The sequence below is a fragment of the Hemiscyllium ocellatum genome, chromosome 17 (genome assembly GCF_020745735.1).
Source record: "Hemiscyllium ocellatum isolate sHemOce1 chromosome 17, sHemOce1.pat.X.cur, whole genome shotgun sequence".
NCBI classification, from domain to species: domain Eukaryota; kingdom Metazoa; phylum Chordata; class Chondrichthyes; order Orectolobiformes; family Hemiscylliidae; genus Hemiscyllium; species Hemiscyllium ocellatum.
The window spans coordinates 78,584,436-79,737,868 of record NC_083417.1 but is presented as its reverse complement, the minus strand read 5'-3'; positions in this window follow the sequence as shown (position 1 = coordinate 79,737,868).

Below are 1,153,433 nucleotides of genomic sequence, written 5' to 3'. Positions count from 1 at the left end.
TTCTCATAATTTGATTGCTTTCCAGCTGTCCAAACAATAGTATTCTAATTCAGTTGGCTTCTGGTATCCTGAGCATTATTTGAACTACTAATACGTCATCCCCACCTGCTTCACTCTATGCTGTGTCCTCTTCAGGTGCTGTTTAGTTCACTCACCTACTCGGTCTAATCTCTCCCTCACCTCACATACATAATCCAAGTGTGAGATCTCCGTCTTCGTTCCAGTCAATTTAGATTTAATTAAATTCAAAGGATTTCACTTCATGTACGAAGATTAACTCAAAGGAAGTAAACGGAGTAGATTTATTTGGGGCATCTTCAATGATAAGCAATTTACTGGGACACCTTTATCCCAATCATTTGGCCAATCCTGACAGTACGCTGTTAACATAGTCTTCAGGGTCTGATGCTAACTTTTCAATGCTCCCTGGGATTCAGGATGGGTCGCCCTTGATTTGATGTGCTATGTGCCTCAGCTATCCATGACTTCATTAAACAGCGGAGTGGTAAAATGAGACCCTTGGTCTGACTAAATCTCTCTGCGGAGCCCACAGTGAGTAAAAAAAAAAGCTTCCAACTCTTCTACCTCCCTTTTTGCCTTAACACTCCATAATGGAAATGCCTGTGGAAATCTGGGAGAAACATCATTATTGTCAGCAAATAATTGTTTCCACTTTTATTTTAGAAAGGGGAGCTCCAAAATTAATCATAACCCAAGTGAAATGTTCTTCGAATGCAGGAATTGGCAACAAAGGTGCTGGTTTTTATTGCCTGTGACTTACCTACCATTTGGCATGTATGACATGTAAAACAAAAATTAACCATGTCCTTGTGCATTCCAGGCCACTAGAAATGCTTCTGCACCTTAGCCTGAGCCTTCCGTACACCTAGGTGACCACCTGCAATTAGTTTGTGTGCTACCCATAACACGGTATGCTACCAGTCAAACGATCTGGTGCATTTTGGCCCATTTCCCTCTGCACTAACCTACTGTTGTTCTCCACGTTCAGGGTTTCCCTGCACCGTGACATCAAACAGGGTGTCAGTTACCTGAACATCAACTCCTTTGTCTTTTTCTTCCGTTTTTCCTTCCTGCTGTAACTTATGACAGTGGGATGTTGTTACTACACAGTCAGGAAAATACCTGTGTATACTTCTTTTAACTCCTTGGTTCCCTAGTTTTCATTTGACTTCTCCACCATAAGTGGTGTCTCTCCCACCTTGGATCCTATTAAATCGTTCACAAGAACAAACTGTATTCCTGGAGCTGACACTGTCACTCACTCTCACTGTTACTTCCCCAATCCTGATTTGGCATTACAACTTGATGTTTCTGTCCCCCAACCTGAATTTCTGTTCCCATTCCACAAATTATCACGCTATTGAGTAACACGTCAGAAAGAGTGAAAATCCTTCCATGAGTTGTTATTCGGGGCTGAGAGAAAGTGAGGACTGTAAACGATGGAGATCAGAGTTGAAACGTGTGGGGCTGGAAAAGCACAGCAGATCAGGCATTATCTGGGAGGCAGGAGAATTGACGTTTCAGGCAGAAGTCCTTCATCAGATAAGTGGGGTGTAAGAGAGGGGAAGGGGGCTGAGAAATAAATAGGAGGGTGAGGTGGAGCTGGGTGGAAGGTAGCTTGCCAGGCGATAAGTAGATGCAGGTGGAGTGTGATGGTGATAGGTCGGAGAGGAAAGTGAAGTGGATAGGTGGTAGGACAGCTGGACCCCTCAAACTATACAGCATCAACATCAACTTCACCAATTTCCAAATCTTCCCTCCCACAACCTCGCCGCAGATCCAACCATTCAAATTAGCACCACCCTCTTGAACTGTCTTAATTGTCCATCATCCTTCCCACCTATCCACTCGACCCTTTCCTCCGACATATCACTATCACTCCCACCTACATCTTCCTATCGCCCTTCCAGTGACCCTCCCGCGAGTCCAGCTCCTACCCTCCTATTTATCTTTCAGCCCCCTTGTTCCCCCGCCACATTCCTGACGATGGGTTTATACCTGATATGTAGATTGTCCTGCTCTTCAGACGCTGCCTGATCTATTGTGCTTTTCTGGCACCTCACTTCTCAACTATTAACGACTGAGCAGATCCAGTATCTCACAAAATTATAATTTATTGTTCTCCCACCCCCCCCCCCCCACACACACACACCCACCTTCTTAGTAATCTTTATCCACAGAGGCGAATTCTTTATAGAGCCCAGGCACTGACTCTGTACCTAGGCTGTTCACTCTCCTACAGCTCCTGGGAGACTTGGGGTCTTCTTTACCAGTTTCACTGATGCCACTGGCTTAGCCTCTTTTACCACATCTTTTCCCAAAGTGTCTTCATTCAACCCCCAGCACGGTGTGTCCCAGCTTACTGCAGTGAAAGCTCCTTTTCCCAGTGCCTTTCTTAAACCATCGGCGCTGTAATGGTATGTGTTTCACTCCCTTATAGTGAGAACACAATAGGACTTTCACCTCCTGTCAACCCCCTTGGGCTTCTTTTTTCACCAATAGTAAACTATTGTGCGCTACTGCTCGCTTTGTAGTGTGTGATCTCCCCTTCTCCCAGTTTCTATCCTTCACAGGATGAAACTCCTCCCAGAAGCAAAATTTCATCTTATGCACCAATACATATTTGCCTGTCATTTCTGCCGCACTTCCCACTTCTTGAACTTGCTATTCATTCACATGAATTTTTACCATCTCTGGAATGAGTCTTCAAACTCCTCCAGCACAATAATCTCTCGTCGAGCCTCACAGGTCTTATCCATTTTAAGGCCAGCACCCATCTATCAAAATGACTGTGTTTAATTCTTTCAAACTCAACATACGCCTGACCTGTTTTCGTCTCTATATTTCTGAAACTCTGCATGACCCACAAGTTCACTGGACACGCCATCTGCCGAGACATTTTGTTTTTCAAATGAAATAAAAACAGATATTGACTTTTTTCTCACTGAAATATGACAATGTATTATCATAGCTGTTTACATCCCTTCATCTCTATCCTGTTAATTTACATTTCTTGTCTAATTCCCAACTACTGAATTTCGAATTCTCTCTCTCTTTTTCCTCTCTTTCCCTTTCTCTTCGTTCTCTCTCTGTTTCCGTCCCTTTTTTACCTTCTAACTCCAGTTGCCGTATTTGCAATTTAAGTTTTTTCTAACTCTACTGCAGTTGCCTGTTTCTCTGACACACCAAAGTGCTTGACCAACTCCATTACAATTTCAGCTTTCCTTTTGTTCCTGGTTAAACCCAATTCCAATCTATTTTCTAATTCTAAAAATATTCCTTCTTCTGACTTTGTAAACTTCCTTGGCAAATTTGGGAACTTCTTTAGTAATGTTAAAAAAAAATCAATTCTTTCACCTTTACTTTAACCAACCACAAGTTAACAAAATTAAATGAATTTTCCCAACGGTTTTATTTGAAGATCCAGGTCACTAATTGCAATGTGTTGGAATTTGCTGGGACCTTTTGTACCTCAAATCTGTTCAAGTCTGTCCAAGTCCCCAGCAAGGCCCCAAACTGTTATGACATCAATGTCGAACCTCTCTGTTAATTAAAACAACACATCCAGAAAAGCTCACTTCGCATCGTAATCTGTTATAACGTGGGTGACAGAGAACTCCTAAGTTCCACTAATTAACGAAAAATAACAATTTCTGTGTATGCACGTTAGCTCGCTGAGCATGAATATTTGTTAGCAGACGTTTCCTCACCATGATTAGGTGACATCATCAGTGAGAGTCTCCGCTGAAGCGCTGGTGGCATGTCCCGTCTCTCTATTTATAGGTTTGTCTTTCTTAAGGTGGGTGATGTCATTCCCGGCTTTTTTTATTACAAGAGAAGGTGGATAGGATCCAAATTGATGCATTTATTGATGGACATCTGGTTGGAATGCCATTCCTCTGAGAACGTCCTTGCCTGTCTTAGTATGTGTGTGTGTTGTTCCAGTCAAAGTGATGCCCTTCTCTGTTTGTATTATGGAACATAGTGATGGTGGGTCATGTCTTTTGGTAGCCACTTGGTGTTCATGTATCCTGGTAACACGACAACAGGATCATTTCAATGGCAGAAAAATGAATTTGTGTACATTGTTTAATCAATGTGTGTATGCGCAGATATTTTGCATATGTGCACAACACATTCTAACTGATCAACGGAGACAGTTAACGAAAAATGATGCACATGATGTATAAAATGTATAAAACATTATTTGATGCTCATCTAAAGTGATATGTTCCACTTCTCTCAATGTTCCCTCCTTTTCTGGAATTCTCGACTTTAATTTCTCATTCTTATCAGGCTGTGTGTTATACATTCTTTCTTCTGGTGTCCCAACTTATTTCCGTTAATCCCTCTTCTACTGGGACGTCAATATATTGGCCTGCTGGGATCATTCTAAAGCTTGTGTCTATCATATCATTGGATATAAAAATTCTGGCATCAGACCCAGCAGTTGAACACATTACTCTGTTGTAAATGCACTGTACAAAGGACCACAGCACACAGGAATTGCCAAAACATTGAGGGATGTGCATCTATTTCTTTCAATAATCTAGTTTACTCATTTTTCACATGTCCCTATCTATATCCTCTCTCTCGTTCGCTCTTTGCATCTTGTTAAGAAATTTGCCAATTATTCTTTATGTCCCATTTCTCAAAACACCTCATTTGAATTTATATCTATTGCTCTCTTCTTGATGTAATGTGATTATAATTGAGCAATGTCACTACAAAAATTTGAGGGAGGAGCTGGCTAAAGTTAATTGGAAGGGGAGCCGAGCAGGGAAGACCATGGAGCTAAAATGGCAGGAATTAATGTTGGATAATTCGGAGGATTTCAGAAATTCTCCCAAAAATGATGAAACATATTCATGGGAGGACAAGGCAGCCATGAGTGATAAGGCATTGTACCAAAAGAGAAAACATACAATGTGGTGAAGATGATTAGGAATCCAGAGGATTAATTGGCTCTGAAACTACATAAGGCTGGCATCTCTGACACTGCAGAGCTCTTAATCATTATCAGGGAGAGAAACAGAGGGAAACACATTCAATTTAAACACAGAAGATGGCATTACTCAAGGAAAAAGATTCAGGTGAATTAAACAACTAAATTAAAATCAGGTTTTTTTTTTCCGGAATGTGTCAGTTTGGAAGCATGACCTCAGCAGAATGAGAATATGAAAATGCAAGTATTTCCACATCAGAAACCAGGTTAGGTCACTGAGTACAGGGTTACTGGGTGAAAGAGTCTCGATGTGAACTAGGGGAAAGACAGCAGAATTGCATTTCAGATATTGCATCTCAAAACTGTGTATTTATGTAGTGCTATAGAACACAGCAGCACGAGATGCAGAACACTATTCAACCACCACCTGTAATATTTCACTCAGCAATAATCTCCCCAGTCTGCCATTACAATCAACACGATCTATGTTTCAGTAATGACTGTGGGTGATCATGTCAGGGTCAGAACCACGTGAACCTAAACCTGATGCTAACCCATTAATGTTACCGCACTTGAGCAACAGATCTGATCAAAGCTCCACAGCCCTGCCACATTCAGTAATAAATTGAAATGGATGATTAAATAAATGACTGGAGGAAAGGGATCCACAAACATCCCCATCCTCGATAATGGAACAGACCTACATATCAGTGTAAAAGGCAAGGATGTAGTATCTGCGCTGCCCTCAGCCAGAAGCGTTGAGTCGATGATCCACCCCACTCTCGCCATGATGCCCACAGAATCACAGATGCCAGTCTTTAATCAATCTGATTCACTGCCCGTGAAACAGCTGAACACAGTAGATACGACAAAGACAATGGGCCCTGACACCATTCCTGGAATTGGACTGAAGACTTGTGCACAACAAGCCGTGTCCCTGGAGAAGCTGTTTCATTCCAGCTCCAACTCTGACAACTTCCTGGTAATGTGGAAAATTACTCAGCTAAGTCCGGTCCCCTAAGAGGGGAATAATTACAATCTGACCAATTATCACTCCCTCGGGACAGTCACAATAGTTAAGTTGGTCGGAGCTCTTTTTAACAGAGCTGTCAAGCAGCAAAGAAATAACCAGCTTAGTGTTGTCTCTGATAGATCCCCATGTAGAGATGGGGCTGTTGTGGAAATGTCATTGGATTACTAATCCAGACCAGGCTAATGGTCTGGCAGCGGGTGGAATTTTAAAATCATTAATAATTAATTAATTAATAACTAATAAAATATTAAGATGCAAAATCTGGTGTCAGTAATACGACCTTGAAGCCAATATCGATTGTAAACACGAATTTGCTTCCCCAATGGACTTTCAGGAAGTAATTCTCCTGTGCTTTCCTGGTCTGTCCTAAACGTGACTCCAGACACACAGATATATGATAAACGTTTCAATGGTCTCTGAGTCGGCCAAGCAAGATAATCTATTGTTTCAAACTGCTCCGAGGTCTTAAAGGATAAAACCAGACAGAACACCCGGCACCAGCCTTGGCATCGGAAAAGGGAACGGTAAATACAATCCTGTCAATCCTGCAGATGGGGTGGTAGTTGGCCGGTTTGGATTTTATGTATACGAGATACTTGGCTAATTTTCCACTTAATCGGGTAAATGTCATTGTCGTAACGGTATTGGAACAGCTTTGCTAGGGCAGTTACAAGTTCTGGAACACACGTTTTCAGTACTATTGCCAGAATGTTGTCAGCATGTGTACCCTGTGGAGTATCCAGTGTCTCCAACTGAATCTGGACATCACGTAGACTGAATCGAATTGGCTGATGACTGGTAACTGAATTACTGAGGACCAATGGTGGGGGCTGAGATGGATCATCCACTCAGCATTTCTGACTGAAGATTGTGCGAATGCATCAGCCTTATCTTATACACTAAAGTGTTGGGCTCTTCCATCATGGAGGAAGGGGTTATTTGTGGAATCTCTTCCTCCGGTGAATTGTTTAATTGTCCCCAGCTTTTCTCGACTAGAAGTGGAAGGACTGCAGAACCCAGATCTGATCCGTTGCTTGTGGGATCACTAAACTCTGTCTATCACTTACTGCTTATGCTGTTTGGTGCACACGTTGTCCAGTTTGGTGGCGTCACCAGGCTGACACCTCATTGTCAAGTATCCAAGTGCTGCTCCTGCCCTCCTGCACACTCCATTGAAACAAGGTTGATCCTCTGGATTGATGATAATTGTTGTGAGGGGGATATGCCATAAGTGTGTGCAGGAGTACAATTCTGCTGCTATTGCTGACCCACAATACCTTAAGGAAACCCAGTCTTGAGCTGCTTGATCTGTCCGAAGTCTATCTTATTTAGCACATTGGTAGTGCCACTCAAAATGATGGAGGTTATTCTCAATGTGAAAGTGTGACTTTGTCTCCACAATGACTATGCAGTAGTCACTCTTACCAATGTTGTCACGGACAGATACTTCTGCAATTGGCAGAATAGTAACTATGTGGGTCAAGTATGTATTTTCTTCTAGTTGCCTCCTTCACCGCCTGCCACAGACGCAGTCTAGCTGTGATATCCTTTAGGATCCGACCAGCTCGATCAGTATTGCTGCTGCAGAGTTTGGATTGGGACTCTTTGTGGTGAACATTGAAATCCCACATCCAGAATTCATTTTGCGTCCTTACCACCGTCAGTGTTTCCTCCAAGTGTTGATCAGCATGGAGGAGTACTGATTCATCAGTTCAGAGAGGCTGGTACATCGTAATCAGCAGGTGGTTTCCTTTCTCATGCGTAAACTAAAGCCATGAGACTTCATGGGATACAGAGTCACTATTGAGGATTTCCAGAGCAAGTCCCTTCCGCCATTTCTGCTGTGTCTGCCCTGCTGGTGAGACAAGAGATATCCGGGGAAGGTGATGGTGTGTCTGGGACATAGTCATACTCACAGAATCATACCTGCAGACAATGTCAGGCTGTTGCTTGACGAATCTGTTTATTTCTATTCACCGTTTCCTGCCAGCTGTCCCATTCTAGAAACATGTCCATATATTAGACCCAATCCACTATGGTTTAATTTTGCAAACTAGGCTTGGGACTTAACCAAAGTTTTCTGAAAATCCAAATGTATTACCTCCATTGCTGCTCTTTCATTTGTCTCCCAGTCTGTTTCACAATCATAATTCCCATTTCATAAATCTATGTTAATATTGTCTATGACCATTATTTTCAGTCCTATTATTTTCTCCTAAACCATTTACTTACTATGTTCTATGTTCCATGTACTATATCCTTTTTCCATATCAGACTTGGTTTTCCTAGTATTGTTAGAATGTTCTGTGAAGACAGAACTGAAGTAGTGGTTTAATAGTTTCGCCATTTCCCTGCTCCCCCTGCTCTGGTTTCAGATTGTAAGGAAGGTGCACTTATTTTATCATACTTCTCACACTGACATGATTTAATAAGCTGTTAAAGTTCACTCTTATAACTCTTGTGAATATACTCTTCAGAAACCGATCAACTTCAGCTGCTCAATAATTGACCTTCCACACCATACACTCACAGGACTATAGACTCTGTGCCAACAGAAATACAGCACGACCTATATTGGTTCCAGTTTCCAACACCAGGCCCATAGTCTGGAATGCTATGACACTTCCAAGTGTCCTTCCAAGCACGTTTTAACGGTTATGGGGCTACCCATGATAACTCCCCTCTCAGCAAGTGCATTCCAGACGCCAACACCCTCTGGGTGAAAAAAAATAAATCTTCTCTGTATCTCAAACTCTTCACTTTAAATGTGTGCTCCCTTGTTCTTGACACCGTAACTACAATTACCTGATGAAACTCAAGATCACAGGCTGAGTTTCCCCATCAGACAATCTTGCCATTGCAGGGATTAAACTGGATAATACCGTTTGCAGTTCATCTGTCGTCATTATATTCCATTTTGGATTGGGACTCCAAATGGTACACAATACTTTAAGTTTAGTCTCACCAACACTCTATGCAACAGGTGCACAACATCTACATTGCAATTACATTCACATGAATGTAAACCTATTTTCAAGTGTCCCATTTGCATATATTCTTCCCAATACCTTGTGTTTTAATTTTTCTTGTGAGCTTACTGTGTGAATTCTTTAAAGATTTGCTCCTTAAAATCCAACTGTACGTTATCCATTGGTTCTTCATTGTTTCTGTCTACAAGAATCATCTTCAGAACATTCCAAAAAGTGTTTGCTACTTATAGCTTTCATTTAATCGATGCGTTATCATACTTCCCAGTTTTGCCATTATCTTCTACATAGTAGTATTACAGCGGTGGAAAGAACGATGGAGGAAGACTTGCCATCTGAGCTAGTTTGGGCTGAGGTTAGAAATAGGAAAGGTGAGGTCACCCTGTTAGGAGTTTTCTACAGGCCTCCTAATGGTCCGAGAGACGTAGAGGAAAGTATTGCAAGGATGATTCAGGAGAAGAGTGAAAGTAGTAGGGTGGTTGTTATGGGGGACTTTAACTTCCCAGATATTGACTGGGAAAGCTATAGCTCGAGTTCCTTAGATGGGTCGGTGTTTGTTCAATGTGTGCAGGAGGGTTTCCTGACACAACATGTAGTCAGGCCAACAAGAGGTGAGGCCATACTGGATTTGGTTCTAGGTAATGAACCAGGCCAGGTGTTCGACTTGGAGGTAGGTGAGCACTTCGGGGACAGTGACCACAACTCGGTGACTTTTAATCTAGTGATGGAGAGGGATAAGTGTGCACTGCAGGGCAGGAGTTATAGCTGGGGGCAGGGAAATTATGATGCGGTGAGGCATGACTTAGGATGTGTGGCTTGGAAAAATAGGCTTCAAGGGAAGGACACAAATGATATGTGGAGCTTGTTCAAGGAGCAGCTATTGGGTGTCCTTGGTAAGTATGTACCAGTCAGGCAGGGAGTAAATGGCCTTGTGAGGGAGCCGTGGTTTAATAAGGAATTGGAATCCCTTGTAAAAGGGAAGAGGGCGGCCAATGTAAAGATGAGGCGTGAAGGTTCAATTGGGGCGATTGAGAGTTATAAGGTAGCCAGGAAGGATCTAAAGAGAGAGCTAAGAGCAGCGAGAAGGGGACATGTAAAGTCCTTGGTTGGTAGGATTAGCGAAAACCCAAAGGCTTTCTATAAATATGTCAGGAATAAAAGGAAGACTAGGGTAGGTATCGGTCCAGTCAAGGATAGTAGTGGGAAGTTGTGCGTGGAGGCGGAGGAGATTGGAGAGACACTAAATCAATACTTTTCGTCCGTATTCACTCAGGAACAGGACATTGTTGCTGTTGTGAATATTGAGTCACAAGTGATTAGAATGGGTGGCTTTGAGGTATGTAGGGAAGACGTCCGGGGAATACTGGAAAGGGTGAAAATAGATAAGCCCCCTGGGCCTGATGGCATTTATCCTAGGATTCTCTGGGAAGCTAGGGAGGAGATAGCGGAGCCATTGGCCTTGATTTTTTATGTCATCGTTGTCTACAGGAATAGTGCCAGAAGACTGGAGGATAGCGAATGTGGCTCCCTTGTTCAAGAAGGGTTGTAGGGATAGCCCTAGTAACTATAGGCCAGTAAGTCTCACTTCTGTTGTGGGCAAAGTCTTATAGAGAATTGTAAGGGATAGGATTTATGAACATCTGGATAGGAATAATGTGATCAAGGATAGTCAGCATGGTTTTGTGAGGGCAGGTCGTGCCTCACAAACCTTATTGAGTTCTTTGAGAATGTGACCAAGGAAATGGACGAGGGTAAAGCAGTAGATGTGGTGTATATGGATTTTAGCAAGGCGTTCGATAAGGTACCCCATGGTAGGCGCCAGCAAAAATTACGGAGGTATGGCATTGAGGGTGCATTAGAGGTTTGGATTAGGAATTGGCTGGCTGGAAGGAGACAGAGGGTAGTAGTTGATGGTAAAGTTTCATCTTGGAGTGCAGGTACTACGGTGTTCGCAAGGTTCTGTTTTGGGACCATTGCTGTTTGTCATTTTTATAAATGACCTAGAGGAGGGGCTTAAAGGCTGGTGAGCAAGTTTGCAGATGATACGAAAGTCGGTGGAGTTGTGGACAGCGAAGAAGAATGTGGCAGGTTACAGCGGGATGTAGATAAGTTGCAGAGCTGGGCAGAAAGGTGGCAAATGGAGTTTAATGTAGCTAAGTGTGAAGTCATTCACTTTGGTAGGAGTAACAAGAAGATGGATTACTCGACTAATGGTAGGCTACTTGGTAGTGTGGATGGGCAGAGGGATCTTGGTGTCCATGTACACAGATCTCTGAAAGTTGCCACCCAGGAAATTAGTGCTGTGAAGAAGGCATATGGCGTACTAGGCTTTATTGGTAGAGGAATTGAGTTCCGGAGTTCTGAGGTCATGTTGCAGTTGTATAAGACTCTGGTGCGGCCTCATCTGGGGTATTGTGTGCAGTTTTGATCGCCATGCTATAGGAAGGATGTGGAGGCACTGGAACGGGTGCAGAGGAGGTTTACCAGGATGTTGCCTGGCATGGTAGGAAGATCATGTGAGGAAAGGCTGAGGCAATTGGGGCTGTTCTCATTGGAGAAAAGAAGGTTTAGGGGAGATTTGACAGAGGTGTACAAGATGATTAGGGGTTTAGATAGGGTTGACAGTGAGAATCATTTTCCGCGTATGGAGTCAGCTGTTACTAGGGACACAGCTTTAAATTAAGGGGAGGTTGGTATAGGACAGATGATAGGGGTAGATTCTTTACTCAGCGAGTTGTGAGTTCATGGAATACCCTGCCAGTATCAGTGGTGGACTCTACCTCTTTATGGTCATTCAAGCGGGCATTGGAAAAGCATATGGAGGTTATTGGGCTAGTGTAGGTTAGGTAGGCTTCGGTCGGCGCAACATTGAGGGCCGAAGGGCCTGTACTGCGCTGTATTTTTCAATGTTCTATGTTTTTTTCTATATCTTGCAGCACGTTCTTTGTAATTGAGTCCAACAGACACCCGACTGCGGATGACAAGTTACCGGTCTGCAGTTCACTGCTCTCCATCTTCATCCTTTCTTAAACTGTTGGATAATATTTATAACCTTCACCTTATTCAGATTGGCTAAATGCAGTTCAGTAATGTGTAGGAAAATAACATGAAAATCCGTAATGCAATCATTATGTCTATTGCTGCTTCATCGGAAATTCATGTATGAACTACATCTGGTCTGTGAGATTTATCAATACTCAATCCAGCTGTCTTTTCAAAGACGACCTCATCACTGATAAGAATGATCTTAGACTTTACTTACACAAGTCCCATGGTCTCTTGGTATTTCTGGGAGAATTTCTGGATAGTCTTCCTTGAAGATGGACACAAAAATAACTGTTTCTTTTCCCTGTGATTTATCAGTTCTCTACAATAAATGATCCTGTCTGCACACTCACTGTCCCATATTTGACCTTGTTTTTGTTTTTGTTTCATACATTGATAGAAGCGTTTTAGCAGTCTTGATGTTTTTCTTTTGTTTGCATGCTTTACATTTTTGATTTTCTTCTCAGTTTCTGGGCCATCCTTTACTGGGCCTTGCATTTCTCTGAATCCACTGGCTTACTACAACACTTGGCATTTTTCTAATCTGCCTCCTTTGATCTAATAAGTAGATGAATTTGGGGCTGATGGGACGGAAGGTGGACACATAGGAATGTTCAAAAGGGCGGTCCTGAGTTGGATGTTTGGACTGGGATAAGGTGGGGTTTGGGGAAGTCGGGAAAATGGTGAAATCCACATTGACCCCTGTGGTTGGAGGATCCCAAGTCAGAAGATGAGGCCTTCTTCCTCTATGCTACTGCTGGTTAGGGCATGGAAATGGAGCAGGCCCAGAACCTTCATGTTCTTGGCAGAGTGGAAAGGGGGTTTAAAGTGTTCAGCCTCAAGACGGTGGAGTTGGTCAATGTGGCTGTCCCAGCGATGTTCTCTGAAAGGATGCACAAGTTGGCGTCCTGTCTCGCCAATGTAGAGAAGACCACATTGGGTGTAATGGATGCAGTAGATGAGGCATTCTGTCTCCGTTCATCACCTTTCACTTTCAACCCCACTTTCACCTACCTATCACATTCCCAACTACCTCCCCCCGCCACACCCTTTCTCATTTAACTCTCAGCCCTCTTGGACCACAAGCCTCATTCCTGATTACGGGCTTATGCCCAAAATATCGATTCTCCTGCTCCTAGTGTGCTGCCTGACTGTGCTTTTCCAGCACCACACACTTCGACTCTGGTCTCCCGCATCTGCAGGCTCCACTTCCTCCACACACCTTCAGGGCTTGCATGACTCAGAATTATAATGGTAATTTCAAATAAAACAAAAATTGTTGTGTACTCAAACATCATAAATGAAAACAAATGCATTGTGTTCATTGGTCCCAAAAGGTCCTTTACAGCAAAGTTTCAATTAGTTCTTCTGATCATCCAAAACCAATTCCTAAATAACCTGATCTCGAGCTCGGTGCTCGACATAATGTTAATACAAGCCATCTCAGACATGATCTTGAAATCCATTTTCCCCGGTTGGGTTAACACAGCTTAGATATAATTTAAACAGCCGATTATTACTGCAGTAGCCACAGACGTGTATATCTCACTTTCCTGTTTTATTACATACCCAGCATTTCTATTGCAGCTTTCACTTTGATATATAACTCCCATCAATGTTTGCTCCTCCTTGCTGTTTCTGAGCTCCACCTTATTAGATTCTATAGAATCTGAGCGACGTGGGCTCTGGGTAAATTAATGTTTGTGATCATCTCGCCACATCATTTATGCTCTCCTTCAGATCTTCTGTTATGCTGTGTAGTAGAGAAGGACAATGATCTTTGAACAACGCTGTGTATTTCCCCTGAGACTGCTGTAACCTCGTTGGGAACCATACAGCAAGCTGATAAAGTGTTGCTGCTGCTGTACAGGGTCTTAGTAAGATCACGTCTGGAGTAGTTTGTACATATTTAATCTCCTCACTGAGGAAAGGATATTGTTACATTGAAATAGATGGTTCCCTCAACTGATCCCTGTAATGAAGGGGTTAACCTATAAGGAAAGGATCATGAGGTTGAGTTTGGATCATATTTTCACATTGAACACCGGACGGCGTCAGTAATAGAAGCCAATTACACAACAAACGGAGGAATCCATTCCACTTCTCCAGCTTGATACACAGGAACAGCAGAAGGGTATTCACATCTTCGACCCTTTTACAACAGGACAGGACAAGGTTATACAGCCCTGGAGCATGATATAAGGTTACAGGAGGAGGCCAATCAGCCCCTCAATTCAAAACACTGTACCCAGAGGCCATGCTGCACCATTATCCTGTTACACAGCAACAGGATCAGTCCATTTAGCCTCCTCAAGTCTGTAACACAGGAACTGGAAGAGGCCACACAGTGACTGGAGATTTGGAAAACAGGAAGTCATTCAGTCCCTCCGATCCTTTGTAGGGGAATTGGACAAGGATACAACGTATCTGAGACATTGTTTTAATGAGAAAGTTGGACGTAATTCAGAAACTTGTCTGTTACGTAAGAACAGGAGACCAATCATCCCTCAGTCCCATCTCAGGGACGCATGAGGAGGCCGTTCAGTATTTCCAGCCTATGATAGAAGAATATGAGAAGATCCATCATCCTCTCAAAATGTTACACAGCAACAGAAAGATTCTGTAATCCCTCAATGCCCTAACACATCAACAGGAGGAGGTCATTCTGGCCTTAGAGATGAGAATATTGGAAAACCAGAAAGATGTCAGCTTATGAACAGCTTATTGATTATGAACACCAGCAGGATGATGATTCCATTCAGCCACACGTGTCTCTTACACAGCAATTGGAGCATATCCCTTAAAATCGTGTGCTGGTTAAACAGGAATTCAAAGAAAACGGAAATGTTTTCAAAAGGGAAGAACTTATAATAATTGTATACATTAGGGAGTAAAACATAACGATACAACTATTGCAATTTAAGGCAAATTGTTAGAATCCGTTGTGCGGACATTTGCAAAGTTAAACCACAATCCATCACGGTTTTACGAAGGATAAACCGAGTATGACTTGTTTGCTTGAGTTACGTAAGGATGTGACAAACAAGGTGGATAGTAGGATTCCTGGAGATAGAATTTTTCTGGTCTTCCTGAAGGCATTGGATATGTCGCTTCTCCAAATAGAAAGTGGTAAGATCAGACAACATGGGTTTAGGAATAATTTATTAGCTTGAATGGAGGATTGGTTAACCAACAAAATGCAGTCAGATGGAATAAATGTGTCATTTTATTTTGGCAAATGCAACTTGTGGGGTGCCATAGATTTCGGTACTCATGCCTCAACTATTTCAGTTTGATATTATTACTCAGTTGACGGGATGGAAAATACTATTGGTTCGAAATTACTTCAGAATGAAGATGGAAGAGATATAAAAATAAAAATGGATAGGTTGGTTGAAAGGGCCAAAATTTGGCAATGGAAACTTTATTGGATACATATGGGTTATTCAAGTTGGCTAGCATAATAGAGAGGCAAATTATTATCTAAATGGAGAGAAACTTTAAAGTGCTTTGGAGAAGAGGGATACGGGTGTCCGATTAGATATCACAGAAAACCTGCTTGCGGGTAATGCAACTAATAAGAAATGCAAGCATAATTACAGTGTTTATTTGGAAAATGACAGAGTAGAAAGGTAGAGTGTGTTACTGTACTTATGCAAGACATTCACGAGACTGCAACTGCAGTATAGTTTGGGTGTGCTGATTTGTGGAAGGATGCATTTGCATTGGAGGCAATTCAGAAGACGTTCATTAGATTGATTCCAGAGATGAAACATTTGTCGAATAAAGAGAAATTTAGCAGTTCAGGCCTATATTCTCAGGTTTATAAGAATGAAAGGAGATCTCATTGACGTTTGTAAAATGTTAAGGGAAATTGAAAGTGCAGATGTGGAATGGATTTTCTTTTCAAGTGGGACAATCTACAGCAATAGAGCAGAGTTTTAGGATGGAGAGATGGCAGGAAAGTGGAACAGAGGCCGCAATGACATCAGCCAAGTTTGTATTCAATGGTGGAGCAGAGATGACATCAGCCATGTTTGTATTCAATGATGGAGCAGAGATTACATCAGCCATGATTGCATTCAATAGTGGAGCAGAGATCACGTCAGCCATGTTTGTATTCAATGGCGGAGCAGAGATGACATCAGCCATGTTAGTATTCAATGGCGGAGCAGAGATGATATCTGCCATGTTTGTATTCATTGGCGGAGCAGACATGACATCAGCCATGATTGTTTTCAATGGTGGAGCAGAGATGACATCAGACATGTTTGTTTACAATGGTGGAGCAGAGGTGACATCAGCCATGATTGTATTCAATGGCGTAGCAGAGATGTCATCAGCCATGATTGTTTTCAATGGTGGAGCAGAGATGACATCAGCCATGTTTGTATTCAATGGCGGAGCAGAGATGACATCACCTATGATTGTATTCAATGGCGGAGCAGAGATGACATTAGCCATGTTTGTATTCAATGGCAGAGCAGAGATGACATCAGCCATGTTTGTGTTCAGTGGTGGAGCAGAGATGACACCAGCCATGATTGTATTCAATGGTGGAGCAGAGATGAATCAGCCATGATTGTATTCAATGGTGGAGCCTGACATCAGCAATGTTTGTATTCAATGGTGGAGCAGAAATGACTTCAGCCAAAATTGTATTCAATGGTGGAGCAGGGATAATTTCAGCCATGTTTGTATTCAATGGTGAAGCAGAGATGACATCAGCCATGTTTGTAATCAATGGTGGAGCAGAGATGACATCAGTCATAATTGTAATCAATGGCGGAGCAGGCTTGAGGGATTGAATCGCCGACTGATGCTCCTCATTCTTATTCATCCCTTCGAATGTGTTATACAGGAATGGAGGAGGACTGGTTATCAAACAGGAAGCAGGCATTCTGGATAAATCAGTTTTAATCAGTGGACAAGTTGTAAACTATTGAGTCATATAGCGACCACCGATGGGTCATCAACTAGTTACAGTCTATATCAATGATCAGTGGGATGGAACAGATGTACTGATATTGAGTTTGGTGATGTCGCTGTGATATGGAAGAGGTTACATTATCAAGAGAGGGTTGAGAGTCTGCAAATAGATATAGAGTGGTAAAAGCAATGGATAATCATTTGGCAGGTGGAATATAACATGATATAACCTGTCATTTCACTGACAGGAATAATGGAAGGCAGTATGTTACCGAAATGTAGAGGGATGACAGGACTTAATGATACTGTGTACTGGGGGGTTCATACCGGTTCAGACAGGGGATGTTTTGTTCCATCCCCGATCGTCTGCTCTTTGGCGCTCCAAGTGACCCCATTGCTCTCCGCACACATGGAATATTTTGTTGTGTTTGGTTGGTGGTGGGATGATGTTTTCAAATGTGTATCAAGGGGAGGGCCTTTATCCAAGATATAAACATTCCTTTCTACAAGGAGACCCGAAGATGATAACAATGGCTTCCTGCTTCTGAATGAAGGAACTGTGATGCTGGCAGGACCGGCGTATTCACCAACATGATGTACTGTGCATGTTCACACTGTAACATTAATAGAGAGAGAGCTCCTTCAGTTCTTCTATCTCTCCCCATTGGTATGAGTACTCCGAAGATGACATGTACACCAACCGGAACCCCACTATACTGGGAAAATAAGGATACACCCGATAGCTCCCTGCTGTGGGAGAAACAATTTACCTAATCCACCATTTACATCCTCCATCACCGAATGGTGACATTGATCTTGTGATACTGGGAGATGATTGATATGTCACCCACTCCTGCCTGGAAAGTTCCGGATCATAGAAGCTGAATGGAACTATGGCCCTAACCGCCACTGGCAGTACTGTCCTCCCCCTGGTATGAAGCTTCAGGTTGTGTTGAAGGAGGTGACACCATTCTATGAGCAGCTCCTTGTTCAATCAGGATCCCCTCAAACTTAAATGGAGCTTCTGAAGCTGTTGCTGGAAAACCTGGGGTGGATACAGCAGATCCCTTTCCCGAGACACACTCACTCCGTGGTTTCAGAGCTTCCCCTCTCTGCAGCCTCTGCTTCATTTGTTGTTCATGTTGCAGGCTCAGATGCTGTAGCAACAGTCCCAATGCTCCATCCAGAGTTGGTCACCAAATCCTCAGGTCTCCCTGAATGTCTGATGCAGCTCACAGTACATCCTTCAGCAAACCATCCCCAGCCCCTCCACTAAATTTTCAATTACAGGAGTCAGTCAGAAACCCCTCGGCTACAAGTGTAGTGGACCAGACCAGATCCCCACAAAATATTTTAAGAAGGCTGTTTAGACCCAAACCTTTCTTTATTTTGAATATAGTTGTGAAGTGTGCGTTCCAGATATGTTGTTACTGGTCAAACCACTTGATATTAAGCAAAATATAATCTATTCATCTTCTTTAGTTAAAATACAATCAAAGAAAATACTATTATTGGATAGCTTATATTTTGGAAAACTTACACAAACAATAGATACCATACCTTCTTGGCTTACACCGCTTGGCAAAAAGATATATTCAAATACTGATCCTTAAAGCAGTATTCCAATCCAGGAGGAAACAACATCAACAGAGATCTCAGAGAGAAAAGCAGCTGGGGATCATGTATTGAAACTTCAAACCCTTTTGGGATCCCCAGCAGCTTCTCAATGCTGCAGCTAAAAACAAAATGTGGAAACCTAATCCGGGAGAACTGGCCACTGTCCTTCCATTGTTATCACTGTTTTAATGAAACCTAAAGTCTTTCTCAGTTATTTACTTAAACAGTTTTCAGACAGCAGTTCTGCACCTCTGTCTTTAAAACCTCTCTTAAAGAAACAGAGAAAATAACCTGTTTACAGTGATTGTATTGTCACGACTCCACCTTTAATAAAATGATCCATCAATATACAATGGTGGGTTCATTTTAGACTTCCTCATCTTCCTCTATTAGTAGACTGCCATGCATACATATTACATTGACTCTGAGCATACAAATGTTCACAACGAGTTCTGATTTCATTCATTTTACTCCTGCCACAAAATGCCTTTGTCTTTCTTCATCGAAGTCTCCACAACGTGTCAAAACTTAGATTTTCTCACCCTGTCACCTGTATTATATAAAATTGAATGGCAGCTATAATAAGCTCAATCGAAACAGACTCGTATTTTTCTCCCAAAACTTCTCCAAAAACTTTATGTTGATGTTTCCACTGGACACTCCAACCACACGTTACATAATGGAGCATTCCTCATCTCTCCAATAGTCCTTCTGAATGACATAGCTCCTCATTCTCAGCATAAATGAATTACATACTTCTGTACCTCTTAATGCTATAACCTCTTTACCTGCTAATCCTGGCCTATGCCAGTAAACCTTGCTTTCACAGATGTATGTTTTAAGAAAATCTCGCACATTCTTCTCAATCTATCACAGAAACCAAACTTTGATTTCTGAACTCAATCATCATCAGCAGACATTTCTGCTTCTAATCTTGCCATTGTTTCTCTCTGCTCTTCCACACGAGATCTCACGACTGCATCAAGTGAATTGTTGAACTGCTCCAAAATAAGAATCTCTCTAAGAGTGTCATAGGTTTGCTCAGTTTTTAATACCCTTACCCACCTTTCAAAATTTCTTTGTTTGATTCTTTCAAACTCAATGTGCCTTTAAACCGGGACACTTTTTTAGATTCCTGTAATGCCGTCTGTCGGCTTCTGGAACAAGTTCATATGCACTTCACATGGCGTTCTTCACCTCCTCATACTGGCCTGATACCTCCTGACAGTGATGCAAATACCGAACAGCTTTGTTTGGATCAACTAACTCCACATGGTCACTGGCCACTGCTTTGCTTTAGCTACTTTCTCAAATGAAATTCAAAAGGCTTCCCCTGATGGGATTCCCATCAGGCTTATGGCTACTATAAGGTTGATCAACCTCACTAACCTCCTCATCCAGCTTATGGTCTACCTTCATCTCTGCCTTCTATGTCAACTTTCCTGTTTAATTGATAACTTTTTAAGTTGAAACTCTCTGCTCTTCTTCTCTCATTTTCTCTCTTTCTTCTTCACTTCCTTTCCTTTTATTTCTACTTTTCATCATAATTCAAACTGTTTCAATTCCTTGTCATGTTCAAAGTGCCTCATTTGAAATTGAATTCTAGCCATTTCCAAAGAGTTTCATGGCGGTTCCACCAAATGTAATTGCCGAGCTATAGCTGTAATTATCTCTCATTTTCTCACAGACAAACACAACCCCAATTCCAACTTGTCTGTCAATTCCTACAGCTGTCTTCATCACCTTTTGTAAAGCCCCCAACTTCATTTCTTCCACATCCAGAGAATTTTTGTGACTGAAAGAATCTTTATTCACATAACACTGTTTCAACCAACCGAATTCAACATCCGCAACAAAAGACTGACAACTACTATTCTCGACGTTTGAAACCAATAGTCTCCTGGCGCATACTCTCCAGTGTCTGCATGAGCCTATTCTGGATTCTCTGGTTTCCTCCCAAAATCCAAAGATGCGCATGTCAGGTGAATTGGCCATACTAAATTGTTTGTAGTTTTCAGGGATGTGTGGGTTAGGAGCCTTTGTCTGGGTAAATACGCAATAATAGGGGAGAGAGATGGGTCTGGGTAGGTTACTCCTCGGAGGGTCGGTGTGGACTAGTTGGGTCCAATGGCCTGTTTGCACATTGTACAATGTACTAGACAAGAGACCCCAGTTTCCTATAGACCAACTAAATGCCTCAAACTATTTTAAGGAGGTAGCTTGGATGCCAACCTTTCCTTATATTAAAGGTAGATGTGAGTTGGGTGTTTCAGATGTGATGCTGCTCGTCAAACCACTCACCATTAAGTAAAACACAATATATTTAAACACTCTAATGAAAATCTATACAAAATGAAGAGGAATTTAGAACAATTTAACTGTTGGAAACACTAACCGAATAATGGATACATTACCTTCTGCAACTGAACTGTTACAATATACTAACATCACATAAACAAACGCCTTGGCAAAAAGGAACATTGAGACATACATTCTCACACACAGTTCTCCAACCCAGGAAGAAACAGCATCGAGTCAGGTTTCAGAGAGAGTAGCAGCTATGGATCAGTTACTAGACCGGTGTTACTACTATTTATTAAAAACCCCAAAAGAGTCGTAAGTTATTTACTTGAGGTCGTTTCAGAAGGCAATTTGGTCCTTAACATCTCTTATTTAAAAAAACAGAGAAAATATTTTTTTTTAAAGTGACAGCATTGTCACACCATTGAGATACCTGGTCCTTTACTTAAGGGGCTTCCTCGTGCTACTGATCGCAAGGTCACCTGAGATGGACAAGTACAGGTAGAGACCAAGTTACAAGGATGTGTCTCATAACTTCTGAAACACGCCTGTCCATGGACCATCACATGGGACATACCGGGAAGTGAATAACAGCCTGACACACACCATTTCACTGTTTCTGAGCTTCACAATGCCAGCACTCGATACACTAGGGAGCTAAAACCCAAGGCCAGGGAAAGCTACAGAGGGACAGAAAGATTCATATTAAAGACAGAGACAGACAGTTGATTAACTGAAACGATATTGTGAAAATATGGGAGAAATGACAGGGCAGTGGGACTAAGTGGAGAAGTGAGATCTTCGAGGGTAAAATTAGAAGAATAAGAACATTGAATAAAGACATAGTTAGATCAGCTGAAATGGTTTGTTACATCAAATTCTGCATCTGCTTGACAGAAAACCACCAACAATACACGAGCTGTACAGACCATGCTCGTGTACTGCTCAGTAAACTGCACTAACTGCCAAGCATAGAGAGTATTGCAAACTTTACTATCATATACTAACTGTACTCGCGTCAGGTTATTGCCTGCAATGGGAAGATTTGGTGTGTGTGTGTGTGTTTTCATCAGAGACTGATGTAGAGTGCATAGGTGTGCACAATTGGCATGGTTGAATGCGAAACTCATTGTTTGAGAAGCAACGCGCATGGAGGAAACTATTTTAATTACAAACAACTGAAAGGCTTTTTGTTAATTGACACACAGAGAATGAGAGCAGTTTCATGGACATATGAGATGAAGTGTTTGAGAATGTTAAAAGAAAGGCATTGCCAGACACAGTAGCGATATACATCCACGTGCACATGAATGACAGATGGATGGGAGTTCGAATCAGAATTGCTTGGGCAGGTTTGAAGTCGGGAGCGTCAGCTGGAGATTATTGGCTTCATGAAGACTGTATTTCATAGCTCAAGGTTCAAACAGCAGATGGAATAAGCCAGTGAGATATATTCTGGAGTGGTGAATATTTCAAGTTAGAAATGGTCAGCTATGGTGTCAGGAATCAGCTCATGATCAAAGGGATCTCCCACAGTTGTGGCTTGTCTGTTTCAGTCACAGACATTGGCCAGGGATGGGATGGAAGTGGAGTTTGTAACCAGAACAATAGAGAGTGACCTCCATGCTCTTAATATTTAAATAACAAAGGCAATGATACAATAAATTGTAGTTCTCCGCTGAAACTGAGTAGGTCAACATAGAGACCCATGAGTAACACTGCCAGAGCAGAGAGAGAGAGAGAGGCAGTAATTGAACACCTTCATTGATGTAGTTAGTAGTGGTCTGTAGAGTGAATACCTGGATTGAGATTTACAACAGGAAAATAATAGTGACAAGAAGTGTAGACTATATGAAGGAACAGTAATGCTGTCATAACGGGTTTATAGAAAAATAAATCTGGACCGTGACACTTACCAGGAACACCAACGATAGCCAGGAAAAGATCATAAAAATATTGAATAATGAAAAGAGCATAATAGATCCGCCATGATAATGACCACCAATAAAATGCAAAAGATACCAAACATAATTGGATAAACTCCTTTCTATTGTTGGAACATGCCAGCCTAATGTTCCCAGATTCGGATACATTTTTGGAACATTCCAGTCTAATGTTCTCACATTCTGAACCATTGTTAGAACATTCTAGTCTAAAGTTCTCAGATTCTGATCTCTCCTCCCCCTCTCTCTGGCTGATCCCTGTCAGTGCTATGGGTGATGCTCCGTTCATTTTATGGGATAACACATTGAACGGCGCCCATTTATCATTAAAAGATGGAAACCCTCCACTGTGATAATTAGAATCCATCGAGATTGGCATTGATCACAGTTACTGAACAAGCACTGGGAAACCGAGCAAAGGCTATGTCAACGGATGAATGGGCAGTGCACAACAATCAACAGACGAGAGTGTTCCCTCCCAGTTGGGGAACACTTCAGTGGTCTAGGACATTCAATCTCGGACGTTTCGGTGACCATCCTCCAAGGTGGACTTCAGGACACGCAGCCGTGAAAAGTAGCTGAGCAGAGGCTGATAGCTAATTTCGGTACCAATAAGGAGGGCCTCAACCGGGATCTTGGGTTCATGTCACATTACAGGTGACCACCATTGCACATAAGCACGGACACACATATGCACAGACACACATACAGATATTCACACAGACACTTACAGACATACACACTACCACACTCACACAGGCATCCTCTCAGAGACTAAAGACACTCTATATCGCTTCACACATTTATACATTTTCTCTCACACTCACCACCTCCCAACCCAGACAGACAGACACACGCAGACATACACACATATATTTTGTGGGGTGAATTTGCACTTGCAGAGTTACATTGTACTTTGCTCAAAAACTGCATGAATTCATGTAAAATTCTGTTAACTCACTTTTCAGGTTAGAATCAATCTAAACATCATGTCATAAACAGGAAAGCATGGGGCTAACACCTTCACCACATTGTCTACCCAGCACTTATTGTTAAAGCTAACCTGAGATCCATTTTTTTAAAAAAAAGGTTTTGTGATTTACACATGAAAGAAGTGAAATTATTATGGTATTCAAACAGATGAAAGACTCAACAGACAATCAAGGTATTTTACAACGTATAATTTCAGGTCCATCACACTGTAAATTTTTGCGATAAATTCTGTGCCTTAAAAGTGTGACCTCCACTATCACCTGATGAAGGAACGGCGCTCCGAAAGCTAGTGTGCTTCCAATTAAACCTATTGGGCTATAACCTGGTGCTGTGTGATTTTTATTAACTTTGTACACCCCAGTACAACACCGGCATCTCCAACTTATGACTTAACAAATAGGCTCAGTTGACCAGTTACACACATCATTTTTTACATCAATATAAAAGGGTACAATTACTGTGTTTGGATGGAATGGATGAGGGTTGCTGAGGGATGGACTATAAATCTTTAAATCTTTTAAATATTGTTTAACTTGTGAATGAGAGTATTAACAGAACCCTGCACAGGTCTATATGTGTTCCACTCTGTTTATGAAAGGAGGCAGTTATAAAATAACAGATTGGCTGCATTAAAAAAAGAGTCAAATGGGCAAGTTTCTAGATACCTTAACCCAAAGTATGATACTTATTGACCAGTGTGAGGCTACTCCTTGTTTTAATTGCCTTGTTATCAAATCCTTTCATAATCTTGACACAGAGCATTGAGACTGTTGCGCAGCAAAGGACCGAAGCAATTATGTCCCTATGCGGCTCTTATAGAGGCATAAGTGACGGCCATTCAGCTCATATTAGCCTGTTGCTAATTGAAAAGTTGGAAATCTAGAATATTGGCACATTTTGCCAATAGAATAATTCAAAACAAAGAGCTGTGTCGCTGCAGCTGTATGAAGTGTTACTGAGAGGGCACCTGGAGTACATTGTGTTGATTGTGTCTCTGTAACAGAGAAGGGATGGACCTACATCAGAAACAGTTTAACGGCTGCTCGTAATCCACGGGGTTGCTGTGCCATTTCATGTCTCGAGTCTGTTACACAAGGACAGGAGGAGGCCTTTCAGCCTTTCCAGTCTATTACAGAGGGCCACGAGGAGCCCATTCAGCCTCTCGAGCCTGTTACGGAGGTGCAAGGAGTGTTTACTTAACTTTCAAGTCTGTCACACATAAATATTAGTTTAAAATTAGTTTTGGAATAGGAAAGACCCGATGTAAACATTAAAGTTCTAACTTTGAACAAGGCCAATTTTGAAAGTGTTAGGCGAGCCCTGTGAAAGGTTGGTTGGGATACCCTATTCACAGGTAAAGGGATGTTTGGAAAATGCAAAGCCATCAAAACCTGGTTTCAGAGAGTCCAGAGCCAACGTGCTCCTATTAGTGAGAGGGGCAAGGCTGGTTGGTGCAGGGAGTGCTGTATGGCTGGATATATTGATGCCATGGTCCAGGTAAGGTAGGAGGCATTGGTCAGGTAAACAGAGCTGAGATCAAGTGAATCCTGAGAGGGATATAAGGGCAGTAAGTGTATAGTCAACGGGGAAATCGGGCCAAAACATATGACCATGAGATGGCTTTAGAAATAGTGTTAACGAGGCATTGAAGCTACTCTACACATCCTTTAATAGCAAAATATTAACTAGGGAGAGAATAGGACACGTTCAAGATCAGTAAGGCTTCGTATGTGTGGAACGATAGGAGATGGAAGGGATACTAAACAAATATTTCTCCTCAGTTTTTAACGTATAGGAGGTTACAAGAGAGAGAGAATGAAGAAAAATATGGTGATATCTTGAAAAGTGTCTATATGAAAAGGAGATGCAGGACATTTTAAAACATATAAAGGTAAACAAATCCCTGGGACCTGATCAGTTGTATCCCAGAAGTTTGTGGGATGCTAGGAAAGAAATTGCTCAGCCTTTTGCTGATATATGTGTAACATTGAGTTCCACAGGTGACGTGTCAAAAGACTGGAGGGCTGCTAACGTGGTATGATTATTTAAAAAAATAAGGAAAAACCAGGTAACTATAGACCGGTGAGCATGACGTCAATGGTGACTAAATTGTTGGAGGGGATTTGAGGGAAAGGATGTACATGCATTTGGAAAGACAAGGACTGAAGAGGGCTTTAAACATTGGAGATCACGTCTCACTGACTAGGTGGAAGTTTTTGAGGAAGTGATGAAGATGATTGATGAAGGCAGGAGTGTGGATGTTGTCTCTATGGAATTCAGTAAGAAAACCAAACTGTTCTACATGGTAGACTGGTTAGCAAGGTCAGACTGCCTGGGCTCCAGGGAGAGCTCGCCATTTAGATCCAACATTTTCTTGAATATTGGAGACAGGGTGAGACAGTGGACATCTGTTCAATGACCTTGGAGACCTGTGACCAGTGGTGTGCCGCGAAGATCAACAGTGAGTCCACTGCCTCTTGTCACTTACACAAATCATTTTCACTTGAGTATATGAAGTGAGGTCAGTAAGTTTGTAGATAATTCCACATTTGGTGGTATATTCGACAGGGAAGAATGGTATCTCAGAATATAATGGATTAGGTGAGCCAAAGAGTGGCAGATGGAGTTTATTTTAGATAAATGTGAGGTGTTGCATTTTAGCAAGAAAAATCAGGGCAATACATATAGGTAGGGTCCTGTCGAAAGTTGCCAATCAAGGATAACTCCATAGAAATTATAGAATCCCTACAGTGAGGAAACAGGCTATTCGGCCCATCGAGGCCAAACCGACCCTCTAAACAGTATCCCACTGAACAAACCCCTACCCTATCCCTCTGAGCCTGCATTTCCCATGGCTAATCCACCTCGTCTACACATTTCAAGATACTACGCGAAATTTAACATGGCAAATCCACCCTTATCTGTATATCTTTATACTGTTGGAGGAAAACATAGCACCCGGAGGAAACTCACACAGACACGTGGAGAATGTACGAACTCCACACAGCCAGTAATTAAAGGATGGAATTCAACTCAGATCGCTGTCCTGTGAGGCACCTTGTGGTGCAGGTTCTCAGTTCCTTGAAAGTGCCATCACAGGTAGATAGCATCGTGAAGAAGGCACTTGGTGATCTTCCCTTTATTGGTGCGTGCCTTGAGTCTCAGCGTTTGCATAACATGTTGCATCTGTACAGGACATTGGTTTGTCCACTTTTGTAATACCGCTTTTAATTCTGGTCTCCCTGCTGTCGAGAAGATGATGTCAACCTTAAAAGGGTGCATAAGAGATTTGAAAGACTGTTGCAGGTGTTGGAGGGTGAGAGTTAGAGGGAGAGTTTGAATAGGCTGGGACTATTTTCAAGTGTTGAGGCTGAGGGGGGACCTTAAAGAGGTTTATAAAATCATGAGGGGCATAGATAAGGTACACATTCAATGTCTTTTTCCAGGATAGTTGTGTCCAAATATAGAAGGCAAAGGTTTAAGGTGAGAGGAGAAAGATTTAAAAAGGGACATGAGGGACAACATTTCACACAGAGACTGCTGTATGTAAGGATTGAACAGCCAACAGAGGTGGTAGAGACAGGTACAGTTACAACATTTAAAAGGCATTTTGATGGATACATGCATGGAAAGTGTTTAGAGGGAGATGGGGCAACTGCTGGCAAGGGGGACGAGATTAATTTAGGATACTTGGTCGGTATAGATGACCAGACCGAAGGATCGTTTTCCGTGCTGTACATCTCTGAGAGTCTATTGACACTTGAATATTTAACATGCGAACAGGAGGAGGCTATTCAGCGTCTGAATTCTGTCAGTCAGCTTGTTTTCTCAATTACTAACAGTCAAATACAAAAATAAATCATTCAGATTTTGATGGTGTTTTACAGAAACAGGCTTTTTAGTCAAGAGAAGCTGTAAAGAATGTGAAGAGGCCATTCAGTCCCTCAACTCCATTCGCCAGGAGCAGCAGGTGAGCACAGAACTATTGGAGCCTGTTACTCTGGAGCAGGAGGAGGACATCTACTTTCACAAAACTTGGATTAGGAGGCAGTCGCCCAGCTGCTGAAGCCTGGGACACAGGAACAGGAGGGATTCACTCAACTGCTCAAGACTGGGACACAGGAACAGGAGGGAGTCACTCAACTGCTCGGGACTGGGACACGGAAAGAGGATGCAGTCACTCAACTGCTCGAGACTGGGACACAGGAACAGGAGGGAGTCACTCAACTGCTCGACACTGGGACAGAGGAATAGGAGGCAGTCATTCAACTGCTCGAGTCTGGGACATAGGAACAGGAGGCAGTCACTCAACTGTTCGAGACTGGGACACAGGAATAGGAAGCAGTCATTCAACTGCTCGAGTCTGGGACATAGGAACAGGAGGCAGTCACTTAACTGCTCTAGACTGGGAAACAGGAACAGGAGGCTGTCATCCAACTGCTCGAGACTGGAACACAGGAACTGGAGGGAGTAACTCATCTGCTCGAGACTGGGACACAGGAATAGGAGGCATTCACTCAACTGCTCGAGGCTGCGACACAGGAACAGGAGGGAGTCATCAACTGCTCGAGACTGGGACACAACAATAGGAGGGAGTCACTCAACTGCTCGAGGCTGAGACACAGGAACAGGAGGGAGTCACTCAACTGTTGAGACTGGGACACAGGGACAGAAGGGAGTCACTCAACTGTCGAGACTGGGACACAGGAACAGGAGGGAGTCACTCAACTGCTCGAGACTGGGACACAGGAACAGGAGGGAGTCACTCAACTACTCGAGGCTGAGACACAGGAACAGGAGGGAGTCACTCAACTGTTGAGACTGGGACACAGGGACAGGAGGGAGTCACTCAACTGCTCGAGACTGGGACACAGGAACAGGAGGGAGTCACTCAACTGCTCGAGACTGGGACACAGGAACAGGAGGGAGTCACTCAACTGCTCGAGATTGGGACACAGGAACTGGAGGCAGTCACTCAACTGCTCGAGACTGGGACACCAGAACAGGAAGAAGTCATTCAACTGTTTGTGACTGGGACACAGGAACAGGAGGGAGTCATTCAACTGCTCGAGACTGGGACACAGGAACAGGAGGGAGTCACTCAACTGCTCGAGACTGGGACACAGGAACAGGAGGGAGTCACTCAACTGCTCGAGACTGGGACACAGGAACAGGAGGGAGTCACTCAACTGCTCGAGATTGGGACACAGGAACTGGAGGCAGTCACTCAACTGCTCGAGACTGGGACACCAGAACAGGAAGAAGTCATTCAACTGTTTGTGACTGGGACACAGGAACAGGAGGGAGTCATTCAACTGCTCGAGACTGGGACACAGAAACAGGAGGCAGTCATTCAACTGCCCGAGACTGGGACACCGGAACAGGAAGAAGTCATTCAACTATTTGTGACTGGGACACAGGAACAGGAGGGAGTCATTCAACTGCTCGAGACTGGGACACAGGGACACGAGGCAATCCCTCAACTATTCGAGACTGGGACACAGGAACAGAAGGGAGTCAGTCAACTGCTCGACACTGGGACACAGGAACAGGAGGGAGTCACTCAACTGCTCGAGACTGAGACACAGGGAAATCTGGAGGCTAGTGAGGCCCGAGGATCCTGTAACGCAGGAACAGGAGAAGGTGCCTTACTCCCCACAAATATGAGACACTGGGAGTGAAGGGGAATTTGCTTGGAACAAACAGAAATATATGAGTAAGGTGCATTTGTGGTCCATTGACTCCTGCCTCACCATTCACGAAGACCACGACTGATCTAATTATGATCCCCTCATTCCATTTTATCGAGACTCCCCTCTCCACAGCTTCTGCTCCACTTGTTGGCCATGTTGCAGACTCAGATGTTGTAACAACAGTCACCAGGACTTAACCAGAAGGATGGGTCTAACCGGATAAGTCAGGATTTGAAGGGTTAAATCACAAGATTGAAAACAAAAAAAAAGGTATTGCCAAATGTTTAGTTCTCTCACATTTGCAATCCAACTCACATAACCAGCCCATCCATGATACTTTCAGGATGAAGCACTGTATAGATCCAGCTGGCGCACTGCTGAATGCAACCCAGCAATACCCAGAATGGAACTCTGTGCAGCCCACACCAATGCTTGATCTATAATCCTGGGCTAAATGTCCAGCTTGGGAAGTTGTGCCGACCGCACTGGTTCATTCATATATAAACCCAGGTTGTTTCATTGTTCGGTTACACTGTGTTAGATTGCTGCCCAGTACGGAAAACTTGCATCCAATGCTGGAAATGACAGGATGTGCAGCTCCCATCCATTTACAGCTCAATAACTCCACTGGAGCTTGACAAGCGCTGCCATGGATGTGAAAATCACTGCGATGGAGAGATGTAAATGGAAACAGTTTAAATACCAAACGGTCTGATTAAGGCGAGTATCACACCAGCATTTAAAATTCAAATGCTGAGATAATATCTAATGATGTTTCGTGAATGGTGCAAAGTAGTTAGAGGGGGATGGTAATGTTATAGTGGTTGCACTATAAGCCTCCAAATCAACAATGGGAATTAGAGGATGAAATTTGCAGGGAGACTGGGGAGACTTTCAGGAACAATAGGGTTGTTATAATAGGTGATTTCAATTTTCATAACATAGACTGTGATTTCCTGATGCTTCAGGACTTAGATGGAACGTAATTTGTTAAGTGTGTTCCAGAACGTTTCCACAATCATTATATAGAGTATCCTACTCGGGAAGGGACAAACTCGACCTACTGTTGGGAAATAGGGCAGGATAGGTGACGGAGATAAAGTGGGAGAGCATTTTGGGAAAAGTGATTAGAGTTGTATTAATTTTAAAATAGTTATGGGAGGTACAAAATTGGTCCACAGTTTCAAGTTCTAAATTGGGGCAAGGTGCATGTTGTTGCAATTAGACAGGAGATTGCAGGGGATGGTTGGAGTTGTTTGTTTCGAGGTAAAAGGATCTCGGGCAAGTGGGAGGGCTTGAAAAGTGAGATATCTCGAGTTCAAGGTTTCCATTTTCCTGTGAGGAAAAGTGAGACTGGAAGAGAGAACCCTGGATGTCAAGAGATATTGAGGCTCTGACCAGAAAACAAGGAGGCGTGGCTCAGGTTCAGGCAGCTCGTAGCAAGGGAATCCCTGGAGGTATACAGGGGATAGAGGAGTTTACTGAAGAAGGTATCACCAAGGCGAAAAGGGGGTATGGGATAGTCTTTGCTGAGAACTTTATCCAAATTCAGTATAGTAAAGCAAAAGAACAACTACAGAGAGAATAGGATGCTTTAAAATCCAAAATAGGCATGCATGTGTAAAACTTGAAGAGATGGCTGAAGTCATCAATTTCCCCTCTGTGTTTACCATGAAGAAAGACATGAAGACCTATGACCACTAGGAGGTTAGTTGTCAAATCTTGATACTGTCCATATCACAGTAGAGTTGCTGTTGGACATATTAGAATTCCCAAAGTCAGACAAATATCTTGATCCTGACTAGATATATCCAAGAGCACTGCAAGAGGCAAGAGAAAAAGCTTAGTGGCCTAGGTCCGGGAAGACTGGGCAGTAGCAAATGTTGTGCCCTTATTCAAGAATGGCTGCAAAGAAAAGCCTAAGAAATATAGACCAGTAAGCTTCACACCTGTTTTCGTTAAACAAATTGGAAAGACAGAGTTTGACTTGGAGCAGTCAGCATGGCTGTGTGCGTGGCAGATCATGCCTTACACATTTTGTTCGAGATTTTTGAGGAAGCGACCATGAAGGTTGACGAGGGCAGGGTGCTAGACGTATTCTATATGGATTCCAGTAAGGCCTTTGATAAGGTTCCACATAGTAGGTCACTCTAGAAGATTAGATCACATGGAATCCAAGGTGAACTGACAAATTGGCGACACAATTGTCATGTCTTAATGAAGCAAATGGCTATGGTGGAGGTATGCTTGTCGGACTGGAAGCCTGTGCCAATTGGAGTGGCTCAGGAGTCGGTGCAACTCATTGCTGTTTGTTATCTATATTAATGATTTGGATCAGAGTGCACAACGCAAGGTTAGTAAGTTTGCAGATGACACTAAAATTAGAGGCATCGTTTAGAGAGAGGAACATTATCAGAAATTGCAGCAATACCTTGACCAGCTGAGGAAATGGGCTGAGAATTAACAAATGGAGTTTAATATAGATAAGTGTAACGTCTTGCATTTTGGAAAGTCAAATCCAGGTAGTTTAATGATGAATGATAGGGCCTTAAGGTATGTAGTGGAACAAAATGACGTTGGGGATCAGGTGCACGGTTATCTGAAATTTGAGTCACAGTTAAACAGGCCATTGAAGAAGGCTGTTGGCACACTGGCCTTCATCAGGGCATTGAGAATAGAAGTTGGGACGTTATGTTGCAGTTGTACAGGATGGTAGTAAGGCTGCAGTTAGAGTATTGTGTTCAGTTTTGTTCACCTTGCTCTAGGAAGGATATTATTGAACAAAAAAGAATGTAGATGGAATTTACATAGACGTCTACTGGGCTAATGGGTTGAGTTATAGGGAGAAGGTGTACAGGTTAGAACTTATTTCTTTACAGAGTAGGAAACTGAGGAGGTTCTTATGGAAGAAGAGATTTTTATCAAATCATGAGGGGCGTACATAGGTGTGAATACTTCAACTTATTTTTTGCAAGGTTGGGAAATCGCAGACTAGAGAACATCCGTTAAAGTATGGAGAGGAAAAAAATAAAAAGTAACATGAGGGTCAACTTTTTTACACAGCGTGTGGTAGGCATGTGGACTGAGCTGTCAGTGAAAGTGATTGAAGTGTGTACAATAACAACATTGACAAGGCATTTGGACAAATACACAGATAGGAAAGGATAAGAGGGATACAGAGCAAAGGCAGGGAAATGGCAGATTGGCAGATAAGGGGCAATTACACCATGGTTCTTTGACGGAGCACGGCGGGCGTATTAGGCTAGTACAGAGGGAGAACATTCTCTTCCCAAGGGAGCCACACCACTAGACCCACCGAGCATGGTCTGTTTTCACCGCCCAGCTCAGTGTAGTATCTGAGGTCTGAAGAAATGACCAGCAATACGGGACAAGTATCAATAACCTTCCCTGCTCTGTCAGGATAAGTGTCAACGTATTCTCTCTGCTCCCTCACAGTCACTGTATATCTGTGATCACACCTATCCCGGAACAATTCTCATGGTCCCCCACTCTCACTACTGCATGCAACACTTACTTTCTCTCTCTCTCTCTCTCTCTCTCTCTCTCTACCTCTCGCCTTTGCAAAACATCCCACACAGTTATAGAATATTCTGGAGAATGCCGATTATGGGGTGTTCCAGATAATGTTCCAAATAATTCCCAGTTTCAGGAAAATGGCAGTGTCCCAGTGTGTAACACATAAGAGGAAGGAGTAGAGATGCACCTTTTTCAAATCACACACAATTCACACCATGCTGAAGCCATTCAGCCCTTCAAATGTGCTCTCCACTTTAATAAGGTCCCAGATGATCTGATGATTTTCTCAGCTCCATGTTACAGGAACATGAAGTCATTCAACCCCTGGGTTCCTTTCACTGACCAGACAGCACTCAAGCACTTTTACCCCAGTTTTTTTCAAGCACCTGTTGAGGGAATTTCCCACAGGGACAGACACTCCTAACAATATATTCCATCTGCATGCTTTACCCAGACCAAACAAAAATATACACGTATTTTATGGTTATAGGTATCCAATCACACTTAGTAATTCTCGTTATTTCACTTGACTCACTTTAATGATATTCTAAACACGTCTTGTTATAAAATACAATTTCGAGCTGAGAACGTTTTTACCCTCAGCCGTTATCTTGACCGTTATCTGAATTTTACCACTTTCCTTGTTATGAATGTTTCTCTTACCCTTTTTCTGTGACTGTTTCTGTCTGTAACAGTTACACAGGCTCCCAATCAGTTTGACAGACGGCTGGTTTGTGTTGCAGAGGGAGGCCAACAGCGCAGGTTCAGTTTCTCACACTAATAGAGATTACCATGAAGGAGACGCTCTCTCATCCTCACCTCAACACCCGAGGTGTGGTGATCCTCAGGATAAACCACCATGAGTTATCTCTCTAATGAGAGTTATTTGGGACTCTATTCTATCAATGTTAGCATTTTAATTTTAAAGAGTATTTTTATTGAAAAAGAGATTTTTAATAGTATAATAAACCAATAACAACCCAACTCAAATAACTGAAAAAAATACATCCAATTGCACGTACATACAAAACAAGTTTAAACATTACACAGACAGAAGAAAAACAAAATTAAACAATAAATAATGAATAAATAATACAGCTCAGCATAACAAAACGATAGCACGTGTTCATCAAGAGCATTAACTGATACATATATTTATGTTAATAGCCCTTCATCGCCGGATATTAGATTCATTAGACAATAGCGTCGTGGCTCTATAAAAGCCCTTCTTAGAGTGGCAGATAAGCCTGTATCGCGGGTATCCAAAAAGGGATGCCAAGTCTCATCTTAGTCTGTGTTTTTTGGTGCACCATACCAGTGAGAAAGTCCAAAGGGATATTCTCTATGAAGTGCTTACGATGACCCTACACGCCCGGGAGTAGGCGTTCAGACATCCAACACAACTGAATATTTTTCCTAGCATAGAATGTATGGAAAGTAAGAATTTTGTTTCCCATGTTCATCTGTGGAAAGTACCCTGGGCAGGCCCAGGAATGGAGAAACCAGGTTCATCCCCAATTCAGTCCCCTAGATCCACTCTATCACACTTGACACAGTGCTCCTCATAGATAAAGGCTGCAATAGGACCATAAGCAATGAGTAAGACTGCCTGTAGTCATTCTGCATTTAGGGGATGCTGAAGGTAATCCCGCTTTGTATTTTGAGAGACAATCTGGGGTCAGATAGACCCTATGAAGAATTTTCGGCTGCATGGAGTGGGTCCTATTACAGATCAAAATCCTTTGAGCATTTTCACAAATATCGTCCCATGTCTCCGAAGTGTTCTGAACCCCCAACTCTCTCTCGCAGATATCACAAAGCTGCACAGTCTCTTCTGAGAGAGCACTCTCCAACTGATGATAAAGGGTACTGACAGAGAGTGTATTCTAAGCAATAGGCACCCTCTTCCCTCTACCGGATCTGTAAGAGTCTGTTAAAAGTGTGTGTTTTTAAAAAAAAATCAAATCTCTGATATGGAACAAAATACAGAAGAGGTCTCTACTAGGTAGTCCATACGTACGAGTTACTTGATCAAATGATGTCATTCTTTCTCCCTCAAATAAAATGTGGTGTCTCAGTAGTTAGCACTGCGGCCTCACAGCACCAGGATCCACAGATGTGCAGGTTAGATTAATTGGCTATTGATAAATCACCCATAGTGTTCAGGGTGTGTAGGTTGGGGCATTAGTCAGGGTAAATATCGGATGATAGGGGAATGGGTCTGGGTGGGCTACTCTTCAGAGGGTTGAAGTGGACTTGCTGGGCCCAAGGGCTTGTATCCACACTGTAAGGATTCTACTAATTCTAAATCACTCAAGCAAGGCCCGCCCCTGACTGCCCACAGTTTATACATGAAATCCATTATCCCCGGATGTCAACTCGGTATACCAACCATAGGGGTAAGAAACATGGTGTTAGCTGTATTGTCCTCGAACTGATGCATTGTTATTCAAGCTTTAACTTTATTGGTAATTATTGGGTTATGACAGTACTGCATAAATGTTGTCATTTTGTCTAAGAACAACAGACTTATAAGTGTTCACTTTGTCTGAGAGAGTTCAATATCTAACCGTATTGACGCTGCGTCCTCAGCGGCCCAGACACTAATATAGGATAATAAGAAGCTTCATTGATAGCTTTTAATCTGGGACTTCGACTCCCCACAATCTTTGGGGGAGTTGCAATTTGGTAAGCTTGATAAAGAATCGCTTAAGGTGCCAAATAAAAGAGCTAAACCAGCCATTATGTTTCGTAAATATCTGGCTGGGAAACATCAAAGGAAGCATTCACATGAGGTATAACAAATAAGGAAGGACATTCATTTTAAGAACAGCTATCCGACCTAGCCAGGATGTTGGAAGTGCCTCCCATCTTTGAAGGTCTTATATAATTTTGTCGAACAAATAGACATAGTTCACGTTAAATAAATGATCAAAGACAGATGTAATGAATATACCGAAATATAGAAACCCCCCCGCCCCCGACTCCAGTGACCATTTAAAAGCAAACCAGGATTTTCCTTCATTATCCAGTATTTCCCTAAGACCTCCCATAGGCATGGCCACAGCTTTGTAAAATTAATCTTATAGCCCGAAAAGGCGATCAGCCGATTAATGCATTAAATCACGTGAGCTGCCGAAATTGTGGGATTTGACAAAAACCTAAGACCCTCATCTGCATACAAAAAAATCTTATGTGACTTCTATCCCACTTCTTGGACAGGTATGTTGGGTTAATATTCCCAATTGTACCGGTTCCCACCGTGTCTACTATTGTTGCAGGGATGTGGAAGATATAAACCCTCGTGTGGCATTTGTGCGGGCAAAAGAAGAAAATAAAATCCCTACTTGTGAGGTAGATCTGCCTCCAGCTGTCCACCAGCTCTAGTTCTGCACACAAATCCACGAATTGCTTACATTATAACGAGGATATTGGGAGAACTTTGGACGTTCTGTCCACCGTGGGGCCAGAAGACAGTTAAAATCTCCTTCTACAATAATCTGCCACGATGCAAGATAACTTACTTTAGAAAATGCATCTAACGGGATTTTAAGAGGGTGCGCCCGGGTTTGGGGGCGGGGGTGTGTGAGGTGGGGGTGCAAGAAACACTCAAAATACTGTATCATTTCCCATATTTCCCAAAGACTTTGGGGATGATGATCCTTCCGTGAGTGTCTAATATAATCTAATAATTTGAGTGGATGATTCTTCCTAACTAATATGGCTTCTCCCCTATTCCTAGTATTAAAAGACGAGAAATAAACCAGATCAAACCGCCCTGCTGTAACGGCAAATGTTCCTTGTCATCAAGGTGCATCTCCTGAAATAGGACAACATCCACCCTCTCTGCTTTAAGACGAGAAAGTACATTTTTCCTCTTAACTGGCAGATGGCTCCCCTTAATGTTCCGGGTACACTATTTAAGCACATCGTTATCCACAACACACTGTAGCAACATTTCAACTCTAGAGTTTCACATGGAATTAGACATTTCTGATCGTTAATGAAAAAACACATAGACCCTAAAAACTTTACAAACTAAAACTATTACAACTAACAAGCTCTCAAAACTTTCCAAACTAAACACACACAAAAAAAGAACGAAATAATATCCAAAGCTCCAATGATACTCGAAAGGGGAATTTACCTCACCACACCAACCCCCCCCCCCCCCCCACACCCCCACTCCCGCCAACTGGAGACGCTTACATACCTTAAAACTTTATCTTTTGGCCGCTATCAATATGGAATCCAAGGCAATTAACTACAAAAATCAGCCTTGAACTGCCCTTCGGTCGGCACTTATTCATCACAACTACATTTGTAACTCCCTCCAGCTTGAGCTGCACCCCAGATACAAGCAAAGACAGCGAAAAGGAGTAATAATACTAATGAAGAAGTTAAAAATGAGTACTCTATTCATCCCCGGCTATAATTTAACACTAGTTAATACCAGAAAAATCCAACAAAATTTCTTGAAGGATAAACATAATTATCTAAATATCCAGCTTACGTTAAAATGTCCACAAAGTTTTCGCTTTCTCTGGAAAGTCAGACGAGTTCGTGGATTCATTAAAAGCAATGCGGAACAGACCTGCTTGAGTTTCTCCAGAAATGAACAGGCACAGAACACATTTTCACAAAACAAATAACTATGGATACCAGTAATAAAAATACCAAAATTGCTTGAGAAACTGAGAGCTTTGTAGAGGGTCACTGGACCTGAAAGTTTAACCCTGCATTCATTCCAGAAGATGCTGCAACATCTTCAGCAATCTCTTCAGCAATTTCTGTTTTGGACAATTTCCAAAGAAGTATGTCAAAGATGCTCAAGCATCCTGTCCAACATGGAGAGCCGTACACTGGGAACTGAACAATAACGCATGGTGCACAAGTTCCTTGACTCTGAAACTACATAAATCTGGCATCACTGACACGACAGAGCTCTTAATCATGGTCAGGGAGAAAAACAGAGGGAAACACATTCACTTCAAATACGGAAGTTGACATTGTGGAAGAGAAACGATTTAGATCACTAAATTAAATGGATTGAGTTAAAGTAACCAATTAGAGGCATGACACCAGGGAGAGGCCCTCAGCAGGATGAGAATATGAAAATGCAAGTGTTGCTGCATCAGAAACCAAGTTAGGTAGAGAATACAGGGCTGATGGATGAATGGGTCTCGGTGTGAACTGGGTGACAGTCAGTAGAATTGAATTGTAGACATTGCAACTCAAACTGGGTTATCATGTGATGCTTTAGACCTCAGCAGAAGCAGAAATAGAATTGTATTCAACGACAATCTGTAACATTTTCCCGACGATAATTCATCAGTCTACCATTACCATCAAGCCGATCCATGGTTCAGTGATGAGTGTGGGTGAACATGCCAGGGTCGGAATCACGTGGACCTAAACCTGTTGACAACCCATTAAAGCTACTGCAATTAACTGGTTAAATTCCGACCAGCAGAACTAATATCTGATGGAGAGAGGAAATGATCCCAAGACTAACAGATCAGATCAGTTCTATAAAACACAAGATGGCCTCCTTCTTTAGAGACCACAATTTCCCTTCCCACGTGGTTAAAGATGCCCTCCAACGCATCTCGTCCACATCCCGCACCTCCGCCCTCAGACCGCACCCCTCCAACTGTAACAAGGACAGAACGCCCCTAGTGCTCACCTTCCTCCCTACAAACTTTCCCATAAACCAAATAATCGGCCGACATTTCCGGCACCTCCAAAAAGACCCCACCACCAGGGATATATTTCCCTCCCCATCCCTTTCCGCCTTCCACAAAGACCGTTCCCTCCGTGACTACCTGGTCAGGTCCACGCCCCCCTACGACTCACCCTCCCATCATGGCACTTTCCCCTGCCAACACAGGAACTGTAAAAGCTGTGCCCACACCTCCTCCCTCACCTCTATCCAAGGCCCTAAAGCAGCCTTCCACATCCATCAAAGGTTTACCTGCACATCCACTAATATCATTTATTGTATCCGTTGCTCCCGATGCGGTCTCCTCTACATTGGGGAGACTGGACGCTTCCTAGCAGAACGCTTTAGGGAACATCTCCAGCACCAATCAACCACACCGCCCTGTGGCCAAACATTTCAACTCCCCCTCCCACTCTGCCGAGGACATGGAGGTCCTGGGCCTCCTTCACCGCCGCTCCCTCACCACCAGACGCCTGGAGGAAGAATGCCTCATCTTCCGACTCGGAACACGTCAACCCCAGGGCACCAATGTGGACCCCTTCCCCCACCTCATCCTAGTTTCAAACTTCCAGCTCAGCACTGTCACCATGACTTGTCCGGACTTGTCCGACCTGCCTAGCTCCTTTTCCACCTATCCACTCCACCCTTTCCTCCCTGACCTATCACCTTCATCTCCTCCCCCACTCACCCATTGTACTCTATGCTACTCTCTCCCCACCCCAACCTCCCCAAGCTTATCTCTCCACGCTTCAGTCTCTCTGCCTTTATTCCTGATGAAGGGCTTTTGCCCGAAACGTCGATTTCGCTGCTCGTTGGATGCTGCCTGAACTGCTGTGTTCTTCCAGCACCACTGATCCATGAAAAACAGCTGAACACAATAGATATGATAAAGACAATAGGACGTGACACCATTCCTGCAATAGGACTGAAGACTTGTGCTGCACAGGAAGCCATGTCCCTGGGGAAGCCGTTTCATTCCAGCTCCCACTCTGACATCTCCCTGGCAAAGTGGAAAATTACTCAGCTATGTCCCATACCTGAATAGGAGAATAATTATAATTTCACCAATTACCACACCCTCAGTCCCATCATGACAGTCAAATTGGTGGGAATTCGTTTTGACAGAGTTGTCAAGTAGAACCGATGTAATCAGGTCAGTGTGGTTTCCTATAGGTCCCCATGTGGAGATGGTGCTGTAGTGGACATATCATTAGATTACGAATCCCGACCCAGCCAATGCTCTGGCAGCTGATGGAAGTTAAAAATAATTCATAAGATATCGAGATTTAAAATCTGATGTCAGTAATAGTGATCTTGTGTCCAATGTTGATTGTAAACATCGATCTCCTTCACCAATGTATTTTCAGGAAGTGAATCTCCCGTGCTTTCTTGGTCTGGCCTAAAAGTGGCTCCAGACGCACAGACGTGGTCTCTGAATCGGCCAAGTGAAACACTCAGTTGTATCAAACTACTCTGAGGTGTTAAATTAAAAAACCTGACAGAACATCCGGCATCAATCTCGTTATCAGAAACGGGAATGGGAAACACAGTCCTGTTGACCCTGAATAGACATCCTTCCTAACATCTGAGAGCTCGTGACGACATTTACAGAGCTTTCCCACAGACTGCACAGAAACATCGGGAGAGGAGGAGGTCATTCAGCACATTGAGCTTTCCCCCTGCTATTTCGTGGCCGAACACCTCCTCAATGCAGTTTTCCCCACACAATCTTCATATCTCAAAATATGTTTAAACATTATAATATATAGTGCCTTCGGCCCATCAATATATAGAGAGTTCTCTGATGATGCTTGTTTATTACGTACGATGTGACTGCAATGCGATTCGTGAACCGTTTTTGACAAAATAAACTATCATTCCTGCTTCCAATCTGTCACACCTTGTCAGAGTTTTATATATCTCACTGAGATCTCCACTCATTTTCCTAAAGCCTATGGAATATAGGCCCAGTCACCCCAAACACTGCTCCCACAACTATCCTGTCATCCCAGAGATCAGTCTGGTCATCCTTCACTGCACTCCCTCAATGTCAGGTTTGTCCTTTATTAGGAAGGACACCAAAACTGCACAATGTTCGAGATGGGGTCCCACCAAGGCCTTGTACAGTTGCAGTAAATGACCCTTACTCCTGTATTCTAAATCCCCCTGAAATGAAGGTGAACAAACCATTTATCTTCCTACCTGCTTTCAGTTCCTGCAATATTGCTTTCAGTGACTGGTGTACAGGGAGATCCAGATTCTGTTCTATGTTACAGCTCCCACTTGCTAGGTCTATGTAGACTGTATACACCGTGCTAATGCCATTCCCAATATTGACTTCCGTATTCAGAACTCACTGCCCTACGTGGACCTGGAGGGCTGCGCAGAAATAAACAAAAGTGCAGGTTAAGTTAACTTATAGATCAATGCTTTCAACCAATCTCTTTTCAAATGATAGGCTGAAATTCAATTGATCCCATCAAAGTACACAACCTCTCATCTCTGCCAATGCTCTCCATCTGCCAGGTATTTGCCCAGTCACTCCACTTGTCTCAATCACTTTGGAGCCTTTTTTTACATCCTCCTCATCCACTCACAAGTTGACATCGTTTAGTGCTGTCAGCAGACTTGGGAATATTGCAAGTGAGCCTCTCAACCAAAGGTATGTTGTGTATGGCAATAGCTGGATGAGAAATCTCGATCCTTGTTATATCCTCCAAGCCTTCCATTCGTCAACCATGATTTTATTCCTACTCAAAGTTTCCTGCCAGCTCTCCCATTCTAAAACCATGAACATATATTCTCCCCAGTCCCATAGGATTCGAATTTGCACAAAATACTTGGGGCTTTATCAAAACTCTTTCTGAGATTTCAATCGTATTGCGTTGATACCTTCTCCATAATTTTGCTAAAAGCCACTTTCGCAAATATGATTCATATTTCATAAACCTTTGTTGGCTTTGTCTATGCCCAATAATTTCAGTCCAATATTTTCTCTAAAATCGTTTAGTTGTTAATTTCATTTTTCTCACCAGACTAAAGTTCCCTAGCATTGCGAGGAAATTTTATTTTTGTTTTTTTTTCATCTGTGTAGGCATAACTGAAGTACTTGCTCCATTTATCTGCTATTTCCCTGTCCTCAATTATCTGGTATCAGACTGTAAGGAAGCTGCACCTTTTCCTCTTAATTTTGCCATTGACGTTTTTAAGAAGATATGACAATTCACTCATATGTACTTTGATAAGATATTCTTCAGATATCCATCAATTCCGAGATTAAGTTACTGAATGATTGACCTTGCACAGCCATACAATCACAGAATCACAGACCTCTGTACTATCAGAAATACAGCACGGTCTGCATTCGCCCCACTTTCCAACACAAAACCCGTCGCTCTCAATCTTATGGCGTTTCAAGTGCACAGCCATGTATTTTCTAATGGTTTTGAGATTAACCTGACAATTCCCCTCTCACGACGTGCATCCAAGACCCCAACACACTTTGAGTGAAAAGCAGTCCTCAAATCCTCACTAAGCCTCAAACCCTTCACTTTAAAAGTGTGTCCCTTTGATTAAAAGGACCAGCTGCTGTCTATGCACCCCGTCCATGTCCATCGTAATCTTATCCTGCTGGTTCACGTCCCCCTCAGCCTTCTCTGCTCCAAACTAAAGAACCCGAGCTTATCCAGCCTCCCTTCAGAGCTGATTTGCTCCATCCAAGGGAACATCCTGGTGAATATCCTCCGTCCAGTGCAATCACATCCTTACTGTAATGTAGCTCCCAGAACTACACACAGCATTCCATCTTGGCTAACAAAAGTTCTGCATAGCTCTTATTATCTATGCTTCGATATGTGAAGGCTATGTTTACGCTCCCATATGCTTTCTCAAATTGTATGTTACCCTGTCCAGCCACATTCAGGGATATGTGGAGAAGCACCCTCTGAGCTTCCCAGTGTGCTGCCATTCATTGAGTCCTCCCCTGCCAGGTTCCTTCTTCCAAAGTGCATGACCTCGTATTTATCAGGGTTACATTCCACCTGCCATTGATGTGACCATCTGACCATTCCATCTGTATCTTGCTGTATCATAAGGCCTTCCTCCTCACTGCCAATTACCCGGCCAATCTTTGTATCAAACACAAACCTACTTATGAGACCCCCCACCCCTCATCGATATTCACATCTGCATCCTTTATGCAAAGGTTTAAAATCAGGAAACATCAGCTTATATTCCAACAGGTTTATTTGGAGGCACGATCTTTCGAAGCACTGCATCTTCATAAGGTAGTTGCACACTTTGATAAAGCACTTCGAAATCTAGTGCCACCGAATAAACCTTTTGAAATATAACCTGGTGTTATGCAATTTTAGCTTTGCCCACCCCAGCCCAATACCAACACCTCAGGATCACAACTATTAAGAGACACAGATCCTCGAGGTACACCATTGGACACTAGCCTCCAATCGCTCAAACAGCCTTCTTCCACCACCGTCTGTCTCCTACCACTAAGATGATTTGGATGCAACTTGGCAAGTCACTAATGGATCCTACCTGTTCCCTGGTTATTCTGTTCCGCTGGACACACTTGGAGAATATCTGGAGATTCTCACTTACCTTGCCTGCCAGTAGGTTTCCATGCCCCTGTGTTAGTTAGTCCCTTCCAAGTGAGGAATTTCCACCTTATTACAGTCTTAACTGGCCTCTCCCAAATCCTGCAATTATTTCCCTTGAATGTAGAATAGACAGCGAGGGAAGCGTTCTGTTAATTACCAACTTGTCATATGTTTTGTGAATTGTCTAAATTTCACTGTGACCCACCTTCCATTATTTAAATCTCGAGAGAACACAGGCCGAGTTTCCACATGAGGCAATCTCACCATCTGAGGGATTAATCTGGAGAATGTCCATTGCACTTCCTCTGTGGTCAGTATATTCTTTCTGAGATTCGGTCACCAAAACTGTACACAATACTCCAGGTACAGTCCTATCAACACGCAGTGAAACTGGTTCAACATGTCTTTACATCAATGTTCTGACTCTCTTAAATGATGGCGAACCAAACTTTAACTTTCTACTTACATATATTCCTCCAAATACCCTTCACATTCATTGCATTTACGAACTCACTGAGATCTTATAGACACCTTTCCGTAAATCCAATATATGCCACTTCTACTGATTCCCCATTATCGATGCTGTAAGAAACAACTTCAAACAATTCCGAAGTTTATCAAGTATGTTTTCTCTCTTAGAAAAGCATGCTAATTCTCCCCGTTATCGCTGTTAATTTCTAAATAGCAAAAATGTCATCCTGTGTAATAGCTTCCAACTTTTTCCCTACAAATGTCAAGTGAACTGCTTTGCAGTTTTCCACACTATGCCTTTTTCCCTTTGTAGCTGTTTGGATCCCAGCCATTTATTTATAGTGCTTGATTCACGTTTATACACAATAGTTTCCGGTCTCTGCAGAATGTCCAGGAAAATAAAACACAGTCATCGACAGCGCAATTAATGCTACTATTGGTGATTTATTTCTGACATTTTGATAGGATGTACATCTGTTTCGTCAGACTTAGCAATGCTCAATCCAGCTCCATGTTCAAGTACTACCTTGCTACTGATATGAATTAACTTTATGTCTTTAGCTCCAGGAGTCCGATATGATCACTTGGTATTACTGGATGATTTCCTGGATCTTCCTCCATGAAGACAGATGCAATGTAACTGGTTGTTTTCTTGGCCATTTCCCTGTTCTCCACAATGACCTCTCTCCTCTCCCGATTACAAATTTCCACGTTTGACCTTGCTTTTACTTTGTTTCCTTTGTAATATAGATCGCAGATTGATGCAGTCTTTGTGTTCCTGTTTGTTAGCATGTATGTTCTCTTGTTGATTTCCTTTTCAGTTTCATGGCCTTCCTTTTTGGGATGATTAATTTCTGAGAATTCTCAGGTTTCCACAATAGCTGGAATTCTTCTGAAGTCACTTACTATGATTAACATATTTTCCAATTTGTTATGTTAACCATCATTGAGTCACTTTCGCACTCTTTGGTGTTTGTACCTGAAATAAACAGATGGATGTTTCAGACTTTTCAGTATTTCTAAAAACTCCTTGTCCTGACCAGTTATATTCAGGAACACCGCAGGAGGATAGGAGGATAGAGAAGAAATTGCGGGAGCACTGCTTGCCTTTTTTCTATCATCGTTGGCCAACGAGTGAGGTCCTGGACAATTCGAATGTCGCGAATGCTGAGCCCGTATTCAAGAAATGCCACAACTATAATTCTGTGGACTAAAGACCAGTAATCCTAAAAGCTAGTGGCAAGGTTACTTTAGAAAATTCGGAGAGATTGGATATACATGCATTTGGAAAGACAGGGTGTGGTGCGGCGTAAGATTAGAATGGTGCTGGAAAAGCAGAGCAGGTCAGGCAGCATCCGAGGAACAGGACACTCGATGTTTCGGGCAAAAGCCCTACATCAAATTCAGCACGGGAGTTTATGCAAGGGAGATCATGGCTCACAATTATTTTGGAGTTCTTTGCTAATGTGACCAGCAACGTTGAGGAGGTCCGGGTGGAATACGTTGTCTAGATGGATTCCAGAAAGGCGTTCTAAGGTTGCACAAGGTACACCGCTCTGGAAGGTTAGATCACATGGAATTGAGGGGGAGCTGGCAAAATAGGTACAAAATTGCCTTGATGGCAGGAAGCAGAGATTAATACTGGAAACATGCTGGTCAGACTGGAGGCATGTGAATAGTGGAATGACTCTGGGATTGATGCTGGGACCACTACATTTCGCATATATCTATGATTTACATGAGAATTTACAGGCATGATTTGTAAGTTTGAAGATAGCAATTAAACAAGCAGCATCATGGAGAGTGAGGAAGGTTTTCAGAAATTTCAGAAATTATAGCAGTATCTTGATCAGCTGGAGAAGTGGCTGAGAAATGGCAAATGGATTTCAATATAGACCAGTGCAAGTTCTTGAATTTTAGAAAGTCAAATCAAGTTTGGAGTTTCATGGTGAATAGTTGGGTCCTAAAGAGTGTAGTGGGACAGAGGGACTTTGGAATTCAGGTGCATGGTTCTCTGAAAGTTGATTCAGAGGTAGACAGTGAAGAGAGCTTTTGGCACACTGGCCTTAATCGGTTTATATCACTGAGTAGCGAAATTAGGGAATTACGTTGCAGTTATCCAGGATGCTGGTGAGGCCATATTGATAGCGTTATGTTCAGTTTTGTTCACTTTGCAATAGGAAGGATGTTATTAAACTGGAAAGAGTGCTGAAAAATAAAACAAGGATATTGCCATGGTCTCAATGGTCTGAGTTATAGAAAGAGATTGTACAAGCTCGGACCTTTTACTTTTGTGCGCATGAGACTGAGGGAGGATCATATTGAAGTTTATAAGTTCATGTCAGGAATGAATAGAGTGAATGCACCCAGTCTTTTTTCCCCCAGGGTTGGGCAATCACAGACGAGAGAGCATCAGTTTAAGATCAGAGGGGAGGAACAACCTTTTAACTGGCTGTTACGAATATGGAATGAGAAGTGATTGAGGCAGATGCATTAACAACATTTAAAAGGCATTTGAACAAATACATGGATAGTAAAGGATTAGAAAGATACGGGACAATGGCAGGTAAGTGGGTTTAGCGAGGATGGGCATTTTGGTTGGAATGGACCAGTTTGGGCTGATGGGCCTGTCTCCGTGCTGTCAGACTCTATGACTCTAACAACCATTGCTTGCCTCCCACTGAATGTTATATTGTACTTTCCAAATTCCCTGAAGATATCTTGACACTCTAGCCTCCAGTCTTCCATGATGTTTGACTAGAATATTCAAGCATTCTATATTGTCGACAGACACCTTGTAAAATGCACATTATACATGCCATTATTCCTTAAAAGCTGCTTCAGACTAAGGTTAATAATTCGTCCTTCTGACCACACAACATTAAATCCGAAATAACCTGCTCTCTAGTTTGCTTCACAACATACTCTTCAATCCACCTCACGTACACTTATGGAAATTATTATTCACCGCATCAGCTGTCATTTAGTTAACACAGTTTAGATACAACTTGAGATCATCTAATAAGACTGCAGTATCCACAATACTTGCCTATCTTATTTCCAGAGCATATGATGATCAGATTTTCGGCTACCGTTTTGGCTTTGATATATAACACACCAATATTTGCTTCTCCTTGCTATCTTTAAACTCTACCTAAACTGATTCTGTGGAATCTGAGGGACAGTTCTGTGTCATCATTAGTGATAGATCTGGACAAGACATACAGGGAGGCTCACCTCGACGCTGAGATGATCTGAAAAAAAAGTCCCACAAAACTGGACAGGCAACAACATCCTCCTCACTCTGTTAGGATAAGAGTTACCATATACTCTCTGCTCCCTCACACGCACTGTATATCTGTTATAGCACCGACACCGGACAAGGTTCACGCTCTGTATCCAAATAAGGCTCAGGCACTACCACTTTCACTAATGAATTCAGCAACTAATAATACTATATGGATTCAAAACTGTCGACTGGCTCCTTCCATACACCTCACAAATCCCCCCATCTACGCCAGGAGAAACAGCAGGGTTACCCATTCCTACTCTCCCTCCATCCCTTTCTCCTATTCCAGGAGAAACAGCCTGGAATAGGATAGAAAGGGCCAAGCCGGGTAGTGGAGTGCCCGATATCCGTTCCCTCACTCCCATGTAGGGAGGAGTCTTAAAGAGCCGAAGAGGACCAGGACGCCTCGTGTGGAGAATTTGAAACATCCACTGACCAGTTAAGGAGCAATGTTCATTGATAAGACAATTCTCAGTTTAAACCCACTGGTAGTTCCAACAACAGTCCTTATACTTCCAAAAAACCACACAGATACCTCACAGCGCAGAGACGCAGATACAGAAATTCATAGATGAACACACACAATACTTACCAGGAGATAGGTATACATACACGTATAACCACACAAATGCATATACAGTCACATACAAATCCACATAAATGCAGATCGAAACACAGGCTGAAGCACAGACAGACTGATGTAGCCACGCAAACACACAGATAACAAACACACACACACACACACACACAGACACACACACACAGACACACACAAACAGAGGCACAGACACACACACACACAGACACACGCACAAACACTTACATATAGATACACAGAGGCACAGACGCTAGTGTCATTAAGACACAAATCGATATGTTTTTAATTTGTAAGGGGATCAAGGATTTTAGGGAGACGGCAGAAGATTGAGGTCGAGGTTGATATAAGAAGTGATTGAGTGGGATTTCCGACTCGATAGGCTGAATGGCCTCAATCTGCTCATTTCTTTAATGCTCCTGCGGTATTATGCTATCAGGCATTCTCTTCCTGAGACAGCAGCAGAGGCTGGGTGCGATACATAATTGATTGGAAAGGGTCAGTGTGAATGTGGGATAGGTTTGGAGTCCGGAATGGATTATATTCATAAGCATACCTAATTCTTCTGTCCTTATGTCTGAAAAGATGTGGTGATTTGATGTTCAGTTAACACGTTTTAAAATAACAGACCCACAATGAAATGAGGACGTCCCTTTCCCGTTAGTGTTGTTCTACCTGTGGTGTCCTCATCCTCAGGGAACAGTGAAGACTCGGGTATTGAAGGTATTCAAGGCTGAGCTCGACTGATCTTTACCGGACAGAAGGGTTAGTGTTTAGTGGGAACAGACAGGAAATGGATGGTCAGACACACTCGGATCAGCCATGAACATTCTGAATGGTGCAGCCGAATGGGCAACCTTTGCCCCTACCCGATGTGTTGTTCACTCAATCCACCCTTCGATGCTTTTACAGGGTTGGGGACCACTCTATTCTGTCAGACTGGATCGTTACAATGGCATAGGAGGAGACCATTCCGTCCCTCTAAGGAATTACACGGGAATATGGAATGAAGTTATTCAGCTCGTTCTGTGCACTGCACAGTCCAGGAGGAGCCGATTCAACCCACCTGAGTTGCTACACAGGAACAGCGAAGCTTTCGCTAACAAGAAAAAGAGAGTAGAGATAAATGTTTATTTTCAGGTTGCAAAGCTGTTACTGATGGAATGCCTCAGAGTTCACTGTGGGGTCATCAATGATCAATGATCTGTATCAAAGATCTGGAGGAAGGGGAGAGAATGGCTTGGAGCTCAATTAGCTCATACACCAAGATGGTCATTCAATGTGTCATCAAATGGAGGTAGTGAGTCTGCAATGTGATACAGGCAGGCAAGGTTAGTGAGCAAACCTTCAGCAGAAATAACATAAGGTAAGTTGTCTATTTTGGCATGAAAGATGAAACAATGGTAAACAATTTAAATGGAGCCAGATTGCAGAACTCTGTGATACACGAGGTTTCCATGTTCTTGAGACATTAATCATATGAAGTCAGATGCAGCAAGTGATTTGGAAGGTAAGTGGAATGATGCTGTTTTTGGCAAAAGGTATCAGATTTAGTTACAGAAATGTTTTACTGCATCTGTACAGGGCATTGCTGAGACCACACCTGATGCACTTTGTGCAGGATTGATCCCCTAAACTAAAATAAAAAGATATAATTATTTTTGAAGATTTTCGAAGAGGTTTCCTTTTACTCATTCCTGGAATGCAAGCCTTTTGTTATTGGGGATCATCAGTTTTGATCTTAGCTGAGAAATATTATTGAACTATCCATGACTTTCTGAAAAGTGTATCAGCTGGATGCATATTATCTCCTGTCAGGGAGACTGAAGCTAGAGAATAAACTTTAAGAAAAAAGATGCATTGATATTAACACACATACTATGAAGATACCTACCAATATTTACAAATTACACAGACACATGTAAGCATGTCTTCAAATTATAAAGTGGGGACATTTTTTTTTGCGATTGGAAGGAATTGTGTACAAGAGCAATGACGCACCTTCATATGATTCACAATCAGATTTTCCAGAGAAAGTTCCAGAAGATCGCACATGGTCCAGTTTGATATTCAGTTGACAAAATTGTATGTTCCAACACAGAAAGGGAGAAAAATGTTCCCTGTCTGAGCAGCAGCAGCCGATTGACCCCTCTCTCTTACTTTGTTCCGCTCGATAGCCAAGTGTGAGATCATAAAATCCCTGAGTCATCTTTACTACTCGTGAAGGATTTGTGGTGAGGACTCATTGGAATCTCTTCATTGCCTGAAACGAAGGGAATTCAGCCAAATCCCACTGTTCCAGAAAGAAATCTCACTACCAGTAACTTGTGTGAGCAAAATAACTTTAAATGCAGAATAACATTTGGGGCACTCTATCATTTTACCATTTGTTATGAGTCCAACTTTCTGTGTCTCACATTTTTCTCGAAAATGACCTACTCTGAGACCTAAATCATTGGCCACATCACTAAACTGGCTGCATTTAAGATGGGTGTAACCAATGGAGGAGTGTGACTGGAAACGGACATAGTGACCCCACAACATTTTTTGAAACACAAATGAGAAATTCTCAAAAGGCTGTTCAAGTGGAAGTTCCCTTCCCCAGAGGATTGTGGTGCCTAGATGTTTGCATTTATTCAAAGTTGTTTTTGTATGTAGTAAAATGGTATACAGACAGAAACGTGCTGCTGAGACCAAAAGCACATGGAGTAGTGATAAAGTATTTAATGGCCCACTCCTGCTGCTCAGTCCTGTGTTGCTATGTTCTATACAACCCCTCACAGCTCACGCAAGGAACAGATCGAGGCCACTTGCTCCAAATACCTGGTCAACAGTAACACAGAATCTCATTCAGTCCCTCAAGACTGTCGCACATGGTTTGGTGTCCGTTGGAAAGTGTTATTTGGTTCGAAAGACATCTCTAGTCTCTTTACACAGTCGTTCCTCTCTGCAACTTGTGGTTCATTTGTTGGTAATATTATAGGCCCAGATTCACGGTGAATACAGTCCCCATACCTCAACTAGAGTTGACTCACAAAATACTTTACTATCTGTGATTGCAACGTTTAGGAAAATTAAAGCCATTAACTTTGCAATTACTGAATATGAGGACAAAAGGAACAGGATCAGGTAATTCGGATGATCAAGCCATTGCATAACATCATGGCTGATCTAATGTTGACAGTAACTCCTCTTTAATGCCCAATTCTTCACCCCTTAGCTCTCTGACAGGTCAAAAATCCATCTACCTCCTCCTTAAATGCTTTCAGTAATATAGCTCCCCTAGCTCCCTAGCCCAGGTCATTCCTGACAGTGATTACCTTCTGTGAGAGGAAAGCACTCCGCACACATACACCAACACCTATTGATATGAAAAAGAGGCGAACACAGAGGCTCAGGAAAGAGCGAATGGCTTTGATACCAAGGCAGTGTTTGTCTGAGGATGGCATCGGGACCACCTACTTGTTTGATCTGAATGTGGATCAGGTGTAACCTTCCCACTGGACGGGTTCTTTCAGAACACAAATAAAGAGGTTTGGGGTCAGTTGCCAACAATCCTCTCAGTCCCAAGACATCTCTGCAGGAGATCCACAGGTTAGCCCCCTCAGCACAAACATCTTCAGCTGCTCCATCAATTTATGTTCCCATCATAAGATCTGAAGTAGGTATGATGACTGAAGATCACAGAATGTTCAGAACATTTTGTCCCCCATCAGCTCCTGAACCATTCTGTGTCCATGTGCAGCAAGACGCGGACAGCATTCCGGTTTGTGCTGTTAAAGTGTCGGTAACATTTATGTAACAGCACGGCCAGGCACTGCACATTTCTACAGTTAAAAGAGGAGCTCATTCAGCATCTCCAGCTGGTTGCACATGGGTATGAGTTAGCATTCAGGAACAGGAAGAGTGACAGCAGATTCAATACTCCTGCCTGTTAGACAGGAAGGAAAGTGGTCTGTTCAGTGCATCGAGCTGTTAACCAGGAACAGGCAGAGCCCAGTCAGACATTTAAACCTGTTCCATGGGACCAGGAGGTGTCTATTCATCCCTACGAGACAGTTATACGGAACATGACGGGGTCATTGATATTCCAACATGACAAACCAATGAAACCGAGACTGCACTAATAGAGGACTCCATGATGTTAATCATGGTTCCATTGTTTGTAGAACGTGTGTTGCATTAACATAGTTTGCTGGCAGTGAGGAGGGAATTTAAATGATTTCAAGGAGGCATTTTCCATCGCCGAGAAGACACACCCATCGTCTCCATGGAAGTCAGAATCTGGTGGGAATAGTTAACTGTTTTAGCATGAAGGTATTGTGGCTGCTGTACGGATTGTGGATAACGAGACTTTCAATGCAGGACCATACACCAAATGCACTGTAATAATGTGGGGAGAGTTTATTCAAAGACTGGCCCTCTGTCTCTCACATGCGACATGGGGATTGGGTGTGGAGTGAGGGGAATATTCTCAGAGACTCTTAAACTATCGACAATCATGTAACCCGAGTAAAAAAGAAGCCATGGAATATTTCACTGTATCAGTGTCTATTTAGAATATCGTGAGTGACTGTCCCTCCCCCTCAAGTTTCAATATAATCGCCTCTCATTCTCTCACAACGCCAGAGATTAATCTTCACTGTCTCCTCATTGTACCATAATCCCAGGAATTAGTCTGGTGAAGCTCCATTGCACTCTCTCTGTGGCAAGGCGATCATTCCTTATAAAGGAGAGAAAATCTGTCCACAGTGTCCCAAATGCTGCCTCAACAACATTTCCAGCGATGATCACAATAACTTTTTTCCTCTTAGACATCTCCGTTTCTTTCCTGTGGCATAAAAAAAAGACTTTCCTTCTCTCTATAATGCTGAAAAGAGTTAACACTTTTATAACGAAGGTACTGTTGCTGCTGTCGGGATTATGGATAACATGACTTTCATGGCAGAATCACGCACCAATTGAACTGTATTAACGTTGGGAGAGTTTATTCAAAAGCCTGAACCCCGCCCCCCTCCTTTCTCTCTTTGTCTCAGTTGAAATAGGGAGTGGGGGTGGTTGGGTCGAACGTTCTCAGAGGCTCTTAAACTATGGAGAATCATGTAATCTGAGTGAAAAAAACCATGGAACTTATCACCGTAACAGTATCTGTTTAGAACATCATGGGTAATTGTCCATTCCCCTTAAGGTTCAATGCAAACACCTCTTATTCTCTCACTGAGCTTCACTCACTGTTCATGGTGCCATCATCCCAGGGATTAGTCTGGTGAAACTTGAGATAAAGACTATCCACAGTACCCCAAATACTGTCTCAACAACACTCTCAGGGATTGTCAAAAACATCTTTTCTCTCATTTAGACATTGCCATTTATTTCATGTGCCACAAAAAGCCATTCCTTCTCCATGCACAATGACTGACATGGAATTTATAAGTGCCTTATATCTGTACGTCAGCATCAATAAAGCCAGCACCAGAGATTCCTATGGAGATGTGCATCACTCTCGGGGAGAATTTCAATGAGATTGAATACACCTAAAATAGGGGATGATCACGTACCTGAATGGAAATGAGATGTAGCAATACAGAAAACAGGCAGAAAAAGGGAGCTATTTTTACCTTTATTCTTCTCTCACAGGATGTATGAAGTTCTGGCCAGTGCAGCATGTTATGCAGATCTTGAACTGAGTGGCTGATTCAACTGTTCCACAGTACCATAAAGAGTAAAACGCATAGCTTTGGGCTTGTAGTGTTACAACACAGGATAAATCTTCCTGTTTAATTAAAACCAGCAACAGAGAAAAGATTTATCCCATGCTGTAATCTGTGATAATTCTAGAGTCCAAATCTATTTAAAGTAAAATATAACAACTTTATTTCTTAAAGTATAACAGAGAATAATAAACTAACGACTATTTACAACTTCTTCCTTTAACCTGTCTTTAACCTTCCCCCTCCACAATACTAGGTCGACAAGACTCCTAATTAAGATATACAAAACAAAACTGCTTATCTCAAAACCAGGAAGCTTTTGGTTCTTCTCCATTTTCCTGTCTTCTTTCCTTCTTGGGGACTCTGCTTCACCAGTTAAAGGTACTTATAGGAAAGCTATGTTTCAGGCAGCCTTTGCATGCTGGTAGCTTGGCCGTTCTTCTCCCAATTTTTCAATTTTCCACGGCCTTGTACCACCAAACTATTGGATGGTATCATTGGTTGTTAAGATTGTCAATATAATAAATTAAAACTTGATTGGAGGTGGGTATTTTGGAGTATAATTTAAAATGTTTTGCTGAATTTGTTTCGAGACAATGACCTAATTGGGTTGTTCGACCAAATGTTACATTATATCTATTTTTCAGAACTCTTGGTGCTGTCAGGTCGTTAGTGTTGGCTTTTAATTATCTAAAAGGTACAGTACACCCACGTGTTCATCACAGAAATCACACGGAAACCTGAGGAGGGAATCATGACACATTGACTTCCCTAAAGGTCTTGAGGCAAGCAGATTGGTCTTAATAACAAATGATAATGGTTGCTTTTAAACTCCCCAATTTCCTTCATGAGATATCAACAGACCATTATTCTGTGGCTCTAGATTATGAGTCAATGGCTTGACCACTATAAACTGTCTTCCCTTATGTGCAGAGAGCAAGTTAAACATTCTCAATAGCAATTATTTAGTGACGGACATGGTTACTAGGAACGTGAAACTGTTGCATCCGGATTGAACAAAGGCACAAATGGTCTGGGACGAGACTGGGATATCATGACGGTGGTATTGGACAGGATTGGTGAGTGGGGAGGACATGGAGATATAAACCTGTGAAGGACAAAATGGATTATGGAGTTTGAGAAGAGTCTGGTTCCTTCTCGCATATCAGTGAGTAATTTATAAATAGTAGTTTGATTGTTATAATATATAAGGAAATGATTTTTTGTTTGGAACTGAAGATATTGACTTGCATTTTCCAAAATGTACATATCATGAGCCGAAATTCAGTTCAACCCAGTTTAGTAAACAAATAAAATGACTTACCAGGAATACCAACTATCGCGAGAATGGGATAGTAAACACCTTGAATAATCCAAAGGATATCCTGGATCCGATATGCTAATGATATCCAAGGCTGAGAAAGCCAGTAAAGACCCTCGGATAAACTCCTGTCCATTGTTTGTACATTCCAGTCTAATGTTCTCAGATTCGGATCCATTGTTGGAACATGCTAATCCATTGTCCTCAGATTATGAACTATTATTGTAACGTTCCTGTCGAATGTTCTCAGATTCTGATTTCTCCTCTCCCTCTCTCTCGAGCTGCTGATCCCTGTTAGTGCTGTAAGTGATGCTCCTACTCACACGATGGAATACCACATTAAACAGAGCCCATTTATCTTTCAACGATGGAAACTCTCCACTGGAATAATTAGGATCCACGGAGATTTATATTAGTCACAGTCACTGAACAAATAACTCAATTTAACCTCTTTGAGTTCAATATAGATTTTATTAAAATTCAAAAGAACGTTTAAAATTTACTCATTTAGCTTGGGATATGTGGGAGTGGCGGAGAGAAGGAATATTGGAGATGGTAGATTGATTGCGTGTAATCATTCAATCTGCCTTGGATATGGGAGTAATGTTAAAGGATTGTCAGAACATAACCAAGTTTCTCCGTTTATAAATGGAATCATACAGTCTGTAACTACTGATCAGTGATTATAATGTCAGTAAAATATGGAGAGAACTTTTCTAGTCCATAATCTGACAGGCAAATGTGCCTTCGTCAACATGAAGTATAACAGACAAATGGCATCGATGTGTTAGCAGAGAATATGATATGACACACAATTCAGATGGTTAGTCGAGGATCAGAGAGGGCATGTGAGTCTCATGCTGTTAATGTTGTCGACGTCAATCAACTGATTAAGTACCATGCACTGGTTTTCAATTTCAGTGTGATTATGTTATTGGGGACATGGCTGCAGAGACTGAGGGAGGGAACATGATATTTCCCAGTCATCAGTATTGGGATGTTACTCTTTATAAATCATAAGAAAATCAAATTCCAGGATACACCTCCAATGAGGGGTGAGGAGATCCAATATTAACCATACGACCAGAATACATTGGAGCAGAAATTTGGCCATTCAGCCCATTGAGCCTGCACCGCCATTCAATGATGGCTGTTAAGCTTATCAACACCATTCTTCCACTTTCTATCTGTAACCCTTCATCCCCTTTACAATCAAGAACCTATCTGTCTTACTCTTAAATATACTCAATGACCTGGCATCAACAGCCTTCTGTAGTAGTGCATTCCCTAGATTCACCAATCTCTGGCTGAAGAGGTTCATCTTTATCTGTGTTTGAAAAGGTCTTCTCTTTACTCTGTCCCCTCGGGTCCTAGTCTCCCCTCCATTGCAAATATCTTCCCAAAATCCACCCTGTTCAAGTCATTCAAGTTTCAATTAGACCTCCTAACATTCTTCTGAACTCTCTCAAATATAGACTCTGAGCCCTCAGATGTTCTTCATATGCTCAGCTTTTCATGCCTGGGACCACTTTCGTGAATCTTATCGGAAAATGCTCCAGGGCTAGTACATCCTTCCTGAGATATGGGACCCAAAACTGTGCTCAATAATCCAACTGTAGCCTGACGAAAACCTGATAAAGCCTCAGAAGTACATCCCTGCATTTATATTCAAGCCTTCTTGAAATAAATGGAATCATTTTATTTGCCTTCCCAATTGCTGATAACCTGCAGGTTTACCTTTCAAGATCCTTGGACTAGCACCCCACCCCACCCCCACCCCCGAGTCTTCTGAACGAGCTCGCTATTTAGAAAATAGTCCATGCCATTATTTTTCCTGGCTAACTGCATGACCTCACACTTGCCCACGTTATACTCCACCTGCCACTTCTTTGCTCACTCCCCTAAACTGTGCAAATCCTTCAGCAGGAGAAAGTGAGGACCGCAGATGCTGGAGATCAGAGTCAAAAAGTGTGGGGCTAGAAAAGCACAGCCTGTTAGACGGACTCTGAGGAACACGATATTCGACGTTTCAGACATAAAACCTTTATCGGGAATGAAGTGGGTGGGCGGAAAGGGATTGAGAGATGAATTGGAGGGACTGGGAGGAAGGTAGCTTGGAAGACGATATCGAAATCGAGGTGAGTGGTGAGAGTGGAAGGTGGAGTGGATAGATGGGAAGGAAGTTAGACAGGTAGGACTGTTCAACAGGCGGTGCTCAGTGGGAGGGTTAGATATGGCATAAGGTGGAGGGAGAGGAGATGAGGAAACTGGTGACATTGCGCTGGATACCATGTGGTTGAAGGGTTCCAAGGTGGAAGACGATGTTTTCTTCCTCCAGACGTCTGGTGGCTAGAATGAAGTGGAGGAAGCCAAGAACTTGCCTATCCTTGGAGGTGTGGTGGGAGAGGCGAAGTATTCAGCCACAAAGAAGTGGGGTTGTTGGGTATGTGACGGAGAGTGTACCCTGAACCGTTCTGCAAGTTGACGTCCTGTCTCCCCAGTGTAGAGGAGACCAGGAGCAATGGACAGAGTAGATGAGGTGTTTGGATGCACAGGATCTTCTCTGCCTGATGTGGAAGAATCCTTTTGGGCCTTGGCTTGAGGTGAGGAGGAAGTTGTTGGCACAGGTTTCATACCTCTTGCAATGGCAAGGGAAGGTGCTGGAAGTGGAAGGTGGCTTGTTGGGGTGTGGGAGGGGGGACGCGTGAACTAACGAGGGAGTCGTGAAGGGAATGGTCTCAGTAGAATGCTGATAGGGTTGGGGAGGGAAGGATATCTCTGGTGGTGTTGTCTTACTGTTGGTGGCAGAAATGGCAGAGGATGATGCGTTGTATCCTGAGGTTGGTGGTCTGGAAGCCGAGCATGAGAAGGGTTGCTAGAGGGTGCTACTGCACCCTCCTGCAGCCAAACAACCTCTTCGATGCTACCTATCCCTCTATTCCATCGTTGCACTGTTTGAAAACTTAGTCAGACTGCACTCAGTTCCTTCATGTAGACCATTAATGCACAAAGCGAATTTTGTGGTCCCAACACTGAGTCTTGAGGAATACCACTTGTCACTGGATGCCATCCTGAGAAGGACACTTTTATCCCCACTCTCTGCTTTCTATCAGACAGCCATGCATCTATCCAAGCTAGCACTTTGCTTGTAACACCAGGGGCACTAATCTTTTTCAATAGCCTCCTGCGTGCCACCTTATCAAAGGATTTTATAGAAGCAGGTGGATAACATCTACTGGTTCTCTTTGGTCAAATCTGCTCGTTACTCCCTCAAAGTATACCAGTTGAGCATGACCTCCCATTGATGAAACAATGCTGACTTTGGACTATTTTGCTAAATCCAAGTATTCAGAAATCCCATCCTTCATTATGGATTCCAGGATGTTACCCACAAACAAGGCTAATCAGTCTGTAATTTTCCATCTTCTGGCTAACTCCCTTATTAAATGGAGTGTCACGTTAGCAATTTTCCAGCCATTCCTGATTTTTGTCATTCCTGAAAGATTACCACTTTCGCTTTCACTACCTCTTCAGCTATCTCCCTTACAATGCTGGGTGTAGTCCATATGGTTCAGGTGATTTATCCAAATTCAGGCCGTTCTGTTTTCTAGCATGTTCTCCTTGGTGATGACCACCATACCAGCTCTGCCCTCTCACTCTCTTCAATTTTTGGGAAATTACTTGTGTCTTCCACCATGAACATTGATGCAAAGTTCCTCATTCGTTTCTTTGTTTTCCACTACTGTCTCTCCAGCATCATTTTCCAGTGGTCCATATTCACTTTGCCTCTCTTTTGCACTTTATATATCTAAAGATCCTCTTACAGTCTGCTTTGTATTACTGGTTAGCTTATCTCCATATCTAATCTTCTCTGTCCTTTTTTTGCCCTCTGTTAGTCTTTGTAAGTTTCCCAATTCTCTAGTTTCCCACTGCCCCACACCACATTATATGCTTGCTCTTTTACTTGTATGCAATCCCTGACTTCCGTCGTCAGCCCTGGCTCCCTCATCTTCCCTGTACCATGCCTCTATTCCTCGGCAACAATCGCTGCTGTGACTCCTGAATTAATCTTGGAATCTGCTGCCATTGCTGTTCCACTGTTTTTGATGCTTGACCACTCCCCCAGTCAATTCTACCCAGCTTCTCCTTTATGCCTCTGCAGTTGCCTTTAGCCAGCTGAAATACTGTTACCTCTGATTCTATCTTCTCTCTCCCAATTGCAGAATAAATTCAACCATGTTCTGATCATTGCTTCCGAAATTTACCTTCACCCTAATCACCATCACGAATCCTGCGTCATTAAATGCAGTATCATCTGTTCCCGAGTGGGCTCCACCAGAAGTTGCTCCAAAAAGCCATCTCATAAACATTCCTAAAATTCCTTTTCTTGCGAACCACTACCAATCTAATGTTCCCAGTTCCCCTGCATATTGAAATCACCCATGATTACTGTACTTTGCCTTTCCTATACATATTTTCTGTCTCCTGGTGTATCTCGTGCCCCAGCTCCTGACTACTCTTTGGAGCCGTGTACAAGACTTCAACTGTGGTTGTCTTACGTTTGTGGTTCCTCAATTCTACCCACGCAGATTATACACCATCTGCCCTTACTTCCTTTCTTACTATTAATTTAATTTCATTTCTTACTAACAATGCAAATCCACTCCCTCTGCCCACCTGCCTATCTTTTCGATAGGATAAATATCCTTAAATATTCAGATCCCCTTGCAGCCACATCTCAGTGATGCCCCTCGCTTCTTACCAGCTGATTTAATTCTGCGCCACAAGCCGATTTACCTTATTCCTTACACAGCATGCATTCAGTTGTAACCTCTTCAGTCCTGCATTGACCGTCCCTCTTCTCATTGTCATTCATTTGTGCAGTGCGCCTGAAGATTGATATAATAAATATTTCCAGATGCTCTATACACACACACACACACACACACACACACACACACACACACACACACACACACACACACACACACACACACACACACACACACACACACACACACACACACACACACACACACTCCTAATCAGTTTATAGCTCTGTCCGCAGCCCCAGTTAGGATTCACTCGGACTTGGTCCCAGCACGGTTCAGATGACCACTGTGCCATCGGAGCAGGTCCTTTCTTCCTCAATAATAAAATATGTTTATTCAACACAAAATACAAAGATAAAAAAGCATTTCTGTACATCCCAAAATATGAAAACTACAAAAAGACAATATTGTTAAAATATACTTGCTATGTAAAGCTATATCAATTATAATGTGAATTACGAAACCATGGAAGTGGTGTGCAAACTTTATCAATCATTATTTGACCCAGAGCTGAGATCCTGATTTCCCCTCTGCCAGTGATTCCCTTCACTGAGATTCCACCCTGCCTCTCACGCAGTGTCTACAGGGGCTATATGTTCCTGTTGGCCCAGAATATATAAATTAATCCAACTTCTCCCTGGAACCAATCTATTGGTCTATTGGATTTTGTTTAGCTGTCAGCACCTCAGCTCTGGGATGTTATTGGCGATAAATGATCTGGGATGACAGCCAGTATCAGCATTTTGCTCACAGGGTATGGCACCAGACAGTCTGTGAGAGTTTCTAAGAAAGGTTTCTGTGTATTTCTCCTCATGCTGTCTCCTGATCTAACTTCACATTCGTCTGACACCCCTTGCTCTCACTCACTCTGTCGCTCATTTTTTCACTCTGTTTATCTCACTTCACTGTCTTTCTCTCTGTTTATTTCTCTCCCTCTCAGTCTAGCTCTGATCATTCCCTCTATTTTCAAGTTGTCAAGTTGGAGAGCTCATGGACGCTTGGTGGGCTGAATGGCCTCCTTCTGTGTTGTATTAATTCTGAAGTTGTCTGACCCACAGTAACAAGTTTTGGTGCCTGGAGAGACAAGCTGGTCCAGTGAAGGACACAGTGGACAATTAATCATTATCTCTTCCTATTTTCTGACATGCAGCGACATCGATATATCTGTTCAAACAAACAGATTCCTCATATTACAATCAGTACACTTCAGACCACCAGGCCATTGTGTTCAGTACACTGTTTTGTTTTGTTGGTCTTAGCTGGACTGGGATTAGTCTCCAACTCCTCCTCAGTCACTGTACCTGTGGACCTACTGCTGTGGTTCCACACATCCCTCCCCCACCGCCGCCACACATAAGTTTAAACCCTCGTAAAGGACGATAGCAAACCTGCCTGCCAGGAGGTTGCTGCCAGTTCAAGTCCATCCCGTCCATCTTGTTTATATCCTATCAACTGGGAATCCCAATGACCAGATATCGGAGAGTGTTATCAGTTCAAGTGCATCCCGTCCTTCTTCCACGTTCCATAAATTGCTTCCAGTTCAGGATCATACCGTCCTTTTTGTGTATATCCTCCCGACTCGGGAATCCCAATGATCCACATATCGGAAGTGCTGCCTCCTCTGCCAGCTCTTTGATCGTGTATTTAACTGTGTTACCTTACGATTCCTTACCTCATTCGCGCGTGACATATTCTACTGTCTCCAGAATTCAAATATCATTTCAGCACAACTCCAGCAAGGCCTTTATAAAAAACAGGTTAGACTTGATAATAAAAACTTAAGTGTGACGTCAGGAAAGTGAGACCAATGAATCAGTCCAATGACCACCGGATCTGATATCTATCCCCGCCACCAAACCTGTTTGACACGGCGTACATATGGACCATCTATTTGCAGATGGACGAGGATAAACAGAAGATTAGAAAATGTCAGAGCAGATGGATATGATTCCTCCTGTTACTCAGCTTTGCTACTCAATTGGATTCTAGTTATTCTGTTCCTTTCAATGGCAGGGTCTTTACCCAGAATCCTCAGGGGGTCAGAAAGTTCCCAGTGTCGTTGTGTGCACAGTCCTGCGAAGGGAATATCTAGTGCCAGGCAATGGGATGTGGGGAGTCCCAGGGATGGCACAAGGAATGGCTGCATGTAGTGACGATGGACTGCGGGAACTGAGACAGATGGAATGGGCATCCAAGAACACTTCACTCAGACAAGTGGCCGGGCAAGATTCCTAAAGACCCAGAGGAACCCGCGAACCACAGCTGCTTTTACAAAAACCTGTCACATTTGCTGCATTTCTCCATCGAACAAAAGCAAAAATACTGTAGATGGTACAAAATCTGAAGCAAACACAGAGACGTACTGTGGAGAGAAAAAAGAGTTAATGCTCCCAATGCAGATACGGGTGAATCTACAAAGTCCACACAGACAGGGTCGAGAGATTAGAAATGACCCCAAGTCCCTAGCACTGGGAGGCAGCATTGCTGTGTCACCATGCTGGCCAATGCTGGATAATTGGGGATAGTATAGTTAAAAGCATAGATACTGTTCTCCGTGGTCGGGATTAAGAGTCCTGAAGGTTGTGTTGCCTACATGGTGCTCGGGTTTGGGATATATCATCTGGTTTGCAGAACTTGGAGCGGGAGGGGAATGATCCAGTGGTCAGGGTCCGTGTAGGTACCAACGGCTGGACAAACAAATGACAATGAGAAGAGCGACGGGTAATACAGGACTGAACTATTATATCAGAAAGCATGCAGTATAAGGAATAAGGTAACTCATCCATAAATTGGCAGGTACGACAGAGTGGGCATTACAGTGACATCGCTGCAAGAGGATCAGGATTGGGACCTGAATATTCAAGGATATTCACCCTGCTGAAAAGATAGGCAGGTGAGCAGAGAGATAGAGTTGTCTCAGTATTAAGATAGGAATCGAATCAATAATCAATAGTAAGAAATGTAATAAGGTTAGATGGTGTAGAATCTGTGTCGGTAGAATTGAGGAATCAAAAAAGTGAAAAAATGCAGTTGGAGTTATATACAGGGAGCTGGGGTGTTAGATACACCAGGAGCTGGAAAGATCTGTAGGAAAGGCAAAGTTACAGTGATCATGTGGGATTTTATTTTACAGATGGACTGGGAATTCAGATTGATAGTGTTTGGCAGGAAAAGGAATTTGTGGAATGTCTACGTGATGGCTTTTTGGAGCAGCTTTTGCAGGCAGACTAGATGAGGGGATCTTAAGGTGACAGTGATCATAATATGATTGAATTTACTCTGCAGTTTCAGATGGAGAAGATAGACTCAGAAGTAACGGTATTACACCTGAATAAAGGCAATTGCACAGGCATGAGTGAGGAGCTGGGTAGAATTGACTGGGAGAAGGGCACAGCAGGAAAGACAGTGCAACAGCAACGGCAGGAGAGTTTTGGACTAATTCAGGATACAGCAGAGATTTATCCTGAGGAAAAAGAGACTTGTATAGGGAGGATGGGACAACCATAACTGACGAGGGAAGTCAGGTATAGCATAAAAGCAAAAGAGAAATGATATAATGTGGCAAAGTGCAGTGGGAAACCTGAGGATTGGAAAACTTACAAAAGCAAAACAGAGGGCAAACGAAATAAAATAAGGAGGGAGATTTGGGGGTAAGCTATTCAGTAAGATAAAGGAAGATTGTAAGTTTCTTTCGATATATAAAGTACAAAAGAGCGGCAAAAGCGAACATTGGACTGCTGGAAAATGATACTGGAGAGATGGTAGTGGGGAACGAGAAAATGGAAAAGGCACTGAATAATTACTTTGTATCAGTTTTCATGGTGGAAGGCACGAGTAACACCTTAAACATTTAAGATATTGAGGAGCCAGAGCTGAGTATGATGGCCCCCACCATGGAGAACATGCTAGATAAAAAATGTAATGGCCCGAAGGTGGTTAAATAACCCTGACCAGATGCACTACATCCCAGTATTATAAGGAAGATACCGAAGGTGGAGTGGAGGCAATCGTGGAGATCTTTCAGCAATCACTAGAGTAAGGAACGATCCCCGACCATCGGAAACCCACTAACTTGACACCCCTTTTTAAAAAGGGAGTAAGGAAAAAGACAAAAAAAGCCCATCATGAATAGTTTAACCTCTGTCGTGGGTAAGATCCTGGAATCCATTGTGAAGGATGAGGTTTCTGAATACTTGAAAGTGTTTGGTAAAATAGGGCAAAGTCGGCATGATTTCATCAAGCGAAGTTAATGCCTGACAAATCTATTGGAATTCTTTGAAGGTCAAATGAGCAGGCTCTACCAAGCACAGCCAATGGATGGTATCCAACTGGAATTCAAGAAGGCCTTTGACAAGGTGTCACGCAGGAGATTACTGAGTATGATAAGGGTCCGTGGTGTTAGAGGCAAGGTGGTGGCATTGATAGAAGCTTGTCTGTCTGGCAGAAAGCAGAGAGTGGGGATAAAAGTGTACTTCTCAGGATGGCAGCCGGTGACAAGTGGTGATCCAGAATGCTCAGTGTTGGAATCATAACTTTTTACTTGTTACATTAACAATCTAGATGAGGGAATTGAGGCACTCTGGCTAGGTTTGCAGACGATACAAAGATAGGCACATGGACAGGTCATATTGACGAAGTGGAGAGGCTGAACAAGGATTTGGTCAGGTAAAGAGATCGTCAGATGTATTCCAACGTTGGAAAGTGTAAGGTCATGCACTTTAGCACGAAGAATAGAGGCATTGTCTATTTTCCAAATGGAGAGAAAATTCAGAAATCTGAAGTGCAAAGGGACTTGGGAGTTCTAGTGCAGGGTTCTCTCAAGGTCAGCTTGCACGTTGAGGCAGCATTTAGGAGAGTATTTGCAATTATGATTGGGAGCATTTACTACGAGAAAAATTGAATATAAGAACTGAATGTATCCTGCTCTGGTCAGACCACATTTGGAGTATTGTGCTCATTTTTGAGCAGGCTCTACCAAGCACAGCCAATGGAAGGATGTACTGGTCCTGGAGCGTGTTCAGAAGATTTTCACGAGATTGGTCATAGGAATGAAAAGCTTATTGAATGAGGAATGTTTGTGTACTCTGGGTCCATTCTTGATAAAGTTTGAAAGGATGAGAGGGAATGTGAAATAGACAGGATACTGAATGACCTGGAGAGAGTGGGTGTTGATAAGATGTTTCCATTGGATTAGAATCAGAGGGCACAGCCTTAGATGAAAGGGAACACCTTTTAGAACAGTGATAAGGAGAAAGTTATTTAACAATAGAATGGAGAATCTTTGAAATTTATTGCCACAGAAGGCTGTGGGGGCAGGTCATTGAGTATATTTGAGACGGAGTTCGATAGTTTTTGATTATCCACGAGATCAAAGATTATGGAGAAAAGGTCGGAGAATGTGTTTCAGAAACCTATCAGCGATGATTGAATGACGGAGCAGACTCGATGGGCTAACTGTCCTAATTTATGCTCCAATGTCTTATAGTCCTCTGGTCTAAACCTTAAGGAACCACCTTGCATCTCTGAGAAGATAGATTCATGTTCTTCATGAAGGTCAGAAACTGTTGGAAATAGTCAACTGTTTTAGAATGAAGGTAATGTGGCTGCTGTCAGGGTGGTGGATAATATAACATTCAGTGCAGGATCACACACCAACTGCGCTGTATTAATGTGGGGAGAGTTTATTCAAAACTTGGACCTCTCCATCTCACTCAGTGGGGAGTAGGAGTTGGGGTGGGTGGGCGTAACATCCGCCCAGACACTTAAAATATTCCGAATCATGCATCCTGAATGAAATAGCAGGCATGGAATTTATCACCTTCTTATTGACTGTTTAGAATATAAGGAGTGATTGTCCATCCCTCTCAGGGTTCAATGCAATCACCTCTTATTCTCTCACAGCGCTACAGATCAACCTTCAGTCACTCCTCATGGTGCCATCATCCCAGGGATTCATCTGGTAGAACTCCTCTTCACTCTCTCTGTGAAAAAGAGATCACTCCATATAAAGGAAAGAAAATCTGTCCAGAATACCCCAAATACTGCCTCAGCAACACTCTCAGGTTTGATCACAATAATTCCTTTCCCTCACTTAGTTGGCTCCAATTCTTTTGTGTGACACAGGAAACAATTCATTTACAATGCACTGCCACTGATGTAGAATTTAAAAACATCCTTACATCTGGAGGTCAGCATTAATAAAGAAACAGCACCAGAGGTGACCATGGAGATGGACATCACTCTTGGAAGAGACTCAATCACAAAGGATACATCTAAAATAGTGAATGGCTACCTACATTAATGGAAATGAGCCGTTGGAATATGGGATGCAGGCAGAGGAAGGGAGCTACTATTCCTTTTGTTCTGCCCTCACGGGATGTGTGTAGCCATGGTCAGGCCAGAATGTTATGCCGATCTTGAACTGAGTGGCTGTTTCAGCGGTTCCACAGGATAATAAATAGTAAAGCAAATTGCCGTGGGTTTGCAGTTAAACAGAAACTTGACCAGAGAAGGATGACTCACTGCCTTCTCTAATGGGCATAAGGCAAGTCGACATCCACAGATTATTATTCTGTGGCTCAAGAATACGAGCCAATGACGTGACCCACCATACACTGTCTGCCCATCTTTCAGATTTTGTGCAGAGAACAAGTTAAACATCACAAGTGCAATTATTTTGCAATGGACACGTGGTTAGAAGGGACTTGAAACAGATGCATCTGGAAATAAAAAAAGGAACAAACGATTGTTTATTCAGGAATTGAACTGAGGCTGAGGAGGAGACTGGGACGTCTTAACGGTGGTAATGGACATGACTGGTATGTGGGGAGGAGATGGAGATGTACACTTTGCAGGAGGAAATGAATCAAAGATGCTGAGAACAGTGTGTTTTCCAGTCGCGTATTGGTGAGTAATTTGTAAATAATAATTTGCTAGTTTTAATTTCTAAGGAATGGAAATTTGATTGGAGCTGAAAACGCCGGCTTGCACCTTTACAAAATCTGCATATCATCAGCATCGATTCAGTTCAGACCATTTCAATAAACAGACAGAGTGACTTACCAGGAACACAAACTATTGCAAGGTTAGGATAGTAAAATGCTTAAATAACCATCAGTACATCTTCAATCCGATATGCTAATGATATTCAAGGCTGTGAAAGCCAGTAAAGACCTTCGGATAAACCCATGTCCATTGTTGGAGCATTCCAGTCTAATGATCCCCGAGTTTGATCCATTGTTGGAACATTCCAGTCTAATGTTCCCAGATTTTCAGCTCTCCTGCCCTTCTCTCTGACGCTGCTAATCTCTCTTCTTGCTGTTAGACATGCTCCCGCTCACACCATGATATAAAACACTGAAAGCATTCCCTTATTGATAGAAGAGAGAAACTCTCTAGGGACGCATACGATCCATGGAGACTGACATCATTACAATGGCTGAACAAATAGCTCCAGTTCACCCCTTTGAATTCAATGCTACTTTATTAAAATTCAAAATAACGTTGAACATTTATGCATTCTGGGTATGATATGTGAGTGTGACTGAAGGACGGAATGTTGAAGATGGCAGATTGATTGTGTGTAATCATTCAGTCAGTCTTGGATATGGAAGTAAGGCCAGAAGTTTAACGGAACATAAACATGCTTCTCTGTTCATAAATACAGAAATAAATCCCGTAACTACTGATCAGTCATTGCAATATCTGTAAAACATTGAGAAAACAACTATCATCTATGATCTGATAGCAAAATGTGCCAAAAACATCGTGGGTTACAACAAACAAACAGCATGGATACGTTTACAGAGAATTGCACATGACAAACACAGTTCAGATTGTTATTCCAGGATTAGAGAGGGCAGGTGTGGGTCATGCTGTTGATGTTATCGATGTTAAGGAACTGTCATGAAGTGTCATTTAATGGACTTCAATTACATTGTGATTATGATACCGGGGAAAAGACAGAAGATGGAGAGGGCTGGGGGACATGGCTTTTTAGATTGGGCGGAGGGACAGTGATGTTCCCCAGTTACCAGAATTGCAATGTAACTCTTTATAACTCATATGAAGAACAGATTCAAGAGTACACCTCCAATGAGGAATGAGCAGAGATAATATTAATGAAATGCGTTTATGCAATATAAAATAGAGAAACAAAATGATTTTCTGCACACACCAAAGTACAAAGAGATAAGGTTGTTAAAATACACTCTTGACATTAAGCTATATAAAGTGAAATGTAAATTACATAACTAGGAAACTTTATCAATCATTATTTGACCCACAACTAAGATCGTGATTTCACCTCCGTCAGTGAGTACCCTCACTAAGATTCTCTGGCCTAGTGTCTCATACAGTATCAGTGTGGGCGGGGGTGGGGAGTGGGGGAGTCGTGGAGGCGGGGTGGTGGTTATCATTTCCTGCTGCTCTTGGCACAGTCTATATAAAAACTATGCTTTCTCTATGGAACCAATCTATTGGCCAAATGGGTTCTGTTTAGCTGTCAGTAACCCAGCTCTGTGATATTGTTGGAAATAAATTATTTAGGATGACAGCCAGTATCAGCACAGTGCTCACAATGTACGGCACCCAGACAAAGGGCTTGCCGTCCAGAGGAATTTCTAAATAAAGCTTCTAACTTCTGTCTGTCCATATTTATCTACCGTAATGCAGTCTTCTGATCTATCTAACTTCACCCTCATCTAACACCTCTTCCTCTCGCACTCAGTCAGTCGCTCCCCTTTCAATCCTCTCTCAGTTTATCTCCCTTCACTTGCTTTCCCTCTGTTTATTTCTCTCACACACGATCTCTCTTCACACACTCTCTCGATCTCCAATTGTGCAGTTGGAGAGCTTGTGGCTCCAAAATGGGCTGATTAGCCTCCATCCACTCCATAATAATTGAAGTTCTCTGACCCACAATAAATACTTCCTGAACAGGCATGCTGGTCCGGTGACAGGTACAGTGCACTATCACCTATTATCTTTTCCTGCTCTTCTCTGGTGTACAGCTGCTTTGAAATGTCTGTTCAAACAAAACAGACTGAATGAAATTCGAGCAGTCGAGAAGGTGTTCATGACTGTGTATTTCAATCAGGATTTAATGAAGGATGAGATTCCAGAATAACATAAGAAATGAATGAAAAACAGGGTAGCACAAGAAATGGCAGCTGAGTAAAACATGTGGTTCCAAGTAGATCTCATGGTATTACCGATAGATTATCAATCCGCAAACATCAGCTCCTGTTCTGTGGATCCAGGTTGAATCCCGCCACTGCAGATGGTGGAAATTCAATTCAATAATGTAAAAATATCCCTGGAATTAAGAATCTACTGATGAGAATGAAATCATTGCCAATTGTCAGAAGAATCCATCTGGTTCACTAATATCCTGCAATGAAGGAATCTGACATGCCACTCCAGACCCAAAGCAATGTCATTGACTCTCAATCGCCCCCTGTAAAGGTCTAATGAGTCATTTAGTTGTACCAATCGCTACAAAGTTTCGAACAAATGAAACCGAATGGACCACCTGGCATCGAAATGGGCAATGGAAAAGTCAACATTAGAAACATCACTGTAGAACCTGAAAAGTCTTCCTTACTGACGTCTGAAGTCAAGTGCCAACATTGGAACAACTGCCTTACAGACTGGTTAAGCAACGGCCTGACATAGCCATACTCACGGAATCATACCTTACAGACACAACAGAAATTAAACATGGACAAAGGAGACTCTCACTGATTACCACGTAACGTCGTTCCTCAGCTGAATCAGTCCTCCTCCATGTTAAACAACATTTGGCGAAAACATTGACTGTGGCAAGGGTACAAAATGTATTCTGGCTGGGGGATTTCAAATTCGACTGTCAAGAGTGGTTTTACAGCAGTACGACTGATCATGCTGGTCGGCTCCTAAGGACATAGCTACTAGATTGGGTCTGCAGAAGGTGTTGAGGCAATGAACGAGAGGGTAAAAAACATACCTGACCTCGTCCTCACCATTCTACCAACTGCAGATGTATCTGTCCATGACAGTATCGGTAAACCTGACCACCACACTGTCCTTGTGGAGACAAAGTCTATTGTCTCCATAAACTCTATTGTGTTGCGTGGTACTATCACCATGCTAAATGACACAGACTTTCAGCAGATCTAGCAACTCAAGACTAACCGTCCATAAGACACTGTGGAGCATCAATAGCAGCAGAACTATACTCCAGCACATTCTGTAACATCACGGCCCAGCATGTCCCCCACTCAATCATTACCATCAATCCAGAGGATTAAACCTGGTTCAATGGAGAATGCAGGAGGGCATGCCAGGAGCAGAACCAGGAATATATAAAGATAAAATGTTCATCAGCTGAAGCTTCCATACAGTAAGACTTGCGTGCCAGATAGCATAAACAGCAAGGGACAGATAGAGATTAGCGATCACAGAACCAATGCATCAGAATTAATCTCTGCAGTCCTGCTAATCTGATCCTGTAGGGTGGCTGATGATTAAACAACTCACCAGAGTAGGAGTCTCCACAAATATCCCCAACCTCAATGATGGAAGAGCCCCGCACAACAGTGCAAAATATAAGGCTGAAGCTTTCGTTGCAATCTTCAGTCAGACGTTTTGAGTGGATGATTCATTTCGGCCTACTCCGGTCATCCCCATCATTACAGAGAGCAGTCTTCAGCAAATTCGATTAACTGATATCAAGAAACGGTTGAAGACACTGGATACTGCAAAGACTATAGGCCCTGATAACATGCCAGCAATAGTCCTGAAGACTTGTGATCCAGACCATCCCGCTCTCCTAGCCAAGCTGTTCCAGTATGTTGACAAACCGACAATGGGGAAAAACTGCTCAAGTATGTTCTGTACATAAAACGCAGGACAAATTCGACCCGTCCAAATACAGCCTTATCAGTCTACTCTCTATCATCAGTAAAATGATGGAAGGTGCCATCAACAGTGCTATCAAACCGCACTTCCTCAAAACTAACCTGCTCAGTGACGCCCAGTATGGGTTTTGCCAGGGCCTCGCAGCTCCCGACCTCGTCACAGCCTTGGTTCAAACGTAGAAAAAAGAACTGAATTCCAGCCCTTGACATCAAGGCTGCATTCTGCCAAACGTGACATCAAGGAGCCCAAGCAAAAACGGTACCACGGACCAACACTCCATTATTGGAGTCATACCTGACAGATAGGAAGATGGTCATTGTTGTTGGAGGTCAGTCATCTCAGCTCCAGAACATCTCTGCTGTAGTCCCTTAGGATAATGTCCTCGATCCAAACATCTTCAACCGCTTGAACAATGACCTTCCTTCCATCATAAGGTAGAATTGGGGATATTCTATGATGACTGCACAATGTTTATCTCCATTCGCAAATGTTCAGATATGGAAGCAGTCCATTCCCAAAGCAATATCCACGCTTGGGCTGGCAAGTGGCAAGTAACATTTGCGCCACATAAATTCAGACAATGACTGTCATCAATAAGAAACAATATAACCACTTTGTATTCAGCAGCATTATCATCACTAAACTGCCCCACTATCAATATTCTGGTGGTAGTGGTGGTGGTTGGGGGGGGGCTGGGGGCTGGGGGGGTGTTCATTGACCAGAATATCAACTGAATTCGCCACGTGAATCTAAGAGCAGATCAGAGGGTAGGAATACTGCACGAGTGACTCACCTCCTGACGACCCAAAGCCTGTCCATCATCTACAAGGCACAACTCAGGAATGAGATTGAACGTCCTCACTTGCCTGAATGAGTACATCCCCAACAACACTAAAGAAGCTTGACACAATCCAGGACAAAACAGCCCATTTGATTTGCACCACATCCACAAGCATACACTCGCTTCACCAGGGTCACTCAGGAGCAGCAGTGTGCACTATCTACAAGACACAATGGAGAAATTCCCCAAAGATCCTCAGACAGCTCCTTCCAATCTCACGAACATTTCCATCTGGAATGACAAGGGTAGTAGACTTTTGGGAACACCACCACCTTCAAATTCCCTTCCAAACGAGTCAACATCCTGATTTGGATATGTATTGCCGTTCCTTCACTATTGCTGCGTGAAAACCCTGGAATTCCCTCTTTAGTCACTAGTGGGTCACCGCACAGCAGGTAGGTTGCAGCAGTTCGAGAAAGCAATTCACCACCACCGTCTCAATAGCAACTGCGGAAGGGCAAGAAATACTGGGCACATCCAGCGATGCCCACATCCAAAAAAAATCTTTTTCAAAAATAGTTCCAAGTTGAGCATCTCGATGGGACAGGTTATCTGATTTGAACACGAACAAGAAAGCAATGTTTCTAATATTGAACATTTTAGACTTTTCTGTTATTAAAGGATGTTCAGTATTCGATGACATATTGTTGCTGAATGCTGTGATAAATTGCACCTGTTTTGTTTAAATCAACAATACTGGCGTAACAGGATCAATCCTTTGAAAGTACCAGACAGAAGCAATGGCTTGACTTGAATTACACCTATAAAGTCTTCACTCCCTGCAACACTGACTCTCAGTAGAAGCACACCCTACCCGCTTTTGTTGTGAGTTTATTTCATTATGGGGCACAAGCCCAGTCTATTGATGTCACTCCGTCTCAATACTAACTCATTGGTGCTCACACCAACCATGTCACTGTGTATTGATGACGATGGTGGTCAGTCGGCGAGTGGATGTCTATGATGAATAATTGTGTGACTGCCAGGCTGAAACCTGCCCCGACAGCCTCGGATGTACCTGTGCCCGCTGTCACCGCTGCAGGTATGATCAGTCTTCCTGCAGGTCAAATCAAGGAAAGTGACGGGCCTGGATAGTGTCCCCGGCTGAGCACTTAGATCCTGTGAGGACCAACTGACAGAGGTATTCACATACAATTTCAGCCTTTCCCTCCCATAAGCCGAAATCCCAACCTGATTCAAAAAGACCAACATCAACCTTCATCATTGTGCTTCCAATTAAACCTGTTGGACTAGAACCTGGTGTTGTGTGATTTTTAACTTTGTACACCCCAGTCCAACACCGGCATCTCCAAATCATAACATCAACCTTGTAAGTGAGAAAGCTCATGCTTTAATGACTTAATGATTACCGCCCAATGGCTCTAATCTCAATAAACATGGAGTGATTTGAAAGGCTGGTTATGGCCCACATCACCTCCAATCTCACAGCCTGACTTGGTCCCCTATAATATGCCGACTGATGTAATGGATTCACAACAGATGCCGTATCCCGAGCCATGCACTCATCCCTAGGACATCTGGACAACAAAGACACCTACACCGGACTCCTGCTCATTGAGTACAGCTCCAACTTAAACATCATTATCCCCTCCAGACTGATCTCAAAATTCTGTGACCTTAGTCGCGGCTCCACCCTCTGCAACTGGATCCCCCAGTTTCTGACCCACAGACTACAATTAGTGAAGATGGGTATCTGCAACGCCGCCACAATAACACTCAAAACTGGAGCTCCTGGAGGATGTGTCCTCAGCCCGATACTGTACTCCCTGTGCACACACGGCTGTGGCCCTCAGCTACCTACTGTACTCCCTGTACACACACGGCTGTGTCCCTCAGCCCCCTACTGTACTCCCTGTGCACACACGGCTGTGTCCTCAGCCCCCTACTGTACTCCCTATACACACATGGCTGTGTCCTCAGTCCCCTACTGAACTCCCTGTACTCTGACAGCTGTGGCCTCAGCTCCCTACCGTATTCCTTGTACACATACGGCTGTGACATCACCCCCGAATGTACTCCCTATGCAACAAAAGATGTGACCTCAGCAACCTACTGACTCCCTGTACACACACGGCTTGTCCCTCAGCCCACTACCATACTCCTGTACACACACGGCTTTGTCATCAGCCCCCTACTGTACTCCCTGTACACACAAGGCTGTGTCCCTCAGCCCACTACTGTACTCCCGGTACACACACGGCTGTGTCCCTCAGCTCGCTACTGTACTCCCTGTACACACACGGCTGTGTCCCTCAGCTCATTATGGTACTCCCTGTACACACACGGCTGTGTCCCTCAGCCCCTACTGTACTCCCTGTACACACATGGCTGTGCTCTCAACCCCCTACTGTACTCCCTGTACACACACAGCTGTGTCCCTCAGCTCATTACGGTACTCCCTGTACACACATGGCTGTGTCCTCAGCCCCTACTGTACTTCCTGCACACACACAGCTATGTCCTCACCCCCCTACTGTACTCCCTGGACACACACAGCTGCGTCCTCCGCTCCCTACGGTATCCCTGTACACACACGGCGGTGCTCTCAGCCCCCTAGTGTACTCCTGTACACACACAGCTGTGTCCCTCAGCTCGCTACTGTACTCCCTGTACACACACGGCTGTCTCCCTCAGCTCATTACGGTACTCCCTGTACACACACGGCTGTGCTCTCAGCCCCCTAGTGTACTCCTGTACACACACAGCTGTGTCCCTCAGCTCGCTACTGTACTCCCTGTACACACACGGCTGTGTCCCTCAGCTCACTACTGTAATCCCTGGACACACACGGCTGTGTCCTCAGCCCCCTACTGTACTTCCTGTATACACACAGCTATGTCCTCAGCCCCCTACTGTACTCCCTGGGCACACACGGCTGCGTCTTCCGCTCCCTACGGTATCCCTGTACACACACGGCTGTGCTCTCAGCCCCCTACTGTACTCCTGTACACACGCAGCTGTGTCCCTCAGCTCGCTACTGTACTCCCTGTACACACACGGATGTGACCCTCAGCCCCCTACTGTACTCCTTGTACACACACGGCTGTGTCCCTCAGCCGCCCACTGTACTCCTTCTACACCCACTTCTGTGTCCTCAGCACCCTACTGTACTCCATGTACACACTCGGCTGTGTCCCTCAGCTCGCTGTGGTACTCCCTGTACACACACGGCTGTGTCTTCAGCCCCCTACTGTACTCCCTGTATACACAGGGCTGTGTCCCTCAGCCAACTACTGTTCTCCCTGTACACACACGGCTGTGTCCCTCAGCTCGCTACTGTACTTCCTGTACACACACGACTGTGCTCTCAGCCCCCTACTGTTACTCCTGTACACACACGGCTGTGCTCTCAGCCCGCGACTGTACTCCTGTACACACACGGCTGTGTCCCTCAGCACCCTACTGTACTCCCTGTACACACACGGCTGTGCTTTCGGGCCCCTACTGTACTCCCTGTACACACACGGCTGTGTCTTCAGCCCACTACTGTACTCCCTGTACACACACAGCTGTTTCCTCAGCCCCCTACTGTTCTCCCTGTACACACACGGTTGCGTCCTCCGCTCCCTACTGTACTCCCTGTACACACACGGCTGTGTCCCTCAGCACACTACTGTACTCCCTGTACACACACGGCTGTGTCCCTCAGCTCGCTACGGTACTCCCTGTACACACAGGGCTGTGTTCTCAGCCCCCTACTGTACTCCCTGTACACACATGGTTATGTCCTCTGCTCCCTACTGTACTGCCTACATACACGGCTGTGTCCTCAGCCCCCTACTGTAATCCCTGGACACACACGGCTGTGTCCTCAGCCCACTACTGTACTCCCTGCACACACACGACTGTGCTCTCAGCCCCCTACAGTACTCCCTGTACACACACGGCTGTGTTCTTAGTCCCCTACTGTCCTCCCTGTACACCGACAGCTGTGCCCTCGGTCCTACTGTACTCCCTGAACACACACGGCTGTGTCCTCAGCCCACTACTGTACTTCTGTACACACACGGCTGTGCTCTCAGCCCGCGATTGTACTCCTGTACACACATGGCTGTGTCCTCAGCCCCCTACTGTACTCCCTGTACACACACGGCTGTGTCCCTCAGCCCCGTACTGTACTCCCCGTACGCCCACGGCTGTGTCCCTCAGCCCCTACTGTACTCCCTGTACACACATGGCTGTGACCCTCAGCCCCCTACTGTACTCCCTGTACACACACGGCTGTGTCCTCAGCTCATTACTGTACTCCCTGTACACACACGGCTCTGTCCTCAGAGCCCTACTGTACTCTGGTACACACACGGCTGTGCCCTCAGCACCCTACTGTACTCTGGTACACACGTGGCAGTGTTGCCAAATTCCAAGCAATGCCAACTGTAAGTTTGCTGATGACATCACCAAAGCAGGAGAGATATCAAACAACGATGAGTCTGAACACAGAAAGAAGATAGTGGGTTTGGTGGCATGGTGGAATGATAATAACCTCCCTCTCAAATTCAGCAAACGTAAAGAACTGATCATTGACTTTAGAACGAAAGGAGGGGAACAAGCCACTATCTACATCAACGGTCGAGACAGTGCAGAGCGTCAAGTCCCTCGGAGTGATGATAACTGGCATCCGACCCGGGACTTCTCACATAGGCATGACAGAAAAGATGTTTCAAAAACGTCTCTCCTTCCTCACTTGGCTCAGGATATTTAGCATGCACTACTACAGATGCACTATTATGAACGTACTGTCCGGGTGCATAATGGCGTGGTACGGCAACACTCTGGCCAAGTCCGTCAGAAATTACAGAAGATTGTGTTCACAGCACAGACTATGACGGACTCCACTCTCTCAACCATTGACTCGATTTACACGGCTCGTTGCCGTAGAAAGGCTGCCAACTTCTGTCCAAGATGACGAGGGAAGGGAGAGAGGAAATAGCTGGGGCCTTAACAGATATCTTTGTAACATCCTTGAACACAACTGAGGTCCCGGAGGACTGGAAAGTTTCTAATCCCCTTGTGTAAGAAGGGTAGCATGAATAATCCAGTTAATTATACACCGGTGAGCCTGACGACTGGGGTAGGGGAGCTGCAAGAGAAGATACTGAGGGATAGGATCTATTCTCATTTGGATGAAAATGGTCTTATCAGTGAGAGGCAACATGGTTTAGTGCAGGGAAGGTAATTTCTTAACAACTTAATAGAATTATTTGAGGAAGTGACAAAGTTGATTGATGAGTGAGGGGCTGTAGATGTCATGTACATGGACGTCAGAAAGACGTTTGATAAGATTTCCCATGATCGGGTTATGGAGAAAGTGAAGTCACATGGTGTCCAGGGTGTGCTAGCTACATGAATACAGAACTTAATTGGCAACAGGGGACAGAGCGTAATTGGGGAATGGAGTTTCTCAAAATGGAGAACTGTGACCAGTGGTGCTCCATTTAAGATGTTTCAGGAAATACATATGAAATACAGGGAGCATAGGGATACAGACCTTTAGGTTGAGATGGAGGATTTGGATCGTCGCAGGCTTGGACCGCCGAATAGCCTGTTCCTGTATTGGAACGTTCTTTGTTCTGACATTACCAAAGACCCATCATATGCCAGTAAAGATCTCCCACAACCTCTTCCATCAGGATAAAAGATACAGACGCTTGAACACACAGAGCAGCAAGTTCAGGAACAGCTTCTTCCTGGCTGTTATTAGCCTGATGAATGGGCTCTCTAATCTCAGATAATGCTGATTTTGTTCATATTGATCTCGCCTAGCGCACACCCTGTGCAGCGTAACCTATATGCGTCTCAGACATGTTTTACAGTCTTCGTTCAGTACATGCAGTCTTAACATGATCTTCCTGGATATCTTGGTACAGGGCAAAATAAATCCTCATCTCCCTACCCCCAGCTCCCTCCAGTGCTCACGCCCAGGTCTCTCTGGTCATCACCCCCAGCTCCTCCCATTCCCCCCAGCTCCCCTTGACCCTATCCCCAGCTCCCTGTGAACTTTGTCTCTCACTGTTTCTCTCACACCGCCTATTTCCCTGTGTTTCCGTTTTCCCGTCTTCTGTTTCTTTCCCTGAACCTATTATCTTCCCTTCTCCCTGCACATGCAACTGTTTGTTTCCTTGTTTTGTTTCCTTTCTCTCTTTGACTGACTGTCCATCTGTTTCGCTCGCTGTGTTCTCCCTCCTTCCCTTTGTTTCTGTTTCTTTGTCCTTCGTTGTGATGGTAATGGCTTCTCTATTCGTTTGAAGCAGGTGAATGGCTCATTGGTTCGATGTTGGCAATACAATGCATTCAACAAGGTTTTGGTATGGAGGACATAATTTAAAATTATCAGTTAAATTTCAATTGTTGTCAAAACAGCAACCAGAACGTGGGTATCCATTTAACAGCCAATTATTACATCTAACTATTTTGAAACCGCCCGTCTCCCAGTGCTCTGCATACTGGCAACTAAAAGCATTCTATTCAGGTGCATAATGAACTGACATGGTAACTGCTCTGCCTAGGACCATAAGAAACTCCAGACGGTTTTGTGCACAGTCCAAACCATCATGGAAGACAACCTTTCGCCCATTTGTACTTGTCATTGTCGCAGAAAACAGCCATCTGGACTACACCTCCTCCCACCCTGCCCGCTGTAAAAACTCCATCCCATATTCCCAATTCCTTCGTCTCCGCCGCATCTGCTCCCAGGAGGACCAGTTCCAAGGACCGCAGATTCCCCCCAAACGTGATCGACGATGCCCTCCACCGCATCTCTTCCACTTCCCCCTCCTCCGCCCTTGAGCCCCGCTCCTGTTACCGCCACCAAGACAGAACCCCACTGGTTCTCACCTACCACCCCAGCAACCTCCGTATACAGCGTATCATCCACCGTCATTTCCGCCACCTCCAAACGGACCCCACCACCAGGGATATATTTCCCTCCCCTCCCCTGTCAGCGTTCCGGAAAGACCACTCCCTTCGTGACTCCCTCGTCAGGTCCACATCCCCCACCAACACAACCTCCACTCCCGGCACCTTCCCCTGCAACCGCAGGAAATGTAAAACTTGCGCCCACACCTCCTCCCTCACTTCCCTCCAAGGCCCCAAGGGATCCTTCCATATCCGCCACAAGTTCACCTGTACCTCCACACACATCATCTATTGCATCCGCTGCACCCGATGTGGCCTCCTCTACATTGGGGAGACGGGCCGCTTACTTGCGGAACGCTTCAGAGAACACCTCAGGGACGCCCGAACCAACCAACCCAACCACCCCGTGGCTCAACACTTGAATTCTCCCTCCCATTCCACCGAGGACATGCAGGTCCTTGGACTCCTCCACCGGCAAAACATAACAACACGACGGTTGGAGGAAGAACGCCTCATCTTCCGCCTGGGAACCCTCCAACCACAAGGGATGAACTCAGATTTCTCCAGTTTCCTCATTTCCCCTCCCCCCACCTTGTCTCAGTCGGTTCCCTCAACTCAGCACCGCCCTCCTAAACTGCAATCTTCTTCCTAACCTCTCCGGCCCCACCCCACTCCGGCCTATCACCCTGACCTTGACCTCCTTCCACCTATCACATCTCCATCGCCCCTCCCCCAAGTCCCTCCTCCCTACCTTTTATCTTAGCCTGCCTGCCACCCTCTCCTCATTCCTGATGAAGAGCTTATGCCCGAAACGTCGAATTTCCTATTCCTTGGATGCTGCCTAACCTGCTGTGCTTTAACCAGCAACACATTTTCAACAGGAACACTTCCTTCCCTACCATTATTAGACTGACAAATTGACATCTCTCACTTTTTAAACAATATTAATCTTGCTAATGTCGATCTTACTTTGCACGCCTCCTGTGAAGCTGTAACCATTGTATGCCCCACTCTGTCCAAGGACCCTGTGATCTCTGTTTTCTTGTTTAGAGTCATGTGCCTGCATTACAATAAAAACAAACCTTTCCATTGTACATTTGACGAAAATAAACGAAACCAAATCTGATCAAACACGTGGACTGCAGGGGCTCAAGGTCTTCTCAAGGGCAACTGGAAAAAATGAACTCATGCTGCCCCAGTCAGAGAAACCCTATCTAATTAATGAATATACGAAGATGACCACACTTAGGGAGGACAGACAGAGGGAATCAAATCACTTTAAACATGATCTTAGATATATACAGGTTTCCCTCAGTATTTGTAAGTTGAGTGTTCCTACGAAACCGTTTTCAAGCTGATATGGTGTAAAATGCAATAGCACTAATTTAACTGGGAAACATTTCGGCTTTCTTCGTAAAAGTGAAAATCCTGTTGGGATTTATTTTAGTTAGCGAAACAATGTCATAATGTAAGTCAGTCGGAAAGGGACGTGGCGAAAAGCGAACTTTTGAAAAGCGGGGAATACCTGTATTTACAAGGGCATGATATTCAGGAAGATGGGAAAAGCGAAAAATAAATGAGGTGAATCTCACATTTTATTTCCAGCCCAGCTGATCATCACTCTCTTTGTTTGCTGTTTTTCTTCTATATCTCTCTTTCTCTATTGATCCCTCCTTCCCTTCAAAGCAGACTTCCCTGTCAACGGTATTAATCACACTCCTTTCCAGCTGCTTTCAGTTCACTAAAGTTTCCCAACAATTTCTTTTCGTTTCTTTGCATTTCTTTGTATAATTTCAGATTTTCAGATAATTCCTTTATTTGATCTCACCTTCAATTTTATTAATTCATGGGATGTTGTCATCTCTGCCAAGGGCAGCATTTGGTCCCATCACTGGTTGCCCTCACTCTGAGGCCATTCCACAAGCCAATATAAAGTTAAGCACATTGCCATGGGTCTCAAGTCACAATTAACCCAGGCCGGGTAATAACATTAGATTTCTTTACCAAAGATGATCAGTGAAGATGAAGGTTTTCAGACAAAATGTTGCTTTTATGTTTGTTTTTCGTGAAATTCACTTTTATTCCAATTCTTATCATTTTTATTTCAGTTCTGTCATCAGCTGTAGTGGACTTGAAACAAATCATTTGAAACATTATCTTTCGTTTAATAAGTTTTGCTTCTGAATTACGTCCAGCGACATTCCTCTCTCCCTCACGGTCACTCTCACTTTCCTGCCTTCTCTGTCTCCCTCCCGCAATTCAGTCTCTATACCATTTTCCCCCTCCTCTCCTCCTACATTTCTTTGCCCTCTCACACCCACACCCACCCCGACACACATACTCACCACCAACCGCCCCAGGCTGTGGGTTAGAGGAAGAGAGAAGGATCAGGGAAACAGATTCTGACAGAGAGGAAGGGAGGGAGGGAAAGTAGGGAGAGAGATTCAGTCAAAGCGAAACAGATCGAGAGATACCGAGGGAGGGGGATCGAGTGTCAGAGAAAATGGAGAGATAGTGAAGGATCAGGGTGAGATAGAGGGGCAAGGGAGAGATAGGGTGAGGGAGAGAGAGAGAGAGAGTACGGGAGTGGATAATGAGAAAGAGAGTGTCGTGGGAGGGGTTGAGAGAGGGAGCGATGCAGCGAGAGAGAGAAATAGAGGGAGTGAAACAGCGAGAAAGAGTGGCAGACAGAGACAGACAGAGCGAGAGTGAGGAAGTGGGCAAGACCTATAGAAAGGAGCGAAGAGAGAGAGAAAGTGGGCAATAGATATTGTGGAGGAGAGTGAGAGAGAGGCAGAGAGAGAATGAGAGTGCGAGAGAGTCAGGAGGTGAGAGATATAGGAGGCAAGAAAGAGTGGGATGGCAAGAGAGAGATAAAGGAGGCGAGAGAGACGGTCGAGAGAGAGGGGGGGCAGGAGACATATTGAGACATATGAGGCAAGATAGAGAGAGAGAGAGGAATGAGACGGAGAGGACGAGAGAGAGAGGGAGAGGGCGGGAGAGACGAGAGGCGAGAGAGAGAGAAAGAGAGAGGGGCGAGAGTGAGGGAGGTGGTGAGCGAGAGAGTCGGGGCGAGAGAGAAGTGGGGCAAGAAAGAGGCAAATGAGAGAGAAAGAAAGTATTTGAGAGAGAAGCAAGGCAAGAGAGAGAAGAGGTGTGAGAGAGGGGGCAAGAGAGAGAAAACCGAAAGAGAGCAAGAGACAGCGAGGGCGAGAGAGAGAGAGAGAGGTCGAGGGAGAGAACCAGAGAGAGAGAGAGAGAGAGATGATGTGAGAGAGGAGTGAGAGAGGAATGGCAAGGAGGAGAGAGGGGTGCGCGAGTGGGGGTTAGAGAGAAAGGGAGCGAGAGAGTCAGAGAGGGTGAGAGTGAGTGCGAGCACGAGGGGGCAAGAGAGGGCGAGAGAGAGGGAGAGACAGAGCGAGAGTGAGAGGGGGAGAAAAGGTGAGAAGGAGAGTATGAGGGCCAGAGCGAATGGGCAAGAGCAAGCGAGAGAAGAGGGGAGAGATATAGGTCGAGAAGGAGTGTGAAGGGGGCGAGAGAGGGAGGTGAGAGAGCGGGCAGAATGCGAGAGGGTGGGCAAGAGAGGACGTGAGAGAGAGGATCGGGAGAGTTTGTGAGAGAGAGGGGTGAGAGAGGGAGGCGAGCAAGTGGGCGATAGGTGGCCAGAGGACGGGGAGAGAGGTGGGTGAACGCGGAGGTGGGGCAGGCGTTCGAGGCGGGTGAGAGAAGGAGCGAGAGAGGGGGCGAGAGAGGGGTGCGAGACAATCGAGAGAGGGGGCGAGAGAGACGGAGCGGGAGAGGGAGGTGAGATTGGGAGTCGAGAGAGGGCGTCAAGAGAAGAGGCGAGAGAGGGGTGCAAGAGAATTGGGGATGGGGTGAGAGAGAGGGGTAAGAGCGGGGGATGCGAGAGGGGGCAAGACGGGGGGGCGAGAGAGGGGGTCAGAGAGGAGGGCCAGAGACGGGGCGACGTGAGTGTGAAATGGTGTTGGGGAGTTTGGGTGAGACGGGGCGAGAGGTAGGGCGTGCAGACAGGGAGAGAGATAGGCTGTGGGCGAGAAAGGGGGCGAAAGAGGGGGCGAGTGTGTTTGCGGGAGAGGCAGAGGGAGAGCATGTCGGAAGAGTGGGCTAAGAGAGTGTTGTGAGAGAGAGGGGCGAGAGAGCGAAACAAGAGAGACAGACAAGAGAGAGTTGCGAGAAAGTGGGGCAAGCGACTGGGGAGAGAGAAGGATGGTGAGAGAGAGGTGCCCAGAGAGGGTATGAGGGGGATTCGGGAGGGGGGTGAACGATGATACGAGAGACGTGGGAGAACGATAGGACGTGGGTGAGAGAAAGGAGGGTGAGAAAGGCTGCGAGGGAGATAAAAATGGTGAGAGAGGGGGGCAAGAGAGGGTGACAAGAGACAGGGCAAGAGAGAGGGCAAGAGAGAGAGGTGGGAAAAGAGAGGTTCGAGGGAATGGGCGAGAGAGTGGGCGAGACAGGGGGACGAAAGAGGGGCTAGAGATGCAGTGTGAGACGTGTGTGAGAAAGCACGCAGAGAAAGACGCGGGAGAGTGGGAGAGAGGGTTCGAGATGTCGTGTGATGGGGAGAGAAATGGGTAGAGAGATAGGAGGTGGACAAGAGAGAGGGGGCGAGAGAGAGGGGAGAGAGAGAGGGATGAGAGAGGACAGAGAGAAGAGGCGCAAGAGCGTGGACAGAGAGCAGGGCCAGAGAGGCGGGCCAGAGAGGGGCTCAAGAGAGGGTGGCTATAGAGGTGAATTAGCACGCAGGTCTTGAGTGGGGGGCGCGAGAGGGTGCGAGAGAGGGGGGCAAGAGAGGGGGGCCAGAGAGTGGGTCGAGCGAGTGAGCGAGAGGGGCGAGAGGGTGCATGAGATGGGGAGAGAGATAGGATCCGGGTGAGAGTGATGGTGCGAAAGAGGGGGAAGAGAGGTGGAGATGGGTGGGAGAGAGAATGGCGAGACAGGATCGAGAGGGGGAAAAAAAGAAGATCAAGAGGGGGCAAGAGAGGGGGCGAGAGAGTAGATTGGGGCTAGAGAGGGCTTCGAGAGAGGGGCAAAAGAGAGGATGAGAGAGGGGCGAGAGAGAGAGGGGCAAGAGTGGATCAAGAGACCGGGTGAGAGAGGAGGACGAGAAACCTGGGTGAGTGAGGGGGATGAGAGAGGAAGCGAGAGAGGGGCGAGAGAATGTGCGCGAGTGAATGGGCGTGAGAGAGGAACGCGAGAAAGGTACGTGGAAGATTGGGCGAGAGAAGGGGAGCGAGAGAGGTGCGAGAGTGTGGAGGGAGAGCGGGCGGGAGAGGGGGTGAGCGAGGGGCTTGTTGGAGGGGGCAAGGGAGAGGTCGAGAGGGGGGTGAAAGAGAGAGGGCGAGAGGGGAGTGTGAGAAGAGTGTTGAGAAGGTGTCACCCCTCAGTCATCTACACCCAATGGAAATATGATGGACAATGACACAAATATCGCTGCTAACGTTCCTGCCACTACTTTGCCACAATGTTTTTGGATACACTTGTTCAGGACCTCAAGCTTTCTCTCCCTTTGTTTTCTCAGACCTCCAGCATCATCTCTTCTGTAATTGGGTCTATTTTCAAGCCATTGCAGCCTCTTTCCCTTTGTTTCCCAGTCTTTGTCCACAGGACATTCTGACACGAAATATTCAATGAGGATCTCGTCCATCTCCTGTGATTCCACACATGAATGGGCTTACTGAACTTTGAGGGGCTCTATTGTCTTCCCACTTACTAATTTATACATTATTCTTTACAATTTGTTCGGATTGTGCTTATATTTCTCTGTCAAAGCTATCTTATTCCTCCCATTTCTTCTTTCAGCTTATCCAGTCTCTCCTTCTAAGTCAGACCCTCCATTATCAGTGACATCTTTATCAATCTTTGTTCTATTTGCAGTGGAGGATCAGAATTCTACTCAGAACTCCAACTGAAGAACCAGCAATGTCTTGTACATCCGTATCATGATGTCCTAACTGATGTATTCAGTGCTCTGGCCCATGAGGGCTAGTAGTGCGAAATGCTGCTTTTGCCACCCTGCCCACCGACTTCCAAGGAACATTGCAATTGCACCCCTTGGTCTCTCTCTGTTTGATAACACTTCACAGGGCCCTACCATTAACTGTGTCTTAACAAAATCTAACACCAGAATTAAACTCCACCTTTCATCCCTTGGCCCAATGGCTCAGTTTTTCAAGATAACCTTGAATAACTGTATTCCATTCCAGTTTTAACACTAATTTTGGTATCCACGAGATCACTGACAATGACGTCTATACTCTGAACCATGTAACTGATGCATAAAAGTGGGACTACTGTTGGTCATAGGCTTCCAGGCTGAAGAACAACCCTGTCTCACCACCCTCTGTCTCCTACACTCAAGGCTATTTTCTGTCCGTTTGACTCGCTCTCCCCGATCCCATGTGATCTAACCTTATTAACTCATCTACCACACTCAATCCCGTCAGAGGCTTTTCTTCAGTATTTACGAACGAGAGGGACCGTATTGTTGAAGAGGAGAGTGTGAAACGGACTGGTAAGCTAGAAGAGATACTTGTTAGGAAGGAAGATGCGTTGGACATTTTGAACAACTTGAGGATAGACAAGTCCCCAGGGCCTGACGGGATATATCCTTGGATTATGTGGGAAGCAAGAGAGGAAATTGTAGTACCGTTGGCAATGATCTTTTCGTCTTCATTGTCAACGGGGGTGGTACCAGGGGACTGGAGAGTAGCGAATGTTGTGCCCCTGTTCAAAAAAGGGAATAGGGATAACCCCGGGAATTACAGGCCAGTTAGTCTAACTACTGTGGCAGGCAAAGTAATGGAAAGGGTACTGAGGGTTGGATTTATGAGTATCTGGAAAGACACCGCCTGATTAGGGACAGCCAGCACGGATTTGTGACGGGTAGGTCTTGCCTTACAAGTCTTATTGAATTCTTTGAGGAGGTGACCAAGCATGTAGATGAGGGTAGAGCAGTGGATGTAGTGTACATGGATTTTAGTAAGGCATTTGATAAGGTTCCCCATGGTAGGCTTATGCGGAAAGTCAGGAGGCATGGGATAGAGGGAAATTTGGCCAATTGGATAGAAAACTGGCTAACTGGTCGAAGTCAGAGAGTGGTGGTAGATGGTAAATATTCAGCCTGGAGCACGGTTACAAGCGGAGTTCCGCAGGGATCAGTTCTGGGTCCTCTGCTGTTTGTAATTTTTATTAATGACTTGGATGAGGGAGTCGAAGGGTGGGTCAGTAAAATTGCAGATGATATGAAGATTGGTGGAGTTGTCGACAGTGAGGAGGGCTGTTGTCGGCTGCAAAGGGACTTAGATATGATGCAGAGCTGGGTTGAGGAATGGCAGATGGAGTTCAATCCTGCCGAGTGTGAGGTTGTCTATTTTGGAAGAACAAATAAGAATGCGGAATACAGGGTTAACGGTAGGGTTCTTAGTCAGGTGGAGGAACAGAGGGATCTTGGGGTCTATGTACCTCGATCCTTGAAAGTTGCCACTCAGGTGGATAGAGCTTGTAAGAAGGCCTATGGTGTATTAGCGTTCATTAGCAGAGGGATTGAATTCAAGAGTCGTGAAGTGATGTTGCAGCTGTACAGGACTTTGGTTAGGCCACATTTGGAGTACTGTGTGCAGTTCTGGTCGCCTCACTTTAGGAAAGATGTGGAAGCTTTGGAGAGGGTGCAGAGAAGATTTACCAGGATGTTGCCTGGAATGGAGAATAGGTCGTACGAGGATAGGTTGAGAGTTCTCCGTCTTTTCTCGTTGGAACGGCGAAGGATGAAGGGTGACTTAATAGAGGTTTATAAGATGATCAGAGGAATTGATAGAGTAGACAGTCAGAAACTTTTTCCCCGGGTACAACAGAGTGTTACAAGGGGACATAAATTTAAGGTGAAGGGTGGAAGGTATCGGGGAGATGTCAGGGGTGGGTTCTTTACCCAGAGAGTGGTGGGGGCTTGGAATGCGCTGCCCGTGGGAGTGGTAGAGTCAGAATCATTGGCGACCTATAAGCGGCAATTGGATAGGTACATGGATGGGTGCTTAACCTAGGATAGATGTTCGGCACAACATCGTGGGCCGAAGGGCCTGTTCTGTGCTGTATTGTTCTATGTTCTATGTTCTAGGCCATGCTGACGTCAGGTTACTCGATGTCTACTGCTCTGCCTTCATTTATCTTCTCGGTCACCTCTTCAACAAATTCAATTAAGACTGAGAGACGGTAATTTGTATGCACAAAGCTGTGCTGACTATCCCTAATCAATCCTTGCCTTTCCAAATGCTTGTAACACCTGTCCCACGGAATCTCTTCAAATGACATTCGCAACACGGCCATTAAGCTAATTAGTAATTAGACCAATGGATTTTCCCTCGCCACCACGCTCCATGCTTCCAGCTCATCACCTAAGGCTGTCCGTGATAGAACTATCTCTTTAAGGGACCCCGCAATTTCTTCCCAGGCTTCCCACAATGTCCTGGATATTCTTGATTAGCTCACAGGGACTTTTTTTTTAATCGACACCTTTCATGAACTCCAGCACCTCATGTTCTGTAATGTGGATTCTGTTGAAGACATCACTGTTTATTTCACTGACTACCACAGTCTTTCTCCACAGTAAGTTCAAACGTGAAATGTTCATTTAGGATCTCACCCACCTCCTGTGGTTCCACAAACGATGGCCATATTCTGTCCCGAATTAATCTTTGGCGGTTAATGTTCAAGTACAATCTCTTTGGATTTTCCTCAGCCAGATCTGCCAAGCTTTCTGTCGTCCACTTTGGAATCTCCTGATTTCCCTCTTAAGTGTATCACTTCACCCACCATGTTCTTCATGAAATTCACTTAATCCAGATGGCTATATATGACACGTGCATCATTTTCCTTGACCAGAACGTCAGTATCCCCAGTCATCCAGTCTTTCCTAATTTTGTCAGCATTATCCTGCGCACTAACAGGAATATGCTGGCCCTGAACTCTCATTTTATCTCTTTCTTGAAAGCTTACCATCTGCCTGACATCCCTTTACATGCAAATAGCCTCCACCATCAATTGTTAAAAGCTCTAGACTCATACCTTCTGCATTGAGGCAAGTCCAGTTTTGATCTTTAACTTGTGCATCAGGTCTGTCCTTTTCCATTGCAATTTTCAAACTAATAGAATTGTGTTCACTTTGCCAAAGTGTTGCCCCACTAACATATCAGTTCCTTTCCCTATCTTGTTTCCCAAGGAGAGGTTACATTTTACCCCTTTCTGCAGTCCTTCCATTGACATTCTGACTGAGAGGTTTTTCTTGAACACGCCTAACAGTCCCTCCCCTCTAAGCTCTGAACACTCTGGCAGTCCCAGTCTAAGTTTGCAAAGTCGAAATCCCGGACCATTACAACCCTATCATTCTACAGATATCACATATCTCCAGATATATGTGGTGTTCAATTTCCTGATGACTGCTGGGGTTCTGTAATAGAGTCATATCAAACTTATGACCCATTCTGAGTTCTCAGTTGCACTATTATAGCTTCACTGGTGTGAATATCCTCTCTAAGTGCTGCCGTGATGTTTCACTGTTCAAAAGCTCCACTCTCCCACCTCTCTCACCTCCTGTTCTTTCCTTCCTGTATAACCTGCACCCTGCACCATTGAGCTGCCAATCCTGTCCCTCCCTCAGTTGTGTTTCTGTGATCCCTGTGGTATCTCAGTCCCATGTTCCCATCCATGCGCCAAGTACATCTACCTTACCTGTTAGGCCTGTTATGTTGGGAAAAAAAAAAGTTTAATTGATGAGTTTTCCTTAATTTCCTGCCCAGTCAATTTAAATGACTCACTTGAAATTCAGTCCTCAAACTTCAGACTGTAGCCAGAGATCATCCCCCTCAATGTGGACAATATCTGCCTTTTTAATGTCATCTTCAAACCTAATAATGATAACTTCTGCTCTAACATCTGACTCAATAATGTACATAATAAGCAGAAATTGTTCCTGCACAGATCCCTTTGGCACACCCGCTAGACCAAAGCTTCCAAACACAAAAACAACCCTCCATCAATTTCGGATACAATTTACCAACTTACCTTTGATCCAATGGATTCTAACCTTTTCGACCAGCCTTCGAGATGGGACCTTGTCAAAGGCCTTATTAAAGTCCATGTAATCCACTTCATCTGCACTGTCCTCCTCAATCTTTTGAGACATCATTTCAAAAACTCAACTAAATTCTTCAGACAGGATCTTCCTCTATCAACTCCGTACTGATTATCCCCAATCTATCTCCGGCATTCCAACTATTGATTTATTATATCCCTCAGAATTGTTTCCAATCATTTCCCTCCCACTGCTGTCAGAATATCTGCTCTGCAATTACCTGGCCTATCCCTGTTGCCCTCTTTGAAAACGAAAACCATATTAGCTATCTTCCAATCATTCGGCATTTCACCCGTGGCCAGCAAAGTATTAAATATAGCCGCCAGGGCCCCAGCAATTTCCTCCCTTTCCTCCCATAGCAGAATGGGATACATTTCATTGGGAACTTGGGTTTCCTCCACCTTTATACCTATGAAACCTTTTTAATACCTCCTCCTCATTGATCTTAACATGCTCCAGAATCTCACCATCCCGACAGACATCCCCGGCTACCATATCTTTCTCCTGTGTGAATACAGACAAGAAGTATTCATTGAAGACCTCGCTTACATCGTCTGGCTCCCTGCACTGATTGCCCCTTTGGTTTCCAACAGGCCTCACACGTTCACCAGTATTCCTCTGACTCCAACTATCCTGGTAAAATACCTTGTGGCTTTACCTTAAAACTATCTGCCAAGGATATTTCAGGATAATTGTTTGAACCTCATTTTTAAGGACCTCCTTGCACTCTCAATACTTGTGAAGGGCTTCACCTGTTTTTATTGCACTGTATATTCTTTATCAAACTCACGATATCAATTGATCAGTATTCGCTGGGCTTTCTGCCTTTGCCATTCACTCTTCAAGGAACACACCGGCCATGGATCTTCACTGCGTCACTTTAAAATACTCCCACTTTGCAAATATAGCCCCAACTGCAGGCAGTTCATCCCAGTCTCTGTCAGATCCTGTCTAATGAAAGCAAGAATGACAGGATACTCCGTTGTGAAGGGAACAGGCAGGAGATTGTGTGGCTGCCGAACCAGGATGGTGTGCTGCCAGGGTGAATGATGTCTCTGAGCGGTTACAGAACATTCTGAATTTGGAGAGTGAACAGCCAGAGGTCATTGTGCACATCGGTCCACATGACAGAGATAGACAAAGGGATGGGGTCCTGTGAAATGAAATGCGGGAATTAGGTAAGAAGTTAAAAACAGGACACCAAGGGTAGTGATTTTCAGATTACCCTCAATGCCACTCACTGTGAATAAAGAAATAGAAAGATAGGCTGGATGGATGTATGGTTGAGGAGCTGGTTAGAGGCAAGGGTTTTCAGTTCTTACGTCATTGGGATATCTTCTGAGATAGAGGTGACCTCGTCAAGGGCATGGGATGAACTTGAACCAGAGGGGCACCAGTATGACTGCGGGGAGATTTGGTAATGTTACTTCGGAATGTATAAATTAGTTAGGCAGGAGGTTGCAACTCTTCATAACAGAGGGACCATTGAAAAGTCAGGGGAAAATACGTTAGCCATCAAGAGCAAGTTTCCTATTCAGGATATCCAACGGAACAGTCAAGGGGGGGAAATGACTTTTGGTTTAAAGGACATTTCTTTCAACGCACGAGGCCTGACTGGTAAGGCAGACGACCTCAGAGCATGGATTAGCTCTGGGGGCTGGGATATTATCGTCATAACAGGAACATGGCTGAGAGAAGGGCAGGACTGGCAGTTCACTGTTCCACGACACACAAGGAACTGGCATGACTGAAAGACAAGTACGTGTGGACATAGCAACAGTTCTTAGAGATGATAATCTTTATGGGTGATAAAATTAGGTCTTTGGATGAGAAGTTAGAAACAAAAAGGGGAAGGTCAGTCTGCTGAATGGTGTTCTGGATTCCCCAAAAAAAACAATGGATGCGAGAGGAGCAGATGTGAAGAGAGATTACAGGTAGCTATAGAAATAATAGTGTCGTATTGGTTGGAGACTTTACCTTCCCCTGTATTGACTGGGCCACCCAGAGTGTAAAAGGCCCGTTTGGATGGAATTTGTCAAATGTGTCCAAGAAAGTTTCCGAGATCATGATGTAGAGAGCCCCACTCTACTCAGGCGGGTTCAACACTGGACCTCCCCTCAGAAAACGAGATCGGGTAAGTGACCGAAATGTCAGTCGGAAAGCACTTTGGGTCAAGTGACCACAACTGTCTTTGTGTTAGTAATTGTTATGGAAATTGAACAGGCAGGTCCACAAGTTTATCTCACAGCACCAGTTTTCAAAGCTCAGGTGATGATCCTAAAAGATGAAAACTTAAACTAAATTTGTTTGGTATTACATTCCATGACACTGCAATCATGTTGCTATAAATTCTGTGCCTTATGCTCCACAACCACCTGATAAAGCAGCAAACTGAAACCAATTGTTCCCAAATAAACCTGCTGGACTGTAAGCTGGTGTTGTGTGATTTTTAACTTTGTCCATCCCAGTCACCACCCACTCCTTCACATCATGCACCCATCCATTGGGTGAGTCTGTTTGAAGGAAAAGGAATGACTGGCAAATGGGAGGCTTTTAAAAGTCTGATCTCAAGAATCCAATATGTACCTGTTAGAGTGAAGGGAAAAGCTGGCAGGTTTAGGGATCCCTGACTGATGAGGGATAATGAGGCTCTGTCCAAGAAAAAGAAGGCAGCACAAATTGCCTTCAATGTTTCCATATTTACGAAACCTCTTCCAGTCCTTAAGACACTATCACTTGGTGGAGACTGGACAATCCTCAGGTCCCTGTAGCACTCCCGATTCTCTCGATCCAGTTCCAACAATACTCACTATCTGTGTAACATCCTCCCGACGCCAGCACTCAGCCTATCAATGTAAGCTCCTCCTGTATCTCCATTCATTTACTCATCTCCATAACCGTCCCCACGTCTTACACTCCTACCTGTGTAAACGGCATCCTCCCCTACAACTTTTCCCACTTTGACCATTCTGGAGGCGGTTACTAATGCTTCCTTAGCTGTGAAATTGTCCAACCAAAATTACTGCCCTTCTGGAAAATCTGTCAGACTCAAACACCTCCATACCTAAATAATCTGCAGAAGTAAACCTTCCTATATCTGTAAACATTTTCATTCACGACTAACCTCCATATCTCTGTTTGTTCCTCCAGTCTATACAACCCACTTTTTCTCAGAAATCTGCTCCATTCACTGAAAATCCTCCCTGACTGTGTAAAGCGCTCTATTCTATTAACACCCTTCTCCCTGTAAATTGCTCCATCCCTCCCAACATCTTCATCTTTATGAACACGTGTCGACCCAACAGCCCTCTACATTTCTGTAACGTCTTGTTATTGTCCTCCCTCCGGTGGAACTACTTCCAGTCGTCACAACCCTCCCTGTCTGGGTCGTCTACTCTAGGTCAGATCATTACTGCCTCTGTTCTCTCTGACAATCCTAGCAAATTTTCCGAATGTATCTATTCATTCAGGTCCCATTCTCTCGAGCTTTCATAAACGTCTTCCTGCCATTGTAACACTCCCTATTTAGAAAACAGCACAGTACAGGACCTTCAGCCCTTAATGTTGTGTGCCAATCTTTTATCCTACTATAAGATCAATCTAACCTGCAGACCATTCAAAGAACAAAGTAAATCACAGCACGGGAACAGGCTCTTCAGCCTTTAGCCTGGGCTGATCCCGATCCTCTGTCTAAACCCCTCGCGCATTTTCTGATGATATGTATCCCTTTGCTCCCTGCCCATTCATGCAGCAGTGTGGATACATCTTCAGTGACGCTATACTTCCCTCCTATACGTTCTCCGCTGACAACATGTTTCAGGCCACCACCACCCTTTGCATCAAGAACGTTCCATGTATATCTGCACTAAACCTTCCCCTCTCACTTTGACCCCGTGACCCCTAGTAATTGAGTTCCACACTCTGGGGAGAAAAGGTTCTTGCTATCACCTCGTCTTTGCATCCCATGATTTTGCAGACCTCAATCAGGTTCCCAATAAACTTTCATATTTCTAATGAAAATAATCTGAATATTCAATCTCTCCTCAATGCTAGCGCCCTCTATACCAGGCAAGATCCTGGTGAAACTCCTCTGCACCCTCTCTAAAGCATGTACAACGTTTTGCTAATGTGGGGACAGAACTGTACTTAAAGATCTAAATGTGGCCGAACCAAAGTCCTCTCCAACTGTAACATGACCTCCCAACTCTTGTACGTAATATCTCGTCCAATCAAGGGAATCATGTCGAATGCCGTCTTGACCACATCAGTGACCTGCGCTGCCACCTTCAGGGAAAAATGAGCCTGAATACCCAGATCTTGCTGGACATCAATTTTCCCCAGGATTTTTCCATTTACTGTATAGTTCACCTTTGAATTGGATCTTGCGAAATGGATCACCTCGCATTTTCTCGGATTGATCTCCATCTGCCATCTCTCTGCCCGCCTCTCCAATTTATCTATATTCTACTGTATTATCTGGCAGTCCCCTTCACTGTCAGCTACTCCACCAAATATAATGTTATCTGCAAACTTGCTAATCAAGGAACAGATACCTTCCTCCAAATCATTGGTATGTATCACAAGTAACAATGGTCCCAGCATGGATCCCTGTGGAACACCACTGTTCACAGCTCTCCATTTTTTTAGAAATTCATTTTGCTATCATTCATGCACCGATACAAAAGTTACTTAAATTTCCCTAATGTATCTGACTCTAACACCAACAGTGGCAATGCATTGCACTCACCCACCATACTGTCTAAAGAAGCTACCTCTGACATACCCGCTCAACCTTCCTCCAATTACCTTACAAATTGCCTCCTAGCTAAAGCCATTTTCATAACGGTAATATTCGTGGGCTATCCACTGTACGTATGCGTCTATCTCTTACACCTCTATCAAGTCACTTCTCAGCCTTTTTCATTCCAAAGTGAAAAACCTTGGCTCCTTCAACCTTTCTTCATTAAACCTCCCCTCCAGTCCAGGCACCATCGTGATAAATCTCCTCTGCACGCTCTCTAAAGCTTCCAATCATTCTTGTAACGAGGCAACCAGAACTAAACACAATATTCCAATTGTGTTCTAACCACAGGCTATATCGAGCAGCAGCATAATCTGACGGCTCTTAAACTCAATCCCCCTGCAAACAAAAGCTGACACATTATTGGCTTTCTTAAAAACTGGCAAATTTGGCAAAAATGTCTGTACAGTAACCGTCACGATCCGACATACCTCCCATTGTACAGTAACCGTCACGGTCCGATATACTTCCCACTGTACAGTAACTAATATTGTCCAACATACCTTTCACTCTACAGTAACTGGATCATTGATGAGTGACCAAGGACATGCTGGGAGCAGCACCAGCCCGACCTAGAGACGAGGGACAACCTGGCGAAAATCTTACCGCCTTCAGCTGCAAAACGGACGACTTGTATTCCGACACCACAAGCAGCAAGTGATGGACAGAGCTCAGTGATCCCACTATCAGTGGTTCAGATCTATCCCTGCAGTCCTGCCGCATGTAGTTATAAAAGATAGTGGACAATGAAAGAGACCACTGGAGGAGGAGGTTGCTGCTCTCCAACAATAAACGCCCCAATTTTTGTGGAGCCCAGCAAATCAGGAATAAAATAAAGCTGCTGCATTTTTAACAACGTTTAGCCAGGCGATCTGTGCAAATGATGTATTTCATCCTCCTTCAGTAGGCCCCAGCATCACTGACCCCAATATTCAGAAAATTCGATTCACTCCACACAATGTCAAGAAATGGCTGGAGACACTGTTTACTTCAGAGACTGCCACATCTCTAGCCAATGTGTTCCATTCCAGCAAGAACACTGACACCTACCAATAATGTGGTAAACTGCCCGAGTGTGTTCAGTGAACAAAACTCAGGGGGAGGGGGATTTGAAATGTTTGGCAACAGGGCGGTTGGGTTGATTTTCGGGTGTTCTGGAGATATTTTGTGCAGCGCACTGTGGGAATGCACTCGGTCTCCTCATCTCCTGTACATTGGATACCTTCTCGCAGAGCACTTTAAAGTACAACTCCGGACACCTGCACTAATCAACACCACCATTCTGTTGTGTCGAACTCGAACCTGTGGGCAAGCCACAATGGATTTCTAAACTATCGCTGAAACCACTCGACTACAACTACATGCTTACAAAGGTTACAGAGCTAAGGAGGATTGTCGGGACTGGAAGAGGTTTCACAGTTAGAGTGTAGTGGGGACTGGAGTAAAATATCAAAACGGGAGTGTTTAAGATTAAAGGATTCTGCAGAAAACCTTTACAGGGTTAAGGACAGGATTCTTGACAGTGTGGAGGAACATCAAAATCTTGGGGTTAACGCCAACGATGTTTTGCTGGACATTTTTCCTACAGTAAGCACCTATCCATTTACCTATCCAGTTACCACTTAAAGGTCACCAATGACTCTGCTACTCCCACTGGCAGCGCATTCCATTCCCCCACCACTCTCTGGGTAAAGAACCTACCCCTGACATCCGTGCACTATACCTTCCACCCTACACCGTAAATTTATGTCCCCTTGCAACACTCTGTTGTACCCGGGGAAAATGTCTCTGACTATCTACTCTATCTATTCCCCTGATCATCTTATAAACCTCTATCAAGTCACCCCACATCCTTCGCGGTTCCAATGGGAAAAGGCCTAGCACACTCAACCTATCCTCATACGACCTATTCTCCATTCCAGGCAACATCCTGGTAAATCTCCTCTGCACCCTCTCCAAAGCTTCCACATCTTTCCTAAAGTGAGGGGATCGGAACTGCACACAGTACTCCAAATGTGGCGTGACAAAGGTCCTGCTCAGCTGCAACATCACCTCACGACCCTTGGATTCAATCCTCATGCTAATGAACGCTAATACACCATAGGCCTTCTTACAAGGTCTGTTCACCTGAGTGGCAACTTTCGAAAAGACTGGACGATGCCTATGCTCCTCCACCTTACTAAGAACACTACCGTTAACCCTGTATTCAGCATTCTTATTTGTCTTCCAAAATGAATAATCTCACAGTTGACAGGGTTGAAATCCATCTGCTACTCCTCAGCCCAGGTCTGCATCATATCTAAGACCCTTTGCAGGAAACAACAGCCGTCCTCACTATCCACAACTCCACTAATCTTCGTATCGTCTGCAAATTTACTGACCCACCCTTCGACGCCCTCTTCCAAGTCATTAATAAAAATTACAAACAGCAGAGCACCTCGAACTAATCCCTGCCGAACTCAATTTGTAACTGGGCTACAGGATGAATATTTATCATCTACCACCACTCTCTGACTTCGACCGGTTAGCCAGTTCTCTATCCAACTGGCCAAATTTCCCACTACCCCATGCCTCCTAACTTTCTGCATAATCCTATCATGGGGTTCCATATCAAATGCCTTACTAAAATCCATGTACACTACATCCACTGCTCAACCCTCATCCACATGCTTGGTCATCTCCTCAAAGAAGTCAGTAAGACTAGCGAGGAAAGACCTACCCTTCACAAATCTGTGCTGGCTGTCTTTCCAGATACTCATACATCCTATCCCATAGTACCCTTTCCAATACTTTGCCTACAACCCAAGGAAGACTAACTGGCCTGTAATTCCCTGGGTTATCCCTATTCCCTTTTGTGAACAGGGGCACAACATTCGCTACTCTCCAGTCCCCTGGTACCACCCCCGTTGAGAGTGAAGACGAAAAAATCATTGCCAATGGCTCTACAATTTCGTCTTTTGCTTCCCAAATAGTCCTAGCACATATCCCGTCAGGCCCGGGGGTCTTGTCTATCTTCAAACTTTTCAAAATGTTCAACACATCTTCCTTCCAATAAGTATCTTCTATAGTTTACCAGTCAGTGTCATACTGTCCTCTTCAACAATAAGGTCCCACTGTGGGATGTATATCGCGCCGTGATGGTTACTGTACAGTGGGAAGAATGTCGGGCCGTGGTGGCTACTGTACAGTGGGAGGTATGTCGGACTGTGACAGTTACTGAACAGTGGCAGGTATGTCGGGCCGTGATGGTTCCTGTACAGTGGGAGGCATGTCGGGCCGCAATGGTGACTATACAGTGGGAGGTATGTCAGGCCGTGACGGATACTGTACAGTGGGAAGTTTGTCGGGCCGTGATGGTTAATGTACAGTGGGAGGTATGTCGAGTTGTGATGGTTAATGTACAGTGGGAGGTATGTCGGGGTATGAAGGTTACTGTACAGTGGGAGGTATGTAGGTCCCTGATGGTTACGGTACAGTGGGAGGTATGACGGGCCGTGAGGGTTACGGTACAGTGGGAGGTATGACGGGCCGTGACGGTTAGTGTACAGTGGGAGGTGTGTTGGGCCGTGACCATTACTGTACAGTGGGAGGTACGTCGGGCCGTGATGGTTACTGTACAGTGGGAGGTATGCCGGGCCGTAATGGTTACTGTATAGTGGGACGTATTTTGGGCCGTGATGGTTACTGTACAGTGGGAAATATGTTGGGCCGTGATGGTTACTAAACAGTGGGAGGTATATTGGTCCATGATGGTTACTGTATAGTGGGAGGTATGTCAGGCCGCAATGATGAATATACAGTGGGAAGTTTGTCGGGCCGTGATGGTTAATGTACAGTGGGAGGTATGTCAGGCCGTGACGGTTACTGTATAGTGGGAAGTTTGTCGGGCCGTGATGGTTAATGTACAGTGGGAGGTATGGCGGGCCGTTACGGTTACTGTACAGTGGGAAGTTTGTCGGGCTGTGATGGTTACTGTACAGTGGGAAGTTTGTCGGACCGTGATGGTTCCTGTACAGTGGGACGTATGTAGGTCCCTGATGGTTACGGTAGAGTGGGAGGTATGTCGGGGTGTGATGGTTAATGTAAAGGGGGAGGTACGTCGGGCTGTGATGGTTACTGTACAGTGGGACGTATTTTGGGCCGTGATGGTTACTGTACAGTGGGAAATATGTTGGGCCATGATGGTTACCATAGTGTGGGAGCTGTATTGGTCCGTGATGGTTACTGTATAGTGGGATGTAGGTCGGGGTGTGATGGTTACTGTACAGTGGGAAGTATGTCGGGCTGTGATGGTTACTGTACAGTGGGAGGTATACTGGTCCGTGATGGTTACTGTACAGTGGGAGGTTACGTCGGGCCGTGATGGTTACTGTACAGTGGGAGTTGTGTTGGGCTGTGACCGTTACTGTACAGTGGGAGGTATGTCGGGCCGTGATGGTTATTGTACAGTGGGAGGTATGTGGAGCCTTCACGGTTAATGTGCAGTGGAAGGTATGCAGGGCCGTGACGGTTACTGTACAGTGGGAGGTATGTTGGGCCGTGATGGTTACTGTGCAGTGGGAGGTATGTCGGGAATGATGGTTACTGTAGTGTGGGAGGTATGGCGGGCCGTGACGGTTACTGTACAGTGGGAGGTATGTTGGGCCGTTATAGTTACTGTACATTGGGAGGTATGTCGGGCCATTATGGTTACTGTACAGTGGGAAGTATGTCAGGACGTGACGGTTACTGTACAGTGGGAGGCATGTCGGGACGTTATGATTACTGTACAGTTTGAGGTATTTAGGGCCATGATAGTTACTGTACATTGGGAGGGATGTCAGGCTGTGATGGTTACTGTACAGTGGGGGGGTATGTCAGGCTGTGATGGTTACTGTACAGTGGGGGGGTATGTCGGGTCGTGATGGTTACTGTACAGTGGAAGGTATGATCGGCCGTGATGGTAACTGTGCTGTGGGAGGTATGCCGGGCTGTGATTGTTCCTGTACAGTGGGAGGTATGTAAGGGTGTGATGGTTACTGTACAGTGGGAGATATGTCGGGGTGTGAAGGTTACTATACACTGGGAAGTATGTCGAGCCGTGATGGCTACTGTACAGTGGGAGGTATGTCGGACTGAGCTGGTTACTGAACAGTGAGAGATATGTCGGGCTGTGATGGTTCCTGTACAGTGGGAGGTATGTCGGGCCGTGGTAGTTACTGTACAGTGGGAGGTATGTCGAGACATGATAGTTACTGTACAGTGGGAGGTTTGTCAGGCCGTGATGTTTACTGTACAGTGGGAATTATGTCGGGCCGTGATGGTTACAGGGTAGTGGGATGTATTTAGGGCCATGGTGCTTACTGTACAGTGGGAAGTATGTCGGGCCGTGATGGTTACTGTACGGTGGGAGGTGTGTTGGGCTGTGACCATTACTGTACAGTGGGAGGTTACGTCGGGCCGTGATGGTTACTGTACTGCTGGAGGTATGCCGGACCGTTATGGTTACTGTACAGTGGGACATATTTTGGGCCATGATGGTTACTGTACAGTGGGAAGCATTTTGGGCCGTGACGGTTACTGTGCAGTGGGAGAACTGTGGGGCCTTCACGGTTAATGTGCAGTGGGAGGTATGCGGTGCCGTGATGGTTACTGTACAACTGAGCGTATGTTGGGCCGTGATGGGTAATGTACAGTGGGAAGTATGACGGGCCGTCACAGTTACTGTACAGTGGGGGCTATGCCGGGCCGTGACGGTTACTGTACAGTGGGAGGTATGTCTGCATTGATGGTTACTGTAAAGTGGGAGGTATGTCGGGCCTTGACAGTTACTGTCCAGTGGGAGGTATGTGGGGCCTTCACGGTTAATGTGCAGTGGGAGGAATGCGGGGCCTTGACGGTTGCAGTACAGTGGGAGGTATATTGGGCCATGACGGTTACTGTGCAGTGGGAGGTATGTCGGGAATGCTGGTTACTGTAGAGTGGGAGGTATGGCGGGCCGTTATAGTTACTGTACATTGGGAGGTATGTCGGGCCATTATGGTTACTGTGCAGTGGGAAGTATGTCGGGCCGTGATGGTTACTGTTCAGTGGGAGGTATGTCAGGACGTGACGGTTACTGTACAGTGGGAAGCATGTCGGGACGTTATGGTTACTGTACAGTTTGAGGTATTTAGGGCCATGATAGTTATTGTACATTGGGAGGTATGTCAGGCTGTGATGGTTACTGTACAGTGGGGGGGTATGTCGGGCCGTGATGGTTACTGTACAGTGGAAGGTTTGTCGGGGTGTGATGGCTACGGCACAGTAGGAGGTATGATCGGCCGTGATGGTAACTGTGATGTGGGAGGTAAGCCGGGCTGTGATTGTTTCTGTACAGTAGGAGGTATGTAAGGGTGTGATGGTTACTGTACAGTGGGACGTATGTCGGGGTGTGAAGGTTACTATACACTGGGAAGTATGTCGGGCCGTGATGGCTACTGTACAAAGGGAGGTATGTCGGACTGAGCTGGTTACTGTACAGTGAGAGGTATGTCGGGCCGTGATGGTTCCTGTACAGTGGGAGGTATGTCGGGCCATGGTAGTTACTGTACAGTGGGAGGCATGTCGGGACATGATAGTTACTGTACAGTGGGAGGTTTGTCGGGCCGTGATGGCTACTGTACAAAGGGAGGTATGTCGGACTGAGCTGGTTACTGTACAGTGAGAGGTATGTCGGGCCGTGATGGTTCCTGTACAGTGGGAGGTATGTCGGGCCATGGTAGTTGCTGTACAGTGGGAGGCATGTCGGGACATGATAGTTACTGTACAGTGGGAGGTTTGTCGGGCCGTGATGGTTACTGTACAGTGGGAGGTATGTCGGGATTGATGGATACTGTAGAGTGAGAGGAATGTTGGACTGTGATGGTTACTGTACAGTGGGAGAGGTATGTCGGGGCGTGGTGGTTACTGTACAGTGGGAGGTATGTGGGGGTGCAATGGTCACTGTACAGTGGGAGGTATGTTGGGCCAAGACGGTTCCTGTACAGTGGGAGGTATGTTGGGCCGTTATGGTGATTGTACAGTGGGAGGTATGTCGGGCCATGATGTTTAATGTACAGTGGGAGGTATGTTGGGCCGTGATGGTTACTGTACAGTGGGAAGTATGTCGTGCCGTGATGGTTACTGTGCAGTGGGAGGTATGCGAGGCCGTGATGGATACTGTACAGTGGAGGTATGTCATGCCGTGACGGTTACTGTGTGGTGGGAGGTATGCTAGGCCGTGATGGTTACTGTACAGTGGGAGGTATGTCCTGCCGTGATGGTTACTGTACAGTGGGAGGTATGTCGGGCCGTGACATTTACTGTGCAGTGGGAGGTATGCGGGGCTGTGACGTTTATGTACAGTGGGAGGTATGTCAGGCCGTGACGGTTACTGTGCGGTGGGAGGTATGCTAGGCCGTGATGTTTCCTGTACAGTGGGAGGTATGTCCTGCCGTGATGGTTATAGTACAGTGGGAGGAATGTCGGGCCGTGACGGGTACTGTACAATGGGAGGTATGTCCAGCCGTTATGGTTCCTGAACAGTGGGCGGTATGTCGGGCCTTGACCATTACTGTATAGTGGGAGGTAGGTCGAGCCGTGGTAGTTATTGTACAGTGGGAAATATGTGGGGCCTTCGCGGTTAATGTGCAGTGGGAGGTATGCAGGGCCGTGACGCTTACTGTACAGTGGGAGGTATGTCAGGCCGTTATGTTTACTATAAAGTGGGACCTATGTTGGGACGTGAAGGTTAATGTACAGTGGGAAGTATGACGGGCTGTGACAGTTACTGTACCGTGGGGGGTATGACGGGCAGTGACGGTTACTGTACAGTGGGAGTTATGTCGGGTCATTATGGTTACTGTACAGTGGGACGTATTTTGGGCCGTGATGGTTACTGTACAGTGGGAGGTACGTCGGGCCGTGACAGTTACTGTACAGAGGGAGGTACGTCGGGAATGATGGTTACTGTACAGTGGGACGTATTTTGGGCCGTGATGGTTACTGTACAGTGGGAGGTATGCGGGGCTGTGATCGTTACTGTACCGTGGGAGGTATGTTGTGCCGTGATGGTTACTGTACAGTGGGAGGTATGTCGGGCCGTGATGGTTACTGTACAGTGGGAGGTATGTGGGGCCTTCACGTTTAATGTGCAGTGGGAGGTATGCAGGGCCATGACGGTTACTGTACAGTGGGAGGTATTTCAGGCTGTTATGGTTACTGTACAGTGGGAGTTATGCCGTGCCATAATGGTTACTGTACGTTGAGGTATGTTGGGCCGTTATGGTTACTATACAGTGGGAGGTATGTCGGGCCGTGATGGTTGCTGTACAGTGGGAGGAATGTCGGTGTGTGATGGTTATTGTACAGTGGGAGGTTTGTCGGTGTATGAAGGTTACTGTACAGAGGGAGGTATGTCGGGCCGAGCTGGTTTACTGTACAGTGAGAGGTTTGTCGGGCCGTGATGGTTACTGTACAGTGGGAGGTATGCCAGGTTGTTATGGTTACTGTACTTGGGAGGTATGTCGGGTCGTTATGGTTACTGTAAAGTGTGACGTATGTTGGGACAAGATGGTTTACGTACAGTGGGAAGTATGATGGGCTGTGACAGTTACTGTACAGTGGGGGGTATGACGGGCCGTGACGGGTACTGTACAGTGGGAGGTATGTCGGTCCGTGATGGTTACTGTACAGTGGGACGTATTTTGGGCCGTGATGGTTACTGTACAGTGGGAAATACGTCGGGCCGTGATGGTTACTGTACAGTGGGCGGTGTGCTGGGTCGTGACCATTACTGTACAGTGGAAGGTACGTCGTGCCATAATGGTTACTGTACAGTGGGAGGTATGCCAGGTTGTTATGGTTACTGTACAGTGGGAGGTATGTCGGGTTGTGATGGCTAATGTACAGTCAGAGGTATGTCGGGACATGATGGTGACTCTACATTGGGAGGTATGTCGGGATTGATGGTTACTGTAGAGTGGAGGGTATGTCGGACCGTGATGGTTACTGTACAGTGGGAGGTATGTCGGGCCTTCACGGTTAATGTGCAGTGGGAGGTATGTCGGGCCGTGACGGTTACTGTACAGAGGGATGTATTTCGGGATTGATGGTTACTGTAGAGTGGGAGGTATGTCGGGCCGTAAAGGTTACTGTACAGTGGGAGTTCTGTGGGGCCTTAACGGTTAATGTGCAGTGGGAGGTATGCGGGGCCATGACGGTTACAGTACAGTGGGAGGTACATCGAGAATGATGGTTACTGTAGAGTGGGAGGTATGGGGGGGCGTGACGGTTACTGTACAGTGGGAGGTATGTCGGGCCGTGACGGTTACTGTACAGTGGCAGTTATGCCGGACCGTGATGGTTACTGTAAAGTGGGACGTATGTTGGGACGTGATGGTTACTGTACAGTGGGAGGTATGCGGGGCTGTAATCGTTACTGTTCCGTGGGAGGTATGTTGGGCCGTGATAGTTACTGTACAGTGGGAGGTATGTCGGGCCGTGATGGTTACTGTACAGTGGGAGGTATGCCGAGCCGTTATGTTTACTGTACAGTGGGACATATTTGGGCCGTGATGGTTTCTGTACAGTGGGAGGAATGTCGGTGTGTGATGGTTATTGTACAGTGGGAGGTATGTTTGGCCGTTATGGTTACTGTACAGTGGGAGGCATTTTGGACCGTGATGATTACTTAACAATGGGAGGTATGCCAGGCCGTGGTGGTGACTGTCCAGTGGGAGGTATGTCAGGCCGTGATGTTTATTGTACAGTGGGAGGTATATGGGGGTGTGATGGTTACTGTACAGTGGAAGTATGTTGGGCCGTGACGGTAACTGTACAGTGGGAGGTATGTCGGGCCGGTATGGTGATTGTACAGTGGGAGGTATGGCGGGGCGTGATGGTTACTGTACAGTGGGAGGTATGCGGAGCCGTGACGGTTACTGTACTGTGGGAGGTATGTCGGTGTTTATGGTTGCTGTACAGTGGGAGGTATCTCGGCCAATGACGGTTACTGTACAGTGGGAGGTAATTCGGGCCATGATGGTTACTGTACAGTGGGATGTATGTGGGGCCGTGATGGTTACTGTACAGTGGGAGTTATGCGAGTCTGTGACGGTTAATGTACAGTGGGAGGTATGTGGGGCTGTAATGGTTACTGTACAGTGGAAGATATGTCGGGCCATAATAGTTACTGTACAGTGGGAGGTATGTCGGGCCGTGATAGTGACTGTGCAGTTTTAGGTATTTCGGGCCGTGATGGTTACTGTGCAGTGGGAGGTATGCGGGGCCGTGACGGTTACTGTATAGAGGGAGGTATGTCAGGCCGTTATGGTTACTGTACAGTGCGAGGCATGCTGGGCCGTGATGGTTACTGTACATTGGGAGGTACGTGGGGCCATGACAGTTACTGTACAGTGGGAGGTATGTCGGGCCGTTATGGTTACTGTACAGTGGGAGGTATGTCGGACCGTGATGGTTACTGTACAGTGGGAGGTATGTCGGACCGTGATGGTTACTGTATTTACGGAGGTATGTCGCTGTGTGATGGTTACTGTATAGTGGGAGGTATGTCTGATCGAGATGGTTACTGTACAGTGGGACGTATGTCTTGCCGAGATGGTTACTGTGCAGTGCGAGGTATGCCGGGTCGTGTTGTTAACTGTGTAGTGGGAGGTATTTTTGGGCCGTGATGGTTACTGTACAATGGGAGGTATGTCGGTCTGTGACGGATACTGAACAGTGGGAGGTATGTTGGGCCGTTATGTTTCCTGTACAGTGGGAGGTATGTCGGACCATGATGGTTACTGTATTTACAGAGGTATGTCGCTGTGTGATGGTTACTGTATATTGGGAGGTATGTCTCACCGAGGTGGTTACTGTACAGTGGGACGTATGTCGGGCCATGATGGTTAATGTACACTGGGAGGTATGTCGCGGTGTGATTGTTACTGTACAGTGGGAGGTATGTCAGGCCGTGATGGTTACTGTACAGTGTGAGGTATGTCGTGCCGTGATGGTTACTGTGCAGTGGGAAGTTGTCGAGCCTTGATAGTTACTGTACAGTGGGAGGTTTGTCAGACTGTGACGGTTACTGTGCAATGGGGGGTATGACGGTCCGTGATGGTTACTGTACAGTGGGGGATATCTAGGGGTGTGATGGTTACTGTCCAGTGGGAGGTATGTCGGGCCGTGATGGTGACTGTACAGTGGGAGGCATGTTGCGCCGTGATGGATATTCTGCAGAGGGAGGTATGTCGGGCCGTGATGGTTACTGTGCAGTTGGAGGGATGTCGGACCGTGATTGTTACTGTACAGTAGGAGGTATTTTTGGCTATGAGGTTACAGGCTGTATGAGCTGCACAGAGTATGATTCTGCTGTGGCCGATGGCCCTCCGCACTTCATGGCTGCATCATCATTGGTTATTCCATCGTTTGAAGTCTGTCCCATTCAGTGCACAACGGGCTCCGTAAGTTGGTGAGGAGGGTCTTCAGCATGTGATGATAGCCATTGCTCCCCATCGTGCAGTGATCATTCTTACTGATGTATGAAATGTAGTGGTGTATCTGCAGCAGGCAGATCGGTGATGATGTGGTCAATTATATGTTTCCCTTTTATTGGTTCCACTATAACCTGCCACAGAGCAGTCTAGCAGCCACAGGATCCAGCATCAATGCAGAGCACTATCATTCGATTGGATTCCCTTCAGGATGGGAACAGACCCTTCAGCTCAACCAGTTCACACCGACCCTCCAAAGAGCAACATATACCAATCGGACTGATGCACTGAACACTATGCCCAGTTTACCATGGCCAATTCACCTGAGCTGCACATCTTTGGACTGTGGGACGAAACCCACGCAGACACACAGAGAGTGTGCAGACTCCACACAGGCAGTTGCCCGAGGCTGGAATCTTACCTGGGACCCTGATGCTATGAGGCAGCAGTGCTAAACACTGAGCCACCGTGCCACCCTATATTGACTTCTTACCAAACCTGGTTGTGTCCTGTCAATGGGACAAAATCTACCAGAGTGGGTGGTGATGTTGTCTGGGACATAGTCCCGTTCACGGAATCCTGCTTTACAGACAATATCTGACTGTTGCTTGACTAGTCCATGGGAAATATATACTTGGTCACTTTCACATTTTCTGTAATGAAGAGTTAATATCACTTTATTTCTTACATATTTTAAAATAAACCAAACATCATTGTTTTTCAGTTGAAAACAATTGAAGTGAAGAATAATTGAAACACCAGAGCACACAGCTAACTATTGCACAATTCAGTGACTGTAGTAAACAGTCGATCCACGTTCAGATCAGTGAACACACCATCTTGCAGGCAGCAATGCTGTTGAAAATGACTTTGAGGAAAAGCTTGAATTCAAGCACAGTGTTATTGGGCCTCACCATAACCTCCAAAATACTGGCCATCTCCAAAATCTGTCCAGAGAGCTTCCAAACTGGAGCTAGGCAGTTACTCACACAATCCCTCACAATAGACTGTTTAGAGACATACCTGAACAACAGGGAGATGTGTGTGGGGTAGTGTGGTCAATGGACTAGCACATGGCGCTGGCCCAGATGCATTTCAATATTTATAACAACGACCTTTAAACAGTCATGTCTTGCAAGTATATCTCTTCTTGTGTGCCACCTAAACACTGTAATTCTGAGCCTTGGACCCGATCCTGAATGAAGGTGTTAATAAGGTGATGGACTCCTGCAGCACATGGCATCTTACATTGAATCCCTCATATGCCATATCCAGTGTATGTTAGCCCCACAATGTTAGTATCCAAAAAGAATTGTACAGCTCTATTGATGGCCAGTATGATCTCAGCCCAAAGACCTTGTATCTGACTTGAGCTGAAAATCTCTGTGTAAATGTTTGCAGCATTGTTCTAACCATTAACAGCCATTAAGTAAAGTCTCTTTACTGAAGGTCCAATATCCTTTCATAATACCAACTTTTAGATTGTCCAATAAGCACAAAATAACAGTACGCTGTTATAACAACAATATGATGAAAACTCACATTAAGCAACATTGAAATGATGAGTGTCATTGCTTCACCCAAGACCAAACTATTAATAAGTATGAGGACTTTGAAAATATACAATTATTTTCCCTTGTATTAATATTGTTAACTAATAGTCGATTCTCCTGCTCCTCAGATGCTGCCTGAACGTCTGAGTTTTTTTCAGTACCACACTTTTTGACTCTGATCTCCAGCATCTGCAGTCCTCATTTTCTCCCTGCTAATATTCACTCATAATCATTTTCATGGCAACAATATCACTGTGTGTTTAAACATGTCCCAGTCAGACATGAGTACGTTTTCAGTTGCTTCTGTCTATCTCAGAGCTTAGTAATGTGGGCTGAGAATGCCAGTGTCTGTGATGCTCGGTATATAGGCCATGCCTCTGAGACTGACAGATTGTTTCAAACAGCATATCCCTTCAGCTGTTCACAACAAGCAAGGTATTGCCTGGACCAACCAGTCTGAGCTCACAAAACCCAAAAAACAATGTCTAGCATTGCACAGGACTAGACATTTTTTTTCATGTTCATTTAGTCATGAAATGTGATTGGGACGGCATTTACTGATAGATAGGGAACTTGAAACAGTGACACTGGCAATATACTTCCCAGTAAGGCTGGTGGATGGCTTGGAAAGAACGCGAACATAGTGGGGGTCCTGTGTATCTGCTTATCTTGTCCTTCTTGATGGTCTGGGGTTCAGAGGTGCGTTGTAAGGAGTCTTGGTAAATTTCTGCAGAGCGCCATGTAGATGTCAGGTATTGCTGCTACTGAGCATCTGTGGATGAGGGGTGAAGCTGCACTCACACAGACAAATGGAAGTATGTAGTCACACACACACACACATTTATTATGTGTCTTAGCAATAAGGGACAGGCTTTCGGAAATTTTGAGGTGAGTTATTCCAGCAGAATTTCGAGCCCCTGACATATTAGAACATAGAACATAGAAGGATACAGCGCAGTACAGGCCCTTCGGCCCTCGATGTTGCGCCGACCGAATCCTACCTAACCTATACTAGCCCAATAACTTCCAAATGCCTATCCAATGCCCGCTTAAATGACCATAAAGAAGTAGAGTTCACCACTGATACGGGCAGGGCATTCCATGAACTCACAACCCGCTGTGTGAAGAATCTACCCCTAACATCTGTCCTATACCTACCACCCCTTAATTTAAAGCTATGTCCCCTAGTAACACCTGACTCCATTAGCGGTAAAAGGTTCTTAGTATCTACCCTATCTAAACCCCTAATCATCTTATACACTTCTATCAGATCTCCCCTAAACCTTCTCTTCTCCAATGAGAACAGCCCCAAGTGCCTCAGCCTTTCCTCATAAGATTTTCCTACCATTCCAGGCAACATCCTGGAAGCATATTCTTGAAGCTAAAGCATTTATATGCGTCTAAAAGTGGCGCTGGAAAAGTGAAACAGGTCAGGCAGCATCTGAGGTACAGGAGAAGGCAATGTTTTAGCATAAGCCCTTCACAGGAATGGGTAATGAAATCATATGGTCAGTCCAGTTCAGGTTAACGATAATCCCCGCGATATTGCTTCGTGTGTGTTCAGTTATGGTGGTGGAATTGAACGTTAGAGGATGTGTTTCAATTTTCCATTGTTAGAAGTAATCGTTGTCTGGCAAATGTGAAATGGAAATGGTATTGTCACTGTTAAGCACGCACCTGCATAGTTCCAGGTCCTGGTACATTTCGACAAGGACTGCTTCAGTATCTGAGTAAATCACGAATGGTGTTGTACACTGCCCAATCATTGGCAAACATCCTCACTTGTGATTTTACAGTCATTTATGAAGCAGCTGAAAATTATAGGGCCTAGGGCAGAGAGCACTCTTGTAGCTCACTGATGCTGTCCCTCTCTCTGAGCTAGGAAGCGTGCTTCTAGTTCCACCTGCTCAAGAGGTGTTTACCAACATATCTGAATGGAATAATACTTTAATATCTACCACACAGAGCTGCGTGAGGGTTTGGTTAGCTCAATCAGTTGCATGGCTGGTTTGTAATGCAGATTAATGCCAACAGTGTGGGTTCAATCCCTGGGGTGATTAAAGCACTGTCCTACTCAATCTCTCCCTTACTTGAGGTATGATAACTGTCCAGTTCAACTACCGCCAGTTGTCTCTACCATCCTGTAGTATTATGGTGCCCTACCTTTACATTTCTGAACTCTAGGCTTACCCAGAAACCCCGCCCCTGGGGAACTGCGGCGGAGCTGAGATGGCTGCTCTCCACCTTCCTTTGTACCAGGTGTAACTTCTGCCAGTGCAGACGATTACTATTTGCTCCAGCTTTGCCGTTAATCCTGGATACGACATTTGGCCAAATGCAGTTATGGTCATATAAAAAGTACAGTAACTGTCATCTCACCTCTAGAATTCAGCTGTGTTCTCTTGTTGTACATCATTTAACCAAGGCTTCAATGAGCCCGAGGGACGAGAGCCCAAAATGAGCTTTAGCGAGCAGGTTAGTACTGAGGAAGTGCTGCTTGATCCTACTGTAGATGACAACTGCTATCCCTTTATTAATGACAGGGATTAGAGCAATAGGATAGTCACTGATTGCCCGATGTTTTGTCTGTGTGTGTACAGAACACACCCGGATAGTTTCCCACATTGTCAGGTAGATCCCAGTGCTGTATCCCAGCAGGAACAGCCTAAATGAAATGGTATCATGGCCCACAGCCTTTGCATTCTTCAATCCCTCCAGCTGTTTGTAAATACCACACACAGTGAATCGGATTAGCTGAAGACTGGCATCTGGAGGAGACTAAAATAGATCATCCCATCGATATTTCTGTCTGAACATTGCTGTGAATGTTTCACCCTTAGATTTCTATTGTTGTGCTAAGCCCTTCCATCATTCAGGAACGTGATATTGGTGGATTCTTCTCCTCCAGTGAGTTGTGTGATTGTCCACCACCACTCACCCGGATTGTAGAGATTAGGTCTGATTCATTGGTTAGATCTGTGACTCATTTGCTGTTTATACCATGTGGTGAGTAAGTGGTCCAATTTAGTAACTTTATCTCATTCTGTGGTGTATGTGGAGCTACTACAGTCAGGCCTTCCTGTTTTCTCCATTTAACAAGGCTGTATCCCTGGCTTGATGGTTAGGATAAAGTGGAGCATGCGCCAGGCAGTGATAGTGAAAATTATACTGGAGTACAATTCTGCTGCTGTTGGTAATGACACAAACCACCTCACACAGGCCAGTGCAAAGCTCAAAAATCTATTGGAAATTTGCCCTGTTGAGCACCGTGATGGTGTCACAAAAACACAGGGGTCTTCACAATGTAAAAGTGGAAAATGTCTCCATAAATACTGTGTGCGGTAGTCACCGTTCCCAATACGGTCATTGAACAATGTGTCTGCAACCAGTAGGTTGGTGATGGTGAGGTCAAGGATGTTTCTCCCTATCAGTCGTTTCCCCTGACCCGGTGCACACGCAGTGAAGCAGTTGTGTCCTTTTGAACCCGACCACCTCGATCAGCAACGCTGCTCTTGGTGGTGGTTATGAAAGGGCCCACCCAGTATACATCTGCCAGCTCTGTCAGTCTCTCAGTGCTTTCTCCAAGTGTTGCTCAATGTAGACGGACACTGATTCACCAGCTCAGGCAGGAGAGTCAGCAGGAGGTTTCCATGTCAGTGTTTTATCTGACCCCTGAGGCTGAGGGAGGGGAGTCAGCAGGAGGCTTCCGTGTCAGTGTTTAATCTGACACCGTGAGGCTGAGCGAGGGGAGTCAACAGGAGGTTTCTGTGTCAGTGTTTAATCTGACACCGTGAGGCAGAGGGAGGGGGGTCAGCAGGTGGTTTCCATGTCAATGTTAGATCTGACACCGTGAGGCTGAGGGAGGGGGGTCAGCAGGACGTTTCTGTGTCAGTGTTTGATCTGACACCGTGTGGCTGAGGGAGGGGAGTCAGCAGGAGGTTTCTGTGTCAGTGTTTGATCTGACACCGTGTGGCTGAGGGAGGGGAGTCAGCAGGAGGTTTCTGTGTCAGTGTTTGATCTGACACCGTGAGACTGAGGAAGGGGGGCAGCAGGAGGTTTCCGTGTTAGTGTTTGATCTGACACCGTGAGGCTGAGGGAGGGGAGTCAGCAGGAGGTTTCTGTGTCAGTGTTTCATCTGACACAGTGAGGCTGAGGGAGGGGGGTCAGCAGGAGGTTTCTGCAACAGTATTTCATCTGACACCGTGAGGCTGAGGGTGGGAGGGCAGCAGGAGGTTTCTGTGTCAGTGTTTGATCTGACACAGTGAGGCTGAGGGGTGGGGGGTCAGCAGGAGGTTTCTGCAACAGTATTTCATCTGACACCGTGAGGCTGAGGGAGGGGAGTCAGCAGGAGGTTTCTGTGTCAGTGTTTCATCTGACACCGTGAGGCTGAGGGAGGGGAGTCAGCAGGAGGTTTCTGTGTCAGTGTTTGATCTGACCGCAAGAGGTATTGTTATGTCTCTTTGTTGCTTTAGCAGTCTGGTGGACATCTCTCTCAATTCTGGCATAAGCTCCAATGCATTCGGACAGAGGAGTTTGCAGGGTTTACAGTGCCTTTTATTTTTATTACTGTCAACAGAAGGGCTTCTCCTGTGTGACACTGACTCTTTGACTCTCCTGATTGGACACTCCAAGGTCTCACTCCTTCAATTACTTTCTGTCCCTTGTCTGTCCATTCATCAACCAATCTATCACTGTAAATATCTGCTGATTCTTCCTCCTCCCTATCTCTTTAAACTCCTCCAAACTCTATACCCCTCCCTATATTTGTAACGTCTTCCAAACCCTACAACCCTCACTAGCTCACTAAATACCTCCAAACCTTAAACCCATCCCAGTCTCTCTAGCCTATTCCATCTAGCCTATTTGTGGGCGGCACGGTGGCACAGTGGTTAGCACTGCTGCCTCACAGCGCCTGAAGACCCGGGTTCAATTCCCGACTCAGGCGACTGACTGTGTGGAGTTTGCACGTTCTCCCCGTGTCTGCGTGGGTTTCCTCCGGGTGCTCCGGTTTCCTCCCACAGTCCAAAGATGTGCGGGTCAGGTGAATTGGCCATGCTAAATTGCCCATAGTGTTAGGTAAGGGGTAATGTGGGGGTGTGGGTGGGTTTCGCTTCGGCGGGTCGGTGTGGACTTGTTGGGCCGAAGGGCCTGTTTCCACACTGTAAGTCTAATCTAATCTAATCCCCATAACCCTCCTATTTCTGTAACCTCCTCCAAACCTTACTCTATCCCCACATCTAAACTCCTCCAAATGCCACACCTCCCTACTTCTGTAACTTCCTCCAAACCCAACACTCCTCCCTATCTCTCTCACCTACTCCAGCCCCCATAACAATCCCTATCTCTGCAATCTCCTCCAAACCCAGATCCTTCCTTTTCTCTCTAAACTCGTCCAAACCCTATTCCACTCCCTGGCTCTCTTACCTCCTCAAAACAGAGGTCCCTCCCAACACGCTAACATCCTCCAAACCCTGCACCCCTGCCTATCTCTCTGATATCCTCGAAATCTTACACCCAATCCTGTCTCTCTAACCTTCTCCAAAGCCGACTCCCCTCCTTACCTCTCTCAACTTGTCCAAACCCTATACCCTCCCTATCTCTCTGACCTACTCCAAACACGATACACCTCCCTATCTCTCCAATACTCTCCACCTCCTTCGCCCCTCCCTATTGCTGCAACATACTCTAAATCCAGCTCCCTCCCTATCTCTCTCTAATCACCTCCAAAGCGTACACACCTCCCTATCTCTCTAACCTCCTTCAAATCCAACACCAATCTCCATCTCTCTAATACTTTCCAACTCCTTCACGCCCCACTCCCGGCCTTTTTAAACCTCATCCAACCACTAGGCTCTCATGATCTCTGTAACCTCCTCCAACATTTCCATACCATCCCATAATTCTGGCATTATCTCGTACCTCTACCTTTTATTATGTATATAACCTCCATAAACACATTTAGTTTATTGATGGAATGCGGTAGGTGCATGCCACAGGCCAAGTGTTATCAATGGGGGAAGGGCATAGAATGGGGTAGCAAAATACAGGTAATGGGGATAATCGAAATGTAAAGCTGGTTTAAATAACAGACATTGTGTGTCCTTGAATAGCATGCCCCTATCAGGCAGGGAGGAAGTGATAATGTAAGGGAACCGTGGCTGACTACAGAAATTACATCTGTTGTTAAGAAGAACAAGGATTCTTATGAGACGATGAGACGATGGAGAATTTCAGATTAGCTAGGAAGGATTTAAAGAAAGAGTTAAGAAGAGCAAAGAGAGGACATGAATATTCCTTAGCAAGTCGAATAAAGGAGAATCCTAAAGCTTTGTATAGGTACGTTAGGAAGAAAATAATGACTAGGGTAGGAATAGAGCCAGTCAAAGACAGATATGGGAAGTTGAGTATGGATTCTGTGGAGATCGGAAAGGTGTTAAACGAACATTTCTCATTCTTTTTCGCTGAGGGTAAGGAGAATATTATAGAGAAGAATGAGGTGCGAGATATTTGATGAGCAATTGTCGAGGTTGGTAAGGAAGACGTGTTATCAAATCGAGAAACAGTGAAAATAAAAACGTCTCCTGAAACTGATGACATTTATTCGAGCATTCTCTGGGGCATTAGGGAAGATTTTTTCGAACCTTTGGCTTTGATTTTGAGTCTTCATTGTCTTCAGGTTTAGTACCAGAGGACTGGAGGATTGCAAATGTTTGCCATTGGTCAAGAAGGGCACTACAGATGACCCAGGCCATTACAGACCAGTGAGCCTTATGTGTATGTAGGAAGTATATGGAAAGGATTATAAGAGATAGGATTTATGATCATCGAGCAAGCAACAATTTGATTGCAAATAGTCAACATGGTCATGTCTCTCAAACCACATTGAGGTTTTTGAGAAGGTGACCAAGCATGTGTAAGAGGGTAAGGCCGTTAACGTGGTGTACATGGACTTCAGTAAATCCTTTGATAATATTCCACATGGTAGGCTGTTGTAGAAAATACAGAGGCATGGGATTGAGGGTGATTTAGCAGTTTGGATTGAAACTGGATTTCTGTAAATGGCAGCAATTGGTGGTTGATGGAAAATATTCAGCACAGAGTCCGGTTATTATGGTGCGCCACAAGGATCTATTTTGGGACCACGACTGTTTGTCATTTTGATAAATGACTTAGATGCAGGCATCGATGGATGGGTTAATATGTCTACAGATGACACTAACGTTGGAGGAGTAGTGAACAGTGTGGAAATATTTTGCGGATTGAAGGGGCACTTGGACAAACAGCAGAATCAGGCTGACAGGTGGCAAATGGAGTTTCAATGCAGCTAAACATGTGGTGATTCATTTTCGGAAGAATACCAGGAAGGCAGAATACTTGGTCAATGGAAAGATTCTTGGTAATGTGGATGTGCAGATGGATCTTGGTTTCCATGTACATAGATCCTTGAAAGTTGCTACCAAGGTTGATAGTGCTGTTAGGAAGTCATACAGTGTGTTAGGTTTTATTGGTAGAGGTATTGACTTCTGGAGCCGTAATGTCATGCTGCAACTATGCAAAATGCTAGTGTGGTCACTTGGAATATTTTGTGCAGTTCTGGTCGCCCCATGACAGAAAGGTTGTGAAAGCATTAGGAAAGGTGCAGTGGGGATTTACCAGGATGTTGCCTGGTGTGGAGGGAAGGTCTTATGAGGAAAGGCTGAGAAACGTGGGTCTGTTCCCATTGGAGAGAAGAAGGCTAAGAGGGGATTTGAAAGAGACATACACGATGATCAGAAGATTAGATAGAGTAGACAGTTAAAGCCCTTTTCCTCAGATGATGACATCAGCTTGTACGAAGGGGCATAGCTACAAATTGTGGGGTGACAGGTTTAAGACTGATGTCAGAGGCTAGGCTGGTTCTTTACTCAGAGAGTGGTAAGAGCATAGAATGCCTTGCCTGCCAATGCACTTAACTCAGCCACGTTAGCGGGATTTATACAATCCTTGGATAAGCACATGGATGATGATGGGGTAGTGTCGGGGGATTGGCTTAGATTAGTTCACAGGTCAGTGCAACATCGAGGGCAAAAGGGCATGTTCTGCGCTTTATTGTTCTATGTTCTATAAACAATTACATCTTCCCCATTTCAGTAACAACACCCAGTCACTACAGCCCTCTTCATCTCTGTACCTCCTCCACCCTCTTCATCCTCCTCTACCTATGTAAACTCTCCCAACCGCACTACCCGTCCTCACCTCTGTGAATTTCATTCATCATCGATGGACTTCCTCACCTCTGTCACCTCCTCCAGCCTCTCCACACATCCCAATATCACTGACATCCTCCAACATCTAAACCTATTCTTAATTGCATAACATCTACCAACACATACATCTTTCAGCCCTCCACCCCTACTGATCTCTGTAATCTCTTTCAGCAATTACTCAAGCAATTACATACTACCCTCTCGCTATACACTTCACAAGCTCCTCCATTCCTCCCTGCCTTTGGAAACACTTACAGCCCCTACAACCTTCTCTAATTTTGTAAAGTCTTCCAGCACATACACCCGTCCCTATCTCGGTAATCTCTCTGTTCTATTGCAGCTTCCGCACATCTATAACACCCTCCTGAACCCACCTCAAACAAATCACTTCTCAGTTTCCTGGGACTCTAGAATATCGATTAAATCTATTCACAAATGCAGCAAGGGACACTCAGATGCTAAACAGTGAAACATTTGTGTATTATTTATGAATATGTATCAGACATTGCTGGGTGGGCCATCATTTATTGCACATACACTGTTGTTCTAGACAAGGTGGTTGTGTGCTGTCCATGCAGCAGGGTCACCCACAATAATGTTAGGAAATGAAAGGCAGGATATTCATCAAGTGACACCCGCGAGACTGAGATATATTTCCCAGTCAGGATGGTCATTGAATTTATGTGCAACTTGCAGTGATATTATGAAATATAATGCCTATTATATTAGTGTTAGTGTTTCCATAGATCTGTTGCTCTTACTACTTCAGATGATCAAGGCTTGAAAGGTGCTGTCGAATGGACTTTGATAAATGTCTGCAATGTACCTTGTATCTGTAACACACTGCTTCCATTGAGAGTTGATAGTGGAGATAGTGAATGTTGTGGATGTTGTAGCAATCGATTACTTCAATTTGTTAAAATCAGTGACTCCATGAAATTTAATTGAACATTTATCTGCTGAAATGAGTTTGTAATTGAATGCATGATCACCATGCCATTGCAATGTGGAGCACAATACGATCAGGGCAGGGTGAGGTTGTTGAGCGCCTTGCGCCTGTTCCATAATTTAAGGAGAATATAACTGATTTGATACATAACTCCTATTACCTGCCTTTGGCCCAAATCTGTCATGACCCTTCCTTTGCAAAAGGGTTTCTATCTCAGGTGTTCAGGTGTAAACAAAGAACGAAACAATACCAACGAAAACAGGTAGCAAGATGGGTGTTGAGTGGATAACCTGAATCGTGTCAACTCAGTGTTGACTGCAGAAATCTGTTGAGGGACAATTGAATGATGGGTAATGCCCTTCACTCATTGCCTTTGCTTCCGTTGTGAATAGTTTCTTCAACAAAGACAGGTCTTCAGCTTTTCAAAGTAAGAAATAAAAGATATAGATTGTGTTTGGCATGTGTCAAGGAAGTTGAATAGTAAAAGTGGGAAATTGTGTGGAGGTAATAATGCACATTTGAAGTGCCAGTGAGAACACTATGGGCCTCCTTCACTCGAACGAAACTATAATTATGAATGTACTCGGATGGATTAACTATTCTTGAAAAGACAGGAAACAGAGTGAAGCATTTACAGTTAATTTTTGTGTGGGAATGTGTGCTGTGAGGAAGATACAAATATTTATTAAAACTGAACGAGCCTCCACATGGGCAATGTCATTGCACATGACATATGGTGCAGAAACGTGGTTATCCACTTTATTGGAAAAATTAATAGACATTGTACTTCATAAATTGTAAAACGTTGAAAAGTACAGATATAAATAAAACACAAAGTGTCCTTGTCTATGTACTGATGACGTCTAACTTACAGGTGCAGCAGGCTATTTGGAAAGACAGTGGAATGAGAACATTTGTTGTCAGAGAATGTCAGCACAAGAGAAGAGATGTCTTGCTTCAGTTGAATTGGAGCTTGGCCAGACTGCACATGGAGGACTCTGTGCAGTTTTGGTTCTTTCTCTCAGTGAATATTTTATTGCTATAGAGAGAGGAAAGGGAAGGTTCAATCGGCTTCTATCAAAGAGGTCCTGAGAAACTTGGCCTGTGTTCCCTGGTGTTTCAAGAATGAAAATTATTTTCATTGGAAGTTATAGAACACTGATTAGATTCCGTTGTTTACTTGCATTGTTTATTTCTAGCTCACTTTGTTGAACTAACATTAGATGCCGACCTCTCCATCGCACCTCCACTCTGTTCAAAAGCACAATAAATAAGTAAAACTCAGAGCCTGTTATTTTCTCCCTCTTCTTTCATATCACCTTAAGATACAGATCTGGGAATTTGTCCACTCTTTACTCTGTCAAAACTTCCAGTTCTTCCTTCCGGTCACTATCAATCTGTTAAAGGCTCACACGGTCACTCTCTCTGAATCCAGGAACTCCTTCGCCCAAGTGAAGACGGATATGAAATACGTGTTTCACGTATTTTCTGGCTGTGTGCACAGGCTGCCTCCTTGATCCCTTATATTCCCCGTTCTTTCCCTTGTTATTCTCTACCCCCGATATGTGGATAGAATATCTTGGGTTTCTTGCTAATCTTACCCGCCGTTTTATCACACCTCCTTTATTCTCTTCTACTGACTTACTTAACTTCAGCGTTGCACTTTCTACATTCTTATAGGGATTCCATTGATCTGCTCACATTATAGCTGCTTTAAACTACTCTTTACTTTGTTATTCAGCTCTGATTATTTGTAGACGTCGGAGTGTCTCTTGGCTTGTTTTCCTAAGCTTGATCTTAGATTGTAACATATTGGGCCCATACTCCCATCAATTCCATTTTGAGCATGGACACTCCTCCTTGCTCCATGCTATTCGATGACAGCGTTACCAGAAGTAAATGTCCCCAGACTACTTTGGCCAGATCCTGTTTTCTAATAAACTCTGTCTCCCCCAATCCAAAAATCTTGTATTTAGAATACTTTTTTTTTCCCTTTTTTCTTAAAAAGCTTAAAATAAATGATGTTATGGTCGTTGGTGTTCACCTTCTCTTCCAATTCTTCTCTAGGATATGATTGGCTTCGTTCTCCATAATAAGGCCCAGCAATGCATTATCCCTGGTTGTATTTTCCGCACGTTGATATGAGAAGCGCTCAGCAATAAAGATCAACATATTTGTCCCCTCTTAAAAGCCCATGACTACCCCAATAAATGTTGGATATTGAAAAGCATAAATAGAATTACCCTCTTACTGTTTTATACACGACAGTGATTGGTTATACAATAGCTCCTGTATTTTCTTCTAACTGGGCGTCTTAATATGACCCTAGCAATGTATCTGTCATCTTTTTATTCCAGTCTCTATCCACGAAGGCCCTTCCACAATATCGTCCCTCTTTACTGCCGTAATTGACTCCTTAATTAATAAAACCAAATCATGTCCGGTCTATAGTTCCGGTACCAAAGAATATTAAGTTGTCAATTCTGATTTCCATCAACCACATCCCTGAAGGCAAAAATGTTACTCCATCCAAAATACACCTGCCTCTCTCTGTACTCTCCTACCAACCCTACGGATCTTCCTGTACTCTCCTACCAACCCTACGATGCAGGTGGGTGTGATGGTGGTAGGTCGGAGAGGAGGGTGACAGGGCACCTGTCGGTGGTAGGACAGCTGGAATCCTCAAACTGTACAGCATCAACGTTGACTTCACCAAATTCCAAATCTCCCCTCCACCAACCCACCCAGATCCAACCGGTCAACCTAGCACAGCCCTTTTGAACTGCCCTAACTGACCATCTTCCTTTCCACCTATCGACTCCACCCTCCCCTCCGAAATATCACTATCACTCCTACCTACATCTTCTTATTGCCTTCCCAGTGACCCTCCCACCAGCCCAGCTACTACTCTCGTATTTATCTTCCAGCCCCCTTGTCCCCCCACCAGGTTCCGGACGACAGGTTTCTGCCTGATATGCGATTGTCCTGCTGTTCGGAAACTGCCTGATCTGTTGTGCTTTTCCGGAGCCTCACTTCTCAACTATTAGAGACTGAGCAGAGCCCGTATCTCACAAAATTATAATTTCTTCTCCTTCTCCCCCTGTTCTTTCTGAGTAAACTTTATCTACAGAGGCGAATACTTTACAGAGATCAGGCACTGCCTCCATACCCAGCCCTTGCCTCGGCTGTGCAATCTCCAGCAGCTCCTCGGCTGCACTTGGGGTCTCCTTTACCAGTTTCACTAATGCCACTGGGCTTAGCTTCTTCTACCGCATCTTTCACCAAAGTGTCTTCTTTAACGCCCAGCACGGTGTGTCCCAGCTTACTGCAGTGATAACAAGATTTTCCCTGTGCCCTTCTTAAACCATCGGCACTGTAATATTATGTGTTCCACTCCCTTACAGTGAGAGCACCTGAGGCCTTTCACCACCTTTCAATCCCCTTGGGCTTCTTTCTTCACCTGTGGTAAACTATTATGAGCTTTGTAATGTGTGATCTTCCCTTCTCCCAATTTCTATCCCCCACAGGATGAAATTCCTGCCAGAAGCTAAATTTCATCACATGCCACAATGCATATTTACCTGCCATTTCTGCCGCACTTTAACTTCTTGAACTTTCTATTCATTCACATGAATTCTTACTATCTCTGCAAGTGAGTCTTTTAACTTCTCCAGCAGATTAATCTTCCTTCACGCCTCACAGGTCTTATCCATTTTTAAGGCCATAACCCACCTATCAAAATGACTGTGGTTAATTCTTTCAAACTCAATATAAGTCTGACCTGGTTCCGTCTCTATTTTCCCGAATTTCTGTCTATATGCTTCTAGTACCAATTCATAACGAATCAAAATAGCCAATTTGACATCTTGATAATGTCTTGATCCCTCGTCTGACAGCGCTGCACATACCTCACTAGCTGTGCCCACCAGCTTAGTCTGAACTAGCATTACCCACAAGTTCACTGGACATGTCATCTGACGAGTCATTTTTTTCAAATGAAATAAAAAAAACGTTTTGACATTTTTCTCACCGAAATATGACAAGTTACTAACCTGGTTGTATATATCCCTACGTTCTCCCTTCATCTCCATCCTGTTAATTTAACTTTGTTACCTAATTCCCAACTTCTGAATTTCAAATCCTCTCTCTCTTTCTTTCTCTTCTCTTTCTCTTTCGTCTCTCTCTGTTTCCGTCCCTTTATTTATCTTCTAACTCCAGTTGCCACATTTGCAATTTAAGTTTTTATAACTCTACTGCAGTTGCTTGTTTCTCTGACACACCAAAGCGCTTGACCAACTCCATTACAATTTCAGCTTCCCTTTTCTCCCTGGTTAAACCCAATTCCAACCTATTGGCTAATTCTAAAAATGTCCTCCTTCTGTCTTTCTAAATTTCCTTGGAAAATTTGGGAACTTCTTTAGTAATATTAAAAGCCATTTCCCTCACTTTTCAGTTAACGAACCACAAGTAACAAAACTAAACGAATTTCCCAATGGTTTTATTTGAAGATCAAAGTCACGAATTGCAATGAGTTGGAATTTGCTGGGACCTGTTGTACCTCAAATCTGTTCAAGTCACGGCAAGGCCCCAAACTGTTATGACATCAATGTCAAACCCCTCTGTTAATTAAAACCACACACCCAGAAAAGCTCACCTCACATCATAATCTGTTAAAACATGAGCGACAGAGAACTCCTAAATTCCTGTAATAAATAAAAAGTAACAATTTATATGACTAGGTGACATCATCAGTGAGAGTATCTGCTGAAGTGCTGGTGGTATGACCCGCCTCTCTATTTATAGGCCTTTGTTTCTTAATGTGGGTGATGTCATTTCCGGTTACTTTAACAAGAGAATGTAGACAGAATCTAAATTGATGAGTTTATTGATGGACTTCTGGTTAGAATACCATTCCTCTAAGAAGGTCCTTGAGTGTCTTAGTATGTGTGTGTGCTTTGTCCCAGTCAAAGTGGTGCCCTTCTTTGTCTGTATGTATGGAACATAGTGATAGTGCGTCATGTCTTTTGGTGACTACTTGGTGTTCATGTATCCTTGTAACACAACAACAGGACAGTTTCAATGGTGGAAAAAAGATTTTATATACACTGTATAATCAATGTGTGTGTGCAGATTAGTCGCATATGATGTATAAAATTGATATAATATTAAAACATGATTTGATCCTCTCAACGTTCCCTCCTTTTCTGGGATTCCCAACTCTAATTTCATTCTTACCAGGATGTGTGCTCCAAATTCTTGATTCTGGTGTCCCAACTTATTTCAGTTAATCCTCTTTCTACCGGGATTTCAATATGTTGGCCTGCTGGGTTCTTTCCAAGGCTAGTATCTGTCATATTACTAAAGATAAATATTCTGGCATCAGACTCAGCATTTTAACATATTACTCTGTTGTACATGCACTGTACAAAGGACCACAGCACACAGACATTGCCAAAACATTGGGGGATGTTCATCTATTCCTTTCGATAATGTAGTTTTCTCATTTTCCACATCTCCATATCTATATCCTCTCTCTCGTTCTCCCTTTGTATCTGGTTAAGAATTCCAACAATTATTCTTCGTGTCCCATCTCTCAAAACTCCTTCTTTCAGTTTACATCTCTTCAAGATGTAATGTAATTTTAATTAAGCAATGTAACTACAAAGACATGCGGGCGTAGCTGGCCAGAGGTAATTGGAAGGGGAGCTGAGCAGGGAAGACCATGGAGCAGCAATAGGAGGAGGTTCTGGTGATACTTCGGAAGATAATACCAGAAATGCAACCCCAAGAACTTGAAACATACTCATGGGAGGACAAGGCAGCCATGAGTGATAAGGCATCAAACCAAAAGAGAAAATATACAATGTGGTGAAGGTGATTGGGAATCCAGAGCATTCATTGGCTCTGAAACTACATAACTCTGGTATCACTGACACTACGGAGCACTTATTCATGGTCAGGGAAAGAAACAGAGGGAAGCACATTCACTTTAAACACAGAAGATGGTATTTCTCAAGGAAAAAGATTCAGGTGAATTACACATTTGAATTAAGATAAGTGAAGTACTTTTGCAGAATGTGTCAGATTGAGACAGACCCTCAGCAGAATGAGAGTTTGAAATTGAAGTATTTCCGCATCAGAAACCAGGTTAGTTTACTGAGTACAGGGCTGATGGGTGAAAGGGTCTCAGTGAGAATTGGGGAACAGACAGCAGAATTGCATTGCAGATATTGCAGCTCCAAACTGCGTATTCATGTAGTGCTTTAGACCACAGCAGCAAGAGAAGCAGAACAGCATCCAACCACAACCTGTAACTTTTTTCCAGGATAACACCCCAGTCTGTCATTACCATCAACACCATCTATGGCCCTGAAACGAGTGTGGGTGAACATGTCAGAGTCAGAATCACATGAACCTTAAACTGATGCTAACTCATTAAAGCTACCGGACTTGACCAACAGATCTGAACGAAGCCCTGCAGTCCTGCCACATTCAGTTATAAATGGTGATGGACGATTAAACAAATAGCTGGAGGAGAGGGCTCCACAAACATCCCCATCCTAAATAATGGAACAGACCTGCACATCAGTGTAAAAGAGAAGGATGTTTTATCTGCACCATCTTCTGCCAGAAGTGTTGAGTCGATGATAATCCTCACCCTCGCCATGATGCCCACAAAATCACAGATGCTAGTCTTCAACTAATTTCATTTGCTGCATGTGAGATGAAGAAACAGCTGAACACAGTAGATATGGCAATGGGTCCTGACTCCATTCCTGCAATCGCACTAAAGACAAGCCGTGTCTCTGGGGGAGCTTTATCATTCCAGCTCCAACTCTGACATTGTTGGAGAGTCAATATGGAAAATTACTCAGCTCAGTCCCGTTCCCTAAAACGGGAATAATTACAATCTGATCATTTACCAACCCCTCCATCCCATCACGACAGTCAAATTGCTGGGAGTTCTTTTTGACAGAGCTGTCAAACAACACAGAAATAACCTGCTCAGTGTGATTTCTGACAGGTCCCCATGTGGAGATGGTGCTGTTGTGGAAATGTCACTGGATTACTAATCCAGACCAGGATAATGCTCTGGCAGTGGGTGGAAGTTAAAGACAATTAATAAAATATCGAGATCTAAAAACTGGTGTCAGTAACAGTGACCTTGAAGCCAATATGGATTGTAAACAGAATTTCCTTCTCCAATGTACTTTTAGGAAGTGAACCTCCCGTGATTTCCTGGGCTGGCCTAAAACTGACTCCAAAGACCCTGACATGTGATAAACATTTCAAGGGTCTCTGAAACGGCCAAGCAAGGCACTCATTTATGTCAAACTACTCCGAGGTCTGAAAGGATGAAACCGGACAGAACATCCGGCCTCAGCATCAGGGTCGGAAAAGGGAATGGGAACACAGTCCTGTCGACCCTTCAGAGACCTCCTTCCTAACATCTGAGAGCTTGTGACAACATTTACAGAGCTTTCCCACTGACTGCACAGAAACAGTGGGAAAGGAGTAGGTCACACAACACATTGAGCCTCCCCCATTCTAGTTTATGGAAAAAGAATCTCCTCAATGCACTTACCCCACACGATATACATATCCGTTAATGTGAGTAACCTTGGGAAACTATAAAATAGGTGGTGCAGTAGTACACTTGGTCCATTGAGTTTGGAACCAATTCTATGTAATGATGGTTGGCCCTTCATTTCCACACCGTACTCCTGCTCTCCCATCATCCCTTTACTGTCTCTGAATCCTTACTTATAATCAGTGTCTTTGTTTTTCGCATGCGAGCTAATTCCACAGGGTCACCAGTCTGTGAGTGCAGCCAGTTATTCTCATCTCAATGCAGTGTAACCTGCCTGTACCTAATACTGTGTCCCCTTGTTTTAGTCATCCCAGCCAGGGGAATATCATCCCTGCTTTCAATCTGTCTAACCCTGGCAGAGTTTTGTATATTTCACTGAGAACTCCACTCATTTTCCTAAACCCCATGGAATACAGGCTCAGTTGCCCCAAACACTGCTCCCACAACAAGCCTGTCATCCCAGAGATCAGTCTGGTCATCCTTCTCTGCTCTCCCTCAATGTCAGGTTGGTCCTTTATTAGGTAAGGAGACCAAGCCTGCACACAATACTGCACAATGCTCAAGATGGGATGTCTCTAAAGGCCTGTACAGCTGCAGTAAGACACCCTTTCTCCTGGACTCACATCCCCCTGAAATGAAGGTCAACACACCATTTATCTTCTTTACTGCTTTCTGTTTCTGCAATATTGCTTTCAGCGACATATGTACAAGGATATGCGGATCCTTTTCCGTGTTATTGCTCCCCACTTGGCGGGTCTGTGTACACTGGTCAGCGTGTCAATGCCATGCCCAGTATTGACTTCTGGTTACAGAACTCACTGCGCTGCAGGGACCTCAGAGGTTGATGCAGAAGGAAACAACAAAAAGGAGCATATGTCCCTTTGTAAATCAACGTGTTTCAACCAATCCTTTTCAAATTGTAGGATTCCAGTTTATCATTTCCACCAAAGGGCACACGGTCACCTCTATCCACATTGTTCTTCAACTGTCACGTATTTACCCATTCACTCCATTTGTCTTAGTCTTCTTGGTGCTTTTTTACATCCTCCGCATCCACTCACAATCCCACATTCATTAGTGCTGTCAGCAGGCTGGGATGTATTGCATCTGATTCCAGCAACCAAATATTTAAAGGACATTGTGAACAGCTGGGCCCCAAACACCGATATCTGTGATATCTCAGCAACCGTCCTCTGATAATTTCTATTTCTGTATTTCGTCAATCTGGGTGTCACTGGCTGGGCCAGCATTTATTGCCTGTCCCTAGTTGCTCTTGAGAAGGTGGTGGTGAGCTGCCTTGTTGAACACTGCAGTCCACCTGCTGTGGTTGACCTCCAATTCCATTAGGGAGAGAATCCCAGGATTCTGACCCAGCGACTGTGAAGGAGCTGTGATATATTTCCAAGTCAGGATGGTGAATGGCTTGGTGGGGAACCTAAAGATGATGGTATTTCCATACATCTGGAGCCCTTGTCCTTCTAGATAGAAGTGGTCGTGAGTTGGGAAGATGGTTTCTGAAGATCTTTCGTGAATCATTTCATTGCAGCATGTGGATAGTAAAACACTGCTGCTGCTGCGCGTTGATGGTGGAGCATTGTGAATGAAGGGACAGTCAAACTGGCTGCTTTGTCCTGGATGGTATAAAGCTTCTGGAGTGTTGTTGGGGCTGCACTCATCCAGGCAAACTGGGAGTCTTCTGTCACACTTCTGACCTATATTGTATTGACATGCATTGTAGATGATGGACAGAATTTTGGAAGTCAGTATGCGAGTTACTCGTCGCAGCATTCCTAGCTTCTGACTTGCTCTTATACTTACAGTGTTCATGTGGCGAGACCAGTGAGTGTCTGAGCAACGATTACCCACCAGGACTTTGATACTGGGGGATTCAGTGATAGTACCACAATTGAACGCCAAGGGGCAGATTAGATTGTGTTTTATTGGTGATGGTCATGATCTGGCATTTGTGTGGCCTGAATATTACTTGCCACTTGTCAGCCTGGATACTGTTCAGATCGTGTCGTGTTTGAACATGGACTGCTTCAGATTCTGAGGAGCCACAAATGTTGCAGAACATTGTACAATCATTGGCGAACGTCCCCACTTCTGACCTTAACATGGAGGGAAGGTTATTGATGAAGCAGCCCTAAAGAAGTTTCTGTTCACTGCTCGAGGGACTCCTACAGACATGGAGCTGAGTTGACTGTCCTTCATCAACCATGACCATCTTCCTACGTGTCAGGTATGATTCTAACTAGCGGGGAGTTTGCCTCTGATACCCGTTGATTCCAGTGTTGCTAAAGCACCTTGAAACCACACAAGGTCGAATGCAGCCTTGTTTTAAAGGGATATCACTCTCACCCTACCTCTGGAATTCAGCTCTTTTGTCCATGTTTGAATCAAGGTAATGAGGTCGGGTAGTGAGTGGCCCTGGTGGAGCCCAAACTTGGCGTCATGGACAGGGTATTGATGAGCAGGTTGCTGCTTAAAAGCACTGAGACCTTCCACCACTTTACTGATGATCGAGAGTAGACTGATGGAGTAGTAATTGGCCGGATTGGATTTGTTCTGCTTTTTACATACAGGAGATACTTGGGGTAATTTTCCACATAATCAGAAAAAGCCATTGTTGTAACTGTATTGAAACAGTTTGGCTAGATGAGTGGCAAGTTATTGAGCACAAGTTTCCAGTACTATTGCCAGAATGTTGTCACAGTATGGACCCCATACAGTATCCCATATCTCCAACCGTTTCTGGATATCGCGTGGACTGAATCGAATTGGTTGATGACTGGTAACTGAATTGCTGAGGACCACTGGAGGAGGCTGAAATGGATCATCCACTCAGCATTTCTGACTGAAAGTTGTTACGAGTGCATCAGCCTTATCTTATACACTGAAGTGCTGGGCTCTTCCATCATGGAGGAAGGCGTTATTTGTGAAACCCCTTCCTCCAATGAATTGTTTAATTGTCTCCAACGTTTCTCGACTAGATGTGGAAGGACTGCAGGGCTTAGATCTGGACCGTTGCTTGTGGGATCAATTAGCTCTGTCTATCACTTACTACTTATGCTGTTTGGCCCACGAGTAGTCCTGTTTGGTGGCTTCACCAGGCTGACACTTCATTTTCAGGTTTGCCTGGTGCTGCTCCTGCCATCCTGCACATCCATTGAACCAATGTTGCTCCTCTGGATTGATGGTAATTGTTGCGAGGGGGATATGCCAGGTCATGGGGTTGTGTGGCTGTACAATTCTGCTACTGTTGATGAACCACAGCACCTCATGGATACCCAGACTTGAACTGTTAGATCTATTCGAAGTCTGCCCTATTTCGCACTGTGATAGTACCACCCAAAATGGTGAATGTTATTCTCAATGTGCAGGTGTGACTTTGTCTCCACAATGACTATGCGGTGGTCAGTCTTAACGATACTGCCATGGACAGATACTTCTGCAATTGGCAGATTAGTAAGGCTGTGGTCAAGTGTATATTTTCCTCTTGTTGGTTCCCTCACTGCCTGCTGCAGGACCACTCTAGCAGTTATATCCTTTAGGACCCAGCCTTCTCGATCAATAATGCTGTAGCTGATATACTGTTGGTGGTGAACATTGAAATACCCCACACAGAATGCTACCCTCAGTGCTTCCTCCAAGTGTTGGTCAGCATGGAGGAGTACTGATACATCAGTTGAGAGATGCTGGTACCTGGTAATCAGCAGGAGGTTTCCTTTCCCAAATGAAAACTAATGTCATGGGATACGGAGTCACGGTTGAGGACTCTAAGAGCAATTCCCTTCTAACTGCATCCCACTGTGCCGCCACCTCTGCTGTGTCCATCCTGCTGATGAGACAGGACATATCCGTGGAAGGTGATGGGGTGTCTGGGACATAGCCATACTCACAGAATCATACCTTACAGACAGTGTCAGGCTGTTGCTTGATGAGTCTGTTTATTTCTTTCCCTGTTTACTGCCAGCTGTCCCATTCTCGAAACATGTCCATATATTAGCCCCAATCCACTCAGATTTGATATTTCAAATTGGGCTTGGAGCTTTACCAACATTTTCCTAAAAATCAAAATGTTTTACATCCATTACTGCTCTTTCATTTGTCAGCCAGTCTGCTTCTCAAACATAATTCCCATTTCATAAATCTATGTTAGTGTTGTCTATGACCATTACTTTCAGCCACAATAATTTCTGCTAAACCATTTACTTACTATGTTCTATGTTCCACGTACTCTATCATTTTCCCCCATCAGACTTGGTTTTCCTTATATTGTTAGAAAGTTTTGTGAAGACAGAACTGAAGTAGTGGCTTCATAGTTCTGCCATTTCCCTGTTCCCCATTCTCCATTCTCTGGTTCCAAACTGTAAGGAAACTACACTTGTTTTGTCATATTTCTCACATAATTTAACAAGCTATTACAGTTCACACTTATAACCCTTATGAATATAACTCTTCAGAAACCCATCAATTTCTGCCTTAAAATGCTCCAATAATTGACCTTCCACATGGTACACTCACAGGAGCAAAGACTCTGTGCCAACAGAAGTACAGCACGATCAATATTAGTCCCACTTTCTACAGCAGTCCCATAGCCTGGAATGTTATGACACTTCCAAGTGCTTGTCCAAGTACTTTTTAACGATTTTGAGGTTACTCGTGATAATTCCCCTCTCAGGAAGTAATCCCAGAAGCCCACACCTCGAGGTGAAAAAATGTTTAAATCATCTCTGAATCTCAAACTTTTCACTTTAAAAGTGTGCTCCTTTGTTCTTGACCCTCTAACTAAAAGGAACAGCTGCTGTCTATCCACCTTGTCCGTGTCGCTTATAATCTTATCCTTCTAAATCACTGACTCCTCAGCTTTCTCTGCTCCAAAGTAAACAACCCGAGCTTTTCCAGCCTCTCTCCATAGCTGATATGCTCCATCCCAGGGAACATCCTGGTGAATCACCTCTGCACTCTCTCCAGTACAATCACATCCTTCCTGGAATGTGGCTCCCAGAGCTACAAACAGTATTCCATTTTGGCCGAACCAAAGCCCTGTATAGGTCTTATATCTACACCCTGATTAGGAAACACAATACTCAAGGTCCAATTCTTAACTAGTCCATTAACCTGCCCAGCAGAAAGTGAGGACTGCAGATGCTGGAGATCAGTGCTTAAAAAATGTGTTGCTGGAAAAGCGCAGCAGGTCAAGCAGCATCAAAGGAGCAGGAGAATCGCCTTCCTTCTTCAGGAATCTGCCCGAAACGTCAATTTTCCTGCTCCTTTGATGCTGCCTGACCTGTTGCGCTTTTCCAGCAAGACATTTTTAAGCATTACCCTGTCCAGTCACATTCAGGGATGTGTGGAGAAGCACAATCTGAGCTTCCCAGTGTGCTGCCATTCATTGAGTCCTCCCCTGCCTGGTTCCTTCTCCCAATGTGCATCACCTCATATTTATCAAGGTTACATTCTATCTGTTATTGATCTGCCCATCTGACCATTTTATCTGCATCTTCCTGTAACTTAAGGCCTTCCTGCTCACTGCGAACCAACCGATCAATCTTTATGTCAAACGTATACTTACTTATAACACCTCCCTGCCTCACCATCTAACCCCCTCCACATTCACATTTGTTTTTGTTATGAATAACACAAACAATAAGGGACACATCACTGATCCCTGTGGTACACCAAGGGACACTGGTCTCCAGTCACACAAACAGCCTTCTATCACTACCCTCTGCCTCCTGCCACTAAGACAATTTTCATTGTAACTTGTCAAGTTATCATTTATATTGTTTGATTTTACATTATTTTTCAGTTTCCCAGCTGGAAATTTGTCAAAGGCTTTCCTACAAAGCTAATGAATCGACCTCCTCAAACTCATTCAATCAAATCCATTAGATGTCACTTCCTTCTGATAAAGTCATGATGATTATCCCTGATCAGATCTTTCGACTCTGATTGGAGTTCAATTTTCTCCTTCCCTATTTTCTACAGTAGTTTCCTTAACAGTGACCTAATACTCGCTCGTCTATAGTTCCCCGGTCTATCTCTCCCAGCCGAACTGTGAAGTGGAATCATGTTAGCAGTTCTCCAGTTCTCTGGCACCTCCCCTATGGTCAGATCCTAATTAAAATATTCAGTCAGGGTCTTTCCTCCATTCACCCCAACAGCCGCCTGTGATACAACTCATTCAGACATGGAGATAGGTCCAAATTTATACAGAACAAAGCCTCAAATCCTTTATCGTATTTTACATCAATCTGTTCAAGAGTTTCCCCGTCCATCTCCTTGAATTCTGTACTTGTCTTCTCCGTCTCTAAAGTAAAACAGATGTGCAGGTCTCATGCAACAATCCATCAATGTTCTCCAGCTTGACACACAGAATGCCCCTTTGGTTTCTAATGGACACTAACTGTTTGCTCATTATTCTGCTCTACTTGTCCGTGTAGAATATCGTGGGATTCGCCTAGATCTCGCCTACTTGTACTTCTCCATGTCCCTGTTATTCAATCCCCTCTGTGTTTTTAAGTTTCACTGCAACCACCTCTCATGTTTCGAAACTCCAGATCACAGGGTGAGTTTCCACATCAGAAAATCTTGCCGTTTTAGGGATGAATCTGAATAATACCTTTTGCAGTTCCTCTGTAGTCAATATCTTATTTCTTAGATTGGGACTCCGAACAATACAAAATACTTTCATGAACACTCGATACAACTGGTGCATGACGTCTTCTATATTCCAATTACAATCACCTGAATGTAAAACTAATTTTTTCTTTGCTATTTTCATATGTTCTTCGTAATACCTCTCAGCTTTAACTTTTCTTATGAGCTTACTGTGTGAGTTTTTAAAAAAATCTCATGAATATTCAACTCTACGTTATTCATTGGTTCTTCATTGCCTATGTCCACAAGAATCATCTTCAAACCATTCCAAAAAAAAGGTTTCCACTTCTGGTTTTCCTTTCATCGGTATATTCTCACACTCCCAAGTTATGTTATTACCTTCTACATGTGTAGTCGTATGTTCTTTGTAATCGAGTCCAACAGACACCCGACTGCGGATGACAAGATAACTGCTCTGTAGTTCACCCCTCTCCATCTTCATCCTTTCTTAAACTGTTGGATAATATTTGTAACCTTTGCCTTATCCAGATTGGCTAAATGACTGTCGAGAATGTGTCGGAAGATAAAGTAAAAATCCGCGATGCAATCAACATGTCTATTGCTGCTTCCTCATAAATCCTTGTATGAAGTACATCTGGTATGTCAGATTTATAAATATTCTATCCAGCTTTCTTTTCAAAGGTGACCTCAACATTGATAAGAATAATCTTAGACTTTACTTACACCAGTCCCATTGTCACTTGGTATTTCTGGAAGAATTTCTGGACATGCTTCCAATGAAGATAGACGCAAATAAACTGTTTCTTTTCCCTGAGATTTCTCTGTTCTCTGCAATAAACTATCCTGAACGCACACCAACTGTTCCACATTTGACCTTGTTTTTATTTTTTTTTCATACCTTGATAGACGCTTTTTAGCAGTTTTTATGTTTTTCTTTCGTTTGCATGTTTTTTCTCTTTTCGATTTTCTTCTCAGTTTCTTGGTCATCCTTTGCTAGGTCCTACATTTCTCTGAATCCACTGGATTACTACAACTTGGCATTTTTCTAAGCTGCTTCCTTTCATCAAATAGATAAGTGAAGGTGGGGTTGAAAGTGATACTCGGAGAGGAGGGTGGACCAGATTGATAGCAAGGAAGGTGGACGCATAGGAATGAACAAAAGGGCGGTGCTGACTTGGAGGGTTGGAGTGGGATAGGGTGGGATTAGGGGAAATGGGAAAATCCACTATGATCCCCTGTGTTTGGAGGGTCCCAAGGCAGAAGAGGAGGCTCTCTTCCTGCAGGCTTCTGGTGCCTCGGGTTTGGCGATGGAGCAGGTCCAGGACCCTCATGTCCTTAGCAGAGTGGGAAGGGGAGTTAAAGTGCTCAGCCACAAGGCGATGGAATTGTTCAATGAGGCTGTCCCGGAGGTGTTCTCTGAAATGTTCCACAAGTTGACCTTCTGCCTCGCCAATGTAGAGAAGAACACATTGGGTTCAATGGATACAGTAGATGAGGCGGTCTGTCTCCCTTCATCACCTATCACTTTCAACCCTACCTTCATCTACCGACCGCAATCCCTGCTAACCTCCCCCCTGCCTCACCCCCTTTTCATTTATCTCTCAGCCCCCTTGGCCCATAAGCCTCATTCCTGATGAAGGGCTTATGCCCGAAACATCGATTTATCTGCTCTTAGTATGCTGCCTGACTGTGCTTTTCCATCACCACGCTCTTCGCCTCTGATCTCCAGCATCTGTAGTCCCGACTTTCTCCTCACACCTTGATGGCTTGCATGACTCATATTTATAGCAGTTACTTCAAATAAAACAAACACTGTCGTGTACTCAAACAGCATAAAAGAAAACCAGTACATTGTGGTCACTGTTCCCAAAATGTCCTTTCCAGCAAATTTTTCAAATAGCTCTTCTGATCACTCAACACCAATTCCTAAATAACCTGATATCGAGCTCAGTGCTTAACATAATGGTCATGTAAACCATCTCACACGTGGTCTTGAAATCCATTTTTCCCAGCATTAGCATTCAATTGGGTTAACAGAGTTTAGATATGACTTAAACAGTACATTATCGCTGCAGTACCCACAAATGTGTATATCTCATTTCCTGTTTTATAACATACCCAACATTTGTATTGCAGCTTTCACTTTGATATATAACTCCCATCAATGTTTGCTCTTCCTTGCTGTTTTTTTAATCTCCACCTTACTAGATTCTGTGGAATCTGAGCGATGTGGGCTCTGGGGAGATTGATGGTAGAGATCATCTCGCCACATCATTTATGATCTTCTCAATCTTTAATTACTCCAGATCTCCCGTTACGCTGATGGAGTAGAGAAGGACAATGATCTTCCAACAATGCTCTGTATCCCCCCAGAGAGCTGAGACTGCTCTAACCTGGGTGGGAACCTTCCAGCAGGCCGGTAAAGTGTTGCTGCTGCTGTACAGGCTCTTAGTGAGATCACATCTGGAGTAGTGTGTACAGATTTAATCTCTTCAATTAAGAAAGGATGTTGTTATATTGGAAGCAGCTCTGAGATGGTTCCCTCAACTGATTCCTGCAATGAAGTTGCTAGCTTATAATGAAATGATGATCAGGTTGACCAAGTAGCCATTGGAGTTTACAAAGATTAAAGATGAACTTATTTGAACATAAATGGCAGAAGGAGTGAACGAGTGAAGTGAATTACACAGATAATGGAGGAATACATTCCGTTCTCCAGCCTGTTACACAGGAACAACAGGAGGATATTCAGGCCTTCGACCCTGTTACACCAAAACAGGACGAGGCTATTCAGCCCCTGGATCCTGATATACATTTAGAGAAGGAGGCCAATCAGCCAGTCGAGCCTATAACAGTAGGCCATGCTGCACCAGTATCTTGTTAAACAGCAACAGGATCAGTCCATTCAGCCTCCTGAAGTCTGTAACATAGGAACTGGAAGAGGTCACACAGTGACTGGAGATTGTTACACTGGGATAACAGGAGGCCATTCAGAACCACCGAGCCTATTGCAAGGGAATTGGATAAGGATTAAAAACTATCTGACAGTTCTTTCATGAGAAAGGAAGAGGCAATTTAGACACGTGTCTGTTGTGTGGGAACAAGAGAAGACCAATCAATCTCTCGGTCCCATCTCCGGGATACATGAGGAGACCGTTCAGTATTTCCACCTGTTATAGGGAAGTATGAGAAGACCCATCAGCCCCTCAAAATTTTACACAGCAACAGTAAGATTCCATAATCTCCCAATCCTCTAAATCATCAACAGGAGGATGTCATTCTGGCCTCCAAGAGGCCTGGCACTCCAACCACAACGACATAAACAAGCACATAGATCTAGATGCCATCTATCAACTCCTCAGAAAACGAACCGGAAATGACATCACCACAAACCCCAGGAACCCTATCCAGGAGAAAGATATAAATCGAAAGCAGGAGACAACAGCTTCGCTTCACTTGGAGGTCGCCACCATTGATGTTTCCTAGCCAGGTAACGAAATGTCTGAATATCAAACCTACAGCTCAGCGAGCAAACCAACATCCTAAATCTCAACCTGAGCTACAAACCATCACAAACCTTGCAAAAGCCATGAGCGCAACACACTACAACTTGCCCGTAGATGGGAAAGGAATGCCATCCGAGAGAGTTCCACCTGCGAGCAACTGTATTTCCTGCACGAATGTTTAAGAAAACAACTACTGCCAAAATGTCTGCAATATAAACGCCGATAAAAACACCTCAAGCCAAAAGTTTAACAGAACAAAATGGCCGCAGAATGCTCCGAGAATTAATCAATGACGCCCACCACAGACTCTGAAAATACAAACGGGAAATTGCGCGCAAAAAGCCGTTATTCAAACAAGCAACAAACCAAGTATGGTCAGACGTGATAGAACAAGCCATCAACACCAAACAACGACAAAGACAGATAAAGAAAAATAGGGACGTGAAGAAAAAACTGGACAAACTCACAAAAAAAACCCACAAAACCGATAACACAGGGGCATGGATAAAGAACTTATCAGACCGGACCCTATCAGACACAGAAAAAGCGGTACTAATCAAAGGATGAAATTTCAATTACCGAGACGCTGACAAGAAGGAATTACTAGCGGCATTAGAAACCACATTGAAGGACAACAATCTCATGGAAGAAACACAACAAACGATCAGACAGACAGTTGCACCTATTCTCAACCGAAAGAGGGAAGGAAACAAACCGACCACACAAGAAAAGAAAGCCCTAGAAAACCTCAAAAATGAAAAAGACATCAATATATTACCTGAAGACAAAGGTCGCTCACAGTCATCCTGAACAGAAGGGACTACATAGAAAAATCTAATGCACTACTCGCAGGCACCAACACCTACCAATAGGTGGCGCTTGACCCGACCACACAACTAGGAAACAAAATTACTTATCTCCTAAGAAAATTACACAATTCCGGACAATTAAACAAGACAGAATTCCAGAAAATGAAACCCGATGGGACCAATATCCCACACTTCTACGGACTACCAAGAATCCATAAACCAGGAGCCCCCCTCAGACCTATAGTCGCACTACCCGGAACACCAATTTACAGACTAGCCAAAGAACTACACGCAAGACTAAAATACCTAGTAGAAGATTCACAACACTCCGTCCACTCCACCCAGGAAGTCCTAAAAATCATCAAAAACGCCAACATAGAGGAAGACGAAGCAATGATCTCATTCGACATAACAGCACTGTTCACCTCCTTTAACATCGACCTGGCAACGGAAACACTTACCACACTTTTAGAAGAGACCATCACACACACGACAACCACCATCAATCACTTTACCAACGAAAATATCATGAAGCTAATGGACCTGTGCCTCACCACCCACTTCACCTTCAAAAACATAGTCTACAAGCAAACCAACGACACACCCATGGGATCTCGACTTTATCAGGATTCATATTAGAAGCGGTAATGCAAGGACTAGAACAAACAGCCCTACCAACCATCGAACCAAACATCTGGGTTCGCTACGTAGATGACACTTTTGGCAACACAAAATGAAACAAGATAGAAGAGACATTTAACATCATCAACAACACTCTCACAGGCATAAAGTTCACCAAGGAGGAAGACACCGACAACAAACTCGCATTCCTGGACGTCACAGTCGAACGAAAGGACAATGGAGAACTACAAACCTATATATAGAGAAAACCGACAAACACTGACCAAATACTTACCTACACCAGCAATCATCCCAACACACACAAACGAAGCTGTATCAGGACACTATTCCAACGAGCCACCACACACTGTAGCTCAGACGAGATACGCAAAACAGCGGAGAACCACCTATACGACGTATTCAAGACGAACGGATACTCAAGAAATACAGTGCGCAGATTCCTCAAGGACAAACCACGACAATCAGACCAAACACAGCCAGAAACCCTAACCACCTTACCATACATCAAAGAAGTTTCAGAAATGACAGCCAGACTACTGAGACTCCTCGGAATCCTAGTAGCACACAAACCCACTAACACTCTCAAACAAAAACTAACAAACTTAAAAGACACAGTACAACCCATGGACAAAACCAATGACATCTACAAAATTCCGTGCAAGGACTGCCACAAACACTATGTAGGACAAACAGGAAGAAAGTTAACCACCAGGATACACGAACACCAGCTAGCCACATAACGATACGACCCTCTCTGCCTCATAGCCCTACACACGGATGAAAAAATCCACCATTTTGACTGGGATAACACATCTATCCTGGGACAGGCTGAGCAAAGGCATACCAGAGAATTCCTAAAGGCCTGGCACTCCAACCACAACGCCATAAACAACACATAGATCTAGATGCCATCAATCATTTCCTCAGAAAACGAACCGGAAATGATATCACCACAAACCCCAGAAAGCACATCCAGGAGAAAGATACAAATAGAAAGCAGGAGACAACAGCTTCGCTTCACTTGGAGGTCGCCACTGATGATGTTACCTAGCCAGGTAACGAAACGTCTGGATATCAAAACTACAGCTCAAGGAGCAAACATACACCCCAAATCTCAACTTGAGCTACAAACCTTCACAAACCTTGAGAAAAAAAATGGTGCTATTCAAGTTGGCCAGTATTAATGGAGAGACAAATTATTATCTAAATGGCGAGAAAGTACAAAGTGCTTAGGTGCAGAGGGATCTGGATGTCTGCTTGCATATCACAGAAAACCTGCATGCGGGTACTGCAAGTAATGAGAAATGCAAACATAATTTCAGTGTTTACTTATAAAAGGATAGAGTAGGGAGTGTTGGTGTAGCTATGCAAGGCATTTGTGAGGATGCAACTGGAGTACAGGTTGGGTGTTCTGCAGAATGAGGTATTTCCCTTGAAGGCAATTCAGAAGAGCTTCATTAGATTGATTCCATATTTGAAGTGTTTGTCTTATGACGAGAAATTGAGCACTTTAGGCCTACATGCTCGAGTTTATAAGAATGAAAGGAGATCTCATTGAGTTCTGTAAAATTCGAAAAGTAATTGAAAGTGTAGATGTGGGTGGATTTTTTTTCATGTAGCCCAATCTACAACAAGAGACTAGAGTGTTAGGATGGAGAGATGGCACGAAAATGGAATAGAGGCCGAGTTGACATCAGCCTCATCGAACGGTTGGATTCCTCACAGATGTGCATTGTTCTAATTTAACTCTTCAACTGTGTTGTATAGGAATGAGGGAGGATTGGGTATCATACAGGAAGCAGGCGCTCAGGATAAATCAGTTAGAGAGAACGTAACCAGTCACGCCACACAGTGACCAGCGCTGGGTTCTCAAATATTTACATTCTATATTAATGATCAGGAAGATGGAACAGATATACAGATGCTGCGTTTGGTGATGTCGCTGTGATAAGCAAGAGATTAAATTATCAAGAGAGGGTGGAGAGTCTGCAAATAGATTCAGAGAGGTAAAGACAATAGATAATAGTTTGTCAGGTGGAATCTAACATTATATAACCTGTAATTTCATTTACAGAAATATTGGAAGGCAGTATGTTACTGAAATGGAGAGGGATTACAGGACTTAGTAATACTGTGTACTGGGAGGTTCACTCAGACCCGTTCAGAAATGGCAGGTTTTGCTCCATCCCTGTTTGTCAGCTCCCAGACACTCCAAGTGACCTCATTGCTCTCCGTACACATGGAATACTTTGACGTGGTTGATTGATGGTGGGGATGGTGTTTTGAAACCTGCATCAAGAGGATGTCCTTTATCCAAGATATATTCATTTCTTTCCATGTGGAGACCCGATGACGATGGAAATGGCTGACTGCTTCTGAATGAAGAGGCCATGACTGCTACCAGGACAGTGGGTATTCACCAACATGATGTACTGTGCATGCGTTACATTAATAGAGAGAGAAATCCTTCAGTTCCTCTACCTCTCCCCATTGACATGGGTACTCTGCAGATGCACTGTACACCATCGGAAATCCCACTATACTGGATATACCCGGATTGAATGGTATCACCTCCACCTCCTTCAACACGACATTGATGTTGAGATATTGGGAAATGATGGATGTGTCAGCTTGTCCAGCCTGGAATGTTCTGGATCATAGAAGCTGTATGAGAAACAGTAACCCTAACAGCCACTGCCAGCACCATCCTCCCCCTGGTGTGAAACTGCAGGTCGTGTTGATGGAGGTGGAGGTGATACCATTCTATGACCAGCTCCTTGTTCAATCAGTGTCCCCTCACACTCTGCTCCTGGGTTAAGTGAAGCTTGGGAAGCTGTTCCTGGAAAACCCAATGTGGATACAGCAGATCCCTTTCCCCACACACACTCACTGCGTGGTTTCAGAGTTCCCCTCTCTGCAGCCTCTGCTCCATTCGTTGTTCATGTAACAGACGCAGATGCTGCATACAGAGTTGGGTCACCAAATCCTCCGGTCTCCTTGCATGTCTGAGGCAGCTCACATCACATCCTCCAGCAAACCATCCCCAGCCCCTCCACTTAATTTTCAATTACAGGATTCATCACAAATCCCTTGGGTACAAGTGTTGTGGACCAGTCCAGATCTCCCCAAAATATTTTAAGAAGGCCGCTTAGACCCAAACCTTTCCTTATTTTAAATATAGATGGGAGGTGTGCGTTCCAGATATGTTGTGACTGGTCAAACCACTCAACATTAAGCAAAATATAATCTATTCAAATGCTTTATTTAAAATAAAATCAAAGAAAAGAATATTTTGGGAGAGCTTATATGTTGGAACACTTACATAAACACTAGATACCGTACCTTCTTGGTTTACACTGCTTTGATTTGTATACTCAAATGCAGATCCTTACAGCAGTTTCCCAATCCTGGAGGTTACAACAACAACAGAGGTCTCAGAGAGAAAAGCAGCTGCGGATCATGTATTGAAACTTCCAACCCTTCTGGGATCCCAAGCATCTTCTGAATGCTGCAGCTAAAAACAAAATTAGGAAACCTGGTCTGGGAGAGCTGGCCACTGCCCTTCCATTTTAACCACCGTTTTAATGAAACCTAAAGGCTTTCTCAGTTAGTTACTTAAACTGTTTTCAGACAGCAGTTCTGCACCTCTGCCTTTAAAACTTCTCTTAAAAAAAAAATAGAAAATAAACGTTTTACAATGATATAATCTTCACAACTCATTCTTTAATAAAATAATCCATCAATGCACAAATATGGATTCATTTTAGACCTCCTGATCTTCCTCTATTAGTAGACTGAAATGCATATATATTACATTGACTCTGAGCATACAGATGTTCACAACTACTTCGATTTCAGTCATTTTACTCCTGCCACAGAATGCCTTTGTCTTTCTTCATCCAAGTCTCCACAAGGTGTCAAAACTTAGGTTTTCTCGCCCTGTCGCCTGTATAATTTCAAATTTAATGGCAGCAATAATAAGCTCAATCGAAACAGACTGGTATTCTTCTCCCTAAATTTCTCCAAAAACTTTAAGGGGTCACGATCAGTGAAAAAGATTTGTCTCATGTATGTTATTGGCAATTTAAATGTGGAAATGTTGGAACGTCAACATCAAGCACAAGGCCTCCCTCCCCATTGTGAAATAAATCTGTTAATGTTTCTACTGGACCCTCCAATCACACGTTACATAACGGAGGACTTCTCATCTTTTCAATAGTCCTTCTGAATGACATAGCTCCCCATGTCTCCGCGTAAAAAAATTACATGTTTCCGTCCCTCTTAATGCTCTAACCTCTTTACCTGCTACTACTGGCCTAAGCCCAGTAAATCGTACTCTCACAGGCAAATGTTTTAAGAAGATCTCACACATTCTTCAATCCCTCACAGAAAACAAACTTTGATTTCTGAACTCAATCAGCATCATCAGTCATTTCAGCTTCTCACCTTGCCATTTTAACTCTCAGCTCTTCCACACGAGTTCTCATGACTGCAGGAAGTGAATTGTTGAACTTCTCCAAAATAAGAATCTCTCTAAGAGTGTCATAGGTTTGCTCTGTTTTTAATACCCTTACCCACTTTTCAAAATTACTTTGTTTGATCATTTCAAACTCAATGTGCGTTTAACCAGAGACCCTTTTTTAGATTCCTGTAATGCTGTCTGTCAGCTTTTGTCCCAAGTTCATATGCTCTTTCAGCTGGCATACTGGCCACTCCATACTGGCCAGATACCTCATCCGATAGGGATGCAAATACCTATCAGCCTTGTTTGGATCAACTAAATCCACATGGTCACTGGTGTCTGCATTTGCTTAGCCACTTTTCAAACGAAATTCAAAAGGCTTCCCCATCCTTCTCATCAAATTTAGAGAATGCCTGGATGCATTTAAACAGAACTCCATTAGGTCATTGTTTACAATAGGGTTGCTCAACTTCCTCATCCAGCCGACCGTCTATCTTCATCTCTGGCCTCTATGTCAACTTTTCTCTCTAATTGCTAACTTCTTAAGTTGAAACTCTTTGCTTTTCTTCTGCCCTTTTCTCTCTTTCTTCTTCATTTCCCTTTCTTTTATTTCTACTTTTCATCATAATTCCAACTGTTTCAATTCCTTGTCATGTTCAAAGTGCCTCATTTGAATTTGAATTCTCGCCATTTCCAAAGAGTCTGATGGCGTTTCCACCAAATGTAATTGCCGAGCTATCGCTGTAATTATCTCTCATTTTCTCACAGACAATCGCAACCCCAACTCCAGCTTGTCTGTCAATTCCTACAGTTTTGCCTTCATTACCTTTTGTAAAACCCCCAACTTCACTTTTCCACATCCAGAGAACTCTTGGTGACTGAATCTTTATACAAAAAATACCAACCGAATTCAACATCGAGAAAAAAAAGACACTAACAACTACCATACGCGACCTTTGAACCCAATAGTCTCCTGGTGCATTCTCTCCAGTGTCTGCATGAGCTTATTCGGGATGATTTGGTTTCCTCCCACAATCCAAAGATGTGCATGTCAGGTGTATTGGCCATGATAAATTGTTCATAGTTTTCAGGGATGTGTGGGTTAGGTGCCTTAGTCAGGGTAGATGTGTAACAATAGGGTAAAGGAATGGGTCTGGGTAGGTTACTCCTCATAGGCTCAGTGTGGACATGTTGGGTCGAATGGCCTGTTTGCATACTGTATGGATTGTATTTCTAAATCCAATTTGGTATTATCGACTTAGAACCAGACAAGAGACTCCAGTTTGCTATAGAACAACCAGACCGCCTCACGCTATTTTAAGAAGGTAGCTTGGATTCCAATCTTTCCTTATTTTAATGGTAGATGTGAAGTGGGAGTTCCAGGTGTGATGCTGCTAGTCAAACCACTCACCATTAAGTAACAGCATTATATTTAAACACTCTAATAAAAATCCAGACAAAATGAAGAGGAATTTAGAATAACGTAAATATTGGAAATCTTAACCGAATAATGGATGCAGTACCTTCTACAAATGAACTGTTCCAATATACTAACATCACCTAAACACACCCCTTGGTAAAAAGGAACATTCAGACATGTGTTCTTGCATACGGTTCTCCAATCCAGGAGGAAACAGCATCAAGTGAGGTTCCAGAGAGAATAGCAGCTCGGGATAATTTACTAAAACTTCCAACCTTCTGGGACCCCAAGCACCTGGTGATTGTTATAGCTACAATAAAAAGAAACCTAGAAAGCCTGGTCTGTGCCAGCTGGCCATTGTTACTACAATTTATGTTTTAAAACCCTAAAAGCCCCGTAATTTATTTACTTCAGCCGTTTTCAGTAGGCAGTTTGGCCTTTAAGATCTCTTACTTAAAAAAAAGGATAAAATAACCTTTTATTTTAAAAAAAGTGACAGCATTATCAGGCAATTTAGATGCCTGGTCCTTTACTCAGTGGGCTTCCTCGTGTTACTGATCGCAAGATCACCAGAGAGGGACAGCCACAGGTACTGGCCAAGTTACAAGGATGTTTCTCATAACTTCTGAAACACGCCTATCCATGGACCATCATATGAGACATACCAGGAAGTGAACAAACGCTTATCACACCCCATTTCATTATTTCTGAGCTAAACAATGCCAGCACTCGATACACTAGGGAGCCAAAACCCAAGGCCAGGGAAAGATGCAAAGGGACAGAGAGATTCACATTAAAGACTGAAATAGACAGTTAATTAACTAAAAAGATGTTGTGGACATATGCGGAAAAAGTCAGGGCAGTGGGACTAACTGGAAAACTGAGATCTTCGTGAATAAAATTACAAGAATGAGAACATTCAATAAAGGCATTGCCAGATAAGCTGAAATGGTTTGTTACATTAAATTCTGAATCTGCTTCACAGAACACCACAAACAACATTAACTGGGACAAGATGACAGCCCCGTATGGAGAGCTGTGCAGATCATGCTCGCGTGTTGCTCAGTAAATTGCACTATCTGCCCAGTATGAGAGTATTGCAAACGTTACTATCATATGCTAACTATATTCACATCATTTTACTGCCTACAGTGGGAAGGTTTGCTCTCTCTGCTTGTGTGTGCGTGTTCATCAGAAAGAGAGAAAGAGAGAGAGAGAGAGAGAGAGAGAGAGAGCATGTGTGCACGTGATTGACGTGGTTAAATGAGAAACTCATTGTCTGAGAAAGAACGCACATGAAGAAAACAATTTTAAATACGAACAACTGGCAGGCTTTTTGTTAATCAACAGAGAGAATGGAATGCCCTGCCAGTAGCAGTGGTGAACTCTCCCTATTTATGGTCATTTAAGCGGGCATTGGATAAGCATATGGAGGGTATTGGGCTAGTGTAGGTTAGGTAGACTTTGGACGGCGCAACATCGAGGGCCGAAGGGCCTGTACTGCGCTGTATTTTTCTATGTTCTATGTTCTAGAACGAGAGAAGTTTCATGGACAGATGATGTAAAGTGTTTGACAATGTCAAATTAAAGGCATTGCCAGACACAACAGAAACTAGCCCACACGACTTCTTTTTATGCAGCCGATCTGTTTTTTTTTGTAACTGCCTCCTTTCATAAACAGAGTGGGACATATATATACTGCTGCAGTGTTCTGTTACGTCAGTGCACATGAATGACAGATGGATGGGAGTTTGGTGTGAGTTTGAGTCAGATTTGTTTGGGCAGGTTTGAAGCCGGGAGCATCAGCAGCAGATTCTTGGCTTCATTAAGACTGTATTTCATATCTCAAGATTCAAACAGCAGATGGAATAAACCAGTGGGACATATTCTGGAGTGGTGAGTATTTCAAGTTAGAAATGGCCAACGAATGATGTCAAGAATCAGCTCAGTGTCAAAAGGATCTCCCACATTTGTGACGTGTCTGCTTCTGCTGCAGATATTGTCCAGGGATGGGATGGAATCAGTAGAGGAAGTGGAGTTTGTAACCAGAACAGTAGACAATGACCTCCATGCTCTTAACAGCAAAGGCAATGATATAATGAATTGTGGTTCTCCCCTGAAACAGAATAGGTCAACATAGAGACCCGGAATAACACTGCCAGAGCAGACAGCGAGACAGTAATTGAACACCTTCATTGATGTCAGTTAGTAGTGGTCTGTAAAGTGAATATCTGGATTGAGAGATTCCACAGGAACAATAATTTTGGTAAGAAGTGTAGACTATATGAAATAACAATAATACAGTCATAACTGGTTTATAGAAAACAAAATCTGGACAGTGATACTCACCAGGAACACCAACGATAACCAGGAAGGGATAATAGAAGTATTGAAAAATGAGAAGAGCGTAATAGATCTGCGATGATAATGACAACCAATTAAATGCAGAAAGATATCAAACATAATTTGATAAGCTCCTGTCTATTGTTGAAATATTCCTGTCTAATGTTCTCAGATTCTGATCCATTGTTGGAACATTCCCGTCTAATGTTCTCAGAGTCTTATCTCTCCTCCCCCACTCTTTGGATCTGCTGATCCCTGTCAGTGCTGTCGGTGATGGTCCCGCTCATGTTATGGGTTGACACATTGTACGGAGGCCATTTATTATTAAAAGATGGAAACTCTCCACTGGGATAATTCGAATCCATGGAGGTTGGCATTAATCACAGTCACTGAACAAACAGACTCAGTTAACCAGTTCCATACATCACTTTTCATTTACTGGTTTTGGATGGAATAGTTGAGGGTTGCTGAGGGATGGACCATAAATCTTTCAATCTTTTTAATTTTTTTCCTTGTATATGAGAATATTAACAGAACACTGCAGCAGTATATATATATGTCCCACTCTGTTTATGAAAGGAGGCAGTTACAAAAAAAAACAGATCGGCTGCATAAAAAGAAGTCGTGTGGGCAAGTTTCTAGATACCTGAACACAAAGTACGGTACTTATTGACCAGTGTGAGGCTACTCATGGTTTTAATGCCCTGTTATCAAATACTTTCATAACCTTGAGACAGAGCATTGAGACTGCTGCTCAGGAACTGGCCAAAACAATTCTGTCCCTATGGGCCTCTTACAGAGGGAGAAGAGAAGGCCATTCAGCCAATATTAGTCTGTTGCTACTTGAAAAGGTGGAAATCTGGAATATTGGCACATTTTGCCAACAGAATCATTCAAAACAAAGAGATGTGTCACTGCAGCTGTATGAGGTGTTACTGAGAGGGCACCTGGTGTACATTGTGTTCTCTGTGTTTCTGTAACTGAGAATGGTTGGACCGCCATTAGATACAGTTTACCGGCAGCGCGTAATCCATGGGTTGCTGTGTCATTTGATGTCTGGGGTCTGTTACACAGGGACAGGAGGATGCCATGAAGTCTCTTGAGTCTATTTCAGAGGGACAGGAGGAGGTCATTCAGCCTCTCGAACCTGTTCCAGAGGGGCAGGAAGTGTTTATTTAACTTTCAAATCTGTTACACATAAATATTAGTTTCAAACTAGTTTTGGAATAGGAACGACCTAATGTAAACATTAAAGTTCTTACTTTGAATAAGGCCAATTTTGAAAGTGTTAGGTGAGCCCTGTGAAAGGCTGATTAGGATACCCTATTCGCAGGTAAAGGGGTGGTTGGAAAATGCAAGACGATTAAAACTTGGTGTCAGAGAGTCCACAGCTATCGTGTTCCTAATAGTGAGATGGGCAAGGCTGGTGGCTGCAGGGAGTGCTGGATGGCTAGATATATTGATGCTCTGGTCAAGGTAAGGAAGGAGGTAATGTCAGGTAAACAGAGCTGAGATCAAGTGAGTCCCGACAGCAGAATAAGGGAAGTAAGTGTATAGTCAATGGGGAACTCCAGCCAGAAAAATATGGACATGAAATGGCTTTAGAAATAGGGTTAACGAGGCATTGAAGCAACTCTACACGTCCTTTAATGGCAAAATATCAATTAGGGAGAGAATAGGGCACCTTACAGGTCAGTAAGGCTACCTATGTGCGTACCCATAGGAGTTGGAAGGGTTACTAAACAAGTATTTCTCCTCAGTATTTAATGTAGAGGAGCTTGCAAGAATGAGAGAATGAAGAAATATATAGTGATATCTTGAATAGTATCTATATTACAAGGAGATGTTGGACATTTTAAAACATATAAAGGTGAACAAATCCCTGGGACCTGATCAGTTGTATCCCAGAAGTTTGTGGGAAGCTCGGAAAGAGATTGCTCAAGTCTTTTGCTGATATATGTGTATTATTGATTTACACTGGTGAGGCCTCAAAAGACTGGAGGGCTGCTAACATAGTGTCATTATTGAAGAAAGTAAGGAAAATACAGCTAACTATAGATCGGTGACCCTGACGTCAATGGTGACTAAATTGTTGGCGGGGGTGGGGGGTGTGGGGGGCGTGTGGGGTTGATGGAAAGGATGTATATGCATTTGGAAAGACAAGGACTGAAGAGGGCTTTGTACATTGGAGATCACATCTCACTGACTGGGTGGAATTTTTTGAGGAAGTGAAGAAGATGATTGATGATGGCAGGACAGTGGATGTTGTCTTTATGCAATTCAGTAAGAAAACCAAAATGTTCTACATGGTAGACTAGTTATCAAGGTTAGACTGCCTGGAATCCTGGAGAGCTCGTCATTTAGGTCCAATTTTTTCTTGAATATTGGAGATAGGGCGTGACAGTGGGCATTTGTTCATTGAACTTGGAGACCTGTGACTAGTGGCGTGCCACAAAGATCAATAGTGAGTCTTTTGTTACTTATGCAAATCATTTGTACTTGAGTAAGTGAAGTATGGTCAGTAAGTTTGTAGATAAATCCAAATTTGGTGGTAACGTCGACAGTGAAGAATAATGTCTCAGAATATAATGAGGCGTTGATTAGGTGAGCCGAGGAGTGGCAGATGGAGTTTATTTTAGATAAATGTGAGGTGTTGCATTTTGGCAGAAATATCAGAGTAAGAAATATAAGTAGGGTCCTGTTGAAAGTTGCCAATCAAGGATAACTCCATAGAAATTATTGAATCCCTACAGTGAGGAAACAGGCTATTCGACCCATCGAGGCCACACCGATCCTCTCAACAGTATCCCACTGGACAAACCCCTATCCTGTCCCTCTGAGCCAGCATTTCCCATGGCTAATCCACATCGACCACACATTCCAGGGTACCATGCACAATTTAGGATGGTCAACCTACCCTTACCTGTATATCTTTATACTGTCAGAGGAAAACATAGTACCCGGAGGAAACTCACACAGACACGGGGAAAATGTACAAACACCACACAGCCAGTCATTCACGGATGGAATTAAACCCAGATCGCTGTCCTGTGAGGCACCTTATGTTGCAGGTTTTCAGTTCCTTGAAAGTGCCGTCACAGGTAGACAGCATCGTGAAGAAGGCACTTGGTGATCTTCCCTTTATTAGTGTGTGCTTTGACTCTAAGCATTTGCATGACGTGTTGCATCTGTACAGGACATTCGGCCACTTTTGTAATATTGCCTTTAATTCTGGTCTCCCTGCTGTCGGGAAGATGTTGTCAACCTTGAAAGGGTGCAGAAGAGTTTTAAAAGAATGTTACAGGTGTTGGAGGGTTACAGTTACAGGGAGAGTTTGAATAGGCTTCTATTTTCAAGTATTGAAGCTGAGGGGTGACGTTAAAGTGGTTTATAAAATCATGAGGGTCATAGATAATGTCTTTTCCCAGGATAAACGAGTCCAAATATAGATGACAAATGTTTAAGGTGAGAGGAGAAAGATTTAAAAAGGGACGTTAAAACAACATTTTCACACAGACACTTCTGTGTGTATGGATTGAACATGCAAAAGAGGTAGTGGAGGCAGGTACAGTTACACCTTTTAAAAAGCATTTGGATGGATACATGCATTGTATCAGGAGGAGGAGCAGGAGGAGGACATCTACTTTCACACAACATCGATTAGGCGACAGTCGCTCAGCTGCTCGAGACTGGGACACAGGAACAGGAGGCAGTCACTCAACTGCTCGAGACTGGGACACAGGAACAGGAGGCAGTCACTCAACTACTCGAGACTGGGACACAGGAACAGGAGGCAGTCATTCAACTGCTCGTGACTGGGACACAGGAACAGGAGGGAGTCACTCAACTGCTCAACACTGGGATACAGGAACAGAAGGCAGTCACTCAACTCTGCGAGACTGGGTCACAGGAACAGGACGGGGACACAGGAACAGGAGACAGTCATTCAACTACTCGAGACTGAGACACACACAACAGGAGGCAGTCATTCAACTGCTCGAGACTGGGACACAGACTGGAAAACAAAAAATAAAGGTATTGCCAGATGTTTAGTTCTCTCACATTCACAATCCAACTCACATAACCACTCCATCCATTATACTTTCAGGATGGAGCACTGAGCAGTTCCGACTAGCGTACTGCTGAATGCAACCCAGCAATACCCAGAATGGAACTCTGTGCAGCCCACACCAATGCTTGATCTATTATCATGGGCTAAATGTCCAGCGTGGGGAGCTGTGCAGACGGCACTGGTTCGTTCTTATCTCAACCCAGGCTGTTGCATTGTTCGGTAACACTGTATTAGGTCGCTGCCCAGTGTGGGGAAACTTGCAGCCAAATATTGGAAGTTACAGGATGTGCAGCTCCAATCCATTTACAGCTCCATATCTCCACTGTGCCTGCGATGGAGAAACGTCAATGGAAACAGTTTAAATACTAATAGTACTGATTCAGGCGAGTATCACACCAGTATTTAAAGTTGAAATAACTGAGATAATATCCAATGATGTTTCGTGAATGGTACGAAGTCGTTAGAGGGGGATGGTAATGTTATAGCGGGTGCAATATAAGCCTCCAAATTAACAATGGGAATTAGAGGAAGAAATATACAGGGAAACTGGGGAGACTTGCAGTAGCAACAGGATTGTTATAATAGGTGATTTCAATTTTCTGAACATAGACTGGGACTTCCAGATGGTTAAGAACTTAGATGGAACGTAATTTGTTAAGTGTGTTCAGGAAGGTTTCCACAATCAATATATAGAATAACCTACTCGGGAAGGGACAAATTCGATCTACTGTTGGGAAATAGGGCAGGATAGGTGAAGGAGATAAAGTGGGGCAACATTTTGGGAAAAGTGGTTAGAGTTGTATTAATTTTAAAATAGTTATGGGAGGGACAAAATTGGTCCACAGATTCAACTTTTAAATTGTGGCAAGACGTATGTTGTTGGAATTAGACAGCGGATTGCAGGGGATGATTGGAGTTGTTTGTTTCGAAGTAAAAGGATTTTGGGCAAGTGGGAGGGCTTTAAAAGTGAGATAGCTCGAGTTCAAGGTTTCCATTTTCCTGTGAGGGTGAAGGCAAAGTGAGACTGGAAGACAGAACCCTGGATGTCAAGAGATATTGAGGCTCTGACCAGAAAAAGAGGAGGCGTGGCTCAGGTTCAGGCAGCTCGGATCAAGGGAATCCCTGGAGGTATACAGGGGATAGAGGAGTTTACTGAAGAAGGAAATCATCAAGGCGAAAGGGGGTATGGGATAGCCTTGGCTGAGAAATTTAGAGTAAATCCAAATTCAGTACAGTAAAGATAAAGATAAAGAACAACTAGGGAAAGAATAGGATGCTTTAAAATACTAAATAGGCATGCATGTGTAAAACCTCAAGAGATTGGTGAATTCCTCAATTTCCCCACTGTGTTTACCATGAAGAAAGACATGAAGACCTGTGACCTTTAGGAGGTTAGTTGTCAAATCTTGGTACTGTCCATATCGCAGTAGAGTTCCTGTTGGACTTATTAGAATGCACAAAGTCAGACAAATCTCTTGGCCCTGACCAGATATATCCAAGAGCACTGCAAGAGGCGAGAGATAAAGCTTACGAGCCAAGATATCGGAAGTCTGGGCGGTAGCAAACGTTGTGACTTATTCAAGAATGGCTGCAAAGAAAAGCACAGGAAATATAGACCAGTAAACTTCACACCTGTTTTCACTAAACCACTTGAGAAGCTTCTGAAAGATAAAATGTGCATGCATTTGGAAATACAGAGTTTGACTTGGAGCAGTCAGCATGGTTTTGTGCGTGGCAGATCCTGCCTTACAAATTTTGTAAGAGGTTTTTGAGGAAGTGACCAGGGGCGTTGACGAGCGCAGGGTGGTAGACATCTTCTATTTGGATTTCAGTAAGACCTTTGATAAGGATCCACATAGTAGGCCGCTCAAGAAGGTTAGATCGCATGAAATCCAAGGTGAACTTGCAAATTAGCGACACTATTGGCTTGATGTTATGAAGCAAACGGCTATGGTGAAGGTATGCTTGTCGGACTGGAAGCCTGTTACAATTGGAATACCTCAGGGGTCGGTCTTGGGCCCATTGATGTTTGTTATCTATATCAATAATTTGGACCAGAGTGCACAATGCAAGGTTTTTATGTGTGCAGATGACACTAAAATTAGAGACATCGTTTATAGCGAAGAACGTTTTCAGAAATTGCAGCAGTACGTTGACCAGCTGGGAAAGTGGGACAGAATTAGCAAATGGAGTTTAATATAGATAAGTGTGACGTCTTGCATTTTGGAAAGTCAAATCCGGGTAGGAGTTTAATGATGAATGAGAGGGACTTAAGGAGTGTAGTGGAACAAAAGGACATTGGAGATCAGGTGCACGGTTATCTGAATTTTGAGTCACAGATACACAGGACAGTGAAGAAGGCTGTTGGCACACTGGCCTTCATCAGGGCATTGAGTATAGAAGTTGGAACGTTATGTTGCAGTTGTACAGAATGTTGGTAAGGCTGCAGTTGGAGTATTGTGTTCAGTTTTGTTCACCTTGCTCTAGAAAGGATATTATTGAACAAAAAAGAATGTAGAAGAATTTACAAGGATGTTTCCTAGGCTAAAGGGTGGAGTTATAGGGAGAATTGTGGACAGGTTAGAACTTATTTCTTTACAGCGTAGGAAACTGAGAGGGTTCTTATAGAAGCATAGATTTTATCAAATCATGAGAGGCATGCAGAGGGGTGAATACTTCAATTTTTTGCAAGGTTGGGGAATCGAAGACGAGAGGACATCTGTTCATGTTTGGAGAGGAAAAAAATAAACAGGAACCTGAGGGTCATCTTTTTTACGCAGAGTGTGGTATGCACATGGACTGAGCTGCCAGTGGAAGTGATTAAAGTGGGTACAATAACAACATTGAAAAGGCATTTGGACAAATACACAGATAGGAAAGGATTAGATGGATACAGAGCAAGGGCAGGGAAATGGCAGATTGGCCGATAAAGGGCAATTACACTATGGTTTGTTGACGGAGCATGGCGGGTGTATTAGATGGGCGAGTACAGAGGGAGAACATTCTCTTCCCAGAAGGAGCCACAGCACTAGACCCACCAAGCATGGTCTGAGTTCAGCGCCCAGCTCAGTGCAGTATTTGAGGTCTGAAGAAATGTCCAGTAATACAGGACAAGTATCAATAACCTTCCCTGCTCTGTCAGGATGAGTGTCACCGTATTCTCTCTGCTCCCTCACATCACTGTATATCTGTGATCACACCTACCCCTGAAAAAGACTCATGGTCCCCCACTCTAATAACTGCATGCAACACTTACTCTCTCTCTCTATCTCTCTCCTTTGCAAAACATCCCACACAGTTATAGAATATTCTGGAGAATGCCGATTATGGAATGTTCCAGATAATTTTCCAAATGATTCCCAGTTTCAGGAAAATGGCAGTGTCCCAGTGCGTAACACATAAGAGGAAGGAGTAGAAAAGTACGTTTTTCAAATCACACACAATTCAAACCATGCTGAGGCTATTCAGCCCTTCAAACGTGGTCTAGCATTTAATAAGGTCCCCGCTGAACTGATGGTCTTCTCAGCTCCATGTTACAGGAACTTTCAACCATTCAACCCCCTGGGTCCTGTCCATGGCCAGACAACACTCAGGCACTTTTATCCCGGGTTTTTTCAAGCGCCTGTTTGAGGGCATTTCCCATGGTTACGGATAACTAACAATATATTCCATCATTTTATACTTTCATGCAACGGTCAGCATGCTGTACACAGACCAAACAAAAATATACACATATTTTATTGTTATAGATATCAATCACACTTAGTAAATCTGGTTATGTCACTTGACTCACCTGAATGATATTAAACCAAAAAGAGCTTCTAAACACATCTTGTTATAAAACACAATTTCGAGCAGAGAACGTTTTTACCCTCAGCCTTTATCTTGACTGATATCTGAATTGTACCACCTTCCTTGTTATGAATGTTTCTCTTACCCTTTGTCTGTGACTTTTTCTGTCTGTAACAGCTACATAATTCTCCAACTCAGTTGGCTGGACGGCTGGTTTGTGATGCAGAGGGAGAGCACCACCGTAGGTTCAGTTCCTCACACTAACAGAGGTTACCATGAACAGGACGCTCTCTCACCCTCACCCCATCACCCGAGGTGTGGTGACCCTCAGGATAAACCACCATGAGTGGTCTCTCTAATGAGCTTCTTTTGGGAGACTATTCTATCAATGTTAGCATTTTAAATTAAAAATATTTTTATTGATAAAGAAATTTTTAATATTATAATGAGCCAATAACAACACAACTCAAATAACTGAAAAAAACTTCCAATTGCATGTGGACTTCTCTGAATGTTCCTCTCACTGCTCTAATAAGGCAACTTTGGAACTTCCATAGAGAATATGCTTCTGTAATTAATTTATACAAATTGACAAACTTCTAAATGCAGTTTTATTTGCTGTAAAACAGTACTTTTTTTTTACACATTTTGTCCTCACTCCAAAACCAAAGTGTTAATTGCGATGAACGTACTCATTAAGACTTATGAATTAATGAGTCAGATTCGAATGGACATGACATTGGCTGCGAGATGTGGCGGAATGGGGGCAGTGGCTGCGGAGACTGAATGGGGAATTACGATGATATTCCCCAGTCATCATCACTCCTTCTGACAGATAGAATTAAATCTAATGCACAACAGGGAAACAGCCAACATTTGGGAGATGTAATGCTGAATGACAATGTGATCTGAACAGGATAATTTTAAATATGATAAAATGAGCAATATTTATATACACACCATTTAATATTTGGGTATACAGATTGAGTAGAGTCACTGGACCTGAAACATTAATTTTGATTTCTCTTCTCAGATACTGCCAGACCTGCTGAGCTTGCCCTCTCAGTTCTGTTTTATTTGTTGAATTTGGATCATATTGTTCATATCAGACAGGATACTTACAATTAAAAGTAGACACTAATAACAAAATGTGAAGAGCCATGGGGACAATACAGGAGAGGAACAGTAGAAATATAGTCATTCCAAGCTGGAAGAGACAATGGGCTGAGTTTCCCCCACTTTTGCTGTAAATAATTCTGCGATATGTAATCAAAGCCTTTGGAGAGGGGGTAGACAAGTTTGTTCAACATGGTCACAGAGTGCTCCACCATAAATAATCTATTCCTATTATCTCATGAAATTTCAGCTGCCTCTAAAATGTCTTTTTAAACAAAGTGGAGTTCCTGAGATTTACAGGATATTCAGAAAAAAAATTCTTTCTTTCCTTTGAATCATAAAGAAGAAACACATTTCGGTCGTAAAACAGGTGTCCCAGACACACCAACTATAATAGGAACCGAAAAGGATTTGGTTATATATTGTCCATATATAACCAAACTCAGCATGTAAACCAGACAAGAACCATGAAATATAGTGATACAGAAACATGAAATGCAAACAGAAAATGGTGGAGAAATGCAACAGATGATGAAGTAACTGCAGAGAGAAACAGAGTTAACATATTGAATATGAGGTGACACTGTTCTGAAAAAGTCATATTGAAATCAAAGGTTAATTCTGTGTATCGCTGCTCAGAGGGTGACAGACCAGTTGAGTTTCCCTCTATCGATTACTGTTTCTTTCTGAACTGTAACAAATTGACTGATCTGAACGATATAAGCAAAGCTGCTATCTCAGTTGAATCTCGAGTAATTTATTATGGACATTAAATGAGAAATTACAAAGTTCCTATATTTCAGAGGGCTCTAAATATCGATGACGTATTGCATTGTGAGACAAAACAATTGTGAGACACTGTCTTTTGCATAGGTACATCTTGGATATTCTGTCCAGTGGACACCCAGTCTACCTTTAGTTTCCTCAATGTAGAGCAGACCACAATGTGAGCAGCGAACGTAGTAGACCGGATGGTGGGAAATGTTTGTATGATGCTGCTTCACCTGGGAGGTATGTTTGACCCTTGGATAGTGAAGAGGGAGGAGGTAAATGGGAAACGTAACAACTTCGGCAGGGGAAAGGGAAGTGGACCTGTGATGGAGGGGTGGGGGGAACGTGTTGGGTGAGAATAACGAGCGGAACAGGGTGTCCTGGAGGAATTGTCCTTTAGAAGGTGGAAAAGGGAGAGGAGGCAAATATGTGTCTGGTGGTGGCATCGCGCTGGAGGTGGGGGAAATGCAGACTGATGATCCTCTGCATGTGAATGCTGATGGGATGATAGGTAAGGACAAGGGGAACTCTAACGCTGTTGCAGGAGGTAAGAAAGAGGCTGAGGGTAGAAGTGCAGGAGGTGGGTCGGAACTGGTCGGAACTGTCCTGTCGATGACAGTGCTGGGGAATTCTTGGCTGAGGAAGAAGTGGACATTTCAGAGGCCACATTTTTGAAGCTGACATCATCAGAACCAATGCAGAGGAGACGAAGGAACTGGGGGAATGGAATGGAGCCTTTGCAGGAAACAGGGTGTGAGGATGTATACTCCAGGTAGCTGTGGGAGTCGGTGGGTTAATACTGGATATCAGTGACCGGTCTATCCCCAGACATAGAAGCAGAGATATCGAGGAAAGGAAGGGAGGCGTCAGAGGTAGACCAGGTGAATGTGAGGGAGGGGTGCAAATTGGAAATGGTGAGCTTTTCCAATTGTGGACAAGAGAGCGGAGCAGCAACGATGATATCATCTATGTATCGGATAAAGAGTTGTGTATGGGGGCTGGAGTAGAACTGGAACAAGGAATGGTCTACGTACCCCATGAAGGAACAGGTATAAATTGGGCCCACGTGTGTATCCATGCACCCCCTCTGTATGGCAATGGGTCTGCATGGGCAGTTCTGCTTGTGGATTATCAGGAGGAGATAAAAGTGAACTCTGCTATCAGAGGACCATCAGCTTCTGGACTGTTAGGTGGGGATGAGTGTGGCGGCGACAGTGGAGGGGCGAGTGGGGGGGGGGGGAGTCTCCAGATGAAATGTGGTCATATTTAGTTAATAAAATAACCTGATGTGCCATGGTAGGGTTATGGACCAGCAGGTGATATGTGGAGGTAGCTGAGAGCTGGCACTCAGCCTCTGAATTGTAGAGGTGAGTCCACCAGACTACAGCAGCACCTCCTTATCGGCACAGGCTGAGTAACATCGTCAGGGTTGGATCAAAGCGTACAGCGTACAGTCTGTTCAGAGGGTGATAGGTTGGATAGAGTGAGGGGGATACAGAGAATTTAAGACAACCAAACTCATATGGAGCGTTCTCAATGAACAGATTGAGTTCATGTAAATGCCAGAGGAATGAGTCCAGGTGTAGGGAGAGTGTTGGAGCTGGGCGAATGGTATATGGGATGGGGAGGGTACTCTTGCACAAAGAAATGGACACCGAGAGAAGACGGTGGAAGAGGAGTTCAACATTATGCCGTGCCTGAAATTAATTGAAGTGGGGGCACAGAGGGATAAAACTGAGACCTTTGCCGAGTACAGAACATTCAGCATTAGAGCGTGGACGGTTAGGAGGGATGGTGAATACACGACAGGAGGTGGGCTTGGGGGAGGGGATGGACTCAGATTGAAGGACATGGGTGGGGTGGCATCTTCCAAAGGCTTATAGGCATCTCTAAGTTATTCCATCTTGTGGGCCTTGTATATGTGGCAAGCATGGCGAATGAACTGGAGAATTAAGTAGAACTGGGGAATGGTGCAGCCTTTAGCCAATGTGATATGATGCTGTTGAACAGAAAAAAAATGTTGATCTCAGTGGCAACGAAACCGCACGACCAGTCCTCAGAAAGTAAATGATTGAAAATAATCGGAATCATTATCTTATTGTAATGGTCTGATTTCATTGGGGTGACACTCAACCAGCAAGGTCTTACTTTTCTGAGATTTTAGACCAAACTGTGAAAACTGAATGTATCTTGATGCTATTAATAAGACAAATCCATCCATGGTTTTGGAAGGCACTAGCAAGGGCGGAGTTTATTTGTCATTCCCAATAGGCTCTTGGGAAGGTGTCATTATTCAATGAGGAAATTATCAGCACAGAATTTCCTCCAATTCCAATTGACCACAGTTTCCTGAGAGTCAATGATGCTACATGAGTCAAATACTACTTTGATGGCACCTCAACTGACATTGGAAAATCAGTTAAAATACTCAAGAGAAAAAGGGGTAGAAGACGGCATACTTGAACAATGTAGTGACTGTCCTCGCAACGTTTAAGGACAAACAAATGCATGGACTTCTGATTCTGAGGAGAGGTCTTTCCTACTGGGATTAGGCTGTTTATTGAAGCGGTGTGACAGAGAGACAGAAAAAAGTTCCACTCTATATGGGGAAAAAAAACACCCTATTACCGGTACATTACACAGTGACAGACATACACTATTGTCTGTTCCTATTGGGCATTCAACATCTCAATCTCATCATTCACTGATGATCAATAGCAGCACAGAATCTAGCAGCTCCCATCACTCCAGTGGAAAGCTAAAATGGGTAAGGGATGGCCAGTGGAAGTGGGAGTAACTAAGGAATTGGTGTAACTTACAGTGGGAGTGGCAGAAGAAGGGTGTGAAGAGATATCATCAGTGGAAGAGTATGTGGCAGCAGAAGGTGTAGTGCAAGGGAAGTAGGAGTGTAAAGAAAGAGTAGGACGGGGAGGAAGAATGGCTAATGAAGTTTGAGTGACTGGGAAAAGATTGTTTTCGGAAAAGTGAGGTTGGGTGAAAACCACCAATGTTCAGGAAATTTGGGATCTGATTCCATTGAAAAATAATATTTGATGTAATTCTTTTTCTATCACTTGATTCTTTGACAGATTGTACATACACTCTGTAGTTTTGTATCTCCATCAAATGCAGGTGACTTTTTTTTCTCCCCTGCTGTTGTGTCTCAACATTTTTGAATGTTTTTAACAGTATGTATTTGCTTCCAATTCAAGGTAGACATGAGAATATGATTTGATCTCCTGCACTTTGTCCATAACATGGAATTTAATTGAATATTTATCCTCATCACATTAACTGATTCAAGCAATGAATCAGTGTCCATCCTGCAGATGAAAAATTTCTTCAGTTTTCACTATTGTTACAAAGGACAGTGCCACACAACAGGCTAATGTTCCAGTGCAAGGTGCCAAACTGAAGTTCACCCTAAATTAGGTACACATTTTATGAATAAGACATGCTGAGGGACCAATGTAAAAGGTGAATTTAACTTTGTATCGAAAATGGAATTTGCAGCACCCTCATAATAGGTGTTAACTACATCACTCTGTAAATTCCCCAAAATAAGAACAACAAGAGACTAGAATTCTTAATTATTCCTTTGTAAATAACATGTGGAGAACAGGAAGGAAATCAAGGTTTGTTTGTGATATTCATAAATGATGATGGTGAGAATGTGGAAGATGGATGGAAGTGGAATGATAACTAATGTTGGGGATGACACAAAGATTAGCTGGGTGCTTCACAGTGAGGAGGACAGGGTTAGGCTACAGGACGATATAAACAGATGATTTCAATATCCAGATTTATGGCCGATGAAGTTTAACACTGATAAATGTGAGAGGATGCACATCAGAATTAACAAGACAAGTGAGAACTCAAACTTTGAAGGGTGTGGGCTAAACTTGCTCCTTTTTTCTTTGCAGCAGGGAAGATTGAGGAGGGAACCTGGTACAGGTGTACAAGAGAATGAAGGGAAGGGAAAGGATGAACCGACAGCAGCTGTTTCCCTTACTCTAACGGTCAAAAACAAAAGGAAACAAACTTAAAGTGAAAGGCAGGGGATTGAGAGCGGATTTCCGGAGTCTGTATTGAACTGAGAGGGTGGCACAGACGTAGAATATAAAGTTCCTATGTGTGGAAACAGACCCTTCAGCCCAAAAAGTCCACACTGATCCTCCAAAGAGTAATCCACCCAAACGCATTCCTCCTATATTTACCGCTGACTAATGTACCTAACCTACATGTCCCTGAACACTTTGGGCAATTTAGCATGGCCAATTCACTTATCCTGCACATCTTTGGATTGTGGGAGGAAATCGGAGTACCTACAGGAAACCCACGCGGATATGGGAGGAATGTGCAAAATCCATACAGGCAGTCATCCAAAGCTGGAATCAAACCTGTGTCCCCAGCACTCTAAGACAGGCGTGCTAACCACTGAGCCGCATTTCGGCCCCTAATACCATGTGTCTAGAATGCATTTCCTAGGCGGGTGATTGATCAGGTAATCTCACAAACTTTTAAAAAAGCCTTTGGATATGCACTTGGTGATGCAGGCTCGCATTTTCATTCAATGATTCTATGTGGTGGCAGCCACGAACACTCAGATATATTCTGAAGCAATAGCTAAAGGCAGTTCCTAGTTTGTTCCATTGACTGTACTCAGTAAGTGAGCCTCCAGTGAAGTGCTGGTATTATCTCCCACTTACTATTTAAATATTTCGGTTTCCTTGAGTTGGTAATGTAATTTCCCGTGTCGATGATGTCATTTCCTGCCCTTTTTCTCAGAGGATGGTAGATGGAGTCAAAATTGATGTGTTTGTTGATGGAGTTCCAGTTGGATGGCCATGTTTCCAGGAATTCTTGTGCTTGCTTCTGTTTGGCCTGTCCTAGGATGGATATGCAGACCTAGTCAAAGTGGCGTACTTCCTCATCAGTAAGTAAGACATTCGTATTGGAATCAAATTTTTGTAGCTAGTTGATTTTCATATATCCTGGAGACTAGTTTTCTGCTTGTTTTTCCGTTGTAGTGTTTGTTAAAGTTCTTGCAAGGCATATTGTTCCTGGAGCAGAACTGACAAAGATGTGAATTTATTGCGGTGCTCAGAAGTATGAAAAAAGTTGCAGGGTAGAAAAAGAATACTCTGTTAGCTGGCATTATAGCATCAAGGAATTCTAATCTCAAAGTTGTCAGTAAAAGAGCTAGAAGTGAAGTAAGGAAAAAACGTCTTTATTTAGAGAGTTGTTACGAATTGGAATTGACCGGCTGGGAAAGTTGTGGATGAAGATTCAAAAGAGAACCGGATATATATTTGGAAATTATCAATTTAACGGGCAACAGAGAGAGGGCTGGCAAATGGGAGGTGCTTGGGAAATATTTTTGGAACTGATGCATACATAATGGCCAATGGCTTCCTCCTGTACTTTAAAGTTTTGTACTCTATCATGTGTCAGCTGTAAATAAAAGTCAGTATCCAATTATTTCACTATGTAAATGCTCGCAAATATCTGATTATTTGGTGCAGCATAAGCATTTAAAATGCAAGTATTGCAAGGTCAGCTTCATTATGAAGTCTAATTATTACTCCAAACATGAATATTTTACATGTTGTATTCCCATTACTAAAACAAATATATCATTGCTTTGTCACAAAACTCTTTGGAAAGCTTTGACTTTTCACTGACACAATATTATGTTCGTTTTTTTTTCACTCTCCACGTTTCATATTAAACATCATTCATTCTAAAAATTGGAAGTTTTCAAATTATTATTCACTAAAATTTGATAACAAAAATAATTTATTTAGTTTAATATTCACAGTCCATAGTGAATGATTGCAAGTTTTAAATTGCTGGCAAATAGCTGAAGATCATACATTTCAGTGAGAAATTAAACTGATTGTTTATATATAAATGTAAAAGAACGCTAATTCTATTTGTATGTTCAATCGTTTTCTCACTCTGAACATCAAATCATTCAGAAGCCAACCACTTTAAAAATATGGGAGTAGCAAAACATTGCTTTGAATCCTGACATTAAATATCTAATTCTGATCAGCACAAGAGTTATGGTCTTTCTCCGATAAAATAAAATGTACATGCTTTATTTCTGTGTTAGAAAATCTTGACAGGAGTTTATATTTTAATTCCATAAATATAGAATCAACACAATTGATTGAAGTGATTATAGTTCAGTTGAATGATTATCGTTCACATCTTATTTTTGCCCAATTCATGAAATATAGGAAACATCCGACTATTGTTCGGCTCAGTAAACTCACCACCTTGCAATGAGCTCTGCTGAAAATTGCTTCCAATAGATCTGAAGTCATTTACACTGTTATTCGACCTCACAGCTGCCTGAGATACACAGAGACTCAGTTGCCTTTTCCAAAATCTGTACATTGAGTTTCTAACCTGGTTCGGGGCAGTCAGCCAAACATTAATTCAAAACAAATAATTTGGAATCCACCTTGGGCAGAGGGAGAACCCGTCAACAGACTATCACTGGTCTCAGTGTAGGTACAAATGTTGTCCAGGTTAAATACTAATGGCTGACCAGCAATCAAGTTTTAAAACTCATCTTCAGTCAGAGCCTGATTCTACAGCATCAAAATAAATTTGTACATCTCTATGAATTGTCAGAGATTACTACATGGATCATACAGTAGAATGTATGTGAAGTGACCAGCAGCAAACGGCAATCCAAAATCAATTAATGACTGAACTTGGCGGATCCTGTCTGGTCTACGTAACCACACATATTATACTGGCTTTCAGGTGACTGTAACAATACACACCATAACTGGAGGTATTGGCCTTACACCCCTCCAAAGCTTCCTGATCTCACGCACATCACTCCCTCACACATTCAGCAATTGATGACAATCCACAAGCTAGGTGAAACTGGAAACACAGAACAGTGCAGAACAGTGCAGCACTGTACAGACCCTTCGGTCTTTGACTTTCTGTCGACCTTTGATCCTACTCTAAGATCAAACTAACCTACATACCTTTCATTATACTGTCATTCATGTGCCTATCCAATTATATATACCGAATATAGTTGACATTACTCCAACTGCTGGCTGTTCATTGTACACACCCATCCCTCTGTGAAAGAGCCTACCTCTGACATCACCCCTAAACCTTCCTCTAGTTACCTGAAAATCATACCCCGTCGAGAGTAATTTCCACCCTGGCAGAAAGTAAATGGCTATCCACTCTATCTGTGTGTCTCATCATCTTGAACACCCCTGTCAAGTCACTTTCCATTCTTCTTCGTTCCAATGAGGAAAACACCCTAGCTCCCTCAAATTTTCTTTGTAGACATGCCCTCCAGTAGAGGCAGCATCTTGATAAATCTTCTCAGCAATCTCACCAAAGCTTCCACGTCTTTCCTATAATGAGGCAACCAGAGCTGATCACAATATTCTAAGTGTGGTCTGACCAGGGCTCCATGGAATAGCAGCGTAACCTCGCAGCTGTTAAACTCAATCCCTCGGATAATGAACACATCAAACACATCCTTAACAACCTTATAAACCTGGGTAGCAACTTTGTGGGGGCTATGTCATGAACCATATGACCCCCCTGTTCCTCCACAATGTAAGAATCCTGCCTTTAACCCTGTATTCTGCATTCAACTTAATCCTTCCAAAATGAATCGTATCCCACTTTCCATATTGAACACCATCTGCCACTTCGCTGCTGGGTACTGCATCTGTCAATGTTCCTGTTGCAAACTACAACAGCCCTCCACACTATCCATAGTTCCACCAATCTGTGTTACATCATCAAACTTACGAACCTACCCTTTCACTTCGTCATCCAAGTCATTTATCAAAATCACAAACAGCAGAGGTCCCAGAACCGATCCTTACGGAACACCACTGCTCACCTAGTCCACACTGAATACTTCCAATTTACCACCACCCTCTGTATTCTATGTGTTAGCCAATTCTGCATCCAGACAGGTAGGTCTCCCTGTATACCATGCCTCCTTACATTCTGAATGAAACTACCATGGGGAGGTTTATCAAACACCTTGTTAAAATCCATGCACTCCGCATTCACTGCTCTATCTTCTTCAGTGTGTTTAATCCCATCGTCAAATAATCCAATAAGAGCTGTGAGGTATGACCTGCCCCTCATAAATCCATGCTGACTATTTCTAATCAAACCTTGTTTTTCCAGAATCCTCTCCAATAGTTTTCCCAATACTGATGTAAGACTGACTGGTCTGTCATTCTCAGGAAAATCCCTGTTTCTTTGCCTGAACAAAGGATTACATTTACCACCCTCCAATCAACCGACGCTACTCCAATGGAGAGTGAAGGCGCAAAGACCATTGACAAAGGCACAGAAATCTCTTTCCTCGCTTCTTTTAGTAACCTAGAGTGTTTCCTGTCTGGCCGAGGGATTTATCTATCCTTATGTTTGTACTTCAAACAGTCTGTATTTCACCACAACGTTTTACTCCCTGTCCAACCAACTGATTGACTGCTTTCCATTTCAGGGCTCTGTACAGTGCTGCCTTCCTGAGCAAGTATGGTTCCCAATATCCTGTGTATTATGGAATGGAAAACATGGGAAGCTTTGACTCTGCTGCTGCTCAGATGCAGCCTGACTGCTGTGCTTTTCCAGCGCCACAATTTTCAACTCTAATCACCAGTCCTCACTTTCTCCATTACTGAGGGCTGTCCCTTCTGCACACTGAGCAGAAACTAATCAGCTGAAACTCGTGGTATTTGGAGCTGACTGTTCAGTTCTGGAAAGTTGCAATTGATGAACACATTTACTAAAAAGGAATTTCAAATTCAACAAATATTCATTCAGTGCCAGAGTTACAGTTTTGGTTCATGAATTGGACAGGTTGATAACGAACAGTGAATGACTGAAGACCTCCGAGGTGCAGAGTATTCCAGGCGATATATTCCAGGTGGGATGTGCTTTACCTTGTTGCTGGTATTATTATCAGACAGACAGATATGACAAGGAAACGAGGTGACATGTGGAAGTGTGACATTTTTCCCATTACACAGATGTGTTTACGGGAGTTCGGGGCTAACAACTCAATATTCTGTGGTACCAGAACAAGAGTCAGGACAGAAGAGAAGGGTAAAAGAGGAGGTGATGTTGCCTTATTAATTATGGAGTCAGTTACTGGCGTAAGAAGGGACAATATCTTGAAAGGATCTTCTAAAGAGGCTTGGTGGTTAGAGCTCAGGAGCAAAACCATGACAGAAACACTGCTAGGGATATATTATAGACCCCCAGATAAAAGAAAGTACGGGTGCAAGTATATGACCAAGTTATTGAGGTGTGTAAAACAATAATAGGATAACTACATTCAAGCATTTCAATTCCAAACATTCATTGGATCAGTGATAAATTTTTAAGAGGGGCAGGTGTTTTGAAATGTATTCCAGAGAGCTTCTTATATCAATACAGTTCAGATTCAACAATGGGCAGTGCAATGCTGGGCCTCACTGTTGGCAACGAAGTCAGTCAGCTGTTCCAAGTAGAAGTGCGAGAGCATTATAGGACCAGTGACCGTGATATCACACATTTTGACTTTGCGAAGGAAAAGACCCCAAAAATGTAAATAAGACCTTTTTGCATTGTGGAGACAGATTTTATGGAAAACAATGACAGGATCTGGCCAAAGTGCAGTTGCTTCTGGGTGAAACTGTAGCAGAACAAGGTGGGGCGGGGGTTGGGGGAATCATTTGATTAAAATTGGATTGATGACAGTGTCGGCCCAGCATGTTACACCGACGATAAAATTTAGGGAAACAAACCCAGTGAACCTCAGATGTCGACACAAATTCCGAACAGGATGAAAAGGGAAAGAGAAGCTTAAATCTGGTACCAAGTGAGCAGGTCAATCAAGGTCCTAAAAGAATATAGCAAGTGGAGGGCTAAACTTAAACAATCAGTGGAAGAGCAGAAGGAGGGGTGATAAAACTTTAGCGGGTTAGATTAGCAAGAATCCACAATCATTTTGTTTTGGTTTATTAAGGGGAAGAGGATAACGCGGGAAAGAGACTAAGGGGACAGCCTGTTCACAGTGCCAGAGAATAAACACACCGTACGAATCGCTCTTCAGTTTGGAGAAGCAGTTCCTGGATTCAGGGAGAATGACCGTTTGACCCTTGAGCAAATTGACACAGGAGCTGAGGAAGAATTGGGAATTTTATGCAAGATGGAGTGGGCAAATCACCAGATTAAAGACCACCAAGTCTCACATCAGTGAGAGGGAAACAATTGTAGAAAATTCAGAGGACTGTTGAGGCTGGATCATTAAATATCTTCATGGCTGAGACAGACAGATTTTTATACAAGCGTAACGGGGAAATCACAGGAAAGTGGAATGGGGTATTCACAAAATAAATATAACCTAATCGAAGGAAAAGCAGACTCACTGAGCGGACAGACATATTGTTGTCCCTACGTCTAATGGTGTTCTTTTCCAATAACCTTGTATTCACAAGAACATCAAACTCTCTAACTATGGAGAGAGAGACACAGTTTGGAATGCAAGGAATTCATAAACGCAATACAAATGGACAGGAAGTTCGAGAGGACTTCAATAACACGGATTGCCTGTCAGGGTAAGGATTTGCATCTACACAATCATCACTACCAGAAGAAAGACCTCAGCAAGACACCCTCCAAGGCCAAGAGCAGACCTGCACTGGGGAGCAGGTAGTCTGGGGCCAGATGTCAAGGAGTGCTGAAAGCCTAAACACTACATCACTTTCGTGTCTCCTTCCTTCCCTGACGAAAATTAAATTTGGAGGGGTAGAGAGACATGCCGTTGGTAGCAGAGTAAGCAGGAACGCTTTGACATGAGAGGCTTCGGACAGCTTAGCTCAGCAAAATGTACAGGTAAACTCAAATAAAGTCCTTTTAACTTTATTGTTACAGCAGTCGAGATGGCATTTAGGGCAGTTGCACGCTCCATCTTGTGAGATGTGGTAGCTCAGGGAGAATTCAACTGTCCCTGTGGGCACTGCACCCAGCTTCAGCTCCTGGGAGACCGTGTTAGGGAGCGACGCTGGGCGGCAAGGTGGTAAGTTTAGCCCTCAGAGCACCAGGGACCAGGGTTCAAATCCTGCCACGGGCAACTGTCTGTGTGGAGTTTGCACATTCTCCCCGTGTCTGCATTGGTTTCCTCTGGGTGCTGCGGTTTCCTTCCACAGCCCAAAGATGTGCAGGGTAGGTGAATTGGTCATGCTTAATTACCCGTAGTGTTGTGTGTAGGGGAGTGGGTCTGGGTGGGCTGCTCTTCTATGGGTCGGTGTGAACTTGTTTGGCCAAAGGGCCTGTTAACACACTGTAGGTAATCTAATCTAGGATGCACTCAATGTCATCCGAGATACTGACAAATTCACAGACACGCCCTAGCTATGTTTCTTTAATGACTGTAATATTCCAGTCCAACGTTTAGTCCTGAGTTCATTAGCCTTACCTGTCAGTCCTGTTGTATTTAAATGAACACAATTTAATCGAACAGGCGTTCCTTGCTTCCTGTCATGTTCCAGGCAGAGAGTAGATCGGCGACCACCAGGAATGGCAAAGGGAGTAGGCAGGGATTGCATGAATCCCCTGTGGCTATTACCCTCGAAAACAAGTAGACCATTTTGGATTGTTGGGGGCGATGTCCGTTCAGGGGAAAGCAACAGTTGCCAGGTTGGTGGTACTCCCACTGGCTCTTGGGCACAGCGGGAAAGGGCGTTAAAGTTAAGAGGGTCGATTGTTAATGGGACAGATCAAAAATTCTGTGGTCGCAAACGGGAATCCAAGATGGTGCGTTACCTCCCAGGTGCTAGGGTCCAGGATGTCTCCAAGTGGCTGCAGAACATTCTCAAGGGAGAGGGTGAGCAGAAGAAATCATTATGCACGTTGGCACAAATGATATCCGTAGAAAAAGGGATGAGGTCCTGCAGCGTAATTACAGAGAGCTAGGAGAATCATTTTTAAAAATATCTTGACAGTGATAATCTCCTGAGAGGGAGATTAACGTCAGAGACTTGCACTGAAGGGGATTCCAATATCTCTTGCGTCCAGTTTTGCTCGTGTTACAAGGGAGGTTTAAATTAGATTGGCAAATGGTCATATCCTCAAGAGCAGGAGGCAAGTGGAAGGAAATACAGTAATCAGAAATAGTAAGATTAGGCTGGAAAACGACAGAGAGAAAGTAATGCATTTTGGATTAAATTGCATCTGTTTCAATGCACGAGGGCTGACAGGTAAGGCCAATGAACTCAGAGTGTGGATATGTAGGTGTGACTGGGATATTATAGCCATAACAGAAATACGGTTAAGTGATGGAAAGGACTGACAGCTTAATGAACTAGAGAACAGGTGCTTTAGGTGAAACAGAGATGGTGGAAAGAGGGGAGGGGGAGTTGCACTTCTGATTAAGGGGAGTACCACATCAGTAATCAGAGATAAAATAACTGATGGATCACCCAATGAGGCTTTGTGGGTGGAGTTAAGAAATAGGAATGGAGTGGTGAGGTGTTGGGGTTGTAATAGAGGCCCCCAAAGAGTCAACAGGAATGGGAGTAACAAATATGCAGGGAGAGAGGGAAGACCTGCAGGAGCAATAGGGTTATCATACTAGGGGATTTTAATTTTTCCAATACAGACTGGAACGGACAGAGCATTAAAGGATCTGATGAGATAGAATCAGTCAAATGCGTCAGGAACGTTTCCTCAAGCGGTATATAGAGTGTCCTACTCGGGAAGGGGCAAAACTCGAACTTTTCTTAGGAAATAGGGCTGGACAGGTGAATGAATTAATAGTGGAGGAGCACTTTGGGACCAGTAACCATAGTTCTATTAGTTTTCATGTAGTTATGGAGAGGGACAAAACTGGTCAACAGGTTCATGTTCGAACTTCGGGCTTGGCTCAGTTCTAGGCCGCTGGGATCAAGGGAATCCCTGGACATATATAAGAGATACAGGAGTTCACTGAAGAAAGAAATCAGTCGGGTGAAAAATGGGCAAGAAAGAGCCTTGGCTGAGAAGATTAGGATGAATCCAAAAAGGTACTTAAATTTATTTTAAAAAAGCAATAACTGTAGAGAAAATAGGACCCATTGAAGACCAATGTGGACAAGTATGTGTGGAACTATAAGAGATGGGTGAAATCCTCAACGAATATTTCTACTCTATATTTACCGTGGAAAAAGACCTGATGACTTGAGAACTTGAGGAAGTTAGTGGTGATATCTTAGGGACAATCCATATCATAGTAGAGAAAATTTCGACGTACTAGAATGTTTGAAAGTGGATAAATCTCATGGTCCTGACCCGATATATCGACGAACACCTCAAGTGGCTTCAGAAGAATTTTCAGCGACCCTGGACCATCATGTTGATCATCACTGACCACAATGGATGTCCCGGAAGACTGGAGGGTAGCAAATGTCATGCCCTTATTCAAGGAGAACTGCACAAAAAAAGCCTTGGAACTACAGATCAGTAGGTTTAACATCCGTGGTAGGTAAGTTACTTGAGAAGGTTCTGAGGGATAAAATGTACATGCATTCAGAAAGACAGGCTTTGATTAGGAATAGTAAGTATGGCTTTGTGCGAGGAAGTTTGTGCTTGACAATTTTCTTAATGTAAGTGGATGAAGTGACCAGGAAGATTGACTTGGGTCAGTAGACGTCGAAACATGTGTTGTTGGAAAAGCACAGCAGGTCAGGCAGCATTCGAGGAGCAAGAGAATCTATGTTTCGGACGTAAGCCCTTTATCAGGAACGTCCAATATGTCGATTCTCCTGTTCTTCTGATGCTGCCTGACCTGCCGTGTTTTTCCAGTGCCACACGTTTCGACACTAATCTCCAGCATTTGCAGAGCTCACTTTCTCCAAGATTTAGTCAATATGGATTTCAATTACACCAGAACAGAATGAGGCCTTTCAACCCCTGGAGCCTGATATACAGGAGGAGGCCAATAAACCCCTCGGGCCTATGAAACTGTAACCAGATCATGTAGCACCAGTATCCAGTTGCACAGTAACAGGATCAATCTATTCAATTACTTGAAGTCAGTAACACAGGAAATGGAAGAGGCCGCAAAGTGACTGGACTATGGGGTATACTGGAATAAAACCAGGCTACATAACCCCTCAGACCTGCCCTTCCATTCAGTAAGTCAGGGCTGATCTGCACTCGGCCGCAATTTCTCTTTTATGCCCAATTCTTTGTAGCCCTGATCTATCCAGGTTCACTTTCTTCTACCACCCATTTCTTCCACTCAGTCAGTCACTCCACTTCCGATCCACTCTGTTGGCTTCCCTTCACATATTTTCTTTCTATTTATCTCTCTCTCTCTCTCTATCTCTCTCTCTCTCTCTCTTTCTCTCTCTCTCTCTCTCTCTCTCTCTCTATATATATATATATATATATATATATATCTGTGTCTCAGTAAAGCAGAAAGGATTGTAGACAGACAATTCCAGTTTCCTCCTTTGTCACTTCAATTTGTACCTTGCATTACGCATGGTCCGATTTCAATAGAGTGCTGAATAATTATTTCACTTTAAACGACTGTCTCCAGCCACTCACTGCATATTCAGCAAGTATTTATGGACCCACTGGATTGATTGCTCTCTTGTCCCTCTCTCACGAATTCTTGGTCATATTTACATTGTAGTTATATGTACTCATACAATCTCCAAGTACTTACCTGCCAGATTCCTCACATGAAATTAATAACACTTCAGGTTGCCAGTCCCATTGTGTTCAGTGCCCTCCCCTTCTTTGTTGTTGGATTTAGATGCACTGGTTTTAGTCTCCAATTCCTCATCAGTCACTGTACTGTGTACCGACTGCTCTGGTACCCACTCCACAGTGCCACACTAGTTTAAACCCTCCGGAGTGACAATAGCAAACCTGCCTGCCAGGAGATTGCCGCCAGTACAGGTCCATTCCGTCCTTCCTGTGCAAATCCTACCGACCCGGGAATCCCAATGATCCACATATCGGAGATTACTGCCTGTTCAGGTCCATCCCGTCCTTCTTGTGTATATCCTACCCACCCGGGAATCCCAATGATCCACATATCGGAGATTGCCGCCTGTTCAGGTCCATCCCGTCCTTCTTGTGTATATCCTACTGACCCGGGAAACCCAAAGATCTACACATCAAAGCTAGCTGCTACTTCAGGTCCATCCCGTCCTCCTTGGCTATATACTACCGAGTCGGCAATCCCAATCATCCACATATCAGAAGTGCTACCAGCTTTTTGGCGGTGTATATAACTATACTACCTTCCTATTCCTAATCTCACTCGTATGTGACATATTCTAGCGTCTCCAAAATTCAAATATCCTTTCAGCACAACTCGAGCAAGGCCTTTCCTTTAAAGTGGATAGACGTGATTATAAAAACGTAAGTGTGACCTCATTTACCAGGAAGGTGGAGCCTACTGACTCAGTCCAATGGCCAGAGGATCTGATATCTATCACCTCCACCAAACCTGTTTGACAAGGTAGACATATGGACCATTTATTTGCAGATTGACGAGGATAAACAGAAGACTACAAAATGAGAGAGCAGATGGATGTCATTCAGCATGTTTACTCTGATTTGCTATTAAATTGGATTTTAATTATTCTGTTCCTTTCAATCTTTACCCCAGCATCCCCAGCCGGTGAGCGAGTGCCCAGTGTCGTTGTATGCACAGTCCTGCGAAGGGAATATCCAGAGCCAGGCGATGGGGTGTGGGGAGTCCCAGGTTTGGCAAAAGAAAGGCTGCATGCAGTATGGATGGGCTGAGGAACTGAAAGAGATGGAATGCGTAACCAGGGACACTGCATTCAGCAAGATTCCTAAACACCCAGGGAACACGAGAATCATGGCTGCTTTTACAAAAGCTGCCACATTTACTGCATTTCTCCATGAAATATAAGGAAATATACTGTAGATTGTAGAAATCTGAAGCAAATACAGAGAAATCCTGTGGAGAGAGAAAGGAGTTAATGCTCCCAATGCAGACACGGAAAGAATGTACAACGTACACACAGGCAGATTCTAGAGATTGGAATTGAACCCGAATCCTTATCACTGTGAGGCAGCATTGCTGTGCACACAACCGTCATCTCTGGGTTGTTGCTGGTGCCACATGACAGTGAGGTAATTAATAGGGAGAGAGTGAAGTTGAACACGTGGATGCAAGGATGGTGTAGCAGGGAGGGATTCAGTTGTTTGGACAATTGGACTGCATTCTGGGGAAGGTGGGAACTGTACAAGCAGGACGAGATGCACCTGAACCAGAAAAGCACCAATGTCCTGGGAGGTAGGTTTGCTAGCACGCTTCTGGAGGTGGGGGGGAGTTAAATTTATTTGGCAGAGGGATGGGATCCGGACGTGTCGTCCATAAATTAGGTTAGCTGTTTTTCAGGAGGTCCAAGAATGTAGGGAGGCTGTGGAGAAGGTAGCACTGACAGGCAATACTTGCAGACACAGAGATGGGTTCAAGTGCGCATACTTCAACGCAAGGAGTATCAGAAATAAGGTGGGTGAACTTAAGGCATGGATTGGTATTTGGGAGTACAGTGTTGTGGCCATCACGGAAACGTGGATAGAAGAGGGACAGGAATGTTTGTTGGATGTTCCTGGTTACAGATGTTTCAGTAAGATTAAGGAGGGTGGTAAAAAAGGAGGAGGTGTGGCGTTGCTATTTAGAAATGGTATAATGGCTGCAGAAAGGCAGTTCGAGGGGGATCTGCGTTTGGAAGTAATATGGGCTGAAGTCAGAAATAGGAAAGGAGCAGTCACCTTGTTGGGTGTTTACTATTGACCCCCCAATAGCAGCGGAGATGTGGAGAAACAGATTGGGAAACAGATTAGGAAGCAGATTTTGGAAAGGTGCAGAAGCCACAGGAAAGTAGTCATGTGCGATTTCAACTTCCCAAATATTGATTGGAAGTTCTGTAGATCAAGTTGATTGGATGGAGCGGTATTTGTGCAGTGTCTCCAGGAAGCTTTTCCAATTCAGTGTGTAGATTGTCCGACCTAACGGGAGGCCATATTGAATTTGGTACTTGGTAACAAACAAGTCATGGTCTTGCTAGTGGGTGAGCATTTTGGTGATGGTGACCACAATTCTGTGACTTTCACCTTGGTTTTGGAGAGAGGTAGGTGCGTGCAACAGGGTTGGTTTTACAATTGGGGGAAGGGTAAATACGATGCTGCAAGACAGGATCTGAGGAGCATAAGTTGGGAGCATAGGCTGTCAGGGAAGAATGTCATTGAAATGTGAAACTTTTTCAAGGAACAAATACGACATGTGCTTGATATGTTTGTACCTGTCAGGCAGGAAAGAGGTGGCCGTGTGAGGAAACCTTGGTTGATGAGAGAGGTTGAATGTCTAGTAAATAGGAAGAAGGTGGCTTATAGAAGGATGAGGAAACAAGGTTCAGACAGAGCTTTGGAGGGATATCAGATAGCCAGGAGGGAGCTGAAGAAAGGGATTAGGAGAGCTAAGAGAGGGCATGAAAAATCTTTGGCGGGTAGGATCAAGGATAACCCCAAGGCCTTTTATGCGAATGTGAAAAACACGCAAATGACCAGAACGAGAGTAGGTCCGATCGAGGACGGTTGTGGGAGACTGTGTATTGAGTTGGAAGAGATAGGAGAGGTCTTGAATGAGTACTTTCCTTCAGTATTTACAAATGAGAGGGACCGCATTGTTGAAGAGGAACATATGAAACGGACTGGTAAGCTAGAGGAGATACTTGTTAGGAAGGAAGGTGTGTTGGGCATTTTGAAAAATTTGAGGATAGACAAGTCCCCCGGGCCTGACAAGATATATCCTAAGATTATGTGGGAAGTAAGAGAGGAAATTGCAGACCCGTTGGCAATGATCTTATCGTCTTCACTGTCAACGGGAGGTACCAGGGTAATGGAGGGTGGCGAAAGTTGTGCCCCTGTTCAAAAAAGGGAATAGGGATAACCCCGGGAATTACAGGCCAGTTCGTCTTACCTCAGTGGTAGGCAAAACAATGGAAAATGTACTGAAGCATAGGATTTATGAGTAGCTGGAAAGACACTGCTTGATTAGGGGCAGCCAGCACGGATTTGTGAGGGGTAGATCTTGCCTTACAAGTCTTATTGAATACTTTGAGAAGGTAACAAAGCATGTGTTTGAGGGTAGAGCAGTGAATGTAGTGTACATGGATTTTAGTAAGGCATTTGATAAGGTTCCTCTTGGTAGGCTTATGCGGAAAGTCAGGAGGCATGGGATAATGTGAAATTTGGCTAGTTGGATAGAGAACTGGGTCACTGGTTGAAGTCAGTGAGTGGTGGTAGATTGTAAATATTCAGCCTGGAGCCCAGTTACAAGTAGAGTTCCACATGGATCAGTTCCGGGGCCTCTGCTGTTTGTAATTTTTATTTATGACTTGGAAGAGGGAGTCGATGGGTGGGTCAGTAAATTTGAAGACGATATGACGATTGGTGGAGTTGTGGATAGTGAGGAGAGCTGTTGTCAGCTGCAAAGGGACTTAGATATGATGCAGAGCTGGGCTGAGGAGTGGCAGATGGAGTTCAACTCTGTCAAATGTGAGGTTGTCCATTTTGGAATGACAAATAGGAATGCAGAATACAGGGTTAACGGTAGGGTTCTTAGTAAGGCGGAGGAGCAGAGGGATCTTGGAGTCTATGTTTATAGCTCTTTGAAAGTTACCACTCAGGTGGATAGAGCTTGTAAAAAGGCCTTTGGTGTATTAGCGTTCATTCGCAGAGGGATTGAATTCAAGAGTCATGAGGTTATGTTTCAGCTGAACAGGACCTTGGTAAGGCCACATTTGGAGTACTGTGTGCAGTTCTGGTCGCCTCACTTTAGGAAAGATGTGGAAGCTTTGGACAGGGTGCATAGGAGATTAACAAGGACGTTGCCTGGAATGGAGAATAGGTCGTATGAGGATCGGTGGAGCGTGCTAGGCCTTTTCTTATTGGAACTGCGAAGGATGAGGGGTGACTTGATAGAGGTTTATAAGATGATCAGGGGAATATATAGAGTAGACACTCAGAGACTTTTTCCACGGGTACAACAGAGTGTTACAAGGGGACATAAATTTAAAGTGAAAGGTGGAAGTATAGGTAGAATGTCAGGGGTAGGTTCTTTATCCAGAGAGTGGTGGAGGCATGGAATGCGCTGCCTGTGGCAGTTGCAGAGTCAGGATCATTGGTGAGCTTTAAGCGGCAATTGAATAGGTACATGGATAGGTGCTTAAGCTAGGACAAATGTTTGGCACAACATAGTGGGCTGAAGGGCCTGTTCTGTGCTGTGTTGTTCTATGTTCTATGTTCTATGTTGGCCAATTATGGATAATTGCGGATAGTACAGTTAGAGGCATAGATAGTATTCTGTGTGTCCAAGATTGAGAGTCCTGAAGGTTGTGTTGCCGACCTGGTGCTTGAGCTTGGGATATGTCATCTGGGGTGCAGATGAACTTGGAGTGGGAGGGGAATGATTCAGTGGCCAGGGTTTGTGTAGGTACCAACGGGATGGACAAACAAATGACAATGAGGAGAGGGACGGTAAATACAGAACTGAACTGTTATATCGGAACGCAAGCAGTGGAACGAATAATGTAAATAAGCTTGTGACGCATACACAAATTGGCAGGTATGACGTGGTGAGCATCACAGTGACGTCACTGCAAGAGGATCAGGATTGGGAGCTGAACATTCAAGGATATCAATCCTGTCGAAATGATAGGCAGGTGGGCAGAAAGAAAGATGGTTCTCATTAATATGAAATGGAATTGAATCAATTAGAAGAAATGAAGTAACATCAGATGGTGTAGAATCTGTGTCGGTAGAATTGGGGAATCAAAAAGGTGAAAAAAATGCAATTGAAGTTATGTACAGGCCTCCAAACAGTAGTCAAGACCTGGGGTGCACGATACACCTGGAGATAGAAACATCTGTAGGAAAGGCAACTTTACAGTAATCATGTGGGATTTCATTATGCAGGTGGACTGGGAATTCAGTTTGATACTGCTTTGCAGGAAAAAGATTTTGTAGAATGTCTATGAGATGGCTTTTTGTTGCAGCTTGTGCAGGCAGATTAGATGAGGGGAGCTTTAGCTGAAGGAAATAATAGGAGGCAGTGATCATAATATGATTGAACTTACTCTGCAATTTCAGATGGAGAAGTTAGAATCAGAGGTAATGGTATTACAGCTGAATAAAGGCAGTTACAGAGGCATGAGAGAGGAGCTGGATAGAATTAACTGGGAGACGGGCCCAGAAGGAAAGACAGTGGAACAGCAATGAGAGGAGATTTTTGGGGTAATTCAGGATGCAGCAGAGAATTATCCTGAGGAAAAAGAGGTATGGTGCAGGGAGGATGAGGCAACCATCGCTGACTAGGGAAGTCAAGGACTGCATAGAATTAAATGAAAATGCATATAATGTGGCGAGGGTCAGTGGGAAACCAGAGGATTGAGAAGCTTACAAAGACAAAACAGAGGGCAACCAAAATAAAATAAGGATGGAGATTAGTAAATATGGGGGTAACCGACCCACTAATATAAAGGAAGTCTGTCAGAGCTTCTTTCAATATTTAAATTACAAAAGAGAGGCAAAAGTGGGCATTGGACTGCTGGCAAATGATACTGGAGAGGTAGTAGTGGTAAATAAGAAAAGGCTGAGGAACTGAAAAATTAGGTAACTGTGGAAGATATGAGTAAAATCTTAACATTCAAGATAGTGAGGGGCCAGAGCTGAGTATGCTGGCCACCAGTATGGATAGCATGCGTGAAAAATCTGAATGGCCTGTAGGTGGTTAAATATCCTGGACCGGATGGACTTCATCCCAGATATATAAGGATGTGGAGAGATAGTGGTGATCTTTCAAGAATCACTAGAGTAAGGAACGATCCCAGAACACTGGAAACCCATTAATGTGACACCCCATTGTAACAAGGGAGTGAGGAAAAAGACAAAAAGAAATCCAAATTAATAGCTTAACTTCGGTCGTGGGTGAGATCCTGGAATCCATTGTGAAGGATGAGGTTTCTGAATACTTCAAAGTGTTTGGTACAATAGGGCAAAATCACTTTGGTTTCATCAAGGGAAGATTATGCCTGAAAATCTGTTGGAATTATTTGAAGAGGAAATGAGCAGGCTTGATCAAGCACAGGCAATGGATGTTATCTACCTGGATTTCAAGAAGGCCTTTGACAAGGTGTCACACAGGAGATGACTGAGTACGTTTCGGGTCCGTGGTGTTCGAGGCAAGGTAGTAGCATGAATGGAAGCTTGTCTGTCTGCAAGAAAACAGAGAGTGGGGATAGAATAGTCCTTTTCAGGATGGCAGTAGGTGACAAGTGGTGATTTACAAGGCTCAGTGTTGGAATCGTAACTTTTTACTTGTTACGTTAATAATCTAGATGTTAGAACTGAGTGTACTCTGGCTAAGATTGTAGACGATTCATAGATAGGCAGATGGATTGTGCCGTATTGAGGAGGCGGAGAGACTGAAGAAGGAGATTGGCAAATGCATTCCAACGTTGGAAAGTGTGTTGTCATTCACTTTGGCATGAAGAATAGAGGCATGGTCCATTTTTTTAATTGGGGAGAAAATTCAAAAATCTGAAGTGCAAAGGGAATTGGGAGTTCTAGTACAGGGTTCTCTCAAGGTAAGCTTGCAGGTTGAGACAGTAGTCAGGAGGACAATTGGATTTATTATTGATGGCATTTATTATGAGAGAAATTGAATGTAAAACAGGTTGTTTACGTCTCTGGTCAGACCATATTTGGAGTATTGTGCGAAATGTTGAGCCCCATATCTCATGAAGGATGTAGTGGCTATGGAGCTTGTGCAGAATATTTTCACGAGAATGGTCATAGGAATAAAAAGTTTATCGTATGAGGAATGTTTTTGGGCTCTGGATCTATCCTCGGTAAAGTTTAGAAGGATGAGAAGGAAAGTAATGGAAGCGCAGGATGCTGAATTTTTGGGACAGAGTTGATGTTGGCAAGATGTTTCTATTGGACAAGAGGTCGAGGACAGACATTGATGAAAGGGAACATCTTTTAGAACAGTGATAAGGAGAATTGTCTTTAACCAGCGAATGGCGAATCTTTGAAATGTATTGCCACAGATGGCAGTGGGGGCTAGGTCATTAAGTATATTTGAGACGGAGATAGATAGGTTCGTGATTATCCAGGGGATGAAGAATTACGAGGAGAAGGCTGGATAATAGATTTGAGAAACCTATCAGCGATTATTGAATAATGGGCAGACTCAACACGCTAACTGGCCTAATTTCTGCTCCTGTATCTTATAGACTTATATTCTAAACCTGAAGGAGTCACCTAGCATCTCTGAGAAGATGGATTCATGTTCTTCATGAATGTCAGATCCTGGTGGCAATAGTTATCTGTTTTAGAATGAACGTATTGTGGCTGCTGTCAAGGTGGTGGTTAATATGACATTCAGTGCAGGATCACACACCAATTGGACTGTATTAATGTGGTGAGAGTTTATTCAAAACCTGGACTTCTCTGTCTCTCTCAATCACCATGGGGAGTGGAGGTTGAGGTGGGTGGGCGTAACGTCCAAAGAGGCACTTAAACTATCCAGAAACATGCATCCTGACTGAAACAGCAGACATGGAATTTATCACCTTCTCATTATCTGTTTAAATGCAATTAGTGTTTGCCCATCCCACTCAGTGTTCCATGTAATCATCTCTTATTCTCTGAAAGCACTACAGATCCTCATGGTGCCATTGTTCCAGGGATTAATCTGGTGGAACTCCTATTCGCTCTTTCTGCAGTAAGGAGATCACTCCTTATAAAGGAGAGAAAATCTGTCCACAACACCCCAAATACTGCCTCAAAAAGAAACTCTCAAGTTTGATCACAATAATTCATTTCCCTCACAGAGCAGGCTCCCTTTCCTTCATGTGACAAAGGTAACTATTCATTTACAATGCATTACCACTGATGTGGAAAGTCAAATATCCTTACATCTGTAGGTCAGCATCAATAAAGCCAGCACCAGAGGTGCCTATCGAGATGGACATCACTCCCAAGGAGAGATGCAATCACAAAGAATACGTCTAAAACAGTGAATGGCCAGCTACTTGAATGGCAATCAGGTGTCGGATTATGGGAAACATGCAGAGAAAGGGAGCTGCCTTCACTTTTGTTTTTCCCTCATGGGATGTGTGCATCCCTGGTCAGGCCAGCATGTTGTACAGACCTTGAATTGAGTGGCTGGTTCAGCTGTTCTACAGGACAGTAAAGAGTAAAACAAACTGCTGTAAATTTGCAGTTAAACAGAGACCTGACCAGGGAAGTATGAAACCATTGCCTTCTCAAATGGGCATCAGGCAAGCCGGTATCAACTGATTGCTATTCTGTGCATCTATATTACGAGCCAATGAAGTGACCACCATACACTATCTTCCCATCTTTCAGATTCTGTACAGTGAAAAAGATAAACATCTCAAGTTCAATTATTGTGCAACGCACACGTGTTCAGAAAGGGCTTGAAACGTATATCCAGAATTAACAAAGGCGCAAACAATGGTTTATTCAGAAGTTGCACTGAGGCTGAGGAGGAGACTGGGACGTCTTAATGTTTGTACTGGACAGGATTGGTATGTGGGGATGATATGGAGATGTAAACTTTGCAGGAGAAAATGAATCAAGAAGGTTGAGAACAGTGTGTTTCATCCTAGCATATTGGGAGTAATTTGTCAATAATAATTTGCTAGTTATTTTTTCCAAGGAATGGAATCTTTGATTGGAACTGAAAAAGTTGACTTGCACCTTTTCAAAATTTACATATTATCAGCATCAATTCAGTTCAGTCGACAGACAGAGTGACTTACCGGGAGCACCAACTATAGCAAGAATAGGATAGTAACCAGCTTGAATAACCAGCAGTGCATCTTCAATCTGATATGCTCATGATATCCAAGGCTGGGAAAGCCGGTAAAGACTATAGGATAAACTCCTGTCCATTGTTGGAACAGGGCAGTCTAATGTTCTCACAAACTGATCTCTCCTCCACCTCTGTGGAGCTGCTGAACCCTGTTACTAGTGTGGATTATGCTCCCGCTCATACTATGGGATAAAACACTGATTGATAGAAGAGAGAAGCTCTCTCGGAATGGTTAGGATCCACGGAGACTGACATAATAACAATCGCTGAACAAATAGCTCCAGTTAACCGAATGGAATTCAATACTGTTTTATTAAAGTTCAAAATAACTTTGAACGTTTATGCTTTCTAGGTATGATATGTGAGTGTGACTGAAGGAAGGAATGTTGAAGATAGCAGATTGATTGTGTGTAGTCATTCAGTCTACCTTGGACATGGAAGTAATGCCAGAGGTTTGACGGAACATAAACATGATTCTCTGCTCATAAATAGAGAAATAAATCCTGTAACTACAGATCAGTCATTGCAATATCTGTAAAACACGAGAGACCATCTTACGTCCATGATCTGATGGCAAAGTGTGCCTAAGAAAACGTAGGTTATAACAAACGACTGGCATGGATATGTTAACAGAGAATTATACGTGACGAACACAATTCAGATTGTTATTCCAGAACCAGAGATGGCAGGTATGGGTCATGTTGTTGATGTTATCCATGTTAACGAACTGTAGTGAAGTGTCATTTAATGGACTTCAATTACATTGTGATTATGACATTGGGGAAAGACAGAAGATGGAGAAGACTGGGGGACATGGTTGTTTAGAGTTGGTAGATTGACAGTGATGTTCTCCAGTCACCAGTATTGGAACGTTAATCTTTATAACTCATATGAAGTACAGATTCAAGGATAAATTTACAACGATGAAATAGCAAAGACAATATTAATGAAATGCATTCATGCAATATAAAATACAGGAACAACATGATTTTCTGCATATGCCAATATATGCAAAGTACAAAGAGACAAGGTTGATAGAATTCACTCCTGATAGTGTGCTATATAAATTGAAATGAGGATTACAAAACTAGGCAAGTGGTGTGCAAACTTTATCGAGTATTATTTGACCCACAGCTGAGTTGCTTACTTCCCCTCTGTTAGTCAGTCCCCTCACTGGGATTCTCTGGCCTAGTCTCTCATACAGTACGGGGTGGGGTTGGTAATTTCCAGCTGCTCTTGGCACAGTCTATTTAAAAACTCTGCTTTCCGCATGGAACCAATTTATTGGCCGAATGGGTTCTATTTAGTTGTCATTAGATTATGTGATATTATTGGAAATAAATACTCTGGGATGACAGTCAATATCAACATAGTGCTGACAGGGTATGGCGCCCAGACAAAGGGCTTACAGTCCAGAGGAATTTCTAAATAAAACTTCTAATTTCTACCAGCCCATATTTATATACTCTAATGCAGTCTCCTGATCTGTCTAACTTCAAACTCATCTAACACCTCTCTCACTTAGTTAGTCACTCCCCTTTCTATCCTCTCTCAGTTTATCTCCCTTCAAATTCTTTCTCTCTGTTTATTTCTATCACACACCATCTATCTCCAGACACTCTCTCTATCTGTTTGTGCTGTTGGAGAGCTTGAGACACCTCGATGGGCTGAATGGCCTCCATCTGTGCTCTAATAATTCTGAGGTTCTCTGACCCACAACAAATACTTCAGGTGCCTGGACAGACATGCTGGTCTGGTGATACGTACTGTGCACAGTCAGGCATTCTTCCTTCGTGTTCTTTTCTGATGGGCAGCTGCCTTGAAATGCCTGTTCAAACGAAACGGATTGAATGAAATCCAAGCAGTCGAGAGGATGTTCATGACTGTGTATTTGAATCAGGATTTAATGATAGATGAGATTACAGAATAACATAGTGAATTAAAAACAGGACAACACAAGAATTGGCAGTTGCGTACAACATGTGGTTTCAAGTAGGACTCATGGTATTACCGATAGAATATCAATCCAGAAAATCAGCTCCAGTTCTTTGCACCCTGGTTCGAATCCCGCCACTGTAGATGGTGGAAATTCAAATCAAACATTTTTAAGATTAAGAATCTACCTATGAGAAGGAAAGGGTTGCCGATTTTCAGAAAATCTGGATCTCTAATATCCATCCATTCTCACCCGGTCTGGCTGACATGCAACTCCAGACCCACAGCAATGTCATTGACTCTCAATCGCCCCCTGAAATGGTCTAGTGAGTCATTCAGTTGTGCCAGTCATTACAAAGTTTCAAAGAAATGAAAATGGCTGGACCAACTGGCATCAAACTCTGCATCGGAAAAGTCAACATCAGAAATATCACTGTAGAACCTCCAAAATCTTTCTTACTATCATCTAAGGGGTAGTTCCAAAATTGGGACAACTGTCTGACAGACTAATCGAGCAATAGCCTGACATAGTCATACTCAAGGTATCATACCTTACAGAAATAACCCAGACACCAGCATCACCATTCCTGTATATATCCTGCCCCAAAGAAAGGACTGGTCCAGCAGTTGGGCAGCTCAGTGAGATACAGTCGGGAGGTAGTTGCTCTGGGAGGCCCCAAAATTGACTCCAGACCCAATGAAGTCCCATGGCTTCAGATTAAACATGGACAAAGATGTCTCTGATTGATTACCATGTAACGTCGTTACTCATCTGAATCGGTGCTCCTCCATGTTAAACAACACTTGGAGAAAGCGCTGACTGTGGAAAGGGCACAAAGTTGTATTCTGGCTAGGAGATTTCAAAGTTGACCACCAAGAATGGTTTCCAGCAGTACTACTGATCACGCTTGTCGGTTCCGAAAGGGCATAGATTCTAGATTCGGTCGGCAGCAGTTGTGAGGGAAGGAACAAGAGGGAAAAAGATCATACATGACCTCATCCTTACCAATCTACCAACTGCAGATGTATCTGGCCATGACAGTATCGGTAAAAGTCTCAAGGTCACATTCAGAATAAACTCTATTGCGTTCTGTGGTACTATTGCCATGCTAAATGGCACAGACTTTGAAGAGATCTAGCAACTCAAGACTGAGCGTCCATAATACACTGTGGATCATCAATAGCAGCGGAACTGTACTCAAGCACTAACTGTAATGTCATGGCCTATCATATCCCCCACTCAACCATTACCATCAAGCCAGACAATCAACTCTGGTTCAATGGAGAATGCAGGAGGGCATGCCAGTAGCAGAACCAGGAATATACAAAGCTGAAATGTTAATCTGCTGAAGCTTCCAAACAGAAATACTTGCGTGCCAAATAACATAAACAGCAAGGGACAGACTGAACTGAGCTACCCCTCGGAGTGACGATAACTCACCACCTGTCCTGAACTTCCCACATAGGTCCGACGGTCGGGAATATTCAACAATACCTCTCCTTCCTGAGGTGATACAGAAAAGTCAACATGCGCTACTTCTACAGATGCACCATTGAGAGCTTATTGTCCCGATGCATAACAGACTGTTACGGCAACTGCTCTACTCAGGATCGTGAGAAACTACAGAAGGTTGGGTGCACAGCTATGACCAACACGGACTCTAACATCCCAACCATTGATTCCATTTATATGGCTCGTTGCTGCAGAAAGACTATCAACATCTACCCCAGATGACTGAGGGAAGGGAGACAGGAAATAGCTGGGGCATTATCACATATCTTTGTAGCATCCTTGAACATGGCTGAGGTCCCGGACGACTGGAAAATTGTTAATCCCTTGTTTAAGAAAGGCAGTAGGGATAATCCAGTCAATTATAGACCAGTGAGACTAATGTCAGATGTAGGGAATCTGTTAGAGTATATATTGAGCGTTACGATCTACTCTCATTTGGATGAAAATAGTCTTAACAGTGATGGGCAACATGGTTTTGTGCAGGGAAGGTCATGTTATAACAACTCAATAGAATTCTTTGAGGAAGTGACATAGTTGATTGATGAGGAAGATACTGTAGATGTCATGTACATGGACTTCAGGAAGGCGTTTGGTGTATTTCCCCACGGTTGGGTTATGGAGAAAGTGAAAGTCACATGGTACGCTAACTACGTGGAGAAAGAACTGGCTGGGCAACAGGAGGCAGAGAATAGTAGGGGGAGGGAGTTTCTCAAAATGGAGAACTGTGACCAGTGGTTCCATTTAAAATGTTTCTGAAAAGATACATGAACGTGTAGGGAGCAAAGGGATACAGATCCTGAGAAAATAGGCGACAGGTTTAGATAGAGGATTTGGATCGGCGCAGGCTTGGACCACCGAATGGCCTGTTTCTGCGCTGGAATGTTTTGTTCTCACATTATCAAAGACCCATCACACCCCAGTAATGGTCTCCCATAACCTCTTCCATCAGGCTAAAAGATATGGAGGCTTGAAAACACAGAGCAGCTTGTTCATTAAAAGTTTCTTCCTGACTGTTATTAGACTGATGAATGTACTCTCTAATCTCAGATAATACTGATCTTGTTCATGTTGATCTCGCCTCGTGCACGCTCTATGCAGCATAACCTGCATGCCTCTCAGACATGTTTTACAACCATTGTTCTGCACATCCTTGCTTACTATGATCAGCCTGTACACCTTGGTGTAAATCCTCATCTCCCTCCCCCCCCCCCCAGCTCACCCCGAGCTCTCTCTGGTCCTCACCTCCAGCACCTCCCATTCCCCATCGCCAGCTCACTGTGTGTTTTGTATCTCACTATTTCTCTCACACTGTCTGTTTCCTTGTATTTTCCTTTTCTCTGTCTTCTGTTTCTTTCCTTGAACTTACTATCTCCCCTTCTCCCTGTCCATGTGACTGTTTCATGTTTTGTTTCCTTTCTCTGTTTTACTGACTGTCATTCTGTTTCCTGCGCTGTGTTCGCTCTCTCCTTATTCGTGTCTGTCTAGTTCTCCCTCGTTGTGATGGTGATGGCTTCCCTATTGTTTTGACGCATGTGATGGCTCTTTGGTTGGATGTTGGCAATATTGGTTAAATTTCAATTACTGTCAAAACAGCAACCAGAACTTGGATATCCATTTAATAGCCAATTGCTACATCTAAATATTTTGGAACTGCCTTCTCTCAGTGCTCTGCGTACTGGCAACTGAAAGCATTCTATTCATGTGCATAATAGTGTGACGGTAACAGCTCTTCCCAGGACCATAAGAAACTACAGACAGTTGTGTGCACAGCCCAGACTATCATGAAAGATAACCTTCCATCCATTTATATTTCTAATTGTCAGCGAAAGGCTGGGAACATCAAATATCTCTCCAAAACCTGTAATGATCTCCTATAACCTCTTCCAAAAGGGAGAAGATACAGAGGGTTTGAAAACATGGACCAGCATGCTCAGGTACACTTCTTCCTTATCTTAATTACACTGACGAATTGAAATCTCTAACTTTTCAAATAATGTTAATCTTGTGAAAGTCGATCTTGCTTTGCACACCTCCTGTGCAGCTGTGACCTTGAGTGCCTCACTCTGTGTAAGTGCCATTGATGCTCAATGTCTTCTCGAGGGCAAGCAAATGAGTGAACTAATGCTGGCCCAGCCAGCGATACCTATTTCACATTAATAAATTTAAGAAGATGACGACACTCAGCGAAGAGAGACAAGTGCGATCAAATCGCTTTAAACATGATCTTAGATATATACGGGTTTCCCGCGGTATCTGAAAGTAGAGTGTTCCGACAAAACCTTTCATAAGCTGATATGGTGTAAAGCGAAGTAGCATTAATTTATGTGGGAAAAAAATCATCTTTCTTGGTAAAAGTGAAAATCCTACTCGGCGTTCTTTTGTTTCGCGAAAACAGGACGTAGTGGAGGTTTTTCGGAAACTAAAGTGGCAAAAAGCGAATTTTTGAAAAGCGGGGTATACATGTACCAGCATGGGCACGATATTCAGGAAGATGGGAAAAGTTAAAAATGAATGAGGTGCATCTCACATTTTATTTCCATCCCAGCTGATTATCATTTCATTTGTTTGTTCTTTTTCTTCTATCTCTTTCTTTCTCTTTCGATTTAACTCACTCCCCCTCCCCTTCAAAGCAGACTTCCCTGTAACCAGCATTATTCACACTATTTTCCAACTGTTTTCATTTCAGAAAAGCTCCCCAGCACTTTCTGTTCTTTTCTTTGCATTTATTGTGCAATTTCAGATCTCCAGCATCTTCTTTTATTTGGTTTAATCATCAAAGTCGCTTTAAACAATGTCTTTCGTTTAATAAGCTTTGCTCCTGAATTACATCCAGCGACATTCCTACTCTGATACATTGTCCTAATCATGAAGTAACGTCCGAGACAAGAGCAATTTTGTGACTGAAATACTTGTAACTGGAAAAGTGGCCAGAAGAGAGCTTGAAACATAAAGTCTGAATTTTACCAACGTGCAGCCAATGGCTTGTTCAGCCACAGCACTGACGCAGAGATGGTCATTGGGGATATTATGAGCTGGTAGTGGACAGGGTTGGTGACATAGGGAACATGAGACATACATCAGTTCAGGGCAAAAGGGGATCTCGAGGTTGTTCACAGTTTTGTTCTCAGATGTTTGTAAGTGGTCTGCAATTCAGATGAATGGAGACAGCAATTTGAATAGAAGATAATAGTTTCTTTCTTTGACAAATATAGATAACAGAAATTGCAATGAAGTTCAAATTTGTTTATGGGATTAATGAATGGGCAGAGGTAGAGAACACCAACAGTAGCGAGAATAGGTTTGTATCACACCCTCCACCCCGCCCAAAATGATATTCAGCACCGCTAATATCCGATATGGTAGACATTCCCAATAGAGGGAAATGTTGAAAAGACCCAAGGAAAACCTCCTATCCATTGGTGTAATTATCCAGTCCATTATTCTCAGATTCAGACCTGTCCTCTCTATGTCTGTGCAGCTGCTGATCTCTGTTACTGTTGGAGCTGGTGCATCTGCTCCTGCACTGGGATAGCGCACTATCACCAATAGGAGAGGGAAAACTTCCAGCGACACAGTTGCATTGCATGGAGACTGCCATCAATCACAGTCACTGAGCAAACAGTTCTAGCTTTCAATACAGCACATTCAATTCACAATATAACTGGACTGGACTGGATGTTGACATTACTGGCTTTTGGTCACATCTCACATTACCAATTGCTCCAGTGAAGTCAGTTGTGCAGGAGAATGATGAATGTTTTCTTATTGCAGGCTACATGACTCTGCTCTGTTGTACGTTTGCAATGCTGTAACCATCTTACCCAGAATTTAAGCCGCTCCACTGAAAAAAGAAACACAGTCAGGATGTTGTTACTGTGCTGATCTCTCCTCCACGGGAACAAACCAGCCAACACACTGTCACTGGGAAAAGTTGCTATGCACATAGACAGCAAGTGTAGACTTCTCTGAATGTTGCTCTCACTGCTCTAATAAAGAAACGTTGGATCTTCCATTCATAATGTGCTTCAGTAATTAATTTATACAAATTGACAAACATCTTAATGCAGTTTTACTTGCTGTAAAACAGTCCAAAACCAAAAGTGGACTTATTCATTAAGACTTATCAGGTCAGGTTTAGCTAGGAATTAGGGCGGAATGGGGGCAGTGGCTGTGGAGACTGCATGGGAAGTACAATGATATTCCCCAGTTATCATGACTCCTTACGTCAGATAGAATTGAATATACTTCACAACAAGGAACGAGCCAACGTTTGGGAGATGCAATGCTGAATGACAATATGAACTGAACAGGGTCATTTGAAATGCGATAAACTGAACTATATTTTATATACACACCATTTAATCATTGGGAATACAGATTGAGTAGGGTCACCGCACCTGAAACATTAACTTTGATGTCTCTTCACAGATACAGTCAGACCTGCTGAGCTTTCCCTCCAAAGCCTGTTTTTGTTTGAAATTGATCATATTGTTCATATCTGGCAGGATGCTTACAATTAAAAGCAGATGCTAATAACAAAATGTACAGGGCTACAGGGACAATACAGGACAATAATAGTAGAAATATCGCTCATTCCAAACGGGAAGAGACAATGGCTGAGTTTTCACCACCTTTCTGTAATAATTCTATGTTATGCATTGAAAGCTTTCAGAGATTGGGGAGAAAAACTAGTTCAACGAAGGACACAATGTTCCATCATCAAAAATTATCCCTATTATTTCATGAAGTTCAGTTGCCTCTAAAATGCATTTTCAAACAAAATAGATTTCCAGAGATTTCCAGAAATTTACAAGATGTTCAGAATGTTTTTGTACTTTCTATCTTAAAGAAGAAACAGATTTCGGCTGTAATTCAGGTGTCACAGACACACCAACTGTAATAGATACAAGAAAGTGCCACATTGTCCAAATATTACCAAGGTCAACATGTAGACCTGTCAAGAAACATGAAATATAGAGATAATGGAAACATGAAAAACAAACAGAAAATGCTGGGGAAACGAAAAAGGTGAAAAAGTATCTGCAGATATCAACATAATTAACATATGTCATACGATGTGACACTGTTCTGAAAAGTCATGTTGGAATCAAAGGTAAATTTTTTGCATCTCTGCTCAGACGTTGCCAGATCTACTGAGTTTCACTCCAGCTCTTTTGATTTCTTTCTTCTTTCTGAATTGTGACTAAGTGTCTGATCTGAATGATAGCAGCAAAGCTGTTATCTCAGTTGAATCTCGAACAATTTGTTATGGACATTAAATGAGAAATTAGAAAGTTCCTATTTTTGACAGGGCTCTAAATATCGATGACGTATTGCATTGTGAGAACTTGCGATGAAAACGTTGAAACAAAACAGGAGTTGCTGTCGATGCTCAGCAGGTCTGGCAGCAGCTGTGCAAAGAAATCAGAGTTAACGTTTCAGATCCAGTGCACCTTCCTCAGAACTGATGGTAACACGGAAAATGTTGGTTTATATGTAGAAGAGACTGGATAGCTCTTAATGGAGACTGTTAGTAGCTAACAATAGAGTGTGAGTAATGGAAAGCTATATGACAACTCGAGGAGAAAGTGAGGTCTGCAGATGCTGGAGATCAGAGCTGAAAATGTGTTGCTGGAAAAGCGCAGCAGGTCAGGCAGCTTTAAAGGAACAGGACATTCGACGTTTCGGGCAAAGTAGGGCTTATGCCCGAGATGTCGAATTTCCTGTTCCTTGGATGCTGCCTGTATGACAACTCGGCCTGGTGTATGGATAGGGGGCTAGGACATAGGGGAGTTCAGGCTCGAAAATTATTGAACTTGATTATGAGTCTAAAGGGCTGCAGGGTCCGCACATGGAAAATGAGGTATTCTTCCAGCTTGCGCTGAAGATTTCTGGAACACTGCAGCAAGCCAGACACAGAGATATTGGCCAGGGAACAGGATGGGCTGTTAAACTGTCAGGCAATTTAAAGCGCATAGTCATTTGCAGCGGTGCAACTTGGATGTTCTGTGAAGCGGTCACCCAGTCTACTCTTCATTTCCCCGATGTAGAGGAGACCACATTGTGAGCAGCGCATGTAGTAGACTGGGAAATGTTGGTAAGGTGCTGCTTCACCTGGAGGGCACAGTTGGGCCCTTCGATACTTATGAGGAGGGAGGTAAATGGGAAAGTGTTACACCTCCGGCAGGGGAAGTGAAGTGGACCTGTGTTGAGAATGAATAAAGAGTCGACCAGTGTGTCCTGGGGGGAATGATCCCTCTAGAAGGTGGACAATGGGGGAGAGGTGAATATGTGCAGGTAAGGGCATCTCGCTGGTGGTGGGGGAAATGCGGGCTGATGATCCTCTGCATGTGAATGTTGCTGGGATAGTAGGTAAGGACAAGGGAAACGCCATTGCTAGAGGGAAGGGGAGGGAAAAACTTGAAGTGCAGGAGCTGGGTCAGACTCAGTTGAGGACCCTGTTGACAACAACGATGGGGAATCCCTTGATTGAGGAACAAGGTGGACATTTCAAAGTCCTCCTTGTTGAATTTAGTATCATCAGAAGCAATGTGGTGGAGACGGAGGAACTGGGGGAATAGAATTGAGTCTACGCAGGAAACTTGATGTGAGGACATATACTCCAGGAAGCTGTGGGAGTCGGTGGGTTAATACTGGACACCAGTGGCTTGTCTATCCCCAGAAATGGAAGCAGAGATGTTGAGGAAAGGAAGGAAGGAGTCAGACATAGTCCAGATGAAAGTGATGGAGGGGTTCAAATTCCAAGCGAAATCGGTGAACTTTTCCAATTCCGGACACGGTAGAGACGCAGCAGCGATGATATCATCGATATACCGGACAAAGAGTTGTGGATGGATGCTGAAATAGAACTGGAACAGGGAATGGTCGACGTACCCAAGAAGAAACAGGCATACGTGTGTATCCATGCACTTCCTCTGTGTGGCAGGAGAAGGCTGAAGCAATGGTTCTGCCCAGGCAGTTCTGTTTGTGAATTTTTGCGGGGAGATAGAAGCGCGCACTGCTATCAGAGGACCATCAAATTTGGGGCAGTTAGGGGGAGGAGTGTGTGGGGCAGGAATCTCCATATGAAATATGGTCAGTTATCATAGTTGATAAAATGCCATGATGTGCCGTGGTAGGGTCATCGTGCAGGGGGAGATTAGAGGAGGTATCTGAGAGAGGGCATTCAACCTCTGCAATTTCGAAATCAGTCCAGCAGACTTATAGGGACAGGCTGAGTAACACAGTTAGGATTGGATCTAAGCACATGGAGTGTAGACTGTTCGGACAGTGACAGGTTGGATTTGGCGAGGGGAGTGCAGAGAAATTAAGACAACCAATGTCATGTGGAGATTTCTCAATGCACCGATTTAGTTCAGGTAAAGGCCAGAGGGAGGGGTCCAGGTGGCCGGAGAGTGTTGCAGCTGGGTAACGGGGTATATGGGACAGGGAGAGGAATCTGGCCAAAAGAAATGGGCTCTGAGGTGAAGACAGCGGAAGATCTCAACTTAATGTCATACCTAAAATTCTTTAAAGTGGGGGCACAGAGAGGTAAAGTTTAGATATTTGCTAAGTACAGAACCTTCAGCATCAGAGAGTAGAAGTTCAGGAGGTATGGTGAATAAACGACCGTAGGTGGAGTTGGGAGAGGGCATGGAGTCGGAGGACAGGGTATGGGAGTAGAGGAAGTTTCCAGAGGGTCAATGGCATCTCCACGTTGTTGCAAATTGTGTGCCCAGTACATCTGGTTAGCACAACGAATAAGCCGGTGAATAAATTAGAATTGTAGAGTGGTGCAGCCTTGAGACAATATGATGCGTTGCTGCTGGACAGAGAAAATGTTGATCTCAGTAGTACTGATGTCGCACGATCAGTCCTCAGAAAGTAACTGATTGAAAATAATTGGGAAGGTAATCTTATTGTAACATCCTGATTTCACTGGAGTGACACTCAACAGCAAGGTCTTACTTTTGGAGACTTTAGACCAATCTGAAAACATAATATACCTTGATGTTATTAACAGGACAAATTTATCCATGGTTTATGAATGCACTGGCAAGAGCAGAGTTTATTTCTCATTCCCAATAACTCTGGGGAAAGTGTCGTTGTTCAGTGAGGAAATTACCAGTGCAGAATTTCCTGTGATTCCCATTGACCACAATTTACTCAGGATCCCTGATGTCACATGAGTCAAATACTACTTTGATGTAACGCAAGTTACTCTGACCTCAAATTAACTGACATTGGAAAATCAGTGAAATGAATAAAAAAAAAAGCATAGTGCACGGCCTATTTGAACAATGTGCTCACTCTACTCACATTTTTTAAGGGAAAACTGATGCATGGATTTCTGATTCTGAGGAGAGGTTTGTCCTATTTGTGATAAGGATGTTTGGTTAAATGCTGTGACAGAGAGACAGAAAGAAACTCCACTCTGTACCATGAGGATCAAAACCAGCCTGTTCACGGTGCATCAGACAATGACAGAAACGCACTATTGTCTGTTCCTATTGGACATTGATCATCTCAATCTCATCATTGACTGATGACAAATAGCAGCACCAGATGTCAGCGGCTCCCATTATCACAGTTGGAAAGCAAAAAGGGGAAGGGATGGCCAGAGAAAGTGGGAGTAATCGGGGAATTGGTGTAACTTACAGTGGGAGTGGCAGAAGAAGTGTGTGAAGGGATATCATCAGTGGAAGAGTATGTAGCAGCAGAAGGGGTAGTGCAAGGGGAGTAGGAGTGTAAGAAAGGAGTAGGACGGAGGAGGAAGAATGGCAGATGAAGTTTTAGTGACAGGAAAAAGCCTGTTTTTGAGGAAGCGAGATTGGATGAGAAAACATCACTGTACAAGAAAATCGGGATCTGGTTTCCATTCAAAATGTAGAAAGGATTCCTTGTACTTTCTCTTCTATCACTTGATTCTTGTCCACTTGATTCAGGCTATTGGAGGATAGAAACAGATTATTCAGATAACCAGATCAATGGCCTGATGAAATTTAACACCGATAAATTGGGAAGATGCAAGTCAGAAGTAACAAGAAAGTGAGTACTCAAAAGTGTGTATGAAAGAGGAGGGCTAAATTTGCTCGTTTTTTCTTTGCAGCAGAGAAGGTTGAGTAGGGAACCTGGTTCAGGTGCACAAGAGCATAAAGGGTATGGAGAGGATGAACAGACAACAGATTTTTTCCTTAGTCAAAGAATCAAAAACAAAGGGATACACTTTTAAAGCGAAAGGCAGGGGATTGAGAGAGGATATGTGTAATGTCTTTCGAACTGAGAGGGTAGTATGAATCTGGAATGCGTTGTCTAGGAGGGTGATTGAGGCAGGTAACCACACAAACGTTTAAAATGTCTTTGGATATGCACTTGTTGGCACTGACATGATAGGCCTGTTTTTCATTGCAGGATTCTTTGCGGTGGCAGCCATGAGCACTCTGATATATTCTGAAACAAAAAGCAATGGTAGTTGCTGTTTTGTTCCATTGACTGTACTCAATAAGTGGCTATAATACAATCCAGCATCATCTCATGCAGCTTCAGCACTTACTCAACCAAAGTCAGCCCAGCCATCTCTGGGAACATCCAGGGTAATTCACATGGTCTTTGCAAGCATTGTCCAACAACAGCACTGTTATTGTTCTGGCTGTTTGCTACCATTATTATAGTCACAGCCATAACGTGAACACAGCTTTTCCTCCATTATAATGCAGACCTCTAGCAAGAAGGCTGTTATTTCTCTGAAGCATAATAAATTATTTCCCAGGTATTCACTTTGACAAACATCAAGTTTTCCTGTGCTTGTTGTCAGTTGTTTCTCACAGAATTCACCCCCCCCAAACTTTTTCCACTTTAACATTTTCTTGTGCACTGTCTCCCTGATTTCACACACCTCACTCCCTCACATCCCCCACACTCTCCATCCTTACTGACGAATCTCTGAAAAACCTGCGCCTCATCTCGATAATTTATTCCAACTCAAAACTCACATTTTGGACTGATTTGATTCCTTCTCTCGGCATGGTCATTAGACTTGCCGTGTCTGATGTCCTATTCACCTCGACCTTCTACTCAGTTCCTGATCTGCTGCTTTGGTTCTCACTCTCCTGGTTTATTCAAATCCATATGACTCGCAATAGCAAACCTCCACACAAGGATGTTGGTGCTCGTCCACTTAAGATACAAACTGTCTTTTTTGTCCAGGTCCCCACCTGTGTTGGAAGAGATTCCAATGATCCAACAATCTGAAACACTCACCACTGAAGTAGCATGTTAACAACATATTAAGCTATACTGTCTTCCCCATCCTTCCCTCTTTTCCACATGGCACGTGGAGTAATCCAGACATTACAGAGGATTGGTCTGTCTGTCTGTCTCTCTCTCTTTCTCTCTCTCTCTCACCACCCCCCCCCCCCCGCCCACACACACACACGCACATTCAGAAGACAGACAGATAGACACCACATTACTCGGAGGATGAGAGAAATTGTGTTTCTTCTGGATGTCAGTTTGCTCGATGAGCTGGAGAGTTCATTTACAGATAGTTCATTACTATAGTAGGGAGCATTATCAGTGAGCCTCTGGTGAAGTGCTGGTGTTATGTCCCACTTGCTAGTTATGTATTTAGGTTTCCTTTAGTCAGTGATGTAATTTCCAGTATTGGTGATTTTATGTCCGGTTCTTTTTCTCACAGTGTTAGATGGAATCAAAATTGATGTGTTCGTTGTTAGAGTTCAGATTGGAATGCTATGCTTCTAGGAATTCTCTTGCGTGTCTCTGTTTGGCTTGTTCCAGATCGATGTGCAGATGCAGTCGAAATGGTATACTTTCTCATCTGTATGTAAGGATACGAGTGATAGTAGGTTATGTCTTTTTTTTCTGGCTAGTTGTTGTTCACGTATCCGGATGTCTATTTTTCTGCCTGTTTTTCCGATGTAGTGCTTGTTGCAGTTCATGCAAGGCTTATTCTTCCTGGAGCAGAAAAGACAAATATGTGAACTTATTGCGGTGCTCAAAAGTATGAAAAGATGTAAAACAGGAGTACTCCGTTTCCGTTAGTTGGCATTACAGCATCAAGGAGTTCTAATTTCAAGATTATCAGCAAGCGAGCCAGGAGTGAGATAAGGAAAAGCTTCTTTACTGAAAGTGTCGTTAGGATTTGTAATGGACTGCCTGGGAGAGTTGTGGATGAGCCAGACCTCTGTGCTGGGCAAGTTGTTGGAGGGAATCCTGAGGGACAGGATGTGCATGTATTTGGAAAGTCAAGGACTGATGCAGGATAGGAGGAGAAAGTGAGGACTGCAGATGCTGGAGATCAGAGCTGAAAATGCGTTGCTGGAAAAGCGCAGCAGGCTACGCAGCATCCAAGGAACAGGAGATTCGACGTTTCGGGCATAAGCCCTTCTTCAGGGCTTATGCCTGAAGAAGGGTTTATACCCGAAACGTCGAATCTCCTGTTGCTTGGATGCTGCCTGACCTGCTGCGCTTTTCCAGCAACACATTTTCAGCACTGATGCGGGATAGTCAACATGGCTTTGTGCGTGAGAAATCATGTCTCACGGACTTGATTGAGTTTTTTGAAGAATTAACAACGAAGACTGATGAGGGCAGAATAGTAGATGTGATCTATATGGACTTCAGTAAGACGTTAAACAAGGTTCCCCGTGGTAGTCTGATTAGCAAGGTTATATTTCATGGAATACAGGGAGAGTAGTATTTGGATGCAGAACTGGCTCAAAGGTAGAAGACAGAGGTTGGTGGTGGAGGGTTGTTTATCAGACTGAAAGCCTGTGACCAGTGGAGTGCCACAAGGATCGGCGCTGGCCCATCTACTTTTTGTCATTTACATAAATGATTTGGATGCGAGCATACGAGGTACAGTTAGTAAGTTGCAGATGACACCAAAATTGGAGGTGTTTTGGACAGCGAAGAGGGTTACCTCAGATTACAGCAGGATCTGGACCAGATGGGCAATGGGCTGTGAGATGGCAGATGGAGTTTAATTCTGATAAATGCAAGGTGCTGCATTTTGGGAAAGCAAATCTTAGCAGGAATTATATACACTTAGTGGTAAGGTCCTAGGGAGTGTTGCTGAACAAAGAGACCTTGGAGTGCAGGTTCATAGCTCCTTGAAAGTGGAGTCGCAGGTAAATAGGATAGTGAAGAAGGCATTTTGTATGCTTTCCTTTATTGATCAGAGTATTGAGTACAGGAGTTGGGAGATCATGTTGCGGCTGTACAGGATATTGGTGACGCCACTCTTGGAATATTGCGTGCAATTTTGATCTCCTTCCTATCGGAAAGATGCTGTGAAACGTAAAAGGGTTTAGAAAATATTTGCAAGGATGTGGCCATGGTTGGAGTATCTGAGCTAGAGGAGAGGCTGAACAGGCTGGGCCTGTTTTCTCTGGACCGTCGGAGGCTGAGGGGTAACCTTATGGAGATTTACAAAATTATGAAGGGCATGGATAGGACAAATGGACAAAGTGTTTTCCCTGGGGTCAGGGAGTCCAGAACTAGGAGATATAGGATTAAGGTGAGTGGGGCAAGATATAAAAGATACCTAAGGGACTTTTTTCACACAGAGGGTGGTTCGTGAATGGAATGAGCTGCCAGAAGATGTGGTGGAGGCTGGTATAATTGCAACATGTAAGAGGCTTTTGGATGGGTATATGAATCGGACAGGTTTGGATGGATATGGACTGGTTGCTGGCAGATGGGACTAGATTGGGTTGGGATAACTTGTCGGCATGGACAGGTTGGACCGAAGGGTCTGTTTCATGCTGTACATCTCTATAACTCTAGCTGGGTATGTATTTGGCAATGTGAATTTAGCAGGCTGCAGAAATATGGCTGGCAAATGAGAGGGGCTTGGGAGACACTCCTGGAACTGATGCACACACAGTGGCCAATGGCCTCCTCCTGTACTTTAAAGTTTTGCACTCTATCATGTGTCTGATGTGAATGAAAGTCAGTATCCGATTATTTCCCATTGTAAATGCTCGCGAATATCTGATTATTTAGTGCAATATAAGCATTTAAAATGCAAGTATTGCAAGGCCAGCATCATTATGTAGTCTAATTATTGCTCAGAACATAAATATTTTAAATTTTCAAAGTTTGTGAGACGATTTGTAGCTCGGCTTCTCGTTGTTGTGGTTCTGTTCACCGAGCTGGGAATTTGTGTTTCAGACGTTTCGTCCCCTGTCTCAGTGCTTGGGAGTCTCCTGTGAAGCTCTTCTGTGATTTTTCCTCCGGCATTTACAGTGATTTGTATCGACCGCTTCCGGTTGTCAGTTCCAGCTGTCCGTTGCAGTGGTCGGTATGTTGGGTCCAGGTCGATGTGCTTATTAATAGAATCTGTGGATGAGTGCCATGCCTCTAGGAATTCCCTGGCTGTTCTCTGTTTGGCTTGTCCTATAATAGTAGTGTTGTCCCAGTCGAAGTCATGTTGCTTGTCATCTGTGTGTGTGGCTACTAAGGATAGCTGGTCGTGTCGTTTCGTGACTAGTTGGTGTTCATGGATGCGGATCATTAGCTGTCTTCCTGTTCGTATTGTCTCCCTCTAAAACAAAATGTGGAGTGGTCCATTGACGTGCTGTTAGTTGCAGAGGAGGTAATAATACTTTGGTTCCAGAGGCTTCAGTGAGCAGCAACTCAGCAAAGTTGCAGGTAAGCTCAAGTAAAGTCTTTTTAACGCTAGTCTCACAGCAGTTGAAATGGCAGTTAGGGCAGTTGCATGCTCCTCCTGCGGGATGTGGGAGCTCAGGGAGATTTCCACCGTCCCTGATGACTACACGTATGGGCAGTGCAACCAGCTGTAGCTCCTGGGAGACCGTGTTCAGGAGCTGTACCTGGCTGCTCTCCGGATCATCCAAAATACTGTGAACTTCATAGATAAGAGCTTTAGTGAGGTGGTACCGCCCATGTACCAAGAGGGGATGGGGTTGCATTGCTGATTAAGGGGCGTACCACAGCAGTGATCAGAGATAAAATAACTGGTGAAACATCCAATTAGGCTTTGTGGGTGGAACTAAGAAAAAGAAGGTGATGGTGACATTAATGGGTTTGTACTATAGGCCCCCAAATAATCAACAGGAATTACAGGAACAAAAATATCTAGAGAGATTGGAAGACGTGCAGGGCCATTCGGGTTGTCATAATAGGAGTTTTAATTTTTATAATACAGACTAGAACTGACAGAGCATTGAGCCATTCGATGGGATGGAATCAAGTAAGTGCGTCAGGAAACTTTCCTCAAGCAGTAAATATATGGTCTTAATCGGGCAGGGGCAAAATTTGACCTACTCTTAAAAAATAGGTCAGGACAGGTGAGTGAGGTGACAGTAGATGTGCACTTTGTGACCAGTGACCATAGTTCTATTAATTTTAAAATAGTTATGGAGAGAGAAATAAATTGGTCCAAAGATTCAAGTTCTAAATTGGGACAAGGTTAATTTTGATGAACTCAGACAGGAGTTTGTAGGGGTTGATTAGAGTAGTCTGTTTGCAAGCAAAGGGAGCTCTAGCAAGTGGGAGTTTAAGATCTATATGTTCCTGTGGGGGTGAAAGGAAAGTTGACAGGAATGAGGAACCCTGTATAGCAAGAGATGTTTAGGCTTTGACCAAACAAAATGTGGAGGCATGGCTCAGGTAGAGGCAGCTGGAATCAAGGAAATCCCTGGAGGTGTACAGGGGATATCGGAGTTTACTGAAGAAGGAAATCAGGAGGACGAATAGGGTGTATGAGATAACTTTGCCAGAGAAGATCAGGGTGAATCCAAAGAGGTGCTTTAAGTATATTAAAGGAAAAGCATTAACTAGAGAGAGAATAGGACCCCTCAAAGACCAAAGTGGACATGTATGTGTAGTACCATAAGGGATAGGCGATGTCCTCAACAAATATTTCTCCTCTATATTTACAGTGGATAAATACATGAATAAATGAGAATTTGGGGAAATTAGTGGTGATTACTTGTGGGCAGTCCATATCACAGTAGAGGAGATATTGGATGTACTAGAATGTTTGAAGTTGGAGAAATCTCATGGGCCTCACCAGATACATCCAAGAACACTGCAAGGGGCTAGAGAAGAATTTGCGGGGGCCCTAGCTGATAACTTTGATCATCGGTTATCACAGGTGAGATCCCAGAAGACTGAAGGATAGCAAATGTTGTGCCTTTATTAAAGAAGGACTGAAAAATAAAGCCTGGGCAAGACAGGCCATTCATCTTAACATCTGTGGTAGGTTTATTATTTGAGAAGATTCTGAGGGATAAGATGTGCATGCATTCGGAAGACAGGGTTTGATTAGGAATAGTAGGCAAGGCGTTTTGAATGGAAGTTCATGCCTGACGAATTTCCTAAAACTTTTTGCTGATGTGACCAGGAAGGTCGAGTAGGGCAGGCCGGTAGACGTCCAAACTTGTGGTGATGGAAAAGCACAGCAGGTAAGGCAGCATTCGACGGAGCAGGAGAATCGACATTTCTGGCATAATTCCATCATAAGGAATGTACAAAACATCGATACTCCTGCTTCTCGGATGCTGCCTGACCTGCTGGGCATTTCCACTGCCACACTTTTCGGCTCTGATCTCCAGCATCTGCAGTGATCACTTTCTCGAAGGTTGGTAGACCCTTGGAGAAAGTGTATTTCAGTTACACCAGAACAGGATGAAGCTTCTCAGCCCCTGACGCATGTTATACAGTTACAGGAGGAGACCAATCAGCCCCTTGAGTCAATTGAACTAGACCCAGTTTAGATCTGACTATTCAGCTACTTGTAGTCAGTAATACAGAAAATGGAAGAGACAACAAAGTGACTGGACTATGGGGTATACTGGAATAACACCAGGCTACATAGCCCCTCAAGCCTGCCCTTCCCTCCAGTAAGGTCAGGGCTGATCTCTCTCGACCGCAATTTCTCTTTCATGTCCAAATCTTTGTAGCCCTCAACTCCGTGATGTGTCAAAATCCATTAACATCTCCCTGTTCCCCAAATCATTTCAGAGGTGTGGCTGTCTGGGATAGAGAAGCCCCAACAGTCGCTACCCTCTGAGAGAATGAAACAGTACCCACACATATACCTTGGCCTATTGATATGAGCAAAAGTTATGGACATAGCATCCAGCTGTCAACTGGATTCATTCCTACCATTGAGCATCTAGGTGGTATCCTTTACCTGAGTTCCCCACCTCACCATGCCGCCTCCTCCGAATCCCCCACCTCTCCTCTTTATCTGTACAAGTACCCCCAGTCCTGAATAAAGGTTATACCCAAGGTGAGGACTTCTTCTCCTGATGCTGCCTGGTTTGTTGTGTTCTTTTAACCTCCTGCATTCCAACATTTGCATTTTAAAACCAAAATCTCATCTTGTTTAAAAGTTCAGAGAGAGTGAACGATCTGTGCCTCTTCTTATCCAATAGCTGCGATGAGCTGAATGTCTTTCTCGTATTTTCGTGAAACCAGCTTTAGATGCTGAATGAGTTCCTCGTCTTTAGTCCTGTGGAAATGTTCAGGTTCCAGTAGTACTGTTACATGTTAAGAGCACGAGCTTGAATGTTGTCCAGATTTTGATGCTTTATGCGATCTTTTCTGAGCATCCTGACTTATGATCGAACTATGGAGGATCAGACATTGCTGAAGCAGCGGAAGGTGTTCGTGCCGAGGAAGCTACCCGGAAGATCGCCTACAGAGATATCCTGGGACTGGGAGTATTGATCTTCACCAGCCACATTGTGTTCAGAATGGCCCAACCAGTGGGGAGTTTACAACTGATTCCCAATAGGTTCAAGTTTATTCAATCTCCTTCACAACTTGTGCATTCATGGGGTAAAAACAAAATCTGCTGATGCTGGAAAGCAGGGTCTAGATTATAGTGGCGCTGGAAAAGCACGGCAGCTCAGGCAGCATCCAAGGAGCAGGAAAATCGACGTTCCAGGCAAAAGCCCTTCATCAGGAAGAGAGAGGTCCCTGCAGAGTGCAGAGATAAATGGGAGGGGGCTGGAGGTGGGGAGAAGGTAGCATACAGTGCAATAGTTAAATGGGGGTGGGGATGGAGGTGATAGGTCAGGAAAGAGTGTGGGAGAAGATAGCGAAGAGTCCAATGGGGGAATGCGGGTGGGAATGAAGGTTCAAGGTCAGAGAAGAGAGTGGAGTGGTTAGGTGGAATGGAGGATAGGCAGGTAGGCCAGGTCTTGGGGACGGTACTGAGCTGGAAAGTTGGCACTGGGGTGCGGTAGGGGAAGGGGAAATCAGGAAACTAGTGAAGACCAAATTGAAGCCCTGGGGTTGAAGTATTCTGAGGCAGAAGATGAGGTGTTCTTCCTCCAGGCGTCTGGTGGTGAGGGAGCGGCACCCAGGACCTGCATGCCCTCGGCAGAGTGGGAGGGGGAGTTAAAATTTTGGGCCAAGGGGCGGTGTGGTTGATTGATGCGGGTGTCCCGGAATGTTCCCTAAAGCGCTCTGCTAGGAGGCTTCCAGTCTCCCCAATGTAGAGGAGATCGCCTCGGGAGCAACGGATGCAATAAATGATATATGTGGATGTGCAGATAAAACTTTGATGGATATGCAAGGTTCCTTTAGGGCCTTGGATGGAGATGAGATAGAAAGTGTGGGCGCAGGTGGCAGGGGAGTGTGCCAGAAGGGAGGGTGGGTTGTTGGGGATGTAGACCTGACCAGGTAGCCACGGAGGGAACAGTCTTTGCGGAAAGTGGAAATGGCTGAGGAGGGAAATATATCCCCAGTGGTGGGGTCCGTTTGCTGGTGGCAGAAATGTCATCGGATGATTTGGTGTATGTGTAGGTTGGTAGGGTGGTAGGTGAGCACCGGACGGTTCTGTCCTTGTTACGGTCACAGGGATGGAGTTTGAGGGTGGAGGTGTGGGATGCGGAGGACATGCGTATGAGGGCATCTTTAGCCAAGTGGGAAGGAAAATTGCGGTCTTTAAAGAAGGAGGTCATCTGGTGTGTTCTGTGGTGGAACTGGTCCTCCTGGGAGCAGATACGGCGGAGGCAGAGGAATTGGGAATGCGGGGTAGATTTCTTGCAGCAGGTAGGGCTATGGGACTAGGTTGGTTTGGGAAAGGGGGTCCAGTGGAAATGTTCAGGTAGCTATGGCACTTGGTAAAAATGTCATTGTCAAGTCAGTCGTCATTTATGGAGATGGAGAGGTCCAGGACCGGGAGGGAGGTGTCAGAGATGGTCCAGTCAAATTTAAGGTCGGAGTGGAATGTTTTGGTTAAGTTGATGAATTGCTCAACCTCCTCGCGAGAGCATGAGGTGGCGCCAATGCAGTCATCAATGTAGAGGAGGGAGAGGTGGGGAGTGGTGCCGGTGTAATTACGGAAGATGGATTGTTCTACGTAGCCAACAAAGAGACAGGCATAGCTGGGTCCTATACGGGTGCCCATTGCTACCCCTTTGGTCTGGAGGAAGTGGGAGGATTCGAAGGAAAAATTGTTAAGGGTGAGGACCAGTTCAGCCAAACGAATGAGAGTGCCGGTGGAAGGGTACTGTTGGGGATTTCGGGAGAGGAAAAAACGGAGGGCTTGGAGGCCCGGGTCATGGCGGATAGAGGTGTACAGTGACTTGATATCCATGATGAAGATGAGGCGTTGGGGGCTGGGGAAACGGAAGTCTTGGAGAAGGTGGAGGGCGTGGGTGGTGTCTCGAACGTATGTGGGGAGTTTCTGGACTAGGGCGGATAGGACAGTGTCGAGGTAGGTAGAGATGAGTTCAGTGGGGCAGGAGCATGCTGAGACAATGGGTCGGCCAGGGTGATCAGGCTTGTGGATCTTGGGAAGGAGGTAGAATAGGGCGGTGTGGGGTTCACGGACTATGAGGTTGGAAGCTGTGGGTGGGAGATCTCCTCCTGAGGTGTTGAGGTTCTGTGTGGTCTGGGAGATGATGGTTTGTTTTGGGGGCGTGCAGACATGGTCGAGTGAGCAGTAGGAGGAGGTGTCTTCGAGTTTGCGTCTGGCTTCAGCAGTGTAAATGTCAATGCGCCTAACTACCTTTATGTGCTGACTTGATGGTGAGGTTTGGATTGGAGCAGGGGGTGTGGAGGGCTGTGCGTTGTGAGGATGAGAGGTTGGAGTGGAGGAAGGGGTAGACAGGTTGAGATGGTTAATGTCTTGGCGGCAGTTGGATATGAGGACATCGAGGGCTGGTAATAGGCCAGCACGCGGTGTCCAGGTGGATGGAGTGTGAAATAGGAGGATGTCATTGATGCTACAAAACGACAAACCAACGAAGTAGAGACTGCAAAGACAGACTGCTCCATGTTGTTACTCCTAGCTCCCTTGATAATGGTTCACGTGCGTTACATTAACGTGGTTTCCTGATGGTAAGGAGACACACTGGATGGTTTGTGCGATGTCTCAAGAAAGCATCTTCCATCTCTGAGAAGACAGACTAATCTTCTGCACGGATGTCAGAGGTTTTTGAGAATGGCCAACTCTATCAGTGTGTGGCTGCTGACAGGTTTGTGACCAACATGATGCTCAATGCAGGGTCTCACTCCAACCGTACATTCAGACGGTGAGAGTTTGTTCAGAGCATGGACAACCAACCAACATGGGGGCTCCACACAGATATGTAAACTATCATAGAGTAATAGAGTTCAACAGGCCCTTTAGCCCAAACTGGCCCATTCCGACTAAAATGTTCATCCATGCTAACTCCATTCCCTGCATTTGACCCCTATGGTTCTTAACGTTTCCGATCATAAATTGTCCAAATGTGAAAATATGTATTGCGGAAAACACGTTATATTTCACGATTTCAATGTTTGGTTTTGGAAATAATGAATGTTGGTTAATAACACTCAAGTTTTATTGCAATCACATTTTATTCTTTTGTCGCATTACAAGTTAAACACTCATTTCCTTCACAATCTCCCCATGGTACCGTCACCGCATGGATTAGTCTTGTGCAACACCGTTACATTGTCTCATTGTGGCAAGGAGATCATTCCTTAAAAAGGAGAGAAAATTTGTTCACAGTGCCCCAAATACTGTCTCAATATCACTCTACAAATTCAATAAAGTGTCTTCACTCTTATACTTCCATCATTTTTCAAAAAAGGACAGCTCACATTTACTGTGTTGATTGCGTACTGCTCCGTATGACTTCTGTCAATGGCTCATGACCAAGGACATCCAGCTCCTTTTCACTAAGAGCACTTCCCATCATATCGCCTTCTCATAAGTACAAAATGTTTTGCCAAATCATTTAATTGCCTTGCAAAGCGCTATGCTTTAAGCACAGCCACGCCGACAGCACAGAACTATTGCCATGGAGATGGTTGAAGATGCTGAGGAGGTGATGGCCTAGCTGTGTTATCTCTGGAATATTAACCCAGGGACACAGATGATGACCCAGACCCCGGATTTGAATCTCTGCACGGCAAATGTTGGAATTTGAATTCAATAATGGATCAGGAATTGAAAATCAAATGAAACAATTAAACCACTGTATTTGTACGACCTGGCACACTCATGCCCTTCAGGGACGAACATCTACCATCTTCACCTTGTTGGTCTTACATGTGACTCCAGATCCACAATAATTGCAATTTGAAATGGCCAAGCCAGCCACTCTGTTACATCAAAGTCTACCATGAAATGAAACCGGGCGGATCTCAGCACTGACTACTTACAGCCCATGGACTGCAGTGCATCAGGAAGGCAGCTGACAAATACCTTCTGAGGACATTGAGGGAAGGAAATCAATTACTGTCCCAGCATCCTATTTATGAACAAAGGAAGATGATCACATTCACAGAAGAGAGACAAAGGGACATAACTCAATTCAAACCGGGACTTTGATGTATTCTTTACAAGGGCATGAATTTCAATAATACGGGAACAGGAGAAAAATAAATAAGATTAATATGGATTTTTATTTCCATTCCAGCTGATCATCAACAATCCCTTTGTTTGTTTCTTCCTCTCTAATTCTCTCTTTCTTTATCTATTCAACTCCCTCCTTCTCCCTTTCACAACAGACATTCCTGTCACCAACACCAGTCACACTATTTCCTAGTTGCGTTCAGTTTTGATGTAATGTCGTTGAACTCGAAATGTCACTTCTATTTTTCTGTCAACATGAGGTTGTCAAATCTCTTCAGTTTCTCTGGCACTTTCTCGTTCTTTTTGTTTCTGATCTCTAGCAACAGTCTTTGTCTTTTTTATCAACCTTTCATGTTGTTTTTACATGGGATGTCTGCATCACTGGCAAGGGCAGCGCTTGTTGACCTCACTAAATGCCTTTTACTGTGAGGCCATTCCTAAAGGCAGTTGGTCTGATTCAGTCCTAATCCAGACCAGATAATAATGCTGGATAACTTTAACAAAGGACTACAGTGAAAGATAAACTTATTGAGAAATTAGTGATGGGATTATATTAGTAAAATTCACTTTTATTTCCTGTTCCTGTCATTTGAATTTATGTTATGTCATTCTGTGAAATAGGATTTGAAACAGTGTCTTGAATGTAGTACCCTGGGCCACTGAATTACGTGCCCAGCGACATTACTACTCTGACTCAGTGTCCCTGTCATGAATTTACTTTACAGACAAGAACAAGATTGTGATGGAAACATTTGTAACGGAAAGAGTGATTAGAAAAGAACTGGAACCATAAAGTCTGAATTTAACCAAGGTATAGATAATGTTTTATTTATCACCGGCACTGACGTCAAGATGGGGTCCGGGAATATAATGGAGCTGGTCCTGGGTAGCTTTGGTGATGGAAAGAATACCAAGACATAAATCAATTCAGGCAAAATAGGTACTTAGGGATTGTGAACAGTCTTGTTCTCAGATGTTTGTGAGGGCGGGGGTGTGGGCAGCTCCGAAATTTGTGGAGAATGAATGAATTTGCATTTGATACTGAAGACAAAAGTTTCGATGTTTACTAAATCTTGATAACAGAAATATCATTGAAGTTCGCCATGGTTTGTGGGATTAATAAATTGATAAAGATGGGGAGACTTACCAGGAACGCCAACAATAGCAAGCATGGGATAGTAACCAGCCTGAATAATCAGCAGTACACCTAATATCCGATATGGTAATCTGTGCCAATACCAGGAAACAAGATAAAGACCAGAAGATAAACTCCTGTCCATTGTTCCAGAATTCCATTCTATTTCTCTGAGATTCTGAACCGCTGGTGCGATATTCCAGTCTACTGTTCTAAGATTCTGATCCATTGTTGGAACATTCCAGTCTGTTGTTCTCAGATTATTATCCATTGTTGGAACATTCCAGTCTATGGTTCTCGGATTCGGATCTCTCCTCTCCCTGTCTCTGCTACAGCTGATCCCTGTTAGTGTTGGAGGTGATGGATCCGCAGCTATAATGGGATAATCATTGCAAGAAGCCCTTTACATATAGAAGAGGAAAGCCATCCAGTGACATAATTAGGATCCATGGAGACTGACATTCATCACATTCACTGAACAAACAGATCCAGTTAACTCCTTTCAGTATGCTACCTTCAGTTCACAATAACAATTGGATTGAATTGAATGCTGACATTGCTGGCTAATGGTCACATCTTCCATCAGCAATTACTGTCGTGAAGTTAGTTGTGAGGGAAAATGATGGATGCTTTCTTGTCGCAGGCTCGATGCTTCTGCTGTGTTGTCCATTTGCAGCACTATAACTGCCTGAACACTCCACCATGACCACCCAAAATAAACACAATCTAGATATTGTTAACATGCTGATTTCGCCTCGACTTGAACAGGTGCCTAGCAACAGATTTTAGTGGGCATTTTTGCCCTGAACATGCACAGGAAGCCCAGATCTGTCTGGACATTCATCTCATTGCTCTAATAAGATAATGTTGAATCTTCAACACACAATACGATTAAGCATTGTTTTCTATAAACTCTGAACAACATAATACACTTTATTGACTTCAAAGAAGTAAGACTTACATATTTGGAATTCAGTCCAAAGCCAAATGTGGAATGTTGTCGCAAAATCAGTCCTTGATTGTCCTTGATTTCTTAAAAGAGTCTCTAAGCAACCCAAGATTGTAATATGTCAGCATTTTGATGGCTCGTTGTTGTCCTTTTGTTTATACCTAACAGATAATGCCTCATCTTGAAGCCTTTAATGTCTTTAAAAAGAAACCTGCATAATCAAGAGGACCTGGCCAACTCCCTAGCTGGACAGGTTCAATCAGTTCTGGGGTTAGTTGAGTCAGGGTCACTGGACGCTCTCTGCCTCCTTCTGCGCTTCTGACCTTGTAGCCTGTCAGCGGTTGTGTCAGTTTTACCCTTGGTGCTAAGGGGTTTGTTTATTGGGATTGTTGCAAGTATTCTGGAACAGCATCCTTAAGTCGGAATAGCCTGCTGGTTTCAGATACGATACGTTATTCAGGTATTATATTTTCAGTTCCTTGTGTTTCATTTGGTAAATTGGTAAATAAATGTTATGTATTTAAAACTCGGCAGTCTCACCAACTAATTCAGTCTGGGAATATCAGCTACACACTAACCTTCAACAAGCAGCAAAGTTATGGTCTAGGCTATCTGCTTAAAATGTTTTGAGGGGTCGTTTTATCCCATAACAGACTGGGGGCCCGTTGCAGTATTTAGATAGCGAGTGGCAGGTGCTAGTGCCTCTTATTTGTCGAGTAAACAGAGCTTCAGATAGCAATGGTTCTTGCAATAACCAAGCTTGTTTTGGAGGTGGAAAAAGTGAGCTGGGGCGTTTTACAAAATGCACATATGTCAAAGCAGCGAGAATTAGTAGACGAAGGGAATTGTAACTACCTCCGAATGTGAGGAAAGATGAGATGATTGTAGCAGTAACTCAGCATTCCAATTTGCTGGAAACTCCATCAGGATCTGTCGAGATGACTAAATTTCAATTGCAAATGAAGCAGCTTGAGTTAGAAGCGGAAATAAATCAGTTTGAGCTACGACTAACATTAGAAGAGGAAGAAACATAACGATTAGGTTTAGCAGAGGAAAGAGTAAATAACAAATAGCTTTAGCAGGTAATAAAGGAAAATGGAGAGCATTTGAGCTTCAGAGATGGACACTTAGAGAAAGTGGCTAAACATTTTCAGTGGCCAGTGACTATGTGGGTTTTGTTGACCGAAACAAAACTTGTAGGTAGAGCTGATGACGTATTCACAACACCATCAGAGGAGGGATCTGGGGTGAATGAGGAGGGGACATTTGCATATGATCTTGTGCCAGAAGCATACAGACAAAGAACATATATAAATTATTAACGATAATGTCTTTGTGATAAAGCAATTCAAATCTACTGCGTACCATCCAAACTTACAGGGAACATGACAAAGATAACATTAAACATTATAGATCATGTTGAGGGCTTATGATCAAAATTATCCAGATGATTCGGTTAAGGACGCTCCATTTGCGCTTTTTATGATCAGGGATGCACCAAATTAATAGAGCAAATTCAATCTATTTTACTTAGTGTTTGAGCCATTAAAATTGATTAAGGAGAAAGTAGTAAAATATGTGGTGCACTCAATTTTGTTTGTTTATTGCTGACTAGTGAACCAGGAATGGAATTTTATTCCCCATCTCCTGGGGATCATTTACATATTGATGAAGAAAATTTTCGTGAGCACGTTTGACAAATTTTTCACCATCCAACCCTATAATGCTGTGGTAGTCCTAATCAATTTTTACAAAATTAAAATCCCCCTGTATTACAACTTTATTAAGCTTACATATATCCGAGATCTAACTACATGTTTGTTTTTCAATTTCTTTCTTACTGTTGGAGAGCATTCGGTACAATACCATTGATGTGCTCTTTCCTTTCTTATTTTTAAGTTCTACCAATATATTTTCACTGGACGATTTATCACAAATGAGCATTTAGTGCAATCTCTTCAAACAGATCGTTGCTGTCTTATTTTTAATGCTACCCATATGTTTTAACTGGATGATTTTTCAGAAATATCTTTCTCAGTTGCAGCATTAATTTATTCCTTAATCAAAATGCGCAGACCTCCCCTCAAAGCCAAAGGAATGATTTTTCTATCCTTTCTGTGACACTTAACACCTCGAGCGTTAAGTGTCTCTCAGGTGAAAGTGAGGACTGCAAATGCTGGAGATTGGAGTCGAGAATGTGGGGCTGGAAAATTATGCAGGTCAGGCAGCATCTGAGGAGCAGAAAAATCGCCGTTGCAGCCAAAAGTCCTTCATCAGCTCATTCCTGATGTGGAGCTTTTGCCAAAACGTTGGTTTTCCTGCTTCTCACGTGCTGCCTGTACTGCTATGCTTTCCCAGCACTACACTCTCGAATTGTCCATCTCTCAACCAACTTTCTGTAATAAATATGATGTCCCAGTCCTATGTTCTTAAACATGCTCTGAGTTCATCAGCCTTCCCTGTAAGACCCCTTACATTTAAATAAATGCAATTGAGTGCTTCAGAATTACTGTATCCTCTTGACACTCTCGTCTTTCTTTTCTAATTGACATGCTATCCTCATATTCATAAACTTCTCCATTCATCCTACAATTTGTTATGCTACTTGGAATATCCCCCTTGCTGTCTCTATCCATATAGTCTCCATACATAGAATGAGCAAATCTCTCTGCTAAGATATTGGTTGCTTCCCAGTTTACATTAGGCCATTCCTTTCTGAACAGGTCTTTTCTATTCTAAAATAGATTCCTATTTTCCAAAAATCGAAATCCCGCAACAACATAATAGTTCTTCAGCCGTTGATGTTTCTCCTTTAACCTTGTGTTCCTTGCTGTTTGGGGTTGGCATTGGGAGTAAATCAGGAATAACTCCTTTTCAGGTTTTATTTTTAATCTGCGACTTCCCCTCTTAAATTAATTCTGTACTGCTTTAACCTTTCCCTAAAATATCACTCCTACCACTATGTACAGTAAGTTCTGGCTATTGAATTTCACCTTTAACAATGCGCTTGAAAAGTTTAGAGACGTTCTTAATCCTAGCACAAGGAAAGCAACAAATCATCCAAAATCTATGGTCACTGCTATAGATTCTCCTGTTGATGCCCCTGACAGAAGAGTTCACTGTAGCAATAATTCTACTAAACCTTGTCAAACGCTGGTGAACATAAGAATCATTCCAAGTGTCCAATAACTGATGGCTCTTCCATTTTCCTCAGATCCTCAGAGACAAAATTCCCCTCAGCAGTTCTAAAAACTGAAAATCATTTTGATAGAGGTATAGCCACAAGAGAATTTTGAACTATATTCCTATCTTTTCTGACTGACAACCATCTATCTGACTGAATTGCTGGAGTTTTTTTCCTAAATCTATCAGCCATTCTCTCTGTCCCTTAAATGTGACCTTAAAAGCAGGATTTCCTTTTACTACACATTATGTTACCTTTAATTACCTACAGATAATGGAAAAATATATACTTATAAGTTTCAAACATACAAAAATTAAATAAAATCAACCATTCAACTAATTAAGTCACTAAAAGTATTCCTCTTCAACAAATTCTGAGAAGAAATGTCTTCTCCGGACCTGAGCATGTGTAATACTCTCTGGAAGGAAGGGACATCTCCTTTGTTTAAAAAAAATATTAACTTTTCAAAACTAAAACATCTATTGCTGTGTAATAAAAAAGCATTTTAAAATATAAATAGACAATTCTTTTTTCGTAAACAACCTTAAAAATATATTTTAAAAATATTCGTTTGAAAGAAAGTCATGAGTTGTTTTGCTTTTTTTGTTTGCTTTGGAATGTTACCTTAATGAACTATGGTAACTATATCAACTACAAATAAAAACTACATGAAACATTTGACTGCCTGAAATCCCAAACGCAGCTGTAAGATCCATGCTGCTCTAAGAACATTTTTTGGACCTGTTTTTACAATATGAAGAAAAGTGGGCATATGTTTTAATAATTTGTTTTCAATTCAAGGCAACTTACGATATAATTTGATCTCCTGCCGTGAGGCTATATATATAGAATTTAATTGAATCTTTATCATCATCATTCTAGCTCTTTCAAACAAAATCATAAATCTGTGTCCATTGTACAGATGGAACGTTCATTCAGCTCTGAATGTTGCAGGGAAGGATAGAAAGAACATTATCCAGGTCCACATAAAACACAAATGTTGCAGTGAAAATCACCTAAACCTAATCCAATATTAATTAAATGCAAGCCTTACGAGTGAACATACAGAGGCGTTTATTATAAAACAGGAATTGAGCTCCGTGTCCGAAATAAAATTTGTCCAAAATAAGAAAAAAAACCTCAACTGCTTCACGCAGTAAATTCATCGAAATAGGAAAAACACAAGAGAATGGAATTCTCAATTCTTTTCCTGTGAACTACATCTGAAGAGCACGAAGAAAATCAAGGGTATATAGTGAAGCTCATAAAAGATGATGGTAAGAATTGGAGGGATGGAGTTTGGGGGAAATGATAAATAATGTTGTTGATGACACAAGGATGAGATGGTGACTCACAGTCAGAAATAACGTGTGAGGGTGCAGGAGTGTATAAACCTACTGTTCAGATGGCCAGATCAATCGCTGATGAAATTTTACACTGATAAACGTGATACATTTCAGAAGTAAGAATACAAAAGAGTACTCAAACTGAAGGGAGGGTCGATTTATTTGATTTTAATTTTAACCAAAGGAGGATCAGGTGTGCTCCCTATGGAAGTGTTTAACAACATGGGTGGGGATATGGACAGGGTGAAGAGAGAACAGCTTTTCCCCTTACTCCGAGGCTCAATAATAAGGAGACACACCGTAACTATAAAGTGAAACTGGTCTCATCATTAATGTGTAAACTGTAGAGAAAACTTTCTATTTCTATACGGGTTTGGTTTTAAAATATTTCAAGATTTATATTGCCTCCCGAAAAATACTGTTTTTCCATTCAACTCGCTAATGTTCATAAAAACAGGCACATTTTCCCATCTATGATCCAAAGTCCAATATTTACCCGTTCCCTTAACATGCTCAGAACTCTTTAAATTACTTATATCCTCTTCACATTTTCTTTTTCTAACCATTTCAATGCTTGTAGTCTCCCAAAAACATTCAAAATATTGTTCATAAGACGTAGACAATTGACATTTTCCAACAATGTTGATAATGTAATATTTTTTACTCTATATCTAAACTATAAAGTTGCAACAATGCTAAAGTGTTTTGTTGTCCCGTCACCCACTTCTCAGACTGCAGTTTCAAATAGCCGTTAAATCTAAAAGGACTTGCCAAATCTTTACTTGCGATCTAAATGGCCATTTGTCCCTTTATTATGAAAGGGGTATATTAATTATGGATTGTCTGTCTGACTGTAACAGTGTGATTTGGTTTATTAAGAATGAGGATAGGCCATCTGGTTGCCAGGCCTGCTGTGGTAATCAACAAGGCCTGACTGCGATATTTTCTCCACATTAATGTAATGTTCCCCACACACAGAGCAACCTGCATCTCCCTCAACCAAACCCCACGATTCCTGTAAACTTATCCACCAACGATGAATAAAATCCAAAGAACTGTAGATGGAGCAACACAAGAACAGAGACATTAATTCTGGAGGTAGGAAATTCAACTAAACACTTATCCACACTAAACACCATCGGACAGATATATCAATCTGACTCATGTTACAAAACTATCAATATTCTTCTGTAAACTCTTTAGCTCCTCATTACAGCCTGATTTACTGCCTCGTTTTATACCATCTGTGAATTTAGTTACTGCACTCAGTCTCTCCTTCCAGGTCATTTGGGCAGATTGCAAACAATTGAAGTCTGAAAACTGAACACTGCAGCACCTCAGTAGTTTCACTTCGCCAGAAAAGGCGATTTACCCCAATGCTTTGCTTTCTATTAGTCAGCCAATTCTCTACCCAATTCAAAACTCTACTCTTAAGCCCTGGAATCTAACCTTCTAGATCAGTCATTTATGCACCATCTTGTCAAATGCCGCCTGAAGTTTAGATGTACAGCAGTTACTGCATCCCAATTATACACATTATTGGTTACATTCTTAAAGAACTTCAACAGATTTGTCAAGCACAACCTTGCTGACACTGGTAAATTGATTTTTTGTGTTTCCAAGTGTTCAGTTATTTCCTACTTTATGGTTGTCGAAGAAACTTCCCCACGAAAGAGGTTAAACTAATTTGTCTATAGTTTGTGATTTGTTTGCCTATCTTCTGTTTTGAATGCGAGTGCCACATTATTAATTTTCCAATACCTTGGCACTGTTCTAGAATCCAGGAATGTTTTGAAAATCATAACTAATGCACCCAGTACCTCTGCTTTTGTTTCCTTGAAATGATAGACAGCAGGCCGAGGGCCTGACCTGACCTTAATCCCATCAATATATTTAATATCTTCTTCCTCATCATTGTACTTCCATCAAAATCCTTAGCCATTGTTGTACATTTTGGGAAGAAATTATCTTCTACAGTGAAAATAGGAAATGTTGGTGTTGCCTCTGCCACTTCTGAGTTTCCCATTTTACCTTGCCGTTTTCATCCTCCAAAATACCAAGATTTCGGTACAGCATTCTTTTCCCTTTTGTCTACTCGCAGAAGTGTTCTTTATCAATTCTTATGATTTCTGCTCGTTTTCCTTCGTAGCCATTTTGATTTTGTTTTTAGTAACCATTTGCTGACAATGTAAGCGTTATTCTTTAAGTCATTCACAGGATGATGGTGTCGCTGGGTTACACAGCACTCATTGTCCGTCCCTAATTGCCCAGAGAGCAGTTAAGCGTCATCCAAATTTGTGTGGCTTTGACGTCACATGTAGGTCAGACCAGGTAAGGATTGTGGTTTCTGTCCCGAAATGAGAGTCATGAAACAGATGGGTGTATCTAACAATGAGCAGTGGATTCATTATCATTGATAGACTCTTAATTCCAGGTTTATGTTGAATGTATCTTCCACCATCTACCATGGTGGCATTTGAAGCTGTGTCCCCAGAACATTATCTGGATTAGTAGTCGGCGATAATACAACCAGGCTATCACCTTCATGTTATTATTAATTTCCTTGTTAAGACATGGATCACATTTCACCTGTTTTACAATTCCTGTTCCACTCAGGATTACACTTCAATTGAGAGGTTTTGATTATCTCCCTAAGTAGTTGCCACTGTTCTTCAAATGTCCTGCCCTTTAATGTTTTGCCAAGTCCACTCGAGCCAACCCCTTCCTCAGGCCAGTAAAATTATCATTGTCCAACACGAAACCTCTCGCATGTGACTCTGTCTTTCCTGTTTCAATTTGAATGTGAAACCCAAGCATACTGTGTTGACTACTTCTAAAATAGTTCAGTACAACGATATAATTTATCACGCCTTCCTCATTACGTAATACCAATGCCAGTTCTCTGTTTGATTAGATGACATTTTATTTGAAGAAATTATCCTTCATACATTTGATGAACCATTTTTTGAGACTCCCCTGGCCAAATTGATTGGTCCATTAAATATGAATATTCACATTACCCTTGAATATTCTTGTGCCCTTGTCTCAAGCCATCAATTTTCCTTGCTTCAAGCTATTCACTACTTTGAAAGTCGTTTGCCGGGGTGGGAGCTTGTGGGCTGGAATTGCTTCTACCAATGGGTTTCTTTCCATGTGTATTAATTCGAACCAGATTGATTAATCATTATCGTCTCACGTGCTAATATCAGTTCGTAATCCAGCCTTGACATTATCTTTAACCAATATAGACAATCTACCAGCTGTTCCTCTTGTCTGAATATTGAGTCCCCTTGGACATTTAACACTCCAGTCCTGACCTTCCTGCAACCACATTTCTGTAATCCTCACAAGGCCATACTTATTTATCTCTGTTTGAGCTGTTAGCTCATTAATTTTACTCCAAATACTGCACACAGTTAATTTTCCACATATTCGGCTATATTCCTCTTCCTTGTCTCACTTCCAGGTGGCACAGTGAAAAATCCCAAAATTATGATCCTGTAAATCTTGCTTTTAAACTCACTCCGAGCTACCTGAATATTCTTTGCAGGACCTTTAACTCTTCTTACTTCTGTCATTGGTACCAATGTGTTCCCCGATCACTGGCTGTTCACCCTTCCCCTTCAGGGTGCCCTGAACATGCTCTGAGACATCTGGATCGGGGCACCAACCACCGTTGATTTGTTTTTCTCTTTTAATATTTTTCTGCACAGGCTCTCCATCTTTATTTGTTGATCCCCAACAATAGTGAGCCTATCATTTACTCCAGCTTTCGATTCACATTTTTAAATTGTCATGGTTCCTTCCTTCAGCATGATCATTAAACTGGCTTTGCCTGTTTACTCGACGATACTCTACTTTCTGCTCAATTTCTGACCCGCTGCTTTGGTTTCCATCCTCCTATATTATTAGCTTAAGTCTACTCGAGTTACAGGATGTTGGGGCCCCTCCAGTTAAGGTGAACCCTGTACTTTTCGTACAGTTCTCACCTGTCCCAGAAGGTATCTGAATCATCAAAAAATCAGAAAGCCTCCTCCCAGACGAGGTCTTCAGCCACATACTTAACTCGACTATTTTCCTCTTCCTTGTCTCACTTCCAGTTGGCACTGGGAGCAATCTCAAGATTACAGTCCTGGAGATCCTGCTTTTAAACTCACTCAGAGCTCCCCGATCTTTTTTTTACAGGACCTTTCACTCTTCTTACCTATGTCATTGGTACCAATGTGTACCATGACCACTGGTTGTTCACTATGCCTGAACATGCTCTGAGACATTCTTGATCCTGGCACTAACTACCCTTTGTATGAAAAATTCATAGAATCAAAGAATCCCTACGGTGGGGAAGCAGGCCGTTTCACACAGCATGTCCACGCTGACCCTCCAAAGAGTAACGTACCCCGACCCATTCCCCCTACTCTGGTACTCTGCATTTACCCCTGACTAATGCATCTAACCGGCACATTAGTGAACACTATTGGCGAAAAGTAAACATCCCAGGCCTATTTCACTGCACAATGTTGAATCTGCTTTCTCACAACAGATACTGCCAGAACTACTGAGCATTTCCAGCAACTTTTGATTTTGTCACTGATGACGATTGCATATTGATAAGAACATGTGCAACCCAGACTTGAAAAATGCTGAATTTAATCTTTCTGGAGAAAACTAAATATCTGTTTTTTTCAATAATTCCAGTAAATGTTCATTAAATTACTCTGCTCTGTACATGAACGTCATGTGCTCACTTTTCAATCCTGAATAAATGAGATTTTTAATATCAGAAAGCTCGGAAACGTTGCACATTTACTTCTTCTTATGGGAATGTGATTCCATCTCATTCTTTCATGTCAGTTTAATTATAGCAGATTAATCACAAACCACACACACACACACACACACACACACACACACACACACACACACACACACACACACACACACAATGTATTAATTTGTTGAAGAATACCAGTAACATTGTTAGTAACTGGAATCATAAATGGAAAAGATTTAGATAAAGAAGGATGACAGTAAAGGGGTCTTTTTATGGAACAGATTATGCTATTATGTGAACTTACTAAGATCATCAAATTTACGGAAAACAAAAGATATTGTTATGAAGGTGCAGAGGTGCACATTGTTCTGAAAGGAGTTAAATATAAAATTTGACGGTGAAATCGACAGTGAGGATGAGTTGTCATGGAATAAAATCAAATTCAAATTGGGCCAGTCAGTTTAAATTATACCCAAATACACTGAAGTCCAATCGAATTTGAAATATAATGTATTTTATGACTTCAAAATCAATTAAATGATTCAATCTTTTGAGGTATAAAATCACTCATTTTGAATATTTAAGGGGAGAACTGCCAAAGATAGACTGCTAGCTGAAGAGCTCTCTAAATGGTACCTGTCTATAAGAGGTTTCTACAACAGAACATCATCAAAGCCGACCTAGAGAAAAAAATCTACATAGCAAAATCGACAAAGGAGAATTGAAAAGGCCGACTGTTTTTTTTTGTAAATCTTAATCGTGGTGTTTTGTTTCATCAGACCAGTATTGTAGTGTGGTAGGTATAAGATAGTTTTAACTGAAGGAGTTCTAAATAGTTGTTCATTTTAATATTCTCTGTTCGACTTAACTAAAAAAAAAGTTTTACTTTAAATAGTGACCTCTGTAAATAGATGTTTGCCTCTCGAAATGTAACAGATTCCAACACGAGGTGAACTTTTTCTCTGTGTCTGGTTTAAATTAGGAGAAAGGTTTACCCTGTGTTGTAACGGTTTGCGGGTTTTCATTTGCGATTTGAACAGGTTTCGACAGAACCAGTCAGAGATTTGGGCAGATTTAAATAGGTTTGGGCTGTGAAAAACACACAGTAGATTTAATTATTCGCACATGATTGTTCGAGAAATTTAAGTAAAACGTCGGTGAGACAGTTTGTTTAATTTCAGTGACTTGTATTTGGCAAAATTAAAAGTGAGAGAGATGGCTCTTAAAAATGTTGAAGAGGTTCTGGGGTTTGAAGATGATTCTCACATTTGCCGAGGGTGTTTAGAAGGAAAGATAATGGTCAAACTTTTAGAATTAGCAAAGAACTTAGATTTGGGTTTAACCAAGAATAAGAATAAAGCAGAAATTGTCAGGAATTTACTGAGACACCAAGGTGCATCAGGAAACAGACAAGTGCAGGAGATTTAGAAAACAAAAACTTAAATTACAATTGAAGAAAATGCAGTTTAAAGATAAACAAAGGGAGAGAGTAAGAGAGAGAAGAAAGAGAGGAGAAGGTTCTTAGTGGATCAAACAGAAAAGACAGAGGGAGAAAACGAGAAGGAAATTTCTAAACTGAGCAAAGAGAGAGAATTCGAACTTGAGAAATTGCAATTTCGTCAGCAAAGTCAAGTTAATAGGTTGGAGATTAAAAGGGGCGTAAGTGATATATACAACTGTGTCAAAACTCTGCCACGTGTTGATGAGAAAGGTGTTGAACCCTTCTTTATTTCGTTTGAAAATTTGGCTCGGCAAGGATGTATGGGTAATACTAGTTAGGACTAAGCTGGTAGGCAGGGCTAGTGAGGTATGTGCTGCGCTGACAGATGAGGGTTCAGGAGATTATGAAGACGTCAAACAAGCTATTTTAAGTGCAGGCGTTAAAGATAGCTAAGACCTATGAGGCTCTAAGGGAGATTTTTCCGCTGGAGGAGATAAAAAAATCACTTCCAGAAATGATAAGAATTCACGTAGAGGAACAGAAAGTTCAGTAATTGAGAAAGGCAGGAGAATTAGCAGATGAATACATGTTGCTGCATAAGACATGCTTCCAGCCAGAATTTCGTCCTGTGAAGGTTAGAATTTGGGAGAAGGGGAGATGCTACACTATAAAAGAAAGAGTAGAGAATTAGAGATTACCACAGGTTAAAGAAGATGCCCAAGAGAGTGGAAAGCAGGTGAAAGGCCTCAGGTGTTTTCACTGTAATGGAGTGGGACACAGAAAATTACAGTGCCGATAGTTTCAGAAGGGCACTAGGAAAATGATGTTTTCACTGCTATAAGGAGGGATACGTGTGGTCACAGTGCCGATCGTTATGAAAGGCGCTGTGGAAAAAGATTTGGTACAAGAAGCTAAGCCAGTGGCATTAGTGAAAGTTTTAAAGGAGACCCCAACACGAGCTGAGGAGCTGCAGGAAAGTGCACAGTCTAGGCAGGGGCTGGATGTGGATTTATTACCTGATAGATATAAAGAATTCAATTCTGTGAGTAACGGTTACTCAGAAATAACAGGGGGAGAAGGGCAAGAAGTTATAATTTTGAGAGATACAGGATCAAACCAGTCTCTAATAGTAAGGGATGAGAAAATTTGATTGATTAATATGCAATTCGCAGAATTTATTTCAAGTCAGTCCTGGAAATACCTTCAAGTAAATGAAGTAACACTTGCGGTCAGACAATGTATTCTAAGCGTGAGACCTTGTTTGGACGCTATCTGCGTCTTCATCTGGAGTCAGACTGGTTTTATTTACAAAGTGTGGGAGGGAGAGTGTGCATGCGTGCGTGTGACAGAATGGAGCGCGCGTGTGTGCATGTGAGAGAGGGAGAGGGAGAATGTGTGAGGAGCAGATATGGAGAGTGTGCATCAGCGTATGTAACGGGGAGAGTGAGAGTATGTGCTTGTCCAGGCAACAACACGGACAGATACAGAACATCCCTTTCCACACACACACACACACTCACTGCGTGGTTTCAGAGCTTTACTTCTCTGCAGCCTCTGCTCCATTTGTTATTCATGTTACAGACCCAGTAACTACAGTCCCCATGACCCAGGGTTGGGTCAGCAAATCCTAAGATCTCCCTGAATGTCTGAGGCAGCTCACAGCACAACCTGAAGCAAACCATCCCCAGCACCTCCACTAACCTTTCAATAACAGGAGTCAGTCAGAAGCCCCTCAGCTCCAAGTTAGGTGCCTGTTCCTTTACAATTAGAATTCAGGATTTTCCTTGTGTTACTGACTGCACGATCAACTGAGGGACAAACAGAGGTGTTCCGTGAGCAGGCGCATACCAAGATTTCAAACACGAGTCAAAGCGGCTGGAACACCGATGTCCATGGAGAACCACATGGGAAACATTGGGAATTGAACAACAGCCTGACACACACCATTTCACTGTTTCTGAGCTTCACAATCACAGCAATCGATACAGGAGGGAGTCAAAAACTAAGGCCAGGGAAAGGTACAGAAAAAAAAAATAACTTATTAACTGATAACTTGCTGAAAATATGAATAAGGAGATGGGAGATTGGAATAACTGGATAAATGAGACAACAGTGGGCCAATTCACAAGAATGCAAACAAAGAATAAAAACATTGCCAGATCTGCTGGAATGGTCCATTGCCTCAAAATCTGAATCTGCTTCACAGAACTAGCCCAGGCACCATAAACTGGGGTAAGGTAATAGCTAAGATGGAGAGCTGTGCAGGCCGTGCTAGAGGATTACTCCAAAAACTGGACTTTCTGCACAACATGGGGAACATTGCAAACCTTTTCCAGGACATTTCAACTCTCTACCACCACTCTCTGCCTCCTACCTTTGAGCTAATTTTGCATCCAAATGACTTTCATATGAACCAACCTTGTTAAACAGATGACCAGGCAGAAAGTTATTCAACGCCTTACTGAAGTCCATACCGACAATGTACAAAACTCTATCTTAATTAATCTTTTTAATCGCTTCTTCAAAATAATCTCAGTCAAGTCAGTGAGAAACAATATTGCTTGCACAAAGTTATGTTGACTATCCCTAATCATTCGGTACCTTTCAAAATACATGAAAATCCGATGATTCATAATCCCTTCCAACAACTTACCCACCACCGACGTCAGGGTCACTAGCTTTTCCTTATTACCCTTCTCAATTCTTTAAGTAGTGGCATCAAGATACCCAACCTCCAGTCTTCCAGAACTTTACCTGTGGCCATTGATGTTAGCAAGAGGCCCAGCAATCACTCCCATAGCTTCCCACAGAGTTCTAGCGTACATCCAATAAAAGCCAGGACATTTTCCTCCCTTTGCATGTTTTAAGACCTCCAGCAGCTCTTCTGGAATGCACACTTCCCTAGATATCACTACTTATTTCCCAAGTTCTCTAGCTTCCATATCCTCCTGCACGATAAGTACTGATGCAAAATATTCGCCCAGTATCTCCCCTATTTCCTATGGTCCTGAACATGGGCAGTCTTGCTGATCTTTAAGAATGTCCTATTCTCTCCACAGTTACTCTTTTGTCCTTGACATAATTGTAGAAATTCTTTGGATTCTCCTTAACTCTATTTGCCAAAGTTATCACATGTCCCATTTTTATGCTCCCAATTTCCCTCTTACCGATACTCTTGTTGCCTTCAGAATCTTCTAGTGATTCACTTTAAATCAGGAATTAAGAGGCTGATGAAGACCATTCCGATTGTTGGAAAAATCCATCTAGTTCACTGATATGCTTTAAGGAAACAAACTGCCATTCTTATCTGGCCTGGCCTACAAGTGACTCCAGACTCGCAGCAATGTGGTTGACTGCTAACTGCCCTCTGGGAAATTAGGGATTAGTAATAGATGCTTGCCTAGCCAGGGACGCCCTCATCGTATGAATGAATTAAGAAAAAAAACTCAATTCCTGCTGTCAATACCTGACGTATGCTTCCCTTTTTCCGTGACCAGAACCTCAATTTCTCCAATCCTCCAGCATTCCTTACACGTACCAACCTTACCCTTCACCCTAACAGGGAACCAATGTCTCTGTAGTCCTGACATCTCATTTTTGAAGGCTTCTCACTTCTCAACTAACCCCCCTTCTCTTCGGATATCTGTCCCAATCGACTTTGGAAAATTCTTAGTTAATATCATCAAAATTGGTTTTCAACAATTTAGAACTTTAAATTTTAGACCTGCTTCATCCCTTTCCATTTCTATTTTAAAACTGATAGAATTATGATGACTTGCCATAAAGTGCTCCCCCACTGATATTTCAACCACCCCCCACACCACTGCTTTATTTCCCAAGGATAAGGTGACGTTTAGCTCCTTCTCTGTGATGGAGTGCATTGGTCAAGCAGCTGCAGGGTTGTCACTGGGATTGGGGTCAGCAGAGTGTTCGACTCATTGGGTTGAACCAAACAATAATTTGTTTCAGTTGCATTTTCATTGAGTGTGACAGAGGGATTGTCTGCACGAGGCTGAGCTAGTTTCCTGTTGCTATCTTATTGGACTCACCTCATTATTTACCCACCCCATCCATGGTGTCCCTCTTCTTCAATACCAGCCCGATTCTCCCACCCATCAAGGTTGGAGATACTCACCATCACCCGCATGCCCTTTGGTATTTCGTGATCTTTGGCACTGGTGCCATCTTTAAAAGTCCAATAGGCACATGGCTGAGCTTTCCCGGGTTAGAGCTGCCTTACACAATTTACTCTGAGCATGGCAGATAAGAGGCAATTACACCACGGTTTGTCGACAGGGGCACGGAGGTCCTGGTGGATTGTCTGGTACAGAGGGGGACCATTCTCTTCCCAGAGGAGACCCCACCGCCAGACCCAGCGAGCATGGTCTGGCTGACCACACAGCATGCAGCACCTTCCCCTCTCTTTCTCTCTCACTCTCTTTCTCCTCTACTATAGCTCCTTCACTATTAGAACCGTATGGATACAACAATGTTGACTGACTTCCTCTGGACACGTCACCAACTCCCCACCACCACCCACCCCCACCTACACCGTCTCCTATTCCAGGAGAAACAGCTCGGAATAGGATTGAAAGAGCGAAGAGGTGGAGTGGCCGAAATCCATCCAACCCCACACCCCCTCCCACGCCGAATTTACCTGTGTATCTGCATTTGACTCTGTGAGTATCTATACATGGGTGCAGGTCTGACACTGTCTGCGGTGTTTAAAATGACACAATCTCTCCCTCAACAGGCCTCCGCACCCTACTGCATTAACAGCGGCAGAGTGTGATAACCTTCGAAGATTCAGTCTGGGTGGGAGAGAGGGCAGCATCTCACATCACCATCCAAACTGACAGCAACATCAATACATACACCTCCCCCCAAAACCACCCCACCCCACCCCAACACACACACATAATGCTGGTAGCTGGTGGGTTGCAAATATACTTGGGCCTGTCAGAATGGAAATGCTCACCCCTGAGTGAACCATTTTGTCAGAGGTTGAGGTGAATTTATTTCTCATTCTGTGACTTTCAATGCTTAAAAATTACGTGAGAAAGTATTGAAAAGTCCAGAAAAAGGCCCAGTGGTGTTGGTAATGACGCAGGAACAACATCGCTTAGTATCAGACAAAACTGTTCTGTGCTTCCAAAGATATTATTTGAAAAATCAAACGGCCATGCAATTTGAAAGATTCACAGCAAAGGAATTATTATCTTCTCAGAGTTAAAAACTGTGCCACTGATGCAGTGATGCGGGGAGGCCAGCAGTGGGAGTTATTGTAAGAATCTAATCATAAAATTCAGTGGTTTGCACTGGTGCCTCATGGTGCCAGGCACCCAGGCTCGATTCCACCCTCGGACGACAGTCTGTGTGAAGTTTCACATTCTCACCATGTTTGCCTGGGTTTCCACCGGGTGCTCTGGTTTCCACCCATAGCCCAACGTGAGGAGAGTTTATTGGGGCGTAGCTAATGGATGAGAGAATAAAACTAAGGATTCAGTTTTAGAAAACAACATACTCATTTTAATACAGGTACTATGAAGACATAAATTTATTGTACAAAAATTATGCAAACACATATAAACATGCCTTCAAATTAGAAACTACAAATGATTTCAAAATGGAGCAGATAGCAGGGATGGAATCATGCAATCAGGGGAATGCTTAACCAGACCTGATATAAACCAGGTTGGTGTTTGGGTCACATTAATGCATGTTTCCGATCAGAGAGGGAGAAAATATAACCTGTTGGAGAAGCAAACAGCCATAGCTCCATCTCTACGTGGTACTTCTCTTCAGCGACATATGAGAGCTGAAAACCAATCAGCCATCTTTAGCACTCTTTGAGGGTTCCTGCTGAGGCTTCATTGGGATCTCTCCACTGACTACAGCAAAGGGATTTCAGCCAAATCAAATTGTTCCAGGAGAAATTCGAGCGTTAGCAGCTTCTGTGAGCTAGAATAACTTCAGGGGCAGAATACCAATTGAAACATTTTCAGTTTTGCTTTTCTCATGAAATTAACTGTTATTTGGACAAAGCTCTTCGGAACGTTTTGCTCCTTCGACCTGGTGCACAGAAACCGAGGTGACCATTCAGCCTCTGAATGCAGTCAGACATGATTTGGTGTGTATTGGAAAACGTTCTGTTGAGTTTCAGTTTTTTCCTGTTCTGCCTTCAGACGTGTGTGTGTGTGTGTGTGTGTGTGCGTGTGTGCGTGTGTGTGTGTGTGTGTGTGTGTGTGTGTGTGTGTGTCTTTGTTTATTTTTTTTCTACGTCCCTATTTCTGCACATATTCAACGCAATCCTCCAACACACATTACAGTATTTCCCAGCTGCTTCCACATCTGATGCATGGTGAGTGGACCCAAAATGATAACTGTGATTTTCTCTCGACAAAGGCTACCAAACATGCTTCGTTTCCTCAGCACTCTTTTTTTTGTTGTTGTTGTTTCAGCATCTCAGTATTTTACTTTGTTTGATTTAATCTTTATCTTTTGTTATTTTATGGGACATTGGCCCATCGAGTCCACTCTGACCCTCTGCAGAGCATAGCACCCAGAACCACCTCATACACCATTCCTGCATTTCCCATGGCTAACCCGCCCCCTACCCTGTCCCTGAGTCTCCAATTCCTATCACACCCAGCAGCACATGGCGGATAATTTAGCATGGCTAATCTACTGAACCTGTGTGCATTGTGGGAGGACACTGAACCTGTTAGAGGTGCACTAGAGCATGAGAGGAACGAGCAGAGTGAATAGTCAGCAACTGTTCCCCTTCGCCAAAGGGTTAAAAATAAAGGAGAACACGTTTAAATTGAGAGGCAAGACACTAATAAAGGATTTGCTGAATCTGTTTTGAATCTGGACGATGGTTTGTGTCTAGAATGCATTGCCTGAGAGGGTGGATAAGGAAGGAAAGCTCACAAACTTTACATAGCACTTGTATCAGCATTGGATGGTGCTGACTCGATGGGCCTTGTCTTTATTACATGATTTCTTGTGGTGGCAGCCATGAAAGCTCTGATGTATTCTGAAGCAGCAACCAAAGAGACTTGTTGGTTTGTTCCATCGAACTGTGCTCAGTAAACGGCGAGATTACAAACAAGCAACATCCCATGTGGTATCAGTACTTACTCCAACTAGGACAGTCCAGACGTCTCTGAAAACATCCATGTTAATTCACATGCTCAGTGCAAGAATTGCCCAATGATGGCATCAGCATTATTTCAGCTATTTGACCCCATTATTTTAAGGACACCCATAACATAGAAACAGGCTTCGCTTCATTATTATATAGACTTCGCGTGTAAGATTGCTATGTCTCTGAAGAATACTAAATTCCTTATGACATATTGACAAAGAGTTCGTTTTCCAGCGAGCTTCTCATCACAGTATGGCGGCTTGTGTAACACTCCATCCACCAGCAGTAATATTTACTCACTGTTAAAACAACACATGAGATGCGCACCTGGCACTCCGTCTCAATAGCCACGTGGATGGACCAACCCCAACTGGACTGAAACGTCTCAAGGGTAATTAATTATGGTCTAGCTCCATTGAAATCCCAAAATTAACTAAAAAGACAATTCGATTTTACAACAATTATTAAACAATGAGGACATCTTATTAATCCAATGAGTTCATCGCTGTCGTTGAAGTTATGTGATCTATTTCTATGGAACCATATCGTGCATGTACTGAAAGAACAAAAGCTCAGGTCACAGACACTGACCTGAAACTAGAAATACTTTAGTTTGGTGTTTTCTGGCTGTCATAGATGTATTGGGCTGATAGGCCTGTTTCTATGCTATATGGGTGTATTACTTTAATTGTTGGAAACAGAGAATGAAGTATGACTACTTCCATAGGTTGTGGGCATCAAATAGTGAGGAATACAATCTCCAAGGGCACACAGGATTTGAAGCTATATCATTCTCCCTTCACTATCAAATTGTTAAGAACCCCGTTTCTTTCTTTGTCACATTCCTGTTAGTGTTCCTGCAACACTAGAACCCCTGGGGTTTATCACCATATTCTGAATAGAAATTAAACACAGGCAACAGAATGCTGACCTTGGTAATGAAACACACCTCGCAAGAACAACTGAAAGGAATCTACTGTATTAAAGTCATTCATTCGACATAATCTGATTCCAAAGCAGTTTCAAGCGTGGCTTTCCCTTTGTACTATGCTCTTGACCTCTCGACAACATTATGAATCTTTCCTGAGTGCTTTTGAGTTCAGTTTAAAAGTCACATATGGAAAGCTCTGCCCAATAATCTGAAAGGAAACGTCTTCATGTTCATGACAATCGTGTTATAATTTTTTTTCAGTATCTAAAAACAACAGAAAGGTAGAAACTAGCATCGAATCAGGAATAAAAACAGCTCCGACATGCGATAAGGTCGTGGATGATATGAATGTGACCTTAATCACACATTCCTTCTTTGTCCTTACAATGTTAGTGCGTCATTCTTAGTCAAGAATCTGCCTGCCTCTGCCTTAGCAATATTCAATAACTTATTCTCCATTGCTATCTGGGAAGAGAATTCCACAAAGACACAACACAATGAGATGATTACATCAAATCACCATCTTCTTGTCAGAGATATTCTTCCGTTTTATAATCCCTCCACTCATAGGAATCTCTCACACAAGCTGAAATATTGTTTCGAATTCATCTTTAAAGACAACTTGGAATATTCTGGGGTCAAACAAGATCACATGTTGTTCGCCTAAAGCCCAGAAGATCCAGGTCCAGTCAATTCAAGATTTCCTCCATAAATAATCCCAGGAGCCAGCTGAGTGAATCTTCTACGGATTGCATTTAATATCATTGTGGCCATCGCTCTCTAGATGTGGTTACACCACTACCTTGTAGATCTGTAGAAAATCGCCTGTACTTTTAAATGCATCCTGTTTCAGAAAGTTTCAACATTTATCTTACCTCCCTAAAAAATTGATGAACACGTAAAGTTTTTATTTTGTAACCCTGGTGCCCGGTTCTTCAGTGCCTAAAGCCAATTCCTCCACTGAAATAATACATTACGTTTCTGTTCAACCCAGCAATATCTTTGAGCGCAGACACATTTTTCCTACTAGGTTCCATACACCATTACTTGCCTGTTAACTTGTTCCAACCTATATCTCTTTATCAAGTCGTGTCCTCTTCATATCTTCCTTCTCTAACAGTTTAAACAGTTTGTATTCTTCCCTAACACAGACAGACTATTTGGTCAAAGAAACGTACTGTGGCGACATTTCAACGTAATTTAAAATGAAATATTTTTACTCCATGTCTAAACTATAAATTTGAGACAAAGCTAAAGTGTTTTTAAGTCACATCACTCAGTTCCCATTACTCAAAGTAGGGTCAGATGGCGTGGAATGTGTGTGGGTAGAATTGAGGAACGACAGAGGTGTAAAACCATTGTTGGAGTCATGTACTGGCCTTTGAATTGTAGTCAGGGGATGGGGCACATGATAGACCAGAAGATAGAAAATATATATAAGAAAGGCAAAGTTCGAGTGAGTGGGAGGATTTCAATATGCTGGTGGATTGGGAAAATCAGACTGGTGGTGGTTTGCAAAGAAAGGAATTTGTGGAATGTCTTCGAGATGGTTTTTTGGAGCAGCTTATGGTGAAGGCAACAAGGGAATGGACAATACCGGATTTAGAGTTGAGCAATGTGGCAGAATTGAGAAGGAAGCTGAAGGTGAAGGAACCCTTTGGAGGCAGTGATCCTAATATAATTGAACATAAATTTCAATTTGAGAGGTAGAAAGTAGAATCGGAGTTAATATTACAGCTGTACAAAGGCACTGGCAAAGACATGGAAAGACAGTGGAACAAGAATGGCTGGAGTTTCTCGAAGCAATTTAGGAGTCACAGCATAGATTCATCCCGAGGTCGTAGATGCATTGTACAGGGAGGATGTGGCATCCACAGATAACTGGGGAATGCATGGCTCGGGTAAAAGAAAAAGAGAAAGCAGATAACATGGTAAATGACAGTGGGAAACCAGAGGATTGGGAAGCTTACAATGAGAAGAGAGGGCACCAAAATAAGAAATAAGGAGGGGGATGATTAAGTATGAAGTTAAGCTATCCAGTGATATAAAGGATGACTGAACGAGTCTCTTTTGATATATTAAGGACAAACAAGGGAAGCAGAAGTGGATATTGGGACACTGGAAAATGACGCTGGAATGATAGTAGTGTAAAACAAGTAATAGATGATAAACTGAACAATTATTTCACGTCAGATTTCACGGTGGAAAACATGAATAATATCTGAAAAATTCAAGAAAATGAGGAGGCAGAGCTGATTAGGAGAAGTTGCTCGAAAAACTAAATGGGTAAATAAGCTGGTGGAGATTTTAATGGCGATATTCCACAAATCATTGGAATCAGGGAGGGTGCCAAAATACGGGAACATTGCGAACGTGACACCCTGTTTGTTTTTAATGAAAAGAACATTTTTGAATTTTATTACAAAATTACAAAAATAGTACAAACTAGTGTATTCTGCTTTACAATATAATAACAACCCCAATGTAGAATTTAAAAACAAACTACTAATCTATTCTCGAAATTAGCAAACCATAAAATATGATATCCTACATTACTAAAAGGAAACAAAAGGAGAAAATAAAATAAATAAGTAAATGAATAACTAGATGCATATGTTTTAAAAATTATATTAAGTCATAACAGAACCCGGATTGACACAGGATTCCTCCTCCCAGGAGCCCCTGATCCAGCCAGAACCATCCCCTCGGCTAAGCAAAGGCCCTGAATAATATGGCTGATATATCTGTGTCAATGTAGTTCAAAAAGGTGTGCAATGTTCCATAAAATAATTCCGTCTTTTGGTTCAAAATATTGGTAAGGAAGTCAAGGGGAATATATTTCATGACTAGCATCTGCCAATTTGAATGTCCACGGGGATCTTATGATATCCAATTCACTAAAATGTTTTTGCCCGGACAAAAGAAAAGGCTAATCAATAATTTCCTCCCGTATACATCCGAAGAAGGGAAATTTGGGGAGCCCAAAAGTAGAGGGGTTGTGTCCCACCCAATCTCAGTACTCAAAACCTTTGCCAAGGCATTCGCTACTCTGTCCGAATACATACGGATCTTACGGCATGTCCACAGACAATGCATGAGAGCACTAACTTCTATTTTGCATGTAGGACACATTGGAGATACTCCTGCCTTGAACTTTGCAACTCACTCAGGTGCCATGTGAGCCCAATGAAGTATCTTGAAATGGATAGCCTGAGTTCAGTTACAGATAGGCGTCTTCCTGGCGTTGTCCCAGACGTCCTCCCACATCCCTCAGGAGATTTCCATCCCAAATTCTTGACTCTATGTTTTATATAACGTTCCATGTCCTTTGGTATCTTATTAAATAGTTTGTGGTCGAGAGTACTGATCACGGGCAGATCTATCGGCTGAAGCACTTTCCTTTCCCTATCCGATTTATAAGGATCAATTATCAACATGGTCTTCTTTTGTATAAAGTCTCCTATTTGAAAATTTCATAAAAGGTCTTTGCTATGCAGCCCAATCTTCTGACGCAGCTGTTTGAAGGACATCATGATCTCCCCTTTCAACAGTTCTCCCAAACATGAGATTCCTCTAGTCTCCTAGGTTCTGAATATAGCATCAGTCAGCCCTGGCTGGAATCCCAACAGTCCAACTATAGGGGTATTGGGGGGGGAGGGGGATTTTTGTAGTTTACCTTCATCCTGTCGCATTAACGTCCAGGCTTTGATTGTGTTTAATACAGTAGAATTTTTACAATGATCCGTAATAACTCTCACCTTATCCATAAGTAGTAAATTGATGAGGGGATATTTTGCTTGGGAGGCCTCAGTATCAAACCAGATTGATTGTGGGTCACAAGAGACTCAATCAGCTATGTAGGATAGTAGAGAGCTCAATTGGTACCTCCTGAAATCTGGGAAATCCAACCCATTGCTTAATTATGGAGGCTGTAACTTTTCTAATTTAATAAGGGGCCGTCCATGACTGTAAATGAAGAAGCTGAACTAACCATAAAGCATACGCAGCGCCTGTCTCGGCAGCATCAAGAGGAGCATTCTCATAGCGTATAAAAGGCGAGGTAGGATAATCATGTTGACCAAAGCTATTCTATCGAGCCAGGATATCGGGAGATCTTGCTAGCGTTGAAGGTCCTATCATAATTTCTCCAATAAATGTGTATAATTGACTTAATATAGCTGACGAAATGCTGGAGTATTAAAGATACCTCAGTAAAGAAAAACTTCCAGTGACTACTGAAAAGCAAAACGGGATTCATCCAGAAAATTGGATATACCGGAAAGAACTCCCAGCAGCATGTCCTCTGATTTCACAAATTGATTTTGTAACCTGAGAACATACCAAATAATTTAATCACTTGAATTAAGCGCAGCACAGATGCCAATGGATCATTTAAGAAAAGGTGGACATCAACTGCATAGAGAGTAATTTTGTGCTTACCGGATCCAACCTTTGGAGCCTTTATATTATGGTCAGCTTGTACAAATTCCGCCAAAGTCTCAATCACTAGCGTAAATAATAATGGTGAGAGAGGGCATTCCTGACGACAACCTCTGCCAACGCGAAAACTTTCTGAACTTAAACTGTTGGTGATCACCGCTGCTTTGGGATCATTATATAATACTGTAAACCATTTAGTAAAGACCTCTCCAACACCAAACCGTTTCAGCGTATAAACGAGATATAGCCATTCTACCTGAGCGAATGCCTTCTCTGCCTCGCCGAAGGTAGCTAATCCCAGGATCGCTCCCTGCTGGCAGGTTTGTACCATATTTAAGACTCTTCTAATGATTTTAGTTGATCTGCGACCCTTTATAAACCCCATCTGGCCTTCTTTAATAGAAAATAGCAAAACCCTCTCCAGTCTTAATGACGAAACTTTTGAGAGAATTTTAAAATCCACATTCAACAAGGATATAGGTCTATATGAAGAGCAGTCATCTGGGGCCTTTTCCTTGTTAAGAATGAGACAAATATTTGCGTCTCTCAGAGTAGGCGAGAGGCAGCCCTGACTATGTGAATAATTATAAGTGACCCGACTAATTCCCCAATCAATTCTTTATAGAACTCAGCCTGGAATACATCTGGTCCGGGCGCTTTGCCACTCTGGAACTGCCGCACTGCCCTCTGCGTTTCCTGAGTTGCTAGGGTGTCATTCAAGAACGACACCCACTTTGAGATTAGGCCCAGGAGGGCAATTTTTTTTTTTAAATAAAGGCTCTATCTTCCTTGTTCTACCCTCACAGCCCTGTGACCTATATAATTCGAAATAGAACTTTCTAAAGGCTGCAGTGATCTTCGTACGATCACAAGTGAGGTTACCAGCATTCTTTCTAAAGACGTAATGCCTTGGGGAGCCTTTTTCTTTCTGGCAAGGTATGCTAGATACCTGCCAGGCTTGTCACCGTATTCAAATAATCTCTGCCTCGCAAGTAGTAGCTCCCTTTTTGCTTTTTGTGTAAGTGTGGTATTCAAAGTTACGGTAAGGGCTGTGATCAGCTGTAATCCAGTAATGGAGGGTCTACCCACATACGCTGTCTCAGCCGTCTTCAGGCGAGCCTCGAGCAGACGCTGTTTTTCTCCCTTTTTGTCTTTTCTGGGTCACAGAATATGAGATAACCAGGCCTTGCACATAGTCCTTACCAGTCTCTCACATTACCGAAGGGTTACTGGCCTTGTTGGAGTTGGTATCCCAAAAGGTTTTAAATTCCTCTGAGAAATATTTTATGAACATACTATCCGTCAATAGGAATAGGTCCATACACCAATGTCGGGAACCTATCTCATCATTACTGGTTTTAACCTCCATATATACTGTGGCATGGTCAGAAATAGTTATATTACCTACTTTACAATGCAATATTGAGTTCAAAAGTGTCGAGGGGACAGATGCATATCGATTCTGGTATGGAACTTGTGTGGGTTAGATTAAAAAGTAAAGTCTCTACCCTGAGGGCGAAGACGCCTCCATACATCTACCAGCCCCAACTCCCTACTCAGATCCGCCAATTGCCTAGATCTCACGGATATGCCCGCAGAGATCTGAGGTATTCTGTCCCGCCCTAGGTTGATGATATAATTACAATCTCGCCCTAAAATTGTGTTGTGCACCCCGAGAGCTATCAGCTTGGAGAACTCTTCCATCACAAATTCAAAAGTGAGCGCCGGGGGGCAATAGAGATTCAAAATCCCAAATTCTTCTTCATATATTAGGGTGTTAATAATTATATACCGTCCAGACCCATCTTTTATTGGCTCAGCATTTGGAAGGGAAAATTCGTCTGAATAAGAATGGCTACTCCCCTACTTTTTGAGCTCAAAGATGAAAAGAACACCTGGCCAAATCCAACCTATTTCATCCTCGAATGCTTCTTATCAAGTAAATGCGTCTCCTGCAGAAAGGCTGCATCCACTCTTCCTTTTTTAAGACTTGATGATATCTTTTTCCTTTTGATTAGTGAGTGGGTCTCCTTGACATTCCCGGTGAACCACCTAAACGAATCGCGAGCCATGATTATCCAAGCAAACCCGAGACCCCCCAGGAGGAATAACCACACCCAAAAGACATTGACTAAAAGCCAAAACGATTCACACGTAAAAACACTCTTTAAGCAGTGAAATTAAAACAACTGAGAACTACTCCTAAAAACAAATGACAGAAAACATATTTAAAAGGAAACGTTCCCCCTTGTTCACAAGGGGCACGACTAGCTTCCAATAATCCCGCCATAACGTTTCTCAGCCAGAACCTTGCCTTCGGTCCAGGCATTACAAAGTAGAGCAAATAAATTCCAATACCTTATGAGACAGAGGTTAAAAGGGTGGGAGCTAACCCACCTCACCCCCCCACCACCACCCCACCACCACACCATCTTCGCCTTATCAAATGCCTTCCTCTTTCAGACCACATTATCCGGGAGCCCTTGTATATCATTCCCCAACACTCTGGAGGACTCGAGCAGCATCTGCTTTTCCCTGTAATGTTGAAGTTGAACTAGGACTGGGCGGGGGCGCTGGTCCGACCCGGGCCAGCGCACAGCAACCCGGTGGTCCCGTTCAACCCGCACTCGCCCCCAGCTCCGACTCCAGTTTCAGCAGCTATGGGAGCCATTGCTTCAGGAAAGCAAAACGCTGGGCTTCCTCCTCCCGTTCGGAAAGGCCCAGTAATCGAATATTTTTCCGATGACCTCGACTTTCGAGGTCTTCAATATGTTCCTCTTCGGTCGGGACTCGATGTTCTAGAGCCCAGAGCTGACCCATGGATAAGTCAGCAGTGTTCTCGGAGGCTGTGATCCATTGCTCTGCATCTCAGACACGCTGCCCGAGTTTCTCGATCTCTCCGTCATGTTTCTGCAGCATGACCGAGATTGACTCCCACCTTGACTGAGTCTCTTCAACGGAAGCATCAATCATTTCTTGCAGTGTAACAAGCTCCGCAATCCGGCTCGCCTCTGCAGATGAGTCCCCCGCGGCGGCCGCAGACGTCTGCCTTGCTGCGAGGTGGGGGGAGGTGAGGTGGGCAGGTGTCCCTGCCTGTTGTGAACAGCGACAGCCTTTACCTTTGGTCATTTTAAAAAGCGTCAAATTATAAAGTTTGATGTAGAATGGCCAAGGCTGCTGGGCAAAAACTATTTTAAACAATTTAAAAGGTGAGTTGAGAGTGGGTACCCCACTTTGTCTGAGTCTTGGGCAGAGCTCTGCAGACTCATACCTACTTGGTCGCCGCCATCTTGGATCTCGCTGACACCCTGTTTCAAAGGGGAATAAGGCCAAAGGCTGAAAATTATAAACTGATTAGCTGAACCCCAGTCGTGGGTAAGTTCCTCGAATCCATTGTGAAGGATGAGATTTCTGAATAATTGCCGGTGCATGGTAAAGTAGGGCAAAGTCAGTATGGTTTCGTCAAGGGGAGGTCATGCTCATGAATCTGTTAGAATGGTTTGTGGATGTAACAAGCAGGTTAGACCAAGGAGAGCTAATGGATGTTATCTATCTGCACTTCAAGAAGGACGTTGACAAGGTGCTTCACAGGAGGATGCTGAGTAAGATAATGCACCATGGTGTCAGAGACAAGGTACTAGTGTGTACAGAAACTTGACTGTCTGTCAGAAGGTAGAGAGTGGGAATAAAAAGGTCCTTCTCTGGATAGCAGCCGATGACAGCTGGTGTTCTGCAAGGGAACCAAAACGTTTTACTTTGTACATGAACAATCTAGATGAAGGAACTGAGAGCACTCCGGCGAGACTTTTAGATGATGCAAAGGTAGATAATGGGACAGGTATTATTGAGGAGGCAGGGAGGCTGCAGAAAGATTTAAAGAGGGTAGGAGAGTGGCCAAACAAGTGGCAGATGAGATACAACCTGGGAAAGTGCGCGGTGATGCACTTTAGTAGGAAGAAGAGCGGCATGGACTATTTTATACTTGGGGAGAAAATTCATACGGCTGAAGTACAAAGAGTGTTGCGAGTTCCAGTCCAGGATTGTCTCAAGGTAATCGTGCAAGTTGAGTCAGTAGTTAGGAAGGTGGTGTGTCTGCTGCACAATGTGTTTGAAATCTTATATTCATCAAAAGAATTGAGTCAACTCTTATGAACAATAATTTTGTTAATTGAACACAATTAATATTAGAACAATAAAACGTATTATAACGTAATGCAAAACACTACAAATTATCTTATGGTTTAACTTCGGATGATCACATACACCTCACTAGACGTTGACCGGATTCCACGTGGTGAAGTCGTCTTATTCTTCTGATGGTCTTGGAGGCGTCTTCTCTTCCAGTGGTTATTCTCGAGTTACCACTCTCTGAGGGGTTTTACGGTGATTCTTATCCTTCCGAGTCTTCACACCTTTTGGTAGGGTGTGGAGGATCTGCCAATGAAATGATCAGGTTCATTTACTCTGATCAATCAGACTCAACCAGGTGCTGTCACATTGATGGCCCAAGGGCGACATTCCATTGTCCCATTCAGGTCCAACTTCAGGTGTGTATTACAGGGTCCGTTTTTTCAGGTTTCTTTGCAACCATTTGTGGGTAGCTGCAGCCTGTCTGGATTCTGCAGCATGTGGATGAGCACAGAGACTTTGGTCAAGGCTGGGTTCAACTTCCCAGCATGCTTTAATCATTGTTCATTTTTGTAACTCCATGGTAAATTTATTATTGTCCATCGTAAGATTATTTCAGGTGGCCCGCCCAGTCATAAAGGTAAATACAGTGATGGCATTTATTTTGAGAACACTTGAATATTACAGCAGCGATGGATTTCTGAGGCTCTGTAAGACTCTTGTCAGACCACATTTGTTGTATTGTGTACTGTTTTCGGCCCCATAACTCAGGAAGGATGTACTGCGCTGGAGCATGTTCAGAGGGGCTTCATAAGAATGGTCCTTGGAATGAAAAAAATAATATGTGAGATCTCTGGGTCTGTACTCGCTTGAGTTTATAAGGATGAAGGGGGATCTAATTGAAGCATACAGAATACTGGTTGCATGGTCAGAGTAGATGTTGGGAAGATGCTTCCACTGTTAGGGAGAGAAATGACCCAAGGACATATCCTGAGAGTCAAGAGAACATCTTTAGAACGGAGATAAGGAAAAACCTCTTCAGCCTGAGAGTGGTGAATCTATGATAGAATGCCCGTTTCCTTCCCTAAAGGACATTAGTGAACCAGGTGAGTTTTTCTTGGCAATTGATTCATAACCACCATCAGTTTCTTAATTCCAGATTTGAATTTAAGCTCCGCCACTTGCTGTGGCAGGACTTGGACCCAGGTCACTTGAATATTATCTGGGTTTATCACATCAGAATTCAGTGTTAACAACACGAGGCCACTGATTTGCCCAGTCCTCCACAGTGTGACTGACATGTGCAGTATGATATGCACTGGAATTTGCCTTCATGTTATCCTTGATTTCCTTATCAAGATCTGGATGTTTTTTCTCCGTAATGAAATTCTTCTTCGGTCTTTATTACCTCCCTAATTGTTTGCCAAAATTCTTCAGCTGTCCTGCCTTTGACTGTTCTTTTCTCCCCCCAGTCCACCACAGCCAAGTCCTTCCTTCGGCCAGTATAATTATCATTGCCCAAAACTGAAATGCTCATGTATGACTCAGTCTTCATCTTTCCATCTGAATGTGAAACTCCAGCATATTGTGGGTACTTCTTCCAAGGCAAAGCTCACCCACCAATCCTTCCTTGTTACATAAAATCAAATATAAATTAGATTAGATGCCCTACAAGTCCACACCGACCCTCCGAAGAGTAACCCACCCAGTCTCATTTCCCTCTGAGTGATGTACCTAACTCTATGAGCAATTTAGCATGGCCAATTCACCTGACCTGCACATCTTTGGACTGTGGGAGGAAACCCACGCAGACAGAGGGAGAATGTACAAATTACACGCAGACAGTCCCCCGAGGCTGGAATCGAACCAGGGACCCTAGTACTGCGCTAACCATTGTGCCACCGCGCCGTCCCATTCTCTGGTTGTTTCCATGACGTCTTGATCTCTGAAATAATCTCTCATACACTCTATGAATCATTATTCAAGAATATCACTGTCAAGTTGATTACTTGAGCCAATTTGCATGTTCAAACCACCCATAGTTACTGTTGTGCCCTTGTTACAAACCCTCACTCATTTCATCAGTGGTAGGGATGCTGCTGGAGAAGATACTGCGGGACTTGAGGAAGGCGTTTTATTAGGTTCCCCATTGTCGGCTGATGGAGAAGGTGAAGTCGCATGGGGTCCAGGGTGTTCTATCTAGATGGATAGAGAACTGGCTGGGTAAAAGGAGACAGAGAGTAATACTGGAAGGGCATTTCTCAAACTGGAGACCTATGACCAGTGGTGTGCAACAGCGATCCGTGCTGGGAACATTGTTAAAAATCACACAACACCAGGTTATGGTCCAACAGGTTTAATTGGAAGCGCACTAGCTTTCAGAGCGATGCTCCTTCGTCAGGTGATTGTGGAGGGCGCAATTCTAACACAGCATTTATAGCAAAAATTTACAGTGTGATGTAACTGAAATTATACATTGAAAAATTGATTGTCTTTTAAGCATTTCATTTGTTAGAATATAGTGATAGTTTCACTTCTTTCATGTGTAAATCACAAATCCTTTTTTTAAAGTTGCATTCCTGGCTTAGTTGTTAACAATGGTGATAGCTAGTCAATATGTTGAAGGTGTTAGCCCCCTGTGTTCTCTGTCTATGCCACGATGTTTAGATTGATTCTAATCTAAAAAGTGAGATAACAGAGTTTTATATAAATTCATGCACTTCTTGAGCTCAGAGTTCTACATGAATATATGCAGTTTTTGAGCACATTACAATGTAACTCTGCAAGTACAATTTCACCCCCCAAAATATATGTGGACATAAGGGTCTTCGCGTGTGTGTCTGTCTGGAGTGGAGGTTGTGAGTGTGAGAAAATGTGTGTGTGTGTGTGTGTGTGTGTGTGTGGAGTCAGTGCAGAGTGTCTTAAGACTGTGAGGGTATGCTTGTGTGAGTGTGGATGTGTGTGTGTCTATAAGGGAGTGTGTGGGTGTCTGTGTGCGCATCTGTGTGTACCTGTGTCCATGCGTGTGTGTGAGAGAGAGAGAGAAGGAATATCTGCGTGCGTGTTTGAGCGTGTGTGTGCATGTGTGCGTGTGTACGCATGTGTGTGCGTGTGTGTGTAGTGCAATGGTGATCGCCTGTAATGTGACATGAACCCAAGGTCCTGGTTGAGGCCCTCCCTATGGCTACCAAACTTAGCTATCAGCCTCTGCTCGACCACTTATCTCTACTGCCTGTCCCGAAGTCCACCATGGAGGATGGTCACCCGAAGTTCCGAGGCTGAATGTCCTGGAGCACTGAAGTTTTCCCCAACTGGGAGGGAACCATCCTGTCTGTTGACTGTTGTGTGGTGCCCATTCATCCGTTGTCGTAGTCTTTGCTCGGTTTCCCCAATGTACCATGCCTCCTGATGTTGTGTGAGTTTTAACTTGGTACACCCCAGTCCAACACCAGCATCTCCAAATCGGTACCACTGTTGTTTGTGACATATATCAATGATTTGGAAGAAGTTATCGGTTGCCTGATTAGCAAGTTTGAAAATGACACCAAGATTGTTGGAGTATCAAATAGTGAAGGGGTCTGTCAGAGAATACAGCTGAGCATAGATAGATTGGAGAGATGGGCGCAGAAATGGCAGACGGAGTTCAATCTGTGCAAATGCGAGGTGATGTATTTTGAAAGAACCAGTTCAAGAGTGAACAACACAGTAAACGGAAAAGTCCAGGGGAAAATTGACTTCCAGCGAGATCTGGGTGTTCGGCCCATTGCGGACTGAAGATGCCAACACAGGTCAGTAAAGTGGTCAAGGCGGCATATGGCATACTTTCCTTCATTGGATCAGGTGTGGAGTACAAGCGCTGGCAGGTCATGTTACATAGGACTTTGGTTTGGCCGCATTTGGAATACTGCGTATAGTTCAGGTCACCACATGAACAAAAGGATGTGGATGCTTTGAATAGGGTACAGAGTAGGTTCACCAGGATGCTGCCTGGGTTGGACGGTGCAGGTTATGAAGAAAGATTGAGTAGATTAGGACAATATTCATTACAAAGTCGAAGGTTGAGGTCTACAAATTCAAGACAGATGTACACAGAGTGGACAGCAAGAAACTTTTTCCCCAGATTGTGGAACTCAATACTCGGGGTCATGAGTTCAAAGTAGGAGGAGAAAGGTTTAGGGCAGATATATGTGGGAAGTTCTTTACACATAGGGTGGTGACAGCCTGGAATGTGTGGCCAGAGGGCGTAGGGGCAGGAACGATAGCGTTATCTAAGATGTATCTAAGAAACATGAATGTGTAGGAAGCATAGGGATACAGACCATTAGAAAATAGGTGGCAGGTTTAGAAAATAGGAGGATCTGGATCAGCACAGGCTAGGAGGGCCGAAGGGTCTGTTCCTGTGTTGGAATGTTCTTTGTTCTTTATCTTTCATTCTGAAAATAGCATGTTTTCAACTTATTGTATGCTACAATTTAATAATATAAACTATTTATATATTTGATACTGCATGTTAAATTATTGGCATTTCTAAATTACAGTCACAGGGCCAAAAAGATGTACAGCATGGAAACAAACCCTTCAGTCCAACCTGCCCATGCTGAGCAAGTATCCTAACCCAATCTAGTCCTATCTGCCAGCACTCAGCCCATATTCCTCTAAACACTTTCTATTCATATACCCATCCAGACGCCATTTAAATATTGCAATTGTACTAACCACCACCACTTCCTCTGGTAGTTCATTCCACGCACGTACAACCCTCTGAGTGAAAAAAATGCCCTTTACATGTCTTTTACATTTTTCGCTTCCTAACCAAAACCTATGCCCTCTAGTTCGGGACTCCACCACACCAGGGAAAATACCTTGTCTATTTACCCTATCCATGCTCCTCATGATTATTAAACCTCTATAAGGTCACCCCTCAATCTCCAACGTTCCAGGGAAAACAGCCCCAGCCTGTTCAAACTCCACTGTAGCTCCAACCCTCCAACCTTGGCAACCTGCATATAAATCTTTGCTGAACCCTTTCAAGTTTCACCTGATCGATCAGGTCCTGGGGATTCTTCCACCTTCATGCGTTTCAAGACATTCAGCATTTCCTCCTCTGTAATATGGACATTTTTCATGATATCACCATCTATTTCTCCATATATCTACATTTCCCATGTCCTTCTCCTGAGTAAACTCTGATACAAAATACTCATCTAGGAGCTCTCCCATCTCCTGTGGCTCCACACAAAGGCCGCCTTGCTGATCTTTGGGCTCTTTTCTCTCCCTGTTTACCCTTTGTTCTCAATGTATTTGTAAAATCCTTTTGGATTCTCCTTAACTCTATTTGCCAAAGCTATCTCATGTCCCCTTTTTGCCTTCCTGATTTCCCTCTTGAGAATACTCGTCCTGCCTTTATACTCTTCTAAGGATTCACTCGATCTATCCTGCCTGTACCTGTCATATCCTTCCTTCTTATTCTTAACCAGCCCCTCAATGTCTTTCGTCATTTCGCACAATGTATACCTACCAGCCTTTCCTTTCTCCCTAACAAGAATATACTGTCTCTAGACTCCGGCTATCTAATTTCTGAAGGCTTCCTATTTTCTAGCCGTCCGCTTACCTGCGAACATTTGATGTCATCAGCTTTTGAAAGATCTTGCCTTATACCGCCAAAATTGGCCATTCCCCAATTTAGAACTTCAACTTTTAGGTCTAGTCTATCCTTTTCCATCATTGCTTTAAAACTAATAGAATTGTTGGCAAATAACTGAAGCTCACACATTTCAGGTGAGAAATTAAATTGATTGATTATATTTAAATGCTATAATTCTATTTGATTGTTCAATCAAATGCTCACTCTGAATATTCAATCTGTCAGATGTCAACTATTTTGAAAATGAGAGAGCGACAATATAGGTATTTGAATACTGAGATTTAATATGTAATTGTGTTCACCAGCACAGTCAGACAACATGTTCTTTTTCAATACAAAACAAAACGTGCATTCTTTACATTTGTATAATAAAAGTTTGTTCGGTGTTTATATTTTAACTCCATCAACATCGAATCAATTCTATTGTCTTCAGAGATGATGCAGTTATTGTTCAGTTGAATAGTTGTCGCTCATACCTTATTATTGCACAATACACAAACATGATAAACTCCTGATTATTGTGCAGGTCAGTAAACACATCATTTTGCATCATGACCGACATTAAAAGTGGATTCCAAAAGGGTGAATTCGGGTACAGTGCTACTGGACCTCACAGCTGCATGTAGCACTCAGAGAGACACTGGCCTTGTCCTGAATCTGTGAAGAGAGTTTCAAAACTGGGTCAGGGCATTCATTCAAACATTCCCTCACAGAGAATCATTTGAAATCCACCTTGAGCTTGAGGAAACTCGCCAACAGGCTATCGCTGAACTCAGTGTACGTATAAATGCTGTCTAAAATTATTTACCAATGACTGACCAGGAACCATGCCTTACAAATTCACACTCAGTCAGAGCCTGGCCCAGGGAGCAGATGTATGGACATGGAGTATTAGAATCACACCACACAAGTTACTTACGGTGATGACATCTGGCATGTCCCTCATACTCCATACATCTGCCCATGGACCAGACACTGGGTGAAAACGTTCACAATTGACAGTCTTCTGCAGCATCTTCTGTCTCACAGTGAACCCTCTGAAACTATATCCAATAAATGTATCTTCATATTCAACAGTATCAAAATAAAATAACACATGCATGTGGATGCTCAGGTACTAATTCATAGGTCACCCAGCAGAATGTATCTGAAGTAACCAGGAGCAAACGGCAAGCCAAAAATCGTTTTCATCACTGAACTTGGTGGATTTTGTCTGGTCTAGATAACCACACATATTGTACTGACACTCGGGTGAATGTAACAATCACATCAAAACTGGAAGTCTTGGTCTAACGTCCCTCCCCACCTTCCTGACCTCACTTCCTCGCACACTCCATTCTCTCACTCCCTCACATACCTCACTCCCTGACAAGTTCACCAACTGATGAGAATCCACAAGCTGAGTGAAACCTGGAACACTGGACGGTATAGCACAGTGCAGGCACTGTAGCCCTCAATGTTTTGCCAGCCTTTTATCCTACTCTAAGATCAGACTAACCTACATAACTTTCAATGCACAACTTTCGTGTGCCTATCCAAGAATCTTCTTAAATATCCCAAATGTATCTGACTCTACTACCACCGCTGGAGGAAAGCCCGAGCCGCTCAACCTTCCATTGTAAGACATGCCCTCCAGTCCAGGCAGCATCCTGTTAAGTTTCCTCTGCATACTCTCTGAGGCTTCCAAGTGTTTCCTATAATGAGGCAGCCATAACTAAACAGAGTATTCCAAGTGTGGTTGAACCACTGCTTTATAGAGCGAAGAAATAACCTCGCTGCTCTTAAACGCAATCCCCCTGGTAATGAAAGACAACACACCGTATTCCTTCTGAACAACCCTATCAACTTGGGTGGAAACTTTGGGAGATCGATGGACAATGACCCCAAGATCCTTCTGTCACTCCACACTGCCAAGGATTCTGCCTTTAACCCTGTATTCTTTATACAAATGCAATCTTCCAAAATAAATTGCTTCACACTTTTTAAGGTTGAAATCTATCTGTCACTTATCAGTCCAGTTCTGAATCCTATCAATATCCTGTTGCAAGCTACAATGCCCGCCACACTATCCATAACCCCACCAACTTCCGTGTCATCAGCAAACTTACTAACCTACTTGTCCACTTCCTCATCAAAGTCATTGACAAAAATCACAAACAGCACAGGTCCCAGAGCCGATCCCTGTGGAACATCATTGGTCACTGAGCTCCAGACTGAATACATTACATCTGCTACCATCTTTTGTCTTCTATGGGCCAGCCACGCCCGTATCCAGACATCCAAATGTCCCTGCACCTCATGCTTCCGTACCTTCTGAATGAGCCTACAATGGGGTACGCCTTGCCAAAATTCTTCTTCACCACATCCACTGGTCTACCTTCATCAACGTGATTTTTACATCTTCAAAGAACTCATTAAGGTTTCTGAGGGATGACCTGCTCCTCACAAAGCTCTGCTGACTATCTCTAATCAAACTATTGTTTTCTATGTCATTGTAAATATGGTCTCTCAGAAACGGCTGCAATACTTTGCCCACCACTGATGTAAGACTGACTGTTCAGTCATTCCCAGAGTTATCCTATAGCCTTTCCCGAACAAGGGAATAACATTTGTCACCCTACAGTCATCTGGCTGGCACTGCTCCAGTGGACAGTGAGGACGCAAAGATCATCACCAAAGGCACGCCAATCTCTCCCGTCACTTCCTGGAGTAACCTAGGGTATACCCCATCTGACCCTGGGGATTTACCTATCCTTATGTTTGTAATTCATTCAATCAGTGTATACTTCCCTTCAACTTTTCTACACCCTGTCCAACCAACTGATCGACTGATTTCCATGTCAGTGCAATATACAGTGCTGCCTTCCTGAGTAAGTACAGTTCACAACATTCTGCGAATCATGGAATCAAAAAAATAAAGGAATGCACCAATGCCTTCCTGATGAAGAGATTATGACCAAAACATCGACTCTCCTACCCCTCGGATGCTGCCTGACCTGTTGTGTTTTTTCCAGCACCACACTTTTTGACTCTGATCTCCATCAACTGCAGTCCTCACTTTCTCCATTACTGAGGGCTGTCACCTCTGCACACTGAGGGGGGAATTAACCATCAGAAATACATCGTACATGGAACTGACTGCTCAGTTCTGGAAAATTGCACTTGATGAATACATTTTTTAAAAAAAAGAAATTACAATTCCACAGATATTCATTCAGTGCCAGAGTTAGAGTTGTGGTTCATGGTTTGAGCAGCTTGATAACAAACAGGAAATGAGTGAAGAACTCCGAGGTACAGAGTATTCCAGGTATTAAATTCCAGCTTACATTAATGCTGGGAATATAATCAGATAAGCTGACAGATGCGCTAAGGGATTGAGTTGACATGTGGAGGTGTGACATTTTTTCCCATCACAGAGTCGCATTTGAGGGAGCTCAGGGCTAGCAACTCAATACTCTGTTGTATTGGAACTACAGGCAGGACAGGGCAGGGTGTTAAAGAGCAAGTGGTGTTGCATTATTAATTAACAAGCAAGTTATTGCTGAAAGGATGGACAATACCTTGGAAGGGCCTTCAAATGAGGCTTTGTGGGTCAGGTTTCGAAGCAAAATGATGACAGACACAGAGCTTTTTGCTTACAGTGTGGAAACAGGCCCTTCGGCGCAACAAGTCCACACCGACCCTCCGAAGAGCAATCCACACAGACCCATTCCTCTACGCTTAACACTACGGGCAACTAAGCATGGCCAATTCACCTAACCTTTGTATTGTGGGTGGAAATCGGAGTACCCAGAGGAAACCCACGCAGACATAGGAAAAATGTGCAAACGCCACACAGACAGTTGCTTGAGGCGGGAATTCAACCCGGGCCTCTGGCACTATGAGGCAGCAGTGCTAACCACTGTGCAACCATGCTGCCCACAGAACGACAACAGAACAGGAGCAGATATATAACCAATTCACTGAGATGTGTAGGAAAGCAACGCTGGTGATTTTACAGAGATAGGAAAGCAAAGCTGGACATGATACAGAGACAGGAAAGCAAAGGCTGGAGATGTTACAGAGAGAGAGGAAAGCAAGGCTTGAAATGTTACAGAGATAGAAAAGCAAGACTGGAGATGTTACAGAGATTGGAAAGCAAGGTTGGAAATGTTCCAGAGATAGGAAAGCAAGGCTGGAGATATTACAGGGATAGGGAAGCAATGCTGGAGATGTTACAGAGATAGGAAAGCAAGGCTGGTGATGTTGCAGAGATAGGAAGGCAAGGCTGGAGATGTTACAGATATGGGAAAGCAAGGCTGGAGTTAGTCAAGAGATAGCATGGCTTGTGCATGCTAGAAGATATTAGTGAGATATTTTTAAAATCATTCACAGGATATAGGGAGAGGTGTAGCTGCTGGCGATTAGAGACACAGGGAGGGGTGTAGGGGCTGGCGGAATTTATAGTGATGGATGAGGCTGGAGTATGCGATAAAGATTGTGGAGATACGGAGGATTACTGAGATACAGATGGATGCAGCGGCTGGTGGAGATGACAGGGAAAGATCCAGAGATACACATAGATTCTTAAAAACAGTATTGTGCAATGACGTAACAGAGAAAATATTGTAGAAATCTGTGAAATAAACAAGGCACTGGGAGGAACTGAAGGAGGGAGACCTTGGAGTGTCCAATGACAAGAGTCATAGTGTCGTACAGACAGAAGAGGCCCTTCAATTGACAGTGACAAAAACAAAAGTGCTGCAGACCCTGGAAACCCCTCCTTCCTAATATCTGGGGGCTAGGGCAAGATTTGGGAGGGGTGTCTTACAAATTGCTCAAGTAACAATGTGACACAACAAAACCAAACGGTGTCAGATCAAACACTGACACGGAAACCTCCTGCTGACTCCCCTCCCTCAGCCTCACGGTGTCAGATCAAACACTGACAGGGAAAACTCCTGCTGACTCCCCTTCCTCAGCCTCACGGTGTCAGATCAAACACTGACACGGAAACCTCCTGCTGACTCCCCTCCCTCAGCCTCACGGTGTCAGATCAAACACTGTCACGAAAACCTCCTGCTGACTCACCTCGTTCAGCTGATGGATCAGTGTCGCTCCACATTAAACAACACTTGCAGGAAGCTCAGAGAGTGACAGAGCTGGAGAATGTATACTGGGTGGGCCATTTCATAACCACCACGAAGATGGGTTCAGCAGCAGCATTGCTGATAAAGATGGTCAGTTCAAAAAGTACATAGCTGCGAGACTGGGTCTGCACTTGGTCAGGGGAGGGGGGGGAGCAACTGAGAGTGAGAAACCTACTGGCGGCATTCACATTGATCGATGACCATACTGGGAATGGTGACACCACACACAGTATTTGTGGAGACAAAGTCCCACTTTTACATTTGTGTGTGCGTGTGCGCGTGTGTGTGCACGTGTGCGTGTACATGAGTGCCAATGTGAGAGATACTATCACCATGTTAAATGGGACAGATTTTGAAGAGATCGTGTACTCAGCACTGGCCTGTGAGAGGTGGTTTGGGTCATTACCAATAGCAGCAGAATAGTACTCCAGCACAATTTTCACTGTCATTGCCGGGCATCTGCTCCACTTTACCCTGACCATCAGACCAGGAGATATACCCTTGTTCAATGGAGAATACAGGAGACCCTGCCAAGGGCAGCACCAGGTACACCTCTCAATGAGGTGACATTACCAAACAGGACCACTTACTCACCAAATAGCCTAACCAGCTCGTGACAGACAGATCTAGCCAACAAATCAGACCTAATCTCTGCAATCCTGTCATATGCTGTCAGCATGAATTGTGTGGTCAATCAAACAACTCTCTAGAGGAGGAGGATCCACAAATACTACGTTCTTGAATGATGGATGGGCTCAGCACAATAGAAAAGCTAAGGCTGAAACATTCACAGCAATGTTCAGGCAGATATATCAATGGCATGATCTATTTTAGTCTCCTCCTGATGGCAGTCTTCAGCTAATTCAGTTCATTTTGTGTGGTATCTCCAAGTGGCTGGATGGATGGGATAATGCAAAGACTGTGGGGCCTGAGAACATTCCATTCAAGCTGTTCCTGCTGGGATACATCACTGGCATATACCTGACAATCTGGGGAACTCTCCAGATGTGACCTGTATACACACAGACCAAACATCAGGCAATCAATGACTGCCCCATTGATCTAATCCCGATCACTAAAAAAAATTGGAATGTTATTGGAATCTGCAGTGGGATCAAGTAGCATTTCCTCAGCACCAACCTGTTCAATAAAGTTCAGTTTGGCCTCTATCCCTTGGGCTCATTGAAGCCTTGGTTTAACGATGTACAACAAGAAAATACACAGCTGAATTCTAGAGATAAGGCGGCAGTGACTGCACTTTTAACATCGTCACAACTGCACTTGACCAAATGCCGTATCCAGGATTAACGCCCAAAACTGGAGCAAATAGGAATCGTCTGTACTGGTTGAAGTTATACCTGATACAAAGGAAGGTGGCTGGGATTGGTGGAGACCAGCCATCTCCGCAGCATTTCCCCTGTGTTGGTGTTTGAGTAAGTCTGTACATCAAAAATAGAAAGGTAAAACACTCCTACAGAATGACAGGGCTGCTCTCTTGTTAGACAGAGACCACTAGTGGTAGTTTAACAGGACAGTCATCATGCCTCAAGTAAGGGAGAGGATGAGCAGGACAGTCATTTAGTCACACCAGTCAGTGAAGGAAATGAACCCACACTGTAGTATTAATAACTAGCTGTCCAACAGATTGAGCGAACCGAGTCCTCACTCAGCTCCTTGGGGAAGATCCTGTAACATTATTCTGCTCCGATATGTTGTTAGACACCTCTGGAGCAGGTGAAAGTAAAGGCCAGCTTCCTAACCAAGAGAGAGGGACAGTATCAGTGAGCTCACTGCCCTACGCCCAATCATCAATGGCCCTCCCTATACATTAAAGTCACAAGTTGGGATACTTGCCAATGATTGGACAATGTTCAACACCATTCGTAATTTACTCAGACACTGAAGCAATCCTTATCCAAATGCAACAAGGACCTGGAACTATGCAGGTATGTGCTTAAGAGTGACAAGGACCACTTCCATTACACACGTGCCAGACAATAATTACCTCTAAAATTAAAGAACTGAACCATATCCTCTAACGGTCAATGCCACCACTATCACCGAATATCCACCTAGCAATATCCCAGGGATTACTGTAAACCAGAACTGGACTGATCATATAATTTCATTACCCATTCCTGTGAAGGGCGTATGCTAAAACTTCAATTCTCCTGTACCTCAGATGCTGCCGACCTCTTGTGCTTTTCCAGCGGCACACATTTCGATATATGTAATTGAATTGGCTACAAGAGTGTTTCAGGAGCTAGGAATCCTGCATAAATACGATGGCACAGTGCTAAGCACTGCTGAATCACAGCGCCAGAGACCCGGCTTCAATTCCTGTCTCGGCAAATGTCCGAGTGGAGTTTGCACATTCCCTCCGTGTCTGCGTGGGTTTGCTCCGGTTTCCTCCCACAGTCCAAAGATGTGCAGGTTAGGTGAATTGGCCATGCGTATTTGCCCATATTGTTAGGTGAAGGGGTAAACGTAGAGGAGCATGTCTGGATAGGTTTCCCTTCGGAGGGTTGGTGTGGACTTATTGGGCCAAAGGGCCTGTTTCCATACTGTAAGTAATCTAATCTAATAATTTACCTCATGATTTCTGAAAGCCTGTCTCCCTCTCTAAGATACATGATGAATGCGTCTGCGATGAAATACCCGCTCCTCCCCATTTGCCTGTGTGAGTGCAGCTTCATGCCTCATCCACTGACACTCAGTAGTAGCAATTCCTGCCATCTACAAGGTGCCCTGCAGAAATTTACCAAGACTCCTTATAACGTACCTCCGAATCCACAACCATCAAGAAGTATAAGGGAAGCAGATATATGGGTGCCCGACGATGTTCACATTCCGATCCAAGCTACCCACCACCCTGATTGGGAAATATATTGCTGTTCCTTCAGTGTCATTGTTTCACTGTCCTCCAGAATGGTATTGCAAGTCTAACGACAGCACATCGACTGCAGTGGTTTAGTGCGGCAGCTCACCACCACCTTCTCAAGGGCAACAAGGGGCTGACAATAAATACTGACCCAATCATATTATGTGAATAAATTAAAATGAAAAATACTGTCCAGACCTGCCCAATGCTAGACCCTGTGCTTTGGGTTTTGTGAGCTCAGGCTAATTGGGTTCAGTCCGTAACTTGCTTGTTGTGAACAGCTGAAGGGATAATCTGTCATTCCCTTAGAGGCTTGGCCTAAATACCGAGCATCACATAGATATTGACATTCACACCCAACATTACTGAGCTCTGAGATAGACGTAAGCAATTCAAAATGTACTCATATCTGACTAACATGTTTAAACACACAGTGATTTTTTTTACCACAAGAATGATTATGAGTGAGTATTAGCAGGGAGAAAGTGAGGACTGCAGATGCTGTAGATCAGAGTCAAAAAGTGTGGTTCTGAAAAAGCACATCCGTTCAGGCAGCATCTGAGGAGCAGGAAAGTCGACTATTACTTCACAACATTAATAAAAGGAAAAATAATTACATATTTTCAAAGTCCTTGCACTTAATAATAATTGGTCTTGGGTGTGGAAATGAGACTCATCATTCCAATTCTCCTTACTGAGAATTCTGCACTGTTTTCATCATATTGTTACAAAAATGAACTGAATAAAGGGGGGATTTTGTGTTTATTGGACATTCTAAAAGTTGGTATTACGAAAGGATGTTAGACCTTCAGTAAAGAGACTTTGCTGTTAGTGGTTAGAACAGTGCTGCAAACATTTACACAGAGATTTCCAGTTCAAGTCACACACAAGGACATTGGGCTGGGATCATACTGACCATCAATGGAGCTGCACAATTCTGTTTGGATACTGACATTGGGGGGCTAACATACACTGGATATGGTTTATGAGGGATTCAATGTAAGATGCCATGTGCAGCAGGGGTCCATCACCTTTATAACATCTTCATTCAGGATCGGGTCCAAGGCTCAGAATTACGGAGTTTAGGTAGCACACAAGAAGAGATATACTTGCAATACATGGCTGTTTATAGGTCATTGTTACAAATGTTGAACTGTGTCTGGATCAATGCCATGTGCTAGTCCATTGACCAGTCTGCCCCACACACTTCTCCCCATTGTTCAGATATGTCTCTAACCAGACTATTGTGAGGGATTGTATCAGTAACTGCCCAGCTCCAGTTTGGATGCTCTCTGGACAGATTTTGGAGATGGCCAGTGTTTTGGAGGTCATGGTAAGGGCCAGTAAAAGCGTGTCTGAATGTAGGTTTTTTTCTCAATGTCATTCCGAACAGCTTTGCTGCCTGCAAGATGGTGTGTTCACTGAACTGAACATGTATCAGTTGTTTACTACAGTCACTGAACTGTAATAGTTAGGTGTGCATTCTGCTAAATCAATTATTGTTCACTTCAATTGCTTTCAACTTAAAAACAATGATTATTCGTTTATTTTAAATATGTCAGAAATAAAGTGATATTAACTCTTCATAGTACAGAATATAAAGGTGACCTGTTGTATATTTCCCACAGACTAATCAAACAACAATCAGATATTATCTGGAAAGCAAGATTCTGTGAACAGGACTATATCCCAGGCAACATCACCATCCTCTCTGGTAGTTCCTGTCCCAATGACAGGGCACAGCCAGACAGAGGGGGACAGCTCCTTGACATATAGTCAATATAGGGCAGCATGGTGGCTCAGTGGTTAGCACTGCTGCCTCACAGCACCAGGGACCCAGGTTTGATTCCAGCCTTGGGCAACTGCCTGTGTGGAGTTTGCACATTCTCTCCGTGTCTGCAGGGGTTTCCTCTCACAGTCTAAAGAAATGCAGCTCAGGTGAATTGGCCATGGTAGTGGGTTGCTCTTTGGAGGGTTGGTGTGAACTGGTTGGGCCGAAGGGTCTGTTCCCACACTGTAGGGAATCTAATATAATCATTGTGCTCAGCATTGATGCTGGATCCAGTGGCGGCTAGACTGCTATGTTGCAGGTTATGGGGAACCAATAAAAGGGAAACCTATAATTGACCACATCATCACCAATCTGCCCGCTGCAGATACACCTCTCCATTTCATACATTGGTAACAATGTTCACTGCACAGTCCTTATGGGGAACAAGGGCTAACTTCACCTTTTGCAGACCCTCCTCACCATGACATGTACTGAATGGTACAGACTTTACAATGGTACCAATGACGATGCATCCATGAGGTACAATGACCCATTGGAAGCAGCAGAATCATGTTCTGTAAAACTCATACAGTCTGCAACTTTCTGGATCAACATACCTCCCTCTGTACAGTAACCATCACGGACCAACATACCTCCCATTGTACAGTAACCATCATGGCCAGATATACCTCTCACTGTACAGTAGCCATCACGGACAGACATACCTCCCACTGTACAGCAACCATCACGGCCAGATATACCTCCCACTGTACAGTAACCATTACAGCCCAACATATCTCCCACTGTACAGTATCCATCAAAGCCCGACATACCTCCCACTGTACATTAACCATCACAGCCCGACATACCTCCCACTGCACAGTAACCATCACGGTCCGACATACCTCCCACTGCACAGTAACCATCACGGTCCGACATACCTCCCACTGTACAGTAACCATCACGGCCCAACATACCTCCCACTGTACACTCACCATCTCGGCCCAATATATCTCCCACTCTATAGTAACTGGGTCAGTGATGAGAACAGAAGAACATGCTGGGAGCAGCACCAGCCAGACCTGGAGACGAGGGACTACCTGGAGAAACTCTTACTGCCTTCAACTGCATAACGGGACGAGTTGTATTCCGACAGCACAAGCAGCAGGTGATGGACAGAACTCAGTGATCCCACTACCAATGGTTCAGATCTATACCTGCAGTCCTGCCACATGTAGTTATAAAAGATAGTGGACAATGAAAGAGACCACTGGTAGAGGAGTCTGCTGCTCTCCAACAATGAAATCCCCAATCATTGGGGAGCCCAGCACAGCAGGAATAAAATAAAGCTGCTGCATTTGGAACAATCTTCACCCAGGCGGGATGAGCAGATGATCAATTTCAGGCCCCTTCAGTCGGCCCCAGCATCACTGATTCCAATCTTTAGAAAATTCGATTCACTCCACACAATATCAAGAAATGGCTGGAGAGTCTGGAAACTGTGGTTTAACTCCAGAGATTGGCACATCTCTAGCCAAGCTGTTCCATTCCAACAAGAACACTGACACCTACCAACAATGTGATAAACTGCCCGAGTGTGTCCTGTGAACAAAAAGCAAAGCCCTTGCATTGCAGCCCGTCACTGACCCATCGGTGTATGGTCCACCATGGAAATGTGATGGACGGTGTCAGCAATAATGGGATCAATCAGCAATAATCTGTCCAGTGTCATTCAGTTCGTGACCCATCAGGCTTACTCAGATCCTGAACCCACTGCAAACTCAGTTTAAAAGAGTGGAACTCCAAAGGGTCAGTGAGAGTAATTGCTCTTCACATCGAGTCACCATTTAACAGGGTGTGACAATAGGAGCCCGAGTAAAACTGTAGTTAATCAGAATCTCGGGCAAGTACTCTCCTGTTGCGAATTATCCCCAGCAACAATAATGCCTGCTGTCAGTGTGGGTAATTATCCCCAGCAACAATAATGCCTGTTGTCAGTGTGAGTAATTATCCCCAGCAACAATAATGCATGTTGCCAGTGTGAGTAATTATCCCCAGCAACAATAATGCCTGTTGCCAGTGTGAGTAATTATCCCCAGCAACAATAATGCCTGTTGTCAGTGTGAGTAATTATCCCCAGCAACAATAATGCCTGCTGTCAGAGTGAGTAATTATCCCCAGCAACAATAATGACAGTTGTCAGTGTGAGTAATTATCCCCAGCGACGATAATGCCTGTTATCTGTGTAATTACCCCCAGCAACAATAATGCCTGTTCGCAGTGTGTGTAATTATCCCCAGCAACTATAATACCTGTTGTCAGTGTGAGTAATTACCCCCAGCAACAATAATGCCTGTTTGCAGTGTGAGTAATTATCCCCAGCAACAATAATGCCTGTTGTCAGTGTGAGTAACTGGAACTCCAGGAAAGCTCTGCAGCCATTCCTCAGGAAACAGAGTGTCTGAGGCTCAACCATTTCCAGCTGCTCCAATGACCCTCTCTCTATCATATAGTCAGACAAGTGAATGGTCACTGATGATACCATTCCTGACAAAGGCCATGCTGAAATGCAGCAAGTAATGTTTACGACACTCAAACATTAGACAAATATATCAATAAAGAATCAAACCATCATTCCTTGATTTTCAGTAGCATTCTCATCACTGAGTTCCCAACACAGTGTCTATCAGCATCCCGGGTGCCATCATAGACTAGGAATTGCCCTGGACTAGCCATATTAATAACACTGCCTTTAAGAGTCAGAGGTTAGGAATTCACCTACTAATTCCACCAAAACCTGTGATGGTTATGCTTGCAATGTAATATAAGGTGAAATTCCAGCCAATTAAATAATTATCACTTCCAAGACCATTCATCCATATTCCACTGATGCGCAGCAATAGCAGTGTATACCATCTACAAGACTCACTGCTCCAAGGCTTTTTGGACAGTACCTTCTAGATTCACGGCCATCTAGAAGAACCAAGGCAGCAGGGACTTTGAAAACCAGCTATCTGCAAGCTCACTCCTTCATACGATCAGATGTGATGAGGTTAGCTCATGAGATTATAAATCCCAACTCCTCAGATCACAAAAATCAGTCCAAATGCAGCTAGACGTGGACAGCAGCCAGGCTTCTGGGCTGACAAGTGACAAGTAACATTTGTGTCACACAAATGTCAGACAATGACCATCATAAACCATCTCATCATCGGCATTTAACATTCAAAGGCAGTTCCATTGCTGAATCCATTGGCATTAACATTCTCAGGCTAATCCAAGACCATTTCCCTTCTACGGTGAGAACATCAGATCAGAAGTTAGGAATCCTGCAGCAAGTAACTTTTCTTCTGCCTTGCCAAAGTATGGCCAAATTCTCCAAGGTTCAAGTCAGGAATATGATGAAATAATCTCCACTTGTTTGATGAGTGCAACTCCAGAAGTACTCAGACAGTTTGACATGATTAAAGACTGAGCAGGCGAAATAAATGGTCCCCACCCACAACGAATCCCTCCCTCCACCACCGACATTCAGCAGCAGGTATGAGTACATTGACATTTCCTCAGTTAGCGCCATCCGCAGTCTTTACCATTGCCACCTGGAAAGAAAACGACAATATTTAGGGAATAGTGATCATAATTCATTTGATTTTCACATAAGTATTGTAAAGGACAAAGCTAGATGAAGAAGGCACTGTCTAACTTTATTTCTTCAAGTAAACAGAAACAAGCAACTAGAAGATAAATCAGAATCAGAGCAGTGGCCGTAGTCTGAGAGGAGATTAAAGTGGTTCAAAAAAATGTGTTCCCATAAACTGAAAAGGGTCAGGCAGCTAAATCCAGAGCCCCTTGAAATGTAGGAAAATAAAGACAGAACAGGAAATCTTACATCACACAACGGGAAAGTAATACTATAGAATGCCGAGAGGAGTGCGGAATGTGGAGGAGGGAGATCTAAAATGAAATTAGAAAGCAACCAGTGTTTGTGAGATGATGCTGTCAAGAAATATCGAATCATCTTTAGCAGATTTCTTTTCAGATCAGGGAAGGAAAAGTAAAATAAGGAATATAAAAGGCAAGCAATAGAAACCGTCGAAGGTTTGTATATGGTTCTGAGTTTCAATTAAAGCTTAAAGGACATCAACAATGTGGGCTATTGTGATGAATCTGGGAGAATTGTCTGAGAAGCCCAGCAGACCCTTCTCGATGTTATTCTATTCAGGGTTGTGAGATCTGGTCATGGATCAGGGTGGTAAGGATGGCAAGTTTTGAGAAAGTTTACTGACAAGAGAAATTGTCAGTTCAGTCAAATAGAAAAAGGAAGCACATCCAAGAGTTTGGGAAGTGAAGTCACGCAGAGCCTCGAAAAACATGATAAAAGACAGGAAAAATGTAAAGAAAAAGAGTTGCGAGGATGGAAAAGCACGATGAAATGTCTTTATAAACAAGATTAAGGAAAATACCAAAGCAGTTTATCAGGAGGAACAGAGTAGCCATGGAAAGAGTAGGCCTGATCAAGGACAAAGGAGGGAATTAATGCGTTGAGCTGGAGGAAGGGGGTGAAGTCCTTAACAAATACTTTGAATTGGTATTCACAAAGGACGAGGACATGGTGGCTGGTGAGTCAAGAGACGGATATGCTGATATCCGGCGTCATTTTGGTATTTAATATGGAGGCTGCGTTGGGTGTTTAGAAACATACTAAGGTCGACAAGTCTCCAGGATATGATGGGATTAATCCCGGAATGCCGAGGTAGTAAATGGCTGGGACTTTCTGCACACACTTTGTGCTTCAGTGACAGCAGAGGTTCTAGAGAACTGGAAAAAAAGCCAATGTTGCTCCTAGGTTGAAGAAGGGCAACACGGATAATTCCAGAAATGTCAGCTCGGTGAGCCTTACATCAGTGGTACGGAAAATATTGGAGATTCTTAGTGATAGGACTGACCCACATTTGGAAAAAAATATTGACTTATTCACGATGGCCAACATGACTTCGTGTGGGGAAAATTGTGTCTCACAAACGTGATTGAATATTTTCAGAAAGTGGTAAAAGTGATTGACGAGGACATGGAGTTGGATGTTGGCCGTCTGGACCACTGCAAGGCCTTTCAGTTGGTTCCTCACATCAGGCTCATACAGAAGGTGGTGTGAAATAGGATCAGCAGTCAGTCAGTAACGTCGACAGAGAACTGCTTGGTCATAGCAGTCAGTAGTGGTGGAAGGGTGTTTTTTTCTGACCGGATATGCGTGAATAGATTGAGGGAGTTGCGGACTGTCAGGATGATTGGCACATGATGCAGCAGGATATACGTGGGCTGGAGACTTGGATGTAGAAAAAGCAGATGTAATTTAAAATGGGAAATTGCGAGTTGATACGTTTGAGAAAGTCTGGTGCAGGAGAGAAATATACGATAAATGAAAGACCTCTAAGTAGCTTCAACATTGAAGGTATCTTGGCATATCAACCCATAGTTCCCTGAAAGTAGCAACACAGGGAAACATTGTCAAATGTTGCGGCTGGATAGAACTATATTTCAGCATCGTTTATAATATTGTGTACAGGACTGATTAACAGATCAGCAAAAAGATGTCGAGGTATTGGACAGGGTTTGAAAAACATTGACTAGGATGTTGTCTGGTTTGGAGGATATGAGACCTAAGTGGAAACTGTTACACGTTTATAAAATTATGAGAAGTATGGATAGAATAGACTCTAACTGTCTTTTTTTCCCCCAGAGCAGAAATATTAATTGCTAGGGGGGATAAGTTTTTGGTAAATTGGGGAAAGTTTAAAGGATATATGAGAAGCACGTTTTTATTTGCTCTATTCCAGACAGAATGCGAAAATGCCCAGAATGCACTGATGTAGGAGGCTGTAAAAGATGATGCAACAGCAATGATGGTATCTTGACATGTACATGAGTTAGCAGGGAATAAAATGATATACAACATTTTATAACTTCTAAAGGCATCAAGTATCAGTGCAACTTAGTGGGCTGACAGGCCTGTTCCTGTGCTGTACAGTTCAAGACAAGATTTCAGCAAGATAGTGGCCAATTGATGATTGAATAAATCCTGATGATGAGCAGACACATTCATGTAAGTCTCTCCTCATTAATTTTCAGGTTCATGTCCTTCCTCCAACTGTGGGGGAGCTCAATAAGAACAATTTGACATGAATGTTAGAGCTGGTATCTGGTGAAGCCATCATGACTCTTGCTCCTGTGGCCTTCTGTCTTGGACACCAGCGTCTCGGGGGACACTGCACAGACTGAAGCTGCATGTACTACATATCCTCCAATGCTGGCATCTGACATATGTCAGCCTCACAATGCCATCTCAGCAGATCTCCGACCTACTGACATACGCTTCTGTACTTCAATGCTGCAGCTCAGGGTGCACTGACAGCTCTCATTGCAATGCTGCTGCAAGGACACTGTGCTCAGGGACACCCCCAGGTCATGGCCTGTCCCTCTGGACTGCTCACTCAGTGTTTGTACACACTCAATGCTGCTGCGAGGACACTGTTCTCAGGGATACACACCCAACTCATGGACTGTCCCTCTGGGCTGCTCACTCCGTGTTTGTACACACTCAATGCTGCTGCAAGGACGCTGTGCTCAGGGATACACACAGCTCATGGACTGTCCCTCTTGGCTGCTCAATCCGTGTCTGTACAGATTCACTTTGAGCTGAATTGAATGCCCACATAATTATTGCGTTACCTCACCCTGCCTTTAGCAGTGTTACCCCTCAGCTAGAGCTACCAGGCTCACCTGCCTGGTGCATTGTCTTGGTGTTTAGTGCAAAGACAAACCCAGGAAGCTTGGTATCATTGTCCACAGTCAGTCACGGTGCCTCGCACAGTGAGTAAAGGGGAGTCTCAGATCCCAGTCCGGGAGCTTGGACACGGTCAGTCAGTCTCTCGTGGTTGTTAGGGTCAGGATCCTTCCCCTGTAATGGGGGTGGTGGTGGTGACGAGTTGAATGTTGGTAGACTTGGAGGAATGTATCGGTTCCTTAATTAGCAAGTTTGCAGATGACACTAAGATTGGTGGAGTAGCAGACAGTGAAGGGGAATGTCAGATAATACAACAGAATATAGATAGATTGGAGAGGCGGGCAGAGAAATGGCAGATGGAATTCAATCCGGGCAAATGCGAGGTGATGCATTTCGGAAGATCCAATTCAAAAGTGAATTGTACAGTAAATGGGAAGGTCCTGGGGAAAATTAAAATCAGAGTATTCAGGTCCGTTGTTCCTTGAATGTGGTAACGCAGGTCAGTAAAGTGGTCAAGACAGCACATGGCATGCTTTCCTTCATTGGACGTGTTATTGAGTACAAGAGTTGGTAGGTCATGTTACAGTTGTGTAGGACTTTGGTATAGAATATTACGTACGGTTCTGGTCTCCACATTACCGAAAGGATGTGCATGCTTTGGAGAGGGTGCAGAGGAGGTTCATCAGGATGTTGCCTGGTATAGAGGGCGTTAGCAATAAGGAGAGATTGAATAGTTTTGGATTATTTTCATTAGAAAGATGAAGGTTGACTGGGGATCTGATTGAGGTCTGCAAAATCATGGGATGTGTAGAAAAGGTGGACAGCAAGAAGCATTTTTTCACCCAGAGTGCGGAACTCAATTACATGGGGTCACGAGTTCACAGTGAGAGGGTAAAGGTTTAGGGCAGATACGCTGGAAAGATCTTTATGCAGATGGTGATGGGGGCCTGGAACACTTTGCCAGTGGAGGTGCTACAGGCGGGAATTATAACGTCAGTTAAGATGTATCCAGACAGATGCATGAATGGACAGGGAGCAAAGGGATACAGATCGTCAGCAAATAGGCTACGGGTTTAGACAGAGAATCTGTACCAGCGGAGACTTAGCGGGCTGAACAGCCTGTTCCTGTGCTGTGATTTTCTTTGTTCTTTCAATAGTCTGATCTTATAGAAGGATAAAAGATTGACACAACATTGAGGGCTGAAGGGCCTGTATTGTGTTATACTGTTCTGTGTTCTAAATAAGGAGGGTTACAATGGCAGGAAGGGGTTTCAGGAGGCTGGAGAGGATGGGATCTGAATGAATAGATGCATTTGGGAGGTTTACTAGGATTGTTGGAGTTAACAGAGACAGCAATGATCTGACCTGGAGAAGACGACACACAGTGGGAGGGTTTTGGGGACTGGAGGTGGTTTCACAGGAGCACATAGAACAACTGGGAGTTACAGAAATGTGTTCATGAAGATGGAGAGGTTGGGAGGGATGGAGCAGTTTACAGGGAGAAGGGTGTTAGTAGGATGGAGCGGTTTACACAGACAGGGAGGATTTTCGGTGAATGGAGCAGATGACAGAGATAAAGTGGGTTGTATAGATTGGACGACTAAACAGATATGGAGGGTAGTCGTGACTGAAGATGTTTATAGATATAGAACGTTTTACATCTGCAGATTATTTCGATATGAAGGGTGTGGAGCTTGACAGATTTTCCAGAAGGGTAGTATTTTGGTTGGAGACAGTTTCACAGATAAGGGAGCATTAGTAACCTCCTCCAGTTTGGTCAAAGTGGAAAGGGTTTTAGCGGAGGGTGAGTTTACACAGGTAGGGGCGTAAGAGTTGGAGAAGCTTATGGAGATGCGGAAATGTATAGAGATACAGAAGGGGCTTACATTGAAAGTGTGGGTGTTAGCGATGGGTTGATGTTACACAGAGAGTGAGTCTTGTCAGAACTGGATCGGGAGAATCACAGGCTTTCAGTGGGTTATACAGATCGGGAGTGCTGCAGGGACCTGAGAGAATTGTTTTATCTCCACCGAGTGATAGTGTCTTTAGGAATGGAAGAAGTTACGTAGATATGGAAACATTGAAGACACTGTGTGGCGCCTTCTTTTTCTTGAATAGAGACTCGATATCCCCCATCAGCCAGGGATCCCTGAGCCTGCCAACTTTTCCCTTCACTCAACAGGGACATATTGGATTCTTGAGATCACACTTTTAAAAGCCTCCCATTCGCCGGTCATTCCAATTCCTTCAAACAGACCACCCAGTGGATGGGTGAGTGATGTGGAGGAGCTGGTGTTGGACTGAGATGGACAACGTTAAAAATCACACAATACCAGCTTACAGTCCAGCGGGTTTATTTGGAGGCACTGGGTTTCAGTGCGTTGCTCCTTCATCAGGTGGTTGTGGAGCACAATAAACAGGCCCAGAATTTATAGCAACAGGATTTCAGTGTGATGAAATGTAATGCCAAACAAATTTAGTTTAAGTTTACCTCTTTCAGAATGATCACCTGGACTTCGAAAGCTGGTGTTTGAATTAAATCTGTTGGACTATACCCTGGTGTTGTGTGATTTTTAATTAATCCAATCGACCTCTGCTCGATCCTGCCAAATAGCCCCAAAATTGGCCCTTCTCCAGATTAAGACCTTAATCTGTGGACCTGCCTGATCTTTTTCCATAACTGTGTTAAAAAGAGGACAGTTGTGGTCAATGAACACAAAGTGCTCACTGACTGACACTTCAGTCACTTGCCTGACCTCGTTTTCTAAGGGGAGGTCTTGTGTGCACAGTGGGGCCCTCTCCATATTGATCTATGAAACTTTCTTGGACACACTTGACAAATTCCCCCCCATACAGGACTTTTACACTCTGGATGGTCCAGTCAATACAGGGGAAGTTAAAATCTCCAACCAATACTATTATATTATTTCTATCGGTACCCGCAATCTCTCTTCACATCTGCTCCTCTAATATGCACTGGCTATTTGGGGGTCCAGAACACCATCCCAGCAGACGGACCATCCCCTTTTTGTTTCTGACTTCTAGCCATATGACCTCATTTGATCACCCCAAAAGAGTATTGTCTCTAAGCACGGTTGTTATGTCCTCCCTTATCAATAAGGCAGCTGCCCCTCCTCACTTACTTGCCCTTCTGTCACGCCTGTACCTTCTGTGTCCTGGAACACTTAGCTGCTAGTCCTGCCCTTCTTTCTGCCATGTTACTCTTATGCCTATAATATCCCAGTCCCTAGAGCCAATCCATGCTCTGAGCTCGTCTGCCTTACCAGTCAGGCCTCGTGTGTTGAAATAAATGTCCTTTAAACCAGAAGTCTTTTCCCTCCCTATACTGCGCCCCGGATATCCTGGATAGGAAACTTGGTGTCGATGGCTGATGTATTTTCCCCTGGCTGGTTGATGGTAGCTGTCTTACTCAGAGTCCAAACCCCTGCCAAACTAGTTTAAACCCTCCAGGGTAAGACAAGCAAATCTCCACCCTGGGATACTGGTGTCCTTCTGGTTCAAGTAATCCTGTCCCCCCTTGTTCAGGTTACCTCTACCCCAGAAGAGATCCCAATGATCCAAGAACTGAAAACTCTACCCCTCCACTAGCTCCTAAGCCACATCTCCATCTGGCCTATCTTTCCATTTCTATCCTCACTGGCACATGGCCCTGGGAGTAATCTGGTGATCACAAACCTTGAGTTCCTGCTGTTTAACTTCTTTCCTCACTCCCTGTACATATTTCACAGGATCCCAAGCCCTTGACTAACTATGTGCACAATGATCTCTGGGTATTTACCCTGTCACTTTAGAATGATCAGTAACCGCTCAAAGACACCCTTGACCCTGGTACCCGGGAGGCAGAACACCATCCTGGGGTCTCTGGTCTGTCCCTCTCACAACTGAGTCTCCTATCAGTATCACTATCATGAGAGAGGATCTGGCAAACAGAGACTGGGAGGACAATCTGCAGTTGATTCTATATTTGGAAAATGAGAGTTTGTTAAAATGATACAGTGAGAATTCATGGCCAGTGTGGTCCTGACAAGGGAATAGTAAAGGCAGCAAGTCCAGCGAGTACTGGTTAAGTGATACCGTGAGTTTAATAAAGAAAATACAGTGCAATAAACTCAGGTGAAGCCATTCTAAAGTATAGAGTGTGCAAGGGGGCTCCTTAAAAATGAAGGACAAACAATGGCCTTTAAACTTCCTTGGTAGATAGTGTTAAGGAAAAGCCACAAGGTTTTATTAGCAGTATAGTTAGACTAAGAGAGTTACAGGGGAAAATGTGGAGCCTTTTAGAAACCAAAGGGACAATCAGTACATGGAGCCAGAGGAAGTAGGTGAGGTCGTCAATGAATGCTTCCCATCTGTATTCACACAGGAGCAAGGCATCGTAGCCGGGGACTTCAGTTGGGATGGTGATTTTCTCAAACATATTACGAGCAATAAGGAAGAGGTATTTTATGTTTTCACAGGCTTAAAGGTGGAGAAATCCCCAGTGCCCAATGGAATGTATCCCACGCTTCTATGGGAGGTAAGGGACGAGATTGCTCGGGCCCTGGTGGATATATTTAATACTTTGCTGGCCACTGATAAAGTGTGGAATGACTGGAGGATAGCTAATGTGGTTCCTTTGTTCAAGAAGGGCAGCAGGGATAGGCCAGGTAATTACAGAGCAGAGAGTCTGACAGCAGGGGTAGGGAAATTATAGGGAACAATTCTGAGGAACAGAATGAATCAAAATTTGGAAAGGCAGAGATTGATTTCGGATACTCATCATACATTTGGTAGAGTAAGATCCTTTCCCAAATTCAGCTGAGATTTTTATTTGAAATTTCAATTGAGGATTTTGATGAGAGCTGTGCAAATGATATGGGTTACTTGGAGTCCATTACATCGTTTGGCGAGGTCCCACATAGAAGGCTGGTCCAACAGACAAATGGGATCCAAAGCAATTTGGCAAACAGGATCCACAACTGGTGGAGGGCTGATTTTATGATTGAAATTTTTGCACCAATGAGTGTACCCCCGGGATCTGTGCGGGAGCCATTGCAGTTTATTATATACATTAATAACTCTGATGTGAAAGCAGAAGGTATCATTCGTAGGTTTGCAAATGACATGAAAGGTGAGGGTGTTGTCCATAGTGAGGTAGATGGTGCCTGGCTGCAATCTGAAGGTAGAGGCTGGGGAAGAATTTCAAGACAGGAACTTAAGTAGAAACATCAGGAAAGAGCACAGCAGACATTGAGGCAAAACTGATTGATTAAAGTGCATTTATTTCAAAAGAAAAGGCCTAACAATTGAAGCAAAAGAAGTGAGCGCATGGATGAGAATATGGGACTGGAATGCCATAGATATGGCAGAAACACACCTGAGAGTGGGACAGGACTGGGACCTCAATGTTCCAGGGTACGAAGGGAGGATAGAATAGTAGGTGAGAGAGGAAGGGGTGGAGTTATTGATCAGTGAAATATCTCTGCAGCACTTAGAGAGGATATTCCTGTGGAACGCCAATTGAAGCTATAATGGTGCAATTGAGATATGGGAATGGGTGATCAGTTTGATATGACTGTACTACAGGCCAGCAACAGTCATCGAGAGTTTGAGCAGCAAATATGTTGGGAGATCTCAGATATCTGTAAGAATGATAGAGTTGGAATGCTCAGGGATTTTAACTTTCCAAACCTAGTCTGGGACTGCCAGAGTGCTCAGAGCTGGAATGGGTGAAATTTGTTAGGCATGTACAAGAAAAACGTCTCAGTTAGAATGTAATTGGTCGGACTGCAGGAAGGGGTAAAACCTGCCCTCCCCTTGGGGAAGAAGGTAGGGAAAGGGACTGATGCATTCGTGGGGAAACACTTTGGCAAAGTGAGCACAATTGTATTAGTTTGAATATAGCGATGGAAATGCACAAGCCTGGTCCACAAGTTAAAGATCAAAATTTGTCTTGCTGCAATCCAGAAGGTATTAGTGAAGAGCTTTTGACAATTGATTGTGGAGGATATTTTCAGGTAAAGGGATATCAGGCAGGTGGGAAGCTTTGAAAAAGAGCGATAAAATGAGAGTTCAGGGACACCATATTTCTGTTAGTGTGAAGGACAATACTGACACAAGCTTGGATACTCTGGATGACTGGGGGTACTGAGGGTCTGGTCAGCAAAAAGGGGGCAGGTGTCACATTTCGGCAGCTGGATTCAGGGAATCTATTGAAGAACATAGCGGGTGGAGTAATTCACTTAAGAGGGAAATCAGGAGGGCAAAAATGGGACCACAAAAAGCATTGGCAGATCAGGCTGAGGAAAATCCAAAGAGATCCTTCAAGTATATTCTTCAGGAGATTAACGAGTGGAAGAATATCGCTCCTTGACGACAAATGGGGCCATTCATGTTTGGAAACACAGAAGATTGGTGAGATCTTGAGCAAAAATTTCATGTTTGAACTTAGCTTGGAGAAATACTGGGCTATTCAGGGAATAAGGAACAGTAACATATTCAAAAGACTCCACTTAACAGAACAGGCAGTACTGAAGGTTCTAAAATGCGTATAAGATGGACAAATCCTTGGGAAATAATCATGTATATCCCAGGATATTGCGGGAAGCTCAGGAAGAAATTGTCGGGTCCCATAAAGAGATATTTCTATCATTCATAGCCATGGGAGAATGGAATAGGGAAGGTGACTTGGGCTTCAGATTGGCTCCACAGGTTAGCGCACATTGAGGGCCGAATGGCCTGTACTGCACTGTCATGTTTTGATGTTCTGTTTTCTGGACAGCATAAGTAGGAGATGGGAGAGGAAAAAAAACTTCAAAGAATTTGGAGTAGAAGATTTTCCACACAGAGTACAGTGCAGGTAGGAAATGGGTTTCGAAGGGAAGTGATAGAGAAAAGTACAACAACAACATGGAAAAGACATTTGTGCAGGTTCATGGAGAGGAGAAGGTTTGACGGGATATGACTCAAGTGCAGGAAAACGCGACTCGTTCATAGATTCTGTTCAGCATGGACTAGTTTGATCGAAGGAACCTGTTCCGTGCTGCATTGGAGGAGACTACTGAGATAAGGCACGTTATAGACACTGAAGCAAGTTACAGCGATAGGGCTGGTAGGTCTGGAATGTAGTACAATCCAAATATGTGGATGGAGTATAGGGAAGGGAGCATTCCAATATGTGGAGGGAGTATAGGGAAGGGAGGAGGTTACCGGGACAGGAACTGTTATAGGAGTTACAATTATTGAAGACATTTAATCACCAAGACATTCCATAGAAAGATTGTTGCAGAGTAATGAGACTTAGCACAACAGAACTTACTATAGAGGTGTTGATTGAGCCGGGGGTGTGTCTGTACTGTGCACACCCTTCAGCACTGTATCTATGCCATGTTTAGTTATCTGATGTTGGGAGCTCTGCCTTTGCTCTCTGCTCTTTTCACTGTGAGTGATCTTACCTCACTGCAGGCATTATTGAAGACTTCAAATCTCCCTTCCCTTTATCTCCCTGGCTGATCAACCATCTTCAATGTGGCAATGGACGAGACATCCAGCAGCTGGGAAGTCTATTGAGTCAGGCCCTTCATAATACCTTCAGGAGTCAGAGGAATCGACAATTCGGGAAATTAGACTGATCCCGTGAGAGATACCAATGAAGAATGGCACTAAGTCCAACAGAGATCTGAGAAACCCTGTCTCCATCCCTGGCCTGTGCTGCTGCGTCTCTCTGGAGTGAAGACTTCAATTGGTTCAGGATCCGGAGTAGCTGAAAGAGTGAGAGACGCTGACAGAGGCAGCAATTAGACCCTCACAGTGAGGGATACCACATGAAGAGAGTCTGAGTGATATCACCAGAGGGCAGGAAAATTTCATAACGAAACAATCATGTAGGAAGACAGGTTTAGATTCCTGATGCCATGGTGTCAGTGCTCAGGAATGACCAACCTTTGAGCAGGTGAATTGATGGTCTCGTGACATTACTGCAGGAGCATGTATCCAAAAGCTCACCCAATGTTCAGTTGAGTCAGGTTTAAATCTCACCATCAGAAATGGTGGAATTTACAATCATCATTTTTTAAAAAAATTGGAATTAACAATCCATGAATAAGTACGAAATCATTGCTGATGTCCAAAACAAAGTTTGTTCATCAAAAATACACTTGGGGACATCTGCCCTCCTCACTTGGTCTGTACGATATCCCCACAGCAAAGTGTTTGCCTCTGAAATGGTCGAGCAAGTTACTCAGCTCAACGGCAGCTAGGGCTGGGCATGAAAGGCTGGTCAGCCAGAGACACAACATCCCATACCTGAGTTTAAAAATAAACCATTCGGATGGTCCCACTGGAAGTGTGCTGGGACCAGTCTCCTGGCCAATCAGGTTTAGGGACAGGGCTTTAAACTGACAGAGAGGATGCAGGGACAGGGTTCAGGTGAAAGGAGCTTTCCAAATCCAAATGGAAAAGGCGAAGCATTGGAACAGCGTGGGGAATGTGACTGAAGACAAGCAGAAAGCAACAGGATGGGACTAAGTTTAACTGAAACTGTACGTCAGCGAATCAATTTGATGCAGGTGATTTTAGGAAACAGTAAATTATTTTTTTTGTGGAATGGACAGTCTCTGCCATAAGGTAGATGGATTTGTGACACAGAGATAAAAGAGAATTAGACACCAGGGTGACGTGGTTACGGAGTGAAAAAAGTTGGACATAAATATTCAATGGTTCACAACCTTGTGCAAACGCAGGCAAAATGGACAACGCTAACAATAATGGGTAACAAAGGCATTACAGAGAAAGCATTTGGCGTCAGATCATGAAGTAGAGTCAGTCTGAGTGTAAATTCTGGCTATTACTTGCCAGGGGCACAAGCAGCAGAACAGTTTTAGCCACCGAACAGCATTTCATTGCTCATCACTGCATTACACAGGAACTCGCTGGAATTTTTAATAAAGGCATAATGACAATTCAGTGAAAATTTAAAATTCGTATACTCTTGACAATCACACTGACAACAGTGATATTGGAAGGGAAGTACGGAGAATTTATTCAGTGTTCATTTAAATAACACATTGTGCAATTGGCTAGGGATGTAACTATGTCAGATCGACCATTGCGTGATGAAACTTATAGAATGAGTAATGTCATCTGGATAGATCCTCTGGGAAATTGTGATGAAGTGCATTTTATAGAAATGTAAAATTTTAAAGTGAATCACAGAAAGAACAAGCTACAAGTAAAAACAAAAATTGCCAATTACAAGAGTTTGAGAGGAAAACTGACCAAGCTAAACAAGCTAAACAGACTAAACATGTGTGTGTGTGTAAATGAACAGTGGTAATCATTTGAAGGAGCAGTGTAAATCACTCAACAAAAGGATATTCCATTGAAATAGACATAGCCTCATCAAGAAACTCACACCTGTCCCTCACTCAGGACAAAATGGATCATATTAGATTATGAGACTGAGAAGATCACCAAAAAGTACTTAAAATCATGAAATGCGAGTGTGCTTTAGGAGTAAGATTTAAAGGGGTTGCAAAGGGTCTGTTAGCAGGAGGAGGGCAGTTGGAAGAGGAATCCCTGTGAGGGTATAATGTCACAATAGGAACAGGGAGAGGTGAAGGTGCTGGAGGTGGTGAGAGTGTTACAGAGAGTGGTCAGGGCCTGAAGTGTGTTTCAAACTAAGTACGGATTGTTGCAGCTGGAGAGGTTTGCAGAGGGACATATGTATTTTTATTTATTCATTTATGGGATGTGGGTGTCACTGCCTGGAATAGGATTCTTTTACCCCACTGCTAATTACCCAGAGGGCAGCTCAGAGTCAGCCCTCGTGCTGTGGTTCTGGAGTCAAATGTTGGCCAGACCAGGTGAGAATATTGGTTGTCCTTGCCTATAGCTGGGAAGTGAACCTGATGAGTTCTTCCTACTGATCAGCAATGCATTTATGGTGGCCTCGCCAATGTCTTGTACAGATACAACATGACATCCCAACTCCTACTCTCAATGCCCTGCCCCAAGGAAGTAACCATCCCAAACGCCTGCTTCCCCAGCCTGCCTGCCTGTGATGCAACTTTCAAAGAATTGTATACCTGTATCCCTGAGTCTATGACTGACAACACCACCCAGGGCCCAAACATTAGCTGTACAATCCCACCCTGGTTTGTTTCACCAAAATGGAACACTTCACGTTTATCTAATTTAACCCCATCTGCTATTCTTCAGCCCACACTCCCAGCAGTACTGTTAATCTTGTTGCATCACACATAACCTTCTTCACTGTCCACTTTACCACCAATTCCAGTGTCAGCCAAAAACCTTACTTACCAGGATACCAATATTCCCTTCCAAACCATTTACCCAAATGACAAACAACAGGAGACCCACGACACCGCTGGTCACATGCCTTCAGTCAGAAATACAACGTGTCTCCCATCACCCTCTGTCTTCAACCATCAAGCCAATTTTGTATCCAGTTGACTAGCTCCTCCTGAATGCCATATCTTTTACACTGATTTGAGCTTATTACCCATTTACCATACGGAACGTAGAACACAGAACAGCACAGAACAAGACACTTCGGCCATGATGCCAAGCCAACCTTTTATCCGACTCTAAGACCAAACTATCTTCCATACCCTTCATTTTACTATCATCCGTATGTCTATCCAAGAGTCTATTAACTGTCCAGAAAATACCGAATTTTACTACCTCCATTGTCAGTACATTCCAACGACTTACCATTCTCTATCCTTTTATCTATCCTCCATTCACCTTAAAATTATTCCGCCTTGTAATAGCCAGTTATGCCATAGGAGAAAATGTCTCTTACTATTCACTCTCTCTGTGCCTCTCATCATCTTGTTCACCTCCACCACGTTGTCCCAACCCTTTCTGCACTCCAATGATAAAAGGCTTAGCCCCCTCAAACTTTCTTAATAAGAAATGCCCTCCATTCCAGGCAGCATCCTGGTAAATCTCATGTGTACGCGCTCTAAAACTTGCACATCCTTCCTGTAAAGACGGGACCAAAAATGAACATATTATTCCAAGTGTGTTCTCACCACGATGCTATAAAGATGCAGTAAAACCTCACTGTTCTTAAAATCAATCCCCTTGCTAAGGAAAACCAACACAACATATGTCTTTTTAACAACCCTATCAACGTGCATGGAAACTTTGAGGGATCTATGGACATGGACACCTTAATCTCTCTGATCCTCCACACTGCCAAGCATTCTGCCTTTCACCCTGCATTCTGTATTCAAATTCAACCTTCCAGAATGAATCATTTTACACTTTTTCAGCTTGAACTCCATTTGCCATTTCCAGCCCAGCTCTGCATCCTGGTCAATGGGCGGCACGGTGGCACAGTAGTTAACGTTGCTGCCTCACAGCACCAGAGAACCGGGTTCTATTCCGACTCCGGCGACTGACTGTGTGGAGTTTGCACGTTCTCCCCGTGTCTGCGTGGGTTTCTTCCGTGTGCTCCGGTTTCCTTCCACAGTCTAAAGATGTGCGGATCAGGTGAATTGGCCATGCTAAATTGCCCGTAGTGTTAAATAGGGGTAGTGTGTGGGTTGCGCTTCGGCAGGTGGGTGTGGACTTGTTGGGCCGAAGGGCCTGTTTTCACACTGTAAGTAATCTAATGTCCCATTGCAACCAACAACAGCCCACCACATTACCCACCACTCCACCAGATTGGCAAACTTACTAACATCCACATCCAAGTCATTTATCAAAGTCACAAAGAGCAGAGTCCCAGAGCCGATTGTTACAGAACATCACTGGTCACTGAGCTCCACGCTCAATACTGTTAATCTACTGCCATACTCTGTGTTCTCTGGGCCATCCAATCATGTGTCCAGACAGACGGATTTCCCTGTATCCCATGCCACCTCATTTTCTGAATGAGCTTCAACATATTCTGCCAGATCTTCAAAGAATTCAATAAGGTTTGTGAGGCATGACATGCACCGCACAAACCCATGCTGACTGTCTAATGTTTAACTATGATTTTCCAAGTAGTCATAAATTCTGCCCGTCAGAGTCCTCTCCAATAATCTGCACGCCACAGACATTAGACCAAAACTGTAATTCCCAGGATTTTACCTCCATAACATGGCCCGGACTCTAAAAATCTTCCCTCCTCTGCCACGTTTCCCAAAAGGGCACTGGAGTGTGATGGGGGTTACAGAGATACGGATGGATATCAGGACAGGAGGGCTTTGCAGACATTCGGAGGATTGCAGTGCCAAAAGGAGATTTCAGTAATTGTGAAGTTTCAAGGTAATGAACACATTTGAAGAGGGAGGGAGGATTGTAGTGAAATGAAAGGTTTCACAGTTTAGGAGTTTTGTTAGGACTGCAAGAGATTACTGAGTTGGGGAGGGTTTAAGCACTGTTGGATATTACATAAACATGACTTTGATTGCAATGGCAGGAAGAGGATTCAGGAAGCTGGAGAGTACGGGGTCGGAAAGAGGTTACACAAATGGGAAGAGTTGTCAGAGGTGGAGGTGTTTACAGAGACAGCAATGGTCTGATCTGGAGCAGAGAACCCAGATTGGTCAGGTTGTTGGGACTGGAGGTGCTTTCACAGGGAGAATGGACCAAAGAGTTTCAAAAGGTTACTGAAATATGGAGATTTGTAGGCCCTGCAGGAGTTCTTGGAGATGGGGAGGTTGGGAGGGGTGGAGCAGTTTACAGGGATAAGGATAGTGGTAGGACCGTGCTGGTTTATACTGACAGGGACTATTTAGGGAATGTAGCAGATTACAGAGATGATGTAGGTTGTATAGACTGGAAGAAAAAACATACATATGGAGGGTAATCTGGACTGAACACCTTTAGAGATATCGAAATTCTTAGGTTCTGGTGTTATTTAGACATGGAGGGTATGGAATCGGACAGATTTTCCTGGAGATGAGTGCAGCAATTTTGATTGGAGACAGTTACACAGCTAAAGGAGCATTAGTAACCTCCTCCAGTTTGGTCTAAGTGGAGTTTGTCGTTAACACAGATAGGGGTGTAAGAGCTGGAGAGTTTTATGCAGATGAGTAGATGGGTGGAAATACTGGAAGAGATTACCTGGACAGGGTGGGTGATAGTGATGATAGCATGTTCCACAGATTGCAGGTCACTTAGGAACTGGATTGGAACAGTCACAGGGACTGGAGTTGGTTCGACAGATCGGAGTGTGGCAGAGACCTGAGAAGATTATAGGGTCTCTACAGATTGATCGTGTCTTTAGGGCTGGAAGAGGTTCGGTAGATACGGAAACCTTAAACCCAATGTATACCATCTTCATTTGCCAGCCCAGAGCCTCAATATCCCTCATCAGCCAGGGGTCCCTAAACCTGCCATTTTCCCTTCACCCTAACAGGTACATACTGCCCCTGGATTTTCAGTATCACTCTTAAAAACCTCCCATTTTCCATTCGTTTCTTTTCCTTCAAACACATTCACCCACTCAACCTCTGCTAGGTCCTGCTTCATGGCCCCAAAACTGGCTGTGTTCCGGCATAGCTCCGTAACCTGTGGACCTCTCCTATCATTTTCTTTAGTTATGTTAAAACTAAGACAGTTGCGGACACTGGACTCGAAGTGTCTCCGACTGACACTTCAGCCACTTTCTGATCTCATTTCATCAGGGGAGATTCAATGTTGCGCCCACCTGAGTAGAGTACGACTATCTACATATTGGTCAAGGAAATTTTCTTGGACCCATTTGACAAATTGTTACCCATATGGGCCTTTTATTCTCTGAATGCATAAGTCAATCCAGGGGAAATTAAAACCTCCAATCAATACTACTCTCTTATTCCTACAGTTATACAATCTCTCCACATCTGCTCTTCTCATACCCGCTGGCTATTTAAGAGTCTGTAATACAGTCCCAACAAAGTGATCGCCCGCTTCTTCTTTCTAACTTCTAACCATATGGCCTCATTTGATAACTCTTTAGGAATATCCTCTCTGACCACTGTTGTTATGTTCTCCCTTATCAAAAGCTCAACTCACCCTCCTCACTTACTTGTATTTCTGTCACACTTGTAACTTCTGTATCCTGGAACACTGAGCTGCCAGTCCTGCCCTTCTCTCAATCATGTTTCTGTTATGGCTATAAAATCCCAGTCCCCAGAGCCAATCCATGCTCTGAGCTCACCTGCCTTACCAGTCAGGCCTCATGAAATAAATGCCCTTTAAACCAGAAGTCGTTTCCCTCCCTTGACTGTGCCGCTGGATATCCTGAATAGGAATTTGCTCTCGGTGGCTGGTGTAGTTTCCTCTGACTGGTCGATGGTCTCCCTCATTTTAAGAATCCCAAACCACTGGCAAACCCGATTAAAACCTCCCAGAATACACTAGCAAATCGCCCTCCAGGTTGCTAGTACCCCTCTGGTTCAAGTCTAAACCGCCCCCCTTGTCCAGGTCACCTCTACTGCAGAAAAGATTCCAATGATCCAAGATGTAAAACCCTTCCCCCTCCACCAGCTCCTAAGGCACTCATTCATCGGCTTATCTTTCTATTTCTGACTTCGCAGGCGAATGGCACTGGGAGTGATCTGGGGCTCACTGCCCTTGTAGTCCTGCTTTTTAACTTCTTACCTAACTCCCAATACTCACTTGACCAGAACCCAACTAATGTCATGTGCACCGATGTGCACAATTACCACTGGTTGTTTGCCCTCCCCCTGGAGAAATGGGCAAAATCTGACCTCCTCTACGGAAACAAGGTAGGGAAAGGGACTGAGGTGTTAGTTGGGGAGCACTTTGACAAAGTGAGCGCAACTATATTAGTTTGAAAACAGTTATGGAAAAGGACAGGCCTGGTCCATAAGTGAAACATCAACATTGGCCTGCCCCAATCCAGAAGGTATTGGTCAAGAGCTTTTAACAGTTGATTGTGGAGACTATTTGCAGGTAAATGCACCTCAGGCAGGTGGGAAGCTTTCAAAAGAAAGATAAAATGAGAGTTCAGGGTGAGGATATTTCGGTTAGTGCGAAGGACAATGCTGATTACAAGTAGAAAATTCTGGATGACTGGGGTTATTGAGGTTCTGGTCAAGAAAAATGCGGTCCATGTCATATATGGCCAGCTGGATTCATCAAAGAACGTTGTGGGTACAGTAATACTCTGAAGAGGGAGAGCAGGAGGGCAACCAGGAGACCTGAGAAAACATTGGCTGGTAATGCTGAGGAAAATCCAAAGGGATTCTTCATGATCACTAACGACAGAAGATTAACTAGAGACAGAATGTGTCCCCTTGAAGATCAATGGGATAATCCATGTGTGGAACCACAAGAAATGGGTGAGATCCTTAACGAAAATTTCACATCAGAACTTAAATACTGGGGAAGTCAGGGAAATAAAGTCTTCAAAAGACTCTGCATATCAGAACAAGAGTTGCTGGAGATTTTAAAATGCATAAAAAAATAGACAAATCCCTGGAGCTAATCATGTATATCTGAGGACTCTGGGGGGTAACTCAGGAAGAAGTGCCCCTTAAAGAGGTGTTCATATCAGTGACAGCCACGGGGGATGAGCTGGAAGCCTGCACAAGTAGTTTCTCACAACCTTGACTGAGTTTATTGAAGAGCTGAAAATGTGTTGCTGGAAAAGTGCAGCATGTCAGGCAGCATCCAAGGAACAGGAGATTCGAGCTTATGCCCGAAACGTCGAATCTCCTGTTCCTTGGGTGCTGCCTGACCTACTGCGCTTTTCCAGCAACACATTATCAGCTCTGATCTCCAGCATCTGCAGACCTCACTTTCTCCTCGATGAGTTTGTTGAAGAGGTGAGTAAGAAATGATGACAGAACAGGAGTCTTTGTCTATACTGACCACAGCAAGGCCTTGGACAGGGTTGAGCGTGGAACACTGGTTAGTAAGGTTAGATCACATGGGAGCAGGGAGAGCTATCCAATTGGATACAAAATTGGCTTGACAGTAGGAGAGAGAGGGTGGTGGGAGAGGCTAGTTGTGCAGACAAAGGGCCTATCGCTAGCGGTGCGCAATAAGGAACATTACTAGATCCACTGTTATGCATCATTTACAGAAATTATTTCGGTAAGAGCATGGGAGTCATTCTTAGTAAATTTGTTGATGAAAGTCCGGATAGAACACGGGTTATAGTGCGCAGGGAATAGAGTTATCGAGGGGGATCTCGAACAACAGCCAGTGGGCCAAGAACTGAAAGATGGAGTTGAAATCAGGTGCTGGATTTTGTTAAAACAAACTAAGGAGGACTAACACATTTAATGGTCGGACCCTGGGCAGTTTTGGCGAACAGAGAGAGAGACCAAGGAGTACAGTTACATTGTTCCTTGGATGTGGCATCACACGTGGACAAGGTCGGGAAAGGGCATTTAGCAGACTTCCTCTCATAGGTCACAGCAAAGACTACATGAGTTGGTACATCATAATATGTCTGTCTAAGACATTGCTGGGTCCTCAGTTGGAGTACTGCATAGAATTCTGATCCCCCTGCTTTAGGAAGCATTTCCTGAAACTGTAAATGGAGCAAAGATTGACGAAGATGTTACAGATACTGGAGCGTTTGACAGAAATTGAGAGGTTGGATAAGTTGGAAAGCAACTTCAGGGGATGAGATAGAATTGACATTTTAGGTTAAGGAGAATGCAATGAAATTCTACAGAAATACACAAGTGCAAAAAAACAACTAGACAGACACTAGGGCCGCGCAAATATCAATAAGGCCATCCATGAGTGGAATCACAGAAGATGGGCGAGACCCTAAATGACCACTTTATGTCAGAAATTACTGCGGACAAGTCAGTTAAAGACACAGTGATGACTTGAAAAGAGTTCCCTTTACAGAAGAGGTGGTGCTGGAGGTCTTAGGACACAAAGGTAGAGAAAGCACTAGGTCCTGAAATGTGTATCCCAGTACATTGTGGCAAAGTAGTGGCAGGGACCCGAGCAGAAATATTTGTATCATTGTCCACGAGGAATACAGGTAAGGCGATGAGCCAACGTATTTACCCCAGGATAGTGGAGTCCATAACTAGATTGGATCGAAATGCTGAAGTAGGAGGTGTTAGCAATTCCGCAAAATCTAAAAATAGATAAGGCCCCAGGGTTGGATGTGATTTATCCTCGGATTCTCTGGGAATCCAGGAAGGAGATTGCCATGCCTTTGGCTTTGATGTTTCTGTCCTCATTGTTTACAGGAATAGTGCCAGAAGGCTGGAGGAGAGCAAATGTTGTCCCCCTAGAATAGATTACTTACAGTGTGGAAACAGGCCCTTCGGCCCAACAAGTCCACACCGACTCTCTGATGAGCAACCCACCCAGACCCATCCCCTTACATTTGTCCCTTCACCTATCACTATGGGCTATTTAGCATGGCCAATTCACCTAACCTGCACATTTTGGACTGTGGGAGGAAACCGGAACACCTGGAGGAAACCCACACAGACACGGGGAGAATGGGCAAACTCCACACAGACAGTTGGCTGAGGCAGGAATTGAAGCCGGGTCTCTGGTGCTGTGAGGCAGCAGTGCTAACTGCTGCGCCACCGCGCCACCGTGCCACCGTGCCACCCCAAGCAGGAGAGTGGAGATCATCCTGGTAGTTATAGACGTGGGAGCCTTAATTTGATTTTGGGTAATGTGTTGGAAACGCTTGTAAGGGACAGGATTTATATTCATCTGGAGATGAGTAAGTTGATTAGGGATAGTCAACACGGTTTTGTGAAGGGTAGGTCGTGCCTCACAAACCTTATTGAGGTCTTTAAGAAGGAGAACAAAGACAGAGATGGATGAGAGTAAAGCAGTTGATGTGGTGTATATGTATTTCAGTAAGGCGTTTGGTAAGGTTCACCATGGTAGGCTATTACCGATAATACGGAGGCATGGCATTGTGGGTGATTAAGCAGTTTGGATCAGAAATTGGCTCACTGAAAGAAGACAGAGGGTAGTGGTTGATGAGAAAGTTTGATCCTGGAGTTCAGTTACCAGTGGATACTGCCAGGATGTGTTTTGGGTCCATAATTGCTGTCATTTATATAAATGACCTGAATGAGGGCACTGAAGGATGGGTTAGTAAATTTGCAGAAGACACGAAGGTTGGCAGAGAGGAGGATAGTGACAAAGGATGTTGTAGGTGACAGAAAGGTATAAATAAGCTGCACAGCTGGACTGAAAGTTCGCAAATGGAGTTTAATGTGGAAAGGTGTGAAGCGATTCATTCTGGAGGGAGTAACAGGAGCACAGATTACTGGGATAATGGTAAGATTGTGGGTAGGGTAGATGAACAGAGATCTCTATGTCCATGTACATAGGTCCTTGAAAGTTGCCACCCAGGTTTCAGAAGGCATTCAGTGTGTGAGCTTGTATTGGGAGAGGGATTGAGTTTCGGAACCATTAGATCATACTGCAGCGATACAAAACTCTGGTGTGGCCACATTTGTTCAGGTCACTGCATTACAGGATGGATGTGTAAGGTTTGGAAATGATTCAGAGGAGATTTACGAGGAACTTACTTGGTATGGAGGGAAGGTCTTATGAGGAAAGGCTGAGGGGCTTTGACCTGTTTTGTTCAAGAGAATGTGTTTGAGGTCAACTAATTGAGATATATAAGATAATCAGCAGGAGAGATGGGTAGGACAGTGAGAGCCTTTTCTTTTGGATAGCGATGCCTAGCACGAGGGGAGATAGCTTTAAATTGAGGCAGGTATTAATACTAATAAATAGATATGCGATAGATGCCAGCGGTAGGTTCTTTACTCAGAATAGTCACGGCCAACTTTAAAGGCATTTAAACGGTCTTTGGGTAGGCATATGGACAGGAATTGGAATGGTGTTGGCTCGATTTGCTTCAGATTGGGTCTACAATCTTGTGCAAACTAAGGCAAAATGGGTAACACTAACAATAATGGAAACAAAGGCGAAAGCATTTCACCACAGATCATGAAGTAGAGTCAGTCTGAATATAAATACTGGCTACTATTTGACAAGAACACAAGCAAGAGAACAGTTTTAGCCAACGAACAGTATTCCATTGCTCATCACTGCATTAAACAGGAACTATTGGAATTGTTAACAAAGGCTTGGGGATAATTCAATGAAACATCAATTTTCGTATAATCTTGTCAATCACACTGACAACAGTGATATTGGAAGAGGGGTTGGGAGATTTTTTTTCAGTGATTCTTTGAATAACACACTGTGCAATTGGCCATGATGTAACCATGTCAGATCGACGGTTGTGTGATGGAACTTAGTGACTGAGTGATGTCACCTGGCGAGATCCTCTGGGAAATTGTGATAAAGTGCAGTTTAAAGGAATTTCAACTTTTAAAGTGAATCACAGAAAGGACAAATTAAAACTAGAAACAAAAATAGCCAGTTACATAAGATTGAGAGGAGAACTGACCAAGATAAACAAGCTAAACAAACTGAAATATGTGTCTGTAAATGAACAATGGAAAACATTTGAGGGACAGTGAAAAATACTCAACAAAAGAACGTTCCAATGAAGCATAAAACATCAGCAAGAAATTCCCATCGATCCCTCACGCAGGACAAAATGGATCATATTAGATTCTGAGGCTAAGACGATCACCAAAAAGTACTTAAAATTCGGAAGTAAGGGAATATTTGAGGAGTAAGTGTTAAAGGGATTGCAAAGTGTCAGCTAGCAGGAGGAGGACAGTTTGAATGGGAATCATGATCAGGATTAATGATACGACAGGAACAGGGAGAAGTGAAGGAGCTCGAGGTGGTGAGAGTGTTAAAGAGGGTGGTCCGGGCCTGAACGGTGTTATAGAGCCAGTACAGATTGCTGAAGATGGAGGGGTTTGCAGAGGTAGGGAGGGACCCATATATTTTAATTTATTCCTTAATGGGATGTGGGTGACACTGATTGGACCAGCATTCTTTGTCCCACTGCAAATTGCCCAGAGGTAGCACAGAGGCAGCCATATTGCTGTATTTCTGGAGTCACATGTTCGCCAGACCAGGTTAGAATGTCAAATGTCCTTCACTAAATGAGGTAAGTGAACCTGATGAATCCTTCCTGCATATCAGCAATGGTTTTACGGTGACATCACCAGTGTCTTGTACAGACATAACATGGTAAAAACAAGGGCAGCACATGCTGGAAACCAGAGTCTAGATTATCGTGGTACTGGAAACACACAGCAGGTCAGGCAGCATCTTGACATCCCAACTCTTACTCTAAATGCTCTGCCAGATGAAGGTAACCATCCCAAATGCCTGTTTCACCAGCCTGTCTACCTGTGACACCACTTTCAAAGAACTGCGTACCTGCATCCATGGGTCTCTGACTGACAACATTACCCAGGACCCGAACATTAACTTTACAAGTCCCACTCTGGGTTATTTTACCAAAATAGAACATTTAGCATTGATCTGATTAAACTCCATCTGCTATTCTTCAGCCTACTATCCCAGCAGTACTGTTCATCCTGTCGAACCACAGACAGCCTTCTTCACTGTCCATTTTACCACCAATTTCAGTATCACCCAAAACACGTACTTACCAGGAAACCAATATTCCCATCCAAACCATGTATCCAAATGTCAAACAATATTGGACCCACTACACCGAAGGTCACATGCCTCCAGTCAGAAAAACGGCACGTCTCCTATCACCCTCTGTCTCCTACCATCAAGCCAATTTTGTATCCAGTTGACTAGCTCCTCTTGTATGCCAAATCCTTTTACACTGATCTGAGCTTATTAGGAGAAAGTGAGGACTGCAGATGCTGGAGATCAGAGCTGGAAATGTGTTGCTGGAAAAGCGCAGCAGGTCAGGAAGCATCCAAGGAGCAGGAGAGTCGACGTTTCGGGCATTAGCCCTTCTTCAGGAATTTATTACACAGCTTATTACCCAGTTTACCAGACTGAACATTGAACACAGAACAGTACAGCACAAGACCCTTCGGCCATGATGCCATGCCAACCTTTAACCCGGCTGTAAGATCAAACTAACCTACATACCCTTCATTTTACTATCATCCATGTGCCTAACCAAGATTCTATTAAATGTACCATTACACCCATCGACCACTCTCTGTGTAAAGAACCTCGATCTGAAATCTCCCCATACCCATCCTCTAATCACCTTAAAATTATGCCCCCTTATACCATGCATGCCATGGGATAAAGAGGTCTCTGACTATTCACTCTCTCTTTGCCTTCACAACCTATTATTCACTTCTACCAATTCGCCCCTCAACCCTTCTTCACTCCAATGGGAACAGCCTAAGCTCACTCAACCTTTCTTCATAAGATATGCTCTCCAGTCCAGGCAACATCCTGGTAAATCTCCTCTTCGCCTTCTCTAAAACTTCCACATCCTTCCTGTAATGAGGGGATCTGAACTGAGCATAATATTCTAAGTGGCGTCTAAACAGGGCTCTCCAGAACTGCAGCATAACCTCATGGCTTTAAAACTCAGTCCCCCAGCTAATGAAAGCCAATAAAACATATTCCTTCTTAACAACATTATCAGCTTGGGTGGCAAATTCGACAGATCACTGGTCATGAAATCCAAGATCCATCTGTTCCTCCACACAATCCAGTATTCTGTCTTTTTCCCTGTATTCTGCAAAATGAATCACTTCACGCTTTTCCAAATTTGACTTCATCTGCCACTTCTCAGCCCAACTCTACATCCTGTCAATGTCCCGTTGCAACCTCCAACAGACCTCCACACAATTCACCACTCCACCAACCTTCGTCTCATTGGCAAAGTTTCTATCCCACTCTTCCACTCACACATACAAGTCATTCGTAAAGTCACAAAGAGCAGAGGTCCCGTAACCTCTCCCTGCAAAAAACCACTGGTCAACGAGCTCCAGGCTGAATGCTTTCCATGTTTCATCACCCTCTGTCTTCTATTGGCCAGGAAGTCTGTATCCAGACAGAACGGTTTCCCTGCATCCCACGCTCTGTACTTTTTCAATGAGCCATAAATGCATTTTGTCACATTCCCAAAGGATTCAACAAGATTTGTGGGGCATGACCTGTCCCTTACAAAACCATGCTGACTCTCTGTAATCAAGCTATGGTCAAGGAATCATGAATCCTGTCTCTCAGAGTCCTCTCCAATAATCTGCACATCACAGACTGAAGACTTCCAGGTCTGTAGTTCCCAGGATTATCTCTATTCCCTTTCCTGAAAAACGTATGGTTGATTCACCTAACCTGCTCATCTTTAGACGGTGCATGGAAACCGAAGCACCTGTCGGAAACCCAAGCAGACATGGAGAGAATGTGCAACCTCCACACAAACAGTCGCCTGGGGCTGGAATCTAAATCGCGTCCCTGGTGCGGTGAGGCAGCAGTGCTACCCACTGAGCCACCGTCCTGGCCCATATAACTGGCTAGAGCCCTGCTTCTGATCCTTGGTTCATCTATGTTAATTTAGCATCCTCCCTCCTCTTGACTAGATGTTCTACATCCCTTGGAACCTTGTCAAATGCTTTGCTGAAGTCCATGTAGACAACGTTGACTGCTCTGACTTCATCTATCTCTTCGTCAACTCCTCAAAGAGTCAATCCAGTTTGTGAAACATGGCTTCCCACTCACAAAGCCATGCTGACTATCTCTAATCAGCGCTTGCCTTTCCAAATATATGTAGCTCCTTTCCCTCAGAATCTCCACCAACAACTTACCCAGTCCTGGGCTCATGGGGGTTGTAATTTCCTGGTGTTTTCCTGCAACCCTTAAGTGATGAAATAGCATTAGCTTCCCTGCAGTCTTCCGGTAACTCATTGTGTCTGTTGATAATATAAATATTTTTGTTAGAGACAATGCAATCTCTTCCCTAGCTTCCAACAATATTCTAGGATAGAGCTAAACCGCTCCTGAGGATTAATCTACCTTTAATTATTTTAAGATTCTTGCACTTTTTCTTCTCTGTCGAAGATTAGTGGGCGGCATGGTGGCACAGCAGTTAGCACTGCTGCCTCACAGCCCCAGAGACCCGGGTTCCATTCCCGCCTCAGGCGACTGACTCTGTGGAGTTTGCACGGTGTCTGCGTGGGTTTCCTCTGGGTGCTCCGGTTTCCTCCCACAGTCCTAAGATGAGCGGGCCAGGTGCATTGGTCATGCTAAATTGCCCGTAGAGTTAGGTGAAGGGGTCAGTGTAGGGGCATGTATGGGTTGCGCTTCGGTGGGTTGATGTGGATTTGTTGGGCCGAAGGGCCTGTTTCCACACTGCAAGTAATCCATGTATGGGTTGCGCTTCGGTGGGTTGATGTGGATTTGTTGGGCCGAAGGGCCTGTTTCCACATTGCAAGTAATCTAATCTAATCTCTTTACGATTCTTTCCAAGACATCGCTATCTAGTTCCCGAGCTCCCATGTCTTTCTACACAGTAAATCATGACAACATTACTTTGTCTAATTTCTCACCAACCTCCTGATAGTTAAGGTGCCCTATTCTCTATCAAGTTACTCCTTAGCTCTTATTGAAACTTGTGTAAAGGTTTCTGAAAATTTAAGTAAACCATATCCGCGGCACAGCCACTCCTACACCTGTATCTATTCTTCCATTTATACTCACACCAATGAAAATACAATCCAACAGGCTCAAAACCACATTCTCTTTTTATTAAATGCGTTTCTAAGGTTCCAGTTATTGTATATTGACATATCCTTTCTAACACATTCCAGCTCCCGACTTACTGTCAGGCTAACACGGTTTGGTTTCAGACTGACAGCAGAAAGGGTTGTGGGAGTTCTTGTTTCTCAATCTGAAAAAGGTAGCTTACAGGGTCAAAAGGTCATAGAGGCTTTGGAAATCGGGAGTTTCGTGGTGACTGAAGGACATTATAGAGATAGGGAGTAATGTGCGGACTGTATGAGATTATGGACATAGAGAGTGCAGTGGTGACTGAAGGACATTATGGATATAGGGAGTGATGTGGGGCCTGAAGGAGGTTGCACAGATCAGCAGGATCATGGGGACTGAAGGAGTTTACTCTGAATGCGAGGGTCGTCGGGTCTGGATGAGATTATGGAGATAGGGAGGGTCGTGGGGCATATTGGAGGTGATGGAGTGAGGGAGGTTTGTGGAGAATGATTCAGGTTACATAAATAGGAAGAGTCGTGGGGACTGAAGGAATTTATGGAGATAGGAAGAGCTGTGGGGACCGAAGGAGGTTGTATAGATAGTGCGTTTATAGAGAAGTACAGGAAAAAAGAGCAGGTATCGACCATTTGACCACAGAGTCGGTCCCACCATTCAATATGATCAGGACTGATCATCTAACCTAGAACAGTATTCCTGCTTTCACACTTACTCATATTATATTGACTACTGGCATTTAGTGATACAGCGGGCTGTAGTAACTGGGACAGGTGATGTTGGGGGTGGGGGTTGTCTTACAGAGATAGGGAGGGTTGTGGAAGCTGGAACAGGTGACATATACGGGGAGGGTTTTAGGAATGGGAGGACTTTACACGGATTTGGAGGAATGCACGGATGGGACGTGGTAACAATCACAGGGAGGATTTTGGGATCTCGATCTGTAACAGGTATAGCTGAGAACAGATGTGAGCCAAACAGTCAGGACAGGCATGGACAATGTAGGACTAATGAATTAAGCTGCATTTATTTTAATGCAAGGGGCCTAACAGGGAAGGCAGATGAACTCAGGGCATGGTTAGGAACATGGGACTGGGATCTCATAGCAATTGCAGAAACATGGCTCAGGGATGGGCAGGACAGGCAGCTTAATGTTCCAGGATACAAATGCTACAGGAAGGATAGAAAGGGAGGCAAGAGAGGAATAGGGGTGGCATTTGTGATAGGGGATAGCATTACAGCTGTGCAGAGGGAGGATATTCCCAGAAATGCATCCAGGGAAGTTATTTGTGTGGAACTGAGAAATAAGAAAGGGATGATCACCTTATTAGGATTGTATTAAAGACACCCCAATGGTCAAAGGGAATTTGCCAAACAAACTTGTAAGGAGAACTCAGCTATGTGTAAGAATAATAGAGTAGTTATGGTAGGGGATTTTAACTTTCTAAACATTGACTGGGACTGCCATAGTGTTAAAGGTTTAGATGGAGAGGAATTTCTTAAGTGTGTACAAGACAATTTTCTGATTCACTATGTGGATATATCTACTAGAGAAGGTGCTAAACTTGACTTACTCTTAGGAAATCAGGCAGGGCAGGTGAATGAGGTGTCAATGGGGGAGCACTTTCGGGCCAGCGACCATAATTCTATTTGTTTTAAAACAGTGATGGAAAGGGATAGACCAGATCTAACAGTTGATGTTCTAAGTTGGATAAAGGCCAATTTTGACGGCATTAGGCAAGAACTTTTGAAAATTGATTGGAGGAAGATGTTCGCGGGTAAAGGGACTGCTGGAAAATGGGAAGCCTTCAGAAATGAGATAAAAGAGTCCAGAGAAAGTGTGTTCCCGTCAGAGTGAAAGGGAAGGCTGGTAAGTATAGGGAAATCTGGATGACGAAAGAAATTAAGTGTTTGGTTCAGAAAAAAGAAGGAAGCATATGTCAGGTATAGACGGGATAGATCGAGTGAATACTTAGAAGAGTATAAAGGAACTATAAGTATACTTAAGGGGAATTCAGGAGAGCAAAACGCGGACATGAGATAGGTGTGACAAATAGAATTAAGGAGAATGCAAAGGATTTTTACAAATATATTATGGAAAAAAGGGTAACTAGGGAGAGAATAGGGCCCCACAAAGATTAGCAAGGCGGCCTTTGTGTGGACCGCAGAAAATGGGGGAGACACTAAATGAATATTTTGCATCTGTATTTACTGTGGAAAAGAATATGGAAGATATAGACTGCGGGGAAATAAATGGTGACATCTTGCAAAAAGTCCAGATTACAAGGGAGGAAGTGCTGGATGTCTTGAAACGGTTAGAGGCGAATAAATCCCCAGGAAACGATCAGGTGTACCCGAGAACTCTGTGGGAAGCTAGTGAGGTGATTGCTGGGCCTCTTGCTGAGACATTTGTATCATCAATAGTCACAGATGAGGTGCCAGAAAACTGGAGGTTAGCAAAAGTGGCGCCACGGTTTAAGAAGGGTGGTAAAGGCAAGCCAGGGAACTATGGACCGGTGAGCCTGAACTCAGTGGTGGGCACGTTGTTGGAGGGAATCCTGAGGGACAAGATGCACATGTATTTGGAAAGGCAAGGACTGATTAGAAATAGTAGACATGGCTTTGAGCGTGGGAAATCATGTCTCACAAACTTGATTGAGTTTTTTGAAGAAGTAACAAAAAAGATTGAGGAGGGCAGAGTGACAGATGTGATCTATATAGACTTTATTGAGGCATTCGACCAAGTTCCCCATGGGAGCTTGATAAGCAAGATGGCATACAGGGAGAACTAGACATTTGGATACAGAGCTGGCTCAAAGGTAAAAGACAGAGCGTGGTGGTGGAGGGTTGTTTTTCAGACTGGAGGCCTGTGACCAGTGCAGAGCCACAAGGATCACTGCTGGGCCCTCTGCTTTTTGTCATTTACATAAATGATTTGGATGCGAGCATAAGAGATACAGTTAGTAAGTTTACAGATGACACCAAAATTGGAGCTGTAGTGAATAGCGAAGAAGGTTACAACAGGATCTGGACCAGATGGGCCAATGGACTAAGTGGAAGATGGAGTTTAATTAAAATACATGCCAGGTGCTGCATTTGGGAAAGCAAATCTTAGTAGGACTTATACTCGTAATGCTAAGGTTCTAGGGGGTGTTGCTGACCAAAGAGACCATAGAGTGCAAGTTCATAGCTCATTTAAAGAAGAGTCGAAGGTAGATAGGATAGTGAAGACGGCATTTGGTATGCTTTCCTTTATTGCTCAGAGTACTGAGTACAGGAGTTGGATCAGCCACAGTTGGAATATTTTGTGCCCTTCCGGTCTCCTTCCTATCAGAAAGATTTTGTGAAACTTGAAAGGGTTCAGAAAAGATTTGCAAGGATGTTGCCAGAGTTGGAGGATTTAAGCTATAGGGAGAAGCTGAACAGGCTGGAGCAGTTTTCCCTGGAGCTTCGGAGGCTGAGGGGTAACCTGACAGATGTTTATCAAATTATGAGGGGCATGGATAGGATAAATAGACAAACGTATTTTCCCTGGGGTCAGGGAGTCCAGAACTAGAGGGCATAGATTTAGTTTGAGAGGGGAAAATATAAAACAGACCTAAGGGGCAACTGTTTCACGTAGAGGATGGTACGTGTATGGAAAGAGCTGCCAGAGGAAGTGGTGGAGAATGGTACAATTGCAACATTTAAGAGGCATTTGGATGGGTATATGAATGGGAAGGGTTTGGAGGGATATGGACTGGCTGCTTGCAGATGGGATTAGATTGGGTTGGAATATCTGGTCGGCATGGACGGGTTGGACCAAAGGGTCTATTTCCGTGCTGTACATCTCTATGACTCTATCACTTATGGAGGTTATAGAAATAAACTGTATGGTCGTGTCTGGAGGAGATTAAAGGCATAAAGGTTTGTAGTTACTGAAGGAAATTACATAATTCGGGACCAACAGAGTTTACAGAGGCTCAGTGCGTTTTAGAGACAGTAAGAGTTCGTAGTCATCATTAGAAATTTATGAGAGAATCCGGGTCACTCTGCTTTGTGCCCAGAGACAAGGAGGAGTCTAACAGCTGGAGGTGGTTACTAAGGTAGAGAGCTTTTTTGTTGTCATGACGGGAAGGTTACAGAGGTCATGAAGGTAGTAGGAGTTCAAAAAAGTCACAAAGACAGGGAGATTTTTTAGGTCTGGAAAGGACGACACTGACCGGGATGGCTTCAGGAACTGAAGAGTTGTTTTTCTTCCGTTAAGGAGAGATGTGGCAGAACCCAGGATTAAACGCAACGGCAGAAACTTGGAGAGTTGTACTGGTAGGAGGAGCTGACAGGGATAAACAGGGTTGTACGGACTGATAGTGATAGGGGAAGGTGGTATCTATGAAACAGACAATGGACAAACTGACCGACATGGGGAGGGTTCTGTGGAACAGATGAATTTACAGACAGGATGGTGATAATGAAGCCTGAGATTTTTGTCATATTCCTTGCCCAGCATTGCTCCTACATCGTGCCCTCAGGTTCTGAATTAAAGCCCATGAACTCCTCCCTGTGCTGTTTACTGTGAGTGATCTTACCGGCTGCAGGATAGACTGAAGGCTCCCGAGCTCACTCTCCATCTGTCTCTGGTGGACGAACCGTCTTCAATGTGGTGATGGATGAGAAGTAATTGAGAATTCAGGGACATCAAGAATACCTACAGGAGACAGAGAAACAGACAGAATAGGAAATTAGACTAATGCAATGTAGGTTACACATGGAGAATGGCACTGAATCCCACAGAGATCTGGAAAATCCCAGTCTCCATCCATGGCCTGTGCTGTTGCTTCCATCTGCAGTAGAGAATGCTGTTGGCTCAGGATCTGGAGTACCTGCAAGAGCGAGAGACACTGACAGAGGCAGCAATTAGACCCACACAGTTAGAGATATCACATGGAGAGAAACTGAGTGATGTCAGCAGAGTGCAGGAATGTATCAGGATCACACAATAGTATCATCAGAAGTGGTTCTGACCAGTGAGCACTTCTACCAGTACTCAGGGAAGACTGTGCTATTTTATTGGGATAGGCTCCTCTAGTACCAAAATTTAGCAGTGTGCTATAAACGGACACAGATGAGGAGGGAGACAGGTCTGAGGTGAATGGAAATTCGTAAATCCAAAGAGAAAGGTTGAAATATTGGAACACCATGGAGATGTGGATGAAGACCAAAAGAAAGAAACAGTAAGGGACACCACACTCACTCCAGTTACAGGCTCGGTCTCTTTCCCCGAGCTCCACAACACGTCAGATCCCAGCTCCCAGTCTTGGCGAGTTTTCACCATTCTCACTGACCTCAACCTGAAGGAGGACGAATGATCAGTCCTCAGCAAAGGCCTCAACTTTATCCCCCTCTGTCCAGGCATCAATGAATTTTATACACGCCATGACGTCGAACACCTCTTCTGCCACCTCCGAGCTTACTTTCAAAATGAAGACTCCCACCAACCTCCGAGGACCCCTTTGTCCACCTCCAATTAACTCCATCCGTCTGTCCTACTACCTGCCTTCGATCTCTTCATTTCCAAATGCCGCTGACACATTAACCACCTCAAACTGGATATCCATGGATTCTTTCTGGTCCCGAACGACGCAGTTGCTTTGATGTCAGCAACAGCGGAACTCAATTGTACGGTTTGCTCAATGACTCATGTATTGATGCAATCTTCGTTGGACAGCACATTATCACGCCTTCCTGTAGCGTTTGTCAGCGACAGATCAGCTGCTTAGATGACTGCTTCAGACAGCATGCTACATCCTACATTTGAAAATGGAAAAGGTGCAAACGTTTACAGGCTGAACACTCTCTCACTATTTTGCCTGGCGCGTCAGAGCCTGGGAGCGGATCTTATGGAGATTTTTCAATCATGAGGGGCATGAATCAGGTAAGTAGATAAGTTTCTTTCGTTCAGGTGGGGCAGTGCAAAACGGGAGGGTATAAATCTGGTGTGGGAGGGTGAGAATTCGGAAGGCAGTGTGGAGCAATGGCTTCACGCAGAGGATTGTGCGTGAAAGCAATAAGTTGCCAGACGAGCTGGTGATGGCTGGTACAATTCCAATACTTTTAAGGAATTTGGATGTGTATTTGAATAAGAAGGATTTAGAGAGACATGGGTAAAGTGCATGCAATCGCGGTTGGATCAGTTGAGGATATCTGTTTGGAATGGACGAGTTCGACAGATGACTGTGTTTTCAGTACTGTCCATATCTAATGGCTCTATGACATTGCAGGTGAAATTATAAAAATGATGAAGAAAATAATGAAGTAAAATTGTCTGAAGTTGTTAAATTCAAACAACTTCGGAAAATTTTATGTCAATCATTTTAATTAGCTTTTTTATTTGTGTTTTTTTTCACTGTTTTCACCTCTTATTTCTTGATTATCTCTCTTTCTGTCTCTTACCACTTTGTTAATATATTTTTCCTCTCCTCTTCGCGCTTTGCTACGCTTCTCCCGTGTTTTCCATTTTGTCTCTGTTTTACCAATCCCTCACATATTTTGTCAAATAGCACTGGTTTCAGCCTTGGTCATTCGCTGCTCTTAATCTCCCTTTAATCTCTCCGTGCACAGTCATTATCACATTTGCATCTGGAGCCTTGACTCACCTTCTCTCAGCCTGGTGTTAATAGCTCTGTAAATCTCCCCTTTTTTACAAAATCTTTAACAAAGGGTCAGTTAGACTCGAAAAGTCAACTCTTTTCTTCCTTGCAGATGGTGCTAGACCTGCTGAGATTTTCTAGCATTTTCTCTTTTGGTTTCGAATCCAGCATCTGCAGTAAGTTGCTTTTATTAATGACTCTGTGATATTGCTGGGGATATGATGACTCCAGTGTCGATGCATGAGAGGTGAGGAAGCGAATGAATTCCTTCTGGAAGTCGCGTGAAAAGTAGTAACAGAGATCCAGGAAAATAAGTTGAACGAATCTTTGATTTGAATTGAAGCCTGAACTCTGGTTCTCCTCCTAGACTGTGCCAGGTTGACTAAATACTGCATCTATTTTATGTTTTGCCTTTCTTTGTAAAAACAATTGAGACTGATTGATTTGCTTCAGACAACATCCACCAGTCATCATAGGTAAGGCGATCGTGTCGTGCGTCTCTCCCTGTCAAATGTTTTATTGCGCCGGTGAGGCTTTCTGTTTGGTTATTTTGTGGTTTCGTGGGACACATTGTTTGGAAATACAGCAACGCAGCTGAGATCCGGCATGGGACAAACGAGTTGATATTCTGTGACAGCGATGGTCGTCTTTCGAATGAATACACATCTAAATCGAACATGTGACAAGTTCTTGCGGACAGTTAAAGTAAAAGCCACGAAACTTGATGCAATATAGGTAACGAGACGATCAGTCTGGAGAATTGAACCAACAACCTCGGTGTTATTTTAACCACGCTCTAACCAGCTGAGCTAAACGTCAAACGCTGCTGGCAGATGAAAGCAAATGCCTATATTGCCGGTGCTCACAAACACGGCGGCTATTCATATTCTGATTTGTTATCGATCGTACGAAAGTCTGAAGTATTTCCTTTCGTTGCAAAGCTTTTCAACAAAAAAACCATTGACATTTCCGAGCGCGCACACTCGAGCTAACCATTTGCTCTGAAATCCAAAATTCAGCACAATGTCTGGACGCATGCAATTTCAATCGCAATGCCACCAGCTCAGCTGCAGCTTGTCATGTTGACAAATATCGTCTGGATAAACGTACCTTCAACGTTCGCTCACTGTGCTTCTGAAAACTCACACACCTTTGGAGTCAGGGTTATGTGCTGCTGAGAAACTGCTGCGAACCTTATGCCAAATGCATTGGAATTGTAATTTAACAGTGGGATTCTTTCTGCTCCCGAAGGATGCAGCTGCTTTAGAGTCAGCAACAGCGCAGAACTCAACTGCACATTTTGCTCAATGACTCATGTTGCTTATGCAATCTTCGTTTGACAGCATATTTAGCAGGTTATCACGCCTTCCTGTAGCGTTTGTCAGCGACAGATCAGCTGCTAAGATGACAGCATCAGACAGCGTGCTACATCCTACATTTGAAAATGGAAAAGGTGCAAACGCTTACAGGCTGAACACTCGCTCACTATTTTGCCTGGCCCGTCAGAGGCTGGGAGCTGGCCTTATGGAGGTTTTTCAATCTTGAGGGGCATGAATCGGGTATGTAGATAAGTTCCTTTCGGTCAGGTGGGGCAGTGCAGAACGAGAGGATATAAATCTGGTGTGGGAGGGTGAGAATTCGAAAGGCAGTGAGGAGCAACGGCTTCACGCAGAGGATGGTGCGTGTCTGCAATAATTTGCCAGACGAGCTGTTGATGGCTGGTACAATTTCAATACCTTTAAGGGATTTGGATGTGTATTTGAATAGGAAGGGTTTAGAGAGACATGGGTCAAGTGCATGCAATCGCGGCTGAATCAGTTGAGGTTATATGTTCGGAATGGACGAGTTCGACCGAGGACTGTGTTTTCAGTGCTGTCCTTATTTAATGGCTCTATGATATTGCATGTGAAATGATAAAAAAAATCAATAAAATATTGAAGTAAAATTGTCTGAAGTTGTGCAATTCAACAACTTCGGATAATTTTATTTCAATTATTTTAATTACCTTTTTATTTATGTTTTTTCCCTGTTCTGTACCGTACCTCTAATTTCTTGACAGTCTTTCATTCTGTCGCTTCCCACACTGTCAATCCAGCTTTCCTCTCTTCTTCCCGCTTTGGTACGCTTCTCCCCTGTTTTCAATTTTGCAACTGCTTCTCCCATCCCCCACATATTTTGTCACATAGCACTAGCTTCAGCCCTGGTCATTCACGGCTCCTAATCTCCCTTTTATCTTTCCGTGCAATGTCATTATCACCTTTGCATCAGAAGCCTTGACTCACCTTCTCTCAGCCTGGTGTAAATAGCTCCCTAATTCTCCCCTTTTTTGTCTTTAACAAAGGGTCAGTTAGACTCGAAACGTCAGCTCTTTTCTCTCCTTGCAGATGGTGGCAGACCTGCTGAGATTTTCCAGCATTTTCTCTTTTGGTTTCAGATTCCAGCATCTGGATGCCTTTCCATCTTGGAGTGGAATTCCTTCTTTTGAGCTTCTTGCTTCAATTGTTCGCAGGTATGGCGTGCGACTGGTTTATTCAGCAGACCATGAGGCGGTGGCCACTGAAGTGAAACCTTCGCCAGGCGGATCTCATAGGGGAGCTGTTGGTCTCGGAGGGCAGTCAAAAAAGTCAGAATATGAAACTTAATTATGACACTGTACAACGTCGTTAGGTTGTGTTGCGCTCGCGTCTGCATGTGTGCTGGTGTTTGTACGTGTACTTGATCTATCACCTACTCGAGATTTCCTTTCGCTGATATCAGCCTCATGTTATAAGCGTTCCAATTCAAATGTTCTATCTTTCCCGTCCTTTTCTCCACTCTCTCCTCCATCATCGACCTTAATATTTCCACTTGTCATTTACTAAAACTTCCTCCCCCTGGTAAACCACATTCCTTGATCCACAACTCTGACTGCTTTACACACGCGAGGACATAATTATTTCGCATATATTGCATTTTTGGTTGGCCCTTTCAAGTACTGTGTGGACTGTCCTTTTGTTTGCTCTTTTCGGAGCGCATTTCTAGAGTAACTGGAAAGGTATTCAGCGCTCTCTCTCTCTCTCTCTCTCTCTCTCACGCGGTACCGTTATTTTTTCACTTTGACTTGCTTTCTTACCTCCGGGGTCCCCTCTCGCATTGGACAGTCCGACTCAATGCCTTGGTTTTCGTCAACCAAGCAACCACGCATCCAGTACGCCTTTGGTGAGTCCAACTCAGCCAGTGGTGGCTCCAAGTCTAAAACCACCCTTAAATTTGCTGTCTCTGAAACACTCCAGAGACGGTTGTTCCCTTCCCTTGGGCTTTGCTCTAATGCCACGCAAGAGTTCACTGAACCCTGTCCCTGCTTTATTTATTCTCTTAGAATGAGTGTCTATGTAGGATTACTTAAGTCACGACTGTTACCGCGATCCTATTCAATCCGAATGCCAGCGCTTGTGTGATCGACAGATTCGGTGTCCTCTCACACAAAAGGGCCAATTGAGCGCTCGAAATGAAGAGAAACAACTTAATGGCGCTGGCGGCTTCGCCTCCTAGGAATCTTCAGAATCCCACTCAGTCACCTGGTACCGGGACGGGCCCCATAAGTTTACTGTTGTGGAAATTAAATTGACTTGACTCAACTCTTAGCAAGGGCAAAGAAAGGAGCTCTATTTAAATTCAGCAGAATTGACCCCAGTACTTTCATCTCAATGCCTCAATATCGGGGTTATCTGAGCATTGTTCAGATACTTGCCTTATACTGTTTCTCATCTAACACTCAAGGGAAACGACTGGGAAAACTCAAGTTGTTGTTCTCTCATCCCCTGGTCTTGGACATAACAGATTTTTTCTTCTTTCATGGTGTCCGACTCTCGCAAGATCGAGTTGAATGTTTGCAAAATTGAAACAGCGACAAGCTGGCCGCAAACCTCACCAAAGTATTGTTTACAAAGCTCAGCACAGCATTAAATGTTCCAAAATCTTCTCCTTCAAATTCCACACTAAATGGATAATTTTCCATAACAGTAACTAATAGGATTCATGATGGCACAGCGATAGATGTCATCTAAATGGACTTCACTCAGGCGTTCGGCAAGTTTTCCCATGGGCGACTGATTAGCATGGTTAGATCTCAGCGAATATAGGGAGAAGTAGGCATTTGAATATTGAACTAGCTGAACGGTAGAAGGAAGAGTGTGGTGGCCGAGGGTTGCTTTTCAGACTGGATGCCTGTGACCAGTGGAGTGCCAAAAGGATCGGTGCTGGGTCCTCGACTTTTCGCCGTTTTAATAAATGATATGGATGTGATCATATGAGGCATTATCAGTAAACATGCAGATGACATCATCATTGGATGTGTCATGGACAGCAAAGGAATGTTACCACAGATTACAACAAGATCTTTGTCAGATGGACCAATCGGCTGAGAAGGGGCAGGTGATTAATTAAGGTAAATGCGAGGTGCTGCATTTTGGGAAAGCAAAACTCAGCAGGACTTTTCCACTTAACGGTCAGGACATAGGGAGTGTTGATGAAGAAAGAGACCATGGAGTGCACATTCATAGCTCCTTGAAAGTGTAGTCGCTGGTAGATAGGATAGTGAACAATGCGTTTGGTATCCTTTGCTTTATTGCTCAGAAAATTGCGACCATTTTGCGGCTGTCCTGGACATTGTTTCGTCCCTTTTCGGAATATTGCGTACAATTCTGGTTTCCTTCCTACCTAATTCATGCGGTGAACTTGAAAGGGTCCAGAAAGGATTTACAAGGATGTTGCCAGGATTGGAGGCTTTGAGCTACAGGGAGATGCTGAACTGGCTGGAGCTATTTTGCCTCGAACGTTGGAGGCTGAGGGGTGACCTTATGGAGGTTTCCAAAGTTAGGAGGGTCATGGATAGGAAAAATAGCCAAAGTATTTTCCATGATGTGTAAGAGTCCAGAATTAGAGGCCATAAATTTAGGGTGAGAGTTGAATGAAATAAGAGAAATCTCAGTGGCAACTTTTTCACGCAGAGGATTGTACGTGTATAGAATCAGCTGCCAGAGGAATTGGTGGGGGTTGGTACAATTGCAGCATGTGAAATGCATTTTGAGAAGTATATGAATAGGAAGGGTTAGGAGGGTTATGGGCTGGCTGCTGGCAGGTGAACTAGATTACTTTGGGATATCTGGACGGCATGGGCGGCTTGGACCGAAGGCCTAGTTTCCTTGCTGGATATCTCTATGATTCTACGACTGTATGACTAGTTCATCACAGATCACACCAGATGGCTGCCTTTCCAAAGTCCGCAATTTCCCCTCCTACCTGGTTGATGAAGCCCTCCCAAACATCTCGTCCATTTCCTGTACCTTCACATTCGAAACACACCCCTCCAACCACAAAAAAGGGCAGGGATTCCCTGGTTATCACCTGTGCCCAGACATCCCGCCAACCAGGGTCCAAAGCCACAAAGCTGCCTTCCACATCATCAGATTGTTACCGCCATTTCCATACATGTCAGTTACTGTATCCATTGCTCCAGATGCAGACTCCTCTGCATTTCGAAGACGGGATGCTGACTCGAAGAGCGCTTCAGGACTCCTACACCAAACACCTCATGGCCAAATTCTTCAACTACCCTGCCACTCCACCAAAGACATGCCAGTCCTGGGCCTCCTCCATTACCACTCCCTTACCACCTGACATTTGAGAAAATAAACCTAATTTTCAGCCTCGGGAGCCACCAGGCCCATGGCATCAATATAGATTTCACCAGTTTCCCCATATCCCCTCCCCTCACCTAATCCCAGTTCCAAACTTCCATCTGAGCACCACGTTCATGGCTTGTCCTACCTGTCATTCTGCTTCCCTCTGACTTATCACCATTTCCCCCACTTCCATCTACCTTTTGCACTCTCAGCTGCCTTTCCCCCAGCCCCACGCCCCTGCCATTTAATCTCTCCACCCGCCAGTCTCAAACCCTCAACACTAATGAAGGGCTTTTGCTGAAACTTCGATTTTCCTGCTTGTCAGAAGATGCCTGAACTGCTGTCCTTTTTCTGGAATACGCTTCTGACTAATCTCCAGCATCTGCAGTTCTCCCTGTCAACTACGTCATTGAAGGTGTATTTTGAGTGTCAGCTTCACTTTATTTGTGTATTTCAGGCTTTGTCCGACCACAAATCTCAGGCACGACATCTGACCTTGTTCTTGATTGCAGATGCTGCTTTTTATATGCTGTTTTAATTATGACATTTTTAACATGTAACTGTTATCTCGATTCTGTGTCTTCACTCACAGGCTTATAACCGATCAACTGTGCATTAGTAGGAGTTAGCTGCAGTTTCCCACATATAAAAAAAACTCCACATTAATATTGATGCCTACAAGAATTCACTGTGCAAGAAAGAGAAAAGAACACCTTTAGTAACTTAAGATCAGTTGATGTCAAAAATCCCCATCTTCAACTGCTGCGGTCAGATCGACTCGACACGTCCTTCTCCTGAGGAGTGCCGTGAGCTTATAAAATACTCAGACACAGATGCATGAGTTTCAAACAACAGATTAAACATTGGTGTAAAATTTGCCATCCCTTTTATTCAGTTGTGTTCGAAATGTAAACAGTTCTTAATCATAACAATCTAATTGTGTAGACTCTTCCTGATTATCCTCGCTGCATTCCTGCCCATTCCCAGTGAGAATTAACTGGCTTCTGATTGGTTAAAGATAGTTCCTTATGGGAGAATATGTCACTGTATCGATGATGTCAAAATGCAGCGCGATTGTCCGGGACACATAAATCGTTTCATGTCCGGCTTTTCCTCAAAGAGTAACATGTATCTAGGACCCATTCCAGTGCAGGTTCACGGGAATTCACACGTTCTTTATTTCATATATAACACATCATATCAGAACAGTTACTGAAAGCTAAACATCGTGGTATGTCAGAAATTCCAGGTGCATTTATTAAAATGACTGTCAGTCACAACAGCTGTCTCCGTCGTTTTGCTCTGATTGGTCGTGACGAGATTATCAAATCTAGTTTCCTAAAACATAATTTATTGGCAAACAATCGAAATATCTCCAAGGAGGTATACCACCTTGTTCAAATCATCTCACCTTTCTTGACTTTAATTGCAACCTGGGTAGATACTACATTCAAAGGTTCTCCTAATGTACATAAGAAAGAAGTTCTGTCATTTTGATTGTCACTTCGAACAACTATTTCATAACTTTATTTATAAAACTGGAAGCTCCTTGGTCGGTCTAAACTTGCAGGGTTATTGGGATAGACCAACGCCTGACACTTGCTCTAAAGAGAGCCAATATGACCCAAGATTCCTCTGCTCTTTCACTCTGCCAGGAATCCTTTAACCGTGTGTTCTGCATTGACAATCGCACTTCCAAAGTGAACGACTACACACTTTTTCGGGTTTATCTCCATCTGCCACATATCAGACCAGTTCTGCAAAATCGCAATGTTTCATTGCAATCCACAACAGCCGAATACACTACCGACAACTCCACCAACCTCCATGTCATCGGCAAAATTACAACCTCACCGTTCCTCTTCCTCATCCAACGTTTTTATAAACATCACAAAGAGCAGAGCTCCCCTAACCAATCCCTAATGAAGTTCACTGGACACCGACCTCCACGATGCCCTATCCAATAATCTTCAGTGTACACTTGATGGTCACTGTTTGTGAGGAAATGTTTTTATCTAATTTATTAAGCCTGCAAAAATACACGTTGACAGATGAAAATTAACTGAGTATGTCCTGCAATATTTTACCGGTTTGGAAAGTTAAGGAAATACTTCTGTCCGTAATTTATCCTCCTACATTAAAAAAAAAGTAATCCTGGTGAAGGAAGAAACGGAAATCAATCTGCACATGGTACAGATTTAGTGAAGGATTGAAGCATTTCATATCTGTCCCTCCTGTCTCTTTATGTATTCTCCACTCACCAATACGTTTACTTACCATTGAATAAAATTAACAGCTATAGTCAGTGTTATAAAGCATTTATCATTTGCATGGCTGCCAAAATGTCACAGCAGATCGTATGATTATTTGAGTCATTTCCAACACAAGGAATGAATGAATGGCTTCTCACCGGTGTGAACCCACAGGTGTCTCAGTAGCGTGGACGCCTGAGAATATCCTTTTCCACACACACAGCATTTTTCCTTCAGAGTGGTGCAAGAGTGGAATGAGCTGCCAGAGGGAGGGGTAGAGGCTCGTTGAAGTACAAAGTTTATAATGCATCGGGATTGGTAAATAGGTAGGAAGAGATATATGCCAAATGCTGAAATATGAGATGAGAGTTATTAATGATATACTATCAGCGTGGACAAGTTGGACTGAAGGATCTGATTCTGTGCATTCAATTTCTATATCTCACTCTCTCCCCCTCTGCCTCTCTCTCGGTCATGTCCCGCTGCGGTCTTAACCCAGTTCAGGCAGGGAAGTGAGATTGGGGCTGAGTCAGTGGAATTTGGATTCCTCCAACTTCTAACCATTTATACACAATCGTATTCCTGGGAGTGGGAAAACTGAAGTCTACTCCAGTACTGGCAGACTTCGAGTTTGTCCCATGCTGTGAAGGTGTGTGTGACAAAGACATGGAGGGTGTGTAAGATGTAGAGTGGGAGAATGTATGAAAAACATGGGGAGGTTGTGTGAGACAATAACAGTGATGATGTATGTGACCAGACAGGCAGCGGATGTGTGACAAAAACAGGCAGGATGTCCTCAAATATGAGAGAGGTTTTAGATAATTTATTTATGTTTGCACTTGCCATTGAATGTTTTGATGGACAGTTTGCATATTCAGCTGCCATTTTATTTGTTTCTGGAAATATTAGCATGAAATAAATTAAATATGATCCCTCAGCACTGACCCTCCGAGAGCACCCACTCTCCCAACACTGAACGGACGATGATGGCACTTACTCAGCACTGAACCTGTGACAGTAACCTCTCGCTCAGTCCTGACCCTCGAACAGTGTCTGCTCCCTCAACACTAACCCTCTGAATGTGCCCACTCCCTTAGAATTTGCCCTATTACAGTAACCGATCCTTCAGCACTAACCATCTGAGAGTTTCTGCATTCTCAGTACTGATGCTCTGACAGCGTCATCTCTCACAGCACTGAATCTCCAAGAGCGCCTGCCCTTTCAGCACTGACCTTTTGCACTGGAAAGAGAAAGCGCCGTTCCATCAGTTCTGGCCCTCTGACAATGCATGCTTTCTTGGCTCCCTGACGGGAGCCTGGTCCTCGTGTACTATTTTACTCACTTGCACAGTGTTCAGAAGTTTCGAAGCAACCAAAGATATCATCTGTGAATTGCACCAGATCATAATAGCAGTCTCCTGCGAGTGTGGGAAACAGAGGGAGGTGAGCAGAAAAACTATTTGTCCCTATCAACTTTGATGAATCCTGCCTCATCCTCAACACAGGTCCGTAACCTGTGGCCAGACTACCTTTTATTAACAGTCACAGGCCACACTGGATTTGTTACTGGGTAATTGGCCTGGTGTTGGATGTGAAGTTAGGTGAGAAATTGAGTGATCGTGAACACAGTTCGGTATTTTTACTTAAGCAATAGAAAGGGATAGTTAGTACTGCAGGGAAAGAGTTATATCCGGGGAAAGGCAATTAGGATGACATTTGGCAAGATTTAGTTTGCACGAGATGTGGAAGGAAACGGATGGTATGACCACAATTGAAATGTGGAGCTTGTTAAAGGAACAGATATCGCGTGTACTTGATGAGTATGTACCTGTCAGTTATGAAGGAAGTTGTCGAGCGAAGCAGCCGTGGTTTACTAAAGAACTGAAAGCTCATGTCAAGAGAAAGTAGGAGGCTATGTTAGGATTTGACTTGAAGGCTCAGTTAGGGCGATTGAGAGTTACAAGTTAGTTAGGAACAACCTGTACAGAGAGTCCAGAAGAGACAGGAGATGACATGAGAAGTCGCTTGCGGATAGAATCTTTGAAAACCCTAAGGAATTCTACGTGTATATCAGGAACCTAAGAACGACGAGAGTAAGATGAGGACGAGTCAAAAATAGGAGTGATGAATTGTGTGTGGAGTCAGAGGAGGTAGGAAGGCGCTAACGAATATTTTTCGTTAGTATTCATATTGGTTTAAGACAACGGTGTCGAGGAGAATCTGAGATACAGGCTACTAGACTGGATGGTTTACAATGCGATTTACAAGGAGGACTTGTTAACAATTCTGGAAGGGGCGAAAATAAGTAAGTCCCCTGGGTCAGCTGGGATCTATCCAAGGATTTCCTGGGAAGCCAGGGGGGAGATTGCAGAGCCTTTGCCTTTGATCTTTATTTTCGATATTGTCTACAGGAATACCACTCGAAGATTGGAGGATAGCAAAAGTTGTTGCCTTGTTGAAGAAGGGTAATACAGATGACCAAAGTAATCTTGGAACAGTGAGCCTTACCTTTTTTGTAGGAAAGAATATGGAACTGAGTATGAGAGACAGGATGTATAATCATTCAGCCAGCAACAACTTGATTTCAGAGGGTCCACATGGGTTCGTGAGTTTTTCGATAAGGTGACCAAGCATGTGGATGAGGGTAGGGCACTTGACGTGGTGTACATGACGTCTGTAAAACCTTTGATAAGATTCCACATGTTAGGCTGTTGGAAAAAATGCAGAGGCATGGTATTGACGATGATTTCACTGTTTGGATTAGAAGCAAGTGGTGGCTAATGAAAATATTCACCCTGGAATCCGGTAAGGAGTGGTGTGGCACAACGATCTGCTTTGGGATCACTGTTGTTTGTCATTTTCGTAAATGACTAGGACGCAGGCATAGGTGGGTGGGTTACTAAGCTTGCAGATAACACTAAAGGTGCTGGAGTAGTGGGCAGGGTGGAAAAATGTTGCAGTTGCAGGGGAGCTGGAATAATTTGCAAAATTGGTCTTAGAGGTGGCACATGAAGTTCAATGCAGCTAAATGTGAAGATATTCACTTTGGAAACAATAACAGGAAGGCAGAATACTGAGTTAATGGAAAGATTTCTGGTAATGTGGGTGAGCAGAGTGACCTTGGAGTCCATGTACATAATTTCAAGCCATTATTTTTTTGGATGACGTACCGTGTGGAAACAGATCTTGCGGCCCAACAAGTATAAACCGACCCTCCGAGGCGCGACCCAGACAGACCCATTTTCCTACACTTACCCCTTTACCGAACCTGCACATTTTTTGGATTGTGAGGGGAAAACAGAGTAACTGGGGAAAATCCACACAGATAGCCGCTTGAAGGAGGAATTGAACCCGCGTCGCTGGTGTTGCGATGCAGCAGTACTAACCAGTGTGCTCCTGCGAAAGAGTACGACGTCGTCGGTTTTATTGATGGAGGATTGAGTTCCTGAGCATAATGTCATGCTGCAACGAAACAAAACACTTGTGTGGCTCCACTTGGAATATTTTGTACTGCCTGGTCGCCCATTCAAGGAAGAATGTGGAAACATTGGAAAAGTTGCAGACGAGATTGAACAAGATATTGCCTGTCCTGAAGGAATAGTCTTATCAGGAAAATCTGAGAGACTTGGGTCTGTTCTCATCGGAAAGAAGTCTGAGAGCAGATTTGATACAGAGTTACAAGATTTTTGCAATGTTTGTGAAGATGTGCAGCTCAGGTTGAGGTTGAGGGTGCAGCTCTGTTCGCTGAGCTGTTGGTTTGAATCAAATCTACAGCTCTGCGATCAAAACTACTCCAGGGAGTTACAAGATGATAAGAGGATTAGATAAGGTAGACGGTGGAACTATTTTTCTTAGGAAGATGATGTCAGCTTGTACGAGTGGTCATAACTACAAATTGAGGGTTTATAGGTTTAAGCCAGATGTCAGAGGCAGGTTCGTTGCTCAGAGAGAAGTAAGGGTGTGGAATGCCCTGCCTGTCAATGTCGTTAACTCAGCTAAATTACGGATTAGATTACTTACAGTGTGGAAACAGGCCCTTCGGCCCAACACGTCCACACCGACACGCAACCCACCCATACCTTTACCCCTTACCTAACACTACGGGCAATTTAGCATGGCCAATTCACCGGACCCGCACATCTTTGCGACTGTTGGAGGAAACCCACGCATACACGGGGAGAACGTGCAAACTCCACACAGTCAGTCGCCTGGGTCTCAAACGCTGTGAGACAGCAGTGCTAACCACTGTGCCACCGTGCCACCCACATGGCGATGTAAACAATCCTTGGATAAACACATGGATGATGATGGGATAATATAGGGGTATGAGTTTAGATTAGTTCACAGATCGGCGCAACATCGAAAGCCGAAGGGCTTGTGCTGTGCTGTATTGTTTCATTGTTCTACGTTCTAAAGCTAAATCTCCACATCGGAGACCTCCAACACAATGGCATCAATTAAGATTTCACCAGTTTCCACATTTCCCCTCCCTCCACCTTACCTCACTTCAAAACTTCCAGCCCAGCACCGTCCTTATGACCTGTCCCATCTGTCCCATTTCCTTCCCACCCATGTGCATCACCCTCCCCTCCAAACTATCAACTCTGCAACTTCCTCCGTGCACCTGTTGCATTCCCACCCAACCCAACCTGTCACTAACCATTTCCAGATTCCACTGTCCTCATCGCAAAATGTCCTCCCACCTGTCGTGTATCGTCTGTAAAACTGCGGACATTTCACTCTGCCAATTCCATCAAGTCATTAAGGCCGATATAAATCATGGAAGTCGCATGACTCACCATTCCAGCACTTTACTAATGACTTTTTTACAACTTGAAAAATACGCAATAATCCAGATTCTGTATCTTCAATTAAACAACGGACAATCCTGGACTTTTTTTTAACTTTTCATCGTGAACTCCGATCTTGAGCAATGGCTTTTGACACAGTCTCTTATGGAATGCCTACAAACATTTGATCAACTCTGCTTGCAATATGATCAAAGGACTCTGACAAAGTTGTCAAGTATGTTTTTCCATTCAACAAATGATGTTGACTCAGTTTGACTCTAATCATCTTTTCTCAACGTCCTGCAATTTCTTTCTTCACGATTGTCTCTCGCAGTTTCCAAAGACAGATAAGATATTGGAACAGATGGAAGCCATTCGTCCCATTAGGTCAGCTCCAAGTTGTAATGAGGTCACGTCTGATTTGGTTAATTCTTAATGGCACTTTTCCGCCTTATCCCCATTCTTCTTGATTCCCAAAGTTACTAATTGTGCGGCCGTCTCAACCTTGATTATACTCAGCCTTGACAGCCCTTCAGTGTAAAGAATTCTGCAGATTTGCTCCTCTCTCAAAGACAGAATGTCCTCCTCATCCGTGTCTTAAATGATTAACGGTTACCCTGAGATTAGGCTCTATATATTCTTCGCAAATTTCGTTTTTCATTAAATATCTTTAGTCCCAGTCTTCTGGAAACTGACACTGATCGCTGGCAACATTTCCTCCACAACATCAACCCACCCATCCGCACTGCGCCCTCCCCTATCATTATAAACAGACTATAAAAATCTCCAGTTAACCTTCTTTGTTCCAAAGAGAAGAATCCCAACCTCAGTAATTTCTCGACAAAAGGGCTTTGCTCATCGCTGGACATCATGCAAGGCGGAGAATTGCGAAGCAGTTTGGGGAAAATATCGCCACTGGGTAGGTTAAAACAAAACAAGAGAAAATAACAGTGAACGCATGTCTCCAGCTTTGGAAAACTTTAGAATCTCTTTGGGAAGCGAAACCACAGGTGAATGAAGGGTGGATTGTCCCACTTAACACAAACAGTCTTTCAGAGGCCACGACTGTTGATTCTGCTGTTCTCTAGACATGAACCAATCTGAGACATTGAAAGGATTTTCATTCCTGCGCGTCAGGAATTCAAACCTCGCCATGGCGACAAGAGCACGCGAAGACTCGGGTACAAACAAGTTACGAAAAAGCCTCGAAGAGAGCAGGACTCCTTTGTAGAAAACTTGGTTGCTGTGACGTGGATGCGTTTCCAGCGGGTACAGGATTGTTGCCACTTCACTGCAGTGAATGTCCCAGGATTTATTTTGCAAAAGAAAACTGATACAGGACATCAATCACTTCGTGAAGGGCAGGCTGAAGTTTGAATTCGTGAAAAGCCTGTTTTTGGATCGTACAATGAGTCAGTTCACCCCGTCTCTGTTGCATAATTGGTCAACACGTTCATCCATTAACCGAACGGTTGGTGGTTTGGGACGTTCCAGGGTCGGATCTCTCACTGGTCATACTTCATTGGCTTTCTTTCCTGCACAGCACCGGGTTTTTAATGAGGTCACGAAAATGTGCCCCAAACAGGAATCTTATCCAGAATCGCAAAGGAATTTCTGTATCGTTTCAATGGCTAATGCAAAGGACTGTGGATGTTGGGAATCTGAAAAAAAAAATAGAACATTCTGGGGAATGTCAACAGGTTTGTCAGTACTACTGGGAGAAAACAGAGTTCTGATAAGGTTCTGAAGAAGTTTTGAAACGTTGAATCGCCTTTTCCAAGCCCAGTTCCTGCTCGACCCGCTGAGTATTTTTCTTCATTTTCCGCCGTTGTTTAAGCTGAATATAGATCCCACCTATCGGGGTGAAACCCCCAGACCCACTTTGTCCCGACATTTCATCGATTTGAAAGCTGTGGGTTTTGAATTCAAATAAATCAAACAATGATTCACTACTGCTAACCTCCCCAGGGACAGAGTCCTGGAAATGAGAACGTCGTGCATCCATTCGTAGTTGTGGCCGAATGGTTAAGGCGGTAAACAGGAAACCCATTGTGGCATTCCCACGCAGATTCGAATCCTGTTAACTACGGAGAATTTGGGTAACCTTTCGCTTTTGGAGATTCAGATCACGGCGGGGAGAATCACTTCATCCTGTTCATGAATGGTGCAAATCTCCAGTTCACTCAATGAACTGCACAGATGCACACTTGTTTTTCCAAATTTGTTTAGACTCGTTACGACACAGCGTAAACACTCCAGCTTACGATAAAACCAGTAACACAGAAACGATTTATGCTGTACAGGAATCTGCAACAATTCGATTGGCCAAGAACAACACGAAGTAAAAATTCAGCACTTCATTTCTAAAGTAAGAGAGAGATTAATTAACAAACCAATGTATTTCTATTACCCATTTTGATGTTCCATTCGATAATGCTATTCAGATAAAACTCCCAGCTAAGGTTTACAAAACAGCACTTCTTTATCAAAACCAGGCAGCTGTAGGTTCTTGTCTTCTGATCTTCCTGTCTCTTCTTTGTCCCTGTTGGGAGATTCTGTGTCAAAGATCACGGATCGAAAAGTTATTTTCCACATATATATATTTTCAAGAAGATTGTTACATGCAAGGTCTTGGCAGTCCTCCTCTCAACTGTTCAATGACCCCCATCTCATACCCCAGAGCATCTGATTGGGTCCTTGTTTATTTTTAAAGACTTTCAAGAGATGCAATTAAAATTTGAATAGAAATTTATATATTTTACTGATTAAAATTTAAATGGCCACGCTCGAACTATTTATGTCTCCAGGCAATGAACGAATTGAATTGTTCGACCCAGGATTACGTCGTTGTCTTATTTAGAACACTTGTTTCTGTTTCTGGTTGTTCTGCTGCTTTTGAATCTCTTAAATGTGCACTAATATGTTTAAAACACATCGCCTCTACAGGAAATAATGAACCATCATAATGAAGATATGTTTTCATTTTAATTTTTAAATACTTTACCCTAACATATCGATAAATTTCATACAATTTCGACTTAGTTTTTTTCCTATATAAACATATAAAACACGAAATAAAGACAATCTCATCTGAACACCATCAGTTGAATCTGCGATAACGTATCTGTGATTTCATTCTACTGACCCACAACATGCATGATTTTTAAAGTGAACGTCTCTTCCATAAGAATCCAACGAAATAGTTTCATATTATTACATATATACAACGTTTTAGCGGATTGTGGTCTGTGTACATAACTTCTCCGATCCATTATTCGTGGCACATACATTAAATTTGTAACGCCAGTACCAAACTCAATAGTTTTTTTTTTCGATTGTGGAGCATTTCTTCTGATAGATGTTGATTTTCTATGAAAAGTTATCAACTGGCAGTTCTTCCCCATACTCATTTTTCCCGTTAGAGTACACCTCCAACTCTAACGACCATCGATGGATACTTTAAAAGTTTTTTAGATGTTTGGTGCAGGTAATACTGGTTTGGTGGTTAATATCGACTTCAAATGGTCAATTGCCACGTGGCATGTTGCTGTACACCGAAAAGTCGTGTTTTTCTTCAGCAAATCGGTTAACGATGCCACTATACTAGTACAGTTTGGAACAGACTTCTGATAGAGTCCGCTGACTGTGAAGAATTAAAGAAAATCTTTCTTCGAGGTTGATCATGGGAATTCCTCAGAAGCCTTCGTCCTCACGTTCCAGAGGGTACTCAACCTGCCATGACCGATGTTACACCCCAAGAACATCACCTCTGCTTCCGTGAATTCTGTTTTTTTATATGTTTGTCATCAGTGTCGCTTCTCGTGGTCGTTCAAAGAGCTCTGCCAACAGACCCTTGTGATCATTCCTTGAATTGCTAAGGATCAGTACATCGTCCAAATAGATTACACAATTTGTCAACCCGGCCACAACTCTGTACAAGTGTCTTTGGGTGTGCCGGGCTTGTTCTTCATTCAAAAGTGCATCACTTTAAACTGATATAGCCTATATGGAGTTACAAGCGCAGAGATTTGTTCACGAACTTTGACAATGGTACCTTCCAGTAGCCACGCATTATGCCAGACTTGGTGATGTAACTGGTTTGTCCGACTTTCTGGATGCAGTCCTCCAATCTAGAAATTGGATGTGAGTTCGATTTTGTAACGGCGTTGGCCGTTCCATAATCCACACGAAATTCAACACAAATCATCTGGTTTGGTAACTAAGACAATCAGCGAACTCCACGCGCTCTGGCTTGGTTCAATGATGTTCTCGTCGAGCATGGTGTTCACCTGCATCTAGTCCTGTTAGCCGTTGAGACGATTAAGTCGAGCGGGATACTGCTTTATCGCAGCAGAATTTCCCACATCTACTTCGTGTTCAATTGCTTTCGTCCTCTCCATGGAATTCTTGCATGTACCCTGACTCTGTCAGAACAAAAAAATCTTTCAACACTTTGCTATGCTCCTGAGACAGACAGCTTTCTAATCCATCCCACTCCTCAAGGACTTCATCATTTTAGAATCTGTTTTGAGGTACATCAAAATTCAAAGCAACTGAATTCGATTCCTCACTCTGCTGGGCAGTAACGAACAACTCGTCCTCCAGTTCTTCCTTTGTTGTGTAATACGTTTTCAACATGTTCACATGATGTACCCAATACAGTTTTATTTTATATCTGTCATCTTTGCTAAATAGTTCAACTGACTCAACTTTTTCACAGGGACCACTTAACCTAACTTTAAAGGGATCACCTATGATTGGTAACAGTACTGACAGTTATCCCCGTGGGAAAACTTCTGAGTCCCAGATTTTTATCTGCCACCTGCGTAATTCTACGCTGTGCCATCTTTGGGTGATGTTTTGCTGAATCACCGACCAAATTTAGTCTCTCCCTCAATTCCGACACATGATTTAATTGTGTGATCTTCGACTTTGACTCTGTCATTTGTTTCTTTAATTAATTCCAAAGGGCAATCACTTCATGTGCGAATATGAACTTAAAAGGAATTGACTGAGTGGATTCGTTTGGAACATTCTTAATGGCAAACAATACGAATGGGATATCTTTTTCCCAATCATTCGGGTAATCTTGACAGTATGCTCTCTTCATGGTCTTCAAGGTCTTAAGCCATCTTTCTAAAGCTCCCAACGATTCAGGAAGATATGCACTAGATTTAAATTGTTGTATCTCAGCTATCAATAACCTCCTTAAGCAGTTGAGCAGTAAAATTTGACCCTAAGTCCAACTGAATCTGACTAGTTAGGTCATAGCGTGTGAAGAAAGCTACTAACTCCTCTACCAGAATTATGGCCTTGATACTCCGGGAAGGAATTGCCATTGGAAATATGGATAGCACACCCATTGTAGTCAACAAGCACTGGTTCTGATATTTAGTTCTCGGAAGGGGATGCACGCAATCAATTATAATCCACCTGAAAGATTCTCCAACTGTGGTCATTGGCAACAAAGGCGTGTTTTTATTGCGGCCTGAGACTTACCTGCCTTTTGACATGTACGAAATTGTCAGAAAAAGCAACCACTTCCCGTGTGCATTCCAGGCCAATAGAAATGTTTAGTATTTAGCTTGCGTGTTTCGTAACCCTCGGGGACCCCCTATAGGTAGTTCATGTGCTACCCATAACACTTCCTCTCTATGTGGTAGCTCCAACACAGTCTTGTGTACTTCGGCCCACTGCACGAATCACATCAAGTAGTGTATCAGCTGACCTAAACTCAACTCCTTCATCTTTCTTTTTACTTGTCACTTGGTGCTGTGCCTATTGAGAGTGGGATCTGTTTAACACACAGTCTGGGAAAATAGAAAGATATTTCTGTTTTAACTCCTCAGTTTCTTCGTCTTTCTTGGGCTTCTCCACAATAAGGGGAGTCACTTCCAATTTGGATCTTGCCAAATCATTTCCAAGCACAAGCTGAATTCGTGGAACTGACACTCTGTCTATCACGCCCAGCGTAAATTTCCCCGGCTTAAATTGGGGCTCCAACGTGATCTTACATAAGGGAACGCTAAATTTCTACTCATATATACCACAAATTACAACACTCATGGGAAATGGATATGTAAGGGTACATATTCGCCCATCCCTTACTACCAGCAACTGGTTAGATCGTGTCACTCTCGTGCCACCAGTTTAGCTTCTTTAAACACTTCTATTTTCCACAACGCCTTTAATTAACGACAAGTACTGTCCGTATTCACATACTTTCCGTATTCACCTTTGCCAGAATGGAAACAGCTGAGTCCTTTCACCTCCTTTCGACTCTCTTGGAATTCTTTTTTTCCTGCTCTAATATCTTCCAATGCAGGGTGGTTCTTGGTTTAATAATGCAGAATCTCCCCTCCTGCCAATTTTGACCCTTCGCAGGACGAATATCTGTTCAAAAGCTTTGTCTTATGCACCAGCATGTACTCATCTAATAATTCTGCTGTCCTTCTGACTTTCCGAAATCTTTTTTCCTCCATGTGAATTCTTGCACCCTAAAAGTGTGTTTTTGAACTCCTCCAGCAGAATTATCTTTCTAATAGCCTGAAATATCCTCTCATTATCCAAATAAGAATCCATCCATCAAAGTATTGTGTTTTTTTCATTTTAACTCAACATAAGTCTGACCTGTGTTTCAGAAACGCTCTCGATATACATCTGGTACCGGTTCAGAAGCACTGAAAGGAGCCTGTTTTACTCATTCATATTCTTTACACACCTCACGTAATATCATACCAAATCCCTTACTCGCTCTGACTTTGAGTTTAGTCTGAATTCACATTACCCATCAATCCTCGGACCATTCCATCTGCCTAGCCATGTTTTTGATTGAAATGAAGAAGGCTTCAACATCATCCTCATCAAAATGTTACGGAGCTGTGACACATTTACATATATCACTAATTTCTCTTTTAATTCCCATCCTGCTAACTTGACTTTGCTGACAAAGTCGCAACTTCTCAAGTTCAAATTTTCTCTCTCCTTCTCTCTCTTCTCTGTTCCTTTCTTATCTCCCTTTGCTCATCCAAGGAGCTTCTCTCTCTTTTTCCTCCCTCTCTATCTCCCTTCTCTCTGTTTCTCTGTCTCTCTCTCCTTCTCTTCTCTAACTTTGTCTCATTTTTCTCCCCCTTTCTTTCTCTCTCCCTCTCGCTTTCCTCTCTCTCGCTTTGTTTATCTTCTCACTCCATTTTCCTCGAGACTAATTTAGGTAACCTCATCAGTGGCGACCTCGCGGTGAAGCATAGCTGTTGTCTCCTGCTTTCTATTTATAGGTTTCTCCTGGATGGGGTTCCTGGGGTTTGTAGTGATGTCATTTCCTGTTCGTTTTCCGAATTGTTTGAAAAAGCTTTCTACGGATAAAGCAAAAACTGATCAGAGAGTTAAATATGTACCAAGTGGCAGTGAAAGATCATGATTACTGCAACCAATATTCTGAGGATTCTAATGTTGATCTTCAGGTTCTAGGATTATGTTAATTCCCCACTACTACTTCTGTTCACTAATGACCAATTCATCGATCTGCTCATTTTCACTAAGACATTGCTTCTCTTCTATTATTGAGAAGTGGAGTGATTGTTCCTCTCTGAAGATAGACCCAAAATATCATCCTTATTTCTCTGTTATTCACACTGTCCCAATAGCAGGTTTTCCCGCCTCTGCCATTTGTCGTTGCATATAAGTCTTTTCTGATTACCTTTTACTTTATCTTGAGAAAGTTCTGAAAGTACTTGTTTTTGTCTCTCATTAGTTTATTTTCACGCTGTTTGTCTCCCCATAATGCAGTATTTTGATTAAACTTGCTTCACTGGATTCGAAAGTGATCCGAATCCCCAGAAGCAGGGTTTAACGTCAGTTTTTGTACAGATTTTGAGAAAAACTTACCTTTTTTTAGAATCAACCTCTTCGAAGTTGTAAATACACACCCCTGGAGCGTGGTAGGTACACTGCCACTGTACCACAAGACGCCCTTCTCAATCAACATCAGCTTTATACCCGTCTTCCTTTAATTAACAACAATTTTTACCTTCCCCTGATGCCAATATCAGATCGTGTTGAGCTTTGGCTCATGACTGGAAATTAAATTTGTTACAAATGATGCAACAGTTAAAGACTTTGCTTTAAATGCAAGCGAATCTGACTACAGAGTATACAGACTGTCACATTATCAGGAGCAGTGGGCAGGAAATGCTTCACTGTCAGGTTGTCCACTTGCAAGATCTCAGCTGGTTTTTGTCTTTGAGTAAAGTTCACATTATCGCTGATATTGTGAGGGAAGGTTATGCTTCCAGTGGAGTGATCAGCATGAAAGTAATTCTTCAGATGAAGTAAATGTTTCTGACAGCAGCATTGCACACAAAACCCTATTTCTGTCATTTAAAAAAAAAGTAGAGTTTATTTAATGAAACACTCACATTGAATTGTTGGATGCTGCATAAATGTCTCACCTCACGAAGAATCTGGAACCAGCCACGAGAACGTCGTCATCAAATGGTTCCGAAGCAAAGCAACATGCAAATAGAATCTAATTGCTTTTACACGTTGCATACCTATTGACTTAAGAGATGGGTGAACGTGCTGTGGTCCGTTTGGCCAAGAGCTTGTTTTGCAAGTTGTACTAAGTTGGAGGAAGGCAAATTTTGATGATATTTGGCAGGAATATTCAATAGTTGATTTTCATCAGATACTCGCAGGTGAAGGAACAGTCAAAAATGGGAAGCTTCCCAAAATGGGATAATCAGAATACAGAACCAAGATGAAATACAGGGCTGGTAGGTGTTAGGTGGGGTAAAAATCCCCATTTGACACGTTGGATTAAAACCCTCTGAACGTGGAAATGGGTTTGTGGAATTTACATTTAAACTAAGAGTGACTGAGTTCTCTGGCTAAGACAGAGTAGGCAATAAGCAATCCTAGGGGCAGCTGACTCGAACAGGGGTAAGATAAAGGAAAGCCCCGCAAATGTCCCAGCTAAAAGACAGTGAAGGAGAAAGTGAGGGCTGCAGATGCTGGCGATCAGAGTCAAAACGTTTGGCGCAGGAAAAGCACAGTATTTCAGGCAATGTCCGAGATGCAGGAGAGTCGACGTTTCGGCCATATGCCCATCATCAGGAATGTGGGACGGGGGGAAGTGTGCTGAAAAATAAACAGGGGGTGTTGGTGGCGAGGCTGGGGGATGGTATCTGGGAAGGTAATAGGTAGATGCTGGTGGGGGAGAGGGTGTTAGGTCGGAGCGAAGGGTCCAGCGTGTAGTTGGGAAGGAAGATGGACAGATAGGAACCACAAGAGGGCGGTTCCGAGTTATAGGGTTAGTTCGGGGATGAGGTTGGATGGAGGGGAGATGAGGAGACTGGTGAAGTCGATGTTGATGCCATGTGGTCGGAGGGTCCTAAGTTGTAAGATGAGGGTTCTTCTTCAAGACATTGAGGCACTTGGATTAAGTCGTGGAGGAGGCTCAATACCTGCATGTCCAGAGCGGAGTGGCAGGGCGAGCGGTGAGTTGAAGTGTTCAGCCACAGGGCATTGGGTTTGTTTCGTACGTGTGTCCCAGGGATGTTCCCTGAAATGATCTGCGTGTTAGTGTCCTATCTCACAATGTCGAGGAGACCACATCAGGTGCAACGGACCCAGTAGATGAGTTGTTCGGCTGCGTACGAAAATCTAGGCCAGATATGGAAGAATCATTTCGGACCTTGATCGGAGGTGATGGGTGGGACGGGTGGGCGCAGGTTTTACATCTCTTGTGGTTAGAATGTAAGGTGCCGGGATTAGAGTGTGAATTGGTAGGGAGTGTGGACTTAACCAGGAAATCACAGAGGGAACAATATCTGCGGACTGCTTCCAAATTCGCTCGGTGACTCCCTGGTGAGATCCACTCCCCCGACACCACTATCACTTCTATCACCTCCATCACCCTGCACCATCACCTGCCACCGCACGAAGTGTAGTACCTGCACCCACACCTCCCTGCTCACCTCTGGCCAAGGCCCCAAAGCAACCTACCACACCTGGCAGAGATTTTCCTGCTCATCAAACCACCTCGTCTACTGTGTATGTTGCTCTTGATGGCATCTCTTTTCCATTGAGGAGACAGGACACAAACGTGAGGAAAGTTTCAGGGAAAATCTCTCGGACACACGCACCAAACAATCCCACTGCCCTGTGGCCACGTTCTGGGCCTCCTCCAACGCCAAATCCAAGACCCCGACGTCTGGAAGCAGAAAACTTCATCTTATACCTTGAGACACTCCAACCGCATGGCATTAACATCAACTTCACCAGTTTCCTCATTTGCCCTCCACCCACCTCATCCCAGATCCAACCCTCCAACTCAGCACCAACCTCTTTAACTGTCCTACATGTTCATCTTCATTCCCACCTATTCACTACACCCTCTGCTCCGATCTATCACCATCATCACCCCGCAATTATCTACCTATCACCTTTCCAACTATATTCTCACAGCCCAACTCCCACCTTGCTATTCAACTCTCAGCACTCTTCCCAAAGCCCCATATTCCTGATGAAGGAATTATGCCTGAAGCATCGACTCTCCTGCACTTCGGATGCTGCCTGACCTGCTGTGCTTTTCCAGCACCATACGCTAAAAGACAATGAACACCAGCCTGAAGAGCAAATAACTGAGACATTCTGCAACTTGCAAAATTACACAACCATTCAATTTGTTATCATTTTTCTTGGATGCAGAGATACTGATAATTCCACGCCTTTGTACGACACGCAAACCGGTTTGTCTTAAATGGGATGGCCTTCAAACTATCAGAAACAACTTAAACTACACACAATGATGAGAAATAATAGATATTTAAAACTATGGTCCACCCATTGACTTTAATTGGAGAACCATTCGCACACATCGAATACACAGGCAGCTCATTCAGCCAGGAGAGAGGAGGAACAACAGCTCAATGATACAATCCAGATTTGACGGGAGATTCGGGAAACCTCCAGCCAGTATAACTGGGGAACCCTGATCTCTGGGGTTTGTTCAGTAAGTTGTCTGGTCAGCATCAAGAAAATAAGCTGCAGGCAGTCACAGTCTCAGGAAAAGAAGGACAGCGATCAATCTTCAGATCCACAACACTCCATGTACTGGTGAGATGTGACGGAGAGCCAAGAGACCTCCCAGCTCAGTAAGAGAGGGGAAGAAGGGTGGGCTTGAGGGCTGGCGGTGTAGGGAAGGCCCCAAGGAAGTTAAACCCTAGAGGATCTCGGGATTCGTGTTTACTCTCTCTCTCTTTTTCCTTTCCCCTGTCATCCAGTAATTAACAGCTCTTTGTCAGTCAAAATCCACTGTACCAAGTTAGAGCCTTAAAGTTTAACTGGGGAGTTAACAGCTGTGAGACAAATCTCAATTCACTTGAGGCCTCGCACTGGTTGTTCTGAATATTCATTTTTTTTGTCAATGTTTTAATACAATCGCAGTTTCCCTCTACCTATGAAGCATCTTCCTCCAGTGTATTTCACCACACCACCTCTCACCACATAAGCCCAGTGTCACAACCAGGGAGCTGTTGGATAATAAACTGACCCTCACTCGCTGCATAGTGCAGGAAGTGCTGGGGGACTGGAGAAGATAAGGTTTTAGTCATGAAAAAGAAGGCAACATCGCCAGGAATAGACAGCAGGGATTGAGTGTATCCCATGAAGAGTACAAAGGCAGTACAAGTACATTTAAGATGGAATTCGGGAGGGCCAAAAATTGGACATGGGATAACTTTTGCAATAGGGTTTAAGAGAATGCAAATGGATTTTACAAATACATTGAGAAGAAAGAAGCAATGGGAGTGAGAATAGGACCCCTGTTAGCCCAGCCTATGTGTGGAATTGCAGGAGATGAGCGAGATACAAAATGAATATTTTGCCTCAGTGTTCACTTTGGAAAAGGATATGAAAAACTAAAGATTTTGAAAAATAAATGACGACATCTTAAATAACGTGCACATCACAGATGGAGGTGTTGCTGGATGTTTTAAATCACGGAAACGATGGTGAACACCCGGGACGTGATCAGGTTTATCCTAGAACTCTGTGGGAAGCTGTGAATTAATTTCTGGGTTACTTGCTGAGATATTTGTATTGTCGATAGCCATAGGTGAGTTGGCAGAAGTCTGGAGGTTGGCTAACGTGGATTGTAAAGATTGGAAGGAAAACCAAGGGGAACTATAGGCTGCTGAGTCTGACATCAGTAGTGCAAAGTTTGTTGGAGTGAATCCTGATGGACAGCACTTACATGTAATAGGAAATGCAAGGACTGGTTCGGGATAGGCAATATAGCACTGTGCATGGGAATTCGTGTCGCACTGACTTGATCTTTTTATTAATTTTTTTGAAGAGGATTGATGAAAGCAGATTGGTGGTCATGAATTATATGGACTTCAATAAGGCACTTGACAAGGTTGCTCATGGTAGACTGTTTTACACGGTTGGATCACGTGGAATACAGTGTGAACTAGCCATTTCGATGTAGAATTCGCTGAAAGAGAAGAGACAGAGGGTATTAATGTGTAGGTCCGGAGGCCTATAAACAGCGGTGTCCAACAAGGATCGGTGCTGGGTCCACTGTGTTTTCTCAGTTATATAAATCATTTGGATGTGAACATAGGAGGCACAGTTACTAAGTTGCAGATTTCACTAAAATTGGAGATGCAGTGGACAACGAAGAAGCTTACCTCAGAGTATAACAAGATCTTGATCAGATGGACCAATAGACTGAGGAGTCCTGCACTTTGGGAATGCAAATCAAAGCAGGACTTCAACATTGAAGGTTAAGGTTTTGGGAAGTGTTCGTGAGCAAAGAGACCTTGGAGTGCAGGATCATAGTTCCGTGATAGTGGCGTTTCAGGTAGTCAAGATAGTGAAGAAGCCATTTGCTATGCCTTCCTTTGTTGGCCAGAACATTGAGTATGGGAGGTGGGCGTTGTGCTGCGGCTGTATCAGGCATAGATTAGTCTATGTTTGGATTCCTGTGATAATTTCTGGTCTTCCTGCTCTAGGAAGGATGTCAGAGCTGAAAATGTGTTTCTGGTTAATGCGCAGCAGATCAGGCAACATCCAAGGAACAGGAAATTTGACGCTTCTGGCATAAACCCTTCATCAGGCTTATTCCGTGATGAAGGGATTATGCCCGAAACGGCTAATTTCCTGTTCCTTGGATGCTGCCTGACCTGCTGCGCTTTAACCAGCAACACGTTTTCAGCTCTGATCTCCAGCATCTGCAGACCTCACTTTTTACTCTAGGAAGGATGTCATGCAACTTGAAAGCATTCAGAAAAGATTACCAAGGACGTTTCCTGGGTTGGAGTGTTTGAGCTATTGGGAGAGGCAGAATAGTCTGGGGCTGTGTTCCCTGGAGTATCGAAGGGTGAGGGATGACCTTACAGAAGTTTATAAAATTATATGGGGCATGTTTAGGGTGAAGAGCTAAAGACTTTTCCCCTGTGTTGGGGGAATTCCAGAACTGGAATGCATAGGATCAAGGAGAGGAGAAAGATTTAGAAAGTATCGGAGTAACAACTTTTTCATGCAGACTGTAGTGTGTGTTTGGAATGAGCTGCCAGAGGGAGATGGGGATGCTTACACAGTTACATTTAAAAGGCAGATGGGTGGGTATGTGAATAGGAAATGCTGGGAGGGATATGGGTGAAATGCAAGCAAATGGGACTGTATTAATTGAGGACACTTAGTCTAAATGGATGAGGTGGAATGAAGGGTACTGAACAGATCCCTGACGCTGTGACACTATGTGGAGCATCACATGGCAACGAGGCCAGCCCCATCCTTCCCATCACCGGGGACAGACAGAACCTCAGTACATAGTGACACTTGGTGTTTGTGTGCATACAGCTTGATGCAGCCGCACACAAAGGGGGCCATCAGGGTGACGGCAGTGTTGGGTATGTTCATGCCCCCCGCCCCCTTACCTAAGGCTTTGTACTTCTACTCCCTGCAGACACCTTCTACCTTAAACTGCCAGACGAAGTGGAAGATGCCTCGGGTGACTGAAACAGTGCAGTTTTGGTGGATGGACCAGATCAGTGCCATGTCCAACAACAGAGAGTGCGCCACACCTGGTAACCAGGCTTTTACTCACAACTGGGAGGGAGTGGTGCTCCTAAAAGATCAGTGTCTTCTTCAGTTTGGCCGTGCACTCCTCTCTAGATTTTATGCACACCCCAGCCCCACTGAACTATATTCCCAGCAACTTCAGGTTATAAGTTCTGACAGTGAATGGAATGAAGAATCAGTCAGCCTAGTTGCCACAGAACATGGCCTCGCTCTTGCCACAAATACCCTTGGTTCCCAAAGCCAGTTGGATCTGTGACCAGATGGTCACGTGTTTGTGCTCTGACAGCGGGTCCCAGTAGAAAACAGTGACAACATCCTTGTATGAGGAGGCGTTGACCTGTTGGCCACCTCTCCCTGGAATATTCACCCTTCTTGGGGTCACATCCATCCTGAAGGACTGAGGAAAGGGCTCTTTACAACACACAAACAAGGCCGGAGAGGAAGGTAAGCCCTGACTGACTCTGGATCTGATCGGGAAGCTTCTGGATTCCCACCCGTTGATTGAGACTGCGCTAACGATGTTGATGTAGAGCAGTCGGATCCAATTGCAGACTCCATCCCCAAAGCCAGTTTTGGAGAGTGGGTCGCAGATGTAGGTGTGTGTGATATTCTGTCAAACGCCTTCTCATGGTCCAGACAGATGAGGCAGGTGTGCACCTCCCTGAATTGTATTGAGGTGATCATATCCCTGAAGAGCATAAGGATCTCCGAGAGATTGTCTTGCCCAGTACAACATCGGTTTGGTTGAAATGGATCACAGATCCCATAGCAGACCTGACCCAGTTCGTGATGACCTTAAGACATGATTTTGTAGTCTATATGCAGCAATGGCATTAGCTCCAATTTCTAATTTCCTCCTTCCACAACCTTCTGCTTGTAGGCAAGCGTGATGATACCTTTCCTAATGGATTTGCTCATGGTTACTGCCAGAAACAAACTGTCATACACCTTCTGCAGGAGCTGGCCAGTCAAATCCCACTGAGCCGAATACACCTCGATAGAAAACATTGTTTTTCGTAGGAGAGGCCATGCCTCAGTTAATGAATTCAGTTTATTGACGACATGACGAAGATGATTGTTGAGAAAAAAGGCGAAGATATTGACTTCCGTCTCCCTCATGACAGACTGGTACAAAAGCCTGGCACCAGGAGTGATATGGTAAGTTGTATACAGAACTGCGGTCGTAGGCAGACAGAGGGGGCAGTGAAAGGATGCTTTAAGTAATGGAGAGTTGTGACTATTGGTGTTCTGCAGGGATGAGTGCTGGGAGCTCTGTTTATGGTCGACATAAATGATTTGGAGGAAAAAGGGTGTGTTATTTAACAGGTTTGCATATCATACAAATATTGGTGGAATTTTAGATAGTGAGGAAGATTGTCAGAGGATACCACAGAATGTAGATTATTTCGAGACATGGGCCGAACAAAATGCCAGTCAGAGTTTAATCCGGATAAATGAGAGGTGATCCACTTTCAAGGGTCAAGTGTAGATTAAATAGTGAATGGCAAAACCCTAATGAGTATTAGCTTGCAGAGCGATGTGGGTGTGCAGGTGTACAGATCATTGAAGGTGGCAGATCAGCCTTTTAAAGTAGGGAAAAAGGTCTATGGCATGCTTGCCTTCACTGGAAGGGGCATTGTGGGTATGAATAGATGAGTTACGCTGCAGCTTTATAGAACTTTAGTGAGGCCACACTTGGGAAACTGTGTGCAGTTCTGGTCACCAGAAGGATGTGGATGCTTTGGAGAGGGTACAGAAAAGGTTTATCCGGATGTTGCCTGGTATGGGGAAAGTTTAGCTGTGAAGAAAGGTTGGATAGACAGGCTGTTCTCAATAGAATGCAGGAGGTTGAGGGAGAAAATCGAGGTTTATAAGATTGTTCATGGCGTGGACAGAGTGGACAGTATGAGGTTTTGTTTTCGCAGGGTTGAAGGGGTACAGGCTCCACAGGTTCAAGATGCGAGTGAGGAGTTTAAAGGAAATGTGTTATATAACTTTATCACACAAAGGCTGGTGAGTGCCTGCAATGTGCTGCCAGAGGAAATGGCGGAAACAGACACGACAACAGCTTTCAAGAAACACCTGGAAGAATCCATGAATAGCAAGGGAAGAGAGGGATAGGAATCCTGTAAGTGAAGACAGTTTAGGAAAGTAAGGACAAAATGACTTGTCGTAGGCTTGGATGGCCGAAGGGTATGTCACTGATCTGCGGGTTCTTAGTTCTCTTCTTCTCTGTGTTCTACGATCCAAGAACTGAGCAGACTGAAGCACCACGAGTTTATTCCACAGAACAAGTGTCAATACCCCTTCCACAGGAGGAACGAGTGGGAGAGGTATTTAAAATTGTGAAACAGCGGTAATTTTATTTACTGGCATTACAGAAAATAATCAACACTTGACCAGCATTGCAGAGAAGAGAGGAATCAGATGATTTAGCTGCTGCTACATTGCTCTATATGGGATGTTGCTGTGCATCAATTGCCACCATGCCATCTTTGCACACAGAGAGTCTTCTCATCAGCTTACTGCTCATTTTAGAAAGGTTTCAAAGAGATCTGGTCTGACAATCAACTGCTGGCTGATATGTTTAATGTTTAGATGTTGCTGAGAGAGACATACCCTGGGATCTTGCAGTGCTATCTCTAGTTTTTTTCTCTCTCTGTCTTTTAATTGATCCCGTCTCTTTTATCCCAAGGGAATTATTATTCACTTGGAAAATCCAAAGAGAGAGAGAGATTTTGGGCAAGGTGAACTTTGAAAAGAGCATTACTCAAGAGGAGCACACAGTCCTGAGGCCTATTCCACAGGCCGCACTCCATGGGGCCCCACTTCAGCTGTGTCCCTTTATTTTCCCAAAGAGTGGTTTCCTCTGTTGGAACCTAGTTTTTTTTTAAACAAACCTTTGGTTAACTGGGCCCTGTCAGATTATGGGCCTGCCATTTTAAAACAGGTTTGAAGCCTGGGATTAAAGTAACCAAGGTCTTCAGATTTGACACAAAGTTATTGCCCTCCACGTTCCCACCCACAGTGAGTGTTGAGCCGCAGAACTTCCCAGAGAGGAAAGTAAAACCCTAAATGTCAAATTGCCTCTTAAAGACTTGTTATAATGTCAGAGTAATAATGTGTGAATGTTCACATTGAGGGTGAGAGAGAGACTTGTAAATGGGAGAGAGGCAGGAGAAAGACAGAGAGGGTGGGTGGGAGGGAGAGACATTTGAGATTGTGAAATAGCAGTTATGTCAGTGCCTGTAGTTGCAAGAAGTATTGAACATTTAAGCAGCCCCCATCAGAAATATCGAGCTGATCTTGCTGCTGACATGTTGCTGTCTGTGAGATCATGCTGTGCTCTGACAGCCTGCGGCAATGCGATCGAAGCAACGAGCGTTTCAATAAACCAATAGCTTTAATGCTGCCCGGTGGGTCTGTAATTAAAATCCTTGGAGTTTTTTTTCTCAATTTGATCGTAATTGGGTTTGCTGAGGAATGTTTTGTGTGAGGGAATGACCTCTTGCTGTGTAAGTTGTTTGAAAACCAAGCCCCCTATCCAGTTCTCTCCCACACTCTCCACCCACCCCTTGCAGGAATTGCTATTTTGAAACTACAACAGGACAAGAAATCCTTCCCTTGGATAGATCTTTTCTCCAGAGTGGAGTGGCGGACATCAGCCTGAGGCCTATTCGACAGGCCACACCCCATGGGGCCCGTGTGTGTTGTGTCTATTTGTTAGCTCGAGGTTTGATTTCCTCAGGGACATCTTCGATGTTTAAAGGTCTCTGGTTAACTGAGATCGATTGTGACTCTGTCATTTTAATGCAAGTTTGAAGCCTGTGGTTAAAATAACCAGAGCCTTGGAAATAAGACAAGCATGTTAAGTGTCCGACATCAGGAATCCAAAAAGAGGAAATTAAAACCCTGAATGTGGAACTTAACTTAAAAACTTGGTTTAATGTCAGAGTAATTTGTGGTGTGTGGGCCAGGGTGGATGTGATTGGATAAAGACAGAGAGTGTGAGAGACAGAGAGAGAGAGAGAGAGAGAGAGAGAGAGTGAGAGAGAGAGAGACTGAAAGAGAGAGAGTTATAGATGGCAGTCACACTGGCATCAGGAAAATCCGAAGAGGGAACCTACGCAAATATGCCCGCTGTCCGGCCAGTTCTTCGAGGCTACTATGGGGTCGTTGTTCAATGTTTTCAAACTGCGCAGCTAACCATTAGAAAGCATAAAAATGCTTAAAATGTTTAAAAGTAAAGAAGGAATGATCAAGCGTTCCTGTGCTAGAATTAACATGACAATGTTCACGGAGATCCAAGTTCAAGTCCTGACATGAACATCTCAACAGGACAGGCAGCTCTCTGGGAGAGGATTGAGAGACACTGCAATGTATCTGTCACTCTGGGGTGGAGACAGTAAACCCCTCAGGGATAATAAATCTACAGAAGAATATGTCAAAATAATTCTCATGCTAAGAGCAGCTCCCTCTGTCTGGTAGAGATTATCTGTGTGTGGGGGCATATGTGCCGGAGAGAGGGGGTGGGGTGGTGGAGAGGGAGAGAGAGAGCGATAGACTGTGTGATGTACGTGTGTGTGTAGGGAGATGGATGTTCAGAGAGAGATGTTTGAGATTAGTTGATATCCGCAGCAACAGTTGACACAGAAACAGCTTCACACTGGATGAAGGAATTAGATTCTCGGGCCGGCTGCTGCTGTAGTGCTGGGCTGGGAACAATGCCAGCTGGGTTGTGTCCTTGATAAACTGCACATTATCGCTGATCTTATGAGGGAAGGATATGCTTCCAGTGGAGAGATCAACATCAACGTATTTCTTCAGGTGAAGTACTCGCTTCTGACAGTAGCATTGGACACAAAACCCTGTTTACCTCATTAAAAAAAGCAGAGTTTATTTAATTAGTCATGCATACATTGAATTGTTGGATGCTGAATACATGTGTCGCCACGAAGAGAGTCTGGAACTAGCCACGAGAATGCAGTCATCAAATGGGTCCGAAGCAAAGGGACATGCAAATGGGATCAAATTGTATTTGCACTTTGCATTTACCTCGTTTGATCGAAGAGATGGGTGAATATGCTGTGGTGCGTTTGGCCATGAGATTGTTTTGCAAGTTGTACTAAATAGGAGGAATGCAAATTTTGATGGCATTTGCCAAGAACAGTAGCTGATTGGCAGCAGATACTCGCAAGTAAAGGAACGGCTAACAGAAGCCATCAAAATGAGATAATTAGAGTAGAGAACCAAGGTGGAATACAGGGTGGGTAGGTGTAAGGTGGAGTAAACATTCCCAATAGACACCCTGGACTAAAACTCTCTGAACTTGGGACATGAGTTTGTGGAATTCACAGTTTAACTAAGAGTAACTGAGCTCTACGACTGAGACAGATGAGGCAATATGCAAGCTCAGTGGCAGCAGTCTGGAACAGGGGTAAAGAAAGATAAAGAAAGGTCCCCACAAATGCCTCAGCTAAAAGCCAGTGAAGGAGCAAGTGAGGGCTGTCGACCCTGGAAATCAGAGTGGAAATGTGCGGCGCTGGAAAAGCACAGCAGGTCAGGCAACATCCGAGAAGCAGGAGAGTCATCGTTTCGGCCATAAGCACATCATCAGGAATGTGGGACGGGGGGGAAGGGAGCTGAAAGATAAACTGTGGGGGGTGGGGGCGGGTTGATGTTGGGGCTGGGGGTAACGTAGCTGGGAAGGTGATAGGTAAATGCAGGTGGGGGAGAGGGTGATAGGTCAGAGGAGAGTGCGGAGCGGGTTTTTGGGAAGGGAGATGATTAGATAGGACGCATCAAGTGGGTGTGGATGAGTTATCGGTTTGGTTCTGGGATGAGGTGGGGGAGGGAGGTGAAGAAACTGGTCAAGTCGATGTTAATGTCGCGTGGTCGGATGGTCCCAAGGTGGAAGATGAGGTGTTCCTCCTCCAGGCATTGGGAGGCTTGGATTTGGCAGTGGAGGAGTCCCAGTACCTGCATGTCCTTGGGCGTGTCAGAGTGGGAGTTGAAGTGTTCAGCCACAGGGCAGTGGGGTTTGATTGGTGCCCTGTGTCCCAGAGATGTTCCCTGAAACAATCCACAAGTCGGTGTCCTGTCTTCGGATGTGGAAGAAACCACATGGGGAGCAACGGACACAATAAATGAGGTGTTTGGGTGCACAGAAACATCTCTGCCAGATGTTCAAGGATCCTTTGGGACCTTTGTCCGAGGTAAGGGTGGTGGAGGTGTGGGTGCACGGTTTACACATCTTGCAGCGGTAAGGGAAGGTGTCGAAGTGGAGGATGTGTTGGTGAGGAGTGTGGAACTAACAAAGCAATTACGTTTGGAATACTCTCTGTGGACTGCTTCCACATTCACGCCGTGACTCCCTGGTGAGGCCAATCCCCCATCAACTGACCCTACACTCCCTGAACCTTGCAATGCCACCTCATGAAGTATCAAACCTAAACCCACAAATCCCTGCTCACCCCTGTCCCAAGCCCCAAAGGATCCTTCCACATCTGGCAACGATTGTTTTGTGCATCCAAACGCATCATTTACTGTGTCTTTTGCTCTTGGTGGTGACTCCTCCACATTGGGGAGACAGGACGACAACCGATTCGGGATAGGCAATATGGTTTTGTGCATGGGAATTCGTGTCTCACTGACTTGATGTTTTGAAGAGATTTGATGAGAAAGCGTTTGGTATACTTTCCTTCATTGGCCAGAGTATTAAGTATTGGAGTTGGGAGATCATATTGCATCTGTACAGGACATTGGTTCGGCCGCGTTTGGAATGTTTTGTGCAATTCTGGTCTCCCTTCTATTGGAAGGATGTTCAGAAACTTGAAAGGGTTCAGAAAAGATTTACAAGGATATGCCAGGGTTGGAGGATTTGAGCGACAGGGAGAGGCTGAATAGTCTGGGGCTGTTTTCGCTGGAATGTCAGAGGCTGAGGGGTGACCATGGAGAACTTCATAAAATCATGAGGAGAATGGATAGGATAAATAGACAAAGTCTTTTTTCCCTGGGGTGGGAGAGCACAAAACTAGAGGGGATATGTTTAGGGTGAGAGGAGAAAGATCTAAAAGTAACTGAATGGGCAACTTTTTTCTCGCAGAAGGTGGTGTGTGTATGGAATGAGCGGCCAGAGTAAGTGGTGGATACTGTTACAATTACAGCATTTAAAACGCATCTGTATGGGTACATGAATAGGAGTGGTTTGGAGAGATATGGGCCGGGTGCTTGCAGGTGAGACTAGATTGGGTTGGGATATCTAGTCGGCATGACACTATGAAAGCGGAGCGGTGGACGTGATCTATATGGACTTCAGTGAGGCACTTGACAAGGTTCCTCATGGTAAATTGTTTAGCAAATTAGGATCATATGGAATATCGGGAGAACTAGCCATTTCACTGTAGAAATGACTCAAAGGGAGGAGCCAGAGGGTGTTGCTGGATGGTTATTTTTCAGACTGGATTCCTATGACCAGCGGTGTCGCCCAAGGATCGGTGTTGGGTCCATTGTGTTCTGTCAGTTACATAAATGGCTTGAATGTGAATATAAGAGGCATAGTTCCTAATTGGAAGATGGTAATAAAGTTGGAGGTGCAGTCGACAGTGAAGATGCTATCCTCAGAGTACAGCAGGACCTTTATCAGATGGGCCACTGGGCAGAGGAGTGGCCGATGGATTTTAATTTAAATATATCTGAGGTGCTGCAGTTTGGGAAGGCAAATAAGGGCAGGACGTGTACATTTTATGGAGTGGTCCTGTGGAGTGTTGCTGAACAAAGAGACTTTGGAGTGCAGGTTCATAGTCCTTGATCGTAGAATTGCAAGTATAAAGGATAGTGAAGAAGGCATTTGGTATTCTTTCCTGTATGGGTCAGAAGATCATGTTTTGGCTGCACGGGACTTTGGTTAGGCCACGTTTAGAGTGCTGTTTTTATTTCTGGTCTTCCTGCAATAGGAATGATGCTGTGAGATTTGGAAGGGTTCTGAAAAGATTTATAAAGATGTTGCCAGTGTTGGAGTGTTAGAGCTGTAGGGCGAGGCTGAATCGACTGGGGCTATTTCCACTGGAGCATCGGAGGCTGAGGGGTGACCTTACAGAAATTTATAAAATTATGAGGGGCATGGATAGGGTGAAGAACTAAAGACTTTTCCCTGGTGTGGGGGATTCCAGAACTGGAGGGTATAGGTTTAAGGACAGGGGAAAGATTGGGAAGAGATCTGAGGGGCAAATTGCTCACGCAGATGGCGGTGCGTCTGTGAAATGAGCTGACAGAGAAAGTGGTGAATGCGTGTACAGTTACATTTAAAAGGCACCTGGATGGGTAGTTCAATAGGAAGAGTTTGTAAGGAAATGGACGAAATGCGAGCAAATGGAATTGGATTAATTGAGGATATTTGGTCTTAATGGACTAGTGGGACCAAAGGGTCTGTTTCAGTACTGAACGACTCCATGACTCTGTGACTCTATTTGGTGCATTTATCCCCCTCTCTCTCTAGACACGCATAATTCTATTTACATCTATGTTTGTATCACTCTCTCTCTCTCTCTCCATCTGTTTCTCTTTCTGTCTCTGTCTCCTCCCACACAGACCATCTCAACCGGAGGGAGCTGTTGTCTCTCACGACAGAGAGAGAAATAAGATGTGTTGAGAATTGATTTGACATATTCTTACTGCAGATTTATTCTCCGTGATGGGTTCACTGTCTGCACCCCAGTGTGTAGGATACAATGCAATATCTCTGCCAGATGTTCAAGGATCCTTTGGGACCTTTGTCCGAGGTAAGGGTGGTGGAGGTGTGGGTGCACGGTTTACACATCTTGCAGCGGTAAGGGAAGGTGTCGAAGTGGAGGACGTGTTGGTGAGGAGTGTGGAACTAACAAAGCAATTACGTTTGGAATACTCTCTGTGGACTGCTTCCACATTCACGCCGTGACTCCCTGGTGAGGCCAATCCCCCATCAACTGACCCTACACTCCCTGAACCTTGCAATGCCACCTCATGAAATATCAAACCTAAACCCACAAATCCCTGCTCAACCCTGTCCCAAGCCCCAAAGGATCCTTCCACATCTGGCAACGATTGTTTTGTGCATCCAAACGCATCATTTACTGTGTCTTTTGCTCTTGGTGGTTATTCCTCCAAATTGGGGAGACAGGACGACAACCGATTCGGGATAGGCAATATGGTTTTGTGCATGGGAATTCGTGTCTCACTGACTTGATGTTTTGAAGAGATTTGATGAGAAAGCGTTTGGTATACTTTCCTTCATTGGCCAGAGTATTAAGTATTGGAGTTGGGAGATCATATTGCATCTGTACAGGACATTGGTTCGGCCGCGTTTGGAATGTTTTGTGCAATTCTGGTCTCCCTTCTATTGGAAGGATGTTCAGAAACTTGAAAGGGTTCAGAAAAGATTTACAAGGATATGCCAGGGTTGGAGGATTTGAGCGACAGGGAGAGGCTGAATAGTCTGGGGCTGTTTTCGCTGGAATGTCAGAGGCTGAGGGGTGACCATGGAGAACTTCATAAAATCATGAGGAGAATGGATAGGATAAATAGACAAAGTCTTTTTTCCCTGGGGTGGGAGAGCACAAAACTAGAAGGGATATGTTTAGGGTGAGAGGAGAAAGATCTAAAAGTAACTGAATGGGCAACTTTTTTCTCGCAGAAGGTGGTGTGTGTATGGAATGAGCGGCCAGAGTAAGTGGTGGATACTGTTACAATTACAGCATTTAAAACGCATCTGTATGGGTACATGAATAGGAGTGGTTTGGAGAGATATGGGCCGGGTGCTTGCAGGTGAGACTAGATTGGGTTGGGATATCTAGTCGGCATGACACTATGAAAGCGGAGCGGTGGACGTGATCTATATGGACTTCAGTGAGGCACTTGACAAGGTTCCTCATGGTAAATTGTTTAGCAAATTAGGATCATATGGAATGTCGGGAGAACTAGCCACTTCACTGTAGAATTGACTCAAAGGGAGGAGCCAGAGGGTGTTGCTGGATGGTTATTTTTCAGACTGGATTCCTATGACCAGCGGTGTCGCCCAAGGATCAGTGTTGGGTCCATTGTGTTCTGTCAGTTACATAAATGGCTTGAATGTGAATATAAGAGGCATAGTTCCTAATTGGAAGATGGTAATAAAGTTGGAGGTGCAGTCGACAGCGAAGAAGCTATCCTCAGAGTACAGCAGGACCTTTATCAGATGGGCCACTGGGCAGAGGAGTGGCCGATGGATTTTAATTTAAATATATCTGAGGTGCTGCAGTTTAGGAAGGCAAATAAGGGCAGGACGTGTACATTTTATGGAGTGGTCCTGTGGAGTGTTGCTGAACAAAGAGACTTTGGAGTGCAGGTTCATAGTCCTTGATCGTAGAATTGCAAGTATAAAGGATAGTGAAGAAGGCATTTGGTATTCTTTCCTGTATGGGTCAGAAGATCATGTTTTGGCTGCACGGGACATTGGTTAGGCCACGTTTAGAGTGCTGATTTTATTTCTGGTCTCCCTGCAATAGGAATGATGCTGTGAGATTTGGAAGGGTTCTGAAAAGATTTATAAAGATGTTGCCAGTGTTGGAGTGTTAGAGCTGTAGGGCGAGGCTGAATCGACTGGGGTTATTTCCACTGGAGCATCGGAGGCTGAGGGGTGACCTTACAGAAATTTATAAAATTATGAGGGGCATGGATAGGGTGAAGAACTGAAGACTTTTCCCTGGTGTGGGGGATTCCAGAACTGGAGGGTATAGGTTTAAGGACAGGGGAAAGATTGGGAAGAGATCTGAGGGGCAAATTGCTCACGCAGATGGCGGTGCGTCTGTGAAATGAGCTGACAGAGAAAGTGGTGAATGCGTGTACAGTTACATTTAAAAGGCACCTGGATGGGTAGTTCAATAGGAAGAGTTTGTAAGGAAATGGACGAAATGCGAGCAAATGGAATTGGATTAATTGAGGATATTTGGTCTTAATAGACTAGTGGGACCAAAGGGTCTGTTTCGGTACTGAACGGCTCCATGACTCTGTGACTCTATTTGGTGCATTTATCCCCCTCTCTCTCTAGACACGCATAATTCTATTTACATCTCTGTTTGTATCACTCTCTCTCTCTCTCTCCATCTGTTTCTCTTTCTCTCTCTGTCTCCTCCCACACAGACCATCTCAACCGGAGGGAGCTGTTGTCTCTCACGACAGAGAGAGAAATAAGATGTGTTGAGAATTAATTTGACATATTCTTACTGCAGATTTATTCTCCGTGATGAGTTCACTGTCTGCACCCCAGTGTGTAGGAAACATTGCAATATCTCTCAGTACGCTCCCATAGAACTGTCTGTCCCATTGAGATGTTAGTGTCACGACTTGAACTTCGTTTGGTCTCCCTCAACATTGCCATGTTAATTCTAGCACAGGAAAGCTTGAACATTCCCTGTTTCCTTTTAAGGTTTTTTAAAGCTTTGTAATGTATATCAGTGCAGAATGGAAATATTAAACATTGACCCCTCAGGAGCCTCGACGATTCTCTGTCCCTAAATCTACCACCAAACACAACACTGGCCGGACCGTGGGGATATTTGCTGAGATTCCCTCTTGGGATTTTCTTGGGGTCAGTGTGACTTTCAGATATAAATCTCTCTCTCTCTCTCTATCCCTCTCTCTCTCTCTCTTTGTCCGTATCTCGTCCATGCCGGCCACACATCACACATTCCTCTGACATTTCACCAAGCCTTTGAGGAGAGTTTCTCATTCAGGGTTTTAAATTCCTCTTTGGGGTGTCCTGTGTGTCAGATGCTTAACATGGTTGTGTCAAATCCCAAGGCCCTGGTTATTTTAACGTCAGGCTTAAACCGTCTTTAAAATGTCAGAGTCGCAATAAATCTCAGTTAACCAGAGACCCTTTAAAATCTAAGGTGTCCCAGAGGAAATCAAACCTCCGGGTAACAATTAAACACAACTCTCAAGGCCCCATCGAGTTCAGCCTGTCCAGTAGGCCTCAGGCTGATGTCCGCCACTCCCTCTGGAGGAAGCTTCTGTCTAAGGGAAGGATTTCTTGTCCTGTCGTACTCTCAAAATAGCAAATCCTCTAAGGGGTGCGTGGAGAGAGTGCGAGAGAAAAAGATTATAGGAACTGGAAAAGGGTGTGTTGATTTTCAAACAACTTACAGAGCAAGATGTCATTCCTTCACACAAAGCACCCCTCAGCCAACCCAAGTATGATCAAATTGGGAGAACAGTTTGAGGATTTCAATCCAAGAACCATCGGGCAGCCTTAAAACGTTTAGTTTATCGAAACGCTATCAGAACACCACAGGATCTCACAGACAGCAACGTGTCAGCAGCAATGTCAGCTCGATACCTCTGATCGGGGCTGCTTAAAAGTTCAATGTTTGTTGCAACTACACACACTGACATAACTGTTATTTCACAATTTAAAATGCCTCTCCCTCCTTCCCTCTCTCTCTCTTTCTCCTTCCTCTCTCTCATTCAGAAATCTCTTTCTCACTTCCACTGTCTATTTGAACATTCACACATTATTACTTTATAAAAAGTCTTTAAGAGACAGTTTGACATTTAAGGGTTTTAATTTCCTCTTTGGGAAGTTCTGTCTCTGAGACGCCCGCTGCGGGTGGGGACATGGGGATTAATAAGTTTGTGTCAAATCCGAAGGCCTACGTTATTTCAACCCCAGGCTTCAAACCTCTTTTAAAATGACAGGGCTTCAATCTGACAGAACTCAGTTAACCAGAGGCCTGTTAAAAAAACAGGGTCCAGCAGATGAAACCAGTCTTTGGGGACCAAAGACACACAACTGAGGAGGGTCCCCACGGACAGCAGCCTGTGGAATAGGCCTCAGGACTGTGTGCCCATCTTGGAGGATGGTCTTGTTCAAAGTTCACCTTGTCCCAAACTCTCTCTCTCTCTCTTTGGATGTCCCAAGCGATTAATAATTCCCTGGGATAAAAGAAAGAGGATCAATTAAAAGACGGAGCAAGAAAACGCTTAGAGAGGTGGCACAGCAAGATTGCAGGAATTTCCTCTCCTAGTAACATCCAAACATTAAACATGTCAGCTCAAAGTTGAATTTTCAGGCCAGACACTTTTGAAACCTTTACACTATGAGTTTTAGCTGATGAGAAGACTCACTGCCTGTAAAGATAGCCTGGTGTCAGTTGATGCATAGCAAGATCCCATATGGAAGAATGTAGCAGCAGCCACATCATCTGATTCTTTTCTCCTCTGCAATGCTGATCAAGTATTAACTATTTGCTCTAATACCAGAATCTAACATTACTGCCGTTTCACAATCTCAAATAGCTCTCCTTCTCTCTCCTCCTTTAGAAGGTTTATTGACATTCACTCTGTGGACAAGGTATGGAGCAAACTTATTAAGCTGCAGCTTGGAGTCGAGAACACAGAACAACACAGCACAGCAACAGGCACTTCCACCCTCCAAGCCTGCGCCAAATCTTTTTGTCCTTATTTTTTAGAAGTGTCTTCTGAAAATGTTTTCTTTTGTCCAGATGTCGGGTGGCTTGAATTTGGTCGTGGAGGAGGCCCAGTACTTGCTTGTCCTTGGCAGAGCATTTGGGGGAATTGATGTTTTCAGCAACAGGGCGGTGGTGTTGTTTGGTGCGTGTGCCCAAGAGATGTTCACCAAAACATTGCTCAAGCGTCCTGCGTCCACAATGTAGAGGAGACACCATCAAGAGCAATAGACAGGAGATGAGGAGGTTGGATGTGCAGGAAAATCTCTGCTGGATGTGAAAGAATCCTTTGGGGCCTTGAAAAGGGATGTGTGGGTGCAGGTTTTACACTTTGTTCGGTGGCAGGGCAAGGTGCCAAGAGTGAAGGAGGGGTTAGTGGGGTCGTGGACCTCCACAGGGATAGAATGTGGAGAAAGTCCGCAGAGACTGTTCCCTCCGTAACTCACTAGTTTTATGTCCACGCTCCCCTCCAACACATACTCCACTACTAGTACCTTCCAATGCCAACACAAGAGGTTAAAACCTGCGCCCACACCTCCCCACTCACGTCCAACCAAGACCCCAAAGGATCGTTCCATATCCGGCAGAGATTTTTCTGCGCATCCAAACACCTCATCTATTGTGTCCGTTCCACCAGATGTGGTTAATTCTACATTCGGTGACAGGACACCATCTTGCAGATTGTTTCAGGGAACATCTCTGGGACACACACACCAAACAAACCCCACGGCCCTGTGGCTGAACACTTCAACTCCCCCTCCCACTCTCCCAAGGACATGCAGGTGCTGGGACTCCTCCACTGCCAATCCAAGCCACGCCTGGAGGAGAAACACTTCATTTTTCACCATGGGGCCCCCCGACCACGCGACATTAACATCGACTTCACCAATTTCCTCATCTCACCTGCCCCCATCTCTTGCCAGGATCAACCCTCCAACTCAGCACCACCCGCTTGTGTGTCCTATCTGTCCATCTTCCTTCCCACCAATTCAGTCCACACTCCCGTAAAATCTATCACCCTTCACCCCACCTGCATCTCCCTATCACCGTCCCAAATACTTTGCCCCCAGCCCCACCACCAACCCCCATGATTATCGTTCAGTTCCCTTCCCCCCGCCCCACATTCCTGATGATGTGCATTTGGCTGAAATATCGAGTCTACTGCTCTTTGGATGTTGCCTGACCTGCTGTGCTTTTCCAGTCCCACACGTTTTGACTCTGATCGCCACCATCTGCAGCCCTCACTGTTTCCTTCACTGTCTTTTAGCTGAGGCGTTTGTGCAGTCCTTTCTTTATCTTATCCCTGTTCCAGACTGCTGCCCCTGGGTTTGCATATTGTCTCATCTGTCTGAGCCAGAGAGCTCAGTGACTCTTAGCTTAAATTTGAATTCCACAAACTCATGTCCCAAGTTCAGAGGGTTTTTGTCCAGTGTGTCTAAGGCCCTGTATTTCACAGTGTTTTTGCACTCTGATTACCTCTTTACTCGGAGGTAAAGGAACCGATTCCCATTTTTAGCTGTTCAGTTGCATGCGAGTATCTGCTGCCAATCAACTATTGAAAGCTCTTGCCAAATACCGTCATAGTTTGCCTTCCTCCAATTTAGTACAATTTGCAAAACAGTCTCTTGCCCAAAAGAACCACAGCACATTCACCCATCTCTTAGATCAACAGGGGTAAATGCAAACTGCATATACAATTTGGTTCCATTTCCATGTCCCTTTGCTTCGGACCCAATTGGTGACGACATTGTCGTGGCTGGTTCCAGACTCTCCTCGAGGTGAGATAGTTATTCAGCATCCAACAATTCAGTGTGTGTATGTTTAATTCAATGTTGTTTTTTTAATGAGAAAATCGGGTTTTGTGTGCAATTTTACTGTCGGAAGCCAGTACTTCGTCTGAAGAAATGATTTTATGTTTATCTCTCCACTGGCAATGCACAATTCCCTCATAAGATCAGCGATAATGTTCACTTTACTCAAGGACACAACCCAGTTGACATTGATCCCAGCCTAGCACTACAGCAGCAGCCGGCCCGACAATCTGATTCCTTTCCCGTCTGTGATGCTGTTTCAGCGTTAACTGTTGCTCCAGGTACCAACTAATCTCAAATGTATCTCTCTGTCTGTCACTCTCTCTACACACACACATCACTCTGTCTATCCCTTTCTCTCTCTCTATCTCTCCCCGCCCCACCACACAGACAATATCTACCAGACGGAGAGAGCTGCTCTCTCTTATGACAGAGAGACAAATAATATGAGAATTAATTTGACATATTCTTCTGCAGATTTATTCTCCGTGAAGGGTTCACTCTCTCCACCTCAGTGTGTCGGACACATTACAGTGTCTCTCAGTCCCCCGCCCTCAGAGCTGTCTATCCCATTGAGATGCTAATGTCAGGTCTTGAACTTTGTTAGAACTCCCTGAATATTGTCATGTTAATTCTTGCACAGGAAAGCTTGATAATTTCATGTTTCCTTTTAAGCTTTTTAAGACATTTTTATGTTTTCTAATGTATCACTGTGCAGTTTGAAAACATTAAACATTGACCCCTCAGTAGCCTCGAAGATCGTCAGCCCTTAGATCTACCACTAAACATAGAAGGCGCTGGACCTTGGGGATATTTGCTGAGATTCTTTCTTGGGATTTTCCTGCTGTCAGTGTGACCCTCAGATATAACTCTGTGTGTGTGTGTGTGTGTGTGTGTGTGTGTGTGTGTGTGTGTGTGTGTGTGTGTGTGTGTGTGTGTGTGTGTGTGTGTGTGTGTTTGTGTGTGTCTTTATCCGTGTCGCTTCCATCCTTCCCCACACATCGCACATTACTCTGACATTATACCAAGGCCTTGGAGTTTCACATTCAGGGTTTTAATTTGCTCTGTGGCGTGTCCTGTGTGTCAGACTCTTAACATGTTTGTGACAAAGCCCAAGGCTCTGGTTATTTTAACCACAGGCTACAAATTTGCTTTAAAATGCAGAGCTACAATCCGTTGGGACTCAGTTAAATAGCAACCCCTAAAAACCCAGGGTGTCCCAGAGGAAATCAAACCTCGGAGTAAAAAATACACACAACTCACACGGGCCAGATGGGGTGCGGCCTGTCGAATAGGCCTCGGGGTCGATTCCGCCCATCTCCTCTGGAGGAAAGGTTTGTCCAAGGGAAAGATTTCTTATCCCATCATAGCTTCAAAGCAGCAATTCCGGCAAGTGGTGGGTGGAGAGAGTGGGAGAGGAAGAGATGATTGGAGTTTATCAGAACAGTTGTTGCTACGATCGCATTGCCACAGGCTGTCAGAGCACAGCAGCATCTCGCAGGCAGCAACGTGTCAGCAGCAAGATCAGCTCGATATTTCTGATGGCAGCTGCTTAAAAGTTCAATATTTGATGCACCCACAGGCACTGACATAACTGCTATTTCACAATCTCAAATGCCTCTCCCTCCCTTTCTCCTGTCTCTCTCATGTTTACAAGTCTCTCTCTCTCACACTCCCAATGTCAATTTGAACATTCACACATTATTACTCTGACAATATAAAAAATTCTTTCAGAGACAGGTTGACATTTAGGCTTTCGATTTCCTCTTTGGGAGATGTCCTGTCTCTCAGACACTTGCTGGGGGTGGTAACTTGGGGTGTTACCAAGTTTGTGTCAAATTCAAAGCACTTTTGCCTTTAACCCGAGGCTTCAAACCTGTATTAAAATGACAGGGTCACAATCTTACAGGACCCAGTTAACCAGAGGCCTCTTAAAAAAAAGGTCCAACAGAGGCACCCACTCTTTGGGGAAATAAAGAGACACAACTGAGGTGAGGCCCCACAGTGTGGCCTGTGGAATAGGCCGCAGGACTGTGTGCCGTCTTGGAGGATGCTCTTGTTCAAGTTTCACCTTGCCCCAAACTGTCTCTATTTTTGGATTTTCCAAGTGAATAATAATTCCCTGGGATAACAGAGATGGGATCAATTAAAAGACAGGGCAAGACATTTTTATGGATGGCACAGCAAGGTCCCAGAGATTGTTTCTCTCAGCAACAACATTAAACATGTCAGCTGGAAGTCGATTTTCAGGATCGATCTTTTTGAAACCTTTCCAAAATGAGGGGTTATCTGATGAGAAGACTCACTGCCTGCAAAGGTGGCACGATGGCAATTTATGCACAGCAAGATCCCACATAGAACAACGTAGCAGCAGCTAAAACATCTGGTTCCTTTCTCCCCTGCAATGCTGGTCAAGTGCTGATTAGTTAATGTAATGCCAGAAATTAACATTAATGCTGTTTCACATTCTCAAATAGCTCTCCACCTCTCTCCTCCTGTGGAAGGTTTATTGACACTCACTGGGGAATGGGTATGGAACAAACTCATGAAGCTGCAGCTCGCTCAGATCTTAGATCGTAGAACACAAAGAAGAGAACAAAGAACAAAACAGCATAGGTACATGCCCTTCGGCCCTCCAAGCCTACGCCAAATCATTTTGTCCTTACTTCCAAAAATTTTCTTCACTTACAGGATTCATATCACCCTCTTCCCTTCCTATTCATGTATTCGTCCAGGTGTTTCCTGAAAGCTGCTGTCGTGTCTGTTTCCACCACTTCCTCTGGCAGAACATTACAAGCACTCACCAGCCTTTGTGTGAAAATCTTGTCTCTCACATTTCTTTGAAACTGTTCCCTTCCTCTGTCACTCGCACCTTGAACCTGTGGCCCCTGTACCCCTTCAACCCTGGGAAAAAGCATCATACTTTCCACTCTGTCCACGCCATTTACAATCTTATAAACCTCGATCAGCTCCCTCAACCTCCAGCATTCTATTGAAAACAAACCCAGTCTATCCAACCTTTCTTCACAGCTAAACTTTCCCCATACCAGCCAACATCCGGGAAAACTTCTTCTGTCCCCTTTCTGAAGCATCCGCATACTTCGGGTGATCAGAGCTGCACACAGTGTTGGAAACAAAGCTCACGCACTGCAATCATTTCAGTCCGAGACAAGATCTGAATCAGTATTGCTCTTTATTTCACACTTGCAAGTGGGTGTGATGTCCACAAGGCAGGGACAAAACACACTGAATTCAACAAATACTCGATATTTATGTAATTTGGTTCCTATTTGTTTTTTCTTATTTCATTGTTTCCCCCCCGTTTACATCCTCCACTTCCCTAAGACCGGTACCCATTACCCCTGCTTATCTCGTGTCTTATTCAGTCTTGTCTGTGAAACAAATGCTCATTCCTGTTCTCAAGGCCATTTGTCCTTATCCTGCTGTGGGCGCATCCTTGCCTAACCATTATTTACTCCTTCCATTTGTGCCGCCCCTCTCAGCACCTTATCATTAAGACTTGTTTAATTGGGGTTTGTTCCTGTGTTTCTGTAAATGTGGGAAACAGATGTTTATACCTATGCTTATACAGGCATATTGAGTTTAAATGTCTGTCTTCACAGCACCTTATCACAAAGTCCTTTTAATTGGGGTTACCATTGTTGTGTAGTCCCGTTGCTTTCTTGCATACATTTTTAACTAATACAAACAAAACAATTATGCATTTCCTCCACAAAATTCCTATTCTTGTTGACTTGCAGAAGCAACATAAATTTCCGCTATCCCACAACAGTATCCCAACTGTGGCCTCATTAAAGTTCTATAAAGCTGCAGCATGTCTCATCTATCCTTATCCTCAATGCAGGCATGCCATCGGCCTGAGCTGCCACCTTCACTGATCTGTACACCTGCACACCGACATTGCTCTGCAAGCTAATATTCATAAGAGTTCTGCCATTCGCTATTAAATCTACACTTGAGCTTTGAAAATGGATCTCCTCCCATTTGTCTGGATTAAACTCCAACTAGTATTTTTTCAGACCATGTCCCAAGTAATCTACATCCTGTGGTAACCTCTGACAATCTTCCTCACTATCTACAATTCCACCAAAATTTGGATAACATGCCAACCTATTAAATAACCAACCACAGTTTCGTCCAAATCATTTATGTCGACTATAAACAGAGCTGCCAGCACTGCTCCCAGCAGAACACCAATAGTCACGACTCTCCATTCCTGAAAGCATCCTATCACTGCCCCCTCTGTCTTCCTACTACCCCGGTTCTGTATACATCTTTCCACATCACCCCTGGTGCCAAGCTTTTGTACCAGTCTGTCATGAGGAAGACTGAATCAATATCGTCGTCTTTTTTCGAAACAATCATCTTCGTCATGTCCAGAATAAACTGAATTCATTAACTGAGGCATTGCCTCTCCTACAAAAAACAATGTTTTCTATCGAGCTGTATTCGGCTCGGTGGGATTTGACTGGCCAGGACCTGCCGAAGGTGTATGACAGTTTGTTTCTAGCAGTAACCATGAGCAAATCCATTAGGAAAGGTATCATCACACTCATCTACAAGCGGAAGGGGGAGGAGGGAGGAAATTAGAAATTGGAGCCAATACCATTGCTGCATGTAGACTACAAAATCACGTCTTAAGGTCATCACCAACTGGGTCAGGTCTGCTATGGGATCTGTGATCCATTTCAAGCATACCCGTGTTGTATTGGGCAGGACAATCTCTCAGACAACCTTATGCTCTTCAGGGATACGATCACCTAAATACAATTCAGGGGGGTGGACACCTGCCTCATCAGCCAGGACCAGGAGAAGTCTTTTGACAAAATATCACGCACACCTACATCTGCGACCCACTCTCCAAAAGTGGCTTTGAGGAGGGAGTCTGCAATTGGATCAGACTGATCTCCACCAACATCGTTAGCGCAGTCTCAATCAACGGGTGGGAATCTCGAAGTTTCCCGATCAGATCCGGAGTCAGTCACGGTTTCCATTCTCGTCAGCCTTGTTTGTGTGTTGTATAGAGCCCTTTGCTCTGTCTATCAGGATAGATGTGACCCCAACAAGGGTAAATATGCCAAGGAAAGGTGGCCAGCAGGTCAATGCCTCCACGTCCAAGGATGGTGTCACTGTTTTCTACTGGGACCCGCTGTCAGTGCACAAACACCTGACCATCTGGTACCAATTCCAACTGGCTTTGGTAACCAAGGGGATTTGAGGCAAGAGTGAGGCCATGTTCTGTGGCAACTAGGCTGACTGATCCTTCATTCCCTTCACTGTCAGAATGGTTTACCTGAAGGTGTTGGGAAGATATTTCAGAGGGGCTGGCGGGTGCATAAAATCTAGAGTGGAGTGCACGGCCAGAGTGAAGCAGACACTGGTCTTTTTGGAGCACCACTCCCTCCCCATTTGTGAGTAAAAATCTGGTTACCAGGTGTGGCGCACTCTCTGTTGTTGGACATGGTGCCGATCTGGCCCATCCCCCAAAACTGCCCTGTTTCAGTCATCCGAGGCATCTTCCACTTCGTCTGGCATTTTAAGGTAGACGGTGTCTGCAGGAAGTAGAAGTACAAAGCCTTAGGTCGCGGGGGCGATGAACATACTCAACATGGCCCTTACCCCGATGGCCCCCTTTGTGTGCGGCTGCATCAAGCTGTATGTACACAAACACCAAGTGTCACTACGTACTGAGTTTCTATCTGTCCCGCGTGATGGGAAGGATGGGACTGGCCTCGTTGCCATGCAATACTCCACGTAGAGTCACAGTGTCATGGAGCTGTTCAGTACGGAAACAGACCCTTCATTCCACCCCATCCATTTCGACCAATTATCCTCAATTAATACAGTCCCATTTGCTTGCATTTCACCCATATCCCTCCTAACACTTCCTATTGACATACCCATCCAGGTGCCTTTTGAATGTAACTGTAGAAGCATCCCCCACTTCCTTTGGCAGCTCATTCCATGCACACACTACAATCTGCATGAAAAAGTTTCTCCTCCGGTCCCTTGCAAATATTTCCCCTCTCCTTGATCCTATGCCCTCCAATTCTGGAATTCCCATAACACTGGGGGAAATTCTTTAGCTCTTCACCCTAAACATGACCCTCACAATTTTATTAACTTCTGTAAGATCATCCCTCAGCCTCCGATACTCCAGGGAAAACAGTCCCAGGGTATTCTGCCTCTCCCAATAGCTCAAACTCTGCAACCTGAGAAATGTCCTTGGAAATCTTTTCTGAATGCTTTCAACTTGCATGACATCCTTCCTAGAGCAGGAAGACCAGAAATGAACACAGTATTCCAAACATAGCTTAACCTATGTTCGATACAGCCGCAGCACAACGCCCACCTCCCTTACTCAATGTTCTGGCCAACAAAGGAAGGCATATCAAATGGCTTCTTCACTATCCTGACTACCTGCAACGCCACTATCACGGAACTAATAACCTGCACTCCAAGGTCTCTATGCTCACTCATACTTCCCAGGACCTTAGCCTTCAGTGTTGAAGTCCTGCTTTGATTTGCCTTCCCAAAGTGCAGAACCTTACATTTTCCTAAATTAAACTGCATCTGCCACTTCTCAGTCTATTGGTCCATCTGTTCACGGTCCTGTTGTACGCTGAGGTAAGCTTCTTCGCTATCCACTGCACCTCCAATGTAAGTGAAATCTGCAACTTAGTAACTGTACCTCCTATGTTCACATCCAAGTCATTTATATAACTGAGAAAACCCAGTGGACCTAGCACCGATCCTTGTGGGACACTGCTGTTTATAGGTCTCCAGCCCGATCCACTAACATCCTCTGTCTCTTCTCTTTCAGCCAATTCTACATCGAAATGGTAGTTCACCCTGTATTCGACGTGATCCAACCTTGTTAAACAGTCTACCATGAGGAACCTTGTCAAGTGCCTTATTGAAGTCCATATAGTTAATGACCACCACTCTGCTTTCATCAATCCTCTTCAAAAATTCTTCAAACGAACAAGTCAGTGCGACACGAATTCCCATGCACAATACCATATTGCCTGTCCCGAATCAGTTCTTGCGTTTCCCATTGCATGTAAGTGTTGTCCATCAGGATTCATTCCAACAAACTTCACACTACTAATGTCAGACTCAGTTCCGCTTGGTTTTTCTTCAAATCTTTCCCATCCACGTTAGCCCAACCTCCAGTCTTCCGCTACCTCACCTATGGATATCGATAATATAAAATATCTCAGCAATTGGCCCAGAAATTTCTTCACAGCTTTCCCACAGAGTTCGAGTGTACACCCCGGGTGATCACGTCCCGGGTGTTCATCACAGTTTCCGTGATTTCAAACATCCAGCACCGCCTCCATCTGTAATATGGACCTTATTTAAGATGTCGCCATTTATTTTTCAAAATCTTTAGTTTTTCATATCCTTTTCCAAAGTGAACGCTGAGGCAAAATATTTATTTCGTATCTCGCTCATCTCCTGCAATTCCACACATAGGCTGATCTTAGAGGGGCCTTATTCTCACTCCCATTACTTCTTTCTTCTCAATGTATTTGTAAAATCCATTTGCATTCTCTTAAACCCTATTGCAAATGTTATCCCATGTCCCCTTTTTTGCCCTCCTTAATTACCTCTAAAATATGCTTGCACTGCCTTTATACTCTTCAAGGGATACACTCAATCCCTGCTGTCTAGTCCTGGCGGATGTTGCCTTCTTTTTCATGACTAAAACTTTACCTTCTCCAGGCCCCCAGCACATCTGGCAACTATGCAACGAGTGAGGGTCAGTTTATTATCCAACAGCTCCCTGGTTGTGACACTGGGCTTATGTGGTGAGATGTGGTGTGGTGAAATACACTGAAGGGAGATGCCTCAGAAGCAGAGGGAAACTCCGACTGTATTACAACATTGCCAAAAAAATGAATATTCAGAACAACCAGTGCGAGGCATCAAGTGAATTGAGATTTGTCTCACAGCTGTTAACTACCCAGTTAACCCTTAAGGCTCGAACTTGGAATAGTGGATTTTGACTGACAAAGCGCTGTTTATTACTGGATGACAGGGGTGAGGAGAAAGAGAGAAAGAGTAAACACGAATCCCGAGATCCTCTAGGGTTTCCCTTCCTTGGAGCCATCCCTACACCGTCAGCCCTTAAGCCCACCCTTCTTCCCCTCTCTTACTGAGCTGGGACAGAGGATCGCCATCACCTTCTGCCCATCCTCGGAGTGGCTTCTGTTGGTTTGGAGAGTGGTGGATGTCGCTGGCACTACCCCCAGTTCGTCTCTCGGCTCTACCGTCACATCTCACCAGTACATGGAGGGTTGTGGATGTGAAGATTGCTCGCTCCCCTTCTTTTCCTGAGTCTGTGACTGGCTGTAGCTGATTTTCTTGATGCTGACGAGATAACTTACTGAACAAACCCCAGAGACCAGGGTTCCCCAGTTATACTGGCTGGAGATTTCCAGAATCTCCCGCCAAATCTGAACTGGATCATTGAGCTATTGTTCCTCCTCTCGGGGCTGAATGAGTTTCCTGTGTATTCGATGTGTGTGAATGGTTCTCCAATTAAAGTCAGTGGGTGGACCGCAGTTTAAAATGTCCATTATTTCTCTTCAATGTGTGTAGGATAAGTTGTTGCTGATAGTTTGATGGCGTTCCCATTTAAGACAAACAGGTTTGCGTGTCGTACAAAGGCGTGGAATACTCAGTTTCTCTGCATCCAAAAAAAATGATAACAAATTGAATGTTTGTGTAATTTTGCAAGCTGCAGAATTTCTCAGTTATTTGCTCTCTCATGCTGGTTCTCATTGTCTTTTAGAGTATGGTGCTGGAAAAGCACAGCGGGTCAGGCAGCATCCGAAGAGCAGGAGAGTCGATGTTTGAGGCATAATCCCTTCATCAGGAATATGGAGTTGGGGGAAGGGTGCTGAGAGAAGAATAGAAGGGTGGGAGTGGGGCTGTGTGAAGATAGCTGGAAAGATGATAGGTAAATAATGGCGGGGTGATAATTTTGATAGTTTAGAGCAGAGGGTGGAGTGAATAGGTGGGAAGGAAGATGAACATGTAGGACAGTACAAGGGGGTGGTGCTGAGTTGAAGGGTTGGATCTTGGAAGAGATGGGTTGGAGGGCAAATGAGGAAAGTGGTGAAGTTGATGTTGGTGCCATGTGGTTGGAGTGTCTCACGGTAGAAGATGAATGTTCTGCATCCAGACGTCAGGGTCTTGGATTTGGCGGTGGAGGAGGCCCAGAGCTTGGCCACAGGGCAGTGGGGTTGTTTGGTGCGTGTGTCCCAGAGATTTTCCCTGAAACTTTCTTCACGTTTGTGTCCTGTCTCCTCAATGGAAAAGAGATACCATCAAGAGCAACAGACACAGTAGATGAGTTGGTTTGACGTGCAGGAAAATCTCTGCCAGGTGTGGTAGGTTGCTTTGGGGCCTTTGCCAGGGGTGGGCAGGGAGGTGTGGGTGCAGGTTTTACATTTCGTGCGGTGGAAGGGGAAGTTGCAGGGTGATGGAGGTGATGCTGGGGTGGTGGGGTGGGGTGGAGTGGATCTCACCACGGAGTCACGGAACGAATTTGGAAGCAGTCTGCAGATATTGTTCCCTCTGTGACGTCCTGGTTAAGCCCACACTCCCCACCAATTCATACTCTTCTCCCGGCACCTTCCCTTCTCATCGCAAGAGGTGTAAAACCTGCGCCCACACCCCCACCCCCTCCCCCTCCCCCAATCACCTCCAACCAAGGTCCGAAAGGATCCTTCCATATTGATTAGATTACTTACAGTGTGGAAACAGGCCCTTCGGCCCAACAAGTCCACACCGACCCGCCGAAGTGTAACCCACCCATACCCCAACATTTACCCCTTTACCTAACACTACGGGCAATTTAGCATGGCCAATTCACCTGACCCGCACATCTTTGGAGTGTGGGAGGAAACCGGAGCACCCGGAGGAAACCCACGCAGACACGGGGAGAATGTGCAAACTCCACACAGTCAGTCGCCTGAGTCGGGAATTGAACCCAGGTCTCTGGCGCTGTGAGGCAGCAGTGCTAACCACTGTGCCACCGTGCCTGGCCGAGATTTCCCTGCGCAGCCGTCCAACTCATCTACTGTGTCCGTTGCACCTGATGTGGTCTCCTCAACATTGTGAGATAGGACACGAACATGCAGATCATTTCAGGGAACATCCCTGGGACACACGCACGAAACAAACCCAATGCCCTGTGGCTGAACACTTCAACTCCCCCTCCCACTCCGCTATGGACATGCAGGTCTTGAGCCTCCTCCACTACGAAATCCAAGTGTCTCAAAGTCTTGAAGAAGAACCCTCATCTTCCAACTTAGGACCCACCAATCATATGGCATCAACATCGACTTCACCAGTCTCCTCATCACCCCTCCACCCAACCTCACCCCCAAACTAACCCTAAAACTCGGAACCGCCCTCTTGATGTGTCCTATCTGTCCATCTTCCTTTCCAAATATCCACTAGACCCTCCGCTCCGACCTAACACCCTCTCCCCCACCTGCATCTACCTATCACCTTCCCAGATACCATCCACCAGCCTCGCCACCAACCCCCCTATTTATTGTTCAGCTCCCTTCCCCCGTCCCACATTCCTGATGATGAACATATGACCGAAACGCCGACACTCCTGTATCTCGGACATTGCCTGACCTACTGTGCTTTTACAGCGCCAAACGTTTTGACTCTGATCGCCAGCATCTGCAGCCCTCACTTTCGCTGCCACTCGGTACATATTGATCTCTCAGATCAGTTTTTGCTTTATCTGTAGAAAGCTTTTTCAAACAATTACATCTCTCTCACTGGTTTAATTTCATGTTGTTTTCTCCCGTATTGCATTTTTTTTGTCCTACTGTACTGAATTTTAAAATGCGTTCTGAATCCCCAGGCCTGGGGTTTAACACCAACTTGTTCATTCCCACTGCACCACAATACACCCCTCCCACCCACCATCAGCTTTATACACTACTTCCATTAATTAACAACAATCTTTCCCTTCCCCTGGATTTCATGATTAAATTTTGTTGAGCTTTTGCTCATGTTTGGAACTAAACTTTGTTTAAAATGATGAAATAGTTACAATTTTTGATTTAATTGCTAACAAAGCAGACAAGAGATTCCCCCAACTTACCCCCGTTCCACCTTCCAGCTCAGCAGTGTCCTCATGACCTATCCCACCTGCCAATCTCCCTTCCCTCCTATCCGCTCCACACTGCACTCTGACCTATCGCCTCCATTCCCATCCCAATTCACCTATTGCGCTCTTTGCTAAATTACGCCACCCTCCACTCTGACCTATCCTTTCATCCCAACACCCATTCATCTATTGTACTCTTTTCTACCTTCTCTCCAGCCTCTCCCCATCGCCCCCTAACACCCCCCCCACACCTTTATGGCTCCACCTTGGAGGCTTTCTACTTCTGTACCTGATGAAGTGCTTTTACCCGAAACTTCGATTTTCATGCCCCTTGGATGCTGCCTGACCTGCTGTGCATTTCCAGCACCACTCTGATCTAAAGAGTACAGAGTATGCAGACTCTCACTCTATCAGCAGTAGTGGGGAGACAATGCTTCACTGTCAGGTTGTCCACTTGTCATATGTCAGCTGGGTTGTGTCTTTGAGTAAAGTGCTCATTATCGCTGAGCTTATGAGGGAAGGGTATGCTGCCAGTGAAGAGATCAACATTAAAGTATTTTCTCAGTTGAAGTGCTGCTTGTGACAGTAAGTATTGCATGAAAAACTAGTTACCTCGTTTAAAAAAAAAACAAGTGTAAGTTATTTAATTAAACACACATTGAATTGTTGGTTGCTGAATAAATGTCTCACCGTGAGCAGAGTTTGCAACAAGACACCGGTGCATTGGCATTAAAATAATTTCAAGTAAAGCAGCATGCAAATGGAATCAAATTTTCTTTACACTTTGCATTCTCTCCGTGATGACCTAAGAAATGGATGGATATGTTGCGTTTCATTTTGCCACGATGATTGTTTTGTAATATGTAAATGTCTGGCTGTATCAAAAGGAGAGGCCCAACAGGGACAGTGACATAAGTTGAGGGCTCAAGGGCAGAGTCGTTAATTGGTTCAGAGGCGAGGTGGTTCAGGTTGGTGACACTTTTTTATGCTTCTCTCTGTCTGTTTCGCTTCGTTTGGTTCGATTGCACCTTCTCTCTCTCTTTTCCTTTCTGACTGTCTCCCACTCTCCCTCTCTCTCGCTATCATTGTCCCTCTCTCTCGTTCGCTCTTTCTGTCTCAGTGTCTCTCTCCGTTTGTCTCTTTCTCTGTCACTGATTCTCTTTCTCTCTCGCACTCTGTAATTCTCTCTGTCTCTGACACTGTCTCTCTCTCTCTCTTCCTCTCCCAATGTATCTCTCTCTCCCACTGTCTCAGTCTCTCTCTCAATGTCTCTTTCTCGCTGTCTCTTGTCATTCTTCTTTTCACTCTCACTGTTTTGCTGTCTCCCTCAATGAATCTCTCTGACTCTCTTTCTGATCCTTTTTCTTGCTCGTTCCCCCGCTCTATCTCTCATCTCGTTGTGTCTCTCTCTGTGTCTCTCCGTTTCTGAATGTGTCTCTCGTTGTGTCTCTCTCTGTCCTTCACAGTATCTCTATCTCTTGTCTCTCTCTCTATCTCTTTTGAACAGTCTCTCTCGTAACGTGTCTCTCTTTCTCACTATCCATCTCATTCTGTCCCTCTTTCTCCTTCTTTTCCTGTGTCACTCTCATTTTCTCTCTCTTTTTCATGCTTTCTGTCTCTTTCTCTCCGTCACTGTCTCTCCCTCTCGCTCTTTCTGTCGTAGTAACTCTCCATCTTTCTCTGTCTAACTGACTCTCATTCCCTCATTCTCTCTCTCTCTCTCTCCCTCACTGAATCTCTCCCACTCCCTCTCTCTGTCACACACACTGTGCATCTTTCTCTGTCACTGTCTCCCTCTCTCTCTTTCTGTGTCTCTCATTGTCCCTGTCACTTCCATTCTCTCACACTATCTTTGCTTTCTGCCTCACAGTATCTCTCTTTGACATACATGCTCTCTCAGTGACTTTTTCTGTTCCTCTTTCTTGCTTTTTCCCATTCATATCTCTCTTTATGTTTCTCTTTCTAGGTTCACCACCGGTCTCCCACCTCCCCCCCCCCCCCCCACCCCCGTCACGTTTCTCTATCTTTCTTTCCTTCTGTATTTCTCTGCTTCTACTCCGTCTCTGGTTCGCTGTATCTCTCCACTCTCTCTGTCCTTCACCTTACCTCTTTCTCACACTGCCTCTCTCTCACACTCACCCACACACTTTTGATATCTTGTTGTCGCTCTCTCTGTCCTTCTTTCTTGTTCTTCCCCATCTATGTCTCTCGCTTTTTCTTTTTTATGCCTCTCTCTCTTCCTCTAGCACTCTCTCTCACTGTGTCTCTCTCACTGCCCCTTCGTCGCTCACTAACTCCCTCTCTCTCCCACACACATTCTCCGTCTCTGTCTGTCTCTCACACCCTGTGTGCCTCACTCTCGCTATCTCGTTCTCACTCTCTCCCTCTCTGCTTCTCACACTCTCTCTGTGTCTCTTTCTCTCTGTAGCTGTCTCTGTCTCACTGCTTCTCTTTCTGTCCTTCTATCGCACTCTTTCCCACTCTGCATGTCTGATTGTCTCTCCCTCTCTCTTACTGTGTTTCTCCATCTCTCTCTCTCTCTGTCGTTCTCACAAACTGTGTCTCTCATTCTCTCTGTCTCCTTCGCTCACTGTTTTTGTATGAGTCTGTCTGTTTTTCTCTCTCACTCACTGTCCTTCAGCCTGTCTCTCTCTTTCTCTCTGGAGGGTAGTGCGGTTGTCGGGCCTCCAAGGAAGCCTAGGAAAACCACAACCTTTGCACTTTGATATATTTGCTGGGTAATCAACCACCATTATCCATTCCTAACTGTCTGTGAAATGAATACGGTGAACCGCGAATCACTGGCAGCATCTGTGGGAAGAAAGGAGAGTTAATACTTCGAGTCTGTTGACCCTTCAACAGGGAATCAGTGGCATTTATTGTGAAGACTGGGTTGGGTGTGTGTTGGGGAAAGGGGGGATCTGAGTGGATAGGTGGAGATGGAGCCCAGAAAAATAGATATATAGAGAGATGTGTGTGATAACATTCACCTTTAAGATGTTCTGTATCTCGTCAAGAAATGTCGTATATTCGTTAAGATGTACAGCTCGGAATCTCGACCATACCGACCAGATATCCCAACACAATCTAATCCTCCCTGCCAGCACCCTGCACATATTCGTCCAAACCCTTCCGATTCATATACCCATCCAGATGCCTTTTCAATGTTGCAATTGTACTTGCCTCTATCTCTTCTTCTGACAGCTCATTGCATTCATATACCACCCTCTACGTGATAAAGTTGCCGCCTGAGTCTCTTTTACCCGCTCACCTGAAACATATGCCCTCCAGTTCTAGACTTCGCCACTTTTACACTTTGTCTATTTATCCTATTCATGCCCCTCATTATTTTGTAAATCTCTGGAAGGTCACCCCTCAGCCTCCAACTCTCCAGGAAAAACAGCCCCAGCCTATTTAACCTCTCCCTATAGCTTAAATCCTTCAACCTTGGCAACATATTGTAAACTTTTTCTGAACCCATTCAAGTTTCACAACATCTTCCCGACAGGAAGGAGACCAGAACTGCACGCAATATTCCAACAGAGGCCTAACCGATGTCATGTAAGCTGCAACATGACTTCCCAACTCCAGTACTCAACACTCTGACCAATAAAGGAAAGCATACCAAATGCCTTCTTCACTGTCCCATATACCTGCGACTCCACTTTCAAGTAGCTATGAACTTGCATTGCAAGGTCTCTTTATTCAGCGACACTCCATGGGACCTTACCATTAAGTATATAAGTCCTGCTAAGATTTGCTTTCCCAAAATGCAGCACCTCACATTTATCTGAATGAAACTCCATCTGCCACTTCCCAGCCCATTGGCCCATCTGACCAAGATCCTGTTGCAATCTGAGGTCACCTTCTTCGCTGTCCACTCGACCTCCAATTTTTGTGTCATCTGCAAACTTACTCTCCATCCCTCTTATGCTCACTCGAGAATGTACGTAAGCCTCCAGTTGTGGGTAAACCAAACGTGGACAAGGAAGGCCAACATGCCGTTTGTCTTTTTAACATGTTGTTATCCTGCTGCACCTTTCCTTTGGCTTTCAGTGACATCTGGACAAGGACATCCAAAGAGTCATAGCTTCATACAGCACGAAAACAGACCCCTCGGTGCAACCCGTCCATACCCAGCAGGTCCTAATTCCCTGCATTTGGCCCATATCCCTCTGAAACTTTCCGAGTCATTTTTCAATCCAAATGTCTTTTAAACGTTGTAAATGTACCTGCATCTCCCTCTTCCTCTGGCAGTTCAATCCACACATGAACCAACCTCCGTACGACAACGTTGCCCTCAGGCCCCTTATAAATCTCTCTCCTCTCACCTCAAGACTGTGCCTTCTAGTTTTGTACTCCCCTCCTCTCACGAAATGACCTTTGCTATTCACCCCATCTATGTCCCTCATGGTCTTTCAACACTGTCAGGTCACCACTCAACCTCCTCAGCTTCACTGAATAAATGTCCCAGCCTATCCCTCCTCTCCTTATGTATGCCAATATTGCCCCATTCGATCACTTTTTGAATAATACTCTGCAATTCTGTCTCTTATTTCCTACTGACGTGGATAATTTCCCGTTTGCACCTTCTATGTATTTCCCAATTTAATGAACGTGTTAATCTCATTCCAAAGCCGCCATACCTTCTCTACATCGGTCCCAAAGATGCACAGCTTTGAACAATCATCAAACCTGAATATTTTATGCTTGATTCATCCATCCAAATTACTGAACTATGTTGTGAATAACTGGACCTACACCAGGGTCAGTTTATGATCAGTGCATAATATTGGGAACCTGTGTAATATCCTGTGGGACATAACAATCCTTTATAGGTTCTATTAAAGCACACATTATTGTGGACATTTTCAATGTCCTGTTGTACTTGGAGTCTGCTGCGCTTTTCCAGCAACACATTTTTCAGCTCTGATCTCCAGCAACTGCAGTCCTCACTTTCTGCTAAACATCTCCCCCACCTAACACACAAGAGAGCAGTGGGACCACTGCAACTATTCTGAAAGTTTGGCTAGGCCTTATAACTCCTGGCAGAAACGCCAATCTTCACCTGTAAATCGTGCCCCTCGGAGATTACCACAACTTCTGCTTAATTAATGGGCAAGTACCACCCAGGACGAGAGAGACACATTTTCTGTTTGCCGACGTGTGTGTCCCGAGACGTCTTTCACTCTTTTGCCAATGTAGTATGAATTGAACAAGTTGTTTTTTTCTGCACTTTTCAGTTTTTTCTGTGTTTTCCCGAAAGTACAGTTAAATGGTGCTGGCAAAACTCAAAATGCAGCAGCTGTGCCTGTTCTTGTTAGTGCTGCTCACAATCCCCATGTCAGATGGGGCTGCACTGGATAGCCATCCCTTCATTGGCATTATTCACCAGGAAATGTCAGTGAAATAGACCTTACCTGACCAGGTCAGTAAGCCGGGGGCTGTGCTCAATCTTAGGTCAAATCGGAGCCTGGTTTTTTGGAACAGGTTGGTAATAAATGGAGAGAACACAGCAGGTGTAGGGAGTGCCCTGCAGCTGTGGAAATAAGGCTCAATCAAATACCCATGATCTTTATAATAATGTGTGGAACGGACGTTAAGGAAAACTATTACCAGATTTCTCGGGGTCACATCACTGAGAGTGAAATCGATTGCATCCGCTGACCCTGAAATAAAGGACAGAGTCAAATAAATCGGAGTGATGTTTGGAGAAAATGCCCAAATGCCAAACACAGGCAACATTTTACTGTTTACTGAATGATCTCACTCACCTCTCAGTTTCTGACATTGTGTATACTTCAATGCCAGAAGTAAATGAAATAAGGTAGGTGAACTTGCAGCTTGGGTTGGTACCTGGGATTTCGATGTTGTGGGCATTACAGAGACGTGTGTAGAACAGGGACAGGAATGGCTATTGCAGGTTCCAGGCTTTAAATGTTTTAGTAGGGTCAGAGGTGGGGGTAAAAGACGGGGAGGAGTGGCATTGCTTGTCAAGGATAGTATTACAGCGGTGGAAAGGACGATGGAGGAAGACTTGCCATCTGAGATAGTTTGGGCTGAGGTTAGAAATAGGAAAGGTGAGGTCACCCTGTTAGGAGTTTTCTACAGGCCTCCTAATGGTCCGAGAGACGTAGAGGAAAGTATTGCAAGGATGATTCAGGAGAAGAGTGAAAGTAGTAGAGTGGTTGTTATGGGGGACATTAACTTCCCAGATATTGACTGGGAAAGCTATAGCTCGAGTTCGTTAGATGGGTCGGTGTTTGTCCAATGTGTGCAGGAGGGTTTCCTGACACAATATGTTGACAGGACAACAAGTGGTGAGGCCATACTGGATTTGGTTCTAGGTAATGAACCAGGACAGGTGTTAGACTTGGAGGGAGGTGAGCACTTCGGTGACAGTGACCACAACTCGGTGACTTTTACTCTAGTGATGTAGAGGGATAAGTGCGCACTACAGTGCAGGAGATATAGCTGGGGGCAGGGAAATTATGATGCGGTGAGGTATGACTTAGGATGCGTGGATTGGAAAAATATGCTTCAAGGGAAGAACACAAATGATGTGTGGAGATTGTTCAAGGAACAGCTAATGGGTGTCCTTGATAAGTATGTACCAGTCAGGCAGGGAGTAAAGGGTATTGTGAGGGAGCCGTGGTTTAATAAGGAATTGGAATCTCTTGTGAAAGGAAGAGGGCGGCCTATGTAAAGATGAGGCGTGAAGGTTCAGTTGGGGCGATTGAGAGTTATAAGGTAGCCAGGAAGGATCTAAAGAGAGAGCTAAGAGCAGCGAGAAGGGGACATGAAAAATCCTTGGTTGGTAGGATTAGGGAAAACCCTAAGGCTTTCTATAGGTATCTCAGGAATAAAATGATGTTTAGGGTAGGTATCGGTCCAGTCAAGGATAGTAGTGGGAGGTTGTGCGTGGAGGCGGAGGAGATTGGAGAAACACTAAATCAATACTTTTCGTCAGTATTCACTCAGGAACAGGACATTGTTGCTGTTGTGAATATTGAGTCACAAGTGATTAGAATTATCTTTGAGTTATGTAGGGAAGAGGTCTGGGGAATACTGGAAAGGGTGAAAATAGATACGTCCCCTGGGCCTGATGGCATTTATCCTAGGATCCTCTGGGAAGCTAGGGAGGAGATAGCGGAGCCAGGGCCTTGATTTTTATGTCGTCGTTGTCTACAGGAATAGTGCCAGAAGACTGGAGGATAGCGAATGTGGTCCCCTTGTTCAAGAAGGGGGATAGGGACAGCCCTAGTAACTATAGGCCAGTGAAACTCACTTCTGTTGTGGGCAACGTCTTAGAGAGAATTGTAAGGGATAGGATTTATGAACATCTGGATAAGAATAATGTGATCAAGGATAGTCAGCATGGTTTTGTGAAGGGCAGGTCGTGCCTCACAAACCTTATTGAGTTCTTTGAAAAGGTGACCAAGGAAGTGGACCAGGGTTAAGCAGTAGATGTGTTGTATATGGATTTTAGCAAGGCGTTCGATAATGTACCCCATGGTAGGCTACTGCAAAAACTACGGAGGTATTGCATTGAGGGAGTATTAGAAGTTTGGATTAGGAATTGGCTGGCTGGAAGGAGACAGAGGGTAGTAGTTGATGGCAAAGGTTCATCTTGGAGTGCAGTTACTAGCGGTGTTCCACAAGGACCTGTTTTGGGACTTTTGCTGTTTGTCATTTTTATAAATGACCTGGAGGAGGAGCTTGAAGGCTGGGTGAGCAAGTTTGCGGATGATACGAAAGTCGGTGGAGTGGTGGACAGCGAAGAAGGATGTGGCAGGTTACAGCGGGATATAGATAGGTTGCAGAGCTGAGCAGAAAGGTGGCAAATGGAGTTCAATGTAGCTAAGTGTGAAGTACTTCACTTTGGTAGGAGTAACAAGAAGATGGATTACTGGGCTAATGGTAGGCTACTTGGTAGTGGGGATGAGCATAGGGATCTTGGTGTCCATGTACACAGATCTCTGAAAGTTGCCACCCAGGTAAATAGTGCTGTGAAGAAGGCATATAGCGTACTGGGCTTTATTGGTAGAGGAATTGAGTTCGGGAGTCCCAAGGTCATGTTGCAGTTGTATAAGACTCTGGTGCGGCCTTATCTGGAGTATTGTGTGCAGTTTTGGTCGCCATACTATAGGAAGGATGTGGAGGCACTGGAACGGGTGCAGAGGAGGTTTACCAGGATGTTGCCTGGTATGGTAGGAAGAGTGACTGAGGAAAGGCTAAGGCACTTGGGGCTGTTCTCATTGGAGAATTGAAGGTTTGGGGAGATTTGATAGAGGTGTACAAGATGATTAGGGGTTTAGATAGGGTTCACAGTGAGAACCGTTTTCCACGTATGGAGTCAGCTGTTACTAGGGGACACAGTTTTAAATTAAGGGGAGGTTTGTATAGGACAGATGCTAGGGGTAGATTCTTTACTCAGCGGGTTGTGAGTTCATGGAATGCCCGGCCAGTATCAGTGGTGGACTCTCCCTCTTTATGGTCATTCAAGCGGGCACTGGATAAGCATATGGAGGTTATTGGGCTGATGTAGGTTAGGTAAGCTTCGGTCGGCGCAACATCGAGGGCCGAAGGGCCTGTACTGCGCTGTATTTTTCTATGTTCTATGTTCCCTTTGGTTCCTTCTGCCGCATTATTCCTATTTCTTGTTGGTCTGCAAGACTTTTTTTTTCTCTTTGTCTCTTTCTTCTGTTCCCTTGCTTTTCAGTTGATCTACACCTAACTTTTTCTGGTTTATAATTCTTTCAGTATATTCCTGTTAGGCTGAAAGGAAAGGTTATTAGGTGTAGGGAATGCTGGATGTCTGAAGAAATTTGAGGTTTTGTTTAAGAAAAAGAAGGAAGCATATGTCAGGTATATACAGGACCGATCGAGTCAATCCTTAGAAGAGTATAACGACAGTCGGAGAATACTTAAGATGGAAGTCAGGAGGGCAGAAGGCGACATGAGACAGCTTTTGCACATAGAATTAAAGAGAATCCAAAGGGTTGTTACAAATACATTAAGAACAAAAGAATAACTCAGGAGAGAATAGTGCCGCTCAAATATCATCAACGTGGCCTTTGTGTGGAACTGCAGAAAATGGGGGAGATAATAAACGAGTACTTTGCTTCAGTATTTACTGTGGAAAGGGATATGGAAAATATAGACTATCAGGAAATAGATGATAACATCTTGAAGAATGTCCATATTACAGAGGAGGAAGTGCTGGATGTCTTCAAACATATAAAAGTGAATAGATCCCCAAGACGTGATCAAGGTGTACCCTACACTTCTGTGGGAAGCTAGGGAAATGATTGCTGAGATATTTGTATCATTGATAGTCACAGGTGAGATGTCGGAAGACTAGAGGTTGGCTAACGTGGTGCCACTGTTTCAGAAATTTTGGAAAGGACAAGCAAAGGAACTGCAGACCAGTGAGCCTGAAGTCGGTGGAGGGCAAGTTGTTGGAGCGAATCCTGAGGGACAGGATGCACATGTATTTGGAAAGGCAAGGACTGCTAAGGACTGGCTTTGTGCGTGGGAAATAATGACTCATAAATTTGCTTGAGTTTTTGAGGAAGTCACAAACAGGATTGTTGAGGGCAGAGTGTTTGATAGAGTCATAGATATGTACAGCATGGAAACAGAACGTTCTGTCCAACCATTCCGTGCCGAACACATATCCCAACCCATTCTAGTCCCACCTGCCAGTACCTGGCCCATGTCCCTCCGAACCCTTCTTATTCACAAACCTATCCAAACACCTCTTAAATGTTGCAATTGTACCAGCCTCCACCACTTCCTTTGTCAGCTCATTCAAGACACGTATCATCCTCTCACCCAATCCCTATGCCCTCCAGTTCTGGACTCATCGAACCCAGGAAGAACACTTGGCCTCTTTGCCCTATTCATTCCCGTCATAACCTTGTACAACTCTATAAGATCACCCCTCAGCCTCCAACACTTCAGGGAAAACAGCCCCAGTCTGTTCAGGCTCTCTCTGTAGCTCAATCCTTCCAACCCTGGCAAATCGTTGTAAATCTTTTTTGAATTCTTTCAAGTTTCAGAACATCTTTCCGATAGGAAGAAAACCTGAATTGCAACGCAATATTCCAGCAGTGGCCTAACCAATGGCATGACATCACAAGTCCCGGACTCAATACGTTTTCCATTACAAAAAGCATACCAAATGCCTTCTTCACTATCCTATCTACCTGCAACTCCACTTTCAAGCAGATATGAATCTGCACTCCAAGGTCTCTTTTTTCAGCAACACTCCCGAGATTACTATTAAGTGTGTGTGTCCTGCTAAGATTTGCTTTCGCAAAATGCAGCACCTCGCATTTATCTGAAGTAAACACCATCTGCCACTTTTCAGCTCATTGGACCATCTGGTCAAGATCCTGTTATAATTTAAGCTAACCCTCTTCGCATTCCACTACACCTCCAATTTTCGTTTCATCTGCAAACTTACTAACTGTATATGGACTTCAGTAAGGCGGTCGACAAGGTTCTCCATGGGAGACTGGTTAGCTAGATTAGATCTGATGAAATACACTGAGAAGTAGCCATTTGGACATATGACTGGCTCAATGGTAGAAGACAGAAGGTGGTGGTGGAGGGTCGTTTTTCAAATTGTGACCTGTGACCAGTGGGGTTCCACAAGGATCAGTGATGTGTCCACTACTTTTTGTAATTTATATAAATGATTTGGATGTGAGTGTTAGAGGTATCGATAGTAAATATGCAGATGAAACCAAAATTGGAAGTGTAGTGGACAGCAAAGAAGGTTACCTCAGATTACAACAGGATCTTCATCAGATGGTCCAATTGGCTGAGAAGTGGCAGATGTAGTTTAATTCAGATCAGTGCGTGGTGCTACAGTCTGGGAAAGCAAATCTTAGCAGAACTTACACACCTAATGGTAAGGTTCCAGCGCTATTGCTGAACAAAGAGATATTGGAGTGCGGCTTCATTACTTCTTGGAAATGCAGTTGTAGGTAGATAAAATAGTGAAGAAGGTGTTTGGTATGCTTTCCTTTATTGGTCAGAATATTGAGCACAGAGATGGATGGTAACGTTGCGGCTGTAGATTACATTGGTTCGGCAACTTCTGGAATATTGCGTGCAATTCTGGTCTCCTTCCTATCGGAAAAATATTGTGTAACTTGAAAGGATTCAAAAAAGATTTACAAAGCTGTTCCCAGAGGGTGGAATGAGCTGCCAAAGGAGGTGGTGGAGGCTAGTATAACTGCAACATTTAAAATGTGTCTGGGTGGGTATAAGAAGAGGAAGGGTTTGGAGGGATATGCGCTGGGTGCTGGCAGGTGGAACTAGATTGCGTGGGATATCTGGTCAGCATGTACTGATAAGACGGAATATTCAGTTTCCGTGCTGTACATCTCTATGACTCTCTGACGTCCCCTTCCAGCTGACTGTTCCTGAAGCTCTCATTCTGTCTCTCTTTCTCTCTTCCCGTCTCTATCAATTTCCACCCGTCATGTGTGGAATGAGGCATTGAGTAGGGCATCAGTCAAAGGACATTAACATGAAGCTACAGTGAGTTATCAAGAAAGCTAGTGGCATTCTGTGATTCATTGCACGAGGATTTGCACGAAAATAAGAAACAATGTTCTGCTCTGTGTCACATTAACCTGGTTCTCTCTTTATACCTCTCACTAATCGTAGAGTTTACTATAACTCTGGGACAGGACAGGGAATTAAAGTAAATCAACATTGACCTTCCTATGCAAACTTTCGAAATGTGAATTGATGACTTTTACGATGTGTCCAATATAATGGGCATTGTTCTGAGTAACTCATCTCAAACTTGGCCCACTGACACTGCACAGAGAATGTTTTACCCAAGGTCCATCCCTTAATTCACACCCTGACTTTACCCCTTTCAGTTGCCTCAGAGAAGGTAAGCACTGGGTGTTTGATTCTGGGAGAGGACGTTTTGCCTTCCAATCTTCAGCTGCAAATCGTACCCATGGGAGATAAACAGGACTTCTGCTTAATTACTGCGCAAGCACCACCTACGACGATAGAAAGGCATTTTCTGTTTGCCGACATGTGTGTCCCTTCATATCTTTCATGCTCTTGCCAATGTCGTATGAATTGAACAAGTTGTTTTTTTCATCCTTTTCAAATTTTTTCTGTGTTTTCCCTGCAGTACGGTTAAAGGGTGCAGACAAATCTCAAAATGCGGACACTCTGCCTGTTCCTGTTGGTGCTGCTCACAATCCCCATGTCAGATGCAGCTGCACTGGATAACCGTGCCTTGTCTCTCATTGTCCTTCGGTAAGTGTCAGTGACACTGATCTGACTTGACCATCTCTGGAAGCTGGGGGCTTTGCACAATCTGAGGTCAAGTCAGAGCCTGGTTGGCTGGAGAAGGCTGGTAATAAATGGCGAGGACACGGCAGGTATAGGGAGTTCTCTGTACCTGTGGGAAATATGTCTAAACCTATTAGCCAGAACTCTCATTACTCCCAGAGGCAGGGATTTCCAGGGAAACTATTACCAGATTTCCTGGGGTCATATCTCTAACAGTGAAATCGATCGCACTCGCTGACCCCGAAATAAAGGAGAGAGTGAAGTACATCGGAGTGAGGTTTGAAGAGAAAGTCCAAATCCCCCACACAGGCAACATTTTACTGTTTACTGAATCATCTCACTCACCTGTCAGTTTCCCTTAGTATCCCTCTGCCTGCTTTGCTATTATTCCTATTTCCTGTCAGTCTGGAAGTCTTTTGTTCTGTTTTTTCTGTGTATGCCCCAAACATTTTTCCGGTTAATAATTCTTCCAGGATTCTCCCGACATCCAGCTCCCACTGATTGCACCTGAAGCTCTAATTCTCTCTCTCTCTCTCTCTCTCTCTCTCACTTTCTCTCTCCCCGTCTCTATTTATTTCAAAACCATCACGTGTATCATGCGGCATCAAGTAGTGCATCAGTTAAAGTAACTTATAATGAAGTTACAGAGACATAAAGAAGGCTTGTGGCATTCTCTGATTCATTGCAGGAGGATTTGTCCAATAATAAGTAACATAGTCCTGCTCTCTGTCAATTACCCTGATCCTCTCTTTAACCCTTTCACTGATCCCAGAATTTACTACAACACTCGGATAGAGATACAAAGTAAATCAACATTGACCTTCCCATGCAATAACTTGAAACGTGAATTTCAGGGTTTCACGTTTTCTTTAATATGATAGGCGTTGTTCCAAGTAACTCATCTCAAACTGTGCCTACTGACACTGCAAAGAGAATGTTTTGCACAAAGTCTGTTCCTTGACTCACACCCTTACTTTATCTCTTTCAGTTTCGACAAAGCAGCTGGGCGCCAGCCGACCGATTATGGGAGAAAACCCTTCGCCTTATTGTTGGCTTTACCTGCTTCCCAGAGCAGAGAGATCGACAGACGTGTAGAAAAGAACGACAGGATATTATTGCATTCTTTCATTACCGACGACGTGAACATTTTCCTTGACTACCCAGGTGGAAATTACCTCGCTGTCTTCCCGAACAGCGGCAGTCGTTGCCCAGAAAGTAAATTGCTGAACCCTACCTCGATCAACGGGAACCACACCGCGGCTCAGCTTTTCCAAACTCTGCTGACTAACAGAACCCAGCACAATAACCAGCCAGTGGGCTGTATCATTCTCTACACCACCTACAGCCCATGTCTAGATGACTGTTACAGTAACACGGGGAATTGTGAGATCATATCTGCCTTGCAAAGTTCCCCATTTCGGGACATATGGACTGAACCAGACATTCACAAGTATTTTGTCTTCAGTAAAATATTTGCCCATGATGCAGATCTGAGCCGACACCAGGAAATCCGGGAAAAGCTGGCTGCAGTGGAGAATACCGGGTTTCATGTCAGAAGGTGTGATGGAATAGGCCTATTCATGTGTAGAGAATGCTCCGCACCAGAATACTGCATCGAATAGGCTCCAAGAATTGATTTAACAGAATAAGGATCTGGGAGTTTCTGTAAATGGGTGCCGTGCCTGTTCAAATACATCTATCAAATTTCAAATCAGTTTAATAATCTGAATTTACTAACTTACACTGATATCCTTTCTGCTTGTCATTCGATAAATCATACCAGATGTGATCAGAGATAAAATGTTAATTATCCACTGAACAAATTCAAGAAACCCTCAGTCAAAATAAATTGCATTCACAACGTCTTTTTCCTGTCCAGCAACACATCTGCCAATGCAACCCAATAGTGGTCCCACATTCTCAGTGTCAGTCCTATTCTAACCAGTCTTATTCCTGGTGAAGGGCTCCTGCCCGAAACGTCCATTTTCCGGCTGCTTGGATGCTGCCTGACCTGCTGTGCTTTTCCAGCACCACTCTAATCTTGACTCGAATCTCCAGCATCTGCAGTCCTCATTTTCGCCTTATTGAAACCCTGCTGATCACTGCAGTCAGAGATGTTTCACAATACTTGATAGGGTTCAGAAACCATTTCCAATGATGTTGCCAGAGTTACGGGGTTTGATCAATAGGGAGAGGTTGAATAGACTGTACTCCATGTAATCTAACCTTGCGAGACAGTCTACCATGAGGAACCCTGTCGAACCCCTCACTGAAATGCATCTGGTTCCCATCCATCCTTCCATCCATTAAAAGACATTTGTTTGTGTATAAGAATAGGAAGGGTTTTTACCGAATATTGGCCAAATGCTGGAAATGGGGATAGATTTATTTAGGATACCTGGTAGGCTGTTTCATTGCTGAATATCTCTCTAACTCTCTGACTGACTCTAATACGAAAGTTATTCAGTAACATTCAAACCCAGTGCTGAAATTGGATGTGATGTACTTGCACTGAGGCTGGTGTCCTTCTTAAAGTCCCCCTTTATTTACACATGAGCAGCCCTTCCCTTTATCAATGTCTCATTCAGAGACCAAATCTCTGACACTGACCTTTCTTAGCTGTTAGCCACATTAACAACCCCAATCAGGGAACTCATATTCTATGAGATCCAGCTAGCTGTATGGTCTCAACGACTCCTGCATGTCCCCTGGAAATAAAGCAGACACTAAACAGAAACAGTTACATAACCACGGTAAACGAAGGGATAAGGCCACGCTGGGGAAGAAAAGGGAGCTACACATTTGGGGTGACTCAGAGAGTGGAAAAAATCGAATGGGAAGGAGACCAGTAAAGAATGAGTAAAACAGATTTAATCGCCTGAATGAAGCAGTCCATTTAACAAATCGTTTAAGAGTTTGGGTGCAGCATGTCTTCACTTTCCCCTTAATCGCTCTGCAGTCTCTGCATCATTACCAAATGTGCTCTCTCCAATATTGTAGTGATAGAATCGTTTGAACAGCAAAGATATCATTTCTTTGCACAGCTGTATTCACTGAAATGATTCGCATGTATAACCACACGTGATTATTCTGCTTTTGATTTATGCATATAAAATAAAGTTAATTCCACTATTGATCAGCAATATGCTTGCAGATGTATGATTTCTGTTTTGTGAAGAAATATGAACGAGCTGGAGAAGTAATGGCTGTGCCCATTGAGGGGATTCTCCAACATTGCAGTTGGAAGTTGGGGTCAGGGAAGGGGTTGGGGTTCACAAGAACTATTCAGGAGGGAAAGTGAGAGACACGTGGTTTACATTGTAGCACCAAGGCAGTGAGAAGAACGACATGCGGCCTGGAGGGAAATCTGGCTCCATTGTCAAAGGCAGGGGCTAAGTAGCAAATGCCACAAAGTATTGACTCACAGGAAGTAAGGGTCAGGCTAGGCTGACAGGGAAAGAGGCAACATACACTAGTTGGAGGGTGAACAATACAGGGTTACTGTGAACCTGTTGCCAGTCACCATATAGTTACTGGGACAAACATTGACTCAGCCCGGAGGCCCGTCACCTCAATGAACGATGATCGTTGGTCTGCCTGAAACCTGTTGGTCTTCCGTAGCGAGGAGTTGACTCTGACTGAGTGTTGCAGACTGACACATCTCAAGGTCCAGGACTACGTGCTGTGGGATAGACGAGAGCTTGGGGCAGCTGCTGCCATGGTGCAGTGGGGAGGACCACTATCTCAGGTCTTCCTGCTGAAGGGAAATGGGGGTTCGCTCAGTTATCGGACCCTCCCAGTGATTCCCGTAGGTTTAATTATGTGCGTATAAGAGAGCGTTTTTGATTTTTGGTTCAAGTCATTTCCAATATTTTGTTTGTTTACTTGAATGGAATATTCTTTATTGTGATATTCTTTATTGTCACATGACATGCAACTGTAAGGGCCAAACTGCATTTGTAACTATATGTATACGGAAAAAATATTTCTGATGAATAAAATGTAATTTTGAAATTTAAAGAAAAGCCATGCTCAGTGTTAGACTGTTCACAATCAGCATGTATTTACTGGGTGGTGTGCAGATGAGGCCAGCCTCTGAATGAGACGGTTTACAGTCACCATTGTATAGTGACAGAGACGTGTCAAATGAGGACATACTCAGTGTGAGATTGTTTACAGACACTGTGCAGATACTGGGAGGTGTGTAGATCAGGTTAGAATCGCCGTGAGATTCTTTAAAGTCAGCGTATAGATACTGGGACGCGTGTAGACCAGGCCAGATTCACTGTGAGACTCTTTACAGTGAGTGTACAGTTACTGGGGGGTGTCCACATCAGGCCAGACTCTTTACAGTCAGGGTATTGTTACTGGGAGCTTGCAGGTCAGAGCAGAATTACTGTGAGACTCTTTACAATCAGTGTATAGTTACTGGGAGGTGTGTAGATCACGCGAGCCTCAGTGTGAGACAAAAACAAAAATTGCTGGAAAACCTCAGCATGTCTGGCAGCATCTGTGAAGAATAATCTGAGTTAACATTTCAAGTCCGCTGACCCTTCAACACTACACCTCACCGTGGGAACCGTGTGCTGATATTTATTGGGGTCTTTGTCCATGAGGCCAGTTTGCAGCGACAGCATGGATAATGGGAGGCTTGTAGATGAGGACAGGCTTTCTGTCAGACGGTTTGCAGTGACCGTTTGGTTACTGGGAGGTATATAGTTGAGGACAAAAGGATAACCACAGAGAGAATAGGGTCCCTAAAAGATCAGTAAAGCGGCCTTTGTGTGGAGCCACAGAAAATGTAGGAGATACTACATGAATATTATGCCTCAGTACTTATTGTGGAAAATGATATGGAAGATCGTGACTGTAGGGAAATAAATGGAGACATCTTGCAGAATGTCCGTATTCAACAGGAGGATGTGCTGGATGTCTTTAAATGGGTAAACGTGGATAAATCTCCAGGACTTGATGAGGTGTACCTTAGAACTCTGTGGGAAGTAAGGAAAGTGATTGCTTGGCCTCTTGCTGAGATATTTGTATCATTGATAGTCACAGGTGAGGTGCTGGCAGACTGCAGGTTGGCTAACGTGGTGCCACTGTTTAAGAAGAGTTACAAGGACATGCCAGGGAACTATAGACCAGTAAGCGAGACGTTGGTGTTGGGCAAGCTGTTGGAGAGAATCCTGAGGGAAAGGATATACATATATGTGGAAAGGCAAGGACTGCTTAGGGATAGTCAATATGGCTTTGTGTGTGGGAAATCATGTTTCACAAATTTGATTGAGTTTTTAGAGGAACTAGCAAAGAGGATTGATGAGGGCAGAGCGATAGATGTTACCTATGTAGTCTTCAGTTAGGCATTCGACAAGGTTCCCCATGGGAGATTGATTAGCAAGGTTCGATCTCATGGAATACAGGGAGAACGAGCCATTTGGTTACAGAACTATCTCAAAAGTAGAGGAGAGAGGGTGGTGGTCGAGGCTTGTTTTTCAGACTGGAGCCCTGCGACCAGTGGAGTGCCACAAGGATCAGTGCTGGGTCCTCCACTTTTTTGTCATTTACATACATGATTTGGACGCGAGCATCAGAGGTACAGTTAGTAAGTTTGCAGGTTACACCAACATTGGAGGTGTAGTGGACAGCGAAGAGGGTTACCTCAATTTACAACAGGATCTTGATCAGATTTAGACAATGAGATGAGACGTGGCAAATGGAGTTTAATTCCGATAAATGTGCAGTGCTGCATTTTGGGAAAGGAAACCTTAGCACAACTTATACATTTAATGGTAACGTCCTATGGAGTGTTGCTGAGCCAAGAGACCTTGGAGTGCAAGTTCATAGCTCCTTGAAAGTGGAGTCGCAGGTAGATAGGATAGTGAAGAACGCGTTTGGAATGCTTTCCCTTATTGGTCAGAGTGTTGAGAACAGGGGTTGGGAGGTCATGTTGCGGCTGTACAGGACATTGGTTGGACCACTGTTGGAATATTGCATGCAATTATGGTCACCTTCCTATTGGGTAGATGTCGTGTAACTTGAAAGGGTTCAAACAAGATTTACAAGGATGTTGCCAGGGTTGGAGGATTTGAGCTATAGGGAGTGGCTGAATAGGCTGGGGTTGGTTTCCTTGGAGCGTCGGAGGCTGAGGGATGACCTTATAGATGTTTACAAAATTATGAGGGGCATGGATAGGTTAAATAGGCAAAGTCTTTTCCCTGGGGTCGGGTAGTGCTGAACGGGAGGGCATAGGTTTAGGGTGAGAGGGGAAAGATATAAAAGAGACCTAAGCGGCAACCTTTTCACACAGAGGGTGGTACGTGTCTGGAAGTGACAAAGGCTGATACAATTGCAACATTTAAAAGGAATTTGGATGTTTATATGAATAAGAAAGGTTTGGAGGCAGGTGGGCCGGGTGCTGGCAGGTGGGACGAGAATTGGTTGGAATATCTGGTGGGCATGGGCGGGTTGTACATCACTATGCCTTATGGCAGGCTCTATATGAGACTGTTTGCAGTGACTGTATGGTCACTGGGAGGTGTGTAGATACGGATAGGCTCTCTATGAGACTGTTTGCTGTGACAGCATGGTTACTGGGAGTTGAGAGCAGAGTCAGTAGGCGATTGTTTGCTGTCATCACGTAGTTGCTGGATGGTCTGTAGATCAGGTCAGAGTCACTGTGAGACTGTTTACAATCACGATATATTAACTGGCGGGTGTGTCGATGAGGCCACGGTCACTGACAGACCGTTTACATTAACCGTACAGTAACTGAGAATGTGTAGTTGAGGCCAGACTCACTGTGAGACTGCTTACAGTGATATCATACTTTCTGGGAAGTGTGTCAATGATGTCACGCTCAGTGTCAGACTATTGGGGGTTCCCTTGTGGGTATGGATCCAGTACATTCAGACTGTGCTTTCACTGGAGAGTTGCAGAAGAGCAGGTGCCCTGATTGAACATCCTAGGATTCTGTTAGGATGAGAAAGGGGTGATGCTGCGAGGTTGTGTCCCCGATTTGAGAATCCAGAACAAGGGGGCACACCTTCAGAGTAAGGAGTCTCCCATCAAAGACAGGGAAGAGCGAAAATTCATAGAATATTCTCGCGCAGTTCAGGCCCGATATCCCTCGATGTTGCACTGGCCTGTGAAACCGGTCCGGAGCCTATCTATCCAACACTATGGTATTATCATCCACACGTTTAACCAATGACCAGATAAACGCCCTTAAAATTGGCAAGTCTACTACTGTTGCAGGCAGTTCACTCCACTCCCATGCTACTCCCTGAGTAAAGAAACTACCTCTGACATCTGATCTATGTCTATCATCCCTCATTTTAGAGCTATATCCACTCGTGCTGTCAATTACCTTCTGAGGAGAAAGGCTCTCCCTGTCCATCCTACCTCACCTTCTGATTAATGTATACGCCTCAATTAAGTCACCTCTCAATATTTTTCCCTCTAACAAAAACATCCTCAATTTCATCAGCCTTTCCTCAAAAGGCCTGCCCTCCATACCTGGCAACATGCCAGTAAATCTCTGCAAAATTTCCAAAGCTTCCACATCCTTTCTATAATGCAGTGACCAGATGTGTCCACAATCCTCCCAAATGCGGCCACACCAGAGTTTCGTACAGGTGCAGCATAAAATTCCGGCTCTGAAACTCGATCCCTCTACCAATAAAAGCAAACACACAGTTTGTCATCTTAACAACCCTATCAATCTGTGTGGCAACTTTCAGGGGTCTATGTTCATGGAGACCGAGATCTCCCTGCTCTTCTACGCTACCAAGAATCTTACCTTTAGCCCAGTACTCTTTATTTCTGTTACTCCTTCCAAAGTGAATCACTTCACACTTTTCCACATTAAACCCAATTTCCCAATTCTCAGCCCAGTTCTGCAGCTTATCTATGCCTCTCTGTATTCTGCAAGTTTCTTCAGGAGTGTCCACAACTCCAATAACCTTAGTCTCACCGACAAATGTACTCACCCAATCTACGCGTTCATCAAGGGAATTTATATAAATGACAAACAACAGTGGCCCTAAAACGTATCCTTGCAGAACCCCACTAGAAACTGAACTCCAGGATGAAGATTTCCCTTCATCCACCATCTTCTTTCAGCTCGCCCATTTTTGATCCTATCCATTAAGCCACGCTCAATCCCATGCCTCTGTATTTTGTGCAATAGCCTACCGTAGGAACCTTATCAAACGCCTTACTGAAATCCATATACAGCACATCAACCGCTTTATCCTCATCCACCTGACTTATCATCATCTCAGAGAACGCAATAAGATTCGTGAGGCATGACCTACCCATCCCAATATGGTGTTGACTATCCTCAAGCAAAGTATTTCTCTGTCAATTATTATAAATCCTATCTCTTCTCCAAAATTTTATCCACAAACGAATTAAGGCTCACTGGTCATCAATTACCAGGGTTGTCTCGACTCCCCATCTTGAACAAGGGAGCAACATTTGCCATTCTGCAGTCTTCTGACACTATTCCTGTAGACGATGACCACATAAAGATCAAAGCCAAGGATCCGGCAGTCTCCTCCCCGGCTTCCCAGAGAATCCTCGGATAAATCACAGCTGGCCCAGACTTATCCATTTTCACACACTCGAGAATTGCAAATGCATCCTCCTTGTGAACCTCAATCCTGTCTAGTCTAGCCTCAGTATTCACCTCGACACCATTGTCTTTTTCCAGTGTGATTACTGACAAAAAAAAAATTCACTTAGCGCTTCCCTTATCTCCTCGGACTTTATGTACAACTTCCCATTACCATCTTTGATTGCCCCGAATCTTTCTGTAGTCATTCTTTTATTCCTGATATACCTATAGAAAGCCTTAAGGTTTTCTTTGATGGTAGCTACCAACGACTTCTCTTGTTCCTTCCTGGCACTTCTTATCTCTCTCTTCAGTTCATTCCTGGCTAATTTGTCACTCTGAAGTGCACCAACTGAGCTATCACGTCTCATCCTAACATAAGCCTTCTCCTTCCTCTTGAAAAGAGATTCAACTTCCTCTCTGTCTGACAGGTGCATACTTAACAAGGACACGCAGTATCTGGTCCTTGAATAAGCTACACATTTTAATTGTTACCATCCTCTACAGTTTAATTTCCCATTCAATACATCCTAAATCTTGTCTAATTGCATCATACTTGTCTGTTAACCAGCAATTACTCTTGCCTTGCTTAAATACCTATCCCTTTCCATTGCTAAACCAAACACAGCTAAGTTGTCACTATCAACAAAGTGCTCACCTACCACCAAATCTAACACCTGGTTTCGTTCATTACTCAGTACCAAAGCCAATATGGCCTCGCCCCTTGTTGGTTTTTCTATATACTGTGTCAGGAAACTCTCCTGCATGCATTGGACAAAAACTGACCCATCGAAAGTGCTCGAACTGTTGTATTTCCTGTCAATATTTGGAACGTTAAAGTAACCCATAACAACTATCCTTTTTCTCTTGCTCCTTCCAGAAACATCTTTACTGTTCTTTCCTCTACATTTCTGGATCTATTTGGAGGGCTATTGAAAACTCCGAACAGGGTGACCTCTCATTTTCTGTTTCGTAACCCAGCCCATACTTCCTCAATTCCTTCCCTTGCAGGGTTGTGGGACTGTGAAATTCTCTTCCCAAGAGAGCAGGAGAGAATGGGTCACTGAAGGTATTCCCAGCTAAGTGGTTTAGGGGCCATCGGGAAGGTGAAGTTAATGCTGCAATGAAGTGCCCAAAATTATCTTTTAAAAAATTATAGATAGTAAAAATCTGACCTGTATTGGGATGGACATTGCCCTGAAGGAGCATGTGTCTAACTAGGGACAACGACAGGGCTGGACTCTTGCCTGGAGTGAAACCATGTGACATGTTCCCAATCTCGGTCTCCTACAGCAAGAAGAGAGGGGTTTTCTGGAAACTTCCAACCCAGGGAAGGACAGATGGGTTATTTTGCTCAGCCTTTAGTATGAGGCAACACAGGAAGATTCAGTCCGTATGTTTCCAGTGAGTGTGACCTCTCTACCTCCGAGGAGAAACTCTCAGCAGCTCACATACAGCACGCAGGCTGGGATTCAGGGAAGTTAGCGGTTCAGTAGAAAAGCAGATTGATCAGTTCTGCTCATTTTCGAAGTGGAAGTTGAATCATTTATCTTTTATGTTTAAGAAATGTGTTTTATCTAGACTTCTCTTCATGCTCCTGAACAATCTCCCAGGCTGGATTATCTTAGGCACTTTACTTTTGCTGAACCTCCACGGCTGGTTTACAAAAAGGAGGTATTTTCCAGAACCTCCCTCTTGCCTCTCCCCTGTGCATAGACAGATTGATATTACAAGGCAGGAGCTGGTGTGGAATGCACTTCCTCACAGTCTGTGGTGGGATAACCAGCTGCAGGTTCACAGAGTGCTGGGGAATAATTGTTTCCCATTGTGTCTCTTTGAACAGACACTGTAGCAGATCCAAAGTCAGCTGCTTCATCAGCAAAGTCACCGAGGTCTCCATCTAAGTTCCTGCACATCGACAAAACCGTTTTTGAAATGTGCAACATTCTCCAATCGAGAGGCTTCCACATTGCATCTGAGGCTTGGAGGATGGACAGGTGAGCCAGAGTCACAGATTTCCTGAGAAACCCCTTGGGAATTTCAGAGCAATGTCTGAGCTACTCAGTTATTGACTGGACCTAAGCAGTGTCCAGCAGTTTAACTTCTCCAATCATTGGAGCTGCATGAAGGGTGGTTTTCAGTCAATTCATCACATTCAAATGATAACCGTGACTGTTGGAATAACCTTGCCCTCTCTGATATGAATACCCTGTGACACAGCCCGTCGTGAGCATTTACAAATTACATGCTCCTCAAATTACAATTTTTTCTTTGTCATTTGGGTAGTCATTGCTCGAAAGGGGATTTATTGACAACCTGTTTATTTGGATGCAGAGGAATTGTGAGCTTGCTGCATTATTTTTCCTCCCAGTGTTATTTTATGGTCCTATTTTCTGCTCCACCCTCCTTCATCCACTCACCTTCCTTTTACTTGTCGAACGCCTGTTGGATTTTGAACATTTCTGCAATCTGGTGGAATCACGCAGGCCTGAAATATCTCTCCCAGCAGTTGGCAGCACTTTCAGATACAACTACGAAGATGAGACAGTGAGGTCAGATCAGTGTGTGTAGCAAACAGTGAACTGACACAGATCAAGAAAAACTGTGCTCAGATTAGGTCACAATTTCCTGAGCCATTTCTTCAATGTTTATTTTCAAAGAATCTCTATGGTGTGAAGCAGGTCATTTGGCCCATCCCAGTTCACACTGATCCTTCAAAAAAGATCACTCCCAGACCAATTCCCCGGTAATCCTGAATTCAGATGGTACATGCAGGTCGCCTCCACATCCCTGGACACTATGGGCAATTTAGCATGGCTAACTCCACACAGTCACCTGAGGCTGGAATCGAACCCCGGTTCCTGACACAGTGAGGCAGCAGGTGCTGACCACTGAGACACTGTGCCACCCTGAAGAGGAGCAGAAGCTAGTTTCCAACTCCAGGGAACTGAGTGTTGTTAATTGAGCCCGAGTTGAGAGGTTAATGTGTCTCAGAGTGCTTGGCATATTGTATGCTTCTTTAATCAGGCTATTTGATAACTGAGTAGGAGAAAGTGAGGACTGCAGATGTTGGAGCTCAGAGTCAAGAGTGTGTTGTTGGAAACGTACAGCAGGTCAGGGAGCATCCGAGGAACAGGAGAAACGATGTTTCAGACCTCATGAAGGTCTTAGACCTGAAAAGTCGATTCTCCTGTTCCTCGGATCATGCCTGACCTGTTGTACTTTTCCTGCACTACACTCTCGAGTTTGATAAGTGAACTGAAATTAAATGACACAACAACAAAGTGCATGCAGCATTCGGGAGATTTCACAGGATTAGTACACCTCTCAGAGAATGTTAGGCCGCGTTGCAAATGTTTGCTATGAACCAGATGAAACCCCCTCAAAACAGTTCAAGGAGTCAGTCTGGACTCTAGTTATTATTTTATTCCAAAGCAAGTGTCAGGTACTGTGTCCCAGATGTGATTTGATTGGTTAAACTACTGGGCCGTAAGGTTATACTCATACTGCAGTTCACATGCAAACAAAGGAGAATTCGCAAAATAACGTATGATTTAACTGATATTCAGAACTGTTCCAGCGTAACAGCATCCCAGAAATACACCCTTTGCAAAGGCCAATTCAGCAAAACTCATTTCCTTCACTTGTTCGAACAAAACATGAAACAGGTAGGACAGGTCAAATATATACAATTAACTGTATAATTGCATAAAATTCTGATTACAGCCCATTCATTGGAATGTTAATTCTTTCCCCGTTGTGAGTAAAGACATCACGATCCATGAGAAGGTTAGAGAAGATAATGATGAGAACGATTTCAGGGATTTGGGAATTCAGGGAGTGTCAGGGTGCTCTGTTTAGAATAGAGAATGTTTAACTGCCAGAATTCAAACTCCTAAAGAAGAGCAATATTTTACCCAGTGAGCTCTTGTCACTCAGAAAGCACTGCAAGGAAGGGAAGTGGAAACAGGTCCAATAGCAACTTACTAAAAACAATTGGATTTAGGAACAAAATCATGAAATAAGAGAATTGGAAAACCCCTCCAAAGCCCAGCCCAGTCACGATAAAGTGAAATGCCTCCTCTTCTGTATGGATCATTCTATGATTGTGAGATGGACTGAGTTATCTGCAATCCCCCGTAAAGTTGCATGATTCCAACAATGATGGCAATGCAGCAGCTCAGCTTCTCCTCCAGGAGCTCCTCATTCTGGATCAAAGAGCAATCTCCACTGAGCAACACCTCGTCATCTCACCCTTACAGATCTGGAAACAGTACCCTTGATTAATACCGAAATGATACAGCTCAGGAAATAAAGAACAAATGTCGAGCTGTAAGATGGACTTTGAATAAACTCTGAATATGCTGTCCCAATGATCCTTCTCTCTCCTTCTCACTGAGTCTTCCTTTGAGCTGAGATACGTATCCTGATCTTGGTAAGGCACTTATGGCAGTGGGAGAAAGGGAGGACTGCAAATGCTGGAGAGTCAGAGTCGAAATATATGGCGGTGGAAAAGCACAGCAGTTCAGGCAAGAGCCGAGGAGAAGGCGAGTCGCTGTTTCGGACATAGGCCTATCATTAGGCATCTGGACGGGAAGGGATCTGAGAGATAAATAGAGGGGTCTGGGAGTGGGGTGGGGGAAGTTGCTTGGAAAGGTGGATGCAAGTTGGGGGGGTTAAGGTGATGAGTCGGTGTGGAGGATGGAGCAGGTAGGTGAGAAGGAAGATAAACAGGACAAGGGGGCGGTTTCGAGTTGGAGAGTTTCATCTGGGATGAGCTGGGTAGGGGTGTGTAATTGGAAACTAGTGCAGTCGATGTTGATGCTGGGTGGGTGAAGGGTCCCAAGGCAGAAGATGAGGTATTCTTACTCCAGTTCTCGGGTGGCTTTGATTTGGTTGGGGAAGTGGCCCAGGACTTGCATGTCCTTGGGGGTGTGGGAGGGGGTGTTGAAGTGGTTGCGTACATGGCGGTGGGGTTGTTTGGTGCGTTTGTCCCTGGAATGTCCCCTGAAATGTTCTGCGAGTTAGCGTCCTTCTCCTCGATATAGAGGACACCACATCGAGAGCATTGGACATAATGGACGAGGTGGGTGGATGGAGTTCAAGGGTTGAGACGCAGGATGTGAAGGCGATGTGCTGGAGGGCATTGTTGATCACACGATAGAGGACGCAATTTCCCATCTCTCTTGAAACTCATCCTTCCAACTGCAGCAAGATAGAACCGCACTGATCCTCAGCTTCCATCCCACTAATCTCCGCTTACAGAAGAATATCGTCCAGCATTTCCACCACCTATAATCAGACTCTATCACCAAACATATATTTCCTTCCCTATCCCTATCTGCGTTCCACAGAGATTGTGCCTTCCGTGACTCCGTCGGTAGGTCCATGCAACCCACCAACCCACCCTCTGCTGCTGGCATCTTCACATGTCGTCGCAAGTGGTGTAAAACCTGCGCCCACATCTCCCCTCTCACATCACATCCAAGACACCAAAACATCTTTACACATTGGTAGAGAGTTTCCTGCACATCCAAACACCTCGTCTACTGTGTACGTTGATCACAATGTGGTCACCTCTATATCTGAGAGACAGGATTCCAACTCGCGGAACGTTTCATGGAACATCTTTTGGACACATACACCACACAACCCCACCACCATGTGGCCGAACATTTCAACTCCCCCTCCCACTCTGGCAAGGACATGCAAGTTCTGGGCCTCCTCTACCACCAAATCAAAGCCACCCAAGAACTGGAGGAAGAACATCTCATTTTTGCGCCTTGGGATCTTCCAACCACACAGCATGAACCGTGACTTCAGTCCTTTACAAATCTCTCCTCGCCCACACCTAATCCTAGATCAAACATTCCAACTCGGCACCACCCACTTGACATGGTCATATCTGTTCATCTTCCTCCCCACCTATCCGCTGAACCATCGCCACTCACTGATCAGAATTACCTCCAACCTACACACATCTATCACCTTCATCCCAGATCCAACCTCTCTTTACCTCTCAGGTCCCTTCGCTCTCCGCATTCCTTTTGCTAGAAATGTCGACTCTCCTTTTCCCCGGACGTTTCCTGACCTGCTGTGCTTTTCCAGTGTTGCACGACATATGCAAGTCGTCCGAGAAATATTGTATGTATTTGTGGTCATCTTTCAAGACTGTAGACTCTCAAAAAGTTCCCATGGATTGGCGGGCAGCTACAGCATCCTACTGCTTTAGAAACTGAAGCAAGGAGTGAACAGAATGACAGACCGGTTAGTCTGAAATCAGAAGTGGGAAAAATTATGGAATCGATCAGAAAAGATATAACAGCAGAACAACTGGAACACAGTGAGAGAACTGGACACTGTCAGCGTGGATTTACAAAAGGGAAATCATGCTTGACAAGGCGACTGCAATACCCTGGGATTTCTCACATTGAACTGGTCGGGGGAGAGAGTGGGTGTGTTTTACTTGGATTTTAAGAAGGCTAATGAGGACCAATGTCAGACGTTAGAAAGGAAAACTAAAGCAGATGAAATTGGGCTGGTGGACTGACACGGAGAGAGAACTGGTTGTCAGCCACGAAACAGAGTGTAGGAATGAACTGGTCTTTTCCTGAATGGCAGATAGTGGGTATCAGTGCTTGGGCCCCAGCTATTCATAATATATGTTCACGATTTAAGAGCAAGGAATTAGATGTAAAAACCTCCAAATTGGCAGATGCCACAACGCGGAGTGGGAGGGTGAGCTATGAGCAACGGACAGAGATGCTTCAGTCTGACTGGGGCAAGTTGTGTGAGCGGGTAAATACATGGCAGGTGATGTAGAGAGGAGGAAAATATCAGTTTGTCCACTTTGGGAGCAAGAACAGGAAAGTGGATTATTCACGGAATGGTGAGAGATTGGGAAATGGTGAGGCACATTGGATGTTCTCGTGCACCAGTCAGGGAAAGTAAGCATGCAGGAGCAGCTGGGAGTGAAGACGTGGTTAAATGTGTGCCCCCTTTGGGAAGGCAGTTAATTGACTGAATGATGTTCTACTGGGGACACGAGGGTGTTTCACTCGGAGCTGACTGTCCTTGTACACCATTCGGTGAATGTCACAGGCAGGGGCAGCGAGCGGTGAAGAAGGCAAACGGTATGTTAGCCTGCATAGCGAGAGGATTCAGGTACAGGAGCAGGGAGGGTTTGCTATTGTTGCACTGGGCATTGCTGAGACCACCCCTGTGGAGTATTATGTGCAGTGTTGGTTTCGTTTATCTGGGACAGGATGCTCTGGCTATTGAGGGAGCACAACGGTTTACCAGATTAATGCCTGGGATGGCAAGGATAGTTATGAAGAGAGATTATATTGGTTAGGATGATATTCACTGCTGTTGAGAAGAATGCAGTTGGATCTGATAACCTGCAAAATTCCAACTTGACCAGACAGTGTAAACACAGGAAGGATGTTCCTGATGGCCAGGCAGCCTAGAAGCAGAGTTCACAGGCTCAGGGTACAGGCTGGATCAATAAGGATTGAGATGAGGAGAAAACTCTTCTCCCAGTGAGCACTGAGCGTGTGATATTCACTGACGCTGAAAATAGATGACGCCATAGCACTGAAAGCTTTCAGAACAGAGACAGATACAGTTCTTGGGGTTAAACGGATATTGTAAAAGTGTAACAGGGGACTGAGTTGTATGATCAGTCATGATCACATGAAATGGCTGAGCAGGCATTGTTGGGCTGAATGGCCAACTCCTGCTTCTGTTTTCTTTATTCCTCGTGGGCTGCCACATATGTTCAATGAACCACAATGATTTAATGTTACATTTCTCATGATCTGAGTTTGAAATAAATCTAGGAAAATCACAGACTGACTGTTGGATCCACTCTGCAAATCTGGCTGCATCTGTGCAGATAAAACCACTGAATATTTCATTTGTTGGAAACTCTTCAAGGCTGGTGTTGTGTGTGGTATTTTAAACAATATTCATGCTGTAAAACCCTTTGGGAATCAAGGCACTTTTGTCATACTTGTTCTTACTCACGGCAGCACAGGTACGGAGGATGATGCACATGAAAATGGTTGTGTATATTGCATGTCCGTAATCTTAGCTCCAGAACAATTTTGCAGGAACAGCTTCATGATCAGTATTTTTAATCAACAAATCCAGAGATATTATAATGCAACCCTGTAGCATGTGGGATTTGAACACAAATCTTCTAGACCAGGGATAGAAACACTATCACTATACCACAAGAGCCCAAGTTTCCAAATGTACTGTCCTAGGCATAACCATTTCCTGCTAATTCAGCGATGACCTTCCTTTCACGATGAGGCCAGAAGTGTGGATGTTCAACGATGATGACACAATATTCAGTACAATTCACAACTTTTCAGATTCTGAAACAGCATGTTAAATTTAGCAAGATCTGGACAATATCCAAACTCATACTGAATAGTAGCAAGTAACATTCGTACCACACAGAAGCCAGGCTATACCCATTTCCAGTAAGATACAATCTAACCACTTTTTTTTTATTTATTTGCCATGTTTTTATCTCTCCACCCTGAAGTCTTCATGCCTGCATTCCTGATGAAGGGCTTATTCCCGAAACGTCGAATTTCCTTTTCTTTGGATGTTGCCTGACATGCTGCGCTTTTCCAGCAACACATTTTCAGCTCTGATCTCCAGCATCTGCAGACCTCACTTTCTCCTCGAAGTTCTTTTTGAGTACGCTGTATATGTGTTCTTCTTCATAGTTCCTCTGTGCTACAGTCTGTGGCGGCTCGTTGAGGTCATGTTCCAATGCAGATTCGTTTGTGGAAGAAGAGGAAAACGAGGGTGCAAACCACAGCAATGTGCCATTCCTAGATGTCCCAGTAGAATGAACAGTCAATGGGCATCTTCAAACCAGCGTCTACGGGAAAGCAACACACATGGACCTAACACTGAACTGGAGAAGCAATCATCCCAACACACACGCAAAGCTGCATGAGAACATTTTCTGAGAAAAAAAGAACAGGAAATGGCGTCACCAGCCCAAGGAAACCTAAGCATATAAATATAAAGCTTCATCGGAGGCTCATTGATGATGTTGTTGAGTATGGTGATGAAATGTATGAAACCGAACGTTCCATCACAGTGAGCAAACTTACATCCAGTAATCTCATGGGGATTGTGGCGATGTTCGTGAAGGCAATAGTTGACCAGTTCACGCTGCAAAAATAACAAAATAATTCTCTGACTGCCAATGGGCTCAGCAACCAAATATTTACTACAGTAGTTTGAGACTATAATACGTATATACTGAGGCCATAAGACTGCAGGAAATATGAACAAGAATAGACGATACTTCTTCTGCAGCCGACTCTGACATACAACAGGAACATGATCGACCCAATATTGTTCAATTCCATTCCTGCCTTCTCACATAGTGAATGATTCCCTTCGTGATCCGAATATATCTATCTCAGCCTTAAATAGAAGCATGGGCTCTGACTCATAGCTCTCTGTGGCAAGGGGTCCCGAGACACAATCCTTTGAGAGAAGAAATTCAATCGTATCTGAGTCTTGAATTGAATTGCCTTTATTCTGATCCAGTACCATTTGATTCTAGACTCGCTGATGAGGGAAAACGTATTCGCAACATTTCCTTCATCAAGTCCCTTCAGAATTCTACACATTTCAATGACATCACCTCTAATAATTCTAAATTTCTAGGAGTCGATTCCCCACCAGTTTAACTTCTGCACATACACCAAATTGTCACACCGGGGGTTGAGTGTCTGAAATTCGGAAACTGCCTCGAAAGAAATAATACATTTTCTTAAACAAGGAAACGGAAACTGTTCACAGTACTCCGGGTGTGGTTTCAAAGACACTTTGCAGCAACTATTCCACATTCTTCTAACCTGAGCCCCTTGAAATTTGGGCTAAAATTTAATTAGTTTTCCTGATTAACCCTTGCACCCCCCCCCGTGCGTTTCTACGTTTTATGCAGAACTATTCTCAAACATTTATATGCTGCAGCCTTTTCCCATCATTTTCTTTAAAGAAGGCTGTGTTGTCTTGCTCTCCCTTTCAACATTGACAACTTCTTAATTTTTCACTTTTTATTCCGTTGGGCTTTTATTTTGCCCACTCACTTAATCCGTCAGTACCGCTCCGTAAATTGGTAGAACCCCTCTTAGTATTTGCCTTGTCACCTGTTGTTGTGTTGTCTGAAAGTTTGGCAAAAGTGCATTCCCCTTCCTTCCTGCAAATCAATAATAAAGATTCCAAAACACGTGTAGTACCAGGACTGCCCCCTGCTGTACCCGGATCAATACATATCTCCATTTCTACAGATAACTCCTGAGCAGAAATTACTATTTCCTACCAAATATAGATACTATCTCTAATACCATGGGCCCTTGTGTCTTAGCCTTTTGCATGGTTCGTTCTGAAACGCCTTCTGATAGTTTGAACACTATGCTTTGACTGTTTCTAAATTCTTTCGATCATGGTTCAGACTTCCTCGAAAGGTTCGAAGGAATTTCGCAGGAATTATTTTCCTTTTCTGGAGCCAAGTGCATTTTGCTGGATGAATCTGCGATTTTCAAAGTGGACTGCTATTATTTATGGAACAGTTGAATCTGCTGCATTTTCTTCAACAAGAGATTTTCAGCAGTTTGTCTCACGGTTAACAAACATTGCTCATGTTCCGTTTGTTTTTCAAAACGTACGACACGTTGGCAATTTTAGAATCCTTTAGTACTCTTTCCGAATTCAGTTTCTTTTTGAAAAATCGAAACCAATGTATCTACTACAATTCTAGTTACACCTTTTCGGATTCCAGGATGCAATTTATCAGGGCCAGGAGCATCTATTGCCGAATTAATTTCTCTGGTTCTACTTCCCTCGTGATGTGTTGATACTTAATTCCTCCTCTATATTCTTAAACAGGAGTAATTTCCTGGAAAATGGTGCAAACTGCTTTGTGTTTTCCGAAATAAACACTCAGATTCATTCAGTGCTCTGCGTTCATACCAAAGTTATGACATGAGCTACAGTAGATTTCTAGCTTGAATAGAATATGTTACTGCCTGGGAGGATGGCATTCTTAAAGGCAAGAGAAAAGTTCCTGGTTTTATTGAATAGAATGTGTAAAACAGCGAATCTCCAAGGGAGCAATCAATTGGTTTGAATTCCCTTGCCCATTAATCACGGCCGAGGATTCAGTTTCAGAAACTGGACAATGGTTAGACTGTGATGAGCCGCCATATGCATTACAGATGTAACAGTTGGAAATTGGCCAGAAAAGAGTAGAGTCGATAACGGGATTAATGACGAAAGGACTGCGATACAATTCACGAGGCAATATTATTTCACGCAAAGGAAGTCCGTCTAAATTCAGAAATTAGGTAAAGTGCATGACATTAGAATCCAATGAACACAGAAGGTAACCAAAGTGAAGTCAACGATGCCAGGTTCAGATCATATATTATTTAGGATATTATGCAAAAGTAAAGTTTGTTTTCTTTGCACAGGTGAATGTGAGTAGTATCAGTGATGATTTGTGATAATTGCATCTCTAGAGGTCTGATGCATGTATAAATGAACATTACCTTTCCATACCTTGGCAACACACCAGTCACAAACCTTCAGCCTCTGCTGAAGACATTCATAATCAGAAATGGCAAAACCACCGATTTTGCTGTTGAAGGAGTTTTACTATCCATTTCTCGCAGCTGTTAGTCTTCCAGGTAAGCCATTCAATCAGCTTGTGTTTAATTGAGTTTAATTTTTCCTTGTTAATGCCACATACTGTATGTCTCAGTGTTTCAAGATCAACATCGAGAATCGTGTCAGTACCCTTTTACAATTTCCCTTTTTTTCTGGAAGCTTTAGTGGTTTAATAATAATAATTCAAATGAATGTCCTCTGAAAGTATGTTTGTTGATCTTCAGATAGTCCGAGAATCCCATGTAGAATGAAACTGGAACAGCATGTTAAATTCTTGCGTAAATTTCGTATTTTGTAAATCACTCAGAATGTGTTCAAATGTTCTTAATAAATATTGTCACCTCTGCTTCAATCATGCATTGCAATATTAACGATCATTTCTGTTTCTCTGACAGTGAACGTGATGACTATTTTAATTCTAAACCGAGGAAACTGTGGTCTTTCCAAATGCATCTCACCTTACATGGTGGCCATGGCAACATCGGATCTATTGGTTATTATCAATAGTATTATAGCGTATCGTATTTTGAGTTATCACTTTCCATTTTCCTTCTTGTCCCACACATCTGTGTGCAAGCTCATTTCATACCTGACTGCCATTGGTCTGGAGCTAACTGTTTGGTTCACCGTTTCCTTCACATTTGACAGATTTGTGGCGATCTGCTGTCAGAAGTTTAAGAGAAGACATTGCAACGAAAGGACTGCAATCACAATATTAATAATCATCTCAGTTCTGATCTTGTTTAAGAACATTCCAGTCTTGTTTGCATTTGAACCAGTGCAAATCATTAATAAAATTGAATTGGGCTGCCGGTCAAGTGTGACTTTCTTTGCTTCATCTCCAGGAATAGCTTATGTCTGGTTCCATAGTACCTGGGTTGCTTGGCTTCCATTTCTCCTCATTTTGTTGTTTAATTCCTTAACCATCCACCGTGTTGTAGCAGCGAATAGAACGCGCATTGGGCTCCAAGGTAACAGAACTGTGAAGCAAAGCAATTCAGGGATGGAAAACCGGAGGAAGTCCATAATTTTATTGTTCTCGGTATCAGGCAGTTTCATATTGCTTTGGCTGACACATTCTTTGAGTTTGGTCATGACCAGACTGAAACACGGTAATTACTATCGCGGTGTTTATAGCAACCCTAAATACATCGCGACTGAAACAGGAGATATGCTGAAGTTGTTGAGTTGTTTCCTGAACCCATGCATTTATGCAGCAACCCAGAACAAATTCAGAGAAGAGCTAAAGAACGTGGGGAAATCTTTATGGAAGAAAACTAGACATATTGTTTGAAAAGAAGTACAGTGGACAAGGCAAATGTATATTCGCCGACTCTCTTCGTAGCTGACCCTGAATGTCACAATGTTACCATCAGAGAATTAGTTTGTCCCTCGGTCTGCGCAAAAACATGCTTTCAGCAGATATTTCTTCGATGTTTGATTGGACATTTGACCTCGATTTTTAATATTATTATTGGATGAACGTTTTGCATTGCATGGGTACACTATCCGTATTTTCAAAGGTCAACGTTAATTTACAAACAGCATTAGAGGTGACCCGTTACGATTAGTTAAATATATCCATTAGTTAAATATATCCATATATCTCAGATCCAATGCTCCAGTTTAAAATCCCGGTCACGTTTATTTATGTCTGGGAAAAATACTCAATGATATTGCTTCCGCAAACTCGTGAACTGCCCCGGACTATCTGACAAAGTAACTCATTAAAACGTTATGTATGGCTAAAGAAACACAAAGAAAATGTCCTTCCTTGGTATCCTCGTGATTGTAAAATACTGAGCATTGTTTTTTTTAAAAAAATGAACACACGTAACCCACAATTTCAATAAATGTATCTCATAGTACACACAGGCATGATGACTAAAATATTCAGTGATGAGTGCACTTAGGAACTGTAGATTCATGGAAATATCAAAAATATGAGTGATCATCAACCTCAAAGCTCTTTATTCTGCATTATTACTGTTCCCATTCATCCTTATAGACGTTACAAATATGCATGTGTACTTCTTGAGCGCATTGATTGATTTGACATCAATGATGTATTGTGCCAGAGAACCGCACAGATAAACAAACAGTAAAGGTGGAAGAACACAGCATGGCAGGCAATGTCAGGTGGTGGAGAATTTAACGTTTCGGTGTACTACACAGTCTCTGTTTGATAACTCTCCCATCACCTCAGTGCTGACCGTTCTACCCTGTGTTCTTAGAATGTGACCCATGGTTCCAGCCCGCAGTGACATTGTGCGAAATCTGAGCAACTTGTATTTTTTTCTCAATCAAATCCTAATACTTCCATTAGATTCAACGAGGGGAAAGTTGAGACACTGTCTAAGCCAGTGTTAAATGCCCACTCGTTGTTGTGTGACTGAAACTATACAATGCTTTCATCTATATGTTACCAGAGGAAGGGTATTTAGGTTTGTTCACCTACCTTTCCGCATACAGGTACAATTTCAGTGCACCTATGCTCTCAGTTAATTAGATGACATCAACATGTAATAGACTCACAGAGTCACACAGCACAGAAGCAGAATGTTCGGTCCAATGAGTTTTTGCAGATCATCAGGCAAATGGAAGTCAATCATCGGAAGTGATGGAAGACACAGGGAAGAGTTGTCTACCAGACAACCGTTAGACTCCAAGAAATAGAAACAAAATGAGGAAATTCGGCTCATCCACCATTCGCTCATGGCTGATATGCTTCTGCACGCCATTAGCAGACATTCTCCCAGTCAGTATTTGTTCTATGGGAATTATCGAAGCAGCCTTGGATTTGACAGTTTATTTATGAAATCTCACAGAGAATCAAATACTGAAACAATTATTTCGGCTTTGTAGCACATAGCATACAAAATAACACCTCTCAAGTCTGCAAGTGCATTCTGAGAAAGAAATTTCACTCTCAAAACGTTAGTGGAGGAATTGAGCTCCGACCTTAAATAATACAGCCTGTCTTTGCATGTGCCTACTGTTTGATTGTTAAACGGTATTGTTCTGTGAATGCCTGAGACAGAGGCATCCCGAGATTGAATTCTTATGCACGTTTCTGTCCATCAAGTTTATAGTGTGAATCTGTGGATGGTCATTTCGACACGTTCATTTACTTTATTGATCACTGTGATGTAGCCACCAAGCTTGCAGCTTGCTTTCATATCAGGAGTAGCTCCAAAGCTTACCTTCAGCATTGATTATCTCTTTGAAGCACAGCCTTTGCTGCAGTTAATCCCTTTTCCCCAGTACATTCTTTTTTCCAGACGATCTTATTTAACCCACATGCATGTTCCAGCAGCTAATCATGTCATTTTATGTCCTCACTCACAGAAAACCGCGAACTTATGTTCCATCCCAGAAACAGCAAATTACTTTGAATTCCTGTATGACCTTTTGTCATGGTCCCTGAACAGGTTACTTCGGAGAAAGGTCCATTCGAGTAAATTACCCCAATCTACATTTAATCTGGCTACTTGTTAAGAAGCCTCACAGGAGAACAAATGCTGAGACAATTTCTTCCACTTTACTGCATATTTAAATTTAGCTGAGAATCCTGAAGTGAGCAAGTTAAGCCTCAGAACCTACCTCAGATATAACCCGATTAATGGTGAATTCAGGCTATGATTTTAACCAACATTATCTGTGTTTTGGTGTCAATTAATAGACCCATGTGCAGTGTTGTTCTCCAGAGTTCAGCTATTGAGAAATTCTACAGAAATCCATACTTCAGCTCTATAGAGACATATCATTGATGATCAGTTCGATTCTTTCGATCAATTAATTATTTTTTCAGTGCCCTCCAGTTTGCCGTTTGCTTCTTCACGATAAAAAATAAGGCCCCTGCTCCTTAATGTATATTTTTATTCATTTGTGGGTTACCGGTATTTCTGTCTGGCCAGCATTGACTGGGTAAAAACAATGACTGCAGATGCTGGAAACCAGATTCTGGATTAGTGGTGCTGGAAAAGCACAGCACTTCAGGCAGCATCCGGCGAGAATTAAAATCGACATACAGGACATATGTCCTTCATCAGGAAAAGAGACAGAGAGCCTGAAGGGTGGAGAGATAAGTGAGAGGACGGTGGGGGTGGGGACAAAGTAGCATAGATTATAATAGTTGAGTGGGGGAGGGAATGGAGGTGATAGGTCGGGGGGAGGAGGGTAGATTGGATAGGTGGAAAGGAAGATAGGCAGGTAGGACAGGCCATGGGGACAGTGCTGAGCTGGAAGTTTGGAACTGGGGTGAGGAGGTGGAAGTGGAAATGAGGATACTGTTGAAGTCCACATTGATGCCTTGGGGTTGAAGTGATCCTAGACGGAAGATGAGGCATTCTTACTCCATGCGTCTGGTGGTGAGGGAGCGGTGGTGAAGGACGCCCAGGAGCTCCACGTCCTCGGCAGAGTTGGAGGGAGAGTTTTTATGTTGGGCCACAGAGCAGTGTGGTTGCTTGGTGCAGGTGTCCAGGAGATGTTTTCTAAAGCGATCTAGTAGGAGGCGTCCAGTCTCCCCAATGTAGAGGAGACCGCAACGGGAACAATGGATACAATGAATGATTTTGGTGGACGTGCAGGTAAAACTTTGATGGATGTGGAAGGCTCCTTTAGAGCCTTGGATGGGGGTGAGGGAGGAAGTGTGGGCGCAGGTTTTGCAATTCCTGCGGTGGCAGGGGAAGGTGCTGGGAGAGTTTATTGAACACTCCAGTTGCTCTTGAGAAGGGAATGGTTTGCTGCTGTTTTAAACATTTCCATCTCATCTACAATGAGTATTCACAATGTTAATAAGGAAGGAATTCCAGGACTTTCGCACAGCGAACGTGAAGGAATGGTGATATATTTCCAAGACAGGATTGAGAGTAGCGGGGAGGGGAAGTTGAAGAAGTTGGCTGTGGATTTTTGGGGAATTTCTGCAGTGCTTGTTGTAGATCGTACGTACTGCTGCAACTGTGAGTTGGTCGGGGAGGGAGAGGGTACTTGTGCATGTAATACCAAATGCGTGGGTTGCTTTGTCCTCGAGAATGGCCAACTTCTTGATTGTCTTTGAACCTTCACGTCATCAGAGAATTGGAGAGTTTTTATACAGTCTCCCGGCTTTGTCCTTGCAAAGATGTGTTCCAAGAACCACACCTGCTGTCTTTGTGTTCTACAGAGAAGAATGACCACCCCTCTTAGAACAAAAACTGCATCACCCAAAGGGGAGTGCCATGCCCTGTAATGTGTTAAAAGGACTAGGAAAAGAGGTGCCATCCTGTTTTTCAGCAACTTCCAGTTGTTAAGTGAAATAAATCCCTGACACTCATTTTACAATGCACAAATCATAACTTATTTATCTGACTCGAATAGTGACCAAATTAACTAAACTATTATCATACCAAACCATTCCCCTCTAACTACTATTCACGAGAAAAACACAAGACGTAAGTAGCGTGCTGTTCCAAGAAAGACAACTCCTAGTCATGGAAGAAAATAATACAATTTATTCTCTCCAAATTGCAGCCGGGGTAAGTGTCTATTTACAGATTTTCTAAAATTTGACAACTGTCCAAGTATGTGGTCCCTGAATTCTGAGTCAGCATTTTCTCCTTCATTATTTTCAGTGATCCTCTCACATCATGCTTGAAAGGGAATTGAAATGGACTGGATTTGCTGGATTCGTTTGTTGCATCCCGAATGGAAAATAAGGTGCACAGGGAATTTCTGTATCCTGATCATCTGGATTGTCTTGACCATAAACCCTCAACATGTCTTAAAAGCCTGGGGCCAGCTTTCTCCCGCTCCTTTGCGATTCCGGATGCTCTAAAATGGATTGAATTGTTGTTTCTTAACTATTCTATATGTTGCTGGAATAACGTGGATGTAAAATTTGCCCCTGGATCTGATTGTTTCTCTGTGGTTGTCTGCACTTCGTGAAAAGATTGTGTATCACTTCTGTCGTCGTTTCAACTGTGATATGTGTGCAGAAAGGTCAACCCCATCCATATATAGTGCAGGCCAAGAGAAATGGTTTTGTATGTTCGCTTGATATTTTCTTAAAAACTGAATGCCCTTGCATTGGTAATTCATATACTACATGATAACACGGCTTGATGAAGCTCTGCCTATTTCTCAGCCGCCTGATATATCATGGTCTCTGTTTCCTGATCAATATATCATTTTTAAGATCGTAATATTCGGGACTATACTCAGATTTTTGACTCTGTTCACTCATTGATATAATTGCTTCTGTTTTTCAACTTCCTGTTGTAACTGAGTTAATTGTTTTGCATGACAAATATCCGCCTTATCCTTCACTGATTCTTTTTCTGCTTGAATCACTCGATCAAACATGGCCTCCGATAATTCTACTTCAACTTCCTCATCTGTGTTCTCTGATTTCTGCTCCTGATTCAACGGGTAGGTTTGTGACCTTGTGATCACACAGACTGGAGAAATCCGCGTATACACTTCCTGTAATTCTTCAGTTGCGTTATTCTGCACTGGAGTTTCGGCCACTGTAGGCAATATCATTGGCAAGGTCAAGTTGTATTCCTGGAGCTGAGAGTTTCTCCAGTACTCCTTCCACCACTGCTTCACCTTACAGTGGGCACTCCTACCTTATTCTACATAAAGGAGCACCTCTCGACTTACCTTGAATTCCACGCACTGGCACGTTAATCTGGCAGTAGTCCTTCTTAGTTTCATATCACATTAACAAAGATTGGCATGATCCCATGTCTCATAATACTGTAATTTCTCGACCTGCTCCTCCTGCTAGATGCAAGTAAACCTCACCTTCACAAGTAAATGGTTTAAGATTCGCCACTTTCTTCTAAATGTATCTCAGACCAGGTAGTACATTGTGTTACAGCTTTTCTGGATCCAATATGCTACAAACTGTAGCTTCCACCTTACACAAGGTAAGGACGCCATCCCCGAGGACAAGTTCTGCAGATACAGAGGATTAGTGAGGGCGAGAAGGAGGGCGACAGACACTTGATGGTACCGAAATATGCCTTCATAAGAACGGGCTACGATGTTCAAATCATCAAAACCCAGTTACGATATGCCACGGTGAAACACTACAATGATCCCCTCAGAAAACAGATTGCGGTCACGATGGACAGAGTACCCTGCATCATCCCGTAGGTCCCCAGAAAGGAGAAACTATACCACGCTATTTGCAGTCTTTAACATGACATTGGTAGTAGTGCATACCTCACCCAGGTCAACCTGATGTCATATTGAATTCAAACAACCTCCAAACTTTAAACAGACCACCGTTCACAGCTAACCGCCCAGCCTTCAGGACAACAGCGACCACAACATGGCACAACGCTGCCAGATCATCGACATGGATGCTATTATCATATGTGGGATCAGCACTCACCATGTAAAAGGAAGATACTGATTTGATTGGGCCAAGATTGCCTGCCTCATGCTCTGCACGCGAGGACGATCTGAGGAATTCTACACTGGCAAGACCACGCAGACACTGCAACAATGTAGAAATGGGCTCCACACAACCAATGTCCGGAAAGAAATGTTCACTCCAACTTGGGAAATACTTCAGTGATCAAGGACATTCAGTCTGCACTTTGAAGTCAATGCTCTCCAAGGGAGCCATTGAGATACACAACAACGCAGAATTGTCAGGCAGAAACTGATAGCCAAGGGGTGTACCAATGAAGATGACCTCAACCGTGACGTTGGGCCCATATCTCGTGACATACAACCCCATCATTCCGTTCTGTATTTGTAAGCATAAAACGGTCTTTGCTTCCCGTTGTGTTTTGAAACCATCTCCTTGACAACGTGGTATCATCTCTCATTCATAAGTAGATTGCACAGTTTTGGATAACTTGTTCCTTTAGTCAGAAGTTCTTATCCGCATGTTCCTCAGCCATGTTTGGTTTGTCTCCAGCGCCATTTGTTTTACATTTTGCAATAATCTCGCTGCCTCAGTTAATTTCCTATTCAGTTGTTGGCAATTTACTAACACCCTCTGAACGTTCACTTCATTATCCTCCATTTCCTATTACCATTGATTTCACTGAAAACATTTGTCAAACTCCCTTTTCTTTAAAACATTCGTTTTCCTCATCTGTATGTAAGGAAAGTAGTGATAGCTGGTCATGTCTTTAGTGTCTATTTGATGCTCATGTATCTGGTGACTAGTTTTCTGCGTATTTGTCGAACATAGTATTTTGTACATGATATTCATTTTGCTTGTTGTCTGTGCATGGTTTTTATAAAAGCGCATGAGCCGCTATTTTAGTCTGTTCGTGTGTTTGTGGGTGACAATCAGTCCAAAGTGGTCAGAGCAGTCATTTCTGAGATGGGTCTGATGTAGCGGAGAATGGCCAGGGATTCTGGACGGGTCTGTTTGCTTGTTCTGGATTGCTACTTAGAAATCAGTTGTTAGTACCTGTTCTTTTGAATACGGCTTTCTTCACCTCTTTGTAGTTCCCCTCTGCTGCCGTGTGCGGTGCCTTGTGAAATAATGTTCCAATGCAGCTTCGTTTGTGGAAGAAGACTCAAAAGATGGCAAAAATCACAACAATGTGCAATTCCTAGATGTCACAGGAGAATGAACAGTTATGAGGCAACTTCAAACCAGCGTCTACAGGAAAGCAATGCATACGGACTTAATACTGAACTGCAGAAGCATTCATTCCAAAGCCAACACGAAGCTGCATTAAAATATTTTCTGAGAAAAAGAACAGCAAATGGCATCAAAACAGATAATGACATCACCAGCCCAAGGAATCCGAAGAACATGAACAGAAAGTGAGCAATAACACCAGTGCTTCTCCTGAGGCTCACTGATGATGTTATCTCATACAGTGACAAAATGTCCGAGAATGATCATTCCACCTCAGTGAGCAAACTTCCATCCAATAATCTCGTGGTGATTGCTGAGATGTTAAGAAGGCAACCGTTGATCAGTTCACGCTGCAAAAACACAAACTAATTTTCTACTTGGCAATGAACGTAGCAACCAAATACGGGTTGAGGTGATAAGTCGTACATATGAATTCCATAAGGTCGCGGGAAGTATGAATAAGAATCGACCACATAGCTTCTAGAGCCGACTCTGACCTGCAGCAGCAGCATGATCGACCCAATATTGTTCACCTCCCATTCTTGACTTTTCCACTAATTATTGATTCCTCTCTTGATCAGAATCTATCGATCTCAGCCTGAAATAGAAGCTTGGACTCTGACCCACAGCTCTCTGGGGCAAGGGGCCCCGAGACATAATCATAACTGTCAGTCCTGCGTGAGGAAAAGTTTCTGGCTATTGCATCTATCTATTCCACTCATTATCTTGTCTATCTCGATCAGGTCTCCTCTCTTTAATCCTTCTCTCCAGAGAGAAAAGTCCAAGCTTATTCATCTTTTCTTTATAAGGCAAGCCCTCCAGTCCAGGCAGCATCCTGGTAAACCTTCTTTGCACCCTCTCCAAAGCCTGTTTTTCTTTTCTATAGTGGTGTGACCAGAACTGGACACAATATTCCAAGTGCGGTCTCAGTAGGAACTTGTAGAGCTGTAGCGAGGGGCTCCCAGCCTTAATCCTTTGAGAGAAGAAATTCCATGTTATCTGAGTGTTAAATTGAATTGCCTTTATTCTGATCCAATATAATTTGACTCTGGACTCTCCGATAAAGAAAAACGTGTTCTCAGCACTTACTTCGTCAAGTCCCTTCAGAATTCTACACATTTAATGACATCATCTCTCATAATTCTAAGCTTCCTACAGCAGATTTCCATTAAGCTTTTGCACGTTTGCCAAAACCTCCACACCGGGGATTGTGTCTCTGAAATTTCGTGAACTGCCTCTAAAGAAATAATACATTTTCTTAAATAAGGAGATGGAAATTGTTCACAGTATTCCGATTGTGGTCTCACCAGCACTTTACAGTAACTATTACGTATTCTTCTAATCCAATCCTTATGAAATTTGGGCCAAAGTTCAATTAGTTTTCCTAAATACCTTTTGCACCTCCCTGCGCGTTCCTATGTTTCAAGCATTTATGTTCTACAGCTTTTTTCCATCATTTTGATTGAAATAATGCTGCCTTTTCTTGTTCTTCCTTTCAACATGATCGACCTCTCAAGTTTTCACTTTTTATTGCAATTGGGCATAATATTACCCACTTACTAAACCCATCTGTACCTCTCCGCAGATTGGTTGCACCCGTCTTAGAATTTGCCTTGTCACCTGTTATTGTGTTGTCTGAAAATTTGGCAAAAGTGCATTCTATTTCTTCCTGCAAATCATTAACGTCGATTACAAAACATTTGTAGAACCAGGACTGTCCTTTGTTGAAGCCTTGATAAAACCTCCCGATACCGATCACCATTTCTAAAAATTACTCCTGAAGACCATTTGTTATTTCCTGCCAAGTATCAAGTTTTCAAACGAGGCTGATATACTATCCCCAATACCAAGATTTTTGTGTGTTATCCTTGTGCGTGGTTCATTGCGAAACGCCTTCTGTTAGCTTGAACACTCTGTTTCTCTTCCTTGTGATTAATGTCAGACTTACTCGAAAAGCTCGACCAGATTTGTCAGAAATTATTTTCCTTTTCTGGAACAATGTCGCTTTTGTTTGATTAATCTGTGATTTTCCACGTGGACTGCTATTTTTAACTGAACAGTTGAATCTGCTGCATTTCTTTCAACAAGAGATGTTCAGCAGTTTGTCTTACGGTTAAAAAAGATTGGTCACGTTCCTTATTATTTCAAAACGTATGACACGTTGGCAGTTACATCTTATCGATTCCAAAGTGCAGTTTATCAGGACCAGGCGATTATATGGCCCAATTAATTTCTCTGATACTACTTCACTCCTGATGTGTTGATATTCAATTCCTCCCCTATATTCTTAAAAATTAGTAGCTTCATTGTGTTTTCTGAAAGAAACACTTTGATTCATTCAATGCCTGGTGTTCATACCCAGGGTATCACATGATTTCTGTAATTCCCACCTGACTAGAATGTGTTACTGCCTACGAGGATGGAATTGTTAAAGGCAAGAAAGAAAATTACTGGTTTTCATGAATAGGATGTGGAGAGCAGTGAATCTCTAGGATGGTAATCAACGTTTAATATTCCCTTGTCCATTAATCGTGACAGAGGATTCAATTTCAGAAACTGGACAATGGTTAGATGTGATGAGCTGCCATATGCATTACTGATGGAACAATTGGCAATTGGCCGGAGAAGACTACAGTCGATAACGCGATCAATGACAAATAAACCTAGATGCCAATTCACGAGGCAAGATTATTTCATGCAAAACAAAACCGTCTAAATTCTGAAATGAGGTAAACGACATAACAAAGAAATCCTTGAACAGAGAAGGCAATGGAAATGAAGTCAACGATGCCAGGTGCAGATCATTTTTTATTTTGGGTATTATGAAAAAGTAAATTTTGTTTTCTTTGCACAGGTGATTAGGAGTAGGATCAGTGATCATTTGAGATAATTGCATCTCTAGAGGTCTGATGCATGTATAAATGCACATTACCTTTCCATACCTTGGCCACACACCAGTCACAGACCTTCAGCGTCTGCTGAAGACATTCATTCTCAGAAATGACAAAACCACCGATGTTGCTGTTGAAAGAGATTTACTATCCACTTCTCGCAGCTGTTAGTCTTCCAGGTAAGCCATTCAAGCAGGTTGTGTTTAATTGAGTTTCGTTTTTTCAATGTTAATGCGACATATTCTATATCTCAGTGTTACAAGAACAATATCGAGAATCATGTCAAGACAACTTTCTCTATTCCCTTTTTCTCGAAGCATTAGTAGTTTAGCAATCATAATTCAACATAAGAGCCGTCGGAAAATATATCTGTTGATCTTTAGACAGTCCGACAAAATCACATAGAATAATGATTGGAACAGCATATTAAATGGTTGGGTAAATTTTCTATTTTGTAAATCACTCAGAATGTGTTCAAAAGTATCTTTTCCTCTGTTTCAATCATGCATTGCAATATTAACGATCATTTCTGTTTCTCTGACAGCGAACATGATGACTATTTTAATTCTTTTCCGAGGAAACTGTGGTCTTTCCAACTGCATCGCAGCGTACATGTTGGCTATGGCAACATCAGATATATTGGTTATTATCAATAATATTATAGTGTATCTAATTTTGAGTTATCATTTCCCATTTTCCTTCTTGTGCCACACACTTGTGTTCAAGCTCATTGCACATATGGTTACCATCAGTCTTGATCTAACCGTTTGGTTCACCGTTTCCTTCATATTTGACAGATTTGTGGTGATCTGCTGTCAGAAGTTTAAGACAAAACACTGCACCGAAAAAAAACTGCAATCGCAATTTTAATAATCATCTCAGTTCTGATCATGTTAAGGAACATCCCGGTTTTGTTTGCATATGAACCAGAGCAAATCATTAATAATATTTAATGGGGCTGCCGGTCAAGTGTAACTTTCTTTGCTTCATCTCCCGGAATGGCATTTGTCTGGTTCTTCAGCACCTGGGTTGCTTGGCTTCCATTCCTCCTAATTTTCTTCTTTAATTCTTTAACAATCCACCGTATTATAGTGGCGAATAGGACTCGCGTTGGACTCCAGAGCCATAGAACTGAGAAGCCAAATCAATCAGGGATGGAAAACCGAAGGAAGTCCATTATTTTATTGTTCTCGATATCAGGCAGTTTCATATTGCTTTGGTTGACACATTCTGTGAGTATGATCATGACCAAATTGTCACACCCTAACTATTACCGAGGTGACTTCAGCAACCCTGAATACATCGCGACTGAAACAGGAGATATGTTGAAATTGTTGAGTTGTTTCCTGAACCCATGTATTTATGCAGCAAACCAGAACAAATTCAGGGAAGAGCTAAAGAACGTGGGGAAATCTCTATGGAAGAAAAGAAATCATATCATATGGAAAACCCGTAGACAGGACAATATATTTTAGCCGAATCTCTTTGTAGCTGAAACTGAATATCACGTCGTTTTTCACCAGCGAATTATCTTTGTAGCTCGGGATGGAGCAGACCTTCTCGAGTTAGTCTTGAACCGCTTTGTTGTGTGTAAATTATCGAAGCTGCCTTCGATTCAAAACTATTTTTGTGCAAAAAACATACTTTACGCAGATATTCCTTCGATGTTTGTTTGGACATTTAATGTCGATTTTACATACTGCTTTTCAAAAAACAAAGAAAAAAGAAAATTTACAGCCCAGGAACAGGCCCTTCGGCCCACCAAGCCTTAGCCAATCCAAATGTACTTTCTCTACCTGTCGGTCAATTCCTTAGCATCTGTATCCCTCTGCTCCCCACCTACTCATGCATCTGTCCAGACGCGTCTTAAATGAATCTACTGTGCCTGCCTCTATCACCTTTGCTGGCAACGCATTCCAAACGCCCACCACCCTGTGTGTGAAGTACTGGCCGCGTGTATCCCCTTAAAATTTCCACCTCTCATCTTGAAAGCGTGACCTCTCGTTATTGAATCCCTCACCCTGTGGAAAAAAAACTTGTCTCTATCCATCCTGTCTATACTCTTCATGATTTTGTAAACCTCAATCAGGTCTCCTCTCAATCTCCCTTTTTCTACTGAAAATAAACCTAAACTACTCAAACTCTCTTCACAACTAGCATCTTCCATACCAGGCAACATCCTCATAAAACTTATCTGCACCTCTCCAAAGCGTCCACATCCTTTTGGTAATGTGGCGATCAGAACTGTATACTGTATTTTAAATGCAGCAGAACCAAAGTCTTGTACAATTTTAACATGACTTGCCAGCTCTTACACTCAATACCCGTCCGATGAAGGCAAGCATACCATATGCCTTCTTGACCACTCTACCCACCTGTGCACCAATCTTCAGGGTACAATGGACCTGCACTCCCAGATCTCTCTGCTCATCAACTTTTCCCAAGGCTCTTCCATTCATTGAATAATTATCATTTTTTTAAGTTTAAAGTTTTGCATTCGCATGCATATACTGTCTGTAATCTCAAAGATCAATGTTTTTTTTAAAAAAGGCATTAGAGGCGACATTTGATGTGTTAATAAATTAATCCATTGCAGATACTCAGGTCCAATACTCCAGTTTAAAATACCAGTCAAGTTTATTTCCGTCTTGAACATAATTAATGCTATTACTGCCACAAACTTGTGTGCTGCACATTTTACATGAATACTACATGAAAGGCACTTGACTATTTGACAAAATAAATTATTGAAACGGTGTATAGGGCCAACGAAAAATACAACAAATAAAATGCCCTTCCTTGGTATCCGAGTGATTGCATAATAATGAGATTAAAAATATTAAATAGACGTAGCCGACAATTTCTAAAAGTTATCTCCCAGTACACATGGCATATGATTAAAGCATTCAGTGATGAGTGTACTTAGGAACCGGAGATTCATGGAAATATCGAAAAATACGAATGGTCTTTCACCTCAGTGCATTATTCCCGCATTCTTCCTATGCCGTTCCATCCCTATGTCCCTCAGAAATACCCATGACTACTTCTTGAACGCATTGAGTCTCGTGATATAATACTTAATGCCCACTCCTTGATGGCTGACTGAAATTGTACAGTGCTGTTTTTTGCTTGTATGTGACCAGAGGAAGGGTATTTAGGTTTTCTTCTTGCAGATATAATTTTCAATACACTTATGGTTTCAGTTAATTGGATGACATAAATACGTAAGAGAGTAACAGAGTCACACAGTGCGGAAGCAGAATCTTCTGTCCAACCAGTTTTTGCTGATTATTATCGGGCAAATGGAAGTCAATGATCAGAAGCGATGGGAGACGCAGGGAAGAATTCTCTGCCAGACAACCATGATACCACAAGACAGAATTAAGAAATTAGGCACATCCACCATACATTCATGGCTGAAATGTTTCTGCACGCCATTAGCAGACCTTCGCCCAGTTAGTCTTGAATCCCTTTGTTCTATGCAAATTATCGAAGCTACCTTTGATTCGACAGTTTCTTTCAGAAATTTCACAGACAACCAAATACTGAAACAAATATTTCAACTTTATAGCCCGTAGGAAACAAAATAAAACCTCCAAAGTATGTAAGTCCAGCCTGAGAGTGGAATGTCACTCTTAGAACATAGAACATAGAAAAGTACATCGCAGAACAGGGCCTTTGCCCAAGATGTTGTGCCGAGGTTAATCCTAATGTAAAATATAGTAACATAACGTATGCACCCCTCAACTCACTGCTATGCAAGTGCATGTCCAGCAGTCGCTTAAATGTCTCCAATGACTCTGCTTCAACAGCTACAGCTGGCAACACATTCCATACATTTACAACTCTCTACATAAATAACCGACCTCTGACCTCTGCATTATACCTTCCTTCGAAGATCTTCAAACTATGACTACTCATAACAGTCAGCCCTACCCTGGGGAAAAGTTTCTGGCTATTGACTCTATCTATTCCACTCATTATCTTGTATACCTCGATCGGGTCTCCTGTCTTCCATCCTTCTCTCCAGAGAGAAAGGTCCGAGCTTATTCAACTTTTCCTTATAAGGCAAGCCCTCCAGTCCATGCAGCATCACCCTCTCCAAAGCCTGTTTTTGTTTCCTATAGTGGGGTGACCAGAACTGGACACAATATTCCAAGTGCAGTCTCACCAGGAACTTGTCGAGCTGTAGCAAAACCTCGATGCTCTTAATTTAGATACCTCTATTAATGAAAGTTAAAACACCATATGCTTTCTTAACAACCCAACCCACTTGGGTGGCAACGTTGAGGGGTCTATGTCCTGGCACTCCCAGATCCGTCTGTTCCTCCACAGCCAGCATATATTGAACAGCTCTAGTCGCCCTTGAGAAGGTGTTGGTTTGCTGCTCCTTTGAACATTTGCATCTCATCTACAGTGACTTGGTCACAATGCTATTGAGGAGCGAATTCCATGATTTTCAAACAGAGAACGTAAAGGAATGGGTTGTGAGGGTTTTGCGTGTCTCGGGGGTGGGGGGGGGGAGAAATTGAAGATGTTAGCACTCCCATACATGTGCTGCCCTTGTCGTTTTACATGAAATTGTTCATGGAACGTGATGACGGAGGATTTTGGGTGAATATCTGCAGTGTGTCTTGTAGAAGGCATGCACTGCTGCGATTACGAGTTGATGGAGGAGGGAGTGGATGCATGTACATGTCAGACCAAATAAGTGGGCTGCTTTTTCCTGGAAAGTGGTGAACTTCTTGACTGACTTTGGAGCTTCACACATCCAGGCAATTGGAAAGTTTAACTTCTGACTGCTGAGTTTGTTCATTGCAGAAAAGGTGTTCCCAGATCCACATCTGCCGTCTTTGTTGTATGTAAAGGAGAATGACCGTCCTTCTTGGAACAAAAACTCAATCACTCTAAGGGGTGTGTCATGCCCTATAATGTTTTTTAAAAACTATGAAAAGTGGTGTCATCCTGTTTTTTTAGCAACTTCTAATAGTTAAGTGAAATAAATCGCTGACACACATTTTGTAATGCAAAATAACAACTTATTTACCTGACACGAATAGTGAGCAAACTAACTAAACTATTATCATAACAAATCATTCCCCTATACCTGCCATTCACGAGAAAAACGCAAGACTGAAATGGTATGCTGGTTTTATTACTGCCTTAGTTTTTCCAACTACCCAAAATGTATGACAAGTACAGAAAAAGGTCAACCACAGCCTTATGTAGTCCAGGCCAGGAGAAATGCTTTTTTTTCTTTATCTTGAGCTTTTCTTAAATACTGAATTAACTTGTATTGTTAATTCATGTGCTACATGCAACACCGCCTGTCTATAACCCCATGGTAATACAACTTGATGAACTTCTGCCTATTTCTGATCCACCTGATATTTGTTAGTTTGCATTTCCTGATCAGGATATCATTTTTAAGATCGTAACATTCGGGAATATACTCAGATGTTTGTCTGTCTACGCTATTTGATATAATTGCTTCAATTTTTTCAACTTCTTGTTGTGACAGAGTTAATTGCTTTGCACGAAAAATATCCGCTTTTTCCTCCACTTTTTATTTTTCTGATTGAGTCACTGGATCAAGCATGGCCTCTTATAATTCTACTTCAACTTCCTTATCTGTACTCTGTGATTTTTGCTCCTATTTCCTGTGGTGATACCATTTCCTGTGTTGGCGATGTCCTTTCCTGTTCTGTTTCTCAGTGGATAATTACTGGGGTAGCAATCGTTGTTTTTATTGATAGAGTTCCTGTTCGAATGCCAGGCTTCTAGGAATCTCATGAGTGTCTCTGTTTGGCTTGTCCGAGAATGGATATATTGTCCCAGTGGAAGTGATGACTTTCCTTATCTGTATGCATATACACTAGTGATAGTTGGGTATGTCTTTCATGGAAAATTGTTGTTCATGTATCCTGGAGGCTAGTTTTCCGCGTGTTTGTCCAAAACAGTATTTCGCAAATGACCTTCGTTTTGCATGTTCTCTGTATCGAGCCTTTCAATGTCATGAGCTGCTAATTTAATGTGTTGGTGGGTTTTTGGGCTACCATGATGCCAAACGAAGAATCTGGCTGTCATTTCTAAGATGTGTTTAATGAAGGGAGTGTGCCTATGATTTCTGGGAGTGTTTTGTCTGCTTCTTTGGTTTTATTTGCTGTGACATTGACGGACAGTGATCATTGGGTAAACATTCTTTTTGAATCCGGTGGAAGTGTGGTTTTCTTCTGCTGTTCGTAGTTCCTCTGTGCTGCAGTGTGTGGTGGCTGGTTGAAATAATGTACTCATGCAGCTTCATTTGTGGAAGAAGAGGAAAACGTTTGCGAAAACCACAATAATGTGCAATTCCTACGTGTCACAGAAGAATGAACAGTCAGAGGGGAACTTCAAACCAACATCTACAGGAAAACAACATATACGGACCAAATACAGAACTGAAGGAGCAATCATCCCAACATTAACAGGAAGCTGCATTCGAACATTTTCCGAGAAAAAGCACAGGAAATGGCATCACCATAAGAAATGACATCACCAGCCCAAGGAAAACTAAGCACATAAATTCAATGCGGTCCACAACTTCAGTGTTTCACCGGAGGCTTACTGATGATGTTACCTCGTAGGGACATTTCGTCACAGGAAGTATAAACAGCAATGGACCACACTGCTTCTCGAGTCGACTCTGACATACATCAGGAGCATGAACGACCCAGTACTGTTCACGTTCCATTCCTTGCCTTTCCCCATAAAGAATGATTCCCTTCGTGATCAAAATCTATCTGTTTTAGCCTTAAATAGAAACATGGACACTGTCCTGCAGCTTTCTGTGGCAAGGGGTGCCCCGACACAATCGTTTTTGAGAAGAATTTCCATCTATCTGAGTCTTAAAATGAATTGCCTTTATTTTGATTCAAAATCATTTGATGCTAGATTCTCCGATGACAGAAAACGCATTCTCAGCATTTACCTCATCAAGTCCCTTCAGAATTCGACACATTTCAATGCCTTCACCTCTCACAATTATAAACTTCTAGGAGTAGGTTCCCAACCGATGTAGCTTTTGCACATTCACCAAATTCTTCCACCAGGGTTGAGTATCTGAAATTTTGCGAACTGTCTCTAAGAACTAACATATTTTTTTGAATATAAGTAGTCGGAAATTGTTCACAGTAATCGGATGTGGTCCCACCAGCACTTTGCAGTAAACATTACATATTCTTCGAACAAAACCCTTTTGAAATTTAGGCCAAAATTCAAAAAGTTTTTCTGACTATCTCTTGCACCTCTCTGTGCATTTCTCTGTTTCATCCAAGATTCCAAAACACATGTTGTACCGGTGCTGACCCCTGTTGAAACCGTATCAATAAAGATCACCATTTCTCAAAATAACTCCTGAACACCATTTGCTATTTTCCTGCCAAATATCAAATTCTCAAACTATGCCGATATACCTATCTCTGATACTATGGACACCTGTGTCTTCGCCTTTTTAGCATGGTTCCTTGTGAAACACATTCTGGTAGTTTGAACACTCTGCTTTGACAGTTTCTCTTTCTTTTGACTATGATTTAGGCTTCATCGAAAAGGTCGAAGGAATTTTTCAGAAATTGATTTATTTTTCTGGAGACACATCAGTTTTGCTTTGTTAATCTGTGATTTTCCAAGTGGACTGCTATTATTTATGGAACGGTTGAATCTGCTGCATTATCTTCAACAGGAGATGTTTAGCAGTTTGTCTCACCGTTAACAAAGATTGGACACGTTCCTTTTGTTTTCAAAATGTACGACACGTTGGCAGTTTTAGAATCCTTTAGTACTCTTTTCGAATTCAGTTTCTTTTTGAAAAATTGAAACCAATGTATCGACTACAATTCTAGTTACATCCTTTCGGATTCCAGAGTGCAATTTGTCAGGACCAGGAGATTATATGGCCGAATTAATTTCTCTGGTATTACTTCTCTCATGATGTGTTGATACTTAATTCCTCCTCTATATTCTTAAACAGGGATAGTTTCCTGGAAAATAGCGCAAAATGCTTTGCGTTTTTGGAAATAAACACTCAGATTAATTCAGCACTCAGTGTTCATACCAAAGTGATCACATGAACTACAGTAGATTTCCAGCTTGAATAGAATATGTTACTGCCTAAGGGGATGGCATTTTTAAATGCAATAGAAAAATTATTGGATTTATTGAAGAGGATGTGTAAAACAGCGAATCTCCAAGAGAGCATTCAATTGATTAGAATTCCCTTGCCCATTAATCACGATAGAGGATTCAGTTTCAGAAACTGGACAATGGGTAGACTGTGATGAGCCACCATATGCATTACTGATGGAACAATTGGCAATTGGCCAGAAAAGAGTACAGTCGATAACGGCATTAATGACGAAAGAACTGAGATACCATTCCATGAGGCAAGATTATTTCACACAAAGGAAAACCGTCTAAATTCAGAAATTAGGTAAAGTGCATGACATTTGAATCCAATGAACAGAGAAGGTAACCAAAGTGAAGTCAACAATGCCTGTTTCAGATCATATATTATTTAGGATATTATGCAAAAGTAAAGTTTGTTTTCGTTGCACAGGTGAATGTGAGTAGTATCAGTGATGATTTGAGGTAATTGCATCTCTAGAGGTCTGATGCATATATAGATGCACATTATCTTTCCATACCTTGGTCACACACCGTCACAGACCTTTAGCCTCTGCTGAAGACATTCATTCTCAGAAATGGCAAAACCACCGATTTTGCTGTTGAAGGAATTTTACTATCCACTTCTCGCAGCTGTTAGTCTTCCAGGTAAGCCATTCAAACCGTTTGTATTTAATTGATTTTAGTTTTTCCTTGTTAATGCCACATACCGTATGTCTCAGTGGTTATATGTTGGTTCATAAAACAAAGTTCGGCTTCTAACATCGATTTCAATCTGTGAAGGATGGAAACTGTGGAAAGAGAAATCCTGGTGATAGTGGGAAAGTAGGTCTCATTGAGGATAATAAGGATTATTTAACATCGCATAAAATGGAAAAGCATTAAAGGGAAGAAGTTAAAAGGCTCAGCTGTCTGCACTGCTACATTAAGGCCACATGAAATTAAAGTGTTAGTGGTTTTCGAAAAAGCAATAGGAAGACGGACATAGGAAAGCAGAATAAGCCAGTCAATTTTGTTAAAGAGGTAAAGAAAAACATATTTAAGGTGTAGGTTTGCTTGCTGAGCTGTAGGTTTGATATCCAGATGATTCATTACCTGGCTGTGTAACATCATCAGTGGCGATCTCCAAGTGAAGCGAAGGTGTTGTCTCCTGCTTTCTCCTGGATGGGGTTCCTGGGGTTTGTGGTGCTGTCATTTCTTTTTCGTTTTCTGAGGGGTTGATAGATGGCATCTAGATCTATGTGTTTGATTGTGGCGTTGTGGTTGAAGTGCAAGGCCTCTTGGAATTCTCTGACATGTCTTTGCTTAGCCTGTCCCAGGATAGATGTGTTGTCCCAATAGAAATGGAGGAAAGCATATTGGATACGAAAAAGCTTCAACAGAATGTCCGACCTGGTCTGAGAGTCGTTGAGAACAAAGTGGCGAATCTTAAACCATTTACTTGTGAATGTCAGGTTTTCCCTTATCTCTCGACAGCAACAGGTAGAGAAATCACAGTATTATGGGATACTGATTCATGTCAATCTTTGTTGGTGAGATATATGTAACTAAGAAGGACTATTGCTGGACTAACGTGGTAGTACATGGAATTCATAGTGAGATGAGAGCTGCTCCTTTATGTAGAGGAAGGTTGCAGTGTCCAGTGTAAAGTGAAGAAATGGTGGTTAGAGTACTAGAGAAACTCTCAGCTCCAGGAATACACTTTGCCTTTGCCAATGATATCGCTGGATCAAAGGTCGGTGAAACACCAGTGCAGAATAACGCAACTGAAGAATTACAGGAAGTTTATACGCGGATTTCTCCAGTCTGTGTGATCACAAGGTCACAAACCTACCAGTTGAATCAGGAGAAGAAATTAGAGAACATAGATGAGGAAGTTGAAGTCGAATTATCAGAGGCCATGTTTGATCGAGTGATTCAAGCAGAAAAAGAATCAGTGGAGGACAAGGCGGATGTTTGTCATGCAAAGCAATTAACTCAGTTACAACACGAAGTTGAGAAACAGAGGCAATTACATCAATTAGTGAACAGAGACAAAAATCTGAGTATAGTCCCGAATGTTACGAACTTAAAAATGATATCTTGATCAGGCAATAGAGACCATGATATATCAGCCGGATGAGAAATAGGCAGAGCTTCATCAAACCGTGTAATCATGGGGCTACATAAAGGCGGTGTTGCATGTAGTATATGAATTACCAATGCAAGGGCATTCAGTTTTTAAGAAAAAAATCAAGCAAAAATACAAAACAATTTCTCTTGGCCTGAACCATATAAGGATGGGGTTGACCTTTTTGCACACATCATACATTTCAGGTATCTGGGAAATCTCAGGCAGAAATAAAACCAACACCTTTAGTACTCATTCGTGCATTTGAGAAAACATGGCTTCTGTAGGATACCTACTGATGATTTTTAAAAAAGGAATCGCCATTCATTGACAAAAATACACGTGTCCAATACATTTCCAGAGACCTTTCGATTCTGCCATATTACAGCTGAAAGGACTGCAGAAGTGGCACACAAACTTTTCATTAGATACAGACAACCACAGAGAAACAATCAGATCAAATTTTACGTCAAAATTATTCAGGCAAGTTATAGAATAGTTACCGACACAACAATTCAATCTATTGCAGAGCACCCGGAAGCACAACGGAGTGGGAGAAAGCTGGCACCAGGCTTTTAAGACACGTTGAGGGTTTATGGTCAAGACTATCCAGATGATCAGGAGACAGAAATTCCATGTGCACCTTATTTTCCATTCAAGATGAAACAAATGAATCCAGCAAATTCAGTCCATTTCAATTCCATTTCAAGCATGATGTGAGAGGATCACTGAAAATAATTAAAGGGAAAATACTGACTCAGAATTCAGGGACCACATACTTGGACGTTTGTCAAATTTTTAAAAATCTGTAAATAGACACTTACCCTGGCTGCAATTTGGTGAGACTAAATGTTATTCTTTTATTGCATGAGTGGGAATTGTATTTCTTGGAACAGCACACGATTTCAGTCTTGTGTTTCTCTCGTGCATTTTAGTTATAAGGGAATGGTTTGGTTTGATAATAGTTTAGTTAATTTGTTCACTGTTCGAGTCAGATAAATAAGTTATGTTTTGTGCATTGTAAAATGAGTGCCTTGGCACTTGGTAGTGTGGATGAGCAGAGGGATCTTGGTGTCCATGTACACAGATCTCTGAAAGTTGCCATCCAGGTAAATAGTTCTGTAAAGAAGGCATATGGCGTACTGGCTTTTATTGGTAGAGGAATTGAGATCCGGAGTCCTGAGGTCATATAGAAGTTGTATAAGACTCTGGTGCGGCCGCATCTGGGAGTATTATGTGCTGTTTTTGTCACCATACTATAGGAAGGATGTGGAGGCACTGGAACGGGTGCAGAGGAGGTTTATCATGATGTTGCCTGTTATGGTAGGAAGATCGTATGAGGAAAGGCTGAGGCACTTGGGGCTGTTTTCATTGGAGAAAAGAAGTTTTAGGGGTGACTTGATAGAGGTGTACAAGATGATTAGGGGTTTAGATAGTGTTGACCATGAGAACCTTTTTCCACGTATGCAGGCAGATATTACGAGGGGGCATAGCTTTAAATTAAGGGGTGGAAGGTATAGGACTGATGTTAGGGGTAGATTCTTTACTCAGCAAGTCGTGAATTCATGGAATGCCCTGCCAGTAACAGTGGTGGACTCTCCCTCTTTATGGGCATTTAAACGGGCATTGGATAGGCATATGGAGGATAGTGGGCTAGTGTAGGTTAGGTGGGCTTGGATCAGCGCAACATCGATGTCCGAAGGGCCTGTACTGTGCTGTAATTTTCAATGTTCTATGTTCAATGTGTGTCAGGAATTTATTTCACTTAACAACTGGGTGTTGCTGAAAAACAGGATGGCACCTCTTTTCCTAGTCCTTTGAACAGATTATATGGCATGGCACTTCCCTTTGGGTGATGCAGTTTTTTATTCTAAGAGGGGTGGTCATTCTCCTCTGTATAACACAAAGACAGCAGGTGTGGTTCTTGGAACATATCTTCTGCAAGGACAAAGCCGGGAGTCTGAATGATCACTCTTCAATTCTCTGCAGAAGTGAAGGTCCAAAGAAAATAAATAAGTTGGCCATTCTCGAGGACAAAAGAGCCCACACATTTGGTGTTACATGCACAAGCACCCACTCCCTCTCCCACCAACTCACATTAGCAGCAATACGTACTATCTACAAGAAGCACTGCAGAAATTCGCCAAAAATCCTCAGCCAATATCTTCAACTTCCCCTCCAAGCTACTCTCAATCCTGTCTTGGAAATATATCACCATTCCTTCATGTTCGCTGTGTGAAAATCCTGGAATTCCCTCTTTATTAATATTGTGATTACTCCACTGTAGATTAGATGCAAATGTTTAAAATAGCAGCAAACCATTCCCTTCTCAAGAGCAACTAGAGATGTTCAATAAACCCTCCCATCCTGGTACCTTCCCCTGCCACCGTGGGAATTGCAAAACCTGCGCCCACACTTACTTCCTCACCTCCATCCAAGGCCTAAAGGAGCCTTCCACATCCATCAATGTTTTACCTGCACATCCACCAATATCATTTATTGTATTCGTTGCTCCCGATGCGGACTCCTCTACATTGGGGAGACTGGATGCCTCCTCGCAGAGCACTTTAAGTAACATCTCCTGGACACCCGCACCAATCAACCACACTGCCCTGTGGCCCAACATTAAAACTCTCCCTAAACCTCTGCCGAGGACATGGAGGTCCTGGGCCTCCTTCACCGTCAATCCCTCACCACCAGACGCCTGGAAGAAGAACGCCTTATCTTCCACCTCAGAACACTTCAACCTCAGGGCATCAATGTGGACTTCGATAGTTTCCTCATTTCCCCCACCTCACCACAGTTCCAAACTTCCAGCTCAGCACTGTCCCCGTGACTTGTTCCAGCTGCCTATCTTCCCTTCCACCTATCCACTCCACACTCCTCCTCCCGACCTAACACCTCCATCCCCTCCCCTACTCACCCATTGTACTCTATGCTACTTTCTCCCCACCCGCACCTTCCTCTCACTTATCTCTCCACGCTTCAGTCTCTCTGCCTGTATTCCTGATGAAGGGCTTTTGCCCGAAATGTCGATTTTTCTGCTCCTCGGATGCTGCCTGAACTGCCGTGCTTTTCCAGCCCCACTAATCCAGAATCTGGTTTCCAGCATCTGCAGTCATTGTTTTTACCCAATCAATGCTGACCAGACAGAAATGCCGATATCCCACCAATGAATAAAAATATACATTAAGGAGCAGGTGCCTTTTTTTAATGTGGAAGCAAACTTCAAACTGGAGGGCACTGAACAAATAATTGATCGTTTGAACGAAAGAATCGAAATGATCATTAATGATATATCTCTATAGTCCTGAAGTATGGATTTCTGTAGAATTCCTCAATTACTGAACTCTGGAGAACAAAACTGGACATGGGTCTATTAATTGACACCAAATCATAGCCTGAATGCAGCATTCATCGGGTTATATCTGTGGTAGGTTCTGAGTCTTAACGTGCTCACTTCAGGATTCTCAGCTTAGTTTAAATATGCAATAAAGTGGAAGTAATTGTCTCAGCATTTGTTCTCCTGTGAGGCCTCTTAACAAGTAGCCAGATTAAATGTAGATTGTGGTAGTTTACTCGATTTGACTTTTTTCCAAAGTAACCTGTTCAAGGACCATGGCAAATGTCATACACGAGTTGAAAGCATTTTTCTGTTTTTGGGAGGCAACGTATGTTCTTAGTTATCTGCGGGACAGGAGATAAAATTACTTGATCACCTGTTGGAACATGCATGTTGGTTAAATAAGATCGTCTAGATAAAAGAATGTCCTGGGGATAAGGGATTAACTGCAGCAAAGCCTGTGCTTCAAAGAGATATTCAACGCTGAAGGTAAAATGTAACAGGGGAGCTACTCCTGATAAGAAAGCAAGCTGCAAACTAATTGGCTCCATCGCTGTGATCCATAAAGTGAATGAATGTGTCTGAAAGACCATCCACGGTTTCAGACTATAACCTTGGTGGGAGAAACTTCTGTAAGAATTCAATTTCAGAATGCCTCAGTCTCAGACATTCGCAGAACAATACCATTTAACATTCAAACATTAGGCACATCCAAAGGCAGACAGTATTACTTGAAATCGGAGCAAAATTCCTCTACTAATTTGGTAAGAGGGAAATTCCATTCTCAGGCTGAACATGCGGACTTGGGAGGTTATAATTTGTTTGCTACGGGCTATAAAATTGAAATACTTGTTTTAGTATTTGATTGTGAGATTTCTTAAAGAAACTATCGAATTGAAGGTAACTTCGCTAATTTGCATATAACAACGGGATTCAAGACTGACTCCCATGCAAATGCAAACTTTTGAACTAAATAAATGAAAAGCGGGATGTAAAATCGAGATCAAATGTTCACTCAAACATTGAAGGAATATCTGCAGAAAGCATTTATTTTGCTCACCCCGAGGGACAAAGATAATTCTTTGGCGAACATCGACATGAAATTCATTTTCAGCTGCAAAGAGATTCGGCTAAAATATATTGTCTTGTCCACAGGTTTTTCAAATAGTGTGATTTCTTTTCGTCCATAGAGATTTCCCCACGTTCGTTAGCTCTTCTCTGAATTTGTTCTGGGTTGCTGCATAAATACATGGGTTCAGGAAACAACTCAACAACTTCAACATATCTCCTGTTTCAGTCGCGATGTATTCAGGGTTGCTGAAGTCACCTCGGTAATAGTTAGGGTGTGACAGTCTGGTCATGACCAAACTCACAGAATGTGTCAACTAAAGCAATATGAAACTGCCTGATACCGAGAACAATAAAATTATGGACTTCCTCCGGTTTTCCATCCCTGATTGGTTTTGCTTCTTAGATCTGTGACCCTGGAGTCCAATGCGAGTCCTATTCGCCACTACAACGCGGTGGATGGTTATAGAATTAAACAAGAAAATTAGGAGAAATGGAAGCCAAGCAACCCAGATGCTGTAGAACCAGACAAACACCATTCCGGGAGATGAAGTAAAGGAAGTTACACTTGACCGGCAGCCCCATTCAATATTATTAATGATTTGCTCTGGTTCATATACAAACAAAACCGGGATGTTCTTTAACAAGGACAGACCTGAGACGATTATTGATATTGTAATTGCAGTGTTTTCAGTGCAATGTTTTGTCTTTAACTTCTGACAGCAGATCACCACAGATCTGTCAAATGTGAAGGAAACGGTGAACCAAACAGTTAGATCGAGACTGTTCACAATCATGTATATAATGAGCTTGCACACAGGTGTGTGGGACAAGAAGGAAAATGGGAAGTGATAACTCAAAATACAATACATTATAATACTATTGATAATAACCAATAGATCCGATGTTGCCATGGCCACCATGTAAGCCGAGATGATTTGGAAAGACCACAGTTACCTTGAAAAAGAATTAAAATAGTCATCATGTTTGCTGTCATAGAAACAGAAATGATCGTTAATATTGCAATGCATGATTGAAACAGAGGAAAATATACTTTTGAACACATACTGAGTGATTTATAGAATAGAATATTTACCCAAGAATTTAACATGCTGTTCCAGTCATCAATCTCTCTGGTGTTTCTGACTGCCTAAAGATCAGCAAATATATTTTCAGACGACTCGTATGTTGAATTGTTATTGTTAAACGAGTACTGCTTCCTGAAAAGGGGAATCGGAAAAAGTGTCCTAATATGATTCTCGATATTGTTCTGGTAACGCTGAGACATTCAGTAAGTAGCATTAACAAGGAAAAACTAAAATCAATTAAATACAAACGGGTTGAATGGCTTACCTGGAAGACTAACAGCTGCGAGAAGTGGATAGTAAATCTCTTTCAACACCAAAATCGGTGGTTTCGTCATTTCTGACAATGAATGACTTCTGCAGAGGCTGAAGATCAGTGACTGGTGTGTGGCCAAGGTATGGAATGGATATGTGTATTTATATATACATCAGACCTCTAGAGAGTCAATTACCTCAAATCATCACTGATATTACCCACAATCAGGATAGATGTGTTGTCCCAGTCGAAATGTTTTTTTTTCATCCGTCTATAGGGCTATGAGGGAGAGGAGGTCGTTCTTAGCCTGCGACAGGCTAAGCAAACATATGCCAGAGAATTCCTAGAGGCCTGGCACTCCAACCACAACGCCATAAACAAGCACATAGATCTAGATGCCATCTATCAAACCCTCAGAAAACGAACAAGAAATGAGATCACCACAAACACCAGGAACTCCATCCAGGAGAAAGATATAAATAGAAAGCTGGAGACAACAGCTTCGCTTCACTTGGTGGTCGCCACTGATGATGTTACTGAGGCAGGTAATGAAATGTCTGGATATCAAACCTACAGCTCAGCGAGCAAACCTACACCCTAAAACTAAACCTGAGCTACAAACCTTCACAAACCTTGCGAAAACCATTTGTTAAAAAAGAGAACATGGTCATTTTTTTAAACTATGAACGAATCAGCTGAAAATCTCTGGTTGAAACTTAAAAAGTAGCAACTGTTTAGTAACGAACAGCAGTCCATTCTGAAACTCACAGATTAATCAAGCAGAATCGGCATGGCTCCAAAACAGGGAAATAGTTTCTGAGAAATGTCTTCGACCTATTCGAGGAAGTCTGAGCCATGATCGAAAGAATGAGAAACAGTCAAAGCAGAGTGTTCAAACTACAAGAAGGCGTTTCACGTGGAACCGTGCAAAAGGGTAAGACACAAGAGTCCATGGTATTAGAGATTGCACATCAGCATAGTTTCAGAATTTAGTATTTGGCAGGAAATAGCAAATAGAGTTCAGGAGTTATTTTTACAAATGACGATCTGAATCGTTGGGGGTCCAACAAGGGAAAGTCCTGGTGCCACAAATGTTTTATAACCTTTATTAATGATTTGCAGGAAGGAAGGAAATGCACCTTTTTGCCAAATTTTCAGACAACACAGCAACAGATGACAAGGCAAATTCGAAAAGATGTGCAACCAATCGACGCAGAGGTACTGATCGATTAAGTAAGTGGGCAAAGAAAATGCCCAATGAAATAAGACGCGAAAACAATGAGAAGTTGTCCATGTTGAAAGGGAAAGCAAAAGAACGCAGCATTATTTATATGAAAATAACGGAAAAAGCCTGCAGCACATAAATGCTTGAGAATACTTCTGCATGAAACAGAGAAACACATAGGGAGGTGCAAGGGGTAATCAGGAAAACTAATTGAATTTTAGCCCAAATTTCAAAGGGTTTCGATTCAAAGAATGCATAATAGTTATTGCAAAGTGCTGGTGAGACCACATCCGGAGTACTCTGAACAGTTTCCATCTCCTTATTTAAGAAAATATATCACTTCTTTCAAGCCAGTTCACGAAATTTCAAATACTCAGATCCAGAGCGTGAATTTGGCGTAAATGTAAAAGCTAAACTAGTTCTGAACCTACTCCTAGATATTTAGAATTATGAGAGGTGAAGTCACCGGGGTATGTAGAATTCTGAAGGGACTTGACCAACTAAATGCTGAGGGCAAGTTTTCCTTCATCAGAGAATCTAGAATCAAATGATACTGGACCAGAAGGAAGGCAATTCAATTTGAGACTCAGAGAAGATGCATGTTCATCTAAGATTAGATAACTTACAGTGTGGAAACAGGCCCGTCGGCCCAGCTAGTCCACACTGACCCACCTAACATTACGGGCAATTTAGCATCACCAATTCACCTGGCTGTGGGAGGAAACCCACTCAGACACGGGGAGAATGTGCAAGCTCCACACAGTCAGTCGCCTGAGACGGGAATTGAACCTGGGCTTCTGGCGCTGTGAGGCAGCAGTGATAACCACTGTGCCACCATGCCGCCTAGAAGGTTGCGGCTCAGGACCCCTTGCCACAGAGCGCTGTGGGTCAGAACCCATTATTCTACTTCAGGCTGAGATCGATATATTCTGATCACGAAGGGAATCATTCATTATGGGAAAACGCCGGGATGGAACAACATGTCAGAGATGCATGTCAGAGTCGGCTTCACAAACAGCATCGTCTATTCTAGTTTATATTTCCTGCAAACCTATGGACTTAGTATGTACGAATTATCAGCTCAAACCATTATAGTAAATATTTGGTTGCTGTGAATTATTTTGTTGTTTTTGCAGCATGAACTGGTCAACTATTGCCTTCATGATCATATCCACATTCACTATGAGATTACTGGATGTAACTTTGCTCGCTTTGTTCGTTTTGAAACGTTTCATGACCATACGAGGTAACATCATCAGTGAGCCTCCAGTGAAGCACTGGCATTATGGCCAGCATTCTACTTATCTGTTTGGGTTTCCATGAGCAGGTGATGTTATTTCCTGTGGTGATGCCATTTCCTATGCTTTTTTCTCAGAAAATGTGCGAATGCAGCTTCGCGTGGATGTTGGGATGATTGCTCCTGCAGTTCTGCATTTGTTCCGTATGTTTTGTTTTCCTGTAGACCTAGATTTGAAGCTCTCCATTGACTGTTCATTCTCCTGTGACATCAAGGAATGTCATATTATTGTGGTTTTCCTCCACTATCTCTTCTTCTCCCACAAATGAAGCTGCATTGGAACATTGTTTTAATGAACCACCACACACTGCAGCACAGAAGGTCTACGAAGATCAAAAGAAAACCACATATACAGCGCATACAAAAAAGCGGTTAGCCAATGAAGATTGTCTGTCAATTTCTCAGTAAAACAAACAAAGCAGCAGATAAAACCCTCCCAGAAACCTTAGGCACTCTCCCTTTCATCATAAACATCTCAGGAACGACTGCCAGACTACTCAATCCTCTTGGTATTACTGTAGCCCACAAACCCCAACCCCCCCCCCCCCCCATACCCAAACAAAGCAGCAGACAACAAGCAAAATGTACGTCATTTACAAAATACTACTTCGGACAAACAGGCAGAAAACTAGCCTCCAGGATACATGATCATCAACTTGCCACGAAAAGACATGACAAGCTATCACTCGTATCCTTGCATACAGGTGAGGAATGTCACCACATCGACTCTGACAACACATCCCTCCTTGGACAAGCCAAACATAGACACTCACGAGATTCCTAGAAGCATGTAATTCCAACTGGAATGCTGTCAACAAAAGCATCGATTTCTATCCAAATATCATCCTCTGAGAAAAAGAACAGGAAATGATATCCACAACACAAGAAATGGAACAAATCAACTTCTCTTATTTTCCGTCGATAATCATTTTATCCTCAGTCAGATCTTTGGCCAAACGGAGTCCGTATAGTGGTTTCCTGCTCTACAGGTTGAGTAGTCTACACTTTAAGGGGTCCAATATTCACTTTCAAACATCGATGCATAGACACCGTTTCGAAGTCAGATAGCCTGAAACTGGAATAATCGACCTGTGATTTTTCATTCCTTTATTTGAAAATTCGCAGATCTGGGATGGCCACATCTCTGTCTGCTCCAGTGAAAAAGGACGTGCTGTTCCATGGATCGGCGACATTGCAGGTGAGCAATGGACATGGTCCTGATCACCGAGTACACCAAAGCTACACTGTGCAGACTGAAAATGCCAGGTCCTGCAAAACAATAACGTTCCAATATTTCAGGAATGTAAGGCGGACCTTGATCAAAAATAAATTGAGCTTGAAAGGAGCAAACAAACAAACTTTGATCGGTGGATAAGGACAAAAAGACTGGATCAAAAAAATGGACCTCTCAGAGAAACGATCATTTTGGGGAGTCCAAACATTCAGTTTCTGAAGTAGTTAAGAGGTCATGTGAAAGAGCAGACGGTAAAAATCGAAAGAATCGCAGCTGAAATGGCCGATAATTGTGAATTCTCTCATAATGCAAAGTTCGGCCTCCAGCATCAATTTCTTTTGTCTGTGGGATAACAAGGTCACAAACCCACCAGGTGAAACAGGAGCAGAAATTTCAGAACACAGATAAGGAAGTTGAAGTAGAATTATCAGACGCCATGTTTGATCGAGTGATTCAATCAGAAAAAGAATCAGTGGAGGATAAAGCAGATTTTTTTTTCGTGCAAATCAATTAACTTAGTCACAACAGGAAGTTGGAAAACTGAAGCAAATGTATCAGATCGTGTACACAGTTATACAAATCTGAGTATATTCCCGAATGTTGCAACCGTAAAAATTATATCTTGATAAGGAAGCAGAGGCCATCATACATCGGGTAGATGAGAAATAGGCAGAGGTTCATCAAGTTGTATTAGCATGGGGTTATGGAAAGGCGGTGTTGCATGGAGCACGTGAATTTCTAATGCAAGGTCATTCAGCTTTAAGGAAACTTCAAGCCTAAAACGTATAGAGCATTCTTCATGGTATGGACTACATATGATGGGGTTGGCCTTTTTCTAGACATGCCATACATCTCAGGCAGTAATAAAACAAGCAACTTTAATACACATTCGTACATTTGAGAAAAAGTCGATTGTGTAAACGTCGATGATAAAAAATAAGAATCAGCTTCTGTTGACAACAATGCACGTGTCCCCTAGATTTCCAACGGTCTTTCCATTCCATCATATCACAGCTAAAATGACTGCAGAAGTGGTACACATTCTTTTCACTAGACACAAACTACCCACAAAGAAATAATCAGATCAAGACTGAAATATACATCCAAATTTTTCAGGCAAGTTATGGAAAATTACAAACCATTCAAATCTAGTGCAGACCATCTGTAATCACAAAGTTGCGGTAGAAAGATGGCATCAGGCTTTTAAGGCATGTTGAGTGTTTGTGGTCAAGACTATCCAGACGATCAGGATACAGGAATTCCATGTGTACCTTTTTTGCATTCGGGATGCAACAAAAGAACCCAGCAAATTCAGTCCATTTGAATTCACTTTGGAACATGATGTGAGAGGACCACTGAAAATAATTAAGTAAAAGTTAGTGACTCAGAATTCAGACACCACATCCTTGGACTTTTGTCAAACTTTACGAATTCAGTAAAGAGACACGTACCCTGGCTGCAATTTGGAGAGAATGAACTGTATTCTTTTGTTGCATGATTGGGAATTGCATTTCTTAGAACAGCAAACCCTTTCAGTCTTGTGTTTCTCTCGTGAATAGTAGCTATGCAGGAATGGTTTAGTAAGATAATAGTTTAGTTAATTTGTTCATATTTCGAGTCAGATATATAAATGATTATTTGTGTATTTCAAAATGAGTGTCAGGGATTTCTTTCACTTCAATACTTGAAGTTGCTGAAAAACAGGATGACACCACTTTTCATGGTCCTTTTAACAGATCGTAGGGCCTAGCGCTGTCCATTGGGTGATTCAGGTTTTGTTCTAAGAAGGATGATCCTTCTCCTCTATATAACACAAAGACACTAGATGTGTATCTTGGAACACATTTCCTGCAAGGAAATAAAAAGCAGGAGTCCAATGAAAACCCTTCAATTGCCAGGTTATGTAAAGCTCCAAAGACAGTTTAGACGTTGGCGACTCTCCAGGACAAAGCAGCCCACGCATTTTGTATTTGATGCACAAGCACGCACTTCCTCCCCCAACAACTCGCAGTCACAGCAGTACATACTACCGACAAGACGAACTGCAGAAATTCACCAAAACTCCTCAGCCACCACGTTCCATGATCATTTTCATGTAGAAAGACAAGAGCAGCATATGTATGGGATTACCACCATCTTCAGCTTCCCATCCAAGCTACTCACAGCGCTTACTTGGAAGTTATATCACCATTCCTTCACGTTCGCTGTGTGAAAATCCTGGAATTCGCTCCTTAATAGCATCGTGGTCAACCCACTGTAGAAGAGATGCAAATGTTCAAAACAGCAGCAAGCCACCACCTTCTCAAGGTCAACTACGGCTGTTCAATAAGTTCTGGCCAAACAGAAATACTGACATCCCGCAAATGATAAAAACATGCATTTAGAGCAGGGCTCTTACTTCTTATGAGGTAACAAAGAGTAGACGTGTTGACGTTGAAAAAGTAACTAATCATTTTAATGAAAGCATCTAAATGATTATCAATGATATGTCTCGACAGACCTTAAGTTCGAATTTCTGTACAATAGGGCCACAACAGAATTCTTTGATAGCTGAACTCTGGAGAACAATAATGCACATGGGTGTGTCAATGGACACAAAAAGACAGACAGTCATGGTTGGAATCATAGCCTGAATCCACCATTCATTGGGTAATAGCAAAGGGAGCTTCTGAGGCTTAACTTGCTCTCATCAGGACTCTCAGCTTAGTGTAAATATCCAATGAGGTTGAAGTAATTGTCTCAGCATTTGTTAGACTGTAAGGCTTCTTAATTAGTAACCAAATGAAATGTAGATTTGGGTCATTTAGTCGAAGGGACTTTTTCCAAAGGAACATGTTAAGGGATATTGACAAACTGATTTACCGGGAATTGAAAGCAATTGTCTATTTCTGGGATGCCACCTTTGTTTGCTGTTTTCTGCGACACAGGAGGTGACATAGCTTGATAACCCGTTGGTTCATGACTATCAATTCAATAAGATCGTCGGGAGGAAGAATGTCCTGAGGAAAAGGGATTAACAGAAGGATCAGCAGCGCATCAAAGAGATATTCAATCCCAAAGGTAAAATGTAACAGAGGAGCTACTTCTGATATGAAAGCAAGCTGGAAACGTTGTGGCTCCATCACAGTGATCAATGAAGTGAAGGAACGTGTCGAAACGACCATCCACACATTCACACCACAAACTTGATGGACAGAAACGTGCATAAGAATTCAATCTCAGTATGCCTCAGTCTCAGACATTTGCAGAACAATACAATTTAACAATCAAACAGTAGGCACATCCAAAGGCAGACAGTATTACTTAAGATCGGAGCTAAATTCCTCCACTAACTTGGTGAGAGTGAAATTTTATACTCAGACTGAACTTGCAGACATGAAAGGTGTTATTTTGTTTGCTATGTGCTATACAGTTGAAATAGTTGTTTCAGTATTTGATTGTGAGAATTCTTACAGGAACTGTCAAATCGAAGGCAGCTTCGATAATTTGCATTGAACAAGTACTGACTGGGAGAAGGTCTGCTAATGGCGTGCAGAAGCATATCAGCCATGAGCGAATGGTGGATGAGCCGAATTTCCTAATTCTGTTTCTATTTCTTGTAGTCTCGCGGTTGTCTGGTAGACAACTCTTCCCTGGATCTTCCATCACTTCTGATGATTGACTTCCATTTGCCGGATGAAGATCGGCAAAAACTCATTGGACCCGAATATTCTGCTTCCGGGCTGTGTGACTCTGTGAGTCTGTTACATGGTTATGTCATCTAATTAACTGAGAACATAAGTGTACTGAATTTGTACCTGTATGAGGAAAGGTAGGTGAACAAACCTAAATACCCTTACTCTGTTAACATATATGAAGATTGCACTGGACAGTTTCAGTCAGCCAACAACGAGTGACCATTAAATACTGGCTTAGACAGTGTCTCAACTTTCCCTTCGTTGAATATAATCGAAATATTAGGATTTGATTGAGAAAAAAAACACAATTTGCTCAGATTTCACACAATGTCACTGCGAGCTGGAGCCATGGGTCACAGTCTAAGAACACAGGGTAGAACGGTCAGCACTGAGATGATGAGAGAGTTTTCGAATAGAGACTTTGTCGTACGCCGAAACGTTAAATTCTCGACCACCTGACGCTGCCTGCCACGCTGTGTTCTTCCACCTTTACTGTTTTTTTTTATCTGTGCAGTTCTCTGGCATAATACATCATTGATGTCAAATCAATCAATGCACTCAAGAAGTAGACATGTGTGTTTCTAAGGGCTATAAGGATGAAGGGTACAGGAATAATGCAGAAAATAAAACATTGAGTTGGAAGATCAGTCATATTTTTGATATTTCCACGAATCTATGCTTCCTAAGTGCATTCATCACTGAATACTTTAGTCATCATACCTGTGTGTACTGTGAGATACATTTATTCAAATTGTGGGTTACGTGTGTTCATTTTTTAAAAAAAAAAACAAAGTTCAGTATTTTACAATCACTACGATACCAAGAAAGGACATTTTCTTCATGTTTCTTTAGCCATACATAGCGTTTTAATGAGTTACTTTGTCAGATAGTCCGGTGCAGTTCATGAATTTGCGGCAGCAATATCATTGAGTATATTTTCCAGACATAAATAAACGTGACCAAGAGTTTAAACTGGAGCATTGGATCTGAGAATCCGCAATGGATATATTTATATAAACGCAAAAATGTCACCTCTAATGGTATTTTTAAATGAACAATGACCTTTGAAAATACGGATAGTGTGCCCATGCAATGCAAAACGTTCATCCAATAATATTATTAAAAATATGCAAAATCGAAATCAAATGTCCATTCAAACATCGAAGCAATATCTGCTGAAAGCATGTTTTTGCACAGCCCGAGAGACCAAAAATAATTCTCTGATGGTAACATTGTGAAATTTAGGGTCAGCTGCCAAGAGAGTCGGCTAAAATACGTTTGTCTTTTCCTCTGTTCTTTCTTTTCAAATAATATGTTTTGTTTTCTTCCATAGAGATTTCCCCACGTTATTTAGCTCTTCTCTGAATTTGTTCTGGGTTGCTGCATAAATGCATGGGTTCAGGAAACAACTCAACAACTTCAGCATATCTCCTGTTTCAGTCGCGATGTATTTAGGGTTGCTAAAGTCACCTCGATAGTAATTACCGTGTGATAATCAGGTCATGACCAAACTGACCGACTGCGTCAACCAAAGCAATATGAAACTGCCTGATACCGAGAACAATAAAATAATGGACTTCCTCCGGTTTTCCATCCCTGAATTGCTTTGCTTCACAGTTCTGTGACCTTGGAGCCCAATGGGCGTTCTATTTGCCACTACAACACGGTGGATTGTTAAAGAATTAAACAAGAAAATGAGGAGAAATGGAAGCCAAGCAACCCAGGCCCTATGGAACCAGACAAACGCTATTCCTGGGGATGAAGCAAAGAAAGTTACACTTGAATGGCAGCCCCGTTTAATTTGATTAATGATTTGCTCTGGTTCATATGCAAACAAAACCGGGATGTTCTTTAAAAAGATCAGAGCTGAGATGATTATTAATATTGTGACTGCAGTTTTTCAGTGAAATGTTTTGTTTTAAACTTCTGACAGCAGATCAGCACAAATCTGTCAAATGTAAAGGAAACGGTAAACCAACCAGTCAGATCAAGACCAATGGTAATCACATATGCAATGAGCTTGCACACAGATGTGTGGGACAAGAAGGAAAATGGAAAGTGATAACTCAAAATATGATACACTACAATACTATTCATAATAACCAATATATCCGTTGTTGCCATGGCCACCATGTAAGCTGCGATGCATTTTGAAAGACCACAGTTTCCTCGAAAGTGAATTATAATAGTCACCATGTTCACTGTCAGAGAAACAGAAATGATCGTTAATATTGCAATGCACGATTGAAGAAGTGGTGAAAATACTTATGAAGAGCATTTGAACACATTCTCAGTGATGCACAAAATACAAAATTTACACAAGCATTTAACATGCTGTTCCAGTTTCATTCAATATGAAACTCTCAGAAGGTCTGAAGATCAACAAACATATTTTCAGAGGACATTCATTTGAAGTATTATTTTTAAACCACTAAAGCGTCCAGAAAAAAGGAAAAGGTAAAAGTGTACTGACATGATTCTCGATGTTGATATGGAAACACTGAGAAATACGGTATGTGGGATTAACAAGGAAAAATTAAAATCAATTAAATACAAACGGGTTGAATGCCTTACCTGGAAGACTAACAGCTGCGAGAAGCGGATAGTAAAACTCCTTCAACAGCAAAATCGGTGGTTTTGCCATTTCCGAGAATGAAAGTCTTCAGCAGAGGCTAAAGGTCTGTGACAGTGTGTGGCCAAGGTATGGAAAGGTAATGTGCATCTATATATGCATCAGACCTCTGGAGATGCAATTACCTCAAATCATCACTAATACTACTCACATTCACCTGTGCAACGAAAACAAACTTTACTTTTGCATAATATCCTAAATAATATATGATCTGAAACAGGCATTGTTGACTTCACTTTGGTTACCTTCTCTGTTCATTGGATTCTAATGTCATGCACTTTAACTCATTTCTGAAGATAGACGGTTTTCCTTTGCGTGAAATAATCTTGCATCATGGATTGGTATCTCAGTCCTTTCGTCATTAATCCCGTCATCGGCTGCACTCTTTTCTGGCCAATTGCCAATTGTTCCATCAGTAATGCATATGGTGGCTCATCACAGTCTACCCGTTGTTCAGTTTCTGAAACTGAATCCTCTATCATGATTAATGGGCAAGGGAATTCTAATCAATTGTTTGCTCTCTTGGAGATTCGCTGTTTTACACATCCAATTCAATAAAACCAATAATTTTTCTCTTGCATTTAAGAATGCCGTCCTCTTAGGCAGTAACATATTCTATTCAAGCTGGAAATCTACTGTAGTTCATGTGATCACTTTGGTATGAACACTGAGTGCTGAATTAATCTGAGTGTTTATTTCCAAAAACGCAAAGCATTTTGCGCTATTTTCCAGGAAACTATCCCTGTTTAAGAATATAGAGGAGGAATTAAGTCAACACATCACGAGAGAAGTAATACCAGAGAAATTAATTCGGCCATATAATCTCTTGGTCCTGACAAATTGCACCCTGGAATCCGAAAAGATGTAACTAGAATTGTAGTCGATACTTTGGTTTCAATTTTTCAAGAAGAAACTGAATTCGGAAAGAGTACTAAAGGATTCTAAAACTGCCAACGTGTCGTACATTTTGAAAAACAAAAGGAACGTGTCCAATCTTTGTTAACGGTGAGACAAATTGCTAAACATCTCCTGTTGAAGATAATGCAGCAGATTCAACTGTTCCATAAATAATAGCAGTCCAGTTGGAAAATCACAGATTAACAAAGCAAAACTGATGTGTCTCCAGAAAAATAAATAAATTTCTGAAAAATTCCTTCGATCTTTTCAGTGAAGCCTAAATCATACTCAAAAGAAAGAGAAACAGTCAAAGCAGAGTGTTCAAAATACCAGAATGTGTTTCACAAGGAACCATGCTAAAAAGGCGAAGACACAGGTGTCCATAGTATCAGAGATAGGTATATCGGCATAGTTTGAGAATTTGATATTTGGCAGGAAAATAGCAAATGGTGTTCAGGAGTTATTTTGAGAAATGGCGATCTTTATTGATACGGTTTCAACAGGGGTCAGTCCTGGTACTACACGTGTTTTGGAATCTTGGATGAAACAGCGAAATGCACAGAGAGGTGCAAGAGATAATCAGAAAAAACTTTTTGAATTTTGGCCTAAATTTCCAAAGGGTTTTGTTCGAAGAATATGTAATATTGACTGCAAAGTACTCGTGGGACCACATCCGATTACTGTGAACAATTTCCGTCTCCTTATATTTAGAAAATATGTTAGTTATTTAGAGACAGTTCACAAAATTTCAGATACACAACCCCGGTGTAAGAATTTGGTGAACGTGCAAAAGCTAAACCGGTTGGGAACCTACTCCTAGAAGTTTATAATTGTGAGAGGTGAAGTCATTGAAATGTGTCAAATTCTGAAGGGACTTGATGAGGTAAATGCTGAGAATGCGTTTTCTGTCATCGGAGAATCTAGCATCAAATGATTTTGAATCAAAATAAAGGAATTCATTTTAAGACTCAGATAGATTGAAATTCTTCTCACAAACGATTGTGTCTCGGCACCCCTTGCCACAGAAAGCTGCAGGACAGTGTCCATGTTTCTATTTAAGGGTGAAACAGATAGATTCTGATCACGAAGGGAATCATTCTTTATGGGGAAAGGCAAGGAATGGAACGTGAACAGTACTTGGTCGTTCATGCTCCTGATGTATGTCAGAGTCGACTCGAGAAGCAGTATGGTCCATTGCTGTTTATACTTCCTGCGACCAAATGTCCTTACGCGGTAACATCATCAGTAAGCCTCCGGTGAAGCACTGAAGTTGTGGACCGCATTGAATTTATGTGCTTAGGTTTCCTTGGGCTGGTGATGTCATTTCTTATGGTGATGCTATTTCCTGTGCTTTTTCTCGGAAAATGTTCGAATGCAGCTTCCTGTTAATGTTGGGATGATTGCTCCTTCAGTTCTGTATTTGGTACGTATATGTTGTTTCCCTGTAAATGTTGGTTTGAAGTTCCCCTTTGACTGTTCATTCTACTGTGACATGTCGGAATGGCACATTATTGTGGTTTTCGCAAACGTTTTCCTCTTCTTCCACAAATGAAGCTGCATTAGTACATTATTTCTACCAGCCACCACACACTGCAGCACAGAGGAACTACGAACAGCAGAAGAAAACCGCACTTCCACCGGATTCAAAAAGAATGTGTACCCAATGATCACAGTCCGTCGATGTCACAGCAACAAAATCAAAGAAGCAGACAAAACATTGCCAGAAATCTTAGGCACACTCTCCTTCATTAAACACATCTTAGGAATGACTGCCAGATTCTTCGTTTGGCATCATGGTAGACCAAAAACCCACCAACACATTAAATTAGCAGCTAATGACATTGAAAGGCTCGATACAGAGAACAAGCACAACGAACGTCATTTGCGAAATACTGTTTTGGACAAACACGTGGAACACTAGACTCCAGGAAACATGAACATCAACTTGCCACGCAAAACATACCCAACTATCACGAATGTCTATGCATACAGATATGGAAATACAGCACTTCGACTGGGACAATATATCCATTCTCGGACAAGCCAAACAGAGACACTCACGAGATTCCTAGAAACGTGGCATTCCAACAGGAACTCTATCAATTATAACAATGATTGCTACCCCACTTATTATCCTCTGAGAAACAGAACAGGAAAGGACACCACGAACACAGGAAATGGAATCACCACAGGAAATAGGAGCAAAATTCACAGAATACAGTTCAGGAAGGCGCAGTAGAACTATAAGAGGGCATGCTTGATCCAGTGACTCAATCAAAAAAAGAAAAAGTGGAGGAAAAAGCGGATATTTTTCGTGCAAAGCAATTAACTCTGTCACAACAAGAAGTTGAAAAAAATTGAAGCAATTATATCAAAAAGCGTAGACAGACAAACATCTGAGTATATTCCCGAATGTTACGACCTTAAAAATGATATCCTGATCAGGAAATTCAAACTAACAAATATCAGGTGGATCAGAAATAGGCAGAGGTTCATCAAGTTGTATTACCATGGGGTTATAGATAGGCGGTGTTGCATGTAGCACATGAATTAACAATACAAGTTAATTCAGTATTTACGAAAAACTCAAGCTACAGTAAAAAAAACATTTCTCCTGTCCTGGACTACATAAGGCTGTGGTTGACCTTTTTCTGTACTTGTTGTACATTTCAGGTAGTTGGAAAAACTCAGGCAGTAATAAAACCAGAATACGATTTCAATCTTGCGTTTTTCTCGTGAATGGCAGGTATAGGGGAATGATTTGTTATGATAATAGTTTAGTTAGTTTGCTTACTATTCGTGTCAGGTAAATAAGTTGTTATTTTGTATTACAAAATGTGTGTCAGCGATTTGTTTTACTTAACTATTAGAAGTTGCTAAAAAATACAGGATGACACCACTTCTCATAGTTTTTTAAAAACATTATAGGGCATGACACACCCCTTAGAGTGATTCAGTTTTTGTTCCAAGAAGGACGGTCATTCTCCTTTACACACCACAAAGACCGCAGATGTGGATCTGGGAACACCTTTTCTGCAATGAACAAACTCAGCAGTCAGAAATTAAACTTTCCAATTGCCTGGATGTGTGAAGCTCCAAAGTCAGTCAAGAAGTTCACCACTTTCCAGGAAAAAGCAGCCCACTTAATTGGTCTGACATGCACATGCATACACTCCCTCCTTCATCAACTTGTAATCGCAGCAGTACATACAATCTACAAGACACACTGCAGACATTCACCCAAAATCCTCCGTCATCACGTTCCATGAACAATTTCATGTAAAACGACAAGGGCAGCACATGTATGGGAGTGCTAACATCTTCAATTTCGCCCCCACCCGCCCCCGAGACACGCACTAACCTCACAACCCATTCGTTTACGTTCTCTGTGTGAAAATCATGGAATTCCCTCCTCAGTAGCATTGTGATCAACTCACTGTAGATGAGATGCAAATGTTCAAAAGAGCAGCATGCCAACACCTTCTCAAGGGGCGACTAGAGCTGTTCAATATATGCTGGCTGTGGAGGAACAGAGGGATCTGGTAATGCCAGGACATAGATCGCTCAACGATGCCACCCAAGTGGGTTGGGTTGTTAAGAAAGAATATGGTGATTAAGCTTTCATTAACAGAGGTATCGAAATTAAGATCATCGAGGTTTTGCTACAGCCCGACAAGTTCCTGGTGAGACTGCACTTGGAATATTGTGTCCAGTTCTGGTCACCCCACTGTAGGAAACAAAAACAGGCTTTGGAGAGGGTGATGCTGCATTGACTGGAGGGCTTGCCTTATAAAGAAAAGTTGAATAAGCTCGGACCTTTCTCTCTGGAGAGAAGGATGGAGGACAGGAGACCTGATCGAGGTCTCCAAGATAATGAGTGGAATAGATAGAGTCAATAGCCAGAAACTTTTCCCCAGGGCAGGACTGACTGTTATGAGTAGTCATAGTTTGAAGATTTTCGAAGGAAGGTAGAAAGGAGAGGTCAGAGGTAGGTTATTTATGCAGAGAGTTGTGAATGTATGGAATGTGTTGCCAGCTGTGGCTGTTGAAGCAGAGTCATTGGAGACATTTAAGCGACTGCTGGACATGCACATGCATAGCAGTGAGTTGAGGGGTGCATAGGTTATGTTACTATATTTTACATTAGGATTAACCTCGGCACAACATCTTGGGCAAAGGCCCTGTTCTGCGCTGTACTTTTCTATGTTCTATGTTCTAAGAGTGACATTCCACTCTCAGGCTGAACTTGCATACTTAGGAGGTTTTATTTTGTTTGATACGGGCTGTAAAGTTGAAATACTTGTTTCAGTATTTGGTTGTCTGTGAAATTTCTTAAAGAAACTGTCGAATCAAAGGTAGCTTCGATAATTTGCACAGAACAAAGGGATTCAAGACTAACTGGGAGAAGGTCTGCTAATGGCGTGCAGAAACATATCAGCCATGATTTTATGGTGGATGTGCCGAATTTCTTAATTCTGTCTTGTGGTACAATGGTTGTCTGGCAGACAATTCTTCCCTTCGTCTCCCATCGCTTCTGATCATTGACTTCCATTTGGCCAATAATAATCAGGAAAAACTGGTTGGACAGAAGATTCTGCTTCCGCACTGTGTGACTCTGTTACTCTGTTACGTATTTATGTCATCCAATTGATTGAAACCATAAGTGTATTGAAAATTATATCTGCAAGAAGAAAACCTAAATACCCTTCCTCTGGTCACAAACAAAAAAAAAGCACTGTACAATTTCAGTCAGTCATCAAGGCGTGGGCATTAAGTATTATATCACGAAACTCAATGCGTTCAAGAAGTAGTCATGGGTATTTCTGAGGGACATAGGGATGGAACGGCATAGGAAGAATGCGGGAATAATGCACAGAGGTGAAAGACCACTCGTATCTTTCGATATTTCCATGAATCTCCGGTTCCTAAATGCACTCATCACTGAATGCTTTAATCATATGACATGTGTACTGGGAGATAACTTGTGGCAATTGTCGGCTACGTCTATTTAATATCTTTAATCTCATTATTATGCAATCACTCGGATGCCTAGGAAGGACATTTTGTTTGTTGTTTTTTTCTTTAGCCCTATGCACGGTTACAATAAGTTATTTTGTCAAATAGTCAAGTGCCTTTCATGTAGTATTCATGTAAAATGTGCAATACACAAGTTGTGGCAGTAATAGCATTAATTATGTTCAAGACAGAAATAATATTGACTGGGATTTTAAACTGGAGTGTTGGATCTGAGTATCTGCAATGGATTAATTTATTAAAACATCAAATGTCGCCTCTAACGCCTTTTTAAAAGAAAATGATCTTTGAGATTACAGACAGTATATGCATGCGAATGCACAACTTTAAACTTAAAAAAATTGATAATTATACAATGAATGGAAGAGCCTTGGGAAAGGTTCATGAGCAGAGAGATCTGGGGGTGCAGGTCCATTGCACCCTGAAGATTGGTGCACAGGTGGGTAGAGTGGTCAAAAGGCATATGGTATGGTTGCCTTCATCGGACGGGTATTGAGTATAAGAGCTGGCAAGTCATGTTAAAATTGTACAAGACTTTGGTTCTGCTGCATTTAGAATACAGTGCACAGTTCTGGTCGCCACATTACCAAAAGGATGTGGACGCTTTGGAGAGGTGCAGATAAGTTTTATGAGGATGTTGCCTGGTATGGAAGGTGCTAGCTGTGAAGAGAGGTTGAGTAGGTTCGGTTTATTTTCACTAGAAAAAGGGAGATTGAGAGGAGACCTGATTGAGGTTTGCAAAATCATGAAGAGTACAGACAGGATGGATAGAGACAAGTTTTTTTTTCCCCAGAGTGAGGGATTCAATAATGAGAGGTCACGCTTTCAAGATGAGAGGTGGAAATTTTAAGTGGATACACGCGGCAAGGACTTCACACAGAGGGTGGTGGGCGTTTGCAACGCATTGCCAGCAGAGGCGGCAGAGGCAGGCACAGTAGATTCATTTAAGACGCGTCTGGACAGATGCATGAGTAGATGGGGAGCAGAGGTATACAGATGCTAAGGAATTGACCGACAGGTTTAGACAGTACATTTGGATTGGCTAAGGCCTGGTGGGCCGAAGGGCCTGTTCCTGGGATGTAAACTTTCTTTTTTATTTGTTTTTTGAAAAGCAGTATGTAAAATCGACATTAAATGTCCAATCAAACATCGAAGGAATATCTGCGTAAAGTATGTTTTTTTTGCACAAAAAATGTTTTGAATCGAAGGCAGCTTCACACAACAAAGCAGTTCAAGACTAACTCGAGAAGGTCTTCTCCAACCCGAGGGCCAAAGATAATTCGCTGGTGAAAAACGACGTGATGTTCAGTTTCAGCTACAAAGAGATTCGGCTAAAATATATTGTTTTGTCTACAGGTTTTCCAGATGATATGATTTCTTTTCTTTCATAGAGATTTCCCCACGTTTTTTTTAGCTCTTCCCTGAATTTGTTCTGGGTTGCTGCATAAATACATGGGTTCAGGAAACAACTCAACAATTTCAACATATCTCCTGTTTCAGTCGCGATGTATTCAGGGTTGCTGAAGTCACCTCGGTAATAGTTAGGGTGTGACAATTTGGTCATGACCAAACACACAGAATGTGTCAACCAAAGCAATATGAAAATGCCTGATACCGAGAACAATAAAATAATGGACTTCCTTCGGTTTTCCATCCCTGATTGCTTTGGCTTCTCAGTCCTATGGCTCTGGAGTCCAATGCGAGTCCTATTCGCCACTATAATACGGTGGATGGTTAAAGAATTAAACAAGAAAATTAGGAGAAATGGAAGCCAAGCAACCCAGGTGCTGGAGAACCAGACAAATGCCATTCCTGGAGATGAAGCAAAGAAAGTTACACTTGACCAGCAGCCCCATTAAATATTATTAATGATTTGCTCAGGTTCATATGCAAACAAAACTGGGATGTTCTTTAACAAGATCAGAACTGAGATGATTATTAATTAGATTAGATTAGATTACTTACAGTGTGCAAACAGGCCCTTCGGCCCAACAAGTCCACACCGACCCGCAACCCACCCATACCCCTTACCTAACACTACGGGCAAGTTAGCATGGCCAATTCACCTGATCCGCACATCTTTGGACTGTGGGAGGAAACCGGAGCACCCGGAGGAAACCCACGCAGACACAGGGAGAACGTGCAAACTCCACACAGTCAGTCGCCTGAGGCGGGAATTGAACCCAGGTCCCTGGCGCTGTGAGGCAGCAGTGCTAACCACTGTGCCACCGTGCCGCCCACTGTTGTGGGTCGGTGTGGACTTGTTGGGCCGAAGGGCCTGTTTCCACATTGTAAGTAATCTAATCTAATATTGCGATTGCAGTTGTTCCGGTGCAGTGTCTTGTCTTAAACTTCTGACAGCAGATCACCACAAATCTGTCAAATGTGAAGGAAACGGTGAACCAAACGGTTAGATCAAGACTGATGGTAACCATATATACAATGAGCATGCACACAGATGTGTGGGACAAGAAGGAAAATGGGAAGTGATAACTCAAAATACAATACACTATAATATTATTTATAATAACCAATATATCCGATGTTGCCATAGCCAACATGTAAGCCAAGATGCATCTGGAAAGACCACAGTTTCCTCGGAAAAGAACTAAAATAGTCATCATGTTCGCTGTCAGAGAAACAGAAATGATCGTTAATATTACAATGCATGATTGAAACAGAGGAAAAGATACTTTTGAACACATTCTGAGTGATTTACAAAATAGAAAATTTACCGAAGCATTTAATATGCTGTTCCAGTCATCATTCTATGTAGTATTGTCGGGCAGTCTAAAGATCAACAGATATAGTTTCAGACGACTCTTATGTTGAATTATTAATGCTAAACTACTAATGCTTCGAGAAAAAGGGAATAGGAAAAATTGTCTTGACATGATTCTCGCTATTGTTCTTGTAACACTGAGACATAGAATATGTAGCATTAATATTGAAAAAACGAAACTCAATTAAACACAAACTGATTGAATGACTTACCTGGAAGACTAACAGCTGCGAGAAGTGGATAGTAAATCTCTTTCAACAGCAACATCGGTGGTTTTGCCATTTCTGAGAATGAATATCTTCAGCAGAGACTGAAGGTTTGTGACTGGTGTGTGGCCAAGGTATGGAAAGGTAATGTGCATTTATACATGCATCAGACCTCTAGAGATGCAATTATCTCAAATGATGACTGATCCAACTCCCATTCACCTATGCAAAGAAAACAAACTTTACTTTTTCATATTACCCGAAATAAAATATGGTCTGCACCTGGCATCGTTGACTTCATTTCCATTGCCTTCTCTGTTCAAGGATTTCTTTGTTATGTAGTTTACCTCATTTCAGAATTTAGACGGTTTTGCTTTGCATGAAATAATTTTGCCACGTGAATTGGCATCTAGGTTTTTTTGTCATTAATCGCGTTATCGACTGTAGTCTTCTCCGGCCAATTACGAACTGTTACCTCAGTAATGCATATGGCAGCTCATCACATCTAACCATTGTCCAGTTTCTGAAATTGAATCCGCAGTCACGATTAATGGACAAGGGAATATTAAACGATTGATTACCATCCTAGAGATTCACTGCTCTCCACATCCTATTCATGAAAACCAGTAATTTTCTTTCTTGCCTTTAACAATTCCATCCTCCCAGGCAGTAACACATTCTAGTCAGAAAGCATGTGATACCCTGGGCATGAACACCAGGCACTGAATGAATCAAAGTGTTTCTTTCAAAAAATACAATGAAGCTACTAATGTTTAAGAATATAGAGGAGGAATTGAATATCAACACATCAGGAGTGAAGTAGTATCAGAGAAATTAATTGGGTCATATAATCTCCTGGTCCTGATAAACTGCACTTTGGAATCGATAAGATGTAACTCGAATTGTGGTCGATACATTGGATTCATTTTTTTCAAACAAGAAACTGAATTCGGAAAGAGTAATAGAGGATTCTAAAACTGTCAACGTGTCGTACGTTTTGAAAATAAAGGAACGTGACCAAACCTTTTTAACTGTGAGACAAACTGCTGAACATCGCTTGTTGACGAAAATGCAACAGATTCAACTGTTCAGTTAAAAATCGCAGTCCACGTGGAAAATCACAGATTAATCAAGCAAAAGCGACATGGTTCCAGAAAAGGGAAATAATTTCTCAGAAATTCATTCGAACTTTTTGAGAAAGTCTGACATTTTTCGCAAGGAAGAGAAACAGTCAGAGTGATCAAACTAACAGAACGTATTTCGCAATTAACCATGCAACAGGATAATACACAAATGTCCATGGTGTTGGGGATAGTATATCTGCATACTTTGAAAATTTGATATTTGGCAGGAAATAGCAAATGGTCTTGAGGAGTGATTTTTCGAAATAGTGATCTGTATCGGTAGGTTTTACCAAGTCTTCAACAAAGGTCTGTCCTGGTCCTACAAATGTTTTGGAATCGACGTAAATTTTTGCAGGAAGGAAGGGAATGTATTTTTGGCAAATTTTCAGACAACACAACAACAGGTGACATGGCAAAGTCTAAGAGAGGTACAACCAACCTACGGCAAGGTACTGATGGGTTAAGTAATTGGGCAAAATTATTCCCACCGGAAGAAAAAGTGAAAACTTGAGAGGTTGATCGTGTTGGAAGGAAGAGCAAGAAAACGCAGCATTATTTAAATGAAAATGACAGAAAAAAAACAGCTGCAGAACATAAATGCTTGAAACTTCGGAACGCACAGGAAGGTGCAAAAGGTATTAAGGAAAACTAATTGAATTTTAGCCCAAATTTCATAGGGTTTGGATTAGAAGAACATGTAATAGTTACTGAAAAGTACTGGTGAGACCATCCTATTCAATAAAACCAGTAATTTTCTGTCTTGTCTTTAGCAATTCCATCCTCCCAGGGAATAACACATTCTAGTCAAGGTGGGAATTACATAAATCATGTGATCGCCTGGGGTATGAACACCGAGCACTGAATGAATCAAAGTGTGTCTTTCAGAAAACACAATGAAGCTACTAATGTTTAAGAATATCGAGGAGGAATTGAATATCAACACATCAGGAGTGAAGTAGTATCAGAAATTAATTGGGCCATATAATCTTCTGGTCCTGATAAACTGCACTTTGGAATCGAAAAGATGTAACTCGAATAGTAGTAGATACATTGATTTTAATTTTTCAAAGAGAAACTGAATTCGGAATGAGTACTAGAAGATTCTAAAACTGCCAACGTGTCGTATGTTTTGAAACAGAAGCAACGTGACTTATCTTTTTTAACCGTGAGACAAACTGCTGAACATCTCTTGTTGAAAAAAATGCAGCAGATTCAACTGTTCAGTTAGAAATAGCAGTCCACGGCGGTGCTCGGACCCGACGTAGTGCACCAGTTGGAGGACGCTCAGGTGTGCGGTGGGATCCCGTCCGCGCTCACCCCAGCCCGGACGGAATTTCACATTGGTCCCTAGGTCCCGTACTTCCCGTGGGAGCCTGTGCCCCACAACCTGAGCCGCCTCTGGAGTTTTAATTTTCTTTCTTTTCAGGGGGTGAAAAGGCGGGCCTTCTATCGACTGCTGCTGCACACCGTCCACCTCTTCTCCCTCATCCACCGTCCGAACACGCCCTGGCGTGCCCATTTGCCACCGGGCGGTGGGGATCCCCAGTGGAGGGCTCTCTATGCAGGAGTCCTCCCCGTTTCTCTTGCGGATATGGGGTGGAGGGTGCTGCATGCAGCAGTCCACTGCAACCGCAGATTGCGATGGTTTACGGACTCCCAGCCCAACTGCTTGTTCTGTGGCACTGTGGATTCCGTGGACCATGTGTATGTTGGGTGTTGGCGTTTGCACTCCCTCTTTGATTTTCTGAAAAACCTCCTCCTCTTCTTTTGGTTGCACTTCAGTCCCACGCTCCTGATCTTCGGGCACCCGGTGCGGAGGAGGGACGGCAGGTCTGAAGACCTCCTCGTGGATTTGCTCCTGGGCCTGACCAAACTGGCCATAAACAGATCCAGGCAGCGGGCTGTGGAGGGGGTCGTTAGAACCGACTGCCTGCCCCTCCTCTGCGGTTATGTAAGGACCCGGGTGTCTTTGGAGAAGGAGCAGGTGGTGTCCACCAACACCCTGGTGTTGTTCAGGGAGAGGTGGGCACCGCAAGGGAGTGGAGTGCATCATTTCCCCCTCCAACTCCATTTTGATTTAGTCCCTGCCCTCCCCTTCACTGTTTGATCACATAGCATTGCCCTTTGATGTGAAGGGCATTGCTTGTCACAGGCCACTCGGGTGTTTTCCTATCTTCCTGGTGGTGGAAATCGAATAAAGATTTGTGCACCTTGTGTTTCTCACTGTTTTTCACACCTGCACACACACTCCATCGGTTCTGAGAAAAAAAATAAGCACTACCATAGTTAGGCAGTAGTGTGGGGGTGAATAAAAAAGGAAAAAAAAACAAAATGAGCTTCTACCCCAGGGGGCTAAAAGTTCAACAAGCTCTGATTGAAATAACTGCATCTCAACTCAGTTCTAAGTGACATGTCCTTAATTTTACATTGGGCCCCCAACCAGAAGTAACATCTTACCTGCATCCATCCTGTCAATCCGTTAATGTTTGCCCAATGTCTCTTCATAGGACAGTTCAAGAAAAAAAATAGCAGTGCACGTGGAAAATCAGAGATTAATCAAGCAAAAGCGACATGGTTCCACAAAAGGAAAATAATTTCAGTCAAATTTGCTCGAACATTTTGAAAAAAGTCTGACATTAATCGCAAGGAAGAGAAACAGTCAGAGTCTTCAAACTAACAGAAGGCCTTTCGCAATGATCCATGCAAAAGGATAATACACAAATGTCCATGGTTTTGGGGATAGTATATCAGCCTCGTTTGAACATTTGATATTTGGCAGGAAATAACAAATGGTCCTCAGGAGTGATTTTTAGACATGGTGATCTGTATCGGTAGGTTTTACCAAGACTTCAACAAAGGTCATTCCTGGTCCTACAAATGTTTTGGAATCGACGTTAATGATTTGCAGGAAGGAAGGGAATGTACTTTTGCCAAATTTTCAGGCAACACAACAACAGGTGACATGGCAAATTATAAGCGAGGTCCAACCAATCTACAGAGAGGTACTGATGGAATAAGTAAGTGGGCAGAATTATGTCCACCGGAATAAAAAGTGAAAACTTGAGAGGTTGATCATGTTGAAAGGAAGAACAAGAAAAGGCAGCATTATTTAAATGAAAATGACGGGAAAAAGCTGCAGAACATAAATGCTTGAAACAGAGGAACGTACAGAGAGGCGCAAGTGGTGTTGAGAAAACTAACTGAATTTTGGCCCAAATTTCATAGGGGTTAGATTAGACGAATGTGTAATATTTACTGCAAAGTGCTGGTGAGACCACAATCGGAATACTGTGAACAATTTCCATCTCCTTATTTAAGAAGTAGTATTATTTCTTTAGAGGCAGTTCACGAAATTTCAGAAACACAATCCCTGATGTGGAAGTATTGGCAAATGTGCAAAAGCTTAATGGAAATCTGCTGTGGCAAGTTTAGAATTATGAGAGATGATGTCATTAAATGTGTAGAATTCTGAATGGACTTGATGAAGTAAATGCTGAGAACACGTTTTTCTTTATCGGAGAGTCCAGAATCAAATGATATTGGATCAGAATAAAGGCAATTCGCCTTAACACTCAGATAGGATGGAATTTCTTCTCTCAAAGGATTATTTCTCGGGGCCCCTCTATGTCAGAGTCCAAGCTTCTATTTTAGGCTGGGATCGATAGATTCTGATCATGAAAGGAATCAATAATTAGTGGAGGATTCAAGAATGTGAGGTGAACAATATTGGGTCGAACACGCTGCTGTTGCATGTCAGAGTCGGCTCTAGAAGCTATGTGGTCTATTCTTGTTCATACTTCCAGGGAACTTATGGAAGTCATATGTACGACTTATCACCTCAAACCGTATTTGGTTGCTATGTTGATTGCCAAGTAGAGAATTATTTTATGTTTTTGCAGCGTGAACTGATCAACTGTTGCCTTCTTAACATCTCAGCAACCACGACATTACTGGGTGTAAGTTTGCTCACTCAGATGGAATGATCATTCTCGGCCATTTTTTCACCATATGAGATAACATCATCAGTGAACCTCAGGAGAAGCACTCATGTTATAGCTCACTTTCTGCCCACGTTCTTCGGTTTCCTTGGGCTGGTGATGTCATTATCTGTGTTGGTGCCATTTGCTGTTCTTTGTCTCTCAGAAAATGTTCTAATGCAGCTTCGTGGTGGCTTTGGGATGATCGCTTCTGCAGTTAAGCATTTGTTCCGTATGTTTTGCTTTCCTGTCGAGGCTGGTTTGAAGTTCCCTATTTACTGTTCATTCTCCTGTGACATCTAGGAATTGCACATTGTTGTGGTTTTCGCCCTCTTTTTCCTCTTCTTCCACAAACGAATCTGCAGTAGAACATTATTTCACAAGGCACAGCACACGACAGCAGAGGGGAACTACAAAGAGGTGAAGAAAGCCGTATTCAAAAGAGCAGGTACCAAATCAACACAGCCCGCCGATTTCTAAGTAGCAATCCAGAACAAGCAAACAAACCCGTCCAGAATCCCTGGCCATTCTCCGCTACATCAAACCCATCTCAGAAATGACTGATCTGACCACTTTGGCATGATTGTCACCCATAAACACACGAATAGACTAAAACAGCAGCTCATGCACTTTAAATAAACCCTGCACAGACAACAAGCAAAATGAATATCGTGTACAAAGTACTATATTCGACAATTCGATAATTCTGCGTTGTTGTGTATCTCAATGGCTCCCTTGGAGAGTGCTGACTTCAAGGTGCAGACTGAATGTCCTTGATCACTGAAGGTTTTCCCAAGTTGGAGTGAGCATTTCTTTCTGGCGATTGGTTGTGTGGAGCCCATTTCTCCATTGTTGCAATGTCTGCATGGTCTTGCCAGTGTAGAATTCCTTAGATCATCCTTGCGTGCAGAGCATGAGGTAGGCAATCTTGGCCCAATCAAACCAGCACCTTCCTTTTACATGGTGAGTGCTGATCCCACATATGATAATAGCATCCAAGTCGATGATCTGGCAGCGTTGTGCCATATTGTGGTCGCTGTTTTCCTGAAAGCTGGGCAGTTTGCTGTGAACGGTGGAGGCTGTTTGAATCCAATATGACATCAGGCTGACCTTGGTGAGGTATTCGCCAACACCGATGACACGTTAAAGGCTTCAAATAGCGTGGTATAATTTTTCCTTTCTGGGTACCTACTGGATGATGCAGGGTTCTCTGTCCACCGTGTCCGGAATCTGTTTTCTGAGGAGATAATTGTGGTGTTTCACCGTTTACATCGCAACTGGGTTTTGATGATTTGTCCATCATATCCCGTTCTTATGTTGGCTTATTTCGGTACCATCAAGTGTCTGTCGCCCTCCTTCTCGTCCCCACCAATCCTCTGTAAATGCAGAACCTGTCCTCGGGGATGGCGTCCTTACCCTGTTTAAGGTGGAAGCTACAGGTTTGTAGCATATTGGATGCGGAAAAGCTGTAACAGACTGTACTACCTTATCTGAGATTCATTTAGAAGAAAGTGGCGAATCTTAAACCATTTACTTGTGAATATGAGGTTTACTCGCATCTACCAGTAGGAGCTGGTAGAGAAATTACAGTATTATGAGACATGGAATCATGCCATTCTTTGTTGATGAGATATGCAACTAAGAAGGACTGTTGCCAGACTAACGTGCCAGTGCGTGGAATTCAAGGTGAGACGAGAGGTGCTCCTTTAAGTAGAGTAATGTAGGAGTGCCCAGTGTAAGGTGAAGCAGTGGTGGAAGGAGTACTGGAGAAACTCTCAGCTCCAGTAATACAACTTGTCCTTGCCAATGATATTGCCTACAGAGGTCGAAACTCCGGTGCAGAATAATGCAACTGAAGAACGACAGGACGTTTCAACTGGGATTTCTCCTGTCTGTGTGATTACAAGTTCACGAACCCACAAGTTGAATCAGAAGCAGAAATGACAGAATACAGATGAGGAAGTTGAAGAAGAATTATCAGAGGCCATGTTTGATCAAGTGACTCAGTCAGAAAAAGAATAAGTGGATGATAAGGCGGATATTTGTCATGCAAAACAATTAAATCAGTTACAACAGGAAGTTGAAAAACAGAAGCAATTATTTCAATTAGTGAACAGAGACAAAAATCTGAGTATATTACAGAATGTTACGAAATCAAAAATGATACATTGATCAGGAAGCAGAGACCATCATATATCAGGCAGATGAGAAATAGTCATGATTTGGACATGCCGGTGTTGGAAGGGGTGTACAAAGCTAAAAAAAAACACACAACACCAGGTTATAGTCCAACAGGTTTAATTGGAAGCACACGAGCTTTCGGAGCGATGCTCCCTCATCAGAGAACTAGGCAGAGCTTCATCAAGCCGTGTTATCATGGGGTTATATAAACGCGATGTTGCATGTAGTATATGAATTACCAATGCAAGGGCATTGAGTTTTTAAGAAAAAAAATCGAGCGAAATTACAAAACCATTTCCCTTGGACTGGACCATATAAGGAATGGGGTTGACTTTTCTGCACACATATCACAGCTGAAAGGACTGCAGAAGTGGAACACAAGCTTTTCACTAGATACAGACAACCACAGAAAAACAATCAGATCAAAGTTTACGTCTAGATTATTCAGGCAAGTTATAGAATAGTAACAAATACAACAATTCAATCTGTTGCAGACCACCCGGAATCGCAAAGGAGCGGTAGAAAGCTGGCACCAGGCCTTTAAGACATGTTGAGGGTTTATGGTCAGTACTATCCAGATGATCAGGATACATAAATTCCGTGTGCACCTTATTTTCCATTCGAGATGCAACAAACGAATCCAGCAAATTCTGTCCATTTCAATTCCCTTTCAAGCATGATGTGAGAGGATCACTAAAAATAATTAAGGGGAAAATGATGACTCAGAATTCAGGGACCACATACTTGGACGTATGTCAAATTTTAGAAAATCTGTAAGTAGACACTTACCCTGGCTGCAATTTGAAGAGTCTAAATTGTATTTTTTATTGCAAGAGTGGGAGTTGTATTTCTTGGAACATCATACCATTTAAGTTTTGTGTTTTTCTCGTGAATATTAGTTATCGGGGAATGGTTTAGTATTATAACAGTTTTGTTAATTTGTTCAATGTTCGAGTGAGATAAATAAGTTATGATTTGTGCCTTGTAGCATGAGTGTCAGGGATTGATTTCACTTCACAACTGGAAGTTGCTGAAAAACAGGATGACACCTCTTTTCCTCCTCCTTTAAACAGAATATATGGCATGGCACTCCCCTTTGGGTGATGCAGTTTTTGTTCTAAGGGGGGTGGTCATTCTCCTCTGTATAACACAAAGATAGCAGGTGTGGTTCTTAGAACACATCTTCTACAAGGACAAAGTCAGGAGACCGAATGGAAACTCTCCAATTCTCCGCAGAAGTGAAGGGCCAATGGCAATCAAGAAGTTGGCTATTCCCGAGGACAAAGCAGCCCACGCATTTGGTGTTACATGCACAAGTACCCACTCCCTCGCCCACCAACTCACAGTCGCAGCAGTACGTACTATCTACAACAAGCACGGCAGAAATTCACCAAAACTCCTCAGCCAACATCTTCAACTTCCCCTCCAAGCTACTCTCAGTCCTGTCTTGGAAATATATCACCATTCCTTCACGTTCGCTGTGTGAAAATCCTGGAATTCTCTCCTTATTGACATTGTGAATACTCCACTCAAGATGAGATGCAAATATACAAAATAGCTGCAAACTACTACCTTCTCAAGAGCAACTAGACCTGTTCAATCAATGCTGGCCAGACAGAAATGCCGATATCCCACAAATGAATAAAACTATATATTAAGAAGCAGGGGACTTTTTTTTATATGTGGAAGCAAACTGCAAACTTGAGGACGCTGAACAAATACTTAATCAATTGAACGAAAGAATCGAAATGATCATCAATGAGATGTTTCTATAGACCTGAAGTATGGATTTCTGCAAAATGTTTCAATAGCTGAACTCGGGAGAACAACACTGCACATGGGTCCATTAATTGACACCAAAACACAGATAGTGTTGGTGAAAATCATAGCCAGAATCCACCATTAATCGGGTTTTATCTGAGGTAGGTTCTGAGGCTTAACTTGCTCACTTCAGGATTCTCAGCTGAGTTTAAATATGCAATAAAGTGGAAGTAATTGTCTCAGCATTTGTTCTCCTGTGAGGCTTCTTAACAAGTAGCCAGATTAAATGTAGATTGGGGTCATTTACTTGAATGGACTTTTCTGAAGGAACCTGTTCAGGGACCATGACAAAAGGTCATACAGGGATTGAAAGCATTTTGCTGTTTCTGGAATGCAATATATGTTCTTAGTTATCTGCTGGACAGGAGATAAAATTACTTGCTTACCTGTTGGAACATGCATGTGGGTTAAATAAGTTCGTCTGGAAAGAAGTATGTCCTGGGGAAAAGGGATTAACTGCAGCAAAGGCTGTGCTTCAAAGTGATATTCAATGCTGAAGGTAAAATGTAACAGGGGAACTACTCCTGGTATGAAGCGAGCTGCAAGCTTGGTGGCTCCATCGCAGTGATCAATAAAGTGAATGAATGTGTCTAAAAGAACATCGACAGATTCACACTATAAACTTGGTGGACAGAAACTTGTGTAAGAATTCAATCTCAGGATGCCTCCGTCTCAGACATTTGCAGAACAATACAACTTAACATTCAAACATTAGGCACACCCAAAGGCAGATAGTATTATTTGAAATCGGAGCGAAATTCCTCTACTAATTTGGTAAGAGGGAAATTCCATTCTCAGACTGAACATGCGGACTTGGGAGGTAATAATCTGTTTGCTACGGGCTAAAAATTTGAAATACTTGTTTCAGTATTTGATTGTCTGTCAGATTTCTGAAAGAAACTATCGAACTGAAGGTAACTTCGCTAATTTGCATAAAACAACGGGATTCAAGATTGACTGGGAGAAGGTCTACTGATAACGTGCAAAATCAGATCAGCCATGAGTGACAGATGGGCCGAATCTCCTAATTCAGTTTCTATGACATCGGGTCTAATGGTTGTCTGCTACATGGCTTTTACTTGGGTCTTCCCTCACTTCTAATGACTGACTTCCATTTGCCTGAAACTGGTTGGAGGGAAGACTCTTCTTCGGTGCTGCGTGACTCTGTGAGTCTATTCCATGTTTATGCCATCTAATTAAATGAGAGCATACGTGTATTAAAAATTGTACCCGTATGAAGAAACGTCGGTGAGCAACGTAAATAGCCTTCATCTGATACTAATAAAGAAGACAGCACTGCACCATTTCAGTCAGACAACAACGAATGGTCATTAAGTATTGGCTTAGACAGTGGCTTAACCTTCCCTTCGTTGAATATAATACAAATACTAGGATTTGATTAAGAAAATCTTATTTTCTGAGTTAGGAAAAAAGCATGCTGTTCTGATTTCCCACAATGTCACTGCGAGCTGAACCATGGGACACAGTCTCAGAACAGGGCGGAGAAAGTTCAGTATTAAGATGATCAGAGAGTTTCCATATGGGCACTGTGGGGTACACCCGAAACGTTGATTTCTCGACGTCCTCATACTCACTGCGATGCTGTGCTGTTTCACCTGACTGTTGTTTACCTGTGGATCTCTCTGGCTCAGAACGTAATTGAGGTCAAGACGGTCAATACGTTCATAAAGGAGACTCGTGTCCTTCTGAGGGCAATCGGGATGAACTGATACAGGAAGAATGCGGAAAAAAAGCATTGTGGTGAAAGGTCGCTCGTACTTTCCACACTTCCACGAATCTACGGTGCATATGTGCACCCATCAATGAATGGAATAATCAGATGCCTATGTGTACTGTGAGATAACTTACAGAAATTGTCGGCTACATTTATTCAAATATTATTTTCTATTCACTTTTATGCAATCACTAGGACACCAAGGAAGGACATTTTGTCTATTTACCCGAATATAACGTTTCAATGTGCTATTTTGTTAGAAGATCGAGTGCCTTTCCTGCAGTATTCACATGCAATATGCAGTTCACAAGTTTGAGGCAGCAATATCTTTAATTATTTTTTCCAGGCATGAATAATCTTGACCGGGATTTCATGACAGCACAGTCACTTTGAAATATTCAGCACATTCCTACACCGCAGTTTCTTCTCCAGGAAGCAAACCCATTTTCTTTTGCTTTGAACATCAATATAGCAGGGATCAAAGCAGCATTTTAACAAGTTGTTGGAGTTGATCAGCATAAATGGCAGTGGCGGGATTCAAACCAACAGATGCAAAGTCACATGAAAAGGGTTCCATGGTCCCTCGCCGACTTGGACAGCTGCTGCCATGTGCTTGGCTACAATATCAATTTCGCAGCAGATAATGATAGCCCATCAATCCAGACAAAAATCAATGGTAAGTTGAGTCTATTTTCTCAGACTCTTTCAGCTACAAATGTGTCAGTGACTGCGTGATAATATATGTTCGGTTATGATTTGGTCAAATAACCATGAGCTGCTTGACATTACTTCAATTTCGATTCTTGCTTTGCTAAATGATTTCACCCATTGCTCGAAACAGGACAACTTTCACGTTTAAAAGGAACATGAAACACACCATACTACAGGAAAAATGCACAAAGGTAAGCAGGCCGTGTTCCACATCATACCGTGCAGCATAGTTTCAGTCACGGTGCCTGTTTTGCAGAATAAGAGTCCCAAAGAATGTTCTCCACCCTAAAACCGGAGGTAGCATTACAATACGAGAACGAAATATCACATTGTGAGGATGTACTGAACTCGGGGCCAGTTCATGATGCCACTTTCCTTGACTTTTTACCTTAACCATGCAATTTGCTGCAGAGATGTTCACACCTGTACACGAGCCACATGGATATCAACTGAGTTGGAAACCTGTGTGGGAAGAGACTCAATACATTTTGATAAACTCCATGGTGCTAATTAGAAATGCAGTTTTTGTTCACATCAATCTAAAAGGCAGTTTCTGATCATAGTAACAGAGTCAAAAGTTTCTTTTAGCACCACACCCCACTCCGGAAGACGTGTTAACTGCCCTTGAGTGCATTTTAGACAATAGACAATAGACAATAGGTGCAGGACCAGGCCATTCAGCCCTTCGAGCCTGCTCCGCCATTCAATATGATCATGGCTGATCTTTCATAATCAGTATCCTTTCTGTCTTATCTCCATAACCCTTGATTCCACTATCTTTGAGAGCTCTCTCCAATTCTTTCTTAAATAAATCCAGAGACTGGGCCGCCACTGCCCTCTAGGGCAGAGCATTCCACACAGCCACCACTCTCTGGGTGAAGATGTTTCTCCTCATCTCTGTCCTAAATGGTCTACCGTATATTTTTAGCTGTGTCCTCTGGTTCGGCACTCACCCATCAGCAGAAACATGTTTCCTGCTGCCAGAGTGTCCAATCCTTTCATAATTTTATATGTCTCAATCAGATTCCCTCTCAGTCTTCTAAACTCCAGGGTATACAAGCCCAGTCGCTTCAGTCTTTCAGTGTCAGGTAATCCCTCCATTCCAGTAATTGACCTCGTGAATCTACGCTGAGCTCGCTCAATAGCCAGAATGTCTTCCCTCAAATTTGGAGACCAGAACTGCACACAGTACTCCAGGTGTGGTCTCACCAGGGCTCTGTCCACCTGCAGGAGCACCTCTTTGCTTCTATACTCAATTCCTCTTGTTATGAAGACCATCATGCTATTAGCCTTCTTCACTACCTGCTGTACCTGCATAATTGCCTTCATTGACTGGTGTACAAGAACACCCAGATCTCTCTGTACTGCCCCTTTACCTAAATTAATTCCATTGAGGTAGTAATCTGCCTTCCTGTTCTTGCCACCAAAGTGGATAACCATACATTTGTCCACATTAAACTGCATCTGCCATGCATCTGCCCACTCACCTAAATTGTCCAGGTCACCATGTAATCTCCTAACATCCTCGTCACATTTCACCCTGCCACCCAGCTTTGTATCATCAAAAAATTTGTTAATGTTATTGCTGATACCATCTTCTATATCATCAACATATATTGCAAAAAGCTGCGGTCCCAGCACGGATCCCTGCGGTACCCCACTGTTCACTGCCTGCCTTTCCGAAATGGAGCCGTTTATCACTACCAGTTGTTTCCTATCAGCCAACCAATTTTCAATCCAATCTAGTACATTGCCCCCAATACCATGTTTTTTGTTCGGGATGTGAAGAGTAACACGCCTGAATCACCTTCACGTCTCTGGTTGATGAGCGAATCGCAAAGAAGGAGTTTCACCAGAGCTGCAACTGCCTCACTTTCCCACTCGGCCTCCCCGTTTACTTTTTCCTGCTTGTCAGTGATTTAAAGAAAACCAAATGGAAGCGATGTCATTCTGTCGTCTCTCTGTCAATTCCTCCGTTTCAGTTCCAACATGGCTTAGATCTCGGGGCGCACTTTAATACTAGCGACGTTATGAAAGCACAAATTCAGAGTTTCCTCTGAGAGTGTAATTTATTTCATTGCTCTAGCTGATTGAATGAGCCACTAACGTGCGAACTGCGCCAAAACATGATTCAGGACCACTGGTGCCAATTCTCGCACGTTGAATAACGACACACAGGTTCCAAATGAGATCTTTCAGAGACGACTTTGGGGTGCATTTGACAGACAGACTAGTTCAGGAATCCGTGGTGCACTGTGACACCAGCGCATCAGCTTCTTCCCTGTCTTTGAACCAGACCGTCTGCGCAAGGAATGCAAATGTGGTCCTGTTTTTCGTGGAAAGGATGAGAACGCGGTAACTACACTCTCAAACGAAATGGCATATGATCAGAACCAGGTTGGCGAAAACCTTTACAATGCTTTGCACACTAATTAAATGGAATTACATTACATTGCACAAAGAGAGCAGATTTGTTCGAGCAATTTCAATGGCAGGTTTGCAGATGGGAAATCAAGCTTGAAAGCTCCGTTCTTTACAAGTAAAAGGCTGCAGTTTCGAACTGGGGATGTTTCGCGTGTGAGGCGAATTTAATGACCACTACACTGCAGAAGCAAGCCACAGACGCTCATCCAGCGACTCAGTGGTGTCCATCACTGAAAGCTGAAGCCATTCTACGTTTCATCTTTCAGTTTCCAACAGCTCGTTGTTGTTCACTCTAATTGACATCTTGAAGTCTTGAAAAAAAAGACACGTGGAATTGATGACAAAATTTAGACAAGGATGTCGTTAATGCTTGGACCATAGGGCGAGGTGGAATAGGCTGGGACAACTTTCCCTGCAGAGTCAAGGCTGCGGCATGATTTTATGGAAGGGTTGTAAACTGAGCACTTTCGTGTTTTACCCAAACTGGGGCAAGTTGACAACTCGAGAGCATAGGTTTAAGGTGAGTGGGCGGAAATTGGCAAAGGACCTGAGGCACATTTCTCACACAGAAGGTTGTGTGTGTATGGAATGAGCTACCACAGGAAGTGGACGAGGCTATTCCGCTCTGAAAATTGCAAAGGTAACCCGATGAGTTTCCTGATAGAATGGGTTTAGAGAGATTGAGGCCAAATGCTGAGAAATGGGACGTGTTTAATTTTGGCTATGTGGTGAGCATGGATGAGATACACCAAAGTATCTGTTCCCATGTGGTGTAACCCAATGACGTTGTGTTGCTTATTACACCGGCTTTGAAGGATTACTTTTTAGCATCGCAGTCTATGGTACAATCATTGAGTCTCTTCGATTGCTCACCGGAAAGGTAGTATTATGAAACACTGCAGAAACGAACGACTTCCTTACTTTTGCTCTGACTGACCATACTCTGTGAAATTTTCCCAGGTCCTCAGTTGAGGATTTTTGCAGCTGGAAGTTACTTCAGAAAGCCTGTTAATTCGTAATGAACTGAGCGAGTCTCAAAACACAAAATATTTAACACGGAACACAAACAAAACTGGCATAGCTCATGCATTTTCAGACACAGCGAAGCATGAATGCTAAATGTGAGACAGTCCGAGGGCATGAGCCACAAAGTAATCTCATGATCAGCAGCAGGACAATTCCAAACTACTCTTTCAAACATACTGCAGCCTGAGTGCACCACCACTTCCCAGACAATGCTGAAAAGTGAGAAACAAAGAATAAGTGTGGGCCATAAATAAGTGAATTTCACCAATCACAGCCTCGATTAGATTAATTTTCCCTTCCAATGTCTCCAGGACGGAAATGAAGGAAATGGGAGAGATGATATAACTTATGACATCGAAAATCATTTCCCATTGGCCGGAAAACCAAATAACGACGAGTCGAGTCACCACAGGACTTTGTTTAACAATAGCGATGAAATAACAGTCTCAATTGGGTTCCAGTAAAAACTCAACTTGCCTGGAAAACAAAGCAACAGTCGAGCTGCTTGCGATTTTCCATGTGGGAGGTGAACATGATCATGATAACACAGACACTTTGAAATATTCAGCACATTCCCACACCTCAGTTTTTTTTCCCGGGAAGCAAACCCATTTTCTTTTGTTTTGAACATCAATATAGCAGGGATCAAAGCAGCATTTTAACAAGCTGTTGGAGTTGATGAGCATAAATGGCAGTGGCGGGATTCAAACCAACAGAGGCAAAGTCTCATGAAAAGGGTTCCATGATCCCTCTCCGACTCGCACAGCTGCTGGGATGTGTCCGGCTACAATATCAATTTCGCAGCAGATAATGATAGCCCATCAATCCAGACAAAAATCAATGGTAAGTTAGGTCTATCTTCACAGACTCTTTCAGCTACAAATGTATCTGTGACTGCGTGAGAATATATGTTCAGTTATGATTTGGTCAAATAACCATGAGCTGCTTGACATTACTTCAATTTCGATTCTTGCTTTGCTGAGAGATTTCAACCATTGCTCGAATCAGAACAACTTTCACGTTTACTCGGAACATGAAACACACCGGATTACAGGAAAAATGCACAAAGCTGAGCAGGCCGTCTTCCACATCATACCGTGCAGCATAGTTTCAGTCACTGTGTCTGTTTTGCAGAATAAGAGTCCCAAAGAATGTTCTCCACCCTAAAACCGGAGGTAGCATTACAATACGAGAACGAAAAATCACATTGTGAGCATCTCTGACCTCGGGACCAGTTCGTGATGCCACTTCTTTTTCCCTTTTACCATAACCATGCAATTTGCTGCAGAGATGTTCACACCTGTACATGAGCCACATGGATACCAACTGAGTTGGAAACCTGTGTGGGAAGCGACTCAATACATTTTGATAAACTCCATGGTGCTAATTAGAAATGCAGTTTTTGTTCACATCAATCTAAAAGGCAGTTTCTGAACACAGTAACAGAAGTCAAAAGGTTCTTTTAGCACCTCACCCCACTCCGGAAGAGGTGTTAACTGCCCTTGAGTGCTTTTTAGACAATAGACAATAGGTGCAGGAGTAGGCCATTCAGCGCTTCGAGCCTGCACCGATATTCAATATGATCATGGCTGATCATTCCTAATCAGTATCCGCTTCCTGTCTTATCTCCATAACCCTTGATTCCACTATCTTTGAAAGCTCTCTTCAACTCTTTCTTAAATAAATCCAGAGACTGGGCCTCCACTGCCCTCTAGGGCAGAGCATTCCACACAGCCACCACTCTCTGGGTGAAGAAGTTTCTCCTCATCTCTGTCCTAAATGGTCTACCCCGTATTTTTAAGCTGTGTCCTCTGGTTCGGCACTCACCCATCAGCAGAAACATGTTTCCTGCTGCCAGAGTGTCCAATCCTTTCATAATTTTATATGTCTCAATCAGATTCCCTCCTCAGTCTTCTAAACTCCAGGGTATACAAGCCCAGTCGCTTCAGTCTTTCAGTGTCAGGTAATCCCTCCATTCCAGGAATTGACCTCGTGAATCTACGCTGAGCTCGCTCAATAGCCAGAATGTCTTTCCTCAAATTTGGAGACCAGAACTGCACACAGTACTCCAGGTGTGGTCTCACCAGGGCCCTGCACAGCTGCAGGAGCACCTCGTTGCTTCTATACTCAATTCCTCTTGATATGAAGGCCAACATGATATTAGCCTTCTTCACTACCTGCTGTACCTGCATAATTGCCTTCATTGACTGGTGTACAAGAACATCCAGATCTCTCTGTACTGCCCCTTTACCTAAATTAATTCCATTGAGGTACTAATCTGCCTTCCTGTTCTTGCCACCAAAGTGGATAACCATACATTTATCCACATTAAACTGCATCTGCCATGCATCTGCCCACTCAACTAACTTGTCTAGGTCACCATGTAATCTCCTAACATCCTCATCACATTTCACACTGCCACCCAGCTTTGTATAATCAGCAAATTTGCTCATGTTATTGCTGATACCATCTTATATATCATTAACATATATTGTCAAAAGCTGCGGTCCCAGCACGGATCCCTTTGGTACCCCACTGTTCACTGCCTGCTTTTCCGAAATGGAGCCGTTTATCACTACCAGTTATTTCCTATCAACCAACCAATTTTCAATCCAATGTAGTACTTTGCCCCCAAACCACGCGCCCTGCGTTTACACACTAACCTCCTATGTTCAGGAATCCGTGGTGCGCTGTGATACCAGCGCATAAGCTTCTTCCCTGTCTTTGAACCGGGTCGCCTGTGCAAGGAATGCAAATGTGATACTGCTTTTCGTGGAATGATCAGAACACGGTAACTACACTCTCAAACTGAATGACATATGATCAGAACCAGGTTGGAGAAAACCTTTACAATGCTTTGCACAGTAATTAAATAGAATTACTTTAAATTTCACAAAGAGAGCAGATTTGTTCGAGCAATTTCGAGGGCAGGTTTGCAGATGGGAAAGCAAGCAAGAAAGCTCCGTTCTTTCCGTGTAAAAGGCTGCAGTTGAAGAACAAAGCAGTCTCTGCCCATTTTCGAACTGGCGACCTATCGCGAGTGAGGCGAACTTGACGACCACTGCACTACCGAAACAAGCCACAGATGCCCATGCGACTCCGTGGTGTACAGCACTGAAAGTTGAAGCCATTCTACGTTTCACCTTTATGTTTCCAATAGCTCATTGTTGTCCAGCGTAATTGACATCTTGAAAACGTAAAAAACAAGACAAGTGAAATTGATGCCAAGATTTAGACAAGGATGTAGTCAATGCTTGGACGGTAGGGCGAGGGGGAATAGGCTGGGACAACTTTCCCTGCAGCGAAACGGCTGCGACATGATCTTATGGAAGGGTTGTAAACTGAGTACATACGTGTTTTACCCAAGCTTGGGCGAGCTGAAAACTCGAGAGCATAGGTTTAAGGTGAGTGGGCTGAATTTGACAAAGGACCTGAGGCACATTTCCCACACAGAAGGTTGTGCGTGTATGGAATGAGCTACCAGAGGAAGTGGAGGAGGCTATTACGCTCAGAAAATTGCAAAGGTAATCGGATGAGTTTCAGGATCGAATGTGGTTAGAGGGATTGGGGCCAAATGCTGGGGAACGGGACTTGTTTAATTTTGGCTATGTGGTGAGCATGGATGAGATACACCGAAGTATCTGTTTCCACGTGGTGTACCCCAATAACGTGTGTTGCCCACACCGATTTTAAAGGATTACTTTTTAGCGGAGCTTGCCTTCGCAGTCTGTGGCACAATCATTTAGTCTGTTCGACTGCTCACGGGAAATGAGGTATTGTGAAACACTGCAGAAACGAACGACTTCCGTACGTTTGCTCCGACCATACTTCGTGAAATTTTCCCAGATCCTCAGTTGAGGATTTTTGCAGCTGCAAGTTACCTCAGAAACCCTGTTAACACGTAATGTATTGAGAGAATCGCAAAGCACAAAGCAATTAACACGAAACACAAACAAAACTGGCATACCGAATGCATCTTCAGACACAGCGAAGCATGAATGCTAAATGTGAGCCATAAAGTAATCTCACCACTAACAACAGGGCAATTCCAAACTACTCTTTCAAACATACTGCTCTGGAACGACGCAGTTGCTTTGGAGTCAGCAACAGCGCAGAACTCAATTGCACATTTTGATCAATGACTCATGTTGCTTATGCAATATTCGTTTGACAGCATATTTAGCAAGTTATCACGCCTTCATGCAGCGTTTGTCAGCAACAGATCAGCTGCTAAGATGACTGCTTCAGACAGCATGCTACATCCTACATGTCAAAATGGAAATGGTGCAAACGTTTACCAGCTGAACACTCTCTCACTGTTTTGCTTGGCGCGTCAGAGGCTGGGAGCTGATCTTATGGAGGTTTATCAATCATGAGGGGCATGAATCGGTTAAATAGATAAATTCCTTTCGCTCAGGTGGGGCAGTGCAGAACGAGAGGGTATACATCTGGTGTGGGAGGGTGAGAATTCGAAAGGCAATGAGGAGCAACGGCTTCATGCAGAGAATGGTGCGTGTCTGGAATAAGTTGCCAGATGAGCTGGTGATGGCTGGTACAATTCCAATACCTTTAAGGAATTTGGACGTGTATTTGAACAGGAAGGGTTTAGAGAGACATAGGTCAAGTGCATGCAATCACGGCTGGATCAGTTGAGGATATCTGTTCGGAATGGACGAGTTCGACCGAAGACTGTGTTTTCAGTGCTGTCCATATCTAATGGGTCTATGATATTGCAGGTGAAATGATGAAAAAGATAAATAAAATAATGAAGTGAATTTGTCTGAAGTTGTTAAAATCAAACAACTTCAGATAATTTTATTTCAATTATTTTATTCATCTTATTTATTTGTGATTTTTTTCACTGTTCTGTACCTCTTATTTCTTGATTGTCTCTCTTTCAGTCGCTTCCCACAGTGTCAATACATTTTCCCTCTCCTCTTCCCGCTTTGCTACGCTTCTCCCCTGTTTTCCATTTTGTCTCTGCTTCACCCATCCCCCACATATTTTATCACAAGGAAACACATCTGGAGTGGGCATTGCCGATAAGATTCAAAAAACAGAATTAGAGATGATATAAACATTGTGTCTACGATCTTTTTATTTTTCACTCCATAAACTAATCAATCCATTGGGCAAAGTTTCTTCTTTTATATCAGAAATACACCCGAGTCTGATTTTGTGTGTGTGCACGCATGTGTCTCTTTCTCCCTCTATTTGTGTGTGTGTGTGTGTGTGTGTGTGTGTGTGTGTGTGTGTGTGTGTGTGTGTGTGTGTGTGTGTGTGTGTGTGAGACAGACAGAGAGACAGAGAGACAGAGTATGCGATAGAGTGTGTGCCTCTGCCTGAGACCCAATAATCAGATGAGTATTTATGGTTTTATATTATTATTGGTTATGTTATTCAAGTATTGCATCTTCACGATATAAGCTGTGTTCTGTTTACAAATCACTAATGTGTTTTAAAAGACGCCTGGCTGTTAAAACTCTTTATTTCAACCTGACACGGATCAGATTTTTAATTCACTTAATATACTCTCTCAACTTTGCACCTTCCCTCTATCGTCCTGTCTATTTGTCTTCCCCTGAGCAGCTTCACTTCACTTAACTGTGCACTCTAAAGTTCCTCCCTTGGACACCTACCCAATATAAAGTTCACTTTGTCACTCCAATCATGTTCAATACCTTCGCGCTCGGAATGTCTGAGTGGACCAGCAGCGGAAAAATAAAACAAAGTAAACTGCACAGAATGCAACGAGACGTGAATTGAGAACCTGCAGGAGATCCCACAGGATGCAGTGAGCATTGATTGTCGAAAGAGTGCATGTTTATCAATATGGTGCCAATCATGTGGGTTACTTTGAACTGGATAGTGTCAAATCTGTTGAATGTTGTTGGAAGTCACTCAGCCAGTCAAATGGAGATCTGGTGGTCTGGAGGTGCGTTGGTCTCTGCAAAATTTCTCGCATCTGAATTGCTCTTGGAGACACAGTATTTACATCAAAGCCCCTGTTCAGTTTCTAGTCAATGGTAACTGCCAAGATGCTGGTCATAAGAAATTTAGTATCAATAATGTCTAAGAAGAACAAGGATGAACAATTAAGATGTCTGTTTCTAGAGATAATCATTGAATATGACTTGACATTTTTCTGCACAAGTCAGGATATTTTCCAGGCTTTGCACCGTGTGGGCATGGATTGCTTCAATAATTGACGAGTCCCAAATGGAAATGAACATTTTACAATGGTTAGTCAGTCTTGTACTTCCAAACATATGTTGGAAAGTGGTTAAGCAACTGAAAGTGGTTGGACCACGGACATGACCCTGAGGAAGAGTAGGGCTTCGGGACGCTGTAACCAATTGAATGTGACCTTTATGTGCAGTTACTCACATTTCACCTATGGAGTTTCCCGTTTTTTAGCTATGTGTGTAAAGATATTTTAATGAGGTCATGAAACAACTGGCCCTGTCTAAAACAATCCAGACCACATTGAACATATTAGAGCTTTGCCAGTGCTGCTGTATAGTGATCCTTTCTGTCACTTTGGTCATCACGGAAAGTAGACAAGTCAGGTGGCAAATGGCTGTTTTGCGGTTTTCGCTCTGATGATACATTTGGACATACTTGGAAAATTTACTTCATTGTCAGATTAATCCCAATGTTTTCGCTCACCTGTAACACCTTGGCTGGGTGGAGGATTATGGAATAGATTTGGAAAGACTTTGCTATTCAATAATTAACATTGGCACCTGCCCCAAAACATTTTATTGCATCAGGTCAAACATGGGCCAGGACACCTCGTATTGAATCTCGATGATTTCAACCTTCACCACACCTTGTTAATGGCACATCTCTTTCCCACGTTCAGAAACATTCAGAGGAGAACTGAGGGATAAGTGTCATAGACTATGAATTTGGAGTATCCCTCTTTATATTGCTCTAACTTATGCACTTTTTCTCTCTCGCACACTCAATGTCCATCTCTCAGATGTATAGTTATGACTGTTGTACTGAGTGTAAAAGAAAACATCAGGAACCCTGTGGAGCACTTTCATCCTCAATACAAGTTGGAACATCTTCTGTCTCTGTCAACCTGAAGTGTCCTACGATTCTTTTCCTTGTTCACTTCATTGCCAATTCGCGTGACATCTGCAAAATTGCAAGTTATCTCCTGAGAACCTAAGTGCAGTGACTGTAAAGTTGACAACCAGGTGGACCTCATGGAATTATTTCCCTGAAAACAACTGTTAACCTTTTCCAATCAGGGAGCCCTGGCTGACTGATTTAAAAAAGGTGTGTCACCAACACTCTGGAGTTGTTCAGGGAGAGGTAGATGCCGTAGGGAGTGAAGTGCATTATTTCCCCCTCCAACTCAATTTTTATTTAATCCCTACCCTCACCTTCACTGTTTGATCACACAGCATTGTCCCTTTGTGAAGGGCAGTGATTGTCACTGGTCACTCGGGTGTTTTCTTATCTTCCTGGGGTTGGAAATTGAATAAAGATTCGTGCGCCTTGTGTCTCTCACTGTGTCTCATACCTGTACACACACGACATGGGTGCTGCAGAAAAAAAATAAACAAAAAGAAGTGTCGCAAACACCCTGGAGTTGTTCAGGGAGAGGTGGCAGCCGCAAGCTGTGGGGTGGTTTATCTCCCCCTCTAACTCTATTTTGATTTCATCCCTTCCATGCCCTCCCCTTCACTGTTTGATTATGCAGCATTGCCATTTGATGTCAAAGTCACTGTTTGTCACTGGCCATTCTGGTCTTTCCTTTCTTCCTGGTAGTGGAAACTGAATACAGATTACTGTACCGTATGTCTTTCACTGTGTCTCACACCTGCACACCCACAACATGGGTGCTGCGGAAGAAAATAAGCACTACCACAGTTAGGCAGTAGTGTGCGGTTTAAAAAAAGACAAAAAAGAAAAGAAAAAATAGAAAAAATAAATTAAAAAGTAGTGTCGCCAACACCATGGAGGTGTTCAGGGACAGGCGGGCATCGCATGCATAGGAGTCCATTCTTTCACCCTCTAACTCAATTTCGATTTAATCCCTTCCCTTCCCTCCCCTTCACTGTTGGATCATGCAGCATTGCCATTTGATGTCAAAGGCACTGCTTGGCACTGGCCACTTTGGTGTTTCCTTTCTTCCTGGTGGTGGAAATTTGAATAAAGATTTATACACCTTGTGTCTTACACTGTGTCTCACGCCTGAACACACACAACATGGGTGCTGGGGGGAAAATGAGAAAAAAGTATCAGATGTCTTGACAATGTGAGAGCTGGCTTTGCCGGCATTGAAGCAGTGCAAAGGACCTTACACACGTAATTAAAGGATGCCTTAGAGGTGGGATACTAGCCTGTGTGGCGTTATTTCAACAAGTCCTTTCATGTTCTGAATACGAGCTGTTGTCAGTGAGTATCATCTCCCGGAAACACACATTGGGACGTTGTGTCCGTAATGATTGCCATTGTTATTGTATTATTTTTACTGAATTCGACAGTGTAGTGTAATAGATCACATCCCTAAGAAAAAAAATCGTTTATGGAATATCAACGACCTTTCAAATGTAGAACAATTATAAAATGAACGGGCGGAACTAGTCTTAGATCATATCCACAACTACATCCTCATGAACGAGCGGAAGCACTGTTTTTCTGTCCCAGTTCAGATCCGACAATTTTTGCCCATCTCGATTTTGCACTTATTAAGATCTGAACCATTTCCTGTGCTGTTGTCTTTTTTTGTCATTTCTTGTAGTATTCCTGAATCTCAGTCGTAATCAAATCAAGTGACACATGATCTGGTCAACATTTTGAGGATTTTGAGAGGGAAATGTCGAACGAATTGCCCTAATTCCAGAGAGGTGTTCACACATCGAGCTTGAATGAGACAACAGATGGTGAGTTTAACCTAAGGATCATCACGACTCTCGACATCTCACTCCAGTCGTCCAGCCAAATGCGCTAACTAACTCTGACTTATGATGTTTTGATTGAGGGAGTGGCGGTTAAACTGTTATGCAAGATTGTTCAGCCCAGAACACGATCTTGAGGAATTCCTGAAATGTCGTCATAGAGCGTAGATGGCAGATATCCCACAACCACGCAAATGTCTGTGAGTCTGTAGTCAAGTGTAGCCCAGCCGCTGTAAGTACATGCGTTTTCTTTCCCGAATGAGCATTAGTGGACCAGATGGATTTTTACGAGAAATCACAATAGTTTGATGGTCATCGTGAGAGTCACAATTCCATATAAATATTAAATTGAAGTTCGAGCATGATATTATTTGAAACATGTCCATAATAATACTTTGGAAGCATCTGAATATGAGACAATTCGATGGCTGAAATTTGCAAGCATAGACATTGACTATGAGAGCATTAAGGTATAGATGGTGTGAAATGTGTTAAGTGCATTCTGAGAAGTTTCATCATGCAGTCGATGAGCGTCCTATACGGGGAGGGATAAAGCTACACCTACTCTTGGGACATTGGCCAAAACAGGTGTCAGAGGTGACAGTGGTGGATCAGTTTGGGACCAGTGAACAAGGTTATATTAATTTTAATATCGTTATGGAGAGGTACAAAATTGGTCCATATGTTCAAGCTCTAAATTGGGTAAAGGTGAATTTTGATGGAATTGCATAGGAGCTTGCAGGGGTTCATTGGAATAGCTTGTTCGCAAGCAACGGAACCAAGAGCAAGTGGGAGTTGTATAGAAGTGAGATACCGAGAGTTCAAGGTATATAAGCAAATGTGAGGTGGGGGACATGTTTGACAGGAACAGGGAACGCGGGATGACCAGAGATATTGACGGTAAAGCCAGAAAAAAAGGGGAGATGCCACAGTACAGGCAGATGGTATCAAGCCAACCACAGGAGGGATATGGGATTACAGGTGTTTATGCTGAAGAAGGAAATCGGGGGTCACGAGATACCTTTGCCTGAGAAGATTAGAGTAAACACTATTGAAGTGTTTTAAATAAAAAAGTAATAACTAAAGAAATGAAAGGAACACCGAAGGGCCAAAGTGGATCTGTATGTTTCAAACTGCAGGACAGGGGCGAGATCGTCAATGCTTGACTCTGTATATCCTGTGGCGAAATGCATGAAGACTTCGAAATTTGGTGGCAGTCATTACCACAGAAGAGGAGGTGTTGGAGTTATTAAAATGTACTGAGGTGGATAAAACTCCTGGTCGTGACCAAATACATCCAAAAACACTGTAAGTGGCGAGAGAAGAAATTTTGAGGGCCGTGGCCGATGTTTTGGCGTCATTGTAAGGGTGAGGTTCAGGAATACTGAAGGTTCGCTAATGTTGGTACGCTCATTCAAGAGCAGCTGAACAGGATATCCTGGAAATGATGGACCAGTAAGCTTACCCTCTATGGTGGGTAAGTTAATTGAAAACATACTGTGAAAAAAGAAACACATGCATTTGTAAAGGTAGTTTTTTTATGAGTAGTCAGCGAGACTTTGTGCATGGGCGATCATGCCCCAAAAAGTTGTTGCAGTGTTTTGATGATGTGACCAGAAAGGTTGGCCAGGGCAGGGCGATAGACAGAGTCCATATCGATTTCAGTAAAACATTTGATAATGTTGCGTGTGGTCGATGGCTCTGAATGGTTAGATCACGTAGAATCCAGGGGTGCAAGCAAATTGCATACAAAATTGGCTTGATGGATGGCAGGAAGTAGACAGTATGACTGCAAAGATGCTTGAGAGATTGGAGGCCTGTTATTTTTGGTATTCCCTTTCGGTCGGTGTTGGTCCCGTTGCTGTCTGTTACCCATTTCAATGATTTCGATAAGAATGTCCAAGGCATGTTTAATAAGTGTGCAGATGACACTAAAATGAGGCGAGATTGTGGACAGTCAGGAAGGTTGTCAGAAATTACAGCAGCAACTTGAGCACTTTCCTGCAGAAGTGATCCAAGAAATGGCAATTGGAGTTTAATATACATCAGCGTGAGGTCTTGTATTTTGGAAAGTCAAAGCCAGGTCAGAGTTTCACAAGGAATGGGAGGGCCTTATGGACAGTAATGGAACAGAATGTTCTTTGGAGTTCAGGTACACTCTTTTCTGGAAGTGGATTCACAGGTAGAAAAGGCATTGAAGTAGTTTTTTGTCACATTGGCCTTCAACATTTAGGGCTGTTGGCTGTAATGCTTGCGAAGTAATTTTGCAGTTGTACACGACATTAGTGATCTGCACTTCTAATACTGTGCTCATTTCTGACAACCTTATGATAGGAAGGATGTTATTAAACTGGAAAGAAGGCAGAAAAATGTACAAGTATGTTGGCAGGACTCAACGGTCTGAGTTGTTCCTGGTGAAGGACTTTTCCCCGAAAAGTCAACTTCCCTGACCCTCAGATGCTGCCTGATCTGCTGCACTTTTCCAGCACTCCTCGAATCTTGACTCTAAACCTCAGCATCTGCAGTAACCACGTTCGCTGTGTTATGGAGAGAGTTCGGACAAGCTCGAACATTTTTCTTTCGAGTGTTCGAGACTGAGGGCTACCTCATAGAGGTCTACAAGATCACGAGAAACATGGATGTGGTCAAAGGACTCAGGCTGTTTCCAAAGGTGTTGGGATCACAGACTAGAGAGAATCAGTTTAAAGGGAAAGCTTAAAAGAGAACCTGAGGGGAAACTTTTTTGACAAAAAGTGTGGTACATACTGAGTTGCCAATGGAAATGGTTGAAGCTGGTACATTAAAAACACTGAAACGGTTTTTGGATAAGTACATGGGCAGGAAAGATTTAGAAGGTTATGGGTCAAGTGGAGGGAAATGAGACTATCGCGAATGGACATGTTGGTCGGCGTGAACCAGTGTGGACCAAAGTGACTGTCTCCATGCCGTAGGGCACTATGACTATATGACTCCAAATACTTAAGCATTAGTGAGGAGTAGGGTATTGGAAGATCAGAACCTATCAATAAATCTTAAAAACAAAGGAAACTTTACAATGATTATGAAATGGACCAGGCTAGACTTCCGCAAAATACTCAAAATATTAACAGAGACCTTAATTGCATTCGTTTCATTAGGCAGGTATATTTTGACACTGCCGGAGAGATGCAGCTGGCCAACTAACTTTATTTAAATGATTGCCGAATGAAACACAAACTGAAGAGAACAGAATACCGAATAAATTAACTTATCCTCAAACATAACAGACTATACCAAGTTAACGAAGCTGTTCCAAATATTGCAACAATCCCTGAAACACCCCATTGCACAAACGACAAAATCAAACCCAGGTTCTTCAAGGACAGCAGTCAGAGAGAGAGAGAGAGAGAAGGATGGTCAGCCTGTTTCTTTGTGGTCGAGCAGTTTTTAGAACAGTATTTCTAAAAATAAAACCAAAGTAGAGTAAATGCTGAGCTGGAAGAACTGACCACTCCCCTTTCATTGGACAAGTGTTTGTTTTTCAAAACTTCAAAGACTTTGCCTGAGGTCGTACCTATACTCAAATGAGTCTTGAAATTCTTCAACTTAGTCTATTTTGGATCTGTGACTTTTGCAATCTCTCCGAAAAAGAAACAACGATAACCTAGCCTTGTTTAAGGAGTAGCTTCATCGCACCACCCGCCCCCCCCCCGCCCCCCCACACCCCCACCACTTAAAAAAGTGGACCATCAATGTCAAAAGATAGCTTCACGGTAAAACCCCGTAATCTTAAATAGTTAGTGCACGACGCACACACATGTATATAATACACTGCCGAGAAACATGCAAACATGTACCACGAAATTTTGTTTCATTCTGTTTTCGTACTGCCAACGAATTACTTCGTTTCTCATTAAGGCCTCCACAATCACATTGCTTCATCTTTTTCAGCTCGAATCCCTCACTCCACTGGTATAAGAATTGGGAGTGTGATGGAGCATGTCCAATTTGCCTGGATTGGTGCAGCTTCTAGAACACTCAAGAAACCTAACACCATTCAGGACAAAACAGCCCGCTCCATTGGCACCACATCCACAAATATCCCCATCTTCCAGCATTAATGCTCAGCTGGAGTAGTGTGTAGCATCTGCAAGACTCACAACTGAAATTCAGCAAAATTCCTTAGAAAGCACCTTCCAAACATCCGACCACTTCGAATAGATGGTCAAAGGCAACATTTTTATGAGAGCACCACCTGCTACCAGTTCCCCTCCAAGTCATTCGCCATCATGTCTTGGAAATGCACCGCCATTAAAAATCATGGAATGCCCACACGACCTAATTTGCTGGCCTACCTCAAGCAGTTGGACACCAACAGTTCAAGAACGTATTTCATTGCCATCTTCTCCGGGTGAACTGGGGCAGCTAATAAACACTGACACAGCCAGTGATGCCCACATCTCTAGAGTGAATAAAAAGAATTCATTCCATTGTCTGGAAATCACGGACGCCTCCTGTGGATTTCATGCAGGAGTTTTGTTTTTCCTGGTATGCCAGAAATTCGTGTAACCAGGTATTTTACCGCGTTGTTGATCTTAGCTCTGAACCTTGACAATGTTGCAGCAGAACTAAATGCATTTGGGCAACAACTTCGGTTTCACAGCATGAATCAAACTGCACTGGAATGATGTAGAAAAATGAGGGAATGATCAATATTGAACACTTGAATGACATAACAAATATACAACGTTGATTAGTCACAGGAGTAAAATGTTCCTAGATATGGTGAAGAGCTAAAGCACAGATTTCCTTCTGCTGTCCATCTACGATTCTTTTTTATTCTCTCCTTTGCTTTCACCCTCCAGCCTCTTCTGAACTCAACTGGTCGCTGCAATGTGGTTCAGAGGGGTTAGCAACAAAATTAAAGTGAATACCAGCTAAGGGTTTCAAAACGATACCAGCCAATCTAAAGCCACCCACCAAGTCTCAGTAAAGTTGCTTGAAATTATTTGACACTAGAAAGTCATATTGTTAAGTATTACAAAAGCTGCATATTGAAAATAGAAGGGGATGTTAATCAAGCAGAGCAGGGGGCAGGCTGATGCAAGAAACACAGTTGGCGTTTTCTCAGTGCAATATTTTGTACTCAGCTTCTGATAACAAATGGTCCCAAATCAGTGAAAGGATAAAGTGACAGTGAAACAAACACATCAATCTCTGGCTGGAGGACACAGAATCCCAGCAATGATGCACACAGGAAAGATTGTAAGTAATAATAAGGAAATATGCACAATCTAACCTTAGTAATAACGATCATCAGGTTGGCACCTTCAATAACCAACAAGTAGCGTATCGTGCAAAGGGAAGTACCACATTTTCCGTGGGGAATAACTGCAAATGGCAGCAAAATAACTGTGGATATCAAATGGGAAAAGATGCAATGGATTGCTGATCAGATTCTTACTCTGCCTGTTCCAGAGAACACAGTAAAGTTTTACCACAAATCCAAGCGCAATGTGTGAGGAGAAGTGGCTGTGGTTGAATGAGTTTGAATGTTAACATTTTCCACCATCTCGGATTGTCGTCCAGCCCATTGACGCTAGGGGTCATGGGGTTGGAGAGAGTATTAGGTCATTGACCCTCCTTGGAGAGCAAAAGGAAGCATGTGAGTTGTTTGATAACTATTTCAATGACTGTAATAGATTCCCGACTCAGGCGACTGACTGTGTGGAGTTTGCACGTTCTCCCCGTGTCTGCGTGGGTTTCCTCCGGGTGCTCCGGTTTCCTCCCACAGTCCAAAGATGTGCGGGTCAGGTGAATTGGCCAAGCTAAATTGCCCGTAGTGTTAGTTAAGGGGTAAATGTAGGGGTATGGGTGGGTTGCGCTTCGGCGGGTCGGTGTGGACTTGTTCGGCCGAAGGGCCTGTTTCCACACTGTAAGTCTAATCTAAAAAAAAGCTCTCAGCTTCAACTTTGACATGCGCAGAATCGCATTAGAAACTTTGTTTCGAATTCAGGCATTCGTCTGTTGAGAAACCATATTCTCCCCTTCCACTTGGCTTACTTCATCCCATGCTTTTAGAATTGGATCAAATCCTTATCAGATGCACAAGTTGCCCAGAACAACGGTAATCTCAAAATGTGTAAGACTTCACACAAGCCTACTCAAATGTCTTTCACAAGTGCAGCATCTAAACTGCGTGACATTGTCAGAATGTTTGGACTGCTGTGACATTTCCGCCGTAGATGACACGTCTGTACATGATAAAGGTCTCAACGTGCAGGATTCAGGAAGTCAATCTGTCACGATGTGAATCTCCTGACCGGAGAAGTTGAGGAGAGACAGAATTACAGGTCGTTGGTAGTTTGATGAAGGTTTACAACTCAAAACGGGGTGCATATCACCCAATTCCTTTGCTTAGCAAAAGGAAAGCTGTTGCAGATTTAAATGTTAGAATTCATACAACATCTCCTGCCGCTTCTGGAAGTGTCCAAAAGCTATCCCACCCTTTCTGTGCAGGAACGATTTATAACTTCTCTCCTGAACACTCCAGCACTTATTCTAAAACTCTGCTCCCTCATCCTAGAAACACCAACAAATAGAAATATTCAACATTTCCTGTCTTTCACTGCTAATATCTTGTCCGAATTCAATCAGATCACCGCTTAATCTTAAAAATTCGATAGAAAATATGCCTCATCTGCATAACAATTTCAAAACGTTCTCTGTACATCTGGCGTAATCGGTGGAAGGGAAACAAGAGTTAAAATTTCGGGTCTAGTGACCCTTCATCAGATCTAACTTGCATGATCTCTCCTCATAGCTTAAAATCATAATAAACCGAAAAATATGAGAGAATACTGAGATCAGAAAATGCTGCAAAAGTAGTGAAGTTGGAAGTCTCTGTCAGTGATGAATTGTACCGAGAATGCTGCTCAGTGTATTACTGTAACTGTGCCGATCTCTGGATAATGCTGACCACTCAGTGAGCTGGGGACATTATTGGTCAAAAGCTGAAGCCAGAGAACAGGTCAGCAGTAGAGTAAAACGAGTTCAATCATCATAATATCATACCAGTGATTCCAATAAAAGCAAAGACGTTTTAGAACAATCCACGAGATCAATTAGTTGATTCATTTTCCAGTGCGAGGTGATCTGTCTCATCATGTAGCTGACAAACTCCTTGTTTGAAATTCTGAACTGATGCATTTCCAGAGACGCTGCCTTGTCCTTAATGGAAGCTCCTTGGGGAGATAGAGTTTGCAGAGGTGTTCAGCGGTATTGCTGTCTTTCAGGTTTTTTTAAAAAATTGAACTAACTCATTACAGTAATGAGTGTAAGTCCAGTTATGGAGCATAGCGTCTCAGTACATCGTCCGCAAACAGTGAAAACCGTTTTTGGAATATGCCAGCAATAACGCTGACCATTCAAACACCACGAGTCCCATCCCGAGATCACTAATTATTGCAGCTGATTCTCCATCAAGCCACTTAATTCTAAGTGTGGAAATGTGTCTCAGAGATGTCCTTCTGTTCTTTAGGTTTGGAGCTGACCGTTTTAGCAAAGAGCATTTGACTCAAATGTTCTTACATACTGAATGTGAACATTGCTGTCGGGTTCAGAACGTGTTCTCCATCCACCATTTCCCAGGATATGGTGTCACATGAAGGACTAAGTGAGGAGAACACGCTGCCTTCACTGAGGGAAGGGGACTCAGTGAAAAAAATGGGCGTCCAACAATGGAAACATCACTGATCTGTCTCTAAGTGTTACTGCCCATCCAGAGACATCACTGACATCCCTCTTATTGTGGTAAAAACAATGACTGCAGATGCTGGAAATCAGATTCTGGATCAGTGGTGCTGGAAGCGAACAGCAGTTTAGGCAGCATCCAACGAGCAGCGAAATCGATATTTCGGACAAAAGCCCTTCATCAGGAATAAAGGCAGTGAGCTGGAAGCATAAAGAGATAAGCTCGAGGAAGGTGGGGGTGGGGAGAGAGTAGCATAGAGTACAATGGGTGAGTGGGGGAGGAGATAAAGGTGATAGGTCAGGGAGGAGAAGGTAGAGTGGAGAGGTGGAAAAGGAGCTAGGCAGGTCGGACAAGTCTGGACAAGTCATGGTGACAGTTCTGAGCTGGAAATTTGAAACTAGGATGAGGTGGGGGAAGGGGAAATGAGGAAACTGGTGAAGTCCACATTGATACCCTGGGGTTGAAGTGTTCCGAGGAAGAAGATGAGGCGTTCTTCCTCCAGGCGTCTGGTGGTGAGGGAGCAGCGGTGAAGGAGGCCCAGGACCTCCATGTCCTCGGCAGAGTAGGAGGGGGAGTTGAAATGTTGGGACTCGGGGCGGTGTGGTTGATTGGTGCGTGTGTCACAGAGATGTTCCCTATAGCGCTCTGTTAGGAGGCGCCCAGTCTCCCCAATGCAGAGGAGACCGCATCGGGAGCAACGGATACAATAAATGATATTAGTGGATGTGGAAGGCTCCTTTAGGGCCTTGGGTAGAGGTGAGGGAGGAGTTGTGTGCACAGGTTTTACAGTTCCTGCGGGGGCAGCAGAAAGTGCCAGGATGGGAGGCTGGGTCGTAGGTGGGCGTGGACCTGACCAGGTAGTCACGGAGGGAACGGTCACTGCGGAAGACGGAAAGGGGTGGGGAGGGAAACATATCCCTGGTGGTGGGGTCTTTCTGGAGGCGACAGAAATGTCAGCGGATGATTTGGTTTATGCGAAGGTTCGTAGGGTGGAAGGTTCTGTGCAGGGGCGTTCTGTCCTTGTTACGGTTGGAGGGGTGTGGTCTGTGGGCGGAGGTGCGGGATGTGGACGAGATGCATTGGAGGGCATCTTTAACCACGTGGGAAGGAAAATTGCTGTCTTTAAAGAAGGAGGCCAACTGGTGTGCTCTATGTTGGAACTGGCCCTCCTGGGAACAGATACGGAGGAGGCGGAGGAATTGGGAATACGGGATGGCATTTTTTGCAAGAGATAGGGTGAGAAGAGGTGTAATCCAGGGAGCTGTGGGAGTCGGTGTGTTTTTAAAAAATGTCAGTGTCAAGTCGGTCATCATTAATGGAGATAGAGAGGTCCAGGAAGGTGAGGGAGGTGTCAGAGATGGTCCAGGTAAATTTCAAGCCAGGTTGGAATGTGTTGGCGAAGTTGATGAATTGATCAACCTCCTCGCGGGAGCACGAGATGGCACCAATGCAGTCATCAGTCTAGTGGAGGAAGAGGTGGGGATTGGTGCCGTGGAATTACGGAAGATCAACTGTTCTATGCAGTCAACAAAGAGACAGGCATAGCTGGGGCCCATACGTGTGCCCATGGCTACCTCTTTGGCCTGGACGAAGTGGGAGGATTCAAAGGAGAAATTGTTTAGGGTGAGGACAGTTCGGCCAAACGAATGAGAGTGTCGGTGGAAGGGTACTGTTGGGGACATCTGGAGAGGAAGAACGGACGGCTTGGAGGCCCTGGTCATGGCGGATGGAAGTGTAGAGGGATTGGATATCCATGGTGATGATGAGGCGTTGGGGACGGGGAAAAGGAAGTCTTGGAGGAGGTGGAGGGCGTGGATGGTGTCTCGAACGTATGTGCGGAGTTCCTGGACTAGCGTGGATAGGACTGTTTCAAGGCAGGTAGAGATGAGTTCAGTGGGGCAGGAGCATGCTGAGAAAATGGGGCAGCCAGGGTAGTCAGGCTTATGGATCTTGGGAAGGAGGTAGAACCGGGCAGTGCGGGGTTCCCGGACTATGAGGCTGGAAGCTGTGGGTGGGAGATCTCCTAATGTGATGAAGTTCTGTATGATCTGGGAGATGATGGTTTGGTGATGGGGGGTGGGGGTATGGTCAAGGAGGCAGTACGAAGAGGTGTCCTCGAGTTGGTGTTTAGCTTCAGCGGTGTAGAGGTCAGTGCGCCAGACTTCCACTGCACTCCCTATATTGGCTGGCTTAATGGTGAGGTTGGAATTGGAGCATGGGGATTGGTGGGCTGCACGTTGTGAGGGTGAGAGGTTAGAGTTGGGGAGGGGGGTAGAGAAGTTGAGGTGGTTAATGTCCCGGCGGCAATTGGAAATGAAGAGGTCGAGGGCAGCTAAGACGCCAGCGCAGGGTATCCAGGTGGATGCAGTGTGTTGGAGATGAGCGAAGTGGTCCTTGGGAGGTGGGCGGGAGTCATGACTGTGAAAGTCAGCTCGGAGGCGGAAGCGATGGAAGAATTGTTCGACGTCACGGCGTGTATTAAAATCATTGATGCATGGACGGAGGGGGATGAAGGTAAGTCCTTTGCTGAGGACTGATCGTTCGTCCTCAGTGAGGGGAAAGTCTGGAGGGATGGTAAAAACTCGGCAGGGAGCTGGGATCTAGTGTGGCGGTGGAGCTGGGAGTGGGTTCGGAGTGAGTATCTGGAGTGGGTGTGATGGTGCGGGGAATGGGGGTGAAGTCATGAGTAGGGGTAATGTGCCCCTCAGGGTTCGGGGGGGGGGTGGGGATAGTGACAGTGGGGTCTGTGGGGTGCGTGTCAGCAGAATGCAGGTGAGTGGCTCTGGTGGGGGCGGAAGTAGTGGCAGACACGGCAGAAGGGGTGGAGGAAGTCACTGAGCGTGTGGCATCAGCAATGATGTAAGGGCAGGAAGTGGCTTTGGGAGTGGCCGTGATGGGGGTGGAAGTGACACCATCAATCAGCGTCGGTGTTAGCTGCATCAGCCGCATGGCTAATGGCGTTTCTGGGGCCAGGGCAATCTTCTGGAATGTTTGAGGAGCGGTGGTTATGGAGGTGGTTGGATAAAAGTTTGTTGTACTTGCAGATTTTGATGATTGAAATGGAATTGAAATACTGTTTGTTGGATCCAGAATCCCTCTGATTCTCCCTGGTCACCTTGATAAATCACTGAGCATGCGTGTGCTTCTGTGTTTGGAATGTGTGTTAGAGACAGTGCAGACTGAGTTGAACATTTTCATCTCTATTCGGATTGTGCCTTTCCTTTAAATATTTGTCTGCAACATTACCAATCAGGTTTCCTGTGCTATTCTTCTCCCGGAAATGTTTGATGCAGACAGTGTGGAGAGAGCTTTAATCTGTCTCTAACGCCATTCTCTACCTGTTGTTTTGAGTTATAGATGAGGACATGTTCGGGAAGATGAATGTTGAATCCTTTATTTGCTCTGGTGTTTTTAGCTGGGAACGCTGATTATCTGGACAAACACAACTGAGCCCGGTTTCCCAGTCAAACAGCCTTCTGTCACTCCCCTTTATGTCCTATTACTCAGCCAGTTTCTGATCCATCTTGACAATATTCCCTCAAACCCATGTGCTTTCACTTTCTTAATCAGTCTCTCATGCAAGACCTTGTCAAACGTCTTGCTGAATTGACATATTTGATGTATAGAAACTGCATCAAACGAACTTCCTTCATCCACACACATCTCCATATTTACAAAAGAAGTTCTAACTATTTGTTACGTATGACCTCTATCTAAAAAAAAACTTGCTGTTAATCCCTAATCAACTTATACCGTTCCAATGGGTATTAATTCTCCTCTTCTGAAAGTATATTTGAATAGTTTAACTCCGAGATACATGATTCCCTGGTTCATCTCTGAGGCCATTCTCAAAATAGTGGAACCGTATTTTTCGTCCTCCAGTCATCTGGCACTTGCACAGTTGCCATACATAAATTGAAAACTCCAGATGTGGGCATGTCCTTTCAGGGAAATGTCGTATCCCGAATCCTCTGAAAATAAAAAAAATCATTTTAGGTATCACTAATGAACAACCTTTAAGCTCAGAATGAATCTCCCTTTAGGCAACTGGATGATACAGAAATAGCTAGGCATCAATGGAGCTGGATGGGCATGCAGAAATAAGGAAGGGAGGTGGCTGATCCTCATTCTCAGCGACATCACTGATCATTCGCCCAGTCCTGGGGATCACGACTGAGTAGGAAATACTAACAAATGGTCAGTAGCTATTACTAAGTGAAGACACAAAGAACTGTCACAGACAATTTATTGGTTAATATTCATCCACTCCACTGTCTATGTCTGGAAATGCTATGTGCATTCTGCAATGTAAACATGCTGTAATCTGAGAAAAGTGAGGGTTTGATTAGCTCACTGCTTGATCACGGTGACACCCCTTGAACTAAGTGGGTCAAAGTGTGATCTCACAGAAGAACTGTGACCTCACGGTGTACATCACAGAGAGAGATGGAATATCACAATCGGTTGATAAACTGGCTTTGACTTGAGGCACGAGGCTGCACGAGTAAATACAGGGAAGACAAAGTCACTGTGCCAACTGGGTCTGTGGCTGATCTCTCAGTAGTGAATGGGATCACAAAGAAGACCAAAAGCAGCCTCACTTCACCAATAAAGCACAACGCTATGAAGAGACTGTCATCAAGATGATCAGGCAGAAGATGGCGAGATTTAAAAGAGTAGCCAAAAATTCCTCACCTTGAACTAACTGAGACTTTGTGGGAAAATGAGGAGCTGGTGTTCAATGATTTATTCTCAGGATGATGAGCCTTTACTTAGACTGATAAAATATGGAGAATTGACTTTTAACATGGTTCAGCACCTTTAATCCGAAATGTTACTTGTCTCGTCCGTCTGAGCCAATCCCAGCATCGCTGAAGGATGATACAGAAGTTGAGAAAGTTTCAGGCATTAGAAGTTTTGATAGAGATAGGGAGGGGCTTAGGCGCTGGAGGATAATCCAGAGATCGGGAGACTACAGAGAAAGGAAGTAGTTACCGAGATGAGGATGTGAATTGTACTTGCAGAAGTTTCGAGAAATAGGTTTCTTCATGATGGAGCTAGTTTGCACGTGGAGCTGCAAGCTTGGTTTTCAAACGTTTCCTCACCACAATAGTTACCATAATCAGCGCGTCTCCATTGAAACTTCAATTGAGACTCACTCATGTTGTGGTGTCAAAACGTCTCAAAAAGAGCCTTCCAGCTCGCCGAGCAAACTTACGTTCAGAACCTCAATCTGAGCTACAAATCTTCTTGAAACTCGCAAAGAAATAAGGTGTTGATGTGGTTTTTGGCACATGCTGCAGAGATAAGGAGTGTTTCAATTCTGAGATGGGAGAGTGCGCAAGATGCAAACATAGGTGGTGCAGTTTGTAAGTTTGCAGATATCACCAAAATTGGAGGTGCAGTGGACAGCGAATATGGTTAACTCGCAGTACAATGAAACCTTCATCAGGTGGGTCAATGGACTGAAGAGAGGCAGATGATGTTTAATTAAGGTAAATGTGAGGCAGGACTTATGCTTTTAATGGTAAGTGGAGTATCGCTGAGCAAAGGGACTTTGGAATGCAGGCTGATATTTTCTTGAAAGTAGAGTCGAAGGTAGCTAGGATAGTGAATAAGGCATTTGGTATGCGTTCCTTTATTGTTCAGAGCATTGAGGACAGGAGTTGGGAGCTCATGTTGCAGCTGTACATGACATTGATTCGACCACGCTTTTTTTGGAATATTATGCATATTTCTGGCCTGCCTCATACAGGAAGGATATTATTAAATTTGATAGAGTTCAGAAAATATTTCCAAGAATGTTGCCAGAGCTGGAAGATTCGACCTGTGAGGAGAGGCTGAATAGACTGGGGCTGTTTTCACCTGGAGCGTCAAAAGCTAAGGGTTGATCAGAAAAAAGTTTTACAAATCATGAGGGGCTTGGATACAGCAAATAGACAAGGTATTTTTTCCTGGGGTGGTGGAGTCCAGAACCGGAGGGCAGAAGGGCAGGATTAGAGGGAAAGATTTTAAAGGGATGTAAGGTGCAAAGTTTTCACGCAGATTTTGGTGCATGTATTGGATGAGCTTCCAGAAGAAGTGATGGAGACTGCTACAATAACAACATTTCAAAGTCATCTGGAGAGGTCCATGAATAGGAATGGTTCAAAGGAATTCTGGCAGATTGATGGCAAAAGGAACCCGAATAGTTTGGGTTGTCTGGTTGGTATGAATGAATTGGACTGAAAGGCCGTTTTCCATGCTGTACGTCTCTCTGATGTTACGAATCTAGGATGGGAAGTTTCAAGACGAGTGGGTACATTTTTAAGGTAAGAAGACAGATTTAAAGAAAGCATGACAAGTAAACGTTTTGCACAGAGCATCGTTTGCGTGTAGAATAACAGTTGTGCGGAAGTAGTGGATGCGGGTACAGTTACAACATTGAAAAGACATCACGATACACACATGAATAGGTAATATATAAAGGTTCACGAAACAGGACCAGGCAGGTAGGACTACATTACTTTGGGATTCTGTTGAGAATGGACTTATTGGACCAAATAGTCAGGTTCCATGCTCTATGACTCTGTGATTCTATGATCATTGCACAAATTATTTTGTACTGATTACTGCATTGCAGCTTTAACTGTACATTTAATTGTAAGTGGTCACTTCCAAAGATGGCGATCCTGCAGATTCACAACGATCATACACAGTTATAAATCACTCTTTTTACCAGATCGTGTCATATTGAAATGTCTGAAGTTTTGTCACGAACAGACAATTGAAAAGTTTTTATTTAAGTTTGATGTTTCATAATCATCAAAGTAATGTGGACGTGTATCGAGTGAAAATGTGATCTGAACAGAGTGTGCAGAAACCAGCTTGATGGTGATGACAATGAAATGTGAGAGTTTCCTTCCCTATTCTTTCTAACAGGCTTGAACAGGAAATTATGCTGTGCACCTGAAACAGTATCATGTGACGACCAGATAACTGTATCACATAGAGAAGGAAAATACATGCTACACGTCAGTAATTGTCCGGAAAATTGCAATCAATGTTCAGTATTGTAGAGAGATAATGCATCATTGGTAGATTTTCACGCAATCTTTAGTATAGGATAAAATTTACTGTCCCGGAAGGCTCATTTTTTACATGCTCTGTCCAAGTAAAATAGCCGTCAGACACAAAGCAAGATCTCTACACATTCCCCAGTAAAGCAATCCGATGTCAGGTTACAGAGTAAAGCTCTACCTGCACTATTGGTCTCACGCATTCCCAGAAAAGGTACAACACATGTTGGATAAAGAAAGAGGCTCTTTTTGTTTGAAGTACCAATTATTCCCAAGGTAGGCGCTTATTCTGAACTTTCCAAATGGCAAGGAGAGTGTCTTTATAATGAAAATGAGCTCTGTGCTGTGTGATCAAAGCAGCTGTAGTACAGGAACAAGAAGAAATTGACAGATCTCAAAGCGGTGACGTTGCAGAGAGTATATTTGATGAATGTGAGATTGAGTGAAAGAGGGAATACTTTACAATTTTTTTTCGTTGCGTGGGCAATACTCAATACTTGGTTACTAACATGATGCAGCGGATGGAGATTTTTGGAGACGAAATGGTAAAGAGTTCAACACGTTATAACTGGTCAGAAACTTTCGATTATGCTCAGACATCTCCACCGATAAAAAGTGGTCCCCCAGCGAAATGTCGGATTCTGGGACGCTCAATGTCCAGGAGAGCAACATATCTCCAGGAAATGTCATAGTCTGCATAAACTTTTCTCTACTTCCTGTAACAAGAGTGGCTGTGCCCCATGCAGGATAGGAGGATTAGAGAAATAACACATTTGTGTAGGTGGTCCCACCATAGTTTCGGGGTGTGCGTGCAAATTGGGAATGCATGAAAATCCAGAAGTCTACTGAGAGGATCCAAATCCTACACCAGTTTCCTACTTTTGGCACTTGTGATGGACAGGATTCATCGGTGGAATGCAGACACAGACATATCAGTGACAGCAGGAAACGCCTTATCTGAACAGAAATAGAGGGAGAAGAGTGGGCATGCAGTATTGGGATTGTGTTCTTTCGTCAGAGGAACATGCTTCAGATTCTACATTTATAAACATGCCTTCAGCGTGCTCTGATAACCGCTCTGTTGCAAGGGGAAAGGATATTACAGAACAGGTGCAGGAAATTCAGCTGGAGCAGGATCAAACGGCAGAGGTATTGCTCCATGTTGGTGGCAATGAATACGATAGGATGGTGGGGATGTTATAATAAACGGAAATTTGAGACAGCTCGCAGCAAGGTTGAAAGGCAGAAACTGTAACACAGTAATCTCACACTGAGTGACAGTCCAACGTGCTCGTGATGATCGAAACAAGCATTGACTTATTGAAATGTGTCTAGAAATCGGACTTGGGAGTCCGGTCGCATTGTTCAGAGGCAATGGGACCAGCTCTGGAGCAGGTTCGAAATCAACACGATGGACAATTTACATCTTGACATGGCTGCAATGAACATTGCCTGATGTAAGGTTGGGGAGTGAACAAATGAGATGCCAAATGGGCTGGGAATGTTAGAATGATCTTGGCTTCGAGAGAAGGCTGCATTCATATTCCGTCCTTCCCCTAATCAGTTTTTAGGTGTTTCTTTATTGGTTCCTGATTGTTCCCAATTCTCAGTCTTGTCTTTTCCTCTGGCATTATTATCTGCCATTTCATTTTATGTATTGCAATGCAATATGTAACTTTTTAACCATCACATCAGCTGTTAACATCTACAGCAGCTAATAACATTTACAGCAGCTCATAATATTTCTATCATAATACAAGAAGAAACACTATCATAGAGCATTTATAAAACAACATTTATGTCAGCCCGAATAAAGGCATGAAATCAGTGGACAACATGAAATGTTAAAATATGTGAGTAACAAATGAAAATCGAAAATTTGGAGTTTAATATGACGAATGTTACGACGGTCATTGGATGATCAAGACATTGAATTTGCTGAGAAAACAAATCAGGAGGGTGGAAGGAACTTAAACAATGTAAATGTATGGAGCTTCTAATCAGGCGTCAGGCCGATGTGGCACTTGAATACCCGGCTGCAGAGGTAACAGTGGAATGAATGACTATCTCACCAATTATAAGCTCAGGCATGGATGGGTTTAGGTGTTGTGTTGCAGATGGAAACAAACATTGTTGGTGATAATGCAGTATCTTTTTGAATTGAGCTCAAGTTGAAATATGCAGTTAGAAACAAACAGGATTCATTCAGAGTCAATTCCTGCTGAGCTTGAGGGAGGTAGTGAGAGACACAAAACATTTTTGTGCAAAAACTGAAGATTTGAGCTCATCTATCACATCCAACCCCATGCCAGCCTTCGGGGACCGTCTGTTCGTGACCCCTTTGATTGGACCTCGGATTCCCTGATCAACACAGCAGCTGTTTCTTGCAAAGAAACGTGTATATGAAACGAATGGCACCGTTAGGCCGGGGGAGCTAAATAGGAACAAACTGATCAAAGTATTGCAGAAAAAGGATTTCAAATCAAAAGACAAACATTTATTTAATGCATGCTGTTTAATTTATTTAATCTATAACTTTTTTTGAAAATTTCTGTCCAGATATGTGAATCAGTGAGTTCAGTGCGGAAGAGTAGACAGGAGACTGTCATTGTGTTTCCCAGTCTGGCGCGCTGTGATCAATGTTACTTGCCTCTAGGTCATTTATTTTTGGATCTGATTCACTCACTGAGAATGGATTGCTTGGAATAAAATTGATATTTTGCCATGCCTAGTACCTCTTGTAGTTATGCGTTTGTTGTTCAGATATCTACGAAGTGTTGCTCACTGCTCACAATATCTTGCACTGACTTTGCTCCATCAATCTCTTTCGTTTTGCTCCTCAAATGGAATCATTCGTCGCCTGTTAGAAAAGGAATGTTATCATGTTGATACTCCTCATTCTCATTTCGGTGCATTCCGCACGTGGCCTTCTCATTCTATTGTCTATTGTTTGTAATGTTGGCTCTCAGTTGGATTTATTCATCCACTGAATTAGTTTGCTGCCGGGATATTTCACGACATACTTTAACTGGGCTCTGCACTTTTTCTGTGTCACCACATAAATAAATGCATTTGTGCAGCAACTGAGGTTCTGCAGCATAAATGCGACTTGTTCAAACAGATAAAAAGCAGCAGAAGGTAAGGAATTACCGGCTTGAAATACACATAGAATATACACCAACCAGAGAAGTATGAAGCTGGCGGATATGGCGAAGAGTAAAGCCACGGAATTCCGTCGGCTCTCTACCACCAAGTCATTCTCTGTCTTTCTCTGCCTCCACAGTCCCTTACGAACCTCAACAGCCTCAAAGATATATCTCACTGTCAGAACATTGATGAAAAGAACGAACGTGAATGGGAGAAATGGTGTTAGAAATTGTGCAAAATATTTAAAGCTTGTCCACCGACGGTCTGTCAAATAACTGGACTTGATATAACAGTATCATGGAATATTGTTGCTGATAATTCCAGGTTTAAATCGAAAGTAGAATGGAATGTTCTTTAAAGAAAAGAAAATGCAGATCGTTGCTAGAAGCGTCATTGCTGTTTTCTCTGTGCAATACTTAATTTTCATCTGATGAAAACAAATGGCGACCAATTGATCAAAAGTAAAAGCAGCAGTGAACCAGACAGAACAGTCAATGGTCAAATGGCTCAGGACATAGACGAAACTACAAACAGGGGTGATGCCCAGGAAAGACTTTGGATAATAATACCGACGAAATCGGAAAAGTACTATATCAAAAATAATGAAGAGAAGATCAGACGTTGCCATGACCACCAGATAGCGATTGGTGCATTTAGAAAGACCACAGTTGCCCCAAGCCAGCAATGCGATCACCAACAGACTAACTGTAAGAGAGAGAAAGGGAAAAAAACAACGAAAGTTCAAGTTACGGCTAGATATTTGTCCGCGCCTGAGCTCAGTCTGAAAGAGATTTTTGCACAAGGTAATTGTCGTTCCATATCACATGAATTTAAATGAGTCGGGACTCCTGAAATAATTGAGATTTCTCTGGAGATTTGTAGCTCATCTTGTGGTGCCCGTTCTACGTTTCCTCTTTTGAGATGGGCAATGTTTTCGCAGACGTTTTGTCACTGTGCTTAGTAACAACAGCAGTGAGCCTCCGATGAAGAGCAAGTGTTCTGTCCCGCTTTTTGCTTATGTATGAAATGCACTGCAGGGACTGCAACAAACACTACATTGAACCGACTGGCAGGTGACGTACCGCAAGGAATCACGAGGATCAACTACATACAAATATTCTTATGGTATTCTGATATAGAGACGATGAAAGTCGCAATTTCGACAGGGACAGTGTATACATCCTCCTTCAGGCTAACCTCGGCATTCATGGGAATTCCTAGAGGCGTGGCATCCATATCAAAACTCCATTAAGAAACAAATCGATTGGGCCCCATTTCCCAAACTGTGTGACATTAAGCCTGAATTGGTATCACCCATCGCAACAGACCAAGAAATAGTAAACGGGACAGAGAACCAGTGCTTCAACAGAGGCTCACGTTTGATATTAACTGGCATGGTGCGACGAAACGTCTGAGAACAAACATATCAGCTCAGCGAACAAATTTACTTTCTGGAATGATTCCTTGCCACATTGCACAGGCATAGAGAAAGATATGATCGTGTATTCTATGATTTATTGACGTAGGCAATATTGGATTTCTTCTGCTTTATTGAGTAGTCTGATTGGGCATTCACATAAAACCATAACATGCACAAAAACACATCTGCAATCATTGAAAACATGAATAGAAGGAACTTAATTCTAACATAGTTTGCAAAATTATTGCATTGCTTTTGGAGCCTTCATAGTTGAGGTTACGTCTAAAATTGTGCATCCACACGAGATAATGTAGAGTACCCAGCTCACTGAAGCACTTTCCACGGTCCAGGAATGGATGGCTTCCATGATATGAACAAAAACGTGACAAGACATTTAACATTCCAACAATCTGAACAATGATGATTTTCAACATTATACCAAATGGTGTGCTGACAATCCAATCAGACATCACAGGTTGGATAGGCAATACAATCAGATGAACTTGGCTAATTGGCAGGGACTCATGCGACGCGTCCAATTCGGTACACCAAAGCCCCCACTCAAAAAAAAACCTGAGTCCGTACAATGGTCATTGGAATGTTCTGGTTTGGAAAACAGACACTCTACCTTGTCTTCAGCAAAGCGTCCTGCGTCATTTAAGTGCCCTGCACCTGTGCTCGTATTCAGGGAACTCTCCTTGCAAACAGAGATCCTTATCCCATATTTAGAGCGCAGTTTGGTTCAAAGATGCTCCATTGTTTATTCTGTTTTTCCATAGAGATCAGCAGAATTATTTTACTGCCTGTTTTAGGAGACGTAAACATTTTACACACTGATTGGCATCATAGACTGACTCTCTGGATTATGGCCAATGCTAAAGATTGGGGAGAAGATGGTCTAATGGCCTTATTGACTATTAACTATTAACACAGTGTTATGGTCCTGGCCAGATCACACAATGCATTGGAGGAAGGGAGCCCTGAACCTAACTATCCAGTTGTTTTCAACAGATGTCAGGTGAATATTCCAGGAGCGAAGTAGTTGGTCAAACCACCGGGTTTATTCAAAACAGAATTTATTTACTCACAGACAAAAAAAAGAACAGGACTATTTTAAAGCACAACTGATACTAAAACGTAACACAACGAAGAGCTGTTACTATTTCCTGCAACATTCCACAACCAACTGTCACCTTAAAGTCTCCTTTTCCACTGTCGAATACTTCTGCTGTTGAATATTCAATATCCTGGAGAAATACCCAGTGTTACGTGCTCCTGTCTTCCAGAATTAACACAGCACCGACACCTCAATCAATTGGATAGATAAATATCTGGAAAAACTTTGTGTATTTAGGTGTGGCTAATACTGAGGCAGGGGTGTCAGAGCTTTCAGGATCTCAAATGTATTCTGGCAGTCCGCTGCCCACTGAATCTTCATGCATTGTTTCAGCAACTTACTGAGTTCAGCAGACATACAACTAAAATTTGTAACGACCTTCTGAATAAATCCATTCAATCCCAGGAAATGTGGTAGGCTTCGTTTTGTCGATGAATTACTCCGTTCTAAACTGTCCATAACTTCTTTGAATAATTCTGGTGCAAAGTCTGACCATTAATCTGACTATTTCTCACTATGTATTCCATATCTAGTGAAACGTTTGAGTAAATCCACCACAATCCTTTTACCTATGACATTGCGTATGGAATGGATTCTGGAAATCTCGTGGGCATACATTACTGTTAGCAAGAATAGAATTGCACTTTTTTGTTTAAGTACGGTTCCTCTGAAATCAATTGAGGCACTTCGAAAAGGTTTCTCAAAAGCAGGAATAGTTAAAATGCTGGTTTGATTACTGCCTGTGTTGTTCCAATTAGCTGACATGTATGTCATATCTAGCAAAATTCAATTATTTCCTTGTGCAGTCCAGGCCAAAAAAAAAAATGATTTTGCATTTTAGCTTGAGTTTCTGATCTCGAAATGAACGCCTACTGGCAGTTCATGTGCTACCCCAATATCTCATCGGAACGTCGCTGGCAACACGATTTGATAAACTTCTGCGTATTTCTCATCTGCCTGAATATATGATGGTCTACATTTCCTCAAAAAGCATATATTTAACATAATCACAGTACAATAAATTCGCAATATGTCCCTGTGTATGGTTTATGATTTTTTTTTTGTATTTTCTTGCTGCAACTCTGTTAATTGCTGTGAGATAAAAATGTCTACTTTGTTATCAATGTTCTCCTGTCAAACAGGGTCACTGATAATTCCACTTCAACTTCCTTATTTGTCCTCACCTTTTAACAACAGTATGTACAACTCTTACCTGTGAAGCAGATACATCATTAGCAAGGACAAATTACACTCCTCGAGTTCTGCAAATGTCCAGCGCTCCTGCAATAGATACTCCACTTTTTTTTCAGTGGACTCCCAAACCTCACTCTACATGGTTGAATACTTCTTGTCTCACCGTGCAATCCTGTTAAGTGCACTTTATCCCTCAATGGCCCTTTAGAGGTCCATCTGTCCTCAAATTTCAAGATCAAAGGTTGATAGGATCTTGTGCTTCTTCATGTTGTAACCTCTTTACCTGCTTCTCCTGGCTTCTGCAAGTCAACTTTACTTTCGCAGGTATATGTATTAAGAAGATCTGCCATTTTCGCCTGAACCAACCTACGACCAGGTTGTACATTCTGGGGCAAATTTTTCGCCTCCATTGTACTTGCTGTTTGCATTCCAACAAAATTCACTGACGTATCCTATTTTCCTACATCAGTCTTCATCATGTTTTTTCTAAACAACAAAGCTGCGATTTCTCGTGGCCTGCTTTATTGCAGCGAAGACACCGGAGCTTTATAATTTCTCTTTCTGCTTCAAAGGTTTCCTTTGTGCCCTGTGATAAGTTATCCTGGCGATCTTCACCGAGATCTGTCTTTTTTTTCCTTTACCACACGAGGATTTCGATTTACTCCCATTACTGTCCTTCATTCACTGAAGTCGATGTTGGAAGCCAAACTTCGATTCATGAACGAACTCATAAACACCAGCCAGTTTAGCCGCAAATCTTGACGTTTTAATGCACTGCTCTTCCATGTGATTTCTGACGACCTTAGGAAGTGAATTTTTGAACTCTTACAAACTAATCGTCTCACTTATATTTCTTGCATTTTAATGCCCTTATCCATCTCGCAAAATTATTTTGGTTGATCTTATCAAACGTAATGCCAGTGTGACCAGGGACGCTCATGAGACTTCTGGAACGTTGTCTGTAGGCTTCTAGTCCAAATTCACCTGCAATTAAATTGGCTTTCTTCACCCTCTCATACATCCCGGATACCTCGTCTGATAGTGGTGCAAATACTTCATTACCTCTATTTATCAGTTATGTTTGGATGAACAAAATCCACATGATCAATGGCAACTTCGTCCCTTCAGCCACCTTCTCAAATAAGACAACAATGTCTTCCACATCCTTCTCACCAAGTTTAGACAAGGCGTGAATATATTCAAACAGATGCTCACCAGGAATTTGGCTACCATGTGTTTCCTCATCTTCACTCTCTTTCACACTAAGCTTACCTTCAACCTTCATCTCAATCCTTTTAAGCTGACTTTCATTCCAAGTGATAATTGATGATGTTCAAACACCCACCAACCAATTGCTCCCTTTGCTCCGTCTCATTTACTCTTTCTTATCTCTCATTTTCTTTTAGTACTGATAAAGTAATTCTATCTTTCAGTGATTGCCTACTAGGTTTTGGACTTTTTCTTACCTCTGTTTCTAATCATAATTGAAGCCGTTGCATTTATTTTCCCCTTCATTTTTCTTTTGTCTTTAACTCAAGCTGGGGCATTTTCAATTGCATTTTAGCCATCTCCAAATACTCCGATGCCATTTACAGCAAATATAAAGTTGAGCTATTGCCGTAATTATCTCTCCTTTTCTTATGGTGATGGTAAGAAGGCAATTCTAACTCCATCCTAACCAGAAATTCCAACAGTTTTGCTTCATTTACTTTCTGTAAAACACCGAAAAAAACAATGCCTTCCACACTCTGAAAGCTCTGATTAAATAGAAGAGGCATTACTACAACAAGAACTGCTTGGAACAACCAAATTTACCACGAGGGAATAAAAAAGATACGAACATCTGCAACTCGCTGCCTTCTCGTCCAACAATACTAATCCCACATCGGGACTATAGAACAAATGTCGGAAGGGAAGAAATGGAAGGGATGGTAAGAGCAGGGATCCCCTGTGGCCGCTCCCCTCAGCAGGAACTATATCCCTTTGCTTACTGCTGGTCGGTACGGCCTATCAGCAGAAAAAAATAATAGTCAGGTCTCTGGAACTGAGAAGGGGAAGAATAAAAGCACTAATGGTAGGGAACCCAACAGTTCGACTGATTGACAGTAGTGTTTTTTTGTCAGGAACGGGACTCCGGGAAGGTAATTTTCCTTCACAGTTCAAGGGTCTGTGATGTCGAAGATCGGCTTTACAGGATTCTGAAGGGGGAGAGTGAGCAACCAGAAATGGGTAACGTATTGGCTACAATGCCAGAGCCAGGAACGGGATTGTGGATCTGAAATGTGACTACAGAGATCTAGATTGAAAGTTGAAAAGCAGGATGATTCGAGTCGTGATCACGGGTTTGCTATTGTTGCCATTAGATAGAGAGGTGAGGAACAGTTGGGGAATGCACTTAACACGTGGCTGCGAGATTGGTGCAGGGGACAGGACTTCTGATATTTAGATCATGGGGATATCTTCGGAGGAAGATGGAATCAGTACATGAATTAAGGTTTCCACCTAAACTGGAGGGACACGAATGTCCTGGGAGGGTGATTTGGTTATTTGTTTCTGGAGCATTTAAACTAGTTTGGCGGTAGGTGGGAATCAGAGCTACATATCTGAGAGGGGACAGTTCCAGGTGGGACACGGACAGGATGTCGTGAATTTATTGGGATTTTTTTCCCATGCGATGAAACAAAGGGCTCAGTTAAAGTGTATCTGTTTTAACGCAAGGGGTGTCAGAAATAACTGTGACGAACTAAGAGCATGGATCAGTACCTGGGGCAATGGTGCTGTGGCCATAACACAGACGTAGGTTTCACAGGGACACGAATGGTTGCTTGGTGTTCCAGAGTTTAGAACGTTGAGAAAGAACAGGGAGGATGGAAAAAGAGGATGTAATATTGCAAATCCGATTGTGGAAAAATGCAGATGTAGCAGGGTAGATGTTATGGGTGATTTCAACTTTCCAAATATCGACTGGACCTTTCTTAGAGCAGATGGTTTGGATGGTTTGGCAAGACTTAGGATGCATAGAAAAGAGGAAGCAAAATGTAAGGGATGGGGACAATCGAAATATGGAGCTGATTTAAGGAAATGATATTGGGTGTCCATGATAGGTATCTCTCTCTCAGGCAGGGAGGAAGAGATAAGGTCAAGGAACGTGTTTTCCTGCATAAATTGTATCTCGTGTTAAGCAGAATACGGACGCTTATGTGGCGATGAAACGAGATAGTTCATTTGAGGCATTGGCGAATTACAGATTAACTACGAAGGACTGCAAGAGAGAATTAAGAAGAGAACAGAGATGACATAAGCGGTCTTTAGCAGGTAAAATAAAGGAGAACTCTACATCTTTCTCTTGACCTGTGAGGGACCAAAGGATGACCAGGTAGGAATAAGGCCAGTCAAAGTAGAATTCGGAAGCTGTGTGCGGACCCTGTCGAAGTCGGAGAGGTGCGAAACAAATATTTATCATTGGTTTTCACTATAGAAAAAGAGACTATTGTAGAACAGAAGAAAGAGATATGAGATATTTGACGAGAAAGGATAGACCTTAGCAAGGAAGCGATATATCAATTCTGAAAGCACACAAGTCCCCTGTTCTCGAAGGGATTTATCTGAGAGTTTTCTGCGAAGCTAGCGAGGAGATGACAGAGTCTTTCGCTTTGATCGTAGTGTCGTCATTGTCTACAGGTTCAGAACCAGAAGACAACAAGTTTGCAAATGTTGTGCGCTTGTCCAAGAACAACAGTCGAGCTGACCCGGGTAATTACAGACCAGTAAGCCTTACGTCTGTTGTAGGAAAACGTTTGGAAATGGTTATTAGAGATATGACTTAGAAGCATCTCACAAGCCACAATTTGATTTATGTAGTCAATATGGTTTCATCAATGGCAGGTCATATCTCACAAAATTCGTTGAGTTTTTTGAGAAGGTGACTAAACATGTTCATGAGGGTGGGAAAGTTGATGTGATGTGCATAAGGACTTCAGTAAAGCCTTTGATAAGGCTCACCGTGGTAAGCCATTGCAGAAAATGCGGAGGCATGAGATTGCGTGTGATATAGCAATTTGGATTCGGAAATGGCTTTTATTAAAAGGCCGCAAGTGGGGTTTGATGGAATGTGTTTATCCTGGAGTCTTGTTACAAGTGATGTGCCACAAAGATCTGTATTGGGACCACTGCCATTTGTGAATTTATACATGACTTATACGGGGGCACAGGTGGATGCGTTAGTAAGTTTGTAGATGATACTAAAATCGGTTGAGTAGTGGACTTTGAGGAAGAATGTTGTAGGTTGCAGGGGGACTGGAATAAACTGCATAATTGGGCTGAGAGGTTGGAAATGAAGTTCAAGGCACATAAATGTGATGTGATTCACTTTGGGAAGAATAACAGGAATGCAGAATACTGGGTCAATAGAAAGATTCTTGGTTGTGCGAATGTGCGCTGGGATCTTGGATTCCATGTACATACATCCCTGAATGTTGCCACTCATGGTCGACAGTGCATTTAAAAAGGCATACGGTGTTATGCGTTTTATTGGTAGATGGATGACGTTCTGGAGTTATAATGTAATGATGCAACTATGCACAATGCTAGTGCGGCCACACTTGTAATATTGTGTACAGTTCTGTTCGCCCCATTACAAGAAGGACGTGGGAGCATTGGAAATTGTGCACAGGATATCTAAGAGGATGTTTCCTGATCTGGAGGGAAGGTCTCATGAGGAAAGGCTGAAAAACTTGCGTTTGTTCTCTTGAGAAAGAAGAAGGCGAACTTCGGACTTAATAGCGATGTACAAGATAATCAGAAGAATAGATAGGATAGCCAATGAATGTCTATGTCCCAGGATAAATACATTAGCGTGTACGAAGGGCATAACTACAAATTGAGGGATGATAGATTTACGACAGATGTCAGTGGCAGGTTCTTTATCAGAGAGTGGTAAGAGCGTGGAATGACGTGCCTGTCAATTCGTTGACTCAGCCCCATTAGGGAGATTTGAACAATCATTGAATAAGCTCATGGATGATGGTGGGACAGTGTTGGGAGATGGGTTTAGATTAGTTCACAGGTCGGCGCAACATCAAGGGCCGAAGGGCCGGTTCTGTGCTGTGTTTTTTTCTGTTCTATGTTCTTTGAAAGGAACATTGGAATGCTGGAAATGCAATTATCGGTGTGCAAAAAGGTTAGGAAATCCCTTCACGAAGGAAGAGAGACGGATGAAGTAATTACATGCCGGCGTTTTCATCCCAACACTTGGTTTTTCTGCATCCATATAAGCTGAATGCAAATAAACCGATTCTGCTTGACGTGGAGTGTATGGAGCTTGTTTGCGTTTTTTTAGCAAATGGAGACACTGAAGATTGGAACCCATTTGCGGATATTCACGTTGCAAAATAATGATGGATGAACAACCATCAACACATCAAGCCATTTATTAATAACTCATCTCAATGCTGGCGAAGAAGTGTGAAATTATTAATTTTCGTGAGTGCCAGGAATTTCGAAACTAATGAGGCTTAGTTATAAAAGTATGCTTAGATTCACGTGAGACATTATTCTGAATCACTTAAGTGTAACAGGTACCTGATAATTTAAAGGCATTCTTGGAAGACGATAAAGTGCATGCACACAGTCTCAATGATTACAGTGATCTCAAAAATGGAAGTTAATTTGATGGAGACTACACAATATTGAATTTGGACAAATTTACAATGAGATATTTCACATTTCTAGAGCGAGATGCGTAGCAATTTTTTAAAAACGTGTGTCATCTTAGAGAAAATACAAATAAAGTATATTCTATCTGAATTAAACAGAAATCTTTTACTTCTGCTCAAAGATTTTGTCAGGTTATGTTCCATCCACTGCAAATCTCGACAGCTCTCTGGGTTTTGAGATGGTGGTAAAAGTTTAGCCGCAAAATTGTTTCAAATGAAGTAATTAGGGGTGTAGATTAGTAGCATAGAATATAGAACATAGAACAGTACAGCACAGAACAGGCCATTCAGCCAACGATGTTGTGCTGACCACTGATCCACATGTATTGACCCTCAAATCTCTGTGACCATATGCATATTCAGTAGTCCCTTAAATGTCCCAATGACCTTGCTTCCACAACTGCTGATGGCAAAGCATTCCATGTTCTCACAACCTTGTGTAAAGAACCCGCGTCTGACATCGCCTCTATACTTTCCACAAACCAGCTAAAAAAATATGACCCCTCGTGTTAGTCATTTCTGCCCTGCGAAAGTCTCTAGCTATCGACTCTACCTATGCCTCTCATTATCTTGTACACCTCAATTAGGTCCCCTCTCCTCCTACTTTTCTCAAATCAAAAAAGTCTGAGCTAAGTCAACCCTCTCTTTATAAGATAAGCCCTCCAGTCAATGCAGCATCCTACTCTGAACCCTCTCCAAAGATCCGCATCTTTCCTATAACAAAGCGACCAGAACGGGACACAGTATTCAAGTGCAGTCTAACCAACGTTTTATAGAGCTGCAACAAGATCTCACGACTCATAAACTTCATCTCCCTGTTCATGAAAGACAAAACACCATATGCTTTCTTCACCACCTTGTCCACTTGGGTGGCCATTTTAAGAGATCTATGTGCCTGCACATCAAGATGCCTCTGTTCCTCCACACTGCCAAGAATCCATTCCTTGATCCTGTAACCAGCTTTCAAATTCGACCTTCCAAAATGCATCACCTCGCATTTATCCAGGATGAACTCTATCTGTCACCTCTCAACCGATTTCTGCATCCTGTCAATGTCTCGCTCTAGCCTACAACAGCCCTCTATACTGTCAAGGACACCTCCTACCTTTGTGTCGCCATCCAACTTGCTGACCACTCTTCAATCCCCTCATCCAAGTCATTAATAAAAATTACAAACTAAATTACAAATTACTACCTCTGACATCAATCCTATTTCAATCAGCCCTCAATTTAATGCTATGTCTCTTCATAATAGCCATAACCATCCGAGGAAGAAGACTCTCACTGTCCACCCGACCTAACCATCTGATTATCTTCCATGACTAGGTTAAGTCAAATCTCAAACTTATTCCCTCGAACGAAAACAGCCTCAAGCCCCTCAACCTGTCCTCGTAAGACCTTCCTCCCATACCAGGCAACATTTCAGTAAATCTCCACCGAACCCTTTCAAACGATTCCACATCTTTCGTCTAATGCACTAACTTGTACTGCAAGCAACATGTCAAGTGAGTTCGACAAGGTTTCCAGTGGGAAACCGGATGGAAAGTTGGATCTCATGGAATACTAGCCATTGGATACAGAACAGGCTCGATTTTAGAATACAGAGTGTGTGGTAGAGGTTGCTTTTCAGATAGGAGGCCTGTGACCAGTACTTTACCAACAGGATCGGTGCTTGATCCAATGTCTTTCGTCATTACTACAAAATGTTTGAATGTGAGTATAGGAGGCACCTTCGAAGATTGCAGACGACAACAAAAACATGGAAGAATGTCACCTCGGAGACAATGGGACCTTGATAAGATGGGACAATGGGCGAGGAGCTGCAGATTCAGATTAATTTTGATTACGTGAGCTGCTGCATTTTGGAAAGTTAAATCTGAGCAAGACTTATACACTTAATAGTAATGTGCTGGGGAGTGATGTTCAACAAAGAGACCTTGGAGTGCAGGTTCATTGTTCCTTGAAAGTGGAGTAACGAAAATATAAGAGTGAGAAGAAGGAATTTATTATGCATACCTTTATCGGCCAAAGCTTTGAGTCTCGTATTTGAGACGGCATGTTGCAGATGTACTGGACATTGGTTGGGCCAATTTTGGAATGTTGCATGCAGTTATGTTCTCCCTCCTAACAGAAGGTTTTCAGGTACCTTGAAAGGCTTCAGAAAAGAATTCCTAGGATGATGCAAGAATTGGAGCGTTTCAGCCATGGGAGAGGCTGAATATCTGTGGCGTTTTTTCGCTGGGAGTTGTTGGGAGAGCGGTGACCTTATAACATTTATAATATATTGAGGGACCTAGTTTGGGTAAACAGGCAAAGTCGTTTGCCTGGGACGGGGGAATCCAAAACTAGAGGCCGAAGGTTTGAGTTGAAAGGGCGAAAAATGAAAAGGTATGTATAGGGCAAGTTCTCACACAGAGGGTGGTGTCTGTATTGAATGAGCTGCCAGAGCTCGTACAATTACAAGTACAATTAAAAGGCATTTCGATGTGTACGTGTGCTGACGGTGATATAGGCCAAGTGAAAGCAAATGGAGAGAGATCAGATTAGGATGTCTATTCGGCATGGTCCCATTGGACCGAAGGGTTTGTTTCCATTCTATCAATCTCTACGATACGCTGTGCATTTTGTTAACCTGTGGTTGTTTATGCACTGGCTAGCAATTTAGTTTCTGTAACAGTACTATGAGGCAGTTTTTATCATACGTATCTGGTTGTTACACTCGATCACAGACACGGAATCTCATCCCAAAAACCGGACTTCAGCACGGACAGAAATGGCGAACGATGTCAGGAACAACCTCAGCATCCAGACTACTCATCGATTCAGGGATCCCTGACGTGCAGGAAGTCAAAAGGCTCGTTGTTTTCTCTTCCTTTCTATCTTCATGAGCGCTTGTTCATCGGTCAGTCTCTTAATGTCCCTTTCTTCGCTTCACTATAAGTAAAACTCAATACATCCTCGTCTTTACGCAAAATGCTATCTTTGAGTCTTCTCTTAACTACGTTTGACTGCATCTTAAAAGAACCGTTTGGGTACGCATCGCGACCAAAGACACCCCTTCATGAATAAAAGTATATGGTGATTAGTACGTCAACTAGTCGGCGATTTGACTTCCACAATACGGAGTTTTGTGAATGTTGTACGTGGTGTTGAATTTGAACTGCTCTCAGCCAGATACATAGCTCGCACCCTGAGCTATGCTTCCGGAATGAGGAAGGTGGTTGGAGGTACAGGTAGGACGCTCAATGCGACAGTAAGCCGACCGTCCCATATACCTCTGTGACCAAGCGACAGATTGTCTGGATCAGGTCATTTGCTTATGACTGGTTGGCCCTGGTGGTTGCTCGTCAAGCATTCAGTAACTTTCGTGTCATAGTAAACCAATTGGTAATTTCTCACATTTTTTGGATTGTTGTTGCTTGGTGCCTATGGGATGTAAAAGTTACTTGCCAACTGTCAACTAAGCTTGATCGTATCTCACTGTGCATGGACGGAGACTTGTTCTTTGTTCAGGAGCTGTAAATGGTGCTGCAACTTTTGCATGCATGAGCAAATATCTCTAATTTCAAAATAATGATGAAGGTAAGGGCAATGATGAGGCTGCTGCAGGTTTTGTGGTCGACGATAAGACATTGAAAAACTGCTGCAGAGATGTGCGATGACCAAACTGATTGACCACCAACAACCATGGGAGAAAGTGAGGTCTGAGGATGCTGTAAATCAGAGCCAAAGAGTGTGGTGCTGGAAAAGCACAACAAGTCAGGCAGAATACGATGTTCAGGACAATAGATGCTTCGAGTTTGACCCTTCGTCAGGAATAAGGAATGTGGGCCGGGAGAGGGAGTGATACATGGTACAGGCGTCGTGCTGTCGACGGTATCTGGGAACGAGAAAGTTAGATGAAGGTGGGGTGAACGTGATAGGTCTGATTAGAGGGTGGAGCAGATATGTGGCAAGGAAGATGTGCAGGTAGGACATTTAAGGGGGAAGAGCCGAATTGGAAGTTTGGCTCTGGGATAAGATACGGGGAGTGGAAATGAGGAAATTGATGAAATCCACATTGATCTCGTGTGGTTGCAGGGTCGAAGGTGGAAGGTAAGGCATTCACCCCCAGGTGTCGAGTTGTTATGTTTTGGGAATAAAGAAGGCCAACTACGTGCACGTCCTTGGTGAATTGGTACGCAGGATGAAAATGATCAACCAAGGGCCAGTAGAGTTCTTTAGTGCGTGTGTCCCAAGGAGATTGACTGAAAAGTTTCGCAAGTTGGTGTCCTGTCTTCCCAACGTTGAGGAGACCACATCGAGAGAATCAGGCACAGTACATGATGTATGCGGAAGTCCAGGTAAGTCTCGGATGGTTGTGGAAGGATCCTTTGGGGCGTTGGATGGAGGAGAGGGGTGAGATTCGCGGGCAGATTGTGGACTTCGTGCGGTGGTCGTGGAAGGAGATGGGTGCGGGGTGTGGCCTGGTGGTGGGCGTGGATTTTATAACGTGGTTGCAGATGGATTGGTCTCAGGGACACTGATAGCCATGGGGAGGAATATATTACCCCAGTGGTCGTTTCTGTTTGTAAGGAGCAAGTGCCAGAGAATGATGCCATGCATCCAAAGGTTGATGTAGTGGATAGTAAGGAATGGATGGTTATGTCCTTGCTGCAGTCGGAGGTGTAGAGTTCAAGGGCAGAGAGGCAAGAATTGCTGGAAATGCATTGGAGGCCATAAGATAGTGGAAATTGCGTGTTTAAGAAGGAGATAACCAAACTGTGTTGGACTTGCTTTTCCTGGGAGCAGACGCGCAAGATTTAGAGGAATTGCGAATAAGGGATGGTCTTTTAACAGGAGGGGTGCGTGAGAGGAGCAGCAGCCGAGGTAGCTGTTGGAGTCTGAGGAGTTATATTAATGCCCATTTGAGTCGGTGGCCAGAAATGGAGATGCAGAAGGAAAGGGAGATGTCTGAGATCATCTAGGTGATTGTAAGGTCAGGATGGGACGTATTAGTGAAGTTGAGGAACTGTTTAACCACCTCGTGGGAGCACGAGTTGCCGCCTCCACAGACATTGATGTGGCAGAGGAAAAGGTGGGGAATAGTGCCGATAGAGTTGTGGAAAACGGTCTGCTCCACTTAACCGCAGAAGACGCAGGGACATTTGGGTCCATGTTGGTGCCAACGGCTACCCCTTTCGTCTGGAGGAAGTGGGAGGTATCGAAGGAGAAATCATTGAGGGTGAAAACCATTTCAGTTCATCGAATGAGTGTGTCAGTTAAAGGTTACAGGTTGGCTCTCCGGGAGAGGAAGAAATAAAATGCTTGGAGGCCTCGATAATGTTGGAATGATGTGTACAGGGACTGGATATCCATGGTGATGATAAGGCGTTGGGGACCGAAGGGAAAAATGTTTTGGATGATCGGGTGTGGATGGCATCCCGAATACATGTGCAAAGTTTCTTCAGCAGTGGTGATTGCACAGTGTCAAGGTATGTAGACATGAGTTCATTGGGGCTGGAAAAGGTCGAGACAATGTGTTAATCGGGGCAGTCAAGTTTGTGAATCTTCGGGAGGAGGTGAAAATGGGTGGTGCGGGATTCACGGATTATGAGGTTTGAGGTTGTTAATGGGAGATACCCTGAGGTGATGAGGTTGTGGATCGTCTGGGAGATGATAATTTGGTGGTGGAAGGTGATGTTGTGGTCAACGGGGCCGTAGGTTGACTTGTTCGTGAGTGGGCACCTGGTTTCAGCTGTGTTTCAGTTCCTGCACCACCCTTGTCTGCTGGTTTGATGATAATATTGGAGTGGAAGTCATGGAGGGCTGTGCATTACGAAGATGAGCGGGTGGACAGATTGAGGCAGTAAATGTGATGGTGGCAGTTGGAAATGAAGAGATCAAGGGCAGATGACAGGCCATCACGCGGTACTCAAGTAGACCACGTGTTTTGGAGGAGAGAGAAGACGTCATCGAAGGATGAGCGGGAGTCCTGATGGGAACACTAAACCACAGCGGAAGACTGTGGAAGAAAAGATCAACATCACAATGCGTGTCAAAGTCATTGATCCGGGAATGTTGGCGGATGAACATGAGCCCTTTCTGAGGAGTGATCCCTTATTCACAGAGAGTGGAAGGTCTGGGGTTTGCAGTAACCTCGGCAGGCCTTCTGCTGCCGTCGGAGGAAGTGCAAAATCTGAGCCCACACCTCCCCCTCCACTCCGGCAAAGGTCTCAAATGATCCTTACACATCCGACAGAGATTTATCTGCACGACCACACACGCCACCTACTGTGTCCGTTGCTCTTGATGTGGCTTCATCTGCATTGGGGAGACGGATTTCCAAACCTGGGGAACGTATCAGAGAACATTTCCGGGATGCACTCACTAAACAAACCCAATTCCTTATGGCTGAACATGTTAACTCCCCCTTCCACTTCACCAAGGGCATATAAGTACTGCGCCTCCTCAACGCCAAACTCTACCCACACGAAGCATGGAGGAAGAACGCCTCATCTTCCAACTAGGGAACCTACAACCACACGGGATCAATGCAGACTTCACCTGTTTCTCGTTTTCCCTCCTCCACCGTATCCCTAATCCAACCTTGCAACTCAGCACTGCCTTTTGAACTTTCCTACCTGTCCGTCTTCCTTCCAACATTCTGCTCCAACCTCCTCTCTAATCTACCGTCCTCCCCCCAAAGGTCATCGACCTGTTGCATTCTCAGGTACCTTCCTCACAGCTCCACCCCCTCCCATTTACCTATCAACCATCTTGGACAACACTTCATGCCTAATGAAGGTCTTGTGCCCAAAACGTCAACTCTCCTGCGCCTCAGATGCTGCCTGCCTGGCTGTACTTTCCAGTACAATACTCTTCGACTCCAACATCCTCACCTGTAGTTGTTATGAACCTAGAAAGAGATGTAATCTCACTTCTTTTGTCGAGGGGTCCTCATTCTGATTGTGTGTTCACAACGTCTAAATTTAGGAACCGAAGTTTTTTTTTCAGGAGTTAAAATGTAACTGTATAAATACGCACAACGAATTTATTAACACCGAATGAATACTTCTGTAAATGAAAGTTCGAATAATCCTGAGATTCAAGCAGTGCATGGTTAACGTAATTGTGTTGACAGCTCAGATACGACTGACGAAAGAACAAGCAACTCGTGACAGGATCAGAGCTCCCACCAGAGTCGCACATTTTGTTAGTATCTCACGAGAAGAAGAGTGGTGTTCACAAACAGCGAAATTGGATTCGTGAGCTGCGTTAGTGAGATAGACTGACACATCAAGTTATAAAGGAAATAAAGGACGTTCAGGAACAAATATGGCCATGATACTTTCACTAATGTGACAGATCACAGAGTTTAGCGTTAGAAGGCCTGATAATGGGAGTGACTTTCATGATACATTAAAAACACCTTGCTACATTTTCTGCAGTTGGCATGTTTATTTAATGCAATGTTCTCCAACTCAATTATAAAACATAGTCAAAAACTAAAAGTTCTAAATTTCATTATTTGTTGAAAGGTGTTCCTTCATATGACTATTAGTACTTATTTTTAAATTTTGCCTTAAGTCTGTTTGATGCACCATCCTCATGTAAACGTCTTCCTCTCAAGGAGGAAACACATCACAAAGCGAGGAACAGCTATCTGCAAAATTATCTCTGTATAAATTATGATATGCAGGTTAGAAAAATGTTCATCCAAACTGAAACAGCTGTAATTGTGATATTGTATCAATATTTCAACACAATATCCATTATTATTACTGTACGGAGTATAAATTAGTGTCACCATGTCCCAAGGATTGTCCTAAAGTTGGTGGAAGATGAATCAGTTACAAAATATTAATTCCGTCAAGAGATTATGTCTATTTTATTGAACTATTGTTGTTGCTCTGCCGTTTTCAGTTTAGGAAATATTTCACATCTGTTTATGTTCCAGGAGATATTTTATTTTGTATGTACGATCAGTTGCGACGATATTCCCACTTGCAATCCATTGCATATTTAAAAATTCCATTGACAGGTCCAACAGTGGACAGAACAGAAATCAGTAAAGTACGATGAATGATTCATATCATCTTTCCCTCGATTCCATTGCAGTCAGATATACAATTTAACACAGTTCCTATAAACTGTTAAATCCCGTAATTAGAGATACTCTTTCTTAGACAAGCCCACCAAAGTACTTTTTCCCCTCCAGTCAGAATCCTCACTTAGCTTAATTTGACTTTGAGAGATGCTCCCAGTAAAACTTGGACGCTGTTTTTTTTCGCTTTTACTGGAAAACCACATTTGGTAAACTTCGAATAGAAAGATGATCACTGAATCACATTACCACTAAAATTGTGTGTAGAACAAGACATTTCTAATTTGAAAAATATTCCAAATTTTATTTGCAATTGAGAGAGGTCTCCTGTTATTGCTCCACACTTACTACAACACTACACTTACAAATACTTGCAGCAAGGCAAGAATACCGGGTCAGAGATTCGAATTTGAGAGTTACCCCCAGTTAGTACAATTCTACAGTGACAAATCCTCCCAGTTGAATTAGGACTCAGCAACCAGAGGGTCCAGCCTGAGGTTTGTGATCCCCATTCAGTACAATTCCACGGTCATTAATGCCTTAACTCAGAATAATTTCGGATATCTGGATCATCAGAATGCAATATTCCAATGGATCACTGGGTAATGCAGAGTGTCTGTGAGCTGCAGACAAGACATATTTTTTCTCTCAGTTGAGGAGTCACACCACGTTGTTAATTTCGAAATATTAACTGCGGAGAATAATATTGAATTTGTACAGGCACACTCCAGTGCCTTGTCAAGACTATGCATGGATACGTCATTCATAGCAATTGATCAGCATTCAGACGCACACCACAAAAAATGATTGGTATGTTCTGGAATAGTAAAGACTCAACTTCAATATAAGAATAAAATATTTCAAGACAGCTTATTACAGAATGCTATTGCTTGAGAAAAGCCAATCTTCTCCATTACATTAACCTCTGGCATTCTGACAGAAACACCTGCCCTTACACAATCATATTAAACTCAACACTATCGTATTGTGCAGTTTTTGACAAACAACACAACTTTCACGTTAATTTGAAAATCAAATGCTTCAATAGTGCACATCGTAATTGGAACCCATTTTTCAACACCCTTTCCAGTGACCTGTCCTCAAATAAATCATGTCCTCATGCACCCACCGGTAGACAAAAAAGCACACAGGATAGTCCAAGCCATCCCAGCTGAGCCTCGCTTGTCACTCCAGACTGATCTGCACAACCCACCTACTGGCCACATTGTGTCTGTGCTCACTATTTAGAACAAGCTGCTTGAGGAATATCCACCAACAACATCGGTTTACATCGGGGAATGGGTAACACCAAGTGTCACTAAGGGACGGGTTGTTACAAAACACATCAGTCTGAAAGCAGGTTTTATACTACCACAAGGAGAGTGTGGTCTTGCTAACCACTTTCATGGTCATCTATGGCTTATGGTCAGCTTAACACCTTAAATGTCGTCTCGGTGCAAACCCATTCGGACAGTATAGAGAATCACACAATGCTGCACATTACTAAGGAGCCACCTAACTGACAACCTATTCACTTGAAACTCAGCAAGTCAGGACACGATCGTCTGGCTTCGGGACCCCTTGGTAAATAGAAATAAGATAATTTCGTTGAAGCAGTAGACATAAGTATGATTTAACGAAGAAAGTTGTTCAACGTAAGTTCTTCCAATAATGGTAAGGATAGTGTAGTACACTTTAGAGACCATTTGTCTTGGAAGGTGCATTTTGCTGGTTGTCAAACAAGTTCTCCCTTCCTGCTTCTGGCAATCTTTTCAGAATTAAAGAATTCTCTTGGAGCTCACACAGTTCCAGGCATATCATTTTATATTGTGTGGTATCCCCACTGGGAAACTTTGATTGCATCTTCATTTTTAAACTTCATTTTGAACAAACAGATTACAACAACGGCTTTATTTTAATGAAATGATATCATTGAGATTCAAGTCCGTACACGAATACACCAAAGACCGAATTAATCTCATCCGAGTAGGTCTGAAATGTTAATTGCAATTAACCTTAAAATAACAAGATGTGCATTATTCGCCACACTGCCAATCCTACTATAATCAATACATCTTTTCATAATCTTATCAGTGATGGTTTTCATTTTGCTGAGGCGATTCTGTCATTCAGTACCTCATTGTACAGAGCTCCTTGAGAGCTGTTCTACTACACGACTTCTTTCCTTTGTAGTTCAGTTTTGCAACGCATTTGGGAAATTCTACCTGTGAATGTGAATGTGAACAGAATCTGAAGCCAGCACTGATGAGAACAATACTTCGAACTTCCACGAAGTAATATTTTCTCAAAATAAGTGCAAAGTAAACATAAACTATTTCAGAACTTGATCTTCAGAATTCCATAACGACAGAACCATTTAGAAAAAAAAGGTCCTTTCACCTTTCGTGTTTGTTAAACTAATTTGATTTTCAATCTACAGCTGTCCCACTTTCCAAAACGTAGCCGATAGATGTGAATGTCATGACATTTCGAGTGCTCATCCAAAACATTTGTTTAAAATTTGTGAGGTGTCCCACATTAACTAAACTTCAACGCATTGCTTTGCAGGCTGCAAACATCCTCCAGGTGACAAGGTGTTTCCTCATATCTCATCTAATCCTCCTGCTTTTCACCTAAAAATGATGCCACCTCTTTATTGGCCCTTCAACTAAAGGCGACAACAAATTTGTATTCACTATGTCCACGGTACTCTTAGTCTGGAGGTGGAGAGGGGTCTGGAAGTGTGCACAGGGAATCGGTGAGGAAACCCACAGACTACGGACTATGGGATCTTTCTTGTCAACAGCCAACCTGTGGGTAGCCCCTTCGACATCACATAAGCCTGTCAACAGGGCCTGGGCTCCGTTTGCGGGTGGATGAAATGTGGATAGGATGTACCATCCTTCCTTTCCCCAGCCCAAAAAAATCTCCACACCACGTCTCATTACTTTACCCCAAAATGCGATATCGACGTGACACATGTCTCCGGGACAGGACGGGGACATTGGAACATAGTTTAAACGGGAATGAGGGAGGGGAGGGCATTTATGTATTAAAATAGAGGGCATGGAGAGAGAGAGAGACAGTGAAACACAAACGTTTCCCGAGAATTGGAGAAACTCGGAATAGAATAGTCATACAAAATTAAAACACAGTGAAAGCCCTTCGGCCCTCGATGTTGCACTGACCTGTGGAAACAATCTGAAGGACATCTAACTTATGCTATTCAATTTTCGTCGAAGTGTCTATCGAATGAGCGTATAATTCCCGTTATATTTGGAGCGTCTACGAATGTGGCTGGCTTTGCATTCCACATCCCTACTAATTTTTCACTGAAGAAATTCCATGTAATACCTGTCATATATCTATCACACCTCAGATTAAACTCTGTGCCCTCGTGCTAACCATCACCTTCTGATGAAAAAAGATTCTCACTGTCCACTCGAGCTACCCCGTGATGATCTGATATGACTCAATTATGTCACCTCTCAACCTCCTACTCGCAAAACAAAACAGCTTTATGTCACTCACCTTTTCTTCATAATAACCTCCTTCTGTACCTGGCAACATCCTCATAAACCTCCTCTTATCCCTTTTCAAAGATTCTGCGTCCTTCCTATAATTCAGTGACCAGAACTGTTCACAATAGCCAAGTGTGGCTGCACCAGAGTTTTGTACAGCTGTGGCATGACCTCATTGTTCCGAAACTCAATCCCTCTACTAATGAAAGCTAACACACCGTATGACTTGTTAACAAACCTCTCAAATTGGGTGGGAACTTTCGGGGATCTATGTGCGTGGAAACAGAGATATCTCTGCTCATTCACACTATCAAGGTTCTCACATTTAGACCGGTACTCTGCATTCAATTTACTTCGTCCCAAGTAAACAACCACAAACTTTCTGTATTAAGCTCCATGTGCGACCTCTCCACCGAACTCCACAGCTTATCCTTGTCACCCATTAACGTAAAGCATATGTCAGTACAATCCACAACTTGTCCGACGTTCGTGTCATTCGCAAATGGATTAACTCATCCTTCTGCACCCTCAGCCAGGACATTTATAAATGAGAAAATGCGGTGGACCAAAACCGATCCTTGCTGTCCACCACTAGTAACATGAACTCCAGCATGCACATTTCCAATCAACCACCACAATCTGTCTTCTTTCCGCCAGTCAATTTCTGATCCAAGCCAGTATATCACTCTCAATCAGATGCCTCCGTATGTTTTGCAAAAGCCTACAATGGCGAAACATATCAAACGGCTTATTGAAATCCATATACATCACATCAATCGCTTTACCCTCATCCACCTGTCGGCAACCTTCTCAAAGAACACCATAAGATTCGTGAGGCATGCCTTACCCTTCACAAAAACGTGTTGAACATCTCGAATTAAATTATTCCTGTCAGCATGATTATAAATCCTATCTCTTCTAATCTTTTCCAAAAGTTTACCCACAACCGAAGTCAGTTGCACGGGTGGTTAATTGTCAGTGTTGCCTCTACTCCCCTTCTTGAACAAGAGAACAACGTCTGCTATCCTCCAGTCTTCTGGTACTATTCCTGTAGACAATGATAACATAACGTGAAACGCCATACACTCTGCAATCTCCTCCCTGGCTCCCCAGGGAATCCTCAAATAAAGCCCATTCGGACATATCTGTTTTGATACTTTCCAGAATTGCTAACATATCCTCCTTGTGAGCCTCAATCCCAACTGGTCAAGCAGCCTATCTCTCAGTACTCTCCTCGCCAATATTGTCTTCTTCCAGTGTGAATGCATGCGGAAAATGCTAACTTACCGCTTCCCCTATCTGCTCTGACTCCGCGTACAAGTTCACACGGCAACCATTGATCGGCCCTAATCTTTCTCTAGACCTTATTTTATTCCTGATATACCAATATAAAGCCTGAGCTTTTTCCTTGATCCTGTCTGCCAACGACGTCTCATGTTCCCTCCTGGCTCTTCTTAGCTCTCCATTTACGTCTTGACTGGCTAACGTGTAACTCTCAAACACCTCAATTCTGCCTTCACACCTCATCCTAACATAAGACGTCTTCTTGATCTTGACAAGTGATTCATCTTCCTTCGTAAACTACCGTTCCCGCGCTCGACATCTTCCTCCCTGCATGACAGATACATACTTATCATGGACAGGCAATACTTGTTATTGATTGAGCTCCACATTTCTAATATGTACATCTCCTGCTGGTTGCTCCCCCATCCTATACATCCTAAATACTCCCACATCGCGTCGAATTGCACTTCCCTCAGTTGTAACTCTTGCTTTGCTTTCGATGCTTATTCCATTCCATCACGAAAATAAACATAACCGAATTGTGGTCACTATCACCAAACTGCCCACCAACCTCTAAATCTAACACTTTGATGGTGTCAGTATTCATTACAAAATCTAATGTGTCCCCGCCCCTTGTTGGTCTATCTGTATGCTGTGTCAGGAAGCCCTCCTACACACATTGGACAAAAAAAACGACAAACCTAAAGACCTTGAACGACAGCACTCCTAGTCATTATTTGGAAGGTTACAGTCCCCCACATCAAAGCCTGTGCAATTTGCGCTCCTTTCACGAATCATCTTTGCTCTGCTTTCCCCTATATCTCTGGAACTATTCAGAGGCCTATAGAAAATTCCAAACAGAGTGACGTCTCATTACCTATTTCTAATCTCAGCCCATGCTACCTCAGTGGACGAGTCCCAAAGCATCCGTTCTGGTGCTGTAATGCTATCATTGACAAACAATGCCACACCTTTTTTAAAAGATCTTCCCTGTTCTTCCTGAAAAAAAATCCTGGAGCCTGCAACAACCTGCCCTGTCTGTGCTCTACCCATGACTCTGAAATGACCAAATCATCGAAATCCCAGGAACCAACACATGATGCACGTTCTGTCAGCTTATTCCAAATGCTCCTGGTGTAGAAGTAGACACACTTCAAACCAACGTCTTGCTTGTGGGTGCTCCACTGTGAACTTGAAATGTTGTTTCTGACTTAACTACTCTCAACTTCTTGTTGACATATCCTTAACGATCACGATTGAGGGATACCCCAAAGCCTTTTATGCATATGAAGAGAGCAAAATGGTATCTAGGGAAAGGGTTGGCCCATTCAACGTCAAAGGATGAAAGATATGTGTGGAGCCAGAGAAAATGGGTGACATTCTTCTGAGAAGTTTGAATCGGTATTCCACGAGAAGAGATTCCTGCTGAAGTTTAGGTGAGGGATGGACCTTTGATTAATCTCAGTCAAGTCGGCGCAAGGAGTGCAGAAGTCTTGGGTATACTAAAAAGGCATTAAGGTGGACAAGTCCCCAAACCTGGATGGGAACTATCCCTGGTTGCTGAGCGAAGCGGGTGAGGAAATAGTTGGGGCTTTAACAGACATCTTTGCAGCATCCTTGAACACGGGGGAGCTTCCAGAATAATCGAAAGTTGCTAACGTTGTCCCCTTATTTGCGAAGTTTTGCAGGGATAATCCCGGTAATTACAGACCTGCGAACCTGACGTCAGCGGTTGGAAAGCAGCTGAAGAAGATCGTCAGGGATAGAATATAAACACATTTGAACGGAAATTAGCTTATCAGTGTTAGGCACTATGGTTTTGTTCCGAGGAATGCCAGGTCTTACAGTCGAAATAGAACTCTTCGAAGAGATGACAAATTCGAATGTTGAGGGAAGGGATGGGGATGGCAGAAACGAGGATTTTCATAAAGGGTTTGGTAAAATTTCACATGGTAAGCTGATGGAAAAGGTGAAGTCGCATGGGGTCCCGGTTGTTCCAGCTAGATAGGCTGAGAACGAGTTGGGGAACAAGTGACAAGAGGAGCAGGGAAGGGAGTTTCTCAAAACAGAGAATTGTGACCGGTGGTGTTTCACAGGGACCAGTGCTGACAGCACTGTTATTTCAGATGAGATTACTTACAGTGTGGAAACAGCCCCTTCGGCCCAACAAGTCCACACCGACCCGCAACCCACCCATACCCCTACATTTACCCCTTAGCTAACACTACGGGCAATTTAGCATAGCCAATTCGCCTGACCCGCACATCTTTGGACTGTGGGAGGAAACCGGAGCACCCGGAGGAAACCCACGCAGACACAGGGAGAACGTGCAAACTCCAGATAGTCAGTCGCCTGAGTCGGGAATTGAACCCGGGTCTCAGGCGCTGTGAGGTAGCAGTGCTAACCACTGTGCCACCGTGCCACCCACTAGTGTATGTGATGCACATAAATGCTTTGAAGGATGGTGTAGAATACCTCACAGCAAGTGTTTAGATGAGAATAAGATGGATGGATTAGCAAATAGTGAAGGGAACAATCAGAGAATGCAGCAGAATTAAAATAGATTGGAGAGTTGAGTGGAGAAATGTCAGAATGAGTTCAATCTGGAAAATTGAACGTGAGGAATGATCGTACATTTCGAAATCAGGATGGTGACACTCTTAGAAGGAACTTCCAGTATGTGGCAAACTCATGTATCTGCGCTCTTGTCCTTCGGGGTGATTGTGGGTTTGGAATATTACGTCGCAGGAGTGTTGATTGATTTCCGCAGTGCATCTCATGGATAGTACATGTTGCTGCTACTGAGAGACAGTGACGACAATAAATTTGATGTGGTAATAATCAAGTGGACTGCTGTATCCTGGATGGTGTCTGGTTTTTTAGAGTTTCACTTATCTTAGGTAAATGGCAAGTAATCCACCCTACTCCTGACTGGTGCCTTGGGAATGTTGGAATGTCAGTGTGTGAGATATTCACTACAATATTCCAGACCTTGACATGGCCTATTACCCCTGCGTGTTTACAGTTTCTGGTCAATGACATTCCCAAAGTGTTGGCAGTTGAGGATTCAGCAACAGTAATCCCACTGAATATCAGAAGGACAATGGTTGAAAACATTATTGTTGGAGATGACCATTGTCAAGCATGAATATTATTTAATTCTTTTCATCCCAAGGCTGGATGTTGTCCAGGTGTAACTGCAATTAGAAATGGATTGTTTGAGTATCTGAGTAGTCAGAAATGCTACGAAACGTTGTGTAACCACTAGATAACATGGAGAGAAGTCCATGGAGGATGAAACTACTGAAGATGGCCAGGCCTTAGACACTCCCTGATAAATTCCTGCAATGATGTCCTGTAGCTATGACGACTGACCGTAAATATCTACAACATTCTTTTTTTTGACCCCAAAGAGCGGAGAGCTTCCCCTGATTTCCATTAATTGCATTATTCCTCAGGGACCTTGTTGCTACTCGAGGCCAAGAGCAGCCTTGATGTTTAGACCAGTGAGACTCACCCCAATCGGGAATTCAGCTCTGACCATCCAAGTTTGGACGAAGGCTGTATGAGGTCATGACCTGATTGGCCTTGGCAATACGTAACTGGAACGTCACTGAGCTGGTTGTTATCAAGCAGGTGCTGCTTCATACCACTGTTGCTGAAACTTTCATTCACATTTTCATGACCAAGAATATTTTGATGGGGCTGTAATTCACTGGGTTGGCTTTACACTGTTTTTCTTCCGCACAGCACGCAACTGCGAAAATTTGCACTCTCTCAGTTTGATGCCAGTGCTGTAGCTCAGCAAGAACGGCTTGATTCGGGTTGCAGCACATTCAGTCCCATTGCTGCAATGTTGTCAAGGCACAAGCCTTTACACACCAGACGAGGCCAAGATGGATCAACCACCAGCCTTTCTGAAGAGTTTTGTGTGTAGGACTTGCCTTATGTGTGCGTTGATTAAATGTGCACATACAATTTTGATTATCAACGCTGCTGTGGAGTCTCCTGTCAGAAAGGAGCTGCTTATTTGTTCACCGTTATCCACGACGTGATGCAGCAGGATTGTGGGACCTTCCATAATCCCTCATTTTCCACAGAGACAAAAGCCTTTTTGACATTAAAGAAGATGATGTACATAGGTTGGTGTTGCTCCCTGCACAATGCTTGGATTTACCAAACACAGAAAATCCTGACCATTCTGCCTCTTCAAATGTGAAAGCTGCACTGAGAAACGCCAGACATATTCAGTCACTGGCAGGAGGACTGAGAACCCCTCCGTCCGGTCGAACCTGTGTCATATCCTGAAAAAGCTCGTGATTACGGCATCTCTGAGATCTCCCAGAATGCTCCCTTAATTCCAAATATGGATGGCGATGTTGTGGATTCCTGTCGAGGGTGACTCTCAACCATATTCTAGACATTCACTGGGGATTCTACCTGTGCCAGTGGCCTTGTTGTTGATCAGCTGTTGGGAGTTATTGTTGCCCTCATGTTGGGTTGGAGGTTTGCTGAAATGGCCGTGACGAGTGTATTGTGAAATGGTACGAGGAGCACTTGTACTGAAGGCTGAGAATTGGTGGAGGTGGTCCTCGAAGTGGTCTCTCCATGGAGAGCTAACTGCCTTTCTATCTTTCATGATGGACTATCTGAATTTGGCTCTGAGTGAGGTCGCTTCTTGAGTATTCAGACTGTCAATGGCTTCGATTGCGCTGACGAGGTCACGCTCACTGTGGCTGTCAGTGAATCTCCTGCTAACTCTCTCCATCTGTTCTTTAGGTCACGGGTTCTTTGTTACACCTTCAGTTTTGTGACAGCTTGTTTCCTTTAGGGATTTGGTGGAGCTTCCCATTCAGGAATAAATCATGTCTGCGATCTCGGAGGTTCTGGATTTCCTGCTTATTCTCACTGTCTTGAAGGTTCCTGATCCACAGGCCGAGGTTTCCTACTCAGGTGCTGACTGGGGAGAGATTTCGGGTTGACCAGAGTCGTGGGCACTCTGTGACTCGGGAATCTTGGTTATATCAGGTTGACTGTGAGGCACTGCTTGAGAAAGACTGACTTCAGCAGGAAAGCAATTGTTCGAGGTTGGTGTGGAATGACGTTTTGTCTCGTACATGGTGCGAGAATCAGTGGATAGGCAGTGCGGCTGTGATGTCCTGCATGGCTTTTGCATGAAACGTCGGTTTTACTGCTCGTCGGGTGCTGCCTGAACTACTGTGCACTTCCAGCACCACCATCCCAGAACCATGCCCTGTATCGGGCCCAGAGTGTGTCAGTTTGTCACGAGACACTCATTTACCTCACTGGGGAATTTTTGAGTTGTCTTAGTAGTTTGCTTATTATAGTGAAGGTGGTCCGATAGAAGCGGTCTTCAACGTTTGCTTTTCCAGAAGAAGGTGCAACCACCATCTTGTCCTTTAAGATGGCTTCCTCCTCGCAGCTTTATCTCTCTCATGGCAGTGATGTCAATATCGTCATGCTGGGCGATAGCAGCAGTGTGCCGTTCAGGTCTATTGTTTTTGTCGTTGTCCATCAGATTCCTAATGAAACAGAAACAACAATTCATAAAGGGTGGGGGAGCGTTGGACTGAACAGTCTGTTTGTGGATTCCATTGATATTGTATCGTAAATGCACACCAATCACTACACAGTCCTTATGGAGGGAGGTTTGAACTCAATGACATGGAAAATCCAAGAGAACTGTCGACCAGGTTTTTATTTAGGATACAGTTGGGCTTACATCAGCAGCATTTAGATCAGAGTGGTGCTGGAAAAGCACAACAGGTCAGGCAACATCCGAGGATTAGGAAAATCGACGTTTCGTGCAAAAGCCCTTCAATCAGGACTACTGATGAGTGCTTTTGCCCGAAACATCGATTTTCCTGCTGCTCGGATGCTGCCTGACCTGCTGTGATTTTCCAGCATCACACTAATTTAAACTCTGGTTTCCAGCATCTGTCGTCCTCACTTTTGCTTATTTCAGCAGGGGCGAGTGTTTCTATTATCTGAGATTTTTTCGGGAGTACGAAAACGCTGTGACGAAACGGACTCACTGATATTTCTTGTTCCCGAAATACCCTCTTCAGTCCTTCTGAAGGACTGTCTGAAAGAACTTATCAATACTTAAATTTTTGAGTATTCTGTGTTCTGCCAAGACCACACAAGGAAGCACATTTGTCGTGGGCATTGCCGATAACATTCAAAACACAGAATTAGAGATGATATCAGCATTGTGTCTCCGATCTTTGTATTTTTCGCTCCATAAACTAATCAATCCATTGGGTAAAGTTTCTTCTTTTGTATCAGAAATACACCTGAGTCTGATTTTGTGTTTGTGCACGCATGTGTATGTTTCTCTCTCTCTCTCTTTGTGTGTGAGTGTGTGTGTGTGTCTGTGTGAGAGAGAGAGAGAGAGAGAGAGAGAGAGAGTGCGATAGAGTGTCTGCCTCTGCCTGAGATCGCATAATCAGATGAGTATTTATGCTTTTATGTTATTGTTGGTTATATTATTCAAGTATTGCATCTTCATGATATAAGCTGTGTTCTGTTTCCAAATCACTAATGTGTTTTACAAGACGCCTGGTTGATAAAACTCTTTATTTCAACCTGACACGGATCAGATATTTGATTCACTTAATGTACAGTCTCTCAACTTTGCACCTTCCCTCTATCGTCCTGTCTATTTGTATTCCCCTGAGAAGCTTCATTACACTTAACTGTGCCGGCTGAAATTCCGCCCTTGCACACCTGCGTGATATAAAGTTCACTTTGTAACTCCATACTTGTTCAATATCTTCACACTTGGAATGTCTGAGTGGACCAGCAGCGGAAAAATAAAACAAAGTAAACTTCACAGAATACTACGATACGTGAATTGAGGACCTTCAGGAGATCCCACGCGATGCAGTGAGTATTGATTGTCGAAAAAGTGCATATTTATCAATATGGTGGCAATCATGTGGGCTGCTTTGAACTGGATAGTGTGAAATCTATTGAATGTTGTTGGAAATCACTCATGCAGGCAAATGGAGATCTGGTGGTCTGAAGGTGGGTTGGTCTCTGCAAAACTTCAAGCATCTGAATTGCTCTTGGACAAACAGTATTTACATCAATGCCCCTGTTCAGTTTCAAATCAATGGTAAATGCCAAAATGCTGGTAATAAGAATTTTATTAGCAATAATGTCTAAGAAGAATATGGATGAACAATGAGCATGTGTGTTGCGAGAGACAGTCATTGAATATTACTTGACATTTTTCTGCACAAGTCAAGATATGTTCCAGGCTTTGCACCATGTGGGCATGGATTGCTTCAAGAATTGATGAGTCGCAAATGGAGATAAACATTTTGCAATGGTTAGTCAGAATTGTACTTCCAAACATATGTTGAAATAAGTGTCATTCATGAGGCAACTGCAAGTGTTGGACCACGGACATGACCCTGAGAAAGAGTAGGGCTTCTGGACACAATAACTAGTTGAATGTGACCTTTGTGTGCAGTTACTCACACTTCACCTATGGAGTTTCCCTTTTTTAGCTATGTGTGTAAAGATAATTTAATGAGGTCACGAAAAACTGGCCCTTTCTAAAAGAATCCAGACCACATTGAACATTTTAGACCTTTGCCAGTGCTGCTGAATAGTGATCCTTTCTGTCACTTTGGTAATCACGGAAAGCAGACAGGTAAGGTGACAAATGGCTAGTTTGCGGTTTTCGCTCTGATGATACATTTGGACATACTTGGAAAATGTATTAACGTCAGCAGAACAGATCTGTTGGACATGATTCAATCTGGGATACGTTCAGGAGCATAATCAGAAAATAGTAAGAATTGGCGCAGGTTTGGTGTGATGTTGAGCCTACTCCTGTGCAATAATGAAGTGTACCACTGCTATCAGTGCTCCAGAGTCTCAGACTATTTTTCTGGATATGTGTTTTGTTAGTTTTGTGGTCATTTTGATTAAAGTTACTCAATATGTGTAGTCGTTGATGTGTGATGTGTAACAATTCTTCAAATAATTTATTGAATTTAAGAATGAACCATTTATCTAATTAACGAATAAATAATATCTAAATAATGTATACCACTGGGACAATTGGAAATTGTTCACCAATATAGAGGAAAAACTGCTGAGTCCGTTTGACTGGTCATTCTTGTGGAAGTTCCTGCTCTTCAATCTATTTCTATAGCCTATTCTAATACAACCTATTCACATCCAGGCCTGAACCATGAAACACTCTGTTTCTCAGATCGTTTATTTTCTGTGTCAATGCTTTATCTGGACCCTTTTGGGCAATGGGTATTTGACAATGATTTTTGGAAAGTTAACTGCTGATGCAAAAGTTGACATAAATGCATGTTGCAAAGTAAATTGCAATAATTCATTTCATTACAAAACAGCTATAGAGACTGGAAGCGTATCAGTTGGTTGCTCATAAATCTCCCGCTGCTGATGAAAATGGACGCCACTGACTATCAAGGGAAGTCCTTTTATAGGGAAACTTCCCTTTGTGGCAGCCCTCTGGTGCTCACTCTCACCGCTCCCGGTGCTGCTGAAAGTGGAATGAGGAGTCACAATCAGATCAGCCATGATCTTGTTAAGTGATATATCAGAATTGAATGGACAGGTCAGGCAACTTATTCGCACATTATTGTTTGTATCCACCTCCTGATTGAGTCACCACCTCTTCCTGCATAACAGGATCCTCGGGACACACTAGCCTCCAGACTTTCAATGTGTTCAACCTAGAGCAGTCTCAGGTTTGTAAATTAGATTTCCTCACCTTGCTTCTGAGTAACAGGCTCGAACAGCTTTATGCTCTCCTGCTTCTCCTATGGAATGGAAGTGAGGGATTGAGTGGTCTTTTCTCATGGCTTATAACTTCAATTAACCGAATGTCTGTCTCCTGTGTTCATAAAGTATTCACGAATTCTACATGATATATTTGTGTATTTTACCGGTATTAATTGAGCAAGCACGCTAACTTGGTGTGCTTTTGCACGACTGAATTCAGAAGCAGAAAGGATCCCCCCTTTCCGATGTCATAAATTAAAGCAGCAATAGAGACTAAGAGACACACAGCATGAAAATAGACCCTTCTGTCCAAGTCGTCATGACAACGAGAAATCGCAAACTAATCTATTCCCATTTGCCAGCACTTGGTCCATATTCATCGAAACACTTTGTATTCATATACCCATCTCATTGTCTTTTAAATGTAAGAGTTTGAAGAATGGGCACAACCTCTTCTGGTAGCTCAAGCGACATGTAGAAGACCCTCTGTGCGAAATATGGTCCCCTTACATCCATTTAACTTATTCATCTCGCACATTAATCTTTTACCTTAGCGAGTTTTGACATTCTATCGCTGGTATCCTTATACATAGAAGAGGAACGACACCACTTCAATTGGGAAAATACATCCATTCTCGGACATGCCAAACAGAAACAGGCACGAGAATTTCCTAGAAGCATGGCATTCGAACCAGAATCAAGCAACACATTGAGTTGGAATCAACTAACCATCCACTGAGGAAAAGAACAGGAAAAGACATCACGTTAGGAAATGACACTGCAACAGGAAATTATATCACCAATCCAAATAATCGCAAACGTACAAATAGAAAGCAAGAAAGATCAGCAGTGCTTCAACCAGATGTGCACTGTAAATGTTACCTAATATGGTGATGAAACGACTGAAAGTGCAACTTCCAGCTCAGTGAGCAAACCTCCATCCAAAATCTAAATCCTGTATTATTGACTCTCCTATTCGGGGGAAAAGACCTTGAGTAATCCCATTACCTATTCCCTTCATGCTTTTATAATCGTCTATAGGGTCACTATTCAACCTCAATACTCCAGGAAAACAGCCTCAGCATATTGAAAATCTCCCTGTAGCTAAACCCACCCACACCCCTCCCCCTCTTAAAACCAGCAATATATTGTGAATCCTTTCAGCACCCTTTCAAGTTTAACACCTGCATTCCTGTAGCAGGGAGAGCAGAAACAAAGGCAGTATTACAAAATTTCCTGAAACAATGCCCTGTACAGCTGCAACATGCCATCGAATTTTTTTTCATCAAGATACTGAACAATATAACAAATGTACCAAAGGCCTTCTTCAATACCCTGTCTACCTGTGGTGGCACATTCAAGGAAATGTCAACATGCACCACAAGGAGGTACAATGGCTCAGTGTTTCTCATTGCTGTCTCACAGGGTAGGGATGTGTTGTCACTCCATGCTGAGATGATTGTGTGGTGGATTTCGCACATTCACAGCGTCTCTGTGTGGGTTCCCTCTGCATGCTTCACTTTCACTGCACAGTCTAAACAGGTGCAGGTCAGGGTGGGTTGGCCAGGAAAAATTGCCCATAGTGCCCATGAATTTGCAAGTTAGGTGGATTAGCTTGGGAAATACAGCGTCACAGAGATAGGGTAGGGATCTGTCAGGGGAGATATTCGCCCGAGGTTGGACGTGGACTCGATGGGCCAAATGGCCACTTTCTACACTGTAAGGATTCTATCATTTCTATTATTACACGTGTTATACTGACTTGTCTTGTGAAAATGCAACAGCTCGCATTTATCTGAAAGAAAAACTGAATCGGTCATTCCTCACCTAATTACGGTTCCATTGTAATCTAAGGTAACCTTCTATGCTATTGACTACACCAAGAATTTTGGGATCACCGGCAAACCTACTAAGCATACATCATATTATCAAATCCAAATGATTTGCATATGTGACAAAATAGACAGGACCCACTACCGAATTTTGCAGCATGCCACTAATCACAGGTCTCCAGTCCAATTAAGATAAATCCCCCTCACACTCTTTCTCCAACTTTCAAAATAATTCTGCATCCAAATTGCTGGCTCTCCCTTCATTCCACGCAATCTAACCTTGCGAAACAGTTTCCCATGTGGAATATTGCTGGATATCTTACAGAATTCCATAAAGATAATGTCCACTGCCCTGTCCTCACCGATCTTCTTTTCACTTCCAAAAATTCCACAAAGTTAGTGAGACACAATTTCCCATCTGCAAAGCCGTGTTCTCTCCTTGTCTTTCTAAATAAATATAGTTCATTTTTTTTCTCAGAATCCTCTGTAACAAATTAGCAAACGTTTATTTCAGGGTCACAGTTCTAATGTTACCAACTTTCCTTACATTATTAAATAATGTCACTACATTAGCAACCGTTCGTTTGGCAACTCACCCATGGCAATTCACCTTACAAATATATCAGCAAAGGGTTGAGCAATCACTTCTTTAGCTTCCCGCATTTTCTGGGATAAAACTGATCGAATCCATTTTCATATGGACAGCACTTCTCCTTGATTATCCCCGTTGCAAGATATCACAATATATGTCTTCAAGTTCGCTCACTCTTAAAACCTAGTCCACAGGGAACACCGAGGTAAAATTCTCGTTCAGTATCTCACCCATCTCCTGGGCTCCACACATGTCCATCATTTCAGACTTGCTGAACTTTAAGGGGTGATATTCGTTCTGTAGTTAGTCTTCTGCTGCAAATGTATTTGCAGAATTTCTTCAATGCATTGTTCACACTATTTCCAAATGCATTGCATGTCCCCATTTTTTTTAGATCTGATTTCCACCGTGACTGTACTTCTACTAACCTTATAATCTTATCGGGATACATTCGATCCCATCCGGGTTTACACTGTATAGGTTCCATCTTTTCCTTGATGATGTATCAATATCGCTGGGGAGATAGATCATAGAACAGTACAGCGCAGAGTAGGCCCTCCAGCCCTCGATTTTGAATCGACCTGTGAACTATTCTCAGCTCGTCCCTCTACATTTTCCTAAAATCACCCATGTGATTATCTAAGGATTGCTAAAATCTCCTTCATGTCGCTGAGTTGACTACATTAGCCGATAGGCCATTCCGGACCCTAAACAAAATCAGCGTTAAGAACCTGCCCGAGACAGCTGTCTTTAATCCATCACCCCTCAATTTGCAGGTATACCCCCACGTACACTCTGACGTCACCATCATATGAGAAAGACTTTCACTGCTGAGCCTATCTAATCCTCTGATCATGTTGTATGTCTATCAAATCCCGTCTTAGCCTTCTTCCTGCCAAGAAGAACAGGTTCAAGTCTCTCAGCCTTTCCTCATAAGACCTTCCCTCCAGATCAGCCAACATCCTAGTAAATCTCCTCTGCACGGATTGCAATGCTTTCGCATCTTTCCCGAAATATGGGGTCCAGAACAGTACACAATATATTCAAATGTGGCCGCACCAGCGTTTTGTATAGTTGCAGCATAATATTGCGGCTCCACAACTCAATCTCTCTATGAATGAAACTGAAGACACACTATGCCTTCTTAGCAGCATTATCCACCTGGGTGCCAACATTCAAGGATCTATGGACTCCAAGAACCCTCTGCACATCAACTCGACCAAGAATCATTCCACTGACTCACTACGCTGCCTTCCTGTTATCCTTCCCAAAGTGCATCACCTAACATTTAGCTGCAATGTTCTTCATTTGTCACCTCTCAGCACAATTCTGCAGTTTGTCCAAGTCCCCATGCTTCCTGTAACATTCTTCCTCACTGTCAACTACTCGCCTGCAAATTTATGAATCCATCCACCTATGCGTACGTCTAAGTCATTTATAATAACAACAAACATCAGTGGTCACAAAACAGATCTTTGTTGCACAGCGCTAATAACCGGACTCCAGGCTGAATATTTTCCATCAACCACCACTCTCTGCCTGCTTTCAGGAAGCTAGTTTCTAATCCAAACTGCTAAATCACCGTCAATTCCATGCCTCTACAGTTTCTCCAATAGCCTACCATGTGGAACCTTATAAAAGGTTTTACTGAAGTTCATGTACATTTCATCAATTGCCCTACCCTCTTCTACATGCTTGGTCACCTTCTTTAAAAACTCAGTGAGGTTTGTGAGACACGACCTGCCCTTAAAAAAACCACGTTGACTATTGAAATCAAAATATAGCCTGCTAGATGATCTTATCTCTCATAATACTTTCCAAAATGTTTCTTACTAAGGCTCACAGATCTATAAGTACCTGGGTCATCTCTACTGCGTTTCTTGAACAAGGGCACAACATTTGCAATCCTCCAGTCCTCTGTTACCAAACCTACAGGTAATGTTGACTCAAATGTCAAAGACAACGGCTCTGCTATCTCCTCCTCAGCTTCCCAAAGAATCTGCGGATAAATCCCAAGTGCCCCAGGGGACATGTTTACTTTCACTTCTTCTAGAATTGATAACACCTGCCCGTAACGAAAACCGATCCTTTATAGTCGATTATAGAGTATCTCAGTCTTCTCATCTACTATATTCTCCTATTCCTGATTGAAAACCAATGAGAAATGTTCGTTTAGCATATTTCTGATTTCCACAGGGAGCACACTAAATTTTCCACTTCTGTCTTTGATGTGGTCTATTCCTACCCTAAACATCCATTTATTCCTCACATAGCTATAGAAAGCTTTAGGGTTCTCCTTTATTCCATTTGCTAAAGACTGCACGTGGCCTTTCTTTGATCTTCTTAACTGTCTCTTTTAATCCTTCACAGCTGATCCGTGACTCTCCATCTCCTCATCTGAACCATCTTGACTCGTCAACACATAAGCCTCCTTCTTCTTCGTAACAAGAGATGCAATTTCTGTTGCAATCCACGGTTCCCTTACCTTATCACTTCCTCCCTGCCTGACTGGGTCATACCTGTCAAGGACACGCAATATCCGCTCCTTAAACCAGCTTCACATTTCCATTTTCTGCATCCCCGGCGTTTTGCTACCCCATTCTATGCATCCTAATTCTTGCCGAATCGGATTATAATTGCCTTGCCCCATCGATAACTCTTGAATTGTGGCATGTACCTATCCCTTTCCATCGCTAATATAAACGTAAATGAATGATGGTCACTCTCTCACCTAAAACTACATCAAATACCTGGCCTGGTTCATTATCAAGCACCAGATCAAGTGTGGCCTCCCCTGTTGTCTGCCCTTCGATATAATGTTTCAGGAATCTCTCCTGTACACATTGGCCAAAAAAACGACCCATCCGATGTACTCGAGTTATAGCATATATAGTCAGTGAGCACATAAGACGCTGGAGATCAGAGTCGAAGATTGTGGGCCTGGAAAAGGACAGCCAGTCAGGCAGCATCTGACAGGGAGGAGAACCGTAACTTCGAGCATAAGTCCTTCATCGGGAATGAACGGGTGGCTGAGGGGCATGAGAGTTGGGGGTGGGGTGGAGGCAGAACAAGGATGGGCTGGGTGAAGGTTGTTGAAAATGCGATATGTACATGAAGTTGGGGCTGAAGATGAGCGTCGGTGAGGAGCGTCCAACAGATTGGTGGGAAGGAAAATGTACAGATAGGACAGTCCAAGAACGTTGTGCCGGGTAGAAAGTTTGGAATTGCGATAAAGTGGGAGCGGAAAGTGGAAATGGGGAAACTGATGAAATCCAAATTGATCCGGACAGGCTGGTAGGTCACAATGCAGAGAATGAGGCTTTCTCCCTCCTGGAGAATTGTGGAAAGGTTTGGCAGTAGAAGTGGCCCAGTAATGGCATGTGCTTGGTGGAGTAAGAGAGGGGCTTAAAGTGATCAGCCAAGGTGCGTTGGGGTTGTTCCATGCACATGTCACGGGAATATTCTTGGGAAACTTACTACCTGGTGGAGTCCCTTCTCCATATTGTGGAGCAGAGCACATCAGAATTAAGGAATACAGTAGATGATGTGTGTGGAAATGCTGATTAATTATAGGCATTTCATCTGCTCTCCAAGCCTCCGCTGATCCAAATCCTCTTTCGAAACCTTTCGCCAATTTCGAAGCAACTTTGTTTCCTGTCCATTCATGTATCTGTCGCAATAGGTCTTACATGATGATATCGTTCCCGCCCCAACACCTCAGCTGGAAACGCGTTCGTAGCACCCGCAACCTTTGCAGAAAGGACTTTGGAACCATATCTCTACAAGCGAACGACAGTAACCCAGTCCCCCACTTCAGGGAAGAAAATCATCTCGTGATTTTGTGAGCTATAATTAGGGCCCCTCTCAACCTGCGTATATCTCATGAATATGATGCTAATCTGAGTGACCTCCATTCTTATGCAGACACCTCCATAGCAGGCAACATCCCAGTGAAAAGCCTATGCACACTCTTCAGAACATTCACAGCGTTTCAGTAATGTGGTGACAAGAACTGTACACAGTATTCCAAATGTTGCCGAAAAATATGTTTATACAACAGTACAATGAGCTGCCAACTCTTATACTCAGTAACCCGTCCAATGAAGCAAAGTACACCGTATGCCTTCTTCATCACGCTACTGACCTGCGTTGCTACTCTCAGGAAAAAATACACCTGAGCACCCAGAACTCTCTGTTCACCAATTTTCTTCAGGAATTTACCATTTACCGTAGAGCTCGTTCTTGAACTGGGCCTTGCAAAATGCAACGTCGCATCTGCCCAGACTGAACTCCATGTGCCATTTCTCTGCCCGACTCTCCAAAGTACCTATATTCTGCTGTATTCTCTGACAGTCCCCTTCCCTATCTGCTATTCTATCAATCGTAAGATTACCTGCAAACGTGCTACTCAGGCACCGCCACCTTCCACCAAATCATTTATGTGTATCAAAAACAATAGTGTTCCCAGTACAGATCCCTATGGAACCACTGTTCACAGGTCTTCATTTCGGGACCTGCGTTGCACTGTTACTCACTGCCTCCTTTTGCTCAACCAGTTCTCTATCCATTTAACTTGCAAACCCTGGATGCCATGCGACTCACATTCTTCATTGGCCTACCATGGGCAAACTTATCAAATCCATTACTAAAATCCATGTATATGACTTCAACAGCCCTTCCCTCATCAATCAACTTTGTCACTTCCTCAAAGAATTCTATTAAATTTCCAAGATATGACATTCCCTACTCAAAACGGTGTTGCCTATCACTGATAAATCCATTATTTTCTGAATAGGAACACATCCTGTCCATCAGTAACGTTTCCAGCAGCTTCCCGACAACAGATGTCAGGTTCATTGGTGTACAATTGCCTGGATTGCCCCGCTTACCTTCTTGAAAAAGGGAAAACGATGAGCAATTCTCAAGTCTGCCAGGACCTCAGTCGTATCCAAGATTGCTGAAAGTATATCTGTTAAATCACCAGCTATTTCATCTCTTGTTTCCCTTTGTACCCTGGGGTAGATCGAATCAGGACCGAGGGACTTATCCACCTTCATGCCTTTTAGAAAACCCAACACTACTTCCCTGCTTATGCCGCCTTGACATTGAGTAATGAAATATCTATCCATCTCCTCATCATCCCTCATGCCCCTCAACTCGCTGAAAACTGAGGCAAAGTATTCATTAAGAATCGCAGGCATTTCTCTGACCATACGCATAAATTTCCGATTTTATCCTTGAGTGGGAAAAATTTCCTCTAGTTAGCACCTTGCTCCTGATACATGAATAAAAGTTTTTGGAATTTTCTTTAACCCCGTTTGATAAACATACCTCATGACACATTTTAAAACTCTTGATTCCCCGTTTCGGATTGGTTCCACATTCCCAACATGCTTCCTAACCTTCATTTGTCTTGAATCGCCTAGGCCTCAATTGTGCTTCCCTTTTCCTCTTACATAGTCTCATAAATTCACCTGTCAAACATGGTCCCCTAATCTTTCCATTGCTCGACCCATTTTCATCGGAACATATCTCTCCTAAAGTCTGTCAAACTGTCTTTAAAAGCCACCCAAAAAGTTAGCTTCAAACTGTTGCTCTACATCAATTATTTTAATGACTGATGCCTTAGACTATTTTGGGGTATCTCACTCTGATTCTCCCATTCAATATTGTCCTGCCTCAATTGTCCCAATTACTGTAACTGTACAATATTTCCCGTTATCTGAATGCCCTGCTCCAAACTTCCCAATTATATAAGCCTTTACCCAATTATTCCATTTATTAGTGCCCTGCAACGATTCGTCCTTTGCGAGATCTCGTAAATCTAGATATGAATTGCACCAAATCGTCAATTGTATGATGCATCAGTTTTCCCCAGTTCACTAACTTTCCCCCAATGACCCCCTTTCTTTCTGCATCTCCACTTGTGCTGCCTCCCAGTATTGAATACTTTTTACACCCGAAATGTCGAGTTCTCCACCTCCTTAATCTACTCCTCTTGCTATGTTCTCCTGTGCTCCTGCCGGTCCCCCTTTCCTGAGCAGCTTTGTCAATGCTCTGTGTCAAGCCTACGAAAGGATTTGATAACACTGCACTTTATACCAGGATAAGCCGCACAACAACTCTCTACATCGTACCCTGGGTGACGTTCTTTCGAACAATTCCATCCAGTCATTTTATGCAGCTTCTCTTTTCTTTTAGTTTTGTCTCCTTTTATAATCTGGATGGCACACATAGAAGTCTGCAGTATTCTGCCATTACTCCAATATTCACGGAAGATGGGTTAAAATGATAGAAAGATCTTGGTGCAGTCTTCAGTCAACCTTATACATTTTATCCAGATCACATAAATACTCCTTTTTATTGTGGTATGAAAAGCAATGTAAGAAAGGGGCTAACTGAATCTGTTCGTTCGCCGACTGTGAGTAATGTCATCTCCATGGATTTCGCTAATCACATTGGAATGTTCCCATCTTTTAATGATAAATAGGCTCCATTCAATGTGTTATGCCATAGTATGAGTGTAAGCATCACACTAACAAGGATCAGCAGCTCCAGAGAGTCGGGGAAGAGATATCAGAACCTGAGAACATTAGATTCGAATCTTCCACTTATGGATCAGAATCTAAGAACAAGAGATTGGCATGTTCCAACATTGGATCAGAATCTGAGAACAATGGACTGGAATGTTCCAACAATGGAAAGGAGTTTATCTGATTATATTTGGGCTCTTTCAACATATTATTGGTTGTCTTTATCCTCGCACATCTACTATGTTCTTTGCATTATTCAACATTTTTATTATCCTCTCCTGGCTATCGTTGGTGTCCCTGGTAAGTCTGCCTGTCCAGATATTATTGTTTAAAACCAATTATGACTGCAATACAGTTCTTTCATTTACTCCATACTCCTTGCCACAATTATTGTTCCTTCTGATACACTGAATTCCAGTATGCAATTTATAAGCCACTACTAACTGCATCAGAGAAATGGTTCGTTCACTCCCTCCCACTTTGCTTCTGGCAGTGTTCCTAATCGGACTCTATGTTGACCTACTCAGTTTCAGTTGTAAACAACGATTAATTGTACGCTCTTTATGTTTAATGATTGGAAAAATGGAGGTCACTGTATTCTGTTCTGTTCAAAAAAATCATTTTCTTTTTTCTGACCCCATCCCATCCCTGGCGAATATCTGAGGCTGAGACAGATGAGTCACAAATGTGATGATCTCTTTGGTTGTGAGCTAATCCCTGACATCATACCCTCACCAATTTAAATTCTAACTGGGAGAACATACAGAATGTACTTCACTTGCTCATCTCATTTGTTGTTTGATCCTCGAACTATGTAATACACTTTAAATAATGCCAACGATCTGTTGCTGACACTCCTAGCTTCAAATCTGCAGAAGCGAATCTGAGTCCATACTTCATATTTGTATTCTTATTCTCACCAAATCCTATCCATCATCATTCTCATTCACACTGATTTATACATTAATTGGATCTGACAATGCCTTTGTTTTAACATTCTCAATCACTTGAACTTGTCTATCCATTAAACATCCCTCAGTCTTTTTCCATCGATATTCCGTACCCCTGCCAATTGTTCACATTCAACGTGATTTCCACAGAGTGTAATCTCTATCAAACAATTAATATCACATTGGATGATCCCAATGCAGAATAACGCACGCTCGGCATCACACATACATTCCCTTGTGCTTTTCAAATTGAGATTTCATAGAACATAGAACATAGAACACAGAAGGATAGAGCGCAGTACAGGCCCTTCGGACCTCGATGTTGCGCCGACCGAGTCCTACCTAACCTATACTAGCCCAATAACTTCCAAATGCCTATCCAATGCCCGCTTAAATGAACATAAAGAAGGAGAGTTCACCACTGATACGGGCAGGGCATTCCATGAACTCACAACCCGCTGTGTGAAGAATCTACCCCTAACATCTGTCCTATACCTACCACCCCTTAATTTAAAGCTATGTCCCCTAGTAACACCTGACTCCATTAGCGGTAAAAGGTTCTTAGTATCTACCCTATCTAAACCCCTAATCATCTTATACACTTCTATCAGATCTCCCCTAAACCTTCTCTTCTCCAATGAGAACAGCCCCAAGTGCCTCAGCCTTTCCTCATAAGATTTTCCTACCATTCCAGGCAACATCCTGGTAAACCTCCTCTGCACTCGTTCTAAAGCTTCCACATCCTTCCTATAGTATGGCGACCAAAACTGCACACAATACTCCAGATGAGGCCTCACCAGAGTCTTATACAACTGCAACATGACCTCAGGACTCCGGAACTCAATTCCTCTGCCAATAAAGCCCAGTACACCATATGCCTTCCTCACAGCACTATTTACCTGGGTGGCAACTTTCAGAGATCTGTGTACATAGACACCATGATCCCTCTGCTCATCCACACTACCAAGTAGCCTACCATTAGCCCAGTAATCCATCATCTTGTTATTCCTACCAAAGTGAACGACTTCGCACTTAGCTACATTGAATTCCATTTGCCACATTTCCGCCCAGCTCTGCAACTTATCTATATCCCGCTGTAACCTACCACTTCCTTCCTCACTATCCACAACTCCACCGACTTTCGTGTCATCCGCAAACTTGCTTACCCAGCTTTCAAGTCCTTCCTCTAGATCATTTATAAAGATAACAAAAAGCAATGGTCCCAAAACAGATCCTTGTGGTACACCGCTAGTAACTGCGCTCCAAGATGAACATAATCCATCAACTACTACCCTCTGTCTCCTTCCAGCCAGCCAATTCCTAATCCAAACCTCTAATGTATCCTCAATGCCATACCTCCGAAGTTTTAGCATTAGCCTACCATGGAGAACCTTATCGAACGCCTTACTAAAATCCATATACACAACATCTACTGCTTTACCCTCGTCCACTTCCATAGTCACCTTCTCAAAGAACTCAATAAGGTTTGTGAGGCACGACCTGCCCTTTACAAAACCATGCTGGCTATCCCTGATCACGTTATTCCTACCCAGATGTTCATAAATCTTATCCCTTACCATTCTCTCTAAGACTTTGCCCACCACTGAAGTCAGACTCACTGGCCTATAGTGAGTCTGACGTCGTGACATAAATTTGTGGAAAGACCACTTAATGTGTCTCAGAGTAAGAGCAGCATAGCTACCGGGCAGGACAGTCATCTGAAGTACGGTTACTGACTATATGCTCGGAAAGGATGACAATTGTCCCCAGACTGGACAGATAGTCCTCTTCATTGGGCATACACGAGCGTCGTCTGCACAGCGCTCCATGCTGGTCGGTCAATAACACCCGGAAGATCCTTGATTCCTGTGAAGTTTGAACAGACATCTTACTTATGTAACAATGCTGACACTTGTTTTTTTAAAAAAATGTTCCTTTGTTTAAACCTTTTTTGAAGGATAGTCCTTCAGACAGGGGTGCCGGCCGTCTGCAGAAAGTGGCAGGAGGTTAATTTTTTTAAAAGTGGCAACAATGGAAGGAGCTGCCAAATCTGACAGACCAGGCGTTCCAATTTTTCATTCAGTCAGCAGGTGCATGGGTTCCAGAAGGACTAGAAGCTTTAGTGAATGACCGCTAGCTGCTATTCTCAGAAATCTGTCTTAAAGCTGTTTCCCCCTAAATTGAAGACCCGCATGTAATAATGAATGTCTGAATTTGCTTTTTTGGCAAGTGGTGTGTTTGTGGCATTTAACTATATTGGAACACTTAATTATTAGAAAGTACTGTAGCTATTATTCGTCTAAATTTTCCAACAGTTAGATGATTCTAATTTATTTTTCATTTTGTTTTTATTTTTATAAGAGTGTTACAACAGTTATTTTTGGCTTAAAGCTGAGTGGTTTGGCCAGTCGCATCACATCTGGAACAAGCACCTTAAGAATAAGAAAAGGTTGGTGTTTAGGCGACATGCTTAAAGGCAGTCTGTTTGGTCCACAGCAAACTGGGGACTCTTGTCCGACACTACATCGATAATTCCAAGTTGTGTTTAGAATTGTACAGCTTAGAGGCAGAGTGTGTTTTGTTCCGGCTGTTGAATTTGGTTTGTTTCAACAGGGCATAGTGTAGTAACGAACTCGGTGAAAGTGAGCACTGGAGATGCTGGAGATCAGAGTCGAAGATGGGCTTGTGGCCGATAAACGTCGAGTCTCTTGGTCCTCAGATGCTGCCTGCCTGTTGTGATTTCCCAGCACCACATTCTCGACACTGTGTTGTCATGGCTTGCTCAGTCACATGTAGTTGATTCGGAGTGGAAACAGTGACATTGGGAGTTTCACGAAAGCTGACCAAGTCAAGGCTGTTAGAATTGGAGATAAGATGGCTTGGGGCCACCTTCGTGTGTGCGAAAAGGAGAGCTAATTTCAGTAATGTCTCAGCATTTAAATTTGATGGATTTGCCATCGGAATCTTCGAACATGTTCAAGTTCAATTACAGATGAAACAAGTGTTCATGAAACTGAGTTAAACAGTTAGAAATCTGATAAAACGCTGATTTAAAGGACAACGAGAGAAAGAAGAAAGAGAGTGGAAAACAGAGAAAAAGCAGGAAGAGGGAGATTGTTCTTCAAAAGTTGTCAATTAGCGTGGAAAGTCAACCTAAAAGGGGGAGATGAAGGTCGAAGTTTGGCTGAGTGAGGACAATGTTGAGGACAGCAAAACCATCGTAGTCAAAGGCTTAATGAGGACCTGTTTAAATATATTTAAGTATTGCCTAAATCCGATGAGAAGGATGTAGAAGCCTTCCTTCATTTCAGTTTAAAAAGTGGCTAAACAAATGCTGTATCCACTGTCTATATGGATGTGTTTGTTCTAAACAAAGCTGGTCGATAGAGCTAGTGATGTAATTTCATCACGATCAGAGGAGCTATCAGGTGAGCATGAGGACGTGAATAAAACTATCTTTTGTGCATCTGAAGTTCTGCCAGAAGACAGCAGACAAAGTTTTAGGAATCTAATGAGGGACTCGGGGTAAATATGCATTGACTTTAAAAGAATCATACAAACGAACTTTGATAGGTGGATATGGGAATTGAAGGTTGATCAAGTATATAACACTTTAAGTTTGGAGGTGTTCAAAAATTCAGTTCCTATGTTGAAGAGAAATCATATGGAAGACAAGATATTTAAAATGACAAGATTAGAAGCTGGCGTGGCTGTTGATAATGAGTTGGACCATAAATAAAGGTTTGGCTTCTGTGAGGGATTGCGAAGAATGTGTGCGATCTTAATGCAACTTAGTTGTGAGAGTAAGGTTCACTGAAATAGCCCGGGAGCAGCAGGTAAAGAGGTTACAATATTAGGAGGTGCAAAGGCTTGTAAATCTTGGAGGCTGAAACATTAACAGATACGTCATTCAGAATGACTATTGGCGGAATCAATCTCAATTACGTAAAGTGAGGTTGGAGTCTTTGGAGAAATCTTCAACAGAAATATCCCACATTTGAGAAGAAGACCTTTAGTTTGTTGTTGGTATTAAAGGAGGAAATATCCAGTCTGTTGAGATAGAGCATAGTATTGCCAGCATTTTTAGCTGCAGCATCCAGAAGCTGCTTGGGGTCCCAGCAGATTTGGCAGCTTCAATACATGATCTCAGCGCCTATTCTCACCGAGGTCGCTCTTGATGTTATTCCCTCATGCACTGGAGAAACACACACAAGGATCTGTGCTCGAAATTACCTTTCACCAATGGTTTGTTTATTGTATGTTACTGTCTGAGAATAGTTAATTCGTAAAATTTACTGTACCTCTTGCATGTGTTAGAGTTCCATTATATAAGTGATTCCATGTTGTTCTTGACTTTATTGATGCTTAAACTAGAGTCTTTAAATAGATTATATTTCGCATCAGGTAGAGTGATTTGATGATTTGGAACAAGTCATAAACACCCACTTCACGGCTACTTTTACACAACGGAAAAAAAAATAGTGTTGAGGCTACGTTTGTAACATATCTTGAGAAGGCTGCCAAATCCATAACACTTGTTCCTAAGGGATTTCGGATGAACGTCTGTTATTGAGAAGTTAGTGGAGGTGCTGGGGATGGTGTACCAGAGGTTTTGCTGTGAGCTATCGTCGACATTTAGCGAGTCCTGAGGATTCGGTGACCCCCGTTAGAAGGAACATTGGGACTGTAATTACAATATAAAAGTCTGTAAAATGAATAACAAATGGAGCAGAGATTGCACAAAATGGGGAACTCTGAAACAATTGAGTCATTGTAAGTGCAGAGATATCTGTCCGAGTTACCCCGTGTTTTGCAATTACAACTTGCAAAGCTAGATTTAACCCAAGCGCAGATTGCAAGGGCACCCAGTTTGAACAAGAACTAGACATAGAGCGGTGTCACCTCCTTAACATGTTCTGCAACTTCACACCATGGGGACGACAGCGCTGTCAACCTTCATGGGATCCCAGTTGCATTCAGCTTCTATCATGCGGAAGTTAGGAGTTGGTTACCTATACATCATCTGCCCGTATGCCGACATCAGTGTCATCTTTCAGTTTTGGAGGATGTATGTGTTTGAAGAGGTGAAAACTATATTTTCTCCCTCAATCGGGGGTCTGTTGCGTTTATCCTAGTTTTCCCAATATAGCGGGATTCCCGATGATACTAAAGGAACTCTCACTCCATTAATATTGCAGTGCGAGCATGTAAAGTACATCATGCTGTTGAATACCCATGACCTGGCAGCCGACACAGCCTTTCCATTCAGACGAAGTCAGCTATTCCAGTTTTCGAGTCTGCACGTAGAAAGAAAAAGATGGAGTCTTGGAGAAAGGCTCACTCCCCTTACTCTTGATAGATAGCTTAAAACACACTGTCCGCTTTTTTCGCCAATGCTAACCAACCACATCAAAATATTCCTTGTGCGCTGAAGGAAATACGGACTCTGAACATCAGTGAACAGACCATCAGGGTGATGGAGCAACAATTCAAATGTCTGAAATGGTCCGAGTGAACGCACCAGTGCATAGTTGAATAATAAGACTTATAATCTCTCTTCTTATTGTCTTCAATTCTTCCTGAAGAAAATGAAACTGGTTATACAACACAGAATATTCCACCTGCCTCACTATTGTCCTTTCTCTTTAATGTCGGTATCAATTTGCAAACTCTACCTTCTCTTGAAAATTTAATTCCCTGCTTATTTTCGTGTCATCGCCAAATATGACAACACTACATTTATTCCACTCCTGAAGTCATTGACGTAGAGTGTAAATAGTTGAGGAACGAGCACTTGTCGCTGTTTGATTTAACTGTTTACATTCTGTCAAAAATGAGGAAGACTTTTTTTATCCCGTACATCTGCTTCCTGTTGATCAACAGTCGTCCCCAATTCTTGTGTAACACATTCCAGGGGCTGATTTAGAATGAGGAACATCAATTGGCAATTTAGACCCTCGAACCTACTCATTCATTTAATACAGACATGGCTGATTGTACTTCGGCCACTGTTCCACTTTTCAGTCTGCTCTCCATGTCACGTCATTTACTCAATGTCCCAGCATCTGTTGCACTCTAGGGCAGTGAATTACTCGATTCGCAACCGTTTGAAAGAAGTAAGTTCTCTCCAGCTCTGCATTAAATCTGCACTGCCTTACTCTAAATGTCTGCTCTCTTGCTTTATATTGGCCCATACCAGGAAATATCCACTCCATATTTACATTGAAAATCGCCATTAGCATCTCACATTCCCAATAACATAGCCTCTCATTCATCTAAACTCCAGAGAGCACAGGCCTAAACTGCTCAATCCCACTTCATAAGACAATCTCCTCATCTCTGAAATCAATTCAGTGAAACGCTTCTGAACTGCTTCCAATGCAACTGTGTCCCACCTGCAGTCAAGGCAATAAATCTGTGCCTCACTCCAATTGCTGTTTCACTAATTCCTGGCAGAGTTGTGCCTATTCTACTTCAGTTGCCTAATCTATTCGTTAACAAGTCAATGCTGAAATTGCACTTAACTTAGTCATTTCCTGTGGTACACGAGGTCACCCGGATCCCTCAGTATGTATGCACTCTGAAGTTTCTTCTGATTCACTCAAACAAATTGCCTTTCTATTAGTGTGGGGAATTTATTGACAACCCATATGTATCCACGTTAAACTTTAACTGCCAAATGTTTAGATTAGATTACTTACAGTGTAGAAACATGCCCTTCGGCCCAACATGTCCACACCGACCCGACAAAGAGCAACTCACCAGATCCATTCCCTACATTTTCCCCTAACCTAACCTAACCATGAAACGATCCATTTATTCCATCTCTCTGCAATGTGTTGTTTTTACTCAGCCTTATCCAGGCGAATGAATTTCTCCTAACTCCATGGGCACTCATTTTATCATTTAACTGGCTTTTCAGCACTTTATTTAATGCCTTCCAGACGTTCAGATACTTTACATCACCAGGCTTTCCATTATCTAATTTCTTAGCACGTCTTTACAGAACTCAAGAATATAAAACTGTGCTCTCTGTGATATATTCTGGGTGACATTGGAAACCCACTTTTATTTATTAATTAGAAATGGATTCTAATCAAGTGCCTTTAACTTAAACAATTTGCACAATACTCTTTATCCACCAGTGAAGACACATTCTTTTCTACAACGTCTACGTTTCCTTTCAATTTCTGGGTAACAGGCAAAAGACATAAAAATATCTGTTCCGATTACTTTGTTAGAGGCATGATTGATTGAGTGGGCTCATTCTGTTTCTGGTTTACAAACTTAATGAGCTAAATGTTTGGCTGGTGTGTCAATATTATTGTCTCAATGGCAGGTTTGTTCTGAGTAAGACACTCAAGACCTTCGGTTCCTCCTCCTAATGATGCTTCAGAGGATTTGGGCGGCTGCAATCTCTCTATTACTATCTGAAGGGTCCGCTTGTGAACCTACATAACAGGCTCGAGATACTCAATGGTGTCCTCCTGTATCCCTGAAATGGGATTGATGGACGCTTGTTCTATTCTCTCCATAGAATGGACACGTGTCAACCCGATCTCCAACTTCCCCATTAAAATACTCAAATAGCTTTCTAACCTTCTCCAATTTCACTGGCACGGGCTCAAAAGTCTGATTGGGGTGCTCTTCTTCCAGCGTATCAATCTCTTCCAGTTACATTATATACACTTGAGGAGGCAGAATGGAGGAATCCTCTTGCTTTGTCACAACAATTTAACTCATTCCTCAAAACACTTTTATATATTCATCTGAATCTATTTCTTTCCAGTACTGCCATCTTCTGCATCTGATTTTAATGCGTTTCCCTCTGCAACCTCGCTAACCATAATTCAGAACTCTGTTGTGTCATGAATACCAGGCTTATCCAATATCAGAACAACAGGATTTGTGCACCTTCTGTCATCTTTCACGTTTTGGTGTATGGTACTCCGTGTTGGACAGGGCTTTTGAGCAGCTTTGATACGCGTCTTTGAAACTTGTTCAAGAACAAAAGTGCCTGGAGGACCTAGGCAAGTCTGGCAGCATCTGAGCAGTGAAAGCAGAGTTAATACTTTGGGCCCAGTGAATTAGCTTCAATGCTTCTAGTTTCGCCTGCAATTTTAATTTATGTTACAGAATTCCAGTATCCACAGGCGTTAGCTTTATTGAAATCTTGTCCGCTTCTCTTCTCGAAAAAACTCATCAAGTCTGGCAACATCTTCGGAGTCACAAAAACAGAGTTAGCGTTTAACGTCCAGCGTGACTCTACTTCAGAACTGGAAATGTTTGAAAGTATGCTTTTTAATTCCTTGTCAGCATCGGAGGCGTAGTGACAGGAAACAGAGCACTAGGATATGAAATGAAAAAGACATGCCCTTTCTATTGTGGGTGAAAGAGAAACATCACTAAATAGCTGTAAATTGAGATGTGAATTTGGGGAAAAGATGTTGTCAGGATGCAGGTTTGCTCGCTGAGCTGTAAGGTTCATTTCCAGTTGTATCGTCACGCTATTGGTATCATCTTCAGTAGGCCTCACGCGAAGACTGCTGAAAACTCTTGCTTTCTATTTATATGTTTGTGTTTTATGGGGTTGGTGATGTCATTTCATCTGGTAATGCATGTTCTGAAATAAGGTAGGTGAGCTTACAGCATGAGTAGATAAATGGGACTTCGATGCTGTCGCCATTTCAGAGACATGGGTAGAGCAGGGTGAGAAATGAATGTTTCAGGTTCCAGGGTTTAAATCTTTCATTATAAACAGGCAAGGTGGTAAAAGAGGGAATTAGTTAAATATAGTATAAAGGTGGCTGAGGGAATGTTCAATGAGGACTCGTCTTCTGAGATTGTGTGGGCTGAGGTTAGAAACAGAGGAGGAGAGGTCACACTGATTGGTGTTTCTTATAGGACTCCGCAGTTTTCCAGGGAGTTGGAAGAGATGATTAGTAAAATTATTCTAAGTAGGAGTGAACGGAACAGGGTGGTCATTATGGGGGACTTTAACTTCTACAAAATTGACTGGAAATTTTATACCTATAGTGTGTCGAATGCATCAGTTTTTGCCCAATGTGTCGAAGGGCCGACAAGAGGGGAGGCCACACTGGATCTGGTGCTTGGTAATGAACCATGCCAGGTGTTTCATTTAGTTGTAGGTCAGCACTTTGGCGAGAGTGACCATAATCCAGATACGTTTATTTCTGCGATGCTCGGGCATAGGTACATGCCACAGGTAAAGATTTATCGATGGGGCAAAGGGAATTATAATCTGTTTCGACAAGAATTAGGATGCATAGAATGGGGTAGCAAAATACAGGGGATGCAGAAAATGGAAATGTGGAGCTGATTTAAGGAACAGACATTGCGTATCCTTGATAGGTATGACCCAGTCAGGCAGGGAGTAAGTGATAAGGTAAGGGAACCACGGTTTACTACAGAAATTGGATCTCTTGTTAAGAAGAAGGAGGCATATGTGCTGATGAGGCAAAATGGTTCAGATGAGGAGACGGAGAGTTCCAGATCAGCTGGGAAGGATTTAAAAAAGAGAGTTAAGAAGAGCAAAGAGAGGACACGAGCAGTCTTTTGCAAATAGAATAAAGGATAATCCTAAAGCTTTCTATCGGTATGTGAGGAATAAAAGAATGACGAAAGTAGGAATAAGGCCAGTCAAAGACAGAATGAAAAGTTGAGTGTGGACCCTCTATAAATTGGAGAGGTGCTAAACGAACATTTTTCATTGGTGTTCACGCACGAAAAGGAGAATATTGTAGTGGAGAAGAATGAGGTACGAGATATCAGACTAGAAAGGATCGAGATTAGTTCGGCACAGGTTTTATCAATTCTCGAAGGAGTGGAAGCAGACAATCCCCCTGTGCCAGATGAGATTTATCAGAGGACTGACTGGGAGGCGAGAGAGGAGATAGCAGAGCCGTTAGCTTGGATATTTGAGTCATCATTTTCTACAGCTTTAGTACCTGAGGACGGGAGGATTGCAAATGTGTGTCTTGTTTCAAGAGGACAGCAGAGATGACCAGGTAATTACAGACCAGTGACCCTTACTTTGGAAGTATTATAAGAGATAAAGCAAGCAACAATTTGATTTCAGCTTGTCACAAGGGCAGGTTGTGTCTCAAAAACTCAATTGAGTTGTTAAGAAGGTGAGCAAGCATGTTGATGGGGGTAGGGCAGTTGACGTGGTATGTGAGGACGTTTGTGAAGCCTTTGATAAAGTTCCACATGGTAGGCTGATGGACAAAATGCCGAGACATGAAACTGAGGGTGAATTAGCAGTTTGGATTAGAAACTGGCTTTCTGGAAGAAGGCAGCGTGTGGCGGTTGATAAAAAGTATTCAGTCTGGAGTCCAGTTACTCGTGGTTTGCCCCAAGAATTTGTTTTGGGACTACTGCTGTTTGCTATTTTTATAAATGACTTAGACATAGTCATAGGTGGATGGATTAGTAAATTTGCAGACGACAATAAAGTCAGTGGAGGTTTGGATAGTGGGGGAGAAGGTTACAAGCTGCAGGTGAACTTGGATAAACTGCAGAATTGGGCTGAGAACTGGCAAATGGAGGTCAGTTCACCTAAATGTGAGGTGATGCACTTTGTGAAGAATAACAGGTAGACAGAGTGCTGGATCAATGGAAAGATTCTTAGCCGTGTGGATGTGCAGAAGGATCTTGGAGTCCATGTGCATAGATCCCTGAAAGTTGCCACCCAGGTGGATAGTGCTGTGAAGAAGGTATACGGTGCGTTATGTTTCATTGGTACAGAGATTGAGTTCTGAAACCACAATATCATGCTGCAAATATAGTAAATTCTGGTGCGGCCACAGTTGGAATACTGTGTACAATACTGGTCGCTCCATTACAGGAAGGGTGTGGGAGCACTGGAAAAGGTGCAGAGAAGATTTAGCAGGATATTGCTTGTTCTGGAGGGAAGGTCTTACGAGGAAAGGCTGAGAGACTTGGATCTGTTCTCATTGGAAAGAAGAACGCTAACACGGGATTTGATACAGACATACAAGATGATCAGAGGATTACATAAGTTAGACAGTGAAAGACATTTTACGACGATGATGGCGTCAGCACGGACGAGATATCAGAGGAAGGTTCTTTACGCAGAGAGTGGTAAGGGCGTGGAATGCCTTATCTGTTAATATCGTCAACTCAGCCACAATAAGGAACTTAAACAATCCTTAGATAAGCACATTGATGATTTTGGGATAGTGTTGGGGGACGTACTAAGACTAGTTCACACGTCGGTGCAACATCGAGGGCCGAAGGGGCTGTTCTGCGCTGTATTGTTGTATGTTCTATGTGAAGTCACTTCCCCTTCCTTTACTCACGAGGTGGTAGATGGGGTCTAACTCGATGTGTTTGTTGATGGAGTTCCGATTGGTATGCCATGCTTCTCTGAATCGTCGTGCGTACTTTTGTTTGGCTTGGCCAAGAATATCCCAGTCGCAGTGGTGTTCTTTCTCATCCATATATATGAATACGGATGAGACAGTGGCACATCTGTCTGTGGCTAGTTGGTGTTCATCTATCCTGGTGGCTGGTTTTCTGGCTGTTTGTCCAATGTAGTGTTTGTTACAGTCCTTGCACGTTTTATTTAAATGACATCAGTTTTGCTTTTTGTTTGTATAGGGTCTTGCAAGTTCGTTACCTGCTGTTTTAGTGTGTTGGTGTGTCTGTTGGCTGTTGTGTTGACAAGCTGTCTGAGTTGTCTGGTCGTCAATTCAGTGGTAACCTTGATGTAGGGGTGAATGGCTAGGGTTTCTGGAAGTGTTTTGTCTGCCTGTTTGGGTTTGTTGCTGAGAAATCGGCGGACTGTGTTCATTGGGAACCAATTCTTTTTGGATAAATGTTACAGCTGATTTTCCTCTGTTCTGCGGAGTTCCTCTGCGCTTCAGTGTGTGTTGGCTCGTTAAAATACTGTTCTGATGCAGCTTCGTTTGCGGATGTTGGGATGATTGCTTCTGTGGTTCAATATTTGTTCCGTCTGCGTTGTGTTTCTGTAGACGCTGTTTGAAATTCCCCATTGGATGTTCGCTCGACTGTGACATCTCGGAATGGAAGTTAGTGTTAAGTGCATCCTCTTTCGTGAACTTTATGCAGAGAGCGGATTGTTGATGTCTTGAAGGTTTCCTATCATTTGTTCTGTTTAGTGATCACGAAGGTGTCATCCACGTAGCTGACCCAAAGTTTGAGTTGAATGTTCGGCAGAGCTATTTGTTCTAGTCGCTGCATTGTTGCCTCTGCTAAGAACCCTGATATTGGTGGTCCCATGGGTATTCCATTGGTTTGACTGTAGATTGCGTTGTTGAAGATAAAGTGTGCGGTAATGCATAGGTCCACTAGCTTGGTGATACTGTCGTTTTTGATGAAGTTAGGGGTAATTGCTGACTGCCTCTTTGGGTCTACTAATAGTGTAGTCAGTGGCCAAGTTAATGTTGATTTTTGTAAACAGGGCTGTTACACCAAACGAGCCAATTATTTCATTCTCTTCTATCTTAGTGCCTTTGATGGCCTTCGGGACATCTTCGGTGGAGTGGATGGAGTGGCGTGTGTCTTCGACTCAGTGCTTTAGTCTTTGGCGGAGCTCCTTAGGCAATCTGTATGTTGGTGTTCCAGTTAGTGAGACTATGGCTCTTAACGGGGCTCCTGGTTTGTGAATTATCGTAATCCATAGAAGAGTGGTGTGTTGGATGCAACTGGTTTCATTTTTTAGAAGTCGATCTTTTTTATTTCTCCGGACTTCTGACGTTTGTTTGAGGAGGTTTGCGCTTCGGTTCACTAGTTGTCTGTTCGGGTCTATCGCCACTTGTTCTTGAGTATTGGTATCTGTGAGTAGTGTGATCATGTTTTCCATGTAGTCTCTTCGATACAGAATGGCTGTCTAGCGTCCTTTGTCTGCAGGTAGGATAACAATGTATTTTATCTTTTATAACTCTTTCCGGTGCTTTCCATTCTTGTGTATTGTGTGTTTCCTTCCTTTTTTTCTGCTTAATGTTGATGCGACTACCGGTCTGATGGATTCCTGGGTTTCTTCTGTGAGTTGTTTGTCTTTTCGTTTTGTTTCTAATGCTGCTAAGAAATCTTTCCAGTCCGCATCGTGGCAGTTGCAATTTAATCCCCTGACTATGACGGCTTTTTCAGTGTCTGTTAAGGGTCGGTCAGAAAAGTTGTTTTTTTTCCTTACTTCTGTGTTGTCAGTGTTGTTACTTCATGTAAGTTTGTCTGGGTTTTTTTCTGCAGGTCAAGTCGTTTTTTTTAATTAATTTCTGTGTTTGTTGCTTTCTAATATCTATGGTTTGTTGTACTGTGTCTGTTAATTCATGGCTTTTGCATGAGTGAGCAAAGAGTTTGCAGTTGTATTCCCCGATCTTCTCTATTGAATGCAATACAAACAAGAAATGGTGATCGGGAGAGAGGGCAGAACAATCGTTTCAAAACGGATCACAGTCATAATAGGGTCAGGCTGTGAAGCTATGGAATTGAACATTATTTCCTTCCGGCTGTAAGTTATCAGCATGTAAAGGCACGTTTTACTCGAGCTTTGGTTTTTCCTCATTGGAGAAAGTGAGGACTGCAGATGCTGGAAATCAGAGCGGAAAATGTGTTGCCGGAAAAGCGCAGCAGCTCAGGCAGCATCCAATGAGCAGGAGAGTCGGCGTTTCGGGCATGAGCCGTTCTTCATGAATGAGGAAAGTCTGTCCAGCAGTCTAGGATAAACAGTAGGGAGGAGGGACGTGGGGGAGGAGCGTTGGAAATGCGATTGGTGGAAGGAGGTCAAGGTGAGGGTGATAGACAACAGTGGGGGTGGTGCCGGAGAGGTCAGGAAGAAGATTGCAGGTTAGCAAGGCAGTGCTGAGTTCGAGGGATTTGACTGAGACAAGGTGCGGGGGGGGAGGGTAAATTAGGAAACTTCCCCTCTTCATTGGGACATTGCACAGCCACGGACCGAAATGTTAGTATGAGAACAAGGCAGCTTATTGAAATGGGAATCAATGAGAAGGACAGGGTTGCTCAGAAGGAAAGAGTGCAGGTGTTACTCAAAGCACGTTTTGTTTGGCTTCCCCAATGTAAAGCAGATTGCATTGTGTGCAGCAATGACAATTGTCTTAATTGAAAGTGTACAATTGAAATGTTGCTTCAACTGGAAGATTTGTTTGGGGCCTTGGACAGTGAGGAAGGAAGAGATGAAGGGGCATGAGTTTCAGCTTCCGGAATTGCATGGGAACCTACCATTGATGAGTTGGGAAGGACTCAGGATGATGGAAGTTATCTCAGAGGCAATGGTTCCAGTGATTGGGAGGGGAGCAGGGTTTCATAGTGTTGTCCTGCTGAAGTTGATGGAAGTGGCGGAGGATGACTCTGTGCATGTGCACTGCAGTGTAGTGGTAAATGAGGACAAGGGGATCTCTATCATTTTTCGGTAAACGAGGGGGATGTTCAGGACAGAAGAGAGGGTGATGTGTCAGTCACAGCTGAAGGCTCAGTTCACTCGTGGAGGGATTTCTCGTTGACAGAAAAGAAGATGTTGTCAGAAGTTCCCCAGTGGAATGTGGCATCATCTACCGGAAATAAGAAAGAGGGAGAAAGGGGTTTATGGTTTAGGTTTGCTCGCTGAGCTGTAGGTTTGATATCCAGACGTTTCATTACCTGGCTCGGTATCATCATCAGTGGCGACCTCCAAGTGAAGCGAAGCTGTTGTGTCCTGCTTCCTATTTATATCTTTCTCCTGGATGGGGTTCCTGGGGTTTGTGGAGATGTCATTTACAGTTGGTTTCCTGAGGGGTTGATAGATGATATCTAGATCTATGTGTTTGTTTATGGCGTTGTGGCTGGAATGCCAGGCCTCTCGGAATTCTCTGGCATGTCTTTGCTTAGCCTATCCCAGGATAAACGTGTTGTCCCAGTCGAAATGGTGTTTTTTTTTCATCCGTGTGTAGGGCTATGTTGCAGAGGAGGTCCTGTCTTCTTGTGGCTAGCTGGTGTTCATGTATCCTGGTGGCTAACTTTCTTCCTGTTTGTCCTACGTAATGTTTGCGGCAGTCCGTGTATGGAATTTAAGAGATGGTTTTGTCCATGGGTTGTACTGGATCTTTTAAGTTTGTTAGGTTATGTTTGAGAGTGTTGGTTGGTTTGTATGCTACTAGAATTTCGAGCGGTCTCAGTAGTCTGGCTGTAATTTCTGAAACTTCTTTGACATAACGTTAGGTGATTAGGGTTTCTGGCTGTGTTTTGTCTGCTTGTCGTGGTTTGTTCTTGAGGAATCTGTGCACTGTGTTTTTTGAGTATGCTTTCTTCTTGAATACGTTATATAGGTGGTTCTCCTCTGTTTTTCGAAGTTAGTCTGTGCTTCAGTGTGTGGTGGCTCTTTGGAATAGTGTTCTGATACAGCTTCGTTTGTGTGTGTTGGGATGATTGCAGGTGTAGTTGAGTATTTGGTCAGTGTTTGTTGGTTTTCTGTATAAGCAGGTTTGTAGTTCTCCCTTGTCCTTTCTTTCCACTGTGACGTCCAGGAAATGGAAAAATTCAGTCACTGCATGTAAGTTTGCTCTCTGAGCAGGGAGGTTCATTTCCAGACACCTTACTAGGTAACATCTTCAGTGCAACTCCGGCGAAGCAGTGCACATGATTCCGTCCCACAAACCCACCAACACGCTAAAACAGTAGCTAATGTATGTGAATGACCATATGCAGAAAACAAGCTAAACTACTGTAATTTACAAAAATACCGTGCCAGAACTGTAAACAAAAACGACGTTGGACAAATAGGCAGACAACTAGCCACCAGGATACGTTAAAAACAACAAGCCACAAAACAACATGACCCTATCTCACTAGCATCCTTCAGTAGACATGAAGAAGGATACCGCTTCGACTGAGGCAACACATCGAACTTTGGACAAGCTAAACAGAAACACACACAAGAATCTCTATGGGCATGGCATTCCAGCCAGAACCCAATCAACAAACAGATCGAGTCACACACCATCTTCTAAACCCTGTGAAAAAGAACAGGAAATGATATCAACACAGGAAATACCATCATCAACCCAAAGGAATCCAAACATATTAATAGGCATCAGGAATCATTTGCACTGCTTAGCCTGAGGTCCACTCAATATGATACCTAATGGGGTGATGAAACGGTTGGAAATAACCTCACGGCTCACCGACAAAACCTACATCCAGAAGATTAAGCTGAGCTACAAATCGTCTCAAAACTCGCCAAAATTCTGTCATTCTCAGCTGATCACGTGTGCCTTCATGCAAATGATTGAAAACAAACCGAAATCTAAACTGCAGTTTTCTGTCTTAGATCTCACGTAAATCAGAATGTGAAAATAAATCCGGGGAAGCTCAGTGGCTGTGCAGGTGCAAACACTTAAGCAGATATTTCATTCTGCTCAGGAATGATTGGTTGTTTTCAAAAAGAAGGATTGGAAAAGAAGATGAACCATCCATGGTTCGCGAAGGCTGTCATATATTCTACTCAATCACAAATTGGTGTGCACTAGCGTAGGCCACACATTGGACTTTTTTTTTAGGAATGAGAAGCATACGATATATTTCAAAAAATGGAAGAAAACATATTCTGAAAGTAAACTGAGAGAAAGTAATGAAAAGTCCGCAGGAGCTTTTCTGTACCTTTGAAAAGTAATTCAAGATGAGTGTATAACACTTTAAAGAAACAAAGTGAGGATAATAGATATGGGACACCAGGAAGATGAGACCGGGGAATTGCTCAAAGGGAATAAGCAAATAATTTAAACCCGTGTTTTACACGCTTCCTCGCGCGGGGGAAGCACCATACGTATTTTAGAGATAAATAAAGAACAAAGAACGAAGGAAGTCACAGCACAGGAACAGACCCTTCGGGCGTCCAAGCCTGTCCCAATCCATCTCCTCGATCTAAACCTGCCAGCTCTTTCCTAAAGATGTCTACCCCTTTACTCCCTGCAATTCATGTATCTGTCCAGATAAATCGTAAATGACACTATTGTTTCCACCTCTAAAACCTCCGCTGGCAACGTGTTCCAGCAACCCACTATTCACTGCATCAACAGCTTTCCACACATATCTCCCCTAAACCGTTCCACTCTCAATTTGAGCTCGTGACCCCTAAAATTTGAGTTCCATAGTCTGGGAAAAAGTTTAATTACTGCTCACACTTTCAATAGCTCTCATCATTTTCTTGACATCAATCAGGTCTCCCCTCCACCACCGTCTCCTGCATGAAAATAATCCTAATCCTTTTAAACTCTCTTCATAGCTAACGAACACCATATAAGGCACTATCCTGGTGAAGCTGCTCTGCAGCTTCTCCAAAGCATCTGCATCCTTATAGAAATGTGGCAACGAGGACATTTCATAGTGTTCCAAATGCCGCCGAACCAACGTCCTATACAACTGGAACATGACCTGCCAGCTATTGTACTCAATGCCCCGTCAAATAAGGAACGAATTCCAAATGCCTTCCTGACCTCTTCACTGACCTGCGTTTCCACGTTCAGGAAACAATGGACTTGCACATTCAGATCCCTCTCTACGTCAATTTTCGCCAGAACTTTTTAAATTTTCTGTATACATCGCACTTGAAAAGATCTTCCAAAATGCATGAACTCGATTTAGCCTGGAATGAAATTTATCTGCAATTTCTCTGTCCACCTCTACAACCTGTCTATATTCTGCTGTATTTTCTGACATTCCCCTTCACTACCTTCTGCTCCACAAATCTTTGTATCATCTGCGAATTTGCTAATCAGGCAACCGATTCCTTCCTCCAATCATATGTATCTCAAACAACAGTTGTCCCAGCATGGATCCCTTTGAATCTCCACTGGTGGCAGGTCTCCATTTTGAGAAACTCCCTTCCACTATATTCTGTGTCTCCTGTTGACCAGGGGAGTGATGGCGTTTGGCAGCGTCGCATAATATCGAGAGACACTGCCGCATGTTGACAGTGTCCTGTGAGGGATCCCTTTGAACCCAGGAGATGTCCCACATGACTCCCCACATGATCAGTTTCCTTGAGACCTTCAGTACGTTGCCCTCTGAAGGGGTCAACGTAATGGCTGTCCACTGTGTCTATTAGCATACTGTCTGCCGGTGATGCAGGTGGAGTCAGAGCATCTCCTACCTTGTTCTTGAAGTTCACGTAATAACCATGCCTTTTCTGAGTAGTCTTGTTCATTTTTCGCCCCGGGTCGTTCGCACCACATGGTTAGAGTTGCCCAGTTCCCACAGCTGAAATATCCCTGCAGAGGGTGGCTGTCCGTGCTCCCAAGGCGTCCTGGACGTCTTGGATTGATTGCAAGTGCGCTAGTTAGATTTTCAAGATAAAAACAGAGAGTGAGAGAGAGAGAGACAGAGAGCTCACAGAACACAGAGGCACTGAGTGATTAACAGGTGAATGTATGAAGGGACATCGAGTGTGTTGGCGCTGACCCCAAAGCCATCAAACATATAAGCGCTGAAGAAACACAGCCAGAGATGACATCGAAATTAAAAAGTCAAGCACTCAGTAACCGCAGAGCAAGCAGACCCAAAACAAACACTTAGAAATAACAGGGGAGGGTAGCACAGCCTCAACCCCAGTAATGTTCTTTAGCGCGGAAGTTTTGTCACTAATAAAGCAAAATTTGATGCAGTCTCTCCACCTACATCGCCACAAGTTCTCTGTCCGACCATCTTTCCACTGGCTCGGTCAGTTTCGTCACAGAAGGTCTGGCACACGGCGATTTACGCGTGTACAAAATTGTTGTTTCTTATAAAATTTAGGTAATGAATTTAAAAGTAAACGTGACTCCCTCCCCAGGCCAAGTCCATGGCTGCTCAGTTCCGAATTGCCGGTTGCCAATTCGTTAAATTTAATTTATTTGCACACCAGATTACCTCCAGAGGCCAAGTTAGTTAACAGATTTTGGGGCCCAAATGTCTACGTCCACAGGCTAAATCTATGCACAATTCAGAACTGCTGCTGCAGCCGACTGCCATATAATTAAAATTTGGTGATTATTTTTTCTTCCTTCCAGACGTCCTCCACATGAAAAGTCGTGGTAGCTGCAGCCAATTCGCCGCAGTTACGAGATCATAATTGTGGCCATCTTCCGCAGTCATCCTGACTTCTCAGTCTGACACGCTGGGGCAGTGCTGGCCTCCAGTTCCGAATTGGGCTAAAGTTAAAATGTCAGGTTCCCTTAACCTGCTGAGAGACGATAAGGGGCCTGCCCACTAACGCTAAACTGTCGCAGAAACTTGCTCAATAAATTAGAGATCACAAAGCACGGTTCGAATTGAAGTTGACAAATGTTCATTATTACAGCAAAATCGTGGAAGAGAAATTGACTAAGCTGACACAGCACAGACAGTCTGTCCAGGTAAACAAGAATGTCTCTTCCGCGAGCTGAGGAAGAAGCCAGTTTTTATAACAATATTAGACAATAAGGTTAATCAGGAATGGGGAAAGTATAATGTAACTGGAAATAGAGTAATCTAGCTGCAATGATGAAAATCGGAAAGCATTTATTGAATGAACATCCTGATTCTCGATATAATGTAAGATCCTGACAGTATCAATGGGTCCAGAGACTCCAGTCCCCTTGGCAGGTAGGTGCTAATGTCTCTTATGAAGCAGTAAAATTCTTCCATTGTCTTGCCCTGGAGCAATGCTCTTGGTGGTGCCTGTCTCGATGAACTACTCTTTTGTGGCTTTGGTGTTGCTGGGTGTTGAAACCGCCCTTAGGGCTTTGGGATAGCTGTGTTGTTGTGTTATGGTTTGTGGGTGCAGGGACGTTATACTCTTATCTGCGAGTGTTGTCTAGTTTCCCTTAACAGACTGCTTGGTACATGCTGAGGGATTTTAAGTGTTTTACTGTAAAGTTTGGCCAAGTTTGTTTTGCTATGCTCTGTGTGGACCTATTATGGGTTGGCGGGTTCTCAAATCGTTTCCCACAATTTTCTATATGCAATATTACACAGCACATTTTATACGTGAAACTATCTGGAACATTTACACTGGACATTCCTCCGGACTTCCTCGACCTGTCATTCACAGAACATTCGCTATCCAACATTCGCATTATACATTATACTCGACACGCCTCGGAACATGCTGCAGCCAACAATAACTGAAATATTGGATGTTCGACATTCTCAGAACTTTCAGCAACATCTCCCAGAAAATTCTGTACCCTACATTCCACTGAGCATTCTCTACCTGACATTCCAATGAGCATTCTTTACCTAACAGTCCCCGGGAAATTATATACCCTATATTCCCTGGGCCATAATTTACGTGATATTTCTGGAACATTCCCAAACCGACCTTCTGAAAACCTCGGATTCTTCTGTATGTGCCATTCCCCGGGACTTTCTGTCAGCGACATTCCTGGAATAGACTGTAACTGCTATTCCTCAGAACATTCTGTACGTTCTGGAACATTCAAAATGGAGTCACTTTCGGCTACATTTTAGAAAATTTACAGAAGTTTCTGTAACCGCTTTTCCCTGAAGAATTCTACACCAGAAATTCTCTGGGATATTCTACATCGAACATTACCCCAAAACTCCTGCATCTAACATTCCTGGCACATTATTTACTGACAATCCTTGGAACAGCCAAAACCCTACACACCTTGGAACATTATATCTGAAAACTCTAGGAAAATTATCTACCTGACGCTCCACAGAACATTTTGTACCCGACATTCTGCAAGATTTTTCGGAGCGTTCTGCAGCCAACATGTTGAATCATGTTGCACGTGAAATTTGCAGAACATTCCCTATCCGACACCCACTCATATATTCTGCACCTGACCACGCCTGAGCAATTCGTAATCGAAATTCCCCTGCACATTCTGTACAATACATTCCCCAGAACGTTCTGTACTTGTCGTTGCCTGAAAAATTCTGGCCACGAGACTCTCATGTGCACTCGGTGTCAGATATTGCCTGTCACGTGTTGCCCCAGATTTTCCCGAAATTTTCGGTAACAGATGCTGCCCCGAATTTTCTATACTCACCATGCCTCAGAACAGTGTAATCGCCACATTCACGGGAAAAATTTACATTATAATTCCCTGGAACATTCTACACTGGAACTTCCTGAGACATTCTGACACCGTCATTCCCCTGACGATGTCTGGCACACTCTCTTCCTGATATTTCCAGAACATTCTCTCACTCTTATTTGCTAGAACATCCTGGAGGAGAGAGCTCCCAGAACATTATCTACCTAACATCGCTAAGTATTCTATGAAGGACATTTCTAGCAACGTTCAGTTTCAGATATTGCCTGTGACATTCTATTCCCGTAACTCCTGAGAACATTGTATTCTCGCCCATGTTGGAACTTTCTGCAACCGACATTACTCAGAATATTGTACACACAACGCAACACAGAAAATTATATACCTAACATTCCCCTGTCCATTCTCTACCCGACATTTATCGGAACATTCTGTAACTGACACTTCCCAGACATTGTGTATCCGACATTCTCGATATTCTGTAACGGACATATCTCTCAACATTTTATAACGACATTCGCTGGAGCATTCTTTTCCTGACACATCGCAGAACATTTTATCCCTGACATTTTCGGAATATCAAATAACCACCATGCCAGAGAATATTCGATACACTACATTGCTGGATTTTTCTGTGATGGACATTCCCTGATTATTCAGTGACAGACATTGTCCCTGACATTCTATTCTCGACAGTGTGTAGTACATTGTATTGCCGACCAGCCCAAAGCTTTCTGCAACCGACGTTAACGAGAACATTGTATTTACAACATTCCATGAAACATTCTATATACTGTATACACACAGAGATGGACGGACACTCAGGCACTCTCTCATACAATCACGCATACATTCCTACACACACCGTCTCACAGATGTAAAGCCCTTTGCAGTCTCACACATGCATACAACCTCTCACAGACAGTCATAACACCCCCACCGCGCCCCTGCCCCACATGCACACAGATATGTGTTTGTGGTGTGAATTTGTACTTACAGAATTAGATTTTATTTTCCTCAAAAACTGCATGAATCCATGTAAGATGCTATTTTCCTGCATATTCTATGACCATACTTCCTCGGATCATTCTGTACCGAATCTTCCCTGGACATTCTATACCATCATTCTGCAGAACATTTGTTTTCAGATATTCATGGGACATTCTGTAACCTAGCCTCCACGGTACTTTGTGCACCCGACATTCTGCAGAACATTGCATAGTCGATACTCTCTGGAAAATCCTACATGCGTCATTTCCATGCATATGCAATATCCGGCATCATACAGAACATTCTGTGCTTGACATTCTTGAAGCATTCTGTTACCGACAGTTCCGGTGCATTCTGCATCCGACATTCAAAAGAACATTCTGGATAGACATGCCCCGAAAGTTGAATACACGACATTGCCCTGGACATTATATACCACACATTCCCGGTACATTACATCATTTCCACTTAACATGTTCTTCCATTCATTCTCCGGGCTAGTGTCGCCCCAGCACGCACCAGAATATTCGTTCCCCAACAATCCCCAGAACATATTGTCTCCAACGCTGCCTGGAATATTCTGGATCTATCCCTTTCTGGAATCATCTGTAGTGGCATTGCCAGAATATTCTGTGCACTGATTTTCCTGAGAAAAATTCACAACTTACTTTCCCTGGAGCACTCTATATTCAGCATTCCCGGCAGATTCTATACCCAACTTTCGCTGGAACATTTATGACATGACGTTCCCAGAAAGTTCTATATTGGACGTTCCACTGGAAAATTCTATTCCCAACTCTCGCTGGAACTTTCTGCAACTGATAGTCGGTGATAATCTCCAGAACATTCTGTAATCAACATGTCCCAGAAGATTCAGTACGCAACATTTTCCAGAACAATCTATTCCAAGCAATCGCTGGATTAATGTGTAACTGAGAGTCGCTGAAACATTCTACATGCAACATTCCCCAGAACATTCCACATACACCATCCCTCAGAAGGTTTGATATCAGACATTCCCCGGAACATTCTGTACCCGACATTCTCTGGAACATTCTGCTGCTGGCATCCCCAGAGCATTCCATTGTCAACATTCCCTGGGACATTTCATACCTAACATTACAGTGAACAATCTCAACCTGGCATTCTCAAATCATTCAGCAATTGATCTGATCCAGAAAATACCATATCCAACATTCCCTGTAACATTCTTTACCCGTCATTCTCCAGAACATTCTTCACCCGACATTTCACAGAAAACTCGATACTCGATATTCCGTGAATTACCTGTAGGTGACATTGCACGAACGTGCAATACCCCACATTCTCTGGAAGTTCCAGCATCCGGTATTCCCCAGAACATTGCATCCCTCACCGTGTATCCAGGGACATTGTGTAAGCAGCATTCGTCTGAAAATTCTATACACGACATTCTCCAGAACATCCTCTACCCGACATTCCCGACAGCTTTCCATATGCGACATTCCACAGGGCATTCTATAACCGAGATTCCTGGAGCATTCCATACACAACATACCTCGGATCTTTCTATACATTCCATCACTGGATAGTCTGTACGCGTGATACTTCAGAACATTCTACACCTAACATTCCCTGGCGCATGCTAAAACTAACATTCACTGGAATGGTCCATACCTGACATTCCGCAGAGCATGCTCTACCAGCCATTTCCCAGGATATTGCATGCCTGATAGTCCACGGAAAATTCTCTACTTGAAATTCCCTGGAACATTAATTGCATCCCTTTTCTCTACACATTCTATACCCGGTATTCCCTGGGACATTCAATAATTGACGCTCATGTGTCAGCCAATTGAAGAAAGATAAGATCTCGAGGACGAGATTGAATTCCAGGGAGAATGAAACACTGTCTTGACGTTAACTCATTTGACTCAAATTAAACTCGTGAATTAGTTTTCCCTGTGTTGACGTTTGTTCATGATGTATGGGCGACCACAATTCAGACTAAAAGACCAAAATTTCCAAACTCTGCTCATCTTCAAGGAACTGGGAGAGAATCCTTCAGAATAGCAGAGGTTTTACCCTTCGTATTGGAACAGGAAGAAGTGACCTGTTTCTGCTCTCGAATGACTGAGTGTGTGGGAATGTTCTGGACACCATCTATTAATATCAGTGTGTCTGTATATTTCAGGAGGGAAGATCTCTTGTATTATAGGACACATTGTTGACATGAATGTATACCATACAGAATGCTATTTCAGCTGTAATTGTTCCAATAAAACTGAATTAAGTGCCACAGTTGAAAACCTCTCTGAATATTTATTCAAACTGAAAACCTTGCCTCCAGGCTGAAGTATAATTTGTTTGTTTTCCTTCCTCATAGCTAATGTGGTGACGGTGTATGTCTTGGTTTGTAAAGACTGTGGATTGTCTCCATGTGTCAGTCGTTACCTCTCGGCTATGGCAATGGCAGATTTACTGGTCATTTTCCTTGACGTTATATTGAGACACATTCCCATTGTTTATTGGGATCAGTTTGATTTCCTTACCTCCATCCACATTTGCAATCTCCACGCCGTCCTGCTCCATGCAGCCACTGACAGTTCCGTCTGGTTCACTGTTACTTTCACCTTTGATCGGTTTTTGGCTATTTGTTGCCTGAAGCTGAAAAGTAAATATTGCAATGAGAAAACGGCAGCTGTTGTTCTCGGAAGTGTGACTGTGCTGAGCTGTTTAAAGAACATTTTCTGGTATTTTATGCTCACACCTTGGTATACACTGTCGAACGCACCCTGGTTTTGTGATGCCACACCCGATGTTTATAAGTCCCGTGGCTGGGTCTCAATCGAGTTCCTCCACTACATTATAACCCCGGCTCTCGCATTTCTCCTGATTCTGCTTCTCAATGTTTTCACAGTCAGATACATTTTAGTGGCCAGCAGTGCACGCAGGAGACTTCGGGCTCATTCTAATGTTGACTCTCAATGTGACACAGAATTGAGAAATCGAAAAAAATCCATCATTTTAATGTTTACGATCGTGTTATGGTCAACGGTAATGGTGTGTTACATCTGGAGACGGATGCGGTTTATTGTGGGAACTCCAATGATTATCCCCGACTTTGTGCAGGAATTGGGCTTCATGCTACAGCTCTTCAGTTGCTGCACGAACACCGCAATTTATGCCGTGATCCAGACTAAGTTCAGGCATCAGCTGAAGTATGTGCTGAAATATCCCTTTACCCACATTCAGCGGTCAACTAAATTCACTCATTAATCTATCCATCCGGGTTGCTTTTATTTCAGTTCAACGTTTCACCAATGATGCAGCCTGTCGCAGTGGTAACAGACTAAAGGCACTTCTGCTTTTTTCCAAATGTATCCGAAGGGGCATGTCAGGGATACATTACAACGTTTCTCTCGAATCAGAAGCCAGTGATAAAAGGCGCCACCCCAATTACTGAATCTATTACTTCAATTTACAAACAATAAAAATGTTCATTAAATAAGTTCCAAGCAACAAAGTAAACTTTATTTCTGTTTGTCTATGTGTTGAAGAAGTTGACCTAGACAGAGACAGATTCAAACCCTAGTCAGGGTGCTTCGACAAGTGGAAGTGCTGGGGCCCGAGCAAATAAACAGGTTTTAATTCACTCTATCGTTGCTTTCACCTCAGGAGTTGAGCACTCTTGCCTACTTTCCGTCACTCGCACTCCGTTTTGCACTACCTCTACCTCCGAATCTTCGTCTCACCAGTTTAATTCAGGCTTATGTTCCTTTCTGAGTTGATTGGCTCATAGGTAGTTTCTCAGTGAATAGAGTGAGGACGGTGTCTCAGGCCGTTACTCGGCAAATCGACTGCGGAGAGATTCACAGGCGTCTGCTAGGCAAACCGAGTACAGATGTTGTTACAGGCCGTTGTAAACGGAACAGTGTGTGGACAGATTCAAAGACCAAAACGAGGGGAACAGGTAGGGATGAGTTCACAGGCCCAAACTAGGGAAGGAGATTAGAGTTGAGCTCACAGCCAGTTGGTAGAAAACGGAGTTGAGTGAGGGTAAAAGACAATTGTTGGGGAAGCGCTGTGGGGAATCGTTCACAGGGCGCAGCTCGGACAGTGGAATGGTTGCGCAGGCTATTGCCATGGGAACAGAATGGGGATAGTTTCAGACAACATTGCGGAGGGAACAGAGTAATGCTGAGTTCATAAGAAGCTGATGGGAGGACCGAGTGGTGTAGGGATCAAAGGCTGTTGCTAGGCAAGCAGAGTGGGGATTTCAATACAGGCTCGTGCCAAGTGAACGGATTGGGAATCGATTTATCGGCCGTTGCTCGGGCAAACGCGGTGGGGAAGTATTCACAAACATTTAACTGGAGGACACAGTGGTGATGGGTTTCGAGGCCAATGCGAGAGATACATAGCGGGCAGGGTTTACAGACGGTCTCTAGGGGACCTGAGTCAGAATGGGGCCAAAGGCTGTTTCTGGAAAATTTGAGCTGAGATAGTGCAGCAGACCGTGGTTGGGTGAACAGTGTAGACATGAGATTAGCCATGCCTCAGGGAAGAGAAGTGGGATGGGTTGACGGTCTGTTGCTCGTGGAAAAGATTGCAGATCGTACCACAGTTTGTTCCGAGGATAAAAAGAATGAGGATGCTGGGACAGGTCAATGCAATGGGAACAGAGTGGGGATGTGTTCACTGGATATTGCTGTGGGAAAAGATTAGGAATGGTTTCAATGTCGATTACCAGGGAAAAAGACTGGCAGTGGGTTCACAGGCTGCTGAGAACCAATCAGCGCGGGAATGGGTTCACACATAATTTCTTAGAGCAATCGACGAAGAAAGGTTTTCAGCACCCTTGCCAGGAGAACACAGTGGGGATGGAGTCAGCGACCATTGTTTAAAAAGAGAGTGGGAATTGTTCCAGAGGCAATTGTTATGAGAACAAATTTGGGACATGGTTACAGACCCGTTCCAAGGCGAGCAGATTGGCGTTTATGGCACAGTCCTCTTCCTGGAAGCAGAATAGGGGATTGCTTCAGACAGCGTTTCTAGGACAACAGAGTGGAAATGAGGACAAAAGGCCCGTGCCTGGCTAATGGAGAGGGGATGGGTTCAGAAACTGTTGTCAGTTGAGCAGAGGTGGGGATGCGCTCACAGACAGTTACTCAGAGAATAGTGTGACGATGAGTTCATAGGACTTTGTCATAGAAAAAGATTTTGGATATGTACTCAGGCCCTTCGTAAGGAGACACAGTGGCGATGGGGTCACAAGCTGTTGCTGGAGGACTAGATAGGGAATGTGTGCACAGACCATTGGTCAGAGAACGAAGTGTGGATGGTTTCACATGCTTCTGGGGGAATTGAGTAGTGTTAGTTTCACAGGCTATTCTTAAAGGAAGAGAGCAGTGATGGGTTCATAGGCCATTGCTGGGAATGAGGAGTTCTGATTGGGCAACAGGCCATTGTTGGCAGATCAGAATGATCAATAGTTCACAACCATTACTGAAAGAGCTGAACAGAGTGGAGATGCATTAACAGCACATTGCAGGAGGAGCAGAAAGGGGATGGGTTCACCGGCCATTACTAGGGGAAAAAGAGTGAGGGAGTTTCACAGGCTGTTGCTATGAAAAATGGAGCTCTGGTAGCGCAGTATTCCTTGCTCGGCCAACAGGATCGAGATAGGTTCACAGCCCTTCCTCGGGGAACAGATTGGGAATAGGTTCCGAGACTGTTGTTCCGAGAAATGAGTGTGGACCATGTCGTAGATTGCTGTGAGGAGAGAAGAATGTGGATGGTTTCACATTCAATACCGTGGGAACAGAGGAGGGATGGGTTCAGATTTTGTTGCAAGAAGCACAGAATGGGAATGCTACCAAAGGTCATTGCAGGGGAAAGAAACTGGCGATCGTTTCACGGGTTGTTGGGAGGAACGCAGTGCGCGGATGGGTTCTCTGTCGTTACTAGAGAAGCTGGTGGCATTTGTTTTAGAGACTGTTGCGAGAAAGGTGAAGTGGAGATAAGATTACCAGCCATTGCCAGAAGGCGAGTGTGGGAATGGCTACAAGAAAAGAGTTTGGATGGGTTTTCAGACAGTGACCAGTGCAAGAGATAGGGGATGGTGCCACAGGCCGCTGGCAGCAGAAAAGAATGGGAATGGTTCACAGACCGCTCCAAGTGGAAAATATCGGCGATGGGTTCACATGCCATTGTTCGGAGAACAGTGTAAAATGAGACACAGGCTCCTGTTAGGGGAAAAGAGTGAGGATGGTTTCAGAGACAGTTGCTGGGAAAACAGAATGTGAATGAGATCAAAGGCAGATGCTGGGAGACCGATTGGGAATGGCAATACAGGGCACTACAAGATGAACGTTGAGGGGATGGTTTCGCATGCCATTACATAGAGGACATCGTGTCAATGGGCTTACAGGCCGTTGCGTGGGGAAGCGAGTTGAGGTTGTTCCACAGGCTGTTGCTGAGGAGATTGTGTGGCGATGGGATCAGAGGCCGTCGCTAATTGAACAGAGAAGGCATGGTTTGACAGTTCATTGCTAAGGACGCATTTGGTGGACGCATTCACAGGCTGTTGCTGGGAGAACACTGTTGGGAAGAGTAACAGGAGTTTGCTAAGGGAAGAAAGGGGAATGGATTCGCAGGCCATTGCTACGAAAGTGGAGTTGAGTTTGGGCAACAGGCGGTATTTGGGAGAAAAGGTTCAGAATGGTTTCGGAACTGCTGAGGGTCGAGAAATTGACAATGGAGTCTGGGGTGGATGTTTGAAAAACAGAGTGGCATTGGATCCAGTGGCCAAAATTCAGAGCACAGAATAGTAATTGTTTCATTGGTCATTGCTGGCAAAATGATGTTAAGATGGAGCATTAGGCCATTGATGGTAGAGCAGAATGATGATTGGTTCCCAGCTTTTCTAGGCGAACAGATTGGACATCTATTCACAGATCATTTCCAGAGGAACAGAGTGGCGACGGGTTCATAGGGCGTTACTAGAGGAACAGTGTAGTTATGGGTTCACAGGCAATTACGAGAGGAAAAGTGAAGGTATGGGTCAACAGGCCGATGGTATGAAAATGAAGTTGGGATGGGGCAACAGGCCTTTGTCGGGAAAACAGGTTAGAGATCGATCCACAGCTATTTCTCAGGGTACAGACCGAGGATGGTTTCAAAGGCTGTTGCGAGGGGAGCAGAGTTTGGAAGTGGGCACAGGCCGCAGATTGGAGAACAGACTGCATATATGAATAAATTATCGATTTGTACTTGTGCCAAGAGGTAATTAATCCAGCACAATTCTGAGTGTTCCACATGTAGCAGCCTGTGAACCCATCCCACGTTTTTGCTTTCACAACAGCTGAGAATCTCCCCATCTTGTTCTCCCACAAACAGCCTGATGCCTTATGTAAACACCGTTATTCAATCCCCTATCTTCCAGTAGCAAACTCCTGTCATATATCTGAAATCTGTTCCCCTAGCAATTGCCTCTGAAAGATCGTGACGAGAAAGAGTGAACATGGGCTCATGAAGCCAAGGCAATGGGAACTGAGTGGACCTGTATTCACAAGCAGTTCCTAGGAGAAGACAATTGGAATGGGTCCAAAGCCTATTGCTGAGAAACAGGCTGGCAATGTGTTCACAGACTATTGTGAGTTACTAAGCGTGGTGATGAGTTCACAATTCATTGCTTGAGGAACTGATTGAGATTTGTTTTAGAAATCGTTACACGGAATGCATAGTGAGGATGGGGTCAAGGCCATTGGTAGAAGAATAGAGTGGGGATAGGTTTACAGGCAGTTGCCACGAGAACAGAGTTTGAACATATCACCAGCGCGGGAGTCCTCCATTTCTGATTTTCAGCGGCAATGGCAGCAGCAATTCGAACGGCGGGAGCTTGCACCAGGGGACTGCTGGGAGCAGTGCGTCACTGATTTGTGCTTTTAACTTTGAAGTCAGACAGCAGAGGTTTCTGGGAAAGGATGGACTTCTTATTTTTATTTCCATCCTGCTATATATGTCATTGTCTTCTCAACCCGAGACTCTACCTTTGTCGGGCCTCCACACCAATCATCTCCTCTAACAAGGTTCATATCAGGAAAGCGTCTCTTTTTTCCTCAGTGAAGAGGGGACTAGCAGGGAGGATGGTGCATCGAAGTGGCTGAGAGCCCAATGGTATGTAGGTGCAGACCGAAAGCCTGAAGGCGGGTAGCCGTCCTCAGCGCTGTCACCCCGGGCAGATACCGGAACGGGCTGCCCCAGAGGTGGTCGATTGGTGCTGAGGGCAGTTAGAGAATCCAGAACGTGGGTAGGCCGACCTGACCGCTGTCACCCCGAGCTGTCATCGAGGTGGTCGAAAGGTTGGTCAGGGCAGACCGGCAACTGGAATGGGCATGGGGTGTTCCGAGAGCGGGAAGGTGGGTAGGGGTGGGCTGCATTAGAGTGGTCGGAATGTGGGAGGGAAGGGGGCTTGCTGTGTCAGTATTCTCTGCTCTATCCTATGTATCAGGATTGTCTCGTGTACAAATGTCATTGTCACTGTCTTGTCATATGTGGAACTGGGATTTGAGGTTTGTCCTCATCCCCCGGTAAAATGTTTGAACGGAAGGTTTTGGGGCCTAGTGTTGCTGCTCCTCTCCCTTGTAAAATTGATGTTGTGTACAGCTGTAAATGTTAACTGTTTTTCTGCAAATTGTGTTTTGTAATTAGTTTAATAAAATACAAAAATAAACAGGAGATTCAAAGTCTTCTCAGTTTAGGGGACCAATTCTATGCTGGCTGTTATTACGGTTGGTATCTTACTGTTAGTTTCTGCTTCTCTTTTTGTGGCGGGGTATGGGTTGGGGGGAACCTGATTCCTGAACTGGCTGAATTATTTCGCCAGTTTGTTAACTGGTATTCCTTTTAGTGAGGACTGACTGTTAAACCCCTGATGCACACAATGTGTTTCAGGTGTAACTCAGTTCTCATTAGGGGATTGTCGTTTCATGGATGGTTACAGCCTGTGTGTTACTCTTTTCTCTTCTACTTCTTTGAAAAAGAAGAATGTTAATTTAGAGGTAGGGCTTAGCCTTTGGACTCCAGTTTCCTTTGTTGTTTTTGTATGTGTCTTCACTTTTTATAGGAGTTTGGACTGAGCCATTGTGGAAGACGTACATTTTACCAGAGGAGCAGTTCTGTGGGGAGGCCTAGCCCTGCGATTGGGCATCTTAAGATTGAACACCTGTGTGTGCTGGGAGGTGAGCACTTGCTGTAACCTGGAGTTTGGTTGAAGACCTTTCCTTTGGGAGTGGTCCAAATCCTAGTGAGTTAACTGCGCTTGTACTGCACGTTTACAATGTATTATGTTCCTCTGAGTGGGCCTGGTCTTCCAAGGCTGGGCCAGGACTCCATGGAGACTGAACACCTGTGTGCTGTGTGGTGTGCATTTGCAGCATTCAGGAGTGGACTCCATTTTGGACAATGCGTTTTAAAAACTGGAGAGAACTCCACTTCTGGAAATGGACTCTATGTTTTGAAGTCTCTATATATGGAATGTGTACCAGAAAGGACTCTGTTTCTTTTGGGTAATGAACTGTATCGAGTTGTTTGCTGGGTCTATCACCTGCACTGTCTTGTGTGTCCCTGGGACTCGCAGGCCTTACTGTGAGCTGGAAGGCTCATGGGTCGTCCTGAAAGCTGTCACCCCGAGAGCCGGAGGGTGGATAGGCCGTCCTGTGAACCTAAAGTTTGGTAGGCTGTCCCGAAAGCCAGAGTGTGGGTAGGCTACCCTGATACCAGTCACCCTAAGAGCCAAAAGGTGTTTAGGCCGTCCTGAGCGCTGTCATCCCGAAAAGGTGCATTCGGGACGGCCTGTCCTAGAGGTGGTCGAAAAATGTGTCAGATCAGCCAAGAGCCAGAAGGTGCACAGGGGCAGGCTGAGATACAGAAGGCTTGTGGGCTGCCCTGCACGCTATCGTCCCAGGGAAGGGGACTGGCTGTCCTTGAGGTGGCCGGAAGGTGAATCAGGATAGCCCATGGCCTTCGACGCAATGGGGTGAGTGAGAGCCCAATGGTATTTAGGGGCAGACTGAGAGCCAGAAGGCGGGTAGCCGTCCTCAGCGCAGTCAGCCCGGGCAGGTACAGGGGCGGGCTGCCCCAGAGGTGGTCAAAAGGTGCTGAGGGTGGTTGGTGAAGCCGGAAGGTGGGGAGGACGTCCTGACCGCTGTCACTCCGGGCGGGTAAGGGGACGGGCTGTCCTAGAGGTGGTCGAAAGGTGTATCAGGGCGGACTGAAAACTGGAAGGAGCAGGGGGTGGATTAAGAGCTGGAAATTCGATAGGGGCGGGCTGCCTTCGAGTGGCCGGAAGGTGGGAGGGACGGGGGCTTGCTGGGTCTGTATTGTCTGCACTTTCTTTATGTAACTGGATTGTGTAATGTATTAAGGTTTTTTTGCTGTCTTTATATTTGAAACTGGGATTCGTGGTTTGTCCTCAATTCCCTGTAAACTGGTTGAACGGTAGGCTTTGGAGCCTAGCTTTGCTGCTCCTCTCCCTTGTAAAATTGCTGTTGTATACAGCTGTAAATGTTAACTGTATTTTTGTAAATTGTTTTGTAATTTGTTGAATAAATCATTCTAAACAGGCGGTTCAGAGTCAGTTTAGGGAACTGACTGTGCTGCCCGGTGTTACAGTCAGTGTGTTACTGTTGGTTTCTGTTTCCTTTTTTTTGGGGGGGGAACCTGATTCCTGAACTGGCTGAATTATTTAGCCAGTTTGTTAACTGACATCCCTTTTAGTGAGGACTGCTTGTTAAACTCCTGATGTACACATTGTGTTTCAGGTGTAACTCAGTTCTCATTAGGGGCTTGTTGTTTCACTGGCTGGTTACAGCTGCTGTTACTCTTTTCACTTCTACTTTTCTGAGAAAAGAATAACGTTAATTTTGTGGTAGAGCTTAGCCCTTGGATACTAGTTTCATTTGTCTTTTTTGTATGTATCCTCACTGTTTTTGGTATTTGGTCTGAGCCCTAGTGGAAGACATATTGTACCAGAGAAGCTGGTACTGTGGGAAGGCCTATGCCTGGGACTGGGCCTCTGAAGATTGAACATCTGTGTGTGCTGAGAGATGAGCACTTGTTGTATCCTGGAATCTGGGAGAAGACATTACCTTAAGGAGTGGACCAAAACCCCTGACAGTTAGCTGCACATGTACAGTGTACTATATTCCCGTGAGTGAACCTGGTTTTCCAAGGTTGGGCCAGGACTCCATGGAGACTGAACACCTGTGTGCTGTGGGGTGTGCATTTGCTGCCTTCAAGAGTGGTCTCTGACCTTGGTTGTGGACGCTGTTGTTTCTTAGCGGTGGACTCTGCAGTTTGGAGTGGACTCCATTTTGGACAATGCAGCTCGTAAACTGGAGTGGAGTCCATTCCTGGGATTTACGCTATATTCTGAAACTCTATATATTTGGACTGTGCATCAGAAAGGACTCTGTTTTTGTGTAATTAAGTGTGTTGTGTTGGTTGGGTCTATCATCTGCATTGTCTTGTGTTTCCCTGGGTCTGACAGGCCTTACTGTGAGCTGGGAGGCTCATGCGTCGTCCTGAAAGCTGTCACCCCGAGACCCGGAGGGTGGGTAGGCCATCCCGTGAACTTGAAGGTTGGTAAACTGTCCCGATAGCCGGAGGCTGGGTAGGCTCCCCTGATGCCAGTTGCCCCGAGAGCCAGATGGGTATGCTGTTCTGATCGCTGTCGTCCCTTGAACGGGTAATCGGGACGGGCTGTCCTAGAGGTGGTCGAAAGGTGTGTCAGATCAGCCGAGAGCTAGAAGGCGAGTCGGGGCGGGCTGAGATCCATCAGGCTTGTGGACTACCCTGCATGCTGTCGCCCCAGTGTAGGGGAAGAGCTTTCCTAGATGCGGCCGGACAGTGCATCGGGGTGAGTGAGATCCAAATGGCAGACCGTGAGCCAGAATGCAGGTAGCCCTCCACAGCGCTGACACTCCGAGCAGGTACCAGGGCGGGCTGCCCCAGCGGTGGTCGAAAGATGCTCAGGGTGGTTAGTGAAGCCGGAAGGTGTGTAGGCCGTCCTGACCGCTGTCACCCTGGGCGGGTATCTGGGCAGCGTGCTCTAGAGATTATCAAAAGGTGTGTCAGGACGGACCAAGAAATGGACGGGGCATGGGTTGGACTGAGAACCGGAAGGTACGTAGGGGCGGGCTGCCTTAGAATGGTTGGAAGGTGGGAGGGACGGGGGCTTGCTGGGTCTATATTGTATGCACTGTTTATATAACTGGATTAGTTTTTTATGCACAAACGTGATTGTCCCTGTTTTGTCATGTGTGAAACAGATTTGAAGTTTGACCTCATCTCTCTGTAAACAGATTGACCGGTAGAGTTTGGGGCCTGGCTTTGCCTCTCCTCTCCCTTGTAAAATTGTTATTGTATACAGCTGCAAATGTTAACTGTTTTTGTAAGCTGTTTTGTAATTTGTTTAATAAAAAAACAGGAATGTCAGAGGTTCTGCTTATTCTACGATCCAGATTCTGTCAGTAGCGTTAGTGACATGTCCTCTGCACACATGAATGCAGTGTGACTTGATGACAGGTTACCATCTTTTGTATAAGGTGACAGGGTTTAATACAGAGATTATGGAGAGACTGTTGCATACAGGGGAGTAGAGTGAGCATTATGTTGAGGATAAGGGAGGGCAGTTAACACAGTGTACTAGAGAAAGGCCTGAATAGAACACATAAGGAATGTGTTGAATACAGGTGAGCTTGGAACGGGGGAAAGGTGAGATTGAAATACAGCGTGGAGAGAATTAAATGTGGAATGGTAGTGAGGGGCCTAATTCGAGAACAATAGGGAGAGAGTTGTCCCCATAGATAGAGGTTAAGACTGTCGTGTGTGTGGTTTAATTGAAGGTAATCGGGACAGTGTTCAATAGTGATTAATGGGGAGAATTTTGAGTATAGTGGAAGAGAAAAGTATCAGGAATTATAAGTAATTAAATATCAGGAATTAGATAGGATCAAATACAGATAAATTTTGGGTTAAGTAAAGAGTAATAAATACAAACTGATTGGGAGAGAGTAAAAACAGGGCAGTGGATAGAGAAGACTGAAAGTCAATGCCTGCTTAAATACAGAGGAGGGAGAAGGTGAAGGGCAAACTAATCGGGAGTGAATAAAGCATTGGAGAAGATAGTGGATAACACACAGGACACTGGAGATTGATAAACGCTGCCGAATCGGGAAAGGAATATGGTTACTCAGATGATTTCCACTTTCAGTCAGTATTCGTTGGAAATTGGCAAATCCTTTCAATGAGCTTCCAATAAATGATTTCTTCCGTTCAAATTTCCAAACTTCAACATTGAGCAATGGTTCACTCCGTCCATCCCTATAATTAGTTGCCTCCGTATTGCATTGTCTCGCAGCATCAACTTTCTCCACCTCACTGACTCTGCCCTCATACCTAATCCAGTTGTCTTTAAAGCTCACACACGTCGACGCTATTCATACCAGCCCTTTCCCTCTGCCTTCGCTCTTTCGTGTAGTGCAATGTGGACTGACGTAATGCCCTTCTACTGTTCTTGTACTCACGTAGGAGGGGATAAATGGCATTCTAGTATTCCTCTTTACCAACTCAAAATAAGTTAAATTGCTTCCTCCACCTCCTTTGTATTCGTCTCGAAAATCGGCTTTTAAATTCAATCATGAGGCGAGTATGTCGCTGGATAGCGCCAGTATTTATTGCCCATGCATAATTTTCCAGAGGGCAGTTAAGTATCATTCATTTTGTTTTAGGTCTGGAGTGACATGTAGTCCTGAGCAGATAAGGACGAAAGTTCCATCACTGAAGGACACGTGAACCCATAGTCTGATTTGGGTTTGCTCTCATCATTCACTCCTTAATTCCATACTTTAATTGTGTCCAAGTTCCACCGTGGGATTTGAAACCGGTCCCTGCAGCATTAATTGGATCCCTTGATAAACAGGACAGGAATAATTCTACTACATTGTTGCCTGTCCCTGCTGAATATCCTCCTGCTGTGTAACAGGCTCGACAAGGAACTGAATATTACCCAAAAGATGCTGTAAATCAGAAACAAAAGCAGATATTGCTGGAAAAAACTCAGCAAGTCTGGCAGCAAACGTGGAATGAAATTACAGCTGAATGGCTCCTATTCCAGGGTACCATTTTAGCGAAGGAGCTGAATAGCCTCCACGTGTCCCTCCACGTGTGCCAACAGTAGACTCCTTCAATCATTGTAAACTAAGCAATGTTTGACCACTGAATTAAAAGAAAATCTGTCCGTGAAATTGCCAACGTTTTGGCTGGCTGTTCTACTGTTGAACAGTGTTTTAAATAAGGGCTGCTTGCAGTACTCCAAATATTTTGGCTATTCACTGTCAGTTGGATATTTCCGGGTGCATCTTATACCGTTAACCAGTGAAATGGAGAGGCAGATGGGAGATAATGTACGAAATTAAAAAGCTTTATTATGGTTGATAAGGAGAGACAAATAAATAAATCGTCCCAATTCTGAAGAGGGCATAATAACACATAGAGTTGTCAATGTATTGTTTTTGGAAAGTGACTGGGTAGGTTGGGCGGATTTGTCAAACGCCATGCACTGTTCAGGTGGAGTGTATAGACATGTTGCTAAACCTTTCGAATTTACTGTTTCATCCACAGTATGGGAAACAGACTGATTTGAACATTTCACGAGCGAATGGTTGATCACGGTTTAAAACTGAGCTCTGCCCAAGTCTGAACACCAATTTTAGGAAGGATGCCAATGCCATGGATCGGCTCTGGGAGGAGATTAATGGTCGTCGGGAGATGGCAACAGGTTATTCAGCCCCTCAAGCCTTTTCTGCCATACAGTGGTTGATCTGTAAGCTAATTTAATCCAACAAGACTTGTGCCTTATCCCTTAATGCTGGCGCTTAACATAAAGAAATATATCCCAGATGTAAAATTAACAACTCATCTCGCATCCGTGTCATTTGTGTAAGAGAATTTCAAACATCCACCAGCTTTTCAGTGTGGGAGTGCTTCCACAAATCTCTCTATGAGCTCGAATTCTGGCTCGAATTCAGACCATGTAAGGATAGCAGTTCCCTTCCCGAAAGGAAATTAGTGAAACTTCACATCTTGATTCTTTCGCCTGGAAAATACTGATACAGAATGATTAATCAGTGTGATGAACTTTTCCCTATGGAACTGACAAAATCCCCCGTAAGCTTGATTTCTGCATTATCTGATTGACTTGCTTAAAAAATAAAACTCAATTTATACTAATAGTGAGAAGAGGTTTATTATACATCTTGTGTCTTGTATATTTATCTATCTCTTATTAAAATACAAGACAGATAAGTATGCAACTTTTCAAAATCAGTCATTCCCTCAAAAATCCCGAATAATCATACTTTTCAGAAATGTCTTTGCCCATGCACTAGTGTATTTTCCTCGGTTAAAGCTAATCAACCGAAGGGGACATGAAAAGTCTTTAGCTGGTAGGATTAGGGAAAACCCAAAGGCTTTCTATAGGTATGTCAAGAATAAAAGGATGACTAGGGTAGGTATCGGTCCAGTCAAGGATAGTAGTGGGAAGTTGTGTGTGGAGGCGGAGGAGATTGGAGAGACATTAAATCAGTACTTTTCATCAGTATTCACTCAGGAACAGGACACTGTTGCTGATGTGAAAATGGAATCACAAATAATTAGAATGGATGCCCTGGAAATATGCAGGGAAGAGGTTTTGGGAATATTGGAAAGGATGAATATAGATAAGTCTCCTGGGCCTGATGGCATTTACCCCAGGATCCTATGGGAAGCTAGGGAGGAGATAGCAGAGCCATTGGCCTGGATTTTTATGTCGTCATTGTCAACGGGAATAGTACCAGAGGACTGGAGGATAGCGAATGTGGTCCCATTGTTCAAGAAAGGCAGTAGGGATAGCCCTAGTAACTATAGGCCAGTGAGTCTGACTTCAGTGGTGGGCAAAGTCTTAGAGAGAATTGTAAGGGATAAGATTTATGAACATCTGGGTAGGAATAACGTGATCAGGGATAGCCAGCATGGTTTTGTGAAGGGCAGGTCGTGCCTCACAAACCTTATTGAGTTCTTTGAGAAGGTGACTAAGGAAGTGGACGAGGGTAAAGCAGTAGATGTTGTGTATATGGATTTTAGTAAGGCGTTCGATAAGGTTCCCCATGGTAGGCTAATGCTAAAACTACGGAGGTATGGCATTGAGGATACATTAGAGGTTTGGATTAGGAATTGGCTGGCTGGAAGGAGACAGAGGGTAGTAGTTGATGGATTATGTTCATCTTGGAGCGCAGTTACTAGCGGTGTACCACAAGGATCTGTTTTGGGACCATTGCTTTTTGTTATCTTTATAAATGATCTAGAGGAAGGACTTGAAAGCTGGGTAAGCAAGTTTGCGGATGACACGAAAGTCGGTGGAGTTGTGGATAGTGAGGAAGGAAGTGGTAGGTTACAGCGGGATATAGATAAGTTGCAGAGCTGGGCGGAAATGTGGCAAATGGAATTCAATGTAGCTAAGTGCGAAGTCGTTCACTTTGGTAGGAATAACAAGATGATGGATTACTGGGCTAATGGTAGGCTACTTGGTAGTGTGGATGAGCAGAGGGATCTTGGTGTCCATGTACACAGATCTCTGAAAGTTGCCACCCAGGTAAATAGTGCTGTGAGGAAGGCATATGGTGTACTGGGCTTTATTGGCAGAGGAATTGAGTTCCGGAGTCCTGAGGTCATGTTGCAGTTGTATAAGACTCTGGTGAGGCCTCATCTGGAGTATTGTGTGCAGTTTTGGTCGCCATACTATAGGAAGGATGTGGAAGCTTTAGAACGAGTGCAGAGGAGGTTTACCAGAATGTTGCCTGGAATGGTAGGAAAATCACATGAGGAAAGGCTGAGGCACTTGGGGCTGTTCTCATTGGAGAAGAGAAGGTTTAGGGGAGATCTGATAGAAGTGTATAAGATGATTAGGGGTTTAGATAGGGTAGATACTAAGAACCTTTTACCGCTAATGGAGTCAGGTGTTACTAGGGGACATAGCTTTAAATTAAGGGGTGGTAGGTATAGGACAGATGTTAGGGGTAGATTCTTCACACAGCGGGTTGTGAGTTCATGGAATGCCCTGCCCGTATCAGTGGTGAACTCTCCTTCTTTATGGTCATTTAAGCGGGCATTGGATAGGCATTTGGAAGTTATTGGGCTAGTATAGGTTAGGTAGGATTCGGTCGGCGCAACATCGAGGGCCGAAGGGCCTGTACTGCGCTGTATCCTTCTATGTTCTATGTTCTAAACTGGAGTTGGGTCTGTTCATCCTACACCCAATGTTGCTGCTTCTTTGGCCTGATGTTTTCAGTGGGATCTCTCCGATTTGAGTGGCTTTTCTTTTAGCTATGATGTGGAGGTGCCAGTGTTGGACTTGACTGAACAAAGTCAGAAGATACATCACACCATGCTATCAACCCATATCTTTAATTGAAAACGCAAGCTTTCATGTGACTTCTGACCTTCTTTGACCTGGTAATCCAGGGCATTTCTGACTACAATAGATAAGCAGTCGTTCGGTTCAACAATATAATTAGCTTAATTTAAATTCATTTTGATTTCAGGAGTAGCTGTTACATAAAGGAGCATTGGATATGTTAATTGTTCTCTCTTAAATTGACCTGTCTCAAAAACATTTCTACAGAAACACTGGTCCTTGTGCCAACCGAAACCTTGTGGCAATGTCTCACCATCAACCCATTCAATGACCAACCAAGCTGAAGGCTTTCATAAACTCTATGTACTGATTGAATCTTACAGTGAATGCCTCAGGCTTCCTGGTTTAATATCGCAATTCGAATAACTCATTAATTCGGTGTCAATGCAATCAATAAAGATATTATGTTGGTACACTTGGCACACCACACGGACATCACTATCGATGCCATAATCAATGCTGCAGTTTCACAAAGCTGCCCCTGTAAGCACTACTGATGCCATCTTCCTCCACCATAACCGCTACAAGGAAGTGAAGATAAAGATGAAGATGAGACTTTAAAGAAGAAAGAAAGATGCGATTGGTCTAGTGCTGGAATCAAATGAGCTGAGATGCCTGGATACTGTCTGCTCTGTCAATGCCTGCCATCCAAAGACAAAGAAAAGGGACAAGGAAGGCGACGAGACAGATTGATCAGTGTCTGAGGTTTCTCCTGTGAAGTGAGATTAGAGAAGCTGGGATTATTTTCGTTCAAATCCACAGACATCAAGCTGGTGTTCTTCAATGATCACATCCTCCTGCTGGCCATCAAGTGAACTTGGAACCTGAACGTGTAAATGCTGAACCCAGAAAAGAATGAGGGGCATGAAAGGAAATGCACAGTTTGGAGAAACGAGAAGCTCCGATTTGAGTCTCCATCACACTAGTGCGAAACTGTCAAGGGAAACCTCCCGAGGATCATTATCCTTAAAGGTGTTGTCACAGTGACAGAAAAACGGGGAGAACTGTCGGAACTCCGGAAAAGCGTGCAGAACATCCTCCTGCTGCAGACGGTTCGTCTCGATGCCAGGGAGGATTTTAAGGAGATGAACAGCCAGCAAGACCTCAGAAGCACAGAAGCATCCAAGTTAATTTCACGGTGCAGTGATACACTGGGGAGCAGGATGAGACATGCTCCCATTTACTTTCCTAGAAGGTGCACCGAGAAAGCTCTGTGCTCAGAGCGTGGAGGGATAAGCTGGCTCTGTAACGTTATCTCAGTCTGACATGCTGAGGATCAGCAAAACCATTTGTACCGTACTGTATGAAACGAAGGCCACATAGAGCACAGCCTCCCGGTCATTCCTCCTTATCATGTAGGATTAGACGACAACACACGTGCAAGGCAGCACCAGCTGCTCTCTCTAGAAGGGCTGACCAAGGCCATGAGTCCTCAGAAAAGAGTAAGACTCCAGGAAGTGAGTTGCATTCGACTCTGTGCGATTCCAAAGGCCCCCACCTGCTCGACATCAACAACCGTATGCTTCAAAATTGGAGCCTTTGTGAATCTATGAGGAAAGACATCGCCCCTCCCATCTGCAATCAGAATGGGGATCAGGATGAGTGAAAACTAATTTCATTGCTGAGTTTAAACTAAAATGCTCTGACAAAGGTGATCACCAAGCGAGCTAGTTCTGCGTTCATATCAGTGATTCACCTGAACAAACCAAATCTGAAGTGCTAGCCCGATCCCTGAGAGACTCACACTTCTCACGGATAGAATCGCTGACGTGCTGGACAGTGGAGTTGAAAGCCTGCCTGGTCAAAGCCCAGGAGAAGGTCTTATGTTTATGATATTCTTTTCAAAATGGGTTTTGGAGAGCGATCCAACAAATGAATGCGACTGCTCTACACCAAAACGTTTCGTGCAGCCTCAATCAATGGTTGGTAATCAGAAAGCCTCCTGATCCGATTTACAGTCAGGCAAGGCTGCCCACACTTACCTTTCCTGTTTTGTTGTCCTGGAGGCAGTTCAGGAATTGTTGAAAATCATTCAGGCATTTCTTCCTTTTCTGCACCTGTCAATCCACTGAGAACTCTGTCCCAATGCTCCTCAATCCATCATTGCTCATTTACACATCAATGCTTTGCTTGGATTCAGGACTCAAGTTTCAAACTCAAATTCTTTATTCTCTACCTTACTAATGCAACAATATTGTAAATTCGTGGTATTTCATTTGTGCTGGTAAATCACACTGGTAATGCAACAGCCGAGGAGAGGGACAATCGATTTTTCGGGCATAAGCCCTTCATCAGGAATGAGGCTTGTGGGTCGGGGCTGAGACATAAATGGGAGATGGGTGGGGAGGGGGCAAGTCACTGGGAAAGCAATAGCTGAATGACGGTGAGGGAGAAGGTGATAGGTCAGATGGGACAATTATGGATGGGTCCAGAAAGAGGTGCAAAGTTGGAGGTATGGGACTGTGATGATGATGGGTGAGGACAAATGAGGAAGCTGTTGAAATCCACATTTATCCCGTGTGGTTGGAGGATCCCAAGGCAGAATATGAGGCGTTCCACCTCCAGGCGTCAGGTAGTCATGGTTTGACGGTGGACGAGGTCCCAGGACCTGCATGTTTTTGACGGAGTTGGGGGCGAGTTGAAGTGTTAGGACACGGGATAATAGGGTTGCTGGATGCCAATGTCCCAGAGATGTTCTCTGAAATGATCCGCAAGACGGCATACTATCTCCCCAGTATAGAACATCCACTGGAGCCAGTGGGGACTCTTCTACATAAGGGAGACAGGACACCTTATTTCAGATCATTTCAGAGAATATCTGTGGCACACCCGCATCCACCAACCCCACTGTTCCGAGGGTGAACATTTCAACTCCTCCTCCCTCTCTGTTAAGTATATGCCGGTCTTGGGCCTCTTCCACCACTGAACCATTGCTACCTGACGCCTGGAGGAGGAACGCTTCATATTCTGCCTTTGGGACCCTGCAACAATACGGGATAAATATGGATTTCAACAGTCTCCTCATTTCTCCTCCACGCACATTATCCAAGTTCAAGCCTCCAACTCATCACCGCCCTCCGGACCCGTCTATCAGTGACCCCTCTCATCGTTCACCATCTCCCTCCAGCTTTCACTTTCCCAGCTACCTCCCCCAAACCCATCCCCTCTTATTTATCTATCAGACACGACTCACAAGCCATATTCCTGATGAAGGATTCATGCCTGAAACATCAATTCTTCTGCTGCTCGGATGCTGCCTGATCGACTCTGATCGCCAGCATCCAAGCTCTTCACTTTCTCCTGGTATTGCATTGTTCCTGGATGTTTTGGAGAAAATATATTAACTTGCTGCATGTTTTCAATTATTCTCTTGTATCAGTTCAAACCAATGAGACGCAATAAAGTTATGACTTTTATTGTGTTGCTTATGTCCAAATACTTCAAGCGTCATCACAAAAATTTAAAGAAAATACAGATGAGATTTCGGTAGCAGTGCGGCACAGTATTGAGGACATCCTTAAACTTACAAAGTAGAGCTGTAGAAAGAATGATAGAAAGCTACTGTCTTTGCTGTTTGAGGTCAAGTATTTATGGGCATCGGAATCTACCTTAAAATATTCAACAATTACAGTTGACCTTGAAGGAATCTGTGTGGGAGAGGTCAGAGAACGGAACCAGATAAGCGCATGTTTCATCAGCCTAACTTTGCTGACTTTGTTTTTGCAAATCCGCTGTAGAGATTATGATGAATTCACTTCGATGTGTGGTTATTGAGATATGCCGATTGATTAACATTTCCAAAATATAAATCACTGGCCTGGAGTTGCCCTGGAACAGTTTGATTTAGAGCAGTAATACTCTGTGGTATTTTATGGCTCTAGAAATTGTTAAGTTGAAAAGATTACCATTAGTAGAGAGTTGCGCTCTTCCTGGAAGATCTGGGAGAATGAGAAGAGTTGCCAAATTACTGATAATAATGTCTACTGTAAGTGCAATTGGCTATGAATCATATCAGATCGCATGGATCGATTGCATCAGCAGTTAGAGGCAATAAACAATGTACAAGAACGAGGAGATGTGATGTATAGCATTGGCGTCACGGGAGGGGGACACAGTGTGGTGGGTCCAAGAAGATAGTGAGGAAAGAGATCAGTCTGTGTCTGGTACATTTGGTGAAAGGAACAAGTTAAATACTCTTGGCAGTTAGCAATAAAGCAGTGAACGTGGTAGGATTGACAAATTACATTGCACTTTATTCTATGCAAGAGTCATAACAAAGAATCCAGAAGAACAGAGGGCCTAGATAGAATCATGGAAAGTGGTTCAGGGATGTACAGTGTCACAAAGCGAGTCCCTTTTGTCCCTAAAAGCTGTTTCTTGGATCCAAGGTACTCTATCCTTGATTTTTCTTTCAGAATGGTTATAGATTTGTCCGGGATCCGATCAGTGTGATTTGGTACAGACATGAAATAGATTTTGAGAGGCCTTTGTGGTTATATAAGCAACTACGACTTCAGGCCAAAGTGGCAATGTTTTAGAAGTGACCTGGATAAACAAAGGGGAGTGATCAGCTCTCCCTCTCTGCGCTGAGCAGTTTTAATTTAGTCTTGAGCTGGTTGAAATTTCAACAGGGAACTGTGTGGAAAAGCTCTCTCTGTTTCCCGCCCTTCGACTTCAATCTGTAATTGGGTGTTCCATTTTGCCTGTTTTTTCTTTTGGCGGGGGGGGGGGGGGGGGGGGGGGGGCTTGCTTATTGGGATTATTGCGTCCATCCAGAACAGCATATTTAAGTCTAGTAGGATGGACTGAGTTCTGTCGGGGTGCTTTGTTATTTTCTTTTTGTTTCATTGTGTAAATTTGTTAAAATATATTTGTCTATTTTATAATCTAGTAATCAAAGTAGCTATCGTAATCCGGGATATTTTAGCTGTTCAGTAATCGAAAAGAAATTACAAAGTTAATTCTGGCACAGTGAATAACAGATTCGGAGCTCTTTGCGAGATTTTAAACAGCGAGTGGTCTGTGCTCGTGCCTTCGTTCCTGGTAATTGTTTGCTTGGATAGACAAATCCTTCGATAGTAATGGCTCTTTCAGTCGCCAAATGTGTCCTCGATGAGGATGCAGTGACTTTGTAAGTTTTACAAAAAGTGAAAAAGAAAAAAAATACAAGAATTAGCAGAGAAGCTGAAATTGGAATTGTCTGCTTCAGTGAGGAAAGGAGAAATAATTACAGCAGTAACTCAGCATTTAAACTTGCCGGAGAAACCATCCGCATGTACAGAGATGGAAAGAATTCAGTTGCAAATGAAGCAGCTGGAGTTGGAAATGAGAGATAAGGAAAGGGCAGCAGAAATGAAGCAGTTTGATTTCCGATTGAAAACAGAAGAGAGGGAAAAAGAAAAAAGAGCAGAAGAGGCAGAAAAAAAGAGAGGTCAGCAGAAGAGACGGAAAAAGAAACAGCAGAGAAAAAAAAGACAGCTTTTGAATTTGAAAAAAATGTCAGTTCAAAAGGAAAGTCATCTTCAAAGGCTGGAGATAAAGGCCGACGGTCGGCTTGGTGAGTAGAGAGTGAGGATGAGCAAGCCCATGGTAGTCAGAAGCCAAGTGAAAAAATCCTTAAGCATGTTCAAGCAATAAGAAGAAGGAATTGGAAGCCTAATTTGAAAATGTGACTAAACAAATGGTGGTCAGTCGCAATATCGGTTTTGTTGATCCAAAGCAAACTTGTAGGTAGGACGAGTGATCTATTTGCATAACTATGAGAGGATATATGTAGGGAGTGTGAGGAGGTGAAATAAAACATTTTAAGTGCATATGTGCTTGTACAAGAAGCCTTTACAGTAGGCAACCTTTCAAGAATCGAAGGAGGGACCCTCGTCAAAACAACATTGAATTTGAAAGGATCAAACATAGTAATTCTGAGAGATGGATAAGAGCTTTAAAAATCAAGAAAACCTATGAACGACTTAGGGAGGTCATTACTTTGGAGGAATTTAAACATTCACTGCCTGAAGTAGTCCGAACTCATATGAAAGAGAGCAGATTGAAAACAGCACGGTCAGCAGCGGAAGTGGCTGATGATAATGAGCTGGTCGATACAACCCGATTTGGCTTGCAGAATCAATTTAAATAAGCAAACAGATATACTCACGTAGAAAGGGACGGGATGATTTCCGTGAAGGAAAAAAAACAACGATAATTTACCACAGGGTAAAAAAGAAACCCTTGAGGTGACAAAGAAGTTAAAAATCTCCGGTGTTTTATTTGCAAAAATGGTGGCCACACCAAAATATATTTTCGGTGGGCTACGAGAAAGCCAGAAGTAGGAAAACCAAACAATCCTGGAAGGTTTGTTGGATTTGAAACAAAAAGCACAAGGTAAGTTAGATAACTGCCTCAGCGTGTACAAGATGATCAGAGATTTATTAAGGAGGAAGTTACACATCTCCTTAAAAAAATACAAGCAAGGGGAAAATTTATTCACGTAGGTAAGGAGCAGTAGACAAGGAGGTTACAATATTAAGGAATTATGAAAGGTAATAAAATACGTACTCCTGCGTGTCTCTTGTCAGAAAAAAAGACACTGATGACAGGAATTTATGTTAAGACAAAAAGTGCTCCATCATATAAAATGAGGGTCGACAATCCAGAGAAAAGTGAACAATTTGTTGTCAGAGTACTGGACAAACTCTAGGTTTAAGATTGCAATTTGTCCCTGCAAATGATACAGCTGATTCATCGGTAGGCATCTGCCTATTCCAGAAGGAAAGCCACAGGAGAGGCAGGCAACTAAAGACATGAATTATGTTCCTTCAGGAGTGTTCCCTATTGTGTGATCACAAGATCACAGTGGCACAAACTGAATCAGAAGAGATCAAAAGACACAGAAAAGGAAGCTGACAGAGTGTTATACGAAAATTACTTTGATCAGTTCAGTAGAACAGAGAAGGAACAAATAGGTAAACATGCCAGTATATTTAGCTCTGCTAAGCTGATTGAATTACAGCAGAAAGATTCGGAGTTAAAAGAATTACATTAAAAGGCCCTTACCGAAAAAGAAAGTGAATGCATTCCTGTGCGTTATTACTTAACAAATGAGGAAATGAAGACCATCACACTTACAAGCAGATGAGAAATGGGCAGAAATTCATCAAATTGATTTGCCAGAAGTGTATAGAAAGGAGGGGCTGCGGGTGACGCATAAGCGATCACTTGGAGGTCATTTGGAGGTGAGGAGTACACAGGCTAAAATACAAATACATGTTTACTGGCCTGGACACAAAGATGCAGTTGATTTTTCCCAGATGTATCGTACATGTCAGCTAATCGAAAACCACAGGCAGCGATAAAACCTGTACCTTTAATAGCTATTCCTGCATTTGGACGTTACACAAGGGATTTGATTGACTGCGTTGGTCACCTACGTCAAACATAAAGAGGGAATACGTTTTTATTAACCATAGGTTGATACCTTCGATGTTGTGGCCATTTTGGAGACATGAATAGAGCAGGGACAGAAATGGTTGTTGCAGATTCCAGGATTCAAATCTTCAGTAAGAACAGAGAAGATGTTAAAAGAGGGCTGTGGGGTGTGGCATTGTTAGTCAAGGACAGTATTACAGTTGCACAAAGGATGTTTGGGGACTCCTCAACTGAGGTAATATGGGCTGAGGATAGAAACAGGAAAGGAGAGCTCATCGTTTTGGGTGTTTCCTATAGACCTCCGAATAATTCCAGAGATGTCGAGGATAGGATAGCAAAGATGATTCTCGATAAGAGTGAGAGAGACAGGGTACTTGTCATGGGTGCCTTCAACTTTCCAAATATTTACAGGGAACACTATAGTGCGAGTACTATAGATGGGGTCAGCTTTGGTCTAGTGTGTGTAGGAGGGCTTCCTGACACTGTATGTAGACAGGCCAACAAGGGGAGAAACCACATTAGACTTGGTAGTGGGTAATGAGCCTGGCCAGGTGTTAGTCTTGGAAGTAGGTGAGCACTTTGGTGATAGCAGTCACAATTCTTTTATGTCTACTTTAGTGATAGAAAGGGATAGGTGTATACCACTGAGCACGAGTTACAGCTGGGGGAAAGGCAATTACAATGTGATTAGGCAAGATTTAGAAAGCATAGAATGAGGAAGGAAACTGCAGGGGATGGGCACATTAGAAATGTGGGGCTTATTAAAGGGAAAGCTCCATGTTTCGTGGATAGGTACGCACCTGTCAGGCAGGGAGGAAGCTGTTGAGTGCGAGAGTCTTGGTTTACGAAGGAAGTGGAATCTCTGGTCAAGAGGAAGAAGAAGACTTATGTTAGGATGAGATGTGAAGGCTCTGTTAGGGTGCTTGAGGGGTACAAGGTAGTCAGGAAAGACCTAAAGAGATAGCACGGAAGAGCCATGAGGAGACATTAGAAGTTGTTAGCGGATAGGATCAGGGTAAACCCTAAAGCTTCCTACAGGTATTTAAGGAATAAACGAATGACGAGGGTAAGATTTGGGCCAATTATGGATAGTAATGTGAAGTTGTGAGTGGAGTCAGAGGAGGTATGGGAAGCAATTAATTAATATTTTTCGACTCTATTCCCTCTCGAAAAAGAATAATGTTGTCGAGGAGAATACTGAGATACAGGCTACTAGATTAGGTGTGATTGAGGTTCACAAGGAAAAGATATTACAAATCCTGCATAGTGTGAAAATAGATAAGTCCCCTGGGCCGGATGAGATTCATGGGAGGATCGTCTGGGAAGGCAAGGAGGAGATTTCCGAGCCTTTGGCATTGATCTTTAAATGGTCAGTGTCTACAGGAATAGTGCCAGAAGACTGGAGGGTAGCAAATATGGTTCTGCTGTTCAAGATCGGGAAAAGAGGCGCCCAGGTAATTATAGACCAGTGAGTCTTACTTCAGATGGTGATAAAGTGTTGGTAAAGGTTATAAGTTAGAGGATTTATAACCATCTAGAAAAGAATACATTGATTAGACATAGTCAGCACGGTTTTGTGAAGGGTAGGTCGTGCCTCACAAACCATATGTAGTTCTTTGAGAAGGTGAACAAACAGCTAGATGTGAGTAAATCGGTTGATGTAGTGTATATTGATCTCCGTAAGGCGTTCGATAAGCTTCTCTACAGTAGACTATTGCACAAAAGCGGAAGAATGGGATTGTGCGAGATATAGCAGTTTGGATCAGTAATTGGACTGCTGAAAGAAGACAGAGGGTGGTGGTTGATGGGAAATGTTCATCATCGAGTCCAGTTCCCAGTGATAGACCGCAAGGGTCCGTGTTGGGTCCACTGCTGTTCTTTATTTTTATAAACAACCTGGATAAGTGTGCAGAAGGATGGGTGTGCAATACGCAGACGACACTCAGGTCGGGGAGTTGTGGATAGTGACGAAAGATGTTGTAGGTTACAGAGAGACATAGATACGCTGCAGAGCCTGGGCTCAGAGTGGGAAATGGAGACTAATGTGGACAAGTGTGAGTTAATTCACTTTGGTCAGAGTAACCGGACTGCAACGTACTGGGCTAATGGTAAGATTCTTGGCAGTATAGATGAGCAGCGAGATCTCGCTGCCCAGGTACACAGATCCTTGAAAGTTGCCGCCCAGATTGACAGGGTTGTTAAGAAAGCATACAGTGTTTTAGCATTTATTAATAGCGGGATTCAGTTACAGAACCATGAGGTTATGCTACAGCTGTACAAACGTCTGGTGCGTCCGCACTTGGAGTATTGTGTACATTTCTGGTCACCGCATGATAAGAAGGATGTGAAAACTTTCGAAAGGGTGCAGAGGAGATTTACTAGGATGTTGTCGGTATGGAGGGATGGTCTTACGAAGAAAAGCTGAAGGTTTGAGGCTGTTCTTGTTGGAGAGAAAAAGGTTGAGAGGTGACTTAATAGTGACAAAAAAAGAAAATCAGAGGGTTAGACAGGGTGCACTGGGAGAGCCTTTTTCCATGTATGGTGACAGTGAGCACAGGGGGCATAGCTTTAAATTGAGGAGTGATCGTTATGGGACAGATGCTAGAAGTATTTACTTTACTCAGCGAGTAGTAACAGAATGGAATGCTTTGCCTGCAACGGTAGTAGACTTGCCAACTTTTAGTAGATTTAAGTCTTCATTAGACAAGCATTTGGACATACATGGAATAGTGTAGGGTAGATGGGCTTCAGATTGGTATGACAGTTCGTCGCAAAACGAGGGCTGAAGGGCCTGACTGCGCTGTAATGTTCTATGTTCTTGAATTGATGTATCGCCAAGATTTCCAGAGCAATTTCTATAGACAACACCACAACTAAATGTGTTGTGGAATAATTAACTATTTTTTTAACGAGATACGGACTACCAATAGAGATGCTGTCAGATCAAGGATCGAACTTCACATCTAAGCTTTTGGTGGAGGTTATGGATAACTTGGGAATAAAGTAATTCATATCGACTGCGTACCATTCAGAATCGCAAGGAGAGGTGACATCAAATGCTAAAGACCATGTTAAGTGATGATGGTCAGGATTATCCAGATGATTGGAATAAGGGAGTTCTGCATGCATGTTTTGCGATCAGAAATGCACCAATGAATCGACCAGATTCCTTCCACTTGCATTAATGTTTTAGTGTGAAGTAGTAGGACTGCTAAAATTGGTTAAGGAGAAACTAATAAGTCATAATTCAGAGACCACCCATTTGGACTGTTCTCAAAGATTTGAGAACAATGAAATAAGTTAGTTGGCTGGACAGCATTTAAAAAACATCACAGCATGCAATGAAACAGGAAGCGGATAAGAAACCACACAATCCCAAATGGGGGTAAAGTATTGGAGTTACTTCTAATAACAGGTGAGCCTGTAAAACCAAGGACGTTATCAAGTTATGAAGAAATTGAGTGAGGTGAACGGCTTTATAAGGATCCTGATAGGAAGGAATCTCATACAGTATATCATGTGAATATGCTCAAAAAGTGTTTTGATCGGGAAGGAAAGCAGAGAAGAAGAATGTTCGTGATTGCAGCACAGAAGAAGACCAAGTTCAGAGGATTCTGAAGTGGACGCTCCTCAAATCAAATTGGACAATGAGGACTTTGTCAGAAATTGGGATATTTTATTGAATTACCTTCCACAACAAAATCGAAAAGACCTGAAAGAGTTATTAATTTCACATCGGGAGATACGCTGAACTAAACTGGGAAGTAGCAAATTTATTGTGCATGAGATAGATATAAGAAATGCTGCTCCGATTAAGCAACATCGTTATGCACATAACCCTCTAAAGTAGGCACTGTTTCAGAAGAAGGTAGAGCACATGCGCCAAGATAGCATAATCGAAGTGAGTTACAGTGACTGGAGTTCACCCATACTCATGCTGTCAAAGGAAAATGGTAACCAATGGTTATTTGTGGAGTAATGCAAAACCAATGCTGTTACAAAGACTTCTGCGTATCCAATTCCACGGTTGGAGGACTGTGTCGAGAAAGTGGGACTTACATTTCGATGTTGGAGTTGCTGAGATGCTACTGGCCAATGCTTCTGTCAGAGAGAACAAGGGCAGTTTCGGATTTTGTAACGCCAAATGGACTATATCAGTTCAAGGTCATGCCACATGGTATGAAAACCACTTCAGCCATTTCAGAGATTGACTGAAAAGGTCATTGCTGAATTCCCCAACTGTGTGGTGTGTATTGATGACCTGGTGATTTTATGTCGCCTGGGAAGGAACATTTGCAGCAGTTATCGGACTTGGTTGAACGACTTCAGAAGGCAGCCTTGCTCGTAATTCTATATAAAAGTGAATTTGCCAAAGCCCAAGTCACCTTCCTGAGTCATTTTAGTGGACATGGGAAAATAGCCCCACGGGATGAGAAAATGAAAGTACTTGGGATCTTTTCACACACCGTCGACAAAAAAAAATGATTAGTACAGTTCCTGGGATTGAGTGCATTTCACTGAAGGTTTGTGCCTAAATCTCGCAGCCTGGGAGTTCCATTTCGAATTGTTAACAAAGGACAGGAAGTTTCAGTGAACATCAAACTGTTGAAAGTCATTTTACTGCCTAAAACCTGTGTTCACCTCCGGACCAGCATGCGCCACACCGGACTCCAAAAAGCCTTTCAAGATGGCGATACATGCCAGTAATACAGGTTTGGGAGGGGTGCTTATGCAGGACGATGGTAAGTTCATATAAAGATCCATTGGGTGTTTTTCTTGGAGTTTGAACGTTCATCAACGAAAATATTCAATGTCAGAGAAAGACACTTTAAGCCTGGTGCTGGAGTTAGATTATTTCAATGTTTATATGAACAGCAATGCATCTGAGATTTTCGTATACACTCATTATAAAACATCACACTTTGTGGACAAATTAAAGGACAAAAATGTTAGACTGTTTAGATGGAGCTTGTTGTTGCATGCATCTAATTTGACAATTGTGCATGTGGCAGGTTGTAAAAACGTGATTGCCGATGTATTATCGAGAGTAGAGTGACATATGGGGGATTTGCGCTGGTGGGTGTAGCGAGGCCTGAATTTGCATGTGGTTATGCATTTTTGCATGTTTACAGTTACTATCGTATATATGTGTGTTTAAACTCCTAACCAGGTCTTGAAGGATTGCAAATGAAACCATCTTTTCGTATTGAAGCCTCATTGTTTTAGGGCGGCATGTATCACAGAGCTAGTCCTTTTTTATCCTAAATGCTGTTCCTTGGCTCATTGGTAATCTGCCCTTGACATTTTTTTTTCAGAGGGGTCATGAAACAGGCCAGGACACCATTAGTCTGGTTTGGTATAGAGATGAAAATAGATTTTGAGAGGCCTTTTTATTTAGATGTAAGCAGATGCTACTATAGGCCAACGTAGTCATATTTTAGAAGCGGAAAACGTTTTTTTTTAAATTCCCGATGAAGGGGTTTTGCTCAAAATGTCGCTTTTCCTGCTCGTTGGATGCTACTTGACCTGATATGCTTTTCCAGCACCACTCTGGGCTAAACTCTGGTTTCCAGTCCTCACTTTTGCCGATATTTTGGAAGTGACCAGTACAAGGAAAGGAGATTTTTCAGCTCTCTTGCTATGCTAAGAAGTTGTTGTTCAGTCTTGAACTGTTTGGAAGATCAACAGGGAGGTATGCATAAACTCCTTTTCAGGCCTTTAACTTCAACCTGTGGGAATGTGTTCCATTTGTACTGACATTTTAAAGGGAATTTGCTTATTGGGAATGTTGTGTACACTCGGAACAGCATAATTAAATCTAGTTGGATTGGTTGAATTTTGTTGGCGTTTTTATTTTTTTTGTGTTTCATTGTGTAATTTTGTGAACGCGTTTTTGTCTGTTTCAAAATCGAATCATCAACATTATTACGTTAATACCATCAATTTTAACTGTAAACGTACCGAGAAAATTGCAAAGTTGTGATCTGAACTGCTTGCTTATGTATGTTTTGAGTGGCCCGGCTTAGTCTATAACTACAGGGCGGGTTCTTTAATGTTGCAGGACGCAAATCGTGTGGCAAGGAAAGAAAGGGGTCAAGAGAACACGGAGAGTTGTGTTTTTGATCAGGGATAACATTACTGCAGCACGAAGAGATGGTAATCTTGGGAATACATCCAGGGAAGTTTTTTGGGTGTAACTGAGAATTGAGAAATTGGATGAACATCTTATTGTGATTGTGGTATAGACACCCCAATAATCAGTGAGAAATTGAGAAACAAATTTGTCAGGGGTTCGCAGTTATTTGCAAGAATACAATGGTAATAATGTTCGGGGACTTTAAACTTCCAAACGTAGACTGGGACTGCCACCGTGTTTAGATGGAGATGAATATGTTTAGTATGTGCAAGCCAAGCTTCTGATTCAGTACTCGGATGTCCCTACGAGAGACTTTATAAAATATGACCTTGGGAAATTAGGCAGCTCAAGTGACGGAGGTGTAGATGGGGGTAGGAGGGGCAGTTTTGGGTTAGGGCCTAAAATTCTGTTATCATAAAATAACGATGGTAACGGATAAGAATGATCTGAAATATAAAGCTCTAAATTGGAAGAAGGGCAATTTTGACGGTATTAGGCAAGCCGTTTCAACGAATCATTTGGGTGGACGTTCTCAGCCAGAAACTGGGAACCATTCAAAATGAGATAACGAGAATCCAGAAAGCGTGATCTCCTGTTAGGGTGGAAGACAGGTCTAGGAGGTACAGGATTGAGAAAAAGAAGAAAGTAAACATCAGCTACAGACAGCAGAAATGAGGGAATCCTTGGAAGTGTATAAAGGCAGTAGGATCATAACAAGAGGGGAATCAGGAGGGCAAAGGGGGACATGAGTGAGCTTTGGCAAATAGATCAAAGAGACTTTGGAGTGCAGTTTCATATTGCCTTGAAAGTGAAGTTTCGGGAAAATAGGATAGTGAAGAAGATGTGCGGTATGTTTTCCTTCATTGGTCAGAACACTGCGTGTAGGAACTGGGAGGATATGTTTTGGATGTACGGGACATTGGTTGTGCCACATTTGGAATGCATGTTGCAGTTCTGGTCTCCCTCCTGTCAGAAGAATGTCATGAAACTTGGATGTGTTCAGAAAGGTTTAAAAAGGATGCTGCCAGATTTGGAGTATTTGCATTTCCGGGAGAGGCAAAATAGGCTGTGGTTATTTTCCATTAAAATTCGGAGCGTAGGCCGTAACCTTTGTTGAGGTTTATAAAATCATGAGTGTCATGGATAGGGTAAGTATACATTTTGTTTTCCCTGGGATGGCTGAGCCTAGACGTAGAGAGCATTGGAATTGGGTGAGAGGGGAAATACGTCAGAAATGCCTGAGAGAAAACGCCTTTCATGCAAAGACGTGGTGTATTGATGGAATAAACTGTCAGAGGACATATTGGAGGCCTGTACATTTGCTACATTTAAAAGGCATCTGGATGAGTAAATGGAGAGGAAAGGTTCAAGGAGATATGGGGCAAAAAAGACAAGATTAGATTAGAATATCTTTTGAGCATGGATGATTTGTCTGTTCCAATCCTATACATCTCTACGACTCTGACTACGCCCGGTATGTGAACAGCAGTCGGACAGATTATCCACGGTAGATGAATACAAACACTGTGAAACTCGTTTCTCTTTTAGAAATGAATCCTTGTCCTTTCTTTGCAATGATACGTCCTGATGCGAGAAGAAAATTGAGTTGATATTTTGAGTTCCTTGACAAATATGATTCCATTAATAGTGATTCCATTAGATCTGTTTCTTTCTGCACAGATACTGTCAGGCCTGTTGAGTTTTGCTAGGTATTTCTGTTTGTGTTTCATGTTTGCAATATCTGCAGCCATTTATTTATTTCATGAAAATGTTTAACTTGACAACCTACCCCCCAGAAGTAATTCTTAGAATCCTGGAACCCAACTGTACAGTAGAGGTCCATCCGTCCATCAAGCTTGTGCTGCTAAAGCTAGACGAAATATAATCCCGTCCCAGGTACCTTGGAAAGATTGTGAGATTTCCCATCCCAATTACATTCCCAAGAACTGAATTACCAGAGCTCCCACCACTATCTGGGTGAAAGCCTTTCTCTCACAAACCCTGCAAAACTCTTACCCTTCACCTTCAATTCAGTGTACCCTTGCCAACTTCAATTCTGTGCCACAGTTAGATATCGAGATCTTCCATTGCTCTGTGGGCTGTCGCAGTAATTTCCAATTTGTGTTATTCCTTCTGTCTATTTCAGTTAATTTCCGGGTGATAGCACGGGGTAACTGTGACCTCTCCAATTTCACAAAGTGTTGCCTGTTGGTAATACCAACGTCGGGTCTACTGTTCATTCTCACTGGCATGATACTGCATGGACTCAAATACATTTACTTCCGAAGATATTTCCCGGACCTAACTCATTTGTGCAGTGCTCTGTTTGTCCTGACTCGTGCAGTCACAGATTGTTCCGTCTGGTTCACTGTCCTTTTCAACATTGATCGTTTTGTCGCAATTGGCTTCCTGAAAATGAAATGAAGTTTTTTTGGAAATAGACAGCCTTGGCTGTGATTTGAGCTGCAACTTGCATGATGTTCTGTCCAAAAAGCACTGCCTGCTAATTTCGGGTTAAAGCTTGGAGGATAATTGACAATGTTTCGTAGTTCTGCCTCATACATTAAAGGTATTTTACTGATCAGAAGTGGCTGGAATTTTATAGGTTTGAGATCATTTTAACCCCTTTCATCCCATGCCTGTTGATTCCGTTAGTGAACGTTCTTGCATGGTCGGGGACATTTTAATTGCCCTTTGTGTCCGCAAGAGCCTCTGAAGTCAGAGGAAGTGAAAGACTCACGAAGACATAGAGTTGGAGAGCCGGATCAAGTCAGTGATTTCCCTCTTCAGCATATCCATCATGTTTATACTTTTGTGCGCAGTCTCCTGTGCAAATGTCTTATATTTTCGCATTGATGGAACAGATCTTTGGAAGTACAGTTCTCTCGCCACTTTTACAAATATTGTAGGAATGCTCAAGGATTTCCGGTGTGGCACGCACACATTATTTGATGCAGTGTCTCTGTCCAATTTCAAAGCAAAGGTGGAAATGCAGTGAAACAACTATCCACGTATAAGCTTTGCTTAATGTCTCAGCAACATAACTGTAACTGAAAGAACTCCAGAGGCAGCGACAGTGTTCCCAGTGCAGGAATGGCTAATGTCGAGCCACGATTTGATCAGCACAAACACATGCATCTGAGTTTAACATCCAGCGATGGATGGGGAGGTGGGAATCAGGATGGGTTACCATTTACCACGCTCAGAAAGACGCTGCTTTCCCTGGTTGACACAAAGACAATGAGCAGCACGAGGCTATTCAGTCTTTTGACCAGGATCCTCCTGTCAGTCCACAAGATCGCCAGTCGTTCAATTCTAAAACCAAACCCGCATTCCCGTGTGCACCTGAGCACCAAGCCACCATCCCCCAAAACACTAACAAGAAGCTATCCACCAACGCCTTCGACAATATTAAATTGAGGGGGCAAGAAGTAACTCTCAGGGGCAGAATAGAATGGAAAAAAGCTACGGGAGTGATTCGAAATGATGGACTGGCTGTGAGTCATGGGTTCAGCTGGAACATTTGGTTTTCACAGACTGCCGTGTAGTTGAGTGCTGATAAACGGCAGCAGGGGTCTCTGCATCTCCCCTGCAGGGGATGGGGAGCAGAAACTGTCCCTCCTGCACCACCATCAATGTCAGACTGTCTCTGTTCAGCTCGCATTAAAAATCCTATTAAAACAGGGGAAAGGCTCGGTGTGCTGGGGATAACGTCATCTGTATTGGTTATTAATTCATGCACGTTTGTTTTCGAGAGAGTTTATTGAGTCTACCGGCTATCCAGTGCCATCACAAGAATATTGCTTTTTCTCTCTCTCTGACTCTTTCTGTTTGTGTTTATCTCAATTTCTCTCTTCCTCCCTCGTGCTCATCAAATCTCTAAGTTTTTGCTCAAACTCTCTCTCTGTCTCACTGTGTCTCTCCCTGTCTGCATCGTTCTGACCCTCTCTGTCTCCTTGTCTACCTTCCTGTCTACTTCTGTGACTGCCTTTCTTTGACTCTTTGTCTAGCTCACTCTCTGCCTCTCTGTCTCATCGTGTCTCCCTCACGCTGTCTGTGTCTTTTTTTCTTACATAGACCGTATTAGACACTTGTCATCTCAGTTTAGCTCATGCACACTTGCATTAACTCAAATCCATTCCTGATCCCTTCATTCACAGATTTATCCTAAAGCAGTAATTTACAAAATGCAACAGTCCACAGATGCAGCAAGCTATACCCTGACACATTACTGTAAGTAAGTCTCCCTTTCCTACCCTCATGGCTGCATGGGAGGTGTATTCCTGTGTATCCCTTTTTGTGTGTGAGGGTCTCGTTTTGGGAATGTTTCACTGCCTTTTTTTGGAGTCTCACCCGATTTCTGAATCTTCTTTCTCTGTGCCTCTCACATTGTCCGTCTGACTCTCTCTATCACTCAATCCCCCTGTTCGTCTCGCTCGATCCCTCCTGTCCTCGCCCTCTGTCTGACTCACTTACTCCGTTCTTCCATTCCTGATCGTTTGTCCGAGTCCCTGTATCTCGCTGCCTCCATCTCCCTATCTGAATTGATCTCCAACTCTTTTGCTCAACCATTCTCTCTCACTCAATCTGATCGACCCTCTCTCTCCCGATCCCTCCCTCCCATCCCTCCATCTGACTCATTCACTACCCTCTCCGTCTATCTGCCTCTATGGCTCGTTCCCGCCTCCTTCTTTCTCAGTCTGACTCGCTGTCTCTTTCATCCTTCTTGCCCCTCTCTCCATCCCTCTCCCACTTTCTGACTCTCTTTCTGTCTCACTCTCTTGCTCCGTCCCTCTCTCCCTCTGCTGACAAGCTCTCTCCCTCGCACCGTATCCCTTTGTCTCGTTCCTTTCCGCCCTCCCTCTATTTGACAGTCCCCTTTCGATCCCACATTCTCCTTCTGTTTGAATCTCTGTTTGCTTCCCTCCCTCTCTGGCGTTGTCAGGATCTATCTTTCACTTTGTCGCTCACTCTGCATCCCTCCTTCTGTTAGCTTTTTCTCCCACCCTCTCTCTTTGTTTGATTCTCTCTTTTCATTCTTGCCTCTCTGTCGCTGTCAGACTCTACCACTCCCTCTGTCGCTCCCTCCTCCTTCTCCTTCTGTATGAATCCACTCCTCCCTCATTCCCACCGTCTCCCTCTGTCTGACTCTGCCTCGACCTTCACTATGGCTCTGAATCTCTCTCTTTCTCTCTCTCCAAGTCCCTCTGTATGACTCTCTTTCACTTTGTACCTCCGGTCCTCACACTCTGTCTGACTCCCTCCCTCCATATCTCCCTCTGCCTGACTTACACTCTCTCCCCTCTCCCGCCCTCTCTTTGTCTCAATCTGGTTCCCTCCCTCCCTCTCCCTCTATTAACATTTCCCTCAACAGCTCTCTAGTTCTTCATTGCTCTGATTGTCTCCCCTCCAACTCCATTCCTACCTCTCCCTCTGCTTGTCTGTTCATCTGTCACATCCTCCCTACCTCTGTCTGACTCTCTCCTTGCATCCCCGTCCCTCTGTCTGTCTTTCTGACTCCTGCCATCCAGCCCTTCCCCTTATGTACGTCAATCTGTCTCTCCCTAATTCCCCCCTCCCACCTCAATCTGTCTGTCTGATTCTCACTCGCTATCACTCCTTCCTTGTCCCTTGATCTGGCTCTCCCTCACACTCCATCCATTCAGCCCTCTCCCTGTGTCAGAATCTATCACTCTCGCTCATTCCTGCTCTGCCCCATGTCTGACACTATCTCTCTGAATCCCTCCTTCTCCATGCATCTGACTTTCTCTCTCTTTCATTCCCTCCCGCTCTCTGACTCTGTCCCCCTATTTCTTCATGCTCTCAGTGTCTCACTCTCAGTGTCACCCTATTTCTGAATCTTCTTTCTCTTTGCCTCTCACATTGTCTGTCTGACTCTCTCACACACTCGCACTGTTCGTCTCGCTCGATCCCTCCTATCTTCGCCCTCCGTCTGACTCTCTCTCCCTCCGTCCTTCCATTCCTTAGCGTTTGTCTGACTCCCTGTCTCTCACTGTCTCCATCTCCATGTCTGAATTGCTCTCCAACTCTTTTTCTCACTCGTTCTCTCCCATTCAATCTGATTGACGCTCTCTCTCTCTCGATCCCTCCCTCCCATTCCCTCCATCTTACTCTCTCTGTCAATCACTTCTACCCTCTCCGTCTGTCTGCCTCGTTTGCTCCCTCCAGCCTCCCTCTCTCTCTGTCTGACTCGCTGTCTCTTTCATCCACCTTGCCGCTCCTGTCTCTCTCTCTCCATGCCTCTTCCACTTTCCGACTCTCTTTCTGTCTCACTCTCTTCCTCCGTCCCTCTCTCCCTCTGTCGGACTGTATCTCTCGCTCCCACCCTGTCCCTTTGTCTGAATCGTTGTGTCGTTCCCTCTCATTTAGACATACTAGACATCTCCCCCCTCGCTCCTTCCCACCGTCCCTCTGTTTGACGGTTCCCTTTCCATCCCACCTTCTCCTTTTATTTGAATCTCTCTTTCCTTCACTCCTTCTCTGGCGCTGTCAGACTCTATCTTTCCCTCTCGCTAACTCTGCATCCCTCCTTCTGTTAACTGTTAGCTTTCCCTCCTACCCTCACACTTTGTTTGAATCTCTTTTCTTTTTGCATCTCTGCCGCTGTCAGACTCTACCCCTGCCTCTCTCGCCCCCTCCTCCCTCTTCTTCTGTATGATACCTCTCCTTTCTCATTCGCTCCCTCCTTCTCTATTTGACTCTGCCTCGACCTTCACTCTGGTCCTGAATCTCTCCCTTTGTCTCTCTCCAGCTCCCTCTGTCAGACTTTCTTTCACTTTGCCCCTCCAGCCCTCACCCTGTGTCTGACTGACTGTCCCTCGTTCTCTTGCTTCCTCTCCCTGTTTGTCTTTCTGTCTCACTCCCTCTGAACCTCTCTGTCTTTCTGAATGTCTCTCTTCATCTCGCAACATCGATTCCTCACTCTTCCTATGTCCCCTCTCCTTCAATTTATTCCTCACTCTCCATTGGCTCTATGTCCCTCTCCGCTGTCTGACTCTGTCTCCCTTTCTCTCTGTCATTCCCTAACTCCCTGTTCCTCACTAGAAATCTCTCTCACATTCCCTTCCTCCCTCTCCTGTCTGACACTGTCTCTCTCTCCCTGCATGTTTGTCTGACACTCTCACTCTATCTCGCTCAGTTCGTTATTCTCCCTGTCTCACTCTCCCTCTCACTCTCTCCCTGTTCTACATTTTGAAACTATCCCTCATTCCCTATGTTTCTCTTTCTCTTTAGATATGTCTCTCTCCCCCTTTAGCTTTCTGAGTGGTATTTAGCTCGAAATCTACATTGGGCTGGGTTTCTTGGCATTCCCTTTAACTTTTCAAAACGTCCGAATTTACACGACAAAAGATTAAATCATTTCATTAGTTTGTTGACATCAAAACACTGATTTCAAATTCGTTTGGATTTGGTATCTTAGGGCATATTTTAAACTGAGTGACCCAAATTGAATTCGCATTGTTCCATGACAATTCAACTGCAGCGATTTGTTTCGTCCAAGTGTGAGATTTCTAAATTTTTCAGATCACACTGCGCATTCAGTCAGTCCGTGTTAGCTTCCTCTCTCTCTTAAACGTACAGTACACACCCGAACCTTCATGACACCTCACTCCTTAAGAAAAAATGAACCACCACAATCAAAAGATGGTTTCTTTCTTTATCCTATTCCGTAACCACATTATAATGACATACATATAATTTTAATCTAAATTCATATTCTCTTCTGCTAAATAACATTGAATAAACACGCATCCTATCTGTATTTATCGGTTAAATCCACATTACAGTTCCAACTCTGATGCCACTAATATCGAGGACAACTTTGAAAGTTTGGTGCAGTTAAAGCCGGTGCGTTGTTTAATATTGCTTTTGAATGATTCGAATGGCGTTGTTCTGTCCACTGCATCTTTATGTTCTGCTTCAGCAAATCGGTTAACCATGCCACGGCACAGCTGATGTTTGAAACAAACTTCCAGCGGATTCCGTTTCGTCACGAGAACCAAAGCCGCTCTTTCTTTGAGAGTGATCATGGAAATTCCTCGGTGGCCTTCGCCTTTGCGACCAGTTGGGTCAACCTTCCATGATCGATATTATGTCCCAAGAAAGTCACCTCTGCTTTTGCGAATTCATTTTTGTTTCATAGTATTACCACTTTTTCTTCTCTTAGACTTTCAAAGAACTCGTTCCACACATACCATATGATCTTAACCAGACTTACGGAAGATCATTACATAATTGAAATACATTGTATATCTTGTTAATGTCGCAACGACTCTGTTCATGAGTCTTTGGAATGTGGCATGTGAGTAATTCATTCCAAAGTGCATCACTTTGAATTACTGTAGCCCATTTGGAGTTACGATTCAGAAATGTCTTTCACCATCTGTAAAAGAGGTACTTGTCACCAACTACGCAGTACGTCCAACTTCGTGATGTAACTGGATTGTCAATCTTTGTCAATACAGTCATCCAATATTGGTATTACATATGAGTCCGGTTTCACAACTGCATCGACCTTCCGATAATCCACACAACGTCGTTGAGACTCGTCCGGTTTGGGAATTAAGACAATTGGAGAACTTTTCACGCTCTGGGTTGGTTCGATGATATCTCCGTTGAGAATGGCCTCCACCTTTTTCTGGGACCTGTCTGACCTTGAATGGAGTAAGCTGATAGGAATGTTGTTTTAGGGGAAGAGCATCTCATATGTCTACCTCATGTACAAAAATATTAGTCCTCACTTTCTGATCTTACATATGTTCACATACTGGAGCAAGAAAACTTTCAACTGCGTTCTTTGCTCCTGAGACAGATAATTTATTAAGCAATCCCACTCCTCAAGGACTTCCATATTTTTGAAAACATTTTATGGCATATCAAATCCACGAGCTTTGGATGTGATTCCTCACTCTGCTGGGCAGTAGCTAGCACCTGTTTCTCCAGTTCTTTTTTCTCTTGTGTAATGCGGTTTCAATATGTTCACGTGATATACCTAATGTTTTATTTTCTGTCTGGTATCTTCACCAGGTAGTTCACCTCACTCAACATTTTCTAAATTTGATTCATACCACAAAATATGGCTTTGAACACATCTCCTATGGCTGGTAACAGTACTAACACGTCAACACTTCAGGAAAATTTCCGAGTCTCAGAGTTCGACCTGCCACTTGTTTCGTTCTATGTTGTGCCCTCTTTAGGTGACATTTGGTTAAGTCAACAACATGATTCAGTCTCTCCCTCAACTCCAATACATAATATAATTTTACAATCGCCGACATTTTCCTATGAATTTCTGTTTAATTAATTTCAATGTGCCTCTCACCTCATGCCAGAATATTAACTCGAAGGGAATGAACTGAGTACATTCGTTTGTAGTATCTCTAATGGTGAACTATGCGAATACCTTTACTACAATCATTTGGTTTATCCTGATAATATCCTCTCAGCATCGTCTTCAATTTTGATGCCACTTTTCTAAACCGCCTTGGAATCAAGATAAAACGTGCTTGATGGAAAGTGCTGTATATCTAAGCTATCCATGATCTCTTCAAACAGCCGAGCAGTAAAATGTGATCCTTGGTCAGAATCAAACTCTCTGGTTAATGCAAACCGGATGAAGAAAGCTATAGCTTCTCTACCACCGTTTTTGGTTTATTACTTCATAATGGAATTGCCTCCCGACGTCCTGTTCACACATCCATTATGGTTAACAATTACTTGTTCCCACTTTTAGTTATCGGGAGGGGACTACACAATCAATAAATACCCGTGTGAAAGGTTCTTCAAATGTGCGAATTGGCAACAAAGTTTCTTGCTTTACTACAGACTGTGGCTAGCCTACCATTTATCATGGATAACACTATCCGCCAAAGATCAACACTTACTTGTGCATTCCAGGACAATAAAAATGTTTTTGTACCTTAGCCTGAGCCTTTCGTACCCCACGGTGAACTCATACATACTGTTCACATATATGTATATATATGTATACACACATGCATGTACGTTTATATGTGTGTGTGTTTAATATTTCTCTTTCATCGTCTTGAGTTTCTGTTGCAAGTCCCTTCGCCTTTCAGGACGAAACATTTCTGCCTGACCCTCTACCTCTTCAGTTCTTTCCTGCACCATTATGTCAAGTGGGGTATCTAAACCTCACTCCTTCATTTTTCTCTTTAGTTTTTGCTTCATGCTGTGACTTATAACAGTGCGATCATTTGACTAATCAGTCTGGAAAACACCAGAATATATTTATTCTAACTTCCCAGCGTCTTGGTATTCCTTGGACTTCTCAACAACAAGGGGTGTCCCTCCCTCCTTGGGATTCTGTTAAATTAATCCCAATAACTAACTGGATTCCTGGAACTCATAATCTGTCAACCCTTCCCATTGTTACTTCTCCTGTCTTGATTTGGCACGCTAACCTGGCCTTACAGAGGAGAACACAAACTTTATGTCCATCTATCACACAAATTAACACACTCTCGAACACAAATCAGAAAGAGTGAAAATTCGTTTATCTCTTCGTATTAGTGACTGATTAGATCCTACATATTTGAAAATTTTAACTTCCTAACCTTCTCCCCCGTTCGTTGTGAGTAAATTTTACCGACAAAATCAAACTTGTCATAGTGATCAGGCACTAGCTCCAGAACCAGCCCCTGCTTAGCTTGTGCTCTCTCCTCCATCTCCTCGGCTCTATTTTGCGGCTTTCTTAACTACTTTCACTAATACCTTCTTTGACTACTTCTCCCACAGTGCCTTCCTTTAACGATCAGCGTTGTGACTTTACACGTTCCACTTTACCACAGTGGAAACACCAGAGGCCTTTGCACTTCTTTGCACTCTCTTGGGCTTCTTTTTAAATCCGTGATAAATACTTACCAGTGTTCACTACTCTTTCTTTCGTCATGCAGGATTTCCCCTTCTTCCAACTTCTGTCCCTCACAGGACGAAACTTTTGCGGGGAGCTTGTCTTATGCAGCAACGTGTATTCTTCTGCTAATTCTGCTACACTTCTCACTTCCTGAACTTTCGGTTCCTCCAGGTGAATTATTATCATCTCTGGAAGAGAGTTATTAAACTACTCCATCAGAAAATTCTCTTAGGGCCTCATAGGTCTTATCCATCTTTCAAGCAGACACCAATCGATCAAAATGACTGCGTTTAATTCGTTCAAATTCAACATAGATCTGACCTGGCTCCTTCTTTATGTTTCTGAACCCCTGTCTATGAACCTTTGAGACCAATTCATAAGCACTTAAAACGGTCTGTTTCATCTCTTCGTAATCTCTTGACCCATCATGTAACAGCGTGGCAAATAGCTCATTCGCTCTGCCTACCATTTTAGCCTAAATTCGCATTACCCATAAATCCACAGGCAAACCCATCTGCCCAATTTTTCAAATGAAATAACGAAGGCTTCAAAAGCTTTCTCATCAAATTGTGGCCGATATTTGACACATTCACATATATCACTTCCTTCTCTTTCAATCTTCATCCTGTCAAGTTCAAATTCTCTGTCTCTTTTTGCTCAGCTGAGAACGTTCTCCTCTTTTTCTCTTTCTCTTTATTCCATCTCTTTCTCGATACCGTTCTTCTTTCTTTATTTCTTCTTTCTGCTTGTGCTCAACTCAGAACCTTTCCTCTCTTCCTTTTCCCTCCCCCTCTCGCACCTCGCTTTCTGTTTTCCTCTCTCTTTTTATCTTCTAACTGCATTTTCCTCCATTGTAACTTCCGACTTTTTCTAATTCTACTGCAGTTTTCAACTCCTCCGACACGCATAAGTATTTGAATAATTCCATTTCAATTTCAGCTTTAATTTTGTCCTGTGTTAAAACCAATCATTTCCTCTTTGGTAATTGTAAGAATATGTGCTTTTCTTTCTAAACGTTCTTGGCAAAACATGGAGTCATCTTCAAACTCCAGAACCTCTTGAGCAATTTTAAGAACCATTTCACTCTCTTTTAATGTAATCAACCACAAGCAACCTAAATTCAACAAATTAAACCTACGTCTTTTAAAGTCCCGGAAACTAGCCAGCAAATGTTTAAATCTACTGAGCTTTTTTTGTCGTACCCCAAATCTGTTCAAATCTCAGACTGAACCTATTCAATTCACGGACGAAAACTCGCAAACCCCGGGGTGGGGGTGGTGGGGGGAATACCCTGCTATTTAAACCCAACACACAGGGAAGCTCAACTCACGCCGTAATTTGTTGAATTTCGAGATGGAAAGAAGTGTCACAGATTTATGCGTTTAAAGTCAAAATTGACAATGCTTTTTTTAATTCAGCAGAGAACATTAAAACCAATTTTGAGAGGATTTGTGATTCAGACTGATGATAAATCAGTATGTGAGCTCGCTGAGCTTGAAGGCCTGTTTTGAAACGTTTCGTCACCATACTAGGTAACATCATCGGTGATAGTCTCTGCTTCAGGGCTGCTGGTAAGTCCCGCCTCTCTGTTTTCGATCTTGGTTTCCCATGGTGGGTGAAGTCATTTCCGGGCTTTTTTTAAAATGGAAAATGGATGTTATTGATGGAGTTCTGGTCAGAATGTCATGCCTGGAAGAATACTCGTGCGTGTCCTTGTTTCGACTATCCTATAATGTGTGTGTTGTCCCCGTCAATGTGCCGTCCATATTTGCCTGTATATAGAAACTAGTGAGAGTGGGTCGTGTCTTTTGGTGGCTCGATGGTGTTCATGTGTTCTGGTAGCATGTTTTCTGCTGATCTGTCCCATGTCGTTTTTTTTTAACTGTTTTGTCATTGTAACTTGTAAACAACGTTTGCTTTTCTCGTGGTATCTATTGGATCCTATAGGTTCATTCGTCGCTGTTAATGTGTATTGGGTGGTTTGTGTGCTACCATGGTGTCACGGGATCTGAGTAGTTTGGACGTCAGCTCTGTTATGTTTGTGATGTAAGGGAATGTGGTTGTAGGTTCTGATTGCATTATGCCTGCTTGTTTGGGTAGTTACTGTGGAGTCAGCGGATTGCGTTTATTGAGAACACTTTTTTTTTCTTGAAAACGGCGTGCACATACTTTTCTTCTGCTTTTTAGTTATTGGGTGCTGCAGTGCGATGTATCTATTTGGAATGATGTCTTAATGCAACTCCGTATGTGCTTGCTCGGGTGAATGCATCCCAAGTTAAGTACTTGATCCATGTGTGTTGTTTTTCTGTAGACGCTAGTTTGACGCTCTCCGTTAACTGTATGATGAACTGTCACGTCAAGAAATGGGAGTCTATTGCAGTTCTCCGCTTTTGTGAATTTTATGTCAGTACTTACAACGCCTTACTCTTAAACCTGTTTTTGCCTTCCATTCTAAACTACGGGTCAGATTAGAAAATCCCTGATTAAGGTTTATTTTTTAAAAATCAACGTTTCAAAACCAATCAACTTGTTGAATTTTCCTCCGTTCACTTTCCTTTGGGTTTTTCTGAAGAGTCTGTTCTTTTGCTGCTGCAAAACTCCTCATACAGGCCGGTATATTCCTGGCTTATTGGCGAGAATTCCACACTTGTTGGTTTTCTTGGTAGTTCTCTTGTTACCTGTTCGAAATGTACGGTTTTATACCCAAAACGTTGTAAAATTTCATTGGTTTGACATCATCAAAACATTTCATTCGATTTTAGGTCTAGGGCACAATTTATACTGATTTGCGGATTTTGAAGCTGTTTTTGTCCCATAGCAATACGACGTCAGCTATTTGTTCTGATCAAATGTCAGAACTTTTACCTTTTTCAGGTCACTCTGTGCTTTCAATCTGCCCTTGCAAGCATGTTATCTATCCAAAACGTACAGGACACCTCTTCACCTTTATAAAATAATTCTCTCTGATTTCATTTGTCTTCCGCCCTCTGTCTGGCCCTTCACACTGCCCCGAATCTCTCTTTCTTTCACTCCCTTACACTCTGCCAGGCTCTCTCTCCCCTACTCTTCCTGCCTCTCTCTGTCTGTTTTTGTCTTGTTTGCACCCGATCTCTCCCTCTGTCTGACTCTCTTTTCAACTTTCAAGATCCATCAATCCCTTTCCCTCTGTTGACTTTTCTCCTCCCTCTGTCCTTCCGTCTCTCTCCCCCATCATTGCCTCTCTCCCTACCTCTCTGTCTCTCTGTATCTGACTCTCTCTCACTTTCTCCGTTCCTCTCCTTCTGTCTGATTCTAACACGCTTTATCTCCCGTGGTCTGCCTCTGTTTGATGCTTTAGAACGTAGAAAAGTACAGGATAGAAGAGGCTCTCTGACTTTCGATGATGTGCCAAGGTTTAATCCTACTGTAAAGTACAGTAACTTAATCTAAGCACCCCTCAATTCATGCTATCCATTTGCATACATTAAATGCCCTTAATGACTCTGCATCCATCACAACTACTGGAAAGGCATTCAATGCATTCACAACTCTCTGCGCAAATAAACTACCTCGGACGTCTCCTCTATACCTTTCCCCTAATATCTTAAAAATTTGACCCCTCACTCATAGAGTCATATAGTTATAGAGACGTAAAGCATGGAAACAGACCCTTCAGACCAACCTATGCATGACAAACAGATGTCCCAACCCAATCTAGTACCACCTGCAAGCAGCCGGCCCATGTCCCTCCAAACCCTTCCAATTAATATACCCATCCAAATGCCTCCTAAATGTTGCAATTGTACCAGCCTCCACCACCTCCTCTGGCAGTTCATTCCATAAACATACTACCCTTTGTGTGAAAAAGCTGCCCCTTAGATCCCTTTTATATCTTTCTTCTCTCACCCAAAACATATTCCTCTACTTCTGGACTCTTCTATCTATTCCTCTCATTATCTTGGTTAGCTTGGTCAGGTCTCCTCTCTTCCTCCTTCTCTCCAGAGGGAAAAGTATGAGCTTTATTCAACCTTTTCTTCATAAGTCAAGCCCTCCAGTCCGGGCAGCATTCTGGTAAACCTTCTTTGCACAGTCTCCAAAGCCTCTTCATCTTTCCTATAGTCGGGTGATCAGAACTAGACACAATATTCCAAGAGTGCTCTCACCAAGGATTGTAGATCTGTCACAAAACTTGTGGCTCTTAAAATCAACTCCCCTGTTAATGAAAGCAAAATCGCCATATGCGTTCTTATCACCTCATCCAATTTATTGATTTATGTACTTGCACACCCAGATCCCTCTGTTCCTCCACTCTTCCAAGAATCCTGTTTTAATACTATATTCAGCATTCGAGTTATATCATCCAAAATGCATCATTTTCTCACACTCCGCCCCTCAATCTCTCTCTCTATCTCGCTCCATTCCTCCTTTCCTTGTCTCTCTCGCACTCCCACTCCCTCCTTTTTCCTCTAAACATCACTCTTCCTGCCTTTCCATCTGTCCTTCTCTCTTCCTCCCACTTCCACTTTTCCTCTTGCTCTCTCTTTCTCTCACTCTAACACACACACAAACGCATGCACTCTCTGTCTCTCTCCCTCCCTCTCAAACCCTGCCACCATTCAGTGTGGCAGACCCCCTCGTACTCTCGTTGCCACCATGTCCTCTTGGTAGGTTTGTCTCTGTTTCTCTTTCACTCTCGCTCCCTCTATCATCTACTTCGTTCTGACTGTCCGTCTATCTTTCTCCCTGCCTCTCACATTGCCAGAATTTCTCTCTGTCATCCCGCCGTCTTCCCATTCTCTTTCTCCCTCTCTCTGCCTCTCTCTGATTCTCTCTCGCTTTCTCTCTCTCACCTTCCCTCTCCCTCTGTCTGACTCTTCCACTTCATTCATTCTTTTTACTTTGTTTGACTCTCGCCCTCTCTCTGACTGACTCCCGCTCTCTTCCCTCTGACTACTTCTGTTTCTCTCCCACACTCCTACTTCCTTTCTCTCCGTTTGATGCTTTCTCTCTCTCTCTCCCGCCCTCCCCTCCTTCCTTCCCCTCTGACTAAATCATTTACCAGCATTCTCTCTTTGTCTGACTTAGTTTCGCTCGTCCATCCTTCCCGCTGTGACTCAGAGACGGAGAGAGGGGTTGAAAAGGCTGATGAGATGGGAGAGAGGTAAAAGAGATGCGCGTGGACAGAAATCCGAGGCGGAGAGTGTGTGAAGAATAATGGGGAATGGAGCAACAGTGAAATAGAGTGTGAAAATCGATGTAAGAGAGGGGGGCAGAGGGATTGTGTGAGAAGGTGAGGGTGACAAAGGGAAGGAGATGAATTCTGACGAAGGCCAGGTTGGAGTGGGGCTTTCACAGTTGGTAGCAAGTACAGAGTGACTTAAACACAACTGCTGAGCTGGTGCCAAGATCCCTTCCCTTTCCCTGAGGATCAGGACCTGGGGCTGAGTGTGTGTCTCTGCAGTTCAGCTTTTGCAACAGGAAGAAAAAACAACAACGGCGTTTACTCTGCTGCTTGATAGTTTAATGAGCATTTGTATTCATTACAAATTATAGTGATAGATGCAGTCAGTGGGATGGTGTCTATTTGCACTGGTCCTTGAGTTGAGAGAAACATTGCAATGTGTTCCTTTAACTCGCCTGACTGGTAAGGTTGCACAAACCGGCACTCTCCTCAGTCTGTCAGCATGGCGAAAGGCTGCTTCATTGCTGCAACATTGCACAGAAATGAAAAAAAAAACAATGGATTGATTAATGAGCGAATTTCATTGATTGACAAAATTGGATAAAAATATTTTCCAGCACATTTTTCAGCTGCTGTTTGAACTTAGTCTGGGTCACAGCATAAATCACAGTGTTTGTGCAGCAACTGAGGAGCTGCAGCATGAAACCCAATTCCACCACAAAATAATCTAAGTATAGAGATTGTACCCAGTCCAATACATCCGATACCAGATAAAATAAACCATGAACGTTGACCATAATAGGATGAAATTGGCCGAGATCACAAACAGTAAAATTATGGATTTTTTTCGGTTTCTCATTTCGATGTCACAAGAAACGTACTCATTCATGTGAGCCCGGAGTCGCTTGCGGGCTCTGCTGGTCACTAAAATGTGTCTGATGGTGAAAACATTGAGGAGCAGCATTAGGACAAATGGGAGAGCTGGTGTTAGAATGTGATGGAGGAACTCGATTGACATCCAGACATGTGAGAATCGATTATTGATTGTTACGACACAAAACCACGGGTCGTTCCCCAGCCAATACCGAGGTGTGAGCATAAAATACCAGAAAATGTTCTTTAAACAGCTAAGTCCAGTCACTATTCCCAGAACCACAGCCGCCATTTTCTCCCGACAATATTTACTTTTCAACTTCTGGCAACAAATCGCCACAAATCGATCAAATGTGAAAGTGATGGTGAACCAGACAGAGCAGTCAGTGGCTGCATAAAGCAGGACGGCGTGGATATTACACAGAGGGATATACTCCACGAAATAAAACTGCTCCTGATACACAATGGGAATGTGTCTCAATATTAGGTCGAGGATGATGACCAGTAGATCCGCCACTGCCATGGCCCCCAGGTAACGACTGACACATGGAGACAATCCACAATCTTTATAAAGCAGGATGTAGAAGGTCATTATGTTAACTGAAGAAGGAAAACAAACAAATTATACATTTGCCTGAAGATAAACTTACGAGTTTGATTTGGAACTCAGTGAGATTTTCAAATGTGTTACGTATTCATAGATTTGTTGGTGTAATGGGATCTGAAATTATAAATGGGAAGGTCGGAATTACTGAAAAAACGTGATCTAAACCTCAAGAAAGCCTCACTTCCCAAATACACAGCGATATATCCATAAGAACAGATGATTTCGAGAACATTGCCGCACATTATATCACACGACAGCAGACAGAGGTCCCTTTGCAAATCCTCATACCAATATTGAAAACGATGTCTTTCCGTGGAAGTCTCTCCCTGAAGACAAACGGAGGTTGGCAATTTCTGTATTTTGGTGTCAATTATGGTCAAGCGTTTGTTGTGAAGAAGTGTAAACGCATGAAAAAACTGTATTCACCACTGTAACTGTTGAATTGACCTTCAAAAGTGGGTATCCTTCTCCCTAAAATAGATTCCCGTCCCTGGAAATCTAACCTTTTGTTCAATTCACTAACATCTGGCCTTTCGCAAATTCTGTCAGTTATGCTATGTTCCAGAGAATGCAGGGTATAGAATATTCTAAAAAATATAGGGTACAGAATATTAAAAGGGAATGTCAGTTATCGAATGTTCCTGCGACTGTCAGTCATAGAATGTCACGGGGAATTTTGGGTACAGAATATTCTGAGGAATGTCAGTTTGACAATATTCCGGGGAATATCAGGTGTAGAATGTGCTGGAAAATGTCGGAAATAGAATATTCCAGAGAATGTGGGGTGCAGAATGTCCTCAGAAATGTCGGGTCTGGAATGTTCAGGGGAATGTATGTTGAGAATATTCCAGGGAATGTTGGAAAAAGAACATGATAGATTCGTAAAGACCGACATCACAAATGGTTCTTTGCCCATTAAGTTCGGTGAGACCCATTCAGCCTCACGGTGAGAATCACTACCCAAACTCACCTCAACTGACAGTTTGTACACAAAACAAAATGATTTAAGATAATACCCTCATCATTTGATTAAGATCATCGTTCTCAATTGTACAGCGGCAATTTCTTATTTGAAGAACTTCCACACCTCTTTTTCTGTTTTGAATAATATTCGCAGCTGTAAAATGCTCTGGATATTCTGTTCCCAGTATCGGTCACCCTGTCACCACGTTTGTCTATTTTAGTTCTGTCATCCTCCAATGAATACACTGAATTCTTGGTTTGAGAACTCAACACACATGCAGAATATTGTCATATTCACCGAAGAGGAACAGTCTATTATCTTCATATTTACATGATCAGACCTGATGGGTAATGGTTGGTGAAGACCCAACATCATCATATCTTTAGGAGTGAATATATCCTGGCCCTCAACCAATGGTGGATCACCGTGGAATACATAGGAGAAAGTGAGGACTGCAGATGCTGGAGATCAGAGCTGAAAAATGTGTTGCTGGAAAACCGCAACAGGTCAGGCAGCATCCAAGGAGCAGGAGAATCGACGTTTCGGGCATAAGCCCTTTTTTCAGGAATGAGGGCTGAAGAAGGGCTTATGCCCGAAACGTCAATTCTCCTGCTCCTTGGAAGCTGCCTGACCAGCTGTGCTTTTCCAGCAACACATTTTTCAGCACCGTGGGATACAGTCAGGAAAGAACTTACCCTGGAGTGACCAAACAATGATTACAGAACCAGGAACATCTCATGGAAACAGGTTCATTTGAGTAAAGAAACTGGTCTTTCTTTTCGTTCATGAGTGGAAATAAGAGTTCTCTTTCACTTTTTTCTTAAATTCATTTGTGTGGCTTGGGCTTCGGTGGTTGTTCAGCATGATAATCCATTCTTATTTGCCCTGAAGAAGGCTGTGGTGAGCTGCCTTCTTGAATCGCTGCATTTCACTTACAGTGGATTGACCCAAAATGTCAGGAGCAAGGGAATTCAAGGATTTGGACTAAACGACAGTGAAGGAACAGCGATATATTTACAAGTCAGGAGAGGGAGTGGCTTGGAGGGAAACCTGCAGGTCTTGTTGTTCCCAACTACCTGCTGGCCTTATCCTTCGAGTTGGAACAAATTGTGGGTTTGGAAGGTGCTGCCTAAGGATCTCTGTTGAATTTCAACACTGCATCTGTAGCATTGCTGCTACTGAGAGCTGTCGTGCATGAATTGAACGTTTGTAGATGTGATTGAATCAAGCGGGTTGTTTTGTCCCGAATACTGTCAAACCTCTTGTTTGGTGAGTATTCCATCACGCTCCTGACTTATGCCTTTCTGATGGTGGATAGGCTTTAGGTTGTCAAGAGGTGCGTTTCTCTCTACACTAGCCACTGTTTATATGGTGAGTCCAGTTTAGTTTCTGGTCAATTGTAACTCCAAGGATGTGCGAGTTTCAGTGATGGTAATACTGTTTAATATTAAGAGGCGATAGTCAGAGTGTCTCTTATTGATGATGGTCATGGTCTGGAATTTTTATGGCGTGAATCTTACGAGCCACTTGTTGACTCATAGCTGGATGTTGTTCCATATGAGCACGGACTGCTTCAATATCTGACGAGTCGCCAATGGTGCTGAATACTTATGCAATCATCAGCGAACATCCATACGTTTGAAGAAAGACAGAAGAAAGGTCAATGGTGAAACTACTGAACACTGTTTGGTCTCGGACACTATTCTGATAGACTCTTGCAGAGATGCCCTGGAGCTGATATGACTGACCCTTCGCACCAAAACTTTTTCCTTTGTTCCAGGTTTGACTCTAACCATCGGAATGTTTGCCGTCAATACCCATCGATTCTAGTGTGGCTAGGGCACCTTGATGCCATACTGGGTCAATTGCGGCCTTGATGTCAAGAGTTGTCACTCTCACTTGACCTCTGGACTGCAGCTAACTTCTCCATGTTTGAACCAAGGCAGTACTGAGATCAGGAGGTGAGTGCCCCTGGCGAAACCAAAAAATCGGCATCACTGAGCAGGTTGTTGCCGAGCAGGTGCTGCTTGATAAAACGGCTGATGACCACTTCCATCGCTTTTCTGATGATGGAGAGTAGGTTGAACAGAGGGCAATTAGCCTGATTGGATTGCCCTGAGGTTTGTATACAGAACATACCTGAGGAATATTCCATTTGGTCGGGTAGATGCCAATATTACAACTGTACTGAAAGAACTTGTCGAGACAAGCAACAATTTGTGGAGCATATGTCTTCACTACTATTACTGGTATGTTACTTCTTCCCATTACGTTTGCAGTGTCCAGTGTCTGCATCAATTTCTTTATATCACGTGGAGTGAATCAAGTTGTCTGAAACCTCGTATCTGTGATACTGAGGAACACTGGAGGAGATCGAGATTGATTATCCCTCGTTACCTCCGGCTGTGGAATGCTGCAGATGCATCAGCTTTACATTTTCCAATGATATGCTGGGCTCCTCCATCGTTGAGGATGTGGATATTGGTAGAGCTCCTCTTCTAGTGAATTGTTATTTGTCCACCACCATTCACAACTGGATGTGAAAGGAATGCAGAGCTTCCATCTGATCTGTTGTTTACGGGATCACTTAGCTCTGTTTATCACTTGCTCTTTATGCTGTCTGGTGGCTTCACAAGATTGGCACCTCATTTTTAGGTAACCCTTATGATGCCCCTGGTCTGCCCTTCTGCACTTTCCACTGAATAATGGATTGATGGTAATGCTTGAGTGGGGAATATGCCATGCCATGACTTTGCCGATTGTGCTGGATTACTGTTCTGCTCGTTGATGGCCCACAGCTCCTCGATCTGTTTGAAGTCTGTCTTGTTTAGCACGGTGATAGTTGTACTAATACGATGGAAATTATTCTCAATATGAAGGTGCAACCTCATCTCACTTTTATCGATAATATCATGGACGTGTGCATCTGCCGCCGATAGATTAGCCAGGATTAGGTCAATTCTGTCTTTTCATACAGCTGCATCCTTCATCAGCTGCTGCAGACACATTCTGGCAGTAATGTCCTTTCGAGGCAGTCCTCCTCGATCAGCAATGCTGCTGCCAAGCCACTTTTGATGCTGGACACTTGCATCTCCCAAACACAGTGCATTTTGCACCATTGTCGCAATTAGTGCTTCCATCAAGTGTTGTGTCACATTGAGCAGGATGATTCATCGGCCGAAGGAGGATGATAACCTGTAAGAATTTCCTTGCCCATGTTTAATTTGAGGGCATGAGACGTTATGGTGTCTGCAGTCGTTGGCAAGGCCTCTTGCGGCAATTCCCGAATAACTGAATCCCACTGTGCACCCACCTCTGCTGCGTCTGTCCTGTCTCTGGGACAGGACACATATAGGATTGGTAATGGTGGTGTCTGGGGTGTTATCGAAAAGGTATGATTCTGTAAGAATCACGATGTCAGGCTGTTGCTTCACTAGTCTGTGAGACAGCTCTCCCAATTTCGGCACTAGGCTTCAGATGTTGGTAAGGTGGTCTTTGCATGGTCGTCATGGACATTGTCTTCTCTAGTTCAGTGGTCACTGCCAGGTGGTCCGTCCAGTTTAATTTCTTTCTTGTGACTTTCCAGCGATTGTTGCAACTGAGTGGCACGTGCGGCCATTTCAAAGGGCAGCTCAGTGTCAAACACATTGCTGTGGTTGAGGAGTAATATATAGGCCAGACAAGTATGGCCAATTTCCTTTCCGTAATGAAGATTTGAACAGATTATGACGTAAGCCGAATTTTTATTGAGTTTTTGATTTAATTAAATGAAGGGTTTGACCTCTTCAGCCTAAAAGAATAAAACACTTTTGATTATGTAAGTGGGGATGGATTGCAGCAGTTTTTGATACAGTGTGATCTGGAGAGCTCTTTATGTCATGTTCAGACATCACGTTGTTGGTCAATCTCCCTGATGGTCTACTCATGAAGTTCCCAGTGGCCTCCATTGCTGTCAGGACACACGGGATATTTTGATGTGATTGTTTTCCGTTGAAGGGTGATGAGGTGGAGGCTGTTTTGAATTGTGTATCCTGGGAACGGCCTTATTCAGGATGGCATCCTTTCTGTCTATATGGAGACTCGAAGACGTTGGGAATGTCTGACTGCTTCTAAATGAAGAGACTATTGCTGCTGCCAGCACAGTGAGTATTCAACAACATGATGTACTGTGCCTTGTCACACTGCAGAATTAATGGAGTAAGACAAAGAGGGACCCATTACAAGATGAACAAAATAAAATTAATGCAACGACAGATCAGCTGAAGTAGTTAGTTATGTTACTTTCTCAATCCACCTCACAGAAGCAACCCAGACATCATACAACCTGAGGAAATGCTGCATGAGAACATTGTGCAGACCGAACTGCTCGGTCTAATCCGCTCAAGATATCTGTCCAACATGGGGAACTTTTCAGACCACAATAGTGCATTGAGCCACAAACCTGAACGAGATATCTGTGCAATACAGGGATAAACTGACGTATTATATTCCTTATGGTAGGGGAGCCCAGAATTAGATAGCATAGGTTTTGGGTGAGAGTGGAACAATATAAAAGAGATGTAAGGGACAGTTTTTTTTCACACACGTTATATGTGTATGGAATAAGTTGTCAGATGAAGCAGTGGAGGCTGGTAGAATTTCAACATTTCAAAAGCATTTGGATGGGTTTATGAATAGGAAGAGTTTGGAGGGACATTGATCGAGTGCTGGCAGGATGGAATAGATTCGGTTGGGATATCTTGTCGGCATGCACAAGTTGGACTAAAGGGGTCTGTTTCAATGCTGTAGCTCTCTCTGACGCTATGACTCTTTGCAGACAACAGCAGTGCACCAGTTCATAAACTTGGATGGATTATCTGTCCAGGACGGGGAGCTGTGCACACCACAGCAGTGCATTGATTTATAAATCTGAACGAGATATCTGCAAAAAACACTAGAAGCTATTCAGACCAAAGCAGTGCACTGATCCATGCAGGTGGACGAGGTATTTGTGCAACACGGGAACCATGCTAACCGCAGCAATGCATTGGTTTCTAAACGCGGACTAGATATTTGTCCAACACGGAGAGCTATGAAGACCACAACAGTGCATTGAACCACAAGCCCATAAATAAGTATCTGTCCAGCATTGGATGCTGCGAAGACCACAGCAGTGCATTGATCTATTAACCTGGACTAGATATCTGTCCAGCACGGGGAGCTATGTACATAGCAGCAGTACAACTGCATCCAGATACCTTGGCTAAAGTATTTTAGAAGAGGTTGAGATGAATTTTTGGCGCTTCCTCTAATTTTCATTGTTTTCTGATGTACTATTCCAAATTAAACTGAGAATGAGCAGTTGAATGTGCCAAAGGAGAAATACTTAAGGCAAAATAGAGATGTTGGAAAGATGGGAGGAGGAGTTGCATTTTTGATTCAGGAGAGCATCACAGTTGAAATCAGAGAAGAATAATTGAAGCTTCATCCAGTGAAGCTTTGTGGGTTGTTCAAAGAACAAGAAGGCAGTGGTGTCATTATTGCAGATGCACGATAGACGTCCAAATTATCCATGATAATTAGGGAAATAAACATGGACGGAAACTGAGGAGACTAGCAGGAACACTAGCGTTGTCACAGCAGAGGATTCTAATTTTCCTAACATAGACGGGACAGCTAGAGCGTTAAGGGTGGGATTTCTTGAGTGCGTTCATGGAAGTTTCCTCACGCAGTATAGAGATGGTCCGATTCTGGAAGGGCAAAACTCGACCTGCTCTTGGGAAATAAGGCCAGGCAGATAATTGAGGTGACATTTTAGAAGCACTTTGCGACCAGTCACCATAGTTCTATTAATTATAAAACGTGGAGAGGAAAAGAAACTGGTCCACAGTTTGAAGTTCTAAACTAGTGCAAGGCGAATTTTGTTGAAAGTTGACAGGAGCTTGCAGGAGTTATTTGGAATAGTTTCTTTGCAGGCAAAGGTATCTCTGGCAAGTGGGAGCTCTTTAAAAGCGATATAGCTGGAGTTCAAGTTATATGTGTTCTGATGAGAGTGAAGGGCCAAATTGTCAAGAATAGGGAACTCTGACTGAACAGAGTCGAAGAAAGTGTCCATGTCATTTCTACAATATACAACTGATACAATAAAACAAAATGAGCTATATTTCCTCCAGGACCAAGATGCTACACGGAGAGCACAAAGTACACGATCATAAGAAGGGTGGCATAAAGTGCATAGGAAGTGCAAAGCACACAAATTACTGTGTAATAGAAGCAAGGAGGTTAATATACCTTGTTCCAACAGCAACTTGAACTCGTGTAATTAATTTAAAATGGGAAACACTCCGACTATACTGTTTTAAGTAGCCCCCTGGCCTGGTTTAGCAATCTGGCCATGAGAGACCGCATGCTCTGGTATCTTCTGCTAGATGGCAGGAGGGAGAAGAGGTTGAGTGAGGAGTGATTGAAGTGTTTCATAATGTCTTAGCCTGTTTGATGCAACATGTTGTGTAAATGTCTGTAGTGGTGGGGAGAGGGACCCCGATGATATTCTCAGCTGTCCCTACTATAAGTTGAATAATCTTTTGATGCGAGATGGTGCAATTCCCGAAAAAGGCAATGATGCAGCAGCTCAGGGTAATCTCAGCGAACTCTCTATCGAATTTGGTGATAATGGGGAGAGGCATGGGGATGTGAGATTTCTTCATTCTACGCAGAAGGATGAGACCCCGCTGGGCTTTCTTATCGATGGAGTTAGAATTGAGGGACCAGGTGAGATTCTCCGCCTGGTAGATTACAAGGAATTTGAAACTCTTCATGCTTACCGCGTGGGGGCTGTTGATGCTAAGCAGAGAGTGGTGGCTCCGTGCCCTACAGAAGTCAACAATCATCTCTTCCTTTTTTCCCATGTGCAGAGACAGATTATGAGATCTGCACCTGTCCTTTAGCCTCTCCACCACCTCTCTGTATGCTGACTCATCGTTTCTCCTGATGATACCTACTACCATCTAATCAGGTCTTTTCGTAAGAAGGAAACTAAGAGATAGAAAATGAGGGCACAACATAGCCTTGGCTTGGAAGGTTAGGGTGAACCAAACAAGTTATTTAAGTATATTAAAGGAAAAGTAATGACTGGAGACAAAGTAGTGCCCCTCAAGGACCAAAGTGTAGAACTGCAGGAGATCTCCCAGGTCATCAAGCAATAACTGTGTTTACCGTGGAGAAAGACATGAAGAGTTGGGAAATATTTGAAACGAATGGTGATATCTTGGGGACAATCTATACCACACTTGATGAAGTGTTGAATATATTAGAATGCATGAAGGTGGATAAATTTCCGTGTCCTAAACAGATTATCCAAGTACACTGCATGAGGCTAGAGAAGAAATTGCGGGGGCCTTGGCTGATATTTTTCAATCAACGTCAGCGGGAGATCCATGAAGACTGGAAGGAAGCGAATGTGCTTCCATGATTCTTTAAGAGCTGCAAATAAAAACCTGGGAACTGTAGACCAATAATCCTAACATAAGTGGATAGGTTACTTGAGAATTTACTGAGAGAGAAGATAACAACGCATTTGGAAAGATATGGGTTGATTCGGAATAGTCAGCATGGCTTTGTGAGTGGGAGATTATGCCTCACAAATCTGTTGTGTTCTTTGCTGAAATGATCAATCGTTTGACGAGGGCAGGGCGATACATGTGGTCCAAATAGATTTTAGTAAGGCCTTTGATAAGGTTCCACATGATAGTCTGCTCTGGAAGGTTCAATCGCATGGAATCTCGGAGAGCTAGGAAATTGGATGCACAACTGACAAGATCGTAAGAGCAGAGGATAATAAAGGAAGCATACCTGTCAGACAGGAGATCTTTGACTATTGGTGTGCCTGAGAGGTTGTCGCTGGGCCCATTGCTGTTTGTTATCGATATCAATAATTTTGATGAGAACGTAAAAAGCACCATCAGTAAGTTTGTTGATGACACAAAAATAGGCGGGGTCGTGAAAAGTAGAGAAGGCCATCAGAAATTGTTGCAGGACGTCGCACAACTGAGGAAATGGGCCAAGAAATGGCAATGGTTTTTCTTTCGAACAGATAACTGTGAGGTTTTACATTTTGCGAATTCAAATCAAGGTAGGAATTTCATGGTGAACGTAGAACCTGACGGAGTGCAGTGGTATAGAGGGAATTGGAGTTCAGGTGCACAGCTCTCTGAAAATAGGGACACAGGGAATCAGGGCAGTGAAGTATATTACTGTTACATTGGCCTTCGACAGTAAGGACAATAAATATCGAAGTTTCAGCTGTACTGGACACAGGTGAGGCCGCTTTTGGAGTATTATGCGCACTTTTGGTCACCTTGCGATATGAAGGATATTATTAAAGTGGAAAGCACGAAGCAAAAAATTGCAAGGATGTTGCGTGGACTCCATGGCCTGAGTTATAGGGACAGGTTAAGAAAGTTAAGAATGTTTTTTCTTGGGAGCGAAGGACGGTAAAACATCAGTTCAAAGTTAGAGATAAAAGAATGAAAAGGAACATGAGGGCGATATTTTTCACACAGACAATGGTAGGCATACGGCATGAGCTCGCAGCAGACATTGTTAAGGCAGTTTCAGTAGCAATATACAAAAACATTTGAACTAAAACATGGATAGGAAAGGACTAGAAGCATATAAGCCAAATGTGGGGAAATAGGGTTAGTGTAGGCAGACACGTTGGTCTCTGTGCTGCAGGACCATATGATTGTATGGCTCTCAAACGGATTTAAAAGCACTCAAGCAATCTTTCTTGTGGCATGCGGCCAGCAATGGGCATGTTTATTTCAATTTGTTGATATCTAGAGTAAACCATTGCAAAGACTCGAACAGCATTGTTCCGAGATTCCAAAGTCACTCTTTGAAGATGGAAACATATGTGAAAAATCCTAAAGATGTTGCAGGGTCGGCATGTCCCAGGAGCTCCTCTCTCCACCCGTTTCTTTTTTTGTTTCCCTTTTTTGGTCGTTTTTAACTTGTTGCTGTTACTCAGAGGTGAATGGAGGTGGTGAGTCATTGACTGGAGGGTGGTGTGCGGAGGGGATTGTGGGAGGGTGGACTTCGGCCAGAGACAGGCATTATTGGAAAGTCCCGTAGGGATGTCCCAGACTAGAGGCTGACATGGGTGAGGCGTGTCCCACTCGGGCATCTCACACTGCAGAGTGTTGTGGGGAGATGAGTCCAGGAGGATGGTACCAGACTGGAGGCTGTCACCTAAAGGGGCACTCCGGCGGGGAGTCCCAGACGGAATACTGGCGTGAGGAAGGGAGTTAAAGACTAAACGCTTGCATGAGGACGAGAGATCAGCAATGTGGGTCAGATCGGGGGTTGTTATACGAATAGAGGATGCAGGTTTTGAACCTGAGTGCTGTTTGGAGATTGGGTCCCGTGAGAACTGAAGACTGGGCCAATTGCCACCTGCAGACTGGACTGTGTGTGGCCTGGAAACGAGGTCCAGTGTGGTCTGGAGATTTGATTGTGTACGATCTGGAGTCTCGGCCCAGTGCAATCTGGGTCTGGGCCCAGTGAGGTCTGAAGATCGGGACCAGTGCAGATTAAGGGACAGGGCTCAGTGGGATCTGTAGATTCGATTTGGATGTGGTCTGGAGTCTGGGCGCGGTATTGTCTGGAGACTAGGCCCGGTGTAGTCTGGACACTGCGTCTGGTGCAGTCGAGGTACGGGGCCTCGTGTGGTCTGGAGACTTGACCTGAAGCAGTCGGGAGACTCAGCGAGGAGTAATACGGAGACTGGGCTCGGTGCAGTACGGAGACTCAGTCTGGTCTCGACTGTAAACTGGGCCTGGTATATTCTGGAAACCAGGCTCAGAGCATTCTGGAAACTGGGCCTGCTGCGTTCTGTAAATTGTAGCTAGTGCATTCAGAAGTCTGCGTCTAGTGTGGTCTGGAGACTGGGCCCGGTGAATTCTGGAGCCTAGGTCTAGTGTGCTCTGGAGACTGGGTCTGGTGCGATCTAGAGACTAAGCCCAGTGCGGTCTGGAGATTGGGTCTGGTGAAGTCTGAATACTAGGCTCAGTGTGGTTCGGATATTGTATCTTGTGCAGTTTGGAGACTGGGCCCAATGTGCTCTGTAGACTGGGCCTGGTGCAGTTAGTAGAATGGTCACGTTGTGGTCCAGAGACTGGACCTGGTGCATTTGGGAGAGTTAGCCTCGTGCAGTCTGGAAACTGGGACTGGTGTGATGTGGAGAATCGGTGATGTCTGTAGGTCCGGCCCTGTGCTTTCTATTGACTCGGACTGGAGCAGTCTGGAGACATAGCCCGATGCAGTCAGGAGACTCGGCTCAGTTCTGTCTCGAGACTGGGCGTGGTGCTGACTGGAGACTCAGCACACTGCAGTCTGCAGATTGTGCCGAGTGTGGTCTGGAGACTGCGCATGGTGTAGTCTGGAGACTCTGCCTGGTGTGGTCCATATACTGGTCCAAGTGCAGTCTAGAGAAAGGTCCCAGTGCAGTCTACAGACTCGCTCTGGTCTGGTATGTATAGTGGGCCCGGTATAGACTGGAAACTAGACCAAGTGCTGTCTGGATACTGAGTCCAGTGCGCTCTGGAGACTCGACCTTTGGCAGTCCAGAAACAGGGTCACGTGTGGTATGGAGACTGGACACAGTGCCTTTCGCAGGCTGTGCCCATTGCGGTCTGGAGACTAGGCCTGGTGTGTTCTGGAGACTGTACAGAGCGCAGCCTGGAGACTACACACGATGTGGTCTGGAGATTGCGCCTGCTGCAGACTGAAGACAGGGCGTAGTGTCATTTGAGACTGGACAGGGGTGAATGTAGAATGTGCCAGGTGCTTTCTGGAGACTGGGCCGAGTGCCGTCTGGAGACTAGTCTGCTGCAGACTGCAGACTGGGTCTAATGCAGCTTAGAGACTGTGCATTGTGCAGTCCGGAGACTTGGCCCCGTGTGGCCTGGAGACCGTGCCCAGTGTGGTCTGCAGGGTGAGGCAGGAGCAGTCTGGAGTTTGGGCAAAATACGGATACGAGATTGGGTCAGTTGCAGTCAGGAGACTGGGACCAAGCAGTTCTGGTGCCTCAGACCACTGTGGCCTGAAGACTATGCCCGATGCAGTCTGTAGCCTTGGCCCGAGGTGACGTAGAGACGGAGCCCGGGGAGGTCTGGAAACTGGGCACGATGTTGTATGGCTGCTGAGCCGAGTGCGGTCTGGTGACTGGACCAGGTGCGAACTGGTGACTCAGCCTGGAACAATCTGAAGAAAGGGCCTTGTGCAGTCTGGAGACGGCATCCAATATGGTTTGGAGACTGTGCCTGGTTCAGTCTGGAGATTGTGCCCGGTGAGGACAGTAGAGTGGACCCAGAGCAGTCTGGTGACCTGGCAAAATATGGCTTGGAGACTGTGCCAGTGAAATGTGGAGACCTCGTTTGGACACTCGGTAATGGCAATGATTGTGGTGAAAAGATTAGAAATCGAGTACTTTCTTTCTTTTTAATTCTTCTGCTAGATTTTCCTTTAGTATCTTTAAATTTTGTAGGAGATAGTTAAGAATCTGTATCCAGTTACGTTGTGATGGTTCCATAAGAGAAAAGAGAGTATCTTGATCCTCATTTCAATGGTTTCATTGCAACCGTTTCAGTGTACTCATTAGAGAGCACGTGATAATCAATACAATTCGATTGAAATGTGCGAGAGTCATTGCGTTGCTTCCTTTTGTAAACATAGCTGCTTCTTCTGCAGTGGCATGGGGCAACAACCAGAGGTTGATCTTACATCACTTTAAATACTACAGGAAGGGACAGATGGGAAGACAGAGAGGATGAGAAGGAGGTGAATATTGTTCCTCTTTTCAAGAAGGGTAATAGGGAAATCCATTGCAATTACAGACCAGTCAGTCCTACACGTGGTCAGAAAAGTTTTAGAAAGAGATCTGAGGTATATTATCTATGACTATCTGGCAAAGCATAGCGTGATTAAAGACAATCAGCATGGTTTTGTGAGGGCAGGTCATGCCTCACGAATCTTAGTGAGTTCTTCGAGGAGGTTACAAGACCGATCTACGAAGGTTGAGCAGTGGACGTGGAGGTTATGGACTACAGCAAGTTATTTGGTAAGTTTCAACATGGTAGGCTCATTCATAAAGTCAGGAAGTATGTGATCCACGGAGATTTGGCTATTTGCATTCAGAATTGGCTGTAGATGGAAAATATTCTGCCTGGAGGCCAGTGTTGAGTACGGTCACACAGGTTTTGTTCTTGAGCCTCTGCTGTTTGTAGTTTTTATAAATGACTTGGACGAGGAGGTTGAGGGGTGTGTTAGTAAATTTGAAGATGACACAAAGGTTGGAGGTGTCGTCAATAGTATCGAGGGTGATTGCAGGACACAGCACGACTTAGACAAGTTACAGAGCTGGGCTGAGAATTGGCAGATGGAGTTCAACCTGAATGAATGCGAAGTGATGCATTTTGGTAGGTCGGACTCGAATGTTGTATATAGGATAAAATACGGGACTCTTGATAGTGTGGAGGAATAGAGGGATCTGAGTGTGCAAGTACATAGATCCGTCAAAGGTTCCACCCAAGTGGATAGGGCTGTTAAGAAAGCAAGTCGTGTTTTGACTTTCATTGACAGGGGTATCGTGTTTAAGATTTGCAAGGTTTTGCTACAGGTCTACAAGTCCCTGGTGAGATAACACTTCAAATATTGTGTCCAGTTCTGGTCGTCATACAATACGAAAGATACAGAGTCTTTGAGGATATGCAAGGAATGTCTGGACTGGAGGGATTGCCTAATGAAGAAAGGTGGAAATAAGTCGGAATTTTCTCACTGGATAGAAGGAGGAAGAGAGTTGACCAGATCGAGGCATAAATGATAATGAATGGAATTGATAAAGGCAATAGCCAGAGACGTTTCCCCAGGGCAGGATTGACGGGTACGAGGGGTTAGAATTTTAAGATATTAGGGGGAAAGTATAGAGGTAGGATCTTTACACAGGGAGGTTTGAATGTATGGAATGCGTTGTCAGCGGTGGTGGTGGAAGCATTAGGGATATTTAGGTGACTGTTGTACAGGCAAATGGAGAGCAGTGAGTTGAGGGGGTCGTAGGTTAAGTTTTTACATTAGGATGAATGTTCGGCACAACATCGTGGGCCAAAGGGCCTGGTCTGTGCTGTACCTTTCTGTGTTCTATGTTCAATAGAGAAAGGAGAGTATCTTGATCCTCATTTCAATGGGTTCATTCCCAAAACGACAGAAACCCAAACACTCAGATTTACGCACATTAATATAAGTGGAAGTATTTTGAAAGTAAGAAAAAAGGGAGCTGAGCTGTTTGAGTGAAGGACAATAGTAGATGGAGTATGGAAAGTCGATGACATGATATTGAGAGTATTTTTAACAGAAAAGAGGGAGGTATATGTCAGGTATTGGCGGGTGGGATCACGTGATTCCACTGACCAGCATTCGGGGTGTAGGTGTGCACTTTCGGGAGAAAGTAGGAGGGAAAAAGGCAGCATGAAATACCTTTAGCTGATAAGCTTAACGAGAATTTAAAGAAGTTATTCAAGCATATTTACAGCAAAAGAGAAACTACGAAAAGCATGGGGCCCTTAAACATCACAGAGCCATTTCTGCGTTGAGACGAAGTCGTTTTATTAGGTCTATAGTCACATGACTCACACCAGAAAGTTCAAAAGTCACTATATGTGGCACAATCTTAGGTACAAAATAACCCCAGATAGAATCCTGGTACGAAGAAAAAAGATCACGTTTTTCGTTCCTAACATGAATGCTGTCATAAATGTGATGGACAATTAAACAACTCACTGGAGGAAAGCGCTCGACATATACCACCTTCCTAAATCATGGGGCAGCCCTGTACATCATCGTTAAACACGACAATGTACCATCTGCACCATCCCCAGGCAGATTTGTTCAGGCGATGATCCATCTCATTCTCATCACGATGCCCACAGAATCACTGATGCCAGTCTTCAAACAATTTGATTCACATGAAGAAACAGCTATACACAGTAGACACGACAAAGGTAATGGGCCCTGACATCATTCCTGCAATAGGACTGAAGCCGTGTGCTGCTCATCAGGCCTTGCCGCTGGTTAAGCTGTTCCATTACAATACCAATGCTGATATCTCCCGGAGCCTGTGAAGAATTACCCAACTATGCCCACTCCCAGAGAGGAGTTTCATTACATCCTGAACAATTGTAAAACTCTCTGTTTGATTACAATCGTCAAATTGGTGACAGAGCGGTGAAGCAACGCAGTAATAACATGCTGAGTGTGGTTTCTGATCGGTTCCTATGTAGAGATGGTGGTATTGTGGAGCTGTCTCTTACTTACTAATCCAGACCGTTTTAATTCTTTGGCAACCGGTGGAAGTTAAAAACAATGAATAACATCTCTAGATCTCAAATGGGGTGGCAGAAATAATATTTTTTAGGCCAATGTTCTGCACTATTGTACTTTCTGGCAGCAAATCTCCAATTCTCTCCTTGTCGGGCCGAAAAGCGACTCCAGAAGCACAAGCATGTGATGAACTCTTCAATGGTTTCTGAAACGGCCACGCAAGACACTGACTCATGTCAAACGTGTCGGAGATCTTAAAGGACAAACACGGACAGAACACCAAGCACCAGCCTGGGTCTCCGAAAAGGGAACGGGAAACGCAGTCTGGTTGCTCCAACAGAGACCATATTTATTACACCTGAAAGCTCGTAATAACGTTCACTGAGCTTTCCCATAGAATAAAGCAAAACATTGGGAAATATGTTGGTCATTCAACATTGAGTCACCTCAACCCTAGTTCATTTCTGAACATCTACACAGTGTGCTATTCCCACACAACGTGCACATATGAACCATCGGAAATATAACTGTGAGTAGTCCCTTTGTTCCTTCGATTTTGCCCAGCAATCAACATACAGGTAGTTCTCCTATAGCGCACACTTATGAAACATGATTTGGCTGTAACACAATTCTTGACTGGAGTTTGTTTTATTTATAAGGCGCACTCGTGTTCACTGCTACACGATTCCATCACTTGAGCCAGCTGAAAAGTAAAACCTAGCCACAGGATGTTCTGTCTGCAAGATGGAAATTAATTGTTGTCAAGTAAATCAAGAATGCAGTCACCTTAGCCTGAAACTGCATGGAAATGGAGTCCACATTTCGAAAGAACTGTATTTGAAAACGGGGAGAACTGGACTTCCACGGTAATATCTCGTGTCTGGTCAGCTTTCACACATTCTGGTGAGTAGCTTGGTGAAATGTACTGGGGTGTAGTCAGTGTCTGCCATGTTAAAATGTGACATTTATTGCACGATTTCATTAAAATATATGATTTAAAGATTTATTTAGACTGTGTTAAACTTTCTGGTCAGTTAAAGTTTTGTTTTCTTTTTATTTGTAATGATAGTTTTGGCGGATCCCCCCAACCTTCTATCTCCCACAGGCCATTATTGATATCGTGAGATTTTCTATGATATGGTGTTGCACAGGAATGCAGTTACCACGTTATCGGAGAACTAGCTGTAATGGTGCCTGATCTTTCATCTCCACAGCATACACTTTCTCAAAGTTCGTTACTTTCGTGTGCACAAATCCTTATTTATCTTCAGCGCCTTGGCTCAGCTTGCCTTTTGTGATAGAGAATTCTCTTGGTTTACCAGTCTCTCAGTGCAAACATTTGTTTTCTCATGTCAATGCAGAGTAGCCTCTCTGTATCAAATACTGTGGAATCTTGCTTTAGAATCCCCAACCAGGGGAATTATCATCCCTTATTCCAATCTGTCCCATCATGTCACAGTTTTATATATTTCGCTGAGATTTCGAATCATCTTCCTAAAACCCACGGAATACTATCCCAGTCGACCCAAACCCTGCTCCCACAGCACACCTGTCAGCCTAGGGATCAGTCTGGTCATCATTCGCTCCAATCCCTCAATGACATTCATTAGGTCAGGAGATCAAATCTGAAGTCAATCCTCACGTCTAAACAATTGATAAGTCAATTTATACTTTTCAGCGTGCTGATGCCATAACCAATATTGACTTCTGAATTCAAAACTCACTGCCCTGGATGGAACTCGGCGGTCTGCACAGATACAAACATAGAAAAGGACCAAAATTCCCCAGAGTAAAGTATTTTAACCAAACACTTTACAAATGATAGGCTGCCATCTATTGTTACCATCAAAGTGCACATTACAACAATCCACATTGCTCTTCATCTACCACATATTTTCGCAGTTTTACTCCACTTCTTTTCAATCACTTTGGAGCTTCTTTACATCCTCCTCACAATCCAATTTCGTTGAGTGCCATTAGCAGGCGTGGACCTATTGCACTAGATTACCTCAGCCTAATGTTTGCTGTGTACTGGGAATAGCTGGAGCCCATTCACTCATTCCTGTGATATACCACGTGGTTTCATCTCCAATTAAGGAATATTATTATTCTGGTGCTTCTGCTCCAATGGCTCCTGTGCTGGAGCTGATCCGTTATAATCTCTTTTCATTTTTATTCTCCCCCTGTCTTTCTATCCACTAACTACTGACTTTGTAGCTTGCACAGCATCAGCAGCAGCGAGAGCGCAACGTGCGGATTCTGAGCAGACCCAGGGAGTGAACCACGCAAGGTCTCAAGTCGGGCCCAGAATGTGGACATTGCACTGGGCCGAGTACTGAGGTGAGTGAGTTAAATCTTATTTTCCTGGAGCAAGCACATAAACTGGCATCAGCGGTTGCTACATCGGCAGTGTTGATGTGGGCGACATTGAGACAGCAGCAAAACATGATGCCTGAGGATTGGAGACTTTGTTCTTGGTTGGGTCCTTCTCTGGCGCTGGCAAAGTTAATAGTGGAAGGGGATCATGGAGTCATCAGTGAGGTGTGACACGAAACAGTGATGGAGGATAATCAGTCCTGTCACAAAGATGTTGACTGACAATCAGCAACTTAGAGTCATAGAGATATATAGCATGGAAGCAGACCCTTCGGTCTAACCTGTCCATGCCGACCAGATATCGCAACCCAATCTAGTCCTACCTGCCAGCACCAGGCCCATATCCCTCCAAACCGTTCGTATTCATATACCCATTCACATGCCTCATCCATGTTGCAATTTACCAGCCTTCACGACATCCTCTGGCAGCTCATTGCATAAAACCCTCTGCGTGAAAGTGTTGCCCCCTGAGGTCGTTTTTATATTTTTCCCCTCTCGCCCTAAAGCTATGCCCTCTACTTCTGCACTCCATGACCCCAGGGAAATGACTTTCTGTATTTATCCTGTACATGACCCCATATTTTTTTAAACTTCGATAAGGTCACCCCTCAGCCTCCGAAGCTTCGGGGAAAACAGCCCCAACCTGTTAGCCCTCTCCCTGTAGCTCACATCCTCCAAACCTGACGACATCCTTGTAGGTCTTTTCTGAACCCTTTCAAGTTCACAACGTCTTTCCGATATGAAGGAGACTAGAATTGCATGCCATATTCCAACAGTGGCCTAACCAATGTCCTGTACAGCAGCAACATGAACTCTCAACAACTGTACACAATACTCTGACCAAGAAAGGAAAGCATGTCAAACGCCTTCTCACTATCCAATCTAACTGTCATTCCGCTTTCAAGGCGCTATGAACCTGCACTGGTGTAGATGGGGATGAAGTTCCTGCAGTGGGGTGGAGTGGCAAGAGTGAGGAGCGGGCTCAGGTTGCATGAACTCTCTTCAAGCTTTCTTTTTTTGTTCCATTATCTTAAAATATTTAAAACAGCCCCGTTTTACATTTCTTGTTTGCAGCCCGAACCCCCGTTCTAAAATCATGTTCGTACATTAGCCCCAGTCCCATAAGATTTAATTTTGCAAACTAGGTTTGCGACTTCACCAACCATCTTTCGAGTATCCAAATATATTTCATTTATTGATTCACCATAATGTATCTACCAATCGGTTTCTCAAATATGATTCCTATTTAATCAGTCTACCTTGACGTTATCTATTCCCATTACTTTATGGCACAATAATTTCTCTAAAGCCTTGCATTCGCAATTATCAATCTGTTCCACCTTTCTCAGCAAATGAAAGTTTCCTACGCTCGCTGAGGTGTTTTCTTTTGTTTTTGTTTCTGCGAACACTGAAATACAGCAGTTGCTTCGTAGCTCTGCCATTTCCATGGCCTCCATTCTCCATTTTCAGACTGAAAGAAAGACGAACTTCTTTTCGCTTAATGTTAGCATACTTACAGAACTAGTACATTTCAGGCATATAACTTTGTTAATACACTTTTCAGGGAAAAAAAACCCTGCAATTCCGATCTTCGGCTGTTCAATGATACATCTTCCTCAAACATCACCACAGAATCAGAAATTCTGTACCATCTCAAATGCAGTGCGGTCTTCATTATTCACTGAACTCACAGAGTACCTACTGTGAAAGTTGTTTGGCCCACCAATTCCACATAGACCGTCCAAAGAGTTTATCAATCAGAGCCTTTCCTTTACTGTACATTTACCCCTGACTAATGAACCTAACCTACACATGCCTGAACACTATGAGCAATTTAGCATAGCCAATTCACCTCACCCGCACATCTTCGGGATGTGGGAGGAAATTGGAACTCCCGGAGGAAATCGACACGGACACAAAGGGGACATACAAAGACAGTCACGCAATGTTGAGAATCAAACGGGGGTTTCCTGGTGCTGTGAGGCAGCAGTGCTAACGACTAAGCCCCGTGCTATCCTGTGGCAATAGACCGACTTTCCTCCATAAGGCCTGTATCCGTGAATGTTAGGACACTTTAAGTGCTCATTCAAGTAATTTGTAATGCCTGTGAGATTACCTCTGTCAACTCCTTTCTCAGGAAGTGCATTACAGACAACAAAACCTCATTCCTCAAATCCTCAATAAACGTCAAACCGTTCACATTTAGCGTGCTCCCTTGTCATGGGCCTTTTGAGTTCAAGGAACAGCTGCTGTCTATCCACTTTATGTCCTTCGCAATCTTCACCTTCCGAATCACATCCCTCTCAGTCTTCACTCCTCCACAGCCAACAACATCACGTTATTCATAGCTGATATGCTCCATGCCCGGGAACTTCCTGTTGAATCGCCTATGCACCCCTTCCAGTGCAATCACATCCTTCTTGCACTATGGATTCCAGACTTGTACACAGTGTTCCACCTTGGCCTAACCAAACTCCAATATAACTCTTATAATCTACGCCCTGATTAATAACGGCAATTTCAATAAACCCGCTTGTCTGTGTTTTAATCTGTCAAATCACATCCTTTGTAGAAAACCAATCTGAGCTTCCTAATATGGTTCCATTTATTCAGTATACCCCCATCCTGTTCCTTCTTCTAAAGTTCATCATCTCCTGCTTATAAGGGTAACATTCCACCTGTCATTGATCTGTCCATCTGACAATTCCTGTGACATAAGGCCTTTCTCCCCACTGCCAACCAAACGGAAAGTCTTTGTCTGAAACACATAATAAGTTATAACACTCTCCCACCACCCTCCACATAAACATCAACATCAATTATGGATAACACAAATAATAAGAAACACAACAAACATCCCTGTGGTACACCAGTGGACACTGGTCTCCAGGCACACAAACAGCCTCGACCACTATCCTCAGCCTCCTGCCACTAAGTTAGACGTCACAAAACACCAGTTCTGCCTCCACAACTACCTGACGAAGGAGTAACGTTTCGAAAGCTAATGAATCCAAATTAACCTGTTGTACGATAAACTGGTTTTCTGTGATTTTTACTTTTGTCCACCCCAGGCCAACTTCGGCTCCACAACATCGTTGCTGCCTCTGTCCCTTATTTGGACGGAACTTGTCATATTGATAGCGTGAGAGTTTACTTTTTTTTATCAGTTTCCGATGTGGGGCTTTGTAAACACATTGCTAAAAAACTATATTAACGAACTCCTCAAACAAATCCATTCAATTACTTTAAGGACTTCCACCTGATAAAATCATGCTGATTATCCCTGATCAAACATGGTATCTCCAAATGAAGATCAATTTCCTTCTTCCGTATTTTCTCCAATGCTTTCTCTAACACAGATCTAATACTGGTCTGTAGTTCCCTCGTCCATCTGAAACACCCTGACCACAAAGTGGGACCACAGTCTTATCCAGTTCAGGACTCTGGCGCTCCCCTGTTGCAACATTCGTCTTAAGCATTTGGGGCAGTCGTTTCCTCCATCGCTTCCCACAGCAGGCTGTGGTATAACCCATCCTGACGGGGGGATTGGTGGAATTTTGAAACAGCCAAAGACTCCAGTCTCAGCTCACATATTACATCAAACTGCTCAATAGCCTCACAGTCCATATTTTCGAATTTCAGCCCTTCATCCTCCTTCTTCCAAGTAAAACAGATGTGTAGCTCTCAAATAACAATCTATTAATGTTCAACAGCTTCACACACAGATTGTCCCCTTGGTTTCTGATGGGCCCTAATTATTCCTAATTATTTTTGTCTGCTTGATGTTCGCGTACAATATTGTCATTGTCTGCCAGGACTTCATGCCCCTGCATTAGTCAATCCTTCTGTGTGAATTTTCTATGTTTCATTGTGATCACCTCTCATTCTTGAAAGATACTCGAAAGAACAGAAACCGAGTTTTAATCAGGCAATCTTTCCATTTGATTAGATTACCAACACAGTGCGGAAACAGGCCATTTGGCCCAACAAGTCCACACTGAACTTTCAAAGAGTAATCCACAGGTACCTGTTCTGCTACTCTATATTTATCGCTGACTACGACAATTAACTGTATGGGCAATTTAGCATGGCCAATTCATCTAATTTGCAGATCCTTGAAGTGTGGGCAGAAACAATAAGGCAACAGTGCTAACCACTGTTAATCGGAGAATGTCCGTTCCATTTTCTCTGTGGTTAGTATAATCCTTCTCGTATTGAAGCAGCAAAACTGTATACATTGATCCAGGCACAGTCTTACCAAAACTCTATAATCTTGTATCAGGATGTCTTAATTCCCTTTAAATTGAAATTCACTATTATCTTCTATTTTGAAACTGTTCATTCCACTCCGCTGTATTTTAATTGTCTTTTTCAATTTACTGTGTGAGTTCTGAAAACTATTGTTCTCAGATTCCAAATATACCACATGCATTGGTTTTCAATCGTCTTTGTCTACAAGAAGCATCTTCAAATTATTTCACCAAAGATTTGCCAATTGCAGTTTTCCTTTCTGAAAAGTTTTATCGTTCTTTATAATGTTTTTTTTTTATCCAAAAGTCCACTATCACACCCTTTATAAGAGATTCCAATAGATTTTGTACCGTGGATGAGAAGTTAACTGGTCTGCAATTCGCCACTTTCCTTCTTCAAAAACCATTGGACAACATTTCTAGCTTTCCAGTATCAAACATTTCACCTGCCTTTACAGATTGTGTAGGAAAATAACACAGTGATCCGCAATGCAATCAATATATCTGCTGTTGTTTCCTGAGAAATTCTGGTGTGATGTACAACTCGTCCATCAGATGGATCACTGCTCAATCCAGCTTCGTTTTTTTAAACACTACCTCCGTATTGATATGAGTGCATTTATTCTTTTGTTACAAAAGTTACAGGGTCACTTGTTATTTCAAGAAGATTTTCTGTACTTCCTTCATGAAGACAGACACACAGTAACTATTTAGATTCCCTGTAAATTCACTATTCGCCAGTTTTAAAATTAACCCACAACCACATACTTCATCCCAGATCCATCCCTCCAATTCCTCACCACCCTCTTCACCTGACCTACCTGTTCATCTTTCTTCACACCTATCCACGCAATCCTCCCCACCAACCTATCACCATCACCCCGTACTGCATCCATTTACAGCCATCCTTCCTATCCCATCCACAGCACCACCCATTCCGCTATTTAACTGCCAGCCTCTTCCCTTGCTACAGTCCTAATGAAGGGCCCAACCCACAGCATTTACTCTCCTGCTCCTTGGATGTTGTCTGACCCTCTGTGTTTGTTCCAGCGCCACGCATTTCGAATCTGTCTCTCCAGCATCTCCATCTCTCACTTCCACCTCGACAGCAAAATATCCTTTCCGCACATTCACTGAATGACGTTTGACCTTGTTTCGACTTCCCTTTCAAATATTAGTAGAAACATTGTGGCAGTCTTTTTGGTTCTTATTCGTTTGTATGCATGTTCTCTTTTTAATTTTCTTAACAGTTTACCAGCCCTCATTCCCTGAGTCCGAAATGTCTCTGAATCCACAGCCATCTACAATATCTGGCGCGTTTTAACTCTGTCCTTTGATCTAAAGCAAGCTTTAATATTTTTTCCCAACCATCTCTGGGTCATTTTTTCCCTTTTTTTATGGCACCTTTGCGGGATATAGAGGAGATCCCCCGTACCCATGGGCGACACATTCCTGGAAATACCGCAGAAAACTAAACCATGGATAGAAGTGAGCTATTTCAATTAAATGGCAAATGCGACTTCTTGACAACCTCCAGGTCTCCTTTTCAGGAATCTGCACTGGAATATGTTTTGGACGTGGTAATCCACGGGCAACTGAAATTGCAGAAAACGATTCTATAGTTACGTGGAACGCCCTAAATGTATATTTCCATCTTACAGTGTTACCATAAATAATAGGTACTGCTTATTTTCCAATGATTATTTTTCATGTACTTTTGAATTCACTAAAGTCATCATGCCCCTCATACCTTCATGGCTTGCATTACCCAAGTTTATAAACGTAATTTCAAAGAAAATATTTTCAACTTAAACATTTTCAAACATTCTGTGTAACATTATCACTATTTCAAAAGCTGCTCTATAGCACGGCGTTCAATTATCTCTGCTGATAATTCTGATCTCTTGCCTGGTGCTCTAAATGCTGTTAAATCGAACATCTTATACACACTTATGAAATTCACGTTTCCCAGCATGGGCATTCGCGTGGATTAACACAGATTATATGTCCATTATTTCTGGGGTATCTCTACACCACACCTGGGCATTTTACTGCCCTTGAGAAATTTCCGGCTCTTTGGTCGTTCCTGTTCGGCCCGCATGAGGGCAACCTTAAATTAGAGCATTAATGAAAAGCATTTATGCCAGGCACGCAATATAACAGTGTCGCTTTTGTTTTGAAAAGGTTGATTTTTTATTTACATGTGGATGCACATGCACGTGTATGTGCGTGCATGCATGCGTGAACAACTAAAATGATGTTTGTTGGCTAGCCTTCAAAATGTCAGTTCACGCCAAGACAAGTTATGTCGTATCCCACAAAATCGCCAGAAACGGTAAACCGTCTTCTGATGGAGAGTTTTTAAGGAATGGTTGTTGGATTCTGCAGAACTAATATGCCCAGAGTAAAAGAAGGCATTTGAGAATGTGCCCCTGTCCCGACGCACTGTAACGAGAAGGATTGGGTACATCGCTAGAAATCTGGAGCTACAGTGGCAGCACAGTGCGGTCCACTTTGACTTTTCTTTCTTGGATTTGGATGGGGTGCGACGCACATGACACAGCTCATCTACTCATCTTCGGACGTGGCGTAATTACAGACTTTAAAATCACAGAGGAGTTGGCAGCGATGCAGTCAATGCAAGGAACAATAACGAGCGATGATTTGTTCACGGAGGTAAATGCATGGTTAGACAATTTGCGACTAAAATGGGACAAGCTGGCGCGTGTTACATTGGATGGTTTTCCAAGTCTAACGGGAAAAATCCTTGGACTCATAAGGAGAATGCAGAATAAAGTGACAGAAATTGACCCTGAACAGAAATTGGTATATTTGCATTGTATTATACTGCAGTGTTGAATAAGTCAGCGTTTAAAAAAAACCATGTGGTTGATGATGGAACTAAAATAGTTAACTCCATCAGGGCAAGAGCTTTGAATCACAGGCAGTTTGTTGCACTTTTGGAGGAAAATGAGACTGAACATCGTGACATAGGCTACCACACATATGTCAGGTGCCTCATCCTGGGCAAAATGCTGAAAAAAGTGTGTGGGCCCCGAGTGAAGAGATTCAAGCTTTCTGTGTGAAAAAAAGGGAATGGCGTTCCACAGCTTTACATGCAGACTGGATTACAGACCTTGGTTTTGCTGTTGATGTGACTGCACCCATGATAGAACTAAATGTGAAACTGCTCTGCAGTGCACATTAGGTGCATGAAATGCACTACTTGGTGAACGGTTTTATGAGAAGGTTGCAGCTTCTCTCAAGCCAAATGGAGGACAACATTCTCACCCACTTGCCAACACTGAGGGACGCCGCACCGTCAGCTGATCACCTCCACAGGTACTCATCTATGTTAGAAGCAACGCATGTTGTATTTTCAAGGTTATTTCAAGACTTTAAAACGGTTGAGAATAAAATGCACTTTTTTTTCAATTTACTGGCAATGTGGAGAATTCACCTGGAGATGTCCAGCTTGAACTCATTGACCTGCCGTCTGACACACTTCTGGCAGAGGACTTTGGGTCAGTCTCACTGCTTGGTTTTTACTTTTCCCTCAAAGAGGGGAACTTTCCACACATGAAGGGGCATGTTTAGAAGATTCTAGTCCTCTTTGGGTGTGCCTATATGTGCGAACAGATATTCTCAGTGACGAAGGTCAACAAATCCAAATACCGATCTTCTTTCACTGATGATCACTTCTCAGCTGTCCTTCGGATATCCACTCAGACATTCAATCAGATTACAATGCACTTGTTCAAGCCCAAAACAGACTGGACTTTTTCACTAAACAAGTAAAATGAACTGGAAAACATCAAAAGCATTTATAGTTGTTTGTATAGAGCTGTTTGTTGTTTGTAATACTGAACAATAATGAAACAACTCTTCATTATTGGTTTCTGAGGTTAACATGTTAAAAAAATGAAATACGGAAATTATTGTTTTTACTGTTTATTTCTTCTATATTTGACCTACTCCACGATTTCATATTTTTATTGTAACATAATATCCTTATTCTTTGATTATAAGTTTCAGTGCAAAACTATATAATTTAGTACTTTTTAAAATGGGAGAAAATTAAAACTGAGCAGAATTATGTTCAATGCATTTTTGGTTCGGCCCCTTCCAACAAAACTCAGCATTCTCATGTGGCCCCTTGGACGAATTAATTCCCCACACCTACTCTACATAGTATTGGCATAATCAAAGTGTGATGCAGCTCTTAAAAGCGACATCTCAATGAAGAAAGGCTATGCCGACAATTCTCTGTATTCCATGTGTGGAAACAACTGTGAATCTGTGGAAAACATTCTTTGACCTTCCGAGTGTGCTGCCGTTCATTGAATACTTTGCTGTCTGGTTCTTCCTTCCAAATTGCATCACCTCATATGCAATTCAATCAACCAGCCACTAATCTACCCATCTGACAATTCTATCCATATCTTCCAGGTACATAACATCTTCCTCCACACTTTCAATCACGCGGCCAAAGACAAACGTATCGCACTCTCCTCATTTTTCAGGATTGCCATCTGAGCTATTAACCCGGAGATCATCCATTGCGTATCCACTGTGATCTGTCTTTTTTCTAAATTCGGTTGGGAGAACAAAACTGTGCGCAATGCTCCAGATACAGTCTCACCAATACACTGTGCAACTACTTCATGACGTCTTTACATCTATATTCCGGTCCCCTTAAATAAAGAGCAACAGAAATTTAACTTCCCAGTCACACGTATTAATACAAATATTGATTTCTGACTAAACAACACCAAATCCGAAATAACTTGCTCTTTCGTTTAGTCTCAACATAAAGTTTAACTTCCCTCATATACGCGGACGGTATTTAGTTTTCACAGCATTAGCAGTCACTTAGTTAACACAGATTAGACACAATTTGAGATCACCCATTAAGCAGCACCTACGAATGTCTAATTTCCAGCGTATAAGAAGCCCACAGTTTCCACAATAGTTTTGGCTGAGAGACATACATAACAAATTCTGCTTGTCTTACCTATTTGTAAGTTCAACCCAAACTTATTTTGTGGAATGTTAGAGGTAGACATCGACAACCATTCATGGAGGTTTACCTCAATGTAGAGGCAATCTGAAAAAATGTACAGCAATATAGGGCAAGCGTCAATAACCTTCCCCCTTCCCCTCTGCCATGATAATTGTCGCCCAATTCTTCCTGCTCCTCACAATCACTCTATAATTGTTCGAGCACCTACCTCCAATAAGGCTTATGCTCCACCTCGCTCCCGACTGAATGTTACATCTTGTCCCTTCCTTTCTTGCACTGAAGCCTCAAAGTAGTAACATTGCTTCGATTCAACACTTTGGACGGCCTCACTCTGGACATCTCATCATTTCCTCCCAATTTTCACCACCACTCATAGAAGGGGCACTCATTCCCAATCTGAGTTCTTCATTCCCTTTCTCCATTCCAGAAGAAACTGTCTGGAAAAGGACAGAGACTTCAAGCCAATTGCTGGATGGTCCGACGTCTATTTTATGGGCCTCCTCCAACCTACCCCAATATGGGAGAGAGACTAGAACGAGCTACGAGAACAGACGATCGTACCGAATGGAGATTCCACACCATCCACGTTTCACGAACTCCACAAAGAACAATTTTCTCTTTAATGGCACTGTGCATTCCAATATTCCTCTTCCTCCAAAACAACAAGCACCTCATTGCGTGTTCAAGCAGACCCAGCAATACTCTGAGGCATGTATGAACACCTCAATATATTAACAGCCAGAATCCATACACAGATATAGACACGCACACATATAGATGCATACAGAGACATATTTAGTTACACACCAACAGATACGAACACAAATGAAAGATACAGGCTGATACACAGGTCGACAGACAGAGACACACAAATAGACAGACACAAAAACACATTAACAAACACACACACAAGTACACATACAAACACAGAGAGATGCAGACAGAGGTGAAAAATAAGTTTTGATGAATAAAGGTAATAAAGCTTGCAAGATGAAGTCAGGAAAATGGTGGGCAAATTTCAAACCATTGTTGCACAGCTTATTACAGTCGGCGGACCGAATGGCCTAATTGCACTCTTTTTCTATGCTCATCTTGCATCATGCTCTCTGGCATTTACATCACGAGAGAGGAGCAGAGGCTACGTTGCTACATATATGTGATTGGGAAGAGAATATGATAATGTGGCACAGGTTTGAAAAGCCTGAATGGTTTATGTTTATTCCTAATCATTGCATCCATGTGGTTCAAAAGAGGAGACGATTTGATGTTCGGCGAACAGTTTGAAATGATGGGTTGTGCATTTTTTGGTTGTGTCCTCATAGATAGTAGTGTCTAATCCTCAGACAGCAGAGAAGAGTTAGTTATTGAAGGTATTCCAGGCTGAACTTGACTGATCGGTGCTGGGCAGGAGTGTCATTGTTTATTGGGAACAAGCAGGAAACGGATAGTCAGACGTAATCTAATCAGCCAATAGATTTCAGAATTGTGCAGTCGAATGAGCGACTGACATCCATAACCCATGTTTTGTTCTCTTAGTCCATTCCTCGAGGCTATTGCAGAGCTTGGCTATTTAACAATCCGGATCATTACAATGAGACCGAAGGAAACCATTCTGCCCCTCGAAGGAGTTAAAGAGGAATAGAGAATGAATTAATTAAGCTCGTTTAGCGCATTACAAACGATGGGAGGAGCCTATTTAAACAGCCTAAACTGTTACACGGGAAGCTGTCACTAACAGAAAGAGAGAGTCTCGCTTAATGATTATTTTCGGGGTACAAAGTTTTAATTAGTGTTATACCACAAGATTATCAAAAAACATTAAGCTGTTTCAAAAATGTGGATGAAGGGGACTGAGGAACGAAGCTCAATTAGCGTGTATAGCAAGATGATCAATCGGCCTGTCGGCAAATGGAGGTGGTAAGTTTGCATTGTGTTTATAGACAGGAAAGTTTAGTTAGCGAACCATGAGCAGAAATAACATAACGTGAGTTTTTTTTTGGCAGGAAAGATAAAACAATGGTGAAAAATGCAAATGCAGTGTTAAAGAATCCTGTGACACAAACAGTTTTCATGTTCATGCTGTACAAATTGTTTTAAGTAGTCTGTAGATGCAGCAACTGCTTTGGAAGGTCACTAGAACGATGTTGTTTCATGCAAAGGGTATCGGATTGAATTGGACCAATGTTTTATTGCATCTGTACATGCAGACATCAGATGTTGGAGATCAGAGTCGAAAAGATGTGGCAATAGAAAACCATAGCAGGTCAGGCAGCATCCAAGGCTCAGGAGAATCGCCATTGCAGACATAAGCCCATCATCAGGAATGAGTCTGAAAGCTCGACTCTCCCGCTCCTCGAATGCTATCTGACTTGTTGTCCTTTTTCCAGTGGGAGGCTTCTGAAACCTGTTTCTGTACAAAACCACATCTGACACAATGTGTGCAGTTTTGCTCCCTTAATCTAAAGAAAATGCAACGTTGTTTCCGAAAATTGTCAAAGATGTTTCCCTTTATTCATTCCTGGAATGAAGGTCTTTTGTTATGAAGGATTATTAGTTTAGGTCTTCAGTGAGAAATTTTTTGAACGATATACAATTCTGAGATTCATAAGTTCTCATGTCAGGGAGACGAATACAAAGGAATAAGTTTTAAGATTAAGATGTCCAGATTTTACACAGATATTATGAGGACATCAACCTATTTCTAAACATTAAACGGACGTAGTTACACATGTCATCCAGTTATAAAGTAGTATCTTTTTTGTCTTCGAAAGGCATCGTGTACCACAGCAATAATAATGCGCCTGCATATAGTCAAGTAGCATCCATTACAGAGAAAGTTCACGACGAATGCACATGATCCAGTTTGGTGTTCAATTTTGTGTGTGTGTGTGTGTGTGTGTGTGTGTGTGTGTGTGTGTGTGTGTGTGTGTGTGTGTGTGTGTGTGTGTGTGTGTGTGTGTGTGTGTTTGTGTGTGTCACATTTTTCTCTAAAAATGACCCAGCCTGACATTTCTGTCATGAGCCATATCACTAAGCATTGAAACTTGTTGTAACCAGTGGAGGACTGGGGCTTTCAAAAGAATCGATGACAGTCCAATATTGATCAACATGTAAGAATAATTCTGTAAGGGTTGTACAAGTAGAAATTTCCTTCCCCAGACGTTTGATGTGCCTGGGTATTTGTATTGATTCAACGTTGTATTTGTTAATTATTTAACAGGCAGGACAATGAAGGAAAATGATGTATAGATAGTAAACTGCTGCTGAGACCACAATCAGATCAACCACTATCTGAGTGCTTGCTGGATCATTGGCCAAGAGTTGACTGATCCACGCATGTTTATGTGTTTCATTCAGCCTCTTAAACTACCTACACAGGAGCTGATGGAGACCATTTTCTCCAAATACTTGGTTCACAATAACACAGGATCTCGTTCACTCAATCAAGACTGTCACTCACGGTTCGGTGTGTGTGTTGCACAATGTTACTGGGAAATCTAGGCTTGGTGAAACAATGGCGTTTCGTCTCTTTACAGAATGTCTCCTCTCTGTAACTTCTGCTTCATTTGTTGTTCATGCAGGAGACGCAGATTCATTGTGGATGCAGCCCCCATGCATTCCCCGGAGATGATTCAGAAAACGTTTTTGCTTTCTCTGACTTCAAAATTCAATGACAGAACGTTCAGGAAAATTACAACCATTAACTTTTGAATTAGAGGCTATGAGAACTTTAGGAACAGGAGTAAGATAATTGAGACGGTCAAGCCTTGTATAAGGTCATGGCTGAAATAATGTTCACATCAACTCCTCTTAAATGCCCAATTCCCCATACCGCTCAATTCTACGCCAGTGCAAAAAATCCGTCTGACTCTTCTTGATAAACTTTCAGTGATCTAGCTCACTGAACTCTCGAGATTACAGATTTCCTGAAATTCACGACTCTCGGTAAGAAGAAAACACTATCCACACATACACCATAACGGAATCATATGTTCATAAGAGGTGATCACAGTGGCTCAGGGTAAGAGTGACAGACCCTGATATCAAGAAAGGTGTTTACTCAGGATGGTATCAAGTAACGCTGCTTAAGCTGAATTTAGAGGGAATCAGACACTATCCTTGCAGCAGTTGAGGTCATCCATAGCACAAAGTTTGACGATTGTAGCCATCAATCCTCTCAGTCTCGTGGCATCTTTGTAGGAGATCCTCAGAGTAGCATGCTTGGTACAAATATTTTCACCTGTTTCCTCAATGTTTTTCACTCCATCATAAGATCAGAAGAGGGGATGGTAACTGAAGGTCAACCAATGCTCGGGATCTTTTTGTCCGCCCTCAACTCCTGAAGCAGTCTGTCCATGTGCAGTAAAACATGGACGACAGTGAGGCTTATGCTGATAAATAGTCGGCAATATACATGTAACATCATTGCCAGACACTGCACATTTCCAGTTAAATGAGGTGTTCATTCAGCACTTCAGGCTGGTTTCAGACGGATATGTGGAAGCCATGTAGCCCGTTAAAACTACTAAATAAAATGAAGGACAGTCTATATCAATCACCCCTGCCTCTTAAACAGGAAGAATACCAGAATGGTCAGCACATCAAGCTCTTACACATGACGATCGGAGCCCAATCAAGCCTTTGAACCTTTTCCATGGGAACAGGAAGACATGCAGGCCATAGAGTTCCTTTACTGGAACAGGACATTGTCTTTAATGCCCCTTCATGACATACAAATTGAGCAGAGGGATGTATGATGTTAATCATTGTTGAACGGCTTGTGGAAAACATGATACTTTTACGTGGTTTGTTGGCAGTGAGGAAGAAACCCAATTTGTTGTGTCAAGTCTCAAGGAGGCATTTCTATCTCCGAGAACTCAGATCCGTGTTCGACATGCGTGTCAGAAACTGTTGGAAATAGCTACCTGTTTACAATGAAGGTACGGTGGCTGCTCTTTGAAATGTGGAAATGACGTTCAGTGCATGATCACACACCAACAGCACTGTATTCATGTGGGGAGAGTGTGTTCAAATCTGAATCCCCTCTCTGTCGCTATCTATCCCTGTGAGGAGTTTGGCTAACTTCCTCAGAGGCAATTAAACGATGTAGAATCATGTATCCTGACTGAAATAGCTATGGAATGTGCAAACTTCTCAGCGTCTGCGTAGAACATAATGAGTGGTTGTTCATACCCAGAAAGTTTGAACGTAATCAATACTTATTCTCTCACAAAGTTACCGATGAATCATCACTCACACCTCATGGTAACATCATCCCACGGATTATTGTGGGAAAATCATTTGCAATCTATCTGTGACAAGTACATAACTTCATATAACGGAAAAAAAAACTTTTGCACAAAGTACAACACTCTCAGGGTTGATTACAGTTTTTTTTCCCTCATTTCGCCATCTCCGTTTGTTTCTTGTTTTGTAAACGCCATTCGTTTTCTACGCACTGCGACTGAGGTGGAATTTACAACTTCCTTATATCTGTATGTCAGCATCAATAAAACCAGCACAAAAGGTGTTACAGAGATGAGCATTACTCACTGGAAGTAAATGAATGAGTTAGAAATACCTAAAATAGAGACTGGCCACCTCCATTAATGGAATGATCTGTAAGAAAATGGGAAACAGGCAAACGAAGGGAGCTACCTTTACTTTTGTTTCCTTTCACGCAATGTGTGCAGTTCTGGTCAGACAAGCATGTTATACTGATCTTGACCTGAGTTGCTGGTTCATCTGTTCCACAGAACAGCAAAGAGTAAAACGCATTGCTGTGCATTTGCAATCAGATGCAGATCTGACCAGGTAGGGTTGACCCATTGCCTTCTCTATAGGACACGAGGCAAGCAAATCGCCTTGTAATGTTAAGTGATAAACTTGCACTAATTTTGTTCATGAGATATCATCAGATTATTACTTTGTGCCTGTAGATTATGAGTCCATGACTTGACAACCGTGCACTGTGTTCAACGCTTACAGATTCTCTGCAGAGAACGTTAGAAACAACTCAAGTGCAAAGATTTTGTAATGAATACGTAGTTAACACGGACATGAAATAGTTGCATCCATAATTACAAATGACACAAATTATGGATTATTCAGAAGTTGCACTGAGTCGTAGGAGGAGACTGGGCTAACTTCATGGTGTCTCTGGCCAGGATTGGTGAGTCGGAAGGATATGGAGGTCTAAATCTGCGCAGGACGAAAAGGATTATGGAGTTTCGGAACAGTCTTGTTTCACAGCGCATATCAGTGAATAATTTATAAATAGCAATTTGCTGGTTACAATTTGTAAGGAAATGAATTTTTGATTGGAAGGGAACATACTGACTTCCATTTTTTTTCAAAATTTGCATATTACGAGTAGAAATTCAGTTCAACCCGCTTTAATGGACAATTCGAATGACTTACTGGGAACACCAACAACAGCAAGGATAAGATAGTAACCACTTTGAATAATCCAAAGAATATCCTGTATCCGCGATGCTAATGAGATCCAAGGCTGAGAAATCCAGTGAAGACCCCCGGATAAACTCTTATCCATTGTTGCAACGTTCCAGTCCATTGTTATCAGATTATGATCCATTGTTGGATCATTCCAATCGACTGTTCTCGTTTTCTGATCTCTTCTCCCTATCTCTCTGGACCTGCTGATGACTTTCAGTGCTGTCGGTGAATCTCCCACACATGCGATGTGATAATGTACTGAACAGAGCTCATTTATCATTGAACGATGGAAACTCTCCCATGGGATAAGTAGAATCCACGGAGATTGGCATGAATCACAGTTGCTGAGCAAACTGCTCCAGTTAACCCTTTTCAATTCAATACTGAGATTATTTAATTTCAAAAGCAATGTTGAAATTTACACATTCGGCATGGGATATGTGTGGTTGAATGAGGAAGGAATGGTGCAGATAGTAGATTGATTGTGTGTGATCATTCAACCTGCCTTGGATATGGGAACAATGCCAAATGATTGTCAGAACATAAACAAGTTTCTCCGCTTACAAATGCAAACATACAGGCTGTAATCACTGATCAGTGATTATAATGTTGGTCAAGCATTACGCGAACTTTTATGGTTCTTATCTTGACGGGAAAGTGCGACTAAGATATCTTGGGTTATTACAGACAAACGTCATGTATATGTGAATAGTGAGTTGTACGTGACAAATGCAAGTCGAATTGTGATTCGAGGAACAGACAGGGCAGGTGAGGGTCATGCTGTTGATGTTATCGATGTCAATGAATTGCGTTAAAATATCACTTACTGGACTTCAATGACAATATGATTATCACATTAGAGTGGAGATAGAAAACGCAGAGTATTGGAGACATGCTGCTGAGACTGGAGGGAGGAAGCATGACATTGACCAGTCATCAGTATTGGAATGTGACTCTTTGTAAGTCATTAGAAGATCAGATTCCAGGATACATCTCCACTGAGGAATGATGAAAGCCAACATTAAAAATAAGACCAGAAGACATAAGAGCAGAAATTCGCTCCATTCAACTCATCGAGTCAGCTCCGTCCTACAATAATGTCTGTTAAGCTTCTGAACCCTATTCAACAACTTTCTCCCCGTAACTGTTGATCCACTCTACAATCAACAATCTGTTCATCTCCGACTTAAATGTATTCAATAACCTGTCATCCTCAGACTTCTGTGGCAGTGACTTGCATAGATTTGTTATTCTCTGCTGAAGAAGAATCTCCTTGTCTATGTTCTAAAAATTCTTCACTTACTCTGTGAACTCTGGTCGCAGTCTTTATTAACAATGGAAACATCATCCCGACATCCACTATCCCCACTTAACTGAGTATTACATAAGTTTCAAAAAGATAGACACTTACTTCCTTCCAAACTCCGTCAAATATAGACCAAGATCACCAAAATGTTCTTTATATGAAAAAACATTTAATTTATGGGTAAATTCTTTAATTCTCGGGAATCTTCTCGGAACATATTCCAAGTCCAATGCATCCTTCATGAGATATAGCGTCCAACACTGCGTACATTATTCCAAATAAAGCCTGAAAAGAGCCTTGTACAACCTTCGAGGACATGCCGGCTTTTATGTTCAAGTCCTCTTCAAATTAATGCCTAAATTGTACTTCTCTTCTTAACTCCTGACTACCTGCAAGTTTACTGTGAATGAATCCAGGACTAGGACAGATAAGATTCCTTGAATTTACTACCCATTTCGAAAATAGTTCATGCCTCTATTCTTCCTACAGAAGCGCATAACCTCACACTTTCCCATCTTATACGTAATCTCCCAGATCTTTTCCCACTCGGCTCAACTGTCCAAAACCTTCTCAGTGGGACAGTGAGGACTGCAGCTGCTGGAGATCAGAGCCCAAGAGTGTTGTGCTGATCGAAAAGTAGAGCCAGTCAAGCATCTTCTTAGGAGCAAGGGATTCGATGTTTCAGTCATAAGCTTTTCTTCAGGAGTGTACACGGGTGGAGAAGTGGGTGAAAGGGGGCTGAGAGATAAAGGGGAAGAGGTGTTCCTGGGGCGAATGTAGCTTGGAAGGCGATAAGCTGGTGAAGGTAGAGGTGATAGTGACATGCCAGAGCGGAAGGCAGAATGGATAAGAGGGAAGAAAGATGAACAGGTCGAAGAAATCAAGAGGGCGGTGCTGAGTTCGAGGGATAGATTTAGGATAACGTGGGGGAGGGGAGATGAAGAAACTGGTGAAATTTTACATTGGTACTGAGTAGTTGGCAAGTCCTCCAGGCGTCGGGGCGATAGAAATTTCTTAGTGGAGGTGGCTGAGAAATTGTATATCCTTAGCGGAGTGGGAGTGATCGGCCACAGAGCAGTGGTGTTCTTGGGTTTATGTGCCATAGAGATGTTCTCTGAAGCATTCTGCAAGTTGACTTTCTGTCTGCCCAAATTCGGTGAGACTGGGAGCATCGGACACAGTATATGAGGTGTATGGCTGCACAGAGTAATTTCTGCTAGATGTGGAAGGATCCTGGGGTCTTGGGTGGAGGTAAGGGGACATTTTTGGCGCAACAGCAAAGGGAATTGCCGTGAGTGGAGGGCGTCTTGTTTGGGAGTGTGGACGTAAGAAGGAGCCGTGGAAAGAATGCTCTCAGCACAATGCTCGGGTTTGAGAGGGAAATATATCTCTGGAGATGGGGTCTGACCTTTCGTGTTTGAAATGGCGGAGGATGATGTGTTGGATCTGTAGGTTATAGGTTGGAATGTGAGGACCTGGGGGTTCTAGTTGGAAAGGTGGGAGTCAAAGACAGGTGCGGCAAGTTGAGGAGATGTTTTGAAGCACACTTCTGCAGCCTACTCTTCAATGCTAACTGGCCTTCTACAAATCTTTGTCCAGTCTGAAAATCGAGCCAGAATGTCTGCAGTTCCTTCACCTGGGTCATTAATGCATAAAGTGCAAACATCAGGCCCGAACACTCAGTCTTGTGGAACATCACTTTTCCTCCAACTGCCATCTTGAGATAGAATGTTTCATGCATGCTCACTGCTTTTTGCCAGACATCGAAGCTCCAATCCATGCTCGCACCATGGGCCCTTACCACTATCAATATACTCTTGTATAGCAACATGTCAAAGGTCATCTTGAGGCCTAGATGGGCAACATCCTTTGGTTGTCCTTGGTCTAATCTACTCCTAATTTCCTCAAAGAGTTCTAGTAGATTTGTCAAGCATGACCGCTGGTGGAAACCATGCTGACTCCGCCGTATTTTGCCAGCCACGTCCAAGTTTTCAGAAATCTCATCCTTCGCAATGGTTTCCAGGATCTTACCCATGAACAAGGTTATGTTTATTGTCCATAGTTTTCAGTCTTCTGCCTTACTCCCTTGATACATCTGGTGGCGTAATTTTCTATTCCTCCGGAGCCTCTCATGATTCTAGAAAATCCTGAAAGATGACCACTATCGCACGTCTTATCTCTCCCTTAGAATTCTGATGTGTAATACATCTCGCCCAGTTTATAGCTTCACATTCAGGCCATTCAGTTTTCTACTATGTTATGCTCGGTGATGACCGCCATGCTCAGCACTGCCCCCTCACTGGCTAGAATTTTTGGAAAATGGCTCATCTCTCCATCGTAAAATCTGACACAAAGTTCCTCAACCATTTATTTTTTCCTGCTACTGTCTTTCCAGTATCATTTTCAGCTTCCAATATTGCCCTTTGCCTCTCTTTTGCATTTTATGCATCTGAAGAATCTCTAACAGTCTTCCATTGTCTTACTGGCCAACGTATTCCCCTACATCATCTTCTCCCTCCATTGTTTTGTTGCCCTGTGTTGGTATTTGTAGACTTCACAACTTTGTGGTTTCCCAATTCCCTTCGCCACATGGTATGTTTTCTCTTCTGCTTTTGCGCCACAAACTCATTTACCTTTATCATTCTATTTTGTGCTCCCGAGTCCTTGCGAACAAGCAGCAACCTCGGTTTCTCCATCCATTTCCACAATGAATCTCCCATGATATTTGTACCTGGCCTTTCCGACACATCTTTTCTATGACCTGGTGCATCTTGCGCCCCAGCTCCTCGCTACAGTAAGGCTGCCTGCACAAGGCTCTAACTATGGTGGCTTTCCCATTGTGGTTCAACAATTCAACCCATGCAGATTCTATACCATCTGATCCTACTTCCTTCCTTAATATAAATTTCATTTCATTCTATTCTAGTAATGTAAATTACTCCCCCGCCCACCTGCACTTTTTTCGATAAGATGAGTATCCTCGAATATTGAGATCCCAATCCTGATTCTCTTGTAGCCACGTCTCCGTGATTCTCACCAGGGCATTGCTGTTAATTTTGATCTGCGCCACAAACTCATTTACCTTCATCGTTCAATGGTGTGCTTTCAGATATAACATCATCAGTCCTGCATCAACCGTTACTAAACTCATTGTCATTTCTTTATGCAGTTGACTTGAAGTTTGACTGTTAATCGTTGCCAGATTCTCTGTCCTATTTGTGCCGGCTGGAAATTTTAATAACCTCTCTTGAATTCTGCCTTGTTACATTCTCTTTTAAATCGGTTTTTCTAATTTCCTTTTTAACTGAATCCTGCTCCCCTCTCCACTCCTACTCTGTTTAACTCCCTATCTACCACGCTAGTTATGCGTTTCACTCGGACTTTCATAGCAGCAACGTTCAGATGAAGACTGTCCCATCTGAACAGGTTCTTTTTTTTCCCTCCGGAATAAAATGTGTTTATTGAAAACAAAGTGCAAGGACAAAATGTTTTTTTTCTGCACATACCGAAATATGAGAAGTATGAAGAGCTATGATTGTTAATATACACTCACGATATTGAGCTATATGAATTGAAATGTGGATTACTAAACCATGCAAGTGGTGTGCAAACCTTGTGAATCATTACTTGATTCACAGCTGAGATCCTGGATTCCCTTCTGTCAATGAACCCTGCACTGAGATTCTCTGGCCAAATCTCTCACCCAGTGTCTGGGGGGCGGGGCTGATTATATGTTACTGCTCCTGTTTGCTCTGTCTGTTAAAATGAATCCACCTTCTCCCTGGAACAAATCTATTTGTCTATCGGATTCTGATTAGCTTTCAGCAACCTAGCTCTGTGATGATATTGTAGAGAAATGACCTGGATAACAGACAGTATCAGCATGGCCTTTCCAGGCTATGGCACCAGACAATGTGTGAGTCGTCCGTGTGGCATTCTGAATAAACTTTCCATTTTCTGTCTATTTGTTCTCATGCTACTTCCTTATCTGTCTCACCTCACTCTGGTCTCAAGTACAACAGTGATCGTAAGGTAGAAAAACACATAGCTAAACAGATTATGGAAAGATGTAGAGGAAATAGGATATCAGTGATGGGAGATTTCAGTTTTACAGACATTGATTGGGATAAATGTAGCGTCAGATGTCTGGATGGGGTAGAATGTTGAAGAAGGAAAGTTTTCTAGAGCGGTATGTTAACAGTCCGGCGAGGTCAGGGACCATATCGGACCTGATATTGGGGAATAAGCCAGGGCAGGTGTTAGAATTTGTATTGGGGAATTTCTGTGGGAACAATGAACACAATTTTGTAACGTCTGCAATACTTCTAGACAAAGATGAGAATGGTTCTTAGGAAGGAGTATGAAAATTGGCCAAGGGCAATTATATCAAAATTAGGAAGGAGCTCAGAAATGTTGATTGGACGCAACTATTTGAATAGAAGTTCACATTTGATATATGGGTGGCTTTTAAAGATAGATTAAAGATACTGCAGGATAAGCATGTCCCATTGAAGGCAAAGGATAGGAAAGGCAAGATTCGTGAACAGTGAATGACAGGACAAATTGTACGAATATCCAAGAGGAAAAGGGAAGCGTACATAAAAACTAGGCAGCTAAGAAAAGAACTGGCCGTGAAGGAACATCGGAAGACTGGGACAAGTCGCAAACGAGGAATAAAGCAGGATAAATGGGGCCATGAAATAGATTAAGCGAGTAGAATTCAGGAGAATCCCAAAGCATTTTCTTGTTATACAAGAAGCAAACGGGTAACTAGAGGAGGGATTGTTCCACTAAAGTGTAATGTAAGAAGGCTGTATGTCGTACCTGAGAGAATGGGTGAGATTCTGACTGATTGCTTTGCATCTGTGTTCATGTGGAGGGGAACATGATGAATGTTGTGATTAGGGATATAAGTTTGATTAGTCTGGCTCATGTTGACATAAGTTGGAAAGATGTGTTGGGTAGGCTAGAGGATTTCAACGTAGACAACTCCTCAGGACCGGATGGGAACTATCCCATGTTGCTCAGGGATGGGGGATTGGAAACAGATGGGTCTCTGACAGATATCTTTACGGCATACTTACAAACAGGTGATGTGCAGGAGGACTGGAAGATGGCTCGCATTGTCCTTCTGTACAAGACGTATATTAGGGATATTCTAGGTATCTATGGACCAGTGAACCTGACGTCAATGGTGGGAGAGTTGCTGGAGAAGGTACTGAAGGATAGGATCTATTTATATTTTGAAAAGAATGGGCTTATCAGTGATAGTCAACATAGTTTTGTGCGGGAAAGATCGTGTCAAACCAACTAAATAGAGTTCTTTGTGGATGTGACCACCTTGGTAGATGTAAGGAGGGCGGTTGATGATATATACATGGACTTTAGTAAGGCGTTTGATAAGGTTCTACAAGGAAAACTAATAGGCTTTTGATATGGTTCCCCATTGCAGACTAATGGAGAACGTGTAGTTACATGGTGTGAAGGGTGTTCTATCTAGGTGGATTATGAACGGTTGAACAATAGGAGACTGAGAGTATTAGTGGAAGGGAGTTTCTCAAAATGGAGAACGGTGACTAGTGGCGTTATTCAGTTGACAGTGTTGTGGCCAACTGGTATTTGTAATCTATGTAAATGATCGGGAAGAGGGCACGGTTGGTATGATCAGCAAGTTTGTAGATGACACTAAGATTGTTGGAGTATCAGAAAGCATAACAGAACGTCAAAGCAGACAGGAGAATATAGATAGACTGGAGAGTTGGGCGGAAAGGTGGCAGATGGAGTTCAATCCAGACAAATGTGAGGTGATGCATTTCGGTAAGTCTAATTCGAGAGTGAATTATGCAGTGAATAGAAGAGCCTTGGAAAAAGTTGATGAGCAGAGTTTTCTAGGAGGGCAGGACCATTGTACACTGATGGTTGCTACGCAGTTGTATACAGTGGTCAAGAGGGAATATAGTATGCTTGCCTTCATTGGACAGGGTGTTGATTATGAGAACTGGCACGTCATGAAAAATATTTACCAGACGTTGGTTTGGCCGCAATTAAAATACCCTATACAATTCTGGAAGACACATGACCAAAATCATGTTGGCCCTTTGGAGAGGGTGCAGAGAAGGATTAAGAGGATGTTGTTGGTATGGAAGGTGCCTGTTTTGAAGAGAGGTTGAGTAGTTGGTTTTGTTTTCATTAGCAAAAAGGAGATTGAGGGGGCCTGATTGAGGTTTACAAAATCATGTAGTGTGTAGACACGGTGGATAGAGATAAGCTTTTTCACAGGGTGAAGGATTCATTAAGGAGAAGTCATGCTTTCAAGGTGAGACGAGAAAAGTTTAAGGGGGTTGCACGCGGCAAATACATTACACAGAGTGTGGTGGGTGTCTGCATCGCGTTGCCAGCAGAGGTGGTAGAGGCAGGCATGATAGATTCATCTAAGGTGCGTCTGGACAGATGCAACGAGTATGTGGTGAGCAAGGGATGCATATGCGTAGGAAATGTGCGAGAAGTCTAGACAGTAGATCTGGATTGTCTCAGGTTTGGAGTGCTGACTGGCCTGTTCCTGGGATGAAGATTTTCATTATTCTTTGTTCCTTTCTCACTCAGTCTGTTCCTCCGTTCCTCTCCTCTCTATTTACCTCCCTTCACTTTCTTCCTTCTCGGTTAATTCCGTCTTACTCTCTCTCCACCACCACTCACCCCGTCTCCCCGCCCCGTCTTTTTTTTTCTTTCTCTATCTATCTCTATCTCTACCTCTCTTTCTATCTCTCTGTCTTCCACCAGTCAGTCTGCATGTTTTCATGTTTTGGAGTTGGAGAGATCATGGCCGGTCGATAGACTGAATTGCCTCCCTCTGTGCTGTATTAGTTGTGAAATTCTCTGCCCCTCAATAAAAAAAAAATCTATGTGCCTTCTGAGAAAATCTGTTTCGTTGAAGGACACTGTGCAAATCATCCATACTTCTTCCTGTTCTCGAACATGCAGCGACCTCGAAATAGGTCTGCAAATACAATAGATTAAAATTCGAGCAGTTGGGAAACATTTATGCGATAATATTGCAATCACGATTTAATAAACAGTTGCTCCATAAAGAATGCAGATGTGCCTGATAGCAGCTCCTCCCAATTAACACTCCATCGCTTCTGCCAGATACTGACTTAATATGCCTTCCCCCAACTCATTTCTTTTCCAAAAGGTCCTGAATAATCCATGTTCGTAGCTATTTTAAAACATGTGGAGTTAATCACAGTTTCCAAAATGCTCTCCCACTGAAAAGTCAGTCACCTGACAAGGCTCATTCGGCAAGGCGAGGTCCAGTATGGCCGCTTTTGCAGTTGGACTATCCACATAACTTTGCAAGTAGCCATCTTGGATGCACCAAAATAGATTTTGTCCAAACTCAGTCTTTTGTTCTCAGGTACGTCCTGATCAATATTGGAGATGTTACTGTCACTCAATATGACAACTCTGTTTTTAATACACCTTTCCTTAACAGCCCTTCATATTTGTTCCGCATATTTGGGAGTCTCTTGGCGGAATTGTAGTTTAATCCTGACGCAGTAATTTCATCCAACTTATGTGTGTCCTCTAATCATATTGCTGCAGTGGATGAGCTCTCCAGTACATCCTGTAAGAATGCAGATGTAAAATTTCCCATGATTAGTAGTACAACCCCTCCACCTCTTTTACCTTACTCTCTATCTCGTCTAACACAACAAAACTCTGGATCTTTGACAACAGCGAGTTCTGACACTCCCTCCCTTAAGTCCCTGTAACTGCCACAAATTCTTAGTCCCTTTTACTGCTTCAGGCTCCAAGTTCATCTGCCTTACCCATGCTAAGGCTTTCCTTTCAAATAAACGCATGTCAGTCCAACTCCATCAGATCCTGATCTGATATTTGGTTTGAGTTGCCCTGACGTTAATTCCTCTCTTCATTTCTCTGGTGACAGAGTATTACAAAAGACTATAAGCAAAGCAGAAAGTATCGTAGAGAAAATTCCAGTTTCCTCCCTTGTGTCTTCAGTCTGGGCATTGAAGCATGCTTACTGTTCAATGCCAAAAAAGTGCAGGATAATTACGTTGCTTGCAATAATTTTCTCCAGCCACTCACTGCACATCCTGTAACTCTCTCTGGACCCACAGGTTTGACTGCTCTCTTGTCCCTCTCTCAATTAAATCTCTGTAATATTTAAGTCGCTGTATGTATATTCACCCAAGCTCCACCTCATCTGTCTTGCCCGTCACACTCCTCACAATAAAATCAGGACACTTCAGACTGCCATTCCCATTGTGTTCCGTACCCTTTGCCTGTTTGTTATTGGTCTTATCTGTCTTGATATTAGTTTCCAACTCCTCCTTAGGCAGTGTACTCCGAAACTTAGTGCTCAGGTTTCGACTTCAAATTCCTCACCCGCATCCCGTTGCCCCACTAGCTTAAACTCTCTTGAGTCACAATAGCATAGTAAACCTGTATGCCAGGAGATTGTTGCCAGTTCATTCCATCCTGTCCTTCTTGTGTAGGTCTCACTGTCCGGGAATTCCAATTATCCACATGTTGGAAGGGCTGCCTCCTATTCCAGCACTTTGGTCATGTGTTTGAAAGCAATATCTTCGTATTCTTTACCTCACTGGCATGCGGCTTGTTCTAGCCACCCCAAAATTCAATTACCATTTCAGCACAACTCTGGCAAAACTTTTCCTGTAAAATTGAATGATTTGATAATAAAAACTCAAGTGTGACCTCGATAATCAGGAAAGAGGAGTCCAGTGTATCAGTCCAATGACCACAGTATCTGATATCTGTCACCTCCACCAAACTAGTTTGGCAAGGCACACATATAGAGCATATATTTGCAGATGAACAAGGATAAACAGAAGTTAATTAATAAGCACATGAATGCCAAACACCTTGCTTACTCTGCTTTGCAATTCAATGGGTAATTAGCTATTTGGTTCCTTTCAATGGTAGGGTCCATACTTCGCCTCCCCAGCCGGTCAGAAAGTGATCAGTCTCTGCATGTGCAGCCCGTACCCAGTGCCAAGAAATGGAGTGTGGGGAATCCCATGAGTGGCCCGAGAAAAGGCTGCATGCAGTGACGGATTGACTGAGTCAGTGAGCGAGATAGAGTGTGTCGTCTGGGACACTGCACTCACACAATTGGCTGGTTGACATTCGCAAACATCCAGGATAGCCCGAGCACCAGATCCGCTTTTATAACAAACCTGTCACATTTACCACATTTATCCATCGAACAAAAGCGAAAATACTCTCAATGGCAGAAACCAGAAATAAACACAACGATATTCTGTGGAGAGAGAAGAAGACTTAATGATTTTAATGTAAGCATGGAGAGAATGTACAACTTCAACGCCGTCATTTACCTCAGATTGAAATTGAAGCCGGGTACCTGGCTCTGTGAGGCAGCAGTGTTGTGCCACCATCCAGCTCAATGATGGAAAATAGAATTTGTACAGTTACATGCTTGCGTTCAACAGTGAATTCACTGAGATAAAATCTCACAGAATGGGTCGATTGGGAAACATCTTTAACGTAGCAGTGGGCAATTAAAGAACAATAAGGTGGAAACTAGGAATCATATAAACTAACTCGCTATTGAATAGGAGATTGCAGGAGATTTGTTAAGTCATATGAAAGAAGAGAGGCTAGTGTGAATATTGAGAAAACGAGGATGGCTCCATATAAACGGAGAACAAGAACTGGGCGATTAATGGAGCATTTAGTTTGCATTTAGGAAAGGTTTAGGAAGCGTAGAATGGGGAAGGAAACGAGAGGGGATGAGCATATTAAAATGTGGAGCTGATTCAAGGAAAAGCTCCTGTGTGTCTTAGATAAGTAGGTACCTGTCAGGCAAGGAGGAAGACATAGAACGTGTGAGCCGTGGTTTACTAAGGAAGTAGAATCCCTTGTCAAGAAGAAGAAGAAGGCTTATGTTAGGACAAAATGTAGGATCATGGTTAACCCTAAGGCTTTCCATGGATATGTCAGGAATAAAAGAATGCCAAGAGTTAAATTAGGGCCAATCAAGGATAATCGTGGGATGTTGTGTGTGGAGTCAGAGGAGATAGGGGAAGCACTAAATAAATATTTTTCGACAGTGTTCACTATAGAAAATGAAAATTTTGGCGAGGCAGATAAAGATATGCTTGCATCTAGACAAGAAGAGACTGGGGTTCAAAAGGAAGAGGTATTAGAAATACTGCTGTTTGTGAAAATAGACAATTCCCTGCGTCCGAATGGGATCTAACATAGGATACTCTGGGAACCAAGGGAAGAGATTACCAAGCCTTTGGCATTGATCTGCAAATCATCATTGTCGATAGGAATAGTGCCTGAGGACTAGAGGATAGCAAATGTGGTTCCCTTGTTCAAAAAAAGTATAGGAGAGACAAACTTTGTAATTACAGACCAGTGAGTCTCCCTTCAGTTGTTGACAAAGTGTTGGAAAAGGTTATAAGAGATAGCATTTATAACCATCTCGAAAAGAGTGATCTAATCAGGGACAGTCAGCACAATTTTGTGAAGGGTAAGTCGTGCCTAACGAATCTTATTGAGTTTTTTGACAAAGTGATCGAACAGGTAGATGAGAGTAAAGTGGTTGATGTGGTGTTTATGGATTTCAGCAAGGCGTTGGATAAGGTTCCCCTCAGTAGGCTATTATACAAAATGCAGAGGAATAGGATTGGAGACAAAGCAGTTTGGATCCATCATTGGCTTGCTGAAAGAAAACAGAGGGTTGTAGTTGATGGAACGACTATGGTCATTTTGATGTCCAATTACTAGCAGCGTATCGCAAGGATCCGTGTTGGGTCCACTGCTGTTTGTCATTTTTATGAATGATCTGGATGAGGGCTTAGAAGGGTGGGTAAGTATATTTGCGATCGACACTAAGGTCGGTGTAGTTGTGGATAGTGATGAAGGATGCAGTAATTTGCAGATAGGATACAGAGCTGAGCCGAGATGTGGCAAATGGACTTTAATGTGGACAAGTGTGAGGTGATACACTTTGGACGGAGTAATCGGAATGCGAAGTACTGGACTAATGGTAAGATACTTGGGAGTGAAGATGGGCAGAGAGATCTCGGTGCCCATGTACACAGATCCCTGAAAGTTGCCACCCAGATTAACAGTGTAGTTAAGAAGGCATACAGTGTTTTGGCCTTTATTAATTGAGAGATTGAGTTCCAGAACGAGGAGATTATGCTGCAGTTCTGGTACGGCCACACTTGGAGTATTGCGTACAGTTCTGGTCACCGCATTATAAGAAGAATGTGGGAGCTTTGGAGAGGATGCAGAATATATTTACTAGGGTGTTGCCTGGTATGGAAGGAATGTCTTACGAGGAAAGGCTGTGGGCCTTGATGTTGTTCTCGTTAGAGAGAAGAAGGTTGAGAGGTGACTTAATAGAGACATTCAAGATCATCAGAGGGTTAGATAGTTTGGACAAGGACAGTCTTTTGCCCAATATGGGGAAGGCAAACATGTTCTATCAATTCCCACAATGGAAGTCAGGACGAGCATTTCAGAACCTCAAGAGAGTCGAGGGTGAGGGATGAATGTTGTGATCTGCACAGAGGAGAAGGTAATGGGGAAGCCCCAATGCTTGAAGATGGATCAATCACAAAAACTGAGAGGATGAAAATGCAACGTTCTGAAGGAGATAGCGAAGGACATCGTGGAGGCACTGCAGGCGATTTTCAGGGATAACTGTCGCCAGCGAGATTCAGAGAACTAGAAAATAAGTAATGCAAAATGGAATCTACCTGTTCAATTAATCGTTTTAATTTATTGGTTACAATTTTCCGAAGCATCTACACAACAATTGTTGACATAAAATAAAAATCGGTATTAATGAAATAAAATAAGGATGGAGGATCTGGAGATATGTTGTTTAAGCATGATGTGGGTGCTGGTAGACCACATTTTGGCTCCCGGTGACCATGTCTGTAATACATCATTGTTCCTGGAAGAACTCTTTCTCAGAGTCGATGCTGAAAGCTGAGCTTCAAAGATTGTGGCACATTATGGCGTGGGAGAGTTAACTAGATGCTCTGTTTCAGGACACAGTCGCTCACTTAGTGGTCATGGAGAGGAGGGAATGGCTGTGAGTGAAACAGGTAGAAGGATTCTGGATGGAAAGTTGCAGGAGCATCAGGCCCTGCCCTTGACGAACACGTTCAAGAGTTTTGCTCGCTGTGTGAACATGAATGGGGACTGCAGGGAGGATGGACTGTTTAGGCTGCAGCACCGAGTTTAGAGAACCTGTAGGAGGTTGGGTGCGGGCAAGAGAAGAGAAATGTGATTGTAAATGCTGGTAGTAAAGATAAAAGAGTAAACACTGTTCTCTGTGACCAGGATGGAGATTCCTGAAGGTGGTGCTGCGTGTTTGGTGTTTGAGTTTGGGATGCCTCATCTGGGACAGTAAACATCAGAGTGGTGGTGGTCCACGTAGGTACCAATGACATAGATAAAAGTAGAGCAGAGCTTCTGTTAAGGAATATGAACAGCTAGCAGCCAAATTAGAAAACAGAAATCTCCAGTCCAGGTCCAAATAGAACCAGTGTATGGAAAGGGTTAGCAATCAAACTTCAAGCATACTGGCAAACACATGACAATGAGAAGAGAGACGGTTACTAGAGGACTGAATATGTTATATCTGACTGCACGCAGTATAACAATAATATAAATGAGATTGTGGTGCAGATCGAAATTGTCAGAAATGACCTAGTGGGCATTATGGAAATGTGGCTGCTAGGGGACCAGGATGTATTTTTGAATATACAAGGATATCAATCCTATCCACAAAATAGGCCCTTGGGCAGTGGGTGTGGTGTTTCCTTATTTGTAAGAAATAAAATTAATTCAATTGTAAAAAATGAAGTAGGGTCAGATGATGTAGAACCTGTGAGGGTAGAAATGAGATACCAAAAATGTATCCAAAAACGTAGTTGGGGTTGCGTACAGGTTCCCGTACAGTAGTCAGGAGCTCGGGCGCAAGATGCAGATGGAGATAGAAATGATGTGTAGGAAATTCCAAGTTACTGTGATCCTGGGGAAATCAGGTTCGTAGTGGATTCCAAGGAAATGAATTTGTGTAATGTCTGATTCCGGGACATGGATGACTGGGGCACGCATGAGTAACCATGCCCTCCTTTTGACCTGAAAAATACAATGAGTGGAGACAAAAAGAGAGGTTGTTGCCGGTGAGGACCGATTCAGCCAACAGAAGGAGGGTAGTGGTGGCTAGGTGCGGTCCAGGCCTTTGCTTCAGGAAGAAGTGGAGAGCTCTGTCACCATCCTGGTGGGGGATTGCACAACCATGGGAAAGAGAAAGCGGTTGGAACCTGCAAATTGGAAATTCCAAGAGTGGTGGAATGTATAAGAGGAATCATCTTTGTACGTGGGCAAGGACGTACCAGGATAGGAAAGACTGAATCAAGGCAAGTAGAGATGAGTTCTGTGAAGCAGGAGCAGCTGAAGCAATCGGTCTGCCACGATAGCTCTGTTTGTGAATTTTCGGGAGGTGATGGAAGCAAGCTTTGTCATCAGAGGATTATCCGCTTTTGGACCCTTGCTTGGGAGGAGGGATTAAAATATGGCATGAGGTCAGTTATCGTATTTGATACAAAGGCCTGATGTACCATGGTTTGGCCATGCTCTAGCGAGAGAAAGGGGAATTTATCTGAGAGCTGTCGCTCAGACACTGCTATGTAGAGGCTGGTCCACCAGAATACAGCAGCACCACATTTTTTGACCCTGGAATCATAACAAAGTCAGGGTTCGATCGGAGCGGACATTTTTAGTCTGCTCAGGAGGAGATACGTTTGTTTGGATGAGGGGAATGTAGCAAAACTGAGGCAACCAGATGTCCTCACTGAATAGATGGAGTGCAGGTCAACGGGCAGAGGGAGGGGGTTCAGATGGAGGGAGACCGTTCGATTTGGGAGAGAGGTTCTGTACGACGGAGAGAGGATTCTTGTCCAATAAAATGGGTACGGAGGCGATGACGGCAGAAGAAGAGTTGGATGTCATGTCGTGGTCGAAAGTCAATAAGGTGGGGTCGCAGATGAACAAAGCTGACATCTTTGCTGAGTCCATAACGCTTAGAATAAGAGAGTGGAGGTTAGAAGGGATGGCGAGTACTCGACAGGAGGTGGGGCTGTGGGAGGGGACGGATGCAGAGGACAAGAGTTTGGAATCGAAGATAGTTCCAGACCATCTTGGGCATCTCTAAGTTGTTGCATCTTGAGAGCGACGATGCAAGAAAAGAAAATGAAAATGTTTGGTGAGCAAGGTGTATGTGCTGAAGGATGAAAGTGAGTAGTGGGCTGGCACAGTCCTGAGAAAATTTACTGCTATTCTGTTGGGCTTTGAAAATGGTGAACTCAGTGACACTGACGTGGCATAATCAGTCCTCAGTAAGTAACTGACTGAAAACAATTAGGATCATAACCTTACAGTAATGTCCTGATTTCACTGGGGTGACATTCAACTAGCACAGTCTTACTTTTCAGAGACTTCAGATCAAACTCGGAAAAAAAAAGTTTTAATATTTTAAACATGATAAATTCATTCTTCGGTTCTGGAAGGGAATAACAAAGGCAGTGTTTCTTTATCATCTCCACAACGGGGACACAATGGTTAGCGTTCTGCCTTATAGCAAGGGAGACCCGGGTTCAATTCCCGTCTCAGGCGATTGACTGCTTGGCCTTTGCACATTCTCCCCGTGTCTGCGTGAGTTTCCTCCTACAGGTGAAGTGAATTAGTTGAAGGGGCAAATGTAGAAGAATGGGGTCTGTATGCGTTGCGGGTCGGTGTGGACTTGTTGGCCCAAACGGCCTGTTTCCACACTGTAAATAATAGACCAGGGGAAGGTTTCATGGAGCTGCCTTATAGAACCGCCTCTATTTAAGTGATGCAGATGCACACACATATACTAGGGGATGACGAGTCATTTAACAAATTATGGTGAAAGAACATGTTATTTGGAAGACAACTTGCAGAGATCGGTTTTCCCATTGTTCCGTGAGAAAATTACCAATACAGAATTTCCTCTGTTTCCCATTGATCACAGTTTTCTCAGGGCCCTGAATGCTACTTGATTCAAATATTATTTTGATAGCAAACTTTGACAGCTCAGATGGCATTGGAACATCAGCTACAATAGTAAAGAGTAAAATCATCGAAAACAGCTTGATCGATCAATGCACTCAGTGTCCTCACATTGTTTAAAGGGAAACTGAAACATGTAATTCTGATTCTCAGAAGATGTGCGTCATATTTGTGATGAGTATGTTTGATGAAGCGTTGTGATGGTAAGGAAGAAAGAGGCTTCACTCTGTACCATGTGGAGCAAATTCACCCCATTCAGAACGCATCCGACACTACCGCACACTTTTGTATGTTTCTATTGGTTATTGATCATCTTAATCTCAACATTCACATATAACCAATAGCAACACAGCATCCAGCAGATTCCATCATACAAGTTGGAAAGTAAAAAGGGAAAGAGATGGCCGAAGAAGTTGGAGTAACTGGGGCATTGGTGTACTTTACTGTGGGACTGACAGCAAAACAGCGTGAAGGGAAATCGTTAGTGGAAGAGTCTGTCCCAGTAGGAGGGATAGTGGAAGGGAAGTAGGAGTGTAAGGAAACAGTAGAAAGAAAGAGAACGAGTGGCAGATGACGTGGTCTGACAAGAAAAAGCTTGTTTTTGGAGAAGTGAGGTTTTTTTTGAGAAAACATCACGTTTTGAAAATCGGGATCTGATTTCGTTTGAAAATGACTATTTTATATCAATTGATTCTTGTTCAGATTGTAAATGCATTCTGTATTTCTGTATCTGCATCAAGTGCAGATGATATGTTTTCTCCTCTCGTGTTGCAGTGGCATTTGTCCCAAACGTTTGTTTCCAATTCAGGGTGGAGGTGACAAAATAACGTGAGCTCCTGTGGCGGACCCTTAATATCGATTTCAATTCAATCTTTATACTCATCACACATGCTCTTTCAAAGAATGAATGAATCTGTGTCCATCCTACAGATGAAAAATTTTTCAGCTCTGAATATTGAAGGGAATGTTGCAAAGAACATATTCCAGCCTAACATGAAATATCAATATTGTAGTGCAAGGCGTCAAAGCCCACTCCATTCTAAATTATTTACAAGCTCTATGAATAAAGACTTCAGAGGGTTCGATTGTAAAAGGTGAATTCGGCTCGGTGTTGAAAATGCTATTTGTGACTCACTTATAAAAGACATTAACTACTTCACTCTGTAAATTCACCAAACTAAAAACACCAAGAGAGTGGAACTATTAATTTTTCCTCTGTGAATAACATCTAGAGAATTGGAAGGAAATCAAGTTTTGTTTGAGATATTCATAAACGATTATGTTGAGAATGTGTAAGATGGGAGCAGTGGAATGATAGTAATGTAGACACAAATATGAGCTTGGTGGTAAAAAGTGAGGAGGAAAGTGTTACGTTTCAGTAAAGTATAAGCTGACTATAGAGATAGACAGCACATTGGCCGGAGAAATTCAAAATTGATAAATGAGAGACGTTGCACTTTAGGTGTAACAAGACAAGTGAGTTCTCGAACAATAAAGCGGGGTAAAATTTGTTTGGTTTTTGATTTCAGCAGGGATGGTTGAGGAGGGACACTGAAACATGTTTACAAGAGCACAAGGGGTATGGAGACAATAAGCAGACAAGAACTGTTCCCCATCGTTGAAAGGTCAAGAAAAAAGAAACACAGATTTAAAGGGAAAGGAAAAATGCTGAGAGAGGATTTGTGTTTGGCACTGACAAGATGGGACGTGTGCGGAATGCATTGCCTGGGAAGGTTGGTTTCAACCTGACAAACGTTTAAAAAGCCTTTGGACTTGCACTTGATGGTGAGACTCGGTTGGCCTCGTTTTCATTGTTTGGTTCTATATGGTGCTGATGCAATAATCAGCGGCACTTGCTGGTTTGTTCATTTCACTGTACTCAGTAAGTGGTTATGCTAAATAATCAACATCATGTTATGGAGTATCAACACATACCCAACCTAGGGCAGCCAAAACATTTCTGGGAACATCCAGGATCGTTCACATGCTCTGTGCAAGTATTGCCAACAATAGTACCGAATTGTTTCCAGCTGTTTGTCACCATTACTATAACTAACGCAATAACATAAATACAGCTTTTCCTTCATTATAATACAGACTTCTAGCTGTAACGATGTTATTTGCCTGAAGCGTAAAGATCCTTTCCCCGTATTCTTTTTGACAAAGAGAAAGTTTTCCTGTGTTTTCTTGCCAGTTGTTCATTATCATTCACCACCCACAACTCCAACATCGAATGCTTTTGATAACTGCTTCCTTGATCCAGTTCCATGTTTTTATGGCATGAAAGTATGTTTCCAAATAGTACGTTGCTATTTGAGAGAGAGGGGAGGAAAATGTCAGTGTCTCAGTTGACCCCAAAACATTCTCCAGCACCACTTCACAATCCTGAGGTTCTGAAGCCGCCTGTGTCCCTATTCCGAAATATATGGACACCATTTAGGTTAAGCGGACGAGGGGAAAGCTGCAATAGGTCTTTAATTTGGCCAGGCAGTAAATATTTCAAACTGGTTAGAACCCAAAACCTTCCTTTGCTGAGGGAGTGGGCGCTGATGGAGGGTCGGTACTGAGGGAGTAACCCTCGGCTCCCGCCATCCCCAACCATCAACAATTATTCAAAACCAATGAACTGCTGATGAAGTATATACGGGCATGCGATTTAGGATTGGTAGTAGACAATTCAGCCCTTCTGTCCACAACACCTCTTAATCTGACCATGGCTAACTTTCACCCATTTTAAACGCTATTTTTTCTGCTTGATCCTGATAGGTCTTAACTCTGCTTTTCATCAGAAACATATCTATTTAATTCTTCATTCTGTGGATTGATTATGCCTCCACGACACCTTAGGACAGTGAGTTCCATAAGTTCACAAATCTCTGAGAGAAGTAGTTTCTCCTCATTCCAGTTATATTATACCATCTCTCACTCCATATCTATGACAATACGTTCGATTGAGTCCTACAAAGGGCTATCATTCCAACGTCCAACTTATCATTCTCCTTTTGCATTGTATATAAGACATTGAGGTACTGTCCTCGCATTCTTCTGAACTCCAACGAGAGCAAACACAAACTATTCAACTGCTCATCGTAGGACAGCCATTTGACGCCTGGAATCATCCTGGCGTCCCTCTCCTGAAATGCCTCATTGTTACCACATCCTTCCTCATTAAGGAGTTAAAACCTAGACACAACATTCTAGGTGTGCGCCCTTATGTAATTGTAAAAACATTTCTTTGCATTTGCAATCCATTCCTTTGTAATCAATGCCATAATTTCATTTGGCCTACGCAAATGCATCTTCATACCTCGTTTGAGATTCATACACAAAGTCATCCAGTTTCTTTACCATTGACGCATTTGAATCTGCTTCTCCTTTAAATAACATTGACCCCTTTCAATTTCTGGAACACAATGATCTCTTCCACCCTTATTGCTTATCAATATTCATCTGTGAACTCTACTTCATCATCATAGCCTGTTTTAAGAGCTAGTATAATACCATCATGAATTTGTCTATGTAATATTCTGCCTGTGCTTGCACACTATGTGTATACGTTTGTAGTAGTTAGTCTCCGAGAACTGAAACCTGCAGCACCCCACTAGATGCATTTTGCCATTTATAGCGATGCTGTTTCTTCTGTCAGTCAGCCAATCAGCTTACCAACAGAAGACGACATCCTTAACCGCCTGGTGTATAAAATTCGAAATCAATCGTTACAACAACATCTTCCCAAGTACCTTTTTTAATAGTCTAGAAATATCACAACCATTGGATCCCCACTGTCCAACTTCTTCTTTACGTCCACAATGAACCCCAGCAGATCTGTCCAGCAGAACTTGCACTTTACGAATTTGCTGATAATGTTTTTTTTTCCCCAAATGTTCAGTTACTTCCTTCTTTATGGTCAATTCCACACATGTCATACTGCAGCTTAGGAGCCGGCGCAGGTTAGAGAGACAACCAAGTGTGTAGTATTTAATGGGACTGAGAGAGATAGAGAGAGGTGTAGATGCTGGATGAATTTATAATGATAAATGGGGCTGCTGTAGCTGGTGGAGATTGTGGAGATATGGACGGTTACTGAGATAGAGATAGATGTAGCAGCAGGAGGAGATTACAGAGAAGGATACAGATGTACATTTGGAGGGTTTAAAAGCGGAATTGCGCAGTTACTTAATATAGAGCACATTTTAGAAATCTATAGAACCGAGAAGGTACTGAGAGCAGCTGAAGGCGTGAGACTTTGAAGAGTCCAGTCACAACAGTCAGAGAGTCAGCGTCACACACCACAGGAGAGGTCCGTCGATTGACAGTGAGAAAAAAACATCCGCACTCCCTGGAAAGTTCACTTTCCTAATGACTGGGGATGAGTGTCAGAATTGGAACAGCCATCTTCACTGCTCAAGTAACAATGTGACACAACGAAGTCTGATGGTGTTACATCAAACACTGACAGGGAAATCTTTTGCTGACTCTAACGTTTAGCTGATGAATCAGTGTTCCACCACATTGAGTAAGACTTCGTTGAAGCACTGAGCGAGAGACAAAGATGGAGAGTTTGTACTGGATGGGTCATTTCGAAACAAGCACAAAGATTGGATTAGCAGCAGCATTGTTGTTCTACATGGTTAGGTCCAAAGGATATAGCTGCTAGATTGGTTTGCTCTGTGTCAGGAGGGAATGGCTAAGAAGGAGAAACATTTTGACCACATTCCCATCAGACTGCCAGCTGCAGACATATCGATGCAATTATTGGTATCAGTGTTAACCACACACAGTATTTCCAGAGACAAAGACACACTTCTTCATTGCAAAAACCCACTGTATATGGTGTGACGCTATCAGGGTGCTGTATGGGACAGATATTAAATAGGTCAAGTAACTCAGCTCAGGGCTGTATGAGGAAATTCGGATCATTACTAAGAGTAGCATATTTGTATACCAGCACAATTTTTACAGTCACTGACAGACATATGCTCCTTATACCCTGACCATCAAGCCAGGGAATAAACCCATGTTCAGTGGAGAATATAGAAGTGCCTGCCAAGAGCAGTCCCAGGTACACCTTAAAATGAGCGAAGTTACCAAACAGGACAACGTACTAACTAAAAAGCGTAACTTGCAAGTGATTGGTAGATCTAACCAACGAATCAGACCTAATCTCTGCAATCGTCTCACATGCAGTCTCGGTGAATGATGGTGGACAAACAAACAAATCACTGGAGGAAGGGTATCCACCAATATAACTTCCTCAATAATTAAAGGAATCCGAAAGGACTTATGCCCGAAACGTCGATTCTCCTACTTTGATGCTGCCTGACCTGCTGCGCTTTTCCAGCAATACATTTTCCAGCTCTGATCTCCAGCATCTGTAGTCCTCACTTTCTGCTCCTCAATAATGAAAGAGCCCAGCACAAAACGGAAAAGATAAGGCTGAAACTTTCACAAAAATCTTCAGATAGAAATCTAGATTGGAGCCGTGCAGTGAGCACTTCTCCAGGTAGAATGCATCTTTCTGTTTTTGAACTAGCCTTATTCCATCGTTCGACATGCTCATAATGAGATGCCCACAAACGAATCTGGAACAGCACAGTTTTGTCTCTCAGTTTTCCCATAATTCCCTCCTGCTCTTCCATCTTCCCTCTGAACCTCCAGCATTCGCCCGTTTCCAATTCAATTTGCTATCTTACATTGATTTTATTGTTTTCTCCATCACCCAGGGAGCGCTGGATTTGTTTATCCGGACTTTCCCAATTGAGGGACCATTCTTCAACTGGACACAACTCATTCTCTCTCTTATGAGACCCCATTGCTAGGTTTTTATTTCTGACCAACTTGATGTTCCAGTCAAACCTCATCACCTTCATTCTATCCCCCATTGAAAGCCTCTCTCAGTTAATTTTTTTTTGTCAATCTCAATGAATGCATGTCATTCTCTACCATCATATTGAAATTTAAAATAAATTATCACTGTACGCCAATATGTTCGTCTATTGACCCTGGATCCACGTGCCTCACCTCTTTTCCAAGGGCCAGGACAAACAGTACATGAGGTCTTAGGTTGGAAGCATACTGCTGCGGTGATGCCTCCTTCATGCAATCCAGGAACACACATTCCTCGTCATCCTGCACGGCAAGTATACCAGTCTACATGTGGACAATTTAAGTTTCTCAGTTTAACTAATTTATAGTGTTGTCATCGCTCTCAAGCAGCCTTGCATAGCTACTCTCCCCATACGTTGTAATGGTTATTGCCTACAGGCTGTACCTCAAAGTGCAGTTGTGCGCTGTTTTGCTCTGTAAGTCCACCCCAATTCATTCTGTCCATAAACAGATCCTGTTCCTCTCAGAGTCCTTAACAAATGCTATGTAAACCATTACTGCTACTCTTCATCTTTTTCCTTCATTTCTATTGTTTTGGATTACTTTATACCTTGCAATTTCCATTTCATAAGCGAGCTCTTGTATTTTGGTACATCAGATTTCCACAAACCAAACTGCATCTGCAAATCACCAGAATCCAAGTATTCACGTCTACGCAGAGTACCTAAGGTTTCGACATTCTTTCCTACTCCATCTTCCACTGATAATCTTGTTGTTATAAATGAGTACCAGCTGCTTTTTCAAGTACTTTCTGAGTCTTGGTAATGTCTTTGACTACTCATTTCTGGATCCGAGACGCACGCAAATTTTTAAAATATCATTCCCACATAATATACATGCAATTCAGTCTCAGCTCTATCACTTGTTACCCCAACTAGCTTGTACATTTACTGCCTTCCCTAGAACCAATCCCAATACACCAATGTTCCATTCACGTTCTCATCTTCCTAAGGTTGCCCGTTCTGTTCTCCCTTGAGCACTGTGCTTGGAGTATTCCAAGAATTGCTACTTCTGAGGTTCTGTTTGCTAACCATCCACCTAGTTCCTTAAATTCTGTTTCCCAGAACACTTTACCCTTCCTACCCACGTCATTCCTACCAACAGGTACATGCCCTTCAACTGTTTACTGTCCCCATAAAAATGTCTTGCAATAGGGTGACATTCTTGATCACATCATTCTGGAATTAAATTGACTCTCAGAAAATCCTACATCTTCTTCAATTTACTGAATGCCCTCTGACGATTGCTCCTTCCTTCTGCCTCCCCTCCTCTGGAGTGAGGCCGTTTGTGGTGCCACAAATATGGCCCTGATTGCGCTATCCTGAGCAGCCAGCATCCTTATCAGTTCCAAACTGGAAAGCTGAATTGTAAGTGAGACATCAGGCTGCTAATGTATCCTCTGTCTTTATCTCTTCGATTGACTGGCTCTGCCTGTATGTGCTATCTACCTTACTTTTAATATCATAAATATCCCACAGAGTCTCCAGTCACTGTCTGAGCTCCAAGATCGAAGACATCTGGGACATCGGCAGGGGCAATGACTACCTAATGTACCAGAACATATTTTGACACTTGACAAACATGTGTTGACATGTCTTTATTTGCAAGGTATCTAATCTTAATTAATTGCTTAGTATAAATTTAACATCGGGGAAATAACATTAAGGGTAAAGGTCCTTATTCAACGATGGATTACTGAGATTACTTCATTACATTGATCAGACTTTCATTTTATCCTCTTATTTCTGAGTTCAACTCTTCTCTCAGAAGTTGAAAACATAAATTTGTTAACTTAGAGCAAGTTACAGACAGTCGCTAATAACGGTGTATTATCAGTCAATGAACGGGCAGCTTTGTTTTCTGTGATGTCTCTCTCACAACTTTCAAATCTCTTTGCAGGCAGGTACAGCAGCAGTAAGTATTATCTGTGACTCGCACGTACGTGTAATCCTTGAGCTCCCACTCCACTCTGCTCACTCACAGCGTCACCTTCTTCTGAATCCCAGGTACGTGCAACTCTCCAGTTCTCATTACATTTTGCTCCTTCACAATTCCACCGTCTCGAAGAGACATAGATCCGTGTAATCCTCCAGTTCCAACTCCACTCTTCTCCCTCAAATGATCACCGTTTGTGTTATTCCTAGGTACATGTGATCCTCACACGGTCCCATTCCACTCTGCTCTCTCACGGTGTCACCGCATCTGTGGTGCCCACGTACGACTAGGTCTCGATCCTCAGTGTTTATTTATATCGTAGCAATTTTTTGCCTCAGTACCTCCTTGGTATGAGTTGACCTCCAGCTCTCCTCCTAGATGCTCCCTCACACGGTCACTTACACAATGACTCGCTACTAATTTGGAGTCTTCTGGTGTGCTGCATCTGCAACTGCTTCCCTCTCTGTGCTGCTGACTCTCTGGTTATTTTCCTTTATGAACCATAGGTAATAGAAGCCCTCAAACTTCAACTGAGATTCACAACTTTCCCTTTCTTCAATTGTCTCTCGCAGGATCGCCGATATTCCCGGAAAGCGCTCGAAAACAGAAGGATTGGAGGGAAAGGGTGTGTTACAGTGGTTGAGCGAGCTATAGGGATGGGGCATGTGACTTGGGGAGGTTGAAGTTACATGGAGTGTTGCAGGCACTGAAGAAGGCTGAGGAAAATGAAAGATGTTGGCTTCTTGTTGACGTAGATTTGTAGACAGTAAAAAGGCTTTTTGTGAGCTGTTTACAAAGATATTAAGGCTTCAAAAAGAGCAAAATGACAGGCAGGGACTTATGCAGGTACTGGAGACAGTCGAATATTACAGAGATGGAAGACTTGTAATAACTGGGTGCAATATAGATTTGGGGGCACTGGTGATTTTCAAGAACCTTCAGGACATGAGGAGGTACAGAGAATAGGAACATAGGTCATGGCTCAAAGAGATTGTGAAAATAATGGGAATAAGTCGTTAGAGAGCTCAGGTGGGTAAAGAGATTGGAAAGTGCAAATTTACCACAACATCCAGAGTAATTCATAGTGATTTAAGGAGGTGAAACTGTGCTGTATTTGTGATATGGAGGATTACAGACACTGAGGGGTGGAAATTTAGAAATGAACAGTTTATCGATGATCAGAGGTTAATCCAAAAATAAGGTTAGTTGAGAGATCAGCAGCACAATGGGAATGGAGGAGGTGAAATATTGTGAGGATCTGTACAGTCGTCGGTAGAGATGGATGTTATGTATGGAGGAAGAGCTGCATTGTCTGCATTCAGTCAGAGACACGAGGAATGTTGTAGAGACTGCTTGAGGGTGAATAGAAAACAGTTTGAACGGTTGGTGCAGTGGCCTAAGAAGGCAGCTGAACACCACATTCTCTGGGTTTAGATCAGAGTGGTGCTGGAAAAGCACATCAGGTCAGGCATCATCCGAGGTGCAGGAAAATCGACGGTTCGGGCAAAAACCCTGATGAAGGATTCTACCTGACCTGCTGTGCTTTTCCAGCACCACTCTGATCTAAACTCTAGTTTCCAGCATCTGCAATCCTCACTTTTGCCCACTACATTCTCAGGGCCAACTCAACATTAATAATAAATGCTGGCCCAACTGGCAATGCTCACGTGCATGAATTAATAAGTGAAAAAGAGATTGACGAGCAGTACTGAGATTAGCCAGGAAGGCCCTTTCAACAGCACTTCAGAAACCCGGAATAAGTATAACCTGGAAATAGAGGAGTTAGAGTTGCATGGGAATATCAGCATTTCCAAGGTCCTCTCCAAAGCACGCTCCATTCGACCACAACTCTGCCTGTCCCTACACACAAAGGATTGCAATGAGTCAGGAAGACAGCTGACCACCACGTTCTCCAGTTAATTACAGATGGTAAAAAATAATGCTCTCGCCAGTGATGCCCACATACCATCAATATTTCTTCTAAATGAAGCTCACGGACTGTTCATGTCCCCCTTGCTTCTTCCATACAATTCATATTCTCATCGAGTTTTATATCAAAAACAAATGTGAAACATTAGATTTTGTCCATCCATCAAAAGCATAGAATCCATTTGTGAATAGTTGGGAGTGAAGCACGAATCTATTTATTCCCACTTAGTTTTCTATATGTTGATGCATTCTCAATCCATTCCAGTACATTACCTCCAATCCCACATGTGACAATTCTGTTTATAATCACATTTCAGTGAGACGTTGATCAAAGGTTTCTGACAATTACAATGCACCATTCCTCCCCTTTCATTTATTCTTCTGTCCACAACCAGTCAAAATAAAACAAAAAAAAACAAATCCAACAGCGTATGTCAAATGAAATTTCACTTTCCAAACAGCATGCGTGCCACTGTCAGAAGACAGAGTGAGCCTTAAGGAGTCAGTCGGTAACTGGACCTCCACAGGAGTCAATGTTGGAACCACAGCTGTACATGTTATACTTCACAGCCTCCATAAGCGATGTGAGGGGAAAAGGGAAATATGTTTTCAAAGAAGATCCAAGTGACGAAATGCTTGTCACATGAGGAGCGGTTGAGATCACTGAGTCTATACACGATGTAGTTTAAGAGTCGACGGAATCTCATTCAAATTTACAGAATATTTCGGAGACTGGTTGAACGAAGGTGGGGAAGATGTTTGCAATAGTCGGCCAGAGTAGGGCCCAAGGGCCGAGAATCAGAGTGTAGGGACAATGCATTAGAATTGAGTTGCAGAGGCGTTTGTTTTGCAAAAGGTGATAAATCTGTGGAACTCACTGTCTCAAAGGGCTGTGAAGGCGAAGTAAATCAAGTTATGTATCGCAGAGATAGATGAGTTCTTGATGAGTACGGGGATCCAAGGTGAAATGGGCATATTGAAAGAATGAGGTTGAGAAACAGTTCAGTCAAAATCGAATGGTGCATCAGACACAATGGGCAGTATGGCCTAATTTTGCTGCTATATCTAATCATCTTATGAACTTCCTTATTTCATTCATTTCTAACTGTAAAGCTATGATTTCTGCGAAATCGTTTAACATACATTTCAGCACTTTTCTGACTATCACTTTCACGTCTTGGTTTCAGATCAACCACAGAAAGCTACACTACAGAGTAATTTGGGAATCCTTGTGCATAATTCTTAGAAAGGTCGCATGGCATACAGGTTCAGCAGTTCATAGGAATGGAAACAGAACGCTGGCATTGATTTCAAACGGAATGGCGAGTAATAAATGGGAACACTTTTAAAAGCGATGTAAGACTCCAGTCAGCCCACACTAGAATATTATGAACAGATTTGATTCCCTATGAAGCGGGAAAATGTTCTTGCATTGGAGGCAGTTCAGATAACATTCTCCAGATTGATCGCCAAAAAGGAGGACAACTGATGAGATGAGCTGGAGAAGATTGAACTTGAAAACATTAGTTTATGGAAGACGAGGCAAATTTACTGGTACGCTGAAGAATCTTTGGTGTTCTGACACTGTCGGAACTGAGACATTATTTTCCCTGAGCAAATACCTATCACGGAGATAAAGGTGAATGCAGGCACTTGAGAAACTGACACAGAAAGGACGGGTTGTCGATACTGAAGGATGTTAAAGACCTCGGATGGTTTGATATCACTCCTGGTGGTTAGAGATTAGATAAATTGTCGGGATGGAAGATGGCACGGGAAGGTAAAGGGTGATCAGTCCTGAAGAAGTAGCAGTGAAAGGGAGGGTTACACGGCTAGGGGTGGTATTTGAAGCTTCATGTGTTACAGAGAAAGTGAGTATTTTAGGGGTTCGGCATTACACTGATAGGGATGTTAGTTGGAGCTGCAGGAGTGGTAGAGAGGTTTGCAGAGGCTGGATCAGTTGACAGGGCCAGTGAAAATTGTGTGGAATTGTAGGAGACACAGATACTGACGGTTATTCGGCAGTAGACGTTCACAATACTTGTGAAAGTAGCTTTGCAGCCTCGCTTCAGTTACACAGACACGTGGAGTACAGTTCTGTAGGAGGTTAGAGAAATCAGGAGCGTTGCCAATGCTGCAAGATATTGCAAAGGCAGTGAGCCTTAGTATTTAAGGAAGTCACTAGGACAGGATGCATTGAGGGGTTGCAAGCTGCAACAGGGATTAAAATGCTGTAAGAGATGAGTAGCCCTCAATTGAAAAGGAGGATTTCAAGGTCTGGATATAAAGAACGAGAATTGCAATGACTGAAGCTTATCACAGAGATGCTGAGTAACATACTAGCGGAAAGAGTTATAAAATGACATGAGCTGGAGTCAATGGAGTCAGGGAAAATACAGGGAGATCGGAAGGGATTGGAGTGAGACTTATCGGTTATAGATATGGGTAGTTTACAGAGAGAGGCAGTATTTTATGGAATGCTACATTTTTCAAGATTAAAAGAGTTGTATATAATTGACGAAATACCATAAATATGAAAAGCTGCAATGAATGAAGACATTTCCTGATATAGGATCATTAGTTTCTGGAGGATACACAGACTGAAAGACTTAATTGGTTGGCAGAGCGTAAAGGAGCAGGAACAACAATGAGGGCTGGAGAGACTTACACAGGTAGGGACAAATGAACAAATGGATGAGGATCCTGTGTTAGGTTGGGTTGCAGGAGTGGGTGAGGATTACAAAGATATATGGGAAAGATCTGGAGAAGATTATGGAGATGGAAAGACTGGAGGACATTTTATTGACATGGTCGATTGTTGTCACAGCAAGGTGGTACACAGATAAAGGGTCTTGTTGGAAATAGATCGTGTGAGTCAAAAATATTGAATTGAATCCTACAGATTTGGAGTGTTGCAGGTACCTGAGAAGATTACAGTTCGGGAGGATTACAGGGTTACCACATTTTAGAGTGTTTCAGGACTGGAAGAGGTAACACAGATAAGGAGGTGCGTTGGATCTGTTGGGTTTTTTTTTAGACATGGTGTGTTTGGAGGGTTTGGAGCTGTTTCCAGATGGAGAGATATTTTTAGGCAGAGTAATTCTGAACGCAGAGGGATAGTTGTAGAGTTACACAAAGAGAGAATATTTGAAGTGATGGAAGACTGTAGGGAACTGCGGAGCAAACAGAGATATGCAGCCTTTTGTGGCTGGGAAAGTATACTGATTATAGGTTGACTTGAAGGGCCTGGGGGAGGCTGGACAAACATTGTGCTGCAGAGTCTGGCGGAATTTATCGGGACTGGAGTTGGCCTGACAGATGAGGATTGATATAGCTGCTGGAGTAATTAAAGAGAGAGTGGTTTCTAGGGACTGGACGAGGTTACACATGTCAGTGGGGTTACGGAGGTTGGTATAAATTCTGGAGACAGGGTGGGCTGATGAACTACTTAACATCATACAGACAGGGATTCTGTAGGAGCAGCAGAAAGTAACAGAGACAGAAACAGAGACAGAGGAAAAGAATCAATAATGTATTGTTAAAGGAAGGCATTGCAGGTGGAGAAAACTCACCGCTATTTCTGCACGACTGCTTTCTGCAACTGGATTAGAGTGGTGCTGGAAAAGCACAGAAGTTCAGGCAGCATCCAAGGGGCAGAAAAATCGACGTTTCCACCTTTCAGGCACTCTGCCCCTATTCCTGATGAAGGACTTTTCCTCTAGACATCGATTTTCCTGCTCCTCGGATGCTGCCTGAAATGCTGTGCTTTTCCAGCACCAACCGAATCCAGAATCTGGTTTGCAGCAACTGCAGTCGTTGTTTTTACCTGCTTTCTGCGACTTCCTAATTGAAAACAGCACCTATTTCTAGCACTGGGCAAGCTACATTTGCTTTTCTCAGGCATCGCGGCTAGCAGTGAATGAGCTTCCTCAGAGTTTAATAAGGCGTCTAAAGGCAGAGTAATTCATAATGAGCCGTCTCTGAATAGCTTTAAAATCACACAGTGTTAGAGTGGGATCCACATTAATTCAGTATACACAAATGTTTTGGACTGGGTGTGTGGAAGAACCACTCAATGCTCTATAAAACAATTGCCAGGAGACACAGAAAGTCCTTGACGAAATTAAAGTTGAATCTTGCAAAACTAATGCTGCACGAGCCAACAAAATGAAATCCCTATATCCCCACAAGCTATTCGTTCTACTGCAGTTAATATCGTTGTTCTTCCCATGCCTATTGAAATGACATTAGCATAACCAAACGTGCTGGCTTGTTTTGTCCTTCTAAATTAATCATCCCCTGCCACACTGGCTCCCGAAATTATAGTAAACCTATCACATGACCCCACCACCATCTTAAGTATTATATCATCTCCCAGTAATTTAACTAGCCGATCACAATGCATTGCCACTATCTGTTGCTGGAGCCGTGCAACATTATCCCGTGCATGTTTTGCAACATTAAGTTAACTGCATCACTGCCAGAATAACGTCCATATAGACCACGTTTGAGATCAACAGGTCCAACACAGAGAAAGAATGCAACGGTGTAGGACGCAGTAAGGCCAGATCCATCGTCAGACATCCAAAGGCGGGCAATAATAGTTCCAGGATCCCGACCTCAAACAAGTATGGCCCAATACCTGGAGTCACAGGCAAAAATCCGTCCCACAATAACTGGAAAAGGAAAAAAAAATCCCAGACAATCGAAACGCGCAAGCAACACATGAGTCTCCAACCGATTAGACTTCAGCACCACAGCAGAAGTCAAATCATAGTAACACACTGGCGAAGCCATAGCGGAAGAGGCGCATGGGCTAAATCCGTCTGGAACAATAGGAAATGTTCGCGCAGCAAGACACACTAAAAGCTATAATCAAGAGGTAGTGCACAGCAAAAGGCAAATGCAACAACAAGCAACACAAACCACATCTATCCCAATCTGAGCGAACCAAAGCCCCCATCCAACCAAAACACCATCGAACCAGCCAAACAAGAGAAGATGGCTAGACATTGCATTCACCTTAACTTCCTTCTGTAAATTCCGCAGATTGCTCATTACGTGTGTAGAAAATTCTTCAGGGGTTTTTTTGAGGGGGGATTAATGTTTCCCAAACAGTTCACAGATCCGACCTTTCACAGACGTCAACCAGTCCAAGGCCTGCCTAGTCCACCATGCCATTCGAATGGTCGTATCCAATTGTTCACACAACACAATGGGGCACCATCAAAGTAATTAATAAATCTCTGCTGATAGTGATAGATATATTTAATAAACTCAGCAATCTTGATTATAATAATGGCAGGGAAAAGCAACTCACAGCCCGCAGTAATCTCATTCTCTGCCCTTGAATACATTAGGGATACCCCATCTCTAACATATACCAACAACTTATATTGCCGGATCAGGAACATATTCATATTTAGGACGGTGGAGAGTCGGTTGTGTATGGGTATTGGCAGTACAAAGCTAGATCTGCCAGCTGCACCAATTCGATGGTCAACAAGTCTGCACAGGAACAGAAAGGATCAGGACTAGGGTGGGGTTTCAGTGCCTTCCCTGAACCCGTCTTCAGCCACACAATCACAGAAAAGAACACCTTGCATAAACCGACAACCCCAGTGATACCACTTTCCCCAAAGGCCGCACACACCAACTGCTCAAGGGCACGTAAAGGGGTATCAGGTCCCTGCACGCCATTTCCACTGTCGCAGTCACTTCTCAGCCCTCAGAGTGTGTCTGTGCCCGTGGGAGCACATTGGTACAACGACTAAGCTGATATCAGGCGGAGTGACCCTCCACGTGACGGTAGTAGTTGAGGCCATGTTTCCCATAAACGGACCCCTTCCACACGGCTCGTTCCACCTTCTCTGGACATCCTTACATGCACCTGATCTCCAGGTGTAATAGACCCCTCCTTGTTGCCAGATACCAGCTCCCTCAGCATTTCCTGTGTGTGGATAAACTCATATATCATAGTCAGCAGTTGCATGTACCACTTAAGTTTGAGTTCTAATTGTTCCAAGATAAGCCCGCCAAATGGACCCTCTTGCTTGGGCATTGGCATGGGTCGAGTAGGTAGCGTCTCATGTGGCGAAAAGTGAGTGATGCAGTTAGTCCACACATGGTAGCCCAGTAATGCCATCGCAGAGCCTCGACGCATGTACGAAATATACATGTGCAAATTATGTTCAACTCAGCTTTCAAAGTATTAATAATCCGTTGCACCATTCCCTGCAAATGGGGATAATGCACACAGCCAAACCTGTGCTTAATCCACTGCAGCACCAACTTAACCACCTTCTGGATAAAAGCAGAACCACTATTCAAACTCATTCCAAATGGCATGCCAAACTTTGGAATAACGTAATCTGTACCACTGTGCCTGCCCCAATATCTTGAAATGGGGTCGCGTCTACCCATCTACAAAGCATGTCAATGACGAAAACATATATCTTTTCTTTCTCAGCGTCCCTATCATGTCCACATAGTGGATCACCAAAATGCTTAAATGACCCCTCAGGTGTAGGTATATGCCCTATAGCGTATCGCTAAACTCTTTCAGACATTATTTTGAAAATAGATATCACATTGCAATAATATGTTATTTACCAAATCCTGCAAACAAGGTAACCAAAAGCTATAGCACATTATCTGCCTCAGCAATTCGCCTCCAGTACAGTGAGCCAACCTATGTGCCACTGAGATGAGAACAGTCAACAAATGTGTAGGCACTACCGCCAAGACCTCTTCTGTGCACCACAGGCTTCCTGGTAACGCCAGGCCCATCTTAGTCGCCACGACAGCTGCCCGGCTATCGTCCCCTCGCCTTACATTGCAATGATGTCTTTGATGGTGGGCTTCAGATCTAAACACACATGGGCCACAGTAACTGCTGAGGCGCACCCAGAAGCCAACCCAGACGCCTCATTTGCTGCCTGATTACCCGTGTCCACCAAATCACCACCTATCTTTTTTGCCTGACACTTTATAATATCTAACGCTGCAGTCATCAACAATGCAATCGTCAACACAATAATCAGCTGACAATGTTACATGCGATCCCAATGCTGTTTTGCAAGCTATGTTGCTTCCTTATCACTGTGGTTACACTCTGCCAATTCTGCAGGGTCATAACCTCACAGTGCCACCGCTCACCTAAGACATCACTGAGAATGTCGTCAAAAATCACTGTCCAATGCAGCGTAGACTTGGATGGCTCAGCCAAAGGCAGTAAAACTGAAGCATCTACCCTCTATTTCCGGAGTTTCCTAAATAGAGTCATTGTGATGTACAGCAGGGAAGCAATCACGTCCATGCCAACCAGATATCCCAACCCAATCTAGTCCCCCCTGCTAAACGCTTCCTATTCATTGATGCATCCTGGTTCCTTTTAAATGTTGCAATTACACGAGCCGTTACCATTTCCTCTAGCAGCTCATTCCAAACACGCATCGAACATCGCAGTGGAAGTGTTACCTCTTAGATTTTTTTATATCTTTCCCCTCTCACCTTATATTATATCCTTTATTTCTGGACACCCCACCCCAGGGAAAAGACGTTGTCTATTTATCCTATCCATGCGCCTCATGATTTTATAAACCTCTATTGGGTCATCCCTCATCCTCTGATTTTCGAGGGACAACAGCCCGAGCCATTCAATCTATTCCGATTGGTCAAACTTTCCAACCCTGGCAACATATTTTGAAACCTTTTCTGAAACTTTTAAAGGCTCACAACATTTTGCAGAAAGGATGAAAACCAGAATGGCATGCAATACTACCACAGTCGTCTAACCAATGCCCTGTACAGCCACAACGTGACCTCCCAATTCAATACTTTTATCAATAAAGGCAAGCAAACCAAACGCCGTCTTCGCTATCCTATCTACCTGCGACTTTACTTTCAAGGAGCTATGAACCTGCACTCCAAGGTCTCTTTTTTCAGCAACAATCCCTAGCACCTTACCATTAAGTGTATAAGTTCTGCTAGTGTTCTTTCCCAGAAGCCAGCACCTCTCATGTATCTAAATTAAACTCCGTCTTCCATGTCTAAGCCCATTTGTCCATCTGATCACGATCCTGTATTAATCTGAGTCAACCTTCTTCGCTGTCCACTCACACCTCAACTTTTTGTTATCAGCAAACTTACTAAATATACCTGTAATTCTCACGTCCAAATTGTTTCCATCAAAGTCACCGATGCAATATTTTTGGCCTCCCTGTCTTTGTACAACACCTGCTGAAAATTGGGCCCATTGGGCCTGTACGGATTCTGTGGCGTGACAGCCGGATATTCTGGACTCATTGTTCAACCCTGCGTCCAGGAGGGCCAGGTTCAATGTGTGTAATGTCTTATAAAATGGCTTGTTTGATAAAGCCTCTATTTATGATCCTCTCTGAGTCTGACATCTTGCCATATCATGGTTTTCACTCCCACCCCCACCCCGCCCCACCTCGTAGTCCCTGTTCTTGGACTCCCAAGTTCTGTCTGGGCTGTTACTTTTGTATCGCCCTTAGTACACCATCTGTGGCAATATCCCTTCAAAAAAATTTATCATCGCCATGGGGTTGACCAGCCCTTGCCAGGTCGCAGTAAAGGGTTCTCCCTGTTCTGGCATGTTATCCTTTTCATTAGCGCCAAGCAACACAGTACTCAATGTCAACATGACCTTGCTGTTCGCAGTTTCTGTCATTTTAGGTTCCCCGAGCTGCATTTGTGTCAACTGTCGTCGTACTTCATCTTGCTAATCACCAAATTCTTCTTGTCCTTCCTGTATATTTGGATCACAGAGACTACATGATCTCTGAATCACTGGCGGGTCATGGACGTTTGTCCATCTATCTCCTCGAGCTTAGATTTGACTTGAGGGTCATTGCCTCGGCAGTAGCGGTACAGAACATTGTGGTTAACAGTTGGACACGTTCCACATCTTGTTCTAATCCAAGCCTCCAACTTTTTCAACTACTTTTTCCAAATACCCTGCTGGGTTTTCAGTATCTCTCAATGGATCCTATCTCAAAGCATCGGGATCAATCTGACGTGGGTCACAGTCTAAACGCCTGTCATACCCGTTGTTTTACTCAATCAAACCCAGCACCATCAATCATTTGAATGTCCACAACGTTCTTCAGGCGGGCTCATTTCGTTTTCTCTCTTCATTTCGGGAGCCCCACAACCTGTAGCTGCAGTGCCCACTGTAAAACCTCACAGCCAAGAACTGCGCCGTGGTTTCACCTTCAAAGTCTCTAATTCAATTCCCTACCCCATCATATAAATTGAGCAACACATCTTTCAGTTTTTCCAAATCCTAGTTACTGCACGGAATGTATTGTGGCTGTCTCCCGCTTTTATAAACAAGGGCAGAATCTCCTTTTGGAGCTTCTTGCCTTTATTAAAATTAGTGCATTGTGCTTCTTCATCAGACTGCAATGCTAACCTAATTTGTATTTCCGCCCATCTTCCTGCTTCCCGTTGCTGACTGCTCTGCTTCCCTGTACCATCACTCTCTACCTGTCTCTGCTCAACATTCCTGGAATTGTTTAGATATGCCTCAAAGTCTCTTTTATCTCTGAACATGTGCAACATCCGAATTCCACCTCACAGTCTCTCTTTTTCCACTTGCAAAGTTTGTAATTCGGTTTCTTTCCTCACCCCTCCTGCCTCTCATTTTATTTTGAAGACATTCCGCTCTGGGTCAGTTACTTCCCAATCCACTTTCCCCCTCTTTCTACTGTCCCCCTTATTGCAGGGCACAGTATGATTTTCTGTTCACTCGAGTTAGTGGAGGTTATCCCAATATTGAAATCCAGGTTTCATAATTTTATTCCCATCCTGAACCTTCACAACGAAAGGCTCTTTGTTCTGCTTTAAACACGGGGAGATTTTCTCTTTCAATGCCCTTGTTTCCAAAAGTTGCTCGTACTGTTCTCCGGTACCTCCCTGGTCGTAACTGGTTCCTGAATAGTTTTCTTTTTCTCAATCCTCCCTTACAAATCCAAACTGCCTTAAAAGTTCCACCTCCTCTGCCCTCTTCAATATTATTTTTTGCGATTTATCTGTACATCTGTAATTTGCAATTAACTCTTCCATTGCATCGCACGTTTTGATATCAAAGGAATCTTCCCCATTTACTTAGTAAGTCATTTCTCCTTCTTTCACATTTTTTTTCTTGTCTTCCGACTGGAAATTTTTTAATAAATGTTCCAACTGCATCCTGACATATATTTCAGTCCAGCTGATTTATTATATATTATCACAAAGTTCAATCCCTTATGTCATACAAGTCAGATCACGCCGGCCAATTATTATATATTCCCTAACTCTACAACTCACTAGCGTCACTTAGCAATCCATCAGTCCCGAACACAAACATTTTAACGTCAACAAGCAATTGTGAATGTATATAAGATCATAATGGTTAAACTGTAGAGTCTCTGTCTCTCTCTCACACAGAGACACCCACAATGTCTTTCTGCAAGCTACAGCTTCTCTCTCTGACACACACAAACACACAGAGTCATTCTGCAAGCCAGAGACTCTCTCTCTTTCTCATAAATACACACACACACACACACACACACACACACACACACACACACACACACATATAGACACACTCACAGAGACGCACACCCACAGACACAGGCACACAGAACACGACATGAACAGACCTGAAGGCGACTGGAAAACCTGCCGCACGATTCATGAAGTTGGAAAAACAGTAACGTATGAACATCACGTGGTATTTTGACTGAATTTCTTTATTTTATACTACTCACCACCTGCGCAGTTTTCCAAAAGTATCCTTTGTATCTGCTCAAACTTTAATTACCATCAACCTTCTGGTTCTTTGGATCAGAGAGACCCACCAGCAGTTTTCTTGGCACAGCTGTGTTCCCAAGAACCTCCCTGAATTGGCAGAATATAGTCCAGATCAGCAGCAAAACGCTAACCCTTTCTTTTGTGTGGCCAACCTTCATGCCCAACTTTAATCTTGCAAAATCAAAACCGTCTTCAATGACTCCCCACAATCTTTTTGGTCTTCTGCGGTTTATGCAGTTATTTTTCCCGTGCTTATCAGATAATATCAGCATAACAAATTGTGCTAGCTTGCTTTGTCTAACTACACTGATCATCGTTTGCCACACTGACTCTCTACATTACACTTAACCTATCACATTACCCCACCATTACATTCAGCATTGTCTCATCTACTGATCACAGTGCACAACATTTATCTGTTACTGTAGCCTTGTATTATGATCTCGGGTGTGCATTGCAACACAAGGTTAACTACATAACTGTCAGAATAACTTCCATAATAGGCCAAACCACTCAAAGCATATTCTTACACAAGTAGCCCAGAGTATAACTTTCCAATTTGATTCGGTAAGTATAGAGCAAAACTCCCGAGTAAGTCAGCTGTGTTGACGACCAGGTTTTAAAACAGACAACAATTTATTCTCAAAATTACGGAATGAGACACAAAGAACACAGTAAAGAAAAAACTACAGAATTCACCCTATCCAATCTAGACTTAATTATCCTGAGCCGAATATGCACAACAGTCGCAATAAACAAAAATATGAAACACAGAGCAAAAATGAAACAAGAGCTCAGAGGTCGACGTTTAAAGAGCTGAACGAGACAGAGTGTAGGAGCATGGTTCCACAAAGCTACACCGCTAGCTGACTGAAACACCCCAGTTTCTGAGACTGACACTCCCCTTTTATTGTGCAGGCCTCTTCGAAAACATAAGCTTTGGCCTAAAGTCTCGTCGATTCAGAGCTTGCAGAGTTTGTGAAACCTCTGAAATTTAAAAGAAAATGAAGAAGGCAGGATCCTTGAAAAAAGAACAGCCATTAGGGAAAAAAAGGACTGGCTTTGTGACACCTTCGCCCTTGAAAAATGGACTGTCAATATCAAAAGATAGCTTTGTTTTCAAAAGCCTTTAAAACAACTGCTTAGTAGTCGAAAACACACATCTACATTATAATAACTGTGCATATGGAAACATGCACAACCAAATCGGAACTCAGGCCAGGAAGACCAGAAACCAAACATATCTCTAACTCATTCGAGTCTCGACAACATCTGGCAATCTCGTGTTCGCACCATGCAACATGTACAATTGTCAAAATGAATTGTAAACAACAAGCTCAATTCAAATCGGCTGGAAATTTTTCTACTTGAATTTCTCGACAAGTATCAATGGGTTCTGTTCAGTGTATGTGATTGATTGAGTGAGGTTGGTGGTAGTACAAACACTAAAATGCTGTAATGGCAACAGCAAGCTAAAAGTATCTTTCTCCATCATTGAACATTTCTGTTGATGGACTTTCATCTTCCTGGAAAAATACCCGATGCGTCTTTCTATTCCCTCGACATCCTTCCACAGAAGCGGCGCACCCACACCCACAGCAGTGGCATCGATAGCCACCATGAAAGGCTTCGTGTAATCCAGTGTACCCAATACCGAGGCAGCGATTAAGACAGGTTTTAGGCTGTCAAGTACCTTTTGACAATCTGCTGAAAATGAATCTTCTTGCCCATTTTTAACAATCTGGTTAGGGGAGCAGCCAAGCTGCTAAATTTCGGCAGAAACAAAATTAAAAATCCATTCAATCCCAGAACCATCGTAGTCTTTTTTTTTTCTTCGACAGTGTGGGACATCCCCAATGAATTTCGTTTATGCATTCCGTCGAACCATTTATCCGTGTGCAGTAACGTGGCCAGGAAGGTAACTTGGGCTCAGCAAGTTCACTTTTTGGTAAGTTTACCACCAGATGCTGTAAATGTTCCTTCCATGAGTGACTAAAAATCGTCAAATCATCAATACCTACAACACAGTTGAGTAATACAGCAATGGCTATATTAATCAGTATCTGGAAACAGGCTGGAGCGATTTTCATATCAAGTGCCATCACCTTAAACTGATATAGTGCATTTGGCGTTAAGAAATCCAAAATTGCCTTTTCTCTGTCTGACACATACCTGCCAGTAACCTTTGTCTTGACGAAATTCGAAATGTAAGTTGCTTGCCGCAGTTTTCGACACAGTCCTCCGACCTTGGAATTGGATTTGCAAAAGCTTTTGTAACGGCGTTTCCTTTGCAATAGAACACAGATAACCGTTTCGTAACATCTGGATTTGGGCACCATGACTATGTGAGAGCTCCAGTCATTCTAAATCACTTCGATAATTGGAATCTTGGCGCGTGTGTTCTCTCTCCATTTAAAACTGCGCCAACTTTAAAGAATTATGCCCACAAGGATGTTGTTTATTCTGAACAGCATCTCCTATCTCTACATCATGTTCAATTACGTTCGAAGGTCCCTGTTTATTTGCGCCTATCTTACCATGTGATAACACTTTCAGGTTATTTCTATTGTGTTGTGATTGGTTACTCAATGCGAGATTCAATTTTTGACGACTTCCTCATTGCCAATTTGATTTGAAGAACGTCTTTTTCAGAATCCTCTGAACTTTCATTCTTCCTTCTGTGCTGTAATCATTAATAGTTTCTCCTCTTGCTTACCACCCGTCAAAATACTTTCTGAGCATATTCACACATGGCACAGTCTGAGATACCCTCCTGTATGCAATCTTTATCAATTAGTTCACTTACAAGATTTCTTTTCGATTTGATCAGCTCCACTAAACCTTGCATTTAAAGGTTCACTTAATACTGGAAATAACACCAATACCGTATCTGGAATGGAAAAATTTCGAATTTTTAATTTAATATCCCCTTGCTATTTCATTGTATGTTGCGATGTCTTTTGATGCTGTCTAACCGAATCCTCACAGCACTATTTAATCGTTCTCTAAAATTTGACAGGCAGTCCAAATGCATGGTCTCTGAAATATGATTTATGAATTTCTCATTAATCAGTTGAAACGGTCCTGTCACTTCATGCCCAAACATTAATGCAAGTGGACAGAACTTAGTCGATTCATTTCGTACATCTATGATTAAAGATAATCAAAAACCGTACACCCTTATCTCAATCGTCTGGTTAACTCTGACCATAATCACTCAACATGGTCTTTTTTGTTTGATGCCATCTCCCTAGCGCTACATACAGTTCTGGATGGTACACAGCAGATTTGAATTGCTTCATTCACAACGTCCTTGAATAACTTGGATGTGAAGTTTGACCATTGATCTGACCGGATCTCTATCCAAGTATGTATCTAGTGAAAAGATATAATTAATCCTTGCACAACCCTTTTAGCTGTGATTTTGCACAATGGGATTGTCTCGGGATATCCAGTCTATACATCCATTATTGTTGATAAATACTTATTCCCACTTTTATTTTGAGATAGGTCGCCTATGCAATCAGACAAAACTCCTGTAAAATATTCCCTTAATGCTGAAATAGGCATTCAAGAAGCCGGTTGTATTATTGCCAGTGATTTTCCGATTAGTTGACATGTGTGAAATGTCTGGAAAAATTTAACGACATCCTTGTGTAGTTTGGCCAGTCAAAAATCTTTGTTTCCCTCACCCCTAAAGGACCTTCGCAGTGGTCGCGCATACGCTACTCGCAGCACCTCCTTTCTATAGCAGACTGGCAAAACACTATGATGAATTTCTGCCCGTTTCTCGACTGCTTGAATGTATGATGTTGTCCATTTCCACAGGAAGATTATAATTTGTTAAGTAATACCACACACGGATGCATTAACTCTCCTTCTTTGTGCATATCTGTCGATTAACCTTTAAACAATCTTAAGTTCTCATCTTTCTGCTTTATCTCATTAAGATGAGCAGAGATGAAGATACTTGCGCATTTACCTATTTGCTACTGCTCTTTCCCACTTATCTGATCAAAAAAGCCGCGGATAAAGTTCTTTGTCTGTGCCTTTTATCTTTCCTGCTTCAGCTTGTGCCCAGTGACCTCGATAAGACACGTAAACTGGGAAAATTTCCAAATACGAGTCCTGCAGTCCTTCATCTGTTTGAGTCTCCACTGGCTTTTCAACTGGGATAGGCAGAACAACTACGCAAGACAAATTGTATCCCTGGAGCTGCGACTTTGTCCAGCAGTCTGACCACAAATTCCTCATTCTCTGTACACACTAGCTGCACTTCACATGATTGAGCATTTTTCTCTAATATTGGATTCCTCTTACCACTACCCTTTCTGGTAATACATGAATACATAGCTCCTCATCCTTCAGCATCAATGACTGAGAGGATCGTGTATCCCTTAATATTATAACCTCTTTACCTTCAGCCCCAGGCCTATGAAAATAAACTTGCCGAATGCATGCATCTTTTCGTAAGCAGATCTGGCAATTCCACGTGAATTAGCCTTTGATTCAGCATTCTCACTTGCATTGGGCTGTATGTTAAAATGCCAACAACACTTCCACACTTCTCCTATTTTCCTACATCTGGCTTTCTCATAACAGACGAACGTTGTTATTTTATGCCGTCTACATTAATTACAATGAAAGCACCGGAGATTTTGAACTTTTTTCTCCCTCTCAAGGGTTTCCGTTTTACCCTGTGGTCAGCTATTTTTATAGACTTCATTGCGATCTACATTTAGCTTTCCACGTGAGGATTTCTCTTTGCTCCTGTTCGTATCCCTCAGAATGAAATTGATTATCGACACCAAACCGTGTTTTGTGGACCAACTCAACATCAATCGAAAATTCAGCTGCTAAACTTGTCATTTTAACTCTCTGCCCTGCCACATGAGTACGCATTACTTGCTCTCTGAAGTTACCTTCAGCCTTTATCTCCAACCTTTTCAGCTGACTTTCCTTTTTAAATGTCAATTTCTGAAGTTAAATGCTCTCTCTTTTTCTCTCTCTCCTGCTGCTCTGTTTTCTCATCCCTTCTGATTTTTGTTCGTTACTCTAACTGTTTCAACTCTGCTTCCCATTTTTTTTTATCTCTCGCCTCCAACCCAAGCTACTTTATTTCCAATTGAATTTTTGCCGTTTCTATATATCCTGATGGAGTTTCCAGAAAGTTTAAATGTTGAGCTACTGTTATAATTATCTCTCATTTCCTCACATAAGGAGGCAGCGCCAACCCCAGCTTGCCTGACAATTACAGCAGGCTGGTCTTATTCACTTTTTGCAAAGCTACTACGTTCGCATCGTACACTTCCTGAAAACTCTTGGTCACAGGAACAGCCATTGCTAACCCAAGCTTTGTCTTTTCAACCAAACCAACATTCGAAATAAATGCCCTAACAAAAACCACTCGCTGTTTAAAATCCCGCAAACAGCCTCAATCTGGTATGGAGTAGGCCAGACCACTAGAAACAGTCTAAGCAGGCAGCCCAGACCATAACTTTGCAGTTTGTTTTGGTAAGTCTGCAGTTAAACCTCCCCGAAATAAGTCAGATACGTCGACAACCAGGTTTTAAAACAGATAAAAATGTATTCAAGAAATTACGAACGAAACACACAGAACAGGATAAAGAACACCAACAGAATTCAATCTAAGCAAACGAGAATTAACAATGTTGTTCCCAATCTGCATGACAATCTCAATAAACCAAACCATTAAACACAGAACAAAAAATGAAACTAAAGTTGCAGGTCATAGTTAGAAAGGCAGAAAGAAACAGTGTTCAGCAGCCTGTTTCAACACAGCACCATTGCTGAACTGACTCGACCAGGAGTCCAATTTCCAGGACTGACCACTCGTTTTTGATCACACATGTCACTTCTAAAGCGTAAACTTTGATCACAAGCCTCATATGCTAACATATAAGCAAAAAGGCAGTTCACCTCTGTACCAAACCAGTCGATTCGGATCCTGAATGATTCACGAATCCTGTCAAAAAAACCCAGGACACAGTACCTTGAGAAAAGGAACAACTCTCAGAAAGAAACGACCAGCTTTGTGACACAGGGATCACAAGCGTTGGTCTCTATGTGAGGTCGAGTAAAGGCAGCAGAGTTTCGAAGGAGCATTATGTTATGGCAGACAGAAACCGAACGAGGTTAGCACTGGAGTATTCCGTTCAATTCGTCCGAGTGGCATATTTGAGAGTTTCAGCAGCACAGATTATTTTCCAGCACAGGCAGGGTAAAGACAACGAAGTTAGAACCAGTTTGGATCTGTGGAAATCACTAAACATTCGAAGGCTGGAATTATGAAATATGCTGTTCAGAATGACTTGTTTGGACGCAGCATGTTTCCTAGTTTCAACAAGAGACATGAGTATTCTTCTATTTCATGGACAGGCACAGCATTTGAATCCTAACCTAAACTTTCAAGTAACTTCATTTTATCAATACACTTCTTAATCCATTTTAATATCTGCCAGAATTTCAATGCTCCTTAAGCCTATGGAGAATCATTTGCCTGAACTGATCATTTATCCCGTGAAAATTTAGTTGAAATACATGAATATATTTCCACTTTCATAAATGTTCTGTTCTCTATGATTTCCATTTTGTAATCCATTCTGAATCTGCTTATTTCCAAAGTGTTGGTAGTGATAGATATCAAATTGCCCTCCCAAAGTATTGTGAGGAGAGAGCCTAAACCATGACTTCCATATTTCTTGAAATGCAAGTCTACGTTTCTCAGCTCCAGATAAGATTCAATGTTTTCATCACAAGGTTTTACTGATTACACGGTTAAAGTACAAGCTAAAAGAATAATTACCCAAGCCTTAGCTCTATTGAAATGCTCAACAAAATAATGTATTAATAATCCAAAACTATTAATATTCAAATATAGGCTGCATAGGAAAAATATACGCTTTGTCAAAAATGCATAGCAGCAAAAACGTAACGGTTCTCATGCACTGTGCAGTCCAGAAGGCAGGCACAATCTTACGCAATTGACTTTAAGAGGAAGCCTCGCCGTCCAGGAATTCACTCAAGCAGCATAAATCACACGCGTTTAGCTCAGTGGCGAGCAGAAACCATCTCACTAACACAAAGCAAATCTTACAGCCTTTATAGGTTTGTGTGAGTCTTGACTCCGTCAATCATAACTAATTTACCACGAGGACAAACACAGTCATGGAGAGAAATCAAAATACATTTACCAAGTAACTTCCTGAAGGACACTTTCTGACACCGTTGTGGCATACACTCCTTCTGAGGAAAAGCAGAAAAGAGAACATTTCTTCAAGAGTATAGTCTCGTCACAACTCACCCTTGGAAAGTGAACAAACATGACAGAAAGATGTCTTCACTTACAAAGACCTTAGCCGCATCCCATTTGTACTTTACAATGCAATAACTCTATACATGCAAACATTGGAAATATTAAATAATGCAGTTATTTTCAATCCATCACTTCCAGCAACAAAAAACTCCTTCCTCCCTCATCAAAGAATTGACAAAACGTCGCTAATAACATTCTTACGTGCCACCACGTGTAAATGTGGAATGAGTGTCACAATTAAACATTTGCAAATAATTTGATATTTGCATCTTTAAACCATTCGAAAAATATGAAGGGAGTATCATCAGTGCACGCAATCGTCTCGGAGAAATTTCCGGGAATATAACTGTTGAAATGTTGTGACGCCAAAACGAACACTTGGTCTCTTTCGCAACACAGGAATATTTCTCCTAATGAACACTTAATTTACTGGGAAAAAAGTATTAATAAATCTATCGATACTCTCGTTTGCTTCTATCAAAATATCGGTACAAACACATGCATCCCTCACATTAAAAGGAACTTCGAACGGCTTTGTGCAATTGGGGTTGCTATTGCATGGGCGGTTTAACAAAAATGACAGGCTGATAAATACCCTCTGATGCTCTTCGGACCACTGAAAACGTTTTTCACTTCTGCAGATGGCGCCATCTCACTGCTAAAATTTGGTGTTAATATAACAAAAAAACACATTGCTCGCAACACGTACCTTGCCATTGAGAGCGATGGAGATTATCGTGGGAGGTACGGTGGCACAGTGCTGCCTCACAGCGCCAGAGACACGGGAACAATTCCCGCCTCAGATGACTCTCTGTGTGGAGTTTGCACGTTCTCCCCATGTCTGCGTTGGTTTCCTCCGGGTGCTCCGGTTTTCTCCCACAATCCAAAAATGTGCAGGTTAGGTGAATTGGCCATGCTAATTTGCCTGGTAGTGTTAGGTGAGGGGTAAATGTAGGGGAATGGGTCAGGGTGGGTTGTGCTTCGGCGAGTTGGCGTGTGCATGTTGAGCAGAAGGGCCTGTTTCCACATTGTAAATAATCTAAATCTTGTAGAGTTTTTTCAAATCATGTCAGTTAATGTTAAGGTCAATTGCAGGTCTCGAGCGCGAGTTTGTTGCATTTCAAAAGGAATAAGTATATTTTTTAAGGTGAGTGGTGAAAAATTGATTATAATAAAAAAAGGACATGAGTGACATTTTTTAAGCGGTGGGTATTCCTCTGTGGAATGAATTTCCAGAGGAAGTGATGGATGCGGTACAGTAATAACATTTAAAATACATTTAGATAAATGCATGAGTAAGGCGTATTTGCAAGGCTCAAATGCAAGTAGGTAGGTCAAGTTTAGTTTGGGTTATAACTGAGTGTACAGCTCTGTGACTCAATAAGAGAACCAGCAGAATAAAATTCAATTGAAGGTTTCATGACTGTAAGTGTCCAACTAAGTCATTATTTACAATGCATTCTAACATTTCCATAACGTACATCAACCCAAAACAACCACAGCTATAAACTCTCCTTATATTGTCTCAGATGTAGAAACACATTTTCTTTCATCTGATCTGACCATTGTGACAATGCTGCACCTTTAACAGAACCATAATATCCTTGACTTTTCTTTCAAGAAGAGTCATAAACGCAGAAGTGGAGAGTTGTCTGGGTAGGGTTACTTTGAGCAATGGCAGTTCTTCTAGTTCACTTTTCTTTCTCGTTTTGTTTGTTTTAAAAAGCAATCGAAATCTGTTGGCGGCCTATTGAACCAGTTACACGCTTCAGGAAAGAACTTCGCTGAGGTTTGGCTTCGAAAATTCACCTGCCGACAGGAACTGGTGCTTAAATTTGCCTTTGGACAAGGGATGTGTTTATGAAGTTTTCCAGGAATGGGAACAACTTTGGTCAGGTATGATACAGTCGGTTGACGAATCAAATTGGTCAAGTTATTCTAAATTCTGTTTTCTTCTGTTCCCATTTCATTTGTAGTGTTTAAATAGATTCTGTTTTGTTTAAAGCTGAATCGTCTGACCAGTTGCATCACTCCTGTGATATTCGCGTTGCATGTACCTCAATAAGACAATATCAAGGATCGTGACGACGTTCTGAAAATGTTTTGAGCTGGGTTGATTTGGACAATAGCAACATATCTTTACCAGTCTTTTAGTAATGTTGAAATAAATCGATGCAGACATAACATTTATGTTAATTTCCTTTCTCTGGCAGGTGTTTGCATATGCTAAAGGCTTGGCACTGTCACCAGGAAACGAGACAGTATCACTGGGCAGGATGGATTGGAAATAGATATTAAGAATTCAACTTCATTTTACTTTCGTGTGATGGTACACACAAGTTTAACACGCTGGAGTTTGGTCACGCATACCGCAAGATATTGAAAAATCCCAGTTTGTGCAAATTTCCATTTGATTATGTGCAAAATAACTCACAATAAAATAGTAATAGAATGGCTATCCCGAAGAAAATGTTTCATCAATGCCAATTACCTTGAAAAGCAGTCTGAATAATGAATTGCATCCAATAGCACAACGAGTTCAATTAAAGCCAAAGATGTTAAAAGTTACTTAATAAAAGATGAGTTGATTTATGGAACTAATGAAGGAACAGAAACGGGGCACAATAGTAATGGGCAAATTCAGGAACATTACATGTAAAGGCATTATAAGAAGAAATAGAAAATGAAGAAAGTGAGGAATGCATAGCTGGAGTTCACAGTCGAAGATTGTGGTGCTGGAAAATCACAGCCGTTCAGACAGCATCTGAGAAGCAGGAGAGTCGATCTATCGATTATAAAAGCATCATCAGGAGTGAGGGCGTACCAATGAAGACTGATAGAAAAATTGGAGCTGGGTGTAGCTGGGGGTAATGTAGCTGGGACTGCGATAAGTATAAAAATTATTTTGGCAGTTATGCAATTACCGCAGTGCTGCAATGTATGCCTGGGATCATTTACAGGGTTCCAGTAACGTTCGTGCATTGTGACAGTTTGGTTAAATCACCGTGAGATGAGCCAGTGCTGAAGATGCTGGTGTTGCAATGTGATACATTAAATGTAAAGGAGAGAACCAGTGCTAAAACGATGATTAATATAAGAAGACAAAGCAAGCCAGCACAATTTGCTATACTAATATTATCCAATAAACGCGGGACCAACAAATTGTCAAACTGGAGGAGAACAGACAGCTTGTGGGATATTAGGGGAGACATTTTGCTGGCTCCCACAGCTTTGATTTTGCAAGAATAACTTTACACTCGTAAAGGAAATTCAGCTTTTTTGTTTTTTTTTATTAAGCATTGCGTTATTCTTCCACAACGAAGTTGGCAGCCGTAATAGGAATTGGAAGAGACATTTGCGTGTGAAATGTGTATACAGCTGCAGGGAACTTTCGAGTTGAACGGAGAGCTCTCCTGATATAGACAGAATAAAAGGTTTGCCCCCCCACTCACACCTCTCTAAGGGGTACCATTGCTCCCAGTTTGGACTATATTCTGTCAAATAAAGGAGATTCTTGGGAAGGCAGAGGTGAAAAGGAAGTTCCTGGTGGCTCTCTCCAATCCAAGAAACCTGAAGGTGTATGTTAAAATAAGTTTGAGGAGACGCAGAGGATTGTAGAGGAAAAATGTGCAGGCGTGAGTGGCATTGAATGAAGAGATTCAGACAAATTTCCACGTGGTGTTAGTAAGTCCCTGTGTGTCTTTGTGTGTGAGAGAGAAGCTCTGGAATTCAGAAGGTGGTTGTGTGTGTCTTCGTGTGAAAGAGAAACTCTATAGTTTAATCATTCTGACCTGGTTCGCATGCATAATTGTTTGTTGGTAGTTAAATGCTTGCATTTTGTGCCCCGGAGCTCGAGATACTGGGGCGTTTTAATTTTATTTTGCACCGTAAGAGCTTTTGGTTTTTTAACACTGTTTTTTTCATGGAACCATCAGTGATTAGTGTATTCTGCAGAAGCATTTTTAGAATTGTTTCGGCAGAACGAACGAGAATACAGTAAGATTAGGGATGGTGGTAAAAAGGGAGGGGGTGTGGCGTTGCTAATTAGAAATGGTACAAAGACTGCAGAAAGACAGTTCGATCTGCCTTTGGAGGTAGTATGGCTGAAGTATGAAATAGGAAAGGAGCAGTCACTTGTTGAATGTTTGACTATAGGCCCCCCAATGGCAGGAGAGATGTGGAGAAACAGAATGGAAAGCAGATTTTGAAAAGGTGCAGAAGCCACAGGGTAGTAGTCATGGGCGATATAAACTTCCCAAATATTGATTGGAAGCTCTTTAGATCAAGTAGATTGGACGGGGTGGTGTTTGTACAGTGTGTCCAGAAAGCCTTTCCAACTCACTATGTAGATTGTACGACCAGAGGGGAGGCCATATTGGATTTGGTAATTGGCAACGAACCGGGACAAGTGATGGGCTTGTTAGTGGGTGAGCATTTTGGTGATGGTGACAACAATTCTCTCACTTTCACGTTGGTTATGGAGAGAGATAAGTGCGTGCAACAGGGTAGGTTTTACAATTGGGGGAAGGGTAAATACGATGCTGCAAGACAGGATCTGAGGGGCATAAGTTGGGAACATTGGCTGTCAGGAGAGGATGTCGTTGAAATATGAAACTTTTTCAAGGAACAGATACAACCTGTCCTTGATATGTACGTACCTGTTAGGCAGGAAAGATATGGTCTTTTGAGGGAACCTTGTTTGACAAGGGAGGTTTAATGTCGAGTAAAGAGGAAGAAGGAGGCTTACATAAGGTTGAGGAAACAATGTTCAGACAGAGCGTTGGAAGGATACAAGATAGCCAGGAGGGAGCTGAAGAAAGGGATTAGGAGAGTTTGAAAGGGCATGAGAAATATTTGGCGAGTAGGATCAAGGGTAACCCCAAGACCTTTAATGTATATGTGAGAAACATGAGAATGACTAGAACGAGGGTAGGTCCGATCAAGGACAGCAGTGGGAGACTGTGTATTGAGTCAGAAGAGATAAGAGAGGTCTTGAATGAGTACTTTTCTTCAGTATTTACAAATGAGAGGGATTGTATTGCTGAAGAGGAGAATAAGAACCGGACTGGGAATCTCGAGGAGATATGTGTTAGGAAGGAAGATGAGTTGGGCATTTTGAAAAACTTGAGGTTCGACAAGACCCCGGGCCTGTCGGGATATATCCTGGGATTATGTGGAAAGCATGAGAGGAAATTGCAGAGCAGTTGGCAATGATCTTTTCGTCTTCATTGTCAACGGAGGCGGTATCAGGGGACTGGAAAGGGGCGAATGTTGTGCCCCTGTTCAAAAAAGGGAATGGGGATAACTACCGGAACTACAGGCCAGTTAGTTTTACTTCGGTGGTAGGCAAAGTAATGGAAAGGGTACTGAGGGTATCTGGAAAGACACTGCTTGATTAGGGAAAACCAGCACGGATTTGTGAGGGGTAGGTCTTGCCTTACAAGTCTGATTGAACACTTTCAGGAGGTGACCATGCATGTGGATGAGGGTAGAGCAGTGGATGTAGTGTACTTGGATTTTAATAAGACATTTGATAAGGTTCCCCATAGTAGGCTTATGCGGAAAGTCATAAGGCATGGAATCGTGGGAAATTTGGCCAGTTGGATGGAGAACTGGCTAACTGTTCGAAGTTCGAGAGTGGTGGCAGATGGTAAATATTCATCCTTGAGCCCAGCAACAAGTGGAGTTCCGCAGGGATCAGTTCTTGGTCCTCTGCTGTTTGTAAGTTTTATTAATAACTTGTAAGAGGGAGTCAAAGAATGGGCCAGTAAATTTGCAGACGATACGAAGATTGAAGGAGTTGTGGATAGTGAGGAGGGCTGTTTGCGTCTGCAAAGGGACTTAGATATGAGTCAAGTGTAAGGTTGTCCATTTTGGAAGGACAAATAAAAATGCAGAATACAGGGTTAACGGTAGGGTTCTTAGTAAGGTGGGGGAGCAGAGGGATATTGGGGTCTATGTTCATAGCTCTTTGAAAGTTGCCATTCAGGTGGATAGAGCTTGTAAGAAGGCCTATGGTGTATTAGCGTTCTTTAGCAGAGGGATTGAATTCAAGAGTCGTGAGGTGATGTTGCAGCTGTACAGGACCATGGTAAGGCCACATTTGGAGTGCTGTGTGCAGTTCTGGTGCCCTCACTTTAGGAAAGATGTGGACTCTTTGGAGAGGGTGCAGAAGAGATTGACCAGGATGTTGCCTGGAGTGGAGAATAGGTCGTTGAAGGATAGGTTGAGAGTGCCAGGCCTTTTCTCACTGAAACGGCGAAGGATGAGGAGTGACTTGATAGAGGTTTATAAGATGATCAGAGGAATAGATAGAGTAGACAGTCAGAGACTTTTTCCCCGGGTACAACAGAGTGTTACAAGGGGACATAAATTTAATGTGAAGTGTGGAAGGTATGGGGGGTTGCCAGGGGTAGGTTCTTTACCCAGAGAATGTTGGGGGCATGGAATATGCTGCCTGTGGGAGTGGCAGAGTCAAAGTCATTGGCGACCTTTAAGCGGCAATTGGATAGGTACATGGACAGGGGCTCAAGCTAGGACAAATGATCAGCGCAACATCGTGGGCCGAAGGGCCTGTTCTGTGCTGTATTGTTCTATGTTGTATGCTCTACATCGTTTTTTCTTCATTTAGTTGAAACTAAGGAAGTTCAGGAACCGTTAGATTGGTAAGAGAGGATTACAAGTTGTAGACATAGGGAATATTTATAAGAGGCACGACTGGACTTATATGGCGTGGGGTGATGAACTGTGAGGCCAGACGTAACAGATTGTCTCGACGTAAATATATTCAACCCGCCATAAAAAGACTGCAGTTGAAATATCGAGTAAGAAATTTCCAGTAGAACGACATGATTTTTTAAACATTTCTGAAAAATGGAGAAGAAGAACGAAGGATTTTTGTTTAACTAAATGACCGAAAGAGTGTACTTTTGTGGTCAAGCAGGCATATCATATGCTTGCCTTCATTGGACTGGGTATTGAGTATAAGAGCTGGCAAATCATGTTAAAAATGTACAAGATATTGGTTCGGCTGCATTTAGAATGCTGTGTGCTGTTCTGGTCACAACATTACCAAAAGGATGTCGACGCTTTGTAGAGTGTGCAGAGGTGGTTTACGAAGATGTTGCCTGGTATGGAAGGTGCTAGCTATGAAGAGAAATTGAGTAGGTTAGGTTTTTTTCACTGGAAAAAAAGGAGATTGAGCGGGGACCGAATTGAGCTTTATAAAATTGTGAAGGGTATAGAGAGGGTGGATAGAGACAAGCGTTTTCCCAGGGAGAAGGATTCAATAATGAGAGGTCCTATTTTCAAGGTGCGAGATGGAAAGTTTAAGGGGGATACACGCGGCATGTGCTTTGCACAGAGGGTGGAGGGCGTCTGGAACGCATTGCGAGCAAATGCGGTAGAGTTAGGCACGCTAGATTAATTTAAGATGCGTCTGGACAGATGCATGAGTAGGTGGGGATCAGAGGGATACAAATGCTTAGGAATTGACTGACAGGTTTATACAGTACATTTCGACTGGCTTAGGCTTGGAGGGCCGAAGGGCCTGTTCCTGGGCTGGAAATTTTCTTTGTTCTTTTAAATACGTGAGATCACATGGAAAAGTTAATGAAAAATTACAGACCTAACGATAAATGAACGATAAAGAGAATTTGGAAGTGCGAATAGCTGTTAGTAAGTGTAAGGCTGCTCGGAATTGAAGGGGAGGACTGAGGAAATTCTTTTTGGGTCCAGTTCCGACCGGGGAGTGAGAGTGACGGTGTGAGAAAGCAGAACGAGCAGCTTTTGGCAACAAATAACTTTAGATGGGAAAATCGCCACGTGTTTGGACCAGAAAAAATCGCCTTTGGATATGAGGGTCCAGCAAGGGAAAACACTTATTAGACGTGGATTTCAATCCTGGATTACCCCCCTACGTTCGGGTGTAGAGAATATCATACACTCTGTTGTAATAAGGGGAACTGTAGAGATAGAGGGGGAATTGGATTGGAATGTAGTTGACTGACAGCAGAATGTGTCAAAAACAACATGAGAGGCAGGACAGGCGAGGAGGAAAACAGAATTAGAAGCTTAACAACTGGAAAAAGAAAGATGGTGAGGTGAAATTCAAACGTTACACATGTTAAGAGATCAAAGAGACTATGTCGCTCATCTAAGTTACTCCAGGAATGTTGTGCAGAGACAGACAGAGAGTGATGGGGGAACTGGAGCAGAGGAGACCATAAGACAAGAGGAGAGATGAGAGAAAATACAATTGAGGTTAGCATTGGAATCTGATGACGAATCAAAATGTAGCAAGTTTAATGAGGGAAACAAGCTCACGCAGAGAATGATTTTGCCATTGTTATGAAATGGGGAGACAGCCGCAATACATTCCTTGGGGAATTCAGGATCTGGAAAGGCTGGCAAATCTGTTACCCAGTTTACACATTGGTGTTAGAAAGCTTTTAAGAGCCCTAGAAGCAGAAACCACGAGACAGTTGTTGGCTTTGGGGGATTTGAAGGCACTGCTAATTCAGGTGGTGGGACTTCAGGAATTAAGAGAGATGATGGACTGAAACTAGCTGAGCAATGTTGTGGCAATCTGATTAACGATGGGACCGGGTTTGATCGAATAAGACAAAGGGTGTGGGAGGCCCTTCGCATGTTCCCCATTTCAGATCGATCCCGAAGCCTTGAGCGGGGATTAATTTGGTGAGACTGAAAACCCAGCAGCCTATTTGGATAACCAGTTGAAAAGGCAGAGGTGATTCTTTCACAACCAAGACAGATTGAGGAGAGAGTGAAGGTGACACATCAGATAAGAGGGTGGAGCAGATAAGTGGGTCAGGAAATCGACAGCTTCGACAGTTCAGGAGTACAGTACAATGTTGGAAGGTTTGATCTGGTGTGAGGTGGGGACAGGAAAAATGAGGAAACTTGTGAAATCCAAGTTGATCCCGTGTGGTTGGATAGCCCCAAGACGGAAGATGATGCCTTCTTTCTCCAAGCACCAGGCAGCGAGAATTTGGCGGTGGAAGAGGGCCATGACTTGCATGCTCTTTATGTACTACAAGAGGGAATGAAAGTTTTCGGCCTCAGGGTAGTGAGTACTTTTTTAGTGAGGGTGTCACAGAGATGTTCTCTAAAACATTCTGTAAATTGGCGTCCTGTCTCCCTCGTGTCGAGGACGCCACAACCAGAGCAAATGCTACGTTAGATGTCGTGTGTGGAAGTACAGGTAAACCTCTGTCGGATGCTGAAGGATCCTTTGGGCCAAAGGATAGAAGTTTGAAGAGAGGTGTGGCCGCAGGTATTGCACTTGCTGATGTGCCAGTGAAGGGGCTGTGAGTAGCGGGTGGGTTGGTGGGGATGTGGATCATGTATGGGCGTCTCAGAAATAATTGTCTCTCCAGAGTGCAGATGGGAGCGGGGAGAGAAATATATCCGTTCATAGCGTCTGTTTGTAGGTGGTAGAAATGGCAGAGGATAATCGAATTATCCAGAAGGTGGCGATGTGGAAGGTGAGGACAAGGGGGTTCTGTCCTTGTTATGATTGGAGGGATGGGGTTCACGGCAGACATTCAGGAATTGAAGGCGATGTTATGGGAGGTATAGTCGCACATGTGGGATGGAAAATTGTGGCCTTTGAGGAAAGAGGCCATCTGGAATGTTTTACAGTTGAATTAGTTCTCCTCAGAGCACATACAGCGCAGACGTAGGACATGGAAATAAGTGATAGTGTTTTTCCAGAAGGCAGGGAGGGATCTTTCGAATCCTTCTACATCCTCTACGCCAAATATGCAACCATAGGCAACACACATGGGCCCGAACTATGCCTCCTCTTCGTCAGGTACATGGAACATCCAATGTTCAAAATCTATACTAGCGCCATTCCCTCTTTTTTCTCTGCTACATCGATGACTGCATCTGCAGCACCTCCAGCACACACTCGAAGGTTGAATATTTTATCAACTTCACTAACACATTCCACTCCGATCTCAACTTGGCCCGGACAATCTCAGACACATCCCTCCATTTCCCGGACCTCTCAATCACCATTTCCTGCCACCGACTGAGCATGAACATTTCCTTCAAAACCACCAACTCCAAAAAATGCTTGTCTAAAATTCTTCCCACACTGCGTCCTTTAAGAAATGTTGTCCTTATACCCAATTGCTCAACCTCCACTGTATCTGCTCCCAGGTGGGCAATTCCACTGTCGAAAATACCTTCTTCAGAAAACCACAATTTAATTTCCCATGTGGTCAACGATGTTACCCAAAAAAATCTCCTCCGCATCCCACACGTCTGCTCCTTGAACACCACCCCTTCAATCACCAGACGGACAGAATTCCCCCAGACCTCGCATTGCATTACACCAACTTCCGGACACATTTCGTCATTCGCAACCATTTCTGCCACCTACAAACATGCCCCACGTTCAGTGATAAATTCCCCACGGCAGCCAGATGTGAATTCCAGAGAAACCATTCCCTCTGAGACGCCCTTGTGAGGTTCATGCCCCCCACTAATCCACTCGCAATTCCCAGTACTTTGTCATTCACCACAAGAATTGCAAAACCTGAGCTCAAACCTCACTCTCACACTTCCATTCTTTCCCCAAAGTAAACTTGTGCATCCAAAAGCGATTTCCGTGTACAGCCACTCGTGTAATCAACTGTGTCCGGTCCTTTCGATGTGGTATCCAATACACTGGTAAATGGAGCTGAGGCCATGACAGGATCAGCTGTAATATTATTGAACGGCGGAGCAGGCTTAAGGTCTTGTTTTTAGTTCCAATGTATTCTGTTACATCTAAGGGTTTTGAATTCCTTATCATAGACAGTTGTGCGTCAACAACTTTCTGTATTTTTAGGGATGGCATGCATAGATCTTGAAGGTTTTGATCAGTAAGTCAATAAATAGTTGAAAAGGAAGACTCAGAAACGTCGACGTGAGGAAGGTCTGATCAGTCATGATCCTACTGAATAAGTAAGTAAGTTTGAGAAAATAGAAAGAACAAACAACAATACAGCATATTGGCTGCGCTGCTACATTGTATCCATCCACAACAAAGCTGTCTATCACCTGATGAAGGCACGATGCTCTGAGTGCTAGTGTGCTTCTAATTCAACCTGTTGGACTATATGCTGGTGTTGTGTGATCTTTAACTTTATACACTCCAGTCCAACACCGGCATCTCTAAATCATGTCTTCATTTACAACATTCATATCCATCTATTGCCTTCCTATTCCCGCATTTGTCCGGTTGCTTCTTGTATGCTGGCATTGTGTCTGCTTCCGCCACTTTCACTGGCAGTGCATTGAATGTTCGCAACACCCTATGTGTGGAAAATGGTAATTCGCACATTTCTTTTAACTTATCCTACCCACCCAACCCTAACCTTGAACCCGTGTCCCCTAGTAATTGACCTCTCTGCCCTCGGTAAAAACCTCAGACTTTCCACTCGAACTATACTATTAACTTCGATCGGTTAGCCCCATAACGTCCCGCACTACAGTGCAAATATTCCTGTCTTTCCCTCCTTTATTCATAACTAAAATTCGCCAGACCACGCAGCATCGTGGCCAATGTTTTTGTAACCTCTCAGAAAAGTCCGCATCCTTCTTGTGGCGATCACAAGAATATTCTCAGTATTGCATGGCTGAAGCACTGCAAAGCTGCAGCATAACTTGCCGATCCTTGTATTCACTGCCCCTTCAAATGAAGGCAAGCATGCCGTAGACCTTATTTACTACCTTATCTACATGTGCTGTTACCTTCAGTAATTTGTGAACTTGCACACCCAGATCCCTTTGCGTATCAATACTCCTTCGGGTTCTTCCATTCACTTTATAATTTCCATCTGCACATGACATTCCAAAATCAAAACTCATGTTTGTTCAGATTAAAGTATATCTGCCATTTTTCTGCTCACGCCTTCAACTGACCTACGTCCTGAAATATCTTCTGACAATGTTCCTCATCTTTAAGTTCGGTCGTCAGCAGCCATCTGATTGTGTAATAAGTAAATTACTTTTCTCCAGCTTCTCAAAGTCTTCGACCCAATCAATACGCTTACGCAATGCATGTGCAACAACGCTCAAAATTTTAACTCCTGGCGAGGCAAAGCCGTCATACTGATCGGCACCACAACATCATCTTGAACAATCAACTCCAGTCTCTCTCAAAGCTCAATAGTGTTATGGAACAGGCCAGTCCCTGTCACAACATTTCAGGAAGGTAGGGCGGACCCTCAATTTGCTTGTTGTTTGAAGAATTTGTAAAATAAATCTTCCAGCAGTAATGAAGGTGGCCCAGACAAGCAGAATTAAATAGAACACTATTTACTTACAAGATTTTATGGAAAATAGAAAGTCTAAAAGCATGATAAGGGTTAAAACAAAAAAACCATTCGTGAACTATTAAAAGGAGTTTGTGAAATGTTACACTAATTAAAAGGAAGCATCAAAGTGATTGTAGAATGCGTCTACACAAATTGGCGAAGTCAGGATTGGGCCACAAGATCATTAAGACAAGATGAGACAACAATAATCCGTGAAATCAGTCCCGGCTGCTAAAAATATTCGTGACAGGACTTAATAACAAATATCTAATCAGCAGTTCGCAGGCTCAGCACAGTCAGGTTGATGGAGACCATTTTGTCAAAATGAGACAACAAATATCTAATCAGTAGCTAGGAGGATGAGCCTAAATTTAAAAACTTTGTGGCAAATGTAATAGTAAATATCTAAGTATGATACACTAAAATAAGATTACGTTTAATGTCGGAAATACCATATTGGCAGAAGTAAAGAGATTACAGGAACTAACAATATTGGATATTATATGTCAGTAGTAAGATAACCCTAACGAAAACAGTTGGAATCCTTTCGAATCCTCACATTTTTCCATAACAATTGCCGAATGAAAAACAAAGAAAAGGGAACAGAATATACGATCTCTTAACTATTTCAGAACCCAAGCGACGTCAAGAACCCAATTAACATAATTATTTTGTTCCAAGTACTTACAACAGTCCCCATGAACAGCGCCCCCACCCGCACCCCACCCCCCACCCCCACCTTGGCAAACATATAAAATCAGAAGCATGTTTTTACAGGAGAGAGAGAGATGTCACAGAGAATCCACATGTAGCATTTACTTTCATGTAGCCATTTCTTCGACCAGGAGCTTAAACCAAAAATTGGCTGCTTGCATAAAACAAGCCAGAGAAAAGCTGAGCGGGATGAATTGTAAAAGTGCTTGCTTTTAAACGGAAATGCTTCCTCAAGTAGTTAAACCAGACATTTCAGAATCTATTTATTGACGATTACTCTGTGAAACAAAAATGAAAACAAGAAATGTCTTCAGAGCGGCACGGTGGCTCAGTGGTGAGCACTTCTGTCTCATAGCGCCAGGGACCCCCTTTCAATTCCAGTCTTGGGTGACCGTCTGCGTGGAGTTTGCACATTCTCTCCAGTTCTGCATCGATTTCCTCTTGGTGCTTCCGTTTCGTCCCACAGTGCAAAGTGAGGCAGGTCAGATGAATTGTTAGTTCTAAATTCCCTATAATGTTAGGTGGATTAGTCAGAGGGAAATGGGTCCAGATGGATTACTCCTCGGTGTGTCAGTGTGGACTAGTTGGGCCTCATGGACTGTTTCCACACTGTACGCCATTCGATACATATGACTGGCAAATGATTTAAATACAAACGACTGAGCAGCCAGAAACTACACAGGCAGCAATACACTCCCCTTGCAATTGGAAACCATGTTAGTGCCAGAATTATGCCACTGCAATTAAAATCTAAATGAGCCGTAGAAAATAAAACTAAATCATTTAGTGCACGAGAAATAAAGCAATATGATCTCAAAAAGTTCAGAATGAATATTAAGATCTGTTATCCTTTGTATGAAACTTATGGTGAACGTTGGAGCGATCTATGTACTGTTTCATGAACAATTATGCTCAATGGCTCGAATTGAGCAGAATGAGGGCAAAATTATTGATGGTCTCACAACTAAACACCATAAATTACTATTGTCTCTTTATTAGGTTTCTGTAATGACAATGCAAATCAGCCCTAATTTGCGAGAAAGCAATTCATGATAGAAATATCCAAACCTAAGCCCTGGATAAACCATCTAGAGCAAGGAAATCCGTCAAATGGCCATTATATTCTGAACAGATCACAGACGGTAGCACTGGTCACATTGTTCCAGCAGTGTTGCACCACATTTCAACACATGTAGTCACATGCATTCTTTGAAAGTAAGATACATTTTCTCGGCCTCAGCATTTAATGCTATTACAAAGGTAACAATTATTTTCCTGAGTATTACTTTCATGCTAACCTTACCCAAATGTTCATCCAAATGCATTCATCCAAATGTATTCCCTCACTTGGAAAGGTACCCGAATTTAGAATTTGTGAGGTTGAGTTATTTTTAAATTTTTCATCTTAATAGAGAGAATATGAGGATGATTTTCGCCATGTATTATTCAGATAAGCAGCAGCATTGCAAATTCAAAGTTTCAGGTCGACGAAGTTAGATATTGCTGATTCTTTCGTGTTATTCCATCCAAAATATGATTTAGAATCTTGGCATCCTTGACATTGTACCTTGCTTCCGACTCAGAAGAAAGCTCTTTGTTCCTCGTTACATTTGCAAGAACTGCCTGTTCCAATGCACAGCTTACCTCTGATTAACTTTTAAATCTATCTGTAGATCAATGTTTATTCTCTGTGGCAATAAAACATTCAGCTTGCCAAGAACCTGTCAGACCACATCTGGGGTATTGTGCTCACGTTTGGGTCTGTTATCTCAGAAAACATGCAATGGGCCTGGAGCATGTTCAGAGGAGGTTAACGAGACTCCTACTAGCAGTTAAACGATTAACATATGAGGAACATTTGAGGACCCTGTGTATATACTGGATGGAGTTTAGAAGGATGAGGGGTATCCAGTTCAAACTTACAGAGTACTGAATGGTCTGGACAGGATGGATATTGGGGAGATGTTTCCATTTGTAGGAGAGGCTCACATCCGAGAGCACAGTCTTGGAGAAAAGGGAGGACCTTTTAGAATGTAGATAAGGAGAAACCGCTTCAGCCAGAGAACGGTGAACTGACAGAATTCTTTGCCACAGAAGGCTGTGCAAGCTAAGCCATGGAGTATATTTAAGACTGAAATTACTATATTCTGGTGTATCCAGCGGGTCAAAGGATACGGAGAGAAAACGAGAGATTGGAATTTAGATACATGTCAACCATGTTAGACTGGTTTGGCTGAATGGCGTAATTGCTGCTCCTATGTCTTCTGGTCTTACGGTCTTAAAGCAGTTTCAGTTATATAAATATCGACATCGTTTCTAGGAAATACCAAAATTTTTCTTGTTGACAAAGATGACTTGGCGTGTTAAAGCTCTGGGTCCTCCAGAAGGAACTCGTTGCTAAGACAATGTGCGTCTACTCCAGTTGAAAGTGGAGAATGTACACAAAGTTGAAGATTTTAGACGGGCTGTTCATCTAACCTATCACTTTGAACTCGTTTTTGTGAGCTGTTCGTGTGTTGTTGGAGTTGAAACCATTCAAGAAAGTTAAGAGTATTCCGTTGCACTGCTAAGTGGTGTATTGCAGACAGTAATCAAGTTTGGGGAGTTGGAATGTCTATTATTTACTGCCGAATAGCGAGCGAGCGCCTGCCATGCACATTCAACGATGATCGTTGCCCTGTCGTTCTATTTCCGTTACTTTTCTAAGAGAACCAGCAGGACGTAGACAGTAGCGAAATGATGTCTGAATTTGATAAGTATATAATCCGTGGCTTTCAGTCATTAACCCACGTAATATTTAGCATTTGCTGCCCAGACATCATTATGGTGAAATTATGTTACATTCAATTGGCATGGAACCCCCAAGTGGCCAAAGCCTCTTTTTTTCATTTATAAAACAAATATCAGAGCAATACTAATCTCAAATAATTAGCATTTACCCTCTTAATAGCTATTTCTGACTTGCAGATTAAACTGTGTACAAAGAATAAAGAACAATGGAAATTATAACACAGGAACAAGGTCTTTGTCTCTTCAAGTATCCACATTACAATCTCTTCGCAATTCCTTTTCTGAGTTTGTCTGAAAGAATCTATCTATCAGTAAAGACTCACTCTAATCATAAGAAAGTGAACAGAAAGAGAAGCTTAACATTTTTCCGATTGTAATACTATTTATCCTAAACATACCCTTCAGTGAGCAGCCAATTTTACTTCATAGACTATTTTACAATCGCCTGGTCTGTGCATGCATGTGTGCGTGTTGGAGCATGTGTGTATGTGTGCAAATGCGTGTGCCTGTGTTTGTGATTGTGTGTGTTTGCATCTCCGTGTGTTTGTGTGTGTGTGTTTGCGTGTGTGAGAGATAGAGAGAAAGAGAGAATGCTTGTATATGCGAGTGAAAGAATGTTTCAGTGTGTCAATATGTGAGTGTGTTAGGGCGAGTGTGCACTTTGCTCTCTACTTGAAGGAGTGCTGTAACTGCTCTTTGTTTTTTTTCTGAACTATGAATAGTGATATTTAATCTGAATCAATCGCCATGCTATGTCTGTCATAAGAGTGCTTGATACCAACCAATTACAGCGAGATTTCTGCATGGGAATAATTCTGTGCTCCCATGAATCACGGTAGAAAATATATTTTTTTGCAAAAGAAAGGAAAATGGGAAAGCCCTTTGAGTGGACAGGCACATTTTTGTTGATGAATAGATGAATTACAGTATGTGTGTAACATGCAGTGCCTTGACGTCCTGAACTGCTTCAGTGTGAGTCTGGTTACACTTTCGAACATCAGAGGATGGAACTAACAAAAGAATATTTCTTAATGCGTAACGCGACGCGCGCGCGCGCGTGTGTGAATCTTCCTGTCTGTCTGTCGTTCTCTCTATCAACTTGTCAAACAATTTTGAGGTCCGCTGAGTATTTTAAAATTTCAATCCGTGTCAGACCTTTGATAATGACCAGTCTTTCTTGCTGTTTGTTGATGTCTACTTTTTTCACACAAGTCCTCCCCCAGTTGCAATCATTACAACAGGACCTCCTCCTGTTCATAACAAAATAACCAGGCCATAAGTGGTGATACATACAAGCTCCCGCATCCTAAGCATTTCATTGCACCAGAGTTGTTAAATGATTTTTATATTGTGAGTGAAATTAACAACACAGGTTTTCTCTGTCCCTTAGACGGTCTTAAGGTGTAACATTCAGATTTACGCTGCTGCTCCCCAAGCATTCATCCGCAATGAAGCTCTGCTTCAATCTGGGATTTTGATGTAACTGCCAGAATGTATAATTTTTACCACATGGAGAAATAGATCGACACATGATCGAAAACTATAGATCCACTTTTGTTTATTTTCAATCAAAAACAAGCAAGAAGCGACAAACAGCGAACAAAGATAGGCATGGACACTGGGAGCCAACAGATTTTTTTTTCCGTGCTGTGGGTCTCTTTGTCTGAAAGACTCATCCATGTATGCATGCGCATTCACATACAGGCAAAAATATAAAAACACACATTAACCGAGAGACATTTCACACCAACGAGAAATGAACCAATCCAACAACATGGATAAAAACCGACAAAAGACATTATGCTTTCAGATGCCATTTGCATCACTTCCAGGCAAGTACAGCATATTTCATCACACTCCAAACTTGTGACTGATAGATCGGGGGGAGCCGTTTTGTTGTTCTGGAGGAGAGTTACGCAGTGCAGAGCTTTTAGACCGTGACATGCTCTTGGAGGAATTCAGTGATGATAACTCCACTTAATGTCGAGGGTATATGCTAAGATTCTGTAATGTTGGAGATCGTAATTGCTTGAATTTTGTGTGCGATAAATATGAACTGCCACTTTTCAGCTAAACAACAGATATGGCACAGGTCGCTCTGCATTTGTTCATGCACTGCTGCGGTATTTGTTGAGTGAGGATGTGTTACGCATTGTGTTATCTTGGAAAAATATGTCTACTTGTTACCTTTTGATGGAAGGAAGATCAGTGATGATTTGGATATGATACTAAACGTGGCATTCTATTGAAAAGCTCTTGGAGAGATCTTTTGCAACTCAGAGGAGTAACAACAAATAACCACACCCATCTCCCTTTGTGTCAGCTATGACACCAGTTGGCAGAAAGTTGACAGTGACTTCACATTAACTGCAGATTTTTTTATGGCTCCGTGATGCCAAACCTCGTCAAATCCGTTCTTGATAAATAGGGCAGTGGCTCTCATCTCAAATCTGGCATTCAGATCCTTAGTTCAAATTTGAAAATAAGGTGATCATGAAGGAAGCATTTCATTGCACTCGTTGACCACAAACTGAGTGTCAGTAATCAGGTTATTGCCGAAGCACGTGCTGCTAATGGCACTGCTGGTGACTCGTTCTATCATTTTACTGTTGCTTGAGTGTAAAGTGTTCTAGCATTAATGAGCTAGATTAACAGCTTCCAGTTTCCTTGCGAAAACACTGCACCCGGAAAAGGGGCACACTGCCGAAAAAATGTCATTGTCTAAAGCAGCCTGAGTAGGAGCACAGCGCATCCTGGAACAGAAGAATTCAAGTACTACTTCTGGAAAGTGATAAGGGTGCAAATTATTCATCAAACAATTGCTTCCAACATTGAACTGACAGCAATAAGAACAAGAAGAACTGAGGAAATTAAGAAATATTATTGATATTTTATTTCAATTTTGGTTTTCATGCAGAACGAACTCCGAACTTGTCGAAAATTGCAACCACTCAACAGATTTTGCACTTCGCTGCCTGAAGCATCAAACTGGTTATCGAAAGAGTGTTGGAGGATATATATAGAGAGAAATACAGATAACTCGACGGGAGGAAGAAAGTGCGCATAGACAATGCAGGAAGAGAGAGACTGGTAATGTGACAAAATCAGAAAAGGGTAGAAGTTTACAGTAAGATACAGATAAACGGGAAGACAGGCAAGTCCAAGGCCGGACAGAATAATCTAAAATACAGACTTGGAAAAGGACTTTTATCGGCAGAGAAACAGAGGCATAGGTAGACACAGAGAATAGACAAGAACAGAAGTACAGATAAGGAAACATGAGGTCTCCAATAACAGTCAGGCCTTATAACCAAAGTCAGAAAATTTTATATCCAGTCCTCAATCCTCACACACTGTCAGGTGGGAAAATGGGATTTTTAGACCTCTTGGTAATGAACCAAATAAGACCATAAGGCCATAAGACATAGAAGTGGAAGTAAGGCCATTCGGCCCATCGAGTCCACGCCGCATTTCAATCATGGCTGATGGGCATTTCAACTCCACTTACCCGCATTCTCCCCGTAGCCCTTAATTCCTCGTGACATCAAGAATCCATCAATCTCTGCCTTGAAGACATTTCGCGTCCCGGCCTCCAATGGACTCTGCCATAATGAATTCCACAGGCCCACCACTCTTTGGCTGAAGAAATGCCTCCGCTTTTCTGTTCTGAATTGACCCCCTCTAATTTTAAGTCTGTCCACGGGTCCTAGTCTCCTCGCCGAACGGAAACAATTTCCTAGCGTCCACCCTTTCCAAGCCATGTATTATCTTGTAAGTTTCTATAGGTCTCCCCTTAATCTTCTAAACTCCAATGAATACAATCCCACGATCCTCAGCCGTTCCTCGTATGTTCGACTAACCATTCCAGGGATCATCCGTGTGAATCCCTGCTAGACACGTTCCAGTGACAGTATGTCCTTCCTGAGATGTGGGGATCAAACCTGGACACAGTACTCCAAATGGGGCCTAATCAGAGCTTTATAAAATCTCAGTAGCATGTCTCCCTCAATGATAGTGCCGCGACTTTGAAAGATTATCAACTTCAACAAAACGATTGTGTCGTACATTTGTTATCGTTTATTTATTCTGAACTTGCAGAGCATTAGAGAAACATCGAGAGGCAAGAGCGGCACGAATGTTGAAAATGTTCGCAGAAACATTTGGAAGAGATTAATTGCCAAGGAAGTATGGAAAAATACATTTTGGCAGAATCAAAGTACCAGTTTTGTAATGATATTACTTGCATCTTCACTCTCATGTTTCAGTCATTTTCTCCTACAAAATTTGGTTCTAAATTATCATGACAAAATACTGTTTAGGTCTAGAGAAAACTACCGAATTATGTTTAAATTTGTGCCAAGCACACCAACATTTATTTTACATAAACGCTTAAATAGACATTCAACTCAGGACCCAGCAATACTAAATCTGAGCGGGTGACGCAACACTGACATGTAATAATTAAGTCCAAATTTAAAAGGACATGAGGAAAGTTCATAATCCAAGGCCACTGGAGAAAGAAAGAACATCAACACCGAACAAATGAGTGTAGAAAATGAAAACAACAAGCCTCAAAAGGAATAAAGCAGCATGTATATTGTCAAACAGAGTTCTAGATGTAACACTAACCCCGATGACATAGAAAGAAGACTGCTCAGAAACACCAATGTAAGGATGATTTGCAAAACTTGCACATTACATTTATTGTTTGCAGCGAGTACAAGCGAAGATACTTGAATGACTCATTCCCAATGGAATACTTTCTACACATAGCAGACCTGGTCTACCAATTATTGCTGGATAAGTACTGGGTAAAATAGAATATATAAAGTGGGACATTACAGTACAGTACAGTCTGCCCTCGGTGTTACAATGAATATGTATGATTAATTCTACTGAGCTGCATTATTCAGGTGATTAGCTATTGAACAGGGAGAATCTAGGTTACATCTTTTTTAGGGTTGGTCTCATGAGGGAAGGGAAGAAGAACCTGCATCTTTGGAAGAAAGGACATCATTCCAAGAAAAAAAACTCTACGCTTAGACAGTATAACAAATAAACAATTCTATGAATTGAACTTAATTATTTTCTTCATTGCTTCTTCTTTTGTTATCTTTAAGTTCTCTTCGAATTCTTGCTGCTTCCAGTCTTGACCTGGACGTAGTTAATTACGTTGGAAACTTGGTCATAAATATCTCACTTAGTGCGTCTCCTGGCATTCCTTCATTCTTATCCTGGACATTATTTTTACAAACCTTTCGCTGCAGTCACACCTGCCGTCACTATTTCTGGATTTTTCTTTTACCCCGAGCTCACTAATCGACAGATCAGCATTGAGCGTTCAAAGCTGGCTTTGCCTTTAATTTGAAGAATGGCGACAAAAATGGGTTTGTGTTCGATCACGCATTTGTTCAGAAACATGAAGCATTCCAAGTTTCTTCTCTCTCATTCTTCATTCATGCCATTGGGTTTGGCAACAGTATATCGGCGAGAAAGTATAGCTAATGATATCACATCCCAGGAACAGTTACTATCACATTTTATGCGGAGGAAGATAGCCGGCTTCCTTCTCTGTGTAAGGAGCAGGAAAATCGACATTTCGGGCAAAAGCTCTTCATGTGGACTCAGGTCATTGCCTGAAACATCGATTTTCAAGCTCCTCGGATGCTGATTGATCTGCTCTGCTGTTTCAGTACAACTCTGATCTTGACTCTAACCTCCAGCATCTGCAATACCCACTTCCGCCTTCCTTCTGTACACGGTCATCGACAATGAGATGTGAATTTATGGCAATTGATAGTTATGGTAATGTGGCAATCTGGCCAGATTACCTTTTGAATTCCAACTTAAATATCTGCCATGGCAAGGCTTGAAAATATTATCATGGAACTTCAGCTGGGGTTCTCGTTTGCAAGTCAATTGACTTTACCACTCGGCGCTGCCAACTCCAATTTGGAATTGCTTGGGAAGTAACCAATACTACAGAGCTGGGCAGACTGGTCATGCCCCTTTCATTGTACAAGTGTGTTTTCTTTGCAAACTTGAAAGCCTGTTGCCTGAGACGGTATGTGTCAGCTTTAATATTATTTGCCAGAACACCCAACCATCTAGACGTTTTGGAACCTGCACTTTTATGACCTCACCAAAAATGGACAACATAAACTAGCTAAATGATAGCATCATCACACGTGGGGAATACGTGCAGTCGTAAGCCTGCTTTTCATGGACAATGCCAGAAATAAGACATTTCCCTGTCTTGAAACCTGGAAAAGTGGGAATATAAGAAATGGATCAGGGTATTCAGACGCTCTGATTTGCCGTACCATTGAACAGGATACAACCTATTAAACCTATTCCACACCGTTTATCAACAAAACGTTCATAGCCCTGAGGCACATTGTCACGTCGAAATCTACATCACATTTCAGGAAACAAAATAAGAACGATTCCACCGACTTCTGTGCTGCAGAATTCCAAATAGTAACAAATACCTGACTGATCAAAACAATTCCTAATCTCAGATACAATTACTTGACGAGTTTCAAAGCTTATATCGTTGAATATCGATGATTCACACAATTAATTATGAGCAGACTTAATAATTAACAGTTTGATTTTAACCTTGATCGAAAGGACGACGTCCATATTCAGATGATTTGACAGACTAGGTGCAGAACAATATTTTTGTGGCCAAGTTCAAACTAGAGAGAATTAATATGGAATGGTCATCAAGAGATCAAATATTTAATTACGTATATAACATTATGAATGAATGCATTAATCAATTGACACTTCTCATGCAATGCGTAAAACGGAAACAGTGTAAAAAGCAATGAAACGCTTTTGCGTTGTTATCACTATCCAACGTTATTCCGAACAGTTTTTTTAGAATAAGAAAAAACGATCTATCTTAAAGAAAGTTCATCAGTCCTGTGCCAAGTAATGATCAACGATTTCTGCACCACCACCTATACTCCAAACCGCCTCATCCTTAACCCAGTTCCAATCAACCTTGAAGTCACCGCACAGCTGGCGCTGGAGCGATTGTTGCCAGTGTGTAATATAGAGCTTGAACGAATTGGCGACTTGCACTTTACCAAAATGGATGAAATGAAAACTGAACTGTATAATCATGAAATTATGAGAGTGCACTGATTAAGTTAGTGGCAGAAAGATAAAAGATTTACTTCTGATGATGATACTTTGAAGAGACAGTTTATGGCCTGCTTCGAGTTGCAATTTCAATGAACCTTCAGACAAGTCAACATTCTCATTCACTCTCTTCTTTGCTCTCTCTGAGTCAGTATAATCAACTTTCCCCGACTGTCAGTAATCGTTAAAAATGTATTCATACTCAGGGAGGCTGAGCAAATTTTTCAACCTGTACATGACACAAGCAGTTGACACTGTTCCATTCCCTTAACCTGAAATTAAATGTGTAGATGAGTAAACTTTGAAATTTCACTCTCTGTTTCAAAACATTCACAATTTGCAAAATGTTCACTTGTTTCTTTTTGCTTTATTTTGATATTGTTCCTTTGTAATCTACTCTCTTTCCCAGTTTGTTTCCCTGGTTCACTTCACTGTTTTCTAATTATCTAATTCAATCTAACTTTCATTAAGTGATGTTTAACTTTGTCCACCACAGTCCAACGCTGGCACCGCCATATCATGATCAACGTTGAACAGAGGGAAGCGAACTGTTCAGTTTTGATGTTTCTTTATGTTTCTCTGTGTGCCTTTCTTTGTGTTTCTGCCTCAATATGTGTGTGTCTGTAGGCGTAGGGGTGGCTTGGATGTCTCTGTCTGTGTGTGTAAGTGTGTGAATGCCTTGGGAGTGTGCGTTCCTGTACATGTTGGAGTCTGTGTGTGTCAATGTGTGTGTCTGTGTGTAAGGTGGCATACGTGTGTCTGTGTGTGTCTGATTCTGTTTAGGTTGTATGCTGTGTCCGTGCGTGTGTGCGTGCCTGTATGTATGCACATATGTGCATGTGTGTGGAAGGGTGTGCTGTGTGTGAACGTACGTATGTGGATGTGTGCGCACGGGACATACTTTGGCAATTTCCTACATTGTTCGGCATATTGCCACTGGTGCAGCTGTACTTGAAGATCTTTGTTCAAGGAGCGGAAATTTCAGAGCACAGGACTTCAGTACTCTTAATGGAATACTATCTGGCCCAAAGCCTTTTGCAGTTTATCCAACCATATTAATATCACATTCACTGAATAGAATTAGCTGAAGACTGCTATCTTCAGTGGCTGGGACCACTAATGGAGGTGTTGATGGATGATTCATTCAGCAACTCTTACTGAAAATTAACCTAATGCTTTTGTCTTATCTTTTGCACTAATTTATTGGATGTTTTCATCATTAAAAGTTGAGATTTTTCTGTCGTCTCCACCACCACTGAGTTGTTTATTTGTTCATTATCATTCATGAATGGATGCAACCAAACTACCAAGCTTAGATTTGGTCTGCTAGTTGCTGAGTCACCGAGCTCCATCCACTGCATCCTGTTTGAAATTGACGTTGTTTTGTTTGGTCGTTTTAACAGTTTGGCACCTCATTTGTCGATATGGTTGGTGCTACTTCGCACTTGCCCTCCTCCATCTTCCATTGAAACACATTGAACCCATGACTTGACGAGAATGGTTGACTGGAAATGTACCAGGAAATAAGGTTGCATATTTTCTGGGAGTATAGTTCTGGTGCTGTTGTAGGCAATTGTGGATCTTAGATTCCCAGTTTTCAGTTATTAGATCTGGTCAAGTTCTGTGCAATGTAGCACAGTAATAGCACTGCACAGCGTGTTGGAGGTTGTGCTCAATGGGAAGGACAGTGACTTTACAAAGATGATGCAGTGACTGATACTTTTATGCAAGAATGCATCTGCAAAGAGGCGAAAGTGAGGACTGCAGATGCTGGAGATCACAGTCAAGAATATAGCGGAGCGGGAAAAGCAGAACAAGTCAAGCAGAATCCGAGGAGCAGGAAAATCGACCTGTCTGGTAGAAACCATCATCAGGAATGAGGCTGGAAGCTTCTGGGACAGAGAGACAAATGGGAGGGTTGGGGCTGGAGCGAAGGTAGCTAAGAGTGCAACATGTGGATGGAGGAGGGGATGAAGGTGATAGCTCGGAGCGGAGGGTGTACCGGATAGGTTGGAAGGAAGATTGGCAGATAGGATAGGTAATGAGGATTGTGCTGAGCTGGTAGATTGGAACTATGGTAAGGCGGGGGAGGGTAAATGAGAAAACTGGTGAAGTCCACATTGATGCCTTGGAGTTGAAGGGTTCCGAGTAGGAAGATGAGGCGTTTTTCCTCCAGGCTTCGGGTGATGATTGAGTGGCGTGTCAGCAGTGAAATGTGTCCGTGCAGAGTCTGATAGCAAAGATTGGTACCCATAGGGACGGCCTTAACCGGGACCTTGGGTTCATGTCACACTGCAAGTGACGACCATTGCACGATACACACACACAGACATTCCTCATTCCTGTAGAAGGTCTTATGTCGAAATGTCGATTCTCCTGCTCCTTGGACGCTGCCTGACCTGCTGCACTTTTCCAGCAACTCATTTTTCAGCTCTTATCTCCAGCATCTGCAGTCCTCACTTTCTCCTAGTTGATTTCATGCACAGATACTTCTACACACAAACAGACACACACACAGACAAATACACACACATGCACAGGCACTCTTATAGACACACACGGAACTCCTGTACACAGACACGCACACAGACACACACTCCAATAGACACACACACCCCTGCACTCACAAAAGCACCGTCTCACTGAATTAGAACCTTTTACACACACACACACACACACACACACACACATTACAACCACACCACACCAGACACACACTCGTCCAGGCACACACTACCACACTACGGGCGAGAAACGCTGAGACAACACACTACCACACTCATACATGTGCACCCTCACAGACATATTCCACTTTACACTCACACACACATATACACGCTCTCTCACAGACGCTCACAACAACCCACCTCTGAAGCACACACACAATAACGCATACTCTCTCTCTGTCTCTCTCTCTCTGTCTCTCTCTCTCTGTCTCTCTGTCTCTCTCTCTCTCTCTTTATGAAGGGCTTATGCCCGAAACGTCGAATTTCCTATTCCTTGGATGCTGCCTAACCTGCTGTGCTTTAACCAGCAACACATTTTCAACTGTGATCTCCAGCATCTGCAGACCTCATTTTTTACCCGTTGACTTTGCGATAGTCCACCATAATCTTTGGTACCATCTGGCTTTGGCACTGTGACTGTCAGTCAACTCTTGTCACTGTATCTTACTTCAATTATATCATCTTGAAGCATGCACTCAATTAACTTCTCAACCTTTTCCAGTTGTAGAGTGTTATGCCGATAAGGATATTATGTAATCGGAACAGACTAGCACTACAATCACATCTGCCCACTCATTCCCTCGACGGCCGAATAGATTGTTGGTGTCTTCCACCATGAATACTGGTGCAAAGTACTAATCATTTCCTCGTCCATTTCTTTGCTGATCGTAACTAATACCCAGCCTCATTTTCCAGCGATCCAATGGTCGATTTTGCCTATCAATGTGACTTGTTATGTATGCAAAAACATCCTATCATCTCCGTTATACTATTCGCAATCTGATTATCATGTTTAAACCCCTTCTCCCTATTCCATTTTTACTTAATGTTTATTCTTTAAAGTTTCTGAATCCTCTGAATTCCTAATAATATTAACATAATTGTATGTATTTCTTTTCATTTTATCATTTCCTTGATTTCGTATATAAATTGCGGTTGCCTTGTCCTCTCCTGATTATGTTTCTTCTTTGTTGGAATGTATTTCAGGTATTTCTCCGAATTATTCGCTGAAACTCTACGATCACTGCTTCACAGTCCTCCTTGCTCGGCTCCCCTTTCAATGAACTGTGGAGGGATCCTCACTTATGGCATTTATAGTTGCGTTACTCGATTATTATTGCCACAGATACAAAAAATGAGCAATAGATATACAATGAAAGAGGGTCGTTTCAGAGATGTTCCACTGATTGTGGGGCGGCACGGTGGCACAGTGGTTAGCACTGCTGCCTCACAGCGCCAGGGACCTGGGTTCAATTCCCACCTCAAGCGACTGACTGCATGGAGTTTGCACGTTCTCCCCGTGTCTGCGTGGGTTTCCTCCGGGTGCTCCGGTTTCCTCCCACAGTCCAAAGATGTGCGGGTCAGGTGAATTGGCCATGCTAAATTGCCCATAGTGTTAGGTAAGGGGTATATGTAGAGGTAGGGGTATGGGTGGGTTGCGCTTCGGCGGGTCGGTGTGGACTTGTTGGGCCGAAGGGCCTGTTTCCACACTGTAAGTAATCTGATAACTATTGAATGATTAATAAACGAGATTAAAGAGAGAGAGAAAAAGAGAGAGATGGAAGAGATAAAATAGATGAGGAGATGTAAAGGTAGAGTAAAGTAGATAATCAGTAGAAGTACATGCACTTTCAAATTAGATTCGGTATGTGTTATGGCCCTTTGTACAATGTTCATACAAAAGTTTTATCTGTCTATGCACTGGAGGGTTTCTGGTTTGTGATAAGGAGTGGGTTGATTCTCATGTGGATTAAAGCGCCCCAGATCCTGACATTGGACTTAATTAGGGAATTACAAATGAAAAACATGATGGCCCGGTGTTTCAGGGCACAATTATTTCTGTGTGTATTTAACTGCAAAAATAAAAGTACGAGGTTAGAAATAAAATTCAATTGCAATATAACAGTGCCATTATCAAATATGCAGTGGAGAGTAGTTAGGTATATTACATTGAATACAGGTTAAATCATATTAGAACTAAACAGCAGGACTTTATTCCGAAGACTTTATTTGGATTTCCTACTCTTGGGGCCCCCTTCACTGCAAACACCCAGCTCGCACACAATGCCAGCCCATCCCTTAAGAGCGAGGTTGCAATCTTTGGGTTCTCGAGAATGAAAGGAACCACTGGGGGGATATTCACCATTTTGATTGACAGATGGCTGCTCTCAGGTGTGGTACTCAGTATTTATTTTGAAAACTTGAGACATTGGAGGCCTTCTGTCTGTGTTTGCGTCCACTGCCTAAACGGGACATGTAATGGTTGTTTGGTGTGTTAGTGATTTTGTTTTGCTTTCTGGACATTGTTGAGTGTTTCATTTCATAATTTGCCTGAGGCCTTGTGTCGTTTATGCTGTTGGTTTTCGGTGCTCAGGTCTGCTGTAGTCATCATTCAATATTGATTCTCATGGTACGGAACATATCCATGTCACTAGTTCTCGGAATTGCCGTCGGGAGTCTTCTTCCAGAGACAGCCATCGGGATCGCTGCTGGAGCAGTAGCTCTCTGGGATCTTTTCCCTGATGATACCTGCGAGTATAGGTCTCTGTGATTCTACCAGTTGCGAGCCTGTTAATTCCATGCCAAATCTGTGCTTACCATGTGTTACTGGTGTTCCGTTTTGAAGTCACTTGGCTTCCTGGTAGTTATGAGGAGATACAGTTGAATGTATTGCGAAAGATTGGAATGTCTGGCATCTCTGTACATGAATAATGATCAAAGTTGAATAGTTTGGAACAGGTATAGTTCCCTAATATCTCCTTTGGGGTAGCCTGAAATGCAAAGATAAGTTACAGTCTAGAGTGTTAGGTATGTTTACTTGATGTTTTAGAATTGAGATGTGAATTGCATTTTCGGGATGAACAAGAGATAATAGTGCAGGAATAGGCCCTTCTGCCCTTTCAGCCTGCACCACTATTCATTATGATCATGACTGATCATCCTAAATCAGTATGCTGTTCCTGGCTTATCTCTGTAACCCTTGATTCTACTATCCTTGAGATATCTATCCAACTCTTTCTTAAAAGCATACAGAGACTGGATTTCCATTGCCTTCTGGGGCAGAGCATTCCACAAACCCTCCACTCTCTGGGTGAAGAAGTTTCTCTTTATCTTGTCCTAAATGACCTGCACTTATTTTTAAGCTGTGTTCTCTGGTTCGGGACTCACCCATCAGCAGAACCTTGTTTCTTGCCTCCCGAGTGTCCAATCCTTTAATAATCATATACGTCTCAATCAGATCCCCTCTCAGTATTGTAGACTCAATGGTATACAAGTCCAGTAACTCCAATCTTTCAACGTAAGATAGTCCCGCCATTCGAGGAATTGACGTCGTGAACCTCCGCTGCACTCCCTCAATACTCAGAAACCCTTTCCTCAAAATTGGAGAACAGAATTCCACACAGTATTCTTGGTGCAGTTTCACCAGGTCCCTGTGCAGCTTCAGACGAACCTTTTTGCTTCTATACTCAATCCCTATTGTTATGAAGGCTAGCATGCTATTGGATTTCTTCACTACCTGCTGTACCTGCATGCTTGCCTTCATGAATTGGTGTCCAAGAACACTCAGATCTCTTTGCACTGCCCCTTTACCTAACTTGACTACATTTAGGTTGTAATCTGCCTTCCTGTTCTTGCCAAAAAAGTGGATAATCATACATTTATACACGATAAACTGCATCTTCCATGCATCTGTCTACTCAACTAACCTATCCAGTTACCCTGTAATCTACTAACATCTTCCTCGCATTTCACCCTGCCACCCAGCTTTGTATCATCAGCAAATTTGCTAATGCTACTATTAATACCATCTTGTATTTCATTAATATATATTGTAAAAAGCTGCTGTCCCAGCACTGATCCCTGCGGTCCCCCACTGGTCACCGCCTGCCATTCCGAAATGGAGCCGTTTATCATGACTCCTTGTTTCTTGGCAGCCAACCAATTTTCAACCATGTCAGTACTTTGCCCCCAATACCATGCGCCCTAACAACGGTTAGAAGCAGCTATCTCTTTTCTGTGCATTTTCCCTGAACAGCTCGCAACTGTTTCTTTTTTAGCCTTTTAAAGTTTAGAGAAGTCCAACGTTTTGTTGCGATATTTTAATTTTTAATCGATCCTACAAAACACAACGATTAATGAAAATACATAAAGTCATGTTTCCACCTTTCCATTTCAAATTGTTCTATCGTCCTGTGCCATTCCTTCTTCCAAACATGTTCTGTTTGTCTTTTTTATATGCCTCTGCACTTTTATGCCCATTCTTCTGGCAATCTCGGTGATATTAGTGTCTTAACAGCCACCGTTGACTTTTAATTTATGTTTCTTAAACAATGACATTTATATTCTATCTGTGACCCTATAATCCCAACAATCAAGGTATCTGAAATGGTGATAACTACTTCCTGGCTCCGGCCAAAAAAGAAAACCTTAATAAAGAAAATATCTGTAATCTGTGCAATAAGAGCTTTGCAAATTTATCAACACATTATTGATGTGTAATGTGTCAAGGCTAAACCGTTGCCTTGTTCGATCAGTGAGGGGCAAGACTGAAGAAAATTCTGATTCCTGTATCCCAGGCAGTTGTCCACAGAGACAATTTCAGATTTGCAGTTGCTCTGGTGAAGAGACTTCAATGCAGTAATAACTTCTTGATTAGCCTTCTAGGAAGTTTGTTACATGGAGATGCATGAAAACAATCCAGCGTGGTCATCAAGTCTGTGAAGAGAAAGCATCACCTTTCTCTTTTACGTCTGACATTGATAGAATTATAAGAGATGAACAATAAGACCAAGAGCAGGCGATGTAAACGGTACACCCAGACCACATATTTTTGTTAACTTAAGTTTTCTACAAACAATGTTCCACGTGGAGCTTTCTTTTCCGTAAATATGATGTAAGTCAGTCTCCATAGACCCTAACTGTGCCACTGGAGCGTTCCTTTCATCTATAAATATGGAGTTGCCTTAATGTGTTATCCCATATTGTCAGCGGCGACATTATACTCAGCACGCAAAGGATCAGCAGTTCCAGAGAGAAGGAGAAAACATAACCTGTGAACAACAGACTGGAATTTTACAAAAATGGCCAAAGGTGTTTCCTGGGCACTTGACTATCTTTCTCGGGATTGGCGATATTCAGAAGCGTGGATTGAAGCCTTATTGCTAATATTTAATGCGGGCTACTATCCCTTGCTGGCTATTGTTGGTGTTCCTGGTAAGCCTATCTTGAATGATTTGTTAATACTGTGAACTATGATGAACCCGATAGCCATTTCCATCGCCTAAATTTCTCCAAGATATACAATATTGCATTTGATTTTTACTATAATCTTCATTCCTTTCTTGAATTTCATACCCTTTATTTACAAACATCTGAGGAGGAACAAACTGCTCATAACCAGGGTGGCCCTATTTTCACATGAACTGATTTATATCACAATATTCCCTTGATCATCAGACCTGTCTAATACAACCTCATCTAAATCCCTCCTCCTCAATTTTACCGCAGTGTTGTTTCTGAATATATTATCATACAATTCTTTCTGGTTCCAATTTACTTCTGGTCACTCTTCCAGTTGCAAATATCATGATCACAAACTTATTTTTGTCTTTACCTGTATCTGTGCCAAGTACAAATTGTGAAGGCAGTCTAATTCTAAAATAAGGTGGTAGCAATTTTGTGTCACTTCTTTCAACATAAGCTGTGACCTCACCCGAGTGAGAGGTCTGTGCTGTGAGTGACCCATGGCGTGACAGTTTCATTCTAAAACTTCTCGAGCAGGAGTGTCCATAGCATTCCAACGTATTCGTTCAGGGATGGAACGCCATGTTTTCCCCCGGCTGAGGGGAATACATTCGTTCTGTCTCCATAAAGGAATACTGAAAAAGTTCATAAAATATAACATGGGAAAAACTGTCCGAGTGAAAATGAGAGACTGGTGGAAATGAGAATTAATAAAGAGAGTTTACTTAAAACAAAAAGTTTTGAATTTAATGGTTGCAGATTGTTGCACCAGATGAGATACATCCCAAACTATTTATGTAGGCTAGGGAATAGATTCATACTGCAAAGAAACAGACCTTTCTGTCCAAATTGTCCATACCGATCAGAATCACAAACTGATCGACTCACACCTACCTGCGCTTCGCCAATATCCATCCAAATCTTTGCCATTCAGATCCTCATCTAAACCTCCTTTATACATTGTAACTACAAGAAGGAATTATTGATTATCCTTCAAACTTCATTGCAGTCTGGAAATTCTGGTTCCTGCAGACTGTAAAGTAGCTTTGTAACCATGAATATTTAAAACATGACTGGGAGGCGAAGAAAAATGAGACTACTTCATGTCTGTTGTGAGGGAAATATTAGAGTCTTTCATAAAGAATGTGATAACTGGACACTCGTGGAATCGTGATCTCACTTGGTCGTGGTGGCTTAGTTTCAGGCATGTTAAATAACATTTGAAAAACTTGTGGAATTTTTGTAGTTTGAGGCATGCATAAATGGGAACAAGTCGGAGTGATGTATTTTAATTTGCAGTAGACTTGACATAGTTGCTGAAAGCGTGAGCCACGAATTTTTTCCAATAAATGTTATGTCGCCTTTCGTTAAAAATAACAAGAACATGAGTAGAGCAATCTTCCTACAATTTCCAGCTTTGATGAGAGAGTATTTGGGATACCATGTACTGATACGATCTCCTTTGTAAGTAATGATCACTTTGCCACATTCACACTTTAAACGAGTATCATCAGACTAATGCCTGAGGTTTTGATACCATGAGGATAGAGTGAAGAAATTGCGTGTTTAAAATCCGTAGCGTTCTGAGAGAAGAAGTGATGATTGTGTTGAAATTTGAAGATCGAAAGGCAATCTGTTATTTCCGAGAGAGATATTGATTGGGTGAGAAAATCCATACTTTATCCAGGATAGGGCATCGCTAAAAGTTTTTGCGCCTCTGTGGAGGCGAGAGAAATGCTTGTGTTAACGAACTTTATGACGGTTAATTTGTAGTCAGTGTGTGTGACCCTGCACTGAACGTTATATTGTTCACAATCCCCAAGAGCAGCCACAATACCCTCCTTCTTAAACAGCTAGCCAGTCTGCCTTTTCAGAGATGGAGTTTGCCTCCTTGAGACTTCAAACAAAAGATGTGCCTTCACTCCTCAGTGCGAGAAAACCTCGGTAAATTCCCACGTGTGCACCATGAGCACCAGAAACACGAGGAACAATGTGGAACAGTCTGTGCAGCCTCTGTCATGTTGGGACATCAGTTATTTCATTCAGTCCTTGTACAAGTGACTCGGGGGACTGTATGGCCAGGTCTTTTTCCTGTGTAATTGAGTTATGGCACTTAATCATTACTTCCTTGTCCGCTTGGAAAGGACTAATAGCCTAATTTTTATCTCTGGTTCCCGTTTAATCGTTCCATGTGCAGACTAATGTGAAAATGCTGTTGCTTGTAGAGGTTACTTGTTCTGAAAATGTGTTGCTGGAAAAGCGCAGCGGGTCAGGCAGCATCCAAGGAGCAGGAGAATCGACGTTTCGGGCATGAACCCTTCTTCAGGAATTAGGAAAGTGTGCCAAGCATGCTAAGATAAAAGGTTGGGTGGAGGGACTTGGAGGAGGGGCGTTGGAAATGCGATAAATGGAAGGCGGTAAACGTGAGGGGGATAGGCAGGAGTGGGGGTGGGGGCAGAGAGGTCATGAAGAAGATTGTAGGTTAGGAAGGTGGTGATGAGTTTGAGAGTTGGGACTGAGACAAGGTGGGGGATGGGAAATGAGGAAACCGGATAAATTTGAGTTCATCCCTTGTGGTTGGAGGGTTCCTAGGTGGAAGATGAGGCGCTCCCCAGCATGTGCAGTCCTCACTTTCTCCTAGAGGTTATTTGGTCTCGGTTTCTTTTAAGAGAGAGATTGAATGAGAGGTTTAAAGCTGGCTAGTTAGGAATACTTGAGCAATCAGCTTTGGGTGGGCTTGGATTTATTTTAAAGAAGCTTGAATTGCTTCGGCCAGCTCTCACAAATTAGAATTTCTGGGCTTTCGCTTTTCAGTAGCATCAAAGTGTTGGAGTGTCAACTGAGATGGAAGTTTCAATGCATGAATCTTATCCGATACTCTCTGAAATTTCTCTGGATGACTTTTTTTCTTTTCCTACTGGATTGGAGAAGTGTATGTGTGGATCTTTGTCGGAATTGTCGTTTTTACCATGTTGACGGGGGATGTTTATGGAATGTTACTGTTTAGGAACAGTAACTTAGTACCATTTAATTTACCTTTCATTGATAATTTCCCAAAAGACTTCAAGTTATTCTAAATGAATTTTTTGGGTTGTATTTTTTGTACAGTTTTTAAATAAAAAGTGATAAATTTAACACCGAACTACTTGACCTGTCACAGCGCAGCTGTATTTGGCACTTTATCGTTGTTTTCAAACTAAGAAAACTTTGAGGGATGCGGTCTGTTCCTAAAATAATTTTCAGAGGGTCTTCTCTTGCCCATAATACTTGACTCCCTCTTTTCCTGTGCAACAGGCTGGCCGGACGGAATGTGCTAACTCTTTTCTTGTCCAATAGTTTCGATGGGTTCAATTGCTTCATCAGATTCCTGAGAAACAAATGAGTTCCTCCTTTTACTGTGGAAATGTACAGTGTCCAAAAGTATTGATGCAATACAGTTGCGTATACATAAACAGTGTTAGCTTGAAAGTTGCCCAAGTCTTGGTGCAAGTCGATGCAGACTGTTTCAGGAGTTAAGAAGTGAATTTTCATTCTGAACATTATGTAATCTTCAGTTAACATCCCCATTTCGGACCCTAAGACGGGGGAAGACATTGATGAAGCAGCTAATGATGCTTGTGTGCTGAGGAACCTACCCTGAGAATCTCCTGCACAGATGGACCTGGACTATGATTATTAAGGTCCATGAGCAACAACATTTGTCCTTCGTGCTTTAAATCACTCCAGCGGGGGGAGTTTTAACAACTGATTATGATTTAGCACAATTTTGTTCAGCTTCCTTGATGCCATCCTCACTCAAATGTCATCTGGATGTTAGGGGATCTCTCTCATTTACACATATCAATAGGTTATGAAGTAGGAGCAACGAGTGTTTTCTTCAAACAGGCTAACTAATGTCAGAAAATCTCTCGACTAAAGAGTTAGTGAGTGAGATTACTGAAAGTACTGAAAGAGGAGAAAGATAGAATTTGACATGACAGAGTCAGATGTGATGGAAAATTTGGTATTTAAGAGCATTAAAGACCGAGAGCAGATCAGCCATAAGCCACGTGAACGACGGTGCATGCTTGGCGTGGTGCGAGGGCAAACGCCATGCTCTTGTTTCTGCTGTGGTCACATTGTGTTATTGGAAATTTAGTGTTTGCTACTTTCCAGAAAGTTCTATTATTGATTTTTGTAGTCAGAGAGATGAGGGCATTTTGTGAACCATCTCTGGGTGAGCTATGTGGCCGAAATACATAGTGTTTGTGGGTCTATAACATGACTACCAAATGAATCATATTCTGGAGAAGGAGAGCTCTGTAAAGAGAGACGAGGGAGTTCTTTCACACACAGCATCGAGTTTCCATTATTTTTTTCTAAACCGAATAAAACCGTGTGTGACAGTTTTGTTTTGTTGAATGGCCTCCTCTGATTCTCTGCATCAAGCTAAGGAGCAAGGATCTTGCAACTGCTCCTCACTTCCAGGTTGAGGGGCTGAATGGAACATGTAAATATAGGACTGAGGAGCAGGAGTCGGTCATTAGACACGTTGAGCATTCTCCATCAGACACTAAGATCGTGGATAATCAGGTTCTGGACGCAGCGCCAGTTGCCTATCTATATCCCATTATCCATGACTCAATACTCTGTCAAACGTTGAACCAGCACAATAAATGTAAATAAAAAAGGAGAGCCACAAACAACTGCGGAAGGGAATTCTCGAACCAAATTCATTTTGGAATTTCTCCTAATCCCTCTTAGAGAGATGTATAGCACAGAAACAGAAATCTTCACTCCAACTTCTCTTTGCCAGGAGAAAGTGAGGACTGCAGATGTTGGAGATCAGAGCTGAAAATGTGTTGCTGGAAAAGCGCAGCAGGTCAGGCAGCATCCAAGGAGCAGGAGAACCGACTTTTTGGGCATAAAATTTGACAAACAATTTCGAAATTAATTTAGTCACAGTTGCCAGTAATTGGCCCATATCTAGCTAAGTCCATCCAGTACATGGACCCGTATAGATGCTACCCACTACACAACACCTAAACGTGCTCAGATATTAGGTTACGGTTTTATTTGCCAGTTTTCAGCTCAGTCCGGGTATGTACAACTTGGTTAACCTTACTGAATCACTCAGGGGACTTTGCTCATTGTTATACAGATGCAAGGTATGTGTGTTAACTGTAGGACGTTTGCTGTGCCATTGAGATAATCTATAGTCATCTTTATTTGCCTGGCTGTTATTCCCATCTTGACTGACCATATGTGTAGACCATATTACGGAAAGAAATCGTCCAGATTCAGATTCTCGAACAAATATATTAATATTGAACACAGAGACAATGCAAGAGCATAATTTCAGGTCCCAAAGCATTTTATTGCCATTGACTATTCCTTGCCTCTAAAGCGTAACTGCTGTCTTTCTAAAACCATTAAATGATAGAAGGAAACTGTTTACTTTCCAACCTCTCCTCCCGCCTGATTGGGTCTGTAATCCACCCCAGTCCAGCTTCTGCCTGAACAAGACAAACCATGTCCATGGTATTTGTGAAAATCAAGACAGGACTTTGAAAGTTGATGGTCTTTTAAAACTGAAAGAGTGGCGGTAACAGCACTCATTCGGCTGAGGAGCGGCAGATTGTAATTAATTGAGATGGATATGAGATATTCAATTATGTCAAAATAAACAAGGACAGTAAATATACAATTAAAGTTTGGGTCTTTGGTAGTGCTGTAGAAGAGAAGTGGTCTGGTACCCGTCTTTATAGTTCGCATCAAAGATAGATAGAATGGTTAAGAAGACGTTTATATAACTTACGTTCATTTCTCAAAACTGTGATTATAAGAATTGGCTTTTTGTCTTAATTTATTCATGACTTTGCTGAGTATTCTGTTTGAGTATTCTGTCCAGGTCTGACTTATTGATCATAGATCAGATATTAATAAGTTGTGAGGTGTTCGGAGAGATTTACCACGATGTCACCGGGAATGGTGGGTTTTGAGTTACAATATTAGTCTATGTACATTGGCATATTTTCGTGGAGGATAGCAGTTTGTGGGGAGGGTGGGGACATCTGAACTTACAAAGATTTATAAAATCGTAATGAATATAATTAATGTGAATGACAGATGTCTTTCCATTGGTCTGGGTACTTTTAAGGTTGGGGGATAATTATAATGTAAGAAGAGAATTGTTTCATAAAAATGTATGACGAATTTTGTTACAACGAGGTTCGTGAATGAAATGAAATTCCAGAGAACATAGTGCGACCGGGTACAGTTGAACAAATTTAAGGAGATTTAGATCAGTTCATGAAGAAGAGAAGGTTTAGGGGAAAAAAAAGCTTGAGTCAATATTGCGGTGCTGACAAACCACAGCATGTCAGACTGCATTCGAGGAGGAGGACAATTGAAGCCTCGGGCATGAGCCAGAACTGCTGTGGAATTCCAGCACCACAATCTCGACTCTAACATCTGAACATCTGCAGCACTCACTTTCTACCAATTGGAAACAATAGGGGCAGGCAGTTGGGACTAGTTTAGTTTGGGATTCCGGTCAGCATGGGTTAGTTGGACTGAAGGTTCTGTTGACGTGATGCAAAATTCTATGTATGTTTGGGTATCTGTTCATGGTTATGTATATTTCTGTCTGTGTTTGTGTCTATTTCTTTGTGTTTATATGTGTCTGTGTGCGCGCTTGTGTGTGGAATTTGTGTTCCTGTATTAGTGTGTTTGCATCTCTATATATTCAATTCTGTGCAATGAGAACTCCTTTGTAGTTGAGGTGAACCATTGAAATGGCAGTTAAAGTCTCTCTCCCTCTATCTCTTCCTCTTTTGTTTCGAGAGATACAATGCCACCCTCTGCTCGTCTATGATAGGACATAGTCGTATAGTCACAGAGATGGAGGCAATCTTCTTCATTTATACGTAAGGTTAGATTCCCGGCAGTATGGAAACAGATCCTTGAACCCAACGAGTCCACACTTACTCTCCGAAGAGTAACCCACTCAAACCCATTCATCACATTTAGAGTCATGGAATCATAGAAATGTTCAGCACGGAAACAGAACCTTCGGCCCAACTCGTCCATGCCGACCAGATATCCCAACACAATCTAGTGCCAACTAGCCCATAATCCTCCAATCCCTTCTTATTTATATACCCATCCAGATATATTTCAAAAGTTACAAATCTACTAGCCTCCATCACTTACTCTGGCGTCTCATTCTATATATGTGCTACCCTCTGAGCGAAAAATAGTTTCTTAGGTGTCTTTTGGATCTTGCCCCTCTCACCCTAAAACAGTGCCTGCTAAATCCACCCTAGGGGTAAAAATACTTTGCCTGTTTATTCTATCCATGCCCCTCATGATTTTATAAACCTCTATAAGGTCACTCAACAGCCTCCGACGTTCCAGGTAAAACAGCCCTAGCCTATCCAGCCCCTCCCGATAGCACACATCCTCCAACGCTGGCAACATCCTTGTCAATTATTTCTGAACGCTTTCAAGTTTCAAATCTTTCCAATTCACAGAGAACACAATTGCACGCAATATTTCAAAAGTGGCCGAATCAATGTCCTGTACAACTGCACCATGACCTCCCAAATCTTGTCCTCAATACTTTGACCATTAAAGGAAAGCAGATCAATCGCCTTTATCGCTATCCTATCTACCTGCGACTTCACTTTCAAGGACCTATGAACCTGCACTCCAAGGTCTCTTTGGTCAGTAACGCTCCCTCGTAACTTACCATGAAGTGCTTACATACTGCTAGGTTATGATTTTCCAAAATGCAACACCTCACATTTATCTAAATTAAACTCCACCTGCCAGTTCTCACCCCAGTGGTCCATCTCATTTAGATTCCGTTATAATCTGAGTTAACCTTCTTCGCTGTCCACTACATCTCCAATTTTGATGTCATGAGCAAACCTACTAGCGAGACCTCTTATGCCCACATCCAAATCATTTATATAAATGATGAAAAGTAGTGGACCCAGCACCAATACTTGTGGCGCTCCACTGGTCACAGGCCTTCAGTCGGAAAAACAACCCTCCACCACTACCATATGTTTTCGACATTTGAGCCAGTTCTGCACTCAAATGGGGAGTTCTCCCTACATTCCATGAGATCAAACTTTGCTCACCAGACTCCCATGGGGAACCTTGACAAACGCTTTACTGAAGTCTATACAAATCAAATCTACAGCGCTAACCTCATCAATCCTCTTCGTTACTTCCTCAACAAACCCAATCAAGTTTGTGAGACATGATTTCCCACGCATAAAGTCAATTTGACTATCTCTAATCAGTCCTTGCTTTCGCAAATACACGTACCTCCTATCCCTCAGGATTCCCCCCAACAACTTGCAAACCACAAACGTCAGGCTCACTGGTCTATGGTCCCTTGGCTTTCCCTAACCACCTTTCTTAAACAGTGGCACCACGTAGCCAATCTCCAGTCACCTTTCTCCATTTCGAGAAACTCAATTCAACCACTACTCCCTGTCTCCTGTTGCTCAACGAGTTCATCACATCCCTATCTAGAACAGACTGCACACCATGTGACTTCACTTTCTCCGTTAGTTTCCCCATGGGGAACATTATCAATCGCCTTACTAAAGTCCAAACATATGTCATGGACAGCCCTTCCTTCACCTATCGACTTGGTCACTTCCTCAAAGTACTCTATTAAGTTGGGAAGGCAGAATCTCCCCGGCAAAAAAAACATGCTGTCTGTCACTGATGAGCCAATTCTGTCCAAACATAAATATTTTTTCTTCCTTCAGTTGTTTCTCCAACAACTTTCTCGCCACTGAAATCAGGCTCACTCGTCTGTAGTTACCCAGAATATCCCCATTACACTTCTTGTACGGAGGAAAACATGAACAACCTTCCAGTTCTGTGGCACTTCATCTACTCCAAAAATATCTGTCAGGGCCCCAGCTATTTCCTCCCTCGCCTATCTCAGCAGTCTGGGATAGATCCCATCAAGTTCTGGGGATTTGTGCACCTTGATACCCTTTAGCCTACCCAAAACATTTTCCCTCGTTATGTCAATGTGAGCCAGAGAAAACAAGCTTTTATCTTTAATTTCAACATTCATGGTGTCACTCTCCTCGGTGATCACTGAGGCAAAGCAATCATTCAGAATTTCACCCATTTTCTCATATTCGACACACAGTCATCCTTCGTTACCCTTAAGCATACCAATCATTTCTCTAGTTACCGTCTTGCTTCTGATATAAAAATAAACGGCCTTGAGATTATCCTTAATTCTGTTCACTAAAGTTGTTTCATGACCCCTTTTAGCCCGCTTGATTTCTCGTTTAAAATTGGTCTGAATCTCCTGATGTACCTCCAGGGCACGTTCTGTTAATAACTGCCTGATCCTTATGATTCTTTTTTTTCTTTTGGATAGTAGCACGATTGCTCCTGTCGTCCACGGTTCACATATTTTGTCTTTGCTATCCCTTGTTTTCAAACGAACATGCCTATCCTGCACTGTCTTTAACCGAACTTTGACACCCTCCCACATATCAAATGTGGACTTCCATTCAAATAGCTGATCCCAATCCACATTTGCCAGTTGCTTCCGACTTTTGATATAATTATTCTTGGCCGAGTTTAGTAATTCTCCCTTCGGATCACTCTCATCTTTGTCGAAGAGTATTCTAAAACTTGTGATCAATATGCGCAAAGAAATCCCTCATTGCAACTTTTACCACATGATCTGACTCATTCCCCAACACCAGGTCCAACGTTGCCCGTTCGCTCGTCGGAATACCGACACACTGCTCCAGAAACCTTGCCTGGACGCTCCTTGCAAATTCTGCCCCACTCTGACCTCTGACACGAAGTAAATGCCAGTCAGTGTTGGGAAATTGCTACTATGTTGCGACTACAGCTTTCCATAATATGTTCACTTATTTGTTCTTCTACATCACACTCACTGCGAGGAGATCTGTATTACACCTGCAACAATGTAACTGAACATTTCTTATTTCGCAGCTCATCCCGCAATGCCTCACACCTCAAGGCCTCGATTGTGTCTTCCTTTAGAACAGCTGTGGTATCATCACTGATCAGCGAATGTAACTCCTCTCTCCCCACCTTTTACTTCCAGCCCTGTTCGGTCTGAAGCATCTATGTCCTGGAACATTTAATTGCCAATCATGTCCTTCCTTCACCCAAGTCTCTGTGTTCACAATAACGTCATACTCCCAGGCACCAATTCAAAATTTAAGTTCATCTGCCTTACCTCCGATACTCCTTGCACTAAAGTGTATGCAATTCAGGTACCAGTCCTTTTGCCTTCGTCTGCTCCCTGCCTACTCTTCCCCTTGGTAATACTAATTTCATGATCCTCACAATCTCCAACTTCCACCTCACTGTCAACTAGTCATCTCTAGTTCCCAACCCCGTGCGACTTTAGTTTTATACCTCCCAAAATCAGTAGCAGAAACTCCTTCAAGGACTTAGTTACAGTCTGGTTCAGATGCGAATCATCCAATTGTAAAATGTCAACGTTCCGAAGAACCGGTTTCAACGTTTCACAAGTATGACCACCTTCCTTCTGCACCATTTCTCAAGCCAGGTGTTCATTCTTGGCTAGCTCCTGGCAGTGGTAGCAATCCCGAGATCACTACAGTTGAGGTCATCCACTTTAACTTTTGGCCTCGCTCCCTGAATTGTGTTTTCAGGACCTCATTACGTTTTTTACTTATATTATTGGTGCCTATGTGCTCCACGACTTCTGGCTATTCATCCTCTACTTTGCAGATGCACTGATTGGTGATATCCCTGTCCCGAGCAACATACCATCCAGGAGTGCCGTTTTCATCCGCAGAAACGTCTCTCTACTCTCTTTACAATAGCATCTCTTATACCTGTGCTTGCAAGAGTCTCTTACCGCCGTTCTGAGCAAGCAGTGCCAACCATGGTGCCATGGTCCTGGCAATTATTGCCCTCCCCGGTCAACCATCTTCCTCAATAGTATCCAAAACGGTATACTTGTTTTGGATGGAGATGACCGCAGGAAACACCTACACCGCCTTCCAACTCATTGTCTGCCCTTTGTTCACCTATTCACTGTCTCTCTCAATAACCTAATCTGCGGTGTGACCTATTCATTAAACTTGCTATCCACGACCTCCTCGGCATCGTGCATGTTCCACATTGAATCAATCCGCAGTTCCAAAGCCGTGCTGCGGCCAAACAAGAGCTGCAGCTGAACACAGATACAGCTTCCCCACTAGACATTTAGCTCGTGACAATGTGAGGCTGACACAATGTTCTACTGTGTACAGATTTCCACGCCGTATTGAGTCGTACACTTGTTTGATCTACACAGTGTTCTGAGCATAGATATATGAGCTGTCATAGCTTTAAAAGTGGATAGGTGAAGTGGATGAGAATGTGATATCATTCCGTGCTGCACATACATGTTATGTTCTCATTCTTCTGAATCGACCCTCCAATATCGCCCCCGTCAATCTTGTCTTATCCTTCTGGAAAACCCGATCATTCTTCAACATGTGTTACAATAAGTAATTATGCAATTATCCAATTTTCATGCAAAAACCAGCCCTTCTTTTCATGAAACTGAACCCCTCAAAATGCATATAGAAGGGAACAGAAGCAGAAACATTTTTGTTGTTTTACAAAAAGAGAGATTCAATTCAATTGGTCAAACTACTCAGAATCAAGCAAAACACAAGTTATTCAGATACTATATTTAAAAAACAACAAAAGAAAGAAGAACTTGGAATAACTTAATTCATTTGGAAAACTTTCTCAGTAAATCATAGGCTATTCTTCTGATATCAACTGTTCCAATATGTTTACATCCCATAAACACGCCTTGGCAAAATCAAAATTCAGAAAATACATTTTCTCACATGCAGTTTTCCAATCCAGGAGGAAACAACATCAAAATATAATTCTGAAAGAAAACTGACAGAGAGAGAGAGAGGCTGATCCTATTGCCCCAACTTAATGAAAGACCCGAGGCAACACAAATTATTTGTCTTCTCAGAGACGGATCGTGATTTGTTTCCCAAACTCTCTCAACATTTAACAGGACAAAATGCGCCTCATACAGCCACAGTGTCATCATACAGGTGTGTTTCCCTGACCTTTGCTCTTTGTATCCATGTATTATTTATTTCCAAGGAAATGGTGTGTGTTCAACTGTGTTAACATCGCAATATGACTTTGTGATGCTGTCCAGGGGATTCAGCAGCTTGACGATACGTGTTTTAAATTTGGTCTGTACCGTGTATTGATGGCATGTGTTTGCTTCTGTCAGTTGATCGTGCTTTCAATATCACGAGAAAAGCCCTCGAATATGATTGTAAAGGATCAGGAATCAATCTTGTAGATGAACGACTTCTGACTGAATCCTCTTCTTGGCAATTTTGGCGATGAGCTGGGGATGGTTGGCTGAAGGTTGTGCTGTGAGCTGCCTCAGAAATCCAGGGAGATCGGAGTATTTGGTAATCCAACTCTGTACCGAACATGGGGACTGTAGTTACAACTTCTGGATCTGCGACATGAACAACAAATGGAGCAGAGCCTGCAGAGTGGGAAAGCTCTGAACTCACAGTGTGAATGTGCGTGGGGAAAGCGATCTGCCATACGCACGCTGGATTTTCCAAGAACTGCTTCGCAAGCTGCACTAAAACCAGGACCAAACTCTTAAGGGGACCGAAATTGAATAAGGAGCTGGTCACATGGCGGTGGTCAACTCTGTCAACACGCAACTTCACACCAGACGGAGGACGGTGCAGCCAGTGATTATTAGCATCACGCTTTCGTTAAATTTCTATGGTCCAGAACTTTCCAGGCAAGAGTCGGTGACATTCCATCATTTCCCAATATTTAAACATTTGGTGATGGTGAATATATGTCGAGGATGAGGTGAATACCCATGATTCCTCCCTCAGTAGGGAGCTGCTGAGTGTATCTTTTTCTTCCCAGTCTGGCCGATTTACTGATCGTGCAAATGGCTCTACCGAGTCCGTATGACAACTGCAGAGGAAATGAAGGAGCTTTCAGTCCATTAAGCTTGGAATGTGAACATGCACAGCACGTCATGTTGGTGAATGCCCGCTGTGCCACTTCACATCGCAGCATCTTCATTCAGAAGCAGTCAGCCATTTCCATCATCTTTGGATCTCTATGCGGAAAGAAAAGATAATCTTTCGGATGAAGGCAGTCCCCTTGGCATACAACTCAAAATAACCTTTCGCTCGCCATTCCCCACTGGTGATGTACAACATCAAGACATCCCTTGCGTACTGAGATCAATTGGGCCACTGGGAACATCAGGGATTGGATCGTCAGGGAGATGGAAAAATAATTCTATTGTCAGAACGAGTAAGAGTGTACCCTCCAATACACGTGGTATCACTAATTCCCGTAATCTCTCTCAAGCTTAGCAATGTGAAGCCTTTAATTCTTCCAGGAAAGAGCTCAAAGTTTATAAATAATAATGTATTCCAACTGACAAACTATTATTGATTCACGTTCCCTGTCTATATTCATTTGCAGATCACCACCTTCCCTTCACAATTTAACTTTCTGCTTATCTTCGTGTCGTCACCAAATGTAGTTACAGTGCATTTCCCAGTTCGTCTAAATCACTGATCCAGATTGTGCGTAGTTGAGGATCTCGTTCTCGTCACTTGTGACTCCACTTGTTACCATGTGTCAAAATGATTTATCCTAAATGGCTGCTTCCTGATTGACAATCAGTCGTCCCCCACTCCTGTGCAGCAGACTCAAATATTTGAATAAGAACGAGGTGCATCAGTTGGCAATTCAGACCCTCGAGATTGCAGTGTCATTTGTTGCGATCATGGCTGATATCATTTCGGTCTCAGATTTACCGCCCTTCATGTTCTCCATAACCGTACATTTACAAAAAAATCCCAGCTCCCTTGCACTCTGGGGTACTAAATTACACAACTTCACAATTCGTTGAGAGAAGAACCTTCGCATGATCCCGTTTTACATTTGTCTCTGCGTTATCGTAAAGTTACGATCTGCAGTTTTAGATTTCTGCACATGAGGAAATATTCAGTAGATATCTGCATTGGCAATCATCTTGACCATGTTCTAGACCTCAGTGAGTTCTCCTCCCATCCTCATACTCATAGAGGATAAGTCAGAACTGCACAATCGATCTTCATAGGACAAATTCCTCATCTCGAAAAGCAATCCAGTCAACCTCTTCTGAAATCCCTCCAATGAAACTATATCCCTCCTCCAGAGGTGTGGCTATAAAGTCTCGAGTTGTTTTCTTCATCGCAGAAGGACGACTTGATAAGATTAGGAGACATCTAGTTAGGTTGAAGGTCAGAAATGTTTTCCAAGATTTCAAATGTTTAACACAAGGGAACATCTATTTAAAGTATGAAGAGGAAAGTTCAAAAGAGGCATGGGGGTGTGGCGGGCGCATTTTTATATAGAGAGTAGTAAGAACCAGGAAAAACCTGTCAGGAGCAGCGATTGTGTTAGATATGATGGAGGAGCTTCTGGGGCTTTTAGATATGATGGAGGAGCTTCCTGGGCTTTTAGGTAACCATATGAATATAGGAATCAAGCGATATGGACCAGGTTCAGGCAGAAGGGATTTCCTCCATTTGGCGTCATCTCCGGCACACCATTCTTGGCCGAAGGACTCGTTCTTGAACTGTTCTGCTCCATGTTCTCTGTTATTTGGCATGATTTCTGATGACAAAATTCAGCCAATGTTATCTATGTTTCAATGAATCTGAAAGGATAGCAAGCAAACCTAGAACATTCACAGAGAGGGGACTGACTGATGAAGTGGCATAGACAAGTACAGGCAGGCAGCATGAGGGAGAATTAGCGACACTGTTAAATGAGTGCTTCATGTCTGGTATATTTGGGAGAAGGATGCAAGTACACAATTCAACAAATCGGGACGAAAACGTTGAATCGATTGAAATAAGATGTGAGCAGTGATTGTTAGTTTTGGCGGCCATAAAAAAATGGACAAATCCCAGCTCTGAATGAATCATGTCTAAGGCTGCTGTGTGAGGCAAGACAGGCTCTAAGCCAAAAGTTTAAGTATAATCTCGCAACAGTAGAGTAGTCAAAGGTCCAGTGAACATGTAATATGCTTTCACGTTACAGGGTAAAGGATGAGGACAGACCAGGTAACTATAGCCCAGTGATTGTCAAATCAGTGTGAGGGGATTCATTGGAGAAAACAGTGAAGGTGAAAATTGATCTCCATTTAGAGAAGTAAGAATTGATCGGCGTGAGTCACCGAATCTTTATCAGAGGGAAGTCATGCCTGATAAATGTGAATTACATTTTGTTTTCCCGAGGGACCCCCATTTATATATTATATCAGCATGGCCTTTGACAAAGCCCCACATGCGAATTGATAAAAAAAAGTTACGTGTCATGGTTTCAAGTGCAACTTCGCAAGTTACATTCCAAATTGGCTAATCCAACAACGATGTGGAGATGCTGGTGTTGGTCTGGGTGGACAAGCGTAAAAATCAGACAGGACCAGGTTATTGGACAAGAGAGTTTTATTTTGAAGTACTCGTTATCTGAGCACTGTTACTTGAGGAGGTAGCTGTGGAATGTCATCATACATTCAGTGTTTTATGATCCTGTTCAACAGCAGCGCTGCGATGAAGGAGCAATCTTCTACGAGCTAGTACTTCCATTCAATTTGTTGGACTGTAGCCCGGTGTTTTGCGATTTCTAATTTTATCCAACAGTGACAGGAGAAGTAGGAAGTGGTCAGAGGCTGGTTTTGTGCCGGGAGACCATTATCCGCTGTTGTACCACAGGGATCCGTGCTAAGGCCCTTTTTCTTGTGATCTCTTAAATAATGTAGAGGTGGATGTGCAGGCGGTGGGGCGAGTATTATACGCAAGCGTGTGTTTGACACAAAGATTTGACAGGTAGTTGGCACTGAGAGGGAAATGTCCTTTGTTTTATGAAGGAATCAATGGAACGATGAATTTGACAGATCAATGGCGGGTGTAATTTAATCCTGAATACTATGAAGTGATAACATTTTCAAGGCAGAATTCGGCAGGGAGTGTTCAATGAATGGAAGTGCACTACGATGCTCAAAACGTAACTCTGCACTGATTCCTAAAATGATTGGACAAGTTAACAGTTTAATTACAAAGGCCCAAGTTAGCACAGGCATAACCTTGATTCATCGTGGAATACATTAGAAAAAGCTAATCATGACATTGGTTAGGTCAAGATGTGTGAAGTTCTGGATGGCACATTACAGGAAGTGGATGATTTCAACGGAGACAGTGCAGAAGAAATTCATGCGGATGTGTCCTGGAATAAGAGCATAAGGCCATAGGTACATGAGATATATTATTAAGTTGAGTGCTTGTACTTTATCAAGAAGAGAGTGAATGCTGTACTGCACTGAGAGTATGCAACAGCAGTCTCAGAATGTATTGGAAATTTCGATAATATGTACCAATTGGCTGTGAAATTGATACCAGAATTGGTTGCTGTTTTGAAAACAAAACGAATTTACGCTCTTAGTTTGAAATATGCCACAGAACATTAAAAACGAATCGAGTGTAAAGTTATTTTTTTGCCAACATCAAAGCAATGAGACATTTCGATGCTGGGAATATAAATAAAATGCAGGCTTGTTGGAAATCAGCCAGACTGAATGTCATTGAGATAGACACATCAAAATGAAAGCAAAATCAATCAAATGTACCTTTTTAATGAAATATATTCGCATTAAAAGAAAGAATATGCTCCAGTGAGATCTTCAGCCTAAAGAAGAAGTACAGGTTTTGAAATTAAGCCGATGTAAAAATAATAAGTGTTTTATCGCTACAGTATATTGTTATTGAGTTCAGGGCAAATAACAGGGAGGAGGTGAAGAGTCTTTGGCTTTGATTTTTATCTTGCCATTGTCAACACGATTACTGCCAGGCGACTGGAGGAGAGCCATTGTTGTCCACCTGTTCAAGAAGGGGAGCAGAGCCGAATCTGGTAATTATAGATCAGTGATGTTTACATTGGAAGTGCGTAAAGTGTTGGAAAAAGTTATGGGATAAGACTTACAATCTTCGAAAAAGGGAGCCCAATAATTAGGGATGGTCAACATAGTTTTGTAAAGTATAGGTCATGCCTTTTGAGTTTTTTGAGAAATTCAACAAACAGATGGATTAGGAAAAATAAGTTAATGTGGTGCATACGGATTTTGATAAGGCGCTGGATTGGATTACCCATGATAGGCCTTTGTACAAAATACAGTAACGTGAGATTAAGGGTGATTTAGCAGTTTGGATCAGACGTTCGCTAGCTGAAAAGAAGACAGAGGGATGTGGTTAATGGAAATAATCATCCTGGAGTTCAGTTACTAGTGGTGACCCGCAACGTTTTGGGGCCATTGGTTTTTGTCATTTTTAAAAGTATAAATAAGCCAGATGGGCGCATAGATGAGTGGGTGAATAAATTAACGGTCGCCACTAAGTTCAATGAAATTTTGGAATGCTGAAGCATGTTGCAGACTACAGATAGACGTAGATAAGCAACAGAGCTGGTCTCTGAGATGACAAATGGAGTGTAATGCGGAAAATTGTGAGGTGATTTTCTTTGGAAGGCCAATAGGAATAAAGTATGGAAGGCAAATACTAAGTTTCTTGGTATTGTGGTTGAACACAGAGATTTAAGTGTCCATGTACATTTATCCCTGAAAGTTGACACCGTGTAAAAAGCGTTGTTTAGAAGGCAAATGGAGTGTTAGCTTTAATCGGTAGAATGATTTATATTCGAGGCCACGTGGTCATGCTGCAGCCTTACAAACTCTAGAACAGCCGCACTTGCAATATTGCGTACAATTCTGTTCAACAAATCATAGCAAACACGTGCAAGTTTTGGAGAGGGTTCAGAAGAGATTCCCTGGGATGTTACCTATTATTGAGCGAACGTCTTATGAGGAAAGGCTGAGGGTCTTGAGGTCGTGTTCGGTAGAGAGAAGATGCTTATGATGTCAATTAATTTACACATACAAGACAATTTGGGATTAGAATTGGTGTGGCAAAAGGAAAGCTGAAATTTTAACAGGGTTAGTCAAGCACTTAGGTATATCAGGGAAAGAGACACGTTCAGGAGAAATAGAAAAAAAACGATATTGAAATTAGGAAAACATGTAGTTCGATTGTAAAGAAATGGAAAGAAGAGCTATGAGAGTAGAAAATGAGGGAGAAAGAGAGATAAACGAAAGAGGGAAAGTGGAAAAGAGAGAGGAAAACAGAAAGAATGACCTTAGCTGTGCAAATAGAAATAAAATAAAGAGAGGCAGAGAGAGACGAGTGAGAAAGAGAGCGAGATAATAAAGAGATGGGGAGAGATAATGTGAATATTAACAGTTGTGAAATGGTCATAAAAATTAAAGTAAATAGGATGGAGAAATAGACAGAAGTTAGTAATATGTACAAATATATCAAAACATTGCCAGGTTTAAAGATAAATAATTCGAAGTCTACATTAATTATTTTGAAAAATAGATTAGGCAGATGGCCCGGTCAAAGAACCTGTCGGTTATGCTCGTTCAGACTAAGCTGGTGGGTAGAGGTGGTGAGGTATTTGCAGCACTGTAAGATGAGGGCTTAAATAATTGTGCAGATGTCGATCGGACTATTTTCACTCTTTCTGAATTGGTAACCAGAAGCGGACAGACACCATTTCAGAAACACACCAAAGAGATAGTCCAGACTTATGCTGAGTTAGAAAGAATTAAATGTAATAATTTTGATAGATTGGTGCAAGCCTCAAACATGGGTAAGATGATAAGACCTAACAGGCTCGAAGAGAGATGATTCTGCTGGAGGAATTTAAGAACTTCCTCCTGGAGTTGCTAAGAATTCATGTGGATGAACAGAAAATTCAAGAATTGAGAACAGTGGCAGAAATGGCAGATGAATAAACATTCGAGCATTTGATAAATTTTGGCTTCCCGCAGGAATTTCATGCTGTGCGCAATAGAAATTGGGGAAATGTGTGATCCTATACTATGAAACAAAAAGTAGGAAACAGACAATTGTTTGCCACAGGTTAACAAAAAGCCAAAGAGGGTAGAAAGGAGCTGAATGGCTTCAACTTCTTTCCTTGTCATGGAGTGGGGCACAGACGATTACAGTGTCAGTGGTTTAAGAGAGGCTAAAATATATTTTAACTGTCAGAAGATGGGGCACATAAAGCTACAGCGATGGTTGTTAAAGAAAGACATTGTGAGAAATCGATATGGTAGAAGTGGTTAAGCCAATATCATTACTGAAAGTCATAAAGGAAACGCAATGAAAAGTCGAGGAGCTACTGGGGAGTGCACGAACTCTGTCGGGGTTGGGTATTGAGTTAGTGCCTGATCTCTATACGACTTCGCCTCTTTGGGTAGATTATTCAGAAAGAAGAAGGGGAGCAGGGAAAGAAGTTATAATTTTGAGAGATACAGAGTTCAATCTGTCTCTCATAGTAAGGCATGAAAGTATTTGAACAGTTTCTGACATGTTTTCTGAGATAATTGTCATTTTTGGGATAGATAGACAGGGATGCAATGTTCCCAAAAGTAAGTTCAGGTTGGGGTATCAGTTTAAGATTGGGGAAATAACAGCTGGACTGATTGAATCGTTATTCAGTTCAATGAAGGTTGTTCTTGGTAACCATTTAGCAGGATCCAATTTGGGGGTGACACCCGTTGTTGTGGAGAAACCAATTTTAGATCACAAAATAGAGACGTTAAAAGAAAATTACCCTGAATTTTCTTTCCAGACTGTGCAGTAACACAATCCCACTGTTATACATCGCAGCACGAAGCAAATTTTCACGGCAAAAACAAACGATTTGAGGTTCAGTTAGGGGACACATTGCTTGATTTCATGGGACAGGAAAAAATCTGAACGGGACAGGGTTTTTCAGAAGTGTTTACTTCTGAAAGTTTAATAAAGGTACAACAGAAAAACCAGACACTAAATGTTATATAGATTGATGCATGCTCAGAAAAGGAAACTGAACGTATTCCTGAAGGCTATGATCCGAAATATAGAATCTGCAAACTCAAATTGTGGGAATGGTACGTTTGTGTAGAGAAGAAATGGAGAGAGATGCACCATATTGTGTTTGTGGCGCTATGCCGACAGGAAGTGTTAAATGTAGTATATGAATTACCAGTTAGAGGTCACCTTGTTGTAAAGAAGGCTCAGACTAAGGCAAAACAGCATTTCTATTGTTCTGAAATGCACAATGATGTGGTTTATATTTGCAGGGTATGTCATATGGCCCAACTACTAGGTAAGCCAGAGGTAGTAATAAAACAATCCCAGTTGTTTTGAGTTGCCACATTTGAAGAATCTTTCTCTCGGGTTATCATTGACTATATAGTTCCGTTGCCTAAACAAAAAGTGGGAACCAGTACTGGCTAAACAGAGTAGTTGTGTCTGGAAGAATTCCAAAGGCAATTCTGTTATGGATTATTAAGGCAAAGGGGAGGCTGTAGTAGTTAATAAATTTCTTCATGGGGTATGGGTTACACAGACAGATTCAGGCGGACAAATAGAGTAATTTTACTGCTGTGATGTTTTCACAACTCATGGATGCCGAGGCATAGAGCAACTTAAATGAAGTGAGTACCAGTCTCAGTCACACTGAGCATTGGTAAGGTGGCATCAGACCATGAAGACCATGCTCAGAACTTACTTTCAGGATGACCCGAATGATTCGGATAAAGGTATCCCTTTTTTCGTTTTGTCATAAGAGATGCTCCAAACGAATCGACTCAATTTGTTCGTTGTGAGTTTATATTCATATATGAAGTGAGACGGCCTGGAAAATTCATCATGAGAAATTGACAAGACTGAATTATGAGATCTCACATTTAGGTCTGTATCCGAGGAGAGGGAAATGTTTAGACAGGTCCGTGAGTTAGCCACTCAGCGCCTGAAGAAGGCACAGCATTGGATGAAGCAGATGGCATACGAATCTCTAAAAATTGGACGTTTTCCCGGGTGGATAACGTATTATTGTTGGCAGCAGTAGTCGTCGATCCACTCACAGCCAGGTTTAGTGATTCTGATTAAACTGAGAGAAAAAAAAGAGTTCGCTAAACTGTCTGGCAAAGATTATGTTAAAAATAAATATAACAGTGTATGGCTTGTGAGTGTGTTGAAACGTTATGATAATAGCAAATGGGATCTGTAGGAACAGATGCTTGCTACCGCCCTGCAGTGAGAAGTCAAACCAGAAGCCATGGAAATGGGTGTGCCTCAAAATACGTCAAACAATGAACATATCCTTGAAGAATGGCATTGGTCAGTAAGCTATCTGTCTCAGGAACAAAGAAACGAGATGAATGTTTTTGTTGCAGCAATATGAAGAAATAGCAGGAATAACTTGTGGAGAACTTACATCATTGTTTATGAGATGGAAGTAGGGAATGCTGTTCCGATAAATCAACATCCCCGCAGATATAATGCTATCAAAGCCACACAAGTCCAATAGCAAGTCAATGCAATGTTCACCGAAGTTACCATTGAACTGACTCAGAATGAGTGAAATTCACAAATTGTGTTAGTTTCGAAAACTGACGTGCTGCAAAATTTTGGGTGTACTATCACAGGGTCCATGCCCAAACAAAATCTGACTCAGAACCAGGAGCAAGATTGGTGGACTGCGTAGAGAATGTTAAAAGAAAAGAAAAACCTATATCACAGACTGAACATACTGATTGGTCATTGGCAGGTATCTTTATCAGAGGAAGCAAATCAAGTTTCTGCACTTGTAAGCCCAGTTGGGCTGCATCAATTCAAAGTGGTGCTTTTTGGAGGAATGAGGAACGCACCAGCCACGTTTCAAAGTTGCTGCATTAATACACTCTGCGGTTTATCGAGAAATGTAGCAATCATTAAAACGTCACAGAAATATAAATTCTACAGTTGACAGACCTCTTTAAACGATCAGGAGAAGCAAAATTGGTTAGAAACTTAAATAAAAATGCCTTTGTGAAAGCTGACGTGATGTTCTTGCGATATAATAACGGTCGTGTAAGGTTGACTCCAACTAATTCCAAGACGAAAGCCATCAGGGAACTTGGAAAATCAACTTGGAAAAAAGGCGTGTTTTGATTTTTCGGACTGAACAGATTCTACTGGTAGTTCAATCCGAATTTCAGCAGCGTGGCTGCACCGCTAACAAATTTACTGATGAAGAACCCAAACTTTCGGTGGAATGAGCAATAGCAGTCGGCATTTGAGAATTCAAAAGCAGTATTAACTACCTCACCATTTTTAACTTGATCTTTTTTGACAGACTCCAACATTGAATTTGATGCTAATGATATAGGAGTTGGAATGTTACTGCTGCAAAAAGGTGATGTAGGGTTTTCAAGTCAATTGTCTACTTTTCAGAGAAACTCAACATTCAACAGAGAAAATATTTGACCACCGAAAAGGAATTATTGAGATAGAGACAAGATTTACAAAATTGAAATGCTTATGTGTTGAACGATATGTCAGAAATGATTTGGAAATGTCGGTGTTGCACTGGGGAGTGCGAATTTAAAAATCACACAACATCAGGTTACAGTCCAACAGGTTTAATTGGAAGCTCTAGCTTTCAGAGTGCTGCTCTTTAATCAGGTAGTTGTGGAGTACACGATTGTAAGACACAGAATTTATACAAAATTTACAGTGTGATGAAATTGAAGTTTTATATTGAAAAATACGTTGATTGAATGTTAAGTCTCTCATCTGTTAGAATGACAATGTTAGAACAATTGTTAATAGGTTTTTCGATCTTACAATCAGGCAGAATGCATGACATCTTACAGTCATGTATTCCAAAACCACCTGATTAAGGAACAGCGCCCCAAATGCTAGTGCTCCCAATTACACCTGTTGGACTATAACCTGGAGGTGTGTGACTTTACTTATGTCAAAAATCCTTGTGTACCAACCTTCTACGTTCTTGGAAAGTTTTAAAGGCAAGCATAAAATTTAATTTCATTGGGATATTATGCTACAGATATTTAATTTACATATTGCACAAGTTGTGGTTGATAGAAATGTGATTGCAGATGCGTTATCAGGGATTAAAAGGATAAAGTATCGATAGGATTGGACAGATTTCTACGAATGTGTGTGTATTTGTGTGTGTGAGTGTATGAGTGTGTGTGCACTAATTGAAATGAATTTAGAATGAATGCTGATGCACTTAATTTTATTCGTGTTAAGGATTAGGCAAAATAAAACAGTGAAGTCATCTTTTCAACTGAATGGTTCATCATATTCATAAGGGCTAGATGTTGTGAGAGCTTACAAGAGCAGCCTCAGAGTTTACTAGAAAAAAATGAAAATATGGAACATTTGGCTGTGAAATGGATGGGGGAGCATTTTTTCTATTTTGAGAAGCGTTTGAATTTCAGGAATCCATTTGAATTATGTCTCATGATACAAAAACTCCATCCAATTTGAATTTATTGATTTGCCAGGATCGAACCAATCAGATAGTCCGCTGCTGTGGATTTAAAAATGGAAGGCATTTGAAAATCTGGCAGATGATTTGAAAGACCACAGAAAATGAAACGATATCTAAAGAAGTTACCTTTTGCTATGAAGCATGTTCAGCAATAAAAGAAAGAAGACGACCCAGAGAGAATTGATGTCAGAAGAAAAAATGACACCGAAGACAACAACTACCGTGTGGTTTTGAAATTATGTCCATGAAGTTTTAATAAGGGATTTATTGGAGCAGTGTATTATCATAGGTTAGGAGGCAGGTAATAAGCAGTGAAGTGTTATTAAGTTGATGGCATGCTCGGTATCAAAAAGGGAGAGTGAAACCTGAAAAGCCAGCAACACCTATTATGTGAGTGACTGCAAGGATAAAGTCTACTGCATAATTTGAAGATGTAACATATGGATGTAACCGTGGTATCAGCGGTTTTCAAAGAAGCTCGAATTTAACCAATCAGTTCAAGTTGTGCTCGAAGATATTAAAACCCAACCGAAATTGAATTTTACGTTTTTAACAACGCTGAAAATGAGATGGTTCAAATTTATGTGGTGGATTAAAAAAAAGGCATTTTGGACAGTTATTCAGAGGGAAAGAGCAACTTCTGCCACTGACAGACTGTACACAACCCACTCTAAAAGAGGTTACTTTTGATATGACACATCTTTGCACCTAAAGACCGAAGAGGATGCAGGGAGATCGACACCGCTTTCTGGTTTTGAAAATAGATTTGATTTTTACTTATTATTGGTTTATCAGATCAGACTACTATTTTAGATCAGGTGGTAGATAACACATATTAAAGAGAAAGAAGGTTTAATTTTGTATTTAGTTGTTGTTGAGTGTTCTCTCTTGGATTTAAAGTATAAACTGATTTTTTTTATTAAATAGTGGACTTGGATAGGACTCTAACACTCATACTGTACCGCATTACAAGGCGAGGTCATTTTTTCAGTGTGTTTGGTTAAATTAGCAGAAGTTTTTTGCCACAATGTCATAACAGTTTGCGGGCTCTGGCCACGATTTGGAAAGTTGTAGATAAATCCAGTCTGAGACTGGATAGATTTAGATCTGAATAGATTTAGGGTATGAAAGATCACAGCAGATTTAAACACTTGCTGATTGGTGCTCTAGATTTCTTTGTAAAACGTAGGTGAGAAAAAAATATTTAATTTCTATAACTGTGCTTGATTAACTTTGATAGACATGATTCTGAAAATTGCTAAAGCTGTTCTCGAGTTTGAAAAGTTTTCATAAATTTTTCAAGAAAGATCAGAAAGAAAATAAAATGTATCTCTGGCATGAGCAAAGAGGTTAAAATTCTGTTAAAGAAAGAATATAAGTAAAGCCGGAATTGTAATAGAATTACACAAGCACTTATGGTTGTCAGAGAAACAGATAAATGAGTTAGGGTTAGAAAATCTTACATTAGAATTGAGGAAAATGAAGTCAGAAGATATAGCGAGAGTACGATAAAGAGAGTAAGAGAGTAAAGAAAGAGAAAGAAGCAGAAAAGAGAGAGAAGGTCCTCAACAGACCAAAAAGAGAGAAGAAAGAGATAGATCAAAAGAGGGAGACAAGAAAGGGATATGGAAAAGAGAGAATTTGAATTTCAGAAGTTGCGACTAAGTTAGTAAAGTTAAGTTAACAGGCTGTCAAATAAACGAGAAGGTAGTGACGTGCACAAGTATCGTTTTTTTCCAAAAAATGCCACAATGTGATGAGAAAGATATCGAAATCTCCTTTATTTAATTTGAAAAAAAAATTGCAATGCAGATGGTTTCGTCTGAGGACTTGTGGAAATACTAATTCACACTCAACTCGTAGGCAAAGCCAGTGAGATATTCGCAGCGCTGTCAGACGAAGCAATCAAAATATTACGAAGAGCTCAAACAGGTTATTTTCAGTGCTTATGTAATTGTACCAGAAGCCTAGAGGCAGCAGATCACTGTTAGAAAGAATTAATCATAGCCATCTTGGCATATTGTGCAGACCTTCGAAAACCCTCAAAACATCATGAGAGATTATTTTGTTGGAGTAGTTTAAAAAACACACCTACAGAGATCACGGAAATTCATGTGGATGAGCAGGAAGTTAAAAAGTGAGAAGAGCAACAGAGATGGCAGATGAGCATGCATTGGTGCATAAGGCAAATCTTAGCGTCCAGCAAGAATTTCGTCCTGTGAGCGAAAGAAATTGGGAGAAGGGTCGAGCCTAGATTACGAAACAAAGACTGGAGAACACAGTTCATTGTTTGCCACAGGTTAAAAAGAAGCCCAAGTGTGGAAAGGATGTGAAATGCCTCACTTTAAACTCCAAAGGGTTAAAGTAGGACACGTAATGTCACAATGCTGTCTGTTAAAGAACGCCATAGTGGGAAAAGATGTCATAAAATAAGTTCATCCAGTGGCATTTATGAAATTCGTGTCGGAAAAACCAAGAAAAGTCAAGGTGCTGCCAAGATAGGTACTAGGTATGGAGTTCTCGCCTGATAACTATAAATAATTAGCCTCTGTGGGTAAAGTTGACTCAGAAGGAACTGGGGGAGAAGGGCAATAAGTTATACTTCTGAGAGGTACAGGATCTCACCAGTCACCAATATTAAGAGATGAACGTATCTCTACGCATTCATACGAGTTTCCCGAGACAATGGTAACTCGATAAATTGACAAAAATAAATCTACCCCTACTGAAGATTAGGCTATAATGCTAACTCAAGACTTGGAACTACCAGTGGGAGTGATTGTCAGTGTGTGAGTTTGATGAATCCATTTTGTTCTTGTGAACGATTAATGAGATATTGGAGGAATTGATCTTTGGCATTATCTCTTTCACAAAATATGTCAAAGACTTGATTGAGTTTGAAAATACCATCATTCAACATCTGCTGATGTCAGGAAACTCGGATTGTAAATGAGTGAGGAAAATGTAAAGAAGCTACAATATGATTCATACAAGGGGAGTGAATGGGAAATACGTGCTGATGAAGAGCATCGTTAAAAACATACACACAAAATAAAAAACAGAATAAAAAACATGCTATAGTTGAACAGGTTTAATTGGAGCCCTAGGTTTTGGAGCGCTGTTCCTTCGTCGGGTGGTTATGCAGTACACAACTGTAAGATGCAGAACTTTTAGCAGAAATTTACAGTGTGATGTTACTGAAATTGTACATTGAAAACTATCTTGATTGTTGGTTAGGGGACTCATCTGTTAGACAGACTACGTTAGATTCACTTTTTTCATATGTTGAAAGTGTGAAGACCCCTGTGTGCTGCTGTCTGTCGCATACTGTTTAGACCTATTCAATCCCCCCAAAAATGACTTCAAAGATTCTTACATGGATTCTTCCAGTTCTTGAGCAAAGTAAAATATAACACTGCAAGTACAAATTGGCCCCTCAAAAGTATATGTCCATGTGGTTTTGTGTGTGTGTGTGTGTGTGTGTCTGTGTGTCTGTGTGTGTCTGTGTGTGTCTGTGTTGGAGTGGGGTGTTATGAGTGACTGAGAGAAACTCTATATGTTTGCGTGTGAATGTAAAGGGGTCAAAATCTTTGTATGTCTATGAGAGGGTGCACGTGTGAGTGTGAGAGTGTGTGTATTTATAGTGTGTGCGTGTGTCTGGGGTCGCGGGTTGTGAGTGTCTGTGAGTGAGGCTGCATATGTGAGTGAGAATAAAGCTGTCTTAGTCTGTTAGAGGGTGCATGTGTGAGCATGTGGATGTGTGTCTGTAATCGTGTGTGAGAGTGTCTATCGGCATGTGTGTGTATAGGAGTGCCTTTGTGTGTGGGTATGTACGAGTGCCTGTTTGCGTGTGTGTGCGTGTTGTGCGTGTTTTTCTGATTGTCTGTGCGTGTGTGCGTGTGTATGGTGTAATGGTGGTCATCTGTCGTGTGACATGAACCCAAGGTCCCGTTTGAGGCCCTCCCTCTGTTATTGAACTTTGCTATCAGCCTCTGTTCGGTGACTTTTCATTGCTGTCTGTCCCAAAGTCAGCCTTGGAAGATGGCCACCCGAAGGTCCGAGGACGAATGTTCTGGATCGCTGAAGTATCCTCCAGCTTGGAGGGAACACTCCTGTCTTTTGATTGTTGTGCAGTGCCCATTCATCCGTTGGTGCAGCCTCTGCTCAGTTTCACCAATGTGACCATGCCTCAGTGCATCGTTGCAGTGTATGAGGTAGACAACGTTGGCTGAGTCGCAAAAATACCGGCCACAAATATGGTGGGAAGTGTACTCACGTTTTGATGTGGTATCCATGTCTACTCTCTGACACGTCTTGCAGCACCGACTGTGACATGTTTGTATGGAATTGTCCTGGAAGCCAGGCACTTTTCTCCGAACAACGATGTTTTTGAGGTTGGTGGTTGTCTAGGGGCCTGCAGTGGAGGTGTACAGAAGATCTTGGCGAGGTACGCATCCTCATTGATAATCTGTTGCAATCTATGAAGAACATGACGTAGTTTTTCGACTCCTGAAAAGTACTGGACAACGAAGAGTACCCTGTTGTTTGCAGCACGTGTCTGTCTCCTGACGATTTCATTACGGTTCCTTGCTGTGCCACATCATAACTGGTAGTCGATGATAAAAGCCTCACATCCCGTTCTTTAAAGGCATCCGCTTTTACTTCCCCAATGCCCGTCATGTTCCTCCTCATCTGAACAGATCTTGTGTACACGCAGTGTTTGTCCATAGGAGATGGCTTTTTAAATATGTTTTGAGAAGAAAATGGAGTAGTGCAGCATTGTGAGGTTGTCTGTGGTTTTACAATACAGTGTGATGCGGATATGCCCATCATTGATTGAGCTGCAAGTGCTCAAGAATGAGGCAGATGTTAGAGATTATTCCTTGGTGAGACTGATTTTGGGATGGGTAAGCAAAGATGCACGAGCAGAGGCTACGACAACTATGATTGGGTATCACACAACGATCAACAGACCGGAGTGCTCTCTCCCAGTTGGAGAATATTTCAGTGGCCTATTCGACCTCGGAACTTCGGGTGACCATCCTCCAAGGCGGTCTCCGGGATAAGAAGCAGCGAAAGGTGGCCAAGCAGAGGCTGATGACTAAGGTCGGTACTCATAGGGAGGGCCTCAACCGGGACCTTTGCTTCATATCACACAACAGGTAACCATTATTGCACTATACACACACACATACACAGACGCTTCTACAATAACTCAAAATCACACACTCACACACACAGGCTCTCTCTCCATCTCTCTCTCTCTCTCTCTCTCTCTCTCTCTCTCTCTCTCACACACACACACACACACACACACACACACACACACACACACACACACACACACACACACACACACACACACACACACGGACTCCTACATGCACACACAGATACACATAAACAGACAGGCAATCCTATACACACATGCTGACACTCCTATGCACAGACATGCACACAGTCACACTCACATACACCTATCACCGCATACTCTCCCACACTCACACATGCACCTTCTTACAAGCTTAGACTCCTTTACACTCACACATGCATATACACTGTCTCTTACAGACACTCACAATCCCCACCCTAGACACACACTCCCGCAGACCAAGGCCCGTTTACACTTACACACTCTCACACATATACACTCTGTCACAAATACTCCCAACTCCCCCCAAACACGCACACACAAACAAACCCGCAACCCCACATGTACATATACATTTGAGGGGTGAATTTGTACTTGGAGCGTTACATTTTTCTTTCATCCAAATTTTATGAATCCATGTTAACTTTTTTTCGATTAGAATCAGTCGAAACAGTATGGCACATACAGCAGCACACTTGGGGTTTAAAAATCTTCAACGTATTATCTTGGCTGACCCAAATTGTTCAATTCAACCTGGGAATGTAACTTGTAAAAAAAGTTCAGCAATATGCACATGAAAGAAGTGAAGCGAACATGGTCTCTCTAACAGATGAGAGAATTAACAAATAATCAATGTATTTTTCAATGTATAATTTACGTTACATCACACTGTCAACTTTTGCTATATTTTCAATATCTTACAATTCTGCATTCCATAACCACCTGATACAGCCGCAGCGTTCGGAAAGCTGGTGCTTCCAATTAAATCTGTTGGATTATAAATTGGTGATGTGTGATTTTTAACGTTGTGCAGCCCAGTCCTACACCAACATCTCCAAATGATGATGAAGGGCATTATGAATAGATGTGACATTATATAGTCTTGGCGGGAAATATCGAACGGCAGACTATGACTTCCGAACGGACTGATGTAAAAACGTTGTCTACGACGATCGGTCCTTTTATTATTTTGCTTATTTCGTTACTGACCTCTGAGGTCCATGCAGGGCAGCGAGCACTGAAGCAAGAAGCCAAGATTGTGAATGGCATTGGCACTCTGATCAGTGTACATTGGCACATTATGTACACAGCTGTAACATGGAAAATGATTTGGATATTCTTGTACACCAATCACTGAAAACATTTAGCAGGAACAGAACGCTGTTGGGAGTATAAATGGTATATTGTCATTCATTTCAAGGGGATTTAAAGTAGTAAAATTGCTTTAACTGCAGCTGTACAGCACCTTGGTGAGGCCTAATCTCGAATATTGTGCAGTGTTGTGTGCAGGTTTTGTCTCCTACCTAATAAAGGTAGGCATAAACCTGACATTGAGGGAATGCAACGAAAGATGGATTCGACTGTTCTCCATGATGACAGGTTTGTTGTGTGAACCAGAGTTTGGACTGACGCGACCAGTGTTTCATGGAATTTGGAAAAGGTAGTGGAGATATCAGTGTATTATGTAAAACGCTGACAAGGCGAGACAATGTGGAAACAGGGATGATAATTCCCCGAGTTGGGTCGTCTGAAAGAGGGAGGCACAGGCACACTGCATTGATTTGAGAATAAATGTCTGCTCTCATAAATTAGTTAACTTGGAGAATTCCACGTTTATGCGAAGATTTGTAGCCCGGGTGCTCGTTGATGTGGATGTGTTCGTCGAGCTGGGAATTCGTGTTGCAGACGTTTCGTCCCCTGTCTAGTTGACATCCTCAGTGCTTGGGAGCGTCCTGTGAAGCGCTTCTGTACTCTTTTCTCCGGCATTCATAGTGGTTTGAATCTGCCGCTTCTGGTTGTCAGTTCCAGAAGTGACAGATTCAAATCACCATAAATGCTGGAGAAAAGAAAACACAGTAGCGCTTCACAGCAGGCTCACAAGTACTCGGGATGTTATCTAGACAGGGGACGGAACGTTTGCAACACAAATTCCCAGCTTGGAGAATTCTGTAATCCTTAAGGCTGTGGAAATCATCGTCTGAACGTAAATAAAAATCAAGTAGATGCGTTGATCGAGACTGAAGTTGTGGGGAAAGATCAGCTCTATGGCGTGGCAATAAAGGAGGAAGCAAGTATGATGGGTCAAAGGGATGGCTGCGGATCCTACTTTATATTTTTTTTTCTGGAATGTATTGCATTAAGGGATCAACAAAAAGATCGTTGAAAACATGGTTAGCCAGAACTGGAATGGGTGTAGACCAAATGGATTGAATGGGATACTTCTTATATTTTACTGTTGAAATTTTGGAAACGACTGTGAAAGTTGTTACCAGTTCTACGATGCCAGGAACGAGGTCTCTGCGGGGTCCCGTCCTCTTTTCAGATACCATGCCTTCAGATGAGAAATCCATTTAGTTTTATAATTGAAGACCTCGAAGTTGTTTGACACATCGAGTGTTTCGCTTGGCTATTTCAGAGAACATTTAAGAGTTAATCACATGTCTGTGGGTCTGATGTGACATTTAGGACAGACCAAGAAAGCACAGGAGAGCTGCTTCCTGTAAGTATATTGGTGAAGCAAATTGTGCTTAGATCTTGATATCTTATTAAATGATTGAAACGTCCACCAGCTACCAGAACATTAACCTAGTCTGGATTACTAATCCAATAACACTTCCACAACTGGTCCACCTTCAACTGTGGACGTACCAAAAACTAACGCCAGTGTGTTATTTCTGTGCTGATTTACAGCTGTTTCAAAGAAAACTTCCATCAATTTGACTATCATAGTGGGATTAAGAGAGTGGCAATTGGTCAATTTGTCATTATTCTCCGATTAGCGGACTGTACCTACTTGAGTAATTTTTCACATTGACATGCAGATGTCAGAGTTGGAACTGGAATTAAACTGTTTCCCGAGGGACACAGCTTGTTGTACACCAAAGGACCTCTGTCCTGTTGCAGGAAGCGTGTCAGGATCCATTGCCTTTGTCTTAGCTACTGTGGTCAACTGTTTCTTGATAAGATGCGATTCGAATTGCTTGAAGACGTGCATGTGTGTTTCTGTGGGCATCATGAAGAGATTGAGATGGATCGTCGACTCAAACCTTCTTGCTCAGAATGATGCGGATAACGCATGTTGAACAGCTTATCCATGAAACGTCGATTATCCACTTCCCCGGATGCTGTCTTACTGGCTGTGCTTTTTCAGCGCCACACGTTTCCACACGGATACTTCAGCCTTGTCTTTTTTACACTTACGTGCATCTGTGCTGCTCTATTGTGCAGAACGGGTTTATTGTGGAGTACGCTATAAAGTGTCGTTGATTCGGTTCCCACGACTTCTGACCGGATGTGGCAGGCTGCAGAGCTTAGATCCAGTAGGTTGTTCGTGTGATAATGTATTTCTCTCTGTACGACGATTTGATTTAATATGATTTATTGGCACGTGTACTTAGTAGAGTAGAATATTTTGTGTTCTACTTGCCGATTATAGTCAGGTGGGAGCTGCTTATTTTGTAAGAGACACACATTGGCGGCCCTGCTTGAACTGCTTCATTTTAAGAGACAAAAAAAGGACAAAATTATATTTTTAAAAACTGACTTTAGCATAATTGGAAATAAAGTTGGCTTTCCAAAAAGGCAATTATTCCAAGACAACATAAAGCATTACCTGATTTGCAGATTCGAAAGAACGCCAATACAGCAGTAAAGAAGATTGAAAATACACATGTCGCATGTCTGTAACACAACACAGAAGAAATGGTAGATTTGTAACGCAGAAAACCTCAAGAATCCCTGAAATCAGTACTCATTCCAGCCTCATTAAAGATGTGTTCAGCCACAAAAACAGAATCCAAGATGTCTTGGAGAAATTAGCTGTGCCTTTGAAATTAGTTACATTATCAATAGGTTCTATGTAAAGGTTTGTTAAATTATCACAGTTCAGGTTTAATAAGTGATGTTTAAAGAGATGTCTGACATATCTTGTCTGTCGAGATCAAAAATCGTCAGCAATACAAATAACTATCGATATTGTTATTATTATTATTATTATTATTACAAGTTTTTATGACAAAATCAATTGTTTGTGAATAAAATAAAGTGTCTCGAATTTGATAAGACGTGGCCAGTACAGTGGAGAATCGAATTAAATCTGCACTGAGAGAAAACCTAAAAGAGCATGACCAAAAATAGTGCAGTCAATAACTTTGGCATGCATCGTGGAAATATCCCATGGCCCAGATATTACAAACAATTTAAAAGTAATAAAAGCTAAGAACATAGAGCGATCCTTGGAAGTGTCTATAATTCATCAGATGTTGTACAAGATTGTGGTAACAGAAGGGAAGGGGAGGGTACAGTAAAGACTTTGTGTGTGAGCATGGTAACACAAGAATAAAAACATTGCTTCTTGCTTATCAATCTCCCTTCATCTCCCTTCATCTCCCTTCTAACCCGCCCTTAAAATTAAGAAAGGTATTGTATTTCTATGTTAAGGCCAGATTCGGTGAAGAAGTTTTGGCCCTGTTCATGCTTGTAAGCGATTTTTGCTTGAATGAAAGTTCACTATATGCCTGTATCCTGTCTGCCTCCAGAGACTTTGCCGCTGGTCGAGGGAATCTTCCTCCTATAGTAGGCAACTACGTGCAGATCAGAATGTGAAGGAAAATCTTAATAGCGAAGATGGCATGCAGTGAGCAAGATCGATGTTCACAAGATCAGCATATTCGAATTGAGAGCATCCGTTCATGAATCTGAAAACATCTGTTAAGATCGTATTCCTGAATCGCTCGTGTGTGTTCAGCAGCCTGTATTTCCGGCCTGACAGCAGAGCATTTCGGTCAGCATTACCAGGGCCCGATGGGTCTTTTATGATGTTGGCAGCCTTACTGCAGCAGTGAGCCAAGCAAATCGGGTGGATGCATGGAAGGTTGGGTCGTGATGCTAAAGATTCTGCGGACTAAATATTGTCGTTTCTCAGTGCAGATGTCCTACTAAGCCGTTATGCACCCGCACGGTATGCCCTCAATAATGCATCTGTAGAATTTGGTGCGTGTCAGTATGGACATGCCACATTTCCTGAGCTACCTGTGAAAGATTTGATGTTACTGTGCCCCCTTGACAGTCGTATCAACTGGGGAGTCGAGGAAACTTTGACATTTTTCATCGCTCCGAGGAACTTGCTGCTATCGACCCTGTCAATCTCAGTTCCATTGTTGTAGCTGGAAGTGTGTTCCCTTCCTTCTTTCAAAAATCAAAGGGGAGTATTTCGTTTTGCCGACTCTCCTTGCAGAACGGCAGCAAGACCTTTATCTCCCTTCTGCATTTTTATTCATCGCTGTTAAATGTCCATCGTAGATTCGGGGCGTTGTTAGCGCATGTGTTCATTATGTTCATTTGGGATTTCGATGCATTGTCTTGGGCACACAATTTGTATGGTAGGGTCATGAGTAAACAACCCTGAGGTCATCTCGTGTTCAGTCTTACTGTGGCGGAGGTGCTGATAAATATCTTCACTGATTGCTGTCTGTGGGTCAGAAAGTTGAGAATCCATTTGCAGAGGGTAGAATTGAGACTAATGTCACAGTGTTTTGAGTACATGCTGAAGGGGATAACGGTACTGTAGTTGGAATTGTAGTCAATGAGCAGGAGTCTGATGTAGATATTCCTGCTGTTCAGCAATGAGTGCAAGGCTAGGGATATGGCAGCTACTGTGGATCCATAACGTTGTTTCACAAATTCTGGGGAATTGATACAGGGCGTGACAGTCTTTCAAATTTTCTCAGGTATGGAGATTGTGGGAGTGTTGAATTAGGTACGGACATCGGCTGCTGCATGGGAGAGATTGAAGATGGTAGTGAATAATTTCGCCAGTTTGTCTGCACAGGATCTGAACGCTCTGCCGAGAACACTGTCCATGTCTGTCACTTTCCTATGGTTGACTAGGAGGAAGTCTAATCTGAACTCTGTCATGGTGACCTAGAGAGTTGGAGCGTCTGGGATTGTTGAGGTAGGTTTCAACTTTCCCGTGCCATTCTCCTCAAAACAGCAACCACAGCCTACGAGTACACAATGCATTAAGTGCATCAGGGAGAAATGTATCTGCTGTCTTGCCCTGCTTCATTTTGTAACACTTAATCGTGATTAGGCAATGGGAATCTGTTTACTTGGAGGTGTCCTCCAACTGAGTCTGCTAGTGCTTCTTAACATCCCTGATCTATTCGCAGAATTCATATGTGAATTATTGTATGGGTATGCGTCATCCAACTTGAATACGGCCAGTATGATCTTCAGTAGTTTTATGGTACGGGGTAAACGTTCTAGTTCAGAACCTATTTAAATTAAAAATTAACCACTTTATATCTTAAAGTATACCACAGAATAAATAACGAACTACTATTCTCAATTTCTTCCTCCAACCTATATTTTCCGTTCCCCTTCTGCAAATCCAGACTGATAGAAACCACAGTTACAAAGCAAAAGATCAAAACTGGGCAGCCTTAGGTTCTTCTCTGTATTTCTGGAAAATGTTCTTCTTTCTTAGGGATTCTGCATCACAGTTTATTGATCGATAAAGGTATCCTTAAGAGGACTAATTTGAAGGAAATCTTTACGTGTTGGGAGCGTGGCAGTTCTCCTCTTTACTGTTCAATATTCCCTGGTCTTATACACCCTCCTAAAATAAAACAAGGCAATAAGTCATTGGCTTTTATGCCTGTCAATACACTCAGTTCAAATTTGCTTGTAATTTGCTAATTTAGGGTACAATTTGAGCTGATTGGCCGAATTCGCATTTGTCATTGTCTCCAGTTAACCAAGTAATCGAGTTATTTGAACAAGTGTCATATTATTACCTTAAACACTTGGTGCTGTTTCCGACAGTTCAGCTGGCTTCTAACTCACTTCACGTTAAATACACCCATCTCTTCAAAACACCTCATCTACTCAAAAAAGAAACATCATACTGTAAATATGTTTTATTCAATTTGTTTAAATGAGTTGGATTTCTTGTGTATTTCCAAGGTATTTTTTCGGAAACACTCAGATTGAATTATTTGGTACACAATTCTCCACACATTTGTGAATGAAATCTTTGATGGAGGTTGCTTATTTGTCCCAGCTCTCTGCTGAGTGGTTCAACGCAGTCCAGTCTCCTAGTTGAGAGCAGCCCCACAGACGTTCTTCCACAGTGTAGAACTTGCACTGTACTTCATTTTGTGAAGGGTCTGCACATTTCACCTTGTGTTTGTAAGCTGGGATAAGTCTATTTGGAGCGTGCAAATTGAACTGCAATAGCTTTAACCGGTGGTCATCAGTTTTAAGTACACTTCGTTCTCACCCTGGCATATTCGCCCACACCCCTCACTAAACCATTGATCAGGTTGTTTGCAATGATAGGTGGAGTAATTGTGCCAAGCAAAAGAAGAAGTTACCGACTGAGGTAAAATATCCTGCTTCCGCTCCTCTGTGGTCGACAGCATCACGTCAATGTCAGGAATACTATATTCAAGGAAGTTCAGTGAGCTAGATCACTGAAAGCATATCAAGTATTTTTGACTTGCAAATGAATTGTTGGCGAAAAATAATTAACTGTAGAAGGGAATTGAGAGTCATTGAGAGTCAGATTCTTGCGATATGAAAATAGACTGTTCTGCTGATGCTGAGCATGGTTCTTCAACTGAACGAGTCACATACTCTCACGGTTATCCACATCCGTATAAACCCTTACGATCCATGGACTTGTACAAAAGTGTTTTTTTGAATGTTGTAATTTACTCGACTCTACAACCTCATATAACCGCTTGTTCAATATGGTCACTACGCTCTGTGTGCAAGTTTTGATGATCATGTCCCTTTGAAATCTTTTATCCCCTCAGCGTAGTCTTGTGGATTCTAGTTTTTTGACTGCACTAGCCCGGGAAGAAGACATTGGCTATTCACCTTATTTGTGCTCCTCATGATCACATAAACCTCATTATGGTCACTTATCAGCCCGAAAACAAGAGTGGAAAAAGGTCCCAGCCTATACTTCAGGCAAAATTTGCATTCAATTTCAGTTACATCATTTTCAATGCTTTTTTGCACCATTCCCTGTTAAATAACATCCTTCCCAAAGCTGAGCCACGAGAATTGTATACAACATTCCAATGACACATTGGAGTTTTCTTGCACAGCTGTAACATGATGTCTCCATGCCTGCACTCAATGTTCCTGACCAATAAAGGCAACATGCGAAACACCTTCTTCACTTCATTGTCTACTTTTGACTCCACTTCCTAGGAACAGTGTGCCTGCACTCCTGGGACTCCTTGTTGGAAAATAAACCATAGTGCGCTATCATTAACTGTATCAACCCAGTTGTAGTTTGTCGAATAAAAATCAACACCTCACATTTATCTGTAATTATCTCCATCTGCCATTCCTTGGCCAGTTGTTCCAAATGGTGAGAATTACTTTAGAACCTTGGATAGCGTTATTAATTAATGCAACCATGCTTGTACAATCTGACTATTCATGTTTCCAATATTCTGATCCAAATTTTTTCAATGAACTGCGAATCAGAGTGAATACAACAGTGGTCCTGGTGGCACACCGCTGGTGACAGGTCTCCAGTATGAACAGCAGTCTCGTGACACCACTCTGTCTCCTACCATCAAGACACATTTGTGCATAGTTAGTGCATACCCCCCATCCACGTGTGTTCTAAACATACTAATCAGTCGCCCGTGTGGAAACTCGTGGATGGATTTGCGTACGTCTATATAGGCAAAGGATACAACTCTTGCTTAATCTTACTTCACCAAAACCTAGTCATGTTTCTTAAAAAAATATTTTCCTTACTGAGAGTATTGCATATTAACATAAATCAACCATTGCTTTCCAGTATGTATACCAATCATGTCTCCCTGTTACAACACACTCACCACTGATGTCAGGATCATGGGTCTGCAGTTCTCTGGATTTCCGTTGGAACCTTCTGAAAAGAAAAACACGACATTAGCTACTCTCCAGTCTTTTGGATGCAGATTTGCTCGCTGAGCTGAAAGGTTAATTTCCAGACGTTTCATTACCTTACAAGGTAGCATCTTCAGTGGACCACATGCGAAACAATGCTGATCATTCCTGCTGTCTATTTATGTGCTTGGATTTCTTTGGGTTGGTGAGGCCATTTCCTGTGGTGACGATATTTCCTGTGGTGAAGTAACTTCCTGGTAGATGGGGTCTAACACGATGTGCTTGTTGATAGAGTTCCGGTTGTAATGCCATGATTCTAGGAAATTTCGTGCATATCATTGCTTGGCTTGTCCTAGGATGAATGTATTGTCCCCGTCGAATTGGTGTCCTTCCTCATCCGTGTGTGAGGATACTAGTGAGAGAGGGCCATGTCTTTTTTGTGGCTAGTTGGCGTTCATGTATCTTGGTGGCTACTTTACAGCCTGGTTGTCCAATGTAGTGTTTGTTACAGTCCTTGCATGGCATTTTGTAAATGATGATGGTTTTGCTCATTGTCCGTGCAGGTTGTTTCAAGTTCATTAGCCGCTGCTTTCGTGTGTTGCTTACCACGATGCTAAGGGGTCTGAGTAGTCAGGCAGTCATATCGTGATATCTTTGATGTAGAGGAGAGTGGCTCGGGTTTTTGGGCGTGTTTTGTCTGCTTGTTTGTGTTTGTTGCTGAGAAATCGGCAGACTGTGTGAATTGGGTACCCATTCTTTTTGAATACACGGTACGGATGATTTTCCTCTGTTCTGCCCAGATCATTTGTGCTGCAGTGTGTGTGGGCTAGTTGAAATAATGTTCTTCTGCAGCTTCGCATGTGGATTTTGGGATGATTACTTCTGTTTTTCTGTAGTTCAATACTTGAACTGCATGCGTAGTTTTTCTGCAGATGCTGGTTTAAATTTCCCTATTGGCTGTTCGCTCTACTGTGTCCTGTAGGAATGGCAATTTGTCGTTGATTTTCTCCGCTTTAGTGAATCTTATGCCAGTAAGCGTAGTATTGATTGTCTTGTAGGTTTCCTCTAACTTGTTCCCATATTAGGGTGCTTATCAGTGGCAGTAATGCAGAGACTTGAGCAAACCGCACTGTCAATCCTCCAACGCAAACTCTGGAGATTCTACGTGGATGACACTTTCGTTATCACCAAACGAATCACCTTCCACCCCATCAAAACGGAACAAGAAGTGATTTAACCACAGGAAATAGCATCACCGCTGGAAATGACATCACCCACCCAATGAAAGCCAAACATATAAATAGAAAGCATGAATTTTCAGTATTGCTTCGCATGATTTCCACAGAATATGTTACCTGGTAATGTCATGGAACGTCTGGAAATGAATCTTTCAGCGCAGCGAGCAAATCTACATCCAAAACTTCTCAAACCTCTCCAGTCTTCCAGTACATCACCTGCAGTTGTCGAAGTTACAAATATCTATGCTCGTCGCCACACAATTTCTTCTTCAGCTTCCAACTAAGTCCTGACACACCCTTGATTGGTTTCAGGAAATAATCTATCTTTATGCATTTTAGGATCTCTATTACCTTCTCTTCAGTAACGTGAACACCTTTCAAAATAACACGGTGTATTTTCCTGAAATTCCCGAGCTTCCATGTCTTTCTTCGCACTAAATACTGACGAAAAATATTCGTTTGAATTCTTACCATATCCTCTGAGTCTACACATAGATGGGATAAAGGGCCCCCATTGTCTCCCCAGTTTAACCTTTGCCCATAAATTATTGGAAAACCTGTCTGGACTCTCTTTTAAGTTGTCTGCCAAAGATATCTCATGTTTCCCCATTTACTTCTTAACTGTATTCTGAACGTTCCGCTATTCCTCAGCGGATTGACTCTCTATGCATGAATATGCTCGTTTCATTTCACTTTGTAATCGTTGCCTTGGCATTCACTTTAACAGGAACACGCCAGTCCTGTCTCCCATTTAGCAAAGCTCCTTTCACCAAATAGCAATCTCTTACGATCAACTTTTGAAATTTGCTGCATAATAACATCAAAGTCTGCACGAAATACGTCAGAAGTGGTCTCAGTACAACCTTGTCTAGATGTAGCAATACGTTGTAATGACGACAGCCGATAGCAGTCGCATAAAAGGGCTTAATTCCATATAGCATCCTAATCACTTGCTGCAGATGCAAACCAACATTATGTGAACCGAGTATCAATACATTCAAATTCCTGTTGTACCGAGTTCTGCAACATCTCTCCATGTTATTCTTGCTTTGGAATCCTGTAACAGCACCCCAATATACCAGAACCCACACAATATTATTTTTCATGAATGTTTGGTCTCTACCCTCCACTTCATGTCCCGTCACAGACTCCCAAACCCCGCTGACAACTTATTGAATGACGACCTCAGTCAATGAGCTAAATGAACTCCAGTCGATTTGTCCCCACTTCTAATGCATTCACGTAGATTTCATCATTGATGATCTCACACTGATTCCAAAGGCATTTCACTCGTTTGTACTTTAAAATCTCAAAATACACGTCAGTTTCTATTATGTATTTCCTGCTAACTTATCAGAAGTACCGCAGCCTAGGTTGCAGACTAGAAAGGTTAAATGGTCTTTTCCTGTGCTGAGGAATTACACAAGGACCTAATGACTTTATTCCACTCCTGAGCACCTCCTTAGAGGTGTTAGTGATCTCATCCAGTCTTATTTTATAGATCCTGAGTGGCTGAATAGTATCTTCCTCTACCTCTGCAACAGTATAAGCGGATGCATGGGGAAAAGCACGCATAGATTGGGCTCATCAGTTGTCCGTTCGCCGTCTCCAACAGCTACTCAACTATTCAGAATACTCTTGATTGATTTGATTGTGGGTGAATAACCCTTACCTGATCATTCTGAACAATCATTGAGTTCGTTGCCCATCAAAGGTTAATCGAGTTCGCCCTTGAATATTTTAACGGCCCAATCTTCCCTGTTTCCTGGGGATAAGGACACCACAGACAGTACAAGAAAAGGAGAAAGGGAAATCTATATCTCAATGGAGTAACACTTAACTTTAAAGCGTGTTAGCTTCACAGAAAATCAGCACCGCTTTTCAAACACAAGGGCATAACAATTAGAAGCAGATATACACCACTCAGCCCCTCAAACCTGTCCCACATTAACATTGACTTTACAATCAAATATTCTGCAACCTCATCCTGCACTGGGCTGTCGGTGCACGTTTAAATATACCATAGTACCGTATGAGGCCAATAAATGGGTCAGTGTCAGCTATTTCTCCACCACGTCTGTTCTGCTTTTTGATTATGGCCGATATGTTTCTGAACTGCATTCTGCTGCCTTCTCCCCAACTTAACAGTCCCTGTCCTTCGAAACCTACCGTCCCTGCGTGACTGCACGTGTGTGTGTGTATAGTGGTGCTTATGGTTGTGTGAATCTCAGTCTGTCTTTGTCTATTCTGTGTGTGTGTGTCTATATATGTCATTGTCATACCCTTCGGACAGTCAGTGTGGACATATTGGGACAAATGGTTGGTTTCCACACTGTAGAGATTCTATGATTCCAGATGTATGTGTTTTAGCCTGAATGTGTGTTGTGCTCATCAATGCATCAATGTATGGCTCTCTACGTCTGCATCACCATGCAGTTAGGTTTCCGTTGTGTTGTATTGAATTAAATGCATTCCTTTCTCTCTTTATCAGTCTGTCCCAATATTGTTTGAAATGATGCAATGCCATCCTCTGCCAGCTGATCCATGGCGCTGCAAAAATGACAGATGTTTTTTGAGAAGTCAACAAAAACCGTGAATTGCTCATATTTCACGTCTGTTTCGTTGTTAATAGAACGTATTTGGAAATTCTGAGCAGTTTTCTCCGAGTCTTAGCCAGGTTCCCGTGAGATATTAGCAGGATAGAGATATGCCTCTTCCTGGCCTGCATGCCAACCTGAGGTTTGCTTCCGGACTTGTGAATCTTTTGTCACCTATAATTTAGAAAATATATCAAACAACCTTCTAGGTTACAGGAAGTGCAAGGAATTGCACGTCAACCTCTCCGAAAATACTTCACTCAAAAACTAGCTGAACCTGTTGCAGACGATCCCTCTATCAAACTCAATGCAAATGACACTGAGAAAATATTTTTTAGATTCAACCAAATTATTCGAAGATTCTGCTGACCCCAATCCCAGTTACAAAACTGCAGACAAATCTTCATCAAATATTTTCGATCATCTGAATTCACACCAATGTAACGATCACCCATCATTCCTGGGACTACTAAAATATGTTCCAAGATGGTATTTGTATGTCTTCATTTCAGCATTTTGAAAGCTGTGAAACCATCCTTTCATAAAAAGGCCTTGTCAATCTTTCCATCTCTGTCTATATCCCAAGTCCCTCCCATTTAATGATCCAACTGATTCCCCCAAAATCTCTCTCTAGCAGTGATTTCCACACTGACACCGCCCCTTGTCATGGTTCAATGGAGTTTTGGAGCTGTAAATAAATGGGAGCTACACATCCCGTCAGTTCAAGAATGGGCTGCAAGATTTCCCCACGCTGCCTAGCGATATCAGCAGTCTTACCACACAATGCACTGGAGTGCTTTGCGCAGCTCCAAATTCTGGCCAAATACCTAATTCGGTTTTTCAGTTCGATACACTTGAATGATTTGCACAATGTTTCAAATAGAAAAGAATTCTGCAATGTATTGAGCAGTACGCTATCCTGATCTTCTCAGTGCCTACACTGAACAGGTATCTCTCCTCGCTTTCTTGTATCTGGGCTGGATCCGTCAGGTGGATTGACAACATGGCATAACAAATATTACAGTTGATCTAGAAATGTCCTCATTTTGTGTTCAAACTCTTGTAATTGAACTTACACTCAATTAGTGTTGCAGTCTGACCACGCACAGTACATCATGTTTGTTAATAGACACTACCCTGACAGCAGCCATAGCCTCTTCTTTCAGAAGCAGTCAGCCATTGCCTTCTTCTTCGGGTCGACACTTAGAAAAAAAATGGCATCTCGGATGAAGGCCGTCCACTTGATACAGGGTTGAAAGCATCCTCCATCTTACCACTTCCCAACATCAAATATCCTCATGAAAATATACCCTCTATATAAACAGAAATGGGGCATGCATTCCAATGAACACTACTGATGTCTGAAGGGGCTAGAGTGAACGCTCCATTATGCACTGCAACACGACGTTTCCACATGGTAGGCTGTTGAAGAAAACGCAGAGGCACGGGAATAAGGGTGATTTCGCAGGTTGGATTAGAAACTGGCTTTGTATAAGAAGGCAGCGAGTGGTGGATGACGGAAAATATTCGGTCTGAAGTCCAGTTACTGGTGGTGTGCCATATGAACCGGTTTTGGGAAAACTCCTGTTTATCATTTTTATAAATGATTTAAACGTAGGCATAGTTGAATGAGTGAGTAAGTTTGCAGATGACACTGAAGACGGGAGTACTGGACTGTGAAGAAGAATGTTGCAGGTTACAGGAGGACTTGGATAAACTGCTGAATTGGGCTCAGGTGTGGCAAATGGAGTTCAATGCAAGTAAATGTGAGGTGATTGACTTTGGTAAGAATAACAGGAAGGCCGAATACTGAGTCAATCGAAAGATTCTTGGTAGCGTGAATGTGCAGAGGGAGCTTAGATTCCATGGACATAGATGACGAAAAGTTGCCACCCAGGTTGATAGTGGTGTTGAGAAAGCACACGGTCTGTTATGTTTTATTGGTAGTGGGACTGAGTTACAGAGCCGTAATGTCATTCAGCAACTATACACAACTCTCGTGCAGCCACGTTTGGAATGTTGCCTACATTTCTAGTCGCCTCATTGCAGGAAGAATGAAACCGCATTGGAAAAGTTGTGGAGGATATTTACTGGAACGTTGTAGTCTGGATGGAAGGTCTTATGTCGAAATTCTGAAAGACTTGGAAAGAAGAAGGCTAAGAGGGGGTTTGATCAGGACATACAAAATGACCATAGTGTTAGATAAGCTAGACAGTGATGATTGTTTTTCCTAGGATGATGACGTCAGCTTGTACGAGGGTTGATAGCTACAAATTAAAGGTTGATAGTTTTAAGACAAGTCAGATGCATGGTCTTTACTCAGGGAGTGGTATTGGCATAGAATTCCCTGTCCACAAATGTCGGTAAGTTAACCACATTAGGGATATTTTTAAAATTCTTGGATAAGCACAGGGATGATAATGGGATAATGCAGAGTGATGTGCTTAGATTTGTTCATAGGTCGGCGTATCATTGTGGGCCGAATGACCTGATCTGCGCTGAACTGTTCTCTGTTCTCTGCTCCATGTTCTAAACCGTGTAATATAGCTTCATTTCAGTAATATACTCCATTTCCCTCTCCCTGAACAATAGATACACAATTACATTTGTTACGTCTGTGTCCCCGATCTTTCGTCCATTGCTTATTGATTTACAAACTGTCGATCTTTTCTTGACAACTTCGTTTCCTGCCGATGTTGGTGTCATTCTAATATAGGTGACATAGGATGAGGAAGGAATCTGCAGGAAGGGGCACAAAAAAAATCTCGAGTTTATTCAGGAAACAGCTACTGTACGTCCTTGTTAAGTACGTACCTGTCAGAGAGCGAGGATATTGTCGATCACAGAAGCCGAGGTTTACGGATGAAACTGAATCTGTAGACAAGAGAAAGAAGAAGTCGTATGCTAGGATGAGATGTGAACTCTAATTTAGGGCGATTGAGAGTTACAAAGTATCCAGAAAAGACCGAATGGAAGAGCTAAGACGAGCGTGGAGAGGACATTGTTGGCAGTACGAATCAGGCAATCCTTAAAGTTTTCATGTGATGCATGAGAATGACTAGATTAGGATTAATGCCAATCGCGAACAGTAGTGGGATATTACGTGCGGAATCAGAGGGGAAAGCGGAAGCGCGAAATGAACATTTTTGTGAAAGTTGAAACTGGAAAATGCAATGCTGATGAGGAGAATACTGAGAAAAATGCTGCTGACTGGATGGGATTGAAGTTAACAAGGAGAAACTGTTAGAAATTCTGGAAGGTGTGAAAATAGATAAATCCTGCAGAGTAGCAAATGCAGTTTAAAACAGAAAAGTGTGAGGTGATTCAATTTGGAATGATAAACAGGAATGCAGAGTACAGGGCGAATAGTAAAATTGTTGGTAATGTGAAAGAGCAGAGAGATTTCCGTATCCATATGCTGAGATCCCTCAAAGTTGCCACCCATGTTGACAGAATTGTTAAGAAGGTTTACGTTGTGTTTGCTTTTCTAAGGAAAACTATCGATTTTCGGAACCATAAGATCATGCTGCATCTATACAAACTCTGGTGCGGCCTTACGTGAGGTATTGCGTGCAGTTCTGGCCACCACTTCATAGAAAGGATGCGTCACCTTTGCAAAGGGTTCGGAGGAGATTGACTAGGATGTTGCGTGGTTTGGAGGGAAGGTCCTATGGCGAACGGTTGAGGGAAAAGAGGCTGTTTTCGTTAGAAAGAATTAGTTTGAGAGGTGACTTCGTTGAGAAATATAAGATGATCGTGTGGACATTGAGAGCTTTTTCCCCAAAGATGAGAGGACATGTCTTCAATTTGAGGGGCGATAGATATCGGACAGATGTCGGAGGTAGTCTCTTTCCTCAGAGAGTAGTAGAGGCTTCGAACGCAATGCCTCCAACAGTTGTCGATTCGTCCACTTTACTGGCACTTAAATTTTCATTGGACCGGCTGATGGACGACAATGGAATAGTGTAGCGATATGTGGGCTCAGGTTGGATTCACAGGGCGGCACAACAGAGAGAGCCGAAGGGTCTGTACTGCGCTGTAATGTTCTGTGTTCTACGGTCTAACTTGGGTTAGAAGTATTTTGTTATATTTATCGAAATCGCTAATATATATTGCACACTTGTGAGGATACAGCACTCGTGAATATGTCACGTCAGTAGTTAATTTATGTAAAACCGATTAAATGTAATTTGTCCCTCTTTTATACCTGCTTCTGCCCCAGTCAACAGTTCTCCCTCTATTCCCGTGGAGGAGCTTTGAAAAGCTTAATGGTTCCTCCCATTTCCAATGCTCTCAGGAGATAGAAATAAATTTGTTCCAATTGCTGAGTTACAGACTCAAGTGTTTTAATGGTCTTATTCTGTTCCTGTTTAAAACTCTTTGTTGAGTGAAGAGACTGGTTCAGTATATGTGAACTGCTCTGAACATTTTGGGCCAGCGGCGAACTGCTCACTTTTGACGTTATGATGGAGGATTAATTGGAGGGAGTGCCACATCACGCAGTGGGTGGGATCATCAATATAAAGCTGAGATTGTTTTTCCACCAGGAATGTGTGTTGGGTGCTCTTGCAAATCCTATTCAGGACAGATACATCTATGGCAAGTAATTTGATGTGCATCTTTACCTCTTGTTGGTTCCCCGATCGTTTCCTACATTTAGTCTGCTGGGGATTTGAGGCATTGCCTTGTTCAGCCAATGGTGGGCCTGATGAGATACTCTTGGCGATAAGCTTTGAAATCCCACATACAGAGTCCTTTCTGTGACCTTGTCATCTGCAACACTGCCTCTAATATGCTTTCAACATTAAGGAGAACAGATTTATCAACGAGGGTTGATGTCCATCATTTACACCAACCAACCCAACCACCCCGTGACTGAACATTTTATCTCACCCTCCCACTCCACCAAGAACATGCAGGTCCTTGGCCTCCTCCATCGCCAGACCATGGCATCACGACGCCTGGAGGAAGGGCACCTCATCATCCGCTGAGGAACCCTCCAACCACAAGGGATGAATGCACATTTCTTCAGCTTCCTCATTACTCCTCCCCCACCTTATCTCAGTCCCAACACACGGAACTCAGCACCGCCTTCTTGATCTGCAATCTTCTTCCTGACCTCTCCGCACCCATCCCCTCTCCAGCCAATCGCCATCACCTTAACCTCCTTCCACCTCTCGAACTCCCAACGCCCCGCCCCCAAGACCCTCCTCCCTACCTTTTGTCTTAGCCTGCTTGGCACACCTTCCTCATTCCTCAAGAAGGGCGTATGCCCGAAACGTCGATTCTCCTGGTCCTTGGAAACTCTGACCTGCTGCGCTTTTCCAGCACCACATTTTTCAGGTCTGATCTCCAGCATCTACAGTCCTCACTTTTTCCATCAGTACTTGATTGTCTTGACCAATTCTGAACTGTTTTAATGATTTTGTTTTTTGATTTCTGGAATCGATGTTGAGGAATTACCCTGTAACTCCTTTCCTGACTGCATCCCATTACCAGTGGTGGGTCTGCCCTTGTGGTGGGAGAGAATAAAATACAGGATAATGAGCGGGCTTCAGGAAACATTACCAATGAGGTCTGATCTTTTGAGTATCGCGATGTCAGACTGTTAACTGACAGTTCAATATGAGGAATAAAGGTTACAATGGAGCAGGAAATAACGGGTTAAAATTTTGAATGAAATACACTCTCTCGGAGTGCATGTAGTATTACCAAAACACGTGAGAAATTCAATGTGTGGCTTGAGATAAATTTATATCATTTAATGTCATCAGAAAGACAGGGCTGCTGGGAATGGAATATCCAGAACATTTTACAGCTGTGAGTATAAAACATAACTCAAAATGACGAGGCGGCATTCCATGAATATAGAATGATATCTATATGGACATGAAACAGATTTTTGCATCAAATGATAAAGGTTTTTTTTTGTCATATACAAAATGCCAGTTCATTTGAGTTTGAGATATATTCCCAACGTGAGGCTGAGTGAACCACACCAAATCGAATTGGCAGAGGTGTATTTATGATGCTGGTCCTTCTGACTGCATCATTCGATACCCGACAATCCCTGAAACATTTTGTACCCAGCCTTTCCTGGAATATTCCATCACTGACATCTCCCGGATAATTCTGCGACTGTCATTCCCAAGAAGAGTGTATATTTGACATTTCCTGGAACATTCTACAACTGACAGTCTCCGAAATATTCTATACACATCATTCCTCCGAACATTCGCAACACAGCAAACCCTGGACCATTCTGTTATTACTTTTCTATTTCTTGGGAACATTCTATTACTGACATCCCCCAGAGTATTCTTTACTCGACATTCGACAGAACATTCTATACATGAACATATTATATAATGGGCAGCACGGTGGCACAGCAGTTGGCAATGGTGCCTCACAGCGCCAGATATCCACGTTCAAATCCCGCCTCAAGCAATTGTCTGTGTGGCGTTCTCACATTCTTCCCAGGTGCTCTGGCTTCCTCCCGCCGTCCAAAAATGCGCAATTTAGATGAATTGGCCACGCCAGTAGAGTTAGATGTAGGGGAATGGGTCTGGGTGGGTTGCTTTTCGAAGGGTTGGTGTGGACTTGTTGGGCTGAAGGGCCTGTTTCCATGCTGTAAGTAATCTAATCATGAACGTCCCAGGGATATTCTATAATTGACTTCATTTGTGAACGGTCCGGGTTCAGTAAATTGAAACAAATTAGCGATATCCCTAGGGAACAGTTCCAGTACGAGAGAGAATAATACACTGATTGGAAGAGCCCTCAGGTAGTGAAATTGGTGAATATGCTTTCCAAAAGTTTACATTTCTTCACGACAATGGATCAGCCGCAATTTAGACTAAAAGGCAGAAATTTCAAATCTATGCTGCCTTCAAGGAAATGGTAGGGAACAATTCAGGACAGCAACGTTCTCACCCTTTGAATTAGAAAGAGGAAAACAGGTGACCTGTGTCTGCTCTGAAGTGATCGAGTTTATGGGAATATTTTCGGATTCAACTGCTATTGGAATTGTTTCTGCCTCTGCGGGTTTAGGAGGGAAGGTTTCTTGTGATTTACATCAGATTCGTGACATAAACTCAAAACTACACTTCCCAAAATTTCAGATACAATTATGTCAATATATTTTTGAATAACGTGACTCATTTGAAAATCTCACTCTGACTTCAATTAATCTGGTAGCTTTGCCTCGAGGACGATGTATTTTTTGTGTGTTTTCCTTCCTCAAGTTAACTTTGTGACGACCTACGTCCTATTTTATAAAGATTGTGGATTGTCTCCAAGTGTCAGACGTTACCTGGGGGCCATGGCTGTGGCGGATCTACTGGTTATTGTTCTCGACCTGGTATTGAGGCACATTCCCATTGTGTATCGGGAAGAATTTTATTTCCTGAGGCCTTCCATTCCTGTGTGTAATATCCACGCAGTCCTGCTTTATGCAGCCACTGACTGTTCTGTCTGGTTTACAGTCACTTTCACCTTTGATCGGTTTGTGGCCATTTCTTGCCAGAAGTTGAAAAGTAAATATTGCAGTGAGAGAACGGCAGCTTTGGTTCTCGGAATAGTAACTTTGGTGAGCTGCTTAAAGAACATTGTCTGGTATTTTATTCTCACAGGTGAGTATGTGCTCAAAAACATCCCCTGGTTTTGTTACGTGAAAAAAAAACTTCGATACTCCCGTGTCTGGGGAACAATCGAGTTGCTCCACTACATTCTAACGCCAGCTCTCCCTTTTCTCCTAATATTGTTGTTCAACGTTTTCACCATCAGACACATTGTAGTGGCCAGCAGAGCCCGCAGGAGACTCTGCGCTCACACCAATGGGGACGCTCAGTGTAGCACAAAAATAAGAAATATGAAGAAAACTACCATTTTACTGTTTGTGATCTCGGCCAATTTCATCCTGTTATGGTCTACATTAATGGTGTATTCTATATGGAACCGGATGCATTATATGGTGGATACCCCCGTTTATCTCCATCACTTTGTGCTGACATTGGGGTTCATGCTGCAGCTTCTCAGTTGTTGCACAAACACCATGATGTATGCCGTGACCCAGACTAAGTTCAGACAGCAGCTGAAGAATGTGGTGATACATCTCTTTACCAAAGTTCATCAATCAATCAAATTCACTCATTAATCAGTTCATACAGCATTTTCCCATTTCAGTTCCATGTTTCAGCAATGAAGAAACCTGTCACGATGATAACAGACTGAGGGTACTGCTGTTTTCTACAACTTTATCCCACAGGGGCTTCCATGAACATATTTCAAGATTTACTTCAACACAGGGGCCAGTGAGAAATGACACCGCCCCACTGACTTCATCTATCCTTTCAATTGGTAAACAATAAAAAAAACTTTAAGAAGTGCAAAGCAGCAGAGTGAACGATATTGTTAATTGTCCTCATGGTGAAGAATCTGAGCTGGGGAGAAAACAGGCTTAGCCCCACATCGTGGTGTTCACGGAAGGGAGGGGAACAGGAGCGAGCTCAGTAGTTGAGTATAAGTCGCTCTGTATTTGCGTTCCCCTCCGGGTTACCTGCTTAGGTCTGACTTCGGCACAATTCATCTCTCTCCAATCCTTCTCCCTTCATATCTCCCTTCCACTCTCCCTAGCTCTCTCCTTCTCCCGTTTACACAGTCTATTTCGCTGTCCACCGCTGGACCACTATCTTTCACTCTGTCTTCGTCTTGCGCATTCTACGTCGCAATCTTTCGCTGTCGAACCTCTCTATCTCTTCTCCTCTCTCGCCTTCTTTTGCGAAGGTAACAGGGTTGGGTAGAGATTCTGCCGTCGTTTGTTTAACAGTGTAGGAATTGGCACTGAAGGAGTTGCTGGGGCACAGTGTGCGTGCGTAGACTGACTTTTACTTGGAGCTGAACATGGGAATGGCACTACAGACCGTTGCTGGGGTGTAGGAGTGGAACAACAGAATATTACACATGGAACACATTGCATGTGGACCAATGACTGTCTCTAGGAAGAGATTGGGGATAAGCTCAATGACGATTTGAATGGATTAACTCGACATGTATATGCAGACCATGCTGATGGAAGAGAGTGTACAAATGATGCAGTGTGATGGTGACGCAGTATACAGGGGAGTGAGCATGACGGTGGTGGAGTGTGCGGGGGAGTGATCGTGTAGCTGAGGGGAGAGTAAGAGGGAGTGAGTATGATGATGCAGCAGTGTGCAGAGGGTGAGCTTGACGGTGTGGGAGCACACGAGGCAGTGAGTGCTTTGGTGGGCGAGCATGCGGCGAGTGAGCACAATGCTAGAAGGGTGTGTCGCCGAGTGAGTGTGAGGGTGGAGTAGGGAGTAGTGCAGTGTTCGAGACAGAAGCTAGTGTACCAGGGACTGAGTTTAACAATGTGGACTGTGCTGAGCAATGAACATGACGGTGGGGAGTGAAAGAGGGAGTGAGTTTGAAATTGGGACAGTGTGCAGATGAATGGGCATGAAGTCAGCCGAGTCTGCAAAGGACAATGAGTGTGATGGTTCGGGAATATGCAGGGGAAAGACCACGATGGTTGCGGAGTGGGCTGGAAAGCGAGTGGGTCAGTGGTAATAGAGGCAGAATGAATGCAAGCTAGGTTGGGTCAGTGTGCAGGCGTGCGAAAATCGTGGTGGGGGTGAGGTGCAGTCCATTTAACAGTGGTGAAGTGTGAGTTGCAATGAGCGTGATGTGGGGGAGATTGCGGAAGAGTGAGTGTGACAGCAGGGGAATATGCAGTGATGGTGGAGGGAAGTGCAGCAAAATGAATGTGACGGTTCAAGAGCAAACGAGGAAGTGTGCAGGGGAGTAAGCGAGACAGAGGACAATGTGCAGTTAAGTGAGCGTGATGGTAGTGTACTCTGTGTAGGAGATACTGTGGCAGTGGGAGAGTGTGAAAGGGAGTGAGCTTGATGGGGGGAGAGTGTGTGTGGCAGTGAAGATGACAGGGGAGTTGTGGCTTGTTGGGGCATGTCAGCATGACCATGGTGCAGAGTGTGGCACAATGACCTTGACGGTGGGGTAGAATATGGGCGAGTGAGCGGTGACTATGGGGCACTGTGTAGGAGAGTGAGCTTGATGGGGTTGGAGAGTGAACCTGACGGTACAGTGAGCCGAAGGTTGAGGATTGTGCAGGGGAGTGAGCGTGACGGCGGAGGAACGTCCATGGTAGTGCATGTGTGATTCCAGCAGTGTGCAGGTGTGTGAGGATGGCATTGAGGGTGTGCAGGGCAGTGAGTATGATGGTGAGGGAATGTGCAGGGCAGTGAGCTCGACGTGGAAGAGTGTGAAGCGAATTACTGCTATGTTGGGAGTAAGAGTGAGCATGGCAGTGGTTGATTGTGTGAGGTAGCAAGCTTGATGGTGGTGGATTATGCATGGGAATCAGCATGGGAGTGTGCAGGGCAGTCAGTGTGAAGGTGTGGGAATGTGCGAGGCAGTGAGCATGACTATGAGGGAGTTAGCAGGGGAATGATTTTGATGGTGGGGAATTGTGCAGGAGAGTGAGCATGATGGTGGGAGAGTATGTGAGGGAATGAACATGACTGTACAGGAGTGTGGTGGGGGAAGGGGAACTGAGTGTGGTATTGATCGAGTGTGTTGGGCAGTTGGTGTGATTTTGGGAGAGGGCGTGGAAGCGTGAACGTGATGTGTGAGTGAGCAGCAGAGTGAGTGTAGTAGTGGTGGATTGCAGCAGAAGGTAGTTTTGACAGTGGGGGAGTGTATGTTGGAACACTCATGACGTTCGAGAAGTGTACGGCTAAGTGAGAGTGATGGTGGCGACAGATGCCTGAAATACAGACTGAAGGTGGAGGGGCGTGCCAGGAAGTGAGTGTGACAGTGAGGAATTTGTGGGGAGTGAGCGTGATGAATTTTGTGGGGATACTAGCATGATGTTGGGGGAATGTGTGAAGGAGTGACTGTGAGGAAGTGTGCAGGGGAGGCAGCGTGACAATGTGTGCATGTGTGATGAAATGAGCAAGACACCAGGAGTGTTTGCGGAGTGTGAATGTCACTGTGGAAGAGGGCACAGTTCAGTGAGTGTGAGAGTGGGGAGAGTGCACGACAGTCTGCGTGATGATGACTGAGTGTGCAGCGGAATGCGTGTGACACTTGGGCTCTGTGTTTGGCAATGAGTGTGACAGTGGTGCAGAGCATGACTCAGTGGGCACAATGACAGTGGACTGTGTGGGAGAGTTTGATGTTGAGTGAACGTGAATGGGAAAGGGTGCGGGGATCGCTCATAAAATTGAAGGACTGTGCAAGGAAGTGAGTATGACAGCGATATAGAGTATGCCAGTGGAGAAGTGTGTGGGGTTGTGAGAATTACTGGGTATGTTAGTATAGTGGACTGAGCGTGACGGTCTGTGAGAGTGCGGAGCAGTGAGCCTGAAGGACAGCAAGTGTGGGAGGAATGAGTATGATGTTACGGGGGAACACAGGAAGGATCTTGACGGTGGGGGACCGAGCAAGGCAGCGAGTGCGATTGTTTGAGATTGATAATATGGGAATGAATCGGGGATGAACCTTGATTGTGAGGGTGTGAGCATTTCGTTGCATGTGCTATGGGAATTCAGCAGGACTGTGCGATAATTTGTCAAAGAGTGATCGTGAGGGGAGTATGTGGGCGAGTGAGTGTGATTGTTGGGGGCTGTGTGGTGGAGTGAGAAGATGCTGGAGCAGTGTGCGGGGAAAGAGAGTGACACTGCGGGAAAGTACAGCATAGTGAAAGTGATGGTGCAGACAGTGCGAGAGCGTGCGGGGGAAGATGGGACAATGCGTTTGGGTGTGAATTTAACTGTGGGGGAGTTAACAGGGCTGTGACCATGATGGTGGAAGAGTGTGTGTATGATTAATTCTCGCTGTGGAGGAGCGTGCGTGGGATTCAGTGATCGTGGTGGAGTATACGGGGAGTCAGCGTGACACGAGTGGAGTTTGCAGAAGAATGAGAATGACAATGGGGGCGTATGTTATTGAGGGACTCTGATGATGTGGGAATAACCAGTAGATTGAGCGTGATGCAGGGGAACTGAGCATAACGCTGCCTGTGTGTGCAGTGTAGTGAATGTGACTGCGTGGGAGGGAATGAATTTGGAAGTGATTGTGATCATAAGACTGTATGAGTTGCAGAAAGAGTGATGTTGGTTTATGATTGGGGTTGAGGGTGTGACATTGGTGAAATGGAGGGGAACAGTTTTTGATGGTATATGAGCGTGCACAGCAATGCGTGTGATGTTGTTGTTTCGTGCCGGTTGTGACCAAGAAGGTCAAGGATTGTCCAGGGAGTAATCAATATGGTCGGGGAGTTTGCAGGGGCACAGCATGACCTTGGAGCTGTGCAGTTAGGAATGAGTGTGACGTTGGGAACTTGAACGTGGCAGCGAGCATGATGGTGGTGGCATATGTGAGGGGGCGACCGTGACTGTGATGGAATGAGCAGAGGCGTGAGGGCAGTGTTGCTGGAGTGCACAGGAGACTGTCCATGACGGTGGGGATTGCCTCAGGGTAGGAAGTTTACGGTAGGAATGTGAGCAGGAAATAGTGTATTACTGTTTGAATAGGTGTGGAGGAATGAGTTTAATGTTGGGGAGTGTGCGCAAGAGTGTGTTCGGGACACAGCGCAATGTTTGGAGCCAGATTGACTTTGCTAGTTTTTGGGGAGTAGTGACATGACGGATACGGGGAATGTCGGGGAGTGACAGTGATGGAGGGGAATGTGCATCAGAGTTTGCGGGTGAGTGAACGTGATGGTGGGGCTGTGTGAAGGGGATGTGACCATTACTGTGGGGGACTGCGTGGTGTAGTGAGCATGTCAGGATGCAATTGCACTAGAGTGTGAATGTGTCGAAGAGAGGGTGTGATGGTAGCGGAATGTTTGCAAAAGCAAGTGTGGCAGTGGGGGAGTGTACCGTAGATGGAGTCTGACGCCGACTGAGTGAGCAGAAAGCTTCGAGTGTGTAGAAAATGAGAAGTAGCATTGCGGAAAGCTGCGGAATAATGAGTGTGATTGTGGGGAAGTGTGTGGAGGCATGAGCTTGATGGTGGGACAGTATGTTGGTTGTGAATGTGACCATGAGGGAGTGAACGGGGCAGTGATGATGGTGGGGAAGTGTGGCCGTCATTGATCGAGCATGTGTTGAAGTGTGCACAAGAATGAGAGTGACGGTGGTGGAGTGTGGAATGGAGTGTGTGCCACAGCAAGGTGTGTGCAGCTGAGTGTCCCTGACGGCGGGCAGATTGTAACGAACAGATTATTACAGAGGAAGGAGTCGTAAAGGGACTGTGATGGTGTGTTCGTGCGTGGGGCATTGGCAATGATCATGACGGAATGTACAGAGGAGTGAGAGCGACGGTAGGATACTGTGTGGGTGAACGAATGTGATAATGGTGCAGTGTGCGATGAAGTGTGTGCAGTACAGATGAAGACTATCTCGTAATGTGCTGAGGAGTGATCGAGATGCGGGGGATGTGAGTAATGCAGTGAGCGTGATGGCGGTGGATTGTGAGGGAAAATCAGCATAAAATTGCAAGGATGTGCAGGCTAATGTGCGTGATTTTATGGTAGTGTGATTTGGAAGTGGTTGTACTGGTTAAGGAGAGTGCAGGGTGATGGCGGGGTATGTGTGGGCGATAGGGAGTGGCAGTGCAGGATAATACGGTCACATAAGCATGATGTTGGGTGAGAGTCTTGATGGGAGAACGTGACAGTAGGTGTCGACGCGGGTGAGTTTTTGTTACAGAACGGATGTGCCCATGGGAGTGAGCTTATCTGTGGGATTTGTGCTAGGGAGTTAGTGTGGCGGTGAAGGAGGCATGGGGGATTGCTTGATGGTGTGGACTGTGGGAGATTGAGTGAGGGAGTGCGTGTGATGGAGGGGGTGTGTTTGGGTAGTGAACTTAAGGTCGGGTAGTGAACCTGATGGTGGAGTTGTGAGCGCAGGATATGCTTGTGACAGTCTGAATGTTTGTGTGTGAGTGACTTTCTAGGTGTGCTGTTGTGTGCAGGGGCGTGTGCGGAGGAATGAGTGTGAAGCTGGGAAAGTGTGTAGGGAACAGTGTTGTAGTGTGCAAGTGTATGGGGATTTAAAATAATCTTTGGGGCCGTGTGTGGTCGAGTGAGCGTGACATTGCAGAGGATTCTGCGGGGTCACAGAGAACGTGGTGATGTATGCAGGGGTGTGAGCCTGCATTTCGAAGCTGTCCATGACAGTGGCTATGAGGTCAGGTGAGTGTGCAGGCCAATACACAAATGGCGGGGGAGCTGTGGGTGAATGTTCGTGACGGTGGGAATTCGTGCAGTGGAGAGAGTATGACACTGGTGGAGTATGTGATGGGGTGAACGTAACATTGTGAGAGTGTAGGGGTAGTGAGAGAGACCATGTGCGAGTGAGTGGAGGAGTGAACATGATAGTGTCGTTTTGTGTGGTGGAGCGAGTGAGTTGTTGGCGGGGTGTGTGGGCCAATGAGTGTAAGACTTACGAGTATGCAGGAGGGAAGGCACGATGGTGGGTATTATACAATGGAGTGAGTCTGATTTTGGGGGAGGTACTGAGAATACCGACAGAAGTGTGTCAGGGGCTGATCGTATCTGTGAGGGAGTCTGTGGGGGCGGGTGGCCAAGATGGTGGGGCATTGTGCAGGGAAGTGCGTGTGAGAGTGGACAAGTGTGGGGGGGACTGAATATGATTTTGTCGGCTTTGCAGGAGAAAGAACGTAACATTGTGTAGTGTTGAATTTGAAGGTTGTGTAGTGTGCAGGGCATGATCGTGATGGTGGTGGAGTGTGTGGGGAAGTAAGAGTGACGGTAGGTCAGTGTTCTGGGTAGACAATGTCATGGTGGTGGTGTGTGCCCTAGAAAGTGTGTAATTTTGGGGAATGTGAGTTGCACTGAGGGAGACCGTGTGGGAGTGTGTGGCAAAGTGAGCAAGACGCTGGGATGGTGTGTTGGGGAGGGAGTGTGATGATGGTGGAGTGTGTAGGTGAATGAGCTTGACAGTGGCAGATGTGTTAGTAACTGATCATGATCATTGGGAATTGTGCCCGTGAGTTAGCATGATAGTGATCGTGACAAAGAGGGGATGTCTGGGATAGTGAATTTGATAGCGTCGATTGAAGTGTGAGAACATGTGTTACAGTTTTGATGTGAATATGGGAATGAGCTTGATGTTGGGCTTCATCCTGGAGATTATGTGGTAGAATGAGCATGACGGTGAAGGAGACTGTAGGGCGTTTGCATGATGGTGTGTGTGTGTATTTGTGTGTGTGTGTGTGTGCTTTTGAGCGTGAAGGTTGGGGTTTGTACAAAGAAGGATCGTTACTGTGTGAAAGTGAGTGGGTGATTCAGTGTGAACATGGAAAGGGAATGTGCATTGGAATAAGCGTGACGTCGTGAGAAAGTGCGGGGGATTGGTAAACCTTGGGTGAGTGCGTTGTGGATTGAGTCTGACAGTGGAGGAGTGTATGGGGAAGTGACTGTGACAGTGGGGGGAGTATCTGTGTGAATGGCATGGTGGTGGGGGTTGCGAGGATGTACACGTGAGAGAAAGGGAGTGTCTGGGGGAGTGAAATTGATAGTGGGGGTGTGAGAGGGCCAAGTGTGTGAGATGGTTTGGATGTCCATAGGGCAGTGAGATTGACTGTTGGAGAATGTACGGATGAACGAAAGTGACTCTGAGGCATTGTATGGCTGAGTAAGTCTCAGGGTGGTTAGTTTTCGCGGAAGTAAGAGTATCTTTGGGGGAGTGTGCTGGAATGTGTATGGGAGGCATTGTGACTGTGAATGTGATGCTGTTAGAGTGTGCAGAGGCATGCACATGGTGGATTGGAAGTCTGCACTGGACAGGGTGAGACATTGGGATATTGTGCAGTGGAGTGAGTCTGATAGTCGGCAACCATTTGAAGACGTCAGCATAAATGTATGGGTATGCAGGCAGGATGTAAGGGAGGAATCGTGGATGTGAACATGATGATGCAAGAGTGTGCAGATGCGTGGGTGATTGAGCATGACGTTGTTGCACTGAGTGGGGCAGTGACAATGGTGATGGGAAAATGTGCAGTGGAATGAAAGTGACAGCATGAGGAAGGGAGCATGACATAGAAAGTACGTAGGAAAGTGAACATGATGATGACTCGCGGTGAAGGGGAGTAAGTGCGATGGTTATGGGGATTTGATTACGGTGGATAGGTGAGAATGGAGTATTCTGTTGGGGAATCAGATTGTTGATTGGGTAGTGTCAGGGTGAGTAAGCGTTTCAGTGTGGGAATGAGACTAAAGATGGGGGAGTGTGGGGTGTGTAGGAATAACGGTGGGCATGTGCGTGGTTTAGAAGCATAAATTGAGGGAAGTGTGCGGTGAAGCCAGAGTAACGGTCGTATAGTGTTGTGGGAGTGAAAACAACTTTGGAGTAGTCTGCATAAGAGCAGGGGTGACGTTAAGGATATGTGGATGGAATAAATTTGACATCGTAGGAGTAGACAGGCGAGTAAGTATGACAGTGCAAGAATATGCAGTGGGGTAAACGTTTGGGGAGTGATTATTGGTGCGATTATGACAGTGGGGATGTGACCGCTGGAGTTAACCTGATGTTGAATGAATGTGTGCGACAGTGGAGTTGTGTGCGAGGAAGATGGTATAACATTCTGGATGCGTGTGAGATTTCAGGCGTGATGGTGCGGAAGTGTGAAGGGTATTGAGTGTGACAATGTGTGAGAGTGCGGGAGAGTGAGTATTGGTGGAAGTATGTGTGAGGGAATAAACCTAATAGTGGGTGAGTGTGTTTGGCCGTAAGTTGACTGTTGAGGAGTGAGCTGAGCCGTGAACATGGCAGTGGTAATGCTTGTGAGGCGGCGACATGAGAGAGGGTGAGTCGAAGTAACTGTGGATTAGGCTACGAGTGAAAGAGTGTGACTGTGGAAGAGAGTGGGGTGAAGTGAGAGTGAGAGTGGGGGTGAGTACGGGGCAGAGAGTGTGACTGCCAGGTTTAGCGCAATAGTGAGATTGACGGTAGCGGAGTGTTTGTGGGAGAGATCATTATGTTGGACGGATATTTGGGGGAGTGTGTGTAAAATGTCAAGGTGCGTAAAGATAATTGAACTTGATAGAGGGGAATTTTTTGGGGCAGTGAGCATAACAGTGGCAGTAATGTGCAGTATTGGAAGCTTGAAATTGTTTGAATATTCAGCACAATGAATGAAGCTGTGAGGGAGCGGGCGAGGTTGTGAGCTTGATACTGGATGAAAACGTGTCAGAACGAGCATGGCAGTGGTGAAGTGTGTGGCGAATGAGCATGACGCTGCGAGAATGTTCTGGGTGAGTGAGCGTGACAGTGGCGGAGCGTGAGGGTGCAGTGATTGTGAGAGGTTGCTCTCTATGAATGTTGCGGCTCTGCAAACCAAATTCTGCAGTTTCTTACTGTCCTGGGCAGATTAGATGTCATACCAGACCTTTATACATCCAGTATACGTTGAATGGCACATCTGCCAAAGATAGCGAGGGTCTTTCTGGACTTCCCGAATTTGCTGTGTTCCCTGAGGAGTACCTTCCTGACCTTTTCATTCAGAGAAAGTGAAGGACAGATTGTGTGTGATTATTAGTCCAAGGAACTTGAATCCCTCCATGCTTTGTTCCTCAGTTGCGTTGGACGAAATGAGGGTGTCTGATGTTGTGAAACTTGACAGAGTTCAGAAAGAGTTTACAAGGATGTTGCTGGTGTTGCAGGGTGTGAACGATAGGAGAGGCTGGGGCGATTTTCAGTAGAGTGTGAGACTCACAGGACAGATTTCTAAAATCATCGGGGGCATAATTAGTGTAAATAGACAAGGAATATTCCCGAGCGTAGAGCAGTCAAACTAGAGAGCATAGCTTTTAGGCGAATGGAAAAAGATTTAAGAAGGGACTTAAGTGCAACTTTTTCTTGACACAGAGGATTCTTTGTGTATGGATTGAGCTGCTAAAGAAAGTGGTGGTGGAAAGAACAATTGCTATATTAAAAAGGTGTTTGAATGTGTAAATAAATAAGAACGCTTGATGGATTCGTTGGCCAAATGCTGACAAATTGGACAAGGTCCGTTAAGGATACCTATTAAAATGTTTGTCTTTTGTTTACCCGCTAAGAATTCGCATTTTAGAATCTGACCCTTTCTACCTAAGATAGCACTGTAGATGGCATTTGCGTAAATGTTACAATAAAGCAACTTCTAAAATTCATTTCTAATTTGGCCCTTTTTATTTGAATACTTTCCCATGAAGGAAATGTACTCTCATCGTTCATCCTGTCAAGACTCTGAAGATTATTAACCGATTCAACAAGTCCAACTCTCATTTTGCAACTTGCAGAGAGTAAAATCCCAGCCTTATCTTCAGAATGCAATCCTACCGGGGGCATATCTAGTGAAACGTCTCTGAACAGGAGTCTGCAAAATATTAGTTTTTCAATAGAGGAACAGAAACTTCTCAGATTCTCCAGATGTGGTTTCTGCAAGACCTCCACTCTTACTCTCAAAACGTCTGGAAAGAAGGGCCAACGATCCTTTGAATTACTATTTACCTACTGCAACTGTATGCTTGTTTTCTGTGTTTTGTGCGTAAGTACCTCAATTCCGTTTGTTGCAGATTTCCACTGCATTTTCACATTTAAATAATACTTCCTATTCCCACTTCCAAAATTGATAATTTTGCACTTTCACGCAAAGTAATTCATTTGATAGCATTTTTGTCCACTCACATATCAATATCTTAGTGAACGATTTGTATCCTTATAGCAATCTGCATTTCTATTTATTTTATGTTGTGTGAAAAATGGATCTCAGTACTTTCTCCTTCCAAGTTGTTCATCTTCATTGTAAAGAGTTGCGGTCCCAGCACTGATCACAACGAAACTCCCACTCGATACATGTCATCAAACTGAAAAAGAGCTTCTTATCCTCTGGTCATTGCTTTCTGGCAGTTAGGCAATTCTCCATCCTTGTCAACATATCATCTTCAATTCTATGGGCCCTTTTTAAAAGGTGTAAGTTTTTGTGTGGCAGTTGTTTAACGCCTTCTTGAAATCCAAATAAGGCACAGGTCTTGGGTCCTTATTAACTGCTCTGGTTGAGCGTTCATCAAAATAGGCACTCATGGTTTCTCTTTCATGGAGTCATGCTGAATCTGCTTTACTACATTACAATTTTCCGAAAGCACTGCTAACGTTTCCTTAATAATTGGTCCGTGTATGTTTCCAAAACTGAATATTTGACTAATCGGCCAATTGTTATCTGTCTTTTGCCTCCGTCTCTTTTTAAATAAATGCATCCTGTGGACGTAGGTTTGCTCGCTGAGTTGTTAGGTTCATATTCAGACATTTCAGACGTATTCGGTAACATTTTCAGTGAGCCTCAGGACAAAGCACTGCTGATATTTTCTGCTTTCTATTTATATGTTTGGGTTTCCTGAGGTGGGTGATGTCATTTCCTGTTCTTTTCCTCAGTGAATGATAACTGGTGTCCAGGTCAATGTGTTTGCTGGTATCTACATAATTGATATCTACCTACATTACCTAGTATGGTGACAATTCGTCTGGAAATGAACCTTCCAGCTTAGCGAGTCAACCTACAACCAGAACGTCAACCTGAGCTACAAATAGTCTCAAAACTCGATGCAGGTATTTCATTGGCAGTTTTCCAGGTACATCTCCATAATCTACAGTTTAGGAAAATTACAAAAAACACATTTAATATGACTGGAAGTCCCTCTTTTTTAATCCACTTGTTATCTCAACAATGCTTGTGCCAGCACTTGTTGACCCTATAGCACTGATGAGACAATCACAACAACTAATCTTATCCAAATATCTAGCACGTAAGTAATTTGAAAGCGCAACAAGAACAATGTGGTCATTATACTAAAGGTTGCATTTCATGGGTTCAGTGGTGCAAGTATGTAAATGGATTTGAGAAGCAAGTTTTAATGCTAGCATCGTTCTGACACGTTGAGAGCAAATTTCCAATTTTGTCAGAGCCAGTGTTGCTAAACAATTTCGCCATCACCTGCCGGCAACAAGAGATTTTTTAAATGTCGTACCCAGGTACCAAGCTTGTTTTCCAGTAATTTGAATGTTAATTACCCCCGATATATAGTTCAAAGTGCTAACCTCTTAAAACATAAATTGTTGATAGGTGGCTATAGGTAGTGAACTTATACTGATTACATACGAAAAATGCTCACATCCTTCACAAACCAGAATTTGCCTTCTTTGTCACAAGAATGAAGTAAACTTTCTTTTTTTACACTAAATGTAAGAACATTTAAAATATTTTCAAAAATTACTTTTAGGTAACTAAAATTAAACGAAGAACTTTCACGATTTCCTCTTATAACTGCACTGGTATTGTTGGGATAGCTGAGATGTTGACCATTTTAGGAGTCAGAAGTTGTGTGTAACTGTCTATTTTGTTAGTCCTACGTGGAGCACCCAACGATTTATGGGAGGAGGAGTTGAAGTGCATAGGTGCGCTCCAAAATCAAGGTGATGAGGTCGTGAATGTTCCTCTTCACCAGAGCTCTAAGACACAGATTCATATTTAGGATGGAGACTGGAACATTTTGCATGCAAGACATGTGCTCGAAATGTTATATCGATTCAGCACTTGTTATTTCTGATGTTATTTTATTAACCGTGCCAATCGGAATTTAATGTGACTCAAGTTCTGTTAAGACATTCTTGGCATTTTACTACTTGAATGACATTTAGCTTTTTCCCCCAAAAGTGCTTGAACTTTGTAAATATATATTCCTATGCACACACAAACACAGCCCAGGAGATTTTGAAACATCCATTTTCCAACCAAGTGACTTGCAAAGATGCTCATCTGCCAGATAGCTGAATATTGAACCAACTTGTCGCTGTCCCTTTGGAGTTCACAAATAAGGTCCATTCCGAGATCATTCAAGGCGTAAAGTGTGCCTACAGGATTTCTTTCCCCAATGTTGTAGTCAGTAGATAATTGATGTTTACTCGGACAATAATTGCCATACATTTAAGGATGTTAACACTTTACATTGATGGTAGAATACATGCACTAAACATCCTGCATATGAGTGAATTACTGTCATTTTTGCGACACAATGAAAAATATTTTGTATCATTCAGTAAAGTTAACCACATTTTAAGAAATCCATAGTGAACAGAAAGATGCAACTTAAACCGTGACCAAAATCTGGGCACGGTTTAGGTCTTGGGTCGTGGGTGGCCCCTCTGACTCTGAGCCTGAGCTCTGGATTTCATTCCAATGCCCTAATATCTATGGTAGTGTCTCTAGCTCAGGACTAGATGGCCTGGATCTACGTCTTTTCCGTGTGGAGCTGAGTCACAGCATGTCTGAACAGGATGAGAAACAAACATATTGGAGAATCTTGCAGATTTCGGGGCTATTGCCTCGTGGTGCTAGTCCCCCTACCTCCGGGCACAAAGTTCTAGATTCACAATGTGTCTAAACAAATTGATGACAGTGATTTTAGAATCGTGATTTTATTGAACGGGAAGGGGGTCAGTATTGAATTTCAGAATTCAGGTCCAGGATGACTGGAAGTCCATGTATTTCCATTGATTGGAGTCAATGTTGCAAATAATAGAGATTTTGAAAAATCACAAAATGCCTAATACGGTGATTTTTCAAATTGATTTCCACTGGGTTTTGTTTTCCAAAACTCGAGGACATAGGTGTAAAGTCAGAGGAGAAAGATTTAGAAGAGACCTCGGGGACAACTATTTTCATGCAGAGGTTGGTGTGTGCATGCAATGAACTTGCAGGCGATTCTGGTGCAGTCTGGGACAATTAGAACATTTAAAAGGCACATGCGGCCAGACCTTCCTGGCTTTTCCATCAATTTCCGTATTCCTTAAAGATTAAGATGCAGTCACATTAATACAGATATTCTGAATACATTACGCGTTTTATACAAATATACCTTCGAAGCAACTATTTCTATTTTTCAACTAAGAAAATGTTTCTGCATAACGCTACATCAATGATGTATTACACGGGGAAAGGAATTTGATGAGTCATAATTTGGACGATGTTCATGGAGACCAAAGATCATTGTGGTTTAGGATAACAATATTGTGTGATTCAACTCAGAGAGGGAGATAATGGAATCCGCCTGAGAAGGAGCAGACTATTACCCTCTCTCTCCTTCCTTATTCCGCAGCACAGCAATGTATGCAAGCGGGGGAAAGAAAACGGACAATCATCTTTACCCTTCGTGTAGGATTCCATATCGGAATTCATTGGAGTCTCCTCTTGCTTGAAGCAAAAGGAATTCAGCCAATCCAACTGTAAGAGGAAGTAATTCCATGTCCAGCAGCTTGTGTGAGCGGAATAATTTCAGTAGCAGAAGAACATTTTGAACGATATCTCATGTTTCCTTTCTTCATGAGTTCACTTAATGTTTGGGCAACGTTCTTTCAAGTTAAAACAGTAGCAGTATTGTTTCTCGGTTTTTGTGCTTATGCGTGCGTATGTATGTAGTGTTTTTAAGAAAGGGAAATATTGCTTACATGTTTACAATATCCAGCTTGTCATTCATCTTTCTACCATAGTCTAAATAACTTTGATTTGGATAATAAACGTGCTATAGTAGCAGATTAAAGGAAACTGATTTGATCCTAAAATTGAACTTGAACCAGACTGAGATCGATATCATCAGACACGAAACCAATCTCTTTCCATTTAAAATGTGTCGTGAATACTGGAGGAGTGGGAGTACAAAAAGAAATGGTGACCCGATAAGCAGGGGAAGGATAAGCCAGTGCGCCTGATGTTAATGTTGCTTAAGTTGTGGGAGGGGATTCTAAAGGAAAGGAATTCCGTGTACTTGGGAAGGCGATAACTGGTTAGAGACAGTCAACATGGCTTTGTGCAGTGGAACTTATGTGTCGTTATTATGATGGAGTGTTTGGAAATAGTGATACTGTACATTGATGAAGGCAGTTTGTCAGACATTGTCTAAATATACTTCAGGAACGTGAACATAAAATTCCGACTGGTAACCCAATTAGGATGGTTATGCAAGGGGAACTCGCTAATGCGATTCGGAATTGGCTTGAAGGTAGAAGATTGTTTTATTTTGCAGATTGGAGGCTTGTGATCAGCGGTGTGCCACAAGAATCAGTACTGATGTTCATCATTCATACAAAGAATTTGGATGTGAATATCGGATGCACTGAGAGTAAGTGTACAGATTACATCAAAAAGGTCGTGCAGTGCATTATATCAGAATACAATGGGACGACAAACAGATGGACCAATGGGGCAAGGAGTGGCATATTAAGTTTGATTTCGAGAAGTATCACGTTTTGCATTTTGGAAAGGCAACCAGGGCAGTAATTATACACTTAATGGTGAAGTCTTGGAGAGTGCAGCAGAACAAATCGGTTAGGGTATTTTGCATAGAAGTGGGACGGCATGTGGCTCCTCTTCAGCACGTTGGTAAGGCCAATTTAAGAATCCTATGAATAGTTGGTTTTCCTCTGCTGAAGGAAGAATGTTGTTAAACTTGAGACTGTACAGAAAACAAACAACATCCTTGCTCCAAGACAAGAGGTTTTGAGCTGTAAGGAGAGGCTGGATCGTTTAAGTTTCACAAAAACTCTGGTGAGTCGGCTGCAGAGGCGCGACATTACAGAGGTTTACAAAACCATTGGGGGCATGGAGAATCTGAATAGCCAATATCTGTATCCCAAGATAGGGGAGTCCAAACCAAGAGGCATAGTTTGAAGGAGAGAGTGGAAAGATCCCGAAGTGAGTTTAGGAGAAATGTATCATGCAAAGAATGGTCTGTAAGAAAGTGCTATCACAGTAGTGGTGAACCCGAGGACACAATTGAGCAAAAGTGTTCAAACTGGAGGGATATTAGCCAAACGCTGGCAACTGAAAGGAGATCAAATTGGGGGGAATGAACAGGTTTCTCTGCAGGATTTGTTTCTATGCTGCATGACACTCTGTTTAATAAGTGAGATGAGGAGAAATTGTGAAAGGGCTTTTGGAGTGGGAATCCTCTTCACAGAAGCGTGCCTCAATGTCCACATTTATTAAAGCTGATTCAGTTAAATATTTGACAGAAGGCACCACGGATGACGGGATTCAGAAAAGAAGTGGGGTGAGACCACATCCAGATCAGAGAATGCAGAAAGTGACCAACTCCGACTTCTCTGGTCAATGCCTCTCTATTCCATTCAGACCCTCAAACGTGCGACACAGGAACCTTTGGAGGCCACTATCTCCCATTAACTGGTGCACAGAAACAGAAGACACTATTCAGCTGCTCAAGACTGTCGCACATGATTTGACGTTTTCTGAAAATTATAACTTGGAAATCCCGACTGGGAATCAGAGCCCCCATACCTCACCCACGGATTGCTCACAAAATCCTCTGGGCTCCTCGATGAATCATTCAATAACAGAATGTCGTGGAAATTAAACGACTTGTCTAAATTCTTAGCAAGAGCAAAGAAAAGAGCTTTATTTAAATTCTGCAGGATTTTACCCAGTATATTCAGCTAAATGCCTCAAAGTAAGGGGCATTTTAGTATTGTTCAGGTAATTGCCTTATACTGTTTCTTATCATGTTTTCAACTGCAAATACTGGGAAAACCCAAGGTGATATGCTCTCATACCCTTGTCTTGGACATAATAGTTCTTCAGATTTGACTGAGTTCGGCTGTCGCAAGGTCGAACCGATTGTTTACAAAATTCGAACAGAGTAAATCTTGCTGCAAACTTTATGAAAGTATTGTTTAAAAAGCTCAGCATAGCACTACATTTTAGAAAAGCTCTCTCTTTCAAATTTAACAGCAAACTGATAATTTTCCATTATACAGAACTTACATGAAAATAACACACGCGATCTTTCGAATACCAGAATATGAAAACATCAGAAACAGGAATAAACAGTTCAACCCGGCCTCAATTCTGCCTTGCCTTTCATGAAGATCATAGCTGATCTGTTCTCGAACTCAAATCTTCTATCATGACCAATTCTTCATTACCCTCAACTCCCTGAACAATCAACAGCCACCCAACAACATTTTCAATGCTTTCAGTAATTTACCTTCCCAAACACAAAGAAACAGGGAACTCCTGACATTCAATACCTTCCGTTTGATGAAGTATACATTACTTCTATACTATGACCGATCGATGTGAACAAAAGAGGTGAATACAAGGTCTCTGGTACGAATGGCTGGCCATGACATCAAGGCAATAGTTAATTTAGAATTACATCACCGAGCTGAACAAAACTGAACTTAACGCGAATATCTGTATAATCCCCATTGGTTGGAATCAATCATAGCACAAAGGAAGGAATTTGTCGTTCGTGGATATCTATCATCTCTGTCCTGGGTTATCTCGGTGGAGATCCTCAGGTTATCTTACCACAAACATGTTTAGCTACTTCATGAATTCCTCCACGTAGCCCCCTCCTCATCATATGATCAGAAATGTGGATGTTCACTAAAGATCACAATTTTCCAAACAATTTGTCCCGCCATTTCTCCTGAAACCGTCTCTGTCCACATGCAGCAAAACGTGGAAAACATTCAAACTTGATCTCTTTAACAGTTTGGTAACATTTATTAACAGTACTGTTATGAAGTTGAAGGCGTGTATTGTGCCTTTAAGACAGACTGAATGTTGTTCTGAATTGAGAGCTTACACGCACTTTTGTGATGTGACTTAATGGTAGTCTCAGACAGCACTTGAAAATTGAAAATTTGCAACATTTGTCTGTGTAATGGATATCTGAGTTGGTTGTTGTTTTGATAAAAATTCGACTTTAAACAAACAGTATAAATTATGCCGCAGTTTGTATTTTATCTTATGCTAACATCATACAATGAGATGATCCGGTGTTGGGGACATAATAATGTAGGAATTTTCAAAATAGTAGACAGAAGACCGGCCACGGAGAAGGACACAATAAATTAGGAAATCACTTTCAAAGTTACCTTTTCTTATGAAACATATTTCCAGGAAAAGCAAAGAAGACGACCCAGGGATATGTTCAGCCAGAAGAAGACAGATACCGAAGACAACAGCTTCTTTAGGTCTTCTTAGTAAGTTGATGTAATTTTAATAAGTGTCTTATTGAAATAGCATAATGTCATAGAGTTGGAGGCAGGTATATGTCTTTCAGAGAAAGGGGTGGTTAGAGGTGTGCATCATTGATTTTCAATATTCACTTTTCGAGTGAAATATTGAACTACTGTTTTGATTATGTCGTGGAACTTGGGAGTTCTTTGTCACGTATATTTTAACAGAATACGAGGTGGGATTGAAGATCTGCGTCCCCTGAAGAAGGTCCTCTTGGTTCAAGATCAGTCAACGTAATCGACAAATGTGGTGTATTCAAAAAGCAAGGTTCATTAGTTTACTGAATTAAGGTACCTTGACGCAATTCTAACCAGGGTTCCAGGGTGAAGTTGCACAACTACATAAAAAATTACACCTTATTATATGTTTTGTTTGAGTAATAGTACAGCCTTAATTACAAGAAAGACCAATCACATATAATGAGGATACATGATTTACAGCAAGTTATTCCAGTGATATTTCCTGGGAAATGGCTCTTAATTGCACAAAAAGTCCAATCAACTGAAATATGGCGAGATGATTGAAGACAGGCTAATCCCGTGGCATTTTCTTTAAAAAGGATATCTAAGTTATGTAAATTGTTATGCCATGTATAAGGTCAAGGTTATTTCAAATGGTCAATTAGTGTGCCAGTATTCATCTTATGAAAACTCTGTTGTCCTCTTATCTTTGAACTGCAACTTAATTCTGCAAAGCAGCAGTATGTTCAACAGTATGGTTCACAGGCCTTTTTATCGAATTCTTTTAAATCTAGAAACTATTTTGTTTTAATAAAAATCTACATATTTTGTAGGCTAAATTCTAATTTTGGATCCTCAAGTTGAATGCTTCTTGGTATTAAGTTTAATTTATAGAAGGGTTCACGGCCATGTCACGCAGCACTTCGTGACACTGATGCAATGCAATCTATACAGTTTTAAATAGAAAACAATTTATTTAAATAAAAATTGTAGTAAAAATACAAACAAAGAAAGAGTAATTTCGCATAATGTACATCTGTTGGACGACTTAAAAGAATAAAAGATGAAGGAAGTATTATTAATTACCTGTTCTAATAAAGAATCATCCCAAAAGCACATCACTTGGCAAGAAGAAAAGAAAGGACACAGATTCTCACATACACTTCTCAATCGAGTAGGAGAAAAAGATCAAGACAAATTCCAGAGTGAATACCAGCCAGAAGACATTCACTGAAGCTTTCAAATCAGTTGAGACCCCTGTAGCTTCCGATGATACTGAGGAACTAAATCGCACAAATACCAAACTCTGAGATCTGGTGACGTCCATTCAGGCTGTATCACAGTAAAATTAATGAAATAGGATGGTCGGCTTGTGAATGATATAACAGAAGATTACAAGAATTTTTCAGATGCACAAGATGGAAGACAGGAAAGCAAGAGCAAACATAGTACTGCTCGAAAATAAGCCGGGAGTAGTTGTGGGAAAGAAATAAGCAGCTGAGGAATTGCACGGATAATTTTCATCAGTCTTTACAGTGGAAGGCACCAACAGGCCGCCAGAGCTTCAAGGGGATCAGGAGCAGAAGTGAGTGCGGTGACCATCACTTAGGAGAAGGTGCTGGGGAATGTGAAAATCTGAAATTGGATAGATCACCCAGACCAGATGGTTTGTGCTCCATTGTTCTAAAGAGATAACTGAGGAACTTTGAAGGTGTTGTTGGTGTTCTTTCAGGAATCAGTGGTGTCGGGTGGGGTTTGGGGGTTTGCAGAGGATGAGCGACGATAACCTCTCAGTATAAGGAGAGAGGGAAAGAGAAGACAAAATGTTGGAGGCGGTCAGGCAAGTTGAAACATTTGTTAAGAAGGCTCAGTGTTGTCTTGGGTTTATGAATAGCGGTAACGAGTATGAAAATATGCAAGTTACAGAGTACTTGAAAACTGTATGACGGATCTACAGGCTAGTTCGGGTTATAGTTACAAATGCTATTATAAAGAGCAGACTTGTAAGTATGGTTCAAAGAAAGGAAATCGGTGAGATGGAGGCAGACAAATACGTGACAAACACACTGTGTCACAAAACTAGTCCTTTTATTTCTAAACGTTGCTCCTTGATTCAAAGAGACGATGCCATTGACTTTTATTTTCAGAAGGACGTAAAAACGGGCCGGACTATGATCAGTCTGGTTTGGAGCAGAAACGAAAATTACTTTGGGCGTCATTTTGTTTGTATGTAAGCAATGAAATGTAAGCAGTTTCAGCTCGCTATCTGAGCTGAGCAGTTTTAGTTCGTCTTGAACAATAAACTACAACAGTCAGCTATGTGGAAACTGTCTCTTTTCTGCCTTCCACTTCAACCTGTAAGAATATCTTCCATGTATATTAATTTTTCAAGGGAGTTTGCTAATTGGCATTGCTGTGTATGTTTGAAACAGCATAATCAAGTCTACTTGGATAGATTGAGTTCTGCAGGGGTGCTTTATTCTGTTCTTTGTGTTTAATTGTGTGAATCTGTGAATAAATGTTTGCCTGTGCTAAACTCGATAAGTTAGCTTCGCTCAATTAATCAGGTAACTTTTGTTGTCTACTTACTCAAACAATTTGCAAGTTTGTGGTCTGGGTCTGCCTGCCGAAGAATGTTTTGAGTGGTCTAGCTTACTCAATAACAGCTGTCGCTGAACCCTGTTGTTAGGATGTGAGGAATAGTTTGTTACTCAATCGACTCCAAAATAAACTGTCAAAAACACAATTAAAGCTGTTGCTGTGGAGGTCCTGATGTCTAACTATGTAGTCCATACTAAGGAAGAAATAACATCAGATATTTGAAAAGATTGCTACCTTCATTCCTCTTGTACACTTGTACACTTGTATTTCTCTTGTATTTCACTTGTACACTTTCAATCTAATCTCTTGTCATTCCTGCTCAAAATGCAGACTCCTTTACTTTAGCAAAACCTAACGGTGACCATTTTATAGAACACTCCACTCCATCAGTAGCAGTATTCTTTGTACCAGGACAGAAATTTCAACTGCAATTTTCAAAACTTGAAAGCCTCTGCCCAATAATTAATATAGAGCCATAGAGTCATGGAGATGTACAACATGGAAACAGATGCTTATGTCCAACACGACCATGCCGACCAGATATCCCAACCCAATCGAGACTCATCTTCCAAGATCCAATCCAAGTCCCTCCAAACCCTTCCTGTTCATATACACATACAAATGCCTCTTCAATGTTGCAATTGCACCAACCTCCACCACTTCCTCTGGCAGCTCATTCCATATATGTACCACCCTCTGAGTCGAAAAGTTGCCCTTTAGGTCTCTTTTATATCATTCCCCTCTTACCCTCAACCTCCGTCCTCTATTTCGCGTATTCCCGCCCCGAGCAAAAATACTTTGCCTATTTATAGAGACATAGAGTCATAGAGATGTAAAGCATGGAAACAGACCCGTCAGTCTAACCCGTCCATGGCGACTAGATAGCCCAACGCAATCTAGTCCCTCCTGCCAGCATCCAGCCCATATACCTCCAAATCCTTCCTATTCATATACCCATCCAAATGCCTCTTAAAAGTTGCAATTGTACCAGCCTCCACCACATTCTCTGGCAGTTGATTCCATAAACGTACCACCCTCTGTGTGAAACTGTTGCCCGTTTGTTCTCTTTTATATCTTTCCCCTCTCACCCTAAACCCATGCCCTCTCGTTCTGGACTTGCCGATCCCGGGGACTGGACTTTGCGCATTTATCATATCCACGTCGTTCATAATTATATCAACATCTATAAGGTCACCCCTCAGCATCCGACACTCCAGTGAAAACAGCCCCAGCCTGTTTATCTGCTCCCTGTAGCTCAGATCCTCCAACCCTGGCAACATCCTTGTAATTTTTTTTGAATCCTTTCAAGTTTCACAACATCATTCCGATCGGATGCAGAGGAGAATTGCACGCAATATTGCAACACTGGCCTAACCGATGTCCTGTATATCCGTAAAATGACCTCGCAACGTCTGTACTCAACACTCTGACCAATAAAGGAAAGCATACCAAACGCCTTCTTCACTATACTATCTACCAGCGACTCCACTTTCAAGGAGCTATTAAAATGCACTCCAATGTCTCTTTGTTCAGCAACACTCGCCAGGATCTTATCATTAAGTGAATGAGTCCATCTAAGTTTTGCTTTCTTAAATGCAGCACCTCGCATTTTTCTGAACTAAACTCCATCTGCCACTTATCAGCCTATTGGCCAATCTGGTCCAGACGCTGTTTTAATCTGAGGTAACCCTCTTCACTGTCCACTGCATTTCCAATTATGGTGTCATCGGCAAACTTACTCACTGTACCTCTTATGCTCGCATCCACATCATTTATATAAATAACAAAAAGTAGAGGGCCCAGCAACAATCCTTGTGGCACTCCACTGGTCAGAGGCCTCCAGTGTGGAAAACAACCCTCCACCTCCACCCCCTGTCTTCTACCTTTGAGCCAGTTCTGTATCCAAATGGCTAGTTCTTCCTGTATTCCATGAGCACTAACCTTGCTAATCAGTCTCCAATGGGGAACCTTGTCGAACGCTATATAGGTCACATCTACTGCTCTGCCCTCATCAATTGTCTTTGCTACTTTTTCAAAAGAAAATCTCAATCAAGTTTGTGAGACATGATTTCCCACGCACAAAGTCATGTTGACTGTCTAGAATCAGTCCTTGCCTTTCCAAATACGTGTACATGCTGTTCCTCAGGATTCCTTTCAACAACTTGCCCACCACCGAGCTCAGGCTCACTGGCCTGTAGTTCCCTGGCTTGTCTTTGCCGCCCTTCTTAAACAGTGGCACCACATTTGCCAACGTCTAGTCGTCTGGCACCTCACCTGTGACTCTTGATGATACAAATATCTCTCAGCAAGAGGCCCAGCAATCACTTATCTAGCTTCTCACAGAGTACTCGGTTACACCTGATCAGGTCCTGGGAATTTATCCAACTTTAACCATTTCAAGGCACCCAGCACTTCCTCATCTGTAATCTGGATACATTGCAAGGTGTCGCCATCTATTTCCTTCCAACCTATATCTTCCATATCATTTTCCACACTGAATATTGATGCAAAATATTCATTTAGCATCTACCCCATTTTCTGTGGCTGCACACAAAGGCCGCCTTGCTAATCCTTGTGGGGCTCTATTCTCTCCCGAGTTGCCCTTTTGTCTTTAAAATATTTGTAAAAAACATTTTGGACACTCCTTAGTCCATTTGGCCAAAGCTATCTCATGTCCCCGTTTTGACCTTCTGCTTTCCCTCTTAATTGTACTCCTACTTTCTTTATACTCTTCAAAGGATTCACTAGATCTACCCTGTCTATACCTTACATATGCTTCCTTCTTTTTCTAAACCAAACCCTCAATTTCTTTAGTCGTCCAGCATTCCCTATATCTACCAACCTACCCATTCCCCTGACAGGAATATACTGGATTATTATTATCCCATTTCTGAAGGCTTTCCATTTTCCAGCCTTCCCTTAACCTGCCAGCATCTGTCTCCAAACAGCTTTCGAATGTTCTTGCCTAATCCCGTCAAAGTTGGCATTTCTCTCGTTTAGAACTTCAACTTTTAGATCTGGTCTATCTTTTTACATCACTATTTTAAAACGAATAGAATTATTGTTACTGGCCCCAATGTGCTCCCCCACTGACAACTTAGTCGCCTGTCCTGCATTATTTTCCAAGAGTAGGTCAAGATTTGCACCTTCTCCAGTAGGTACATCCACATACTGAATCAGAAAATTGTCTTCTACACTCTTAACAAATTCTTCTCCATCTTAACCTTTAACACTATGGCAGTCCCAGTCGATGTTTGGAAAGTTAATAACCCCTACCATAATTACCCTATTATTGTTACAGATAGCTGAGATCCCGTTGCAAGTTTCTTTCTGAATTTCCCTCTTACTATTGGATGGACTATAATACAATCCCGATAAAGTGACCATCCTTTTCTTATATCTCAGTTCAACCCAAATAACATTTCTGGATATATATCCGGGAATATCCTCTCTCAGCACAGTTGGAATGCTACCACTTATAAAAAATTCCACTCCTCCTCCTATCTTGCCTCCCTTTCTTCCTTCTTGTAGCATTTGTGGCCTGGAACATTGAGCTGCCAGTCCTGCCCATCCTGAGCCATATTTCTGTAATTGCTATGATATCTCAGTCCCATGTTCCTAACCATGCCCTGAGTTCATCTGCCTTCCCTGTTGGGCCCCTTGTATTGAAATTAATGCACTTTAATTCATTAGTCCTGCCTTGTACCTGCCTGCCCTGACTGTTTGACTCACTTCTGTTCACAGCTGTACCCGGCTCAGATCGATCCGTATCCTCACTATCTCCCTGGGTACCACATGACTAGTTTAAATTATCCTGATCAGTTCTAGCAAAATTTCCTGCCAGTATATTCGTCTCCTTCCAACTTAAGTGCAATCCTTTCTTCTTGTTCAGATCACTTCTCCCCCAAAAGAGATTTCAATGATCCAAAAATGTGAATCCGTCTCCAATACACCAGCTCCTTAGCCATGCATCCACTCTATCCTCCTTTTCCTGCCCTCACGAGCTTGTAGCACTGGAGTAATCCAGACATTACTACCCGTGAGGACCTCCTTTTTTACATTTCTGCCTAAGTCTCTGTAATATCCCTTCAGAATCTCAACCTTTGCCCTTCCAAAGTCGTTGGTTCCAATGTGGACAATGACCAGCTGCTGGCCCCTCTCCCCCGTGAGAACATTCTGCACCCTGTCGGAGTCATCCTTTATCCTGGCACCATAGAAGCAACACACCGTTCTCTTTTTCTCTGCTGGCCACAGAAACGTCTGTCTGTACCTCGGACTACAGAATACCCTCACATAATTGATCTTTTGGAAGCCGACGTTCCCCACGTTGCATTAGAGCCAGTATCAATACCAGATACTTGGCTGTTCGTGCTACGTTCCCCCAAGATTCGTCCACCCTGTACATTTTCCAAAACAGCATACCTATTTGAAATGGGTTTCTCCATAAAAGACTCCTGCCTTACATGCCGTCTGCTCTCACCTTTCGTGGAGGTAACGCATCTGTGTGACCTTATGTGAGACCTTCCCCCCTTCTAATAACTGCCATCCATCACATACTGTTGCTGTTGCATGTTCCTCATCGGTTCTATCTGCCTCTCCAAACGAGCCATTCGATCTGATAAGATTCGCATCCAATAGCATTTATGGCAGATATGATCCGCAGTAACCCATAAACTCTCTTTAAACTCCCACAACTGACAAGAAGTAAAGATCACTGCAAAGGCCATTTTTGCTCCTTCACAATCTACAGACTCAAAAAATAACACTGTCTTATTCCTGTACAAGCACTGCCTCAGGTTAAATTTATAGTTAAGGCTTATATTTTAAGTTTAATCAAGAGACATATCTCCAAAAAAACATATAATCAAGAAAGAATCCACGATACTCACGACTGCAGTCTTTCTCTTGGTCAGTCTTAAAACAACAATTAACTTATCTGATTCTGTGCGGTGAACTTCGCCAACAGTTCCTCCAAGATTAGTTGTGAATTTCACGTATCGTTAATTTTCCCAGGTTCACTTCGATGTCCAGCGGTACACGAATTCAAACAGCAAAGGCATTAACTGTGCTGGTTCGTTCTCACTGTCTTCTCTCTCTCTCTCTCCCCTTCTCTCTCTCTCTCCCTTTCTCTCTCTCCTTCTCTCCTGCTCTGTCCTCACCATTATCTTCTCCATTTTAAACTGCTGTTGTTTTGACTTTTATTTTCCAAATTCCAAACCAATGCAGCAGCATATAAAACAGTAATTGCCGCTCATGGATTTCGCAGAAATCACTTCCAACACCTAACATATCTCCAAAAAAGGAGCAGCTCTTACAGCCAGAAATTTTTCCAACCCTCCATCTTGGATGACCCAGAATCCATTTTTATCCCATCCATACCCCTCACAATTTTGTAAATTAACTATTATCAAATTAGCCACAAAACCCTTCAATCTAACGACTTTCTGGAGTCTGTAACTTTTACGAACTCTCTGAAAAAAAAATCCAGGACTGCATCCCTTAAAGAAATGGCTTCGTTTTAAAACGCCTCGTAATATTTGATAGGACTTGGAAATACACATAAAAATCACATTGAGTATAAACTTGAAAACATACATTCCAGTGTATTTTACTGCTGCCAGCGAAGACTTCTGTTTCTCATTTTTGTCTCGACAGTGCGCCAGCAATAACACTTTTTCGTCCTACCACATGCAGAATTTTCATGTTTAATGGCTGCAACAAAAAGATCCATCAAAAGAGTTTGGCATGTTTGTCCTAAATTTCCCCACAAAAGTACAGGCTACTGCGAGTACTGCAGATGCTGGAGATTAGACCCAAGAGTGTGGTGTTTTAACAGCACAGCTGGGCAGGCAGCATCCGTGGAGTATGAAAGTCGATGTTTCACGCAAAGGACTATCATCAGGAATTATGCGTGGAGCCTCGGGGGTGGAGCACTAAATAGGAGGGGTTGAGGCTAACGTACGTTAGCTGTGAGTGCAACAGATGGATGGAAGTGGCAGTTAAGTTGATGGGTCAGATAGGAGGGTGGACTGGACAGGTGGAAATGAAGATGGAGAAATGAGACAGGTCACGATGACAATTCTAAGCTGGAAGGTCGGAACTGGGGCAAAGTTGGGGTGGGGAAATAAGGAAAGTGTTGAAATTCACATTGATGCCATGAGTTTAGAAGGATCTGAATCAGAAGATGTGGCGTTCTTCATCCAGGCAGGGAGTGGCGATGGAGAAGACCAGGACCTGCATGTTTTCGGAACAATGGAAGGGGGAGTTAAAGTGTTTGGCCTCGAGCGGCGGGGTTGTTTGGTGCGGGCGTCTCAGAGATGTTCCCTGAAGCGCTCTGCGAGTATGATCAGCATATGAGTATCTCATACACTTTACTGGTAACATAAATGCTGAAATATTTTAATGCCAACACCAAGCTGAAAGTCTCTTTCTCAACCATTGAATATAATGATCAACTTCTGTGAGAAATACCGATTGGTCTTTCTATCTGCTCGTCATCTTCTTGGAAGAGCACAGCACCAACATCTGCATGACTTGCATCGTTAGCAACTTTCAATTGTTTTATGCAATTTGATGTGACTCATACTGGGTCAATTGTTAACACAGCTGCCAGGCTGTCAAATGTCAGTCCGCTGTCCACTGAAAAGTCTTGCCTTTCTTCACAATTCAGTGGTTGGAGTAGCCAAACTGCTAACATTTGCTGTGAATTTTGAATAACTTTCACTCAGCCCGAGGAACGGTAGAACAACTCTTCTTGTCGAGGGCATGGGAAATCCCCAATTATCCTTGTTTCTGCATCATTTGGCCGTGCCCAATAACATAACCCAGGATGGTGACTTGGGCTTTGGCAAATTCAATTTGAACTAAGTTATTCACCAAGCCTGCTTTCCAAATTCGAGCAATCAAATCTGACAAATGTTTTAAATGTTCTGTTCCTGTGTGACTAAAGTCACCAGGTCATCGATATGTAAAACACAGTTGAGTAATCCGGTTATTGGTTAGTCCCTGAAATGTGACCAGAGTATTTACACTCCATTCGCTGTTGCAAGAACTGAAAATGTCTTTGCACTTCTGTCGAAAGTATCTGCCAGTATCATCTGAATAAGTCCAACTAATAAATGTAAGTTGATTGTTCCGCCTTCTCAACACAACCTTTGAAACGCGGAATCAGATATGCGTTAGTCTTTGTAACTGCATTAACATTTCAATAATTCATACGTAACTATTGAGTATCATCTGGTTTTTCCACACTTAATTAGGGTGAGCGCCAATCACTATAACTCATCATGGAGCATGCGTTTGAATCTGCTTTGGAACCTGGGCCAAATTTAGAGGGTTATGCCTATAAGAGTGTTGATTAATCGGAACAGCATCTCCCAGGCCTTCACATGCTTAATTAAGTTAGAACTTTCTATATTATTTCCAATTATTTTTTCATGAGATTGTAGTAAATATTTCAGGTCATTTCGGCTTTCCTATGGAAGATAACACAGTAATTTATTCCAATTTTCGAAAATTAGATTCTTGTCCAATTTATTTTGAAGAATGTTCAATATAGGATCCACTGAACTTACTTCGTCCCTCATCGTTTTAATGAATAACACATTCTTCTGATGGTTTCCTTCCATTTTAAAATAGCATTTGAGCACATTCACATGAAACACTCTGTGAAATTTCTTTCTGTCTGGATTTCCAAACAAGTAGTTCAACTCACTCAATTTCTTTTAGACTCAGCAAGGTGTCGCCAAAGTAAAAAATGAGGTCTGCAGATGCTGGAGATCACAGCTGAAAATGTGTTGCTGGTCAAAGCACAGCAGGCCAGGCAGCATCTCAGGAATAGAGAATTCGACGTTTCAAGCATAAGCCAAACCCGTTTGTAAAGTTTCAACTATCACTATAATTAGCACTAATACTTTGTCATCAATAGCAAACGTTTTGATGTTGGATTTATCCTCTACTTCATGCTGCATTGCTTGCTGCAATAAGTTTAAATGCTATCAATCCACCCACCCCCACCCCACATCTACTTAACTGGTTTGACACGTAGTACAAATATGTGGTCTCTGATTATTGACTTAACATTTTTTCCGGAACCAATGCCAACTGTGTTCTCACTTCATGCTCAAAACCTAATTCACATGGAATGGATTTAGTCAATTCATTTAGTGCATCTCTGATCGCGAAATAAACACAAAAGGAATCCGCTTATCCAAATGGTCTGGGTAGTCCTGATTATAATCCCTCAATGTAGTCTTCATTATCTGATGCCCCCTGAGGTTCTGCACCGTTGGCAGTAGATTTGAAAAAATTCCCTGAGTAATCCATAACTTCCTTGAATAGTTTTGATGTGAAATTTCGTCTGATTGTATCTTTTTTCGTAGTCTGCACCTTGTCAAGAAATGCGTAATTCCTCTACAAAACTTATAGCTGAAATATTCCGAAATGTGACGGCCTGTGGAAAACAAGTTAAGGTATCCATTAGTGGTAACAAACACTGACTCCCTTTTTTTTATTTTGAGGGAGGGGAACTGCGCAATCATTTAAGACTCTTAAAAAGGCCGTGCAAACGCAGGAATAGGCATTAAAGATGCGAGTTTTATTACTGCATGTTGCTCTCCAATTACCTGACATGAACGACACGTCTGGCAAAATTCAGCTCTATCCTTGTGCATTCCAGGCCATTACAAATTTTTTTGTGTTTTGGCTTCATGTCTCCTCACTCCTAAATGACACCCAAGTTGCAGCTCTTTCGCCATTCACAACACTGCCTTTCTACAATCCACTGGCAAAATCATTAGATAAAATTCTGCCCATTTCTTAATGGCTAAATATGTGCTGTTCTCTATTTCCTCACTAAGATAATATTTTTAAAGATAACAATACATTCTCATTCATTTTCTGTGTATGCCATTTTATACAATTGCTTTAAATTACCATCCTGTTTCTAACTCAGTTTTTTAGCTAAATGTATCTTCATTGTCATCTATGTGCTCCCGGCTTGTGCCAACCATGTGACCAAAAATGGTCTCTGCTAACTCCACATCAATTTTATTATCTGTACTCTTTGATCTGTCATGATTCAGATGGCGACTTTGTGATCTCGTTATCATGCATTCAGGATAATTCCTGAGTACGAGTCCTGCATTTTTTTTTTAGTTGCCTGGATTTACACTAGCTTTTGAACCACAGTTGGCAGCACTCCAACCGCTGAAACATCTGTATAATTAACAAGGACAGGTTATATTCCTGGACCTGAGAGTTTGTTCAGTACTGATACCAGAATTCTCCACTCTTCACTGAACACTTAACCCTCACTTTTGTCTCATCGTCAATACTCGTTACTCGTATAGCATTTGGCAATAGTCCTTCAGAAGTACATATCTCCTCATCTTTCAGGTTCACAGTTTGAAAGAATGCTGTGTCTGGTAATATTGTTACCTCTTTTCCTGCTCTCCTCGCCTATGTTAAAAAAATACTTTACTTCTGCAGATGTTCGGCTTAAGGAGATCTGGCACTTCCTCCTTGACAAACCTCCGACCAGCCTGTACATTCTGGTGCAGTTTTCTAACCTCCACTGTGCTTTCTTTTACCACTCCAACAAAAAATCACTGGCTTATCCTGTTTTCCTTCATCTGGCTTCGCAGTACTTTTTCTAACCCTCGAGCACAGTAAGTTCATAATGGCCTACTTTATTGCAGTGAAAATACCAGAACTTTTTAACTTTCCTGTCCACTTAAAGGGTATCCATTTTTATCCAGTGTTAAGTTATTCTAATGATCTTCACTGAGATCTAACTTTCCCTTTTCACATGAAAATTTTTCTTTTCCTCACTTATATCCCTCACAATTGAAATTGATCCTGAAAATGAAACTTGGTTTACGGAACGACTGATAATAATCAGATAGTTGAGAGCTTAATCCTTTTGTTTTAACTCTCTGCTCTTTCACATCAATTCTCCAGACTTTCGAAAGTAAATGTTTGAACTCTAAGTGCCAAATTCTGAAGTTCGAACTGTCTTTCTTGATGTAATTTCTCTCGTTCTCTCTCTCTTCTCTCGCTCTTTTCCTTTTTCTATATTTTTTCACTCTCTTTGAATTTCTCTCTGAATGACTTTTAATCGTAATTCGTTACTCCACGTGTCTGCCATTTCCATCTTCTCCATTCTCCATTCCCTGGTCTCAGACTGGAAGGAACTGCACTTGTTTTTGCTTACTTTCACAATGATATAATTATTGAAGTAATTACAGTTCACGCTTATAAAAATCTTCACATTCTTGTAACCATTACTGATGAAGGGCTTATGCCACAAACGTCGATTCTTCTGCTTGTCTGATGCTGACTACTTTCCTGTGCGTTTCAGCATCACACTCGCGACTCTTTTCATGTTGTTAACATACGATTCAAAAGACTAGCAATTCCTGTCTTAAGCAGTTCAATAACTAATCTTCCACAAGCGTACAATCACAGATGCATAGACTCTGTGCTGTCAGAAACACAGCACAGTCTTCATTAGTCCCAACTTGCTACAGAAGGCCTGGAGCCAGGAATGTTATGACACTTCAGGTACTGTCCAAGTACTGTTTAACGGTTGTAAGGCTACCCGTGACAATGCCCCTCTGAGGAGTACATTCCAGACCCCACGCTCTCTGAGTGAAAATCACTTTTCAAATCTTCTCTTAACCTCAAAACCCTTCAGTTTAAAAGTGTGATCCCTAGTTTTTGTCGCTTTCAATAAAAACAACAGCTGTTCGTCGACCATGCCCATGCACTTCGAATCTTCTCCTTCTGAGTCACGTCCCCCTTAGCCTTCTCTGCTCCAGAGTAAATAACCCAGGCTTATCCAGCCTCCGTCCATAACTGTTGTGCTGCACTCCAGGAGCATCTTGTTGAAACTCCTCTGCACACGATCCAGTGCCATCACATCCTTCAAATAATGTGATGCACAGGACTACACACAGTATTCCTTCTATTGCCTGCGCAAAGACTTGAATAATTCTTATAATTTGTGTCTCAGTTAATAAAAACAATGCATCCAGTCCCGTGTGCATCCACAGCCAAACAATGAACTTGTCCAGTCGCATTTAGGGTCCTGCGGAGAAACATCACCTTAGCTTCCTAGTGTGCTGCCATTCATTGAGTATTCCCTTGTCTGGTGCTATCTTCTAAAATGCAACACCTTATATTTATCAGAGTTGCATTCCATCTGCAATTGCTCTGTCCACCTGACCATTCTATCCACATGTATCTGTAGCGTCATAACTTCCTCCTCAATGCCAACCGCTCAGCCAATCTTTGTGACTAACCAAGACTTGTTTTCACAATCCCTCACCCCCATCCAACAACACATCTACATAACTTATGAATACCACAAATGATGAGGAACATAGCACTGAACCCTGTCGTACACAAGAGGACACAAGTCTCCAGTCGTACAAGCAGTGGTAGAAGCCACCACTCTCTGTCTCCTGTCACGCACTCAATTTCCGTTGACACTTGCCAAGTTACTCTTGATGCCATGAGATTTTACTTTCTTTATCAATTTTCCATGTGGTGTTGTGTCGAAAGCATTTGCTGAAAAAACATATCCAAGACCCATTGGACTAAAACAAAATTAAATTCGTTAGTCATGACTTCCCTTTGATATAGTCATGTTACCTATACCTTATTAAACATTGTCTCTGGAAATGGTGATTGATTTTCTCCTTCTTAACTTTGTTCAATAGTTTTCCTGAACACCGATCTGATACTCATTGTTCTATAGTCCCTTGTCTATCTCCATCACACTTCCAGCAAAATGGCTCAACATTATTGGTTCTGCAATCCTCTGCAACCTCCATTTTCCGTGTCGACAGATTCGACTTAAACATTTGGGGCCGTCTATTTCCTTGTTTGTCTGTGACATCAACCTGAGATACAACTCATCCCGACCTGACAGTTGGTCCAATTTTATTCCAACCAAAGCCCCCAAACACCGTTCACCATGTTAATGAATCTCCTTCAGAGCTTCACAGTCCATCTTCTAGAATTCTATACCTGCATCCTCCTTGTCGCAAGTGCCACAGATGTGAAGCGCTCATTTAACAATCTATCAACGTTCTCCGGCTTTACAGACAGACTGCCTCATTGGTTTCTATCGGGTCCTAATTATTCCCTGGTTATTATTTTTCACTTGCTGTCCACTAAGATTATCTTGGCATTCAGCCCAATCTTGTAGGCCACCTTTTCTCCATGTCACTGTGTTAGTAAGTCCCTCTGTGTGAATTTTGAACTTTCACTGCGATCGTTTCCTAGTTTTTGTGTCACTAGAGAACACAGGCTGAATTTCCATAACCACCCCAGTATTGTTACAGATAACTGACATTTGCTGACAAATTTGTTTCAAAACTTCCCACTGACTATTATGGGGTTTATCGTGCAATCCCAATATGTGCATCATTCCTTTCTGATTTCTCAATACACCCAAATACTATCCCTGGATGTATTGCCAGGATTATCCCGCCCTCCATTCTTGCCTGCTTTCTATCATGCTTATAACGTTTGTATCCTGGAAAATTAAGCTGGCAGTCCTGCCACCCCGAACCATGTTTCTGGAATTGCTATGATATCCCATTCCCATGTTCTTAAGCATGCCCTCAGTACACCTGCCTTTCCATTGAACACTCTTGCATTGAAGTAAATGCATTTTAATTCATCCGTCCTACCTTGTTCTCTGCTTTGCACTGACTGTTTGAATCGCTCCCCTTCCTGACACTACCGGTCTCAGATTGATCTCTTTGCTTCTCGGGTTCCATATCACACCACACCATCTTACGAGTTTTAATTCGCTCGAGCTGCTTTAGCCAATCTCCCTGTCAGGATGCATCAGTCCCCTTCCAATTCAGGTGCATTTTCTCTTTCTTCTCCATTCCTGAAGAAGGACTCATGCACAAACCGTCGATTCACCTGTTCATTGGATGCTGCCTGACCTGCTGGGCTTTTCCAGCAACACATTTTCAGCTCTGATCACAATCATCTGCAGTCTTCACTTTCTCCTCTTTCTTCTACAGGTAACTTGTACCCCGGAAGAAATTCAAATGTTTCAAAAATGCGAACCCTTCTCCCATGCGCTAGTTATCCAGCCACACATTCATCTGCTCTGTCCTCCAAATCCTACCATCCCAAGCTCGCAGCATGGGGAGTAATCCAAATATTACTGACCTCCTTTTATAAAATTTCCTGCCTAAATTTCTATTTTCTGCCTTCGGAATCCTATCAATTTCCCCTACTGTGACGTTTGTTCCAATGTGTACTATGTGGACGTCTGGCGATCCCTCTCACCGTAGAGAACATTTAGCCCCCTCCCTGACACATCCTTTATCTTGGTATCAAGGAGGAACACACCATTCTTTCCTCAGACGCATCTGTGTGCCTGTGCCTCTGACGAAACAGTCCTTTATCACAATCAATCGCTTGAAGACCGACGCGTGCCTTATTATATTTGAATCTGTATCCATACTAGAACCTTGGCTGATTGTGCTGGCTTCCCCGGAGAATGCATCACCCCCTACACGTTCGAAAGCAGCATACTAGTATGAAATGCGGATAGCCACAGAATACCCCCGCACGACCTGTCTACCCCTCCTACCTTTCCGATATTTAACCCATCTACCTGACCGTACCTTCAGTTTTTCACCCTGCTGATAACAGCCATCAATCACACACCCTCGCTCTTGTAAATTCCTCACTGCTTCTAACTCTCAGACCAAGTGAACCATACAATCTGAAGATGTTAAAACCCATTGAAAACTTTGACCAGAAATCAATGTTTCCTCTTGAGGGCCGGTCCAGAATGTGAGGACATAGTTTCACGATAAGGATACCAAATTAAATCAGATAACATAGTAAATTACTTCTTTTAAAGGGTGATGAATCAGTAGAACACAATCATCCAATGTGATGGATACCAGGATAATGAGGAAATTTAAAGAGGAGGTTCTGAATTAGCAATAGTTGAGGGGTGATAGGGAGCAGGGACTCTAACCCCATTTTCCAGCACATGACACAGAGTTCATGTGACTTGCAATCGCAACTACGGAGTTGAGTAGTTCTTCAGTGTTAGGAGATATTCTGCCTCTGCACACATTCAAACAGTGAGTTCGAGAACGCTGCAATATCTGGGTTAAAATAAATGTTTCTGCTTTTCATTCCATCTTACATTAGAGAGCAGCTTATTTGAATTTGGATACCACTGCCGTTTAGCAGAAGATATTGGAGGTGATCATTTCCAGTTTTGTTTTTTTCACATTGGTAAATACATCTGTTCTTTGACTTCAAAGTTGGGTCTTTAAGAATTTGGGGCATTAATGTCACTGAAACCAGCACACAGGACACTGAATGAGCAGAAAGAAAAGAAATGTCGTTTCCAGTGATTCAGACGTACTCAATTATGGGAGACCAGAAAGAAGGAGAGAACAGTCACCACAGGAGGAGAGTAAGGGATCTGATTGTGTTAAAAAGGGACATCACAGGTAAAGCTGTGAGTTCACTGCTTGATAAGTAACGTTTTATTTGACCACTTAAATTTAAGAAATATTTCATAGATTAATAACTGATGGCCAGCATGAAATGGAAAAATAAATGTTTAAGCTAATAATATCGAAATGCATTGCCAGGCATTATATTGTCCCTGCATAATCTGGGAGCTGATGGATATTTCGTGGTTTATACATAGCCTATGTGTTGCCTATCCTGGTTGATTGACTAAGGCTGACTCAGTTGGTGGACTGAGTCTGAGCTTTGAACTGCAAAGTCTCAGAAATTGTGAGAATTACCAGGATGTTTTGTTTCAGGAGTGAATCATACGTTTCAGAATAATTCATTCAAATTTGGACAGTGGCCGCGGACAGAGACAGGGAGAGGAGGCATGATGTGTTGTTTGCCTGGCTCCAATGCAAGAAAAATCTTGAAGAGGCTTGAACAGATTTTGGAGTGGGATGGGTTGATTTCAGATGTAGTTATTCATGTAGGGATCAACAGTATTGGTAAAAGAGTCACGAGGATCTGTTCGGGAAATACCAAGAAACACAAACAACATTACAGAATATGACTTCAAGGGATTGACCTCTGAACTACTACATGAGCTGCATGCAAATTGGAGTAGAAATCAGAAAAGCAAAGAAGTAAACAAGAGGCGAAAGGAGTAATGTGGGAATGAGGCGTGCCATTTCGTGCGCTATGTTTCTCCATATTTGCAAAACAAGTTGCTGTGAGATTGGAAAGTGCAATCTATTAGCACGGATTTTGTTGCTGATTAACAGCAGATGTTGCCCTAGTATTCACTCGCGCATTCACTCGTGTATCTGCATATGCGCTGACTGAGCAAATCCTTTACCACACTCTGAACAGACGAAATGCATCTCCCAGTATGTATTTCCTTGTAATTCTGCAGGTCAGATAAATCTCTGAATCATTTCCCAGACTTGGAACATTTGAGTGGTCTCACCCCAATGTGAATTTGCTCACATGTCTGCAGGTGTGAAGACTGAGTAAATGCCTTTCCACAATCAGAGGAGCTGCATGGCCTCACCCAGTTGTGAACTCACTGCTATGCACACAGTCAGGATGACTAAGAAAATCCCTTCCGCGCTCCGAATATGTGGATGGGTTCTCAACAGTATGAGCTCGTTGGTGTCTCAACAGGGTGAAATATTCACTGAATTTATTTACACATTCAGAACACGTGAACAGCTTCTCTCAGGTGCCAGCATGGTGACAGTTCTGGTTGGGAGAATATTCAGAGAATTCTTTCACACAACCAGAAAAGAACAATGACCTGTCCCTGGTGTAACTATATCCATGAAATTCCAGTGTTGACAGGGAATGGAAACCGTTCCCACAGTCCTCACTTTTCCAGGATCTCCATGATGCAGGAATCGTTGTGTCTCAATAGGTTCAACAATCAGTTAAAGGCGCATCCACATCGAACGCGGAAATAGTGCAATGGGCGAGGCCAGTCCACACAAATCATTGTCAAGCAGGCAGAAAGTCCGTAAATTTCGCCGTTTGCTTCGGTAAGTGTACAGTACAAATTTCGCAGATTAAGTTAGCGAGGTTGAATACCAGGTTTAAACATACCAAAAATCTATTGACACAATTACACAAAGAAACACAAAAAGCACAATAAAGAACATCGACAGAACTCAGTCCATCCAAAATACATTAAAATATGCTCTTCTGATTATACACAACCGGCCTAATAAGCAAATATCTTTTGAAACGTATTACAAAGAAATTTCAGATGCTTACAGATTGCAGTTAGAAGGGCAGACGAAAGCGATGCCACACAGCTCACTGTTTATAGAGTTAGAGAGTCATAGAGACGTACAGCACGGAAACAGACCCTTCGGTCCAACCTGTACATGCCAACCAGATATCCCAACCCAATCTATTCCCACCTGCCAGCACCCTGCCCATATCTCTCCAAACCATTCCTATTCATATTCATCCAAATGCATCTAAAATGTTGCAGTTGTACCAGCCTCCACCGCATCCTCCGACAGCTCATTCCATACACGTACCACCCTCTTCCTGAAAAAGTTGCCCCTCCGGTCTCTTTTATATCTTTCCCCTCTCACCCTAAACCTATGTCTTCTTGTTCTGGACTCCCTGACTCCAGGGAAAAGCCTTTTTCTATTTATCCCATCAATGCCCTTCATAATTTTGTAAACCTACTTTTGATCACCCCTTAGCCTCCGATGCTCCCGGGGAAAAGAACCCCAGCCTGTTCAGCCTCTCCTTGTAGCTCAGATCCTCCAGCACTTGCAACATCCTTCTAAATCTTTTCTGAACCCTTTCAAGTTTCACAACATGTTTCCAACAAGTTCTGGACTGAATTAAATTGGTCAGTTATGACCTGACCACTCCACTTTCATTCCATAGGTCATTTCTACAACATGACCACTTTGAACTGATATCTCAACTGTCTACATAAAATCAGAAGGCCTCTCAAAATCACTTTCATCTGATTTATTGACAATCTGAAAAAAAGGGACAGAGTATGGTTCAGATAATGAACAGATTTTAGAAGAATAATAAGGACTAGCTTTGTGAAAAATAAAGTGTCATAGCGTTATTGTTTTTGCCACTGTCAATTCACTGGATGACTCTTATTTGGTGGTGGGACATATGGTTTTAGTGCTTTTCCAATCCCATCAATGTTTGAAAATATTGATGACAAGAGAGCAAATGCACATTTTTCAGGTGAATTTCGTTCATGTCTCATTTAATTTCGTCATTATACGCACATGATTTTGAGATTTCTCTGTGCAAACCTTCGCCTTGTAGTAACAAGTAAAAGTAATTGTGAAAGGAATAAGAATTGATTATAAATACAGAGCTGGAATCTATTTACCCTGGAATAACTATTTCCTCTCCCCATCAAAACTGTATTCACGTATCCCACTCTATTTCCCAATATTCTTACTCTGCTGCCTCTAACATACATCATCCCCATGCTCAGAAAATACCTGCTAAACAGATCCATGCACACGATTTCCGGCAATGGGCAGTCTCTGTAGACGTTCAGGGTTCACTTCCATTCCCTTCTGTTCCTGCAAGACAATAACTTAATAGAAGAATGAAAAGAAAGGAAGGTTCAAGCAAGTAGTTCGCACGTACTTTCAGCAGAGAAGAGAATCGTTTTGTTTGGTATGGGTTTGCTGTCTTTATTTCACCATTCCTCCAATCCTAGGATTGCGATCATTTGGGGTTGAAACATTGAACCCACCCTCCACCCCCCATTCAGACCAATTAAAAAAGAGGGTGCCTTCGATCTGCAGCCAATTGCATTTTCAAGTTTGTTGCAACCCAGCCAATGCAATGCGAGATCCGCATTTATTTTCCATCCCTAATTGCCTAGAGGGCAGTTACGATTCAACCACATTGTTGTGGGTCTGGAGTCAATTCTTGGATAGACCAAGAGCGGACAGCCATTTCCTCCCTTCAAGGACATTAGTGGACCAGTTGGTTAGTTTCTGATAATCCAGAATGTGTTCATGGCCATGAGAACTCTTCTATCTACATTGTTATTGGATTCAAATTCCGCCGTTTACTGCAGAGGGATTCAACGCTGAGACCCTCTCGATCTCTGGATTGACACTACAGCGATAATGCCATTATGTCAAGCCTCCCATTGTGTGAGGTGGAAATTTTATGACACGATTGGTGCCTTGTTTCTTGGAAGTGAGATGAAAAGGGTGAGGTGGGGGATAGTGGGAACAGGATTAGCATAAAGGACATATGAGCCTTGATTGCATTTTGCTGACGTACTCTGTTAGGTAAGTAAATTTATGGTAAAAAGAACATAGATTCAGGAAATTGTGCGGATGTGATGATTGAGTGGGAGCAAATTTAAACTACAGATAAGGTGAAATCTACTGGACAGAAATAAACTGCTTAGATAGAGAGCTGACCACTTAGATAGAGAGCCAGTCCACTTTCATTCCATAGGTCACTTCTGAAACATGATCACTTTGGACTGATACTTCAATTGTTTACATATAAACAAGAAGCCATTCAAAATCATTCTCATTTCAGTTCCAAATCAGTTTGATCAGAGCCCGGCCTGATTTATTAACACTCTGAGAAAAATCAAGGACAGAGTATCCTTGAGCCAAGGGTTTATTTTTGAGAAAGAAAATGACTAGCTTTGTGTCAACATTGTGTCAAAACGTTATTGTTTTTACCACAGCCAGTTCCCTGCAAGACTCAGAATTGTGAATGAGAGAGTTTGCATTCGTGCTTTTCCAGTCGAACCGATATTTAAAACCTTTGATGCAGACAGAACAAATGGACATTTTTAAATTTATGCTGTTCATGTCTCAGTTAATTTCACTATCCACAAATGATTTTGAGCTTTCTCTCTGAACATCTTCACCTTCTAGTATCCTGTAAAATGAATTATGAAAGGAATAAGTACTGATTATAAATACAGAGCACAATTCTAGTTTCTCTGAAATATTTGTTTCCTCTCCCCTCAAAACTGTTATCATGAAAACCACCCTCTCTCCTAACATTACTACTCAGTTGTCTCTAATATACAACCTCTCCATGCTCCAGAAATTACTAGAACTTTGAAGTCTCTCCATTTGACCAAAACAGAGGGTGCCTTTATCTCCATTATGAAGCATGTTCCAACCCATCTACGGCAATGCTACATTAACACTTATTATCTAATTTCATAATTTCCCAAAAGGCAGTTAAGATTCAACGACATTGCTGGGTCTGGAGTCACTTCTTGGCTCTGCCGGGTAAGGACAGCAACGTCATTCCCTGAAGGACATTCGTGAACCAGATGGGTAGTTTCTAATAATCTGCAATGTTATCATGGCCATGAGAACTTTTCCTTCAAGATTTTTAAAAAATCAAATTCGACCGTTTTTCCGGACTGGGATTCATCCCTGGGACCCAAAACATTACCCGCATCTCTGGGCTAAAACTCCAGAGATAATAACACGAGGCCATGCCTCTTAATGGGGGAGTACGCTCCTCGTGACACCATTGGTGCCCTGTTCCTTGGAAGTAAGATGAAAATTGTGTGATGGAGGGTGGTGGGAACAGCACCACGACAAATGACATGTGGGCCTTAATTGGATTTCACAGCCTCTCATCGGCAGAGACCCGCGTTCAATTCTTGCCCAATGGTAAGTGTCTGTATGGAATTTGCATATTCTCCCCATGTTGCGTGGGGTTCCTCCGGGTTCTCCGGTTTCCTCCCACAGTCCATAAATGTGCAGGTTACATGAGTTGACCATGCTAAATTTCCCGCAGTGTTATGTGAAGGGATATGTGTCTGGGTGGGGTTGCTCTTCGAAGGGTCAGTGTGGACTTGTTAGACCAATTTTCACACTGTAAGTAATCTAATATACTCGTTAAGGTAAAAGATTTCTGGTGAAAGAAATATTGATTCAGTAAATTGTGAGAGGGCGATGAATAATGGGTAGCAGATTTCAACCAGAGATATATGGAAATCTACCGTCTGGAAGCAGAGTAATCTGTAGGATTCACAACGCAGTCTCTATGATTCTATATGCAATGTGGATGCCAGGACACTGAGTACATTTTTTTTAATTACTTACAGTGTGGAAACAGGTCCTTCGGTCCAACGAGTACACACCGACCCGCCGAAGCGCAACCCACCCAGAACCATTCCCCCTAACATTCCGGGCGATTTAGCATGGCCAGTTCACCTAATCTGCACATTTTTTGGACTGTGGGAGGAAGCCGGAGCAACCGGAGGAAACCAACGCAGACACGGGGAGAAGATACAAACTCCATACAGACAATTGCCATTAGGCTGGAATTGAACCCGGTTCTGTGGCGCCATGAGGCAGCAGTGTTAACCAATGTTCCACGTGCTGCCCAGTCAATGATGGAAAGCAAATTTGTAATTCATATGGATTGGCAAGTGATAGCGAGTTGGCAGAAAATCCACTTGAGGCTGAGATGAGTTCACTCATCATTGCAGTAAACAGCAGAGCAGACTCGAAAGGTTGAATTTCCTCCTCATGTTCCCAGTACTTATGTTCTTATCTTAAACAAGTGTCAATAAGAAAATCACCACCATCACTGATGGAGATTTGGGGAAAAAGCAAGGTAATCAGGTGGATTAACATTACAAACTTGGATAACGAGGATGTGTGTGACAGATTGTGTTTTATACGTTTAGATTGGACAGTACATTCCAGGCATCCACAATAATGTGTTCTGAATGTCTATTGTGTACTTACAAAGGTGCCTTTCGTCAAACCCTATCTTTCAGTGAATGATCACTGGGGATGGAGAATGAATTTATTTCCCCGGAGTGTTGTGTTCCCTGGAGTTATTAAATAATTTATTATTGGATACACAATCCCTGATATTGGTGCTGAAGGTGGCATCTGCTGGTGATACTTGCTGGAATTCACATGTTTCCCTTTGTTGCTATTTATTCTTCAAATGGTAATGTTTTCAGATGATGTTCCCTATCGGTCGAGGAATGTGACGAGCCAATGATAAATTCTTGGCCGTCTCCCCAACGGGCCGCCTACTTGCGGAACGCTTCAGGGAACACCTCTGGGACGCCCGGACCAACCAACCCAACCACCCCGTGGCTCAACACTTTAACTCTCCCTCCCACTCCACCGAGGACATGCAGGTCCTTGGACTCCTCCATCGGCAGAACATAACAACACGACGGTTGGAGGAAGAGCGCCTCATCTTCCGCGTGGGAACCCTCCAACCACAAGGAATGAACTCAGATTTCTCCAGTTTCCTCGTTTCCCCTCCCCCAACCTTGTCTCAGTCGGTTCCCTCAACTCAGCACCGCCCTCCTACCTGCAATCTTCTTCCTGACCTCTCCTCCCCCACCCCACTACGGCCTATCACACTCACCTTGACCTCCTCCCACTTATCACATCCCCATTGCCCCTCCCCCAACTCCCTCCTCCCTACCTTTTATCTTAGCCTGCCTGGCACACTCTCCTCATTCCTGATGAAGGGCTCTGGCCCGAAACGTCGAACTTCCTGTTCCTTGGATGCTGCCTAACCTGCTGTGCTTTAACCAGCAACACATTTTCAGCTCTCTCACACGGACTGCGTCACCGTCATTCTGACATCCTCACACTCATACCATCACTGTCACCTTGACATCCTCACACTCCCTCCATCACTGTCACCTTGACATCCTCACACTCACTCTATCACTGTCATCTTGACCTGCTCACATTCCCTTCATCACCGAGTCCCCCACTATTATCCTGACACCCCGCACAGTCGCTCCCCATTATCAACACGTTCCCCTTACTCTCACTCTGTAAATGTCACCCTGACCCGCTCACACTATCTCTGTCATTGTCATCCGGACCCCCTCAAACTCACAACGTAACAGACACACTGGACGCCTCACCCTCACTCTCACACTGTTAACCTGACTCCCTCACCCTCACTTAGTCACCTTCACCCTGAACACCCGACATTCCCTCTCCCATTGTCACCATAATCTCCCCACTCACTCTGTTACCATCACCTTTACCCTCTCCCCGAAACTCCATCACCATATCATTGACCACCTCACGCTCACTGCTTCGCTGTCACGCTGACCCCTCAAGATCACTCCATCACTGTCACCCTGACCTCATCATACTCACTCTATCATCGTCAACCTGACCCCCTCACTGTCACTTGATCTCCATCACCCAGACTTCTCACATTCACGACGTGACTATCGCCCTGATCCTCTCAAATGCAATCCAACCCCACCACACTTACACCCTCACACTCTCATTGTCATTGTTACACTGAACCGCGCACACTCACTCTGTCACCATCACCCACCCCACACACACTCACTCAATCACCATCATCCGCAATCATTTGCACTCATCCCGTCACTGTCAAACGCACCTGCTTACTATGCTACTGTAATCCTGACTCCCTCACACAAACTTCATCACCATCACCCTGACACACTTACACACAGTGTGTCCCTTAACCACTCACATTCAATCTGACCCATTTCTCAACACTCCATCACCATCACCCTGACAACTCACACTCACTCCTTCACCGAAATCCTAAAGCCCTCACACTCACTCTGTAACTGTCATCTAAACTCATTCACACATATCATCACTGCCATCTTAATCACCTCAAAATCAATTATTCACTTTCACCCCCAGGCACGCACTCACTCTAATACCATCACACCCACACTGTCACACACACTCAGTCATTGTCATCTTGACCCTCTCACACTCACTCCATCACAGTCACCCTGAACACATCACACTGAGTCAGTCACGAATCCCCGACCCCTCTCATTGATTACGTCACCATCACCCTGTAACTATCACATTTACTCTTTCACGACACACTCACACCCTCACGCTCACTTTATAACCGTCGTGGTGGCCCATTCACACTAAGTCTATCTCTCTAACGCTCTCTCATACACCATTATACTAATTGGCTCACATTCACTCAGTCACCATTACCCTGACTCTCCCAGAGTCAGCGTACTCTCTCTGATATTCACTGCATCACCGTCACCTTGAATCCCTCACTCAACCAGTCACCATTACGCTGACTCCCTCACTCTCACTCCCTCACCACCACCATGATCCCCCTCACTCATTCTGTCATCATCACTTTAAACCCTCACAATGTTCCTGTCACTGCCACCATAACTCGCTCACACTCACTCAGTCAGCATTCCCCTGATCCCCTTACACTGACTCTGTCACTGTCATCATGACCCGCTGGCACTCATTTCATTAACGTCATATGCACACGCTCACACTCACTCAATCAACAACATGAACACTCCCTCACACTTACTCCATCAGTATCAAAATTAACTCTTCACACTCACTCCCTCACTATCACCTTGACTCCCTCATACTTACCCAATCGCAATCACCCTGACACACTCACACTCCGTCCGTCACTATCATCCTTACCCACTCATATTCACTCTGACCAATCTCTCACTAATCCCATTACCATTACAATAACCCGGTGGCACAGTGGTTAGCACTGCTGCCTCACAGCGCCAGGGACCTGGGTTCAATTCCCGCCTCAGGCGACTGACTGTGTGGAGTTTGCACATTCTCCCTGTGTCTGCGTGGGTTTCCTCCGGGTGCTCCGGTTTCCTCCCACAGTCCAAAGATGTGCGGGTCAGGTGAATTGGCCATGCTAAATTGCCTGTAGTGTTAGGTAAGGGGTATATGTAGGGGTATGGGTGGGTTGCGCTTCGGCGGGTCGGTGTGGACTTGTTGGGCCAAAGGGCCAGTTTCCACACTGTAAGTCTAATCTAAGTCTAATCTAAACCCCTCATACTCACTCCGCCACTGTACCCCAGGACCCCTCATACTTGGTCTATCGCTGCCACCCTGACGCCCTCAAGCTCACTCCATCACTGTCACACAGACCCCCTCACACTCTCCATCACCATCGCCCTGACGCCCTCACATTCACTCTGTCCGTCACCCTAACCCTCTCACACACACTCCCCTGAATGTCATGCAAATCCTCTCACACTTGCGCAATCACCTCCATCCTGATGACTTCAAACTCGGTAAATTACCGTAACCCTGGCTCCATCACATCCTCTCAGGCATAATCACCCTGACATTCTCACACTCCCTCGATCAACAACACTCGAACTCCCGCATACTCACTCCATCACTGTCAAGCTGAACGCTTCACATTCACTCCGTTACTGTCACCAATGCCCCGTCCCTCTCACTCCATCACTATCACTCTGACCCGATCATACTCTCCGTCATTGTCATTTGAGCCCCCTCAAACTGACATTGTCACAGACACACTGGCCCCTTCACAATCACTTGGCCACTGTCACTGTGACCCCCCCTCACTTTCACTACATCACTGTAACTCTAGCCCGCTCACACTCACTTCGTCACTGTGACCTTTTATCCATCAGACTCACTCCCTTACTGTCATCCTGCATAAACTATCCAACTGCATAATCATTCTGTCACCGTCACTTTGACCACTTACACTCACTCCCCGACTATCACCCTGACAACCCATACACCTCACTGACACGCTCCCACTCTCCTGAAGTCACCCTGACTCCCTCGCACTCACTCCATCACCGTCAACGTGACCCCCTCAGACTCACCCGCCCACTGTCACTCTGAATTCATCACATTTTGGCGATAAGGTGGAACAATGGTTAGCTAATACTGCCTCCCAGCGGCAGAGACCGGGGTTCAATCCCCGCCTGGGGCGAATGACTGTATGGAGTTTGCACATTCTCCTGTGTCTGCGTGGGTTTGCTCCGGTTTCTTCCCACAATCTACGTTGACGGTAGTGTGAGGTAAAGGGGTAAATGCAAAGAAATGTGTGTGGTGTGGACTTGTTGGGCCGAAAGGCCTGTTTCCATATTCTAATTAATCGAATCTAACCACTCTCACTCCATCACTATCATGCTCACTTCCTCAGACTCACTCACCATCACGTGCATTTCCCCCACATGTTCCCAAACCTGAGCACATCTTCGAATCCGTCGCCAGTGCATGTCTGATAAATGACCTTTGATCCCCATCCACTCTGTTCACTGAGTAATAGACAGCGGTAATCTAAAATGTTATCGATGCATAATAGCCTGTTCCCGCTCCCCCACTCTTTGGGCACAGCCACAGGCTATGGTGCAACTCTCAAATTGACCTCCTAGTAACGTTCAGTGTTTTCACCCTGTGTCGGTAACAACGGGATTTGGCGCCAGACCCATGCTGTTCCTCTAGCAACTGCGTGAAACACCACACCCCATATTTTGCCGTAACAATGTCCTGATGTTCCACACCTTCCTCTGTTAGCTTACCAACTGCCTGAAACTCCGCAACTCCCATTTTGTCCTCGTAATGGCTGCATCTGCACGCTCCCGTCACCCGAGCAACGGCCTGAAGTCCCACACAAAGCCCTCCTTTCCCATGGAAGGTTAAGATGAGGGAGGATTCCAAATGCAAAGGTTTGGAGAGAGGGAGATTGGCAGTTGAGAGTCCAGATGTAGAGAGTCTGAAGAAGAATATGGAAGGGATGGTCAGTGGAAGAGAGCGTGGAAATGGGAGGAAGGGAGAGAGAGGTGTAGTGTGAGGGTGGGAGATATGAAGGGAGAGGGACTATGGGAGAGAGATGAATTCTGCCGGGGCCTCATAGGGGAGGTGGCCCAGAGAGGAAAGCAAGGGCACAGTGACTCTAACCCAATTCCTGAGTTCAGAACTTGCTCACATTCCCTAACTCTGAGGACCCGAACGTTGGGCTGTTTTTTTTTCTCTCTGCAGCTCAGGTTCTTCCAAACAAAAAAAACCAACAATATCGTTGACTTCTGCTTGGTGCTTTTTTCAGAGCATTTTTATTGTTTCCAAATTGAAGTGATAGATACAGTCAGTGGGATGGTAATTTTTCTCACAGACCCGTGAGTTGAAAGAAACTTTGAAATGTTTCCTTGTGATCCCCTCGGGGATAGGTTTGGAAAAAAAAACAGCATTCCCTTCAAACTGAAACCAATGCACCAGTTTGCTTCATTTCTGAAAAATTGAACTTAAATGAGAAAACCCCGGGTCCATTGATTTGATTGATTGTTTAATTTGAAAAAAGGGATGTTCCAGCACATTCTTCAGCTGTTCTCTGAACTTCGTCTGCGTGACGGCATAAATTACGGTGTTTGTGCAGCAACTGAGGAGCTGCAGCATGAAGCCGAGCTCCAGCACAGCCATATCCAGATATACAGCGGTGTTCACCATCCCCACGATCCGGTTCGTTATAGAATACACCATGAACGTTGACCATAACAGGATGAAATTAGCCGAGATCGCAAACAGTAAGATGATGGACGTTTTTCGATTTCTCATTTCCGTGTCAGACTGAGTGTTCCCATTGGAGTGAGCCCGAAGTCTTCTGCGGGCTCTGCTGGTTACTAAAATGTGTCTGACGGTGAAAACATTGAGCAGCAGAATAAAGAGAAATGCGACACCCGGGGTTAGAATGTGGTGGAGGGACTCGATTGGCACCCAGATACTGGAAAATTGAACATTATATCTTGAATCACAAAACCAGGGCTCGTTCGCCAACCAATAGTGAGATGTGAGCAAAAAATACCAGAAAATGTTCTTCAAACAACTCAGCGCAGTCACGATTCCCAGAACCACAGCCGCTATTTTCTCACTGCAATATTTTCTTTTCAGATTCTGGCAACAAATGGCCACATATCGATCAAAGGTGAAAGTGACGGTAAACCAGACAGAAATGTCAGTGACTGCATAAAGCAGTATGGCGTGGATGTTACACACGGGAAGAGAATCCAGGAAAAAAAACTGTTCTGCATAAACAATAGGAATGTGTCTCATTATCAGATCGAGGATAATGACCAGGAGATCTGCCACTGCCATGGCCTGCAGGTAACGCCCGACACATGGAGACAATCCACAATCTTTGTGAAGCAGAACGTAAATCGTAATTATGTTAACTGCGAGGAAGGAAAACAAACAACTTATACATCATCATGGAGGCAAAATGACCAGTTTGATTGAGGATCCAATGAGATCCAATGAGTCACTGTATTGATAAAATTAGAGCTGAAATTAAGATGGCCATTTCTGAATTACCGATAAAGAATATAATGTATACCATAAGAAACCCTCCCTCTCAAAACACACAGACACGCATCCTTAATAGCAGGTGGTTTTAGAACATTCCCACACACTCGATCCTTTTAAAGCATTTGTTTCAGTTCCTAATACGGACGGTGCAAACATTGTGGTCCTGAAGGATTCTCTCCCAGTTCTTTGACGACAAACAGCAGTTGGAAATTTCTGTCTTTAAGTCTGAACTGAATTTGATCCTCTGTCGTGTCGAAATGTAAACGAAGGGAAAATATGTTGACCCCATAAACTACATGATGGCACTTGGAAAAATATCTCATTTTTTCCTGGGATGTGATCTCTTCCATCGGGATATTATTTTTTTTCAATTCACTGACGTCTAGCAGTTCGCAAATGATGCTGGACACAGAAAGTTCTGGGGAATGTCGGGTACAGAATACTCTGGGGAATGTGGGGAAAGGAATATGCCAGGGACTGTCGTCTGCAGCATATTCTGGATAATATCGGTTACAGAACGTTCTGGAGAATATCATGTCGTGAATGGTACTGGGAAAGTCGGTTGCAGAATGTTCTAGGTCCTGTAGGGTACAGAATGTAGGCTATAGAATTTCCCTGCCTGTAACATCACCTAAATATATTCGAGCAATCATCCTGTGTCAGGCAGATCCCAATGAGGAGGAGCTAATACAGTCTGTTACAATCACAGGGAAATACCATTAAAGTGCGTCATTTGCCCATATAGCCCTTCACCCACACACGACGAATCAGTATGAATATTCATTACATCTGCCTCCACTTCTTTCTGGGCAAGAGAATTCCAAACACTGACAACGTGTGACAAAATAAAATAAATCTCTTCACTCCTATAATAAATGAAAAATGCCCTCTTCAAAACAATTCTGCACCCCACAGGTGCAGTCGCATCACTTAATAAACGACCATTTGCGATTGAATCTCTTCTGCGATACCCTTTGTGAACCACAATGGTTCATCAAACAAACAAAATTTATCTGAGTAACTAAAGCCATTCCTTGAAGAAGAAAACAGCCTTGAAATGTCCGAAAAATGGTGGCAGAGTTTAGAAGTTCCAGCAGGAAGACACAAAGCTCCATTGTTCAGTTTCTGATTCAACTTTATTTCTCTCATTTCTTTAGGTTTTTAACCTCATATTAATTGGAGTGCAATGGAGTCAGGGAGTCCCACACTTGAGGCTAGCACAGGAAGGAGAATTCCACAGGGGAGTCTCAGGCCAGAATCTGAGCTTTATGCAGTCTGGGTACTGTGCCCGTTGTTGTCCAGAAGCTGGTTTCAGTATGTTCAGGAAACTGGGCCTGGTGCAGACCGGAGTCTCGGCCTGGTGTGGTCCGATTTAGGAATAGTACTGGCTGCAGACTGAGCCCGTTGCACACAGGGCACTGAGCCTGACGCTATCTGGAGATTGGGCTCGGTGTGGCCTGAAGATTGGCCCCAGTGTGGTCTGGAGACTTGGACCTGTGCAGTCTGCAGACTGGGTCCAGAATGGTTTGGAGACTGGGCTTGGTGCAGTCTCGAGAATAGGCCCAATTCCGTCTGGATACTGGGTCCAGTGCAGTCTGGAGACTCAGCCGGGTGCACTTTGGAGATTGAGTCCGGGGCTGTCAGGAGACTGCATCCAGTACGTTCTGAAGACAGAGATCGGCGCAGTCTGTAGATTGGGCCCGGTGTAGTTTGATGACTGGAGAGATTGTGGTGTAGAGGCTCGGCTTGATGCGGTCTGGAATCTGTGGCCAGTGTTCACTGGAGAATGGGCACGGTGCATTCTGGAGAACCTGACCATTCCATTTTGGAGACTGGGTCAAGAATGTCTGGAGACTGGCCCAGATTGGTTTCTGGAGACTAGTGCCTTTGTAGCCTGGAGACTCGGCGTAGCGTGGCCTGGAGACTGAGCCTGATGTGGACTGGAAACTGAGCCCATTGCGGACGGCATGAAGAGCTCGGTGTGGAGAGGGCACTGGTCCTTCTGTTGTTTGGAAACTGGGCCCAGTGTGATGTGGTTACTAGTTTGGTTGCAGTCTACAAACTGGACTCGTTTCGGTATGGAAGCTGGTGTTGCCCGGAGACAGGGTCTAATGCGATCTGGAGAATGGGCTATATGCAGCCTGGAGACTGGTACCAGACTCGTCTGGAAACTGGGCCCAGTGCAGTCTGGAGACAGGGCCCAGCAGGGTTGGGAGAAAGGGCCTGGTGCTGTTCTGAGACTCGGTCTGGTGCAGTCTGGAAATTGGCCTGATGCACTCAGGACACTAGAAGCAGTGTGTTTTCAGACGGGGCCTTGCATGGTCTCGAGACTGGGGCTGGTCTCGAGTCTGGTCCTGGGGTTGTCTGCGAACTGAGCTTGGTATGGCATAGTCATTAGACTGGTGTAATCAGTATTTTGGGCCAGGTGCAGTCTGGAGGTAGGGCCTGGTGCGGTCTGGAGAATTGCCAAAATCCAGCTTGGACACTGGTCTGGAGCGGTTTGGAGACTGAGTCTAGTTCAGTCTGGAGATTGTGCTTGATGCGGTCTGAAACCTGGGTCCAATGTTGTCTGGAGACTTGGCACGGGCCAGTCTTGAGTCTCGTACTGGCACGGTCCGGAAATTGGGCCTGGTGCTGATTGGAAAGTGGGCACAGTGTGATCTTCAGAATGAGCCCAGTGAGGTCTGGAGACTGGAGTTGGTCTGGAGACTGGGCACGATGCGATCTGGCGAGTGGGCTTGGTGCAGTCTGGAGGATTCCCACGATGTGGTTTGGAGACTGGTCCAAGTCCAGTCTGGAGACTGTGAGCTTGGTGGGGTCCGGACACTGGGCTTTGAATGCTCTAGAGACAAGGCATGGTGCACCCTTGAGACTAGCCCCGGCGTCGTCCAGAGACTGGGCATGGTGCGGTCTTTCGGTTCAGCCTGGTGCAGTCTGGAGACGGGGACAGTGCATACGGGGGACACGTCCAAGAGAGGCCTGAAGATTCGGCCCGATGCAGTCTGGAAATGAACTGTTGCGGTTTTGAGAATCTACCCAGTGCGATTTGGAGTCTTGACTGAGTGCAGTCCGGAGATTGGAAGAACTACAGTCCATAGACTAGGCTGGTGCAGTCTGGAAACTGCGCCTACTGCACTCTAGTGAATGGCACAATGCAGTCTGGAGAGTCGATCCAGTGAAGTCTGGCTTCTTGGCCTGTTGCTTCTGGAAACATGACCTTGACCTATGAAAAATCTGTCCAGAGTAATCTGGAGTCCTTGCCGACAGCAGTCTGGTGACTGAGCCCAGTGCAGGCGGTAGACTCAGCCCAGCGTGGCCTCCTGACTGGGTCCAGAGTGATCTGGAGACTCAGCTCAGTATTGTGGAAATTGCTCCCGCTGTCGTCATGAGACTGAATCTGCTGTCGTCTGAAGACTGGACCCTGTCCGGTCTGGAAACAAGAGAGTGGACGAGAGCAGTCTGAAGATTGGGCCCAGTATGGACTGGAGACGGGGTCTGCTGCAGTCTGGAGACTGGGTCTCATGTGGTATAGAGTCTGGGTTCAGTGCAGTACGAGGAATCTGAGCAGTGCTGTTTTGAGACTGTTGCAATCTGGAAACTGGGACCAGTATCATATGGAGAATCAGACTCGTGCAGACTGGAGATGAGGCTGAGAAAGGTTGTGGGCCCTGGAAAATGTGCCCAGTGCAATCTGGAGAATCTGACCATTCCAGTTTGGAAACTGAGTCGATGAAGTCTGGAGACTGTCCCCAGCGGTGTCTGGAGACTTGTGCTTTTGCAATCTGGAGACTCGGCCTGGTGTGACCTGGAGACTGAGCCTGATATAGACTCGAGACTGGGCCCGTTGTGGACTGCATAATGTGCCCTGTGTAGAGAGGAGACTGGGCCTGTTGCTGGTTGAATAATGGGCTCGGTTTGGACTGAAGTGTGGTCTGGAGACTGGAACTGGAGTGCAGTCTGGAGACAGGGCCCATTATGATCTGCATACAGGGCCTGAATGCAGTTCTGACACTCCGTCTGGCGCAGTCTGGGAAATGGACTGGTGCACTCAGGGCACTGGGCGCAGTTTGGTCTTCAGGCGCGGCCCCGTAGAGACTGGGTTTGGTCTCGGGACTGGGTCTGGCAATTGAGCTTGGTGTGGTTTGGACAATAGTCTGGTCCAATCTGTAGTTTTGGCCTGGGGCAGAATTGAGCCTCAGGCTGACGCGGTCTGGGAACTGGGCCTCGTACATTCAGGAGTCTGGGCACAGTGTGATCTTCACACTTTGCCCAGCTGGGCCTTTTGACTGGGCTTGGTGCAGTCTATAGATTTGCCACAATGCAGTTTGGAGATTGGCCCCAGAGTGGTCTGGAGACTGGGCCCAGTCCCGTCGGGACACTGCGCCCCGTGGAATACAGAGACATGTCCTTGAAATGTTTGGTGACTAGTCCTGGTGCAGTCTGGAGACGAGTCCCAGTGTCGTCCAGTGACTGGACATGCTGAGCTCCTGTGGCTCATCATGTTGAGGTCTTTAGACACAGTATGATACATTCTGAGAATTGGCCTGGTGCACTCAGGACACTGGGCACAGTCTGTTCTTTAGACGGGGCATATGGTTGGTCTCGAGACTGGGACTGGCGCATCTGGGGATGGAGCTTGGTGTGGTCTAGACAGCGGATGGGGGAATCTGTAGTTTGGGCCCAGTGCAGTCTGGAGACTAGACGTGATTTAATCTGCAGGGGGGGACTGGTGCGGTCTGGAGAAAAACCAAACTTCGGCCTGGAGACTGGTCCAGAGTCTGGGCCCGTTGTTGTTTAGAAGCTGAGCCCAGTGTGGTGTGGGGACTTGGCCTGGGTCAATTTTGAGACTCAGTCTGACGTGGTCTGGAAATTGGGCCTGATGAGGTTAGGAGACTGGGCACAGCGTGATCTTCATGTGGGCCAAGTGAGGTCTGGAGACTGGGGTTGGACTCAAAACCTGTCCTGGTGTGGTCTGGTGACATGACTTGATGCGGTCTAGAGGATTGACACGAGGTGGTTTGGATACTGATCCTAGAGTATGCTGGAGACTGGGCCAAGTCCAATCTGGAGTCTGGGCCTGCCGGGGTCGGGAGACTGGGCCCTGAGTGCTTTGGAGTCTGGTGCAGTCGAGATGAGCCTCTTGTCGTCCGGACACTGGGCATGTTACTGTGTTGTGGCTCAACCTGATGTGATGTGGAGACTGGGACAGTACAGTCTGGAGACTCGGCCTAGTGAGGTCTGGAGACTCGGCAAATAACTGTCTGGAAACTGGAATGGTGCAGTTTGGAGAATCTGCCCAGTGCAATCTGGAGACTTGGCTGAATGCAGTCTGAAGACATGATCCCGTGAAATCTGGCTTCTTGGCCTCCTGCTTCTGGTAACTTGACTTGGTGCACGATGAAAAATCTGTCCAGGGTGATCTGGAGACTCTGCCGACTACAGTCTGGAGATTGAGCCCAGTGCAGGCTGGAGACTCAGCCCAGCTTCCCCTGGTAATTGGGCCCAGAATGATTTGGAATCTCTGTTCTGTGCAGTGTGCAAACTGCACACGCTGTCGACTGGAGACTGGACCTGGTGTGGTCTAAAGACTAGACACTGTCCGGTCCGGAAACTTGGCACACTCCAGTCTGGAGAATGGACAAACTGCAGTCTGAAGACTGGGCCCAGTGCAGACTAGAGACTGGCGCTGGTGCAGTATGGAGACTGTGCCTCGCGCCGTGTGGAGTCTGGGCTCAGTGCAGTCTGAGGAATTTGAGCAATGCCGTCTTGAGACTGGACCTGGTGCAACCTGGAAACTGGGCCCAGTACCATCCAGAGAATCTGACCCGTACAGAATGGAGACGGGGCTGAACACGGTTTGGGGGCTTGGCTTCGTGCAGTCTGGGAACTGGGCCCGGAGCAATTTGGAACTAGGCTTATTGAATTCTGGAGTCTGGACCCAGTGACCTCTGGAGACTAGATGCAGTGCAGTCTGGAGACTTTTGCTGGCACAGACTGATGTGTGAGAAAACTATGTATCGTCCATTATTTTTTCTTCTTTTCATTTTCTGCAAGATGTTCATTTAAAATTCTACCAATCTTGCACCAAAAACCGAAGAATCTGTTCCTAGCTACATTGTACCTAATGTGGCACCAGAAACAGCTGCATTGCGAACGGTTATATGCATTCATTTGAGTGCACGTGACATTAAAGCCAATTGAATTCAAATGTGAGAGAGCCACTTTTTTATGCCTTTTCCCTGAAAGCCGCTGCTTGTGCAGTGGTATGGCATGGCCAGCAGTGTGTATCATGGGATCACTTTTAACACAAGAGGGAAAGACAGGTGTAAAGACAGTGACAGAGTGAGGAATATCATCATTTCCCCCATTTGCATTCGTCCACTAACAAAACAAGAGAGCCTTAAATATTCAGAAAGGCAGAAGTAGAGGTACTCACATTGATACACTGAAACACATACAAATGCAAAATCAAACACATAAAGTATATAGTCGTAAACACATTGGGCATATGCAGACATTCAACCACTCGTGGCGGCCTTTCTATTCAATGAGATCATGACTGATCTGATCGAGGCATCAACATTTTTCCTCTTCTGAATTTGAGCTGTTAGTTTGGAAACATAATTAAATTAGACTGAAAGTAGTTCTGGAAAAGCATAGGCTTTTTTCCACAAGTTAATATAATGAATTGGAGCAAGGCCAATTTTGACGCAATTTCCCCTCCCACGTGTTTGAAGATGCCCCGCAGTGCCTCTCATCCACGTTCCGCACCTCTTACCTTGAAGCCCACTCCTCCAATAGCAACAAGGACAGAACCCCAACTAAGCTTTCATCTCACCAACATCCACATATATCGTATTGTTTTCTATCACTGTTCCGCCACCTACATCGGACCCCACAACCAGTAATTTATTTCCATTCCGACCCTCATCCGTTTTCCATAAACATCGCTCCCTGGGTTATGTGCATGGACTCCTAACGACCTGTACTCCATTTTTGGCACCTTACCCTGCCACCTCAGGAACTGCAAAACCTGCATCCACAACTCCCCCTCACATCCATCCAAGACCCCAAGTGAGCGTTCTACTGCTCACAAAGTTTCATCTGCACTTACGCACATGACATTCATGTATCTGTAGCCCCAAATGCGCTCTCCTCTGCACTGGGGAGACTGGACGCCAATTCGCAGAGTGCTTCAGACAGCATCTCCCGGACACCTGCACCAATCAAACCCACCATCTTGGCGCTAAACAATTCAACTGTCCCACCCACTCTGCCAAATACATGCAGATCCTGAGCCCCTGCAATCACCACTCCCTAACCATAGGACGCCTGGAGAAAGAACGCCCAATCTTCCTCGTCGGGATACTTCAACACCTAAGACCTTTGTGGATTTCAGTTTCCTCATTTCCCCTCCCCCATCTTACCCCAATTCCAACCGTCTAGCTCAGCAAAATCGTCATGGCTTTTCCAATCTGTCAATCTTCCTTCCACCTATCCACTCCACCATCCTCTCTGGCTTATTATCTTCATTCCCACTTCCATCCACCTATTGCGCTCTCAGCTACTTTCGCCCTAGTCCCACCCACTTCCATTTATCCCTCCACACAGAAGCTCCCAGCTACATTCGTGATGAAGTGCCTTTGCCGGAATTGTCCGTTTTCCTGCTCCTCAGATGCTTTCTGACCTGCTGTGCTTTTTTTCCAACAGCACTAATCTTAGCCCTGATCTCCAGCGACTGCAGGACTCACTATCGCCCAATGTTGATTGTTTTACGTCGGAATTCTCAAAAGATGATTGGCCAAAATTGTTCAAAGGAAAAGGAATTTCTGGCAAGATAATGAGAGTTCAGAGAATATGTTCCTTTTAGTGTGAAGCTAAACGCTAGAATGAGTCGGGAACAGTACATGGAAGACAGTATTATTGCTCATGTTAAGAAGCATATGGCTATAACTCAGATATAGGCAGTCAGGGTAAAATAACTTCCCTTGGGAGCAAAAGAGATGGAGGAATGTACGTCCGAGGTAAATCAAGATGGAAGGACAAAGAGGGTTTGAGATAGTTTTGAGAAATTAGTTGAGGGGAATCAACAGTGATTCCACAAGTATATTAAGGGGAAAAGATAAACTATGGAGAGAGTACGGCCCCTTAAAATCAACGAGCCATCTATATGTGGAAACACAGGAGAAGAAGTAGGTTTGATTTCACTTGAATTAGCATGAAGGCAATACGGTGTCTTAGTGGTTGGTAATGCTGCTGCACAGCGCCGGCGATGCGGGATCGATTCCAGCCTCGGGCGTCTGTCTGTTTGAAGTTTGCACATTCGCCCTGTGTCTAGATAGGTGTGCTCTGGTTTCTCCCATTGTTCAAAGATGTGCAGGTCCGGTGAATTGTTCATGTAAAATTGCCAATATAGTTAGGTGCTTTAGTCAGAGGTAAATATAGGGTAGCGGAATGGGGGTCTGTGTGGGTAACTCTTCGATTGGACTTGTTGGGCCAAATGATCTGTTTCCATAGTGGAGAGAACCTAACTAAATCTCAACTGAAAACAAATTACAGGGCATAACATGTGATGTAATCATCGATACAAAGATACCGCCTATGATGTATAAATCCTTGGTGCAAAGCAGAAGGTAAAAGAAAACAAAATGTAAATGTAACACATTTCAGTCTTTCCTGTAAAGGTGGAAAAAACACAGAAAGGCAGTGAACAATTCAACAACACAGTCGATAAGCCTCTGGGCATGCGGGGTTCACACTCCTGACAAGTCTTCGATATCCCATACTCCATTGCCGTATGGCCTGTTCCTTCTCGATGGTTGAGATCCTTCAGGAATATTTCGCGTCAGTATTTACTTTGGAGACAAAGATAGAAGCTCGGGAAATTGGGGAAATAAATATATCTACTGATATGTTAAAACGAGGCGACATGACAGAAGAAAATGTGTTACAAGTCTTAAATTGTATACGCCTAGATAAGTACCCAGGACCAGTTCAAATATGTCCTATGTTATTGAAGGAAGGAGAGGAAGAAATTGTGGGTCTCCTAATTGAGGTTTCGGATTATTCCTCAGAGCCCCACGTCGTGTCACTGGATCTGAAGCATAAACTCTGATTCCTCCTCATAGGATCAAATGATGCCAGTCTTGCGGAGCTTTCCCAGAAACTTTTAATTTGTCTCTCATTTACAGCATCCGCAGTTCTTTCAGTTTTTATTTGTGTATTTGACAGCCACGGTTGATGTGCCAGAAGACAGCTAAAGTTGTGGCATTAATTTTTAAAACACTGCAAGGTAACGCATATTAACTACAGACCAGAGAGTTTGATGTCAGTGGTGAGTAAGTGATTGGGAGAAATTTTGGGAGACTGAATTTCTACGCTTTCAGGAATGCAACCATTGATTTGGATATAATCATAGCTATGTGTATGGTAAACCTGTCTCAGAAAATTTTGGACATTTTTGAAGAATTGAACAGGAAGATAGATAAAGACAAAATATCTTACGTCATCTCCATGGACCTCAGTGAGGCCCAACAACATTCGACATGGTAGATTGGTTAAAAATATTAGATCAAAGGGGATCACGCAAAGCTAGCCAATTAGAAACAAACTTTTGAGGACAGTAGGAGACACAGGGTGTTATTCTGGATTTATTGTTGCAGCTGAGGGTTGTGACCAGCAGTGACCAGCCACAAGGATTGCTGCTGTCTCCACTGTTGTTTGTTAATTTTACAAATTTCTTGGATCACGCATAGTAAGATTACAACGGATCTGAAGTTGGTGTTATACTGGACTCTGAAGAAGGTGATTTAAGCGAATAATGAGATCTTGATCAATTAGGCCAGCGGTCCTAGGAATGGCAGATGGAGCTTCATGCAAATAAACGTGAGGTGTTGCAAGTTGTAAGACAACTCAAGGGCAGGATTTATATAGTTAATGGTCAGATCTTGGGTGTGTTGTCAAACAGGACGACTTAAGACTGCAGTTACATAATTCCTTGAAAATGGAGTCGCAGGTAGAGAGTGCGATGAAGAAGGCGTGAGGCACGCTATCTTCATTGGTCATAGCATTGAGTACAAATGTTGGGATATCGTGTTTTGGCTCCACAAGACAATGGAAAGGGCGCATTTGGAGTACAGAGTACAATTCCTATTGCCCTGCCGCAGGAAGAATGTTATAAACTCGAATGGATGCAAAACCATTTAAATGACGCGATGGAGACTGGAGGTTTCGATAGGTTGCGTTGCTTTTTCTGCGTTGGCGTCTAAGAGGTGACTTTAAAGAGGTTTATAAAATCGCAAACGGCATGGGTAAAATAATACCTAAAATTCCTTCTACAGCGTGGACATGTTCAAACCCAGAGGGCATAAGCCTAAAACGAGAAGAGACAGATTTAGAAGGGGTCTTAAAGGCAGTCCTTCCTCAAACTTTGGTGTGTAAATGTAATGAGCTGTCAAAGGAAGTGGTAAAGACAAGTAAATTTAAAACATTTAATACATATTCGGATAGGTATATGAGAAGGAAAAAATGAGTTATTATAAATGCAGATAAATAGGCTTAGTTCGGCTTTGGAAACCTGGTCAGCACAGACAATCTAAGTCAAAGTGTTTGGTTCTGTATACCACTAATAATCTATGACTGTATTACTCTTCTCTCCTGGCCAATTATTTGTAGCTCTGAACTCATTTCTATATGATAAATCCTCTTTAATTATTTTCAATGACAGAGCAGTTCAGCTTTTAAAAGAGAAGTGTGAACACTGATGTCGTGATGTAGACGATAGCAGCAGCAGAAGCAGAATTGCATTTAAACACAGTCTACGAATTTTGTCCCGAAATTATCCCCAGTCTACCATTATCATCAAGCCTACCTGTGGTTCAGTGACAGTGTGCGTCGACTTGCCAGAATTCCGCCTTGTGTACCTAAAACTGATGACAACCGTTAAAGTTACTATACTTGAATGTCTCTATTCCAAACAGCAGAGCTAACATTTGGTAGAGAGGGTGAAATTTTCCAAAGACGGACAGGTTAGATGGATGTCATCATGCCCTGTCACTACCAGTTATGGACGACTAAACAACTCTCTGGAGAAGACGGCTCCACACATGTTCCAACTATAACAATGGAATAACCCTGCGCAGCAGTATAAAAGACTTTGATGAAGGATCTGTGCCATCCCCATCTTGAAGTGTTGAGTGGATGATCGAATTCACCCTCGTCATGATGTCTGCACAATGACACATTCCCACCTTCAACCAAATCAGATCGATCCACGTGACATGAGGACATAGCTGACCGTAGTAGATATGGCAAAGCCAATGGTGTCTGACACTATTTGTGCAGAAGTACTGTTGACCTTTACTACGCAACAAGCCGTGTCCCCAGGAAAGTCATTTCATTCCAGCTCTAAGTCTGACAGCACCCTGCCAATGTGGAAAATTACTCAACTATGTCCAGTCCTCAAAAAGGAGAAAAAATACAATCTGGTCAATTCTCACCCCCTCAGTCTCATCACGATAGTGAAATTGGTGGGAGTCCTTTTTGACAGAAATGTCAAGCGGTACAGAAATAACCTGCGCAGTGTGGTTTCCAAAAAGTGACCGTGTGGAGGTGGTGCTGTTATGTTAATGTCAGTGGATTAATAATCCAGACCAGGATAATGCTCAGGCAGCTCGTGCAAGTTAAATACAATTAATAAAATTTTGAGATCTCAAATCTAATGTCAATAATATTGACACGGAAGCCAATGTCGATTGCAAACACTAATTTCCTTCACTAATGTACTGTCAGGAAGCAAATCTCATTTTTTTCTGGTGTGACTTAAAATCTCTTCAATAGCCTCTTAATCGATCTAGAAAGACACTCAATTGTATCAGACTCCCCTGCGATCTGAAAGGATGCACGTGGACAGAACAACTGGCACGAGCCTTATTACAGAAAAAGGAAACGGTAAGCACAGTCCAGTCAGCACTACAGATATCTAATGTCACACACTTTATAATGGATTTCAGCAGCTTTACCATTGTGGATAACAAATTAACTCGTCTGTAGTTTGTCATGTTCCGTCTTCTTCACTTCTTAAACCGTCGGATTACGTTTATAACTTCCGACTATCGACAATTGTTTCCGGTCTTTGCAGAATGTATTGGTCAATAATACTAGATGAGAGTGGTCCTCACTTTTTCCTTGGAAAATATCACAGTGATCCCCAGTGCAAGGAATATTTCTCATACTGCTTCCTACAAAATGCTGCTATGATATAAATTTATCTGTCAGACTGATCAATGTTCATTGGAATTATGTTTTCAAAACATAATTTCTGAATGATTCTCGACTTTAAATACACAGGGGCCGTGGTCACTTGGCCTTTCTGGGAGACGTTCTGGATCTTCTACCATGAAGACTGTTACAAAGTAATTGTTTAGTTTTCCTGGATCCAATCCACCAACAAGGCAGCACCCTCTTGACCTGTCCAATCTCTATAACTTCCTTCTCATCTACCCTCTCCACCCTCCGCACTGTTCAACCTAAGTTGCCACCCCAAACTGCGTACACCTATCACCATCCCAATAATTCCCCATCTCTCTCTGTATCTCCGCATTCTTTGCCCTACAATTCTGATGAAAGATTTACGCCCAAATCATCGGCTGTGCTTTGCCGTGAATGCCCATCTGCTGTGCTTTTGTCATCGCCACCCTTTTCGACTGTTTCTCCAGCATCTGCAGTCTTCAGTATATCCTATTATCCGTTATCCACAGTAAATTATCCTGTCTGCACACTACCTGCACAAAGCTTGACATTGTTTCTATTTGACTCTCACATAACAGTCGAAATTTTTTTGCTGCCTTCATGGTTCTTCTTAGTTTGTATTCTTCTTTTTTAATTTCCTTATCAGTTTAGTGGTCCTCCTTTGCTGAGTACTAAACCTTTCTAAATCCATGGCTTCCCATAATAACCGAAATGTTTACAAGACGTTTCCTTTGACCTAATGAAATGGTAACTCCTATCATTAACCAAAGTTGAATCACCTTTCCATTTTGCTGTTTACATCTTGGAAGAAAATGGGTACATTTTACAACTTACAGTGTTTCCAAAACAAACTTTGCCTAATTTAGCTGAAGCGAACTTATCCCTCATATCTTCATGCCTTACATAAGTCAGATTTTTACCAGAAGTTCAATAAAAGTTTGGCATTTGAGCATCTCAACAAACAAAGAAATTGTGACCAATACTCCCAAAAGCTCATTTAAAAAAGTGCTTCAGTTAGCTCTTCTGATTACGCAACACGAAGTTAAGAACAGCTCAATCTCTAGACTATGCTCAACTTACTGCTAAAGCACAGTCTCGTACAATCTCATGAAATCCATTTTTCCAAGCATTAGCATTCACAGCTCAGATGTAACTAGAAGCTGTCCATTATTACTGCAGACCCGCTAACGTGAATATCCATGTCCTGTTTTATGGAATGCCCAACATTTGTTTTGCAGTTTTCACTTTGATATATAATACCCAATTGCTACTCCTTGCTGTTTCAAAGCTCCACTTTAACAGATTCTGTGCAATCTGAGTGGTGTGAGCTCTGGGGAGATTAATGATAGATTCAAGAATGTATTTGGCGAGACTTATTTTTATGATGTTCAAGGTGCGGGCTGGAACTTTGAGAGAAATTGAATGTTGTTCTGAACTATAATGTTGTGGCCATCACGGATACGTGGATAGAAGAGGGACAGGAATGGTTGTCGGAGTTTCCTTGTAACAGCTGTTTCAATAAGATTAGGGAGGTTGGTAGAAAAATAGAGTGTGTGGCGTTGCTAATTAGAAATGGCCTACTCGCTGCAAATAGGCAGTTCGAGGGCGATATGTCTATGGAGGTAGTATGGGCTGAAGTCAGAAATAGGAAAGGAGCAGTCACCTTGTTGGGTGTTTACTATAGGCCCCCTAATAGCAGCAGAGATGTGGAGAAACAGATTGGGAAACAGATTTTGGAAATGTGCAGAAGCCACAGGGGAGTAGTCATGGGCGATTTCAACTTCCCAATTATAGATCAAGTAGATTGGACGGGGCAGTGTTTGTGCAGTGTATCCAGGAAGCTTTTTCTAACTCAGTATATAGATTGTCCGACTAGGGGAAGGGGTCATATTAGATTTGGTATTCGGTAACGAAACGGGACAAGTGATGGGCGTGTTAGTGGGTGAGCATTTTGGTGATGGTGACCACAATTCTGTGACTTTCACCTTGGTTATGGAGAGAGATAGGTGCGTGCAACAGGGTAGGTTTTATAATTGGGGGGAGGGTAAATACGATGCTGCATGACAGGATCTGAGGAGCATAAGTTGGAGTATAGGCTGTCAGGGAAGGATGTCGTTGAAATGTGGAACTTTTTCAAGGAACAGGTACGACGTGTCCTTGATATTTATGTAACTGTCAGGCAGGAAAGAGATTGTCGTGTGAGGGAGCATTGGTTGACGAGGGAGGATGAATGTCTAATAAAGAGGAAGAAGGAGGTTTACATAAGGTTGAGGAAACAAGCTTCATACAGAGCGTTGGAGGGATACAGGATAGCTAGGAGGGAGCTGAAGAAACGGATTAGGAGAGCTAAGAGATGGCATGAAAAATCTTTGGCGGGTAGGGTCAAGGATAACCCCAAGGCCGTTTATACGTATGTGAGAAACATGAGAATGACGAGAACGAGGGTAGGTCCGATCAAGGACAGTAGTGGGAGACTCTGTATTGAGTCGGAAGAGATAGGTGAGGTCTTGAATGAGTACTTTTCTTCAGTATTTACAAATGAGAGGGACCGTATTGATTAAGTGGAGAGTATGAAACGGACTGGTAAGCTAGAGGAGGTAATTGTTAGGAAGGAGGATATGTCTATCCTCTAAACTTGAGGATAGACAAGTCCCCCGAGTCTGAAGGGATACATCCTAGGATTATGTGGGAAGCATGAGAGTAAATTGCAGAGCCGTTGGCAATGATCTTTTCGTCTTCACTGTCAACGGGGGTGCTACCTGGGGACTGAAGAATGGCGAATGTGGTGCCCCTGTTCAGAAAAGGGAATAGAAATAACCCTGGAAATTACAGGCCAGTTAGACCTACTTCTGTGGTCGGCAAAGTAACGGAAAGGGTACTGAGGGGTAGGATTCATGAGTATCTGGAAAGACACTGCTTCATTAGGGACAACCAGCACGGAGTTTTGAGGGGCAAGCCTTGCGTTACAAGTCTTATTGAATTTTTTGAGGATGTGGCCAAGCATGTGGATGAGGGTAGAGCAGTGGATGTAGTGTACATGGATTTTCGCAAGACATTTGGTAAGGTCCCAATTGTAGGTTTATGTAGAAAGTCAGGAGGCATGGGATAATGGGAAATTTGGTCAGTTGGATAGAGAACTGGCTAACCGTTCGAAGTCAGACAGTGGTGATAGATGGTAAAGATTCAGCCTGGAGTCCAGTTTCAAGTGGAGTTCCGTAGGGATCAGTTCTGGGACCTCTGTTGTTTGTATTTTTTATTAATGATTTGGAAGAGGGAGTCCAAGTGTGGGTCAGTAGTTTTGCAGACTTTATGAAGACAGGTGGAGTTGTGGATAGTGAGGAGGGCTGTTGTCGGCTGCAAAGGGACTTAGATATGATGCAGAGCTGGGCTGAGGAGTGTTAGATGGAATTCAAACCTGTCAAGTGTGAGGTTGTTCATTTTGTAAGGAGAAATAAGAATGCGGAAAACAAGGTTAACGGTAGGGTTCTTAGTAAGGTGGAGGCGCAGAGGGATTTGGATCTATATTCATATCTCTTTGAAAGTTGCCACTCGGGTGTATAGAGTCTGTAAGAAGGCCAATGGTGTATTAGCGTTCATTAGCAGAGGGATTGAATTCAAGTGTCGTGAGGTGATGTTGCAGCTTTACAGGATAATGGTAAGGCCACATTTGGAGTACTGTGAGCAGTTCTCGTCAACTCACTTTAGGAAAGATGTGGAAGTTTTGGAGAGGGTGCAGAGGAGATTTACCTCTGGAATGTAGGATAGGTCGTACGAGAATAGATTGAGAGTGCTGGGCCTTTTCTCATTGGAACGGCGAAGAATGGGGGTGACTTGATAGAGGTTTATAAGATGATCAGGAGAGTAGATAGAGTAGACAGTCAGAGATATTTTCCCTGGGTACAATAGAGTGTTACAATGGGAAATAAATTTAAGATGAAGGGTGGAAGGTATGGGGGATATCAGGGATAGGTTCTTTACCCACAGAGTGGTGGGGCATGGAATGCTCTGCCTGTGGGAGTGGCAGAGTCAGAAACATTGGTGACCTTTACACCGCAATTGAATAGGAACATGGATTGGTGCTTGAGCTAGGACAAATGTTTGACACAACATCGTGGGCCTAAGGGCCTGTTCTGTGCTGTATTGTTCTATGTTCTGTGTTTTATAAGACTGCAAGCACCTGTGTACATGAGGAGGTGATTGTCCCGGCGTGTCAAGGATATCTGAGTTTTGGTTGCTGTGTGGAGCAGAATTCGAATTTAGTAATCAGTGTAAATTGTGCCCCAGTTCTTTAAACCCAGTCGCGTTTGATTGTTATGCCAAACAGCGAACCAACGAGGTGATCCGATGTTCGGGATAAAAAAAAGGACATATTGAAAATTTAAGAGAGAGGACCTGCTATCGTGGAATCGCTAAGAAAGAATGAAACGCTCCGCATCAAAAGTAACGTTTACATATGAAACATATTCCCCGAAAAAAAAGAAGACTAGGGAGATTTTCAACCAGAAAATATAGACTTTGAAGAAGTCCGTAGTTATGTAGCTTCGAAATTTTAGTCAGTGTCTTATTGGAATAACGTATTACTAAAGAGTTGGAAACAGTTAATAAACAGTTAAGAAAAGGAGGAGTTATAGTTGTGAATAGTTGTCGTTTAATGTTCACTTTTAAAGTTATAACGTAAATTGAGGTGATTTTCCTTAAATAGTGGAATTTGTCAGTTCTCTGACACTCGTGTTTGAACAGGTTGCGAGGTGAGGTAATCTTGTCTGAGTGGTTATTTGAATTGCCACTGCGATGCACCACTATGTCATAACATTTTAGGTGCTCACGTTGGACATTTGGCCATTTTAGACAGATTCCGTCTGAGATTTGGAAAGATTTGAATAGACTTGGGGTATCAAACGACACAACATTTTTAAACATTTGTCGGTTAGTCTCCTAGGTCTTTAAATAAAATGGGTGGAAATATTGTCAATTACAGTTACTTGTGTTTGGTTAAATTAAAGGTGAGAGAAGTGGCAGCACGGTGGCATAGTGGTTAGCACTGCTGCCTCATCACGCCAGAGATCCGGGTCCAATTCCCGCCTCAGGCGATTGACTGTGTGGAGTTTGCACGTTCTCCCCGTGTCTGCGTGGGTTTCCTCCCACAGCGAAAGAGCTTCTGGGAATTCAAAATGTTTTCCAAACTTGCCAAGAAATTGTAGAAAGATAGAGGAAGGGCAAAGCTTTACAATTACCAAGTAGGTCAGCCTTGGGTTTATCGAGGAACAGATGGAAAGCTGAAATTGAAATCGATTTTATGAAACGTGGAGGTATCAGAGAATCAGACAAGTACAACAGAGTTAGGAAAAACCTAAATTGCAATTGAGGAAAATGGATTTCGAAGAAAAAAAAGATGGAGAGAGAAAGACAAAGTGAAGAAATAGTCATGTAGAGAGAAAAAGAGAGAGAATAAAGAGATGGAAAAGGAAACGAGGAATAGTTCTCAGCTGAGCAAGGAGAGAGCGAAGAAAGAGAAAGGGAGAGCGAAATCGTATTTAAGAATGTGCAGACCATTCAGGAAATTCAAGTTAACAGGACCGACATTACGAGGAAAGGTCGTCATGTATACAAACATTTTAAACAATTGCCACATTTTGATGAGAATCGTGTCGGAGTCTTTTTTATACCATTTGAAAAATTGTTCAGGCACAGGGTGTAATTATTGTCCAGCAAACTGGAAAGACAGATCTGGTGAGGTTTACACAGCGTTATCAAAGAAGGGGTCAACAGATTTTGAAGAGGTCAAAGGGCTATTTTAGATGGCTATGAACTGATACCAAAAGCATTTTGGCAGCGGTTCGGAAATATAAAGAAGGAACCACGTCAGACTCACGATGAGCTTATACGAATTAAAGCGTAATTAAGGTGCAGGCCTTACAAATACAAAGCACGTGTGACCATCAAAAAGTAAGATTATTCTTCTGGAGGATTTAAAAATTCAGTTCCAGAGATAATAAATATCCATGGGGATGAACAAACATTTCAAGAATTTAGAACAGCAGCAGAAATGGCAGATGAATATGCATTGCTGCATATCAACCGACAAGAATTCTATAAGAAACAGAAATGCGTAGAAGGGGACATCCTTCATCACAAAGCAGAGGAGAGCACACTAGTTATAGTTTTCCACAGGTGAAACAAGAAGCCAAAGAGGGCGAAAAGGAGGTGAAGAGCCTTGCGTATTTCCACTATGGAAACATGGGACTAGTAATGTCTTTCTGCTGGTCATCAAAGAAAGGTACTGAGAAAGGAATTGGTAAAAGAGGCTAAACCATTGACATGAGTGAAAGTACGAAAGGAAACCACAAGAAAACTCTATTAGTTGCAGGAGAGTGAACAGCACAAGCATGGCGTGGGTACGAAAAAAGTGTCTGATCTCTATGAAGACTCCATCTTAGTGGGTAAAATTTAATCAGAAAGAATGAGGGGCAGACGTGAAAGTTGTGAGTGGGAAGAGTTCTAATCTGTCTGCAGTAGTAAGAGATAAGTGGATTTGCACTCTTTCTACCTATTCGTAATTTGCGGGAGGGATGTACAGATATTTGGCGTTTATTCTAACTCAGTATGTTCACAGGACCGACGAGGGGAGAGGCCATTTTGGATTTGGTGCTTGGCAACGAGCCGGGGCATGTGTCAGAATTTGTGGTGGGAGAACATTTTGGGGATAGCGACCACAAGAGCCTTACATTCGAAATAGCTATGGAGAAGGAGAGATGCAGGCACAATGTGATGATATTTAACTGGGGATAAGGAAACTATGACACTGTCAAAAGTGCGTTGTGAAGCATGGACTGCGAACAATTCTTCCACGGAAACGGCACTATAGACATGTGGAGACTGAATAAGGAACAGTTGTTGCGAGTGATGCATAAATGTGTTCCTCTGCGACAGGCAAGAAGGGGTAAGATAAATGAACCTTGGATGACGAGAGCGGTGGAGCTTCTCGTCAAAATAAAGAAAGCAGCTTATGTAAGGTGGAGGAAGCAAAGGTCTTGCTCAGTTCTAGAGGATTACAGGCAGGCGAGGAAGGAGCTCAAAAATGGTTGAGGAGAGCCAGGAGGGGTCACGAAAAGGGCTTGGCAGGAAGGATTAGGGTTCTCCAAAGGCATGTGAGGAATAAGAGAATGATCAAAGAAAGAGTAGGGCCAATCAGGGATAGCATAGGGAACTTATGTATAGAGTCTGAGGAGGTAGGGGAAGACCTACATGAATTTTTTGCTTACGTCTTTACGAAAGAAAATGACCTTCTAGTGAATGAAACCATTAAGGAACAAGTAAGCATGCGGGATCAGTTAGAGATTGAGGAACCTGATGTGCTGAAACCTTTGACAAAATTTAAGATTGACAAGTCGCCAGGACGAGACCATATTTGTCCTCGGCTGCTTTAGGAAGTGAGAAACGTGATTAGTTCGCCGCTTCCGAAGATCTTTGCATCCTCGCTCTCCACAGGATTCGTACCGGAGGACTGGAGAGAGGCAAATGTAAATTCCTCTCTTCAAGAAAGGAAATAGGGAAATCCCCAGCAATTACAGACGAGTCAATCTCGCGTCTGTCGTTGCAAAATGTTAGAGAGGATTATGAGGGATAGGATTTATCACCCTCTGGAAAAGCATGGCTTGATTAGAAGCAGTCAGGCTTTGTGGGTGGGGGGTGTGGCAAGTCATGCCTCACAAATCTTCTTGAGTTCTTTGAGGATGTTACTAGACAGGTTGATGAGGGCCGAGCCGTGGATGTGGCGAAAATCGACTTCAGTAAGGCATTTCATAAGGTTCCCCATTGTCGGCTCGTTCAGAAGGTAAGGAGGAATGGGATGGAGTGAGATTTAGATGTCTGGATACAGAATTGGCTGGTCGAGAGAAGACAGCGAGTGGTAGTGGAAGGAAAATATTCTGCCTGGAAGTCAGTAGTGAGTGGTATTCCACAGGGCTCTGAACCTGATACACTATTCTTTGTAATTTTTATTAATGACTTGGATGTGGAGATAGAAGGACGGGTTAGAAAGTTTGCAAAAGATACAAAGGTTGGAGGTGTCGTTGACAGTATAGAGGACTGTTGTAGGCAACAGCGTGAAATTTACACGATGGAGAGATGGAGAGAGCGTTAGCAAATTGATTTCAACGTAGACAAATGCGAGGTGATGCATTTTGAAAGGTAGAACTTGAACATTGAGTACAGGATTAAAGACAGGATTCTTGACAGTGTGAAGGAACAGTGGAAACTTGGTGTGCAGGTACATACATCCCGTAAAAATGCCACCCAAGTGGACAGGATTGATAAGAAAGCAAATGGTGTTTGTCTTTCATTAAGAGGGGGATTGAGTTTAAGAGCCGGGAGATCATGTTGCAGCTCCATAAAACTTCGGTTAGACAGCACTTGGAACACTGTGTCTAATTCTGGTAGCCCTATTATCGGAAAGATGTGGATGGTTTGGAGACGGTTCAGAGGAGGTTTTCCAGGATGCTGCATGCAATGGAGGGCTTAGCTGACGAAGAGAAGTTGACTGAGTTCGGACTTTTTTCATTGGAAAAAATGAATGACGAGAGGGAACATAATTGATGTGTACAAGATAATGAGAGGCATAGATAGAGTTTATAGCCAGAAACCATTTCCCAGGGCAGAAATTGTTAAAACAAGGGGTCATAGTTTTTAGGTGTTTGACAGAAAATATAGAGGAGCTGTCAGAGGTGGGTTTATTTTAGCAAAGTTGTGAGAGCAAGGAATGTGTTGCCAGCAGCAATTGTGGAAGCGAGGTCATTGGACATATTTAAGAAACTGCTGGTTATGCAGATGGTCACAGAAATTTGAGAGTTTGTACATTAGGTTTACCTCACATGAGGAACAATGATCGGCACAACATCGTGGGCTGTGCTGTACTGTTCTATGTTTTATGTTCTGCTTGTGTAAAACAGGGTTGGAGTGCCAAATCAAGACTGGGAAAGGAATAGTGGGAGTGATTTACAATGTATTCCTAGAATACAGTTTGTTCTTGGGAACGGATAAGCAGGGTCCAATGCGTGAGTGACATTGGAGAATTTTTGTGGAGAATCGAAGGGAAGACCAGAGAACTGAGGTATTAGTAGAAAAATATGCAGGAATTTTTGCAGACTATGTAGTAACAAATCCCGGCATCATAAGTCAGAACCAGGAGGAAAAACTAAAAGGAAAGATGAAGGAGTTGAAGTTCATTTAGAGTACACTCTATTTGATGCAATGGTACAAAATAAAACTGAATAAACAGAGGGTAAGGCAGGTGTGTTAAATACTGACAGGCTAATGAACTTACAACAGGAAGATGGCACAGCAAAAGAAAATTATATCGTGATGCATACTCATAGTAGGAATCAGAATATATTCCAACGGTTATTATCTTCAAGGTAGTATCTTTAACAAAAAACGAAGACTACGGCAGGATAGGGCAAAAGAGAACTGGGCAGAAATTCATATGTGTGTGTACAGAAACTAACATTCAAATCTGATTTGGAGAGAATACAGACATCAAGTGTTACGGGTTGAACACACATTACCAATGTGCAGCCACCGAGGTGTGAGGAAGACTCAGGCTAGGATATAAAATTGAATCTACTGGACTGGATTGCACGAGGATGTGGCTAAATTTTGCCATTCATGTCATACGTGCCCACTGTTAAGTAAGCCGCAGGCGGTAATAAAACCAGAACCTTTTATTGCGAATTCCTGCATTCAACGAATGTTTCACTTGAGGTTATGATTGAATGTGCCGGCTCACTCCCTAAAATTATAAGTGGCAACCAGTTTCTGCTCACTATAATGGATGCATATTCAAATTTCCAGAGGCAATCCCATGACTGAATATTAAGTCAAAATGATTAGTAGAGGAGTCGATAGCTTTCCTTCTGCGATATATGCTACACAGAGGGATTCAGACTCACCAATGGTCTAGGTTTGTTGGCAGGCTGTTTGAGAAGTCATGGACAACACACACGTACAATACCTTAGATCAATTGCGTATCATTCTGAATAACATGAAACACTGATAAGGTGGCATCAGACCATGAATACCATGTTAAATCGTGCTGTCAGGATTACCAAATGATTGTGATAAAGGTAACGTGTTGTGTTGCGTACCATTAGAGTAGGTATAAACGAATCTGTTATGTTTATTGCCTTTGAGTGACGTGAAAGTGAGAGGGAATTTCAATTTAATAAAAGAAAAAAAATGCAGGACCAATGTCGGAGATCTCACCCTTGGATTGTACATCTGAGTTGAGGGTAAGATTAAATCGGGTAGCTGAAATCGCAAAACATCGCGTGAAAAGGGCATAGCATAGAAGGAAGCATGTGGCAGGTAAAAACAAGCTAATGTTTGGACGTTTTCTCATGAGGTTGATGCATTAGTATTGTTACCAATAGTGGGGATCCCTTCAAAGGCAGGTTCCTTTTCCCTGTTAAACTGTGAAAAAAAGTCAGATAAACTATCTTGAAAAGATGTCAGATAGATAAAGAACTGCAGCAGGTATGACACGTGAATATGTTGATATCTAATCATAATACGGGGAAGGATCTGGAGAAACAGGTGTTATTCATTACCTCATAGAGTAAGAAATTAAATCCAGAGTTTCTTGTGCCACAAAATATATTAAATGCTGGAAAGTCTTTGAGAAATGTGATGCATTGTTAGGCTCTCTGTGTCTGGAGCGATGGGTTCAGTGGAAAAGTTTGTTGCAGCAATATGAGGATATGAGCAGAAATTTAAATGGGAGTGCTAATGCTATTGTGCACGAGGTAGAGATATGGTATGCTCTTCCCATTAAACAAAAATGCTACTGGCTTAATCCTCTCAAAGCCATACATAGCCAGAATGAAATGGATACGATGTTCAATAAAGATATCAGCGAACTGAGTCAGAGCGATGGAGTTGAACCATCGTGTTAGTTCTCATACCAGGTGAGACTCACCATTTTCTGTGAACTATTGAAAGGTCAACGCCATAACAAAAACATAGTCTTACACAACACCAAGACTGGAGGATTGTATAGACAAATTTGCATTAGCATCATAAAGATGAAATTACTGCATGGTTGTCAGCCGGTATCTTTATCAGGGAAATCAAAAGCAGATTTTTGCGTTTGTAATGTCAAATGAACTATCTCAATAGTAAGTGATGCTTTTTGAAATGATAAACGCACCAGGCACATTCCAAGATTTATGAACAGAGTTGTGGCTGGATTAACAAACAGTACAGATTATCTTGGTGAAGTAGTGATTTTCAGCGAATCCTTGAAAGATCACTGTCGGCAGAGCTCTTTGAACAAATAAGAGAAATAAAACTGGTAATTAATATGAAAAAAACACAGAATTCGCGAAGGCTGAGGTGACATTCTTGGGACATAAAAGCAGTATTAACCACGGCAAAAATTTTAGCTGCACATTATTTGATATCCTTGGAAGTTGCAATCGATGTGAGCGATATAGTAGTCAGACTTCTAATGCTCCAGGAAGATGATGTTAAAATTGAACTGCCAAACTCAACACCCACCAGTGAAAATAATCTAAAATCAAAACAAAATTATTGAGTTTGTTATTGGCCTTACAACCTTTTAATGTTTATGTGATGAACAATGTGCTGAGGATGGTTGTGTCCACGGAACACAGTCTTTCTTCAATCTTCGAAAATGTCAAGACATAAGATTTGAAGATTTAAATACATTGGAATAGTTTGTTTCAGACTTTTAATTTAATAATTGCACATGTTGCAGATAAAAATGCGACAGCAGATGCGTTGTCCTGGGTTGAAAGGATATATATATATATATATATATCCTTTCAACCCAGGACAACGCATCTGCTGTCGCATTTTTATCTGCAACATGTGGAATTATTAAATTAAAAGTCTGAAACAAACTATTCCAATGTATTTAAATCTTCAAATCTTATGTCTCATACACACACACACATACACACACACATATATGGATAAGATTGGGCAGATACCAATGTCATATGTATTTTTGGGGAAATTAATATGCAAGTCTACTTTCGATTAATGAGCTATGTATTTAATTGCAATTGAATTAAGTATTAGCAAAATACATTAAAACAATTATTTCTTTATGATGGTTCATTTTTTCCTTATGATGTTGACGGTAAGTACTGTACCATTCAGAGAGAGTGAATGCTGTTGTAAACGGAGCGATTATGATCACATGTGTGTATGACGAGCTGTTAGAACCAGAGTGAAATGGAAAATTAAAAGTACATCACATTTGGCTGTGAAATAGATAACCAAGTTTTGGTTGCTGTTTCCCAACAATTCGAATTTGACCAATCAGTTTAAGTTATGCCACATAATTCTATATCACAATCGCGTTTGATTTTGTTGCTTTGCCAATATCGAACGAATTAGATAATCCAATGTTGGGGATTTAAAAATGTAGACATATTGAAAATTTGAGAGATCGAAAATGCCATCGAAGAAGGGTGGTAAAGAAAAGCCAGGGAACAATAGACCGGTAAGCCTGATCTCAGTGGTGGGCAAGATGTTGGAGGGAATCCTGCGGGACAGGATGTACATGTATTTGGAAAGGCAAGAACTGATTCGGGATAGTCAACATGGCCTTGTGCATGGAAAATCATGTCTCCCAAACTTGATTGAGTTTTTTGAAGAAGTAGCAAAGAAGATTGATGAGGGCTGAGCAGTCGATGTGATCGAAATGGACTTCAATAAGGCGTTCGACAAGGTTCCCCATGGGACATTGTTTAGCAAGGTTAGATCTCATGGAATACCATTTGGATATAGAACTGGCTCAAAGTTAAAAGACAGACTGTGTTGGAGGAGGGTTGTTATCAGACTGGAGGCCTCTGACAAGAGGAATGCCACAAGGATCGATGCTGGGCCCTCTACTTTTTGTCATTTACATAAGTGATTTGAATGCGAGCATAAGAGGTGCAGTTAATAAGTTTGTGGATGACACCAAAATTGGGGGGATAGTGGACTGCGAAGAGGGTTCCCTCAGATTACAACAGGATCAGTACAAGATGGGACAATGGGCTCAGAAGACACAGATGGAGTATAATTCAGATAAATGCGAGGTGCTGCAGTTTGTGAAAGCAAATCTTAGCCGAACTTATACACTTAATGGCAAGGTCCTAGGTAGTGTTGCTGAAAAAAGGGACCTTGGAGTGCAGGTTCATAGCTTCTTGAAAGTAGAGGCGCAGGTAGATAGGATAGTGAAGAAGACGTTTTGTACGCTTTCCTTTATTGGTCAGAGTATTGAGTACAGGCGTTGGGAGGTCATGTTGCAGCTGTACAGGACATTGGTTAGGCCACTGTTGGAATATTACGTGCAATTATGGTCTCCTTCCTATCGGAAAGATGTTGTGAAACTTGGAAGGGTGCAGAAAAGATTTACAAGGATGTTGCCAGGGTTGGAGGATCTGAGCTACAGGGAGAAGTTGAACAGGCTGGGGCGGTTTTCACTGGATTTTCAGAGGCTGAGGGGTGACCTTATAGAGGTTTACAAGATTATGAGGGGCATGGATAGGATAAATAGACAAAGTCTTTCCTTTGGAGCCGGGGAATCGGGAACCAGAGGGCAGAGGTTGAGGGTGAGATTGGAATGATATAAAAGACACATAATGGGCGACTGTTTCACGCAAAGCGTAGTACGTGTGTGGAATGAGCTGCTGGGGGAGTGTGGAGGCTAGTACAATTGCAACATTTAAGAGGAATTTGTATGTGTATATGAATCGAAAGAGGTTAGAGGGATATGGGCCGGGTGCTGGCAGGTAGGCCAAGATTGGGTTGGGATATCTAGTCGGCGTGGATTGGTTGCACCGAAGTGTCTGTTTCCATGCTGTACATCTCTGTGAATCTATGAATGAGACCCAAGAAATCTGAAAATACTCTCTATCAACGGTACTTTTTCCATATGAATCATTTTCCGAGCATAAAGATAGAAGATGACCTCAGGAGATCATCAATTGGAAGAAGAACAACACCAAACACGACAGCAGCTGTCTGGTTTTGAAATTCAGTTGACGTATTTTTTTTATCGATTTATGCTGTTATAGAGTTGGAAATAGTTAATAATCAGTTCATTGTAAGAAGGTCTGAAGTTTGTAAACAGCTGTTGTTTAATGCTATTTCCTTTAAATAGTGAAAGTTGGAAGCTTTCTGTCAATCATTTTAACAGATTCCGAGGTGAGGTGAGCTTTTTAGGGTGTTTGTTTTAATTAACACAGTGGTTCACCGCCGTGTCGTCACACTCCATGGAGTTTGAGATCATCTCGTTACGTTGTGTACGTTCTTTTCATGCCTCATTTTGACAGTTTCACTAGATCTCCCGTTAGGCTGACGGGGTAGAGAAGGACAGTGAAGTTTCAAAAATGCTCTGCGTTCCTCTAGTCAGTTCAGATTGCATAAGCAGGCTGGCAAAGTATTACTGTTGCTGTCGAGGTTCTAAATAAGACCACGGCTGGAGTAATGTTTCGACATATAGTATCCTCACAAAAATATGGATATTGTTACGTGAAAAACAGAGTTGGTTCGTTTAACTGTTTCTGGCAATGATGTTGTAAAATAGTAAGGAAAAGATGATCAGCTTGAGCCAATAAACATTGCAATTTACAAGAATGAAAGATAACCAGATTTGTATACGTAAGTTTGGAAGGAGTAAGCCACAGAAGCCAATTACATTTCAACTAGCAGTTTTCATTCCAAATTTCCAGCCTGTTACTCAGGAGCAGCAGAATTATAATCAGTATTTTGACTCTGTCACACCAGAATAGGACTAGGTTAATCAACCCCTGGATTCTGACTTGCATTCACAGGAGCTGACGAATCGGTCCCTCGAGTCTATAACACTATTCTCAGATCAAACCATGCAGTCGCAAAATCCATTTACACAGCAACAGGATCAGTATATTCAGCCTCCTCAAATCTGTAACACGGGAACGAGAAGACGCCAGACAATGCCTGGTGATTGCTATACGATGTTATGAATTTAAAGGTGTGTACTGTACCTTTAAACATGGAACATTTTGTGACTGTTTTGTCAGCAATTCGAACAATCAGTTTAATTATCCTACTGATAGTTACGACACGGGGTAAACCCTCCTGTTGATTTGAAACCAGCAACACAGAGAAGATGTATTCTGGTCAGTCATCTGTGAGAGGTAGAGAGTTTAATAACTATATAAAGTAGAAATGAACAACTTTATTTCTTAAAGTATAACATAAAAATATTAATTAACAATCAATTAATAAAAACTCCTTCCTTTAAACTATCTTTTACCTTCCCCTCTGTATTACAAATCCGATAAAATCCCAGATTGAGATTTCTAAAACAAACCTTCTTGTGTGATCGATAAGGTATTCTTAAGAGATTATTTTTAGGGCAGTTTTCTTCGATGTTGGTGACTTCTGAGGTATCCACACAACTGTTGAATATTCCCCAGTCTTATACCCGCAAAACATGGATTATTTCGGCTTTTAAACTTGTCAATATACAAAATTCAAACTGGATGAAGGTTGTTATTTTTCGGGGATAATTTAAACCAGTCGGACCGATTCGAATCTGTTTTGTGGTTTCCAGGCAAACAGCTACCCTAGCTATTTCAGTAGCTGGACACATATTACATTGCATCATATTGTGAATAATTGATGCTATCTCTGTTTGCTTTTAACCCTCTAAAATGTACAGTACACTCACATGTTCATCACACGATCTATTCAATCCGCGCTCCTTTCTAACCTATCAGCTTTTCCCCCACCTTCATCCACCTTTCGCATTCTCATCTCTCCCCACAGATCCACCCCATCCCAATTATCTCAAAGCACACTTGTGCCATTATCCACATTCCTGATAAAGGGCTTATGCTCGAACTTCGATTCCCCTGTTCCTCTGATGCTGCCTGATCGGCTTTAACATCACCACACTTTTCAAGTTTACATTATGCTTCAGCATGTCAAACCCCAACTGAGTTTGAAATTCTTGCTTTGCAACCTCGAATCCATGAGTCAATCCCCATGTAAAGCGTGTGTAAAATTATGTTATTTCAAAAATTGATCAGAGCAGAACTGCTGTCGCGTTAGAACGCATAGAGAACTGACATGTTTCTCTCCAAGAATTTAGTGAACACCCTCTATCAAAGGTACCTTTTCATAGGAAAAATACTCGCAGTGAAAAGAATGAATACGACCCGGGGAGCTCCTCAGTCAGAATACGAGTGAAAGAAAATGACAGCGGCGGGATTGTTTTGAAATTAATTTTAAGCAATGTTAATAATCGTCTTAATGGATTCGCATATTGTTATAGGGTCGGAGACAGCTAATAAGCAGATAAGAGAAAAGGAGCTTAAAAGTGTGAATACTAGTTTAATGTTCACGTTTTGAGTTATAACATAAATTTATGTTGTTTTCTATAAACAGTAGTATGTAGGAGTTCTCTGTCACTCATATTTTAACAGATTATAAGGTGAGGTGAACTTTTCTAACTATTTCGTTTAATTAACAGGCGAGTTCACCGCTACAGCGTAACAACAAGAATTAAAGGAGACCGTTTAGCCTGCTGAGCTTGCTGAACTAGAATTAGAGAAGGATTCAGTATCCTTGAAGATTTCTTTTACGGGCAAGAAGGAAATTCAGCCCTGTATCTGTTGTCTGGGAACAGGAGAGAACCAATCTCTTCCTCGATTGCATTTCAGGAAGGCAGGAGGAAACCGTTTAGAATATATAACCTGCTTTGGAGGAATACGGGGAGCCACTTCAGCCCTATAAACTGTAACGTAAGAACAAGAAGATACCATCAGAGGAATACACATCAATAAGTGGAGGACAAGCAGACGTTGAAACGCCTAATCCAGAAGAGCAGCAGGGCATTCATGTCATGGACTTTTTAGAATATCCCGTCACCACTATCCTATTACCTCTACATCTTTCCATGATCAGTTTACCCATTCGTTCTTCGACCTCACGCTAAATGTTGGGACGTCTGTAGTACAGACCCAAAAATGTAATGCACCCTTCTTATTTCTCAGCTCCACCCATAAAACCTCACTACCCAAGATGCCATAGTGCCCTTCTTTTGCAGAGCCTTGATATCGTCCCTGAGCAGCAATGCAACTCCACCCCCTCTTTTACATCCCTCGCTGTCCTTTCTGAAACGTCTATATCCCGGAACCTTCAGTTGCCAATCGTCATGTCCTTCCTTCAACCAAGTCTCTGTGGTGACAATAATGTCATACTCTCAGGCACCAATCCAAGCCCTAGTATCAACTGCCTTCCACACTATATTCAGCATTAAAGTAGATGCACTTCAGGCCACCAGTTCTTTTGCGCTCCCCTGCTCTCTGCTTATTCTTCCCGTTGTTAGTGCTATCTTCATAATTCATGCAGTCTGCAGTCTTCAGCTTGCTGCCTCCTTGTTTTCTCTTCTAGTTCCCAGTCTCCTGTCACATTATTTTATATCCTCCCCAACAGCAGTAGCGAAACCTAGATGTCTGGTCTTTTTGAATATTGCCAGATTACTGAACGACCGATGAGATGAGAGGGAGAAACACAGGCATTCAGTTGACAGGCACAGACCTAAATTTAGAGACGTACCTCGAAGCTGCTAAAATTCTGCCGTCCAACATGAGGCGTCACATGGGTCGGACCCAGAAGTGAGTGAAAGCGTGAGGTGCATATTTATTTTCCTTATTCCTGAGCATGATAACGATTGGAATCGCACAATCCAGCGAGATGAATACAAAAGGGCATGGTTGAGTGCAGATGGACTGACATTTGCTTTAGAATTGGAATATTACTTAATGGACAACAAGTTGCACAATTATCGGCTATGATGGAAGGAGGGGTGTCGATGGAGTGAGCGTTTGGAGGTTCCAATGGCATGAAAGAGAAAATAAATTAAATTTGCAGCACAATAAGTTGAAATGGTTCATTATATCACCAACTAAATCCAACTTATCAAATCAAATCACAAACAAAAATCTCGAATGAGATATCTGTTCATTACGAGTCACTGTGCAGACCAGCGGGTGCACAGCTTAACATGACCCGGCAAGCTGTCCAGCGTGAACACGTGTGCATTAGTTCTTTCATCTACAAAACCGGACGAGATATCCGTCCAACGTCATGAGTCTACACCAGTGGATTCATCTGCAAACTCTCTCAGCATGTAGAGCTGTGTAACTCACCCCAATGTGTTTCTCGAAAACACTGTTTTCGATCGGTGCCGTGCATGAGCAAGCATCCAGCCCATTGCTGAAATTGACAGAATGTGCGCGTCCCATCCATTTGCAGTTTCATTGTTACATTGTGCCCTTGACAAGGGATGCTGTAGGTGTAAACCTCACTGCCAGAGAGAGATGACGGTGGAATCAGTGTAAATGCAAACAAATGGGAGGGATTTGGAAATAGTCAGAGAGGGGGAGATGGACAGACAATGGCATGCTACGATGTGTTTACAGGTTTCAGAATGCTGAAATGTAAACATTTTGACAGTATCTTTCAACATGAGCCCGGGATTTCATGAATGATGGGTGAACGTGAGTATGGTGGGAGTTCTGATGGTAGAGCATTTTTTTTAAAATGAGGATTTGTTCTGCACCTTGGTAACTAGGAGTGGGATCAGTACAGTCTTCGAACCTAACAATAATTGTCGCAGTGAATTTCCATTGAGAGTGACAGAGGGTTCAGGTGTACGAGACCGAGCTAGCTTCCAGGTGCTACCTTGTCGAACTCAACTCATTAACTACTGACCCGTCACTCTTACGCAATGTCAGCCCGCTGCCAGATTTTGCCATCCATCATAGCTGAAGGTATTCCCCATGGCTCGCATGCCACTAGATATTCCGAAGCCCTGGCACTGGTGCCATGTTTAAAAAACCAATTGACACATGGTTGAGTTTTCTGAGTCATTAGATTTTACCACGATTTGTCGACTGGGGCATGGACAAATTAGTGGATAGCCTCGTACAGGGGAGAGCCGTTGTCTTCCAAGAGAAGACCACACCACCAAAGGTACTGTGCATCGTCAGAGTGCACCACCCAGTTCAGTGCATTATCTGAAATCTGAAGAAATGCCAAACAATAAAGTTCCCCGCTCTGCAAGGGTCACCCTGTTGTTTCTACTCCCTGAAACTCACTGCATATCAACTATAACACCTACCCGCGAACAACGCTCATGTTCCAACAATCTCAATACTGTTTGCAGCGCCTTTCACCTCACCACTCCCATGCAATACCCCCACATGATTACAGAATGTCCTGGAATTTTTTGAGACTTCAGATAATGCTTTAGATAATTTTCCAAATCAATCCCAGGTTCAGCGAAATTTCAGTCCAGCAGTGTGAAAAACACCCGGAGAAGGAGCAGAATTGCATTTATTTTGAAAACAAAGCGATAAAAAGACATCATAAGGCGGTTCATCATATCTAATTTACATCATTGTCCACTCAACTTCAGCATCTCAACACTTGACTCATTATAGAAACACATTGTCTGGCAGAGAACCTTTTCTGTCCTTTACTGTTATCTTGACCATTACCTGACTTAGAGCTGTTTCACTGTTATCAAAATTTCTATTGTCCTTTGTCATTGACTGTCTCTGCGTATCGCAGTTAAGTAGTCTCCCAGGACTATTTTGTGACACAGAGGGAAGCCAAAAGTGGAGATTGAATTTCTCTCAAGGAACACATGTAATCATGAAGAGCCCGCTTTCTCAACTTCACCCCCTCGCACAAGGAATAGAGAACATCATGAGTACCATGAGTAATGAAAGAATAGTCCCATGGTTCTCTACAATTAGATCCTTTATCAGGTAAGAAGAAATAAAAACTACACGCACAGCACTCCGGATGTGCTCTCAGTCAGACTGGGTACAGCTCCAGCAACATATCCTCCCGACAGAATTGATTGGTAGTTCAGATAACGGGGAAGTTATACAAATTATTTCTTTTATTTTAGAAGTCACCTCAAATCCATAATGGAGATGAGGAGGTTTAGTTTCTTTTCTCAGAGCGTTCTGAGACTTAGGATCTTCTAGGACTAAGGTGACTTTACATTTTCACTATTTATTTGTTTTAAACATTTTTCGACATGGCAATTTCAAGTTCCATTGTATGCCTGGATGATCTTGTCATCCGAAGTCTCATTTTGTAGTATTCGAAACTGTTTAACACGTACAACACAGATTCCTGCCACTTCCTGATAATACTTTACTCCAATGTTATTCATGAATCTATCTGTCTGCGTCTCCAATGTGTTCACTGTCTTTGACTCTAATGCTTCTGGAGAATAAGGTGCGACGTCTCATATCACTATGAAAAAAACAAACAAAATTGCCCCATTTCTGTAATGGATTGTTTGATGATTTTTAAAAGCAAAGAAAAAAAAGCATATAATGTCCCCACTAGCTGTACTTTCAACCAACTCTCTGAAAAGAATGTACTGATGCTGCAGCTGTACCCCATCTAACTAAGAAGAGAACAAGAGGGCTTTGGTGACGGGTTGTTTTCATCTCCTTACCTGAGGAAGGATATAATTACATTGGAAGGAGAGCACAGATGTTTCACTTAGTCTTCCTTATTATTGAATCAAAGTCTTGAGCACAGTGGGTCAGTTGGATACACGATGGGTATTCGTATCAGACGAATACCCAATCTCTCTTTTTAGGCTTCCCTTCTCTGCAACTAATGCTGTCGATGTCGGTCGTACTGAAGACACAGCCCGCAAATACCACCCAGTGTTAGCTCAACCAAATCCGCTGCTTTCCCTGAATGCAGCATTGCACAGCAGGACTTCCAGAAAACTAACCACTTACTTTGCAATAACTGAAAATAATAACATAAGACATAGGAAGAGTAGTCGGTCATTCAGACCCCAAGCATTCCCCACCATTCAGAAATAGCATGGATTATCTGTACTTGGGCTCAACTCCACTTTCTTCTCAATTCCATATTTCCCTCACCTCGCCAATTTGTCAAAAACCCGTTCGCCACGTCTGTAAATACGTTCAGTTAACTAGCCTCCATATTAACAATTATCTGGTAAGGGAATTCCATACATTCTCTACGATCTGAGAGAAAACATTACTCTGCATCTCAATTTGAAATTGAAGTCCATAATTCTGTAACTATGTCTCCGAGTTAGAGACTCTGACCAGGAATAGACACATAGTCTCAACATCTGTTTCGTCAATCCGTCTTTGTTCTTGTAAGTTTCAATACTATCACATCTCATCCATTTCGATTACAATGAATAAACACCGAACCATGTGGAAGATCTTGATAAGTCAACACTTTCATCCCAGGAATCAGCCTAATGAACAAACACAGTTTCTGCTTCTTCACCAGGATGCGAATGTTGAATTACAGACACGCAAACACTCCAATTCCTTAATACTGCATTTTGTTTTTGAATTGCTTTCCATTAAATAATACCCTGGCTTTTGATGGTTAGGGCCAGAGTGTATTACTTTTACAATAAACTCCATCTACGAATTAGTTGGCCCCTCACAAACCTTAATGATTTCCCCTTTCAGCTTCCTTACATTCTTACTGTACTGGATCCATAAAGTCTGATATATGTTGCGCTCAGATTGCGCCTAAATGTCGTCAGGATAGATTGTAAATAAATGATGCTGTATCATTGACGCTTCTGATAATAAGGAAATAAATACTTTGATCCTGATAAAGACACATTAATCACAAATCTAGTCTTCTGTGTATTAACCTACACTCAATCCAGGCTGATACATTATTCGTACTACTGTGAGCTTCTGTCTTGCGTAAGAAACTTTATTTTTTTAGTAATTACACAAAGTATCTGGAAATCCCAATGAGCTGACTCTGCTTCCACTATATCAAGTCAGATTTTATATTCTAGGTTCTTGTCATTTGTATGACTTTACAGGGCAAACGTTATCTCTCTTTCACAATACCATGATGACTCTGCGTGAAGCTTTGCAAAATGTCCTGCAATTCCTTCCTCAAGAAGGCTCTCGAACAGATTCCCAGGTCTTATTGGCAGACTAAATGTCTGGAAGGTTCCTGCACTTGGTCTCACTTCCTTCTTGAAGACAAACGCCGATTTGAAGTCCGCCAGTTTCATTGGAATACTCCTGCAATTCAGACAGTTAGGAATATTTCACACAATGCTGCCAGTCTCTCTGTCATCACATCTTTTAAAACCTATTGCCAGTTCCTGTCATGCTAACTATACTTGGTCTTATCTCTTTGCTAAAATCTTTACTCCTTTTATTAGAGACCATTCTAAACCTTCCCTCGGATCATCACCTTGCTGAGATCATTGAAATACTTACATTATCTCCCCTGTGAGGAACGACATAAAATACTGGTTTAAATTATCTGCCAGTTCCCCGAGTCTCCTGACTTTCTGACTTCCAAAGGTCACACGCATTGCTTGAACTTTTTAAAAAAAAACACGCAGAAAAGCTCTTCTGTTTGCTTTATTGTCTTTAACTTCGTTCCCTTTGTGTCATCCACTTTTGATTTCTGAAATAAGCACCTCAAATCATGATCAACAATTTGTGACTGAGTAGTATCTCTGACAGGAGAAACTGAGGACTACAGATGCTCGCGATCATCGTCGAAATGAGTGTCACAGGAAAAGGGCAGCCAGCCGAGCATCATCGAAGAAGCAAGAGAGTAGATGTTTTGGACAAACGTTCCTCAGATTCTGCTGAACCAGCTGTGCTTTTCCAGAACGCACTTTTCAAGTAGTATCTTTGACAGCCTTTGTGCAAAATGGGTGGTTCATCTTCGTATAGAATACTTCCTTTTGAACAGATTTAATAATTGCTAAGCAATTAAGGAATATCTGCTGAAGTGTCTGCCACTGTGCCTCCACTGATCTTCCACTGGATGCATTTTTATGTTCTCTTTTAGCGCATATGTAAGGCAGGAAGCTGTAATATAGATGTATGATTATTTTCAATCATCTGCATGTGGTTGAAATGTGCTCCGATGAGAGTAACAGAATTCTTCTAATTACTCCCCCTCTGTCATTTATTTTCGATGTTGTCACATGATGCCAGCAGGAAGCCACCGACATGTTCTCCTTTTCTGTGAAAGAGAAATCCCACAAACCCTGTTTTATATGGCCTTCAGCTATGATTGAACTATCCTCCTCACATCCACTCTCACTCTTTCCCCTCATGTTCACAACAATGATAGAGAGCACCTGGTCCTCACTTCCCACTGTAGTACAATCCACATTCATAGAATCATCTTCCATCGCGTACATTACCACCAGCAGGCCAATGCCGTCAAACATGTCTTCTTGACACAACAAATATAATCATTTCACAGAACTCCATCTGTGACACCCTCCATCACGCCAAACCCTTCCCCTCTTCCCCATGGTAACTTCCCATGCAATTGCAGAAACTGCAACATTGTCAATTTACATCTTTCCCCCTCACTGTCCAGGGCCCCAAACCCACCTTCCAGGTGAAGCAGCACTTCACTTGTGCTCTTTGAATCGGTTTAGTGTCATTCCTGTTCACAATGCAGTTTCCTTTACTTTGGCGAGACAAAATTTATACTGCTTTGAGGAACACTTCCACTCTGTCTGCAGCAATAAATCTGATGTTCTCGTTGCTCGTCATTGCAATAACTTAGCGTTCTATCATCCTACCGTCTCGGTCCTGGGATGCTGCATTGTTCCAATGAAGCACAATTGTAACTCACGTAAAACCTCACTTCACACTTCCGTCCGTTACAGCCTGTAGATTTTAAGATTCAATTCCATAACTTCACAGCCTGACCTCGTTATGACGGTTCTCAATTTTTCGTGCATTCTCCATCCTGGTCTCGCTCTGACCTTGTGTCTTCTTTATCTTGCACCCAGTAGCGAGAATCTCTTTCCACCATTTACACATTAATTTTAAATCAACTGACATCAGGTTACCTTTAACTGCAAATAAAAGCCCGTTGTCTACGCATTGCAGCTGTACACACGGTGTTGCCTATCCGCTCTCCTCCAGCTCTGTGAAGGGACTAAAAAGGAGAAAGTGAACACTGCAGACGCTGGAAGTCAGAGTCCAGAGTGTGGAGTTGGAAAAGCAGAGCAGGTAAGTCAGCATTCGTCTGCTCCTCCGATGCTGACTGGCCTCCAGTGCTTTTGCAGCACCACACTCTCGACAAAGGATTTAAACTCCCATTTTCTTATCTTGTTGCACTTCTGAAGACGGGTCAAGCTGGATTTGATTGCCTCTGTTTATCTGTCTTCACAGATGCTGCCATACCTGTTGAGCTTCTCCAGACTATTTCGGAAAGAACACGTTATCAATAAAACAAATAAAAGTAGATTCAGGAAATATGAAATAAGAACACAAATTCGTGTAAAAGCCACAAACTTTGAATATGGGTCACTGGACTCGAAAGATTAACTCTCCTCTCAAACCCCAGGTGCTGCCATACTTGCTTAACTTCTCCAGCAATTTCTGGTTTTGAATGAGTTTCAAAGAGATGTGTTAAACCTTCTCAAATGTCCTCTCGAACAAGAACCACTGTACACCGGAAGTGAATGATAACACAAAGTGCAAACATTGCTTAGTTCTGATACTGCATCAGGCTGGCAATAATGACACTGCAGATCTCTTAATCATGGTCAGGGGGAAAAACAGAGGGACATGCGTTCACATTAAAACAAAGAAAATGGCACTACTGAAAGGGGATGAATTAAAGGATGAAACAAAATCAGTTAAATGGTTTTGTGGAATGTGACAGATTTAATGTGTGACAACATGGAGAATCCCTCAGCAGAATAAGAATATTAGAATTGAAGTGTTGTCACATCAGAAATCAGGGTAGGTCTCTGAGTACAGTGCTGTTGGCTGAATGGATGTCGGTAAGATTTGGGGGACAGGCCACATCATTCTATTGCATACAATACTGCTCATAATCGGGCATTCCAAACTTCAGAACTAAAATCTGGTAGAGAGGGTGAAATAATGCCAACACGAACACTTCAGATCGAATGCATGATACCCTGCCACAAACAGTCATCAATCGTGATGGACTATTAAACAGCCAATTGGAGGAGATGACTTCAAAAATATGACATTCTAAACAATGGAACTGCCCTGCCCATCACTGCAAAAGACAAGGATGTAGTATCTGCACCACCCTGAGCCAGAAGTGTCGAGTGGGTGATCCACGTCGTGTCCCATCATGCTTTCCACAGACTCACCGATTCCCGTCTTCAACCAATTCGTTTCGCTCCACGTGACATCAAGAAAACAGCTGAACACACTAGATACGACAAAGCAATGGGTTATGACTCCATTTCTGAAATAGGATGGAAGACTGGTGCTGCAAAACAAACCGTGTCACAGACGAAGCGTTTTCATTTCAGCTCCAACTCTGACATCTATCTGGAAACGTGTAAATTTATTAACAATGGCCAAACCCCTAAGAGGGCAATAATTAAGAACCTGAAGAATTGCCACACCTTCAGTCTCGTTACGGTAGTCAAATTTGTGAGATTTCTTTTTGACAGAGCTGTCAAGCAGCATAGGAATAACCTGGGCAGTTAGATTTACGATATGTCCCCATGGTGCTATTGTGGAACTAACCCTGGATTTCAAATCCAGACGATGATAATAGAACAATACAGCACAGAACATGCCCTTCGGCCCACGATGTTGTGCCAAACATTTGTCCTCGTTTAACCACCTATCCATGTACCTTTCCAATTGCTGCTTAAAGGTCACCAATGATTCTGACTCTGCCACTCCCACAGGCAGCGCGTTCCATGCCCCCACCACTCTCTGGGTAAAGAACCTACCGTTAACATACCCCCTATACCTTCCAACCTTCACCTTAAATTTATGTCCCCTTGTAACACTCTGTTGCAAACGGGAAAATGTCTCTGACTGTCTACTCTATCTATTCCCCTGATCATCTTATAAACCTCTCTCAAGTCACCTCTCATCCTTCACCGTTCCAATGAGAATAGGCCGAACACTCTCAACCTATCCTCGTACGACTTATTCACCATTCTAGGCAACATCCTGGTAAATCTCCTCTGCACCCTCGCCAAACCTTCCACATCTTTTCTAAAATGAGGCGAACAGAACTGCACACAGTCCTCCAAACGTGACCTTACCAAGGTCCTGTACAGTTGCAACATCACCTCACGACTCTTGAATTCAATCCCTCTACTAATGAACGCTAATACACCATAATCCTTCTTACAAGCACTATCCACCTGAGTGGCAACTTTCAAAGTTCTATGAACATAGACCACAAGATGCATCTGCTCATCCACCTTACGAAGAACCCTACCGTTAACTCTGTATTCTGCTTTCTTATTTGTACTTGCAAAATGGACAACCTCACACTTGATAGGGTTGAACTCCATCTGCCACTCGTCAGCCCAGCTCTGCATCATATCTAAGTCCCTTTGCAGCCGACAACAGCCCTCCTCACCTACCACAACGCCACCAATCTTCGTATCGTCTGCAAATTTACTGATGCACACTTCGACTCCTTCTTCCAAGTCATTACTAAAAATTACAAACAGCAGAGGACCCTGAACTCATCCCTGCGGAACTTCACTTGTAACTGGGATCCAGGCTGAATTGTTACCATCTACCACCACTCTCTGCTTTTTGACCGGTTAGTCAGTTCTCCACCCAACTGGCCAAATTTCCCACTATCCCTTGCCTCCTGATTTTCTGCATAAGCCTACCACGGGGAACCTTATCCAATGCCTTACTAAAATCCATGTACAGTACATCCACTGCTCTACCCTCATCCACATGTTTGGTCACCTCCTCAAAGAATTCAATAAGACTTGTAAGGTAAGTCCTGCCCCTCACAAATCCGTGCTGGTTGTCCCTAATGAAGCAGTGTCTTTCCAGATACTCATACATCCTATCCCTCAGTACCCTTTCCTTTACTTTGCCGACCACCGAAGTAAGACTAACTGGCCTGTAATTTCCGGGGTTATCCCTATTCCTTTTTTTGAACACGGGCACGAAATTCGCCACTCTCCAGTCCCCAAATACAACCCCCGTCGACAGTGAAGATGAAAAGATCATTGCCAACGGCTCTGAAATTTCCTCTTTTGCTTCCCACATCATCCTAGGATATATCCCGCCAGGCCCGGGGGGGGCTTGTCTATACTCAAGGTTTTTTTCAAAATGCCCAACACATCTTCTTTCCTAACAAGTATCTCCTCTAGCTTACTAGTCTGTTTCATACGCTCCTCTTCAACAATACTGTCCCTCTCATTTGTAAATGGTGAATAAAAGTAAACACGCAAGACGTCTCCTATCACTTCCGACTCAATAGACAGTCTCCCACTACTGTCCGTGATTGGACCTACCCTCTTTGTCGTCATGCTCATGTTTCTCACATATGCATAAAAGGCCATGGGGTTCTCCTTGATCCTACCTGCCAAAGATTTTTCAGGCCCCCTCCTAGCTCTCCTAATCCCTTTCTTCAGCTCCCTCCTGGCTATCCTGTATCCCTCCAACGCTCTGTCTGAACCTTGTTTCCTCAAACTTATTTAAGCGTCCTTCTTCCGCTTTACAACATATTCAATCTTGCTCGTCAACCAAGGTTCCCACACATGACTTTCTCTTTCCTGCCTGGCAGGTACATACATATCAATGACATTTCGTATCTGTTGCCTGAAAATGTTCCACATTTCAACAACATCCTTCCATGGAAGCCTATGCTCCCAACTTATGCTCCGCAGATCCTGTCTTGCAGCATCGTATTTACCCTTCCCCCAATTGTAAAACCTACCCTGTTGCACGCACCTATCTCTCTCCATAACCAAGGTGAAAGTCACAGAATTGTGGTCACAATCACCAAAATGCTCACCCACTAACAAGCCCATCACTTGGCCCTGTTCGTTACCAAGTACCAAATCTAATATGGCCTACCTCTGGTCGGACAATCAACATACTGAGTTAGAAAAGCTTACTAGACACACCGCACAAACACCGCCCCGTCCAATCTACTTGATCTAAAGAAGTTACAACCATTATTTGGGAAGGTGAAATCGCCCATGACGACTACCCTGTGGCTTCTGCACCTTTCCATAATCTGTTTCCCAATCTGTTTCTCCACATCTCTGCTGCCATTGGGGGGCCAATTGTAAACACCCAACAAGGTGACTGCTGCTTTCCTATTTCTGACTTCTGCCCATACTACTTCCAAAGGCAGATCCCCCTCGAACTGCCTTTCTGCAGCCGTTATACCATTTATAATTAGCAAAGCCACACCCCTCCTTTCTTACCACCGCCCCCTAATCTTACTGAAACATCTATAACGAGGAACCTCCAACAACCATTCCTGTCCCTCTTCGATCCATGTTTCCGTGATGGCCACAATATCGTAGTCCCAATTACCGATCCACGCCTTAAGTTCACCCACCTTATTTCTGATACTCCTTGCGAAAGTGTATACACTTGAACCCATCTCTGTGTTCGCAGGTATTCCCTGTCAGTGCTACCTTCTCCACAGCCTCCCTACATTCTTGAACATCCTGACAAACAGCTAACCTACTTGCTGACTACAAGTGCGGATGCCATCCCCCTGTCAAATTAGTTTAACACGTCCCCCACCTCCTAAGAGTGCCAGCAAACCTACCTCAAAGGATATCAGTGCCCTTCCGGTCCAGGTGCAACCCGTCTTGTTTGTACAGGTCCCATCTTATCCAGAATGCAGTCCAATTGTCCAAATACCTGAAGCCCTCCCTCCTACACAAGGTTAGTACTCTGGTGGTAGGTGGAAGTTTAATCAATTAATAAAATATTGAGATCTAAAATCTGGTGTCAGTCATATTGAACTTGAAGCCAATGTGGCTAGTAAACATCAATTTCCTTCACTTATGTGCTTTCAGGAATAACATGTCCCGTGTTTTCCAGATGTGACCTAAAAGTGAGTCCATGCACATGGATATGTGATAAACTCTTCCATGGCCTCTGAAATGATCGAACGAGACACTCAATTGTAACAAACGGAACCGAGGTCTTAAAGGATAAAACCGGACGGAACACCTGGCTCCAGCCTCAGTATCGGAAAAGGGAACATCCAATAGAGTCCTCTCGGACCCATAGAGACCTTCTCCTAATATCTTAGAACTGGTGACATTTACAGAGCTTTACCCAGTGTGCACGAAAATATCATGAGAGAAGAGCCCAAAGCCCCAATTCTTTTGATACCCGACATGCCTTTCACTCCAAAAAATACGTTTTTCTCTCCTACTCTGTCTCTCTTTCCTTTCAGCTCTCCCAGTCGAAATCCATGACCATTTATTAGCCACAGTCCCATAAAATTTGATTTAGGCCACTAGGCTTAGGACTGTTTTGATAATCTTTCTGAAAACCCAAATATGTTGTCGCGATTAAATCTGTACTGTCAGATTTAAAGCCCAGTCTATATTACTGCCACTTTAGTACACCAGGCTGTAGCCGTGAATGTGCTCCACCAAATACTTTTTAACGGCTGTGAGATTACACGTGACTCCTCCCCTCTCAGGTAGTGTATTTTTTATCCAAAAACCCTCTGACGAAAAACGGTCCTCAAATCCTCTCAAATCCTCAAACCTTTAACTTTCAAAGTGTGTGCACTTGTTCTTGGCCCTTTGACTAAAAGGAACAGGTTCTGCCCGTCTACCCTGTCCAAAGTCCTCGTAGTCATATACGAATGAATCAGCCTTCTCCTTTCTAATTTACACTGCCCGAGATTATCCAGCCTGTTTTTATAGTTGATCTGGTCCATCCAATTGAACAACCTGGTTAAGCTCCTCTGCACCATTTCCAGTGCAACCACGTCCTTCCTGCAATGTGGCACACAGAACTTCACGCAGTATTCAATCTTGGCCAATGACCTGTATAGCATTATAATATCAGCAATGATCAATAAAGGCTATGCCTATGGACGCCTACGCCAACATAACAAGCTCATTGTCCTGTTAGGTCACATACAAGGATCTGTGGAGAAGCATTCTCTGAGCTCACTAACGTGCTGTCATTCATTGAACAATCCCCTGCATGGTTCCTCCTTCCAAAGTGCATCACTTCATATTTATCTGGGTTAAATCCCATCTGTTATTGATCTGATCACTCCTTCTATGTCTTATAGGAACACCTAAGACCTACCTCCTCACTGCCAACCACCTGACCTATCTTTGTGTGAAGACAAACTTACATGTCACTCCACCTTCCCCTTCTTACCCGCACACCCTCCAAATTCACACCTACATCACTTATGAATACCACAACCATACAGAGACGGTACACCAGGGGACAGTGATCTCCGATCACACAAACAGTCTTCTACCACAAACCTCTGTCTTCGGCTACTAACACAATGTTGGGTGCAACTTGCTAAGTTACCTTGATACCATTAGATTTTATTTTTTGACTATTTTCCCGTGTGAGGCTTTGTGAAAGGCCTCACTATAAACCATATACGTAACGTCATTGATAAAAAATCAATACAATTTGTTCAGTAAGACTTCCCTCTGATAACGTCGTAATGACGCTCCATTATCAAAGATTACATCTCTGAATGGAGATCAATTTTCTTCTTCCCTAAATTCTTCCATATTTTGCTAACATTGACCTGATGCTCATTGGTGAATTCTTCCCTGGTCTATCTCCATCACCCTTACTGTAACATGGGACAAGGTTAACTGTTCTCAAATTCTCTGGAGATTCCCCTGTGGCGGGAGAAAACTTAAAACATTTAGAGAAATGTCTTTCTTCCCTTGTTTCTTATGGCAGTCTGAAATACAATTGAACAGTCTGGGAATTTGACCAATGTTATACCAGCCAAACCTTACAAACTGAGTTTCCATCTTATATCAGCCTGCTCAAGAACTACACTGCTCATCTTCTCGAACTTTGTAGTTGAAACTTTCTACTCGCAAGTAAAACAGATGTAAAGCTCTCATGTAAAATATCTCAATGTTCTCCAGTTTCACAGAAACATTACGCCTTTGGTTTCAAATGCACCCGAATTGTTCCCTGATTATTCTGTTCTACTTCATGTGCGTGTATGATATATTGGAATTCTCCCTCACCTTGCCTTCCAGCAGAATCTCGATGCCCCTGCAATCGTTACACACCCCGTATGAATTTGTTTAAGTTTCACTGAGAACATCTCTCGTTCTTTGAAACATTAGGCAACATCGGCCCAGCTTCTTGCCTTCCCAGGCTGGACAAGAAAATCCAACAATTTTGATCCCCCAATGGAATCAGGATACCCATTACCACTTCCGCTGAAATTCTGTTGTGACGTACACCTAGACTATCAGATGTAACAATGCTCAATTCAGCTATGTTTTCAAATACTACCTTGTCACTGATACGAATGATTTTAGTAATGAGCGACACACGTCCGGTAATCACACATTATTTCTGGGAGATTTTGTGGATTTTCCTCCATGACGACGACGACAAAGAAACTGTTTAATGCCTCTGTTCTCTACAATAAATTATTCTGCCCGCATACTCACTGTTCTACCGTTGACATTGGTTGCATTTTTCTTTCAAACATAGATAGAGTCTTTTTCACCAGTTTTTATGTTTCTACTTACTTTAAAAATGTCTTCCCTTCCTGATTTCTTTATTAATCATTTAATCCTACTTTGCTGAGTCGTAAACCTCACTGAAGCAATGGTTACCACAATATTTTCATTTTACCAAAGATGCTTCCTTTTATCTAATGCAACCATAAAATTTTGTTAACCAACACTGAGTGACCGCTCCATTTTGCTGTTATTACCTTGGAGGGATAAATGCTTATTGCACATCATTCTGTGTTTCTATTAAAAATACACATTGACTGTCCTGTAAAAAAAATTCCCAGTTTTTCCATTTCACTGCAGCCAACGTGCCCTCACGCGTTTATAGTTTGTACGATTCAAATTTATATAAGTAATTTTAATATAAACAAAAGCAAAAAGCTTTCTTGTATGCAAACGTCATAAAAGAAAACCAAAATATCTTGGCGACTACTTGCAAAAGCTCGTTCACAACAAACTTTTCAATTAACTCTCTAATCACACAAAGCAAGTTCCAAAATAACCTGATCTCTGCGTCGGTGTTGGAAATATCGTTATTGTGTTACGAAGTCGAAGCCATGTACTGATAGATGGAGTTATAGGATGCACCGTGGGAGTTGAAGGCAACTGTTGTGTGTCTGACTCGCAGTCACAGTTTGTGCTGGAAAATTAGAGGGTGTGGAAGTTGTTGTAAACGTGATACTTGAGTTGTTTCCACATAAGTTCGAAGTTATCTCATCAATTTAAATTATTAGAAACTAAAAACCAACCGAATTTCATTGCGTTTCTGTTTTGAAGACAACGAACCAATGAGACTATTGATATTTTTGGGTATAACAAGCATCTATTTTGGACAGTTAGCAACACCTGTTATTTTCAGACAGAATGCCCGAACACTGTCTCTCCAAAACAGCGTATTTTACTTGTGAAACATCTTTACAGCTGAAGACCGAAGAGGAAACAGGGAAATGTACAGACGGAGGAGGATCAACTGGAGGCGACAGCCGCTGTACAGTCTTGAAAATGGATTTTCTGTAAACATAATAGGGGTTTTATCAGATCAGTATATTGTTGTAGAGAGGGAGGGAGATAACGCATTTGAAGACAAAGTAGGCTTAAATTTGTAAATAGTGTTGATAATGTTCACTTTTGGAGTTAAAGAATAAGTTGTTATTTTTTTCTTTCATGCGTGGAATTTAAGTAATTGTATGTTACCCATACTTTAACATATTGGGAACTGTTGTGAGCTTTTCTGTGTGTTTGGATTAATTAGCACAAGAATTTACCGCCTTGGTGTAAAGATTTGGGGGCATGGGTACATGTTTGGACAGTTTGACGAAGATCCAGCCTGCGATTTGGACAGATTTGAACATATTTAGAGTGAAATACGCCAGTAGTTTCAAATAAAGGCCGATCAATGTCTTCGAACGTTAAATAAAACAGAGGTGAGACAGTTTGACTAATTTCGGTTACTTCTGGTAGGTTAAGTTAAACGTATGAAATGTAGCTGTTTATCTTGTTCAAGAGGTTCTGGGGTTTAATGATGATTCCCAAATTCGCCGATGAAAGTTAGGAGGACAGAAGAGTACATACTTCTGGAATTAGCAAAACGTTAAATTTCTGTTTAACCAATGACAAAAGGAAAACTGAAACTCATACAAGAACTTCGTTTTGTTAGAGAAACAGAAAGTGCAGGAGAGTTAGAAAAAAAATAAATTGTGGAAAATGGAGTTAGAAGATAAGCAAAGGGGCAGGCAATAAGAGAGAGAAGAGAGAGAGAGGAAAAGACAGTGATGGAAGGATTAACAAAGAGAGAGAGATGAAAATGAAGGCGAGAGATGGTTCTTAGCTGAGCAAAGAGAGAGAGAGAGGAAAGAGAATGAGAGAGAGAGATAATTTGAACTTCAGAAGTTGGGAATTAGTTAGGATAGTTGAGATAATAGGACCGCGGTGAAGAGAGAAGGTATGATATAGGCAGAGATGTTAGTCACTGCCAAATTTTGATGAGAAAGATGTCGAAGGCTTCGTTTTCATCTTGAAAATTTTGCTGAGCGGCTGACGTGGTCAAAGGACTTGTTGGTAATGGTAGTTCAGAATAAACTGATAAGCAAAGCAGTCAGGTATTGCCAGCGCTGTCAGATGATGAGTCAAGAGATTATGAGCAGATCAAACAGGCAACCTTGAATGTTTATGAATTCGGACCAGAAGCATTTGGACAGCGTTTTAGGAAATAAAGAAGGAAGCAGGTGAGACTTCTTTTCATTTCGAAAGAAATAAGCATAATCGTTTTGATGAAAGGGTGCGGGCCTGAACAGTGAATAAAGGGATTGCCAGATGAGTTGAAATGATTTGCTCCATCAAATTCCAATCTATTTCACAGAACCAGCCCAAACTGGGGTAAAATAACAGCTGTTCAAGAAAAGCTGTGCAGATTATGCTGGAGTACTGCTCAGTGAACGGACGATCTGCGCAACATGGGGAGCACTGCAGACTTTTGTTAATATATTTGTGCGACATGTGCATCGATAACTGCCAGCACGAGGAAATTTGCAGCCAATCCTGAGAGTGACAGTGAATGGTGTTCCCATCAATTGATGTTACGTTATCTCCATTGCACCAGTAGAATGCACGGGGATTTCACTCTTTCTCTCTCTCTCTCTCTCTCTCTCTCTCTCTCTCTCTCTCTCTCTGTGTGTGTGTTTGAGCACGTGTGTGAGTGACTTTGTGCCTGTATGCGCGTGTGTGCCTATCTATGTCTACGATAATACAAGAATCATTGATTGTTGGAAATCAGTTTAAATATGAATACTCAAAAGAAACTTTGTAATCGACAGGTAGATATTGCGGGCCTTTACATGAACAGATGCGATGACGTATTTGCGAATATTAAAATAGGCACAGCAGGCAGTGAAGAAAGCTAATAGCATGCTGGCCTTCATAACAAGAAGAATTGAGTATCGAAGCAAAGAAGTCCTTCTGCAGCTGTACAGGGCCCTGGGGAGACCGCACCTGGAATACTGTGCGCAGTTTTGGTCTATAAATTTGGGGAAAGGCATTATGGCTATTGAGGGAGTGCAGCGTCGATTCACGAGGTCAATTCACGGAATGGCGGGACTATCTTATACTGAAAGATTGGAATGACTGGGCTTGTGTACACTTGAGTTTAGAAGGTTGAGAGGAGATCTGATTGATATGTATAAGATTAGTAAAGGATTAGACACTCTGGAGGCTGGAAGCAAGTTTCCGTCGATGGTTGAGTCCTGTACCAGAGGACACAGTTTTAAAATAAGGGGTAGGCCACTTCGAACAGAGTTGAGGAGAAACATCTTGACCCAGAGAATGATGGGCATATGGAATTCTCTGCCCCAGAATGCTGTGGAGGCCAAGTCTCTGGATACTTCCAAGAAAAAAAAGGATAGAGTTCTTAAGGATCGTGGAATCAAGGGTTATGGGGGTAAGGCAGGAATAGGTTACTGATTGAGGATGAACAGCCATGATCATAATGAATGGTCGTGCTGGCTCGAAGGGCAAAATGGCCTACTCCTGCACTAATTGTCTATTGTCTGAAATAAAACATTGCCAGAGCCAATGAAAATATAGTTCAGCGGGTACAGGGATGACAGACGGATCTGTGTCAGTAATTAACATGAGAAACAATCAGCATATGGTATCAGGAATCAGCTCATGGTCAAATGAATCACCACAGTACTGATTCATCTGTTTCACCCTCAGATATTGCCCAAGGTTAAGTTTGGAGTCCGATAAAGGAGATGCAGTTTATAACCAGGATAGAAGACAGTGAACTCCATGCTTTCAATATTTAGACAGCAAGGGCAGTGATATAACAAATAGTGGTTCACAGCTGAAACTGAGTAGGTCAATAGAGTGAACTACGAGACGCGCTTCCAGAAGCAAAGATGGACAGAGCGAATGAAAGAAGTTCACCGCTGCAGTTACCAGGGTCTTGTAGAGTGAATATTTGGATTTAGAGTCTCAGCAGGAACAATAATAATAATGCGTGTAACGTGAATGGTAAGGACAGTAATACAGTTAGACATGGCTATAGAAATAATAACCAGGATAGGATAAGTAAAATATTGAATAATATAAATTTGAAATTCTACCGGCGATGGTTATAACAGTTGGTCACAATATGTAGAAAGTGTCCAAACATACACGGATAAACTCGTAACTATTGTTCGCCAATATACTGTTCTCTGTTTCTGATCCATTTCTGAAACATTCCATTCTACTATTCTCAGATTCTGATCTCGTCTCCTCTTCTCTGCACCTGCTGATTCCAGTTAGTGTTGTTGGTGACGATCCCTTTCCTGTTATGGGATAACATTTTAAACGGAACCCATTCATCATAAAAGATGGAAAACCACTTCATTCATCACAGTGACTGAACATACAGTGTCCAGCAAGTCATCCGTAACATTTCCACGAACTTTCTATTGTCAGAATAAAATCAGACTTCACTCAACGATAAGATAGAAGCCGCTTCAGAATCAAGAACATTCGAGGGGCTTCCTCATGTTCTTGAATACAGGTTTTCAGTAGACAGGCAGAGAATAAGCTACAAAGACATGCGTCAAAGCTGCTGAAATCCCACTGTCCAAAATGAGCACAGCACAGGACAAGACACCGGGAAGTCGAATAAAACGTAAGCATTTTTTTTTTAAATTCTTAGCCTCTTAATAATAGAATATGATGTTCTAGGTTTATCAATATTACACGCCAGGGAAAGACACAGATCAGGCATTAATATTTAAACTGGATACCGACGAATCAATTTTACATACCACAAAAAAGCACGGAATTGGTTGGGACATAGACGGTGGAGAGACTCTGAGATTTAGTACCATGGAAGGGTTTGTTCACAACTTACAGAATGCAATTTTGAAGGCGTTTCGGTAGTATCTAGCAACATAGACTGGTATTTCCAGGAATGATGAGGTAAGGGGGTATTTGCTTGAGTTCAGTCAAAGTCATAAAATCACTGAGCTGTACAACAAGGAAACAAACCTTTCAGTCAAACTCGTCAATGGAGATGTGATATCTTCAAGTATTCTAGACCCATCTTGCAGCATTTGTCCCCTATTGCTCTAAATCCTCTTTTTTCATATTCCTATCCAAATGCTTCTTTAACTTTTAATATCACCCTCCACCAACTCATCTGGCAGTTCATTCCACGTAAACGGAAATATATGAATAAGATGCACCATTCTCTGAGCGAAAAGTGTTGCCACTTGGTTCCCTTTTAAATCGTTCCTTTCCTACCTTAAATCTATGATCTGTAGTTTTGGGGTCAACTTGACATCGGAAATGTAGTGTACAGCGAAGGAGGTTACCTCAGAGTACAACAAGAACTCGGTCAGGTGGGCCAATGAGCTGAGTGGCAGATGGAGTTTATTTTTGAAAAATGCATGTTGCTGCGTTTTGGAAATAAAATCATAACAGAAGAGGACTTATGCATTTAATGCTAAGGTCGTGGGGAGTGTTGCTGAGCAAAGAGAACGTGGAGTGCAGTTCATAGTTCCTTGAAATTAGAGTAGCAGGTAGATAGGATAGTTAAGACGGCATTTGAAATTCTTTCCTGTTATTGGCTACAGCTGTGAGAGTATGCGTGCGAGTTAATGTGCATCTGTACATGATATTTGTGAGGATACCTTTGGGATATTGCATGAAATTCCGGTGTCCTTCCTATCTGAGTGATGTTGTCAAGCTTAAAAGGCTTCAGGAAAGATTTATAAGGAAGTTGCCAAGGGTGGTGGTTCTGAACTATTGGGAAAGAATGAATACGCTGGGGCTGCTGTCCCTGGAGCGTTGGAGGCTAATGGGTGGCCTTATAGAAGTTCATAAAATCGTGAGAGTCATGGACAAGATTAGCAGACAAGGTATTTTCCCTGGTTTGGGACTTTACAACTAGAGGGCATAGGTTTAGGATGAGAGGGGAAAGATATAAAAGGTACCTAGGGTCAACATATTTCAGAGAGATGGTGGTGTGCGCAATGAATGAGCTGTGAGAGGAAATGGCGGAGGCTGGTAGAATTACAACATTGAAACGGCATGTAGCTGGGTATATGAATAGGAAGGATACAGATGGTTGTGGGGCAAGTGCAGGCAAACGAGTTTTACAGAAGGATCCAGTTCCGAGCTGTACATAACCATGACTCTATGAGTTTGTTCTGCCTTTCAATCATGGCTGATGAAGTTCTCAAAAATATTCTCCCATTTTCTCCCCGTAACAGTTGAGGCCGTTAACAATCAGGAACCTATTTATCTCCGTATTAAATTCACTCAATTACCAGGCGCCTACAACCTTCAATTGCAATGAATTCCACAGATGCACCACTCACTGGCTGAAAACCTTTTTTTCTTGCATTTCGAAATATTGCATGCAATTCTGGTTTCCTTCCTATCAGAAAGATGTTGTGAAACTTGAAAGGGTTCTGAAAAGATTTTGAAGGATGTTGCCTGGGTTGTAGGATCTGAGCTACAGGGAGAGGCCGAACAGGTTTGTGTTCTTTTTTCTCTGGAGCGTCGGAGGCTGAGGGGTGACTATATAGAGGTTTACAAAATTAAGAGGGGCATGGACAGGATAAATAGACATAGTTTTTTTCCCTGGGGTTGGGGAGTCCAGAACTAGAGGGCATAGGTTTAGGGTGAGAGAGGAAAGAAATGAAAGAGACATAAGGGGCAATTCTTTCACGCAAAGGGTGGTACGTGTCTGGAATGAGCTGCCAGAGGATGTGGTCACGGCTAGTACAATTGCAACATTTACGAGGCATTTGGATGGGTATATGAATGGGAAGTGTTTGGAGGGATATGGGCTGCGTGCTGGCTGGTGGGACGAGATTAGTTTGGGATATCTGGTCGGCATGGACTGGTTGGACCGAACGGTCTGTTTACATGCTGTAAATATCTATGACTCTATGACTCTATGACTCCCCTTTCCTCTTAGGCTGTGCCCGCTGTCCTACCAATGTAGTCTGTACAGGAAACCGTATAATAAGCAACTATTCAATGAAGGGAAATTCTCACTTCACACCCACTATCAGTTCCGTTTCCCCTGGCGCAACCTAGAAGCTATGGACCTGATGTCATCTCCATTTGTCATCGAACTGATACAAAATTCATCTCCACATTGTCCATTGACAGGTCAGCTCACAACACATCGTCTTCACGATCTCCCAGGAAGGGAGCATGGAGGGTTCCTGCTACACACATCCTGTGAACAACACAGATAGTGAAACTATGTGATAATTACTGCTCTCCTCACTCGTCCTGACATCTTCATTAGTCTTGGCGCATATACACTCAGCGCCCACTGATCTTGCACCACAATCATAACGGTGCAGTCTGTTTTACCAAAGTGATTCACACTGCTCTGAATTGATCCTCATCTGCCATATACTAGAACACTCCACCAACTTATTGCTGTCCTGTTGGAGCTCTACACTCTCCTCCACAATTTTACATTATTTCCTGTTTTGGTATTTTTAAATATTTAAATGGTATTGCAGTTTCACTACACGCAGAAACGCTGATACACTTTCTGCTGTAAGCACGTGCAATACTGATGCAGTCCCCAAGGACAGACTGAAATCCTGCTCACAGTAGACAGAGCTATTACAATATTGAACATCCAACCACGGAGCAAGAGAAACAATGACACACTCTCCATGTCTATTGCAGTCTAAGTGTATCAGTGAGTGCCTTCATCTCTCTGTATTCGTGTATGCCTGTGTGTATTTGCGTAGGGACGGTCTGCCAATCCCGGTTGCATTTAAAATGATGTAATTTGCCCTTGACATGCGTTTTTGACGCCAAACTTTAACCTATATATCTCCTCACAGATGCTGCGAGACCTGTTGAGCTTTCTGTTGCCAGTCAGTATCGACTGACGTCCCCTCACCACTGTACATACTGCAGCAAAATGTGGTAACTATCAGTGATTCAGTCTTGGAGGGAAAAGGAGGGCAGCAGCTCCCAGCACGATCCAAATGATAGCACCATCGACACACACGTACACACACGCACACATATAATAAATGACACAAGCACTGCCACAGAGATACATACACTGACGGACAAATGCACACAAACACACAAACAGATACACGCACACTAGGTTGGCGTGGAGAGGATTGTAGTTGTACTAAGGCCCTCTGCATGGAAAATGTTCAGATGGAGAAATATCTGTGCTTACACTGCAATGACGAAATGACGCGTTTTTGAGCAGGATTCCTGGGACATAATGCAAATAATAAAGGTTATTTGCACTGCCGTTATAAGCAAGCTGCACTGAGTGCTCCATTTTGTGAGAAGAAAATAATAACCTCACTGCACTGCTTGTAACTTGCACTAAATAGTGACTTACTCTTACAAATGATCTTACATATGAAAAATGAATGCACACAGAGCGGCACACAGAGACACACATAGCCACACAGAAATAAACACGGGTAGCAATATGCGGATCTGAACTTTGGAACACGAAGGGGCAAAGAGTCAATACGTTATACAGGATGGAAAGAGATCTATCGGCTCATAATGTCCATGCTGACTATGCTCCCAAACTAAACAAGTTATACTTGCCTGCATTGGGCCATTATTTTTCCAAAACCTCTCTAATTCCTGTACTTAATCAGATGTATTTTAAAAGTTAAAACTTCACACACATGCATCACTTCCTCAGGAATTTCATTCCATTCAAGAACCTCAGGCTGTGTCAAAAGAGAATGCACCTCATGGGTCCCAATCAGGTTTACACAAGACCTCTGTTCACAAGCTCGGGAAGTGATTGCTGGGCCTGTTGCTGAGATATTTATTTTTTATTTCTCTCTCTCTCTCACACACACACACACACACACACACACACACACACACACACACACACACACACACACACACACACACACACACACTAGGTTGGCATGGAGCGGATTGTCTTTGAGCTGAGGCCGCAGAATACAACATGTTCAAGTGGAGGGCATTGGTGGTGGGAAATTGGTTGGAGGGAATCCTGCGTGAGAGGATTTACATGAATTTGGAAAGGCAAGCACTGATTCGGGTTACTCATAATGGCTTTGTGCGTGGGAAATCGTGCCTCATTAAACTGATTGAGATTTTTGAAGAAGTAAGGAAGAGGATTGATAAGGGCAGAGTAGACGACATGATCTGCATGGAATTCAGTAAAGCGTTTGACAAGGTTCCTCTTGATAGACTGGCTGGCAAGGTGACATCATACAGAATAGCGGGAGAACTAACCATTTGAATACAGAACTAGCTCGAAGGTAGGATACAGAAAGTGGTGGTGGAGGGTTGCATTTCAGAAGGGAGACTTGTGTCCAGTGGTGTGCCACAAGGGTCAGTGCTTGCTCTGCAGCTTTTCACCATTTTTGGAAATGATTTGGATATGAACATTTAATATATGTTTAATAAGCTTCCAGATTACGTCAAAATATGAGCTGTCATGGACAGCAAAGAAGTTGTACAACGGGTAGTTGATCAAATGAGCCAATGGCCTGGGGATTAGAAGATGTCGTTCAATTTAGATAAATATGAATAGGCAAATCAGGGCTGGACTTCCACACTTAACAGTCCGGCCCTGGGGAATGTTTCAGAACAAAGAGACCTTGGAGTTCAGGTTCTTATTTCCTTGAAGGTTAGGTAGGAGAGTGAAGCAACTTTGATATGCTTGCCATTACATGTCAGTGTATTGAACATATGAGTTGCAGGTCATATTGCAGCAGTACAAGTCACAGGTTTAGAGCGAGGGGGGAAGACTTAAAATGTATTTATCGGTCAACGTTTCCACATACATGGTGATGTGTGTGTAACGAGTTAACTGAGGACACCGTGGAGACTCGTATAATTACAGCATTTAACAGGAATCTGGATGGGTATATGAACATGAAGGCTTCAGAGTGATATGGACCAGACGCTGGCAGGTGACAACAGATTCATTTAGGATATCAGGTCGGCATGGACGAGTTGGACTGGTGGGTCTGTTCTTATGTTGTACAGGTCTATGACTCTATGCCTTTTGTAAACTTTTATGCTCTCATCCTAAAACTATTCTCTGATATTAAAATGCCCCACCCCAGCGAAGAGACCCCAGACATTCAACGTTATCTTTTCTGCTCATTGTATTACAAAACTCGATAAGGTCACATCTCAAAGTCCTATGTGCTGGTGGAAAAATTCTCAGCTTATCCAGCCTCCCCTTATAACTCAAACACTCCATCCCTGGCAATATCCTCGTAAATCTCAACTGATCTCTCCACTCCTTAATGACATCTTCTTTATAACAATGTGAGCAGATGGGCGTCACGAATGTCCTAAACAACATGAACATAATATCCCAAACACTGTACCAAAGCAAGCAAGCCAAACGCCTTCTTAACCACCCTGCCCACGTGTGACGAAAACTTCAGAGAATTATGCCTGAACCCCTTAGCTTCTCTGTTCCACAACATTACCAATGTTCGGGTATTTAATTGCAAACGTTTTCCCCTTGTTTGTTCTACCAAAGTCCGATCCCTTGCATTTATCGAATTTTAAAACCTTCTGCCATTCCTCTGCCCAGTGAATGATATTATCAGGGAGGAGAGACTGGAAAGAAACCAGCTTCTTCTCGCATTTAATGATTTTAGGAGAGGACAATCACACAGTAGAGGCAAGAAATACTTATCGGTGGTTAGAGCCAGAAATAATACACTTTCATATCTCTGGTGCTCAGTAACAATATCTTTTCATAACCCTACATAATGCAGAGTGTGTCTGCAGCATTAATTTCACTAATATTACAGTGCACCGATAATAGCTATTTTCACTGGAAATCCTAGCCAAGCAATTACAGATGCAAATAGTTTATGTTGATAGCTCATCACATACACTTAACATTCGATAGTTGAGGCAAGCATCTTGCATCCTTCAAAAACGTTATTCCTTCACCTGTATATTCCAGTGAAGTTAAGCAGAATTTAATGAATCTACACGGAGCTGAAAGCTGGCATTTCAAAATTTGACCCAAAATCTGGGCATGGTTTATGTCACATGTAGTTGGTAAGGCCCCCGCCTGTGAGCCATAAATCTGCATTGGAGTTCAATTTCTGAACTCGTGTGGGATTGTCCCTATCTCTGGAATAGGATTCAAATCCTGCTTGGTGTGGTGATGTGTCACTGCATGTCAGAACTGGTTGATGAGCAAACACACAGGAGAACACTGTTGCAGCTTTACGATTTATTACTGAGGGATGGTAGTGTCCATACCTCTGAGCTCAAATGTCAAGCTCCAAATTCCAGTGATGAGTTTCATAACATGTTAATTTAAATGATTTTAAAATTAGCGAGATTTGAGTTGATGTCTAGCTCAGGTTTAGGTTTGCAGAACCGATCCGTGAGGAACAAACAGTTCTGCTAACCATTCATCCTAAATCGTTGGTTCACAACGTGGATGGAATTTTTGTCATCACTAAACAAAATACATTAGAGGAAAGTTTCAAGACCAACATTTATGCCCTTACAGCCATAAAATTCACTAAAGTGGAGAAAACCAACAATCAAATGCCATTAGTAGATACAACGAACAAACAATAGGGACTTTCAAACCAGGATCAAGAGGAAAACAACACATCGGACGAAATAATGAACTACAGAAACAATCATCCCAAAATTCACAAATGAAGCTTCATCAGAACGTTATTTCAACGAGCCACCACACACTGCGGCACAGAGGAACATACGCAGAGCAGAGGAAAATCACCTGTAAAATGTATTCAAATTGAATGGGTAAACAATGAACACAGTTCGCCGATTTCTGGGCAACAAACACAAACATAAGACAAAACCTGCCCAGAAACCTTAACCATTGTCCCCTACCTCAAAGTAATCTCGGAAATGACTGCGAGGCTAGTCAGACCCCTTGGCATCTTGATTGGCCACAAATCCACTAACACACTAAAACAGCATCTAATGAATTTAAAGGACTCTATACAGAAAGCAAGCAAAATTAATGTCATTTACAAAATGCCGTGCAGGACTAACAAACACTACATTAGACAAACAGGCAGAAAACTAGCCACCAGGATACATGAACATTAACTAGCCACAGAGCGACTTGAAACCTGTGACACTAGTATTCTTACATATGACGTAAAGAGAGACACCACTTCGACTGAAACAACACATCTATCCGAGGTCAAGCCAACCAGAGACACGCACGAGAATTCTTAGAAGCATGGCACAGCAACCGGAACTCTATCAACAAATACTTTGACTTGGATCCCATTTACCATGCCCTGAGAAAAAGAACAGGAAATGCCATCACCATGGGAATGACATCATCAACCCAAAGAAGCCCAAACATATAAATAGAAAGTAGGGATCATCAGCAGTGCTTCATCGGAGGCTCACTGAATATGTTCCCTTATATAATGATCAAACGTCTGAAAGTGAACCTTGCAGCTTAGTGAGCAAACCTACATTCAGACCCTGAACCTGATCTACAAATCCACACAAAACTCACTAACACCTATGGGCGCAATACGCTAAAACTGTCCCGAAAATGGGAAACGAATGCCATACGACAGAGTGCCACCCATGAGCAGCTGTAATTTCTGCACGAACACCGTAGAAAAAGGGACTGACTAAATGTTGTAAACACAAACCTCCACTTAACATCCCAATCGCCAAAAGAAAATCACAGCAAAACGGCCACAGAATGCTTCGAGAAATGAATAATGATTTCCACAACAGTCTCCGTAAATCAACCAGGAAATTTTGCACTCATGCAAGAGGCCATGAATGGGCCGACACAGTCCAACAAGCTATGGCTTTTATACAGCGACTAACATAGAAAATGAAAGAAAACTAGACCAGCAGAGAAAACTCGTCAAACTTATACGAAGTAACAACACTGAGAACACAGAAGCATAGATAAAAAAAAACTTACCTGACGGACCCTTAACAGACATTGATAAAACATACTAATCCTTAGTAAGAGGATTAAATTACAACTTCCTGGATCTGGAGAAGAAAGATTTCTGAGCCGCATTCGAAACAACCCTGAAAGACAACTAATTCACAGAAGGAATCCAGCAAGCTATCAGTCAGATAGACGCACCAAAATGAAGCAGAAAGACACGAAGGGAACGCACTCATTGCACAAGAAAGGAAAACACTGGAAAGAATAAAAGAAAGAGAAGAAGATTGTTATCCGATCTGCAGACAATGGAATCTTGACCAGCATTTTAAATTATATTGACTACGTTGAAAAAGCGAACGCGCTACACGCAGATACTAAGACTTACCAACACGTTGTGATAGATCAGACTTCACAGAGAACCGAATCACACCCCTATTTAAAAACCTTCAGAAATCTGGAGAAATAAAGAAGACCAACTTACGAAAAATGAATCCAAACTGATCCTGCACACCACGCTTTTCCGGATTACCCACAATTCACAAACCATGAGTCTTCCTCAGACCATAGTCTTTCTAACTGGTACACCTACTTACAGATTGGCCAAGGAGCTATACCAAAGACTAAAGCACTCAGTAGAAGACTCACCCCACGCCATCCATTCCACCCAAGAATGCAAGAAGACCATCAATGACACGAATATAGAAGGTGATAAAATAATTGTCTCCTCTGATGTAACAGCTCTGTTCACATCAATCAATATTATCCTGGCCAAGGAAACACCGATTGCACTATCAGAAGTCCAAACGCACATACATCAAACACCACCCACTACATTAGCAAGTACAGTATCGTCAAGCTCGTCGACTTACACCTTACCAGCCACTTCACCTTCGACAAGAAAACCTACAGGTAAGCCAACGGAATATGCATGGGATCTCTGATACCAGAGTTCCAGCAGAGAAAGTAAAGTAGAGACTCGAAGAAACAGCTCTGCCAACCATTCAAAACAAAGTTTGGGTCCGCAACATCGAAGACACCTTTCTCACCACGAAAAAAAATGCAGTAGAGGAAAAATTCAAGACCAGCAATAATAGCTTTGGTGTAATAGAGTTCACAAAATAGGAGGAAAAAAAACCAACGACCATTCCTAGACGCCACAGTAGAGCAAACAGCCAATGGGGGACTTCAAACCAGCATTGACAGGAAAACAACATTTACGGATCAAATACTGAACTGTAGAAACAATCATCCCAACATTCTCAAACGAAGCTGCATCAGAACAATATTTCAACGATCCACCACATACTGCGGAGCAGAGGAATTACGCAGAGCAGAGGAATATCACCTACATAGTGTAATCAAATAGAATGGGTAACCAAAGAAAACAGTTCGCTGATTTCTCAGCAACAAACCCAAACAAGCAGAAAGAACTTGTCCAGAAATCCTAGCTACTCTCCGCTACATCAAAGACTTCTCGAAAATGACCTCAGGCTAGTCAGACCACTTGGAATCATGGTAGCCTAGAAACTTACCAATCTACTGAAACAGTAGCTAACGAACTTGAAAAATTCTATAAAACAAGCACAAGTATTGTCATTTTCAAAATACCGTGCAAGAACTGTAACAAACGCTTCCTTGGACAAACAGGCAGAAATCTAGCCAAGAGGATACATGAACATCAACTAGCCACAAAACGGCATGACCCTCTCTCATTAGCACACTTATGTAAGAGATAAATAAGGACACCACTTCGACTGAGACGCACCTCCATCCTCGGTCAAGCCAAACAGAGACACGCACGAGATTTCCTATAAATATTGTATATCAACCAGAACTCTATCAACAAACATATTGACTTGGACCACATTTACCACGCTCTGAGAAAAAGAACAGAAAATGACATCACCATGGGAATGACATCATCAACCCGAAAAACCCAAACATATCAACAGAAAGTCGGAATCTCCAGCAATGCTTCGTCTGGAGGCTCACTGATGATATAAGTTGTATGGCGACGAAACGTCTGAAAATGAACCTTCCATCTCAGCATGCAAACCGAAATCCATCATTTTAGAATTTTGACTTGATGGAGGAGGAAGAGGTTTCTGTGCTGAATTTAAGAATTTAGACCCGGGGTCGCTGAATGAACAATCATTTGCTTTGATTGCAGTCAGGTTTGCAATTTCCAGACTTGTATAAAATCATGAGAGGTATGGATAGTGTGAATAAACAATGGCTTTTCATTAGCATATAGGAAAAGGAATCAGACAGCAGAGCTTAAAGGAGAGGGTAGATTTAACGCGATCTAAGGGGCAACGTTTTCTCACAGAGGATGGTGTAAATCAGGAAGGAGCTGCCAGAGGACTTGATGAGCGAAATGCTGGCAAATGAAAGTAAATTTATTTAAGTCATCTCGTTGTCACGGAGCCGTTGACCGAAATGGTATTTTTCTATGCTGTCGGACTGTATGATTCATTCACCAAACTGATCATAATCTGTTTTTAATCTAATATAATCTTCTTCACTGTTCATTGTGTAACTGATATTGGTATCATCCGTACATTTTCAAACCATGCATTCTATCATTCTAATCTAAATCATTGATACAAATAACAATCAAGAGTGGATCCAGCCGCAATCCCTCTGGAATACCGTTGATCACACGTCTTCACTGGAAAAGACATGCCTCCTCCATCCTTTCTATGTCCTGACTTTAAGCAGAAACGTACAGGCAAGACAAAGAGAGAAACAGACACAGTTCTGTCTTTCAGGCAAGGATTGATAATTCCTGGTCTTAGCGAGTTTTGAGAAATGTTGTAGCTCAGGTAGACATTCCGGATGTCAGCTTGCTCGCTGAGCTGGAAGGTTCGTTTCCTGACGTTTCATCACCTGACTAGGAACCATGTTCAGTGGGCCTACGGGTGAAGCACTGCTCATGATTCCTGCTTTCTAGTTATTTGTTTGGGTTTCTTTGGTTTGGTGATTCATTTCCTGAGGTGATGGCAAAACCTGTGGAGATGAAATTTCCTATTATCTTCCTCATGGGGTGGAAGTTGAATTTAAACGCACTGTGTTCCAAGCAGAATTCTACCTATGAGCATATCGAGTTAGACTACATCTACCTCCCTTAAGAAAAAGAACAGGACATGACATAACCACAGGAAATGACATTGTCAACACAAAAATCCCAAACATATAAATAGAAAGCAGTAATTATGAACAGTGCTTCACCCGGAGGCCCACTGAAGATGTTACCTCGTAGGATGACGAAAGGTCTGGAAATGTAGCTTCCAGATCAGCGAGCAGGATTACAACCATATGTTTTGGTTCAAAAGTTGCAGTGAGAAGACAGGAGAATTTTGTTCAAAACATGTCATCCAAGATTGAGCATCAGACTAGACTTCATGGACCAAAAGGCCCAGTTCCTCTCCAATTTCTTGCGCTCTATGGTTTAATGTAACGGAAAAAAATCAGTGAAGTCTGAGTTTGCTAAATAATCTACTAAATAAAAGTCAATGAGAATGTGGGATACATTTGAGGGGCCGAACGGTTTATGTCTGTTCTTAATTGTGTTGAAGTTATTTCTCAAACGAGGAGGTGACTGGCTGTGAGTTTACTGAGCTAACATAAAGAGATTACCCATTTAAGACTGAGATAATTCTATCGCTTTCTTCATTGTGCTGTCTGTCATAACTCATATCTCAGGGGTACAGTGAACACCAGGTCATTGAACTTATTAAAGTCTGCCCTTAACTGGGAAGTGATGGACAGGAGAGTCAATATTTATTGGTAATTGTAAAGAAAGTGTTTTCAGCCAGAATCGGACCAGCCACGATCTTTATAAACTGATCAGCAGGCTCGAGGAACCAAAAGGCCAACTGCCTATGTTTTTCTCTCTCTCTCAAACCCACGACGCTGTTAAAGAGTTAAAGACAGATCCCATTCAGCCTGTCAGGATCGTTACAATGAGATAGGAAGAGACCTTTCTGCCCCTCTAAGGAGTTTAAGAACAATGGAATGAAGTATTCAGTCATAGTGTCTTCAAGATACACAATACGGAAAACAGCTCTTTCGCCCAACTCTTCCGAGCCGACCAGGTATCATAAGTTACTCTAGTCCAAATTTTCCAGTATTGGGCCCGTATCCCTCTGAACCCATCCTATTCAAGTATCCATTTCAGATGCCTTTTAAATGTTGTAATTGCACGAATGTCAACACCACCCTCTGGCAGTGCATTCCATAAACGCCCCAACCTCTGCGTGAAAAAAGTAACCTTTTAGATCTGTTTTATTTTTCCCCATCACGTTTAGCCACTGTTCTCTCGTTTTGGACTCCCCGACCCTAGGGAAAGGATGCCGATTTTCTCTATCAAAGCCCCTCATAATTTTATAAACTTTTTTACGGCAAACGCTCAAAGACTATTGTTTATTTTAATGTGTAGTGACTGCGGCAATTCTTCCACACGCCCACAGCCAAAAATGAAATTAACGAATAAAAGCATTGGCGATGCTGTTAAAGGAGCAGGTGTTAACTGGGCAATTGGAAAATCGACTTGATAAATGTCGAGTGAAAATTGAGCACATGAATAAATGGTCAGATTAGATCTAATGTTGTGGCTGAATGACAGCATTTTCGAACATTCTACTCAATTGTCAGTCTATATTTTGTGCATGTCTCTTAAACATGCGGGGATCAGATTCATTGACTGTATGACTACTGATTGAAAACGTAGAGTCATATATTCTTAGAGATGGACAGCATGGAAACAGACCCTTCGGACAAAGCCGTCCACGACGGCCAGATATCCTGGCTCAATCTAGTCCTACCAGCCAGCACACGGCTCATATCCTTCCAAACCCTTCCTATTCATATACCTATCCAAATGCCTCTTAAATGTTGCAATTTTACCAGTCTCCATCACTTCCTCTGCCACCTTATTCCATACCCGGACAACATTCGGTGTGAAAAAGTTGACATGTTGGACTCTTTTTATATTTTTAACCCTCACTCTGAAACTGTGCCCTCTAGTTCTGGATTCCCCGATACCAGAGAAAACATATTGCTTATTTACCCTATCCATGCCTCTCATAAATTTGTAAACCTCTATAAGGTCACCCCTCAGCCTCCAACGCTCCAGAGAAAACAGTTCCAGCCTGTTCAGCCTCTTCCCATAGCTCAACTCCTCCAACCCTGGCAACATCCTTACAAATATTTTCTGAACTCTTTCCGATAGGAAATAGACCAGAATTGCACGCAATATTCCAACAGTGGCCTAACCTATGTCCTGTCCTATGTCCACAACATACCCTCCCAAATCCTGTATTCAATAACCTGACCAGTAAAGGAAAGCATACCTAATGCCTTCTTCACTATCCTATTTACCTGCGACCCAACTTTCAAGGAGCTATGAACCTACACTTCAAGGTCTCTTTCTTCAGCAAGAGTCCCTAAGACCTTACTAGTAAATCTCCTCTGAACCCTTTCAAAATCTTCTACATACCTCCTACCGTGTAGTGACTGGAACTGTACATAAGTCACAATCAAAGTGTATGCGATTGAGTTGAAGGGAAATGTCTTCGCACAGGGACTGCTGAATCTGTGGAATTCCCTGTCACAGATAATGGGTGAGTCCAAAACATGAGATATTTTCCAAATGGATTTAGGTATCATGGTTACAGCTAAAAGTTTGAAATGTTATGGAGTAGAAAGCAGCATAAGGGACTGAGTTAGATGACCAACCATGGTCATACTGAATGGCGGATAATATGGCAATAATGTTCTGCTGCTCATCTTTTTATCTTTCTATACTTCACCGTTCAATGGATATGCTGCGATTGGAGAAATTCTTCCAATAGATTTCCAGTGGGGTCGGTCGACCTGACGTCATTAATGATCAGGGGTTTGACATACGTTTGATAACTTTCAATTTTACGGATAGTGCAAATTTGTAAAGCTGGACAAACTGTGAAGAGGTACACATGGAACACCACAATTACTTTCAGGATTTAGTGGAGTGAGTGCAGAGTTCGCAGAAGAGGTTCAATGCTGACAGGTGTAAGCTGATGCACAATTGATAAGAGGAAATTTGAATGGCAAAATAAATTAGGGGAGGCTAGAGTAGAGGGACATAGAAGCACATACACCTGAATTAGTGATTGTGGCAGAGCAGGTGGAAGAGCAGTTAAAACAGCATACGGCGTCCTCGACTTAAGTGATAGGATGTAGATGATAAGACCAAGGATATAATGATGTACTTACTCATTTCACTTGTCAAAGCTTCTTTGGCATATTATGTACATGAGAGCAAAGTTGTTAGTGGATTTTAGAGATTGCGGAGAGGTTAAAGGAGTGATTACAGAAATGGGAAATGTCATTTGTGAGAGGAGATTCAAGAAGTTGGGAGTGTTCCACTTGATGGAAAGAAGGTTGAGAGGACATGTGATAATGGATTTCAAAATTAAAAGTGGGCTGGATAAAGTGATGAGAGAAAGGAGAAAGAACGAGTAGGAATAGATGTAGAGTTGTGGTTGGTTTTATTTCTGTTATCCACCCGTTGCTTACTCGTCAGCATATTTTGCCTGTTAATTATCCGTGTCGGGAAAGCTGTGGTAACTGCCTTCTTGAACTGCTACAGTCCACCTGATATCAGTCGACCTACAATGCCGTTGGGGAGGAATATCAGGATTTTGACCAAGCAACAGTAAAGAAAGGGCGATATATTTCCAAGTCAGGATGCTCGGAGTCCTGGACAGATATTTTCAAGTTTTGCTGGTCCCATCGATCTGCTTTCATTATCCTTAAGGATGGGAATGTTTGCAGATTTGGAAGTTGCGCTCTGAGGACCTTTGGTGAGTTCCTACATTGTATATTGGAAATAGTACACGACTGAGTGTTCGTTGTGGATGGAGCGGATGGGTTTGGATGCCGTGCTACTCACTCAGGCTGCTTTGCACTGAATGGTATCAAACTTCTGTAATATTGTCGAAGCTGGAGCCATTTAGGCAAATGGGAAGTATGCCAAGACAGTTGAGTATTTGGCTTTGTAGCCGGTTGATAGGGCAGCACGGTGGCACAGTGGTTAGCACTGCTGCCTCACAGCGCCAGAGACCTGGGTTCAATTCCCACCTCAGGTGACTGACTGTGTGGAGTTTGCACATTCTCCCCGTGTCTGCGTGGGTTTCCTCCGGGTGCTCCGGTTTCCTCCCACAGTCCAAAGATGTGCGGGTCAGGTGAATTGGCCATGTTAAATTGTCCATAGTGTTAGGTAAGTGGTATGGGTGGGTTGCGCTTCGGCGGGTCGGTGTGGACTTGTTGGGCCGAAGGGCCTGTTTCCACACTGTAAGTAATCTAATCTTGAGGGAATCCAAGAAGTAACTTACTGGCCGCAGCTTTCCTATCTTCTGATGTGCTCTTCCAACCATTCTATTTACGTGGTGTGTCCTGTTGCAGTTGTGGTCAATGGTAACACCTAAGCGGTTGGTAGTGGGAGATTCAGTGATGTTACCGTTATTAAAATTATTAAGAATGATTAGTTTCCTCAAGTCATTATCTCAGTGAAGCACTCTGAGAACAGTGCGTAAGGTCCGCCCTAAATAGTGTCATAGAGGTTAAAGTGGAATAAACTGCTCGGAATTTGTTTGTGGAGCTTATATCTCGAAGACAAGTGAGCAACTATTTTGGTAAAGACAACTATGATATATCTGAAGAATTTAAAATTGAAATTGAATGGGTCCAAGATTTGTGTTCGTGCTAAAATCGGAGAAATCTGCAGACTAAGTAAAGAGGTGTTTACATGCATTCCGAATTAATTTCTAAATTCTCTTCAACGCAGGACAACAGTTAGAGGAGTGAAGAAGTGAAAATGTTTGTGCAGAAAATAACAAGTTTAGGAGTGACAAACGAACACTATTATTTATAAGTTAATGCTTGCAAATAATCATCACTTAATTTTTAGGTTTATTTCCCTGTTCCAGGAAATTGCTCTTGAATTATGAACACCGTCAGTGATTTTTTTTGTCAAAATGTGGTTCTTCAAATTGCATACAGTAATCCAGCTAAACCCTAATTAATGAATTTTGTGAGCGGCAAAAGTGTTGTGCTTCATTTTGCGTATGGTAATTAATGTGAAAACTATTCTGCGGATTTTGAAGGCTTTTAACATGAGTTGCTGCGTACATTTTTGCATCATCTGCATAATTGTAAAGAGAATTTAACTTCTAACATAACTGTTTTAAAACGGCACTTTGCTGATCATACAATTTGAACTTATGAATTGTTGTTGTCCACATGTGCTGTAAACATTCACCCCCACCAAATGTTTTCACAGACAGTCTTCAGCCAATGAGAGATGAGGAAAAACTCCGTCCCCAAGATCATCAACGTTTTGAAAACAGTGCATTTCTTGTCTTCGTAAATTTTGGTCCCTGCCAATGAGTCAATGGACCGTGCAAAAGCTGTTTCAATTGTGACACCTGATGCTCATCCTTTCCTGCAGGAGATAGATTTCTGACCTTGGCAATATTGTCTCAGGATGATAGATTGTTTATTTTCTGGTGTTTAATGCCAAATTGTTTTAAAGTATAATGGTGTTTAAGTTGGTAAAATGAGAGTATTCAAAATCACTACCTACACAATCGATACGTCCAGTAGCAATACGGGACTGAACAGGTGATGCATTCATCACAGGACAAATTGCCTCTAGTCTGGATTTTCAGCCACAACATTTACATAATACTCGTCTACTTCAGTCTGCGCAATGTGTCAACATGAGTCTTTTAGATTGCTGATATCTCAGCTTTTGTCATTTCAGTGATATTTACGGGAAATGTTCGATTTTCTGACCAATAATTTTGCAGTGTGTGTGTTAATCACAAGCTGTCAAAGCAAGCTGGGATAATGGGCAGATCGGATTTCCATAGGGACTGCTAAACTTTCGTTTGCTAAGAGTTGCAAAAACATGTTCTCTATTACTTCAGAAGTAGTCTTAAACTCAATTTCCAGCAAGACATGCCCGACGAAAACCAGATTTTGCTGCACTGAATCGTTCAAACATATCTCAAGTCAGACAATAAGTTGTTGTTTACCTTTTCTTAATCTGATCGAAATTTGCAACCTCAAATTTTCCAAAGTGATTTTCCATCATGCTATTCCCTTTACACTTTAATCTAAAATGCCCACACCAAATTACATACATATTCAGAACTTCTGCCATTCTGAAAAGGGATTGTAAAATTATTAGGTTATACATGTTTTAAAAATCCACACTGAAATTTCCATTACACAATTCTATATAAACGTTTCATGCAAGAATTTAACGACGAAGTACAGAAGAACAGATTCATTGCAAAACTCTTTAACCCAGTGTTATTTGCAGTTTTACAATCGGACACACACCAAAATGGTAAGAGAGTCACTGCTTTCTGCTGCTGTGCGAAGGCTCGATTCAATTAACTGTATTCCACCCAAATCCATCTGCATGAATTCAGTTTGTGTTTGCGACATTTTTTAAGGCTTTTTGACGTTCACGTGCTACCCATTCTGCATACGCATTATGCACATTGGTTGATCTATTTTTCTCAGTACTGTAGCGAATCGAATAATTATGTGTGCTATCTTTGAGCCGATATTATCCATATTATTTATGAATATTTTAAAAATCTATGTGCTTATCCTGAATATGCATGTTTTTTTTTAATCGGTGTAGACTTCATTTCCTTTTAGTTTCTGAATTTGTCACGAACATTCATCGCAGAACGTGGAAAGATTTGATAAAAATTTGAAGTATTAATTGCATCTTTATGCAACAGTATTGATTTCAAGTAAGGTTTTACAAGTGTTTTGCACAACTTTGCACTGGATGACTTGTATGATCGCTGCTGGTGCTTCTGCCAGCAGTATTTTATGGCTTGGTTGCAAAGGTAGAGTGTGAGACGGGTTAAGATACTAACTGCTGTTACTGATTAAAATGCTGATGCGTATTCTGGACCACAGTCTTCCATTAAATTCACTTTTATGTTGATAGATCTGTTCAAAGACTATCCAATCCTCACAGCGATAGTAATACATCGTACGAAACAGCGCCTCCGGAGCGTGGTGGCTGGACATCTGCTTTTCCAGTGGTTTGTTCTCTTATTTTTATAAAGGTGTAGGAGTGTTCTCAATATTTAAGAGAAAAAGAAAACTGGAAAGGACGTGAAAAACACAGTGCTGAGAAATTAAAAAATGCAACATTTGTTTTTGAAGGACACTGGAAAAAGATGTTTTCACTACCAGAAGTTTGGGCACGCAAAGTTACAGTGCTGTTTTCTGAAGAAAGACAATGTGGGCAAATATGTAGCAAAAGTAGCTAAGCCAATGGCATCAGTAAAAATAATAAAGGAAACTCCAACAAATGTCAAGGAGCAGCTGAGGAGTGCACTGCTTAGGCTGGGGCATGGATGCTGGTAGTGCATGATTTCTGGAAATAATTCTCCTCTGTGTGTAAAGTATACACTGAAGAAATAGGGAAGCAGAGCAACAGTTATCATTTTGAGAAGTACTAGTCTCTAAGCGTAAGAACTGAACAGATTTGCATTATTTCTGATCTGTTACCAAGACGGTGGTAATTTGTAGGATAGACAGACATAAATTTAGTGTTCCCCTTGGTAAGACCAGGTTGGAGTGACATTTCAAGATTGATGATGTAACAAGGGGAGTGACTGAGGTTGTCAAATCCAAGAGTCCTGTTTTTTCTTGGAAATTATATCGCAGGACCAAGCTTGGAGTTACACCCAAACCCCGTGTTGTCCAGAAGCTCAAGAAAGAGCAAAAAAAAGTTAAGAGAAATCTTATTCTTTTCCCAGATTGTGGATTCACCATCATAACTTAAGCAGGAAGCAAGAACTAAAGAGAAATGTGAAGTAGTTGTGGTTTAATTGGTGGGTCCCCCTGTAATGATGCGAGAAAATACCTGAAAAGACGAGCGTTGGTCAGAAGTGTTTAGTCCTGAAAAGCGAATGGATTTGCAACAGATAGCTGAGTAAGTAAAGTATGCATATGTTTGTCCGTACTCTGAAAATAAAGCAGAAAATATTCCGAGATATTATCTATAGGATAGAACCTTTTGACGAAAATGGAGACCACAGAAAGTTAGTACAGCGGAGAAATGGGCCGAAGTGCACTCGATTGTGTTGCCGGGGTATACACAGTCAGAGTGTGTTACAAGTATCAAATTAACTAATTCTCGAAGGTCAGTTTGGTGTATGGAAGACTCAGTGTAAACAAACATTTCCATTGGCTTCGAATGCACATGGATGAGGTTAACTTCTGAAATGCCTGTCATACATGTGAATTCATCCGTGGGCCACAGGCGTTATTAAAATCAGCATCTTTATTGCCAGATCCCTCATTCGACGAACCTTTCAAACGAATAATAATTGATGTAGTAGGTCCCCTTCCGAGACGTTAAAGTGGGGGTCAATGTGTTGAAAAGATTTCTGGAGGCAATTCCAATACGGCGTATTAAGGCAAAATGGGTAGTGCAGGAGTTAGTAGCGTTCTTTACGCGCTCGGCGCGATCCAGAGAGATTCCTTCCGAGCAAGGGATAGCTTAAGTGCACAGCACCTTAATCAAGTGCGTGTCATCCTTAATTCCCAAGGAACATTTGAAAGGTGGCACCTGATCCTGAATACCGTGTTGAAAGCATACTGTCAGGATTACAAGAATGTTTGGGTTAAAAGCATTCGATTCGTACAGTTTGCCATGAGAGATTCCCCAAACGAATACAGTCAGTTTACTCCATTCGTGTTAATATTTGCACATGAAGTGAGAGGTCATATAAAATTAATAAAAGAGAAATTGACAGGAGCAATATCGGAGATCGCATATTTGGATTATGAGTCGGAGTTGAGGAAGAGTTTAAGTCGAGTAGATTGGTTAGGTAAATAGCCCAAGAGAGGGCAAAACATAACATGAAGCAGGTGCAGATCAAAATCCTGAGGTTCGGACGTTTTCCTGTTGTGTTGGCGCAGTAATGTTGGACTCAGTGACAGGAGACCTCATCAAAGCCAGGTTTATTAGTTCTCATCAAATTGAGAAAAATGTTGTGTCAGGTGCATATTCTGGTAAAAATGACAAACAGGAAACAAATGCGCAGTGTATGTTACGTCAAGACAGTGAAATCATATTATCAATGGAGAAAGAATTGGAGAAACAGGTGTTAGTTACTTCCAGCAGAGTAATGAATCAAATTCAGATATTGTGGAATTTGATGTGCATCAAATTATGTTAAACAATGAGAACTCCTTGAGGAGCGGGATAGGTTCACAAACTACCTGTCTCAGGGCAAAGAACTCAGTTAAAAGTGTTGTTACAACGTTATGAGAACAAATACAGGTATAAGATGGGAAGGTCTAATTTTATTGTACATGACTTAGATGTAGGGAATACACTTCCAAAACAAAACAAAACACCTATTGCAATAAACTTCAAGAAAATTCAGATAGGTTCAGAAGGAGGCAGAGGTGATGCTCAACGAAGATTTCTTTGAACCGAGCGAGAGCGATAGATTCAGTTGTCAGACCTGATCAGACTCATCATTTTGCGTCGATTATTGGAAGGTAAACACACTAACAAAACCAGACTCATACACAAGACCGAGATTGCAGGATTGTATTGCCAAAGTTGTAAAAATTGTTTACATTGCGAAGTTGGATTTACTGCGTAGATTTTGGCAGGTACCTTTCTAAGACTAGTAGAAATACATTCCTGGTTTTGTAACCCCAAATGTGCGACATCAGTTGGAAGTGATACCCTTTCGAATGAAGAATGCACCCGCCACAATCCAAAGAAAACCTGAACATCGTTGTCGCTGGATTAACAATCTGTGGCGATCTTTAGTGAATCCTGAGATCATATGATAAAGTAGGAAGAGCTATTTTACCGATTAAGATAAACAAGACTGGTAATATACCTGAAAAAAACTGAACTCGTGAAAGCAGAGATAAGTTTTTTCGGATATTACATCGGTCACGAAATTTTGCCCACAAGGAATGCAAAGACGAATGCCTTCCAGCAATTCCCTCGAACAACTTCGAATAAAGAGGTACTCTGATGTTTGAGACTAAGCCGATTCTATCTGATGTTTGTTACAAAATTCAGCGGTGCAGTGGCACTGTTAAAAAATTTGATTGAAAGAATAATCTCAGGAGACATTTGACAATTTACAGGCAATATTAATCACTGACCCCATTTCAAATACACCAAACATTCTGAACTCCTTCAAACTTACCAGCGATGCTCGTGACATGACAGTTGGAACTTTACTGCTATAGGAAGATTATGATGGAATTGAACTTCACGTTGGTGACATTTCACAGGAAGTCAACACCCACCAGATAAAATGTTTTGTTTCAGTCACAAACAATGTCTCGGGAACAGTGGTACACACGGATCACAAAGCACTTATATTCTTTAAAGCCAATAATATGAGACTATTTCTTTGGAAATATATGATAAAGAATTTTAATTTACAAATCTTACATGGCATAAGTACATAATCACAGACGCATTATTTAACTGATAAAGTATACATGATTTTGTTTTTAATCCATCCAAGGTTTTATATGTATGTGGGAACAGATTAATATGAATTTAGTTTACAGTCTTATGTATTCCATGATAATGTGGTTCAGAAATATTTAAAAAAGCCATCTTTCCATTACAATGAGTCATTACTTTCCTAAAGAGGTGGTGTTATGAAGGTGCATTTGTGTTCTGTACGCTTAAGACAGGGAGGAAGCTAGCATGTGTTGAAAAAAATAGCATTTGGGTGTGAAAGAAATACCTGAGTTGAGTTGCTATCGTACACAACAAATTCGAATTCGACCAATTAGTATAAACTGCGCACTAATATTTCAAAATTCAATCGAATTTGAATTTTACTGCTTTGACATCAAACCAATGAGACGATCCGATGTTTTGGGGTCTACAATTTGGGCATTTTGAACATTTAGCCAGAGTGGCAAAGAGCACAAACAAAGGGAATGCCTGCAGAGACATGTGAAGGTTGTGCAGCAGAAGACCGAAGAAAAGACGTCTCAGAAAAATCTACAGAAGATAATGCAAAACCAAGAGCTGGCTGGTATTGAAATGTGGATTAAAATAATACCGGAGGCTTATTTCAGATCAGTATATTAGACACGTCATTCAGACAAAATCGAAATACAATGCAGAGTGTTGTTTATTTGATGGTGTATTTTTTCTTCCAGTTAAAGTTTATTTGTAAATACTGGAATTTAATAGTTCTTTGTCACTCATGCATGTACACATTACATGGTGAGATGAGCTTTCCTCAATGTCTGGATTAAATTAGCAGAATGGTTTACCCTGTGTCGTAACATTGCAGTGACAGTGACGGAGTGAGAAGGGGGTATCACGGTGACAGGGATGCAGTGAGTGTGAGGCGTTCAGCGTGACAGAGTGGGAGAGAATGTGACGGGGTCAGGGTTGAGATGTCAGTGTGAGTATGAGGAGGTCAGGATGATGGTGATGTAATGAGTGTAGATGGTCAGGCTGATGGTGACGGAGTGAGTATTTAGGAAAAGTGGTATGTCATGTAGTGACTGTTCGGACGTCAGTGCGACAGTAACGGAGTGAGTGCGTGGGGTTAGTATGACTGGCAGAGTGAGTGTGAGGGGTCAGGATGTCAGTGATGCAGTGAGAGTAAGGGGGCCAGGGTAATGGTGACGGATGACAAGTAAGGGGGTCAGAGTGACAGTGACATCAACAACGTAAGGGAGCAGGGTGACAGTCATGGAGTGTGTTTGAGTTTTCAGGGAGACAGTGCTGGAATGAGTGTGAGGGGGAGCAGGATAATGGTAAATGAATGGGTTTGAGGTGGTCATGCTGATGGCGATGGATTACTTGTGAGTGGGTCGGGTTGACAGTGATGACTGTCTGAATGAAAGTGACGGAATGAATGCGAGGAGTCAGGGTGACTGAAGGAATGACTGTGATGCCCTTATGGTGATGAAGTGAGTTTGAGGGAGTCAGTGTGGTTGTAGCAGAGTTCATGTGAGGTGACGAGTTAATAGAGAAGGAGTGAGTGTGAGGGGGACAAGGTAACAGTAAAATATTGATTTCGACTGGGTTATGGCGATAGTGAGGGTGTGACAGCGAGGGGATCTTGGGCGGTGGTGAAGAAGTGAGGATGCAGAGGTCAGGGAAACGGTGATGGTGTGAAAGTGAGACGGTAAGAGTGATAATGTGTGGCTGTAGGGGAAGAAGGTGACGATGACAGAGTATTTGCGGAGAGGTGAGAGTGAGTTTTACCGAGTGAGTGTGAGGGGATCGGGGTGGCTGTGACGGAGTAGGTTTGGCAGCGTGAGGATGACGTTAGTTGAGTGAGAGTGAGACAGGCACGGTGACGTCAAGGGAGTGAGTATGAGTGTAACACTGTAAAAGTGATTAGAGTGAATCTAAATGAAGAGTGGCAGTTTGACAGGACATATCTTTGCAATTACCTGAGCTCGGAATCGTTCAGGGCTTAATTCGCCTCCTCACTTCGTTGATCCCCTACTCCTCCATCACAACGGGTGCATATCCGCAACGGCTTCACTCAACCATAAGCTGGGGCAGCCCGCACTGCTGTCGGATAACCCATGATTTGACTGAGGCAGTAGAGAATGCACGGGAACAGAGAAGATTCTGGTCCCATTTCCTGGGGGGTTCTGAAGATGGAGACAAACGGGTAAAAAAAAACTGCAGACCACTTGGCCCAAGCCAAATAATAATAGACATTCCGCTACGAGCTTGACTGACATCATTTTCAATTCAATCAGGGTGTGCTGGCACAACAGATAATGCCCACCACATATCTCCTAACCCGAATCAGCACAGCATTAGAACAATGCACTACCAGGATTTCACACTAGTGACACAGAACTCCCGGCCACTCTTATTCCCATTCGGTATAGTGTATGCTTATGGGAAAGAGAGGTTGGCACCAAACTCACTCTCCCCATCTCTGCAGCTTCTCGTCATTCGATTGGTGACTGTGGAAGTTAAAGTCGGAAGAGGTTGCAGTGTGGATCACAGATGGCACGCACTGCTGTGACTGTGATTTGGTGGAACGAGTGTCCAGTAGGGCTGTTCTGATATTGATTACGCATGGGGTATTGGGAGGGCAAGGCGAGGATTTTCTGGAAGGTTAAAAAAGTTGGTTCACTGAGTCCACATTATTCTAAACTCTAGCCCCATTAAACAGCCATTGACCTGCATTCCATTTGCGATCGCATTGCACTTATTACTCCATCTATGTGATAAATCCCCTGCTATTCAAGCAATTTTACTTGCGATGGTTCGTTCCTCCAGGGCCATTACATTGCGTTTTCCACCTGTTGCCGCATACCATCCCTCAAAACCAGACAAATAAATTCTTGAATTAGCTCCATTAAAGTGTCTACACCGCATTGCCAGACAATGCATTCCGCAGTCGAGAGTGATGTGTTGGAATAGAAGGTCAGGCAGCATCCAAGGAACAGGAGAGTCGATATTTTGGGCAAAAAGCCCTTTATCAGGAATGTAGCATTGAGTCGAGGGGGCCATGTGTAAAATGGGAGGGGGTGAGGCTTGGGGCAAATGAGTTGAGAGTGCGAAAGGTAGATGGAGGTGGCAGTAATGATGAACGACAGAGAGGAGGTTGGTGTTGCCCCAATGAGACAGGCAGTGAGTAATATCATGAAGGAAACTTGGACGACAAGAGAGGTGGTGCTCTCGTTAAGATGAAAAAGGAAGCTTATTAATGTTTGGGTAAGCAAGCATCTGACACACTTTTATTGGATTCCAGGTGAGTTGGGAAAGAGCTCAAAAGGGAACTGAAGTGAGCTAGGTGGGGTACGAGAAAGCATTGGTGGGAAGGTTATAGAAAACACAAAACATTTTGCACTTTCGTGTGGAATATGCGAATGATGAAAGAGAGCGTAGAGTCGATCAGCGTTATTGGAAGAGCATTGTGCTATTAGTCGGTTTTTGTTTCTGTATGCAGTAGAGACAGGGACCTTGTTGGCAGCGATAATAACGTGGTCCACAGCAATAGTCTTGAACATGCTGATATCAAGAGAATGAATATATTGGTAATTCTGGGAAGCCACAAGACAGTTAAATCATCAGGGCTGGACATGATATATCCAAGGAACCAATGGAGAACAAGAAATGACATTGCTGCACGTCTGGCGCTGATTTTTCCATCCTCCCTCTGCACGGGATTGGACTTTTCCGGAGTGGAACAGGAATAGTACCAGGTGATTGGAGGGAGGTAAACGCTGTTCCTCCTTTCAGGAAATGGCAAAGGGAAATGTCTGGGAATTACAGACCAGTCGTTCTGACGACTGTGGTAAGCAGCGTACTGCACAGTGTTCTGAGAGGTAGAATTCGCAAATATTTGGAAAATATAATTTGAATAAAGATAGTCAACATGGTTTTGTGAGGGGCATGTCATGCCTCACAAGACTTGAGATCTTTGAGGCTGTGACGAGGCAAATTGATGAATAACGATCAGTGGATGCAGTGTATATAGATTTCAGTCAGACATTTGACAAGATCCCTCGCCTTAAGCTCATTCACCAAGTTAGGACATGTGATAAAGGGAAATTTAGCTGTCGAGATACAGAATTGACTCGCTGAAAGAATACATCGTGTGGTAGTGAACAGAAAGTATTCTCTCTGGCGGTCGATGACAGGTGGTGACCTGCAGGGATCTGTTCCTGGATCTGCGCTTCATAGTTTCCATAAATGACTTGGATGAAAAGGTGTAAAAGTGGATCAGTAAAATTACCGATGACACAAATGCTGCTGCTGTTGTAGGTCATGTCGAGAGATGTTGCAGGGTACATATCAGTGATTGGATGCAGATTAGGGCTGAGAAGTGACAGGTTGAGTTCGTTTGTGAAGTGATTCATTTTGCATGCACAGACGTGAATTATGAATGCAGGGTTAGTGACAGGAATCTTGGCAATGTGGAGGAAGTGCGGAATCTTGGCGACCACGTGCATAGCTCCCTCGAAGTTTCCTTCAAAGTTAATAATGTCATTCAGAAGGCGTGACGTGTTTTTGCTTGCATGAATGGGGGATTGAGTTTAAGACTCGCAAGATTTTGCTGCTAATCTATAAAACCCCGGTTAGACCAACTTGGAATATTGCATCCAGTTCTGGTCGTCTCATTAAAGGAAGGATGCATATGCTTTAGTCAGGGTGCAGAGTAGAATTAACAGGATGCTGGCTAGATTGGATAGCTTGTAGGATGTCGGGAGGCTGATCGAAAACTTTTCACAATGGACAGAAGGAGCGAGGTGACAATATATCGTACAAGGTAAAGATGCATAGATGGACTAGATAGCCAGAGGCTTTTGCCCAGGGCAGACATGGCTGTCATGAGGGTTTATGATTTTGAAGCGATTGGAGGAAGGTATAGTAGAGATGTCAGAGGTAGGTTCTTGACGTAGATTGGGATGATTGCTTGGAATGCACCTCCAGTGGTGGTTGTCGAGCCCCACTCGGGGCAGTTTAACGAATGCTGGACAAGCACATTAAAGGTGTTAAATTGAGTGGTGTGACGGTTAGATTCATCTCAGAATAAAAAAAAATGATCGGGACAACGTTTGGGCTGAAGACCCTTTAATCTGTTCTACTGTCCTACGTGTATGTTCTCTACAAGGATACAGCTATACAGGAGGTCAACGATCAGTAAATTAGGAACAGTAGGGAAAAAGCTGCTTATGATCCTTTTGCAGGCATGTATAAGCCTCTGGAGAAAGAGGATTCAATAGAGGATTACCAGAGAGTGGGTGGTCCTTGGTCATATTGGGTGCCTTTCTATGGCAATGAGAAGTTCAGATTGAGTCCGTGATTTAATGGTTAGCGTTCGCGATGGCCTGGGTTGTGAACTCAACCTTTTGTAATTTCGAACGGTGCTTGGCAGAGTAGTCGCTGTACTCAGTTATTATTCAATGAGATACAACATTTTCCATGCTCCATCAGTGAAACGTTCTGAGGGTTCTCATGGAGATAATGTATTTTTCAAGCCACTTGAGGAAGAAGAGGTGTTGTGCCATCTTAAATACCCTATTCAAGTTCAAAAGCACCTTTCTTGTTGGAAGACTCTGCAATCCCAAGAATAAAACCGAGGGCACTATAAGTTTTGCTTAATGCCCTTTACACATTCCTCGATGTATTCAATGTTCTGTGCATTTATACCTCCAACTCTCTCCGCTGCTGCCTTCTTGTAGGTTTGTAACACTCCATTTTTTTAAATTATATCTCAATGACCTTCGGCCAGCGCATATCAGGTCACTCTGCTGCGTTTTGGAAAGTATCATTCCGCCTCTTTGCCCAATTACCTCAAATTGTCAACGTCCCTTTGGAGCCCCATACAATGCTATTGAGTGTTTAGAATTCATGAGTTTCATGAGATCCCATTCCGCCCCCCCAACCCCCACCCCCACCCCCGCCACCCACGATTTTTAAAGTATCTTTTCCACCAGATCTTATATTGTTTAATATCTGGACTGCAAGTTGTCCATTCCCACGAAACGTTCAAACCACACTGAAGTTGTCTGAATCGTCGCAACCAGCTTTCTGTCGTCTACAAACTGTGACATATGAATCATTTGTATCGACAGTGAATGGCTGAGGTACAAGCACAAATTCCTGCACGATCAAACTGGTCGCTAGCTACTCTTCGTTAAAAATGGATGTTCGCCTCCTCTGAGTTTCTTGAACATAGTGAGGTTCTCTATCACTGTCACTACATTTTGGATAGATAGATAAGATGAGGTAATACAAGGTAACGCATCATATGATAACATAAGGTAGTATAAAATAAGGTAAGATAGATAGACAAACGATTGGAAACAGTGGCCACAAGTGCAGACGAGAGACAGGGGATCCTGTAGTGACTGACACACCCGAAACAGGATCTCCCCAAGGTTTGTCTACAATTTGATTTCAGATAAATGAAACAAATGCACAGCCTCAAAAGAAGCTCACAGAGGAAAGCAATGTCAGACGGTAGAATTGGTGTCACGTTCGCAACCTTTCAAATCATACAACCACTGATGCCCAGTCGCATCAGTGTGTACCTTTTATTGGATGAACATTTGACATTTACTACAGTTTCTGCAATCTGACACTTCAGTAGAGCTCTTTACGTTACACCTTAAAATCAGTTCCAGCCCTGACGAGATATTCACTGCCATGATGTGCTCTGACACATCACATCCCAACTACAATTCGTGTTCTAACAGTGAGAGTTTGACACAGGTTCATTACTATGGGTGTGAATGAGGTCATTCTACACTGCAGTTTGTGTGATCCCCTACTCGGTTCTGATAGTGGGAGCTTTTGCTTTAAATAATTGAGTAATTATTCTAAAGGGGCATATCATCACATTCTTCAGTTGTCCTCTTAACTTCAAGTAGACATTTCCGTGACACCCGCACCAATCTATCAACCCCACTGACCTGTGACCGAACATTTCAAATCAACCTCCAAATCTGCCGAGGACATGCAGTTCCTGGACCAAGTATACTGCCACTCCCTTACCACCCGACGATTGGAGGAAGAACGCCTCATCTTCCACATCTGAATGCTTCCACCCAAAGCATCAATATGCAATTCATCAGTTTGGACACTTCTCCTCCATCCAACCATCCCCAATTCCAAATTTCCAGCTCAGCACCATCCCCATGACCGGTCCCACCTGTCGATATTCCTTCCCAAATATCTGCTACACCCTCCTCTCCGACCTATCACTTTCCCCCTTCCTCTATCCACCGATTGAACTCACATTTACCTCCCTCCCAACCCTATACTATCCAATTCATCACTCCACTCCTGAGGCTTTCAGCCACATTACTGATCAGGGCTCCTGTCGATCTTCCTACTCCTCAGCTGCTGCCTGTCATGCTGTACATTTTCAGAACCACTCTAATCTTGAAGGAGTATGCAAAGTCAAGGCTTGGAGAATCATTGCTTTACAGTAGGAATGTGACAAACGTCACACGATGCAGAGAGTACACAAACAATCTTGGGATGAATGTGTAAACTTGCATATTGAGCAGGAGAGAACAAGCAATTGTTGTTGTTTGTTTCGAAACAGCTGGATAAGGAACATCCTTTCGTATGCTGAAAAATGGCCCTTTGCCAGGCTGGTTCAAAGTCTGGGATTCAGCACAAGATAGACGGGAATATTTAACAGCACAGTTAACACTGTTCAGTAATTGGAATTGGAGCTAAAAGCGTATGGTAAACATTGTGTAATTAATGTAAAGGCAGAGAGCTATGCACCTATGACGAGGCATTCACAATTTTAACCTGACTTTGTGTGGATGTTATCAATTAATAATACAATTGTTTCGTAAGAGCCAATAGTAGCCAAAACGGATGTGTTTATACAGGCTTCCATTTGGTCGAGAAGAGACACCTACAAGAATAAAGGATTTTTTCCCATCATTATGCGGTTGAACAGTTTTCCAAAAACAATTGAATTAAGATGAACTTCTATAAAATGGCCATAAATTAAAGCCAGCCTTCACTCAAGTGACTGTGTTAATCCATCCGCTGCAGATTCAGATAGGCTGCAGCTGCCCGCAGACGGTTTGCAGCAATTCTTATCTTTCCACATCTTTGCAAACACAGGGTTTGCAAACACACATGACCGCTGAAGACCCTGCAATACGCACGTGAGTCTCCAACTGAATTCGATAATGGAATATCAACATTGTGACAGTCAGAAGCATTATGTCATTCGTCAGTCACGGATACACGCAACACTCTTCTTTGTAGGAGGTGACGTGCGTCCAAGAACAACCAAAATGGGCACAATTGGGACAACATACAATCAATACGCCAGCCCCGGTTGAATCTGATGGAGCAGGTTTGTTGAACCTCATCAATTCACGGAAAGACCCTCAAGACCTTCTGAACAATGAGCAAATGTTTGGAAAGATAAGAGTTGACGCAAACGCCGCTCAGCACAGTAGATTGAGAATAGAAATCAAAAGGAAAAACACCTCCAAGATCATAATAAAAAGAATAAGATATCGCCACATTTAGCCGGCCAAGTTTTACTGCTGTGGTGTACGATAATACAAAGTTAATAAAGTATAAGATGGAGAAGTATTGTAAATCGTTAACTGAATCTCTGTTTACTGTTTCAATATTAGTTGTGTTCAATAAACGAATGTTATCGCTTATAAGATTCGCCATGCAGTTATTTGCTCCGAGTGTGCGTACAACACTCAGTGTGGCAGACACAACAAACATAACATGAATGACAAAGTAACTTCACCCTTCTACCAATCCCTTTTGTTCATATGATAAACACAACGTTTGATAATCATTCACTCCAGCAACAAGAGGCACTCCTGCTAGCATGTAAAGTTTACAAACACAATGCTGCTTCCTCAGACTGGGAGTTGACATCGGTTTCCGAGAAATTGTTGGAGTCATTCCTGTTCAACAGGGACCGAGGGAATGGATGATGAGGCCGGGAAAAAGGAGGGCTGATGGAGAGTGGAGCGAGACTTGTTGAAAAAATCAGCAAGACTCGTACACCTGTGGAAATGAAGGAGAGATAACGTTTCGAGACCAATGGTGCTCCTTCAGAACTAATGGGATGTTTGGGCCGATAAACAAAGAGAAGGAAACCAGACAAGATCTAAACTGATTGAACTCAATGAACAGAAAGGTGGAACACAATGAACAGATCCCGAATTACAAACACAAACACCTGAACACACTCAAGAGAAGATGTATTTGGACCCGGGTCAAAGGGCTACAACATAATGTAGCACTCCAGAACTTTTAAGTGAAGAGCACCTCTGCAGAGTCTTCACCAAGAACTGATACCTTCGCAATTTCATCCACAGGTGCTGAACACCCATACAACGGAATGATGACAGGTCACATCCGAACACATGAACCACTCGACCTGATACAATACAGCATCTCGGAACTGACAACCAGTCGCCTCCGACTACTCAGATTCATGACAACCCATTCGACGACAGACATGTTAAGAAAATAATTCATTAGCACTTTTGACTGATAATGCGCAAGACAAAAGTAGTTTACAAAATTCAGTGGAAAAACTATTTTAGACAATCAGGCAGGCAACGAGCAGTCCATATCCATGAACACTAACTACCTACTGCAAGCCACAATACCTGCCCATGCGAGCCACACACAGATTATAAGGACCGGACATTCAACTGGGGCTAACATCAGAGTCCAATCTCAACAGAGGAGGGCCAGGAAATTTCCAGACACATAGCACTCATCAACGGACTCCATCAATAAACGCATTGACTGAGACCCAACCTCCTAACTGTTGCACAGAACTCGTCGAACTTGTAAATGGAAGCAGCAGTAATAGAACCCTATTATTGTCAGGAGACACATTGCAGCAATGATTGGAAAAAAAGTCTCCAAAGCACTGATGATGTCAATTGCACATTGGAGGTTCTGTCTGCAAGTCAACTTCCCATCTCGGAAACGTACACACAGCTGTGGCAACCTGAATCACAAATCTTCACACAAACCTTGAATTGAAGTGTAATTCCTATTAAAACTTGAGAACGTTCTGTTCATGTCATTCATTTCCTGAAAAATACCTTCATTTTATACCAACATTGCATGTATCTATTGTGACGAAAATATGTACCAATATAAGCTATCTAAGCTAGACTTACAGAACATTATATATATATATATATATATATATATATATATATACACACACACACACACTCCAACCTTGAATAAAGTCATCTTATTCCAATCTTCTCAGGTCTGAAGACTCAATATTTGCAAATACCTATTAACGCAGAAAGAATGATATTTTATGACGCCCATTTACTCCAGCGTTATGATTCATTGATGCAATAGTCGGCCAAATGGTGCCTGAATGTTGAATATAACCGCTCTCAGCTCTGGATGTCAGCTGCTACGTCCAAGTTTGCACCGGGAAAGTATGAAGATACGGACCTGAGTGTTCCTTGTTCAGCAAGCTCATGAAATCTCTAAACATGATATTGCAAAGCAAGTGTCACTTGTCACAATTGTTGTCGCCTTGTTATCACCGGCTGTGAATAATCTCCGAGAGCAACAGGTGATCGGGAGTCACTGTGCACTCAATGAGCTGAACGCCTACTGTCCATCTGGGAATGGCACCGTGCATTTCTGCTGTCCCTCTTCCTGTCTTTGGGACAGAGTGACTGATGGAGAAACAATGGCACGTTTTTAACATTGGCTTCTACTTTGGAGGGTCTGCAGTCCTGCATCTCAGCCCTGTGGTGTTGACTCTCACTGAGCTCGGGTTTCACTCGATTCTCTTCATCTGCAAAAGTTGGGGCTCAGATGTTAACCGCTCCCTAGTTTCCGCAATGAAATAAATGCCAACGTTGCATCATATCAACATATTTGCTGTGTGAAGACGAATTCGGAATATCAGACAGGCCACCGACAAGAGAACTCATATTAGTTTACCTGAGGTGAGAGATTCCAGTGTCCATTATTTCCATCTTCGCTACCTTAGCATCTTTCTACTCTTGGAGAACAGAAGTTTGCAGCAAGTTCACAATTAGAGTTACTCATTTTCTGCACATTTGTGTAAATGACACATGCCGTCTGAAGAAATTGAGTGGGAGCAGTGGAATGAATTAGCCCTGATAACCCCAAGCACAGCTTTGAAGTAGTAAATAAAGTCTACCTATCCAGCAACAGAACAAGACACTACTTAGGAACAGCACAAAGATCAGTGACCCAGGAGCAGGTAGACAAAATGAGAAGGAGATGTCCTGGAAACTCTTGGTTCCTTTGAATTCATGGAGCAATGTGGAATATATTTCATGGTGTGTGAGTTTCAGCTGGTATAAGATTGGGCAGTATGGCGAGCTGTGGCGAGCATGTGGTTCATTGGCTTGTTTGTGGTGCGCATGCGGCTCGTTGGTGCGGTTTTCGCTTCGGGCATTCAGTGTCATAGTTATGCAAGAAGTCCTGGGCTCAAATCCAGATTTCTCAGTTTTGCAAAATTGAGCGAGCTTTTTTTTTGGAAAAATGAAGGCTCGTTTAACAAGGTCGGACGAACCAACACAACCAAAGTAAAATCTTGTTCAAATTGCAACCACCTGTTTCAGAATGTGCGTCTGTGCGATCTGACAAGGTACCAACTGCATTATGGTTCCGTTTTGAGTGTGATACCCCCGGGCGCAAGGACGTGGATCGATGGGAGACAGCGCTGACTAGGTTAACGTGAACTGCGCCGTGTAAGAGGAATGTCAAGAATGAAGGTAGATTAGATAATTGGAACAATTCTCCGTGTGGAACAGAAAGCTAGTCTGATTTATGCTTTCCAAGCCATGAGGGGTCTAGACAGAGTAAATAAGGGAGTGAAAACGCTCCCACACCTGAACTGTTTGAGAAAAATTCAGGAGACTTTTAAAGTCATAAGCAAATGAAATGTAAGTGACATGCCGAGAAACATTTTCGGACAAGGAATTATTTGAATCTGCAAATCAATGTACTACAGGGACAACAAGCTGTGTCCAATGGTCATAAAAGTGGTCAATGGTTATGTTCAAAGTGACAACGTGCAGAATTACAGGAAGGAGGCTATGGAATTTTCCGAAAAAAACCCACATTCATTCAGTCATTGTGTACTGCCAGCAGGATAAAATGGGCTGCTTGGCCTGCATCTGCTCTCTGACACATTTTGCGATTCTGTGTGAAATCGGCGTTGGATCAACAGAACGTGGTACATCTGACAAGGTGCATATTCTACCCAGCAAAATATTCTACAACAGCAATGAACATGTTTTGACATCATTCTGTAAGGTACACACCACATTCAGGTGGAGAATTGAGTATTCCTCTGAATCACTGAGTTATTTTGTTACAGTAATTTCGGTCTAGTGAGCTGAGTGACATTGTGAGTTCACGGTCCATGTAAGCCCGCAATTGATAGGCCAAAGTCGTTTTCTCCTGTGTGGTAAGTCGACGAGTGTTCCAGTTTGCTGTGTTCTGGTCAGCAGCTCAAATAAACGTCGAATACTAATCAACCGGCCACGATGAGGCAGCTGTGGTGACACACATGCGAGCTTCTGAATAATCTTAACCTATTCACTGTTGGTCTGTTGTGATCTGAATCCTACAAACTCTCTTTTCGGGTATCGAAAAAAAAGGTGGGAAGATGAAACACATCAGTAGTGTAGTGTTCCATGCTCATGCCTACTTCCAGGCATTTCCCATGGTACTTCATGGAGCAGCGTCCTCCCAGTGATTTATGATTGACAAATAACGCATTGAACCAATTAACTATCCACCAATGGATTTTACTAATACTGTTTCTGAAGTCAGTCTCATTGGTAGCTTGTCCGCCGGCTGGGAGACTGCACGTTCTGTTCCTTCAGAGGAATAAAGATACTTTCACTTTGTTCACTAAGAGGAAAGGACTTTCTGTCAAAGGAGGAGTTGGAATCTCCTGAGAGTTTGAATAATAAAGTTGGGTGTCTATAGATTAACTTGTAAAGTATCAGTACAAAGATATTAACACGGCACTGTCACCAACTGAACAAAGTGTGGCCCAGTAGAAGGCGGCTATGTGATTGAGCTCCATGATCATCAGATTGTGTTTTACTCTCACACTGGAGGAGCTGACTATTTACCTAAACAATAATCATAACACACACCTGACGCACAACTCCAAAATAAAGCTGACAGCAAAGCATTACATGTGTTCGAAAATAGCGATAAAGAAAATTTTGACTAATATATACCTGCAAAGGAAAAACTCTGTTGGGACGTAAAACTCAGGGAGTTGAACATTCCTGAAGCACTGTCAGACCCATGTGACTTGAAAATGCATGCTTCTGATTTCGAGTTTGACGCGCCACCATTACACCGTTCGCCCACATTAGTGGCTTTGTTGCTGTGATGGATTAAGGGATGTGATCATGCTCTAATAATTAGGCATTCCAACGAGCAACAGAAGTCAATGTTAGACCCTGTTCTGCGAGGGGTAAAAATAACATGGTCGGGTTTCCGTTCCCAATGTTCGGTTATTGTCCACTAAATTCACTCAGCAAGACACAATATTTCTCGAAATAGTTCAAGATAAAGCATCATGGATATCAGTAATAAAGCAAATAAAAGATCAGACCAATTAATTAATGTGAAGCCATACCCAGAACTGTTTCTGAATATAATGTACATAGTTAGAGATGCAATAGCATTCCATTGAAAGTCTCAGCACCATATAAAACATGACTACTTCATATTCATGTTCCAGGTGCCGGCATTATGATTGTGTCACAATAGCTGCAGGACATCACCACATATGCCCTATCACATAACGTGCAGCTGGTAACCAGTTTATTAAAACAACCCCTTTGAGAGGCAGACAGCCATAAATCGGAAGCATTGAGAAGGTCAACCATTATCAGCTTACGTGAGGGCATATGTCCACATTATACAGCCACGAGGCAAACTTTCCTTTCTTCTACTTTACACGAAATGCCCATCAATTCGAAATTCGTCAGGTATGTTTGGATGCATTTCTTCCAGAGGTTGGCTTGTTATTTCTGGAAACTCTTGAAGTTTAAACATAGTGAGAAACAATGTCGACAACACAAGTATGCATTGGCCATTAAAACTAGAACCTGAAGTACTCAGCTCTTTAAATAGTAGTAGTGGTGCTATAAAACTGTTTGCAGCAGGAAAAGATTCCATTCGGCTGGACTGCTTCGTGTTTCTGAAGAGAGACATACGGTACACCACAACTGACACTGAGGAAATGGCAGACAGGCTGCACATTGACTTTGCATGTACCCATGCAAAGGGCCGGTTGTTGGTGACATGGATGATTTTGTAATGGCTGATTTCAGACAGTTTATATTCCTCCACAATTAAAGTCGCAGCCTGTATTTTTGAACAGTAACACTGAGTGAGCGAATTGTTACTTCAGTAGCTGAAGTCTGAAGCTTCACAGTCACTGATGCAAAGGTGTCAGGCAACTTACAGACGTTTACACCTCAGAAGCTCTGGTGCATAACGTCAGCATGTTTGGCAGTTCAGGAAAATATTTATGAGGTGAACGCGGTGAATCTATGAATGACGGCAAGAGTATTCAGTAGAACTTTTCGGAAGCACATAAAATCATAGCGTTTGTCAGTTATTTGGAACTCTCTTGCACAATTCGCAGTGGATGCAGGACCATTTGTTAACATTAATCATTTGTTAAGCAAAGGGTTTAAGGGTTATGGACAAAGGCAGGTAAATGGAGCGATGCCTCAGATTAGCCTTGATTTATTTGAATGTTGAATCATGCTGGAGGGTCCGCATGTCCTACTCCTATTCCTCTGTACCCGTAATCTTTACTATTTCCTTTTGACGCCTTTCTGGACTTTCAGTATGGAAATTGTCTGCAACACAACATTCTCCAATAGTTGATTGTTCTGGGAGCTTCTGATACTAATATTCTGCTCCCCCAAAAAATAGAATAATTAACTGACAGGATTCCCACCTTTGTTGCTCTTAGTTTCAAACAACCCGATAATGATTCACTTTCCTGAGCTCTAAAGTAGACAATACAGGGAAAAATGAAACGAAAATGAATATTCCAGTCCCCAAGTTTCCAATCCTCTCCGTCAGTGAAAAGGAACAATGAATCTGCAGTCGGGGTTCACTGCAAACTCTTAAGATGTGAAGTTTTGCAACCCTGGCCAAACTAGCCAACACAACAAACAGATTTCCAGTTAATTAGACTGTAATTATGCCCAAATCACAAAAGGTACAGTCATTATTTCGAAACGTCCGAGCGTGTCATCTGTAAAAATCACTCATCAACTTTCTAAATGCTGTCAACTGTTGACATGATTTACGTTATCTCAAGATTAGTCGTTGCAAATCTGACGAAAGCATTGCGCATGCGCATTAGAGCATGGTCCTTTTTCTGCTGCTTTTCTGTCAAGTTTATCATTCTGTGTTGCTTACAATAAAGCGAATCTTCTCGAAAAATAAATTCACAACAAAGCCAAGCATCTCACATTCTGGAGGAGATGATAATGGCCCCGGTGTCAATGCTGCTAAAGAAACAAAATTGAAATTAAATTTCAATAATTTTACTCATTTTTAAACAGAAGTCGTTAGAACTGTGGACATCTGATGGTCAACTTAATTCATGCATGGGTTCTCAGCAGTTAATTCTCCTTGACTATGAATTGATTTTCAGCAGGATAGGTATCCATCTGCATCAGTTTATAGAGCAGGAGATATTAAATCTGACGTCGCATGGGCAATCTTCAGTCGAAAACTTGCTTTTGATCTGAACATTGGCAACTCACGCTGAGTTAACAAACTGTGAAGTCCATCTTGAAAATGTAGTGATCTTAAGTCCGCCCTGGAAAGATTATGTAGTGCAGTTGACACCGCTTCTTCAAAGATTAAGTGAAGGAAAACTGATAATAAGATTACAGAATTCAGCATTCACAAAAGCAAAAGTGAAATTCTTAGATATTACACTGGCCATGGAAGATTAACACTGACGATTGCTAGGTCGAAGTCACTCCAGTAATTTACACGACCAAACTCGAATAAACAGATCCATCGATTTCTCTGACTGAGCAGATTTTGCTGTGGCTTTATTCCAAACTTTAAAAGCTTAACTCACCATTAACACATTTTCTGAAGAAGAACACAAAATTTCGATGGTCAGAACAGTGCCAGGTGGCCTTTGACAGTTGAAATCAATATTAATCACCGCACCAGTTTTAACTACATCAAACGTTTTGAAACTCTTCAAAGATAAATCGATTCTCGTAACATAGGATTTGGAGCTGTACTGTTGCAGAGAGATGATGATGGATTTGAACTTTAAATTGGATACTTTTCAACGAAACTCAATGCCCACTATAGACGATGCTCAACATTTATAAAATAAAAAAAAACTAATTCGGTATCGGCATTGCAACATTTTAATGAATGTGTCATGAGCAATGTTTCGTAATCGGTTGCATATACGGATCATAATCTTTTTACATTCTTGAAAAGCTTAAAATACAAGAAAATTAGACGATTTCGTTGAGTCATATGTTACAGAATTTTAATGTAGAAATCGTACGTGTTGTGGGTCACAAGAATGTTTTGTTGTTTCACTTGCCTACGTCTACAGTGCTCAAAGTCTTTCAGAATATTGGATGCTTCTTTTTTTTTTCTCTGATTTTTCGGAACTGCAATTGGTTCAAGCTCATTTTGCTCAGCCTCTTCACATCAGGAATTCGCTGCATTCCCATGATCAGCTTACTGAACCTTCACTGGCGCATCTCCAATGATAGATTGACTTTCCTTCATGAAATCATATTGTTCTTAATATTGACGATGTGGTCTGACTCATACTTTGCATGGTTTTCACAAGACCTCCCCAGTTTTAAACTCCATTGCCTTGGCAATAAATCGCAGAATTTGATTTGTCTTCTCTTTTACCCGCTGAAACTGTCCGTTTCCTTTTACACACTGATGCACAAGTTCATCCAAAACTGTTTGTACATTCTGTCCGAAATCAAATGGTTTGAATATCACAATGACCTGGAAATATGCTGGAATATATTGTACATTAATATGACAGTCATCAATTACTGGATTATTAAGAAACAATGGGTGCCACATGAATTTATACAAGAAAAATATATTGTTGAGTCATTTTATTTGTGGTCTGATTAGACATGACGTTAATGACCTCGGGTAAGGTAAAGCAATTTTGGTTGGGTTATATCGTTTATTTGACATTTTAAGAAGTGCGTTCGCAAATTTCAGCCAGTGCGAAAGTGTAATTATAGAGAGAATAGTACCCAGTAAAGATGAGCAAGGCCATTTTCGTTTGGTATGACTGTTGATGGTTGAGATCGGAAACAGAATTTTCATGTGCATGTTTACTCTTGTGAAAGACATGGAAGCACAGGGACCAAAGGAAATAAAAATTGACACCTTGAAAATCCTCAACGTTCGATGACATGCGATATTGAAGGTCTTATAATACATAAAGGTTGAGAAACCCGCAAGCCTTTGTCAGGGTATCCTAAGATCTTTTGGAAATTGAGCGAAGAAATTGCATGGCTCCTCACAGAGTTATTTGCATTATCGGCAGGCATTATGAGGGACTGGAAGGCTGCAGGGTGCTTATTGTTCACTTCAGAATTCTAACTAATAGACAGGAAACTACGCATGAGTGAGACTGACGTCAGTGTGCGTGCGTGTTTGGAGGAGATTCTGAGGACATGACTATCATGTATTTGCAAAGCCAGGAACTGATTAGAGGTAGTCAGTATGGTATGGTTTGGAAAATTGTATCAGACAAACGTGACTGATTTTTTTGTGGAGGTGGTCAAGAGATAGATGAAGGCAGAGTGATACACGTTGTCTTCATGAACTGTAGCAGTCCCTTGGACAGATTTCCAAATGAAAGACTGGCTAAAAAGTTTTGATCACACAGGTTCAGGGAGAGTCTGTCAACTGGATACACAATTGGTGCGAATGAAGCCTGTTACCACCGACATGTCGTGAGGTTGGCTGCTGGGTGCACTGTTGTGCATCAATTACATGAGCGATTTGGCTGAGAGGACAGGAAATATGGTTTGTCTTTTAGTGGATGCCGCTGAAATTGCTGGTATCATGGAGAGTGCTGTAAGTTATCTCAGACTACAATGTGTCATTAACCAGCTCCGTCCGCGGTTTAAGGAAGAGCAGATGGAGTTAGATTTAGATAAATTCGAGGTGTTCCAATTACCTAAGACAACCTCAGGCAAAACGTCCACTTGTTTATGGTATGGCCTTGGCTAATAAGTCAAAAAGAAACAGTTAGAAATGCAAGTAAATATTTCATTGGAAGTGGTGGTAGTAGTAGAAAAGTGATGGACGCATTTAGTGCGTTTGCTTTTATGTTCAAACCATTGACAGTAGGAGTTGGAACGTCATGCTGTAACTGTACAGGACATTGCTGATGCCAGTTATGGACATGTAATAATGTAGTTACCGACTCACAGCAATAAGGCTAATTCTGACCTGCCTTCAAGGCAATTAATAATGGTCAACAGACGGTAATCCAACGAGAGTCACATCCATCACACGAACGAATAATCAAATGTACGTACGTCCTTCTCTACTTTTACAAACAGTTACAACTGCAGCATTTCGTTACTGGCTTTGTAACATCGTTCAGGGTCTCACCACGCTCGGTAACACGCTCCACACTTCCAGTACATTTATTTCCCCCTGTTTCTGCCTTCTTATTAAACCCGTACACTGTTTCCTTTTCTGACGGCACTCCACCTCCTTGGAGACCCCTTGTAATCCGGTTAATATCTTCAATGTGTTGTTAGTTCTTTGACTGTTCCTAAAATACTCACATTATTCAGAACTGAGAGGTTTTGGGTATCTTAATTTAATCTCATATTTAACCTCCTAAATGAGGGACAGGTGTGAAACTCGAGCTGAGATCTGTCTGTTCAAATAGAATGCCATTTTGTTGAACATTTTACACTATTCCGCCAAATGTTTTCCAGTGTTCTTTTGCGGCAAGATTTTTTTTAGCTGCTTTCCCATTTTACCTTGTGTCTTTCACTCTCAAAATAATGTAATTAGCTTTGCTTTCGTTTCTGATTGTTGCTTGTTTTGTGTGGTCATGATAAAATTTCATAATCTCTTCAATATCCACTCCGTCAGAATTTCTCGGAATATCTCTCAGTGTGACAACACATTCACTCAGCTTGATCACTCAACAGTCGTTACGTTCGTTACATCCCTCGCTAATTGCATAAGTTGTTATTTGAAGAAAATCTAACAACAATATTATTTGACCACCATTTCGAGTATCACCATTGCCTGTGTGATTGTCGAAGATAATATGAAGATTCAAGTCTTCTGAAATTACCACATAGTCTCTGCAACAAATTCCAATTAATTCCTGTTCAATGCCGTGATAAGCAACGACTCCTGTTGAGAAACCAGAAATCGTGCTCTCATTTATGTTGTATCACGTATGAAGCAGAATTTACAACATTCATATTTGTTCGTCGTCACAATCCAAGGCCAAACGGTTTCGTTTTTGTTTTACTGTTGCTACCCATTACTGTAATTCTGCCTGAGTCCCACAAGGTTGTGTACCGTTGAATATCTATGTTCCTCCTTTTGTTCACACTGATTCTATTTCACTCCAGTGAATAAATCTTATTTATCTCTGACTTTTTGCAGACATTCTGTATATTAAAAAAGGACATTATAATACACAGATTCTCATGTAACGAACTGATTCGCTGTTGAACAGTCTGAGTTAAACTCTCTCCCTTCCAATCTCCTTTCTGAGTGTCTTCAGGCACCTTAACATGCTCCAGTGATTCATCTGCCTTCTTTGGATTAGAAAACCTCCTTTTGCGTGTACCCTGTCCCTGCATCCTCTCTGTCAGTTTCAAGTCCTGTACTTCAAACTACGGATATGATTGGTCAAGAAACTAGTCTTAGCAAGATTCCAGTTTTATTTTTGTTCACTTGTGTGATGTAGGTGTCTCTGGCAGACCACCATTCCTTTCCATCTCTATTTGACCCAGGAGTAAATGGCTTTCCCGGCCATTTCAGTGGGCAGTTCAGATACGGTCGAATTGCTGTGGGTATGGAGTCACATTCAGTCGTCCAAAGCTGGTGAGGATGGAAAATTTTCTAACCAAAAGCAAATGATCCAGTCGGATGGGGTTTGTGTTACATTAGCAGTTGTTCAATGCTCACGTGTAAATAGTAATTAAATATTATTAACAATTATTGAATTCAAATTTCATCATTTGCAACAGTGAGATTTGCATTTTGGTCCACAGCACGAGTGTTCACAGCCGAGTTGACACGTCACCAGACATTCACTTTGCCTGCGTGCTATTATTTCATCTCTGAGTACTTATACCAGTGACTCCTGAAATGAAACGCCTTCTTCATATACAATTGTATATGAACCTGAAATTTTCTTGCAATCTGTTGGTATCACCCAGTATCTATCCCATTATTTATTCCTCACAGAGTGGGACTAATTGTTTGACAAAACCTCTCGCTCTTGCAGTTACTTCAGATCCTTAATAAATAATACTCAACACTTTGGAGAAACGAGGCAGCTCAGGCCCGGGATGGAGACAGGAGAATTCCAGATCACTGTGGGATTCAGCACCATTAACATGTGTTCACTTCATTTCATCAGCCTAACTTTTGTCCCTGTCTTTTCCCCTGTCTGCTGAATGTCTTCACGAAGTTCCTGACTCAGCCGAATTCGCAACTCATCACCACTTTGAAGACAGACGGTCAGTCAGAGATACAAAGGCAAGGGAACTATGGAGCCATCAATAAAATGTGCATCAGTGTAAGATTACTCAGAGTGAACAGAGTAGAGAGCAAATACCGAGCTCAAAACAGCAAATAGACAATAGACAATAGAAAATAGGTGCAGGAGTAGGCCATTCAGCCCTTCGAGCCGGCACCGCCATTCAATGTGATCATGGCTGATCATTCCTAATCAGTATCCTCTTCCTGCCTTATGTCCATAACCCTTGATTCCACTATCATTGAGTGCTCTATCCAACTCTTTCTTAAATGATTCTAGAGACTGGGCCTCCACTGCCCTCTGGGCAGAGCATTCCACACAGCCACCACTCTCTGGGTGAAGAAGTTTCTCCTCATCTCTGTCTTAAATGGTCTACCCCGTATTTTTAAGCTGTGTTCTCTGGTTCCACACTCACCCATCAGCGGAAACATGTTTCCTGCTGCCAGACTATCCAATCATTTCATAACCTTATATGTCTGAATCAGATCCCCTCTCAGTCTTCTAAACTCAAGGGTATACAAGCCCAGTCGCTTCAGTCTTTCAGTGTAAGGTAAGCCTTCCATTCCAGGAATTGACCTGGTGAACCTACGCTGCACTCCCTCAATAGCCAGAATGTCTTCCCTCAAATTGGGAGATGAGAACTGCACACAGTACTCCAGGTGTGGTCTCACCAGGGCCCTGTACAGCTGCAGAAGCACCTCTTTGCTTCTATACTCAATCCCTCTTGTTATGAAGGCCAACATGCTATTCGCCTTCTTCACTACCTGCTGTACCTGCATGCTTGTCTTCATTGACTGATGTACAAGAACACCCAGATCTCTATGTACTGCCACTTTACCTAAATGAATTTCATTGAGGTAGTAATCTGCCTTCCTGTCCTTGCCACCAAAATGGATAACCATACATTTAACCACATTAAATTGCATCTGCCATGCATCTTTCCACTCATCTAACTTGTCCAGGTCACCCTGTAATCTCCTAACATCCTCATCACATTTCATTCTGCCACCCAGCTTTTTATCACCAGCAAATTTGCTAATGTTATTGCTGATACCATCTTCTATATCATTAACATATATTGTAAAAAGCTGCGGTCCCAGCACAGATCCCTGCGGTACCCCACTGGTCACTGCCTGCCATTCCAAAATGGAGCCGTTTATCACTACCCTTTGTTTCCTATAAGCCAACCTATTTTCCATCCAATCTAGTATTTTGCCCCCAATACCATGCGCCCTACGTTTACTCACTGACTCCTATGTGGGACATTATCAAAAGCTTTCTGAAAGTCCATGTACACTACATCTACTGGATCTCCCTCGTTCATCTTCAGAGTTGAATCCTCATAAAATTCAAGAAGATTAGTCAAGCACGATTTTCCCTTCATAAATCCATGCTGACTCTGTCCTATACTGTTACTACTATCCAGATGTGCCATAATTTCATCCTTTATAATAGACTCCAGCATCTTTCCCATCGCTGAGGTCAGACTAACTGGTCTATAATTTCCTGCTTTCTCTCTCCCACCTTTCTTAAAAATTGGTATGACATTAGCCACCCTCCAATCCTCAGGAACCGATCCCGAATCTCTCGAACTCTGGAAAATAATCACCAACACAACCATGATTTTCCTTCAGTACCCTTTGATGTAGACCATCAGGTCCCAGAGACTTATCAACCACAATTCATGACGTTAATAACATTCTGAAGGGAGAGTACAGAGTTGAAATGTTTCAGACTCGATCGTACCCCTTCCCCACCTCTCCCGCCCTGATGAGATGCCTACATTCAACTCTGTTGCTCTGCCCTATTCTACGAAAAGTATGGGAGTTCACAGTTACCAATCCTGACCTGTGCTGACTTAGTGAGGAAGTAGTACTACAGAGGTGAAATTAGGCTTTTCTCAAGAAGGTGGAATTGAAGATTGGAATCTTCCTATTCTGTGCTCCCTCTCTAATACTATCTATGACTCGCAGATCAGTGCCTCTAATTATTCTAACTTCTATAAGTGTTCATTTCCATGTGGCTTCCTCTCCTCCAGACAATGCCTTAATTTCTTGGAAATATTCTCTAATCATGACCAACATCTCTGCCTCTCACCATGGATGAGAACAGACTGGCGCAAATGCTTATGTATCACTGACCACGAGGAGAGCAGGCTGACCTCTCTCTTTGTGCCTCACTTACTCGAGACACAGTAGGCTGATGTTACTGTTTGTGTATCACTGACACAGCGGTGAGAAAACTGACCACACTGTCTGTGCATATCACCGACCCCATGTACAGCAGACTCACCGCAATGTGTCTGCTTCCCTGACCCTGGGGGAAGAGCATGACCCTATTGTTTATGTATCACTGAAGCCGTTGTAGCTGACTGACACCAGTGCTCCTGTATCACGTGCACAGGGGAGAATAGCCTGACCCCACTGAAAGCCTTGCAATTGGGAAATTAGACTGACCCCACTGTTTTTTGCAACATTAACATCATGAAGAGCAGACTGCAAACATTGTAGGTGCAGAAGAGAACAGTATAACTCCACTCTGTCTATGACCAAAAAACAAACAGAGAGAGCAGTCTGATCATCCATACGTTTGTTGAGTGAAAAGACAGAGAGACACTACCAGTTCTGTATTCCTGAACAAGGAGAGAACACGCTTCCTTTACTGTGTGTACATCACCGAACTGGGGAACGATGACTAACTAAACTGTGTCTGTATCAGTGACCCCACCGAGAGCAGACTGACTGCACTATCTCCGTTTCACTGACCCTATGTTCGCACACTGAACCGACTCATTCTGTGTCATTGACAACAATTAGATGAGACCGACCCCACTGTGTCAATATCACTGGGTCTGCCGATAGCATAATGACACCACTGTGCATTTATCACCAACCCTGGGGAGTGGAGACTGAAACCACTGTGTATGTCTCACGAACACTGTGTTGTGAGCACTGAACTCATTATCTCATACAACTGATCCCGTGAAGAGCAGACTGACAACACTGCTTGTGTGCTTTCCTTTTTTCATCATGGTTTTGAGTGTAGCAGTTGGGAAGTCATGTTGTGGCTGTAATGGATATTGTTTAGGTCGCTTTTCTAATATTGCGTGTAATTCCGGTTTCCTTCCTGTCGGAAGGATGTTGTAAGCTTCAAAGTATTCAGAAAGATGTGCAAAAAAGTTGCCATTGTTAGTGGGTTTGACCTATAGGGACAGGGCGAATAGGCCGGGCTTTTTTCCCTGGACCATCCGAGGCAGAACATCGAACAATCCATCGCAGAAAAGGGCATTCGTCCCTCGCTGTTGCACAGACCTCTGGACTAATCTAAGCCCACCTCCTCCACTATCTCATCATCATCCATATTCTTATACAAGGATTGTTTATATGTCCCAAATATGGCTGCATAAACTGCAGTGTCTGACAGGCATTCCACATCCATATCACATTCTGAGTAAAGATCCTGCCTCTGACATCTGCCTTAAAACTATCACTTCTCGATTTGCAGCTAACCACCCTCGGACAAATCGATGCCATCATCCCAGGAAAAAGAGTCTCACTGTCCACCCTATCCTATCCTCTGATGATTTTTTTTTTGTCTCTGTTAAATCCCCTCTTACTCTTCTTCTCTCTCATTGGCACATACACAAGTCTCTTGGTCTTTGCTATTAAAGCATTCGTTGCAGATGAGTCAACATCCTGATAAGTCTTCTCCGCACCTTTTCAGAAGCTTCCACGTCATTCTTCTAATGGAGCGTCCAAAATTGTGCACAATAATCCAAGCAAGGTTGCATTAGCTTTTAGCACCATTGCAGCATGACATTATCCGCTCTGGAACTCAATCCCTCTACAAATAATACATAACATACCGCGTGCTTTCTTGACAGCACGATGAACCTGAGTGACAACTTCCAATGACCTATGTTATTGGATACAAAGATCACTCTGCACATCCACACAATCCAAGATTCTTTCCACTGACTTAGTATTCTCGCTTCTTGTTATTCTTTCCAACGTTACTGACCTCACATCTATCTGCAATGATCTCCAGATGCCAGCTTTCAGCGCAATTCTGCAGTTTAGTGGCGACCGTATGAATGTTTACAAATTTAGGAGGGGCATGGAGAAGATGAACAGACAAGATATTTTCCCGGCTGTTTGGGACAACCAGACCAAGAGGGCAAAGGTTTTGTGTAAGGAAAGATATAAAAGCGATGTAAAAGGCAACTGTTTCACGAGAAGCGTGGTGCATCTGTGGAATGAGCTGTCGGAGAAAGTGGTGGTCTGTAATACAATTTGAGCATTCAAAAGGCATCTGGAGTCGTCTACGAACAGACCTCTATAAAGGCATAGGGAGGTACGGCCCAATTGGTGACAAATGGGACTAGATTAGATTTGGATATCTGGTTGGCAAGGACGAGTTGGACCGAAGGGTATGTTTCTGTGCTGTACTTTGCGATTAAACTATGATTCTATATCACTCTGCAGACCACACTGACCCTATTATGTCTGTGTCACTAATCCCAGGATAGGAGGTAACCCCAACTCTGTCTGTAATACGGATAGCCGAGGAGGAGCCTGACACCAAGGTGTGTATATCGCTGACAATAGGGACAGCCGACCAAGACCAATACGTGTTTATCAATGGACCTGAGGAGAGCAAATTAACTTCACTGTGTCTACCATATTGGCAATCGAGAGAGCAGACTGGCCCCACTGTGTTTGTATTACTGACAAAGGTCGTGCAGACCGACCCAAATGTGTCTCTTTCACTGACCCGTGTAAAGCAGGCTCACCCAACTGAGTATATAACACTGACTCCGCAGAGCGCTGAGTGAATCTACTGTTCCTTCATTAATGATCCTAGGGAGAGCACACTGACCCCACTGTGTCTTTATCATTGGGACCGCAGACTGAACCTCTGATTTCTGTATTACTGACCTCGGAGGGGTATCTGCGAACCTGTTAGAGTAGACTCACCCAGCAGTGTCTGTATCGCTGACCTCGGGGAGAGCATGAAAACCCCACTGTGTTTTTATCAGGAAACTGAGAGGGCAGAGTGACCCCTCTGTGCGTGTATCACTGACCACAGAAAGAGCACGCTGACTCCACTGTCTATGTATCAGCTGTCCTAAAGAGAGCCGACTGACCCCTCTGTCGTGTTACAAATATCCTGGGGAGAACAGATTGGCCCTCGCATGGCTGTGTCACTGATCACAGGATGTAGCACGACATGGCTGTCTCTTTTTGATGAACCCGGGGAGAGGAGACCAATGCCACTCTCTGAGTATCCCTGACAATAGGGAGAGCAAACTTACATCCCTGTATCTGCATCATTGACCACGGAGAGAGTGGGCTGAACTGTGTGACTGTACACAGATCCGGCGAGAGCAGAACGACCCCACTGAGTATGCATCACTATTCATTGTGAGAGCAGACTGACACCATTATATTGGTATTAATGACCCCTGGGAGAACAGAGAAACGCCTCTGTTCGTGTCTCACTGACACCACGAAGACAGACGATCATACTGTGTTTGTTTCACTGAATCTGGGGAGAGCAGGCAAACTTGACATTTTGAATATCACTGACTCATGGGAGCGCAGTCTGACTCCACGGTATCTTTATGGCTAACCGTGGCAAGAACTGCTGTACCGTATGTGGCTATTCACTGACCTGTTGAGAGCAGAGTGAGGCCACTTTTCTTGAATCACGAACCCCCAAGCAAAGCAGTCTGACAACAGTGCCTCAGTATCATTGACACCGTGGTTAACACACAAAACTTCCTGTGTGTTGAGCACTGCCTGCGGGAGAGCAGACTCACCCCACTGTGTGTGAATAACACACCACAGAGGGAGAGTAAACTAACCACATTGTGATTGATTCACTGACACCTAGGACAAGCGACTGACCTCACTGTGCACGTACCGTGGACCCCGAGGAGATCAGACTGACCCCAGTGTTTGTGAATAACTGACACCAGGGTGAACAGACAGATCTAACTGCGCGTGCATTCCTGAGCCTCAGGCCAGTAGTCTGAACACAATGTGTCTGTATCATTGACACCAGGTAGAGCAGCCTAACTCCACTGTGTCTGTATCACTTATACCGTGGAGAAAAGACTCACACCACTGTGACCGTGCCACTGACACCAGGGAGAACTAACTTATCCCACAGTTTGTGCACCGTTGACAGCAGCGGGAGCTGACTAACATTGCTCTCTCTGTGTCACTAACTCAGGGGAAAACAGATGTACACAGCTGTGTTTGCGTCACTGTCCCATTGAAGAGCAGACTGAAAGAAGTGTCACTGTTGCACTGACCCTGGGAGAACAAATTAAATCTGACAGCCGAGAAAGGACAGGTGATAAAATCCCACTCTTATCACATAGCGACGACCTGAGAACCCACTGAGAACCCATCACCACTCTGTTCCCCGAGCAATGCCCTGTCAATCCATTCCAATTCTGTTCCCCTCCAAACGGCCTATGAACGCATCCTCACTCTACCGTAAAAGGAACATACTGTGAAACAAGCCTCTCTGCTCCTCTTGCACAAAACTGTACGCTGACGACAAATCTGTTCTCTGAGCAAAGGCCGGTGAAATCATCCGCACTCCGTTCACAAACGAATCAATACTGAGTATCCCTGGCAACTGCCTATCAACCACATCTCCGCTTTGTGCCCCGAACATTGGCCTGTGAACCCACCCTATTCTGTGCTTCTCGGAACTGCCTGTGAACCATCCCATTCTGTTCTCCCAGCAACTGCCCGTGAACTCTTTCCCATTATGTTGCACTCGGAACTACCTGAGAATCTATTCCTAACCTATTCTCACATAAAAAGCCGATTGACCGAAATCAGCTCTGTTTCCCTTGTACCGACCTGTGAAACCATCCCCACTCTGTTTTCCAATCAATAGTCTGTCAAGTCCTATACTACAACAGATTGTGAACCCATCCCCAATATTTCTCCGACCAATGGCCTGTGAATGAAGTATTTTTTTCTTCTCAACTCAGCGACCTGTGAGCACATCCATACATCTCCCAGCAAGATCTATTTATCTTTCTCACCACTGTTTACATGGCAAAGGTCTGTGAAGCCATCATGACGATGAACTCCGAGCAACTGGTTTTGACCCCACCCTGGCACTTTCCACTTGACCACGACCTGTGAAACCAAGTCCACTCTGTCTCCGTTTGAACAGCCTGTGAACCCAAACTCGCTCTGTTTTCCTAGTAACTGCTCGTGAACCCATCGCCAATTCGTTTTCCCAGCAATGGACTGTGAACCTTTCCACCATCCTGTTCTCCTCCCAACGACCTGAGAATCAATTGCAACTCTAATTTTCATGCAAGGTTCTGCCCACTAAACACCATTTTTTTCTTCTAGTCATGCTGATTGAACCCATCCAGACTTCCGTCTCCCAGCAATGGCCTATGAACTCATCTTCACTCTTTTCTACTCTCACCCGCCTTTGACTCCACTCCCGCACTGTTGTCTCAGCAACTGTCTCTGAAAACATTCGCACTCTGTTCTCCTCGCAATGGCCTGTTATCCCAGACCCAGTCTGTTCACTTTGATTCGGCGAGGAAAACCATTCTCACGCCTTTCTCCTTACTACATAGAGTGAACGCATCCCAACGCTGTTCTATTTGTAACAGCCTGTTAATCGAAGTCAGGTCTGCTCACCCAGCAAAGTCTTCTGAGTAAATTCGAACTCTGTTCCTCTATCAACAGACTGTGAACACATCTGGATTTTGTTGGCTGTGAAACAAGCTCCACACTGTTTCCACAGAAAGCCTCTTGATCTATTTCACCTTTGTTACCCAGGAAATCGCCTGCAAATGCAACATCTCTCTGTTCTTCGAGCAATGAACTGTGAAACATTCGTAACTCTATTTTCCAAGCAACGACCTGTGCAAGCATACCTACTCTTTTGTATTTACAGCCGAATTTGAAATCATTGTCACTGTTCTCTTTTCAGTTCTAAAAATGAATTATCCCCACTAAGTTACCCCAGGAATGGTTTCTGAACACATTCCCTCGCTGTTCTCCTCGCAACGTCCCGTGATCTCAGCCCCACTTTATTCACTTTGCAAACATCTTCTCTCTTTCTACAAGCAAGAAACTTTGCATCTATTCTCATTCTTTTCTCCTGCCAATATACTGTGAAACTTTGCCAACGCTGTTCTCATTGCAACGGCCTGTTAAGCTCTGTCACGTGTTCTGACGTTCAAGGCATGCACTGCACAATTCAGAGACTGTGAAATTTGTTTTGGCAGTCAAAGTTGGTCTGCATCTGTCATGTGATTGACTAGCAGACTCAGGGTGTGTTGGGAAATTGAAAATATGCAACATTCGGTTGCTATGTTCAGAGAAGTTCAAGTTCAAACAATCATTTCAAATTGTAACTAGGGATACGAAAACCCAATCGAATATGATTTTTTTTTCTGTTTTGACACCATCGATCCACTTAGACTATAGGATATTTGTGAAAAAAAATACGTTGGCATTTGAGACATAGCCAGAGAGAGAGTGAGAGCGACTTGCCATTCAGAGGGCGGCTGCCATTGAAAACACTCTCGACAATCTTACATTTTTCTTATGAAACATCTTTGCAGCCAATGACTGATGATGACCCAGGAAGTTGTTTTAATTTTCAGATCAAAGAAGAAAGGCGCCGATGATGGCAGCTGCTGTCTTGTTTTGAAAATTAATTTTTAATAGATAATTGTCTTGAATCGGTATTTTGTTATAGACGTGACGTAGTGAACAGTACTGTAAGTGAAAGGAAGCTTAGATTTTCTAAACAATATTTATTTATATTCTCTTTTCGAATTAAAGAACAGTTTGGATATTTTACATTGAAAATTGGATTTTGGAGTGTTATGTGTCACTTGAACTTGAACAGATGTCTATATTACATAAGCACTTTTTGTGTTTTCTTGAAGGAGCAGAAGGGTTTACCGCTGTGTCGTAGCAGTTTAGCGTCTCGTCTGGGACTTGAGCAGGTTTTGACGGATCCAGTCCAACACTCGGACAGACTTGAGGAGATATGGGGTAAGAAAGATCCCCGCAAAGTTTAAAAAATGTCGATTAGTGGCCCAAATTTTTAAATGAAACGAAAATGTTGAAATTTATATAATTACAGATTATTTGTGGTTGATTAAAATAAAACTGAGTGAAATAGCTCTGAAAATTACTGAAGAATTTTGGGTTTTGAAGATGGTTCCCGAATTTGCCAAGAAAGTTTAGAAGGAGAGAATAATACCTTTTATTTGTAGTGAGGAAATGGGTTAGATTTCAGTTTAAATAATGACTAAAGTAAACCGAAAATTTTAGGCGAGTGCCTCAAGCATGTACGAATGTCAGAAAAACTGGCAAATACAGTACAATTAGAAAGAATCTGAAGTAATTCGAAGAAAAACAAAGGGAGGGAGAAAGCTAAAGCAAGAGAGAATGAAGAAAGAGGAAATAAGAAAGAGATGGAAAAAGAAAGCGAGAGAGAGAAAGGAAGAAAGAAAGAGAGGGAATGTACTCATTTGAGTAAACCAGGGGAGAAAAAAGAGGAAGAGAGAAACAAATAGAGAGGAAAGAAAGAGGAAATAAGGAAGGACGACAAGAAAAAGAAAGAGAGACAAGATGTTCAAAGAGGGAGAGAAGAATGATAGCGAGAAAGAGATAGATGCTGAGCTGAGCAAAGATGGAGAGAAGAATGACAGCGAGAACGAGAGAGAAGAATAGCAGAGGGGAAAATAAAGATTACAAAGGGAGAAGGAGAGAGAATTTGATCTTCAGAAGTCGCGACTTCGTTACGATTGTGAGGTTTACAAGGTGGAGATGAAGGAAAACGGCAGTGATGTGTACAAATATATTAAATCACTGCAACATTTTGTTAAGAAAGAGGTGAATATTCCTTCCATCCATTTGAAAGACTGGCAAGGCAGGTGGAGTGGTGACAGGACCTGTGGGTAATGCTATTTCAGGCTAAGCTGTAATGCAGAGCTAGTGCTGCATTTGCAGCCCCGATTGGAATTGTTAAGTGCTTATGAATTGACCCTGAAAGTGGAAAGACAGCGCTTCATAAACATAAAGAAGGAACCATGTCAGAATTCTGTTGGGTTAGAAAGAATTAAACATCCTGGATGGTTGAGGTCTTTAAAACAGATAAGACCTATGACGCTGTCAGACAGATTAGTCTCACGGAGGAGTTGAAAAACTCACTTGCAGGGATGATAAGAATTCATGTGGATGAACACAAAGTTGAATAAGTGAAAAGGTAAACAGAGATGACGGAAGAATATACGAAGATGCATAATGGAAAGTTTCACATTCAGCAATAATTTCATCCTGTGAGAAGTAGAAATTAGGAGAAGGGGCGGCCCTGCACTACAAAACAACGAATAGAGAACACAGGTAATTGTTTACCACAGGTAAGAAAAATCCTTAGAAAGTAGAAATGATTTACAAGTCTTCAGGTTTTTGCACTATTGTAAATGTGGGTGATTAAAGACACCGTGCTGCTCATTCAAGAAAGACACTGTGGGAAAAGATGTGGTAAAACCAGCGAAATCAGGGACAGTCGTGAAAGTAGCAATGAAAACCCCAAGAAAAGTCGCCGAGCTGCAAGAGAGTGCACAGTCTAGGCAGGGGCCGCGTATGAAATTAGTACTTTGTCCCTGGAAAGGATTTGCCGCTCTGCAGAACGTTTACTCAGAATAAACACCACGAGAATGAAAGGAATTCATAAAATTGTGAAATGCATGATCGAACCAGTCTCTAATATTGAGAGATGAACGTACCCGCACTCATTCTGACCTGTTACTGGAGGAAGTGGTAAGTTCTGGGAGCGATGGACAGAGATTTAGCGATCCCCTGTGTAAAGTAAGGTTGGATTGGCAAATCCAAAGTAGGGGGTAAACAGTGAGTATGACTGGCAGTCCGTCAGTTCGTAGAACACAGTTTGTTTTTAGGAAGGACTGAGCAGGATCCAAGTTTGGAGTGATATTCCTCGTTGTGGAGAGGTTAAAGAAAGACCAGGGAACAGAGTTTAAAGGAACATACCATGACATTTTCCAAGATTGTGTAGTAATAACATCGTACGATCACAAGTCACACCACAAAGCAAAACCTAAAGAGAAAGATGAAAGTGTTGAGGTTCAGTTAGCGTAATCCTGTTTGACATCATGGTGAAGGAAAACCTAGAGGATCAGACAGAAGCGTTTCGGCCTTGACGGCTAATGGATTGTCAACAGAAGGACGAGAAAATAAAATGTATATATATGTGGGTGCATACTCAGAAAAGAAGGCAGAGAATATTCCTGAGGATTGCTGTCTCAAACAATACAATCTTAAGACGAAAATGGAGAGGTGAGTGCAATACGAAATGAGAAGAAGTGCACCAGATTGTGTTACCAGTAGAATAAGGACAGGAATTGTTTTGGCTAGCACAAGATTTACCAGCAGACTACCACAAAGGTGAACGAAAGCCTCAGGTAATTTCACAAAAAAGTATTTGTGTTGGAATGGAATACACTAGGATGGGGCTAAAATTTGCTGCACATTTCATACATTGTAAATATTAGGACAGGGGCATAAAAGTAATAAAACCAACACTTTTGAGTTCCCATTGCAGCATTCGAAATACCTTTCCCGAGGGTAAGAATTGATTGTGTAAACCCTCTCCAAAAAAACTAAACATGAACCAGTACTTGCTAACAACAATCGATGTGTCTACCAGATTTCCAGAGGCAATTACATTATGATGTATTAAGCCAAAAATGTTGTTCGTGGAGTGAGTACCCTTCTTCATGTTTTATGGGTTCTCAGAGATATTCGATCACACTGTCTTGGTTGTTTAAGGAAGTCAACGTATAGCTTAGGCATACCGCATTTTAAATCAAGTGCATATGATCCTGAATCCCAGAGAACATCAGAAAGATGGCTTCAGACCCTTTCGAAAATGGGAAGAGCCAAATCTCAGGGTTACTCGAATGATTAGGTAAAGTTATCCCATTCGCTTTATTCACCATTACAACAGCTTCAAATGGAAGTCCTCGGTTATCTCCCAATCATGTCATTTATGACAAAAAGTGAGTAGACTTTTGAAATTAATAAAAGAAAAAATGATAAGTCGAAATCGAGACCTTGCCCTTTGATTATGTATGGGAAGTGAGGGAGAAATTAAATCGAGTAGGTGAGCAGACTAACAATCACCATGAGACAGCAAAGCATAGAATAAAGCAGGTTGGAGATATAAGACCCGAAAATTCGAACGCTTTCCCAGCGTACTTACTTATTTGTACTGTTAGCAAGTGTAAGAGATCCCTTCAAAGCAAGGTTTAGTGATTACTTTCAATTTAGCAAATAGTTGTGCTAGGTAATCAATCTCGTTAAGATATCGAACAGAAAATCATACTGCATTGTCAGTCATGTTAATGTGTTGAAACTTTGTTTTAATTCAGAGAAGGAAATGGCAAAACCCGTGTGAGTTAATGCCTTGGAGTGTGAGGAATGAAAGTCAGGCCTTGTGTTGTTTTATGTGCCTCAAAATGTGGAAAAAAGCGAGAAAGCCGGTGAGGAATGGGATAGGCAAGTAAACTATCTGTCTCAGGAGCAAAGATAGACACATTTGAAAAGTTTATTGCGGCAATGTTTGGGGAAATGCAGGAAGTGGTCTGGGTGGACTAATGCAATTGTGCATGAACTAAAAGCAGAGTTTTTCTTTCCGATTCAGCAACGCTCCTAACGTCTTTATTGTTTCAAAGCCACACACCTGCAAAAAGAATTGTGTGCAATGCTGAATTATGTCGGATCGAGTGGAGTTGGCCGATCCTGTTAGTTTGCAAACCTGACTGGATTCCTCGATTTTATGTGGACTGTCAGAAGTTTGCTGTTGGCACAAAACGGGACTCATAATACTAAGGTTGAAGGACCGTTGAAAGGAGGTTGGTTAAGTCAGTTATATCATAAATTCTACTTCCACCGTGCTTCTCGGCAGCTATATTTGTTAAAACAAAAGATTTTGTTTGCGTTTGAACATGGACTTTATCAATACAAGGTGATGTCCGATGAAAGAGGAACATACTGGCCACTTCACAAAACTCGTGAGCAGAGTTGTGTATCGATTGACAAACTGTGCAGTCTATCTGGATGATGTTGGAATCTTTCGATAGTCAAGGAAAGACCACATTGGCTGAGATCAGTTGGCTGAGCTTTCTGAAAGACTAAGAAAAACAAAATGTAATACTATTTAAGAAAACAAAATTCGGGATAGGATTGGTGACGTTCCTGGATCATAAAATCGGTCATGTAAAGTTGAACCCAAGAAATACAAAGCCGAAGTCAAGGGAGGAATTTCCATGAGCAGCCTCGAAGAAATAGGTGTTTCGTTTTTTGGGAGTAACCCGATTTTACCGGAAGTTTGTTCCAAACATCGGTAGTGCATTGGCACCGTTACATGATTTTCTGAAGGAAAACATATCATTTGGGTGGACAGAATAATACCAGGAAGTACTTGACAATTTGGAGCAGTGTGAGCCACCACATCAGTTTTGGAGACACCAAACATTTTGAAACCCTTCAAAGTTGCAATCGATAATAGCGTCTTGAGAGTGGGAAGAACAGTTGTTTTACACTAAGATGAGATTGAATTGAACGGGTAGTTCATTCCATTTCACAGAAACCCAACACCCATCAGAGGAAATAGCATATCGTTAAAAAGGACGTATTGAGTTTCGTATGGACTCTCCAACATTTGACTATTTATGTGCAAAACAATGTCTCAGTAATGCTTGTAAATGCGGATCACAACTCTCTTTCATTCCTGGAAGGAGTATAAGGAAAAAAATATGACGCCATTCTGTTCAAGTCTAATGTCACAGACTTTTAGGTTACAATCTTACATATTCTTGGTCATAAGAAAGTGACAATAGTGATCGCATTTTCGCGAATTTTGAGGTTAAATTTTGAATAAGATCGAACAGATAACAATGTATGTGTGGATATATGTATATATATGTGCAAGTGTGTGTATGTATATATATATATACACACGAACACACACATAAATTATCTGGCTGTAATCGGGTTAAAAATAAGAAACAAATAATAAAGCCATCTTTTCATGATGTAGGTACGATTCTTTTTCTTAATTGCTGACGTTTTTTGAAATTGAAGTCCTACTTTGTACCTTGAAAAGACAGTTAAAGTTGTTTTGCCAGTGAGAGGTTGCAGGCGCCTGGCATGTGACCTACTAGCCGTCTTAATGTGTCCTGGAATATATATATAAAAAAGTCATATTTGTTTACCATGTTCACAACGGTTAGAATTTAACAACTCAATTTAAATTATGCCACAGGTTAATAAAACTCAATCGAAGTTGAATGCTACTGTTTTGGCTCCATTGAACTAGTGAGACGATCCCTTGTTTGCGGTATAAATAAGCCAACATTATGAAAATTAACCAGAGAAAAAACAACCTGCTGTTACGACACAGGGTAAACCCTGCTGCAAACAAACCAAATATACAGGAAAGCTCGGCCTGCCAAGTTATCTGTGAAAGTATATATTACCCTTGTATGATATTCGGTCTTCTCCTGCAAAGATGATTCATGAAACAAAAAAGTAACTTTTAGAGATAGGCTGGCAGCAAAGCAATGGTCGTAGGTGATCTTTGTCTCCGGCCATCCTTTCAGAATGACTCTTTTTTATACACCAAAACATCGGACTCTCTCCTTGGTTTGATGATGTCTCAATAGAAAATTAAACTTTTTGTGTTGTAGGTTCTTAGGGCGTAGTTTAAAGTAACTGGCTCCGTTCGAATTGTTGTGTAAACAACTCAATATTCGAGTTATAAAACAAACATTACTTTTTCAAGTTGCCCAGAACACTTTGTGCCTGCAGTCACTTACATGACAGGCGTGCCAGCTTTTCAAATTTTACCCTTTCTTAAAGGTACAGTAAACAACTCAACTCCTCACCACCTTCCCACTTAGGAAAAAATACTGAAACATGACAATGAAAATGGATGGTTTCATTTTGTTTTAGTTTCTTAACCACATTTCAGTGATATATATAGGACGTTAATTTAACGTCACATTAATGTCTGCACACAAACATACAAATGTATACATATAACGTTGGTAACTTTTCAATCTCATCTTCACTTTACCCATTAAATCTTTAATCACGCATCTGTTGTCACCATTTTAAGTTAATAGTCTAACATTAGACTTCAACCAAATCGTGTGATATTTTTGTCTTTCAAGAACGTAAGAGGATTTGGACCGTATACAAAACAGTCTCCGTTATTTTGTTCCTGACATAAACGTTAAAATGTTGTAAGGAGAGTACCAATCTCAATAATTCTTTTTCGATTGTAGATTACTTTGTCCATTTTCTGTTGGGGTTCTATGAAAAGTTAACAATTCGCAGATCAATTCCATCATCATCCCCCTGTAACAAGACCTATCCATCTGCTGTGTCACAAGAATCGATTGCAACATTGAATAGGTTCAAAAGCATTGATCGAACTCAAACTATTTCTGTGGTTCACACTGTTTTTAAATTGTGAGATGTCCCTTGGCATTGATGTTTACACGGAAATATTAGATTCTACTTCGGCAAATCTGATAATGATGCCATACGCTACTGAAGTTTGCAATAGACGTCTGGTGGAATCGACTCAGTCATAATAATCGAGGTAATTCTTTCTTCGAGGTGGGTCATGGAATTACCTCAACTGCCTTTATCGTTGAGTTCCGTGGGGTCACACTTCAATGATCGATGTGATGTTCCAAGAACGTCATTTCTGCTTTATCGAATTCATTATTGTTTAAATGTATGACCTGTTTTGATTCTCTTCATCGTTCAAAGTGTTTGCCAGCTGTACCATGTCATCTTTCCAAAACGCACTAAAACTCACTGCATTATCCACGTAGACTGCACATGTTTTAACTCAGCAATAAATCTCTTCACAAGTCTTTGGAATATGTCGGGTGTGTTATTCATTCCAAAGGCCATCACTTTAAATTGATATGGCCATTCAGGATTTCAAACACATAAATTTCCGTCATTTTCTGTGATAAAGTTAGTGCCACTAGCACGCAAATTCCAACTTTGTTGGTAGCTGACTTGTCCAACTGTTTTGAAACACTCCTCGAATCGTGGTGTTGAGAATTACTCTGAATTCGTTACGGCATTGGCCAACGATACTCCACGCAAAACCGTGGAGTCCCATCAGGTTTGCCAACTGACACAATCAGCGAACTCCACACGCTCCGACTTGGAACGATGGTATCTTGGTTGAACATCATCTCCACTTTCTTCTGTACATGTCTGGCTTTGAAATTATTAAGATCACAAGAGTGTTGTTTTATCAGGACAGCATTCCGTATATCTACCTCATGCACAACACAATTAGTCCTCTCCATCTTACTCCTGCATACGTCCCCATACTGCTGTAACAAATTATTCAACTGCCTTCTTTGCTCCTGAGATAGATAGGTAACAGAAATATCCGACTCCACAAGGACGTCCTCGTTGTTTAACGCATTTTGAGCCACATCAAACTTCACAACATTTCGCTTTTATTCATCACAATGCGCGCCAGGAGCTAACACCTGTTTCTCCAGTACCTTCTCCCGACCAAAATAAAGCTTTCACATATTCAAATAACATCTCGATACATTTTTTTCCTGTCCGACATCTTTACCTCATACTTCAGACAATTTCTCAATGTAGAAGGGACATTTAAAACTGGCTTTGAAAGTATTTCCGATCAATTCTCACAACAATAATACGACATCCCCACGGGAAAAATTCAGAATCTCGGTTTTTAATCTGCCACCTGTTTCAGTCTATGCTGTGCAATCTTTTGGACCTGGTTAACTCACCTAACTATCCAAAGTAATATTTCCTTCACCTCCGATACATAATCTTAGTGTTAGATCTCCGACTTGGGTCGTGTCAATTTCTCCTCAATGAATTTCAGAGGTCCTCTCACTTCATGTCCAAATATTAACTCAAAGGAAATTAACTAGTAGATTCGTTTGTGGCATCTCTCACGGCAAACAATATGAATGGGATACCTTGATCACAATCATTTGGATCATTCCGACAGCATGCACTTAACATGGCTTTCAGGATCTGCGGACGCCTTTGTAATGCTCCCTGCGAGTCAGGATGACAAGTATTGGATTTAAAGTTCTGTATACCTAAGCAACTCATCATTTCTTAACCCAGTAGCAGTTGCAAGAATGAATCTCTTTAGGAAGGCCATACATTCGGAAGAAAGCTAGTAACTCATCCTTCACACTTTCTGCTTTAATTCTTCGTAATGGACTTAACGAAGAAAAACGGGTATTGACTTACCCATTACGGTTATCTAGTCGTGGTTTCCACTTCAGCTTCTGTGGATGGGAACTGCACGTTCAATCGTTACTGCCGTGAAAGGTTCTTTGAAGGTGGGAATTGGCAACAATTACGCTGGTTTTAAGACTGCTTTTGGCTTACTTTCAATTTGGCACCTATGACACGCACAAGAGATGTTTATGTATCTTAGCCTGAAACTTTCATATATCTTGGTAACCTCCGACAGGTAGTTCATGTACTGGCTGTAAGTCTGTGTGCTACTGTCAACACAATCTAGTGCACTTCTGCCAATATCTCCACTGTACTAGCCTGCCAAGGCATCCACTTCAGTTTTAGGATTCTATCTTTCAAATGGTAACTTTCAGGAATATTCTCTACCTCTTTTCTGAGTAAGTGTAAGAGTATATCCATTCTCTTGTCTCGTTCTATTGATGCAAGTGCTTTAGCCTTTCATTTTTAAATATTCCAAATCATAAAATACAGTTCTGTCTGAACTTGTAGTTTTCAGGGTTTTACTGCATCATTAGATCAAATCGTTCACCTTTCTCTTTAGGTTTTCATCATACAGTGACTTATGATCGTGAGATATTGTCATACTCAGTCTTGGAAAATGCCAGGTTCTTTTTTCTTTTACCTTCTCAGTTATCAGGTCTTCATTGGGCTTCTCCACAACTATGTATGTTACATCCACCGTGGACCTTGCTACATCGTTCCAAAGGATGAACTGCATTCCTGGTACTGACATTCCGTCAATCACCCCAACTGTTTAGTTATCAGTCCTGAGCTCAGTTCAACCCAATCTGGCATAGGGAAAAGCGAAAGTCATAGAGTTATAGAGTCATAGAGGTCGACAGCACTGATACAGAAGCTTCAGTCCATGATGATCAGACATTCAAAACTAAACTAATCTCATTTCCCAGCAGTTCTCCCATATCCCACTCAATCTTTCCTATGAATATACGCATGTAAATGCCTTTTAAATGTTGTAATTGTCCCAGCCTCCATCATTTCTTGTGGCAGCTAATTCAGTACACGCACCACGCTTTGTCTGAAAAAGTTGCCCCTTTTATGTATTTCCCCTCTTACCCTCAACCAATGACCTCTATTTCTGGATTCGCACACCCCAGGGAAAAGACGTTTTCTATTTATCCTGTTCATGGCCCTCATGATTTTATACATATCTAAATGGTAAGAACCCAGCCTTCGATACTCCGGGAAAACATCCCCAGTCTGTTTACCCTCTCCCAATAGCTCAAGGCCTCCAACATTGGCAATTTCCTTGTTAATCTATTCTGCACCTTTTCAAGTTTCACAACATTCTTCCGTTAGGAAGCAGACCAGAATTGCACGAAAATTTCCAAAATTGAAGTAAGCAGTGCCCTGTACACCCGCAAAATGATTTCCCAACTCCGATGCCCAATACTTTGATCATTAAAGGAAAGCAGGACAAACACCTTCTTCACTGTCCTGTCTACCTGCGACTCCACTATGAAACTGCACTCCATACTCTCTATGTTTAACAACACTTCCGAGGACCTTACCATTACATGAATAATTCCTTCCAAATATTCAGCACCTCAATTTATCTTGCACAAATTAATGAACAATTAAAATTGCTTGCTGCCCTCTTTATAATTTATTCACCCCTCACTTGACAGTTCTACAAATGCTTCACTCGCTCCGCCTTGCATTTTAATCTGAACAAGCATTATCCACAACTCCTTTGACCATTCTCTCTGCCTAGCACATTTTACCAAATAGATAAAGAAGACTTCAACATTTTTTTCAACAAGACGTGGCACAATTTTGCCATATTTGTAAATATCACTAACTTTGCTTGCAATCACCTTCTTGTTTCCTCGACTGAGCTGAAAAAGTCGCAACTTCTAAGTTCAAATTCTCCCTCTTTCTCTCTCCATATCTATGCACAGTTTCCCTCTCTGTTTCTTCTCTATGTCTTTGCTCAGCTAAGAACCTCTGTCCCTTTCTTCCTTTTCCTCTGTCTCTTTCTTCTGTCTCGTTCTCGCTCTTATATCTCTCCTTCTCAGCTCAGATCTGTTTCTCTCTTTCTCTAATCGTCCCCCTTCTTTCTTCCCCCTCTCTCTTTCTCCAGCTACTTATCTTCGAACTCTATATTCCTCAATTGTAACTTACTTTTTTCTAACTCGAATGAACTCACATTTTTACCGAATGCATCTAATCGCTTGAATAATTTCTGAAAATTTCGCATTCAATTCTGACCTTTGTTAACTAATTCCAACCAGTTTGGTATATCTACATTTCTTGAAGCGTCCTTTCCTTCTAAATTTTACTGGCAAACTTGGGGATGATCATCATACACCAGAACCGCTTTAGCAATTTTCAAAGCCATTTCTCTCTCTTTTAATTGAACCAGCAACAAATAATCCGACATTAAATTAATTGTCTCACCCACGTATTATTTAAAGATCCAGGATGGATTCGTAGTTGGCAAGTGGTTACATCTTTTGGGAGCTGATATGTTCATAACTGTCTAAATCTCAGATTTCTTCTTGATGCGAACCTATCCAAATCCTGGTCCCGCTCCCGCAATCCATTACGACATGAGTAAACTCCTCTGCTAACTTAAATCAAATATGCAAAAACTTCAGCTAACCTCGTAATCCGTATAAATTATGAGTGACAGAGAATTAAAAATTGCATTATTTAATAAATATCATTCTTCAATTCGAAAAGTGATGATTAATCCACGTTTTTGAAAAAGTGTACGTCCCCTTTCACATCAGGCTTTACCTGCATCTCACTCCGTAAAAATCCACAGATACAATAAAACTTCCACTAAATTTACGTCAAATCAATTTCAAAAACAGGTGCCGTCTTTGAGTGTTGTTCAACTTATCTGTAAATGTAACCTGGGTTATCGTTGCTCTTCTCCTGCAAATATGTTTCACATGAAAAATGTTTTCTTTTTGAGACAGGGTCTGTGGGCAACCTTTCGATAGCAGTAGGTGCTCGCTGTCTCCCGCTAACTGTTCAAAACTCAGGTTGGTTATGCTCGAAAACAATGTATCATCTTATTGATTTAATTGTAAGAAATAGTAAAACTGAATTTCGGTTGTGTTTTAGCATTTGGCGGCATAATTTAAACTGATTGGTTGATTTCGAATTTCAGTGTAAACTCCGCAGAACCTGAGTTTGAACTCAAATGTTACATTTTCAAATTCACCAGTACAACCTCTGCCTGCAGTCAGTTGCATGACAGGCTTGCCAGCTTTTCAAACTTCCCTGTCTCTTTCCAGTACAGTTCATTCCTTCAAATCCAATGCACAGCTATCTGGAGAGAGACTGTAATTTTTTTAAAAAACTCTATCTCAACCGTACCTTTACCTAATCTCAGCAGCAAGAGACCAAAGATTACCCAAGGAGATCTGTCGCTGAAAGAAGACAGACAGCAATAACGACTGTCGTTGTTTGGTTTTGAAAATTAGTTTACTGTCAATTTAATAGAGGCTTTTATTGAATCAACATATTTTCGAAATATTGGAGGTAGATAACAGACAGTTCAGAGAAAGGAGCTTATGAATCTAAAATAATTTTTGAATAAAGTTCAAATTTAACGTGAAATCATAAAATGGTTTGTTTTGAATAATTGGATTTGGAGTGTTCCCTGTCACTCACACTTTAACAGATTATAATGTGAGTTGAGCCTTTATGAGTGCTTTGTTTCATAATCAGAAGAGTTCACTGCCGTGTCACAACAAAAGTCTTCACTCCAGCAAGAACCGTGAACATTTACCCACTACGTTCCACTCGCAACGTACTGCAATCCCCTCCTGGCCCTGTTCCTGCAGGAGAACCCGTTGACTCTATCACCACTCTGTTGCTGCAGCAACTGCTTGTGCCTAAGGTCCATTCTATTCCCTGAGTAATGGCCTGTGGACTCATCCCCATTCTTTTCACCTCGCAATTCGCAGCAAACGAATCCCCACTCCATTTTCATTTTCGCAAACTTAAATCATCTCCAGGATATTCTCCCAGCAACATCCTGTAGGCAAAATCAAACACTCTTCTCCTCGCAAAAGCCTGGGACCCTATACCAACTTTATTTCCCTCGCAACAGCCCGTGAACGAATTCCCACTCTGTTCCGCGAGCCACGGCCTGTGAACACATCAACTTTTCTCTGATCGCAACATTCTGTGAACTCATTTCTGGAATGTTCTCCGGACAACGGACTGGGAATCATTTCCATTCTGTTACGAAACAGTGGCTTGCGAAGCCATCCCCTTCTTTTTTTTCCCAGCAACAGCCGGTTTATCTATGTCAACTCTGTTACCCTGACAACAGCCTGTCAAACCATCACAACACTTTTATTTCCTAACAGCTGTCTTAAACTCCATCCTGGTGTTGTTCTACTTGCAATTGTCTGTGAACCCGTTCCAGCTCTGGAAACTCAGCAATGGCCTGTTAAACTGTTTGAACTCTGTTCTCCAGGCACTAGCCTATGAACGCACCCCCTATCTGTCTCCCTAAACATACCTTTTGAACGCATTCGTACCCTTTTCTCTCAGCAATGAAATGTCAATCCCAACTCTATTCTCCCAGCAACTGCCTATGCAATCATTCCCACTCTATTATTCGAGCAGTGGCCTAACAATCATCCTCACTGTGTTCTACCAGAAATGCCATGTGAACCAATCTCCGCCGTACTCGCTTCGCAGCAATTTATGAATTCCTTGACGCTTTGTATCATGAGCAACAGCCTGCGATCTTATTCTCCGTCTGGTTCGTCACAGGAGTGTGTGAACGCATTCCAGCACTGTTCCCCTGCAAAGCACAATGATGCCATCTCCACCCTGTTTGCCCAGCGACGGCCTGTGAGCATATCTCCGCATATTTCCATTAAAAATGGACAGTGAACCCACCCCAGCAGTGGTTTTAGAAACGACCTGATAACCTATCGCAGTCTGTTTCCTGAGCAAGAACCTATGAAGTAAGCCCCGCACTTTTCACCAAGCAACTGCCTTTGAACACATCACAATATGTATTCCGAGCCACAGCCTGCGAACCCAACTCCACCCTGTTCTATTATTAACAGCCTATGAATCCGACCCCAGCCAGTTCGCCTGGCGATGGTCTGTGAACCCATCTTCACTCTGTACTACTATAAACGGCCTGTGACACTACCTTCAGTCTCTTCTTTCTTCAACATACTGTGAAACCATCCAGTTTCTACTTTCCCTGCAACATACTGTGAAACCATCCCCGCTCTGTGTTCCGAGCAAAGGCCTGTGAATCTATCCCTGCTCTGTTCCCCTAGGAACAGCCAATGAGCAACAGCCTCACTCGGTTCTTCGAGCAAAGGCTGTTCGACTCCTGGTAACAATGTGTAACTCCCGCTGCAGTCTCTCCCTCTTGCAACGGTTTGAACCAATTTCCACTGTTGTTCTCGTACTGTGATGCACCTTCATTTTGTCCTCCGAATGACGGACAGTGAATCCCCGCTCTGTAACACGAGCAACAGCTTATGAACCTATTCCCACTCTGCTTCCTATCAGCGGCCTTTGATTCTATTCCCACTCAGCAACTACCTGTGAACGCATCCCGACATTGCTTCACCAAAAGAGGCCGGTGAAACCAACCCGAGTCTGGTCTCTGGGAAACGGCCAGATAACCTATCCTAACTCTCTTACCCGAGCAAGAGCTTCTGAAATCATTCCCGTTCTGTTCTCAAAGCAACAGCCTGTGATGACATTTTGTTTTGTTTGGTACTGGTCTGTGTACCCATTCCTAGACTTTTCCTCCAGCAACTCCCTGTGAACACATTTCAACTCTGTTCTCCTTGCAACGGCCTGTGAATCCATACCCAGCCTGTTCTCCAAACAACATCCTGTAAAGGCATCCACACCCTCTTCCCCAATAAAGGCCTACAAATCCATTCCAACTCTGTTCTCCAAGCACCTGACTCCGAACCCGATCTGACTCTATTCTCCTTGCAATGACCTGTGAAAACATATATACGCAGTTCTGCCTGCAACGTACTGTGAATGCATACGCAAATAAACTCTTGTCAACGTCTCTCAAATCTGTTCTCGACCTATTCTGATTTCCTACCAAAGGCCTGTTAGCCGACCCTCACTCTGTTCCCCAAACAACGGCGGGGGAACCCATCCCCACACTGTTTCCCGAGCAACGGGCTGTGAGCCCAGGCCCACGCATTTCTCCGAGAAACTGCCTGTGACTCAATCCTCATTCTGTTCCCAAACCAACAGCCTGTTAACCTAAGTCAAACCCAATCTCCCAGCAAGGACCTGTGAACTAATTCCCTATCTATTCTCCTAACAACGGCCTTATAACACATCCAAACTTTTTTTCATTGCAAAGACCTGTCAAGTGGGCGGCACGGTGGCACAGTGGTTAGCACTGCTGTCTCACAGCGCCTGAGACCCGGGTTCAATTCCCGACACAGGCGACTGACTGTGTGGAGCTTGCACATTCTCCCTGTGTCTGCGTGGGTTTCCTCCGGGTGCTCTGGTTTCCTCCCACAGTCCAAAGATGTGCGGGTCAGGTGAATTGGCCATGCTAAATTGTCCGTAGTGTTAGGTAAGGGATAAATGTAGGGGTATGGGTGGGTTAAGCTTCGGCGGGTTGCTGTGGACCAGTTGGCCCAAAGGGCCTGTTTCCACACTGTAAGTAATCTAATCTAAAAAAACCGCAATCCTACTTTATTCGTCAACAATGCACTGTGAACGTATATCCAATCTGTTCTCCGATCAACATCATAAAAACTCGTGCCCTTTCTGTTTACCTAGAAACGGCCTGTGACCAATCCAACGCTGTGATCCTATCCCAACATTGTTTCCAGAACAACGGGTTGTAACAACATCCCCACCTTGTTCAGTTAGCTACAGTCCGTGAAACTATTCGCAACTTTTTCTCCCAACTAGGGCCTTGAACAAGTTCTTAATCTGTTTTCCGAGCAATGGCTTGTTACCCTCTCCCATTTGGTTTCCCCAGCAAATGTCGATGGATTCTTCCCCACTCTGTTCATCTCAGCGGTGACTGTTTGTTCTCCTGTGATTATAATTCAGGCCTGTTGTTTTACCTCTCTCCTGTTGACCTCGCTACAGTTTGTGACCTGATTCCGGCTCTGTTCCACTAGTAAGGGCTTGAGAACACATCACAATTCAATTCCCCTCGCAACAATATGTAAATCATCATGTTCCTGTTCCCCTCGCAAGTCAGAATGAGGGTGACTGCAGACTAGAAAGAGAGTGAGCTGGAGTGAGTGGGGATGAAGCAGAACGGGGACCGTGCGTGAGATCGGACGCAAAAGCAAGGAGACAAGGAATCAAAGAATGAAAACCCAAACCATGAGCTTGGGCTTCAGTCCCCTCCAGTTATCTGAGGACCAGGAATTGCAACTCAGTCTGTCGCTCTCCAGCTCAGCTTCTTCAGCGCAACGACAAAGAAAATCTAGTTGACTCTGACACTTTGACCTTTAATCAAGCATTTTTATTAATGACAAATTAATTTCACAACCAGTGCACGTTCTCACCGGTTGCTAGGGTGAAAGAAGTATTGAGATGTGTTTCCCTAATACCGATGGGATAAAGTTGGAGAATCCAACACTACCCACAATTTGTTACCATAGCGACAGGCTACTTTATTGCTGAAACTTTGAACAGCTATGGGAAAATCCTGGATGAAATTATTCATGAGAGAATATCAGCAACTGATGAATTTGGGTAAACGGATATTTCAGCATATTCTTCAGCTGCTGTCTGAACTTAGTCTGGGTTATGGCATAAATAGCTGTGTTTGTGCAGCAACTGAGGAGCTGCAGCGTGAAACCGAGTCGCAGCAAAAACCAATATGGATGGATGATCTTATACACAAAAAACCACAGCCGTTTCCATATAACAAACGTCGTTAACATACACCATAGCAGGATGAAATTGGCTGAGATCACAAACAGTAAAACAACAGATTTTTTTCGATTTTGCATTTCTTTGTCACAATGCACTTCCTCTTTGGTGTGAGGCCAGCGTCTCCTGCGAGCTCTGCTACTTACTAAAATACATCTGACAGTGAAAACATTGAGCAACAGAATCAGGATAAATGGAAGAACAGGGGTTAGAAAATGGTGAAGAAACTCAATTGAGACCCAGACATGAGAATGAAAAACATATGTTGGAGCTTTACAAAACCAGGGAGAGTTCCCAAGCCGATACTCACCCAAGAGCATAAAATACCAGAAAATGTTCTTTAAACAGCTCAGCACGGTCACTGTTCCCAGAACCACTGTCGCTGTTTTCTCACAGCAATATTTATTTTTCATTTGCTGGCAACAAATGGCCACAAATCGATCAAAAGTGAAAGCTACAGTGAACCAGACAGCACAGTCAGTGGCTGCATAAAGTAGGACAGCGTGGATATTACACACCGGGATGGACTTCATGAAATAAAACTGTTCATAATAAACAAAGGGAATGTGTCTCAAAATCAGGTCGAATATTATGACAAGGAGATCTGCCACTGCCATGGCCCCCAGGTAACGACTGGCACATGGAGACAATCCACAATCTTTACAAAGCAGCACGTAGGTCGTCAGGACGTTAACTGTGACGGAGGAAAGCATATAAATTATACATGAGTCTTGCGGAAACGTCACCCATATTATTGAGGACAGAGAAGTGTTAAAAATGTCACTGTATTCAGAGTTTTAATTTCGGCATTGAACTAACAAATGGTGTCATGTGAATTACTGACAAACATGTGATGGAAAACATACAAAACCCTGTCACCACACGCATTCACTTCCTGTTCCCTGAGTACAAATGCAAGTTAGAAACCTTTGTCATTTACTAAAATTGTGGTCCATCATGTATCGGGAACAAACGTAAATGCAGGGAAACCACGTGCATCCATTTAACTGCCTGAGAAAACTTCGAAATTGTGTCGCTTTCTTTATTGATAGGAAGCTCTTACCCCGGGATGTTGTCTTTTCTTCAATTAACTGACTTCCCGCTGTCCAAAAAATCATGCCGGTTGTGGACCTCTCTGGAGAATATCAGTGACAGAATGCAACAGATAATGTCTAGTATGAATTTTGCTGGAGAATGTCCAGACTACAATGCTTCAGGAAGCGATGGGAAACAATGTTGTGAAAAATGTCGATCTTACATTAGATTACAGTGTGGAAACAAACACTTTGGCCCAACAAGCTCACACTTACCTTCCAAAGAGTAACAAACCCAGACCTATTCACATACGCTCTCTTTATCCCTTACTGAGGCACCACACACTGAAAGCAATTTAGCATGTTCGATTCAACTGGCGTGCACATCATAGGATTGTGGGAAGAAACCGAAGCACCAGGAGGAAACACGCGCAGACACGAGGAGAATGTGCAAACTTTGCATTGACGTTTGACCGCAGTGTCTCTACAGCGGGAGTGGCGGTCGGGATTGGAAACCAGGGGGCTATCGCGATGGAAAAATCTTCATTTTAAAATTTATTTACAACAGCAGCAGTATGCTTGGAAAGCGAAACAAACTTTTCAAGTTCACCAGAGGGCAGATGCTTCTGGGACTGGTCAGTTTTCCACCTACAGGGGCATAAAGAGGGTGGTTGCTTCACATGAAAAACTATACCTGTAAGGTCAGCCACCCACCAATCTCCTCTCACCGTACACCACCAGAGGGAAAACAGGTCAGCTTATATTTCTTTCTGTCATGCAATGCAATATTACTCTTGTGGGATGTTTGAGTTGTGCACCGACGGGAAGTACTCTCTATTCCACCTCCTTGACGACCATGTTACGGAACTGGTGCTCACACTGGATGAGTGCAGAATCATTCAGGAGGTAGCGACAGTTATCGATAAACAGATCCAGGGAGATAGTTTTCCCCTGGAAATGAAGTTACTTGAGTGATTGTGCGAAATGTTAAGAATCAGCTTCTGCAGAGATCCCTTGCGGTCGTCCCCCTGTCTAACACGTGCACTGTTTTGGATACTGTTGCGGGGTACAGGGCTAAACAGGGGTAAACAGTGGAATGCAGGTTTCTGGCACAAAGAGTGTCCCTATTGCTCAGACTGGAAGTTGGGGACAGGACGTGAGCGTTCGTCATTGGGGTCTCCATAGGTAGATGCCAGACATGAGATTCTATGAGAATGAGAGAGTCTCGCCGTTGATATGTTTTCTCCCAGGTGCCAGCGTCCATGATGTATTGGATCGTGTTTTCGGGATCCTTAAGAACGAGAGGGAAAAGCCCTATGTCCTATTCAAAATGGACCCCAACGGCATAGGGAGAAAAATGGATGAGATGTAATCAGAAATCCAGAGACCTTGGGTAGAAGCAACTGAGTTGTTATTTTTGTCTTGTTACCCATGCCACATGGTAGAGAGCGAAGAACGAAGAGACAGAGAGAGTGTGTGTTAGTTAAGATGCGGAGAGAAGAATGGTATGAGCATGGAACTCTGGATCATTCAGGCTCATCTGGGGTAGGTGGGAACTTTACAAATAGCGTGGTCGAAACTTTGACCAGAAGGATACCACATCTTGGGGGAGGAGAAATTGCTAATACTTCTCTGGTGGTTTTAAAATCACTCAGCGGAGGATGGGAAACCGATTTTGATCTCCATTATACAGAAGTTTGAAAATAGTGAATTAATGACAATGTTTTCAAGGTCGCAGGACAGTAGCATAGAGCAACATAATAGGTTAAATGGGCAATGGGTTGGAACTTGGGACATCAGTTATGTGACCATTTTGTACACATGGACAGATCAAGCTTGATTTTTTGCACGTTTCAGGGTTCAGATGTTTCAGCAAGATCACGGAATGTGAAAAAAGAGGTGGAGATGTGGCATTGCTCTTGATTCTGGTGAAGGCCTAATGTCCAAAATGCCGATTACCCTGCTCCCCGTATGTTCCTGACCTGCTGTGTTTTCCAAATTCACACTCTCGACTCAGACCTCCAACATGTGCAGAGCTAACTTTCGCCATGTAGCATAGTTAGTCAAGAACAGTATTACATTGCTAAAATAACTTTTTATGAGGACCCGTCCACTGAGGTAGAATGGCTGTGCTTTGGAACAGGATAGCAGAGATTCTCCTGTTGGGAGTTTTCTATAGGCGGCTGCAAACTTCCAGATACGCCAAAGGAGGGATTGCAAAGATGATTCTCAATCGGAGCGAAAGTGACAGGGGAATTATTGTAGGGGAATTAAGCTTTTACAATATTGACTGGAAACTCTCTCGTTCGAACAATTTAGATAGGGTAGTATATGTCCAATGTGTACAGGAGGGATTCCTCACAGAGTATGCAGATAAGGTGAGGACAAGATGGCATTTGGTACTGGATAATGAACCAGGCCAATTTGTGAAAGTTGATCACTTTGGTGATCATAATCACAATCCGATTACATTTAGTTTAGCGGTGGGAAGGGATAGGTATATATTACAGGGCAAGAAATATCGTTCGATGAATGGCAAATAGGATGCGATTAGGCAAGATTTAGAATGCACAGGATGTGGAAGGAAACTGCAGGGTATATTCGCAACTGAAAAGTGCAGCTTCTTCAAAGCGTTTCCTTGGTAATTGTGCACGTGTCAGACAGGAAGGAATGGTCGAGGGAGGCAACGTGGATTAGTAAATAAGTTGAATCTTTTGGCAAGTGGAAGAAGGAGGCGTGAACGCTCAGTCAGTGCGCTTGAGATTTACAAGATAGACAGAAAAGACCCACAGAAAAAGGTAAGGGGAGGACGAGGGTGACATGAAAAGCCTTTGGCAGGTCGGAAAAAAGGAAAAAAAAGTCTAAAACGTTCTACTGGTATGTCTGCAAGAAAAGAATGACTTGTGTAAGGTTAGTGCTAGTTAAGGACAATCATAGCAAGTTGTGTGCGGCGTCCAAAGAGATAGGAGAGTCGCAAAATAAATAGTTTTCTTCAGCATTCTTGTTGGACAATGATAATTTTGCCGGGCAGAACACGGCGATACAGGGGATGAGACGAGATGGGATTGGTGTTCATAAGGAGGAGGTATTAGCAATTCTGGAAAGTGTGAAATTCGATAACTACACTGGGCCCACTGGGGTTTGTCCTAGAATTCTCTGGGAAGCTCGGCTGGCTTTGAAGAGCCTTTGACATTGATTTTTATGTCGTCTTTGCTATCAGGAATAGTACCAGTAGCATGCAGTATAGCGAAAATTGCATATTCTGTTCAAGAAAGAGAGCAGATACAATTCTGCTAATTATAGATTAGCGATTTGTTGTGGTAACATTTTAGGAAAGGAAGCGAGACATCGAATTTAAACTCATCTGTAAAAGAATAATGCATTTAGAGACAGTCAACATGGTTTTGAAAATGGTTCTGTCATACCTCACAATCATTGAATTCTTTGAGTAACTGACTGCAGATAGATAAAGGTAAAGCAGTTGTTGTGATGTTTGTGTATTTGAATAAATTGTTTAATGAAGAGGACGGCGTCTTAGCTTTCTTAGCTAGAAGGATTGAATGTCGGAGCTATGAGGTCACATATCAGCTGTACAAAGCTCTGGTGGGACCGCCCTTGGAGGTTTACGTGCAGTTCTGGCCATCACATTTGAAAAATGATGTGGAAGCATTATAAGTGTGCCGAGCAGATTAACTAGAATATAGCCTAGTATAGAAATAAAGGCTTGTGAAGAAATGCTGAGGGAGCTAAGGCTGTTTGAGTTAGAGAGTAGCATCTTAAGAGGTGACTTAATCGAACTACACAAGATAATCAGAGATTGAGACAGGGATTAAAGTGAGAGACTTGATCCTTGGATGGTGATAGGTAGCACGAGGAGTCACAAGTTTACTTTGAAGGGTGAAAAATAAAGGACACGTCTCAGAGGCAAGTACTTTAACCTGAGAGTCGTAAGAACGTGGAATGCCCTGCCCAGAGCAGCAGAGGACTTGCCAACATGAGTGCATTTATATTTTCACCGGGTAAAGATATGGATGATAATGGATTCGTTTGGGCGAGTTACAATTTATGCTGTTATCACAGGTTGTCTCAACATCCGGTGGTGATTGGCTTCCACTGTGATGTAATGTTCCATGTCTTTCAATTCTAAACCTTTACTGGATTTAATTCCACCATCTACCATTTCAGGATTCGAACACGGACACCAAACTTTTCTGGGATTTTGGATTAACAGCCGCACAATAACACTTCAACTTCACAAATATTGTCTGGGAACACTATAGCACGAGTACTGTAGATGGGTCAGTGTTTTGTACAGTGTGTGCAGGAGGGATTCCTGACACAAAATGGAGACAGGCCAACAAGGAGCGAAGCCACATTATATTTGGTACTGGGTAATGGTCCCGGTCAGGTTTTAGACTTGGAAGTATGTTAGCATTTTAGTGATAGCGATCCGAATTCTGTTATGCTTACTCTCGTGTTAGAAAGGGATAGGTGTATTCCACTGGGCAAGAGTTACAGCTGGGGGAAAGGCAACTACGATGCAAAATTTAGGAAGCATTGGATGAGGAAGGAAACTGCAGGGTATATGCACATTAGAAACGTGGAACTTATTTAAGGAAAAGCTCCCGTGTGTCCTCGATAAGTATGTACCTGTCAGGCAGGGAGGAAGTGGTAGAGCAGGAGATCTGTAGATTACGAAGGGAGTGGAATCTATGGTCAAGAAGAAGAAGAAGGCTTACCTTAGGATGCGATGTGAAGGCTCAATTAGGGCGCGTGAGAGTTACAAGGTAGCCAGGAAAGACCTAAGCAGACAGCTCAGAAGAGCCAGGAGGAGTCATGGGAAATTGTTGGCGGATAGGATCAGGGTAACACCCAAGGCTTCCTAGAGATAGTTAAGGAATAAAAAGAATGACAAGAGTAAGATTAGGGCCAATCAAGGTTAAAAGTGGGAAGTTGTGTGTGGAGTCAGAGGAGATAGGGGAAGCAGTAAATGAATATTTTTCGACAGTATTCACTCGAGAAATCGGCAATGTTGTTGGGGAGATTACTGTGAAAATGTGTTGCTGGTTAAAGCACAGCAGGTTAGGCAGCATCCAAGGAATAGGAAATTCGACGTTTCGGGCACAAGCCCTTCATCAGGAAAGAAGGGCTTAATGAAAGAGATTACTGTGATACAGGCTACTAGATTGGTGCGATTGAGGTTCACAAGGAAGTGGTATTAGAAGTCCTGCGGCGTGAAAATAGATAAGTCCCCTGGGCCGGATGGGATTTATCCTAGTATACTCTGGGAATCGAGGGAGAAGATTGCCGAGCCTTTGACATTGATCAAGAAATCGTCATTGTCTACAGCAATAGAGCTAGAAGACTGGAGGACAGCAAATGTCTTTCCCCTGTTCAAGAAAGAGAGTAGTGACAATCCTGGTAATTATAGACCAGTGAGCCTTACTTCAGCTTTTGTTAAAGTGTTGGAAAAGGTTTTAAGAGATAGGATTTATAATTATCTAGAAAAGAATGATTTGAATAGGAATGGTCAGCACGGTTTTGTGAAGGTTAGGTATTGCCTCACAAACCGGATTGAGTCCTTTGGGAAGGGAACCAAACAGGAAGGTAAGAGTAACCTGGTTGATGTGTTGTATATGGATTTCAGCAAGGCGTTCCATCAGGTTCCCCTCAGTAGGCTATTGTACAAACTGCGGAGGAATGGGCTTGGTGGAGACGTAGCAGTTTGGATCAGTAATTGGTTTGCTGAAAGAAGACAGACGGTGGTCGTTAATGGGAATTGTTCATCCTGGAGTCCAATTACCAGTGGTGAACCGCAACGGTCGGTGGTAGGCCCACTGCTGTTCGTTTATAAACGGCCTGGATGAGGGTGTAGGCGGGTGGGTTAGTAAATTTGCAGACGAGACTAAGGTTGGTGGAGCTGTGGATAGTGATGAAGGATGTTATAGATTACAGAGAGGCACAGATATGCTGCAGAGCTGGGCTGAGAGGTTGTAAATGAAGTTTAATGCGGACAAGTGTGTGGTGACTCACTTCCGGTCGGAGTAACCGGAATGCAAAGTACTGGGATAATGGTAAGATTCTTGATAGTGTCGTTGAGCAGGGAGATCTTAGTGTCCAGGTACACAGATCCTTGAAAGTTGCCACCCATGTTGACAGGGTTGTTAAGAAGGCATGTAGTGTTTTAGCTTTTATTAATAGAGGGAGCGAGTTCCGGAACCATGTGGTTATGCTACAGCTGTACAAAATTCTGGTGTGTCCGCACTTTGAGTATTCTGTACAGTTCTAGTCACCGCATTATAAGAAGGATATAGAAGCTTTACAGAGGAGATTTACTTAGATGTTGCCTGTTATGGAGGGAAGGTCTTACGAGGAAAGGCTGATGGATTTGAGGCTGTTTTCTTTCCAGAGAAGACGATTGACAGGTGACTTAATAGAGACATATAAGATAATAACAGGGTGTGATAAGGTGGACAGGGAGAGCCTTTTTCCAAATATGGTGATGGCAAGTACGAGGGGGCAGAGATTTCAATTGAGAGGTGTAAGATATATAGGGCAGACGTCAGAGGTAGTTTATTTACTCAGAGAGTAATAAGGGTGTGGAATGCTTTGCCTGTAGCGGTAGTAGTTTCTCCAACTTTAAGTACATTTAAGACAAGGGAGGCGCGGAAGAAGTTTGGCGCACCGACCTTTACACAGCTCAGGCTAAATGCCAGCTCGCGGTCGCCTCCTCCTACTGCCCCCTTGACCATGACGCCACCTCCCACAACCAAACCATCATTTCCCAGACCATCCATAATTTCATCACCTCAGAGGATCTCCCATCTACCGCCTCCAAGCTTATAGTCCAACAACCCCGCACCACCCACTTCTACCTCCAGCCCAAAATCCACAAACCTGACTGCCGCGGCTGACCCATTGTCTCAGCGTGCTCCTGCCCCACATAACTCATCTCTGCATACCTCGACACGGTCCTGTCCGCCTTTGTCCAAGAACTCACCACCTACGTTCCGGACACCATCCAAGCCCTCCACCTCCTCCATGATTTTTGCTTCGCTGGTCCCCAACATCTTATCTTCACCATGGACATCCAGTCCCTGTACACCTCCATTCCCCGTCACGAAGGACTCACAGCCCACCGCTTCTTCGTTTCTCGCCGTACCAACCAGTACCCTTCCAATGACACCCTCCTTCGACTGATTGAACTGGTCCTCACGCTGAACAACATCTCTTTCCAATCTTCCCACTTCCTCCAAACCAAAAGATCAGCCATGGACACCCGCATGGGCCACAGCTATGCCTGCCTCTTCGTCGGATATGTGGAACAGTCCATCTTCTGCAGCTACACTCGCACCACTCCGCACCTTTTCCTCCGCTACATCAATGACTGTATCGGCGCTGCCGCGTGCTCCCACGAGGAGATTGAACAGTTCATCCACTTTACCAACACCTTCCACCCCGACCTCAATTTTACCTGGACTGTCTCAATCACCTCCCTCCCCTGTCTAGACCTTTTCATTTCTATCTCAGGCGACCGAATCAACGTGGAAATTTACTACAAACAGACCGACTCCCACAGCTACCTAGACTACACCTCCTCCCACCCGGCCCCTGTAAAAACGCCATCCCATGCTCCCAATTCCTTCGTCTCGGCCGCATATGCTCCCAGGAGGACGAATTCCAATACTGTACAACCCAAATGACCTCCTTCTTCAAAGACCACAATTTCCCCCCAGACGTGGTCGACCATGCCCTCCACCTCATCTCCTCCACTTCCCGCTCCTCCGCACTTGAGCCCCGCCACTCCAATCGCCACCAGAACAGAACCCCACTGGTCCTTACCTACCACCCCACCAACCTCCACATACATCGTATCATCCATTGTCATTTCTCCACCTCCAAACAGACCCCACCACCACAGATATGTTTTTCTCCCCTCCCCAATCAGCGTTCCAAAAAGATCACTCCGTCCGTGACTCCCTCATCAGGTCCACACCACCCACCAACCCAACCTCCACTCCTGGCACATTCCCCTGAAACCGTAAGAAATGCAAAACTTGCGCCCACACCTCCTCCCTCACTTCCCTCTATATCCGCCACAATTCACCTGCACCTCCACACACATCATTTACTGCATCCGCTGCACCCTATGTGGCCTTCTCTATATTGCGGAGAAAAACCACTTTCTTGCGGAATGTTTCAGGGAACATCTCTCGGACACCAACCAACCCAACCACCCCGTGGCTCAACACTTCATCTCCCCCTCCCACTCCACCAACGACATGCAGGTTCTTGGACTCTTCCACGGCCAGACCATAGCAACACGATGGCTGGAGGCAGACCTCCTCATCTTCTGCCTAGGAAACCTCCAAACACAAGGGATGAAAGTAGATTTCTCCAGTTTCCTCATTTCCCCTCCCCCGACCTTGTCTCAGTCAAATCCCTCGAACTTAGCACCGCCTTCCTAACCTTCAATTTTCTTCCTGACCTCTCTGCACCCACCCCAGTCTATCACCATCAGCTTAACCTCCTTCCAAATATCACATTTCTAACGCCCCTTCCCCAAGTCCTTCTTCACTACCTTATATTTTAGCCTGCTGGACACACTTTCCTCATTCCTGAAGAAAGGCTCATGCCGAAACGTCGATTCTCCTGCTATTTGGATGCTGCACTTTTCCAGCAACACGTTTTTCAGCTGTGATCTCCAGAACGTTCAGTCTGCACTTCCTCCTCGAAGATTTTTTTTCAACACGGAGGGTCACATCGACACATACAGAGACGCACAGAAACAGAAATTGAAGTACGCAGGCACATACATAGACACACAAACACACATTGAATCACGAATCGTACAGACCGTGAACAGACAATTTGGTGCAACCAGTCCGTGCCGACCATAATTTCAAATTAAACGAAACACACATTCGTGCGCTTTGCCCATTTCCCTCCAGATATTCGCTTAATCATGCACTTTACTGATTGACTTTTAGGCGTTGCAACTGTATTCACAACCACCACTTCCGTTGTAATATCATATCATACAGAGACACATTGCGTGGAAAATAAATATCCCTCATGTATTTCTTACTTTCTTCTCTTGTCATTTCAAAATTATCCTCTATTGTTGAGTTAATGTACCCTGGGAAAAAAAAAGTACAGCTGCCATTCACTTTATTCATAATCCTCATCAGTGAGTATTGAATGAAAGTTTACGAAGCATCTTTCTAACCATTTTGTATGCATGGGATACAAAAATCAAATACTTGTATCTGAACCCCTAAAGTCTCTCTGTTCTGCAACTCGACCAAATATCCTAATTTTCATGATATAATTTCCCCTATTTTTTTCTACGACTAATGAAATAAGTTGTATTTTAAAAAGTTCAAATTCAACTTCCACCCCTTCCCCCAGTGATTGTTTTCAAGGCCTCCTGACCTTCCCTCTTCCATAAAAAACTTCCCTATCCGCACCTCACTCACAACCGACACCGAGTGGCCTCCAAAGTCTGGCCCTCATTTTCAAAATCTACCCTGAGCTCCGTTGACCTCGTGGAGGCAGGATTAGTAAGAGGTTGCATTGCCGACCCAGTCACTGGGAGGAGAGCTGAAAAGTCGTCAGCTGCCTTATATAATTTATGGTATTAGGAACATGCCATTTTCATGTTAGTGGTAGGATACAGTGATCGTTGCTTGACATCAGAAATTATGCTCCCTCTTCAACTGTAGTTTGGAAATAATGATTTGTTTTCTTGCTCTTTCAGACTGGAGAGTGTGTCTGCTGGACTTTTTGTCCTAATGTTGCAGCTTCTAGATTACAGCGATTTAGCTGCATATCATAGCCAAGGCATTGTAGATGTCAACATTTTATCTCAATGGCACCACATATGCAATCTTCATCTTACAGTTGAGACAATTACCTTGCTCCTTTTAAAAAAAAAGTGTTTTACCTTTGTAATCCTGTAAAATTAACAAGGCATTAAGGAATCCATACCGAGCTGAAAACTGCCATTAAAATGTGACTCAAATTCTAGGCATGGTTTCGGACTTGTGTAGTGGCCAGTGCCCCGTATCTGAGCAATAGCTCTGCACTGGATTTCAATTCACCAGCTTGTGATAATGTCCCAAGTTCTGGAACATGCTGTATGGATTCAAACCGTGCCTTTCATGAAGAGGGGTCACAGCATGTCAGGTTACCCAGTACAATTGTGTTGCAGTTATCAGGACTTTTGCTGAGTGGTCGAAGTCTCTCTGCCTCTGGGCCCAAAGGTCTGCATTAATATTCCATAGTGCTGTTTCATAATATGTCTGAACTAACAGATTAAAAAGATTTTGTAATTGTGTTTTAATTTGTAAGGAAGGTGTGTTGGTATTGAATTACAGAATTTAGGCTCGGAGTGACTGAAAGACAGCCATTCTTGTTGATTGGAGTCAAATTCTCGCCTGACAGTTGTTGATAAAAACCATGACTGGCATGGATAGGGAAAATAGTCAACTTAGTTATTCCCATGGTGGACGAGTCCAAAACTAAAGGCAAAGGTGAGCGGAGAAAGAGTTAAAGGGACTGAAGGGCTAACTTTTCACACAGAGAGTGCATCATTGGAATGAGCTGCCAGTGTAGATGGTGGAGGCTGGCACAAGTGCAACACAATCAAATAGTGGTTAGCACTGCTGCCTCACAGCACTGAACATCCGATTTTCTCTCCAGACGCAGGTGAATGTCTGCGTGGGATTTTTGTATTCCAGATGTGTCTGCATATGTTTCTGCTGGCTGTTCCGATTTCTTCCCAATGTCGAAAGAGGTGTAGTTTAGGCAGCTTGTCCTTGCTAAATTACCCATTGTGTTCAGCAATGTGTAAGTAGCTGGCTGAGCCACGGGAAATGTCGGGTTCAGATCTTTACAGGATTCGTACAGAATTGCGGGGCCAAATGGCCAGTTGCTGCACTGTGTGGATGTCATAATTTAAAAGGCATCTGCATGTTGACATTAATAGGAAACACTTTGCGGCATATGGGGGAAATTCTGTTAAATAGGAAGAGATTGCTTGAGGATGCGATCGAGTTGCTGTGAGGGGTCTGTTTTCATGCAGTTCAGTCTATAATCATTGATCCAATTCAACAAGATGTTTTTTATAATTTCGAATAACATTATTCACTATCCATGACACAACCACACTTGGTGTCATCTGAAAACATGCTAATTATGCCTTCTGTAAGTAGATCTAGATAATTCCTATAAATGGCAATCAAAAGTGGATCCCGCAAAGATACCCTGTGGAATACTGCTGGTCACGGCCCTCCAGGCACGAAAAGCAACTCGGCACCAACACAAATCCCTCTGCCTCCTACAATTAATCAGAAACGCAACAAAGCGGTCAAACGTAAGGGGATGCAGACGTATGGTCACAACAATGTCTACAAGAAAAAGGTTGTTATGTTTCGATCATAAGTGGATTAAGGATTACGAAGAGAATGCAGGAAAAGAGCGTTGACATGCCTACCATATTGATCAACAGTAGAATCGCATTGTCGGGACAAACGGCCGTACCTGCCCCATTGTTTTTCTACTCTCTGATTAGTAGGTATCAGAATTTTATTCCCAAGCGAGCAATGTCGGCCGATTTTGATAAATACCTTGCTGATCAGAGTCCACGAAAATGTGATATAGTTTTCATGGGCTGGATGTCCTACATCAATTCATACCTGCTGTACCCCTATCTCTCAAAAGAAAAGGTGGCTTTCTGTGAGGTCAGCACACTTTGAATTTAAGAGGTGCCCCATTGAAGATTGAATGACGGTGAGACAGTTTTTTATTTGCCGTTACATGTGGATTATTCACTTTTAGTCCGAGAACTGGCTGTGAAAATTGCTAATGAGATTCTTGGGTTGAACATGATTCCCAATGTGCCAAGAAAACTTAGGAAAAACAGGGAAAGACAATGTTTTTAGAATTAGCAACTAGGTAAGATTTGTATTTTACCCGAGCCAAAAATAACTGAAATTGAAAGCGAGTTTATCAGAGAGATAAACACGTGCACCAGTGTTAGAAAGAGTTCGGTAACAATTCAGTAAACTGGAGTTACAAGTGAAGAAAATGCAAAAAAAAGCCATGAAACAAATAGTGAAAGAGAAGAAAATGAGAGACAGAAAATGAAAGAGAATAACCAGAGAGAGATGAAAAGAAATGAGAGAGAGAGAGACAAAGAGAAAGAGAGAACGGCAGAAAAGAGAAGAAGGGAGAGGAGAAGGAGAAACATAGAGACAATTGAATTTCAAAGTTGCGAATTAATGTGAGAAGTCAGGTTAGCGGGATCTAAGTAAAAAGACAGTGTCCTGATCCAGACGAATATTTTAAAACATGACCACATAATCATGAAGAAGATGTTGAAGCCTTCTTCAATTCTTTTGAAAATCAGATTACGCTCATAGAGATGTCACAGAATTTGTGGGCAATACTATTTCAGACTGATGTGTTAGGCAGATCTGGTGCAGTATTTGAAGCGCTGGCAGATGAGACTGTGCGAGATTATGCCCTTAACCAACAGGCTACTTTGAGGAAATACGAATTAGTCAAAGTATACCGACTGTGGTTCGTTATAATATTAAAGGAAGTAGGTCATATTTACGCTGAATTCGAAAGAATTAAATATTTAATTTTGGTAGATGGTGCGGGTCTTAAAATAGACATAAGCAATGAGGCCTTAAGAGAGGCTTTTCTGCTTGAATAGTTTAAGTAAAGAGCACTTCCAGAGATGATAAGAATTCATGTGGATTTACAGATAGTTCAAAAAGTGTTGAAAGCAGCAGGGACGGCAGATGATTATGCACTGGCGTATTGGCAATGTTCAGTTTATGGCAAAAATGTCATCCAGCCCAGGATAGAGATTGGGAGAAAGGGAGATCCTGCTCTACAAATCAAAGAGCAGAGCACATTGATTTTAGTTTACCACGAATAACTAAGACGCCCACAATTGTGAAACAAGGTTGAAAATAGACTGGTGTTTCTGCCATTGTAAAGTGGGACAAGTAAATTCGGACTGCTGGCCATGAAAGAATGGTACTGTTGGGAATGATGCCTTAAAAGCGGCAAAGCAAGTGGCATTATTCAAAAAGCAGCCAGATACGCTGCTGGATATGGAGTTAATGTTTGACCTCGGCAAAGACTTCGCCTCTGTTGGTGAAGCATACTCAAAAAGAATATGGGAGAAGCGAAAGAATTTATAATTTTGAGGGAGATAGAATCGCATCAGTTTCGAAGAATAAAAGCTGAGCACATTTGCATTCATTCTGAACTGTCACCCGCGAGAGTGGTAATCGGTGGTATTAAGGGCAAGAAATTAGCATTCCCCTAATTAAGATCAAGTTGGAGTGAAAAACATAAAATACGGCTGGATAATCAACAGTCGGGCTGATTGCCAGAGTGTCAGTTCCAGCATTGCAGTTTGTTCTTGAGAACGATTTCGCAGTATCCAATTTGGGAGTGACAACTCTTGTTGTGGAGAAACCAAAGGAAAGTCTGGGGGAAAAAAAATGTTTTTTTTTCCAGAACGTGTGAAAACATGATCCCACTGTTATCAATAACAGCACGTCGCAAAAAAGAATGGAAAGGCAAAGCCGTCAAAGTTCAGTTCACAGACATCCTGTTTAATGTAATGTTTCAGGACATAACTGCACAGGAAGAGGGCCGGGCAGATGTGTTCATTGTTGCAAGGGTAATGGGCTTAGGACAGAAATATATGGTTAATACTTTGCATTGATGCTTATTCGGGAATGAGTTATAATTTATTCCTGAGGATTGTTGACTTGAAGATATAGTCCTCAGTTAGAAGTGGAGAACATGACCGGTGAGTGCAGAAGACAACTTGGCAGACGTGCACCAGATTGTGTTGCTGTTAGTACATTGATCAGACGTGTTAGGGCGAGCCACTGAGTTTCACGTCCGTGATTACCAAGATGTAAGGAAGACTCAGGCTAAGTACCAAAAGCATTTCTATTGGCCTGGAACGCAGAAGGATGCAGTTAAGTTTTGTCATACAAATCCTAAATGGAAATGGTAGATCAGCTACAGAAAATAATAAAACCAGCACTACTCTTGCCATTTCCTACTGTCAAAGAATGTTCCATGCGGGTTATGATTGATCGTGTGAGCCCGCTCCCTAAGATTAAAATTGGGAATAAGTACTGGTGATTCAAAACGAATATGCCTACCAGATTTCTGGACTCATTTCCATGATAGAGTATGAAGACAAAATGATGGTGGAGGAGTTAGCAGTTTTTCTCACGCAGTTTGAGCTACTAGAGAGATGCAGTCAGACGTGGGGTTACATGTTGTAAGGAAGTCATTGATAGATTGGGCACACTGCAGTTAAAATCAAATGCGTTTGATCCTCAATTTTCCGGAGATTTGGAATAGAGGCATCAGACCTGGAGACATGCAAAGAGCTTACGATCAGATTAATCCGAATGCTTGTGGTAATGGTGTCCCGTTTGTATTGTTTTCCTCCATATATAACGCAAACAAATCTATTCACTTTACTCTGTTTGAGGTAATCTTTGGAAATGACGTGACTGCTCATTTCACAGTAATTAAAAAGCACGAATTGACAGGACTGAAGTCGGTGATTTTACACTTGGATTATGTATCGGAATTAAGCAAAGGGGTTAAATCGTGTAGGTAAGTTGGTTAAATAGTATCTGAAGACGTTGCAGTGTTGAGTTATTCATATGGCAGATAGAACTTCGCAATTTCCCCGTGAAGATAAAATATTATCATTGCTACAAATGTTAGAGGATCGTGTTAAAGTCAAATTTCGTGATCTCAAACAAATAGAGAAAACGTTGAGTCAGATAAAGAAACTTGTAAAAGAAAGATTGCATATGAAATGCAAATATGTCGAAACCTGACTACACCGGAGAGGGAAATGGAGGAACAGATGTTGGGAATTGCCCTGCAGAGTGAGGATTCACATCCAAATGTAGTGGTTTTGATGTGCCTCAAAATGCTTTAAACAATAATGAGTCTCTGAAAAGTGGAATGTGTTATTGAATCGTCCGTCTGAGAAGCAAAAATGTCAATGGAAAGGCTTGTGAAGCAGAGTGAGAGCATATACAGAAATTAGATGGGATGGGAGAATGCTGTTTTACATGATGCAGATGTAGGAAATGGTGTTCTGGCAAAACAACATCCGTACAGGCTCAATCTCTTCAAAGCCACACTGTTCTTGAAGGAAGTGGATGCGATGTTCAAAAAAAATCTCAAACAGAATCAGAGTGAGTGGTGTTTGCTGATCGTGTTAGTTCCTAAAACTGCCAGAACTCAACGATTTTGTGTGGACTATCAGAAGGTCAATGCCATACTGTATAGAGAATGTTGGACAAGCCCAGAAAATCGCTAAATTGAAAATTATGCGTGGTTATTGACAGTTGTCTTTCTCAGAGATAATAAAGTACGTCTTTGCGTTTCTCGTCTCGAATGGTTTCTCTTAGTTCAAAGTAATGTTTTTTTTTAAATGAATAACTCACCAAACGCACCAGCCACGTTCTAAAGACTCATGAACACTCTGTAGCTTTGTTCATAAACGGTACTGTCAATCTGGACGCTGTAATGATTTTTACTGAGTCATGGAAAGATGACATGTTGCAGTTGGCAGATATCTTTGAACGATTTAGAGAAGCAAAACTGATAAAATGTTTGAAGAAAACATTATTCGCGAAAGCAGAGGTGATGCTATTGGCTATGATATCTCTTATGGAAGGTTAATCTCAAGGAATGCCAAGACCAAAGCCATAGAGAAATTTCCACGATTAACCTTGAAGAAAGGTGTCCTTCGATTTTTGGAACAAAGCAGATTGGATTGGAATATTGTCCCAGTCTTCAGCAGCGTAACAACGTGCATAACAGATTTACTGAGGAAAAACACCAGGTTTCGGTGAACAGGACAATGACAAGAATCATTTGTGAACTATAAAAACAATTTGACAATCTCACCTGTTTTGGTTACGCCAATTTTTTTTTGAAAACCCTCAAATGTACAATCGATGTTAGCAATATCGTAGTTGGACCTGTTCAGGTAATAGAAGACAATGATGGAATTGAATGGCAAATTAGCTATTTTTCAAAGAAGCTGAAAATGTGTTGCTGGAAAAGCGCAGCAGGTCAGGCAGCATCCAAGGAATAGGAAATTCGACGTTTCGGGCATAAGCCATTCATCAGGAATGGGCTGATGAAGGGCTTATGCCCGAAACGTCGAATTTCCTATTCCTTGGATGCTGCCTGACCTGCTGCGCTTTTCCAGCAACACATTTTCAGCTCTGATACTCCAGCATCTGCACACCTCACCTTCTCCTCCGATTTTTCAAAGAAACCTGACACCCACCAAAGAAAACACTATACCATCGAAAACGAATTATTGAATTTTGTACTAGGTTGACACAACTTTACTGTTTATGTGACAAATTATTTTAAGTAAGAACTATTAAAAATGAAGCCATCTTTTCATTATAACGTTTGATTCCTTTCTTAAGGGTGGACGTGTTCTGAAGTTGAACGCATGCATTTTCTCTATAAAAGTGTAATCGCTGGTTTACATAGAGATCTTACAAGCCCTTGTCATATGACGAGTTAGCACTATCAGAGTGTGCTGGAAAATCAAAGATATGTCGCATATGGCTGTGAAATACATAACTGTGTTGGTGCTGTTTTGATAACAATTCGGATTTAATCAATCATTTTAAATTAGGGCGTCAGGGTCCTCAAGCCTGACCGCAATCAGATTTTTTGTTTTTTGCCAAATTCGACTTAATGTGAAGAACTGATGTTTGGGGATTAAAAGCAGCAGGCATTTTGAAAGTCAGACAGAGACCAACTGCTGTGGTCAGAGACGAACGACAGATTGCCACGGCATAATACTCTTTACCAAGCTCCCTTGTTTTCATCTGAAATACCTTGACATTTTAAACGAAAGAAGACGACCCATGGAGATCTTGAGCCAAAAGAAGACGAACACAGATGAGAAGAGCCGCTGTATGGGTGTGAAACCATTTTGATATAACTTTAATACTGGTTTTCATTGAAACAGAATTGTGCTACAGAGTTGAAGGCCGTTAACAAGCAGTTAAGAGAAAGGCAGTCTTGACAGTTGTATATAGTATTCCCTAAATATTCACTTTTAGAATTTAAGAATCAATTGATAGCATTTTCTTTAAATATTGGAATTTTAGAGTTCACCGTCCCTCATATTTCTACAGGTTATGAGGAGAGCTGAGTATTTTTCTGGGTGTTTAGTTTAATTAACAGAACGGTTTACCAGTGTCCTAACGATGATGGAGATTATCTGCTTTGCTTGTATTGTAAAACGCCGAAATATTAACCAGATTATTGAGGAATCTTCATTCCTCCTCAAGACTTGTCTGTCAAAAGTAGCGCACCTGACTGAGATCCCATACTAGATTTATTGCTGCATCTGAAAGACAGCTTTTCCGATTGAGCAGCGTTCTACTCGATTGCTAGTCTCTGTTCTGTTCATTCCTGATGAAGGACTCTGGCCCGAAACGTCGAATTTCCTGTTCCTAGGATGCTGCCTGACCTGCTGTGCTTTAACCAGCAACACATTTTCAGCTCTGTTCTGTGCTCGTCTTGTAAAGTCTCTGGGATCGGTATCAATATCCTTAAAACTTAGATCTGATGATCTGAGAACAACCAGACCTAATTGGTTATTTCTGTGCTGAGACCTATCCTGAGAACCAACTGCAAAACACAGGAGTAGGCCACGCAACGTTTCTCCTCTGTTGCACTCAAACAAGGGAGCCTTGTTTATCCAAAATGGACAGGCTATATTCAGAAAGTTACGAATTTTCAATTAGGGAAACTGTAACTGGTGGAATTACAATTGGGACAGTGTGCCATCATCAACGATTTATAATCTAAATTAATGATTTGGACAAATGGGCTAAATGGTTTCTATTTCAATTTGCTAATACATCAGCATAGTCCTCCAATAAGATGCCAAGTTGAAGCTGATCGCTGGCAATGGGTACAGAGAGGCGAGCATGGTGAACTTAGTAAAGTTCGGAGAAAAATAACAGTGTGAGTGATGAGAGTTTTGTTTTTTGTGGGAAGGCTAAAACATCAGTACATTATGCAACTGGAGAGCAAATGTTGCACTCAGTGGTACAGAGGGATTTGTGTGATCTGGTACATGAATCCGTAGACTGCATGAAACAAATAGAATTATGTCAATTCAACTTTACCGAGAATAAATGACGTCACCAGTAAGTTTCAAAAGCACAACAACGTCAGAAGCTGAAGAATATTTGGGACAATCTCTCGTTTTCCATTTGTCATTTGTTCATGTAATATTTGGACGAAATTCTTTCCAGTTAATACTGTGCATTGATGTTGTTTTTCGGTTTGTGCTCAAACGTGCACATGCATTTGGGTATATGTGTGTGCGTGTGCATACTCGCACACATGCAAGTGTCAGTACTTTTCAAAAGAGAAATATCAGTGTACATATTTGTATAATGAAAATTGTTTTGTTCATTTATCTTTCCATCATCGTTTGAGAAACTTTGTTTTAGTCTTAAACTGGATAATTTTAGCAGATTAAAGAAAGTCTGACTCGTCCTTAAAACAGACGCTGGCAGAGTCTGAAAGGTATATTATTGGCCATTTCTCATGTGTTTCACAGGAACAGCGAAGCGTTGTTAGCGAAGAGGACGTACTGTGTCTAGATAAATATTGAATTTTACTTTGGAAAGTTTTCAGTTTGGTTATATTTAGTAATTGCAGTGACGTGTGTAGGAACGTGATGAGAAAATGAAACTGTGGCAAGAAAGGCTTGGTAACTAGATGATACTCAGTGATGGATCCATTGTAGAAGGCGATTGTGTGGGATAGGATTTTTTGCATTTAAACGGTTCAGCCTGATTGGACATATTCGGCATTGCTTTGCATGTCGGAAATCAGGTCTCACTAACTAAATTGGGTTTTGAAGACATGACAACGAAGGTTGATGAAGAAAGGTCATTCGACGTTCTCAGTATGGACATCGGCAAGGCTTTTGATAAAAGTTCTCATGGCAGAAAATCGATATGGTTTAGATAATATATAGGTGCAGGATGAGCTATATAATTGACTACAAAATTACATTGAAGGTACGTGACAGAGACTGGCGGTAGAAGATTACTATTCAGAATCGACGACTGTGACCAACGATCTGCCATAATGATCAGTGTTGAGTCTACATCTTTTCACCAATTTATGTAAATTATTTAGTGGTGAATATCTTCATGATTAGTAAATTTATAGATTACATCAAAATACATCGTGCAGGGCTCACCGAAGAATATTATCTCAGCGTTCAATGGGACCTTGATCAGTTTGCCCAAATGGCTAAGGCGGGAAATATCATATTTAATTTAGATTAATGTGATGTGTTGCATACTCGAAATGAAAAGCAGGCCAGTACATATACCTTTATGCTGGGGCTCTCAGGAGTATTGCTGAGACAAGCGACCCCAGGTTGGACGCATATTTGGATTTGGAATTGGACTTACAAATCGATTGGTTGGCAGAGAACGCATTTGGCACACTTCCCGTCATTGGTTAATATTCTGATCCCAGCAGTTGGAATGATACGTTGCGTGTGCATAAGGAGTTGGGAAGACCACATTCCGAATACTGAGTTCAATTCGGTACACCCTGCTATGTGAAGGATGTTGATAAACTAGAGAGGGTGCAGAAAAATTTTTCAAGGATGATAGCACGACTACAAGGTTTTCCCATTGGCGAAAGGCTGGACAGTATTACAGAGCAAAAGTGAGAGTTGCAGATGATGGAAATCAGAGTTTAGATTAGAGTGGTACTGGGAAAGCATAACAGGGCAGGCAGCAGCCGAGAGCAGGAAAAAGGATGTTTCGTGTAGAAGCCCTTCATTGCAGCACCGGAGGGGGAGGGGTGGCATTGAAAAGCTTTATAAAATCATAAGAGGCTGGATGGCATGAATAGCCAAATTATTTTTCCCAGGTTGGCGTGTTCGACATGAGAGGGCAAACGTTTCACGTGAGAGCTGTCAGAGAAACTGATGGAAGCTGGAAAAATTACAATAGTTAAAAGGCACCTGGATCGGCAAATTGAGAGGAAGAATTTGGAGGGATGGTGACAATTACTGGCAAATGGGACGAGATCCATTCAGTATAACTTGTTGGCGCAGGGATACTTACATGCTGTGCAACGAGAGAACGTGATGAAGAGAAATTTAAGAAAAGGTATTTCAAGTGGGAATGATTTTCGCCAGACGTTTATTGTGCTTCTTTGTTTACATTTACTCAAACTGAGTTCGCAAAATATTTGGCAGAGTAGTGAGTCAGGGACAATGGGACACAGACAGGAAAGTGAGTCTGACACCACAACCTGATCAGCCACAATCCTGATGGCTGGTGGAGAATGATTTGACAACCCACTCCTGCTCCTTGATCCGATTTTTCTTTTTTTTAGTTCAGTCTCTCAAACTTGCTAGACAGAACGAGTTGTAGGCCACTTACTCCAATAACCTCTTGCACAGAAGCAGAGGAAACCATTCAGCCTGTCAAGACTGTCACACACAGTTTGGGGTGGTTTCGAAAATATAATTGGATTAACCAAACTGATTACCAAAGAGACCACTCATCTCACTTTAAGAGATTTCCCTCTCTGCTAATGTTGCTTCATTCATTTGTTCATGTTGTAGAACTAGAGTATTTTTGCCTACAGTTCTCATACGTCATCCAGAGTTGGCTCACAAAGATATTGGTCTCTGTGAGTACAGACATCAATAAGAGACGTTCTGGAAGCTAAAAAAAAGCTTTCCAATAAGTGAATGTGAGAATATCAGAAAAAAGGAACAGTTCATTTGTGGTCCAAGCCCACATTGCCTTTCGCGAAAATTATGATTGATCCGCTCTCGGTCTCAAATCCTCCCTGATGTACAATTCATCATTGCCCCTCAATTCTCTGACAGATCGTAATCAATCGAGATTCTCTTTACAAATGCTGAGAATGATCCTGTTCCCAATTCTACGCAAAATAAAATACCTGACATTCATTACCCTCTGTTTGAATAAAACATTCCCTGCTCCTACCTCATGGCCTATTCATAGGAACAAAAGAACACAATGGCTCATTTAAGAGTGACTGACCCTTATATCAATTCATTGTTTCCGACTCAGTGTGAAATTAAGGAGCAGGAGGAATATTGCATTTCATGGAAATCTTTTTGTATCCGCTTCGCTGTTTTGAGTCATTCACATTTCAAGGGAAGATTTATCATCACTTGACTTCAATCATCTCAGCCACTTGACACCAATACAGGAGATTGTCTGGGTAGCTTCCTCGACCAGGCACCTGCTGTTTGTTTTCATCGAGTAACGTCCGTGTAGAAGCAAGTCATTCATCGCATTGAGCTGACTCCGAGAAGAATAGGGGTGTTTACTGATGATTACGCAATGTTCAGAACAATTTGTACCTCTCGGCTCCTGAAGCAATCTGTGTCCTTGTACATCTAACCCTAGACAGCATTCAAGCTCGTGCTGTTAAAATGTCAGTAATGTTCACGTAGCAGCACTGCCAGTCCCTGCAAATTTCCACAGTAAATGGCAGACCACATTCATCACCTGAGTCTGGATTCACAAGACTATGGGGAAGTCATTCAGTCCAATAAAACTATGAGACAAGAAGTGGAATGACTCGTCCCGTCAATCCGCCCAGTTGCCCAAAATCTCAAGAAGTCTGCTCAGACTCATGCATCACTTGCACAGACTCAGAAATAAACGATTTCTCACCTAGAGCCACATACACAGGAACAGTAGGAGGCCATTCAGTTCCTCAAGTTACTAAGAAAGGACCGAGAAGGGATTAGTGATGCTTCAACACCACAAACAGATGGAGCAGGAACTGCACAGATAGGCTGATCCACATTGTTCCACGTAGCTTCATTAAGCATTGTACGACAGGTTACTTTAACATGATTTTTGGCCATCGAGATGCAGCCTTTTTAAATCTCGGTTTGGAGGCGTTTTCCATCTCCGAGAAGTCAGACCCATGTTCTTTCTGGAAGTCGGACGCTGGTGGGAATGCTGAACTGTTTCAGAATTAAGATTTTGTGGCTGCTGACAAGAGTGTTGATAACCTAACTTTCAATGCAGCGTCACACAGCAGCAACACTTTAAAGTGTTCACAGTTCATTCAGAGCCTGTTCCACTCTGTTCATTACCTTTGCAGGTCAACAGAGGTACACAGATTACGGGGAGTCGGTTAAATGTATGAAACCTTTCACTGTATCAATGGTTGTTTGAGACATACGGAGTCACCGGCCATAACCATCAATTTTCACCTTCAAAGTTTATGTAAATAATTGTATCTCGGGTGCAAGTTATTGTCGTGTGGGTATGTTCGCCGAGACATTGACTTAAAGTTGTCTCCTTCCATGTCTACGTAAAATTTTCCGTGGTTTGGAATATTCTGTTAATCACTGCTGTACAGTGTCTTGTAGAACTTATTTGCTTACGTCCCTGCTGCTCCCACTTCTTCATTGTCGTGATATATTGAGTGTAGGTCAGTAAGGTTGTTGATGGAGTCTGTGGATGAGTGCCATGCATCTAGAAATGTTCTGGTTGTTCACTGTATCGCTTGGCAAATAGCCATGTTATTTTCACATTCGAATTTTTCGTCTGAGGACGAGCTAAATAGAGGATGTCCAGAGAATATCTAGAAGCATGGCAATCATCCACAGATTCCATCAACATACCTTTGCACGTACTCCCAATAAATTGTCCACTACACGGAACAACTAGAATAGGCAAATCGCAGCAATTTGGGCAGAACCAAATAAACTCCAGAAGACACAATAGAGCAGCGGTTCCCTGGAGGTTCCAAACCACTGAAGATTTCACCTGGCAGGGGATGAAAGATATCCAAATCAACTTGTCACCTCGGGGAAAACACTCACAACAACGGTATTTTCAACTTCTTATTTTGTCGTAGCACTACAAAATAAACATGTACTGTACTCCTCATGGTACCATCATGCCGCAGAATACTCGACTGTCTCAGTGACAAAGACGTTGTTTTGCATTAAAGAAAGTTCATCACTGCACAACAACTCAAATACTCTCGCAATAAAGCGCTATCATTGGGAAAGGCATGTTTACTCTGTTACTGCAATCATTTTGCATGAAGGGAAACCAATCTTTTGCTTGCTAGCTACCCTGCACGAATTATGTTAATATAGAATGACCAATGGCATCCACGTCTTTTTCAACAAAAACACTTCCCATTCTCTCATAATTTTATAAACGTAAATGAGAGTGATCGTATTTGCCATTCACATCTTCATCAGTTCTATAATTGCAAACAACTATTGTCCAAAATCCTTCTTATGCTATGCAAGTCTTCAGCCCAGAATAGAAACACTGCTGGCTTCATACTCTCCATTATCCAATTTTTATCCATGTGATGTTTTCCCAACCCTTCCAACTCTTGGACTAGAGCATTCACCACTCATCTACATTCAATCACGTCAAAGGTCTTCTGCAACTTGAAGTATTCCACTCTCAATCGACGATGTCACTACATTCTCTAGAATCTCCAGCGGGTTTTGTCAAAGATCATTTCCATTTCCTGAATTGTAGCCGACTCCATCAAATCATTTATCATCCTCAAAGTATCAAACTGTCACATTCCTGAAGTAACGTTACAATGTTTTACTCACAGCTGACTTCAAAATATGCACTGTTTCGTGGTCTGCCTTGTTTCAAATGTTTAGGTTTAAATGAACAGTTTTCCAGCCTGCAGGATCATTTTCGGAATCTAGACAGCTTTGAAGAATAATCAGTATTTTGTTCCACTAGTTCTATTGCTACCTCCTCAGTGGTCCGTGAGAAAGCACATCGGATGCACCAGCCAACCTTCAATCCAATGAGATGTTTTTTTTTAAAAGTTCATTGATTCGAATCAGGTTCCTTAAATAGCAGAGCAGGTCAAATAATATCGGAAGAGCTTAAAAGTGAACGTTTCGGGTCAGGGCCATTTGTCAGAGTTCTGATGAAAGGTCCTGAAAATCGATTTTCATGTTCCCCTGCTGCTGATGTAGTGCTGTAACTTTCCAGGTCCACATTTTACCGACTCTGGATTCCAGAATCTGCAGTCCTTACTATCATCAATGATGCAAAACTTCTTCAACAAAGACCGTAATTCATTCAGGTAGGCTTTAATAAAGGAAATCTTGATGGCTGATGCGTGTCATCAACCAAGTAATGTTTCATTCCAATTGTTGTCCTTCGAATACATGTTCTTCCATCAGCTGTCGTTGGATTTGCGACAATTCCTCACAGTCATGACTTGTGGCTCTGAATTAAATACCCAGTATCATTGCAACTGTGATCAGGAGATTCTGTTTTGAAATAACTGTAGAGACAAAAACACGTTTATTGTGGAATTTTTGCGACCGAGAAGAGTGCCAAGAATAGAAATGAAGCGATGATATCTGAAGCTATGGAAGGGGTAGAATTTGCTTTGATGAGCAACAGCACTGAGGCAGAGATACTACGGAGGTGGTTATGGTCGGGTTTGATGACAGCGGGAATATGGAGACATAAAGAAGTACAGGGTAAGAGGGAGACTCGAAGATATGAACAGTCTTGTTCCTTCTTCGATGTTTGTGAGTGAGGAGTCTGATATTCATCGAAATTAAGTAGAGATTGTGTCTGAAACTGAAGATAAGAGTTTACATATTTGCTGAATATAAACAACAGAAATAGTAATGATCTTCACCATAATTTACAGAATTGACAGAGACAGACTTCCGACGAACGCAAACAATAGCGAGGTTGGAATATTAACCGACCTGAACAATTATTATTACGGCTCGTTTCCACAACTCGAACTGTGGCTCATCTTGAAAAAGCATGTTGAGACGAGATGATAAATGTCTGCGCGTTGTTGTAATTTTCCAGAGTTAGTTTCCTGATTCTTATCCTTTATTGCAATAATCCATCAAAGGTTCGCTGATTCTTATCTTTTGCTTTAATAATCTGTTGTTCGATGCGTCTCTTCATTTTGTTCTCTCTGCAACTGCTGAACCAAATGGTCTCGGAGATGATGCTGCCCCTTAATTTGGGGAATATCAGATTGAAGGAAACCTCTTACTGACAGAAGATGAGAACCCACCAATGCCAAAATTCAGAACCGTAGAAACTGATATCAAATATTCCAGTTAACAACTTTGATGACAACTCATATCACTATAATATTTCGTGTGTGTGTGACATGTTGACATCTTTGTCAATTGGGCTCATGGCACATCTCTGATTGCAAAGGAAGAGATGAGAGAAAGAGAGATGATGTTTTCTCTTCAGAAGCAGTATGATACTGCTGTGTTTCGGCAGAGAAGGGAGTGCTGGGCTCCTGGCACCGTCGATGTCTGATCAATAGGCCTGCTTTATCCTTAAGGAGCAATTACTTAGCTTCACTTCTACATTTATTTTACAATCATTTATCAACATCGGTGATGGTTGGCACTTCCTGAGCAGCTATGAGAGTGCATGCGGTACGAATACGGCCGCTACTTTATGATCATTGTGGTCCGTTCCTAATTCTGTGGAGTGATGGTATGCTTCGGTAGAGTGTGCCTACGCTCACACTGTACCAGGAATATTTGACTTACCATTCGCCAGTTATTGCTGGGATTTCAGCAGCGTTGGAAAATCTCTCTCAGCTGCTACACCTCGACTCTGAGATTTCCCTCTCAATTGTCATTTGATTTTCTTTCTTCTTGGAGCGAAAAACTATTGTGAGACAAACTGTTTTCGGACTTTAAATTTTGATAAGTGTGTGTTTCTGGAATGTTAACATATTGAAACAGTTGCAGTTTAGTCGTAATGTAATCTGGTATGCTATTAAGTTTTCCAACAGGATTAAATTCTTCCAAGATTCTTTTTGTTTTGTTGTATTTTAACTAAAGCATTTTGTAGAATTTATGCTTTTGTCAACATCTAGTATGTTGACCAATGGAATTACATCTGCAAGACAGCACCTCACACGGACCTTGAAAATAAGAAAATGCTCAGGTTGAAGCGACAATTTCATACATTTTAACGGAGTTTTCTTTAGTCCATAATAAGAGGGACAGGTATTCACATAGTAACTGAATAATTAATAATGGACAACAAGTTTCAGAAGTGTGGGGTTTGACAGAAAACAGAGGGTTTGCAGGAGTGGGATTTTGCATGACTGTGAAAATTGCACGGCTCATCAGTCTAGTAGTTATCCGTCCAGAAGCAGGAGCAGAACAGACCACACAGTTGCATTCATCTGCTAACCCGGACCAGTTGGTATTTTCAGCACGGTGTACTGTGCAGCGAACACCAATGAATTGAGCAGACACCATCTCAGATTCTAGAGCAATGTGTATCACCCAAATGCGCGTTGTAACACTGTGTGAGATCGTTGCCGAGCACGGGGATTCTTGGAGCCATTGCGAGAAGGATCAGGATGAGCAGCACCCATCCACTTCCAGCTCCACATCTGTATTGTGCCATGGCAAGAGGTGGTATGAATAAGAAAATGACTGCCAACGAAATTTTGCACAATTTGGGAATTTGAGTGGGAGAGGTTGAGAGAGAAATTCAGAGAAGGATTTGATTGTAGGTTTATAAATTCTGAAATGCAATCATTGCTATTGCGTCGAGCAACGGGTACTCGTATTTCTAGGATGATGGGTGAATGGATATGGCATGACTTCAGATGTTGGAGAGTATTGGATGAGCATTTGTTCTGCAACTTTTTAACTCAGAGTGAGGTCAGCAGATTTGTCCACTCATTGTATTGAATCTGACATTAATTTCTATCGGAGTCATTATCATTGATTGTGACATGGCAATCGTCTGCACGAGGACAAGCTCGATTTCTTTTGCTACCTTGTTGAACTCACTTCGTTCAACATCTACCCCACTCCATGCAGTCCCTCTCATTGAATGACAGCCCGATTCTCCAAATCCTCATGATTGAATGTACTCATCATTGCTCAGAACCCCTGGATACTCTGATATATCAATTTTAAAATGCTCCAGGTATTTTTCCAAACGATTACCATGTTGAGGAAAATATCAGGTCCCACTGAGGAGCACAAAAGTGGAAGGAGAAGAGTTTTTTTTATAAAAGTCATATACGATTAAATTCCAACATGAGACTTTCAAACCGGCTGCAACAATCAATAAGGTCCGTCCTGTTTTCATTGTGTCCTGAGCTCCATGTTACAGGAACTTTCCGTCATTCAGACCCCTTGGGTCACTCTCACTGACGAGACAGCAAATGGACATTTCATTTTTAACCTCGGCTTTCTTCAAGCATGTGTCCGGGAGTGATATCCCATGAGGACACACTCTCCAAACAATTTATTACATCAGCTTCAAACTCCGACGAAAGCATATGCACAGTTTATACAGAAAAGTCCAAAATATTCATCAACTTTATGATTATAAATTTTCAAGCATAATTCGAAATTCTATTTGTTCCAGTTGTCTCATCTTATTGTACTCAGCTGATGACGGCGTCTAAACCTTTGCTTCGTTAATGATGATTATTTTTCTTTTGTGCTCAGCTGAATGTTGTCTAACTCGTAGCTTGTTGACTGCTATAAAAGTTCTATTGATCGTTTAGATGCCGACTTCTGCCTAATGCAGTTTCTTAGTCTCCCTCTGTAGGCTGCACGGCTGGTTTCTGGTGCAGAAGTAGGCCAACAACCCAAGATCAATTCCCCACACTGGCAGAGGTTAACATGAAGGCTATGCTTTCTCGCCGTCACCAATCGTCTGGGGTATGGTGGCCCTCAGGTCAAACTGCCCCGATTGATCTCTCTCTCTCTCCCATGAGAGAACAACACCTGATCCTCTGGGACGATAGCGACTATATTCCATCAATGCCAGCATTCCAAAAATTTATCTAGATTATCATTTCATCTTGCTTTGTATTTCTGGTCGCTCTCGTCATTCACAGTTTCATTTTAAACATTCATTGCACAGCCCTGCCCATTCACCGATAGTCCTTTACTTGATTAAATTCATGAAGCTATCTGTCTGTGCTTCAAAACGTTTAACATCTCTATCTCGAATGTTCCCTGGGGAAGAGAGTTCGAAAGTCTCAAAATACGCTGAGAATGAAAATAAATCTCCTACTCTCTGCAAAAAAATTGAAAAGATTTTCAAAATGAAAGCAAAAAAAACATGGAACGTTTCCATTTATGTACTTTCAAGCGACATTGTCGGAGCGACTTGTAGTTGCTGCAGTACCCAGTCTTACTGAGAACATACCGGAGAGATGCGAGTGAATGTTTTTCTTCGTCTCCTTACCTGAAAACGGACAATGCAAGCTGTTCAGAGATTTCCACTTCACCTATTCCTGTAAAGAGAGGTTTGCACTTCGGAGGTTGAACGGGATCCCCCTGGAATGACAGGTGATCTGATTGATGCATACAGACCAACGTGAGGAGACTAGATCAGGTGGATACCCAATGGGCACTATTATCTTTCAAATTTATTGTCAGCAGGCTTTGCATTTTAGGAGTGGATGTATATTTCACGAATAACAAGTTATATGTGTTTGTCCAATGAATTCTGCCTGACTTGTTCTTATCAACGAACCTGACCCAGTCTGAGACCTATACAATTGATCATATCACTGACGTGGCTGCACTAAAAATGTTGTAACCAGTGGTGGAGTGGGATGAATAAAGTAAATAGTGTCCCCTCCAACCTCGGTCAGAACCAATATCAAGAGAAATTCACCAAGTGGGAATATATTCAAGTGGGAATTATCTGCCCCAGAAGTTTGTGGTGGCTGTATCGTTAGTTTATACCGAAGCAGAGTTCCATTTGTTTTTCGATATACTTTCGAATCAGGGAGACTAGGGTATTAACAGAAAAGTGCAGCCTGGATCACAAAGAGATGAGCTACGATCTTAAAAAGATCCAATGAAGTAGCGCGCTTCTCGATCCTAAGTACTGATGCTCCATGCATTTCTTTCGACCTGCCACACAGGAAAAGGCGATGCCGACCTGATAGTTAGGTGTATTTTTGGAAAATTTACATGGAAAACCCAGGCTGGATCCGGGAGAGCGACACTCCTACAAATCATCTTTCCTGCCTTCCCCTCTAAATAACTACGGATCCAGATTTCGTCCATGCTGCAGATGACCAATTCACTGTGGATACACATCCCAACCAGCAAACGCCACACAGACAGTTGCTTAAGGCTGAGAATCGAGCCTGGGTTCCTGGCGCTGTGAAGCAGCAGTGCTGACCACTGAGCCACCGTGACACCCACTACAATGATCGTAAAGATCATTGGTTTAAACATTGCCCATTCCAGTCTCATGTTCTCAGTCTTTGTTCACTTCCTCTGTAGCTATTGATTCCAATCGTGTTGAGGATGATGCAGCCGTGGCTGCTATGAAATAACACCTTCAGGGAAGCCCAGATATAAAGTCGAGGGAACATTTCCAGTGCCAGATTTGTAATCCAAGGAAACTGAGGTCAACCATTGTCACTGTACAAATAGCATTAGTTAAGGCCTTTCAGTACAACACTTTTAATGTAACAACAGTACCTACTGGGGTGGAATATTGAACCAAGTAGTGTTGGTCTTAACTGGATGTTGGTTTGGTCGCTGAGTAAGAAGATTTGTTTGCAAACGTTTAGTTACCATATACGTCAAAATCATCAGTGTGCCTCCGGATGAAGCACTGGTGGTGTGGCCCACTTTCTATTTACGTGTTTAGGGTTCCTTGGATTGGTGATTTAATTTCCTCTGGCGATTTTATTTCCTGTTCAAATTTTCATTAAGTGGTAAATGAAGATAATGTGTTTGGTGATAGAATTCCGTTTGGAATGTCATGATACCAGGAATTGTCATGCGTGTCTCTGCACATAGAACTGTGCTGTCAGTACATGAACTGACAGTCTCCTGGAACTGCTTTGAATTTAAAGTTTTACGAGCAGGTTTTGGTGCCATGTCCATCACCATCCGATTGCACTGCTCTGATTTACTCTCTCAGTGACGCGGATCATCATGTTCCACAGAGGGAGAGACATCAAATCTTCCAGATAAACCATGAACAGACTGATTGGTGAACATGTCAAACTGTGAGAGATTATATTTTATTTTCAATAAGGTGTGAGTAACTTAAAATTTACCTGAATTGAAGGTTGGAAATTTTCTGCACCAGGTAAGATGGATGTGTTGACGTGGTGTCCTTCCTCATCTGTATTTAAGGATACCAGTTGGAGTGCGTCATGTCTTTTTTTGGATGGTCAATGATCATGTGACCTGCTGGCTACTCTTCTACCCTTTTTCCAGATGTAGTGCTTGTTACTGTTCCTGCAAGGCATTTAGTAAATGACATTAGATTTTCTTGCTGTCTTCATAGGATCTTTCAAGTTCAATAGTTGCTGTTTTATTATGTTGATGGATTTGTCAACTCCCGCGATGTCAAGATGTGTGAGACGTCTGTCCGTCATGTCGGAGATGTTTTAATGTAGTGGAGATTAGCTCAGTTTCTAGCCGTGTTTTTACTGCTTGTTTAGGTTCTTTGCTGAGAAATCGACAGACTATGTGCATTGGGTAACCATTGTTTGTGAATCCAATGTATAGATAACTTTCCTTTGCTCTTCAGAGTTCGTATGTGCTATACTGTGTGATTGCTTGTTGAACTAGTGTTCTAATGCAACTTCATTTGTGGGTTTAGCGAAGATTGTTTCCGTACTTCAGTATTTGTTCTGAATGTTTTGTTTTCCTGTACAGACTGGTTTGAAGTTCCCATTGGCTGCTCGCTCTGCTGGAACATCACAGAATAGCAGTTTGGACAAGTTTGCCTGCTCCTTAATAAAGTGTATATCAGTAAGGTTATTATTGAACGTCTTGAGGCTTCCTATAATTTGATTTATTTCGTGATGACAAAATTACCATCCACATAGCACACCCAAAGATAGTGTTGGAAAGTAGTTCGAGCCTAATGTTCTAGTCTCCGCATTACTGTCTGTGCTAAGAGGCATGTCATAAGAGGTACCACGTGTGCACCGTTTGTATATCTGCAAGCTTTGTGTTGTGGGTGAAGTGGGTGCTAAATCATAGGTCCACTCGCTTGACGATATTGTCCTTCAGATGAAACAGCTGAACTACAGAAGCAATCATCCCAACACTCTCAAAATAAGCTGTATTAGAACATTATTCCAACGGGTCACCACACACTGCTGCACAGAAGAACTTCAAAACCACCAGTAGAGGATAGTTAATACGAATGATTACCAAATGAACACAGTCCACCGATTTCTCAGCAAGAAACACAAATAAGGAGACAAAACAAGTCCAGAACTCTCGCGACTATCACCCATATCAAATATATCTCAGAAATGGCTACTCGACTACTTAGGCCCCTTGGCATCATGGCAGCCCACAAACCCAACAACGCATTAAAACAGCAGCTGATAAATTTCAAAGACCATATACAGACAAGAAGGAAAACAATATCATTAACCAAATATACCTTACAAAAACTCTAACAAACAAAACGTTGGGACAAACAGGCATCATGACATATTCAAGAAGATATATAAAAATCAACTGGCCAAAAATGCAATGTCTCACAATTGCTAGGATCTTTATACAGAGATGACAAAGGACAGCACTTCGAATGTGATAGCACATTCATCCACGGACAAGACAAACAGAGACACGTGCAAGAATTGCTAGAAGCATGGCATTCTAAACAGAAATAAATCAGTAAATACATTGTCTTGGAACCCATTTTACCACATCCTACGCAAGAGAACAGAAAATAACTTCGCCAGAGGAAATGGCATCACTATCCAAAGAACTCAGAATGCATAAATAGAAATTGGGCCATACCAACAGTGTTGATGAAGTGGATCCTGCAAAGGCTGGATATCCGATTCTAGAATAGAGTGCTGTTGGAAATGCAAGCAGGTGAGGCAGCAAGCGAGGAGAATAAAGATGGACGTTTTGGACAAAACCCCTTCATCGAAATGAGGCTGAAAGCCTCCAGGGTGGAGAGATTAATGGGGGCGGGGTGGTAGGAGAGGTTGGAGCTGGGGAGAAAGCAGCTGAGAATGCAATAATTGAATGGAGGTGGGTAAGGAGGTGATTGGAATGGATAGTTCGGAAGGACGATTGAGAGGTAGTGCAGGTCAGGTGTAGACAATAGACATTAGGTGCAGGCGTAAGCCATTCTGCCCTACGAGCTGCACCACCATTCATTATGATCATGGCTGATCATCCTCAGTCAGTATCCCGTTCCTGCCTTATCTTTATTACCTTTGATTTCACTATCCTTGAGAGCTCGATCCAACTCTTCCTGAAACGAATCCAGAGATTCGGCCTCGGCTGCCGTCTAGGGCAGAGCATTCCACACACCCACCATTCTCTGGGTGAAGACGTTTCTCCTCATCTCTGTCCTAAATGGCTTACTCCTTATTTTTAAGCTGTGCCCTCTGTTTTCGGACTCACCCATCAGCGGAAACAGGTTTCTTGCCTCCAGAGTGTCCAATCCTTTAATAATCCTAACCATCTCAGTCAGATCCCGTCTCAGTCTTCACAACTCAAGGGTATACAAGCCCACTGGCTCCAATCTTTCAACATAGGATAGTCCCACCATTCCAGGAATTGTCCTCGTGAACCTATGCTTCATTCCCTGAAGAGCCAGAATGTATTTTCTCAAATTTGGAGACCAGAACTGCACACAATATTTCAGGTGCAGTCTCACCAGGGCCCTGTCCAGCTACAGAAGAACCTCTTTGCTTCAATACTCAGTCCCTCTTGTTATGAAGGTCAGCATGCCTTTAGCTTTCTTCACTACATGCTCTACCTGCATGCTTGCCTTCATTGACTGGTGTACAAGAACAGCCAGATCTCTTTCTACTGACGTTTTTCCGAACTTGACTCCATATAAGTAGTAATCCGCCTTCCTGTTCTTGCCATCAAAGTGGATAATCATACAATTATCCACACTAAACTGCATCAGCCATGCATCTGGCCACGCAGCTATCCTGTCCAGATCACCCTGTAACCTGCTAACATCCTCCTCACATTTCACCCTGCCACCCAGCTTTGTATCATCAGCAGATTTGCTGATGTTACAATTAATACCATATTCTATATCATTAATATATGTTATAAAAAGCACTGATCCCAGCACTGATCCCTGAGGTAACTCACTGGTAACCAAATGCCATTCCAAAAGGGAGCCATTTATCACTGCTCTTTGTTTAGCGTGAGCCAACCACTTTTCAAACCAAGTCAGTACGTTGCCACCAATATGATGCGTTTTAATTTTGTTCACTCATCTCCCTTATAGGACAGGAATTGATGTTTGAGAGACTGTTAGGTCTGAAGGCTGATAAGTCCCCGGGGTATGATGGTGAGCTTTAAGTTTGCAACTGGAGTAAGGTGTGAGGAGGGGAATTGGGAAAACGGTTGAATTCCACCTTCATGCCGTGTGTTTGAAGAGCCCTGAGACGGAAGATGGGGCGCTACTCCTTCAGTCGTCGGGTGGTGAGAGAGTAGCGCTGGAGGAGGGCGAAAACCTGCATGGCCTCAACAGATTGGGAGGGCTATTTGAAATCTTAAGGCGCGAGGCGGTCGGGTTGATTGGTGGGGTGTCCCAGAGATGTTCTCTGAAATGTTCTGTGTGAAGACATTCGGACTGTCTAATGTAGTGGAGACGGCGTTGGGAACAGTGGATACGAAAACTGACTCACTTGGAAGTGGAGATGAAACTTCGATGCAACTGAAAAGGTTCTGTGTGGCCTTGGATGGAGGTAATGGGCAGGCTGTGGATTCAGGTTTGCAATTTCTGTGGGGTCAGGGGAAGGTACCAGGAAGGGAGGGTGGGTCATTTTGGTGGGGCAGGGGGCGTGGACTTGACCATGAAGTAAAGGATGGAACAGTCTTTGTGGAAACTGTTTAGGATGGGGAGCGAAATATATACATTGTGGTACAGTTCGTTTTGAGGTGGCAGAAATGTCGGTTAATGATGAGATTTATGCGGAGGTTGGTGGGATGGAAAGTGAGGATAAGGCTTTTGTCGTTGTTGAGGCTGTCGTGGTGAGGTTCAAGGGCGGAGGTGCGGGACATGTAATGAGATGCGCTGGGGGGAGGAAAGTTGCTGTTTTTAAAGAAGTAAGTCATCTGGTGTGCTCTGTGGTGGAAATTGTCCTCCTGGGAGTAGATGCGGTGGAGGCAGAACACGTGGGAATAAGTGACAGCATTTTAGCCGCAGATAGGGTGGGGGGAGGCGTAATCAAGGAGGCTGTGGATGTCTGTGGCTTTGCAAAGCATTTCAATGTTAGTTGGTCATCGTTAATGGAGATGGCGAGGTCCAGGAAGGGTACAAATGTGTCAGAGAACGTCCAGGTGAATGTTAGGTCTGGTTGGAATGTGTTGGAGAAGTTGATGAGCTGTTCAATGTCTTAGTGGGAGGTGCCACTCCCGAGACTACAATCCTCATTCCTGATGAATGACTTTTGCCCGAACCATCGAATTTCTTTCCCCTCGGAAATTCCCTGACCTTCAGTTGTTTTCCATCAACTCTCCAATCTTGACTCATACCGCCAGCGCTTCATTCGGAGGCTCACTCGTGATGGTACCTAGTATGTTGATGAAAGTTTTGAAACCGAACTTCGAGTTCAGCGAGCAAACTGCATCCATAACATCAAATAGAGTTACGCATCTTCTCACAAATTCTCTGATCGCCCCACTCCACAAGAATAAAGTAATATCTCCCAATCATCCTCAGGAAGAAGAAACATGTTCAGAGGACGAAAAGAAATCCATGGCTGATAAGGGAGGTCAGGGACAGCATAAAAACTAAAACGCAAAGCCTTTGATCCACTGAAGATGATTGTTAATCCAGGGGTTTAGAAAGTCGTTAAATACCAGCAGAGATCAACTTAAAAATATGATGGAGAAGAGGCATTTGACGGGATACTAGTTAATAGTATAGAAGATGTTTTATAACAGTGAAGAGAAAGAAGCAAGGACAAATTTTGGAATATCAGGTTGGAAAAGCAGTTATGGGAAACAAGGAATTAAATAGGTTCCTTGCACTATTCTTCTCGGTGTAAGGCGCTGGCAGGCGGTTAGATCCTCGAGAGTCGGGGCAGATTTGAATGTCGTGACTTTCACTAATGTAAAGTTGCCAGGAACGCTGGAATGTCTGAAAGTGGATAAATCACCCAGTGGAAAAAAAAATCACAATGCATTGTTCAAAGGAGATAGCTGAGGTGAGTTTGGAGGCATTGGTGGTGATCTTTCCGGAATCACGCGTGTCTGGGCGTTTATAGAGGACTGGCAAATATGACTTACCAACTTAAACAGTGAGGGAATCGGAAGACACGAAATTACAGATGGCCAGGCAAACTGAAGCTGTCAGTAAGGCTTAGGGAATCATTGATTTGGTAAATGTAGCTATAAACTGCCAGACAAGCAATTTCTGGATGGCATTGAAACTTGTTTGATTAAGCTACAACATAACAAAATGTTATTGTTACAATTGCCTTTGCAAAAAAAAACAGATTTGTAAGTGTGGGTTGAATCGAACTAATTGTTTTGAAGCAGATAGCATGTGTGTCAAACAGAATATTCCCTTTGCGTTGTAATCGGGATGTAATGAATAGCTTGTGACTAAATAGACTAAAATAATGTTTACAAAGTGCGATTTATACTGTTATCGCAGAGATCTCTATATGCAACAATGCAATCCGTGGACAAGAATAAATAAAGCAAGACACTTGAAAAGATCAAAAACTCGTTCCTCATTTCTTACCAAGTCGAAACACGTCTCCCACGTGAAACAGCAGTTCAAGAGATTTATTTTAATGCAGTCTATTGTGATTGCTGCTCACAATGCAATTTCATTTCCATTAGCGAGACCAAACAGAGACAGCTTTGAGGAGCACTTTCTCTCTGTGGAGTATCCGTGATATTTTCATTGATTCTGATTTCAATAACCTACCTTGCTCTGAGATGAAAAGAGTGGTCCTGTGCTTCTATACTTTTCTAATGAAGCACAACCAAAGATCGACTAACAGCTCACTTTACACTTCAGAAAAGTTACAGCCTACAGGAGTTAGTATTCAATTCCATAACTGTACAGCCCCAACACTTCAGACTTCTCCATTTTTTAGAAGTCCTCACTCTTGTTGTCCCGATGACTATTTCGTGATTATATGTTGTTCATCTTGCACTCAACACAGATACCTAATAACCGCATTCAAATATTAATTTCCAACCATTTTATATCTATGTCCATCTCAACGAAATTAAACACAGATTTGTCTTTTGCAAGGCGTCTTCACCCCCTCAGCTTCCCGTCAACCATCCACCGCTGCCAATCCATTACAAATCGCATTTTCCTATCATTTTCAGTTCTGAAGAAAAGTCACTCAGAACGTAAAACGTTATCTCTGCTCCTTCAGTTCGCACCGGCAACCAGATCTAAAGAGTTTATACAGAAATGAACAGGCATAGAACACATATTCAATAAAAAAAAGAAATATCTCTGGATACTGCAAGTCTGAAACCAAAGTAACGTTTACTGGAAAAACTGAGAGTTTTGTGGAAGGGTCACTGAACATAAAAGCTGATCTCTGCTTTCACTCTGTAAATGCTGACAAAACTGCATATTTTTTGCGAGCAAATTCTGTTCTTGAACAAGTTCCAAAGACGGGTGTCAAAGTGTCTCAAATCCCTGCCCTCTCCAAAGTAGAATTCCACACGAGTGGAAATGAAAAATAACCAAAGGTGCACAAATTCCTTGATTATGAAACTACGGAAGGCTGTCATCACTGATATTACAGGACTATTAATCATGTTCAGGGAGAGAAGCAGATGGAAACACATTCACATTAAACAAAGATATGACACTACTGGAAGGGAAGATTCAGATTATTATCTTAAAGAGTATTGAGAAACGTGGCAAATTTGAACGTGACAACACGATAACGCCTTCAGAATAATAAAAACATTAAAACGGAGGAGTTATTGCATCAGGAGCTAGAGTAGGTCACTGAGTGCAGTTCTGACAACCGAACCGTCTCGCTGTGAAATGGGTTCAAGCAGCAGAACTGCATTGCAAATCAAAATATGGCAGTCACGTGGTGCTACAATAGAAGCAGAATTCTTGTCAAACAAAATCTGTAACGTCTTCCCTGAATAATCTCTCACTCTCTAGTGGCCATCAAGACGTTCTACGGTCCAAAACTAGAAAAAATGAACTTGTCACTATTTCTCAAAATCTGATTCAGAACTAGTTTATTAATTATTTATTTTGACCACACAACACAAATCCGAAATAGCCTTGTCTCTTGTTTGGTTCACAACATACCCTTCAAATTATCTCAAATAAACTTATGGTATTTAGAGTTGACGACTTGACCGTTTTTTAAGTTTACACAGTTGAGATAAAACTTGAGAACATTCAACAGCACTGTAATAGTATCACCCATGATATTTTCATGTCTAATTTCCAGAACATAAGATGCACACAATTTGCAAGTTAGTTTACATTTCGTTTGCACCAATCTTTGTTTCTCCTTGCTATCTGTCAGCTTCATCCAAATCTGATTCTGTGGACTGAGGGTGATAGTGGGTGGTGTTATTAGGAATATAGTTGGACAAGGCATTCTACGAGGCCTACATCGACGTTGAGGTGATCTGAGATGATGTCCAGATATATAGGACAAATGTCTTTATCGTCCACACTCTGCCAGAATAAGTGACACCATAGTCCGTCCCCTTCTTCACATTCTCTGTACAACTGTTATTGACCCTAATTACAACCAAGGCTCATGCTCCACAACCCCAGGCTTGAAAGCAGCACTTTCTTCCATTCACGCTCTCTGTCAAATAGACAATACCCCTCCGCTAACACCACTGCATAGATACAACACGGTGATATGCCCAATGTCCATTCCCTCATCCGCCAACGCGACCCTCGCACAAGTGGTGAGGAACCGACAGTATCCGTCGAAAACAGGACAATTCATGTGGCGATTTCGAAACATCCAGGTCCCAAAAACTGAGGAAGGAGTAATATTCAGTGAAGGACAATTCTGCGTTCAAACCTATTGTCAGATTTGGCATCAGTTTTCTCGATCCCAAAACGTCAGTTACATTATTGCATATAGATGGAGGCACAGAAGTACCATGCAGACTCGGTAAAAATGCAACAATACTGTCACACATAAATAGGTAAAAACTCAGATAGAAACACTCGGGCTGATACAGACAGACACAGAAAAACACGTTTCAACACACAAACAAACGAACGAAGTCACGGACACTGTTGAGTTTAAGATAGAGATTAAAAAGCGCTTTTAACCAATAAGGGGAATGAGAGTTGTTGAGAATAAAGCTGGAGAATGATGTTGAGAAGCAAACGAGACATTATAGAATGCAAAATCAGACTCGGGAGTCCAAATCGCCTAATTCGGATCTTCATTTAATAATGATGTGGTGGATTGCTGCCTCGTCTTCTCTTCTGTAGACAACAACAAAGGCTGAGTGTGATGCATACTTGGTTGGAACGATTCGGTGGTAATGCGGTACCAGTTTCGAGGGCCAAGTTTGCATTTTGCTAATTATTGCGTCCTGATGTCACGAAAGCATTCGTGCTTTGAGCTGAGGTCAACACGGCTTGAATTGGTTGTCCATTGAAATAAGGATGTCCGTTTCTCTTTTGCTTTGCGCTTTCTGTGGTATCCTCATCCTCAGTGAGAAGAAGAAACTCGCTGCTTGAAGATATTCATTTTCAGATGGACGAACCATTGCTGGACACGAGAGTTCATGTTTATTGGGAACAGACACGAACGGTATGGTCAGACAGGATCAGATTAGCCATGGACATTATTAATAATGCAGCCAAATGTCAAAATGTTGCCCCTCACCCGTGTTCTATTCTTTCCATTCACCGTTCGAGGCTGTTATAGTTGTTGAGGACAGCCGATTCTGTCAATCAGTGTAATTTCAATGAGACGGAGCAAGATCATTCTGCCCGTCTCAGGAGTGACCCACAAATAGAGAATTATGTCATTCAGATAATTGAATACATTATTTAAAAGGACGAGGCCATTAAAACTGAGTATATGGACTGGATCAGGGAAGTTGTCGCTAATTGGAAACATGAAGCAAAGTTACATGCTTATTTTCAGTTTGCAAATCTGAGTGAATTGTCGAAGAGATCTATGTGAGTTCATCAATAAACAATAATCCATGTCGAAAAGTTGGATGAATTGAATGCATAGATTGAAGATAACATAGCTCATATATCAGGATGGTAACTCAAGATGTCATCAAATGGAGGTAATGCGTCTGCAATTTGACATAGCAGGGAATGTTAATGAGTAAAACACAAGCAGAAATAAGAAACGAAAAAGAGTTGTCCATTTTGGCCGGAATGATAACACAATGGTAAACAATTTAAATGCAGGAAGATTGACAAGTTCCATATTCCTTTCCATGAATCGTCTATAAGTAATCTGCAAATGCCCCAACTGATTTGGAAGGTAAATGGGAAAATATTGTTTCAATTGCAGGAATGTTTTATTGCAGCTGGAAAAGGCATTATTAAGACATTTAATCCACAGTAGGCATTTTTCATCAACTGATCAAAAGAAAATGTATGATTGTTTTGAAGAGTTTCAAGGAGAGTTCCCTTTGCTCCTTTGTGGAATGAAGGCGTTTGCTTTGAAGGATGACAAGAAATCCAGTTGAAGAATTCACGATTTTGAATAATGTATATCAGTAGGAAACATATTTTTCTTTTGTGGAGGAGACTAAACATCGGGAATAAATTTTAAGCATAAGATATGCACATTTTAACACATATTATGACGGGATCGAGCAATCTTTTAAAAATAATGCAGACTAATGTCGGTATGTTATCGAATGATACGGTGGAAACGTATTTGCTGACAGAAGACAATGTGTGCGACATTTCTTTCCATTTGTGAGTCAACTATTATGGAACACTGGAAAGTTTTCTTTATTTTGTTTGTCTTAAGACATTTGCGATAGTGTGTGCATCTGTACGTGTGTCGCTGTGTCTCTCGCCTTTTTCTCGAGAAAATGGCTTAATCAGGAACCTATATCCTTGACCATATCACTAACCAGATCCAAAAAGCTTATGATATCTGCATTAATACCCGAGTTACGGTCAAACTGGCACAGGGTCACTCAGATTAAGCAGGTAAAACCTTGGCTCACTAAAAGATTTGTGTGGGAGAAATGCATTTGAGTTCATGGAATCTTGGCGCCAGGATCGGGGAGGAAGGAAATATGATTCAATGGCAATGCATTCATCTGAACCAGGCTGGTACCAGAGTCCTTGCAAATCACAGAACAAAGAATGCAGAATTGGCATTGAAGTAAATGGCGCGTGGGAGATGGGGTGGAAGTAGGGGAGTTTTCAGTTGTAGGTGAAATTTGAAAACACAAAATAAAAGAGAAAGCAAAAGTGTGAAACTAAGGAGAGATTATTAAAATCTCTGGAACAGTAAAAACACATGGTGGAATACATGGAGAATGCTAGCAAGCGGTCTTCAAACATACTTGAAAAATGAATGACAATGAGAAGTGTGAAGGTTTTTACAGGCCTGGAGTTTTTTCTCTGAATGCAAACAGCATAAGAAATGTAGAAAGTGAACTTTTTTAGCAGATTGAAATGACCTCGTCAGAATCACAGAGACGTGGCTGCAAAGGAATTGGGATTGGAAGCTGAATATTTAAATATATACAATCTATCGAAAATATGGACAACTGGGTCGAGAGCGTGTAGTTGCCTCATCAGGAAAAGAAATGACATTAAATCAACATCTGGAACTGATATTGAATCAGGTGGCACAGAATCTATGTGAGTAGAAATAAAGCAATGTAAAGGTAAATCCAAAAGACACAGCTGAAGTTAGTTCCAGCCCTCATAAAGTAGTCAAAAATTAGAGTGCAAGGTATGACAGGAGATACAAAAGATATGCTGGAATGGCAAAGTTACAGTGTTCATGAGAGATTTCAAGATGCAGATAGATTGAGAGTATCAATTTACTAATGAATTGCAAGAAAATAAAATTGTGAAATATTTACGAGATGGCTTTTTGGAGCAGCTTGTGATGAAGCAAACTAAGGCACGAACAATACTGATTTAGCGTTGTGCAATGTGGCAGACTTGATACATGAGGTTAAGGTGTACGATTTCTTAGGAGGCAGTTGTTTTTACATGACTGAATTTACGCTGCAGTATGAGAGGGAGAAGTTAGATCCTGAGGTAACGGCATGAATCTCAATAAAGGCAAATACAGACGCATGCGGGAGACGCATACTGATGGGAGAGGAGTCCACCAGTAAAGGCAGTGGAATTGCAATGAGTGGAGCTTCTGGGATGAACATAGGAGAAATAACACAGATTCATTCCAACGAAAAAGAAGCGTGGTGCAGAGTGGGTAAGGTAACATTAGTAGACGAGGGAAATCAGGGAAATCATAAAAGCAGGAGAGAAAGAATGCCATTTGGGAAAGGTTCTGTTATGATCTTGACGTTCAAGGTGTGAACGTTTCAGAGAGAGACTAAATGTTGTACTGAACTGAGAGTTCACAACCGTCTGTGTATATGACTAGTTGGCAGTCCTAGAGTTTACTGGAAATTTGAAAATATCAATCAGGTGGCAATGAAATGAATGCAGAAGACTTCGTTGCTGTTTTGACAATAATTCAAATTTAACCAGTGAGTTTAAGTTATGCCACAGCTGCTAAAACTAATTCAATGATCCGATGTTAGGGATATGACAATGCAGACATTTTGAAAATCAGCGAGAGCAGTTGCTATCTACACAGGAACGCCTGCACAACTGATATCCTGCTCTTCAAAATGTAGGAAACACACTGTCAAATATAACTTTTCGTATGAAATACTTTCTCAGAAAAAGAGAAAGTATATGATCCAGGGTATTCAGCAGGCGGAAGAGTGAGATCACAGAAGACGACAGCAGCTGCGTCGTTCAAAAATTACATTGATGTGATTTTATTAAGTGTCCGACTGAAACGGCATATCGTTACAGAGTTGGAGGCAGTAATAAGCACTTAAGAGGAGGGATGCATGGAGTTGCGAATAGCTGCTGCTTCATGTTCACTTCCGATTCAAAGAGTAAATTGATGCTCCTTTCTGCACATAGTGCAATTTGGTAGTTCCTCGTCACTCCTATTTTAAGAGATTACGAAATGACGGGAAGGATTTCTGGGAGTTTAGTTTAATTAATGGAGGGGGATCCCGGCCGTGTCTAACAGTATGGAGCGGCGGAGTCGAGATTTGCTCAGGTTTAAACGAGGCCAGTCAGAGGTTTGGACAGTTTGGAAGATCTTTGGTGCACAAAAGGTCCCAACAGATTTATGCATTTGCCAAGTGGTGCCTTCGATTCCTAAATAAAAGTCGGCGAAAAAGTTTGTTTAGTTTTGGTTACATGTGGTTTGTTCAAGTAAAAATGAGGGAAATGGATCCCAACATTGCTTATATGATTTTGGGACTAGAAGTTGCTCACCCTTTGTGCCAAGAAGGTTTAGAAAGACAGCGCAAATATATCTTACACCAATTAGCAAACATTTAAAGATTGGTTCTAACCAGCGACAAAAGGACAGCTGAAACTCTTATGGAAGTGGCCAATCACTTAAGTGTATCTGAGAAACATACAGGTGGAGGAGCATTGGAATAAAACATAAATTGCAATTGACGTAAATGCAGTAAAGAAAAGGAATGAGCAGCCATAAGAGAAGAAACAAAGAGAGCAGAATGGAAAAGAGAGAGTGAAACGAAGAGAGAAGAAAAAGAGAGAGTGAGAGAGAGAAAGAAGAAAGAGAGCGTGGCAAAAAAGAGAACGAGAGCAAAAAGAAAGGGGAAGAAGGTTCTTAAGGAAATGGAGAGAATGAGAAGAATGGGAACGGGAAAATGACAGAGAATTTGACTTTTCAGAAGTTCCCAATTCGTCAGGAAAGTCAAGTTAAAAGCATGGAGATAAAGACAGAAGGCATTGCAGCACTGAAGTGCATCAGAATATTTTCACTATTTGTAGAGCACGACGTCAAAGCTTTTTTTATTTCATTTGAAATATGCTCAGTCAGATCGAGTGGTCACAGAACTTGTGGGATATGCTACTTCAGATGATGTTGGTTGGCAGAGCTGATGAGCTATGTGCAGCGCTGTCAGATGAAGTTTCAAAAGAGTATTAAGACATAAAGCATAGCATTCTCACCAGAAATCCATCAATAAACACGCCGACATCGATCACAGCTACCTTTCCTTTGAAAATAAATGGATTGGAAATGACATCATACATCGGAAGAGACCATGACTGTTATGTACAGACGCGGGACACAGCACTAAGCTTCACCAAAGACTCTCAAAGATGTTTTTTTTTACCTGACCATCGTGATGAAACATCTGAAAAAGAAACCTTTCAGAACATCGAGCTATCTCACACAAAATTATTAAGATGTTAAACTGGCTATTTTGAGTGTTTATTAGTTATAACCAGAAAATTAGAGACAGTGGTTAAGACACATAAAGATAGAAGAAGGAAAACTTATAGAAATTAGAACATAGAGCAATGCAGGCCGTTCGGCCCTCGATGTGACGTCAACCTGTGGAGCCAATCTGAAGCCTATCTATCCTACACGATTTTATTTTCATCCATATGTTTTGCCAATGACTATGTCAATGTCCTGAAGTTTGGCGAGTCTACTGCTGATGCAGGCAGTGCGTTCAACGCCCCGACTGTCCTCTGATTAATGAACCTACCGCTGATATCTGACGTACATCTATTACGCCTCAACTTAAAGCTCTGTCCCCATCATTACCGTGGAAAAAAACACTCTCAATGTTCACCTGATCTAATTGTTTGATGACCTTCATCGTCTCAATGAATCACCTCTCAACCTTCTTCTCTCGAAAATAAACAATCTCAAATCCCTCAGCCCTTCCACGATAGACGTTCCTACCATACCAAGAAACATCCTACTAAATGGCCTCTGAATACTTTCGAAAGCATTCACATCCTACATGTAATGCAGTGACCAGAACTGCATGGAATACTGCAAGTGCGGCCAGGCCAGAGATGTATACGGCTGCAGCATGGTCTCGGGGCTCCGGAGCTCATTCCCTCCAGCAATAGAAGTCAAAATGGGTGACAATTCCGAGGTTGGACACTGGAAACCGAGACCTCACTGACCATTGACAGCTAGAAGAATCTTACCGTCACCACAGTTCTCTTTATTCCTGTTGTTCCTTCTGAAATGAATGACCTCACACCTTTTCCGTATTAACAATCATTTGCGGCTGCTCAACCCAGCTCTGCAGCTTATCTATATCCCACTGTAACCTATAATATCCTTCAGTGCTACCCATAAATCCACCGAATTGAGTGTCATCTGCAACATTACTGAACCATCCTTCTACGCCCTCATTCAGGTCGTCCATAAACGTTTCAAACTGCAGTGGTCCCAAAGTAAGTCATTGCAGATCTCCAAGATGAACATTTCCCATCTACTACAACCCTCTGTATTCTTTCAGCTAGCCAGTTTGCGATCAAACTGCTAAATTACCAGCAGTCTCATGCCTCTGTATCTTGTGCCATCACCTTCTGTGGGGAAACCTATGAAACACCTTACTGAAATGCATATACACCAAATCAACCGCTTTACCCAGAGTTTTTTTTTCAACTTAAAGATAGAATAATATTACGTAAGTCGAGAGCACGAAGGTTAGTGCAGAGCAGAAATGGGTGGAAGTGTACCAGGTTAAGTTACTGGTAGCGTGCAGACAGGACGTATTATGGTTAAAACATAAATTACCAGTACGAAGTCACTACAGTCTGCGGAGCACTCTGGCGAAGGTACAAGATCCCTTCTATTCGTCTAGACTGCACAGTTTATGGTTAAATTTCACAATATATGCCATATGTGACAAATGGTTGGCAAGTGCAGGCAGGAACAATCCAACACATTTCTGTCAATTCCCGTCGTCAAAGCAGCTTTCCTGCAGGTTATGATTGATTGTGTAGGCACTCTTCCCAAAGCTAAAAGAAGGAACTAGAACTTGATGCCAATGTAGATGTGACGACCAGATTTCTGGATGCAATTCCATTACGGAACATTAAGGCCAAAATTGTAGGAGAGGAAGTCGTAGCTTCCTTCACGTGATATGGGCTACCCAGAGAGATCAACGCAAAACAAGACTGTAACTTAGGGCGCCGAAAAATGTTGTTGTTACTACTCTGCAGAGTGAAAAAACAAATGAAGATCCCCTGAAATTCGATGTGCCTCGACATACAGTACACCTTGAGAATGTCCTTGAAGATGTGGATAGTTTAGTCAACCGTCTGTCTCAGGACGAAACAAACCAGTTGATAGGTATGTTGTTGCAATACGAAGACGTATGCAGTAATAAAATGGGATGTACGAATACTATTTTGCAATAGGTGGAGGTAGAAATTCAGTTCTAATAAGACAACGCTTTCCTACGGAGTTAATACTCTGAATGACACACTGACGCAGAAGGAAGTGAATGAGATACTCAACTAAGTTTTCAACGATCCGAGTCACAGTGAATGGAGTTCGCCAATCATTAGTTCCCAAACAGGATAGGAGTCAACGATTTTGTGCTGACTCTCGGAAGATCACGACCATTCAAAGTAGGACTCATCTAATGCCACCATTGGTGGACTATGTACAGTAAGTTGGCCAAGCCAGTCACACCACTAAGTTGAGTTTACTGCGTGTTTATAAAAAGACAGTGTTTTCCTATAAGGTAAAGGAAATTTGTGCATGCGTCACCACGAATTGGATATTCCAAAACAATTGCTTTTTGGAATGATACACGAGCCAGCCACGTTAAAACTGATCAGTTTCTCAGAATAATGCAGTAATCTTCAATGAGTCATGGAAACATGTCATGATCAGTTGGGGGACAGTGAAACCTGCAGATATTCGTGTTGAGATTCGAGAGTGTGCTGCTGGTAAATGACAACAGGTGAGACAACTTCCGAGGAGCAGGAGAGACGTTGCTTCTGGCAAAAGTTCTTCATTGGGAATTTGGCAGAGTTGGCACAGCGTTTTGTAAGATTAAGCGAGGCAAAGCTAGTAATAAACTTAAAGGGAACAGAATTCGCAGAGGCAATGGTGGAATTATATTGCCATAGCACCATTTTGAGAATCTTGAGAAGCCTCACAACCTAAACCTCAACCTGAGCTGCAAGTCTTCTCAAAAACAACAAACATCTGTGTGCATAATATGTTGAAACAATGATGGAAACCCAACATCTTCAGACTGAACGCCACCCGCTAACAACTGAATTCTCTCCACACAAATGCCTCTGAAAACAGGCATGATCACGATGTGTCTAGTACAAACCACCTCCCAATATTCCATAAGCGGGAAGAATAGCACAATAGAATAGTCGGAGACCTTTGCGAGAATTGATTAATGGTGCCTAACTCTGATATAACAAATTTCAACTGGAAATGACATGCCAAAACACTTCGTGCAACAAAACGTCTGACCAGGACTGGGCAAGCACATTACAACGAAACATCAGCATCAAGTAACAGCAGACCAAGACAGAGAAAGAACAATAGCCTGACAAGGAAATTTTCTGGACAGGCTTGCACACAAGAAGAACACTAAAAATTCAGAAGCTTTGATAAAGAACCTGTCTGACCGACCACTAACCCAACAAAAGAGAAGTCGTCCTCGTACAAGGGATGTGCGACAACTAGAGAGACGTATACTAAAATGACTTCCTCATAGCACGAAAATGGCGGACAAACAGAATAAACCCAGCAGACGATCAGAAACACAGTAGCAACAACACTGAGCAGACAAACAGAAGGGAACGCCGTCAACACACAAGAAATGTCTATTCCGGAAGAATTCAGAAAAGTAAGAAATATTATAAGCCTACCAGCAGGCAAAGGGTGCATGACCGTCATTCTAAACAGAACACAACACATTGCAAAAACGAACTCACCTCGCACAGATACCGACAATACTAAAACGTGACTCAGTACCCGGCTTCACAAATTGAAATCTGTATCAAATCACGACTGAAGAAACTGCACAAGTCTGGCGATGTTAACAAGACAGATCTCAAAGGAATGAAACTGAACGGACGCACCGCATCTCGGGATAACCTAAGGTACAGAAACCAGCCACATGGCACCCCACATAACTACAGCAACACAACGCCCGCAAGACCTACCCTGCTGTGAGTGATCTAACCTCTCACTTCGCGGTATAGCTACATATACATTACCACACAACTTCACTGAGAACTAAAATACCTCGGAGAAGACTCATGACACTCCATCCTCTCCAGACAAGTACCAGGATATCATCAAGGACACCAAGGTAGTAGAGTACGATGTCATGGTCTCCTTCCATCTTACGGCCCTTTTCAAAACAAGTGACATTATCCTTGCCAAAGAACATTTGACCTCACTAAAAGACGAGCCAAGGACATAAACAACAGTCATCACCAACCCCAGCAGCAAGGCCAGCATTCTCAGGATAGCGGACCTTTGCCTCACTACGCACTTCATCTTCAATGGTAATACCTACAAACAAATCATCAGGACACCCAAGAAATTCCCAATATTAGGACTCTTCGCACAATGCGTTATGGAGAGACAAGAACGAAGCGATCTCCTCTTGATCCAAACCAACCTTTGGATCTGCTATCTGGATTACACCTTTATTTTCATAAAGTGATACATATTAGAATTAACCTGTAATATCATTAACAACATCCTCTCTGCCATGAATTTCATGAAAGAGGAAGAGAGCAAAAACATACTGCCCTTCCTAGATGTCACAGTGGAATGTAACAGTCTACAGGAAAACAACACATACATGCTGGTACTCAACTGCAGGAACAATCATCTCAACAACAGATGGATGAAGCTGCGTCAGTACATTACAGAAACAGAACACTACACACTGCAACAAAACACCAACTATGAGCCACAGAAAAAAAAACTCTGTAAGCATAATTCAAGACTAACTTGTACCCGATGAGCACAGCCCGCAGATTCTTGAACAACAAACCCAAACAAGAAGGCACAACGTAGCTAGAGATTCAAGCCACACAATCATACATCAAAAGACATTTGGAGAAACGACCAAACCACTCTGACTACTTGTCATCATGGTCGCCCACAAACATACCAACACACTGAAGCATTTACTGATGAAACTAAAAGATGATGTGTAAAGCGAATGTCATCTGCAAAACGCCCTGCAAGGTCTGCAAAGACACTACGTCGGACAGACAGGCTGGTCGATCCACCAGGACACACGAGCACGAACTAGCCACCTTGAAAGCATAACCTCCAGCAAGCCATTCCGAGCACTTCCACTAATTTTTCCATAACAGGAGTCAGGCACAAGCCTCTCAGTTACAATTTCGATGCCGTTTCCTTCACAGTAATGTTCGAGGGGCTTCCTCATATGACAGACTGCACATTTAGCGGAGAGGGACAAACACAGGCATTCAGCGTACAGGTTGGTCCAACTTATATGAGCATGAGACAAGGTTGATGCCCCCACCCGCCTCCGTTTGAAATGGAGAACCATGTGCGCAAATCAGGAACTCAACAAGGCACCATTTCATTGTTTCTGAGCTTCACCATGACAGCATTCGATATCCTATAGAGCCAAAGATCTAAGTCCCGGAAAGACATAGAGGACAGCATGTTTCCCATTTAAGATTAAAAACAATTCAATGGGTTAACTGGGAACATACCGTGAATTTTTAGAGAAAAAGATAAATAAGAGAGACGAACTGGAGGAATGAAACCAAGTAGGGTCCAAATCACAATAATGAAAACATTTAATAAAGAAATGCAGGATGAACTGTAATGTTATATTTCAAGAAAGTCTGGATGTGCATCTCACAACCAGCTCAGAAATCATAAACTGGGACAAGGTAATTGCCCACCATGGAATGCTTTGCAGACGATGAAAGAGTAATACTCAGGAAATTTGCCACTCTGGCATCGGGAGTATTGCAAACCTGTGCCAATACATTAGAACTGTGCGTGCACTGGATAACTTTGTAGTCAATACTTTGAGTAACCGTTAATGGAATCCCCACACACTTATGTTCCTGACCAACAACAATAGGTTCACAAGTCAGAGGAATGATGGATTGATGTGATTTTAGTGTGAGCTTGGATACAAGACAAGGAGTACTGAAGCATATTTGCTTCCACAGGTTTGGATCTGGGAATGTCAGCAGCAGATATATCACATCATTAAGGCTTTATTTCATGGCTCAATACCCAGTTTGTGAGAGAATTGCCCAGTTAAATATATAATGGGAGCGTTAGCATGTATAATTAGGACTGGATCGGACATGATGTCACTCATGGCCACAGTTAACTTTCCTCTGCTCCATTCTGAGATATTAGCCAGGGTCAGGATGGAATCAGAAGTAGAAAATGTAGCTTGTCACCAGAAGTGAAGCTACTGACGTCCACGTTACAAATATTTAATTATCACGGGCGGTCATGAAATGCATCGGCTTAACAGAGAGACCCAAGATTCGTACTTTCAGAAAAGAAAGAGGGATGAAAGAACGAACAATTTGATGCAGTTAGAAGGGCTTTCCAGCGTAAATACGTGGATTCAGAGTGTGACGTGGCACAGGTTTATCAGCAATGATTGCAGATAACAGATCAGTAATGCTGGCCTACCTGGTTTACAGAAAAAAAACTTGCAATTTAAGACTTACCCGGGACACCAATGATAGCCAGGATAGGAAAATAAATGTAATGAATAATACGGAGTGCATAATAGATCCTCATTGATAATGACATCCGATCATAATTGTTAGAAAGATGCCAAACTTCACCAGATAAACTCTTGGGCATTGCTATAACATTCCAGTCTATTGCTGTCAGATTCAGATCTAATGTTGGAACATTCCAGTCTAACATTCTCAGATTCTGATCCATTGTTGGGATATTCCAGTCGATTGTTTTCAGATTCTGAACTCTCCTCCCACTCTCTCTGGAGCTGCTGTTCCCTGTTAGTTTGACAACGCATTAAATGGCGCCCATTTGTCATTGAAGAATAAAACCCCCACACTTGAATAATTCGAATCCATGGAGACTGACATTATTCGTATTCACTGAACAATCAGTTTCATTTAACCTCTTCCTACATTACTTTTCACAACAAAAAGTACAACACGCGGAAATCAATGCAGGTTGCTGAGAGAAGGATCACAAATCCACCAACATTTACTTAGATTATTTATAGTGTGGAAACAAGCCCTTCGGCCCAAGAAGTCCACACTGACCCGCCGAAGCGAAACCCACCCATTCCCCTACGTTCACCCCTTACCTAACACTACGGGCAGACACGGGGAGAATGTGCAAACTCTGCACAGTCAGTCGCCTGAGTCGGGAATTGAACCCGGGTCTCTGGTGTTGTGAGGCAGCAGTGCTAACTACTGTGCCACCGTGCCACCCTGTAAACATATTTAATCTTTCTTCCTTGCAACTGTTAACAGTGGCAGAACACTGCTGAGTTTGACATGACCCACATTGTTTCTTAAACGGGACAGCTAAAAATATCAGACCAGCTGCATAAAATGATCTATGGGGAAATTTACAAAGAACACAAGAAGGAAAGCAATACTTATGATCTGCTAATGTTGTGTAATGCTGTTTCTAGTTTTAAGTGCATTGTAATCAAATCCTTCGATCGACTTCAGACATCATTCAGTGTACTGAGACTCCTGCCACATAACGGGGGAATTTTTATCTCAATGTTGCTGTTACAGGCGGATAGGAGAAAGCCATTCAGCCCACACGAGCCTAATTCCCACTTGAAGACGCGAAAATCTGGAACGCTCACGCAGTCTGCAAAAGGAGTCATTCAAGACATAGATAAATTTTAATACAGCTGCACGAGGTTTTAGGAGAGTACACCTGGGGTTCAATATGCTTGTGTTTCTGCATCTGAGAAGGGAAGAATATCCATCAGAAACATTTTACCGGCTGCTCATTAAACACAGATTGCTATGGCATTTAATGACTCCAGCCTGTTACAGAGGGACAGGGCCCAGTCAATGAGGACGAGGTGATTCACTCTTGGGTATTTTATATTGGGACAGTAGGAGATCATTAAGCCTCTCGGTTCTATTAATGAGGAACAGTAGAAGGCCATTCAACCTCTCAAGCCGGTTACAAATGGTCAGTAGGAGATCATTCAATCTCTAGAGTCTGTGATAGAGGGACAGTAGGAAAGCCATTTCACGTCTTGTTCGTGTTACAGAGGGACAGAAGGATGTCAGTGAGCATCTCGGACGTGTAGTATAGTGATAGGCGGGGCAAATTGAACTTTTCAAGTCTGTCATCCAAAACTACTGCCAGTCACTTGCTTGCTCATTTTCTGAAAGTAAAGAAAACACTGATCAATCATTCAGACTTTGATGATGTGTAATAGAAGCAGGAGAAAGTTTTCAGTCAGGACAAGCTGTTAGAAATGTGAAAAGGTCATTCCTTCCACCACAGGAGCATTCTATAGAAGCAATAGCAGAGTGCGCAGTTATTGGAACCTGTTCCTCAGGAGCAGGAGGACTTCATCTATTTTCAAAATACTTGTCCACAAGAACAGGAGGCAGTCATTCAACTGCTCCAGACTGGTACACATCTAAATCTGTAGACAAACATTATTAGCCTGACCTGTCCTCGAGAATGGTTGACGAAACCATTCGATTCTGGGAAATTCAGGAGAATCAACAAAAGTTGATCTTTCCAATGTTTCCAAAATGTAATACAAGTTTACCAAAATAAAGATTGATCCGTTTCCTCTTCAGAATTTTTCCTGAAAATGCTTTCTTTTTCCATATAATTCTAATATCATGCATAAAGTGAATTCCCTTCCCTTTGTTTATCTCTCTGGATGTGGTGTTTACCTTCCGAGTCACCACTGCGGTTGACATTAGAATTGCTTGATTTCAGTTTCCTGAAGAAGGGCTCATGCCCAAAACGTCGACTCTCCTGCGCCTTGGATGCTGCCTGACCTGCTGCGCTTTTTCAGAAGATGGTATGACATACATCATCAACCACTTCTATGGGTAGATGACGTGTCCAATTTTCACGTTGCTGACAGTAATGGGACACCTGACCGTATATCTTCAGCAAGGGAAATTAACAGAAGAGAACAAAGACAGCAATGGTGCCTGTTCTGATCAAAACCGAGTGGTCTTCCTGTGTATTTGTGGGACATACTTAACTTGGCACAGTGACGGTGTAATGAATGTTTTTCGCGAGGGTGTGCTTCAGCTTATCCATAAATTATCTGTGGACCTGCAAAGTGACTGACAAATTGAGCGAAGATTGCTGAAAGGAGAAACTCTGCAAAGAGAGAGGAAAATGGGGTTGGGACAGATCAGGAACGTGTGGCAGTTTGGTCTCGTCTGTCGAATCCTAAGATTTGCAGGCACGCTTCCCCAACAAATTTGCGAAGTCCGTTCATTGACTGACACAAATTTGGTGCAAAGAAGAATCTGCAATGTTTCCCCACTTTTAAGAAAACATGTTGTGCCATATCAGGATGAGGCCTGTGCTCACGTTAGCAATGAAGGTCTCGGTTTTATCTAGTTTTATTTTATTATCTGGAACGGCCATAGCAGGAAAATGTGCTTTTCCATCAACTACCAGGATGTTAACCATCGCTGTATTAATTAAGTCATGGAGGTGACCCTTTCCAGGCGACGTGTATCTACTCTTTCCGGCCTCGTGGGCAGGTTTACAAACTCTCTGAGAAACATCAGCGAACGAAGTAACTTCTCTTGAATTCATTACGTCCCTGATATGTGCATGCCATTTGCTGGGACAGCGTCAATGATCTATTCTGACTTGCCTGTGATAATATCTAGTCGGCGGCTTTATTGGTCTGCGAAAATCTCAATAGATATGACCAGAATGCCATTCAGAAGAGAGTTCCACTGTATTGCCCCAGCAAATCTGAAGGAACAACGATATATTTTCAAATCAGGATGGCAAGGAACTTGGGGGAGAAGCGGAGATTGAAAGTTATGGTGTTCCCATGGATCAGCAGCTAATGTCATTCCCGATTGGTGGATTTGTCGCGTTAGAAGGTGCCGTCGAAGTAACCTGTATGATTTTCTAAATGCACAGTTCAGATTTAATAACAAGTGATTACGAGGAAATGTGCAAAGTTGAGCGTTTCATTTGAGCCTTTATGTTACTGAATGGTGAATCATATTTCACACTCTGAATAGGGTATGTTGAATAAAGTTTTACAAACATCTTGTGGGATCCTGGAAGTGTGGATGCCACCCATTGAAAATAGTGATAGACTTTCCCTTTTGTGAGTGGTGAAATTCTGGAACTCTCTTTGTGAAATGAGGTGCAAGAATACACAATATTTTCTTGGTCAGCATGGGCTGAACAGATTTTCAGATAAGGCAGGAATGCGGATTAAAAGTTACAATCATGTCAACCATGAACTGATTAAACCAGGGGGTGGCATAAGAAGCCTGATATCGTCCTCCCATTTCGGAGGCGTTTGTTTGTATATTCGGCCACAAAGCATTCAAAATCATAGAAAACTCATCCTTGCCCTCTGACCTCAAAGGAAAAGCAATAAGCTTTAAAACATTATTAGAAACTATCAACAAGTTAAATCACTTTCATGTGAATATTTTGAAGATTATGTAGTATTTTGTGCATTTATTCTTTACACTTCAGTGCACCCGTGAAAAACAGGCTGCTTGCCGCCAGTTCTACAGTTACGACAGAGAAGTGCTCCCCTCTTTTAATTCAAACAAACACCGAGTAAAAAAATCAAAATCTGTTTGAAACAAGAGTGACAGTTAACTCCCAAATTCCACTATTTAAAGAAAGAAACATCAATGTATTTTTAGTTGTAAAGGAGAACATTAAATAACTATTCACAAGTCCATGCATCCCTTCCTGTTAATTGCTTATCATATGTCTCCAACTCTATTAAAATACACTGTTGCAATAGTATTCTAAAGAACGCCCATTCTAAATGATCAGACAGTTAGCAAACAATCCAGGTCTATTTCAACATATATAATCTGATAAATCACATTATGAGTATTTGTTAAAAATTCTGTTTCCTACGCACTCCAAAAACTCATCCTTCCAAATTAAACTGTTGGACAAAAACCTGGTGATGTGGGATTTTTTAACTTTGTACACTCAAGTCCAACACCGTCACCTCCAAATCATGACTGTTTCAATAAGACACTTAATAAACTAACATCAACTGAATTTCCAAAACATGCAACAGCTATCGTCTGTGTCTTTCTTCTTCTGGATGAGGAACTCCCCGGATGGAATTCTTTCTCTTTAATACAAGTACGTTCCATGTGAAATGGTTCATTGATAAAGAGTGTTTCCTCATTTCTCGGAGAACAAGATGATAGCTCTCCAAAAGTTTCTGTCTCGATAGCAATTGCTCTCTGACCAATTTTCAAAATGTCCACATTTGAAACCTGCTCAATATCGGACCCTCTCATTGGTTCGCCATAGTCAATACAGTAAATTAAAACTCGATTGCATTTTAGTATACGGTGACATATTTTTAATGGATTGCTTAAATTCGACTGGTTGTGAAAAAAGCGAACAAATCTCAACTATCCATTTTGCAACAAAGTGTAAAGTTTTGCAATTTTTCCATGCACTCTGCCACGGCCATCTAATCAGTTGCAAAGTTCTTGTGATTTCTAAGTTCAGAACAACATTCATTCTCTTTTAAATGTCCAGTCCATCCCTTCAACTTCATAGCACTGTGCCCACCCAAACACGGATTCCCAGCACGGGAACAGATCAATCTGTTCCACTTGCCGAAACAGAGCAGGTAACTTAAATTGCCAACAATTGGCTCATGTCCCAGTTAATCCTTTCTTTTCAAATACTGATCCCGACTACTTTTAAATATTGTAATTAGACCAGCCTTCACCAGTTCCTCCGGAAATTCATTCCATACACGCACCATCCTCTTCGTGAAGACATTGCCCGTTTGGTCTGTTTGGAATATTCTTCTCTCATAATAAACGTATGGCCTTTAGCTCTGGATATCTTATCCAGGGGAAACACCTTGGCTATTTACACTATCCACACTCACCATGAATTTCCTAACCTCATTCTTGTCACTCCTCAGTCTCCGACGCTCGAGGTAATATACCCTCATCTATTTGGACTCTCCCTATTAGTCAAACCCCCCAACCTTGCCACAATCCTTGCAAATCTTTTTTCTGAATACTTTCAAGTTACAAAATATCCTTCCTGTCGCAGGTAGACCAGAATTGAGTCTTCGTTTCAAAACTGGCTAAATCAATGTCCTATATGTTTGGAATACGACCTCCAAACTCATACATTCACTAAACTGACCGAAATGGTAAGTATACCAAGCTCAATCTTCATTCCTCTCTGCACCTGCGACTCCACTTTCAAGGAACAGTGAGCCTGCTCATCTGAGGCAACAAGTGAGAAAACTCCCTCTGGAGAACCTCCAGGATGTTTATACATTTCCAAAACAGAAGTGCTGAAAAATCTGAACACGTTTCAGGACGTTAACCCAAGAATATTATGTATAACTGTAGTGCAGCGTCCTTAATGCAATGTTCAATATTACACAAAGAGATTGAGATGGTGAGAGAGCTGTGTTTGGTGTATTCCTGAGGCTTCGTTTGCCAATGTTTTGGTGCTCAAACAGGTGAAACCTCGAAAAATGTCAAAATGGAGATGCCGATGTCCCATCCATCACATAATTAACATAATTAGTGATACATCCTTTTTGCGTAACCTAATTTCAGTTTCAGCTTCCTCCTCCACAGACTTTTCCTCTATTAATCAGTACCGAATGTGCTATTAAACTGCATTATCAGACTCCAGCATGATCTCCCACAGGGAATCTAATCTGGAAAAATTGCATTTTGGTTTAACAGACAAGTGCAGGACTTAAATAAGGTGCTCATCACGCTTGGCTTCATAACTCAGCCTGTTGAGTATGGGAGTTGAGAAGTCATGTTGACGTTGAACAGGAATTTGGCAAGTCCTCTTCTGCATGCTGTATCTACGTCTTGTTACCCAGTTATAGGAAGAATATGATTAATCTGGAGAGGGTTCAGATGAGATACAGCAATATGTTGTGGGGTATAAAAGGTTTGATTTGTAAAGGAATGATGGATAGGCTGTAGCTTCTTTCACTGGTGTAAGGAGACTGTAAAATGATCTGTTAATTACAGTTGGACCTTGCCGGGTAAGGGGGATTCCAAGATAACTGGCAATATTTGTAAAGGTGGGACAGGACAGATTTATAAAAGACATGAAGGCCATTTTCTTGGATGCAGAGGATGTTTCACGTGTCAAGCTAACTTCCTGAGGAAGCAATTAATGTGGGCACAATAACAATATGTACAATACATTTGGCTAAATACAAAATCAACAACATATTTTTTGAGTGATATTGAGCAGGAACAGGCAAGAAAGATTACTTCAATTCGGAATTATGTTCAGCATTGACTAGTTGGACAGAAAGGTGTATTTCCGTGCTGTATAATTCTAAGACTCTCTGCACTGACTTTATTACTCTCCCAGACAATTGTCGAGCTGAAAGTAATAGACGATGGGGAATGTTCATCCAGGACTTCAATTACGAGTGGAGTTCCACAAGTATTTGTTTTGAGTACACTGATGTTTTGTCTTTTTTACAAACGACCTGGATGAACACGTAGAAAAATGGGTTCGTAAATGCGTGGACTAGGGTCGGTACAATTCTGCATTGTGCCAAGGGATCGTATAGCGCTGTGCTGAGAGGTGTAAAATGGGGTTTAATGCAGAAAAAAGCGAGCTGATTCACGTTTGAAGGAGTGATAGGAATGCAGAGTACTGAGCGAAGGGTAAGATTATTGGTAATGCATGTCAGCAGAGAGATCTCGGTGTCCATGCACATCGGTGTGTCAAAGTTTCCCCTCAGTTTGATAGGGCTGTTAAGGAGGCATACGGTGTATTAGCTTTTATTTGTAAAAGGATTGCGTTTTGGAAGAATGTGGTCATGCTGCAACTTCAAAAAATTCTGGTGTTGCCACTCTTGGCACCACTTTATAGGACAAATGTGGAAGCTTTGAAAAGGGTTCAGAGAAAATTTACTAGAATGTTGATGGTATGGAAGGAATGTCTATCAAGGAAAGTTTGAGGGAATTGACGGTGTTTTCCTAAGAGAGAAGAATGCTGAGAGGTGACTTTATTGAGACATATAAATCAGGGGTACAGTGAAAGCCTTTTTATTTCCAAGGATGGTGGTGGCTAGCACGAGGGGGCAGAGCTTCAAATTGTGGATTGATAGATATCGTCCAGTTGTCAGACGTAGTTTCTTTCCTCAAAGAGAAGTAGTTACGTGGAATGCACTGCCTGCAACAGTTGTAGGCTCGTCCACCTTAGGGCCATTTCAATGGTCATATGATGAGCATGTCGACGAGAATGAAATCCTGTACTTCAGATAGACTTTACATTGGTTTCACAGGATGGCGCAGCATCAATAACTGAAGGGTTTGTACTGTGCTGTAATGACCAAGGTTCTAAAATAATGTGTGAAAATTGATGGAAACTGCTCGTTGGCCACAGGATCGGGACGTCTTCTTTAGGATCCCGCAGTTGACCGATGTAAAATAAATAAAGTAGTAGAAAAGTGATGAGGAACGGAAATTGCCAAAACAAAATAAAGAAAGATAGCATAATCTTCGATGTGAGAATGAAAGATAGAAAGAGAATTTCAAAAGTATATTGCAACACTTGGAAAATCAGACAGGGGAATTCCGGACAAGAATAGGATATTTTTCAGATAATTCAAACCAATATTTTGCATTGGTAGTAACGTTGGTTAGATGCAAAAATACCGAAAATTATTCATCGACGTTAAGATCTTGTTTGCAGGCCAACAAGTCAAGCCACCAACTGCAACATGCTGGTCTGCTTCCTGGATTTTGTAAAATACGCTGCAGAGATTTTCTGACATTTTAAAACAAATATTACCGAACACAACAGAGTCCAGAAGGTTTGCAATGGATTGAAAGTTATGAATAGGATGCCCATTTTGAAGAAAGGAGGCACACGGCATAAGGCAGTTAGCCGAATGTATATTCTTAACAAACTGCTGGTGTTGATTTTAGTGGGTAATAACAACACCGCATTTCCAAAAACTTAACTGCATCAAACAGAGTTAATGTAGATTGCGGAAAAAAGAAATTGTGCCTGACAAGCTAGTTGAGTTGTGTGAATATACTGATTCATTAGCAGTGTAATGTTGTTATTTTTTCAAAGGTGTCTTAAAATCTAAGGTTCTGATATGTCTCAGCTTATGTCCTTGAGAATGCGATATTTTTTTTCTTTTCAAAACACGTGTACTATGAAATAAAGAGATCATTTCTACCAGTTCAGCGAGATATTTCATTTGATATCAGCAAGCAGTAAGTTTTTTTGAAGCGGATGGACATGGCGATTTGCGCTGATCCTTTCCCTCTCTCTCTCTCTGCCTCTCTGAAGGCTTTCTGTGAGAACCTGTGTTAGATTTTAACTTTTAATTTTGAAGAGGGAGTTATGGGATGCTGCATGTACTCTGGAAAGCAAAATTAAGTTGTGAGAGAGTCGATTGTGTTTTCTGATAAATTATGTTGTTTTGTACACGTTTGTATTTGTAGTTAAGATTAATAAGGGGGTCATATTACTTAAAATAACCTCAAGTTTAAGCGTGATATTCACAAAATGAGGAGTAAAAAGTCTTTTTTTACCAAACAGACGAAAATTATGAATGGAGGAGGACATATATACAGGGCAAGGGATAATGGTTTAAAACATAGTTGCAAAGGAATTTCAGGTGGCTGTTGACCATAAGATTGTAAGGCACAGAAGTTATACCAAAATTTTACAGGGTGTTGTAGCTGAAATTATATTTTGAAAAAGACCTGGATTGCTTGTTAACTCTCTCATCTGTTAGAATGACCATGTTGGTTTCAGTTCTTTCATATGTAAATCACAAAAATTTGTGAAAGAACAGAAACCAACATGGGTATTCAAACAAATGGAAGATATAACAAACAATCCAGATATTTTCCAATATATAATTCCAGTTACATCACACTGTAAACGTTTGCCATAACTTCTGTATCTTACATTTTTTATGCTCTACAACCACCTGATTCATGACCAGCGCTCCAAAAGCTAGTGATTCCCTTTTAACCTGTTGGAATATAACCTGACGTTGCGTGATTTCTCACTTTCTACACCCGCGTCCAACATTGGCATCTCCAAATCATGACGGCCTTAAGATGGCAGTCAAGGAATGTTCGAACCTACAGACTAATGGATGCTCGACCATTGGAAACACTTTCGGAGCAGGAAGATTGATCTTCTTGGCCTATTGTGGAGAAGAGGGGTGCAAGGAGTTGACATGAAAGCAGGGATGAAGTCGAGAGTGAGTTAGCAATGGCCATATTTAACAGAGGCTTGATGGTGTGAATGGTACACTCCTTCTTCTGTTTCTTATATTTTCGTGCATTGCCGTTGGAATTTCAGTGTATGTTCTCCTTTGAAGTGTGTTAGGAAGTGTTGCATTCTGGGTGACCACACGTGCAGGAGCACGTGCTCGAATGGGGTGGAATGTTTCAGAAGTCACATCATATCATTGTCCAATCCAAAGGCTTATATGAAATCGCATGTTCTTTGAGCGCTTTTCATTATCAGTTGATGGAGGGAAGATTTTGATGAGTAAAGTCTAATTGAGGCATGCGCCTATGTTGACAGTGAATCTAGTTCGAGAACATGACCACCGAACGAAGCCAGGGATGAGGATTTCGGGAGAGGAGATTTTCTATCAACAGTGATGTGTAATTATCTAGTGTACCCAATTCATGCTTTCCAAGAACTGTTCATCATTCTACACTTATACGTACATGACAGCCACGCAAAGGTCTCAGTCCCTCCTCCTTTTTCTGTATATTGCGCTGAAGCAATGAACAATCCACTGGTTTGTCCTGTCTTGAATGTTCGAGGAATTGGGATAGAATATAGACCGAGAAGCAGGAGTGAATGTTTGACCGTTTCACTGTGTTCAAGCAGTCAATAACGCTGTGACTGACCTGATTGTGAACTCGACAACAATTTTCCGCAAGTACCTAATTATCCCTGATTCCCTCTTCTATCACAAGTCGCAATGACTGAACCTGGGTACAACCTAAATTCCCCATAGCCATGAATTTCCGGAGGGATTTATACTTTCGAATGTGTATGAGATAATTTCTCCTCATCTCTGATCTGTCCAAGGATGGAGGGATCAATGTTTCGTTTTAAAGGCAATCACAACAAATTTTAATTTCTTTTTCATTTTAGTTGGTGTTCTAATCGATGACATTGGTCTGAGGTTGGATAGAGTTCAATGTTTGAATCCATTCAATTCGTTTCATTGAAACAACGTCAAATATTTATTTTATTGCGAAAAGGTAATTCACAAATAATTTGTACAATACAACCTCGTTCAGAATGCTTTATCTTTGAGAACATACTGACGTGCACATGCATACACATGCGCTCAGAAGCACAAACAGACAGAAACATGCCCATTCTGACACGCAAACAAAGAATCACAAAAGAAATATGCGTATTCTGATTCACACACATATTGAGACACACATCCACCAAAGCGCATCACACATTTGATGAATACATTTTGATTGCATATTGACTGCCATTTCAGATTCTGCAAAAAGAAGCCCTCTACTCTTCCAGTTCCTTTTATTCTATTGTTTCTTTTTCTATAGTTTCCTGTGACGTTTTTCTCCCACAGCCCGCCTACAAGTTTTTAACGTCTTAAACTTACTAGGACGGAATAGAGAGGATACTCCCAGATGCAGGCCGTCACCGGCACATTCAGGACGTGAGTGCAAAGCCAGGCCGGTGCAGGAAGCACATCCTGTGAATGAATCCCAGGCCAGAAGACAGAGTGGTGAGAGAGTCGCAGGCCGGAAGCCCTCGTGGTGCAGGCGAGGGTCCACAGATCGAAAGTGATGCCTCGGAGTTTGATAACTGGCGATGTTTGGCGACTTCCTCCCATGCAATTTCCAAGCTTGTTGCTGCTTTTGACATGCTTAAAACAACTGCAAATTTAGTGTATTTTTAAAGAACCTTTTATTTTTGAGGGGTCATGTCGAGCAATTTCTGTAATTAAAAAATACTTCCTGTTCCTAAGTTAGTCTTTACTTATCATTGTTTTTAATTCTGTACTGAACACTTAAAGTATCATTTCCTGGGTATCTTGTGCATAAAATTGTGTCATAGTGGCGACCTTACAAAATTTTCACTGCATTCATTCGATTGCCCGCCAGAATTAATCTAATTCTGATTCAGTAAAAGAAACAAAAACGAATTACCTACAGAATAATAACTATGTCGTATTTTCCTGGCAATAATTAGTCTTGTAAAGCAAGGAAAATTGACAGATTGTCCAATATGTTATCCATGTTCCGAAGCTATTTTGTTCATACCATTTCTGGCACTGAGGCGTCTTCCAGTGTATTGATACAGGCAGTGACAAGATTCCAATAGATCCTCGACGGAATTCTCCACGAATGATAAATATGACGGTTTTTCAGTTCTCATTCTTAGCTGTGAAGAGAAACGAAGAAAGAAAGAGGAAGCAATAGACTGTTCCTTCGCCAGCAGGTTGCGTTTTCTACAGTTCTGACTGAAAAATACAATAACATTACTAGAGCATGAAACTAGTCGATGTACGTTCTCCTTGAGCATTCTCCGACTGCATCATTCCATCCAAGTTTCAGGTTCTGGGTTGATTCAGTACTGGTGCCATTGAACCCATCACCCAGTAAAAATAGCCCCAGTTTATAAGTTAAAATATATTTATATGTGTTTTCAAAGCTTGAGTAGAGAAGGATATGGAGGCAATCGGCGTCAGGAATCATTTCTTGGGACTAGTTGACATGACAGACGTCGAACTCCTGAACATCTTAGAAAATGTATAGATCGATAAATCTTCAGGACCAGATCATGTCAAATTCCAGAACGTGTGTCCAGATATGATGAAAATTGCAGGACCACGAGCATATCTTTTTCAGCATCTATAAACACGAGTGAAGTAACAGAGAGTTGAATGGGAGATCATGTTGCGACTTTATTTAAGAATGGTGATAAAATAAAGTCTGTAAACTATAGACCTATGGGTTTGATGTCTGGGCTGGGTAACTGTTGAAAGAAAAACTGAAGGATAGGATTACGTACATTTCAAGAGACAATGACTGATTAGGGATAGACAGCTTGGTTTGGTCTGAGGAAAATCGTATCTCACAACTTCATTGAGATGTTTCTAATTGAAATAGGCCAAACAATTGATGACAGTAGAGTGTAAACATTGATGACATGGATTTCAGTGTAGCCTTTGAAAAGGTTTCCTTGGCAAACTCATGAAGTAGCTTAGCACACATGGGATTCCAGCCGAGCTTGCCCAAGGGATTCTATGTTGGCCTTACTGTTAGAGACAGGACGTGGTAGTTGAGGATTGTTTCTAACCAAAACATCAATCTTAATTTGTACTGTCCATATTCTGTTATAGTTTGGGCTCCGCTGTTCTTGTGTTGGAAATACGTTGTTACAATGTCTTCGGACTGAGCCGTGTGGTGTAGTGAAAGGCTCGAATAACTTTAGTTTGCTTCTGTCTATTTCCTTACAGTGGGGAAATGGTCTGCTTTTCATCATTGCCATGATCCTGACGTGAACAGAGTATTTCTGTACCTCTCTAATAACGCCGAGGGATGAATTGAGGCATCAGCACGCATCTGGAGTATTAATTCATCATTTGTCCCCTCAGCATGCTGTGCTGTTCTGGCAGTTCATGGCTGAATAGATTGTGACTGAGCAGCCTTTCCTGACTGTTCTAATCAACATTGAATCCATTATGCTTAGCATTAAATATCTTCACTCAGTTAATCTTCGCTGCTTACTGGAGACGAGGACACCACAGATCACGCTACCCTCAGAAGAAAGGAAAGTTCTTCTCTGAAGCTGAAAACAGAGCGTGCTTATTTTTAAAATGCATTAACTTTACAACAAACCACCATCGCGTTTGATGCACAAGGAAACAGCAATTAGGAACAGTCATAAACAATCCACACCTTAAAATGTGAAGCACACGATACCATTGCCATTTTTTATCGATCAACTATTTATCAAACTCAGCCTCGACTGCTCGCTTGCGAAGACATTTCCAGCTGTTACAATATCATAACAACATAACAAATGGAGCAGAAGTAAGACATGTCTTGCATCGAGTCATCTCGGCCATTGACACATGTCTGAAATGCTTTTACAATCCAATTTTCTTGCTTTGTCAGCATAGCCACTGATCCCCATATGAAGTTGAAAACATCCATGGCACTATTAAGTCTGCCTTGGTGTACATGTGTGCACGTGTGTTTGCCTCTGTTGTATATGAATATGTGTCTATTCATGTCTGTTCGTATAGATTTCTGTATCTGCACCTCTGTGCAATGTGAACTGTGTTTTTTAGGATGGTAAGATAAATCTATTGAAATCAGCGTCAAAGCATCTCTACGACAGTGTCACCCGTTGTTGGTTTCTGTACACTATTGCAAAAGCAGCGTGTTTGAGAGAGTGTGTAAGAGACACTGAGAGAGTGGTAGCGAGAGACAGAGAAGAGGAGGTAAAGACAGTGAGAGACAAAATGGGAAGGGTTAGAGAGAGAATGACAAAAGGGCACAGTGGTTAGCACTGCTGCCTCACAGCGCCAGAGACCCGGGTTCAATTCCCGACTCAGGCGACTGACTGTGTGGAGTTTGCACGTTCTCCCCGTGTCTGCGTAGGTTTCCTCCGGGTGCTCCGGTTTCCTCCCACAGTCCAAAGATGTGCGGGTCAGGTGAATTGGCCATGCTAAATTGCCCGTAGTGTTAGGTAAGGGGTAAATGTAGGGGTATGGGTGGGTTGCACTTCGGTGGGTCGGTGTGGACTTGTTGGGCCGAAGGGCCTGTTTGCGCACTGTAAGTAATCTAAGTAATCTAAATTTTTAAAAAAGGGTGAAAAGTGACAGAGGTGGAGAGAGACCGGGATAGGTGTCGACAGAGAGACCTGGATGGGTGCACAGAGAGTAGCAGGGGCTGCAGAAGAAGAGAGGAAGAGATGGTGAAGTAGGATGGTAGAGAGTGGAGGCATTAGTGAGAAAAAGATTGTGAGGTGGTAGAGAGTGAGCGAGGAAGACACAGTGGGAGAGGGAAAGGAGAGAGAATGGGTGGATGTTGGAGAGAACGTATGGGAGAGAGGTGGAGTGAAAGAAATGGAGGTGGTAGACAGAGAGAGAATGGGACTGGTGAAGAGACAGTCTGAGGTGATGACAGAGAGGGAGGGAATCGGTGGGGTTTAGCAATAGAGATATTACAGGAGAATTGTGGAGAGTTGTATAGGTGAGAGAGAGAGAGAGAGACGGACACGGCAGAAAGAGAAACAGCAGGAGGTGTGTAGCGAGAGTGGGAGGGAGTAAAGGCAGAGGTTAGATCGGAGTGGGGGTAGAGAGAGACAGTGAGAGACAGGGAGCTGTGTAGAGAGAGAGTCGAAGCGGGTAAACAGAGAAGATAGGCCGAGGTGTGGCGTCAGAGACTGTCGGAGGTGTGTAGAACAAAGAAAATGGGAGGCGCAGAGAGTAAGAGAGTGGGAAGGAGGTGAGAGAGAGAAAGTGATTAGGAGGGGTGGAGACAGAGAATGGAATGTCTGTCGAAGAGGAGAGTGCGGTCTGGAAAAGAGAGAGAGTAATGTGATTGAAAGACACTGTGTCAGGGAGAAAGAGAGTAGGAGCGAGTCGGGAATGAAAACGATGAGCAGAGTTTTAGAGGGACAGTAGGAGAGAAAAAGCCTGGGAGACTGTTAGAGTGAGAGAGAGAAACGAAAGGGTAAGAGATAGAACGTGAAGAGGTTGGATAATGATAGAGAGACAGACAGACAGTGGGATGAGGGCAGAGACAAAGAGATGAAGGGTGGTGAGAGAGTCGGGGGACAGTTTGAGAGAGACAGAATGAGACTGGGCATAGAGAATGTTGGAGATGGGTGGAGACTGAAAGAGTGTGAGCGGAAGAGGGAGGGGCGGAATGAGAGATACTGAGAGAGAGAGGGGAGCGTATAGTCAGTGAGAGAGAGAATGGTTGGGGTGTGGAAATGGAGGGAGAAAGACAGTCGGCTGGGGTACAGAGAGGGCGAGTGGTTTGTCGTTAGTGAAAGACAATGAGGATGGGAGTGGTTTAGAGAGATAGAGGAGATAGGGACAGACAGAGATAGTGGATGGTTCAAGACAGAGTGAGAGATGGTAAGGCAGTAGATCGAGAAAGTGGGAGGTGGTGGAGAATGAGAGGGAGATAGTATAACAGGGGTATTGAGCGTGAGATTTGGAGGGGTTTTTCAGAGAGTGTTAGGGGTAGAAATAAAGAATGGAAGTGTTGGAGAGGGAGAGTGAGAGGCTTTCAGAGAGACAGATCTTTTAGAGAGGGAAGGAGAGTGAGGGGATTAGAGGGAGTGGGATGTGTGGAGAGAGAGTGTGTGGGAGTGGGTGCAGAGAAAGAGAGAGTGGGAGAGGGATATAGAGAGACAGAGGAAGTGGGAGGGCGGGTGGAGTGAAAGAGAGTGTGAGAGGAGTAGACAGGTAGAAACAAAGTGATGATTCTTGAGTGAGATAGGTAGGGCGATACAAGGTTGAAGTTGAATTTTGCCATGTGTCATACATTTCAGCTCATTGGAGAACCGCAGAGTGTAATAAAACCTGCACCTTTAATACCTATCCCAGCATTTGAAAAGCCTTTCACAGGAGTCTTCATTGATTGCATAGGCCTCTACCTCAAACAAAATGTGGGAATAAACATTTAGTAATATTTATGGCTGTATCAAATAGATTTTCGGAGGCAATGCCACTGCACAACATCACAACAAATAAGGATGCAGAAGATTGGCTTTATTTATTTATGAGATACGGACTATGAATCGAGATACAGCCAGATCCAGGATCAAACATCACAACCAAACTATACAAGGAGCTTATGCATAACTTGGGAATAAAGCAACGCAAACCAAATGCGTACCACCCAGAATTGCAGCGAGCGCTTGAGACATGTTATCAAAGAATGAGGTCCATGATGACGGTTTAAGGTTAGAATGATCCAGACAATTGGGATAAGGGGGTTCCATTCGAATCTTTTGCTATCGGAAATGCACCGAATGAATCGGCCACATTCAGTCTATTTGAATTAATTTTTGAAGATGAAGTAAGTGGACAATTAAAATAGATGAAGGAAATTTTAAGAAGTCAGAATTTGGAACACGTAGCAAATTTTAATTGGTGATTATATAAAGGTGATGAGTTAGCTAGACAGCATTTCAAAGTATCACAGCATACAAAGAACTAGGAAGCGGATACGAAATCTCAAATTTTCAGTTTTGCAATTGGGAATAAGGTATTGTTGTTTCTGACAATAACGGGTAAGTTTTTAAAAACAAGGCTCGGGGACCTTATGATTTCCAGAGGAAATTGAGTCAGGTGATCTAAATGATAAGGACTGCAGACAAGAAAAAAAATCTCACAGAATGTGACAGATGAATTCGCTCAAAAGGTACTTTGAACGTGAAACAATGCAAGAGGAGAAGGTATTAATGACGACATTACAGAAGGATGAACCAAGTTCAGAGGATTCTGAATTGGACATTCCTCAAATCAACAGGAACAATGAGGAAGTTGTCAAAAATTGGGATTAATGATTGATTTACATTCCACAAGAAAATGGAAATGTCCTGAAAAATTTATTACATTCACATAAAGAGAAATGTGGAAATATACTGGAAATTCGTAACCAATACAGCAATAGGAGATGGCGTTCCGATTAAGTAACATCCTTCTCGGCAAAGCCCTCTAAAAGTGGCAGTTTCAAAATGACATAGAGCGCATGCTCGAAGATGGCATAATCGAAGTGAGGTAATGTGACTCGACATCACCTTTATTCATGGTGCCAAAACCAGATGGTACCCAATGGTTATGTGTGAACTATCGCGATGTCAACGCCTTTAGAAAGACTGATGCACATCCAATTCCACGGTTGGTTGGAGGACTGTGTCGAAAACAATTTACATTTCTAAGTCGAACTTGCTCAGAAACGACTGGCAATTACCTCAGTGAAGGCAATTTCGGCTTTAATTGGGCCAAATGGACTTTATCAGTTCAAAGTCCAGCCGTTTGATATGTAATAAACGCTTCATCCACGTTTCAGACACTGACAAATAAGGTCATTACCAGGTTATGCAACTGTGTTTTTACAATGATGACTTAGTGGTTTTTAGTCACTTGTGAAATAAACATTTACAGCATTTACCGAATTTGTTTAATTGACTTCAGAATGCAGGCTTGGTGGTAAACCTAGCTAAAAGTTTTTTTGAAAGCCCAAATCACTTTCTTGGATCATGTTTTTAGACATGGACAAATGGCCCCAAGGGATGCAAAAATGAAAGTAATTGGGAATTTCCCAAAACAGCGCCGAATAAAGAAGTACGATGTTTCCTGTGAATTACTGCATTTTGCTAACCGTAACAGTGTGGCTGCTCCATTACCATGTTGTTAAGAAAGGACAATAAGGCCTTTCAGTGGACAGTGGACTGTGAAAAGTAATTTGACAGCCGAAAAACTGTATTAGCCACTGCCCAGGACTTAGCCACCCCGAGATACATGAAGTCTTTCATGGTGGGTATTAATGCCACGATCTAAGTTTCAGTGCCAAGCTCCTACGAGACGATGACGAGGGAATAGAAAGACCCATCAGGTACTTTTCCAGGAAGTTGAACATTCATAAAATGACATCAAATCGTGGAGAAAGAGAAATTAACATTGGTGATGGCATTGCAACATTTCACTGTTTGCCTTACCAGCAATGCATCTGAGACATTCGTATATACTGATCACAACCCATTGACATTTGTGAAAAATATCCAGACTGACTGGATGAGCTTGTTGTTGCAATCATTCAAATTGACAGTTGTGCATGTGGCAGGTCGTGAAAACGTGATTGCAGATGCATTGTCGAGGCTCGAATCGAGAAGGACACGTATAGTGGCGAGTGTGCCACGACCTGAACTTGCATTTGATTATGCATGTTTGCATGTTCATAGTTAGTACAGTCTATACTAACCTGGCTTTTGAAGAGTTTTAAAATTGAAGCCATCTTTTGATATTGATGGTTCATCTTTTCAGGGAGGTGGTGTGACCTTTGTTAAAATAAAAACTGTTCCTTTTCTCATCGATACTGTGTCATCGTTTTCTTTCAGAGAGGTCGTAAATAGCTTATGGCTCTGAGGTGATTCGTTTGGACCAGAGATGAAAGAGTATTGAGAGGCTTTTTTATTTGTATGTAACCGGAGGTAACTTCAGATCGAAGTGGTCAAGTGTTCGAAGTGATCTGTGTAATGAGAGGCGTGTGGTCAGTTCTCGAGCTAAGAAGTTCAGTCCAGAAATAGTCAGGAGTTCATCTATGTGGAAAGACATTTTCTTTCTCACTCCTTTTGCCCTTTCAAATTCAAATTGTAAGCATTTTCTTCCCATTTAAGTGTTTTTAGGAAAGTTTGCAAGGTCACCTAATTGATTGATGCCCAAATCAACACTCCAGCTAGGAATAAGGCCTCCCATCAATCGAGACAAGCAGTTTGTTCTTAGAAGAATTCATGCAAGTGTCATTTTGTTTTCCTCTAATTTTTGTCCTGTAGCTATTCATAGTTTTGTGGGCTTTCTGTTCAACATCTATCTTAGTTTATTTTTATGTTGGAGGTTAAAATGTAGTAAGGTATGCACTAAAACACAACGTCCATACCAGTCATTCGTGTAATATAGGTAGCCCTGTTTTCACGTAGCCAAGGGAAGGCTAAATGGAGTTCCGAGGGCGCACTTCTCTGAGTGAATAACGAGTTCACTCAGAGCGAGGGCAGAATATTGCACACGGTGCGTGTTATCAAACGTTTGGTTATTCAAGTGCATTAGCGGATGGAGAGTAGGAGTGGGATCAATGTCTTTTATAAGATTTTTGCACAGTACTTGCAAGACTTCCTGAATGTCGTGGGTACTGGGAGTTCTTACAATGCACTATTATAAAAGTTCAATAACGTTAACGTTGAATGGTTTACGTCTGTTAGTGCATTTTATACAGAGGCATGCTTCTTCTACCGAATGGGTTTTGGCATCGCAGGTGAGCGGTTGCATAAGGGGATGAGTCTTTATCATGCATTGTACATCAGAATGATGGAAGAGTGAGCAAACCATATATGCATCGGAAAGTTTAGCTTACATTAAGAAACCACTGGCAAAAGGAGTGGGAGTATGGGTTCATAGTATTTTAGTCTTTCTTCACCTTTCCAGCTTGTCTTGCTAACTACAGTAGCTACTGATTGCAGAAGCTGTAAAAAGTTATTCCTGCCTGTATCGTTAGGCCAGGTAGGAGTAGGTTCCTTTGAGAAGGTATAGGTCTACAGTCTTAGAGCAATAGATGACTTGGGGTTGTGTGATTTTGTTACTATGTGTTCAATTTGTGTGGTTCATTTTGGGAGGTGAACAGACACATATTTCAAAATGACAGGTTTTTTGATGGAGTGGAAGAAGTCATGGAATCTTGCCATCTCGTGACAACTGGCATAGATGTGTTCTGAGCATTGCAATAATGTCTAACGTGATTGCTCGGATTTGCAATGTGAATACCTCAAATGGCTTTCAGCTGGGCAGCTACATTCATACTTTTAAGAGTATTGTTGCAAGCTTCATGGAGTTGAAAAATCTTCTTTTCAGTTGCAGCAGTGGGGCATTTCATACATTGATCACCATCGGAGCATCCTGATGCATCAATTCCACTGCCATTGTAGCTTTGATTACATTGGCATTCTACAACTAAATTGTCTGATTTGTTTCTGCAAATGGCGTTCGAGTGTCGAGTGTTACACTTCAGTGTTCTCACAGTATCAAGGGTAGTATTAAGAATTGCAATAGGGGGAACAAAATGGGTAGTGGTTAACAGAGCGGTTGTTTTGAATTTCTGCTGTTTTGTGGTCATCGGGTTGTCTTGTCATGAGTGTTAGTGATGCCTTCCGTTATCGTGATGTCGGTAGTCTACGTACGGGAAAGAATCACTGATGAGCATCTAACGGTCTCATTGTTTCAACATGTGTCATCCTCCAAAGTATCGTTTAGATTGACAAAACTAATTCCCGTGACGTTATTCAGAGCATCAAATGTAAGTACCACCTTTGTCATTTGGCCATTTTATTAATTAGCATTGACACAAATTCCATTCATACAGTCATTTGGAGGTTTTGCCAGTCAAGGACATGACAGATGGGCATATTACGTCTGCATATATTTGGGTGCAGGTATTTGGATTAGATTTTCGTCAGACGCTTGCACTCGTACTAACACTAGGATCGTGGAAGTAATAAAAGCTTTAATATTCTTTGCAGCCTCTTGCTGAACGTTCTTTTAATTTAACTGCAGTTTCTGTTGTCAGAAGAATTCGATAAGGACCTTTCCAGCCATCTCCCAACTTTTCCAGATTATAGTATTTCAATATTATGTAGTCAAGAGGTTAGACGTCTTTAAACAGCGGAGCTGTTTCTTCTTTCTTGCATGGTTCCGGATAGGCTTCTTTGACCTGTTGACGACAAGACTGAAATGCCTTGTTTAGCTTAATCAGGTACCTGTGCAATACTTCTGCCATGACATGCACAGGAACAGGATATTGGACCATCAATGGTGCAGACCAGGGAGTCTTCAGGGGTTTTCCATATAGTTGGTCAGCTGCCGAGAGTCCCGTCCTTTTTCTGGATCCTGATTCTCATATTAAGAAGGGTAATTGGGAGTACATGCACAAAATTAAGGCAAGTTGCTTCTACCAACTTGCTACGCTGCCTGTTAAAATACTATTCTTCTTCAGCTCCGCACAGAAGTGGGAATCATTATCGAAAGAGGCCGTTGCTGGCATTCAAACCTGGGTATGACTTTTCTTCGTAGAATTTTACAGGTCGTTTTTGATGTACTGTCAGTGCACGGATAAGCTACAATCCATCTACGAAATACAGCAATTATCACAAAGCAATGCTTTTAACCGTGGCATCTTGGTAATTCTATAAAATCTAACTGGATAGTATCAAAAGGTGCACTTGGCAGGGATGTTTCACCTAATGGGCACTTTATGTCTCTCCCGGGATTATGCTTTTGACAAATTAGGCAATTTACAGCTACTTGTTTTCCTTTTCTTTGCAGGTGGAGATTTCACCAAATTTGGAGAATTTTGTCCACCCATTTCATTCTGAACTACATGCATATGTGCATGGACATAATCAACTAGAAAAGGCAAAAGCGAATTGGGCAGACATATCTGTCCTACTGACGTAATCCAACGTTCAGCATAATTATTTTCATGACAACCATAATTCATCTCTATTTTTGCTAATCAGAGGTGTCTGCCTGATGGGTCCATATTTGCAGTGGATCAAGCATGGTCAGGGTATCAGCCGCGGCAAAAGGACGATCTTCCTTTGGTTTCATGTTTGTCATTTGAGTGACCATAACTCTTTGTTCAACAGCTGCTTGTTAAATGCCGTGTCAGCGACATGGTTGCCTTCAGTGACACCAGAAGCATCAGAGGAGTGAGCGCAACATTTGCTAATTACTAATTGATAGTGAAGTTGAACAGCTCGGAAGAGGTTATCAACGTAGGTAGCATTGACATCATTTCCGATGAGGCAAGAAAGCCTCACTGTTGCCAGAGTTGAACAAAATCATGGTCACATCCGAAGACATAGCAGAGACAGTGTAATCTCTGGCTTGCATTCACTGGCTTGCATTCCGCAGGTATGCAGACACGGGTAATAGCAAGGAGCTGGGCTTGTTGGCAGAACAGGGTGGACCAATGGAATACCTTCTATTGTTTGTGACAAAGTGACAATCGCATATCCTAACATGCGTTTATCCTCTGGGGAGGTAGAAAAAGAGCCATCAACAAAAAGCGGAAAATCTGGATTACTAATATCCTGATTCGTAAATAACAGGACGTGTCCGAGTAGCAAGGTCAATTATATCAAAATATTCATGAGGAGGATCGTGCAATTCAAGAGTTTCCTCCTTCAAGAATGAGGCAAGGTTGATGTGAGATCAGCATTGAAAAGAGAGAAGCAGGTTCTGAAGCAATGAGATCTCATAGTGACGAAAACGGATCGCAGCGTGGTGATGAGGTTGTTGAGAGGTAAGCAACAACACCGTAGAATGGGAGGGACTGACATTCACAGTTTGATATAAATTTTTGTTGGAGGTAGCCAATAGCATGGTATGGATGGCGAGGAGAATCTGGGTGCACAAAGCATATCTTGAGTGAGGGGGTCAAAGTAATAGGAATAATAGGCAATAGGGCGGGATGACGTGCCATATTGTTTGGAAAGAACAGCTGCAGCAATGTTTTTAAAGGATGGCAACATAGAGGCGGAAGTGGTGATCCTACGAAGGTCGGCCTAACGCAGGAGCTTAAGAGAAGACAGTTTGGGGTTTCGTAAAGGTTTGTTAGGTGTTCAGGAGTGAGATCATAATTTTGAGGGGCATTAGATTAGGACAAGGGAGATAATTTTCGTGTTAAAAGGGCAATAATTTGAGACCATTATTAGGAATAATTGGCAGGACCGATAAACGACCGCATCCGTTTGGGAGTGGTCGGAGAAGCAATACAATGCATAAGAACAATACGTTCAGGGGTCAAACGTCGATCAGATTCAGAGATGAGAATTGCTCGGAATTTGACTTCTTTCTGAATCGTCATAAGCATTTTTTTTGCGGGGGTACAACATAGCCAAAATTAATGGAGATGTTTCACTAAGGTAGCGAAGTCAGTGTAATGGGAAGATCCATCAGTGCTGGAGAGAAAGAGATCATCGAAGTATTGAAGTGATATCAATTGGGCGTGAAGGGCCTCTGTAAAAAGTCTGGGCGAGTGAACAAATCCTTGAGGTAGGTGGGTCCATGTATATTGTTAGCCCTTAAATAGTGAAGGCAAAATGGTACTCGTGGTCTGGATGAAACGGAATGTGAAAACTTGCATGTTGGAGGTCAACAAGAGTAAAATGCTTGGCATGAACTGAGATGCAACAGGATTGGCAACGAAAAGGTGTGGAGGCTCAACAATTTACTTTACTTCACAAAGATCTTCAACAAGTCGCCATTCAGGATGTCCAGGTTTAGGAATCGAGAGCACAATGCTTATATTGGCGGGAGAGTGGCATGGGACTGGAATGCCTTGCTGTAAGAAAGATTCAATAAAAAGTTGAACGCCAGCTTCAGCTTCTGGCTTCAGTAGGTGTTGGGGGAGAGGGGAAAGTGGAATTATGTATAACAGGAATAGTGATAGCTCGGATTCTTGCAAGTCCCACTTCTGTTTTAGAGGCTGCCCACACTTCAGAATATACTACATCCTGTGGGTGAGGGTAGGCGTGATGATGACGAACGTTGCCTTGAATTGAATAAGACTGAATGTAAAGTAAGATTACTCGACTGTTGCCTGCATCCTGGACTCCCTCACTCACCCCAACTGCTGCCTCCATCATGACCTCCCTCTCTCAATCCCCTGCTACCGCCCTCCTCGTCTCCCTGACTCACCCTTGCTGCTCCATCTGTCATTGCCTCCCTCGCTCACTCGGCTACTCCCTCCCTCCCGGTTTCCTCTCAGCCTAAACTCACTCCTCGTTTGCTGCCTACCTCCATGTCTCACTCGCTAACTCACTCACCTTTTGGCTCCATCGTGGTCACACACATTCACTTGCCTGCTGTCTTCCTCCCAGTGTCACTCATTCAATCGCCTGCTGCCTCCCTCTGGGTCTGACTCGCTACCTCACTCCCAGTCTCACTCATTCTGTCGCTTCATCCCACTCAACTCGCTCCCACCCTCTCAACTGTTTCTTACTCAGGCACTCGCCTGCTGCCTGCATCCCAGTGTCACTTGCCCACTCGAGTGCTGCATCCCTCCCAGTCTCACTCACTGACCTGCTGCCACCCTCTTGGTCTGAACTCATTCCTCATTTGATGCCGACCTCTATGCCTCACTTGCTCCCTCATGCTCCTGTCGTATCCGTCCTAACTCACTTGCTGACCCGTTTGCATGCTGTTTCCATCATGGTCTCTCTCGCTCACTCACCTGCTGCATCCCTCCTGGTCTCATTCGCACAGTTGTGTGCTTCGTCCCTCCCAGTCTCACTGACTTACTTGCCTGCTTCTTTCCTCGCGGTGTCACTCACTCACTCGTCTGCTGCCTCCACCTCGGATCTCGCTCATTCACCTGCTGCCTCCCTCCTGATCTTACTGTCTGCATCTCCTGCTATCTCCCTCCTAGTCTCACTGGTGCACTTGCCTGCTATCCCTACTATTCTCATTGCTCACTGACGTGATGCATTCCCCGCTGTCTCACTCAATCCTTCCCTCCTCGTCTTATGTGCCCCTTCCCTCCTGGTTTCATCCACACCCTCCCTCCCGGTCACACACGCTCACTTGCTCTCTCCCACCCAACTCGCTCCCACCATCCCAACCCAGTGTCACTCACTCACTCGCCTACTGCCTCCGTTGCGGTGTCACTTTCTCACTTGAGTGTTGAACCCTCCCTGTCTCACTCGCTTACTCACCTGCAACCTCCCTACTGATGTCATTCGCTCAGTCGCTTTTTTTCCTCCCTCCCAATTTCACTGACTCACTTGACTGCTGCCTCCCTCCTGGTCTCACTCGCTCGCTCACCTGTGGCCTCACTTCTGGTCTCACCCGCCTCTCTCCTCTCTATGCCCCTGCTTCCACGCCTCTAACTATCTCTCTACCCTTCCCCTTCCTCTTTCCACTCTCTCCTCTCTCACCCCTCTCTTCCCCTTCTCTCTCTCTGCCACTATCTCACCCTTCTTTCTCTCCTCCAAACCCGATATCTCCCCATCCCTCTCTCGCTCTCCCACCCCGCGGTCTCCTTCTGCCTGTCATACTCTCCTCCTCCTTCCCTCTCCCACTCTCCTATTTCCCACACTCTCTTTCTCACCTCCCTCTCTCTGTCTCATTCCCTCTGTCTGTCCATTTCCCTCTCCCTCTCTCCTATGTCTCCTTCTGTCTCTCTCACGACTCTCTCACCCCCTCTCTCTCCCTCTCTCCTCCCCTCCATCTCCCACTCTCCTGCCTCTTCCCACTATCGCTCTCTATTCAGCTGCTTCTGTCTCGCTGGTTCCCATTTTGTTTTATCCCGCCCTACCCACACTCTCTCCCCACCGTTCCAACACTCTCTCTTCTCAGGCTTTCCATTCTCTGTCTACACCCTTCCCACTTCCTGCCTGTCTCTCTGTCTAAACTTTCCTTGACCTAATCACTTCTTGCCTCACTGTCTTTCGCATTTCCCCTCAATCCCTCCCGCTGGCTGCACCTCTCCCTCGTCTGACTCCCATCCTCTCTTTTGCTCTTTCTGACTCCAAACCGCTGGCTCTGCCTGACTCTCTTTCTCACACTCTCTCCTTCCTTCCATCTCCCGCTGACTCTATCTCTCTTTCTCTTCCCCTCCCTACTTCACTCTCCCTCGGTCTGAACCTACGTCTCTCTCCATCTGTCGCACTGTCCCTCACTGATTCTTTTCTCTCTCACTGACCCAGAGACAGCAGAGGAAGTCGAGATGCCTGGTTGAGGCGGGGTGAGAGAAAGAGCACAGCGAGATTTGGCGGGAAGTGAGAGGAGGTGGAGAATGTGGGGGAGATCAAAAAGAGTGAGGGAGGCACAATCAGCAGGAGAGTCAAAGAGAAGGTGAGGGGAGAGAGAAGAGTGATGGCGAATGGAGAAACCGGGGTGTCTATGAGAGAGAGAGAGCAGGGGTTAAGGGTGAGTGAAAGGGAGAGCGGTGTCGATTGAGTGTGTGTAGAGAGAGAGAGAGGGAGAGAAATGAGAAGGAAGAGAGGGATGAAGAAAAGGGAACAGAAGGCGAGGGGGGATGCGGGAGACAGGGTGATGGAGAGAGAAAGATGGATGCTGTCGGCTGCAGTTGGGGGAATTCGGTGGACAGATTAATGTTTCCGAAGGCCAGTTTGGCGTGGGAGAGCCAGAGGTGAATGAAAGGACAGAGTAACTTCACCTTAAATGCAGAGCTCATGCCACGGACCCGTTATTTCTCTGAGGACCAGAACGAGTTTCTGAATCTGTCTGTCTCCACTCTGCTTCTCAACAAGAAGGGAAATAACAATGGCGTTCACGTTGCTGCTTTTCACGTTCAAATGAACATTTTAGTTGTTTACACATTGAGGTAATAGATATAGTCTTTGGGATGATGCCTTTTCTCATTGGCTATTGAGTTGTTTGAAGCATTGAAATGTTTCCCTCTGAACCCCTATGGAATAAGGTTTTACAAACTAGTGCTACCCTCAAATCAAAAGAGAAAATGCTGGATAATCTCAGCTGTTCTGGCAGCATCTGTATGGAGACAAAGGGTCAGTTGGACTCGAAACCTGCTGAGATTTTCCAGCATTTTCTCTTTTGGTTTCAGATTCCAGCATCCGCAGTAATTTGCTTTTATCCAGAGCTACTCTCAGTCTGTTACCATAGCGACATGCCATTTCATTGTTGAAACACTGAACTAAAATGAAGAAACCTTGGATGCATTGATTAATGAGTGAATTTGGTTGATTGATGAATTTGGGTAATTGGATATTTCAACACATTCTTCAGCTGCTGTCTGAACATTTTCTGGGTCACAGCGTAAATCGCGGTGTTTGTACAGCAACTGAGGAGCTGCAGCATGAAGCCCAATTGCTGCGTAAAGTTATGGAGATACACAGACCAATACCCAATCCAATACATCCGGTACCATATAGAAAACGCCATTAACGTTGACTATAACAGGATGAAATTGGCTGAGATTACAAGCAGTAAAATGACGATTTTTTTACGGTTTCTTATTTCTGTGTAAGACTGAGTGTCCCCGTTTGTGTGCACCATGAGTCTCCTGCGGGCTTTGCTAGTCACTAAAATATGTCTGACAGTGAAAACATTGAACAGTAGAATCAGGAGAAATGGGAGAGCTGGAGTTAGAATGTAGTGGAGGAACTCGATCGCGGCCCAGACACGGGAGGATTGAACCCCGTCTGTTGCATAACAAAACCAGGGGGCGTCCATCAGCCGATACTGAGCTGTGAGCATAAAAATACCAGAAAATGTTCTTTAAACAGCTCAGCACAGTCACTGTTCCCAGAACCACAGCTGATCTTTTCGCACATTTCAGCTTCTGGCAACAAATGGCCATACACCGATCAAAGGTGAATGTGACGATGAACCAAACCGAACAGTCAGTGGCTGCATAAAGCAGGACGGCGTGGATATTACACACAGGGATGTACGTCAGGAAAGAAAACTGACCCCGATAAACAATGGGAATGTGTCTCAATATCAGGTCGAGGATAATGACCAGTAGATCCGCTACTGCCATGGCCCACAGATAATGTCTGACACATGGAGACAATCCACAATCTTTATATAGCAGGACGTAGATCGTCACTCCATTAACTGTGAGGAAGGAAAACATAAAGGTTATGTATCAGACTGGAGGCTGTGTTATTGAGGAGCCAGAGAGATTTTCAAATATGTCACTGTATTCAGTGACATATTTGAAAATAATTGAAGATGAATAACAAATGGGAACGTCTGAATTCATTGCAAAAATGTGTCATAAAACGCAAGGAGTCCTCCCTCCCCAAATACGCGGAGACACATCCATAAGAACAGTTGGCAGCGATAACATGCCTTCACACTCGATCACTCGAGATCCAACACAGGTCACATCTTTTCAGTTCCTAATACGGAACCTGAAAACGTCGCTGTCATGATGGATTACCTCCCAGTTTCTTGAGGGCAAACGGAATTTGGATATTTCAGCCTTTTGTTTCAATTGTGGCCCATCTTCTGTCGTGAAGAAATATAAAAGCAGTGAAAACGTATTCGCCCTTCAACTTCATGATGGGACTTCGGAAAAGTGTCTTCTTCTCCCTGGAACGGAATCTATCTTTTCTTGAATTCACTGACGTCCGGCTGCTCACAAATAATGTCAGGGTCAGGATGTTCTGGAGAACGTCGGGTGTAGAATGTTCTGGACTATGTCTGTTATGGAATGTTCCAAGGCATGTCGGTTATAGAGTGTTGTGGGGAATATCAGGTACAGATGGTTCCAGGAAATGTCGGGCATAGAATGTTCCAGTGAATGTCGGATACAGAATGTTCTTGGGAATCCAGGTCCAGAAGGCTCTGGTGAATATCAGGTATAGAATATTCTGGGGACTGTCGTGTACAGGATAATGCATGGAATGTTGAGTAAAAAATGTTCTGGGGAATTTCGGTGATTTAATGTTCCGGAGAATGTTTGTTATAGGATGTTCCGGGAATGACAGGTTCAGAATGTTCCAAGGAATATCGGGAATAGATGTTTCGGAGAACGTTGTGTTCAGAATGATGCAAGATTCTCTTTTATGATTGTACAGATGACTTCCCTTATTCTGCAATTTCCTCCTCAATCGTTTTCAGTTCTGTCTAACTCTCGGAGCTGTAAAATATTCAGGCTATTCAGTTTTCAACATTTTTCACCCTGTTACATTGTCTGGGTCAGAATCAAGCCAGATGTATAATGCTTCTGAAAGTCTGCAGGACAGACCCACTATAGGTTGGGGCACCGTGTTATACATTCAGGAGATGAGTTGCACTGGAATTCACCAACATTGATTCCAGAACCCGGTAAATATCAATTTAACAGGTCACAAATGATCAAGGAAATCTCCTCCTGATAGACATTTCCAGCCCTCCATACCTATGTTGAAACGAAATCGGAGGAAACACTGAAGGTGACAAGGATACAGAATGTAATCTGGTTGTGGGACTTCAAAGTCCATTTCCAGTAGTTTCTCTACAGGCCCACCCCTCACTGAACGGGGCAATGACTTAAATACACAGCAGCCAGATTGTGGGGCGATTTTGGGGAATCAAAAAGAGGATTACCATCTCAAGAAACTAATTGGCACAGTTGAATCTATTCCAGTTTATGTAGGAGGACCCAACACACAGTCCTGCCGAAGGGAAAGACTTAGTCTCATAGTGAAGATACTGCCCACTGCGAATTAGAACATACTTCTAAAGGACCGAGCAAATGGAAACTAGGCATCCAATGAAAACGATGTTCTATCCGCAGCTGCAGCATCAATGGCCTTGACTCCATCATAGTGTCAGAAGAGGGCTGTACACTGATGTTTTGAAACTGTTCAACATCATTAACAGCTACACGTAGACTGAAGCAACTTAGTGTTTTAAACAGGAACAGAATGAGGCCATTCAGCCATTCGACATTGTTACTCAGCAGATTGGAGCAGATCTTTTTATCTCACATACCTGTTACATCGGAAATGGAAGGGAATATTCAGCCTCTCAAAGCTGCTAAATCCGATTCAACGAGGAGTGGTTACTAAGCTAGGAGCTGGGAAAAATTAGGGATAAATCAGTCTTTATCAGTTTCACACAAATTAACGACTAAAGTGTCACAGTGACCAGCGTTGGGGCCTCAACTATTTGCAACAAATTTCAAATTTTTGATAAATAAATTCTACCGAAGATGATCAGGAACTGACGTTATCAAGTGGAGGTCGAGAGTCTCTAATTGTAAAGCAATACACAACAACTTGGCTGCTGCAATATAACGTGGGCAACCATGAAACTGAATTTTCCGGAAGACTGAAAGGTTGTAGATGACAAAAATTGATATAGATTACTGGACTTAATGCTACAGTGTGTAAGGGAGGTTTCAGTCTGCCCATTGAGACATAGGAGTTGATGCTCCATCTCACTGATGTCCTGCTCCCTGATGGCCCCAGTGTCCCCACTGCTCTCGCTACACAAGGGATATTTTGATGTGATTGCTTCGTGGTGGGGGGTGGTGATGTGGAAGATGTTTTGAGGCATGAAACAAGGGTATTTCCTATAGCTGAGAGGCCATCCTTTCTTTCTACGTGGCGAATCGAAGACGATGGGAATGGCTGATTGCTTCTGAATGAAGAAGCTGTGACTGCTGCCAGGATAGCGGGTATGCACCATTATAATGGACTATGCATGGTCACGCCGCAGCATTAATGGAGTGAGAGATGGAGGGTTCAATCACAAGAATGGGAAGTAAAGGTATTGCCATATCTGCTGAAATGGTAAGTTACATCACATTCTCAATCCACTACAGAGAATCATTAATGCAGAGGAGGTATCTATTCAGCATTGAGCACTGTGCAGATCATGGTCTGATTGATAAAACATAGCAATCCATTGATTGCACAAAACTGTGCAGACCACGCGAGTGCATTGATCTACAAACTGGAAGCATATATTTGTCCAGCACAGGGAGCTAGGTAGACGACAGCAGTGCATTGATCAATAAACTCGGACTAGATATCTGCCCAGCACGGGAAGCTATGCAGACCAAAGCAGTGCATTAATCTATTAACCTGGTCTAGGTATCTCTACAGTACTGGGAGCCATGCAGACCTCAGCATTGCATCGATCTATAAACCGGACAAGATAGCCGTCCAGCACGGGGAGCTATGCAGACCACAGCAGAGCATTGATCTGTAAACCTGGACGAGATGTCTGTCCAGCACCGGGAGCCATGCAGACCACACCAGTAGAGATACCTCCAGGCCACGCTGGGTAAAACACTTCGGAAGAGGATGAGAATTCTCGTTTTCTCAAACTTTCAATGTTCCTTGATCTTCCAAATCATAGGGAGAATGGATTGTAAACTTCTCAAATAAAACCCAATTTCAGCAGACAGGCCAGGAATGGCATGTTCATTTCCTTCCGTTAATATTTCAGGTACGACATTGTGAGGAATCAGACGACACGGCTCTGAGGCTCCAAAGTCATTTTTGAGGAAGAAAAATGTCATGAAATGTCATAAAAATCGATGTGGCTTCTCTGCTCCCCTGGCTGTTTGTGCATCTTGTTTATATTCAGTTTTCAGAAGCATTTGTGTCAATATTTTAATTCTTAACGTTACTTTGATGTGAATGGAGCTTGTGAATCCAGAGCGGAGGCTCACGCGGGGAAGCGAGGTCGGGAACCTATAAGGACAGTGCTACCTGGAAACTGGGCCTTTGCAGTCTGTAGACGAGGCCCTGTGCTGTCTGGAGATCGTGCCCAGTGACTTGCAGAGACTGGGCCCGGTGTGTTCTGGAGTTCCTATGTTGGCAGGGGATTTGGCCCAGTGAGGTGTGGAGACGTGGCCCAGAGCAGTCTGGAGACTGAGCCCTGTGTGGACTGGAGATTGGGCCCAGTGAGGTTTGGAGACTGGACCCATTGCAGCCAGGAGACCAGGTCCAGTGCAGACGTGAGACTAGGCTCCGTGCAGCCTGGAGACTATGATCTGTGCAGCCTGGAGGCTGGGCGTGGTGAGGTCTGGATTGTGGGCACTATCTGGCCTGGAGTCTGAGCCAGGTATAGAGTCACAGAGTCTTTGAGATAGAACATAGAACATAGAAAAATACAGCGCAGTACTGGCCCTCGATGTTGCGCCGATCCAAGCCCAACTAACCTACACTAGCCCACTTTCCTCCATATGCCTATCCAATGCCCGTTTAAATGCCCATAAAGAGGGAGAGTCCACCACTGTTACTGGCAGGGCTTTCCATGAACTCACGACTCGCTGAGTAAAGAATCTACCACGAACATCAGTCCTATAACTACCACCCCTTAATTTAAAGCTAAGCCCCCTTGTCATATCTGACTACATACAGCATGTACAGCATGGAAACAGAACTTTCGATTCAACCTGTCCATGCCGATCAGATATCCCAAACCAATCTAGTCCCACATGCCAGCACCCGCCCCATATCCCTCCAAGCTCTTGCTATTCATATATCGATCCGAATGCCTCTCAAATGTTGCAATTGTGCCAGGCTCCACCACATCTTCTGGCAGTTCATTCCATACACGTACGAACCTCTGTGTGAAAGAGCTGCCCTTAGATCTCTTTTAAATATTTCTCTTCTCACCCTAAGCCTATGCCCTCGAGTTCTCGACTCCCTGATCCCAGAGAAAAGACTTTTTTATTTAGTCTATCCATGCTCCTCATAATATTGTAAGCCTCCATAACGTCACCCCTCAGCCACCGACGCTCCAGGGAAAACAGTTCCAGCCTGTTCAGCCTCTCCCTGTAACTCAGATCCTCCAAACCTGGCAACATCCTCGTAAATCTTTACTGAACCTTTTCAAGTTTCACAACATCTTTCCGATAGTAAGGAGACCAGAATTGCAAGCAATGTTCCAACAGTGGCCTAACCAATGACCTGTATAGCCGCAACATGACCTCCCAACTCCTGTACTCAATACTCTGACCCATAAAGGAAAGCATACCAAACGCCTTCTTCACTATCCTATCTACCTGCGATTCCTCTTTCAAGGAGTTATGAACCTGTACTCCAAGGTGTCTTTTTTCAGCAACACTCCATTGGACCTTACCATTAAGTGTATAAGTCCTGCTAAGATTTGTTTTCCCTAAATGCAGCACCTCGCATTTATTTGAAATTACCTCCACCTACCACTTCTCAGCCATTTGGCCCAACTGGTCCAGATCCTGTTGTAACCTGAGGTAACCCTCTTCGGTGTACACTGCACCTCCAATTTTGGTGTCATCTGTAAACTAACTGTAGCTCTTATGCTCGCATCCAAATGATTCATGTAAATTACAAAAAGTATCGGACCCAGCACCGATCCCTGTGGCACTTCACTGGTCACAGGCCTCCAGTCTGAAAAACAAACTTCCACCATCACCCACTATCTTCTACCTTTGAGCCAGTTCTGTATCAAAATAGCCAGTTCTCCCTGTATTTCATGAGGTCTAACCTTGCTAACCTGGGTAACCTATGAAAACGCCTTACAGAAGTCCTTATAGATCACATCGAATGCTCTGCCCTCATCAACCTTCTTTGCTACTTCTTCAAGAAAACTCAATCTAGATTGTGAGACATGAGTTCCCACGTTCAAAGCCATGTTGACTATCCCTAATCAGCCTTGACCCTTCCAAATACATATACACCCTGCCCCTCAGGATTCAGTCCAACAACGTGCCCATCACTGAGGTCAGGCTGCTAGGTCTATAGTTCCCTGGCTTGTCTTTACCGCCCTTCTTAATCAGTGGCACTACTTTTGCAAAACCTCCAGTTTTCTGGCTCCTCACCTGTGACTATTGATGAGACAAATACCTCAGCAAGAGGTCCAGCAATCACTTCTCTAGCTTCCCACAGAGTTCTCGGGTACACCTGATCAGGTCCTGGGGATTTCTCCACTTTTAACCATTTCAAGACATCCAGTACTTCCTCCGCTGCAAGCTGGACATTTTCCAAGATGTCACTATCAATTCCCTGCAGTCTATACCTTCCATATCATTTACCACAATATAGTTGGAGACTGGGCCCAGCGCAGCCTGGTGACTGTCCGATGACTGTGTCCGGTTTGGCCCAGAGAGTGGGTGTGGTGCTGTCTAGAGACTGGGCCCAGTGCTCCCCGTGATCTGGACCACAGGCAGTTTCGTGACTTGTTCGTGTGTGGTTTGGAGACTGATTCCGGTGCAGCCCGGAGGATATGTCCGTTTTCGACCAGAGACTGACCCCTGTGCAGGCATGGCACTGATCCTGATGCAACCTGGACACTAGCCTGGTGCAGACTTGAGACGTGGCCGGTCGGGGATGGGACACCCGGCCTACAGCCTTTGCTGGGAGCAGTCTGGAGATTTGGCCCATGCAGCCTGGAGACTAGGATGGGTGCTGCCTGGAGACTGGGCGCAGTGTGGACTGGAGACTGGGCCGTTGCATCTGGAGACAAAGACGGGTGTGGTCTGGGGACTGGCCTCGATGTGCTCAGGAGAATGGGCTTGGCATGGTCTGGAGACTGTGCATGACGTTGTGTGAAGGCAGGGCCCGGTACATTCTGCAGACTCGGCCTCGAGACTATGTCAAGTGCCATCTGGAGACTGGGCTCGGAGCATCCTTGGAACTGGGCCTGGTGCAGTCTGGTGATTCGGGCTGGTGCGGTCTGGAGACTGGGCAATTATTGTCTGAAGACTGGGCTCAATGTAGCCTTGAGACTTTGCCCGGTGTGGCCTGGAGACTGGAGCTGGTTCTCTCTGGAGACTGGGCACAGTATGGCTTGGAGAATCGGGCTGTTACGATATGGACACTGGGATATTGCGGTCTGGAGACTTGACCCAATACAGCCTGAAGACCTGGCCCGTTGCAATCTGGTGATGTCGGCTGATGCAGTCTGGACATTTGTGCTGGTGCTGCTTGGCTGCGGGATGGATGGGTACAGGACACCGGGTATGGTACATCCTGGAGTCTTGGACTGGTGCAGTCGGGAGATTGAGGCTTGTATGGTCTGGAGACTTGGCTTGGTGGGCTCTAGTGATTCAGTCCAGTACGGTCTGGCGACTGGGCGCGGTGCAGCCTAGAGACTGGGACTGATAATGTCTGCAGACTGCGCCCGGCGCAGAATGGAGACTGCAGCCAGTGCAATCTGGACACAGGGCCAGGTGAAAACAAAAGACTGGGGCTGGTGTGATCTGGAGATTGGGCCATGGCGGTGTGGTGACTTGTCCCACTGCAACCTGCAGGTCTGGCCCAGTGTGGTCTTGAAACAGGGGCTGGTGTGGTCCGGAGACGGGGACAATGCGATCTGGAGTCCGGCGCAGCCTGGATACAGAAACCAGTACGGCTTGAACACTGGGTCCAGTACTGTGTGGAAACTTGGGCTCGTGTGGCCTGGAGACTTGGCCAGGTGAGGCCTGGGGATTAGGTCTGGTGTTGTCTGGACACCAAGCCCGGTTCCCTCTGGAGACTTGGACTGGTGCAACCAAGAGTCAGGGAACGATGAAACCTGAAGACCCTGCCGCGTGTGGCCAGGAGATGGGGCAGGACATAGCCTGCAATCTGGGTGAGGTGCGGCCTGGAGACTGGGCGTGGTGCATTCTGGAAGCTGTGAACCGTTCGGCTTCAGGAGAGGACCCGGTGCAGTCTTGTGACTCTGCCCAGTGCAGCCGGTAGTGTGGGCCCTGTGAAGGTTCAGGACTGGGGCCGGGGTGGTCTGGGGTCTGGGCGTAGTTCAGTCTGTAGACTGGGTCCTGTGTGGCTTGGAGATTGGGACAGGAGAGGCCTGGTTCCCGGTGTGGGCTGGAGACTGTGTCTGGAGTTGCCTGGAAACTATGCGAGATGCAACTGGAGACGAGGCGCGGTGCAGCGTGGAGGCTGTGCCCGGTTCAGCGAAAGGAGTGGGCATGTTATGGTCAGTAGACTGGCCACAGTTCATACTGGTGACTGGGCAGAGCGTGGACTCAAGATTGGGCCGGGTGCAGTCTGGGGTCTGGGCGTCGTGTGGCTTGTAGACTGGACGCTGTGGGCTGGAGACTAAGACCCGTTAGGTCTGGAGACTGAGCCCGGTGCAGCGTGGAGACTGGGCCTGAAGCGTTGTGGATTCTGATCCCAATGTGGCCTCAAGACTAGGCCAATTGGCCTCAGGGATTGTACCCAGTGAGGGCTTGAGACTTCGGCTGGTGCGTTCTGGAGACTCGGCCGTTGCGGTCTGGAGAGTTGGCCCAGTAAAGACTGGAGGCTTTGGCTGGTGTGGTCTGGAGACTGTGGATGGTGCGGTCTGGGGGCTGGACCATTGCGGTCTAGAGAATGTGCTTGGTGCAGTTTGGAGTCTCGTCCTGGTGCAGCGTGTAGGGTGGGACTGGTATGATCTGGAGACTGGTCCTGGTGCAGGAAGGTGTCTGAGACTCGGGCAGTCGGGAGACTGGGCCATTGTAAACTGGATTCTTCGCCCAGCGTGGTAAGGAAATTGGGCCCAGTGTGGCCTGGAAACTGCAGCCTGTGCAGCCTCGAGTCTTGTGACTGGGCCCGATGTGGTCAGGAGACGTGGTATATTGCAGCCTGGAGCCCTAGTGTGGTTCGGTCTGGTGACTGGGACTAGTGTAGTCTCGAGATTAGGCCATTGTGGTCTGGAGACTGCAGCAGTTGCAGTCTGGACACTGGCTCCGTTGCAGCCAAGAGACAGGGATTGGTGAGCTCTGGAAACTGGGCCTGTTAGAGACTGGAGTCTATGTCTCGTGCAGTCGTGAGTTTGGGTCTTGTGCGGTCTGGAAACTGTGTCCAATGCAGTCTGGAGACTGAGACCGTTGCGTCCTGGAGACTGGGTTTGATGCTGTCTGGAGACAGCTCCCGGTGTAGCCTGGAGATTGGACGCAGTGCCCTCTGAAGACAGGGCCGGGTGCGACGTGCAGACTGGGGCTGGTGTGATCTAGTAATTGGGCCACTCCGATCTGGAGACTGGGCCTGGGGCGTCCTGGAGACTGACACCAGTGTGTTCAGGAGACTGGGTCTGGTACGATCTGGAGACTGAGGCTGGTGTCGCCTCGAGACAGGGAGAGATGAGGTATGGGGACTTGATCTGATGTGGTCTGGAAACTGAGCACAGTGCCCCCTGAAGACTTGGCCGGGTGCAACCTGGTGTCTGCGAATCAAGAAACCTGAAGGGCACTCCCAGTGCAGCCTGCAGGCTGGGCCCGGTGCGGCTTGGGGACTGCCAGCAGTACATCCAGGAGACTGTGCCTGTTCGTGTCTGCTGACTGAGGCTGGTATTTTCCTGGAGACTGGGCCCTGTGCATCCTGGAGACTGGGCACAGCGGGGTCGAGAGACAGGGTGTAGTGCTGCCTTAGGTCTGGGCCTGGTGAGGCCCTGCGACCATGCCTGTTGTAGCCTGGAGGTTGGGTCAGAACTGCTCTGGATTCTGGACTTGGTGCAAACTGGAGTCCTGACCTGGTGCAACCTGGAAGCTGTGCCAACTTTGGACTAGGGAGTGGGTCTGGTGCATTCTTGCCATCCTGACGTTTGAGCCCAGTGCAGTGGCACGACTCGCCATGGGAAGGTGTGTGGACAGGGCTTGGTGCGATCTAGAGAGTGAGCTCCGTGAAGCCTGGAGACAAAGCCCCCTGCACTCTGGTGACTGGGTCAGATGACGTCTGGTGACTGGACTGGGTGCAGTCTGAGATTGGTCGTGGTGCAGCCGACAGTGTTGTCTCACTGCGACCTAAACACTATGCCATGGGCATTCTGTAGACTGGACCTGCTGCGGCCTGGTGACTGCGTTGGTGTGGTCAGTAGACTGGGCCTTGTTCAGTCTAGAGAGTGGAGCCCCGTGCAGTCAGGAGACTGGGACCAGCGTGGTATGGAGACTGGTTATGGCATGCTGAAAATGTGTTGCTGGAAAAGCGCAGCAGGTCAGGCAGCATCCAAGGAGCAGGAGAATCGACGTTTCGGGCATTCTCCTGCTCCTTGGATGCTGCCTGACCTGCTGCGCTTTTCCAGCAACACATTTTCAGCTCTGATCTCCAGCATCTGCAGTCCTCACTTTCTCCTGACAGGAAACAAAGTATAGTGATAAACGGCTCCCTTTCGGAATGGCATGGCGTAGAAATTTGGCTCAGTGCACCTGGAGAGTGGGCCTTTGTGGTCTCGGAGCTGACGCTGCCTGGAGACTTGCCCCAGTGCAGCCTGGAGACCTAACCTGATGGTGTCCGGAGACTGGTCGCAGTGTGGTGTGAAGACTGTCAAGAGTGCATACTCGAGTCTGACCCCAGTGCAGTCGCGAGACTGGGCACAGTGCAGTCTGGAGTCTGGGCCCGGAGTGGTCTATAGACTTGGCATGACTCGGCCTGGAGACTTGGCCAAATACAGCCTGGAGACGGCGCGTTTGTTGTCTGGACGCCTAGCCTGGTGTGGTCTGGAGACTGGGCCCAGTGTGCTCTGGACACTTGGTCCGTTGCGATCTGGAGAATGGGACTATTGCAATCTTGAGACTGAGACCAGTGCACAATTGACAATAGGCCCAGCACGGTCTGGAGAGTGGTCTGGGGATATTCGGCCTGGTGTGGCCTGGATACTGGGCCTGGTGCTGTCTGGAGTCTCAGACTGGTGTATACTGGAGACAGGGCCCGTTGTGGAAAGGACACTGAGACTGGTACAGTATGGAGACAGGACCATTTTGCTCTTGCGACCTGGCCAAGTGCAGTTTGGAGGGCTGACCACGTGCGTTCTGGAGACTGGGGCTGGTGCAGTTTAGAAGCTGGGTCATTGCAGTCTTCAGACTGGGCTCAGGGCTGTCCAGAGATTGGCCACGTACGACCTGGAGATTGCTACCATTGCAACCTGGAGAGTTGACCTGGGTTGGTGCGCTCTGGAGACTTTGCATGGTATGGCCAGGAGACTGGGTCCAATGCAGTTTGGAAACTGGGCCAGGTATGGCTTGAATTCTGGGCCTGGTGTGTTCTGGAGACTGGGCCAATCAGTCTGAAGACTTGGTCCACTGCAGCCTGGAGGCCTGGCCTGGCGTGTTGTGGAGACTGGGACTGGTGCGGTTTGAAGAATAGGCCATTGCTGTCTGGAGAGTATGCCATGTGCGGGATGGAGACTGGGCCTGGTATGGACTGGAGACTGCAACCAGTGCATCTGGAGACGAGGCCCAGTGAAGTGTGGATACTGGGGCTTGTCCGGCCTGAGACTGGGCCTAGTGAAGCCCAAAGACTCTGCCTGTGGTAGTCTGGAGACTGCGCCCAGTGCATTCTTTGGACTGGGCATGGCACAGCCTAAAGGCTGTGCACGGTTCGTCCTCGGCAGTGAGACCATGGCGGTTTGGAGACAGGCCTTTTGCCCTCTTGGAGCTGGGCTCAGAGTGATTTGGGGGCTGGGCTTGGTGTGGGCTGAAGACTGGAACCTGTGAGGCATGAAGTCCAAGCCCAGTGTGGCCTGAAGATTGGGCAGGTGCGGCCTGGAGAGTTTGACCAATGTGGTCTGGACGCAAGGCCGGGAGCCATAGCATGACTGGGCTTGGTGCGTCTTGGAGACTGGTGCCTGTAGGGTCTGGAGAGTGCACATGCTGTGGTCTGGAGACTGGGTCATGAGCGATCTGGATGCTTGTCCTTGTTTGGCCCTGGAGACTTGGCCTGATTCAGTCTGGAGTCTGGCCCCGTGCAGCCTGGAGGCTGGGCCTGATGCAGTCTTGAGACTCGGCCCAGTACAATCTGGAAACAGGTCCTCGTGCTCTGTGGTGACTGGCTGAGGTGTGGTTTCTGATTGTGCCCAAAGTGGTCTGCAGACTGGGCCTCGTGTGGCTTGAAGACTGCGCCCGGTGAGGCAGTGAGACAATGCCTGGTGCAGCCTGAAGACAGGTTTGGACATGGTCTGCAGACTCGGCGTGATGCTGCCAGGAGGCGATGCCTTCCGGGGAGTGGGCCAGGTACGGTCTGCAGACAGGACCCCATGAGGTTTGGAGACTGGATGCAGTGAAGTCTGGAATTTGGGCCTGATGCGGTTGAATACAGGGCCTGGTGCGGCCTGGACAGTAGGACTGGTGCAACCTGGAGACTTGGCTCCGTGCGGTCTGTACACTAGGTACATGTGGTCTGTGGACTGGACCTGGTGCAGCCTGGGGACTGAGCTCAGTGTGGTCTGGACACTGAGCTCAGTGCGGTATGTGGACTGGGCCTGGTGCGTCCTGGACATCGATGATTGTGCATTCTGAAGACTTGGCCTAATGTGTTCTGGAGACAAGGCTTGGTGTGGCCTGGAGACAAGTCCCAGTGTGGTCTGCAGACTGAGCTCACATAAGCCTGTCATCCCAGAGATCAGCCTGGTCATCCTTCAGTGCATCTCCTCAATGTGAGGTTTATCCTTTATAAGGCAGGGAGACTGGAAATGTTTGAGATTAGGTGTCAACCTTACTCCTGTTCTTAAATCCCCCAGAAATGAAAGTACACACACCATTTTCTTCCTAACAGCTTTCTCCTCCTGCTATATTGCTTTCAATGACTGGTGTACAAGGAGAGCCAGATCCTTTATTCAGCGTTACCACTAACACTTGGTGTATCAATGTATACTGGTCAGCACGCCAGTGCCATCCCCAGTAGTGGGTTCTGAGTTCAGAACTTGCTGCGTTCTGCGCAGATACGAACAAAAATGGAGCGTAAGTCTCTTGATAGAGAATTTTTTTCAACTAATCTCTTGTCGAATGTCATGCTACTGTTGTACATTTTCCACTCTCACGCACAAAGTCACATCTTTCCGCATTCCTCTTCATCTCTTACGTCTTTCACTCCACTTGTCGCAATCACTTTGGAGCTTTTTGACATCCTTTTCACACACTCACAATTTGACATTGTCTCTTGCCGTCAGGAGAATTGGAAATATTGCATTTAATTCCCATAACTACATATTTGAGGTGTATTGGCAATAGCTGGGGCCCAAGCCCCGATCCATGTGATACACCTTTGTCTACAATAGCAGGATATTTTTATTCAGTTCTTTTCCAATCCAAGTGCTCCTGTGGTGGAGCTTGTTTGCTCTGACTGCTTTTATTTCTCGTATTTTCACTACCTCTCTTTCCTTTCTGTAACTCACTGACCTTTCCGCTTGGACAGCAATGGCAGCAGCAAAAGCTCAGTCGCAAAAGGTGATGCTGGAGGATTGGAGACTACTTTTTTTTTGGGTCCTACTTTGTCGGTGATGAAGCGGATTGTGGAATGGCATCGTGGTAACATCTATGAGATGGGACCAGCAGTAAGAGACATGTCTGGCACAGTTGGAGATGAGGCGGTGATGGAGGATTATTTCCCCAGAGGCAAAAATGGCGCCTGACGATCAGCAGCTTCAATATTGGTGGGGTCCAGCATAGATGATGATATCACTGTTGGAGTGAGATTGGATGCAGGCTGCGGCGATAGAGAGGAGCTGGCTGAGGACTCATGGGCGCTTTTCAAGCAGTATCTATTTTTTTTCAATTTTTTTAGTTGTTCAAAAGTGTAACATTTCATCGCAACAAGTGACAGCTTTTTATTGCATGTTGTTGTGTTTGTCCATTAAAGTGCACTTGAAAATTAAATCAAAATCATAATCAAAACCTACAACTCCATGTTGACAGCCAGCTCTCCCATTCTAAAAACTTGTCCATATACTAGGCTCATAAGATTTGATTTTGCACTCTGGGCTTGGAGCTTTATCAGAAATCTATCTGAAAATGCAACACATTGCAACCATTGCTTCTCCATAACGTATCCAACAGTCAGTTTCTCAAACATGATTGCGATTTCATAAATCTATGTTGAAGTTGACCATGCTCATTAATTTTAGTCTCAGAAATTTCTCCAAAATCATTTCTCTTTCCATCATTTTTCCTTTTTGTCACCAGACTTGGATATCCTCGTTCTGCTGTAAAGTATTATTTTTGTTTTTTAAATAATGTTTTCTTCTATGAAACCAGAACGCAAATCTTGATCTGTACTTCGGCTATTTCCCTGTTGTCTCCTCTCCATTCTCTGGTTTCAGACTGTAAGGAAACCACACTTGAACTGTATTGTCTTTCCCATTGACTTACGTTTATAAGCAATAACAGTTTACTCATATAACCTGTTAAGATAATTTTAAGAAACCTCGCAATTCCTGTCATGAGCTGTCCATGATTGACCCTGTACAACCATGGAATTACAGAAGGATACTCTCTGTGAAATGTATCCTCAGAAATAAAGCATGTTCGATTTTCGTCCCACGTCATATAAGAGGCCCGTAGCCAGAACCGTCATGGCACTTCAAGTGTTCGTCCAAGTTCTCTTTAACGGTTATGAGGTTAACCGTGACAGCTCCACTCTCAGGAAGTACTTTCCAGACCCCAACACCGTCTTGGTGAAAGGCAATTATTCAATACTCTCTTCGGGTCAATCGCTTCGCTTTAAAAGTGTGCTCCCTTGGTCTTGACCCGTTGAGAAGAAGGAACGGCTGCTGTCTATCCACCCTGTCCATCCCCCTTGTAGTTTTATACTTCTGAATGACCTCAGCATTTTCGGATCCACATTTAATAACGCAAGCTTATCCAGCTTATTTTGTTAGGTTATATACTCAATCCTACAGAACATCCTGGAGACTCTGCTCTTCACCCCCTTCATTGCAATCCTATTCTTCCTGTAACGTGGCTTCTGGAACTGCACACATTATTCTATCTGTGGCCTTGCCAAAGTCCTGTATAGTTATTTTAATCTCTGCCTCATTGAATAAAGTCTATACCCACGGTCATCTACGCCTACTTAACTAACCGAATAACCTGTCCAGTCACATTCAGGAATCTGTGGAGAAGAAACCTATAAACTTCTTAGTTTGCTGCCATTCATTGAATACACCCCTGACTTGTTCCTTCTTCCAGGGTTGCATTCCATCTGTTACTGATCTGCCCATCTCACATTCCATACATCTACCTGTAATGTTTCTCCTCACTGCCAACCAAATGGGCAAACTTTGTATCGAACAAACACTTTCTTATCACACGCATCCCACACCCATCATCATTCACATCTATGTCATTTATGAATGCCACAAATAGTAAGGGATACAGCATGGACTCCGGTAGTACACCACCAGACACTGGTCTCCAGTCACACAAACAGCCATTTCAAGAATGCTGCAGGACACCACTCAGTATCTTAGTACACATGCGATATCGTGATGTGGGTGGTTGATGGTGGGGAGGGGTGAGGGGAAATGTGTTTTGACCCACGTATCGAGGGGGCGTCCTTTATCATAGATGCTATCCTATCTTTCTACGTGGAGACCCGATGATAATGGGAATGACTGTTCGCTTCTGAATGAAGAGGTGGCGGCTGCTGTTACTGCCAGGACAATGGGTGTTTAAAAGCATGATCTTCAGTGTATGGGCTCTCTGTAACATTAACGAATGAGAGTCTTTTCAGTTCCCCTACCTCTCCACATTGACATGGGGACCACGAAGCGCCATGTACACCTTTGGCAATCGGGCTATGCTGGGAAAATAAGGATACACCTGGCAGCTTCTTGCTGAGGGAGAAAATATTGTATTCACCTCATCCACCATATATACTCTCCGTCATCAAATAGTGACATTGATGTTGACATACTGGGAGATGAAGGATATCTTTCCCACTCTTGCCTGGAAAGTTCCGGATCATAGAAGTTGAATGCTACTGTGACTCTAACCGCCACTGGTAGCGCCGTCTTTCCCGGTGAGAAGGTGCAGGTCGTGTTGACGGAAGTAACACGGCTCTGTGCCCAGCTCCTTGTTCAATCAGGGTCATCCCACACTCTGCTATTGAGCTACATGTAGTTTGAGAAGCAGTCATTGGAAAACCCGGATTCGCTACAGCAGAACCCATTCCCTACGCACCTTCCGTCTGTGGTTTCAGAGCTTCCCCTCCCTGCATTCCATGGTCCATTGTTATTTATGTTGCAGATCCAGCTGCTGTAAGTACAGTCCCCATGCTCCATCCTGTGTTGTTTCACCAAATCCTCAGGTCTTCTTGAATGTCTCAGGCAGCTTACAGCACTATCTTCATCAAACCATACCCAGCTCCTTCACTAACTTTTCAATAACCGCAGGAAGTCAGATGCCCCTCAGCTACGACTGTGATGGATCAGAGCAAGTTCCCTCAAAGTATTTTCAGATGACAGCGTGGACCTTAACTTTTTCTTATTTTAAACGTTAACGTGAATTGGATATAACAGAAGCCTTGCAACTGGTCGAACCACTCAACGTTAAGTGAAATATACTCTAGAAAAACGCTCTAGTTAAAATGCAAACAAAGAAAAGAACAATTTGTAATGGAATATGTACTGGAACACTTAGACAAATAATAGATGCAGTCCTATCTACTAGCTACCGGTTCCAATGTAGTCACATCACATAAATCCACCTATTGGTAAAAAGGTAAAGTCAGCACAGAATCTTACGTTCAATTCTCCAATTCAGGAGGAAACAACATCAAGAGAGTTTTCAGAGAATAGCAACATGAAATGATGTATTGAAACTTCTAACCCTTCTGGGATCCCAAGTGGCTTCCGAATGCAGCAGCTAAAAACAAAATGAGCAGACCTGTGCAGTGAGAGCTGGCCACTCCCTTACCATTTTTACTACTGTTTCAATAAAACCTAAAGGCTTCCTAATGTATTCACTAAAGCCGATAATAGGCTGCAGTTTGCCACCCCTGCCTTTCCGACCTCTCTTCAAAAATGCTCAAGAGAAAATAACCCCTTTAAAGTGACAGTATTGTCACTTTAAATCACTTTAAAAACAAATCATCAATGTACAATTATGGCTTCATTTTACATCACTGCGACTTCCTCTGTTAATAGACTATAATACATAAATGTTACATTGGCACGTCATTCGCAATTTAAATACTGAAATGTTGTAACGCCATCACCAAGCTCAAGGTTGTTTTCAAGTGCAGAACGCTTCTATTGGTGGTTTTCCCGGACACTCAAATCTCACTTTACATAATGGTGGACTTCTCGTCCCTCCAATCGTCTTTCTTAATAATATATTTCCTCATGTCTCAGCATCAAAAATTTACGTGCTTCTGTGTCTCTTATTACAGTAACTTCTTTAGTTGCTACTTTCTGCCTGTGCCAGTAAAACTTCGTCTCGCAAGTATATGTCTTTGGATAATCTCATACATTCTTCTCATCCAGTCTCCGACTTGATTGTGCATTCTGGTGCAGAGTTTTAGCTTCCATTGTGCCTTCCTTTATCACTTCAACAAAATTCACCAGCAGATCCTATTTTCCTACATGCGGCTTCCCAGTGCAATTTCTAACCCAACAACATCGTGATTTCAAGGGCCGACATTATTTCAATATTAATACCTGAGTTTTTTAACTTCACTTTCCCCTTTTTACCGTATCGTAAGCTATGAGCATTATCTTCAATAAGATCTATTTTTCCATTACCATTAGAGGATTTCTATTTTGACCAATTTCTATATCTGAGCGATGCCAAACATTGAATGATAGACGAACACATAATCATCAGCCACTTCAGGTTTAATAATGTCATTTTAACTCTCTGCTCTTCTATATGTGTTTCTATGTCCTCAGGAAGTGAATTTTTGGACTCCGCCAAAATAAGAATGTCTCTGTGCGTGTCTTTAATGACCTTACATATCTATCAAAACTACTTTGTGTGATTCTTTCAAACTCAACGTAACGTCAACCAGGGACCTTTTTGGTTTTCCGAAACGCTGTCTGTGGGTTTGTGGCACGAGCTCGTATGGACTTCAGATATTTTTCTTCACCTCCTCATCCGTCAATACCTCCTTTGACATTGATGGAAATATCTCACTCCTGATACATACCAGCTTTGTATGTATTAATTGAATCCACATGGTCACTGGCCAATGTTTGTTGAGGCACATTCTCTAAATAAAATTAAAAAGGTGTCTACATCATTGTCATCCAATTTAGGCAAATCCTGTATATATGTAAACAGAACCTATCTGGTCTTTGGCAAACATAGGCCTGCTAATCCTCACTATCCCCCTCATTCACCCTACCTTCCACTTTCATCTCCACCCTTTCCTCTCTAATTATTCACCTTTGAAGTTGAAACTCTCTCTCTTTCTGCTTTACTTTTCTCTTTTATTCCCTTTATTCTTCATTTCCTTTTTCTTTCGATTCTACATTTAATCATAACTCAAACTGCTTCAATTGCTTTTCATGTTCAAACTGCCTCGTATGCAATTTAATTCTCGCCATTTGCAAAGATTCTGATGGCGTTCCACCAAATGCAAATGCCGAGATATTACTGTAATTACTTCTCTTTTTTCACAGACAAACGTAATCCCAATTTTAACTTGTCTGCCAATGCCCACAGATTTGCCTTGCTCGCCATTTGCAAATCCCCAAAGTGACTTCATCCACTCCAGAAAACACTCGAGTGACATAAAGAAGTGTGACGATGCAAAGCACTGTTTTATCAACCGAATTCAACAAACGGTACACAAGACACTAACAGCTGCCACATGCTGCCTTGAGCCCAACAATTTTGTCGTGCACATTCTTCCCTCGTCTGCATGGATTTCATCCTTGCGATATGTATTCCTCCCACAATTCAAAGATGTGCATTTCAGGTTAATGGTCATACTAAATTGCCCATAGCGTTCAGAGATGTGTAGGCTAGGGGCATTAGTGAGAAATGAATTTAGAGTTATTGGGTAGGGTAACACGTCTGAGTGGGTTACTCGCTGTACAGTCTCTGCTCCTAAATCTACATTGGAATTATCGATTTAGTACTGGGCAAGAGTCTCCAGTTTGCTATGGAACAAACACGACTGCCACAAAATGTTTTACGAATAACCTGAACACCGGCATTTTCGCTGTTTAAAGCTAGACGTAAAGTCGGTATTCCAGATGTGATGCCATTGGAGAATGCCCTCAGCTTTAAGTAAGACACAATTTATTTACACACTCTTATAAAAATACGTTAAAAATTGGAATTTAGAATAACTTGAATATTGGAAACCTTAACCGAATAATAGCTGCAGTACTTTCAACTTATTAACTCTTCCAACATACCAACATCCCGTAAACACAAGCCTAGTCAAATATGCACATTCAGACATACTTTCTTGCAAGCAGGTCTCCAGTGCAGGGAAGAAATAACATCAAGAGATTTGACAGAGCATAGCAGCGAGGGATCATTTACTGAAGGTTCCAATTCTTCTGGGAATGCAAGCACCTGCTGACTGTTACAGTGAAGAAAAACGAGAAATTCTGGTCTGAGGCAGTTGGCCATTGTTACCACCATATAATAAAAAAAGCCTCCTATGTTATTTACTTCAGCGATTTGCAGGAGGTAGTTTGGCCTTTGAGAACTCGCTTTGAAAACATAGAGGCGAAAATAACACTTATTTTAAAGTGACAGTATTTTCAGACATGTTAGATGCTGGTCCATTACAATAATACTTGACAGACATCCTTGTGTTACAGAGCGCACGGTCACCAGAGAGGGACACGCATCGGGTTTCAGTGGACAGGCACTGGGAAATCTTTCATAGACATGTGATCAAGACATGTTCCTGGCCCACATGAAGCAGCACATGGGACACACTGGGATGTGCCCAACAGCCGGACACACAATTTCATTGTTCCTGAGCTTCACAACGCCTGCACTGTACACGTAGGGAACAAACATCCAAAGCCAGGGAAAGATACAAAGGGACATAGAAATTGATATTAAAGATAGAAACAGACAGTTAAGTAACTGAGAACATGTTGTGGAAATATTGAGAGAAAGACAGAGCTGAGGGATGAACTGGAAGAGTGAGATGTTCGAGAGTTAAATTACAAGAATGAAAACATTGAATAAAGGCATTGCCAGGCAATGTGTAATGGTTTATTGCATCAAATGGTGAATCTGCTCCACAGGACGCCTCAAACAGCACGGACTAGAACAAGATGACAGCCCAGCATGAAGAGCTGTGCAGACTAATCTCGAGTGTTGCCCAGGAAACAGGACTACCTGCCCAGGAATATTGCAAACCTTTGCGATCATATCGGGACTGCACTCACTTTAGATTACTGTCGAGAAGCGGAAGATTTGCTGTGAGTTGCAGCAAATGGGGCTCCCACATAGTTACATCTATGTCATTCCATTGCACCACGACAAAAGACTGTGTGTGTGTGTGTGTGTGTGCGTGTATGTGCGTGTGTGTGCGTGTGTGTGTGTGTGTGTGTGTGTGTGTGTGTGTCTGTCTGTCTGTCTGTACTTGTGCGGTGGGATTGGGCTGTTTGAATGCTGAAACAATTGTTTTACAGCGAATACACAACAGGAAACCAGTTTATATATGAGTAATTTGCTGGATTTTGGTGAGTCGACTGAGGGAAATTTCATGGATAGATGAGATAAAGTGCTGGAAAATATTAAAATAAAGGCATTTCCAGAATAACAATATAGATCAGAGTGCCCAGGATTGAGAGATGGATGGGGGTTTTGGTGTAAGTTCGAATCTGATCTGCTGGTTTGACGCCAGGCTTGTCACCAGCAGATTGTTGGCATCTTTGAGTCTGCACGTCTCAGGTCAAGGTTCAAACAGCAGATAGGATAAATCAGTGAGTTACATTCTGGATGGTTGAGTAGTTACAGTGAGTAATAGTCAGGGTTGGTGTTAAGCATCAGCTCATGGTCAAAGGTATTACGACAGCTGCGGCTCGTCTGTTTGAACCACCACCTGCAAATACCCCTCCCAGCCACTCATCAACCTGACTTGGAAATATACCCCTGTTCCTTCACAATCGTTGTGTTAAAGTCCTGAGCAGCACTGTTCTTTTTTCCACAGCAAGTGGTCTGCAGCGATTAAAAAATGCAGTTTAGAATCACCTTCTCAACGAAAAATAAAAAATAGGCTGTCCATGCTGGGAAAAATTGGGTGCAACAAATGGTGGAGATGAGAGTAAATATTAGAGAAGTGCTGGAATAGCACAGCAGGTCCGAGGGGCAGGAAAATCGACATTTCGGGCAATAGCGTTTCATAACTGAATCATCAGGATTCTGTGAAACGTTTTTTCCACCACCGGACATATTGTTGGCAAAAACTGCACTCTGAACGAAAAAAAACAATAATGCTGTCCGAGTTTGGCCAGATATTACTTCTATAAACAAACTCGGACAGCATTATTGTTTTTTTTTCGTTCAGAGTGCAGTTTTTGCCAACAATATGTCCGGTGGTGGAAAAAACGTTTCACAGAATCCTGATGATTCAGTTATGAAACGCTATTGCCCGAAATGTCGATTTTCCTGCCCCTCGGACCTGCTGTGCTATTCCAGCACTTCTCTAATATTTACTCTCATCTCCACCATCTGTAGCACCCAATTTTTCCCAGCATGGACAGCCTATTTTTTTATTTTTCGTTGAAAAGGTGATTCTAAACTACATTTTTTAATCGCTGCAGACCACTTGCTGTGGAAAAAAGAACAGTGCTGCTCAGGACTTTAACCGCAATGATAAAAACAACCCATCATATGTAGAACGAACCCAAACATAATCAGATCGACTACTGTCTATTGCTGTAACATTCCAGTATATTGTTCACAGATTAGGATCCAATGTTGGAACATTCCAAACTAGTGTTCTCAGATTCGGATGCAATGTTGGAAAATTCCAGTCTAATGTTCTAAGATTCTGCTCTCTCCGCCTACCTCTCTGGAGCTCCGGATACCTGCTCGTGCTTTCGGTGATGTGACCGATCATACTATTGGATAACACATTGAACGGAAGCCATTAATTTTTAAAAGTTGGAAGCCCTTCTCTGGGATAATTAGAATCCATGGAGACTGACATCAATCAGAATCACCGAACAAACGGGTTCAGTTAACGCCTTCTTTACATCACTTTTCATGACACAACAAAGGGAACATTTACTCGCTTCTGATAGTAGTTCTGGAATTCTGTAAATCCTAAACCTACAATGCTCATGCCTATGAAATGTCCACAACATCGAAATTCCATCTACTAACCCAAACAGCAATTTCACTCACCTAAGTTTGAAGGGCCATGGCGTTAAATTAGACACACCAATTTCTCCCCTGCCTGTGCCTTCTCGCGATCTTAATATCTTAGTTCTGACTTCAGTACACTCATCCTCCTGTGTACTCGATCTGCAATTTCGGTTCCGATACTCCTGCTGAATTAGCTTAAACGCACTTCAAGGGCATGAGCATTTCTCTCTCCCCCCCACCTCCCCCCCCACCCCCAATATATTAGTAACGCTCTGGTTCATGTGAAGACCATCAGATTTTGAGAGGTGCCACCTACCCCAGAAAGAACGCCATTTATCGAAGAATACTAACCACCCCCCCCCCCCCCCCCGCTGCACAGTCACTGTAGCCATTTCTTCAACTCTTATCCCTCCGTATTCCTCACTTAGCTAGCACGTGGTACGCAACAAACCATAGATAACAACTCTATTTTAGCACTAAAATTTCACTCCAGCTATTTGAAGGACTGCTTTGAATCCCCACTTTCTTCCTATGTCATTGATGCCTCTGTGGACTACGACTTGGGGCGGCTCCATCCCCCTCAAGAATCTCGAAAACGTCGAGACGTCACGATCCCTGGCACCTGGGATGTAACACACCAAACAAGAGTCACTCTTGCTCGCACAGAATTGAATTGAATTGAATTGAATTGATTTTGACGTGTACTGAGGTATAGTGAAATGTTTTGTCCTGTGAGCAATGCATGCAGATTACAAAGTTAAGTAGCATAGATAGTAAATAACAGTCTGTTTCATTGCCATCTGAGATTCGACTCAGTAAGGTGGTGTCCTCAGTGCACTTGCACATGGCATTTGTGTTATTTGGCGACGCAGTAATGGGTATACAATGAGTACAGTAGGGACTGAGTACACATCCCGGGGGTCCAAGTTGTGTGTCCATGACGCCGAAATATTGTCACCAATCTACATTGATTGTGGCCTCTGGGTCAGGAAACTGAGGATCTACTAGCAGAGAGTAGCGCTTAGTCCAAGATCACTAACTTTAGTACTCAGCCTCAAGGTGATAACATTGATGAACGCTGAATTGTCGTCAATGAGTAGGATTTTACACAGCTGTTCCTGATGTCAAGATGTTCTCGGGAGGAGTGAAAGGCAAGTGATATGACATCTGACTTGAATCTGTTGGTCCAACTGGCAAATTGGAGTGGGTCAAGAGTATTCGGGAGGATAGGTTTGATTAATGGGATGACCAGCCTTTCAAAGAACTTCATGATCCTGAAGTTTGGGCTTCTCGGCGGTAGTCATTCACACATGCTGCATGAGCCTTCTGCTGCACAGGGATGATGTTGGCCCTCTTGAAACAGGCAGGGACAGTGGCCTGCTGCAAGAAGAGGTTGGAGATATCTGTTAGAGTTCTGCCAGTAGATCTGCACATGCTCTGAGTGCATGGCCTGCTAATACATCTGGTCCCATCGCTTTCCTTGGATTCAGATCAAGGAAAACTGATCTGACATCTGATGCAGTTACAGTTGGAAGAGGTTTGTCAGAACATGTCGGAATTGGTGCTAACTCTCTACCAAGGTTCTGCTCAAAGCGAGCATATAAGGAGTTGAGATGATCTTGAGGGATATGTCGTCGTCTGCCATCTTGTGCTTTTTCTTTGCAGAAGCTGTGTTGTTATTCAGTCCTTGCCATAGCCTCTGGGTGTCTGTCTAGGTCTGTGGGCTGGATCGGTTGTGGTCCTTGGATGTCTTCGTGGCTCTGTGTAGGTCATACTTGGATTCCATATATTTGATTGAGTGTCCTGATCTGAAATGAAAAATGTGTTGCTGGAAAAGCGCAGCAGGTCACATTTTTCAGCTCTTATCTCCAGCATCTGCAGTGCTCACTTTCTCACTGTCCTGATCTGAAAGCCCCACACCTGTTTTATTTTTTACCAGATTCTACAATGTTCTAATTCATCCAGCGTTTGACGTTCTCGTTTACCAGTCCTCGACAATCACTTGTTGATAAAGTCTATGACGATGATGGGGTACTCGTGAAAGGTACCTGCAGACTGTTTGAACATGGCTCAGTTAGCCCATTTCAGATAGCACCAGACTTGATCTTCTGCCCCAACCAGTTCGAGCCTCGTATCACTTGCCGCTGATTTGTTGCTCGAGCTCCAGCCACCTTTTGTGCAGAGATATGTCGGCTGTCTCCAGGTAGGCGATGATAGATTCCATGTTCGGTAAGTGTCTCATGGGTCAAAGAGAGTTTGGTATTGGTCGATATCCTATCCACCCCCGATCTGTCCCACTAACTATGCAGATCCCAATGATTAATGTTCTGCTCCTGTCCCCCCTTCCGTTCTGAGCAATGGAGACAGATTCTGTGCCAGAGACTTGTGTCCTAATGCTTACCCGTCGTAAGTCGTCCCACTTAACAGTGTCAGAAAACGTATACTTATGCTTGAGGAGAACAGCCACATGGGATCTCTGCACTGCCTGCCGGTTTCATTTCCGTTTCCTGACGGTAAACCATATACTTTCCTCTTTTCACTCAGGTTTCTGCACTTCCTTGTAACTCCTCTCAATAATCCCCTCCACTTCCCAAATGATCCGAAGTTCATTCAGCTCCAAATGTAGTTCCCCAACGCGGATTTGGAGGAGCTGGAGTTGGATGCAGTTCCCAAAGATGCAGTCCACAAGGAGACTTCTGGTGATCCTTACTTCCCACATTTTACAGAAGGAACTATTAACTGCCCTAACCTGCATTCCCACTATTCTAAATTCCTAACGAGATTGTGGAAAACGTAAAAAAAAATAGAGAATCTAGAGCTGCAGCTCATGGTTCTTAAATCGAATACCCCTGCAAAATAAAGCCAGCACCCCGTACGCCTTCTTAACAACCCTATCAATTTGGGAACCAATTTCAATGGAACTGTGTACATGGACCCCAATATCCCTTTGCTCCTCCACATTGCCAAGAACCCAGTCTTTACCCCTGTACTCTCCATTCAAATTCAACCTTCCAAAGTGAATCACTTGCACTCTTCCCGTTTGAACTCCATCTGCCACTGATCAGCCCAGTTTACATCCAGACAATGTCCCGATACACCTTACAACAGTCCTCCACATGATGTGCAAGTTTACAAACCCTCGTATCATCTGCAAACTTATTAAATCACCTGTTTACTTCCTCATTCAAATCATGTATAATGGTCACAAAGAACAGACGTCCCAGAAACGATTCATGCAGAACACTTCATGTAACCAAGCCCCGGGCTGAATACTGAATAAAATTATTAATACTTTTATAGTCATTATTATATTATTTTATATTAACTAATATTAATATTTTCCATTCCCTCTGTCTTTCAAAGGCCATCAAATTCTGCATCCAGGCAGCTAGATTTGCCTGTATCCATTGCTTTCTTATGTTCTCAATGAGGCTACCATGAAGAATAAATGCCTTGTTGAAATCCATGAAAACCACATAACCACTTCTCAACCTTCATCACTGTGATTTGCTACGTGCTCAACGTATTCAACAATGTTTGTGGGGCATAACCTTCTCAGTCACAAAGCCACATGTACTATCTCTAATCAAATTATGATTTTCCAAGTCAGCATAAATCCAGTCTCACAGAGTTCTCTCCTGGCTCTCAGAATCCTCTCCAATATTTTGCCCACCACAGGCATAAGACTGAATGGTCTGTAATTCCCAGAAATATCGTATTCCATTTCTTGAACGAGGGAATATCATTTGTCGCCCTGTAATAGTTTGCCTTAATGGCAGAGCACATGCATTCAATATTTACAGTTGAGGCAAAGACTTTGCATTTATTTTTTGCAATTCAGGAAAGTTAACCAATTTTAATGAATTCATTAAATTTGTCACAACTATTTTCAATTAATCCACTTTCTACTGGCAAATACATATGTTGCTCTTCAGGGTTCTGCCAACAGCTCTGCCTGTCATATTATTTGTGATAAGTGTTCTTGCATTAGTCCCGGTGTTTGAACATATTATTCTCTTGGACATACACTGTATGGAGAACCACAGCACACAGAAATTGTGAAATAAATAGAGAAGTACATCTACGTCTGTTGTAAACTTCCTCCATATTTGCATCTCCTGATCGTTATTCTTCCTCTCTTTCTCTCGTTGCAAAGATATAATAAATGATGGAATTATTCGCTGAGTATCAAATCTCTTTTTTTTTCAGTTTATGTCCATTTTTTGATGTGATGTGATTACAATTGTGTAACGTTACGACAAAGACACGAGGAAGGAGCTGGCCGGAGGTAATTGGAAGGGGAATCCAGACGATTGTGAAGACTTTAATTACAATTGGACGATAATTGCAGAAACAATAGGGAGGTGAAGATGCAACAGTACGGAAAGCTTGTGAATGATAAAACAGAAGCTCGCAAGATATTTTTTAGATGTACAACGAGGAAGAAAGGGAAGCAAGAGTAAACATCGTATTGCTGGAAGATGGGGCTGGAGTAGAATTTGGGAAAGAAAGATTAGGCAGATAAGTTGAATCTATCCTTTGCAAAAGTCCTCGCAGTGGAATATGTCAGCAACCGGTCAGAACGTTACAGGGTCAGGGGACAGAGTTGAGAGTCGTGACCACCACTGAAGAGAAGGTGCGGGGTTAGCTGTGACATCTGACTGTGGATAAATGACGCAGGTCAGATGATCTACACATTCCACTTATAAGGAGTTAGCTGACCAGTTTTTGAGGATATTGTTTGAGATCTTTCAGGAATCACTGGAAACCGTGAGGCTCCCAGAGGACTGGCAAAAAAATCAACGAACCCCTAACTCCACCCATGCACGTATAAGGATAGAGAGATATAGAATACAGGAAATTACAATTCTCCAGGCAAGTTGAAATTGCTGTTATGAAGGCTTGCTGTACCCTAGGTTTATGAAGAGGTATACAGGGTATGACAAAAAGGATGTTGCAGATTATACTTTACGGCATAAAAAGGGTTATATTTGTAAATGCTATTGCAAAGAGCCGACTTGAAAACAAAGCAAAATAGTTTGAAGTAGACAGGAACATATGTGACAATCAAACTGCTAGTTCTACACTATTGCTAGGATTGGTGAAAGTATATCATTAAATAGGCTAAACATACTGCCAAAAAAATGACTAAAGCTGTTTCGCAAATGTCCCAACGTGCAAAGACAAGGCTATATCCAAGAAGGAGAAATAACAGAAGAAGTAGAAACAAATACTTTGAACGTTCGCTGACCATTCCACATTTCTTGACAATGCAGCATACACCCTCTAGATTAAGCAGCATTTCACTTGTGTTCTTTTAATCTCACCTCCTGTCATTGCTGCTCACAACGCAGTGTCCGTTGCACTGGGGAAAACAAGCAGGAATTGCATTGTGGAACACTTCCACTCTGTCTTTGGGAATAACCTTGACATTCTCATTGGATAAAATTTCAATACCCTAATTTGCTCGCATGCTACATTTCCGGTCCTGGGCTGCTGCAAAGTTCCAATGAAGCACAATCCTGCTTTACACGTTGGTATGTTATAGCCTATAGGAGTTATTACTCAAAGAAATACTTTCACGGCTTAACTGCACTGTGCTTGTTGTCCATTTTCACAGATTCTACTTCGTGATATGCCCGTGTGGTCTTGGCTTGTTTAGATTGCACAAAACGGAGATAATTCATTCCCCATTCACATCTCAAATTACATCTATTTTACATCTGTCGTTTTCACCAGAACGATAAACCGGTTTGTCTTTTGTACTGTATGTCCACAAGCTCTGTTTCACATCGCCCTTCCTCCACTGCAGCAAAGGAATGAAAACGCCCATTTTCCAATCCTTTTCAGTTCTGCAGAAGAGTGGCCCTGCCATTTAAACGTTAGCGCTGTTTCTCTGTCTCTGCAGATGATGAGAGACCTGTTAAGTAGCTCCAGGAATGAACAGGGCAATTTTTCAATAAAACAACGAATTTTGGACAATGGAAATCTGAAACAACACCAAACATTGCAGGTAAAAATGGTAGCTTTGAAGATGGATCATTGGGCCTGAAAGATTTACTTTACTTTCTCTTCACAGACGCTGCCAGACTTTATTAGTTTCTTCGGAAATTTCTGTTCCTGAACGCGTTTCAAAGTCTTGTATCAAAACTGCTCAAACGCCCTGTCCAACAAGCAGTTCTATACTTAATAACATAAGAATAGGTATCAGGAGTAGGGCATCTGGCTCTTCGAGCTTATTCTCCCATTCAATAAGATCATGATCGATGATATCGTGGACTCAGCTTCACTTAACCGCACTCTCACCACATCCCATAATTCGTTTCCTGTACAAAGAAGGATCTGTCATTATAACCGTCTGTATAAAGAAGCCCCTTTTCAATTCAGTCCTAAATCTGCTTCTAATATTGAGGCTATGCCCTCTTGTTCAGCTTGACATTATAATCATTGGCATTCTATATATTCCTTCCTCACCTACTTCCTTCGGGATTTTATATATTTCTATAAGATCTCACTTCATTGTTTTGAAAACCAATGAATGCAATCACACTCTAGAAAGTTTCTCCGCACAAGCACACCCACCGCCTTTCCAGTGCAGTATATTCTTCCGCAATTAAGCGAGCCAGAACTACACGACGTGCTCCATGTGTGGCCTTGCCAGCATCATATCCAGCTGCAAGTTGACATTACTTATTTTAAACTCAGTCCCTTTCACAATACAATGGGATGTGAACGTTAGCGTAAGGTGCAGAAATTAATTGATTTTGAAGCTACATAAGGCTTGCATCACTGTCACTACAGAGCTCTTAATCAGGGTCAGGGAGAGAAAGAGAGGGTAATACATTCACTTTAAACATGGAAACGCCACTACTGGAGTGGAAACTGTGTAGAGGAAGTAAAATGTTTAAATAACATCAGTTAAACGGTTTTGAGGAATGTGACAAATTATAGGTGTGACACCATGCAGAGGCTCTCAGTAGAGTGAGAATATTAAAGTGGAAATGTTTCCATGTCTGAAGCTCGAGTAGGTCGCTGAGGAGAGTGGTGATGGGTGAATTCGGCACGGTATGAATTGAGGACAGGTAGCAGAATTGAATAGCAGATATTGTAGGTCAAACCGGTCATTCATGTGATGCTCCAGACCACGGCAGCACAGAAGCAGAATTGTATTCACTTACAAGCTGTAACTTCTGGTCCGGGATAATCCCTAAAACTACCATTACGATCAAGCTGATCTATGGTTCAGCGACGAGCGTGGGTGAACATGTCAGGGCCAGAGTTGTGTGTACTGACACCTGATGACAACCAGTTAAAGTTACCACACTTGACTGGTAACATTTCAAAGAGCAGAAATAACATCATTTAGATAGGACGAAATCATCCCAAATGCAGAAAGGAGATCTAAAAACTTTCCACATCCAGTCATAAATAGTGATGGATAATTAAATAACTTACTGAAACAGGCCTGTGCATATTTGTAAAATGCAAGGATATAGAATCTGACCATCCTCAGCCAGACGTCTTGTATGGATGACCCACTTCGCCCTCATCATGATGTCCACAGAAGCACCGATATCAGTCGGCAACCAACGTGAATCACTGCTCGTGACACGAATAAACAGCTGAACACAATAGATATAACTAAATCAGTGGGCCCTGACACTATTCCTGAAATTGGACTAAGGACTTGTGCTGCTCAACATACCGTGTCCCGGGGAAGCTGTATAATTCCAGTTCCAACTCTGACATCGCCCAGACAATGTGGAAAATTGCAAAACTATGCCCATTCTGCTAAGTGTAAAAAAATTATAATCTGACTAGTTACCACAGCCTCAGTCCTATCACAATGATCAAGTTAGTGTAAGTTGTGTTTGACAGAGCTATCAAGCAGCATAGATATAACCTACTCATTGTGGTTTCTGACAGGCCCCCATGCGGAGATGCTGCCATTGTAGAAATGTCATTGGACTGATTGCCCAGAACAAGCTAATGCTCGGGCAGTTGGAGGAAGATAAAAACAATGAATAAAATATTGAAGTCTAATCTCTGGTGTCAGTAAGAGTGACACTGAAGCCAATGTCGATTGTGAACACCAATTAGACTCACCAACGTACGTTCAGGAAGCAAGTCTTCCGTTCTTTGCTGGTCTGGTATAAAAGTGACTCCAGACATACAGGAGTGTAATTAACTCTTAAATGTCTCGTAAACATCCAAGTAAGACAACCAAATGCACCAATTTGCTCCAAGGTCTTCAAAGATATAATTCTTCAGAACAACAGGACCACACTCAGTATCGGAAAAGAAAACGTGAAACACAGTCCTGTCGACCCTCCAGAGACCTGATTCCTAACACCTCGGACTTTTGCAAACATTTACCGATGTTCCACACAGATTGCTCAGAAACATCGGAAAAGAGTAGGTCACTTAACATATTGAACATCCTCCCTTCCAGTTCATGGCTAAACATCAGCTCAATTCACATTACCCACAACGTGTACATATCTCTTAATGTGATTAAGTATCAGCAAATTTTCAAGTATTAACTGCTGCAATTTCTTCAATCCAACGAATTCTCGATACATTTCAGTATTATGATGGCTGATCCTCTATCTCCTCGGCATACTCCAGCTGTCTCCTCATTCCTTTCGAGTCGTGAAATCCTTACTTATATTCAGTGTCTTAGTTCCATAGCCTTATGTGGGAGGGAACTTCCCCAAGTTCACTTGTCTCTGTGTCCAGACATTTAGTCACATCTCAATGCAGAGTGACCTGCCTGTACATAAGACGGATGCTCCTTGTTTGAGACGTCTATTCCAGGGGAATTATCACCCTGCTTCCAGCCTGACTCGCTTTGTCAGTATTTTATATATTTCATTGAGCTGTTCACTCATTTTCGTAAACTCCATGCAACACAGGCCCATTGGGCCTCATCTCTGCTCCCACAACAGGGCTGTCATTCGAGATATCCGTCTGGTCATCCTTCGCCTGCATTCTCTCAGGTTTGTAATTTATTAGGTAAGGAGACAAAAAAATGCATACAATATTGTACAATGTGTCTCACCACCGCACTTACAGCTGCAGTAAGACACACTTCATCCAGTATTCAAATCCCCCTGAAATGAAGATCAACACGCAAATTCTGTTCCAGCAATATTGCTTACAGTGACTTGTGTACAAGCAGATCTAGATCCGTTTCAAAGTCACAGCTACCCACTTGCCTGGTCTATAAACACTGATCGGTGTACTAATCCAATTTATGGTATTTGGAGAAAGTAAGGGCAGCACGGTGGCTCAGTGGTTAGCACTGCTGGCTCCGAATGAAAGGGACCGGGGATAAATTCCAGCCTGTGTGAGCCAACTGTCTGAGTGGAATTCGCACTTTATGCTCGTGCCTGCGTTGGTTTTCTCCAGTGCTCCGTTTTCCTACCCCAGTTAGTACCAGCTGGCCAGAAAATTTTTATAGTCTTCACTGATGTGTAGGTTACAAACATTCGTCGTATGGAAATGTGAACAATAGGAGAGTGGAGTCGGTTTGGGTGGGATAGTTTTCAGAGGGTCTGTGTGGACTAGTTGAGCCAAATTGTCTATGTCTTCACTGTAAGGATTCTATGTTTAAAGACTGCAGAGGCGGGTGATCACAGTCAAAAAGTGTTGTGCTGGAAAAACATAGGCGGTTCGGCTAAATCCGAGGAGCAGGAGAGTCGACGTTTCGTGCATAAGTTCTTAATCATGAATCATTCCCTGTCATGATTACTGGCTTCAGAATGCAGTTCCCTGCACAGACGTTGGAGGATGAAACAAAGAATACAGAAATAAGATCATAAATTCCTTCATGGCTGTAATATTGTTCAACTAATCCCTTTTCAAGTGGAGGCAGCCATTCCATTTGTCGCACCAAAGTACACAATGTCACATCTACTCACATCGCCCTTCATCTGCCGCATATTTACCCATTCGCTCGCTTGTCTCAATCACCTTGGAGCTTTTTTTTCACATTCTCCTAATCCACTCAAAATCTGAAGTCGTTTCGTGCTGTCAGCAGGCTTGGAAATATTGCATTTGTTTCCCTCAACCAAATGTTTGATATGTAGGTGGAAGAGCTGGGAGCAAGCACCTATGCCTGTGAATTCCCACGTACCTTCCCCTCGTCAAACATGTTTTATGCCTACTCACTAATTATTGTCGGCTCTGAAACTCTAAAACAATATTAATATATTAGCCCCAATCCCATAAGATTTTACTTTACGCAATAAGTTTGGGGTTTCAGCCAGATCTTCATAAAAATCCAAACCCATCGTATCCAATTGGTTCTATCTAATGTACCAACCATTCGGTTTTGAAATATGATTACTACTTTACAAATCTAAGCTAACATTTTCTACATGTATTATTTTCAGTCCCAGTATTAGCTCGCAAAGCGTTTATTTACTAATTTCATTCTATTTCCTTTTTCTCACCAGAGTTTGTTTTCCAAATATTGCTCGGAAGATTCTTTCTTGTTTCGGTTTCTTCTGTGAAGACAGAAATAATTCGTCGCTTCATAGTTCTGCTATTTCCCTGCTTCTGTTCATCTGTTCAGACTGTAAGAAATCTGCATTTGATTACTACAACCTTTCCCTGTCGCACACTTTTAGAAGGTCTTACTAAACTACACTTGAGAAACTTAACAATTCTTGACTTAAGCTGCTCAATGATTGACCTTACACAACCATACAATCACAGACGTGTAGATTCTGTACCGTCCGAAATAAGCACGATCGACATTCGGCCTAATTTCCTCCACAAGGCCCGTAACTGGGAATGTCATGACACTTCAAGTTCTCGCCCAAGTGATTTTAATGTTTGTGAGATGACCGTGACGACTCCCTTCTCAGGAAGTGCATTCCAGAAAACAACAACCTCTGGGTGAAAAACAGTCCTCAAACTATTTCTAAATATCAAACCCTTCCCTTTAAAAGTGTGCTCCCTTCTTCTTGACCCTTTGACAAATAAAGGAACATTTACTGTTTGTAAACCCCTTTCCATGCACCTCGTAAACGTATCCTTCGAATAACGTCCTGTGAGTTTTCTCTGCTCCATACGAAACAGCCTGAGTTTATCCAGCCTTGCTTCATTGTTGATATGTTCCACCACAGGCAATATCCTGGTGACTCTGTTCTGAACCCCCTCCAGTGCAATCACCTCGTCCTTTAGTACGGCAGTAAGTACTGCACACAGGATTTAATTTGGCATAAGCAAACGTTCTGATAGGTCTTAAACATATGCCTCGATGAATAAAGGCTATGTTTATGTTCCATACGTTGATTGAACTTATGCATTATATTGTATAGTCACATTCAGTGATCTGTGGAGAAGCACCCTCTGAGTTTATTATTGTGCAGACATTCATGGAGAATTCATTGTCTGGTTCCTTCTTCCAAAATGCATCAGCTCATACTTATCAGGGTTACATTCCATCAGCCATTGATGTGTGCACCTGACCATTCCATCTCTAACTTCCCATAACATAAGACTTTCCCCCTCACTGCCAATCATCTGGACAATCTTTACATCAAACACAACCTTAGTTATCATATTCCTCTCGACATTTTTCACATTCTCATCGGCATCATTTATGAATACAAAAATAAAAATGGTAAAAATCACACAACGCCAGATTACAGTCCAGCAGGTTTATCCGGTGGCACCAGCTTTCGATATGCTACTTGTTCATCAGGTGGTTGTGCGCTTGGAGTGCTCGTGACTCTGAATACACCTGTTGAACTATAACCTGGTATTGTGTGATCATTAATTTTGCCCACTCCTGTACAACACTGGCACATTGGAAACACAAATAATAAGGGAAAGAACCCTGATCCCTGTGGTAAACCATGAGACACTTGCCTTCAAGCACACAAACAGCGTTCTGCCATTGACCGCTGTCTTGCAACACTAATTGGATTTGGATGCAACTTGGCTAATCACAAATAAGTCCTACCTGTTCCCTGTTCATTCTGTTCCGTTTTACATGCCTGTTAGATATCGGGGGATTCTCTGTAAATTTACCAACCGATGTTATTATATCATCCACGAGAGATCAATTTCCTCCCTATTGCACTTTTTACTGGCCTGTCCATTATCCAGCCATTAACTTCCTTAAATGTTGAGTAGAAAACCAGAGAAAGATATTATTTTTTCCAACCTATTATTATGTTTCGATTGTTGCTAAGTTTGACTCTGAGTTTCCTAACCATACAATATTGCTATCTGAGGGATTAATCTGGCGAATGTCCATTTCACTTTCTCTGTGATCAGTACATTCCGTCTCAGATTGGTCAACAAAACTGTACACAACGGTCCATTTACTGTCTCACCAACACGCTGTGAAACTGTTTTAACATGTCTTTGCATCTATATTCAAATTCACACAAAAGAAGGTGAACCTAACCAACTTTTACTCGTTCTGCATTATCTATGCTTCAAGAAATAACTTCAAAGTACTCTGAAGTCTCCTAGGTATAATGTCACTCTCAGAAGTACAAAGTGATTCTCTCCAATGTTCCTGTCAATTTCGAAATAGCGAATAGCACGTCCTGTATAATCGATTCCAACAGTTTCCCAACAGAAGTCAAGTTAATTGTTTGGCAGTCCTCCACACATCTCTTCTTCCCTTTATCGATGTGTGGATTCCTTCCGGGTACCTACCATGCTTGGATCGTGTTTATTACCTTTTATTTATCTACAACAGCTTTCAGACTTTGCAGAATGCACAGGAAAATAAACACAGTCAAGGACAGTGCAATTAAAATTTCTACTGTTGATTTATTTCTGACATCTTGATGTGTGAAGTACTACTCGTTCGTCAGACTTAGCACTGCTCAATCCAGTTACATTTTCAAGTACTATCTTGTTATTTACATAAATTCACTTTTTGTCTTTAGCTCGCCAAACCCTATATGATCACTTGGTATTTCTCAAAGTTTTTCTTGATCTTCCTCCATGAGGGCAGATGCAAAGTAAGTGCTTATTTTCCCCGCTATTTCCCTGTTCTCCACGATCAATTCTGCTCTCCCGATTCCAAATTTACACTTTTGACCTAGCTGTTGTTTTGTTTTCTTTTACAAATAGATCGTATACTTATGCAGTCTTTGTGTTTCTGTTTGTTAGCTTGCCTGTTCTCTTTTTAATTTCCTTGTCAGTTTCATGGCCTACCTTTATTCTGGATAATAAATTCCAGAGAATTATCAGTTTCTATGATGTCTGGAATTATTCTGATGCTCTTACTCTGATTGATATAATTTTTATACAGTCATGTTAACCATCATTATGTTACTTACGTTTTCTTTTGTGTTTAAAACTTAAAGAAATAAAAATGTGTTTCAGTCTTTGCAGTATTTCTATAAATCTCCTCGTTCTGATCAGACAAATCCAAGAACACTACAAGATGAGAGAGACGAAATTGCAGCGATCCTGGTTGATGCTTTTGCATCATCGCTGGACAATCGATGAGTTCCCTGAGGACTGGTGGATCGCGAATGCTGTGCTCATATTCCAGAAGTGCTACAAAAAAACCTTGGACCTAAAGTAGTAGTAGGTAAATTACTTTAGAAGATTCTGAGAATAAGGTAGACATGCATTTGGAAAGATGGGGTTTGAGGAGGAGCAATCAGGACGGCTTTGTGCAAGGGAGACCGTGACTTACAAATTTGTTAGAGTTCTTTGATGAACTGTTCAGCAACGTTCACGGGGGAAGGGTGGTAAACGTGGTCTGTATGGATTTCAGTAACGTCTTTGATGAGGTTCTACATAGTAGGCTGATATGGAAACTTGGAATTGAGTGGGAGCTGGCTACTTGGATACACTTCAATGTCGATGCTGCTCTCCAGCATCTGCAGTACTAACTTTCGCTTGAATGCAAAATTGGCTTGATGGTAGGAAGCAGAGAGTATTAGTGCAAAGATGCTTGTCGGTCTGGAAGCCTGCGATTAGTGGAATGCCTCAAGTGTCGGTGCTGCGACCATTACTGTTGGTCATCTATGTCAAAGATTTGGAAGAGAATGTACAAGGCATGATTAGTCCGTTTGCAAATGACACTGAAAAGGTGGTAAGGTGGACAGTAAGGAAGATATTTAGAAATTACAACAGAATCTTGTGCAGCTCCACAAGTGGACCAAGGAATGTCAAGTGGAGATTAATGTGGATACATGTGAGCGCTTGCATTTTGGACGGTCAAATCAGGTCGTAGTTTCATGGTGAATGGTAGGGACTGAAGGGTTGTACTGCGACAGAGGAATTTTGGAGCATGATTCTGGGATAGAGGAATCACAGGTTGATAGGGCAATGAAGAAGACTTTTGGAACACTGGCCTTCATCAGTCATGGAACCGAATATTGCAATTGGGAAGTTATGTTGTAGTCTTAGAGGACGCTAGTAAAGCCGCACTTGTAGTGTTACTGTCTGTTTTGATCACTTTAATAAGATCACAGGAAGGATCTTATTAAACTGTAAAGAGTGCCTGGCAAAATTACGAAGTTCCTGCCAAGGAATGAACGGTCTGAGTAATAAGAAGAGGTTGGACAATATCGGTCTTTTACTTTAGAGTGTCTATGACTGAGGGGGAACTTTTTGAAGTGCATAAAGTCATGAGAAGCATGGGTGGGTGAATATGCTCAGTTTTCCTTCCCAGTGTTGTGCAATCACAGACAAAAGGGCAGAGGGAAAAGAATTACAGGGCACCTCAGTAGCAATTCTTTGACACACAGGCTGGTACACATATGGAAGTAGCAGCTGGCAAAAGTTGTTGTGTACATGATGAACATTTAAAAGACATTTGGACAAGTACATGCAAGGAAAGTTATCGAAGGATATGGGGAAATGGCATTGAAATTAATTGAGTGTGGATTGACATTTTGGTCGAAATGCACAGATTTGTGCTGAAGGGCCTGTCTCCATGCTACAGGACGGTATGACTGTCTGACTCTAACAACAATTGCTTGTCTACTACTCAATTTTATATTGTACTTTCCCAATTCACCGGAGCTAACCTCCTTCCAGCCTTTGGGCGTCCATGATGTTTTACCATAATATTCAAGAATTCTATGCTGTATGCAGATGCCGTGCAAAAAAAAACATATTAATGTCACTATTCCTCAAAAGTTTTTTTCAGAGCTAGCTTATAAATCAGTCCTTCTAACCACACAATTCAAATTCAATATAACCCCTTTCTGTAACTTTGATCACAGCACACTCTTCAACATGCCTCATACACACTGGATGAATTTCTTTTTAACAGCATTAGCAGTCCCTTAGTTCAGGCTGTTCTGACGCAATTTGTGACCATTCCATATAATTGCAGCACCCACAATACTTCCATAACTAATTTCCAGGACATATGATGCACAGATGTTGTGTTACGGTTTGAGTTTCGATAGTTAACACACCAATGTTTTCATCCCCTTTTTATTTGTGAGCTCCACCCAAACTGAATCTGTGGAATCTGCATGACGTTGTTTGTGGTGTTATTAGTGATAGCCTTGTGCAATATATTCCTCGACGCTGAGAACATCTGAAGAAATGTACATCACTGCAGGACAAGCATAAATACCCGCCAGGCTCGGCCAGGGAAAATATCAGCATATTCTATTTTCGCAGTCATACTTACTGTATATCAATTATTCATCTAACCCCCGAACAAGACTCATTTTTCACCAATCTCTTTCTTTTGTGCACCTTATCTCTCTCTATCTATCTATCTCTTTGTTGAACTAGCTCTCTCTTCCTTGGCCTCCCAACCCTCACTGCATTCCCCACACCAATAACACTGACTGGCCACAACATTTTCTACTGACACCTTCCGGAAATCTCACTATTCCCCTAAACTGCACCAACACTAACAACAGGGCTAATCACTCCCACGTTCACTGCCCTTAAAAGGACAGAAAGGGCCAGGCCGCGTGGTGGAGTGCCCGACATCCGTTGCCTCAGCCACTCCTCCTCTGCCATGTTGGGAGTGCCCTGAAACGAGCCGGAGAGTTCCGAAAAAACGCGTGTGGAGATTCTGAAACATCCATGTCTCACCCACCGAGTAAGGAGCAGTGTTCAGTGAATGGTAATTTTCACCTTACTCCCAATGTCAGTTCGATCGTCGTTTTTCACTCCCAACAGAGGAGGTACATCCTAGCACAGATATACAGACCCAGAAGTGCACAGAATTAATGGGGGGAAATCTCCAATGTACTAACACGCACAATGCATTCAAGGAGGTTGGCATACACATATAGAAGCACACAAAGACATATGAAGTCACACCGAAATAGACACAAATACAGATAGTAACAAACAGGCTGGTGCACAGTCTGACAGATGTAGCCACACATATACACAGACAACGCAGAGACATATGCACACACAAAGATACAGAGACTAGTGCAACAAGGCACCAATAGATAAGTTTTTGATTTATAAGGGGATCAAGGGTTCTAAAGAAAAGGCAGAAGAATGATCTTGAGAAACATGCAAGCCATCTTAAATGGTATATCAGACTAGATTGGCTGAATGGTCTATTGCTGCTTCTGTTGTTGTGATCCTATGGTGTGACGCTATCTGGTATTTTCTTGTTGATTCAGGAGCGGAGGCTAACTTTGATGCATACTTGATTGGCCGTGTCAGTGGTAATGTGTGTCATAATTGGATGGGCGGGGTTGTTTATGTTATGTTGGTAACTATTGTGTCCTTATGTCTCAAAAGAGTTGGCGACTTGATGTTAGTTTAACACAATTTCAAAATAATGGGTCCAACAATTAAATAAGGATATACTTTTCACTCTAATGTTGTGTTATCGGTGGTGTTGTCATCCACGGTTATTGAAAATATTCAAGGTTGAGCTCGACTTATCTTTGCTGGACTGGAGAGTCAAGGCGTATGGGATTAATATCAGAGATGGATGATCAGAAACACTCACATTGTCACACACAATCAGATTGACAGACACGCGGAAGATCAGACACAGTCGCAATGTCAGACACAAGTGGATCAGCCATGAAAATTTTAAATACAGAAGCCAAGTGGCCAACTACTGTCTCTACCACATGTGCTGCTCCCTCAATCCAATCCTCGAGGCTGTTACAGAGGTTGGGGACTAAACGCGTTCAGCCAGACAGGACAGTTACAATGAGACCTGAAGACCATTCGGCCCCTCTAAGTAGTTACAGAGGAATGGAAAATGAAGTAATTCAGCTCATTCAATACATTGTATAGCCCAGGAAGTGACCATTCAACCCACCAGATCTGCAACAAATGAACAGGAAAGCTGTTGCTAACAGGAAATATACAGTAGATGTAAATGCTTATTTTCAGGTTGCAAAGATCTAACTAGTGTAATTTTTCAGCGATCACTGTCGGGTCATCAATGATTAATAATCTACATCAAAGATCTGGATGAAGGGTCAGAATGCCAAGTTTGTCATTCAATTTGTCGTCAAATAGAGGGAATGAGTCTTTAATGTGATGTAGACAAGGAAAGCTAGCGCGTAACCATTCTGCAGAAATACTATAATGTGAGTTGTCAATTTTGTCACAAAGGAAAAAAAAGTAGAAACAATTTCAGTGAAGGGAGGTTACAACCCTCTGTGATGCAGATAGCTTTTATGTTCCTGGTACATGAATCATACAGCGTTATTCCACAGATGCAACCATTGATTCAGAAGCTAATCGGAATTATGCTGTTTTTGGCAAATCAAATCGGGTTTCATGAGAAATGTTTTACTGCATCCGTATGGGTTATTGCTGAGAACACATTTGATACAGTGCGTTCAGTTTTAATCCCCTGAAATGACAAAAAAAGTTATAATGCACCTAGAAGATCTTCAATGATGTTTCCCTTTACTCATTACCGGGTAATCCTCCAAAACACAGGCCTTTTTTCTATGGAAAATTACCGCTTCAGGTCTTAGCGCAGAAATCCAACTGAACCATATATGATTTTCAGAAAAGTGCATCAGCTGGAGACATACGTTCTCTTGTCAGAGAAACAAAATCTCGAAAATCAGTCTTATGCATAAGATATACTGATGCTAACACCTACATTATGACAACATTAACCATTTTTTAAAAATATGCGGACGCATAATAAACATGACGTCAAATTGCAAACTGAGGACATTTTCTTTTTCGAATGTAAGTCACTGGAAACAAAATCAGCAATGATGCACCTGCATGTTGTGTGTAACCATACATCACAGAGAATGTTCAAGGAATACGCACATAATGTTTAGTTGACATTATTGTGTCTTCTAACATGGAGCGGGAGAAACATCCTATCTGCCTGAAAAGTAATAACCGCTTGTTCCCTTTCTTACTTTGATTCTCCTGAAAACAAAACACGAAAGCATCGTTCCCACTTGTGAATGATTCCTGATGAGGAATCGCAGGAAACTCTCCACTGTCTGAGGCAAAGGGAATTCTGCCAAATCCAACAGTTCTGGAAGGACTCCCATTACTAACTGCTTCTGTAAGCAAAATAATTTCAAAAGCAGAATTACGCTTGGGACGTTCTATCAAATTACCATTTGTTCTAAGTTCAACTGTCTGTATCTCACTTTTATTTTTCTGGAAAACAAACCAGTCTGACATCAATACCATTGGCCACATCGCTAAACTGGCTGCAGTTACACATTGTTGCACTCAGTGTAAGAATGGGTTTGGAAAAGAAATCAGTGGCCGTCCAATATTGTTTGGAACATGAATGAGTAATCATCAACCGGCTGTACAAGTGGGAAATCCTTTCCCCAGAAGCTTGTAGCGCGTTGGCGTTTGCATTTGCTCAATACAGTGTTTGTTCAACAATTGACAGGCAAATGACTGTAGGAAAATGACATACAGACAGAAAAGTGCTGTTGTGACAACAATCCGATCAGGTAAGTTCTTCGTGCCTGGGAGAACAGTGACAAACTGTCTACTGACCCCTTCCTGCTCCTCGGTCTGATGTCCTTATGTTCTATTCAGCCCATCAAACCTCCTCCACTGGAGCCGATGGAGGACTCTTGCTTCGAATATCTAGTCTACAGGAACAAAAGTTTGTCACGGTTTGGTGTAAATTTGAAAACGTTATTGGAAATCCAATCTTGGCACGATATAAACTTCCCATCTTTCTTTGAAGTGTTACTTCCCTCTATAATTTGTACTTCATGTGTTGCTAATGGTGTACACCGTAGTCATGGTGTAGACGCAGACTCAACGTGAATATGGTCCCCATACTTCAGCCAGAAATGGTTTACAAAATACTATCCTTGCTCTAACTGCAACATTCAGTACCAGAACGTTCAGGAAAATGAGCACCATTACCTTTCCAATAACAGAATACAGGACACAAGAAACAGGAGTATGTAATTCAGTCGGTCAAGCCTGCCGTCGCCATTGTATAGTTTTATGGCTGAACTGCTGTTGGCATCGACTTCTATTTAATGCTAATTCTTCACATCCCTCATTTCTATGACAGGTAAAAAAAAATCCATATACCTCCTCCCTAAATTCTTTCAGTGATCTAGCGCCCCGAACTCTCTTGACTAGAAAATTCCTGACATGCGTTACGCACAGAGAAGGAAACATTCCCTACACATACACAATCACCTGTTGATATAAACAATATCGTTGTACAGTGGGGCTCAGACAAGAGGGTATGTCATTCATATCAAAGCAATATTTGACTGACGATGTAATTGGAACCGCCAACATATTTGAGCTTAATTGGAATCACGTGCAACCTCCTCGCTGGTTGGAGTCTTTCAGAGCGCAAAGAAAGATGTTTATGGTTGGTGGCCGACAATCCTCTCAGTCCCGTGACATTTCTAGAGGAGATCCTCAAAGTAGTTTCCTCGGAACAAACATCGTCAGCTGTTTCAATAATGTGTCCACGACACCAGCGACTCCCAGCCTACCCCCTCACACACACCATAAGGTCAGAAGTGGGGAATGTCACTGAAGTTCACACAGTGGTCAAACCAACTTTCCCCCTCCCCTTGAGCTCCATAAGTAGTCTGTGTCAATTTTCAGCAAGACTAGTATAACATTCAGGCTTATACTGCTGAAGTGTCGGTAACATTCATGTAACAGCACTGCCAAACACACCACATTAAAAGAGGAGCTCATTCAGCATCTCAAATTAGTTGAACATGGATTTTGTTCAAGCCATTCTGCCGTTCGATGCTCATGAATAAGAAACCTCCTTCATGTTACACAGGCAATTCCGGAGCCCAGTCATCCAGTATGACACCTGAACCTTTTTCACTGGACAAGTAAGAGGCAATTCAGCCCCTCTAGACAACTATAGGCACTGGAGGATGTCACTAATACTCCAGCATAACACACCAATGTTGCAGAATCTGCACTTAGAGACTTCTCCACGACATTTCTCGTGAATCCATTGCCTGTGGAACACATGATACTTCAACTTGGTTTCCTAGCAGTGGGGAAGGAAGCATATTGTTTTGTGTCAAGTCTCAAGGAGTCATCTTCCATCTCTGAGAAGCAGACATATGTTCTTGAAACACGTCAGAAGCTGGAGGGAATAGTTACCTATTTTGAATGACGATCTTGTGGCTGCTGCCAGAATCGTGGATAAGGCGACGTTCAGTGCAGAATCACGCAACAAATGCACTTCTTTAATGTGAGGAGTCTTTATTCAAAGACTCGACTTCCTCCTCTCTCATTCAAAATTTGGAATGGGGAGAGGTAGTGGTACATCCTCAGTGGACTTAAAATATCGGGAATCATATGAAGGAGTAAAAAGATATGTCATGGAATTTTTCACCTTGTCAGTGTCTGTTAAGAACATAATTAGTCCTTTTCGATCACCTTAAAGTTTCAATGCAATCATCTCTTATTCTCTCACAGCGCTACAGATCAACATTAACTCATTCCTCATGGTACCATTATCCCAATCTGGAGAAACGCATTTACACTCTCTCTGTTGTAAGGACATCATTCCTTATAAAGGGGGTAAAATCCGTCCACACAACCCCAAATACTGTCTTAACACCACTCTCGAGGTTGATCAATTTTTTTTTTAAATCACTTAGCTGGTTTCGTCGGTCTTATGGCGGAAAAATCCATTCTTTCCCTATGCACCATGATTGATGCGGACTTTTTAAGTTCCTTACATCGATGCATCAGCATCAATAAACCCAACACCAGGGTGTCTATGGAGATGAACTTCACTCTCTGGAGGAATTTCAATGAGATATAATAATCTTAAAATAGGGAATGGCTACCACCTGAATCGAAATGAGCTGTCTGTATATGGACAACCGGCAGACACAGGGAGCTTTTATTACTTCTGTTCACGGACTATGTGCAGCTCTGGTCAGGCCAGCTTATTATGCCTGTCTTGAAATGAGTGGTTGATTATGCTGTTCAACAGGACAGTAAAGAGTGAAACACATTGCTGTGGTTTTGCGGTCACACAAACACTAGAGAAGGATGACACATTATCCCTTCTCTTAAGGACATGAGACAAGCAGATGGAACTTCTAAATGACAAATGATAATGGTTTCATTTCGATTCCAACATCAAATTATTATTTTGTGGCTCTAGATTAATAGTGAATGACTTCAACGCCATGCACTGTCTTCCTGCCTGACAGATTCTGTGCGGAGCACAGGTTAAACATCTCAACTGCAATTAGTTTCTACAAGAAGCATCGAATTGAAACAGTTGAATCTCGACTTAACAAAGGGGGAAATTATGGTTTATTCAGCTGCTGCACTGAGCCTGAGGAGTAGACTGGGATATCATAATGGTGGCAATAGGCAGGACTGGGGAGTGGGAAGTATCAGAAAATGTAAATCTGTACAGGAGAAAAAAAGCAATGGAATTTGGGGCAGTCTGGTTCCTACCCACACCTAAGTGTGTCAGTTTAAATCATAATTTGCTAGTTATAATTTATGAGGAAACGAATTTTTTATTGGAATCGAAGGCATTGACTTGCACTTTTCCAAAATTTACCTATCATGAGCAGAAAGTCAGTTCAACCCGTTTTAATAGACAAATAAAATAACTTACTCGGAACACCAACGACAGCGAGAATAGGATAGTAACCGCCTTGAATAATCCAAAGGATATGTTTGATCCGCGTTTGCAATGATATCCAAAGCTGAGAAAGCCAGTAAAGACCCCACGATAAATTTCTGTCCGTAATCGTCACATTCCAGTCTGTTGTTCTCAGATTCTGATCCATTTTTGTAGCATTCAAGTCTAATGTTTTCAGATCCTGATCCATTGTTGGCACATTCCAGTCTATCATTCCCAGATTCTCATCCATTGCTGTAATATTCCAGTCAAATGCTCTCAGATTCTGATCTCTGTAAACCCTCTGTCTGGAGCAGCGGGTCCTAATTAGTGCTGTCAGCGGTGTTATCGTTCATACTATGGGATAACACATCGGTGCTCATTTATCATCAAATAATGGAAAGCCTCCACGGAGATAATTACAGTCCATGGTGATTGACATTAGTCAAAGTCGCTGAACAATAGCTCCAGTTAACCTATTTCAATTCAATATTGTTTTATATTAAAATTCAAAATAACATTTCAAATTTAAACATTCTGCATGGGATATGTGGTAGAGACTACAAACGAATTTCGGAGATGGTAGATCGATTGTGTGTAATCAATAAATCTGCTTTGGATATGGAATAAATATCAGGCGATTGCCAGAAAATAAACAAGTTTCTCCATTTATAAATATAAGCATACAGCCTGTAACTACTGGTCAGTGATTGCAATGTCAGTAAAACATTGAGAGTAATTTTATAGTCCATAATCTGAGGGGGAAATGTGGCAATGACAGCATTCTGTGTGAACAGACAAACAGCATGGATGTGTTAAGAGGGAGTTGTCGTGACAAGCACATTTCAGGTAACCATTCAAGGATCAGAAAGGGCTGGTGTGGGCATGCTATCAATGTTATTGATATCAATTAACTGTAATGAAGTACCATTCACTGGACTCCAATAACAGTGTGATTATGACATGTGTGAGGAGACAGAAACCACAGAGAATTGGGAGTCATGACTGCTGAGACTGGAGGGAGGGTATATGATTTTGCCCAGTGATCGTTATCGGAACATTATTCTTTTTGAATCATATTAACATCAGATTCAAGGATACATCTATCCTGAGGAGTGAGGAGAGGCAATAATAGCCATAAGACCAGAAGACATCGATGCCGAAATTTGGCCAATTAGCCCATTGAATCTGCTTTGCCATTCAATCATAGCTGATGACCTTCTCAAGCTCATTCCCCCGCTTTCTCCCCATAACCTTTGATTACCTTAACAATCAAGAATCCATATACGTCAGTCTTGAATATGCTGAATGATCTGGCCTATACAGCCTCCTGTGGCAGTGAAGTCCATAGACTCACTACTCTCTGGCTGAAGACATTTCCCCTTATCTCTGTTATAAAAGGTCTTCGCTCGACTGTGTGCCATAGGATCCTAGTCTCTCCTACCAATAGAAACATCTTCCCAACTTTCACTTTGTACAGGTCATTCACTATTCCATAAATTTCCTTTAGATCCTCCTGAATCCTTGTAAACTCCACCAAATATAGACACAGAGCCTTTAAATTTTCCTCTTTTGTTACGTTTTCATTCCTGTAAGAATTCTGGTGAATCTACTCTGAACACGCCCCAGGGTCCCTACATCCTTCCTAAGACAGGCGGCCAAAGCCTGCACACATTGATCCAAATGTGGCTTCACTCGCGCCTTAAAAATGCTGTGAAGAACATCACCGATTTTATATGTAAGATATCTTGACTTAAGTGCCATCATTTTATTTACCTTATGAAGTATTGACAACGTGCAGGTTTACCTGGAGCGACCCCTGGACAGGAACTTCCAAGTACCTTTGAAATTCAGACTTCTGAAGTTACGCACTAAATATAAAATAGTCTATGTCTCGATTGGCCCGACCAAAGTGGATGACATCGCATATTTCCAGGGTGTTTTCCATCTCCAAAATCTTTGCACATTTACAAAACTGCCCAAGTCTTTCTGCAGGAGAAAATGAGGACTGCGTATGCTGGATATCAGATTCAAAAAGTGAGGTATGTATCGAAAAGCACAGCCCATCATGCAGCATCTGAGTAGCAAGAGATTTGACGTTTCAGGCATAAGTTCTTCATCAAGAATGAGGAGATTGGGCAAATGTGTGCTGAGCTATATGTGGCAGTGGCTGGTTCTGGAGGAAGGTAGCTTGGAAGTTGGTAGAAAGGTGCAGGTGTGTTGTAATAGTGATTGTTCTGACTGGAAGGAGGAGCGGATAGATGGGAAGGAAGATGGACATTTCAAAAGGGCGGTGCCAAATTGGAGGTTTCAATCTGGCATAAAGTGGTGAGGGCAGTTGAGGAAACTGGTGTAGTTGACAGTGATACCAACTGGATTGGATTTCCCAAAGCGTAAGACGAGCCGTTCTTCCTCCAGGGATAGTGGGGGCGAGAGTTTGGCAGTTGAGAGGCTAAGAACTTGCATGTTCTTTGCGGAGTGTACTGTAAACAATATGGAAGATGTAGAATATAGGGAAATAGATTGTGACATCTTGAAGTATATCCATATTACAGAAGAGGAAGTGATGGATATGCTGACATACATAAAAGTGGATAAATCGGCAGGACATGTTGAGGTGCACCCTAGAATTCTTGTGGAAAGCCAGGGAAGTGAATGCTACGTCTTTTTCTGATATATTTTTGTCATGAATAATCACAGATGAAGTGCCGAAAGACTGGAGGTTGGCTAACATGGTGGCACTATTTAAGAATGGTGGTAAAGACAAACCAGGGCACTATAGACCATACAGCCTGATGTTGGTGGTGGGCACGTTGCTGGAGGGAATTCAGAGCAACAGGACGTACATGTATTTGGAAAGGCAAGTACTGATTGAGGAGAGTCAACATGCATGAGAAATCATGTCTCACAAATTCCATTGAGTTTCTTGAAGAATCAACAAACTGGATTGATGAGGGCAGAGCGGAAGATGTGATCAAAGTGGACTTTAACAAGGCATTCAAAAAGATTCCTCACGGAAGGCTGGTGAACAAGGTTAAGTCTCATGGAATACAGGGAGAACTCGCCATTTGGATACAGAACTGGCTCAAAGATCGAAGACAGAGGATGATGCTACGGGATTGTTTTTCAGTCCAGAGGCCTGTGACCAATGGAGTGCCACAAAGATCGGTGCTGGGTCCACTACCTTTCTCCATTTATATAAATGATTTCGATTTTGAGCATAAGACTGATGGCACCAAAAATGGAGGTGAAGTGGACAGTGACAAAGATTACATCAGATTACAACGTGATCTTAATCAGATGGGTCAATGGGTTGCGAAGTGGCAGAAAGATTTGCACTTAGATAAATGTGAGGATGCACATTTTGGGAAAGCAAGTCTTTGCAGGACTTACACACTTAATTCTAATTTCCACGGGAGTATTGCTGAACAAAGAAACCTTCGAGTGCAGATTCATAACTCCTTGAACGTGGAATGAAGAAGGTATTTGGGATGATTTCCTTCATTGCTCAGAGTATTGAGTTCAGGGGTTGAGAGGTCATGTTGCGACTGCATACGGCATTTGTTAGGCAACTTTTGGAATATTTCGTGCAATTCTGCTTTTCTCTCTATAGGAAAGATGTGAGACTTGCAAGTGTTCAGAAAAGATTAACAAGGATGTTGCCAACGTTGGAGGATTTGAGCTATAGGGTGAGGTTGAATAGGCTAAGGCTGTTTTTCCTCAACCATCGGAGGTTAAGGGATGACCTTATAGCGGTCTATAAAATCATGAGTGGCATGCACAGGATAAATCGACAAAGCACTTTCCCTGGGATTGGAGAGTCCAAAACGAGAGGGCCTAGGTTTAGAGTGAGAGGCGAAAGTTACAAAAGAGACCTAAGAGGCATTTTTGTTCACTCAGAGTGAAGTACGTATGTGAAATGAGCTACCAGAGGAAGTGGTGGAAGCAACAGTTAGATGGCATCTGGATGGATATATGAGCAGAAGGGCTACTTGCTGGCAGGTGGGACTACAATGAGTTGGGATATCTGGTTGGCATGGATGTGGTGGACCGAAGGGTTTATTTCTGTGCTGTACATCTCGATGACTCTATGACTCTATGAATGGGTGGACGAGTTGAAATGTTCGCCCACAAGTGGGTGGGGTTGTTGGGTTTTCTGTGTCCAACAGTCTTCAGTGAAGCGTGCTGCAATTTGACTTCCTGTCTTCCCAATGTCACGGAGACTGGGAACAACGGACAGGGTGGATTAGTTGTTTGGGTGCTCAGGAAATTCTCTGCCAGATGTGTATCGATCCTTTGGGGCCTTGGATGGAGGTGAGCAGAGAAGTGTGGGCTCAGAGTTTGCATCTTTTGCAATGACAATGGTAGTTGTTGGGAGGGGAGCATGGGTGTTCGGGGCGGGGATCAAACTAGTGACTCGCGTAGGGAGTTGTATCTGCAGAATGCTAATATGGTGAGGAGGGAAATATATCTCTGGTAGTGTGGTCTGACTACTGCTGATTCATGTAGATGTTTAATGTACAAAGTGAAAAGGTGGAGGCCCAGCACCGAGTCCTGTGAAGCACCACTTGTCCATGGCTGCCTTTCTGAGAGGGAATGTTTAATTTCGATTCTCTGCTTCCTGTCAGACATCGAAACTTCTACCCACCCTCGCACATTGTTTCAAACAACATGGGCCCTCAGCATTCTCAATAGCCTCCTTGTCAAAGGACATCTTGAGACTAAGGTAGACAACATTCATTGACTTTTCTTGGTCTAATCTGATCGTTTCTTCCTCCAAAACCTGTAGAAGATAGGTCAGGCAAGACCCCTCATTCATGAAACCATTTTTTACTCTGCCCTATTTTCACAAACAGCGCCAAGTGTTCAGAAATCTCTTTCTTTGTATTGGGTAGCAGGGCCTTACCCTCGGATGAGCTAAAGCTAATCAGTCCGCAATTTTCGGTTTTCTGCCTTAGTCCCTTGTTAATTGTGATTTTACGTTAGCGATTTCCTACTCCTGTTGGATTTGTCATGACTGTAGTCATTCCTGAAAGATCCCCACGAATGCCTGCACTGTCGTTTCACGTATCTCCCTTTGAAATCTGGGGTTTAGTCCATTCGGTCCAGGTTTGTTATCGACATTCAATCCATTCAGTTTTCTATGACGTTTTCTTTGGTGAAACCCACGATACTGAGCTCTGCACCTTCGCTCTCTTGAATTATTGAGAAATTACTCATGTCTTCCACCGTGAAGACTGATGAATCATTCCTCAGCCATTTCTTTGTTCCCCACTATGACTTCTACAGCGTCATTTTCCAGTAGTCCAATATCCTGGACTGTGTCTCTTACCTTTATACATCGAAAGAACCTCTTACAGTCTTCCTTCATCTTATAGCTAGCTTACCTCCACATTTCGTCTTCCCCGTCTTTTTGTTTTGTTGCTGGCTTTTGTTAATCTTTGTGAACTTTCCAGTTTCCTTGTTTACCATCGCCCTTCAACATACTTTATGCGTTTTCTTTTGATTTTATGCTTTCCTTGAATTCTTTGGTTAGCCACAGTTACCACATCCTGGCTGGACCATGCTGCTTTTTCCTCAAAATGAATCCCTGTTTTGTCTCCTGAATTACTCCAAGAACGTCTTGCCTTTGTTGTTCCACTTTCTTTCCATATGGACTCCTCTCCCACTCAATTCAACTCAGTTTCTTTTTTAGGCCTCTTTAATTGCCTTCATTCAGCTGTAATAATGTTATTTGCTGATTCTATCTTCTCCCTCTCAAATTGCAAAATAAATTAAACATGTTATGATCAATGCTCCCTCAGTTTTCCTTTACTAAATCTTCATTATCCAGTCTGGCACATTACACAACACTGAATCCAGAATTGCCTGTTCAGTCGTGGGCTTCATCACCAGCTACCCTAAGAAGCCATTTTGCAGACATTCCACTAATTATAATTTTGTGAACGACTACAAACCTAATATTCTCATTCTATCTGCAAATTGAAATCCCTCATGATCACTGTATCTTTGTCTTTCCTACACAGCTTTTCCATATCCTGGTGTATCTTGTGCCCCAGCTCGTTCATACTGTTTGGAGGCCCGTACAAGACTCCAACTAAGGTTTCTTTATATTTGTGTTTCGTCAATTTTATCGACGCAGATTTTACATCATCTGATTCTATGTTGTTTCTTACTATTGATATTGTTTCATTTTTTTGGGAAATAAAAGAAACACAATCCCTCTACCCACCTGTCTATCTTTTCGGGAAGACGCATGTCCTCGAACATAGAAAATATAATTTCACAGTGCAATACAGGCCCTTTCAGCTAACGTTGTTGTGACGACCCGTGGAACCATTGTGAAGCCTATCTGTCCGATCCAGTTCCCTCTTCGTCCATATGTTTATCCAATGGCTAATTAAATGTCCTTAGATTTGGTGATTTAACTACCGTTGCAGGGAGTGCATTCCACACACCTACTACTCTCTGATTAAATGACCTATCTGTGACATCTGTCCTGTCTCTATCATCCCTTAATTTAGTGCTGCATCTACTTGTGCGATGCATCACCTTCCGAGGAAAATGGCTATCACTGCCCACCCTATTTAACCCTTTGGTTATCTGACATATTTCAGTTCAGTCACCTCTCCACCTTCATCTCTTTGTCGAAAGCAGCCTCAAGTCCCTCAGCCATTCCACGAAAACATTCCCTCCATACCAATCAACATGTTATTAAATCTCTGCTTAAAACTTTCCAAAACTTTCACATTCTTCCTATAATGCGGTGATCAGAACTGTACGCAATATTCTCAGTGTGGCCGGGCCAGCGTTTTGTAAAGCTGCATCATGACTTCGTGATTTCGAAACTCATGTCTTTCAACAAATCAACCTAACAAACCTTATCACTTCTTCCCAACCCGATCAAAATGGGTGGCAAGTTTCAGGGATCTAGGTACATACATACCTAGATTTCTCTGCTCTTCTGCATTACCAAGAATCTTACCATTACTATTATTCCTTTTGCTTCTTCCAAATTAAATTAACTCACACTTTTACTCCATTTGCCACCACTCAGCACAGCTCTACAGATTCTCTGTGTCCCTCTGAAACCTGAAATATCCTTCAACGCGATCCACGACTCTACCAGCCTTAGGGTCATCCGCATATTTACGAAATCATCCTTCCACGCCTTCATCTGGAACATTTACAAAAGGTGACCAAAAACAGTGACCCCTAAACAGATCCTTGTGGTACACGGCTAGTCACTGAGCTCCAGGATGAAAATTTCCCATCAACCATCATCATCTGTCTTCTCTCAGCCAACCAATTTATGTTGCAAATCGTTAAAACACTCTCAATCTCATGTCTGTGTATTTTCTGTCAGACCCGACAGTGGGGAACATTTTCACACGCCTTCCTAAAACCCACTTACACCACATCAACGGTTTAGGCCTTATACACCTTTTTGATCACCATCTCAAAAATTTCAGTAAGGTTTGTGAGGCACAACCTAACCTTCACAAACCCGTGTTCATTAACCCAAATCAACCTATTCCTTTCTTGATGATTATAAACCATGTTTGTTATACCTTTTTCCAACATTTTACTCGCAACCGCAGGAGGACGTAATGGTCTATAATTAGCAGGGTTATCATTACTCCACTTCTTGAACAAAGCAACGACATTTGCTATCCTCCGGTCTCCTGGCGCGATTTTTCCAGACAATGACAACATAAAGATCAAAGTCAAAGGCGTGGAATCTCCTCCCTGGCTTCCCAGAGAATCCTAGGATATATTCCTTCCAGTACAGGAAACATACGTATTTGCACACTTTCCAGAATTGCTAACACCGCAGTCTTGTGAACTTCAATAACATCTGATTTGGAAGCCTGTATCTCAGGACTCGATCCCACAACATTGTCCTTGTTCAATATGAATACTGATGAAAAACAGCCAATTATCGTTTCCCCCACCTCCTCGGATTCCACACACAACTTCCCACTACTATCGGTTATTGGCCCTAAAATTTCTCTTGTCATTCTTGTGTTCCTGATATACCTACAGAAATCTTTCAGGTTTTCTTTGATCCGATCTGCCAACGGCTTCTCATTTTGCCTCCTCGCTCCTGGGAGCTCTCTATTTATATCTTTCCTGGCTAACTTGTAATGCTCAATCGCCAGAAATGAGCATTCAAGTTTTACCAGGAACATAAAACGTCTTCTTCCTCTTGACAAGCAGTTCAACGTCTTTTGCAAACAATGGCTTCCTGACACGACTTCTCACATCCTGCTTGAGAGTTACGTACTTACCATGACACTAGCTGTTCATTGAATAAGATCCACGTTTCACTTCTGTCCACCCACTGAAATTGTCTTTCCATTCAATGTATCTTAACACTTGCCTAATCGCACCATATTTGCCTTTCCCCCCGGATTAACTGTTGCCCTACGTTATGTACCGATCCCTTTCAATCTCTAAAGTAAACATAACCAATTTATGTACATATCACCAAAGTGCTCATCTACATCCAAAACTAACACCTCGCCAGGTTCATTACCCAGAACGAAATCAAATCTGGCCTCGCCCCTTGTTGACTCGTCTGCGTACTGTGCCAGGAAACCATCACCTACATATTGGACAAAAAACTGATCCATCTAAGTACTCGCACTATCGTATTTCAGTTAATATTCGGAGAGTTAAATCTCTCGTAACAACTACCCTGTTACTGTCCCTGCTCTCCTGAATTATCACTGCAATCCTTTACTGTAAATCTCTGGAACTGTTCAGAGGCCGATAGAAATCACCCAACAGGGTGTCCTCTCCTTTCATTTTCTTACTTCAGCCCATGCTACCTCAGTCGATGGCTCCCCAACCGTCCATTCTGCGACCGTGAAACTGTCCTTCACGAACAATGCAAAACCTACCCCCTTTTCCACCTTCTCTCTTCTTTCTGAAACATCAAAATTGCTGAATAACCATGAATATTCAGCACCTACTTCTGATCTCTTTGCAGCCACTTACCGTGATCTCTTAAGACAATACCTTCGAATTTCGACATGCGCTACAAGCTCATTCACCTTCTTCACGACACTGCATGCATTCAGATATAGCAACGTCAATCCTGTATTAACCATGCAGCTTCTCATTCTCATTCGTTTATTGAGTGAACTTGAAGTTTGATTGTTAGCCATTTCCAGATACTCTGCAATATTTGCGTCTGAATTCTATTCTCTTACCACCACTTTTTATTGCTTTTCTAATTACCCCTGTAAATAGTTCACCGTACTACATTTCCCCAGTTCTATTCAATTTGAAGCCCTATCTACTGCCGCAGATGTGTGATTAGCAAGAACTCTGGTCCCAGCACAGTTCACATGAAGACTGTCCATCGGAACTGTTTTTTTTTTCTTTGCCAGTAATGAAATGAGTTTATTCAACTCAAAATACGTGGATAAAATACTTTTCAGCACATACCAAAATATGAAAAGTAGACAAAGACAACACTGTTAAAATGCACTCGCGATATTGAGATAAGTAATTTGAATTGTGGATTGCAAAACCATGAAATTGGTGAGCAAACTTTATCAATCATTATTTGAAACAGCCGAGATATTTATTTCCCGTCTATCAGTGCTTCCCCCTCACTAAGATTCTCTGCCCTATTATCTCAAAAGATGTCTCGGGGTGGGGAGGGGGTAGGGGGTGATGGTGGGCGTTATCAATTCTTGATGCTGTTGGTTCAGTCTTTATAAACTAATTCACCTTCACGCTGGAACCAATGACTTGGTCTACTGGGCTCTGTTTAGCTGACAATAATTCAGCTTTATCATTCGATTGGAGGTAAATACTCTTTGATGAAAATCACTATCAATATCCTGCTCATAGGGAATAATAGCATAAAGAGAGTTTGCAGACCGTGAGAAATGCTAAGTAAAATTTCCATCTTCTGACTGTTTTTCCTCATTCTATCTCCTGATATATCTAACTTCATTCTCGTCTCACACTCCTGCCTCTCTCACTCAGCCTGTGGCTGTGTTCTCTCTTCGCTGTTTATTTTTTCTCTTTATTCCACTCTCTCTCTCTCCTCCACCCCCACTGTGAGTGTGTGTGTGTGTGTGTGTGTGTGTGTGCGTGTGTGTGTCGCTCTATCTTGAATAAATCGCTCTGTTGTGAAACTGTGTAGTTAGAGAGCTCGTGGTCGCACAATGAACTGAAATACCCCTTCTTTGTTGTATGAATTCTGAGGTTCTCTTACCCACAAAAAAATCTTTCCGTGTCGGCAGAGATAATCTGCTCCAGTGAAGGACACGACGCAAACCCTCCTTTTCTCTGATGTCCAGCGGCCTCGAAATACGTGTTCAAACAAAATAGATGGAAAATCCAGCAGTCGGGAGGATATTCACCAGATGATACTGCAATCTGGATTTAATTAGCAGTTCACAAATATGAAATGTGGTTTTGCCTGATAGCAGCAATTTCCAGTTAACACACTCTAGCTCCTGTTTTTGCCTTTCCTAAATTCTGTAGCTTCTCACAAGGTCCTGACTTGTCCATATTAGTAGCTTTCTTAAAACTTAATGAGTTATATTAAAAAGAAAACTGTTGCATGGACTTCAAATTCGGAGGAGTTGTTAGTCCGATTTATGATGAGGCCGTGTAGCTCCACTCTATACCATGGCGGGAATAAAGCCATCCCATTCATCATGCATTAGGGGCTGACAGTCAACCTCTACGCTTGGTTCCAATTGGACATTGATCATCACTATCTCATCATTCACTGATGAACAATAGAAACACTGAATCCAGCAGATTCCATCATCCTAGTAGGAAAGCAAAAAGGGATAGGGAGGGGCAGTAGAAATTCGAGTAACTGGCGCATGAGTGTAACATTCAGTGGGAGTGGCAGAAGAATGGTGTGAAGGCAGGTCATTGGTGAAATATTATGTATCAGCCAGAGGGATAGAGCAAGGGTGTGGGGAGCATAAGGAAAGAGGAGGAAGGAGGTGGAGGTGTAGCAATTGGAGTTTTAGTGACGGGGAAAACTTGTTTTTGAAGAAGTGTGTTTGGACGAGTAAACATCAGTGTTCAGGAAAATTCTGATTTGGTTTCCGTTCAAAATTACGAAATGATTTATTGTACTCTTTTAAATATCACTTGACTCTTGTTCAGATTGCTCATTCACGCTGTAGTTCTGTATCTTCATTAAGTGCAGACATGTTGCGGAAAAGTTGACATGGTTTGCCTGAAAGCCATTTTCCTAATCCGTCTGAGAAACAATTTTGTGTCACCAGAACTTTGCTGGCTCTGCATTCCTTACTATAAGTTAATGTGAAAGGTAGGCCTTATCTTCCAAAGGTGTCAAGTTAGTGTTTCCTCCCTTTGATGAATGATGAGTGCAGGCTGTAAACCAGTCAAGCTGACATAGACTTGTTAATTAGTCCCACTTCCTTTACGAGTTATTGTCACTTCACGAACATTCAGCTAATTTGGGACATCTCTGCTTAGTGTTGGCAATCTGTGTAACTGGAACGAATGGTGATACAATTTGTTCTGTTCACTTGTGGAGTGGAAAACAGTGCTTTCATTTTGACCTTAATGACTGACCTCTAATTTATTATTAAATTGTAAGCATACCAAACTGTGTAATTGACCATGAGCTCCTATCTGATTTCTCTATATAATCCTGAAGTATTCTGATGTACTTCGGAATAACACCGAGTCACATGTAGGACGGTGAATTCCGCATGATATATCGTGTAATAAACTAATCAATTCTCAATGAATGAGTGTCGAGTGTTTTATTAAACAAGACGACATGCTTTTTCTCCCAGTGTGATATCTCAATAATTTGAACGCTTTTGTTTACAGTATGTGCAACAACAGTGTTTGTTCGAACAATTTGCTTTCAATTCAAGTTAGACATGAGAATACAATTTTATCTTGGGCAATTTCTCCATAATGTACAATTTAATTGAATATTTTTCATCATCATACTCATTATACTCATTATTGGAAACAAACAATGAAAAAGCCGATGTCCAAGCCGAAGGCGATAAATCTTTTCAGCTCTGCCAAATGCAGGGAAAATTAAAAAGAACATAATCCAGTGCCACGTTATAAACAAATGTTGCAATGCAAGGTGACAAACCCCAGTTGGATCTAAATTATTTACAAGTTTTAGAAATAAAGACGGGCAGAGTGCAAAAGTTGAACATAGCTCTGTATTGAAAATGATATTTGTGGCTCCCTTACAAAAAAAATGTTAACGAAATTACTCTGTAAATTCACCAAAATATGAGCATCAAGAGACTGGAACTGTTAATGCTTCCTCCCTGAATAACATCTGAAGAACAGGAAGGAAATCAAAGTTTACTTATAACATAATTTACCAAGCTGCTGATGGTGAGAATGTGATAAATGGGGGCGCAGTTGAATGATAAATAATGTTGTGAATGACACGAAGATTAGAACATAGAACAGTACAGCACAGAACAGGCCCTTCAAATCACGATGTTGTGCCGACCACTGATTCTCATGTGTGCACCCTCAAATTTGTGTGACCATATGCATGTCCAGTCGTCTCTTAACTATCCCCAATGACCCTGCCTCCACAATTGCTGCTGGCAACGTATTCCATGATCTCACAACTCTGTGTAAAGAATCCGCCTCTGATATCCCCTCTATACTTTCCTCCAACCAGCTTAAAACTTTTACCCCGTGTATTACTCATTTCTGCCCTGTCTATGGCTATCGACTCTATCTATGCCTCTCATTATCTTGTATAACTCAATTAGGTACCCTCTCCTCCTTTTCTACAATGAAAAAAGTCCGAGCTCAGTCAACCTCTCTTCAGAAGATAAGTCCTCCAGTCCAGGTAGCATCCTGGTAAACCTCCTCTGAACCCTCTCCAAAGTATCCACATCTTTCCTATAATAGGGCGACCAGAACTGGACGCAGTATTCCAAGTGCGGTCGAACAAAAGTTTTATTGAACTGCAACAAGATCTCACGACTCTTAAACTCAATCCCCCTGTTTATGAAAGCCAAAACACCATGTGCTTTCTTAACAACCCTTTCCACGTGGGTGGCCATTTTGAGGGATATAGGAACCTGCACATCAAGATCCTTTTGTTCCTCCACATTGCCAAGGATCCTTTCCTTAATCCTGTACTCAGCTTTCAAATTCGTCCTTCCAAAATGCATCGCCTCGCATTTATCCAGGTTGAACTCCATCTGCCACATCTCAGCCCTTCTCTGCATTCTGTCAATGTCCCTCTGCAGCCAACAACAGGCCTCTATACTGTCAACGACACCTCCACCCATTATGTAGTTTGCAAATTTGCTAACCCATCCTTCAATCCCCTTATCCAAGTCATTAATCAAAATTACAAATAGTAGAGGCCTAAGGACGGAGCCCAGTGGAACACCAGTCACCACAGACTTCCAGGCAGAACATTTTCCTTCTCCTACCACTCGCTGTCTTCTGTTGGCCAGCCAATTCTGTATCCAGTCAGCTAAGTTCCCCGTATCCCGGTCCTCCTGACGTTCTGAATGAGCGTACCATGGGAACCTTATCAAATGCCTTGCTGAAGTCCACATATACCGCATCAACAGCTCGACCCTCATCAACGTTTCTAGTCACATCCTCAAAGAACACGATAACGTTTGTGAGGAATGACCTGCCCCTCACAAAGCCGTGTTGACTACATTTAATCAAGTCATGCTCTTCCAGATGGTAATAAATTTTATCCATCAGAATCCTTTCCAACACCTTGCACACGACAGACGAGAGACTTACTGGGGTGTAATCGCCGGGGGTTTTCCTATTTCCTTTCTTGAAGAGAGGAATTACATTTGTCTCTCTCCAGTTCTCAGGTACGACTCCAGTGGAGAGCGAGGATGCAAAGACCTTCGCAAGTGGCAATGCAATTTCATTTCTCGTTTCCCAAAACAGCCGACGACAAATCTGCTCCGGGCCTGGCAACTTGCAATCTTTATGTTTGACAAAAATTTTCAGCTTCCTCGATCTCTATCCATTCCAGCATGCACACCTGCTCTTCAAAGGTTTCATTCACTACAAAGTTCGTTTCTTTCGTAAAGACAGGAGCAAAAATCACATTTGAGGCTTCCCCTACCTCCTCACTCTCCACACACAAATTCCCTATGCTATCCCTGATCGGCCCTACTCTTTCTTTGACCATTCTCCTATTCCTCACATAAGTGTAAAATTCCTTTGTGTTCTCCCTAATCCGTTCTGCCACGCCTTTCTCGTGCCCCCTCCTGGCTCTCCTCAGACCATTTTTGAGCTCCTTCCTCGCCTGCCTGTAATCCTCTAGAGCTGCGCTTGACCCTAGCTTCCTCCACCTTATGTAATCTACCTTCTTCCTTTTGACGAGAAACTCCACCGCTCTCGTCATCCAAGGTTCCTTTATCGTACAATTTCTTGTCTGTCTCAGAGGGACATATTTATTCATCACTTGCAACAACTGTTCCTTGACCAGTCTCCACATGTCTATAGTGCATTTACCATGGAACAATTGCTCACAATCCATGCTTCGTAATTCATGTCTAATCGCATCATAGTTTCATGTCGCCCAAATTAAATATCCACCCATTTTGCCTAATCCTCTCCTTCTCCATAGCTATGTAGAATGTGAGGCAGTTGTGGTCACTACACAAAAATGCTCTCGCACCACAAGATCTGATACCTGCCCCGGCTCGTTTCCGAGCACCAATTCTAGAATGGCCTCTCCTCTCGTCGGCCTGTCAGCGTACTGAGTTAGGAAACCCTCCTGAACACACCTTACAAAAACAGCTCCAATCAAATATTTTGCTCCAAAGAGGTTCCAATCAATATTGGGAGAGTTTATGTCACCCATGACAACAACCCTACAACGTCCACACTTTTCCAAATCTGCCGACCTATGCTTTCTTCCATCTCCCAGCTGCTATTGGGTGGCCTGGAGGAAAGTCCTAACGAGGTGACTGCTCCCTTGCTGTTCCTAATTTCCACCCATACTGACTCGGTAGGCAGGTCTTCCTCGACAATGGAAGCTTGTGTAACTGTGATTCTCTCTCTGATTAGGAGTGCTACACCCCCTCCTGTTTCTCCCCCCTCCCTATTCTTTTTAAATGCTCTAAACCCTAGAACATCCAGCAACCATTTATGCCTTTGAGGAACCCATGTCTCTGTTATGGCCACAACATCATAGCACCAGGTACTGATCCATGCTCTAAGTTCATCACTTTTATTCCTGATACTTATTGGGTTGAAGCAAACACACTTTCACTGATCCTTTGGTTCCTTCCCAGGAAAACCCTTCCCACTAGCCGGTCTACTTCTTGTTATTGCCTCATCTTCATCAACTCTCACCTCTGGTCTACAGCTCAGGTTCCTAGACCCCTGCCATACTAGTTTAAACCCTCTCAAACTACTCGAGCTGACCTTATAACCAGGACATTGGTCCCATTCCAATTCAGATGCAAACCGTCCTTCTAGTACAGGTCCCACCTTCCCCAAAAGGCATTCCAATTATCTACATATATGAAGTCCTCCCTCCTACACCAGCAGCGCAGCCACGTATTAAGCTGCGCCCGCTCCCTGTTCCTAGCCTCGCTATCTCGTGGCACTAGTAGTAAACTCGAGAACACTACTCTGTTCGTCCTGCTTTGCAACTTCCATCCTAACTCCCTGAAATCGCATTTTATATCCTCGATCCTTTTCCTGGCTATATCATTAGTGCCAATATGTAACACGATTTCTGGCTTTTCGCCCTCTGCTTTTAGATCCTTATACACCCGATCGGAGACGTCCCCACTTGCTGATATATATGGTCACTGCTTTCCTTCCCGGCTGTCCCTCTGGTCCTCGTCACTTCCCCCGCTGCTCCCGCTCCTTCTGTGAAAGGGAAGACACCACTGTCCGCTGCCGCTAAGTAATAAAAAAAACTGCCTTACTTTAGTTGCAGTCTTTTGGGTTCGTCTTAACTCCGCTGCTGTTTGCACTCAAAATGGCCATTGGCGTCGAAGGGTGTGAATTTATACTCACTGCCCCTCTGGTCCTCGTCACTTCCTCGACTGCTCCCGCTCCTTCTGTTAAAGGGAAAACACCGCTCCGCTGCTGCTCGAACTCAAAATTACTGACAAGTTCTCTGGCCACTCCTTCTGACTGGTCATGGTTTCAAAAGAAATTTGAAGAAAAGGCTTCAATATCTTTCTAATCGAAATGTGGCAATATTTTGAAATTGTATTACCTCACTATCTTCTGTCTTCATCTACATTCATTCTTCAATTTCTTCCTGGCTACCCTGTAACCGTCTAAAATCGTGTCTGATCCTTGCCTCCTTAAAGTTAAACAATGTACTTTTTTCTCTTCAGTAAATGCTCCTCATTCTTGTCAATCAACGTTCATTCAACCACCCAATGTCTGCAATCCTCTCCAGCCGCACAATCCACCCTATCTCTGATCCCTCTTCATTTTCACAGATATTTGCAACATGTGATTTCCCCTAATTCCAGCCATATGAGGAAAAGAAAGCCGTTTTTAATTCTTCACTTGATGTGGCACTTTCAGATTCCTTTGTGCCTCGCTCCCAAAATTACTCCAGCCCGACCTCTCTACCTTACGTTCCTTCGAAAATAAAAGACACCTGACTTCAAATGTGGCTTGTCATGCACCTACGTTGTGTCTCAGTGAGGTACAGTACAAAGACAAAGGTTCCGTGTCCATTGAGGCTGTGCTAGTTCACGTATTCTAATTCCTTTTTGCAGCATTTTATACATAATATTGTCAGCTTGGGATTGCAAGCATGCATGTATGTACCTCTTCGTGGTACCAAGATTTCTGTGTCTGCCACCCTTACAGGAAGTGATGGTCAGTGTAGTTGTTGCTGCATGAAGAGGTCATCCACTGGAACACAGAGCAAATGGATCTGTGCAAACCGGAGATCATCCACACATTGTGAAGGACGACAGGTCCCTGAGAGGGGGCAGTTAAGATTTACCAGGATGTTTCAAGGAACAGGGAGGTTTACTTGCATCTTTAGACGTTTTTTTAACATACTCACCCATTTGAAACTTTTAGTGCTGATACACATCGAGATGATCCATCTACACTTGATTGAGTCTCCTTCCCAACCTCTCCCTTTGACTGGCTGTGGTAATCTTCAGGATAAAATAAAACCCATCATCGCTCCCTAATGAGAGATCAGCCCTATGGTCAGGTAGGACAATGGAAACTTTACCGTTGACAAAATGCTGGCACGGTGCGTTGGTGGTGGGGAGACAAAATATTGATGATGGTGTCTGGGACACCATTCAGGCACAGTGCTTTGACCTGGAGAATGTACACTTTCATTGTCATTATTGGGGGCTGCATTGATGCAGCTAATTGGAACATGTCCTAAGACAATCCTGCTGTGCACCTTATAGAGTTTGGAGAAACTGAGATTGTTCTCATTTTAGCAAAACAAATTTAGGCGACATGTGATACAGCTGTTGACTGAACATTCACATGAGAATGATAAAACGGAAACTCATCACCTGATCATGAAATGAATCAGGACACAGTGAGCAGATTTTTGGATGATCTGTCAAGAGAAAGTGGTGAATCAAATGCGAACTTTCAGGCAGCCAGTGAGAATGAACTGGTACAGCATACTCACACAAAACGCAAATGTCGATGTAATGATGAGCTGAGTAATTTGGTCAGAGTTTTGCGTTACAATGATTGAGATCCACATCTGCAAGTCCACTTTTCCTATCCTATAATGCAAGTTAATAAAACCCTGCAATGCCAGTTCGGTTAAGAAACTCACAAAATCCCATCTTTCTGGACCAGATGGCTGTTCATTTACCCGCAAATAGAGATTAGCAGTCAGTCCATGTGGTAAACCAAGTGGGTTTCCATCTTGAGATTTCTTGTGAGTGAGCAGAGCGCTGATCTCTGGCACGAGATAGAATGTTCCAAGAATTAGCCTGACGGTAAGAGCAAAATTTGCTTCATTTTCGTTCCCTCTGTGCTGCCACTGTGCTTCGCCAATAAGACATTATTAGTGAAAGGCTAATGCAACTTATGGATATTTTGTCTCTATTCTGAACAATGTTCAGAAAGCTCCACCGAGTCATTCCCAACAATACGCCATATGAGGGTATGAGCTGCACATGTTTCCCACTGCCCAGTTCTGGGCTACCGGACCCAGGGAAAAGACTTTGTCTACTGACCATATCCATGCCCCTCATAATTTTGTAAACCTCAATAAGCTCACCACTCAGCCTCCAACGCTCCAGGGAAAGCAGTCGCAGCCGGTTCAGCCTCTCCCTGGAGCTCAAATTCTTCAACCCTCGCAACATCCTTGTTAATCTTTTGTGAACCCTTTCAAATTTCACAACAGCTTTCCGGTAGGAAGGATACCAGAATTACACGCAATATTCGAGATAGTCCAGGTATACAAAATGGGTATCTCCGTGTGGACAAGTGGTGTAGTCCGGCACTCTAAATTGAGAATCGCAGTGTGAACAGTCGGGATGGTCCAGCGCACGAAACTGGGATCCCAGTGCAAACAGACAGGATCGTTCAGCTCCAGAACCTGAGAATCTCAGAGTGAACTGATTGGGTGGTCAACCATTCTGACTTGGGAATATTTCACCGAAGTTCGGGATGGTTCAGCTTTTTTTAACGGGAAGTCCCTATGCAAGCAGCTGGATGTTCGTGTTCCCTCAACGGGGAATCTCAGTGTATGCAGCTGGGATGGTCCAGTTCTCTGAACTGAGAATCCCTGTCTGGATCACCGGGATGGTCCATCATTCTGAACTGGGAATCTCAGTCTGAACACACTGGAATGTCGGACTATCACAAATGTGAATCTCGGTGGGAGCAGCTGTGATCGTATAGCTCTCTGAACTGGGAATTTCAGTGTGAACTTCCGGGATCGTCCAGCACTGTAAAGTGGGAATCTCAGTGCAAATAGCCGGGATGTCAGGCTGTTCACCTCTCTGAACTGGGATCTCGGTGTGAATGTCAAGGAATGTCTAACTCTCTAAAAGGTTAATCTCAGTGTGAAAACCCTGATAATCCTGCTCGTTAAAATGGAAATGTTCGTGTGAACAGTTAGGTTGATCCAGACTCTAAGCAGGAGTCTCAGAATGAACAGACGAGTAGGTCCATCTGTCTAAGCTTGGAATCTCAGAATGAACATCCGGGGTGGTTCACATCTCTTAATTGGGAATCTCAGTGTGAACCGCCTGCATGGTTCAGCACTCTAATGGGGAAATTCGGTGAGATTAGCGGGATTGGTCGAATTCCTCAATAGAAAGTCTCGGTGGGAACAGATGGGATGGTCCAACCCTCTATTATGGGTATCTCAGTATTGCCGGAATGGTTCAGCTCTCTAAAGTGGGAATCTCTGTGTTAACAGCTGGGATAGTCCAGTCCTTAAAATGGGAAGCTCTGGGTGAACAGTCGGGATGTTCGAGACCTTTAATAGGAAATCTCAGTGTGAGCAGCTGGGATGGTTCAGCCTGCTAAACTGGCAATCTTAATGTGAACCGTCGGGAAGGTCCACAACTCTAATCTGGGAATCTCATTGTGAACAGCCAACATGGTTCAGGTCTCTAAACTTGGACATTCAGTGTTGACAAGCAGGGTGGTCCTGCTCCCGAGACTGTGAATCTCACTGGCAACATCCCAAATCGTCCAGCTCGCTAAACTGGGAATCAACAGTGAGAGCAACCCGGATTGTTATTTCTGTAAAATAGGAATGTCAGTGTGAACTTCCATAATGTTCCATCTAAGTAAACAGGGAATCGTAGTATGAAGAGATGGGGTCGTCCAGTTCCCAAAACTGGGATTCTTAGTGTGATCAGCCGCGTTGGTTCAATTTTCGAAACAGGTAGTATCAGTCTGCATAGCCAGGATGATCCGGCTTTCTAAACCTGGAACCTCCCCAGGAACAGTTGGAATCGTCCAGCTTTCCAGACAGGGAATCTGAGTATGAACACAGGTGATGCTACAGCTGATTTAAATGGAAATCTAATTGTGAACAGCTGGAATCACATTCCACCCTGACCATTCATTTACCTGGACAATCTCTGACACCTCCTTCCCCTTCCTGGACCTCTCCATCTCCATTAATAACGACCGACTTGACACTGATATTTTTTTACAAACCACCCGACTCCCACAGCTACCTGGATTGCACCTCTTCCCACCCTACCTCTTGAAAAAATGCCATCCCGTATTCCCAATTCCTCCGTCTCAGTCGTTTCTGCTCCCAGGAGGACCAGTTCCACCACAGAACACACCAGATGGCCTCCTTCTTTAGAGACCGCAATTTCCATTCCCACGTGATTAAGGATGCCCTCCAAAGCATCTCGTCCACGTCCCGGACCTCTGCCCTCAGACTCCACCCCTCCAACCGTAACAAGGACTGAACGCCCCTGGTACTCACCTTCCACCCTACAAACCTTTGCCTAAACCAAATTATCCGCCGACATTTCTGCCACCTCCAAAAAGACCCCACCACCAGGGTTAAATTCCCCTCACCACTCTTTCCGCCTTCCGCAAAGACCGTTCTCTCCGTGACTACCTGGTTAGGTCCACATACTTCTACAACCCACCCTCACATCCTGGCTTTTCCCCCTGCCACCGCAGGAAATGTAAAACCTGTTCCCACACCATCTCCCCCACCTCTATCCAAGGCCCTAAAGGAGCCTTCCACAACCATCAAAGTTTTAACTGCACATCCACTAATATCATTTATTGTATCCATTGCTCCCAATGCGGTCTCCTCTACATTGGGGAGACTAGGCGCCTCCTAGCAGAGCATTTTAGGGAACATCTCTGGGACACCCGTATCAATCAATCACATTGCCCCGTGGCCCAACATTTTAACTCCCCCTCCCACTCTGCCGAGGACATGGAGGTCCTGGGTCTCCTTCACCGCCGCTCCCTCAACACCAGACGCCTGGAGGAAGAACGCCTCATCATCCGCTTCAGAACACTTCAACCCCAGGGCATCAATGTGGACTTCAACAGTTTCCTCATTTCCCCTTCCCCCACCTCACCCTAGTTTCAAACCTCCAGCTCAGCACTGTCCCCATGACGTGTCCGGACTTGTACGACCTGCCTATCTCCTTTTCCACCTATCCACTCCAACCTGTCCTCCCTGACCTATCACCTTCTTCCCCTCACTCACTCACACATTGTACTCTATGCTACTTTCTCCCCACCCCTACCTTCCTCAAGCTTATCTCTCCACGCTTGAGGCTCACTGCCTTTATTCCTGATGAAGGGTTTTTGCCCGAAACGTCGATTTCGATGCACGCTGGATGTTGCCTGAACTGCTGTGCTCTTCCAGCACCACTGATCCAGAAGCTGGGATCGTCTGGCTCTCTAAACCGGGAATTTCTATGTTAACAGCTGGAATGGTTCAGCTCAATGTTTCATATTACTGTCTGTGAATAATGAGTATTGTGGACTAGTTGTGTTTAACGTTACGTTCTGGGAATGGTCAGTATTGTGTAGAGGAGCTGTATTTAATATTATGGTCGTTGAATCGTGAGTTTTGTGGATGAGGTGTGGTTAATATTACGGCCTATGAATGCTCAGTTTTGTGTTGTGGAACGGTGTTTAATATCAGGTTTGATGAATTATTATTTTTAAACACAGAGCTGTGTTTAATATAACGCTGTTTGAATAATCTCTTTCATGTTGTGGAGTTCTGTTTGTTCTGTTTGGGAGCTGTTGTCAATATTTCGGACTGTGAATGATCAGTTTTCTTTTGGGAAGTATGATTACTGTTAAGATCAATCAATCGTCAGTGTTCTGTCGGCAAACTGTTGTTAACACTATGATCAATAAATGATCAGTTTTGTGTTGGGAAGTGTAATTAATATTATGGGATATGAATGGCCATTCCGTCCATCGCCCTCTCATTCTCTCTCTCTCGCTCCTTAGTTCATCTGTAAGACTCACCCACTCTCTTTATCCCGCCCTCCCTTTGCCCTGTCTCACTGTCTGTCTCTGTCCGTCTGATTCTCCCTTTCTATTGCTCATTTCTGCTCGCTCCCATTCTCTCTTTCTCTCGCCCGAACTCTCTTCTTCCTTTGCTCCCTCTCCCTCTGTGTGTCTTAACTTACCACTATCTCTCGTTCCCTTCCTCCCTGTGCTTGTCTGTCTCTTCCTCCCTGCTCCCTCTATCTCTCCCCCACTGTCATCAGTCCCAATTTCTGTTTTACCCACCTTCTTTTCATCAGATTGGCTCTCTATCTGTCTCCCTCCCTCCCTCGCGTTCTGATTATTTCTTTCCCTCTTTCTCTCTCTCAACCTCTTCCTCGGTCTGACTCTCTCAGCCTTTCTCCCTCCCGCTCTGTGTCTCTCTCTCTCTCTCTCTCTCTCACACACACACACACACACACACACACACACACACACACACACACACACACACACACACACACACACACACACACACACACACACGCATTCTTTCTCCATTCGTCCCCTGCTTGATTCTCTCTCCCCCTGTTCCACCTCATGACTCGCTCATTCTTCCTCATTCTGACTGATTATCTCCTTCCTTCTTTTGTTCACTGTTCAACTCTCTCCCACTGTCTTTCTCCATCTCTGTCTGTCTCCTTCCTTCCCTCTCCCTCTCTCTCCCTTGAAATGTCAGATTCTCCCTCTCTCCCTCCATTCCACTGTTTGGTTATCTTTCTCTTTCTCTCCCTCATTTCGTCACTCTCCGTCTCTCTCTCCCTCTGTCTAACTCACTTTGTCGCTTGATTGCTACCTCTACCTATCGTTTTCACACTCACTCGCTCCTTCCATCTGTGTCCACGCAGGTCTGTCTCACTCCCTTTCTCTTTCACGCGACTTCCCACCCAGTCTGCCTAACCATCTCTCCGCCTCCGGTACTCACACACTGAAGGACTCCGTCTGCCTTTCCACTCCCTCTGTCTGAATGTCTCTCCCTACCCCACTCATTGTCTCTACCCCATCCTACACTTTTTTCGCCCTTCCACTCTCTCGTACACACTCTTCAAGCTCACTGTCTCACCACCCATTCACCCTTTCTCCACACCACTCACCCTTTCTCCATCCAAGCGTAACCTTTCTCCATCACCCACTCTATTTCTCTCAACACGCCCTCTCCCTTCCCACACTCTATCTCCACTCTGACTCTCTCTTGGCTCCCAGGTTCTCTCTCATACTCAATTCTCTCTTTCTACCCACTCACTTTATATTTCATCCCTCCCACACTCTCTGTGCACCCTTTCACGCTTTTCCCTCGGCCACTCTCACTCTGACCACCCCATTCTCTTATCCTACTTCTGCTTACTCTCTCAATCATTCCCCTCTCGCTGACTCCCATCTCTCTGTCTCTCTATCGCCATAAGTTCTGTCTCCGTCTCTTTCCCTCTCTCCACCCTTCCACTCGCCCTGTTTATCCCACCTCCTTGTTTCTATTTCTTTCTCTCTCTCTCTCCCTATCCCCTCCCACTCTCTTCGACCTGTCCTGGGACACCCCTCTCTCCCCCTCCCTGTCACTTTCACCCCTCCCTTCCTCCCTCACTCTCTCTCTCACATCCGCCAACACATTCCGTCTCGCCCTATTATCTACGTGTAAGTGTACCTTTAAGAGAGATTGGACTCTGGTTTCGATCTACAGAGGCACAGCGTGCGCTGGAGTTTCTAAAACTACTAGACCTAGTTGAGACAAATAGCTGAGCTGTGTTGCCGTGGCATATAAAAAAATTGAAATTCGGCCATAGTTTTAATTATGCCTCAGATACCAAATTCCAATCGAAATTGAATGTTGGTGTTTTGGATGACATCAAACCAATGAAATTATCCGATGTTTTGGGGCATACAAGAGGACATTTTGAACAGTTAGAGTGAGAACAACAACGAGCTGCCAAGAAGCAGAATAGTTCTCTGGAAGGAATCTGTTTGCAAGAAATTTTTGCAGCAGAGGACCAAAGTCGACATAAAGGAATCTATAGATTTAGTTCGACATTCAAAGACTATAATTAGGTTTAAAATAAATATTGCAGTTAATATAAAGGGGAATTTATGGGACCGGTACTGTGCAGTGGGTGTTAAAAAATAGACTTGAGGGAAATGAGTTGAGAACAGATGTTGTTTAAAATTTTATTCTGGAATTTATGAACAAAATTATTAATTCTTACTTGAAGTAGTGACTCTTGAAATGTAAGAGGTTATGGCACAAGTTCAGATTGTCTGTGTGTCGGGCTTGAATTTACAGAGGTTTTCACCCCATGTCGTGATATCTCACTCTCTGTCTCCTCCTCCAATACTCTCTCTGTCCCAACTGCCAGTCTCTCCCTGTACACCCTCCTACTCTTTATCTCCCCCCAACCCTCTCTTCCCTCCACCCAGTCTCTCTCCCTACCCTGCTATCTTCCCTCCCACTGTCTCACCCTCGAACTCCCACTGTAACCAACACCTCTCTCTCTCCCCCTCACTCTCGCGCTCACTCTGTCTTCTGCCACTTAATCCCTCTCTCTCCTGCTCCACCATCCAACACTTTCTGCCCCTCCCAAACTGTCTCAGCCACTCCAATCTCCGTCTCCCAGCTCCCTGTCTCTCTCACTCCTGTTTCTCACTCTGTCACTCTCAGTCCCTCCTTCCCTCTCTGCAACATCCTTCCGATATCACTCCCGTAAAGCACTCTCTCACCCCCCCACTGTCTTTCTCCCAACTCTTATTTATTCGACTCCTTCCTCCCACTTTCTCTCCCCTCCCACGCTCTCTTTCGACACGTTTTCCCTCCCTCCCCACCCTCTGTCCAACGTCCCACTCTAACAATTTCCCACCCCCTCTCCATTCTCACACGTGGTTTGTCTCTCCTCCCACTCACACTCTCGCTCCTCCAACGTGTCACGTCTCCACTCTGCCTCTCCCCTCCTAATATCACTCTCTCCAATCCACACTATATCTCCCCCCACATAATCTCTTTCCCCTCCCAATCTGTCTTGATATCAACTCTCTCACTCTCATTTTCTCAACCTCCCAATCTTCCTTTCCCAACTCGCTGTCCCCCACACTCTCTCCGCAATATCTCTAACTGTCTCTATCAGCACTTCCCATTCAGTCTGACTCTCTCTCTCTCTCTTGCCCCAATGTCTCTCAATGCCACAGCATAATCTCTCCCCTTTTACCAATCTCTCTGTCTCGCTCTACCTATTCAAACTTTCTCTCCACACACATACTGTCTTTATCCCGTTTTACTGTCTCTTGCATTCGTATCCACTCGCTCACAAAGCCCCACTCTCTCTGCCTCTTTCCTGGTGTTCCTGGTCTGACAGAAGTGTTTTGTCCTGAATGGCTGAGGGATTTGCAACAGCAACGACAAGGTAATAAAATATCTATATGTGAATGGAAGCTCAGAAAAGAAGGCAAAGCATAATCAAGAGTAGTCATGATTTGGAGATGCCGGTGTTGAACTGGGGTGTACAAAGTTAAAAATCACACAACACCAGGTTAAAGTCCAACAGATTTAATTGGAAGCACATTAGCTTTCGGAGCGACGCTCCTTCATCAGTGGCAGGGATATCACCTGCTGAAGGAGCATCACTCCGGAAGCTAGTGTGCTTCCAATTGAAACTGTGGGACTATAACCTGGTGTTGTGTGATTTTTAACGAAATTCAAGAGAATTATTATTTGAAAGATAGAATCCTAAGATAGAAATGGAGACCACGGCAATTCAGTGCAGAGGAGAAATGGGCCGATGTGCCCAAGATTGTGTTGCAGGTAGCACACAGAATGAGGTGTTCCAGGAGCACATTAACTACTTGCAAATGGTGAACTCGGGGCACAAAAACTCGGCTGAAATGTAAAATAATATTTTTTGGCCTGGAAAGTGCAAGTGGTCAAACGTTGCTGTAAGTGTCCAAGGCTAGGTAAGCCGCAGTTGTTAATAAAACCAACAACCTTGGTTGTTTACAATTATCACATGTGAACGGCCTTTCATGCGGGTTGTAATTGTTTGCAGAGGTGCCATCTGAGCAACTACAAGAGGGAACTAATACTTGTTAACCATAACGGATGTTGATCGTGTGGTGCTGGACAAGTTCAGCAAGTCAGTCACCATCTGAGGGGCAGGAAAATCGAAGATTCATGCACAAACCATTCATCTGGAGTCTACCAGATATCTGCAGTAAATTCCATTATGGAGTATCAAGGCAAAAACTTTAGTAGACGGCACGGTGGGTGGCACGGTGGCACAGTGGTTAGCACTGCTGTCTCACAGCGCTTGAGACCCGGGTTCAATTCCGGACTCAGGCGACAGACTGTGTGGAGTTTGCACGTTCTCCCCGTGTCTGCGTGGGTTTCCACCGGGTGCTCTGGTTTACAGTCTGCAGTCCAAAGATGTGCGGGTCAGGTGAATTGGCCATGCTAAATTGCCTGTAGTGTTAGGTAAGGGGTAAATGTAAGGGTATGGGTGGGTTGCGCTTCGGCGGGGCGGTGTGGACTTGTTGGTCCAAAGGGCCTGTTTCCACACTGTAAGTAATCTAATCTAATTTCTCCATGACATATCATAAAATCAACTTTGTCAATACTCAAGGTTTGCATTTATCACCTGTGCAGTTGCAACATGACTTCAGAGTTCCTATGCTCAACCCTCAGATCAATTAAGGCTGGTAAGGAATGTTGGGTGACTGGATAAATTGAAGTTTTAATTAAGTAAAAGAAGGAAACATATGTCAGGTTGAGACACGAAATTTCGGGTGAATCTTTAAAAAAAATTCATAAAGGCAGTAGGAGCATACTTAAATGTGAAATCAATAGGGCAAAAAAGGACATGAGATTTCTTAGGTTGATCGGTTAAATGAGAATCAAAGTGTTTTTTTAATAAATACAGAAAGGACAAATGGGTACGTAGGGAAGAACAGGGTTCCTCAAAAATCAGTATTTTGCATCAGTGGTTATTGTTAGAGAAGGACAGAGAAGACGTAAGTTGTGAAAAATGGTGGAAAATCATGAAAAATGTGCACATTAGAGAGGAGGTTCTGGAGTCTTCAAACGTATAAAACTGTATAGATCCTGAAGATATGATCAGGTGCCCCTTCGAAGTATGTTGAAATCTACGGAAGTGATTGTTTGGCCACTTTTTAAGATATTCGCATCATGGATAGTCATAGGTAAGGTGCCAGAAGACGGGAGATTGGCTCACTTGATGGTACTATTTCAGAAAGATGGTAAGAAAAAGCCAGTGAACTATAGACCAGTGAGCCTCACATGCGTTGTGGGCAAGTTGTTGGAGGGACTCGTGCATGATCAAATGACAGAGCTGAGTCGATGAGTTGAATAGCCGAATTCTGCTTCTACAGTGTATGGCCTTATGATCCGAAATATGACAATAGTTACTGGCGACCTCAAACAGCTCAAACATGAAGTAATACTTATATATTGCATCCATGCTTCAAACACTGACAAACATACCTGGAATGCTGACATTTATTGCGTCTTCCAGTGTCTTGTTTAATTTGTCAAACAGGTCTTGGAACTGAAGGTTTCAGGATGCAGGAGAGACATGTATTTATATATTTTCCCGGTTGCCAGAAATAGGTCATTGAGAACAATTCGTGCACTGTAAACATCTGTAAGGATCCTTGTCCTTTTCCAAGTTAGTGATACTCATGACCAAACAGAGATAGAACCACAATAAGAGGGACACAAAAACACACCCACACTCTCTCACAAACATATACAGATACACGCATAAGCACACCCACGCACAGAAATGCAGGCAAAGTGAGATTTCGCAAAAAACAGACAAAAAAGGCAGATGCACACAGACACGCACACGCAATAACACAGCCAAACTGAAATGTGGGAACACACCTACACAAAGACGATAGAAACATTACCACACCATTACATCACACACAGGAATACGGAGTGCAAAAGGGGTACGCACCTACACACACATGCACACGGAAGTACACACACTCACAGAAAATCCGACATATTGAGGCATATATGAACACACCTATGTACAGACGAATGAATACACATCCGCACAGACTGAAATTCCATCATATTGAGATGTAGAAGCAAATCAAAACACACAGACACACACAAATACATATGGACTGAGAGATATCGGAACACCCCCCTGTACAGACAGAATGCACACATCCACACACACAAAACCATCATGTTGTGATAAAAGACCATATCCTCTCACAGACACACCCTCACGTGAATATAGAACGGAACCCAGAGTAAGAAACATTGCATACTAACCTGCAAGAACTGACATGGAATTATTATATACATAGAGAAACACATTCAAACATAGTTACTGAACCAATACCACAATTAAATAAAGACATAGAGCGACACTCAGCGACGAACACAAACACACTCACAAAGAGATCCTGCTGTGGGCTAAAGAACGTCTTGACTCATTGACAGGCAGGCAAGCACAGACTAAACAACACACTCACCTGCTTAAACAAAAGCATCACCAGGCAGCGATATACACTTCACTCCCACAATAATACACTGACACTCAATGACACAAACACATGGAGAAACAGAACCATCACGACATGCTGACATGTAAAACTCACACATACATTCTCATAACTACACAGCCATAGGGCTGTAGCCACACAAACAGCATACAGACAGGCACAAACACAACAGATACACATGTGCAAAACACACAGAGAGATGCATTCAAACAGTGACGGTGACATATACCGATATAGAAACACCGCCTTCATGAAAACACTCTCATACAGCCTGAATAACATTGCCAAAATACATAAATGCATGAATATGTCCCCTTTGAAATACTTCTCAATACTCACATTGAGAAATGATTTGGAGATGCCGGTGTTGGACTGTGGTATACATAGTTAAAAATCGCAGAACACCAGGTTATAGTTCAACATGTTTAATTGGAAGCTTACTGGCTTCCGGAGCTCCGCTCCTTCATCAGATCTGTCCACCTGATCACAACCACCGGATGAAGGAGTGGAGCTCCGAAAGCTAATGTGCTTCCAAGTAAACCTGATGGACGATAATCTTGTGTTGTGTGATTTTTAACTTTGTACACATTGAGAAACTCACAGGTGCATAAATGAACTCAGCATTTGTGACACTCAGGGACATATACAACGACAAAACCGAGGGACAAACACACACAGACTGACATCCCCACAAAGGCTATGAAGCAACCCACACATAGACACTCACACAACGAAACGGAAACGCATGAACACACTTCCTACACAGCCATAGGGAGGCGACGGGAGATTTACTTGCAGAACTGTGGTAAGGATTGGTTGGCTGCACCTGGAGACATTGTATTTTATAAATCACTGCCTGGGGAAAGATGAGTGAATGGAGGGTTGTTGAACAGATTTTCGTCAATGCAAGCGAGCGTGTGCTAAACTTAGACAGAAAATATTTGACGTTGTCAATGTGAGAAAAAGAAACAGAGCACGAGAGGGAGAGAGGGCTCGACAGTTAGAGAAAAAAGCATAGTCATAGTGGCAGACAGAGAGACAGATAGATAGGGAGAGAGACAGAGACACAGAATGATACAGGGAGGGAGAGACACAAAGTGAGACAAAGAGAGAGTCTGATAAAGAAGCTGAGAGATGGGGAGAGCACGAGAGAGGAAGAGAGGAACAGAGATAAAGTCAGATAGAAAGAGGTAGGGCGAGGGCGGGAAACAATATATTTGTGATGGGAGTAGACAGATGGTGGACTCATTAAACTCTCGCAAAAAGAGATGTGCATGACGTAGCAACCAATACAGGTGAGTGAATACCCCGCACCGGGAGCACTTCTCTTGTTGTCATAAAGTGTTTATTGTGTGCTCAGCAGAGAGAGTCTGACAACCGTCATCGTAGAAGAGGGACTGTTTCTGTCCCTCCACCTAGTTCCCGGTGGAGGAAAAAGCCGAGATATCTCCTGGTGGTCTTTATCACTGATTCACAATTTCGTCCTTGAAGTCCTAGTGTTCCAGGTGAACCCATCACTCACAGCCAGTCCGTCACATCGAAATGACTCCTACAGTTTCGATCTATCTGACACTGCCACTGTCAGTTACCTGCTCTTCCTTTGTCAAACCCTCCAGTGTGGTCAAAGGCGGTGATCTATAGATTCTTCTTACAGTCTTGTGGGATGGAGGCTTGGTGATCAGGTGCAGACGGGTATACGACTCTGAAGTCGCAATGGATGAGACGCAATTTTCTGGAATAGCAGGATGACCAGATGCGAAGGCTTGAATGGCTTACTGCTGTCCGTTGTCTGTTGTAGCCATGTGTGTCAATTAGGGAGAACAGAGACTTCCTGAGTGTGGTGAAAGGTAACCACTCCTGATACCACCATCGCCATCCACCCCTGAGTGTTAGACTCAGATCCATGTCATTATGCCCAAGGAATCCTGGCCGTACGTAAGCAACTTCTATGTAGGGAACACTGTCGATCTCTCTCCATTGTTTTGCTGAGACGTTAAGCGAAGAATTTACATGACCAGTTGTTGTACCGCACTCGTAGCTTCGCTCTGAACTTGGACAGAGATATTGCATAGAATAATGTGTTCATGCTACAACTGGGATCCTTTAGCATTTCTCCAACATAGGTAAAAGCGGCTAGAGTGCGGTACTTCAAACGATCGGTTCGTTCAATGGTAAAGCATAGGATGTTTGCACAGTAGACTATCCACAAAAGTATAAAGGTGATGGATATGGTGAAGAGGGAAATCACTGCCTTCCTCCGGTTCTCCATTTCTGTATCTTTGTGACTCTCTACCTTCCTCTGACCCCTCAGTTTGTCACGGGCTTGACTGATCAGTAAAATGTGACTGGCAGTCAGAATGTTTATCAACAGAATTAACACGAATGGTATCAAAGGGGTTAAAACGAAATCAAATTTATGAAATCCCTGTCACCAGGGATCAGTAAAATAACTTTTCTTCATTTGGCAAAACGACAAAACGTTGCTAATTATCCTGATATGTGTAAACGTAAAATAGAAGGGAATGTTTTTTGAACATAACAGAATGCCAGTTGCAGCTAGAACCAAAGACAATGCTTTCTCCGTCCAATATTTTCTTCTTATTTTCAGGCAGCAAATGGTCAAAAAGCGATCAAAGGAGAAAAGGACAGTGAACCATACAGAGCAGTCTATGGCTGCACGCATAAAGACAAAGATGACACTGCACAAAGGGGTTAGGTCCAGGAAACACCTTCGGAAGTAAAAGTATTTGAGTCCATTCGGTATGATGTTCGTGAGAATGAAAAGTAGATCCGACGTTGCCATAGCCAACAGGCAACGTGTTGCGCACTTCAAGAGGCCACACTTGCCGTGTGCGAGAATCAAAATCACCAAGAAATTAACTGAAAGAGACAGAAGATAAAACACAAACCGAAAATTACTGATGAAATATTCTCCGCGAATGCCCAGACAGAAATGGAAAATCTGAAGATCTAACTGAGGCATGGAACTGATGGTGACAAGGGGGCAGTCATTTTAAGGTGAAGGGCAATTGGTTTGCACTGATTTTCAGGAAAAGGATTTCACCTACAGAATGGCAGGAGCTCTGGTAATTGAGACGTTGGGAGTGTATCTGAGACAGGAAACATCACAATCTTTACAATGTCCCCGGGACGAGTGTAGATTTTATCCAGCTTTGATTATACATGCTTTCTGGACCAAGAGACTTCTTCTGTACAGTGGTGTTTCGCAATTCCACAAATTACTTCTGGAAAATAGGTTAGGAAATGGAACATTTGAATTAATTAGTTCAGAGTCTACGGACACTGGAAACATGAAACACGAACAGACGTAACTCGCGAAACTGTACAGGTATAGCAGCAACTGTGGAGAGAGAAGAAGAGTCAGAACGCCTTCACCTGAACATTTGTTAAGGAAATCAAAACATCAACTCCATGGTCTCCTCGCTTAAAGACCTGACACTGCAAACAAAGGGAAATGTCTGATTTATAACAGGGAACTGAGTTTCAAAGTGTTGATGTTCATCTAGTATGGAACATTTGTTCGATAGCTCTTCGCATACAGGGCATAGTTAGTGTCAGAGAGACGTACAGCACGGAAAAAGACCCTTGGATCCTAATCGTCCATGCTGACCAGATTGCCTAAACTAACCAAGTCGCATATATGCACCACCCTTTGCGTGAAAAAGAAACGTTTCCATTCAGATACCTTTTATACCTGCCTACTCTCATGCTAAATCTCTGCTTTCTAATTCTTGGCTCCGCATCCCATAGAAACAGACTTTGCTTTTTTGCCTACCCATGCTTCTCATGATTTCATAAAACTCGCTAAGATCACCCTTCAACCACCAATGCTTCTGGGAAAAAAGTCCCTGCCCTACCACAAATCCAACCCAAACTCTGGATCAGATACGTCGATGACACCTTTGTAATCATCAAAAACACAGAAATAGAAAAAACACACCGAATCATCAACGCCACACTCACAGGAATACGATTCACGAGAGAAGAGGAAAAGGATAGCCAACTCCCATTCCTAGACGTGTTAGTAGAGAGAACACCCAACGGAGAATTCACCACAAGGGTACACAGGAAACCAACACACACAGACCAAGTCCTAAACTATGAAAGTAACCACCCCAACACACACAAACGAAGCTGCATCAGGACACTATTCAAAAGAGCAACAACACACTGCAGTACACCAGAACTGCGAAAAGAGGAAGAGGAACACCTATACAAGGTATTCGCCAAAAACGGATACCCACGCAACTTTATCACCAGATGCCTAAGAGATAGACCACGGAACGAGGACATGCCACAACCAAAAGGACTAGCCACACTACCATACGTCAGGAGCGTCTCAGAACTGACAGCCGGACGACTGCGACCCTTAGGACTCATAACAGCACACAAGCCAACTTCCACACTCAGACAACAACTCACTAGAACAAAGGACCCAATAGCCAGCACGAGCCAAACTAACGTAGTTTAAAAAATACCATGCAAGGACTGCACAAAACACTATATAGGACAAACATGAAGACAGCTAACAATCCGCATCCATGAACATCAGCTAGCCACAAAACGACACGACCAGCTATCCCTAGTAGCCATACACTCAGACAACCAGTAACATGAATTTGACTGGGAAAACACTACCATCATAGGACAAGCCAGACAGAGAACAGCCAGGGAATTCCTAGAGGCATGGCATTCATCCACAAACTCCATTAACAGACACATGGACCTGGACCCCATATACAAACCACTCCAGCTGAAACTGACACCCGGGATCGGCAAGAACAAACCACTATAAATACCGGAAGAAACATCAAAGCAGCGCTTCACAGGAGGCTCCAATAGCACTGATGATGTTCCCTAGCCAGGGAACGAAACGTTTGCAGCAAAAACTTCCAGCTCGGCGAACAGAACCACAACAACGGACACCCGAGCTACAAATCATCAACCAGACTTTAAAAAGAAGTTCAGGTTTTACACCTTCTATAATAGCAAATTCCTCTCCATATAAACCCTCAAAACTGTGGCACTCCCCCGTCGATGATTGGAAAGTTAAAAGCTCTTACCATGACCACCTTGTTTATCTCACAAATAATGGGAACCCCTTCCAAACTTGTTTCTAAATATCCCACTGACTGTTTTGGTGTTTATAGCACATCCCAATAAGGTGATCATCCCATTTCATAAATTTCAGTTCCACCCAAGGATCGTCGCTGGAACTATTGTCAAGAATGTCCTCCTTATGTGCAGTCGTAATGTTTTCCCTGATGAGAAAATGCAACTCAGCTTCATGTCTTGTTCCCCTTCCTTTCCTTGCTTCCGCATTTGTGCCCTGCCCCAATAAACTGCCATACCTGTCCATTCCAATTTCCTAACTTTGCCCTCAGTTCATCTACCTTCACTGTTTGGCCTCTTGGATAGAAAAATGTACAATTTAATTTTTCAGTCCTTCGTGCTTTTTCGGAACTGCCCTAATTATTTGACTTGTTCCTTTTCCCAACTGTTTCAGACTGAACTTTTTCCTTCCTATCTCCCTGGGTCTACCGTCCCGTCCTTTCCGTCCACTTTGAAATCCATCACCCCTTCTCCCTGTTGTAAATTCTTTAATGCCTCTAACTGTTGTGGTATCTGATCCATGCGATCTGATATGATTAGCAGCGAAACACAATCACTGTAAGTGTAATCATCAGTAATTTGTTAAATCTCCAGAATCTCCCACATCCGACAGGACAAGCGCATCCATGTACTAATGGGCATCTTTGCACCTAAACAATCTCTCTAGACAGACAACAGCAGAGTGTTGGTCTTCTTAAAAAAAAACACCGCTCCAGGCGAACTCTGTGCCTGTGATATACGAGATTTTCATAAAAGGTTTAATCAAGAGACGTAGTTCAATAAACAAACAGCCAACAAGGAACCACCCTACTCATTACTGCTGATTTGCACAAAAAAGTCAGCAAGGTTAAGTTTACCAACTTATTTGCTCCCGCGCTGTGAGCTCTTCCAGAGAGATTCCCTCAAGGTCAGCTGTGACCATTGCTGCTTGTAAATGTTTCTTCAGTGCACTCAGATGCCCATAACTACTTGACCTCAAATAGCAAATGCAGCAGATATGCAGATTCACTGCAATGTTTCTTCCTCTCTCTCTCTTTCTGACCATGTGATCTTTACCATTGCGTCCCTTCGTCCTACATAATTTGCCATTGTTCTGAATTCTTTCTTCCGAATATCAAAACAAGGCAACAACTTATAAAACAACAGTTACTTTTCCCAGAAATCGAGTACTCAGCTTCAGCAGCTCGAATACCTCAAGAATGGAGCAGTTCTGATCCTCTTTTTTTCCGTCCCCATTTAGGATTGACCACAGTCGTCTGGTCAGTGTCTTACAACAGCATGAGTTCTTGCTCTTCAGACATCTAAGTATTCGATGGTGAGTAGAGGAAATGTTGTTTCTGCAGTAAAGTCACAAGTCACAATTAAGCACTGTCGTTGCTGATGTACAGAGAAACTGTTAACTCAATGAGTGCCTCATACCTTGGTTTGTAAAGTCAAAAATGTGGGTAACTTTCACATTTTGTTTGGATATTGACTCAGCAAAGAATGCAGATTTCAAATAGGGAAACGTGACGTTTTTGCTGCATTGTTCAACTTGTCTTACGCAAATAGTTTCGGAATGTGCTTGTTGAAATTTTATGAATAAACTACACAATGCAACAAAAACAAAATAGACAGTTCACTGATGCAATTACTGTACACGGCTGCTGTAAACCGTGTTTAAAAATATAATATAACAAATCTGGTCTGTTTGACTCTCTATTGTGTTCTCAGCATGTCAGGGGCAACGTATATCTCAGCTGATAATCTGACTGTACAGCAGTTTACAGACTGAAGAAGATTGCACAACACTTCTGTTTTTTTTCGAAAAGGTTTATTTTTATTTGAGAGTGACTGAACAAGTGAGCAGTATTAACCTAATGATTTAGTTGATAAATTGTTTTGCTTTAATCTTCTTTAAAACTATTCCTCCCCATGAAACATTACTTCCTGTACTGTACTTCCGAAACATTACTCCATTTAGATTAATGCACATTGTATACTGGACTGGACTCTGCTCGAGTTAATGGACTCTACATTTTGAAGAGAACTGCTGATGGTAGTGGACTCTGTGTATCAGAAACGACTCTGTTTGTTGGTAATTAACTCTGTCATGTGGTTTGTTTAGGTTATCACCTGCACTGCCTTGTGTGTCCCTGGGTCTGGTAGGCCTTACTGAGAGCTGGGAGTGTCATAGTCGCCCTGAAAGATGTCACCCTGAGAGCCAGAGGGTGGGTAATTCATCTTGTGAACCTGAAAGTTGGTAGGCTGTACCAAAAACTTGACGATGTGTATGTCACCCGATGCCGGTCGCCCAAAAAGCCTGAATATGGGTAAGCTGTTCTGAGCGCTGTTGCCCCGAGAAGGGGTCATCGGGACTGGCTCTCCGAGAGCTGACTGAAAGGTGTGTCAGAGATACTGAGAGCCAGAAGGTGCGTAGGTGTATGCTGAGATCCGGAAGTCTTGAGTGCTGCCCTGCACTCTGTCGTCCCAGAGGAAGGTGTCAGGCTGCCCAAGAGGTGGCCGGAAGGTGTGTCAGGGCAGTCCACGGGCTGGATGGCGCATTGGGGTAGGTGAGAGCCCAATGTTTCGTAGGGGCAGACCGAGAGCTGGAAGCCGGCAAAGCCATCCTCAGCGCTGTCACCCCGGGCGGGTATCGGGCCGGACTGTACTTGAGGTCGTAGAAAGGTGTGACAGGGTGGACTGAGAACTGGAATGGGCATTGGGTGGATTGAGAGCCGGAGGCGCGTAAGGGTGGGCTGCCTTAGAGTGGCCGGAAGGTCGGAGGGACAGGGGGCTTCTTGTTGGGTTTTCTGTTTTGTATGCATTGTTTCTTACGTAATTCGACTCTCTTGTATGTACAACTGTCATTGTTACTGTTTGATATGGCTGAAACTGGGATTTGAGGTTTGTTCTCATTTCCCTGAAACCGTTTGAATGTCAGGGTTTGGGCTTGGCTTTAGTCATTACTCTCCCTTGTAAAGTTGCTGTTGCTCTGTATCCAGCTGGACATCTTAATCGTTTTGTAAACTGCGAATTGTTTCATAAAATATCGTGACACTGAGACCTCTCTGTGCCGGGGATTACTCTGTTCGAGCTGGACCACAGTCAGTGTCTTCCTACTACTGATGGTTTTGTGCTGTTTGGGGAGTCTGAGGCCTGAAATGGCTGAATTATAAAGCCAGTTTGTTAAGTGGTATTCCTTTCTTCATTGAGGACTGATTTCTAAGCTGCCTGATTGACACAGTCAATGCATTTAAGGTGTAATTCAGCCCCCATAAGTGAACCGTTGCTGCATTGGTTGATTGCAAACTTTGAGGCTCTGTGTGATACTGTTGTAGGCTTTGACAAAAGGGTAATGTTGATTTTGTGGCAGGGCTTCGAGCTTGCAATCTAGTTCCGTTTATTTCTAACATGTTTTCATTTATTTGGTGGTTGAACTGAGCCCTTGTGAGAACATACACATTTCCAGATGACCTTGTCCTCTGTGGGTTGGCCTGACCCGTTGTCAGTGGAGTAGACTTATGTAAAGATTGAACACCTTTGTTTGCGAGGAGGTGAGCACTTGCTCTGGAGTTTGGGTGAACACTGCATTTTGGAGTGGCCCAAGCTCTTGTAAGTAAACTGCACCTTTAAAATGTACTATGTTCCTCAGCGTGAGTCTGGATCTCTATGGTTTGACAAGGTCTCTATGCAGCATGAACACATGTGTGCTTTCGAGTGTGCATTTTCTGCCTTCAGGAGTTGAATCTGAACTCTGTTGTGGACTTTACTTTTAACAATGGAATCGGCAGTTTGGCCTGGACAGCATTTTTGACAATTTACTTTGTAGAACAAAGTGGACTCTCATAGGAATGGACTCGAAATGTTGAAGACAACTGTTCATGGTAATGAGCTCTGTAACAAAATTGATTGTGTTTATTGATACTTGACTGTCCTGTTGCTTGTTGGGTTTATCAGTTGCACTCTTTTGTGTACCTCTGGGTCTGCAGGCCCTAATGTGAACAGAAAGGCTATTTGGTTTTCCAGAAAGTTGTCACCCGAGAGCCAGAAGGTGGGTAGGCTGGCCAGAAAGTCAGGAGCTGGGTAGGACACAATGATGCCAGTCGTCCAGGGAACTGGAAAGTGGGTTGGCCGTTTTGAGTGCTGTCGTCCGGAGAAGGGGCAATCAGGGTGGACTGTGCTGGAGGTGGCTGGAAGGTGTGCCAGTGGCCAAGAGCCAGAAAGTGCATCGTGGCAGGCAAAGATCCGGAAACCTTGTGGACTACCCCGTGTGCCATCGTCCCAGAAAGTGATCGGGTTGTACAAGAGATGGCAGGAAGTTGTGTCAGGAAAGTCCACATGCCGGATAATTCATTGGGGTAGGCGAGAGCCAGATGGTATGTAGGGGCAAACCAAGAGCTGGAAGGCGGATAGGCCATCCTTATGGCTGTCAACCCTGTGAGTACCGGGGCAGGCTGTCGTACAGGTGGACAGAAGGTGCAATGGGCGGTTCAGGAAGCCGGACGTTGTGTAGGCCATCCTGATCACTGTCGTCCATGGGGATATTTTATGTAAACTGGGCGGGCAGTCCTAAATGTTGACGAAAGGTGGGTCAATGCGCACATATACCTGGTGGAGCCATGGGGCAGACTGAGAGCCAGAAGCAGCGTAGGGGATGGCTGCCTGAATGTGGCCAGAATGTGTGAGGAATGGATGGGTTGCTGACGCGAATGGGTGCTTGTTTTCGATATACTTTTTTTTATCTAGTTGAATTGTCGTATGTACCTTTTACTGTTTTAAAACGACTAAAAGTGGAATGTGAAGTTCGTCTTCATTTCCCTGAAAACTGGCTGTACGGTCGCGTTTGAGGCCTGTCTTTGCTGCTCATTTCCGTTGTAATTTGCTTTTTCTCTGTAAGCGGCAAGTAATGAAATTATATTGTCAACTATCGCTTATTAAAATTAAAACAAGGAGACTTAGAATCTCGTCAGTTGAGTGGACTGACTCTGACCTGGCTGATATTGCGGCAACGCTAAGCTTTCAATCTGTATTTTTTTGAATGGGTTTTATCACTTTTTGAGTTTGTACCGAGCCCTGATGAGAAAATACATCTTTCCAGATTCGCTGTAACGATATAGATTGGCTTGGCCGTTTTGTGGACGACGAGCGCTCTGTAAAGTATGAACAATGGTGGATGTGCTGGGAGTTGAGCAAGTACTGCATCTTGGCGTGGACTCTGCATCCTGGAGTCTATCCTGTGAGTTAACTGCAGCTTCCCAAAGTACTGTGTTCCGAGAACGGGCCTGGTTCTCCCTGGAAAAGCCAGGCCTCCATGGAGAAAAACACCTGTGTATCTGTATTGGGAGCTGAGCAGATTCTTCATCCCAGAATTCAGGCATGGACTCTGCTTTCGGGCTTGGATCTGCCTTTTGGCGTGGACTGTGCCGTTGCACTGAAAGCTGTTTTGTTGCGATTTGTGAATCCTGTTACTGTATGTCAGTTTTGTAATTAACTGTGTCTGAGTGCATGCAGAATGAACGAGTCTGTACGTGGGGCAGCTGGGAGCTGGAGGGTCAATGACCAGCCTGTGCTCAGGGAGGCAGGGTGGAATGCTGACATTCCGACTGTAGGAAAGCAGGTCGGGTTAGTTTGGTTCCTACGTGGAGTGACCAGAAGGTGATAGCCAATATCCATCCCGGAGATGCATCGACTGGAAAGGGTCAGTCAATACGCAGGGCAGTTGGAGACGGGAAGGCCAACAATCAGCTCGTAGAGAAGTTGCCCAGTGTGATCTGGTCAGTACAATTGACAAAGTGGGAGCTGGGAAGTCAACGACCAGCCTGGAGGTAAGCAAGCCTGGAGAGGGTTCGTCACTATGTCGTGCGGACGGAGACTGGATGGTCAACGACTGCCCTACAGAAGGCTTGCCAAAGATGGTCTGCTGTGTATGTGGTGCGAACAGACTTCAGATTTCTTTTTTGTTAAGAGTTATATTGGGTCTGTGTTCTATGCACTGTTTCTGATTTGATTGCATTGTCTTTCCTGTGGGAAAGGATTATGTTTCCTGAAATGAATTCCAGTTTTAGTCAGTGGATAAGGGGAATGGGATTCACCAGACCTTTCCAATGAACGACAAGTAAATGATCTAATCTCTGTAAAATTCTAAGCCTGAACATTGGGCCTTAATTCTCACTCCGTTTATTATAATAATTGCCTCCATGTTGCATAGTCTCCCAGGATCACCACTGTCCACCACACTGACTGCTCCCTCAGTCCCTATTCAGTTGTGGTTGAAGCTTGCACATGCCCACTCTTTGCACAACTTCCCTTTCCCTCCTGCCTTCGCTATTTAACGTAGAGCAAATAGGATTGATGTAATGCCTTCTGTTGTTCATGTACTCAAAATGGAGGGGATGAATGTTCTTTCAGTGTCCTCTTTACCATCCCAAAATCACCGAAATTGCATTCTCCACTTCTTCTGTATCAATCAGAAAAAAGGGTTTTAAAAATGAGTATATGTTTACATCTGCATTTTCTCTGTCTGAATCTCCCAGAATCTGGGGAGAATGAAGTTAGATTCCAGTAAATATGCCGCTACACTGTCACCATCAAACTGACAGGACAGTGACAGCACGGAATTAGTTACAAAGTTAGTTGGCATTGCGAACAGTGCAGGTCGTACGTTAAAATGGCAAATTGATATTGAGAGACGAGGTGAATGAGCAAAACTCTGTCAGGTGGAGTGCTTCATAATCAGGTTGGAGGACAGAAAGGGAGTACAAAGGAAGTTTACAAGAATGCAACTGGACTTCACAGTTACATTCTGAGGAGATATTTGCAAATGTTTCCTCTGGAATTGAGAGGGTTAAGAGGTAACCTTGTCAAAGCATTCGAGGTATAAAGAGGAGGCGATAGGGTTGATCAAGACAAACGATATCCAACGTTGGAGATGCTTGAAAGAAACTGAGCAATAACTGAGAATTAGGAAAAAGAACGTTCAGGAGAGATGTTCAGAAGTATTTTGACACACAAAGCGTGCGAGAGTTTTGGAAATCTCTTCCACAAACGGCAGTGCATGCTGGATCAGTCGTTTAACTTTTGTCTGAGATAGATATGGTTTCGTTATGTGAAGGCATGGAGGGGTATATGGCAAAGGAAGGAATATGAGGTTAGGCATCAGGTCATCAATGAATCCATTCCATGATGAAACAAGATCGAGGGGTTGAATGGCCGAATCCTGGTTCTATGTACCGAAACAGAGATCCTTTTACACTGTCCCCATCAAACACACTCAGGTCAGGTACCTTGTGGGATTAGAAACACAATTAAGATCGCTTAACTATGTCCCCAACAACCACTCCCACGGCAGGTCCACTTTGCGTTAGTTCCAGACTAAAGCTTCCACTGCACTGTTTGTACCACTCACTCCCCACACAGGTAATGCGTCGGGTTTGATGAGTAGTAATACTTTCTTGATGATAGTTGTTGAAGAAATTCTCCATACACAGACCTGGAGCACTGACAAAAGTTATTGCATGATATTCTGATGAGCATACATTCCCTTAGCACAGTGTGGTGTTACTCCAAAACGCTCCAGATCGCCTCGGATTTATACAGTACATCAGTTGTCGATCTGATAATTGCTCAATCAGACGCAAAACTGGAAGATAGTCACCAGATGTGAAGGAGTGAGTCTACACCAGGCAGGATCCTCGGTCGGAATTACCAATGCTCTGTATAACGAGATATTGTTCGCAGATATTGAGTCAATGCACACTCCAGATGCTCGCACGTGGCTATAAATAAATAGTTCATGAGTTATGTGGGAAAGGCAGAAGTTATGTGCTGCTTACAGAATGTTCTAGAAGACTGGGGCCATGCAACTCAATGTGCAAACCCGGGAAGACCAAAATTATGAATGAATCAAATGTCTGCAAAGAAGCAGGCCAGTATAATCAGCGTCCACAAGCCCTCTCTTTTGATCAGAAGATGAAATCAGCAGGTCAGCATTAACTGCAAAAAGGGGAATGAAGCCAGAGCCTGGAGGATTAGCTGGTGGTGGAGGGTCAAAATCAAAGGTGTACTTCTTGGTATTTGGGTTGGAGATTTCCGCGAGGGGAATCTTGACCAGCTAGGAAGCTAATGGAACTAATAACAGTCAAAGAGTGCATGGCAGTGCTTATGGCAGATGGTAACTAAAACGAAAACGATAACAAGTATAACGAGGTCCTCAAAGAGGGAATAAATCATCCACCCATCCAAATCCATGAATCCCATCGGAAACTGGTGTTACTAAGCTTGGAGAGAGCCTTCCGAATGTTATAGATAAAGTTTATAAGGTTCTCACTGGAGTCGTGAATATATATATAGAATTCGGAGCTAATGGGGCTCAAGTGCACTCTTTCTGGGCTAGTACATAATCAAAGGCCAACCTGTTTTGTTGGGCAGCTGTGCGAATGACGACCACATGTGCACTAACTTGGACAAAGCCTACCGCCAAGTTGTTCGCCATTCCCTCAAGAACTGAGGCCAATTTTCTGAACTTCGTTGCCAGTCGGGCGGTGCCATAATAGGGTAAGAGAATGGAAAGCAACTGCTCAGTTTCAGGTGCTGCGAGGCCAAGGCCGTTGGAATGTGGAAGAATGTGAGTGGTAAATAAAGAGGAATATATACCCGTGAGAGCAGCTACCAGCTCAGGAGAGTGGCATCCACGGGTAGGGACTGTGGTCGCAAATGTTATAGATGTCGTTATAAGTTTGCAAATAAATGGTCTGAGTCCTAGCCAAATAGTTGTGAACTTGACACTTGCAATGGCCTTGTTGGGAATTTCAAGACTGATGATACTCCCTTTAGAAGTGGACTGGCACGTGGCTAGGGTAAGACGTAGGGAATGGATACATTTCCTGGTTGCAGCATTCCACCCTGACATGCATTTGTTTTGAAAGCAGCTGCTTCCCATGGGAGAGCAACAGAGCTGGGAGATATGCGCAAGACTGTACTGAGGCTGGAATCAACTGCTTCCAACACGTTTCCAAAATGTCGCAGTGGATAAGCGCAAATCACTGCGTATGCTGGAATATGAAACCAAAAGACATAATCCTGGAAAATCTCAGGAGGTCTGGCAGCATGCGTAGGGAGTGAAAAGAGCTGACGTTTCGAGTCTAACTGACCCTTTGTCAAAGATTTGAAAATGGGTCAATTAGACTCGAAACGTCAGCTGTTTTCTCTCCATACAGATGTTCAGACACTTGCTGACATTTTCCAGCATTTTCTCTTTAGGTTTCATATTGTCGCATGCGGACTCCCACATGAATTTATCTTTGGTGGCATAATTGGTCCCGTCAGAGCCTCGCAGAGAAGAATTATGAATCTCACTGTCAAACCTCCCTACGCAACACAATTTGAGAGTTATGAGATTCCCTCCTGAAAATGTAGACGGGTTTGGCTGCGTACCCAATTGCTAGACCCGTTAGCCGTCTGAGCCTAAATGTAAGTCTTGTAAAGAAAAGTGTTGACATGAAATTCCCTTGTGACAGAGGATATCATCCCATCTTTTCTGATCCTCCCATGCCCAGTCAGTATGAAAAACTAAGGAGCACAGAGTCTGAAATTGCGTTCTGTCTCCACATATTGCGAATGACGGACGAGCTGATGCCTGCAGCGTTGTCTGCTCGTCTCCCACCCGGAAAGGTATTTCTTGCAGCGGATTCCCTGTGTCCACTCAAATCTTCCCTCGATCTTGACAGCTGTCTGGGCTACCAGGGGGACGAGATACTGGCCATTCCATCTCTAAGAAAGAGAAATGTTTCCAATAATTTTGACATGACGTATTCCCCAGGTTGGAAGGGATGCATTGGATCATTATTCCATGTGAAAATTGTCTCCCTTACTGATCATGGTTACTGGTAAAAATTTCACGGAGCGCTTTAACATAATTCAGAAGAGGTTCATGTGTGAAGAGTAATGCGACATCCACACGAAATATAGGAGAGCTTGCTCTAGACACTGGGTTCCCGATCAGGACCTCAATTGTGATAAGTCCAGTTATTTTGTTCAGCTGGTTTCTAATGGTATGCAGGTTGCAGGGTAGGGATTCTGGCCAAGGCAGCCCCGTGTCCTGTCGGATCTTTGTCATGGTTGTTTTAAGGGTTTTGCTCTCATTGCATTGTTCAGGCTAACTGGGCATGAGAGGTCGATGGAATGATAAATTCTGCCTCAAACGAATTGTCTGCCAACACATTGCTTCCCATGACTTACATTTATGCACAGAAGTCTAACCACTCGAGCTGATGGTTATGTGCTCATATCTCCATAACTTCCACTATACCTGAGTACTAGAGCTGATTGTGAATGTGACATTTCCATGCGATGCCTGGCGTTTAAAAAACGTTGTCTGTGACAGCTGCGATAATATGTGTGCCTCTGTCACTGTTAATGTTTCACGGAGTCCCCAATCTAGCGATCATATCCACCATGAGGCATTTGACCACTGTTAAAGCGTCGTCTACCCTACTGGTGAAGTTTTCGACCCATTCAGAAAACATGTCGTATCTACGAACGTATACCTCAAGCCCTGTGTAGCTGGTTTTCGAACGACATTACTGTAAACGCTTAAAAGTGCGTCATACTTGATTGAGGTTTTGCATTAGGATTTGTAGACCTATTAGATATTTTGATACTCGCTCTTGTGCTGCTGTTGCAAAGTGTGGCCCTTACCAAGATTGTTCCTCTGCATGTCAGTGCAAGAAAATATAAGTCGGCTTTAGGGCAAACAAGCCTATTGTCAGGGCGCACCATTAGCTCTACAAGAAATTCCTTACATTCCATGCAGTGCCCAGTTGCTTTTCTTGGCTTTTGGAGGGTGTTGTTGTGCTACCAATATCTCCTCTACCAGATATAAGATTTTTGTTGCTAGGCCTGCCTTTAAATGTTTGTAGTACATTTGCACTTGAAGCGAATGCTGCTTATCTCGCGGACTTTATCACAAGTATGGTGGAGGGGAGCATAAGAGCATGTAAAAGAATGTTGATTAGATGGAAATCCAGAAGAGGTAATTATCCCTGTATGCTTCCACTGCCATCCGAAATCATGCGCCACTCCAAAGGCATATCTGGATTGTGTGTAAATGTTAACAGTCCTTTTGCCAGCAAGGATACATGCTCTCTTAAGGGCAAAGAGTTTTCCAGCATGAGCAGAAGTTCCCCTGGCAGTGCAGCGGATTCAGATGTTTCAATCACGTGGCCCGCATACATTTAGTGATCCGATGGCCGTAAAGAGGAGCCGTCTTTGTAAAGTATCAGGTCTCGGTTCTCTGACAGGGTTCCAGTGAGGTCAGGGCGCGCGGTGACAACCTGGTGAACTTCACACTAGCAGGCATGATGCTCTACCAGTGAATCTTGTATAAGAGTGAGATGGTTGGAAGGGTTTAAACCAAGACCACGCTGAAGGGCGAGGTTAGTGCGAAAAAGTAGGACGACCACATAACAAGTTAGCCTTGATGCAACAAAATGCTGAGCCCCTTCTGAATTAAGCTATAGGGAAACTGAATGAGGAACGGCAACTGTGCAGGTGAAATCAAGTACTATAGGGATGGTCTTTTCTACAATTACAGCGGCAGCTTTCGCAGTTCATAAGCAGATTGGCATTTCCCTTACAACATTGGTAACTGTACGGAATCAAAAGGCTACAGGCCACCATAGATCACCATGCGCTTGGGTGCGAATGCAGGATGAGTATCCCTCATTTTCATTGACATAAAGCTGAAAAGGCTACGTGTAGTCAGGGATGCCCAGAGCAGTTCCTGAAGTTAAGCACCGGATACGCTCCTTAAACGTTTGTGCCTTTTGAAGTATCTGGTTCACCTGGGTCGGCTGTTTTGGCGAGAGAAGCGCATCAATAGTTCAATAGTCCAATATGCAAGGTCTGCAGTAATTCACCACGGCCAAAGAGAAAAAAAGGTCAGTGCACCTTTGGGCGATGAGAGGTTAACGATGGGTGCCATGCGATCTTGAAACAGTGCTCCTAGTCCGTGCGAAAGTTCATAGCTCAAATATTGGACTGTCTTTCGGTAGAGCTGCATCTGTTCAACAGACATCTATCCATCCTGAGCCAGAATGCAGACCAATAACATGTCGAACATGCATGCATCAAGTGAATCTGAGATCACTAATAAATCAACCACACATTGAGCTAAAGTGCTACTAAATGGCAGCTGGAGGTTTTTCAGTGTCCGGTATACCACAGAGGCATATACAATGGGGCTGTCTGCATAGACATGTGGAAGCTGTGACCATTCATCTTGGCGGCCGCCATAAGTAAAAGAGGAAGCTTACTGGCGGTCTGGTGATAATTTAATGGAGAAAAAGGCCGGGCACAGCTAAAAGACAAAAACAAAGGAGTACAGAGGCTCGTGAGGATGGCATTAGATTCTGGCAACACTGGGGAGCAGGAGACAACAATGGCATTGACTGCTATCAAAACCTTCACAAATCTCCAGCATTGGTTTTCCGGGCTGAGTAACAGGGAGGATGGGAGTGCTGCAGGGGCTAGCGGTAGCCATCAGGATGCCTTGCCGTAGAAGGGAAGCAATAATTGGTTTTGTACCTTCTTTGGCAGCTGGTAACAATCTGTTCTTTCCAAAGGCTTGTAAGATGTTCCCACGTTTCACAGTGATTCTATGAAGTGGAACAAAAAGACAAGATCTGCCACATTATGGTGCTGTGCTTTGAACGATGGTGATACATTGTTGAGCAGTAAGAGGTTGTCATAGCGGGGCGGTGGGGGGGGGGGGGGGTTTGTGGTGGGGTCTGTAAGGTAAATGCCGTATCTTGGGACGAGGAAAAACAATGTACACAAAACTCCCCCTTTCCAAAACCAACAATGTGCATGGAGTTGGAATCCGCAGGGTCCAGAGATTTAAATTCCTTCGGCAGAAAATGAAACCACACAACTCACACAACCAATACATCTGCGTTCTGCATTGGCAACAGTCATGTACAGCAGGGCTATTTTACGCAATTTAAAAGGCCATCTCGCTGAAATGCTCAGAAACATTAATACTTGAGTTTAAAACACTTCTCTCAAAAACGTTGGTGATGTTGTTTTATTATACTCAATCACCAACACAGGTTTCTCTAATCAACCTTATGCACATCTATTTCACAATGATTGAAACACGAGGAAATGTGGTCGGGGCAATTCGGAAAAGTGGTCGTGGGGAAGGAATAGTGATTTTTTTTTGGTGAAACAACGATGTACCATAAGTTTCAAATGTGTCTGTCTGCACAAACTGAATGCTGATGCTGGGTTTTCGTCTGCTTATTTTCTTCAATGAAGCATTATTAACTGCATTTCTAATCCACTTACACCTCATGTGAAAACTATTGGTTGAGAGATATGAGGGCTACAAACTGTTCTGCTTTGATGTTATACGCATTGGTATGTAAGCGAAAATAAAGAGTTTAAGAAAGATTTTGTGGGGATGGGAAATGTTTGAGTTAAATTTAAGATATTGAGGGACACAGGTTGGTGAGACAGAAAGTGGAAACCCGGAAGACGAAAGGTTGTTGGCCTGCTGATGGTGATCTTCATTTTTAGTGGGCTGATAGCCTTTTGCAACTTCTTTAAATTTATCAGCAGAAAATTAGAATATGATTTGGTCACTCCGGTTGCCATTGTTAACTGGCTTTAGATTAACCTGTGTCAGATCACATCCTTGTTCCTGCCTGCCTCCATGTCAGAATGAACCGTCGAATTTCCTATGTCCTATGTCCGATACATTTGCAACGAATTTTTTTACCTTGGCGCTTCTTCACCTTTTAATTTGAGGGAATAAATGGACGTGGGATGTTCTTCTCAGCTGGACATGGTTTACTTGGCCTGGGACGAGCTGATCTTTCTTACATATAGAAGTTGTTGACTCAATCGTCACTCCCTCAGTTCCAAAACACGTATGTACGATCTGTGGAGAAATTAACAAAAGAAAACACATACACAATCAAAGACAACAACACAAACAGTGGAGCCGTTGTCAACCTGTAGAAGTCATCAAAAATGATTTCTGTACCCCGGCAATGGTCTTTTAAGTCCCGTCTTGTCCCAGGTCTTTCCGTAACTTGGGATCAGCCTGTCGACTCAGGTTAGGATCAAGCAAGCACAAGCTTAACAAAAAAACTTCAGGATCGCTCAGTCTTCCATAGATAAGGATTCCTGCCGACTAACGCCAGATTGTTGAAGACATTCTCCGTACTCAGATCTTGAACCTTGACAACGTTTATTACATTGTAACATGGGAAGCACACCTGTCCATGAGAATGGATCGGTTTAACTTCAAAGCGTTAGAGAATAAAAGGGTTTATATAGTTTATGAAATGCTGAGCTGACAATCGTTTAATCAGACACAGAACCATAAGGTCGTCACGGGATGGCCGACACCATACACCAGACAAAGTTGAAGTCTTCCAAAAATTATGCATTAATGAGTTATTGTTCGCAGGTTTCAAACAATGCACACTGCATTTGCACTTTGTGTGCGCGTGAGCTAGTGCATCTGAGTATCTTTATTAATTTGTGTCTATCTGTCTGTGTATGTCTCTGCTCCTGTGTCGCTGTGAAGTTATCTCTCTGTTGTTCTGCAATGAATTCATTGAAATGGGAATGGCACTCTCCTCCCCATCCCGAATCTTTTTCTCTCTCTCCCTCCCTCCCTCTCCATCTCTCCCACCCCCGTAGATTTAAAGTGATAAAATTGTTATTTTGCTGTCCTTCTCCATATGTTCGACTCTGAGTGTTTGTCTGTCTGTACATATCTGTTTGCAATGGGATACACTAAACGGACGTTTAAACGAATGAATGATTTAGATATTGATTATTCTAATACTCAGAATGTATCTCTCTCTCTCTCGTGTTGAACGTGATGCAATGCCTGCCAATGGTAGTCTCCACACTCCAAGACAGCATCAGATCAGTGAATCTCTCAATTTACACAGTTGTTTCTTTCTACAAACAATCCCTTCGGAGACACAGAGCAGTTTTATCAGATCCATGGTGACCCTGAAAAATGTACAGGTGGAGACAGAAATGGGAGGGCGGGGTGTAGACAGTATGAGAGTGTTACTTGGATATGGATGGAAACTGAAAAAAGGAGCAGAGGTGAATTGTGCCGAGAGCAGATAGACGTGGACGATCAGATTTGGAAACAAGTACCAAGTGACTTGAGCCCAACTCTTGAACACTGCACCAGTCCCCACCCCTTCCGTGAAGATGAGATCTATGGGCTGAGTTTGTCTGTCTGTCTGTCTCTCTCTCTCTCTATTCCACTGAGCTTCATCAACACAAAGATGAACAACGATATAGTTCACTCTGATGCTGGGCACTTCTTCATGAAAAGTTTCATTATTGACAAATTTGAAGTGGTAGATACAGTAAGTGGAATGGTGTCTGTTCTCATTGGACACTGAGATGACATAAACACTGAAATATGTCCCTGTGGGATAAAGTTGTACAAACAAGCGCTGTCCTCAGTCTGTTACCATAGCGACAGGCTGCTTCATTGTGGAAACTTTGAACTGAAATTAGAAAATCGTGGATGGATTGATTAATGAGTGATTTTACATGATTGAAGAATTCTGGTGAAGGATAACTTCAGCACAATCTTCAGAAGTTGCCTTGACCTTAGTCTGAGTCATGGCATGAATCGTGATGTCTGTGCAGCAAATGAGGAGCTGCAGCATTTAGTACAATTCCCTCAGAAATGGATGGAAATTAGATATCAACAACCAATCAAGTATTATATATAACGCACCATTTACCTTGACCAGAGCAAGATGAAATTAGCCGAGACCACAAACAGTAAAATTATGGATTTTAGTTCGATTTTTCGTTTGTGTATTAACCATCAACGTCCCCAGTGGTGTGACCCCGGAGTCTGCTGCGGGCTCTGTGTTTTAACAAGTTCACAAAAGCAGAGGAGCTTCCTCAGTCAATTTCGACTTATGAGCAAAAAATACCAGAAGTTGTTCTTGAAATAACTCAGCACACTCGCTGTTTCCAGAACCACAGCAGCCATTTTATCGTTGCAATAATTACTTTTCAGCTTCTGGCAACAAATTGCCATCAATCGAGGAAAGGTGAAAATGACAGTGAATCAGACAGAAAAGTCAGTGACTTCATAAAGCAGGACGGTGTGGATGTTACACACAGGGATTTCCAATAGGAAATAAAACTGTTCCTTACAAACAATAGGAATGTGTTTCTATACCATATGGAGTGTATTATCGCTAGATCCACGAGTGACACTTGGTGAAAATCCGCAATCTTTATCAAGAGGACGTAACTCATCACTCGGTTAAATGTGAGGAAGAAAATCAAGCAAATGATACATCAGCCTGAGGATTGATTGAGGGTAGAGAGTCACTTTCAAATGTGTCACGGTATCCAAAGTTTTATTGATGTAATTGGAGCCGAAATAACAAATTTCCCGTTCTGAAGTGCTTACAAACATGTGACGTAAAACACAGGAAACACACCCACCCCAAACACGCAGACATACATCTATAAGAGCAGATACTTTTGAAAACAATTTCACACAGTCAATCAATCTAAAGTAGATACGAGTCACTTCTTTACAGTTCCCAATACAGCAAGTAACAAGATTGAAGGATTCTCTGCAAGTTCCTTGAAGAGAAGGGAGGTTGGAACGCTTTACCTTTTATAATACATTGTGGTCGATCCTCAGTTGTGAAGAAATGTAAAGACAAGGAAAATGTATTCACCCCTTTAACTGCCTCATGGGCCCTAGAATGCGATTTCTAATTTTTAAGAAAAAAACAACATTCATTCACGCTAAATGTGAACATTGGAAAACAAAGATTGTTATTTACAAATCCAAGCGTCGTTACTCTGGAAGGAAGGTTATCTGCCCGCCACCGCGCAACAATAATTTTCCAATAAAAGCCCCTATTAGAATTTCATTAACATAAGTTCAAATTCAGACCACGGCAGTCATCTCCAGTATCTGTCTTCCTCTCGTTCTCCCAGTGTCGTCTTCGATCTTTTGCTGCAATTATGTTTCATATGAAAAAGTTACCTTTGATGGAGAGTGTTTTGAATCGTCGTCTCCCTCCACTTCGCAGTTCACTGTCTCTGGGTATCTTTCATATGCCGAATTCTTTATACTTAGTTGTACAGTGTGTACTGGAGGATTCACTCTGAACTGATCAGACATCTGAGGTTTTGCTCCATATCCCTAATGGTCTGCTCCGTGATGTTCCCAAAGGCCCCATTCCTTTCAGTAAGCATGGTATTATCTGAGGAGGTAGGACAAAATTAGACGAAGGATAACCAATGGACAGGATTTACGTGGACGTCCAGTGAGTCTTTCCTAAAGTGCTGCACTTGAGGCTGTTGAGCAGGTGGGATCCATGGTTTGAGAGCAAAGGTACGAGAATGGTTATAATATTGGCTGTCTGAGAGAAGGCAGACAGAGGGGATAATTCTCTGGATGAAGTCAGTTGCTTCTGGTTTTCCACAGATGTCATTTATGTGACGACAACATTTCTCTTGTAACATTAGTGATGTGGATGGAGGAAGTGTGTACATTATGCCGATGTTTTCAGAAGAAAAAAGCGAGGTGGGGGAGCAAGTCGTATTGAGGAGGCGGGGGAACGTTATAAAGATTTAGAGATTGAGGTTAGGAGAGTGGGCAAAAGAATTGGCAGAAGCAAAGCAGCATCAGGAAGTTTGAAGTTATGCACTTTGTTAGGAGAAATATGGGGAGAAAATTGAGAAATTCGACGTGCAAAGGCACCTGAGAGTATTGGTTCATGTTTCTCCTCAGATAAACATGTAGGTTGCATCGGTAGTTAGGAAGGCAACTACAATGTTGGCAAAAATCTTCAGAGGACTAAAATAAAAAAACAATGATAGATTTCAGAAGCTTTATACGTCTCCCGTCAGACCACATTTAGAGAATTGTGAAACATTTTGGGCACCAAACGTCTGTAAGGATGTTTTGACTGCCGAGTGGGTGCAGAGGAGTTTCACAAGAATGAGCCATGGAATGAAAGGCTGAACATTTGAGCAATGTCTGAGAACTCTGGGATGATACTCAATGAAGATTAGAAGGATGAGGCAATCTGACTGAAATTTACGGAATTCAGGACAGTCTGGATAGAATCGACTTTCGGAAAATGTTTTCATTCGCAGGAGAGGCTAGGACTTAAGCCGAGAGTCTTACAGTAGAGGAGATAAAAACAAACGCCTTCAGCCAGAGAGTGGTGAATCAACGCAATTCATAGGCACAGACGGCTGCCGAGGCCAGGTCATTGAGTATATTTCAGGTGAAGTCAAATCAGTTCTTGATTATCAAGACGATCAATGCTTACGTGGTGAAATCAGGAAAATGGAGTTTAAAAATGTATCAGCCATGATTAAATGGCGGAGCAGACTCAACGGTTGGAATGGCCTAATTTCTGCTAGTATGTCGAAAGGTCTAGTGGATATTTTGATGTGGCTGTTTGGCGGTGGGGAGTGGTGGGGTCTCGTGTGTTTTCAACCGAGTATAGAGGGGATGCATTTATCTAAGAGGCAATCCTATTTTCTCTACTTAGGGACTTCTTCTTTATGACGAGACTATGGCTGCTGTCAGGATAGTGGGTATTCATCAACATGATATACTGTAAATAATCACACTGTAACATGAATCATCAATTGCGACCAAACATAGAATGATATTGGAAACTAAAGACATTGTAAAATCAGAAGAAATGTTCAGTTATATCACATTCTCAAGTAACCTCACAGAAACTGCCCAGCCACTAGATGCCCAGATAAGATATCTGTTCAGCATGGTGCACTTCGCAGACGAGGTGAATGAACTTCTCTATATAAACCGGCAAATTGTACAAAGTGTAACTCTGTTCAGACCCCACCACAAACCTGACTTCGAGAAACCGAAATAAAACTACATAATTCCTATTACATAACACGTGGCTACCCTATTTTATCATTTGCAAATTCTTGGAAATATCTGGTGACGACTGTTTGAAGATAAATACACATCTGACATGTTGCAATTTTTTTTGACGTCCTTTGTTAGCGTTATGACCAGGGAAAATGACCATGGAGGACAGAATAGGACAGCACAGTACCTGTTGTTGAGAAGTAGATCTGACACATTAACCGGTCATAAAAGGCTGCATCTTTGGAATATTATGCAATAATTTTGAAAATTACGGACGTAGTATCGAATTGACGAATACAATTGTTCTCTGTCGAACGAAAGTCAACGTCACTGAATTTATTAGGAAGCTTTCTTTGTAATCATTCATTCTGACATTAATCCGTGACCAGGTAACTTGGGGCTTGTGACCGCTTCAAAGGGCACGATGTACTCAGGGTTGATCACCGTAAAGATAAAATGATGAGAAGATAAAGGAATTTTTCAATCATTGAATGGGAAAGGATGACTGGATTAATCAATGTTGTGGGGCGTTAGTACCCAATGATCTGTGAGAATCAGATGGAGACACAGAACATTCTTCATGAAGTTTTTGCAAACTGAAGTGAAAACCAGAAATAGCTTCCCAACTGCTCTCCCGCCCCGATACTTGGGCTCGCTACTATTTATACATGTCTCGTTGTCGCCCTTACCTGGTGTCATTATCATAACTAATCGTATGAGTTTACATTGTCTTTCAGACTAATCATTTTCTGCCACAATGACCTTCTGCTTTACACTTAACCTATCACATTTCACTATGAATATTTTAAGCTTGAGCTCATCTGTCACGTGATTTGACTAGCCTATCATATTGTGCGTCCATTACTCTCAGCATTAGCGCATCTATTGCTCGTCTGCTACATGATTCTATGCATTCCTTCGTCAATCTAAACAGACAACTGCCAAACTAATTTCCATGTATTTCGCACTTTGAGACCTTTTGGTCTTATGTAGGGAAAGAATACAATGAGGTGGAGGAGTAAAGACCAGACTGGTAATTACAGTCCCAATTCGGGAAGGAATAAGTTTCCATCAACATATTTTCAGCAAAGACTCTCGCAATCTAAGCTCGCATATGACACAAATTAATTCAGGCGTATTTGTCTGGAAAAGGATTCAGCACATCAGCAGTTCTGAGATTATAATAATTCAGCGTTGGAGCATTATCTGAAGAGTGAGATGTTCAGCAGAACCACAGGAAACTACCGTGCAGTGAGACGAACTAAAACAAGCCTCAGAAGAGGTATAGCACATCAAGAGACAACTGCAACAATATTCATCACGATACCTGCAACAATCCCAATCTTGGCGAGTCAACCTCACATTCCATACAAAACACTATCCAGCCAGGGAAAAAAACTGATGGCCGATCCCTGAATTTTCCTTAAGCTCTTGTCTGAGATACTTCAGTTTATCCATTGCCTTACTAAATGTTCCCTCCATGATAGTATTATTGGATATGATGGTGCAGCAATGTTTCCAAACTACCACACAAACTCCTCCTTTTTCGGCTAACATCCAGTCCAAAGGCTATTTCGCCATGTCATTTTGGGAGTTGCATCCAATTGCTCCCCCAAGGCTGAGAGGGCATGATCAGTGGAATTTACAAATAACTGCTGGTTTTAAAAATGTAGTTAATCCATTCGGCATTTTTGTGAAGTCGTGTAGGAGGATGAAGTGACTCTCACCCTGTGGCGATTTCGCTTCGAGCCTTGAATTTGAATGGTGATGCCACTTGGCTGACTGATACTAACAATTTGCATTGTAAGGTCAGGGACGCACTCCCGTCGCCGCCTGTGTCATTTAGTCGTGATAGAGCGTCAATGTGGGCCCGCCGTGACACATCAACCTCAAGGAGAAACATAACATGGGTGCAGGTCAAATCCCAGCCAGAAGGAAGCGTCGGACCCTGCCCCGCTTCCAAGCCACATGCCACCAGGTGTCTGCTAATGTGATGTGCAGCCAAGTCAGAATGAACTACCACCATAGATGTGGGTCATGGCTTCAGAGGTTGTGTCAGTCTGAAGGTGAAGCTGAATGGCGTCCAAGTGGCCTACCGGCACAGAGACATTCCATCTGAAACAGTCAAATCTTAAACCTTCATGCACCGTGAAAGTAGCCATGGCGAACGTTTGGTGACTTCCAACGGTAGCCTAAGCGGTACCGCATTTACACAACTGTTGAGGTTGCTGCCTGACGTTTTCGTTCCGTTGTATATACGTGGACGCCTGCATGAAGAGGCACCAGAGAAGGCCATTGTGTTGCACCGGTGATAACGAATCATTCATTCAATTGGCCGATGGGTTTGTCATTGTTGCCTCTGAAAGCAAGTGGAAGAGTTATTGGGCAGAGGAGCAACGCAGTATGATGGTTTTGCCTCAGTGCACAGGAAGCAGCACTATCTCGTCAGCAATGTTGCCGTGTAATTTGCCCATTGCTACCACGGTTACTACAGACAGTAACCATGCTTGAGAAGTGGGCTCCATAGTCCTCACTCCTCTCTACCGTTTCGCTAGGCTTTGCAGGGCATTGGCATTATCAAGCGAGATGCACCATGTCTGGCAAGTCGATGGTCTCCAAGTCTGTACACTCGTAAAAATGTTCATGACTGGGGAATGTCTCATCATTGACCACACTTAGACCATCCCGAGCCATACAATAAGGAGAAAGAGCGCCTTTCACATTCTATTTTCTGATAGTCTTGGAGGCGTAATTATCTGAGAAAACCTCACTTACCAACTGCTCATAGTCTCGTAAAGGGATATTGATTTTCAGTACGTTTCCTTCAGGCTCTGCAGCTCCTTCCTCAGTCTCATCTACCTTAGATCTGGTGTCAGCCAGCATCTGTGGGACTCCTCTAGTTCCTTCACTTGAAAGGCTGTGGGCAAGTCGGTGCTCACTGGGAAGAGCCCCTTCCTTCTCGGCTCGTTCCACTTTCTCCAGGAAATCCACATATAACTGGTATCCGGGACTAATATGTCTGTCCTCTTTGTCAGAGAGATTCATATATCACAGTTAGTTGTTGCATGTACTACTTAACCTCTAGCTCCAATTCTTTCAAGCTAGGTCCTTCATACCGACCCCTCCATTTGGCACTGGCATGGTCGACTGGTAAGTATTTATTGCAATGGCACGTTTTTCATGCAATTCGTCTCCATGCGCGAGCAAATTAGTGTGAGCAGCAGCCCATTGAAACATTGTACTAGAACAAATTTTATTGAACTTAGATTTAAAAGTTCCTTTCCACCATGCCGTGTGACTGGGAATGATACACACATCTAAATCTCTGCTTGATCTTCAATGTCTGCAGCACCTATTTAACCACTCTTTGTATAAAGGCAGACCCATTGTCTGAGTTGATCTCTGACACTATGCGAAACTTTAGAATAACTTCACTCGTTAAAAAGTTCACTACTGTGGCTGTCCCCGAATCTTTATTTGGAGTTGCCCCCGCCCATCTATTAAACCTATCGATTACCAAAATCATATATCTTTTTTCCTCTCAACGTCTTTGTCATGTCCACATAGTCAATCACCACATGTTTAAATGGTCCTACGAACACAAGTATGTGACCTATAGGGGTCGGATTCCGTTTTTAACATTACTCTGAGCGCATACCTCACATTGTGAAAGGACGTAATCTGCACTCTTATACTTAGTCCCAAAGTGGTTGCACTGTGGCCTACCTGTCCAAACTTCCAGGGTCCTGTTGGGAATAGTTTGCACAGCATTAATCGCTGAACGGATATCTGAGGTAGGTTGTGCCCCTAGTGGGTATGCTGATACTAACCGACCTCTTCCAGGTTGACTCATGTGGTAGAAGGTTCAGGAGGTCTCACGATATAATTGCTGTTTATCTTTTACTTGCATCGTGGTTCATTCCAATTCTCGCCAACCCAGTAGAAAATCACTGGTCATCACATTAGCAACCCGAAATTCTTGGACAAATTCATATGATTTTGCCTGTTCATGTTGGTGACAGCAGAAGGAATGCATTGCAAAAGCATTGGATTTAACAATGATGAGTCAGCTTCTCTGTCGTTCTTCATTTTTGGGATTTATGCCACTTCTGTCAGACAGACGGTCACTTCTTTTAGCCCTCTTACAAAAGTCATTCGGATTCAGTTCAATCGCAGAATTATGCTGCCTTTACATCTGTATTATTGTTTGCACATATTGAGCAAATTGGGCCAGTTTCTCCTGACAGGGTTTGGTTGAGGAAGATAACTGTAATTCCCGCCATAGCCCCTTGTTTCAGATGGCTCATGTCACAATCTCCAATGACAAAAGCTATGAAGGTGGATACCGATATTGGATTCTGCATCTTCAATGCACGGGAAGGTTTATTATCGGGGGATGGGCTGGGAACAGTCAGGAGATGTTAGGGGAAAATCCCCATCTCTTTCATCAAATATTGTCTGTCTGTCAGACATAGGCTCGGCATTCTGATTAGAATGCAATCCTTTATTTTTACAGCGTTTTTACTTTAACTTTTTAACTATGCATATTCCTCAAACTTAGTGTTCCTTTACATTCTCCCAGCATTTTGGAGATACTTCTGCTGAACATACCTTTACCCCTATCACATGCAGAGTTCTTCCAATGGCTAGTAAGGTGTCAATTAATTTAGTATTAGCGTTATCATCCATTTTCTAATTCGAATGAATCAATGGTGCCATGCTTCAACTTAACCATGAGGTAATGACAGAGATCACTGACAATGTGTTAAGGTGTAAAACCAATCGATCCTGCTAATTAATTCTGATTTTGCAATTCAGGGCTTATCCAATTGGTTTATAAATATTCATGAGTAGACTCATTATCAATAATTGAAAGTTGGAAACTGAACGAGCGACTAATACATTTTAAAAGTCATCAATGTAAATGGGAAATTTATTTAGTCAAAATTAAATGAAAAAATATAAACTTCACATAGTGTCCAACTCTGAAATTCATTATAATTACTTGATTCTAGTCCCTTAGTTCAAATCCCTGATTAGATGCGTTAAACGGTTCAGACCAAACATTGCTCAATTACAATGCGACAGGATGTGAAAAGACTGCAGCTTCAATAAGCGACCTTGTCTATTTGCATCGTATCAAGATACTTCTATTCCACAAATATTGGCCGAACCCAAACACACCGATACTCACAATAGGATTTTAATTCTTGTTACATGATTTTCACAGTATAATGTTCAACCAAAAATTATTTTCTCAGTGAGAGAGGCAAATTAATATAGAATAAAGCTACAACTGGTACACCATGATCACCAATGAAATGTAACATCTTCAGCAGAAACGAAATAATCCGAAACAAAAACAAATCATTTTTGCTAGATTCATTTTCTGAAAACTATATTATGGGTTTGTGATATTTAGAATCTGTCTTTCAGCTTTACAATATTGAACGAATTCATATCAAGTTCACGTAATTCCTCCACTCAATGAGCAATTCTGATAGTCTGAGATGATTTTCGTCAACGTTAGATGTAGTTTATTATTTTAAATGAAATTGAACTAGGACCTGCTCTCATCCTAGGACAGAATGATTCTGCACCTGAGGCCACGACTTAGTGTGGCTGCTTTTACTATCTTTAGTGCTAGTCAAGGATCCTCTAAAGGTAAACATGCAGGTTGAGTCTGTGATTAAGAAAGCGAATGCAATGTTGTCTGTTATCTCAAGAAGTTTGGAATATAAAAGCAGAGATGTGCTACTGAGACTTTATAAAGCTCTGGTTAGGCCCCATTTGGAGTACTGTGTCCAGTTTTGGTCCCCACACCTCAGGAAGGACATACTGGCACTGGAACGTGTCCAGCCGAGATTCACATGGATGATCCCTGGAATGGCAGGTCTAACATATGAGGAACGGCTGAGGATACTGGGATTGTATTCGTTGGAGTTTAGAAGATTGAAGGGAGACTTAATAGAGACGTACAAGATAATACATGGCTTGGAAAAGGAGGACGCTATGAAATTGTTTCCGTTAGGCGAGGAGACTAGGACCCGTGGACACAGCCTTAGAATTAGAGGGGGTCAATTCAGAACAGAAATGCGGAAACCTTTCTTCAGCCAGAGAGTGATGGGCCTGTGGAATTCATTGCCACGGAGTGCAGTGGAGGCCGGGACGCTAAATGCCTTCAAGGCCGGGATTGATAGATTCTTGTTGTCTCGAGGAATTAAGGGCTACGGGGAGAAGGCTGGTAAGTGGAGTTGAAATGCCCATCAGCCATGATTGAATGGCGGAGTGGACTCGATGGGCCGAATGGCCTTACTTTCACTCCTGTGTCTTATGGTCTTATGGTCTAAGATTGTACTGATGTTAAATGGTGCAGAGTCTAAGGGGAAGATATTTTTTCAAAAGGTATCGTTATGACGTCTTCGTCCATATTAAACTGATTGAATTTAAATAGGGCTGGCTTTCATAGAAGCATAATAAAGTGGTTAGTTCGAAGTTGACAGTACAGCTGACTTGGTCTGCAAGAAGAACACGTGGGTTAATATTTCATTAAGCTGCAAGGATTCACACGCAAACCCCCCCCCCGCCCCCCCCCCCCCCCCCCCCCCCCCCACACACACACACACACACACACACACACACTCTTATTTGAGCAGAGTCATCATTTTTTTAGTATGGGGGACACTTTATCCCTGTTATCATCTTCATCCAGGCACTACCCTTCAGATTCTGACCATTATTCTATCTCCAACTCATCCCAACCGCCCCGTGCTGCTACCGGTCAGGCGTTCCTCTGACCACGCTTTTCTACCTCCTTTTGTCAATTCTGTGGCTCATTTTCCATCTGGGCCTATTCAGTACGCCGTGTACAGTTTAGATAATCCGCGTAGAGCTTTGTTCTCGTACTGTCTGAAGGAACCTGAGTTTCTCATCTAAATTTCGCTTTGTGTTTTTGCCTTTTTCACTTGCCCTCAAAACACCTTTCTCTCTTTCTGCCCTTCGTTGATTAACCACTTAACACCCTCCCATCTCTGTTTCAGTTCAGCTTTCCCGTCCTTGTCCTCAACCCATTCAATTTCTCCTTCGATTTCCACCGTTCCCTTAATCAAAGGTGATGGCTTTGTGTTCTCTGTGATCCAGTAAGTAAGAGGTCTGTCCAGTTCGCCAAAGTCTTGACTCAAATAAAGTTAATCTTTCTGAACTCCCCTTGACACAGACTGTGTTTTTGTTCTTCAGCAGCCTGCCTGATCACTCCAGCTGCCTGGGACGATTTTCTATCAGCTGAAAAATGTTAATATTTCTGCCTTCCATTCTCTTTTGTACTTCTACTTTTTAGTTTTACCTTTTGGTCGTGGTTCTTAATTAACCCTTCCATTTAAACATATTTATATCAAAGGTACATTCTTTGTCCGTTCAGATAGAAATTTCTGAGTTTTTCCCCCTTTTCCGGTGAATTTGTAATGTTATATCTTCCGACTGGGAATTTCTTACTCAATATTTCAACTGTTCTCCATTTGGCGATGCTAAAATTACATCAGTCCAGTTATCATACTGCAATTGTCTTGATACAACTGAGCAGTCTCGTGGCGCTTGCAACAACGTGATTATTCTCAGTTTTTTTTTACTTTCGTCATCTATTACCAAATTGCCAGCATTCAATTTTAATAAGGATCAATATTACGAACGATGAACTAGTCTTTCCTGACTTGTTCTGCCTGTATAGACCCCTTCTATTTCCAGACTGATATCCATAAAACAGTCGTCTCTGCCTGCGCAAACACCTGAATTCCCTGCAGCATTATCCGCAATAGCATCCTACCCTGACCGTTCAGACTCTCTTTACCGGCACAATAGTATCCACAGGGACTTTCCACCCGTCCCATTCAGACCTGTTAATTTCCTCGGGCGGCATCTGCAGGATGGTCCAGCCTGACTGTTCAGACGCTCGTTACATGCAAGGTGGTGTCCGCAGTGATTATGTAATACGACGAGTAATTCTATCTCAGCCAATCACTTTTCTCTGCACTTTATCACACCACTGTGCAGTATTCCTCAATAATCCTCTGAGTCTCCTGAAATTTCAATTTACCACCGGACTCTTTGGTTCTTTGGGTCAGAGAAACCTATCAGTTGCTTTTCTGCACGTCTGCATCCCCGAGATCATCCCTCACTCAATAGAATTTTATCCAAAGTACTAGAAAAATGTTCATATGTATTTAAGCTTGGCCAAACCTAATTCTGTCAGGCTCAGGAGGATCCACAATCGGCGGGGGGGGGGGCGTCGTCTGCCTGCCGCTTCTGTTCAGAAGTTTTTCTTTCCCGAGTATACTCTCAGTGCCAAATTTGTTGTCGAAAGTTTGTATGCAATGCTCCGTGACATTCACAAGGAAGCACAGAACATTCATCATGAATTTGAACTTTTACTTGCAGACAAAAGCTACAACAATCAGACAACGACTTCCTAGCTGCCTCCGATACTTTGGGCTCACTACTTTTTATAATTTTCTAGTTGTCGTGTTTATCTGGTGTCATGGTAATATCCAATCACACTAGCTTGCATTGCTTTTCGAAACTAATTATCCTCTGCCGCAATGGTCTTCGACTTTACACTTAACCCATCACATTATGCTCCCATCATCTATCACATAAACTCACCTATCACGTGATTTTACTAGCCCACCATATCGCGATGCCATTATTGACAGAATTAACTCATCTATTGCTCATTTGTTATATGATCCTATGAATTGCTGCATCAAGTTAAACTGCCATACGAATTTCCACATTACATGTTTCTATGTATTGCTCTATTAATCTCATTATACAAGTGATAAACTAATTTCCATTTTACGTTATTCTATGCATTGCACAATGAATCGAATTATACACCTGCCAAATCAATTTCTTCATGGACATCTGCCTTTTAAGTAAACACAAGTGTCAAAACATGATCCAGCTTCATTTTGATTAGGACTTTTGTGCCTTCCAATGGCTTTGAGGTGGAAAGGACTTTTTAGGTGATGCATAAGAAACCAACCTTTAATGTGGAATCTGTTTTTCTCTATCAATGAGCAATTCTTCTGTAACTAGAGTCGACTTTGCCTCTGAAATACAGTGTGTAATATTTGGCTGAGAAAAGTGCTGACAGTGCCAGACTGTCAAACAGTCTTATATATAGGGGCTGCGATATTGTTGCTGTTTCGGAGACATGGATAGAGCAGGGTGAGGAATGGATGCGACAGGTACCAGGGTTTAGATCTTTAATAAAGAACAGGCAAGGCGGTAAAAAAAGGGGAGATGTGGCCTTGTTAGCGAAGCACAGGTAGCTGAAAGAACTTTTGATGAGGACTTGTCCACTGAAGTAGTGTGGGCTGAGGTTAGACGAGAGGTCACACTGCTTGGAGATTTTTATAGGCCTCCGCAGAGTTCCAGGGAGGTGTAAGTGAGCATTTGCAACATTATTCTGTCCAGGAGAGAAAGGAACATGTTAGTCATTATGGAAGACTTTAACTTCCCCAATATTGACTGCAAATGCTATAACCTAGTTTGTCAGGTAGATCAGTTTTTGTGCAATGTGTACAGGAAGTTTTCGTGACGCTGTGTGTCGAAGGAGCGACAAGAGGGCAGGCCACATTTGGTTTGCTGTTAGTTAAAGAACCAGGCCAGGTGTTTGATTTGTGTGTAGACGAGCAGTTTGGAGAGAGTGACTATAATTAAGTTACATCTTGCATAGCGATGGATAGTGACAGGAACATGCCACAGGTCAAGAGTTATCGATGGGGCAAGGGCTATTATAATGCGATTAGGCAAAAATTAGAATGCATAGAATCGGTAGCAAAATGCAAGGAATGCAGACAATGGAAATGTGGAGCCGGTTTAAGGAATAGACGTTGTGTGTCCTTGATAGGGTTTACTACAGAAATTGCATCTCTTGTTAAGCAGGAGAAGGATGCTTATGTGTTGATGAGGCAAGATGTTTTAGATGAGGTGATGGAGAGTTACAGATCAGCGAGGAAGAACGTATAGAGTGAGTTAAGAAGGGAAAAGAAAGGTTCCGGGCAGTGTTTAGTAAATAGAATAAAGGAGAACCCTAAAGCTCTCTGTCGGTATGTGAGGAATAAAATGATGACTGGGGTTGAAAAAGGGCCAGTCAAAGACAGAAATGGGAGGGTGAGAGTAGACCCGATGGAAATTGGACAGGTCGTAAACGAACATGTCTCATCAATTTTTACTCAGGAAAAGTAGAATATTGCAGAAGAGAAGAATGAGGTACGAGATATTAGGCTGGAAATGACTGACGTTAGTTACAAATAGTTGGTAACAAGTCTGCAAGAAGTGAAAGTAGACAAGTTCCCTGGGTTGGATGGGATTTATACGAGGATTCTCGGTGAAGCTAGGGAGGAGGTAGCAGAGCCTTTGGCTTTGATATTTGAGTCGTCATTGTTCAAATGTTTAGTACCAGAGGACTGCAGGATTGCAAATTCTGTGCCGTTGTTCAAGAAGGGCAGTGGAGATGACCCAGGTAATTATAGACCAGTGAACCTTACTGCTGTACTAGGAAAGGTTTTGGAAAGGATTATAAGTGATAAAAAAAATCTAGCAAGCAAGAATTTGATTTCGAGTCGTCAACATGGTTTCATCAAAGGCGGGTCGAGTCTCACAAACTTCATTGAGTTTATTTTGAGAAGGTGACCAAGCATGTGTATGAGGGTCGGGCAGCTGACCTGGTATACATGGACTTCAATAAAGCCTGTGATAAGGTTCCACATGATAGGCTATTGGAGAAAGCGTTGAGGCATGAAATTGAGCGTGATTTAGCACTTTGGATAAAAAACTACCTTTCTGCAAGAAGGCAGCGAGTCATGATTGATGGAAAATACTTTGCCTGGAGTCCAGTTATTACTGGTGTGCCACAAGGATATGTTTTGGGACCACTGCTGTTTGTTTTTTTTTAATGACCGAGATGCAGGCATAGGTGGATGGGCTATTAAATTTGCAGATAATACAAAAGGCGGTCGAGTAGTGGACAGTTTGGAAGAATGTTACAGTTTGCAGCAGGACTTGGATAAACTGAAAAATTAGGCATAGGAGTGGCAAATGGAAGTCAATGCAGCTAAATGTGAAGAGATGCACTTTGGGAAGAATAACAGGATGACAGAATACTGGGTCAATGGAAAGATTCATGTTAGTGTGGATGTGCAGAGTGGTTTTGGAGTCCATGTACATAGATCCCTGAATGTTATCAACAAGGTTGACAGTGCTGTTAAGAAGGCACAAGATGTGTTAGGTTTCATTGGTAGAGAGATTGAGTTCTGAAGCCGGAATATCATGCTGCAACTCAATTAAATGCTGGTGCGGCCACACTTGGAATATTGTGTACAGTTCTGGTCACCACATTTCGGGAAGGATGTGGAAGCATTTCAAAAGGTGCAGAGGGCATTTACCAGGATGTTGCCTTTTCTGGAGGTAAGTTCTTATGATGAAAGTCTGAGAGACTTTTGTCTTTTCTCATTGGAAAGAATAAGGCTAACAGGGGATTTGATAGAGACATACAAGATGATCAGAGGATTAGATAGGGTAGACAGTGGAAGTCTTTCTCATAGGATGATAACATCAGCTTGTAGAAGGGCAGCATAATTACAAATTGAGGGGGAAGAAAGATGTCAGAGTCAGGTTCTTTACTCAGAGTGTTATGGGCGGGGAATGCCCTACCTGCCAATGTAGGCAAAACAACCAGATTCGGGAGATTTAAATAATCCTTGGAACAGCACATGGATGATGATGGGATCGTGTAGGGGGACGAGCTGAGAATAGTTCACAGGTCCGCGCAACATCAATGGCCGAAGGGACTGTTTTGGGCTGTATTTTTCTGTGTTCTGCGTTTTACGTTCTACTGTCCCTTCGAACAGATGGCTATGCTCTGCTTTGTGTAAATGTTATTTCTGGTATGGATCGATTCGCATCCATTGAAAGCTTGACTTGTCTCTGATAAAAGACGCATTTATTTCTTATATGTGGTGGATTTTCCATACGTCTCGCTAATGTACGCTCGAGCTGCTTCTGATATGGCTTTATGCATTTATGATGAGTGCTCTGTGTTACTGTTGATTTATCTCGTAGCCGCAATCGTCAAATCTAAAACGCCTTATTTCCTTTAATTGGCACATATTTCCCTTGTTTCTCATTTTCGGTAATGTTTCGATCTCTGGAAGCAGCCATTATGACTGAATATAATATGTGGCATTTTGCCCTCTCCTAAATTGCAAGAACACCTGTCTCAGTGATACATGCCATTCCTATATGCTGGTGCCTGTATGAAGAGAGACAGCCACTACAAGAGTCTCTGAGCAGCGACGTGTAAGAAGACTTGAATATGTTCCAAAAGGTTTTTACAGTTATTTATTTTCAAATACAATTACAAATTTCACATAATATTATAATGGATAATATCGGGTGAGTGTTGTTTGTCATCTACAGTTAGACATTTACATTCAATGCTGCCCAGTTTTCCTCACCCTCGAGATGAAACTGACGAAGGGTGATATATTTGGATAAGCTGGCACCATCTGGTGCTCTGGTTGTCTGGACACCACCGCCAGTTCTCTGAAATGTTGACGCCACTCCTTTCAGCGAGATGGTCCACAAAGAAATTCAGGTTTATCGGAGAGAAGCCAAGTGTCAGGTTTTCCTTTTTCAAAATTGCTCCTGACTTAACTTCCAAATAACAGCCCTCTTGGGGACTTGGACTACAATATGCGAAACAGAGCTATGACTATTGATGCTGGCCTTCGCGTGTATCTCAGGTTTCTGATGGTTGGTCCATAAACAGTGCATGGGAAGATTGGGAGGATGGCAGAAGCGATTTGTAACATTGGCTCAAACAAAAATTACAGTTACTTCCTTGAGAAAATGGACTAAGATAACTAGCTCAGCCTCTGTTCTGTAGTCACTGGTAAGGCTCAGAACTTTTCTGAAAAATGATATGATTCATTGCAACAAAATGCTGACACTGCCAGAGGGTCTAATCACAACAGAAAACATCACACTAATGTAGATACAGATGCCCAAACAGGCTCAGAGCTCACAGAGGCATTGATTCAAACAGAGGTCTGGAAACTTGCAGAAGTCTTGACATTATGGAATTTTCTGAAACTGTTAGATATTCTGATATTTACGGAGATGCTGACAGTAATGCATATTCTACATGTAACATAGACTCTAACGTTGATAGAGATATTTACACAAGTAGCATCAGTCTGAGTTAAGCTACTTGTTTAAATTTTAAATTAATTTTGGAAATTATGTAGCAGTCAACAACTAACTGTTGCATTGGCATTTTCAATGTCTCAACCAAAGAAGTTGCACATCAGCAATCTCATTCTATACAGACCATTTGAATATATCTTCAAATTACATCGCTGTTCTAACTCGAACAAGACTCAGGTAGCCTCCGTACAAGTAACACACAATTGTTAAAGGCTGATTTCTCTCACTGAGGCTGCATTTGCTGGACAGTCTTTCCTGTAAGGGTTAACCTTGAGAAGGATTGATTGATTAACCAGTATATGGGATCCAAGAAGGAGAAGAATGCAGCTTGTGGCTTTTTGGCTTTTTCAATCTAAGCTGTTCAACAGCAACCACATATTATTCTGGGCAAATGCACAGGATTTGGCCCATTGCCTTTTATCGTTGGTCATTGTCCGTACACATTTAGATTGTTTTCGGAGTTCTGAGGTTGCCTGTCTCATCCTGCATTACAGGCAGGCTGTTCTGGATTCCGATGAGCGTCTGGCTTGACAAATAAAAAAAGATTTATGGTTCATAAATTGCCTTGTAGCTTTCGACCCCTTTGGTAAACTTTTGACCACTTCGTTATTGATCTCTCTTTCAAAGGAAAACTTCGTTGTTGTCACATTTATCTTTGCATCTTCTAATTTTAAACATCTTATTTGCAACTGCCCTATATGCCAACTTCCCCACTTTAGTGCCTGCCCACGGACGTCTGCCGTGGGTGGCATGTTTTTCGGAGGTCTACCATTCATTATGTATTCTCTTGCCTTGTTTGTCTGCCCAGGTGCAACACGCCACACATATTCTGTTTGAAGTTTATTTGTAACGATGCAGCCCTTCTGACAAATCCCTATGATCTCAAGTTATTTTTAGATTAGATTAGATTACTTACAGATTACTTACAGTGTGGAAACAGGCCCTTCGGCCCAACAAGTCCACACCGACCCGCCGAAGCGCAACCCACTCATATCCCTACATATACCCCTTACCTAACACTACGGGCAATTTATCATGGCCAATTTACCTGACCCGCACATCTTTGTGACTGTGGGAGGAAACCGGAGCACCCGGAGGAAACCCACGCAGACACGGGGAGAACGTGCAAACTCCACACAGTCAGTCACCTGAGGCGGGAATTGAACCCAGGTCCCTGGCGCTGTGAGGCAGCAGTGCTAACCACTGTGCCACCGTGCCACCCTCAATTTTCCTCATTATTTACCACCGCATAAAAAAGTTTCATCATACGCAACCTTACTTATCATCTCTTAGACATCTACATAGAAGTTGATGACATACAGCAGACAGAACAGGAACACTGACATTGATCCCGACAGAACTACCATGGAAACAGATGAATGTAGGAGTCAGCAATTGATGGTAATCAAATAGTTTGGATTTTTCTCCATTGACCTGTTGACCTCAGGCTTTTTACGGTATAGAATCCATGTTGAAGAGTCACAGACACCTCCATTCTGAGTGTAAATTTCTGTGCTTTCTGGTGTGTCGGTCATGTGAATGTGAAAGTGCTAGAAATTTAAATTATGTGCCAAAGACATGATACTGAACGTATATTTCAGTGAAATTCTTCCTACTTATAAAGTCTGAGATGCAGTGTGTTTCATTAAATTTCTTCCTCCTCATTTCCAGGTCAAATGTTGGTCATTACAGTCAAGAGACGAATGAACTGCAGATGCTGGAATTCTAATTAGACAGGCAGGAGGCTGGACGAACACAGCCAGCAAGGCAGCATCAGGAGGTGGAGAAGTCGACATTTCGGGTTCACCATTGTTCAGGACTGGGTGTGGTATGGGGTAGCTGCAGCTTATGGGGTAGCCAGGATCAGAGTGTTGAAGGGAGGCTTCATGGTGGAAGGTAAAGTGTATGACCTGTTTAGTCAATGGGATGAATGAATCCAGTTGTTGACAGGGAGAAGTGGCAGTCAGGAGTAGGGATTGGGACGGGAGTCGGGAGATTGGGAGTGAGGTTACTCGGAATTGTCAAACTCAGTGTTGAATCCTCCGATCTGTAGAATGCCTAACCTAAAGATAAAGTATTGATTCTCCAGTTGACGCTGTAATTTGTTTTGGACATGGGATAGTCCAAAGATGGGCATGTTGGAAATTCAAAGGCTGGGGAATTAAAATGAACAGAGACTGGGAAGTCCGGTCGTCTGCTGCGGACCATCCTGTGAAATTCTGTGAGCTGAACCCTAAGTTTAGACTCTGTCTCGCCGATGTTGAGAGGACCTCATTTTGAGCTTCTGATGCATTATCCTAAGTTGGAAGATAAGCAGAATATTTTTGTCTCATCTGGAAGGTATGTTTGGAGCCCAGGAGGGAGGTGATGTAGGTGGAATACTTGCATTTGTTTGCACTTTCCTGGTTGCAGGGCACGTTACCTGGGGGTTCAGCGGGGGAGAGAAGTTGCAGTGAACTAAGAAATGATGGAGGGAACGGGGCTTTCAGCAACCTGACAGGGTGGGGAAATGAAGATGTTCCTGTTTGTGATGTCTATTTGGGGTTCGTGGTTGTGCTTGAGGATAATGCATTGCAGGCGGAGACTGATGGGGTAGTAGGACGACATAGGACATTCTTTTCTTATCGTGGATGGAGGGAACGTGTTCAGAGCTGTGGTCTGGGAAAGGAGGTGGTGCGGTGGAGGGCTGTATGGATATTAAAAATACTTCGACACCTGGGATTCTTGCGATTGGGATGTGTCTGCATCCAAGCAGATGCAGCGGATGTGGAGCGATTGTGAAATTGGCATAGAGTTATTGCAGGATACGGGATGGGAGGATGTGCAGTTCAGGTAGTTATGGGTGTCTATAGGAGACGTACGTTTGAATTCTGTTACTGGCGGTGGAAATGGGGTGATCGAGGAAGTGGTAGGAGGGCTCTGAGAATGATCAAGTGAATTTCTTCGGGGTATGGAAGTTGTGGTTGAAGTCGATGTTCTGTTCCAGGTCAGCATGAGTGTAAAACGCTGTATCGATGCAGTCATCGATGTAACCGTGGAAGATATCGGGTACAATACCTGCGAAAATGCTGAAGCGGGAATGTTTGATATGACCGGCAAATAGCCAGGCATAGCTGGAATGCATCCAAGTACCCATGGCTGGTTGCCAATCACAGTCAAGATCAATTACAATGTTTCCATAACAAATAACTTGTTTGAACTTCTGACTTGCAACAGGGCTTGTGTGCTGTAACATTATCCAGAAAGTACTAATTACACACACTCATGCAAATTAGAAACTGCAGAATGAAAGAGCTTTGAGAAACAAGGAAATAAATAGACACTCCGGACCATTGCAAAACAAATGATGTGGAGTTAATTTTATGCAAATTTTACGTTACCCTCACTGATAGATTGCCGTTGTTTCGTAGTGTGAAAAGGTCGTTGAGCACTGTTTTCATAAGAAAATAATGAAATGGCCAGAGATTATGCGACAACTGTAGCAGGTTCACTAATTCTTCTTTTTGTTGAGTTGGCAAAACTGGCAGAAGTAGATTTGTGTGGAATGGCAAAAGGAAGAACGTCGTTCTTCATTGATGGAGGAGCTCAGGATTTTCCCACTTACTCGCTCTCTAAATATTGGATTTGCTTTTCTTATCTTGGCAGAATATTGAGTGAATGAGAACAATTGCCTATTGATATGGAATTCAGAATTAAGGGATTTTGCAAAACACATTCAAGAACACATTCCAGTAAAATACATGAAAGAGAAAGATGTCGTAGATTGTCTATTTGTTCATAACGTCTAAAATTGTGGAATTCCTGAACAGAAGGCAAAAATCAACACGCTGATTGCTTGGCACTGAGTAACACTGGGTTTGCAATACGTTGAGAAACGGCCATTTTATTTAAATCAAAACTCACTATGTCACCAACAAAGAATTATTGGAAGGTTAAATTGCACTTCGGGGTGGAGTGTAGAGGACCCAGGGTACATTGAAAACGCATTTCCTGAACTTGGGTTGACCCTAATACTGACACACATTCTTAAACTAAACCTGTCGCTGAATCTAAGAGAGACTGCGAAAGAATACAGACCGGAATCAGACAGTGAAATTAACGTACACCCTGAAATTAATAGATTCCCTTAAACTAATGTTCGTTCTTAATCTAATAAGAAATTTGAAAAGTATCTGCCTGATATTGTTAATTAAACTGTTGCTGAAATTAACAAATCTCCGACATTTAATAAATACTATTAAGCCGACAGAGCCAGTGACACATTTCTTGAAACTAACGCAGGCCCCAACGCAGAAGATAAGACAGAAGCTGAAAGTAGTGAATATCTTTTAAAGTTGCATTTCATGAATGTGATACAGACTCTAAAACTAAAACACTGAAAACAATAAACAGTCTGAAAGCAAGGCAAAGGAAGAAGGTCGATGTCTGTTGATCCCGGAGCTCAGGATTTAATGATTGGCATGCTCCGTAAATACTGGGATTTGATATATTTTTGATTGCATAATATTGAGAGAAATTGTAATTTGAAATGGTATTCAGGAATAAAGGACTGCATAAAACCCATACGGCAAGAAATGCAAATAAAATGCAAATAAATGCAGAGTGTAAATGAGCTGCAGGAGAACCTGCTGCTTTCAGAACATGTAAGATTGTGAATCTCCAGAAGAGCAGGCAAAGTCCAATAGACGGACTGCTCTGCATTGAGTACCAATGGAAACACAAAACCTCGTTAAGGTGTGATTTTACTTAAATGCAAACGTACTGTGTAACAAACGAAGATATTTTGTAATTCCAAATTGTACTTTAGACGTGGAATGGTTCGAGGAGTGAGCCTAAATTGACAGCACATTACCTGAGCGTAGTGTAAAATAATACTGATCACTCGTCAGGAAGCAATGCAGACGAGTCGAAAACAGACTGTGAAATTGACATAGACTGTGAAATGGACATATATCCTGAAAGCAATGCAGATCCTTAAACGAATGCTAAACCTGAAACGCATACAGTGCCAGAAATTAATGAATAGCGTTAATACAAAACAAAATCTGAAACTGATATCGACCTTAGAATTATGACTGATCCTGACACTACTAAAAAAAACTGAACCTGATACTTCTACTGAATCGAATGGCGACTGAAAATTGCAATGCAAGTGACATAGGCCTCGAAACTAATACACACCCTAAAACAGAAACTTATTAAAAAATTGAAAGTGATGTAAACCCTGCAATGATGCAGTCCATGAACGTAATGCAGACCATTTAATTGAAAATGATACATACGTTGAAAACAATAAACTCTAAAAGCCTTGTATGGAAAACAGACCGTGAAACTGATATGGTACTTGAATCAAATTTAGACTTTAAACGAAAAAAAAACCCTGACATTTTCAATCAATTACACATCCAAATGCAGACACTGAAACATATACAGACCAAAAATTAATATGTCTCTGAATCTGATGCATGTTCAGAAACTAATGTCGACCCTGTAAAAATATTACAGACCCTGAACCCGACACAGATTCAGAATTATTTTCGGCTCTGAAAATTGATACAAAGCCTAAAGACAATGCAGTCTTTTCAACTAAAGCACAACTTGCACTTAATATAAACTGCGAAAATGATAACGACCTTACGACAGACGCTAAAACTTGCACAGACTCTGAGTTGAGGAGAAAGACTGAAATTTATACCATCCTGAAATTAATACGTACCCGGGTAGTAATGTATTTTCTTAAAATTTGAAAAGTCTTGAAATGGACACACTTTCTGACACTATTTTACACCTTGACACGAATAGTGGTGTTAAGCTTATGCAGACGCTATCGCTTTTTGAGAACCTAATAGTGTTAGAGAATCAGAAATTGATGAAGAACATGTCAGAGTTTCAAGGAAAACATGGAACTAAAAGTCATGTTGGCTTTTACGACGTCTTAGATTCAGCCTGCAATGTTGTCAGCCTTGTCAGGCCCCTAGTATCCCAAACGCAGCAAGTACTCAAGTCTGCTGCCCTATGTACTGGCCGTTGCAAGTGTCAGATTAGCGGCCATGCAAATTCAGGAAGCCTGAATGGTGCCGGCAACAGCATGATCATGTACTCTGCCAATTCTAATATTCCTGCATCGTTTGTCTGAGGGTGTGGATGTGTGGCAGTAGTCAGATGAAGGGAACCTTAGGATCAAGTACAACTGAGAAACACGTTCCAACGCCAGGAAAGATGTTTCCTTGTTCTCTTTCTGTATGTCATTTCTTGGAAAATATTGAATTTGCATTGAAGTTGCCACAATTTCAATCATTGATTATGCAGCCAACCAGCACCTTTGTTCAGAGTCTTGTGACGATTTGATGTGAGTTGTTGTGCAACTGGCACAATGCATAGCAGAGGCTTGATGGGACCAAAAAGGTAGCAGCTGAACTGGAATATCCCACACCGAAACTGACTTCAAAAGAGGCAAGTAAGAGGGTATGAACTAAAGGAAGACGCTAACAAGCTCATAAAGCTGTTACTTATATTGACTTGTTTCGGTGATGGGAGAACTGTTTATCCTTTACCGATTGAAGTCTTTGCAATTGGAGTTATTCTCAAAGATTACCAAGTAATGATACAGTAAAAGGAGCTGGTTCATTGTTTAGAACATAGCATTCAAACCAGTTGAGGTTCTGGTAATTGTGATGTTCGGACTACAATTACCTTGCAGGAACTGTTGCTTGTATGCATGAGACGGAAGTTGTAAGGACGTGTATGGTATAGATCCTCTAATAGGAGCTTCTAATTCTGTTGATGATAATAATGATGAAGAGAGTTCGATCTACCCTGTCTGTGGTCGTTCCAGTGGAACACAGACGGACATTTCAGTTGCCCCAGTGAATGCAAGATGGTTTGAAGCTGCACACTCATCGTAATTCGTATTCAAGGACTACCAATCTTTAATTTATCTCCTATAATATTGACACTTTCTAATAGTAATTCTCTGTTCCCATTTACAGATTATAACACAGCGGCATGAGGACTCTACTGCTGGGTCTCGGTGTGATGTGTAAGTTTCTGAACATTCATTCAATCTTCACTCTGTTTAATTGTTTTAATCAGGCATAAAAATAACCCGTGGAGCATTTGTGATTTTATCAAAATAGATATTGCATTTATAGTGGTTACAGCAGATAATCTTACGGAAAAAAACTATCATTTAATATACTGAGTGGGCACTACTCTGTCAAATTGTCTCCCTTGTTATTAACTATTAGCACAAAATTTATGATCATTTCGGAAAGAGCATTACAGTATCCATTACACTACACTAGACTACAACAAAATGCTTAAGAAGAAGAGGAAGCCAACTGGCAAGTCGTGACTCTGCTGTGTCTCAGAATGTGCCCTTTGCCAAGAATCAACTTTCTGCAATCAATTCATAACCCTTCACCTCCACCCTTCACCTCACCTGCTCTGATACGCATCCAAATCCATTTCATAGAGTGGATTGCCAGTGTCCCCATCAGACTTTTCGGCAAACGTCCATGATACCGATAGCTGCGAGGAACAATATATCTGCATTTCAGAATGTCATTACTTGACCTGATAGACGTTTATAAATTCCTGAGGGGCATGAAGAGGATAAATCGAAAAAGTATTTTTTCCTGGGTCGGGGGAGTCCACAACGAGAGAGCAGAGGTTTAGGGTGAGAGGGGGAAGTTATTAAAGGGATCTAAGCGGCAGCTTTTTCACACAGAGGGTGGTACGTGTATGTAAATAGCAGCCAGAGGACGGAGTGGAGGTTGGTACAATTGCAAAATTTAAAAGGCATTCAGATGTGTATATGAATAGGAATGGTTTAAAGGAATATGTGCTGGGAAATGGGACTAGATTGGGTTGGGGTAAGTGTTTGACATTGGCGGGTTGGACCGAAGGGTCTGTTTCCGTGCTGTAATCTCAATGACTCTAGCAACTGTTTTTTTTTGTTTTTAATATTTCTGTCAATATGATCACTTTCTCTCGTGATCGACTCTGTCAAAACCACTCGTGAGTTTCAATGTTCTTTTGTTCAAAACTCCACTCAACCACTACTTCACAAATGACTACAATTGGAAATTCAGTCGTTCCAGATTACTGTCACTCGTCCCTGCTAATATCAATCATAGTTTTGATGCTTCTGTCAGCACATGTCGCGATGTTAAATTCACTGTTCTTTATAACATAATATCAAATGCTCCTCCTGGTCGGGTCCCAGACACCAAATTCGCTGATCCATGTGTGAACCACACAGTCTTGGACCCGACCAGGAGGAGCATTGAATTGGGTGCAAATGAATGCTTACACCAAAATCAATGTGGTAAAAATCTCCAACAGGGATGGTACAGGTTTAATAGGTAAAGAGTGAACTTTCTTGGAACGTTAGTATGATTGTAAAAGGCGGGGTGATGGTTCTGTGTTTGCACTGCCAATGGTTTCATTGTCCTCGGGACAAGTGGAAAGTTATGAGAGATTTGGTGGAAGTAAAAAAAATGTAATTCCGGAATACGAAACGTATCTCCCTCATTGTTGAAACTGAAAACATCATGTTTCGCAAAGAGAGAAACATAAATGTATTTTAGGGAAGGACAGGTGATATTTTTATAAAATTAAAAACAAACTCGTTCATAATTATGCGTAATTCTGTTTTAAACATTTATCACACCACAATTGAAATGCAGCACACATTTCCTGTCTCCATAGCCATCAGCTAATTCACAGAAAGAACACGATCCATAGTTTGCTGCTCTGCATTAGGAGCACAACATTTTGTTTTGGTCTTGATGTCATGATGGTTATGCAAACGAGGAGCACGTACTCTGGTATTCACGTTCTTCCCTTAATTTACATGAAGAGAACTGTGTTCTCTTTCAAATTGATTCAGCCAAGCATGACTGAGACAATCGCTGTGAGGGTTAATCATGAATCTACGGAAAATCTGAACAGACTCCTCTATCAAGAGAATGGTTTCAATGCTCAGGTCACGACCACAAGGACGGATATTGACTTCAACTTTTGTAATATGTTTAATGGAATAAAGCTCATAAAACACTCGAGGATAAACCAGGATAGATTAATGTTGATGAGAGGATATCTATAGGTCGTGCTTGAAAGTTCGTGTATGTATAAATAATTGAAAAAAAACAGTAGAAAGAATGTCCACTTTCTATACAGCAAATCCTCCGTACAATCTTGCAAATACCTGAATCAGAGCCAAGGACTAACAGTATATATTCGGGCTGGAGGGAAATATTTCATTCAGAGTGCATGTTTTCGAAAGGGGCACAGATTTTGGAAGTCTCGGTCATTTTACCAGTCAGGTAATATATGTGATCAGATCAGGAGTTAACTCTGTAACTTTTATTTCAGTTCTGATGAATGGATTATTCCAGAGAATGCTATCCCAATTGATCACTGCTGCACAAGGAGTACTGGCTGGTTAAATGGTATAACCACCTCTTTATCTACCATATTTAATTCTCCATTAAGCACTGTTCATTTTATCTTTTAATCATTTCCGATTTAAACAAAATGAATTGCAGGTCGTCATCCCTCCGTGAGTGAAGGGGAGGTAACCAGGACTATCTGTTTTAATTGGAATAATAATAACTGCTTCTCCAGCCAAGACATCATCATCAAGAAATGTCCCACTTTCTTTGTGTATGAGTTGAAGCCGACACAATTCCGTAATGCTGGATACTATGCAGGTACGTCATAACTGATTTATCACCAACAGTGTTGTTCTCAGATTTCACGCGATTCCTTTAGAATGTTGCATGCATCCCTTATTTGGTCATGAATAAGCGAAAATGAGATGAGCTACTATGTGGTCTTGTTCCTAATTTCCGGAAAACATAATGTGCTCTCCATGTCACTCACTCTCTAACTCCATGGGAGCGTACAGAATACAGAAGAGACCAAGTGTCAGGTTGTGAGTTTGCTCGCTGAGCTAGTGGGTCGAAAGCCCACCAAAAACAAGATGGCCTTCACTTGAACAAGAGGGGTATATGTATACTGGGTGGAAAATCTGGTGGTGCTATTAGGGTAAGGTTAAACTAAGTCGGCAGGAGAATGGGAACCTGAGGTGCAGTTCCAATACACAGAAGGATGAGAGTAGGGAGGACATGGATAAGATTTCATGGTCACAGGAATGGGCTGGCAGGTAGCAAACTGGTTTTAAGTGAGTGTTCTTCAAAGCCAGAAGTATCTGAAATAAGGTAGGTGAACGTGCAGCATGGATAGGTAACTGGGACTTCAATGCTGTGGCTATTTGTGGATAGATCATGGGAGGAATGGATGTGCTAGGTTCCAGCGTTCAGATCTTCCATTCAGAACAGGGGAGGAGGTAAAATAGGGTGTGGGAGAAGTGTGACCTTGTTAGTCAAGGCAAGTATGATGGTGGTTGAAAGAACGTTTAATGAGATCTCGTCTATTGAGATAGCATGGGTTGTGGTGAGAAACAAGAGAGGAGAGGTCACACTGCTGGGAGGTTTTTCATACGCCTCCGCAGATTTTCATGGATTAGATTAGATTCTTCACAGTGTGGAAACAGGCCCTTCCGCCCAATCAGTCCACATTACACTCAAATGAGTAACCCAGACAGACCTATTCCCCTCTGATAATTGACCAAACACTCTGGGGCAATTTAGCATTGCCAATTCACCTGACCTGCACATCTTTATCCTGTGGGAGGAAACCAGAGCACCCGGAGGAAACCCACGCAGGCACAGGGAAAATGCAAACTCCATTTTTTGTGAAGGGCAGGTCGTGCCTCACAAACTTTATTGAATTCTTTGAGAAGGTGACTAAGGAGGTAGACGAGGGTAAAGCAGTAGATGTGGTGTATATGGATTTTAGTAAGGCGTTTGATAAGGTTCCCCATGGTTGGCTACTGCAAAAAATACGGAGGTATGGCATTGAGGGTGAGTTGGAGGTTTGGATTAGGAATTGGCTGGCTGGAAGAAGACAGAGGTTAGTAGTTGATGGTAAAGGTTCATCTTGGAGTGCAGTTGCCCGTGGTGTTTAGCAAGGATCTGTTTTGGGACCATGGCTGTTTGTCATTTTTATAAATGAACTGGAGGAGGGGCTAGAAGGTTGGGTATGGAAGTTTGCGAATGATACGAAAGTAAGTGGAGTTGTTGACAGTGAGGAAGGATGTGGCAGGAACAGCGGGATATAGATAAGCTGCAGTGCTGGGCAGAAAGGTGGCAAATGGAGTACAATGCAGCTAAGTTTGAAGTGATTCACTTTGATAAGAGTAACAAGAAGATGGAGTACTGGGCTAATGGTCGGATACTTGGTAGTGTGGATGAGCAGAGGGATCTTGGTGCCCATGTACACAGATCTCTGAAAGTTGACACACAGGTAAATAGTGCTGTGATGAAGGCATATGGCGTACTGGCTTTTATTGGTAGAGGAATTGAGTTCCGGAGTCCTGAGGTCATGTTGCAGTTGTATAAGACTCTGGTGCAGCCGCATCTGGAGTATTGTCTGCAATTTTTGTCGCCATATTATAGGAAGGATGTGGAGTCACTGGAACGGGTGCAAAGGAGGTTGACCAGAATGCTCCCTGGTATGGTATGAAGATCGTACGAGGAAAGGCGGAGGCACTTGGGGCTGTTTTCACTGGAGAAAAGAAGGTTTAGCGGTGACTTGATAGTGGCGTCCAAGATGAAAAGGGGTTTAGATAAGGTTGACCATGCGAACCTTTTTCCACGTATGCAGTTATACATTACGAGGGGGCATAGCTTTAAATTAAGGGATGGTAGGTAAAGGCCTGATGTTAGATTCTTTACACAGCGAGTCGTGATTTCATGGAATTCCCTGCCTGTAACCGTGGTGACCTCTTCCTCTTTATGGGCATATGGAGGATAGTGGCTCGTGTAAGTTAGGTAGGCTTGGATCAGTGCAACATGGAAGGCCAAAGGGCCTGTACTGCGCTGTATTTTTCTATGTTCCACTCGGACAGTCACCCGAGGCTGTAATTGAACCTGGGATCCTGGTGCTGTGAGGTAGTGGTGCAAACCACTGAGCCATCGTGCCACACCAAATGTGGAGGAGAGTTTCGGCAAAACGATTCTGGGTAGAAGTTAAATTTACAACGTGGTCATTATGGGGGGCTTTAAATTCCACAGCATTCACGAGAAATGCTACATTTCACGTACGTCGGATGGATTAGTTTTCGTACAATGTGTGCAGGCGTGTTTCCTGACACAGTATGTTGAAGGGCCGATAAGAGTGACGGGAACACTCGATCTAATACTTGGTAATGGACCAGGCCAGAGTTTTGATTTAGTATCAGGTGAGCACTTTGGATAGCGACCATAATTCGGTTTCGTTTAGTTCAGCGATGAAGATGGAAAGAACATGCCGCAGGCACGAGATTTAGATTGTGGAAGAGCAATTATAATACGATTAGGCAAGACTTCGGATGCAAAGAACGGGGTAGCAAAATGCAGGGATAGTGGGATATGGATATTCGAAATGTGGAGCTGGTTTAAGGAACAGATATTGCGTTTCCTTGATACATACATCCCTGCCAGGCAGGGGCGAATTGATAACACCAGGGAACTATGGTTTACTGAAGGAATTGCATCGCTTGTTAAGCGAAAGAAGGAGGCTTATGTGACCATGGGGCGACATGGTTCAGATGAGACGATGGAGGTTGCAGATTTGCTAGGTAGGATTTAAAGACAGAGTTCAGAAGATCAAAGAGAAGAATGAGCAGTCTCGAACAGGCAAAATGAAGGAGAACCATGAAGCTTTCTATAATTATGTGAGGAATAAAATAATGACTAGAATCGGGATCGCGCCATTCAAAGATAGAAGTGAGAAGTTGTGCGGGGGCTCTGTCGAGATAGGATTGCAGGTAGTCAACATGGTTTCGTCAAGGACAGGTCAAGTCTCACTGACCTCATTGACAAGTTATCCAAGCATGTCGATGAGGGTAGGGCAGTTGACATGGTATAGATGGACCTGAGGAAAGCCTTTGATATTTTCCACATGTTCGGCAGTTGGAGATAATGCAGAGTATGAAATTGAGGTTGATTTAGCTGTTTGGATTTAAAATTGGCTTTCTGCAAGAAAGCATCAATTGGTGGTTGATGGAAAATATTCAGACTGGTGTCAGGTTCCTCGTGGTGTGCCACAAGAATCTGTTTTCGGACCACTGTTGTTTGCAGTTTTTTATAATAGATGCAGGAGGAGGTGAATGTGTTATTATGTTTGCAGATGACATTAAAGTCGGTGGAGTAGTGGATAGTTTTGAATAGTGTTGCAGGTTTTTGGACGACTTGCATGAACTGCCGAATTGGGCAAATAGGTGGCTAATGGAGTACAATTTTGATAAATGTGAGGAGATTCACTTTAAGAAGAATAACAGGAAGACCGAATACTGGATCAATGGAAAGATTATTGGCACTGTGGATGTGCAGAGGGATCTTTGAGTACATGTACATAGTTCACTGAAAATTGCCAAACAGGTTGTGCTGTTAAGAAGGCATGCATTATGGTAGGTTTCATCGATAGAGATATTGAGTTCTGGAGCCGTAATGTCAAGCTGCAATTGTGCAAGAAGCAAGTTTGGCCGCACTTGGAATATTGTGTACAGTTCTGGTCGTCCCATTACAGGAAGGATGTGGAAACATTGGAAAAGATGCAGAGGAGACTTACCAGGATGTTGCGTGGTCTGGAGGGATGGTCTTATGAGGAAAGGCTGAGAGACTTGGATTGCATTCTCATTGGAAAGAAAAAGGAGAATAGGGGATTTGATAGAGACATACAAGACGATCAGGGGATTAGATAGGGTTGACATGAAAGTCTCTTATTCCGATGATGATGGCATCAACTTGTACGAGGGGTCATAGCTACAAATTGATGCGTGATAAATTCAAGACAGAAGTCAGAGGCAATTTCTTCACTCACAGAGTGTTAAGGGCATGGAATGCCCTACCTGCCAAAATAGTTAACTCACCAACATTAGTGAGATTTAAACATGACTATAAGCATAAGAATGATGATGGGATAGTGTCGGGATGGGCTTAGACTAGTTTATAATTTGGCGCAACATCGAGGGCAGAATGGCCTGTTTTGCACTCCATTGTTCGATGTTCTGTGGTTTATTATTTTTTTCTTAGCCTGTTCGTCAAATGTGAGCCTCCGTTGAACCAATGGTGTTCTGTCCCACTTTCTGTTTACTTTCTTGGTCAGTTAAGGTGGGTGACATAAATATTGTTTCTTCTTTCTCAGAGGTTGGTAAATGGGGTCGCAATCAATGTGTTTATTGGTGGAGTTCCTGTTTGAATGCCAGGCATTGAGGAATTCCTGTGTCTGTCTTTGTTTCGTCTGTCTGAAAATCGAGGTGCTGTCACAATCAAAGTGGTGTCCTTCTTCGTCTGTGTGTAAGGATCGTTGTGATAGATGTCATGAATTTTGATAGCTAGTTGGTGTTCGTTTATCCTGATGGCTATTTTCCTGCTTGAATGTCCGATTCAGTGTTGGTAACCTACGAATCTACCAACGGAATGAAACTGCTACTGATGAACCTAAAGGACCCTTCACGACCAACCCCCAATTCGAATGTCATTTGCAAGATACCCTACAAGGGATTCATCAAACACTGCAGCAAGGAAGAAATCTATACTCAAACACAGACTTGTCATTAAAATACATGACCATCTATAACTAGTATCTTAACACACAGATAAAGAAATACAAGAAAGACATCGATATCACATCCATCCTCGGACTGTCAAATGTATACACGCACGGGAATTCAGCGATCTCTGGCATTCAAACCGAAACTCCATCGATAAACATATCTGCAGTCATCCTATTTACCACCATCTTCGAAAAGAACGGGAAATGGTATCACCCACTTTAACAGATCAAGACGCATGGAGAAAAAAATCAGGACAGAAGACAACGCTTCAACACAGTCTCACTGATTATGTTAGGTCATGTGGTAACGAACCTGTTGGTAACAAACCTACCAGCCCAGGGCGCAAACTGGCAACCTGAACCTCAACCTGATATACATAAAGTCCCAAAAATCGCAAAGTCCAATTGTAATTCTGAGCAGTTCAGACGAACATCTGAGATAGAGTAGAACATGGCGGATGCTGAAGTGAGCAAAAATGAATTGGACGACGGATAGGAATAGGACGTAGTAACTCATCCAAGTGTGAAAGAGTGTGTAATGATCGAGCAGTACAATGCTCCAGCCCAGTGTGATGTTGTTGAAGACTGTAGTAGAATAAAATGCGTGACAGGAGTGGGATATTGTCAATGAAATGAATAGAATACAGTCCCCGAATGGAGGGTAATACTTTTACTGACGGTAACAGAATACTGTGCCTGATTGGACTGGGACTTTGTTCCTGATGGGAATATAACACCGAGCCTGAATATGGTGGGATATTGTGACTGGCATAGGAGGAGTGACGAAGTGAGTGACTTAGGGAAGTGTGATGCAGTTTTGGAGGGGAATTTAATGTGTTGACAGAAAAGGTTCGAAGACAGTGATTAAGATGAATGGAATTTAGTAAATCAGACAGCAGGATGTCGTGACTGAGCTGGTACGACCTTGTGACTGTTGGAAGTGGGAGTCAGTGTCTTAACTGAGTCGAAATCGTGACCTGGGAACTGAGAAGTCACATCTGACAAAAATGGGATTTCCTGTGTAATTTAATGACTGAGGTGATCGGGATAAAGTGAAAGAGTGAGTTGAATGCAATTATGCAGGAGAGAAAATACACAGAGTTATAAATTCCAGTCCGACCGCAGAAGTCATTTGAATAATGGTATATCATTACGTTCATAATAGTCCATTCCTCCTACTAAACTCGTCGTCTTGAATATTATGACACTTCAAATGGTGGTTCACTACCTTTTACCAGTTGAGATGTTGATGAGCAGAAAAACTCCTAACCAATGTATTCCCATTGCCAACACTGCTTCTGTCCATATGCTTTAACTCCAAAAATCTTCTCAGCCTTTTACCTTGCACTTGGCAGTTGTGTCATTTGTTACTTTAGAATCTATGAAGGGAAAGAAGATTTTTTTTCAGCCTGTTGACGCCCTTTCTTATCTCTACCACGCTGTGACGACCACATTCAGCATCTTCTTCTCCAAAGGGAACAACTAGAGCGTATCCAATCTCTCTATATAGCTCTATTCGAGGCACCTTTGTGGAAAATATTCTGTGCAACGACTCCAGAGCAATCAAATCTTTCTATCGTGCATTGACCAGTCTGCTCACAGTACTCCAACAGTAACTGAAACACAGTCATTTGCAATTGAAACCATATCTCCCTGCATTTATGAGCGAAAAGAACACCTGGGAAATGGAATTAACCTATCTGCTTCTTTAATTATCTTGTACACCTGCCTTGACACTTTCAGGAATCTGTGTCCACATCCTGCAAGACACTTCTGTTCTTCTTGGATTCCGAATGTGTAATCATTAATTAAGTGGGGACGCGTATTCTTCCTTCTTGCAAATTGTACCATCACACATATATCAGGCTTGCATTTCATCTGGCACACAACCGTCAACCTGGCAAAGTATTTGTATCCACCTGTCACCGAATAAGTTGTTCCATAATGCACTTACTTGGACAATTTTAGTGTCATCATAATTTAATAAAGGTCCTCAGTGCGCTCACACTCAAATGTGAAGCTACACATCTATTTTATTGAAGAATATGAAAAATAAGTAACCAGCAATTATCACTGTGGTACGCACTGCTGTCAATTCACCAACAGACCACCTTTCTCCCATCATTCTGAAAAACGCAGAACCTATTTGTTAAATTTGCCGGGTCTTCATATTTACCCCTAAGTTTCGCATGTTGGATCTTGTGAAAGTTATTGTAGAAGTTATTATAAACTATATAAAATGCCAAACATTTTGTTAGCTCATAGAAATATTCCAGTAGGCTTTTTTTTATAACATTTTCTTTGGCAAAGAGGCAGTAAATACCGTTCCAATGTTTGTTTCGCCAAATGAAAACTCATTTTATGCTTCACTTGTTCTTTCTTCAAAAGCCTTCCTAATAAGTACATGAGTGTTACTGGCCAATAGCTCCCTATTATTTGTTTACGAGATTATTGTCGAATGGAAGATTTGGCGTTCGTCGTTCTGGAATCTTCTTTCATCCTCTCGACGACACGAGCTCAACTGGAAAATTTGGCTCAGGCAATTCGAAATAACTTTTGAGCAAACCTGTAGACCTATTGTAAGAAACTTAATATTTTACCAGTCATGAAATTTTAAGAAGTCCTCCCATAACTCCTCGCCTCTTAACATTAATTTCGACGTTTTGTGCTTGCATTGTCCTCCTCATGAAAAAAAAGACATCTGTAAAGTAATGTTTCAGCGTTTTGCCAATGTGCTTCAGTTAAAGCAACAATTGACGCCTTCGTCCACAATTGGACCAACGCCTTACCAAAAATTCATTTCCTTTGATATATTCATAGGATCTGTGTATACTCTCCTTAATGTTACCCGACAGAGTTAGCTTATGCATTTGTTTAGTCCGATTGACTCTCTTCTTTCTCATCCATCAAACATTTCTCCGTGTAGGTATTGACTTGGTTCTGGCAATTTCTTGTCAATTTTATGACATCTGTGCTCTTGTGATGACTTTGGGTTTGGCAGTGCTCTGATTCTATCGCCCGAACCCACTAAGAAAATTTTATTGAGACACACAGTCCAAGTATGTTTTGTATTTTTTTGCCAAGTAGATGCATTATTTAATGATTACGTAAACTTTCAAAACAGTACACGATGCATCACCTGTAAACTCATTTGCTACCATCCTTTCTTCCAATTGCAGAAAGAGTACCAACTCAAAGACACAAAGATCCAACGGCAACATTTTCGATTGACGTTGCCTCGCCTGACTCTTCAGGGTCTGAGACTTCTACTTTGAATTCGTTTACTCTTCCAACCAAACCTACGGAATTTTATAATCTTCCGACTGATGCTGAGCAAGGTGAGAGATTTGTAGGTTATTGACCAAATCAGGGAAAGTATATGAATACCAAGCTGTATGGCGTGATAACTTGCAAGAAAATGCAGATAACATCAGTGTCTTTTTGACATGTTGGATGAGTGTGGAAAACAATGCAGGATGAAGTCTCAAAGATTATTTGACCCAACAATGAAAACAGTGGTACTCACTGATACCAGTTCCACACACTGGACTTTAGCATAACCAACTGCTTTGTCTATGGCATTTTTATTTAAACCAGAATTGCCAAATTCTGCTGCATCGTTTACAATTTGAACTTCATGCGTTTTAGCTTGGAGTTTTTCAAATTTATTTCCGAAATACGGATTAATTCGTAGCCTGCCAAACCCTTGGTCACCTCTTCAAAAGAATGAACAAGGCTTCTGAGCCATGACCTCTAGGTAACAAAGCAATGCGAATATACCGGATCAAATATTGTGTCTCATTTAATATTCTTCCGGTTTGTGCCCACGAGACACAAACTGATCGTTTGTTAGGGACTGATCGTTCCCTGGTTATTCACTTCATCTTGATATACTTGTCGAATATCTTTGGATTAACCAGAAAGTTGTTCACAAGTGTTTTCTCATGTCGGTTATTTGCTCCTTAATTCGTTTCTTAAACATCCACCAAACTTACTGGGGCCTAGTGATTGAGGTTGAGTCCTGGAAATCATTGACTCACTTGTATTGTCTGTACTCGTGTGATGACTCCTGGAACCTCAATGCTGTGCATCCACTTTTTTTAACCACCATTAACGATCACAAATATTAAGTGGGGCATATACTGCAGGGTGGAGCAGTTATTGTAGAACCTTCAAACTGGTTCACGAAGCTTCGTCTTTAATGTCCAACATCACCTTCAGTCCGTACAACTTTACTTTGTGTAAATGCTTTTCGTCTGCTTGATAGTTTGCAGAGGTGCTTTCAGATGCTCCTCACCTGCATTTGAATACTCCACTTACCTTTCAAACACGAGTTGCAAATTTTCGACTCTATTAATTAAAATGTCTGTTCAGACTTTCAGTTAGAATAAAGGCCGTGAGAATTTGTCATAAAATAACTGATGAGGTGAAGTCAATTAAATCAGAGAATCTATGACTGCAACGCAAAGGCATGGGTTTGAGAAATATCCACAAATGAAGTCATATGGGTAAATGTCAAAAAATCTAGAAACAGCAACCACATTGCACGGAATATATTGCAGAATTTGATAGCAGCTCGGGAGAAATCAAAGAACAGATCTGTACACAAGTTTGAGCCAATTGTAAAAGCAAAAGTTTTGTGAAAGTCCTGGATTTCTAACTGCCAACATTTAATTTGGTAGTCTTAGGGAGATTGGTCTCCAACGAGAGGAAATGTTAAGATGTATGCGTTTTCCTTGTTTATTCGCCATTGTCGAAAAGAAAAGTTCATTTGACGATGCCTCCATTCGATTTTTTTTCTCTTCTCTCATCTCGGCCGACCTGATCTACCAGTCTCCGCTCTTTTTAGTTTCTCTTCCGACTCCCTTTCCAACATGGCCTGCTTTGGTGTCGTCTTTTGACACAGCGAATGGCATTGTAAATTGATGGAACAACACCTCATCTTCCACTGAGGCAACATGGAGCTCAGAGTTCTCAAATCTGAGTGCTTTAATTTCAAATAACGTCCTTTCCCATAATCCACCACCCATCATAGCCTCTCCCTTTTCCCTTCCATTCGTCTCATTTATCCTTTCTTCTAGCCATCAAATTGATTCATTTCTCCCATCTACCAAACAGGCTGTACCCTCTACCTGTGCTCACCAATCTCCACCTCACCACCCTGTCCGCCCACCCCCCTTATATTCAGCGCCCGTTACACCGACCGCCAGTCCAGAATGCGGGCTACACACGAGAAGATAAATTTTCCACCTCCTAATGCTGTCTGGCTTGTTCTGTTCACCCATCATCCTGCTTGTCCACCATGGGACAGAGAGTGGCAGATACGGAGACACAGGTTTATTCACAAACTCACACACTCTGCATCATGCACTGAGGCAGACCAGATTCATACGTATAAAGAGGAGAACGTGATTATCCATGTAAACCCAAATACAGACACACACATACACAAACAATCACCCTCAAAGATCTGCAGACCTAAAACGGAAACTCGCAGCACCCAATAACACATTCAAAAGAATACAGATCCTCTCTCAGGCAAAGGGAGCCATAGAGAGCGAAACATGTGATCAACTCAGTTTCCGGAGACCTCGTCGATTTTTGTCTTTCATTCATCTGATTCTGCAAAATCAGTTTTGGTTTGCAGCTAACAACTCGAAACTATAAGCTAAAATTGAGATTGAAATCACGTGCAAGTGTTAAAATGAAAACAAAAGTGATAACAAACAGGCGTTTGTATATTCGGGAGTTCTTGCTTGATGTTCAACGCGGGTTGTTACCTGATCAATGATCCTACATAGGAATCGGTTCTAGCAAAGACCGAACAAGACCTCATATTAAAGGAGATGGCACGTGAATGGTAGGAGGAATCTCATAGCGGCGATTGTTGTTCTCTCAGCATGTTGGCAACCTGCTAAATGGACTTTGGACAGCTGCATTTAAGAAGAACAATCCTTTGTTGTCATTACAGCATACAGCTTTGAAAGCTCCCTGCCTAATATCCCCAGGAAGGCTCTTCCACTTTCAGAGAATAGAAAATGGCGATATATGAGTTATCTCCTCTTTACTAGGTGAATTATAATACATACCATCATAAAAGCAATCTGCAAGTCATTATCTATGTCTGCAGAACGACGCATCTTTGAAACCCGCCAGATAATAGGGTCTGATTCGTGTTTATTTTTATTTGACTTATCCCTTTACTGTGATTATGCATTCTCCTGTCTTGCACGTCTTATGCTGAAAATAAAACCTTATTGGTTCATTGCATTGACATTGTTGTTTAATTTTGCACAGCTGAATTTGCTGTTTGTTTTGACTGAACTTTCCAATTATTTTGCTTACAGTACACACAGTTGCCTTGAATTGAGTATTCGCAGAGACTGAGGTTGGAGATTTTAAATTTCAGTTCGGATACTTTACCATACATTTGAGGATCGCGAAATGTTATAATTTGACTGTGTTGCGAATACAGAGGGAGAAAGGGTCCCTTATTTCGGATGTCTACTTCTCTCTCATTGGACCCCACTAACACACAGAAAAATGCGCTAAAATGCAGACATTTTAGCATGCGTGCAGTCGTGCATATTAGCGTACAGATGAATGCACACATTCTTTTCAACCCACATATAAGCATAGATAGTGAACTGCAGTTACTCAGGCACCAGCGGACAATCACACAGTCAATCAAACACTGACTACAAGCACACCGATACAAAGCCTCACATTCTTACAGTGATATACATAAATGCACGGAACAAAAGGCACATAAGTATGAAAACATCCAAAAGGATGCAGATGTCGTTGTGCACATCGACACAGATATAAAGATACATGTGCAAAAACAAATACACGTGCAGAAGCAGAGAAAGAGAGAGGAACAAAGTCACGGCCAACCCATCGCGATCGTGATACCAATGAAATTAATGTGGCAGAAACATGTTCTCTCACACAGAAAAAAAAATGAAACACATATTGGCAAATTAATAAGTACAAACTTTCACGTATATACACAGGCGTGCGTGAACAAACATACATGGATATAAATAGGTGGAAACAAAGATAAGGACAGACATATGTATCAACTTTTTCTCCATGCAAAAACTGACACACTCATCGACAAATATAAGTACACAGCGAATATCACACAGTCACACACTGAGCGCTGATATATGCGAAGAATGCAACATCTATAAATATGAGACACATATGTACTCTCACAAGCAAGGTTACAATAGCGCAGATATACAAACATTGGCCCACCTATAAATTCAGATATAAAAATCCAACAAAACATACACACAGAGTCCTGAAGAAGGGCTTATGTCCGAAACGTCGATTCTGCTGCTCCTTGGATGCTGTCTCACCTGCTGCGCTTTTCCAGTGACACATTTTTCAGCTCATACACACAGAACAACATAGAAATGCAGAGAGCGACATACTCAGCAAATGCAAATGCAGCATTGTTCATCATAGTAGAAAATGTCCACACATAGATCGTCGCAACACAAATACATACTAAGCAGATGCAGAATCGAAGTAGAAGACACTGTGGACAGGTTTAGCATCGAAATAGTGCGATTTATCAAAGACACGGAAGAATGATCACTGATGGACTGATCGCATTGACTATAACAAATTAGACAGATATAACCTTTGTTGAGCCAATGAAATTATCAGTCACGGATTGGAATTTGGAATGTTTTTATCTTAATTCCAAGACATGCCGTGAAGTTTCACCTGTCAATTTGCACACACATGTTAAGGGTTTAAATGAAGGGAAAATGTGCTCACAAATTCGGCATTTTCCATTTGGTAGGGCACGTAACAGTTCGATCAAATCGATCCGCCAGTATGCACAGCAAGAAAATGGGATTTGGCTTATGTACTTGTTGAACAAAACCTTCAGAGACGGCTCTTGAGCATGAACAGTTTATTCCGAAATGGGGAGAGCACTGTCCAAAGTACAGCTCAGCAGAAATCCGAAGTACCACAGAACGTTGCAGATTATACAGAAAACCAGGCACGAGCTCAGGCACAGGCTGACCATTAATTTCAGGATATTAGTTTGGTATCAGGAGGTACTGAGTCAGATGACATCTCTCAGAGTCAGCCCTAATTGATATGACACATTCCGCAAGTGGATTGGAGTGAAATTTATCACGTCATCTTTGTTGCAGAGACTTGCAACAAATGTAGGACAGAAGTCTTAAGTAGAGCAACAACATATATTAGCAATATATCGTAAACTAAATGACGGGGCTATGTATGCTACAGCAACTAAGCTATATGTTCTTGCAATGCAACAGAGTGAGGAAACTAGGAGCAGGCAAACAATGGCGTCTTGAACAAATAAGCTATACATTAGCATTGCATCATAATGAGAATAAAACGAGGGGGCTTTGAGACAGGCACAGCGCATATACCAAGGATTTTTTCTTTTCTGATGGCGTGAGGAGAACTTAAGCGAAATGATTTCAAAAACAGTACGGAAATAACACCCAAGAAAATGACTTTCACAATCGCCCATTTTCTTTTCACCATCTAAAAAGCAGGCCAGGATCTTCAGCAAAAACGGAAAGTAGCGAGAGCCAAGGGACCTGTCTCGACGTGGAGGTTCTAAATCAGACAGGTCGTCCCACGAATCTGAGGTGTCTGTGCTGTTTGGGCTGGGATCTGGGGCTCAGGGCTTGTGTCAGTGAAGGGGGATCGTGACCAGCTTGGCTAATTATGGGATGGAGAGGAGAAGTGAGACAAAACACGCACAACACTGCTGAATGAAACTAACAAGGATCGCAAGAAGAACACAGACAACAAGGACAATGTGCACTTGTCGTAGGGCACTAGCCCAGGATCTGATCGACGAGCCCAAGCAACTCCACAAGTCAGACCGGGAGCTGGGTTCCCACTGAGGCAGTGCTCTTTTGCATCAATTTCTATGCGTCCACTCGAGTCTTCCGTGAGTTTTGACTGCTGTGGGATGATTATTAGAACAAGATCCAGGCATTCCCAGATAGACTCCAATTTTCCGCTGTCCCCATTCTTAGGCTTGGTGTGCCTGTGAATATAAACATGAAAGACTATTACTTTACGTATGTAGATATTTCCCACTTTTCTACCAGTGTTGTGGCAGTAGTGTCAATCGTTGGGACGATTCATTGTCTCAGTTCAACTACTATAATTAGATATTATTTGCACCAATCACTTCGAAATAATTTTGTAAAAACAAGTTCAAGAAAAGTAAAAAAAAAGGACCACCAGGCAAGGGAGTGGATTTGGAACCCTCCTTGCCCAAGTTTGTACAACTTTGCACATAATCAGCTAAAACAGGCAGGAGCAACGAAGAACACAAACATTTACCGCCTTGGGCAGCCATAGCTTGGTTTGAGTATCGAGGGAGCACCCTATTTGAGTTCATAGCTTGTGGTCTTCAGCCTAGTCTTACCGCTCTGATTGCTGTACCTTACCCAGATGTGGCATTTCCGTCCTTACCTTGTCCCTGTGGAGATTAAATCTTCTATGTTCCATAGAGGCTCCGTAATCGTGGCTACACCAAAAGCACAACGAGAGTCATCCTTTTGCTAGAATGCAACGTGTCAAACGTTACGCTAGCTCCAAGGCAGCTACAAAGACACTTTTCTCCTTAGGAGCTACATTTCCAGTTAAAGTACGGGTCTGTTAAATTTTCCAGTGTCCCCTCGGGAATGGGCTGCTCAGTAGTGGTTGTTGTGTGGGCATCTAGTTAGTTGGCGGCCCGAGTTGGTATGTTGGTCTCAGTCAACCTTTTCGGGGTTGGCACATGAGGCATAGGGATCGATAGGTTGTTGGACATCTTCGGTTTTGTTTGCAACCTCGATCATGGTTTGCTCTCATTCTGGACATTCCAGTAGAAAATGACTGCTCACTGGAATTGCGACCGAAATTGTTAGAGTATTCATCTCATTTGTCTGGAACATGTCAACGACACCAGATGGAATACATCACAAAAGCATCGCATTAAACGAAGGTGAGTCAGCTTGTCAATTGAAAAGCTGATTGTCTGATAAAAACTCCTTAGCAGGAAACATATTGCAATACTGACTTCCCGACTCCCAAGGTTTGAGATTGCATTTCAGTTCATCACGAATATTTGCAGGTTGTTGTAAAACTCATTCTAATGACTGTATTGAGTGGTACGCCTGATTGTCACTGTCAGGAAATCAAACCTTCATATCCTCATAACTGCAGATGGGCGTGAGGAGTGACATTATACATCCGCATTGTCCTTCGAATATATTGAGCAATTGGCCTCGTTCTCCTTGCAGTCAGGGGCTTGGTTCATTAACATTAATCGGCTTTTCAGGTAGCTCTGGTTATGGATTACCCAAACCACATATTTTTATGACATCGGCGATGAAGACGGTTCCCACTGCTGAACCCTTCATCTTCACAGAAACGGGAGGTTTATAATCGGAGGTGTGGAATCAAAGGTCATTTGGATAAGGCAAAATCAGGACACTGATTGTGGGTGATCAGCCATGACCATTGTCGTGGAAATTAAATCGACTTGACTCAATTATTGGTAAGAGGAAAGAAAGGAGCTTCATTCTAAATTCTGTAGAATTGACTCCATTACACTTAGGCGCTGATTAATAGTCGTGCCTTAAGTAATCCTACATAGAGATTCATTATCGGAGAATAAATACAGCACGAAAAGGGTTCAGTGAACTTTCGCGTGGTATTAGAGCAAAACCCCACAAAAGCTGATTGCCCGTCATCGTCCTTTGTCTGGGGCATAATCGAGCTCCTCCATTACATTGTAACCTCGGCTGTCCCACTTCTCCTGATTCTGCTGCTGAATGTTATCACCGTCAGACACATTTTAGTGACGAACAGAGCCCGCAGGAGACTCCGTGCTCACACCAATGGGGACACTCCGTGTGACACAGAAATGAGACATCGAAAAAAATCTAGCATTTTACTGTTTGTGACTTCGGCGAATTTCATCATGTTATGGTCAACATTAATGGTGTAATCTATATGGAACCGGATGTATTATATTGTGTACACCTCTGTATATCAACATCGCTTTGTGATGACATTGGGTTTCATGCTGAAGTTCCTCAGTTGCTGCACAAACACCATGATTTATGCTGTGATCCAGACGAATTTCAGAAAGCAGCTGAAGAATGTGATGACTTATTCCTTCACCAAAATTCATCAATCAATCAGATTCACTCATTAATCAATCCATCCAGGATTTTCTCAGTTCACTTATGTCTTTCAGCAACGAAGCAGCCTGTCACTATTGTAACAGACTGAGGCTAATGTTGGTTTCCACAATCTCATCCCACGGGGGTTACAGGAACACTTTTCAATATTCTCTCAACTCAGCGGCCAGTAGGAAAAGGCACAATCCACGCACTGTATTTCTCAATTAAATTTATAAACAATAAAAACGTTCATGAAAAGTATCAAGCAGCAGAGTAAACAACATTTGTTGTGGTTCTGTTCGCCGAGCAGGAAGTTTTTGCTGCAAACGTTTCGTTCCCTGGCTAGGGAACATCATCGGTGCTATTGGAGCCTCCTGTGAAGCGCTGCTTTGATGTTTCTTCCGGTATTTATAGTGGTTTGTTCTTGCCGCTTCCGGGTGTCAGTTTCATCTGTAGTGGTTTGTATATGGGGTCCAGGTCTATGTGTCTGTTAATGGAGTTTGTGGAAAAATGCCATGCCTCAAGGAATTCACTGGCTGTTCTCTGTCTGGCTTGTCCTATGATGGTAGTGTTTTCCCAGTCAAATTCATGTTCCTGGTTGTCTGTGTGTATGGCTACTAGGGATAGCTGGTCGTGTCGTTTTGTGGCTAGCTGATGTTCATGGATGCGGATTGTTAGCTGTCTTCCTGTTTGTCCTATAGAGTGTTTTGTGCAGTCCTTGCATGGTATTTTTTAAACTACGTTAGTTTGGCTCGTGCTGGCTATTGGGTCCTTTGTTCTAGTGAGTTGTTGTCTGAGTGTGGAAGTTGGCTTGTGTGCTGTTATGAGTCCTAAGGGTCGCAGTAGTCTGGCTGTCAGTTCTGAGACGCTCCTGACGTATGGTAGTGTGGCTAGTCCTTTTGGTTGTGGCATGTCCTCGTTCCGTGGTCTATCTCTTAGGCATCTGGTGATAAAGTTGCGTGGGTATCCGTTTTTGGCGAATACCTTGTATAGGTGTTCCTCTTCCTCTTTTCGCAGTTCTGGTGTACTGCAGTGTGTTGTGGCTCTTTTGAATAGTGTCCTGATGCAGCTTCGTTTGTGTGTGTTGGGGTGGTTACTTTCATAGTTTAGGACTTGGTCTGTGTGTGTTGGTTTCCTGTGTACCCTTGTGGTGAATTCTCCGTTGGGTTTTCTCTCTACTAACACGTCTAGGAATGGCAGTTGGCTATCCTTTTCCTCTTCTCTCGTGAATCGTATTCCTGTGAGTGTGGCGTTGATGATTCGGTGAGTTTTTTCTATTTCTGTGTTTTTGATGATTACAAAGGTGTCATCGACGTATCTGATCCAGAGTTTGGGTTGGATTTGTGGTAGGGCTGTATGTTCTAACCTTTGCATAACTGCCTCTGCTATGAGTCCCGAGGTTGGTGATCCCATGGGTGTTCCAGTGATTTGTTCGTATAATAATACGAACGTAATAATACGTAATACGAACAAATCAACGGAACACCCATGGGATCACCAATCTCGGGACTCAAAGCAGAGGCAGTTATGCAAAGGTTAGAACATAAAGCCCTACCACAAATCCAACCCAAACTCTGGATCAGATACGTCGATAACACCTTTGTAATCATCAAAAACACAGAAATAGAAAAAACTCACCGAATCATCAACGCCACACTCACAGGAATACGATTCACGAGAGAAGAGGAAAAGGATAGCCAACTGCCATTCCTGGACGTGTTAGTAGAGAGAAAACCCAACGGAGAATTCACCACAAGGGTACACAGGAAACCAACACACACAGACCAAGTCCTAAACTATGAAAGTAACTACCCCAACACACACAAACGAAGCTGCATCAGGACACTATTCAAAAGAGCCACAACACACTGCAGTACACCAGAACTGCGAAAAGAGGAAGAGGAACACCTATACAAGGTATTCGCCAAAAACGGATACCCACGCAACTTTATCACCAGATGCCTAAGAGATAGACCACGGAACGAGGACATGCCACAACCAAAAGGACTAGCCACACTACCATACGTCAGGAGCGTCTCAGAACTGACAGCCAGACTACTGCGACCCTTAGGACTCATAACAGCACACAAGCCAACTTCCACACTCAGACAACAACTCACTAGAACAAAGGACCCAATAGCCAGCACGAGCCAAACTAACGTAATTTACAAAATACCAAGCAAGGACTGCACAAAACACTATATAGGACAAACAGGAAGACAGCTAACAATCCGCATCCATGAACATCAGCTAGCCACAAAACGACACGACCAGCTATCCCTAGTAGCCATACACTCAGACAACCAGGAACATGAATTTGACTGGGAAAACACTACCATCACAGGACAAGCCAGACAGAGAACAGCCAGGGAATTCCTAGAGGCATGGCATTTTTCCACAAACTCCATTGACAGACACATAGACCTGGACCCCATATACAAACCACTACAGCTGAAACTGACACCCGGAAGCGGCAAGAACATCCATCAACAGACACATAGACCTGGACCCCACGTACAAACTACTACAGCTGAAACTGACACCCGGAAGCGGCAAGAACAAACCACTATAAATACCGGAAGAAACATCAAAGCAGCGCTTCACAGGAGGCTCCAATTGCACTGATGATGTTCCCTAGCCAGGGAACGAAACGTTTGCTGCAAAAACTTCCAGCTCGGCGAACAGAACCACAACAACGGACACCCGAGCTACAAATCTTCAACCAGACTATAAACAACATTTTTTTTGTCTTCGTACTGAAGAAGCTGAGCTCGTGACAGACTCAGCCCCAGTCCCTTTTCCTCAGGGAAGGTGAGGGGCACAGCCTTGATCTCAGGAGTTGTGTTGAAGTTACTCTGTCATTGTCTTCACCTCTGGGTCACCCAATCTGACCTGGCTTTGGCACAGTTTATCCGTCTCCCTTTGTCACCCTCCCTCTATATATCCCTCCCACTCTCACACAGTCTCTCTCCTCCTCCAGTTTATTGCACTTTTCCTCCCTGCCCTATGTTCCTTCACTCGCTCTACATCTTGCACACAGTACGTCCCAATCTCCATCCCTCGAAACTTCTCTTCTTTCAACCATCTCTCACTTTCTATTGCTAACGTAATGGAGAGTTGAGTTTCTGGCCGTTGCGAGGGTAATGGTGTGGGACATGGGCCAAATGTCATTGCTCGAGAGCACAGTGGGTGTGCGACCACTCAGGGATAAATGTGGGTGTGGTACCAGATCTTTGGCTGCGGCTAATAAACCAGGCTGAGACAACGGGCCACTGCACACACATCTGGTGGGATCCACTGTCTGTTGCTCAGGGAAGATAGTGGGTTTTGGTTTAAAGGCAATTTGAGTGGATCAAACGGACATATGTAAGCAGTCCAGTGCTCAGGGTAGAGAGTTTTAAGGGGTGTCAGCGTGACAGTGGGGAAGTCCGCAGGGGAATGAGCATGTCGGAGGTTTAGTGTATGGGAGGAGTGAGTGTGATGATGGTTTAGTGTGCGGGGAAGTGAGAATGATGGTGGAGGAGTGTGCGGGTTGTGAGCATGATGGTAGCTGAGTACGCAGAGGAGTGAGCATGATAGTGGCGGAGTGTGCGGGTGGGTTCTTGACTGTGGAGGAGTGTGGGGGGCGTAAATGTGACGGTAACTGAATGTGTGGAGTAGTGAAGGAGAAGTTGTTGATGGTGAGGACGAGTTAAGCCATAAAAATGTTAGTGTCGGTGGAGAGGTATAGTCTGTCTTGGCGTGAGAGGAAGATAATTATGGTTTGGAGGCCTTTGCCATGGCAGATATTTGTGTACAGAGAGAGATGGAAGCAGTGAAAGAGAAAGAAATTACTGTACCAGATATTTATATACCAGATATTTGTATTTGAAAGTTTATGCGTTTTGGACTGGGAAAACGGAAGCTATGGAAGAGGTGGAGGGTGTGGGTGGTCTCCCGAATGTAGATGGGAAGCTCCTGGACTCAGAGGGAGGGAAAGTGGAGGGATGAATTTCCTGTCTCTGCATCCAGTCGCCAATTGAAATGGGCTGGTTAGCATTTGCTGGTGATTCAAGGGAGGCAGCCTTTGGGATCTTGCTGTGCAAGAACAGTCTGCAAACTTTTTATTCATAGTAGCAGTGGTCCACATCTGTCAATTATAACTGGGTTTGCGGAGTTGAGGGTAACGTATGGTTCTGAATGTGGATGGCGAATGTACAGATATCTTCACAGTGTCCGTCAGTGTGGACTGGTGAGATCCTGCTGTGCAGAATTCCAATGTCAGCCCCTCTCTTTGTGTGTTTGGAGGGTATTTGGGACAGTTCGAGATGCTGTGCAGTTGGGTGGGGATTTCATTTCTAGCAGGGATTAGAGGAAATCCATCAGCCTGTCGACAGAACCAGCACTTTGTTTTCTGATGGTTGGGTAGTGGATGGGACCATATCCCTCCTTTCCACAGCACAGTCCATCCCCACCACTCCTCCCTCTTTAGCCAGAAACGATAAGGACATGGATCTACAGGAAAGGACGGGGATATGGGGGTACACTTTAAATGGGAGGGACTGACGAGAGTGTATTTCAGTCAGAACGCAGAGTAAATGGAGGGAGAGAGACCAATCAGTTCTCGAGAACTGGAGAAAGCTGTGCAGAGATGGTGGGACTCGGAGAGGGCATAGCATAAGAGAGGGAGGCAGACTCCAAGAGGGAAGAGAAGAGAGTAGGAGACAAGGAGTGCGTAGGCGAGAGAGAGTGGTAAAAAGTGAGATAAAGACGTAGAGGAAGGAGTGAAAGAGAGGGACACAAAGGAGTGAAAGAGAGGGAGGAATAGAGGTATGAGGGAGACTGAATGAGAGAGATAGAAGGAATGAAAGAGACAGACTTTACTGTACCAGTGGATGTTTCATTGTGAATAACTTATTCAGAAACAGCCCCATTTGCTGACAAAGTGGGCACTGGGTTGTGGGTGGTGAAGTGAAGTGGGATAGTGAGGAGTCAGTCTTGTCACTTGTATTTTTTTTATCCCTTGTGTGCCAGTGAAAGAGCTGTAAGGGACAGACTTAACACTGAGGGAGGTGGACGGGCCAGGCTTTAGTAGTTACTCCTTAAGTCACTGCCCAAATCCATCTCAGAAAATATACCCTCGGGGAGTAGTCAGAAAACATTCACCCCTTAAACCCAGGTGGAATCTGCTCCCATTCTCTGAAATCTCTGTTGATGAAATAGGGAAAATTTGGGGAAGTCTGTCAGTGACGGAAACATGTTTGTTTCACTTGTTTGATATTTTAAAAGATCTTGGCTTGGTGTAATCAATCTCTCTCTCTCTCTCTCTCTCTCTCTCTCTCTCTGTGTGTGTGTGTGTGTGTGTGTGCTGAAGTGGATTTCTGAGACTGATTCTGGAACACAGACACAGAGAGACACAATCTCTGCGAGTGGGCATGGAGCGGATTGCAGCGTCTGGAGTAAATTACTACCTTGATCCCTCACTGGGACCATCCCGAGGCAGTTTGACATATTCCCGTTCCCGTTCTTTGGGGTTAACAACAGGGAATGTGCTGGGAAAGTGTGAGATTGTGGAAGGCGGTTTTGCTGTTCTTTTGGTGCCCAATTTTATTTCATTTTAATCAATTGTCATTTTTCTCGCAGTCACTTAGAGTCATACGTTCGTAGAGATGTACAGCATGGAAACAGACCCTTCATCCAACCCGTCCATGTCGACGAAATATCCCAACCCAACTAGTCCCACCTGCCAGCACCCGCCCCATATGCCCCAAAACGTTTCCTATTCATATACCCATCCATAATGCCTCTGAAATGTTGCAATTGTACTAGCCTCCACCACATCCTCTGGCAGCTCATTCCATATCAGTACCCACCCTCTGCGTGAAAAAGTTGCCCCTTAGGTCTCCCTTATATCTTTCCCCTCTCACCCTAAACCTATGCCCTCTAGTTCTGGACTACCCAACCACAGGGAAAATAACTTGTGTATTTATGCTCTGCATGCCCCTCATAATTTTGTAAACGTTTATAAGGCCACCCCTTAGCCTCCGACGCTCCAGGGAAAATATCCGCAGCCTGTTCCGATTCTCCCTGAAGCTCAGATCCTCCAACAATGGCAATATCCTTGTATATCTTTTCTGAATCCTTTCAAGTTTCACAACATCTTTCCGATAGGAAGGAAACCAGAATTGCACGCAATATTCCAACAGTGGCCGAACCTATTTTCCTGTATAGCCTCAACATGACCTCCCAACTCCTGTACTCAATACTCTGACCAATAAAGGAAAGCATACCAAACGTCTCCGAGTGCCGAGAATCAGATGTTGCAGAGAGAGAGTGAATCAAATCATTCTTTCGTGAGGAATAATCAGTTAACAGGGACAATAATCAGAAACCATCCTTTATCCTTGTTGTTCATTTACACACACACTCACAAATACACACACAGACACACACAGACACACACGCACACACACAGACACCCAAAAGCGGGGAGTTCTGGGCTGGGATTGGAAGATAGGGGTGACAAAGGAGTAAAAATGTTTGTGAGAGCTGCTACACAGTCTGATACCAGAGGTGTCACTGCCTCGGTCTCTCACTAGAGCTCCCATCTTCACTCCCATGTTCCGAGCTGTGTCTCTATCTGTTTCCCATACATCCTTCTCCCCCAGACTTCCCATCTCCATGTTTGTCATATAGCTCTGTGCATTGTCTTTCTACGACTTTTCGCCTCCTCACTCCCTCTCCCAGAATGGTTTCATCGTTCAGTTTTTCCTTATCTCCAAAACTACCTGTACAGCTTCCTCTACACATTCTGTCTCTTAGATCTGTGGGGTCTTCCTGTTCATAATGGAGAACTATTCTATCTGCCGAACACCATCATCCTCTCTCTCGCGCTCATCACTCATTCTCTTTCATTATTCTAACTGTGTCCTCTCTCACTCACTATCTGTCCTCTCTCTCTCTCTATCTCTCTCCCTTTCTCTCCCTCTCGATGTCTCACTCACTCTCGCTCTTGCTCTCAATCTCACTTTCTCTCTCCCATCGTTTTCTCTGTCTATGTCGATCTATCTTTCTTTTAGCCTGATATCGCTCCCTTTCTCTTCCATCTCCTTAATTATCTGCTGTCTCTCTCTCTCTCTCTCTCTCTTTCTCTCTCCCCCGGGCGCTCTCTCTCTGTCTGAACTCCCTCCCATTGTCCCTCTGACTGTCTCTCTCTCCCACTCCCTGTCTCGATATCCTCCTGCCCTGAAGTGGACTTGGACCCAATTCCCTGAGTCGTAGCACGTATCATCTACACATTCTGTCCCTTAGCTCTGTGGGATCTTCCTGGTGATAATGGAGAATCATTCTATCTGCCGAATACCATCATCCTCTCTCTCGCGCTCATCACTCATTCTCTTTCATTACTCAACTGTGGCCTCTTTCACTCACACTCTATCCCCCGTCTCTGGAAAGTCTCTGGACATATGCACTGTTGTCCCACTCCTGCCGTTTTAGGGGGAATGATGGGAGAGATGAGTGGGTGTGCAATTGCACAAGATGGGGGCACAGAGGGAGCTTTGATACACAAGCAGCATTTGGGAGGAGCCCAATATTTGCGGTTGAGAATAAATGGGGCGAGTCTGCAAATCCCCTTGGAAAGTGTTGATTCCGGGGGTGGGAATTGTGGGCAAGAACACAATTGGGGAGGAAGAGCACAACGTCCTGAGGAAGGAAAACGTCATGTGGGGGTTCAGGTGAAGCTCCTTTCTCAGTGAGAGTGGTGCATGTGAGCTGCGATCTTGCTGTACTTTGAAGCAGTCACTCAAAATGGTAATCAATCCCTACATGTCCTCACTATGTCGCCCACGATAATGGAGTATGAGACGAGGAGATGGGTGGTCGTAAAGGAGCGATATGGGGCAGTTTGAGGACGCTTTTGCAAAGCTGCACAGGGTAACGGGAAATTGGATGGTTTCAATATTCAGGAGAAAAATATTGGATCAGAGGGACGAAGTAATGGGAAGGGGGAAAGGAATCATCGAACATAAAATCTGCAGGAGGACGCAAAAATCCGAGGAAGGGGAGTCGTGAAATCCCGGCGATTGCAAAGCAAAGGCTAGGAAAACGGGGAGTAACAAAATGGGGACAGTTAGGCTAGCAGGGAGGGACCGTCCCTGCCGGGAGGACGAATCTACCATGGGCCAGACTACAGAAGCTGAAATTGTCTTCTTTAGAGCAGAGAGGTTGAACAGGATTGAGTTGTACAAAATTATGAGGGATACAGATAGTGTAGCTGGAAGCCTTACCCCTCAGAAGTTGAATCAATAATCAGGTGAAAGTGAGGTCTGCAGATACTGGAGAGCAGTCGAAGAGTGTGTTGCTGGAAGAGCACAGCCTGTCATGCAGCATCTGAGGAGCAGAATATACTTCCGGGTGAAGTTCAATCATCAGAATGAAGGTGGTAAGCCAAGGGTGCTGGCAGATAAATGGGAGAGGGTAGAACTTGGGGGAAGGAAGCTTGGAACGCGATCAGTAAATGAAGGTGGGCGTGAAAGTGATAGGTTGGAGAGAAGAATGGATCAGACAGTTGGGAACGAAGATGGGCATGAAGGGACATTCAAGAGGGTGCTGACGAGTTGGAAGGTGAGGACTGGTAGATGGTTGGGGAGGGGAGTGGGCAAACTGAACTCCACGTTAATACCGTGGGAATGAAGAGTCATAAGATGGAAGATGAGGCGCTCGTCCTCACGAACATGGACTGCAGGGTATGACGATGAATGAGGCCCTGGATGTGCATGTTATTTGCGGATTGGTTAGGTGAGTTACAGTTTTCAACCACAGGGAGGTAGCATTGTTTTATGCGGGTATCCCACCGGTGTTCCCTGAAACGGTTCGCAAGTTGGTATCCTGTCTCCCCAGTGCAGAGGATACGTCATTGGAGCTGCACTTATCATCAACACTGGCAAGTCCCTGGCCATATTCCCCATTGTCCCACTCCTCCCGTTTCTAGGGGGAATGATGGGATGAAATGTATAGAAGTACAGATACATTTTTGTCAGATGTGGAAAGTTTCTTTGGGGCCTGGGAATTAGCTGGGGTGCAAATGTGATTGTACAGTTTGCACTTCTTGCGTCGGCAGGGCAGGTGCCTGGAGGCGAGCGTGTGTTGGTGTGGTATACACCTTCCAATGAAGTCACAGAGGGAATGGTTTCTCTGAAACACAGACAATGGTGGGGAGGGAAATATATTTCTCGTGTTTGGGGTCAGTTTGGAGGTGATGGAAATGGTGGAGGATGATGCGGTGTTTCTGCAGGTTGGTGGGGTGGAAGGTAAGGACAGGTGGGTTCTGTCTTTGTTGCAATTAGAGTGGAGGAGATGCTCACGAGGACATTGTCGACCACGTACTGAGGGAAAGTGAAGTAAATGAATAAGAATGTTCGACAGGGAAATTGGTCCCACGGGGATCATATGCAGTGCAGGTGGAGGAACAGGGAATAAGGAAAAGCATTTTTACAGGAGGGTGACTAGGAGGTGGTGTACTCCAGGTAGCCGTGAGAGTCAGTGGGTTCGTAGGAGAAGTCCGTGCTGAATTGGTAGCCGGAAATGGAAATGAGGAGGTCCCAGAAGGGGATAGAGGTCTCTGAGATAATCCAGGTGAACGTAACGTCGGAGTGGAAGGTGTTTGTGAAGGTGATGAAATGTACAACGCCCACGTGGGAGCACGAGGTAGCACTGGTAGGTTTATCAAAGTAGCGCAGGAACAGGTGCATAATGCTGTCAAAGTATCTGCGAAAGATGGACTTTCCAAGTATTCAAGGAAGAGGCAGGCATGGCTAGCCTTTTGGTCTGGAGGAAGTGTGGGAATTGGAAGGAGATGCTGTTGATGGTGAGGACCAGTTCATCCAGTAAAATGACAGAGACGGTGAACAGTGCTGATTGTGTTGGCCTGAGAGGAAGAAACCTAGGGCTTGGAGGTCCACACCTCCTCCCTCCCCTCAGCCCAAAGCTCCAAAGGATCCTCCCACATCTGAAAAAATTGTCCTGTAATGCTGTGCACGATATAAATTGCATCCATTGCACCGCATATGGTCTTCCCTGCATTGAGGTGACAGGACGACAACATATGCATTGTTTCAGCGAACATCACTGGGACACCCATACGAACCAACCCCATCACTCTGTGACTGATCAGTATAATTTCCGTTCCAATCCGCCAAGGACGCAATGGCGTCCATCACATTCAAGGGGGATGAAATGATGAACTGACTCTATGTGAGAAGCACAGCCTATGGTATACCACGAGGACATTTAAAGATTTGGAGTTACCGGTGTTGGTCTTTGGTGGATAAAGTTATAAATCACACAACACCAGTTTATAGTCTAACAGGTTTGTTTGGAAACACTAGCTTTCAACGCGCTGCTTCTTCATCTGTAATCATCGCCTGTCATCTTTTGGGGAAAGGGATGGAAAAAAACGGCACAGAACCAGTTGTGGGTGCACGACATAGTGAAGCACCTTACTAGCGAGTATGCACAGTGACCAGAGATTAAGCCATACTAGGTTGGAAGTCCAAATTGATTGTCCATTGCAGTTGGAGCAAAGTTTACATAATCTTCACAACCACAGCATCAATGCGTAGGGTTCATTGGGATAGCGTTCTCTAAAGTACTGTGTTAATTTGCATTAATTCATGCATGCTGTCCTAAGGGAGGTCTGTATGCGAGATTGGAGACAAAGTAATACTTTCTGACATCGTTGGAAAAGGGAAAGCAACCACCCACTGGTCCCCTGGATGATCAGATAGTACGTGCTTCGGAGAGGATGGAGATCCCAATGAGATCAGACAGTGTGTGACCCGGAGGAAATGGAGATCCAAGTGAGATCAGGCAGTGTGCGACCGGGGGAATGGAAACCCCAGTGAGATCAATCAGTGTGTGACTCGAAGAGGATGGAGATCCCAGTGAGTTCATACAATGCGTGACCAGTGAGATAGTGGGGATGGACAAGCCGGTGAGATCAGACTGTATGTGAGCCGAGTAGAATGGAGATTCCAGTGAAATCAGTCAGTGTGTGACCGGAGGAGGATGGAGATCTCTATGAAATTAAGCCTCGTCTGACCCGGGAAGGATGGGATCCCGATGAGTTCAGGCAATGTCTGACCCAGGAAGGACGGAGATCCCGGGGAGATCATGCAGCCTGTGACCCCAGTGAGATGGAGATCCCAGGGAGATCGGACACTGTGTAACTCCACGGAAAACGGACATGCCACTGAGATCAGTCCGTTTCTGACCCCAGGGAATGTGGATATTCTGGTGTCATCAAACAGTGTGTGCTTGCAGGAAGAATGGAGAGAGTGAGACTAGAGCAGAGCTCAGGGGATGCACACATTTGGGTTCCAGAGCCTGGACGGATGCATGAAATGGATGTACTGATTCATATTCACTGCCTTTCTATCTAATTTCTCATTGCATCTGGTGTCTTGACCTCCTCTCATGTTCTGTCCATTGTTTGGATGTTGATAGCACAGCTGAATTGTGAGGGATGTGCCAGATTATGTCCTCATAGATTATAATTAAATGCTCATAAACCAAACCCGCCTCCTTGATTATCAGGTTCTACATCCTGGAACCATTTTAATTACAATCTACTTAGCGTAATGGTAATTCCACACAGCACGATGGATTACGTCACAAAAACTGAAGACAAGAGTTTGTCTCAACTTGCCAGTTTCTAGGTTTGAGGGGAAAAACCTGCAGGATTGACTGGCAACAAAATGTTGTCAAGTGCCCAGAGTGATGTCTGGTAATCTATTCAATGTTTGATTTTTTTACAATAATTCTACGATAGATGTTCCATGTAAATGAGTGTTGTGTTCCCATACTGTGCAGTCCCTCTGAATAGCCGTGCCGAATATTCTATGATAGGAATGAGTCTGGTTATACCTTCCAGTTTATGCCCATGAATATTCTCAGTGTGAACAGTGGGTTGCTGGGAGGCAATGTAGAAGAGGATTTCATGAGGCAGCTGTCAGTATCACAGATGTTAAATCGCTGACCCAGTGGCATATTCAGTAGGTGATTAATCCAAAGTCCGCAGATATTATTCTATGGTATCTGGGTTTGAATTTTGCAGTGGCTGATTGTGGCGAATGAGTTCAATAAAACATTGTGTTTAAGAGTCTTAAAGGTGGCCGTGAAGCAAGATGATTTGTCAGAGAGATCCATCACGTTGCATTCTTGGCAAGTTTGCGGATGATACTAAGATTGGTGGAGGAGCAGATCGTGAAGGGGACTGTCAGAGAATACAGGAGAATATAGATAGATTGGAGAGTTGGACAGAGAAATGGCAATTGGACTTCAATCCGGACAAATGCGAGCTGATGCATTTGGGAAGATTCAATTCAAGAGCGAAGTTTGCAGTAAATGGAACAAAAAAAATTGAAAAATTGATGTACAGAGAGATCGGTGTTCAGGTTCATTTTTCCTTGAAGGTGGCAGCGCAGGTCCGTAGAGTGGCCAAGGAGGCAGACAGCATGATTTTCTTCATCGGATGGGGTATTGAATACAATAGTGAAAACCATAATACCATAAGACATAAGAGTGGACGTAAGGCCATTCGGCCCATCGGGTCCATTCCGCCATTCATTCATGGCTGACGGGCATTTCAGCACCACTTACCCGCACTCTCCCCAATTCCTTTAATTCCGTACAAGATGAATAATTTCTCAATCTCTGCCTTGAAGACATTCAACATCATGGACGCCACTGCGCTCCGTGGCAATGAATTCAACAAACTCACCACTCTCTGGCTGAAGAAATGTCTCCACATTTCCGTGTTAAATTGACCCCCTCTAATTCTAAGGCTGTGCTCACGGGTCCTAGTGTCCCCGCCTGATGGAAACAAATTTCCAGCGTTCACTCTTTCTACGTCTTGAGTTGACAAGTCATTTTCAGTTCTATAAGGTTAATGTTTGGTCACATTTGGAATACTGTCTCCTGTTCTGGTCGGCACGTTAACAAAAGGAAGTGTATGCTGAAGAGAGGGTGCACGGAAGGTTCACCAGGTTGTTACCTGGTATGGAAGGTGCTCGCTCTGAGGAGAGGTTGAGTAGTTTAGAATTATTTTAATTTGAAAGAAGGAGGTTGTGTTGGGTACCTGACTGAGCCATAAAAATCATGAGATGTCCGGACAAGGTGGATAACCAGGAAACCTTTTTCCCAGAGTGGGGGATTTACTACGTGTTGTGAGTTTCAATTGAGGGGAGACAAATTTCGGGGACGTATGCATGGAAGATTTTTCACGCCTGGAATGCGTTCCCAACGGAGGTGGTAGGGGTGCTAACGATATGGTTATTTTTGATGTATCTGGGCAGATAAATGAATGGATAGAGAGCAAAGCGACACAGATGCTTCGAAAGTGGGCAGCAAGGTTAGGTATTTATGGATCAGCGCTGGCTTGGAGGGCCGAAACTACTGTTCCTGTGCTGTAGCATTCTTTTGTACTTGTTCTCGGTTCACAGATCCCCTTTAGAGAAGGCATCAGCCGTCCTTTCCCTGTCTCTTCTCCATGTGACTGTGGGCCCACAGCAGTATGGCTGACGCTTAACTGACTTCTGGGTAATTAGCGATGGGCAATAAATGTTGATATAGCCAATAATACCCAAATACTGTGAAAAAACGCCAAAGAAACAAAATCTGATCTGGAGGTTTCGTCAGGAGGTTCACTGATTATCTAAGCAGGAAAAGGAGAGAATGTTGCTCTGTTGAACAAGACGATGTTCTCCTCATTGTAATATTTGTGACCTACCCATTCTAAAGATATATTTATTACAGAAACCTGGAGAACCTTCTACAAACATTGCTGAAGGATTCACAAGCGGCTGTAACATTATATATTTGTCTTAAAATGGGCCCATGAACCCCTGCCTGAACCAACAGCTGAAGCAGGAATAGAGAACAAAGTGTGTTATATAGAAAGAAAGAAGTGAGTAAACATCTTTGGTTTTCACCCTGGAAAAGGAGAAAATAAGCATGGAATTCAGGAAAATAGACTGTGAGGAACTTGCACAGCTTGAAATGCAATTGGAACGTATTGGAGGCCCTGTCAGTTTTAGAAATGGACAATTCCCCTGCTCCAAATAAATTGCATCCCAGGTTACTGTGGGAGGGAAGGCTGTAATTTCAGAAGTTCTGACATAAATGTTTAATTCCTCTGTGGCCACGTGGGCTTGTGGTGAGTGGTCGGGCGTAGTGCTGAAGCACAACTAGTGTGGTTTGGCTTTTCAGGACGGGTGGTAGAGTTGAGTAAGGAAATTAAAGACAGTTGAGTATCCTGTCAGTGCAAGGAAACTAAAGGCGTAATTTCTAAAGGACAGAATTAACATACACTTGGAAATACATTGGTTAGTTGGGGTAGTGGGCATGGCTTTTGTCAGAGTGAGATTATGCCGAACAAATTTGTTAGTATTTTTGGAAAATGTGATATAGTGTATGGGTAAGTGAGATTTTGTTGATGTAGCTTATGTATTAAAGGACGTTTTTTTAACAACTTATGAAATGCGAGACTGATTGAGAAGTTTAATCTTGTGGAATTAGACGAAACCTGGCGAGATGGATCAGAAACTGACGTATTAATAGGGGACAGTAGGTAATTGTGGGAGAAGGCTGTTTAGTAACTGTTGGATGGTGCCTTGTGGTGAACCACAACGTTTAGTAATTGCATCTGTATTGTTTATTATACACACAAGCAATATAGATGTGGACGGTATGTTAAGCAACTTCAGAGTCTACACAAATATTGTTATCGTGTTTGACAGTGAAGAATATTGTTGTAGTTTGCAGGAAGACACATATGGGTTGATTAGAAGGCCAGAATAGAAGAAGATCGTATTCAACCTAATAAATACCAGTTTGGCACTTTGGCAGAAACAATAAAATGAGGGATATTTAAGGAATTGCAGGACACGTTGCAGCTTAGAAGAATGGAGAGATCTTGGGGTAATTTTTCACAGGTCCTTGAAGTCGGCAGATAACGCGCATAGGATAGTTCAGAAGGCAGATGTGATACCTTCTTTCATCAATCGTGGCAGAGAGTATGAGAGCAAGCAACCGGCATAGATGCTGGTTAGGCCACAGCAGGAGTACCATATACAGTTCTGAACAGCTCACTACGTGAAGGATGGGATAGCATTCGAGGGGAACGAGAAAGTTTACCAGGATATTGCCTTGGATCGAACAATTGAGCTTTCACGAAATTCTAGACAGGCTTTGATTGGTTTCTTGAGAGCAGCAATGTATTACGGATTATCAGGAGGATGGACAGGTTGATGAAATAGCAATTGGTCTCCTTGGTTGAGGGTACGTCATGAGAGAGCATAGTTTTAGGGGAAGGAGCAGAAGATTCAGAAAGGATTTGGGAAAAAAGAACTTTTTGACTCAAGAGGGTGGTGAATATCTGGAATGCACTGCCTGACAAGGCAGTGGAGACCAGAAGTTATCAATGTTTTAACAAATATTCGGATCAGTACATAAAATATCATGCCATTTAAGGATATGAGGCAAGCGCAGAAAATTGACATTAGCACACTTTTAGTGGGAATGTCGATGGACACTCGACAGGAACAAGAGCCTTTTCTTCGTTGTATGACTCTGTTACTCAGTCACAGGTCAAAGGGAGTTGCTGAGTACTAGAACTTTCCAGTTGGTAAATGTTATTGAAACGGAAAGCGGATAGACGTAGTGTGTGAAAACAGACATTTCCTGATCAACAGTGATTCACCAAGGGGTCCATTCCGATGGGGCATTGGTGAGATCCAAGCAGAACAAAGGAATAGGACAAAGATAATATTTGGAGGTTTTATGGTAAAGAGATTACAAGCTCATGATTACAAGGAATCATGAGCTGTGACCAGTTCATGAATGGTTACCTACCACATACCAAAATCAATAACGTTACATTTGTAGAAAGAATATTCCAATTAAGCACAACTAGTTATTAGACCAGGCTTGAGGGTTGTTGATTTGTGTATCGTTTTGGACAGGTCTGTTTGAGGGGAGGAATATGAAGCAGGTAAGTGCGTGGTTAAGGCCTATAAAGGGAGAGAAATGTTTATGTTTTGCGTTTGGAGAAAAGGGAAGCACTGCTCTGATTTTTTCATTATCCTTCGTGGGGTGTTGGCATTATTGACTTTTACAGCCGATCTCTAATTATTCTTGAACTGAATGACTTGCTTGGCCAAACTAGTTGGCATTTCCAATCTGATCACATTATTACAGTTGTAGAATCACATTCCGATGAGAGCAGTGAAGGACGTCTTAGTTTTTCTTTAAAAGTACTGGTAAATGCGATGCGTTTTTCCAACATTAAGTGATAGTTTCAAGTCCAGGTTTCAATTCCAGTTCTGACCAATGAATTGATCTTAAATTCCACCAGCTGTTATGTACCAATGTAATAGTCTGGGCCAACCGACACACTAGCACTCCATTATCCTGAATAATACACAATGGTCAATGGCTTTGAATCAATGGCAAGGGTTTTCGCAGATGTGAGTCGAATTTTTGAAGTATCCAGGTCTGTGCATAGATTCGACAGTTCATAAAGCTATTGGAAATGAAAATGTTTGCTTCAACGTTCCAAGATTTTAACCCTGCAAGACAGGAAGGACAATATGTGTCCAAATCTGGAAGGTGTGTACTGTGAAGGGAAACTCACAGCGATGACATTAACGCATACCTTTTGCACTTCGTCTCCGGGATTCTTGAATGTATTAGTTGTAATTCAGCTCTGAGATCTCCAAAGGAAACGAGCATCAATTATTGTTATTTTAGCAGAAGGAAAAATATAACAGAATTTTGCTGTTAGTCAACGTCAAGTGAGAGTTCCGTTTTTGCATGGGGTTATACTTAAATACAAACTGTGTGTTTACAGTTAAAAAATGGGTAGGTGCAATGTACAGAGGACAGACACCATTTAAATCCTTTTTTATCGTCTCCATAGTTTTTGAACAAGCTGAGGTGAATTTCCATGATGATGGCCAGGAAAGGATGGTGCTGGTGTTTGTCGAGTGGGAGTAGGCAACTGTTTCTCATTGATCAGTTATTCCAGTTAAAGCAGGGATTTCAGACAATCTCTTCATTTACATTGAGGATATGCTTGGAGTTGGAGACTTGTTTTTGGTATCTCTATAGGAACAATGCACTTTGAAATATCTGACATGTTAGCGAGGAAGCGTTAGACACGAGAAATCTGCAATTACTTTGTTTTGTCACTGTCAGTGCCTCCACATGATGAAAGTGAAGAAAGGTTTCCTGATGAATTGCCTTTAGGCAGAACACTATTAGAACTTGTGAATAAGCTGTAAACCATGTTATCAGTGCCAGGTATTTTAAACGGCTAGCAAAGTCATTCCTTCTGAATGAAATGAGTTCCTTTTTAAAAAATACTAAATTGTATAGACAAGATACAAGGAAGCATTTCTTGATGGGTTTTGACGTCTACTCAGGAATGACTGAGATAGACAAGAGAATGCGTTGTAAGGAAATTCCAGAATTTGTACTTCAAGTTCAAATTAGTGTGATTTAGCATTTTATTGAGTATCAGAGAATTCTGTCATAGGTTAAATTAAGGTAAGTCTTCTTTGACAGATGTGGGCAAGTTTGAAGAATAAGGACAGACAGATTTTGCAAACTTTGAAGATCGTGCAAGGTAATGCGAATCGCACATATGTTTTGAAACACAGTATGAGAAATTATAGCCAACAGATTATAAAACTGAAAATGTATTTTATTTACATTTGTGGTCACAACTTCAGACATCTCAATGACTGAGTTCTTGACAAAGTGTAAGAGCGACCACCTATCCTGCTTGACTAAATTGTACTGGGACAGTCTTGAATGGGCAATGAAAGAAGGGGAGGATTGACTCAGATCATTGCTGACAATTAGTGGATTTTCACTGGAAAAGAGCATTTGGTAAGTGGAGGGACACAGAATGAGTTCCAACTATATATAAAGCGCATCATGTGCAGAAAATCAGCAAAGGAAATGATGACTGTGCATGCTTTAATGAATTTGGAGTTATTAATAGATCACAGTCATCCGTTTATCTACAACAAACCTCGACATGATGTGCGTAAAACACCAGCATTTCTGAGTTTTCAGAACCATAGGTATTAAGTGAATGTTTCTGAGAAGTCAGTTACATAATGTTATAAGGAAAGAATAACTTTCTATTCTTAAAAATCTCTTAAACCTTTTACACAGAACACAGGTCAGATCTTCCCATACTTATTGTGTGTATTTCCGTGCTCTGTGTAAGCTACATTTTTTTTGTTAAATTTTTACTCTAACCATCTGATGCTTGGTGGTGTATGTAAATTAGTGGTTTGACATTTTCAAGTGCAATTTCTGCAAGACATCCTTAAGGCTTCGAGGCTTAATCTTATCACTTAAATTATTAGCAGTTATATTGCTTTAAAAACTTTTTAATAATGGTAATGCTCACGATTTAAGTAAACATGCACATTTAATTCTGTTTTTAGCACTGAATGATGAAGAATCTAATTATTCATATTTCTCACCAGAATGTGTACATACAGAGGTAGGACCAGCAACAAACCTGTACCTTCACCATGAGAGAGATAACAGAGGGATAATGATATTGAGTTCTACAAACTTGGCAACAAGCAAACACAAATTTGGAGATACGTTTTCTTTGCAATTTTAAAATGCAACACCACTGGAAAACTGTTCTCCATCTGGGTTTCTGTCCTTTCTCATATCTCCGTATGTTCACCTGATTTTACAGGCTGAGGTTGAAGCAAGTTTAGTATGATAGTTAATTTGCAGATAAGATTCCCTAGAGTATACAGACAGGAAGTCCAGCCAAACAGGTCCATACTGACCCATTGCCCTACCTTGCACGTATGCGTGAGAAATGCACCTAACACTATGGGCAAGTTAGCATGGCCAACTCAACTTACCTGCACACCTCTGGATTGTGGGAGGAAACTCACGCAGACACAGGGAGCATTTCCAAACTCTTCACAGTCAGTCTGCCCAATGCAGGAATCAAACCCGGGGTCCTATACTGTGCGGCAGTAGAGCTCACCACTGAGCCACGCCGTCCCTTGTTGAAATAGCGATAATCATGCCATTGAATGTGGAAGGAAGGCAAAAAAAAATCTGGCTCTTATTGCAGAAACTATTCGCTTGCTAATTATGTGCTAGGAGTATTGCTTCCCATTTGTCAAACAAACCCTCTCTGTCATCCAGGGTTTTCTCACATGGTTGAACACAATTCCATCCGGGAATCAATGCTGGGAAACTGCTACAGGCATAGTCTGGATCTGAAATCAGTGTCCTCCAATACAATGATCATGTGACTTTGCGCAAGGTGTGAGGCAACCAATAAAATATTTTCCAGAAAAAAAACTGTCATTGAAATAAACCATAATTTTGAATGATGAACAAATTCGTCTCGAAGGCCACTTCTGTTCTTCACTGTTTCCCTCCTGATCAGAATGGATCACGGCCGGGCCCAATAACTGCCTGTTGTCCACAAAACAGCTCTGAGCGAAAGTTGACGACAGATCATGTTCAAGGTGAAATAGACTATTTAGCATCATATCTTTAGAGAAGATGTTTACTCATCCATATTCATTGTAGATCAGAATATGGTAGCGTGACTGCTTTCCAGATTCAAAATACAGGAAATCTCATTTCTGAGGAGGTCTTTGCCTCCTCATTCACAATGTTCATCTTTCACTCAACACTCCAAACTATTCATGTTTATTATTTATGAAAACTAACTAAGCTCGTGGAGAAGGAAACCGGAGTGGATGATTCCGAATTTCTCCTAAAACTGGTGATGCACAAGTGCCCTTAGGCCCAATAGGCGATATGGGAATATTGCGTCAGAATATGGCATGTGTTGCCAAAGTTAGTAAAATACAGAAAGAGATACAGGAACAGGGTGCAGTCACGTCTCATGTAATATAATTCCAGATTGGAGCATTTCATGCTGGCTGTAGTATTACACAGACCTGGATTAATAAAATTCTAATAATCTGATTTTGATTCAATTCATTTACGGGATATCATTCGAAGTTTATTCAAAATAGGCAGACACCGGATTGTAATTAATAATGTGGAAATCTTTACAAAGTTCATTTCAGCTATGTAAATTCGAATGTTTGATTTCAGCCATTTATTAGGAGTTTTATCTTGTGATAGTCTAAAGTTCTGAAGCTGGGGAACACGATTCAAATTTGTTGGATTTTTCTTCAATTGTCAACTATTTTTTATACATTCAAGTTAGGATTCACGTAGTATCTCCTGTTTGCTCTAAATATGTGGAAGTTTAATTATTTCATCAAATGAAACCGTTGATCACTTCTGTGTCTGAATTTTAGACAGACAATATCAATATCCTGCGTAACTCTCAGCACATTCTGTCAGGATCCTCATATATACTTTAAAAAATATCTCAATGCATCTGCCATTTCAAAGTGACAAAACTTTGAGTCAGACGTATTTGGTCCTGCCCTTTGGATAAAGGGTAGGGATGTCAAAATAGTGAATTGCAGCAATTTCCTTTTATTCTATGACAGAATGTGAGTGTCTCCAGGCCGGGCAGCATTTATTGCGCATCCGTATTTGCCCAGAGGTTTAGTTAAGTGACAACAACACTGTTGTGGGTCTGCAGTTACATGCAGAACAGACCAGGTATGGAAGACAAATTTCCTTTCCTAAAGGGCATAAGTAAGTCAGATGAGGTTTTTTTTCAACTTTCTACAACGATTCATCTTTGTAAATCGCATCTCAATTCCAGGTTCGTTATTGAATTCCAAATTCACCATATGCCATGACGGGATATGAACCCAGGTCTCCACAACATCAGCTGAGTTTCAAGATCTGTAGTCTCATGATAAAGCCACTAGTTTATGGACTTCTTGAATGGACATTTGATCTATGCCATGGAGGATGGCAATCCAACTCAAAAGTTCTTCATGTACCTGTATTTGAGCCATACAGATTTACAGCATTTCCATCTAACTCATCTATGTTGACCAGTTTCCTGAACAAATCTCATCCCATTTGCCAGCATTTGACCCATATCCCTCTCAACCCTTTGTATTCAGATCCCTATTCAGATGCCTATTAAATGCTGCAATTGTATCAGCCTCCACCACCTCCTCTGGCAGCTCATTCTATACATGCACCACTCTCTGCATGAAAAAACGTACCTCTAAAGTACTTTTAATTCTTCACATCTCGTCTCAACTCTATGCCCTCTATAGCAGGATTGCCCCACCCCAGGGAAAATACCTTGCTTGTTTATCCCATCCATGCCTCTCCTGATTTTATAAACCTCCATTTGGTCATCCTTCTACCTCCGCCATTCCAGGGAAAATCGTCCCGGTCTATTCAACCACTCCCGATAGCACAGACCCACCATTCATAGTAACATATTTGTAAATCTTTTTCTGAACTATTTCAAGTTTTCCAACATCCTTCCGGTAGCAGGGAGACTTGAATTGCACGCAGAATTCTAAAAATGGCCTACCCAACGTCCTGTACAGCCGCACAATGACCTCCCAATTCCTATACTCATTGCACTGACCAATTAAGGGAAGCATACAGAGCGTATTCTTCAATATCTTATCTACCTGCCACTCTTCTTTCAAGGAACTAAGAAACTGCACTCCAACATCACTTCGTTCAGCAGCAAGTCCCAGGAAGGTAGAATGTTCCTGTTTAGCCAGCTTTCAATGAAATATTCATCTGACCAATTCCATTCGTAGTAATATCGACATTCTAACTCTCTCGAGGGTAAAGGCGTTTCATTTGCATTGTCTATTTCTGACCACCTCTGTTTTCAAATGAATGTTAATGCACTTCCACTTTCCACCTCATCGGTGTAGTAATGATATTCATGATTTGAAATGGCTTTAATACGTGAAACTCTCCCTGATTCTCGTGGAGTCAGATGATTCCTGGCCTATTGAGTCTTCCATGATGATGTAACGTCCATTGACGTTAGAATTTTTTTCATGAACCATATTTCCTTAGCGCTCATTCATTGGAAACTGGAACATAATTGTAAGGCATTGTAATTATTTTCTAACATAATAATTTATTAACCATGATAGGGGCAGTAAAGTTTTTGTAGATTTTTTCATGTTCAGTAATACAAATTTGAAGAATTGATTTTATTTTCAAAGGTGCTTCACTTCCGAGTTGCAATTTCATGAAGATGTTTGGTTTACACACCAACCTGTATTGAATCTGTGCACTCAATGCCAAATTACATTGTCAAATGAAAGCTGATTTAGACTTTAATTTATTTTTCTTCGACGTTTCTATAAGTAACTTTGAGAACCACTATCTATCCCTTCCAATGGGAAATGTTCAGCAGGAACAGAAGGAGATGCTGTGTGTCCAAGCTGAAACAAATAGAGACAGCATTATCCTAATAAAGGAGAGAGTGAGGATTTTCCAGTTGATTGATCGACATTCAGAACTAGCGATCATTTCTACTGTCCGAGAGTGGACACTTGTCGAACATAACTGCTGGCAAATGGCCGAGATCTTGATAAATAGGGAAACAAATATATCTGTCATTAACTAGAGAAAAAAAAAATCGGATCTGTTCAATTGCTTGGTAGCAACTTTTCTCACACAAAATCCTAGTTTGGGAAATCAATAGCAGTGAAGGGAATAACAGGGATTTGATAAACTACATTTGGACAAAAAATTGTTTCTGACTGGATGACTGGAAAAATACACCAACAGTTTTTTGTTTGTATCCAGTTTTAAATCCAGGGGTATAAATGCAACGAAATATCGAACAAACATGAAAAGCATGTACTGGATCAATAGCCTCACTTTGGGAATGTTCTTTGAGAAATCTGTAAAAAATAACATACTGTTTACATCCAATGGTTTGGATGAATTCAAACGTAGCATTGATTTTGCTTATAGTCGGAGAAATACAGAACCTCATGTCATGTACCCGATCCAGAACGCTTGTGTGCAGCGTCTGATTTTGTGTGCAGTTTAATCCAGCACAAGCTGCTCCCAGGATGTTCAGTGCTGGTGAGCAACTTTCCCGTTGCTGCATTCTATTCATTGGAAAAGGCTGAGATCACTGTCAGGACTGAAATTCTGGGATGCGTTGGTGATGAACGGAAGGAATATTCCAACAGGTTCATTGTGGGTCAGAATGTGGCAGCAGCTGTTTTCAAATACGTGGAGGGGAACGAGATCCTGGACACCGTGTGATGCAACCCTTCGTACTCCTGGGTTCTCTTTCTGACATTGGGTCACTTTTTCACTAAAAAAAAAGACAGAAAACAACAGTATGTTCCCAAGACCATCACCCAGCTGTATTCCTGCCATATATATAACATTCAGAAAAACCGTGACTTAGAGATTGAAGACCTCCGTGATGTGTTACTGAAGCTTGGTGAGCTGGCTTTCAGGGAGTCGCTGAGAAGAAGATTATGATGAGGAATAGAGATTTACGTCTGAGGCTTAACTCTGTTGTTGGAAGGGTTTTGGATAGGATTATAAGAGATATAGGTTTTGTCAATGGAAGGTCGTGTTTCACCAACAACATTGAGTTTTGTTGGGAGGGTGACCAAGCATGGAGATGAGGGTAGGGCAGTTAACGTGGTTTACAAGGACTTTAGTAAAGCCTTTGATAAGGTTCCACATGGTGGGCTAATGGAGAAAATGCAGAAGCATATACTGAGGGTGATTTCGCAATTTGTATTAGAACCTGACTTTCTGAAAGAAGGCAGCAAGAGGTGGTTGATGGAAAATATTCAGTTTGGAGTCCGGTTACTAGTAGTATGCCACAAGGACCTGTTTTGTGCGCACTGCTGTTTGTCATTTTTTATAAATGACTTGGACAGAGCAGAGGTGGACGGATTACTAAATTTGCAGATAACGCTAAGGTCAGTGGAGTAGTGGACAGTTTGGAAGAATGTTTCAGCTTTCAGGGGGACTTGGATAAACTGCGCAATTGGGCTGAGAGGTGGCAAATGTTGTTCAATGCAGCTAAATGTGACGTGATGCACGTTGGGAAGAATAACAGGAAGGCAGAATTTTGGGGCAATGGAAAGATTGTTGGTAGTGTAGATGTGCAGAGGGATCTTGTGATCCATGTACATTGATCCCTGAAAGTTGCCACCCAGGTTGATAGTGCTGTTAAGAAGGCAAACGTTGTGTTAGGTTTCATTGGTAGTGGAAATGAGTTCTGAAGCCACAATATCATGCTGCAATTACACAAAAAGCTGATGTGGCCACACTTAGAATAGTGTGCACAGTTCTGGTCGCCATATTTCGGGAAGGACGTGGAAGTATTGAAAAAGATGCCGAGGAGAGTTACGAGGATATTGCCTGGTCCGGAGGATGGCCTTATGAGGGAAGGCTGAGAGACTTAGGTCTCTTCTCATTGGAAAGTAGGAGGCTTCGAGGGGATTTGATAGAAACATGCAAGATGATAAGAGGATTAGGTAGGGTAGGCAGTGAAGGTCTTTCTCTAGGATGATGACGTCAGCTTATACGAGGGGTCATAACTACAAATTAAGGGGTGATAGATTTAAGACAGATGAAAGAGGCAGGTTCTTTACTCAGCGAGTGGTAAGGGCGTGGAATGCCCTATCTGCCAATGTAGTTAACTCAGCCATATTAGGGAGTTTTACACAACCCGTGGATAAGCACATGGATGATGATAGGATAGTGTAGGTGGACGAGCTGAGAATAGTTCACAGGTTGGCGCAACATCAAGGATTGGAGAGCCTGCTCTGCGCTGTATAATTCTATGTTCTATATTCTATTTGTGGAGGCTGCTTTTTTGTTGTTGACGGCAGGGATTTTTAGCTTTTGTAGATGAGCTCGTGATGTGGTGGTGATTATATTTTGTTGCATTTGGACGATGAGTGTGATAGCTTGTGTGATGCGGGGTGTTGAGTTGGCGACAATATGTGATATGATGTTCAGTGCGAGCTATTGTGTTTCTGATTGCATGGGTGATGTCGTTCAGGTTCACTTTAGTTAATGTGAGTGTTATACCATGAAACAATGCGCTATTTATCCAGTCAATTTACCTACCATCTGTACATGACTTGCTAAAGCTGACCATGCATCTTGTTACTGTCCTGTTTGGAAAGTATCATCCCCACGTTACCAATAGTCAGGATAGACTTTTCTTAATCTATTCCATTACTTGAAGCAGATTTGACTTTTATAGATTGATTGAGGGTAATATGAAACATTCGTATTCTTCACTCTCTTCATGTTCATTTCAAATAAGAAATTGAAATCACTTAGACTGCAGAAAAGTCATATCGGTTCGTTCTTTTGTCAGTACTGTACAGAAAAAGATCAGAGTAAACATAATGCATTATGTGGAAAAGCTCCAGGGAATCAATAACAGGGAACGATGAATAACACTGAACCAAGAGCAGAGAAGTAAGCAATATGACAAAAACCTCAATCATTCCTGTCAGAAACAGGGGCTACAGAAAGGTAGTCAAACATTTGAGCTTGTTACTAATGCCTAACAGGTGAGAAAATTAAAGTTTGAGAGATGGCTTTAAGAAAATGCTAAATTGCTGCGAAAAGTATTTTTTTTTGCAAAAACCAACAAACATTGTCGAAATGTCTGGAAATACGTTTCAAATTATGTTGTGTTCGCTAACTTATTTTGAAGTAAACTTAAACGATTAAAGTTGTTGTTCTCCTTGTGTTTTTTGCGTTCAATGAACAGTGAGTGAAGAGCAGATCGACATAACTAAAAGGAGCTTCGAATTTCCCGTTCTTGTATAAGTACGAAATGTCTTTGAACTTGTAAAACCGTGTGTATCAACAGTTAGAAGGCACCTTCAGAGTAGAAGGCGCAAGCTGCAGTAATACAAAAACGGAAAATTTCTAATATTCTTTCATCGTTTTCGGTATACCAGCTGAGGTGTTACTTAATGGGTTTGCTTTTAATAATATATTTATTTTGGAACTAGAAATCACCTTTATTTTATCGAACCAAAGTTCGCAGAACGTTGATATCTATTCAAGAAAAGAAAGTTCATTTTTGCTCAATGACACTGCTGTCCAGTTTTACTTGTCCTCAAGTGTCCATATTATATTTTACCGTGACGTCTGCGAGTACCAGTCGTCATTAGGTTTCACTACATTAAAACAAAATCATCATGCCGTACATATTTCACGATTGGTTTGGTGTTTGATTTATCCAGGGTATCTGAGCTTGTGATGATTTGAGCGATCGGTCACGTCATAGTGGGTTGACATTCCACAGACAATATCTTTCAAATACCTGACATGTGCCGTCATATCTATCTACATCACATATCATAAGAATCGTTCGAAGAATGTACCTTAGTTAAAAATTCTTACAATCTGGTAATCTGAAATCTCTATATTGACTTGATTGGGGAATATCGTCTGCTTTCAGGTCCCCTCATGGATTTGAGCAGACACTATCTGTTAACAATGCAATTATTTATTTTGTATTACATATTCTTTCACATTAGATTTTCTCATAGCCCGGGTACATTTTGCTACATTTCTGAAAGATTCGAAACGGCAAAGATTTGGCCAGAAAAGCCTTCATTCCACGTTCAAAAAGAACGCACTGAATGTAATCCAAGAGGGCCATTAAACCGAACTTGATGCATTCCAAAACGCATAGAAGACAGTCTACTTACTGCCACGAGCAGACAGGACATTGTGCAATCAGTGCGAATTAATTAATTTCAGTTGAAATATAGAGACATGATGTACAAGGAATCACAAAAATGTGGTGACACATGTGGTGGCAATTGTACCCATTACAAATACACAAACACGCTAAAGGAACATTGTTACTTCAATATTCATGAACACCGCACACATTGCAATGAATTTAATTCTGAGAGCTAATTATTTATAAGCAATAACAGTGAGTTGCTTTTTTGAACGTTTCCAGCCCGCCTGTGGTGGATACACCGGTGATGCAGCATTGGAAGGAGTCAGAAAATTCTGAAACAGTAACAGTGAAGCAGTTGTGAAGTGTTTGCGTAATTTCGGATGGTGTGCATTCAGTGATGGAAGTAGTGGTCCTCCTAATCATCTTCGGACCTGTTCATCAGGGTATTACAGGAGACTAGAGAAAGTGCAATACGTTCCTGATTAGGTGGATTGAGTGAATAGCCAACGTGTTTTTCCAATGATAAGCGAGTCAAGCACGAGAAAACAAAGATTTAAGGTGAGGGGGGAATGACTAAAAAGGGCCTTGGGGGACAATTTTATCATGCAGAGGATGGCGTGTGCATGCAACACGCGGATATGTTGAAAGCGTACAATTAAGAAGTTTAAAACTCATCTGGAGGTGTACATGGATAAGAAGTGTTTCGAGAAATATGGGCCAAAGGCTGGCAAATGGGAAGACTTGGTTTGAGGATATCTGGTCAGAGTGGACAAGTTTTTCCGAAGTGTCTGTTTCTGGGCTGTACAACCCCGTCACTCTACGATATTTTTCCTTTAAGTATTCACAAACTCAAACATGGGAAACTGTTTTACTCAAATATAAACATTATTAAGCTCATCGCTTCAAATAGGTCTATCAGCATTGCAAAAAGGTCTATCAGCCCATCGTACCAGTGCCAGGAAAAGATACTGGCACTTTACAATGCCAATATCATTTCTTGCTATCTTCTGAAAAGTTATTTTTTTCATCTTTTCATCTACACCTTTCCTTCCTAACCGTAAATCGATGATCACTGATCATTGGTCACTCTGTCTCGGGGAAATTTTCCTTCATTTCTAAAGTAACTATGGCCCTCATAATCTGTTTTTGGCATCAATCATGCCCTTCCCCCGCCCATCTTCTCTGCACTTAGGAGCTCAATATCTACAACACCGAATTCCAGAGAACATCTTCTGCACATCTGCACTGATATTAAGTTCCTCCTGTAATTTACATTCCAAAACTACGCATAAAACGGCAGTCGTAACCTAACCAACATTTCAAACATTTTCTGCGTGGCCACCCTTCTCTTATGGCTTGCCTAAAAAAACGCGTACAATATCGCAAAGTTTGGCACTAGAAAAGCACAACGTGATGAAAAACTTATGCCAAAATGGGGATACCTCTTTTCCTCAGATACTGCCTGACCTGCTCTGCTTTCTTAGTGCCACACCTTTCGACTCTGATCTCCCACGTCTGCAACCCTCACTTTCTCCTGAAGTGTACAAAATGACTTTTGAACACATTTTCACCTGTGCTGATAGCGTATAGAAATTGTGAGCATGCATACTTTGTTTCTCATGCTAACGAACAGGTTAACCAAAGGAGAGCAAATGGATATTATCTACCTGAACTTCCAGAAGGCTTCTGATGAGATACCGCACAGTAAGTTGTTTAGTAAAGAAAGAGCCACTGGTGTTAGAGGTCAGGTACTAGCATGGGCATATGATTGGCTGCCTGACAGAGAGTGGGGATAAAGGGGTCCTTCTCAGGATGGGAGCCAGTGACTGGTGGAGTTCCACAATGATCAGTTTTCGAGTTGCAACTTTTCACGATACACATCAATGTTCTGGATGAAGGAACTGAGGGCATTTTGGCTACGTTTCTAGATGATACAAAGATAAATTCGGAGAACAACTCTCACCTTGATACTCAGAACCCTATCTGTCTCAGGCTGAAATATACTCAAACACACGGCCTCTACTGTCGTCTGTGGCAATGCAGTCCATGACTTACCACTCTCTGGCAGGGACGTGTAACTCCCTTATCTATGTTATTAAAAGGTCTTCCCTTTACATTACAACTAGGCACTCGGGTCCTAGTCTTTCCTAGCAATGGAAATATCTTCCCAACATCCAACTGTCCAGGCCGATCAGTATTCTATGTATTTCAGTTTGGTACTAATCATCCTTCTAAACACCATCGAGTATAAATCAGAGTCATCAAACTTTAAGTCCACATGCAGGAGGCTGGAAGAGTACAGGAAACCAAGCAGCGTCAGGAACTGGAGCGATCAACGTTTCAGGTCGAACTCTTCTTCAGGAATACCATTTCTGAAGAAGGTTAATGCACAAAACATCGACAACACCTGAAGCTAATAGCAAGCTGAGACAGGAAACAGTCTGCCTTTCGTTCAGTAGGCATGCAATCACGTTTCTTAAAGTATCAAGGTAAGTTTACAAGTTTACAGTTTCGAGGGTTTTTGAAGAAAACTCTGTCGCCCAGCGAGTGATGGGCTTCTGGAATGCTGGCAGGTTAGTGGAGGTGGCAAACCGCATAAAACTTAAAAATTACCTTGTTTGGCCGAGTGATTCTTCATAACATTCAAAGCTGTATGGCTACTGCGGCAAAGGATGACACTTATCGGTCGTATTATACTCTGTTAGGGCAGTCTCAATGAGCAGAAGATGATCTGGCGTAATGTAAAGCTGAACGATTCTATTCAGTCACATTTTTCGATGGAGCTAAGATGCATTGTAGCAAAGCTGGTACAGATCTGAGAAAGTGAATTCCCCATCCCGTTACCCTGTGCTTCGGCACATTATTTACTTTGAGATCTACTTTCTACAGTGAGAGATAAAAATGCACTGTCATTTTCTTCGTCATTATTAGGGACACAAACTGCAAAAGCCTTGATTTTCTCATTTGCTGCTGATCTCCAAACAGCAACAATGTGACAGTTGAAGCACAAATCTCCTTTAAAACAGAGTAGGTAATCTGTGGTGTCATTGATATGGGGTGATCTTTGGATACTCACTTTTTGGCTGATCCAGTGCAATTTGGTAACATCAGATCAAAGTATACAGAACAACAATATTCCATTGTTTCATCGAAGCATCACTCGGACCATTTACATGACACCACAGCAATCCTCCAAAGACTCTTGTGGACAAGTGAAGAAAACAATTATCCGTGCCTTGGTATTTTGCAATATTGACATGTTAAAGTCCTTCAGAGACTTATGGCTCCCTCGATGGACCTCTCAGTGAATGTATAATTGAGACACAAGCCTATGCCAGTCGCCTTCCTATTATATATTCTTGCAAGATACAGTAGCCTCAACACACCTGACTCCCCTCAGGACTCAATATTGCCTTGCACAATTTCAGAGCATGAACATATTTTTCTTTGACTGAAACTTAGACTTACAAGTACACGACCTGTTAGCAGGGAGCTTGTTTTCAGCACAAGCAACGCGTTGTCATCCCCATATTGTCGTCACTACAACATGTCCAGCTACTTCATCTTCGGATAACTAACCATAACCCCATTGACTGCCTACAACTTCCGCAGTCTGTGATTGCTACTTCCATCCGACCCATACAACCCCGTCCTCAGCATAAGTGTCATCTTTTCGTAGCAGCTATCAGTTCAGAGAATAGTAACTGACCACGAACCATTTATTTTAATTTCTCCCCACAGATGCTGCTAAATCTTCTGAGTTTCGCTCCTAATTCCACTCTTTAGTGTGATTCTGTTCTTTCGGCTCTGTAGTTCTTTGTTTCCAAGTTCCTTACAAAAATGAGAGGCATCTTCATCTTAACAACTGCTGCAGTTAAACAACACACCTCGTGAACATCCTCAGTTTCACTTTTAAGAAATGATGTCGCCTGTATACGACTTTGTTTCGGCCACAGCTGGATTACTGTCTATAGTTCTGTTCCCCTTATGATAGAAATTTTTTCGATGAATTGGAGGGGATGAGATCAGTCAAGATGTTTCCTGGAAGTGTGCTTTTCAGTCATGAAGAGAACGTTTCTTTGTCGAGCAGAAAATATCGAGGGCTAATAGTTTGTTAGATTAGATTCTCTACAGTGTGGAAGCAGGCCATTAGGCTCATCAAGGCCACAGCGACCCTCCAAAGAGTAACTCAGCCAGACCAATTTACCTCTAACTAATTTCGATTGGCTAATTCAACTCGCCTGCGGGAGGAAATCCGGAGCACCCAAAGGAAACCCACGAAGGCATGGGGGAACATGCAAACCAACACCATCGCACAGACAGTTCACCGAAGCTGAAATAGAACCTGTGCCCCTCACACTTTGAGACAGGAGTGCTAACTGCGCCACCGTGCCGCATGTTTGGAGGCATGGGCAGGATAGATAAAGAAAAAGTGTTCCTCTTTCTTGGGAAATCAAAAACAAGGAGGTGAGTGTCAGTTGTCAGTGCCATGCAGGGAGTTCAGAATAATGTTTTCATCAAGAGCTTGGCGGAGGTGTGGAAAACAAGGCATGAAATGGTGATTGAGGCGACAAATCTTTGAGAGCAATATTCCAGGTCATGAATTCCACATTTCTATCGTTCCACCTTTTTTTTCCATTCTTCGCATCTGAACTTACTGAAACTTCGTTTCTGTCGACATCATGATCTATTTATCTGTGCACCAAATGTAAAGTCCCTCCTGTCTCAAACATCTCTCCCTCTCATCACTGCGTAGTTCTCAGTAATGGACACTATCGGTCTTCTCTGCACTCTTTCTCTTCCCTCCCCGGAAGGTAGTGGCCCTCAGCTTCAACCAAAATCACTCGCTTCTGTCTCATGTGAAAGCAGTCAGATGGTTTGGTATTAATGCGATGAAGTCATAATTTTCCTCAAACCAGTAATGGCCCTTGACTACAAATTTTTAAAAATGATTATTCATGTTTTCAAAGTGCATCCAAATACGTATGACAGAGTGTCACCCAAAGCAAGTAAATATCCAAATGTGTGCATTTGCGTGATGAACAATAATTAAAAAAGGAGAGAGTCCAGTTGTTAATCGTCACTTTTAGCTTTCAATGTGAATTTGGTTTATTTAAATAGGCTATCAGAGATATGTTCCAAAGGCAGGCATATCTTTTTAGTTCAAAGGTCAACTCTGTGGGTCGCATGTTGATTCACTGGTTACTATTACTGTCTCGCAATGCTGTTGGAATGTGGTCGCTTCGAGCATTGCATGATTGTTGGTGTGGAGTTTGCGAGATCTCCCCGTGTTTGTGCGAGTTTTCACTGAGCGATTGCAAGTTTGAGCACATTAAGTGGATTGGCCAAGATAAATTGTCTGTTGTGCAGGTTAGGTTGGTTTTACTCTTGGAATGGAATACAAATGGTATGGGATGTTGAGTCTGGTTGGGATGCAGACTTGACAGCCGAAATGGACTCTTTCTGCATAGAATGGGATGTAACCTCATTGAATAGCAGAAACGACTCGAGAGGATGAATGTTGTATTACTGTTCAAACGTTCGTAATAGCTCCCCACTTCTTTCCGAAGACAGCACCATTGCTGGGCGTCTGCAACATCTGTATTTTTTTCAATACTTTAATTGTTCTGATTCGAATTGAATGATTTAGCATCAAGGTTGAAGTTAATTTATCACGGCAGGGAATTAACTTCTTGTTATAATTTGCTACGTTGACTTGTTTTCAAGAAGTTATTTAGTTTGTTTACTTGGCAGGATTGGTTGTGTTGAAATGTGAATTGATGGCTACACTGCCGCTTCAATTCTGCAGGTTGACATTGCCGTGGACGTCTTTCTTTTATGAACTTTGCCCTTCGTCTGAGGTTTGGTAACCGTCAGATTAAAGTCATCACATTCCTGATGACGGGCGTCTGCCCAAAACATCGACTTCCCTGGTTCTCTGACGCTGCCTGACCTGCTGTGCTTTCTCCAAGCCACACGTTTTGACATTGAACACATGAAAGTCTCTTCAGCAGAAAAAGCAGGCGGAACTATCGTAAATGCAACACTTTTTTATTGCATGTCGATGACAAATTCTTTTCTCTCTTTTCAATAAAAGTTCACTTTTCGTGGAATATTTTCTGACTCGGTGGCAGAGTTTTAGTTACGGAGAATGATTGCACTGACTGGGCTTGTTCTCATTAGAGCAGAGGGGATTGAGACGACAAATCAGTAAGATGGAAGTGGGTACAGCAGATGCTGGAAATCAGAGTCAAGATGAGAGTGGTGCTGAGAAGCACAGCACGTCAGATAGTATCCGAGAAGCAGGAAAAATCGACATTTTGGGCAAACGTCCTTCATCAGGAAGAGACATCCCTCAGTCCTTATGAAGAGCATTTTCCCAAAACGTCGATTTTTTCCTGCTCCTCGGATATTGCCTGACCTGCTGTGCTTCTCCAGCACTACCCTCATCTTGACATTAGCAAGATATATAAAGTTAAGGAGGGTATACATAGTGCACTAGAAGCATTTTTTCTCTGTTGAGAAAGACAGTAACCGCAGTAACACTTTGATTTTTTTTTCTTCAAGAGTACTTGCAATGCTGGTAAACCGGTTTAGAATATTTAAGAAGGAGTTGTTGACCACTGGCAGATTTTACCAAAGGATCTTTTTCGATGGTATACATCTGTATTAGTATATGAATGTATTTTGTTCGGCAGATATTTGCTGTGCTGGCAATAGAAATCAACCCACATAGTTTTGCAAATTCGTTTGCCATGTTGATTAAACTCTGCTCTTGTTTTCTTCTAAGGAATTCGCCATGATTTTAAATTCGGTGATTACTGCTTGCACTTCATGAGTTGAACCAAGTTATGTAAAACCCTTTAACCCCAATTGCCTTTTTTACTTTTCGGTGTTGAACGATATATACAGACTCTGCCAAACTAAGAATTGAATGCATTGTACATGTGTTGGATCTGGAGTTAAGAGATCTGTTAAAAGTAAGTCTCCATCCCTTTGACTCTTCCGTCCCTCCAAAAGATACACACATCAATTTCACTTTAAGCATTTTGGACTTACAGCCAACTACAGAAGAGAACGAAACTATGCTCGTTGTTTTCTTCTCTCCTTTACAGTGAATTTGCTCGGAATTGTGAGCATATCTCGCGGGAATTGTGGCCTTTCTACTTGCACCTCTCATTATCTCGTGGCAATGGCAATGGCGGATCTACTTGTCATTATTACTGAAGTCATATTGAAACAAAGCAGCAATTATTATTTCCATTGGACTTTTCTGGACTTCACCCCTGTGTGTAGTTTTATTGCTGTCCTGGTATCTGCAGCGACAGACTGCTCTGTCTAGCTCACTGTTGTATTCTCCTTCGATCGATTCGTAGCCATTTGTTGCCAACAGATGAAAATAAAATACTGCACCAGGAAAACGGCTGCCATAGTGATATCAATAATCTGCATTTGACGCTGTTTCAAAAGACATAACTATCTGTTTTGTACCTGAACCTTGGCTAATAGTCAGCAATATATCCTAGTTCTGTTTAGCTAAACCCAGTTATTACTCTCATTCTGGATGGATGGGCTTTGATTGGTGCGATAAGATTTAAACTCCTTTGCTGCCATTCACTTTACTTCTATTCATTAACACTTTGACAGTCAGGTACGTTTTACAGGCAGTAGAGTCCGTAAAGGATTGAGAGGTCAGAGAAAAGGAGGGAATCACAGTGACCGAGATTTGGAAAGCAGAAGGAAGTCTGTGATTTAACTTTTTGGTCTATCTGGCGTTTTTATCCTTTTGTGGTCAGTGTATGTAATTGAACTCATATACTATACCGTGACAGAAAAAAAGATTCTGGGTATTATACAATGTCTGAAACTAGTTTGCAACAAGTTGGAAATATGCTGCAAAATTGAAGTTGCTGTACAATACGTTTATTCATGTGGTGACGCAGTCTAAATTCAGAGAACAACTCAGTGCCGTGGTGAAAGTTCCTGTCACATCCATTATTCATCTAATAAAGAATCACAAGTACTGAAGCCTGATCAATGGCAAACTAAAAGCACATTCTTCCACGTGATTTCACTGCTGCCTCCCCCAAAGGGGCTTCTCCATCTACTGGTTGACAGATACATCAACCCTTTAAGTGTGAAGAACAGACATTGCTGAAGAGACTCACCATGTCTGACAGCATCTGTGAAGAAAGAGCACAGGGGAGATTTCGAGGCCAGTGATCTTACTTCAGAACTCATAGCTATTCTTTAACTTTGTCTACTACTAACTGGATTCAGTCAACCTGTAAATAAATGTGGTGTAATCAATGCAAAGTTGCGATTTTTTTGTAAGAATTATTCCTATTTAATTCCTTCACTGTAGGGAGTATGCGTTTTATAACTGAGAGCTGTTGTTTTCTATCTGCTGTAATATAACAACTATTCGAATTGTTACCCACCACTGAGTGTTCATGGAGCTCAAGGACGTGTATCCATTCCCACGTTGTTACAGACAGTCCAGTTAACTAATTGATAAATCGTATTCTTGCACTTTGATATCCGTGCAAGTACAACACCATGTCGTTCTTTGTATGTGCATGTGCTCGAGTATGTGTTTGTGTTTCTTCCTGTCCGTACATGATTGAAGATTTTTTTGTCAAGCCAAGACTCTGTGTGTTAGGACACGTCCAGCTCTGTTGGTTTCTGCTTTCAGTTGTGCGTGTCTTCATGCATACCTGTGTCTGTACATGTGTTTTTATTTGCATTTTTCTTTTTGTGTGTGCCTGTGTTGGTGTGGAAACGTTTCGCTCTCTATGTGTGTCAGTATTTGTAGGAGCCAGCGTTGGTCTGGGGTGGACAAAGTTAAAAATTAAACAACATCAGGCTATCATCCAACAGACTTATTTGGATGCACGAACATTTAAAGTTCTGCTTCTTCATTTCAAACACCTGATGAAGTAGGAGCGTTTTGAAATGTAATGCTTCCAATTTTACCTGTTGGACTCTTAGCTGGTGCTGTGAGATTTTTAACTATATGTGTGAGCAGTTTTGCTTGAATCTGTATATGGTTTCCTGTTTAGTCGTCCCTTGTCTTTGTGCATATACCTGCGTTTGCTGTGGCTTTGCAAAACCACTGTCAAACCAGTGGCTGTGTGTTATTGCATGCCTTGTGTCAGCGTATCTGCATTTGTGTGCATGAGCTACGGTGTGTATTATTTTTATGTATGTTGTTTTCTGTGTGTTTCTGTGATTTTGAGTGAATGCGTGCAGACATGGATGTTCACGTTGCTCCCTCTGTGGGTCTACATATGTCTTCGTTTCGATGTATTTGAGTGCCTGTTTAGGCGTGTCTATGAATGTATCTGAGCGTCTGCCAATGTCCATTTTATTGAAGTGGATGGGAACAGTCCAGATCATCTGTCCAAGTCGACGCCTTTTTGATTGTTTTAACACCATCCTGATTGTGTTTGAACGCAGAGAGGAATTGCACGTTTATGGTGAAGAGAAGACGGCTGGTGCTCACAAACTAGAAATTTTGTATTCATTCTAAATTGTCAAGATAAATGCAGAGCGTATTGAAAGCTACTGGAGAAGGGAAACAAAATGGATTCCAACTGTGAAAAAATATGTTCTGTGGGAGAGGAGAAGGCAGAAGGAATGGACTCAAGTTAAAATTTCTGCTCCATCTCAAACGTTCACGCTGTGAATATCACAGTTAATAATGGAGAAGTGGAAATCCTCTGTCATTACCATATAGCTTTTACAGTTCAGTGAAATTTGCCCACAGATCTGCCTCTCTGCTCCTCTCAGATTACAAGAGGCTTCTATACTGCATTTCAAACAATGTGATTGCTCTTCATTGGTATTTAATTCCGTGCCATATGATTTTATTTGGGTAGCTTCCATACACAATCCTTCCTTAGTACTGTAATGCATTTCCTGATAAATATTGCGACACTGTCTTCCCGATTCACCTGTTTCCCCTGACTCACCTTGAGACCCTATATTATGGAGTATTGAGCAGCCCCTTTCAAATAATGTTTCAGTGATAACAATGACATCATGACTCCATCTTTTAGTTTGGGTAGTCAACTCATCTGTCTTGTTTTGCAGACGACATCCATGAAAATTAATATTATCCAACCTTTCAAATTCCAGGTATGTTCCAGCAGAGATGCGCGCCGGATAAATCAATATATTGAGCTCCAGACATTGCCTATCCCAAGGATATTGATAATCTAATTCTGCATCCAAACATATCAAAACGTAAAACAAACAGCAGAAATGTTCGAGTAGACGAGATGTGAAAGCATTGAGTATGCCAGCTAGCACTGTTTCTGTTTTGAAACTTGCATTCGCAATTTTAGAATTTAAAAAGGAACACTTCAGAGTTTTGATCCTTGCTTTACGACTGTAACAATATTTCGTTCAAACTTCTGGATGTCACTTGTCAGCTGCAGGGGCATACTCCTGACTGTCGAGTCTCCCAATTTCAACTGTCTCATCCCGCAAAGGTTATCTTGAAAAAAAAAAGAAGATTGAACGTTCATAGTTTCTGTCAATCAGGCTGCCTGAACGGTTACAGATGTTTGTGATTTCATCTCACTGACATTGAATCCCCTTTTTCGAACGAGTCCACGTTTCTCTCAATTGCATCCTCAACGAATGTCGGCAACAAATAACGAAATTTATGATCACCAATCTCTAGTTAGGAATAGGCTCATTAGCTAAATTACGAGACGTTCTTCAACCCGATATCTTATCTGAAAGGCAAAGCGAACAGTGTTCAAAGGGAGAGACATCATTTATCAGCACGAATCAACGTTAAATTGGCTTATTCATGAGAACCGTAGTTACTCAAAGCCTTCATGAAAAGGTACAAACAGTCTAACGTTACAACACAAAATTCAGTGTTATGTTCTGTTCAGAATTGACAATCTGTCTATCACACTCTGTCGTGCATGTCACATGATTCAACTGCCGGCTAAACATAGAAAGCTGGCACTACAGGAGCCCAGATACTTTAATTGAAACATACTGAGGCAGGATAAAGGTGAACAATGTTTGTTCTCACGGTATTATATTGCAATCTAATCCCCTAATTTTCGAATCAGCTACCTCAAAATGTGCTTTCAGAAAATGAATCAATTAACTTTCAATGCTTGAAATCCGAAACCTGCACAAACATTTCCGTGGAATCTCCCCCGATCTGGCAGCATCTGTGGGCAAAAGCACAGTTACCGAAGAAGAGTTCTTCTGAAGAAGAGTCACTGGACTTTCAAGATTAATACTGTTATAACCCGACTAATGTGAACACAATCTGCAAGTTATGCAGCAACGTGACAAATTTCCACATGTAATAAAATATACCAGCCCGATCCATGATTTTGTGAATTTCACCTCGATTTTATCCAATCATTGTCCTCGACAGAATCTCTATTGTCAGATATCAGTATGTTTTTGATACGCACACCTCCCCGTTCCAACGTTACCTTTGAAAGTCCAAATACACCTTGTCTCAATAAATTACAAATTCAGTCTATTTTTCATTTTGTCTGTTCGTCCACTGTATCAAAATGGAAAGGGCCATTTAGTGTATCTTCCGGTCCTCTTGTTAGAAATCCATCTGCTATATATCTTTAAGATATAAAGATGGAGAAAGAGACATCCACTCGGCCATTTCAGCTTCTCCACATTTCAAGAGGTTTGTGGGGTTTTATTTTCTGTTTCAGCTTTGTGTTATGAAGAAAGTCCAGATAGTCCGGGTCTACTTCCTCTGGAGTTTAACAGAGTCAGAGGTGACTGAATTTAGACACGTGAGATTCTCAGAGGACTATACCAGGTAGATTTGGAAAGAGTGTTCCACTTGGTGGGATAATCTTGAACGAAATGTGCAACTATTTAAGATCAAGTTAAGAAAACGTTTTGTTTTCTGCATCAGACAATTGTGGGTCTTTGGAATTCCCTTGCCCAAAAGACAATGGATGCTGTATATTTCCGTGTGTTGACATCAAAAGTGGTTTGATTCTTGATTACAGAGTGTGTGATGTAATATCAGAGGAACGTGGAGATGATGTTAAAATACGTGTTTATATTGAATGACAAGGCAGTCAAACTGGTTTCTTCTTATTCTATGTTGACCTGCTAACTGGTGACTAACTATTTAAAAGAGGCAGGGGAAGGATACATGTGAAGGAGTACTCGATGGTGGTATATGATGAGTATATTTCTATTCTAAAGGAGAACCCATGAGAAGAGGTTTGCCCGGGTCAAGTAGCAGAAGGCAATGCCCAGTCTCTGTCGCATTGTTGAAATCAGCACGATTGTATAATTGCCGTGTATCGGATATCTGTGAGCATGCTGAGTATTCTAAACGTTGGGGAGGGTCCACAGCCAAGAAGTTCTCCTCTTCCCGGGCAAATTCCACGTCACTCACTGGCTCACGTATTGACCGTCTTCTGAAGTTGTAGCAGAGAGGGAAATTAAAGTGAATTGTATCAAAGTGGGGAAAGGAGACTGAGTAAAAGAAATATGGACAGACAAACAGAGACAGGGACTGGCAGGGAACTGATACAGCATGAAATGCTGAAGCAATGAGGACAGACATGAAGGACAGGGATTTAATAGAATGAGACAATAACAGGCGGAGATAAAGACAGCCAATAGCAGCATGGTCGAGAAAGACAATTCCTGACAGGGAAGAGGGGAAATGTGAAATAAAATGAGATATATATTGAAGATAGTATTTGACGAGTACACCAATAAACCAAAATGAAACAAAAAAAGTGGAGGACCGTTCAGGCTTCTTCTCAAAAACATTCCAGAGGAATTGCAGCACCGTTCAGACTCATTCTTGAACCTAATACACAAGCGCAGTACGGCATTCCTCTTGAGGCTGCCACCGAGGAGAATGGTGGACACATGAAAGCCATTCCGCATCCACGAGACAGTCTGCAGTCTCAAATCGCCCATTCAGCGCTTTGAATTAAAGTGCCCCTTTGTCCAATGAATTTCAGGCACCAGGCAAACTGCACGTGACAAAGCAGCAGTATAATATTGCTATGGTCCAAACCCCCAACTCAGTAAATTTGAAAATTAGGAGTTGTCATGAAAAAGCAATCGTTTCTGCCCCCTTTGTCCAGCCGGGTCTCTCACTGACTTCATCATGATTGTTTCCCCCACTTTATTCTCAATCTAGATGTGTGGGGGATAGGGGGGACGGTGTGGTTGGAGAAGGGTGGTTGAGGTGCTGAAACAGATGGTACCAATGATAATAACTCTCTCGTTTTCATACTCTCCCACATCTACACCCTTTCAGCTCTCTTAGAATTTCGTAAGATTCCATGGTATGCCAGCTATTTTACAAAGTGCAATGAGTATATTCCTAACTGATTCAACTTCTCCTCACACATCAGTACATTCATCAAAGGACTATGTTCAGTAAAACTTGCCACTGCTCATTCTATAGCCAGAACATCCTTCATCACACAAAGTGAACAAGTCTGCGCATTACACTCGTTTGCATTTTAAGCAAAGCAATGTACAACTGAATCATGGTACCCTTCCCCCTGTTTTCGAATCCTTTCACTGTGAAAGTTAATTTATGATTTGCCTACTTCACCACCTGCTGCCCTGATATCTTTGACTTCAGTGACTGATGTATGAAGTCCTTAAATCAGATTTCACTCTGTCACTGCACCTCGCCGCACAGTCAATAATCCCACTTCACTCGATCACTTCCCCACATTTTGCTTAGTTCTTACATCTCAAAATTCACATTCACCACATCCCATTTTCCTAAGTTACTGTATCACACGCACAATATTTTCTGCACTTCAATCCCTCGAAACCTGCTGCCTACTCACCTCAGTCAGTATATTCGATGCACCGACCCGTCCGCATTTCACACTCCTTAGTGGTCTTCACTTTCAGCAGCAGCAGGAGCAGTGAGAGTGAGGACAAGGGGGCTGTGGGGGAGGCAAAGTTCCCTCGAAAAGGACAAAACTTGAGCATCAGCCGCCATCCTTTTTCGCAGCAGTGAGTGAGCAGCTGAGTAGGCGAGCTGAAATTGCACTCCGGGAAGTTGAGTGAACTGATTCATTTGGGCAGTGGCTGAACCAGAGACAGTACATCTACTCACGTTTCACTGCGTCCTCGAAACAACACAAGGAGTCGGTTGTATGTCAATAAGGTAAGTTTTTCTGGTTTCTTTTGTCGTGTAATTGGCATTGTTTACTTGTTTTCATTTTCACTTATCTAGTATCTTTGATATTTGAGCTGCAAAAATTAAGCTTCATTTTTAAAAATCCTAGGAGATCTCAGATCAATGTTATGCTTCTCTTGCACAATGTGGGACCTCAACGACACAGCTGATGTCCCTGGCCCCTTCAAGTCCAGACGTGTGTCTAGGTGCAGCTCTTGTTAGACCGCATGAAATTTCTGGAGCTGTGGATGGACTCATTTTGGAGCACCCGCGATGCTGAGCAGGTCATAAAGTTAATATTTAGCGAATTGGTCACTCTGCAGATTAGAATTAATTAAGGAGGAAGGTAATGGGTGACCAAAAGGCAGAGAAAGAACAGGAGGCAGTGCAGATGTCCCCTACAGTCACCTCCCTCGCTACCGTTTTGGAGAGATGGCTCACCGGGCAAAGCAGCAGTAGCCAGTTTCAGGCCAGTTGGCTGTGCTTTCCAGAATTGTGGGAAAACGATATGAAGAACAGTGGTCATGGGGGATCCAGTTATAACGGGCGTAGTTAGGCAAATCTGTGGTCACATTTGAAATGCCCGAATGATTTGTTGCCTCCCAGGTGCACAGATGAGGGATGTCTCAGACTGACTGCAGGACAATCTGAAGGGGAATGGTCAACAGCCAGCGGTCGTGGTGCATATAGGCACCAATCAAAGAGGTAAGAAAAAAAGGGATGAGGCACCACAAATAGAATTTCGGGAGTTAGGAACCAAGTTATAAAGTCTGACCACAGTGGTAGGAATCACCGGATTGCTGTCAGTGCCACGTGCTAGTCAGAGTACGAATCACAGAACAATCAGGACGAATTCGACCTGGCGGAGGTCGATTATTACAAATCGTATGGTCTACACCTGGGCCAGACTGCAACCAACGTCCTCGGGGGTGTTTTTGCTAATGCTGTTGGGGAAGGGTTTAAATTGATGTGGCAGGAGATAGGAAGCAAATGAGGAAGTTAATGGACATGACGGTGGTAGGAACTAAAGCCTGTAAGGAACTACATCACAAAATCAGCATGACTAAAGGCAATTGCAGGCGGGGCGCAGATGAATGTAAACAGACTGCTGGTCTGAGGTGCATTTGCTTTAATGCAAGAAGTGTAGTTGGTAAGGCATATGATTAGGGCTTGGATTAATACCTGGGGGAATTATGATACTGCAATTACTGAGACTTAGTTTAGGGAAGGGCATGATTGGCAACTAAATATCCAAGTCCATTGATGCTACAGGCAGGATAGAGTGAAGTAAAACAGAGAAGTTGCATTACGGGTCAGAGAGGATATCACATCTGTCCTGAAGCAGGGCACGATGGAAGAATTAACAGTGATGAAATATCGACAGAACTCAGAAACAGAAACGGTGCAGTAACAATAATGGGTTGAACTGCAGGCCTCCCAACTCCAAGCCTGAGATGGAGCTTCAAACATGGAGAGAGATCATTGGAAGGTGTAGGATCATCAGGGTGATGGTGATAGAAGACTTTAATTTTCCCAACTTTGACTGCGATCGAATTAGCTTTGGAGGTCTTGATGGACTAGAATTTGTAAGGAGCATCCCGGAAGATTTCCCAAACAGCTTGCGAATAGTCCAACTTGGCAAGGGGGCATGCTGAAAATGATGTTAAGAAATGGGCCTGGCCGGGTAGTTGAAGTTTCAGTAGGGATTACTCTGGACATAGTGATCTCAATTCCATAACTTTTAGAATACTCATCGACAAAGGTGAGAGTGGTCTTAAAGGACTAGTGCTAAATTGGGGTTAGGCCAACAAAACCAAACTTCAGCAGTGACTGGGGAATGTAGATTGGGAGCAGTTATGAGATGCTAAATCCACATCTGATATATGGGCGGCTTTTAAAGAGACGTTGATTAGAGTTCAGGAAAGATAGTTTCCTGTGAAAATGAGAGATAAAAATGGCAAGATTCGGGAACCATGGATTGGAGGTGTAATTTTGAGACTGGCTAAGAGGAAAATGGATGCATACATAAGTTCATAAGTTCTAAGCAACTGGAGACAGACGAAGCCATAGAAGAACTTCGGGAATAGCAGACCAAACTGTAATGAGAAATTAAGAGGGCTAAAAGTGGTCATGAGATATCCTTAGCAAGCAGGGTTAAGGAAAACCCCAAAACCTTTTATTCATATATAAGGAGCAAGAGGGTAACTAGGGGAAGCGTTGGCCCACTCAAGGACAAAGGAGGAAGGATATGGATGCAGTCAGAGAAAATGCATGAGATTCGTAATGAGTACTTTGCATCAGTATTCACTGAGGAGAAGGACATGGTGGATGTTGAAGTTATTCAATTACTATAGGTCAATTCGGCAGAAGGAGGGAGGAAGTGCTGTGTATTCTGAAGGCATGAAGTTGGACAGTAGGTTAGAGATCACAAAACACAGCTCGAAGTGAAATTGACATTTAGTTCATTGTAAAGGATATCGCTGGAGGAGAAAACAGACTAGCTGACACAAAACTGACAATCTGCACAGAGAATTTGATTTCTCCACCCAGAGCTGAGGATGAGACCAGTTTTGTAGAATGATACACAATGACAGTGATTGAGAAATGGGAAACGACAATGTTTCTGGAAATGGAGTAATTTAGTTTCCAGAGGGCGCCAAAATCACGGCCTATTCCGAAGGTATATCTCAAGTATAAATGTTTGCTGTGAATTCTTTAGCAATGGTACAAGCCCCAATGAGCACAAACAGCTCCGCAGCCTGTGTGGATGTGTATTTTGGCAGCACAGCTCACACTAGGACTGTGAAAGGGGAGCAGCTGTCTTACCCTGCCAGTGTACAGTGGTCTGTGTGCCTGAAGGATGAGACATCTGTATGTGGTATAATGTCAGGATTGTCTAGAGTTGCTTCAGAGAGCTCAGAGCGTGGGGTTACAACCTGCCGAATAAAGCCTAAACAGTCGTGGTGTCCGCAATGGCTTTCTGAGTGAATGGGAGCAGGGTGGCGGAGTTCAGTGCAGGGGCATGCTGTAGGGACAGTAAGCGATCTCATAGCCAGTTCTCTGGGTGGCAGTGAACTGCTGGGTTGCTGCTGAATTTCACAGCAGGGAGATCGAATGGGGAACCGAAACAGTGCATGGGTGATCCAACACAATGGGGGGTGGCCTTCTGTACTGTTACCGCGCCTGCTGCCACAGCACTCAAATATGGCGGCATTCCTCTTACAACAGGCGGTAAGTGTACAAAGTAAAAAGCAATTTAGCTTCGGAGATCCCCATGGAGCTGTGTTCGGATGCCGAATGCAAATCCCTCCGATTCATTTGCATATAGGAAGAAGGGCTGAGTGTAGTTTGGGACCCCCAGGGTAGGAGCAGACACAGGTCGCTGTTTTAAATCAATGAATGCCCGTTCCATCCGTTGTGTCCTCGTTACTTTTGCGGGCTTCTTTCGTGAGACTGCCTCCCGTAAAGGGTGGTAAATGGCACGATGGTCTGGGATCCAGTGCCTTCAATAATTCACCATCCCCAGGAAAGCCTGTAGCTGAGTCCTTCTGGCTGGATTGGCAAACTTAGAGATAGCTGCGACTCTTTCTTTGGTTAATGCCCTGAGGCCATGTGAGAGTTTGTACTTCAAATACTAAACCGTGTGCTGGCAGAGGTGCATATTTTCGATGGCAATTCTGTGTCCGTCCGCTGCCACACAGCAAAGCAGTGTCACAGTGTCCTGCATGCATAATTCTGCAGAGATGGAGGCCAGTGACAAATCATCCTCATATTGCAGGAGGGTTCTGTTGCATGGCAGGTGTAATGCTGAGAGGGTACCGTGTACTGCAGCGGCACAGACTGTGGGCCTGTCTGTGTAATCCTGGGATGTCTGGTCCATGTGCACTGGCAGCTACCCCACACAAAATTGGAAAGGTACTGACTCTCAGGAAACAATTTGATGGAGGAAAACGACTGAGCAGAGGTCGATTGCAGAGAAACAGATGGCGGTAGCAGGGATACTGGTGAGGATGGCGTTAGTATCCGGGAACAGTGGGGAGCAGGGAATTACAATTGCAATTACGGCTCTGAACTCTTGGACGAAGCACCACTTTCCTGGCCTCCTGGGTTTTGGGATGGGAAGGATGGGTGCATTGCAGGGGCTGGTTTTTGGAACTAGGATACCCTGCTGTCGCAGGAAGTCAATCACTGGTTTTATAACTTCTCCTGCTCCCGGGGACAATCGATATTGCCGGATAGACCCTCCAACCTTTCTCTGGTCTGGACCACTGAGCAGGGCCTGCGACGAGGCGCGAATTGGATTAAATTTAAGATGTGAGGTTCGCTTACCCTGTTGAGAGAGAACAAAAATGGCTTGCCGACTAAAGCCAAGCTTTCGGAGACATTTGCTCAATAGGTTAGAGATCACAAAACAGTTTAGTGCAAGTGATATCGTTGGAAGAGAAATTAACAAGGATGACACAGAACTGACGGTCTGTGAGATCAGAATTTCTCTTCCCAGAGCTGAGGATGAGACCATTTTTATTGTAATGCTGCACAATGACACTGATTAAGAAATGGGCAACTCCATTTTTTCTGGAAATGGAGTAATTTAATTCCAAGGTGCTAACTGGAAAATAGTTATCGGATGAATGTCTGTTCCTACACACAATGCAATATCCTGACAAGATCATGGTTCTATTCATTTTCACATGTAGGTGTAAATGTCTCTTCTGATGTGGTGAGGTGCTTTCATTGTCTTGTTCCTGTCGCATGTCCTTGTTGTTGCCTGTCTGTCTGTCCAGATCTTTGAGTGGCTTTGGTATTGCTGGGCTGTGAAACTGCCCTTACGGCTTTGACTTATCTGTGATGTCCATGGGAGCTTAAAGTGTATCGTCTTGTCTGCTTACAGAGCCGCTGGGTAATAGATCATAAAACATAGAACATGGAACAATACAGCGCAGAACAGGACCTTCTGCCCTCGATGTTGCACTGACTTGTGAACTGTTCTCAGCTCGTCCTCATTCACTATCCCAAAGTCATCCATGAATTCTCCGTGTTCTGGTACAGTTTTGGTTTTTTGAGCCTATCATGGGTGAGCAAAACTTTTCCCACAACTTCACAATTTTCCAGTTTGGGCTCCATCTGTCGCTCCTCAACCCAGCTCCGCATTCTGTCATTATCCAGTTTCAAACCACAACAGACCTCCGCATTGTACACAACTCCAATAAATTTCATGTCATCAGCAAACTTACTAACCCACCCTTCCATTACCTTATCCAAGTCATTTATAAATATCACAAAGAGCAGATGTCCCAGAACAGATGACTGCGGAACACAAACGATCACCAAGCTCCAGGCTGAATACTTGCCATCTCTAGTCAACTTTACCTTCCATGAAGGTTCCCGATGCTGCAGAACTCTGCCAATTTCTGTATGCAGGCAACCAACTTTCCTATATCCCATGTGTCCATACGTCCTGAATTCAAGGACAAGCAAGACAAAAACTCCATGTCGAGCAACAAATAACATGGTAAATCATTACAGCTGCAGGATGTCTTTGTCAGAGGTCCATGTGACGACATCCAGTAGTTTTTTGATTTATCCTGTTCTGAGATGTGATGACAAACCAGCGGAGCAAATAGGAATTTAACTAAGACTGCTCAGTTCATCAGTGTAGACATTGGCATTGACAACACAGCAAAACAATTGACATTAAACAATGAATCACGCAATGCACTTATTCAACAAGACGTGAAAATATGGCCTCGTTTTGGCCAGAAAGTTTCAAGAAACAGTCGTATCATACATTATCTGTGACATTTAATGACAAGTTTATCATTGAATCCTCCAAGTGGAATGTAAATAAATGTTATTCATTAGTCAAGACCAAACTTCAACCGGAATTGAACTGAAATGGATGAATTATACAATATCTACAAAAGTTGGGTAGATGTGGGAGATTTCGTATAAACCAAGCAGCCATCTTGTCACATAATAAATGTTTGGAATCCATTTTTATTTTCATATTCGTGTTTGCTCATACGTTCCAAGGCTCAGTGAGGTAGCTGACCTTGTACTGTACTCACTCCTAATCGTGAATGCTTTCACAGCATGGGAATGCTCTTCTTTTACAAGAATCTATTGCTATACTAACATTGTTTATCACCCACTTACCAGCATCGTCCAGAATGGCGCTAGTGACTGGACCAAGTGCCAAATTACTCATTATGGTTCAATTACCAGTTTGCTCGTTGTTGAATGATTGTAACCTATACCACGACACAAGTCTCTGTATCTCGTCGGAGTGATTATAACCACCATGGTCGACTTGTCTCTCCCCCGTGAGCTCACCTATCAACCGTCAGTAACTCAAGGCTTGCATGGCTTGAATCATTTTCCTTAATTCTGATCGATACGAACGATTATTTGATTGAATATTTTCATTCCAATCTCCGACAGCTTGGCGTAGCCGGCAGGAACTCTAGCGTATGACGTCACTGGATCTTTCCCTTTTTTTCTCTTTTTGACTTATTACTTAGTCTTATGCTACTCGTTTAAACCAGCAGCAACCAGGCCTTACGTCAGAAGGTGACGGTCCCTCAGACATGGACAGTTCTCTGTCCCTTCAATTACCTGGAATAATAATATGTCGCACTCCATTTGATAAACCATGGACTCACATTGATATCCGTGACATTTTACAAGACATCCCAGACTCGATAAAACAGCCTGTTCCCTTTTATAATTGGCCTTTACAAATTTGTGACATTTATGACTACCTTCCCCAGATGGTACAGACTTTACTGCAACTCGATTACTGTTCCCATTGGTCTTCTGTTAAAGGATTGAGTTGCATTTTCCCTCACAACATTGGAACACGCCTGAGGTGCGGTCTAATTGGTTCAGTAGATGTGTCAGAGATGCCATCGAGTGCCGCCAGGCAACAGAGTGATTTTGGCCAAGTTATATGCTGCCTGCAGAGGGTGTCTGCGACTGTCCCTAACTTTCTTGCTCGATTTAGAGATACATGGGATGGTTCAGC